Source organism: Microcaecilia unicolor, chromosome 1 (assembly GCF_901765095.1).
Source record: "Microcaecilia unicolor chromosome 1, aMicUni1.1, whole genome shotgun sequence".
Lineage (NCBI taxonomy): Eukaryota > Metazoa > Chordata > Amphibia > Gymnophiona > Siphonopidae > Microcaecilia > Microcaecilia unicolor.
Window position 1 is genome coordinate 104,556,462 of NC_044031.1, and position 1,153,433 is coordinate 105,709,894.

The 1,153,433-nt window shown below is 42.9% G+C and overlaps 6 protein-coding genes across 7 annotated transcripts; 3 read left to right on the top strand and 3 right to left on the bottom strand.

Moving 5' to 3' along the window:
- The first annotated feature begins 15,395 nt into the window (after positions 1–15,395).
- On the top strand, positions 15,396–227,824 carry ABI1 (abl interactor 1). Its single transcript, XM_030201021.1, has 12 exons — positions 15,396–15,458; positions 27,276–27,443; positions 74,516–74,692; positions 113,961–113,975; positions 114,775–114,875; positions 123,618–123,758; positions 137,205–137,305; positions 156,209–156,295; positions 158,597–158,773; positions 209,222–209,308; positions 224,746–224,928; positions 225,780–227,824. The coding sequence occupies exons 1-12, from the start codon at positions 15,396–15,398 to the stop codon at positions 225,953–225,955; spliced, it is 1,476 nt and encodes a 491-aa protein (XP_030056881.1). The 3' UTR covers positions 225,956–227,824.
- Positions 227,222–297,754, bottom strand: PDSS1 (decaprenyl diphosphate synthase subunit 1). 2 transcript variants are annotated; one of them, XM_030199281.1, is made up of 11 exons: positions 297,493–297,754; positions 289,503–289,564; positions 280,565–280,697; positions 275,310–275,440; positions 265,211–265,352; positions 255,634–255,745; positions 255,433–255,542; positions 248,436–248,516; positions 248,149–248,262; positions 238,079–238,159; positions 227,222–228,458 (listed from the first exon to the last, which is right to left on the bottom strand). In XM_030199281.1, the coding sequence occupies exons 1-11, from the start codon at positions 297,664–297,666 to the stop codon at positions 228,318–228,320; spliced, it is 1,281 nt and encodes a 426-aa protein (XP_030055141.1). In that variant the 5' UTR covers positions 297,667–297,754; the 3' UTR covers positions 227,222–228,317. The 2 variants fall into 2 exon arrangements, with proteins under 2 accessions (XP_030055141.1, XP_030055142.1); XM_030199282.1 differs by lacking the exon at positions 297,493–297,754 and adding an exon at positions 281,478–281,562 and having other exon boundaries at positions 289,503–289,550.
- A 5,744-nt stretch (positions 297,755–303,498) lies between these two features.
- On the top strand, positions 303,499–431,074 carry LOC115467703 (protein adenylyltransferase SelO-like). The gene is made up of 19 exons (XM_030199284.1): positions 303,499–304,228; positions 316,182–316,300; positions 325,703–325,831; positions 329,785–329,849; positions 329,948–330,004; positions 334,749–334,847; positions 345,328–345,395; positions 353,692–353,779; positions 356,829–356,898; positions 362,871–362,943; positions 368,735–368,818; positions 380,884–381,013; positions 390,197–390,241; positions 399,735–399,816; positions 399,923–400,015; positions 412,874–412,953; positions 417,174–417,217; positions 420,926–421,005; positions 428,156–431,074. Exons 1-19 carry the CDS (start codon positions 304,024–304,026, stop codon positions 428,276–428,278), a joined length of 1,734 nt encoding a protein of 577 aa, XP_030055144.1. The 5' UTR covers positions 303,499–304,023; the 3' UTR covers positions 428,279–431,074.
- A 12,446-nt stretch (positions 431,075–443,520) lies between these two features.
- APBB1IP (amyloid beta precursor protein binding family B member 1 interacting protein) lies at positions 443,521–690,893 on the bottom strand. Its single transcript, XM_030199285.1, has 14 exons — positions 690,788–690,893; positions 613,831–613,902; positions 606,921–607,008; positions 597,076–597,377; positions 590,716–590,793; positions 576,312–576,471; positions 555,249–555,370; positions 517,587–517,661; positions 514,865–515,008; positions 492,856–492,966; positions 478,005–478,103; positions 469,630–469,747; positions 457,472–457,554; positions 443,521–444,229 (listed from the first exon to the last, which is right to left on the bottom strand). Exons 2-14 carry the CDS (start codon positions 613,900–613,902, stop codon positions 443,639–443,641), a joined length of 2,043 nt encoding a protein of 680 aa, XP_030055145.1. The 5' UTR covers positions 690,788–690,893; the 3' UTR covers positions 443,521–443,638.
- A 72,178-nt stretch (positions 690,894–763,071) lies between these two features.
- On the top strand, positions 763,072–784,253 carry LOC115460072. The gene is made up of 3 exons (XM_030189917.1): positions 763,072–763,385; positions 778,385–778,451; positions 782,374–784,253. The coding sequence occupies exons 1-3, from the start codon at positions 763,095–763,097 to the stop codon at positions 783,891–783,893; spliced, it is 1,878 nt and encodes a 625-aa protein (XP_030045777.1). The 5' UTR covers positions 763,072–763,094; the 3' UTR covers positions 783,894–784,253.
- A 63,884-nt stretch (positions 784,254–848,137) lies between these two features.
- On the bottom strand, positions 848,138–1,012,317 carry GAD2 (glutamate decarboxylase 2). Its single transcript, XM_030189918.1, has 16 exons — positions 1,012,242–1,012,317; positions 1,011,532–1,011,591; positions 1,011,169–1,011,318; positions 1,009,936–1,010,169; positions 1,005,466–1,005,556; positions 961,781–961,893; positions 937,150–937,265; positions 927,138–927,217; positions 905,918–905,972; positions 902,233–902,349; positions 892,534–892,598; positions 885,185–885,263; positions 872,454–872,603; positions 866,882–866,989; positions 856,938–857,027; positions 848,138–848,311 (listed from the first exon to the last, which is right to left on the bottom strand). The coding sequence occupies exons 1-16, from the start codon at positions 1,012,315–1,012,317 to the stop codon at positions 848,138–848,140; spliced, it is 1,758 nt and encodes a 585-aa protein (XP_030045778.1).
- Between the last annotated feature and the right edge of the window lie 141,116 nt (positions 1,012,318–1,153,433).

The following is a 1,153,433-nucleotide window of genomic DNA, read 5'->3' on the forward strand; positions in this document are numbered from 1 at the left end:
CTCAGTGGCGTAGCAAGGGCGGGGCAGTGGGGGCGGTCCGCCCCGGGTGTCAACGGGTGGGGGGCTGCTCTGCTAGCGAGTTCCTACCAGCTCCATCCACCCAGCAGCTGTGTGGTGCGGCACCTTGCACGACTCTGCACTGCTGTAAGAGAAGAAAATTGCCTCGTCGGCCTTTCCCTCACTCTGCCCCGCCCTCGAGGAAATAGGATGTTACATCAGAGGGCGGGGACACAGTGAGGGAAGGGCTGATGAGGCGATTTTCTTCTTTTACAGCAGTTCAGAGTAGCGTGAGGCGCCGGGTGGACGGAGCTGGTAGACAGGTGGGGACGGGGGGGGGGGGTGCCGTGTCAGCCGTGTCATGCCCCGGGGGTGGGGGTGCCGTGTTGCCCTGCAGCCGGGGGGGGGGGGGGGGGGTAGCAGTGATCCACCCCGGGTGGCAGTAAACCACAGAACGCCACTGATGCTGCTGCTTTCATATGTAGATGCATCTGGAGGAGTGGCCTAGTGGTTAGGGTGGTGGACTTTGGTCCTGAGGAACTGAGTTCGATTCCCACTTCAGGCACAGGCAGCTCCTTGTGACTCTGGGCAAGTCACTTAACCCTCCATTGCCCCATGTAAGCCGCATTGAGCCTGCCATGAGTGGGAAAGCGCGGGGTACAAATGTAACATTATTATTATTATTTCCTCAATAAATCAACTTAATATCCTATAGAGACAGGAAATGGGTTGAAATGCTTTTCTGTATAATTGATTGTGTGTTTACCTTTGTGCTTGTGAGAGAACAGTTCTTTATGGTATTTCTTACTTCCCAGAATGTAATTTAGTGATGTCGGATTCTTCCATGGAGATTTTGTAAAGGAGCTAGGAAGAGAAGAGGGAGTCTCCTAAAACAGTTAGCATACAGCAGCTTTGCTGAGGTGGGAGGATAAAGCCTTCCTTTTGAAGGAAATGAGGTGTTTCCTTCCTACTGGCAGACAAATGTTTTCCATGTAAGGCAAAAGCTGTAAGTTAAACATTGTGCTCTTTGAACTCCTATTGCAGGGTTGCCTGAATATTGATGCTTCTCACGTGTTTATTTTTAATACAAAGTATTGGGGTAAATAAAAGAGTAAAATGACAGATTCTATTAGTTCCTCTCCACCACCTCCTATTTTTTTTGTTGGTAGGAAGCCTAACAAATACAGTTAAGATGTGGAGGAGTAGCCTAGTGGTTAGTACAGCGGACTTTGATCCTGGGGAACTGGGTTCAGTTCCCACTGCAGCTCCTTGTGACTCTGAGCTCTCAAGAATTCTTGTGCTGGCTCTCAAGAATTTTCTTCTGGACCGTAACCTCTCCAGAGCACAAGGTATTGGAACTCCCCCCCCCCCCCCCCCCCCCGTACTGTCTGGGAATCTAGGATATCTTGGACTTCATACTCTGTGTCAGGATCAGCATCAGTGGAAACAGGTGCCGTAGAAACCTGGTGGTGGTTCTTCAGTAAAAGTGTTGTGGACTTGCATGTACGTCACTGGACCCATCTGCTGACAACTAGGTATGGCCTAATAAACCAGGGAGCAAATTTGACCAAAGGGACCTTAAGGTGTAGGTTCTGGGTGGACAGCCAGACTAAGTTCCCTGCTTGGAAACAAGGAGCTATATGCTTTTTCTTGTTGGCCTGTTTCTTATACTTCTGGGTGGCCCGTAGCAGGAGTTCCTGGGTGTATCTGCAGAGATGAGAGAGGGATCTAATGGTGGCCTTGGCTGTTGGCATGGAAGGAGATTCCCTGGATATTGTCTGAAGACTATTTTGAAGGTGAGGTCCCAGAGGACTCACACAGGTGGTTTTTGTAACCTTAGGCCCAGGTCAGCAACTGGGGCCAGTCATGGTGCTGAGCTTAGATGTAGCTGTGTAAGGTTTTCAGGATTTTGTTGACCTCTCTGTCTGAAATCTAGAACAGGAGAAGTTCTCTACGATGACGAATCACAGAAGGCAAAAGTAGAGACTAAAAGACGATTCACCACTGGAGACGTGAGTCCAACAGTCTTTATTATATCAATGATAACGACCCGACACAGGCCGTGTTTCGACGCTAAAAAAGCGTCTGCATCAGGGGTCAATAAATACACTACAAATCAAAATATATAACATATATAAACACCACCAATAAAAACATATATACACATCCATATAAAAACATATAAAAATTCAATAGACACTAATTTTCTGATCAGAAGTCAATATGCTCAAATATGCTGTTTTAATGGTTATTAATTCCTGGAGGAAAAGTCCATAGTCTGCTATTAAGGCAACTGCTTGCTTTGAGATTTGTAGTGTGGCCATGATTTGGGTTTCTGCCAGGTACATGTGACTTGGCTTGACCACTGTTTGGAAAACAGAATACTGGGCTAGATGGACCACTGGTCTGACCCAGTATGGCTATTCTTATGTTCTTATGTTCACATTGTCTGGAATGTGCAGCTGAAAGCGGATTCATGTGCATATCATACAGAGCTGGCTGTTGGTTGTATTTGAATTGTAAGTTTTCCTCTATGGTTAATTCTTACTATTCCAAGGCTATTTTATGAAATTTTATTACGGTACAGAAGGATGGATGTGCAGTTTGCAGACTTTTATTATGACTCCCGTGAATAAATAGCTCTAATGGTGTAGATCTGGATAAAGTTTCCTTGCCGGTAAAAATTCATGAGGTTTAGAAGGAAGATTACAAAATATTCTCAGAGGACAAAAAGGCTGCATTATTCTCACACGTGGGTTGATGTCCGTGTTGGCACAGGAATCGGCCATAGCAAAGAACAAAAAGCTTTGCTACAGTCTTCTGGCTTGTGCTAGAGTCTTCTGGCTTGTATGTGCCCGCCACGCAAGCGCGTTCTTCAGTTTCTTCTTTTTTTCTGCGACGAGGTGTGGCAGGTTCCTCCTGTGCTCCTCCTTCTGGCCTGGTAAAGAGTTTCTTCTGAAGAGCGATGTTTTTTTTTTCCCTGCGTTTTTTCTATGTTTTCTACTTTTTCTTTAAAAAAACAAACAAACCCCAAAAAGTAGGGATTTCCTTTTGTTAAATCCTCAAGGTTTTTTTCTCTCCATTTTTAAGTTTCCTTTTTCGACGCAGTCGGGTTTTCTCCTCATTTTTGTGCCATTTTTATTGGCACAATCGAGTCTTTTGATTTCGCCGGAGCTGTTTTTCCTTCCATGTCATCGAAGACACCCAGTGACTTTCAACATTGTACTCTGTGCAACTGGACCATCTATGGTACCGATACCCATTCCTGGTGTATCCAGTGCCTTGGGCCTGACCACTGCCCAGCTTCTTGTGCTCTGTGTCTTCGTATGAAGAAGCGTACCCAAGTAGCTCGAAGCCCAACACAAGAAACATTTTGGGGCTCGGTCCAGTCCTTCGACGTCGGCATCTACTTCAGTACCGAGGACGCCGATATCGAGGGAAGCATCGACGTCAGGAGCAGAGTTAATGGCTGCTGAGAGGCCAAGTCACGCTGAGAGTAGTGAGGTGTCGATTGGGTCTCCACCTATCTGGAGGCCTCCTGCTATGCAGGTCCCCCGGGCTCCACCCCGAGGAGACGTGAGGATTCCATATCGTCCTCGTCGGCATTGAGCAAAGGCGAAGAAGCTCTGTCACCGATCTCCTTCGACACATGGTGCCGGGAGCTCTGGGGCATCGAAGGATTCGGCACCCGAGAAGTGTCGGCGCAGAGAGGACCGCTTCCCCTCCATACAGGAGGTGCCAATGCATCGCGTTTCTGAGCTCCAGGCGCTCTCTTGCAGGGACCCCTTTCTCCGGTTTTCAGACCGGGGGGGGGGGGGTCTGTGTGTCTACGAACACTGCCGTCTTTTCTGCCCAAGGTGGTCTCGGAATTTCATCGTAATCAGTCGGTAGAGCTGCCTTCCTTTCGTCGCCAGGACATGGGGAGCCGGTATGCATCCTTGCGGCTTCTGGATGTTCGAAGAGTTCTTATCCGGTATCTGGAGGCAACTAACGAGTTTTGTCGATCAGATTGATTGTTTTGTTCGGTAAACAGAAGGTGGGCCATTGCCCGCTGGTTGAAGGAGGCGGTGTCCGCCTATCTGCTGGCAGGGAAGGCTTCGCCTTTGGGTTTGAAGGCCCACTCGACTAGGTGTGTGTCGTCGTGGGCAGAAACGTCTGTCTTCTCCGGTAGACATTTGCAGGGCGGCAACGTGGTCGTCATTGCATTCTTTCAGCAAGCATTCTAGGGTGGATGTTGTTGCGTGGTCAGATGCGGTCTTAAGAGCAGCAGGGCCGATGTCCCACCCTCGCAGGGATTGCTTGTGAACATCCCACTTGTCCTGGAATAGTAGGATAGAATGTAATGGAAGGAAAAATTAGGTCATACCTGATAATTTTCTTTCCATTAATTCTTCACTTTCTTTCCATTAGTTCTTCACATTCTTTTCATTAGTTCTTCACATTATTTCAGGAGCCCTCCCGGTGTTTTCGGCCTATTTTGCTTCTGACTGCCCTGCACAATGTTCTGGATCCTGTCGTTGGTTTTTGGTTTTTTTTTGCCTTGTTAGTTGGTTGGTTGCTGTTCATGCATTTAGGTTGGTTTTCTGCTGGCTTATGTACAGTACTGAGGAACCGGGCGGCTAGCACGTTGCTAGGTATTGGTGCTCGGTTCTGGATTTTCTATCTCCATCTGCTGGTCGATGGACATAATTACCACTTGTCCTGGAATAGTGTGAAGAACTAATGGAAAGAAAATTATCAGGTAAGACCTAATTTCTCCTTCATTGTGAGCAACCTAAATATGAAATATTACAGTAGTCCAATCTAGTTGTAAGAAGTGACAGAACAAGGGAATGACATGTAGATTGATCAAAATATCTACTGACAGAACGTAATTGGCAGAGGATGATAAAGCTAGACTTGCATAAACTAGAAATTTTGCTGGGAATCTAGGATAACTCCAAGATACTGGAATGAATCAGCAGGGTGAGTAGGTATTCCAAAGAGGTTGAGTAGAGTCGGGGATGGTCGCATCTGAGCTAAACCAGCATGCAACGTTTTTTTTTTTTCTTGTTCAGTACTAGCTTATGATCATTTAACTAGTTAGAGATAAGTAACAGGCAGTCTTGGAGTGGAGTGAGAACAGGATTATATGAATGTGTGGGGAAAAGAAGCAAGATGTCATCTGCATAACTAAATGGTAATATAAAACAGACATAAAATATGCAAACGTACATTAAATGAACCAATTATATTTTAGTACATTAATGTGACTGGTAAAAATAAAAAAACTAATATATTAGGAATAGCCAACCATAAAAAATACAGATAACTTGGATATGGGAACCAAAAATCAACTAATTAGAACAAATATAGAATTATTAGGTAACTAGTGGAACCAAGCCCATTTCGTCAAAAATGAACCGGGCCCTAGGAAGGCTCTCATCTAAGCGATTTTTTTCCCTCTGCCCTCCCCTCCATGTCCAGCGGTTCTTCCCTCCCCTCCCATCCCTTCTGTGTCCTGTCCTGCTCTCGTCTCCCTGTCCTGCGATTTTCCCCTCACCTCTGTGTCCTGCGATTCTCCTCTGTCCTGCCTTCTTCTCACCTTATGTCCCACGATTCCTCCCCTCCAGCGTTCCGTTGCCTTCACTTGCTTGCATTCGTTGCATCTTGACGTCAGCTCGCCTCCAGCATTACCTTCCCTCTCACTGTTGCGCCCTCTAATATTTTATCTTTACGTGAGGGCGGGACAGTGAGAGTGAATGGAATGCTGGAGGCTTGCTGATGTCAGGATGTTACGAAGCCAGACAGCCGTAGAACGTTGATGGTACAAATTATTATATAGGATTTCTCTTTTTAGCGATCAAAAGAGAATCGGCATGAAGGGTAATGTGAAATTAAACCAGCAATCAAAAATGATCCAAATCGGGTGGCCTCTAAAATTTTTTCAGTTCAAGTGTCTTTGTACTATACACCAGGGTTGGTTATGTTCTGGCTAACAATTTCATATTTAGTTGTTCACCACTTTCAATAAATATTTTTTTTTTGGAGGGGGGAGGCTAGAAACTTAGTTCAGGCTAACAATTTCATATTTAGTTGTTCACTTTCACTAATTTATTTTTGATGGGGGGAGTACAAACTTATTGAAAATGGTGAATAAATGCAAAAAATTGTTAGCCAAAATTAATAAAATATAGCCAACCTGATGTAAGTATTCATAAACTTGTTTAGTCTCTGGTTCAAGATATACTCATGTGATACTGTAAAGAAACGGAAAAAAAGCTTAATACAGATTACCACATAATAATCTCCATGTTATAAAAAATATATGCATTATATAAACCAGGAGCCTAAATATATGAACAATCCATACATTTAATGTGAAAAGCAACATGGAGAGGAGATGTAAATTGGGGTGTAAAACCACAATATTTGAGAAGATGGGATAGTAAGTGTATAAGCAGCTAGGAAAGTGTTGCTGTGTGGAGTGAACTAACATGTGGATAAAGGTGAGCCGGTTGATACTGTGTATCTTGTTTTTTAAAAGGCGTTTGACAAAGTACCTCATGAAAGATTCCAGAGGAAATTGGAGAGTCATGTGGATTAAAAACTGGTTAAAAGATAGAAAACAGAGAGTAGGGTTAAATGGTCAGTATTCTCAATGGAGAAGGGTAGATAGTGGGGTTCCCCAGGGGTCTGTGCTGGGACTGCTGCTTTTATACATATTTATAAATGATCTGGAGATGGGAGTAACTAGTGAGGTTCTCAAGGGTTAATTCATGCGATACCACTGTACATTGATAATTAATAGTATAATCCCTGTGAGTTCTTTTGTTTTAAGTTTTCTAGATTTTATGTTTCAACAATTTTATTAGTGATGCTACAAACATCTTATTCACCAAACAATAAACTTAGCTTACAATTGCATAACATGTAACTAACAAAATCAAGCTAAGCTAACAATTTCACCACCCACTTTTATCCTACCCCTCCCCCAACTGAATAGTAAACGTTTCTTAAGATTATGTTCAGTAGTAATAACTTCACCAACAGTCCTCAAAAAGTAACCTCTCCCCTAACAAAACCTCCCTTCCTCACAATAACCCAAGCCAACACCATAATATCGAGATTCTACATCCTCTAGCGTGAATAGAGAGCAAGGAGGGAAACCCCCACTTCTCCACCCCAAGCAGAGCCCACCTTCCTCCCTACCACCCTAAACCCATTCCCCACTATAACCAGAACCAGTTCTAGTTACCAACCACCCAACTAAGCCCTCCCCTCAACTTCCCTTTCAAACCCAAACCCGTCCCATTTAACCAGGTCAGAAAAGAACCTACAGGTTCAACCCAAAAGATTTTGGGAATGGCAGGGCAAAGATGAAACCCCTGTACCCCTTTCTCCCCCTGTAATGATAGAGGAATGAAGAATTATACATCTGGGTTCATCTCTCCTGAGCTATGAATTAGCAAACTACGCCCTTTGGAACTAAGAATTTGCAAATAAGGTAACCAAATTTGAGTAAAAATCTTCCTACGTTTGGGGGGAATTTCTATCCTCTCTGGCCTCCAGGTCGCCAGAAGATGTACCTGGTTCCACCAGTGCTAATAGGCAGGGGCCTCAGACGAAGTCCAGAGTTTTGTAGATTTTAATATAGATGTTTTTCTTGCAGCACTGCAGGTTTAGATCCCATCATCATTACAGTGTTAGTCAAACTTGTTCCTCTGTGCAGTAAAGTGCCTCCATAATGGTTCAGAACTGTTTTCACTCATATATACATTTTTTAAAACATATTTTTATGCACATTTATCTTTTTTCCAACACGTGTATTTCCCATTACCCTCCCCTCTTCGTCATTTCTTCCTTTTGTTACATTTGGGTTATTGCCCTAGACTCCTTTCTTTTTATGTCACTTTCTTATATTTTTAAAGTTTCATAAACTTTTACACATGGTTTTTACACTTTTGTTAAGGACTCCTGACAAAGGCACGTGTCGAAACACGGACTATGTAGAGTCCTTTTCATCAGTGAATGTTTGTCAATCATCTATGATGGTGCCATTATTTGTGGATGTCTATAGTAAAGACTGGAACTGTTTTTCCTGGCTCATCACCTGGTCATTTCCACTCTTTTTCTTTTTTTTTTTTTTTCTTTTAGAAAACTAAATACATATTTCTGCAATTTTTTATTGCATAATACATTTTTTTCACATTCAAAATAATAAAGGGAATGTAGCAGGTGCAGAAGTTTGAAGATCCTTTAGTAATTTGTAATACCTCCTTTTGGAGAAATGACAAGTTTCCAAATGTTTCCTATAGCGAGTTTCTCTACTTGCATCCTTGAAATCCCCTGCTCCCCGTTTTTCTCTTCTGTTTTAAGTGGCCTCAAGTGTACTGCATGTTTCAGATCTAATCACAGATTTTCAGTAATCATATATGACCAAGGGACATTCTAAAACCTTTATACTTCTTCCCTGTAGGTACTGCCCCCAAATTTTATATATCGTGTCTTAATTTCTGCGCAGAAATTGAAGCGTATTGTACAACAAGGTGCATAACTTAATTACCTAGCTAAACTGTACAGCGCTGCGTAACACTAGTAGCGCTCTAGAAATGTTTAGTAGTAGTACTAATCAGCTCTGTTAATACCAGTTAGTGCTAATAATTTCTTGTTAACATCCAATTAAGATCTACACGCACAACTCGCTAAGTGTATTTAACATATTGTGCATAAATTCCAAGTTGCATAGTTTATATGGAGGCGTGGTTATTGGCATGGAGCGGGCGGCTCATGGGCATTTCTAAAATCTATGCACATTATTATAGAATACACTCGCGCTGTGCCTAATTTAGACTTTGGGATTTTTGCAAAGTAAAACCATGGCGGTGGTAATGGAGACGAAGACTGTGTCAGAATTTAAGGAAGCATGGGACAGGCATGTGGGATCCCTTAGGAAAAAGAGGAACTAGTGGTTACAGTGGAAGGGCAGACTGGATGGGCCATTTGGCCCTTATCTGCCATCACATTTCTATGGCCTAAATGGACGCAACCAACTGTGGTCGCGTGGAGAGGCGCTCGGTGTATTCTATGTACCATGTGGAAATTTAAGCCAGTTCTATAAAATTTAGACATACTTTAGAGAGTATGCCTAGGTGTATCTTTTACCACTCAGATTTTTCAGGTGCCGTATATAGATTCTAGTCCTATGTGGCTAATTTTGAGATATATTTAAGATCATTACCTTGCTGAAAAATCCGTCCTCTTTTTAGCTTCAATTTTCATTGACTCTAGAACAATTGATTTTAGGATATGTTTAGGTGAATGTATTTTTCCTTCCACCTGCTCAATAGGTTATATGTTACTGGCTGTTATTCAATCCCAATGTGTAATAGAGCTACCCAAATGCTCAATTGTTGACAAGGTGTTCTTTTCTTCAAATCTTCACACTTTTTTCTCTAGATGTAACTTCTGTGGTTCTGGCTGGACAGGATTTTCTTTAATCATTCTAAAGAAAAGTTTCATGCTTCTTCAAGGTTTTATATTGCATTCCTTAGATGACTTTTTTGTGATGAGGTTATCGAGAAGGTTTCCTTTTTTCACATAGATCATAGTTTAAGCAGTGCTTTATTGTGAATGACAACTCCAGTATAGGTTAAACTATTTGATAGGTTGTTTGCAGTTATTTTGTAGGTTCCATTTTCAGCCATTTCTATAGCTCAATGCATGGATGAGGCAATGGTACAGGGAGGAGGGTTTTAGATTTGTTAGGAACTGGGCAACATTCTGAGGAAGGGGGAGTTTATTCCAGAAACATGGGCTCCACATTAAGCAGGGTGGAACCAGGCTGCTGGCATCAACATTTTAAAAAGGAGATAGAGCAGCTTTTAAACTAGACATTTAGAAATTAGGGGAAGGCCAACAGTTGCTCAAAACTGCATGGTTAGGAACAAGGTACCTTTAAGATGTCAGCAAGATAGGGCATCCCAATAGTGAGGTTGCAATAGAGATCATAATAGACCAGGTGTCTTTCTTTTTGAATAGACAGATTTTCAAGATTGCAAGTTGTAAATAGGAACAGCAAACATTGTTTGAAATATCTGTATGCAAATGTCAAAAGCCTAATAAATCAGATGGGGGAGTTAGAATATATTGCACTAAATGAAATGATAGTCTCTCAGACATAGTGGAAGGAAGATAGATTCTAGATGCAAAGAATTGATAAAGAAGGCTAAAGGAGAATATTAACCCCATTAGTTTTGCGTTTACCACAAACTGTGTATTCTTCTTACGACTTTGTAATTCTTTATATTGTTAGTATGTAAGCCGCATTGAGCCTGCCATGTGTGGGAAAGCGCGGGGTACAAATGTAATAAATAAATAAGGAAAACTGGCCACAGAGACAAAACTCACAGTAGCACCTTTTTCAGGTCCATCAGAAGCAGAAAATCTGTGGTACCATTTGATCATGAAGGAACAAAAGGGGTAGTAAAGGAGGTCAAGGCCCTAGTGGAGAGCTTGAATGAGTTCTTTACTTCAGTTTTTATGAAAGAAGATTTAAGAGGTCTACCAGTACTGGAAATGGTTTTCAAAGGTGATATTGCGCAGGAACTGAAAGATCTTGGGGAACCTCAAAGACGTACTGAGCCAAATTGACATGTTTAGTGATAAATCACCTGGAACATATTTTATATACCCCAGGGTACTGAAAGAACTCAGACATGAAATTGCTGATCTGCTTTTAGTGATGTGTAACTTGTCGTTAAAATCAACTGTAGTTCCCGAAGATTGGAGGGTGGTCAATATAATAATTTTTAATAAGGGTTCCAGGGGTGATCCGGGAGATTAGATTGGTAAACCTGATTTCAGTTCTGGGCAAAATAGTGGAAGCTATTATAAAGGATAAAATTAGAGAACAAATTGACAAATGCAGTTTAATGGGACAGAGTCAACATTGGTTCAGCCAAGGGAAGTCTTGTCTTACCATTCTGCTTCATTTCTTTGAAGGTGTGAATAAACATGTGGATAAAGGTGAGCTGGTTGATGAAGTGTATATTTTCAGAAAGCTTTAGACAAAGTTCACATGAGACTCTTGAGAAAGTTAAAGAATTGTGGTATGCGAGGCAGTGTTGTTCTTTGGATTAGGGATTGGTTATTGGACATAAGACAGGAGGTATGGTTCAATGGCCATTTTTTTCTGTAGAGGAGGGTGAAGAGTTGAGTGCTGCAGGGATCTGTATTGGGACCGGTGCTATTAAATGTACTTATAAATACATAGTAACATAGTAGATGACGGCAGAAAAAGACCTACACGGTCCATCCAGTCTGCCCAAGATAAACTCATATGTGTATACCTTACCTTGATTTGTACCTGTCTTTTTCAGGGCACAGACCGTATAAGTCTGCCCAGCAGTATTCCCCGCCTCCCAACCACCAGTCCCGTCTCCCATCACCGGTTCTGGCACAGACCGTATAAGTCTGCCCTCCACTATCCACACCTCCCAACCACCAACCCCTCTTCCCCCCACCTGCTCTGCCACCCAATTTTAGCTAAGGTTCTGAGGATCCATTCCTTCTGCACAGGATTCCTTTATGCATATCCCACGCATGTTTGAATTCCGTTACCGTTTTACTACTACTACTACTACTTAACATTTCTAGAGCGCTACTAGGGTTACGCAGCGCTGTACAATTTAACAAAGAGAGACAGTCCCTGCTCAAAGAGCTTACAATCTAATAGACAAGTGAACGGTCGGTCCGATAGGGGCAGTCAAATTGGGGCAGTCTGGATTCACTGAACGGTAAGGGTTAGGTGCCGAATGCAGCATTGAAGAGGTGGGCTTTAAGCAAAGACTTGAAGACGGGCAGGGAGGGGGCTTGGCGTAAGGGTTCAGGAAGGTTGTCCCAAGCATAGGGTGAGGCGAGGCAGAATGAGCGGAGCCTGGAGTTGGCGGTGGTGGAGAAGGGTACTGAGAAGAGGGATTTATCCTGTGAACGGAGGTTACGGGCGGGAACGTAAGGGGAGATGAGGGTAGAAAGATAGTGAGGGGCAGCAGACTGAGTGCATTTGTAGGTAAGGAGTAGAAGCTTGAATTGAATGCGGTATCTGATCGGAAGCCAGTGAAGTGACCTGAGGAGAGGGGTGATATGAGTATATCGGTTCTGGCGGAATATGAGACGTGCAGCAGAGTCCTGAACAGACTGAAGGGGGGATAGATGGCTAAGTGGGAGGCCGGTGAGGAGTAAGTTGCAGTAGTCCAGGCGAGAGGTAATGAGAGCGTGGATGAGAGTTCGGGTGGTGTGTTCAGGGAGGAAAGGGCGAATTTTGCTGATGTTAAAGAGGAAGAAGCGACAGGTCTTGGTTTTCATCTCCACCACCTCCCGCGGGAGGGCATTCCAAGCATCCACCACCCTCTCCGTGAAAAAATACTTCCTGACATCTTTCCTGAGTCTGCCCCCCTTCAATCTCATTTCATGTCCTCTCGTTTTACCGCCTTCCTATCTCCGGAAAAGATTCGTTTGCGGATTAATACCTTTAAAATATTTGAACGTCTGTATCATATCACCCCTGTTCCTCCTTTCCTCTAGGGTATACATGTTCAGGTCAGCAAGTCTCTCTTCATACGTCTTGGAACGCAAATCCCATACCATTCTCGTAGCTTTTCTTTGCACCGCTTCCATTTTTTTAACATCCTTCGCAAGGTACGGCCTCCAAAACTGAACACAATACTCCAGGTGGGGCCTCACCAACGTCTTATACAGGGGCATTAAAACCTCCTTTTTTCTGCTGGTCACACCTCTCTCTATACAGCCTAGCAATCTTCTAGCTACGGCCACCGCCTTGTCGCACTGTTTCGTCGCCTTCAGGTCCTCAGATACTATCACCCCAAGATCCCTCTCCCCGTCCGTGTCTATCAGACTCTCCCCGCCTAACACATACGTCTCCCTTGGATTTCTACTCCCTAAGTGCATCACTTTGCATTTCTTCGCATTGAATTTTAATTGCCAAACGTTAGACCATTCTTCCAGCTTCTTCAGATCTTTTTTTCATGTTTTCCACTCCCTCCGGGGTGTCCACTCTGTTGCAAATCTTGGTGTCATCCGCAAAAAGGCAAACTTTACCTTGTAACACTTCAGTAATGTCACTCACAAATATATTGAACAGAATCGGCCCCAGCACCGATCCCTGAGGCACTCCACTACTCACCTTTCCCTCCTCCGAGCGAACTCCATTCACCACCACCCTCTGGCGTCTGCCCGTCAACCAGTTCCTAATCCAGTTTACCACTTCGGGTCCTATCTTCAGCCCATCTAGTTTATTCAAGAGCCTCCTGTGAGGAACCGTGTCAAAAGCCTTGCTGAAATCTAAGTAGATTACGTCCATAGCACGTCCTTGATTTAATTCTCCTGTCACCCAGTCAAAGAATTCAATGAGATTCGTTTGGCATGATTTCCCTTTGGTGAAACCATGTTGTCTCGGATCTTGCAACTTATTGGCTTCCAGGAAATTCACTATCCTTTCCTTCAGCATCGTTTCCATTACTTTTCCAATAACCGAAGTGAGGCTTACCGGCCTGTAGTTTCCAGCTTCTTCCCTATCACCACTTTTGTGAAGAGGGACCACCTCTGCCGTTCTCCAATCCCTCGGAACCTCTCCCATCTCCAAGGATTTATTAAACAAATCTTTAAGAGGACCCGCCAGAACCTCTCTGAGCTCCCTCAGTATTCTGGGGTGGATCCCGTCCGGTCCCATGGCTTTGTCCACCTTTAGCTTTCCAAGTTGTTGATACACACTCTCTTCCGTGAATGGTGCTTTATCCACTCCATTCTCAGGTGTACTTTTGCCAGTCCCTCGCGGTCCTTCTCCAGGATTTTCTTCAGTGAAAACAGAACAAAAGTATCTATTTAGCAAATTGGCTTTTTCATCATCATTATCTACATAGCGTTTCGCTGTATCTTTTAGTCTTACAATTCCCTTTTTGTCTTTCTCCTTTCACTAATATACCTGAAGAAGTTTTTGTCTCCCCTTCTTACATTTCTAGCCATTTGTTCTTCCGCTTGCGCCTTCTAATCTGCAAATCAGAATGGGGAGTGAGGTGATTAAATTTGCAGATGACAAAATTATTCAAAGTTGTCAAAACACATACGGTCTGTGAAAAATAGCAGGAAGACCTTAGGAAACTGGAAGACTGGGCATCCAAATGATAAATTTAATGTGGACAGATGCAAGGTGATTCATATTGGGAAGAATATTCCAAATCATATTTACCTTGGAAGTCGGCACTCAAGAAATAGTTCTAGGTGTCATAGTAGACAATATGCTGAAATCTTCTGCTTTGTGTGCAGAAGCAACCAAAACGGCAATCAGGATGCTAGGAATTATTAGGAAAGGGATGTAAATAAGACCAAGAATAATAATATGCCTCTGACCTCACCTTGAGTATTGCGTTCAGTTCTGGTCACTGTATCTCAAAAAAGATATAGCAGAATTAGAAAAGGTTCAAAGAAAAGCAACCAGAGTGATAAAGGGGATGGAACTCCTCCCAAATAAGGAAAGGCTAAAGAGGTTAAGGCTCTTGAGCTTGGAATAGAGACAGCTGAAGGAGGATATATATGATGGTGGTGTACAATGGGTAAACTGCATGGAAGTACTTTTAAAACAAATATAAAATATTTTTTCGCTCAAAGAATAATGAAGCTCTGGAACTTGCTGCCAGAAGATGTGATAACAGTTAGTGTATCTGGTTTTAAAAATTTGGACAAGTTCCTGGAGGAAACTTTCATAGTCTACTATTGAAACAGACATGGGGGAAGCCACTTCTTGCCCCAGGATTGGTAGCATGGAATGTTGCTGTTAGTTGGGTTTTTGTAGGTACTTGTGACCTGGATTGGCCATTGTTGGAAGCAGGATACTGGGCTAGATGAACCATTGTTTTGACCCGATATGGCTATTCTTTTCTTCTTATGAAGATAACCAATGGGCCACTGACAAATTATATCACAGTGATAGGATTGATCCAGTTGGTGGAGGATAGCATTATATGTTAAGGGCCTTGAATCAAATAGACTAAAAATTCTGCAGGACACAAAACATATCTTGAAATTCCTGTGGATAGAAATTCCATGTGTCAAGGAGAAAAGGGTAGTGATAGGAGTGTACTGTTGTCCATCTGGCTAGGAATGATGCAGAAATGTTATCACAAATTAGGAAGATTAATAAACTGTGGAGCACGATAATAACGAGTGATTTCAATTACCCCGATATTGACTGGGTAAATGTAGCATCAGGGCATGCTAAGGAAATAAAATTCCTTGATGAAATCGAAGGCTACTTCATAGAGAAGCTGGTTCAGGAACCAACAAGGGGGGGGACAGTTCTAGAACTAGTCCTTAGTGGAGTGCATGATCTGATGGACGAGGTAATGGTGCTTGGGCCAGTTGATAACAGTGGTCATAACATGATCAGATTTGATATAGTCTCTGGAGTAAGCACACAACGGAAATCCAATACTAACATTTATCTTTGAAAATGGAGACTATTGTAAAATGAGGAGAATGATTGATTAAAAAAAAATAACAAACCCAAAGGTCAAAATTTACGTCAGGCGTGGATGCTATTCAAAAATACCATCCTAGAAACCCAAACCAGATATATTCCATGTATTAGAGGAAGGATGGCTAAACGATAGCCTGCATGGTTAAAAAGTGGAAGAAGGGAGCTATTAGAGCTAAAAGAAAATATTTGAGAAAATGGAAGATGAATCCAACTGAAGGTAATAGGAAAAAGCATAAGGAATGGCAAGTCAAATGAAAAGCACTGATAAGGAATGCAAAGAGAAACTTTGAAAAAAAGACAGAGTCGAAGAACACAAGTAAAAACATTTTTTTAGGTATAATAGAAACAAGAAGCCTGTAAAAGAATCGGTTGGATCTCTAGATGGCCGAGAGGTAAAAGGGGCACTTGAGAAGACATGAATATAGTAGAAAGATTAAATTAATTCTTTGCTTTAGTTTTCAACGAGGAAGATATGGGAGAGATACCAGTGCCACAAATGGTATTCAGTTTTGGTGAGTCAGAGAAACTGAAATAACTCTTTGTAAATCTGGAAGATATAATGGGGCAATTTGACTAAATGAAGAGTTGCAAATTGCCTGGACTGGATGGTATACACTCCAGAGTACTGGTAGAATTGAAAAATGAACTTGGAAAGCTGTTAACTAAGTAGCCTTCTTGTGAACATAATTTCCAGAGGTCTTAAGACTGCAAACCAATGTCAACAAAACTCTGTTGCATGCTAGAATTACACCGATTTATAATTTAAGATAAAATTTCAATTAATACAGTTTGGTTGAAGTTGAAATCTTGTTTCAAAATCGTAAAATATTTTTCCATGATTTCTCATTTGAGCTGCTAGAACTGACAGCTTTGTGACACTGAAGAAGGACTTGTGAGCACAGGGTATGAAATGTATACTTTTACTTACCCTGTAAAGCTTAAGGTCTTCCACAACAAGACCTTGGAGTTTATCGTGATTAAGGACTGCTAAGCTTTCATCATGAGTCTGCTGCAGGAAGAGGATTGTAGAGATTTTTTTTCTTTATGAATTTGAATTGTCACAATTCACCAATACCTTAACTGAATACAGAAATTCCAAATATTAAATGAAAGAAAAAAAAAAAAGGCAATATCCATATTTAGCTTCAGCCCACAATATAAAGAAAAGGAAATGGGGTCAATTGAAACAATAAAGAAGAAAAGGGAAAAAAAAATACTATTTACACAAACCACTGCTAAAGATCATGACAGACAGCCTAACAACCACCTCTGCTTTTTACAAAGCCAAGCTAGCGGCTGCCGGTGCGGTAATGGCGACACAGCCCATTCAAAGTGAATGGGCTGTGTGAGCATTGCTGCGCAGCTTTGTAAAATGTCATGATCTTTATTAATGGCTTCTGTAAGTTAGTATTTTTTTCCCTTTTCTTCTTTATTGCTTCAGTTGGCCCTATTTCCTGTTTGTATTATGGGCTGAAGTTAAATATGGATTTTGCCTTCTTTTTCTTTCCTTTTAATTAATATTTAGGATTTCTGTATTCACTTAAGGTAAGTCACTTACTCCGGAGCACAAGCACTTTAGGGAGTAAAACCGTCCTTAACAATCAAACTCTTGAAGCTGCCTGGGGTGAAGAAACATATAAGACTAAAACAAAATTAAACAGATATTAATGGAATTTTAACATGTAACTTATCTCCGAGGGCCAAGAGTGTAGACTTTAAGCCGGGAAGGGAGTGCTGTAGGTGTGTGCCAAAGAGCATGCTGTTGAGTGGGGGGAGGGCAGTCCAGGTTTGCAACAGTGCAAATCACTATTGTCTCCTGGTCCCTGTGCACAGTTCTACATGGTAAGTACAGAATTCTGCACAGGATGGGAGTTCTACAGTATGTGGTGGTGCAGAGTTTCAGAAGAGTAATTCCTACATTTTGTATAACTTGTTAATAAGGCCCAGGTTTAGTGACTCAGTAGGCCTTCAGCTAGTCAGGTGAAGATAATCCCATGGTTGAACAAATATTCTGACCCTTCTAAGAACCAGAGAAAAACCCTACATAGACAGAGGTCCAAACAGATTATGGGGTAGGGCAATGTAAAATCCAGAAGGAGCTAAAAGGGAAGGTCCAAAGCAAGGGGTTTATTGATAAAGCACCATAACTGAACACACCCAACACTGAAACATGTTTCGGCAAAGGTCGGTCACGTGTCTCAGGGGTCACAGAATCTTATGAAGTACTGTCAAATTGTTCAGTGCTGTGCTATCAGAGCAGCTCTTGTATAATTCCAAAAACATATCCACCACAAAGCTCACCACAAAGCTGAAGAATAAACTATCTTACTGAAGGTACAAAGGCTTCAAAACGAGCTCAACAGTTTGACAGCACTTTGTAAGGTTCTGTGAGCCATGAGGCAGGCGACCTTCACCTGAAACATGGCTCCTTGTCGGGTCTGTTCAGTTGTAGTGGTTTATCAATAAACGTCTTGTTTTGGACCTCCTTTTTGGGGAATTGGAGTACATCTCTTCCTCCCCCCCCCCCCAAATAAAATTAGTAAACTAAGTAAATTTATTTGAACTCATGTGGGAACTATCGAAATTTACAGCTGAATTCTCTTAACTTTGGTGTAGAATTTGCCCCTTTCCCACTGACACGCTTTATGTCCTTAGAAAAGTCACTGGCTATAATAACTTTGATGGGAGCCATCTTGGGCACAGATATATAAATGTGTACCTGATGTATCTTGGATTGGAAAGGTGAATAATCGAATCCCAAATGTAAATCTTTGACATACCAGAGGAGACCAGGGCTCTTGGATTTGTCTCCATGCACCTTAGGCTTTTCTAGACCTCCCTGCTGCCTTATTGCATTGTTTTGCAAATCCCTCTCATGTTTGGCTATTCACCAGTACTTCATGTCCCATCCTGTACTATTTCTTTTTTTTTTTTTTGCTTCGAATGATTGTCCCCCGCTTTTTTTTTTTTTTTTTTAAATTATAAAAATCTTAGATTCCAAACTGGTTTTCATGCCTCATTTTGCTACTATACTTGGAAGTGTCTGCCCTGTGACAGTCATATTGTTTGCAAAAGGATAAACCAGCAGGTCCCAAACTATGCCCCTTGGCACTGCAAGGTGCTGAAGCAAACTTGCAGGGGTGCCTTGGCATGTTTTTGGCATCTCCTTCCTTCCACTACCCAAGCCACTGCTGCTTCTCTAGATGAGCAGCAACAGTAGCAAAACAAGCTTGTCTGTTGTGTTCCTCTTAAAAGTGCCTCTTCCCCACCTTAATAGGGAACTAACTTTCTTGCTCTGGGTTGTAGGGTGGTTTGTGTGGCTCTAGCTGTCATAACATTCTACCTGCAGCGCACAATTTGGGAATTACTGCATTAGACTGCTACTGAGAACTGGATCCTAACAAACCACCCTGCAGCCCAGAACAAGAAGGTTAGTTTGCTATTAAGGTTGGGGGAGGGGGACTTTTAAGCTTGCTTTGCCACTGCTTCTGGTCTAGAGAAGCAGCAACAGCAGTGGGGTGGTGGGGGGATTGAGGGGGCGGATGCCGGAGTTGTTGGTGGGGAGAACGGGGTGCTGAGCCTGGATGGAAGAGGGGAGAGAAAGGGAGCTGAGGCTGGATGGAAGGTAGGACTCCATACCATCAGTGGGGGGGGGGGGGGGGGGGGGGAAACTTGAGAGGAAATGTGTAGCCTAGGGGTGCCATGGCCCAGTCCTTTCCGTTTTGCAGTATCATTTATTCAGTAATCAGGAGAGATTTGAATCGAGGACTTCCATAATTACAAAGTCTTATGATAGAATAAAGAGTTATGACCGTATATGATTCAGAAAACGTTTTTACACTTGCTCTCTGCTCTTAACCACAGAAGCTCTTCCCCCCACACCCCCCAAAAAAAAAAAATGCTTCAGAATAGTTTATCAGAATGTCCTTGATGGGGAAGTGTAGATCATCTTTGTTTCTCCATTTCTGTATGTTGGAGAGCACAAAAAGCAGAAATGAAAAAAGAAATGTAGACAGAAAAGAGAGCATGTCCTCCAAAAAAAGCCCAAAAATAGATAAGACAAAAGTGAAAAAAAAATTCATGAAGACTACATTTTTGCTAAGTGAACAGATATGGGGCTGGTGCACAGATTTCCTAAATATTTCACCTATGCGCCTTGACTGAGTATGGGGAGTATTCAACTCCCCCACTCCCATTTCTGCCTTTTGATGTCCTAACTACTGTTACCCAGGCTTTCCTCCATATATTTATTTATTCCTCCTTTTTTGAGATGCTTGTATCATTTGAGGATAACTTTCAAAAGCCACATACAAATAATTTTTAAAAACTCTTTTTACTCAGATATTTTGTTGAAGCTTTTTTGGCATGTGGATAAGTTGGGGTGGGTGTAACCTCTTATTTTCAAAACTTTATGCATTGTTTTGCCTGGAAAACGTTCCTACAGGAAAGATATATGCAAATCTGTATGGGTAATTTTGAAAGGCGATTTATACTTGTATGTTCTACTTAGGAAATGGTTCAGAATTGGTGGATAAAAGTACTGTGGACTTTGCAGTTGTCTCCACAGTTTGGAAAATTGCGGCATTTGAAAAATATTTTTTACCCTCTCCTTTTGAGTCTGCATTTTTGAAAATCATGCTGGCATTTTAGTTTGGTTTTTAAAGTAGCTTAGGGCCTCCTTCATTGTCATCAAGCAGATGAAGCCATTACGTATGGGTTGTGTCCATCAACCAGCAGGGGGAGATAGAGAGCACTCAACTTTTCACAGTGCCTCATGGCCAGCCAGCTCCACTGCCTCTTCAGTATTCTCTATCTCCCCAAGCAGGGTGGCTGCAGCTTCTTCGAGCTCCATCAAAAATCTGCCTAGGGGTGGCTCCTGGCTTGCCAGTTGTTAGCCGGGGTGTTAGAGGCTATAGCAGCTTCACTTTGAAGGCACATAGGTTAGCCCTTTCCCTGCCTTACCCATGCCCCCATGGATGTGGACATATTAGCTTGCTTTTCCCTGTCCTTTCCCATTCAGTGGATGCAGGCACATTGGTTCGCCTTTCCCTGCCTTTCCCACTCATCTGAGCCTCCGGAGTTCTTATTACCTCTGCTTTCCTCACAGCGTTAAAAAAAAAAAAAAAAAAAAATGTTGTAACAGAGGTTTTCCTTTGATTCTTCTGTGGGACCGGAGCTGTGATACTCGGTCCGGTGAGGTAAGAGTGTTTTCTGACTCCTGCGGGGTGGGCCTGCGATCGGGGTGTTTTTGGCGCGAAACCGCCATTTTGAATTTTTCCCGCTGTTTTCGGCGATGGCTGCAGAGAATGTAAAGCGCTGTTCCCGGTGTGGCAAGCGCAAATCAGCAGCGGGGCTCTGTAAATCGTGCTGTACAGGTGTAAGAGCCGGCCCGAGCATGGCGAGCGATGATTCTTCCCGCTCAGAGCTGGCAGCGGACGCCATTTTGAATTCTCTGCATGGCGCGGCCTCCGTAGAGACGGAGAGCCCTGAGCCTGGGGGGGGGGGGCGACCTCGAATTGAGGCTATTCAGGGAGCAGCTAGCCCCGAACGGGATCTGGGTGCCCAGGGCGAGTTTTTCTCCCCTGATTTTGTGTTGTTATTGCATAAAGCATGCATGCTGAAAAGAGCTCTCCCTCAAGGATCGTCTGAGGCCCCTTCTATTGTTCTCTCCCCCCCCCCCCCCCCCCGCCCGTTGGATTCTGGCCTGGGACTGCCCGCTGAGGCTATTTTCCATGATGATTGGCATAAAGAAAGCGTAGAAGGGCTTATCCCCCCCCCCCCCCCCCCCCCCCACCCGTGGCCGGGCTGTGAGGATTCGGAGAGTTCTGGCAGGCCTTCGTGGTCTGAGGAGCCAGAGTCAGGTGCAGAATTACCACAGGATCTGCATGATCCCTCCGCGGTGAGGATTTTCCACCGTGATGAGCTGCCAGCGCTTATTTCAGATGCCCTACATGTCCTTTCTATTGAAGAGCCTGACAGTGGCACGGCATCCTCTGTGAATCCTAGGATGGCTAGTACCAAAAAGCCTGCTCGAGCCTTTCCTTTGCATGACTCCATCCAAGAGCTTATTTCCGCTCAGTGGGCTGACCCCGAGGGACCTTTGAAAGTTTCCAGGGCTATGGGGCAGTTATACCCTCTGCGTGAGGAGCATTTGGCTCGCTTTGCAAGGCCTAAAGTAGATGCCCTAGTCACTGCGGTGACAAAGAGAACTACCCTCCCTGTGGAAGGAGGAGTTGCCCTGAAAGATATACAAGACCGTAGTCTGGAAGCAGCACTTAAACGGTCCTTTGAAATTGCAGGTCTTACTGATCGGGCATCTGCATGCAGTTGTTATGCTGCTAGAGCCTGCCTGGAGTAGTTGCAACAGGCAGTGGAACAGCCCGGAGATGGAGCGGAGCCCTTCTCGGATGTGGCTCTGCGGCTGGAGTCGGCCTTGTCCTTTTTGGCTGATGCCCTTTATAATATTGTCAGAGCTTCGGCTAAACAAATGGCAGTAGCAGTGGCGGCTCGCCGTCTTATTTGGCTACAACATTGGGCAGCGGACATGGCCTCCAAGCAAAGGTTGGTGAAGTTACCCTTTGAAGGCCTTCTCCTATTTGGTGAGGAGTTGGAAAAAAAAATTGTTAAAGGCCTGGGAGATCCTAAACCCCAGCGCTTGCCCGAAGATAGGCCGAGGCCTTCCTCCAAGGGCCAGGCGTGGTCCACTCCTCTTATAGACCTTGCTTCCGTGAAGCTAGAAGGTACCGCCCGGGGCGTTCTGCTGGGTTCACTTTTCGTGCCCGTTTTTCAGCAGAGGAACTCCTTTTGCTCGGACAAGCGTTCCGCAGCCACCGGCTCTGGGCCTGGAGTTCAGGGTCAACCCTCTCAATGATGGTGCGCTGGCCCCCTCCTCGCTTCCTGTCATCGGAGGACGTCTTTCCCTCTTTACCGAGGAGTGGGCCAATATTTCCTCAGATCAGTGGGTTCTGGACCTGATCAGAGATGGCTACAGAATAGAATTCAATGCCCCAATAAGAGACGTGTTTGTGGAGTCCCAATGCGGTTCTGCCGCCAAACGGCGGCGGTAGAGGAGACTTTGCAAGGTCTGATTCAGTTAGGGGCTGTGTCCCCGCTACCTCCCGCCGAACACGGCTACGGCCGATACTCCATCTACTTTGTGGTGCCGCGAAAAGGTGGGTCTTGTCGCCCTATTCTGGACTTAAAAGATTTAAACAAGTCCCTGAGAGTGTGGCATTTCAACATGGAAACCCTGCGCTCGGTCATTGCTGCGGTACAGCCAGGAGAGTTTTTCACGTCTCTAGACCTGAAAGAAGCTTACTTGCACATACCAATTTGGCCCCCGCACCAGACGTTTCTGAGGTTTGCGGTGTTGGGAAAACATTTCCAGTTCTGGGCCTTGCCTTTTGGCCTCGCCACAGCTCCCTGAACCTTTTCGAAGGTAATGGTGGTAGTAGCTGCTTTGCTCAGGCGAGAATCAGGGTTCACCCGTACCTAGACGACTGGCTCATCAGAGCAGACTCTGTAACAGAGAGCTATCAAGCTACAGCCAGAGTGGTCTCAGTACTTCAATCTCTAGGCTGGGTCATCAATATGGCCAAAAGTCACCTGACCCCCTCACAATCTGTAGAATATTTGGGGGCCAGGTTCGACACAGACTCGGGCTATGTATACCTACCCGAGCTAAGGCAGTGCAAGCTTCAGAATCAGGTCCGTCTGCTCCTGAGGATGCCCCGCCTGCGAGCTTGGGACATTGTCCAGCTGCTGGGATCGATGACAGCCACATTGGAAGTGGTGCCCCGGGTGAGAGCGCACCTGAGACCTCTACAGTTTTCCCTACTTCAAAGATGGTCTCCAGTTTCTCAGGATTATCAATGCAGACTTTCTTGGCTCCCTGCGGCCCGACTCAGCATGGAGTGGTGGCTCTCAGACAGCATGCTGCAGCGAGGAATGCCGCTGGCACTCCCCAATTGGTGTCTAGTAGTGACAGATGCCAGCCTGAAGGGCTGGGGCACACATTGCAAGGGGAAGCATGCCCAGGGTCTATGGACACCCGAGGAGTCGGAGTGGTCCATCAACAGCTTGGAGTTGAAAGCGGTGTTTCAGGCGCTTCTGGCCTTTCAAGTGACCCTGGAAGGATTGGCTGTCAGAGTGATGTCAGACAACACGACAGCAGTGGCCTACATAAATCGACAAGGCGGCACTCAGTGCAGAGCACTGGCCGCGCAGGCCGAAATTTGCCACTGGGCCGAGCTGCATCTTCAGTTTCTGTCGGCAGCTCACATTGCAGGTCAGAGCAACGTGCAAGCCGATTATCTAAGCAGGCATCAGATCGATCCAGCAGAATGGGAACTAGCAGACGAAGTATTCCTGCAGATATATGCCAAATTGGGCAAGCCCGTGATGGATCTTATGGTGACAAGTTCAAATGCCAAAGTCCCGTGCTTCATTCCCTCCTTTTTAGTTCATGCCCTTGTTAAGGGGCCGTCGTTCGCTATGAGGAAAGTTCATGTTATTCCCATTGCGGTTTGCCATACTGCGTTGGAAGCTTCAAATACTGAAGAGGCAGTGGAGCTGGCTGGCCATGAGGCACTGTGAAAAGTTGAGTGCTCTCTATCTCCCCCTGCTGGTTGATGGACACAACCCATACGTAATGGCTTCATCTGCTATGACTAAAGGAAAGAAAATTACCTAGGTAAGAACCTAATTTTCCCTTATTCACATAATACATGTAGATCTCAGTTGGTATTCTTTCCTTGGAAGATGCCCACCAGTTTTGTAGTGATGTTTACCATGACTAACTTATGTGAAAAGAGCTTGGAAAGAAGGGAGGAAGATAACAGAAGGGAGGAAGATAATAGATGATGTGCCTTTTATTATTCTTAATTTGAAAGTGCTGTTGAATTCCATTTCAACTTTTACAAATTGTTTGAACAGCTGGAGATAGCACTCTACTCTCCCCACCCCATGTGTGGAATTATAAACTGGTGTGAGGGCTGTGTTAGTGAATAACATTGCTATGGAGCAGCGGACCTGGCCTCTAACGTGAAAAAGATATAAAATGGCCAGGAGCCACTCATTTAAGCATCAGGGTACACATTTTACTGTGTTCACTTTATCATTGTACACCATCACCTTCTCTCTCACCTATACACTTCTTGATATCGTCACTTTTCCTCTCCACAGTACCACCTGACTTTCTCACTTGTTTCCTTTTCCTCCCCATACACTAGTATTAGCAACGCCTTCCCTCCGGCATCAGCAATTTACTTTCCCTCCCTCCCACCCACAGAATGACTTCCGGCTGACATTGAATTGGTAAAGCAGCACTCCTTATTTGCTGCTTACTCCTGCGTTGGCTTCTATCAGAAACTGGAACGCATTGGCCCCTGCAGTTTGTCAGGTGCTCAGGTTCGTAGCGTGCGGACTCTGGAGCAATCATGAACCCTTGGGCTGCTGACGAGGAGCGGCAGCAGCAGGCAAAATCCACCAACCAACACTGGGCTAGCACACCGGCAAAGGCAAGGACTGCAGACGCAGACAAGCGAGCCGGAACCTACTGGACTGGAACACCCTGGACTGGAATACACTAGACTGGTACGCACCGGACTGAAACAAACGGGACAGGAACACATGGGACTGCACCTAGGCTTCACCTACATATAGCCGCCGTTCCCCGGGGGTTGAACCCCCGGGTGCAGGCAGCCGGCAGGACTTGGAGGAAAATTGGTACTGGAACTAGCAGGCAGGAACACCAGAGAACTCACACTAAACAAGCCAGACCACAACAGGGTTCAGGGTAGGAATCAGGATACAGGATTTCCAAACAGACCGGACTGAAGCAGGAGGGGTACTGAAGCAGAAGCCAACCAGCCCCAACAGAGGAAATACAGATACTATATCTGGGAGAAGGACTTTGAGACAAGCTTGACTGACCAGGGTGGGGCAGAAGCCCAAGGAAACAGGGAACCAGGATACAGCAGTGCCCACAGGCACCCAGACAAAAAGCAAGGTAGAGGTGCTAACTGCACAAGGGGTTCAAGGTTCACAGACAGGAGGGAAAGGAAACCAACAGCAGCCAGGATTCAGAAGTGCCCATAGGCACCTAGACAAAAACAGGGCTGCAGTGCTAACTGCACAAGGGGTTCAGGGTTACACAGGCAGGAAGGAAAGGGAGCCAACAGAATAGGATTCCAGATACAAACAACCAAGGAATACAAACTAGGAACATAACCTATGAAGCAAGACAAGGCAGAAGTGCTAACAGCACCAAACACTGACCTGGACCTTTGGTGTTTGCAAAGGCCCTGAATGGAAGAACACTACTTCCTTATCAAGGGCCTGACTGATGATGTCACAGCTACAGGACTCAGGCAGAAAGCATACTGAAGCACAGAGAGGCTCAACACACACAGGTGCAGTATAGTGGAGTAATTAGAGCCACGCTGGAAGCAGCCAGCACACAGAGACAGAGGCAGAGCTAACTCAGGCAACACACACAGGTGCAGTATAGTGAAGCAATTAGAACCATGCTGGGAGCAGCCAGCATACAGAGACAGAGCTAACTCAGGAAGGACAGACAGAACCCAGCTCAGAAACTGACCCCCAGAAATAAGGTAAGTCTTAGAGGGGTCACGACCACAATTGTGACACAGTTAAGAGGCTGACCGAATTAAGATTTCGGTTACAGTACCAAAACTGACCCCAAATCTGTTTTCTGACCAGTTTCGGCTTAAGGGTTATTTTAATTTTTGGCTTTGTCTCTTGGTTTTGGCTGAAAATGATCATGTGTGTTTTTGGAAGCCAAAAATAGAAACATAGAAACATGACGGCAGATAAAGGCCAAATGGCCCATCCAGTCTGCCCATAGTCTGTAACCCCTATCTCTTCCTTTTCCTAAGCGATCCCACGTGCTTATCCCATGCCTTAAATTCTTACACAGAAGGAGGCTTAAAGTTTGTTTTTATTAGCTGCTGTTTGTATGTGGAGGCTATTTTCTTGGAGGTAAAATAAGATTTTTAATTGTTTAAATTATATTCTGGCTTGAGTGGGGGAGGGTTAGCAGAGGCATGCAGACTATCTCTGACACATTGGCTCTCATTGGTTCACATTCACACAACCAAACTTGAGTTTTCAGCATCTGCCAAAACCAGGTGGTTGCTTTTGTGGTAGTTTTGGTTTTGGTTGAAACTGAAAAAAAGCTGTCAGTAACCCTCTACTGCAGTTTTAACTTAAGAAGGAAGCTAGCAGAGGAGCAAGGAGGAAATGGATTTAGTATGCTTACTCCCTTTTTAGTGGAAAGGCCATAGTGTTTGGGAAGAGAAGGACTACCATAGCTGTCCCAGACTCGTTTCCCTTATACAGACAGACAGATTTTTGTGGCATATTTCTTTCATGGTACACCAACTGGGAACTGTGATAAATATTAATAGAAAAATGAAACCCGACAGCCATAGCACAGCACTATCCAAGAATTGATCAATGTGGATTCTGAAATGTAGACCATAAAGATGTAATTTCAGCATAAGCACCATTAATGTGCACTAGACTAATGGCTATTGTGTGTTCACAGTACTCTCAAACCAGTTATCTGCTTTGAATTTTGTGGATGTGTGTTGGCATATATTTTATATTCTTGCAACTTACTGTGCTGTACTTTTCTAAAAATGTATACCAAGTTTGTTACATTGACTAGTTAAAATCAATAATTATGGAAACATTATCCCTTTAAAACTTTTTGTCATTGCAGGCTCCTGATAAAAGAAAAGCATTAGAAGAAACAAAAGCATATACAACTCAGTCTTTAGCCAGCGTTGCTTATCAGATCAATGCCTTGGCCAACAATGTGCTTCAGCTTCTGGATATTCAAGCATCCCAGCTGCGGAGAATGGAATCATCCATCAACCATATCTCCCAGGTAGGGTTAAAAATGGAGTGTCTTAAGGGATAACGTTATGTGGGATATTTTTTGAGTTGAGTCGTTCAAAGTTTTGTTCTTCTCATCCGACAGCAGGAACTACTGATAGCGCACAGCCTCTTCCAGGTCTGCCTCCAACTCTTCTATAGTGCTGTTTTAGATTCAGACTCTCTGATCAGGGTCTGAAGTGATTGCGCTACCCCATCCTTACACATTTGTTTCCAGTATGTGTGGGGATTTAAAAAAGGAAGTGATGCACTTGACTCTAGGTGTATTATTTGGATTTGGGTTTCCTTCTTCCATTCAAGGGTGTTAACCAACAGCAGTCCAGTGCACATACTTCTCTTTTGAATTTAGTTCAGTTCCTGGCCTGAGATCTTAAGTCATATGATTGAATGCTTAAATTGTCCTTGGAGCTAGGAGTAACTAACCAGCGTTGAATAGTTTACTTCAGGAATGCACGGCACGCTCCCTGTTGTTTAGAAAATATAGATTGTGTAAATTTGGGGATAAGGCGGGAGGGTTGCTAGCGAGGCTGGTGAAAGGCACACGGAAGCCCCATTACATTGCAGCGATATGCAGGCAATCAGGGGGATCACCAATAATCCAGACGAGAGAGCGCGTATATTTCAACAACATTTTGCCCATTTGTATAAAGGAGAGGACAACGAGGGAGATATTAAAGAGGCCATAACAGCATATTTGGACACAGTTAACATGGGGAAGATTCCCTTAGAGCATTTAGACCCCCTAAATAAACCGAGAGGCAAAAGAACTTCAAAAAGCAATAAGCGCACTGAAGATGCACTCTGCACCGGGACCCGACGGCCTCTCCGGTGAATTCTATAAGATGTTGAAGCTGCAGATCTTGGGACCCCTAACTGAGTACCTTAATGAAGTTGTAGAGACAGGCCGATTCCCACTGCATGCCAACACGGCCCTCATAAGCTTAATACCAAAAAAAGGGAGAGATCCACTGCAACCTAGTTCTTACAGACCAATCTCATTGATTAACTTGGAGGCCAAGCTCTTGTCTCGGATTTTAGCAGACAGGCTGGCCCCATTACTATCACAGCTGGTGGAGGAGAACCAGGCCGGATTTGTCGGGGGACGTCAGTCAGTCCTCAATGTGCGCAAACTTATCCTGGCCATTTTAGCTGATACTGACACAAAATCACAAAGACTGGCGGTGAGCCTTGATGCAGAACGGGCATTTGACCGGGTGTTGTGGCCCTTTCTGTTTGAGACTCTACGGTGGATAGGTCTCACGGGATGGTTTTTGTAGGCTGTCACTACGCTATACACTGACCCCCAGGCCATGGTATTAGTCAATGGGATAAGAACAGAAGGGTTTGAGATTCGGAAAGGGACACGACAGGGTTGCCCACTGTCCCCGCTGTTATTTTTGTTGTCCCTGGAGCCCTTGCTGAACGAGATCAGAACACATGAGCAAATACAGGGGATCAGACTCCATAAACACGTGATCAAGGTGCTGGCATATGCCGATGATTTGTTGCTACTCCTGAGTAATCCTCAGACATCTCTAGGGCACCTCCTGCACACGGTTCAAAGGTATGGTAGGCTTTCGGGCTTTAAATTAAATCTCGCCAAATCACTGGCGCTGCCTTTGGACCAGGGGCTGCGGCATGATTGGAAGGATTTATTCCCACCGCAATGGGCGGAAGGTCAGATTTGGTACCTGGGTGTGGTCATTCCCTCTGATCTGGGGCTATTATATGAGAAGAATGTAGTCCCAGCTCTGACGGAAACACGGCGTCTGTTACATCTTTGGGGTACCTGTCCACTCTCTTTATCAGGTCGCATAGGACTAGTTAACATGATGATAGTCCCTAAATGGCTCTATCTGTTCCAAATGCTGCCCTTATACTTAGAGAGAGGAGCTGAGCTGGCTCTTAATAAATTGATACAGGTGTTTCTGTGGAGAGGGCAAAAGCCTCTGCTCCCTCTGCATGTAATACACAAACCGAAGGACCACGGTGGGATGGGTCTACTTAATATAAGATACTTGACAATAGCATGCTCGATGAGGCATATCAGAGATTGGTTAACAGGGCATCAGGAATTTTCGAACACACAATTGGAGCAGGCACTCTCTCTCCCATCTGGCAAGGGAGTCACAACCAAGCTTGGAAACAATCCATTAGTTCTGTCAGCAAGAGCAGCTTGGAAGTGGCTTTGCAAAAGACATTGGTTTAAATGGACTACAACACCCTTTTTACCTCTGTTTCACAACCCGTATTTCCCGGAAGGATCATCCTCAGTGGTATTTGCCCGTTGGTGGAGGAAAGGGATTCATTATCTGTGCCAGCTGCTGTCAGATGAAGGTAAAGTGCGGCCCTTCCAGGGGTTGCAAAGAGAATTTAATCTGCCCGGGACGGACCAATTTGCGCACTTGCAGATCCAGCATTACATGGTAAAATTAGGATGGACTAACTTGAGTGAGGACGTGCAAGATATGTTGAACACAGCACTGACACTGGGGGCTCAGAACACAGTGCCTTTGAGGTTTCACCACAGATATCTTCAAGACTCCACAGAGGACATTGACTATCGAGGCAGAGCGCAGAAATGGACGACAGACCTGGCAGCGGAAGTATCGGATGAGATTTTGCAGACCACCTTGTCCTTTGCTTTACATACCTCAGTATACACCTGATATTGGGAATTACAATATAAGTTCGCTCTACATTTCACCAGCCAGAGCGTCCAAGGCGGGGTTTGGGGGCACTGGAGCCTGCCCTCGCTGTGACCAGACCTCAGCCGGACTTGGGCACATGTTCTGGTCTTGCCCTCGGGTTGTGAGATTTTGGTCTCAAATATTAGCTGAGACCAAACGGTATTGGGGCTGCAGCACTATACAGAGACAACCACTGCTGCTGTTTGGAAGATACGAGTGTGCAGGGTTTGCCGCTCCAGGTCTAAACTCATTTCTTCATAGAGCAGTGCTGGTCGGAAAAAAGACCATCCTGCTGAACTGGAGAGAAAGCGGGGGCCCCTCCTTGGGGGCCTGGAGGGCACACATGATTGAGCTTTTGAAATTGGAACGATGTGGAATTACAGATCTTTCCTCTGTGGAGGGCAGAAAGCTGGAAAATAACCTGGGCGAATTTTTGAGATACCTTACAACCAGCAGCAAGAAGTAGAATTCTAAATTGAGAGACTGTGTAGGAAGATGAGAAGACTTGAATACCTGTGCTTGTATAGTAGGTTTATAGGGGTGGGAGAGGGGTGGAGAAAGGGTTCGAGAGAGGGGGGGGGGGGAGAGGGGGGTATGGGAAGGGGGGGTGGGATAGAATATGTTGGAAGCACATCCTTTGTTAGAAGAGTTCTTAATATGCTAATTCCTTAAAAGAACCGAGCAAAATTGTACACTGTTCATTTACCTGCTATCAATAAAAATGATTGAAACATAACTGCACAATCCCCATACCCTGCAACTGCCATACCACCCAGAGTATTGCACCTGCACCCAAATATATCCCCTGCAATTGGTACAGTGTTCCCAAATTGCCCTACCCTAAATCTGCCTCCTGCAAACTACCCCACAGAAAAACAAAGCAACCCCCCTCAAAAAAAAAAAAAAAACCCAAACCCTGTAAATTACCCTATAGGCATTCCCTTTTACCTTGCAAATCTTCCTTATGCCAGGAGAAGTCAACCTGAGAACCTGTCATTTGCCTTTTCCTTGTACCTTACCTCTGGAACTCCCTTCCTAGCTTATTAATTAAATGAATCATCTTATACTACATTAAAGAAGGAGCTAAAGACTGCTCCCATCTGGTCCGTCTGCTCTTAATACTCTGTTTTTTTTTATTTCATTTTGACTCTAAACCACCTTGCTTATCTTTATGAAAAACGTTATAGAAGAGTTCTGAAAAAAAGATAGACCTGCATGTTGTACCTTTTGGCTCAGATCATGTCTTTCTCCCAGCTGAGACTCCTTTCAGGGTGACTTTATGGGTGGGTTCTGGACTGGTCTGACAGGACTCAAGGAAAGGAAATTAATATGCAAGTCCAAATTTCACTTTACTTCCCTTTTTAGGCCTCCAGTTGATTTGGAACTGCCTTGTAAAGGGTTATGATACCATGCTTGGTGTTACGTCTGTGCTCACCTCGCCCTCTGGTGGCCAGAACCGGTGGCTGCTATGAACTGCTATAGACTGTCTTGCTGTTCCTGCCCGTTCCAGACTTTAGCCCAGTCCGAATCTTCCAGGCTGCCAGATTTACTCTTCTTGTTTGTCCCTGATCAGCACCCGTAGCTGCCTGGTGATTGCTGCAGCTGAAGCCTCAGCTGCTGCTGGGCTTATTAGCCATTTGGAACCTCTCTGCCTTTGCCTTTGCATTGCGTCTAAGGCCCTGGTGTGTTGGTGCTTTTGCACTTCAGCCTGAGTTTGTTTCCTTGCTCTAGTTCTTGCCTGAAGTAACATAGTAACATAGTAGATGATGGCAGAAAAAGACCTGCACAGTCCATCCAGTCTGCCCAACAAGATAACTCATATTTGCTGCTTTTTGTGTATACCCTACTTTGATTTGTACCTGTGCTCTTCAGGGCACAGACCGTATAAGTCTGCCCAGCACTATCCCCACCTCCCAACCACCGGCTCTGGCACAGACCGTATAAGTCTGCCCAGCACTATCCTCACCTCCCAACCACCAGCCCTGCGTCCCAACCACCGGCTCTGGCACAAACCGTACAAGTCTGTCCAGCACTATCCCTGCCTCCCAACCACCAGTCCCGCTGCCCACCACCAGCTCTGGCACAGACCGTATAAGTCTGCCCCGCCTCCCGATCTTGACTAAGCTCCTGAGGATCCATTCCTTCGGCACAGGATTCCTTTATGCTTATCCCACGCATGTTTGAATTCCGTTACCGTTTTCATTTCCACCACCTCCCGCGGGAGGGCATTCCAAGCATCCACTACTCTCTCAGTGAAAAAATACTTCCTGACATTTTTCTTGAGTCTGCCCCCCTTCAATCTCATTTCATGTCCTCTCGTTCTAGTCTTGCCTGTTCTAGTTAGTCTATGTTTAGTTTAGGGTATTGCTTGTTTACTGTATTGCTTGTTTCCCAGTCTTGTGTCTTGTTTGTATGTCTTTGCCTAGTTCTGGGTTTATCTGTGTTTATTCCCTGCTTCAGTGGCTGCTTGCAGCTTTCAGTTGTCTCCTGTCTAGCTGTGTTTGTTCCCTGTTTCAGTGGCTGCTCGCAGCTTTCAGTCCTGTCCTTTAGCCTATCCTTTCCCTGCATTGCTGTCCCTGTGCTGCCTAGCTGTTACCCAGTCCTGCCCTGTCCAGTAAGTCCTGCCGGCCACCTGAAGCCTGGAGCTCAACTCTTGGTGAAAAGTGGCCAGGTGCAGTGAAGCCTAACTGTCAGAGATCTGCCCTGTCTCTAGCGTGGGGTGGTTTTGCCTGCCACTGCCCCTCCTCGGCAGTGGTCCAAGGGCTCACAAACCCAGTTTTGAAAATGTGACAGTTGGTTTGTTAAATACGTAGCTACGCCACTAGTGGCTAGAATATATTATGAGAAAAATAACCAGGAAAAACATTTTCCTCTTCCTTAGTTTTTCATTTCATTTTGGGCTATTCAAGGAGCATTTTGCTTATTTTGTTGTCTGGCCATCCTCACCCCTCTCCAAATATTTTCATCCAGCCCTTTTCTCCATCCTGACAGCCTCTTCCAATGCCTGCCTTGTTTCCATGTAGCTCAATGACACCTTTACTTGAAGGGCCTAAGCTGGTGGTACAAAACAGTGTCAGGCATTACGTTTTAGAGATCCAAACTACCTGGTACCCAATGATATTTTTTCAGCCCTATAGTGTATGAAAGTAATTTGTGAAACAATTCTCTAAACTAGGTTTTTACATTTTGTGTCTGTTATGCACAAAGTTTTTTTTTTTTTTTTTTTTAAGGAAACTAGTGCATGCATGCCTTCAATCACGCCTTCAAAGAAGTGAGGCAAAACTTCCCTTAGCTGAATTCTTGTTGACTCTGTCCCATTAAGCCATGTTTGCCCAGGGCTGCCGAGAGACAAAGTCGGGCCCGGGGCAAACACCCTCCCAGGCCCATCCCCCCTCCGGATGGGCCTGTCCCCCTCCAGGTCTGCCCCACTTATCCTGCTCCTGTCACTGTGCACGTCAAAATTCCCCAAGGCCCGGCGCTAGCATGGTTTTCCTGTTCCTGTGCGTGGCAGTGCCGCAGAGCGGAGTCCTTCCTGCCGCATCCAAAGAGGCTGTTTGGACACGGCAAGAAGGAAGTACTCTGCGGCGGTGCCGCAAATGGGAGGAGGAGAGCAATGCTAGCACCAGGCAGGACTTCTTGGATGCCGGGCCCTGGGGAATTTTGACCCCTGCCCCCCCTCTCGGGAGCCATGTGTTTGTCTGTGTTCAGTAATTTTATTCTTTAATAGTTTCCATTATTTTGCCCGGCACTTATGACAGGTTTACTGATTTGTAATTTCACACATCACCCCAGAAACCTTTTTAAAAATTGGCGTTGCATTGGCAACCTTCCAATCTTCAGGTAGTATGGATGATTTTAATGACGGGTTACAGATTATTAACAGCAGATCAGCAATTTTATGTTTGGTTTCTTTATTTTATTTATTTGTTGCATTTGTATTCCATATTTTCCCACCTATTTGCAGGCTCAATGTGGCTTACATCTTACTGTAAGGCGATCGCCAAGACTGGTATGGAAACAAATACAATTTGATATTAGGGTCGGGTAAGGTTAGTATATTCAGGTGCCTAGGGATCGAAGATAGGAAGTAATATATAATGTCCAATACAGTCTATGGTTTTGCTGTGTTGCAGAGTAGAGGCATCTAGCTTAGGTCGGTGGGGAATGCTTTTCTGAATAGGTAGGTCTTTAATGATCTCCTGAAGTTTAGATGGTCGTAGATTGATTTCACAGTCTTTGGCAGTGTATTCCACAATTGTGTGCCTATGTAGGAGAAGTTGGATGCATAGGTTAGTTTGTATCTGAGTCCTTTACAGCTTGGGTAGTGGAGATTCAAGTAGGTACGTGATGCTCTGGTTCTGTTTCTGGTTGGGAGATCAATCAGGTCTACCATATATTCTGGGACTTCACCATAGATAATCTTGTGGACCAAGGTGCAGATTTTGAAGGTGATACATTCCTTGATTGGGAGCCAGTTAAGTTTTTCTCGAAGGGGTTTGGTACTTAAAAAACGTGATTTACCGAATATCAGCCTGGCTGTCTGGAGTTTCTTTGTGAGTTGTTCTTTACATCCTGCATATATTCCATTGCAGTAACCTGCGTGGCTCATTACCATTGATTGTATCAGGTTGCAGAAAATTTCCCTCGGGGGAAAAAAGGTTTTCTTTCACTACTCTAGGGTGTATACCATCCAGTCCTGGTGATTTACTACTCTTCAATTTGTCAATCTTGCTCAGTACATCTTTCATGTTCACTGAGATCTCTTTAAGTTCCTCATCATCATCACTCTTGAAACTAAATCTTTTACTTCTTCTTTGGTAAAGACAAAGCAGAGAATTCTTTCAGTCTCTCTGCTATGACCGTGTCTCCCTGAGTGCTTCTTTTACGCCTTAATGATCCAATGGTCCCACAGATTCCTTCACAGGCTTTCCATGTATTCAGTTTTGGAGGCCATATCTTGCTAAAGATGTAAAAAGACCTGAAGTGATGCAAAGAAAAGTTGCAAATGTTGTATGGGATTTGCATTGCAAACTGTACAAGGAGAGTCTTGCCAACCTGAACATGAATTCCTTGGAGGAAAGGAGAAACAGGGGTGACATGATAAAGATGTTCAAATATTTGAAAGGTATTAATTTGCAAACGAACCTTTTCTGGAGACGGGACAGTGGTAGAATTAGAGGACATGAATTGAGGTTGAAGGGAGGCAGATTCAGGAGTAATGTCAGGAAGTATTTTTTCAGGAAAGGGTGGTAGATACGTGGAATGCCCTCCCGTGGGAGATGGTGGAGATGAAAACGGTAATGGAATTCAAACATGCGTGGGATAAACACAAAGGAATCCTGTTTAGAAGGAATGGATCTACGGAATCTTAGCAGAGATTGGGTGGTGACACCGGTAATTGAAGAGTAAAACCAATGCTGGGTGGACTTCTACGATCTGCGCCCTGTTGGGCTGGAGTGTAAATTTTAAGGAGCTTCAATATTAGATTCAGAACTTTTAGTACAGGAATAGTGCTGGGCAGACTTTTACGATCTGTGCCCTGAGAAAGGCAAGGACAAATCAAACTCTGGTATACTTGGTGCACGCGGATCAAGTGGGATTTGTCCAGGGGAGATTTGCATCTGCTAATATCTTAAAAGTAAGCCACATCCTGTTTGAGTGGGAGGCAGGGTACACAATTTTGGCAAGCCTCGATGCAGAGAAAGCATTTGATAAGGTGGTGTGGGAATATCTGTTCTGGGTGCTGCAGCGTTAGGGGGTCCAGGGGGCTTTTCTGAGCTGGATTAGGGCCCTCTACAGCAACCCAACTGCCCAAATCATTATCAATGATGTTCTTACAGAAACGCTGTCCCTTAAGGGAGGCACTAGGCAGGGCTGCCCCCTATCCCCCCTGTTGTTCATACTAACATTGGAACCTTTAGCAAACAGAATTCAGCAAGACCCAACCTTAAAAGGGGTTTCAGTGGGGGGGAGTACAAGATTAATTTATTTGCAGATGACATGCGCTTGTTACTAGACGATGCTTCCACCACACTGCCACGAGTCATGGATATCTTCAGGGATTTTGGAGCGTTCTCTGGCCTTAGCATTAACTTTGGGAAGTCAGAAGCACTTCCTATTAGTTATCCGTGTGTTAGTAAGACACTACCGGACTTCCCTTTGACTTGGGCTCGGGAGGGCATTAAATATTTGGGAGTTTACATAAGTGCAGATCATACATGAATATATAGGAGAAATGTCACTGGCTGGAAGTGGTTAAAAAGCTTTGTCATCAATGGAAAGACCTCCCAGTGAGCTTCATGGGCCGCATAGCTTTGGTCAAGGTGGTACTGCTCCCGAAGGTACTCTATCCACTTGATGCTTCTGCTGTGGGTCCGCAAGTCTGAGGAGAACATGTTTCGGGGACTGGTGGGAACTTTTATTTGGCATTTGAAGCGGGCGCGGATTTCCTATGCGAAGCTAACCCATGATAGAAAGCAAGGAGGCCTTCGGCTGCCGGACTTGAGGGCCTATAATGTGGCAGCTTTAATGCGTTGGATCCAGGAGATACATTCGGGAACGGGATTTTTTGCCCCGGTTGACTTTTGGGGGAGCTGGTGTGGTCATAATGATCCATTTGTGGTCTTAGAAACTGGAGTGGGGGGCTGGAACTGGGAGGGGAAACCCGTATATGTTGGCACTGCAGCGGGCTTGGAAGTGGTGGAGAGGACATGGAGGGACGGTTAAGGGTCCTAGCCCATTTCTGACATCAGGAGATGATGATTTCCCTGCGGGGATGGGCACGTCAGTGTTTCAGGCTTGGAGGGGGAAAGGTTGCAACTGGGGAACAGTTTAGGCAATTGGGAGGGGACACATTTCAGTCTTTTGATCAGGTTAGGGGGGCTTGGGGGATCCCTAATCCTCAATTTTTTGCCTACCTTCAAGTGAGGGATTATGTATTGAGGGAGGAACGGAGGCATCGGTTGTTAGTGTGATTTACGCAATGGGATAAAATCTTTATGCAAATACCTTCCCACCTCAACAGGCTATCACAGTGATAACGATTGATTCGGGACACTAAAAAGGCTTGTCACATGTCACCGTTAGCAGAGATATGGAGTGTGGACACAGGCGAGAGTGTTTCTAAGGAGAGGTTGGGAGAGGTATCTGATGGCCTTTACAGGGTTACCCCAAATGCTGCTCTGCAGGATATTCAGTATAGCATCTTATACAAAGTGCACTTCCTTGTCATCAAGCAGATGAAGCCATTACGTATGGGTTATGTCCATCAACCAGCAGGGGAGATAGAGAGCACTCAAACTTTCACAGTGCCCTCTTGGCCAGCTAGCTCCACTGCCTTTTCAGTATTCTCTATCTCCCTTAGCAGGGTGGCTGCAGCTTGTTCGAGCTCCAGAGAAATCTGCCGGGAGGTGGTTCCTGGCTTGCCAGTTGTTAACCGGGGTGTTGGAGGCTATAGCAGCTTCACTTTAAAGGCACATAGGTTAGCCCTTTCCCTGCCTTACCCATACCTCTGTGGATGTGGACATATTGCCTTGCTTTCCCTGTCCTTACCCACCAACAGTGGATGCAGGCATATAGGTTCGCCCTTTCCCTGCCTTTCCCACTCATCTGAGCCTCCGGAGTCTTCAATACCTCTGCTTTCCTCACAGCTTAAAAAAAAAAAAAAAAAAAAAAGTCGCGTCGCGTTTTTAAACGCAGAGACGCTGGAACAGAGGTTTTTGACCTGATTTTCAGCAGGATCGTAGTTGTACACTAGATCCTTTGAGGTAAGAGTGTTTTCCAACTCCTCCGGGGTGGGCCCGCGATCGGGGCGATTTTGGCGCGAACCGCCATTTTGGATTTTACCGCCGTTTTTCGGCGATGGCTGCGGACAATGTAAAGCGCTGTTCCACTTGTGGCAAGCGCAAATCAGCAGCAGGGTTCTGTACATCGTGCTGTATTGGCGTAGGAGCCGGCCCGAGCATGGCGAGCGATGTTTCTTCCCGCTCTGAGCTGGCAGCGGGCGCCATTTTGCTTACACCGCATGGCGCGGCCTCCGTGGACACGGAGAGACCTGAGCCGGGTGGGGCACCTCGAGATGAGGTTATTTCAGGAGTGGCTAGCACCGGACAGGATTTGGGTGCCCAGGGTGAGATTTTCTCCCCGGATTTTGTGCTTTTGCTGCATAAAGCATACATGATGAAAAGAGCCCTCCCTCAAGGGTCGCCTGAGGCTCCTCTGATTGCCCCCCCCCCCCGATGGATTCTGGCCTGGGACTGCCCAGTGAGGCTTTTTTCCCGGATGCTTGGCCTATAGATAAGCGCAGAAGGGTTAATTCCCTTCAGATTGTGGTGCACCTTTTTCCCCCCCCGTGGTCGGGGTGTGAGGATTCGGAGAACTCTGACAGACGTTCTTGGTCTGAGGAGTCAGGTGCGGATTTACCACAGGATCTGGATGATCCCTCCGCGGTGAGGATTTTCCACTGTGATGAGCTGCCAGCGCTTATTTCAGATACCCTGCAGGCCCTCTCAATTGAAGATCCTGACAGTGGCATGGCCTCCTCGGGTAATCCCAGGATGGCTAGTACCAAGAAAGCTGCTCGGGCCTTCCCTTTGCATGACTCCATCCTAGAGCTTGTTTCGGCTCAGTGGGCTGACCCCGAGGGACCTTTGAGAGTTTCCAGGCTATGGGGCAGTTATACCCTCTGCGTGAGGGACATATGGCTCGTTTTCAAATGCCTACAGTGGATGACCTAGTCACTGCGGTGACAAAGAGAACTACCCTCCCTGTTGAAGGAGGTGTTGCCCTGAAGGATGTTCAAGACCGTAGGCTGGAAACAGCGTTGAAACGGTCCTTTGAAATTGCAGGTCTCACTGTTCGGGCGTCTGTATGCAGCTGTTATGCTGTGAGAGCCTGCCTAGCTTGGCTGCAACAGGCAGTGGCTCAGCCCGGAGATGGAGCAGAGCCCTTCTTGGATGTGGCTCCGCGGATGGAGGTGGCCTTGTCCTTTCTGGCTGATGCCCTTTATGACCTTGTCAGAGCTTCGGCTAAACAAATGGCAGTAGCAGTGGCGGCTCGCCGTCGTCTGTGGCTACGACACTGGGCAGCGGACATGGCCTCTATGCAAAGGTTGGTGAAGTTGCCTTTTCAAGGACTTCTCCTATTTGGTGAGGAGTTAGAGAAAATTGTGAAAGGCCTGGGTGATCCAAAACCCCAGCGCTTGCTCGAAGATAGGCAGAGGCCTTCCTCTAAGGGCCAGGCGGTCCACTCCTCGTACAGACTTGGCTTCCGTGAAGCTAGAAGGTACCGCCCGGGGCGTTCTGCTGGGTTCACGTCACGTGCCCGTGGTCAGCAGAGGAACTCCTTTCGCTCGGACAAGTGTTCCGCAGCCGGTGGCTCAAGACCAGGAGTTCAGGGGCGACCCTGTCAATGATGGTGTGCCGGCCCTCTCCTCGATGCCTGTCATCGGAGGACGGCTTTCCCTCTTTGTCGAGGAGTGGGCCAAGATTTCCTCAGATCAGTGGGTTCTGGACCTGATCAGAGATGGATACAGAATAGAATTCAACGCCCCAGTAAGAGACGTGTTTGTGGAGTCCCGATGCGGTTCTGCCGTCAAACGGGCGGTGGTGGAGGAGACTTTACAAGGTCTGATTCAGTTAGGGGCAGTGACCCCGGTGCCTCCCGCTGAGCAAGGCTGCGGCCGATACTCCATCTACTTTGTGGTGCCGCGAAAAGGTGGGTCCTTTCGCCCTATTCTGGACTTAAAAGAAGTGAACAAGTCCCTGAGAGTGCGGCATTTCCACATGGAATCCCTGCGCTCCGTCATTGCGGCGGTTCAACCAGGAGAGTTTCTCACGTCTCTAGACCTGAAAGAAGCTTACTTGCACATACCGATTTGGCCCCCGCACCAGAAGTTTCTGAGGTTTGCGGTGTTGGGAAAACATTTCCAGTTCAGGGCCTTGTCTTTTGGCCTCACCACAGCTCCCCGAACCTTTTCGAAGGTAATGGTGGTAGTAGCTGCTTTTCTCAGGCGAGAAGGTATCAGGGTTCACCCGTAACTAGACGACTGGCTCATCAGAGCAGACTCTGCAACAGAGAGCTTACAAGCTACAGCCAGAGTGGTCTCAGTACTGCAATCTCTAGGCTGGGTCGTCAATATGGCCAAAAGTCACCTGTCCCCTTCACAATCTCTAGAGTTCTTGGGGGCCAGGTCCGACACAGTCTCGGGCTATGTGTTCCTACCCGAGCCAAGGCGGTGCAAGCTTCAGAATCAGGTCCGTCTGCTCCTGAGGATGCCCCACCCACGAGCTTGGGACATTGTCCAGCTGCTGGGATCGATGACAGCCACGATGGAACTGGTACCCTGGGCGAGAGCGCACCTGAGACCTCTACAGTATTCCTTACTCCGGAGATGGTCTCCTATTTCTCAGGATTACCAATGCAGACTTACTTGGCTCCCTGCGGCCCGTCTCAGCATGGAGTGGTGGCTCTCGGACAGCATGCTGCGGCGAGGAATGCCGCTGACGCTCCCCGTTTGGTGCCTAGTGGTAACAGATGCCAGCCTGAAGGGCTGAGGCGCACACTGCAAGGGGAAGCATGCCCAGGGTCTATGGACACCCGAGGAGTCGGAGTGGTCCATCAACCGCCTAGAGTTGAAAGCGGTGTTTCAGGCGCTTCTGGCCTTTCAAGTGACCCTGGAAGGATTGGCTGTCGGAGTGATGTCGGACAACACGACAACGGTGGCCTATATAAATCGACAAGGCGGAACAAGGTGCAGAGCACTAGCCGTGCAGGCCGAACTGATTTGCCAGTGGGCCGAGCTGCATCTTCAGTGTCTGTTGGCAGCTCATATTGCAGGTCAGAGCAATGTGCAGGCCGATTATCTGAGCAGGCATCAGATCGATCCAGCAGAATGGAATCTGGCAGACAAAGTATTCCTGCAGATCTGTGCCAAATGGGGCAAGCCCGTGATGGATCTAATGGCGACAAGTGCCAGTACCAAAGTCCCGTGCTTCTTCAGCAGACGGAGAGATCCTCGCTCGGCGGGGTTGGATGCCTTGGCTCAACCCTGGCCTCCGGGTCTACTTTATGTGTTTCCCCCATGGCCCTTGATAGGGCGCCTGCTCTTGCGGATTCGGCTGCACCCAGGAGAAGTGGTCCTCATCGCCCCGGATTGGCCAAGGAGACCTTGGTATGCAGACCTCCGACAGATGCTCCTGGAGGCTCCTCTGCCGTTACCTCTGGTACCGAGCCTGTTGACTCAGGGACCGGTAGCCATGGAGGACGCCGGCCGCTTTGGTCTTACGGCATGGCTATTGAGAGGGCGCAATTGAGGGATAAAGGTTATTCCAATAAAGTTATTTCCACTCTCCTGCCAGCCCGCAAGCGGTCCACTTCCGTGGCTTATGCCAGGATTTGGTGCCTGTTTGAGTCTTGGTGTGCTTCCAGAGCCATTGTTCCAATGCGGGCTCCTGTCTCGCCGATTCTGGACTTTTTGCAGGAAGGTGTACAAAAAGGCTTGGCCTATAATTCCCTGCGGGTGCAGGTGGCAGCGTTGGCCTCCCTGCGTGGTAAGGTGGAAGGCATGTCTTTGGCTGCTCACCCAGATGTGGCACGATTTCTTAGAGGGGTGCTTCGGCTCCGACCTCCAGTGCGAGCACCCTGTCCAGCTTGGAACCTGGGGCTAGTTTTGAAAACCCTGCAGGCATCTCCTTTTGAGCCGCTTCGGCGAGCATCGGAGAAAGACTTGACACTGAAGGCCGTTTTTCTGGTGGCCATAATCTCGGCGAGACGGGTGTCAGAGCTCCAGGCGCTGTCCTGTAGAGACCCATTTCTGCAATTTTCAGAGTCCGGAGTCACGGTTCGGACCGTGCCTTCCTTTATGCCTAAGGTGGTTTCAGCCTTTCACTTAAACCAGCCTATTTTCTTGCCCTCTTTTTCAGAGGAAGAGTTTCCAGAATCTTTTGGGCAGCTGCACCTTTTGGATGTGCGCAGGACTCTGCTGCAGTATCTGCGAGTTACTAACTCTTTCAGGACTTCTGATCATCTGTTTGTTTTGATATCCGGTTCTCGCAGAGGGTCTCCAGCGTCTAAGGCCACTATTGCCCGCTGGCTCAAAGAAACTATCTTTTCAGCTTATCTGCTGGCCGGCAGGGTTCCGCCTGTAGCCTTTAAGGCACATTCTACTAGAGCGATTTTTTCCTCTTGGGCTGAAACTTGAGCACTCTCTCTTCAAGAGATATGCAGTGCAGCAACATGGGCTTCTAAGCTCTCCTTTGCCCGACATTACAGGCTGGATGTGGCTGCCAGGAGGGATGCGCGTTTTGGTGCACAAGTGCTAGCGCGTGGTGTGGCTTGTTCCCACCCTATCTAGGGATTGCTTTGTTACATCCCATACGTAATGGCTTCATCTGCTTGATGACAAGGAAGGGAAAATTAGGTTCTTACCTTGGTAATTTTCTTTCCTTTAGTCATAGCAGATGAAGCCATGAGCCCTCCCTGTATAATTGTCTGTATGCTGTGAATCTGTTTTTCAGGTTCTGTTCTAATTTCCTGAAGTTCCTTCCTTGGGAGAAAGTTGGAAAACAATCTTCAGGATTCATGTTCAGTTTAAATTTAGGAGGATGTGTGATTCCCTCCAGGAGGCGCGTGTGTTCCCCTCCACTTATACAATAAGGAGGATGAGTTTATTCCCTCCAGGAGGATGTGCATTCCCTCCTTTACGAGTTCATGCCCTTGTGATGGGCCATCGTTCGCTGTGAGGAAAGCTCTTGTGATTCCCATTGCAGTTTGCCATACTGCTTTGGAAGCTTCAAATACTGAAGAGGCAGTGGAGCTAGCTGGCCAAGAGGGCACTGTGAAAGTTTGAGTGCTCTCTATCTCCCCTGCTGGTTGATGGACATAACCCATACGTAATGGCTTCATCTGCTATGACTAAAGGAAAGAAAATTACCAAGGTAAGAACCTAATTTTCCCATCACCAAGGAGAAAGGGAAGATTGTGGGATGATAACGTACAATAAATGCAAGGCAAGCGTGGGAATCGTTTTGCACTCCTTTATGGAGTGTCCATCTTTACATTCTCTATGGGCAGGAACGCTGCAGGTTATTGAGGATATTTTATAGTGTGCAGTTGAGTGGACATATTCAGCAGTGCTGATGGGCTGTGTGGATTCACTGCGAGCTCAGGAGTTAGGAGACGCTCAATGCAAGTTTATCTTGATGGCTATCCTGCTGGTAAAGAAATGTATTTTGCGGTCTTGGGTTGATACCAAGCCCCCAGCTATAGCCTTGTGGAAGAATTTCATGCAGGAGGGTTCTCACCTCGCTTAAGTACACCACCTCTTTGGGGCATAGACAGTATCAGGATCTGTGGGGGAGGGCGCTTTCTACACTCCTGCAGGGGGACAACATGGATGAGGATGTCATGGTGGACGGACAGTGAGACGGAGGGGTAGTGGGGAAGAGGGAGGCAGGGGTCGTTTGGCTAGGGGGGGATTTGCTTTGTTTTTATTGTTGTTGGTGTTTTGGGGGGGTAACACTGGGGGAGGGGGAGAAAGAAGGAAAAGTCATGGAGACTACAGGCAGTTACAGATAGTATGTATTACTTTGCTATGCTGTAACAACTCAGTATGTTATAGAAAGAATTTTTTTTATGAACGTTTCCATGCATCAATAATATTAAAAAAAAAAAAAAAAGTATCACATACCATGTAAAATGAGTTTATCGTGTTGGGCAGACTGGGTGGACCGTTTTGATCTTTATCTGCCGTCATTTACTATGTTACTATGTGTGCCCATAGGCATATGTATGCAGACATTGCCTAAACCCTGTTTTGGAAATACTTTCCATGGTTTCTATAAAGTTTTTTTTTTTTATTGCTAAGAGAATGGCAGTTTGCATTGGCTGGGAATAGTAAACATGGCTTCTGTGGTTATTTCCTTTTCTCCTTATATTTGCTCAGGTTGCAAATATTCTTGTGGTTGTTAACCTCCTGTTAACCTGCCTAGCTGCTCAAACTTTGTTCTGATGCAGCTATTAAGGGAGTTTTTGCAATCTCATCCATCACACTCCTTTCAACAGACACCTACAGAAGACCCAAAAAAAAAAAAAAAAAAAGATGCTCTCCAGTGTTGTATACAATAAGGTAAAGATGGGTTCATCTGTCTATTAGCCCCTCCCTTTTCAGTCAGACTACCCAAAAGTAGATCAGTTCAATAGAGCACATGTAAAATATAGTGGTAATCAATTGGGTTAATCCATTGGGCTGTTTTTATACTTTTTTTCCCCTAAAACAGCATGTAATCTCGAATATCTTTATTCAGGCAGATATTCTACATAGAACTATCAAATTTGTCATCTGTTGTACATATTTTTAAAAATGTGTGTTTAGGATTACAACTTGCTAAGGTTGGGGCAGTGGTTCTGTTAGTTGACTGGTTCAAATCTCTGCTACTGCTTTGAATACTAGTAGGTAACACTCCTGTGCTGCTATTGCTTTATTTAATTACTAGTTGCTGGGGAAAAAATATAGCATTCATAACAGCAGGGTAACGCCCTTTGCTCTTGAGTGCTTGTATTGAATGGAAAGGCAGCTTTTAGCAGTTCTGATACATGAACTGTTTGTTAAGGACTCTGAACAATGGCTGCATTGTAAAGCCTATCAGGAGGCTCCAGTGAGAACCCTTGTGTTTCCCTTGACTGTTTGTGGCTAATTCCTGGAAGTAGCTAAAAATTCTAAGGAACAAGGATGACTGACTTTTTTTTAAAGTGAACATATTATGCTCTAAGATTAAAATATAGTAAGACTATTGCAAGTCACACAGATATTTTTGATGAAGCTAATCTGTCCAAGCCTCTTGAATTCCTTGGTGCTTTGTCAACAGTTTTTTTTTGTCTTCCGTCAGGACCGATATGCCCATATCACCCCTCTCCTCAAGTCACTTCACTGGCTTCCGATCAGGTACCGCATACAGTTCAAGTTTCTCCTACTTACCTACAAATGCACTCGATCTGCAGCCCCTCATTACCTCTCAACCCTCATCTCCCCTTACGCTCCTACCCGTAACCTCCGCTCACAGGACAAATCCCTCCTCTCAGTACCCTTCTCCACCACCGCCAACTCCAGACTCCGCCCTTTCTGCCTCGCCTCACCCTATGCGTGGAATAAACTCCCTGAGCCCATACGCCAAGCCCCCTCGCTGCCCATCTTCAAATCCTTACTCAAAGCCCACCTCTTCAATGTCACCTTCGGCACATAACCATTATACCTCCATTCAGGATATCTAGACTGCCCCAACTTTACATTTTGTCCTTTAGATTGTAAGCTCCTTTGAGCAGGGACTATCCTTCTTTGTTAAACTGTACAGCGCTGCGTAACCCTAGTAGCGTTTTAGAAATGTTAAGTAGTAGTAGTTTTCCAGCCAGATGTATGATGATATAATACTTAGGGCTCCAGTTTTACTCATAAAAATTTGGAGCTACCTTGAATATTGTATTAAAATTTGTATTTAGTGTAATAAGGAGGAAACACCTGGGAAGCATAAATTTTTGTAACTACTGAGAAAGTATGCATATGTGATAGCATGAACAAGGGCAGGGCTGGAGCCTGGATAAAGTGGAGCCACACAGCAGGTTAAGCTGAATAGAAAATATTTTATTAAAAGGTGTCAGGTAGGGGGAGTATTGTTTGGCTCACAGGTAGAGAAGAAAACATAAATTAGTCTTTAGATGTAAGAATGTCCTCTCATGGCCTGCTTCTGCAAGGCCACAGCATGCATTACTGTCTCTCAGCAAATAACATTCACCGGCCAGCTTCCAGTCAGTTCATAAATACAATTCTGTAAGATTCCATTTTGAACTTGGTTTAACTCGGAGCCATGGCTGCAGTTCAGAAGTACATGGTGGAGACGTATGCAGTGGGGCTTTGCTGCTCCCCTGTGGGCCATCTCATCCTAGCTGGGTCCAGAGCTTTTGTACTTCCTGGCCCCACCCCTCCCATGTTACTTCCCTCTGGACAGGACTGTGAGTTTTAAGGTGTTTTCTGCCACTGTGTTGAAGTGTCATTAAGGGGCAGTGGTAGCTTCCTATAGACTCTATATCAGCATAAAACAGTGTTGAGAAGACCACGTGATGCTGTGAGTGGAGCAGTCGAGTTCCTGCTTGGCTTCAGAGATTCCCTTCCTTAAACCATTTTGTTGTACTCTTTACTTTGGACAGTGAATCTCAGTAGGCGGGTGAGCACAGTACTTGTGCCTGGACAAATTTTTATCCAGCCCAACTGGTTCTGTGTCTTCAAAACCGGCAAGAAAGGAGACAGGACCTGTAGAGGTGAAGACAAATGGCACCTATACAGTGCGAGGATGCGTCCTCATTTTCCAATGCCCAGCTTCTGCAAATTACAGTGGTGGTTTCCAAAGTGGTGGAACCGCAATTTGGGCCAATTTTACTCCTTGCTGAAGCCTCTAAATGCACTGGGGAGCAGGAGCAGCAGGTCTCAGACCTTAAAGATACCTCATGGACCAGCTACAATCTCCACTCCGGGTCCAAGCATCAAAGTTAGGTGACCTTGAGAATGGGTTGAGTCAGAATGACATCAGATTCATTGGATTGCCTGAGAACATTGCAGACCTTGCTCTCCCAGTATGCTTGAAACTTGGCTCACAGAGCAATTTCCATTGCTTACCACCCATGGCCCATTTTATTTGGAAAGAGTCCACCATGTAGGCCGCAAGATGGACGGTGCAATGAGGCCACGGGTGGTGGTGACAGCCCGAGTTCTGAATTATGTACAAAAATTCGAGCTTCTGCAGCTGTACAAGAAGTAACAAGACAAGATAGAGTATGAGGGAGAGAAAGTGCTGCTTTTTCAGGATTGCTCTCCGGCATTGCTTGAAAGTTGACACCGGTTCTCCCTACTCTATGCTGTTCTCCAAGCCCTATCCATGTCCTCTTTCTGTACCCTGCTGCCTTGAAAGTTTACACGGATGAAAAGTTGGAGAGCTTTTGACAACCTGGCTGAAGCTCTGGATTTTATAAATCTACTACAGGGGCCTGGAGAATGATCAACATATGCATCTGGTTTGTCTATTACTTGTAAATTGTATTATCTTGCACTACACTAAGAAACTTTGCTGGGCGTCATGCTATAGGAGTTCAATCAAATACTGGGGTATTAAGAGATTTGCTTCGTTTTCTGTTAGTCTCACTCTCTTTGACTGTCCAATGTTTAGCAGAGGCAGGGAACCTCTTAGCTGTAATCATAGTCTTTGCACCCCTGCACAATGTGTGATGGGGCACAGGTATGTTGAAAATGGTTTTTTTTTGGGGGGGGGAGGGAAGATGGGGGTAGTGGGAGGTTTTGGGGATAAGGGATTGGGTTTGGATAACTCTGGAACACACAACAGATCAAAATTTATCTGGAGGGTTGTTGGATTGGCTTGGTGGTGGATTGTGTGTGGAATGCATGTGAAGCTGCATGACTGGCCTTGGTGTGTTGCGAGTTGGATTGATGTTTTTTTCAGTTCTTGGTTTGGGGTTGGGTACCCTGGAGTACATGCTGTTTTGTTTGTGCTTTTTCACATTGCTCTTTTTCTCCTGCCATCCTTAATGAATACGGCTTCCAGTAAATCGATACGCCTCCTTTCGTGGAATGTGGACAGTCACCTCACCCATAAAGCAGACAGATTCTCCAGGCCTTACAGCACCACCAAGCTGACATTATTTGTCTCCAGGAGATTAGGCTCTCCCGGGAGGAACATCTTAAGTGGGAGATGTCTATTGTTCTTCCTCAACTGGTCACCGAGGGGGAGTGGGATTTTAGTGCGCAAATCCATGGCTTGTCAATTTAAGATTCTTCTTCAGAACTCTGAGGGTCGGTTTGTGGCAGTCCACTTTAACTTACAGGGCAAAGAATTTATTTAATCTCTGTGTATGGTACGGTAGGCCATGACTGAGGGTTTCTTTTCCTGCTCTGCTGTCAGTTTGCCAACCATACTCATGCTGGTAGTAGGTGATATGAATCTTGTTTTTGACCCGGTTATGGATCGCTCTACCACTATATAGGGGAGACCTTCACTAATTGCTAGCCACTTAGAGTATTTTTATGGAGCCCTAGATCGCAGAATCTGCGGGATTCCCGCAGGGACAGAAGCAGTTCTACGGGGTTCCAGTGGGGACAGAAGCAGGTCCTGCGGGGTTCCTGTGGAAGTGTAAGCTGCACTGCACCAGCATCTCATCTACCGAGTACTAAGTTCTTTCAGTGCTGTCTCCTCCTCCTCCTCCTCCTCTTCCTCCTTGCTTTTACAGCACAAATGTGGAAAGTCGGAAAGTCTTCCATTAAGGAGGTGGTAGAGACACAAATGATGATGGAATTCAAAAAGGCGTGGGATGAACACAGAGGATCTCTAATTAGAAAATGGAAGTTATAAAAAACCTAACCTTTAAATGTCTGCATGTTTGTAGATGTGTCAAGTGACGCTTAGAGGCGACTCTGGCTGTGATTAACTAGGGCCGATACCGGGCAGACTTGTGTGGTCTGTGTCTAATACATGGCAGTCTGGTTTAGGATGGGCTAGAAAGGGCTTAGACAGCAACTTCAGTGCTGGACAGATTTTTACTGTCTGTGTCCCACAAATGAGAAGACGAATAGACCTGGAGTGGGTTTCAACGACAACTCCAGCGGTTGGAACATAAGAATAGGGCCAGATAGACTTCTATGGTCTATGTTCCAGAAACACGAAAGAAAGACCATAATCAAGTATATAATATCACACTCGTTGATTTAATCATAAATTGATGATGAGTGTGACTATTGGGCAGACTGTATGAACCGTTTAGGTCTTTATTTGCTGTCACTTACTATGTTACAATTAATCCTTTTTGCTCCCGGGCTGATGGTGCAGACCTCAGCTGTGACACGGGCATGAGCTTCGGATGTCACCTGACCTACAGGCGCGTGCATGTGGTGACCTCTCAGCACACAGTGCCAGAAATCAGAGAAAAATCTTACATGTGTACACCAGAGTGTTCTAAGTTAACTTCCATTTCTTCCTTGCTTACAGTGCTGTGGCTCAAATCCAGAGACAGACTGAGGGAGCTGACTGGAATTTTCTTTTATTTACCATTAAATCCTTATGGGGATGGGTGGGTATGGGTTAAATCCTTGCAGGGACGGGTGGGGATGGGTAAGATTCCAGTGGAGATGGGTGAGGACGGGTGAGATTCCAGCAGGGACAGGCGGGGGATGGGTAAGATTTCTGTCCCCGTGCAACTCTCTACTGATCTTAGCCTGATATCACGCTGTTCTTGTTCATACATATTTTCTCTCCTGCAACGTTCTATTTCATTGGGTAGATGGAAGCAGGTATAGGGAAACAAAAGAAAGTTAATTATGTCCTGAGTCTTTCTACTTTGCTATAATGATGACAGATTTTAATTATGGGTGAAAAGATGTGCGACATCGTTAGCATTTTCTCTATGGTGCTAAAACTGAATGGAATGCAAGCTGTTGAACACTTTTATGCAACATTTCTTTGCAGGAACAGCTGCCACACTATGGGCGTAGTCTGAAAGTATGTTGTCTTCTAAATATAAACTGTTAAATCACTATTTATACTCAGGCCTGTTTATGTAGAGATATTGACACAGTCTTCTGGAGGAAGATAGAGAATTTATACCTAAATGAATGTGTAAAGCATGGTGAGAAACTCGGCAAACTCCATCAGGGGCTTTTCCTCCCTCTTCCCACATCCCTTCTCTGCTCAGCAAACTATGATGGGGACCCACACCCTTACTAGTCCTATCATTGAGTTAAGAAGTGTATAGAAATAAACTATAGGTATTGTAGGGGAACTGGTTTCCTCAAATATCTATGCATATAATTACAGAAACACAGTTATAAATACGTAAGCCAGGAAAAAATCCTTGTAAAAGGAGGAAAACGCCTAAAGACTGACCTCTCCCTTATTTAAAACGGGACAAGGGCTAGAATTTCATCATCATTGGCGATGCAAAAGCCACCTGGTTCTAAATATTTTATGTTTTTTTTTGTTTTTTAGTTTCTTAATAAACAAATTGCTCTGCCATACAGTCTTCAAAGATTACTTAACTTAGGCAGGCTGAGCGCATTCTTCTTCTTAATAAACAGTTTAATCACGGTCTGGGAAGTATTAAAGAGGGCTTTAAACTAAAATTGATGGGGATGGGTATAAAAGGCCACTAAGCCATAATTAACCCCAAGGAAGGTAGGACATCTAATGCCTCTATAGAAGGGAAAAAAAAAGAGTAAAATCTGGAGAGCCTTGTATACCAATGCCCGTAGTATGGGAAACAAACTTCTAGAACTTGAGGCTACAGTGATGGAAGCGGACTTGGATTTAGTGGCGGTCACGGAGACATGGTTCATGGAGAACCATAACTGGGATGTTGCTACACCTGGCTATAATCTATTCTGGAAGGACAGAATAGGAAAAAAAGGGTGGAGGTATGGCATTATATGCTAAGAATGATATCCAAGTGACAGAACTGCAGGACAAGTGGGGTATGGAAGAAGCGCTGTGGGTTAAACTGGAAAGAGGGAAAGGAAAATGTATCTATATCAGAGTGATATATAGACCTCCCTCACAGTCGGAGGAACTGGACAGGGACTTAATTACTTATACGGTCTGTGCCCGGAAAAGGACAGGTACAAATCAAGGTAAGGTATACACAAAAAATAGCACATGTGAGTTTATCTTGTTGGGCAGACTGGATGGACTGCGCAGGTCTTTTTCTGCCGTCATCTACTATGTTACTATGTAATTGAAGACATCCACAAGATAGCTAGGAAAGGGGAAGTACTACTGATAGGTGACTTCAATATGCTGGATGTTGATTGGGGTATCCCGGCTGCGGGCTCGTCTAGAAGCAAAGAGATCTTAGATTCTCTACAGGAAGAATTGTTCCGGCAGCGGGTGACGGAACCAACGCGGGATGAAACTGTTCTGGACCTGGTGCTTACAAATGGAGAGTACGTTTCTGATGTCAAGGTGGCGGACCATTTGGCATCTAGTGATCATCGTATCGTATGGTATGGTTCAATATTAAAACAGAAGAGAGGGCATACTCGAGATTGAAGGTCCTGGATTTCAAAGGAACTAATTTTACCGAGATGGGGGAATTTCTCAAGGAACAGTTAGCGGGATGGGAACAGCTGAAGGATGTAGAACAGCAATGGACGAGACTGAAAGGAGCTATATTAAAGGCGACTAACCTTTATATTACAAAAGTACATAAAAGTAAGAGGAAAAGAAGGCCTCTCTGATACTCGAATGTAGCTGAAAAGGTAAGGGAAAGGAGGCTAGCCTTTCCTCGTTATAAGAAGACTCAGACAGATGAAGACAGGAGAGAATACCTAAATAAGCGAAGAGAAGATGGAAAAGCTATCAGGAAAGCGAAGCAGCAAATGGAGGAAAAGATAGCTAATACGGTAAAATTGGGGGACAAGACCTTTTTCAGATATGGAAGTGCCATAATAGCATTATGAGGCTCAAAGCTGAGGGAAAGAAATATGTGGAAGATAAGGGTAAAGCTGAACTGCTTAATGAGTATTTTAGCTGTGTTCACGAATAAAAAAAAACGGGAGTAGGGCTGCAGAAAGCAAAGGCTAAAGGGGATGGATGTATGGTAGACCAAGACCCGTTTATGGAGGACTGTGTTCGTGAGGTGCTTGCCAAACTAAAAGTAGACAGAGCGATGGGGCCTGATGGGATACACCCAAGGGTGCTTAAGGAATTCTGAGAAGTTCTGTCGGCTCCGCTGACGGACCTCTTCGATGCTTCCTTAGAAACTGGAGTGGTCCTGGTGGACTGGAGAAGGGCAGATGTGGTTCCTTTGCACAAGAGTGGAAGTAAGGAGGAGGTAGGGCATTACAGACCTGTCAGTCTGACCTCCGGTGGTGAGTAAGATAATGGAAACACTTCTAAAGAAGAGGGTTGTGACATTTCTTGAACTACATGGTTATCAATAGAAATCAAACAAAATAAAACATGGAAAAGAAAATAAGATGATACCTTTTTTTATTGGACATAACTTAATACATTTCTTGATTAGCTTTCGAAGGTTGCCCTTCTTCGTCAGATCGGAAATAAGCAAATGTGCTAGCTGACAGTGTATATAAGTGAAAACATTCAAGCATTACTATGACAGTCTGACAGGGTGGGAGGATGGGGGTGGGTAGGAGGTATGCATGGGGACATCAAAGCATATCATTGATATTCTATCAGGATGGGTGTGGATAGGTGAGGGGTGGAGAGAAATACAGCTTTATGGTTTATAATGGGCTAGGAACCCCAGATCCTTGTTAAGTCCACTGTCAGCTAGCACATTTGCTTATTTCCGATCTGACGAAGAAGGGCAACCTTCGAAACCTAATCAAGAAATGTATTAAGTTATGTCCAATAAAAAAGGTATCATCTTATTTTCTTTTCCATGTTTTATTTTGTTTGATTTCTATTGATAACCTTAAGAGTGAGTGGAGGAGTGGCCTAGTGGTTAGGGTGGTGGACTTTGGTCCTGAGGAACTGAGTTTGATTCCCGGCACAGGCAGCTCCTTGTGACTCTGGGCAAGTTGCTTAACCCTCCATTGCTTGCCACATAGAGCCTGCCATGAGTGGGAAAGCGTGGGGTACAAATGTAACAAAACAAAAAAAAAAGAGTGGACTAACGCGGCTACCACACTCTTGAACTACATGGAATGCGGGACCCGAGGCAGCATGGTTTCACTAGTGGCAGGTCATGTCAGATAAATCTGACTGTCTTCTTCGACTAGGTGACCAAACAGTTGGATGTGGCAGGGACGCTTGATGTGGTATACTTGGATTTCAGCAAAGCCTTTGACACGGTTCCGCACAGGCGACTGATAAATAAATTGAGTGCCCTCGGTGTGGGACCTAGAGTAACTGATTGGGTAAAAAATTGGTTGAATGGTAGGAGACGGAGGGTGGTGGTAAATGGAGCTTGCTGTGAAGAAAAGGATGTCATCAGTGCAGTACCGCAGGGATCGGTCCTCGGGCTGGCTCTATTTAACGTCTTTGTGAGGGATATTGCGGAAGGGCTGTCAAAGTTTGTCTCTCTGCGGATGATACTAAACTCTGCAAGGGGGTGGACACCCTGGAGGGTGTGAATGACATGAGGAAGGACCTAGCAAAGCTTAGAGGAATGGACCGATATTTGGCAACTAAGGTTTAATCCCAAAAAATGCAGGGTCATGCACTTGGGTTGCAAAAATCCGAGGGAACGGTACAGTATAGGGGGTGTAGTGCTTCAGTGTGCGAAGGAAGTGCGGGACTTAGGGGTGATTGTGTCTGATGACCTTAAAGCTTTCAAACAGGTAGAAAAAGCGACGGCCAAAGCTAGAAGGATGCTTGGGTGCATAAAGAGAGGCATGACCAGCAGGAAAAAGGAGGTGATAGTGCCGTTGTATAAGTCTCTGGTGAGGCCTGATTTGGAGTACTGCGTGCAGTTCTGGAGACCGCACCTATGGAAAGATATAAACAGGATGGAGTCGGTCCACAGGGCGGCTACGAAATTAGTAAGCAGTCTTGAATGCAAAAATTATAGGGTCAGGCTTATGAACCTCAACATGTATATGCTGGAAGAGAAGAGGGAGAGAGGAGACATGATAGAGACATTTAAATATCTCAAGGGCATTTATGTACAGGAAGAGAGCCTTTTTCAACTGAAGGAGAACTCTGGAATGAGGGAGCATATGACAAAGATAGGAGGGAATAGGCTTAGGAGTAACCTAAGGAAGTATTTCACAGAAAGGGAGGTGGAGGCATGGAATGGCCTCCCGGTGGAGGTGGTGGAGTCGAGGACTGTTCCAGAATTTAAAAAGGCATGGGATAAACATGCGGGATTGCTTAGGAACAGGAAGAATTAGGAGTTGCAGACTGGGTGGGTCATATGGCCTTTATCTGCCGTCATGTTTCTATGTTTTGTGGAGCTTTGTCTTGGTGTCTGATGATTCCTGATGCCTGACTTTGGCTAGTCTATCGCTAACAAACCTAGGCTGCCAGCCTTGATATCTGCTTGTTCTTGGACTCGGCATGTTTTCTTGCATTTATTTGTTCTGTCTCCTCTTCCCAACACCCCCTGTCCCCTCCTTCCTTAGGACCCCTGTGCTTCAAGTCCTAACAGCATCCGATTACCAGAGGGATCAAACTGAAGGGAAGGGGAGCTGTTACAGGTGAAGGTGCATTTCCCTGGTGCTCCCCTTGAGTGGATCTGATTGACACCTGTGTGGGGATGGGGGCTAGAAGAAGGAACAGGAATGAGTGAGTTGTGGGCATTGCTTAAGAGTAATACCTAGTGGCTAGAGACAGGGCCCATAATTGCAAGGTTTCCAGAAGGAGCCTTGATGCATGGCCCCCAGAACCATCACTGGAATGACCAGACTATGTGTAATGGAGGAAAGGTAACATAAAATAAGGGGAAAATCCAAATTTCTGCATGGTTGGGCATGAAGACTTATGGCACCAGATCCCAAAGCATTTCATTTGAGCTGAAAGGAACAGGAGGAAATTGTGAGGTCAACCCCTACTGAACCAAAAAAAAAAAAGGGAGTAGTCATCTAGTGGTTTGAGCACGGCTTGACAACCAGGAAAGCCCAAGTCAAATCCTGTTACTGCTCCTTGTAATCTTAGGCAAGCCACTTAAACTTACTTTGCTTCAGGACAGGGAAATACTTAGTGTACTTGAATGTAACAAGAGTCCTAAGTTCAAACAAATTCCCCTCCTTCCCAAGTTCTTTTGTCAATTTCAAAACGATAGCTCACTCCATTGTGTTTGTGTGCATCCATCAACTCTTGCTATTTGTGTAATGTGTCCTCTAATTGTAGCAGTGTGGGGAAAGATTGAAATTCTCTTTTCATTGGGTTCAACATTACCTTCAAAACATGATGACTCTTAATTTTCTTTCTTCTGCTGCCTTTATAGGTTGTAAAAATGGTTGTAACTTAGATTGACTGCCCTCCCTTTTGACACTTCAGAGCGGGGCTTTTTTCAGCAGATACTCAGGAGTATTGAGTACCGGCACCTTGCAGCTTTTTCATTGCCCACTAAAATTGACCTATGGTTACCAAGTTTTAATGAAAGATCCTGGGCTCTGCTACCAGTTCTACTTTTTCTTAGATTTTTGTCTTGTTGCAGGGGGCCTAGCTATAGTTGGGTAGGTCCCTCATTTGATTACCCCGGAGGATGGCCTGGCATTTGAGTTCTAACACCTTTTTTTATTAGAAAAATGTACTGCTTAAGAGAATCAGTAGATCTGTAAGAATTAAGGCAAAGAATACTACCCAGGAAAGAAAAATGAACATTATTATGGACTGGACTTCTGGTAATACATACACTATGGAATACATTGGTCCCAAGTCTTGGACCCATAAGACAAGGGAAAAAGACTTGTTCTTGTAAATGCTGTGTGTTGCTTGTTTTTCCAAGACGTGGCTACATCCCACTGGTTAGATGTTTGTGCTGTTTTCACCATGATTGGCCCGGTTATTGGGCAGAAATTGTGCAATTGAGGGAGGGGGGTCTTTTACAAAGGCACTGTAGCATTTTTAGCACGTGCTAATGATTGGGATGCAGAAGAGGACTAAAGTGCCAGGGACCAACCAGTTCTCCAGTCCCGTAACTGAAAAATTAGAAGTATTCCAGTACCAGTCATTGATGTTTCTCCGTACCACACGCTACCATCAGAAACCAAATATTGAGTCCCATCCCCCATGAGCTCTCGGCTTTTGCAGGATCTCCAAAGATAACCAAGGTCTTTTCCTTGTTATCAAGCAGATGAAGCCATTATGTATGGGTTGTGTCCATCAACCAGCAGGGGGAGATAGAGAGCACTCAACTTTTCACAGTGCCTCATGGCCAGCTAGCTCCACTGCCTCTTCAGTATTCTCTATCTCCCCAAGCAGGGTGGCTGCAGCTTCTTTGAGCTCCATCAAAATCTGCCTGGGGGTGGCTCCTGGCTTGTTAGCCGGGGTGTTAGAGGCTATAGCAGCTTCACTTTGAAGGCACATAGGTCAGCCCTTTCCCTGCCTTACCCATGTCCCCGTGGATGTGGACATATTAGCTTGCTTTTCCCTGTCCTTTTCCACTCAGTAGATGCAGGCACATTGGTTCGCCTTTCCCTGCCTTTCCCACTTATCTGTGCCTCCGGAGTGTTTTTATTTACCTCTTTTGCCTCTGCTTTCCTCACAGCGTTAAAAAAAGAAAAGAAAAGAGGTTTTTTTCTTGAGATTCTTCTGCAGGACCGGAGCTGTGATACTCGGTCTAGTGAGGTAAGAGTGTTTTCTGACTCCTCTGGGGTGGGCCCGCGATCGGGACGTTTTTGGCGCGAACCGCCATTTTTGAATTTTACCGCCGTTTTCAGCGATGGCTGCGGAGACTGTAAAGCGCTGTTCTAAATGTGGCAAGCGCAAATCAGCAGCGGGGCTCTAATTTGTGCTGTTCAGACGGTAGAGCCAGCCCGAGCATGGCAAGCGGCGATCTTTTGCGCTCTGAGCTGGCAGCGGACGCCATTTTGGATTTTCCACATGGCGCAGCCTCCGTTGCGACGGAGAGCCCTGAATCCGGGGGGGGGGGGGGGGGTCCTCTGAGGCTAATAATAGAGCTGATAGCCCTGGGCAGGATCCGGGTGGTCAGGGAGCGGTTTTCTCCCCTGATTTTGTTTTAATGCTGCATAGGGCGTACATGTTTAAAAGAGCTCTTCCACAGGGTTCTTCGGACCCTCTGCCTGCCCCCCCCCCCCCCCCCAGTGGATCCTGGCCTTTTGGAGTTGGCTTTGCCTGTTTCTTATCCTCCTGATAAACGCAGAAGGGCTAATTCCCCTTCTGAGTGTGGCGCACCCCCCTTTTCCCCCATGGTCGAGCTATGAGGATTCTGAGGGGTCTGGCAGAACTTCTTGGGCTGAGGAGCCAGAGTCGGGTGCAGAATTGCCACAGGAGCTGCTTGATCCGTCTGCGGTGAGGATTTTTCACCGCGAGGAGCTGCCAGCGCTTATTTCAGATGCCTTACAAGCCCTCTCGATTGAAGATCCATGGAGTGGCACAGTCTCGTTAATCCAAGGATGGCTAGTACCAGAAAGCCTGCTCGAGCCTTTCCTTTGCATGACTCCATCCAAGAGCTTATTTCGGCTCAATGGGCTGACCCCGAGGGACCTTTGAAGTTTGCCAGGGCTATAGGGCAATTATACCCTCTGAGTGAGGAACATTTGGCTCGCTTTGCAATGCCTAAAGTGGATGCCCTGGTCACGGCTGTGACAGAACTACCCTCCCTGTTGAAGGAGGTGTTGCCCTGAAGGATATTCAAGACCGGTCCTTTGATTTGGCAGGTCTCACTGTTCGGGCATCTGCATGCAGTTGTTATGCTGCTAGAGCCTGCCTGGCTTGGTTACAGCAGGCAGTGGAACAGCCCGATGATGGAGCGGAGACCTTATCTGTAGTGGCTCCACGGATGGAGTCGGCCTTGTCCTTTTTGGCTGACACCCTTTAAGATATGGTCAGAGCTTCAGCTAAACAAATGGCTGTAGCAGTGGCAGCTCGCCACACTCTTTGGCTACGACATTGGGCGGCGGACATAGCCTCTAAGCAAAGGTTGGTGAAGTTGCCTTTTCAAGGCCTTCTCCTGTTTGGTGAGGAGCTGGAAAACATTGTTAAAGGCCTGGGGGATTCCAAACCTCAGCGCTTGCCCGACGATAGGCCGAAGCCTTCCTCTAAGGGTCAGGCGGTCTGCTCCTCTTACAGACCTCGCTTCCGTGAAGCTAGAAGGTACCGCCAGGGGCGTGCTGCTGGGTTTACTTCGCGTGCCCGCTTTCAGCAGAGAAACTCCTTTCGCTCGGACAAACGTTCCGCAGCTGCCGGTTCAAGGCATGGAGTTCAGGTGCGCCGGCCCCCTCCTCGTTTCCTGTCATCGAAGGAAGACTTTCCCTCTTTTTCGAGGAGTGGGCCAAAATCTTGTGGGTCTTGGACCTGATCAGAGACGGATACCGAATAGAATTCGATGCCCTGGTGAGAGACGTGTTTGTGGAGTCCCGATGCGGTTCTGCCGCCAAACGGGCGGCGGTAGAGGAGACTTTGCACAGTCTGTGCCAGATAGGGGCTGTGACCCCGGTGCCTCCCGCCGAACAAGGTTTAGGCCGCTACTCCATTTACTTTGTGGTGCCACGAAAAGGCGGGTCTTTTCGCCCGATCCTGGACTTAAAAGAGCTAAACAAGTCCTTAAGAGTGCGGCATTTTCACATGGAAACCCTGCGCTCCGTCATTGCGGCGGTACAGACAGGAGAGTTTCTCACGTCTCTGGACCTGAAAGAAGCTTACTTGCACATACCAATTTGGCCCCCGCACCAGAAGTTTCTGCGGTTTGCGGTGTTGGGAAAACATTTCCAGTTTCCGGCCTTGCCTTTTGGCCTCACCACAGCTCCCCGAACCTTCTCCAAGGTAATGATGGTAGTAGCTGCCTTTCTCAGGTGAGAGGGTATCCGGGTTCACCCGTACCTAGACGACTGGCTCATCAGAGCAGACTCAGAAAAAGAGAGTCATCTAGCTACAGCCAGAGTGGTTTCAGTCCTTCAATATCTGGGCTGGGTCGTCAATATGGCCAAAAGTTACCTGACCCCCTCGCAATCTCTAGAATATTTGGGGGCCAGGTTCGACACAGCCTCGGGCTATGTGTTTCTTCCCGAGCAAAGGCGGTGCAAGCTTCAGAATCAGGTCTGTCTGCTCCTGAGGATGCCCCGCCTGCGAGCTTGGGACATTGTCCAGCTGTTGGGATCGATGACGGCCACCTTGGAAGTGGTGCCATGGGCGAGAGCGCACCTGAGACCTCTACAGTATTCTCTACTTCAACGATGTTCTCCAGTATCTCAGGATTATCAGTGCAGACTTTCTTGGCTCCCTGCGGCCCGCCTCAGTATGGAGTGGTGGCTCTCGGACAGCATGTTGCGGTGGGGAATGCCACTGGCGCTCCCCGATTGGTGCCTAGTGGTGACAGATGCCAGCCTGAAGGGCTGGGGCGCACATTGCCAGGGGAAGCATGCCTAGGGTCTGTGGACGCCCGACGAGTCGGAGTGGTCTATCAACTGCCTGGAGTTGAAAGCGGTGTTTCTGGCCTTTCAAGTGACCCTGGAAGGATTGGCTGTCCGAGTGATGTCGGACAACATGACAGCAGTGGCCTACATAAATCGACAAGGCGGCACTCAGTGCAGAGCTCTAGCCGCGCAGGCCGAACAAATTTGCCACTGGGCCTAGCTGCATCTACAGTCCCTGTCAGCAGCTCACATTGCAGGTCAGAGCAACGTGCAAGCCGACTATATAAGCAGGCATCAGATCGATCCAGCGGAGTGGGAACTAGCAGACGATGTATTCCTGCAGATATGTGCCAAATGGGGCAAGCCAGTGATGGATCTTATGGCGACCAGTTCCAATGCCAAAGTCCCGTGCATCCTCAGCAGACGGAGGGATCCTCACTCTGCCGGGTTGGATGCCTTGGCTCAACCCTGGCCCCTGGGCTTGCTGTATGTCTTCCCTCCGTGGCCCTTGATAGGGCGAGTGCTCCTGTGGATTCGGCTGCATCCAGGAGAAGTGGTGCTCATCGCCTCGGATTGGCCCAGGAGGCCTTGGTATGCGGACCTCCGACAGATGCTGTTGGAGGCTCCCTTTCCGTTACCTTTGGTTCCGCACCTGTTGTCACAGGGTCCAGTGGCCATGGAGGACGCCTGCCGCTTTGGTCTTATGGCATGGCGATTGAGAGGGCGCAATTGAGAGATAAAGGCTACTCAAATAAGGTAATTTCCACTCTCCTGCAGGCCCATAAGCGCTCCACTTCCGTGGCTTATGCCAGGATTTGGCGCCAGTTTGAAGTCTGGTGTGTTTCAAGAGCGCTTTCTCCGTTGCGGGCTCCTGTCTCGCCGATTCTGGATTTTTTGCAGGATGGTATACACAAAGGCTTGGCCTATAATTCCCTGTGGGTGCAAGTGGCAGCATTGGCCTCCCTGCGTGGCAAGGTTGAAGGCGTGTCCTTAGCTGCTCATCCAGATGTGGCACGGTTTCTTAGAGGGGTGCTTCGGCTCCGTCCTCCCGTGCGGGCACCTTGTCAGGGGGCTCCCTTTGAACCGCTTCGGCGTGCTTCAGAGAAAGATTTGACACTGAAGGCCGTCTTTTTAGTGGCCATTACCTCGGCGAGATGGGTGTCAGAGCTCCAGGCGCTGTCCTGTAGAGACCCTTTTCTGCAATTCTCAGAGCCAGGGGTCATGGTTCGGACCCTGCCTTCCTTCATGCCTAAGGTGGTTTCAGCGTTTCACTTAAACCAGCCTGTTTTTCTTCCCTCCTTTGTTGAGGAGGAGTTTCCAGATTCATTTGGGCAGTTGCACCTTTTGGATGTGCGCAGGACTCTGTTGCAGTATCTGCGAATTAAAAATTCTTTCAGGACCTCTGATCATCTTTTTGTACTGTTTGCAGGTCCTCGCAGAGGCTCTCCAGCGTCTAAAGCCACTATTGCCCATTGGCTCAAAGAAGCTATCTTTTCAGCATATCTGCTGTCTGGCAGGGCTCCGCCTGAAGCCTTTAAGGCACATTCCACAAAAGCGATTTCCTCTTCCTGGGCGGAAACTGGAGCACTATCTCTTCATGAGATTTGCAGTGCTGCAACATGGGCTTCTAAGCTGTCTTTCGCCCGACATTACAGGCTGGATGTGGCTGCCAGGAGGGATGCGCGTTTTGGAGCACAGGTGCTAGCGCGTGGTGTGGCTTGTTCCCACCCTATTTAGGGATTGCTTTGTTACATCCCATATGTAATGGCTTCATCTGCTTGATGACAAGGAAGGGAAATTTAGGTTCTTACCATGATAATTTTCTTTCCTTTAGTCATAGCAGATGTAGCCATGAGCCCTCCCTGTATGATTGTCTGTATTGCAGTGATTCTGATTTTAGGTGCTGTTCTTGTTTCCTGAAGTTATATTCTTTCCTTGGGGAGTCGGAGAACAGTCTTCAGGATTCTTGTTAGTTATAGGAGGATGAGTTCATTCCCTCCAGTTCATGTTTTAGGAGGATGAGTTTATTCCCTCCAGGAGGATGCAAGTATTCCCTCCGTTTATACAAAGTGGAGGACGAGTTTATTCCCTCCAGGAGGATGAGTTCATTCCCTCCTTCTTTGAGTTGATGCCTTTTTTAAGGGGCCATAGTTCGCTGTGAGGAAAGTTCATGTTATTCCCATTACGGTTTGCCATACTGCTTTGGAAGCTTCAAATACTGAAGAGGCAGTGGAGCTAGCTGGCCATGAGGCACTGTGAAAAGTTGAGTGCTCTCTATCTCCCCCTACTGGTTGATGAACACAACCCATACGTAATGGCTTCATCTGCTATGACTAAAGGAAAGAAAATTATCATGGTATGAACCTAATTTTCCCTTCCCATTTCACAGGTAGGACTGAAAAAGCTGGTGGAGTAAGCATTCTTCATGGACTTGCAAGTTGAGGCAGCAGCTGAAACACTACTACTACTTTTACTTATTTCTTTAGCGCTACTAGACGTAGACTAAACATGTAAGAGAGAGTCCCCTGCTTGATAGAGCTTACAATTTAATCAAAACAAACAGGACAAATAAGGGATAAGAGAACTAAGGTGTAGGAATGGTAAAACAGACATGGGTACTGAACAAGTAAATAGGAGTTAGTTGTTAAAGGCTTCTTCAAAAAGGTGGTCTTTTAGCCTAGATTTGAAGGTGGCCAGAGCTTGACGTACTGAGTCACAGCAACAAAAGGCGGAAGGGAAAAAAAAATTCCAAAAGACTCTGGCAAATTGTAAAAACTTTGAACATTTAAGAGCAGTTTATTGCCAAAATACACAACTAATAATCCACAAAGATAAAGAGATAACCCAATGAACCCTACATGGGTCATGTTTCAGCATTAAGCCTTCCTGGGGGGGGAGGGGGGTTAAAGGTTAACTCTGCATCTCAACATGTGAATTGATAGAAGCGAGGTTAAAACAAGAAAATCCAAATTTAAGTCCGGTTTACTAAGTGTCGCAGGTCTCTCGCTCAGCATAACAGGAAACATGCCCGTGTAGGGTCCATTGGATTATCTCCTCATCATTTGTGTAAGTTCAATATTTTACAGTTTGCCCGAATCTTTTGGAATTTTCTCCCTTCTGCCCTTTGTTGCTGTGACTTTATATTTGTGCAGGTTGTGTGGACACTCCCTTTTCTTCTTGGGCTTGACATACTGACTCAGGAAGTCTATTCCAGGTGATATTTACTCAATGAACAGAGTTCCCGGGGAAGAGTGTAGGGAGACATGAGTGGAGAGGTACTGAGAAGCTGCAGAGTGAAGGCACTTGTAAATCAGTAAGAGGAGTTTGAACTGTATGTAGAAACAGGGAGCGAATGAAGTGACTTGAGGAGAGGGCTAGTATGAGTGTTTAGCACTGGCAGAATATAAAGTCATGCAGCAGAATTTTGAATAGATTGAAGAGGAGAGAGATGGCTTAATGGGAGACCTGTGAAATGCAAGCTGCAGTAGGCTAAGCTTCCATTATCTGTTCACATAGACTTTAAGCAGGGCTGGGTAGACAGTCATGGAGTGTTCCTATCATGCAGTGCCGCACAAATAGGTGTGAATTGGTGACACCGCTCCTGCAGAGACAGAGTAATCCTGGAAAATCATAATTGGCTGATCTTCATATTTTTTTTTAAGTGGTCCCCTTTGGGCAATAGCCTCAGAGAATTTTCACTTTATGGAGATAATTGTGGTCCTGCACTGTGTACAAGGCAAATTCCTGCTTTAACCAGCGCTGTAACACCATAGCCAGAGAGTGCTCCGTAACCTGCTATTTTTAAATTGCTCCTGTGGGAGCGATTCTCCAGGTCATCGATACTCGCTGACCTTTTTTTTTTTAGCACTGTCAGGGTCTCATCTGCCTGCACAGAAGAATCCTCCAATGAGGAGACTTGCAGCTCCAATTCTCTGGTCCGAGGGCTGGTGTATGCTAGAAGAGATTTCAGGTTGGCGAGCTGTTCCGACAAGTGCCCGAGACGTGGCTCTGGTGCTCAGCCAACCACTTCAGTGATTTGGGTGAGTTACACATCTATAAAAGCAAGTCCTCCATAGTCCCAGCATCTGCCATCTTGTTGTCCACCTGCTTCACCTTTTTGTTTTCCTTTTTTTGAACCCTTGCCAGACACCTCACTGTGCGATAACCTCAGTTCTCTGTCCATAAGATCTGAATGTGATTAGGAGAGGATAGTGTCTCTAAAAGATGTAACTAGCAGGGTTAGGGCCAAAAACATGTGGGGACCCCAGAGAGGAAAAGCTGCACGTCTTTGCCTCTCAGAGCATCATGTGACTCCCAAGGACAAGGCTGTAAATGAATCAATTCTAACTTCCCTGAGACAAAATGAATGGCCATAATGGACCTCGAACTGATTAGAGGATGAGTGGCCTAGTGGTTAGGGTGGTGGACTTTGGTCCTGGGGAACTGAGGAACTGAGTTCGATTCCCGGCACAGACAGCTCCTTGTGACTCTGGGCAAGTCACTTAATCCTCCATTGCCTGCCGCATTGAGCCTGCCATGAGTGGGAAAGCGCGGGGTACAAATGTAACAAAAAAAAAAAGTGGGTTGTTCCTAAATGTGTTCATTGTGCTTACTACTACTACTTATCACTTCTATAGCGCTACAAGGCATATGCAGCGCTGTGCACCATACACGAAAAGACAGTCCCTGCTGAAAGAGCTCACAATCTAGAAAAGACAGGTAAATCCCTCCTTTCAGTACCCTTCTCCACCACCGCCAACTCCAGGTTCTGCCCTTTCTGCCTCGCCTCGCCCCTCCCTGCCCATCTTCAAATCATTGCTCAAAACCCACATCTTCAGTGTCGCCTTCGGCACCTAACCACTACACCTCTACTCAGGAAATCTAGACTGCCCCAACTTGACATTTCGTCCTTTAGATTGTAAGCTCCTTTGAGCAGGGACCGGCCTTCCTTGTTAATTTGTACCCTAGTAGCGCTCTAGAAATGTTAAGTAGTAGTAGTAGTTTTCATTTGAAAAATACTGTCATGTAACTTTGAGTGTCCCCTTGTCTTGGAACTTTTCGAAAGAATAAACAATCATTTCATGTTTACCTATTGTACACCACTCAGGATTTTGCAGATCTCTCTCATATATCCCCCCCCTCAGCCGTCTCTTTTCCAAGCTGAAGAGCCCTTACCTCTTTAGCCTTTCCTCATAGTAGAGGAGATCCATCCCTTTAATCATTTTGGTTGCCCTTCTTTGAATATTTTCTAATTCTGCTATAGGTTTTTTGAGATACAGCAACCAGAATTGCACGCATTACTCCAGGTGAGGTTGCACCATTGGAGCGATAGAGTATTATAGTATTCCTTGCCTCCCCCCCCCCCCCCCCCCCCCCCCAACACACGTTTTAGAAGTGCTATTGCAATTATTTGTGAATTTCAAAAATTAAGTAGAAAACGTTTGCATGTTTATCGGTGTACTTTTATTGCATCCTCTACAAAAACTGAAAAGTCATCCACTGGGGAACAATACAGATTAGATATACTTTGTGAAACTGTTTATAGCTTAGGGTTTTTCTTTTTTCTTCTTATCTTCACAGGAAATGACTGACTATTTTAAGAGGAGTACTAGAGAAATAAGTTTGCTAATTCAGTTGTAATTGTATTTCTTAGACATAATTTCTTTACTTTTTTGAAAGTGCTTTCTACTTGCCCTTTCATAAAGTACATAAGTATTGCCATACTGGGACAGACCAAAGGTCCCTCAAGCTCAGCATCCTGTTTCCAACAGTGGCCAATCCAGGTCACAAATATCTGGCAAGATCTCCTAAAAGTACAAAACATTTTATTCTGCTTATCCCAGAAATAAGCAGTGGATTTTCCCCAAGTCCATTTTAATAATGGTCTATGGACTTTTCCTTTAGGAAGCCGTCCAAACCTTTTTTAAAACCCTGCTAAGGTAACCACCTTTACCACATTCTCTGGCAACGAATTCCAAAGTTTAATTACACGTTGAGTGAAGAAAATTTTTCTACATTTATTATTTGGAGTAAATTGGTGTGTTCTTAATCATGATCCCAGTATTATCATACTAATAGCACACTAGATCCATAGAAAGCGACTTTAAATGATATGTTAAGCTACTGCTGAACTTGTGTACCAATTTTCATGAATGATATATCATACGAAAGACAACAGAATCTTGTAAAAGTTTTTTGCTGTCAAAAATAAAACTATTTTTCACTGATCTATATACAACATGCTCTACACTTTCAATGTGAAAGAACAGTTTTAGAAATATTGAAATAGTAATTAAGAAATCAAGGTCTTGATTGCAAGAGAGTTCACATGCTTTGTCATAGCAAACACAAACAGGTTCTGTTTCCAGAAAAAAACATCAAGTAAGGTCTGTTTGTATTAAATCACAGTAGTGTAGCTGATTAAAATATTTCTGGATGGTGAATTGAGCTGTTATTGTATGAAGTTAATTTGAAGCAAAGGTCTCAACATACCAAACATGGATGTGCCAAAGGTTAGCGAAGAGGTACAGACTGGAGGAAGGATATAGATGCAATTGTGCTGGAATATCACTTGAGGCACTCTTATTGTAAAGTGGAAACAGTTTGCACTGTTAAAACAGTGCTTACATCAGGTCATCCCTCTAAAATCAGTAGCTGTGGGTTAAAGAACATGCAAAAGGTCACTCTGAGGCCTAAAGTTGATTTAAAAGACCTGCAGACTCTGGCTGAGATGGGTGAAATGTTGATTGTTCAGCAGTAGCAAGATTAGTTCTCAAATATACCCTCTATGAGAGGGTTTCTGGGTTGCGCAGCTATTAGCCAATGATATACATATTGGGGTAATTCTCAATAGGTTGCCTACAATTAGGTATCTGGATGATGTACACTAAGTACAAATTCTATGCTGGCAATTATGCATGTAATTGCTGTTATAGAACACTACTTAAAGTCTTCCGTTACGCTCCTAACTTAGTGACAAGCATTTCTGTCTGGGGTGTAACTGATAATAACCTGTGTGCATAAGTGCTGAGTGTGCTCTTCCCAGGTCTACACCCTCTTTCAGTTGTGCTCTATGGATTTTGCATTCTCAATTTGTACATAACTGCAAATTTGTGCCAATTAGTACCAATTATAGCCCATGATTAACATCAGTTGGCTAGTTTAACAAGTTATGCATGTAACTGGCAGTGTTCTATAACTTGCATGTGCAACTTTGCACACAGAGAGTCAAATTGTGCATTCAGGGTTATAGAATTAGGGGGGGTGTGGGTTTCACTGACTTTTTTTTTTTTTTTTTTTTAAATCCTGACTTTGTTTATATATGTATTTTGTTTTTTAGGATTTATTTACCGCCTTTTTGAAGGAATTCACTTGTCAGTATATAGCAAAAATAAGTCAATCATAAGCAATAGACAATAACCGCAGTAAAAATATTCAAATACAAAGTATGGCATATTATGCTACATTACAATGTCAACACAATAAGCAATAAAACGTTTTAATAAACAGCATAGGGTGTAAGCAAAGATGGAAGATATACATAGATAAGAGAGAATAACAGGAGTAGAAAGTAAGGGGACTAATTTAAAGAAAGTTGCACAATGCAAAGCGGAGATAAGGAGGGCAAAAAAGGACTTTGAGAAGAAATTAGCGTTGGAAGCAAAAATACATAGTAAAAATTTTTTTTAGATACATTAAAAGCAGGAAACCGGCCAAAGAGTCGGTTGGGCCGCTGGACGAAAATGGTGTTAAAGGGGCGATCAAGGAGGACAAAGCCGTAGCGGAGAAATTAAATGAATTCTTTGCTTCGGTCTTCACCGAGGAGGATTTGGGGGGGGGGTGCCGGAAAGAATATTTGAAGCGGGGGAGTCGGAGAAACTAAACAAATTCTCTGTAACCTTGGAGGATGTAATGGGTCAGTTCAGCAAGCTGAAGAGTAGTAAATCACCGGGACCTGATGGTATTCATCCCAGAGTATTAATAGAACTAAAAAATGAACTTGCGGAGCTACTGTTAGAAATATGCAATCTGTCCCTAAAATCGAGTGTAGTACCGGAAGACTGGAGGGTAGCCAATGTTACTCCGATTTTTAAGAAGGGTTCCAGAGGAGATCCGGGAAATTATAGACCGGTGAGTCTGACGTCGGTGCCGGGCAAGATGGTGGAGGCTATTATTAAGAATAAAATTGCAGAGCATATACAAAAACATGGACTGATGAGACAAAGTCAGCACGGATTTAGTGAAGGGAAGTCTTGCCTCACCAATCTAATGCATTTTTTTGAGGGGGTAAGCAAACATGTGGACAATGGGGAGCCGGTTGATATTGTATATCTGGATTTTCAGAAGGCGTTTGACAAAGTGCCGCACGAAAGACTCCTGAAGAAATTGCAGAGTCATGGAATCGGAGGTAGGGTATTATTATGGATTAAGAACTGGTTGAAAGATAGGAAGCAGAGAGTAGGATTGCGTGGCCAGTATTCTCAGTGGAGGAGGGTAGTTAGTGGGGTCCCGCAGGGGTCTGTGCTGGGTCCGTTGCTTTTTAATGTATTTATAAATGACCTAGAGATGGGAATAACTAGTGAGGTAATTAAATTCGCCGATGACACAAAATTATTCAGGGTCGTCAAGTCGCAGGAGGAATGTGAACGATTACAGGAGGACCTTGCGAGACTGGGAGAATGGGCGTGCAAGTGGCAGATGAAGTTCAATGTTGACAAGTGCAAAGTGATGCATGTGGGTAAGAGGAACCCGAATTATAGCTACGTCTTGCAAGGTTCCGCGTTAGGAGTTACGGATCAAGAAAGGGATCTGGGTGTCGTCGTCGATGATACGCTGAAACCTTCTGCTCAGTGTGCTGCTGCGGCTAGGAAAGCGAATAGAATGTTGGGTGTTATTAGGAAGGGTATGGAGTCCAGGTGTGCGGATGTTATAATGCCGTTGTATTGCTCCATGGTGCGACCGCACCTGGAGTATTGTGTTCAGTACTGGTCTCCGTATCTCAAAAAAGATATAGTAGAATTGGAAAAGGTACAGCGAAGGGCGACGAAAATGATAGTGGGGATGGGACGACTTTCCTATGAAGAGAGGCTGAGAAGGCTAGGGCTTTTCAGCTTGGAGAAGAGACGGCTGAGGGGAGATATGATAGAAGTGTATAAAATAATGAGTCGAATGGATCGGGTGGATGTGAAGCGACTGTTCACGCTATCCAAAAATACTAGGACTAGAGGGCATGAGTTGAAGCTACAGTGTGGTAAATTTAAAATGAATCGGAGAAAAGTTTTCTTCACCCAACGTGTAATTAGACTCTGGAATTCGTTGCCGGAGAACGTGGTACGGGCGGTTAGCTTGACGGAGTTTAAAAAGGGGTTAGATAGATTCCTAAAGGACAAGTCCATAGACCGCTATTAAATGGACTTGGAAAAATTCCGCATTTTTAGGTATAACTTGTCTGGAATGTTTTTACGTTTGGGGAGCGTGTCAGGTGCCCTTGACCTGGATTGGCCACTGTTGGTGACAGGATGCTGGGCTAGATGGACCTTTGGTCTTTCCCAGTATGGCACTACTTATGTACTTATGAGGTCATAACAGTTCTTGAATATTATCTTAGCTAAGGTAGGAGTGGATAACATAGTAGATGACGGCAGAAAAAGACCTGCACGGTCCATCCAGTCTGCCCAACAAGATAAACTCTTATGTGCTACTTTTTGTGTATACCTTACCTTGATTTGTATCTGCCATATTCAGGGCACAGACCGTAGAAGTCTGCCCAGCACCAGCCCCGCCTCCCACCACCGGCTCTGCTACCCAGTCTCATCCAATTGTATGTTCCAATGATGGTAAAAAAAAAATGAAGAAATAAAACATACTCCGCTATAGTATGTGTAGCTGTTGTCTCCTTTGAATCTTCTTGGATTTAGTAACTGACTGGCTGCTATCCAATGGTCTTCAATTAAATCTCAAGAAATCTGAAGTTATTTGGGTATCCAGTTTTCTAAGTATCTTAAAATTCTACTGATTATCCAAGATCAATAATTAAATTTCATGATTGATTTAATTTTGTGGATTTATTTGGATTTTTCACTATCCTTTAAGCTTCAAATCTAGTCGGTGGCATCAGCATTTTTTCTGGTGCTACATGAAATTCCTTATGTTAAATTACTCTTGGACACAGTTTACCTATAAGACAGTTCAGTTCAGCACTCTCTATATAAGTACATAAGTATTGCCATATTGGGATAGACCGAAGGTCCATCAAGCCCAGCATCCTGTTTCTAACAGTGGCCAATCCAGGTCACAAGTACTGGCAAGATCCCAAAACAGTACAATACATTTTATTCTGCTTCTTCTAGAAATTAGCAGTAGATTTTTTCCCAAATCCATTTTAATAATGGCCTATGGACTTTCCCTTTTAGGAAGCCATCCAAACCTTTTTTTTAACCCCCCCCCCTCCCCCCCTAAGCTAACCACTTTTACTACATTCTCTGGCAACGAATTCCAGAGTTTAATTACAGGTTGAGTGAAGAAATATTTCCTCTGATTCGTTTTAAATTTACTACTTTCTAGCTTCATTGCGTGCCCCTTAGTCCTAGTATTTTTGGAAAGAGTAAACAAGTGTTTAACATTTACCCGTTCCACTCATTATTTTATAGACCTCTACCTATCTCCCATCAGCAGCTTTTTCTCCAAGCTGAAGAGCCCTAGCCACTTTAGCCTTTCCTCATAGGGAAGTCGTCCCATCCCCTTTTTTCATTTTTGTTGCTCTTCTCTGTATATTTTCTAATTCCACTATAGCTTTTTTGAGATGCGGTGACCAGAACTGAACTCAGTATTCAAGGTGCGGTCACACCAAGGAGTAATAAAAAGGCATTATAACATTCTCATTTTTGTTTTCAATTCCTTTCCTAATAATACCTAACATTCTATTTGCTCTTTTAGCCGCCGACGCAAACTAAGCAGAGGGTTTCAACGTATCATCGACAATGATGACTAGATTCTTTTCCCAGTTGGTGACTCCTAATGTGGAACCTTGCACTACATAACTATAATTCAGGTTCCTCTTTCCCACATGCATCACTTTGCACTTGTTCACATTAAACATCTGCCATTTAGACGCCCAGTCTCCCAGTCTCGTAAGGTCCTCTTGTAATTTGTCACAATCCTGTTGCGATTGGACAATGTTGAATAACTTTGTGTCATCAGCAAATTTAGTTACCTCACTAGTTACTCCCATCTCTAGATCATTAATAAATATGTTAAAAATCAGAGGTCCCAGTACAGACCCCTGGGGAACCCCACTAACTACCCTTCTCCATTGAGAATACTGTCCATTTAACCCTAACAATCTTTTAACCAGTTTTTAATCCACAACAGGACACTACCTTCTGTCCCATGATTTTCCAATTTCCTCTGGAGTCTTTCATGAGGTACTTTGTCAAACGCTTTTTGAAAATTCAGATACATAATATCGGTCAGCGCACCTTTATCCAAGTTTGTTCACCCCTTCAAAAAAATGTAATAGATTGGTGATGCTAGATTTCCCTTCACTAAATCCATGTTGGCTTTGTCTCATTAATCCATGTTTTTGATTATGCTCTGTAATTTTGTTCTTTGGTAGAGACTATTATAAAAATGGTATTTTGCCCGGCTCCGACATCAGGCTCACCAATCTATAATTTCCAGGATCACCGGTGTTATATTGGCCTCCTGCCAATCTTTTGGAACCATGCTTGATTTTAAAGATAAATTACATATTACTAACAGTAGTTCTGCAAGTTCATTTTTTAATTCTATCATTATTCAGGGATGAATACTATCCAGTCCATGAGATTTGCTACTCTTCAGTTTCTCAAGTTGCGCCAGTACATCTTCCAGGTTTACAGAGATTTCTTTCAGTTTCTCTGACTCGTCAACTTTGAATATGTCTCCCAAATCTTTCCTCGGTGAAGACCGAAGGAATGAATTCATTTCATCTCTCTGCTATGGCTTTGTCTTCCCTGATTGCCCCTTTTATCACTCGGTCTTCTAGCAGTCCAGCCGATTCTTTTGCCCGCTTCTTGCTTTTAATATACACTTTAAAAAATGTTTACTATATGTTTTTGCCTCCATCACGATCTTTTTTTTCCAAAGTCTTTCTTTTCTTTCCTTATCAATTGTTTGCATTTGGCTTGCCATTCCTTATGCTGTTATTATTTTCAGTCTGTTCCTTTTCCATTTTGTGAAGGATTTTCTTTGAGCTCTAATAGCTTCCTTCACCTCACTTTTTTAACCATGCCAGCTGTCATTTGGTCTTCCTTCCTTCCTTTTTTGATAGATGGAATATATTTGGCCTGGGCTTCCAAGATGGTAGTTTTGAACAGCATCCACGCCTGATTTAAGTGTTTGACCTTCGCAGCTGCTTCTCGTTTTTTCTTTCTCATCGTTCTTCTCATTTTATCATAGTCTCCTTTTTGAAAGTTAAATACTGAAGTATTGGATTACAAAGCCGATATCAAATCTGATCATATGATCACTTATCAAGCGGCCCCAGCACCATTATCTCCAATACCAGATCATGCGCTTCACTAAGGACTAGGTCTAGAATTTTTCCTTCCCTTGTTGGCTCCTATACCAGCTGCTCCATAAAGTAGTCCTTGATTTTGTCAAGGAATTTTAGCATTCCTTGATGCATTTAGCCAGTCAATATCGGGGTAATTGAAACCACCCATTATTATTGTGTTTCCCAGTTTGTTAGCCTCCCTAGTTTCTGATAACGTTTTCTACATCTGTTCATCGTGGCCAGGTGGATGGTAGTACATTCCTGTCACTATCCTTTTCCCCTTTACACATGGAATTTCAATCCATAAGGATTCCAAGATGTGTTTTGTTTCCTGCAGAATTATGTCTATTTTAGTCAATGCCCTCCTTAACATGCAAGGCTACCCCTCCACCAAATTGATCTACCCTATTAATATGATATATTTCATACCCTGGTATGACAGTGTCCCACTGGTTATCCTCCTTCCACCAGGTCTGAAATGCCTATTATATCTAATTTTTAATTTAGTGCCATATATTCTAACTCTCCCATCTTATTTCTTCGGCTTCTGGCATTTACATATAGATATTTCAAACTGTCCTATTTATATCTTGCTCATTAGTTGACTGTGTTAATTTGCAGTCTTTTATCAGATTTTTTATTTAAGGTCACCTGGTCTACTATGATCTCTTTTGCAACCTCTCTATCGGGATACCCTATCTTCCTTGTTTTGGTGATATCTTTGAAAGATACCTTGTTCCGAGCCATATGTTTTTGAACGAGTGTCTGCCTTCCCCCAGGTTCTAGATTAAAAGCTGTTCTATCTCCTTTTTAAATGCCGATGCCAGTAGCCTGGTCCCACCCTGATTAAGGTGGAGCCAGTCCTTCCAGAATAGGCTCTCCCTTCCCCAGAATGTTGCCCAGTTCCTTAAAAATCTAAAACCCTCATCCCTGCACCATCTCCTCATCCACTCATTGAGACTCCGGAGCTCTGCCTGTCTCTTGGCTCCTTCGCGTGGACCGGGTAGCACTTTGGAAAATGTTACCCTGGAGGTTCTGGATTTGAGCTTTCTATCTAAGAGCCTAAATTTGGCTTCAAGAACCTCTCTCCCACATTTTCCTACGTCATTGGTACCTACATGTACGAAGACACCCAGCTTCTCCCCAGCACTATCTAAAATCCTATCTAGGTGATGCATGAGGTCCGCCACCTTTGCACCAGGCAGGCAAGTGAGCAGGCGATCCTTACGTCCACCAGCCACCCAGCTATCTACATGGCTAATAATCGAATCACCAACTACAACAGCTGTCCTAACACTTCCCTCCTGGGCAGTAGCTCCTGGAGACACATCTTCGGTGCAAGAGGATATTACATCCCCTGTTGTGCTGGTCCTGGCTACAGGATTACTTCCAGCTGTTCCAGGGTGATGCTGTTTATAAGACCTCCCTCTTACAAGGCAGCACTTCTCTACATCATCCCTGTAGGCCTCCTCTATATACCTCTGTTTCCCTCAGCTCCTCCAATTCTGCTACTCTAACCTCAAGAGCACGGATTCGTTCTCTGAGAGCTAGGAGCTCTGTTTATAGAGCACACACCTGCTGGTTGATGGTCACAACCCACAAGTCTCTGGATTCATCTGCTGCGACTAAAGGAAAGATTTCCATGTGGCCCATACAAATAGAAGGTATATGTTTAAAACATCTGACATTGAATGGCTAGTGTCGCTGAATAAATATATGTATGATTTGAAACAGGCTACATAGCTGAATATCGATGTTTATTTTTCTTGCTTTATTCCTTAGTGGTCTCTACCAGTTTCTTCACTTTCGAGTTAGTATGAATGAGATCTTTAGAGCCCTTCATCTTTCTGAGGACTGAAGGGTCACCTTCCCGCAGAGTACATCCTTTTTGTGCCGCTGCTGTTGGTTGGCAAAGACTGGCATGATAGCAAGTAGCCATCTCTCCCCCTTCCCCCCCCCCCCCCCCCCCCCAAATCTGCTGATCTTGATTGTACTGTGTTATGCCCTAAACCACAGGGCCAGCTCAATAAAAGGACATTTGGGTAAGAGCTAAACCCATGTAATGATATACATTTTTGTGTTAAAACCTTAGGTAGAAAATGTTTTGTTTTTTAAAAAAATAATTACCTTCTTTTAATTGGAAAGTATAGCTATATAACATATTTTCAGTAAGAAATAGTTTGTAGATATTGCATATGTTGTATATGTAGTATTCTTAGTGATTTAATCTTTATTTTTTGATAGGAAGGTGGTAGCTCCCCCCCCCCCCCCCCCCCCCCCCCCCCCGATCCTCTGGGCTTTTAGTTCAGTTGAAAGTGAGGCTGGGATTTGGTGTTTTGGGCCTTCATTCTACATCTCCTTGGAGAATTTGCCCTTATTTTATATACCCTCCCAACTCGCTGAGGACAGTTATTGTTGTGATAGTTTTTGGCAGGTACCATACACTAAGACTCCCTCCTGAATCTTGCAGTGATGGGTCCTAAATCCAGCCGTTAGGTATCGCCAGGGTATGACTTTAATTCCTTCTGTCAATGGTCTGTTAATGCTGACTCCAAAGCATCCCTATCTGGCATGGGAAGTGCAATATCTGACTTGGAAATTGAGTCCACAGCCACTGAACTGGGTCTGCCACAATCTTTAATTCATAAATATCGATTGCTGTTTTGCTTTGATATTCTTGTTTAACTTTGTTTATTTTTAAAGCAAGAGCCACAGTGATTGGTAGTTTCTAAGCCTCTTTGTTCTTTCATTGAATTTTAACATTTGAATAACTTTTTCTGTTTCAATTTCAGACTGTGGACATTCATAAAGAAAAAGTGGCTCGCAGAGAAATAGGCATTTTAACAACTAATAAGAACACAGCACGCACTCACAAAATTATAGCACCGGCAAACATGGAGCGTCCTGTGAGATATATTCGAAAACCTATAGACTTCACAGTGCTGGATGATGTTGGCCATGGAGTTAAGGTAATTTTGTTTTAGTTTGACCAGTGCTAAATTATTATCTTGCTGTATCTCTAATACTGTTTTCTTTGGAACTTTCAGGTTTGATCAAGAAAATAAGAGTAACTCCATGTGTTTCTAGTAAAGTTCAGTGGCGTAGCTAGGTGGGGCGCAGGGGGAGCGGTCGCTCCCCTAAATCGATTTTTCACAAAAACGGCGCCTATGCGCATGCAAGCGTCTCACCTTCCCGCCTATGTGCACGTGCCTCCAACTTCCTGCTTGCACGCGGTGCCACTGCCAGTTCCAGAACAGGATCGCAGTCGTCGCCTGCTGCTGTGAGCCGTCCGCACACTCCCTGTCTCCCGTCCCCATGCTGTGCTGTCTGCAGAAGTGCTTGAATCCAGGAAAAGGAGAACATCGTCCAGAGAGCTGCTCAGCCAGAGCCACAGCGGCCGTTGTGAGCTGTCTCAACAACATTCTTCTCCTCCTCCTCCAGGCTTCAAGCAGTGCAGGCAGGCAGCAATGTGGGGGTGCACGGAGGCCCAGGCCTGGGTCCTCTTCAGAGCATGGTCTGCATCGCCCAGGGTGTGGTCGATGCAGGGCAGGCTGCACTGCTGCAGCCCAACTGTTTGGCGGTGGCGCTTGGCCTTGGCTGTGTGAGGCTGATGGATGTGCACTGTTCTTCTTTCTTTTTGAAGGCTGGCTTGGCTGTATAAGAAGGGCCCAGGGACCGTTCCGTGGCTCGTGCTCTGTGTGTGCTAAAGCAGTAGCAAAAGATTATTAAAAATAAATGTGTGGTCCTACTGTAAAAAGTCTAATGCTATGCCACTTGGATATGCAGCAGTGCCTTAAAAGGTGGCGGACAAAAGATTTTGTTTTCTTTTTTACTTATTTGACAGCTTTTTAATTTATTTGAAAGCTTCCCATATCTAAATTTAAGTATCATGAAATAAAAATTGAACATCACTAAAACAACTTTTATTGATGTTCAATTTTTATTTAATTCTAGACATGGGAAGCTGGTAGAAACAAGCAGTTATCTCTGTATTTTGTGAAGCCTGTGCAGTGCCTGCTTGGACCATTAATTAGCCACAGGTTTGGCCTCCTAGTAGAAGGACAGAAACATGACAGGTCAGAAGATCCTGGTTAATCTGGTGGGTACAAAAAAAGCAAATTAAATAAGCACCGCAACACAATCCACATGAAGCAACACCCACCCACCGACGCGTAGCTTTTCTGCCGGGGAACCCGAAACCCCGCAAGAACACGTCCTGTCTTCAGACTCCAGCATGATCTTCAGCATTACTAGCCTCTGCAGGCAGGGCTTCTGTGCGTCTGACGTCATGCACGTGCACGACGTAAGACGCACATAACCCGCCCTGCACAGTCTAGCAATGCAGAAGATCAAGCGGGACTCAGCAGAGCCCACAACGAAGGACTTCTGCTGGCGGGATTTTGGGTACCCTGCCAGCAAAACTTAAGACACGGTAGGCTGGGATGGCAGCGAGAAGGGGGGGGGGAGCAACGCGCGGCAGCGGAGGGTGCATCACGCGGAGTAAGCGGAGATGGCACACAACAAACAAACCCAGAAAGCAGGCTCTGCTTCCTTCGAAATTCATCACACTACAATCCCCCACCCAAAATGAAATAAAAAACACACACACACTCTCACAACAGGCACCGCTCCATGAAACCCCAGCTCCCACCCCCCACACACAATCATTCACTCATCTGGCAGCGGTTCCAGAACCCACCACCCAAAAAAAAAAAAAAAAAAAAACACTTACTCTGAATTGGCCACAGTTCCTCAACACAACCCCCAAAACACACACACACACACACACACACACACACTCACTCACTCACTCACTCACTCACTCTCTCATCTGGCAGCGCTTCCTGAAACCCCTGCCCCCCCACACACTCATAATCTCACTTTGCAACAGATCATGAACCCCCCCCCCCCCTTCAAACACACACACACTCACTCTCTCATCTGGCAGCGCTTCCTGAACCCCACCACACACACTCTCTCTCATGTGGAAACGCACAATAAACACACCCTCACACACACACTCACTCACTCAACTGCCAGCGCTTCCATAACCAAACCCCAAACCCCTCTTCTTCCCTGCTGAAACCCCAAACACACACACCCCGACACCCCTACAACACACACACACACACTCACTCTCTAACTCCGGCAGCGCTTCCTGAACCCTCTCCCCCCCCAAACCACTCTCTCACATCTGGCAGCGCATCCTAAAACCCCGTACACACACTCACTCTCTCTCTCTCTCATCTGGCAGCACATCCTGAAACCCCACCCATACACACACTCACTTACTAATCTGGCAGCCGTCCCTAACCCCCCCCCCCCCCCCCCCACCCACACACACACTCACTCTCTCTTCTGCAAGTGCTTCATGAACCCACGCCACAGTCACGCAATCACTCATACACTCGCTTGGTTTCATACACTCAGTCTCACAGAGCATCTCAGTATCGCACACACTGAATCTGTGTGAAACACACTCACAATCACACTGTCTCACATACGCACTTGCACACACTCTCATTCTCACACATACTCACACCCACACTCTCTCTCTCTCACACACACTCACTCTCACATACACTCTCCCAAACATACACACTCCGAGGACAACCTTGCTAGCGCCCATTTCATATGTGTCAGAAACGGGCCTTTTTTACTAGTATGTATATAAAGTGCTAAAAAAAGATAACATACTGATAAAAATAAACATGAAATTTCACTAACCAAAAGTGTATACGAGATATAAGGCTATTTGAATATATGTGAGTTATACGGCTGTCTGAATATATTGCTATACAATATATATATATATATATATATATATACAGTGCACTCCATTTAACTGCATGCTGTACTTCTGTCCCGTTTTTGGCGCCATCAGTTTCTGTGGGGACAAACTTTAGTTTAGCTCACCATTGATAAGTGCAAGATTCGCTTATATGCATGCTTTAAGATCGCTCCTCTGCAGGTAAGACTCCGCATAAGCGCGCGCATGGAATATGGAAGCCGATTGGCACATGACAACCAACGTGATTTCAAATTTACTGCCCCTTTAACTGCCACAGGCAGAATAAGCGAAAGAATGTTGTTAAAGTGTACACTGGAGTCATCATCGCGGCGGAATTGTAAGACTTTAACACTGGCTGAACGAATAGAAGTTCTTAAAAAATTAGAAAACAAAGTCAAGCATCTATTGCTAAAGAATATGGTGTCAATCCCAGTCAAATTTCACGTGTCTTTAAGCAGAAAGACCAGCTTCTGGAAGACTAGCAAAACAATACAAATCCACAATGGAAACGAAAACGGGCGGGAAAAGCTGAGGAGGTAGAAGATGCTCTTCTGTGATTTTCTCGAGTCAGGAGCAGAGTTTCCTGTCAGTGGTCAACTGCTTATGGAGAAAGCTAATCAGCTAGCTGAAAGTCTTGGACTAACTGAATTCAAAGCCCTGTCGGTGGCCCACTGCTTATGGAGAAAGCTAACCAGCTAGCTGAAAGTCTTGGACTAACTGAATTCAAAGCCACTGTTGGATGGTTGGAAAGATGGAAGGAGAGGAACAACATAAAATTCAAAAAACAGCATGGTGAGAAACTAGACGCTGATGACTTTGGTGCTGAAAATTGGGTTGTTTCAGCACCAAAGTCATCAGTGTCTAGTTTCTCACCATGCTGTTTCTTGAACAAGTTTGCACCTTGTGACATTTTCAATGCTGACAAAAATGGTCTCTACTGGCAAATGATTCCTGATGGAACACTTGCATTCAAACACGCCGAAACTACTGGAGGTAAAACTTCAAAGGACTGACTGACGATTCTCCTTTGCTGCAATATGGATGGGAGTGAGAAGTTGGAACCCCTCGTCATTGGAAAGAGCAAACAGCCCCGTTGCTTCAAGAAAGGTAAGCGACTTCCTGTGTCATACGAGGCTAACGCAAATTCATGGATGACTGGGGAAATTTGGAAGCAGTGGCTAAAGAAGTTAAAACACTAGAATGCGGGCACAAAAGTGTCAGATTTTGTTGATTTGTGATTTGTGCTGTACACAGGGATGTCAGGCTGTGTAACGTCAAGGTGGTCTTCCTGCCACCAAACACTACCTCTCTGATCCAACCTATGGATCAGGACATAATAGCCAATTTCAAACAACATTATCGGGCTCTTGTGCTACTTCGTCTGATGAGCTTTATGGATGACCAGACTGGCAAGGATAAACGTGCTGTTGAACTGGCTCGTAATCTATCACTGTTGGATTTTCTACATATGCAGAAAGAAGCCTGGAATCATGTTACACAGGCAACCATTGTGAACTGCTACAGGCGGATAAGCTTTGTTAAGGATGTGGAGAGGGATGAAACAGATGCAGCTGTTGCAAACACGTCAGATGAACAGTGTTACTGAAGAGGAGTTTCATCACAACGTAGCTGTTGATTATGATCTACAAACAGGTGACGACGGCACTGATGTCGAGATATGCGCTTACACGCAGGCAACAGTGGCTGATGATGAAACAGATGATGAAATGAGCAGCGAGGCACATACTGACGAAATTCAACAACCTCCTCCTGTCACTTTTGCAAGAGCGCTGGAGAGTCTCAACACCGTGCGGGCCTATTTGGAGGCCACTGGATGTCAGTGCTATGACAGTTTTTACCGTCTGGCAAACGTAGTCTATGGAACTCACAGACCAAATAGTGTACAGAGGACTATAACTGATTACTTCAAGTAAGCCTAACGTCAGTTAACGGAGACTGTATACTGTACGTATAATAACAAACAGTTCTGTACATATGTTTTTCAGATGTCAAGCTTCTTTGGGTCACACCGGTTAACTGCATGCATTTTTTGGTCCCAGACCCTTGCACTTAAGAGGATTGCACTGTACATATTTGTATATGTGTATATATTTGAAAAAGGGGAAAAGGGAGGAGGAAAAACATAAATAAAAAGTGCTAATATATGGCATCAAAAACTGTTGTATGTATTTATGTTGCTGATATAGGCCTAAAAAAATGTATGTATGTATATATGTTATATTCTCTGAGGACAAGCAGACATGTGGGTCGACGTTCGCCCAGGAATCTGCATTTTGCAAGCAAAATATAAAAAAGGTTGTGCCAGAGTATTCTGGGGCACTTGCGCAGACCAATTTCCTTGCCTGTCACCCGAACCTGTTCCTCAGTTTTCTTTTCTCCGCATTGAGGTATGGTAGTTTTTTTCTGCGCTCCTCTCAGACCCGGGAAAGAGTGTTCGTTCGTTTCATGGCTTTTTTGCCTTATTTTCTTTTTTGAAATTCTACAGTTTAAAAAAACAACAACCCGTAGTTTCTTTATTTTTGCCCCTTTTAAATTTTCCTTTGTTTTCGACGCGGCCGGCTTGTTCCCTTCTTTTTGTGCTCTTTTTTTCTTCTAACAGGCACAATCGCGTCTTTTAATTTAGCTGAAGCCGTTTTTCCTTCCATGTCATCGAAGACGCACAGCGGCTTCGAACATTGTACTTGGTGCAACTGGACCATCTCATGTACCTGGTGTATCCAGTGCCTTGGGGCCGACCATAGCCCAGCCGCTTGTAGTCTGTGTCTTCGTATGAAGAAACGGACCCAAGTGTCTCGAGAAGCCCAACGAGAAAAGCTTGTCCTTCGACGTTGACATCGACTTTGGTACCGAGGTTGGCGGCGTCAACATCGACTTCGAGGGAAGCATCGACATCGGGAGCAGAAGTAATGGCTGCTGAAAGACCTATTTGCGCTGGGAGCAGTGAGGCATCAAGTGGGTCTCCATCTGCCTCGAGGCCTCCTGATATGCAGGCCCCCCGGGGAGGCACGAGGATTCCACGTCCTCATCGGTACCGAGGAGTCTCGATGACCGGCGTTGAGTGAAGGCAAAGAAGCACCGTCATCGTTCTTCTTTGACACACGGTGCCCGGAGCTCCGGGGCGTCGAGGGAATCGGCAGAAGCATTGTCGCTGAGTGGATCACTCCCCCACTATACAGGAGGTGCCGATGCGTGGATCTTCTGGCAGCCCGGTACCTGCTCCGGAGCCTCACCAGATTCTGCCACCGGCTCCTTTACCGACCCCACAGCCTTGTCTGACGGCAGCTCTCGACGAGCGCATCAGGGCCCTACTTCCAGAGCTTCTGGAAGGATTGCTGCGCCAGTCTGCTTTGGTGTCGGGGGTGCTTGTGCCTTCCATACCATCTGCTGCAGCGGCATCTAGCCATTCACCTGTGGTGAGGTCACCGACTTCGGTGCCGCCTGCTGCATCGGTGTTGGCTGCCACCCAGGTCAACTCCCCTTCGACGTCAGTGGAGGAATCTTCGCCGTAGTTCAGGTGGGCGTCTATTTCTTGGCACTGCCATCGAAAATGTCATTCCTTGGTGTCGAGGCAGGCTAAGTTTCGGACTTCTCTGAGGGATGTTTTGTCCGATACAGAAGATGAGCGTTTGTGGGAGGAAGAGGAAGATCCCAGGTATTTTTCTTCTGACGAGTCCTATGGGATTCCCTCTGAACCTTCCACTCCACTAGAGAGGAGACTTTCTCCACCGGAGAGTATATCCTTTACCTCCTTTGTCCGGTAAATGGCTGCAGCTATTCCCTTCCCTGTGGAGGTTGAGGATGAGCCCAGGGCTGAGATGCTTGAGGTCCTGGATTATCCTTCTCCGCCTGTAGAGGCTGCAACAGCTCTTTTGCATAATGTACTGAAGGAAGTCCTTATGCGAAACTGGTCGTTCCCTCTGTCTAATCCCGTGATCCCAAAAAAGACTGAATCCCAATATCTGATCCATGGGGAACCTGGATTGATGAGGTCTCAGCTACCTCACAATTCCATGGTGGTTGTCTCCACTCCCAAAAGAGCCAAGAGCACATGGGACTGTACCTGGGCGCCCCCAGGCAGAGAATCTAGAACGTTGGACTCTTTTGGGAGGAAGGCGTATCAGGCCGCTATGCTCCCTGCCAAAATCCAGACATACCAGCTGTTCACGAGCATCCACTTGCAGAACTCAGTGAGGCAACTGTCCAGCTTGGTTGATGCACTCCCTCCGGAGCAGTCCAAGCCTTTTCGCCAGGTGGTCAGGCAGCAGAAGGCGTGTTGAAAATTCCTGGCCAGGGGTACGTTCTACACTTTTGATGTAGCATCCAGGATCGCTGCCCAAGGTATAGTGATGCACAGACTCTCATGGCTGCGTGTCTCTGACCTGGATCATTCAGTCCAGCAGCGGATGGAGGATGTTCCTTGCCAGGGGGATAACCTTTTTGGTGAGAAAGTAGAAGATCTAGTTGACCAGCTCAAGAAGCACAATGATGCTATGGATTCTCTCTCCCGTCAGGCGTCTTCTGCTACTACTTCCTCATCCAGGAGGTTTTTTGGAGGGAAGAGGCGTGCGCCCTATTCCTATGCTAGGCGTAGGTACACTTCTGCTTCTCGGCAGCCTGCCCAGGCTCAGTCCCTGTGCGCTCGTTCTCGTCAACAGCATACGCCTAAGGCCACTGCGGCTTCCCAGCAAAAGCAACAGACGGGCTTTTGACTGGCTCCAGTTCAGCATAGCCTCAGTAAATGTGTCCGTACCGGATGACTTGCCAGTTGGGAGGAGGTTAATGGTTTTTCACCAAAGGTGTGTGGCCTCTTATAGCCTCCAACTGATGGGTTCTTCAAATTGTCCAGTTAAGATACACCCTCAATCTGTACTCCAAGCCTCCAAATTGTTCACCGGGAGCTCAATCCTACAGCTCCCAGCACAAGCAGGTACTTGCAGAGGAACTGTCCGTTCTTCTACAGGCCCAAGTGGTCTGACCCGTTCCACCAGGGGAAGAAGGGCTGGGATTCTATTCCAGGTACTTCCTTGTGCAAAAGAAAACAGGGGGGATGCATCCCATCCTAGACCTAAGGGGCCTGAACAAATATCTTGTCTGAGAAAAGTTCAGGATGGTTTCCCTAGGCACCCTTCTTCCCGTGATTTAGGAAAATGATTGTCTATGCTCTCTGACTTAAAGGATGCTTACACACACATCTCGATACTTCCAGCTCACAGGAAATATCTTCGATTTTGGCTGGGAACACAGCACTTTCAGTACCTTGTACTGCCTTTTGGCCTGTCGTCTGCACCCAGAGTGTTTACCAAATGCCTATCTGTAGTCATAGCGTCGCTACGCAGACTGGGAGTGCATGTGTTTCCTTATCTCGATGATTGGCTGGTGAAGGAAGGTGCTCTGGAGTCCATGCGAATGACTGTTCGAGTGCTAAGGCTACTGGGGTTCGTCATAAATTATCCCAAGTCCCATCTCACCCCAGTTCAAAAATTGGAATTCATTGGAGCCCTGTTGAACACTCAGACAACTCAAGCTTATCTTCCCGAGGCAAGGGCGGACAACCTTCTGTCCCTGGTGTCCATGGTTCGAGCGTCTCAGCGGGTCACGGCTCGGCAGATGTTGAGACTTCTGGGGCACATGGCCTCCACAGTTCGTCACACCCATGGCACGTCTACATATGAGATCAACTCAATGGACCCTAGCCTCCCAGTGGTTTCAAGCTACGAGGGATCTAGAAGATGTAGTCCAACTGTCCACAGGCTTTCGGAATTCTCTTCATTGGTGTACAATTCGATCCAATTTAACCATGGGACAACCATTCCAAGTTCCTCAGCCAAGAAAAGTGCTGACGACGGATGCATCTCTCTTGGGGTGGGAATTTCATGTAGATGAGCTCCACACTCGGGGAGTGTTGTCCTTTCAGGAAAGAGGTCTGCAGATCAACCTCCTGGAATGAAGAGCAATCTGGAATGCTCTAAAGGCTTTCAGAGATTGGCTGTCCAACCGAGTAAACTTAATTCAGACAATCAGGTTGCCATGTTTTACACCAACAAGCAGGGGGGCACCGGATCTCGCCCTCTGTGTCAGGAAGCCGTCCAGATGTGGCTTTGGGCTCGCCGTCACGGCATGTTTCTCCAAGCCACTTATCTGGCAGGCGTGAACAACAGTCTGGCCAACAGGTTGAGCATGATAATGCAACCTCATGAGTGGTCGCTGAATGTGGGCATAGTCCGCAAGATCTTCCGAGTGTGGGACACCCCCTCGTTAGATCTTTTTGCCACTCAGATCAATCATAAGGTCCCTCAGTTCTGTTCTAGATTTCAGGCCCATGACACACTAGCATCAGATGCCTTTCTCCTACATTAGGGGACAGGCCTCTTCTGTATGCATATCCTCCCATATGTCTAGCAGGGAAGACTTTGCTGAAACTCAAGCAAGACTGCAGAACCATGATCCTGATTGCACCCTTCTAGCCGTGTCAGGTTTGGGTCCCTCTTCTTCTGGAGTTGTCCTCCGAAGAACCGTGGAGATAGAACTGTTTTCCAACCCTCATCACTCAGAACGAGAGGTCGCTTCTACATCCCAACCTCCAGTCTCTGGCTGTCATGACCTGGATGTTGAGAGCTTAGAATTCGCCTGCTTGGGTCTTTCAGAGGGTGTCTCCTGAGTCTTGCTTCCACAAAAGATTCTATGAGGAAGTGTTATTCTTTGAAATGGAGATTTGCCATCTGGTGTGACAGCAAGGCCCTAGATCCTCTTTCTTGTCTTACACAGACCCTGCTTGAATACCTTCTACACTTGTCAGGGTCTGGCCTCAAAACCAACTCGGTAAGGGTTCATCTTAGTGCGATTAGTGCCTATCATTGCCGTGTAGAGGGTAAGCCTATCTCTGGACAGCCTTTAGTTGTTCGCTTCATGAGAGGTTTGCTTTTGTCAAAGCCCCCTATCAAACCACCAGTTGTCATGGGATCTCAACGTTGTTCTCACCCAGCTGATGAAAGCTCCTTTTGAGCCACTGAATTCCTGTCATCTGAAGTACTTGACCTGGAAGGTCGTTTTCTTGGTGGCTTCAGCTCGTAGGGTCAGTGAACTTCAGGCCTTAGTAGTACGTGCACCTTATATCAGATTTCATCACAACAGAGTAGTCCTCCGCACGCACCCTAAGTTCCTGCCAAAGATGGTGTTGGAGTTCCATCTGAACCAGTCAATTGTCTTGCCAACATTTTTTTCCCGTCCTTATACCCGCCCTGGCAAAAGCAGTTTGCACACCTTGGACTGCAAGAGGGCATTGTCCTTTTACATGGAGCAGACAAAGCCCTTTAGACAGTCCGCCCAGTTGTTTGTGCGTTTTCCGATGGCGACCCCCCTTCTGTTGGGATCAAAAGAAACAATTTCCAGTTGGCTAGTAGATTGCATTGCCTTCACTTACACCCAAGCTGGGCTGACTCTGGAGGGCCATGTCACGGCTCACAATGTTAGATCCATGGCTACGTCAGTGGCTCACTTAGCCTCCATTGAGGAGATTTGCAAGGCTGCAACGTGGTCATCAGTCCACACATTCACATCTCATTACTGCCTTCAGCAGGATACCCGACAGTCGGTTTGGGCAGTCGGTGCTGCAGAATCTGTTTGGGGTTTAGAATCCAACTCCACCCCCTAGACCCATTTTGATTCTGTTCCAGGCTGCACTCTGTTAGTTGTTTATGGTTTCAGGTCAGTCTATGTTATATCCTCGCCGTTGCGAGGCCCAATTGACCAATGTTTGTTTTGAGAGAGCCTGGATGCTAGGGATACCCCACATGTGAGAACAAGCAGCCTGCTTGTCCTCGGAGAAAGCAAAGATACATACCTGTAGCAGGTATTCTCCCAGGAGAGCAGGCTGATTGTTCTCACAAACCCGCCTACCTCCCCTTTGGAGTTGATTTGTTTCTTTTTAGGAGTGGAGGAGTAGCCTAGTGGTTAGTGCAGTGGACTTTGATCCTGGGGAATTGAGTTCGATTCCCACTGCAGCTCCTTGTGACTCTGGGCAAGTCACTTAACTCCCCATTGCCCCTGGTACAAAATAAATACCTGAGTATATATGTAAACCGCTTTGAATGTAGTTACAAAAACCTCAGAAAGGCGGTATATCAAGTCCCATTTCCCTTTCCCTTTTTATGCTTTTGATTTAACTGAGGAACGCGTTTGCACGATGGGCGGGAAATTAGTCTGTGCATGCGTGGTGCGCGCTGCAAGCGTGCCAGAAGACTCTGGCAAAACTTTTTTTATATTTTGCTTGCAAAATGCCGATTCCTGGGCCGACGCGGACGTTGATCCACATGTGAGAACATTCAGCCTGCTGTCCTCGGAGAATACCTGCTACAGGTATGTATTTTTGCTTTATCTGTATAGAAAAAATCTACCTGTATGGTGGAAATGTTTCTATTGAAAAAACTAGAGACAAGACTTATAAGATTGCTGATGAAAAACATAGGAACATAAATGCGTGCAGACGGTATATCACTGACCTTATTGTTACGATTGTGGTTGTGACCACTCTCAAACTTACCTTATTTCTCGTGGTCAGCTTCTTAGCTGGCTTCTGTCTGTCCTTCCTGAGTTAGCTTTGTCTCTGTATGCTGGCTGCTCCCAGCATGGTTCTGATTGCTTCACTATACTGCAGCTGTGGGTGTTACCTGAGTTAGCTCTGCCTCTGTCTCTGTGTGCTGGCTGCTTCCAGCGTGGCTCTAATTACTCCATTATACTGCACCTGTGTGTGTTGAGCCTCTCTGTGCTTCAGTATGCTTTCTGCCTGAGTCCTGTAGCTGTGACATCATCAGTCAGGCCCTTGATAAGGAAGTGGTGGTCTTCCGTTCAGGGCCTTTGCAAACGCCAAAGGTCCAGGTTAGTGTTTGGTGCTGTTAGCACTTCTGCCTTGTCTTGCTTGCCTTGAATCCTATCCTGATTCCAGTCCTGTTGGCTCCCTTTCCCTCCTGTCTGAGAACCCTGTATTCCTGGTGCAGTTGGCACTTCTGCCTTGCTCTTGTCTGGGTGCCAGGTGGCACTTCTGAATCCTGTCTGCTTTTGGCTCCCTTTCCCTCCTGTCTGAGAACCCTGTATTCCTGGTGCAGTTGGCACTTCTGCCTTGCTGTTGTCTGGGTGCCTGCTGGCACTTCTGACTCCTGTCTGCTTTTGGCTCCCTTCCCTCCTGTCTGAGAACCCTGTATTCCTGGTGCAGTTGGCACTTCTGCCTTGCTCTTGTCTGGGTGCCTGGTGGCACTTCTGACTCCTGTCTGCTTTTGCTTTCCTTTCCCTCCTGCCTGAGTACCCTGAACCCCTGTGTGCCTTGCTTTTGTCTAGGTGCCTGTGGGCACTTCTGAACCCTGTCTGCCCTGCTTTTGTCTAGGTGCCTGTGGGCACTTCTGAATCCTGATTCCTGGTGTTCCAACTTGCTAGTTCCAGTACCAGTTTTCCTGCACCCGGGGGCTCAACGCCCGGGGAACGGCGGCTAAGTGTAGGTGAAGCCTAGGTCCAGTCCCGTGTGTTCCTGTCCAGTGTGTTCCAGTTCAGTGTGTACCAGTCTGATGCGTTCTAGCCCAGTGTTGGTTGGTGGGTTTTGCCTGCTGCTGCCTCTCCTCGTCAGCAGCCCAAGGGCTCACGATTACTCCAGAGTCCGTGCCTGCATGTTTTGAACCTGAGAACCTAACACTTATAATGTGATGTTAAATGCCAACTAATCATATACAGTGGGGGAAATAAGTATTTGATCCCTTGCTGATTTTGTAAGTTTGCCCACTGACAAAGACATGAGCAGCCCATAATTGAAGGGTAGGTTATTGGTAACAGTGAGAGATAGCACATCACAAATTAAATCCGGAAAATCACATTGTGGAAAGTATATGAATTTATTTGCATTCTGCAGAGGGAAATAAGTATTTGATCCCCCACCAACCAGTAAGAGATCTGGCCCCTACAGACCAGGTAGATGCTCCAAATCAACTCGTTACCTGCATGACAGACAGCTGTCGGCAATGGTCACCTGTATGAAAGACACCTGTCCACAGACTCAGTGAATCAGTCAGACTCTAACCTCTACAAAATGGCCAAGAGCAAGGAGCTGTCTAAGGATGTCAGGGACAAGATCATACACCTGCACAAGGCTGGAATGGGCTACAAAACCATCAGTAAGACGCTGGGCGAGAAGGAGACAACTGTTGGTGCCATAGTAAGAAAATGGAAGAAGTACAAAATGACTGTCAATCGACAAAGATCTGGGGCTCCACGCAAAATCTCACCTCGTGGGGTATCCTTGATCATGAGGAAGGTTAGAAATCAGCCTACAACTACAAGGGGGGAACTTGTCAATGATCTCAAGGCAGCTGGGACCACTGTCACCACGAAAACCATTGGTAACACATTACGACATAACGGATTGCAATCCTGCAGTGCCCGCAAGGTCCCCCTGCTCCGGAAGGCACATGTGACGGCCCGTCTGAAGTTTGCCAGTGAACACCTGGATGATGCCGAGAGTGATTGGGAGAAGGTGCTGTGGTCAGATGAGACAAAAATTGAGCTCTTTGGCATGAACTCAACTCGCCGTGTTTGGAGGAAGAGAAATGCTGCCTATGACCCAAAGAACACCGTCCCCACTGTCAAGCATGGAGGTGGAAATGTTATGTTTTGGGGGTGTTTCTCTGCTAAGGGCACAGGACTACTTCACCGCATCAATGGGAGAATGGATGGGGCCATGTACCGTACAATTCTGAGTGACAACCTCCTTCCCTCCGCCAGGGCCTTAAAAATGGGTCGTGGCTGGGTCTTCCAGCACGACAATGACCCAAAACATACAGCCAAGGCAACAAAGGAGTGGCTCAAGAAGAAGCACATTAGGGTCATGGAGTGGCCTAGCCAGTCACCAGACCTTAATCCCATTGAAAACTTATGGAGGGAGCTGAAGATGCGAGTTGCCAAGCGACAGCCCAGAACTCTTAATGATTTAGAGATGATCTGCAAAGAGGAGTGGACCAAAATTCCTCCTGACATGTGTGCAAACCTCATCATCAACTACAGAAGACGTCTGACCGCTGTGCTTGCCAACAAGGGTTTTGCCACCAAGTATTAGGTCTTGTTTGCCAGAGGGATTAAATACTTATTTCCCTCTGCAGAATGCAAATAAATTCATATACTTTCCACAATGTGATTTTCCGGATTTAATTTGTGATGTGCTATCTCTCACTGTTACCAATAACCTACCCTTCAATTATGGGCTGCTCATGTCTTTGTCAGTGGGCAAACTTACAAAATCAGCAAGGGATCAAATACTTATTTCCCCCACTGTATATGCCAAAACAGTGTATAGTACAATGGAACCACAGTTTTCTGGAAAAGAAAATACATTAAAAGGCTATGGGACGTAATAATAAATCAACATAGAAGCAACACTTAGGTAAGTTTAAAAATATCTACAAACTGCTACATGAACCCATGCCACATGAATGTATCTTGGCTGTTCGACCAAACTACGACTATAAGTTCCAATATTGCCGAAGGATCTGTAAGCACTAATCCAAAGTGAACGGCACTGTAGTTTCTTAAGAAAGAAGTGGTGCTTAGAAGAAAAAGGAAAGAACAGGTTATGCATTAGAGCTATGCGAATGATAGCGGTGTAAAAACCGAGCTCTTCTAGCAAGGCAGCTAGTGTAAAATCTAACATAGCTAAACAAACTACAGGTGCGATTCCAAGTATAAATAAAAGACACTCACCACTATCTGGATAAAACGACTTCCATAGACAGAAAATACGATCTCAGTGATGCATCAAAAGAGTACACGCAAAGCGTGTTTGTTTACGTTTATTTTTATATTTAATTTTGTAGACTCCTGAGGAAGGCGCTTTGGCGCCGAAACACGGCTGTGTTGAGTCATTTTTTAGATGTTACTAATAAACGTTTTATTCATGCGTCTCTCTCACTGATTGGAAAGAGCCTACCTTTCCTACTCCTTCTCTGTTTTGTGCTTCACCTGTGTTCACACACATCTTGGTAACTGCCCACCAGTCGTGTTCCCACTTGTCTTTGGGCAAGTACCTTGCTTGCAAGCTAATTCCGTAAGGTTTCTGGGGTCAAGCAGTTCCCCCAAAAGATACTTACACTTTATTTTAATAATGTTATGTTTATTAAAAGGATGAGAATAGTGAACAGAAATATTAAAAATTGCACTCAAGGCAGAGAACAGGAAAATGGATTTTGTGTTATTAGTATACTTGCCTGCAGAGCTAACACTACTCAGCTGTTGGATCAGAGAGCCCAGGATATTGATTGCTGACTCTCTTCCTAGATAGCCAACTGACTCACCAACCTCAAACTCTCTGCAACAGTTTGTTTGTTTGGACAACTCCAAACTGTAATGATTGCTTTCAATGTTGTTATACAGTTGCTCTTGCTATCTATCAACTGTAATTCAGCCAACTGTCTCTGAGCCTGATCTTAATTGCCTGGGAGCAGCAAGAGATTAACCCTGTCAATTCTGGCAGCTAGTGGCTATAGATCAGTTCATTTTATTACCACCTACTGGTTAAGGGTAATGACTTTTTAGGGATAGGAGTTTTCAACAGCTCCGCAACTGACTGCTGTTTCAACACAGTATTAAACTATTTTAAACCGTTCTGGAGAACTATTCTTGAACTCTTGTGCAGTGTAAATGAAAGGAAAATGTTCTTGTATGTAATGCCAAAGTAAAATTAATCCACTTCTAATACTCATGGATCCGAGTTATGCAGTTTCTGTTCATATTTTTATCTGTAACTTTTCCTTTCTTGGAGCATACTGTTGTAAAACTTTAATTGCTCACAGTTGTCTATGGTTACTTCCTTTGCTAGGACATCCTGCTGAGCATACTTTATACACTGAAAAGTAAAGTTTCTGTGCAGCTCTGTTTAAACTGCCATTGTTTTGTCATTAGACCCTTGAACATAAAGCTGGTTTTCTGTCAACAGGCAGGATTGAGTAGACACACAGGTGGGCAATGTCATTGCATATAGTTGGAACAGGACAGCTCTCTGAGTTCAGAGCTAAGTGTAAAGTTCTGAATGTACATGGCCCTTCCCATGCAGAACAGTCTCCTCAGTACCTCCATTTTGTTACTTCCGCTCTGCTTAATGGATTCAGAAACAATGTTTCAATTATAGAAGAGGTTTAACATCTGCATCTTATTCATCATTGTTGCATTTCTTCCCCCCCACCCCCCCCCCCATGCCATGTCTTGGTCAAAATCAGGGTTCTGGCCCTGCCCAAGCTGAATGCAAATGCTGTGGTCCACTTTGCAATATTTTGCTGTCTGAGTCCAAAAGGACACCGTAAATCAACTTTGAAAGCACTACATAGTGGAGAAGAAGCGCTGTTTGCCCAAAAAGAAGAGAGGACTTGATCTGCACAGAGATGTGCTGATTCTGCACATTCGAGCAGATCCTCTATAGTGGAGGTTCTGTCCATCTCCCTGCATAGTGATTTTGAAAGACCAGCTGCAGAAGACAAGCATCAAATGTCAAACAAGCACAGGGATCCTTGGAAGTTTCCAGGCCAAAACACAGGAACCTTTAAAAATGCTTGCATAGACCTTGGGGGAAGGCTGTCATCCTCAACACCTTTCAGAGCACATGAAAAACGCTATTACATCAGTGGTGAAGATCATCAAGGGGTACAAGTGCAAATCTGAGCAGTCTTCTCCAGTGCCATCTACATTAAAATATCAGCACTGAAGGCACTATGTCCAGTGCATTTTGATCACAGTAAGTGCAGTCCTTAAAGAGCAAGCGCAGTACAGAGTACGTATAGCAGCCTGATTAATCGCAAGAACCCGTTCCATTCTGGTAGTGTGAGTGCACTGCTGGACTCTCTGAGTCCACCAGTTAATCAGTCATTCCCTGTACTATCATCTAGTGTCCAGCTTCCGGTCATTAACTCAAGCCCTAGTAACTAAACAGATCTCTCATCTGTTTCATTGCCCCTTTCAAAACACACTTTCATGGACATTCAATGAGTTTTTAAGCAGTATTGCAAGGGCTTACTAAATGTTTAATATCATCAACCCAGCACACTGCTGTATCTGTCACCGGCATAACTACTGAGTAGTAAAACAGTTGCTCTTTCCAAGACCTGATAGTCTCTCTCCTATCAGTTTCAGTCTCGGAGACCATTCATTGCCATCCTTCTCACCATGCTCTGATACTGGGCAGAATGCACTGGAGGACGAAATCTGGTTTTCCAGATGGATGCTCGGGTGCATAGGGAGAGGAATGACCAGCAGGAAAAAGAGGTGATAGTACACATGTGTATGGCCCCATTTAGAATACTGTTTACAATTCTGGAGACCACACCTACAAGAGATATAAACAGGATGGAGTTGGTCCAGAGGGTGGCTACAAAATTGTTCAGTAGTGTGTCATATAGTATATGGGGCAGACTTATAGACCTCAATTGTATACTCTGGAAGAAAGGCAGGAGAGATGTAAGAGATTTTTAAATACCTCCATTGCATTAGTGTACAGGAAATGATCCTTTTTCAAATGGAGGAAAACTCTGGAATGAGAGAGCATAGGATGAAGTTAAGAGGTTATATTAGGCTCAGGAGTAATCCTAAGAAAATACTTTTTTCATAGAAAGGGTGGTGGATGCGTGAATAGCCTCCTGGTGAAGGTCGTGGTGACAAGGACTGTCTGAATTTAGGAAAGCATGAGACAGGTATGTGGGATCTCTTAGGGAAAGGAGGAGGTATTGGTTACTGAGGATGGACAGACTGAATGGGCCATTTGACCTTCTCTGCCATCCTGTTTCGGTTTCTGCTTCCATGGAGGATTCTTGATGAATATAGAGAGTACTCTAGAGGAATTTTATCTGACCTCAATCTCAAAATGAGCCTCCTTGTGAAGACATCGTACTCAACACAAGCAGATATTTTATACTCAATTGTTTATAGAGGTCCCCAAGGGCCACTGTTGCTGTACCAATTCTTGACCTTCCACAAGAACAGCAGCTTCACATGTCGCAAACTCCACTTAACATTCAGCATGTCTCTAAGAAGATAGCATGAAATGTAAATCCAGCTGGCATCCTGTTCCAATAAAGTTCAACTCTCTCACTCTCACTCCTGTCATAGTCAAGGAGGCAGTGGAGAAAGTGATAGTGCAGTATCTTGTTGGCAACCCCTGCCAGTAAGCAAGCACAAACAAAGCAGGTCAAGCTCACTCGACTAAAACAACCTACTTTTTGATCGTTTCCTACAGTGACCACTAGTATCTTTCTTCAAAACGTATACCCTGCCTGCAATGGAGATTCAAGGTGGCAGCAGCATGCTGACCTTTTGAAGCATGCCATTTCTTCCTCTGCTGTATTTACCTCTATGGGGACGTTCAAAGGATGTCATCTGGCTTTTTCCTCTCAACCAGTGATGTCTCCTGCAACTGGCCTCATGGTTTCTTTTGTAATGTGAAGTGGAATGCAAGTAACGTACAGGGAAACCGTGGGTTGGGCATTGATGGTGGAGGGTATCCATGATACGTCTTTCGGGAAACTCGCTCTAAGCCTGGATCATAGAGCAAATACCTCACAGCTTCAAAAACATAACTGGTTTTGGCAGCTCCTACAGTACCATAAGACGGCATGAGTACATAGCGAGTGAGGGGGAGCTCTTATCACCGGACCAATGCTGTGGTGGAGAGACAGTACAGATAGCTCTTGTTTCAGAGGACATTGGTAGTATGGTGGAGTGTGACCGAAGCAACAGGAATGTTGTACTGCCAGGTCACTTATCAGTGATGGCTACATCTTTGAGTTTGAAATTCCCTGAACCTTTGCAGGTTTGTTTGGGAGCAGACTTCTGTTGTCTTGCCCATCAGTAGTTAATTTGGAGGTGATTTGGGAAGCTCTCAATACAACGCAAACAATTACTCCACTATAACCACACCTTACTGCACACTTCCTATATCAGAAAACCTGAAAATTCTTGGAGTCACCATTGATCGAAACCTCTCACTCGATACCCACGTGAAGAACACAACGAAAAAAATGTTTCAATCGTTGTGGAAACTCAAAAGAATTAAACCTTTCTTCCCAAGAAACATCTTTTGCACCCTAGTACAGTCACTAGTTATAAGCCACCTGGACTACTGCAACGCCCTGTACGCAGGCTGTAAAGAACAGACCATTAAAAAACTCCAAACAACCCAAACCACGGCAGCCAGATTCATCTTTGGAAAACCTAAATATGAAAGTGCGAAGCCCCTAAGAGAGAAACTACATTGGCTTCCACTCAAAGAACGAATTGAGTTCAAGATCTGCACAACAGTGCACAAAATCATTCACGCAGATGCACCACTCTATATGCTAAACCTAGTGGACCTACCGCCCTGAAACGCCAAAAGATCAGCCCGCAAATTCCTTAATCTAAATTTCCCCAGCTGTAAAGGAGTGAAATACAAACAGGCCTATGCTACGACCTTTGCATACAAAAGCACACAGTTCTGGAATGCGCTACCCAAAACCCTACAAACCATGAACAATCTAACCAGCTTCCGCAAAGCTCTGAAAACACACCTCTTTAACAAAGCTTACAAAAGTCACCCTCAATGATACAATTCATTCCCAAATCACCCAAACACACCTAAAACACTTTGCATACAATTCATTCCCCTAACCACCCGAACACACCAAAACACTTCGCACACAACCTACCCAACACCCGTCCATCTACTACCTCTTTTACCTCAGCTTATGATCAACTGTATTTAAATCATGTATCGACTTTATCATAACCTTACTCTGTAAGCCACATTGAGCCTGCAAAAAGGTGGGATAATGTGGGGTACAAATGCAATAAATAAATAAAAATAAATAAGCTATCTCAGAGCTTACTAAGTTACTTCCACTTGTAAATACTTTGACTCAAAAGGTCAAAGCCATGGAGGAGACAGCTCAGGAGATGACTCAATGTTCAATATATTCTGTTCGACTTTTATAGTCTAGGCTTTGCAGCAACACTTGTTAAAGATACCTTTTCATTAAGATTAAAAGTGGAAAATCTGGAGATCTCTGCTAGAATTTGTAATTTAAGGCATCTTAATTTCCTGAGGTTACCTTTGGTTTTAGCAAAAGACATGTTTAAAAAATACTCGACTGACATTTTGAAGATGTCGTTGGCTAATTGTCCATCTTTTAGTGAAGATGTATTACCTTCCAGTGAAGAAATAGAATCCCACAAGAGCAGGACAGGAAGTGTTGGATGTTGAAATGGATCTTTTGGATGTTTCTGCTTTATCGGAAACTTCAGATTTTGAGCAATGTACTCCTGCAACTTTAACAGTGACTTTGACTTTATTTTCTGATAGAGAATAGCTACTTAAATTGTTTTTCAAGAATTGTGGTGTTATTTTTGAATCTCAAAACATTAATTTTGCCAGATGTGGTGTGAGAAACTCTGAGGAAAAGGAAGATGTTTTTTTTGATACATCTTGGGGTTTTGCAGTTGGAGCAATTTTTTTTAAAATTTATTTTGTAATTTCCCTGTAAATGTAACCTAATTCAGTTGCTACTTGTTTGTAGTTTTTGTTTAGCAGTCAGAGTTGTAAAGTTATAAAACATGTGTGAAGCCATTCTACTGGCCAGAAAACCAGATTGGTCCTGAAGAATAACAGAGTTCAAAACCTTTATTTTTCTAAGATCTTGGCTTGAATATTGCTCCTTTGACATTTGAAAAGGGAACTCAGTGCTGGACTCCATGCTTATCGCCAACTTTTGGAATTTTTTTTACTCAGCATTACTCCTGGCAATCATATCGTGTAATAAGAAAACGCCAGGTTACTTCATAAGACTCCTGACGCAGGCACTTTTTGCACTGAAATATGGCAACTGTGTCGAGCCATTTGAATGCTCTTCAATAAAGGTTTTGAAATCGACACGTCTCCCTTGGTTTTGGATAGAGCCAACCTGCCCTACCCCCTTCTCCTTTATATGAATATTGCTCTAAACATTTATCATTGAAATAAACATATAGAGGCCGATATTCAAAGCGATTTAAGTGGGGTAGGATTTTGGACTTTTAGCTTCTGCCCTTTTTCAATAGTAGCTGGAAGTAGATATTTGTGATTGATAGTGGTGTGAGATCAAGGTGAGATTCCATAAACAAAAAGATCAGTTAGGCTACTGCTAACCTATTCTGTTGGTTATGATTGTACCACGATCAGTTTTGCTGATAAAATGAATATTTTGGTTCTAAATCAGCAAAACGTAAAAGAAATGCTTCAGTGTAGTGGTTGGAAGAAAGTAGTGCTGGCTGGTTTGCTAGTAACAGTTTCCTAGGCAGGTCAGATTTCTTTGGTTGGAAATTGACTTGGATAGAAGACGGGAGTTAAAGTATGAAAAAAAACACAAATGTATGACTATGGCTTTACCTTGCCTTCTTAAATATAAAGAAAGCTGTTTCATTTGTAGTTAGCAAAGCATTTCTTAATTAAAAAAAAAAAAAGTCTGTGTTCTTCCAAGGCACCATCCTATTTCCTGTTCCCATGCTCTCTCTCCTCCAGAGGGAATACTAAAGCAATTCTTAACCTATTCCCTTGCAGAAGGTCTCTGTCTTAAAGCTGAATTGTTGTTTCCTGTGAATTTCTCTCTGTGCTTAATGTTTGTATGGGCAATATCTTGCATAAAGTATGTGTGCAGTACATAATAATGGAAATATGCATGTAGTACCAGTTAATATGTTCTTTTTGTTTTATAGATGATCAGTTTATAATGTGGCTACTAAGTATTATCATAAATGAAAGCAGTTGGGCTATTTATGGAGGAACAATTAATGGCGGGCTCCTTTTACTACTACTTAGCACATACTAATTGACAACAGTGCTTTCTTTATCTACGACTGTACACATACAAACAGGCTGTGGTGGCAGATAGCCTGTTCACTAAATGTTAGTAAGAGAGTTCCTAAATGTTGTTGCTCAACTTGTGCAGTGCACTTCCTCAGTTGAAAGACACTTGGCTCAGATTAAAAAGTTAGACACTATTTGATTCTGTGCTGTTCTACAAATTATGCTAGAAATAAGCCACAGTAAAGGGCACATTCTCTGAGGATATTTTCTCCAGACACAGTGGAAGTGTTAGTGGCTTCCAGATCTGTTCTGTTGATCCAACAGCCAACTAGGTTTTTACAATATCCACAAAAGCATAAGAAGTTTGAGATTTACTCAACACCTGTATTTCGAAGTTCCCTCTTTTAGGGTTATAAAAGTGAATGAATATAGAACAACAATTTTTTATGTGGCCGGACCAATTTTATTGAACGGTTTACCTTTGGAACGCAGGAAAATTCAAAACATCAAAGTTTTAAACAAGAATTGAAGACCTACCTCTTTAAATATATGGAGCAGACGATACATGGTTTGAGTAGTTATATGGATCAAATTGTATACAAAGACTGATATTTTGTATTTTTGCTTTAGTACTTGGTTTTTTTTTTTAAATGTATGTTTAATTTGTAAACTGCTGAGAACATTGGGATTGTGCGGTATATAAAATTTTAAATAAATAAACATGTCATATATTGGAAAGCTAGTAATATGCAGTGAAGGAGCTACTGCAAGGGTCGGGAAAATTAAGAGCCCTTGCTTGATTTAAGCAGGGCAGAGAAGGAGAAAACCCTGGAGCAAGAAAGCTAGGCAGAAAAAGAATTGCTGAAGGCTGTGTAGAAGAGGAAGAAAAAAGAGATGCTGTTGGGACTGCAGGGGCATAGGGCAGGCAGAGGAGCCACTGGCCTACAGACAAAGCTAGGGAAAAGGAGAGGGGAAGCTCTGTAGGAAAGAGTGCAAAGAAATGATAAAACGGATACTGGAAAATAACTACCTTAAATATATTGCTTTATTTATAAAACTGTTACATAGAAACAGAGAAAAATATAGGCAGATAAAGACTCATATGGCCTATCCACTCTCCCAATACATGCTGTCGACTCCCCCTATCACCACCCTTTCCATGAAGAAGTACTTTCCTCAGCTTCTGAGTCTATCCCCTTTCACCTTCATCCTATACCCCCTCATTCCACAGCTTCCTTTCCATTAAGAGACTCACCGCCAGTGCATTTATGCCGTGTAGATATTTAAATGTCTCTATCATATCTCCCCTCTCCTGCCTTTCTTTCAAAGTATACATATTGAGATTTTTAACGCTGTCCCATATGCTTTATGACGAAAACCACTGACCATTTTAGTAGCCACCTCCTGGATCGTCTCATCCTGTTTATATCTTTTTGAAGGAGCAGTCTCCAGAATTGTACACAATATTCTAAATTAGATCTCACCAGAATCTTATACAAGGATGACATCACCTCTTTTTTTCCTACTTGGCCATTCCTCCTCTGCCCCCAAGCATTCTTCTAGCTTTTGCCATCACCTTTTCTATCTTTTTGGTCAACTTAAGATCATCACATATGATCATACCCAAGTCCCACTCCTCTTAAGAGCATAATAATAGCCAGCTTGGCTGCAGAACCAGCGGGGGCAAGAGCAGCTGGGGATTTTATAGACCTTGATTATATTCCCCTTCAGCCATCTCTTTTTCCAAGTTGAAGAGCCCTAACCTTTTTAGCCTTTCTTTGTAAAACTTTTATGCATAAATGTTCTTCACCTCCTGAACTGTACTATTCCATTGGGATTTTAGGCCAAATGCACGACCCTGCATTTTTTAGAATTAAATCTTAGCTGCCAATAGCTGCCAAATTCCAGACCATGCCTCTAACTTCACTAAGTCCTTCCTCATGGTATCCACACCATGAGGGGTGTCTACACTATTGCAGATATTGATATCATTTGGAAAGAGCCAAACCTTACCAGACAGCCCTTAGCAATATAGTTACAAAAATGTTAAAATGAACTGGCCTAAACACCGAACCTTGCGGCACACCAATGGTATCATCCTTTTCCTTAGAATGAGCTCCATTTACTACTACTACCCTCTGTTGCCTTCCACTCAACCAGCTCCAACCCAGTCAGTCAACATTAGGGCTCATACAGAGGGCACTTGGTTCCTCATAGACGACTAATAACCTATGTCAAAGGCTTTGCTAAAATCTAAATACACCATATCTAGCACTCTCCCTCAGTCAACACTGGTCACCCAGTCAAGGAAATTAATCAGATTTGTCTGACAGGACCTGCCTCTAGTGAAAGCATGTTACCGTGGGTTCTATAATCCCTTGGAATAAAAAAAACAACCACCCAACTTTACTATTTCCCATTTTAAAAGCATTTTCATTAATTTACTTACAGCTTTTTAGTTCCCAATCTCTCCTTTCTGTTTTTGTGGAGAAGGACCACATCTGCTATTCTTCAGTGCTCCAGGACCACTCCCAACTCTAGGGAAGCATTGAAAAGGTCAGCCAGTGAAGCAGCTAGAACTTTCCTAAGTTCTTTCAATATCCTTGGATGTATACCATCCTGTCCCATCCTGTCCTGTCCACTTTTAGTTTAGCCAGCTCCTCATGAACACTGTCCTCTGAAAATCATTAGTGACTACCACCCCTCCATTCCTATTTTTGTTTGTCTTCTGCTGTCCTTCTCCCAGTCTTTCAGCTGTGAACACAGAACAGAAATATTTGTTAATTCTGCCTTATCTTTGTCAGCTAATACATATTTTTTTCACTTCACCTTTGAGTCTCACAGTGCTTCTTTTGCACTTTCTCCTATCATTATCATATCTTTAAAAATATATAGTGGAATTTGAAAAGGTACAGAGAAGGGCAATGAAAATGATAAAGGAATGGGATGACTTCCCTTTGAGGAAAGGCTAAAGCAGCTAGGGCTTTTCAGCTTGAAGAAAAGACAGCTGAGGGGAGATATAAGTCTGTAAAATAATAGTGGAGTGGAACAGGTAGACATGAATCGCTTGTTTACTCTTTCCAAAAATACTAGGAATAGGGGCACACAATGAAGCTATTAAGTAGTAAATTTAAAACCAATGGGGGAAAATATTTCATCACTCAGTGTGTAATTAAACTCTTGAGTAGAGAGGTGTGGTAGCCGTGTTAGTCCACTTTTAAAGGTAATCAATAGCAATCAAACAAAACCTGGAAAAGAAAGTAAGATGATACCTTTTTTATTGGACATAACTTAATACATTTCTTGATTAGGTTTCAAAGGTTGCCCTTCTTCGTCAGATTTCTGATCTGACGAAGGGCAACCTTCGAAAGCTAATCAAGAAATGTATTAAGGTTATGTCCAATAAAAAAGGTATCGCCTTATTTTCTTTTTCATGTTTGATTTCTATTGATTAATTAAACTCTGGAATTCGTTGCCAGAGAATGTGGTAAAATCAGTTAGCTTAGCGGGGTTTTAAAAAGGTTTGGATAAACGTCCATAAGTCGTCATTAAGAATGACTTGGGGAAAAACCAGTTCTTTATTCTAGGATGAGCAGTATAAAATGTACTGTTTTGGGATCATGCCAGGCACTTGTAACCTGGATTGGCCACTGTTGGAAGCAGGATGGTGGTCTTGATGGACCTTCAGTCTGTCCCAGTATAGCAACGATGATGTTCTTATGTCATGTCCCTCCATTTTACCATATTGGCTATTTTTTCCCCATTTGCATCTTTGCTTTCCTGACTACTCTACCAGCTTCTTAGCTTTTCCAGATACTGTAACCTGTCTTCTCCTTTTTGCAATCTCTTGTAGTTTATAAAGGCTGTCCTCTTTTTCCTTACTTTTTCAGCTGCTACTTTTGAGAACCAAAGCGGCCTCCTTTTCCTTTTATTTACTTTCCTTGCAAAAAGGTTAGTTGCCCTGACAATAGCTCCTTTAAGTTTAGCCCACTGCTTTTCAGCTTCTTCCAGGTGTTCCCATTCAGACAATACCTTGAGGTAATCCCCCATCTAAACAAAGTTAGTTTTTTGAAGTCTAGAACCTTCATTTTTGAATGAACCCTCTCCAGACCTTTCTTAATATTAAGCCACACCATCTGGTGATCACTGGATTCTGAATAATCACCTATTATCACATAATAAGCCACACCATCTGGTGATCACTGGATTCTGGATAATCACCTATTATCACATCAGAAACACTCTCTCCATTAGTAAGCACCGAGTCCAGTATGGCCTCATCCCGTACTGGTTCAATTACCAACTGCTGGAATAGTTCCCCCTATAGAGAATGTAGGATCTTCCTGCTTCTGTACAACCCCGCAATAGGGATACCCCAATCAACATTTGGCATATTAAAATCACCTTGGGCTAGACACATTTTACTTATTTGAAGCTTGCAAAATGAAATTCTGCAGGTTTGGGAATTCTGTTTTGTAATTAAACTTTGTGAAGTATAAATTTGGAAAAAAAGGAGTTGAATGCAAAAGGAATCTTGTATTTGGAAGATTTTGTTAGATATGCCCAAGTAAACAGGCAGATTGAGGAACAGTATTCAAAAGGTTGAATGCAGCTGTTCATTTCACTGCAGGAGAGTTTTCCCACACAATTAATAAACAATTTATTTCTGACTAAATATTAAGACTGACTAAACATTTTAATTGTTTTTAGTCCATATTAATGAGTTAAATTCCACAACCTGGAAGCTGACTCGTAAATAGTATTTATAATTCTGTTCTCTCAAATTTGAGACACACTTGGGTTGAGCTTTTCTACAATCCTTTCCTTTCTGTAAGTTTTTAAGAGGGGCCAGGAGTCTGATTCCATTACACCGACAGTTATTTATAGTTGTTAAGGTGGAACAGAGTAGATCTGTTTCCTACTTTACCTCTTAATTTATTCCCAGTATGCAAAAGTTACCATTTCCACAAACAAAAAACTATGCTGTATCTTATAAAGCAGTGAGTCATAAACTTTGTTCTCAGTGTTTTTGAAGACTCCATATATACATAAAGATCCTGTAGTCTCATAAAGCATATGATTTTTAGTCATATACTCAGTGTTTATAACTTTTTAAAAAATCTTTCTTATGCATCTAGTAACAATCATTTCAAAAAGCAGTCTCTTTTTATAAAGTACAGTCATAATCTTTGAACCAAACCTGTGCTGAAAGGCTCAAAAACAGACATTAAGCTATGGAATCAATCCATTGGCCACTGTTAAGGAGAGAACCATACCTGCTTCAGGGATCCATTTATCATGCAGTGAAAACAATACATGACCACCTAAATTTCAGGAAGTCATTCAAAACCCACCTCTTCAAAAAAGCTTACCCCACTGATCCAACATAAATCCCCACACCCAGCAACACAAGATAATCTATGATCGTACTGGACAATTTATTATCCTTGACCCCATGATGCCTGAAACACTTCTACCTGTGACCATAACACAACCTGTATTTGCTATCAACCGTAATGGCAATCGCCACTATGATACTTTGTAAGCCACATTGAGCCTAGGTGAGAAAATGTGGGGTAAAAAATGTAACAAATAAATAAATTGGCTTAATGAAAAAAAGTTTCTCACTTTCTTTGAAAAACGGTACCAGAAATACAAAATTCTGGCATAAGATGATCAAAAGTACATATGTGGAAACGTATATATTTTTATCATTCCTCATAGTACCTGTATATAATATATGTAATATATGTAATAATAATATAAAACGTTTTGGTTGTACCCACATTTTTTTCAGCTGAAACCTAAACCTGGATTTTGGGTTGGTTTCAGTGCTGAAACAGAAACCAAAATTCATCAGGCTCTAATCTTTCCTATACAAGGAGAAAGTTTGTTTTATTCAGGAATCAGTATTTTTCAGCACCCACACAAACTCCTGTTTTTCTTTGCCTTTTTTTTTCTTTTTTCAACATCCTCTCGCCTAAACTTCCTCTTTGAACCTACTGCTTGAGCCATTAGCCTGTCAAATGACTTTTAGCTGTAGCTGTCTTTAGGTCACCAGATAATTATGCACACTTCCCTGTGTGCATGCTCAAAAGAAACTTTAACCCAGCCAGAACACTTAACAGATTTTAAACAATCACTACTATTTATTTTTATCACTCCCCAGTCTCACTTTCTCATCTCCCTCCAAACCTCTTCTCTTTAATTTGAACACTGTTCAAGCTCACCCTGAATAGAGTTCTTCCCACACCAGGGTTTTATATAGCACTGGTTGTGTCCTCTAAAGCAACTTCAGCACAACCAGAGTCTGTTCACTGGCCTTGCATGAAGCTAGGAATAGCAAGAGTGCTGTGGCACTGAGAATGACCTATGCAAATGATGTCCCTGGTTTATTGATGGGAGTTTGCAGTCAAAATTTCTCTACTTACACTAGTATGTTGAAACCCTCTGTTCAGTGTGCAGCAGCAGCTAAGAAAGCAAATAGAATGTTAGGAAATATTAGAAAAGGAATGGAGAACAAATCTGAATATTATAATACTTTTATATTGCTCCATGATGTTACCACACTTCAAATATCGTGTGCAGTTCTGGTCACCATACCTCAGATATAGCAGAATTAGAAAAGGTACAGAGAAGGTCAGTGAAAATGATAAAGTGATGATTTCCCTATGAGAAAAGGCTAAAAAGGCTAGAGCTCTTCAGTCTGGGGGAGATATGATAGAGATCTGTAAAATACTGAGTGGAATGGAATGGATAGGCGTGAATCGCTGTTTTACTCTTTCTAAAAATATGATGACAATGGACAAGCAATGAAACTACTAAGTAGTCAATTTAAAACAAATTGGAGAAAATATTTCTTCACTCAACTTGTAATTAAAATCTGTAATTCATTGCCAGAGAATATGGTAAAAGCAGTTAGCTTAGCAAGGTTTAAAGATGAAGTGGACAATTTTTCCTAAAAAAAAAAAAAAGTCCATAAGCCATTATTAAGGTGAACTTGGGAAACATCTGCTGCTTTATTTCTAGGATGAGCAGCATAAAATCTGTTTTACTTGGGATTTTGCCAGGTACTTGTGACCTGGATTGGCCACTGTTGGAAACAGGATATTGGGCTTGATAGACCTCCGCCAATATCATGGGATCTCAATGTCATACTCACCCAGCTGATGAAAGCTCTTTTTGATCCACTGAATTCCTGCCATCTAAAGTACTTGTACTGGAAGGTCATTTTCTTGGTGGCTGTTACTTCATCTCGCGGGGTCGTTGAGCTTCAGGCCTTAGTAGTGGATGCACCTTATACTAAGTTTCATCACAACAGAGTAGTCCTCAGCACGCACCCTACGTTCCTGCCGAAGGTGGTATCAGAGTTCCATCTGAACCAGTCGATTGTCTTGCCAGCATTCTTTCCCCATCCTCATGTCCATCCTGGTGAAAGCAGCTTGCATACCTTGGACTACAAGAGAGTGTTTGCCTTTTACATTGAGCAGATGATGCCCTTCAGACAGTCCACCCAGCTTTTTGTCTGTTTTGATCCCAACAGGATGGAGGTTGCCATCGGGAAATGCACCATATCAAAATGGCTAACAGATTGCTTTTCCTTCGCTTATGCCCAGGCTGTGTTGACTTTGGAGGGTCATGTCACGGCTCATAATGTCACATCCTCAATCTTTCACTTTCCACTGCAACTGCTCCGGATACCTTCAAAGGGGAGGGCAGGGGAGAGAGGATAATCACTGGACATGGATGGCAGGGGAGGACGGGGCAGAGAAGAATTGCTGGACATGGATGGCAGGGGAGGACAGGGGGCAGAGAAGAATTGCTGGACATGGATGGCAGGGGAGGACAGGGGGCAGAGAAGAATCGCTGGACATGGATGGGAGGGGAGGTCAGGGAAGAGAGATTCACTGGATATGGATGGAAGGAGAAGGCAGGGGAGAGAGGAGAATCATTTGACATGGATGAGAGGAGAGGGAAAAGGAGCCAGGAGAATTGCTGGACATGGGAGGGGAGGGCAGGGGAGAGAGGAGAAGTGCTGGACGTGGATGGAGGGGAGGAAAGAAAAAAGAAGATGCACATGGATGGAGATGAGGGAAAGGGAAGAGAGGAGAAAAACTGCACATGGATGGAGAAAATAGGCAAAAGCTGGATCCAGGTTGTACCTCCTCCAGTCAATTCCATGGAGGAGGACCCAGCTTTTACTTATGGATGTAGGGCAAGAAATGAAGAAGAAAGGAGGAAAGTAAAGAAAGAAATAGAAAGGAAGCCCTGGAAACGGTGTTAAGAGAGCTGATAGCAGCAGAATCAGAGACTGGGACCAATAGAATAGAAAAAGAAAGTCACAAGACAACAAAGTTGGCAAAAATCATTTTATTTTTATTTTAGTGTTTGGAATATGTCCAATTTCAGAATTTACATCTGCTGTCTTATTTTGCACTGGGTATACTGAAACTGTAACAGCTTACAGAAATTATAAGGGGTGTGGCTAATGTGGGTGTGGCTATAATAGGGGTGGAGCCATATGTCGTGACCCCACCTATAATGAGTACTGGAACCTTTTTTCCTACAAAAAAAGCACTGGAGAGAGCAGACAGTGAGAGTCAGTGCAGCAGTTTTAATGTTTAAAAAAAAAGTATAAGTGTGCAGCATAACTGCAGTTGAGCAGGTGTGGGGGAGGAACTAAAATGGAGTCAGGGAAGAAGGGATTAGATTTAATAATTTGATATACCACTAAATACATCAGTGCCTAAGTGGGTTACAATAATTAAAATACGCAATACAAATATCAATTATAGATTCATAACTAAAATATATTACTAAATTCTAATAAAAATAAAATAGTTCCAGATTAACAATCTAACAAAATTCTGTAAAATAATCTTGTAGTCCTTCACTAACTATAATAATGCTGAAATAGGGTCGTCAAGAATTTTTGAAAAGCATAAGACATTTTTTGAAGAGCAACCATCCAAGAGTTCCATAGACAGACCAATGTAAGAATAAGCACACACCTAACTTCATGTTGCTTCTTTTATTATTTATGTTAAAACTCAGTGACCGTTATTCGTGTTCAGCCAAATAGTAAAATATTCTATTCAATACAGCTATACTTGCAAGGCTGCAACGTGGTCCTCAGTCCACACATTCACATCTCACTACTACTTTGAGCAGGATTCCTGACATTACAGTCGGTGTAGTCACAGTTCTGCAGAATTTGTTCAGCATCTAGAATCCAACTTCACTCTCCTAGGCCTTTTTTTTTATTCTGTTCCAGTATGCACCCTCACAACACCATTGTATTTAGGTTCTAGATTAATTAATTCATAGTTGGTTGTGCCTGTTGCTGCTTGTTTTTGGTGAGCCTAGTAGCTAGGGATTCCCAAATGTGAGAAAATCATGTTCTGCTTGTCCTCAGGTGAAGGAAAAACAAATTTACTTACCTGAAGCAGGTGTTCTTCGAGGACAACAGGACATATCTTTTCACATACTCTCCCACCTCCTCTAGGAGTTGAATTCTCTATGCCTTTTATCCAACTGCGGGTCCCACATGAGTCCGACAAGCTGGCAGGCTTATGCACATGCGTGGTCTGGCCTGCCAAAAGCTTTTGGAAAGAAATGGAACACGGGGCAGCATCCGTGCTGGGCTCTGTCAATGAATCACCCACTTATGCCCTTCTGTCCTTGGAGAACACCTAGGTGAGTAACTTCACTTTCTTGCATATTTAACAAAGTAATGCCTATTTTGTGTCAAATTTAACAAGTTATTGGACACATTTTGTGCTTTGGGTTTTTTTTTTTTTTTTTTACATTTTAAAAGATCTTTTAAAATTATGGTTACAACCAGAGCCACCTGGAGTCCCGCAATGGAGAGGAGCTATGATGCAATGTTGCATGCTGGAAAAGAAAAGAGTGGGAGACTTGGCTTCAAAAAGGGGAGACCAATTTTGTAAAACATGGTCCCCTTTTTGGGACACCCTCACATCAGTGGGGAGAAGCAGGATTTTGAACTGTTAATAGGTCCAGTAGGGGAGGGTAGAGGGAGGGAGGATAAGGGGGGGAGTGGGAATATAAAGGAAAAAGCATATGTTCACTGTATGATATTTAACATGAAGAGTTTACTATGTATGGCTATAAGTTGACCACTGTAATGGGGTCCCCTTTCTTCTGTGTCACCAACAAAATTGTTATAATTGGAACAGTGGGAAAGACTAGACACTATGAAGTAAGAAGATTAATGTGATGATGCTAACGGGGGGGGGGGGGGGGGGGGGGGGGAGAAAAAGGGTGTTAGAAAAATTGATGATGCAGTTATAATGTATACACGCAACTGTGACCTGTTCTTATGTTTACGAAGTGTTTGAATATATGGATTATGTTCACAATGTTTATTATCATCAATAAAAACTGTTGATATAAAAAAAAAAAGATCTTTTAAATGTGAGTTGGGTACAATCTGGAACTTTGCGGTGCTACCTCAGGATAGAGAAACAATCCTCTCTTTATAACAACCTCTTTGTTGCCTATCACGCTTGTCATCTTCTAAATGACTACTTCTACTGCAGGCACTGTTGCGCCCTCATGTCTCTCTGAGTCTGGAACCATATATAATATGCAATAATAATAGCTGTATTCTGCTGCAAACCAGAAAGGCTCGGTGCGGATCACAATAAAAGAAGCTAGCCATTTCTAGCAACTTAGAAAAAGAAAATTCAGTTGACTGTTAATTTAAAAACTTACCAAATAAAACAGCCTTCAGAAATTTTTTGAACTTCAAATAACATGTTTTTGATCTAATAAAAAGGGGAGTATTCAAACAATTTGCAGCTTGGAATGCGAAAGTGGCAACCTGTTTTTGGGGATTTTTTTTTGTAGTTTAAAAATCATGCCAAAGGGTATAGGAGAGAGCCCTTTTGAACGCAAGGAATGTGTTACTGAAAGGTAAATCAATTTGTGGAATCGGATACCTTGGTGCTTGACCCTGCAAAATTCTGAGTACAAAAGTACAAATTTTGAAATAACGTGCTTCAACAGGGAATTAATGTAAATTGATCAGTCACTCTATCAAATTTACTTGCTCCAAAGATCAGCTTTGCTACACTTTTTAACTAGAGTTGTTTCAATGATGTATTTATACAACCCTAGGTAAAGCAAATTACAATAATCAAGCCGCAACAGTATAACTGCCTTAGTAACCAACCAAAAACATTCGTGTGAGAGATTTTCCTGTGTTGAAACTGATGCAATTTAGCAAATATCTTTCGATGAATGTTTTTAATCTGCAATGACATTTGTGAAGTGGGAATCTAAAACCCTCAGAGATGATTCCAATATAATCTCTTTGACCTGAATCTAGAGCATATCACTACATGAGTTACCAGTCTGTCTTAACCATAAAAATTTGATCTTATCTGCATTCAGTATCAAGTGAAATTGACTAGCCAATATCATCCACCATGCTGCTTGCAAGCTCTTTCCCAGCCTGTGCGGGGGGAGCATCATCTTCATATTGCTAGGTGGCTGCGAGTGGGTACAAGTGTTGCTATACTCTTGCTCCAGGGCCTCCACCTCTTTTGGTGATTTCAAAAATCTCTTCTGACCATTATCTGAAACTGTTAACTGGGTGAGAAACCAAATTCTGACATGAAAGCCCACCCATAGCAAGGCATCTCACTATTTTTGAAAGGCTTTACATTTATTGTCTCTGAGCTCATATCGAGGTATATAGAAATTTTCCAAGATTTATAGCCCACAGTCAACTTGTCTGTGTGACTCACCTGGTTCTTTAACTGGGCTGTGGCTGCATACAGCTCTTTGATAGATTTCCCTGGTTTACCTCTCATTCTCCGAGGCATACCGATACATTCCTTGGGTATCTCTGACAGGGGGTGACAATTTTGGTTCTTACCAAGGCTGTCATATCCCTGCTAACTGGAAGCTCAAATTGTAATAAATTCTTGAAACATATTACATAGCCTTAAAATATTTCAATGTGTTGTGGTGATGCATTGTATTAGATATGTTTTCAGTGACAACAGAAGCACACAAACTAAACGCTGTTCTGGTGGTAGTCCTTGACACCACAAAAATTTGGTCCATCTAGTTTTTATAGCCTTTTTGACTAAAAAGCTAAAAAAAAAACTCCAGACCGCCCAAAATACAGCAGCCAGGCTGATATTCAGCAAAACACGCTTCGAAAGTGCCAAATCCCTCCGAGAAAAGTTGCATTGGCTCCCAATCAAAGAACGGATCATCTTCAAAATCTGCACCTTAGTCCACAAAATCATGTACGACGTAGTCCCAGGATACATGACAGACCTTATAGACTTACCAATAATAAACAAAGTCAGATCAAGATCCTACCTAAACCTACACTACCCAAATTGCAAAGGACTGAAATACAAAACAACTTACACAGCCGGCTTCTCCTACATAAGTGCACAACTATGGAATGGGCTCCCAAAAGCTGTGAAAACAATCCACGACCACTTGAACCTACCTCTTTAAAAATGCCTACCCCCACGACCCCATGCAACCCTCTTCACTTACCAACACAGCATGACTATGATCGAACAGGACATCACACAATCTTCATCCATTCCGACCCTCCACTTATACCTCATACGATCACTATACAACTTTGTATTTGTTATCTACCGACTGGGCAAACGCCTTTGACGGTACTATGTAAGCCACATTGAGCCTGCAAATAGGTGGGAAAATGTGGGGTACAAATGCAATAAATAAATGCACAGAATACCATCATGTTTTGCTCCCTGACTCTCCCATTCCTTCTCATCTTCCTCCGATGTGGATAAACTGGTGTGGTCATCCTCTTCCTTGGCTTGGCAGTAGGAGGAGACAACTTGGTTTAACCTTTTAGAAAGGGTGCATGGCACATTTCATAGGCATGCTTTGAAGATGTAACTCTGGTTCTTGCCTTCTACCTTTCTGTACCGCTTCCTTCTCCACTCCACCATCCATAGGGATCAGACCTGTGTCTCCACGGGAACTTCAGTACTACATTTGCTTGTAGTCTGTGCTGCCCAACTACTTCACCATTTCAGGTTTTGAAATACTAACATTACCTCTGTTAGATGTGTAAGGCTCAGGTTTGATTTGAGGACTTGCAAATTCATCTGTCACATCTGTGTTCACTTGGGTCGGACTCCCAGACTGTTTGCTTATGTCCCAGTGACTAGTAGAGGAGGCCATCTATGCATGTCCAACAGTTGCAGTGTGATTCCAAAATGCATGAGGGGCTGTTCCCTACGTAGGGCTCCCGTGCATAATGCATTTCTTCCCCCCTCCTCATTACATATGCATAACCACGTATACAGAGCATACTAGGTACAGATAATGCACATTTGCCATGTATGACTGGATACAGAAGTGGATGTTGCATATGGGCTGGCTTTTGTGAAGTGTATGCCACATGGGGGACATACTTAATCGTGTGGTAGCACATGGCTGCTGCGTGATGCAGACATCATCCCCTGTATAGTTGTTTATCCTATCATGTTTTGGTGATGTGGTTTGTGGCCCTGATTGCAGCTTGGGAGAGGGAGTACACTCTTTCTGTTGCGGACAACCTGAAACTCTTAGGTGTAACAATCGATCGTAACCTTAGTCTAGATAACCACGTGAAAAATGTTATAAAGAAAATGTTTTATGCAGTGTGGAGGCTTAGAAGAATAAAACCTTTCTTCCCAAGAGAGACATTCCGCAAACTAGTGCAATCACTGGTATTGAGCCATTTGGATTACTGCAATTCCTTATATGCGGGATGCAAAGCTCAAACCATTAAGAAACTTCAGACTGCCCAGAACACCACAGCCAGACTGATATTCGGAAAGGCGAAATACTATAGTGCTAAACCCCTTAGAGAAAAATTACACTGGCTTCCACTAAAGGATCGAGTTGCATTCAAAATATGCACCTTAGTTCATAAAATTATTTATGGAGATGCCCCATCTTACATGTCAGACCTTATAGATCTACCAGAGAGAAACAACAAAGTTCGTCACGTACTTTCTTAAACCTCCATTATTCCAATTGCAGAGGACTTAAATACAAATCAATACATACATCTAGCTTTTCATACATCTGTACACAACGATGGAATGAATTATCAACCACTATAAGAAAAACACGTGACTTGATGACCTTCCGGAAACTACTTAAGACTTGTTCAAAAAAGCGTACAGAATGGATCCCTCATAACGATCTGACTCCTAAACTACACCAGACACAATTTTATATTGGAACTCTTTTATTTTGCCTATTTTATTTACACCCTAATTACTGATGATTACTGACAATTATACCTTGTCCTGATCTATATAAATAATTCTCACCTTCCAATTCTGAAGCTCACTGTGTGGCAGGGAAACACTGAAGCCCTGTACTGTTGTAACCTGTCAGCACCACTCACTCTCACTCATACACCCGCCCTCAGCCACGCCCCATCAGGACATAATTCACAACCCCAAAGTTCTAATGAAGCCCCCAAGCTCCACCCACTTCCGTGAAGGGTTCGTAACTTCATGGTGGTGAAGCCTCTCCACTGACCATGTCGCTCTGTCACGCCCTCGCGTCGAACGTGATGTCGAGGGCGGAACAATTTCGGCGAATGAAAGGAACGCAACAGAAAGGCACAAGTAGGGAAACACGCTCCCCTACCAACGACTTACACACTCCCCCTCCCTCCGATTGCAACACACCCCCTCAACAAGGAATGCCCCGCAGCCGAGAAGAGAAGTTCGCCTCCATCAGCAGAGGTACGCACAGGCTTCGGGGGAGGTTTTCGGGACGAAAGAGTGGTGTCCAGAGGGTCGCGCCAAGGGGGGGGTTTCAACTCGGTGGGAGCGGCATGAAGGGGGCCTTGAACTGGGAGGGAGGAGGTCTGCAACTCGGGAGGGAGGGAGAAACGGAGGGACAGAGGGGGGTTGGGAGAGAGGGGGTATGGAACTCGGCAGGGAGGGAGGATGGGTGGGAATTTCCCTTGCTAGCGCCCGTTTCGTTGCGTTTCGAAATGGGCCTTTTCTACTAGTATCATTATATTATTATGTTATCCACTTACCCACTTCTTAATTTAATTTTCGTATGAACCTTAATAGCGCTAATTCTTCAATTCTTCACCGTTAATATGATTGCCATAATATTCCTGTGCACCTTATCTGTTATATATACTCTGATTCTCTATTCCATCAATGTGATTGTAGTTGTATTATATTGTAAGCCACATTGAGCCTGCAAATAGGTGGGAAAATGTGGGCTATAAATGCTGCAAAATAAAAATAAATAAATAAATGTAAGGTGACGGCTGCCAACTATATCAGTTAGGATGTGAATGGAGCAGCTGCATGGGGCGATGACCCTTGGTGGATTGGGTTGGCTGCCGTAGGCAGTGGTGGTATGTGCTCTAAAGAGACATACTTGTCCACTGTTGCAGCTGACACCAGATACATAGCAGCAGGAAGGACTTGGTCCTCCAGATGGTCTGGAATCGGCCCTTGAGAGCTTCTACATCTCTGATTATCCTAAAAATTCTGTAAGATAGAAAGGAGATGGCAAATGCATTATTCTAGTGCAACTGTCGATGTCTGCGCAGAGCCTCCCCTAGCACGATATCAGGATCTCCATGGACAAGGGTCAGACCAGCAGCTCTGGTATCCCACAGAAATATGAGGTTGGTAGATGCATCTCGGGCCAGGTTTGTGAATAGTATGGGATGATGCTCCCTGTCACAAAGCCATGCAGCTCATAACTGAGATGCTTTCTGGCAGCACATGGGGCGGGGTTAACAACCATTTGACAGAGATTCCCCAGAGCAAGCTATCATATTTTCACAACACAGTAATTGGTTTGGTGGAGGGAGGGGAGTATAGCAATGTGATCTGCACAGTGGGGGCAGGCCAGCCAGAGATGGAACAGGTTGGTGCCATCACTAGGTGTTCTTGGCACCTTTGTGCCCATGGGTGTCTGTGATATAACAGCCACACAGTGCTGCATGTGTGCACTGTGAATATGTACTGGTCATCCTGCCACTGTGCTGTGACCTCCGAGATCTGAAGCTTTGTACATTTGTTGTCAACGTGTTGCTAGTATTGGCTGTGTGGCTTGGCAGGGTATTACTTGGGTGGACTGGGTGTGGGGGCTTGAGGGCAGTGTAGGTCCTTACCTTACTAAGGTCTTTTAGATTTCTTTCCAGACTTTTCTTGCTGCTGCTTGTGGGACCCTCTACGTCCTCTCACTGAAGCGGCGCTCCTTATTCTACTTCTTGAGTGTCAGGAGGTCACTTCCCAAAGAAACTGTGTTCTTTCCTGGCCTCCATCTTGCATGTACATGAAGCAGTCCAATAGTAGGTGTGGCCTGAACCACATTCAAGGGGCTCTGCACTATGCCTTATGGCTGGCCAATGCAGTCCTGGAAAAAGCTGGCACTACATAGTGGCTTAGATGACTGATTTCTATTTTATTGATGCTGATGGAGGTTGGATGGAAGATGCTGTATGGCTAGTATTGCTATAGTATGGTTGCCACTGACCCAGTTACAAGTTTTTCTATGCAGGCCCTAAAGGCATCTTCCATAGCCAGGGAACCTCATGGCTGATGGGTACTACATGTGTGTGGCCTGGCCTGGCCTTGCCTTGCTTGTGTTTCCTTATTTGGACCCATTTTCAACGTGTTCCTCCTCCCCTTTTTTACAATCCATCGGTATTTGCCAGCATACCTTTGAATTATTTTGCTGATATCCATGTGTATCTCCTACACGTTTTTCCCTTTTTCTGTATTTTTTCTGAGGGTGGGGATGTGTGTGTGTTTACTTGGCACATAACACGTGCAGCCCTGGTTTATTATGTCTCATTTTCGGCACATTTTCACTACCCCATCGAGTTTCATACATTCATGAGCTGTCTGAAATGATGCTGTAAATGTATGAGTTTTCCAGCACATCAGTTTTTCACACCACCTAGTTTCCACTGTTCACGTGTTCTCAGAGTGTCGTGACCTATTGCAAACTGCTTATGAGAAGAGCAAAAGTTTCTTCAGTATGTAAATGTGTGGTTTATCTTATGGTTTCAACACTTGATTAGCTTTTTGTTGAATGTGTGTGTGTATATGTAGGAAGGAGATGGATTATAAAAATATCGGGCCCGATATTAAAGACGATTTAAATGGCCAGGAGAGGCTCCTGGCTGTTTAAATCACTTGTCCAGGGCTAACCAGGTATTTTCAGCAGCACTTGACCAGATAGTGCTGCTGAAAATGCATGGTTGCACCCAGCTGTTTCAGGGGTGTTCTGGAGTGGAGTCAGGACTTAGCTAGTTAAGTGCCGATACTTGGCACTTAACCAGTTAAGAGCTGATATTCAGCACTTAACCAGCTGTTTTCGCTGGCTCATACCTGGAAATTCAGTGCCAGAACTTGGGCATGGTCCAGCTTTGAATTTCTAGATATAACACTGGCAGCAGTCTGCAAAACACTGATCACCACTGGCTGAATATTAAGCCTATCATTTTTAATCTCTCCTATACATTTGTGATCTGTCATTAATTTCTGCTTTTCTTTTTCCTTCCTTTTTTGCCAACATTAAGTGGCTAAAAGCCAAGGTAAGAGGAGTTATTTCTCATTTGACCTACCATGTCCCAAAGTATTGATCTAAAGATCTGCAGAATCCAATCCCCTGACCCTTGTGTTCTTCCATACTGTATTGCTGCCTGCTCTTTTTTCTGGTTATGTAGAAAGTCATCCTTTTGCGCTACTTAGGTCAAAATGGGCAACACTCTTCTAGATGTGGTAATATATCTGTGATATATTGACATCTGATCATTTATTGATCTATTAATTTTTCTAACATTCTTGTACTGCTTTACCCATTTTATAGTTGTTGTCTTGTGAGCTTACATTTTAATTGAAGGTTTCCCAGACAGATTATATACCTCAGCTGAGGCAGAAATTTCTACAGTCTTTTTCACATGCTGATATTGTCATGGCTAAAATTTAAGCTTAAAATTTTACATAGATGCAGGAGTCAAACTAATACCTTTAACTGAAATTTCCTTGTCTTAATCAAATATTAAATTGATAGTTGGGAGCTTTATTTTATTAAAATCCCATTTTTATTTTAAGAAGTTAGCAGCCCAAGCTGTCTACATTTTGAACTTCGTGCTTTAGGTTTATTGTGTTGCTCAGGCCCTCTTGTCCCTGACTCATTTTTATTTCCAAATACTAAAAAATGGAGAAAATATTCATTGGTTTTTAGCCATTAGTGATGGAGCAAGAGTTCCATAATGGTGTCTGGGAATCCTCTTATCACACATTCATATGTTAAAAATAACAAAAAACTGCTTAGGTCGTCCTACCTTACAAATAAATGTATATGTTTAAGAAAATTGTTTTTATTTCCAGCATGGAAGTAACCAGCCTGCACGAACTGGAACACTGTCGAGAACAAATCCACCTACACAGAAACCGCCAAGCCCCCCAATGTCTGGCCGAGGAACTTTGGGGTAAGGGGAAATGACTCCGAATTCTGTACTGTTTGCCCCCCCCCCCCCCTCTCTCTCTCTTTCTCTCTCTCTATTACTGGAAGTTGGCTTGTATGTATGAGCGTGTTTATGTATATCAGAGCTTGACAAATCCCAGGTGCAAGGTTCCTGTGGCACCTAGCAATTGCACCCTGGTGCCCAGGCTGTCGTGCCCCCAAATATATGTATATTTTTTTTGTTGTGGGACAGCAGAAAACATGCTTCCTACTTCCCTGCTGCCTTTTGTCTCTGAAAGCTTGAGCTGCACAGGTGCAGGAGGTTTGGGAAGTCTTGTGGTTTCAAGACCATTTTCAGTATATCCCTAATGAATATGCATAATTTCCTTAGCCTCAGCATGGGTTGGATCCACCTACCTACAGGTGGAGATAGAAAACACTGAAGAGAAAGCAGTGAGTCTGGACATCCAACCCCTTATCACTTCAGTATATCTCTATCTCCAGCAGGTGGTGGATGGATTCCTTTCAGCTCCTGGATTCTTGGAGGGGGGGGGGCTCCTGGGCACTTCCGCCAGTAGAGCTTGGGGACGTCTGGATGATGGTGCTAACCTCTCCCCCTGTTCTCTGTGGGCTTCCTGGACAGCCTTTTCCAAGCTTACAGCCGGCAAAAAAAAAAAAAGTAAACTCTAGAAAGAGCTGTTTGCTCTTATTGGTAAGAGGCTGCTGGGCTGTGGGGGGCAGGAGCACTGTTAGGGCTCCCTCTGAGAGCTGCCGTCGCCTTCGGGGACTCCTTTGCAGCCACAATGAGTATTTCTTTTGCCACCTTGTTGGTAGGGTGAGTGTGCAGTTCCAGCGGGGCGGACTGCGCTACGGTGGCGGAAGTAATTAAGAGATTGGTCGGTGACTCCTAACGTGGAACCTTGAATTATAGCTACGTAATTTAAGTTTCCACATTAGGAGTCACTGACCAAGAAAGGGATCTCGGTGTCATTGTTGTTGATACGTTGAAATCTTCTGCTCAGTATGCTGCGGCGGCTAAGAAAGCAATTAGAATGTTAGGTATTATTAGGAAAAGAATGGAAAACAAAAGTGAGGACGTTAAAATGCCTTTATATCGGTCCATGTTGCGACCGTACCTCAAATATTGTGTTCAATTGTGGTCGCCGCATCTCAAAAAAGATATAGTGGAATTAAAAAAAGGTACAGAGAAGGGCAACGAAAATGATAAAGGGGATGGGATGACTTCCCTATGAGGAAGGGCTGAAGCATCTAAGGCTCTTCAGCTTGGAGAAAAGACGGCTGAGGGGAGATATGATAGAGGTCTATAAAATAATGAGTGGAACGGGTAGACGTGAATCATTTGTTTACTGTTTCCAAAAATACTAGGACTAGGGGGCAGGCGATAAAAGGTACAAAGTAGTAAATTACAAATCAACGAAAATCTTTCTTCACTCAACGTGTAATTAAACTCTGGAATTTTTTGCCAGAGAATGTGGTAAAGGCGGTTAGCTTAGCAGGGTTTAAAAAGGGTCTGGCCAACTTTCTAAAGGAAAAGTCCATAGATCATTATTAAATTGACTTGGGGAAAATCCACTGCTTATTTCTGGGATAAGCAGCATAAAATGTATTGATCTTTTCAGGGATCTTGCCAAGTATTTGTGACCTGGATTGGCCATTGTTGGAAACAGTATGCTGGGCTTGATGGACCTTTGGTCTGTCCCAGTGTGGCAATACTTATGTACTTATGTTCCCGCTGCGTTTCACGCCGTTCCAGATCGGACACCTGTGTAGTGCAGTGCTCCGATGTAGTCTCCGGGGCTGAGAGGTCTTTGGAGCCTGTGGGGGGAGTCTTCCTGTGCTTTAGAAGGGGCCAAATGTGACGTGGTAGCTGCGTCTGAAGCGGTTGTGGAGCCTGCACCTTTTTCTTTTTCTGAACCTTCTTGCCTTTCTAGCTCTGCAGGCGCGGGTGTCTTCAGCCCAGGGGCGGCTTGTGGTGCTCTTTTTGATTCTTCTGGCGCTGGCATGTCAGGCATGGATTTCTCCACGGATTTTATCCTGCTCTTACATCAAGCTTACTTGATGAGGGGATTTTGCTTCTGTGCCCCCTCCCCTTCCTCAATCGTCCTTGTAGAGCAAAGAGACCCTTGCTAGGGTGACTTCGGGTCACACCCTGCTGTAAAACGCAAGAGGTTAGCATTTTTACCTGAGGGGAGGGTCTTTGGGTCCCCATTCTCCTCCCCCTTTCATTTTGGCGGGATCTGGGGACTCAGCACGCCCTTCTAGGCTTGAGGAACTGGAGGACGGTGAACTTCTCCAAGGTGAGCAGGATGATCCGATGGCGATATGGATTTTTTATTGTGATGAGCTACTCTCTCTGATTTCAGAAGCCTTAGAAGCTGCGAATATTTCTGGCCCAGAGGAACAAGCTGCATCTTCTATCAATGTTAAGATGGCGAGCACGCGGCAGCCATCTAAGGCCTTTGCAGTGCTGGAATCCATTCAAGAGTTAATCTCCGCTCAGTGGTCTAACCCTGAGAGTGGGTTGAAAGTGGATAGGGCTATGGCACATCTCTATCCGGTGTCTGCTTCTATGCTAGACACCTTTCTCTTTACCTAAAGTGGACACTTTAGTTACTGCAGTCACAAAGAAAACCACTCTTCTGGTGGAAGGGGGAGTTGCTCTTAAAGACATGCAGGATAGGCATTGCAAAGCTTCTCTTAAACGTTCTTTTGAGGTGGCGGCCTTGGCCTTACAGGCCTCCATATGCAGCCAGAGCCTGTCTTTCCTGGTTCCAGCAGGGTTTGGAACAGGACCAGGATTCGGCTTCTTATTTCAGTTGCCGGTACTCCAATGGAGTCGGCTCTTGCCTATCTAGCTGATGCCCTTTAGGTTTTGATCAGGGCATCTGCTAAGCAGATGGCTCTGGCGGTTTCGGCTCACTGACTGTTGTGGTTGGGCCACTGGTCGGCAGACATGGCTTTCAAACATTGTCTTACGAGGCTTTCTTTTTGGGGAAAAGTTACTTTTTGGCGAGGATCATGAAAAGATTGTGAAAGATTTGGGAGACTCCAAATCCCAGCATCTTTGGAAGACAGGCCCAGGGCTAGTGCAAGCCAAGTTCTTAGAGAGTTTGGTTCTGCGATGCTGAACGATATCGCCCTGGTCTTAGTTTGTCCTTCCAGCATCCTAGATTCCAGCAGAGGTCATCCTTTCGGACTGACAAGCGGACATTGGGAGCTGCCGCCATACCTCAGGATCCAGGACATTCTACTCATTGATGGGGCGTAGGTCCACTCTTATTGTTTCCATAAGGGGTCGACTGACCCTCTTTTACAAAGAGTGGGCCAAGATTACGTCAAACCAGTTGGTCTTGGATCTCATAAGAGACGGCTACAGACTAGAATTTGCATTGTCCGTCGGAGACTCCTTTTTCGAATTTCAATGTGCCACTGTGGCCAGAAAAGTGGCCATAGAAGCCACGTTGCAGACATTGCTAGATCTCGGGGCAGTGGTTCCTGTACCGCATGCTGATGTGCGCACCAGGCGCTATTCAATTTACTTTGTATTTCCTTGAAAAGGGGGTTCCTTCAGGCCTATTCTCAATCTCAGGAAGGTGAACAAGTGTCTGTGGGTGCTCCATTTCCGCATGGAGACTGTGCGGTTGGTAATAGCGTCTGTCCAGCAAAGAGAGTTTCTCATGGCCTTGGATTCAAAAGAGACATATTTACACATCCTTATTTGGCCTCCTCATCAGAGGTATCTACGGTTTGCCGTGTTAGGCCCTCATTTTCAGTTTTGTGCTCTGCCCTTTGGACTATCCACTGCCCCTCGCATGTTTTCCAACGGGATGGTAGTTGCAGCTTTCCTCTGAAAAGAGAGGATCAAAGTTCATCCTTATCTCAACAGTCGGTCGGCCACCTCTCAAGTTTTGTTGTTCCTCCAGTCCCTCGGTTGGGTGATCAATCTTCCCAAGAGCCACTTAGTCCCCTCCTAGTCTTCAGAATATCTGGGGGTACTGTTTGACATGACTCAGGGATGTGTGTTCTTGTCAGAATCCAGGAGACTCAAGCTTTATCAGGTTCACGCCCTTTTGTGGTCTTAATGTCCTTGAGCCTGGGATTATGTTCGGGTCCTAGGGTTGATGACGGCCACCCTGGAGGTGGTTCCATGGGCGAGGGCTCATATGCGTCTGCTCCAGCGCTCTCTGTGGCTTCGTTGGTCTCCAGTGTCCCAAGATTATTAGCATTGCCTGCTTTGGCTTCCTCTTATGAGGGACAGCATGGTCTGGTGACTGTGTGCCTCCAATCTTCAGAAGGGAATGCCTCTGGCATCCCAGTGGGTGATGGTAGTCATGGATGCCAGCCCCTCGGGGTGGGGAGATCATAGTCTCCACCGAGTGGCACAAGGACATTAGTCAGAGATGGAAGTGAAGTGGCCCATCAACTGGCTGGAATTGAGAGCGGTGATGCTGGCCCTTGCAGTTCGAGTTCTCTCTGATAACACCACTATGATGGCTTACATCAACTGTCAGGGTGGTACTCATAGTGTGGCATTGGCCATGGAGGCGTCCGGCCTGCTGCTTTGGGCGGAGACTCATATTCTCTGCCTGTCAGCAACTCACATTGCAGTCCAGGCCAGTGTTCAAGCCAATTTTCTCAGCTGTCATCTCCTCCTAGATTTGGCGGAGTGGGAACTGGTGACAGAAGCATTCCGTCTGATCTGTCAATAGTTGGGCACACCAGAAATGGATCTTATAGCGACCAGGAAGAATGCCAAAATGCTCAAGTTCTTAAGAAAAGAGGTTGACTCTGCAAGACTGGGCACTCTTACAGCCCTGGCCAACGTTAGGCCTCCTCTATATCTTCCCTCCTTGGCCTTTAATCTGACGCCTTCTGCATCAGATTAGACTTCATCAGGGTCCAGTAGTGTTGGTAGCTCCAGACTGGCCACTCCATCCGTGGTATGCAGATTTGGTTCGACTACTAGTGGAGCCTCCTCTGCGGCTGCCGGTCATGCCCGGACTTCTTCATCAAGGTCCGGTGCAGATGGAGGACTCCTCCCACTTTGGTCTTACAGCCTGTTTCTTGAGAGGGCAAGACTGTGGAAGAAGGGCTATGATGATTCAGTCATCGCTACTTTGCTTCGGACCCAGAGATGTTCCACTACAACAGCTTATTCCAGAGTTTGGCTCATTTTTGAGACGTGGTGTGCGGAGTGGGCTTGTCCCCCTTTAACGCGTCTGTTTCCCAGATTTTGGTTTTTCTACAACAGTTTAGTCTATAACTCCGGGTTCAAGTCACGGCCTTAACTTGTTTCCGAGGTCAGATGTCAGGCTCCTCCTTTGCGGCTCATTCAGATGTGGCACGGTTTTTGAAAGTTTCTCTTCACCTTCAACCTCCGGTACAATGTCCATGTCCTCCTTGGAAGTTGAATTTTGTGCTTAGCGTGTTACAGGGTGCGCCCTTTGAATCTTTGCATTTGGCTTCTAATAAAGATCTTACACTGAAGATGGTATTTTTGGTAGCCATTGCCTCGGCACGCTGGGTTTCTGAACTTCAGGTTCTGTCGTGCCGGGAACCCTTTCTTCAGTTTTCAGAATCAGGAGTTACTCTGCAGATTGTTCCGTCTTTTTTTGCCTAAGGTCGTTTCTGCCTTTCATTTGAATCAGTCACTTTTTCTACCCTCTTTTTGGAGGTTGGGTTTTCCAGAGAACGTTTCTCTCATTTGGCACAATTTTCTTTCCAGACTCCACCCTTTCTGCCTCGCCTCACCCTATGCTTGGAATAAACTCCCTGAGCCCATACGCCAAGCCCCCTCCCTACCTATCTTCAAATCCTTGCTCAAAGCCCACCTCTTCAATGTTGCTTTCGGCACCTAACCATTGTACCTCTATCCAGGAAATCTAGACTGCCTCAATCTTGATTGACTGCACTTTTTGTCCTTTAGATTGTAAGCTCCTTTGAGCAGGGACTGTCCTTCTTTGTTAATTGTACAGCGCTGCGCAACCCTGGTAGTGTTTTAGAAATGTTAAATAGTAGTAGTAGTTTGGCTTTTGAATGTTTGTCGCTCTCTTCTCCGGTACCTGCAGATGACGAATAAATTCCGTTGCTCGGACCACCTTTTTGTGCTCTTGTCGGGTCCCAGACAGGGTTATGCTGCATCCAAAGCAACTATTGCTTGCTGGCTTAAGGAAGCCATTTTCTTGGTTTGAAGGGTCGGTTTCCTCCTGATGCGTTGCATGCTCATTCGACTCGAGTTCAGGCTACCTCTTGGGCAGAAACAGGCATTCTTTCTTTGGACTATATTTGTCGGGCAGCCACTTGGGCTCTTTGGCATTCTTTTGTCAAAAATTACAGGTTTGAAGTAGCAGCGCATAGTGATGCTCATTTTTGGGCAACTGCGCTCTCTCGGGGAGCAGCGGCTTCCCATCCTATTTAGGGTACTGCTTTGATACATCCCACCAGTTCATGAATTCATCTGCTGCTGAGACTAAGTAAGGTAAAAATTGTCTTACCTGATTTTCTTTCCTTTAGTCACAGCAGATGAATCCAGAACCCCTGCCCTTTATTGCTTTGGCTGTGCGTTTTTTGCTTAGTTTTCGGATGCGTGATGTCTGAGATGGTAAAAAAAAGAAAGAAGAAAAATAGAAAATAAGAGATGAGATTTAATCTGATTTTATGAGTAGTGTTTTCCTTAAATTTCCAATTTTCTGTGTTTGGCTGTTGCCGCATTGTTGTAAGGAGGTTTTTTGTCTGTTTTTTCCTTATCCTCTGCTTTGGGGATGTGACCTATACTGAAGTAATAGGGGGCTAGATGTCCAGAGTCATTGCTTTCTCTTCAGTGTTCTCTATCTCCACCTGCTGGTAGGCTATCAGATAAGACATAATTTTACCGTACAATAAAGGGCTGTCTACTCATATATTAGTATCATTAAACACTTATACAAAGTGACTAACTTGTATTTCAGTTATCAGTCTAACACTTTATTCCAAAAATATTTGGTTAAACTTTCACATAAATATTAACCACATACTCCTACCCTAAATTAAATCCCCAATAAAAATTCCCACAAAGGCAATGATTGAAGCAATTGTTCTCATACAATGCTGTCCATTTTAAACAGGAAGCCTTTCACCACGAACGTAGACAGGCAATAATGGTTTTACTTTTCTCAATCTGAGGTCAATATTGATGGAAATGTTGCCTCGCAGTCATCCTTTACTCAGAACACCCAAAACATTTTTTTTAAATCTTTCCATGAATTAATCTTCAAAAGGAAGGAATTCCCACTGCTCCAAATCAAGGCATCTTCACACAAATCACTCCGTTAACACCACATTTTTAATAAGAATTATTTTGGTCTCGGACCCGGTTGGGATCTATACTGAGTGAAGAGGCTGAGCGAGTACGGTCTCCTGATGAAGTAACTATGAAACACGGCCAGTGACAAGACCAAAAGGATTCTTATTAAGAACGTGCTATTAATAGAATGATTTGTGTGAAGATGCCTTGATTTGGAGCAGTGTGAATTCCTTCCTTTGAAGATTAATTCATGGGAAGTTTTTCACAAATGTTTTGTGTGTTCTGAGTAAAGGATGGCTGCGAAGCAACATTTCCATCAGTATTGACCTTGGATTGAGAAAATTAAAACCATTATTGCCTATGTATGTTCATGGTGAAGGACTTCCTGTTTAACATGGACAGAGTATATGAGGACAACTGCTTCAGTCATTGACTTTGTGGGAAATTTTATTGGGGATTTAATTTCTGGTAGGATTGTGTGGTTAATATTTATGTGAAATTTTAACCAAATATTTTTGGAATAAAGTGTTAGACTGATAACTGAAATATATTTGGTGGTTGTTTAAAAACTAGTCATCTTGTATATGTGCTTAATGAATATGCATGAGAGAGATTTGCACACCTACTGCTTCAGTAGAATTCAGATGTCTGTTATGCGTATTCATTAGGGGTATCATGAAAACCTGATCAGTTGGAGGTACTTGGATTGGGAGTGAGGATCAAGCCCTACTAGAACCTAGGTTGTTCAATTTCCAAGTTACTTTTTTCTTTTCTTTTTAAATTAAAAAAAAAAAGGTATGAAACTGAAAAAGGCTTGTTGCCACCAGAACCAGTTTTGGTATCTGCGTGTTGGCAGTGACTTTTCCATGTTTTACTGTTGTTGTTGTTGTGTGTTTTTTTTGTTAGAAGCAGTCTCTTGCTAGGGAGTACCATTTGTTAAGACTTGCAATGCTGCTTCTACTAGGAGACAACCAAGTTACATACCTGTAGCAAGATTCAATTCCTCATATACCTTCCCACCTCCCATTGGAATTGTCTTCTAATTAAAGTTTAGAAACTGAGAAGGCCCCATGCACATGCATGGTGAGTTGTAAAAGTTTATAGAAATTGATCTAAGCTATAGCTGCTGTTGTTCTGCACTGGGGTGTGTCCAATGGGATCACCCACTTGTACGGACTTACATCCTGCTGTTTATTGAGAGCAATTACTGTAGGTAAATTACCTGGTTTTCACTACCTCAGTCAGCTTTGTACAGAACACATCTTAAGAAATTCATTGAACTTTTCTTTAGTGTATTCTTAAAATACATGACTTGTCTAAAATGCTTTTCTTCTACTTGCCATTTACATCATTAAAATATTTTGCTAATAAAAGTTTGGGGGGGGAGGGTGAAAATTAACTTTGCTTACAGTAATAAGCAGTTTAATCTGATCATTAAACTAATTTATTCTCCCTTTTATTTAGACGGAATACACCATATAAAACCTTGGAGCCTGTCAAGCCTCCAACAGTTCCTAACGATTACATGACAAGTCCAGCCAGGCTTGGAAGCCAGCATAGCCCTGGAAGAACAGCATCTGTGAACCAGAGACCGAGAACACACAGGTATAGTACCCCTAGTCTTTGACCACAGATGAGCTTCTAGTACAGGTCAGGAGTGTAGCCAGAAGTGCATTTGGGGGGGTGGGAGGAGCATGTATACTCCTCCGCCACTGCAACATTGAGGCATACCTTTTGCTGGTGGGGATGCCAAGTGCCTCATGCTGACATCAGCACTCCTGCACTTGATCAATTCAGTCGCTGAACTGAGCGCGTGTGAGAGCGCTAGCATCAGAATCCGAAGCATGCCTACTGACTTTAGTGCTGCTCAGACAGATATAAATAGATGGAGTTAGTCCAGAGGGTGGCTACTAAAATGGTCAGTGGTCGCCTTCATAAAGCATACGGGAACAGATAGATCTCAATATGCATACTTTGGAAGAAAAGTGGTAGAGGGGAGATACGATAGACATTTAAATACCTATGCTGTATAAGTGCACAGCAGACGAGTCTTTCAATTGAAAGGAAGCTCTGGAATGAGGCGGCATAGGATGAAGGTGAAAAGGGGATAGACTCAAAAGTAACCTGAGGAAATATTTCACGGAAGGTTGGTGAATTTGTGGAACGGCCTCCTGGTGGAAGTGGTGGAGATGAAAACAGTATCTGAATTCAAGAGAGCTTGGGATAAGTACATTAGGATTCTTAAGGAAGTGAGAAGAAGAGTAGATGGCATGGATGAGCAGACTGGATAGGCCATATGGTTTTTATCTGCATACATTTTTCTATGGTTGTGTGTTTTATTAGATGTTTTTCAGTTAAACAACATTTGGTTTCTGTTTTGTAGTATTGTTTATAGTGCTACAAAGCTTTGTTTTAAGTAGATTATCAATAGAAATCAAACAAAATAAAACATGGAAAAGAAAATAAGATACCTTTTTTATTGGACATAACTTAATACATTTCTTGATTAGCGTTCGAAGGTTGCCCTTCTTCGTCAGATCGGAAATAAGCAAATGTGGTAGCAGATAGTATATATATATAAGAGAAACATAAAAGCATTACTTTGACAGTCTGACAGAGTGGGAGGGTGGGGGTATGCATAGGGACATCAAAGCATTTCATTGATATTCTAACAGGATGGATGTGGGTAGGTGAGAGGAGGGTGATAAACAGAGAAATACAACTTTATGGTTTATAATGGGCTAGAAAACCCAGATCCTTATTAAGTCCTGTCTGTTGGGTGTCAAAATATTCAATCATTCTGACTTCAAAGGTCTTACGTTCCTGTATTGTTTTAAAGTTACCTTTCAGGATTCTTACTGTGAAATCACTTGGTGCAGTGTTCTGGTCTTGTAAAGTGTTGGCCCACAGGGGTGGGGGCCTGACTGGCACCGGCTATTTTCATGTGATGTCTGTGCAGATTGAATCTTGTCTTATGCATCTGGCCTGTTTCTCCAATATAGCATCCTTTGTTACATTTTTTACACTAAATGATATATACCACATTGGAACATGAGCATGTGAAAGATTCCTTTATGTTGAATATTTTTCCTTTGTGAATGACTGTGGGGTCCTGTGAAATGTTTTGGCATAGCATGCAGCTGGATGTATTGCAGGGAAATGTGCCCTTCTCTTCATTTTCAGTCTGTGTTGGGAGTTTACTTCTGATTAGCTTTACGCTTTACAAGGCCAGAACACTGCACCAGTGATTTCACAGTAAGAATCCTGAAAGGTAACTTTAAAACAATATAGGAACGTAAGACCTTTGAAGTCAGAATGATTGAATATTTTGACACCCAACAGACAGGACTTAATAAGGATCTGGGTTTTCTAGCCCATTATAAACCATAAAGTTGTATTTCTCTGTTTATCACCCTCCTCTCACCTACCCACATCCATCCTGTTAGAATATCAATGAAATGCTTTGATGTCCCTATGCATACCTCCACCCTCCCACTCTGTCAGATTGTCAAAGTAATGCTTTGATGTTTCTCTTATATATACTATCTGCTACTACATTTGCTTACTTCTGATCTGACGAAGAAGGGCAACCTTCGAAAGCTAATCAAGAAATGTATTAAGTTATGTCCAATAAAAAAGGTATCATCTTATTTTCTTTTCCATGTTCTATTTTGTTTGATTTCTATTGATAACCTTTAAGAGTGGACTAACACGGCTACCACACTTCTCTTTTAAGTAGATGAATTTCTCTGTAATTTAACTTCTGGGTACTATTCTCCAAGTTCATTTTTAACCCCCACCTAGACCCCACTAGATATTTCCAGAAATATGGAAGAAATGTTTTCTAAACTATGACTTTTTGAGCAGGTAAAAACCTGAACATTGCAAAATCACTTAAATATTCATTTCAAATTTAATAGATTTGATAACTAGTTGAAAGAGTAGTAATATACAGCTCAACCCGCTTAATGTCACATCCTGCATAATGTTGCATTTTTTTTATCCATGGTTGACCCCCGTTGTAACTAACAAGGGCTTACTCTGCCTATTGTCATGCCATGTAATGCTGCATATCACTGAGGGCCATGTTTACTAAGGTGCGCTAACGCTAGAGATATCAATAGGAATATATGGGTGTCTAGCATTTGCGCGCGCTAAAAATGCTAGCGTGGCTTAGTAAAGAGGGCCCTTAATGTCAACAGTTTTAACCACTTGGTGTTTTAAAAATTATCAGTTAGTGGCTCAGTCATGATCTGTACTGCTGAAACAGCCAATCATTCTCTTATCACATACCAACTGTAAAATCCCAGGGGGAGACAATCAATATAACTACAAAAATAAAAAAAAAGTCAGTCCCAATACTCGGGAAGTATAGAGAAATCCAGAGTCCTGGGGCACTAAAGAGAACTTGTTTGAAAAAGATACAAAAAGGAGAGTTCAGTATAGGCTGCTCCCACAGCTGAGCTTGAATTTCAGTGAGTTTAGCAGAAATAATGGCTCACTTGAAAGCTCTATGCATCATTTATACTCCTTATTTGAGACCCTTTAATTTTTAATTATTTTCTTATATAAGTAAAACACATACTGAACACTTCACATATAGTTAAATACAGAGTGTGAAAACGTCAGTAGTGATCCATATACACCCTTCTCCAATTGTGTTGACTGAAAAACTAATCAAAAACATAGAGCAGACGGTGAAAAAAATGAGGAAATACAAGTTAAGATAAGTTTGATCCCTTATGTTCTTCAGCATTCTGGTGCTTTTTGTATATTTTGTATGGACACATTTTGTTGATTTGTTTTTGATTAGTTTTTCAGTGGATGGAATTGTGGAAGGGTGTATATGGATCTCTGTTGAAGTTTTCACATTCATGTTTAGATTTAAATATATGCATAGTTTTCAGTATCAGGCTTATTTTCTAAAGAGAAGGGCGCCCATCTTCCGATACAAATCGGGAGATGGGCATCCTTCTCCCAGGGTCGCCAAAATCGCCATAATTGAAAGCCGAGTTTGGGCATCCTCAACTGCTTTTCGTCGCGTGGGGCAACCAAAGTTCACGGGGGCGGGACTGGGGCATGCTTAACACATGGGCGTCCTCAGCCGATAATGGAAAAAAGAAGGGCGTCCCTGACGAGTACTTGGCCGACTTTACTTGGTCCATTTTTTCTTGCGACCAAGCCTCAAAAAGGTGCCTGAACTGACCAGATGACCACCAGAGGGAATCGGGGATGACCTCCCCTTACTCCGCCAGTGGTCACTAACCCCCTCCCACCCTCCAAAAAAAACTTTTAAAAATATTTTTTTGCCAGCCTCTATGCCAGCCTCAAATGTCATACTCAGCTCCGTGACAGCAGTATGTAGGTCCCTGGAGCAGTTTTAGTGGGTGCAGTGCACTTCAGGCAGGTGGACCCAGGCCCATCCCCTCCCCTACCTGTTACACTTGTGGTGGTAAATGTGAGTCCTTCAAAACCCACCACAAACCCACTGAACCCACATGTAAGTGCCCCCCTTCACCCCTTAGGGCTATGGTAGTGTTGTACAGTTTTTTTTTTGTTTGTTTTTTTTTGGGGGGGGGGGGGTTGGGGAGCTCAGCACCCAAGGTAAGGGAGCTGTGCACCTGGGAGCAATTTGTGAAGTCCACTGCAGTGCCCCCTGGGGTGCACGGTTGGTGTCCTGGCATGTGAGGGGGACCAGTACACTATGAATGCTGGCTCTTCCCATGACCAAATGGCTTGAATTTGGTCGTTTCTGAGATGGGCGTCTTCTGTTTCCATTATCGCTGAAAACCAGGGACGACTATCTCTAAGGACGACCATCTCTAAGGTCGACCTAAATGTTGAGATTTGGGTGTCCCCGACCGTATTATCGAAACGAAAGATGGACGCCCATCTTGTTTCGATAATACGGGTTTCTCCGCCTCTTCGCGAAGACACCCTCAGGAAAACTTGGGCGTCCCGTTCGATTATGCCCCTCCACGTGTTTTACATATAAGAAAAGAAATAAAAAAAGTAAAGAGTCATAAAATAAGGAATATAAATGATGTATAGAGCTTTCAAGCGAGCCGTTGTTTCTGCTAAACTCACTGAAATTCAAGCTCGGCTGTGGGAGCAGCCTATACTGAATTCTCTTTTTTGTCCCTTTTTCAATCAAGTTCTCTTTTGTGCCACAGGACTGTGTAGCACTCTGGATTTCCCTGTACTTTCCATGTATTGGGATTGACTTTTTTTATTTTTCTACTTTTTATCACATGACAGATACTGGTTTAGCAGCATGTTCACACAGACTCCGATTAGCAGTTGGTCTATGCATTCACATTTAAAATGGTGATGTAAACGTAAGCGTGTCGATTTGGACTTAAACGCAAAAATGGAAGTTATAAAGATGCTAGATAATCATTGTAAGCACAAGGGCATTGCAGAAAAGTTCGGTATCAATATTTTCACTGTCAAAACTAGCTAACAAGCGGGACAAAATAGAGGATTTTCATTTGTCACTAACAGCAATAAACTATAAGCACATGTGAACTAGCCTGTACATGAAATTTGAAGAGGCATTGATAAAGTGGTTTAAACAGACCTACACTGCACAACTTCTGGTAAGTGTGTCGATGCTTACAGAAGTTTCTGAGCATCTGGCTAAAGAGATGGGTTTACTTGAATGGAAATGTTCCAATGGATTCTCTGAGGATAAGCAGGCATAATAATCTCAAATGTGGGTGATGTCATCCACGGAGCCCAGTGTGCACACTGCCAAGTGCACTGTCACTTTAAATCTTTGAGGCAGTGCCCCCACCACACATGCATGGATCTTCCTGCCTGATTCTCCAACGCAGGATCAGCAATCTATTGTTTTCTGCAGAGCAGAGAGTTTGACTTTTTTTGATCTCTTCTCAGCATGCCAACTTTTACCTTTTTGGTGCCTTTCCTTCTTTGGGACATTTTTTCTTCATATTCTTCTATCAATATTAATTTTTCAATTCTTACATTTTTTTTTAATTCTTGTCTTTTTAAAAATATTTATCCTTTTGGGGCCTCTGAACCCTTCTCTTACTTGTGAAGCATCGGCTATTTTCAGGTATGCGACTACTCGAGCTTCCCATGCCATAGATCCTTTTGATCTAGTGTCAGCTATTTTTCACTACATGTCAGTGAGGGTGCCGAGTGGCTTTAAGAAGTGTACTTGATGCAGTTGGACTATAATCATAATTGGTGTGTTCAATGCTTAGGTCCAGAGCATCAAGAGATGTTCTCTGCATGTGCAAGCGAGGATCCTTAAAGCCCACAGATTCCAGCAAGAAAAACTTTTCGGTTCTGCATCGACGTTGGCATCTGCATCGAGCATGGCAGGGGATTCAGTACTCGACCCAGAACTTGCGTTTGCATCAACCTCTGGTGCACTGATGCAGCATTGAGAGTCCAACATCAGACTGGATACCTCATCAGTCTTGCGCGCATTGAGGGACCTGCATTGAAAAAAAACTAAGAAGCGTCTACATTGCTCTCCCTCTAGGGTCTTCCCATACCTCCCCTGCATCAACATCCTTGATGCACAGGATGCGTCCATTCCACAGTGACTGCTCTCCTCCTCTCTAACTTATCTCTGATCGAGAGCCTTAGAGTTCAAGATCTCCAACACCTGCACAGGGTGTATCTCGGGCTCGTCCACACTGCTTTCTCAGCTGGTACTGACACCTACTCTTAAAGGAAATCCAGGCCATACTCCGAGGAGCTTTCAAGGCTACTGCATTAGCTGTCTATACAAGCTTTTACAGGGTGCTTGCGCCAGCGTGAGCCCAGTCCATAGATGCATCGGAGAGAGAGTTCTGGGAGAAGTCCCACATTCCAGCTTGGCATCAACTGTCTGGTGCGGTAGAAACTAGACCGCATGTATCAACATCACCAGTTGAGCTTTCTCCAACTTTGGAGGCTCATCTCCCATGACACACCTTGCTACAGAGCCATCGCTCTCTTCCTCAACTTTCTATGAACAGTACTTTGAAGAGTGAGACTCAGACCTCTCCTGGGAGATGGATAAAGAACCACAGGACCTCTCAGTTGAGGAGTCGTATGGCATTCCATATGCTCACCACCTGAGAGATGCAGATTCCCTCTGGAGTGTATCTCTCTTTATCTGGCTTTGTCTAAGAGATCACTCAACAGTGGTGTGGTTGGGCCCACAGCTAACTTAGAAGGGCCCTTTCATGGCATGGCACTCCACAACTTCTCCCCCCCCCCCCCCCCCCCCCTCCGGAGATATAAAAGAAAATTATAGATTTTTTTTTCACCTACCCCACATCAACATCTCTCCTCCTCTGCGGCATCCCGGCATCTGACCGCTCATCGCTGAACCCCTTCTCTCTGGTGTACTTTACAGGCATCCCTGGCGTCTTTAATGATCCAATTATTGCTGCCTTCACTGGCTCCGCAGGCTTCTGTCAGTTTGGCTGGGTCCCGCCGGGCAGGACTCAGCCAGTAGAATCCTGCAGGTCTGGTGCAAGCAGCAATAATTAAATCACTGCAGGCGCTGGGAACACCTGTAAGGTACACCAGGGAGGGATGGGGTTCAGGCGGTCAGATGCCGGAACACCACGGAGGAGGAGAGATATTGATGTAGGCTACTGCTGCTGGGTGGGCCTGTGCTTACCTAGGCCCACCCTTAGCTACGCCACTGTTGCTGAAGTCATATCTTTTAAACTAGAAACAGGAGAAAAGCCTCAGAACTTTTTGAAGTTCAAGATTGATTCCCCTCCTAGAGAAGGATTTCACTGTTCCACTTCATTCAATAATGAACAATACTGTACTCAAAAACTAGGAGATTCCACTGACAATTCAAGTAGCCCCAAATGAAATTGATGTAATGTATAGGATACAAAAATCCACTAGATTTCAGAGAACACAACTGCCGTAGCATCCGCTAGTTATGGAATCTGCTTTTAAACGCATTTGTAGCACAAGATTTTGCGCTTCTGCTCCTCCAGACGAGAAGCTAGACAGTCTTTTGGCTGAAAATGTTTTCAAGCTACAATGCCAACCAATTGAATATTAGATTATCAACTCTATTCCACAATTTATTTAAAATCTCTGATACAGAATACTTTAGCTTTCATGGAATTCCTTCCACCCAAAAAAGTGGAGGAATTCGATAAACTTCACAGAAAACTTCTCGACTGTCTTAAATATCTGGCCATATAGGCTTTTAGTATCTGTCTCTTCACGTATTTCTTCCTTATCAATAGCAATGCAATATCTCTCCTGGCTCAGGGTCTCTGACCTCGAATCTACTGTCCAGGGCCATTTAGCAGATGTCCCTTGTGGAGAAAACCTGTTTAGAGACAGTCGAGGAAGTGGCTGACCTAATTAAAACATACAGATATTTATCCAGGCTACAAATTTCTGCTACTTAGAATATCAACGATCAAATTAATACATGTCTAAGTGTGGTTGCACTCCTACTTCTCCTACTCCTTCACCTCAAGAGACTACATCCCAACACTCGCGTCCAAGACAATACCATGGTCAGAAAAGCCAGACACCATCTCAGTCTAAACAAGAACCTAACTTTTGACTCCTTCTTAGGGAGTGTTGCCACTGTACAGTTGTCCATGCCAAACAACCTACCTGTCGGAAGAAGACTGACTCTTTTCTAAGAAAGATGGCCTCTCATAACCTCTGACCGTTGGGTTCTATGCACCATTTAGCATGGCTACACTCTTCGTTGGCAAATAGACCTTTCGACCCTCCACTTAGTCTCGTTTCAACTCCCTCCAAGTGAAGCTACTTCAAGAAGAGCAGCTGTCAGCCCTCCTCCAGTAGAATGCAGTAGAAACAGTTCCTCCACCAGACAGGCGTAGAAAGATTCTAGTCCAGATATTTTCTCATAAGAAAAAAAGACGGGGGGGGGGGGGGGGGAGGGTGAAGTACTCCAATTGGAGATCTATGAGACTTAAACAACTTTCTACTCAAAAAATTTTGTGTAATATTCCTGGGGTCACTACTTCCTGTGATACAACTCCACAAATGCTCTCTAGATCACAGAGCCATGCACAAACATACCTATTCTCCCTGCACAGAAAGTTTCTCCGCTTTCGCTGTGGAACTCTGAACTATCAATACAAGATCTTACCATTTGGTTTGACCTCTGCTCCTCGAGTCTTCACAAAGTGCCTGATTAGTAATAGCAGCAGAAACAATTCACAAATGGGGCATACATGTCTTCCCCTACTTGAACAACTGGTTAATCAAAACAGCTTCCTGAGAATCGGCAAGTGCCTTCATTCACTCCACCGTTTGGCTCCTAGAACTCCTAGGATTTATTTATTTTTAATTCTCTACCCCGGTTTTCCAAAGAATACATACATAATTTTAAAAAATAAATAAAATGTGCATCACAATTTCTTTATATTTAACAATACTCCATCTGCAACTATTACCCACCATCCAATCATTCAAAAGAATGCTGTAACAAAAAATTGTATCTTCAGTAATTTTTTAACTGCACCATATTAGCACATAGGCATAATTAGCCAGGAAATGTATTCCACGGTAAAAGGCCTGCTACTGAAAATGTAGATGCCTTCGTATCAGCATAATTTGCTGAGCCACCAAGTCAGAAGCTAACCGCATAGCATGCTCAGATCTTAAAGTTCGACTTGGATGATATACACATATCATATCCTGAAAATGCAGTAATGCAGATGAATACACAGCCTGGTGTATTAATGGTAACACTTTGAACTGAATTCTATAATACACTGGCAACCAATGAAGTTGTTTCAAGACTGGCAGTATATGAGCACTTTTTGGAACACCAGTAATCAGTCTGGCCTCAGCATGTGGAACAGTTTGCAATGCCTTACACCTGGAGCTTGATATTCCAAGGTACAAGGCATTGCAATAATTCACTTTACTGAAGACCACATTCTACCCTACATCCTGGAAATTAGATACCATCAACATTGGTCTCAATTTTTGCAATAGATGAAACTGGAAAAGGAGGATTAAATTACTTTAACTTGACTCATCACGGTAAGCTTAGAATCCAGTACTACAAGTACCAATTTTGTCTCCTTCTGAACTGCCAGTTGAACATCATTAATCTAAATAGAATTTGGCCATACATCCTCCATACTCATTCCAATAATCATAACTTCAGTCTTGCTCAGATTTAAAACAAGCCCATTCTCAAACATCCACTCGCCACCCTTATCCATACATTCCTGCAACTAAGAAGCGAACCCTGTGATCAATCACCTCAAATCACATCTTCAGCTAGTTAAGACCTTAGTGTTCATTGGAGCTCTGATTGATACTACTCAGAACAAAGCCCTCCTTCAAGCAAAGGCAAAACATCTTGCCACTCAGGTGTTCAACTCCACCCAAGTATCTGCTCAACAGATGCCTGCCTTCAACAGTCCATGTAACGTTATTGGCTCATCTTCACTTCCAAATTCTTCAGTGAACGCTTCTCTCAGTGGGCCTCAAAAATAACTCTGAGTACATTTGAGTGCTATCAGTGCTTTTCATTCTAAAGTTGATGATAAACCAGTTTCAGATCATTCCTTATTAATTAGATTCATGAAAGGTTTGTTTCATATCAAACCTATCAAATTGCTTCCAGTGGCATGGAATCTGAAAGTCATCCTAACAGCTCTCATGAAACTTCCATTTGAACCGCTTGATTCTTGTTCTCTAAAATTTCTCACATATAAGCTAGTGTTCTTAATAACCCTTACTTCTGCCAGAAGAGTCGGTGAGCTTCAAGCTCTTGTGAAAGATCCTCCTTATACCTGGTTCTACCAAGACAGAGTTGTACTCTAAACCCACCCTAAATTTCTTCCTAAAGTAGTATCTGAGTTCCATCTCAATCAATCCATTGTACTATCTGTCGTCTTCCCTAAACTACACTGTAATCCTGGAGAAGCACTGCTGCATGCCTTCTACTGCAAGCATGCTCTAGCATACTATCAAGACATATAAAACCCCATCAGAGATCCTCCTAGCTTTTTGTATCCTTCAATCCTAATAGATTGTAGATAGCCATCACCAAACATTCAGTCTGCCAGCCAAGTTGATGGTATCTGCTATACGTGTGCTGAGGCTAGACTGACCATTAATGGCCATGGCAACTTCAGTAGCCCATTTCCTCTCTGCCTCCATTGAAGACATTTGTAAGGCAGCTATGTGGTGTTATTTCCACACCTTCACTGCTCACTACTGTCTGAAGCAGCATTCCAGGTGGGATAGTTGGTTTGGATAAGCAGCCCTGCAGATTCTTTTTATTAAAGAGCCAACTGCCCTATGACCCTTTTTTCCCCCACCAGGCTCACTAGTCTCTCTAATTGCAGAAAATGATTTTTAATTGTGATCCTGGTAGCTAGTGAGTACCACATATGAGAAAATTATACCTGCTTGTTGTTAGAGAAAGATATAAATTACTTACCTGTAGCAGATGTTCTCCGAGGACAGCAGGCATATATTTTCATCCCTCCCACCTCCCCTTGGAGTTGACATTTTAGCTTTAGTACTGTACTACTGACCCCACTCTTGTGCGTTGGGTGGGAAGACATCCCCACATTTGTGGTGGGGCACTGCCTCAAAGACTTTAAATGACACTGCACTTTGCAGTGTCTGCATCAGGCTCATGGATCATATCACCCACATTTGAGAATATATGCCTGCTGTCCTTTGAGAACACCTGCTACTAAGCTTTTTTTGACCGCTTAAAACAAAAAGCCATAGTATCAAGGTTGTAGCTGGTGAGTGTACCAGTGTAGAGCAGGAGGCGGTTAATGACTGGCTTTCCTGTTTGCCAGATATAATGGAGGGCTACAGACCAGATGATGTGTTCAACATGAATGAAGCTGGCGCCTTTTACAAACTGCTACCAGACCGAACACTATGCTTCAAAAAAAAAAAAAAAAAAAAAGTGCTGTGGTGGAAAAAGAGCAAAAGACTGCCTATTAGCTGTAGTTTGCTTCAACATGTCCAGCACTGAAAAGTGTCCGATGTTTGTAATTGGAAAATGATAAAATCCACACAGTTTCAAAAATGTTAGAAGCCTTCAGGTAACCTCCAAGACAGACAAATGCACATGGATGACAGGCAGATTGGGTGGTTGCATTTGACAAAAAAAAAAAAAGAAACAAAAGGAAAATTCTGTTTGTGGACAGTTGCCTGGTTCACACTGACATCAGGAACCGGACTGCAACAAATGTAGTCTTTCTGTCACCAAACACACGTGCAATTCATTCTTGTGACCAGGGTATCATTTTTATATTCAACCAGTATAGAAAGCGAATTGTGTGGTATATTCTGCTTTCTGTGGAACAGAAGCCGATCGGCTGACATGATATCAAAATTGCCATCAACTTCGTGCATACTGCATGGAATTTAGTTAGGCCATGATCATCAATTGTTTTTGCAAGGTGGTCTGATACATCATATACACCTCAAGATGCTGGTGATAGTTGACATTGATAAGCCTTTAGCGATGCTGTGTGACAAGGAGTGGTTGCAGTTTCGGACAGTTCAGTAACCTTTGAAGAATTTGTAACAACTGATGATGAATTGATTACAACAGAAGCACAGTCCATTGAAGAAATTACAGCAAGTTGATGTAAAAATGACAAATCTGCTCTGGAGGATTCAGAATGTTTTGAAGATGACATGGATGAAACAACCTTTAAAGGAACAACCACTTTTAACACTTGCATAGTCTGTGACCTGCTTTCGGAACAGTGCGTGCTTTCATTAGCAGTTTGGCCAAAAAGCGAGAGACTGAAGAAGGCTCAGCAGACAATGGGACTTAAAATGTAATACAATACTTTAATGTATATAACTAATAAAATAGTCCTTAGTTATTACTACATAAGTCTCTTTTTTTTTTTTTTTTTTTTTTTTTTTTGCTGTTACATGTAAGACTCAACACGGCACAGTGTTTCAGCTTAAAGTGCATGCCTCAGGAGTCTTTAAAAAGTTGGTTCAGCAATAGAAACAAAAAGAGCTACATATGGTCTCAGGTGTTCTTTAAAAAGACAGTGGACAGAAAACGATGTTTCAAACCAATCCACAGTTACCATGTAAACTTTTGAAAGATCATGGAAAAAAGCACAATCCTCTGCAGTGTGCAAAAGAATTGTGCTTTTTTTCCGTGATCTTTCAAAAGTTTACGTGGTAATTGTGGATTGGTTTAAAACATATTAGTTTGTCCACTTTTTTTTTTTTTTTTTAAAGACCATCTGCGACTATATGTAGCTGTTTTTGTTCCTAATTGCTGAACCAATATTTTCAAGACTCCTGAGGAAGGCACTTTAAGCCGAAACACGGTGCCATGTCGAGTCTTCCATGTAACAGTAAAAAAAAAAAAAAGTCTTATGTAGTAATAACTAAGGACTATTTTATTTGTTATATGAATTAAAGTACTGTATTACATTTTTTAAATCCCATGTCTGCTAAGCTGCCTCCAGTCTCCTGCTTTTTGGTTTTCTGTTTGCTTGCTCCGTGGGATTCCTGTGTTCAGCTATCATGAGGTTTCATTAGCAATTTGACAGATGTACAGGAGGATGTTTTCAATGCTATGGCTTGTATTCAGGACGTCTTAATTAACAGACCAGTGGATATCTCGCAGTATAGAATCACACACTTTTTCAGCTGCAGATCAACATATTTGAATGTCAGTTTCCCTTTCATGTTCTCTGTACTGTATGAGTGCGTCAGCTCCTTTGAATAAAAGCAGAAATATGAAAACTAACATCTGACTCTGCCTTTTCTGCTTTTATACATTGTAAATGTATCTAAGGTAAAAACTCCTGTTAATGTCAACTCCGCTTAATGTCACACAATTTGAACGGTCCCTTAAATGTGACATTAAACAGGTTTGACTGTATATACAACACCAGAAGACAGTTGATCTACCAGGTAAAGTTGATTTGGATTGATGATGATTTTCCTAGTTACTTATAACACAACTAGTTTTATCAGATTTGGATATGACATCCGAATATGATATTTTTTTCTTGTAATTAAGCATGGTTATGATTTGTGTTGCAGTGGTAGTAGTGGAGGAAGTGGAAGTCGAGAAAACAGTGGAAGCAGCAGTATTGGCATTCCCATTGCCGTGCCTACTCCTTCTCCACCAACTGTTGGGCAAGGTATACATCTGCTTTTACTATTATGTTCACTTATAGCCTCATTGGAGGTTTTACAACATTTCTTCATGGCCAGAGAACTCTGGAGAACACCTGATACACTGCTTTTGGTGGAAATTGGATTCTACACGTTATTCTTAGGATAAGCTCACTGACTAAACTCAGTGACTAAGTCTCAAGCATTAAACTTGATCAAAAGTAAAATATGGAATGTTTGATGTGGAATTGTTCTGCAATCTGTTTTAGCGCATAAAGAATAGCAGCACTGACTAAAGTCTTGAATACTGCAAACAGTTCATAGCCTCTTACAACCTAATGTGCCTCACACCTGATGTTCAGCAATTCACTCTGCCACCTCCATCTCCAACCCTCAGGTGATAATCCCACATTAGGATGTGTCTTTTATGCACTGATAGGCAAGATGAGTCAGACACACAAGTGAGTAGCATCATCCCAATTTCGGCAACACAAATGACCTTCACAGAGCTCAGGAAATTAAAATTTTCTGAACATGCATGGGACTTCCTATACAGTCACTGCCTCATGAGTTCCTTCAGTCTAAAGTCATGTGAGCTACTGCATGGATGTGGTTTTGATTCTCAGTGTGTTTTAAATTTAACTGCTGAAATATGTTTTGTTTTTCTTAACAAAAACAGGTATTAAAAAAGATTTTATATTTCTATTTTTCCTTTCCTTGAAAAGAGAAGTAAAATTTAATTGGACATTGTGATCCATTTTTTGACATTCCTCTGAAATGAGGGGTGATGAGTTTAATATACCACCTTTCATACTATATTCAGATAGTTTCTCCCTAGTGGGCTCACAGTCTAAGGGGTTCTTTTACTAAACTGCAGTAAAAGTGGCCTTAGCGCACCGTCACACAGGTCTTTCTGGCACACTAAGGCCATTTTTACTGCAGCGGAAAAATACCAATTCAGGGCTTATTGACCTTTATCCCACTTCAGAGTCCAATGCGGTTTACAAAAACGGAATACAGTAACTAAAATACAATACCTAGAATGCATCAAAGTATCTAAGCAAAACAAAAAAGAAAAAAAATAAATTCAGAGAATCATAACCTATTCAAAATTTGCAAAATAAAGTTTTACATTTTTTGCAGAATGACAAATAATTTGGATTTGTTCTGATAAATAAAGGTATGGTATTCCAGATTGAAGTTGCACGGAATGAAAGAGTCATTGAATATACTTTAAAATGAACCCCTTTAGAAGTAGGCAAGTGAAGCAACAATTGATCTGAGTAGAATGTCTAAGCAGTGGAGCAAACGGCAATATAATTACAAATTCAGAAGTAAGATCGTAAAATATTTGAAACATGAAACAAGCTGATTTAAAAGATATTTGAGCCTGTACAGGGAGCCAATGCAATTTAGATAGAAAAGGCAGAACACTGTCAAATTTTCTAATCCTAAAAATTAATCTGGCTGAAGTATTCTGAATAAGTTGAAGTTTGTTCAGTAGCCTCGTAGACAGACCCAGGTAAAGACCATTGCAATAGTCCAGTTGTGATAACATGTGAACCAACAAAGGAAATATTTCATCAAAATAGGATTGCTAAATGGTTAACTAAGGCTCAAAAGACAATGAGGAATCTCTAAGATCTCTCGATTTCTCTTGTACTGGTAAAGTTTTACGTGAGGGTAACAAAATAGCATTAGGAACAGTAATCTTGACATCTTAGTAGTATTTTATTTATTTATTTGCTGCACTTGTATCCCACATTTTCCCACCTATTTGCAGGCTCAATGTGGCTTGCAACATGTACACATTATAGGATAAGAATTTCAGAATAGAGATACAGATGGGTACATAGAATATCATAGCAATCATATTAACGAAATAATAATTTTACAATTCTTACAAATAAGAGTACATAAGTAAATCATATTGGATTGGAAGTGGATTGAAAGATCAACATAACATAATGATATCAGGACACGATATAATATTCAGTCGTGAGGATGTAATTAGGATGAACAGATAGGGTTCCTTAATAGTTGTGATTGGAATAATTAGGAAGTCAGATCGTTATGGGGAATCTTTATTATATGCCTTTATGAATAAGTAGGTCTTTAATAACTTTCGGAAGGTTGTCTGGTCATGTGTTGTTTTTATGGCAATCGGTAATTCATTCCATAGTTGTGTGCAGGTGTATGAGAAACTGGATGTATGTGTACAGACTTGTATTTAAGTCCTCTGCAATTGGGATAATGAAGGTTTAAGCAGGTGTGTGATGAACTTTTGTTGTTTCTCTCTGGTAAGTCAATTAGGTCTGACATGTATGATGGGGCATCTCCATAAATGATTTTATGGACCAAGGTACATATCTTGAATGCAATACGATCTTTCAGTGGGAGCCAATGCAGGCTTTCTCTAAGGGGTCTGGCAATTTCATATCTTGCCTTGCCAAATATTAATCTGACTGCGGTGTTCTGGGCTGTCTGGAATTTCTTGATGATTTGTGCCTTGCATCCCGCGTATAAGGAATTACAGTAGTCCAAATGGCTCAGAACCAATGATTGCACCAATACGTGAAATGTCTCTCTTGGGAAGAAAGGTTTTGCTCTTCTGAGCCTCCACATTGCATAGAACATTTTCTTTATGACATTTTTTACATGGCAGTCTAGATTAAGATTGCGATCAATTGTTACGCCTAGGAGTTTCAGGGTGTCTGCAACAGGGAGAGTATGGTTTGGTGTGTTTATGTTGGGATAGTTGATGATGATAGGCATTGTCTTTTCTGTATTCAGCTTTAGTTGGAAAGCGTCTGCCCATGAGTTCATAATTTGGAAGCTGCAATTTATTTTGTCTGCAGTTTCTGAACAGAATATATATTGTCACATCATCGGCATAAATATATGGATTTAGGTCTTGGTTAGACAATGCTTTGGCCAAAGGTAACATCATTAGATTGAAGAGAATCAGTGAAAGCGGAGATCCCTGAGGTATTCAGTTTCATCATATTATTCCATGCCCACTGTTGAATCCTATCCATACAATGACTGATTTTTCATTTTCCCTGTTTATAGCCATGTTCTAACTGGCAACATTAGCGTGCAAAGATCACTGTTTCTAAAAATCCCAGAATTACTTATTCACAAATTTGCAATAATGGGAACCACCCCAGTGAGCACAAAATAATCTAAAGGCTTCCAATGTATTATACTGTATTATATGTCTGACTTAATAGACCTGCCTCCCAGAAATGCCAAAAGATCATCCCGAACTTTCCTCAATCTACACTTCCCTAAGTGCAAAGGCATAAAATACAAAGTACGGCACGCATCAACCTTCTCTTATATGAGCACGCAATTTTGGAATGCACTGCCGCGCAGCTTGAAGGCGATCTACGAGTTAACCAACTTCCGCAAGTTATTGAAGACTCATCTCTTTGAGAAAATCTACTGTAAAGATCAAAACACATGAAGTCCATATACAATAAAAGAAACGCATAAGTACACTCCCTCTGAATTCCCCTCCCCTTACTTTCACCACACCTAAAACTCTACCCACAGATAAAACTGGTACACCCTAGCATTCTCAGGTTATTGTTCTATCGTCTTATCATCACCCGTTGTTACACTCCATTGAAATATCCCAAATGATATTCTGAATTGACTTCGTCTTCTCTTAACTCTTCACAAAGTAACCCAAAATTGTATTGTAACAAATTGTATTTCCAGATTGTAACAAATTGACTTTGTCTTCTCTTAACTCTTCACAATGTAACCCAGAAAAATCTTATTGTAACAAATTATACTTCCATTAATCACAATGTATTGTAAGCCACACTGAGCCCGCAAATAGGTGGGAAAATGTGGGATACAAAAGCAATAAAATAAAATATACAAAAGTGTGAGCCTTAAAGCAAAAACAAAAGGCTGTGTACAGCATGTAAATCCAAAAACGTATCTGAAAACAGGACTTTGTGCAACAACTTAGTGCAATCTCCAAAAACACTTTTTTTCTGGACATGCCGGCATGTCAAACAATCCTCGACAAGGAAAGGGTTCCCTTGTTCCGCAATAGCTGTGTCAGGAGGAACAGTTGACATGCTCACGAATGAAACCACAATGGCATATGATTTATAGTCCAAATTCAAAACAACTCCACCTATTACTACTACTTAAGGAGCAAATCCCAAAATCTTTTATAGAAGATAGCTCAAAAGAATGCCTCATATTCCATAGGACCATTCAAACTATTGCGGAATACTGTTTGTAATTTGAAAATCCATTTCTGCTCACGCTGGTGCAAGATTTTTGAAATATTTACCATATCTTTTCTTATCCTGCTCCCTGATCAATAGCTAGACATTGCAGCTCTTCAGTCATGCCCCTTTTGTGCACAATGATTAACAAATTATAATACAACTTTTAAGTTCAGTTATCCTTGTTCTTAATTACCATTTTGTATGGCCTATATATCTCAACCCACAAGGGCAAATATTGATATAGACCACAGCCTTAGAACTATAAGATGTAGAACTTCGTAAGGTGATCTGCTTTTTCCTGGTTTCCCACCAAATTTCCATTGCTTCCAATGTAATAGTGCAAGCTGTACAATTTTAGCCATATTTCAGATGACCCAATGTTTGGGATGAAGACATCAAAATGGCACAACATATCCGCTACATTAACCCATTAGTGCCCAATGTTCCCATATGGGATTTTATTATGGGAATATTGGGCACTAATGGGTTAAAGTTGCGGTAATATGCAGTGATAGATTTAGAGCTTGCAAAAATTTCATGCACTGCCAATGTCCGTAAATATTTTCTAATTATTTTCAAAATTTCAGTGTAAAGCTGGAATATTGCAATATGCATGAGATCACGGATTCCATGAGCTGTCTTCCTTCAAGAGTAAATCTCGCTCATTATGCAAAGCAATTTTTTAAAGCCTGGCGTACTAGTTTACCAGGATACCCCGTATTTTCTAATTTATCACTCAGTTGTATTTCAGCCCTTTTAAATCCATGTGTGGTGTCACATGTTCTTTGATATCAGATAAACTGCACAAATGGGAAACTGTTTTTTTTTTGTGTGTGAAAGGGATGCATACTGTCAAAAGACAAGAGTATTACAATCTGTGGATTTAGAAAATACTTCTGTCTGAAAAACCCCTTTTCCAGACATTACTTCAATTTCTAAAAAAATAGATCACTTTAGAATGCTACTATCTGGAATGAAGCTACAAAGGAAATCTGTAGTTGTATTCAATTTTCAAAAGAGTGACTATAATAAAATGAGGAAAATGGTTGAAAAGAAGCCGAAAGGATCAGCTGCAAAGCTTAGGATGCTAAGGGGCTCATTTTCACAGCACTTAGACTTAAAGTTCCATAGCTTACTATGAAACTTTGTAAGTCTAAGTCCTTTGAAAATATGCTTCTATATCAGGCATGGAAGTTGCTAAAAATGCTATCTTGGAAGCCCAGACCAGATGCATTACATGTATTTACAAAAGTGGAAGGAAGAGAAAATGACAGCATGGTTAAAAAGTGAGGTGAAAGAGGCTATTACAGCCAAAAGTATAAGTACATAAGTATTGCCACACGGGGACAGACCAAAGGTCCATCAAGCCCAGCATCCTGTTTCCAACAGTGGCCAATCCAGGTCACAAATACCTGACAAGATCCCAAAAATTTCAACACATTTTATGCTGCTTATCCCAGAAATAAGCAGTGGGTTTTTCCCAAGTCATTTTAATAACTGCCTATGGACTTTTCCTTTAGGAAGCCATGCAAACCTTTTTTTAAACCCTGCTAAGCTAGCCACCTTTACCACATTCTCTGGCAACAAATTCCAGAGTTTAATTACACATTGAGTGGAGAAAAAGTTTCTCTGATTCATTTCAAATTTACTACTTTGTATCTTCATCGCATGCCCCCTAGTCCTAGTATTTTTGGAAAGAGTAAACAAACAATTCATGTTTACCCATTCCACTCCACTCATTATTTTATAGACTTCTATCATATTTCCCCTCAGCTTTCTTTTCTTAATCTGAAGAGCCCAAGCCGCTTCAGCCTTTCCTCCATAGGGAATTCGTCTCATCCCCTTTATCATTTTCATTGCATTTCTCTGTACCTTTTCTAATTCCACTATATATTTTGAGATGCGGTGACCAGAATTGAACACAGTATTCAAGGTGCAGTTGCACCATGGAGCGATACAAAGTCGTCATAATGTTCCCCATTTTTGTTTTCCATTCCTTTCCTAATAATAGCTAACATTCAATTTCTTTCGTATCCGCCGCATCACACTGAGCAGAGGGTTTCAACGTATTATCAACGACTACGCCTAGATCCCTTTCTTGGTCAAAGAACGGAAAAAGGACCCAAATGAAGAAAATTAGAAGCAACATAAGCACTGGCAAGTCAGATGTCAAGCCTTGATTAAGAAGGCTAAAAGCCTACCTTCTTGATGCTGCTTTTAACTCCTAACCCTTACTCACTTGTTCAGTACCCTTATTTTATCATCCCCACCCCACCTTAGTACGTCCCTTATCTCTTATTTGTCCTGTTTGTCCTGATTAGATTGTAAGCTCTGTCGAGCAGGGACTGTCTCTTCATATTCAAGTGTACAGCGTTGCTTACATCTAGTAGCGCTATAGAAATAAGTAGTAGTATTATATGAAGAGAAACTTGCTGCAGAGGCTAAAACAGATAGTAATAACTTTTTCAGGTACATCAGATGAAGAAACCCTGCAAGGGAATCCGTGGGACCATTAGATCATGAAGGAGCAAAAGGAACACTCGGGGGAGGACAAGGCCATAGCGGAAAAACTGAATGAATTCTTTGCTTCAGTCTTTACGAAAGAAGATGTAAGGTCTACCTGTACTGGAAATAGTTTTCATGGGTTATGATGCTGAGGAACTGAAAAATCTCTGTGAACCTGGAAGATGTACTGAATCAAATTGACAAATTAAAGAGTAGTAAATCACCTGAACCGGATAACATACATACAAGGGTACTCGAGAATGAAATTGCTGATCTGCTGTTAGTAATATGTAACTTGTCGTTAAAATCGTCCATAGTACCTGAAAATTGGAGGGTGGCCAATGTGACACCGATTTTTAAAAGGGGTTCCAGGGATGATCTGGGAAATTACAGACTGGTAAGCCTGATGTCAGTAATGGGAAAAATAGTGGAAACTAGTATAAAGGATAAAATTATGGTGTGGATTAGGAATTGGTTATTGAACAGAAAACAGAGGGTAGGGTTAAATGGTCGTTTCTCTCAATGAAGGAGGGTGAGTAGTGGAGTTCTGTGGGGTTCTGTACGGGGACCGGGGCTATTTAACTTATTTATAAATGATACGGAAATTGGAATGACGGGTGAGGTGATTAAATTTGCAGATGGCACAAAATTATCCAAGTTGTTAAAACACATGTGAACTTTGAAAAATTGCAGGAAGACCTTAGGAAATTGGAAGACTGGGCATCCAAATGGTGGATAAAATTTAATGTGGACAAATGCAAAGTGAAGCACATTGGAAAGAATAATCCGAATCAGTGTTACCTGATAGAGTCCACCTTTGGCGGTCAGCACCCAAGAAAAAGATTTAGGTGGTGGTGTAGACAATGCATGGAAATCTTCTGCTGAGTGTGCAGCGGTGGCCAAAAGATGGAAAAAGGAAATTATTAGGAAAGGGATGGTAAATAAGTCTGAAAATACTGTAATGCCTCTGTATCACTCCATGGTGCGACCTCACCTTGAGTATTGTGTTCAGTTCTAGTCACCATATATCAAAAAAGATATAGCGGAATTAGAAAAGATTTGAAGAAGAGCGACCAAAGTGATAAAGGGGATGGAACTCCTCTCATATGTGAAAGGCTAAAGAGGGTTATGGCTCTTCAGCTTGGAGAAGAGACGGATGAGGGAAGATATGATTCAGGTGTACAAAATCCTGAGTGGTGTACAACAAGTGAAAGTGAATCAATTTTTTATTCATTCCAAACGTACAAAGATTAGGAGACACTCAAGGAAGTTACATGGAAATAATTTTAAAACAAATAGGAAATATTTTTTCACTCAACGAATAGTTAAGGTCTGGAACTCTTTGCTGGGAATGTAGTAACTGCTTGCCCTGGGATTGGTAGCATGGAATAATGTTGCCGTATTTGTGGTTCTGTCAGGTACTTGTGACCTGACTTGGCCACTGATGGAAACAGCTAGATGGGCCATTGGGCTGACCAAGTATGGCTATTTTATGTTCTTATGTTACGTTATGGTACGTATGTTGAAAATGTAATGGTTGGATGGCAATCATTCAGTTTCTTCACCGTACCTTGCCACAACATAAATGTCACTGAAACACCACCAAACTATGGCTTGCTGAAACTCTGCCATAATATAAATCCTGGAACTTTCCATGTGGGCCATAAATAATTTTGCTACTGAAGGGGCAAACAATGCACCCATGAAAGTTGTGGAAAAAAAAACCCAAAAAACAATTGTACCTTCAAACACATAATGATTGTTCTTCAAAGCTAAAGTTGTCAACTCAAGTAGGGACTGGCCAGGGGTTTGGTCTAGTGTTCAATGCCATGTCTATAGCTCTAATTGCTTCCATGTGAAGTGTCGCTGTGTAAAGAGACGGTACATCCAGCTTAACCGTTATTGCATCATTAGGGATGTCATGTAGGGCACGAAGTTTATTAAAAAACAGTGTAGTGTCCTTTTAGTAGGCAGGATTTGTACAACCAGAGGAGCTAAATGACAGCATATTTACTGACTCATTCAAGGAGAGACTCCCTGGCTGAAACAATGGAATGGCCAGGAGGATTTACCAGTGTCTTGTGAATTTTCGGTACCATATAGAATATTGTCAACTTAGCTGTCTGATGATTAAGAAATTTGTATTCATTGTTGGTCAGATATCCACTTTGGATCGCCTGATTAGTCAGTTGTGCAATTCAAGTAAGTACTTCTGTTGGATCCTGATGTAGAATAAACAGTATTATCTGAAAGTCATCATCGAACTTCATTCACATAACCTTGTTTGCTTTGGACCACTATGGTGCCACCTTTATTGGCCCTTCTGATTACTAAATCCCTATTGTTCTTTAGCTCTTATAAAGGTAAATGTTCTTGCTTTGTCCTATTAGAGGGAAAATAATGGGGTCTCTGTTCCAGTGTCAAAACATTTCAGCATTAGCTTTTTAAATGTGTCAATCGCCATGTCAGTAAGGACCGGGGGGGGGGGGTGGGGGGGGGCCAGGGAAGGGGACAGACGACCAAACACTTGAAAATGCTGAAGGAATATGGTCACTTATAATTTCAACTGTAAAGTTCTCACAAGTCTCGCAAAATGAACTCTAAATTGGAAAGGTTCATAGCCTTGAGAAGGGATGAATGAAAGACCCTTAGCTAAAACACTGTACTCAGAGGGAGTTAAAACATGCTGGGATAAATTATAACAAGTCCCTTTCTCTGTCTTCTGTTGTTCGGTCTGGATTGGCCTCATCCTGGGCCTAGTCTCCCCTGGTTCTTCTTACCTTCACTGCCTATGTATGTTCCCTTGGGTACTGACTCCCCCGAATTTTCACTTGCAGACTCTTCACTGCTAGAGGATCCCAAAGACAAATCATATTTAACTTGTTTTGCACTGGCATCAGATTTCCCCTGAGGCTTCATCCAGATATATACATATCATCAGAATAGTCTTGTCTATCCCTTGCTAGTTTCTTATGTTTGGTGGCTTGAAATTCCTTATGAAATTTATCATTTATGTAAACTCTTTTGAGCAGGGACTGTCTCTTTATATCAGGTGTTCAGCGCTGCGTGCGTCTGGTAGCGCAATACAAATGCTAATAATAATTAAAATCTTCCAAAAACTTCTGGTTTTATAAGGAAGTCAACATGATTTTATGAGTTTCTAATTGTGGTTGAGTTACTCCTATTTTAACCTGCAAGGTTTGAATTAATAGACGCATTAGGTCCAGTGAACTTTGTTTCAAGATCTCATTCCAACTTTTAAAGGCCTCATCCTTTGGAAATAAGTTTGGCCCTCTCTTCATTTATATGTATTGTATAATACATTGGAAGTGTTTAGATTATTTTGGGTTCACTGGGGTGGATTCCATTATTGCAGGTTTGTGAATAAGAAGTTCTGAGGTTTTTTGAAAAAGCAGTTTTTTCTTTGTTAATTGGAGAAGTTTTCTGCTGCTGCTTTTTACTGGAATAAAAAAAAAAAGCCTGTGATAGTAGCCCTATAGAGAAGAGTGTAAGGTTGTTGGATAGCCACCCCCAAACAGTTGAAGTTTTATTTGGTTAATTGATTAAATCACTTGCATTTATGGGATCCCCTCTCTTTGACCAGTTTTAGCAAAATTTTAGTACAGGGTTGAATATTGGAGTGGAGGAGTGGCCTAGTGGTTAGGGTGGTGGACTTTGGTCCTGGGGAACTGAGGAACTGAGTTTGATTCCCACTTCAAGCATAGGCAGCTCCTTGTGACTCTGGGCAAGTCACTTAACCCTCCATTGCCCCAGGTACAAATAAGTACCTGTATACAATATGTAAGCCGCATTGAGCCTGCCATGAGTGGGAAAGCGCGGCGTACAAATGTAACAAAAAAAAAAAATGTTTTGTTTTCCACCATATAGATATTGTTTAACAGCGTGCAGCCATTAACAGAAAAATTATTTATTTCTGGCATTTGTACCCTGCATTATCCCAAACAAGTTCAGGTTCAGTATGGCTTACATTAGACCTTTAAAGCAAATTACAATAGGAGAACTATAACGAAAATACAAAACAATGGGTAAAAACATCCAAGCAGTAAGATGACTCATTTTGAAATAAATTAACTAGAAGAATAACAATCGCCAACAGTGGTGAGGAATTCACTTAATAAGAATGCTTTCAACAATTTAAGAAATTTCAGGTAGTCAGTAATACATCTGAGTGACTTGGGTAGAGAATTCCATTTCCTAGTAGCTTGGTATGTGAAACTTTCATCATGAATAGATCTGTAACGAAGATTTTTACAACACAGAAAATGGTGAAGACAGTCTCTTGACGTCAGATGAGTATTGCGTAAAGGTAATTCTAACAAGTATTGCATATAGTCAGGTAAAAGACCAAATAAAATTTAATAAACAAGTACACATAGTTTATAAAGGTAACTTTTGTGTTTATTGGAAGCCAATGCAGTTTGATTAAAAGAGGAGCTGACTTGGTGAATCTAGGGGCTTTACATACGAGACAAGTCGCAGTATTCTGAGTTATTTGAAGTTTTTTAATAAGAGACTTTTAGGCTTGAGCAACAGCATTATTGTAATCAAATTTGGATAGCACTAAAAATGGAACGAAAAAGAGAAAACAAAAGCCACATTTTTTTTTCAATCGCCACAGAAACCTGAGGTTCAAATGATAGGTATCAGTCAATAGTTATTCCCAAGATTTTCATGGTGGTAGAAAAAGGGTAGGACACATCATCAGTAGTGAAGTTTTTATCAGTCATTGGGTGGGCAGAATTGGTTAGGATTAGGAACTTGGTTTTATACTTGTTCAGTTTTAATTTAAAATTGGCAGCCAAAGATTCCATCAGATCCAAGATCAATTAGTGTGTGAACCCTTGCTCTCATTCTAATCCTGCACTAATTAGTGCATAATAATGTGGCTGTGCTAACTGATTCATGCCGTCATGCCTGCTCCACGGAGACACCCTCCGCAAGCACATTGGGATTTTACTTCATGATGCCTCAGTACATCTTACAGTAAAATCTTTTAAGCTGTGGTAATCATACATTAGCGCTTACCACAGCCTAAGGAACCTCTAAGTTTTTGTACCTGGGGCATTGGTGGGTTAATTGACATTCCTGTGCATGAAATATTGTCTCACTGTCACCCAGAATATCCCCAAATTGAGTGCACTGTGCCAGGATGTCCCCCAAGGCAAAGCAATTAATGTACAAAATGACACCTCGATAACTTGAGACAAGCAAAAAATGCTGCGGAAATCAGCAAAGAGAATCTGCACAACAGTTCTGCATAAAGCACTAATTTTTCTCTGAACAAAATGTTTTGGTGTAGTTCTGCAGCAACATACAGAATAAGCAGTCTTCTCACAAGGTTCTGCACACAAGTTGTCTGGGCATAAGTTGCATTCAACTTCAGAGTCTCAGATACTTGTCCAAGAAGTCCGTAAGGCAGCTTAGTCACTATAACTACTTTATCCAAAAAAGATAGGAATATGCTATGAAAAGTTATCAGTTTTTTGCAGGCATGTTGGAGGTTTTTCAGGAAAAGTTCCCCTGAGAATCCTTTACAGATAACTAATGCAGAGGGAACTGTACCCTCACTGTTTCATCAGCCAGAGGAAAAGGTTGTCCTTACTGCTCCTTGCCATGATGAACATCTGAGGATCACAGTTCTAACCAGATTGGATGAAGATTTGTTTGAGTGATTTGTTATACTGCCTTCCATAAAGCACACCAGAGTGCTGTACAGTACACAATTCAGTTGAAAACCTTCTAAAAACAAACACAAACATACGAAAAGGGGGGGGGGGGGGGGGGCGTGTAGACTAGCACAATAATAATGATCCATAAGGTGAGCAAACAATTAATTGAACAACAGAAGGGTGAGAAATATAATTGGCAGTACCACTGTATTAATACATAAGCAAAAAGCTAGGTTTAAAAAAAAAAAAAGACAGGTTCTCTTTGTAATTCAGGCAGATAGAGAACATAGGGCAAATGTTTTTGTCATGCTGATGCTCGCTCTGAAAGACAAGTTGCAGTGCGGAATACAGTTTTCAGATCTACTGTATCAAGGAAATTAGATCTTAATTATTAAATTCAAGCAAGCCCAGAGTTAATCTCTTTGTGATTGGCACATTTTTTGGTGGTGGAATCTGCTTTGAAGAAAACAAAGAATTCCAAGGACACTCCAGTATTCCACTGAGTAAAGATGCATAGCATTTGGATCTTATTAGGAGAAGATTTCAAGGTTCAGTATCGACCTTCACACCAATTTTGAATTGGTTTGGAGGTCGATATTGAAACTTGAAACATGTTTATGAAGGTCATTACCTCCTGAGGCAGTGGGATTTGGCACCGCAAAACTGTGGCCAATGTCAGGGAAATCTTGTTTCATTACACAGTATTTTATTAATTAAAACAAAAATTTAAAATATTTGAATTAAAACTTTGGGAGTTTTTTTTTTTTAAGCCAGTGATTGAAAGAGAGGTGTTATTTACAATAACACCTCTATCCACTTTTGAGGCTTTTATCTTCCTTTACAAAAAAACTGTTGTAAGATGATATTTTAAGAACCTTGTACACTGAACTGGTGGAGTTATATTATGCTTGTAAGAAGTAGTACATGCATGAATGCCTCTAGAAGCTCAAATGTTTTTCTAATGATTTTTCCTGAGGAGGAAGAGAAAAGTTCTTGCATCATTTCGCTATACTGGAGTGTGGAAATCATCTGGTAGTATTTGATTGAGACTATTGGCACATCAGTATGCACCTCCTGTGTAGATTAAGGTGTCTGTCTTACATGAAGATGTTCAAAACAGGGCAGATGTTCCTTACACAGTGAAACTCTTTTGAAGGAAATTGTAAAAATATCAACATTATGCTCCATCATCCAAACTCTGATTGTTGACCACTAGGGAATAATCCACCTCATCATGGAAGGTAGCCCTTCCTATACTGGAGATAGTATCAAAAACCATTACCAACAGTATCCTAGACACAGCAGCATCAACCACAATTTTCTACATTTTTCCAGATAAACAAGAATCTGTTCAAGACTCAGATTTGTGAACAACCTAAAGTTTTTCAGGATGGCCTGACCATTAATAACAAAAAAAAAAAAAAAACGAATAAATATTGAAAATAATAAATTGGGGATACCATCTGTCTCATCAGATTGGCCCATTTCTTTCTTCTCACTTAGCCAAAAATGTTGTTCTCTCTTTCAGCAGAAGATAGAGGGAGAGAGCAGTCGAAGATTATAGAGTTGAAAACCAACAAAGTCTTCAGATGTTTCTTAATTCCAAAAACTTGAGAGGGATGAGATCGATAGTGCCATGCTCCATAGATAGTAAGGATGTGTATGCTTGCATATTAAATCACCCTCTGCACAGAAAGTTGCTCTACTTCATAGAGCATGGTGCTTATTATCAATACTGGGTCCTTCCCTTTGAACTATCAGCAGCCCTGAGAATCTTCACAAAATACCTAACGGCAGTGTCACAATAAATAAATCTTTGTATATCCTTATCTAGGCATTGGTTGGTATGGAATTCTTCTTCCAAAGAGGCTGTATGGTTTCTTTGAGCGGTTATTGAACTACCATAAGTGCTTGGTTTCATTAAAAGCTATCCAAAATCAGCCTTCCAGTTGTCTCAAAGTCTCCAGTATATTGGATATCAGCCAATTGGGGAGAGCTTTCCTCTCAAACTGGCAAGCAGACTGTCTTTAGAGGGATCACAGAAATCTCATGACTTTAATAAGCTCTGTGCATTTAAAGAACAGCTACACTGCCAGTCCACTCAACGCTTCATATTCCTCAATCTTGATGAGCTAAGCACTGCAGTAGCTAAAATAACTTTATCAACCTAGCTAAGGAACTGTAGTATCTAAGCCTTACATCCGGCTGATCCAATGAAGGCACATCATTGAGCCACAGCAACATGAGTTCACTGTTGCTCAGTTTCCATTGAAGAAGTAAGTTGTGCTGAAACGTGGTTCTTTCACACCATAATGTCTCAGTACTGTCTAAACAGTTTGTCTCTGGAAGACAATGCATTTGGTCACGCAGTATAACCTTTTTAGTTAGGTGAAGCACCTGAATTGCCTTCAGAAATCAAAGCAAAATCAAAATAGAGTATCCATCAGCTATGGGATTTCCCACTTTTGTTGCTGATTCACTTTGCTTGTTGACAAAAAAAGTACTTGCCTGTAAAGAGTTCCTATAGATAGGATGAATCATATACCTCCAGGAGATGATGCTTAAGCACTGAATTAAACTGAGAAGACTTGTGAGATAGCAGCTGTATGCAAAGTCCTGTCTATGCCCATAAAAACCTGGCTCTTTAAAACTCTGTAAATTCATACGTGTTGCTTGGTCAAATGATAACACCCACTTGCATGTTTGGTTTATCTTACTGCCTTCAGAGAACCTTCTGTTACAAGTAAGCGACTCTGCTTTTCTTATTGTTTTTTTTTTTCTTTTGTTCCTATGGACTTCAAACTGAGTAGGAAGCAGCCACTTTTGGAAATGTAGCACGTTGACCCTTCATTGAGAAGTACCTCTGATTTTTAATTTGCTCTCTTCCCCCCCCCCCCTCCCCCATCAAATATAAATATATATATTTATATCCCACAATATTCCTGCCTATGGGCAGGCTCAATGTGGCGCACAATAGTTAACAAACCATAATACAATAACATAAAGTACAGTAGACAAGGGCCACAGGAGGGAGAAAGAGATGACTGACAAGGGAAAGGAAGAGAGGGTGTGTAATAGGGTATCACGGAGTGAGCTGTGGGCTAAAAGGCTGCGGCTCCTGCAGGACTCGTGGTGTGTGTGTGTGTATATATATATATATATATATATATATATATATATATATAATATTGTAAACGGGCCTGCTGCTCCAGTATGGGGGAGGAAGCTGCCTCCCAGGAATAGCCAGAACTTCACAAAACTGCCACCAGGAAATACTTCAAAACATTCCTTTATTTTCCAGATTCATAAACAAAACTTCACTCCAGAGTAGAGACTTGCTTCTCAGGCAGGGCTGTTCTGCCTTGCTTAGTACATCAGCCAATTACACAAAGACTTTGCCCCCTTCCCTGAGGGGAATGCAATAGTCCTTTGGAAATCCCTGCTTTTTTGGTCCCAGTCAGTAGCAAACAAATAGTACTTGTCCCACAAGCAGGATTTCCCCTCAAGACAGTGTTAATCACCAAGCAGCCTTTACTTTCAGGAGGTTCAATACTTCTGGGACTTCCTTCCACCCAAGGTATTTCAGTCTGCTTCAGTTCTTTAGGGACCTGTCTTGCCCAAGGATTTTCAGCCTGCACTGCTCCTCCCTTCCTGAAATGAACCCCTCTTCCCACCAGGCAGCCCTCCTTCATAAACAAGCCTTCCAACTTCAGAGGTTCTCACAATAATCAGGTTTCAAAACAGGGTAGTAATTCCCCCACCACTCAGGGTTTCCCCAAAAGAAAACCAGGCTTCTCTACTTAAGCAGGGTTTAAACCAAAATAAATTCCAAAACCATGTAGGTTTCCAAACCTTCAGGGGCTGCCTTCCTCAGCCCTCAAGCTCCCATTCCATTCTGCTTTCTTCCCCTGCTCAGGCTGATTAATTCCCTCTTCCATCCAATCCTCCTCCTGCTTCTCAGCCCACCCCTCCCTATTACAGGTGGGCAGCATGATATACAGATTGCTGATCCCGGGAACTGGCTCCTTCATTCACCCTCCTTCTTGTGGTCAGAGACGGTATATGGCCAGCTTGCCTATCCCCTGGGATCTCACTGCTAGGGCTGGAAATGCATTCTGGGATATGTAGTTCATGGTTCTGCTGCTTCACTCTATACATCGGGGATGTAGCCTTGTCACTATATATATATATATATATATATTCTGTCTGTAGAATTGCAGTGGTGGTCAATAGATCAGGGGTATCAGATCTCTGCTGTTCTAAAATCCAGTACAGCTGAGCTGCCTTTGACCATTAGGTGTTACTGTACCGTGTTCATGGGCCAATGATCAGAAGCAAACACGGGTGCTAGAGGGTATTAGCACCATAGTAGCACTCATGTTTGCTACCACCTCATGATCAGAGCCCCTGAGCACGTGAAACTTTGTGGGTTCTGACCACAAGTAGCATTCAGATGCATGCTAAACAGGGCTCTTAGCGCAAGTAGCATGCAGATGCATTCTAAGCATGTTCCTCCCCAATGATCAGCAGGCAGCGCACCAAACGTTGTCGAGCTGCTCGCAGCAAACCCTACACCAGCTCAGAGTTCGCATAAGGGTTATGGAACATTGGGGAAGAATGGAGAGCCCTGTCCAGCATGCATTCTCATGTTAACAGGCCCTCCCATCCCATTCCCCCCCCCCCACCCAATACATGCAGGCGACACTAGCCCTAGTAGCCCAGTGTCTGCAAACTTAAGCCCTCTTCCCCCCCCCCCCCCCAAAAAAAAAAAGTTGGTGGTCTAGCGGCCCACCCTTGGTTCCTTAAAGGTGCAGGAGGGAGTGTAGTAGTACATTCCCTTCTCTTCCAGTGCTGCCTTAAAAATGGCACCTGGCCCTGCTCAGTGTATCCTGGGATTCGCTGGGCAGTGCTTCACCACCATATAAGGAAGAAACTACTCCCTTCTCCACTGTTATGGTACTGGAGGCTGACCACTGGGCCACCAGTGCTTTTTTGGGGTGGGGGTGAAATTGTGTCAGGAGTGCTGGAGGTCCGCTGGATCTCAGCCCCTGTGTCGCCAGCTTATGTCGGGGGGGGGGGGGGGGGTCAGGGGGACTTGAGTTCCACTGGGCCTTCAACCCCGTGTCACTGGCTTGGTGTGGGGGCTTGGGGGCACTAGGCCACCAGGGCCTTTTATTTGCAAGGGGGGGGGGGGGGGTCCCACAGACTTCCAGCCCCTATGTTTAACAGGTCCAGGCTTTTGACAGCCCATACCTGTCAAACAAGTACGGAAGGATTCAGGCATAATTCTCCCGCACTTATGATCAGAGGTAATAGCATGCATAAATTTACATGTTATTATCTGTGATCATAGGGGTGGTAAAGCCCTGTGCTGTTCCAACGCTATTTTTGGAGCACTCTTTGGAACAGTGCAGAGCTTTTGATCATCTGCCCATCAGTGTCTTATTTCTTCTTTCCTGTGAATGCTGTCCATTTTTTTTTAAGCAGCCCTCAGCTTGTGATGTGCCAGAAACAGTATCATGATCTTATTGACACAAATTTCTGCTTCGTTGAAGTAACATGTCTAAATTCTTAATTTTAATACTGGCCATATTTGCAGCTTCTAAATTGTATCTACTAAGGCCTATAATCTATTTCAAAATTAAAAATAAAACCAGTAAAAAAATGTAGAGAGATGTTGAGGATCCCAAATTGCATATCCTTTCTGGAATAATTTCAAAATAGTTTTACCTTCAGTGTGTTTGTTAGAATTAGTAGTTTGCCGTTTCATTAAACATTTAGAGCTTGATTAAAAATAAGCATAAAGGAATCCTGTGCCGAAGGAATGGATCCTCAGGAGCTTAGTCAAGATCGGGAGGCGGGGCTGGAGGTTGGGAGGCGGGGATAGGTCTGGGCAGACTTATACGGTCTGTGCCAGAGCCGGTGGTGGGAAGCGGGACTGGTGGTTGGGAGGCGGGGATAGTGCTGGACAGACTTGTACGGTCTGTGCCAGAGCCGGGGTTGGGAGGCAGGACAGACTTGTATGGTCTGTGCCAGAGCCGGGGTTGGGAGGCAGGGCTGGGGAGGTGAGGATAGTGCTGGGCAGACTTATACGGTCTGTGCCTGTGCCAGAGCCGGTGGGTGGGAGGTGGGGCTGGTGGTTGGGAGGCGGGGATAGTGCGGGGCAGACTTATACGGTCTGTGCCCTGAAGAGCATAGGTACAAATCAAAGTAAGGTATACACAAAAAGCAGCAAATATGAGTTATCTTGTTGGGCAGACTGAATGGACCGTGCAGGTCTTTTTCTGCCGTCATCTACTATGTTACTATGAACATCGTGGTCCCATTGGATGTACATTCATATCCTGAATTGACCCTTTTTTTTTTTTTTTTTGCAAGGTCTAAAAGTATCGTGCATTGCTTGCTATTTCTGTTTGAAAGAGCTTAACTACTATTGTACAAAACTTAGGCTAACTGGAAATATAAACTATTTTACTAGCACAAAATTTGGCTCCTGTTCCTGGAGCTGCACCTCCTCCACCAGCCCCACCTCTGCCACCGGCATTCTTGATGAGCGGTATGATAGGTGAGACTTGTCTGTATTAGAGCCACTGCTCTCGGTTCACTTGATGAGTAATTCATTTCTTTATTCTAATCGATGCATTCATATGATTTGCCTTTTCAATAGTTTTTCTGATTTGCATGAAGAATTTTTGTAAAAAAATCTAATCAAAACTAATTTTATGTGGGAGTAAGACTGTTTTGTTGCTGTGAAAGTTAAAAGGCTGTCATCCTGTTTAACTTGTGGTTTGTGAGATTCTGTAAGTCTCTTTTCTGTACAGTAAGGGTGGTCTGGTTTTAATACCTGAGCTGTTTTGGCAGGAATAAAATGGGCAGCTGTAAATATGGAAGAAGTTCGGTTTAAAGTTACAGCTTTTTGCTAACTGATTCTCCCCCCCCCCCCCCCCCCCCAAAAAAAAGGGAGCATTAGGCAATGGGCCAATTCTAAAGTACCCCAGAACCATCATTCACTGCCTTTGGACTTTTTCTCCAAGAGTATTTTTGTTTTTGAAAATTAAAAAAAAAGCCTGATTTTTTTTTCCCCTGTACCTGGGCAGTATTTTGTTAAGGAAAAATGTATTTTTGAGGGGGGGGGGCAGGAAATTTGCTATCAAGGCACATTTGGATTGTGGAGGTCAGAAGAAAGGGCTTAAGGGTTCCTTTTCTGAATTGCTGTACAGATGAAGTGGGAAGTAGGGAACCAGGACTATTGACAGGGTGGTAGTTCCATAACTGTCACATAGAGAGCCAGAGGGAAGCTGTATTCACTTCTCTGGTAAAGGGGTTAATGCGTTTCCTATACCACCTTTCTGTGGTACAACCAAAGTGGTTTACATATTATTTACAGGTAAACTTTCTGTCCCTAGAGGGCTTTCAGGCAAAGAGGTTTGTGCCTGAGGCAATGGAGGGTTAAGTGACTTGCCAGTGTGAGCAAGAGTGGTTGGAGTGGTGCATATAGTGCTCCTGAGAGCAGTCTGGTGGTTGGGAGAGAACTGTGTAAAAGTATACACCATATAGTGCTTAGAGCAGCACCATCATGATGTCCTGCAAGAAACAAATCTCCACACCACATGAAAGTTCTCACCTACAACTACTGCTTGGCTGGATTCAAGAGAGAAGCAAATCCTTGTTAGGGAGAGGAAGTGGCTGGCAAATTTCCTGTCCATGTGCTAGTGATACCTGTTGATGCATTGAGCTGGGTAAATCCTTGTGCCCTATATAAACACCTTGTACACTTTTCTTTTCTGTACTCTTCAGGAAAAGTGACCAGTCCACTGACTTAAGCATGCATGAGTGGATGGACACACACGTTAAAATATTAAGCTATATAATTGGTATTTTGTTCAGATAGAGCATTTTCATTTGTTTCCAGCTTTATCCCCTGAACACCCCTCTCTTCAGCTCTTGTGATAAGATCAAACACATCTAAAAGTGACATGGATCTAAAATGGTCTACAGCCCAACATAACTAATGCATACTAAAACAGCACACAGCTAGCAGGGATAGCCTGTTGGTACTCTATGTGTCTGTGTAAACAAATTGATCACAAATGAAAGTGAATGCTTTTTAGTAAGAGAAATCATTAAAGAAAAGTGTACAAGAAACATTGCTATACGAGTCTTTTGTTGATTTAGCACAACTCTGTATACCTAACATCAGCTTCCCTTCTGGTGGATGGGCTTGTTAAAGCTTTCATAATGTTGTGTCCTTGGAGTGTGGTGTCCAAATCTTCCTTGCTTTGAAAATCTGTAGAAACACTGCTAGAACCCAAAATTCCATTCCGAAATGATTCCCAAAAGTTGGTCAAATACTTTAAATCTATTTTATGACTAGAAAAGGTCCTTATGCTGCTACTTTAAGCAGAAGAAATTTTGCACAGTGGGAAGGCGGCATAAGCATGCCCCATACCAACAGTTAAAAAGATCAGTGACATGCTCTTCTGTTTGCGTCTTGTATAGTAAAAATCTTACCTGTTTTACTACAGTGGTCTAATTTCTAGCCTTCAGATTCCTGCAGTTTGTCTACATTTAAAAAAAGAATTGACTAGGGAATCAGGTTAACACACAAGCCTTGCTTTAATTGGGGCTGAGGTGAAAGGTAGATATAAGAGTACTTAGAGCATGTTAATGGTAGGAGATAACATAGTAAATCAGTGATTGAAATGTTTTATAAATAGTTTGAGGCATTAAGGTTTCATCTAGAGCAGATTTGAATCCTATGTGTGTTTTCTCAGATTGCAAAGCTTTGGTCTGTGTTCTGCACGCTACACTAAATCATGCAATGCTTAAGTCCTCTATGTGGTTTGTTTTGGCTAATTCTTTTCAGCTGGTCCTGGTTCAGCTCCTGGTTCCCAGTATGGTACAATGACTAGACAAATCTCACGACACAACTCCACCACTTCTTCGGCGACCTCTGGTGGATACAGACGGACTCCCTCTGTGACTTCTCAGTTTTCTGCTCAACCTCATGTTAATGGCGGGCCTCTTTATTCTCAGAACTCAAGTAAGCCTCTATGCTTTGCATGTCTGCTGCAGAAATTCCATTGTTGATGTTGTATACTTTTGCACAGCGTATGTTATCTCATCAGTAATAGGCAACAACTAACTCGGCTCTCTCTAAAATACTTCGAGAAACAATACAGTGAAGTTAGTTCTTACATTGCTTTTCAGTATCTTTATATTGAATTGTTTAAACTATATTGAATCAACAGTAGTTTGCAGACTGATGAAATAGATATCAAGAGTCTTAGTTCTCTTGCTACCTTTTACTCCTGGGTAAACTGCACAAAAAATGTCAATTCTGCATGTAGTTTTCTAAAATTCTGCTTTCTTTATGTAACCTTTTTGCATAGTATTCCCTCAGCATAAAAGCCCGGTTCCTGTGTTCCCCAGAGCTGATGTGCCCCCCAATAACCCTCCCCTCCACAAAGCATTCTCTTAGCCTATACTCAGACCCTGCCCTCCTTCTCTTGCAGTTTCCCACTCAACAACTAACTTGAACCCCTCCCTGTTTAATCTCCTACCCATCTTGCACCCTGAGAAGTTAAAGCCTCAATTTTCTCTCTACCACCCCTTTGTTTCTTTCACTATCCTAGCAAGACTTCCCAGTTCTATCCATCTGTGTCTCAAGTCCCTTGCTAAGCGCATACATTACCATAGATCTCTCTCAGCCCCCTTCCTCATAGAGATACCCATAGTTCTTCTCACACATTCCCCCACCCCAGACAACATACCCCATTATTCTTTCTAAAATCCTTCTTGCTCCTAATGCACACCCCCACTAGCTGTATATCTAAAATTTCTTGCCCCTCCTGCATCACCACATACACTCCTATAGCTGTCTAAACCTCCTCTCCCCATGTTCCTCACTCACTGTAGTTCTTTCAATCCTTACTCCTCCTTCACCAGGTACACACTCCAACATGGCTGTTAGTCTCTGCCCGAGCACTCTCAGTTCTCTCTCAAACCCATCCCTTCACCCATAAGCTGTATCTTGTAGCTTTTGTAAATCCTCCCTAGAGACCACCTCAACTCACTCTCTTCTTGCCTTCTTCCTCTCATGGTATCACTGGCTAATGCTCACATAATTCACTAGTGGTACTTCCTAGTGCTCTCCTTCCCCTTTTCCCCTCTAACACATGGGTGAGCAGCTCTCTTACCCCAGCTTACCCTGCATTTTTCTCTCTCCCTGTCCTCTTCTGTGCATTATAGCACAAACAGAGGAGAATGGCTGCATGCTTGGTCACATTCTCAATCTTTGCTGTGCTGGGTCTGACTACAGAATTTGAACTCCAAGGGACACTGTAGAATGCCATAGCTTAAATTCTGCAGTTGTAGCTAGTGTGGCAAATGAGTAGTTCACACTTTGGTATGAAGTGCTCTCTTCCTCTTCTGTTTGTGCTGAAAAGAGCAGGAGAGGAATGTTGAGGGATGTCTAGGGAGGGGTGTGGGTGCACACACCCCTCCCTAGAAGAGAACTATGTGTAGGAGAAGGGAGGAGGGGGCAATATTGCCAGCTACCAGTGCCTGTTTGGTTCTTGTGCAGAATTCTGCATAGAATGGTAATTTTGCAGAAATTATATATTCTGTTGTGCAGAATTCCTCAAGGCATATGCCTTTGTTTCTCCAAGGACATGTAAGATGAAATCACCACACAGATGGGTGACAACATCCAGTGGAACCCTGAATAGGACCTGCTATCCAACAATTTCGAGAAGCCTTTGAGGGCGACATGTATGCGCACATATTCCCACCCGCCGCTGTCACATAGGACCAAGCCAGTTTTTTTTTTTCTGCAGAGCAGTGAGGTCACATTTTGTGGTCTCCCCTCATCTTGCTTCTCATTATTGTCTGTGCAATTTACACCTTAAATTTCTGTTCACAGATGTCAAGAAGGAGTACTAGAGATCATAAATTTATCTTGTTTTCGTTTCTCTCATGTAAATGCTCACACAGGGCCTGTGCCTACCTTCCCTTTTTAGTTCCCCAGTCAGGTTTTCAGCATTTCCTAAGTTTCCTTCCATATCTCAAAAAAGGTATAGCTGAATTAGAAAAGATTAAAAAAAAAAGAGCAATCAAAATGATAAAGGGGATGGAACTCATTTCATATGAGGAAAGACTAAAGAGTTTAGGGCTCTTCAGCTTGGAAAAGAGACGGCTGAGGGGAGATATGATTTAGGGAGTAGAAGTGAATAGAATTTTTACTCTTTCAAAAAGTACAAAGACTAGGGGACACTCAAATCATGGCAATACATTTAAAACAAATAGGAGGGAATATTTTTTTTCACTCAATGAATAGGTAAGCTCTGGAACTCGTTACCAGAGGATGTGGTAACAGCAGTTAATATAGCTAGGTTTCCTGGAGGAAAAGTCCATAGTTTGTTATTGAGGTAGACATGGGAAAGCACTGCTTGCGCTGGGATTGGTAGCCTGGAATGTTGCTACTAATTGGGTTCTGTCAGGTACTTCTTACCTGGCTTGGGCACTGTTGGAAACAAGATACTGGGGTAGATAGATCATTGGTCTGACCCAGTATGGCTATTCTTATGTTCTGCCGCTCTAGGCCCCTTAGGCCTAGAGCGCACAGGTTGAGGTATTTTTCCAACATTGAGCCGTTTTGATTTCACCTTGGATATTTTTCCTGACTTATCACTTAAGACTCCCATTGGTTTTAAGAAGTGCATTTGGTGTAGCAGAATGATGGCCCTCGTGGACACTCACAATTGGTGCCTGCAGTGTCTGGGGCCTGACCATAATCCTACTCCTTGTAAACTCTGTTCACAGATGTCAAGAAGGAGTACTAGAGATCATAAAAAGCAGTACAAATTTATTTTTGGTCAGAGAGGTCCAGTCCATTGACTTCGGCATTAGAAGCATCTGTCCTAATGACTCCTAGAGCTGCATCAAACAAGGGAGATGTATCAACATCAAGGAGGTCTCTACTTGCTGCGATGACATGTGTCGGTAACAGCCACTGGGATCAGGCATCCTCCAATCCCACCCGAGGGCAAGAAAGGATTTGTGTTTGTCCTCATTGACGCTGAGAGACCCTGATGCTGTGCGTCGGGTAGAGGCCAAGAGGCATTGGTTCCCCCTCCCCCTCAAGGCATAGCGTCAAGAGCACTTGGGCATGAAAGCCATCAATATCAGAGAAGCGCCCCTCTTATGAGGGCTGCTCATGTTCTAAAGACTTGGAGTGGGTGTGCCAGCCTCCATCAATCTGGGACCAGGCCATTGATTTGGCCCTAATGTCTCTGAAGGATGTGACTACACTGGCTGAACTCCAGTCTTTACTAATGGCTCCCCTCGAGGATTAGATCCAAACCATGTTTCAAGAGGAAATGAGACGCTTTTGAGCTTCTCAATGGTCCCAGGCCAAGGGAACCTAGTAGATATCATTTACTGTCTCTTCTTCCCTTGGGAAGTCTGTCTTGGTGGCTAATCTGCAGCAATTTGGTCAGGGGACTACCATTCTGTTCCAGATCCTTCCATATTGCAAGACCGTGACAACAAATGCATCCAACCTGGGCTGGGGGGCTCATATAGATGGGCATCACACCCAGGGTCATGAGAGAACACCAGATCAACCTCCTAGAGTTATAGGCTATATGGAATGCTCTAAAGGCTTTCAGAGATCGCCTACTGAATCAAATTGTCTTCATTCAGACAGGCAATTAGGTTGTGAAGTACTTCATCAACAGAGGCACAGATTCATATCTCATGTGTCAGGAAGCAGTTAGAATGCTGCACTGGGCCACCTCCAATGGGATGATGCTCAGTCACTTATCTAGCAGGGAAGAGCAGTTGTCTGGAAGATAGGCTGAGTTAGTCACTGAACACTGGGCGTAGCCTGGGATGTCTTCTAAGAGCAGGGAATTCCCTTGATGGGCCTCTTTACCACTCACCTGAACCATAAAGTCATCCTGTGCTGTTCCAGACAAGGATCACACAGCAGACTAACCAAGGATGCCCTTCTTGATTTGGGAAAGGGCCTTAGGTTTTCTCCAACACCTCTCATAGTGAAAACTCTCCTGAAAACTTTAGCAAGATACGGGAATCATGATCTTCTTTGCCCCATACTATCCAAGGCAATTATGTTTCCCCCCTGCTTCTGGAGCTAGCTTGCCAAGATCCATGGAGACTGGAATGCTTTCTGATTCTCATCTCTCAGAATGAGGGATCCCTTGCATTCCAGTCTTCAGCCATTGCCTTCACAGCTTGGATGTTGAGAGGCTAGAGGTCAATTCCTCACACCTGCTTGAGGATGTTCCCAGAATTTTACTTGCTTCCAGGAGAGATTCCACCAGAAGGTCATATGGCTTCAAGCAGAGGAGGTTTTCTGTCTAGTGTGAAGGCAAGGCCGTAGATCCTTTCTTCTGTCCTACACAAAACTGTTTGAATACTTTTTATATTTTTCTGAGTCTGGTCTAAAGACCAACTTTGTAAGGGTCCACCTCAGTATAGTTGGAGTTTACCACTGTGTAGAGAGTAAGCCCATCTTCTCTGCCTTTAGTTCTTCGCTTCACAAGAGGCTTGCTGTTACTCAAACCTCCCATCAAGCCCCCCCCCCCCAAAAAAAAAAAAAACACTGTCATGGGGGTCTCACCTAGCTGATGAAAGTTCCCTTTGAGCCATTTGACACCTGTCATCTTAAGTACCTGACTTGACCTGGAAGGTTTGTTTATAGTGGTGATCACTTCCAAAATAGGTGAGCTCCAGGCCCTAGTAGCTGATCCACCTTTTAGAAAATTTCATAGCATAGTAGTTCTGCATACACATTCCAAGTTCCTTCCTTAGGTAATGTTAAGAGTTTTATCTTAACCAATTTATTGTTCTGTCAACATTTTTCCCAAGGCCACATGCAATCAGGGTAAAAGCACTTCACGCTCTTGACTATAAGAGAGACGACTTCTATCTGGAGTGGACTAACACTCAAAGACAGTCTACCCAGCTTTTTGTTTCTTTTGATTCCCAACATGATGGGGGCTGACTCTGGAGGGCCATGAAATGGCTCACATGGCTGCATCGGTTGCCCACCTCGGATCAGCCTCACATCTCGCTACTCTAGAGCAAGACTTACAACATGACAACCAGTTTGGGCTGAGAGCCCTTCAGAATTTGTTTGGGATTTAGAATCTGACTCCACCCCCAGGCCTTTTTGTTTCTGTTCAGACTGTACAAAAAAAACTTTTTTTTTTGTTCCCTTTTCCCAGTTCTCCAATAAGCCTTTGCTTGTTGCAGGCCTTCTCTTCCCCTTTTTATTTCAGACAGCTTGTTAGCTAGGGATTCCCATCGGTATGGTGATTTTCTTTCTTCTTGTCCGTGGAGAAAGCAGTTACTCACTTTGTAGCAGGTGTTCTCCGAGGACAACAGGATTAATGTCCACACAGCTCCGCCCACCTCCCCATGGAGTCGTATTCTATCATCTACAGTATTAGACTGGCTTGGTCCTGTGTGATGGTGGCAAGGTGAAGGTGCACACATACTTGGTGCGCCACCCTCAAAGGCCTCTTGAAGTTGCTAGAGAAGAGTTCCCACACACAGCTGCATCGGATATCTTCACCCATCAGTGTGGATATTTATCCTGCAGTCCTTGGAGTAAATCTGCTACTGGTGTGTAACTTTACTATATCTTAATTTCCTGATTCCATTTTTTTTGTATCCTAATATTTCTCCTGAAATTTTACACATTTGTGAAGTTCAGGGTCTTCATTTATTATTTTATCTAAAATTATTTAATTTTTTTAATATATTTTTCTTCGTGAATCTATAACTATTTGTGCTGTATTCATGCTTTACATATGTTAATGTATATCGTTTATGAAATTCTGAGAAAGATCTGCACACAATTACTTTAATTTTACTCTGTTTGTAATCATGGTACTGAACTAAAAATGAAAATTAGGGTTACTTAACTGTAACTGCGGACTCTCCGTGGACCACAGGTCATCCAACAGTGTCATGGACAGAAAGTTCTCTTGAAGCTCAGAAAGGATTGAAAAGAAACCATCCCCCTTTGCTTTGCCCACTCATTTCTGCTCCAGTATGTTCTAGAGATGTAAATGGGTTCCTCCAAGAGGAGAAAGTGGGTTGGGTTGGGTTGGTGTGGTTGATTTATTCTGCTGTCCACAGAGAACCCACATTCACAGGTAAGTAATCTCACTTTCTCCATGGACAAGCAGAATGACTCCCAAGTTGAAAGGCTTTTGAAGGGATGTTCTGTGGAGGAGTGTGTGTTCATCCTTTATAGTCTGTTTTGTGTCATGGACCTGGATAGGGATGTAAAGGTCAAAGTTGAGATAGTGCCTAAAAAGTAGACTGCAGTTTAGAATGCCAGCAGGGTGATGGAACTTTATTAAAGATACAAGTAGGCCAGGTTGGGCTGATGGAGCAGGTCAGTTTCCAATGAAATGGGAAGAAATATAATGTACATAATGTAAGAAACATAGTGGTAACCAAGAAACTGGAGAACCAGCAAATAAGGCATAATCATAATTTAGTGATATTCTTATTTTACTAAAAATTTTCAAAAAAACACTTTTTAGAAAAATATAAACAACTTTTTATTAAGCTACCAATGTATCCATATCTCTCAATTCTCTGAGGACAATTGAAAGACACCCCATCATGAAAAATCCTCAACGCTCCCAGAAAGGAGAGGTAGACAAGGAGAAGTCTTGCACAAACATGTAAAAGTGAATACTCCATGTTCCCTGGTCAAATCACTATCTTTTTGAATTTGTGATCACTTGGAGAGAACATTGTAAACAGAACTTGCAGGTTAAAGTGGAGTGAGCTACTAGGGGACGCATTGACTCTGTTCAATTTTGGAGTAAGGTTGAGGAATTGGTATTTGACTCCATTCAAAGTAATCAGCGAGTTGATGATTGGAACCAGATTAGTGGAAATATACTCTATGGTATCGTTCCAGTGATTTAAAGGGTTAAACTGGTTTAAGTTGTCAGATAAATGGTTCGCTAAAGAGCTATTGACACTGAAAAGGATTTGTAGGAGTTTGGAAAGGAAGTAGAGGATAGCTGCTACAGTAGAAAATAAAAGCAACTGGGGATTTCAGTTACAGTATAACTCCAAATTGGTTTCAAGTAAAAGAATACTATTCTAAATTAACAAGGATTGATAGACCTGACTTGAAGAATTTTTAGTGTGGTAAATAATTTGACTAATATGGACAGTTTAATTTTCCCCCTCTAAACTCATGGCCCCTTCTGCCTGAGATCTGGCATTTTATTTTAGAGAGATAGAGGATTAGAACTCAAGTAGCTTTACACAATGATTTTTGTGATTTTTTTTTTTTTTTTGGGGGGGGGAGGAGTTTAATATGTTGATAGGATTTGGGAGCATGGAGCAGTTAGATGTTGGGAGACCTGCTACATAAGTATGTTAAGTCAAACTGAATACTGAACACATGTCCGCTCTATATGATGAGGGCCTTATTTGAATAAATTTGAAATTTTGCATGAGTCCCAATCAGGTTTCCATATCTGTTCTTCTTCCTGTGGCAGCTAAAGGGGCGGTAAATTTGAAATCTTATTGGTTGTCATTCGCCAATCGGCTTCCATATTCCATGTACGTGCTTATGCGGAGTCTTCCCTGCAGAGGAGCAGTCTTAAACCATGCATGTAAGCGAATCTTGCACTTATAAGTGGTGCGCTAAACCGAAGTTTGTCCCCATAGAAATTGATGGCACCAAAAACGGGACCGAAGTATGGCATGCAGTTAAACAGAGCATGCGCTTATCCGACGTGCACTTAAATGGAGTGCACTGTATATCATAATATTTTTTCCAGCTTTTAAATATGAATCCATTTCTCCTCTTTTTCACAAACTTCTACTACTACTATTTAGCATTTCTATAGCGCTACAAGGCATACGCAGCGCTGCACAAACATAGAAGAAAGACAGTTCCTGCTCAAAGAGCTTACAATCTAACTTCTCTGGCTACCTATCGAAGCAAGAGTTCAGTTAAAGCTCTATACCCTTATTTTAAATCACTTTATCGGAGTGGCCCCTGCTTATCTAGCTAAATTGTTTTTATATTTCATGCTGCTAGAGACCAGATGCTTCTTGGTTTTTCCCACTGAGCGAAAGGTCAAATCTGATCGTTTAATTCATTGTTGTTATTTCAAGCTACCCTAGTTTGCAATTCTCTTCCTTCAATTAGACTGCAAAAAAATATTTTTTTTATTAAGGAAATTGTTTAAAACTACTTTATTTCATCCACAGATTATGGTTTGTTTTGTATTGTGGTGGACTAATTGTATTTCCTAAGTATGCTTTTCCATTTTATGTTTTGTATTGGGAGGACTAACTGTATTTTCCAGAGTATCCTCTGATTACTTTTGATGTTACCGCATTGAACCTTTTTGGTATATGTGGTTTATAAGATTCATGATGTAATATAGTTCAAACTCTAAATATAAAACTGGGAATTTCAAACCGTCTCAACTCAAATTCTAAATACCAGAAAACGTTTGAAATTATAGTTTTGTGGGTGTCTTACCTTGTAATTCTAAGATTACACAACCGGAATCATTTCTAATCAACAGGGAACCTCAAACCCTCCTAATAGGGAACATGCTGCAAAAATTGCACCATCCACTATTTTCTCAAGGAGTAGGATACTATCACTGGTTCCAGTGAGGAGAATAAGAGAGAAAAAAAAAAAAACAAATGCAAAAACTCATGTATACATGAGAAAAATGGATGGTATAAAAACTCTCCTTCACTAATTATAGAAATTAACAAGATGAAACACCTCCCCTCAGAACCACCAAACCGGTAATAAACCCGGTAAATCTTAAATAACCCCAAACACACACATCAATTTAAAGCCTGTACCCCTAATGTAAAAAACTCACAAAGCTAACCGCCCAGTTTTTCAAAGTGTGAAGGAAAAAATACCCAATCAATGTCTCTCAAAAAATCACAGTCACTTATCTTCTTGTATATAACTCCAGGCTAGGTTAGTTATGTAAATCCAGGCTGATGGTAGTATATGTACTGAACAGAATAGTACTAATCCAACAGACCGAAGGTCCATCAAGCCCAGCAGTACCCAGAACCTGACAAGATCCCAAAACAGTACAATACATTTTATACTGCTTATTCTAGAAATACTTGTTCAAGCTAAGTGCTGCATAAAATTAGATGATAGCATATTGATAAACAGAAATATATTTTCATATATAAGATTAGCAAAGGGAGGTGGAGGTTAAGTCAATGATTAGACAACACACACAGATAATACACCCAGTCATTGGGTGAAAAATCAAATAATCTTTATCGTGTGTTATATATGAGACTACTCCACTCTCAATAAGCTGAAGAAGCAATACACTTGTATTCATGTGTGTTTAAATATTTTGTTATATTTTGATGCTCGACAGAGCACAGGCACAATTGTTTATTCTAGAAATAAGCAGTGGATTTTCCCCAAGTTCATTTTAATAATGGTCTATGGGCTTTTCCTCTAGGAAGCCATCCAAACCTTTTTTTTTTTTTTTTAAACCCCGATAAGCTAACTGGTTTTACTACATTCTCTGTCAACAAATTCCAGAGTTTAATTACACGTTGAGTGAAGAAATATTTTCTCTGATTCGTTTTAAATTTACTACTTTGTAGCTTCATTGTGTGCCCCCTAGTCCTAGTATTTTTGGAAAGGGTAAACAAGTGATTCACATCTACCTGTTCCACTCCACTCATTATTTTATAGACCTCTATCATATCTCCCCTCAGCCGTCTTTTCTGCTAGCCGCTTTAGCCTTTCCTCATAGGGAAGTCGTCCCATCCCCTTTATCATTTTCATTGTCTTTCTCTGTACTTTTTCTGATTCCACTATATCTTTTATGAGATGTGGTGGACCAAAATTGAACACAGTATTCGAGGTGCGGACACACCATGGAGCAATACAAAGGCATTATAGCATCCTCATTTTGTTTTCCATTCCTTTCCTAATAATATCTAACATTCTATTTGCTTTCTTAGCTGCCACCATACATCGAGCAGAGGGTCTCAGTGTATCATCAATAATGACGCCTAGATCCGTTTCCTGGTCATTGACTCCTAATGAGAACCTTGCATTATGTAACTATAATTCAGGAAAAATTTGAGAAAAGTGAAGACGCACATTATTGAACATTGTTCTGCAATCCATTGTCACCAGGGGTCAGTCCCTTGCACCCAAAACTGGGAGGAGTAGGGTCATAGAACAACCCTTGTAGAGGAAGGGGATTTAGCCAAATGGTTGTTGCAACACAGTTTTTTTCTCATTTATATGTGGGAAACTTTGGCTCCTTTGGGGTTGAATTTGAAAATGGAATGACAAGCGTTTTTGTAGGAATATGTACTACTACTACTACTATAAATCACTTCTATAGCGCTACCAGTCGTACGCAGCGCTTTACAATTGAACATGAAGGAGACAGTCCCTGCTCAAAAGAGCTTACAATCTAAATCAGGACAAACAGGACCAAAAAAGATAAGAGAAGGACAGACAGAAGGACACATCAGGAGAAGATAAAAGTTACAAGTCAGGAGTCGAAAGCAGCATCAAACAGGTAGGCCTTTAGCCCGGATTTGAAGGCAGCCAGGAATAGAGCTAGACGTAATGGCTCAGGAAGACTATTCCAGGCATAAGGTGCAGCGAGATAGAAGGAGTGGTCTGGAGTTAGCGATGGAGGAGAAGGGTGCAATTAGGAGAGATTTGCCTAGTGAACGGAGTTCTAGGGAAGGAGTGTAGGGAGAGATGAGGGTGGAGAGGTAGTGAGGGGCTGCAGAGTGAATGCACTTATAGGTCAACAAGAGGAGCTGTAGGTTGATTACAGTGTCCTGATAAGCGCAGATCTTTGATGGGTTTTTCTTGGGTGATAAGCGAGCATGCGCTGTTTTTCTTTTTGAAAGCTTTTTGCTATACTGTTTAATGAACTTGTGTTGACAATGATGATTGGCGCTTATTTGTTTTAATATGATGCTTCCTGAAGAGCCCGTGAAGGGTAAACCTGTTTGGAGCTGATATGGCAGTTGTGGAATTCCCATTTTTACATGTTTGTATGAGATTTCTCCTTTCTATCTCTCCTTGGTGAAGACTTTTCATGCTGGAGAATCTTTCAGAGAATCTTGAGATGCTAATATATTGGTGGATAAATAGAGTTGTTTGTTTTTCTAAAAGGGTTTTTTTTAAATTTGAAGTTAAATATTATGTCATTGGAAATTAATTTGAGCCTCTTTTTTGGGGGTAGTAGTTTCTATTTTTGGTTGCCAGATTATTGTACTGTTATCATAATTTAAACCGTATGTGCTTGGGACATCAGTATAAGTTGTTTCAAAAAACTCAGATCTGGAATGGTGTGTTGAGGGCAGAATGGAAGCGCCCCCCCCCCCCCCCCCCCCCGCCCCTCGGAAGGTCTAGAGTGGAAGCGCCATTTTCAGAATAGTTCTGCCAAAGGAGCCGTCAGTGCGGGTCTGCTGGGTTGTTGCCATGGCCTTGAGTTGATGGGTTGAAATTTTTTCTTTGAGTTGGAGGCATGCTTTGCAGCAGAAGAATATACAGTTAGAGGTCCACAGGGAGAGCATTCTGGTCTGTGGTGAAAGGAGATGGAGTTGAGAGACTTTTTGGAAGGGCTTCATCTTGTGGATGTAGGTAGAGAATGACACGGGGACAAAGCTTGTCTCCGCCCCTGCAGGCTCTGTCCCCATCTCCGCCCCGTGGGCTCTGTCCTCATCTGCAGAAGCCTTGAATGCTTATGATTTTATACTTAAATCTTTTTATTAAAGTATGAAAAGGAGCAATATGCTGCACAACTGTTGTATATAAAATACAAATAAAAAACAATAACAAGAAGACGCTATAATAAGCCTCCCCACCACCACCACCACCACCCTCTATACTTCCAACCCCAACAATAGCTGATTTCTACTACCCCAAGGAATCCTAATACACCCTGTTAAAGTGTTGAGGGGCACAAAATAGAACCCAATCTGTTTGCCTTTGGGGGGAGAAATATGCCCTATGAAGCACTGTTATGATTTTTTAATCTGTGGATGAATAAGTCATCAACAATCTCAGGATTCAGTCTAGCTCTCCTGTCTTCCACAGTTCTTCGTGCAATAGAAGATGTCTTCTTAGAAGATGTGCTGGTAGTAGGATGCACAGGATCCCCCATGCAAATTTTGCTAGTTGTGGCCAGCATGTTTGCTTGTTTCTCCAAAAAAATGAAAATATCATTGTCTGCATCACTCATATAAATAATAGTCCAGTTCATCAACAGTCTTCAAACTAGAAAATGACATAGGGTCAAAGTTTGTCCCCGTCACCAAGAGCTCTGTCCCCATTCCCATCCCCACGTTTACTGCGGGTCTCCGTCCCCGTGTCATTCTCTAGATGTAGGTGCAAAGGGCATATGTGCAGTAAAGGGTATATAGTTTCTGCTCCACTGGCATGTCATTTGGAGGAGGAGAGGATAATGGTCTGGTCACTTTGGAAGGCAGCAACCATCCTTGGGTAAGACCTGGTTGTGATAGCACTGGGTATAAGGTTGGTAAACAGTGAGTGCTTGTTGCTCAGTGATGCACCTAGCAGAAGTGATGACAGTGAGAAAGAGAATCTTCCATGTGATTAATCTTAGAGGGATGTCCTGCAGTGGCTTGAATGGGGTTAGCATGACTCTGCAGGATGATGATGAGGCCCCAGTGTGGAAGTTTACCAGGCCTCTCATGAATCATGAAACTAATAGGTGGGCAGATAGAAGGTTATTGTCCATTCATTGTTAGGCATCAATGGCACTTAGATGTTCCTATACTGTGGTGGTTTTGAGGCCTGTATTGACAAGGGTAAAGAGGTATTAGAGAAGGTGTGGGATGGGACCACAGAAAGGATCCATTTGTGCTGGGGTGCACCAAGTTTGCAACCTCTGTCACTTGATGCTATAGGGTCTCCTTGTAGACTGTCTGCTCAGATGACCTGCTGTGCTTAGGTGGTGGAAAGATAGGGTCACCTTTTCAACATTCCAGCTGTTGATGCAAGGGTGGGCAGAGGTGATGGAGCATGGCCACCTCACATTGGTGCTAAGATCTGCAGCTTGATAGGCAAGAGTAGATGGTGTAGGTATGGAAACAATATATGCCTCGGCCAGTATGGGGTGATGAAGACTAGGGTCTATGGTCACTTAAGATTTTTAGGATTTTCTGGATTGTCTTGGATTGCAGGAAGATAGGTGGGTATGTGTAGAAGTGGTGTTTGCCCCAGTGGATGCTGAAGGCAGCTGGTATAAGCCAGCATATGGCAGACATTTGGAGAAAATGGGGCATTTTGTGTCTGTTTCATTGATCTGTTGTCAGCATGCTTTATTAGTGGAAAAATGTGTCAACTATATGCAGGGTAACAGACCATTTGTGATGATCCAGTTAGTGGCTGAGGCATCTACAAGGCAGGTAGGAAGCATGCAGTAGACATCTTGTTAACAAGACAAACTTCAGATCGTGTAAGCTTCCCCACAGAGCTGGATGGAGCTTGTGCTCCCTTGTTTTTGATGTAGAACATCACAACTTGATTGAGTGAGGAGGAGGATCTTGCCCTCAATTCAGTGGATGAATGTCCAAAGTGTGTATCCAGTGGCCCTGAGCTCCAAGATGTTGATAAGATGATTCTTTGCAGATACAAGAGATGGGTTCTGAATCTCTGCTTGGAGGCATCAGTTCTAATGGTCAGTTTACTTTGAAACTGGTAGAACAATGTGCTTTGAAAGAAGTTATCTCGATTTGTACACCAGTTCATGACATCTCGGCTTGGGGGAGTTGATGGTCATCTGGTGTAAAAAGGGCTGTAATTGTTGTTTTCTTCATCCGTAGTTGCCACTCTAGGCGGTACAAGTGTAGTTTGGCTATCGAGAAATCAACAAGATAAAAGCAGATCACATAAATACCACAGAAAAAAAGTGAATAAAAAAGAAGTGTTTTATTAAGTTACCTGACGTGGCCACGTTTCACCCTCAGGCTGCGTCAGGGGTAAAAAAAAAAACTATAAAATAAAAACGTACACCATGAGTCTACAGCATCATTACAAATCAAAACTTTCAAACAATAACTCTGAAAGTATTAAATAATTAAAATCATATTAAAACTATAAAATAGTAAAAGAGAACTTTAATTTAAAAGAACATTAAATAAAACATTGAATATAACAGCAAAGTTTAAAAGAATATATAGTCATAAACAGCAATGTTTTATTTAATGTTCTTTTAAATTAAAGTTCTGTTTTTTTTATTGTTTTACTATTTTATAGTTTTAATTATTTAATACTTTTTGAGTTATTGTTTGAAAGTTTTCATTTGTAATGATGCTGTAGACTCACGTTGTATGTTTTTATTTTGTAGTTTCTTTAACCCTTGACGCAGCCTGAGGGCGAAACGTGGCCACGGCGGGTAACTGTTCTAATAAACCACTTCTCCTTTATTCACTCGTTTCTGTTTTTTTTTTTTATGTGATTTGCTTTTATCTTGTTGATTTCTCAGTGGGCAGATTAGTGCCTTTTGTGTTTGGCTGTTGAAGTCATGTATGGTTGTTGCCAGGTGGCCCAAGAGGCATAGGAAGGCTTTGACTATGACCCTATTGGAGGAAGAAATAGGATGGGCCAGTAAGGCTGTTTGCCTGTTGGGTGGGGCGGAAAGCCATTTAGTAGTCTGCTGCAATGAATTCCAGGGACCGCGTAGATTGAAGATAACACTTGGTGGTTTGTTGGTAATTGATTTATATTTAGCTCATGTCATTTTCGGTGGTAGTTCAAGGTGAGTTAAGTTCAGGTATACTAGGTATTTCCTGTCCTTAGAGAGTTTACCATCTAAATTTGTACCTGAGACAATGGAATGTAAATAATTTGCCCAAGATAAACAGGAGAAGCAGTGGTATTCGAGCCAAGCTTTCCTGGTTGTCAGCCCAGTGCTCCAGGCAGTAAGCTACTCATTTACTCCTGCTATTAAAAAAAAAAAATCAACACCCTCACATCCTGCCCCTGGATGCTTTGGGAGGCAGAGATAAAACCAGAAATCAGCAGCAGCTTAGCTGTCTATAAGATGATTTCCTGGCATGTAGGCCCCCCACTATGAGCAAGTCAACTAAGTAGGGGAAGATGCATCCCCCTTCCTTGCAGATGTGTGGCGACTGCTATCTGGGGTTCCCCAATTTGTTCAGAGCAGAGGCAAATCTGATTTATTACCCCTTGCACATAAATCTTTGTGGCTTACTTGACAGTTTGGTGAGCTCCCAGTTTGTAGAGAAAAATGTGACCCTCCACTGGAAGGGTGTCAACATAGAGGATAGTCATAAGATAGGTGTCCTTGTGCTAGTTGAGAGGATGGGTGGTTTCTATTACCTCCAGTACCTTGGGCATGGCCTTTGTTATGGTTGCATGGCTGTTGCTTAGTTCATTGAGTCTGCAATCTGCCATCTAGTGTTGTTACTATAGTGATGTGAGGGAAAAGGCTTGTGGAACTGCACTATGATCGTGGGTTGTTAAAATATGTATTCAAGGCCTTCAGTGGCACTGGTCTTTAATGATATTGACTGTGTCCTTAACCTGGTTATTGAAGAGATTTTCACTAGTGCAGGGGGTGTTTTCAAAGCAATCATAGATGACCTCCCTTAGGCCAAAGGCTTTAAGCCATGCCGTATGCTCTATGATGATGATTGATATCACTCTCTTGCATGGCTAGAGTATCAAAGTGTCAAATGCAGAGTGGATCAGATGTCTGCAGTCTGCCATGTCAAGGAATATGATTGAGAGCAGGATCCTATCACCCAGGAACAGGGATGTGAGGGGGTTGTTGATCTTTGTTTAGCATGGAATTATGGTAGAGGATGGGTTGGAATTGATCTACAGCTTTTTACTCCTTTCCCAGGTGGGTAATTAGAGTGGGAGTGTAAATTTTTGGAATACTTCATGGTTGATTTAGTGATGGTTGACTGGTAAGGCAGATGTGTTTTTTTTTTTTTAATCTGGGGTGGTTTGGACCTAGTATTTTGATGTCCAGTCTCCCTGGAACTGACAGCTGTAATATTTTGACAAAACCTCTTCTGCAAACCTATCTTATGTGTGGATACTGCCACAACATTTTGGGTGTCCAGGTACTTCAGCAACCCAGAGACCCCGCTCCTGAGATCTGGTGTATAATGGGAGGCTAGCTTTTACAGAAATTTAAGGTAGGTCATGTTTTTCCAAGGTGATTCCAGTAGAGGTGGAAGTGGCAATGGTTCAGTATGACACTATGAGGCATATTTTCAAAGCACTTAGCCTTCCAAAGTTCCATAGGTTTCTATGGAACTTTGGAAGGCTAAGTGCTTTGAAAATATGCCTTCAGGTGACTCACCAGTTGGATTCCCAAGGAAAGCTATTGGAAGCAGCTCCCTCTCTGTTCCTGTCTGCTGATATGGGTTTCAGTGAGAAGACTGGGAAGACTGAGTGCTCTTCTTTCATGATTCTTGAAGATGGCAGAGTTGTAAAGTTCAGGGGTGAAGTTTCTAGGATCTTTGGGCAGAAAGTGGGTGCCTCGGCAGCGGTGGTGGTGGTAGATGTTACACCATGAACTGGGCAAAGAGGTCCAAGAGTGTTTTGGAGGCAGCAGTAGTAGCTGGTTGCGGAGGGGGGGGGGCGGCAGCAGGGTAGGTGTTCCTCTCTCTGATGTGGTGGTATCTGTGGCACTTGGAGGAGGAGGGTCTTCTGGGTTTGAGGGATGGTCTGGAAAAGGGGTGTGACTGTTAATTTGCTTTAATTGTTTGGACCAATGTTGCATGTTGTGGCCATGACAATGATGGCCTCTTGAATCATGCAGTCTGCTGACTAGGTGGTCTGTGTTCAGGTGGTTCCTGCTGTTTTCAAGCTCTAAGAAGTTCAACAGTACCCTGGAGTTGAGAGGAAAGGATTTCTGTTTTCATGGGAACCTGCCTTGAGTGGTGTGGAGAGCTCCCTGATGCTATGGAGATAGCCAGTAGGAGGAGTGGGGGGACAGGGCCTGCCTCTTTTGATCCGGGTCTGCTCTATGGAAACTGGAGGAGGAGCCAGAGTGAAGAGCTATGCTGAGGAAAGTTGGTGTGAAGGCACTGCTGCAGTGGCTTTCAGTTGCAAGTGTTGCATTGGGGCTTAGGCTGGGGATGGAGACTCATAGGGGCACATACTAGGCCACAGAAGAGGCCTTTTTTTTAGAAAGTCAGGTTGAGGGCAGCATTGAGGAGTGGGGGACAGGGCCTACTACTACTACTACTTAGCATTTCTATAGCGCTGCCAGGGTTATGCAGCGCTGTACAACTTTAAACATGGGGAAGGATGGTCCCTGCTCAAGAGAGCTTACAATCTAAAGGTAACAAGCTATGTAGTCAGTGTAGAGTGGCTAGGCGCCAAAAGCAAGGGAGAAGAGATGGGCTTTGAGTAAGGACTTGAAAATGGGCAGGGAGGGTGCATGGCGTATGGGCTCGGGAAGTCTGTTCCAGGCATAAGGTGAAGCGAGGCAGAAGGGGCGGAGTCTGGAGTTAGCAGTGGTGGAGAAGGGTACAGATAGGAGTGATTTGTCCTGAGAGTGGAGGTTACGGGTGGGAACATACGGGGAGAGGAGGGTAGAGAGGTAATGGGGGGCTGTAGATTGAGTGCACTTGAAGGTCAGTAGGAGAAGCTTGAACTGTATACGGTAGCAGATCGGGAGCCAGTGAAGTGACTTGAGGAGAGGGGTGATATGAGAGTATCGGTGCACACGGTAGATAAGACGTGCGGCGGAATTTTGGACAGATTGGAGGGGGGGTGATAGGTGGCTAAGTGGGAGACCAGCGAGGAGGAGGTTGCAATAGTCGAGACGAGAGGTAACGAATGAGTGGACGAGGGTTCGGGTGGTCTGTTCAGAGAGGAATGGGCGAATTTTGCTAATATTATAGAGGAAGAAGCGGCAGGTCTTAGCTGTCTGCTGGATATGGGCAGAGAAGGAGAGGGATGAGTCGAAAATGACTCCGAGATTGCGGGCTGAAGAGACGGGGAGGATGAGAGCGTTGTCAACGGAGACGGAAAGTGGGGGAAGAGGAGAGGAGGGTTTGGGTGGAAAGACAAGGAGCTCAGTCTTTGCCATGTTCAGTTTCAGATGCCGGTTGGACATCCAGGCAGCGATGTCTGAAAGGCAGGCCGAGACTTTGGCCTGGGTTTCGACTGTGATGTCGGGAGTGGAGAGGTAAAGCTGGGTATCATCGGCATAGAGATGGTACTGGAAACCATGTGATGAGATCAGCGAGCCCAGGGAAGAGGTGTATATCGAGAAAAGAAGCGGTCCAAGGACAGATCCTTGAGGAACCCCCAACAGAGAGCGGGATGGGGGTGGAAAAGAAGCCATTAGAAAATACTCTGAAGGTGCGTTGGCAAAGATACGAGGAGAACCAGGAGAGGACGGAGCCCTGGAACCCGAATGCGGACAGTGTGTCAAGAAGTAAATTATGATTGACGGTGTCAAAGGCGGCAGATAGGTCGAGGAGGATGAGGATGGAATAGTGACCTTTGGATTTGGCAAGGAACAGGTCATTGCAGACTTTAGAGAGTGCTGTTTCTGTCGAGTGTAGTGGGCGAAAGCCGGATTGAAGCGGATCGAGGACGGCCTGAGAGGAGAGGAAATCAAGGCAGCGGCTGTGGACAGCGTGTTCAAGTAATTTGGAGAGGAAGGGTAGAAGGGAGATGGGGGCGGTAATTGGAGGGACAGGTGGGGTCAAGTGATGGTTTTTTTAGAAGTGGTGTGACTACAGCGTGCTTGAAGGTGTCAGGGACAGTAGCAGTGAAGAGAGAGAGGTTGAGGATGTGACAGATTGAGGGGTTTACCGTAGGAGAGATGTTGGTAAGCAGATTGGTGGGAATGGGATCAGAGGAACAGGTGGTGCACTTAGAGGAAGAAAGAAGGCGAGCAGTTTCCTCTTCGGTGATCTCGGGGAAGGAGGAGAAGGAGGCCGGGTTAGGTTGGTTGAGGGGGTGGGTTAAGAAATCACAGGGAGGAGAAGGCTTGGAAGTGAATTCGAGGTTTATCTTCTGCACTTTATCGCGGAAGTAGTCAGCAAGTGATTGAGGGCCTGCCTCTTATGATCTGGGGCTGCCCCATGGAACTGGAGGGAGGAATCAGAATCAAGAGCTATGCTGAGGAAGGTTGCTGCTGGAGTGGCTTTCAGGTGCAAGTGTAGCATTGGATCTTAGACTGGGGATGGGGGCACATACTAGGCCACAGAAGAGGCAGTCATGCCCAGGGAGACATTTTTTGTAGTGTGTTCTACCTGCACTTTACGTGTTTTGTGGGTTAAATGTTTATAGTCAATTGTACAGTGAACTACCAGTTTTGCACATTTTATGCATGTTCAGCTCTTATGGTTTGCCCCGAGCATGTGATCCCTTCTTCCACTGTCTCATGGGCCCTTTCTGTTGGCTCAGATCCTGGTTTCATGCCTGCTGGATATGCAAACCAAGCTCCCATCATGTCGAAGGGGAGGGAGAGAGAAGATCATCTCATCTTATGCCTTAATCCTGCTATCTGTTCTTAAACCTCTTCAAAACCCCCTAAGGATATATTACCTTTTCACCAGTGTCGTACAGCAAATACCAGTAAATTTCAGTAGCTGATCTCCCAGCCCCTCCTGTTTGAAGATGTTGGATTGACAAGAGACTCCTTTATGCATAGGCTGTGCTCTAGCTAGCAATATCTCGATTATAAGTGTTCATCTTTTGGATTCTATTTGCATTAAAGAATAATTGGAACTAGAGTCTTGAGTCCTTGTATCAGTGTTAAGATAATGGTTTAACTCCTTGCTAATCATTGTGCTTCACATCTTTGAGATGGTAAGACAGTGAGGGCAGTAGTCAAAGTGGTGGCAGCCCAAGGCACCAGAGGTAGCAGTTATGGGAGCCCGTTGCATTCATCATCTTGCTGCTTCAAAGGCATTTGTTGCATCCAGGTTTTGTATTGATCATGTTGGATTGTTGGGCCTATGAGGTGAAGAGAGCAGGAAAATAAATGCCCATTAGACAGGGCACATGAAAAACAACTGTAACAGAAATGGGTGGGCAATGCAATGGGGGGTAGCTGGCCCATGCTTAGAAGGGCCCTTTCTTCAATCCTTTCTGAATTTTAGGTGAGCTGTTCATCTGTGGCGCTGTTGGCTGCCATCAGCATGTGCCTGCTTTATTCTACTTGTCCACGGAGAACCTCAGATTCCCAGGGTTAGCTTTGTATTTGTTTATATGAACGCTAATAGCATCTGTATTTTTAGAGATAGTCCTGCTTATATTGTAAATCTGGAAAATATGTAATTGAAGTGTAAATTCAAATTCAGTCTAATATTGTTAGCCTGCAGTTGTGTGGCCTGTGCTCAGTAATCTATTTCTGCTCCTTTGATCGTCCAACCCAGGAGGAGCTGGCCTGCATTGAGCTATAGCACATGTGCCTTCATTCATAACCATCTGAGAGTTTTTCCCATATGTAACTCTCTCTCTTCTGTCTAGCCAAGCCACCACAATAACAGTCGTGGGCCATAGGTGTTTAGCGTCTGCCCACTAAGGAGGGGTAGTTCTATACAGGTTGCCTAAAGTTAGGAGAGTAAAGTATGTGCACTAAGCGTGAATTCTATAATGGAAAATAAGTACTTAATTGCTTTTATAGAACACTAGCATAACTCCTCATGCAACTTTAGGCGCAAGCATTTGTGCTAACTGTATGGCAGGCGTAAATGCTTCCTAAATGTGGCAGTTAAGCGTGTAGCTGACATTCTCCGAGGACAAGCAGGCTGCTTGTTCTCACTGATGGGTGACGTCCACGGCAGCCCCTCCAATCGGAATCTTCACTAGCAAAGGCCTTTGCTAGTCCTCGCGCGCCGATGCGCACCGCGCATGCGCGGCCGTCTTCCCGCCCAAAACCGGCTTGTGCCGGCCAGTCTTCTTTTCTCCGCGCTCGGTACGGTTGTGTTTTACCATTCGTGCCCCGAAAAGTCGACCTCGCGCGTCGTTTTCGACTACTTTCTGTGAGAAATTTCAGAAATTATTTGGATTAACCGCTTTTGGTTTTTCCTTCCTCTACTTCGAGTTTTTTCGCCCGTTAAGTTTTCTTTCGTCGTCGGGGTAGGCCTTACTTAGGCCCCGGTCGAAATTTCCCTTTTTTCTGTGCCAAATTTCGCCATTTCGTCTTTCGATTTCGCCGGCGTGATTTTTCCGCCCATGACATCGAAGCCTTCCAGCGGCTTCAAGAAGTGCACCCAGTGCGCCCGGGTAATCTCGCTCACTGACAGGCACGCGTCGTGTCTTCAGTGTCTGGGGGCTGGGCACCGCCCTCAGGCCTGTAGTCTGTGTTCCCTTTTGCAAAGGCGGACTCAGGTAGCGAGGTTAGCCCAGTGGAACATTTTGTTCTCGGGCTCTTCGTCGGCATCGGCACCGGGAGTATCGAGTGCATCGACGTCTTCAGCGTCCAGACCTTCAACCTCGGCGGCCAGTACATTGAGTGCATCGAGGCATCGGCCCTCTGCATCGGCGCTGAGGCATCGGGCGACTGCATCGACGTCGGTGGTACCGAGACTTCGTCTGCTGATGTCGTCGGACGGAGGTGCATCGTCAGGAGTGCAGGTGAGGGCTGTCCATTCCCCTGCTGGTGGCGGTGAGCCTTCGGGTGGGTCTCCCCTTACCCTGAGGGCTCCTGCGGTACAGCCCCCCCGAGACCGACCTTCTTCGGTCTCGGCCCCGAGGAAGCGACGGCTGGATTCCACGTCCTCCTCGTCGGTACCGGGAAGCTCCGGTGACATGCTTCGTCCCAAGAAGTCGAAGAAGCATCGTCACCGGTCCCCTTCCCATGTCGGTACCGAGAGCTCTGGGTCGCCGAAGGAGTCGGCACCCAGCAGGCATCGGCGCCGAGAGGACCGCTCACCCTCTGTTCAGGAGGTGTCGATGCGCTCCACTCTGGACAGCCCGGAACAGCCTCCACGCCCGGAACAAGTTCTGACGTCGACGCCTGCATCGACCTCCATGCCTTTCTCTGCAGCCGCTCTGAACGAGAGCCTCCGGGCCGTTCTCCCAGAGATTCTGGGAGAGCTGCTGCGCCCTGCGCCACCGGTACCGTCGAGCGTGGCGCCGGCTGGCCCATCGCCCGAGGTGAGGTCTCCGGACCGGCGGCCGTCGCCTCCCAGGAAGGCTCCCCGACTACGTCGGCGGAGGGAGCTTCGCCGATGCGGGCGAGGGAGTCTACCTCTCGACGCCCCCATCGTGGACGTGGCTCCACGGAGTCGAGTCGGGCACGGTTGCAGACACAGGTCCGTGAACTTGTGTCTGACACCGAGGGTGAGGCCTCGTGGGAAGAGGAAGAAGACCCCAGATATTTCTCTGACGAGGAGTCTGAGGGTCTTCCTTCCGATCCCACTCCCTCTCCTGAAAGACAGCTTTCCCCTCCTGAGAGTCTGTCTTTTGCTTCCTTTGTCCGGGAGATGTCTACGGCCATCCCCTTCCCGGTGGTTGTGGAGGACGAGCCCAGGGCTGAAATGTTTGAGCTCCTGGACTATCCTTCTCCACCTAAGGAAGCGTCCACTGTTCCCTTGCACCATGTCCTGAAAAAGACATTGCTTGCGAACTGGACCAAGCCTTTAACTAATCCCCACATCCCCAAGAAGATCGAGTCCCAGTACCGGATCCATGGGGACCCAGATCTGATGCGCACTCAGTTGCCTCATGATTCTGGAGTTGTGGATTTGGCCCTAAAGAAGGCTAAGAGTTCTAGGGAGCATGCTTCGGCGCCCCCGGGCAAGGACTCTAGAACCTTAGACTCCTTTGGGAGGAAGGCCTACCATTCTTCTATGCTCGTGGCCAAAATTCAGTCTTACCAGCTCTACACGAGCATACACATGCGGAACAATGTGCGGCAGTTGGCGGGCTTGGTTGATGCGCTCCCCCCTGAGCAAGCCAAGCCATTTCAGGAGGTGGTCAGGCAGCTGAAGGCGTGCAGAAAATTCCTGGCCAGAGGGGTGTATGACACCTTTGATGTTGCGTCCAGGGCCGCTGCTCAAGGTGTGGTGATGCGCAGACTCTCATGGCTGCGTGCCTCCGACCTGGAGAATAGAATCCAGCAGCGGATTGCGGACTCGCCTTGCCGTGCGGATAACATTTTTGGAGAGAAAGTCGAACAGGTGGTAGAGCATCTCCACCAGCGGGACACCGCATTCGACAAGTTCTCCCGCCGGCAGCCTTCAGCCTCTACCTCTACAGGTAGAAGATTTTTTTGGGGAAGGAAGACTGTTCCCTACTCTTCTGGCAAGCGTAGGTACAATCCTCCTTCTCGACAGCCTGCTGCCCAGGCTAAGCCCCAGCGCGCTCGCTCTCGTCAGCAGCGTGCGCCTCAGCAAGGCCCCTCGGCTCCCCAGCAAAAGCAAGGGACGAGCTTTTGACTGGCTCCAGCAGAGCATAGCCGACACCCAAGTGTCAGTGCCGGGCGACCTGCCAGTCGGAGGGAGGTTGAAAGCTTTTCACCAAAGGTGGCCTCTCATAACCTCCGATCAGTGGGTTCTCCAAATAGTCCGGCAAGGATACACCCTCAATTTGACCTCGAAACCTCCAAATTGTCCACCGGGAGCTCAGTCTTACAGCTTCCAGCACAAGCAGGTACTTGCAGAGGAACTCTCCGCCCTTCTCAGCGCCAATGCGGTCGAGCCCGTGCCATCCGGGCAAGAAGGGCTGGGATTCTATTCCAGGTACTTCCTTGTGGAAAAGAAAACAGGGGGGATGCGTCCCATCCTAGACCTAAGGGCCCTGAACAAATATCTGGTCAAAGAAAAGTTCAGGATGCTTTCCCTGGGCACCCTACTTCCCATGATTCAGGAAAACGATTGGCTATGCTCTCTGGACTTGGATGCCTACACACACATCCCGATACTGCCAGCTCACAGACAGTATCTGCGATTTCAGCTGGGCACACGTCACTTCCAGTACTGTGTGCTACCCTTTGGGCTCGCCTCTGCGCCCAGGGTGTTCACAAAGTGCTTGGCTGTAGTAGCAGCAGCACTTCGCAGGCTGGGGGTGCACGTGTTCCCATATCTCGACGATTGGCTGGTGAAGAACACATCCGAGGCAGGAGCCCTGCAGTCCATGCAGATGACTATTCGCCTCCTGGAGCTACTGGGGTTTGTGATAAATTACCCAAAGTCCCATCTTCTCCCGGCGCAGAGACTCGAATTCATAGGAGCTCTGCTGGATTCTCGGACGGCTCGCGCCTATCTCCCAGAGGCGAGAGCCAACAACTTGTTGTCCCTCGTCTCGCGGGTGCGAGCGTCCCAGCAGGTCGCAGTTCGGCAGATGTTGAGATTGCTGGGCCACATGGCCTCCACAGTTCATGTGACTCCCATGGCCCGCCTTCACATGAGATCTGCTCAATGGACCCTAGCTTCCCAGTGGTTTCAGGCTGCTGGGGATCTAGAACACATGATCCACCTGTCCACGAGTTTTCTCGAATCCCTGTATTGGTGGACGATTTGGTCCAATCTGACTCTGGGACGTCCTTTCCAAATTCCTCAGCCACAAAAAGTGCTGACCACGGATGCGTCTCTCCTGGGGTGGGGAGCTCATGTCGATGGGCTTCACACCCAAGGAAGCTGGTCCCTTCAGGAGCGCGATCTACAGATCAATCTTCTGGAGTTACGAGCGATCTGGAACGCTCTGAAGGCTTTCAGAGATCGGCTGTCCCACCAAATTATCCAAATTCAGACACACAACCAGGTTGCCATGTACTACGTCAACAAGCAGGGGGGCATCGGATCTCGCCCCCTGTGTCAGGAAGCCGTCAGCATGTGGCTCTGGGCTCGCCGTCACGGCATGGTGCTCCAAGTCACATATCTGGCAGGCGTAAACAACAGTCTGGCCGACAGGTTGAGCAGGATTATGCAACCTCACGAGTGGTCGCTCAATTCCCGTGTAGTGCGACAGATCTTCCAGGTGTGGGGCACCCCCTTGGTAGACCTCTTCGCATCTCGAGCCAACCACAAAGTCCCTCAGTTCTGTTCCAGGCTTCAGGCCCACGGCAGGCTGGCATCAGATGCCTTCCTCCTGGATTGGGGGGAGGGTCTGCTGTATGCTTATCCTCCCATACCTCTGGTGGGGAAGACTTTGTTGAAACTCAAGCAAGACCGAGGCACCATGATTCTGATTGCTCCTTTTTGGCCGCGTCAGATCTGGTTCCCTCTTCTTCTGGAGTTGTCCTCTGAAGAACCGTGGAGATTGGAGTGTTTTCCGACCCTCATCACGCAGGACGAAGGGGCGCTTCTGCATCCCAACCTCCGGTCCCTGGCTCTCACGGCCTGGATGTTGAGAGCGTAGACTTTGCCTCTTTGGGTCTGTCAGAGGGTGTCTCCCGTATCTTGCTTGCTTCCAGGAAAGATTCCACCAAGAGGAGTTACTTCTTTCTGTGGAGGAGGTTTGCCGTCTGGTGTGACAGCAAGACCCTAGATCCTCGCTCTTGTCCTACACAGACCCTGCTTGAATACCTTCTGCACTTGTCTGAGTCTGGTCTCAAGACCAACTCTGTAAGGGTTCACCTTAGTGCAATCAGTGCATACCATTACCGTGTGGAAGGTAAGCCGATCTCAGGACAGCCTTTAGTTGTTCGCTTCATGAGAGGTTTGCTTTTGTCAAAGCCCCCTGTCAAACCTCCTACAGTGTCATGGGATCTCAATGTCGTTCTCACCCAGCTGATGAAACCTCCTTTTGAGCCACTGAACTCCTGCCATCTGAAGTACTTGACCTGGAAGGTCATTTTCTTGGTGGCAGTTACTTCAGCTCGTAGAGTCAGTGAGCTTCAGGCCCTGGTAGCCCAGGCCCCTTACACCAAATTTCATCATAACAGAGTAGTCTTCCGCACTCACCCTAAGTTCTTGCCAAAGGTCGTGTCGGAGTTCCATCTGAACCAGTCAATTGTCTTGCCAACATTCTTTCCCCGTCCTCATTCCTGCCCTGCTGAACGTCAGCTGCACACATTGGACTGCAAGAGAGCATTGGCCTTCTACCTGGAGCGGACACAGCCCAACAGACAGTCCGCCCAATTGTTTGTTTCTTTTGATCCCAATAGGAGGGGAGTGGCTGTGGGGAAACGCACCATATCCAATTGGCTAGCAGATTGCATTTCCTTCACTTACGCCCAGGCTGGGATGACTCTTGAGGGTCATGTCACGGCTCATAATGTTAGAGCCATGGCAGCGTCGGTAGCCCACTTGAAGTCAGCCTCTATTGAAGAAATTTGCAAAGCTGCGACGTGGTCATCTGTCCACACATTCACATCTCATTACTGCCTGCAGCAGGATACCCGACGCGACAGTCGGTTCGGGCAGTCAGTTCTTCAGAACCTGTTTGGGCTTTAGGATCCAACTCCACCCCCCGAGGGCCCTGTTTGTTCTGTTCCAGGCTGCACTCTCAGTTAGTTGGTAAATTTTTTAGGTCAATCTCAGTTATGTCCTCGCCGTTGCGAGGCCCAATTGACCATGGTTGTTGTTTTGAGTGAGCCTGGGGGCTAGGGATACCCCATCAGTGAGAACAAGCAGCCTGCTTGTCCTCGGAGAAAGCGAATTCTACATACCTGTAGAAGGTATTCTCCGAGGACAGCAGGCTGATTGTTCTCACAAACCCGCCCGCCTCCCCTTTGGAGTTGTGTCTTCCCTTGTATTGTCTTGCTACATACTGGACTGGCCGGCTCGAGCCGGTTTCGGGCGGGAAGACGGCCGCGCATGCACGGTGCGCGCGGGCACGCGAGGACTAGCAAAGGACTTTGCTAGTGAAGATTCCGATTGGAGGGGCTGCCGTGGACGTCACCCATCAGTGAGAACAATCAGCCTGCTTGTCCTCGGAGAATACCTTCTACAGGTATGTAGCATTCGCTCTCTATAGCATCTTTGGTTTGCCCGAAGAGGAGGCTGAAATCAAAAATGGGGTGTCCCATGTACAGCCTTGCCACTGAGAAACAGGGCTGGTCCCAAGTCCTATTTTAGGTCAGCATGCCCGAGAGGGTATTGCGCTTAGTCATGATTTGCTAAAATGGCTCCTTGAATACAAAGAGATTTCCCCAAAATAGTCAAGACCACGTTGAATTTTGTGTTTAAACCCAGAAGCTCCTGCTTAGTTTAAAATCACTCAAATGCCTACAGTTAAATTAAGAAGGTATATTATTGGAAATTGTTTTTATGCATGTGATCTGGAGTGATGTAAAAATATCTCTGTGTACCTTGTTTTTACTTAAATTATTGCAGAAACTAAAGATGCTTTAGATGTTAAGTAATTGTATTAATGTAAAAGTATTTTTCCACCTCAAGCCCATTTTACACGCAAAACATTAATTTTCAAGCTAGAATACTTATTGTGAAAATAGTTAAGCCTACAGCACTGAATTTCACACACAATTTTGATATTTTAGGCAATATCAGATTTTGGCAGCCATTTTTATAAAGTTGATTCCAAAAAGTGAATTTGTATGCTAGTCTGCTTATTACAGGCTAATATGTCCAAATAAATGGCAGCAGTTTAATGGAAAACAAAACAAGGTTTTGAAATTAATTATGTCCCTTCCCGTATCTTGACCTGTGGTACACACTATTTTGTAATTTTGATGAAATTATTATGGAACTAAGTTCAAATAAGAAAACCCTACAGGGTGAAGCAAAAAAGAATAACCCCCTAGAGGTTTTTTGCTGTTTTCTCAGCAACCGCTTTTAATTTCAACAAGAAATTTTATGTACTTAGTCATCATACTTAACATTTAATTATCTTAAGCTGTGTTGCTGTTTACTGACATTTTAGGGTTACTACCTAGTGATTTTGCACGTTAAAAATGTTTTGGTTACAACACAGTAAAATAAATTCATCCAGTGTCCACCCCCAGCTTTAATGGCGACCTTCAGTCGCTATTGGAATTTCTTAACAGCCTTGTTGATCGGTCCCTGTGGCAGGCTGTCCTAGATCTGCAGCTCTTCCTTGAGTTCAGTGATTGTTTGCGGCTTTGAGTGGAGCTTGTGATAGGCCTCCAGCATTACTCCCCAGACAAGTTTGTCACTGTGATGTCATTAGTAAGCTGGTACCCATCTTTTTTGTTTGTTTTTCAAATAATGGTAGTTTTACAGTGCAAATATTTTTGAACATGTGAAAATCACTGTGTGGTCACATTAAAAAGTCTAACTTTGCCGTGTTTAAAGATAATATCATTCCACTTGGCACATAAAGGTAGATAGTAACAACAAATAGCTGTAAAATTTCACATTGAAATAGCTGTAAAATTTCACATTGAAATTCTAAGTGGTTGCTGAGAAAACAGCAAAGAACTAAAGGTTTTTTGTTTTGTTTTGTTTTTTGCCTCACTCTGTATATAGGGAGAAGCAAAATCTAAATAAACTGTCAAAAACAACTCACCGAATATATACACTGTAACTACTCATGAAGAAAAAAATTGCGCTATCACAACTTCAAAAATCAATTTAATACAAAAAAAATCATATTCCAATAAAATAATAATGAGCTGGTAGAAATCTCCAGAAGATGAACCAGTGGGTTCAGCTCAATGATATGGGGATGGGACTTAATATACTGCCTTTCTGTGGTTACAATCAAAGTGGTTTACATATGTACTTATTTTTTACCTGGGGCAATGGAGGGTTAAGTGACTTGCCCAGAGTCACAAGGAGCTTCAGTGGGAATCAAACCCTGTTCCTCTGGTTCTCATGGCTTTGTATTAACCATTAGGCTACTCCATGTGGAATGCCGATATTTATTTTGGCAGTCCAATCATACTGTCACCATCATAGGTCTTCCAGATTGCGTGTGAAGTATAATATCCACCAGTGAACAAAAATAAATGTTCATATATGGAAAACTATTATTGTATTCTCTCCCCAGGGTTAGTTATTTCTAATTGTCCATTCTTTGTCTTAAAGGTATTTAAAAACATTAACATTTGAAGCTGCAAATGAAATAATATAAAAAAGCAACCAAGCTTATCTGCATATGTCCAGTTTTCATCAGCAATTTTGTTGCCCAGTGCTGCATAGGCAGAGGTTTTTCTGCTCAACAAGGTACCCTTCCTCAGGAACAGCAGTTGCAAAGTCAAAGAGAAAACTGTCGATGTCTTCAGTATTAAGAAACGTTGTGGACTTCTGAAAGCACAACAGTGAATGTCGGTAATACATTCGTAGCGTAATTGTGTCACATAACTGCAAATAACTTTATATCCAACTTAGAACAATGTAATAAATGACAATCAAATGATAGAATTCTAGTCTAAACAATTATTTACAGCCAGTGGTTGTATCTCCGAGCTCATAAGGGAAAGGGAAATGATACTTGATATACTGCCTTTCTGTGGTTTTTGCAACTATATTCAAAGCGATTTACATAGTAGATTTAGGTACTTATTTGTACCTTGGGCAATTGAGGGTTAAGTGACTTGCCCAGAGTCGCAAGGAGCTGCAGTGGGAATCGAACCCAGTCCCCAGGATTAAAATCCACTGCACTAACCACTAGGCTACTCCTCCAAAGTTGCTCTCTGGAATATGTTCAGTCAAAAACCACAGCAATTGAAAAAAAACCATCGTCTTCGCTCACAGTGAGAAATCATCAGGGCAGTTGTAGATTGTGTATTCAGTAGGCTTTTGTGCTATATTACGTAATCTAATGTTGACTCCTATCCCCCACATAAATCTTGTTACATAGATGATCATTTATGACAAACTTAGAATCACAAGAAGTAATAAATCGTAAACAGTATTTGTGTGTGGGATTTTACTATTCTTGAATAGTCAATGACAATGAGCCAAAATTACAGTGTACACAAAGTTTATGCATTCCTGTGTTTAAATGACTACAAGGACCATAGGTAATATAGAATGAACAATTGTCAGCCTCTAGAAAATGCAACACTTGGACCTTCTTGAAAAAACAGAATGTAATCCCAAAATGTACCATTGATAATAGATATACTCTTGGCAATATCAGCTGCTAATACAGTTCAGTACACAGACCTGTGTTTGAAGGGGTTCCCATACCTGATTGTAGTGACAAAGAAGGGTTAGCATAGAGCACTTTCAAATAGGCTTGTTTTGACTTTGTAGCTACTGCCCAGTAGAGCCTGCTGAGATGACACACTACCGATTATTCAGCAGCACTTAGACACGGGGAAAGCTGCTGCTTGTCCTTGGTTATCTCAATAGCAGACTGTGAACGTTTCCTCTAGAAACTTGTCATTTTTTAAAACCCAGATACACTAACTGCTGGTACCACATCCTCTGGCAACGAGTTCCAGAGCTAAACTATTCGTTGAGTGAAAAAATATTTTCTCCTGTTCATTTTAAAAGTAGTGCCATGTAATTTCCTTGAGTGTCCTCTAGTCTTTGTACTTTTTTAAAGAGTAAAAAATGTATATATGTTTACCCGTTTACCCATTCTACACCACTCAATATTTTGTAGACCTCTATCTTATCCCCATCAGCTGTCTCTTTTCCAAGCTGAAGAGTCCTAACCTCTTAAGCCTTTCCTCATACGAGAGCAGCTCCATCCATTTTTCAGCCGGTTTAATAACCAGCTGAGAATGCTCTGTAGGAGTGAATAAAACTAGAAACTCTGTTCTAGACGTGCTTGCATAGTGTTTTTATATCTGCTGAGATTCCAAACACTGTAAATCCTGACACACAAAATCTTTAAAATTAACAGTTCTTGCATTGATGGAGTGGCCTAGTGGTTAGGGTGGTGGACTTTGGTCCTGGGGAACTGAGGAACTGAGTTCGATTCCCACTTCAGGCACAGGCAGCTCCTTGTGACTCTGGGCAAGTCACTTAACCCTCCATTGCCCCATGTAAGCCGCTTTGAGCCTGCCATGAGTGGGAAAGCGCGGGGTACAAATGTAACAAAAAAAAAAAACCCAGTATTCATCTAGATGGAGCCTACATAATGGAATCATCTCTCTCATCCTGAAGTTACGAAAAAAATAATTGGATCTGTAACATCTGAACTATTCTAGCTATGTGACGGTGGGCTGTGAAAGGATTTTTATTTTAACAGTTGTCATCCCCGTTGGGATGACAGCTCTCCCCATTGGTTGATATCTTAGAATTTGTTTCTCTACTTTTGAATTCAAATGACATGTGGGGACTTTATGGGATAGGTTTGTACAGTGGGGTTATCCGCACAAAATCATCAAACAAGTCTTTTTGAGAGTGCTGTATGCTAACCCTTCATTGTTACTACAAGATCCAGTACAGGAGACCCCTCAAACAGGTCTGTGTACTGACCTATTCTGTATAAGCAGCTGATAATTCAAACGAAAAGAAGCACAGTAGGCCAAAGAAGGTAATGGAGACAATTTTTTTTTAAGTTCTTTCTTTATGCAATTATCAATATAATCACAAAAACATAACTTTGTACAGCAATTTTTGCCAGAAAAAAAAACATAAAATTAAATCAAGGTCTTATAGTCTGTATAATTGGGAAGCGTAGTCAAGTCAATAAACCATGAGAAGCTGTACAAGGAAACCAAAAAGCAGAAAATTACAAGAACCTAGCACTAACTCTTCATAGCCTTTCCATCTAGAAAATGGCATAACTGAGAAAGGTCTAAGATGGTGATTTTCAGTCTTTTCCATCTTGTGGCACACTTACAAGGCACAAAAATTGTCAAAGGCACACCATGGAGAATACAGCAGTGGTCAGAACTGATATTCAGCAGTACCATCTTTCGAAGTGCTGCTTAATTGACTCCTGGCCCATTCATTATGGTTTAAATAAGCAGGAGCCTCTCCTGCCCACAGAAACCATGCTGAATATTGGCCCCTCATTATTCCGAGCAGGATTTTGCCATGTTTTCTGGGTCTTTACATATACACTTTGCCATTACCAAGCGATGCTATTTGTTTTGGAATGCATTGTTAATGCGATTTCTCATAGTGGATTAACAAGACTTTTTAAGACAAGGTTCCACTCCTCTCAGTGACTTTCTCTTTTCAGGGCACGAGGGCTGGACTCCTGAAGCAGGCCCTAAAGCTGAAACACGGCTCATGTTGAGTCAAGCCTTCGTTAATGAAATAAAGCTTTTATGTGAGCACTACTGGTCTGTTGCTTTCCGTCGACTTCACTGTTCTCTCTCTTATAGGTCTTTTTGACATATTTCTAATTTGCCATGGTTTCTGCTGGGGTTTGTTTTTTTTTTTTTTTAAGCATCAAGGGTCAGATTTTCAAGAACCAGGGAGAAATGTAAGCAAAAGTATTAGAGCAGAATGAAATTTAGATTTGGGGGTATGAATATGGGGGATTACAGTGAATGGAGTGTAAAATTTAGAAATGATGCATTAGTTCCACATGGTGGAATCCTGGCATTGCATTTATGAGCATGTTTGATTTGTTCTTCTAATGTTTATATGTGAAATTAAAAAGAAAGTAAAACAAAATGCAAGAAGCCTGAAGGGCTGTTTGTTTCCCCAGTTTCCAAGTACCTCATCTCTTGCCTAAGCCAGAGTTTAATTTCGTGCAAGTTCAAGAAGGGAACAAAATCTCCAGAGAAATAATTTTACAAGCAAGCTTGTCTGGTTTCTGAGGACTACATTTAAGAACTGGATACAAGTCCTGCAGCATCTTATACAAAAAAATCAAAAAAGTTTTTTTGCATGTTTGATTTTCTCATCAAATTTTTTTTAATTGCAAAAGGTACAGGAAAGTGAATTCTCATGCAAAACAATCTTGCTTTAAACTTAGCAAGCAAAGCTCACAGGTTTTGCTTGCTGTTTTTTTTCCCTACTTTTGACCTGTTCAAAAATCTGAATTTATATCAGTGACGTAGCTACAGGGGGCCTGGGCCCCTGTAGATTTGGCCCTGGACCCCCCTGCCAACAACCCACCTGACCCCCCCCCTCTCCCGCCAGCCAAGGTCCTCTTCTTCTCGCAAAAGGCTTCCTTCTGTTTCTGACGTTCTGCACAGCAATGGCGGAGGGGGGTCAGTTGCGCTGGGGGGGGGCAAAGTCGGCAATGGCGGAGGGGGGTAGGCGCCGGGGAGGGGCTAAGATGTGCCAAATTGACCCTACTACTGGGATAGCGGAGGCTCCCTGCAGTAGTTACGAAGTTGGCAAGTGCAGTTTTCCCGCTGTAGGAAATAATTTTCTACTTTCTACCGTGGGGGCATTCCTGGCAGTAATCGGCAGCATGGCCATATTGTCATGCATTGTCTGATTACTGCAGGAGTAACACATGAGCCCTTACTTACAAGTAAATAGGTGGCGTTAAGGGCTCAGACAGTAAATAGCCACATGTTAATTTTCATATTAGCGCATGGCCATTTACTGCCCCATGTAACAAAGGCCTTTTTCCTAGCTGCGGTAAAAAAATGCCCCAGTACACACCAATTTCATGCGCCCACACTAGCAGAGGCCACCTTTTTACTGCGGCAAAACGAACCCTATTCAGCAATGCTCACATTGACACACGCACAGGCCGGAATCAGGTCGCCTGATCTACTGGCCTGTTCATGCGTTAGTGTAAGCCTTGCTGCATCAGCCCAGGCAGAGAGCAAGTGTGGCTGTGCTGAATTATTGAAGGGAGGAGGAGGTGGTATTTGGATGTCTTGGAGGACCCTGAGTAGGTAGGTGGTCAACGAGAGGCTCCTACACTCCCACAGGAACCCTGTACGAATTGTCTCCATTCAGCGGGATCCCTGCTGGATTTTTGCACACCCTGTTCCCATGCAGCTCTTGACCCGTGTCACTCTGGTTGAAAAACACTCGTCAAATGATCATTTTTACAACACATTTTGCAAGGAAATTGTAACTGAAATCTTGCCCCCAAAGCTACATCCTCTTGTCTCATTAAAACAGTTTTTTCTCCTCTCATGTCCACCTGGAATCATCAGGAAAAATTCATATTTTATCACCCCAAAACATGACACAGGTAGTTTATCTCAGATAAATCCTAAGCAATACTTCTTTATCTCACAAAAGGACAAAGGATACAAGGAGCATAGCCCTAAAGGCTATTTCATTCTGGGAACCTTTGGAAAGAGCTGATACATTTAGACCACTGTTTCCCAAGTCCAGTCCTGGAGTACCCCTTGCCAGTCAGGTTTTCAGCATATCCAGAATGAATATTCATGACCTTGATTTGCATATACTGCCTCCATTATATGCAAATCTATTTCATGCATACTCATTGTGGATATCCTGAAAACCTGACTGGTAAGGGGTATTCCAGGACTGGACTTGGGAAACACTGATTTCGACTATCTGAAAAATGCTTTGCCACTATCAGCCCTTCAAATATTTCCACCTAGGTAGATGAAACTGGAAGGAAATACAATTTCTGCAAAGTTGCTAAACATGTTTCTAGATAATTGAGAACCTCTCTTAAAAATCTATTTGAATCTTAGATTTAAAGATCTTGGTCCCATTCTCCAAGTTCTCAGTCTTTGAACCAAATGAGCATCCTGCAGCACTTTATTTTCTACCTCCTTTACTAGGGAGGCAGAGGATTCCAGCCTTTAATTTTTGTTTTCCTAATGTTCCATTCGAGAGTCCAGTGTTTTCATTTAAAGAGGCTTTCATTGTAGAATTCGCAACAGAAGTGCCACACACCTTATGGGGGATTTCTGCTACCACCCAAATGGATTCCAAGGTGATCACCAATGGCTTCAACACTGCAGTTGACTCCGGGTTGAGGATCTTCCCCAGGCACTCTTGATGCAGTCGCAGCTAGAAGAGTCGCAAAGCCTTCATGGGTTTCCAGAGCTGTTGTCAGTCGCTGCACACCATCAATAGGGATTCTCCCCTTCTCCAGCAGCTGGAGACTGTCACCTTAATGCCTCTCCCACCATGCTGAACAGACCCAGAAGGACAGCAGGGGTTCGCGGGCTGAGCAAGACTTTGCTCTCCATATTGGAGCTCCTGCATCAACAAACGCCTGAGGGTGCAGGCTTTGTGTAAGCAGTTATCTCTGCTTGTCTAAGTGCTGGAGGTAAGGAGGGATACCCACTGACCTTTCCCTTTTGCTTAGGCACCTGAAGAAAAAAGGTAAGCAAATATTTAAGAATTAAAAGCACCCTCCACCCCAAATGGCGTCAAAATGTATTCACAAACAGGAACCCGACATGGCCAGGGTTTTGGAAATATATTCCCTGCCTGAAGGGTCTACAAACATAATTATCATACAAATCAAATGCACACAGTCATTAGAAATGTAATTTTTTTCCTTATGATTGTATATTACATAATAGCAATACAAAAAACAAAATTGTGCATGCATAAATATAAATGTAAAGTACATCAACCTGGGAATATGCATTGGAGCAGGAGGTAGTGTGCTATAGAAAATGAAAAGTGAAAAGATTAAACCAGCAATTTTATGATTGTGTGTGATGTGATATATCCATATCCTTTGTTAGCGAACCAAGAAGACTAGGATAGAGTAAGATTTTTGTTGTATCCATTATTTTTTGTGCTTTTCATCTTTTCACTTTTCAACAGCAATCTTATTCTATCCTAGTCTTTGTCCACTAACAAAGGATATAGATAAGACGTCACACAATCATAAAATTGCTGGTTTCATTTGTTGTAACATGCTACCTCTCCTGTTCCAATGCATATACCCATTTTTATATATTTTCCATTTATATTTGTGTGCTTTATTTAATTTAATTATTTTTACTATTTATTATGTATTACAGTTCTAATTAATAGTGTGTATCTGTTTTGATTTATATGGTAATTTTATGTTTGTAGACCCCTGAGGCAGGCCATATTTTGCCAAAACACTGGTTGTGTTGTGTTCCCGTTTGTGAATACATTTTGTTTCCATTACCTTCTGTAGCCTACTGCGCTTTTTGTTTGGATTTATCCTTGTGCTTGTATTTTCATCTGCTTTGTTGCTTAGTAGTTGATTTTACTAGGATTATCTATAGTCAATCACATTTTGGGATTATATTCAGTTTTTCAAGAAGGTCCAAGTGTGGCCTTTTCTAGAGGCAAGAATTTAGCTGACACAACTGTTCATTCTGTATTAAGTATAGGTCATTGTAGTTATTTAAACACAGACATGCATACACATTGTGTACTTTGCAATTTTTGCTCATTATTGTTGACTATTCAAGAATAGATAAATCTCACATATGTGATTTCAAATTTCTATGTAACAAGCTGTATGTGGGGCATAGGAGACACATTAAATTACACCTAATAGAGCACAAGAACCTACTGAATACACGATCTACAACTGCCCCAATGATTTTTTTTCATTTGCTGTGGTTTTTAACTGAACATATTCCAGACAGTGGCGTAGCAAGGGCGGGGCGGTGGGGGCGGTCCGCCCCGGGTGTCATCGGGTGGGGGGGTGCTCCATTCCCGCTGCTCCGCCTTTAACATTTTTTTTTTTTCGAAGCGCCGGAGAGTGGCAGACAGCGCGCCTCGTGTCTGCCCTGCTAGTAAAGACGATCTTGCTGACATCGTCGTCCTTCCCACACTAAGTCCCGCCCACCCTCGCGGTAATAGGAAGTTGCCTCAGAGGGGGGCGGGACTCAATGTGGGAAGGGTGACGACGTCAGCAAGATCTTCTTTACTAGCAGAGCAGACGCGAGGCGCGCTGCCTGCCACTCTCCTGCGCTTTGAAAAAAAATGTTAAAGGCAGGACAGGGTAGGAGCAGCAGGAGAACGGATCTCGGGGGGGGGGACTCAGAGGGGAGAAGGGGACTGGGGAGGGGTGGGGCGCTCAGAGGGGTGCTTAAAGGGGATTAGGGAGGGTGGGAGAGCATCAAGGAGGGGAGAAGGGGAATGGGGAGGGGTGGGGGACCTCAGAGGGGTGCTTAAAGGGGATTAGGGAGGGTGGGGAGCTCAGAGAGGGGAGAAGGGGATTGGGGTGGGGGAGCTCAGAGGGGTGCTTAAAGGGGGTTAGGGAGGGTGGGGGAGCTCAGAGAGGGGAGAAGGGGATTGGGGAAGGTGGGGGAGCTCAGAGGGTGCTTAAAGGGGATTAGGGAGGGTGGAGAGCTCAGAGATGGGGAGAAGGGGATTGGGGAGGGGTGGGGGAGCTCAGAGGGGTGCTTAAAGGGGATTAGGGAGGGTGGGGGAGCTCAGATGGGTGCTCAGAGAGGGGAGAAGGGGATTGTGGAGGGTGGGGGTGCTCAGAGGGGGGAGGGGAGTGCTCAGATGGGAGAAGGGGTCTGAAGCTGGAACTGGGGTATGGCATGGGGGCAGGAGGGAAAATGGGTCCATGCCTGGGCAGGTGGGAGAATGGGTCTGGGGCTGAAAGGGGGGGATGCAAGGCATGTGGTGGATGAAGGGGACTGGAACTGGGGGCTGAAAAGAGGGGGCAGAGAGAGAGAGGGGACAGATCCTGGATGGAAGGGGGCACGTGAGGGAGGGCAGACCCTGGACGGATGGGAGAGGGAGGGCAGAGGGATTGAAGGGGCAGAGAGAAAGGGCAGATGGTGGGTGGAAGGGGAGAGAGAAAGAGGGCAGACTGGGGCAAATGGTGGATGGAAGGGGCAGAGATAGAGGGCAGATGTTGATGGAAGGGGGAGAGAGAGATGGCAGACTGGGGCAGAAGTGGATGGAAGGGGCAGAGAGAGAGGGCAGACACTGGATGGCAGAGAGAGAGCGAAGACAGATGCTGGATAGAAGGAAGACAGTGAAAAGATGAGGAAAGCAGAAACCAGAGACAACGAACTGTAAATATATATTTTTATTTTTTTGCTTTAGGATAAAGTAGTATTGTAGCTGTGTTAATCAGTGTTTATAATAGAACATGTAAATAAGGTAATCTTTTTATTGGACTAATTTTAATACATTTTATTTTCGGAGAACAAAACCCCCTTCCTCAGGTCAGGATAGGACACTGTAACAGTACTATACTGAATTGACCTGAGGAAGGAGGTTTTGGCCTCTGAAAGCTAAATGTATTAGTCCAATAAAATGATATTATTTGTTTTATTTCTATTTGTTAATTTGTAAAGTGGTGATTGGTATTTGTTAGTTTTTTCAAATTTACATCTGTCTTTATATTTTGCACAGTACTAGAGCACATTTTCTGTTTCTGTGGTGTTGCATTGTATGCAGAGTCTGGCATCTTGGGGGGTTCAGTTTAATTTTTGTCTAAATAGAAAGTTTATGATTACTTATTCTATAGTGGATTAGGGTGTATCTGTATTTGTGAAAAAGACATGGCTTTCGGTTGGCATTGACTGTGCAGGATCGACGTTCTGTACTAATCTGTCTGTCTTCGTTTTACAATAGGTGAATTGATGTTCTAGTGCTCACTGTAGTGTTTAAGATGCTTTCCTTTTCCTTGTGTGACTCGTACAAATTACTGCTTATGGTATGGTAGAATTGCTCTATAGGTCCTGAGTGTTTTGTATTCTCGGTATGCCTAGTACTGGATTTCGGGGGGGGGGGGGGGGGGGTGTTAAAAAATGACCGGCCCCGGGTGTCAACTACCCTAGCTATGCCACTGATTCCAGAGACTCATTGGGGTGGCAGATTGTTTCAACTGACTTAGAGCAATTTTGGATTCATGAGCTCAGGGCAGAACCACTAGGTTTAAACGATTGTGTATAGTGGAATTCTATCATTTGATGATGATTTATTACACTGTTATAATTTGCAGTTCTTTGCAGATGTGACATTATGCTATGAATATATTACTAATGTTCACTGTTGTGTTTCCAGGAAGTCCACAGCATTTCTTGCTACTGAAGACACTGATAATTTTCTCTTTGACTTTGCAACTGCTGTTCCTGAGGAAGGGTTCTGAAACGGGGTGCTTTGTTGAGCAGAAAAACTGCCACCTTTAATGCAGCATTGAGCAACAAAATTGCTGATGAACATTGGGCTTACTCAGATAAGTTTTTGTATTTTTTAAAAATACTTGCAGCTTGAAATATGTTTTTGAATACTTTGAGGAATAGACCACTACAAATTACAAACCTTGGGGAGAGAGTTTGACAATTTCCATATATAAACATTTCATTTTGCTCATTGGTGAATGGAAGACCTATGATAGTAAGAGTGTTAATGAACTGCCAAAATATCGGCACTTTCATCATGTTATTGTACTGACCACATCGGTTCATCTTCTGAGGTTTTTCCTAGTTCACTATTTTATTAGTATATAATTTATTTGTATTAAATTGGTTTATATTTTTTGAAGTAACTGATAGTGTGAATTTCTTTCCTTGAGTAGTTACGTATATTGGGTGAGCTGTTTTTGACACTGAATTTATTGTAGGGCACATTAGGCCAGCTTTGTACCTTTAGATCAATACACTGATATAGATTAGAATATTCAATGTATTCAAATTTGTTCTGTTAGAACCATTTTGTAAAAGCAGTATGATTTCTTTGGGGGGGGGGGGAGGAAGGAATTCGCTTATGGGTCACATCTGAACCATTCTGCAGTAGAGTACTTTTCTCACATCTATCATAGAAATAATATAACTTGTGTTCTCTGAGGACTAGCCAGGATATCAACATAACGTGGGTGGGTGGCATTGCTGATAGAGCCCAACACAGGAAATATTACTCCAGCTGCAAATTCCTAGAAGGTTTTTTTTTTGTTTGTTTTTTTGATGGACTCAGCAGATGTGTGCCCATTTCCTTCCTGCTGCTTTCGCACGGAACTACTTCAGTCTTTTTCTTTCTATGGAGCTGGTTGGATGTGCATCATTGGAATTTGTCAGAAATTTTTCTGAATTGTTCAAGAAGTTTGAAAGGCTTTTTTTGTGTGTGTGTGTGTCCTTTTGTTGTTATGAGGTGACTTTCAACTGTTTCCTTTCATTTTTCATATTAAGCTCGATATAGGCCTCTGTCGGGCTGCAGGCCCCATGTCAAGATAATTTTTTTCATCATAGAGTTCTTCCTGAGAAAAGAGGAATATTCGTCTTCATCTTCATTTTTATTGGTGTTGAGGGATCACTGTCAAATGTCAGGTGGATGCGAGTGTGCATTGATATCACATCTCTTCAAAGCACAGCGTCTAGAATACTGAGGCACCACAGTCACACTTGTCCCTGAAGCAGTCCCCCAATATAAGGACTGCTCATTTTTGGTGGCATTAGAAGGGATGTGATAGTCTCTGAGGACCTGAGATGCTGTTTCTGATACTCAGGTGACTTAGGAGGCAGTAGCCATGGCTACTACGCCTTTTGCACTCCCCGCACTTTTGTTGATGGCAACCTTCAAAGAGCAGGTCATGAAGAAGTTTGACGAGCAGATGGAATGCTTCTGTCCTCGATTTGATGTTGCACCTTTGACATTGTTCATGTCAAGACAAGAGCCAATCTTTGACTCATGTACTGCCTTGATATCAAGTCCTTGAAGGGTCTCGGGGTTGATGCTGACCTCAATGGTGGTGTTGTCCAGCCCAACAGGAGAGGAGCTTCATGGATGCATTGGAAATCTGTAGCAACTCCATTGTCAGTAGGGTAAGACGGGCAGAGATCCAGACCTCCTTTGGAGTATTTTTCTAGGTCGAATTTTGAGTACTGCTGAGATTCTGATTTGAGCCAGAGATATTCTGTGGCTTATTATTGGATCCCTCCCCACCTCATAAGAGGAGAAAATCTCTACCAGAGGAGCTCTTGTTCATTGATTTTTATGAGAGAAATGGCACATGGCATTCCACTTGAGTTAGACAGAGGAGGAGCTCCAGTGTTTCAATCCCCCCTCCCCCAATTAGGTTATGATAGATAGCATCCATTTATAGAATCCTGTACTCTGAATCTCCTGTATACAAAAAGGTTGACTTGATGTACAGTGTCCAGAAGGCATCCAGGTTTGAGTAGCAGTAGCTTCATCTTTTCATGAAGGTTGAATCCACTCTCAAAAGGGCCGAAATTTACAAGGCTCATTTTTTTTTTGTTACCCCTAGGGGATGAAGCTTAGAGATTGGAGACTTTTTGGAGAAAGTTTTTTTTTTTTTTTTCCAAAATGCTGTGCTTATTTCCTTCTTAGCTGCTTATCAGTTCTTCTTGGGCATGTACCTGTGAAATATTGTGCGTAGTGTGGTGTAATTTGTTGACACCTTCCCCTCTGGAGAAGGCCAGCAAACTCTGCTAGTTGGCAAAAGGAAAGTGTTTGGAAAATACATAGTCCAAGCAATCTGTGGAAAATACATAGTCCGAGGAATCTGTGGGTATTTTTGACATGGCTTTGAGATCTTCTGCATTGAGGATTGGTGTCCAGAGACTTGCCTGACTATGGGCCTCAGACCTAAAGTACAGTGTACAGGTAAGTCTTGCTGATGTGCCATGTATCCTCCCATAACCTCTCATAATGAAAATTATCCTAAAACTCAAATGAGGCCAGAGAACCGTGATTCTCACAGCCCCTTACTGACTGAGGCAGATCCTGGTTCCCTCCTCTTCTGGAGCGGCCCATAAAAGTCTCAGGAGCCTGGAGCTTTCTCTAATACAGGGCACACAATCTCATGAAACAATTGTGCATTCGTCCCTAACCCTCAAAGCTTGGATGTTGAGAGGGTAACTTTTTGACTTCCCTGAACCTGTCTTAGAAAGTTTTGTGGCTTCCTAGAGAGATACCACTAGAGGTCCATACAGTTTTAAATAGAAAAGGTTTACCATTTAGTGTGACAGAAAGGCCTTAGACCCTTTTTCCTGTCCCACACAAAAACTGCTTGAATACTGTATTCATCTACCTGAGTCAGGTTTAAAAACCATTTCAGTTAAGGTAACCTTAGAACAGTTGGCACCTTTCATCATTTAGAAGGATAAACCCATCTCTGTGCAGCCTTTAGATGTTTGCTTTATGTAAGGCTTGCTTCTGTTGAAGCCTCCCATCAAGCTTTCCAGTGTGTCATGGTATCTCACCATTGTATTCACCCAGCTGATGGAAGCCTCTTTCAAGTCACTGGCACCTGTCATCTGAAATATCTGACCTGGAAGGTCAGTTTTTTGTTTTTTTTTCGTGGTGGTTAGTGAGTTTGTTTCTAGTAACTGATCCGCCTTATACAAAATTTTACAACTGAGTGGTTCTGTATTCTCACCCAAAGTTCTTCCAATCAGTTATATCTTAACCAGTTATTGGTCCTATAAATAATTTTTTTTTCCCCAGGCTTCATGCCCAGAGAAGTGGAACAATACTACATACTCTGGATCTTAAAGGGCATTGGCCTTCTATCCGGAGTGCAATGTTTGTAGAAATTCCACCCAGCTTTTAGTTTCTTTTGATCCTAATAGGATGGGGGCTGCAGTTAGCAAACACAAACAATTTTTGTATGACTAGGAGACTATTGGGCTCATTTTTGAAAGAGAAGGGCGCCCATCTTTCGACACAAATCGAGAGATGGGAGTCCTTCTCCCAGGGTCGCCCAAATCGGCATAATCGAAAGCCGATTTTGGGCACCCTCAAACTCTTTCTGTCGTGGGGACGACCAAAGTTCACGGGGGCGTATCGGAAGCATAGCGAAGGCGGGACTGGGGCGTGCTTAACACATGGGCGTCCTCGGCCGATAATGAAAAAAAGAAGGGCGTCCCTGACGAACACTTGGCTGACTTTACTTGGTCCTTTTTTTTACGACCAAGCCACAAAAAATGTGCCTTAAATGACCAGATGACCATTGTTAGAAATATGTAATTTATCCTTAAAATCGAGTGTGGTACCGGAAGATTGGAGGGTGACCAATGTAACGCCAATTTTTAAAAAAAGATTCCAGAGGAGATCCGGGAAATTATAGACCGGTGAGTCTGACGTCGGTGCCGGGCAAAATGGTAGAGACTATTATTAAGAACAAAATTACAGAGTATATTCAAAAGCATGGATTAATGAGACAAAGTCAACATGGATTTAGTGAAGGAAAATCTTGCCTCACCAATCTACTACATTTCTTTGAGGGGGTGAACAAACATGTGGATAAAGGTGAGCCGGTTGATATTGTGTATCTGGATTTTCAGAAGGCATTTGACAAAGTACCTCATGACTTATTTTCCACCAGAATCGTTATACCCACACTAGCCTGCTCCTCAAGTCACTTCACTGGCTCCCTGTCCGCTTCCGCATTCAGTTTAAACTTCTCTTACTGACCTTTAAATGCATCCACTCTGCAGCCCCCCATTACCTCTCCACTCTCATCTCTCCCTACATTCCTCCCCGTGAACTCTGCTCGCTGGACAAATCTCTCTTGTTGTCCCCCTTCTCCTCCACTGCTAACTCCAGGCTTCGCTCCTTTTCTCTCGCGGCACCTTATGCCTGGAATAGACTTCCTGGACCTATATGTCTAGCTCCATCTCTACCTGTTCTCAAATCTATGCTGAAAACCCACCTTTTCACTGCTGCTTTAGCTCCCATTAATTCCTTCACCCGTAACTGTCTTATCTGTCTGTGTTGTTTAGATTGTAAGTTCTTTTGAGCAGGGACTGTCTCTTTGTATCAGGTGTTCAGCACTGCGTGCGTCTGGTAGCGCTATACAAATGCTAGTAATAATAATAATGAAAGACTGCAGAGGAAATTGGAGAGTCATAGGATAAGAGGTACTATTCTATTGTGGATTAAAAACTGGTTAAAACATAGAGAACAGAGAGTAGGGTTAAATGGTCAGTATTCTCAATGGAGAAGGGTAGTTAGTGGGGTTCCCCAGGGCTCTGTGCTGGGACCGCTGCTTTTTAACATATTTATAAATGACCTAGAGATGGGAGTAAATAGTGAGGTAATTAAATTTGCTGATGACATAAAGTTATTCAAAGTCGTTGAATCGCTGGAGGATTGTGAAAAATTACAAGAGGACCTTACGAGACTGGGCGTCTAAATGGCAGATGACATTTAATGTGAGCAAGTGCAAAGTGATGCATATGGGAAAGAGGAACCCGAATTATAGCTACGTCATGCAAGGTTCCACGTTAGGAGTCACGGACCAAGAAAGGGATCTAGGTGTCGTCGTTGATGATAAGTTGAAACCTTCTGCTCAGTGTGCTGCTGTGGCTAAGAAAGCAAATAGAATGTTAGGTATTATTAGGAAAGGAATGGAAAACAAAAATGAGGATGTTATAATGCCTTTGTATCGCTCCATGGTGCGACCGCACCTCGAATATTGTGTTCAATTCTGTACGCAGTATCTCAAAAAAGATATAGTGGAATTAGAAAAGGTGCAGAGAAGGGCGACGAAAATGATAAAAGGGGATGGGACGACTTCCCTATGAGGAAAGGCTAAAGCGGCTAGGGCTCTTCAGCTTGGAGAAAAGGCGGCTGAAGGGAGATATGATAGAGGTCTATAAAATAATGAGTGGAGTTGAATGGGTAGATGTGAAGCGTCTGTTCACGCTTTCCAAAAATACTGGGACTAGGGGGCATGCGATGAATTTAAAACTAATCTGAGAAAATTTTTCTTCACTCAACGTGTAATTAAACTCTGGAATTCGTTGCCAGAGAATGTGGTAAAGGCGGTTAAGCTTAGCGGAGTTTAAAAAAGGGTTGGATGGCTTCCTAAAGGAAAAGTCCATAGACCGTTATTAAATGGACTTGAGGAAAATCCACTATTTCTGGGATAAGCAGTATAAAATGTTTTGTATTTTTGGGGGGATCTTGCCAGGTATTTGTGATCTGGATTGGCCACTGTTGGAAACAGGATGCTGGGCTTGAAGGACCTTTGGTCTTTCCCAGTATGGCAATACTTATGTACTTATGATGACCTCCCCCTACTCCCCCAATGGTCACTAACACCCCCTCTCACCCTAAAAAAAAAATCTTTAAAAATATTTTTTCCAGCCTCTATGCCAGCCTCAAATATCATACCCAGCTCCATGACAGCAGTATGCAGGCCCCTGGAGCAGTTTTAGTGGGTAGTGCAGTGCACTTCAAGCAGGCGGACCCAGGCCCATTCCCCCCTACCTGTTACACTTGTGGTGGTAAATGTGAGCCCTCCAAAACCCACCACAAACCCATTATACCCACATCTAGGTGACCCCCTTCATCCCTAAGGGCTATGGTAGTGGTGTACAGTTGTGGGGAGTGGGTTTTGCGGGGCTCAGCACCCAAGGTAAGGGAGCTATGCACCTGGGAGCTTTTTCTGAAGTCCACTGCAGTGCCCCCTAGGGTGCCCAGTTGGTGTCCTGGAATGTCAGGGGGACCAGTGCACTACAAATGCTGGCTCCTCCCACGACCAAATGGCTTAGATTTGGTCGTTTCTGAGATGGGCGTCCTCAGTTTCCATTATCTCCGAAAATCAGGACGACCGTCTCTAGGGACGACCATCCCTAAGGTCAACCTAAATGTGGAGATTTGGGCGTCCCCGACCGTATTATCGAAACAAAAGATGGCCGCCCATCTTGTTTCGATAATGCAAGTTTCCCTGTCCCTTTGCTGGGACGTCCTGCAAGGATGCCCTCAGGAAAACTTGGGCGCCCCGTTTGATTATGCCCCTCTGTATTTCCTTCACTTTTGTCTAGGCAGATTTGACTTGAATATCTTGGCACAACTCTTAGTATCTAGGGTTGCCAGCTAACCAGTTTTCAGCCGGTCTGGCCAGTATTTCAGTGGCCAGTTTGACTTCTGATAAACCCTCAAAACCAGCAGTAGAAAAGTAATATTTTGTCCCTGATGCTGTGGTCCAAAAGTGCTGGTATCTCCCTCTCTCAGTATCTCTCCTGTTGCCTCTCCCTCCCTTCCTTTGTATGGGTCTATCCAGCATATCTCCCTCTCTCCCTGCACCCCTCAGGTCCTGAAATATGCCTTAACTGACAATCAACAAGCTACATCGATTCGGGCAAGTGGCTTCTGTCTGAATATGGAGCCTTCCATTGGCTGGATCCTGCCTCTTATGATGTGACTTCTTGCTGCACAGGCAGGATGTGGCCAAGGGAAGGCCCCAGATGTAGGCAGAAGCTGCTTGCCTGAATCGCTGCTGCTGCCGCCAATTAGTCAAAGCACATTTCAGGACCTGGGGGAGGGGGGTTGCAGGGGGAGAGGGAGAGATGCTGGATGGACCAGATGGAGGGAACGAAGGGGAGGTAGATGACTCAAGAACTGCTGAATTGTGGGGGGGGGGGGGGGGGCACAAGAGAAGGGTCCACTGGAGAAGGGGTGGGGGGAGAGGAGTACCAAACCTATATTTTTTTTTTTTTTTTTGGGGGGGGGGGGGGGGGGGGACTCGAGATGCTGGACTCGCTAGAACATAATCGTTTCCATTCTAGGACAAGACTGTAGGTCTATCAAGCCAGTATCCTATTTCCAGTTGTGGCCAATCCAGGTCACAAGTATCTGGCAAGATCCCAGAACAGTAAAACAAATTTTATACTGGTTATCGTAGAAACAGTGGATTTTCTCAAGTCCATCTTAATAATGGCTTATGTTTAGGAAATAATCCAAACCTAGGAGGAAAGAGAGGTGCTAGATCTGCTGGTATTGGGGGGGGGAGGGGGGGAGAGTACTCAAGAGATGCTGGATCCATCAGGGAAGGAGATTAAGAGAAAAAAATGATTGATCTACTGGGTGGGGGTGAGGGGGAAATGAGGGAAGGGTTGAGAGGAGGAGAGATGCTGGACCTGGGATTGGGGGAAGGAGTAAGAGAGAGACCAATTCAGGTGGGGGGGGGAGGGAGAGTCACTGGACTCATGGAGGGAGAAATACCAGACCAGTGAGGCAGAGGAGAGAGAGACTGGCCCCAGGGTGGGTTGTGTGAGAAGAAGGGAGGAACAGGGACATAGAAAAGAGATGCTAGGCATGGAGGTAGTAGGCTCACAGATATAGAAGGACAATACCAGAGAAGATAAGGGACAGCACAGAGATTACTGAGAGGGCATATGCTAAAGTGTGTGTGTGGGGGGGGGGGATAGGGACACAGAGGGCAGATGCTGAACTGGGGTGGGGGGACAGGGTCACAGAGGGCAGATGCTGAACTGGGGTGGGGGGACAGAGACACAGAGGGCAGCTGCTGAACTGGGGGAGGGGATAGGGACACAGGGCAGGTGGATGGTGAACATGGAGAAAGAAGAAATGTTAAATGGATAAGACCCTGAAAGTACAGGAAAACACAGAGAAAAAGTGAAAAGAGATACTGGGACCAAACCGAATGGAAGAATACAATGCTCAGATGGCAAAAGTAGAAAAAAGTATTTTATTTTGAATGTTAGTTTTGGAAATGTACATCTCAGTCTTGCATATCTGTTTCTGTCTCTTCAGTACCTTTATATATAGTAACATAGTAGATGACGGCAGAAAAAGACCTGCACGGTCCATCCAGTCTGCCCAATAAGATAAACTCATGTGTATACCTTACCTTGATTTGTACCTGTCTTTTTCAGGGCACAGACCGTATAAGTCTGCCCAGCACTATCTCCTCCTCCCAACCACCAGCCCCGCCTCCCACCACCGGCTCTGGCACAGACCGTATAAGTCTGCCCAGCACTATTCCCCGCCTCCCAACCACCAGTCCCGCCTCCCACCACCGGATCTGGCACAGACCGTATAAGTCTGCCCACCACTCTCTTCGCCTCCCAACCACCAACCCCTCTTCCCCCCACCGGCTCCACCACCCAATTTCGGCTAAGCTTCTGAGGATCCATTCGTTCTGCACAGGATTCTTTTATGTATATCCCACGCATGTTTGAATTCCGTTACCGTTTTCTTCTCCACCACCTCCCGCGGGAGGGCATTCCAAGCATCCACCACTCTCTCTGTGAAAAAATACTTCCTGACATCTTTTTTGAGTCTGCCCCCCTTCAATCTCATTTCATGTCCTCTCGTTCTACCGCCTTCCCATCTCCGGAAAAGATTTGTTTGCGGATTAATACCTTTCAAATATTTGAATGTCTGTATCATATCACCCCTGTTCTTCCTTTCCTCCAGGGTATACATGTTCAGGTCAGCAAGTCTCTCCTCATATGTCTTGGAATGCAAATCCCATACCATTCTCGTAGCTTTTCTTTGCACCGCTTCAATTTTTTTTACATCCTTAGCATGTAGAAAGCAACTTTATATGTAGAATCTGACTTCTTGAGGTTTCAAGTTCAGCTTTTTGCCTTCATATTGCTGTTACTGATATGTTCCTTGTTTTGTTTTTGTTGAGGGTCTCTGTTTTGTGCATGTGATCAAGATGTGGTATTCTAGTATGTAGGTTGTGTGGAAATCTTATAGCAGTCTCTCATGTTCTACTTTCTCACTAGGTGATGTATTGGTGTTTAGGGTCTGGTGTAATATTTACAGTGCTGCCTTTTTTACAGCTAGGGTTTTTGCCCTTTCAGTCCTGGAGTTCATGCTTTTAAGGTATGGTAACGTCCACCAGTTTTTAGCCATGGCTGCTGCTTTCTAACTATTAGAATAATAGCTTACAATACACAACTGCCAGTTCCCTCAGAGCAGACTGTTTAAATTGAGCATATTGACTTGTTAATGCATACCTTCTACTTTCTCTGTATCTTCCATATTCCTTGGATCTCCTGGTTTCTGGGATCCTCTGTATCTTTCCTGGATCCTGGTCTTTTCTGTATTGTTATGATATGTGATTCACAGAACCAGTATACTACTTACCTTGTACTTCCCCTGTCAGGGTATAGCAGTGTGTTTCTGCTATGGTACATATTTTATAAATCATTAAAAAGTTTATAGTGTTTGGTTTATCTGAATTATATACAAAAATTAGCCTACTTCTGTTATGTAAAGTTTGTGAAATAATCCTTGAACGTGTGGCAGTTTTTTTTCTTGAGATAGCAACCCTAGTACAGATAGTGGATTATAGAAGGGGTGGGGTGGAGGAGGGTAGTGACGAAGAACATGGGATGAAGCAAAGCAGGCGTCAGGCTTTTGTTTTTTCTGTTAAAAAGTTGGCAACTCTGATAGTATCAGAGCTATATTCAGCTTCCATGGAGAATATTTCTGGAGCTGTTAAATAAACACCTACTGTTTGGAACAGGACTCTTGATGTGAGAGGGGGACAAAATAATCAAACGGCTTGTTTGTGGTTGCAACAATCTTGGTGGTTCCCTTCTGCAACTTCATTAGTTGTCATTTTTTTCCCTTTTCTTTGTTGAAGACAGTCTGTAGCTAGGGAGCCCCATGTTGTGGAGACTTTGCTACCTTCCTGCTTGTCCTTGGAGAACATCTATATCCTGTAGCAGGTGTTCTCTGTGGATTTCAGGGTACAAGTCCTCACATGCTCTCCCCCTCCCTTTAAAAATGAGCTAAAGTGGTCCCACACAACAATGGTAAATGGAAAGTGGCATATATGTGTAGTGAACCTACCTTTTGAAAGCTTCTAAAAACACTAAACTGGAGTAGTGTTTGCTGTGCTGGGCTCCATCGGTGATGTCATCCATTATATAGTGCTGCCAGCGGAGAACATCTGCTATAGCTAAGTAACTTGTTTGCAAATACTTTTATCCTCTAAATAGGTACCCAGCTACATTTAGGTGAAAAATATTCAGTCTAATAAATTATTTCACCTTGATTAGTGTGTTGGCTGCTTTCTATCAGCAAATAGCACAAAAGGTTAAGGTGAAGTTTGTGTTTTGGGAGGTAATTTGCCTCAGACCTTGAATGTGGTTTCTGACACCTAAGCGTTGTCCTTCCAAAGTGAATTAGTTTGTGTCTACACAAGGAAGAAGTTGGGTCCACAGAATTGCAAAGCTTATTTTACATGTTTATCTCTGTCGTCTTATAAATGTTTGGTACTGTACACAAGGAAGATGCATTTAAATAAATAAGTAAGTTACAGAAGCCTTCCTCAGTACCTTTTGTGGTTAGATAAAGCCCTTATTGGGTGTGTCTGGCTTGCCTACTCCTCGGGGACAACAAATGGTCAAGACTGTAGGTTAATCAAAACTATACACCCCCCCACCCTGGTGTTTCAACATGGAAATGTTTACTTCAGTGAGAATTTCTAAACTTGGCAGATGTCTTGAACATAACATTTCTGCTGCTCTGAATTTTTTTTCTGGAAATTGCATGGAGTTGAAATTAGAAAAGCTTTAATTTTCTTCAGTAAAAGAGCTGAGCAAAGTTTCTGTGCAAAACTGGATTCAGTTCACTGAAAAAAAATACAAGCACATCAGTTCAGCAAACTTGAATCTCTTAATTATTGCTTTGTTAGATATGTTGCTTACTTCAAAGGACTTAGAACCTCCTTCAAAATTTTTGTGCTTTAAGGATAGCTTTTGATGAGCTGAATTTATTGCAAAACAAAGAAAATGCCTTGTACAGATGTTAGAACTGGAACAGTAAATTAAATAAAGGGAACGTGTATTACAAAAGAAATTTTAATGAAGTTTACCACATGTAAGGACATTTATTGAGTCAGACTTTTACTGTTCATTATAATAACTGAGATCCTTTTTTTTTTTTTTTTTTTGTCCTGGTAAAATTGAAGGAGATCCTACAGTTTTGAACTGGTCTTTTACTTGTGGTCTTTGTTTATACTGACTGCTGCTTCTGTTTGTTTCCCCTTATTTGTTTTACCTCCCCAATGCGCTGTTACTATTCCCAGTTTCTATTACGCCCCCTCCTCCTCCGCTGCCTCAGTTGACTCCACAGATACCGCTCACAGGCTTCGTGGCCAGGGTGCAGGAAAACAGTAAGTTCATATGGAGCTGGTAGAGTAGGAATTCTTTTCACCTAACATGCATGGCTGGAAAGGCGGGATTTTAGTATAACATGCTAACATTGTCTAGGGTGCTTCTGCCAGGGTGTCATCAGATTTGGAATGTTCTCAGTCTGTACCATGTCCGTGATTACTGACATTCTATTTCAGTATAATTTGAGAGAACACACAGATAGACTTTACATCATGTTTTTAAGTAATGTAGCATTTATTGAAACAGAAGTATACAGCCAGAGCAGAGTTTAGGGTCTCCTGTCTGCTAGTGCCAATAGATCTCAAGAACAATACAAACATGATGTGCTAAAGCTTACATGACAAGGAGGAAAGCAAAAACCAAATCCTAGGTTGAAATCAGATACATTGAACTAGAAATCTATGGACCAAGTCAGAACAACTTAAAATCTATAGAGCACCACTGGTAACTTGTGGTTGCATATAAAGAAATACAGTATTGAAAATTAGTAGTAGACAAAAATTGAAAACACAAAAAATGTGCAGTTATATATATTTTGTATTTACATTTTTATAATACATCAAAAACAAGTTTGAATTAGGATAAAGAGCCAATACAGAAATAATTCCCAAAGAAAAACCAAAATATAATACAAATTTATTGGCACTATATAGTCCACAGCAGAGGGGGCAAGAATCCCAACACCCCCGAGGAAAAAGGGATCTAATAACAGAGAGAAATAGCAGGTTGAGTGTCAATTACTACTAAGACTCAGCATTACAAAGGTGGCTCATTCTCCATTGACAGAGGAACCTTTACCCTCCAAGAAAAACTGCAATTGGGAAGCATCATATGATAATCAGATTATCAAATTGGATAACACATTTACAGGGATATCTTAATTGAAACTTAGCACCTAAATCAATAACTCATTGATGAAGGTTCAGGAATTGCTTACATCTATACTGAATAGACCTAGCCATGTCAGGAAAGATCAAAACTCCCCCCCCCCCCCAATAAAGTTTAAATCTTTAAGTAAAGCCACAATAATTCTTCCTTATCTTGGTTGGCATCAAGTATCACCAACAAGGTAGTCCTTGTAACAACTTCTTCATAGGACTTCTCTAAAATGCCAGTCAAGTTCAGACTATCTGTTGAAACATCCCACCACAGACAATTCTTTCAGGAGTTGATTGTTTCTTAGGGGACAGACTTATAGGGAGTATTTACATACTTACTGCAGGTATTTATAAAATACTTGTTTAGGTGACATTGTCATTAGTTGAGGAAAATTTAACATGTGCCAGTCAATTGCTTTGTATAATTCTCAAAGTTCTCCAACTGAAATAACATTCAATCTTGCAAGAAAATAGTTTGAGACTGTTTAATCTTTTGCACTTGGCCTGAAAGTTCTTCAATCCTTCCTCCATGCACATTCACTATTTCCTTGCGTTTCTGAATCTTGACTGCATTTTCATCAATAGTTGGTAAAGATAAGGTATGTACCTTGTAAACTGAGTAAGTACTTCAGATGGAGTCAAGGGTCACCTCCGTCAGTCTTACCAGGGGAGGAATAACCAGCCTCTTCCTTGGATCGTACATAGCTGTTCCTGGTGGAGTCGGGACATTAGCCCGAGTTCAAGATGTAATAAATTCTGAGGTACAGGGTAAAGCCTGCCTTCTAAAAGGCTGTAAGTGGTGCTGGAGTTCCAGCTTCTGTTAGCGTCTCAGGCGTTTGCCATACCTTGGAGTGCTGGGCTGAGCAAAGCGTTGTCTCCAGTTCAGGGCTCTTCCTCACGCCCTGTTGAACGGATACGCGCAAAGCAACACTAGCACATAACCTGGTGGATCTCAGTCTGTCGAAGAGGAGGTACAAGAAGTGAGCACAACTTCCCTTTTTGCTTGGGTATAAGACAAAAGGTAAGATGCCCCTAAGGGCAAGAAAATGAAAAACAGAACTCAATTTTGCAGCGTCCTTTCTTGGTGACCATCTTGCCCCCCCCCCCCCCCCCCCATGCAATTATATTATAAAAAGATAGAATATGGTAGCAGGTAAGGATTGTAAGTCCCATCTACTTTGTTCAATTTACAAGGTGTACCACCTCTAGCTCATCCTTGCTTGTTTAAACTTAATAGTTCCCATTTAGAAATCTAATCTGATCAAATCTTGGTTTTGATTAAGACTTTCCATAGGCAAAACCCATGTTCAATGCATGTTAAACAGTCATAAAAAGTACACAAGAAAATACTACTTCATAGCATTAAAAAAAAAATCGGGGTTGGGGGTAGGGAAGGGAATCTTAATGCTCTCATGCTTAAAATTGCCAGTGCTTGACTTTCTCTGTTTTTAGACCATCAAGATATTTTTCCAAGAGAAAATATGATTGATAAAAGACTATATAAAATGAAAAATGTTTATGTGCATTCTTATCAACACAAGTAGTGATGTAGTTAGACAGATTTCATCATATTCATTTTTAAAATGCTTTTTTTCATGACAAAAAATATTTTTTTATTATGTTCTTGAAAACTTCTTGATTATTGAAGCTTAAAGTAAATAAGCTAGTGCAGGTATGATGTTTCCAAACAATCATATACATTTTAGTAATTGCATTTGTTTAATGTTTTCTGGTCTTGTCCATTGACAATCTTCATTTGTTGTACATGTTAATATATGGCCACTGTTCACCACATAGACTTTTCTAAGTTTTAACATAGCCCATAGGAGTGTGTCTTTATTTGCCTGAGGCAGGGATGGTGGTCCCAGAATCTTTCATTGTTTAAAACTATTATGAAAAGGAATTTATTTTTAATGTTACACTGCCTGCTTTGTTTTTCCTACTAATTTTAGGCTCAGTGCAGTAAACCATGCTTTTAAAATGGTGAGCTAAGTTTTGATGAACAGTGTTCTAATTCAGATGCTAAGAAAACCTTTTATATCTTATTCAGTAAATTAATCATATGCACATTACCACAGTGTGTGCTGACAGAAAAACAGCACATATTACTGCCGTAGTATGAAGCATCACAGATAAATTGTTTCCTTTTGCTGTCAGAATATGAGCAAGGATAACCTCCCACCCTCCACACACGTACACTTGTTATCTGGTCCTAGGCACCTAGGTCAGGGATGCCCTTGACTAGAGATCCTTCAATGCAGCTGGATCCCAGAACCAATCCTACTTACCTGTTCCAGGAAGGCGTTCAGCAGCATCTTTGTTCTCCTGCCACCATCTTGAAAATGGTGGCTCCTAACCCCGCTGGTGCATCCCAACACAATACAAGCGGTCTTGCACTACTATTTTTCAAGATGGCAGCATATCAAGAATGCTGCTGTTGAACATCTCCCAAGAACAGGTAAGTAAATTGATCCTAAGGGTCCAGCAGTGTGGAGGTTTCTGGTTGAGGGTCTGCCTGGTCCAGGTTGCCTTGAACTAGATAGGCTGAGGCTAGCTATTAGGCTTACTTGGGCCACAAGTCCGCAGGTGTGAAGTCCTGTACTTCACCTCAGATGACCCTGCTGCTCCTCGGTATGATCTTTACTTCAGCCCTGATTTTTTTTTGGGGGGGGGGGGGGGGGCAAAGTTCACCAAAATTCAGTATTCTACACATTAACATCAAGTCTTGATTCCCAGCAAGTTTGCATGCTATTTGTATGTTGACTGCATTACACTTTAACGTGATGGCTTTGCTAAGGATTTTTCCATGCTAAAACCCTTATTGTATTGGGAGTAAGGTTAGTATAAGAAAATCTCAAGTTAGCCATCACATTAAAGGGTAGCACAGCTTATAGTAAGCGGAGTATTTATTTATTTATTATTTTATTTGTTGCATTTGTACCCCACATTTTCCCACCTATTTGCAGGCTCAGTGTGGCATTTGCCCCAGTCAGTGGATAACAAATACAAAGTTGTATAGTGATATAAATATAACTAAATAAACCATAACAGATAAAATCTAGCATAATCCTAGTCTGCCCAGAAAGGTGGCCAGGGTTGAACTTGGCACTCTGTGCAGGTTATCCCTACTCTATGCACTTTTTTTGTTTGTTTGTTTTAAGTATGAGTCAGTTATGTTTTACTTGAATGGAAATGCTCTTTACTTTTATTCCATCCTCTTCTACAGAGATTCTGTGTGTATATCCCATGGCTTTTTTGAATTCTGTCACTGTTTTCATCCCCACTGCCTTCTACAGAAGAGCATGCCAGGCAGCCATGACCCTCTCCATGAAAAAGTATTTTAGGATGTTGCTTTTAAGTCTCCCCATTTCATGCCCTCTAATCGTATAATCTCTCTATTTTTGGAAAAGGTTTGTTCATTTATATCTTTCAAGTATTTAAGCAACTGTAACATATCTCCCCTCTCCCTCCTTTCCTCCATGGTATACCTGTACATATTAGTCTTCAAGTCTCGTCTCATGTCTTCTGATGGCGACCTCATACCGTGTTGGTTGCTTTCCTTTGAACTGCTTTGAGTCTTATATTTGCGGCAAGATATGGCCTCTGAAACTGAACACAGTACTCTAAATGCAGTCTCACTGACAATTTGTACAGGGCCATGATCTTCTATCTGCTGGCTATGCCCCTCTCTATGCAGTCAGGCATCCTTCTGGCTTTGGCTACTACCCTGGTAACATAGTAGATGATGGCAGATAAAGACCTGTATGGTCCATCCAGTCTGCCCAACAAGAAACTGATTACATATGGTATGATTTGATATTTCATATGTGTATACCTGATCTTGATTTGTCCTTGCCATTTTCAGGGAACAGACCTTAGAAGTCTGCCCAGCACTGTCCTTGTTTTAAATTTCTGAAGTTGAGAAGCCCCTGAAAAGCTCCACTGCAGCCATCCAAATCTGTTCTGCCATGATGAGGGCACAGATCGTAGAAGTCTTGCCCAGCGCTGGCTTTGCTTCCTAATCAGCGGTGTTGCTACCTAATCTCTGCTAAGCTTCTTTGGATCCATTCCTTCCAAACAGGATTCCTTTGTGTTTATCCCATGAATTTTTTTAATTCCGTTACCTTGTGCATCTCCACCACCTCCCACGGAAAGGCATTCCAGGTACCTACCACCCTCTCAGTGAAAAAATACTTCTTGACATTACTCCTGAATTGGCCTCCTTTCAACCTCAATTCATGTCCTCTGGTTCTACCGCTTTCCCACCTTTGAAAAATGCTTGTCTATGGCTTTATACCTTTCAAATATTTGAACACCTTTATCATATCACCCTTGTTTCTCCTTTTCTCCAGGATATGCATTTTCAGGTCTGCAAGTCTCTCATGTCTTGCTACGCAAACCCCATACCATTTTTGTCACTTTTCTGTAAACCGCTTCAAGTCTTTTTTCATTCTTAACAAGATGCGGCCTCCAAAACTGAATACAATACTCCCAAGTGGGGCCTCACCAACGACTTGTACCTTTTCTCATTGTCTTGCTGCCTTGAGATCCTCAGGCGCTATCAGCCTGAGGTCCCTTTCCTGGTTTCTGCACCCCCAACTTTATCACTCTACATATATATATATATATATTTTTTTTTTTTTTTTTTTTGGGGGGGGGGGGGGGTGACATCCTGAACTTTTCTCCCATCTGCCACACTCAATCAGTATGTGAACAGATGTTTAAACTAGAGGAAAGGTGTTGCGGATGGGAGAAAACAAGTTCAAGATGTCACCACTAGGAAAAGCATAATTGCGGTGGGAAAAATGAGACTATATAAATACATTTAGTAGTAATAAAGAGGAAGAGGAAACAAGAATTAAACATTTACCCAATAGAAGTGAACAATCTAAAAATTGGAAGACTGTGAATACAAATGCTGACAGTCTAGGCAATAAAATACCTCATTTGGAAGCCCTAGTGGCTCACTGTTTTAAATGTATTTCTGTGTGTATGTCAAATAGAGAGTACAGAGAAAACAATAATACTCTGCATGGGTGTAAAAGTATTCCTTGACCCCGATAGGTTTACCATCAAAGCTAGGGCTTATCTCCCTTCAAGGGATGACCCATGTTTTGGGTATTTGGATCAACAGAGTTGGATGGAGGACGCTGGGTTTAGAGATGGCCGGCTTTGGTTTTTAGCCATAATGGAAACCGGGCCTGGCCATCTCAAACCAGACTCCCAGATCTTGCTCTCCACACCAGAAATCTCAGCCGAAATCCAGGCCAAAGTATCAGCCTGCTTGTCTGACATTGCTGCGTGGATGTCTCAGCGCCATCTGAAACTAAACATGACCAAGACTGAACTTCTTATCTTCCCCCTAAACCAACCTCTCCTCCTCCCCCATTCTCTAGTTCTGTGGATAACACTCTCATCTTTCCTGTCTCATCAGCTCGTAACCTTGGGGTCATCTTCGACTCCTCCCTCTCCTCCTCTGCACATATTCAGCAGACTGCTAAAACCTGTCGTTTCTTTCTCTATAATATCAGCAAAATTCGCCCTTTCCTTTCTGAGCACACTACCAGAACCCTCATTCACATTCTTATCACCTCTCACTTAGACTATTGCAACTTGCTTCTCACAGGTCTCCCACTTAGCCATCTGTCTCCTCTTCAGTCTGTTCAAAATTCTGCTGCACGCCTAATATTTCGCCAGTATCGTTATGCTCATATTAGCCCTCTCCTCAAGTCACTTCACTGGCTTCCGTTTCCGCATACAGTTCAAACTCCTCTTATTGACCTATAAGTGCATTCACTCTGCAGCTCCTCAGTACCTCTCCACTCTCATCTCTCCCTACATTCCTCACCGGGAACTCTGTTCACTAGGTAAATCTCTCTTTTCTGCACCCTTCTCCTCCACTGCTAACGCCAGACTGTTCCTTTTATCTTGCTGCACCATATGCCTGGAATAGACTTCCTGAGCCGGTACGTCAAGCTCCATCTCTGGCCGTCTTCAAATCTAAGCTAAAAGCCCACCTTTTTGATGCTGCTTTTAACTCCTAACCCTTATTCACTTGTTCAGAACCCTTATTTTATCTTCCTCACTTTAATATTCCCTTATCTCTTGTTTGTCCTCTTTTCCTAATTAGATTGTAAGCTTTGTCGAGTAGGGACTGTCTCTTCATGTTCAAGTGTACAGCGCTGCGTACGTCTAATAGTGCTTTAGAAATAAGTAGTAGTAGTAGATGGATACCTAAAAGGATCAGGAATCCCCAATGATACTGAGGAAGACCCAAAATATCAATAGCGGTCGTGGAGGAGTGGCCTAGTGGTTAGGGTGATGGACTTTGGTCCTGGGGAACTGAGGAACTGAGTTCAATTCCCACTTCAGGCACAGGCAAGCTCCTTGTGACTCTGGGCAAGTCACTTAACCCTCCATTGCCCTAGGTACAAATAAGTACCTGTATACAATATGTAAGCCGCATTGAGCCTGCCATGAGTGGGAAAGCGCGGGGTACAAATGTAACAAAAAAAACAAAACTGAAATTTGCTGCATTGATAGAGGAAGATCTTAAATTCATATGTTAGTTATAAATTAAAAGTAACACCTGAAGCACAAAAATTCTGGCGATATGAAGAAAACAGAAAAGAGATATCAAAACAAATTAGATTGTGAGCCCATTAGGGACAGTACTAGTATCTGTGTAGAAAATTGTATTTTTTAACTTCTGTATGCCTATGTGATGGCCTCAGCAGTATATCAAATGTGCTAAATAAATAAAAACCCAAAACAGGTGTACAGGGAACTGGGAAAGAACATCAGTACAGTGAAACAAATTAAAGCTGAAACAGAAACATTCTGGAGAAACTTATAAGAGGACCCTATAGGGCATAACAGATGCAGAATGGCTACTCTGCATACAGGGGAATGTGGAGTGTGTAAACATTAGTTATGGAATGGCCTGAAGTAACAACAAGAGTTGGAAAACAAGTTAAAAAGAGTCCCAAATTGGAAGAGCCCTGGCTTAGCTAGAGTGATTGACTGACTGGCTCAAACAGTTAACATCCCTTCACCAAGACAGTTGATTTTTTCCTCTCTTTCTCTCTCAAACCTCCCAACTTCGGGGCATCCCGTACCCCGGCTAACAAACGTAATAAAACTACCCCCATAACAGTGAAGACTCCCACCCCGTTCCCAAGATCAAACATTGCCAAATATCATTCCTTATCAAATAACAACCAGTGACTAATAATTATATAATACTAGGATCCTGCAACTGTCCCCAGACTTTCTCCCACTTCCCCTTGGCATCTCTGGGCAACACTGTTAACTTCTCTATTTTATAAATATATCTCAGTTTAGCCCTCCACAAGGACAATGATGGAACACCAGCTACTTTTCACCAGGCAGCAAACGTCAATTTTGCAGCATTCAAACAGTGCCACACCAACCTCATTTGTGCCAGCTTAAACCCTGGTGACTGTCTATTCAACAAGAAAAAAACAAACAAAAAAAAAAACCCAGTTCCCAGGGCACCTGTAACCCAGTGTACCATTTAGTACGAAATTGAATACTTTTCCAGAAGGCTGTAGCTTTTGGACAGCCCCACCAAATGTATCCCAGAGTTCCCCTGGCCCCACAGTTCTGCCAACAAGCCAGTGCAGCCTGTGGATACCAATGTGATATTCAATCTGGTGAGAGGTACCAACGATGTATAAAGTTAACATTATTTTCTTGCATATTGGCGGCAGTTGCAATTTTGGACAATGTTACCTTCATTGCCTTCCAGTCATCCAGGTCATAAGTAACCCCCAGTTCCCTTTCCCAGTGTTGCCTGTGCAACAGCGGCTGATCACGCAAACAGCGATACAAAGCTGCCACCAGATTCCTAGTAAAATGAAATTCTTCACAAATCTCTTCAAAGAAGGTGAACTCTCCCTCCAAATATGGTCACATAACTTTACCCTGAAGGACCACACTGAACATAAGCATACTGATGTATTTGTGGTACCATATCCCCAAAAGAAATTACCCGAGTCCTCTGGATACTGACTACCTGTGGACAACCCCTGAGCTTCCCACTGTTTATACACCAAGGATACCAACTCTGGCCCCAAACTGAGGGTTATATCGTATGGGCGTACACCTAGAGAACTGAAAATCAGATGGACTGCACATCCCATCCCACATAATTAAGCTTGGCTGACAAACAGGTATGCTCATCCACCACTCGGTATTTCTCTTAGGCAGCCACATTAAATAACTCAATGGAATGACGCCCACCATGACCTGCTTTATCTCTATTCAAAGCTTATAGGGATGGTTTTGGGACATTTCACTGTGACTCCTACTTTGGCTGCCTTTTAATAGTTCCCCATACGAGGAACCCCCAGCCCCCCTTCTTTCAAGCCAAAAACAAAATTTTCCTAGAAAACCTGTGTTTTTAACCCCCCTATAAATCTTAAAATGGTATCGTGAACGGTTGACAGATATTGCTTCGGCACAGCTCTAGGCAAGACTTGGAACAGATAAAGAAACCTCGGTAACAAGTTTATCCATACCATGGCAATTCTTTCAAACCAGGATAATGTAGTCCTTTTTCCAGCGTAAGAGACCAACCAATAATTTTTGGATAGTTGGCCTTAAACAACCGTGCATATTGAGCTGTAATCCAAACTCACAAGTATTTTATACTATGTTGGACCCACCTAAAGGGGAAGGAGGCCTTCAACCGCTGTACCACAGAATGTTCCACTGTAAGATTAAAGATCTCTAACTTAGCCATATTTACTTTAAATCCAGACCCTAGCAAAGGCTTGTCTCCTTCAGAAGATTTGGGAAAGTGGTGAAGATAAAGTAAACACATCTGCGAATAAACTAATCTCATAATCTCTGTAACTAGCTCGCACCCCCTTCATATCCTCATGGTCTTGAACAGCTGCTGCAAAAGGCTCCATCGTCAAAGTGAACAAAAGAGGATTAATGGGCAACCCTGTCAGGTACCATGAGATAACATGAACATCCTGGAATTACCCCCATTAACTCTCACATCTATTAGGGAAAAATTAAGACCTTTTATCCACTTTAAAAATGGTCCTTCTTCATCCACCTCTAGTACCCCTTCCATTTAAGCCCAATGAACACTGTCAAATGCTTTTTCAGCATCTATCCCCAACAAGAAGGCTGGCAGCTGCCTCCGTCTAGCTACCACTATAAAGTTAATCACCCTATAAATATTATCTCCTCCCTGTCGCTTAGGGCAATGCCCACCTGAACTGGATGAACCAGGTCACGTAAAACCTCTCCAAGCTGAAGAACCAGGACTTTTGCAAAGATTTTTTATATCCACGTTTAGGACGGAATGGGTCTATATGATTGACAATCTGTTTTATCTTTACCTGCTTTCAGGATGACTGTTATCAAGGCCTCCTTCATAGACTGAGTTACCGGTGTGCCCCTACCCACTCTGTTAATGACCTCTGCCAACAGTGGTGTTAACTCAGCCAGAAATGCCTTATAAAATTCTAAGGTCAAGTCATATAACCCCAGGGCCTTCCCTGTGGCCATAGACTTTATTGCTTTCCAGACCTCTGTTGGAGTCCCTTCCGCCTCAAGATGCCTTTGCTGATGAGGGTTCAATCATGGCTAATTAGAAAGTTTCTATTTCTAAAGGGAGATGCAGGTAATATCTCAAAAATTACAGACAAATAACTTATCTACCTATAATCTATAAGCTGCTATTTCTATAGCGCTACTAGATGTACGCAGCACTGTACACATAAGCTGTTCACAGGAATAGATAATGATATATTAGTCTGTATGATCATATATTAACATCATGGCAATAGAACAGAATAAGAAGGGCAATAAGAGAAGAGTATATGGAATGAAAGACCAGCTGTTAAATAAAGCCATAATGGCTAGTGCTAAGAAACATAGAACCTGTGTTTCAAAAGCTCTTCAAGCAGTATATACTTTTTCAGTTTTCCAGCTGACTCTCGCTAAAGGTCTTTTTCAAGACCACCAGTGCATTACAAAACTAACTTATGGAGTTTTACTTATTCATCCAGCTAACAAAGATTCCTGAGACAGGCCTTTGGCCGAAACACAGATCTGTGTTGAGTCTACAATAAACCACTGTGAACATTAGTCTGTTGTCCTGGTCTCTTGAGTCATTGGCCCACTTCCTTTTCACTGGTGATTATAAGAAAGCCTTTAATAGTGCCCCATACTGCTGGATAATAAATTGCCTTGAAATGTACAAAATTAACTCTTCTTAGAAGTTGGCAACCACACCGGCCCTTCAATCTAAAAATCTCGTACTGATCTAAAATGCCCATTCAGGAAAATGGGATAGGTGAATTTAGTAGACATTCTAAATAGCAGATGTTGTATCATTGGGCATGTCCAAAAGGCATAATAAAATGAATTATGCTCCTGATTACATTTCTAACAGAGTGGAGTATTCATCCCATTTTAAATATTTGTGCTTGAGTAATAATATCTCGGTATAAAACCCCAAATTGACATTCTCGCAGGTCCACACTAGTTACAAAATCTTCTTTATACCAGCTTTAAAAAGTCAATGCCCACCCCTGGCCTACCTAAATCTACACACCGCTTATTTACTAAAGTTTTCCACTGCCTTCTGAGGTGTGATGTCTGATAAAATATGATTCATTTCAGAGACTGAGAAATATTCCACTCAAACTGATGCTAGGAACTCTCTAACCTTATGTCAGACTTGTGAGTTCTTGAACCAAGTAGAGCGCTGCTGAGCCCGGTACTCGAACCAGGTTCTGCTTGGCGGCCAGATAACCCCGGATTACTCCTGCGCTGACCGTCGTTCCCCAGAGGTTGAGCCCCTAGGTGCGGGCGGCCTGCAGGACTTAAGAGATGGAGCTGGAAGCGGGGTGGTGAACGTATCGGCCAGGCAGCAGGCAAGAGAGTGATCCAGGTACAGGCAAAGTCAATAGGCAGCAGGCAGAGGAGTAATCCAGGAACAGACAATGTCAACAGGTGAGCAGCAGGCAGGGTAATCCAGGCACAGGTAAAGTCAGTAGGCAGGCAGCAGGTCAAGAGGGTAATCCAGTTACAGGCAAAGTCAGCAACGAGAGACAAGTAGGTAAGAAGCAAACTACTGAGCAAGTAACACCTACCAAAGTAGAAGCCGAAGCATGGAGTCCAGGAAGAGCTCAGCTGATAAACTGCTGGTCTGACATCAGCAGGAACCAGCAGGGAGAAGGAGCACAGCCATAGGACAAGAGCAGGGGAAGGAGGAACTGGAAGACCAATAGGAGAGAAGCAAGGGAAGCCAGGCAGAGGGAGAACAGACACAGGTGGGTGGAAGCAAAGCAATCAAGGAGCCTAGAAGCCAGGCAGAGAGAGAGAGCAGACACAGGTGCATGGAAGCAAAGCAATTAAGGAGCCTGCAACCACCGCTCTCTGAACAAACCCAGAGAAGAACTACACACACATATGGCTCAGGGCAGTGCCAGTCAAGTGTGCGTGTCGACGGGACCCCGCACAGCCCAAGGATGCCACTTGCGTTGAGGTAGGGGACATGACATGTTATGACCATGTCAAGAGGTCAAAGCCTCTACTTCTAAGGAAGAAACATAATGTTGTAATTGACAGTATGCAAAACTACTACCCAGGTGAACCATGGCCCCTCCCCCTAGAGCTGGCAGAGGAACCATTTTATCATCTGCTCTTAACACTGCAATAGATACTGATACATTAAAGTCTGTATGATCATATATTAACATCATGGCAATAGAGCAGAAGCAATTGTGTAATTCCATTCGATGCATAGGTAAGAAAGGTCCTATTGTCCACACCCGGGAGAAACATGACATTGCCTCGAATGGGTAAAAGATTCGAGATTGTCAGATCTGGTTCATTCTCACCATAGCTCTCTTAAGGGGCGTAATAAGATATTATTCTGTAAGTATTCTGGGATTTTACTAAGCAGTGCTTGGAGAAAAAAAAAAGGATCAAAGTAGTCCCTCTCAATCTGCAATGGAGTATAGTTGTTATTGTTGAGCACCCAGTACATAAGTATTGCCATACTGGGAAAGACCAAAGGTCCATCAAGTCCAGCATCCTGTTTCCAACAGTGGCCAATCCAGGTCACAAATACCTGGCAAGATCCCAAAAAAGTACAAAACATTTTATACTACTTATCCCAGAAATAGTGGATTTTCCCCAAATCCATTTAATAATGGTCTATTGACTTTTCCTTTAGGAAGCCATCCAAACCTATCTCTCTAATATCACCAAAATTTGTCCTTTTCTTTCTGAGCACACTATCAAAACCCTTATCCATCTTATCGCTTAGACTATTGCAACTTGCTTCTCTCGGGTCTCCCACTACGCCATCTCTGTCCTCTTCAATCTGTTCAAATTCTGCTGCATGACCTATATTCCGCCAGTGTCACTAGGCTCATATTTGTTCTCTCCTCAAGTCACTTCATTGGCTCCCTATCCGTTTCCGCATATAGTTCAAACACCTCTTATTGACTTAAAAGTACATTCACTCTGCAGCTCCTCAGTATCTCTCCATATACTCCTCCCCAGGAACTCCGTTCATTAGGTAAATCTCTCTTATCGTACCCTTCTCCTCCACTGCTAACTCCAGACTCTGTTCCTTTTATCTTGCTGCACCATATGCCTGGAATAGACTTCCTGAGCCGGTACGTCAAGCTCCATCTGTGGCCGTCTTCAAATCTAGACTAAAAGCCCACCTTTTTGATGCTGCTTTTAACTCCTAACCCCTATTCACTTGTTCAGTACCCATGTCTGTTTTATCATTCCCACCTTAGTAATTCCATTATTCCTTATTTGTCCTGTTTGTCTTGATTAGATTGTAAGCTCTGCTGAGCAGGGACTGTTTAAAGTGTACAGTGCTGCATACATCTAGTACTACCCTTCCATTCCTATTTGTTTATCTTCTGCTGTCCTTCTCCCAGCCCTTCAGCTGTGAACACAGAACAGAAATATTTAAGCAATTCCATCTTATCTCTATCAGCTTTTATATATTCCTCCCCTTCACCTTTGAGTCTCATAATGACATTTTTGCACTTCCTCCTATCACTAATGTATCTAAAGAAAAGAAAGTCTTCACCCATTTTACAGTATTGTCTATTTTTGCTTCCATTTGGATTGTTGCTTTCCTGAGTACTCTACCAGCTTCTCTTATTGTCGCCTGTCTTCCTCTTTCTGTGATCTCTTGTAGTTTATAAAGGTTATCCTTTTTCCTTACCTTCTTAGCTACTACGTTTGAGAACCAAAGCGGTCTCCTTATCTGAATAAAGGCTTTTTTTTTTTTTTTTAAGTCTAGAACCTTCACTTTTGAATGAACCATCTCCCCACCTATCTTGATATTAAATCACACCATCTGGTGATCAGTGGATGCCAGATGATCATCTCCTATAATATCAGAAACACTCTCCCCATTAGTAAGCACTAAGTCCATTATGACCCCCAACCTGTATGGGTTCCATTACTAACTGCTGGAATAGTTCTCCCTGTAGAGAATCCAGGATCTTCCTTTTTCTAAAAGACCCTGCAATAGGGTACCCCAATCAATATCTGGCATATTAAAATCACCTATTAGTAATACTTCTTGCCATTCCCTCTTTTTCAGATTGATTCACAGTGCCTCTTCCTTACCCTGTAGGTCCTGCAATTGTGTGGCTTTAATATTATCAAACATAAACGGCAAGTGACCGACTCAACTGCAAATGCGCAGACTTCCCTCTCTGTCCCGCCCTCGTGTCAAGACGTGATGACGTCAGAGGGCGGAACAGAGAGGGAATCGGAGTCACTGTCGGACGCTGCCGCCTGGAAACAAACATCGTGCACACCAACCTCCCCCCCTCCCCCCCACCGCCGCTCCCGCCCTCCTCCGCATCGGGCCCCCTACACTGATGTGTTTTCTGCTTTTCTTTTTTGAAGCTCGCATCCTTTTAGTAGAAATGAGACCTTGGATGAGCTTGGCTGATGCTGTCTCTTGCACTAGTCCTGCAGGGCAGATGTTAATGGAGCTGACAGGGGAAAAAGTGTATTTACCTCATTTATATATATTGTCCATTGATGTGCTCCTATTCCATTTTCCTTTAAGTGCCACCAAAGTTCCACTAGGAGACAGAAGCACTTTAAAACATGGTTAAGTTTTTGTTCTCTGTGTATTTAGGAAGTGTTGGGGCAGTTTGAGTGGAAGCTTTAAATAAACCAAAATTGATGCAAAAAATGTTTTAAACATGTCTGGTGAGATTACCATCTACATAACCCATAAAAAGCCCTGTGCCAATATAGAATTATTTAAATGTACAGTTCCTCATAGCATGAACGCAACTCAAAAACTAATTCTGCATCAAAGACAATCAAGCATGTACTTTTAACTTGAGGAAGCGTAAGTTCCTAACTAGTGCATGTGATTTCTGTGACTAGTGCATGCTGCATTTTGATTTTATATTTTTTTTTCCTTCAAATATTTTGCATCTGTCACCTGAAGGTCATGATTGGTACTTTTGCTAAAGATAGAAGTAACTTTTTGATTTTTTTTCCCCTAGTTGCTGATAGTCCCACTCCCCCTCCACCGCCACCACCTGATGATATGCCAATGTTTGATGAGTCTCCCCCTCCTCCACCCCCACCACCAGTTGACTATGAGGAGGAAGCTGCAGTAGTACAGTACAATGATCCTTATGCAGATGGTGATCCTGTTTGGGCCCCAAAATCATATCTTGAGAAAGGTAAGAAATGTCTCAATAGCTATAGTTTTCTTTTCAGCTAAGATTATTATTATTACTAAATTCTAAGTTGCGCAGACATCCTCTGCTGGTGTTCTGGGTGGGAGGGTGCTGTTTAATTATTGTGCTTTTAATTTCCATATGATGGCTGTGCATCTTGCAGCTGCTTGGAGTGATCATCAGTATAATCTACCACATTTCTACAGGCATTACTTTTATTTCATTTTATTAGGTACAGTCCATGTGTCCCCCCCTCCCCTTTGCCTCCTACCCAGTGGATTTCTTCTGTTCCTTCTCCTCATGAAGCGATAGAAGCTTCTAGAGTTGGTCCTAGGCCTGGCTGTCTAGTCACAGATCCTATGATTGCCTCACTCACACATCCTTGTGTTTGGCAGAGGCCTGGGAGACATGTCAGTCCTTACCCAGGCTAATAACTGTAGAACAAAAAAAAAATTTTTAAGTGTTGGATATGAATCCTTCTGCCCTTTATCTCCCTTGGTAGAATATGCAGTGACAACAAAATGTGTTCCGGGACTTAAATTCTGAATATTGATAAAATATTTAATACATGTAAAGTGCAGATAGGAGTCTGGGATCTAGCTTTACTGACATAGTTGAAATTTAGCTTCAAATAATTTGTAGAAATTTCTGCAGAGGGCCCTCTTTACTATATACATTGTTCCCACAGGCACACAGTGGGAGAAAGTTTCATTAAATAAGACCCCTAGTCTCTAAAGATGAAAGAATAGAGGTCCGTTAAATTATAAATTGGATACAAAATTATTTAAAGCTAAGAGGATTTGATCTTCTATGGTGTTGCATTGATACTGTTTGGTTCTGATTTCAATCCACAGTTGTCGCAATATATGACTACTCAAAGGACAAGGATGATGAGCTGTCTTTTATGGAAGGTTCAATCATTTACGTTATAAAGAAAAATGATGATGGCTGGTATGAAGGGGTCTCCAACGGAGTAACTGGCCTTTTTCCAGGGAATTATGTTGAAACTATCATGCACTATGCTGATTAATATTGACATTTGATCAGTGAAATGGGACCTTTTATTCAATCATACCATTTGAAAATTGTGATTATTTAATCAAACTTGTAAAAATTAACAGATATTTCAGGTTCTCAAAATGTTGGATGTTCTTTTGAGAATTGCTTTTTTAATGGTATGATTGAATGTGTATCCATCAACATAACTTGCATAAATCAGGTCTTATTTTGCAATTAATATCTGGCTGTTTAAGAATGCTGAAGACCTGAATTGGCCAATCTGATTGGCTAATGCAAGCCTTCAGAATTTAAATACACTTAAGGTATCAGATATTGTTTGATGGATATGGCTCACAATGTGTAGCTTGTCTGTTGGTAATTAACTGTCTACATTTGGTTATGCTTATGTATTTACTTATGCATTGTTTATTTTATGACCAGCCTACATATTCTGGGGAAATGGGGTATAGTATTTAATGAAATCATGATTCATATTGTGCCATTTACATTTTTCAGTGCCGCATGGAAACTAAGTTAGATTAACACATGAAAATCTGGATGAAGTTTGCTAGTGCTGGTCATATTACCTTTGTTTAGACTGACTCATTCTTAAACTAGGATATTTGTTTAAAGCATGCATACAATTTATGTACTAAAATATATTTTAAAAAATCCAAAATGCTTCCAATTTGTTGTAATTATTGCCTGGAGTACTCGCACTTAAGTCTGATGAATTGTTGAGTCTCTAAGGTGTCCATGTGAAACAAAAATGGGTGGTCTTAAGATGTTGTAATTTGTACTTGTTTTTTTAATGAGTGAATTTGCATTATGAATTTTTTTCATTCCTAAATACATAAGTGAACCAAAGTTGTTAATTTAGTTTCTTGGTTTTGTGTGGCATAAGAATTTGAAATGTTGGCTTAGCAAATCCCATGACTTTTTATATCATACAAAATGTACTGAAATCTATTGTAGCCTTATCTGTTGTTTTGATGATTAAAAGGGTAAAAAATATGCAAGCTAGAAAATTGGAAAGTTTTATCTACTGTGGGTGTCAATCAGTTTAACAGACTTTACACGTTCCCCTTTTTAAAATTCTTTTAACTTCAAAATATCTTGTGTAAAAGGGATATTAACATTGTGAACAGCATTGTCTCTAAAGGAGTACACTGTCCGGCTCACTGTAAAACCTAGTGATAGCGTTAATCAGAATCTTTCTATTTCAGTTTTTGAAATTGAATATTGTAACACCACTGATTTAGGCTCCTTTAAACTGACATTTGTGAATTTATTTTCTAATTACACGATGGACCAGTACAAGGCCCATTCCCATTTTGCATTACTATTAATGTGCCAAGCTTAAATAATTAGACAGGGGCCAAAATTAATAGCAGTAAGTTTATAAAAGGACCAACATGTTAATGTAGTGGACTTTTGAGGTGGAAAAGAGATGTTAAGCACATCATGTAGATACCTTCTTTGGGGTAGCATAATACAGATCTCCTCCCACACTCATCCACATATTAATGTATTCTGCTTATCCTGTTTTGTATTACATCTGTATTGCTTGGAATATCCCAAAGGATGAAGTTGATTAGGCGGACATCTGAATGCTGTTGTAGATGAACTAAAACTGCAGTCTTGCCTTTTTTTCTAGTATTTTTCAAGGATTTATTTGGGCTTATGTTTATGTATTGATTTTAAACTTGAAATTCTGTAACAACTACTCTTAAATCTCAAAAAAGCATAGTGATGGAGGGGCTTTGTACTGGTAGTCTGGGCTTTCTACAGTATCTGCTTTATAATATATAATTAGGAAAACTCTCTACCACCTAAAGTTATTGTACCTAATTTCAAATACTGATTGTCTATTTCTGGAAAAATTATTTTAATTTGTATATAACCTGTTAAAATTTATGTACAGTCTTTTATAATAAACCATTCTCCTATACAAAAACTGTGTAATTTTGACCAATTTAACTATGGCTTAAGGCTGTTAGAGGAAATGTGATATCTTAATAGACATGGTAGTTTGAATACATTGATCATATTTATTTCATATTGGCCTCTCTGCATGGATAGATTAACAGTGTAAACAATGCCATGCATAAAAAAGAAAGCCAAGACAGCATCAGCAATATAAATCTTGATTTTTCTGATTTGGGATTTTAACATTTATACTTTGGCTTTCTTTAATTAAAACTTTTCAAAATTTTACAAAATAAAAAAATACAGTACGTAACTCCCAGTGACATGTCAGTGTCCATGGATTTAAACATTAGGTTTGTTTTGTAATCAAGTGTTCGAGCAAGCCCAGCTTCCTTTTCTGTATAACACTTTAGGCACAGTCGGGTAGGTGAATAGCTGCCAAGAGAGGAAGGAGCTTGCAGTTCTTATTTAGTCCGTGTCAGTACAGTTTCTGGGAGCTGTATAAGAGCATCTCTCTCAGGAGAAGGATGCAACTTGCTGATCTCAGCTACTGCTTTGTGGCAGTAACGTTGAGCGAGGTAGGTTGCTTGCTGGACACCATCACTCTGTTAAGAGGGGGGGGAAAAAAGCAACATGTACGTGATGTTAAATGAGGACCCAGCTCAGGCAAATTTATGTAGTAGCATGCAAGGATAAGATAGTGTCATAGTATTGTCTGGGTGCTGCACATGAGGCTAGATCATGATATGTATATGCCCTTCTCTGTACAAATGGCATGTATTAAATCATTTTTAATATGCTATTCCTTGGACTACATGAACACTATCCTTACACAGCACCTAAACAAAAAGGGGCAATTTTCAATACCTCATCTAGGAGCAAATAAAGTACATGCAAAAACATAAGCCATGCTGCCTCAGAACAAGGTCCACTGACCCCACATCCTGTGTCTGACAAGTCAGGGTCTTATGTACCTGGCATAGGCATATCGGAAAAAGATGAGTCCATTTCTCACAGCTCATTCCAAGAGCTAAAGGACAGTTTTCGCAAGCCTAGATGACTAAATTTGTAATGGACTTTTCTAAATCTCACTATTAATTGCCTTGATCACACTGTGTGGCAGAAGATGCCACTGCTTAATTATGTGTTTCCTGAAAAATAATTCAGGTTTTCTTTTTTAGTCTCCTAGTGATTACTCTGCCCACTCCCTCTCAAACTTGAAGACAGCAGCTGCACATCCCAGAACCTCCCCTCCCTCATCCCAAAGGACCTGGGGAGAGGTGTGGTTCCTGAAGCTGCTTCTATCATAGAAGTCCTGGTGGACCAGCAGTGAGGTGGGGGCAAGAGCAATCCCCACTCTCTTACCTATGTCTGCTCCACTTTTAAAACTGCTGCCCTGAGGCTGCTGTTAAGAGTTCATGGCAGCCGTTTGAAGGTGAAGCAGGCATGGGCAGGAAACTGGGGATTGCTCCTACTCCCAGCTATACCAGCAGGACTGCTGAGGTAGACACTGGGGGACTTAGGGTTGGGGGGGGGGAAGGGTGTACTATAGTGTGATATACAGTAAAGGCTCCCTATTATCTGACAACCTGTCCATTCCAATTACATCACACAATCAAGACACCGCTAATGTGCTTTTAATGAATACCAATTTTCTCCATTGTTTTGATGATTTTTAGTCTGCTGGTCAGGACCCTTAAGCCCATGTGCGCTAAATGCAGCATGACTCTTTCCATTTGCCTATATCATTTTCAGCTTCTGCTGTAGTGCAAATGGAAGCAAGCAAATTGGTCCATTCTCAATTTCATTCTGCATGAGCCACAGCTGCATGTTAAGAGTGATACATCACCTGGACCAGATGGCATACACCCCTGGGTACTGAAAGAACTCAAATATGAAATTGCTGATCTGTTAGTGATCTATAACCTGTCATTAAAATCAACCCCAGTACCTGAAGATTGGAGGGTGGCCAATGTAATGCCGATTTTTTTTAAAGGGTTCCAGGGGTGATTGGGGAAATTACATACCAGTAACCCTGACATCAGTGTCTGGGAAAATAGTGGAAACTATTTTTAAAAAATTATAGAACAGACAAACATGGTTTAATGGGACAGAGTCAGCATGGGAAGTCTTGCCTCAATCTGCTTCATTTCTTTGAAGGTGTAAATGTGGATAAAGGTCAGCTGGTTTATCTAGTGAATCTGGATTTTCAGAAACCTTTGACAGTTTCTCAGAGACTAATGCGAAAAAATAGAGTCATGAGATAGGAGGCAATGTCCTTCTATGGATTACGAATTGGTTCTTGGACAGAAAACAGGGTAGGGTTAAATGGTTATTTCTTGCAGTGGAGGAGGATGAATAGCAGAGCGTGCCACAGGTATCTGTACTGGGGACTGGTGCTATTTAACATATTTATAAATGATCTGGAAAAACGGAACAACAAGTCAGGTGATTAAATATGCAGATGACACAAAACTATCCAAAGTTGTCAAAACACAAGCGGATTGTGAAAATTTTCAGGAAGACATTAGGAAACTGGAAGACTGGGCATTCAAATGGCAGATGAAATTCAATGCGGCCAAATGCAAATCTGAATCACAGTTGCCTGATGCTAGGGTCCACCTTAGGAGTCAGCACTCAAGAAAAAGATCTAGGTGTCATTGTAGACAATAGACTGTAATCTTCTGTCCAGTGTGCGCAGCAGCAGCCAAAAAAAGCAAACAGGATACTAGGAATTATTAGGAAAGGAATGCAAAATGACCAAGAATATTATAATGCCACTGTATCGCTCCATGCTTCAACCTCACCTTGAGTGCTGCATTCAAGTGTGGTTGCCAAATCTCAAAGAAGAGCAACCAAAATTATAAAGGGGACAGAACTCCTTCCATATGAGGAAAGGCTAAAGAGGTTAGGGCTCTTCAGCTTGGAAAAGAGACAGCTGAGGGGGATGTGACTGAGGTCTATAAAATCCTGAGTGGTATAGAATGGGTAGAAGTGAATTGATTTTTCACTATTTCAAAAAAGTACACAGACCAGGGGATACTCAATGAAATTACATGGAAATACTTTTAAAACATAGGGTGAAATATTTTCACTCAAAGAATAGTTAAGCTCTGGACCTCGTTGCCGGAGGATGTGGTAAAGGCGGTTAGCCTATCTGGGTTTAAAAAAAAAGGTTTGAACACAGTCTGTTGAGGACATAGGGGATGCCACTACTTGTCCCGGGATTTCTAGCATGGGATGTTGCTACTAATTGGGTTTCTGCCAGGTACTTGTGACCTGGATTGGCCACTGTTGGAAGCAGGATATTGGGCTAGATGACCATTGGTCTGACCCCAGTATGGCGATTCTTTTGTCCTTAGCTATTCTATGCTTCAAAACAAATTTGAGAGAAGGGGAGATGCTTTAGCAAGCTCTCCAGCTGGAAAGTTCATGTATGTGTGTGGGGCCCCAACAGTACTGCTATTTTCTCTGCCTTCTCCAATACTTGCTGACCATGGGATGGAGAGGGTGGATCGGCTATACTTCATGGCTCTGAGGAGAGGTGAGAAGGTTACGACAGATGTGACTGAAATATTGCTGACTGACTTTTTATCCTGCTAAACCAGTCCAGACAAATGGGTTGTTTTCGCCTGCCAGCAGATTCAGGTAGAGAAAAGTTTTCCAGTGACATCACCAGTATAAGGGCTGATGCAGGCTTGAATGCTCCAGTTTTTCTCCACCTCCAGCAGATAATGTAGGTTAGAGTAGTGGAGTAGATTTGTTTTGGCTAGGCCAGACTCCCTGGGAAGCGGGCAACAGCCTGATCCCTTGGGGTAGTCCATTAGATGGTATTTACTCATGGGATTTGGGCCATACATCCTTATCACAGTTGAAGCCAAAGGATTAACCCACTGGCTTCTGCTTGATGTATGTTGGCAGAAGGCCCAATTTGGGGGAGGGGGGGGGAGATGGAGGCAGAGAGAGACATCATGGTTGACAGGAGGGCATAGAAGGCCTTTGAGGGCCAGGGCCCTGCTTTGTGCAGTGACGAGGCCTAAGAGAGAACTGGGTTTCTACCTATAACAGGACCTAACCCAGCGACATCCCCGCTGGATGAGGATGACTCCAAAGGCTCGTCCTGCAGGACAGCCTCTCCGGCCAGTTGGGACCTTTCGGGGGGGGGGGGGGGGGAGGAGGAATCCCCAGTAGTGTGCTTGTTTAGGAGGAAGAGTTCAGCTCATGGATTGTGTTCTCCATGTTGTGCATCTGTTATCCCAGGTGGAGGACCTCTACAAGCTACCTGGTAGAATGAGAGATGCCAGAGGGTATCCTCAAGGGCACCAAGCTCTTAGCCAGCCTCTGTGTCTACGCCCATGTGAGAATCTGGACAGATTGTTCAGGCAACCTAGCATAGACGCTATGGTCATGGCTGTGTGTCGGTGACTAAAATGACCACTATCCCAGTTGAGGGGGAGGTATTCAGCACTTTAGGATGTGCATGAGCAAAAGGTGGAGCAGCTTTTTAAGCAGGTGGTAGCCTCCCACACACGGCAGCCTGTATTTCCATGGCTGAAGTAGGCAATGTAGCATGTGCATTAAGGTGGATTCGCACTTGCCAGCGTTCTCAGAGATAGCTCGCCTGGAATCCATCGGCCTTTTTTGACACACATTCTCTATAATTTGGTCTACATTTTTTCCTGGTCAAGGTGGTAACCCCGCTGTGGCTCTGCCACTGTTAGATGCTGCATCTAAAATGCACTTAAAGCTACCCTTTAGTGATGGCTTTTACTTAGAGAGAACAGGCCCCAGCAGCTCCCAGACAACTGTCCTCAGGCATTATATCGCCTCTTAGGTGGTAGGTCTCCGTTCAAAAATGGGGATCAATACCACTTTGGCAGCTACGAAATCTCAGAAAAGAGTGCCTTTTTGCAGGGTTCAAAGGATGAGGGAACCCAATACTTTGTTCTCTGCTACAAGGGACCACCTTAGTTTTGCAGGTGGGCAGTATGTTTTGCCTATTTTACCATGAATGGGCTCTCATAAACACTGACCAATGGGTTCTGGAGGTAGTTCAACAGGGCTACACCGTAGAATTTTCCAAACCAATTTCCAATGCGTTTATGGTATTTCTCCCCCCCCCCCCCCCCATTGTCCTTATCAAGGAGGAGGTGACAGAGCATGTGCTCCTTCTCAGGGCTATGGAGCCAGCTCCCTGTCTAGAACAGTTGTGGGCACTAATTGAAGAGTAGCAAATCTCCTGGACCAGATGGTATTCATCCCAGAGTATTGATAAAATTGAAAAATGAACTTGCGGAACTGTTGTTAGTAATATGTAATTTATCTTTAAAATTAAGTGTGGTACCGGAAGATTGGAGGGTAGCATGTAACGCTGATATTTAAGAAAGGTCCAGAGGAAATCCGGGAAATTAGACCGGTGAGCCTGACGTCAGCGCCGGGCAAAATGGTAGAGACTATTATAAAGAACAAAATTACAGAGCATATTCAAAAGCATGGATTAATGAGACAAAGCCAACATGGATTTAGTGAAGGGAAATCTTGCCTCACCAATCTATTGCATTTCTTTGAAGGGGTGGATAAAGGAGAGCCAGTTGATAGTGTGTATCTGGATTTTCAAAAGGCATTTGACAAAGTACCTCTTGAAAGACTCCAGAAGAAATTGGAGAGTTATAGGATAGGAGGTAGTGTCCTATTATGGATTAAAAACTGGTTAAAGGATAAAAAAAAAGAGAGTAGGGTTAAATGGTCAGTATTCTCAATGGAGAAGAGTAGATAGTGGGGTTCCCCAGGGGTCTGTGCTGGGACCGCTGCTTTTTAACATAGTTATAAAAGACCTAGAGAAAGGAGTAACTAGTGAGGTAATTAAATTTGCTGAAGACACAAAGTTATTCAAAGTTGTTAAACCGCAGGAAGATTGTGAAAAATTACAAGAGGACCTTGGGAGACAAATGGCAGATGACATTTAATGTGAGCAAGTGCAAAGCGATGCATGTGGGAAAGAGGAACCCTAACTGTAGCAAGGTTCCACGTTAGGAGTCACCGACCAAGAAAGGGATCTCGGCATCATCACTGGTAAGTTGAAACCCTCTGCTCAGTGTGCTGTGGCGGCTAAGAAAGCAAACAGAATGTTAGGTATTAGGAAAGGAATGGAAAACAAAAGTGATGGCTTTATGCTGGTGCAACCGCACCTTGAATATTGTGTTCAATTCTGGTCACTAAATCTCAAAAAATATATATATATAGTACATAGAAACATGATGGCAGCTAAAGGCCATATGACCCATCTAGTCTGCCCATCCTCTGTAACCCCTAATTCTTCCTGTTCCTAAGCAATCCCACATGCTTATCCTATGCCTTTTAAAATTCTGGAACAGTCCTCGACTCCTCCACTAGGGGAGGCCATTCCACGCCGCCACCACCCTTTCTGTGAAATACATGTACAGAGAATGGCAACAAAAATGATAAAGGGGTTGGGATGACTTCCCTATAAGGAAAGGCTGAAGCGTCTGGGGCTCTTCAGCTTGTAGAAAAGACACCTGAGGGGAGATATAATTGAGGTCTCTAAAATGAGTGAAGTGGAACGGGTAGACGTGAATCATTTGTTTACTTTTCCCAAAAATACTAAGACTAGGGGGGAATGCGATGAAGCTACAACGTAATAAATCTAAAATGAAGCGAAGAAAATTTTTCTTCGCTCAACATGTAATTAAACTCTGGAATTTGTTGCCAGAGAACGTAGGCGGTTAGCTTAGCAGGGTTTAAAAAAATGTTTGGACGGCTTCCTAAAAGAAAAGTTCATAGACCTTTATTAAATTGACTTGGGGAAAATCCACTGCATATTTCTGGGATAAGCAGCATAAAATGTATTGAACTTTTTCGAGATCTTGCCAGGTATTTGTGACCTGGATTGGCCACTGATGGAAACAGGATCTTGGGCTTGATGGACCTTTGGTCTGTCCTAGTGTGGCAATACTTATGTACTTATGCACTACTTGCTCTGTTCTGTGATTCCCAAGAAAGCTAGTTCCATTCTATTTTCAACCTTAAGGGCGTCAATGCCTCTCTAAATTTCCCATGGTTTCACACAGAGATGCTGCAGTTAGTGATCACCTCCCTCAATCTGGTGGCTGCCTTCATATCATCAGGAAGACCCAGAAGCACTTCCTGCATTCTTGTCCTAGGCATGTATTTTAAATGCAGGGCTCCACCCTTCAGCCTAGCTACAGCACTTCACACTTTTCTCCAAGGTGAGGGTGGTGACAACACATTTCTGTAAGCAAGGAATCTGATTACATCCATACTTGGGTAGTTGGTTCATTCAGGTCATTTCAGAGGAGTACTCTTAAGGAAACAACTGACTGTGATCCATGTGCTCAGAGTGCGTGCCTTGGCTGGGAGGTAGTCACTCATCCGGTACCCTTACAACAGCTGGAGTACTTTGCAGGACACCAGGAGCAAGACTGTGTTTTTCTCTTGGGGCAGACACTCAAGCTTCAAGCTCAAAAGAGAGCCTTTTGTGGGCAGTAGGATCGTGGGGTCTGAGCTACCTCTAACTTCTCCAGTCCATGATAGTGACAATGCAAGTGTTGCCATGGGTGAGGGCCCACCTGTATTCTCTTCAGAGGGAGTTAGTCTTATTTGGCCCTTTGCTTGATGCTCTAGTGCAGCCCTGACCTCGCATAAGTAGGGTCTCTTGCAGAGTAGCCAAGCATCTGTTTCTTATGATGGTTGTGGCTCTGGCCAGGCCCTATTGTCCTCTCCTACGCAGATCGCCCTGCTACCTTTTCTGTGGAGACAGAGGCTTTAATTCAGGGTCCAATTTGCCATGGAGGACCTGGATTCATTTTGGCTTACAGCGTGGCTGAGAGAGATCACCTGAGCAACAACGGCCCTGCTGCTAAAGGCAACCTGCCTCTGGTGTAGGTCCAGCTCTGGCTCTTTCAGTGGAGCACAGAGCACAATCATCATCAATTCTGGCTTTCCGGAGGAGAGGTTAAGACGGCTAGGACTCTTTAGCCTGGAGAAAAGGCGGCTATGGGGTGATATGATAGAGGTCTACAAAATAATGAGTGGGGTAGAGCGGACAGATGTGAAGCGTTTGTTTACACTTTCTAACAATAATAGAACCGGGGACACAAGATGAAATTAGAATGTGGTAGGTTTAAAACATATCGGAGATAGTTTTTCTTTACTCAGCGCATAGTTAGACTCTGGAACTCATTGCCGGAGAAGGTAGTGACAGCAGCTGGCCTTGCTGAGTTTTAACGGGGTCTGGACAGATTCCTGAAGGAAAAGTCCATTGATCATTACTAAATTTGGGGGTTTTGCCAGGTTCTTGGGGCCTGGATTGGCCGCTGGCGGAGACAGAGTGCTGGGCTTGATGGACCTTTGGCCTTTTCCCAGCGTGTACTAATTAGCTCTCCACTCCCTGTTAACCCAGTCCTCAAGATATACCTAGCCTATCAGGTTTTCAGGATATCCATAATGAATAGGCAGAGATTTTATGTAGATTTTATGCAAATCTGTCTCATACCTATTCATTGTGGATATCCTCCTGAAAACCTGATTAGGTAGGTGTGTCCTGAGGACTGGGTTGAGAACCCCTGCCCCAGTGGGATCTCCACCTGGTTCTCTGGTTGCCATTTGCTTAGCCAGGTGAGCAAGTTACAGGCCGTCTTCTGTAGGGATCCTTACTTCCATAAGTTGATGTACACAGAGTTCCTTGGCAGTGGCTGCAGGTTACAAATTTCTTTTAAAAATCTGATAGCTCTTTGCTCTTTCAAAATCCTACATAATTCAACCCACTAACCAAGGCAATAATCTAAACAGCTTACGTTCTTGATCTGAAAGCTGTTCTGGTGGGACTTTGTCTACCTTCTATGTGAGCAGGCAGCCTTCTGGGCAGCGGTCATGGTAGTTTCATCACCTGCAGACATTTGCAGGGTGACAACTGTCATTGTATTCCTTTATGAAACACTACAAGATTTATATGCCAACCAGGGGTGATACTGCCTTTGGCAGAACTGTAATTCAAGAGGCCTTGTTAACCCCTTCCATCAAGATGTTGCTTTTGTATGTTCCATGGGTCTGGACTGGTCTAGCAGGATAAAAAGGAAGGTGAAATTGAGGCATACGTGTTACTTTTTTTTTTCCTTGAATCCTGCTAGAAAGATCAATCCAGGGCTCACAGTGGAAATTTTTCTGTGCTTACTCTTATCTTTCCTTAGTGCCATATAGTGTAAATAGTTTTGTTTAATGTTTGGGATCTTTAGTGTAGTCAGCAGTGGTTCACTAAGGGTTCTCAAACTGAGCTCTGGCATTGTACTGCTTTGGCATTAGCATACTGGAGAGTTCTGGGTTGCACCAGCTCTCATACCAGTGATATCACTGGAACACTTCAGTTTCTCTACCGCCATCTGTTGGTAGGGTGATACAACTCATTGTTCTGAACTGATCTGGCAGGATTCAAGGAAGGAAATTTGACTGGTATAAATACGCTTCATCTTTCTATCCAGAACAGCCAAAGCTAACTGCAGAGTAGTGACTAACATGCTGAGTAATGTGACAGTTAAAGGAACTATCCCTACTGTTCTACTGCCAAAGCAAGCTCAGCCTTCTTGCTTTTTTAGAGATGTGTATTTATTTTTAATTACAGCAATGCTTGGTTAAAAACAGTTACTGACAAATGCTACACTGTAAGCTCACAACTGGGCCCCTTCAGTTTTAATTTTATTCTAATTTAATTTCTACAGCAAAATGATTAAAGCTTCTGCAAAAGATCCAAGGGCCTGTTTTGTAAAACAACTAAGGTACCTTCGCAAGGGTTAACTGGAGAAGAAATTTATAATTATGTGCATGCTCCCTGCTTTAAACACATTTTTATGTTAATATGGACCAAACAAAGCACGTGATCATGTATAAAAGGCAAAAGGATCCAAACAGCAGCAAGGCAGACTTTTGTTTATTTTTACTTCCTCCCATAGGCTGTCTGCACCTAGAACAGGCCTTATGACCTGCAGTGAGTCATAACTACAAACAAAAGATAAAGGCTTAATAAAATGTTGGATTTTGACTTGGGTAAACATTCCAGAATCTTTTTACAGGTACAGCACAAAATAACATTCTGGTCTGTTAATAGGTGGCCCCAAATGCATACATTTCATGACTGAATATTTAGCTTAAAGTTAACTAATTTCTCTACACTAAGGGTGCTATATATTTTTACCTGCTGAACATATTGCCATGCAAGTTCAACATCTCCTGGTAAACAGAATCTTCTCATTATCATAACGTTCAATTCTGGAAACTATGAAAAAGCAATATTATTAGGTTCACTGTCAATAGAAAAAAAAAACCCAGTCAATATCTGGGTCACATTCATTTTACATGCAGTACATAATTCCCTACAAGCAAAATTCCAGGTAGGCTGTGTGTGGAATAAACAGAGACTGCCTGGCTTAGAGACACCAGAAATAGGTTCTTCCATATCTGCTTTCCTGCTGTGTGTTGCAGGTAGAGAAATGGGTATGCAGAACGAACATTATAAAATAGCAAAGTACTGTATCTAACTAGTACATATATTGTGAAATGATGAGCAAACTCAAAAATAATTCTTTGCTACAGTTATCTAAATACAAATTGAATTATTCTATAGCTCTAGTACAATAAACCCAACCAGTAAAATGAAACCAACCACAGAATGTAGCATCTTCCATAGAAGTTAACACCGGACCAACTCTCCCCTTTTCCATTTGCTGTCTGCCCACTTTCTCTGTCCCTTCCATCCAGCCTGTGCCTCTTTTCCTTTTTACACGATGCATTCCAGCATCTTCCCCTCTTTCTTTCTTCATCTCTCTTCCCAATCCCCCTCCCTCTTTTGCTTTCCACTATCTCCTATTTGACTTTTTTTCTCTTTCTCCATGCCCACCGTCATTCCCTCTGGCTCCGTATCTCTCCTGTCTATAACCTCCCCTCTGTGCCCCTGTCCTTATTCTCCCCATGTTCAGCATATACCCTCTGTGTCCCCGTCCTGCCCCCCACCCCTCCTTTCTCCCTCTCTCCTGCACTTCCACCCCACAGCTAGTATCTCTCCCTCTTCTCAGATTCCCATGGCCAAAAGAATCGGGTTTAAAGCTGCTTGTCTACTTTTTCAAATTTTAAATGGCTTCACGTCTGAATTGTTGATTAAAGTCTCATCATTATGTTTGGTTTACTCTAACAGACTGAAATAACTGAAGTTAGCACCACTTCTTTACAAGGGATTTACAAGGCCATTCCTCATGGCCTTTAGCAATACTCAATGCTGGGTGGTCAAGCCATTCTCAATGCTGATGTATCTCCAAGGCTGCTGATGCTGATGCCAATGTCAATGGACCAATCTTCTCTGTTCCAAAAATCATTTTGCACAAAAAAAAAAAAGTCATTCTATTTGTTTTAAAAGTATTCCCATGGCTTTTCCTACCATCTCTATGCTGATGACTCCCAAATCTACCTTTCTACCCCTGATCTCTCACCTTGCATCCAAACCAAAGTTTCAGCGTGCTTGTCTGACACTGCTGTCTGGATGTCTCAGCGCCACCTGAAATTAAACATGACCAAAACCAAGCTTCTCATTTTTTCCCCCCAAACCCACCTCCCCACTCCCCCCGTTTTCTATTTCTGTTGATGGCTCTCTCATTCTCCCTGTCTCCTCAGCTCGAAACCTTGGGGTCATCTTTGACTCTTCTCTCTCCTTCTCTGATCATATCCAGCAGATCGCCAAGACCTGTCGTTTCTTTCTTTACAACATCCGTAAAATCCACCCCTTTCTTTCCGAGCACTCTACCAAAACCCTCATCCACACCTTGTCACCTCTCGTTTAGACTACTGCAATCTGCTTCTTGCTGGCCTCCCACTTAGTCACCTCTCCCCTCTCCAATCAGTTCAAAACTCTGCTGCCAGTCTCGTCTTCCGCCAGGGTCGCTTTACTCATACTACCCCTCTCCTCAAGTCGCTTCACTGGCTCCCTATCCGTTTTCGTATCCTGTTCAAACTTCTTCTACTAACCTATAAATGTACTCACTCTGCTGCTCCCCAGTATCTCTCCACACTCGTCCTTCCCTACACCCCTTCCCGTGCACTCCGCTCCATGGATAAATCCTCCTTATCTGTTCCCTTCTCCACTACTGCCAACTCCAGACTTCGTGCCTTCTGTCTCGCTGCACCCTACGCCTGGAATAAACTTCCTGAGCCCCTACGTCTTGCCTCATCCTTGGCCACCTTTAAATCTAGACTGAAAGCCCACCTCTTTAACATTGCTTTTGACGCGTAACCACTTGTAACCACTCGCCTCCACCTACCCTCCTCTCCTCGTTCCTGTACACATTAATTGATTTGATTACTTTATTTTTTGTCTATTAGATTGTAAGCTCTTTGAGCAAGGACTGTCTTTCTTCTATGTTTGTGCAGCGCTGCGTACGCCTTGTAGCGCTATAGAAATGCTAAATAGTAGTAGTTAAAGGTACTGACTAGAGACCTTTAAAATTTCAGACCTGGCACTACTCCGAGCCCACAAGAGCTGCAACAGCTTGGGTCTGGTTACAAAATGCCACCAGTGCTACCTGTTCAAGCCTGGAGAGAGTATATGCTGTTGCCACTGCCAGCCCAAATTCTAGATGAGAGAATACTGCTGCCACTTAGTAGACCTGCTCAATCTAGTCCAGTAAAAGATGCCAATGACCACCCAGGCTTATCAAAATACCCTGCTGCCCTAGATAAAAAAAAGTTTTAGGCTTGAAAAGGGCTGAGAGGGGTGAATAAGTAGAAAGGAGTGATGGCAGTCTACACCACACTTGTCATGGCCCCATGCTGCTCTTGAGCATAGCATGGCCAAAGCCATTGCATTCTCACTAGTGCCACAGCACCAGGTCCCCTACTGCGACCACTCACTGCTGGCACATCTGACGTACCTTGCCTCTTCTGATGAAGACTTGAGGAGGGCTGTATCTATGCCACAACACATATTACTGACATGCTCACCTCCAGTGTGGCTCAGATGAGTGCCATGGCCCAAAATCACAGACTATATGCACAACCTGTGGTACTCTATACATGTCCTTGGTTGTTCAAGGCTGCTTATTGTAGCAGAAGACAGACACCTTGTGGCCACAGTAAGTACTGCAGTCTCACATTTCTTGGACAGACATTAAGGGTTTATGTTATAAAGATTTTTTATGTACACACAAGACTTTTATAAAATTACGCCAGGTGTAAATACGTGCTATATATATATATGAAGCAGGTGCTAGCAAGGTTTTGGTTTTCTGCAATTAATGTTTTGAAAGGTATTGTTAGGATAAATGTGTTGTCATGGTTATGAATAATTTCCATTGTAGTATGATGTTTCATATGGTTTTTTTTGTGTGTTTTTTTGTTTTGTTGGTTGTTATCAACGCTGACCAACCTCGAAGCCCTCTGCCACCACCTCCCAGTAAACTGCATCAGTGTGTGTTTGTGTGGGGGGAAGGGGGTGCTTGGAGGGGGGGGGGGTCAGCATTGCTGTGGTGGATGGGGTGTCAGTGATGGTTTGTGTGATACGTGAGGGGGATAGCAACCCACAAAATCACTAGAAGAATAAAGCAGTGGGGAATCAGTTACAAAGAACTTATTAACCAAGATTCAATACAAACAAGTGGAATGGCACGAGATCTACAAATAAAACATAACACACATCTATACAGTTCTATACAAACTGGGCTAAAATAACTAAACGGTACATAAAAACAGTATAAAAACTAACATGCATTACATATATATAATCAAATATTACATAAATAAATAAAACCATAACAAACGTTGCAAACTGCTTTAAATGTGCTTAGATTATTAGTGTTTTATCACTATCGGCAATCAGTTGATAAATATCATGAGACATACCCTAGAATCATACACCTCACACCTGTAAACACCATAGTGTAAACAGTAAGTGGCAACAGATATATATCAATGCCTCTGTCAGAAAAAGAACAAAATAAAATAATTGCATCAATAAGATTATAAAATAAAAAAAAATAGCAATCTTACTGAAAATAGAGTTAATGCCTACTTCTAAAATTTTACATGGGTGTGCAAACCCAGTATAAATAAATGTATATCACACCACCAAGGCTCAATATAAAGAGGAAAAAGAGTTTTCAGCACTGTAATAGACTATAAAAGAGGAACAGGAAAAGTTAAAAAAAAAAAAAAAAAAGGTTACTTAGGTCTACAGTAATCAGCACTTAACAAATGTATCTTAAATAGGAACACAGGCCGACCATTCAACATCAAATAAGTCCTAAGAATATATTTAAAAGACCAGGGACTTGCCATTAACGTATTTGGGGCCCTGTTTACTAAGCCACACTAGCGTTTTTAGAGCACACTAAATGCTAGCGTGTGCTAATTAGCATGCGCTAAAAATGACACACCCTTAGCGCTGCTTAGTAAACAGGGCCCTTAGTGACAAATCGCTAGAAATACAGTTTAAACCCAACATCAGTGATAATATAAGGATATTGAAACTAAAAGGACATAGAAATAAAATAAAAAGATACTAGAAGCCACACAAGAATACTTTAACAACAAACCACCACACTGGCAGCTTCAATAAAACCAGAGAGTATGCCCATATGCTAGTCTTTCTATGCACATTTTAGCACAAACAAATATACAGCCAAATCTTGCCAATCATGCAAGTGACGTGAATAAACTTAACAAAAAATGTGTGCTCAGGTGCACAGCAATTATAAATATATATATAGCAAAGAAAGGGGTGCTATGGGATGGGCATTTACTGGGATGTGAATTTATGTTACGAATAATTAAAGAATTTAAGAGTGCTACAATGCACATCGCAAGCAATCAATATAAACTTAAGTTGGGGCCTAAAAGCAAAGAAGGTAAGCAGGGGCGCTTTACCAAATTTGAAAGGAATTTAGTCTTGCTAGAAAACCAGTGTCGGCATTCATGCTGGTGGCGCCAATGTAAACAAGCAGTGTGCACGCATGTTGGTCTTTAAATGTGCATTTTGGCATGAAATGAAAAACCAATAGAAGGCAAAGTCCTTCTAGTTATGCAAATGTCACACATACTTCAAAACAAAACTTTATAATAAAGAAATGTGTGCTCCACTATACAGTGAATATAAATCTAAATGATAAAAGGCAGTGTGCTATAATAAATTAGGGTGTGCTCAGGGGGGCAACAGGATGCAAATATTTGAACAAACTAAGAGTGCACAGTTTCCCAAGTCAGTCCTGGCGTACCCCCTTGCCAGTCAGGTTTTCAGGATATCCAAAATGAATATGCATGAGATCGATTTGCATACACTGCCTCCATTGTATACAAATCTCTTTCATGCATATTCATTGTGAATATCTTGAAAACCCGAATGGCAAGGAGGTACTCCAGGACTGACTTGGGAAACACTGTGCTAGAGTACATATTGCAAAAAACCCCCAATGAAACCTTTATATTATAAGGATAGCATCCATTAGGGATAAGCCCACTACATCGGTATCTGTGTGCAGAAACATTATGCATGACATGCTGACACAGACTTATATAAACCTCGAAACAACTGCCCAAACAAAAAAGTATAACATATTTCAAGTGCCACACTACACTGAAAAGAATTTTGTATCAAAACATACAAAATAATTATAAGAACAGGACCCGCTACGCGTAGACTCACTAAAACGATATGCATGTACAAAAACAACAGACAAATTCCATGGTGCAAGTAACATGCCAAAACTAACTTATGTTAATCTTGAATCAGATTGCCCAGATACTTTTTAAGGAATAGAACACATTACTAAACTCTGTATGGAAAAAAAGCAGAAATTTAGAAAAATTCTTGTCTAAAAATGTAACTAATGCCAATCAACCAAAAAGGAGAAACCATTGGACAGATACGGCGGTACACATACCATGCTGGGCCTAACTTTTGTGGAACTTCGGTCAAAGACTTTCATAGTAACGGATCATATCTGCTGCATAAAGATTTATACAACGAGATCAATACAGAAAAAAAATGAAATCATCATCCAAAATACTGAATCTTCATAAAAATGAGTCGGAAAACGGAAGAACAGGAAATGAAGAGAGGAAAAAGAGGGACGGAAGAATGGGCAGAGAGAGAGAGACCAAAATAAGGAAAAGGGGGGAAAATAAGTAGGGGGGGGGGGGGCGAAAGAAAGGTAGGGCCAAATAAGGAAAAGAACAGTAAAAGACAATTAATGAAAGGAAGAGGCAAAAAAGAATAATAAATGCCTCCAACATAATGCAACCAAGTCTTGCCTCATCAATTTGCTTCACTTCTTTGAAGGCGTGAATCAGTAGATAAAGATGAGCCAGTTGATGTAGTGTATCTAGATTTTCAGAAAGCTTTTGACAATGTTCCTAATGAGAGACTCTTGAGAAATTTTAAGGGCCATGGGATAAGAGCTTCTGTGGATTAGGAACCGATTACTGGACAGAGGGTAGGTTTAAATGGCCATTTCTCTCAATGGAGGAGGGTGATTAGTGGAGTGCTAAAGGGATCTGTACTGGGACCAGTGCTATTTAACATATTTATAAATGATTGGGAAATCGGAACAAGCAAGGTGATTAAATTTGCAGATGACAAAACTATGCAAGGTTGTTAAAACATATGCGGACTGTGAAAAACTGAAGAAAGACCTTAAGAAACTGAAGACTGGGAATCCAAATGGCATATGAAATTTTATGTGGACAAATGCAAAGTGATATACATTGGGAAGAACAATAAGAATCAGTGTTATCTGATGCTAGGGTCCACCTTGGCAGTCAGCATCCCCCCCAAAAAAAGATCTAGGTGTTGAAGACAATGTGCTCAAATCTTCTAGCCAGTATGCAGTAGCAGCAGCCCAAAAAAACAAACAAGATGCTAGGAATTATTAGGAAAGGGATGGTAAATAAGACCAAGAATAGATTGAGGTCTACAAAATCTAAGCAGTGTAGTAGAAGTAAATTGATTTTTTTTACTCTTTCATAAAGTACAAAGACAGACTAGGGAACACTCAAGGAAGTTACATGGAAACACTTTTAAAACAAATAGGAGGAAATATTTTTTTCACTCAAAGAACAGTTAAGCTCTGAAACTCGTTGCTGGAAGTTTGGACAAGTTGCTGAAGGAAATGTCCATAGTCTGAACATAACATGAGTAGCCATACTGGGTCAGACCAATGGTTCATCTAGCCCAGTATCTTGTTTTCCAAACAGTGGCCAAGCCAGGTCACAAGTACCTGGCAGAAACCCAAATCGTGGCAACACTCCATACTACAAATCCAAGGGCAAGCAGTTGCTTCCCGTGTCTGTCTTAATAGCAGACTATGGACTTTTCCTCCAGGAATTTGTCCAAACCTTTTTTACATCCTTTTTTACTGCTGTTATCTCCTCCTCCGGCAAAGAGTTCCCAAGCTTAACTATTCGTTGAGTGAAAAAATATTACTTCCTATTTGTTTTAAAAGTATTTCCATGTAACTTGGAAATTGAGTTAGACATGTAGGAAGCCACTGCTTGCCCTGGGATTGGTAGCACGGAATGTTGCTATTTGGGTTTCTGCCAGGTTCTTGTGACCTAGATTGGCTACTGATGGAAGCAGGATACTGGGCTAGATGGACCATTGGTCAGACCCAATATGGCTATTCTTATGTTCTTATATATAAAAAAAAAAGAGCTGTAATCTGAAGATTTAAAAAACCCATTCTGCCTACTGTAACAACATAAGCCCTACATCACCTCTCTACTGAAAAATTATTACCATCAAAAAATCTATAAAAATGCGCTATAATCTACTTCCTCGTTTAATCCATGTGGGTAAATAGAATTTAGTTCAAAAATCCAGCGTTGTTCCTCACGTACCAATATCAAATATATGTCTCCACCTCTCCATTTTCTAGGAACAGTTTTAACATCAATAAAATTAGAACTATCCAATGTTGTACCAATGATGCATGCACAATCTGCCTGTTTATACAACTCTTATGTTCTATAATTCTGGTCCTTATCATTCTTTTGGTTTTTCCTACATAAACCAAATTACAGGGACATCTTATAACAAATGACTTGCATTGTACTGAAATATGATAAATGCATAAATTTATACTCTTTATTTCACTGTGGATCAACAAATATGATCAGAGATTCAGATCATAAGTACAATTACCACAACTAGAATAGCCATGTATTATATTGCTGTTTTGTGAAACATCCGGCAAAGCTGACAGAACCAATCTATCCCTTAGATTCTTTCCTCTTGAGAATATGACTGGTTTAATGCCTCTAAAACACTTATACCCTTCAAGAATATGCCAGTTTTTCCTAACGATGTTACACAGATTACTGGCTAGACGGGAAAACCTAAATGTGCATACCATATCTAGCTTTTGTCTCTCCTTCCATTCATGTAATAACTGTTCTCGATCAGAAACCACAGCTTTAGTGTACCCATTGCATATGCATCGGTCAGGATATCCCCTCTTTCTGAATCTTTCTGCCATCGTGTACAATTCTAGAATATGTTTCATGATATTTATTGTCAAATGATTGCTTTTAGTGATAAAACATTAAGTAATAACTCTACGCATATTTAAAGCGGTTTGCAACATTTTTCATGGTTTCATTTATGTAATATTTGATTATATATGTAATGCAGGTTAGTTTTTATACTTTTTTAATGTTATTTTAACCCTGTTTGTGTAGAACTGTATAGACGTGCGTTACATTTTATTTGTAGATCTTTTTGACTCCTGATGCAGGCGTGGTTGCCAAAACACAGCTGTGTCAAGTCTAATCCTTGTGCCATTCCACTTGAGTTTATATGGGATCTTTGATAATACAGGCTTGTTTTTCAAGTAAGGGTCTGGTATACTTTTTTTTTTTTTTGACTGATCCCCCAAAGTACGTGCTATGACAGGTTGGCACGTACTTGCATTTGACCCAGGTGTAGGCATTTTTTAGCACAGGTAAGTCACAAAGCATGCATGTAGGTTATAAAATACACACTTGCATGTGTACTTCAGCTGTTCACATTTACACTTGATCCCAAGCTGGTGGACATGTATACAGTCACATTTTAGCTGTGATTTCTTATGCTTTCGTACAGGTGTATTATAAAGAAACAGATTCCTATGCAGAAAATGCAAGTTACTGGCTAAGCCTGACTTCTTGCTCTGTGGTGGCGCAGAACTGTATAATAGTCTCCTTTCCAACAGGTGTTTTACCTCAGGGGAACGCTCTCATGAAGGCCCCTGTGGATGTCCAACAGCACTGAGGGGCTTAGTGTCACAAAACACTTAACTCTTAAACGCCTCAGTCAGTGAATGTCACCTGGGAAGTTTCTTGTGGAAGGTTATAAAATGTAGAGAAATAAGTTATTTTCTCTTTGATTCAGGTCTTGGCATGTACTAAAAAAATGTGTTTCCTCCCAGATAAATTCTACATTGTGCTAAGCCTATAGGAGCCCTTTATAAGCAGGGAAAGCTAAACAAGCAGGCACCATGAATAAACCATTTGGCAAAAGAACTATCTATAAAAGAAATTTAGTTTGCCTTTTGAAAATGCTGTATACACTAGAGGATCATTTGAGCTTTTAGCTAAGTTTACATTAGATTATTTCTAATTTGTATATATTTATTAAACTAATCCTTTATTTTTAATAAAATTATAGAATTATAATAAGAACAAAAATACGTCTCTGCTCTGTGTAAGGTAAGAGGATGCTTGTATTTCCCATGAGGTTATCAGAGTGGGAAGAAGAAGAGTGAAAATTAGTACAGCCTCTATTTGGTGTGGTGAATAGCTGTTAATATAAACTGTTTTATATATACTAAGAGTCCAGAATAAAATTGTTCTGACATGCTTCAGAGCACACAATTTTTAATCAGCTGATCCATTTTAAGAATGGTGTTTAAACAAATACAGCACTGTGAAAATGCCTTCCCGTTCATTGAAAGAATGTCCGCACAGAAACCTTGACCTCTGCTGAGAATTCTCCCTGCAGTAGTTAGAACACTTAACATGATCCCACTTAACAGATGAATTCCCATTAAACTTTAAGGATGCCACTATGGACTGGGCTCTTTTAAATGTCAGCGTGCACAATATTATGGCATTTTTGATATTCCAGGAATATAGCCAGAAAGAATGATCATGACAGGGCGATTGCCAGGACAGATCAGGTATATGGAAACCTTGGGTCATTTGCTTAACAGCGAATCTGGGTAATTTCTGCTAACTTCAAAACAAACTTACTTGCTGGCAGGCAAATAAAACAGGACCTGTGGCTAATCCAAGTCTGAGATCAGCAGCTGTAGGTTTACCCATTTGGTCAGCACAAGATGTAAAATCCAGCACATCATCTATCAACTAGAAGGAAACATGATTAAAATAAAAAGCCAGATATAGCAATCATTCTAAAATCTAACAATAGCTTAAAAAATGAAAAAAGCTATTTCTTAACATAGTACTAAAGAAAACAAAGGCATTTTGTTTCAAAAATGTACGGGGAGTACAGATGCACTGAAAGTACCAACTCCTACCTGAAAAGCTATGCCGATATTCTTTCCATACTGGTATGCAATCTCATGAACTTTAGGATCAGGGCAGCCCAAAATTGAAACCTGATGTTAAAAAGAAAAAAAAAATTGAAATCAACTTCTATAATACAAAAAGGTGTTTCTTGTTCAGAGATCTCTCTTCCAATTTGGTAAAGATTATTTTCATACATTTTTAATTGTGTGTCCAGGCATTGGATTTTGCTTGATAAGGTTTTCTACTGCGATGTTTATTAAGGCAAGCTGTGGCATACATCCCAAACAGTGAAACATTCTGCAAGTGAGTGCAACTGAAAATAATCTGACCAATGTGTTTCATGTTTTTACTGCTGTATAAGCAGGTCTTTGGTGATAAAGCTACAGGGGTAGTTACCAAACTGCGTAAAATGAAATATTTTACCATAATGAAATTTACCACAGGGTAGTGACTTGCAAGATGTATATCAAGTTGTTGCAGCAACAGACAGCAGGTTCAAAGTTAGGCCTACTACCTCTTAAAAGGGCCAGTTCTGGAATAAAATAACCTTATGGTTCCAAGACCCACCCACCCACCCCATAAATTCCCTCACACTCCTAATTTGACAAGCTGACTTCTAGTAGTGCATCCCAATGCACTACTATGAGTCAGGCACCAACATTTTACAAGATGGTGCCAGTAAGAGAGGGATGCTGTTGGATGCCTCCCCAAATCAGGTAAGTATTTTGTTGTGGGGGTCCAGCACTATGGAGGCTCTCTGGTTGCAGGCCTTCCTGACCTGTGGTATCCTAGACCACATAGCCTACGGGGTGGGAGTATTTGAATGCTTCACGTCACTTCAAATGATCCTGTTGCTCCCGAGCTTAAGTAAAATCCCGTGCTAAATAGAAAAGGAAAAAAGCTGTGCTACAATTCAGAGCATTTTTTAAAAACTCATCAGGAGCAATTCTCATTTCAGATGCTCTTTAGCTTGATGGTTTTACTAAATTTAGCATGGGAAAATCAAAAGTAAATCATTGCTCTAAAGGATAGTGCAGATTATTACATGGGGCCCTTATGTTTCTAGCTTAGCACTGTAGTAGGATTTCAAGATGCCCAGAAGATTACTACTAAACTTAAGGCATCTCAACAAATAGACAAGATTTGGAGACAGACAAAAAAAAAGATGAGCTTTCAAAAAAAAGTAGAAGCACTAGCTTGAGAGGGGTTTTCTTTGCTGTTTTTTCTTTTGTACATGGCTAAGGACATTTAAACAATCGGGAAGACAGAGAGAATAGAGGGAAGAGAAACATCATAGAATGTAAATGCTATACTGGGTCAGACTAAAAGTTCAACAAGTCCAGCATCCTGTTTACAGCAGTAGCCAGTCCAGGTCACAAGTACCCAGAAGGATCCCAAGCTTTAGATCCATTCCTTCTTACTTACATCCAGGGGATAAGCAGTGGCTTTCTCAAGTCTACCTGGCTAATAATATCTGTTTAGGAACTTTTCCTTCAAGTTTGCTTAATCCCTTTTTAAGCCCAGCTATGTTACCTGCTTTTACCACATTCCGTAACTTAATTATGCATTGAGTGATAAAAATACTTCTCTCAATAAGTTTTAAATGTACTACTTGTTAGCTTCATGAAGTATCCCAGTCTTAGTACTATTTGTAAGGATAAACAACCATTGCTTATTTTATTTACAAAGCCTTGATATACTGCAAAGGTCAAGGCAATGGCTTCTACACAGTTTATAATACTAACATTAAGAGAAGGGGCAGGGCAGAAGAGGTAGAGTGGGACAAGAGGATAGGTATCTTGAAAGAGGTGCATTTTGACCAAGGTTTTGATTTGGAGTAAGATGCTTTTCATCTAAAATGTGGTGGGAAGGAATTCCAGAACTTAGGGGTATTTAACTGAAAACAGTGTTGTGTGAAATGTCCAGACAAAAAGAGAGGAGGGGGAGGGGAGGTATACTAAAACTGGGGGATAAGACCTTTTTCAGATATGTAACTGACAAGAGGAAGTGCCATATAGCACTGTGAGGCTCAAAGCTGAGGGAGAGAAATGTGTGGAAGATAAGGATAAAGATGAACTGCTTAACAATTATTTTAGCTCTGTGTTCATGGATGAAAGTCCAGGGGTAGGGCTGCAGAAAACAAAGGCTAAAGGGGATGGATGTATGGTAGACCAAGACCCGTTGACGGAGGACTGTGTTCGTGAGGAGCTAGCCAAACTAAAAGTAGACATAGCGATGGGGCCTGATGGGATACACCCAAGAGTGCTCAAGGAACTTGGAAAAGTTCTGTCACCTCTTCAACGCTTCCTTAGAAACTGGAGTGGTCCTGGTGGACTGGAGAAGGGCGGATGTAGTTCCTTTACACAAGAGTGGAAGTAAGGAGGAGGTTAGGAATTACAGACCTGTCAGGCTGACCTCGGTAGTGAGTAAGCTAACGGAAACACTTCTAAAAAGGAGGATTGTGAGATTTCTTGAACTAAATGGAATTCAGGACCCGATGGCTTCACTAGTGGCAGGTCGTGTCAGACGAATCTGTCTTCTTTGACTGGGTGACCAAACAGTTGGACGTAGGAGGGGCGCTTGATGTGGTATACTTGGATTTCAGCAAAGCCTTTGACACGGTTCCGCACAGGCGACTGATAAATAAATTGAGTGCCCTCGGTATGGGAGCTAGAGTAACTGATTGGGTTAAAAATTGGTTCAATGGAAGGAGACAGAGGGTAGTGGTAAATGGAGCTTGCTCTGAAGAAAAGGATGTTGTCAGTGGAGTACCGCAGAGATCGGTCCTAGGTCCAGCTCTTTTTAATGTCTTTGTGAGCGATATTGTGGAACTGTTGTCTGGTAAAGTTTGGCTCTTTGCGGATGATACCAAACTCTGCAACAGGGTGGACACCCTAGAGGGCGAGGAAGGACCTAGCGAAGCTGGAGGAATGGACCAATATTTGGCAACTAAGGTTTAATACCAAAAAATGTAGGGTCATGCACTTGGGTCGCAAGAATCCAAGGGAACGGTACAGTATAGGGAGTGAAGTGCTTCAGTGTACAAAGGAAGAGCAGGACTTGGGGGCGATTGGAAGCTTTAAGGTCATCAGACACAAACAGGTCGAAAAAGCGACGGTCAAAGCCAGAAGGATGCTTGGGTGCATAAAGAGAGGCATGACCAGAAGGAAAGAGGAGGTGACAGTGCCATTGTATAAGTCTATAATGAGGCCCCATTTGGAGTATTGCGTGGAGTTGGTCCAGAGGGCGGCTACAAAATTAGTAAGCGATTTTGAATGCAAAAATTATAGGGGCAGGCTTATGAACCTCAACATGTATATGCTGGGAGAGAGGAGACATGATAGATATATTTAACTATCTCAAGGGCATTTATGTACAGGAAGATTGCCTTTTTCAACTGAAGGAGAGCTCTGGAATGAGGGGGCATAAGTTAAGAGGGTATAGGCTTAGGAATAATCTAAGGAAGTACTATTTCACAGAAAGGGTGGTGGAGGTATCGAATGGCCTCCCAGTGGAGGTTGTGGAGTCGAGGACTGTTCCAAAATTTAAAAAGGCATGGGATAAGCATATGGTATCGCTTAGGAAAAGGAAGAGTTAGGGGTTACAGAGGATGGGCAGACTGGATGGGATATATGGCCTTTATCTGCCGTCATATTTCTATGTTTCTATTATCTGTGGAGTCAGGAGGGAGTTGATGTACTTGGTGCACAGTTTAAGCGGCACTCTAAATTCCATGTTGCATCTACAAGCCAGATTCTCCATGTCTTCTACTATAGCCAAGAGGGCACTATTTTGCTTTACAAGATTGGCCCCTTTGGTGCTCCAGACTTGTAGTGGCCTTCACCTGTTCTTCAGCCTGGTTTTCAGTTTCTTCCATTCTTCTGGCTAGCTTAGTGTCAGTTCCCAAATCTCCTACTAACCACTATATCTCCAGCCAAAAGGCTGCTAGATCATCTTTTGCCCGAAACTCACTAACAGTCACCGGTTCATCTATGCTCTTCCTGAAGTAGCTTCACGGTTACTGCCTTTAGCATTGCTTGTCCTCATGTGCTACCCCACAGTCATATTGCCATGTGCTCAATGGTCCTGGAATCTTCTCAGGTAAGGGTAATCTTGTAGGTCCACAAACTTCTTTGTGACCAGCGGGGCATGACCTTCAGCGTGTGGGGACATTGCCCAATAGTGGGAAATAATACCTATTTTTATTCAGTCTATCTCCGATTCAACAGGGAAGCCTTTTGCAAGTAACTGAGACACTCAGTTTTCTATGCGACAAGACAGAGAATTGGGTGCACGTAAAAAAAGTGTCCACTAAAAGGCCCTACAGTTGAAATGATCCTCTCTGTGATCTTGGAAGATAAAATCTTCATAGCCTTCTGAATACAAAGTAAAGGAAGGCACCAGGAAGGTGCTATATAAACAAACATTTACCTACAGCACAAACGTGATGTATGATCTGCTTATTTTCTAAAGATGCTTTCTCACAAAATTCTCATCAATAGCATACTTAAATTTGAGCTTAAAGTTGAGCAAATACCAGACAGCAAATATCAACTCACCGATTACTGGTGCATTTGACTTAGAAATATTTTCTCTACAAATGTTTAACAGTATCCAGGCAAAAAGAAATTCTGGTGGTGATTTTGGATCTGCTAGGTACTCGTCACCCTGGCTGGACTTCACTGGAGACAGGAAGCTGGGCATGATGGATCTTGGTTTGACTCAAATCGGATCATCTTAAATTCTTATTATCACCTAAACATTTCAGCAGCAGGTCTTAATGCTGAGCACAAAAGGCAGAAAGATAACTGGCAAGTGGGTAGTATTAAAACTGCATTGCATTTCTAGACAGAAAACAAGCAAATCTTTGCAGATGAGTCTGTGTACCATGGATGAATCACATGCCTGTAAAGCCTGGAGTGTAAAAAACCACACACATGCATCAGAGGTGACAGAGAAATCAGGATTTGAATAAAATATGTGATACAGAAAAAATGTTTACTTTGGATACTATATTCTGTAACAACTTAAGTACATAAGCATCACCATGCTGGGACAGACCAAGGGTCCATTGAGCCCAGCACCCTGTCACCGACAACGGCCAAAAGAACAAGCAATTTGTCCCGCCCATCCTAGAAATACTGTATTATTCCCTCGTTCATTCAATAACTACACAGAGCAGCAGATTTTTCAGTTGTAATCAATGTCGTTCCTTAACAATTTCACCCTGAACATGCTAGCAATGGCTCTAGTTACTCCTCCCTTCAGACTGACTGGTTTTGGGGGGCTCAGCACACAAGGTAAGAGGGCTATGCACCTGGGAGCAATTTCTTAAGTGCACTGCAGTGCCCCCTAGGGTGCCTGGCTGGTGTCCTGGCATGTGAGGGGGACCAGTGCACTACAAATGCTGGCTCCTCCCATGACCAAAGGGCTTGGATTTGGTCGTTTCTGAGATGGGCGTCCTCAGTTTCCATTATCGCCAAAACTCAGAAACGACCAAGTCTAAGGATGACCATTTCTAAGGTCGACCTAAATTTCCAGATTTGGGCATCCCCGACCGTATTATCAAAACGAAAAATGGACGTCCATCTTGTTTTGATGATACCGGTTTCCCTGCCCCTTCATTCAGCACTTACTCCCAGACTACACTGTGATGAGAAAATTCTTGAAATAAAATCCTTGTCCTCTTTCCCCTAGTGGAATGGGTTCAACCACACTGGCATCTAAGGAGGAAGAGAGTTCTTGGTATTTCCTTATGCTGATAGCTTGAACACAGTGCTCTCAGTGGATAGTTTAGTGGTGTTTCATATAGGTGCAGACAGTATCCTACCCCAATTTTGTATGTGGAACTGATTGAGTGTTCTGGACCCACTCCTGTCTGGAATAATAAGACACCTACTTTGACTGGGAAGAGCAGGAGAGAGAATACCTATGCCTTTGAGAGCAATAAATCACCTTTGCCTCCATTCTTGTACTTCTTAGAAAAGGAGACCAGTTCAGAAGTAGGTTTAAAGGGGGTGTTAAGTGTGACACTGTGCTCCTTGATGAGGGTAGCAGTCTCCTAGGCCATAAAGTCAAAGAAATTCTCTCCTTGGCATGGCACAGCAGCAAGTATTCCCTGCATGTTGTATCTCCGGTCTGATGCCCAGACATACGATTACCCCCTCGCAGTAGTCTCATTGTACTACCACTAAAGGACATCCTGTATGGAAGCAAAGCATTCTGCATAGTTATCTCACCTGCAGCAAAACTACTAAGACACATGAAAAAATATTCAATGTTCTGGATCCATAAATGGAATCTCAATCAGGGTATAGAACCAAAATGTCTCTCTCATACAGTCATGATCAGGGATCTATTTTATGCAGGTGTGAAAGATAAAATACTTATTGACAAGCAGCTCCTGGCAAAATATGAAAATCATTGGCTATCACTGTAGGTCAGTGCCAAGGAGGGAGGTGGCAATATCAAAGTAGGGCTGGGTGACGATGGCATCAGCAGCAGACTGGGGCATGGAAAGGAGAGGGGAGAGAGACAGAGGCAAAGGTATAAGTGGTGATGGTTCCAGTGGTAGATCAGGGTCTGGGAGGAAGAAGGGGGCATCAGCAGATCAAGGCAGGAAGGGGATTTTAAACAATGGGAAAGAAAAAAATTAAGTGAACTGCTAGAAGACAAAATATGATAAATTGCCTCCTGGCCACAAATTACAGCGATAATGCATTATTCATTGAGGTAATGTAACAAAGTAGACAGAAAGGTAGCACAACGAATTACCAGAACTAGAGATCCATGTTTCTACAACAGCACATAATTCTCCAGTATATGATGCAATATCAATGGCTATTCAAGATACAACACTAATAAATGATAGGCACCTACTATGAGGTAGTACCAGTAAGTTAAAACCGCAACTAAAACACATTTATCAATTCCTATCACTCAGAAAACCAGCTGTAACCATAAATTAGACTATGCAGTTAAGTTTGGAAGACAGAACGTACATACTGCTTTACAACTGTTGGCTATAAGACTTGCAGTCTTCTTAAAAGTCTTTTCGAGGTAGTGTGCAAATCTCTCATTCTCATTTTCTTTAGAGCCCAGCTGAAGAAATTCACCTGAATAATAAAAAAAAGTTCCAAAAACAATAAACTGAATTTTCACCTTTACACTGAACATACTAATGTAAAACATAACAGGGAGTCTTACCACGCACTAAATCTTCGATGACCTGAGATAATATTGATACAATAGCGGTATCTCCAATTCGTGCCAATGCAACAGAGGCTGCAGAAAGAATGAAGTCACCAGCAAGAACAGCCTACAAGAAAGCAAGTGAACAATTTACATTCTGGCTTTCTACATACAAGGGCATTTAAAGCTTTGTCTTTACAGAAGAGTCTCTATAAATTCAGAATAGGCCACAATCTTTCATAAATTAGGCCCTATCTTCCAGCATTCATAAAATAATTATAATCTGTAAATGTGAAACTCTGGTAACACACAATCACTTGGTTTATTAAATTTAACAGTTTATTCCCCTGGATAAGTAACAAGGTGATAAAAATTGCTCACTATGGGTGATGCACACAGGGTCATTAAGATGGCAGTTCTTCTCCTCCCCTCTTGTCTCACTGGAGGGACTACTTGTTGCTGGGATAAGTAGGGAATGGTATCCATATTTTGGGAAAATAGGAGGGCCCTGTGGATCACACAGGAAGATATGAAGCTTTCATCACGAACAGAGGTTGGAGTCACAGAGGACAAAAAGTGTCAGCAGGGGGTTGTGAGGGAAGATGAAACTGAAGGCAGCTGAAGAGGGGGTTATCAGTTAAATGGAAGGCAGCAGTGTAACTCAGTAACATCATTTGGGGCTGGAGCAGGGTGGTGAGTTGATGAAGAGATGAGTGGGCATCACTGTATTGTGAACGCGAGGAAATAAGATATTGTGGGAGATGAAGGAGAAGCACACAGGCTGTCACTTACTGCACTTTGCGCCCAAATGTCTGTGTCCCCAGCCGTTTCATATTCATTTTCTCCCAACCTCCCGCAAAAGCATTCATTGAGTTACAGTAACAGATGAAAATGCAACTCAACATACTATATGATGAAGCTTAAAACCCACTACCCATAAACATCTATTCCCCCATTCCCAACACACTAAGCTAAAAAAAAAAAAAACATACTCCCCACTCACACACAACCAAACCCAAAACAAGATAAAATAAATCAACCCCAAATTATGAAACAAACAAAAAAAAAAAAACCTCTCCATCTAACCAAGCTCAAAAACAGAATGACAGAACTTGAATTTAAGGGTTATACACTTTTTCAAAAATTAAGCTTTCAGTATATTACAGAAGACCAAATCATCTTTTTAAATAATGTACCTCACTCTGTAACTTATTCCACAGAGAAGAGGCACAACAAATGCTCTATTCCTTATGAGCACCAACATGATCTCCATAACAGATGGAACTATCAAAAAGTACCTCATCCTGTGATAACAGTGCCATGGGAAGAAAATAGTGAGAAATAGATTCTGAGGTACATGAGGCCTAACCCATAAATTGCCTTAAAGGCCAGGCACAGAATCTTGAATACTGCCTGACAGGTCACGAGGAGTCAGTGTAAATGCAGTGTAATGTGTTCAGTCATAGCGCATCCCAACACCACCTGAGCCATCCTATTCTGCACCAACTTTGTTGAAAACTCCACATTAAAAGGTGTGGAGTACAGCAGCAGCTGATTTATTGAAAATGGGTTTCAGTTTCCCAAATATATGCAGCAGTTAACACATACCACCATTTTTTTTTTAACTGCATGTGAGTTTTGGTTGTTTTTTTTTTTTTTAACTGCACATGAGCACATCCTCACAGCTGATTGCAGACAGACACCCAGATACCCAGATTTTGAAGGTCTAATTTTACTGGGAACAAACTTCCATAGCATAGAAAATGCAATTATTCCAACTGCCAGAAAGCATTGCTACTCACATGTAAAAGGTATTTTTCGTAGACAACAGGATTGGAAAGATGTGGGTGATGTCATGTCACCAGTGTAGAACAACTCTTCCAGAGCTCAGAACTCAGTGTAAAGTTCTGAGCATTCAGCAGTCTCTTCAGTTAGTTCCAAAGCTCAAAACAGTCAGGCAATTGAAGGCCTATGCGTCTTATCAATCTTGCTGTATACGGAAAAACACCTGTTATAGGTAAGCAACAATGGTTTTTCCACTGACAAGCAAGATTGAATCATGCATACGAGTGGGCAATTTCCAAGCTTAGCAAACATGGACAGATTGGACCAGCACTGCCTGACCAAAGGCACCATCCTTTGTTGCAACTGTGTCTAAACAGTGTGAAATGAATAAATGAAAGAGCCATGCTGCTACTTTACAGACTATCCAGAAAAGCAGACTTTAGCTCAACGTCAAGGCTTTACTTTTGAGCTCAAAGAACAACTCATTTGTTCATAAAAGAACTGGAAACAGGATGTTGGCCAATTTGTCACAATTCTTTTGGTGACTGGTATATGCAGTCTGTGTCAAAGGAGCAAAAAGCTGCTTAGAATTCCTGATTGAATCAATATGTAAGAGCCTGTTACAGTCTAGTGTGCGGAAGGCTTTCTTTCGTGGCTTGTTATAAGGTTTTGGACAGAATGTAGGAAGCATTATTTCCTCACTGATGTGGAACGCTGTTGCTATATTAGGTAACAATTTAACATGAGTCTGCAGAAATAATTTGTTTCAATGAAATAGTGTATACAGTTTGTAAGTCACAAGTGCTTGGTTTACACTTACTTTTCTAGCAAGGTAACAGCTACTAGGAACAGCACTTTCCACCTAAGGTGCTTCAGAGAGGCAGACTCCAGAGGGTCAAATGGAATCTTCATTAAAACAAGATTAGGTTCCATGGAACAGGGGGTATCTGAAGTAGTGGCTTGTCATGAAGTCACAAAATAATGGGTCACTAAGAAGCTGAAAGGCTGTTGACTAGAGCATGATAGGTAAGCTGATGGAATATGTCTTGCATCCAAGACTATTTATTTATTTAGATTTTGCTCACACCTTTTTCAGTAGTATCTCAAAGTGAGTTACATTCAGGTACTCTAGATATTTCTCTGTCCCAGGAGGGCTCACAATCTAAGTTTGTACCTGAGGCAATGGAGGGTTAAGTGACTTGCCCAAGATCACAAGAAGCAGCAGTGGGATTTGAACCAGCCACCTCTGGATTGCAAGACCAGTGCTCTAACCACTAGGCCACTCCTCCACTCCATATAAATGACACAGATACTGGTAGATGGCTCATGATAAAACTGCAACCCTTTTTGAAGTACCAAATAGAAAATCTTTTCCATTTGAAAGTGTAGGTACACCTAGAGGGTAATTCTCAAATTGCTTCCTAAAATTAGGCACCAGGATGTTATGTGCTAAGTGTGAATTCTATAATCAGTAATTAAGCGCATAATTACCATTATAGAATATTTGCATGAGTCTGCATTTAGGTGTGAGCACTTATACTAGCTCAATGGCTGGTGTAAATGCTCATGCATAACTAACAGTACTCTGTAACCTTAGCTCATAAGTGCTGTGCATGCCCCTGACCCGTCCATACCCCTCCTATATCCACATTACCCTTGCAGTCGCACGAAGAATTAGTGCACTAAGGTTATAGAATATTGACTATGTGCAGTTATGTGTCTAATTAGTACTAAATCATGGCTAATTATTGGTTTACATCAATTAGTCTAATTAAAGAATTAAGTTACATGTGTAACTGATACTATTCTGTAACTTGTACATAAAACTTTGTGCACCACGTGTAAAAACTGTGTATGCAAGTTTATAGAATGATGTGACTAGTGTATGGTTTTCCTGCAGTGATCAGATTGCTTGGACTAGTGTTGGCAAATCTAGACTCGACAGTAAACACTATTTCAGTTTCCAAGCTGTGAGTGCTACACACTTCTGATTTTGATGAAGACAACAGTCCTCATGATTGAGGGGGAGATGCATTAAACTTACTGGGCCAGCAATGTGCTTTTTTTTAACCAGTTCCAGCCAGTTTAGCGAGCACGTAATTCAGCAGGAGATGCCCAAAGGGGCTCTGTGGGCTTAACGTTCACAGCAGCAGACAACGGAAACAGCATGCTAATTTATTTAAATGAGCTGATTTGTATTCAAATGTGAATTCCGAAGGATGCACAGCTGTTCCCGTACGATGCACTTAAAGAAGGCTATCTTTACAGGGGAATTTTAACAGGTGGTCAGGAGCTGTCGTAACAATGCTGCCTGCATTACTTTTAACTGCTCGGGTGTGCTCCAGCCTTCTTGTTGGCGGCCCAAGATCTTTCCACTTGATTGCTCCAATCATGCCGCAGATCAGGCACCAAAGTTTTCCAATGTATCCACACACCCCTACCAGGCAGGCAGAAAGGATCAAATGGATCAGCCACACGGTATCCCATAACTGAGCACTCACGCAAAGAAAAGCAAGTAACCACAGTGGAGGAGGAGGCTTCATTCTTTCACCATGCTTTCTTGTTGACCGGTATGCATATGTTGTGAGCAGGAACAAGAAAACGCCAGGTCAGAGCTTATTAAAGTTCCACTGAAGCTGTCTGGACCCCAGTGTGATGCCCTGTTGCGTCCATAGCATTCCCTGCCTGCCTATGTCTACCTTCTTGCAGGGCAGTTGTCGAGGCAGGGGTGGATGGGGAGCTCTGGCAGCCTAAAACAAACAAAAAGCTACATATGGCTTTCTTACACACTGGATTTACACATCAGAAACAGATGAGTGCTCTCTTTTGCTACCATATATGACACACACATATGGTAGCAAAACAGATCACTCTGTTTCTGGTATGTAAAACTGGCATGTATGGAAGCTGTGTAGCAGCAGAGGCTGTTCAGCTGTTCTGGGCATGTACATAGCAGCCACGCTTACCGAATGACTGCTATGCACATGGCCTGGTGCTTTCTCCTACTGAGGAGCACGGTAAGAGTCCATGCTGCTCCTTTGCATGAAATTTCTTTAGTGAATCACCTATTTCCACCTTGGTAATTTTTACCATGGTGAAATTAGTGGGCAGTTGCTTCTGGGGACTTAAATGCATCGGCTCCCACGTGATTAATGTTGGAAACCTTTGAAATCTGCATGGCTGAAGAACTGTTAAACTCTTTAGGAGAAGAAACCAGTTCAGTCAACGTCAGTATGGAACTATGAGAATCGTGGTACTTGGCTTTTGTTGAAATTTGTGCAGTTTTTTTGCAAATGGTAGAAATATACATACAGAAGAGACCACATTCAGGGGATCATTACTGCATCTAGGGGTAGGCAATTGAGGGATAGAAGGATGGAGCAGAAGACAGGAAGCTTTGCATTGTTGCTGTTCATGAAGTGTTCCAACTGATGGGTTTCCCATACTTGAAAGATGTCTGCATAGTTGCAGGGTCTATAGACCACTCACAAGGTTGCAGCACTCTGTTGAGGCTGTTGACTATATGGCCGTGGTTATATGTGGGACTATAAGCAGCCTGTATTTGGACGCGATTGGTTATGACAGTCTCAAATTTTGCTACTTCTCAGAAGAGATGTAGGAATCCCATTCTGTTTGTTGATATCTTCCACTATTCATGATGTATTGTAAGCCACATTGAGCCTGCAAAAAGGTGGGAAAATGTGGGATACAAATGCAACAAATAAATAATATAAAACACTGCCACTTAGTTGTATGTCTGGATTAAAACAGACTTGCCCTGGAGGAGATGAAGAAAAACTCAAAGAGCATAGTAAACTAAATGGAGCTCTAAATGGTTGATTTGGTTAAAGTCCTAGAGGTTTCACAACATTACTTGCATTCGAAGACCATGAATACAGGCTCTGTAGCCTATATTTCATGCATCTGTGGTTAGTATTAGCCATTATTGTAATGAAACAAGAAACACTCACTGTAAGATTTGTGTTGATAACCCAACTATAACATCACACCAAGTTGAACTGATAGCCAAAAGATGGCAGAAAAAAGGATAGGAGTGCCAATTCCATATGGACAGCTGCAGCCATGTGATCCAACATCTGCAAGTACATTTAGGAAGATGCCACTAGAAGCCAATTATTGAGGTGTGGGAAGGTTGGGTACCTTGTTTTTGGAGGTGGGCTGATACCACTACAAAGAATTTCATGAACACACAACAGGCAGAACGGAAGGACCTTTAATTGAAAATTCTCTATTTGAAAGATGAATCTCAGATACCTTCTGCAACAATGATAGATTGGTTTAGGTGTGTATGCATCCTTGCGAACTATGGTACATAGCCAGTCCCCATTCTTTAGGGATGGTAGAATGTAGGAAAGCATATTCATTTTGAATTTCTCCTTGTGAAGAGATACCTATTTACACTGTATTTGGGAGTGCCCCCCCATGGTAAAATTATGTCTTACCCCAGACCAATGGGTTATGTCCATCCACCAGAGAAAGGAGACAGAGAAAATAAATAGTTCTAAAATACTTCACCCTTAAAGGCATTATGCAGCCTGGAATGTTCAGTAATTTTCTCAGTCTCCAAGAGGATGGTGCATGGATAGTGCAGCTCCTGTCTGGTGCCTGGCTGGCAGCTCCTGCCCTGGGTTTCCCACAGGTCAGTTGAGTGAGGGTTATAGCTAATTGCTTGAAGTTCTGGTTGGAATGGATGATACCCAGTGATTCTGGGTCCCTGGCCTACAATGCAAAGAGAAGCTGCAGAGCCCATCGCAGGGACTGTAGAGAATTGCATTAAGGAGTTGGCAAAGGAACCCAAGAAGCACTGACAGGCACCGCACAAACCATGTGAAGGGCTAAAGAAACCCCTGAGAAGGATGCAGCTTCTCAGAAGGGCCCTGCGATGTACTTACAGACAGCGAAGCACTCTGGCTGGGTATTTCTAGAACCCTGAACTACTACCAAGCCCCGATATCAGCCCTAGCCAAGGATACGACACCGAAGCAGTTGCAAATGTGAGGCGAATGGCCTGAATCTGCGTCAAAGGCAGCCGCCATTACCCGAGACCAGGAAGCCTGTCGAAGGGTTGAAATAAGGCTGCTACGTGAGAATCCTCCAAGAGATACCCGCGAGAACGTATAACCGAAAGCGGACCACACCATACCACTCTGGAAGACACCAGCAGCATCTTGCTGGAAAAATCACTAAGCAGTCCCGCTGAGAAGAACTGCCCGGAAGAAAAACAAAATCTGAGACTGCACCAATTGCTAACACCAGCAGCATCAGGGACTACACCCATGCCAGCCTCCTGATTTCCTTTTTTTTTTTTTAACACATCCAAACAGAACAAGAGAGAGAGAGACCATTGACAAACAGAGGAAACACCCCAGCGGGAAGGAACATGGCCAACCACTAGAAGAGCCCACAGCATTAGTGATGCCCCAGAAAGGAAAGTGGGAACCAGGTGCCTAAAGGAACCCTGGCCCGCTAAAAACTGGAGAACGAGCAACAACATAAAAGATTTCCTACGAGAGGAAAAAAGTCACCAAGCCCAGATATAGACCATCTGGAACAAAGCCAAGAGATAGTGTTGCTGAGCATTGCGACCTGAGGAAGAACTAGCTAAGCCCTGGAAAAGAAAAATCAAGGCATATGCTTGCTATGCCACCAGGAATCCAGCTGAACTGCAAAGTTAAGCTTCACAACACTTCCCAAAATGCCACACAGGGCCAGAGTGGAACTTTGGGGGGGGGGGGGGGGGGGGGAGTCGGTATCACCGGGTGTCACTCTAGCTGAGGGATGAGGGAAACCACAATCACTGGGTATCATCCATTCCAACCAGAACGTCAGGCAACCAGCTACAATCCCCACTCAACTGACCTGTGGGAAACCCAGGACATAAGCTGCCAGCTACGCACCAGACAGGAGCTGCACAATCCATCCACCAGGCAACAAAGAAAAATACTGAACATTCTAGGCTGAACAATGCCTTTAAGGGCGGCGTACTTGGAACTATTTGTTTTCTCTGTCTCCTTCCGCTGGTCTGGATGACAAAGAAATTGAGATTATAGAAAGGAATCTCAAAATATGGGGGTACTTCCACATACAGTGTAAATAGGTACCCTCCACCTCTTTGATTTCCCACAAATACTTGTTTCTAACACTCCCATCCACTAGGCCCACTTTGAATGCATGTAAGGTGATGTAAAATTTACAATGTATCTCTCTCCATATTGAAAACTTAAAACACTACTATGCTAGATGTCACACTGATACCACAAGCAGAGGCTTGTTTATAATGGATGACTATACTGAGCTTCCAATGGAGAAAAGTGTGGGGATAGCATTTGTGAGGAAGCCCTATCTAGAGAAACATTTTATACTGCTTCACTGGATATGAGACCAACCTCCAGAATCTGAACTTTGGAGAACTCATATGCAGAAATTAGATCTTACCTGATAATTTTCTTTCCATTAGTCCTTCCCACTATTCCAGAAACGTATGCATAAATGCTGAAGATACATGTGTAACATACTATTCTGGAAGTTATATATGTGAGTCCAGCCCAGATTTCACCCATGTGTACACAACTGTAAAATACATGCTATGTAAAATTTGAATTTATTTACAGAATACTGCTTAGGCCCATATTCTTCAATGCAAGGCCTGGGGGCCAATGGCAACCCTTGAAGACCTCTGTGGCAGCTTCCATCGTCTTTATGCATTTTGTTTTGCTTCTCTCGCCTCTCTACCCAAGCTCAGGAAAGAAAGGAGGAAGCGGATGGGAGGATAAGTCATAGGCTTGAAGAGCAAGGCATTTCTCAATAGATGGAGAATGAGTTTGGAAATGCTGATCTCTTTGAGGATACCCTCAATGAAAAGTTTGAAGGTGGGCTGGTTGGGATGAATGTCATTGACCCACACTGGTCAACAGTGTTGCAGCTCTGTATGGGAAGAAATTTGGTGGCTCTCCTTCAGCTCATTAGAATTCAAAGTAGCCCTGACTTAAAAATTAGTGAAGACCACTGGCTTAGGCAACATTCTGCCATTTATGTGCACGTGTTCACAAATATTCACACACACAAAATTATTCTAATCATTTACACATGCAATCAACACCTAAATGTTAGCACCCACTTTATAGAATTACCATCTATATTATCAGGCTAGCAGAAAATTCACTCAAACTTTCATGGATATTTGACTACTCACTGATAAAAACTGCTAGGTAAATCAGCTTCCCAGTCACAATTTTCCACTGGGTCACTAGATTTTCGCCACACCTTTTAAAGGGCTTATTCAGCTTTCACTACTTGTTTCAAAATGAACAAAGATAAAGTATAAAGATGGAAGTGGCGGTAACTGCTCTCTGTTTATTCCCTGCAATTGTTCAAGAGAGGAAGATAAAAAAAGAAACCCAACACAAATAAAGCCACATCATTCATATGAGCACCCTTAGTCTTCAAGGAAAACATCCCACAGTCCCTCTTCATCTTACGGCATATAAGGATTAAAAATTAGCCTTAAAACATTTGGAGAAGGGACGTTTCCTGCACATCAATATGAAAACCCGAAAGAATCAAATATTCAAAGTCTAAATAGAAAATAGAATTAGATAATCCATTTGTTACATTTCTGCGCTGTGGTAAGGACATCTAACATTTTTAAAAATAATTAAATATCACAACAGACATTAAGATGTAAGAGAGGGCACAATATCACAGAATTACCTCCAATTTCAAATTCTGAGTATATATTTTATCCTTGTAATTTGAAACAACATTGGCCTAAAATGATCAAGCTCACCTTTCTTTCACCCCAGATCCGATTAATTGTGCTTTTTCCTCTTCGAGAATCAGAGCCATCAATCACATCATCATGGACGAGACTAGCAGTATGGATCATTTCTGCAATTATGGCTATCGAACGCTGGCTCGCAAACATCTCCCTGCAGATACACAAGGGCAGTATACAGCAAAATATATACAGTGCAGGCATTCCCGACAAACACTATCACTCTGTTGCATCAAAGCCAGCAAGCTTGTACTTCAGGGCTGCACAGCAAGTCATAGTTTACAGCTTCTATGGGGGTAGAGACAAAAAGGGAACTTACCTATTTCATACAAAAGTAGCCTTTCAATGAGTTGTTTCTTAGGTCACTGAGAATGGAGGGGGGGGGGCAGGAAGGAAGAGGAGTGCCTTCACTACAAATAGGGAGATCCTGGATTCTCTACAGGTAGAAATGTTCCAGCATTTGGTAATAGAACCTATGCGGGATGGGGGTCATACTGGACCTAATGCTTAGAAAAGGGGAGAGTGTTTGTGATGCTACAGCATCTGACATCCTGTGATCACCAATGGTGCGGTTCAATATTAAGACATACGTGGGAGAGGATTCATTCAAAAATGAAGGTTCTAGACTTCAAAAAAAAAAAAAATCTGTCAAGATGAGGAAATACCTCAAGGAGTTGTTAGCTGGATGGGAACATTTGGAGGAAGTAGAAAAGCAGTAGGCAAAACTAAAGGAGCTATTTTAAAGGTAACAAACCTTTCTGTTAGGAAAGTAAACGAAAGTAAGAAGAAATAAACGCTGCTTTGGTTCTCAAAAGAAAAAGCTGAAAGGGTATGGAAAAAGAGGTCAGCTTTCAGAAATTACAAGAGATCACAGAAAAAGGAAAAGAGAATCTGAAAAAGCTAAGAGAAGTTGGTAAAGTAATCAGGAAAGCAAAGATGCAAATGGAAGAAAAAATAGCCAATACGTTAAATTATGGGGGGGCAAGACTTTTTTTAATGTTAGTGATAGAAGAAAATGCAAAATTACATTGCAGTACTCAAGGGTGAAGGGGAGGAATATGTAGAGGCTGATAAAGAATGGAGGAGTAGCCTATTGGTTAACACAGTGGGCTAAAAACCAGGGATCAGTGTTTAATTCCCACTGCAGCTCTTTGTGACCCTGGGCAAGTCATTTAACCCTCCATTGCCTCAGTACAAAAACAGATTGTGAGCCCATTTAGGGACAGAGATAGGACCTGTAAATAATATGCAAACCACTTTGGTTGTACCACAGCGAGACAGTACAATAAGAATCTAACAAACAACATGGAGTTACTTAGAAATATTTCTGTTCTATGCTCAGACATGAAGGGCCAGGAGTAGGACCAAACAAGTCAAACACAAACAAGAATGGAAATGAGGTAGACCTTGTGTTCATAAAGAGCTAGCTAAACTAAGGGTAGACAAAGCAATGGGGCCCGATGGGATATATCCAAGGGTACTGAAGGAATTCAGGGAAGTTCCAGTGGCACTGCTGTCTGACCTCTATAATGCTTCTTCAGAGCTGAAATCTAATGCATTGCAGGACCTGATGCTGCATGGTTTTACTACAGGTAGGGTAGGTCTTGTCAGATGAATCGGATTCATTTCTATGACTGGGTGACAAGAGTTCAATCAAGTGACAGTGCTAGACATGATCCAGTTGATATACAAAACGATCCAAGCAGGCTTAAACTGCACCTAGCAAGCCAGTTGCCAATATTCAGCGGCACATTAACTGGGTGGTGTCACTGAATATTGGCTCTGACTGGCCACAGAGGGGCGGCATTCCAAGGGTGGAATCGGGGAAAAAAGCTGGCAACTATGCAGGTGCCGGCAAAATTCAGTGTCTGTATCCACATAGCTAAACAACCAAATAGGACCAAATAAATAACAGTCCTAATTTTAGTCATTTAGCTATGCGGGTGCCAGCACTGAATAGCGGCCAGCGCCTGCTGAGCTGTCAGTTGGGCCGAAGCTCATTGCTCCACCCTTCCGCTCCAGCATTTCTGATCCCCCCTCTCCCAACAACAGATAGAGGCTATGGCGACCATTTGTGATTAGGCATGAAGAGAAGGAGCAAGTGGGGTTCGCTCCTGCCCCAAGGACCACTAGACTACCAGGGCCAGTAAGCAGGCAGGGAGAAATGGGGATTGGAGCTACTGTGATGGGACAGGAGGAGGAAAGAGAGCTTCAAGATATATGGACTCCACTTATACAGGTCACGGCTAAATATTGAAGTATTTTATGTGGGCCCCAGCTGAATTTTGGCTGGGAGCCATATTAAGTTTCAGCAGCCAATAGCAGTCCAGTCAGGCCTAGATATTCAATGCCAGTGCCTGCACATGGTCTGGCGCTGAATATCTGGAGATAATTTAACTAGTGAGTGACAGCATTAAAAAAAAAAAGAAATGCTCACCGCTGCAACCTGAATATTGACCAGGATATACTTAAATTTCAACGCTTTGATAAGGTTCTGTATAGGCAACTTAAAAATAAACTGAGTACCCTCAGAATGGCTACTAAAGTCACTGGCTGGATTAGAAACTGGTTAAGCAGAAAGTGACAAAGTGTAGAGGTAGATGAAGCTCAAACTGAGCAAAAGGGAACTACCAGTGGTGTGCCACAGGGATCAGTTCTTGGTCTCTTTCTTTTTAACATTTTTGTAAGCGATATTGTGGAAGGGCTGTCTGATAAGCTTTGCATCTTTGCAGATGATACCAAAATCTGCATTAGGCAATTCATTCTTGATGGTGTGGATAACATGAGGAGGGATTTAGCAACATTTGAAGAATGGTCTAGAATTTGGCAGCTACTATTTAAAGCTAAAAATGCAGGGTCATGCATTTTTGCTGCAAAAACTCAAAGGAGCAGTAAAGTATAGCGGGTGAAGTACTTTTGTGAATGAATGAAAAGCAGAACTTGGGGATTATTGCATCCGATGAGCTTAAGGTGGTCAAACAAGTAGTGTTTAGGGTGGTGGACTTTGGTCCTGGGGAACTGAGGAACTGAGTTCGATTCCCACTTCAGGCACAGGCAGCTCCTTGTGACTCTGGGCAAGTCACTTAACCCTCCATTGCCCCATGTAAGCCGCATTGAACCTGCCATGAGTGGGAAAAGCGCGGGGTACAAATGTAACAAAAACAAAAAAAAACATTCTGCTAAATGAGGTTTCGCCGCATTGCGCCTGCCATGAGTGGGAAAGCGCAGGGTACAAATGTAACAAAAAAAAAAATCAAAAAATAAAACATGGAAAAGAAAATAAGATGATACCTTTTTTTATTGGACATAATACATTTCTTGATTAGCTTTCGAAGGTTGCCCTTCTTCGTCAGATCGGAAATAAGCAAATGTGGTAGCAGATAGTATATATAAGTGAAACATCCAAGCATTACTTTGACAGTCTGACAGGGTGGGAGGGTGGGGGTGGGTCGGAGGTATGCTTGGGGACATCAAAGCATTTCATTGATAGTCTAACAGGATGGGTGTGGGTAGGTGAGAGGAGGGTGATAAACAGAGAAATACAACTTTATGGTTTATAATAGGCTAGAAAACCCAGGTCCTTGTTAGGTCCTGCCTGTTGGGTATCAAAATATTCAATCATTCTGACTTCAAAGGTCTTACGTTCCTGTATTGTTTTAAAGTTACCTTTCAGGATTCTTACTATGAAATCACTGGTACAGTGTTGGCCTACAGGGGTGGGAACCTGACTGGCACCGGCTTTCTTCATGTGGTGTCTATGTAGATAAAATCTTGTCTTAAGCATCTGGCCTGTTTCTCCAATATAGCATCCTTAATTACATTTTTTACACTGAATGATATACATACCACATTGGAAGATGAGCATGTGAAAGATTCCTTTATGTTAAATATTTTTCCTTTGTGAATGACTGTGGGGTCCTGTGAAATGTTTTGGCATAGCTTGCAGCTGGATATATTACAGGGAAATGTACCCTTCTCTTCTTTTTCAGTCTGTGTTCGGAGTTTACTTCTAATTAGCTTGTGTTTTAAGTTGGGTGGCTGTCGGAAGGCCAGCACTGGTGGGGATGGGAATATCTCTTTCAGTAATTCATCCTCTTGGAGTAGCGGCTATAGATCTCTTATGATTTTCCTCAGTTTTTCCAGCTCTGGATTGTATGTCACTACAAGGGGGATTCTGTCTGTGGCTTTTTTTTTCCTTGTACTGCAGCAGATTTTCCCTGGGTGTTTTGAGGGAGGAGGCAATATTCTTGGAGATTATTTTGGGGTTGTAGCCTGTTTGAAGGATGCAGTCAGGCTTTCAAGGTGACTGTCTCTATCCCCTGGGTCTGAGCAGATACGGTGGTATCTTGTGGCTTGGCTGTAAATAATGGATCTTTTTGTATGTGAAGGATGGAAGCTGGAGTTGTGGAGGTAGCTGCATCTGTCTTTGGGTTTCTTGTATATAGATGTTTGTATACAGCCATCATTGATTGAGACTGTGGTGTCAAAAAAATTGACTTTTTCTGGGGAGCAGTCAATTTTGAATCTGATTGTAGGATGGTATGTATTGAAGGAATAGTAAAATTGTTTCAGAGTTTCTTCCCCCTCCGTCCAAATCATAAAAATGTCATCGATGTACCGGTAGTATTTTAGAGGTTTGGTCTGGTATGTATTCAGACATTATTAATAAGAGCATTAATGCAGAATATTTGCATAGTGCTAAGTGCAGAGAATGTAAAGATTCAAGTACAAAAAAAATGCAAGTTAAGAAAATTTGGCAGAGCCTTGTGGGATGTAGCAAAGCAGTTCCTAAGTAGGGTAGGAAGCCAAAACCCCCACAGAAAGCACCAAATCTTCAAAGAAAGCCTCCATCTGAGCCACAATATCTACACAATAGTGTCCTGAAAAAGTGTGCAAGAAAGACCAGGTTGCTGCTCTACAGATTTCTTCAAGAGAAACAACCCTAGTCTCCGTCCACGTCACCATGGCCCAAGTAGAATGTACGCAGTTGTCGGCCTGAGAGCACATACGCAGAAGCTATTGCGTCTTTAACTCAGCACACAATGGTTGCCATGAAAGCTGCCTCACCTTTATATGGTCCCGAAAAAAGGAACAAAGAGATGATCTCAAGTACAAAACCTACCATGGATCCAACTTCTCCTTCTTAGGCAGCCAACTCTGGAATGCACTCCCCAGACCTATCCGATCAATCAGGAACTATCTACCCTTCCAGAAATCACTAAAAACGCATCTGTTCAAACAAGCCTACCCAAAGGTTCCAGACTAATCCTATGTACCCATCTACCCAACACATATCCAGGAAATAATGATAATGACCTAGACTACATCTCCCACCAAACTTCCATTTACTTATCCCATTTTCCCTTCCCCTCCCATCTCCTCTACCCCTCCTCCAATGCTCACCTACCCTTGCTCATTCTTCTCCTACTCCCTTCACAATTGCCCATCTCTACCTACCTATCTCTTTTATTTTTCTGTTATACTTAACTTATATTTTCTCTATCAATACTTTGTAATCCCTATTATTAAGTAAGCCGCATTGAACCTGCTTTGAGTGGGAAAGCGCGGGGTACAAATGTAATAATAATCTGAACGATGAAAGTCATTGGTAGTCACCAAATACTGCAAAAGCACGTGCCACACGTCCAGCAAATGCAACAAGTGAAAATATGATCGATGCTGTTCCTCTAGAAAGGAAGGAAGAAACAATGGCTGGTTGAAGTAAAAAGCCGACACCACCTTAGGGAGAAAGGAAAGAACAGTATGCAACTTCACTCCTGCCTCGGAAAAATGCTGAAAAGATCCCTGCAGGACAGCGCTTGAAGCTCAGAAATTCTACACACTGATGAAATTGCGGCCAAAAGGCTAGAGCAGCCTTCCATAAAGGGTGAAATGGTGACTTCTGGAAATATCAAAGTACTAGAATCAGATTCCACTCAGGATACGGACGTTTCATAGGAGACTTAAGACAAGTCACCCCTTTGAGGAAGTAAACGACATCTAGATGAGAAGCCAGAGAGGAATTAGTAACCCTATCCAGGTAACAGGCAAGAGATCCTCCTGCAAGAATGCCAAAATCTGTGGCTTTTTGGCAGGGAAAAGCGAAAGGGTGAAACAGCCCTCAAAAACAAGCCACTAAAGTAGAATGCTTCTTCACCTGAAGCAGAGTGGTAATAAGGAAGAAGGGTTATTCTGAGGAAGCTAACTTCGACCAAGAACCAGGCAATAAGACCAAAGGGGGAAGGATCCTCTATCAGAAGAGGATTGGAGAACTGGAAAGCCGAAATGGCTCGTCTACCAACAGCTACACCAGGTCCATGTATTATGGCCTCCTGGGCTAATCCTGAGCTATCAGAATGACAAGGCCCTGGTGTTGACAAATCTTGTGTAGTACCCTACCTATCACCGGCCACCAGGGAAACACAAAGAAGAGCCGACTCCGGCCACAGCTGAAGAAGAGACCTCGGAGCCGTACTTTTTTTTTCTGATGAAAAACCTAGAAACCTTGGCATTGTTCCAAGTCGCCCTGAGATCCAGACTTCGCGTACTCCACCTTCTGAGTCACCACCTGGAAGACAGCCACACAAGATGGGGGGAACAATCAGTCCCTACGTGCATCAGAAAGAGAGAGTCCAGGGAGTTGGGTAGAGAGGCGTTTCCAAAAAGCAAGGGAGACACCAGTATTAAAAGGTGATTTTTACTGGAACAACTGAAAGGACTCAACCCAACTGCTGTGTTTCAGCATCAAAAGGCCTGCTTCAGGAGTCTTGTGGTGATGGTTATACAGAGGTAAGCAATGTTTCCAAGATCACATGCAACTTCTAATGGATAAGGCAGATCCAAAGTATTTGGACATGCATAAATCTGTCAGCTAAACGCCAAGAGAAAGGAGCACCTAGAACTGAAAATGCCGTCCCAGAACCACAAACTGCAGGAACAAATCAGAATGTGTAAATATGCCTCTTTGAAGTCCAAAGCGGTGACATGGCTTTGGCTATCCAAAGACTAGCATCCGGAGTCACTCAGAGCAGATACCAATTCCTGCATAGCCTAAGGACCAGAAAAGCTCTAGGTGGCTTCCTGGTGCTAGTCATTTTAGGATTAGAGAAGCCCGCAGGTTGAGCATCCAGGGAAGAAATATTTAGTGCCTGCAAAGCCTTTGTAATAAAAGGACAGCAACTCTTCCTTATGGAAGACGAACCGCTGTGGGGTCATCAGCAAAAAGCTCACCCTCCTCAAGGCCTTCTTGCACATGAGAAACCAGGAAAGACACAGACATGTCCCTCTCCAAGAGAGCCGGTGAGAGAGAAGAACCTGAACCCAATTCTGATTCAGAGCCCAAATAATGCCTCTTGAACCCATGCGCAGCTTACAGAGGCTGAGAAGCCTGGAGAGAGTCCGAAAAATTGACAGCCCAAGAAGCTAGATTAGGGAAAGGGTCAGACCTCTGTGCAGAGCACTTCAACAAATATGCCAAATGTAAAAGCAAAACAAATATTGAGGAGAATGGCTTAAGCCCCCCCCCCCCCCCTCCCCGAAGGAGAAACCCCTTGTACGGTCTGAATCTCACCCCAGAGGCAGACGGTAGAGATCCCTCCAAAGTTGCCAGTGGCAGTGCTCCCCCAGAAACCATGGGCTTAGCACCCCAGTGTTTTGAAATAGCTGCTGCAATCAACTCTGTGTGAGGATACCGAGGCCGCTCATCAAGATTGAGGAGAGGGTCATCCGCTGTACCAGTGCCTGAACACCCCCCTCCTCCAGGACACTGACCCAATGCTGCTCTCTGCTTCCCACATTTGACCGCCTCTGCTGCTGTGAAACTGAAAGCAAAATTAAAACCACAAGGGAACCCAAAGGAAAAAGAAATGTAAAGCCATACTCATCATCACAGCAGAAACTACAGTCTGGAGCCTTTTATCCACAGAAGGTAATGCTACGTGAAGCAGAAACAACCCCCTCTCCCAGAAATAGCCAAAAGCACTAGAAAAATGCTAATTTCCACCTCTGAGGTTTTTTTTTTTAACTTCTGTGAGAAAGGAGAAAGTAGGATATGGCTGGAGAGGGACCTGGCATCACCAGGTGTACCCCTTAAAGTCGGGGCCACTCAGCCAGGATACCCCCAAGCTACACTGAACTAGAATAACTAGAACAGGAGCTGCACCGAGATGAAACCAGGAGCTTGTAGAAGACCGTCCATCTGCTTGCTGGATATCTAGAATACTGACTGGTCAAGGAGCATTCCATCCTGTTAAGTTCAGTGCTCTTCACGCTAAGGAAAAAATTCTCATGTTACATGGAAAGGTGGCAGGTGCACGCAACAACTTTTTACTGGAGGTGTTGGAAGCAAAAAGGTAACGTGATTCTACACGTTATTTCATCTGCACAAGATATGGCCCCCACCTTTAATCATATACAGTAGGCCTCGGTCACTTGTGACTGAGCCTAGACCCAAACACCATCCATCATCAATATGCTAAAAAGCCCTATTTCCAACTTCCCAGCTCTGCAGAGGGAACATGCAGCTATGGAATGCATTACCACTCGCCGTGAAAAAAAAACCTGACCTAACTAACTTTCGGAGATCACTGAAGACCAGCTTGTTCAACAAGGCATACCACATTGATCCATCCTAACTACCAGACAATGAAACCCAAGCCAGAACTGGATAAAACCTAACTCTCTATACTTGACTACCAAGGTCTACTCTACCACGAATTAACTTTAATGCAATACCACCATATCTCTTATTCCGAATATGAACTCCTTATACTTGACTGCTTAATCTACTATGTCAATCAAGTTCTTTAATGTAATACCATTTGTATCTCTCACTCCGGAAACGGCAATCGCCATGACGGAACAACGTAAGCCACATTGAGCCTGCAAATAGGTGGGAAAATGTGGGATACAAATGCAATAAATACATAAATGCGTAAATACACTGCAGCAGGATGTAAATTAGGAAGACAAGGTGGTCTTATAATTCTTTTCTGGGAGTGGAGGAGTAGCCTAGTGGTTAGTGCAGTGGGCTTTGATCCTAGTGAACTGGGTTCGATTCCCACTGCAGCTTCTTGTGATGCTGGACAAGTCACTTAACCCCCCACTGCCCCAGGTACAAAATAAGTACCTGTATATAGTATGTAAACCACTTATTTTTCTGTAACCACAGAAAGGCAGGATATGAAGTCCCCCACCCACCTCATCTTTTTTTTGTACTATATGATATTTACTTGTATGAGTATTGCCTCATTTGGTAATCCCAGAATCTAGCTGTTCTCTCAGTCCTTTCTAAGTAGTGCTGCACATGTACAAACATGTTCTGCTTTGTTCATTTTGCTATTCCTGGTTTTTGGGGTTTTTTTATGGCCATTTATTAAATATGTTCTATACTTTCATTTGTATGCAAGGCCCATTAAATAAAGTTGAAAGATAACCCACAAAATAACTGTAAATGAATCCTTGGAATCCACATGAAATTTCTACAGGCCTCCCACTCCTTTTTTTTTTTTTTTTCTTTTTGAAAAACTCTCTTTATAGGGTACAACCATAGCATTTAGTAGGACAACTTAAACATAGGATTACAAACACAAGCAAGAAGTCTTTTCTTATCCACGTGCCCACATTACAAAATGTCTGAAAACAGTAACATATCAATAACGCGGTTTTAAACAGCAACAGTTGGTCCATCCTAAACATTTTTTTACATTTGTAAATCCCCTTCCCACCCTCACCTGAAATCTTACCCCCCCCCCCATTCCAAGTTGCAACTGAATACAGAACATGAGGAGCTAATACGCAAAATTAAGTAGCTGGAATGCAATAGTCATAATTCTAGTAGCTGTCAAGAGTTTCCCTCCCTTTTTTAACATGACTAGTTCTAGTGAGTCTTCAACTGCAATGCACTCACCTACATCACTTAAGAAGGAAACCAAGGGATTAAAATTACTGTGGGCCGATTTAATTGAGATTTTATGTTTATCAAGAATCTAACAAAGAATTGCTTACAAAAACATTTTGAGTACCACTTTTCTTCTTTCTGTGTTCATACAGAAAAAAAAAAAAAGCTGTGAAATCAGGCTCTAAATGTGAGAACAACAGGCAGAGAACTTACCTACAATTATTGAAATGCATATTGCAGGCTCTTGCCATTAGCAACACTAGTATTGGCCTGAAAGCTTTCCCTTTTCCATCAAAATAATATTCACACATGTCCTTAAGTTCATCTGTGGAAACAAATAGCTCCTGCAACCAAGAAAACAGAGTATGGGTTAAAAGAGAGCTAGTAAAAGAATTTGGCAGAAATTAATCCTTAATGTTTAAAAATGAAAGTTCTTTATACTATAGAGGTTCCTTCCTCAAGCAATGACGTTCTCTACTGTTTTGAAGCAACACCTACTAATAATTTCCCTTAGAGAGTAGTTGACATTTTTATCATACCAATTACACACTTTGTCCCATGCAGATATATTCCAAGATAAGGGAGGAAAGTAGCCAAACACACTTTAGGAACTCAAATGCATTTCATTTCATTGGTAACACACTGTCTGATACTATTCTCTCCTTAGTAGCCCAGTGGTTAGTGCAGTGGACTTTGATCCTGGGGAACTGAGTTCGATTCCCACTGCAGCTCCTTGTGACTCTGGGCAAGTCACTTAACCCTCCATTGCCCCTGGTACAAAATAAGTACCTGAATATATGTAAATCGCTTTGAATGTAGTTGCAAAAAAACCTCAGAAAGGCAGTATATCAAGTCCCATTTCCCTTTCCCCCTTAGGTCAAGGCCAGGTTTCAAATCCCACTGACACTCCTACTTGGCCTTGGGCAAGTCACTTAACCCTCCACTGCCTCAGGTACAAACAGACTGTAAGCCTTCCAGGGAAATAGCTGGTGTACATGAATGTTAACTCACTACCACTGGAAAAGCGTGAGCTAAACACTAAATTAAAAAAAAAAATCCGATAGGCTGCTCAATTATCACAGGCAGTTAGTACATTGAAAGTTGCATTTATGTAAAGCCAACTACAAGTGAACTACAGAATGTAAAAATTAGCCTATGTAATATTAAGAATTTACAGCTGCTCAAGTTATTTAACAGAAAATAGCTCATGCTGACTTTACACAGTTTTTCAGATGATACCATGATATCTGAACAAGAGAACTCTGTGGTCGTGAAAGCTTATATACTACATCTTTTAATGTTTTCCAACATATAGGATATTAGAAAATGTTACATAAATAGGATATGTGTGTCCATCCTTAGGCACAATAGCTCTTCAAAAAGAGAGAGAGACAAGAATAAAACGTGACTGACAGATTTGAAAACTAGAAACATCATATCAATGTTTTCAGTGAACTAAGCCTTCATAAAAATTCTTCTTGCCTCTATGAAAACAGCTGTAATCTATAGAATGATGGCAAGTGCTATACTCAAAAACACCCCCTCATCCTTTGGCAAATACTACCACAAGCAGATAGACAGGGAAAAAAAATAATTGAACCTGCTGGCTAAGGATGCAGAAAAAAAAATTCCAAGCTTTCTAAATACACAACCATATCATTCCAATTCCGCCCCATTTAAGATTAAATTTGTTCTTAACTGATCATTTCCTTTCTCTGAGTCTGCTAGACTGGTCCAGACAACTGGGTTAAGTTACCCTACCAGCAGATGGAGGCAGAGAATCTGAACTTTTCAGTGTCATCACGATATATGCAGTGGTGTACCCTGGAACTTAGTATGCTAATGCCAAAGCCAAAAATTCACAACAAACAAATATATATACAAAACACAGGACCCAATCAAGGAACCCTCTGCAGTTTTAAAAGCTTCTGACATATAGAAAATTGAGAACAAGGCAGACACAGAAGCAGAATCCCTCTCAAGCCAGGGTCTTCCTGTAAGGGTGCTCTACTAGTCTAGCAGGACTCAAGGAAAGGAAATTAGCACTCTTAATTGATTCTGAAAGACCCCCCCCCCCCCAAACATCACAGCAAAAACTAATAAAATATCTTTTGAAATAGCCCATGATAAGAACATAATATAAGAACTGCCATACTGGGTCAGACCAATCAACCACCTAGCCTAGTATCCTGCTTCCTGAAGTAGCCAATCCAGGTCGCAAGTACCTGGCAGAAACACAACTGGTAGCACCATTCCATGCTATCAATCCCAGGGCAAGCAGTGGCTTCCCCCATGTCCATCTCAATAACAGACAATGGACTTTTCCTCCAGGAACATGTCTAGATCTTTTTTAAACCTAGATACACTAACCCCCGTTACCACATCCTCCGGTAAAGCGTTCCAGAGCATAACTATTCTTTGAGTGAAAAAATATTTCCTCCCATTTGTTTTAAAAGTATTCCCATGCAATTTCATTGAGTGTCCCCTGGTCTTTGCAATTTTTGAATGAGAGAAAACCCGATTCACCTCCATCTGTTCCACTCCACTCAGGATTTTGTAGACCTCAATCATATTCCCCCTCAGCAGTCTCTTTTCCAAGTTGAAGAGCCTAACCTCTTTAGCCTTTCCTTACAGGAACTGCTCCCGTATATCATTTTGGTCGCAAACAAAGCCAGTGGCGAGCCGTGACAACCACGGAAGCCTCCTTGGCCGACACCCTGAGAAGGTCATAATGAAGGTCCATTAAATACATCAATCCTGCCTTAAGGGCAGGTAAGGAGGTCATAAAGAAGGTCCACTAAAAACGCCAATCCAGCCTCCAGGGCCAGTAAGGAGCTAACTAGCTTGTCCGCCAAAGGAGCCTTCTTTACCAAAGATAGGCATGCACAATAGGACCCAGACACTGGCTCTCATACCGGGAGCAGCGCTTAGCTGCTTCCAAGAGCGTCGCCATGAGGTCCGACGGGGCACTGACTGACACCGACCCCCCCCCCCCCCCCAAACACACACACTACATTAGCTGTGCGTCATTCCTCAGTCCCTTTTATTTATTTATTTTTTAAAGCTCCACAACAAGAATTACCACTTCCCCCCCCCTTTTTTTTTTTTTTTAATTGTATGGAGGCAGGAGAAAAAGAGCAGAAATCAGGCGTTGGGCCCTCAACCCAGGCAATCACCAGGGCGGGGAGCCGGAGAGGGGAGGAACAGGAGAGACCTGGCACCACCACCAGGTGTACCCTTCTCCCAGGGAGACCTCAACCCCCGGAAAGGTTCAACTCGAACCGGGTGATGAGCTAGGAGCCTAATCCAGAGCTGAACAATTATAACCCTCCACCTGGTAGATAGAGAGAATACTGAGGTTAAGGTGGCTGCACATGACCACATATAGTAAACCTCTGAAGTTCTCTCTCTCTGCCTGCCTGCTGGCAAAGGGACATAACCCACAAGTCTCTGGATTGATCTGTGGGAAACTATGGAACTTCAGTTACTAAGAGTATCTATTCCCTTGATTTGTTGGGAAATATCTAATGTAGTATCAGCAAAAGGTATAATAACTAACATCAGCATAGATAGAATTTTTAAAACCTAACATGGATAGCTGTATAGCTAATTGTGACATTAAAACATTAAATAACATGGGCAAATGTGGGGAGCCCTGTGGGACTCTGCAGTCTGGTACCCATAGAAAAGAAAAATTACTTACCTTTTTAACTTGATAGATCTGTAAAAAAAGAAAAAAAAAAAACTACACCCTTAAACCATTCGAGCACCATGCTCCCTATGCCATAGTGATCCAGTAGGTTCAACTAAAACAAAAAAAAAACCTCTTGCATGGAACTCTGAAAACTGCAAATAAAGACTGAGAAATAAAATCCACAAGAACTTGCAATCCTGCTTTTTGTCAGAGAAGGAAAAATTATGTTAATTTTCTTTCCAGCAGTCCTTCACACTATTCCAAACAGCTATGCCCATCAATCAGCAGGTGAAGATCGAAAACCCTGAACTGAATTGAACCTCATAAGCCTTGCTAGGCACTGCCAAAAGCTGTAAACCTTCAAAACCATTACCTCCCCCCCCCCCCAAAGGGTGCTGTGTTCAGGAAGGGTAGGGGTGCTGTGGACTAGCAGAGGCAGAACCTTGAGACCTTCAGGTAGGACCCCCCAGGGCACAATCCACCCACCAAGCTCAACTAGGAGCCAGCTGACCAACTGGACCAGGAGCAAAGAACTGGCACTGGGAGCTGCAAGCTATAACCATCCAACTGCTGGAGATAGAAAATACTGAAGAGAGGCAGTGCCTAGGCAAGGCTTATGAGGTGCAACTCAGTTCAAGGTTTTCTGTTTCCACCTGCTGGTTGATGGGCATAACAATCCCACTAGTCAGGAATAGTGTGTGAAGAGAAGTTCTGGAAATAATTTTCTCTTCCCGGTACAATCTCCCTGTACATTTAAAAATTCTTTGAGGAAAATATGTCTAGAATCAACTTGTAAAGTTCAGTGTGTGTGTGTGTGGGGGGGGGGGGGGGGGGGGGGAGGGGGAGGGAGAGATATGGGAAAAACATGCAGAAGCCTGAATTTACAATTGTTTTCCATGTTAAGCAGTGCCAAAGATAGTAGTATATTTTGTGAGACATGGAGGATTGTAGAATAACCCTTTTAGAATGGAGACATTTCTTGTCTTTATTGCTGGATTGGAGCCGCTAGTTCTCCTTGATCTCCCAGCCACCTTTGATTCAGTAAACCTTACAATTTTCCTAAACTAGTCTAGAAGTAGGGTGGGGTGGAGTGGGGAGGAGAGGAGAGCAGGAGAGTGATGTTTTTGCCTCCTTTCCTTATGGGAGATCACAGATAGTACGAAAAAGTTTAAAATGCAAGCCACAGAGTTCTCTATTATAACCAATTTTACATATATTGTCTTGGATCTCATCTATGAGCACTGGGAAGTATATCTATATGTGAACAATATATAGGTATTGCTCCCTTGAGGTGACTGGGGAACTTAAGATTATGCTTCTACATTATGCACAACATAATAAAGAAGCATCATCTTAAAATGCTATTTTTGTGTCTCCAGAGAGCCACATAAGTGTAGAGAACTTCTGAAAGGGAGATATCCCAAGACGGTCAACCATTTGATTAGAACTGTTTAAATCCCGCATTTCCTGCTGATTAAAACAAAACATAGAAAAAAAAAAAAGATGATACATTTTTTGATTAGCATTCAAAAGGAATCTTCGAAAGGAAATCAAAAAATGTAATGTTAGCAATAAAAAAAGATCTCACCTTATTTTCTTTTCTATGTTTTGTTTTATTTCTGTTTATTATCTTTAAAAATGGACTAGCACGACTACCACATCACTTTACCCAGTTGATTAACAAACAGGTCAACTTTGCATACATAACATGACACTGATCTCCTTTAATCAGCCACTCTGCCCTGTATTTGGAATACATAGCACAGAGTCTCACCTTTTTAATATCCTCATAAATGTTCTTCAGGTCTTTCTGACCAAGTTTAAAAGGATCTACATTCTTCTCATTATTATGTGCTTTACCACAGCAGTACATCCTCTCTGCTATATAATGAAAGCCAGGTGATGTCCTAGAAAACAAGAAATATGAACTGTACAGTCTCGGGGAATAAGGAACTCCCTGAATCATTATAACTGGAAAATACTTCACAAAGTTTAGGATAGATATTTCTTGTGCAGAGCATTAAAAGAACACTTCATCCTAGTGCAGGGGTGGGCAACCATGGTCCTCGAGGGCCACAACCCAATCGGGTTTTCAAGATTTCCACAATGAACATGCATGAGATTGATCTGCACACACTGCTTCTACTGTATGCAAATAGATCTCATTTATTTATTGTGAAAAATGGAGTGGCCTAGTGGTTAGGGTGGTGGACTTTGGTCCTGGGGAACTGAGGAACTGAGTTCGATTCCCACTTCAGGCACAGGCAGCTCCTTGTGACTCTGGGCAAGTCACTTAACCCTCCATTGCCCCAGGTACAAATAAGTACCTGTATACAATATGTAAGCCGCATTGAGCCTGCCATGAGTGGGAAAGTGCAGGGTACAAATGTAACAAAAAAAAAAATCTTGAAAATCTGAGTGAGTTGTGGCCCTCAAGCACTATGGTTGCCCACCCCTTTCCTTTTGGCTCAAAACTGGGCCTAATATGTTGGAAGCTCTCTGGTCTCTCTGATAGCAGGCTGATCCCCACTGAATCTGCACGAGACCCATCACTGCTCCAATAAGCTCAAGGTGGGAGGAGTGAAATGGCAGCTGCTTATGTGGCACCCAATATGAGGAGAAAAACTCTGTAAAAAAAAAAAACATTTTCTCTATTAGAAAGTGCAGTGTTATACATCCCCACTCACCAATAAAGCACTTTAACTTTGTTGACTTTTCATCAAAGATTAAGTCATTCAGAATACTCTTCAGCCATTTGTATGCAGTTTTCTACTGTTGAAACATTATAAAAGCACTACAAATGTAAAATAAACAAAATTGTTTGATCGAAAGAGAAAAATACATGCACATAATTGACAGCACAAGTTTTAAACATGAGCTGCAGCAGTGCCAAGAGTCAAGGCTTTGTTTGTTTATGTTTATTTGTGATTCTGATATTTGAAGTTTCATAGTGATATAACAAAGTGGTTTACAATTAAAAATATGAGAGAAGTGATAGGAACTCCACTAAGCTGATAGAAAAGCCTATAAGCAAAAAGGAAAGGGGAGAAGTTTAGGCAGTGCCAGCTCACTATGTTGGGCTCCAACATGAACTCGCTGTCCACTAAAGGCAAGAGTAAATGAGCGAGTCGTAAAGCCTGTCCTAAGTTTCCCATATGAAGATTCAGATTAAAATTGGGAGGAGCAGAGCATTCTGTCTTGGTGGCTCCAACCTGGCACAAGTAACCATGGGGCTTGATGACCAATATTTATGCTGGGAATGAAGGGCCCAAGCTAAATTGTGCGGAGTGATGAGGGAAGATAAGTAAAGAGAAGTACCAGAATAAGAGGCCTTTTTGCCCAGAACCAGGATATCCTACAGAGTACAGGTAGCCAATGATGCTGGGGGGGGGGGGGGGGGGGGGGGGGGAAATGAGGGTAACATGATGGCCATTCAACTATGATTGAATGTCTGTGCATTACAAAGGTCTAAACTGACTGGAGGTGTTAATGTCAATATGGTTGATCCCTGCATACACAACATTACACAAACCTAGGTGGGAAGTTACTAAGGCCTGGATGAAAGTATGCTGAGCAACATCAACCAGAAAACTGCAAACATAACAAAATTGCCCCAAGGCATAGAAAGCCTGCGCAAAGAAAAGAAATGTGTGTGTCAAAAGCTAGCTGATAATTAATGGTGATCCTGGGCAACAGAAGTGGCTCTGCCACCAACAGATGCACCAGGTCTGCATACCATGGATGACGGGGGCCAATCCAGAGCTACAAGGACGACGCCACATAATCCTGTGCAACAGCTCACCTATCAGGGTCAGAGAGGAAAGACATACAAGGGCTGCTCCTTCAGCCACAGCTATAACATGACATCTATTCCCTGTGAGACTGGCTGCCTCCAGAAACTGAAGAAATGCTGTGCCTGTAGCCATTAGGTCGAATATCAGCAAACCCCATTGGTGCTGAATGAGCTGGAAAGCCTGGGACTCCAGCTACCATTCTTCCGGATCCAGCAGAGAATGGCCGAGAAAGTCTGCCTGGATATTTTCCTTACCTGCAATATGCACTGCCAAGTCGGCCTGCAAGTGCCTCTCCGTCCACCAACAGAGGCATACAGCTGCCAACGCCTAACTTCTGGTGCCCCCACTTATGGATAGAATCTAATTTAACAATGGAAACACATGGAAATCACCTGGTTTAAAAGGTTATGTTTAAGTTCAAATTGTTGCATAGACTTAGATATTTCTTGGAGACTTGTTATTTTCAGTAGGTCATCCAGGCAAACACTTGATTATTGCAATGTTTGTTTTCTCGGTCTTTCATTTAAACAACTGCAAAGACTTCAAGTTTTGCAAAATGTATCTGCTAAATTGATCCTGAAAGGAAATAAATTTGACCATGCAACTCCATTTTATGCAAGCTACACTGGTTGCCCATTCGAACAAGGATGGAGTTTAAACTTTTGACTTATTTTCAAAAGTTTGTATGGTTTATGTCCTGGATATTTGGTAGGTTTCGTTACTGTTTATAATCCACTTTGATGTTTATGACCGTCAGGTGAACTATTGTTGGTGTTTCCATCGCTTCCACGCTGTTGACTCAGTAGCACTAGAAAGAGTACATTGTTAGGGTCAGCTTCTGAACTTTGGAATAATCTTCCTTCTGGTAATGTCTACGTATAAAACTCAATAAAGAATCTTAAAAATAAATAAAAAGATATTGCACACTACATGAGGTTTAGAAAAGCTGTAAAAACATGGTTATTTCAGTGATATTTGTAGATGTCATGGATTTTTCATTGTTCTTCTGTTGAATAGTACAACTTCATTTTATTGTTGTAACCCTCCTTGAACCTGGTGGTAAGGCAGGATATAAATGTTATTAAATTAGGGGCAGTCCAGGGCCCTGGCCACTTTTTGAGTCTCATCCAGAGAGTCCCACTGCATTAAGCATCACATGGGTGAGGGCCCTGTAAAGTGAGAAATGCTTTAGGGGCCCCACTAAGCTGAAACTGACTTGAGATTTGTACATAAGATATTGTTGGAACATTTTTTTGTGGTATCTCTTAAAGCTAATTTTAAATGTGAGGAGAGGAGGGCTGTGTTGTGCAGAAATGTTACTTTGGATTGCCCCCGATCCATTTTCATTGGTTTGCTTCCTCTCTTCTCCCCAAATATTTCTGTCTAGAAACACTACTGCATGACAGAGGCTAGGTGAAGCTGGAGAGACGCACGAGGGAGACTGGGGCAGGGGGGAGGTATATGAGAGAATGGGTGTATGAGAGACTGGAAGGGGGAACTCAGACCATAGTGATATGTGAAACAAAGAGGTAATTGCCTCTTTTCTTCACCTATCAAGGCACTGTTGTCACACAGCCGGCAGCATGCTTTGGAAAGGGAGACTGGTGGCTTCTGCCAGTGTCTTGCAAAGGAATTTTAAGCAAGGTACTAATGTACTAAAATTCCTTTGCCCAGCCATAGTAAATTAGTTTCTGAAAGAGCAATTGCCGATCTGGCAGGGGATTCCAACTCATCTTCTCACTCTCATCCTCCCCCCCCCCACCCAAAAAAAAAAAAAAAAAAAAAAAAAAAAAAAAGATTGCTGCGAACAATGGTGGAGGGGTGGGGAAGGACAAACAAGAAAGGTCTCAGTTACTGGCTCTTAAGTTCTTGGGCTGGTTCCTAGATTCAAAGAAAGTTTGTCGAGAAAAATCAGCTCCTTGGTTTTCTCCACAATTACATTCTTGTAGAAAGGAATATCATAGCTCTTCCATTCTTTCTTTGTCAGCTCGTTATGGGCTCTAAGGGTCATAAGAGTACAGACCCTTTGTAGTTGCTGTTGTGGTCAAGAGGGAGGGGGTTTATTGCTGTTGATTTCTAAGGACTTGTTTGTGGTTAGAATTTCTATTGGAGAGTGGGTGGGTTGGTATTTTTATTTCTCAAAATGAGTCTGGATGTTCTCTTTCGTTGTATCATGTTTTCTTCTAATAAAAATTGTTTTTAAACATAAAAAAGGAATATTATAGATTAGAAAAAGCTTAGTGGTAAGTCTGGTATTCCTTCAGATAAGGAGCTCTGGAAACATCAAATATCTTTGTATAAACTGGAGGTTTCCAGGGCAAAAAAAAACAGTATTATTCAGAGCTCATTGGAGTGGATTAAACAGAATTTTCTCATTAAGAAAAAGTATTTAAAAATCTTACATCTTCAGATACTTTGTCAGGACAACAAAAGCAACTGAATGCTAATGATTTAGAATGGGGGGTGGTGGTTTCAACACAATTGTATTTAAGAACGTGATGGATGGAATTGGAGGGGGCCATCCAATAGATTGTGTCTGCCTTTTAAGCCTGTTAATCTGAAAAAGAAGTTAGGATAATTTGGGGAGAGAAGACCTAGTTGTATTCTTGATTGCTGTCTAAGCTAGGTTATTGAAGAACCCTCCAGAAACATCAAATATCTTTGTACCGAGTTTTGGATATCATCTTATTTACAATCCGATATCTCCACTGCTTTTGACTATCGACTAAATTAGGGGACTTGAGACTAAAAGGAACTGCCTTGGAGAAGTTTCAGAAATTTCCATCTAACAGGACTTATAGCGTTAAGCAGAACGGTAAAATTTCTTTTAGCTGGTAACCACCATGTGGAATCCCCCAGGGCTCACTACTATCACAGTTTTTGTTTAATGTTTTTATGACTTCTTTAGGTACAATTCAATTAGAGAGTCATGAGTACCTATACTCTTATACAGAAGACATTTTTATCTTAGTTCCAGTCCTTCAGGATAAGGACTCAACTTTTACTAAAATTAGAAATTGTGTTAATTTATTTATTTTAATACATTTGTATCTCACATTTTCCCACCTATTTGCGGGCTCAGTGTGGCTTACAATACTTTGAGAATGATGGAAGTACAATTGGTTACAGTACGATTATGGATTACATTATGATGAGTTATAGAAGACAGAGTAAATACAGGATAGCAGTAGGCTCAATGTGGCTTACAGGTTCCGGAGAGGAGAGTACCAACTCCATGAATATATACAGAGTGGAAAATAGAGTAACAGTAGGTACAAGGAAGCTGATAAGGTTCCGGAAAACAGAGCACAACTCTGGGACAAATATATACTAGCATATAGAGAGAAGTAATCCCAATGAGGCCGAGTAGGAATAAGGGTAGAAATACACTTAATTATATACGCTTAATTAATAAAACAATGGGCCCTGAGAAATATGTTTAGTCTGAATGTGAACAAAACTAAGTTTTGTGGTTTAATAATTCTGATTGCGAGATTCCTCTCATAATCCCTCCGAATGACGACGAATATCTGACTTTAGACTGAACGTGTTTAGCGTGTTTTTGGACTTTTCCCTTTCTTTTGAAAACCAAGTTAATTATTTAAAAGGGCATTTTTAAAGCTTAAATGTCTTAAACTTGTTTGGCCCTATTTCTCTGTGGATCATTTTGCTCTATTAGTGCAATAAAGCAAAAATACTTACCTGTAGCAGGTTCTCAGAGGACAGCACACCGAGTATTCTCACATTTGACCGACGTCGTCAGACTGAGCCCGATGCGGACGCTGACTAGTTAGTAGCGTCCGCAAGTTCTAGCAGTATCCCACCGTGTATGTACTGGTGCCTTCCCACCTGATGTGCGAGTACAGGTCCTCCAGTCAGGTGAAAAAAGCAAAAAGCCTATAACTAAAGGCAACTCCTAGGGGAGGTGGGAGGGTATGTGAGAATGACTGGCCTGCTATCCTCGGAGAATACCAGCTGCAGGCAAGTATCTTTGCTTTCTCCAAGGACAAGCAGGCCTTCATATTCTCACAACTGGGAATCCCTAGCTACCAGGCTCACCAAAAACAAGAAAGCTAGGATATTGAGTCTCAAAATGTTGAGACTAGAAGTTCAAACAAACTATATACATACTAGCTGTGTGGTGTAGCCTGAAACATAATAAAACAGGGTCTAGGAAAATGGAGTTGGATTCTAGATACCAAACAAATTCTGCAGGACTGCATATCCGAACTGTCACGTCAGGTGTCCTGATCCAAACAGTAGTGGGAAGTGAATGTGTGGCCTGAAGACCACGTTGCAACCTTGCAATTTCCTCTAAGGAGGCTGATCTCAAGTGGGTTAACGATGTAGCCATGGCTCAGACATTGTGAGCTGTGACATGACCCTCACGAGTCAGCCCAGCCTGGGCATAAGCAAAGGAGATGCAAACTGCTATCCAATTGAAGTGTGCGTTTGCTGATGGCCACCCCCAACCTGATGGGGTCAAAAGAAACAAAAAGCTAGGTGGACTGTCTATGGGCTTGAGTTCACTCCTGATAGAAGGTGAAGGCTCACTTGCAGTCTAAAGTATGCAGTACAGGATAGGCATTAGGTTTTGGGAAAAATGTTGTCAGAAAAATTGACTGGTTAAGATGAAACTCGGACACTACCTTAGGAAAGAACTTAGGGCGCATGCGGAGAACTACTCTGTTGTGATGAAATTTAGTATACTGTGGGTGAGCTATCTGGGCCTAAAGCTCGCTGACCACCACCAGAAACACAACTTTCCATGTCAAAAGCTTCAGATGACAGGAATTCAGAGGCTCAAAAGGAGCTTTCATCATCTGGGTTAGGACTATGTTAATATCCCATGACACGGTGGGGGGGGGGGGGGGGGGGGGGGTTGTAACAAACCTCTCATGAAGCGAACGTGATGACAGTCAGAAAACAGTCCAATCTCAACGGATATTTGGAGGACTACTCCAGAAGAGGATGGAATCAGATCTGCTGCAGCCAGAAAGAAGCGATCAGAATCATGGTGCTCTGATCCTGACTAAGCTTCAGCAAAGTCTTCTCTATGAGAGGTATGGGAGGATTCACATACAGAAGACCCTTCCCCCAATGTAGGAGAAAAGCATCCGACGCTAGTCTGCCATGTGACTTTGACATGAGCAGTGAAAAGATCCACCAAGGGGATGCTCCACTCTTGGAAGATCTTCTGGGCTACATCCATGTTTAGAGACTACTTGTGCAGTTGCAATATCCTGCTCAATCTATCTGCCAGGCAGTTGAGTGGCATGAAGGTCCATCCCATGAAGTAGGGTCCACTGTCACATGCCCACCACTTCCTGGGTACTCAGTGTGTCACAAAAGAGAGGAGAGAGGTTGAGAACCACTGCTCTAAAGCAGTGTTCTTCAATGCAAGGCCCAGTGGCCAATGGTGGCCCTTGGAGAACTCTGGGATGGGTCTCACTGTCATTTTGGCTTTTTTTTCTGCTTCACTCTGCCGCTCTACTCCACCTCACGACAGAAAGGGGGAAGTGGATGGGAGAAAGAGCCACATGCTTAAAAGACAAGGCATTTCTCAATAGACAGAGAGGTGGTATTTGGAAATGCCCAACTCACTGAGGATACACTCAATAAAAAGTTTGGGGGCAGGCAGGTGAGGTGGATGTCATTAACACACACTGGTCAGCAGTGTTGACGTCTCACATGGGAAGATATTTGATGGCTCTCCTTCAGCTTATTTGGATCCAAAGTGGCCCTGACTTAAAAATTAGAGACACGCTTAGCTGCTTTTTCTGTTGCACAGGTTCAATTATGGAATGCTCTCCCAGGAGGCATATTTTCAAAGCACTTAGCTTTCCAAAGTTCCATAGGTTTCTATGAAACTTTGGAAGGCTAAGTGCTTTGAAAATATGCCTCCAGGTCCACTTCGCTTATGCAGCAATGTGGTTCAGTTCAAGAAATTGTTTGTTGAAGCTTTTATGTAGGAGTAGCTGGTGTTATAATTAGTAATGAAGAGCAGTATTTGCAGATTATGGTAGGTTGTATGATACGTAGTTTGTTGGAACTGTTTTAATGTGGTTTTTATTAAGTACTAGTAAAAAAGGCCCGTTTCTTAACGCAATGAAACGGGCGCTAGCAATGTAATGAGTTCCTGCCATTAATGTTTCCACGGTTGTATTCTGAATATAATTGTTGTTTACAGGTGTAAGATTTCTTTATATACAATATTTTTTGTGTAAACTATGTTACAATATGTTACAATGTGGTAAAAGTTTGCCTTGTTCAGGCCCTTCAATCAGTTTAACAATCACATCAGAAGAGCTCCTTACTGTGAAAATGCAACATACAGTTGCCCATGTGAGAGACTGAGAGTGACAGTGTGTTTTACAGACAGTGTAAGAGAGAGATACACAGAGTGATTGAGTGTGTGTGATGTGTGTGAGTGACAAAGTGATTAAATGTTTGTCTTCCTTTCCGTTCTGTGCACTTGCCTCCACTAATGTTCGTACCTCCCTGTATATGATTGTTTGTTAGAGATTCAATCCACTCCACTTCCCTCCTCCAAGTTCCGTTCTGTCTGATTGGTGAGGGCGGGGACAGTGAGAGCCAATGAAACGCTGAACTACAGACTTACGAACCCTACACTGCCACAGTGCCACAGAGTCAGCTTCAGAATGTTGGAGGTGCTTTCTAGGATGTTTGATCTGTAAGTCACCTAGTTTATAGGCGATATATAAATTTTCAAAATAAAGAGCAGTGCTCTAAAAGGTTCATTTTCCAAATAGTTAAATTGAGGAGCTGCCATCAAATGTCTCACATTTCAGCCAAGGAGCCTGCTCAGAACCAAATCTTATGTTCTATTTAGCACAGAATATTCAATCTCATTTTATTCACATGAGCTATTTGAAATAATGCAGGTTTTAAACTTACCGCCAAAATAAGCTATAGTCCTTTGGAAAGAATAAAGATGAACTTGTTGAAAAACAAAATGCCTGCAAAGGGAAAACAAATAGCAGCTGTTGCTTAAAATGAAAAATTTGCCTGAATCATAAACAGCATTACATTCATCATTACCAAGACAATTATCTTTCCAACTTTCCTTCTACAAGTTTCAGACCTCCAAAGCTATAAAAAGAAGTTTGATCCTCCCCTTTCAAATGACTGACAGAAGAAAAAGCCTGCAAACCATAACTAAGAGCTCTTGCACCAGTCTTTATGCCCTTACACCATGAAGTAAGAAAAGGAAGCACGGGTGCAGTCAAGACCAAACCCACAGGCCACACACCAGCCAAGCTTGCTGCAACTTCTTCCCCTTTCTACCACTGAGAAGTTGTGTAAGGAAGCAGAAAGAAGACACGTTGGACCTGAGGCCCCAATTGTCTGCTTCCTCCTTCACTGGTTTAGATTTTTTTTTTTTTTTAAGGCAGAAACTTTCAGGGAAAATGTCTAAAAACTAAAAAAAATTAGATTGTACAATCAGTATTCAACTTGACATAAGCTCTTAATTATTTGAGGCTAGCAAGTCAGCCAGAAAAGATGAGTTTAAAATCACTGACCACAGGGACACAAACCTTTAAAAGGGTACTAAGGAATGTGTATCTCATTTATTAACATAAGAATGCCAAGCTGGATCAGACCAATGGTCCATCTACTCTAGCATCCCTTCTCCAACAGTGACCCTAACACCAATGGATCTGAAGCACAGCACATCTAAGTACTCCCTGTAAATGTGTAAGTATGCATCGACCTGCCCCACCCAGACTCTAAAATCTATGTCCTCGTCATCCAGGAACTTCTTGAACCCTAAGCTACTTGCTGTGACTTCTAGCAGCAGACTCCATAATCCAGGTTCCTGGGTCCACCACATGCCTCCATCCCCATCTCTCTTCCCTAATACTGCTGCTCTGGTCTCCCCTTCTCCCTCCTTTTGCTTTTCTCTCTTTATACCAATATGTTGTTGTTACATTTGTACCCTGTGCTTTCCCACTCATGGCAGGCTCAATGCGGCTTACATGGGGCAATGGAGGGTTAAGTGACTTGCCCAGAGTCACAAGGAGCTGCCTGTGCCTGAAGTGGGACTCGAACTCAGTTCCCCAGGACCAAAGTCCACCACCCTAACCACTAGGCCACTCCTCCACTCCATTCCTTTCCTAATAATTCCTAACATTCTATTTGCTTTCTTTGCTGCCGCAGCACACGGAACAGAGGGTAAGTATTTTCAACGATGACTCCTTTTCCTGGTCGGTGACTCCTAACATGGAACCTTGCATCATATAGCTATAGTTTGGGTTCCTCTTTCCCACATGCATCACTTTGCACTTGCTCACATTAAACATCTGCTATTTGGATGCCCAGTCTCCCAGTCTTGTAAGATCGTCTTGCAATTTTTCACAATCCTCTTGCAATTTAATAACTTTGTTTCTGCAAATTTAATTACCTCACTAGTTATTCCCACCTCTAGATCATTTATGAACTTTTTTTTCCTTTTCTTATTTCCTCTCTTTTTTGAAATTGAAGAACTGCACAGTAGTGCTATTGGTATGATGTGCTAAGTGCTTTGAAAATATGCCTCTATCTACCCCTCAGTGTTATTCTTCTTATGTTCTTCTTTTAAAATAAGCCCTGTTGCTGTAAGGGATTTTATTTTTTATTAGAAACAGTGTTGTCAAGAAGACAGTACAAGCTGTTCTCCTTACTTCCGTAATCTAATACCACGATACTGGGGAACAGCAAAAAAATAAAACCCAAAGGGTAAGATAATTTACAGATCTTAATGTATATAGGTAAAGCCCTCAGAGACCAAGGATTAACCAAGGTCTGACCTGCAAGACTCTAATATCTACGAGAGATTGTAGTGTCTGCGGTCCTCTCTCATTCATAGGGCTGTTTTTTACCCATATTAATTTGCTTATGAACAAAAAAGTCGTTTTAGAAATTATATCAAAACAATCAGTCTATTTGCTGAATAACACAGTCTAGATAAACAACAGAGAAAACTTTAAAACTTAGCTTTTACTGAGGTAGTGCAATAACCCCTCTGATTAGATAAACAACGGGGCCCATATTGTTTTGCCTTGTTACAGGCTTCTTCAGGTTTAGCCCAATAAGGTTATTGAACAGGGGTATCACTTCGCCGTGCTAAGACGTTAATCTTGGGACCGATTCTTAACAGGCCCGAAATTTTGCCTCACCAATCTATTATATTTCTTTAAAGGGGTGACCAAACATGTGGATAAAAGGTGAGCCAGTCGATATTGTGTTATCTGGATTTTCAAAAGGCGTTGACAAAGCACCTCATGAAAGACTCCAGAGGAAATTGGAGAGTCGTGGGATAGTAGGTAATCTTCTATCATGGATTAAAAACTAGTTAAATGATAGAAAACAGAGAGAGTATGGTTAAATGGTCAGTATTCTCAATGGAGAAAGGTAGATAGTGGGGTTCCCCAGGGGTCTGTGCTGGGACCACTACTTTTTAACATATTTATAAATGATGGGAGTAACTAGTGAGGTAATTAAATTTGCTGACGACACAAAGTTACTCAAAGTTGTTAAATCACAAGAGGATTGTGAAAAATTACAAGATGACTTTACGAGACTGGGCGTCTAAATGGCAGATGACGTTTAATGTAAGCAAGTGTAAAGTGATGCATGTGGGAAAGAGGAACCTGAACTATAGCTACGTAATGCAAGGTTCCACATTAGGAGTCACCGACCAGGAAAGGGATCTAGGCTTCATCGTTGATGATACGTTGAAACCCTCTGCTCAGTATACTACGGTGGCTAAGAAAGCAAATAAAATGTTAGGTATTATTAGGAAAGGAATGAAAAACAAAAATGAAGACATTATAATGCCTTTGTATCGCTCCATGGTGCAACCGCACCTCGAACACTGTGAATTCTGTTCATCACATCTCAAAAAAGATAAAGCGGAATTAGAAAGGGAAAGAGAAGGGTAACAAAAATGATAAAGGGGATGATGGGCTCTTCAGTTTGGAGAAAAGACGGCTGGGGGGGAGATATGATAAAGAGGTCTATAAAATAATGAGTGGGGTGAAATGGGTAGACGTGAATCTCGTTTACTCTTTCAAAAAATACTAGGAATAGGGGGCACACAATGAAGCTAAATTTAAAACGAATTGGAGAACATATTTCTTCACTCAACATGTAATTAAACTCTGGAATTCGCCAGAGAACGTAGTAAAAGCAGTTAACTTAGTGAATTTAAAAAAAGGTTTAGATAGCATCCTAAAGAAAAGACCATAAGCCATTATTAAAATAGACTTGGGGAATATCCACTGCTTATTTCTAGGATAAGCAGAATCAGAGAAAAGAGTGGAATGTTTGACCACAGAAAAACAAACCCTGGAGACAAAAATGTATAAAAACTTCTTTATTATTAAAAAAAAAAAAAAAGAGTCTTTTTTAATAATAAAGAAGTTTTTATACATTTTTGTCTCCAGGATTTGTTTTTCCGTGGTCAAACATCCCACTCTTTTCTCTGTTTGTGTTTTCTCGTGGGGCGTTCGAGTTCTCCGCTTATCAGCGGCACTTTGTTAGGATAAGCAGAATAAAATGTATTGCACTGTTTTGGGATCTTGCCAGGTACTTGTAACCTAGATTGGCCACTGTTGGAAACAGGATGCTGAGTTTGATGGCCCTTAGGTCTGTCCCAGTATGGAAATACTTATGTTCTTAAAGAGGCAATTGCCTCTTTACTCCATCTACCTAGAGGATGCTGCCGCACAGCTGACAGCATGCTTTAGGAAGGGAGACTATTGACTTCTGCAACTGATTAGCAGAGGCACCTTAAGGAACTGATTTATTAAAGTTTCTTTGCACACAGGCACAAAATAGGAAAAAAAAAAAAAAAAACATCAAATCTTAGTAAGCCAATTTCTAAAACAGCTACTGCTAATCTGGGAGGGGATTCCAACCCCCTCCCCCCAAACATCACGGGACAATGCTAGAAGGGTGGGCAAGGAGAAGCAAGAAAGGTCTTAGATGCTGGCTCCTAAGTTGAGCTGGCTCCTAGATTTAATGAAAATTTGTTGGGGCCAGCCTTAAAAGGTAATAATGCACAAACCACAAACAGTTTTTTCATGGAAAAGAAGTTATAGAATAAAAGATCATGATATGCGACTCAAAAAGAACAGACAAGTTTAACATAAGCAAAGCAGACATTACCTGGAGATGTCCTTTTTCTCCTCCTAACTGGGATCTTCTCAGTACAAACTTAGCATTCATCTCTCCCTCATTCCAGTCCCACCCCAACTAGTCTACTACTGTTTCACTAAAGGCTGGCTCTAGGCAGTGGTGTGCTGGAGCCGGCTCGCAACGGCTCGCTAGAGCCGTTTGTTATTTTTTAAAGAATTTTGGGAGCCGGTTGTTAAACTTTAACAACCGGCTCCTAAAACTTGGGCTGGGGTGGCTCAGGTCCCTTCCTGAAAACATCAGTCTCACTTAGTTGTTCTCCTCCTCTCAGAAGCCAGCAAAACAAAAAAAAAACAGCTGATAAAAACCATTGCCTGGGGCCGCAGCCCTGAGTGTGCCCCTGCCAGCTCCCTTCCTCCTCCCTCTCCAAAACAGGAAGTTATAGCCTGAGGGGAGGGAGGAGGGCTATGACCCCATGCACATTTTCATTCTGGTTTTTTTTTTGTTTTGCCCTCCCCCAGTGTGAGGATCACAGCTGCAGTAAGGAAGCCAGCAGCAGCAAGTGCAGGACTGTGGTTCAAGGTTTGATTGAGAAGAGGAGGTGCATGATGAAGTCAAGTAACAGGTTTGTTTGTTTTCCATCCCTGTACATTCAAAACAAACAGTCCTTTGAGCTGCTGCATCCATGTTGTTGATCTTTAATGTTGGTAGCATTTTTATTTAATCTCAATTATATGTTCAAACATGCCAGCTTGTGCAGCATACAGATGTACACAGAGGAGGTATAACAGTGGAATAACTTTTCATAGGTAAAGTAATAATTTGTTATAAATCGTAACTAGTTTGCCATTTGGAGGAGGAGCTGGTTATAGGGACACTACATAAGTACATAAGTAATGCCATACTGGGAAAAGACCAAGGGTCCATCGAGCCCAGCATCCTGTCCACGACAGCGGCCAATCCAGGCCAAGGGCACCTGGCAAGCTTCCCAAACATACAAACATTCTATACATGTTATTCCTGGAATTTTGGAGTTTTCCAAGTCCGTTTAGTAGCGGTTTATGGACTTGTCCTTTAGGAAACCGTCCAACCCCTTTTTAAACTCTGCTAAGCTAACCGCCTTCACCACTTTCTCCGGCAACGAATTCCAGAGTTTAATTACACGTTGGGTGAAGAAAAATTTTCTCCGATTTGTTTTAAATTTACTACACTGTAGTTTCATTGCATGCCCCCTAGTCCTAGTATTTTTGGAAAGCGTGAACAGACGCTTCACATCCACTTGTTCCACTCCACTCATTATTTTATATACCTCTATCATGTCTCCCCTCAGCCGTCTCTTCTCCAAGCTGTATAGCCCTAGCTTCCTTAGTCTTTCTTCATAGGGAAGTCGTCCCATCCCCGCTATCATTTTAGTCACCCTTCGCTGCACCTTTTCCAATTCTACTATATCTTTCTTGAGATGCGGCGACCAGAATTGAACACAATACTCAAGGTGCGGTCGCACTATGGAGCGATACAACGGCATTATAACATCCTCACACCTGTTTTCCATACCTTTCCTGATAATACCCAACATTCTATTCGCTTTCTTAGCCGCAGCAGCACACTGAGCAGAAGGTTTCAGTGTGTTATCGACGACGACACCCAGATCCCTTTCTTGGTCTGTAACTCCTAACGTGGAACCTTGCATGACGTAGCTATAATTCGGGTTCTTTTTTCCCACATGCATCACCTTGCACTTGCTCACATTAAACATCATCTGCCATTTAGCCGCCCAGTCTCCCAGTCTCGTAAGGTCCTCTTGTATTTGTGCAGAGATATTTTTTTTTCTCCTGGTAAAAGGTCACTAAAACAGGCATCATGTTATGACAATCAGGTGCTCAACATCCAGAGTTTCTATCTATTTATTTACCTATTTTAAGTTATTTATGACATTTATATTATCCCACATTAAACATGAATTAGACTGAAAACTGGGAGCATTTAACATTTTTTCTTTTTTCCTGTGCCTAGATCAAAAGAGATAGTCGGCATCCCTGCCAGCAAAGTTATGCCTTCCATGCCCACATGGGGGAGGGGGGAGGAGGAGTGAGGAATGTGTTGCCCCCCCCCCCCCAATCCACCTCAGCCCCCCCCCAAAAAAAAAAATTTGTACAGTTGGCTATGCCCGGAGAGCCTGTTGTTAAAATCTTTCCAGCACATCACTGGCTCTAGGTCCTCCCTGGCTTCCTCCTCTCCATGTAGCCCTATATTTGCATGCACACCTCACTGGCTACTGACTCATATTTCTTTAAACATATTGCGGTGTACATATAGAAAAAAAATCTTAGAGCAGGTGGTATAGAATGTCAAAACAGGAATCCATAGATGCAAAGGTGTGATGCTACTGATTAAGCGGCTGATGCTCCAAAGTCATCAGGTGAATTTATAGCCTTGGCTGAACTATCAATGATCAAAGGAAATCACATGCAAATGAGATGTGCAGAAAGGCTGCATGCAATTTGGTAGGGGAGGTACCTGGCACATGCACAGATTGGTCTCTCAGTAAGTGTCAATGTTCAGCACATGCTCAAAATGGCAACAACTGCTCTTTGGACCCTGCTATAAAGGCATGCATCATGGACTATTCTTGTTGGTTACCTTTTTTATTGTCTTTTTTTATTGCTGTATTTTGTGTATGGCAACCAAATACTTTTTTTTTTAAGGTTGCTTTAGTGTTCTTGGCATGCACACACACACACGCATATACCTGTAAAATAAAACTGTAAACCACTTAGGTCTACGAGGTATATAAATACTGAAATAAAATGATACATTCTGCACATGAAAAGTGCTGCAGACCATGCCACCGAGAAGCTGCCCTTTCACATGCAGCACCACTTTGGACCTACTGAACATTTTTAAACAGTACAAATAGGCACGCGCTTCTGTGCATTGCACAGAAATGTCTGTGCAGAAAGGAATGCTCTTTTTAATACGTTTGCATCTAGTTTTCTGATGTTGCTTTAGCGATTGGAAAAAGCATCGGCAAAACTGTTTGAGCATTAGGCACACAGCATCATACACACAAAACAGGCTAAGAACAGTGAAAACGGAGCATTACAAACCCAGTAAGCTTCGAGCATCTGGCCCCAAGACTGGAGAGGCTCTGTGGTATCCCATCGGAGATAAATAGATTAGGTAGGCCTGAGTACTTTTACCATGTATTATTTTTGGTATGGGTCAATCAGATAATTAGCCACCCACATTTCTCACTTTTACAGATACTCTGGTGTTGTACCCACAGGCAGTATTTACTCCTTAAGAATAAAGCAGCCTGTCAACTACCCCCGAGCACGGGAAAATCCGATTCTTATTTTTCATTCATTCCCTATTAATGGATGCACTCTTTACCAAATACATAGTAACATTGTAGATGACGGCAGAGAAAGACCTGCACGGTCCATCCAGTCTGCCCATAAATAAAAGGCATACAAGGTAACAAATCTGTATTACTACACATTGGGTTTCCCCCTGACCAAATTCAACTCTGATATATTGATCTAGGCTTGGTCTACCCGACTGCATCCATGGACTTGCAATCCAGCCTCTCCCAGAGAAAACAGGGCCACAAGCTACAGACACAACTGGAGTAAGCTCACAACGAGTACAAACTCTCGATCTTAACGTCTACCTCTTAATAAGTCTTCCTCCACTCGAACCTGGCTGCTCCCGTCCTCCCCCCATTCATTGGGCACCACCTGCTCATGACCTTCCGTCGCCCTCTCACCTCTGTGCCGCGGCTCCGACATGCCCGTGTCCCAGGAACCCAGCTCTGCAGATACTGTATCTGCCTCCGCTCCTCCAGCACCGGTGACACCAAGAAACGATTGCGGGCACAAGAGATTTCAGGGCGGTGGCTCCCCACGCTCCTACAGCAGCACCGCCACAGAACTGAGGCCATTTTCCGCCGGAAGCTCCCATCATCTCTCGCGTGAACAAAGTCGAAAGCTAGACCCACCTCCTTTGCAAGAGCAAGAAGATTTGATAACAGGAGGCGACATGAGCTAGCTAGCCCCCATTGCACCCAGTAGGCGGAGCTTGTCGCCCTATCAATTGAATTGTTTTGGGTTGATCAAGATGGCGGCCACTGAAGTAGGGAAAATTAAAACGTCCTGGGATGGAGGCGGCTTCAGCCGTGTGACATCATGCCGTTTTCTGATAACAAACCTCCTTGACCAAGAGCAACCTTGGGCTGGCTCTTCCTGGAGCAGCCCAGGTCAAGGAGGTTTAATAGACAGGAGATTAAGTGAAATGCTGAAACCAATTAGGTTGGTTTGAGTTTTCCCCTACCCGCGGTGCTGTCATCCCCGTATACTCAAAACAAAGCAAGCAAAGAGCTGCTGCATCTAGGTTGTCGTTCTTCATTATTGGCAGTGCTTTTTTTTGTAGAAAAAAAAGGTGCCAGTACTCATTATAGGTGGGGGGTCACCACATGTGGCCCCACCCCTTTTATAGCCACACCCACATTAACCACACCCCTTATACCAGCCATGGCGCATATAAAGAAATCATTGATAATATATTAGTATAGGAGAAAAAAATGTGATTTTTTTTTTTCATTATAAATAATTTCTTTAAGCTGTTACAGCTCCAGCATACCCAGTGCAAAATAAGACAGCAGATGTAAATTCTCAAATTGGACATATTTCAAACACTAACATGAAAATAACATGATTTTTTTTTCTACCCTTTTTGTCTGGTGACTTTGTTTTTCTATCCATATTGGTCACAGTCTCTGATTCTGCTGCTCTCTATGTGTTCTCTTAACTCTGTTTCCAGGGCTTCCTTTCCTTTTATTTATTTACTTTCTTCCTTTCTTCTTCATTTCTTGCCCTACATCCATAAGTAAAAGCTGGGTCCTCCTCCGTGGAATTGACTAGAGAAGGTATAACGTGGATCCAGCTTTTGCCTATTTTCTCCATCCATGTGCAGTTTTTCTCCTTTCTTCCCTTTCCCTCATCTCCATCCATATGCATCTTCTTCTTTTTTTCTTTCCTCCCATCCATGTCCATCCATGTCCAGCACTTCTCCTCTTTCCTCCCCTCTACTACTACTACTATTTAGCATTTCTATAGCGCTACAAGGCGTACGCAGCGCTGCACAAACATAGAAGAAAGACAGTCCTTGCTCAAAGAGCTTACAATCTAATAGACAAAAAATAAAGTAAGCAAATTAATGTGTACAGGAAGGAGGAGAGGAGGGTAGGTGGAGGCGAGTGGTTACGAGTCAAAAGCAATGTTAAAGAGGTGGGCTTTCAGTCTAGATTTAAAGGTGGCCAAGGATGGGGCAAGACGTAGGGGCTCAGGAAGTTTATTCCAGGCGTAGGGTGCAGCGAGACAGAAGGCACGAAGTCTGGAGTTGGCAGTAGTGGAGAAGGGAACAGATAAGAAGGATTTATCCATGGAGCGGAGTGCACAGGAAGGGGTGTATGGAAGGACGAGTGTGGAGAGATACTGGGGAGCAGCAGAGTGAGTACATTTATAGGTTAGTAGAAGAAGTTTGAACAGGATGCAAAAACGAATAGGGAGCCAGTGAAGCAACTTGAGGAGAGGGGTAGTATGAGTAAAGCGACCCTGGCGGAAGATGAGACGGGCAGCAGAGTTTCGAACCGATTGGAGAGGGGAGAGGTGACTAAGTGGGAGGCCAGCAAGAAGCAGATTGCAGTAGTCTAAACGAGAGGTGACAAGGGTGTGGATGAGGGTTTTGGTAGAGTGCTTGGAAAGAAAGGGGCAGATTTTATGGGTGTTGTAAAGAAAGAAACGACAGGTCTTGGTGATCTGCTGGATATGAGCAAAGAAGGAGAGGGAAGAGTCAAAGATGACCCCAAGGTTTCGAACTGAGGAGACAGGGAGAATGAGAGAGCCATCAACAGAAATAAAAAACAGGGGGAGTGGGGAGGTGGGTTTGGGGGTAAAAATGAGAAGCTCGGTTTTGGTCATGTTTAATTTCAGGTGGCGTTTAGACATCCAGACAGCAATGTCAGACAAGCACGCTGAAACTTTGGTTTGGATGCAAGGTGAGATATCAGGGGTAGAAAGGTAGATTTGGGAGTCATCAGCATAGAGATGGTAGGAAAAGCCATGGGATGAGATTAATGAACCAAGGGAAGAAGTGTAGATAGAAAAGAGGAGGGGACCAAGAACAGAACCCTGAGGTATGCCGACAGGCAGAGGGATAGGAGTAGAAGAGGATCCACCAGAGTGAACACTACAGGTGCGGAGGGAGAGGTAGGAAGAGAACCAGGAAAGGACAGAGCCCTGGAATCCAAGTGAGGACAGGGTATCGAGAAGTATGCTGTGATCGACAATGTCAAAAGCAGTGGAAAGATCAAGAAGAATGAGGATGGAATATTGACCTCTGGATTTAGCCAGTAATAGGTCATTGGAGACTTTAGTAAGCGCAGTTTCAGTTGAGTGGAGAGGGCGAAAACCAGATTGTAGTGGGTCAAGAATAGCATGTGAGGAGAGAAAATCAAGGCAGCGGTGGTGAACAGCACGCTCAAGTAATTTGGAGAGAAAAGGGATGAGGGAGATGGGTCGGTAATTAGAGGGACAAGTAGGGTTGAGTGAAGGCTTCTTAAGGAGAGGTGTGATCACATCATGTTTAAAGGCAGTAGGGACTCCATCCATGTCCAGCATTTCTCCTCTCTCTTCCTTCCCTGTATCCATATAAAGCAATAATTCTGTCTCCCCTTTCCTCCATCCAAGTCCAGCATTTCTCCTCTCTTCCTGCCAACCCCTCCATCCATCCATGTCCAGCAATTCTCCTCTATCTCCTGATCTCCTCTCCATCCATTTCCATCATTTCACCTTTCTCCCCTGCCCTCCCCTCCCATCCATGTGCATCTTCTTCCTGTCTTCCCTCCCCTCCATCCATGTCCAGCATGTCTCCTCTCTCCCCTGCCCTCCCCTCCCATGTCCAGTGATTTTCCTCTATCCCCTGTCCTCCCCTGCCATCCTTGTCCAGTGATTCTCCTCTCTCCCCTTTCCTCCCCTCTCATCCATGTCCAACGATTCTCCTCTCTCCCCTGCCCTCTCCTTCCATCCATGTCCAGCGAATCTCTCTTCGCTGACCTCCGCTCCCATCAATGTCCAGTATGTCTCCTTTCTCCCCTGCCATCTATGTCCAGCGATTCTCCTCTCTCCCCTGCCCTCCCCTCCTATCCATGTCCAACAATTCTCTCTTCCCTGCCTTTCCGTTCCCTTCCATTCATGCACCTGTGCTCCCTGAGTTGAAATCTTTTGTTTATCCAAAGTCGCAGCAAAAACCGGCAGTGAAAGCAGCAGGCAGACAGGCACTGGCAGGCAGGCTCACCTCCTCGTCATTTCCCTTCCCTCTCAGCATGTCCCGCCCTCACGGAAAGGAAATTACATCAGAGGAAGACGGGATGCGCTGAGAGGGAAGGGAAGCGACGAGGAGACGAACCTGCCCGTCTGCCTGCTGCTTTCACTGCCGGTTCGCCAAGACTTCGGGTAAACAAAAGATTTCAACTCAGGGAGCACAGAGCACGAATAGGATGGAGTGGGTAGGTGAGCCAGACGTCAGAAAAAAGGTGCCGGTGCGCTGTACCGGCGTGTACCAGCACAAAAAAAGCACTGATTATTGGTAGCATTTTTATTTAATCTCACTTACATTTTCAAACATGCCAGCTTGTGCAGCATACAGATGTACATAGAGGAAGCACAAAAACGGGATAACGTTTCATAGGTAGAGTAGTAATTTGTTATAAATCTTAATCAGTGGTCAGTTGGAGGGGCTGGTTACAGGGACACCCTAGCATGTGTTATATTCGTGCACAGATTTGTTTTCTCCTGGTAATGGGCCACTAAAACAGACATCATGTTATGAGAATTATGTGCTTAACATTCAGAGTTTCTATTTATTTATGACAGTCATATCCCACATTTAACATATATTAAGTTGAAACCTGGGAGCATATGAAAGCTTTTTTTTTAACCTGTGCCTAGATGGTTTGTGGGAACTTGCTCCTTCTATTTTGAAGAATGCAGTAGTATATTATAAATATTACTATTATTTACTACTGGTTGATATACAGCAGAAGTTAACCAAGTCAACTTCATGCTTTGTTATATAATTTTTAATAGTATTTTTCTCAGTCATTACCCAAATACAAATAAAATTATAATGTTAATTATACGACCGTGTCTGCCTCTTATGGCAGCTTTTGTTAAAGCCGTGTCAGAAAAATGTGCAAGTGCAATTTTATTATGCATGCAAACAATACACTTCCAAAATACAAAATAGCAAGCCGCACAGTATTAGTCGCCAAGTTTATACAAAGTTGATTATTTTCAGTGAAAAATACATCTGTTGGCTGCCTGCTATGTGAATATTCTATCACTGTTTAATTATTGCTGCCAAGTATTACATATTTAGGGCATACGCCTTAAACATAGATTATTTACATTTGTTTACCTAGACCTTGCATGCACCTGGTATTGCTTATTAAACCCGAAGGAAAAACCAAAGTGTAGTTAAACAATTTAGTATAAACTGTATTGTTTATGGCTTTACTTGTTATGAAATGCTTTGCGTCCTACTGATCTGTGTTTATTTTGGCGGATGGAAACAGTCAGGTGGGCTTATAGGGAGGGAGGGGAGTACGGGAGGGGAAGGGTTCTTTTTATTGTGCCATGTTGGATGGTTTACTGTTTTTTTCTTGATCTGTATGAAGCTTATCAACCAACGTGTTTTGTTTTGAATAAAGATGATTAAAACATAAAAAATAAGTTTTGGATGTTACTGAATTCTATTATTCTGTCTCACTGTATTTCCAGTTTTGGCACAGTATGAGCCATCACAAGAACAAAATATAAGAAAACCAATGGTCTGCATTAGGGGCTTATAGCCCATTTAGTTATGTTTCCACAAATTAGATATCTGTTTGACAGAAAATATTTTTATTATTTTGACTTATAAACCACTTGTCCCTGAAACATGCTCAAACACCAGAATAATCCATTTGTGTATCTAAAAGGTAAAGTGCTACAAAACAGATGAAGATGTGATTACATGTGCCGCAATAAAAGGAGAGTTTAATTCAACTTCATTTAATGTAAACATATTCCATCATCTTTATAACACCAGGCTTCCCAAGGCAGATTACAACAACATTTAAGATGAACCCATCAGGAAACAGGATATCCTCACTGAAATGTGGCCATCTGTATTGTATACAGTGTATTTATTTACGTTTTAGTGTAGAAAAATGAGCACAAAATACAGAGCTTAAAATTGCTGTTTCTAGCAGCTATAATTTTTAAGCTGTTTTTGTGATATTCAATTGTTATTTCATGATACTTATATCTACATATGGGAAGCTTTCAAATAAATTAAAAAGCTGTCCAATAAGTAAAAAACAAAACAAAAAACAACTTTTGTCCTCCACCTTTTAAGGCACTGCCTATCTAATTAAAACAGCTTTAGACTTGTTACAGATGGACCAACAATAAAAAAAAAACAACAACCCGACAATGTGGATGCAGCAGCTCATAGGGTTTGCATGCGTTGTTTTGAGTAAACGGGGATGACAGCTGAGCTGGGAAGGGGAAAGTTAAATTGTCCTAATTGGCTTCATTGCTTACAATAGACTAGATAGGCTCACTTCCACTCCTGTATATTAAACCTCCTTGGCCCAGGCAAAGGGTGGAAGGAAGCGGTAGTGGGCAGGGTCGTAGGAGTTAGGAAGGCGGTGCCTGCGAGGATGGAGGGGCGGAAGTAGCTACGAGTAGGAGGAGCAACAGATAGAGGGGCGGAAGTAGTTCTCGGTTTAGGGCGTTCTTCTGGGTTCAGGGAGAAGCTAGAGAGCGACGGAAGTGTACCTGAAAAATTGAAAATATGGTGGTGCGTGGCTAGAAAGTGGGTTGTGTTGTGAACTTTTCAGCTAGATGTCGGAGCATGCATGGAGATTTTTTTCTGGACTGCATTGGACTTTACTTTCTTCGTTGGTCTGGGTTGGGTGGAGTGAGTAAATCTAACAGGCGCTGTTTTGTTGGTTCTGACATAGTAGTATATTCTTACTGTTTTTCTTTTCAGGGTAATTAGAGTCTAGAGAAAATGGCAAAACATAGAGTGAAGCAGTAGTATAAATAGGCAATCCGTTTAAAATTAATGATACAACAGGCAAGCCCAGTATTTATCTGGGAGTACTGTGTGTGTTTTTCTTCGCCCCAGTATTTTAGTTGTTGCTGAGTAGTATCCTACCTTTTTATACTGTATAGAAACAGAGAAGGCCAAGATGAGATACTGGTTGCTGGTACACTTATTGTGGATGGTACAGCTTGGTTGTGCGAAATGCTGCAAGATGGATCATCTCCTTGGTCCAGATGTCTTCAGTTATAAACATTTTTATATGAATGAATCAAATAATGCCTTAGGCTACTGTGAAAGAAGGAAAATCACATCTTTGGATTTCTGGAGTTTATCATCTGTAATCTTTTTAGGTACATCATATTAATTATTTTAAGAAAGTGTTATGGTTGTTGTGGTGGGGTACTTGAATAGTTAGAAATAAGAGTCTATTTATTTAATAGACAAATTGTAGCTGTATTGATGGATTGGGATAGCTTGATATAAAGATGGTAAAAAAAAAAACAAGCAGTAAGTTACTTTATCTCTCCATGTCTCTGAATAAATTAAGCAATCTGGGTAGAATCATGATAGAAAAGTCATGTACTGGTTTTAGCAATGGTCGTTCAGACATAGTTGCTTGCAAAAATCTGTCATGATGATATTAAAAAAATAAAAAATTTTTTTTTAACATGATGATATTAAAAAAATAAATGTTTTTTTTTTTTAAAGAGACCATTCAGGTCTTCCACTCATAAGCACAGATCAACACTTAAGAACAGAGAACATAAATCGAACCATGCTGAATCAGACCGTACTCTACATCTTCATTTAGTACCACACGTAGGACCAGCTTTCTATAAATTGCGCCTAAAATAATCGGTACCAAAAAAACATTGCTATTAGCACTATTCTATAAATCTCGCCTAAAGTTAGACGCAGTTTATAGAATACACATAGCAGCTGTCCCTGTAACTAAAATTTTGGCACAGCCATTTACACTAACTAAAACCTGGTGTAAATGCCCACACCTAATTTAGGCACAGATTGGGCATATTCTATAACAGTATGTGTAATTTTCAGGAACGCCCATGCCCCTCCCATGGCCACACTGTCTTTTGAGAGCTGTCTATTAGAATTTACGTGCACCACTTTGCAGAATACGCTTAGAAAGTTGTGCACGTAAATTCTAATTCATTTTATTTATTTTTTTTTTTTTGTTTCGTTTGTACCCCGCGCTTTCCCACTCAAGGCGGGCTCAATGCTGATGATTGCTTGTTAGTGGCCAATTATTGGCCCTGATTGGCTTGTTATGCGGTTAAGTTGCGTGCACAAATTGGCTACACATGTTGATTTGCGCTTGCAACTTCAGTCGCTGTTTATAGAATCTGGGGGATAATGTGCTCTCCAAATTTAGGGGTATGTTTACTAAGGCGCACTATAGGTGTGTTAGCATTTTTAACGCTCAATCGCTAATGTGCCCATAGGAATGTATTAGAGCGTTAGCATTTAATGCACTTTAACTTTAAAGGTGCATTAAAATCGCTAACTTGCCTTAGTAAACATACCCATTATTGTATTGCAGACGTGGATAGGCATTCTAGATGTGCTGTTACAAATCAATAGGCTACCCTGGATTGTGAATACATGCAGTGATTATATCTGTACTGTGTTTGATAATTTCACTTTCTGAGAGCTAAATGGGGACAGTCTTTTTGTTTCTCTGCTATGGCTTACATGAAGTGAAAATGAAACACGGAATGCTGAGAGGCTGAAGTTTTTTCTTAAGCTATAGAACTTCTGAGGACTCTTTAATCAGATCAGATCAGAGAACTACTGTAGTGATACAAGCCTTAAACCAATATCACAAAATGTTTGCAAAATAAAATGACATATATACAGTGTGTTCTTATATTAAGGTGGCAATGGTGAAAATAGCGATTAAATGTTTTACATTCCGTTTTTGGCTTCTTTGATATAGTCACCTAAGGTTCAGGAACTGTACATCAGCACAGTTGCAAACATACTACTACTAATCATTTATATAGCACTGTACACATTACGTTCAGGTACTTTTTCTGTCCCTGGTGGGCTCACAATCTTGTTTTTTGTATCTGGGGCAATGGAGGGTTAAGTGACTTGACCAGGGTCACAAGGAGCTGCAGTGGGAATTGAACCCAGTTCTCCAGGATCTCCAAACACTGTACTAACCATTAGACTAGTCCTACCTGGATTTATTTTGCTGATTCAATCTTATAAACTCCAGTCATCATCACCATCATCATCATTGCACCCCATAGTCCTTATGGACTGCTGGAGCCAGTGTTGGGAACCAACCTTAGTGCCCAAGGGTCTTTTCCTTTCCTGAGCCATTTGTATTGCACTTTGGATGTCCAGTTCACTTCTGGATATCATCCAGCCATCTTCTTTTCAGTCTTCCGCTTTTCCTCATCCCTTCAACTCTTCTAAAATCACTGACCAAATTAGGCAAATATCCCCAAGAACAAATCTAAAACATAAATAAATGTGTTTTGCATCGTTACAGATATTGCAGGTTAAATATATCAGCTTAGTTTGTCCATTTTCTCGATTTAGAAGTGTTACAGAATGCAGACTATAAGGCCAAAACTGTCTAACATTTGCTGTGCTTTGTACAAGTTATTTATTTATTTGCTTTATATCCCACCTGTCATCTAAGTGGGTTACAGATAAGTTTTCGTACCTTTGCACATTTTGCAATTCAGAATGCATTAAAGTAAGACTTTCAGGCTCATTTTCGAAAGAGGACGCCCATCTTTCGACACAAATTGGAAGATGGGTGTCCTTCTCCCAGGGTTGTCCAAATCGGTATAATCAAAAGCCGATTTTGGACGTCCCCAACTGCTTTCCGTCGCAGGGGCGGCCAAAGTTCAAGGGGGCAAATCGGAGACATAGCGAAGGCATTATTTGTGTTGGGCGTGCCTAACACATGGACGTCCTCGACCTATAATGGGGAAAAAAGGGCATCCCTGACGAGCACTTGACTTTACCTGGTCCTGTTTTTCTTACGACCAAGGCACAAAAAGGTGCCCGAAATGACCAGATGACCACCAGAGAGAATCGGGGATGACCTCCCCTTACTCCCCCAGTGGTCTCTAACCCCCTCCCACCCTCAAAAAAACATCTTTAAAAATATTTTTTGCCAGCCTCAGATGTCATACTCAGCTCCATCACAGCAGTATGCAGGTCCCTGGAGCAGTTTTAGTGGGTGCCGTGCACTTCAGGCTGGCGGACCCAGGCCCATCCCCCTCCCTACCTGTTACGTTTGTAGAGGGAACAGTGAGCCCTCCAAAACCCACCAGAAACCCACTGTACCCACATCTAGGTGCCCCCTTCACCCCTAAGGGCTATAGTAGTGGCGTAAAGTTGTGGGTAGTGGGTTTTGGGGTGGATTGGGGGGGGGGGGGCTCAGCACACAAGGTAAGGGAGCTATGTTCCTGGGAGCATTTTATGAAGTCCACTGCAGTGCCCCCTAGGGTGCCCGGTTGGTGTCCTGGCATGTTAGGGGGACCAGTGCACTAGAAATGCTGGCCCCTTCCATGACCAAAGGGCTTGCATTTGGTCGTTTCTGAGATGGACGTCCTTGGTTTCGATTATCGCCGAAAATCAGAAACGACCAAGTCTAGGGACGACCATCTCTAAAGACGACTTAAATTTCAAGATTTGGGCATCCCCGACCGTATTATCGAAATGAAAGGTGGACGTCCATCTTGTTTTGATAATACGGGTTTCCCTGCCCCTCCATCAGGATGTTTTTGCGAGGACGTCCGCCACAAAACTTGGGCGCCCCTTTCGATTATGCCCCTCTTTGTTTCTCAAGTACTTATTAATCTTTGAGTGATTGTTATCTATCCTTTGGAATACTGTAGTTCAGTGGTTTCTAATCCTGTTCCTAGAGGCTCCCCAACCACTTAGGTTTTCAGGATACCCACAATGAATATTCACGAAAGAGATTTGCGTGCAGTGGAGGTAGTGCAAATTCATTGTAGGAATGCTGAAAACCTGACTGGCTGGGGTGCCTCCAGGACCAGGTTTGGGAACCACTGCTGTAGTTTCTTTCCTTCTGTTAATGATTATTGTTACTGTAAACCTCTCTGTTTTGTGAGTCAGTGAAGAGTGGTATATAAAAGACAACCTAACCTAACAATATACTTTATGCTTTCAAGGTGGAAGGAGAATTTTAGAAATATTCAAAAGGTAATTAAGAATAAAATGCCCAGAAGTCTTGACTGCATAAGTCTTCACATCCTTTTTTTTTCTCACAAACTGACATAATAAGGCCTGTAATAAGTTAAACAAAGCAAGCTCACCTATATCAAATCACAGTTGTTGAGCTGATTCAAAGACTCTTGGATGAAGAATCAACCTGTTGTAGAAAGTGAATCTGAAGCAAAAGTCTAAACATGCTGAATATGTAACTGTCGAGAGAATGCCAGGATAAAATGATTCAGAGGGACAGGTTTGGGAAAAACTATGGGAAAATTTCAGTGTATTTGAGTATCTCTTGCAGCATTTTTAGGTTCATCATTGTAAAGTGGAAACGGTTTGGCACTACCATTTTAATTTTATTTTAGTTACATTTGTACACCACGTGCTTTCCCACTCATGGCAGGCTCAATGCGGTGGGCAATGGAGGGTTAAGTGACTTGCCTAGAGTCACAAGGAGCTGCCTGTGACGGGAATTGAACTCAGGTCCTCAGTTCCCCAGGACCAAAGTCCACCAAAGTAACCACTAGGCCACTCCTTCACATACCATACCATGACACTGCCTCAATTGGGCTGTCCCTACAAAGTCAGTAGGTGTGGTGAGGATACAGCTGAGCAAGGCCACTAAGAGGCCTAAGAACTATAGAGGTCTCTGACTGGAAATGGTCTCTGGGGGAAATGTTGACTATTATTGATTTCAACATTACTTCACACGTATGTCTTGGATGGTAGGATTACAAGAAGGAAACTACTTCTGAAGAAAAACCACATGACCTACTGTAGAGAAACTTATATTTATTTCTTATTCATTAGGGATTAGGAAACACTGCATGTATGTTGGAGACTATTTTGTGGTCTGATGAGCCCAAAATGGAACTTTTTTTGTGGTATAAAATAGGGCTCAACAAAACCCAGGTGCCATGTTGCCATGGCAGCTAGAAATTTCCCTCTGGCATATGGAATTTTTATGTCCCGTTTTGCGTCTACCACCGGAGCATTATCTCTCTGCACTGCACGGTTGTGTGAACTTGAGCTGCACAGTGTGGGAAATTTTCCTGCTGAACTCAGAAGACTTAAGATCCTGAGACCAGTGTCAGAGTTCCTGCACTGCATGTTTTAAATGTACATGGAGCCACTTGGTACAGAGAGGAGGAAGGTCCTCTTCTGACAGCTAGCACAACAGCAAGGTAGATAGAGATCGGTGGTTCTGAAGTGTCACTAGCATGGTGAGTAGAGGTAGCTCTCTGACTTGCTGGGGTTAGGTTTGGGTCTAGAGGGATAATTGGTTTCGTTGGGTGGTGAGGGCTAGCTGGGGGAGGGGGAGGGCATTAGGGGTTTCTGACCAGTTTGCCTGTATGATGAGGGGGGGGGGGGGGTTAAGGGATAGCTGACTGGTTTGTTGGAGAGATAAAGTCTGGGGGTAGTTAACTGGCTTGCCTGGGTGGTGAGGGCTGGCTGGGAGGAGGGGGACAGACTGGCTTGCTGAGTAGTATTGGGTTTATGTTTTATTTATTTGATATACCACTATTTCACACAAAGCACAGCAAAGCAGTTTACATTAAAAGGTCATAAAAAGGAAACTTGAAAGGAACGCTATTCACAATAGGACAGAGAAATTGAAAAAAACAAATAGACAAGCAACCTCAACCAAACACACAGAGATCATACATTCTCCTGCATTCAGATCATACGATCTTCAATAATCAAACAATCCATCCTTATTTTAACAAACCAGCATCTATAGACTTAAGAGAGATTAGTATTAAATGCAAGCTGAAATACATAAATTTTCAAAGCTGACCTAAAATTTAGGAGTGACAATTCTAAACATAAAAGAGCAGGAAGTGCATTCCAGGGAGCAAGGGCATTACAATAAAAAGCACGATGTCACATGGAATCTAATCTAGCCCTAAATACAGATGGAATATATAAGTGCCAGTTGTTAATAGACCAAAGCAGCCTTAGCGGCGCATACAGGTTAATAGCTGAAGACAAATATGATGGCATTCCTGTATGTAAAATTTTATGTGTGAAGACAAGTATTTTATATTGTACACGATAAGAAATTGGAAGCCAGCGGAGTAATATGATCTGACTTACAGGCATAGGGAAGAACTAGTAAAGCCGTATTTTGTACAAATTATAAATGTTTTAAAAGAGTTTGTGATAAGCCAGAATGAACAATATTGCAATAATCCAACTGGGAAACAAAAATAGCATAAAGAAGTGTTATTCGTGAAGAGGGATCAAGAAAATAGCGGACAGCACGGAATTGTTGCAGAACAAAAAAACAAGATTTAACTAGAGCTGAAACCTGTGGTTCAGAAGTGAAAGCCTGATTAAGTATAATACCTAGATATTTAAACTGTGTGACTACTTTAAATGGAATATCCTGAAGAGTTTGAATTAAAGAAGGAACTGAATGACTACCAGTAATCCAACAGTCAGCCATCTTAGATATATTACGAACAAGATGGTTCTGTTCCAGCCACACTTGTATGGCATCAAGTCCAGACAAACGCAGAAAGATCAGGTTAAAGAGAATCTACACAATGATTCAAAAGAGTATCATCTCTGAATAATAAAAAGCACTGATAATATGTTCTTGAATAAGAGTTGCTAGAGTACTGAGACAATTTTTGAACAATAGAGGGGAAAGCATAGACCCTTGAGGGACATCACAATGAAGCAAGTTGTATATTGAGAACAGGGAAGTACAACTGAAAAGGAACAATTGCTCAAAAACGAAGAAACCAATGAAGAACTGAAGCTGCAATCTCCAAATCTGCAAGATAGGTAAGTAGCAGAGAGAATGATGTACCTAAATTAAAAGCAGCAGATAAATCAATTGTAACCAAAAGCATAATCTTACTGTGATAAAAGCTGAGTAAACATCGCTCAGCAGAGCAACCATGAATGTTTCACAGCTATGTCCAGGGCAAAACCCCAATTGATGAGGTTGTAAGATGTAGGCCTTATCAGTAAATTGTAAAAGCTGCTGAAAAATTGCAGTTACTTTAGAAATAAAACTCAGGTTGGATACTGGATGATAATTAAATGGAAGAATAGGATCCAAAGAGCGACCCTTCAACAATGGTCTGACCACAGCTTCCTTCCAAACTGAAGGAAACTGGCTGGTAGATAAACTGTCTGAAACCAACTGGAATGCAAGTGGGAATAGGCCATGATGAGAAATCATAAGCCAAGAAGATGGAACATGATTAAGATTACGATCAAGAGCCCATGTCAATCTAGGAGACTGAACCACTTTCTCAAATATAGTAATTGAATGCAAATTAAAAACTGACCAAGAGGTCGGATAGAAAGGTCAACATCATCAGAGGATGCTAAGAGTTCCAGCGTCTGAGAAGATGAGAGAATTATAGGTGATGGAGAAAATATTGTTGATGAGCACAGTTGTTGTAATGAATACATTTTAAAAGCAAAATACTGTGCTAATGAGCCTGCAGAAAGAGTAGTATGACCACAACCTGTGCTGCCAGGAGAGATCATTTGAAAAACTATTGAAAATAAGTTTATTCGCTGATTCTAAAATAAGGAAACTGTAATAGGACTTCTTAGCTGATTGGAAGGCATTATGATTAAAGTTATAAAGTGAAAGAAAAAACATACATTTATACCTTCTCCATTTCCTCGCTGCTTGTCTTGACTGATGCTTAAGCAAATGAAGATGGTCTGGAAACCAGGGCTCTTAGGTTATTGCTTACTTTGGTCAGATTTGTCTCTTGATGAAATATAAAGTTCAGCTGAAAAAACTGAATTCCAAAGGAATGCTTGATCTTCCAGAGATCTTTCAAAAAAATCGAAGGAAAAAATGAAAAAAGAGGAGGAACCTCATCTGGATCAGAACGTTTAAGAATTTTCCTTGGCAAAGTAGGAGCAACAGCAAGGAGTACAGAATCTGCCAAAAGCTTGGTAGAAAAAGTAATTGGATGATGATCTGACCAAGGAACCAGCGTAATCATAAAATCATGAAGAACAAAAGTGATTTTTAGCCAATGATAAGACTAAGGCCTCTTTTATCAAACCACACTTGAGTTCCCTGTGCAGCAATGCCAACAAAGCCTATTCACTTTGAATGGACTCCGTCAGCATGCACGGCATGATAACAGAGGCCCTATGTCTAAAGTGTGACCCACTATGAGCCAGATTCTGTATATGGCGCCTGAAAAATCCATGCAGAACAAATTTCTGCCTAAGCATATTCTATAAGCAGCGCCTAGTTTTAGCCATGGTATATAGAATACTCTATATATCCCAGTGCCTAGAACTATGCACCTCCATTTACACCAAGGAAAATGTGGCATAAATAGCACGCAGAGGGCCATATTCTATAATAGTGTGCATAAATTTTGGAACATCCATTTCCCCGCCTATATCCATGCCCCTTTTTGGCTGCATGCATTAGAATGTAGGCATGTTGCGTTACGGAATACAGTTAGCGAGTTGTGTGCATAAATTCTAATTATTTCCAATTAGTGCTTATTATTACTTGTTAAGTGCTGTGCGTGCATTGTTACACAATACGCTTGGATGTTGGTGTGGAACACTCAGTGCTATATATAGAATCCGGGGGGGGGGGGGGGTACATGTGTAGAACAAGAAATATGTTGTAAAAGATCTAAATTATCCAACACAGAGAAAAAAAATACTTATCATAAGAATTTCACAGAAGATTAACATGAAAATTAAAATCATCTAAAATAAGGTCAGAAAATAAAGTAGTAGCTTCAGACAACGTTTGACAAAGATTCCCTTAGAGACACAGTAAAAGAAGGTGGGAAGTAGATGAAGAGGTGTCGGAAGCACAAATTTAAGCAATAATAATTCAGGGTATGTCAAAGATCCTTGATCTTAGGTCGAATTGTAGCTTGCTTCCAAGTCCAACTACCGCCCCATCTCCCTCCTACCCTTTCTCTCCAAAATACTTAAACGCGCCGTTCACAGCCGTTGCATTAATTTTCTCGCCTCTCATACCATCCTCGATCCGCTTCAATCTGGCTTTCGCCCACTTCACTTGACAGAAACGGCATTATCCAAAGTCTGCAATGACCTGTTCCTCGCCAAATCCAAAGGTCATTACTCCATCCTCATTCTCCTCGACCTATCCGCCGCTTTTGACACTGTCAATCACAACTTACTTCTTGACACACTGTCCTCTTTTGGGTTCCAGGGCTCTGTCCTCTCCTGGTTCTCCTCTTATCTCTCCCATCGTACCTTCAGAGTACACTCTCATGGCTCTTCCTCCACCACTATCCCGCTCTCTGTTGGAGTCCCTCAGGGTTCTGTCCTTGGACCCCTTCTTTTCTCTATCTACACCTCTTCCCTGGGCTCCCTGATCTCGTCTCATGGCTTCCAGTATCATCTTTATGCTGACGACACCCAGCTTTATCTCTCCACACCTGACATCACTGCGGAAACCCAAGCCAAAGTATCGGCCTGCTTATCCGACATTGCTGCCTGGATGTCCAACCGCCACCTGAAACTGAACATGGCCAAGACCAAACTTCTTGTCTTCCCACCCAAACCCACTTCTCCTCTACCTCCACTCTCTATCTCAGTTAATAACACCCTCATCTGCCCGCAACCTCGGTGTCATCTTCGACTCCTCCCTCTCCTTCTCTGCGCACATCCAGCAGATAGCCAAGACCTGTCGCTTCTTCCTCTATAACATTAGCAAAATCCGCCCTTTCCTCTCTGAGCACACCACCCGAACTCTCATCCACTCTCTCGTTACCTCTCACCTTGACTACTGCAACCTACTCCTCACTGGTCTCCCACTTAGCCACCTATCCCCCTCCAGTCCGTTCAGAACTCTGCTGCACGTCTTATCTTCCGCCTGAACCGATACACTCACATCACCCCTCTCCTCAAGTCACTTCATTGGCTTCCGATCAGGTACCGCATTCAATTCAAGCTTCTGCTACTAACCTACAAATGTATTCGATCTGCAGCCCCTCCTTACCTCTCAACCCTCATCTCCCCTTACGTTCCTACCCGTAACCTCCGCTCTCAAGACAAATACCTCCTTTCAGTACCCTTCTCCACCACCGCCAACTCCAGGCTCCGCCCTTTCTGCCTCGCCTCACCCCACGCATGGAACAAACTCCCCGAGCCCATACGTCAGGCCCCCTCCCTCCCCATCTTCAAATCTCTGCTTAAAGCCCACCTCTTCAATGTCGCCTTCGGCACCTAACCTCTACACCTCTACCCAGGAAATCTAGACTGCTCAACTTGACATTTCGTTCTTTAGATTGTAAGCTCATTTGAGCAGGGACCGTCCTTCTTTGTTTATTTTGTACAGCGCTGCGTAACCCTAGTAGCGCTCAAGAAATGTTAAGTAGTAGTAGTAGTAAGTGGAATATAGCCTTCAGCGAGGCTAGTAGAAATCATAGATAAGATATAAGAGCTTAGTGAATCTAAGAATTTTTTGATCGGGATGAAGGGATAGGGTCAGGCAGGGTGGTGGTTGGTCTCATGCATTTAATGGTGATGGAGGGACTATCAAACCTACTTAAAGAGTTGCGAAGCGGCTTATAAGGGGAATTAGGTAGAGGGGCTGGATTGGGAGAGTAAGTGAGGCATGCAAGGTGGCAAGTTTGTTCTCAAAGTGGAATGCCAGATTTTGAGCCAGTGGCATGCTGGTGATGGACTCATTTGGGATGGAAGGAACAGTGAAGGATTTAAGTATTTTATATAGAGTAGCAGTATTAGGTACTTTGGAGATTCTGTTGGTAAAGTATGTGCACCCTAGGGAGCACTGCAATTAACTTCACATAAAAGGTCCCAGGTACACATCTCACCGTTACCCCCTTATATTGTATGGTGAATCTTCCAAAATCCACTGTACCCAACTGTACAACACCACAATAGCCCTTATACCTGCAGGTGTCATCCATACATAGGTATATTAGGTTTTTGGTGGGTTTTGGAGGGCTCACATTTCTACCACAAGTGTACCAGTTAGAGTGGGATTTGGGCCTGGGTCCCTTTCTCTTCAGTGCAGTTCACTGACCACTAGGCTACTCCAGGGACCTGCTTGCTGCTCTAATAGGACTGGCCATAACATCTGAAGCTGTCATATAGGCTGGTATGTACTGTTTCTTTCACATCTTTGGGGAGTGGGAGGGGGGTCAGTGAAACAGGTCTAGAGAAAAACATATGACTTTTAGCCCTGGACAAGTTTGCTTTGCTTCATTATGGCAGAAAAATGTCCAAGTTTTAGGAACGTCCAAATCCCACCTCCAACACACCCCGTTGTGATTTGAACGCACTGCAGAGAAAAACATCTCAAATCCAAATTTCAAAAATCACAATTTGGACATTTTTCGGATAAAAATGTCCAAATATCACTTTATGCCATTTTTGAGACATTTTTCTTCTTTGAAAATGAACCTCTATACATCCTAGAGATATCTAGTTATATTCTTTTGTAATCCACATTAGACCCTGGGGTAATTTGCAGAATATGAACACAGTTTGTATTTGTAAAATACTAAGTGGTGCCCTAAACAAGGGGGGGAAGATTCACAAAGAAACAACTTAAAATGGTTTCCATAGTTCATGTCACTTGTGAGTGCCTTGGGTCTCTTACTTCTTGGGCCAGCAGGGGTTAGGAATGTCATAAGTGAGTGGCACAATGGACTGCTGCTTGCCCAAGAATCTTATATAAATCCTCTACCTCAGTGCTTCCCCAATGTTTTTGTGACTGTGACCCTATGAATGTGGCCAAAAAAAAAATTGTGTGACAGCCTGGAGGTGCAGAATAATGATGCACCTTTGGAGAGCCCAACTAAGTCATGACCCCCAAACTTAGGTTTTGAGACCCCATTTGGGGTCTCAACCCACAGTTTTGGAAGGTCTTTTCTATTCTATCTCCTTCCAGCTGGTAAAGTCTTTGTCCTTAACTTTATTTGCTTTCACCTAGTTATGAGCCCAGAGATACAGCGGTGTGCAGAACCAGAGAGATCTACAAAGGGATAGGTCAAACTTTCTTTTACTGAGCTTATGTTAAGTGCATTTTTCAGTTGCAAAATTTTGTTAAAACTTATTTTCTTTCAGATACATTTCCAATTGATCCAATCCAAGAAAACTATGTTCGAAGAGTCAGGCGCTGCATTTTTTCAGCTGTTTACCCTACACCTTTTCATTCGAGAGTTCAACTTGTAGCAGTTTCCCAGGTCAGGTCTTCCCTATGGCTTAAAGCAATAACAGTAATTTGAATATATTTATGTCACACTTGATATACCCAAATCAAAATTGTGTGTGTGTGTGTATATATATATATATATATATATATAATAAGCTGAACTCATGCTATAATACCTCATGGATGACAGACTAATCATTGGTCTGAAAAAACTCCCCCAAACACTTCTCTTTATTCAGTAGCAAAACTTTGTTAGTTTTCAATTTTTCTTAAAAAACACTCCAAAGTGATTCATAGAAAAGCACATTTATCTTTTTTTCATTTATAAGCTCCCCACGAGCCCCGTTCACTGAAGCTTCTTCAGAGGAACACTGTGCTTTAACTTGCTTGCTCATGTTTCAGTCAAAGCGTCTCTGACGATATTATTTTAGAGTCTCTCTGTCCAAGAAAAGCATGTTTTTCTGGTTCTGGGCCTTGCTTTGGTGTTCACCAGCACTGGGGAGTTGTCTTAAACACTTGAAGTGGAATTTTGATCACTTAAGTACATAAGTACATAAGCATCTCCGTACATTTGTTCCGCCCTTCCTAGAAATACTGTATTCCCTCGTCCATTCAATAACATTCTATGGCTTTTTCCTCCAGGAAGCCATCCAACCCTTTTTTGAAGTCCGCTAAGTTAACCGCCTTAACCACCTTTTCCGGCAGCGAATTCCAGAGTTTAACTACGTGTTGAGTGAAGAAAAGTTTCCTCTGATTCGTTTTAAATTTACCACACTGCAGCTTCATCGCATGCCCCCTTGTCAATTGATTTTTCTCCTCATTGAATATCTTTTCCCTGTGGTCTTCTTTTAAACTTTGGAGAAGGGCCTACAAAAGAACCCTTGATCAAATTACCTTAAATCTTCAGTGGTGAGCCTAAATAACTTCAATCCTAAAGAAGAACACCTTAAGCTCCTTGCTAATTTGTGCCCTCTATGCAGAACATTGTTACTCTGTGTATATCTCTACATATTTTTAAGCATTGCATGTATGAAATTCAATTCACGGTGTGTATAATCATTGCTATATGCATGTGTGTGTGTGTTAAAAGTTGGCCGGCCAATATTCAAAGCGATTTAAGAGGGCAGGATCCTCTCCTGCCTGCTTAAATTTCGTATTTATATTCAGTGGCACTAAAGCAGGCAGTGCCGCTGAATATTGTCTCTGATTGGTCCCAGAAAAAGTGGTCAGGTCGGGCAAGGTACAGCGGGCGGCATTAGAGACAGTGCCATCATTAGGTGGGGGGGGGGGGGGGGCAAACAGGGCAGTTGCCCTGGGCCCTACAGCTCCAGGGGCCCCCCACAGTCCACCATGTCTTCCCCCTTCTTGCCATCCCGATCTGAGGTCTCCCTCCCTTCCCTGACTACCTTACATCCTGTTCTTGTTGATAAGAGATCATCTCTGCAGTAGCAGTTCTGATACGCTGCCTGTAACCGACTGCCCCGATGCTGTTCCTCTGCCATGTTCCACCCCTTCTGTCCCAACTTCCTGTTTGGAACACCACGGCGGCGGTGGCAGTGAAACAGCACCAGGGCAATCTTAGGCAGCATATTAGAATCGCTTCCGCAGTGACGATCCACTGTCAACAAGAACAGGATGTAAGGTAGACAGGGAAGGAAGGAAGGAAGACCTCGGATCAGGGTGGCAAGAAGGGGGAAGAGATGGGGGACCGCAGGGGGCCTCTGGAGCTATTTTATGTTTCAACGGTTTTTATTGATGACAAATCAGAAAATACAACTTTACTATAACACATTAATAGCATATTTGACAGGAACTCTACAGATACACATCCGTATTGATAGTCATCAAACTTTTACATTTAACCCCTCCCCCTTCACCTATTTTAGTTTCGACATTTTATTGATGACACTTCAAAGAGGTATTTCCAATAACCTAAATACATCGATGTTCAAAGATAGCATGGCCTCTTGATTAATTGGTGATTGTAGTTCGTCATCAAGCTTTTGACATTTTTATCCTCCCCCCCCATTGTGCTTATCATTGGTATCAACAATGGTACATGAGATGTCAACATATTCCGATTATATATATTACACAATCAAACTTATCATATAACTGCAGACTTAGAATTATTCATCAACATTAACCTCTTCCCCCCCTTCCCCCCCTCTGTCTCCTTAATGATCTACAGCCCACCCTCCCCTCAGACTGTTATACATCTAATTCCCTCTTATGTTCATGTTATAATACCGCTCTCTGGAGCTATTTTAAAGTAGACCGGGGGAGAGATGTGGAGGAATAAATGATGGGCCTGGGAACAGGGGAAGAGGGGAAAGAGATGGCAATGGGGTGGAGGGAAGGAAGAGAGAGAGAGAGAGGGAAGGATATTGGACTCAGGAGTGGTGGCGAGAGAGGGAGAGATGCTAGATGGGAGGGCAGTTGGGAAGAAAGAGAAAGATGTTGTACCCAGGGAAGAAGAGGCAGGTGTTCAACAACGGAAGGGAGGAGGTAGGGAGAGATGCTGGCTTATATGGGATAGAGTGGGAGGGGAACAGCAGCAGGAAAGAGAGAGGGAGCAATGTTGGACCATGGAGGGGAGAAAGAGAAGGGCAATGACTGACCATGGGGGGGGAGGGGCAGGAGAGTAGAGAGATGGGACAGGGAGATGATAGGGATGTGGAGAAAAAGGGACAGGAAGATGTTAGGCCATGATGGAGGGGGTAGGGAGAGGAAATATTGGGCTCCGGCAGTGGAGGGAGGGAGGGAGGGAGGGGGAAATAGTGGAAACTGCGGAACCATGTGGGACGGCCAAGAAGGGATGGCAAGTTAATTAATGAAATTAGGATAGCAGATACAGAGGTGGAAATATAATAATGGAGGGTAATTGAAAGATGGAAGAGAATAGCAGGCTGGGGAAGGAGTGATAGGAAATGGGACAGCTAAGAAATGAGAGAAAAATATGGAAAGTTAATAGGTAGCTGAAAAGTTAAAAGAAGGAGAAGAGTGAGAAAGAAGATGACGTTTGAATGGAGAGAGGCTGAAAAGAAAAAAGGGAGATAAGACAGATAAGGGAAGGATATGTCAAAAGACAGGTGTAGTGAATGAATAGAACAAGATAGGAGAGAGATGAAAAGACAAATAGACAAAAGTCACTGAACAAATAATTCGCAGAAGAAGGAGAAACTGGGACCAACATGACGGAAAAATAAAATGTCCAGACAACAAAAGTAGAAAAAAATGTTTTATTTTCAATTTATTAACTGGAATATGTTAACTTTGGGATTTGTGTATCACAAATGACTTTGTGTTGTGTTGATTGGTATACAAAAAAAAGGTGGAAAAATAACTTCAAGAGACCAATCCAAGATAAGGGGTAAGATGCTCCAAAAAAAACTTTATTAAGGACCCAACACGGTCCGTGTTTCGGTTTTTAAAAAAACCTTCATCAGGGGTCTAAAAAATATAATAACAACAAAACACATATATAGTTAAATGAAACATTAAATAAAAGATAAAAACAAATTATATCAAATATGTTACAACCAATATAAACCTTAATATAAAAATTAATATAAAAAAATGTAATACTTAATACAAATCAGATTTTCAAACATAAAATATGATATATTGACTAAATCAATACATATATTATTGCTATACCATCAGACGGACCACATAGAAAGCAAAAAATAGACTATACATAATTTAATTAGCATTATAAGAACCTATTTCCAAAAATATTATATATAAAATGCAGACATATAATAAAATGAAATAAATCAATACATAATTGTGTATGATATGTGACAGAACAGGTTTGTTTAAATGAAAGAACTGGTGATAGATATCATGTAATCATTAAAGAGCAGAAACGTACTAAATGAAAAGCAAATAGCGAAGAGTCACTAACAACAATTCCTTAATACATACATATAAAAATGGAAAGGAAAATAAGAATACGAATAGGATTAGAGATAAAATCGAAATAAAATGAAATAAAATAAACATACCAATCAGTAGTTGCACAGGGGATATACTGACAGACAAAGGAGCTCATACAATGTAGTCTCTATAAAAATTTTTGTGAATAAAAATAACAAAAATTATTAAATGTTAGAAGAATAATACAACATTATGATAAATTATATCAAAACTTTTAAATTATAATGAATTATATCAAAACGTTTAACGACCAATATCATAAAAGTTAAAATAATTATTGCATAGAAGATCTTTTATCATAATAAAAGCAAGATAATAATAGCCATTCCAAAAATAAGACAAATATTTGAAAAAGTCATATTTATTAAAATATATGATTGAAAATAAGGTATGAATCCAACGTCTATACAGAACCATAAAATTGAAATTAAATGTAAATTTAAAAATGCTAATATTAATAATAATATATTTATTTTTGTTTTTTGTTTTGTGTGTCCAAGTATCTATGTAGAGGTACATACAAATAATTTTTATCACAAAATCTATCAAAAGCCTAGTCGTCAAAAAAAGGCCAGCCGTCAAAAAAGAAGGAAGAGAGGAAAAGGGATTATACACTCACACACCCCTCAAAAAACGAAAAGAAGAAAAGAAAAATGCGTGTCAACATGAGAAACGGTGTGTCTTATATCTCAAAATGTGCTAGCGTATAGAATATGAATGAGTATATTTATATATAAACCCGCACATCCTTAACAATAAAAACGCCAGGGGAATGAATAAAAAATAGCACATATGGTTATCAAATTATCGAGGTAAAAAACTTAAAAATGTATATGTTGCTGCTGTTGTGTCGAGCAGGTCATAGAGGTTTGCAAAGTGAAAATTTAACCTGGTATCAACAAATTCAAAAGGTACTAAAAATTAATATTAAAACCGGATATTTAAAGATGGGTGGCAAAATCCACACCGATACTAGTGTGTAAAATGTGAATGAGTATAAATATATATCCCTAACGATAAAAGCGCCAGAGGTACTAGCACAGACAAGGGGCATGACACCTAGCTAAAAATTTTCGTAATGCCGTGTCGGGCAGTCGTAATAAGCTAAATAAAATAAATAAAATCAAGAAGGAAAAATGCCTTACCTTAAATGAAATAGACAATGTTGCCTCGTACCAACGGATACAATATAAAATGGTATTGAAAAAAGTGGCGCCAAAATACACTCAATCTAAATAACGCTGCGGAGAAACGTGGATTCCGCTGATAGGATAAGCCAAGCTTCAAAAACAAAGATTGACACTTATACTGACTAATGGCATGCGAGTGACGGTTATATTAAACGATGATTATAAAAGCTGGTGAATGAAAATAATAAAAATTACTGAGTAATAAGAAGGTAACCCAGTTATTTAGAAAGTGATGAGAAGAAATGCTCAAGGGTCCAAAAAAAAGAATGAAATTGATCCGACTTTAAAAGGCTCATTAAAGTAATAAAGTAATAAATACATGTTTCAAAGTTAGCAAAAAATTAATCAGGAATACTTAAACTGATGAACAACAAAACAATCAAATATATTAATTAGTAACGGTTAAATCGACTAGTAAAGTTAATAAAAAAGGTAAGTAATAATTATATCAACCAATTATTTAAGAAACCATTGGATAAATTACTCAAGAGTCATTAGAGTAAGGGAAAAGGACTTAAGAAAAACAATTGGTAGAAATAAATACAACTATGGAACACTGGACTAAACAATTATTACTTGTTTCAAAGGTAACGATAAGTTGAAATGATGGAATCATGGCACTTAAGAGGTGAAAATAAAAGTTATGTATGAACATCGGCAAGAAATAAAAATAATAATATTAAAAATATTAAGAACCCATGAGTTGGTTACTTGTATCAAATCTTTCAGAGAAACTTCAATTAGATAACTGGTATGAGGTAAGAAAGATCGTAAGAACAAGCGTTAGTTAAATGTTCAAATAACCAGGGACGTATTACATTAAATTTCTTTCTCAATTGAAGGAAGGGGATATCAAAAACTGTTAAAAATATGTAATAAAAATAAATTAATAATAATAAAAATTAGTAGTCCCTTGGAAATAATTGCTGCTTCAATCAGAATGAAATATAATTACATTATAGGAAAAAAATATAATTTAATATAATTTAATGAAAAAATGAAAAGATATTTGGGTACACAAAAACAACATTAACTAAGATTAAAAATGCTACTATGAAAAAATCCCAAAATTAAATCATACGTACGTGACTCATCCCACTTTATTAATATGTTGGAAGAGTATAGTGGTGACTTTTATTTTCACCTCTTAAGTGCCATGATTCCATCATTTCAACTTATCGTTAGGGATATATATTTATACTCATTCACATTTTACAAACTAGTATCGGTGTGGATTTTGCCACCCATCTTTAAATATCCGGTTTTAATATTAATCTTTAAATATCCGGTTTTAATATTAATTTTTAGTACCTTTTGAATTTGTTGATACCAGGTTAAATTTTCTCTTTGCAAACCACTATGACCTGCTCGACACAACAGCAGCAACATATACATTTTTAAGTTTTTTACCTCGATAATTTGATAACCATATGCGCTATTTTTTATTTTTTATTCATTCCCCTGGCGTTTTTATTGTTAAGGATGTGCGGGTTTATATATAAATATACTCATTCATATTCTATACGCTAGCACATTTTGAGATATAAGACACACCGTTTCTCATGTTGACACGCATTTTTCTTTTCTTCTTTTCGTTTTTTGAGGGGTGTGTGAGTGTATAATCCCTTTTCCTCTCTTCCTTCTTTTTTGACGGCTGGCCTTTTTTTGACGACTAGGCTTTTGATAGATTTTGTGATAAAAATTATTTGTATGTACCTCTACATAGATACTTGGACACACAAAACAAAAAACAAAAATAAATATATTATTATTAATATTAGCATTTTTAAATTTACATTTAATTTCAATTTTATGGTTCTGTATAGACGTTGGATTCATACCTTATTTTCAATCATATATTTTAATAAATATGACTTTTTCAAATATTTGTCTTATTTTTGGAATGGCTATTATTATCTTGCTTTTATTATGATAAAAGATCTTCTATGCAATAATTATTTTAACTTTTATGATATTGGTCGTTAAACGTTTTGATATAATTCATTATAATTTAAAAGTTTTGATATAATTTATCATAATGTTGTATTATTCTTCTAACATTTAATAATTTTTGTTATTTTTATTCACAAAAATTTTTATAGAGACTACATTGTATGAGCTCCTTTGTCTGTCAGTATATCCCCTGTGCAACTACTGATTGGTATGTTTATTTTATTTCATTTTATTTCGATTTTATCTCTAATCCTATTCGTATTCTTATTTTCCTTTCCATTTTTATATGTATGTATTAAGGAATTGTTGTTAGTGACTCTTCGCTATTTGCTTTTCATTTAGTACGTTTCTGCTCTTTAATGATTACATGATATCTATCACCAGTTCTTTCATTTAAACAAACCTGTTCTGTCACATATCATACACAATTATGTATTGATTTATTTCATTTTATTATATGTCTGCATTTTATATATAATATTTTTGGAAATAGGTTCTTATAATGCTAATTAAATTATGTATAGTCTATTTTTTGCTTTCTATGTGGTCCGTCTGATGGTATAGCAATAATATATGTATTGATTTAGTCAATATATCATATTTTATGTTTGAAAATCTGATTTGTATTAAGTATTACATTTTTTTATATTAATTTTTATATTAAGGTTTATATTGGTTGTAACATATTTGATATAATTTGTTTTTATCTTTTATTTAATGTTTCATTTAATTATATATGTGTTTTGTTGTTATTATATTTTTTAGACCCCTGATGAAGGTTTTTTTAAAAACCGAAACACGGACCGTGTTGGGTCCTTAATAAAGTTTTTTTTGGAGCATCTTACCCCTTATCTTGGATTGGTCTCTTGAAGTTATTTTTCCACCTTTTTTTTGTGTTGGACTTTTGTGGAAATTTTGGACCTTTCTTGTTTTTGCGGGTGTTGATTAGTATAGCCAGATGGTTGATTGAGGGGGAAACAAGGCTAAACTAGCGGATGGGCATCAAATTCTCTTCCTGTCTTCTGCGCCCCCCCCCCCCCCCACCTGAATGCAAAATATAAATACCTGAGCTGGCAGGGATTTCCAGGTGAAGACTTCCTCTTCCTTTGCTGCTCCATCAGCCAGAACTCTTCCAAGCTCTGCAGCCAGTGGCAGTGTCCCTGAACTGCTGCCACTGCTGACCCACGCCCATGAATGCTGGGCTTTTCTGCATACATGAAAACTGAGCATGCATGAGGGGGCAGAAATGGTGGCAACAGAAGCGATGGCGGTAGCAGCTTGAGGACACAGCCACCAGCTGCAGAGCATAGAGAGGTCTGGCTGCCGGACCAGAGGAGGTGGTCTTCAGCTGGCACAGCTTGGGGTAAAGTATTAACTGCTACCAGCCCCTACCAGCCACAGCAAGGGTGATAACTAATTTAGGGGGGTCTGAGCCCAAAATGGGGGGGACACAGGTCCCCCATAGTGATGCTACCAATTGTATTCAATACAAAAAGGAAATGCATTTCTGTTTTTATTTCTTCAGTGTTACGGTACTTGCCATGTTTCAATTTTAGTGTTCATATTTCCATTTTTCTAATTTCTGATCCCTTGTTCTGTATTTGGTGAAGGCCTGTCTGTGTTTTGTGTGTGAAGAAGTCATTTAAAGTTGTTTCATATGTGGCAGCAGTGGTGGGTGGGGAGATTGAGGGAGGGGGCCCCCTCCTTAATTTCTGCCCTGGGTCCCAGCCTGTCTAAAACCGGCTCTGGTTAGGGAGGAGCCGTGGTTATGCAGGTGTCAGCAATAATCAGTGCCAGGACCCACATAGTTAAATGGGTTAATGTAGGACAGCTCAAAAGGTGTCATAAATTAACCCGCTTAACTATGCGGGCTACGGCACTGAATATCGGCCATGGCCAGTATAACTTAATTTTTTTGAGTTCTTTGCTCCCTAATCCCTCTCTTCCCCCTCCTCCAGCCTTTGAGTCAGAAACCTCCCCCCCCCCTTCCCTGCGGTCCAGGTAGGGCCCCCCCTGGGAGGAGGGAAAGGAGGAGGGGCTTTTTGGAGGGATTGGAGGGCAACCCTCCCTCCCTCCAGAAAACAAGTTATGCAGGGCCCACATAACTCTATTACGTGGACCTCAGCTGGACATCGACCAGAACCCGGCTAATCTCTGATGACCAGCCCCAGCTTTTCAGTGCCAGTGCCTTCATATGGCCTGGCACTGAATATTAGGGGCTAATCTAGCTGATGCCAATAAGTGTTTCAAAAAATGCTGACCGCCGCAGGCTGAATATCATGGGGTAGGTTTTGTAGTACAGGAAAGTGTATTAAACATTGCTTTTTTAAAATTTCTGTTTTATTCAGGATGTCCTCGAAAATATTTTGGACCTTGATTCTTCAGTTGCAGAGACCGGTGACTTTCTCCAGATTGTCAGTGGTGGGAGAATTGTCCCTGGCTCTCTTCCCCTGGCTCATAGATATGGCGGCCACCAGGTAGAAGAAAATAATATAGAACCAGCAGCTTTTTCACTGTTCCAGTATTTTATTATGAGAAGCAAAAGAAAGACGGTGGGAATGAGGAATGCAATAGTCAAGGATAAAAGTCCAAGTCCTTTATTAACATGTACAGAAAACACTTGCATGAAGACAATGCTTCAGTAAAGTACAATACACATTTCAAGCAGATGTGTGTTGTACTTTATTGATGTGTTGTCTTCATGCAAAGGACTTTGACTTTTATTCTGGACTATCGCATTGGTCATTCCCATCCCCTTTCTCTTGTTTTATTGTGAGAAAACAGCTTACAAAAGCTTACAAAATGATGGTTGTGCAATATACATCAACAGGTGATGTGAAACAACTGACATCCTTATATTTTAAGCAAAATGCTGTACCTAAAACGTTTTTTTTTGTTTGTTCTTTTTTCCTTGCTTCTTATTTTGGCTTTCGGCTTTTTCTGGAAGTGATGGCACCATTTCCATGTTTTTCAACTCTCATCCTTCTTCTTAATATCCCTGGCTTCAACCAGACTGAGAAGCAGAAGGTAGACAGATCTCCAGTGAAAAGTTCCCATATTGCAGGACAGAGCACTGTTACTTAGTCATTACGGTCATAGCTCTTCCTCAAAGTAACTTAAGCAGAAGACATGTACCAAACAAATTAATTTGATGATTTACAGTGGGTCACCACTACAGAAGCCAAGTGGGCATCCTCAAAAGGTAAACAAGTGAACAATGTGCCAAAGGGTAACTCTGGTAGCTGAAAAAGTTCATAAAGCTAGTCACACCACTGTTTGTCTCTGATTGATTGTCACAGTTTTTCCACAAGCACTATTTACAGGCTGGTGGTGCAGACACTTAGTATATTTCAGGTCAAGCACTCTGTGGTTCTGCTAACTTAGGCAGACGTTTCCAAGAAGTGGCAACTGTAAAAAGAGCCAATCAAGTGGCAGGTGGAGGAAGATCGAGGGATCCCCAGTTCCCCCACCCTCAGCAGGCTTGGGCAAGAGATCAGAGATTCATTTGCATCCTGCCACCATCCGTATCAAAAAAAGAAACAGGAGAAAACCTCTACATAGAGCAGAACAGTTTCCAAGGAGTAGAGGAGGACACATGACTTCAAGATTTAAAGGAGAATAGAAGTCCTTTATTTAAAGCACCAAACTGGACCCAGTGTGGGTCTGTGTATCAGCAGAGATTACCGCCTGCATCAGGGGTAACATACAAATTGCTTTAGATGAAAGTGCTCTTATATATGGTGCTAAGGGAGGAAAGACTGCTTGGAAGCAGACAAATGCAAATGAACCACAGTATCACTTCAGCTCTGTGATGGAGCAAAACCGCTACTTTCCTGAACGCTATCAAGTTTGGTGCTTTAAATAAAGGACTTGTGTTCTCCTTTAACGCTTGAAGTCATCTGTCGTCCTCTACCCCTTGGAATCCATCCTACCACCATCACCAGCCTTTCATCCTGCTGGGAAATGGTTGAAGCATTTATTTTCTTTTAAAATTTGGTTTATTTAAATCTCATATTGTTATATATATTTCTAGCATTTAATCAGTCCTTTTATCCCTTATAATGAAAGGGATAACACCCTGCAAGTTGCAAAAGGCAGCTTGTAGACCTCTATCATATCCCCCCCTCAGTTGTCTCTTTTCCAAGCTGACAAGCCCTAACCTCTTTAGCCTTTCCTCATAAGAGAGGAGTTCCATTCCCTTTATAATTTTTCCCTTCTTTGAACTTTTTCTAATTCCGCTATATATTTTTTTGAGATACGGTGATCAGAATTGCACACAGTACTCAAGGTGAGGTCACATAATGGAGCGATGCAGAGGCATTATAATATTCTTCATCTTATTTTCCATCTCTTTCCTAATAATTCCTAGCATCCTGTTTGCATTTTTGGCCACTGCTACACACTGGGCAGATTTCAGCATATTGTCTACGATAACATCTAGATCTTTTTCTTGGGTGCTGACTCTTAAGGTGGACCCTTGCATCAAGCAACTATGATTTGGATTATTCTTCCCAATGTGCATCACTTTGCCTTTCTCCACATTAAATGTCATATGCCATTTGGATGCCCAGTCTTCCAATTTCCTAAGGTCTTCCTGCAATTGTTCACAGTCCACATCAGTATTAACAACTTTGAATAGTTTTATGTCATTGGCAAATTTAATCACCTCACTTGTCCCGATTTCCAGATCATTTATAAATATGTTAAATAGCACCAGTCACAGTAGAGATCCCTGCGGCACTCCACTCTTCACCCACCCCCATTGAGAAAAATGGTCATTTAACCATATTTTCTGTTTTCTATCCATTAAGCAGTTCCTAGTCCATGACAGAACATTGCATCCTATCCCATGGCTCTTTAATTTTCTCAGGAGTCTCTCATGAAGCTTTGTCAAAAGCTTTCTGAAAACCAGCTTACCTTTATCCACATGTTGATTCATGCCTTCAAAGAAATGACGCAAATTGGTGAGGTAAGACTTCCCTTGGCTGAATAGTTTCCACTATTTTGCCTGGCACTGAAGTCAGGCTTACTGGTCTATAATTTCCTGGAATCACTCCTGTAACCCTTTAAAACATCAACCTGGTCTAGAGTTTAGCTTAGAGCTTGCTGGTGTAATGTAGAGGAGAGAAAAGCTGTAGGAAAAGGTGAAACAATGTAAAGTTTGATTGTGTAAATGTGGGAAGGGTAATTAGTCAATCACTGCAGGTTAAGCCAGCACTGTAGATGAAAGGAAAAATTATACATGGCTTGATAGAATAATGATCCCTAGGCTTCAAGATGAAGGAGAAGAATTCCCAAAGCTGTGAGTGGAGAACTTGCAGTATCAGGGATTCGGGACACAGTGAGGTCTCTAGAAGAAGCTGGAAGTGAAATGGGTCTATTGGGACCACACTGTTTAATTTCATCCTGCTGAGCGACCATCTATTGGGATACTATTATTATTATAAGTGTTCACATACTGTGACTTTAATTTGTATGACACAAGTGTGTTGAAGATTTTGTGAAACATTTGACTGTTTTTCTATTTTGATTGCACTTTTTATTTTTTGATTGCATATTTAAGATAATTTATAATGGAGGTTTTTTGACCTGTGATTACTATTTTTTTTTTGTTACATTTGTACCCCGCGCTTTCCCACTCATGGCAGGCTCAATGCAGCTTACATGGGGCAATGGAGGGTTAAGTGACTTGCCCAGAGTCACAAGGAGCTGCCTGTGCCTGAAGTGGGAATTGAACTCAGTTCCTCAGTTCCCCAGGACCAAAGTCCACCACCCTAACCACTGGGCCACTCCTCCACTCCATGTGTACATGTGGATTCGCTGATTCACGATCCCATTCTTTTTTGATGTTTGCTGCAGTTGCATGAGGTCTTTTTCCTCCCTTATTTTTGCAAACGGTGAGAGTGTTTGCATTAAGATTCACTATTAGATTGAAACACTCTCCAGGTACTACAGATGATTTTAACGACAGGTTACAGATCACTAACAGCAGATCAGCAATTTCACATTTGAGTTCTTCAGTACCCTGGGGTACATACCATCTGGTCCAGGTGATTTACTACTCTTTAAGTTGTCACATTGTACAAATACAATGAACATTGTTAAAAGAATTATGAAATAAATAGTAGCAGATGATTTAGAGATACTTTTTTATCTAAGAATAATTTCTTTCACATCATTGATTTACAGGTTTATTTGTGAACATTTGTGACCATGATGGAACACATTAAGAACAAGTAATGTGCATTATTAGTGAATAAGCCTTATTAGAACTAATATAACTGCATTAAATATGTGCATCATTACATGTTATCTTGGTGGCACACTTTTGCAAATCACCCATTATAGTATGGATATGAATCTGTGTAATATGACAAAAAAGTAACCATGAAGGAGACCTGTTAACCTTATTCACTTCTGTTCATTGTAGTTTGGCATCTGGGCAGGACAGCTTGGGGATGGAAGAGCACACTTGATTGGGGCATATACTAATAGGTATATTACTCTGTTTGAAAATTGTGAACATTATTATCCGTTTGGATTTTTCTTTAATCCATATCTTGGTTCAGAACTGTTGTTTCTTATTTTTGCAGATACGGAGATCGATGGGAACTTCAGTTAAAAGGGTCTGGAAAAACTCCATATTCACGGTAAACTATGGTCAAAATCACAGTCCCTAATTACAGTAGTCCAACTATGAAAGAGTCGATGTTTGGACGAGTAGTCTGAATGAATTCTTGTTAACGGATGTTTTAACTCTTTTTAATTTCCACATTGGTTTGAACATCTGAATATCTTTGCAAATACTGCATGAGCTTGGTTTTTAGAAGAAAGATATTTGTAAAAAACTACTCCTAGGATTTTTAATTGTACATCTATTGGATAGACAGTTTGATCTACTGTAAAGTTAGGATAAGTTAGCACCAGGAATTCAGTTTTGTCTCTATTCAGTTTAAGTTTGAAAGTCATGGCCCACTGTTCTATAAAATCTAAACCTGACCTTATTATATTTAATATCTTAGAAATGTCATTAATGAAAGAAACATATATAGTTATGTTGTCTGCATAGATGAAAGGATTGAAACCCATATTATTTAATTTCATTCCTAATGGTGCCAGCATGATATTGAACAGGATTTGGGAGATAGGAGATCCTTGTGGCACACCACATTGTGAAATTCATGGAGCAGATATGGCATCTTTCATTTTTACCTGATATGATCTACTTTTTAAGAATCCCTTTAAGAATCAGTTCCTGAATATCATCTTGGCTTTGATGGTAGGTGGCAGCGCTGTACCAAGAACTGTTTGAGCAGTTCAGCCACACAGGACACAAATACGGAGGGGTGCAAAAATTACTCCCGGCCCACCATCTCCTCTCATTGGCAGTGGTAAAGTGGGTTGGGCAGGTGCCAGTGAATGACTTGTACACGGTGGAACTATAGCTTGGTATAGTCCTAGTAGGTAGGCATCCGTATCAAGAGCGGTTCAATGCAGAGCACACTAAAAGGAGGCTGGACATTTCTAGGAACTACAAAATAATTTTATATAGAATAAAATATTAGAAAACCCAAATGATCTTATTAATCATTGCTATCTATAACAAATTTCCTAAATAAATAGGTTTTTGCAAGCTTACGAAACTGATTATAATTACAAACAGAGAATAGCAAGTCCTGAATATGTTTATCCAAATGAGCTGCCTGGAATGAAAAGAGAATATCAAATACTCTATATCTCCTTAAGTTAATTAAAGAAGGAAAAGAAAAGAATGCCATTGTTCTAGTAATTCTTAATTTTTGTTGGAACACTAGCAGGCTTATTTTCGAAAGAGAAGGGTGCCCATCTTTCGACACAAATCGGGAGATGGGCGTCCTTCTCTCAGGGTTACCCAAATCAGCATAATCGAAAGCCGATTTTGAGTGTCCCCAACTGCTTCCCGTCGCGGGGATGACCAAAGTTCCCGGGAGCATGTCGGAGGCGTAGCGAAGGCGGGACTGGGGTGTGCCTAACAGATGGGCATCCTCAAGCGATATTGGAAAAAAGAAGGGCGTCCCTGACGAACACTTGGCTGACTTTACTTGGTCCTTTTTTTTTTACGACCAAGCCAAAAAAATGTGCTTTAAATGACCAGATGACCACTGGAGGGAATTGGGGATGACCTCCCATGACTCCCCCAGTGGTCACTAACCACCTCCCACCGCGAAAAAAATAACTTTAAAAACTTTTGTCTTTTTTTTTTTTAAGTGTGGGTGAAGGACGTCCTTCGCTATGCCTCCGTCCCTGCCACGGCAGTTGAGGATGTCCTTCCTGTGCCTCCCAAATTTACCTCTCGACCCCTGAAATCTCAACCAGCATCCAGACCAAGGTTTCAGCCTGCCTATCTGATATCGCTGCCTGGATGACTCAACGCCATATAAAACTTAACATTGCCAAAACCGAGCTTCTCATCTTTCCCCGTAAACCTACCTCTCCTCTCCCCCCTTTCTCTATTTCTGTGGATGGCACTCTCATTCTCCCTGTCGTTTCTTTCTCTATAACATTAGCAAAATCCATCCCTAAGAGCACTCTGCCAGAACCCTTATCCACACTCTTATCACCTCCCGTCTTGATTATTGTAACCTGCTTCTCACCGGCCTCACTCTAAGCCATCTCTCTCCTCTTCAATCAGTCCAAAACTCTGCTGCGCGACTCATCTTCCGCCAAAGTCGCTATGCTCACATTAGCCCCTCCTTAAGTCACTTCACTGGCTCTCTATCCGTTTCCGTATTCAGTTCAAGCTTCTCTTATTGACCTATAAGTGTATTCACTCTGCCGCTCCCCAGTACCTCTCCACTCTCATCTCTCCCTACGCCCCCCTCGAGTACTCCGTTCTGTAGATAAATCTCTCTTATCCGTCCCCTTCTCCTCTACTGCCAATTCTAGACTCCGTTCCTTTTGTCTTGCTGCACCTCACGCCTGGAATAGACTTCCCGAGCCTGTGCATCTAGCCCCGTCCTTGGCCGTTTTCAAGTCCAAACTTAAAGCCCACCTCTTTACCACTGCTTTTGACTCCTAACCACTACTCACTTGCCGTGTCCTTTATCCTCACCTATTTATTCCCTTACCCTTAATCGTTCTGTCTGTTTAGCTGTCTTATCTAGATTGTAAGCTGTTTGAACAGGGACTGTCTTTTTGTGTATGGTGTACAACGCTGTGTATGCCTTGTAGCGCTATAGAAATGATAAATAGTAGTAGCCTCTGTCCCTGCGACGGCAGTTGAGGATGTCCAAAATGTGGATGTTTCTGTAAGAAGGACATCCATGCCACTGAAACCCCCTTTATTTATTTGGATTTTGGATCACAAGTAGCAGCAGTGGGATTTGAACTGGCCACCTTTGGATTGCAAGACCAGTGCTCTAACCACTAGGCCAGTCCGCCAGTCCACTCCACTCCCTTGAAATTTGGCCATCCCTGTGAGAGGGGCAGTATGCAGGTCCCTGGGGGAAGGTATGTGTGTGTCAGTGGAGGCATAACGAAGGCGTGGACGTCCTTCTTTCAAACATTTTGGACGTCCTCAACTGCCCCCCCCCACAGGGATGGCCAAATTTCAAGGGAGTGGAGTGGGCTGAAGTGGAGGAGTGGCCTAGTGGTTAGAGCACTGGTCTTGCAATCCAGAGGTGGCCGGTTCAAATCCCACTGCTGCTACTTGTGATCCAAAATCCAAATAAATAAAGGGGGTGTTGGCGGCATAGCAAAGGCATGGACGTCCTTCTCACAGAAACATCCACATTTTGGACATCCTCAACTGCCGTCACAGGGACGGAGGCATAGCGAAGGACGTCCTTCACCCATACTCTTAAAAAAAAAAAGACATTCCTGACGAGCTCTTGAACGTTTTCACCTGGACTTGTGTTTTTCTAAGATTGTAGTCGGCTATTATACGCTCAGCTTGTCTGCATGTATGAAGCCGTCTTTGGCATGCACAGAGCAGCCATGCATAACGCTTGGCTGCTCTGCACTGGCTTCCCCTCCTTAGGAAGGAAATCGTGTGCAAATGAGCTAACAGTGAGCAGCTCATTTGCATGCAATTTCCTTCATGCATACCCATTCCTTTCCAAATCGCGAAGGGATTGGTAAGGGAAGGGCTTTTTCCATTCAGTTAGTGGGACCAGTGCACTACGAATGCTGGCTCCTCCCATGACCAAATGGCTTGGATTTGGTCGTTTCTGAGATCGGCGTCCTCACTTTCCATTATCACCGAAAATCAGAAATGACCAAGTCCTGGGGATGACCATCTCTAAGGTCAACCTAAATTTGCTGATTTGGGCGGCCTCGACCGTATTATCGAAAGGAAAGATGGACGCCCACCTTGTTTCAATAATACGGGTTTCCCCACCCCTTCGTGGAGCCGTCCTGCGAGGACGGCCCCAGGAAAACTTGGGCACCCCGTTCGATTATGCCCCTCAAAATGATCCCGCAAATAGAGGGGAGCAAGGTCATGTAATAATCTTAATCAGTCCACATTTATTCATTATTTAAAGTTAAGTACTCATGTTGCATATATACACTAAGTAGCACTTAATTTTAAAACTTGTTTTTTTTCTTTAGTTTAGTTTATTAAGATTTTATATACAGCCTTTTGGCAAAGCCAACAAAATAGTTGACAGTACATGCAGTAAACGTACAGCCGGTCAATAGAAGACCATACTCAAGAACACAAGACACAAAAAACACATAAACCGAACAAAAAGTAGTAAACAGACAGTCAAAAAAACATCAGAATCCAGTAGCCAAGTCAGGGTCACTAAGATGAAGGCCTCTAAAATAACCACAACTACCAGCTATCAACCAAATCACACAAAGTCAAGAAAAGCCAGGGATCAAAAGAATGATTTAAGATCTGACTTTACTTCCGAGAACAAAGTTTCAGATCAAAAAGAGGATGGTAAGGAATTCCAAAGGGACAGTTCTAAGGAAAAAATCTAGCCCAAGACTTTAGCTCTTAAGTTGATTATGTTGTGCCTGTTTAGTGTGATTTTACATCTGTGCTTGGCTGCTTGCCCTGCCTGAGTCCATTTAAGAAAACTGAGGGCCCTGTTTACTAAGGTGCAATAGTGTTTTTAGCGCGTGTTAAAAATGATCACGTGCTAAATGCTAGAGACACCTATATATTCCTATGGGCCGCTAGCATGGCTTAGTAAACAGGGCCATGAGTTTGTTTCTACTAAAGAAATTTGTCCTGCTTAGATGTCAATTATTTTTAAAATTTGAAAATATAAAACTGCAGTAGAAACAAATTTCCAGGCTAACAGAGTCATACAAAGCTAGTAGCCTTGGCCATAATAACACAGAGACTGGATCTCTCACACCGCCACCTCACTCTGGCTTTCATTTTGCTTTTGCTTCTGACAGAGATGGAGATGGGAGAGCTGTACTTCGCTCCTCCATTCGAGAGTTCTTGTGTAGTGAGGCAATGTACTATCTTGGGATCCCCACAAGCAGAGCTGCCAGGTATTAGCCCTCTTTTTCCTCTTGAGCCAAGCGCTGAGTGCATACTATAGGGAAGAGATACACCAGCTGTTCTTTGGGGACTGGATGGCCTCAGAGCTTGGGCAACATTGCATACTGTGGTCTTTTAACTTGCTGATTTCAGAACATTTCCACTGTTATTTCTTCAGAAGTTTTTTTCTTTTCAGACATCTTACTTTAGTTCCTTCCTCTGTTGTTTAACCGGCTTTCCTGTTTTTTCTTCCTCCCTAACTGGCCGATATTCAGCGCTATTTAACCAATCAGGAACAGCTCCTGCCTGGTTAAATAGCATTTAACCGGCTATCTGTGAATATTCAGTGGAGGATAACCATCTATTTCGTCCTGACTATTCACAGTCAGCGCTTACCCCTGGATTCTATATAGCGCTCAAAGAGATCCGCACTGGAATCAGCGCAGATTCTATAACAATACACTTAACAAGCTTAACATGCTAATGAGCGCCGATAACAGAACTTAACAAACAATAATGACCACTTATTGACAGTGATTATAATTTAGGCGCATAAGTCGCTAAGCGTATTCTGTAACCATGTGCGGTGAACTTCTAACGCACACAGGCAAAAAGGGTCATGGTTATGGGTGGGGAAATGGGCGTTTAATGGCCATTCTGAAATTTACCACCTAGTTATAGAATATGGCCCAGTGCGCCTAAATCTGCACGCTGGGATTTACGCCACATTTTTGTTGGTGTAAATGGATGCATGTAGATTTAGGCGCTGAAATATTAACTAAGCGTATTCTATAATTGGCACCTAAATCTAGGCACCAATTATAGAATACGCTTAGCACTGATTTCAGCGCCAAATTTTTAGATGCCATATATAGAATCCCCCCCCCCCCCCCACACACACACTTAGCGGCTAACCGGTCATAGTTCACAATATAGCCAGCCAGTTGCAAATATTCAAACGCTGGCTGGCTAAGTTTTGCGGCCAAATTGGGCCACGTAGAAAGCAGGTCTTTCTTTGGCCACTATGAACTTAGCTGGCCAGCGCTGAATATTGACATAGCCAACTAAGATTATAGAGGCCAAAAATAAATTGGATATTCAATGCTGGTCATCGAAAACGGCCCAGCATTTATTTTATTTATGTCTCACATTTTTCCAATCAAATCAGGTTCAATGTGGCTAACAGATTATTATATTAACAATACAAATTGGGTTCAGTGTATCTAACGTATTAAACTAACAATACAAATTAGTCAGGGAATACATCAGTATAAAAGACTTGCAGGGTTGAATTAATCAATGATTAAATAGAATGTGATAATCAATTTGAAAGAATAACATTATGAAGTGAAAAAGAATGGAAATTGTCACTTCGTGTTAGAGTTCTTCCTTATAGGGAGGTCCATTAGTAAAAAATTTCTTAAAAAGAAAGGTTTTAATGATTTCTGGAATTTCAAATAATTATGCTCCCATCTTACTAGTTTCTGGAGGGAGTTCCACCATTTCATACATTGGTAAGGGAACCCTGCCGTGAAAGCTGATTTATATTCAACTTTTTTGCAACTAGAATAATAGAGAGTTAAATAGTCTCTGGAACCAGGAAGAGTGTTATGTAAGGGTAGGTTATTTAAAGGTTGCATATAATCTGGGGTTAACAAATATAGAGTTTTGAAAACGAATATGCAGGGTATTTCCCTGTGAGTCTCACTCTGCTGGTCTCAGCCTGTGAATACAACTATATTAAGATGGAGTCTGTGCACTATGACCCTGTACTTCAGTGAGCAAGCAGATTCAACTTTCTGTTTGTGTCAGCTCTCTGCTTGTGGTAAATCACTGGCAGGCCTGGAAAAACTCAAGGACATGCAGTGGGCTACCTGTCCCCCCTTTTACCTCCCTGATAAGGAAAAGGGAGTAAGGCCATGGCGCCAGCAAGCCTGATGAGAGACAGGAATGCCCATCACAATGTAACAATTTGAAGGTCAAGAAAAGGTCGTTTCTTGCTCAGGGAAGGAGCTGGACAAGATCATGATTGGTTGCTGTCTGGTCACCTGAGAATCGGGGATTGGAAGAGCGGGAACGAGAGGACAAGAAAGGGGTCTGGCAGTTGTTGTCGGGTTCGCCTGGAAGACGGGGAGCTGGTCTGGGGAGCTGGAGGGAAGACCAGCAAGACCTGAAGTGGTCCACAACCTTGTGAACTGTCTATCTGAAGAAAGTACCTGTTGGTCCAGCTGTACCGGCCAGAGTGACTGTAATCCTGCTTGCTGCAGAGAGCCTGGGCTATTCTCTAAGACTGACTCGCTGTGGAAGGCAGTTTGAGTCGAAGGGGGAAAACCTATGCCAACCTCATCTGAGAGACCACCCAAGAGTCAGCTCGGTGAGAATTACAGGGATTTATTTCCGATTAGTCTGGGATTAGTGAGTGGGTTCTTACCTCAGCAAAGGCGGGTTAGTTCAGAACTGTGGTCAGGAAGATGTGCTGCTAACTGTATTACTTCATGACCTAGTCAGTTACAAATCAGGATTGTGTATAACCTAGTAACCAGTGATAACAGTGTTTTAGTTAGATAATACATTCTATAGTTTTCTTATCAGCATAAGGTCTCTATAGTTGTACCTAAGCCTTATTGCAGAGTGTATCATTTATATTTTCTTATCTTTATAATAAATTCTAATATATATCAGCTGTGATTTTTCTTTATCACAGTTCTCTACAACAGAAGGAAACTTCTGGTGTAGGCACCAGAAGAGGCAGGTTCCTGTAGAATAATACCCCTAGGCAGAGCTAAGAAGTTGTTTAGCCAGACTTCTGTAAATGGGAACCTGGGAATTACTCATTGGGTAGCTTTTCCCATAAGAGTTATTTATTTATACATGCTTACAGGTTATTTCTCTCAATGGAGGAGGGTGAACAATGGAGTGCTGCAAGGATCAGTTCTGGGACTGGTGCTGTTTAACATATTTATAAATTATATGGAAATCGGAACGACAAGTGAGGTGATTAAATTTGCAGATGACACAAAACTATTCAAGGTTGTTAAAACACGTGTGGACTGTGAAATATTGCATGAAGACCTTAGGAAATTGGAAGACTGGGCATCCAAATGGCAAATGAAAGTTAATGTGAACAAATGCAAGGTGTGATGCACATTGGAAAGAATAATCCGAATCATAGTTACTTGATGCTAGGGTCCACCTTGGGGGTCAGCACTCAAGAAAAAGATCTAGGTGTCGTTATAGATAATATGTTGAAATCTTCTGCTTAGTGTGCGTCGGTGGCCAAAATAGCAAATATGATGCTAGGAAATATTAGGAAAGGGACGGTGAATAATACCAAAAATACTATCATGCCTCTGTATTGCTCCATGGTGTGACCTCACCTTGAGTATTGCATTCAGTTCTGGTCGCCGTAGCTCAAAAAAGATATAGCAGAATTAGAAAAGGTTCAAAGAAGAGCAACCAAAATGATAAAGGGATGGAACTTCTCTCATATGAGAAAAGGCTAAAGAGGTTAGGGCTCTTCAGCTTGGAAAAGAGACAGCTGAGGGGAGATATAATTGAGCTCTAGAAAATCCTGAGACGTATAGAACAAGTAGAAGTGAATTGATTTTTTACTCTTTCAAAAAGTACATAGATTAGGGGACACTCAAATAGGAGGAAATATTTTTTCACTCAACGAATAGTTAAGCTCTGGAACTCATTGCCAGATGATATGGTAGCAGCAGTTAGCTTATGTGGGTTTAAAAAAGGATTGGACAAGTTCCTAGTGGAAAAGTCCATAGTCTGCTGTTGAGAAAGACATGGGGAAGTTACTGCTTGCCCCGGGATTGGTAGCATAGAATGCTGCAACTATTTTGGGTTTCTTCCAGGTACTTGTGGCCTAGATTGGCCACTGTTGGAAGCAGGATACTGGGCTAGATAGACCATTGGTCTGACCCAGTATGGCTATTCTTATGTCCTTATATTGTGTAGTACCCCGATAAATGGGAAAGTTCAATGAGACCCATCCATTAACCAACACTCTAGCCTGGAGGCCAGAATACAATGCATGAATAGCCAGACAAAAGTGCCCTTCTATGTTATAGTGAGCAAGAACCTGAAACATGAAATCCCATCGGACCTAGTCGAAAGATTTTCTGTATATTCGTACTGTATAACGGTCCCACACAAAACCAATCTGAGCCTCTAGGACCAGAGAAAGAAGGAAACGTGCTAAACAGTTTGCTAGAATTGTCGCCAAGAATTTAATTTCAACACAGAGGAGAGAGATGGGCTGATAAGATTCTGGTAAGTGAGGATCCTTGCCCAGCTTTGGAAGAACTATGATCTGGGCAGAGATTAAACTCGGGGGCACTACCTGGTGCGCAACTATATGATAAAAGACATTAACTACAGTTGGAGATATACCAGTTTGCAGAACCCATTAGAACTCAGCATGTAGTCCATCAGGGCCAGGCGTCTTGCAAAGATTACTCTGCTGGATAACTCACTAGACCTTTTCCAGTCGTATAGGGGGTATTCAGTTGGCCACTTTCAACGGGGGAAAGTTTCACGATATCTACACTAGCCAAATAGCTGTCACCCTCCAAACCAAGCTCAGGGGGTCAAGAGTACAATTGCTTGTAGTATGATTTAAAAAGATGACAAATCTCCCCATCAGATTGAATGAAAGAGCTGCCATGCCCCTGCATGGTTAAAATTTTAGACGGACCCGTCCACTATTCATCCAGGCCAGCAACTTCCCATTTTTATTCCCATGCTTATACAATTGTTATTTTAAATATTGGATGGATTTTTTTGTCCCAAAGATGAAGCAGCTGAAGTTTATTGGGCAAAGTGGGGCAGGCTGCAAAGGTACGTCTATCAGAGTGGACCTGAGCCTCCAGCTTGAGTATTTCCCTATCATGGGATTTATGCTTATGGCTACAATAGCTGAGAATTTCACCCTTTAGCACTGTTTTGGCAGCCTCCCAAAACAAAGGCAGCTCCTGTTCATGAAGACAATTATTAGCTTTATAATCCACTCTTTTAGCCTGCAAAAAACTCAGGAAAAGCCTCATAATGATAAAGTTCCACAGGAACTAGGAGAATCTGAGTCTGGTGTGCAGAACTTCACCCAGATCATAGCATGGTCGGACATCTCATATGGACCGATCACTACCTCCTCTATCTTCCCAAATAACTCCTGGGAAACCAACAAGTAGTCTATCCCAGACTGGGAGGAGTGAGCTCACGACAGATGTGTATAGTCTCTGTCCATGGGGTGTAATATCTGCTATACATCTAAAAGATCCAGCAGGGTGGAAAGCAAGGGAGTACCCTAGGATTGAGACACCCCCACCTACACCCTTCTAGATTTATCCAGAGCCAGGCCCACCACCATGTTAATATTGCCACCCAATATAAGAGGTAAGCTATCAAAGCATGATAAAATAAGATATCAACTGCTGAACAAGCATTTGTCGTTGATGTTAGGAGCATAAACATTACAAAGTACCAATTTACATCTATCCATTGTGAGCTGAGCTATGACAAATGTGCCCCAATCATCTACCACAAGCTTGTGCAAAGTGCAGGAAATCCCCTTTCAAATCAATATCACCACCCTTGCCTTTTTGGCTATCACAGGGGCCCCACACAGAGTCCCCACCCATCAGCGCTTAAGCTTATATTATATTCAAGAGAGATTAAATAAGTTTCCTGAAGAAAGGCTACATCAGCACATTGCCTATGTAAGGCTTGCAAAATTTTTGTGCACTTAATTGGGGAGGAAATACCCTCCCCCCCACACACACACACATTCCAAGAAAGAATTTTCACCATACTAGATGATACTAGGACATTGACAGAGCCAGTGCAAAAGAGAGTGCATCTTAGATGAGGGAGGTCGTCCCAACGAGCTACCCATCTCATCCCCAATATTCCCTAGCCACAGCTCATTCAAATATCCCCTATCCCCCACACCCTCCCCAGTACTTTGCTCCCCTCCAGATACATTTGAACCACCCAACCCCATCCACATACACACATGCACTCTGTCCCCCAATCATACCAGCCACATAACACTCCAATAATGAAAGACCAAGCATGGTACTGGAAGATTGGAGGGTGGCCATTGTAACACCAATTTATAAAAAGGGTTCCAGAGGTGACCTGGGAAATTATAGACTGGTGAGCCTGATGTCCTGGGCAGAATGGTAAAGACTATTATAAAGAACAAAATTACTGAGCATATATATGGGTTAATGAGACAAAGCCAACATGGATTTAGTCAAGGGAAATGTTGGGTCACCAATCTACTACATTTCTTTGAAGATGTGAATAAACACATGGATAATGGTGAACCAGTTGACATTGTGTATCTGGATTGTGCAGCTGGCTAAAGATGAGTCTCAATTTATATAGACATAATATTAAACATTCCAGTGCCAACCAGGATGTTACCTCTGTGGGACAGTACAAAACTGTAACACTGCCTCAGTGATCTTATGGTAAGAATACTATAAGGAAATTTTAAGACAATCTAGGAACGTAAGACCTTTGGGGCCCTGTTTACTAAGCCATGCTGTAGGCGCACTAGCATTTTTAGTGCACGCTAAAAATTAGCTAACACTAGAGACACCCATATATTCCTGTGGGTGTCTCTATCGTGTGTGATAAAACTGCTAGCTCACCTTAGTAAACAGGGCCCTTGAAGTCAAAATGATGAAATATTTTGACCCCCACCAGACAGGACTTAACAGGGATCTGGGCTTTCTATCCCATTATAAACCATTAAAGTATACTGCTTTGTCACATTCTTAACAGCCATTCATCTCTCCCTGTCTCTCATCCATCCTGCTCTCCCTTTTTCTTACCTAACCCACCCTCTCTCTTCTTGTGAGATTGTCACTGGATGCTTTTGTGTTTCACTTATATATTCTGATATTTGTCAATATTTGCTTATTTCTGATCTGAAGAAGAAGGGTTACCTTTGAAAGCTAATCGAAAAATGTATTGTTAGTCCAATAAAAAAAGGGATAATCTTATTTTCTGATTTATTTCTATTACCTTTAAAGTGGACTAACATGGCTACCATACCACTTTACTCATAAATCACTGAAAACTTATTTTTTTTTGTTTTTTTTGTTACATTTGTACCCCGTGCTTTCCCACTCTTGGCAGGCTAAATGCGGCTTACATGGGGCAATGGAGGGTTAAGTGACTTGCCCAGAGTCACAAGGAGCTGCCTGTGCCTGAAGTGGGAATCGAACTCAGTTCCTCAGTTCCCCAGGACCAAAGTCCACCACCCTAACCATTAGGCCACTCCTCCACTCCAGTAGATATCCTTGGTAATTTGTTTTTATGTATGCCTAGGATTTTAACCGATGCTGTAATTATCTTTAACATGAAGTTTTTAATTTTCGTATGATGATTGTAATATTGTTCCATACTTACGTTGTGAAACTGTCTTGAACACAGTTTATCACTATTATTATACATGGCACATAACACAAACAAATATTTCTCTGCTATCACTGGTGAATTATCAATACACATGGATAACCAGGTAGCAATTTTTTTTGTCAACAAGCAAAGGGGGATAGACTCTCTGCCCCTATGTTGAGAGACAGCAAGAATTTGGGACTTTGCCATGGTCAGTTGCATTCAAATTCAAGTGGCGTACTTCCTGGGGGTGCAAAACCACCTAGCAGATAAGCTTGGCAGAGTCCTTCAACGCTGGACACACTGTTTCTCAATTCCAGTTTCTAAGAATGGGGACACCTCAGATCAATATTTTTGCCACCAGCAAGAGAGCCAAACTTCCAATCTACTGCCTGGGATGCATTGTCAATTCCATGGACTGGGTCTTTTCTATATGCATACCCCCTCAATCCCTCTCTCTGCAGAGACCTGATTTCAAATTCTCAAACAGTTTGGTGTTCCTCCTCCATAAAACATCATCAATTTCCAACATGATAGGGTTCATCTATTTCAGCCAGACGTTTGAAGTCTCTGGTCCTCACAGCCTGAAAATTCAGCAGTCATTAGTCTCTCACCTTGGATTTGCCCAATCGATTCATTTCATTCTTATTTACTGCCTGGTGTTTCACTAAAGGATACGATCCCACATTTCACCAGCTATAATCTTACAGCATTTGTATCATCCATATTGATGGAGGCCTCCAAATGTTCTCCATAACACTACGTAGAAAAAAAGTAGTGTAACCAGTAAAGCTCTTCTAGAGGAAGAACAGGAGGATGACTGAATAAGACAAAAAACTTTATTCTTGAAGATGCCGAACATGGCACCGTGTTTCGGCAAAATACCTGCCTCAAGAGTCTAAAACCAATGAAAAAACATACAGTAGTAATAGAAATGTATATAATAAAGAAAAAACAAACATTTACAGTATACAACATATTAAAAATATTAAAAAGGAGAAATAAAACAATAATTACATAATTCTATGAAGATAATTAAAATAATTAATGTGAATGGTTAAAAGAATACATAGGTAACAATACACCTTAGTGCTTTCTCAGCCTACATTGCCCAGTTGATAACTTTCCAGCTACCTCTCTACCCTCATCTCCTCTTGCGTTCCCACCCGTAGCCTCCGCTGTCAAGACAAATCCCTCCTTTCAGTACCCTTCTCCACCACCGCCAACTCCAGGCTCCGCCCTTTCTGCCTCGCCTCACCCCATGCCTGGAATAATCTCCCTGAGCCCATACGCCAGGCCCCCTCACTGCCCATCTTCAAAGCCTTGCTCAAAGCCCACCTCTTCAATGTCGCCTTCGGCACCTAACCACCATACCTCTATTCAGGAAATCTAGACTGCCCCAACTTGACATTTCGCCCATTAGGGACCGTCCTTTTTGTTAAACTGTACAGTGCTGCGTAACCCTAGTAGCGCTCTAGAAATGTTAAGTAGTAGTAGTAGCTTCCCACTTTAGCATTATCTCATATTTCATGAAGGGATTTCACTACGTCAGGCCTTTGCTGCAGAAGCTTCCTGCTTTTTAGGATCTTAACTTGGTGCTAGCTTCATTAATGAAACTGTCCTGTGAGTCATTGAACACTTCTTTTCTGAAGTTCCTTATGTGAAAGGTGTTTTTCCTCATTGCAATAATCTCAGCCAAAAGGGTACATAAACTTCAAATGTTGTTAACTTATGAACTCTACATTCAGTTTCATCATAATAAAGTTGTTCTCTCAACACACTGTAAACCTTGCCAAAGATGGCATCACCCTTCCACATCAATAAGTTCCGCCTACCCTTTTCCCAAAACCACAATAAGACTAAAATGAAAACCTCTTCACATTCTGGATTGTAAGCATGCTGTTGTATACCTTAAAAGAACCAAGTCCATCAGAATGTATATGCAGTTGTTCATCTCAGTTGATTCAAATCTGGGTATTACATGAGTTACATAGAACTCTAGCAACTTGGCTAGCTTCTGTTATGAATAAGCAGATACTCCTCTCACCTCCAAGAAGGCTCCATCAGATTATGTCTATTGCAGCCCTCTATAATTTCCATCATTAGTTATTATTTGCAAGGTAGCAACATGGTCTTTGCTCCATAACTTTATTTTTTTTAATTTAGCTCATGCCTTTTCAGTAGAAGTTCAAGATGAATTATATTCAGATACTGTGAGTATATCCCGACTCCATAGGGCTTACAATCTAATTTTGTACCCGAGTCAATAGAGGGTTAAGTGACACATCCAAGATCGGCAGAAGGATTTGAACCCTCGTATATCCAGTTGTCAGCCTGCTAATCTGATCTTTAAGTTACTCCTCCACTCTTTACTTCCCATTATTGACTGGACCAGACTTCTGTAGTCGATCCTGTTGTTGCCAGTCTGTCCCTTTCAGCTAATAGCTCTCATATTGTCAACATGGGCTGCTCTTGATTTGCTGAAACTCTGCAATTTTCAACCCCAAGCTTGGGAGTCACCAACTTGTGTGCATGACTCAATCCTGCTTGTCGACAGAAAAAGCAATGTTGGTTACCTGTAACAGGTGTTTTCCCCACAGAGCAGGATTAATCAGATACACAACCCCTGCTACCTTCCTTGAGTTGCCTAATACCTTAAACTTTGGAACTAACCGAGAAGCTAATGAGACTACTGTGCGCAGGAAGGGGCACATATGCTCAGAACTTTGAGCTGTGGTTGAGCAGTTTTTGTCCCTGTACCATTAGATGACATCACCCATCTGATGTGTCTGATCAGTCATACTACCTATGGAAAAACCAGCTTTTACAGGTGAGCAACATTTCTTATTAATATTAACTCCTGACCTCTTTTAACCTATTAAAGATGCAGTGGAAGATCACATGGAGCAGCATTAGTAAATGTGCACTAATTTCTATTAACTGGTGGTACTTTTGCTAGTCTTTCGTTTTTGTCTCTTTTATTTATTAAGGGTACACATGAAGCAGGATTGCACTGAGGTGAGTGAGATGAAAATCTGACATGGATCATGATAATTTCTCATTTTTCAGTCTAGTTGTGAGTGACGATGGCGTATGGCGAGATCAGTTCTACAATGGAAATCTTAACAAAGAAAGAGGTATGCCATACTTCAAGAATACTATTGATTTCCAAATATCAGGTCTGATCTTTAAATAATTTATTTATCAAAATACACAAACCCCGGATTCTATAAGTGGTACTTTAAATTTGTGCAATTTAATTGAATACTTTATTTGTAGCATTTGTATCCCACATTTTCCCACCAATTTGCAGGCTCAATGTGGCTTACATTATGCCATAATGGCGATCGCCATTTCTGGGTAGAAATTTGCAAATGGTATTGCATTAAGGTGCATACATGGTAAAGTATAATACAATATGGTATTGCATAGAGGTTCCTGAGTGATAGAGTAAGTTATAACATAAGTTAGATAATCAACTATAAAAAACTCATTTCCGACACGGGAAATAGAGTGGTAGTGCGTATTGCGTAACTTTCATTAGTAGCAACATGGTTGTCAGTCAAGTGTTGGGGGTTCGGTTTTGTCTAGTTCATGTAAAGTCTAGTTGTCTAGTAGTTAGGATGGAACGTTGTGGTAATTATCAAATGACCCAAACGTAGGGGCTCTCTGACACAAACACCGTTCAAGCATTGTGTGCTCGAATGGTGTTTGTGTCAGAGAGCCTCTATGCTTGGGTCATTTGATAATTGTTTTTGATTGAGTTTCTGAAGTAATGTTTTTTGAGCTTGTGTGATTTTTTTTGCAATTTAATTGAATAACAAGCCAATTAGCACCAGTAATTGGGACCTAACTATCAATTATCAGTACTAATTGGCATTTAAAATCTACATGCATAAATTGACGCACCTGGATCCAAAAAGGGGGCACAGCCATGGAAGGGTCATGGGCAGATCAGGGGCGTTCCTGCAAATATATGCATATTATAGAATAAGGGGGATCCAAACCTAATTCAGGCATGAGGATGTACACCAGGGTTCAGCTGGTGTAAATGGTCACACCTACAAGTGCTATTTATAACTAACCTTGCTGAGCTATCACCTAACTTTGAGTGCCATTTAAAGAATACCCCTGTATTACCTTTGCATACATTCGCTTTTTCCATGATTATTAGGGATCGGCATTCCTAAATGATCATTTCAATAGGAATAAATTCCAAAAATGACAGGTTTGTTAAATTTCAATATTTTTTTCCAAGTGTTAATAGTTATTAGGCACCAGTCATCCTTGATCCTATAACCTTTCGGATGGAAGGTAGCTGCCTTCCAGGCAAACATATTTCTGCCTCTTGAGAGTCTGCTAGTTCCTGTCTCCTAATTGGCTCATTGCTTTCAATAATCCTTGTGTGCTGGATACACTTCTTAGAGTTGCAGTGACATTACTGGGGGTGATCACCTGGAGGTGATGCGGCAAGTATGTGCCCTCTATGCTGCTCCTGTTAGCCGCCACAATTAACCACATCATCCTCCACTCTCTGAGCAAGTAGTTTGCTGATCGGAGCACCAAACTACTGGAAAAAAAAAGGTATTCTTCTCCAAACAGTGTTCTCCCCAAGCCACCAGGTGAACCAATTGGCCCGATTTAAAATCTACTTCGATCACACAACTCACATGCTGCACAGCTACTAAAGCACTCGATATGATCTTCCCACCTGCCTAATTACTCACTGCCACAGACACTCATAGCTGAACACTTTTGCCTCCCACCTATTGTGGCAACACCACTACAATTAATTTTTCAGCATTGATTGTTCTCTGTCAGGGTAATTCTATTGCCACAAGCACTATATTGAGTAGCATATCAAACTTCCACTGCTCATTTGTCCTTTAGATGTGACCGTTACTGAAGGACATTTTTCACTGCTGCGGGTATAGTTTTTATGTACTAGCTGCCTTTCTTCTTTCTGGTCATTCACTGATGCAGGTAAACCCTCAGCCAAGGTAAAAGAGAAAAAACACAAAACCAGCCCCACGCAGCACACACAAGCACAGAGTCCAAACACACACATATTCACATGCAAACACCCCCAAGCCAGAAGTAACCCCCCAAAATGGCCACCTGCTATACAATAACAATGAGGATAATGGGGATACCAGCAGCAACGCCAACCAAATGGAACAAAATACCAGTACACATCACAGGAAGAAGACGACCATTCCAACAACTGTAAAAGCCCAATCACCACCGAAACAACAACCAGCAGGGACAAACAACCAGCAGGGACAAACAAACAACCAGCAACATGAAACCAAACTTGAACACCCAACAAAACAACAAGAGCAAAACAGGCAGACCACACATACAACTACAAACTGTTAAAAAACCCCAACATTAAACACAACACATATGTCCTGATACAAATAGGTAATATATAACAATTCCCTTCTCTTGTATAACTGCAAAGTACTTGATATACTATATTGTTCCTGTGGAGTGCAAAATATTAGAAGGGAAAAAGCCTCTGTAACCCAACCTCCACCCTTAATATGTTAATAGGCTAAGGAGAAAAGTAATGGGTCCAACTTTCTTCACTGGCATAAAACCCCCTTAAACTCCTAATTCTTGCTAAAATCTCCACTGGAAGTTCTTAGTGGATCAATCCCAAAATCATAAAAAACACACTTAGCTTCTGAGTTGGTGGTAGACGTAAAACGTGCAAACAAGGTCAGTCACACTGACTGTGGCCAAAGTTTCACCTACTGTGGGCTGTTTCAAGGCGTGCATGACTAATCAGTAACGCTGAGCACAACTCATCTTCAATGCACCATGCATATCGGACGCGCGCCAAAACTGAAATTACCTCAAGAGCCACATGGTAGCTGGGTGGTAACTCCATTTTGGTTCGCTTTGAGCAAGCGTAGATGCTTACGCTGCTTAGTAAAAGGGCCCCTCTATGAATAACTACACGAACTATAGATGCCATCTCCACAATGCACAACATTATTGTAACTCCACCAAAATTTAAATTAAGCCACTTTGAACCGAAATTTGTTTTTGGATAATAGTGGGATACAAGAATGCATAAATAAAAAATAAAATGAATAAATTAAGACTTATCTTGAGCAATCCTAGTTCTTGTCTAGTTCTAGTCTAATATTCAAGCCTCAAGAGTCTCTGATAGGTACTCTGTGACAATGAATCAGCCAAAGTAAAGGTACTGAAAGACTGACTCTATTACCTACATAAAAAAGCTGATAGAAGAACCCAGTTAAATTTTGGTCTAACCCAAGGACTGGGAAAGAAAAGTCCCCAAATGACATGTTTCTTTCCAGCGTAGTTAAGTATCAGTATTTTTTTTTCAATAATAGCCATCATATATATACAAGCCAGCCTTGAATCTTTGACCTTTATGCTAGACGTCAGCCACCTTTCAGAGGAACTATTTTGCTTCTTGCCCCATGCCTAGCTGTGTCTTGTATTTTGGAGAACACGACATATTTCTCGTAAACATAGTCTGTTTCCAGCAGAAACCAGCTCAGGGCAGGCTTGAGTATTTCTGCCCTGCCTCTTGACTACTTTTCTGTTATATCACTGTTCTTGTCCAGTTGTGCTCTTAAAAAAAAAAAGAAAATGAAAAAGCCAGCAAACACAAGAACCTAAATTAAACTAAATAAATGTTTTTCCATCTGCACATCCCTAAAAATTAGTCATTGCCTTTCTGGAGAGATGGCAGGACCTTCCCGAGCTGGGAATTTGCCACGTGTGACACACCTCCTAGAGCTCCTATCCCACCCACTGCATTGTAGCTAAGCAGGGAAGGCAATGGATAAGACACAATTTTCGAGCCTCCACCTACCACTGCCCTATATGGCAGCACTGCCCACACATAGCTTGCTATGGCCCTGGGAGATGGTTATATTATGATGAAACTACCATAGAAAACTTTCTGCATATATCTTGGAAGGATATTGGCTATGATTCCCCAAGGTGTAGAAATGATTTGTAAAGCAGTGGTACAGCTGTTCTCCCACCCTCACCCCAACAACAACTCAGCCAGTATTCTGATTTCTATATGTTGTAAAATGTTCAACTTTTCTAGTTAAATAGTCCTTTTTTGTATTTGGGCCATTTATAAATGTTTTTTTCTAAAAATAAAGATAGTGACTACCCACAACTTGTCTTTACATTTTTCCTCTCACGAACAAGTTGCTGGAGTACTGCATTGCTGCTCCCTCAGCTACTATGCCCAACATGGTTCAGCACCTCAGTGCCTGCTTCTGGTGCAGATGTTACAGTTGCAGACAGTAATTCCATTTAAGGTGATCACCTATAGTACTTCTATGGTTGCACGTCAGGGGTCGTCAGACCCCAGACATAACTTAAAAGAGGTGCCAAAACATGTTGGGGTCTCTGAAGCAGGCATTGATGTGCTGAAATATGTTGGGCATATTTATTTATTACATTTGTATCCCACATTTTCCCGCATAGCAGTAGGCTCAATGTGGCTTACAGGTTCCGGAGAGTAGAGTACCAACTCCGGGAATATATACAGAGTGGAAAATAGAGTAACAGTAGGTACAAGGAAGCTGATAAGGTTCCGGAAAAGAGAACACAACTCTGGGACAAATATATAGTAGCATATAAAGAGAAGTAATCCCAATAGACATTTTAATTAATTTTACAATTTCTACTTAAATCTATGATTGCTTTTAATAAAATTGAGACTCAAGTCAAATGATACTAGCCTGTGTACACGCCTCTGTATTTTATTGATATCCCATGTGCAGCAGTTTTGGACCTCATTTTTTTGTAACATTTGAGCCACTTACATGCATAAAGTACCTCTTATAAATACTGACAGCATAAAAGTATGTGCATTGTTTGAATGGCACATACTTTGATGGTGGGTGTGCATGTGGGTGGAGTTTGTACGGAGGGTAGGCAGAGCATACAAGTATGCAGGTACATTGTAAAGTAGTATAACTTGCATGTGTTCTTGCTAACATCTAGGTGAAGGCATTTACACCAGCCCCAGGACTGGTACAAGTGATTGTGCCTTTAAAAGCACTTTTTGTAGGAGCTGATGATATTGAGAGTGTCTAGAGAAGAATACCAAGGGTTAAATGTTAGAACAGGAGAATAAAATATAAAATAGGACAAGCCCTATGGCTAATGTCCTGTCCAGATGTTGGAACTTGTTAGGCGTGACAAGCATGTCTTGTGTAAGTAAAGCAAAGAACAGGGAATTGAGAGTTAATTGTACACCCTTAGCCTGCATACCCCTGACCTCTGGGTACATTGCAGATGTGAGCAGAAATAATGTGTGCCAGCTGCAATAAGATCCTGTTGCAGAAAATAGTTATACTCTTTGACTAAAATTGCTAACGGTTGTTGAGCTTTGCCCTGAATCCCCAATGACCTGCAGATGGAATAGCTAGTGCCTCATGATTTATGATATAAACCTGTTGACCTGTTAGCCTATGACTTAATGCTTTGTTAATAAAATGGCGAAGATGTCTGAGCTAGTCCAGTGTATATTCAAGTGGACTCTGTGACTCTCCCCCAAAGGCCTTTGCTATATCCTAACTATAACCTTCTTTGTGAGTTTTCTTTCCCTTGACATGTAGAATCTCAAATAGGGAAAGAGAAATGGGACTTGATGTACTGCCTTTCTGTGGTTTTTGCAACTACATTCAGGGCAGTTTACATAGTATATACAGGGGCAATGGAGGGTTAGGTGAGTTGCCCAGAGTAACAGGGAGTTGCAGTGGGAATCGAACCCAGTTCCCCAGGATCAATGTCCGCTGCACAAATCACTAGGCTACTCCTCCACTCCAGAGTAAGACATAACTGTGTTCATTAAAACAGAGGGATCTAGATGTCTATTATGTACTATCCAGAACTCCACCAAAACCCTATCAGTGACTGCACAAGCTTTACTTTCATAAGTAATTGTCGCTGCCATGCAAAAGCTCCCTAGCATCTGGTTGCTCAAGGTACCCTCTCTATTTGTCCCTTAGCTTTCCTCTTCACCTCAATTTCTCCATCTGCTTCTTTCTCTGTTTCTTCCTTCACATTTGCCTACCTGTTCTCTTCCATCTCTTTTTGATCTTTTGTTTCTCATATTAGCTTGGTCATTATCTTTGTACTTGCTTTCATATCTGCATTATTTATAAAATTCTTAATGTGCAGTCAAGAATACGTTTTTTTGCTTCATATTAGCACAGCAATTATTCTTGTGCTTGTCCCTTTTGGACATTATATTATACTCATGCATATCCTGTCTTTGTATTTATTATTTTTTTGCTGTTTGTATTAGCATAGCAATTATTCTTGTGTTTGGTCCTTTTGGACATTATATTATATTCATGTATATCCTGTTTATGTATTTATTTTTTATAACTCTCCTCTAGTGCTTTTATGTGTGTGTGTGTGTATGTATATATATATATATATATATATATATATATAAAACTATATTTTTGTATAAGTTTTTTCATGTGCAATTAGTCAGGTATATGATTTTTTTTGTTCTCATATTAACATGGTAATTATCCTTGTGTTTGTTCTCTTTTGGACATTATATCAATGTATATCCTCTTTATGTACTTATTTTACAATTTAATCTTCATTGATTTAACACTGGATTTATGTATATCCTTTTTTTTGTAATTATATTTTATAATATTTTATCTCCAGCTTTTTTCGTAATGATTTTTTAGTACATTTGATCTTCAGCATTTATATTAGCATGGTTATGTTTTTGATGTTTTATGATATCTTATATCTCATATATGTTCCTCTTTTTGCATATCATATCTATGTATATTTTATTCATGTATTTATTTACTGTTTTTGTTTATAGACTCCTGATGTAGGCCATCTGGCCGAAACACAACGTTGTGTCGAGTCATTTTTAATGTGGAATTGTGTTATTATTATTTGTTTGAATATTATTAAATTTTGTTTATTTTAAACTTAACTTCAGGTCCAATTATTGGATAGCCTGGCTCATATTCCCATCTTTTTGTTTACACTTTACGTGCCGTGGGATCTATTGAGTTCTCCACGTACGTGGATTCTCTTTAGATTTTACTCTTCCATCTCTGTGCATCTAATTATTAGATGCTCTAACTATAACTTATGTTGGCTCTCAGTCTGCCCTTAACTCTGTCTCCAAGTCTATGTGTATGCTTAATGTATATAATTATTTGTAGAACTGGTGTGAATTAAAAATAAAAAAAGAAGAAGAATTATGCAATCAGCATTGGTGTCGATCTTATGACTGCCAGAGTACTATTTATGTTTTTGCTTATTCACATTTGATGATTCTCCTTTTTTTACCATATAAAGCAAGGCAATCTACAATAATAAGTAGTAGTAGTAATCCAATAATGTGGTAAAGGCAGTTAGCTTAGCGAGGTTTAAAAAGGTTTGGATGGCTTTCTAAAGGAAAAGTCACTAGACCATTATTAAAATGAACTTGGGGAAAATCCAATGCTTATTTCTGGGATATGCAGCTTAAAATGTATTGTACTTTTTTGGGATTTTGCCAGGTATTTGTAACCTGGATTGGCCACTGTTGGAACAGGATGCTGGGTTTGATGGACCTTTGGTCTGTCCTAGTAAGGCAATACTTATGTACTTATGACCTCTCCCAGGGATGGGAGAAACATGCCAGGTGGGTTGCTTACATTGGTGAGATCCCTAAGCAAACAGTTCCTTGTTATAAAGTGACCCTTCATGTGCCCAGATTATGTCCCAGTAAATGCAAAGCTTGTTTGCTATTCTTGGCAGTGTGCCTAGCATATGCCCATGCAGTTACCACACAGAAAACTCTGTAACATGTGGTAAGTGTACTGACAGCATGGATGCACCATCTGTACCAGTGATAGCAGGTGTTAAACAGTGTGCTAACTGCAATGTGCATTCCATGCCTATTCCCTGCTCGTAACCTGCCCATTTCTTGCCTTATAATAGGGTATTCAATTAGTGTATGGTTACCATGGTCTTGTGTTAATGGCTGCTATGCACTAACCGCTTGATGCACTTTAGTAAAATGGCGACTTAAACTTTTTCCATATTCAATGTACGCTGTTCACAGTACAGTGCCCAGATATCATAGTCATCAAGTTTCTTCTGTCTGTGTGGATAAAATGATTCATATAGAGAGCATTTTCTATAGGAAATGTCACAAACTCATCTGTTCAGTTTTTATTTACAGTAATGCAGTTTTAACATAAAGGGATCACAGAACAATGTGGTTAGCCTCATCTCCAAGAATTGCATTCCTTTAATGCATGATGGTAGTTTGGGATTATTATTGTATTATTATCCTGTAGATTGTTTCAAATTAATACCTCCATTTTACTCTTTCTCTATAGTTAATGTAAACATTTATACAGTGTGTTTTATTCGGGTGTATTTTTTAAGGTGCAGTAGTTCTGCGGGTTGCAAAATCATGGTTTCGAATAGGTTCATTAGAAGAGCTGGCGTTTTCACAGGAACTGGACTTACTGAGGTGAGAATAACAAAAAGAATGCCATGCTCCTTTTTTCTGGGTCATTTGGAGGGGCATAATCAAAAGGGACGCCCAAGTTTTTCTGAGGACATCCTCGAAGGATGTCCCTGTGAAGGGGCGGGGAAACCCATATTATCGAAACAAGATGGACTTCCATCTTTCGTTTCGATAATATGGAAGTGGACGTCCAAATCTGGAAATTTAGGTCGGCCTTAGAGATGGTCGTCCTTAGACTTGGTTGTTTCTGATTTTCGGCGATAATGTAAACTGAGGATGCCCATCTCAGAAACGACCAAATCCAAGCCCTTTGGTCATGAGAGGAGCCAGCATTCATAGTGCACTGGTCCCCCTGACGTGCCAGGACACCAACCAGGCACCCTAGGGGGCACTGTAGTGGACTTCAGAAAAAGCTCCCAGGTGCATAGCTCCCTTACCGTGTGTGGTGAGCCCCCCAACCCCCCCCCCAAAACCCACTACCCACAACTGTACACCACTACCATATCCCTTATGGGTGAAGGGCACCTAGGTGTGGGTACAGTGGGTTTGTGGTGGGTTTTGGAGGGCTCATGTTTACCACCACAAGTGTAACAAGGGGGTGGATGGGCCTGGGTCCGCCTGCCTGAAGTGCACTGCACCCACTAAAACTGCTCCAGGGACCTGCATACTGCTGCGATGAACCTGAGTATGACATTTGAGGCTGGCAAAAAATATTGTTAATTTTTTTTTGAGGGTGGGAGGGGGTTAATGACCACTGGGGGAGTAAGGGGAGGTCATCCCAGATTACCTCCGGTGGTCATCTGGTCAGTTCAGGCACTTTTTTGTGGCTTGGTCGTTAGAAAAAAAGGACCAAACAAAGTCGTTAAGTGATTGTCAGGGACGCCCTTTTCTTTCGATTATGCGTCGAGGACACCTATGTGTTAGGCATGCCCAAGACCCGCCTTCGCTATGCCTCCAACACGCCCCCGGGAACTTTGGTCATCCCCACGACAGAAAGCTTCTTCTACTAACACACCAAATAGTGCACAATGTTTCCAATAGCATCCACTGTAAGGCATTGTATGTAGCACACAACACACTATTTGAAAGTTTTCTCTTTGCACAGTTATTCTAACATGCTTCAATGCAAAAGCAAGTAAAGCAACTAATTATTACTGCACAGTTAAATGAAGGGGCCTGGTTACTAAAGAGTGGCAAAGTTTTGTATTTGCATGTTAAATGCAAAATTTTACACATGGTAAGTGCAAAGCTTTTGTGGTAACTGTCCCCATACATTGAGCACACAGGAAAGTTCTTTATCGCGTGTTAAGTGCACCTGCACTAGCTGCACAAGTGACAGCACAGGGTAGAGAACCAAGCACTAAATGCAATGTACAGTCCAAGTCTGCTCTCCATCTATAATCTCCTCATTCCCCACCCCGTAACATGGCATGCAGTTCGCGTGGTAACAGAGAACAGTGAGGTTTCTAGAATCCAATGGATTGTAGGACCCAAGGCACCATAGTTTTACTAGAGTTAGGTCTTGTCAGATGAACCTGGTTAATTTCTTCGACTGGGTGACCAGAGAGTTGGATCGAGGGAGAGCGCTAGATGTGGTGTATTTAGATATTAGCAAAGCCTTTGATATGATTCTGCATAGACAACTTATAAAATGAGTGCTCTCGGTATATGCCCTAAAGTGACTGACTTAGGGCCCTGTTTACTAAGCTGCATTATAGGCACATTAGCGTTTTTAATGTACGTTAACTGTGTACACACCTACAATATCCCTATAGACACCTACACGGTTAGCCCGCGCGTTAATTGAAGGCGCATTAAAAATGCTAACGTGCCTTAGTAAACAGGGCAATTAGTTTGGAACTCTTTGACTGGAAGGCAACATTTGGTACTGGTAAATGGAAGTCACTTTGAGGAAGTAGATGTTACCAGTGGTGTGCCACAGGGTTCGGTTCTTGGGCTGGTTCTTTTTAAAATTTTTGTAAGCGATATTGCCGAAAGGCTGACTGGTAAGGTTTGCCTCTTTGTGGGTGATACCAAAATCTGGAATAGGGTAGATACCCATGAGAGTGTGGATGATATGAAGAGGGATCTAATGAGGCTTGAGGATTGGTCCAGAATTTGGCAGCTAAGATTTAAAGCTAAAGAAGGGAGGGTCATGTATTTGGGTTGCAAAAACCCAAGGGAGTGGTACAGTGTAGGGAGTGAAGTACTTTTGCGCACAAAAGAGAAGTGGGACTTGGAGGTGATTTATGTGATGATCGAAAGGTGGCCAAACAGGTAGAAAAGGCAATGGCAAAAGCTAGAAGGATGCTTGGGTGCATAGAGAGAGGAATGACCAGCAGGAAAAAGGAGGTGATAATGCCCAAGTATAAAACTCTGGTGATACCTCATTTAGAATATTGTGTACAATTCTGTAGACTCCACCTTCAAAAAGATTTAGAATAAATAGGATGGAGTCTGTGCAGAGGGCAGCTACTAAAATGGTTGGCGGTCTGCGTCATAAAGTGTATTCTTTGAAAGAAAAGCAGGAGAAGGGAGATATAATAGAGACATTTAAATACCTTCATGACATTAATGCACAAGGGGCAAGTCTTTCATTTGAAAGGAAGCTCTGGAATGAGGGAGTATAGAATGAAGGTGAAAGGGGATAGACTCAGAAGTAACCTGATTAAATACTTCTTCACGGAAAGGGTGGTGAAATCGTGGAAAGGCTTCCCAGTGGAGGTGGAGGAGATGAAACTGTATCTGAATACAAAGAAGCTTGGGACAAGTACATGGGATCTCTAACAGAGAGGAAGGGATAGTAGATGGCTTGGATGGCAGACTGGATAGGTCTTATGGTCTCTATTTGCCTTCATTTTTCTATGTTTCTAAGGAAGAGACCTTACAGCATGTGGATTTTACAACTCTGTACATCTATTAATTGCATCATATGAATGAAAAAAAAAAGAAAGCCATACATTTACCCAATAAAGGTTGACTAGATGTAATATAATCTACTTTCACATGGTGTTTTTACATAAATATGACAATATACCCTTTTATTGTACAGGAAACTTTTGGACTTTGTCATTCAGGAATATTTTCCATTGGTAGATGCAAGTAGTTCCTATCGATATCTGGTAAGTATCATTTAGATACTAAAACAAAGGTTCTGTGTGTTAGTCTGGTGTCCATGGTAGAGTAGAGTAGTGTTTTTAATCCTACAGCTTCTGCACAATATCTGGTCTCGCATATTTGTTTGTGTTATGGATGGTCGCATTTTGGATGAAGGAGGCAATGTCTAGGACAGCATCTTGTTAAAACAGAGGGTCAACATTTGTGACAGGTTACATCTGGGAGCCTTCAAAAGTGGGGGAGGGTACCTCCCAAAAGCTAGTTCAGGAATATATTGTTAATCCAATAAAAAGATATTGTTATATATACTACATATTTGTTAGTATTTATTTCTACACAGGAGAAGCAAAGCAGCCTCACCCTGTATGTCACTGTGCACAATACTCATTAGAAGATAAAAGCTTTGTTTCAGTTTGTATAGCTATATGATCTTGTTTTCTTATCAATAATGTAAAAGTTTATTTAAGGTGCTTTTGAGTGCATGCACTGCTGGGTAAATGAGGGCTGAGCACAAGATGCATGACAGCACACTGTTGCCATTATGTTCTTGGTTTCTGATGAATACCTTGTTCGCAATGTATTTTTTAATACATTTTTTGATTTGTTTAGTTTTTTAAACTGCTAATTTTAATTCCTTAGTTTTGGTTTAGACTTGATTGTATATGTGTGTGTGTTGTGCTAGAATATCACAGTGATGTTTCTTTCATTGTAGTTGCCCCCATATCAGGGCAGAATTAACCCTTTAGTGGGCTCCCATTATGATGCATATACATTTTTAAACCCCATACAAATGTGTGAACACCAATGCTTTAGCCTCTATATCTGATTAAATCACATTACCTTGCGGGTTTAAAAATACCCCAGCCTCTAGCAAGCACTTTCCCCAGCCTCTAAAACTTTCAACCCCTCTTTGGCTTCTCACTATTGCCTGTACCATTGCTATACTGTGAATTTGCTTTTGAGATTAAAGATAATGAGGTTGGGACACGATGGTTAATGATACCACCTCTTCTCAGATATTGACCTTATGACTCTAGATGGGACGGGTGCCAATAGACGATGTGGCTGATGGTATAGACAGCTGATAATGCAATCTCTTGTCCTATATTGTCCAACATAGTAGTCATGATTAATGACTTTTGTTTCTTACATGGGGCCTGGGCAGAGCTGGATTAAGCTGTATCTGAAAGGGCCTCCCTCCTAAACCTTTGGGCATTAGGCATGTGCCTATTTTGCTTATATCTTAATCCCGCCCTGCCCAGACTGTTGTTTTGTTAGTGATATTACTGTAAAGGTTTGTGATGGTTCGATTTGCATGTAATTTATACCTTTACTGAATGGCAGTATAGCAAGCCTTGAATAAACTAACATATATATGCACATACTTTCAAGTGTCTATTTCTCTATATGTAACTGGGGGGTGGGAAAGAATTGGAAGTTAGAGCTTCAGGGCTTTGTTAATCACACTGGGAACAATGTCACTCACACTATTTCTGGGATGGGCTTGTTCTTTTGGCCGCTGTCGGAGACAGGGTGCTGGGCTCGATGGACTCTTGGTCTGTCCCAGCATGGCGATGCTTATGTCTTACTAGTAAAACAGGCCTGTTTCTGACACAAATGAAACGGGCGCTAGCAAGGTTTTCCTTGGAGTGTGTATGTTTGAGAGAGTATGTGTGAGATTGACTGTGTGTGAGAGAGAGAGAGTGAATGTGCGAGTGTGTGTGTGTGACAGAGAGAAAGTGATACTGCTGGGTGCGAATGTGTCTCCTCTGTCCCCTGCTGCCCCTTCAGCCACCCAGCGATTCTCCTTTTTCCCTTGCCGCCCCTCCAGCCACCCAGTGAATCTTCCCTCCCCTGTCCCCCTCCAGTCAACCAGCGATTCTCCTGCTCCCCCTCCAGCCAGCCAGCGATTGTCCTATCTCCCCTGCCTCCCTCCTCCAGGCACCCAGCGATTCTGCTCTCTCCCCTGCCCCCCCTCCAGCCACCCAGCGATTCTCCTTCCCCTTACAGCACCACACTGCCCAAATCTCTGCCCCTCCAACCAACCTCCGCTGTCGTGCACAGCTCAGCGTGCACGCCCACTGAACAGTAGAGCCAATCGCCGCCGTGCGCCCGCCCTCCCACCTGTGGTTGGTCAGTGCTGCGTGTGACGTACCCGGAAGTATACTGACGTCAATTCAGGAGATGGATACAGCCTTAGAGAGAGCACGAATGCTTCAAGGCTTCACTTTCTCAGCTTCAGAACGTTGGAGGTGCATTTTATTATATAGGATTTCTCTCTTCTCTGTGCCTTGAGGTGGACACCCATCCTTTTTCTCTGGAAAACTTTAAACAAGACATATTTTCTTACAGTCTTTTTGGTAGTTGCTTTAAGTGCACTGTGCTGTTGTTCCCTGCACTGCCTGGGAAAATCAAACCATTCTCACAAATAGCACCTTTGGGAAAGGTATAAAGCAGGTAAAAATACAACTCCCCAAAAGACAAAAATATATCCAAGAAATTACAGAAAAAAACTACCTCAATATATGCTTCAGTGGTGTCTCCAGACAGCCAGTTTGTGAGTGGGTCTGAGCCCAAAGTGGGTGGGCATGAAATTTTCTGTCCACTCCCTCCTCTTCACTACCCATAGTCTGGCATTTCTCCCTCTCTTCACCCTGCCTGTAAACTGGTATCTATCCCTCTCAACCCTAACTGGCAATCTGGCAATCTGGCATCTGCTACTTGTAACCAAAAAGAGATGCTCTAAAACCAGAAATTAACATTCACAAATAATATGGGTCTTATTCATAAAGAAAGGCATGAGCCTCATAAGTATTGTGAGGAGGCAGGAAACTACAAGGTCCAGAATGCACTGCTGCAGGAAGGGAATCAGAGTCAGGGGAAGGACTCTAGGCAGGACAGTGAGATGCCAGGACTTGATTGGGAAATTGAACCAGGTGTGGGAGGTTTTCTGGCAGCTTTATTAAGACAATGGTGGAAAGCTGGAAGGTGGAGATGGAAGCACCGGGGAAGCTCTCTGCTGAAAAGGTGACAGCTGCGCTATCCTCTGAGAAGGAAAAGGAAATGCTTTTGCTTGGCTGTTTAAACTGTAAAAGTTTGAGGAACTGCTTTAAGTCTGAAAAGGGTTTAATTAGAAGACTCTTGAGTAAATGCCTTTTGTTATGTTTGAGTTTGAGTTAAAGAAGAAATAAGCCATGAAGATTATGTTAAATGGCAACTAATAAAGCCTTTGGTTTTAAGAAACCTGGTGTTGATGAATATTTGTGAAAGGAGAAGAGGAGGCAGAGAACTCCCCTGTGTTTGAGGCAGAGTCCTGGTGAATTACCGAGAAGTGTAGAGCCCAGCAGTGACTGTGTGTGAAGGAAGCTAAGCAGGGTCAGCCCTGGCCGGGTCCTTGAAGGGTGACCAGCTCACAGTATATACTAATTTTCTCTGTAGTTTTATCTTTTTTAATTTTGAAATTTCAAACAGAGGGAAAAAACCTTGGAGACCACACATGCAAACAAATGCAGTGTCTGTTTTGGTTTCAGTATCAATCATAGGGCTAAAAAAACCCTCCAAATGTAAACTCTTTTAAAATTTATGTTAAAGCAATGCAGAGTGCAAAAGTACTAACATTAAAAACCACATCTCAATATTGCGGAAAAGAGCCAGCACTTAATATTTTGGGAACCCGTTTCACCATCATATTTTGACTTCATCAGGGATCTCTTATTATGTGGGCTGAACAACAACATTTCTTCAAATCTGCAACAAAGTCTGCCCTGTCTCTCAAATCTCCCACCCCCCTACCACTATGTACTTTTTAAAACATTTGTGCACTTCCGGAGGTCACCAGCAGCGAGCAGTGACTGACACACAGTACTCGAACTGGCTCCAGAGTAGAGAGTTGCACGGGGACAGAAATCTTACCCATCCCCGCCCGTCCCTGCTGGAATCTTACCTGTCCCCACCCATCCCCACTGGAATCTTACCCATCCCCACCCATCCCCGCAAGAATTTAACCCATCCCCGTAAGAATTTAACCCATCCCCGTAAGAATTTAATAGTACATAAAAGACAGTTCCAGTCAGCTCCCTCAGTCTCTTTCTGGATTTGAGCCACAGCACTGTAGGCAAGGAAGGAACGGAAGTTGGAACTTGGAACTCTGGTGCGCACATGTAAGATTTGTCTCTGATTCACTGGCAGTGTGTGCTGAGAGGCCGCCACATGCACGCGCCAGTAGGTCAAGTGATATCTGATTCTCGTGCCTGTGTCAGAGCTGAGGTCTGTGCACCAGCCTGGGAGCAAAGAGGATTAATAGTAACATAGTAAGTGACAGCAAATAGACCTGAACGGTCCATCCACTCTGCCCAATAGTCACACTCATGATCAATTCATCATTAAATCAACGAGTGTGATATTATATACTTGATTATGGTTTTTCTTTCGTGTTTCTGGAACAAAGACCACAGAAGTCTATCTGGCCCCATCCTTATGTTCCAACTGCTGGAGTTGCCATCAAAGCCCACTCCAGCCTATTCATGTTCTCATTTGTGGGACACAGACCGTAAAAGTCTGTCCAGCACTGTCCTCATGTTCCAGCCACTGAAGTTGCTGCTTAAGCCCTTTCCAGCCCATCCTACACCAGATTGCCATGTATGAGACACAGACCATACAAGTCTGCCAGGTATCAGCTCTAGTTCATCACAGCCAGAGTCACCATCTAAGTGTCACTTGACATATCCACACACATGCAGCCATTTAAGGTTAGCTTTTATATAACTTCCATTTTCTAATTAGAGATCCTCTGTGTTCATCCCACGCCTTTTTGAATTCCGTCATCATTGGTGACTCTACCACCTCCTTAATGGAAGACTTTCCACATTTATGCTGTTAAAGCAAGGAAGAAGAGGAGGAGGAGGAGGAGACAGCACTCAAATAAATTGGTATTCGGTAGATGAGAGGCTGGTGCAGGTGCAGCTTACACTTCCACGGGAAGCCCACAGAACTGGTTCTATCCCCGCGGGAACCCCGCAGGAACTGACTCCGTCCCCGCGGGAACCCTGCAGAACTGGTTCCATCCCCGCGGGAACCCCGCAGGAACTGCCTCCGTCCCCGCGGGAATCCCCGCGGGGATGGAAACCGTGCAGCTCTCTACTCCAGAGCCTTCCCTCTGATTCAACTTCCTGTTTCTGCATAGGTGGAATCAAATTGTTGGAAAGGATCTGAGGTTGGCACAAGCAGTGTATGTGAATCGCTGCTGCTGACCTTCAGCAGTGAGGAAATTTTTTTTTAAAGGTACACCGGGAGGTGGGGGTAGATTTGGGAGTCTGTGGAAGATTCTGAATCATTGGCAGGAGGGAGGGGCGATCCCTGGTGGGGCTTGGAGATCCCTGCCAGCCACAGCAATGGTGCACCTCTGGTAGGTGAGCTTGAGCTCAAAGTGGGTGGGCTGCTGCCCACCAAGCCTACCCTTGGCTATGTCACAGGTGTGCTTAGGATGCTTCAGGGTTCAGTCCCTCACACCACAATCTGAACTTCCCAGAATATTAAGTGGGATTCATCCTCCAGATCCCACTAATCTTCTGAGGTGTACAAAAATTACCACTGGTTTGCAGCTGGACTTCTTCAGGAACACTTGACCAACTTTCTGTGGATCTCTGCTGCTTCATTAACTGTTCTCACTTGGTACTGCACTCTAGTCCCTCTTTAAGTCTATATACGCAAAAACAACCCTCATACAACAATCCCCTAGCCACAGTTCCCTCCTAAAACCAGGATGGATATACCTACTGACAGTGATGGATCTCTTAGCCCATCCTATATTACATCACTAAGCATAGGTCAATTTAGGAGCAGGACTACAGAAACTTCTTCATTGTTAATACAGAGGATATTTGAGTCCTGGAATTTGAAAAATTGGTGATTGCTGCTCTCGGCAGGTATTGGTACTGTATGATGATGCCTTTCTGCTGCACCATGTATTTGATTTCAGGACTTCTTCTCCAGAGTGGTATCTCAGACTGCTAATCTAATGTCACTGTGGATATCAGTAGGATTTGCTCATGGTAAGTGGACCAGCTTGTTATCATAGCACCTCCTGTGTAATATAATAGAACAGCCACTGTGGGAAGGGGAAGCCTGCTACAGAAAGAATTCCTCCAGCCCACCTCACATTGAGTACCTGATAGGTTGTTGGTTTTTAGATAGTCACGGGATAGATAATACCCCATGCCCAGCCCTTTACCACCCTTAGGTTCTACCCCAACAGTAACTAATCCCCTTCCTCCTGTAAACCTTTTGGAAATGATCACCACAACCAATCTGTGAAAATGCTAACTTTACTCAGTGCAATGGAAGCATTAAAGAAAAGGTGTATTATAGGTTATATCACACCTGACATTTGTAGAGGTCAAGAATGCATGACCTTCTAGGGGCCAAAAAAAACCCCAAAACTGAGAATTTAAGGAATGGTATTGGGGAGAGGGGGACGGTAATATGATGCATAGAAAATGGATCAAATAGGACCAGGGGTTCCAGAGAAATAAGTGCCTCCTAAAAATGGCCCAATGCATTTTTGTGGAATGAGTTCAGGTTCTGTAGAAACATATATTTGAAACATAGAAATTAGGGAATTCTACCTTTCAAATGATCTCTTTCTGTTCTCTATCTTTCCTACCAACCCTTTCCTCCCACAGCCCTCACCCTCTAGAACTAACCCCACAACTGCCCCACCACTCTACAAACTGCTCATACTCCTTTCCTCTGCTGTATCCCGCGTCTCTGATCCTCTGTGGGCAGAACACAGCAGAAGAAAGGCCCCATTGGCCAGAGACAGCCAGTTTTCAGGGTTATCTCTGCTGCTGCCAGCCATCTGCCACAGCACCGGGGAAAAGTCTGAGAAATGAGAAGGGATGGTACAATGGCAAGGTGTTTGGGGGGGGGGGGGGGGAATGGAGCAAGGCTGGTTGTGGGGCGGGGGAGGGGGGAGTTGGAGGACAAGGAGAGGAAGGTAGAGATGCCAGACCTGCAGGCAGGAGCAGCTTCAGGCTGCCCATTTTGCTGGGCTCACTCAATGGTAGTTATACCCCTGCTATGTGTACTGCCATCTATTTATTTATTAGGATTTATTTACCGCCTTTTTGAAAGAATTCACTCAAGGCTGTGTACAGTAAGAATAAATCAGACATAAGCAATAGACAATTACAGCAGTAAAAATATTCAAATAAAGTATGGCATAGTAATATCTAATGCAATGGGCAGGGCTAGATGAAGGCATAGGCAGAGTTTAGAGGAGCTTTATCATATGTGCTGAGCACTCAGGGGTCCTTTTACTAAGGTGCGCTGAAAAATGGCATGCGGTAGTTAGATGCGTGGTTTGGGCACGTACAGAATTATTTTTCAGCCTACCTACAAAAAAAAATGCCTTTTTTTTTTTTTTTTTGCCGAAAACGGATGCGCGGCAAAATCAAAATTGCCACACGTCCATTTTGTGTCTGATACTTTACCGCCAGCCATTGACCTAGTGGTAAAGAAACTGGCGGTAATGACCTCCTACGCAGGCCAAATGCCACTTGGCGCAGGTCCGTTACGCACTCCCAAAAATAAAAAATATTTTTCAGACGCACATATCGGATATGTGCTAAAAGTGAAATTACCGTAAGAGCCACACGGTAGTCGGGTGGTAACTCCATTTTGTCATGTATTGGGCGCACGTACAGTGGGGGAAATAAGTATTTGATCCCTTGCTGATTTTGTAAGTTTGCCCACTGACAAAGACATGAGCAGCCCATAATTGAAGGGTAGGTTATTGGTAACAGTGAGAGATAGCACATCACAAATTAAATCCGGAAAATCACATTGTGGAAAGTATATGAATTTATTTGCATTCTGCAGAGGGAAATAAGTATTTGATCCCCCACCAACCAGTAAGAGATCTGGCCCCTACAGACCAGGTAGATGCTCCAAATCAACTCGTTACCTGCATGACAGACAGCTGTCGGCAATGGTCACCTGTATGAAAGACACCTGTCCACAGACTCAGTGAATCAGTCAGACTCTAACCTCTACAAAATGGCCAAGAGCAAGGAGCTGTCTAAGGATGTCAGGGACAAGATCATACACCTGCACAAGGCTGGAATGGGCTACAAAACCATCAGTAAGACGCTGGGCGAGAAGGAGACAACTGTTGGTGCCATAGTAAGAAAATGGAAGAAGTACAAAATGACTGTCAATCGACAAAGATCTGGGGCTCCACGCAAAATCTCACCTCGTGGGGTATCCTTGATCATGAGGAAGGTTAGAAATCAGCCTACAACTACAAGGGGGGAACTTGTCAATGATCTCAAGGCAGCTGGGACCACTGTCACCACGAAAACCATTGGTAACACATTACGACATAACGGATTGCAATCCTGCAGTGCCCGCAAGGTCCCCCTGCTCCGGAAGGCACATGTGACGGCCCGTCTGAAGTTTGCCAGTGAACACCTGGATGATGCCGAGAGTGATTGGGAGAATGTGCTGTGGTCAGATGAGACAAAAATTGAGCTCTTTGGCATGAACTCAACTCGCCGTGTTTGGAGGAAGAGAAATGCTGCCTATGACCCAAAGAACACCGTCCCCACTGTCAAGCATGGAGGTGGAAATGTTATGTTTTGGGGGTGTTTCTCTGCTAAGGGCACAGGACTACTTCACCGCATCAATGGGAGAATGGATGGGGCCATGTACCGTACAATTCTGAGTGACAACCTCCTTCCCTCCGCCAGGGCCTTAAAAATGGGTCGTGGCTGGGTCTTCCAGCACGACAATGACCCAAAACATACAGCCAAGGCAACAAAGGAGTGGCTCAGGAAGAAGCACATTAGGGTCATGGAGTGGCCTAGCCAGTCACCAGACCTTAATCCCATTGAAAACTTATGGAGGGAGCTGAAGCTGCGAGTTGCCAAGCGACAGCCCAGAACTCTTAATGATTTAGAGATGATCTGCAAAGAGGAGTGGACCAAAATTCCTCCTGACGTGTGCAAACCTCATCATCAACTACAGAAGACGTCTGACCGCTGTGCTTGCCAACAAGGGTTTTGCCACCAAGTATTAGGTCTTGTTTGCCAGAGGGATTAAATACTTATTTCCCTCTGCAGAATGCAAATAAATTCATATACTTTCCACAATGTGATTTTCCGGATTTAATTTGTGATGTGCTATCTCTCACTGTTACCAATAACCTACCCTTCAATTATGGGCTGCTCATGTCTTTGTCAGTGGGCAAACTTACAAAATCAGCAAGGGATCAAATACTTATTTCCCCCACTGTAGACCTTATGCTGCTTAGTAAAAGGGCCCCTCAGGGGGTTCAGATTGACAATTGCCTGGAATTTTTTGAGATTCTACTGATTTTTACATTCATGTCTAAAAGCAAGAAGGCTGGCTAACGTGTGGACATTTTTCAGATTTTAAAAACTCATATTTGCAGATCTGTAATTCTCCCTCATGTGAGTTGTGAGTTAGTCTGCCCTGCTTGCTTCCAGACCAGGATAACTATCAGCTGAGGTTCTATGTCCCTAGCTCGAGGTAAATTTTGCAAATTCTACAATACAAAGTAGTGCAAAACTGCCTCAAATCAACAAACTAACCTCCCTACACACCACCTGCAAACAGCTCTGTCCCCCAAAACTGCCCCCTGCAATCTTCCCAACTCTAAAAGAACTAACATCAACTGCCCCACCCCAAAAAATTAACCCCTCCAACTATCCCACCATCTTGCAAACTGCCTCCACCTCCAAAAGCTAACCTACAACTGCCTCATCATCATAAACTACCCCACACCCAAAAATTACTCCCCTGGAACTGTCCCACTACCTCACAAATTGCTCCAATCCTAAAACTAGTCTCCCACAACTATCCTCAGACATGCCAAGTCACATGCATTTGTGCCCCTTCTCACGCTGACATGCAGAAGTGATATCCTTATATGCATTGTGGCTTTCTCTGAAGTTAGCACACACCCCCCACAAATCTGGCATCCTCTCCTTACCTCCTCTTATCCCCCCTTCCCTCCTCTAAGTCTGACTTTACCCTCTTACCTCCCTCTGTCCCCCACCCTACAGGCCATACAGACTTCCAGTATTTACCGGCACTGCAGGCAACAATTACAACAGGCTCTCTCTGGCCAGCCCAAGGTCCTTTCTTCTAGTGCAAATTCCTGTTACTGCATGGGCAGAATGTGGCAGAGGGAAAGACTCGGGGCAGGCAGAGGGAGCCTGTTTTAATTGTTGCCTGTTTGTATAGCCTGGGGGGGTGGTCAGAGAAAGAGTAGGAAGGCAACTCTGAACCGACAGAAGGGAAAGGGGATAGAGGGAGGCAAGAACTGCTGGACCTGCAGAAGGGAGAAACTGCAGATAGATGGAAAGGAAGTGGGGAAATATATATGGATGGAAGGGAAGGATTGAAAGAAGTCCTGCATGTGGATGGAAGAGAAGAGAAGAGGGAAATGCAAATGGATAGAAGGGAAGGGGAAAATACTGCACATGGATAGAAAGAGGTGAAAATGCTGTACATGGAAGGAAGGGAAGAGAGAGGGGGAAGTGCTGTACATGGATGAAAGGGAAAGGGGGGATGCACATGAATGGAAGGGAGAGGGGGCAAATGCACATGGATGGAAGGGAAGGAAATGGGTTAATGCTGTACATTAATAGGAAGGGTCGGAAAGGGGGGGATGCACATGGATGCAAGGGAAGGAAGAGGAAGAAAATGTACATGAATTGAAGGGAGGGAGGGGGAAATGCTGTACATGGATGGAAAGGAAGGGAGAGGAGCAAATGCTACACAGGATGGGAAGGGAGAGGGGGAAATGCATATGGAAGAGAGAAGGGGGAATACTGTACATAGATGGAAGGCATGGAATGTTGCTACTATTTGGGTTTCTGCCAGGTACTTGTGACCTGGATTGGCCACTTTTGGAAACAGGATACTGGGCTAGATGGATCATTGGTTTGACCCAGTATGGCTATTCTTATCTTCTTATATAGAAGGGGGTAGGAACACAGAGAGGTGATGCTGGACAAGGCAAGAATAAAGACACAGAGAGGGGAGATGTTCAACATTAGCAGGAAGATAAGGGCAGGGACACAGAGGGGAGTTGAATGATGGACACAGAAATGCCAAATGGACAAGGAGACCCTGGCAAGAGAGTTAAGAGAAACCAGAAATCAGAGGCTGGGATCAACATGATTAGAAAAATAAAATGACCAGAAAGCAAAGGTAGAAAATGAATTTTGTTTTCTATTTATTGATTAGACTATGTCTGTTTTTGTAATGTACATATGCCAGAACTGCTGTTAGACATGCCTGTGGCCCACGAGAAACTGCATTATACATTCTATTGGTACAAATGATATGTGCAGACAGCAACCAATTTAGAAATATTATTAAAACATACAATATTCTTTACTGTAAATTCTAAATGGCCAATTGATTTTCACCACACTCTTATCTGTAGCCAACCTTTTGTTTGCTATTCATCCTAATCTGCTAATTCTTTTCATAATAAATTTATTGACATTAAATCCGACATATGACTTACTGTCAGACTATTTTTCACCCTATATACATACCAATGTACCCACTACTGGGAATCTGGATCAAGCTGTACTGTTAGAATCCAATTCTACTCCTAAACTTACAACTTGTCTTGAGAAAATCACTGTAGTACTCCCTACAGCTATACTAGTGGGAATGTCAGAAAGATCTGATTGACCAAGCACAAGGAAGCTCTCCAGACTTCACATGCCGTCCAGATCTGTTAAAAGGACACATTCAGCATTCTTTCTTTCTTCTTGGGTGCTTTTCTTTGTTATTGCTTAGGTGTGTGCAATACAGACAACTTCAGCTTACTATCCATAACGATTGACTACGGCCCATTTGGGTTCATGGAGTCCTACGATCCTAGTAAGTAGATTGTGTTGCTGAATACCTCTTTGAGTGCATTTTCAGAATCTTCATTGCAAGAAATGACTCAATTTCACTTTTGCCATGTTATAGCATATTGAGGGTTACTCTTAGGGGCTTCTGTGCCGAGGAGTGTGTTTAACCACTACCTGAATAATTCAAGGGTTGATATTCAGCACTATTTAACTGATAGGAGAGACTCATACCCAGTTAAATAGCATTGACCAGGTCCAATCCAGATTTTCAGCAGTTTTTACCTGGATAGTTTGTAGGGGTATTTCCCTGTGATCTAGCCTATGCTGGTCTGGGCCTATACAAGCCTATGACATCTTGGTATAATAAGATGGCTGCTGCAACATCTCTGTGTCAGCAAGATCCAGCTTCAACTTGTGGAAAATCACTGACAGGCTTGCTAAAGCCAAGGACAGTCTGTGTTCTAAACACCCCCTTCTATCACCCTGAGAACGGAGTAGGGAGGCAGACATGGCTCCAGAAGTTACCATTCTCCAAGGTCACAAAACAAAGAACTCTTCTTGCCCATGTACTGAACTGGACATGATCATGATTGGTTTCTACCGTCACCTGACCGAGAGGGACGGGGAAAGCGGGAACAGAAGTGAGTCGGAGACCCTTGGAAGAGGGGCAACTGGTAAGAGGACCTGAGAGATCCAGCAAGGCTCGGGGGGAGCCAGAGACTTTGTATGATACCAACATCGTGACCTGCATCCTGGTGCAAATACCTGTGGCAGAGATATTGGCTCTGATAACCAAAGGAGTGACGGGAACCTACATGGGCTAATAAAGACCTGCACTACCTAAGACACCGACAGCTAAAATAGCGTCTGGGGAGATTCTGCTCCGGTCTTATCTGAAGCCGTCATCACGACAGCGTGGTAAGATCACAGTGATATATTTCCTGGTCTGGGGTTAGGCAGTGGTTTTATCTAAGTACGACTGGTTTATGTCAGCTCTTGGTCAGGGAAAGCAGCTAATGTGTATTTGCATAAGATGTGATAAGTTTCATAAGGATTATTAGGTTATCATTTGTACTGTTCTAATCATTACCGTACTTAGTCTCAGGATAATCAGAGTGTAGTTTAGACAATATATTTTCGGTAGTGCTCATATCAGTAAGGGATATTTTTATTGCATAAGCTAGCTCAGAGTATTTCTATTTTCTTATCCATAATAAAGCTAATATATATATCTATCAGCTGTGTCTTTCTTTTTCACTCTACACACCAAAACACCTGGAGAGGTGCCAGAAGCAAGATTCCTGTATCTCACCCTAGACAGAGCTAGTGAGTCTGTTAGGCAGACTTATGCATCAGGGAATCTTGGTATAAGTAATCTGTGGGTACTTGTTGCCCTAGGTATTATTTATCTCACCCTACAAATGGGGGCTCGTGGCGGGATCTCAAAGAGCTGAGGAAAGAATCCGTTTGTTTTTTTTCTGTAGAAAGAAAGAAATCCTAGCTGTATAGTTCTGAACTTTAAATTTCTCTCTCTGTGTGTGCACTGGAAAGTGTCTGTGAAGCGTGCTATAGACACTGGTAGTCGTAAATCTGCTGCTTCTGCCAGCTTTACGACCTAGCAGTGAGATAAGGTTTTTTTTTCAGTACTAGTTGTGTTACTTGCTAGCAGCTTTCAGTTCTTCAGTATGACGTCACCTAGCAATATGCTCTCCGCGCTAGAAGTCACGGTTTTTGAAGTTTTAATTAGTGCAAGACAGTCTAATAAGGCAGTACCGGAGTATTCTATAAACTCTCTGTTGAAATTGTTTAGGAAAAACTCGCCTGAAAGTCACAAGGCATATGATTTTATATTGCATGCAGTGTTGAAGGTTAAAAATAGATTGACTGTGGCAGCACTAGTGGAGCTCGGCTGTACCCTACTAGCTAAGAACGAAAGTGCAGCTTGTAGTACCTTTGACCTCCAAACTGAACTCCAACAACTGCGTGATGAAGTTAATGCTCTGAAAACAGAACGATTGGATTTACAATTGAGGTTAGAGCGCATCACTTCTCAGGCAACGGCTGGAGGAGGGGAGGGTGCTGCAGGTCCACAGGGAAATGTTCCATGTTCCGCTTGTGCAGTGTTGAAAGGAAAGTGTGCCGCCCTAGAGAAAGATAAAGAGCATTGGGAACTGACTGCCCAGTCCTTGGAGAAGGATATGAGGCAGAAAAACGATTCCCTTGCTTCTAAATCTTATCAATTGGAGGAGATGATGCAGACTTTAAGTTTGCGAAAGAAAGAAGCTGATCACTTTCACTCCCGGCAAGAGCAAGTGAGAGAAACATATGAGGATAGGATTACGGCCTTGAGTAGGGAGTTGAAACAGGAAAAAGGGAGTGTCAGCTCTGCCCGGCAGGCTTGGCACAAGGCAGAAGAAGGACGGGTGGAGTTATGGGAGAAGAATAATATGCTTTCACTACAGTTGTCACAGGCTCGGCAGGACAGAGAGATGTGTGTAAAGGCATTAACCCAGTATAGGACAGAACTAGATACGGTCCAGCAGGAGGTATATGACTCTATGGAAGAGGCTACTGCTACACCCATGGAATCACAGAATAGTCCTATGCTAGAACAGTTCAAACTGCCTGAATGGTCCCCGAGAAATGAAGGAGAGCTGGAGTCTAAGCCTTGTCAGTTGACAGCCCCACCCCGGTACAGTAGCCTAGTTCCTGAGACCTTCGACAGCATGCAGGAGCCTAGGCTCCGCCCAGTAAGGCCACAGAACACTGTGCAAATTGATGATGTTAACAGGACAGTTGCACCTAGGCCCCGCCCAGGAAGGTCACAGCTTATTGTGACACCTGAGGAGGGCACCGGTACAATTGGGCCTATGCTCCGCCCAGGAAGGGCGCAGCTCACGGCACCTCTTGATGACATCAGCAGCACCACAGCACCACTGTTTAAGTCCCCTACTGGAGAGCAGCGGAACTCCACTCAGAGACACAAAGTCATTCCTTTATCTAGGGACCAGTATTCACAAGTAATGAAAACACTTCGGGCGATGATTACACCTTTTAAAGAGTCTTCTGAGATGACAATCTACGCACATCTGGATAGCGTGCATGACCTTTTCAATTTCTTACAGGTTCAGGCCGACTCAGATAAAAGAGCTTTGCTGCAGTGGACGTTTGCGACTGAGTGCCAAACGTATTTAAAGGCAATTTTGGCTGAGAGTAATGATCTCTCCACCGTGGAACAAGCGTTGAAAAAGCGGTATGGACTGTTTGCGGACCCCACCGAGGCCAAAAGGGCAGCATATAATATGCGCTGCGGGCCGAATGAGAGTCCACATGAATGGTCCTATCGCCTGAGGCGCGCATTTTTCGATGGGGGGGCGGACCCAGAGGCCAAAGAGCTTGAGTTTGGGGAATTTAGGAATCTTTTTGTGAAAGGTCTGCCCAATCAAGTGAAAATGTCTCTAGCAGGAAAGAAAAGTGAACCTTTTTCCCTTCTGCTAAAGCGGGCGGAGGAGCTTTTTGATATGTGTCGCGAGCAGCCTGATGCGGCGACCACCCAAGTAGTTCCTAAGAATCGCAGCAAAGTGGCTCCACCTAGTGTTTGTGCTGTTACATCCACGCTTTCTCTGGAAAACAAGATGTCAAGTCCTTCTACACCCGCCCGGGTTGGCAATACCCAATCTTACCAGCAAAAGGGCACCACGCCTCCGACTGCGCCGGAGGGCCAACAACAGGACCCGAAAAGGAAGCGTTTTAACAAGAGACAGTGGGCAGCGGAAAAGATCCGGACCCAACAAGCACAGATTGAGCAACTGCTGGCGCAACTTCAACTAACAAATCCTGCAGCCGCACCCTACCCATCCTCGTCACCGAACAAAGGAGGCAACTTTCAGAAGCCCAAAGAGAAATCTTCCGGACCGATTACAGGGCCTAGGCCGAGTGTCAAGTCCGTTGAATTACTGGAAGATCCGGTTTCTTGTGAGGAAGACCTGGCATGACTAGACTCGGACCCTCCTTCACCAACCATCATGTCCACAGTTCAGGTGAATGCTTTGTCGTCCAACAGTGAGGAGTCCTCCGTGACCGACGCTGATGCCCAGCCCTCTAACCCGAAAGGGCCTCTCTTACAGGACTCGAATGAGGAAAACAGGTATTTTCTTGGGAAACTTATTCCTAAAGGGTACAGATATACCTTAGCTCTGTTGATTCAACAGAAATTTTCCTGTCAGGGTCTACTGGATACTGCCTCAGAGGTGACGTTGATCACCCAGGGCATGTTTCAGAAACTTGAGGCTTTTCTGGGGGGAGGTGGGGAGGCGCTGCGTGTCACCCCGTGTGACTTGTCACTGGTGGCCTATGGCAATCAAAGCATCGGTACTGTGGGACGGGTTTGGCTTTCCTTGCAGTTCGGCGAGTTGTTTGTCAAACACCCTGCTATCATTACTACTGGTGCTGGTGAAGAATTCTTAATTGGGAACGATCTTCTGAAGAGATTGCAGACTGATCTGGATTATCGCCATGAAGTCATCTGGGCCCAAGTCGCAAGTCCCCTCCCGTATGGGAAAGTAAAGCATATGAGCAGAGTCAGTGGTTCCAGCTCCGTGGGGCTTAGGGATTCCCCAATTCTAATGAATTTCCGGAAGTCAGAAGACCCTCACACCTGGGAGCTCCAGTTGTGTGGTGCACCAGGGGGGGATGAACAGCGTGGTGAAGTTATCCGCGTCCAAACGGACCGGATAGCTGACATTGTTCTCCAGGATGACAATTTGGAAATTGTTTTGACTGACTCGACTCATACCGGTGACTCCCCAGATGCTGCTGCCGAGATAGCCCACGAGGCCTCTGTTTCCACTTCCAGTCCAGACTCACCGCATCCTCGCAAGTTGACGGACATTCAACAGAAGGATGATGCTTACACCATTCCTGTCCAGATAGCTGACATCCAAACACTTCAGTCCACGTTGCTGTTGCCTAGTGACGTTTCCTTCATCAGTGACACTCTGTTTTATTGTCTTTGCAAGTCTGTGCAACTTCACTTCAGTAAGTGTTCGCCCACTTCTGTGCAGGTACCTGGACAAGGTGCCAAGACGCTCGTGGGACTGTGTAGCCTTCCTTTGACTGTAGGACAGAAGTCGTTCACCCACCACTTCTCTGTTGTGAGAGACCTACCACAGCCCTTATATCTGGGCTCCGATTGCCTTGTGAGACTGGGAGTTTATGTGGATCTGGTGAACCTGGTCTTATGGAGTAGACTTGATGGCAGCCCAGTGGAATCTGAAGTAACGCCTGTTAGCTTGAAGTCTGGACAGACCATACCCCAGGTCTGTGAAGTAGTCTGTGATACAAATGTGACCATTCCAGCTAGAGTGAGGGACTTTTCCATCAAGCTCCGTCTTGCCCAGGGACAGCGTCTGTTGGACAAAGTGGTGTTCTTCAACCCTCATGCTCATTTTCGTGACCTAGGGCTGTCCACCGGCGTTCTGCCATGGTTAGAGGTAATTGGTAAGACTTTTCACCTGTTAGTCACCAATCCACAGTTTGATGAAGTGGAAGTGTCTGCAGGAGACCCTTTTGGATTTCTAGTGGGAGACTCTTTTCCTGATGTCGAGGTAAGTTTGCCCATTGTTGGCAGGCTGCCTTCCTCTTGGAACACCTGCCAGGGGGGGGAGACACCTGAATGTCTGTTCACCTCTCCCAGAGGCCTCATCTCGCTGGAGTTTGTTTGGCCATATGATGCAACGGGTTCGCAAGTGCAGATGGAAGACGACTACTTGATTTTGTCCAGAAAGATGTCTTTACCCCAGAAGTCTAGAGTGGTGAATGCGGTTGAAACTTCATCTCTGCAGGAGGACATTGAAGAGCAGGTGGAAATTCCAACCAACCAGCCTTTCTCAGAGTTTGACGCGATGGTGAAAGACCAAGTGGAACAGGCTGATGCTTGTGCTACTGACACAGAGAAGATGCAGTTGACTGAGTTGCTGTACAAATACAAGGAACTTTTTGCTGTGGACTCATATGACTGTGGCCTTACAGACCTACACGTCACCAGAGTGCCTACGGAACCAAGTAGTAAGCCTGTTTTTGTGCGCCAGTATAAGATCCCATTAGCTTCCTATGAGTCCGTGCAAGAGATTCTCAATACCTTGGAGGCCAGGGGCATCATTAGGCAATGCAACAGCACATACAACTCCCCTCTGTGGCCCATCTTGAAAAAGAACAACAGCTGGAGAATTGCCCTGGACTACCGTCAGCTGAATAAGCGAGTACCGCTGTCCAGGTGGCCAATGGCTCCACTGGATCAGAGTCTTGCTACCATCAAAGGGGCTAAGTATTTCACCAGCCTAGACTTAGCATCAGGGTTTTGGACCGTACCGGTACATCCACATGACCAATATAAACTGGCCTTCACGTTTGGGAAGAAACAGTATACGTGGAACAGAACTCCCTTTGGTTTTCTCAACTCCCCGGCTGAATTCAACATCTTCCTACACAAAGCACTTCCAGATGCTGAAGCTCGAGGGACTGTGGTCTATGTGGATGATATTCTGATCAAAAGCCCTACTTTTCAAGATCACTTGGCAGAGATTGAGCATGTCTTCACACAGTTGACAGATGCTGGAGCTAAATTGACCCTAGCCAAAGGACAATGGTGCAAGAAATCTCTGAATTACCTAGGGTATGAAATTTCTGCTGATGGTCTGCGACCTCAGAAGAAGCGAGTTCAGGCCTTACAACAGCTGAAACATCCCACCAATCTCACAGAACTTCGTTCCTTTCTGGGAATATGCAATTATTCCAGACAGTTCATAGACGAGTATGCGGAGATCACCCGACCCTTGGTCAAGCTATTGAAGAAAGATACACCCTGGACGTGGGGTCCACAGCAGGAATCTGCTATGCAGGAGCTGAAGGATCAGCTTAGCCGCTTTCCATGCCTCGCGTACCCTGAGGGGGGTCGCGAATTCTACGTTGACCTGGGATACTCCAATCATTCCATGAGTGCTGTCCTGTATCAGAAATATGACTCTGATAAGCGGGTTGTGGCCTATGCTAGCAAAGGCCTATCAGATGTGGAAAAGAAGTATTCTGACTGTGAGAAATCCTTGTGGACCACGGTATGGGCTCTGCAACATTTCCGGAGTTACATCCAAGGGGAGAAGCTAATCGTAGAAACTTGTCATCAAATCGTTAGTTTCCTGGGTAGCGACCGAATCAAATCCGGTCGAGTGTCCAACAGTAGGATAGTCTCCTGGACATTGGCTCTTCAAGGATGGCCTTTAGAGGTAAGGTATGCCCAGAAACATCGTAATGTAGTAGCCCAAGGTATGGCTGAGCTGCATGACTGTGCAGGACATGATGCCCTTGCAGGTATTCCTGAAACAGAGGTTCCCGAGCAGGAGAAAGAACCTCATCGGCACCATCTGTATGATGAGAAGATCTGTGAAACCTTGCCTAAGGTCTATGTGGATGGATGCGCCTACCGCCACGACACAGACCATGAGTTGGTCGCAGGTGTGGGAGTGGTATGGAACCCAAACCTTCCTGAAGAGACTTTGAAGCACAGCTTGGGTTCACAAACAAACCAGTATGCTGAGATAGTGGCAGCCGTGGTGGCGGTACAGTCTGCAGTTCAGAAAGGAATTAGGGAATTGGTCATATGCACTGACTCAGATTATGTGAGGCAGAATTTTGTCTCTCATCTACCCAACTGGAAGCAGAACAACATGCTAAACTCGAAAGGAAAACCGGTACATCATGGAAATTTGATTCTGGCCCTGGATCAACTGGTACAGGACCATGACATGACCATCTATTGGAAGAAGGTAAAGGGTCATGCAAAGGTTGACAGTCCTGACAAGATAGGGAACGATCTGGCAGATCTACTCGCGAAGGAAGGTGCGCTCACAGGAGAACTATGGCGGTTCTCAGAACCTGATACCTTGGAAGTTCATGCTGTTACCCGACAGCAAACAAAACAGCTCTGTGAGACTCCAATGGTACAGTGGAGCAGTGAAGTCCCATCCTTTGATCTTGTCACGGCTCAGAAATCAGATCCGGTGGTTGGAAGATTTTATGAGTACATCCAGAATCCGCAAGAACATCCATTGACAGAAGAGGAGTGTCAAGCTGAGGAACTGAGGGTACTCTACACCTCCAGAGAGAAGTTCCAGATACGCCAGGACCTGCTTATTCGGACGAGTAAGCATGGCATTGAGCAATGGGTTGTGCCTCAGACGTATCGTGGCATCATGTTGCAACATGCTCATGATGAACCATGTGCAGGACATAGAGGAGAAGGCATTACCTATGAGACCTTGAAGCAAGTGGCTTATTGGCCCCATATGCGTCAGGATGTGAAGCTGTATACTCGAGGTTGTCTGACCTGTTGTCGTTTCCAGCCATCTTCACCATCCCATCGGGCACCCCTCAGGAAGAAGGGTATTGCTATGCCCTGGTCAGATATCCAGATTGATTGGGTTGGACCTGTGGTTCGATCCACCCGAGGCAACAAGTACATGCTTACTGTCACCTGCATGTTCACCAAGTGGGTGGAGTGCCTACCTGCACCCAATTGCACCGCCGAGACTACGGCTACCTTACTACTGAATCATGTGTTCAGCCGGTGGGGTTTGCCCATGCGAGTGGACTCAGACCAAGGATCTCAGTTTACCGCAGAGGTGATCCAACACATGTGGAAGATGCTAGGCGTGAAGAGTAAACTGCACATTGCCTACCGACCTCAGTCCTCAGGACAAGTGGAAAGAGCTAATCGGACCATCATCACCATTCTGAAGAAGTATGTGTCATCCTCAGGTAAGGATTGGGACATGAAGTTACCATTGGTCCTCATGGCCATACGTGCCACACCCCATCGGTCTACAGGAGTGTCACCTTTTGAGATGATGACAGGTAGGGAAATGATGTTACCAATTCATTTGCTTTACAGGACTAATGATGTGAACTTGTCCAGTGCTACTTCCTCTCATGAGTATGTCACCCATTTGCATCAACATTTGCAAAGTGCCTTTGCCTTTGCCCAGAAGAACTTGGAAAGTAGCGCTAGAGGTAGAAAAGCCTACTATGATCAAGGGACTACCTCCAAAGAGTACCAAATTGGCGACAAGGTATTCTATTTCAATTTTGCCAGAAACAAGGTTAAAGAAAAGAAGTTTCTACCCAGTTGGCATGGTCCTTTCCCTATAGTGGAAAAAGCTTCACCTGTGGCTTACCAAATTCGCCTCAGGAAAAATTCTCAAGGTGAAGATAACCTTAAGTGGGTCCACATCAATCAGTTGAGACCATGTCATCCCAGTCACTTGGTTCCAGATACATGCATTGTTGAAATGACACAAACTAACCATGAAGCAGAATAGCTTCGTCTTCTTTTGTTTTTCAGCTACAAAGAAAAAAAACAAAACCTTGAAGATCCGGTGCAGTTGCCTAACAGATTGATCCTGTTTCCGTTCCTGATGTCGTTCTTCACGATGTTCCTGACGCCCTGCTTCCTAATCCATTGGTGGTTTTCAACATCCCTTCCCCTTGTTCCTCATGATTTCCATTGTTTAGTCATGACTGTTGGAGTTTTTCTTTTCCCAAGAATCATTCTTCTTGTTGGGGGGGAATTTGTTTGGTTTTATTTTTATTTCAACCGATCCAGTGTTCCTGACAGTGAAGTTTTGGATGTGTGTTTGTTTGTTTTTGGGACATTTCATTGACTTTCTTTTTGAACTGTGTCCAATGCTTATGTTTGAAGACTTTCTTCATCATCACCATTACGTGGACCATTTTGTTCCTGTTTGATGTCTTCTTGATGTGAGAAGTTGTCCATTCACACCTCATCATTCATCACGGTCCACCCTATTGACTATGGTTTGGACATTATGTCGTTTTACAGTCTAAAGACTCTCATATCATTGACTTTGTTAGACTTTGTGGAGGTCAACCATGAGTAACTCTCCACGATGCAACAGTTTTAGTCTACTATCATATTAAGGACTGATTTGCTTATGCTTTGCCATGCATTTTATAATAGTATGATAATTGATTTTTGATTATGTTTTCATGTGTTAGGACATAACAGCTAACACCCTATGTTTGTTCTAGTATCAGTGATTTGCTATTTAGTTTTTGGTATACTTTTGAACATTTCTATGATTTCATGAAGTATTTGAATTATTTGCTTCCAGTTATCATTACCAGAGTGTTAGTTTTGAGTTACTGACATTTACAGTTCTTAATTTTTGGTCCTGACCATGAGTCTCGATGTCAACCCGTCTAGCTGTATTATTAGTTAGGTTGGAGAAGGCTTTTACTCCTTTGTAGTAAATTCCATCTCCAAGGGGGGGAATCTGTAGGGGTATTTCCCTGTGATCTAGCCTATGCTGGTCTGGGCCTATACAAGCCTATGACATCTTGGTATAATAAGATGGCTGCTGCAACATCTCTGTGTCAGCAAGATCCAGCTTCAACTTGTGGAAAATCACTGACAGGCTTGCTAAAGCCAAGGACAGTCTGTGTTCTAAACACCCCCTTCTATCACCCTGAGAACGGAGTAGGGAGGCAGACATGGCTCCAGAAGTTACCATTCTCCAAGGTCACAAAACAAAGAACTCTTCTTGCCCATGTACTGAACTGGACATGATCATGATTGGTTTCTACCGTCACCTGACCGAGAGGGACGGGGAAAGCGGGAACAGAAGTGAGTCGGAGACCCTTGGAAGAGGGGCAACTGGTAAGAGGACCTGAGAGATCCAGCAAGGCTCGGGGGGAGCCAGAGACTTTGTATGATACCAACATCGTGACCTGCATCCTGGTGCAAATACCTGTGGCAGAGATATTGGCTCTGATAACCAAAGGAGTGACGGGAACCTACATGGGCTAATAAAGACCTGCACTACCTAAGACACCGACAGCTAAAATAGCGTCTGGGGAGATTCTGCTCCGGTCTTATCTGAAGCCGTCATCACGACAGCGTGGTAAGATCACAGTGATATATTTCCTGGTCTGGGGTTAGGCAGTGGTTTTATCTAAGTACGACTGGTTTATGTCAGCTCTTGGTCAGAGAAAGCAGCTAATGTGTATTTTGCATAAGATGTGATAAGTTTCATAAGGATTATTAGGTTATCATTTGTACTGTTCTAATCATTACCGTACTTAGTCTCAGGATAATCAGAGTGTAGTTTAGACAATATATTTTCGGTAGTGCTCATATCAGTAAGGGATATTTTTATTGCATAAGCTAGCGCAGAGTATTTCTATTTTCTTATCCATAATAAAGCTAATATATATATCTATCAGCTGTGTCTTTCTTTTTCACTCTACACACCAAAACACCTGGAGAGGTGCCAGAAGCAAGATTCCTGTATCTCACCCTAGACAGAGCTAGTGAGTCTGTTAGGCAGACTTATGCATCAGGGAATCTTGGTATAAGTAATCTGTGGGTACTTGTTGCCCTAGGTATTATTTATCTCACCCTACAAGTTCCACTGAAAATCCAGGCAGACTGCTTTGGCACTATCTGGAGTGGGCAAGTTGTATGGGCATTGCCAGTATTCAGTGGTGGTATCCGGATAGGACAGAGGAAAGGCTGTCTTAAGTTGACTGGATAACTTCTGGCAACTGCTTAGCACCCAGGTATTCATTGCTGATATGAGGGTATAGAATGGTGACCAGCATTTAAAAAAAACACTGACCACCATAGGCTCAGTATTCACCCATTAGTTTCTTATTTTGCCAATACTGCTGCTTTAACTAAATTGAATGTAGCAGAACATCTTTTCAATAGTCAAAGAATTGTCTTTTGCAACAATAGAGAGTTTATTCTGTGGGTTTAAAATAAGAAAGTAACAATTACAGTTGTCTATGAATCTGCAGATTAGAATATTTTCCTTCTCTTGGCAAATATACTAATCCTGTATAAATATTCTTGCATTCAGAGCACTTTGGAGAGAAAACGGTTTAATACCAATTGGGATCTTACTGAATCCTTGTGTAAAGATTAAAAATGAGTTTATTTTAACAGTTTAACTTTGGCTGTTTATTTTAATTTCCTTGATGTGCCATTTTAATAAATGCTCTGTTTGCTTTTAATAGATTTTGTTCCAAATACTTCTGATGATGAAGGGAGGTATAAGATAGGAAACCAAGCGAGCATTGGGATGTTTAATCTGAACAAGCTGCTACAAGCTCTGAGCCCTCTGTTGAGTCCCAGAGAAAAGCATCTGTGAGTAGTCCTGGAAAGCATCTTCACACACTCTCAAGTGAAGGAAGCATGGCTGCTAACGTGTGTGTAATGCTTTTTTTTCCCCTTTAAATTGTTCCTAGCTATTTTTTTGTTTACTGAGGATCCCGCAACTTATTTGGTGTTTATTTCTATTTATTTATTAATACTTGCTATACTGCCTTTCCCAATGAGTAGTTCAAAGCAGTGTACAATACTCATAAAACAATAGTCAAAGTAAAGAGAGGAACTACAATGGTAGATAGAAAACTTTGCACACAAGATAACATTAACTGACATTACAACAACAGTAGGGAGGAAAGAAAGAAAAGGAGGTAACAAAAAGGGAGAGGGCTACTTCAGACTGCGAAAATTTATACACCAAGTATTACGATGATGATGGAAGGCTTGTTGGAAGAGAGGCTGACCAACAGACAAAGAGGGGCATAATCGAACAGGGCGCCCAAGTTTACATGAGGGCGTCCTCGCAGGACGGCCCTGCGAAGGGGCGGGGAAACCCGTATTATCGAAACAAGATGGGTGTCCATCTTTAGTTTCGATAATACGGTCGGGGATGCCCAAATCTCAACATTTAGGTCGACCTTAGAGATGGTTGACCTAAATGTTGAGATGGTTGATCTCAATGTTGAGATCAACCTTGAGTTCACTACCAAGCCACCTCTTCCTCTTCACCCTTCAACCCTCTCCCTCAACCAACCAACCCAGGCCTCTTTCTCCTCCTTTCCTGATATCACCGAGGAGGAAACCACCCGCCTTCTTTCCTCCTCGAAATGCACCACTTGTTCCTCTGATCCCAACCCCACCAACTTACTTAACACCATCTCTCATACTGTCACCCACTCCATCTGTCATATCCTCAACCTCTCTCTCTCCATTGCAACTGTCCCTGACACCTTCAAGCACGCTGTAGTCACACCTCTCCTCAAAAAACCATCACTTGACCCTACCTGTCCCTCCAACTACCGCCCCATCTCCCTCCTACCCTTCCTCTCCAAAATACTTGAGTGCGCCGTTCACAGCCGCTGCCTTGATTTTCTCTCCTCTCATGCCATCCTTGATCCGCTTCAATCCGGTTTTCCCCCTCTACACTCGACAGAAACAGCACTCTCTAAAGTCTGTAATGACCTTTTCCTTGCCAAATCCAGAGGCCACTACTCCATCCTCATCCTCCTTGATCTATCCGCCGCTTTTGACACTGTCAATCATGATTTACTTCTTGCCACACTGTCCTCATTTGGGTTCCAGGGTTCTGTCCTCTCCTGGTTCTCCTCCTATCTCTCCCACCGCACATTCAGAATACACTCTCATGGATCTTCCTCCAAACCCATCCCGCTCTCTGTTGGAGTTCCCCAGGGATCTGTCCTTGGACCCCTTCTTTTTTCAATCTACACCTCTTCCCTGGGCTCACTGATCTCATCGCATGGTTTCCATCTTTATGCTGATGACACCCAGCTGTATCTCTCCACACCAGACATCACCACGGAGACCCAGGCCAAGGTATCAGCCTGCTTATCCGACATTGCTGCATGGATGTCCAACTGCCACCTGAAACTGAACATGTCCAAGACCGAGCTTATCGTCTTTCCACCAAAACCCACTTCTCCTCTTCCTCCACTCTCTATCTCAGTTGATGGCACCCTCATCCTCCCCGTCTCATCTGCCCGCAACCTTGGAGTCATCTTCGACTCCTCCCTCTCCTTCTCTGCGCATATCCAGCAGATAGCCAAGACCTGTCGTTTCTTTCTCTTTAACATCAGCAAAATTCGCCCTTTCCTCTCTGAGCACACCACCTGTACTCTCGTCCACGCTCTCATTACCTCTTGCCTTGACTACTGCAACCTACTCCTCACTGGCCTCCTACTTAGCCATCTATCCCCCCTTCAATCCGTTCAGATCTCTGCTGCACGTCTTATATTCCGCCTGAACCGATATACTCATATCACCCCTCTCCTCAGGTCACTTCACTGGCTTCCAATCAGATACCGCATACAGTTCAAGCTTCTCCTTCTTACCTACAAATGCACTCAGTCTGCAGCCCCTCATTACCTCTCTACCCTCATTTCCCCTTACGTTCCCGCCCGTAACCTCCGTTCACAGGACAAATCACTCCTCTCAGTACCCTTCTCCACCACCGCCAACTCCAGGCTCCGTTCATTCTGCCTCGCCTCACCCTATACTTGGAATAAACTTCCTGAGCACTTACGCCAAGCCCCCTCCCTACTCATCTTCAAATCTTTGCTCAAAGCCCACCTCTTCAATGTTGCTTTCGGCACCTAACCTTTATACCTTTCAGAAAATCTAGACTGCCCCAATTTGACTGCCCCTATTTGACTGACTGTGCATTTGTCCTTTAGATTGTAAGCTCCTTGAGAAGGGACTGTCCTTCTATGTTAAATTGTACAGTGCTGCGTAACCCTAGTAGTGCTTTAGAAATGTCAAGTAGTAGTAGTAGTAGTGGTTGATCTTAGAGATGGTCGTCTGCGGTTTTTGGCTATAATGGAAACTGAGGACGCCCATAACGCCCTTTGGTCGTTGGAGGAGCTAGAATTCGTAGTGCAGTGGTCCCCGTCACATGCCAGGACACCAACCGGGAACCCTAAGGGGCACTGCAGTGGACTTCACAAATTGCTTCCAGGTGCTTAGCTCCCTTACCTTGGGTGCTGAGCCCCCCAACCTCCCACCTCAAAACCCACTTCCCACAACTGTACACCACTACCATAGCCCTAAGGGGTGAAGGGGGCACCTACATGTGGGTACAGTGGGTTTCGGGTGGGTTTGGAGGGCTCACATTTACCACCACAAATGTAACAGGTGGGGGGGGGGGGGGGGGGGGGATGGGCCTGGGTCCGCCTGGCTGAAGTGCACTGCACCCACTAAAACTGCTCCAAGGACCTGCATACTGCTGTCAATGTCAAATGGGAGGGGGTTGGTGACCACTGAGGGAGTAAGGGGAGGTCATCCCCGATTCCCTCTGGTGGTCATCTGGTCAGTTCGGGCAACTTTTCATGGCTTGGTCATAAGAAAAAATGGACCAAGTAAAGTCGGCCAAGTGCTCGTCAGGGATGCCCTTCTTTTTTCTATTATCGGCCAAGGATGCCCATCTCACGCCCCAGTCCCGCCTTCGCTATAGTGCTGACCCCCCCCCCCCCCCCCGTGAACTTTGGTCGTCCCCACGATGGGAAGCAGTTGAGGACGCCCCAAATCGGCTTTCGATTATGCCGATTTGGGCGACCCTGAGAGAAGGACGCCCATCTCCCTATTTGTGTTGGAAGGTGGGCGCCCTTCTCTTTTGAAAATAAGCCTGAAAGCCAACTTGGGAGATAGTGCTTGCTTGAAAGATGCTGTATTGGTTGCTTCTAACAGCGAGTGAACACTTGTCGGCACACGGTTTGTTACTTCCTTTGAGTGCATTCTCATTGGCAACTTTGTCTTTAATTTTACAGAGTGTATGCTCGTTGGCAACTTTGTCAAGTCAGTGCACTCTGTGAAAAACTATTTGTGACCCCTGAAGCAGGTGTTTTGTGACGCCGAAACACGGACCGTGTTGGGTCTTTTATTCAAGCAACCAATAAAAGCGTCTTTCAAGCACTGTCTCCCGAGTTGGCTTTGTCTGTTGGTCAGCCTCTACTCCTGTTGGTTTGATTTGGTTGTCGTGGAGGTTTCTCCTGTTTGCTGTTCCTGAGACTTGTTGGAAGATCCATGTTTTAACCAGAGTCTTGAATTTTTTCAGGAATAGTTCAGAGCGTATAGTGAGAGGTAAAGAGTACCACAGAGCTGGGGCTGCAAAGAAGAAAGATTGATATCTGGTAGATTCTCTAGTGGCAAGTCTATGGTTGTTGCCAGAACTAATGACAAATTTGGGGACAATTCCATACCTTAGTGCCAAGATTCCATTATAGAATAGTAGCACAAATCAGCATCTTCGTGCCTACAGTTAGGCACTCCCACTTACACTATGCCGATAGCAGGCGTAAATGTGTGTACCTAAGTGCAGCGCTTTAGTGAGTAACGTACTGTATTCTGTAAGTTACATGTGCAAATGTTAGTCCGGCCCACGCTCCTCCCCCGTGAACATCCCCTTGTATTTTTGCACTAAGCAAGTTTCATGTGTTGTATATGGAAAAGTGCCGAAAGCGCACTTAGCATTTCTAGCTTGCGGTAAAAATCGGCTGGCGGTAAATGCCAAGGTGCCCATTGTATTCCTATGGGCATCTCTGCATTTAACGCCAGGTGACTTCTATTGCGAGCTAAAAAAAACACTACTGCAGCTTAGTAAAAGACCCCCCTTAGGGTTTTAAATTTAGCTCTGTATTCTACTGGTAGCCATGAACCACTGTGCCAAGGCACGCTTTTCATAGTATGAAGAGAGGCAGATTAGTTGTTGCAGATAATAGAGGCAGCTCCTGAAAGTTGTTTGGATTTGGGGGATCAGCATAAGTGTTGAGCCTAACTGTATCCCAAGCTTTCAGACTTATGATTTAAGGGGGAGTTTGCAGTGTGAGAAGTGATGGTGCGTACTTTGCTGGTGGATGTGCATGGGGCGGAGGGTGAGTGGACTATACAGAAGTACCAGGGGCGTAGCCAGACACCCAAGTTTGGGTGGGCCTGGATCCAAGGTGGGTGGGAAGAACTCCGCCTTGTTCTACAAGTGATTTGGTTTCTCCCTCTCTCACCTGCATGCCATATGGTCTTTCAAACATCCCCTCTCCCCCGTATACCTTTTAAATAGCAGATTTTCACAGGCAGCAAACAGTTGTTGGGAGTTTTTGGCTGATGGGGCTTGGGGTCCCTGCCAGCCACATTATAGGTGTGCTGCTACTTGGTGGGCCTGAACCTAAAGTGGGTGGGCCTGGGCCCACCCCAGCCCACCCTTGGCTACGCCACTGAGAAGTACATTATTACACTGTAAACTATATTATGGAGCATTCACTACTGTTCAAATGCTAGAAAAATAGTTTTCACCCATATTTGCTACAGCATGAGAGATTTTGATCAAAACATGAGGAAGTAAGCTTAAAAACAACAGCTGGAAGTACTTTTTCACAGAAAGGGTGGTGAATGCCTGGAATGTCTTCTCAGTGATAGTGTCTGGGACTAAAACAGTGATAGAATTCAAAAACATGTGGGATAAACACAGAGGATACCTAGCTAGCAAGAGGATGGGACCAAAGCAAAACAAAGGTGTGCAACCCGCACCAAGCAGCAGGTACAATCCTAAAGAAAGATATAAAGGAGGTAACTTGCATGCACTGCACAGAGCGCCAGGCATGATTCTAGCCACCTTGCTTGGCAGACTAGATGGACCATGCTTGTCTTTATCTGCCATCTACTACCGTACTATATTACTATATAAATGGAGATTACAGGCCTGTTTCATTCTCAGCCTGCTGCTGTTTTCTATTCATACTTTGTTAATAAGGCAGTTTTCTTCTCCCTTGGCCCTCCACCTCAGTTAGCCAGATCATGGATTTTGACAACATGAGCCTTTGTATGTAAGCGCTCAACAATTTTTATCCTGTTTTGTATTTGTCACCCTCCCCCTTGGCCATTTCAGTGAGAACTCTGAAATCATGGAATTTAAACCTGGCTAGTGGATGACATCCATGGCATATGACCAAATGCTGTAGCATCCTTACCCCCTAAGAATCTGCTTTCCTATTTTTTTTCACTCTGTGGCCTCTTCCTAGGTCTCTTCTTAATCTGTCTTTATTTTGATTTCTCACAGTTTCATTTTTCATGGATTTAGTGAAGGGAAATCTTGCCTTACCAATCTATTACATTTCTTTGAAGTGGTGAACAAACATGTGAATAAAAGTGAGCTGGTTGATATTGTATGCCTGGATTTTCAAAAGGCGTTTGACAAAGTACCTCATAAAAGACTCCAGAGGAAATTGGAGAGCCATGGGATAGGCGGTAGTGTCCTATTGTGAATTAAAAACTGGTTAAAAGATAGAAAGCAGAGAGTAGGGTTAAATGGTCAGTATTCTCAATGGAGAAGGGTAGATAGTGGGGTTCCACAGTGGTCTGTGCTGGAACCGCTGCTTTTTAACATATTTATAAATGATTTAGAGATGGGAGTAACTAGTGAGGCAATTAAATTTGCTGATGATACTAAGTTATTCAAAGTTGTTAAATCGCAAGAGGATTGTGAAAAATTATATGAGGACCTTACAAGACTGGGAGACTGGGCGTCTAAATGGCAGATGATGTTTATTGTGAGCAAGTGCAAAGTGATGCATGTGGGAAACAGGAACCTGAATTATAGCTACATAATGCAAGGTTCCACGTTAGGAGTCACGGACCAAGAAAGGGATCTAGGTATCGTCATTGATGATATGTTGAAACCTTCTTAGTATGCTGCAGCAGCTAAGAAAGCAAATAGAATGTTAGGTATTATTAGGAAAGGAATGGAAAACAAAAATGAGGATGTTTTAATGCTTTTGTATTGCTCCATGGTGTGATCGCACCTCGAATACTGTGTTCAGTTCTGGTCACCGCATCTCAAAAAAGATATAGTGGAATTAGAAAAGGTGCAGAGAAGGACGACGAAAATGATAAAGGGGGTGGGACGACTTCCCTATGAGGAAAGACTGAAGCGTCTAGGGCTCTTCAGCTTGGAGAAAAGACAGCTGAGGGGAGATATGATAGAGGTCTATAAAATAATGAGTGGAGTGGAATGGGTAGATATTAATCATCTGTTTACTCTTTTCAAAAATACTAGGACTAGGGGGCATGCGATGAAACTACAAAGTAGTAAATTTAAAATGAATTCGGAGAAAATTTTTCTTAACTCAACGTGTAATTCAACTCTGGAATTTGTTGCCAGAGAATGTGGTAAAGGTGGTTAACTTAGCAGGGTTTAAAAAAGGGTTGGACGGCATCCTAAAGGAAAAGTCCATAGACCATTATTAAAATGGACTTGGGGAAAATCCATTGCTTATTTCTCGAGGATAAGCAGCATAAAATGTATTGTACTTTTTTGGGAGGTATTTGTGACCTGGATTGGCCACTGTTGGAAACAGGATACTGAGCTTTATAGACCCTTGGTCTGTCCCAGTATGGCAGTACTTATCTCTATATATAAAAAGCACCACCAACGTTCTAAATGAAGCCTCCAGCTAGAAGTGTGAAGGGGGACAGATATCCAGTTTCCCCATGAGTGTCTGCCCCGCCCTCGCTCTCTCTGTAACACAAACAGTGAAGGAAAACACAGCAAAGCACGAAATCAAATCGCTCTCTCTGTAACAGTGAAGATTCAGAGGGGGGAGGGGAGAGAGGGCAGAAGCCCTCACTATCTCTGTAACACAAACAAAGCACAGCAGGAAACTTAACACTGAAGGACTCGACTCCCAGGGGGAAGGGGACAGAGAGCAGAGGGGAAGGGAGAGAGGGCAGAGGGCAGGGACACACATACTCCCACATGCACACAGAAGAAAACCTTGCTAGCCCCCGTTTCATTTGCATCAGAAACGGGGCTTTTTTACTAGTGTATTTATAAAAGCAAATGTTCTTTAATGAAAGGCTTGCATCTAATGCTAGTGTTTTTGTGCCCCATATCAGTTCTCAACTCCCATCCTCTAAGGCTTCCTGTTTCTTTTAGAATTAGATTTAAATTGTCATTACTTGTTCATAAAATATTGGTTGGAATGGCACCTTATTATTTCTAAAAACAAAAATCTGCCTAGAGCAATGACTTCAGAAACTACTACTACTACTATTTAACATTTTTATAGCGCTACAAGGCATACGCAGCGCTGTACACCATACACAAAATCGCTTGTGCAAATCTGTTAAAGGTCAATTATTGTATTTATCAAAATGTCGGCCTCATAAGTCCAGGGTACCAACACAGTGGACACACCTGTACTGACTTTCATCACGGGCCACCACCCACCTCCGAAAAGCCTTTAATAGATTTGCACAAGCGATATTAGATTTGTAGAGCAAATAAATACAGTAGTTTCTGACATTATTTCTCTCAGGTGCTTTGTCCTTATGTTTCATCTCCTTCATTGAGATCATAAGGAAAATGATAGCTTGTGGTGCCTCACCTTGCAAAATTGAGTTATGTTGTGATTTGAGAAGCATGATGCAAGAAACGGGGAGAAATATAAAATGGGTTAGATCATAATGCTTCAAAGATAAACAGACAAAATTAAGCCATAGAGAGCTCAAAGTTACTGATTAGTTATGCACGCCTTGAGACAGCCCTTTGTGGCGAAACTTTGGCCTGATGTGATTGATTTTTCTTACACGTCTATGTTTACCACCAATTCAGAAGTCTTGTTAAGTATCTTTTCACTTCTTTTTTGGGATCAATGAAAGAACAGATGACCTTCCTTTGAAGTTTTTAGCAAAAACAGAAATGAGATAAGGGATTTTTATGCCGATGAAGAGAGTGACCCATGTTATTTCCTCCTTACCCTATAAAGAATATAGATTGGGTGGAGGTTGGGGTACAGAGGCTTTTTCCCTTTCTCTTGAATGGATTTTTTTTGCACTTCACAGGAACATAGTATATGATTAAGTAATCTTGCAGTTTGTACAAGAGAGTTTGTTGATTTTGTGCTTCTATAATTAGATACGCTGTTTCCCCTTTTTTGGATTAATTGTTTTTGTATCCACCACCTCCACTGGGATGACATTCCAGGCATCCACCACCCTTTCCATGAAAAAGTATTTCCTGAGGTTGCTTTTAAGTTTACCTCCTTGCAGCTTCATTTCATGTACTGTAGTTCTACAACTTCCCAGTCTTTGAAATAGATTTGTTTGCTCATTGCTATGTTTTAAGTATGTAAATGTCTGTATCATATCTCCCTCATCCCTCCTTTCCTCTAGGGTGTACTTTCTCCATTTTTATTGTCTTCCTCTAAATCATCAAATCTTTTTCTATCCTTAGCAAGATGAGGCCTCCAAAACTGAACACAGTACTCCGTGTGAGTCCTTACCAATGACTCTTTACAGGGGTATTAATACCTCCTCCCTTCTGCTGCTTATGCCGTTCTCTGTGCAGTCCAGCATCCTTAAATTAGTCACTTTGAATATAGCATTTATTTTAAGCTTGAGATATACAAATTCTATATTTAGGTCTACTACTATAATGAAAAGTATTGCTGAGCAATATTTAAAATTTAATCTTATGAAATATTTGAATTTATTTTACAGAGCTTTGAAGATACTTGAAGGATATCCAGATCTATATTACAACAGGTATATAATTTGGTAACCTGTTTGTTTTATCTTTAAGAGAATTTGTGGAAGATAATTTTATACAGGTTGTTCTGCATGTGTTCTCTGAGGACAAGCAGGATAGCAAGTCCTCATAGGTGTGGAATATCACCAAGAAAGCTCGGCATGGGAAAGAACTTCTGGAACTTCTCAGCTTCCACATTCTTAAAGAATGGCCAACAGTGGCCAATCCAGGTCACAAGTATCCTGCAGAAACCCAAATAGTAGCAACATTCCATGCTACCAATCCCAGGGCAAGCAACAGCTTCCCCATATCTATCTCAATGGACTATGGACTTTTCCTCCAGGAACTTTTGCAAACCTCTTTTAAACCCAAATACACTAACCGATGTTACTACATCCTCCAGCAAAGAGTTCCAGAGCTTTACTATTCGTTGAATGAAAAAAATATTTCCTCCTATTTGTTTTAACTTCATTGAGTGTCCCTTAGTGTTTGTACTTTATGAAAGAGTAAAAAATCGATTCACTTCTACTTGTTCTACACCACTCAGGGTTTTGTAGACCTCAATCATATCTCCCTTCAGCTGTCTCTTTTTGAAGCTGAAGAGCCCTAACCTCTTTAGCCTTTTCTCATACGAGAGGAGTTCCATCCCCTTTATCATTTTGGTTGCTCAGTATCCTGGTATTTCTTTGAGTAGGATTTGTCACTGCCTTTTAAATTTTTTTTCTTTATTTGCATCTGCTCACTCAGGCTCTTTTTTACAGGTCTTGGGTGCCCTAGTCAGAACTAATTGTAATCGTCATGTTGTTTGGTTTCTCTCTGACTGTCTTTTTCAGTGACAAGTACCAGAAAAGAATCTCCAGAAGCTAGTGCGCCCAATGTGACAAGACCATATCAATTGTGAATACCCATAACTTTTGTTGCTGTGTCTGAGGCCCAAACATGAACTGTCTCAATGTAATTTGTGTTCATGGATATCAAAGAGAGGACTTTTGTTTTACTGAGAACAAAAATGAGAATGAATTTTTGGTGCTTCTGAGTCTGGTCAGCATTAGAGGAATTGGTCTCTATGGGTCCTGGTGTTGCATCAGCATTGACCATCCTCAACATTGAGCATTGAGGCCATCGGGTTTCGGATACCCACTGAATCCCACCTGAAGAAGGATTTGTCTTCTTCAGTAATTTTGAGGGCCACCAACGTTGAATATCATGCAGAGGCCAAGGACACTGCATGCCTTCAGAATATGATGTTGAGAGCATTGAAGCATCAAGGTTACCAGTGATCTCAAACTGCCCTCACCAAGAGGCAGTGGGCCAAGATGATTGCTCATCCACCTCAAGACTGGCAGTGCTATGACAGCCACCAGGGAACCCAAGACATGGGGAAAGCCACTGCTTGTCCCTGGGTTCAGTAGCATGAATCTTGCTACTATTTGGGATAATGTTAGGTACTTATGACCCTGGACAAGTCACATAACCCTCCATTGCCCCAGGTACAAAACTTAGATTATGAGCCTACTAGGGCAGAGAAGGCACCGGTATGTAATATGTAAAACTCTTTGTATCACAGAAAGGCATTATATCAAGAATCTAATAAATATAAAGTACCTGAACTGGAAGGTCTTGTTTTTGGTGGCAGTGACTTCAGTTTGCAGAGTAAGTGAGCTCCAGATTCTAGTAACTGATCCACCTTATAAAAAATTATATAACAATAGGGTGGTTCTGTGTACCCATTCAAAGTGCATTCCTAAGGTAGAGTCGGATTTTTATCTTAATCATCCTGTCAATATTTTTCCCTTGGCTGCATGCCCACAAAGGTGAAAGTGCCTTGCACATACTGGATTGCTGAATGTTACTGCTTCCAGCTGCCCTGGTCAGTTCACTACTTCATTCCGCCTTTTCAACTTCCTGTGAGTGGGACGAAGCAGTGAAACGGACCAGGGCAGCCAGAAGCAGCTGCCTTCAATGTTGCCAGTGCGGCTCACTGCTTAAGGAGGTTTGATTGAGAACAGCAGCAAGACATCAAAAAGGTGAAACCACGGAGGTTAATCTCTCTTTCCGCTCCCCCATACAGCCATCATATCGATTCCTTGTACCCTCAAAACAAAGCAAACAAACCTATGAGCCGCTGCATCTATGTGCTCGTTCTTGTTGAAACCATCTTTATTTGATTTTGTTCTTGTTGGTACTATTTTTATTTGATCCTACTTATATTTTTCAGTTTGAGATTGAGGGAGAAATACCGGATGGTCGGACCGTGCAGGTTAGGGGAGTGGAGAGAGAGATACCAGACCACGGGTGAGGAGGAGAGAGGTAGACATGCTGAACCGGGGAAAATGGATGAGTGAGAGGGAAATATACCAGACCAACCACAGAGCAAAAGAGGGGGACCCTGGACAAGAGGGGTGCTCTTGAGGGCAGTGAAATGTGTGTGCCTTGCTATATGTGGGGTTTCCGCTTCCTGCCTCTTTTACTGATCCTGCTGGAGCTTGGAGGGAAGTGCTGCTCACTGTGTTCCCGCGTCCTCCGCTGTTCATGAGCGAGAGGTTAGGGCTAGTAACTCTCTTTGGGTGAGGGAGACTATCAGGCTTATTTTCGAGAGAGAAGGGCACCCATCTTTCAACACAAATCAGGAGATGGGTGTCCTTCTCACAGGGTCGCCCAAATCGGCATAATCGAAAGCCGATTTTGGGCGTCCTCAACTTCTTTCCATCGCAGGGACGACCACAGTTCACGGGGCGTATCAGAAGCATAGCGAAGGCGGGACTGGGGCGTGCCTAACACATGGGCGTCCTTGGCCGATAATGGAAAAAAGAAGGACGTCCCTGACAAGCACTTGGGCGACTTTACTTGGTCCGTTTTTTCTTATGACCAAGCCTAAAAAAGGTGCCCGAACTGACCAGATGACCACCGGAGGGAATCGGGGATGACCTCCCCTTACTCCCCCAGTGGTCACTAACCCCCTCCCACCCTAAAAAAAAAACTTTAAAAATATTTTTTGCCCTTCTCTATGCCAGTCTCAAATGTCATACTCAGCTTCCTGACAGCAGTATGCAGGTCCCTGGAGCAGTTTTAGTGGGTACAGTGCACTTCAGCCAGGCGGACCCAGGCCCATCCCCCCCCCCACCTGTTACACTTGTGGTGGTAAATGTGAGCCCTTCAAAACCCACCAGAAACCCACTGTACCCACATGTAGGTGCCCCCCTTCACCTCTTATGGCTATGGTAGTATTGTACAGTTGTGGGTAGTGGGTTTTTTGGGGGGGGGGTTGGGGGGCTCAGCACCCAAAGTAAGGGAGCTATGCATCTGGGAGCAATTTCTGAAGTCCACTGCAGTGCCCCCTAGGGTGCCCGGTTGGTGTCCTGGCATGTGAGGGGGACCAGTGCTCTACGAATGCTGGCTCCTCCCATGACCAAATGACTTAGATTTGGTCGTTTCTGAGATGGGCGTCCTTGGTTTCCATTATCGCTGAAAACAGGGAACAACCATCTCTAAGGTCGACCAAAATGTTGAGACTTGGGCATCCCCGACTGTATTATCGAAACAAAAGATGGACGCCCATCTTGTTCGATAATATGGGTTTCCCCGCCCCTTCGTGGGGACTCCTTGCGAGGACGTCATCAGGAAAACTTGTACGCCCTGTTCGATTATGCCCCTCCACGTGCATTAGATTTTTGCGGTACGTACCCTTGTTTTAGTTAAATATCTTACAGCTATTAATAGTTTTAAATTTTTCAAGTATGGTGTTCGTGATATTTAAAAAAATAATGTAGACTTCGGCGCTACAGTTGTGTTTTGTCAAGTAGTGGTTAACACAAGCTATCCGTGGTGGAGTTTGGTATGCACCGCCTATAAATTTGAAGTATCTAGCAAAGAAATTCAATATGATACGTTCATTCACAGATAAATGGTTTCCTATATCTTCTTTAGTCCAGGATACTGTCTGACTATATCTTAGCTGTAACGTGTACGTGTATCACAATGTTTGATGTTCTACATCGCTGTTTCTTGTTTCTATTTTGTATTTTGGAAAATCTTTGAATAAAGAAACTTATGTAACAAATGTTCAGCTCAGCCCAGGGCTGGTTTTAAGATAGTTCTTGCAACAAGATAATGGAAGACAGGAATGACCACTTTTATGTAAAATGCTGTTTCAAACTTTATCCTGTATAATTGCTTATAATTGTGTGTTTGTTACACAATACAACCTTGCAAAATAATTCATAAACTATTTTTTGTAAATTTTTTTTTTTATATGGCTGAATATAGAAGACTAATACATCTTCTGATAAAGGAAAAATGTTGAGTAACTATAATATGTATATACTAGATTGGATTGTAAGCCACATTGAACCTGAACTCTGGGATAATGTGGGATACAAATGTCATTATAAATAAAAATATACACGCTGACTTGTGCAGCATATGGATGTACACAGAGGATGTATAATAACAGAATAACTTTTCATAGGTAGAGTAGTAATTTGCTATAAATTGTAATCAGTGTGTCATTTGGAGGGGAAGGTTTTAGAGACACCCTAGCACGCATTGTATTTGTGCAGAGATTTTTTTTTCTCTTGGTAAAGGCCACTAAAACAGACATCATGTTATGAAAATCAGGTGCTCAACATTCAGAGTTTCTATCTATTTTTTTCCACTTATTTATGACATTTATATCCCACATTAAACATGAATTAGGTTGAAACCTGGGAGCATTTAAAATCTTTTTTTCCTGTGCCTAGATCAAAAGAGAAAGATGGTTTGTGGGAACGTGCTCCTTTTGTTTTGTGGAATGCAGTGATATATTATCAAAGGGGAAAGGGAAATGGGGCTTGATATGCTGCCTTTCTGAGGTTTTTGCAACTACATTCAAAGCGGTTTACATATATTCAGATACTTATTTTGTACCAGGGACAATGGAGAGTTAAGTGACTTGCCCAAAGTCACAAGGAGCTGCAGTGGGAATCAAACTCAGTTCCCCAGGATCAAAGTCCACTGCACTAACCACTAGGCTACTCCTCCACTCCCACAAACAGAGCTACTTTCATGTAGAAGTCCAGAGTTAGTCTAAATGTGCCAAAATTTTTCAGTTCCGTGGTATATATTTATTTTTTCTTCAACTCTGTTTGATTGTAAAAGGCATGTTTGTGTGTGTGTGTGGGGGGGGGGGGTAATCTTTGTATGCAGATGAGTCCCTGGAATAATGATGGCTAAGGGAAAGCAGTAGTAGAACAGTTTTAGGTGAATGACATTTATGTTGTTTACAAACTTAGGGGTCCTTTTACTAAGGTATGCTGAAAAGTGGCCTGCAGTAGTGTAGGCGCGTTTTGGCCTCACGCACAATTGTTTTTCAGTGCACCTGTAAAAAATGCCTTTTTGGGGGGCCGAAAATGGACGTGCAGCAAAATGAAAATTGGCATGTACCCATTTTGGGTCTGACACCTTACCGCCAGCTATTGACTTAGTGGTAAGGTCTCGCGCATTAACTGAGTTGTAATGGTCAACGCGCGTTCAAATGCAGATTACTGCCCGTGCGCTAGAAAATAAAAATATTTTCTGGCATGCATAGTGGATGCGCGTAAAAAATGAAATTACCGCCCGGGCCACTCGGTAGCTGGGTGGTAACTTGGAATTGATGTGCATTGGGCGCGCATAGGCACTTCTGCAGTTTAGAAAAAGGGACCCTTAATTATTTTCAGTGAAAATGAAATCTGTTGGTTGCCTGCTGTGTGTGTATTCCATCACTGTTTCATTATTGCTACCAAGTATTACATATTTAAGGCATATACTTTCAACATAGATTGTTTAAATTTGTTTAGCTAGACCTTACATGTAGATGGTATTGCTTGTTAAATCCAAAGGCAAAACCTAAGGGTGGTTAAACAATTTGGTATAAACTATGTTGTTTATGACTTTATTGCTTTGGGTCCTATTGGATGTTCAGTGCCAGTCACTGGAAACAGCCTGGCATTGAATATCCAGGGTAAGTGCTGATCGCAGCACTTATGCGAGCTGCCTCCTGTTGTCTGAATATCAGGCCTACTGTGTCCCACAAGTTTTTTTTTAACATTTCATGGGTATCCAGATAATTTATTTGTAGATTTTATTTTGGGGTAGAAAGAGATCTTGCATTTTGCTTCCTACAGTAGATAATGCATTTTTATTTTTATTTCTCCTGTACTGTACTGCTTATAGAGAATGTGATTTCTTAGTGTTTCCTTTTCTAGTTTTTGGTCTTTTATTCTGTAATTGGTGAAGATTGGTCTGTGTTCTGTGAGTGACTGAAGTAAGAGATTTAAAAATGTCAGTGTTTCCAAAGTTTCCAAAAGTGTGAATGCAGTTTATATTGATGCAGAATAGATTTTTTACTTAGAAATCCATCATAAAGTTCACTCTAAGGCATTATTTGGTATACTCCTACACAGTAGTCACACCTATATGCCTAGTGCCCCCCCCCCCCCCATGTGTCAACTCTGAGCCTCCCCAAAATGTCAAGTCTGGCTATGCCCCTGGTTTGGCCAGTCCATCCTCCAGAAGCTCTTTGGGGATTAGAATCCAACTCCACCTCCCTAGGCCCATTTTTCTCATTTCTAGACTATTTTCCAAAAAAAGGGAAAAATAGAAAAGGCTAGTTGCCTCCATATGTAGGCATCTGCTTGTTTCAGTGCCTTTCATGATTGTTATATTCTGCTTTTTTCTTTAGAAGGCAGCCTATAGTTAAGGATTCCTATCTGTGAGGACTTGCTATCCTGCTTGTCCTTGGAAAAAACAAATTACTTGCCTGTGGCAGGTGTTTGCCTTGGATAGCAGGATCCAAGTCCTCATATACCCACTCACATCCTCAATGTGTTGTATTCTACGCTCAGCTGCAATAAGAACTGAGGCAGTCCCTGCATGACTATAGCAAGCTGGAAGTGAAACGCAGGCACGGTGGAGCTCTTCAGAAGCTTCTGGAAGAGCAAATGAAAGAAGCCTTTTCCCTTGCTGGGCTTCATCAGCAATGTCACCCATCTGTAAGGACTAGTATCTCCACAGAGATCACTGCTACAGCTAAGTAACTTTTAAGAGCTGGAAAGGGCTTTTATGAAATGTATGAAACATAAAAATTATGCACATGGAAAATGCGTGCCTACTTTCTTGCAATCTGCTTGTAGGCGTTCCTGGGGGGCATAACTTGGGTGAAGTAGAGGTGGGGTTGTATATTTATTAAAAGGTGTGCATTGCAAGTAAACGTGGAGCACACAAACACACATTTATCTTAATGTGTGCATTGACATTTGTGTGCTAATGGGATTAATTCTGGGAGCCTATTTTATACAGACTTAAAATAGGTTCACATGGAGGGGCATAATCGAAAGGGACGCCCAAGTTTTGCTGAGGATGTCCTCGCAAAACGTCCCAATGGAGGGGTGGGGAAACCCATATTATTGAAGCAAGATGGACGTCCATCTTTCATTTTGATAATACGGTTGGGGACGCCCAAGTCTTGGAATTTTGGTTGTCCTTAGAGATGGTTGTCCCTATACTTGGTCATTTCTGATTTTTGATGATAATGGAAACCAAGGATGCCCATCTCAGAAACGACCAAATGTAAGCCCTTTGGTCGTGGGAGGAGCCAGCATTTCTAGTGCACTGGTCCGCCTGACATGCCAGGACACCAACTGGGCACCCTAGGGGGCACTGCAGTAGACTTCATAAAATGCTCCCAGGAACATAACTCCCTTACCTTGTGTGCTGAGCCCCCCTAAAACCCACTACCCACAACTGTACACCACTACTACTACTACTACTATTTAACATTTCTAAAGCGTTACCAGGGTTGCACAGCGCTGTACAATTAACAAAGAAGGACAGTCCCTGCTCAAAGGTTATAGCCCTTATGGGTGAAGGGGGGCACCTAGATGTGGGTACAGTGGGTTTCTGGTGGGTTTTGGAGGACTCGCTGTTTCCTCCACAAACGTAACAGGTAGGGGGTCCGCCTGCCTCAAGTGCACTGCACTCACTAAAACTGCTCCAGGTACCTGCATACTACTGTGATGGAGCTGAGTATGACATCTGAGGCTGGCAAAAAATATTTTTTAAGATATTTTTTGAGGGTGGGAGAAGGTTAGTAACCACTGAGGAAGTAAGGGGAGGTCATCCCCAATTCTCTCCGGTGGTCATCTGGTCATTTCGGCCACCTTTTTGTGCCTTGGTCGTAAAAAAAACAGGACCAAGTAAAGTCGTCCAAGTGCTCGTCAGGGATGCCCTTTTTTTCCATTATGGGTCGAGGACGTCCATATGTTAGGCACGCCTAAGTCCCGCCTCCAATACGCCCCCTTGAACTTTGGCCGTCCTTGCGACGGAAAGCAGTTGGGGACGTCCAAAATCGGTTTTCAGTTATACCAATTTGGATGACCCTGGGAGAAGGACACCTATCTTCTGATTTGTGTCAAAAGATGGGCTTCCTCTTTTGAAAATGAGCCCAATAGGCACCCTGTTATAAAATAAGGCCCTCATTTCTTTTTTGACCATGACTTGTGCTTTCAGCTGAGGCAAAATATACTCAAACCTTGTCATGACAAAGGAGCTTAAGACTGAAGTGTCTTGGAATTACTTTTGCAGTCAGCTGTATATTTCTCCTCTGGCCCCACAAGTGTCAAAATTTAGAAAAATATAAGAGTTCCTTTTTCTTGGAGTTCACATTTCTAGAGTTTTCAGCCCCATCTGCTGGAAGAACAGCATTTGAGGCTAGGAAATAAGGGGCTGTTTTACTAAGCTGCGTAAGTGTCTATCCAGCTCATTTTCGAAGGAGAAGGGCGCCCATCTTCCGACACAAATCGGGAGATGGGCGTCCTTCTCCTAAGGCCGCCCAAATCGGCATAATTGAAAGCCAATTTTGGGCGTCCTCAACTGCTTTCTGTTGCAGGGACGACCAAAGTTCAAGGGGGCGTGTCGGCAGTGTACTGAAGATGGGACGGGGGCGTGGTTAACAGATGGGCGTCCTTGGCCGATAATGGAAAAAAGAAGGGCGTCCCTGATGAACACTTGGCCGACTTTACTTGGTCCATTTGTTTTCACGACCAAGCCTCAAAAAGGTGCCCGAACTGACCCAGATGACCAACGGAGGGAATCGGGGATCACCTCCCCTTACTCCCCCAGTGATCACGCGTATTGGATGCTCGCCAAGTGGCATTTGACACACGTAAGTCATTACCACCCACTTACTGCATGAGACTTTACCGCTAGTTCAGTGGCTGGCAGTAAGGGCACAGACCCAAAATGGACGTATGGCAATTTTGATTTTGCCGCACCTCCATTTTCGGCAAAAATATTTAAAGAGGCCATTTTTTACAGGTGCGCTGAAAAACAGATCGGCGCGTGTCCAAAACCCATGCCTACACTACCATAAGCCATCTTTTAACGCACCTTAGTAAAAGGATCTCTAAGCTTGTAGGTCTCCTGTGCTCTGGACTATCACAGTCTTTGCAGAAGACTTCTGTTGCTTGATGCATTGCCTGTAACTATTTTCAGGTTTGCAGAACTATTCAGAGTTAAACTGGGCTTTTTGGGAGAAAGTGAAGATGATGGCCTATTGATTACTCTCTTTCTGAAAGTGAGTTTATTATTCATTCTCTTCTGTCCATAGATTTGAACGTTACTGTTTGACCTTTACCGTAGAAGAAAGTAACTCTTATGTCAATATTAATTATTTTCATTAGCTTATGGAAGACACAAAGGCTGATTTTACAATGACATTTCGGCAACTCAGCGAAATCACCCAGGACCAGCTAGCAGATAACAATATTCCTCAGGTACCTGTGAATGAACTGTGAATGTTTCTGTACTGAATTTTTTTGCAGCAAAAGGTTTTACCACACACTTCCAGGTTCAGTTTTCAGTGAGAAATGGAAGGGTTATCTAAAGAGTGAGGCACTAATTTGTGAATGTGTGGGCCTATAAGTCACTAAGGGGTCCTTTTACTAAGGTGCGCTGAAAAATGTCTTCCAGTAGTGTAGACGTGGATTTTGAGCGCGCACAGAATCATTTTTCAGCTCACCTGTAAAAAAATGCCTTTTTAAAATTTTTGCCGAAAATGGATGTGTGGCAAAATCAAAATTGTTGCATGTCCATTTTCGGTCTGCGACCTTACCATCAGCCATTGACCTAGCGGTAAAGTCTCACGCAGTAACCGGGAGGTAATGACCTACATGCGTCTGAAAATAAAAATTAATTTTCAGCCGCGCGTATTGGATGCGCGCCAAAAATTAAATTACCGCAAGAGCCACGCGGTAACCGGGCAGTAACTCCATTTTGTACATGGGCGTGCATAGACGCTTACGTGGCTTAGTAAAAGAGCCCCTAAGGGGGTCTTTTACTAAGGCTTAGTCTGAGTTGTCTGCAACAGGTAAAAGACCCCCTAATTTGCCAATTTATGAAAACATGCTATTCCTTTTTCTGGGGTTTGATGTGACTCCTTCCAGTGACTTGGCAAACATACAAAGAATTTGTAAATGTTCACTATGGGGCAGAAAGAATTGCAAAGTGGTTTAGCTTGCTTAAAAGATAGGTGTTTTTTTCCCAGCATAGTTTAAAACCTTGGAAAATATTCAGTTCATGAAGCTAAAGATGTTCTGAGGAACATGGTATGCACTTGTATCTGGCAGATCATTGATTGAATTCAGCATTGTTAGGAGGATTAATATTTTTACATGATTGAATATTTTTATTTTTTAAACATCTCCATTGTATGAAGCACAAACAGACATTTTGCAGGAGGACTACATACATTCTTTTCCTTCTTTTTTTTTCCCTTTTGTAATTTATGATTTTTGTCACACTGGAGGCCAGTAATCAAACTGTACACTTTCTCACTATTGGGTTTGAATCAATAATCAGCAAAACCAAGCACAGGGTTTCTCTTTATTATCCCGGAAAAAATACCTGCTTTTTTTTGGGAGTACTTTTGTCTTCTCATGAAAATTTGAAAATGTCATCTACTTCTACACACACTATTTTCCTCATCTGATCTAGACACATCCTCAACAACACCTCTTATTAATCTGGGCAAAATTACTGTGTTGTAGAGCAACACACATTTTATTTTATTTATTAGGATTTATTTACCGCCTTTGTGAAGGAATTCATTAAGGCGGTGTACAGTAAGAATAGATCAAACGTGAGCAATAGGCAATTACAGCAGTAAAAATATTCAAATAACAATACAAAGTATGGCATGGTATACTACTTACAATGTCAACACAATACGTAATAGAACATTTTAATTGATAGTGAAGGAAAAGCAAAGGTATAACATTTAGATAGGTAAGAGAGTAAGAGTTAGCAAGTAAGGTGACTAATTCAAAGAAAGTTGCACACGAGGTCAGAGAGATAGTTAACATATAGGCACATAATTTTACTTATATTGAAAGAGATTTTCAAAAATGGCTAATTATTATTCTATGGCCCTATTTGTAATTTACATGTGACTTGCATATATGTGTAAAATCCGATTTTAGAGAGGTTGAATTTACACGTGTAGCTACACTGTAGGCTAGGTTCTATATATGGCACCAGAAAATTCCATGTGGAAAAAAAATACGCCTAGGCATATTCTGTAAAATATGTCTAAATGTTTTAGAATAGGCTTAAATTTCCACGCGGTATATAGAATAACGCCGAGCGCCTCCGCACAAGCAGCTGTAGTCACGGCCATGTATACCATGTTTTACTTGGCATAAATCCCTACAACTAAATTAGGTGTAGAATGGGTGTATTCTCTAACGACACTCATAGATTTTAGAAATACCCATGCCCCCCTATGGCCACACCCCTTTTCAACTATGTGACATAGAATTTAGGCGCACCACATTACAGAACACGCTTAACGAGTTGTGTGCATAAATCTTAATGCCAGTTAATGCTTTGACATCCAATTAACAGCACTGATTAGCTAGTTAACCAATTAAGTTACACGCATGGTTATAGAACACGCTTTGATTTCCATGGAGAAATTAAGGCACCATATATAGAATCCCAGGGTATATGTAGATTTGCAAAAGGATGCAGTTTGGGTGGGGCTTGGGCAGCACCAATATTTGCACATGTATTCCCTGTTGCAGAAAGGGATTTATAGCTGTTCCCTGGTATGTATAGGTTTTTAAAAAGTGCTCATTTTGGTCCAGGCCTTTACAGGAGGGATTAAGGGATTAATCCCCTACAATTTATTCCTCCTCCAGATTGAAATAAAATAAAGATTGCCACTTCTGTAGTTAACTAGGAGCATTCACATATATAGGACCCTGAACTGGTAGACTGACAGATGACAAAGGTGATGGAAAATGGAGTTTACTCCAAGGAAAGAAAGGTGAGTATTGGAGTGCCTCAAGGATTGGTATTGGGACTGATTTAACATATATATGAGCTCATTTTCAAAGCAGAAAAATGTCTAAAAAGTGGCATAAATCTGCATTTGGACATTTTTCTTACAAAAACGTTCAAATTGGTAATTTCAAAACCAATTTCTAGATGTTTTTCTAGGAAGTCTATCAGAAGTGCATTCAAATCACAAGGGGATGTGTCGGGAGCATGTTAAGGGCGGGATCTGGGCATTCCTAAAACTTGGACGTTTTTCAGTCATAATGTTTTTATAATAAGGCACAAAAGGTTGCAACAAATGACCAGATGACCACTGGAGGGAATCGGGGATGACCTCCCCTTACTCCCCCAGTGGTCGCTAACCCCCTTCCACCCCCCAAAAATGTGATTAAAAACATTACTTGCCAGCCTCAATGTCAGTCTCAGATGTTATACGTAGGTCCATTAGAATAGCATACAGGTCCCTGGAGTAGTCGAGTAGTGGTGCAATGCATTGCATACAGGTGTGAACCCAGGCTTCCACCTCCCCCTACCTGTTACACTTGTGGAGGAAACTGTGAACCCTCCAAAACTCACCAGAAACCTACTATGCCCACATATTGGTGCCCCCTTCACCTGTAAGGACTATGATAGTAGTGTACAGTTGGGGGTAGATGGTTTTGGGTGGGTTTTGGGGGGCTTAGCAGACAAGGTAAGGGAGCAGTGGTTAGATGTATACCTGGGAGCATTTTATGAAGTCCACTGCAGTGCCTCCTAGGGTGCCCTATTGCTTTCCTGGGATGTGAGGGGGACCAGTCTACTAAAAATGCTGGCTCCTCCTACATCCTAATGGCTTGATTTTGTGTGTTTTGCACTTGGACGGGTTTTTTTTTTTTTTTTTTTCGAAAATGGACCAAAAACAAAACGTCCAAATCACAAAATCTTGTTCAGAACAGAATTTTTGAAAAAAAAAAAGAATAGACATTTTTCTTTTTTGAAAATGAATTTTTTCCCTCTTCAGATTTTGTCTTTTTTGCAAAACGTCCATATCGAAAATGCCCCTCATAGTAACATAGTAGATGATGGCAAATAAAAACCTGCTTATTCCATGCAGTCTGACCAAGAAGATAAACTTATATCATAAATGTTTTTCAAAGTACTAGGTCAAAGTACTAAAGTAAAAGTAAAAATAAATGTGTATTTTAATACTTAAGTAAAAGTACAGTGAAGAACACATTAAAAAATTTACTTAAGTGAAAGTAAAAAAGTTATTGCCTAATATAATACCTTTTGAGTAAAAAATAAAATTACCATAACTACAATGAATGCAGTTATTGTTAACGCTTTTATTCCAACAACTTTATTGCCCTACAATTCAATCCATTTTGCTTTTAGTAAAACTACATTTTTGAAAATGTCTGTCACTTATACAAGTGCACTTGTGAGTCGTTAGTCCAGCACAGCTGAAAAGGTTTTCAACAACTGTACTAGCAGAAAATGGATTGTTCAGTCTGATAAAAAGTTTCTTTAAATCAGGCCAAATTGCAGTATTACGGATGTCTTCAGGCTAGGTCTGCAGGTTTCAATCGAGGGAATCTCCGTATAACAAAGAATACTTTATCATCATTGTTGTCTAATTCATCACTTGAATTCATCATCTTTATATTCATTTTCATCACCATGCTGTCAAATTACAAAGAAGGCTTTCACAAAGTTAGAATCATTGTCTTTTGTTGTTATAATAATTTTTCATCTGATGGCAAACACTGTTTGAATATCTTCAAGAACTGATGAAAGAATGTCAAATATGTAGAAACTCTTCAGTCTTAAGTCCAGAGAAGCAGATTTCCTCTCTAATGACTCTGTCAATCCAATGGATAGTCACCCCAATGTAAAATTTTCTATGGGATGACCAGCAGTCTGTAGAGACATGTCTGTTCACGACAAATTGCTAAAAGCTTCAGCTTCAGCTCTGCTTTAAAATGACCCAACTCTTTGGCTGCCGACCAGTAACCAATTCAACAAACACAGGCAACTCCACTGTTCTCATAGGCTATATTCACTGGACATCAAAATTTAAGATGCGATGATTCACTGTTTACCTGACAAGGCTTACAGTAGCAAAATGTTATTCCCTGTTTTGCTGTTTTATTTGGTTTACTGTGGAATCATCATTCTCCGAGGACAAGCAGGCTGCTTGTTCTCACTGATGGGTGACGTCCACGGCAGCCCCTCCAATCGGAATCTTCACTAGCAAAGTCCTTTGCTAGCCCTCGCGCGCCCGCGCGCACCGCGCATGCGCGGCCGTCTTCCCGCCCGAAACCGGCTCGAGCCGGCCAGTCTTCTTTCGTCCGCACTCGGTACGGTTGTGTTTTCGCCGTGTCGAGCCCCGGAAAGTCGACCTCGCGCGTCCTTTTTCGACGTGTTTTTTTCTTCGGAAAGTCTTTAAAAACTGTTTGGGAAGTGCTCCGGAAGCCCTCTCGGGTTTCGTTTGCCCCTTCCCGTATTTTTCAGATTTTGCCCCGGTAAGTTTTCTTTCGTCGTCGGGGTAGGCCTCTTTTCGGCCTCGGTCGAGATTTTTCTCCCTTAAAGTTTTGGTGCTCACTTCCGTCATTTCGGATTTTGATTTCGCCGGCGTGATTTTTCCGCCCATGACATCGAAGCCTTCCAGCGGCTTCAAGAAGTGCACCCAGTGCGCCCGGGTAATCTCGCTCACTGATAGGCACTCGTCGTGTCTTCAGTGTCTGGGGGCCGAGCACCGTCCTCAGAACTGTAGTCTGTGTTCCCTGTTACAAAGGCGGACTCAGGTAGCGAGATTGGCCCAGTGGAACGTTTTGTTCTCGGGCTCTTCGTCGGCATCGGCACCGGGGGCATCGAGTGCATCGACGTCGTCAGCATCCAGACCTTCTTCCTCGGCTGCGAGTGTATCGGGTGCATCGAGGCATCGAGTCTCTGCATCGGCGCTGAGGCATCGGACGACTGCATCGACGTCGGTGGTACCGGGACCTCGTCTGCTGATGTCGTCGGACGGTGGTGCATCGTCTGGAGTGCAGGTGAGGGCTGTCCATTCCCCTGCTGGTGGCGGTGAGCCTTCGGGTGGGTCTCCCCCTACCCTGAGGGCTCCTGCGGTACAGCCCCCCCGAGATCGACCTCCTTCGGCCTCGGCCCCGAGGAAGCGACGGCTGGATTCTACGTCCTCCTCGTCGGTGCCGGGGAGCTCCGGTGACATGCTTCGGAAGAAGTCGAAGAAGCATCGACACCGGTCTCCTCCCCGCGTCGGCACCGAGAGCTCTGGGTCGCCGAGGGAGTCGGCACCCAGCAGGCATCGGCACCGAGAGGACCGCTCACCCTCTGTTCAGGAGGTGTCGATGCGCTCCACTCTGGACAGCCCGGAACAGCCTCCACGCCCGGAACAGGTTCTGACGTCGACGCCTGCATCGACCTCTCAGCCTTTCTCTGCAGCCGCTCTGAACGAGAGCCTCCGGGCCGTTCTCCCAGAGATCCTGGGAGAGCTGTTGCGCCCTACCCCTCCGGTACCGGCGGTGCTTGCGCCTCTGGTACCGTCGAGCGCGGCGCCGGCTGGCCCATCGCCCGGGGTGAGGTTCCCCGACGTCGGTACCGCGTGCGGTGCCGACTGTGGCCACCTCCCAGGAGGGCTCCCCGACTACGTCGGCGGAGGGAGCTTCGCCGATGCGGGCGAGGGAGTCTACCTCTCGACGCCCCCATCGTGGACATGGCTCCACGGAGTCGAGTCGGGCACGGTTGCAGACACAGGTCCGTGAACTTGTGTCTGACACCGAGGGTGAGGCCTCGTGGGAAGAGGAAGAAGACCCCAGATATTTCTCTGACGAGGAGTCTGAGGGTCTTCCTTCCGATCCCACTCCCTCTCCTGAAAGACAGCTTTCTCCTCCTGAGAGTCTGTCTTTCGCTTCCTTTGTCCGGGAGATGTCTACGGCCATCCCCTTCCCGGTGGTTGTGGAGGACGAGCCCAGGGCTGAAATGTTTGAGCTCCTGGACTATCCTTCTCCACCTAAGGAAGCGTCCACTGTTCCCTTGCACCATGTCCTAAAAAAGACATTGCTTGCGAACTGGACCAAGCCACTAACTAATCCCCACATTCCCAAGAAGATCGAGTCCCAGTACCGGATCCATGGGGACCCAGAGCTGATGCGCACCCAGTTGCCTCATGACTCTGGAGTTGTGGATCTGGCCCTAAAGAAGGCTAAGAGTTCTAGGGAGCATGCTTCGGCGCCCCCGGGCAAAGACTCTAGAACCTTAGACTCCTTTGGGAGGAAGGCCTACCATTCTTAAATCCAGTCTTACCAGCTCTACACGAGCATACACATGCGGAACAATGTGCGGCAGTTGGCGGGCTTGGTTGATGCGCTCCCCCCTGAGCAAGCCAAGCCTTTTCAGGAGGTGGTCAGGCAGCTGAAGGCGTGCAGAAAATTCCTGGCCAGAGGGGTGTATGACACCTTTGATGTTGCGTCCAGGGCCGCTGCTCAAGGTGTGGTGATGCGCAGGCTCTCATGGCTGCGTGCCTCCGACCTGGAGAATAGACTCCAGCAGCGGATTGCGGACTCGCCTTGCCGTGCGGACAATATTTTTGGCGAGAAGGTCGAGCAGGTGGTAGAGCATCTCCACCAGCGGGATACCGCATTCGACAAGTTCTCCTGCCGGCAGCCTTCAGCATCTACCTCCACAGGTAGAAGATTTTTCGGGGGGAAGGAAGACTGGTCCCTACTCTTCTGTCAAGCGTAGGTACAATCCTCCTTCTCGACAGCCTGTGGCCCAGGCTAAGCCCCAGCGCGCTCGCTCTCGTCAGCAGCGTGCGACTCAGCAAGGCCCCTCGGCTCCCCAGCAAAAGCAAGGGACGGGCTTTTGACTGGCTCCAGCAGAGCATAGCCGACATCCAAGTGTCAGTGCCAGGCGACCTGCCGGTCGGGGGGAGGTTGAAAGTTTTTCACCAAAGGTGGCCTCTCATAACCTCCGATCAGTGGGTTCTCCAAATAGTCCGGCAAGGATACTCCCTCAATTTGGCCTCAAAACCTCCAAATTGTCCACCGGGAGCTCAGTCTTACAGCTTCCAGCACAAGCAGGTACTTGCAGAGGAACTCTCCGCCCTTCTCAGCGCCAATGCGGTCGAGCCCGTGCCATCCGGGCAAGAAGGGCTGGGATTCTATTCCAGGTACTTCCTTGTGGAAAAGAAAACAGGGGGGATGCGTCCCATCCTAGATCTAAGGGCCCTGAACAAATATCTGGTCAAAGAAAAGTTCAGGATGCTTTCCCTGGGCACCCTACTTCCCATGATTCAGGAAAACGATTGGCTATGCTCTCTGGACTTGAAGGATGCCTACACACACATCCCGATACTGCCAGCTCACAGACAGTATCTGCGATTTCAGCTGGGCACACGTCACTTCCAGTACTGTATGCTACCCTTTGGGCTCGCCTCTGCGCCCAGGGTGTTCACAAAGTGCTTGGCTGTAGTAGCAGCGGCACTTCGCAGGCTGGGGGTGCACGTGTTCCCATATCTCGACGATTGGCTGGTGAAGAACACATCCGAGGCAGGAGCCCTGCAGTCCATGCAGATGACTATTCGCCTCCTGGAGCTACTGGGGTTTGTGATAAATTATCCAAAGTCCCATCTTTTCCCAGTGCAGAGACTCGAATTCATAGGAGCTCTGCTGGATTCTCGGACGGCTCGCGCCTATCTCCCAGAGGCGAGAGCCAACAACTTGTTGTCCCTCGTCTCGCGGGTGCGAGCGTCACAGCAGATCACAGCTCGGCAGATGTTGAGATTGCTGGGCCACATGGCCTCCACAGTTCATGTGACTCCCATGGCCCGCCTTCACATGAGATCTGCTCAATGGACCCTAGCTTCCCAGTGGTTTCAAGCTGCTGGGGATCTAGAAGACGTGATCCACCTGTCCACGAGTTTTCTCGAATCCCTGTATTGGTGGACGATTTGGTCCAATCTGACTCTGGGACGTCCTTTCCAAATTCCTCAGCCACAAAAAGTGCTGACCACGGATGCGTCTCTCCTGGGATGGGGAGCTCATGTCGATGGGCTTCACACCCAAGGAAGCTGGTCCCTCCAGGAACACGATCTACAGATCAATCTTCTGGAGTTGTGAGCGATCTGGAACGCTCTGAAGGCTTTCAGAGATCGGCTGTCCCATCAAATTATCCAAATTCAGACAGACAACCAGGTTGCCATGTACTATGTCAACAAGCAGGGGGGCACCGGATCTCGCCCCCTGTGTCAGGAAGCCGTCAGCATGTGGCTCTGGGCTCGCCGTCACGGCATGGTGCTCCAAGCCACATACCTGGCAGGCGTAAACAACAGTCTGGCCGACAGACTGAGCAGGATTATGCAACCTCACGAGTGGTCGCTCAACTCCCGAGTGGTGCGCCAGATCTTCCAAGCGTGGGGCACCCCCTGGGTGGATCTCTTCGTATCTCGAGCCAACCACAAAGTCCCTCAGTTCTGTTCCAGGCTTCAGGCCCACGGCAGACTAGCACCGGATGCCTTCCTCCTGGATTGGGGGGAGGGGCTGCTGTATGCTTATCCTCCCATTCCTCTGGTGGGGAAGACTTTGTTGAAACTCAAGCAAGACCGAGGCACCATGATTCTGATTGCTCCTTTTTGGCCGCGTCAGATCTGGTTCCCTCTTCTTCTGGAGATTGGAGTGTTTGCCGACCCTCATCACGCAGGACGAAGGGGCTCTTCTGCATCCCAGCCTCCGGTCCCTGGCTCTCACGGCCTGGATGTTGAGAGCGTAGACTTTGCCTCTTTGGGTCTGTCAGAGGGTGTCTCCCGTGTCTTGCTTGCTTCCAGGAAAGATTCCACCAAGAGGAGTTACTTCTTTCTGTGGAGGAGGTTTGCCGTCTGGTGTGACAGCAAGGCCCTAGATCCTCGCTCTTGTCCTACACAGACCCTGCTTGAATACCTTCTGCACCTGTCTGAGTCTGGTCTCAAGACCAACTCTGTAAGGGTTCACCTTAGTGCAATCAGTGCATACCATTACAGTGTGGAAGGTAAGCCGATCTCAGGACAGCCTTTAGTTGTTCGCTTCATGAGAGGTTTGCTTTTGTCAAAGCCCCCTGTCAAGCCTCCTACAGTGTCATGGGATCTCAATGTCGTTCTCACCCAGCTGATGAAACCTCCTTTTGAGCCACTGAATTCCTGCCATCTGAAGTACTTGACCTGGAAGGTCATTTTCTTGGTGGCAGTTACTTCAGCTCGTAGAGTCAGTGAGCTTCAGGCCCTGGTAGCCCAGGCCCCTTAAACCAAATTTCATCATAACAGAGTAGTCCTCCGCACTCACCCTAAGTTCTTGCCAAAGGTCGTGTCGGAGTTCCATCTGAACCAGTCAATTGTCTTGCCAACATCTTTCCCCGTCCTCATTCCTGCCCTGCTGAACGTCAGCTGCACACATTGGACTGCAAGAGAGCATTGGCCTTCTACCTGGAGCGGACACAGCCCAACAGACAGTCCGCCCAATTGTTTGTTTCTTTTGATCCCAATAGGAGGGGAGTGGCTGTGGGGAAACGCACCATATCCAATGGCTAGCAGATTGCATTTCCTTCACTTACGCCCAGGCGGGGCTGGCTCTTGAGGGTCATGTCACGGCTCATAATGTTAGAGCCATGGCTGCGTCGGTAGCCCACTTGAAGTCAGCCTCCATTGAAGAAATTTGCAAAGCTGCGACGTGGTCATCTGTCCACACATTCACATCTCATTACTGCCTGCAGCAGGATTCCCGACGCGACAGTCGGTTCGGGCAGTCAGTTCTTCAGAACCTGTTTGGGCTTTAGGATCGAACTCCACCCCCCGAGGGCCCTGTTTGTTCTGTTCCAGGCTGCACTCTCAGTTAGTTGGTAAATTTTTTAGGGCAATCTCAGTTATGTCCTCGCCGTTGTGAGGCCCAATTGACCATGGTTGTTGTTTTGAATGAGCCTGGGGGCTAGGGATACCCCATCAGTGAGAACAAGCAGCCTGCTTGTCCTCGGAGAAAGCGAATGCTACATACCTGTAGAAGGTATTCTCCGAGGACAGCAGGCTGATTGTTCTCACAAACCCACCCGCCTCCCCTTTGGAGTTGTGTCTTCCCTTGTATCTCTTTTGCTACATATGAGACTGGCCGGCTCGAGCCGGTTTCGGGCGGGAAGACGGCCGCGCATGCGCGCGGGCGCGCGAGGGCTAGCAAAGGACTTTGCTAGTGAAGATTCCGATTGGAGGGGCTGCCGTGGACGTCACCCATCAGTGAGAACAATCAGCCTGCTGTCCTCGGAGAATACCTTCTACAGGTATGTAGCATTCGCTTTTACATCTTACTTCTGCTTTTACTTTTTACTTTTAACTGCAAGCATTTCGTTCAAGGTCTGCACTGTGGTTCATAAAATCATTCACGGAGATGCCCCGGCCTACATGTCAGACCTTATTGACCTGCCACCCAGGAATGCTAAAAGATCAGCACGTACGTTCCTGAATCTTCATTTCCCCAGCTGTAAAGGACTAAAATACAGACTAACACATGCATCTAGCTTTTCCTACATGAGCACACAGCTGTGGAATGCACTGCCACTTGATCTGAAAACAATCTACGACCTAATCAACTTTCGTAAATCACTGAAGACTTATCTCTTCAACAAGGCATACCACAATGACCCATAAAAGGAACTTTAACGCATCAACACTTACCTGATATTCTGAATGTTTTCTCCCTATACCTGATTGCTAATTCTATTATGTTATTCATGTTCTTTATGTAATACTATTGTATATTTTTCTCTGGAATGACGAATGCTATGATGGAATATTGTAAGCCACATTGAGCCTGAAAAAAGGTGGGAAAATGTGGGATACAAATGCAACAAATAAATATGTAACGTAGTAAAAATTGGTGAAATGTTTACTTAAGTAAAACTAACAAATGTTATCCTGTACTTCTTTACAAGTAAATGTAACAAAACTTTTACGTAAGTACAGTAACTAGTTACATTTACTTAGTTACTATACAACACTGCATAGCATATATGATGTGATGGATATAATTTATGGATAGTTGATCTTAATCTGTTTTTGCTATTTTTGGGACACAGATGGTAGAAGTCTACCCGGTATTGGTCTTACTCCTCAACTACTGGAGTCACTGTTCAAGCCCACTCTAGCCCATCCAGATCTAGCCATAATTGGGGCACAGACAGTAGAAGTTGCCTTCTCTAAGCACCACAAAGTTTTGTTTAGGTTCTGTTCTCTTTCCATATAGGAATCCTTTTTGTTTATCCCATGCACTCTTGAATTCTGTTACCATTTTCATCTCTACCACCTCCCATGGGAGGGCATTCCAGGTATCCAGCACACTCTCTGTGATAAAGTACTTCCTGACTTTACTCCTAAGTTGACTGCCCCCCCCCCCCCCCCCCCCCCACCGCCATCACTACCTCAATTCATGTCCTCATTATTCTACATTCTTACCATCTCTGGAAAAGACTTGTTTGTATATTATTACCTTTCAAATACTTAAATATCTGTTTTATAATTCCCCCCCCCCCCATCCCTCCTTTTCTCTAGAGTATACATATTCAGGTCATCAAGTTTCTTCTCATACATCTTGTGGTGCAAAGCCCATACCATTTTTGTCGCTTTCCTATAAACTGCTTCAAATTTTATGTCCTTAGCAAGATAAGGCCTCCAAAACTGAATACAGTATTCAAGGTGGAATCTGTAGCCAAGCATCCAAACCACAGCCATGTCACATTGTTTTGCCACCTTGAGATCCTCAGACACTATCATCTCAAGGTCCCTCTCTTGGACCATTCCTATCAGTCTCTCACCTTCTATCATGCACATCTCTTGTGGGTTTCTGCATCCCAAGTGTATCAGTTCTTCACATTAAATTGTAACTGCCAGAACTTAGACCATTGTTCTAATTTTTGGAGATCTCTTCTCATGTTTACTACTCCCACAGCACCTCATGTTATTTTATTTTTGTTACATTTGTACCCTGCGCTTTCCCACTCATGGCAGGCTCAATGCGGCTTACATATTGTATACAGGTACTTATTTGTACCTGGGGCAATGGAGGGTTAAGTGACTTGCCCAGAGTCACAAGGAAGCTGCCTGTGCCTGAAGTGGGAATCGAACTCAGTTCCTCAGTTCCCCAGGACCAAAGCCCACCACCCTAACCACTAGGCCACTCCTCCACTACAATGGATCAAGCTTATCTACCATTTATTATGTGATAGTTCATTATTGCAGGATGTACTTAAATCTTTATATTATAACAAATATTAATTTTTCTATTTAGGAATTTTGGGCTCTCCGGGATGTTGCTGTACACACGTCTTTTTCAGACTGGGTCGTTTTGTATCTCCTAAGATTGCAAAAGTAAGATGCATGTAATAATTGCTTTATAAATAATTGCCTGGCACCTGAGTTACAGGTACTGTAAATCCCAAGTGAATTAAGTATGACAAGGGTAGTGAACCCTAAGACCAATCCAGCATTGACATTGTTATGCATGTATCATATGGTTTTAATAATCTTTAATAATCTTCCTAAAAGCCATAACTCTGATAGTGAATTTATGACTTAAGAGAATGTCTTCTGAGACTGTCAATCATATTAGTTAATTTCAAACAACCATATTCTAATTAATGAAAACTCTTCACACAGTCAGCTGTTAAAGCCAGATTAGAAGCACAGCATTTTGAATGGATTTGTTTGTTCTTTCTGTTATCTCCATGGTTTACAACCCTTGTGGTGACTTTCACTGCTACTTCTAGCTTAAGTTTAGCAGAACTAAGCTCCCTTTTGGAGGCTAATAATAATTTTTATATGGAGTCATCAGTATGCACATCACTTCAAAAGGGAATGGGACTTAATATACCGCTTTTCTGTAGTTACATTCAAAGCAGTTTACATATTATATACAGGCACTTATTTTATACCTAGGGCAATGGAGGGTTAAGGGAGTCTTTTACTAAATCTTAGCTCGAGTTATTTGCAGCAGGGCCCATTTTATTCCTATGGGCCCTGCTATAAACTTGAGGTAAGTTTTAGTAAAAGACTCCCTGAGGGGCCCTTTTACTAAGCTGCGTAAGCGTCTACGTGCGCCCAATGCGCACCAAATGGAGTTACCGCATGGCTACCGTGTGGCTCTTGTGGTAATTTTTATTTTTTGCTGTGCGTATCGGACACGTACCAAGTGGCATTTGGCGCGCATAGGTTATTACCGCGTGAGACTTTACCACTAGGTCAGTGACTGGTGGTAAGGTCTCAGACCCAAAGTGGTCGTGCAGCAATTTTGATTTTGCTGCAGATCCATTTTCGGCAAAAATTTTAAAAAAGGCCTTTTATACAGGCGCGCTAAAAAATGGATTTTTTTTAGCGCGCGCCCAAAACCCACGCATACACTACCGCAAGCCATTTTTCAGTGTGCCTTTGTAAAAGGACCCCTGAGTGACTTGCTCAGAGTCACAAGGAGCTGCAGTGGGAATTGAACCAGGATCAAAGTCCTCTGTACTAAGCACTAGGCTACCCCTCCACTCCCCGGCCTTCAACAAATCATATATACAGGTAAAAGACTTGTTCATGATCATACAGGGGATAATTTTATAATAGGAACCTAACTTGTGTGGCACATATGTGTATAAGTTACACTGTTTTTCTAAGGCAGATTTGTGCATACTTTCTCTTTGAAAATTACAACCATGAAAAATACCTGCATGCATTTCCACCTACTATTTAGTACAAACAAATTTATATTATAAAGTATGGGAGTAATTTTACAACAAGTCTCCCTCCATTTAGGTGTCCCAATAATGCAGGGTGACAGCTTATTCTACAAGGTGAATAAAAAAAAAATACCCAGAGGTTTTTTTTTTTTTTGCTACTTTCTCTGCAACTGGAATTTCAAGTAAAATTTCCCAGCTTTATTTGTTGTTACTATCTACGTTTGAGTGCTGAGTGGAATGAGATTATCTTTAAACACAGTGAAGTTAAAGACTTTGTGGTGTGACCACCCAATGATTTTTGCGTGTTGAAAAATATTTGCACTGTAAAACTACCATTATTTGAAAAAAGCTGGGTACCAGCTTACTTTTAATGATGTCACAGTGATATAGACTTTTGTCTGGGGAGCAATGTTGGAGGCTTATCACAAGCTTTACCCAAAGCCGTAAACAATCCCCGAACTTGAGGAAGTGCTGCAATCGACAAGGCTGTTAAGAACTTCCCAAAGTGACTGAAGGCCAATGTTAAAGCTGGGAGTGGACACTTTGAACATTCACAGTGACTGCAGAATTCTGACGCTTTGTTAATTGTATTGCTTCAATGATGCTATTCTATTGTTTAATGTTTTAGCTGAAACATTTTTAACACGCAAAAATCTCTAGGTAGTAACACTAAAATGTCAATAACATCAACATAGCTTAAGAGAATTAAATGTTGTATAATAGTAATATGTAAGTATGACAACTAATTAAGGGCCCTGTTTACTAAGGTGCGTTAGCATTTTTAACACGCCTACAATTAGCGCCTGCCCTATGTAGTCGCCTATAAGGATATTGTAGGTGTGAACATAGTTAATGCGTGTTAAAAATGCTAACGTGCCTATAACGCAGCTTATTAAACTGGGCCCTAAGTATGTAACATTTCTCGTTGAAATTCAAAGTGGTTGTTGAGAAAATGGCAAAAAAACTCAAGGAAATAACTTTTTTTTTGCCTTTTTTTGACATATACTTTTTCAATGTTAGTGCATATTTGGATGCCCAGTATTAGTGTCCCCCATTTCTATCTGCCATAGATGGGGACACCTAAATGTAGCAGCCATGCGGGCCACTTGTGTAAGTTGCCCACCTAAATTTCTGCCCTGCTATGGCCCACTCATGCTCCACCCATATGAATGCCCCACTTACAAATATGCATTCTGCCATTTGAGCACCTGTTTGGAGAATATCACGTGGAGGGGCATAATCAAGTTTTCTTGAGGACGTCCTCGCAGGACGTCATGGTGAAGGGCGGGGAAATCCGTATTATCGAAACAAGATGGGCGACCATCTTTAGTTTCGATAATATGGTCGGGGACGCCCAAATCTCAACATTTAGGTCGTCCTTAGAGATGGTCGTCCACGGTTTTCGTCGATAATGGAAACCGAGGACGCCCATCTCAGAAACGACCAAGTGCAAGCCCTTTGGTCATGGGAGGAGCTAGCATTCGTAGGGCACTGGTCCCCCTGACATGCCAGGACACCAACTGGGCACCCTAGGGGGCACTGCAGTGGACTTCATAAATTGCTCCCAAGTGCATAGCTCCCTTACCTTGGGTGCTGAGCCCCCCAAAATCCACTCCCCACAACTGTACAACACTACCAAATTATTGAAATCAGTATTGTTTAAGAAGGCTTATTTTCCAGGTTCAACTTAATTTGAATTAATTCTTACTATTAATAAGATCCAAGAATACTAATGACCTGTTAATATCTCTTGCCTATTGCAGTTTAATTGTTATTTCCTATCTTATTCTCAATTTGTATAATTGTTCTTCTTGCACTGTAGCCTTACTACAGATTTATGTAAGCCACTTTGAGCCTGCAATCAGTGGGAAAATGTGGGATATAAATGTAATAAATAAGGGGTGAAGGGAGGCACTTACATGTGGGTACAGTGGGTTTGTGGTAGGTTTTGAAGGGCTCACATTTACCACCACAAGTGTAACAGGGGGTGATGGGCCTGGGTCCGCCTGCCTGAAGTGCACTGCACCCACTAAAACTGCTCCAGGGACCTGCATACTGCTGTCAGGGAGCTGGGTATGACATTTGAGGCTGGCATAGAGGCTGGCAAAAAATATTTTTAAAGTTTCTTTTTTGAGGGTGGGAGGGGGTTAGTGACCACTGGGGGAGTAAGGGGAGGTCATCCCCGATTCCCTCCGGTGGTCATCTGTTCAGTTCGGGCACCTTTTTGAGGCTTGGTTGCAAGAAAAAATGGACCAAGTAAAGTCAGCCAAGTGCTCGTCATGGATGTCCTTCTTTTTTCCATTATCGGCCGAGGACGTCCATGTGTTAAGCACGCCCCAGTCCCGCCTTCGCTAAGCTTCCGACATGCCCCCGGGAACTTTGGTCGTCCTCGCGACGGAAATCAATTGAGGACTCCCAGAATTGGCTTTCGATTATGTTGATTTGGGCGACCCTGGGAGAAGGACGCCCATCTCCCAATTTGTGTCGAAAGATGAGTACCCTTCTCTTTCGAAAATAAGCCTGTTAGGCACCCAAATGACATTTTTGGGGGGTAAGTGTACATTTAGGTGCCTAATTGTCAGTATTCTGTACATTTAGGTGCATGCTTACGTAGCATAATATCATGATAAATGATGGCAGGTAAAGACTAGCATGGCTCATCTGGTGTGTAAATTTAAGTGAATTGCCCTTTATGAGCACAAATTGTAACCCCGCCCTTTCCCCCCCCCCCCCCCCCCCCCCCGAGATTAATAGCATAATTGTCACTCTGTCTCCTGTGTTACCAGCATTGTCAATGCCTGAGAATCAGAAAAAAATGGGAGACATGTCTAAAACATACTAACTAAATCTCGTACTCTTTTGAACATTTAGGAACACCAGTGATTCAGATACTAAAAGAAGACAAAGAATGACAAGTGAGTGAATTTATTCTTGGGTTAAGGCTACTTGGCTTTTCAGTGCTTAATGCCTGAAAAAGTACGATATGAAAGAATGTTCCCTTTTATCCAGGGTGATAGAGATTTCCTGTGCAGTGTCTGTGCAAGGCTGATTAGTGTTTTGATGCATTCCTTTGTTGGCATGTGCTTTGTTTAAGAATGGTTGAGTTAATGTATTCCACCACCAGCCCCTTTAAAAGATGGAAGGCCTGACATTGGGACTGCTGCCTTTCTGCTACTGCAGCTAGGAGTGCTCAATGTTCCTAGCTGCAGCAGCAGTATAAATTTATATCTATCATAGGAGTTACTAACCTGAGACACTAAGGTACCGGAGGTTAGTTACTCCTGCAGTAAAATGAGCTATCTTACCACAGCTTAATACCCATCTCAATCTAAATTATCTAAGTAGCACAACACAATTATTGAGAGCCAAAAAAGCACAAGGAGCTTTCAAGAATAGGGGGTGTCAAACTGGACTTTATTAAATAGACCCAACACAATTATTGACTCATTCTCTGCCCTTCCCCCCCTCCCCACCATAGTTGCTGTTCATAGTAACATAGTAACATAGTAGATGACGGCAGAAAAAGACCTGCACGGTCCATCCAGTCTGCCCAACAAGATAACTCATATTTGCTGTTTTTTGTGTATACCCTACTTTGATTTGTACCTGTGCTCTTCAGGGCACAGACCGTATAAGTCTGCCCCGCACTATCCCCGCCTCCCAACCACCGGCTCTGGCACAGACCGTACAAGTCTGTCCAGCACTATCCCCGCCTCCCAACCACCAGTCCCGCTTCCCACCACCGGCTCTGGCACAGACCGTATAAGTCTGCCCAGCCCTATCCCCGCCTCCCAACCACCAGCCCAACCACTCAGATGAGTTCTGTATTAATTCAAGAGAGAAATAGGCGATGGCAGCATTAGGTGCTTCCATTTTCCAGTGAAGCTGTCTGAATGTGCTCACTGGCAGCCTTTGCCTATTGCAATGGGACAGGCGTGTCTTTGATTCCTCTCCTGACATTGCACCAAGAATAAGCATGGGATCAGTATTTTAGTGGCAGTTTAGAGCTGTGTTCAGATCACCTCAGGTTCACCTTAACCTTTCGTTTGACTTCATCGATCAGCTGTAGATCTGCTCTTACCGTACTTTCATTGAGTGAGTGAGAAATGTGAAGAGTGTGCATTGTCTTGTGTATGATTAGCCAAGCTGGAGATGGCAGTGACATCTGGGATGTTGATTGTGTGTTCTGCTGCTTTTGTTTTCTCTATCTTGGCTTGTGAGTGATGAATCCATGCTTTCCTGCTATGTATAAGAGGGATCTTGCATTGTCCTGGTTGAGTTCACAAATTGCTATTGAATTAAACCGTGCACTGCTAAGATAAGGAAGCAGTGCCAGTTATGTTTGTCCGTGGCTTGATAAGGATAGATGATATCCAGCAATTAATTATATTTGTAGGAGACAACTTAGGAAAAGGTCAGGCTCAGATTTAAGTGCATCAGATAATAGAGAGTAACAAGTCTGAATATAATTCCCTCTTCACTGTTGTTAAATCTTTGTGGGGGAATTTCATGATAATGAGAATAAGCTTAACCTTGTCATGGGCTTCCTGTAAATATATAGAGCCAGTTGCTTGATCTGCTCCCCACCCCCACCCATTTCCTCTGTTTAAGTAGAAGATGATTGATTTTTCAATCTAAAGATATCCTGCATCATCTCAGATGAAAACAACTTTAAGACATTTGCTTGAGGTTGATGTGTTTAAGTATTAGAGCAATGATCTTCATTGTTATTAAAGCAGGGACCACTTTGGCAAAAAAAAAAAATCCCCCCCCCCAAAACAACCTTCATTGTGAGAGCCAAGATCATTGTTGGACAAAGTGGCCCCTGCAATGATACAGCTGGTCTAGATAGGGGGTTCCCCCCTCTGATAATGTTGTCAGTTCAGCTGCTCAGCACATTTACAGTGACTAAAATAAAGTCTATTGTCCAATATTATCTCTTTCCCTAAGCCCATTCCCCCAACACATTCTGTATCCCTGTCACCCAGCCCTTCTCTCCCATGTATTCTGCTGCCCTCTTACCCCAGTATTCTCTCGCTCTCTGTTTTGCCCCCCCCCCCCACTTTTTCCAAACTAATATTCTCCTTCAGCTCCAACCCAGGCAATCTCAATTACAGAATGACATGGAAACAAAGTTTGTCCCTGTCCCCTCAGGCTCTGTCCCCATCCCTGTGAGCTCTGTCTGTGTCCCTGCCCCATCCCCGCGGGCTCTGTCTGCATCTGCAGAAGCCTCAAACACTTATGATTTTTTATTTAAAAAGGAACACTGTTCTGTGCAACTGTTGTTTATAAATCACAAATAGAAAATAATAATAACAATTAGAAACTATAATAACCCCCACCACCACCCTCTACCCTTCCAACCTGAGCAATAGCTGACTTCTATTACCCCAAGGAACCCTATTCCACCCTGTTAAAATGTCCAGGAGTACAAATACAACCCGCTCTGTATGTCCTAGCAGGGGAGAAATATACCTTATGAAGCACTGTTATGATTTATAAGTCATCAACAATCTCGGGATTCAGTCTAGCTCTCCTGTCTTCCACAGTCCTTCCTCTAATAGAAAATGTCTTCTCAGAAGATGTGCTGGTAGCAGGAATGCATAAGATCCCCCATGCAAATATAGTCAGTTGTGGTCAGCACTTTTGCTTGTTTCTCCCCCCCCCCCCCCCCATCCCCCTCTAGTCTCAATCCCCACCAGTCAGCTTTCATCATCCAGCATTTAACCTCATCCCCTTTAAGATGACTGCTTTCCCAGTTTTTTTCTATATCCCTCCTGTATTTTATCCAGATGCTTGTTAGCAGCAGCACCACCTTTGGGAAAACTATTCTGTTTTCTTTTAGTACCATTTGTCCATAGTTTGTTTGACGTGGAGGGGAATAATCGAAAGGGACAGCCAAGTTTTGATGAGGACATCCTCGCAAAACATCCCATCTAGGGGCGGGGAAACCCGTATTTTTGAAACAAGATGGACATCCATCTTTCATTTCGATAATACGGTCAGGGATGCCCAAATCCTGAAATGTGGTCATTCTTAGAGATGGTCGTCCCTAGACTTGGTCATTTCTGATTTTCAGCGATAATCGAAACCAAGGATGTCCATCTCAGAAACGACCAAATGCAAGCCATTTGGTCTTGGGAGGAGCCAGCATCTGTAGTGCACTGGTCCCCCTGACATGCCAGGACACCAACCAGGCACCCTAGGAGGCATTGCAGTGGACTTCATAAATTGATCCCAGGTACATAGCTCCCTTACCTTGTGTGCTGAGCCCTCCGAAACCCTCCCAAAACCCACTACCCACAATTGTACACCACTACCATAGCCCTTAGAGGTGAAGGGGAGCACCTAGATTAAACTCAAAGAAGCAAAGAGGGAAATCTAGCTAGCAAAAGCGCAAGCAGAAGAAAAAATGGCTAAAAGATGTAAAGAGAGGTGACGAGACCTTTTTCAGGTATACTGGGGAAAGGAGAAAAGATAGGAATGGAATTATAAGACTGAAAAATGCTGAGAATGGCTATATGGAGAGAGATCACGATAAAGCAAACGTGCTAAACAAATATTTCTTTTCGATGTTCACAAAAGAGTGTTTACAATATCATCTGCATTGCTTTGGCTTTCAGGGGTCAATCCTAGATATGTGCTCCGAAACTGGATGGCAGAATCTGCAATCCGCAAGGCTGAAATGAATGATTTTACAGAGGTAAATCTGGCTTCTAATACTGTCATATTTTTAGGTTAGGTGCTGTGTTGTTTTGGTGGCAATCTATTTCAGTATTATTGTGCTGTATATTTATTTAAAAAACTTTCCAGCTGTTATTCAGAGGCTTTATCTGCTTAGCAGCTACTGGTGAGTGAGTTATTCAGTGACACTAACCAGATGGTGCTGCTGAATATTCCCTCTGACCACCTCAGCACTATCTGGACAGTCTTGGGGTGGGCCAGAGGTTATTCAGTTAGCAGCAATATTCAGATAGCTAACCAGATAAAGTTAGGACTGCAAAAAGGTGTTTTTGTTTTTATTTAAACCTGCAGCAGCCCTTAAATGGAAGGATAACCCCTAGTTGTAGTACCCCATGACTACCGCCAGGGGTTATCAGTGCCATTTTGGATTTCAGCACTTACCCAGACAGCAACAAAAAGGAATTGCTGCTGTCTAGGACTGCTGGCTACGGATGCAAACCCCCAGGGTGAGTCCTGGGGGGGTGGGATGGGGGTTTTCTGGCAGCAGACAGGGTTTTCTAGGTAAGGGGGGGGGGGGTTGTTTGCCAGGGGACTGGGTTGTTGGTGGAAGGGACTTTATGTTTGGATTGAGAGGTGTCGGTAGGGTTACCATATGTCCGGATTTACCTGGACATGCCCTCTTTTTGAGGGCATGACCGGGCAACCGGGCGGGTTTTGCCAATCTGCCCGTTTGTCCGGATTTATGGACAAACGGGCAGGCTGGTGGGCTAGTCTCCCCTCCCCTTACTTACTAGTGCCCTGGTGGTCTTGTGACCTCTTCCGCCTTTGGGGCAGGAAAGAGCCCCCTCTTTCCTGCCCGGAGCGCTGCCCTGCATGCATTCTTCCTGTTGGTGATCCTCGGCGCCGATTCAAAATGGCCACCGAGAATTGAAGTGACCTCGCGAAACTTCAACTCTCGGCAGCCATTTTGAATCGGCGTCAAGATCACCAACAGGAAGGATGGTTGCAGGGCAGTGCTCTGGGCAGGAAAGAGGGGGCTCTTTCCTGCCCCGAAGAGGTCACTAGCCCACCAGGGCAGTAGTAAGGGGAGGGGGGGGCAACGGGGTATGTGACAGGGGGCAGAGCGAGGGTGTGAAGGGGCGGAGGGAGGGTGCGAAAGGGGGCGGGGTGTGCGGTGGGGGCGGGGCATGTGTCCTTTTTGGGGAACAAAATATGGTAACCCTAACTGTCGGGGATTAGTATGTGCGACTGGGAAGATTGGGGGAGGGATGTATGTGTGTGTGTGTGTGTGTGTGTGTGTTGGGGGGGGGGGGGGGATAGCGCCACAGCACCTACCCTGACAGTGCATTATGCTTCCATACTGCCAGAAGCACTACTGCAGTTTCTGCCTCTTTTTCAGGTTACGTTAAGTTCAACTGTACTTTCGTCAATAGTGACAACTACTGAGCTGTGCTAGCTATCACAGCCAGCCATACCTCCGCCCACCCATGTCCCACCCACTCCCGCATTAGTCAGCTAATGTGGGACTTTTAATGTAAAGGCCACCCTTTTAGAGCAGTAGACAGGAGTGTAGGTCCACACTGCTGTTTACCATGCTGAATCTTGCCATTAGCTGCTTAACTAAGATTAGTAAAAGGGCCCCTAAATTAGAATTTTTTGGCATTGGTTGGAAGCGAGACACAAGGTAGTTAACTACATTTTGATTATCTGGGAAAAGAAAGTATATTTCAGGAGGTCTTGATTAGTAATAGCTTATTAGTTTTTAAAAAATTCTTAAAAGAGAACCACACTAGTCGACACACCTCTTAGATACTTAAATACATTTTCTTTGAGGACAAACAGTCCATTAGGATTCTCGCATCTGGGTATCATCATCTGACGGAGCCTAGTGCAGTTGCTGCCTAGCGTATACATCTATAGAAAATTCTAGCAGGGTTCTGCTGTGCAAGCACAGGTGCCTTCCTGCCCGACTGGTGGGTGCAAGTTCCTCAGTCTGGTTTTTTTTTCCATGGAGCTGAGAGGTCATGTCTTTGTGGTCTCTCGTTTGCACTTTTCAACAGATACTTTTTCGGTGCCTTCCTGTGTGGGTTTTCCTCCATTTGCCTCATTTTCTTTATAGTTTTTATTTTCAGTGCCTTCCCCTTTGTTTTCTTAGTTGTTTTCAGCTCTTCAAGTTTTTCTATTGTGCTCCAGTCCTGCTTGTTCAGTCCAGTCCTGGTTTGTGTCTTAGTACAGCCTGTGTGCTCTGTGCACTTCTAGTCTGTTTCTGCCTGTGTGCTTATTGCATGCACTTCTAGTCTGCTCCATTCCTGCTTGGTTAGGCCAATTCTGGGTGGAGGGTTTTGCCTGCTGCTGTTCATGGACTGCAGCCCAAGAGCTCACGTTGTTCCTGAGTCTGTGACTGTTTGCTTACAGCCTGAGACCGTGACAAATTGGTTCTGGTTTTCATTTTGGGGCTGGATATGCCTTTTCCAACTGGACTTTCTCTTCTGTTGAATCCATTTCTTCTCTTTCCTGTTATAAAAGGATTGATAATAAGTCTAGGGTTTCTAGAAGAGAAGGAATCAAGGTACAGTTGGTAGGTTCCTTCTCCAGAGGACAAGTTTTTACCTAGTGCAATGGACAACCAACACACATATGCAGATGCTCAAGTAAATTGCTGTCTCCTTTTGCCTTGTCCCTGGCAGTCACATGCTTTCTCACCCCCCTCCCCCCACCATCCATAGCATTTACACATTTACACTCTCTCTTTCTCCTTGTGCTAAGGTACATGCAGTGCTAATGTGAATGCTGCTGCATTGTCTGTATCCTGTGTTAGATGTCTTGATTTCTCTGTAGCAGTAGCATTCACAGGTATATGTGTTAAACTTCTATACACACCAATTATTATTTGGTACTTGAAGCTAATGAAATCCCAGTTCTTTAGTCACAAAGGCCTTTCCTAAACCTGGAAAAGAAACTTCATTTTCATTTAGTATAATGTTAAAAACTGAAGCAATATGCTGCCACAACATAACACCTCCTGTTTTAACAAAAACAAGAAGAGGGGCTCAGCGACCCCAAAGTAACACTTAGAAGCCGACTCTTGTGTAAGTACAACATCAGAAAAATTGAAACATTTACCCCTGTACTGTGCAAAATATAAAGATAGCAGATATACAGTACATTGCAATGTTCCAATACAAAATTGAAAATAAAATTCTTTTTTCTACCTTTGTTTTTCCCATGCCTTTCATCCATCCCCTTTGCTTCCATTATTTTCTTCTTCGCTATCCAGATTTCACGTCATACCAACCACGCCTCTTTTTTATAGCACCTATGTATAGCTTTTTGAAGTGCAGGATTTTCCAGGGTTTGGTGTTATCACCTATTTTATTTAGGATCTTTCTGAGTCCCTTTATCTCGCTTATCTATGACCTTGGTATTAGAGTGCATTGTTACCGTATATAGACAATATTCTATTTCTGGTGAAGGTTTCAATTTAAACTTGTACAGCGCTGCTTAACCCTGGCAGCGCTATAGAAATGCTAAGTAGTAGTACTAGTAGTAATTTCTTCCATGGACTTATCTCATTTGCAGCATTTCCTGGATAAAATTGCAGATAGGGTCACAACCAATGGACTGATACTGAATACTGATAAGACTTTAGTATGCTGGCTTTCTGGGCATTTAGAATGACTGTCTTTGACACCAGTACTGTTTGAGTGCCCAATAACAGCTGTTAACCCCTTTAAATATTTGGGAGTCCTCACTGTCTACTGTTTGTTGTTTAAGGACCAATTTTCTAGTGTGATGTGAACAGGTTTTTATATGTTAAGGCAGTAACGTTCATTAAAATGAACTCTTTATGCTTCGTCCTTCCCCTACATCAGTCCACAATCCTGGAATGTTCTGCCATGACAGCTTAAGGAGCTCGTCGACCATCATCAGTTCAAGAAGACCTGAAAAACCTTCTTATTCGCCAAGGCTTATCCCCCTGGCTACTCCTCTGTTTAACCTCTATCTCTTGTTGGCTCTTCACCCCTGTCATTTAACCGTGTCCTCCCATGTACCTTCCCCTCCTGTCACATTCTGTTTCTGTGCCATCTCTGTATTGAATTGTATCCTCTTGACTTAATGTAAGCCACATTGCGCCTGCTTATGTGGGAAAATGTGGGGTAAAAATGCACCAAATAAATAAATAAAATACATATTGGCTGAGGCAACATTGCACCTGTTGATTTATGCCCTTGTTTTATCCTGTCTTGACTATAGTAATGTTGTGTATTCTGGTCTTCTGGGTTCAAGTTTTAAAAGATTTTGGACACTGCAGAATGCTGCCATTCTGCTATTAGCGAATGTTGATGGATTTTATAGTATTACCCCTTTCTATATTTCTTATCACTGGTTGCTTATAAAATATAGGATTGATTTTAAACTTGTGATTTTGACCCATAAAGCTTACTATAATCAGGTTTGCACATATTTGGCTTCCTTGGCTCTCCACTATGCCTCCAGGAGGGCCTTGAGCTTCCTATATGGACATCAGCTGGCTACTCCTCAGGTGACCAAGGCCCGATGAAAGATGACCCTTGAGAGTGCCTTTTTTTTTTGGAGAGTTCCCAGCCTTGGTTCAGATCTGAACCAAGTCTTATTAAGTTTAAGGGTTTACTTAAAACACATTTTTTTTAACTCAGGCATATGGATTGCCAGAGGTGTAAGGTGCTTGGTGGGGTTCTGTCTGTAGTGTTTATATGCTGGATGTTTGAATGTTTTATGATTATTGCCTTCATTGTAAGTGGTGTGGCCTTTCCTATCCATCTATGGAGTTATTATTAGGATTTGTGTCTTATTATATGTTTTATTTTTGTAAACCACTCAGACCTACCAAAGCCAAGTGGTATATCAAATTTTAATAAGCTAAACTAAATTTCTTTCTCTCAGCCCAGCCCACCCATTCCCTATCACTCTATCTTTCCCCAGCTTTATTCTCCTGTCTTTCAATAAATCTAATCTCTCTACCCACCTCCCCTCTCTCATTTTCTATTCCCCTCATACAGCATCTCTCTGTTCCGCGTATGTCCTGCACAGCAGCGTAGCCAGACCTGCCATTTTGGGCGGGCCCCGCATTAACCTGGGTGGGCTGTTCCCAACCCCACCCCTACACAGTAATTTTAAAATATTCCCTCCCCCCCCCCCCCGGCATTTTCTTCTGTCTCCCTCGGCCTACCTTGGCAGCGCTTTCTCCCTTCGCCATCCCCTCTCTCTCTTCTGACGGCTCTCCCCGTCCGCGTGGTCTGTTTATTTTTAGTCCTTGAAGCGCCGTTCTCCCTCCAGCACCGCACCGACGATTCCGATAGCCTTTTGCCAGCGTGCGTCGTCGGGGACGGGGCCTCTCAGGCGCGTCCTGAGGTGGGATGCGCCTAAGGAGAAGCCCCGCATCCCTTCTCTGTCTCCTTATTCCCTCCTCTATGTCCAGCATCCTCTCTGTCTCACCATTTCCCCACTGCCCCTGTGCCCAGTATCTCCTCCATCTCCCTGTTCCCCCTGTGTCCAGTATAGTCTCAATTTTCACGTTCTTCCCCCTCATGTGCCCGTATCTCCGCCATCTTCCCATTTCTCCCATTTCAACATCTCCCCATATTCCCCGATGTCCAGCATTTCCTCCATCTCTTGCCCCCCCCCAGGGGCTAGCACATCCCCTATCTCTTTATTCCTATTCTTTCCAGCATTTCCAAATCTCCAGCGCCTTCCAATTTCTCCCCTCCCCCTCCCATCTTATTCTGTGGCTTGACTGAGCTGGCTCACAGCAACACAGCAGTGATCTCTGGACTCTATCCATTCCATTAAATTTTGGGTGGGGCAGGCCAGCTGTGCTGGGTTCCCACTTCCTTGCCAGGGCCAGGCCACGGCGTGTGCCACAGCAGCAGCTTGAGCTACATGTGTCTCTTGCTGTTGTCTATAGTTGTGACAGTGACAGATGCTGCCCATTTGGATCATACACTGAACCACTTGCTCAATAATTTTTCAACTTGCACCAGAGTCCAGAGCAAGCTGCAGTTGTACAAAAAGCACTGCTTTTTCTATGGCTTCAACCTCCTCTTACACTTCGAAGGCCTGACCTGGTCTGCCAGGTGAGCTCTGAGAAAGAGAACTCAGGGGGAGCAGAAGGACAGAGGGAAAGATAGCTGGTGTGGTCAGGGCAATGGGATCTTTTTGGGGAGGTGATGCAAAATCTGGAGATGGCAGAAAAAGAGGTGAGGGTCTTCTGGGAGGGGTAGGAATAGAGAGAACAGGCGAGCAGAGAGGGAAAAAGCTGGAAGGAGGGGCAGGTGGAGAAAACTAGGAGACAGAGGTAAAGCTGGGAGCTGTTGAGAGAGAATAGAGAAAGCTGGTCCTTGAACCTGGGGGGAGAGGGAGGGAGGTCAGGCACAGGGAGGGGCTGGTGTTCAAGCTAATTTGTGAAGGGTGTAACCTTGAGAATGGGCTTAAAGAAAGAGAATCGGGGGGGAAATGGGGAGGGGCAGAGACATCAGACTTGGGACTTGGAGGAGTCAGGCCCCAGATGGGGAAATTCTGCACAAAATGAAAAAGCATAGTTATGCAGAATTTTGAATATTGTTTCCATAATTTTCAAAATTTTTCCTAAGAACTTAACATTTGTTTTCCCAGAATCCCCCTAGTAGTAACATTTTATACAACAGTACTCAGCATTGCTTGTGTCTTTACGGAAGCTTCCTGTTAGCAACTTTTTACATTCTCAAATGTTATAGTCCCAGGTTTTAAGAGTCTTCACAAAGTATGCTTTTGTCAGAAACCATGGTTGAAAAATCATTTATGAGACTCTGTAGATGCTGGCTAACACTGAAAGGTTCACCTTCCCAAACATCATAGAGCACTGTAGCTGAGTTTTACCTTATTAATTGCAATATGCATATCATCAGCATAATGCTCATTATTCTTTTTGTGTGTGATGTTATATAATGGATGTTATGTCATAAAAACAGTGTTCTTTATCTCATTAGGTCACACACATACATACATACACACATACATAAATTAGCAAGCTTGTAGAATTATGTTCAGCATCATTATGCAGGTGTGGATACGATTTTGGACAATAGATATTTTCTCTCTTTGAGCTTGTCCTGGGGAACATTTATTAATGTGTCTCGAAATACTGTTGTAAGGTTCGTCTTCTGCAGCAAGTCCTTCAGAAACCTTTCCAGATGCAGGCAAAAGCAGAAGAAGCTGGTTACTCTCTACGACCTCCTTCTTGGGCCAAAAATCTCAAGGTCAGCTGTTCGTCTTGATCAAAGTGAAGAAAAACAAGAAACCAGAAGGGATATGATTTGAATAAATAATCAACAATTGCTGTGGCTCAGAAGTAGACACTGTCAACATTTTGTTCACTGTCCTATTGACAGTGAATATATAATCTCTGGAGAAAATTGTACATTCATACAGTGTCTCCAAATGGGTTAGTGCTGTGCATACCTTGACAGGAATGAACCTCACTTGTAAGCTAGGATATGGTGGGAATTATCTCAATCTGATTTACTGCTAGTGCTGTTCTTAATAGTTTGTTCTGGACTGTGTTAATTTTCCGGTATTTATTATGAGACAGGAAAGTGCTACTGGGATGTTGAAGCCCCCCTCAGGTTGTCCAGAGATCAAAGGGAAGGAGAAGGGAATTCCTTCCCTGAGTACTTTTCCATTTTTAGCATCACAGTGCCGCTTCCCAGGTCCTGCTGAGTCACAAACAGCAACCAATGCACAAAGGGGATTGCATGCAAATGAGATTCATGGATCCCCCTTCATGCATCGGTCGCTATTGCAACTCAAAAGGTGTTATTGCAACTCAAAAGGTGTCAAATGCATTTGACAGCTTGAACAAAACCAAACCCTGCACCTCTGACAAAATTTTATGGTGGTCCAGTGGACCCCAAACTCATCCTGCACCTCCCAACCACACCTGCACCCTTGCAAAAATTCTCTGGTGGACTCTGGATCCCTTCCACACCTCCTGCCCCCCGCCTCCCGAAACAATCCATTGGTGATCCAGCGGACCTCATCCCAGCAAATGACCATGGTGGTCTAATGCCCCCGTTCCTGGTACCTTAAAAAGGTTGGGCAGCAGGGTCGAAGCAACACCTCCTGCCTTGATCTCTGCCGCTTTCAAAATGGCATTGCCCAGCCCCTTCCCGGTGTATTTTGGGATGCACTGGGCAGGACTAAACACCACAAATGAGAAAAACTCCTTATTGTGTTTAGCCTCACTGGGTGCATCCCAGAATGCACCAGGCAGGGGCTGGGTGCCACCATTTTGAAAATGGCTGGGCCCAAGGGTAGAAGTGTTGCTCCTGCCCAACTTTTATAAGGAACCAGGGAGGGGGTCAATAGATCACCAGGATCATTTGCCAGGAGGGGGGGTATGGTCTGCTGGACCACCATTAGATTGTTTTGGAGGGGCATGTTTCGGGGGTCCACTGAACCAATAGAGAATTTTGTTGGGGTGTGGGGGTTTTTGAGGCCCACCAGACCACCAGGAAATTGCTTGCAGGGGGGAGAGGTAGTGAGCACAAGCAGATAGCTTTGGCAACTGTCTGCTTGTGCTTTCTTCCTCTTCGACAGCTCCAGAGCAGTTGTAAAATTTGCTTGTAAGAGCTAGGTGCTCTGGGGCTGTGCATCCCCTGGAATGCTCAGAATACTAATGAGCTCATTGTAATACATTTGCATGGGATTCTTGGTGGCTGCTAATGGCACAGGTTAGAACCATGTACCCTTTTGTTCATTACTGGCTAAATAATGTTTGCTTTAGACTGTCTACAGCCAGTCTAAAGCAAATGTTTCCAGCATGCTAAAACCTCCTCTCACCCTTCTTAGTGCAGCGGGCTTTGATCCTGATGTTCTGGGTTCGATTCCCACTGCAGCTCCTTGTGACCTTGGGAAAGTCACTTAACCCTCCATTGCCTTAGGTACAAAAACCAAGATTGTGAGTTCTCTAGGGACAGAGAAGATACCTGTTCATAATATGTGATTGTTCTCTGCCTTGAGCTTGGTGGTTAATCCGATTATAAATGCCAGAATTAAATTAAATTTCATTCTCTGGCACCTCTCACATCTCATTGCTCCCTGGCTAACCACAACAGGAGCCTGAAGATTCTTCGCCCTGAATCCATAAGCCAGGTCTGTGTACCTCTCTCTCACTATTTGATCCCACTACTGGGTACAGTAGAGTAGAAGTACAGTCTAAGAAAGATGTTCACTTACAGTTCTGAGCCTGAATATAGGGAGACTCAGAAGCTCCAAGGTTTGTCTGCAGTTTTTCTACAGTCTGGTTCTAATGAGATGGGTGCAGATCCTCAGGATCTCTGTAGATATACGTAGTACAAGTTTCTTCTCCTGCCACTGGACCATCAATAGATGGAAGGTGTCCAGGTCAACCTGTTGAAATCACGCATATATGGCCTAATCTCTTCTTACCTCAAAGTCTCTCAGACGGGGGTGAGGGTTCCCCATTCCCTCAAGCACCCAGGCAGGGCAGAAGCTTTAAGTGGCCTAGATCTCTTATAGACTCCCGAATCACTCCTAAGATTACTTATACCAGCTGGGGACTGGGGTGGCAAGGTATAACTAACTCTTGGTATTTTAGATGGTTGCAAATCCAAGAAGAAACTCGGGCTCAGTCCCTATAGGATTTGTGATTGAGAGTAGAAGAACTGGAACAATGCACCAAAGATCCGCAGGCCTATGAGTTGGCATAAGTTAAAGGTAAGGTTGTAATTCACAGGAAACTAGAAACTTCAAATGTTTCCTTGGACATCTCCATCAATCATGCTCAAGTGATTTCATGTACAGTTATTGAAGATTCCTGTGGAGTTGTTTCTCATAGTAACATGGGTATTGAGAAAGCTATGAGAAATGAGTTCTCTATAGATAGTTTAGACCTGATTAACTTGTTACAAGACACAGTTGGAGGTTTCTGCTAGGGCTACTTTTGCAGCAACCTAGCAATTGGAACTCAAGAGAAATTGAGTTTTGAAGCTATGATTATTTATTTTTAGTGATTATGTATGTATGTTTTGTAATCCGCCAAGAATTTTAGATTGAATGGAATAGAAATTTGTAAAATCAATAAATATTTTAGTCTGATAAATTATTTTTCCTCGATTATAAAATATCTGTTTTTGCTGTTTTTTTGAAAGACTGTACAGCAGAGACATCATTAGGATAATTTTATACCAGTATAAATGCATAAAATGCCTCTTGTAAAATTATCCATTGCATTCAAGTAAATGCGATGACAAGAATACGCACACTTGTATTCAGCTTTGGTGTATGTGTCTTTTAGGGTGGAGTTTGGGCGGAACATGAGTGAAGTCATGATTTATGCACATATATTATAAAATATATGCATATGGGCATACTTTTTATGCAAACATTTTCACTTGCTTCCAAGCAGGTATAAATGTTGGTGGTTTCAATTTAGGCATGATTTCTGCAGGTGTTTTATATAAAATAGGCTATAAACAAGTGCATGGCCACACCCCATTTTCAGAACTGCATACCAGAATTTACACACACATTTTTTTAGAATGGTGCTAAGCAAGACGTTCGTGTAAATTCTAATTTTTACCAATTAGTGCTAATAATTATTAGTGCCCAATTACTGGCATCAATTGGTTCATTACTAAATTAAACTGTGCATGCAGAATGGATATACACCCAAATTTGCGTGCACAATTATGTGCACCATATATAGAATAGGGGTTTATATCTATGAGTTTCTTAGCATTTAGCTCATGCTAAGCTTTAGTAAAAGACACATCAGTCAGAGAGACTGGATAAAATACAGAATTATTGTCCTAGTGTTATCCTTGAGAATAATTTTCAGAAACTGAAAAATAATACATATTAACTAAATGGTATGATCTGGTCCAATGGCTCTGTTTGAGAGGATCATTATGCAGCACAAAGATAAAGTTCCATTTTACCTAAGATCAATTTCTTAATACATAGACTAAAATGTCCTTTTACCAAAACTGTCGCACACCAGGGCCCTTTTACCGCAGCAGGTAAAAAGCCCCTAAAAATGACATAGACATGCAGTAAGGTTATTCTTACCACATGGCCATGCTGGGGGGGAGGAGGGGGGAGCACTTACTGCCACCCACTGAGGGTGGTAAGGGCTCCCATGGTAACCTGGCATCACAAGGTGCTGCCCAATTACTGCCAGGTTAGCGCCACCCTAAAAAATACTGAATTATTTTCCATAGTGCCAAAAATGGTGCACGCTCAAGGTGGAACTACCGCTGGTGGCCGCAGAATAACCCTTTAGTGAAAGGGTCCCTAACAGAAGTTCTTGCCAAACAATCCCTCAGTAGGGTTATTTGTTTAAAGTATACATTTTTTGTTGCCTGATAAAAATGTAGCACAAACCAAGACAGGAAAATAGCCTAGACATCTGCTTTCACTTCCTTTCTGGGGATTTAAACAAATGAACTTATACCTCTTAATTCAATTATATATGCTTAAGGTATAAAAATCTTTTTCAAAGAAAATGTTACCAAAATATACTTTAAAAATATGTTCTGATATTAAATTATAAATGTAAATATATTTTGAAAAGTGCTCAGTTCACACGTCAGTCGTAATAAACGTGACCGGCTGAGTAAAGAGCCATCATTGCACCATTGGCGTTCTCAGTTAATAGGATCAAACATATTGACCCTATAAAGCATCTAGCAGCACAGAGCCTTGATTAATTAATTATACACATGCTATGAATAGCAAAGAAGTGTGTTGTAAAGGATTACATCAAACATTATTAATTCTAAATCAAGATGCTTATATTAAATGTGCATATACATTTCTCATACTGTATAAACTAGAGCGGGGTGTTAAACAGATGTTAAAAGAGCATTTTGATGAAATTAATCAGGAGATTAAATCACTGATTTGCTAACGTCCACTTCTATCAGCTAAAAAGCTCTCGTAGGCAGCCCGCTATGTATGAGTACTTATCTGTAAGTTTTTTCAGTGTGGTAATGAGGACCAATTGCGCAGGGATGGAGCCACACCCAGTCCAGAAAGTGCTTCCCCCTAAAAGACTGATATTCATGAAGCGTGAAAAGCAATGAAAAAACAACAAAAATATATTGTGTCAAAATGATTACAAAACTGTACGTCCCATCCTGTTAGTCCTCACAACTACGAATAAGGCACAAAAAGGTGCCCCAGATGACCGCTGGAGGAAATCAGGGATGACCTCCCCTTACTCCCCCAGTGGTCACTAACCCCCTCCCACCCCCCAAAAAGTGTGATGAAGAACACTGCTTGCCAGCCTCTATGTCAGCCTCAGATGTCACATTCAGGTCCATGACAGCAGTATGCAGGTCCCTGGAGTAGTTTAGTGCACTTCAGACAGGTGGACCCAGGCCCATCCCCCCACTACATGTTACACTTGTGGAGGAAACTGTGAGCCCTCCCAAACCCACCAGAAACCCACTGTACCCACATATAGGTGCCCCCTTCACCAGTAAGGGCTATGTTAGTGGTGTACAGTTGGAGGTAGTGGGTTTTGTGGGGGGGGGGGGGGGGCTCAGCACACAAGGTAAGGGAGTTGTGTACCTGGGAGCATTTTATGAAGTTCAATACAGTGCCCCCTAGGGTGCCTGATTGCTGTCCTGGCATGTCAGGGGGACTAGTCTACTAAAAATGCTGGCTCCTCCTACATTCATATGGTTTGACTTTGGATGTTTTAGACTTGGACATCTTTGTTTAGAAAATGGCCGAAAATCAAAGACGTCCAAATTCAAGGACGTCCATGGTATTTTCAAACACAAAAGATGGACGTCCATCTTTTTCAAAAATGACCTTCTCCCTGCCTCGGAATTTGGACGTCTTTGTAAAATGTCCAAATTCTGACTTAGATGTTTCTTTCAAAAATACCCCTCAATGTCACTCATATTCTACTGTTTCAGCACAAGCACAAAGGACTGAAGGGCTGTCTGGTAAGGTTTGTGGATGATACCAAAATTTGCAATTGAGTAGGCACCCCTGATAGTGTGGATAGCATGAGGAGGACTTAGCGAAGCTAAAGGAATGGTCTGGAATTTGGCAGCTAAGATTTAAAGGTTAAAAAATGCAGGGTCATGCATTTGGACTGCAAAAACCCAAGGAACCGGTACAATTTAGGGGGTGAAGAACTTTATGCATGAAAGATGAGCGGGACCTGGGTGTGATCGTGTGTGATGATGTTAAGGTGGCCAAACAGGTAGAAAGGCGGCGGCGAAAGCTAGAAGGATGCTTGGGTGCATAGGGGGAGGAATGGCCAGTAGGAAAAAGGAGGTGATGATGCCCCTGTATAAAACTCTGGTGTGACCTCATTTAGAATATTTTGTACAATTCTGGAGACCTCACCTTCAAAAAGATATAAACAGGATAGAGTCAGTCGAGAGGACAGCTACTAAAATGGTCAATGGTCTTTGACTTAAAGTATATGGGGACAGACTTAAAGATCTCAGTATGTACACTTTGGAAGAAAGGCAGGAGAGGGGAGATATGATAGAAATGTTTAAATACCTATGTGGCATAAATACAGAGGAGGCAAGTCTCTTCAAACTGAAAGGAATCTGTGGAACGAGGAGAGGGCATAGGATGAAAGTGAAAGGGAATAGACTCAGAAGTAACCTGAGGAAATACTTCTTCATGAAAAGGGTGGTGAATTTGTGGAACGGCCTCCCGGTGGCAGTGATGGAGAAGAAGACAGTATCTGAATTCAAGAGAGCTTGGGACAAGTACATAGGATCTATAAGGGAGTGGATAGGGAGAGTAGATGACCATATGGTCTATCTGCCTACATTTTTCTCTGTTTACTCAGAATGTTGCAAACATTTTAGATACCAAAGTGGAAGTGCTTAAGGAAAAAAAGTTTACTCCTTAATTAACATGGCGAAATTAAATAAAATAATTTATTTGCAACTATAAATATAAATTCTACACATGCAAATGAAGCAGCAATCTGGAAATTAACAATTAGCACCGCCATTTCTAATTTCTTTATAAAATTGCATTTATATTTATAGTTTTAAGTAATATTTCTATTCCAGACCATACCTTATGACACATTTCAGAGGTAGACACCTCAGAATTAATAGAAGATTCACTAATTTATGCATATTTTTATTTTTTAATAATTTAGGGGACCTTTTACTAAGTGGCACTAAGAAATGGGCTTAGCATTTTTTAACACAGGACTTTCCCATACACTAAGCCCATTTCTAGTCTATCCCTAATATATATATATTTTTTTCTTTTTAAAGGGCCTGCTTTAATTTTTCATTAGTATGTGAGATCCAGTAGTGTAGCCACAAGGGGTCCTCAGGGTCCTGGGCCCCCTCACTTTAGGTTCAACATCCTAAAATTCCAGCACTGGGCATCTGTGGCTGTCAGGGTCCCTCAGGGGTCTTTTTACTAAGGTGCACCAAAAAATGGCCTGCGCTGGCGTAGGCGCATGTATTAGACGTGCGCAGATCCGTTTTTCAACGTGCTTGCAAAAAAGGCCTATTTTTTGGGGCCAAAAATGGACATGTGACAAAATAAAAAATTGGCACATGTCCATTTGGGGCTTGAGACCTTACCACCACCCACTGACTTAGCGGTAAGGTCTCACACATTAACCAGGCAGTAATCATCAGCACACAAACACTGCTGATTACCACCCAGTTAGCACCACATGGTACAAAATAGAAATTATTTTCTGCTGCGCATTTTGGACACGCGTAAAAATTAGAATTACTGCCTGGGGCACGCAGCAGCTGGGCGGTAGTTTTGACGCACGTATGTGCATAGGCGCCTACACTCCATAGTGAAAGGGCCCCAAAATGAGGCATTCCCCAAAGCTTGCTTAGGTTGGGGTAGGAAAATAACATTGGTAGATTGCATTTTCAGCTCTACACACATTATTTTCCATGAAAAATGTGTACCCACAAAAAAGCTAATGTAAACAGCCAAAGGTCTTTGCACCTGTAGCACATTTCAGAGTAAAGTTATATACATGCTTTTACAAGGGCATCATCCTAATGTGAACAGTTTGAAAATTTCCCCTCTATATATTCCTAGATTGCCTTTCTTTTTTTGATCCTAGTATATTACATTTTAATACCATTTTCAAATAATTAAAAGATGCAAACCTCTCTCTTTAGTTGACAAGACTTCATTCTTCACATATTCATGTTGTATTGATATATATAAATATGCACCTTGTGTATAACAAAAGGTTACTTCTTAAGGAATATTAAATAAAGGCCTCATAAGCCAAGGGTACCAACTCAGAGGACACACCTATAATGGCTTTCATCATGGGCCAACCACCACCTCCAAAAGACCTGCAGAGTAAAACCACTGAACCAGTCTGCAGTAAAAAAAGAGGGTGGTACAGTAACAAATCAATTGTTAATAGAAACAGGTGATATCTATTAAAGTAACATCTTGTATATATTATCGGAAGAATTAAATTACTGCAACTGGTAACAGTGTTCTTATACAGTTCGACATGTCCAGCGCATTTGACATGGTTAACCATGGTATTCTATTAAACATCCTAGAATACAATGGAATTGGAGGAAATGTACTGAATTGGTTTCATAGTTTTCTAACTGCAAGAACATACCAGGTAATATCTAAATCGGTCATATCATCGCCATGGAGACCTGATTGTGGTGTGCCTCAGGGATCTCCATTCTCACCGATTCTCTTTAACTTAATGATGTTACAACTGGCCAGATCACTGTCCAACCAAGACCTAAACCCATATATTTATGTTGAGGATGTGACTATATATATTTCTTTCAAAAACGAATTCAGAAATTGCAGATAAAATCAATCTCAACTTTCAAATTATGAATTCATGGGCAGATGCATTCCAACTAAAGCTCAACGCAGAAAAGACACAATGCCTTATACTATCATCACAGTATAATAAAATTGACTATACTAATATAAACACACCAAACCACACTCTTCCTGTTGCAGACACCCTGAAACTCCTAGGCGTAACAATTGATTGAAATCTTAACCTAGATAGCCATGTCTCAACAAGCTCTCCATACTGCATGATGCCCAATCAGGATTCCGGTCAAATCACAGCACAGAAACAGTATTAATTACCCTAATGACCAAATTTAAGCAAATGATTGCAACCGGCACCAATATACTCCTCTTACAATTTGACATGTCAAGTGCCTTTGATATGGTTGACCACGGAATCCTATTACACATTCTTGAATACTTTGGCATCAGAGGCAATGTCCTAAACTGGTTCAAGGGGTTCTTAACCCTACGCTCATATTAGATCACATCAAACTCAACTATGTCTGCTGCATGGACACCTGAGTGTGGAGTACCGCAGGGATCCCCCCTCTCGCCAACTATCTTCAACCTAATGATGATCCACTTGGCAAAACTTCTATCAAACCATAACCTTAACCCATACATATATGCCGATGATGTAACGATATATATTCCTTTCAAACAAAACATCAATGAAATCTCCAACGAAATCAACCAAAGTCTACACATCATGAACCCCTGGGCAGATGCATTCCGATTGAAACTGAACGCAGAAAAAACTCAATGCCTCATACTTACCTCCCAATACAACATGAATAAATTCACTGCAATTAACACACCTAAACTAAATCTGCCAATCTCAGAAACTTTAAAAATCCTTGGAGTCACCATCGACCGCCACTTAACACTTGAGACTCACGCGAACAACACAACCAAAAAGATGTTCTACTCCATGTGGAAACTGAAAAGAATAAGACCATTCTTTCCAAGATCTGTCTTCCGCGACCTAGTGCAATCACTCGTACTCAGCCACTTGGACTACTGCAACTCACTATACGCAGGCTGCAAAGAAAAAATACTGAGGAAACTTCAAACAGCCCAGAACACAGCAGCCAGACTCATCTTCAGAAAACCAAAATACGAAAGTGCAAAACCCTTACGTGAGAAACTACACTGGCTCCCACTCAAGGAACGCATCACTTTTAAAGTATGCACCTTAGTCCACAAAATCATTCATGGTGAAGCCCCTGCATACATGTCTGATTTAATAGACCTACCACCCAGAAACACTAGAAGATCATCCCGAACTTTCCTCAATCTCCACTTCCCTAAATGCAAAGGCTTAAAATACAAAGTACTGCACGCATCAACCTTCTCTTATATGAGCACGCAATTCTGGAATACACTTCAGCGCAACCTGAGAACGATCTACGAACTAACCGACTTCCGCAAACTATTGAAGACTCATCTCTTTGAGAAAATCTACGGCAAGGATCAAAACACGTGAAGTGCATACACACCAATAGAAACGCATCAATACACTTTCTTCTGAGTTCTCTTCCCCCGTATTTTCACCACACTTAAAACTCCACCCACAGATAAAATTGTTATACCCTAATGTTCTCTTGTTATTGTTTTATCGTCTTATCAACTCCCTATTGTTACATTCCATTGTTCTATTCCCCATATGATATTTGACTTTGTCTTCCCATAACTCCTCAAAATGTAACCCATAATCATACTGCAACAAATTGTATCTCCATCATTTACAATGTATTGTAAGCCACACTGAGCCCGCAAATAGGTGGGAAAATGTGGGATACAAATGCAACAAATAAATAAATAAATAAATAAATAAATGTGAAAAATGTTATAAAGAAAATGTTCTATGCAATGTGGAGGCTTAGAAGAGTGAAACCTTTCTTCCCAAGGGAGACATTCTGCAAACCGGTACAATCATTGGTATTGAGTCATTTGGACTATTGTAATTCCTTATAAGCAGGATGCAAGGCACAAACCATTACGAAACTCCAGACTGCCCAGAACACTGCAGCCAGACTGATATTTGGAAAGGCAAAATATGAAAGTGCCAGTCCCCTTAGAGAAAAATTGCATTGGCTCCCACTAAAAGTTCGAATTGCATTTAAAGTTTGCACCTTAGTTCACAAAATTATTTATGGAGATGCCCCAACTTATATGTCAGACCTAATAGACCTACCAAAGAGAAACAGCAAAAGTTCATCACGTACCTTCTTAAAGCTCCATTATCCCAACTGCAGAGGACTTAAATACAAATCTATACATACTTCTAGCTTTTCATACATCTGCACACAACTATGGAATGAATTACCGATCACCATAAAAACAACACACGACTTGACAACCTTCTGGAAATTACTGAAGACTTACTTGTTCAAAAAGACGTACAATAAGGATCCCCCATAATGTACTGACTCCTAAACTACACCAGATACAACTATTATGGAACTTTCTTAATTTGTTTATTTTATTACATCCTCATTACTGAATATTATATCTTGTCCTGATATTACTATGTAATGTTTCATCTATTTATCTACTTCTAATCCTACATGATATTCTTATGAACCTTATTTGTAACAATTCTGAAACTCTTATTCCGTTAATATGATTGCCATGATATTCTTATGCACCTTATCTGTATCTATATTCTTATCCTATTAATGTGATTGTTGTTGTAACATATTGTAAGCCACATTGAGCCTGCAAATAGGTGGGAAAATGTGGGATACAAATGCATCAAATAAAAAATAAATAAATAAGAATGATATCAAAATGAGAAGAGAGAAAAGAGAGATACTATTGAGGGAAAAACTTACGGAACAAAATCAAAACCATCAAAATATGAAGAAGTACTTAGTTTCAATCATAGGGAAAATTAGGTTTGCAACCGTAAGACACCTCTATCCCACGTAGCATAGTAACGTTCAATCTCTCACGATCAATCTCTCTATATCTCTCATCAGTCTCTGTTAGTCTCTCTCGACAGCCATAGAATTCTCACTGTTTCGTAGCTTCATCAGGAGAGGATTGCAATACAATGAGGAAGATGTCTATTTTTTGCATATCCTCTCCTGATGAAGCTACGAAACAGTGAGAATTCTATGGCTGTCGAGAGAGACTAACAGAGACTGATGAGAGATATAAAGAGAGATTGATCGTGAGAGATTGACCATTACTATGCTATGTGGGATCTTTTGAAAATCTCCCCGTCACCATATGTGTACTAGAGGTGTCTTATGGTTGTGAACCTAATTTTCCCCATGATTGAAGCTAAGTACTTCTTCATTTTTTGATGTTTTTGATTTTGGTCCGTAAGTTTTCCCTCAATAGTATCTCTCTTTTCTCGCTTCTCGTTTTGATATCATTATTCTGATAATATATACAAGATGTTACTTTAATAGATATCACCTGTGTCTATTAACAATTGATTTGCTACTGTACCACCCTCTTTTTTTTTTTACTGTAGACTGGTTCAGTGGTTTTACTCTGCAGATTTTTGGAGGTGGTGGTTGGCCCATGATGAAAGCCATTACAGGTGTGTCCTCTCAGTTAGTACCCTTGGCTTATGAGGCCTTTATTTAATATTCCTTAAGAAGTAACCTTTTGTTATACACAAGGTGCTTATTTATAATTATTTAGAGCATTCCTCTATAAGTTTCTTAATTTATTGCTCTAAGCAGAATCACTAATTTTTTGGTATTGATATATATCTCATGTAGGATTCTGATGATGTTCCCCAACTTTGCAAAGATTTACAGTACTGGTAGGAGATAAGCTGGAAGAGCTCTAAAATATTTCCTGAAAAGTGTAGTTAAAATTCATAACCAACTGAGGGCTCCTTGCAATGTTGTATATGTTAACAACAAAAGTTAGGTGTAAAAATGGCATCACCAGTGTTTTAATAAGTTTATCAAAATATTAGTAGTCATTGGCCAGAAATTGGCATGAAGGCTAGATAAAGATACTAAGGTACTCATTTTCAAAGCACAGACTTACAAAGTTACATAGAGGGGTATTTTCGATATGACGTCTAAATCTGAATTTGGACTTTTACACAAAAAGTCCAAATTCTGAACAGGAAAGAAGATCATTTTCAACAAAAAAAATAACAGACTTTCTTTTTCTATTGAAAATAATGTTTTGAAAAATGTTGTGTGATTTGGACGTTTTGTTTTTCGGTCCATTTTCAAACAAAAAAACGTCCAAATGCAAAACGCACAAAATCAAGCCATTAGGATACAGAACATAAGAAAAGTTTGTCACAGGAAAGCATTCATAGAGGATAACAAAGTTCAAACTGCTGTGGAATCAGTCAGTTCTATTACATCTGAAAAATTATTTTGTAGGAAGACTAATATTTCAAAATATCAAAACATTCAGAAAAATGAGAGACTAGTGCTTGTTCTGACTGTGGTGCTAGCTACACAGAGGTAAAATTATTTACATGTCCTCAGTGTGGTAAAAGATTCACAGGCAACACATCCCTCGTAGTTCATAAGAGAATCCATGCAGGTGTAAAACCATTTACATGTTCTGAGTGTGGTAAAAGCTTCAGAAAGAATGCATTGCTTGCAGTGCACCAGAGAATCCACATAGGAGTGAAACCATATATATGTACAGAGTGTGGTAGAAGCTTCTGCTGGAAGGGAAACCTCACAGTGCACCAGAAAATGCACACAGGAGTGAAACCATTAACGTGTATAGAGTATAATAAAAGCTTTTGTTGGAAGGTAAACCTCACAATGCACCAGAGAATACACACACAGGAATAAAACCATTTACATGTTCTGAGTGAGGTAAAAGCTTTGGAAAGAAAGCCTCACATGGTATCAGAGAATCCACATAGGGATGAAACTATTTACATGCACTGAGGAGGTTAAATGCTTCAGTTGCATTGGGACAGGTAATTAGGGAATGTACACTCTTGCTATGAAGTATGGAAAAAATAGCACTCTAGTCTTTAGAGATATGTATGAGACCTCCTTTTTATCTGTAGATCTGAATTCAAAGCCCAAATCTACTGATAAACAATAGACACAAGGCTCAGATGTTATAAAAAAATAGAAAGCTTGGCATCAGGTAGAATAATGTAAAAGTGACTTCCCATGAAAGCAGTAGGGCATCCTAGGTGGCACTGCAGTGGACTTTGTAAAATGCACCCAATGGTGAGATGTGTGCAGTGGACACATCTCACCATTGCTCCCTTACCTTGTCTGCTAAGCCCCCCAAAACCCACTACTCCCAACTGCACATCACTACAATAACCCCTATGGGTGAAGGAGGCACCTATATTGGGTAAAGTGGGTTTCTGGTGAGTTTTGGAGGGTTCACAGTTTCCTTCACAAATGTAACAGGTAGGGGGAGGTAGGAGCCTGGGTCCACCTGTCTAGACTTCTCCAGGGACCTATGGACCTGAGTATAACATCTGAAGGTGGCACAGAGGCTGGCAAGTAATGTTTTTCATTACATTTTTGGGATGTGGGAGGGGGTTAGTGACCACTGGGGGAATAAGGGGAGGTCATTCCTGATTCTCTCCAGTGGTCATCTGGTTATTTAGGGCACCTTTTGTGCCTTATTTGTTATAAAAACAGGTCTAGCTCAAAACGTCTAAGTTTTTTTTTAGTCTTAGTATTTTTATTGATTTAATTACAGAACAACATAATACAAACCAGTGTATGTACATATTTTAAAAAGCGTAAAGAAGGGGGAAAAGAAAAGAAAAACACTTCTCAACATGCATCTTTAAAGTAAGTCAGCAACAAAGACCACTTCTCCTTATGCAAGATAAAACAAGGTGATTTTTTTTTTAGCAAGGAATGTTTCATATTTATAAGTTTGAAACACTAGATTCCACTAGTCTTGATGTGTGGCTTGGTTCAAAATCTTCCAGTGCGTAAAAACTACCTTCAGGGCTAAAGTAAACATGGTATTAACAAGCACGCATTCATTTGGGTTTAACGTAGATCTAAAACATTGGTCTCTAAGCAACACATATTTGTACAATATAGGACTAGTAAAATGAAACACTTCTGTTAAAGTGAGCCATATGTCATTCCAGAATGTTTTAATACATACACACTCAAAAATAAGATGTTCAATAGTACCTTGCTGGGCATGACAGGACCAACATAAACCAGGAATGCAAGGGTTAATTAGCAACCCATAGGTATATGGAATCTTAGACACTTTGTTGATTTAAATAATCACACCTGGAAATAATTTTCAGCTATGAAGGTTGAATTTGCCTTATTAAATTCTCAATTCTACCAATGGTTACAACTTCATTCCATGCTGAAAAAACCACATTGCAAATTGATAAGATGCATCATTCCCCTGAACTTCTTGATTTAGTTAAAAGTCTTCAGTCTACAAGACATGTTGCATTGCATGTTTATACTTTCCTTTTAAGTAAAATGTCTAAGTTTTAGTCCTGGATGGTTTTGTTTTGTTCCATTATGGCTGAAAAATGTTTAACTCTTAGGAACGCCCAAGTTCCGCCCTGAACACACCCCTGGCACTCCCCCTTGAGAGTTGGACACACTTCTGGTGGACTTCAGAGAAAAACATCTAAAAATAGGTTTCAAAAATGCTGATTTGGACGTTTTAGTGAGAAAAATGTCCAAATGCAGACCTATGTCACTTTTTGGACGTTTTTCTCTTTAGAAAATGGGCCCAATAGTAGCCTAAGTCTATGTGCTTTGAAAATGAGCCTTCACATGTTCTCTAATCCTGTACAGGATAACTGGATTTATACATTTGGATTATAGAACAAGACTTCAAGAGGTGCTCCCTCTTTTTTTCTGCAAAGCTTTCATGAGATCAGACATGAAGTCTGGCTGCCCACCTCCACCCCCGACTGGAGTTGGTCCAGCCAGACTTGGCTGCTCAGAATGGAGGCTAGTAATATCTTGCCTTTTTGGAGGTAGCGGAACGGGCTTTTTCATAAAAGGTTTAGGCTGGTTGGAGGAAGGAGGTGGAGGTGGAAGAGGAGGACCTGGTGGCAGTTGTGCTCTATCACCAGTAGCGAAGCAAGGAGGGGGAGGCGGCAAAAAGTCAGGAGGAGGATCGTAGAAGTCATCAGGTGGTGGTGGCAAATCATTGTTGCATGGTGGAGGCAATGGGAAAGCATCCGGCGGTGGTGGTGAAGGCGATGGTGGTGGTGGCAGCAGCACATTTGCGTTGACATTTTTCACGTTGGATGGCAATGTTAGAGCTGATGAATAGGCTTGTGAAGATATTCGGGCAGGTGCTGGGGGTGGTATTTTTGATGCATGCAAAGCTACTTTTGGGCTCTGTTGATGGTTTGACGATGGTACTGGCTGTAGTTGCGCTTGATCAGGCTTCCTTCCAACATTTGGCTTCTTGTCCTTTAATAAAATGAGAATACAGATAAAGGTTTCAGTACTGAACAGAAATACTTTACAGCTACTTAGTCTCCATGATTCACTGCCCACACCACCAAACCCCCTCCCCAGTCAAACAAAAAGAAATCCACAGTTTATTTCAGCTAACCTAATAGGGATGCTCAGAAATGGGATCTGCTTTCCTTGGTAGCATGCAGAACAAATATAGAAGGAAATTTCAAAATGAACAGAAGCAGGGAGCTTCTCTTGAAACCAATTAGGAAGCCCTAATGCATCTTATTGATTATCCAGCTCTCCTGTTATTGATGGTGGTCATCATAGCGGATCCTAAGAAGATTACAGATTGGCTTGGATGGAGAAATACACAGTATACTTTAAGTTCAGTAACATTAATAATGTGGAACTTTCATATGCAAACTCTCATATGCAAACTCCTTTGCTTGTTTCATCTTAGAAACAGCAGCTATAATTTGGGCCCATTACTGAATTGTTTGACTAGAATTAAAATAGCTATAATATAACTTCTGTGGCTTAATCATCAGTTCATGGAAGGATTCTGAAGTTTCTTTTTCATAGTGGTTACCAAAGCATTTTGTAATGGGCTTATACATACCCTACAGAACACATAACCCCAGAAAAAAAAAAGGACAACCAGCTGCAACACAGGGCAGGGCAGCTTAGGGACAGAGATAGACAAGTGACAATGAAGTCTGTCCAAAACAAAAAGGAATAAAGGGTGTCCCTAAGTGGAAATTTGGGAAGTTGAGGTTTAAGCTCTATTCAACTCAACCTGGGGATAATATTAAGATAGGGGCTTAAAAGGAGAAGGCAGATTGGTGGGAAGGAGTGAAGAATAATGAATGATGGAGGGAGAATGGAGGTATTCTGGCTAGAGAAGAATTATCCAAACCATACACAGTGTGAGAGGGGATATACCACTGGCAAAGAATGGTAAGCCAGGGCCCAAGAACTAGCCATGAGAGGAAGTGTACTGGGCCAGAATGACCTGGGCATGGAAAGCAAGGCCTGAAGCTGTCCAAGCCATTCATTAGCCCTACTCTCATTTCCCCAAGACTTTTGGTAATGGAAATAGGGGATCAATAATTCATAAGATTCAAGATGGTCGCTTACTCACAGTATTCAAAACAATTTCTAAAACTGAAAAGTTGTTGACCAGCAGGGGATGTGGTAAGATATTAAAGCAAGAGCTTGGTTCCATAACTAATCATTTGAACATGGTCTGCATGCCTGTTTGATACTAGCTATTGTGCTGCCATAGGAGCCAAACATTGTGCATTAAGTGTTAATGGTGGTTAATTGCAAGAAAAGGCTGCCAGTGATTTTACTTTTGAAAGCCAAAAAATTAGGGCTTTTAAGATTTCCCATTTTAAAAAGTGCAGTTTTTTCATTCTATACTTTAGAAAATATTCACTAAACAATTCTGCTTTTGTTCCTTGTTAGGAAGAGATGCGTATGGTTCTGCCAAACATTTATAAACCTGATATATCATCCCAAGGTCTCAGAACATTTTGCTGCAGCATGAATCCATTTACTATGACAGGAATTAACCCTCAGGGCATTGGGATTATTAAATTCTACACTCATTGTGTCAACAAAAAAGAATACAAATATTTGCATGAAAAATTGTAAACTCCAATATAAATGAAAAATAGGTAACATTAACGATGCTTAGTACAATAAATATTAGGGCTATAAGTTAATTGTAGTTAACTCTGCGATTAATATATTAATTATTAATCACGATTAAAAAATGAATCATGTTGCAGAGTCTCCTGTCTCCTCCAAACATCTCTTCTACTCTCTTCCACTCCCAATCTCTGTCCTCAGTGCAACAATCTGGTATTCCCCCCCCCCCACTGCGATTCAACATCACCCCCTTCCAATGCTGGTCTACTTTAAAGGTCATCTGTTGGTCCCCGGCAGTGTTGTACATATGCTGCCTGCAGACAGACTGGTCTAAAGCGTTCCTCCTGGCCCATCTTGTGTCCTCTGACATCACTTTCTGTTTCTGCATGGGCAGTAGGGATCAGAGGGAGGGAGATTATCAGTCCTTTAGGGAAGGGGGTTGGGATTTGATATACCGCCTTTCTGTGGTTACAATCAAAGTGGTTTACATATTCACCAAGGACAAGCAGGCCTATCTGTTCTCACAAGTGGGTGGCGCCGATCATGTCGCCCAGTCCAGGACTTATGACAAACATAAGTAGAGCAAGCACAAGACACGCTCCACCACGCATGAGCGAGTGCTTTCCTGCCTGCCGTGAGAATGTGGTGAGCTTAGTTCTTTTTCTACCACGGTGAGGAGGAGAAGGTGTGTTTTTTTTAACTGTCTCCTCACATTGCTCGATCCAAAAAGCTTCTTTTTGTGCCTTCTGGCATTTTTCCGGCCTTGATTATGTTCCCGTTTGTTGAACCCCCTCTTATTTTGTTCCTTTATTCTTTTAGTTTCTTTTTTTCCCCGGTTTTAAGTTTCCTTGTTTTTCCATCGTTACATAGCCGATTTTAGGCCTTGACTTCGGCCAGGTTCTTCCTCTTTATTTTTCTGGTGGCTTGCTCCTTTTTCAGGCACCATTGCTTCAGCCCCAGTGCACTCATAAGTACATAAGTATTGCCATACTGGGACAGACCAAAGGTCCATAAAACCCAGCATCCTGTTTCTAACAGTGGGCGATCCAGGTCACAAATACCTGGCAAGATCCCAAAATAGTACAAAACATTTTATGCTGCTTATCCCAGAAATAAGCAGTGGGTTTTCCCCAAGTCCATTTTAATAATGGTCTATGGACTTTTCCTTTAGGAAGCCGTCCAAACAGCTAACCGCCTTTACCACATTCTCTGGCAACGAATTCCAGAGTTTAATTACACGTTGAAAGAAGAAACGTTTTCTCTGATTAATTTTAAATTTACTACTTTGTAGCTTCATTGAATGCCCCCTAGTCATAGTATTTTTGGAAAGAGTGAACAGATGCTTCAAGTCTACCCTTTCCACTGCACTCATTATTTTATAGACCTCTATCATATCTCCCCTCAGCCATCTTTTCTCCAAGCTGAAGAGCCCTAGCCGCTTTAGCCTCTCCTCATAGGGAAGTCGTCCCATCCCCTTTATCATTTTTGTTGCCCTTCTCTGCACCTTTTCTAATTCCACTATATCTTTTTTGAGATGCGATGACCAGAATTGAACACATTATTTGAGGTGTGGTTTAACCATGGAGCGATAAAAAGGCATTATTATAACGTCCTTGTTCTCATCAACAGTGTGTGCCCAAGGCCCCTGCTACTCCACAGTCAAAGCAAGGCACGAGCTTTTGACTGGCTCAGCAGAGCATAGCCGCTGTCAATGTGTCCGTCTTAGACAACTTGCCAGTCGGGTGGAAGCTGAAAGATTTTTCAAGAAAGGTGGACGCTTACAACCTCCGACCAGTGGGTTGTCCAAATAGTCCATCTCAGATATGCCCTCAATTAATATCAGAAACCTTTAAATTGCCTTTCCCCCCATGATCTCATTCCTTCAGCTCTCATCACAAACAGGTGCTTGCAGAGGAACTCTCAGCCCTTCTGAATGCCCATGCGGTCGAGCCTGTTCCACCAGGGGAAGAAGGGTGGGGATTCTATTCCAGGTACTTCCTTGTGCAGAAGAAAACAGGGGTATGCATCCCATCCTAGTCCTAAGGGCCCTGAACAAATTCCTGGTCACAGAAAAGTTCAGGATGGTCTCCCTGGGCACCCTTCTCCCCATGATCCAGGAAAATGATTGGCTATGCTCTCTGGACTTAAAGGATACATATACTCACATTCTGATGCTTCCAGCCCACCGAAAGTATCTACAGTTTCGGATGAGAACACATCACTACCAGTACCATGTGTTGTTTTTTGTGCTTGTGTCAGCTGCCAGGGTTTTCACCAAATGTCTAGCGGTAGTTGCTGCGTCGCTACACAGACTGGGAGTCCTTGTGTTCCCTTACCTCGATGTTTGGCAGGTGAAGATCACCTTGGAGGATGGTGCTTAGGAGTCCATGCTGAGGACTATTCGAGTGCTAGAGTTACTAGGGTTAATTTTAAACTACCCCAAGTCCCACCTGCACCTTGCCCAATAATTGGAGTTCATAGGAGTCCTGCTCAACACACAGAAGGTTCGAGTTTACCTTCCGGGGCCAAGAGCAGACATTTTAGTCGCACTGGCTTCACAGGTTTGAGACTCTTAGCAGGTCATGGCTTGGCAGATGTTGAGGCTCTTGGGTCCCATGGCATCCACATTATATGTAACACCCATGACATGTCTTCACAATGGACCCTGGCTTCTTTATGGTATCAAGCCACGGGGAATCTGGATGTCATCCGAGTGTCCCAGAGCTTCTTCGCTCACTTCACTGATGGACCATTCAATCCAATTTGACTCTGGGTCTTCCTTTCCAAATACCTCATCCGCACAAAGTGCTGATGACGGATGCATTCCTCCTGAGTTGGGGAGCTCATGTGGATGGTTTCCACACTCAAGGTGTTTGGTCTGCCCAGGAAACAAATCTTCAGATCAGTCTCCTGGAGCTCCAGGCAATCTGGAATTCTCTAAAGGCTTTCAGAGATAGTCTGTCTCATCAAATTGTGCTCATTCAAAAAGACAACTAGTGTGCTATGTATTACACCAACAAGTGGGGAGGCACCAGATCATGCCCTCTGTGTCAGAATGCTGTCCGGATGTGGCATTGGGCTCGTCAACACGGCATGTACCTGCAAGCCACTTATATGGCGAGCAAATACAACACCTTGGCCGACAGACTGAGCAAGGTTATGCAACCGCGAGTGGTCTCTCAGCATGACTGTTGTCCACAAGATTTTCCGAGCATGGGGCACCCTCTTAGTGGATCTCTTTGCCACTCAAATCAATAGCAAAGTCCCTCAGTTCTGTTCTAGGCTTCAGGCACATGACAGACTAACGTTGGATGTCTTCCTTCTCCATTGAGGGACAGGTCTGCTGTATGCATATCCTCCCATACCTCTTGTGGGGAAGACTTTGCTGAAACTCAAGCAAGATCAAGGAACCATGATTCTGATCGCACCACATTGGCCTCAGCAGATTTGGTTCCCTGTTCTTCTGGAGTTATCCTCCAAAGAACCATGGAGATTGGAGTGTTTTCCAACCCTCATAACTAAGAATGAGGGATCTATTCTACATCCCAACCTTCAATCTCTGGCTCTCACAGCTTGGATGTTGAGAGCAAAGAATTTGCTTCCTTGGGTCTTTCAGAGGGTGTCTCTTGGGTCTTGCTGGCTTCTAGGATAGATTCCACTAAGAGGTGTTACTCTTTTAAATGGAAGAGGTTTGCCATCTGGTATGAGAGCAAGGCCCTAGGTCCCCTTGCTTTCCCTATACAGACCCTGAATGAATACCTTCTGCACTTATCTTAGTCTGGTCTTAAGGCCAACTCCATAAGGGTTCATCTCAGTGCAATCAATGCTTATCAATCATAGTGCAGAAGGTAAGCCCATCTCTGGACAGCCTCTAGTTGTTCGATTCATGAGAGGTTTACTTTTGTCAAAGCCTCCTGTCAAACCTCCACCAGTGTCATGGGACCTCAACGTCATTCTCATCCAGCTGATGAAAGCTCCTTTCGAGCTGCTGTATTTCTGGCATCTGAAGTACTTGACCTGGAAGGTCATTTTCTTGGTGGCTGTTACCTCAGCTTGTACAGTCAGTGAGCTTCAAGCCTTAGTAGTGGATGCACCTTATACTAAGTTCCATCACAACAGAGTAGTCCTCCGCATGCATCCTAAGTTCATGTCAAAGGTTGTGTTGGAGTAGATAGTTAGGAGTATTTTGATTGTATTCATTTTGGCGTCAGTTTGGGGATCAGTAGGTGATAGGTAGGTTACTCTCAGTCACCTGCTTGGGGGTGGTGTCCTGGGCTTGGAGCTCTTTTGCTTTAGACACTGTTCTGATGGTTGGGGTAGAGAGGTTCCGTTATCAAGGGGGCAGTGCTGCCGGTTGGGGTAGAGTTGCAAGCTGGCTGTCTAGCAAGTGGCGGTCATTTGGACTGGGATCTTCACAGATCAGCCTTCTGTGGTTAGTACTTCGGTGGGTATATTTGGTAGGTGGCTCAGCTGGGTCCGACTGGGGGTGAGCTACTTTTGCCGCGCGATTCGGCCGGTGGGAGCTCCCTCTGTGCTCCGGGACAGTGTAAAAGCTAGATCTGCGGGATCCCCCGGATCTGAGTGCAACCTTGAGACTGGACCACATCTTTGTTTTGGCGGCCGCTGCTGCTTACAGTACACAGTACACTGCAGCGATCAGCAGCCATAACCCAGCGCTGCGATTCTCTAATCTCCTCTTGCCATGGCGAATCTTCAGGAGGTTAAACCAAGGAGGTATAAAAGACTGAAGTGGAGGTAAGCCTATCTAGTCCACTGTAGGTAAGGAAGATATTTGATTAGTCTCCGTTTCCACTCCCCGGCGCAGCTGTCATTGACGTTCACTCGAGGCACAGCAAGCAAACCTGTGAGCTGCTGCATCTACGTTGTTGTTCTTTATTGTCAGTCCATCTGTGCTCTGTGCTCCTCGTCTCCTGCAACACACCGTCCCGCTCTCCCCAGTGGGCGCTCATTGTTCTCTTCCTCGCCCTGCTGCCCTTGGTGGGTGTTCGGCTGGCCGGCGCTCCCTCAGTGTGTAGCGGAGCTTGGGGCACCGCTGTCTAGCCGGCGATTTCGGGGGTAGGGACTGGTGCCGAGGCCCAGCAGGGCTACGCTGTGCTGTCGAGTCAGGGAGGAGGCTGCGGTCAGACCTCAGCGGCTCTCGGTGGGGCATGCACGCAGAAAGATTCGGCTTGATGGCATTCTTGGTCCTCCACTTTGCCTTCCAGGTGAGCCCCAGTAGTGGCCAGTTGCCGGTCTGCTGATCTCCGTAGTCTTCCGTGAGTCGCATGGCTCATTTCTCGCTGGCTACCATCCAGGGTCGCCGGAGCTTGCTGCTCCCATGACCTTTAGGTAGCGCCCATCTTTACAAAAAATCCAGTACTTATTTGTGGGCTAAGCAGCATGAAAGGTATTGTAGTATTTTGGGATGTTTCCAGGATTGTCCACTGTTGCGAAGAGGATACTGTGCTTGATGGAGCTTCGGTGTGTCCCAGTAGGGCAACACTTAGGTAGCAGTCCTTTGGGCTGGTGCACAGCTGGCCCCTCTGCTGGCAGCGGAGCGATAATTTTGCCCCCCGCCGTAGCCCTGACTTGGCAGAGCCCTGTGGCCAGCACTGTAGCTGCCTTTGAATTAGTTGTTTAAAGGCAGCACATTTCTGGTGATTGTAGGAAGGAGAAGCATTGTGAGGTGGGTGGGTGGGTGGGTGGAAAGAAAAAGTAGCCATACTGGGTCAGACCAATGGCCAATCTAGCCCAGTATCCTGATTTCTAAACAGTGGTCAAGCCAGGTCACAAGTACCTGGCAGAAACCCAAATCATGGCAACACTCCATACTACAAATCCCAGGGCAAACAGTTGCTTCCCATGTCTGCCTCAATTGCAGACTATGGACTTTTCCTCCAGGAATTTGTCCAAACCCTTTTTAAACCCAGATACGCTAACTGCTGTTACCACATCCTCCGCCAAAAAGTTCCAGAGCTTAACTATTCGTTGAGTGAAAAAATATTTCCTCCTATTTGTTTTAAAAGTATTTCTTTGCAACTTCCTTGAGTGTCCCCTAGTCTTTGCACTTTTGGAACAAGTAAAAAATTGATGTACTTCTACTCGTTCTACACCACTTAGGATTTTGTAGACCTCATTCATTTCTCCCCTCATCCGTCTCTTTTCCAAGCTGGAGTCCTAACCTCTTTAGCTTTTCCACATATGAGAGGAGTTGCATCCCCTTTATCATTTTGGTCGCTGTTCTTTGAACCTTTTCTAATTCCACTATATCTTTTTTGAGATACAGCCAGCAGAACTGAATTCAATACTCAAGGTGTGGACGCACCATGGAGCTATACAAAGGCATTATAGTGTTTTCTGTCTTTTTCACCATCCCTTTCCTAATAATTCCTAGCATCCTATTTGCTTTTTTGGCTGCCGCCACACACCGAGCAAAAGATTTCAGCATATTATCTACAATGACATCCAGATCTTTTTCTTGAGTGCTGACCCCCCCAAAGTGGACTTTAGCATCAGGTAACTATGATTCGGATTATTCTTCCCAATGTGCATCACCTTGCATTTGTCCACATTAAATTTCATGTGCCATTTGGATGCCTAGTCTTCTAATTTCCTAAGGTCTTCCTACAATATTTCACAGTTCGCATGTGTTTTAACAACCTTGAATAGTTTTGTGTCATCTGCAAATTTGATCATCTCACTTGTTGTTTCGTTTTCCATATCATTTATAAATATATTAAATAGTACCGGTCCCAGTACACATCCCTGCGGCACTCCACTGTTCACCCTCCTCCATTGAGAGAAATGACCATTTAACCCTACCCTCTGTTTTCTGTCCAATAACCAATTCCTAATCCACACCAGAACCTTGCCTCCTATCCCATAACTCTTTAATTTTCTCAGGAGTCTCTCATGAGGAACTTTATCAAAAGCTTTCTGAAAATCTAGATATTACATCAACCGGTTCACCTTTATCCACGTTTACTCATACCTTCAAAGAAATGAAGCAAATTGGTGAGGCAAGACTTCCCTCAGCAGAACCCATGCTGACTCTGTCCCATGTTTATCTACGTGTTCTGTAATCTTATTCTTTATAATAGTTTCCACTATTTTGCCCGGCAACAACGTCAGGCTTACCAGTCTATAATTTCCTGGATCGCCCCTAGAACTCTTTTTAAAATCAGCGTCACATTGGCCACCCTCCAATCTTCAGGTACTACGGACGATTTTAAGAACAGTTTTCATATTACTAACAGCAGATCAGCAATTTCATCCTTGAGTTCTTTGAGTACTCTTGGATACAGTGGTGGAAATAAGTATTTGATCCCTTGCTGATTTTGTAAGTTTGCCCACTGACAAAGACATGAGCAGCCCATAATTGAAGGGTAGGTTATTGGTAACAGTGAGAGATAGCACATCACAAATTAAATCCGGAAAATCACATTGTGGAAAGTATATGAATTTATTTGCATTCTGCAGAGGGAAATAAGTATTTAATCCCTCTGGCAAACAAGACCTAATACTTGGTGGCAAAACCCTTGTTGGCAAGCACAGCGGTCAGACGTCTTCTGTAGTTGATGATGAGGTTTGCACACATGTCAGGAGGAATTTTGGTCCACTCCTCTTTGCAGATCATCTCTAAATCATTAAGAGTTCTGGGCTGTCGCTTGGCAACTCGCAGCTTCAGCTCCCTCCATAAGTTTTCAATGGGATTAAGGTCTGGTGACTGGCTAGGCCACTCCATGACCCTAATGTGCTTCTTCCTGAGCCACTCCTTTGTTGCCTTGGCTGTATGTTTTGGGTCATTGTCGTGCTGGAAGACCCAGCCACGACCCATTTTTAAGGCCCTGGCGGAGGGAAGGAGGTTGTCACTCAGAATTGTACGGTACATGGCCCCATCCATTCTCCCATTGATGCGGTGAAGTAGTCCTGTGCCCTTAGCAGAGAAACACCCCCAAAACATAACATTTCCACCTCCATGCTTGACAGTGGGGACGGTGTTCTTTGGGTCATAGGCAGCATTTCTCTTCCTCCAAACACGGCGAGTTGAGTTCATGCCAAAGAGCTCAATTTTTGTCTCATCTGACCACAGCACCTTCTCCCAATCACTCTCGGCATCATCCAGGTGTTCACTGGCAAACTTCAGACGGGCCGTCACATGTGCCTTCCGGAGCAGGGGGACCTTGCGGGCACTGCAGGATTGCAATCCGTTATGTCGTAATGTGTTACCAATGGTTTTCGTGGTGACAGTGGTCCCAGCTGCCTTGAGATCATTGACAAGTTCCCCCCTTGTAGTTGTAGGCTGATTTCTAACCTTCCTCATGATCAAAGATACCCCACGAGGTGAGATTTTGCGTGGAGCCCCAGATCTTTGTCGATTGACAGTTATTTTGTACTTCTTCCATTTTCTTACTATGGCACCAACAGTTGTCTCCTTCTCGCCCAGCGTCTTACTGATGGTTTTGTAGCCCATTCCAGCCTTGTGCAGGTGTATGATCTTGTCCCTGACATCCTTAGACAGCTCCTTGCTCTTGGCCATTTTGTAGAGGTTAGAGTCTGACTGATTCACTGAGTCTGTGGACAGGTGTCTTTCATACAGGTGACCATTGCCGACAGCTGTCTGTCATGCAGGTAACGAGTTGATTTGGAGCATCTACCTGGTCTGTAGGGGCCAGATCTCTTACTGGTTGGTGGGGGATCAAATACTTATTTCCCTCTGCAGAATGCAAATAAATTCATATACTTTCCACAATGTGATTTTCCGGATTTAATTTGTGATGTGCTATCTCTCACTGTTACCAATAACCTACCCTTCAATTATGGGCTGCTCATGTCTTTGTCAGTGGGCAAACTTACAAAATCAGCAAGGGATCAAATACTTATTTCCACCACTGTATATGCCATCCAGTCCAGGTGATTTACTACTCTTTAATTTGTCAATTTGGCTCAGTACATCTTCCAGGTTCACCGAGATTTCTTTCAGTTCTTCTGCATCATCACCCTTGAAAACCAATTCCGGTACAGCCAGATCTCTTACATCTTCTTCCGTAAAGACAGAAGCAAAGAATTCATTCAGTTTCGCCGCTATGGCCTTGTCAATGGATAAAAACTCTTCATAGTTTTTAACATGTTGTGCTTTTATAACATCATTTTCATTATCCATAACATTTTCATTTTCAGCCGTATTCTGTGGGTCTATTTCAGGGGTTTTAAACCCACAGTGAGTAAAACAATGCTGAATGGTTATGCTGCTAACATTTCTCCCGCTATCAGCAATAAACTGCACTGCTTGTAAAGGATCGATCTTTGCACTGACCTCCTTTGCAGTTGAAGATGATGTGAGCAAATTTTCTTCAACAGCTTCAAGGATAAAAAGTTACCAGTTTAGCGCGATATAAGGTATTCAAATTTTTTATGATTCCCATGTCCATTGATTGCACCAAAGATGTGGTGTTGGGGCACAGAAATTCCACCTGGATGTTTCTAAAGAGTCAATGTGTGGGTGCGCTGCACAATTATCAAGAACTTGCACAATCCTCCTAGACCTCCTCTGTAATTCAATGTTTCAGCTCATTAACCAGTTCCTAAAAATTTCCGATGTCATCCATGCATTTTTGTTAGCATGATACAGAACAGGTACACTTTCCATACTGATCCCTTTAAAATACTGTGGCTTAGCACTTTTTCCAGTAACCAGCAGCTTGCATTTATCAGTTCCCAACATGTTGGAACAGCATAATACTGTGACATGATCCGTCACTTTCTTTGAACCCTCCATTGCCCCAGGTACAAATAAAATACCTGTATATAATATGTAAACTGCTTTGAATGTAGTTGCATATCAAGTCCCATTCCCTCTCCCTTTCCTTTTCCCGTATTCATGATTGAAAACAGGTCTAGTCAAAAAGCCTTAATTTTGGCCTTCAACATTTTTGTTTTATTTCATTACTGCAGAAAAACCTTTATCTTTTGGTACCACCCAGGTGCCACCCAAAACATGTCCCCAACACACCCCCTTGAAATTTGGATGAATTGTGGAGAAAAACATCTAAAAACAGAGTGCCAAGAATTGCAACATTTTTCACTATCACCTTATGGCTTTTTTGGGGTGTTTTGAAAATGAGCCCCACAGTGTCTTTTTCCCAAAGTACATTACATTAGATTGAGAACTCTTTGGGGAATGGGATTGTGCTACCACACTATACGTATTATTATTCCAGATGGAATTCAGCAAAACTCCACAAAACAGAATTTGCACCAAATTTCTCTCTCCTTTGCTTCATTTTGCACAGGCAGCAGCAACAACTACTACTACTTATCATTTTTATAGCACTACTAGACGTACGCAGTGCTGTACACTCGGAGGTGAAAATTCAATCAGCTGGTCTACCTCTCTCCTACAATTGAGTAGGAGGAGGCGGCTCATGGCTACACATCAGGCTACATTCTCCTCTTCTGTTATTCTGAGCCAGACTATTCCTTTGAACCACATGAGGTTTCAAAAATAAAAATGCAGGGTTTAAAGGAATAGGCCCAGGATTGCAGAGGAGGAGAATGTGGCCTAATGTGCAGCTGTGAGCCCCCTCTTGCTGCATGATCAAGAAAGAGTGCTGTGAAGTAGGGGGAAGAGAAAGCTTGGGGAGCGGGTGCCATAGGAACAGGGGCTGAAGTAAACTGGGTGGGTTTTCCACAGTAGGGAGCAGGGCTACAGAAAGGTAGAGGTGATATATACCATGGGGGGAGGAGGTGGTTGGAGAAAGCTGGAGGTCGTGTATGCCACTGGGGGAGGGGTTGTATGCTATGGGAGGTGACTGGAGAATGCTATGGGAGTGTGTGCTATGGGAGGTACTGTAGAAAACTAGGGGGTGCGGCATGGGGATTGGGGGAAAAAAACAAGCTGAATGTGTGCCACAGGGGAGGGGGAAGAGAAAGGAGATGTGAGGATCGTAGCAAAAAAAGAAGAGATGTGGGATGTGTGCTGAGGGAGAGGGAGCATGAGGAGTGTGCCTGGGGCCTGGGGACCAACAGAACTGGAGGGTCTTGCTGGGAACTAGGGAAAGGGACCGGGGGGGGGGGGGGGAGAACTTTTGGTGCTAGAGGGTGGAGATCAGGTGAATACACAGTGGATGGGGTATGGGGAAAATTGAGAAGTGTTCACCTTGAGAAGGGATACAGAAAGTTGGGGCTTGACCTACCAGAGGAGGGTAAGAGGTTCAAGCTAAGAGACAGAGCTGGGGAAGATGGAACTTGAGGAGGGGAAAAGCTAGGCGGAGGGAATTTCATGCTTGGAGGAATTTTGCACCAAAAAAATCTTCAAATAGTAGGACACAGAATTTTCAAATACCATGTGCAGCAGTCTCTCTTTAAACAATTGTTGGACCAGGAAACTGAAGAAGGGACCTACATGGACTGAGCCACTATTGTACAGCATTATCATTTTTGCATAATTCTTATTTTTGTTCCATAAATGTTATCACAGTTTACAAAAATTATTATCATTTTCTCTCCTCCCCACAATTTTATTTTAAAAATAAACTGATATCAATAAAGAATGAGGAGTAACACTGAAGGCTTGCATTTCTGTACTAGCTTGCATACCTCAGCACGTTTAAAGGCCTCTGGATTAGTTGAGATGACTGGGATCACATTCTGGTGAATCTGTCCATTTGCCTGAACAGCACCTAGTATACAGATAACAACAGAGAGAGAGAGAGAGAGAGAGAGAGAGAGAGAGAGGTTTAGCTTCATTTTTCTGTACATTATTTTGAACATGAAATGCCCCAGCCCATGTCACAGTTATTAATCTGTTTCTCTGTTGATGAAAGCAAAATGAGAATACACATATATGGTTTCAACTGTATTGACAGTATTTTGAAAACAAAGTACAAGGAGTCTCCTTTTTTTTTTTTTTTTTGAATCAGCCAAGTTTCTTGTATTCATGAGAATACATGCATAGGGGGAGGAAACTGTTGAAATGTAGAGATGTCTATTAGCATGTGCTAAGCTTTAGTAAAAGGGCCCCTTAATTACCAGTGTGATGAACACAGCAACATAGACAAGTACATAGGATCTCTAGGACCACTGCTTTTTAACATATTTATAAATAATCAAGAGATGGGAATAACTAGTGAGCTAATTAAATTTGCTGATGACACAAAGTTATTCAAAGTTGTTAAATCACAAGAGAATTGTGAAAAATTGCAAGAGGACATTTAATGTGGGCAAGTGCAAAGTGATGCATGTGGGAAAGAGGAACCCAGACTATAGCTACGTAATGCAAGCTTCCACATTAGAAGTCACTGACCAGGAAAAGGATCTAGGTGCCATTGTTGATGATACTTTGAAACCCTCTGCTCAGTGTGGCTAAGGAAGCAAATAGAATGTTAGGTATTATTAGGAAAGGAATGGAAATAAAAATGAGAATGTTATAATGCCTTTGCATCGCGCCATGTTGCAACCGCACCTTGATTACTATGTGCAATTCTGGTCACCGCATCTCAAAAGAGATGTGGAGGGGGATAATCGAATGGGAACGACCATCTCTAAGGGCGCTCATTTCTAAGGATGGCGCTGCGAAGGGGCGGGGCATCTCATATTATCGAAACAAGATGGGCGGCCATCTTTCATTTCTATAATATGATCTGGGATGCCCAAATCTCAACATTTAGGTCGACCTATGGTCGACCTAAATGTTGAGATCGTCGACCTTAGAGATGGGCAACCTCGGTTTTCGCCGATAATGGAAACCGAGCATGCCCATCTCAAAAATGACTAAATCCAAGGCATTTGGTCATGGGAGGAGCCAGCATTCGTAGTGCACTGGTCCTCCTGACATACCAGGACAGCAACCGGGCACCCTAGGGGGCACTGCAGTGGACTTCAGAAATTGCTCTCAGGTGCATAGCTCCTTTACTTTGTGTGCTGAGCCCCCCAACCCCCCCCCCCAAACCCACTCCCCACAACTGTACACCACTACCATAGCCCTTAGGGATAAAGGGGGCACCTACATGGGGGTACAGTGGGTTTCGGGTGGGTTTTGGAGGGCTCACATTTACCACCACAAGTGTAGCAGGAGGTGGGGGGGATGGGCCTGGGTCCGCCTGCCTGAAATGCACTGCACCCACTAAACACTGCTCCAGGGACCTGCATACTGCTGTAATGGAGCTGGGTATGACATTTGAGGCTGGCATAGAGGCTGGAAAAAATGTTTTTTAATTATTTTTTGGAGGGGTGGGAGGGGGTTGGTGACCACTGGGGGAGTAAGGGGAGGTCATCCCCGATTCCCTCCGGTGGTCATCTGGTCAGTTCGGGCACCTTTTCGAGACTTGGTCATGAAAAAAAATGGACCAAGTATAGTCGGCCAAATGCTCTTCAGGGACGTCCTTCTTTTTTCCATTATCGGCCGAGGACGCCCATCTCTTAAGTGTGCCCTTGTCCCGCCATCGTTATGCTGCCAACACGCCCCCGGGAACTTTGGTCGTCCCCGCGACAGAAAGCAGTTGAGGATGCCCAAAATTGGCTTTTGATTATGCCGATTTGGGTGACACTGAGAGGAGGATGCCCATCTCCCGATTTGTGTCGGAAGATGGGCGCCCTTCTCTTTTGAAAATGCCCCTGATAGTGGAATTAGAAAAGGTACAGAGAAGGGCAATGAAAATGATAAAGGGGATGGGATGACTTCCCTATGAGGAAAGGCTAAAGTGACTAGGGCTCTTCAGCTTGGAGAACAGATGGCTGAGGGGAGATACTCAAGTTTCCTCAGTAATCACAATGTCTTTCAGGTCTCTTTGGAAACTAAGGGAAGGGAAATGGGACTTGATATACCGCCTTTCTGAAGTTTTTGCAACTACATTCAAAGCGGTTTACATATATTCAGGTACTTATTTTGTACCAGGGGCAATGGAGGGTTAAGTGACTTGCCAGAGTCACAAGGAGCTGCAGTGGGAATTGAACTCAGTTTCCCAGGATTAAAGTCCACTGCACTAACCACTAGGCTACTCCTCCACTAAAAAGGATCAGACCCTATTTCTCATCAGAAACATTCAGACTATTGGTACAGTCATTAACATTTTCCCAATTCGATTTTGTAATGCCATATATGCTGGCTGTAAGGAGTACCTGTTGAAAAATTCCAAACAGCTCAAAACACTGCAGCCAGGTTCATATAAAAAATCTCTCATTTTGAAAGTGCCTCCCCTTTATTAATCAAATTACACTGGCTTCCCATCAAAGCGAGAATCACCTTCAAATTATGTACCTTTATCTTTCTAATCCTAAATGGCACAGCTCTAGACTATATGGTACCATTAATAAACTTACCTCAAAGAAATGCTAAATATGAGGCAAGAAACTATCTCAGACTACACCTCTGAAATTGCAAAAAAGTGATCTACAAAACTGTCCACTCTGCAGACTTCACTTACCTAGGAACCAAATGGTGGAATTCCTTACCACCCAAAATAAGAAATATACAGGAAAATACTAGATTCCCCCAAATCCTCAAATTATTCCTATTCAAACAAACCCTCACAAAGAACAACCATATCTCAAACAACTAATTATTACCTGAATTGATTATTACTCTATTTTCCATTAACTTTCTCTTTGCTTCATGTAGAATTTCTCATTCTTAATAGATTTTCTAAATGTTAAACATACATAGTTATCCCAGTATGTTTATGATACTGTCTTGTAAAATTGGATTCTTACTACAAATTATTTTCTTATGCATTATTCTTTGTTATGTATCCTATACTGTTTATTGTAAGCCACATTGAAAAACTTGTTTGTGATAATGTGGGATATAAATGTCAGAAATAAATAAATAAATAAATAAATATGATAGAGATCTATAAAATAACAAGTGAAATGGAATGGTTAGACATGAATCACTTGTTTATTCTTTCCAAAAAAGAAGGACTAGGGATTATGCAATGAAGCTACTAAGTAGTATATTTAAAGCAAATTGAAGAAAATATTTCTTCACACAGCATGTAATTAAACTTTGGAATACGTTGCCAAAGAATGTGGTAAAAGCAGTTAGCTTTTAAAAAGTTTTGGATAACTTCCTAAAAGAAAGTCCATAAGCCTTTATTAAGATGGACTTGCTTATCTCTAGGATAAGCAGCGTAAAATCTATTTTACTGTTTTGGGATCTTGCCAGGTACTTGTAACCTGGATTGGCCACTGTTGGAAACAGGATACTGGGCTTGATGTACCTTCGGTCTGTCCCACTGTCACGCTTATTTTCGTAAGGTCGTCCAAATCGGCATAATCGAAAGCCGATTTTTTGACACCCTCGACTGCTTTCCGTCGCGGGGACGACCAAAGTTCACGGGGGTGTGTCGGCAGTGAAGGCGGGACTGGGGCGTGATTAGGATGGTCGTCCTCGGCTGATAATAGAAAAAAAGAAGGGCATCCCTGACGAGCTCTTGGCCGACTTTACTTGGTCTATTTTTTTTCATGACCAAGCCTCAAAAAGGTGCCCCAACTGACCAGATGACCACCGGAGGGAATCAGGAATCACCTCCCCTTACTCCCCCAGTGGTCACTAACCCCCTCCCACCATAAAAAAACAAGTTTAAAAATACTTTTTTGCCAGCCTCAAATGCCATACTCAGGTCCATCGCAGCAGTATACAGGTCCCTGGAGCAGTTGTATTGGGTGCAGTGCACTTCAGGCAGGTGGACCTGGGGGGGGGGGGGGGTTTGGGGGGCTCAGCACCCAAGGTAAGGGAGCTATGCACCTGAGAGAAATTTCTGAAGTCCACTGCAGTGCCCCCTAGGGTGCCCGGTTGGTGTCCTGGCATGTGAGGGGGACCAGTGCACTACGAATGCTGGCTCCTCCTATGACTAAAGGGCTTGGATTTGGACGTTTTTGAGATACATGTCTTTGGTTTCCATTATCGGCGAAAACTGAGGACGGCCATCTCTAAAGTCGACCTAAATGTTGGAATTTGGGCGTCCCCGACCGTATTATCGAAATGAAAGATGGATGTCCATCTTGTTTCGATAATATTTATTTGTTGCATTTGTATCCCACATTTTCCCACCTATTTGCAGGCTCAATGTGGCTTACAATATTACATCATGTCAAGCGTCATTCAAGAGTAGATACACAATTAATTACATATAGAACAAGTGAAACATAGTGGATATAATCAATTCAGTAAACAAGAAAACAGAATATCAAGTGACTAGCGGTATGTTAGAAACCCTATTATTTCTAATAGGATTATTATGGGAAGTCTTGTTGAAAAGGTAAGTCTTGATTTTCGAAAGTTGATTAGGTCGTGAATAGTCTTCAGGTTAAGTGGCAATGCATTCCACATCTGTGTGCTAATGTAGGAAAAGCTAGATGCATGTACTAGTTTGTATTTTAGACTTTTACAACTTGGGAAGTGAAGTCCCAGGAATGTGTGTGCTGATCTTTTAGCATTTCTGGGTGGGAGATCAATAAGGTCTGACATGTAGGCCGGAGCATTTCCATGAATAACCTTATGAACCAGAGTGCACACTTTGAACACAGTACGTTCTTTAACTGGAATCCAATGCAGCCTCTCTCTTAGGGGCTTAGCACTTTCGTATTTTGTCTTTCCAAATATTAGTCTAGCTGCGGTGTTCTGAGCTGTCTGAAGTTTCTTGATGATATGCTCTTTACAACCAGCATAAATACCTCTTGGGAAGAAAGGTTTTAATCTCTTGAGTTTCCACATTGATTGAAACATCTTCTTAGTTGTATTCTTCACATGGCTTTCAAGTGTGAGATTTCGATCAATGGTAACTCCGAGAATCTTCAGGGTGTCTGAGATAGGAAGGGAAATGTTTGGTGTGGTAATGGAGGAGAATTTACTTGTGCTATATTGTGATGTAAGTATAAATCACTGTGTTTTTTCAGTGTTGAGTTTTAATTGAAAAGCATCCGCCCATGAATGCATAATTTGGAAGCTGCGATTGATGTCATCCATAATTTCCCTTGACATCATCTGCATATATGTACGAATTAAGGTCTTGACTGTGCAGCATCTTGGCCAGGGGTGTCATCATTAGGTTGAAGAGGGTTGGGGAGAGTGGAGATCCTTGGGGAACTCCACATTCCGGTATCCATAAATCTGACGTATTCGAGTTAGATTTCACTTGGTATGATCTTGTAGTTAGAAAGCCTTTAAACCAATTGAGAACGTTGCCTCCAACTCCAAAGTATTCCAGAATGTTTAAGAGTATATTATGGCTTACCATGTCGAATGCACTGGACATGTCAAATTGTAGAAGGAGTATGTTGTTGCCAGTTGCAATTGTTCGTTTGAATTTATTAAGCAGAGTAGTTAATACTGTTTCGGTGCTGTGGTTACCAGTTGCAATATGCATTGCCCCGCCCCTTCGTGGCACCATCCTTAGAGTTGGGCGCCCTTAGAGATGGTCATCCCCATTCGAAAATGCCCCTCCATGCCAACACTTATGTTTTTATGTTCTAGGGGAAAGGAAGGGATAGTAGATGGCATGGTTGGGCAGACTGGATAGGCTATATGATCTTTATTTATTTATTGATAGAATTTATAACAATTATTCACAAATACAACACGTGCTTAAGAGACACAGAGGTAATAATTGCAAAAGAGGAAATTCACATTAATAACAAAGGAAAACAATCAAACTCCTTCTTAGACCATTATAATATGGGGGAGGGGGATCTAGTAAATCAGGAGAATAACATGAAACAATGAAAATTATTAAATGCCCTAAACTGATCTGAAACACCCAATAACTATCTATGAGCCATCACTCTGTACAGGAGATCTTAACATCTAAGAAGGCCCCCAGGTGTTGAGGTTCCCAAAATACATATTTCACCCCCAAATAATGGACTAAACAGTTACATGGATATGCCAGTTTATGCACGTCTAAAATGCGAATAGTGCTTTTAAATAAACTTCTTAACATGTTATCCCAATGCATTCATTTGCAAGCTGTGAGCTAATACCTCTCATAAAAAATGATTTGGATAAAGTAGTTTGGTTGCCATTTTAATCCAATTGAATATATAGAAACTAAGGTTAATAAATAAATAAATAAGAATTAAAGTGATACTTTTTGCACATCTAATATAATAAAATGCACCCTCAACGTTCTGAGGACAACGTTCTGTGAAGCCATGAAGCCATCTGATGTCACTCCCAGGCTGAAGGGTTCGTGGATTCGTGGTGTGAAGCCTTCAAGCCAGCCAGCCGTCTCTGCCCCGCCCTCGCGTCTAAACAAACAAATCCGGAAGCGAAGCGTCAGGGAAGGAGGCGGCGCTCCTGACGTCTAGCCTTCCCTTCGCTGTGTGTTCCGCCTTCAAAAAAAGGCGGAACACAGCGAAGGGAAAGCTAGATGTCGGGAGCGCCGCCTCCTTCCCTGACGCTTCGCAGCCGGAAACGCCACGGAGGTAAAGTTAAAAAGAATAAAAAAAACAAAAAAGGGATGCATGGATGCGAAGGGGGGGGGCATGGATGCGAAGGGGGGGGGGGAGAAGAGGGCGGGCCAGGCTGGGACATGGGAGAGAGAGGAGCATGGATGTGAGGGGGGGCCATGGAAGGGAGAGAGGGGACTTGCTGGAAAAGGATGAATGGAGGCGGCAGGGGACAGAGGAGCATGGATGGGCATGGATTGGGAGGGCAGGGCTCAGGGAAAGAGGGAAATTGCTGAAAAGGGATGAATGGAGGGGGCAAGGGACAGAGGAGCATGGATGGGCATGGATTGGGAGGGCAGGACTCAGGGAGAGAGGGAAATTGCTGGATAGGGATGAATAGAGGGGACAGATGGGCATGGATGGATATGGATTGCAGGGCAGGCCTCAGGCAGAGAGGGCAATTGCTGGATAGGGATGAATGGAGGGGCCAGGTGACAGAGGAGCATGGATGGGCATGGATTGGAAGGGCAGGACTCAGGGAGAGGGGAATTGCTGGATAGGGATGAATGGAGGGGACAGATGGGTATGGATGGATATGGATTGCAGGACAGGCCTCAGGCAGAGAGGGGAAATGCTGGATAGGGATGAATGGAGGGGGCAGTGCCCATGGAGAGAGGGGAATTGCTGGAAATGGATGAATGGAGGGGGCAGGGGACAGAGGAGCATGGATGTGCATGGATTGGGAGGGCAGGACTCAGGGAGAGAGGGAAATTGCTGGATAGGGATGAATAGAGGGGACAGATGGGCATGGATGGATATGGATTGCAGGGCAGGCCTAAGGGAGAGAGGGCAATTGCTGGATAGGGATGAATGGAGGGGCCAGGTGACAGAGGAGCATGGATGGGCATGGATTGGAAGGGCAGGACTCAGGGAGAGGGGAATTGCTGGACAGGGATGAATGGAGGGGACAGATGGGCATGGATGGATATGGATTGCAGGGCAGGCCTCAGGCAGAGAGGGGAAATGCAGGATAGGGATGAATGGAGGGGGCAGGTGACAGAGAAACATGGATGGCCATGGATTGGGAGGGCAGGGCTCAGGGAGAGACTCACTCTCTCTCTCACACACTCACTCTTTCACTCTGACTCTCAAACAGTCACTCTCACATACACTCTCCCAAACATACACACTCCGAGGAAAACCTTGCTAGCGCCCGTTTCATTTGTGTCAGAAACGGGCCTTTTTTACTAGTTTTATATACAGCATTCAGGTCAGAAATGGAGCATCTAAGCTGGTACAATCACAGTTTCCAGCCTACTTTGCAAAAGGTCCCCTGGTCTGCTGTTTCTCACAACCAGTGCTCAAGGGCTTGCATGGAGTTCCTTCTGCTTCCAAAAGCAATCAAAACTGGTAGATTTTGCAGAAAGAATCACAAGAGTTTCATGAGAATCATGGGAAATCCTCTCTTCAACACCCTAATGCCTGCTTGGACCTGGCGTTATTTTGTACAGCAGTAAGGCACCTTTGTTTTGGGTGCTCTTTTCTGATCATTGGGGAGAAATACAAAATGACCTCATTTAAATGAGCTTGATTACAGATGGCATTTAGTTGAAGAGGAAGTTACACCCTGTGTCACTGCAGTATCATAGCTGTAACTGAGGTTAGCAAAACAAAACCACACTGGTGTTTTTATATATGCTGTCACTGTTGGAGCCAAGCAATATTTCCATGTCTGAGCTGGAAAAGCAGCTGAGTGGCAATTAGTAAACACTTGTATCCTGAAATGTGGGGTTGTCTATGAGTCTGCAGAGCTGGGATTTTAATTTCTGCCTTCCTTCTCATCCCTGTGTGCCCTTGCATGATGGAATCATCCTGCCAGTGCTGCCCATATACACAACAAAAGGTACCAGTCACATTCACTCTCTTGGGCCAAAGGCAACATTGCAAGAATTCCAGAAGCACCTACTAATTGCTTTCCTTTTAATCCTCAGCTTTTCCCAAACATTGTATACATAACTCTTTTAATTCTTCAGTCTGAGCATGAAAGCTGTATATTCATGTGTAGGCAAAACAGCCCTATTTTTAAAGCTCTGCATTCTAAATGAAAGGGTGTGGTTATATCCATCTTGTTCTACACCTTGAGACACCAACTTAAAGGCTTTGCAAAGACATCACAGATTTATTCTGAAAACGTCTTGGTTTCCAAAGATTCCTCATTGTTTCAGACTTTTCTTTTAGATTGCTTGCCTTTAGGAGTACAGCTTTGTGCCAGATAGGAGATAACTCCAGTTTTTCTGTTCTGTGGGTCATGATCATCTTCCCTTCCCCAATTGTATTTAGATTGTATCGCTTACATTCTCCTTTATTATTCTGCAGATCAGTTTTCCAGTACTGTGCTTGGAGAAACAATATTGGAGAGGTCTGTAGTGAAGACCGGGTTCATTTTAAACACATTTAATTATATAGAATTATGCCATTGTGAAGCCAGAAAATGAAACGCCAAATACACAAGGGATGTGTAGGGTTTCTATTTTTCATTCTGTTCTGTTTTTGTTTTGTCAGTGGGTTTTTCATTTTTATCATATTGTTTCTATTTTTCTTTTCATTTTTTATTTTTTAGTGTGAGCTGTTTTTCAACACTGCTAACTAAAACTGGCCGCAAACCCCACATCGGCCTCTCAACTAAACTTGATTCTAAAAACTGAAAAGATCCAAAACTCCAGGCTTGTCATCATCCAGTAGACTCCAGGGCACCCAGGCTATGGGGCTCAAATGGAACAGAAGTGATCCCCAGTCACTTTTGGCCTACGACTTCTGGCACAATTTTGATTTATAACCCCAGAGTTATCCACACAGTATCACAGAATAGAACTCTAATAGAACAAGCTTATGATGAAAAAGGGAAGGAAAAGCCTCACAGTAGTTCAAATCCAAAAAAAGGTTTATAGATTTATAGAGCTATATTGATCTGAGTAGATCTCTACTTCATCATCAGCAAAACTCTCCCCACAGATTATAAGAGCTCGAGAAATAAAATGAAAACCACTTCTCTCATGGTTCAAACGAAGCACAGGACAAACAAGTTTGCAGTTGGAAATATCCACCAGATGTTTTTCCTGTGCTTCGTTTGAGCCATGAGATAAGTGGTTTTCATTGGTTGGGTTAGTTGGGGTTACCATATGGCTCCAGAAAAAGGATGGATTGAGCCAGCCGGGTTTTACTTCCATTGCTTGAAAGCAATGGAAGTAAAACCCGGCTGGCTCAATTACTTCCATTGAAAGCAATGGAAGTAAAACCCGGCTGGCTCAATCCATTCTCCTTTTTCTGGAGCCATTTGGTAACCCTAGGTTAGTACTGTTTGCTGTAGCACTCCTGGAGCCTTTGCTATCTGGATAATGCCTGACCGACACCCCCCCCCCCCCCCCCCCCATCACTGGGCTTGATTCCTGTTGTTGCCTGACTGTTGCTAACCTCAGCTGCGAACTCCATAGCAGTGATGCCAACTGCCTTCGGAGAAGAGAGTCCGGTGATGTCATCTGGGAGCCTTTCCACGGTATCTCTTTCTCGTTGGATTGCAGGATTTCCCGGTGGCTCTCTGAGCTCAGGGGACAATGAAATGCTGCTGTCTAGAGGCAGGCAGGATGACACCTCACCCTCACCAGCACTCAACAGACCCCTGGATGGTGTTACTGCCACAAAGACTCCTTCCTTGTTTGCACTAAACTTGGTGATGAGGTAAGAACTTTGGAAATCACTGGGGTTCCAGCTTTCCCTCAGCGTTTCTTAGTTATAGTAAGGAAACGTGAAGCTGCAAGCTAAAGTGTCTAAGTCTAGGATGCCATCTTTCCATTCAAAGCAACCCCCCAACCCCCCCCCCCCCCCAAACAAAACAGGATTATAGATTTAAATTTGTAGTTGGACCTTTCTGGTAGGCTGCAAGTACACTAATAATTAGATATCCTGGTGGAACTACAGACTCTTTCATAACTGAATGCGTCTGGCAGGCCAGGCACAATTGAAAATCTTTTTGCTTATGAGGAACAAATAAACCAAGCTCTTTCTCTTCTCCCCACATCTCTAATTGCTGACGCCACCTTCTTGGGCAACCTGGATGAACCATACAGGTCTTTATCTGTCATCATTTACAATGTTAATATGCTTACGTTACTGAAACAGAAATCATCACATGGATATTGTCAGGAGATGGTAAAGTGGGAATGAATGACAGCTGTTTTTAAACCAGAATATAACAATAAAAGCATGCAAACTGAAAGATCAAAGACTCTGCTTGCCAGGGATTGAAGCAGCAGGTTAGGCCAAGCCTGTTTCAATTTACTTATCTTTGCTGCTGCATCACAGAAGAAGATGAAAATAAAACAAGATTCCAGCAGAGATTTAAGTAGACTAAGCTGTGCTTCTCAGATCATGCACAGAAACATAATTAACTGTAATCGGCATGAAAATGTAAGTTTCTTTGATTTGTAACATAAATCCTCTACCTTGGTAGAGATGGACATGGGGGAAGCCACTGCTTGCCCCGGGATTGGTGGCATGGAATGTTGCTACTAATTGGGTTTCTGTCAGGTACTTGTGACCTGGATTGGCCACTGTTGGAAACAGGATACTGGGCTAGATGGACCATTGGTCTGATCCAGTATAGCTATTTTTATGTTCTTATGGTACAGCAGCAGTTATATGTACATTGAAACACTAAGACAGGTCATTTTTGAACACCACTAGCACTTCTAAAAATATCAACATATGACAGTCATTGCAGCGGGATCAACAAGACTCTAAATTGCTGTAACACCATTACATTTGTGTGAACAGCAATAAAGTCTTCTAACCTGGTGCTTATCAAAATTTCTGTGTCTGTGACCACATTATAATAGTCACAGAAAGCCCCTCAAAGGCCTATCTTTCATAGTTCACAGTTCATATTTATTTGCTATAGTAGAAAATCTACCAAAATTCCATCCACATTGCTGCTTCTGACCCGCCTATACCATTGTAGCCAATGCTGCAGTCAAAACTCACCTTTTGTGGAGCCCTGTGCAGGCTAAATTATAGCATAGGTTCACCAGGAGATGTAAGCCAATTAGTTTTTTTTTTCAGCCTGCGCATGCTGTGACTCCAAATCACAGATTTTGTGACCCCAATTGGGATTGCAATCAAATTTTTGGAAGCCATGCCCTAACTTTTCCAAAAAGTGAAAGCTTCAAACTCAAGGTTTCAAACCTAAAGCAGAAGTAAAGCAACATAAGATGCAACATTAGTAAACTAAGATCCGTCTTCCCTTTATAGCAACCCTGATGGGTGTCTCTTTATGTTAAGTCCCCTTGTTAGCAGCCATCTTTATGTTACACTACCTGAAGAGGATGATCTGGCAGTGACAGTTGGATCTACTTTGGAAAGGTTTGGCCAGCGGGATGCCAGCCCCATCTGCTGCACTGCAAATCTGTAGTTGTCATATAGAGTCTTTCCAAACTTGAAAGAAAAAGAAGGCAAAATGCTTTGAATGTGATCAGCAGTGTACTCAAGAGAAATAGACACTGCAATAAAGGCATTGGAAATGACAGATTTTTCTCCATTGATTCATGCAAACACATTATTTGTTCTAAACCATACAATGCAGATATTTTAAAAGGTAAATAAAACATTTCATATTACCTCCTGTGGCAGGAATATATATAATAATACTAGAGTGAGTCACAATAGGGTGCACACTGTTGCCCTAAAGTTATATGCCCTGGAGTATATGGGTTTTCTCATAGGCCTTTGCATTTATCTCAGTCCTATTGCATTCTATATATAAGCCGTTGCTTAATTAATTAATTAATTATTTGTGGCATTTATACCCCGCTTTTTCCTGCTCGATAGCAGGTTCAGTGCGGCTTACAAAGTATGGTACAAAGTATCACAGAGATAATACAAAGTGTGGAACAAAGTATCACTTAGATGACATAGTTACATAGAGTAGGACAATAGTGATAGATGTGGGAAAGAATTGGAGTATGGGTAATGCTAGTGGTGTGGAATTAGGATCGGGGTTTAGGATTGGTTGTTTGGGTAGGCTTGTTTGAAGAGGTAAGTCTTCAGGAGTTTTTGGAAGGGTAGGTATTCATTGGTTTTTCGGATGTGTTGAGGTATGGCGTTCCAGAGTTGGCTGCCTATAACAGAGAAGTTGGATGCGTAGTAGGTTTTGTATTTGAGGCCTTTGCAGTTGGGAAGATGAAGATTGAGATATGTTCGAGAAGATTTGAACCAGTTCCTGGCTGGTAGATTGATCAGGTTGGACATGTAGCTTGGAGCTTCGCCATTGAGGATCTTGTGGATCATTGTGTGGACTTTGAAGTTTATACGTTCCTTGATGGGGAGCCAGTGAAGTTTTTCTCGAAGTGGTGTTGCGCTTTCAAATCGTGATTTGCCAAAGATGAGTCTAGCTGCTGTGTTAGATGTGAAGGTGTCCTACGCTCTCACAGAAGAAGCAGTGACTCCTGTTCAAGTGAGGGTGGGGCCATAGGTGTTGCTTATGGTAGCATGGGGGGCAGATGTGATCTCCAAAAAAATACCTTGACACCCCTTTGCCACCCCAAACTTAATGGATTCTGGCTGGTTGCATCTCCAAAATACAGATCTTCCTTTCTTAAGCCACAATTGAGCCTGACACCATTTGACCCATGAAATTTGTAACAGAGCCCTGCATGTTTCAGACATAAGCTGTTTGAATGCGCAGTTCAAACAGATTATGCTTGAGCTGAGCAGGGCTCCTTAGTTACAGAGCCTCAGGGGTCAAATGGTGTTGGTTTCAATGCGTACTTGAACTTTGAAGAAGTAGCCCCAGAAGATAGCTTAGGGGTGCTGGGTGATTGGCCAAGGGAGAGAGAGCTGGGAAACAAGCATGTGGACACAGGGGTTGAGGGGGAGAAACAAGACCAGAAGAAGGATGGGACTTGAGGGCTTGGAGGTAGATCAAGTATGGGCTTGGGGACTGGGGGAAGATTAGTGGTGGGAAGAAAAACAGAGGAAAGTTAGGACCCAACGATTGTGGGGTGGAGATCAGAGGAAGGATGAGACTCGGAGACTGGGGTGGGAGACAGCAGGGACTTGGGAACTGGTGTGTAGGGATGACAGAGGCTGGCGGACTGAGATGATCAGAGGAAGACTGGACTTACGGACTGATGGGAAGGGGAGAGCAAGGGAAGAACAGGGATTTGGTAATAAGGGAAGAAGGCAGAGGCTCAGACTGGGTGTTAGAGTGGGGAATTTGAGATAGAGAAGGGGGAACAGAACAAGAAATTTGTCCACAGGATATGGACTTGAAGGTTGAGTGAACCTTAGGGAACAGTAGAGACCTAGCAATATGTTAGAAACGAGTAGGAGTGGGTTGAGGGTATGAATGAGGGTGAGATAGGTATAAGAGAAGAGGGATGAAAGGTGGGCAGGAGTTGAAATGTGGAATGAAGAACCTGGAGGAATGGAAAGAGGATGCTGTGGAGGGGTATGAGATAGGAAGGTCTCTGAAGGGGGTGAGAGAAAGTGGTAATGGGGCAAAAAAGATGGTGAAAGAGGGATAATAGGAGGCAGGATGGTGATAAGAGACAAGAATGAGCATGATACAGGGGAGAAAATGATTGACAGGAAAAGAGTTGGGACTGGTGGGGAGATGAAAGGCAGAATAAGTTAAGTACAGAGAGTGGGAATGGAGGACTAGGATAGGGAAAGATGGAGGGTAATAGGTGACAGGGGAAGAAAAAAGACAGAGGAGGCAATGGGAACTCAAGAGAACGAGAGATGTAGGAAATGCGAAACTGGTAGGTGAGCGAAAGGAAGAGATGAGGGTGAAATGGGAAAATGAATAGATGTGAGTGAAACTGGAGGCAGGGAAAAGAAAAATGAAGATGAAAAGATGAAACATCAATGTCAAAAGACATGTAGAGGAGGAATAGAATAATACAAGAGGAAAAAAAGAAATAGGCTATAAAAAAGGAACTTAGAAGATTAGCACAAGAATAGTGGAAAAGTGAGACCGGGATCAATCCAGTTGGAGACATAAGACAGCCAGGGAAAAAAGATAGAAGAGAAAAACATTTTTTACATTTTTAGGAGCTGAACTATGTCATCTTGGTATTTGTGCACATCTTCTATTTCTCATATGTTGGAAAGTACAGGAGGTAATGCATTTCAGTTTCTATTTTTCCAGTACTGCACTTTTCACTCCAGCTTTTTTGGGAGTTTCTATATACTTTTTGTCTGCATTTTTCTGTTTCTAAGTTGTGGTTCTTTAAGGTGAGGGTATTTCCATGCTGTGCATGTGATCATCAAGATGAAGGATTCAGCTAGTGTATAGTTCCTTTGTAGAAATCTGTAGCAGTTTGATTTATTGTATTTTCGTAATAGGAGGTATAATGGTTTTCTAGGTCCTAGTGCAATATTTGCAGTGTTGCTTTTCCTTAGGTAGTGTTATTATGCTTTGAGATCTAGGAGTTAGTGCTGTTGTGGTATGGTGTTTGTGATACAATCTGAGTGTCTTTTTTGTAGGGTTCTATTATACTTCACAAAGTGTCTGGCAGTGGATTGTATGTGTGTTGGTCCTGAGATGATATCACAGTTTAAATCCATCTCTTTTGTCACAAGTGTAAATAAGGTATTTTCTGGATGACCATGGAGTAGAAGTGAGGCAGGGTGTAGAGCTAAGTGTGGAATGGTGTGGGACAGGGTGCTTGTACTAAAAACTCCCTCTCAAAATTGTTCTTCTTTGGTATCTCTGGGAAGACACAGTGCTGGAATCAGTAACTGGTATAGTTGCTAGAAAGCCTAGGCCTTGCCAGTTGAAAAAGACACACCATTAGTGGTGTCCAGATGTTCCTAGCTTCTTGTGAAAATGGTTGGCCCAGCCTAGGCCTTGTCAAACCAAGATGTGGAGCATTTGTTGAAAATGGACATGGGGGTTAGTAAAGAAGGATGCAGTAGAAGAAGGAAAGGAAGAGGGAAGCACCTACCTGAGTCCAGTGAGCTTCACTGCAAGGAAAGTGCTTAGGTTTGCCAATGTTGGCATCGGAGGAGACTCTGGGAGAGTGGGAAGTCTGAGCAGCTCCTGTATGATGTCCCTTTCAGGTGCTATGGAAACAACTTTAAAGCCAGGCCCATTGCGGCAATTTGTGAGAGAGACAGCCTACCTGCTACAGATAGGGTTGCTAATTGGATCCAGATTTTCCTGACAGGGTAGATTCAGTTCTGGGTTTACCCCACTGCATGCAGGGACTTGCAGTTCTTATTTCCCCATTGCATTCCCTGCATGCAATGGAGAAACACCTGTTGGGCGAATCTAGATCTAGTTGGCAACCTTAGCTACAGGGGAGGCATTCATCCTTATTAGCGTTGAGAAAGTTGTAAGTCTGAAGAGCCCCTGGGAGTGTGATCTTCAAGCACTGTAGATGCAGCTTAATAACTGGGCCTGTTGTGGCATGTGGCCACAAGTGCACCCTTAGAGGGGTGTGACTAAAGGGGTGTGCAAATTCAGGGCCACTCAGGAGTCCTAGACCTTGGCAATATGGAGAAGAGGAAGATGAAAGCACAGACTGCTGCTACTCATGCCTCTATCCAGAATCCTATAGATCATTAGGTGTTTATGCTCTAGATATCAAAATCAAATACAACAGAGACTCAGGTAACTGACTCCTTCTGCACATCTGAGGCCTCTTAAAGCCCCCATGTTAGGACACTACCATCACTCTGCTCCCCATTTTGATTGAAGATTTATATCTCTGATGGTAGTATAAGATGGAGTGAGAAGTCTCCTTAAGTTTTATGTCAGGCAGGATTATTACAGTCTACTTTGTAGGATTCTATCTGTTAATGCGTTCACTTACCAGAGAAATGTCCTCTTCTCTCGGAACTTCTCAGAAAGAAGTTCAGTGGGACCTTTTCTCTTTATATAGTTTTGAATCTTTGGGGCCTTTTTTTAAACAGGCTCTTTGAAGCTGACTTAGCAACCTATGCAAGTATTCTACTTCCCCACACCTTAATTAACACTTAATTGAGGTCGCTGGATGTGCTACCTCTCCAGCAGCCAAGGAAAAGAAAATAACTGCCTTTTAGAAGAAGAGTTTTTGGCTGTGTAGTTTCTACCTCTAGAAAAGGTTTCAGTTTAAAACTATGGGAAAAATGCCTATTTCTAGAGAAAATTTCAGTTTAAAACTATGGGAAAAGGGTTTGTACACTATCAGGCTTATTTTCGAAAGAGAGGGGTGCCCCTAGGGTGCCCGATTGGTGTCCTGGCATGTCAGGGGGACCAGTGCACTATGAATGCTGGCTCCTCCCACGACTAAAGGGCTTGGATATGGTCATTTCTGAGATGGGCGTCCTCTGTTTCCATTATTGCCGAAAACTGGGGACGACCATCTCTAAGGACGACCTTCTCTAAGGTCAACCTAAATGTTGAGATTTGAGCGTCCCCGATCATATTATCGAAACAAAAGATGGACGCCCATCTTGTTTCGATAATACGAGTTTCCCCGCCCCTTTGCGGGGGCGTCCTGTGAGGACGCCCTCAGGAAAACTTGGGCGCCCGTTCAATTATGCCCCTCCACGGCAACTAGTTATTGATGCTTGCTTTTCTCTTTCTCTCTCTCTTTTTAATTCCCCTTAATACTAAACTAGATCCTGCAGTGCTTGCTAGATTCTATCTGTTAATACTGTGGTACAAAGTTTTTAAAACTAAGTAGAAAAGACTATGGAGATTAGTTGATAAAATTTGCTTTTTATATTTTTATTTTGCCTATCACTAACCTACAATTCCTCCTTTAAACCCCAATCTTTAAGTTCCCAAGCACAAAGCAAAATAGCGTTCACTTACCAGAGAAATGTCCTCTTCTCTCGGAACTTCTCAGAAAGTTAAGTACCATTTCCAATGAGACAGTGGTTAAACTGGGAGAATATGAGAGGAGAATGTGCTAGGCAGAAGCTGGTGTAATCAAGCTAGACTATCAAGTGGTGTCTAGCATAAAGACAGCTTCATTATACAACTTAAGTCAACTGAGAATAGGTGAGAGTTCATTTAATGTTTTTTCAAATTTTCCAAATATTTGTTTACTGTCTCTGTTGGAACTATTAAAAAAGTATTTTCAGGAGTGTTGAATTTTTCTTATTTAGATACTATTAGACTCTCTACTGTAAATGTATTATGTTTCTACAAGTAGGTTACTTGAGAAGCAGACTGAGAGTAGTCCCGAAATGGTGGCATCTCCAGACAGTATAGAAATGTTCTGGAGTCATCTAAAATTGCCACCATCTTTAGAATCTATTAAGATAATGGTTTTGAAGTGTCTTTAGTAAGAAAGATGAGAATTTGTGGCCAGAAGGTATATTCAGCTTGTGTTCCCTTTGGCACACTGGGGAACAAGGTATACTTGTTCCCCAGTGTGTCAAAGGGAACACAAGCTGAATGGAGAAGTTTTTAGCTTCTTAAGCCTTGGGTGTCAACCCTTGACACAATGTTCTTCTTGAGATTTCCATGTAAATGTTTGGTTTTATATTAGAAAGATAGATTGACCTTTTTGGACCCTATACAATTGGGAGTATTTTTTTACATAGAAAGAATAGTTATGGACATCAATGGGTTATTAACCTAGAAATGCTGGAAGTGGATGGGGTTATTGGAGTATTTTAGGCATATATGAGCTCACATTAAATGTTAGTTTTTCTTTCTTTTGAATTTTGGTATGCTCTTTAATGTGTGCTATATGTAGGAAAGTGGTGGCAGTGACAGTGGAGGGGTGTGTGTGTGTTTCTTTTCTTTGGGAGTTTACCTTTGTTAATTTGTATTTCTTATTTTCCTTTGCATCTTCCTTTGAATTTACCTTTGGTAAATTCATTGACAATTTTAATTAAAAAAAAAAGAAGAGAGAAATGTAGGAGAGTGGAGAGAAGGAAGAGAAAGCAAGGGAAGAGGAAGAAGAGGTGCAGGACATGGGGAAGTGAAGAAGGCAAGGAAAGGACTGGGAAAGGGGATGGGATTTGATATACTATCTTTCTATGGTTACAATCAAAGCGGTTTACATATTATATACAGATACTTATTTTGTACCTGGGGCAATGAAGGGTTAAAGAAGAAAGAATAGACCACTCCACTCTACTCTCTCACTCACTTACACACACTCCATCCATTCATATGCCTCCTCTCATTCACACGGTCACCCTTCCCTCCCCCCCATATATATATATCTCCTTTCTTGCTTACAAAGTTGTTAAAGTGCACAATACTGGGCAAAACGTATTGGACTATCAGAGGAGATGAACCTTTTTATGTGAATTCTAGACTAAGAGAGTATAGGCCTAGCTGATCACTCAGATCATCAAGGATGTCCAATCTTTATGTCTCTTCCATGAAAGAACACCATCTGGCAGCAAGCATCAAAAGAGTCTTTTCATTTTGTCGCTCCTAGCTTATGGAACTCCTGTCTTTCCCCCACCTGAGCTTCACACAGAGCCTAAGCTTTATACAGTAATAAAGGTGAATACTTTACTTCTCAGGCAGGCCTTTGAAAGGCCCAGTTGACCTGTTCATTCTACTGGGCTTAGACCAGTTCTATTAGTTTTTCAAAGAAACTATCTTTCGAAAATCTCTGAAAACATTCTTCTTCAACAAGGCCTACAATGAGAACCTATAACCTCACTAAGTCACCTCACCAAACCATTCAGTTATGAACGCCCACCTTCTATAACTACCCTAACAACTCTCTTCTGTCTTCTCTCTTCCCTTCCTTAATTGCTACACAATACTAACTGTATCTGATATCCTGATATGACAATGTTAACAGATCTATGTAAGTCACATTGAGCCTGCAAATAGGTGGGGGAATGTGGGATACAAATGCAATAAATAATAATAATAATATTCTACCTTCTTTTGTTTTGTGTTTTTGGTTAACTGTCTACTGTTTTTTTTCTTCTTAACATAATCCTGTTTTGGGTTTCAATTTTAATGCTCATTGCTTTAATTGATAGAGTCACATTGTATATTATGTTTCATTTAATCTCATTTTGCATACCATCTAAAGTAAGTAATTAGGATGGGTGGGTAATAAATATAATACAACACTTCAAATAAGTAAATAAAATGCAGGTCACACATATTTTCTTCTAAGGCTTAACATTTCACTTAAAAAATATTTACCTAAAGTGGCCTGTTTAATTATATCACTAAAAAGACTATGGATTAAGAATTAGCAGAATGCTGTCATAAAAATCCTTAACTTGTGTTTTAAATAGCACAAGATAGACCTATGGCCTTAATTAGGTGCAAGGTGAAAAATAATCTGTTCCTTGGCTCTGACTCTTAGTGTTGGTATCTGGAATACTCAATTTTGCAAGTGATCATGGATTCCTCACTGATGGGAATAGATGTAGTCTGTTACACATGTAAAGGAACAGTCATGCAGTGTGTTTATTTTGGTAACAATGTCTTATTAATGATGGCCTTTCATTTTATCTATTATGATTCAGAGTAATAAGTGGCTTGGGTTAAGAAAATGGGGGATAGATGGAGCCTTGTCTCAGGAGCATCCCAAGTCAGAATTGCGATCTGTGGGATACGCCCCCTAGTGCCCCCACCCCTATCAATGCGCTGTGGCCACTGCATGGGAAACAATAGATGGGTAACAATTTTTGTGCCCCCTCTCCCTTGCATCCTGTGTAGTCACACTACTCACACAGCCCTCAGGACAGCTCTGCCTTGACCTACCTTGGCGATTCTTATTCCAGTTACCCACTGATGCAGAGTCCACGAGTCATCACAGCATAAATACTTGATATACTGGGACTCCTTCTGAATCTGTGGATGCTGCAAAGAACACATTTTGTTATTAGAAAGTAAACCTCAGCAAGCAAAAATCAACAATCAAGATAGTATGTAGAGTTTCAAGTACCAGGATCCTATCATTGTCCACTAGAAAAAAAAAAAAGAAAAAGCAGAGAACGTGCAGGCTAAAGAAGGTATGTGATATTATATTTTTTTGTTCATGTAATTTTTATTGGAAAATATTTTGATACAAAAACAAACATACATCATAAAATGAAGGCAACAAGCCCAACAGAAACACATTGAACAAGAATGAATATAGAATTAATGCACTGATGCTTATAAAAGAGGTGAAAAAATAAAGAGCAGGAATGATAACTGCAATAAACATACATATCCCAGGTTAAACGTATGATTTAAAGAAACAAATGAGAAATATAACTATTAACTTTTACAGAAGTGTGCTATTGGATTTCATATTTTTACATGCTTTAGTATACATTTTGATTTTTCTGCCAATGGATTCATATTTATATATTGTATATATGGAATTCCAACAAAAGGACGAGTCATCCTTCCTATTATCCTTCCGAACAGTACGAATGATTGATGGCAATAGCTAATAAAATATCCAGAAGTTTATCCTGTTCTTCAGATAAGGAATGAAAGAGGCCCATAGAGTGGAATATCACTATTTTATAGGAGAGCAATGATTGAATAGAAAGAATCTCAGATATGCGGGACCACACTTCCATCCAAAACGTGTGTAATCTTGGACAGGAAAAAAGCAAAAACTCTAAAGTACCAAAGTCCTTATTACAGGACCAACATTTGTTTGAGAGAGAAGCATTTATCCTATGTTGACGGACAGGTGTCCAGAGGGCCCTGTGCATAGTAAAATATAGTGTTTGCAGTTATGTAGCCGAAGCAAATGGCCTATTAATGCTAGACCAGAAAGCTGACCTTTGCTGACTAGTGAGAGATAAGTTTGTATCAGACATCCATGAAGCTTGTAGAGTTATTAAAATTTGATTGTCAGTTGGTGTTAAAATGTTATACAATTTGGATGTTGTTTTCTCCAAAATAATTGCATCTGATAGTGTTTTGAAAATATCTGGACATGTATGAAGAGTGGGCAAATCAATTTGCGAGGTCTGTAAGTTAAATTTATTCTGAAGATGTTGAAAAGAGACAAAGGCACCTTCTGAGATCACATCTTTTATAACTAATATTCCACATTGGATCCATTCAGACCGTTTCTTACTTATACAGAAAATACAATTATTCCATAAAGGAGCCTCCTGCGACATATGAATTGAGGGGGTCTTTTACTAAAGCTTAGCTTGAGTTATCAGTAGCAGGGCCCATTTTATTCCTATGGGTCCTGCTGCAGATAATCCGAGCTAAGCTTTAGTAAAAGACCCCCTGAATGTGTTAACATATCATCTAATATTTTGACAGCATATAGGGGTCCTTTTACTAAGGTGCGCTGAAAAATGGCCTGCGCTGGTGTAGGCACAGGTTTTGGACATGCGCAGATTCATTTTTCAGCACAGCTGTAAAAAAATGTCTTTTTAAAAATTTTAGCCATATATGGACATGCGGCAAAATCAAAATTGGCGTGTGTCCATTTTGGGTCTGAGATCTTACCGCCAGCCATTGACTTAGCCGTAAGGTCTTACGCATTAACCAGGCAGTAATGACCTATGCACACAGACAGCCACTTGGTGCGTGTCCACTACATGTGTCAGAAAATAAAAAATATTTTTTGGACACGCATAGCGGACGTGTGCCAAAAATGAAATAACCACAAGGGCCACGCAGTAGCCGGGCAGTAACTCCATTTTGGCATGCGTTGGTTGCACGTAGGTGCCTATCCAGCTTATTTTTGAAGGAGATCGCCGGCTATCTTCCGACACAAATTGGGAGATGGCCGGCAATCTCCTGAAACCGGCCAAATCGGTATAATCAAAAGCCAATTTCGGCCGGCGCCAACTGCTTTCCGTCGTGGAGCTGGCCAAACTTCAAGGGGGCGTTTCGGTAGGGTAGCAAAGGCGGGATGGGGGCGTGCTTTGAAATGGCCGGCTTCGCCTGATAATGGAAAAAAGAAAGCCGGTCTTGACGAGCATTTCGCCGGCTTCACTTGGTCCCTTTTTTTCACGACCAAGCTTCAAAAAGGTGCCCCAACTGACCAAATGACCACCGGAGGGAATCGGGGATGACCTCCCCTTACTCCCCCAGTGGTCACCAACCCCCTCCCACCCAAAAAAAAATAAAAAAAATATTTTTTTCCCAGCCTCAAATGTCATACCCAGCTCCCTGACAGCAGTATGCAGTTCCCTTGAGCGGTATTTAGTGGGTGCAGTGCACTTCAGGCAGCGGGACCCAGGCCCATCTCCCCTACCTGTTACACTTGTGGTGGTAAATGTTAAGCCCTCCAAAACCCCCCAAAACCCACTGTACCCACATGTAGGTGCCCCCCTTCACCCCTAAGGGCTATGGTAATGGTGTACAATTCTGGGGAGTGGGTGTTGGGGGGATTTGGGGGGCTCGGCATCCAAGGTAAGGGAGGTATGCATCTGGGAGCAATTTTTGAAGTCTAATGCAGTGCCCCCTAGGGTGCCCGGTTGGTGTTATGGCATGTGAGGGGGACCAGTGCACTACAAATGCTGGCCCCTCCCATGACCAAATGCCTTGGATTTGGCCAGGTTTGAAATCGCCGGCCTCGGTTTCCATTATCGGCGAAAACCAATGCTGGCCATCTCAAACCCGGCCATCTCTGACATTTGGCCGGCCCCAACCATATTATCGAAATGAAAGATGGCCAGCCATCTTTTTCGATAATACGGTTCGGGACCACTGTTTGCGGCGCTGGCCAAATAGATGGCCGGCCATCTATTTGGACGGCGCCGTTCGATTATGCCCCTCCATGCGGCTTAGTAAAGGGCCCCTCAGAGAACTATACAAAATGTCATATTCTTTACAATGCGCAAATGATATTAAAGATCCTAATTTCTGGGTAATGGTATTGACCCTGCCAGATCTTGTTCTAAAGACAACCATTTTGGAGGTGAAGGCAGAACACTACCATCGTTCATGATGCCACTGCTCTGGATAAAAAGGCATAATTATAATTCATAAAATTAGGAAAGTTAACACCTTCCAATTGTCTGGGTCATTTTAGCTTACACAAGGCTATTCTTGGTGGCTTATTGTTCCATAGGAATTTTGATAGCGTCTTATCAACAGTGTGGAAAAAGCTATGAGGAAATACATATGAAAGTATAGATAATACATAAAGTACCCAAGGGGCTAGGATCATTTTTATGCTATCCAGTCATCTCCACTATGTAAGATACATGGACCAGATAGAGCATGAAAATTGTATCTGTTTAATAATACGTGAGGTGTTAATTTCTATAATTTCCTTTATGAATGCTGTGAAAGCCAAACCCAGATATTTTAAACCAGTTCTATACCAGCACAATTGTAAAGAAGGAAAAAATTGCCCATACACAGTGTACATTAAGGGGTAAAACTTCCATTTTAGGCTAATTAATGGTGTAACCAGACAAAGTTCTAAATTGTTCAGTTGAAATAATTTTGGGATAGAAGTTTCAGGGGATGAAATGTATAATAAAACAGCATCTGCATATGTAGATAACTTTACTGATCTACCAACTATTGAGACTTCTCTGTTTTATGGAGATTAATAATGGCTCTAATGGAAGAATGAAGAGAAATGGTGACAGGGGACAACATCCCTATCTTGTGCCTCTGGTTAATGAAAAAGTGGGAGACAACATGGAGTTAACATAAACACATGCTTCAGGATTGGAATGCAATGTTTGTACCATATTAATAAATGTGTCACCTAGGCGAAACCAACATAAGACAGCAAACAGAAACCTCCATTCAATATAATCAAATGCTTTCTCAGATGCTGAGCAGCCTGAATGACATGACAAAAGATCCTGGTATTGTCCTCTGACAATCTTCCCTTTATAAATCCGGTTTGAGAAGGATGAATTAGATGTGGAATTGCCTTGGCCAAATGATCTGCCAGGATTTTAGTGTATATTTTACAGTCATAGTTCAGTAAGGAGATGGGTCTTTAATTTTTTAATAACAGAGGGTCTTGACCTGGTTTTTCCAAAACTACAATAGTTGCTTCAGTGAATGTACCTTTACTTTTTTTTTTGTTTAGTAGAAATCCAGAAAATAATTTAAGTAGTTTTTGTGACAAGTAATGAAGAGTGTGATTGTAAAAATCAATGTTCAATCCATCATTGCCTGGAGCTTTGGGTTTTTTTCAAAGATTTAACAGCAGTGCAAATTTCAGATATAGAGAACTGGAGATCGAGAGATTTTACCTGGTCTGCAGATAATGTGGGTTTAGACAAAGAATTTAAAAACTGATTGATTTGTTGGTTGGTCGAAGATCTTTATGATGTAGAGATTTTAGAGTAGAATTTCAGAAATAATTTGGCAATATCCTTCAAATTAGAACATATGGCTTTCCTGTCATGTATTGCTGAGATATTAGTGGACCATTTTTTTTTTTTTGCTCTTAGGTAGTTAGCTAACATTTTCCCAGCACGATTCATTCCTGAATAATAAGTAGCTTGCTCCAACGTGAAAAGAATTCCAGCACAAGAGCTTAAAATATGGTTATACTGGAATTTCAGTTTCTGTAATATGTCTAGTAAAGAGACAAAGTTCTTATGATAGTATTCTAGCTCCAAATATCTGATCTGTTGTTCCAATTTATAAAGTTCTTCCTTCTGAGCTTTGTGCTTAAAAGTGGAGAATTTTATAATCTCTTCTCTTATATAGACTTTATATGCATCCCCTACTATGAAAACTCCATATCATTAGATTCATTGAAAGAAAAATATTCCGTAGTCTAGGATTGAAGCTTTTCACAGAATTCCTTGTCTTGCAATAATGATGAACTGAAATGTCAGTTTTATGTAGGCTTAATCTGCTTATGCAGTGTTACAGAAAGGGTGTCAATGCATGGTCTCAAACCATTATTGGCTCAATTATTGCTTTTGGTCATATTTGGAATGAGGGAGCTAGATATAAATATATAGTCTAAATGTGAGACTATATATTTGTGAATGGGCTTTGTCGGCATTACTGCACCAGGAGCCGCTAGCAAGGTTTGATAAAAGAGACCCTAAAATAAAGGTATCATCTTATTTTCTTTTTTTCCCCCCTCTTTTTGTTCTGTTTTATTTCTATTCATAACCAGGAAAAAAATATTGAACAAGATCCATATAATGCAGTTTTCTATTAATTCCAGCAGATGGCATCAAATGCTTTTTGTAGCTTATAGAAAGCTCAATTGATACTGCTTTTATTCTTGAAACATCAAAAATATATTTAAGTAGAATGTATAAAATTATTCTTTGATTGTTAAGTTTTCAAATAAACTACTACATTCAAAAACACTGGATTATTATAAGTACAGCAGTTTATAAGTTACATAAAGCCCCATTCTGAATACAACAGAATGTAGAGATGGGAATAGAGATGTCTAGGTTAGCATGTACTCAGATCCAGTGGTATTTTAGAAAAGGCTCTGCTTGCAGAAATGTATCTGTATTTGCCGGCATGTACAGCAGGAGCACCCGTTCTAGAAATATATACATGGTCAAAATGAATGGCACAAATTCAACAACTTCTACTTTTTACAAACTTACACAAGTAAGTGCCACCAATCACAGCAAGAAGTGAGGCCACAATTTTAATTTGGTTTCATGTTGGAGGCAGCAATAAACAATAGAGCATTTTAAAAAAGCCTGTGCATGGTTCAGAGCCTATTCTTTCAATGGAAGACAAAAAGTTATTAAAAATCACGAAATAAAGAATTCTCTAAAGACGAGTCAAACAGCTGGGTGGCTCCTCTACCATTCTAGACACCCAGACCTTGATTCCCTAACAACTGAGATCAATCTCTTTCTCAACCCACTGTATTGCAAAAGACCCTAAATAGAAAACCAGAGACAAAATAGCATTTCATAACCTTCATGCAAGACATGTTGGTCAATGGCCATGCATAGCCAACTTCACCTTTAAAAGAAAATGAAGATTGTTGGTACCTACCTACTTTTGGTGTGTATCACCCACAGAAACCAGGCCAGATCTGAACTGCATTTGATTCCAGTGCTCAGTTCCAAGAAAAACAATATATTTCTCTATGGACCTGACATGATCAACAGCCTAGGGGTTTTGCAGTGGCATACTAAGGGGGGGGGGGGGGTGGGGGCGGTCCGCCCCGGGTGCACGCCGCTGGGGGGGTGCCGCGCGCCGGTCAGCGTCGTTGGTTTCCATGCTCCCTCTGCCCCGGAACAGGAACCTGTTCCGGGGCAGAGGGAGCATGGAAACCAACGACTCTGACCGGCGTGCGGCACCCCCCAGCGGTGTGCACCCGGGGGGTTCTTTCACTGGGGTGGGGGGGGTCGCGCTGTACGGGGGGGGGGGGGGGCGCTGCACCCAGGGGGGCGGGGCGCATCGGCGATCCGCCCCGGGTGTCTGCACCCCTCAGAACGCCACTGGGGTTTTGATCTGCTTCAGAAAAGAACCAATTGCCATAACAGCTGACATAAAGCAAGTGTTGTACACCAAGACTACAGAAATTACTTAAGATTCTTGTGGTACTTTGATGACATCAGCAAAGAGACTGTAGAGTACAGAATGAGAGTCTATGTCCTTTGAAACAGTCCATCATCAGCAGTGGCTATCTATGGGCTCAAAAGACAGTCCAAGAAGGAGAAAAAGAGTATGGCACAGATGCCACATGTTTTAAGGACAGAGGCTTTTATGTGGACGATGGTTTGAAGTCCTTACCTACAGAGATGAAGCCATTGATTTGTTAAAGAGAACACAAGCAATGCTAGCAGAGGCCAATCTGAGACTTCACAAAATTGCCTCTAACAGTGCAGAAGTAATGAGAGCATTTCCTGCAAGATCATGCCAACGACTTGAAGGATATGGACCTGAAAGTAGATACACCTCCATTTCAGCGAAGCCTTGGCTTAAGTTGGAACCTAAAGGAGGATGTCTTCATTTTTCAAGTCTTGACCTAAGAGAAACCATACACTCGTCAACAGTCTGTATGATCCACTGCGGTGTGTGGCTCCAGTCACTATCCAAGTAAGATCCTTGTTAAGAGAACGTTCCCTAAGTACTGATGGGTAGGATGCCCCACTACCAAAAGAAATGAGGCAAGAATAGGAAAAATGGAAGGATTACCTGAAAACTTTTGAACAGCTATATATTCCACACACATTCCTACACCACTCAGTACTGCCTGCTGCAAGGAAATTTGCATCTTCTCTGATGCTTCTGTAAAAGCAACAGCATAAGGAATGACAAGTCAAATGCAAAGTGTTGATAAGGAAGGCAAAGAGAGACTTTGAAAAGAAGATTGCTTTGGAGGCAAAAACACATAGTACAAATGTTTTTAGGTATATTAGGAGCAAGAAGCCAGTAAAAGAATCAATTGGACCGATAGACCAAGGGATAAAAGGGGCACTGAGGGACAACAAGGCCATAGTAGAGAGATTAAATGAATTCTTTGCTTCGGTCTTCACCATGAAAGGTGTGGGAGAGATACCAGTGCCAGAGATGGTATTCAATGCTGATGAGTCAAAGAAACTGAAACAAATCTCTATAAACCTGGAAGATGTAATGGGTCAATTTGACACGTTGAAGAATATCACATCACCTGGGCCAGATGGTATACATCTGAGAGTACTGTTAGAATTGAAAAATGAACTTGCAGAGTTGTACCAAACTTGTACCAAACTCTGGAACTCATTACCCAAGTATATCATACACTCAGTTGATTATATGTTGTTTAGGAGTTTACTTAAAGCCCACTTTTTTAGATCTGTGTTCAGCTAATATAAAAATATTTTTTTCAAATAGTTGCATTCTTGTATTAATATTAATTGTTTTGTAATGCTTCTTCTTAATTTGTTATGTAAGCTGTTTGAACCTGAGCTTTCTTGGGAAAATGCCAGGTAGAAATGTCATAATAAATAAATAAATAAAAATACATAGTAATATGTAATTTATCTTTAAAATCAAGCATGGTACCAGCATTCTGGAGGGTGGCCAATATAACACCAATTTTTAAAAAGGGTTCCTGAGGTGATCCAGGATAGACCGGTGAGCCCGATGTCGGAGCTGGGCAAACTGGTAGAGACTGCTCATATTACTACAGTTCTGAAAGAGCTTCACTGGCTACCAGTTACACATTCATCAGCGAATTTATGCTAATGTACTGTACCAGTATATTTTCTTAATATTCTGAACATATATCATCCAAGGTAATCTTTATGATCTGAAACAGCAAAGCAACTGTGTCATCCGGTAATTTTAATATATCGCCTTATTGAGACTCGTACATGTCCATTTTCAAAGTTTCCAGGGCACTTGAGACCTTGTGGGAATGTCCAACAGTTTTAAACAGTTTAAAAAATATTTGAAAATTCACTGCTTTGTGAATACTTTTATGGAGACATAATTTCAGACTGGACTCAAAAATACTTCTTTGACTTGCTGGATGTATAGATGAAGGTTTGAAATGTGGATTAATGTGGTTTTGTATGTATTGGTTTAAATTATGTATTTTTGATTGTAACCCACTTTGGTTAAAGCAGGATATAAATGTAAAAAATAAAATAAAATTACAGAATATACACAAAGGCAAGGATTAATGAGAAAGCCACATTGAGCCTGCCACTGTTGGGAAACTGTGGGGTACAAATGAGATAAATAAATAAATAAAAAGCCAACATGGATTTAGTCAAGGGAAATCTTACCTCATCAATCTATTAACATTTCTTTGAACGGGTGAATAAACATGTAGATAAAGGTGAGCCAGTTGACATGGTGTATCTGGATTTTCAAAAAGCATTTGTCAAAGAATCGCATGATCAACTCCTGAGGAAATCAGAAAGTCATGGAATAGGCAGTAATGTCCTATTGTGAATTAAGAACTGGTTAAAAGATAGAAAACAGAGTAGGGTTAAATGGTCAGTATTCTCAATGGAGAAGGGTAGATAGTGGGGTTCCCCAGAGGTCTGTGCTGGGTCTGCTGCTTTTTGACATTCTATAATTGATCTAGAGATGGGAATAACTAGTGATGTAATTAAATTTGCTGTTGACACAAAGTTATTCAAAGTTGTTAAATCGGAAGAGGATTGTGAAAAATTGCAAGAGGACCTTACAAGACTGGGCATCCCAATGGCAGATGATGTTTAATATGAGCAAGACCAGAGTGATGCCTGTGGGAAAGAGAAACCCAAATTATAGCTTAATGATGCAAGGTTCCACACTAGGAGTTACTATCCAGGAAAAGGACCTAAGTGTCATCGTTGATGATACATTGAAACCCACTGCTAGAATGTTAGGAATTATTAGGAAGGGAATGGAAAACAAAAATGAGAATGTTATAATGCCATTGTATCACTCCATGGTGCAATTACACCTTGAATACTATCAGGCTTATTTTCGAAAGAGAAGGGTGCCCATGTTTCGACACAAATAGGAAGATGGGTGTCCTTCTCTCAGGGTCGCCCAAATTGGCATAATCAAAAGCCGATTTTGGGCGTCCCCAACTGCTTCCCGTAGGGGGGATGACCAAAGTTCCCGGGAGCTTGTCGGAGGTGTAGCGAAGGTGGGACTGGGGCGTGCTTAACAGATGGGCATCCTCGAGTGATAATGGAAAAAAGAAGGGCGTCCCTGATGAGCACTTGGCCGACTTTACTTGGTCCATTTTTTTGTTACGACCAAGCCTCAAAAAGGTGTGCGAACTGACCAGATGACCACTGGAGGGAATCGGGGATGACCTCCCCTTACTCCCCCAGTGGTGACTAACCCCCTCCCACCCTGAAAAAAACAAATTTAAAAACTTTTTTTGCCAGCCTCAAATATCATACTCAGGTCCATCGCAGCAGTATGCAGGTCCCTGGTGGGGGGGGGGGGGGGGGGGGCAGGTGTGTGTGTGTCAGCGGAGGCATAGCGAAGGCGTGGACGTCCTTCTTTCAAACATTTTGGATGTCCTGAACTGCCCCCCCCCCCACAGGGACAGCCACATTTTACGGGAGTGGAGTGGAGGAGTGGCCTAGTGGTTAGAACAATGCTCTTGCAATCCAGAGGTGGCCAGTTCAAATCCCACTGCTGCTACTTGTGATCCAAAATCCAAATAAATAAGTAAATAAATAAAGGGGGGTGTTAGAGGCATAGCAAAGGCATTGACATCCTTCTCACATAAACATCCACATTTTGGACATCCCTGACAAGCACTTGGACGTTTTCACCTTGGCTTGTGTTTTTTTAAGGTTGTAGAAGGCTATTATACATGTAGCTTGTCTGCATGTATGAAGCTGTCTTTGGTATGTGCAGAGCAGCCATGCATAATGCTTGACTGCTCTGCACTGGCTTCCCCTCCTTAGGAATGAAATCGTGTGCAAATGAGCTAGCAGTGAGCAGCTCATTTGCATGCGAGTTCCTTCATGCAGGCCGGTTCCTTTCCGAATCGCTAAGGGATCGGTAAGGGAAGGGCTTTTTCTGTTCAGTTAGTGCATCAGTTAGTCGACTGCAGTGCCCCCTAGGGTGCCCGGTTGGTGTCCTGGCATGTCAGGGGGACCAGTGCACTATGAATGCTGGCTCCTCCCATGACCAAATGAGTTGGATTTGGTCGTTTTTGAGATGGGCATCCTCAGTTTCCATTATGGCCGAAAACCGGGGACGACCATCTCAATATTTAGGTCGACCATCTTTAAAGTCGACCTAAATGTTGAGATTTGGGTGTCCCCAACCATATTATCGAAACAAAAGATGGCCGCTCATCTTGTTTCGATAATATGGGTTTTCCCGCCCATTTGCGGGGACGTCCTCTGAGGACGCCCTCAGGAAAACTTGGGCGCCCCGTTTGATTATGCCCCTCCACTTGCAATTCTGGTCGCTGCATCTCAAAAGAGATACAGTAGAATTCGAAAAGGTACAGAGAAAAGAGACAAAAATAATAAAGGGGATGTGACAACATCCCTATGAGGAAAGGCTAAAGCAGCTAGGGCTGGGCAGCATGGAGAAAAGACGATTGGGGGAAGATATGATAGAGGTCTATAAAATAATGAGTAGAGTGGAATGGGTAGATGTGAATCACTTGCTTACTCTTTCCAAAAATACTAGGACTAGGAGGCACTCAATGAAGCACCAAGTAGTAAATTTAAAACAAATTGGAGAAAATATTTCTTCACTCGTGTTTATTGTTTATCATTTAATAATTTCATATACTGCCTACCCCGCAGGCAAATTGAGGCAGTTTACATATACAAAATTCCAGAAAATAGAAGAGGAATGCCATTATTAAAATAGGAAAGAACAGTCACACAGCGCAAAGACCCCCATGCTACAGTGCTCTAACCCTCATACAAAGCATAAAATTAAAACATCCAAATTTAAAAACAATCTCTTACTACAGGAACTGACTATCCTCAAGTCCCAAAAGCAAATTCAAAAAGGTAAGTTTTCAATGCATTATGAAAGAAGGATAAGAAGTGTCCGGTCAGAGATACCATGGAAGAGAGTTCCACAATACAGGTGCAAAAAAAAAAATCCTCTGCCCTCATAGACTCCCACTGGGCCCTATTGGGATTAGAAATAACGAATCAGTTATCAGTAAGAGAATGTAGTGTGCGTGTGGGAGTATATGGTATTATAAGAGATGACAAATAGGTTGGAGTACTGGTATACCGTACTTCATGGGTCAAAATAATAATCTTAAATTTGACACGATACTCAATGGGAAGCCAATGTAAGCAGCATAACAGAGGTGAGGCATGCTCAAAATGATCTGCCTTACTGATAAGTCATGCTTCTGTAAGGTTTGGAGTCTTCTTAGATTTAATTTGGAAATGCTAGCATTAATGGCATTGCAATAATCATACCTAGAGTGCACAAAAGCAAACATGAGTACAAAGCGAGTCAAAATTAATTAAAGATCTAATTGACCTTAGTTTTCGAAGAAAGAAAAAACCTGCCTTAATCACAAGTGAGATCGGGATGGTGAATTACAATGCAGAATCAATAATAATACCTTTTAGTTTCTTTTTTTAACCATTTCCCTCATTTTATTATAGTCAGCCTTTCTAGAAATTTTATCTCCCTGGCACTCCCTAATATAAATATCAGGGTAACTGAAATCACCCATTATTATAGCATTGCCCAATTTGCCAGCTTTCCTAATCTCTGTAAACATTTCTTCATCTGTTTGTTTGTTCTGTCATGGCGTATGGTAGTATAGCCCTACAAGAATACTCCTTCCCTTCACACATGGAATTTCTATCCATAATGAGTCCAAGCTGCTATCTGTTTCATGTGGAATGTTTATTTTATTCGACTCAACCCCCCCTCCAATTTGATCCTATCATTGCAATACAATTTGTAGTCTGTTAACACAGTGTCCCATTGATTGTCCTCTTTCCACCAAGTCTCTGAGATAATTATTATATCTACCTCATCATTTAATGCTATATATGCTAACTCTCCCATCTTATGTTTTAGGCTTCTAGCATTTGTATACAGGCACTTCAAATTGTGTTTTTTCCTTTGATCTACAAGCTGTTTAGAAGTTGAACTGGATAATGTGCATCCTTTATCCTGCTCTCTCATTAAGCACACCTGGCTTACTTTCAGCATTGTTGAAACCTCTCTACTAGGATTCCCTAAATGTCCTGTTTCAATAGTATACTTCAAGGATACTCCACACCTAATCATGTGCTTCTGGGCAACCATTGTAGTTTAAAAGCTGCTCTATCTCCATTCTAAAAGTTAGTGCCAGCAGCCTGCTTCCATCCCAGTTAAGGTGGAGCCTATCCTTTGGAACAGTCTCATCCTTTCTCAAAGTGTCACCCAGTTCCTAACAAATCTAAACCCCTCATCCCTGCACCATTGTCTCAACCATGTATTGATACTTCAGAGCTCTGCCTGCCTTTTGGGTCCTCTGCGTGGAATGGGGAGCATCTCTGAAAATGTTACCCTGGAGGATCTCAACTTCAGCTTTCTACTTAAGAGCCTAAATTTGGCTTCCAGAACCATCCTCCCACATTTTCCTATATCATTGGTACCCACATGTACCAATAGCCAGCTCCCTCCCCAGCACTATCTAAGATCCTATCTAGATGACACGTGAGGTTCGCCACCTTTGCACTGGGCAGGCAAGTGACCAGGCGATCCTCACGTCCACCAGTCACCCAGCTATCTACATGCCTAATGATCAAATCACCAACTACAATGGCAATCCTAACCCTTCCCACTTGGGCAGAAGTTCTCGGAGACATATCCTCATTGCGAGAGGATAGTGCATCCCCTGGTGGGCAGGTCCTGGCTATAGAAGTACTTCCTACTTCACCAGGGTGATGCTCTCCTTCTAGGAGACTCCCTCCTCCAAGACAGCACAGGGGCTGCCAGAATGGAGGTGGAACTTCTCTACAACATCCCTGTAGGTTTCATCTATGTACCTCTCTGTCTCCCTTAGCTCATCCAAATCTGCTACTCTAGGCTCAAGAGAACAGACTCATTCTTTGACAGCTAGGAGCTCTCAAAGCATCTCTCCCTCTCACTTCCCTTGCTCTTGTCTCCCCTTTGCAGGACCAGCACCTCTCCCTCTTCCTTCTTTCCCTGCAGGTCCTGACACCTCTCTCTTTCTTTGTCCTTACCCCACCCCCCTCCACTAAGTCCAGCACCTCTTTCTCTGTACCCTCTTTCTTCCTCACTCTGCTCATTGGAACTCTCTGTTCCCTACCTGACCTCCTAACACCTCTCTTACTCCTTGCCCTCTGATTCAGCACTGCTCTCCCACCTTGCCACCCCATGCAGAATCTCTCTTCCGCCTTGCCCCCTGATGCAGCACCTCTTTCTCTCCTTGCTCCTCAATGCAGCACCTCCCTCCCTCCTTGTCCCCCCCCCCAATGCAACACTTCTCACACTCCTTGCCCTCTGATGCAGCACCTCTCTCCCTCCTTGTCCCCCCCCCCCGATGCAGCATTTCTCTCCCTCTTTGGCCTCCCTCACCCTCCTGCAATCCGGTACCTCTCTTTCCCTTCTCTTCTTTCCTTTTTGCTTTCTTGGTGGTGCTGGCAGTGTTAGCAATAGCAGGCTGCTTCATCCAATCCCGGGGCCTTCCTTCAGCCACGTCTCGCCCCTTCTGAAGCATCTTCCTGTTTCCTCAAGGGCGGGATGCGACTGAAGAAAGGCCCCTGGAACTGGCTGAAGCAGCCTGCTATTGCTGACACTGCCAGCACTGCTGGGAAAGTGGAAAGGAAAGAAGAGAAGGGAAAGAGAATTACCAGATTGCGAGGGTGGATAAGGAGGGAAAGAAGCATTGCACTTGGAAGGGTGCAAGAAAGAAGGTGGTGGGGAGAGATGCTCGAATTATAGGAAGGTAGGACATGAAAAGGAAGGGAAGGACAGGACAGGATGAGATAGGAAAGCAGACGGGGCCAGGCAAAACAGATAAGCATGGCTTATGCTGGCCCTGGATAGAATCAATGCGTGAGTTCAGGCCCCTTAAGCATATGAGCTGGAGAGGGCCCGAAAGCCTGTGACTTGGCATGTTTGATGTACTGTGAAGTGAAGAGTAGGCTTACCTTGAACTTACTGTGGTGTGCACTGTGTTTCCTGTTACAGATTTTCCAAAGCAAGTCATTACATGGAGCATTGTGTCTGGGCACTGCTTTAAACAACAGTTGAATTAGCCATTTATCCTACCTACCTTTAAGACAAAGCAGTGATCGGTTGGAGCCTTGAACTTCACTTTGTACTGAGTACCATAATAGATATTTACATTGTCAAACTGAATGAAGCAAGCCAAATCACGAGAAGTCTAGAAATGAAAAGAAGAGAGAAGAATGATAAATAGACTGCCATCCATTACCTTCTCAAAACCGTAACTGGTCATTTACAGTCATGTTCTTTAAAACAATTTTTGTGTAGGTCTTCCTTTAAGCTCCAAGACAGTCAATAGCTTTTGGTGAATAACACGATACTGGGTTTGTTTTGTGCATGCTACAGGGGCTTATTGTAGAAGCTTATTTCATAAAAACACATAACATGTATATTGCCTTTATGAAGCAGGCATAAAATGGTGCTTATTTTGAATTGTATAAAGGCATACAGTTAAAAAATGACCGTTAATGAGAATTAAGTCTGTGGTACTGTACTTGATTAGCATTACAGGTTTAAAATTCCTAAGAAATACAACCCCCCCCCCCCCGATATTCAGAAGCATTTAACCAGCCAGCCATGGCTGGTTAATTGCCCGATGACCAGCTATCCGGAAATCCTTTGCGGGACATGGCCGGCCATGACCCATTGGTTATATTGCACAATATATCCGGCTATATGCCAATTTTCAATGCATTGTCAGCTAACTTTGGCGGCCATATTTGGCTGTACCAATACCAGGCCTGTCTCTGGCTGGTTTGACCTTAAGTAGCCAGTGCTGAATATTGGCCTCAATCTGCTCATTGGTAACCAGGGCAGATTGTCTCATGGTCTTTTTTCTGTTTTTCATTCTGTATTTAAGATACTGATCTTCCAACCTCATCTGGGTGTACTGCCATTCTTGTGGTAGTAGATCATTGCTTGTTCCCATTGCTAAGCTGCCATGGACTCCAAAACTTGCCATCATCTTAACAATAGAAATTGTCCAGTTAAATTCCATTGTATTGGATCAAGGGTCTAAGTTTATCATCAAGTTTAAGAAGGCCTTTTGTAAGAACTTGAAAATTGAACTCTACTTCTCTTAAGGATATCATCCCCAAACTAATGGCCTTGAGCAGTTCCTGTGTTGTTTTGCTTTAGTTCATCAAGACAGCTGGGTGAACTTACTTCTCTTGGCCAAGTTGCTCACTACAAATATACCTATGATTCTACAGGGCAGTCCCCATTTGTTATGATTTAAGGTCAACGTCTTGCCACTTTGTCCTTTTCTGCTCTAGCTTTTGAGGTTCCTGCAGCAGATCTAGCCCAGCTCTACAAAAAACAAACAAACCTGGCCTTAGCAACAGAGCAATCTTGAAAAAGAAGAAATTTGCAGACCACTATAATCAAATAAAAACTCAGTATCTATTTATCTACTAGGAACCTATGCCTAAAACTTCCTTGTGTTTATCAGCCCATGTGTCATTACAGAGAGGATTAATCCAGTAACCATGCATCTTCATGTTTCTGAGACACTTAAGATCTTCTCTAAACTATTGGCTGTACAGTCAATGCTGCAAGGTAAACCTATTCCTCTTAAAGAAAAAATTGTCGTGTTAGGATTTACTGTGACAATTCAATGAAGTTTGATAAAAACATCAGTAAAGTTGAAAGGTTTTGTTATTTCCAGTTGCAAATGATTCGTCAGCTGAAGCCTTTTTTTATATCAGTTAAATTTGATAAAAATAGTTCATGCATTTGAGACAAGTAGATTGGACTATTGTAACTCATTGCTCCAGGGCCTTACAAAGACTAGTCTTAAAAGACTTCAATTAGTCCAACACACAGCAGCGTGCCTGATAACTACGGAAAAAGATCAGATCACATTACTCCAATTTTGAAAGATTTGCATTGGCTTTTTATTTCTGCTAGGATTATTTTCAGATTGCTGCACTTTGGTCTTTAAGGCTATTTGCATTGGTGTACCAAAATATCTTTCTGATAGATTGGTTAAACAGAACATTTTAGATCTTTGCACCCTTCACAGTGCTGCTTATTGTAGCTTCCATCTTTGAAAACAGTAAAATTGACATCTACAAGAAGTAGGACATTTTGTTATATGGGACCATCTTTATGGAACTCCATGCCTGATGCTCTTAGCGGGTTAACTAGCTATCATGGATTTTGCAAGGTTTAAAAAAAACCTTTTAAAAATGCTTTTGATGGGTTTTAATTTGAGTTTTATATTTTGTTCTGTTTAATTATAATTAGTATATGTTTGATTGTTTATCATTTTTATTTTACAATGTTTTAAAACTTGAATGTGCTAAGAAGTATATCAAACTTATCAATCCAATCCAATCCATTGGAGGACACTGTATCTGGTCTATAGGAAAAGTAGGGGCCTAAGGAAACTGATGACTTCCACACATCCTGTCATTTAAGGAAATTCCTGGTAAGATAGCCGAAGGAGGCAGGGCACTGTAAAGTGCTGGTAGGCTCTGCCTTCCATCAGCAGGGACTGCTATGAAACTAGCTGTTAGTCCTCCAAGTTTTCTGACCCACATTTCCTGCTGGTGGCTGTCTTGTTCCTACATAGGATATAAATTTGTTTCTATCCTTCTAGCCCCCTTTTATTCAATGTTGGAGTTGCTGTATTTTGCATCAATAGATTTCTGGTTTCGGCACTTCCCACCTGTAAAGATTCCTTGCTCAGCTATTTGGGTCCTGTCTGTCAGTTAGTTCTGCTGCAAATCTTGACAACTACTAGTACCTGAAGGCCTAGCTGAAGAGAAAACAGCCTGTAGCAGCAGCAAACCTACATTTCTTTTAACCTGAGCTGCTCTTAGCACAGGGGTTCACACTCCTCCAGCTGGATGCTGTGATAACTCATTTGTGAATATCATGTAAAATAACGGTGTGCACCCAAAATATTTTCACTCAGTTTCTCAAGCCATTCATGAAAATTTTTGTTTCATTACTTATTTTTGGTTTCAGGGACAACAATAGAAATCAAATAAAATAAAACATGGAAAATAAAATAAAATGATACCTTTTTTATTGGACATAACTTAATACATTTCTTGATTAGCTTTCGAAGGTTGCCCTTCTTCGTCAGATTGGAACTAAGCAAATGTGGTAGCAGATAGTATATATAAGTGAAACATCCATGTAACGAGTACACAAGTCTTTGGAAGGAGTGCAGATTATCTGTAAAGAGGATATACTCTTTCCTGATGTGCACAAGTGTGAATAGTGCACACTGTTATGCATTATCAGAAAAGAGTGTGTACTCTTCTGAAAGAGTGTATACAATTCATGAATAAGGTGCACTATTTACAAAGAGGGGGCTCTATTGGGGAATAGTGCAATATTAGTAAATAGTGTGTACTGGATTTTCAAAAGGCATTTGACAAAGTACCTCATGAGAGACTTCAGAGGAAACTGGAGAGTCATAGGATAGGAAGTAGTGTTTTATTGTGGATTAAAAACTGGTAAAAGAAACAGAGAGTAGGGTTAAATGGTCAGTATTCTCAATAGAGAATGGTAGTTAGTGGGGTTCCCCCGGGGTCTGTGTTGGGACCGCTGCTTTTTAACATATTTATAAATGACCTACAGATGGGTGTAACTAGTGAGATAATTAAAATTAGTAAAAGTTGTTAAATCGAAAGAGGATTGTGAAAAATTGCAAGACAGGGAGACTGGGCAACCAACTGGCAGATGACGTTTAATGTGAGCAAGTGCAAAGTGATATATGTGGGAAGGTGGAACCCAAACTATAGCTAAGTGAGGCAAGGTTTCATATTAGGAGTCACCGACCAGGAAAAGGATCTAGGTGTCATCGTTGACGATATGTTGAAACCCTCTGTTCAGTGTGCAGCGGTGGCTAAGAAAGCAAATAAAAGGCATTATTAGGAAAGGAATGGAAAACAAAAATGAGGACATTATAATGTCTTTGTATCACACTATGGTGCGACCACCGCACCTCAAATATTATGTGTAACTCTGGTCACCGCATCTTAAAAAAGATATAGTGGAATTAGAAAATTACATAGAAGGGCGACAAAAATGATAAAGGGGGTGGAACGAATTCCCTGTGAGGAACGGCTACAGCGGCTAGGGCTCTTCAGCTTGGAGAAAAGATGGTTGAGGGAAGATATATTAGAGGTCTATAAAATAATGAGTGGAGACGTGAATCGCTTGTTTACTCTTTCCAAATATACTAGGACTAAGGGGCACACAATGAAGCTACAAAGTAGTAAATTAAAAACAAATCAGAGAAAATATTTCTTCACTCAATGTGAAATAAAACTCTGGAATTCTTTGCCAGAGAATGTGGTAAAAGCAGTTAGCTTAGTGTAGGGCTGTCAAGAGACTGAGCCAGGCCCAGGGCAGAGCTGCCGCTACCGCCCCTCCAGGATTGCCACCGCTGCCGCCCCCCAGGATCGCTGCTACCACTCCCCTTGCCGCAACTCCACATATCTTGGCTGGCAGGGGTCCTCTTGCCCCACCAGCAGAAGAAGCCTTTCTCCAGAACTGCTTTTCACTCCACTGCATTGCCTGCCCTGCCGCTGCTTTTCCCCTCACGGCATGCATACTGAATTTCATCAAAACCGAGCATGTGTGACATGGGGGGAAAAGCAGCCGCAGGGCAGGCAGTGTGGCAGAGTGAAGAACAGCACTGGAGGAAGGATTCTTCTGCTGGTGGGGCCTGGGGACCCAAGCCAGCCAAACCAGAGGCCCCGAAGCCCTATGTCTGCTCCTTCCCAGCCTCTAAGGGGGTACCAGAGCCGGAGTTTTCTCTCTGCTGCTCCTGTCAGGATGCAATCACTTGGGTCCCATCAGGTGCAGGAGAGAGAGAGAGAGAGAGAGAGAGAGCTCGGTGCCAGGCCCCCCCTTGGAGCCGGTCCCGGGGGAATCTTGCCCTCTCCCCCCTCTCGGCGGCCATGGCTTAGTGGGGTTTAAAAAAGGTTTGGATAATTTCCTAAAAGAAAAGTTCATAAGCCATTATTAAGATGAAGTTGAGAAAATCCACTGCTTATTTCTAGGATAAACAGCATAAAATGTATTGTACTGTTTTGGGATCTTGCCAGGCACTTGTGACCTGGATTGGCCACTGTTGGAAACAGGATGCTGGGCTTGATGGACCTTCGGTCTGTCCCAGCATGGCAATGCTTATGTTCTTATATTCTTAGTACACACTATTTGTGACAACAGGAAAACCCATCCCCCAATTTTGTGATTTTTTTTTTCTGTCGTTTTGGTGGATAATACTGTGAAACAACATGGGAAGTGTTGAGAATTTCCATGTCAACAGAGCTTTCACAAGGTCATGTGAACATGTTTTAATTAAGAGATAAGATGTGAGAAGGAGGAATGGAGAAAAATAGAAAGTGAGATGCTGTGAGCTATAATCAATCAGAAAATATGGATTAGTATTCAGAAGGTGTAATCCATTCTAACAACTTCAGGGGTGACTTCTATGAAATTATAGGTATTAAGCGCAGTTTTCATATGCTAATTTTTGGGTTATGGTTATACAAGGTTTTCTGCTTATCTTGCCATTGAATCTGAAGGTAGATTATGCTTTTACTTTTAGGCGCCTTCAAACATGAAAAAGGCATTGATCTTTTATTCACTTACATTTTCAGGGCAACAGGAAGCAATCTGCCTGGTGAGGATCAAATAGAGAAGAAGTAAAATCTCCTTTTACAGTGTTTCCATGTCCTTATTGAGCTTTGGTATCACAACTAACTGTCCTTTAAAAGTTTCTTACTAGTGGAAGTAAACAGAACCGTGTGACCAGCAGGCAAGAAATCATTTAAATTATATGACTTGTTGGCTGCATTGCAATAAAGCCTTCACAATTCTATAGAAATTACAGCCTACGTAGGTTAGAAAAACGTTTTCTAAAACAGACTTTCTACTCAGCATATGTAATAAAAATGAAATGTAAATCTCATTTCCAAAAGAAACCAGTCCAGATTGAATCCACTTCTCTTTCCGATAGCTGTGGATAGACTGTCTCCTATCCTATGCTGTACCTTCCCGAAGACTATTTTGTTTATTTTAAGGCTTCCCAAACCTTTCTGGCAACTCTAAAGCTACTTGTTTTCAGAATATATAGAATGAATATGCATGAGATAGATTTGTATATCAATTTATACAGATTTATCTCATGTAAAATTGTGGATATCCTGAAAATGCAGCTGATTGTGAGGTTTTCACAACAGGTTGGGGAATCTGTATTCTTAGGCAACTAGAAGTGATTGATTCCAATCAGGTTTATAGTAGCAGATGCTATATAATGATGCAATAGAGAACGTAGGAGGTGCCTTGTGGTGAGCTTTCTTGTCTTCTCCCCTTGGTGGGCTCTTTTGTGTCCCTGTGCAGTCCTGTGTTGTACACGACCATGAGGTGAGAGTCAGGTGGAAGGGAGACAAAAAACAGGAGGTTGAGTGGGGTATAGATCAGGTTGTCTGGAAGGCATGGTCATAGCCAATGCTAACTTGTCTTGGTCACTGCCAGGGCTCACAGTTCTCCAGGTGTTTCTAAGCTCCTCCATGAAGACAGGTGCCCTTCAACCCAAGGGACAGTGCTACATATGCCTAGTAGCACTATAGAAATAATAAGTAGTAGCAGTGTGACAAAATCAACTGACACACATGGAATCAGCCTAGAGATGCAGAGAAGATAAACTACCAGCAACATAAAAACATTATGGTGTTCATTTTCGAAGCAGATAGATGTCTCAAAATGGCCAAAAAACTTCCATCTGCCAAAAAGTTCAAATCACGATTTTCAAAAGTCAGAATTTGGATATTTTCCACTGCATTTCAGCCAAATAGCAAGGAGGTATATTTTGAGCAGGACTAGGGCAGGCCCAAAATTAGGATATCTTTCACTGATAATGGAACAGGAAGCAACGTCCAAGGCAAAAAGTAGAACGTTTTTATCTAGACCTGTTTCAAACACATCTATGTCAAAGTACTTAAGCAAAAATAAATGTATATTTTAGTACTTAAATAAAAGTAAAAAGGACAGTGAAGAACACATAAAAAATTACTTAAGTGAAAGTATAAAAGTTATTGGCTAATGTAATACTTTTTGAGTAAAAAGTAAAAGTACTGCAACTAAAATGAATACAACTATTATTAATTAAATCTGTACCCTGGTTCATAAAATTATCTTTGGCAAAGCCCCAGGATACATGACAAACCTCATAGACCTACCAACCAGAAACACATCCGGATCAACACGAACATATCTAAATCTCCATTACCCAAGCTGCAAAGGACTTAAATATAAATCAACATATGCATCCCGGTTTTCCTACATAAGCACACAACTGTGGAACGCACTACTACCAAAAGCCGTGAAAACAACGTATGACCACCAGACCACCAGACCTTCCAGAAATCTCTAAAAACTAACCTTTTAAAAAGGCATACCCTACCGATCCAACTTAAATGTCTGAACTCTGCAACACAACGAAACCAAAGCATGTAATGGACATAACATAACTCTTCCGCTCTACGATTCCCTAATGTGTCTGTTCCACATGAACCTTATTTTACCACAACATCACTTTGTATTTGTTCATACTGGAGTCGGCGAACGCCTCTCCGGTACTATGTATGCCACATTGAGCCTGCAAATAGGTAGGAAAATGTGGGATACAAATGTAACAAATAATAATAATAATAATAATGTTTTTATTCCAATAACTTTATTGCTCTACAATTCAATCCATTTTGCTTTTAGTAAAACTAAATTTTGAAAATGACTGTCACTCATGTGAGTGCGCTTGTGAGTCGTTATTAAATCAGCATCACTAAAAAGGCATTCAACAACTGCACTGGCAGGAAGTGGAGTGTTCAGTCTGATGAAAAGTTCCTTCAAATCAGACCAGGCTGAAAAACTACTGATGTCTTTGATGTCTTCTGACAGGGTCTGCAGGTGTTGATCAAGGGAATCTCTGAAACACTTGACTTCTGTATAGCAAAGATTGTTTTATCATCATTGTCATTATCATCTGCATTAGAAGTAGTGCTGTATAACTCAACACTTGCATCTTTCATCTTCTTCTTTATTATCATTGTCATACTGTTCAATTACAGAGAAGGCTTTCACAAAGTTGGAATCATTGTTGTTGTTCTAATAATTTTTAATCTGATGGCAAACACTGTTTGAATGTCTTCAAGAACTGATGCAAGAATGTCATATACGTGTGGGAACCCTTCAGTCTTAAGGCCAGACAAGCAGACTTCCTCTCTAAAGACTCTGTCAATCCAGTGGACAGTCACCCCAATGTAAAATTTTCCAAGGGATTAACCAGCAGTCTGTTCACCAAGAATTGCAACCAGCTTCAGCTTCATCTCTGAATATGTGGTAAAAGCAGTTAGTTTAGCAGGTTTTAAAAAAGGTTTGGATAACTTCCAAAATAAAAATCCATAAGCCATTATTAAGATGGGCTTGAGGAAAATCCACTGCTTATTTAAGCAGCATAAAATATATTGTACTGTTTTGGGATCTTGCCAGGTACTTGTAACCTGGATTAGCCACTGTTGGAAACAAAATGCTGGCTTGGAGGACCTTTGGTCTGTTCCAATATAGCAATACTTATGTATTTATGTAGTTTGTTGCAGTCTGGCTTGTTCTCTTTTCTCAACAAATGGCATATTCTTGGCTTTAGTAGTGTAATACTTGTGGTGCTGAATTTTCATAATCTTTGTGGACAATTACAGGGGTCATGGCTATTTTGGGGCGAGTTCCTCAGTGATCACCCCATCTCTCAAGGATAGACCTGCATCTGAATTCCAGTGCTTTTGTTAGGGAAAAAAAGCACTGGAAAGACGTGATGGGCAAATATCTTAGTTTCTATTTGTATTATTTATACTATAATATGTTAGAGTTTGTGATATATTTTATTGGACCAATGAACATACAGTAACTTACTTTTCATAGATCCATAAGCTATACTAGGAACCACTTATGTCTAACTGGAGCTTTGTTTCAAAAACAGCTCGTAGAAGCATGAATGAATTTTCACGAAAGGTGCCAAATAAAGCTCAGAACCCAGAGATATGTAGTAAATGATGGCAAATAAAGACCTGCATGGTCCATTCAGTCTGCCCAACAAGGAGAAGCTGCCCTCGCCAGTCTATGCAGGTTATAGTCATTCATGCTTAAACACTGGTTGACAATTTATCATCATGCCAACGACATGTAAGTAGTTAAATATGATTATTTTGGGGGCAGTATTTTATAACCAAAACTATTGCTAATCTCAACATTAAAATGTTTTCCCGTCCCCCTTGAGGTCCATAGCACCCTCACTTATAGCATATGATAATAAAGTGATATACAATACACAGATTTGACCTTCATCTGTCTTTTTTGCCATCTGTGGGGCACAGACCATAAAAGCCTGTCCAGCATTGACCTTAGTTTCTTAATCCATACCTGTCTTTTGTCATTTGCTAGACAGAGACTGTAAAGGTCTGTCCTGCATTATTACAAAGTGGTTATGAATAATGGTCCAAGTTATAAGCTTTTATGGAGTTTAGTTTCGGTAGCATGTTCATGAGTTTTGCAGTGCTATGCAAGAACATCCATGCTTTGTTTCTTTCTGCTGTTAAATTATCTCAGCTTTCAAAGTACCCTGTTTTTCCTAGAGCCATCGTGACAAACATTTCAAGCCATCTATCATATGTTAAAATTCTGTCCCATCCCGTCCCAGACTCTGCATTGTATCAGAGGCACCAGTGATCCTACTCTCTGCTCTTCTGTGATTCTATCTCCATAATGAATCAATATGTGCCTGCCAACTCCTCAACTTATTGTAAAACAATAGCCTACATATCTCTCAACTGGAGATATGAGTATACCAATTTACAGCAGCTAATCAAATCTATACCACTATTTGTCGTTTTGAAAGTAAAAAATAATGTCAAGGTTTAATACAAGTGACTGAAGCCTACTGGAACGTTTTAGCTTAGTATTATCAATAAACCAGCTTCATTTATTCTCCATATATTGGTTTTATAATGATTTTTTCCATTTCCATAAAGAAACTGAAGACTGTAAGTGCTCAACTGACATTTGAGTGACAAAAAATATAAAAGATTTTACACATCTCTTGTGTTCCGCTTAAAGATGTAACATTCTCCCTCCATAGAAAACACTTAAAGTGATTTTTTTTTGTCTTTTCAAGATTTCCTCCAGAAATGCAAATGATGAGACAGGAGCGCTCAGCTGTAAATTACAGCTGCTGACATTCACTACTAGATAATAAAAGCCTGAAGTATGAGCCATGAACAAATGGTGTTCACATGTAGAGCACGTCTCAAAGCTTTTTCCACTTTCAGAATGTACTTTCTGTGTGGGCTTATGTCACTTTTAAATTCTGAAAGTGCAAACTTAACTTAAAGCTTTGCTAATTAACATCTACAATTGCTTAGTCTGCAGTGCCACAAACCCATCATAGCCAGAATTAATGAAGTCACTAAAATCGATGGAACTTAATTCTTTTGTTACTCTCTGAATGAGTCACAGTGAAATCATGTGCATCACTGTTGACCTGCCCCTATCCAAGTCACCCTGGAAAAATATCTCTGAGCTTAGAGACAACCATTGACTTGGTATTCTGAACATTCTCAGCTCATCCCCAAAGTCACGTTAACAATCTGAAAAAATTGCAAAGGCAAGTTAAAAGTCCTTCAAATGCCATTATATGAACTCTGGGAAGCCCCTAAATACAATTTGATGAAGCCATAGTACTATTTACATAATTGTGGTAAGAATCAAAATGGGAGTCAGTGGCTTCTGTGTGCTGAGTTGCATTAACATGTTAACTGTCAAATCTAGTGCTTAATGAAAGTTAATTTAACTAATTCTTACCTGCCTTTCCAGTCCTGCAGGCAGGACTTATCTTGTCACGATAATACTGTTTTCATTTTTACACCTGTTTCCCCATAATCACTGCCACCACTTCCTCTCAGTGACTCGAGGGGACGATGATACATCTAGGGGCCCTTTTACTAAGCCACATAGGCAGCTACGCATGCCCACCACATGTCAATTTTGAGTTACCGCCCGGCTACCGCATGGACTTTGCGGTACTTTTATTTTTGACGGATGTCCGCTATGCACACTGGAAAATAATTTTTATTTTCTGGCACACGGCAGAAACTGGGCGGTAATCGCCATTCTACATGCATAGATGATTACTGCACAGTTAACACATGAGATCTTACCGCTAAGTCAATGACTGGCAGTAAGGACTCAGACCCAAAATGGACATACGCCAATTTTTATTTTGCCGCATGTCCATTTTCAGCAAATATTTTAGAAAGGCCTTTTTTTACAGGCGTGCTGAAAAATGGATCTTCGTGCGTCCAAAACACATGCCTACACTAACGCAGCCATTTTTCAGCACACCTTAGTAAAAGGGTCCCCTAATGTCTCTGGCCAACAGAGGTGGACACTGTGGCCACTGTCCCTGCTTTGTATAACAGGACGCTGCTCACACCCAGACCACTGTCAGAGCACTGAAAAACAAGCTGAAAGCTAACTGTATCTTATCCCTGCTCTGCGCCTAGCTGCCTGAAGCCTAATTCTGCCTTAGACAACAGCCATATCTTGAAATGGACATAAACAGGGTAGAGTCAATCCATACGGTGGTCACTAAAATGGCCAATGGTCTTCATCATAAAACATGTGCAGACAGGCTTAAAAATCTAAATAAGTATACTTTGCAAAAAAACAGGCAAGAGAGGAGGAATATCATAGAGACATTTAAATAACTCCATGTGACCATGTCCATGGCATAAGTGCACAGGAGGCAGGCCTCTTTTAATTGAATGGAAGCTCTAGAATAAGGGTGTCATAGGATAAAGGAGAAAAGGGACAGACTCGGTAATAATCTAAGGAAGTATTTCTTTACTGAAAGGGTAGTGGATGTGTGGAACAGCTTCCCAGCAGAGGCAGTGATGAGAACTGTATCTGAATTCAAGAACACAAGTGAAGAGGATATTTGAGGGATAGAGGGAGAGATTGTATAGCTGTTATGGAAGACACTTTGTCCCTTCTGTGATAGATGGACACTATCACTGCTCAGTAGCTCTTGGAAAATCATTTCATGGTCTAGGAAACTGAAGTGCTTATATTGGCACCATCCACGCAGCCACACGGTCAGCTCCAGGATGCGTTCTTCCCTCATTTGGCCTTTACCCTCAACAGGAAGGATCAATGAGAATACCATTTTTGCACCTAACTGCTTCATCCTCTGTCCCTGAATCATGAAGTCAGTCATAGGCGCCCAGTATAAGAAGCTTGGACAGGCTAAGCCTCCCCTGCTGTGCTCTGAGAGGTTTAAATTGTTGATTTACCTCCATCCTCACAGCAGGAGCTGCAGCGAAAGCCCTCTAGCCTTGTGTAACCAATTGTAGAAATTGGTTTATGGTTTGTTTACCTTACTGCTGGGAGAGCAGGGGGAGGGGGGGTTGGCTGGGATGACTTCCTGACCTGCACTGAGAACAGATAGCAGCAGAATTGGACAACCAGACAACAAAGGTAGAACAAAGGTAGAAAAGATCATTTTATTTTCATTATAGTGTTTGGAATATGTCCACTTTGAGAATCAGGTGCTCAACATTAAAAGTTTATATTTATTTACTTATTTATGGCATTTTATCCCACATTAAACATGAATTAGGGTGTTTTGTGGCTCTACATGAGAATTGTGATGATATGATCCCTTGTTTCATATTGTTGACGGTCTGCATTTTCCGTATGGGTGGTATATTGGTGTATTAGGTTCTGCCCAGTGTAATATTTATGGTACAGTAAGGTTCTGAGTGTGTTTTTGCACAAAGTTGTGCATAGTGTTTTGAAGTTGCGCGGTTGTGCTTAGAATATGCTTTGAGCAACCACTTTATTCTTTGACATATGATACATATCTAATATTTAAATATTTAATATTTAAATTTAATAAAAGGTATTAATTGTGACTTTTATTTTTATTTATTTATTTTTTTCTGTGTGTTATCAGACAATTATGGATTGGCTCCACCCCTGGCCCCACCCCTAACCCCACCCCCTTTAGCCTCCCCAAACAGTCGGGCCACCGACCGCCTATGTATTCAGTAGGATACCTAGCAGTATCATTTGTGCCAAGATGGATGAGTAGCATAGGATAATGGTCAGTAGGCTTGAAGAGTGTTGGCAAACTTTCTGTTGCATTTCAAATCTTTGCACCAGGCAGACTGCACACCTCCCCGGACATCATGTCTGGTCAGCAGATAGGTGCCTCTGTACCCCTCGGAAGAGAATCAACAACCACCATTACCTGTCACCTCTTATTGGCCACTGAATCAGCAGCTTTGGGATTTTTGAGCTTTGTTTCCTTCTGTTCTTGAGATATTTTCAGTTCTTCTGCCTTCAGGGATGTGAACCGATTCTTCAGTTCAACAGAAGATGGAGTTGGGGGATTGATTTTGTAGGATCTTGTGATCTGTGTCCAGCTGTCCTCTTTCTGTACAGCATTTCGTTCCCCTTTGCAGGAGAATCCCAATCCCTTAAGATGCATTTCTGGGATGGATTTCTGGTTGTCACAGATGCTTCTTAGTCTTGCTACCTCCTCTCTTAGTTCTTGTACGTCTTTCATGAGGGATTCAATGTGCGTACATTTATCACATGAAACCAGTCCCTCACTTTGGATTAAGCATTCAGTCTGGACAGAGGCAGAAGCTGTAATGAGAGCAGCTGCTTTGGGGTCATGATGTTTCTTAGCCATAATTCAAATGTAGGAGCTTTTTGTACCTATGGATAGAAAGAAAAAGACCTACCAAAGTCCTGACCCTATTTTTTCCTTCACCTGTTCCGTAAGTTACAAGAAGCAGGTATTTTCTTTAATGTGATATCTAAGAACCTGTTCAGATTCAGTCTGTGGGTGTAGCTCTATATACTTCCTTGCCTATTATTGGGATATGTGGAGGGGCATAATCAAACGGGGCACCCAAGTTTTCCTGAGGACATCCTCGCTGGACGTCCTCGGGAAGGGGCGGGGAAACTCGTATTATCGAAACAAGATGGGCGCCCATCTTTTGTTTCGATAATATGGTCAGGGATGCCCAAATCTTAACATTTAGGTTGACCTTAGAGATGGTCATCCTTAGAGATAGTCGTCCCTGGTTTTCAGTGATAATGGAAACTGAGGACGCCCATCTCAGAAATGACCAAATCCAAGCCATTTGGTCATGGGAGGAGCCAGCATTCATAGTGCACTGGTCCCCCTGACATGCCAGGACACCAACCGGGCACCCTAGGGGGCACTGCAGTGGATTTCACAAATTGCTCCCAGGTGCATAGCTCCCTTACCTTAGGTGCTGAGCCCCCCCAAACCCCCCCAAACCCACTATCCACAACTGTACACTACCATAGCCCTAAGGGGTGAAGGGGGGGCACCTAGATGTGGGTACAGTGGGTTTCTGGTGGGTTTTGAAGGGCTCATATTTACCACCACAAGTGTAACAGGTAGGGGGGATGGGCCTGGGTCCGCCTGCCTGAAGTGCACTGCACCCACTAAAACTGCTCCAGGGACCTGCATACTGCTGTCAGGGAGCTGGGTATGACATTTGAGGCTGGCAAAAAATATTTTTAAAGTTTTTTTTGAGGGTGGGATGGGGTTAGTGACCACTGGGGGAGTAAGGGGAGTTCATCCCCGATTCCCTTCAGTGGTCATCTGGTCAGTTTGGTCACCTTTTTGAGGCTTGGTTGCAAGAAAAAATGGACTAAGTAAAGTCGGCCAAGTGCTTGTCAGAGATGCCCTTCTTTTTTCCATTATCGGCCGAGGACGCCCATGTGTTAAGCACGCCCCAGTCCTGCCTTCGCTACGCTTCCGACGCGCCCCATGAACTTTGGTTGTCCCTGCTATGGAAAGCAGTTGAGGACGCCCAAAATTGTCTTTCGATTATGCCGATTTGGGTGACCCTGGGAGAAGGACGCCCATCTTCAGATTGGTGTCGAAAAATGGGCACCCTTCTCTTTCGAAAATAAGCCTGATAGTGATTTATTCGTTCAGGCTTTAGAATTGTGTTTTATGTATTTGATGTGTAGTGTAGTGTAGTGTGTTTGCTTTGTAGGCAAGGGATTAATCTTACTAATTAGAGACCCAGAAATAAAACTGATCTCTATTAATAAAAAATGTCATCTTATTTTCTTTTGTATGCTTTTGATGTATTTCTATTTATTGCCTTTAAAAGTGGACTAACATGGCTACCACACCACTTTACTAGCAGTGAAAACTATGTAGTGTTTTGGTAAGGTGAACTTTAAGGAGTGGAAAGTGTGTTAGAAACTAGTGCATGTAGAGATAAGGAAGAGTGGATGCCTAGTCACTACGTTTAATCATAGAAAGAGGTGTTGCCATGCCTATCAGGAAACCCTTCTTTGTTATGTAACCCTAATGATGCAGTTGGCTATGTCTTAAAATCTGTAGAGAGGGAAATGCATGTGGCTACCCTGAGATAGGGGTATTGACTTATCTTTGCCTGCACTTCCTCAGCCAAGAAGCATGATACAGTCACTGGTATCAAGCTCTATTTGTCAGATCTTCTGTCTTTAAAGAAGAGAGAGAGAGAGAGAGAGAGAGAGAGAGAGAGAGAGAGAGAGAGAGAGAGGAGAGATGTCAAAGATCATGTAGGTAGTATGAAAGGTGTGTGTAACACCTAGGCCTCTGTGATTGTATGTGATGCTCTTAAGGTGGCCGAACAGGTAGAAAAGGTGTCGTTGTAGATAATACGCTGAAATCTGCTCAATGTTCAGTGGTGGCCAAAAAAAAGCAAACAGTATGCTAGGAATTATTAGGAAAGGGATTGTGAATAAGACCGAAAATAATATAATGCCTCTGTATCGCTCCATGGTGAGACTTCACCTTGAGTACTGTGTTCAGTTCTGGTCACCGTATCTCAAAAAAGATATAGCGGAATTACAAAAGATTCAAAGAACAGCGACCAAAATGATAAAAGGGATGGAATGTCTTTCATATGAGGAAAGGCTAAAGAGGTTAGGGATCTTCAGCTTGGAAAAGAGACAGATGAGAAGAGATATGGTTGAGGACTACAAAATCCCAAATAGAACAAGTAGAAGTAAATCAATTTTTTACTTGTTCCAAAAGTACAAATACTAGGGGACACTTAAGGAAGCTACATGGAAATAATTCAATAATAAATAGGAGGAAATATTTTTTCACTCAATAAATAGTTAAGCACTGGAACTCTTTGTCAGAGGATGTAGTAACAGTGGTTAGTGTATCTGGGTTTAAAAAAGGTTTGGACAAGTTCCTGGAGGAAAAGTCCATAGTCTGCTATTGAGGCATATATGGGGAAACAACTGCTTGCCCTGGAATCGGTAGCATGGAATCTTGCTACGGTTTGGCTTTGCTGTGGCCTGGCTTGGCCACTGTTGGAAAAAGAAACTGGGCAAAATGAACCATTGGTCTGACCCAGTATGGGTACTCTTATGTTCTATGTTCTTATGTTCTAGAAGGATGCTTGAATGCACAGGGAGATGAAGAGGCAGCAGGAAAAGGAGGTGATAATGCTTCTGTATAAGTCTCTGTTGAGACCTCATTTAAAGTATTGTGTTCAGTTCTGGAGACCACACCTTCAAAAAGATAAACAGGTTTTTTGTATAAAGATATTTATGCAGTGCCATACCAAGGGCTTTGTGAGTGGTAAAGCTGCACAGAGGGCAAACATAGAGGCATGCAAAAATTGCTCCCAGTCTACCATCTCCTTTTATTGGTGGTGGTGAAGCAGGTGGGTTGGGGAAGGGCACCAGTGGGCAAGTCACACAGGGCTGTAGCTCACTATGGACCTATGTACATGCATCATCATTTTATTATTATTGTTAGAAATTAGGACATAAACTATTTTTGTGGAAATTTGGTGACTTTGTAGAATAGTGTGTCCAAATCACAAACACTCAAAAAAGCTTTTATAGTACAAACTGAATAATGAAGTTTCTGGAATCCGGTGAATTACACGACAAATCTAATTAATTTCTTTGACTGGATGACCAGACAGCTGAATCGATGGAAAGTACTAGATCTTGTGTATTTAGAATTTACTAGAAATCAAAAAATCAATGGGGTGTGGAGCTGCTAGTACCCTAGAAAAATGACTCAAAACCTCCACCTACTCAGAAATGACAAACTACATATGCTGCTTAGGCAAGTGATGATCACACAAAAGAGGCATACTGTTCCCCATATGAAGGAAAAAGGCTTCAAGGAGCTCCAAGATACTTAATAAGTTTTGAGCCCAGTGGTATTGCCCAAGGCCATTGAAACACCTAGAATGGCTACACGTAACAGTGGCCACTTCAAATGCGGAAACTGTACTGTTTGCCCCATAATGGATGAAACCTCTACATTTATCAATCCTTTGGATCAAAAAAGTTACACCCTCAAAGCCAGCACGACATGCAGATCGAGTTTTGTTGTTTATTGTTTATTGTTTGAGATGCCCTTGTAACTAAACATGACCAAGTCTGAGCTTCTTATCTTTCCCCCTAAACCAACCTCTCCTCCTCCCCCATTCTCTATTTCTGTGGATAACACTCCCATCCTTCCTGTCTCATCAGCTCGTAACCTTGGGGTCATCTTCGACTCCTCTCTCTCCTTCTCTGCACATATTCAACAGACTGCTAAAACCTGTTGTTTCTTTCTCTATAATATCAGCAAAATTCGCCCTTTCCTTTCTGAGCACACTACCAGAACCCTCATCCACACTCTTATCACCTCTCGCTTAGACTATTGCAACTTGCTTCTCACAGGTCTCCCACTTAGCCATCTCTCTCCTCTTCAATCTGTTCAAAATTCTGCTGCACGACTAATATTCCGCCAGTGTTATTATGCTTATATTAGCCCTCGCCTTAAGTCACTTCACTGGCTTCCTATCCGTTTCCACATACAGTTCAAACTCCTCTTATTGACCTACTAGTAAAAAAGGCCCGTTTCCGAAACCAATGAAACGGGCGCTAGCATGTGGTTTTTTTTGTGTATGTGTGTATGTGTCACAGAGTTATTTTGTGTGTGTGTGTGTGTGTGTGTGTGAGTGTGTGAGGGTGCGGTGTTTGTGCAGGTTGTTGACGGCTGCAGGGGAATGCTAGAACATTTATGCGCTGCAGGAATCAGCGCCGTCTTTTTCCGGGTGCTCGGGGAATCCCCGAGGTGGGAGACAACTTGCCTGAGGCTGGGGATGGTTGGGCACGTCCTTGGCCGCTTCGGCAAAAGGGGAAGAGGAAGGGGGTGGGGAGTTACCTGCAGCCGCCTGAGAAACCATGTATTCTTTGTTTGTTTTGTATTATTAGTTTGCATTTCTGTTGAAGAAAGAGTGGATGCCTTTCGAATGATGGAGGTGGTGCGTCGGTGTGTGTTTGTTTCGTTAGTTTGGCAGCCAGTCTCCAGCGATTCCTAGGCAGGGAAGGAGTACTCCTCCCCCTTCTTTGGTCGCTGTTTGCTGCTGGCTGGGTCGCGGGTAATCGTTCCAGCTGGGCCGCAGCTTGTCCTGTTCGCCCACGTCCCAGATGGTGATGGGCACGTTGTTTTCCAGCTCCTCTGACTCCATGTCAAGCGATCCCAAATATAGTCTGTGCTATAGGCCCTCTGGCACTCTTCAGTACTGGCATTAGGCATTTAAAAATTTCTCCCCCCCCCCCCCGGTCTATTTTTGCACATACCCACAGCAGGAATATTCTTCTCTCGTTCCAGCGGTGGTTCTGTGCTCTCTGTGCTGCCCAGATAATGAGCTATTCTGCTGGGGAATGCTCCTCCCTTATTGTCACGTAGTTTCCTCTGATTGGTCCGTCTTACGTTGCCTAGTGCTGCCTGGGAACGGTGTTGTGATGGTCCTTTGTGTTTCAGAATGTTGAGTTTGTTTTTTCTGATTGGTCCGTCATGCGAGGGCGGGGCAGAGAGACATGGTCAGTGTTGTGGCTTCACCACCATGAATCCATGAACCCTTCAGTGAGTGACTGAGTGACTTCAGAACGTTGACTTCAGAACGTTGAGGGTGAGTTTTATTATAGTAGATAAGTGCATTCACTCTGCAGCTCTTCAGTACCTCTCCACTCTCATCTCTCCCTACATTCCTCCCCAGGAACTCCATTCACCGGGTAAATCTCTCTTATCTGCACCCTTCTCCTCCACTGCTAACTCCAGAATCCGTTCCTTTTATCTTGCTGCACCTTATGCCTGGAATAGACTTCCTGAGCCGGTACGTCAAGCTCCATCTCTGGCCGTCTTCAAATCTAAGCTAAAAGCCCACCTTTTTGATGCTGCTTTTATCTCCTAACTTTTGTTCACTTGTTCAGAACCCTTATTTTATCATCCTTACTTTAATATTCCCTTATCTCTTGTTTGTCCTGTTTGTCTGTCCTAATTAGATTGTAAGCTCTGTCGAGTAGGGACTGTCTCTTCATGTTCAAGTGTACAGCGCTGCGTACATCTAGTAGCACTATAGAAATGATAAGTAGTAGTAGTAGTAACAAAATTTACGTGGGCCAGACTTCGAGGGCACTGGTTACATGTCTTACGGAACATAGGAGTTCCATACACACACACAGAAGACAGGGCTACCGCTGGTATCACACTGTATTAGGTATTCACACACCTTTGAAGACCTAAGATGCGTTATCCTGTAGGCATTGTTCCTGTCTCCACGGGGGGGGGGGGGGGGGGGGGGGGGTGATCAACGTAGAGCTTTACTACAATATGAACAAAAATGGATCTTTAGATTACACTCTTTGGAACCGGCGGGTTTGAATTCCCGCGTCGAATGGTGTCATTTCTTCTGAGTCATTGATTGGCTGCCCCGTTAACAGTGTCTGACATCATCATGGCTATATCAAAGCGTTTGAGACCTGGTAGTCAGATGACGAGCAGCAAGTTGCCGAGTTGAGCTGTATCCGTCCCGAGTATTGTGATGTCTTTGAGTTTTTGATGGTTTATGCTTGCTACATTAACAAGGAAGCAGGAGGATATTTTCACTACAACTGTGTGTTTTCTTTTGTGTTCACATTTATAGCCCAGGCACCGAGACCCTGAAGCAGCAACGCAAAACGCTGGCCATCGTCGGCTTGGGGCTGTACTGGGAAGACTGCACAGCAGAATAATTGATCAGGCAATGAAGTCCTTTGTTGAGCACCACCCCTAAAGATAAGTGCTGGTGTTCATATCAAGTTCGTCCATCGATGTTGTATTTATATTGAAAATGCATAATGCCTTGTAATACCTTCTATACCTATTAAGAATTGAAAGCCTATTACATCTTTGAAGGGTTTTTTGGCCCATGATGAAAGGAGGATCACAAAGATCCGTTTCAGCTCCGCCAGATTATTAAGTATCTTGGAGCTCCTTGAGGCCTTTTTCCTTTATATGGGGAACAGTATGCTTCTTTTGTGTGATCATCATTTGCCTAAGCAGCATATGTAGTTTGTCATTTCTGAGTAGGTGGAGTATTTAGAATTTAGCAATGCCTTTGACATGGCTCCTCATAGATGATTAATAAATAAACTGGGTGCCCTTGGTATGAGCCCTAAAGTGACTGCCTGGTTTAGAAACTGGTTGAGTAGAAGGCGACAGAGTGTAGTGGTAAACAGAGCTCATTCTGAGGAAAAGGATGTTACCAGTGGTGTGCTACAAGGTTCGGTTCCTGGGCCAGTTCTTCTTAACATTTTTGTAAGCAATATTGCTGAAGGGGTGTCTGGTAAGGTTTGCCTCTTTGCATTTGATACAAAAATCTGCAATGGGGTAGACATCCCTGATGGTGTGGAGAACATGACTTGGCAGTTAAGATTTAATGCTAAAACATGCAGGGTCATGTATTTGGGCTGCAAAACTCTGAGGGAACAGTACAGTTTAGGGGGTGAAGAACTTTTGTACATGAAAAAGGAGCAGGACTTGGGTGTGATCGTATGTCATGATCTTAAGGTGGCCAAACAGGTAGAAAAGTCGAAGGCGAAAGCTAGAAGGACGCTTGGGTACATAGGGAGAGGAATGGCCAGTAGGAAAAAGGAGGTGATGTTGCTCCTGTATAAGACTCTAGTGAAACCTTATTTAGTACAATTCTGGAGTACACACCTTTAAAAAGATATAAACAGGATGGAGTCAGTCCATAGGGTGGCTACTAAAATGGTCAGTGGTCTTTGTCATAAAGCATATAGGAACAGACATAAAGATCCCAATATGTATACTTTGGATGAAAGGTGGGAGAAGGGAGATATGATAAAGATGTTTAAATACCCATGTGACATTAATGCACAGAAAACAAGTCTCTTTCAATTGAAAGGAAGCTCTGGAATGAGGGGGCATAGGATGAAGGTGAAAGGGGATAGATTCAGAAGTAACTTGAGGAAATACTTCTTCATGGAAAGAGTGGGGAATTTATGGAATGGCTTCCCGGTGGAAATGGTAGAGTCAAAAACTATATTTGAATTCAAGAAAACTTGCAACAAGTGCATATGATCTTTAAGGGAGAAGAAGGGACAGTAGATGGCATGAATGGGCAGACATATGGTCTTTACCTGCCTTCATTTATCTACATATGAATCCAAGCTGAGGACTGATTTACTAACACTTTTTTCCACCTTTCTAAGCCTATGGAGGAATAAAAGTTAGCCAATCAGATCTTAAATGAGTTGAATATGCCTTTCCACTTGACATGATAATATCAGATTTCGTCTGTCTGATTTTTTACTAAAAACGGGACTGTTTGCAAGTTGTTAACTAATGATTTCCCTATGGAGTCCTAAGCAAAGTAATTGCATTTTTTTCTTTGGAAGTCTGATGTAAAAATAACAATGCTTTTATCTATCTGACAAATAAAATGAAACATGAAGAAACCCAAAAGGATTTAAAAATGTCACAGTCCAGTGTTTCCACAAGTGTTGTAACTACAGGAAAAAAAATCACAGATATATGAGACACACTCTTAAAATTCCACCCTGCGATGTCTTTACATTCACCTTCCCAAATTCCTTTGTTTATACAATGTTTCCTTTGACTTTCTGACCTTGGTTTTTCCTTTGGGGACATAATAAATTCCAGAAGCTCGAAGAAGAAAATAACGTTTTTTCCAGGACTTTTTTCCATCTTCTTTTAAATAAAGGGCTCCTTCAAGCTCTGGCACAATGACTGAAGTCCCACAGAAGCTTTCCTAGACATCAAGAATTAGATTAGACAAAACAAAGATGGGTTACAAGCATTTCAACAAAATATGTCATCCAGTATTGTATTTAAGTTCTATGTACCCATAGACATGGGAGAGGGGAAATCTCCCAACCCCCACTGCCCCTTCCTCCCCTTCCCTCACTGTTGCTTAGATTATCCTCTCACTTTTAGGCCTGTTTTTCCCAGGCTATCACAGCAGCAGTAGAGAGAGTTCAAAGCCTCTTACATGGGTTTCCATATAGTGGAAAACCCTTGCAGTGGGAGGAGATTTGATGTTATGGGGCCTATCAGAATGCAAAGGCAGGCCCCAGTGCTTGATTTCTGCTTTGAGCTCTTTTTATTGCTGCTGAGACAGTTGTGGAAAAGGCACACCTGAATAGAGGCATAATAGCACTGAAGGCAGTTGCCTATGCTTAGTGTCATCATCTGTCACACTAACTTTCTCTCTTCCCCTCAGTTTGTCAGTGACTTTAGAGGTATATTTATTTTTTGTTACATTTGTACCCCGCGCTTTCCCACTCATGGCAGGCTCTATGCGGCAGGCAATGGAGGGTTAAGTGATTTGCCCAGAGTTACAAGGAGCTGCCTGTGCCGGGAATTGAACTCAGTTCCTCAGTTCCCCAGGACCAAAGTCCACCACCCTAACCACTAGGCCACTCCTCCACTCCAGAAGCGTAGCCAGGTTGAGGGCACGGGGGGAGCGGAGAGCAGATTGCTGACAGATTGAATCAAAAATAGGCACCGGTGCCATTGGAATTCCATTTTGGGGAGCAGCTACTCCCCTGGCGACTCACCTAGCTTTGCCTCTGAGGTATATAGTAAACAGTAGGTAAGATGGTAGACATGCCCGACTTACTTAAACAATGTTGAATATTGACCCTAGTGTCTCCCAGTCCCATATCCCTTCATATATCTCTCCTTCCAGCTGCCCCAATCAAATATAACAAATATTATTCGCTGAAATTGGGCTCCCTGCAGAGAGACATGTTTCTCAGTGAATAACCATTGGAAAACGTGCATCGCCTTATATGGACGCCCATGCGTGATGAACGTCTTTACATGTACAGCTCCATATATGGATGACCATCCTATATATGGACAGGTCAGTACGTGCACATCTTGGCATCTATAATGGCTCCACACATGGATGGCCGTGATGCACATGGACTGTTGTCACGTGTGCGGGGCCTACGTGTGGACTTTTCCTTATATGGATCATTATCAAGTGTGCAAACTTCATATATACACAATAAAATATGTATGTTCCTTATATTTCTCATAGCTGCATGTTCCGCAAGTACAGTGCACGTAGTTGTGGACATCCAAGTACGGAGAAAATATAAGGAACATTGAGAAGTATAAAGTACAGTAACAAGGATGCATTTCTCACATAACTGCCATATTTTTTGTATACTTTGGGCATCCCTGATTTGGGCGTTTTCAACTGTGATAATGGAATGTCTAAGGGCACCCATATTATTTTTCGATTATACCTACCTGATTTTGGCCGACTTCATGAGGGCGCCCAAATTCAGATTTGGACGAACTTTCGATTATGCCCCACTATGTTACTCACGTTACTAATTAAATTTAATTGGATTTTACATGCACAAATTTAGGCATGAGATCCATGCCTAAAATTTGTGCATGATCTGAAAAAGGGAGCGCGGAAATGGGAGGGCATGGGCAGAACACGGCATTCCTAAAATTAATGTGCATTGTTATAGAATAATGGGAATATGCGCTTAATGTATCCATATTTCAGTTGGTGCAAATGGCTGCACCTAAAGTTAGCTGTGATTCCCGGGCATAAGCGCTGTTCTATAAACTTTGCCTAAATTTTAGCTTGGCTAATAGAATAGTGCTTTCTTCAGCACCATATATACAATCTAGCCCTTAGTGTCCAAACATTGGTGTCTAATGTTTGGCGACTTTTTCTGAATTTATACAAGACAGTCCTTGGTTGTGAGGAAGTGAGTATCTATGGCACTGAGCAGACTAGACGGGCCTTGCAATCCTTAACTGTGGCCGCTTTCTATACTGCTGTGTTTAAATGATCCCAGAAAACTTATGTGGCCCTTATGGTAATTTCATTTTTGGCGCGCGTCCGCTATGCACGCCCAAAAAATATTTTTTATTTTCTGGCGCACGTCAGCTACGTGGGCCAAGTGGCATTTGGCACACTTAAGTCATTACCGCCCAGTTTCCATGTGAGACTTTATCGCTAGGTCAATGGCTGGTGTTAAGGTCTCAGACCCCAAATGGGAGTGAGGCTATTTTCATTTTGCCGCACGTCCATTTTTGGCAAAAATAAAAAAAAGGCATTTTTTTTGTAGGTGCGCTGAAAAATGATTCTGCACGTGCCCAAAATAGGCGTCTACACTACCACATGCCATTTTCAGCGCACCTTAGTAAAAGGACCCCTTAGGCACCTCTGACAATGGATACCCTCTTTTGTTCAATATTTGTTTATTGTGATAAGAGCATAATTAAAGTATCCATAATTTACAGACTAACCAGGAAACAAGAAATCTGTTTCTTGGGTCTATCTTGACCTGACTTACCTTCAGTAAGGATTCTTTGTTTTTCTCATTCATTTCCTTGCCCGCATCCTTGCCTTTCTTCGCAAGATAGAAATTCTGATTGAGGGAAAAAAAAGGAAATAGAATAACTAAATGAACAGATTGTCAGAAACAAAGTTCAAATAATTGGAAATATTTAAATTCCACATGCCACGCATTAGATTTTTTGATCATCAAGTCTGCTTAGGGGGTTGACATTTATTAAAAGTGCATACCAGGAATCTTATATCCCATGGCTATCTCATACTTATTTGCCACAGCAGATTAAAAACATTGTGATTATGCACTGGGTTGGTATTTAATGAAGGAAAATGGCACAGAAGGTTAACACTAAGCAGAATGATGAACATTAACAGTCATATAGCAATATAGAATATTTTATTTTTCTTGAAGTTATATTTAAAACCCAGTATTTCATTACAGCCTTGTAATAAAATGCATCTCAGACTGTAGTATACAATTTGTTTCACTGTGTGACCATTTGTGAACTATTCTCCCATTTTACTGACTAGTCCCAGTTTATCATGGAGGTTGCAGCACTGTAATGATGGAAATACTTTGAGGACCTTATTAATCAGCGTTAAAAAGTATCCTGTGCAATCCCCAGGTCTTTCCCACGTGTTAAGGCCACTTTTAGTGCTGCTGGGAAATGGCTGATTTTTCTTATTTCTGAAATAATGGCTATGTGCTAATTTTGTATCACAGCTATTTATATAGGCTTTAACTTGCACTGGAGAAAATCTCACTATAAAGAATATGCATCTGCTAAAGGTAAAAATAAGAGGAGGAAAAAGGACTTCAGTGGCTTAGGTCACATCTTAATGATATTTGGACTAATGACCTGCCCTACTTCCTAATCAGTCCTACAAAAAAGTCTGTTTAAAAAAAAAATATATATTTATATATTTTTTACGTACTATTCATTTTCATAAAACTTCCATTAAAGTACGTATTAATTTCATCTGCATATTTGTTGAGACTGTGTGTTCATTCAATTCAAACTTTTGAACTACTATAACATTATTCAATTTTCATTCAGTTACATGTCTTATTGTTCTACATTATTGATACATTTAAAAGAACTGTCTATTATCATATAGTTTCTCTTATGAAATGGAATGGAAGTTATAAAAAATTGTTATTTTGTATTGTATTTGGATGTTTGCTATCCTTAAAAATTTAATTAAAATTTACTTAAAAAAAGAAAGACATGACCTAAGCCATTTAAGTCCTTTTCCTCCTTCTATTTTTACCTTTAGCAGATTTGTAGTCACTTGCTTGTTCTTTATCTTGTACTAATTTTACCATTAGTGCAAGGCCATTAGCGTGTGAGCACTCACCGACACCCATTTTGTATGCGGTAAGGGCTCAAGCACTAATCCTGTGCTAATCAGTTAGCATGCAGCAATGCCCACATGCAAACGGATTAACATAGCCTTGCCCACTCTCTGCTCTCAGTACTAAAATTTTTAAAAAATTTTTAGTGCATGGGTAGCATGCGCACAAACAAAATCTACTATGGGATGCCTGCGTGTGCCCCACAGTAGGACTGGAGGAGTAGCCTAATGGAGTGGAGGAGTAGCCTAATGGCTAGAGCAGCAGGTTTTGATCCTGAGAACCTGGATTCAATTCCCACTGCAGCTCCTTGTGACTTTGGGCAAGTCACTTAGGAGTCCTTTTACTAAAGTGCACTGAAAATGGCCTGTGCTGGTGTAGACACGTGTATTCTACTTGTGAAGGTCCATTTTTCAGCGCACCTGCAAAAAAGGCATTGTTTTCTTAGCTGAAAATGGACATGTGGCAAAATGAAAATTGTCACGCGTCCATTTTGGGCCTGAGGCCTTACCGCCACCCATTTACTTAGCGGTAAGGTCTCACACGTTAACCAGGTGGTACTCGTCAGCGTGCGTACAATTCCTATTACCGCCCGGTTAGCGCCATACTCCAGAACATAAAATATATTTTCTGGCACGTAAAAAATGAAATTACCACTTGGGCCATGTGGTAGCTGGGCGGTAGTTCCAATTTGGCGCACATTGGGCGCATGTAGGCATCTATGTGGCTTAGTAAAAGGGCCCCAGAATCCTATATTGCCCCAGGTACAAAAACTTAAATTGTGAGCCCTCTAGCGACAGAGAAAGTACCTGCATATAATGTATACAGCGCTGTGTTGTCTAGTAGCACTATAGTAAAGAATCCACAAACGTGGAGAACTCAACGAAATCCCACGGATAGTCACAATACAACAAAACAGTGGGTAAAAAACTTCCAGAGTGAAGATGAACCAAACTTTATTAATCAGTATATTGAGTCGACATAACGTTGTGTTTCGGCCAAAGGGCCTACATTAGGAGTCTACAAATAAAAACAATATATAAACAAAATATAAAAGAATATAACACTAAAAACAAATGATAATACATATATAATCTGAAAACTATGCAAATATCAAATGAGAAAATAAAGAACAAAACAGCTAGAGCATTCATATGTCATGAAACATGAACATCTTGAAAGTAAATAAAGCTTAAAACGTATATATAACAAATATAAAATTTAAATGCTATGCAAATGTGATGTGATTTTAAAGTGAAAAGCTAATATAAAGAACAAAACAGCAAGAGCATTCATATAACATGAAGCATAATAATAGTAAATAAAACCTAAAACATTGATATGAATAAATACTTCCATTTTTTTTTAAATGAACATACACAAAATGAAACAATCCAGAGAAAAAGTAGGACAAACCTAAATACTTGAGAACGATAATGATGATCCAGAATTAGCAATGTTGTAAAATACAGTCTGTATTGTAGTGGTCTGTGAAAATAGTAAAAAGCACACCACAGTAACTAAACAGAAAGGGAAAACCACTGTAACGTGAGGCACTGCCTGAATACATAAGGAAGTGCTGGCTATGGCTGTTAAAACTAGAGCCGAAATGTGACCATTAAAAACGAGAATTGTTTTAAACCAGAAACAGGGGTTAAGTCTAGGTGTGACTGTACAGAGAGATGCAATGAAGTGGAAAGCCAATGCAATATGAGACACTGCCTGAAGACCTCATAAAGAAGTGCTTGGTATGGCTGTTAAAACAAGAGCTCAATGTGACTGTTAAAACGAGAGCTCAGTGAGACTGTTGAAACCAAGAATTTGTTTAGGTGTGCAGGGAGAAATGCAATGTAATGTGAGACACTGCCTGAAGATCTCATAAACAAGTGCTTAGTATGGCTGTTAAAACGAGAACTCAGTGTGACTGTTGAAAACTGTTGCATTTCTCCCTGCACACCTTACGTTACAGTGGTTTTCCCTTTCTGTTTAGTTACTGTGGTGTGCTTTTTACTATTTTCACAGACCACTACAATACAGACTGTATTTTACAACATTGCTAATTCTGGATCATCATTATCGTTCTCAAGTATTTAGGTTTGTCCTACTTTTTCTCTGGATTGTTTCATTTTGTGTATGTTCATTTTTAAAAAAATGGAAGTATTTATTCATATCAATGTTTTAGGTTTTATTTACTATTATTATGCTTCATGTTATATGAATGCTCTTGCTGTTTTGTTCTTTATATTAGCTTTTCACTTTAAAATCACATCACATTTGCATAGCATTTAAATTTTATATTTGTTATATATACGTTTTAAGCTTTATTTACTTTCAAGATGTTCATGTTTCATGACATATGAATGCTCTAGCTGTTTTGTTCTTTATTTTCTCATTTGATATTTGCATAGTTTTCAGATTATATATGTATTATCATTTGTTTTTAGTGTTATATTCTTTTATATTTTGTTTATATATTGTTTTTATTTGTAGACTCCTGATGTAGGCCCTTGGGCCGAAACACAACGTTGTGTCGAGTCAATATACTGATTAATAAAGTTTGGTTCATCTTCACTCTGGAACTCCTGGTTTTTTACCCACTGTTTTGTTGTATTGTCTAGTAGCACTATAGAAATGATTAGTAGTAGTAGTGCATTTTAAGCACAACTTAGTAAAAGGACCCCTTTATTTGTAGTAAACTGGCCAATAAAAATATCTATTTGTTGAAAAAATGTAAAGATTGCAATGGTGCTGTCATTTTGCTGAAAGCAAGATATGAGAGTATTATTTTTGACTCTGATATGCTTGTGAAAAACTATACTAGGCCTATGAAATTGTCTTATGCTACTACCAGGTCTAATGACATTAGTCAGCACAAAGTCCCACTTGCGGGATTTTAATTTTGCTTCAAGAAACTACTACTACTACTTAACATTTCTAAAGCGCTACTAGGGTTACGCAGCGCTGTACAATTTAACATGGAAAGACAGTCCCTGCTCGAAGAGCTTACAATCTAAAAGACAAATGTACAGTTAATCTGAAAGGTCAGACAGATTGGGGCAACCTATATGTTCGAAAGGTTAGGTTCCGAAAGCAGCATTGAAGAGGTGAGCTTTAAGCAAGGATTTGAAGATGGGTAGGGAGGGGGCTTTGCGTAGGGATTCAGGAAGACTGTTCCAGGCATAGGGTGCACTTGCGGGATTTTAATTTTGCTTCAAGAAAGCCAAATACAAGAGCCCTATGCTGCACACATATGGTAAAGTACATCAGGAAGAGAAGCTTGTGAAATGGGAAGCTCTGAGGAGCAAGAAAACAGGAACTGATAACAATAACTTCTGTTTTCCATCAGTATAGCAGTGATTACCAGGTGTGTAGACAGTAATGACATTATTATGTGAGTGAACCCGATTACTCTTAAGACATTTGTTACAGCGTGATTAGATTCTTTCTCTGAAATTCTACTGCCAGCATTACAGTATTAATAATACCAGCATTAATACTATTGATTGGCTACTGCTGAAGTTTGCTACTGGTGCCTTTGAATGTTTACTACTGATATTGCTGTATTATTACAACAGCACTCTTGCGTTCTGAAAGAACTCTGCATGGGTGGTTTTTCCAGTAAAAGTGAAATTTTTTTTCTGGCTTGGTTCTTTAAGTGCCTGTCACCCTGCTGACTATTGCTCTCAGAGAGCACAGGCCACTGACCTACATTGTAGATGTGAGAGATTTGCTATGGTCAGTTTGCTCACCAGGGGTGGACTGACCATCCAGACAACCGGGCAGTGCCTGAGGGCCAAGAGGCTCTAGGAGGCCCAGAGGCACTGCCCGGATGCCCGCCGCACACTACAGCCCTCCCTGGTCCTACCTTTAAGGGTGCCGCTGGTGATCTAGTGGCCTTTGCGGGTGGGGGTGGGGGGTGGGAACATATTCTTTCCTGCTCACTGTGCTGCCACTATTCCTCCTGCCTGGTACTGTTGTATTTTAAAAATGACAGCCGAGACTCTCTGCAGAAGTCTCTCGAGACTGTTGAGACCTGTGAAACTACCGCGGGAAGACTCGGATGCCATTTTGAAAACACGGCAGCACCAGCAGGCGGGGGAATAGTGACAGCACAGCAGGCAGGAAAGAACATGCTGCCCCCCCCACAGAGACCACTAGACCACCAGGGCCCTTCAGGTAGGACTGGGGCTGCGGAGACATCAGGGCAGGGGAGGGCAGCAGCCTGGCGGTAGAGGGGTGTCAGGTGGGGGGGGGGGCAAACCACTCTCAGTACCTGGGGGCCCAGATCACTCTCAGTCCGTCCCTGGTGCTTACTATGCTGCTTCACTGGACCAGCCTGGCTCCTTTCAACTTCTCCAGTATGGGACCTGTTGGAATGAGCATGTCATGGAAATGCCCTCCTGGACCCTATCATTAACAGGGGCTGGACGAGACTCCTGTTCCTCTCTCCCATCTAGGTGGAAGGGGGTAGAGCAGGGGTGGGCAACCACAATCCTTGAAGGCCACAACTCAGTTGGTTTTTCAGATTTCCACAATAGATACGCTTGACATCTAGTTTCCAACAATGGAAGCAGTACATGCAAATCAATTTCATGCATATTCATTGTGGAAATCTTGAACCCCAACTGGGTTGTGGCCCTTGAGGACTGTGGTTGCCCAGCTCTGTGATAAAGGATCATGCTGTACATGCTACACAAATGTTGCTGGCCTCACGGTAATGGGTTGATTTTAATAAATGCTTTCACAGCTTTTGTTACAATTCTGTAGGGCTGTTTTGAGGCTGAGGCTGGTTTACTGTTACTGTTTATGTATTTCTTGATATGGGTCAGTACCTTGGTATTTGATAGGATGCATGATATTCTTTAAATATTGATTCACATTAAAATGAATTCAGTTTCTAGTCTGTATTTGACTGGTCATAAGAAACCGGTCACATGCTGAGGACATTCAGGGTTGGATTCTATATATGGAGCCTGAAAATTCCGTGTGGAAAAAAATATGCCTAGGTGTATTCTATAAAGTACGCCAATGTTTTATAGAATAGGCTTAAATTTCCATACAGTATATAGAATACACTGAGTGCCTTTCCACGTAACCAAATTTACTTGCAGTCATTTACGTCATGTTTTACTTGGCGTAAATCCTGATGCCTAAATTAGGCGCATGGGGCCTAATTCTATAAAGGTTATGCTCCTAAATTTATGCCCCTAAATTACGAGCATAATCTATTTTGGCGCATAGAGTATACTCGTAATTTAGGAGCATAAATTTAGGAGCATAAGTTTTAGGAGGGTAAATTTAGGAGCATAACCTTTGTAGAACAAGGCCCAGATCATGTGTATTCTATAACAATGTGCATAGATTTTAAAAATGTCCATGCTCTGCCCATGGCCACACCCCCTTTTCAACTATACAACTTAGAATTTAAGCGCACCACGTTACAGAATACGCTTAGTGAATTGTGGGAGTAAATATTAATGCCAATTAGTGCTAATTACTTGACATCCAATTAACAGCCATGATTAGCTAGTTAACCAATTAAGTTATGCACATTATTATAGCATATGCTTCGATTTCCACATGGAAATTAAGGTGCCATATACAGAATCCCGGGGTTAGAAGGGAAATTCTATAAATGGTGCTCAAAGTTAAGTGCTGGGAAGATTTGTGCTAAACTATATTCTGCAAAGGGCACTCTGTGCAGAGCACCCTTTATAGAATACTAGTTTAGCGTGGACCTTATGCCTAATTTTAGGGCCCTTTAAACAAGCTGTGGCAAAAGGGGGCCTGAGCTGGCATTGGCCATTTTGGAGGGGAGCCCTTACCACCACCCACTGAGGTGGTGGTAAGGGCTCCTGCGCTAACCTGGCAGTAACTGGGCAGCACACGGCACTGCTTGGTTATCGCCGGGTACACTCCGTCGCTACAAAAATAAGTACATTTTTGTAGCACCAGACATGACGGTGTGCTAGGGGTGGGAAGTACCGCCAGGCTGCTATGGTAGCCTGGCAGTACTTCCTGTATTGCAACCGGTAAGCCTGCATTGGGCTTACCACCACTTAGTAACAGGAGCCCTTTGGGCGCAGAAACCTGAGGTAAATGCTGTCACACAACTAATGGTAAGTGGGTGTGTAAATGACAGTCCTCAACATCGCATAATTTCTGTGAACACTCATGGCCTGCCCATTCCCCCCCCCCCTTTGAGTTGTGCGCTATAAAAATGTAGGCCTGCATTTAATAGAATGGGGTGCATTTCAGATCTACGCGTAAACTCAAATGAGTGACTATTAACACCAATTATTACTTGTTAACAGCTCATTAACTAATTAGTATGTGTGTGGATCTAGGATTTGTGCCCAAATTTTGGTGACCTATATAGAATCCATAGAGGGAGCAGTACATTTTTTCACTTTAGTTTTCTGAATGTGTGTTAAGCTAGTAGAACATATGCAGAAATAGAAACACAGATGCTTTGTGTTATTGTAACCCACATAAATACTTGATAGGCAGGTTAGAAATTTGTACAAAAAAATAATAACAATAAATAATTCAATCTCCACTTGGCCCAGAACAACTTTCCAGCAAAACTGTATTTGCTGCTTTGGGTGAATAAAATTAGTCATATTCCAGTTTATAAACTGCTGACCAGAAACGCTGTACATTTCAGAAGCCTTGATTAAACTACCTTTACACTGGGTTATAATCCACATATTATATTTTCACCTTCTTTTCAGTCTGAATGATGCTCATTACCTTCTTTTAGATAAGCCAAGTTCCTTTGCTAATGTCAGCAACATCTGGAATTGGGTACAGGAAGCTCACAAAAAAAAAAAAATGCACTTGGCATGACATCAATGCAGTACAAAGGCAAGAAGCCAATAAATGCTTGTCCATAATTCTTTTGGCACATTAAGGGGTCCTTTTAACTAAAGTTTGCTAACAGATTTTGCACGCTAATGAATTAGTGAGCATTAAGTTCCATGCAGCCCATAGGTATATAATAGGCTGCACAGCTTATACCATACACTAAATCCATTAGTGCACATTAGTAAAACATAGTAACATAGTAGATGACGGCAGAAAAAGACCTGCATGGTCCATCTAGTCTGCCCAAGATAAACTCATATCTTGAATTTGTACCTGTCTTTTTCAGGGCACAGACCGTATAAGTCTGCCCAGCAGTATTTCCCGCCTCCCAACCACCAGTCCCGTCTCCCATCACCGGCTCTGGTACAGACCGTATAAGTCTGTCCTCCCCTATCCTAGCCTCCCAACCACCAACCCCTCCTTCCCCCACCTGCTCCGCCACCCAATTTCAGCTAAGCTTCTGAGGATCCATTCCTGCTGCACAGGATTCCTTTATGCATATCCCACGCATGTTTGAATTCCGTTACCGTTTTCATCTCCACCACCTCCCGCAAGGACCCCTAACTCATTAAAATATTCCCTGAAACATTTGTGTGACCCAGCTACATAAAAATCTTTGGAGAAAGTGTAGTTTAATGAAGGCTATAAAGTGTAGCAGTGTTATTTATCACATGTATCAACTTGGCTGTATCAGCAGAATTGTTAGAATAAAGAGAAGGAAAAAGCTTTATAGAAGTATATCTAAATAGCAACTGGTTTATTTTACACTTCATAACAAGAAAATATTTCAGGGTCTCTTTTATTAAACAGTGATAGTGATTCCTGTGCGGCAAATGTGACGCAGCCCATTCAAAATGAATGGGCTGTGGCACATTTTCCACGCTAAGAATCGCTACAACGATATAGTAAAAGAGGCCTTAAGAATCTCTGATGCACAGTTCAAAGAAGATTCCCAGTTCAGTAGTTTGTTTATGTTTATTAAAACTTGCTATACTACTTAGGTTTGTCAGATCAAAATGGTTTACATGAAAATAATACAAATACATAGAAAAAGCAACTCCATTATAAACAGGACAATCCTAAACATTCACACCAATAATCAAAGCAATAATAAACGTATTATATATTAATAGGGATCTATTAAATAAATCTTTCAGAAGTCCCGCCAGGACCTCTCTGAGCTCCCTCAGTATCCTGGGATGTATCCCATCCAACCCCATAGCTTTGTCCACCTTCAGATTCTCAAGCTGTATATAAACTCTTTTCTTCCGGAGTAATGAGCAAGACAAGAACTAGCAGGGCTGGAACTGCAACAAATACACACAGACAAAAACTCATTTGAAGACCTCTGTTGTAAAGGCAAGCCTGAAAGTTCCCAGGTGTTTAATAAAGGCAATTATAGATGAGGTCACAAGTAAAAGTGAGGCTTGGCTGCAAGAACACCAGGGCGAGGCTTGGTTGCAAAAGCACCAAAGAGAGGCTTGGCAGCAGGAACCCCAAAGCAAGTCTGGAATGCTGGAACATCAGAATAGGACTGGAAAGAACTCTGGAACATGTTTGGGAAACAGGAAGAAGACAGTCCACAACAGCCATAGGGCCTGGTCACCAGGAGGCGAGGTGAGTGTAGGCATGGGATACAGTCACAACCGTGACACCGTATTTCCCTCTTCGCTTCTTTGAGTTTAATCCGATAATCTTTTTCATGATCGTCTCGTTGGCCTCTTTTGCTCTAATTTTTTCAGCTACTTGTTTGGAGAACCATATAGGCTTCCTGCTTCTCTTGTTTTTGATAACTTTCCTTGCATAAAGATCAGTCGCCATATTTATAGCAGCCTTTAGCTTGCACCACTGTTTTTCCACATCTCCAATGCCTTTCCATGCCAACAGCTCCTTCTTCAGGTATTCCCCCATTTTATCAAAATCAGTACGTGTGAAATCCAGTAATTTGAGTTTTGTGCGTCCGCACTCTGCCTTCGCCCTTATATCAAACCATATGGTGTGATAATCATTATACATAGGTGGGCACCCACTTGGATATTAGAAACACTTCCTCCATTCGTGAGCACTAGATCCAGCATTGACCCTTCCCTCGTGGGTTCCATCATCATTTGTCTAAGCAAGGCACTTTGACAGGCATCCACAATCTCCCTACTTCTTTTCAATTCTGCAGATGGGATGTTCCAATCCACGTCAGACAAATTGAAATCTCCCAACAGTAGCATCTCCCCTTTCATACCAATCTTTTGAATACCTTCTATCAGATCCTTGTCTAGCTTCTCCGTTTGTGCAGGAGGTCTGTAGATAACCCCCGAGTGGATACGGGTTCCATTGTTTCTTTCCAGGACGATCCATAAAGCTTCTTTCTTTCCCCAGGTTCCCGCATTGCAGCCGCTCTGATATTGTCTGTCACATACAGTGCCACTCCTCCACCTCTTCAGCCCTCTCTATCCTTCCTAAAATGATTATAGCCCAGTATGGTCACATCCCATTCCTGGGAATCGTCTCCATAATAGCAACAATAGCCAAGTTTTCTTCAAACAGCAGGGCTTGCAAGTCTTGAACCTTTTTACTTAGACTACGAGCATTTGTGCTCATTGCCTTCCATGTGCTTAGTGAGTTTAGGTGGTTTTCCATATTTACATGACCTTTCCCTCTGCTATCATGTTTATTCAGGGGGTGACTTTCTGAAATCCCTTGTTTCCTTTTGAACAATACTGCTCCTTCCAATTCACTCTGTCCTTGCGCCATTTTTGCTGTAACTAAGGCCTGTGCAGGACTGTATTCTGGGGCCCTTTTACTACACCATGCAGGCACCTACACATGTCGTATGCGCATCAATTTTGAACTATCACTTGGCTACTTTGTGGCTCGGGTGGTAATTTCATTTTTTACGTGCGTCCACTACGTGCACCAGAAAATATTTTTTATTTTCCAGCACGCGGCACTAACCGGGCGGTAATCAACATTATATGCGCATTGACGATTACTGCTCAGTTACCGCATGAGACCTTAACACTAAGTCAATGTACATAAGTACATAAGTACATAAGTAGTGCCATACTGGGAAAGACCAAAGGTCCATCTAGCCCAGCATCCTGTCACCGACAGTGGCCAATCCAGGTCAAGGGCACCTGGCACGCTCCCCAAACGTAAAAACATTCCAGACAAGTTATACCTAAAAATGAGGAATTTTTCCAGTCCATTTAATAGCGGTCTATGGACTTGTCCTTTAGGAATCTATCTAACCCCTTTTTAAACTCTGTCAAGCTAACCGCCCGTACCACGTTCTCCGGCAATGAATTCCAGAGTCTAATTACACGTTGGGTGAAGAAAAATTTTCTCCGATTCGTTTTAAATTTACCACACTGTAGCTTCAACTCATGCCCTCTAGTCCTAGTATTTTTGGATAGCGTGAACAGTCGCTTCACATCCACCCGATCCATTCCACTCATTATTTTATACACTTCTATCATATCTCCCCTCAGCCGTCTCTTCTCCAAGCTGAAAAGCCCTAGCCTTCTCAGCCTCTCTTCATAGGAAAGTCGTCCCATCCCCACTATCATTTTCGTCGCCCTTCGCTGTACCTTTTCCAATTCTACTATATCTTTTTTGAGATACGGAGACCAGTACTGAACACAATACTCCAGGTGCGGTCGCACCATGGAGCGATACAACGGCATTATAACATCCGCACACCTGGACTCCATACCCTTCCTAATAACACCCAACATTCTATTCGCTTTCCTAGCCGCAGCAGCACACTGAGCAGAAGGTTTCAGCGTATCATCGACGACGACACCCAGATCCCTTTCTTGATCCGTAACTCCTAACGCGGAACCTTGCAAGACGTAGCTATAATTCGGGTTCCTCTTACCCACATGCATCACTTTGCACTTGTCAACATTGAACTTCATCTGCCACTTGCACGCCCATTCTCCCAGTCTCGCAAGGTCCTCCTGTAATCGTTCACATTCCTCCTGCGACTTGACGACCCTGAATAATTTTGTGTCATCGGCGAATTTAATTACCTCACTAGTTATTCCCATCTCTAGGTCATTTATAAATACATTAAAAAGCAACGGACCCAGCACAGACCCCTGCGGGACCCCACTAACTACCCTCCTCCACTGAGAATACTGGCCACGCAATCCTACTCTCTGCTTCCTATCTTTCAACCAGTTCTTAATCCATAATAATACCCTACCTCCGATTCCATGACTCTGCAATTTCTTCAGGAGTCTTTCGTGCGGCACTTTGTCAAACGCCTTCTGAAAATCCAGATATACAATATCAACCGGCTCCCCATTGTCCACATGTTTGCTTACCCCCTCAAAAAAATGCATTAGATTGGTGAGGCAAGACTTCCCTTCACTAAATCCGTGCTGACTTTGTCTCATCAGTCCATGTTTTTGTATATGCTCTGCAATTTTATTCTTAATAATAGCCTCCACCATCTTGCCCGGCACCGACGTCAGACTCACCGGTCTATAATTTCCCGGATCTCCTCTGGAACCCTTCTTAAAAATCGGAGTAACATTGGCTACCCTCCAGTCTTCCGGTACTACACTCGATTTTAGGGACAGATTGCATATTTCTAACAGTAGCTCCGCAAGTTCATTTTTTAGTTCTATTAATACTCTGGGATGAATACCATCAGGTCCCGGTGATTTACTACTCTTCAGCTTGCTGAACTGACCCATTACATCCTCCAAGGTTACAGAGAATTTGTTTAGTTTCTCCGACTCCCCCGCTTCAAATATTCTTTCCGGCACCGGTGTCCCCCCCAAATCCTCCTCGGTGAAGACCGAAGCAAAGAATTCATTATCTTATGTTTTGGGACCTCATTTGTTGTGATGTAATTAGTCACTTTTTTGCTTCACTTATTTGAATATATTTATTTTGGCAGATAGGGCTAATGTTATAGAATATGTGTTTATTCAGTTGTAACTTTGACTTTTTTTTTTATTAAACATTACTCCTTTTTTGATGAGGATCAATGGACTAATGTAATCAGGCTGAGTAAAAGGCTGATTAGAACTAAATTACATACAACAATGATTTTAGAATATTGTAGGCTGAAACAGATCCCAAGAGGGTCTACATTTAAAAAGAACAACTGTTTTGGAGAAATTCTGCCTTTATGTCTTCTTGGCACATAGGGTCTGTCCAAAGGTATTGAACTGCCTTTAGCTGTACCCCCCTCTCCCCAGGGAGTAGCTCAAGGCCTTACCACCCCCCTAGTTCAGTATCTCCCCTTTGTGTCTCTACCTCCCCGTCCTGTGGCCAGCAGCTCCCTGTCCATTCTCTAATCCCCCAGGTTGCCAGCATCTCCCCTTTTCTCTAATCTCACACCCAATTTGGCCAACATCTAATCTCCCCTTTTCTATCCTTAGCCTGCATCCATCATCTCCCCCTCTTCCCTCCCTGTTTCTTGGCTGCTTGCTACCAGCACTTCTCTATCTCCTCCTTAAGCCCAAAGAAGATTTTGCACTGCATGAGACCTGTAAGTACAGGTCTAGTTTGAAGCGCTGCTGTGGACTGCCTCCCACAGACAGGAAGTCTGCCTCGTAGGATGATAGGCCAAGGCAGTCCTTGTGTGTGGGCTTGTTCTTACAGGGCGAGCATAGCACTCACTCTTCTTTAAGCTCAGGGCTGGCATGGTAGGAGGTAGGGGGCAGTAGCAGTAGGTCCAAGATGAAGGCTCTTATGTGCACCAGATTTGTGCTGCTATCTCCCAAATTCTGTCCTAGGTGGACACCTAGCTTACCTAGTGGCTGGTCCTGTTCTGTTGACACACCACCTTGAATAGAAATGATATGGACTTGATGATTTTGATAGCAGAGATTGTCAAATGAAATTCAAAACAACATTTATTTAATGCCTCTCAGGCATTAAAAATACTTTAAATAATGATACTTTTGAGAATAAGATGTTGGAATTTAATGAGTTCATGTAAATTTTTCACCAGAATTGAAACAATTTGAGTTGGAGAAATTTAAGAGAGATGAGAGAGATTATATTTATGATTATATGTAAACTTGGTTGTCTAATCTATGTCTAATAAAGTAGTGAAATGCTGCCGGTTATGGTTCTTTTTCAGGGGATGGTCAGTAACAGCGGGGGGTCTGTTGGAGTACAGGGGCAGAAGACATTTGCCCAGGTTGCCCAGTTAAATATGGTAACAGATGTGTACCAACTAGAGAGGGAGATAATGTGGTTCAAACAACTAGTCACCAGGGATGTGGACATTGTAGTTTGCCTCTGTGCATTACAGCTAAGTATTTTTAAACATGACATCCAATCCTTCTGTCAACAATAAGCCACCCTCAATGGCCCCTAGGCAGACACCTTCCACCCCTCCCCTGCTCTACTATCCCACTATCCTGGCTCTTATGAGGGTTCCATGGTCCCTGGCATCTAATGGGAACAGAAATGATGCAAAGTCACTCCTGATCCTCTGTGTTCTAGGTTTAAAATGGCACCTGTGACCCCTACAAGTAATTTTAGGCATTTCCCTAATTAATGAAGGTTTAGTCATAAGAATCAATATAAAAAACCTCACCATATTTGTCACATTAAATACAGATACCAAATCAACTTAGTTTGTCAGCAAAAAATGATCAGTAGGCAGAAAAAGCCTAGTGATTAGTGCAATGGACTTTGATCCTGGGGAACTGAGTTCAATTCCTACTGCAGCTCCTTGTGACTCTGGGCAAGTCACTTAACCCTCCATTGCCCCTGATACAAAATAAGTACCTGAATATATGTAAACCACTTTGAATATAGTTGCAGAAACCTTAGAAAGGCAGTATTATCAAGTCCCATTTCCCTTTCCCCCTCATAAAGCAGAATTGAGCTTCTTTTAGCTTGACTCTCAACCTGTTCACCACTCTTTAATCATAGGCAAAAAAACCTTCCATAATAAAAATATATAGTGCAAAAAGTGCAATGTGAAACACTATCAGAAAAATCCAAGCACTTAACTTTTATGTTATTTTGGCAGTTTGCCTGGTAATAAAATTACTGGTGCATCTCTGACGACGGCTGCCAGCATTTCGCTGTACAAACTGCTGCTTCAGGGAGCCAAGACCTGTATAATTTCAAATCTTGCACTTTAGTTATTTAATTTGTCGACTCTCTGAAGCACCCGTCCTACCTGATCTCACCGCTACTGCACCACTAACCCAGCTGCAAGACCCTCTATTTGCTAGATCAGTAATCTGCTATATGCTCAGTAGAATAACAGGGCCTGTAAGACAACAGCAGGGAACATCAGTAGACTGTGACCAGGCTGAAGACATCTGGGACCCTGGACAATAAGGGTCATGCCGCCCCCCCCCCCCCCCAGACATCTCATCTGATAGACATTACTGTTTCTGCATCTGTCCTAATACTTCTAACTTACTTTAGACAAATACCTAATATAGAACTATACAAAGTCATTAAATCAAGCTAGCAATGCATCCGGGGTATACATTTCAAATGATCTGCATCTTTTGCTTTCTAAATGTTGCTGAGGCTCTGAGGCAGTTATTCTCATCCTTTTTTCAGCTGGGACACACCTGATGCACGATGCTCACATATGTGAAACACCACATGCATGACCCTCAGGGCCCTTCAGTCTGACACAGCATAGCAGTTCTTAGAGTTATCTATAACATGCTCTGTATGCACAAAAATCTAACCAATAATAGATGCCAATTACAACTAGGACATTTCTCCATGGAAGTCACCATATAAAAATCTATTCTGATTCTCATGTCATCTGAGTAATATCAACATAAATCTCTCCAAAACCAGGTACATTGTGAAATAATACAAAACCTGAAAAAAAACATAACTCAACATACATGTGGCAAACATATCATATGACTATAGCACTAATCCTATGATTCCAACATCAAGAGTCCTACCTATGAATAGGTTTGTTAGTGGGCAGTGGGTTGCTACAAATATTACTCTGTGTCCTGGGACACCAATATACCTACTACAGGTAAAACACAACAAGTAGTACAGCTACAGATTTCTATACAGAAACTGCATGCAAACAGAACACCACACCCCAGTCACACTTTCCAGTTTAAATTTAGGAGATTAGAACAGAACTCATCTGACCACTTATCATGAATTAAAGTAAAAATGTGATTGCACCTAATATGTAAAACAGACAGACCCTCATTAAATTCAGAACAAGTGATCAGAAATCAGAAATTAAAATATGAAGACAAAAATTGAACTGGGGACCCCAACTTGGCATGAACAGCAACACTGTAAAAATGAAAACAGAAATGCATATTTCTTCTTATATTGAACATAATTCAAAGCCACTTGCAATGCACATTTCCCAGAGCTAATGTGATTCAACAAATTAAAAAAATATATATATTTTTTTTACCTTTGTTGTCTGGGCATTTTTTTCCCCATCACACTGGTCTCAGCTTCTCTTTTCTGCTTTCCTGTCTGTCTTCTCTCTTTCCATTGGTTGTTGTCCATTTGTCATTTCTCCTCACTCCTTCTGTCTTATTCCATTCTTTCACTACATCTGTCTCTCACACACTTTCCCTTTTAGCTCTTTCCTCCCTTTTTTTCATTTCTGCCTCTGTCCACTCAAACTTAACCCTCTCTCTCACATTCTAGTTCACCATCTCCTTTTTACTTTTCACCTACCTATCAACTTTCCATCTCCTTCTCTTGGGTGCATAAAGAGAGGCATGACCAGCAGGAAAAAGGAGGTGATAATGCCGTTGTATAAGCCTCTGGTGAGGCCTCATTTGGAGTACTGTGTGCAGTTCTGGAGAACGCACCTACGGAAAGATATAACAGGATGGAGTCAGTCCAGAGGGCGGCTACGAAATTAGTAAGCGGTCTTGAATGCAAAAATTATAGGGGCAGGCTTATGAACCTCAACATGTATACGCTGGAAGAGACGATGGAGAGAGGAGACATGATAGAAACATTTAAATATCTCAAGGGCATTTATGTACAGGAAGAGAGCCTTTTTCAAATGAAGGAGAGCTCTGGAATGAGGGGGCATATGACAAAATTGAGAGGGAATAGGCTTAGGAGCAACCTGAGGAAGTATTATTTCACAGAAACGGTGGTGGAGGCGTGGAATGGCCTCCCGGTGGAGGTGGTGGAGTCGAGGACTGTTCCAGAATTTAAAAAGGCATGGGATAGGCATGTGGGATCGCTTAGGAACAGGAAGAATTAGGGGTTATAGAGGATGGGCAACTGGATGGGTCATATGGCCTTTATCTGCTGTCATGTTTCTATGTTTCCTGTGGTTCTACCATTCCCAGTTTCTCTCCTCCCTCAGCCTACTTCCATCCTTGTAGCCCAGCATCTCCTTCTCTCTGTATCTCTCCTCTCCCAACCCTTGTAGCCTGATACCTCCCTGTTCCTTTCTATCCATCTTTGTCCCATCTCTCTTTCCTCCTGCTCCCTCCCTTGGTCCATTATGTCTCCTTCTCTCTTCTCTCTCCCCCTATTCTCCACACCAAGATCCCACATCTCTTCCCCTCCCTTACATCCTCAGAGTCCCTCATTTGTCCTCATCTCTGTCTCTATCCCCAGGTCCCTCATCTCTCCCCATCTCTCTTCCTCTCCCTCCCTGCATCCCTGGATTCAACATCTCTTCCCCCTCCCCATTCCAGTGCACAGTTTCTGCCTCTTCCTTTCCCAGAGTCCAAAATCTCTGCCCCTTTCCTCCCTTCCTAGGTACAACATCTCTTTCTCTCTTTTTCCCTTCTTTAAAACCTGGATCCAAGATCTCCCCCTCGCTCCCCTCTGCACCGGGGTTCCTTAACTCTCCCCCTCTACCCCTCTCCCTCCATCCCTGGCTTCAACCTCTCTTTCACCCTCCCTACTGCTCAGTCCACCATCTTTGCCCCCTCCCCCAATCCATCATCACTGTCCCTCCCTCCCTCCAGGATTTTTACATATATATATATATATATATATATATATATATATATATATATATATATATATATATATGATTTATATTTAAAATGTTCATATAATTTATATATTATATAAATATATTTATATAGCACATTGTTCACATTTATATTCTGTTACATATGTTTTAATTTTATATATATTTTTTCAAAATGTTCATATTTTTACAAAATAAGAGTTCTGAGTTTTACATTAACAGAAACTAATATCTATACATATTTATTGTTAAACAATACATATTTTTAATCATATCTTTTTATGTTAATCACTATTCAAAATGTATATTTTATTGTAATAGATATGTTTTGATTCTATTTATCTTCATTTTTATTTGATTCTGTATATAATATGTGATTGTTTTCAGACTCCTGATGCAGGCCTTTTGGCCGAAACACAGGTCCTGTGTAGCGTCCATGATCAATGAATCTTCTTGACGTACCTTTTTTCTGGATTCCTTGGTCCTTTTCCCACTTCGTTCATTTCTGCAAAATATCTGTTAGTCAGTTTGTGTCACTGCCTCTTTAGCTCATTGTCCAGCTTTTCCAGTCTGATTCCTCACATTGCGCCTCATTGCTCTCTTCCTCTTCCCCGCCTTCCTCCTGCTCTTTGTGCAGCTCCTAAGTCCACTAGGGTGCCTTTATTTGTTCAGATTATTTTTCTCTATTTATCTTCCACCTCCTTTCCTGTTGCTCCCACTTAGCACTGACACCTAGCCTCGTTGACTGGGCTTACTATTTTCTTGTTTTGAAGCAAGATAGTGGAGCCAAAAGTTAGAGAACTGGTCATGATGTTTTCTTACCTGGAACTTTCTAGTCAGGCAGGTCAAATCTTTACAATATGCCTACTACAGACATATCAGTTATGACTGACAGTTGAAACATGTGGAGGGGCATAATCAAACGCGAACGCCCATCTCCATGGGCGTCTATCTCAGAGAACGGGTCCGTGAAGGGATGGGACAAACCCTAGGGGGCACTTGTAACAATTAAAAAAAAAGGTAACTACCTCTGAAGTCCATAGCTCCCTTCCCTTGGGTTCTAAGCCCCCCCAAATCCCCCCAAAACCCACTGCCCACAACTCTACACCATTACCATAGCACTTATGGTTGAAGGAGGGTACCTAGATGTGGGTATAGTGGGTTTTGGGGGCGGTTTGGAGCGCTCCCATTTACCACCACAAGTGTGACAGGTAGGGGAGGATGGGCCTAGGTCCACGTGCCTGAAGTCCACTGCACCCACTAACAACTGCTCCAGGGACCTGCATACTGCTGTGATGGAGCTGGGTATGACATTTGAGGCTGGCATACAGGCTGGAAAAAAAAGTTTTTAAAGTTCTTTTTTTTTGGGTGGGAGGGGGTTAGTAACCACTGGGGGAGTCAGGGGTGGTCATCCCCGATTCCATCCGGTGGTCATCAGCTTTCAATTTCACAATCATATTGCTGGAGACCAGATGTCAACTGACACAGATCCATGTCTCGCGTTACAAAACGCTGTTTCAAGGTAGTCTCCTAAAGAAAAATAGATTATTTCAGTATAAATTCATATCACTATGTTTCAGCGTACAGCAGGACTTTCACTCACCGCATATATATCAAACAGTCCCTATCTAAGATGGCCGACCTTACAATTCTATAGGTTTTATATCCTGTCACGTAAATTGTGACGTAGAGCGCCACTCCAAACTCAATAGACCGAACAGCTGATAAAAATTTAAACAGCATAGTAATCAGGAGTGTTCACAAGTTCTATCAGGCAGTCATTAAAGCAGTGTTTGCCACTCTATTTCCCGATTTAATCCAAACGGTTCAATCGTGTTTAAGGTAAATATCCAGTACTGTTCCTTAAAGTCCTGCTGTACGCTGAAACATAGTGATATGAATTTATACTGAAATAATCTATTTTTCTTTAGGAGACTACCTTGAAACAGCGTTTTGTAACGCGAAACATGGATCTGTGTCGGTTGACATCTGGTCTCCAGCAATATGATTGTGAAATTGAAAACTGAAAGCTAAGTAATTTAGTATACTATGAAATGCTATGTGCAATAAGCTGAAGAAGTTATAATTGATAAAAAGAAATAAGAAAAAAAGAAAAGATAAAAAAGTTGAATATAATACATCTAAGGATCGATGAGGATTGCGTTACACCCCTTTAGATATATGCTAGGCTCATTTAGCCTTATTAGGGGAAGGTGCACTGATCTGACAGATCCTTTAAGAACACTAGGTTTTCTGAATGCAGTGGACTGTGTTTGAAAGAAATATTGATGGAATAATAGATTGAAGTAGAGCATATCTCTAATAGATTGTGAGCTCCCTTCTGTATAAATAAATTGGTTCTTATCAACTATCTGGATAAATTATTTGCACTATTATGGAATTTTGTGGATTTTCAGAGGAGCAACTACTCTCATCGAAGATGAGATAAAGACAAAAATAAAGGAAGTTGAGGAACAACTTAAACAAAAATATAATATCGATGAATTTAATAAGCAACATGCGGATTTGATGCAAACTATTAACACATTTAGAGAAACAACACGTCAGACTAAAATTAAGAAATATAAAAGAGATGAGCGAGATTACCAACAAGATATGGTGTATTCATGGAAACGCTCTACTAATAGTAGAGAACATAAACAACAACAATCTTTTGAAGGATCTTCAGGTGATTCTGATGGTAGCAGCGACGATGGGTGAAACCATGGGAATGTACAATTTAATCAAATAAATAATCGGTCTAATTACCCTTTAGAGAGGGGACGACGGGGATACCGGAAAGGAAGATATCGGCAACAAGGATCACGAGGACCGATCACCAGATCATATCAGGAATCAAATCAATAGTGGTAAATATTGCCAAAGTGATGTTTACTCAATGCGACCTTGATGTGTTAAATCTGGGGCTATCATTTGTTCCAGCGGTTCCTCATGATCCGTTTAGAACAAGGATTGCTCTTTATCGGTTCTTTAGAATATTACAGATTAAAAAATTCTTTTCGGAACATTCTTCTACTGTTGACATTTCTATATGTAAACCAAGATCGAAATGGTATCCACATATTACAGATGCCGTGATTAATACTTTTTCTAAACTTGTTTTATATGATTTAAAAAAGCTAGAGATGGACCATACTAAGAATAAAATGATATATAACATGTCGAGAAATGAAAAAGAAGCATTACAATCATTGAGCATGTGCGAAGATATTTATATCTCTCGTGCAGATAAAGGGGGAGCCATTGTCATTCAGACGGTGGAAAATTACCGAAAAGAGGTGGAGAACCAATTAAACAATGATAAATTTTATCAACAACTACAATACGATGCGGTGACGGAATTGATGGAAAAAATCCATGATGTAGTTGAACCAGCTCTTCAACGTGGAATGATAACTCAAAAAGAAGCAGATTTTCTGTGCATTAAAAGACCATCTACACCTTATATCTATTTATTACCGAAGGTTCATAAATGCCTGGATACACCCCCTGGGAGACCTATTGTGTCTAGAGTTCATACAGTTTTAGAGCCGCTTTCGGACTTTATTGATTATTTCTTGCGAGATGAAGTAAAGAAAATTGCATCATTTGTACAGGATTCCTCACACATGTTAAAATTGCTGGATGAAATTCATAATATCCCAGAAGACTCTTGGCTAGTCACACTTGATGTGACTGCCTTATATACTAACATACCCCAAGAGTCAGCTTTGACACTAATGGAGACAGTTTTGCAATAACGAAATCCGACCCCTCGGATCTCTACGCCCTTCTTATTAGAGTTGGCTAAGTTAGTCATAACATCAAATTATTTCTGGTATAATAAGGAGTTTTTTTAAACAAACACATGGCGTAGCTATGGGAGCGACATTGGCTCCCTCAATAGCTAATTTATATATGGATAAATTTGAGATGTCGTCCATATACCCATCTGAATATTTTACATCTCGGATATATATTTGGAAGAGATACCTGGATGACGTATTTTTCATATGGTTGGGGACTCAGGAAGAGCTTTGTGAATTTATAGAATGGATTAATTCCATTGATGAAAACTTGAAATTTACGGCTACATCCAATCAAGATTATATCAACTTTCTGGATATCCATATGATGAAGCAGAATGGAGGTATTAATACATCTATATACTGTAAACAAACAGATCAGAATAATTACCTCCATTATAGGAGCTTTCATCCAATACATTTGAAAAATAATTTACCCATAAGTCAGTTTTTGCGCCTGCGGAGACTCTGTTCATCGATGGATGACTTTAAATATTATTCTAAGAACCTCTTTAAGAAATTCGAAGCCCGGGGATATCCTGCCAAAATCATTCGTAAAGCATATCTGAGGGCACGATTTTCACAACGGGAATTGCTATTGGATTATAGGGATCATGAAGATCATAACCGACTAGTATGTGTTTTACCATATTCATCTATGACTAAATACATTGTACAGATTATTATGCAACATTGGTATGTTATTCAGATGGATGGGCTTTTTGCTGAGAAACCGATTGTGGCTTTTACAAGATCTAAGAATATTGGTGAAATACTATCATGGAAAAAATTATATAGAAATAAAAGATCAGTATCTATGGCTACACATACGAGTTGTGGTCACTGCCAATGGTGCAGTGTATCTATAATAGGACCTATATGGACTGACCCTCAGTTGGGCAGGAAAATCTCATCAGCTTTCAATTCTAACTGCAATACAAAGATGGTAATTTATATCATTGAATGTCCCTGTAGGAAGATCTATGTCGGACGAAGTATGAGATCGATAAAAATTAGACTGACAGAGCATAAGTCTAGGATCTTGAATAATAAATTTGAAGTGCCCTTAGTCCAGCATTGGGTGGATTACCATCATTCTATTTTAGATCTACAGTGGCGTATCATTGATTTAATAAAAGAGGGGTGGGAGGGAGGAGATGTTGAAAGTATACTTAACTTTAAGGAACAGTACTGGATATTTACCTTAATCACGATTGAACCGTTTGGATTAAATCGGGAAATAGAGTGGCAAACACTGCTATAATGACTGCCTGATAGAACTTGTGAACACTCCTGATTACTATGCTGTTTAAATTTTTATCAGCTGTTCGGTCTATTGAGTTTGGAGTGGCGCTCTACGTCACAAGTTACGTGACAGGATATAAAACCTATAGAATTGTAAGGTCGGCCATCTTAGATGGGGACTGTTTGATATATATGCGGTGAGTGAAAGTCCTGCTGTACGCTGAAACATAGTGATATGAATTTATACTGAAATAATCTATTTTTCTTTAGGAGACTACCTTGAAAAGCGTTTTGTAACGCGAAACATGGATCTGTGTCAGTTGACATCTGGTCTCCAGCAATATGATTGTGAAATTGAAAGCTGAAAGCTAAGTACTTTAGTATACTATGAAATGCTATGTGCAATAAGCTGAAGAAGTTATAATTGATAAAAAGAAATAAGAAAAAAAGAAAAGATAAAAAAGTTGAATATAATACATCTAAGGATCGATGAGGATTGCGTTACACCACTTTAGATATATGCTAGGCTCATTTAGCCTTATTAGGGGAAGGTGCACTGATCTGACAGATCCTTTAAGAACACTAGGTTTTCTGAATGCAGTGGACTGTGCTTGATTTATCCTTGCCATTTTTAGGGCATAGACTGTAGAAGTCTGCCCAGCACTGGCCTTGTTCTAAAATTTCTGAAGAAGTTGTCAAAGCCCCTGAAAAGCTCCACTCCAGCTCATCCAAATCTACTTCAGCCTCCTTCAAGGCACAGACTGTAGAAGTTATCCCACACTGGCTTTCCTGTCTAATCTCCTCTAAGCTTCTTTGGATCTGATCCTTGTAAACAGGATTCTTTTGTGTTTGTCCCACGCATTTTTGAATTCTGTTACCATATCACCTGTTTCTCCTCTCTTCCAGGGATTCAGGAAGTCTCTCCACGTATGTCTTGATAGGCAAACCCCCTACCATTTTCATCCCATTTTGGGCAATAATTACAACAAAGTCCTTAGCACTTTGTTGTAATTATTGCCCAAATACAAACATACCACTTTTGGCAAAATTGTCTGAGGCTATCATAGAGTTTCATCTTCAAAAGTATCTAACTAAATTTGTTAGATCCAATGCAATCTGGTTTTTGAAGGTTTCACAGTATCAAGACCTGCTTACTTTCCTTAGTATCTCAATTTAGGCTGATTATAGAGGTCAATCAGTGACTGCAATTGGATCTTTCCTCTGTTTTTTGTTTAATCAATCTCAACTTGATGCTTCAAAAATTAGATTCTCTAGAAATTACAGAGTCCATATGGAGCTGATTCTCAGACGTTTTGGAGAATCATCGTTATAGAGAGCCTGTCTTCCACTTGGTCACCTGATTGCAGTGTTCCACAAGGTTCACCACTATTCCTGATACTTTTTAACATCTTTTTCATTTCTCTTGGTATATTGCTGAAAGGCTTGGGGTTGGTACATTTTATATATGCTGATGATGTTCAGATTATTATTCTGTGATTACCTTAGTACAAGATTCTTTTATGCAATTGAATTGTTGTTTGCAGAAAATTCTTGAGTGGATATCAAGAAAACTTTTAGGACTTAAGGTCGATAAAACATCATTGCCTTGGGTGAGTAGGTCGACCTGACCCTTACCAGATATTGACTTGATTTTTTATGGCCATTCTATTCCTTTATGTTCTTCTGTTCATAGCCTTGAGGATTGGCTAGATTCCTCCTTAAAAGGGGATCTCCAGATTAAATCTGTCATTTCCTCTGTCTTTCAAAATTGCTTCTTTTGCACCAGATCATATCATATTTTTCTTTGGATCATTTCTAGAAAGTTACTCGTGCAATAATTTATTCCAATTAGATTATTACAATTTTCTTTACATAGGACTTATCAAAGCTCTCTTTCCAGGTTGTAGCTGCTGTAAGGATAATTGTGAACAAATCAAAATTTGAACATGTTACTCTGTTATTAATATCTTCATTGGTTCCTTATACTAGCCCATATTGAATTCAAGATATTGTGTCTTTTTTAAAATTCTCTATGGAAATATTCCCTGTAACTTATCCTTTTTAAAATTTAATTTAATTAAATTGCATTAGAATACAATATCATTACAACACTCCAATCCAAAAGCCTACAACAATTGAGTAATCTTGGATCAAACAATGGAAACACATGGCATGCACCAACTACAGTCCCCCCTGTCCAATAACAAACCTACAAAACAAGGTGTAGAAACAAATCAGAACTGCAGTCCTCTCCAGAGCCTATGAGTGGCAGATTCTCAGAAAAGCACCTATATTAGTGGTCTTCAAAGCACTGAGTTTGGTCATCAAGCAGTTATAGTCCAATTTCGATAGATAGTGATCTCTGGAGGGGAGTACCATCCGCTTCCAATAGGATGCCAAGCAAATAGCAACCAGAGCCACAATTTTCTGAGCATCATCATCCAGCCCTAGTAGGTCTCCATTCAGCAACAAGATATACAAGCCCAAAGATTTCTATATCTGCAAAATATCCTTAAGTAGATGTGTCACCATTTGCCAATATTCCCATACTTTAGGGCTATCCCACCAAATATGGGCAAATGTACCAGGCTAACTATGCTTTCTCCAACATTCACCTGTGCCCAACCCAAAAAACCTTATTACCCTGCCCCTCTTGTGCCCATGTCCCTTGTCTATACCCTGTCTGAAAAATAGTGATGGACTTTGTGGGCTTCTGGGATTTGATAGTGATGTTGTTGGACTACCACTCCTAGCTCGGTGATAATATCGTGAGTTGCAAGGTGGGTCTGGCCTGGCACTCTGGAAAAAAACATCTTCATTCTGGCGTACCAATTGCTCTAGGTCAGTCTTCTGCGAGGCAGAGAACTGATCACCAAATGGAACTTGCAAGGGTCTGTATTATGTTGGGACTTCTGGACCCTTCTCAGGAAATGTAAACCACTCGAGAATAGCTTTAAGCTGAGCTGCTTGATATTACAAGAGTAGATGAGGGACCCCCAGCCCACCATGTGCCCGATCCAAATACATTCTATCCTCTAACTTATCTTAATCCTTCTATTCACTCTTACTACAGGGGTAAGCTTGAACTTTCGCTTGCTTCTCTGCTATGTCTGTCATCTACTCCCAAAAGCTTTTTCTGGCTGATGCTACAATTCTATGGTATTTAGTATTTGTTGATATTTGGATGAAATAAAATTACTCGAGGTTTCAGAATCTACTGAAATCTTAGCTTTTTTCAAAAACATCTTTTGTGAACTTAGGGGAAGAATTTAATTTTGCAACTGGTTGGTTAATATAAAATTGTAAACTGTCCTGAGCTTTTCTTACCTGTTTGATGCTGCTTTTTAATTCCTAACTTGTCACCTGCTCGTAACCTTTATCTTGTCTTCCTCTCTCCCTTTCCCGTATGTCCTTCTGTCTGTCCTACCCTTATCCCTTATTTGTCCTGTCTGTCTGTCCTGATTTAGATTGTAAGCTCTTTTGAACAGGGACTGTCTTTTCTTCATGTTAAATTGTAAAGCGCTGTGTACGACTGGTAGCGCTATAGAAATGATTTATAGTAGTAGTAGTAGTTATAAAACTGCCCATCATTGTATTCTAGTAGTTGCCAAACCTGGTCCCGGAGCACCCCCGCCAACCAGGTTTTCAGGATATCCACAATGAATATTCATGAGAGAGATTTGCATGCACAGCCTCTACTGCATGCAAATCTCTTTCATGAATATTCTTCAATTTGCACGCACTGATAGTACATCTTGGAGTGTTGCGTTTTTCATCCTATGAACATTGTTTGACCGATTGGGTCATTCTTTGACTTTGGACAATATAAGGAGAACTGACTGCGGTTGGATGATTGTCAACTCTTCATTCTATGAAAGTTGTTTGATCAATTTGGTCATTTGTGACTTTGGACATTATAAGGAGAACCACTGTGGTTGGACTGAATGAATTGGTGGGTTTGTTGGAGATAAATATGTGAGATTTGATGTGTTTGTATGAAGAAACATTTTTTGACAATAAATATTTTGTAATAAGTAAATTAAATGGTAAATAAATTAGTTTTGATATTGATGTATTGAATGCAGATTAACTAATTGGAAGAAAAAAAATTATCCCTTGTAATTGTATTAGGATGAATATTCATTGTGGATATCCTGAAAACTTGACTGGCTGGGGTGCTCCGGGACCAGGTTTGGGAACCACTATATTTATTTATTGTATTTGTATCCCACATTTTCCCACCTCTTTGCAGGCTCAATGTGGCTTACAATACATCATGCTTTTTTGTGTAGTGGCTTTATGTTATTATGCTCATATGCTTTATAGTTTCTTGGGTTAGCATGCAAGCTAATGGTATGTGCATCTTACTGAGGCTAATTTTTAGTGCATGCTCTGAACTACTTAGTACATTACAAGCTAAGTGACATCTTAGCTAGAATGATAAAACTGCTAGCGAAGGCATGCCAAAAAATGGTTGACGTGTTTTAGTGTATAGGTCGCACAAAGTTCACCGAATATTTAGGCTTTAAAAATTGTTATCACGCAAATGCATAATCTGATTGGCTGCAATCTGCCAACCCTGGATGCATTACAGGATTCGCACAGAGCCTCTTAAGGCCTCAGCCATGTTTAGATTGCCATCTCTTATTTTTAAAAATCCTGAAAAGGAATTACATCCAATAGACTGATGTGCAAACAAATGTGGTCTGATGAAAGCAGAAATGCCTTCTGACCACATCAGCAAATACTTTTTGCTTGTGCCATTTAGTTATTATATTGGTCACAGTTCCACCACAAGCATGCCTGGAAGCTGAGAAAGAGGTATACTTAAAACCTAGCTTATAAATAGACACTTTTGAAATCACATTTCCTTTTGCTCAGCAACTTAGAGTGTGAGAGCTGACAGTTTAACGAATATTTTGGTGGGTAATTACATTTTAAGTTAATTTTTAAAAAATATGAACGCCACAATGCAATAACAGATTCATGGGATTTCCTTGACATAGTAAATGGTATGGTATATAAGTGAAGGAAAATGGATAATGCCATACCACAAAAGTGCTCATTCAGACATAAGCTGAGTTGATAAAACTATCCTTGTGAACTGTTTCAGTGGTAGATTAATGATAAACAAAGGGTTAGTGATTCACATCAGAAGCTGTTTTTGTTGCTAGTCATTAGGGTTTATAGTATGATTTTGCTGACAACAAGTCATTTGTATCAAGTCCTTCCAGGTACTGTAGCAGAACAAAGAGGGGAAATTAGACAAGTAAGCCCTTGGCAATTTTTGTAAAAACAGCAGGTTAAAGAACTGCCTGGTATCTTACTGCAGAGGCTGGTGGTCAGTACACTAAACACAATTTGGAAACACAGAAAAGCTGAGGAAGTGCTGCTTTGTCTGGCACCATTTAGTGTAAAATAGACCACCATGAAGAAACAATTGGAGATTTTATCCTCAACACATTGCAGGCAGCAAAATCACATGTATTCTATAGTCTCCCACCACAGCTCTGCCCAGACATAATGAGCACCAAACATGCTCCAGGTTGGGGATCAGCCAGTGCATTTATAAACATTCTGCAACTAATGGAAGCAGCAGCACCCCAGGGAGGGCCCATTGAATATCTAGGTACAGTGGTTAGATGCTGCTGACTATTATCCCATTTAAGGTAACAAACCTTGCACAATTTGCTTTAAATGCTAGCCACTGTGGTTTTTCAAAAGGTGGATATTCAGAACTGGTAGCTGCATCCTGGCCAGTGCCAGACTATCCAGGAACATAGGGGAGTGTCACCACTAAATATCGCTGGATCCACCCAAGCTCTGGTTTCAGACAACAAATAGTGCTGAGCCAATCTACGATGATATCCAGCTGCACTATCTAGATTGTGCCATTGAACATCTAGGTGCAGTGCTGCTGGCGACTTATCTAGATAAAGATGGCTTTTATCTGGTTAAATGCTGCTGAAGATTATCCCATTTATTTAAAAATGTAACAGAATATCACAGGGTAACAAACCTTGCACAGTAACTAAGGATAAACAGTCCAGCAAAAACATTCATGAAAAGTAACCCCATTAGCCCTCTATGTTGTCCCCGATAGAGCCGAAGAGACCCAACAGAAAAGGAGAAGTGGATATACAATCCAAAAAGGAAAGAAATACAAAAGAGGTAAAAGTAACATCACTATATGCCACTATCTATTGCCAGGACCACTAACCTCCAATACAGGAGTTCTCAACCCAGTCGTTGGGACATACATAGTCAGGTTTTCAGAATATCTACTATGAATATACATGAGATAAATCTGCATGCACTACCTACTACTACTACTACTTATCATTTCTAAAGCGCTATTAGACGTATGCAGCGCTGTACACTTGAACATGAAGAGACAGTCCCTGCTCGACAGAGCTTACAATCTAATTAGGACAAACAACCTGCACTGTATGCAAATCTATCTCATGCATATTCATTGTGGGTATCCTGAAAACCTGAATGGCTAGGTGGGTCCCGAGGACTGGGTTGAGAACCACTGCTCCTTGTACAGAGTTTAGTGTTGTTTGGACTTGATTTTTGTAATAGCATTTATTTAGGTATTTCACAGAATAAAACTGATGCATTACAAACAATACAGAATGCGGCTGCCCGTATGATTGGGCATTTGGGGAGGTATGATCATGTGTCACCTATGTTGCAAGTTTTGCACTGGTTACCTGTAAGATATCGAGTACAGTTTAAGGTGCTAGTTTTCAAATTTCAAGGGTTAAATGGAGTTTTTCCTTTTTCTGATGTAATAACATTTCAGATGTCAGCTACGTCCCTGAGAGCATGTAATGAAAAGAAGGCAAAAGTATCAGACTTGAGATGTATTCACTATGCAGAGACAATAAAACGTGCATTTTCTGTGGCAGGTCCATTACTGTGGAATTCTCTCCCAGGTCTGTTGAGATTTTGTACATCTTTAAGACAGTTCAAGAAAGATCTGAAAAATATCTTTTTCTCCAGGCTTTTAATATCGATAACTTTTGAAGTCTCAATAGTGCAGGTAATGTTGTATTAGGATTTATTTGATTTTGTATGTTATGTTGTTTTATGTGTATTTTATTGTGAATATTCTGCTGTAAACTGCTTAGTAGTTAAGCAGGGTATACATTTTTTAAATAAATAAATAAATAAATAAATAAATAAATAAATAAATAAATAAAATAGCAGATTATCTTCTCCCCCCCCCCCAAAAAAAAACAGAAACAAAAAATCACACACAGTGACACAAAAGAAAACCTGCTTAGGAGAAACCAGGTAGAGCATCCACAGGGATATAGTGTTATAGATTGTTCTACGCAAATTACATCTAATCATATATCATTGTACTAGCCGTTGAGTCTGTTAAAATGGGCTGGTGGGTCGCTGCCCCCCCCCCCCGAGTTCGCCACCTCCGCCGCCCCTCCACCCGGCCCGTCTCTTCGCTATTCAACTTACATCTCCACAGCAGGCAGAGATCAGCTGAGCTCCCGTCGGCCTTCCTTCTCTGCCTGTGTCCCGCCCTCGTGTGACGTAACGTCAGCGAGGGCGGGACACAGGCAGGGAAGAAAGGCCAATGGCAGCTCAGCTGATCTGCCTGCTGTGGAGATGTAAGTTGAATAGCGAAGAGACAGCTGGGTGGAGGGGTGGCGGCAGCGGTGACTCCGAGGGGGGGGGGTACCAGTGGCGGCGACCTCGGGGGGGGGGGTAGCGGTTGTGACCTCGGCGGTTCCCTCCCCTTCGCGCAGTTTCCTTCTCTGTCCCGCCCCCCCCCCGTCATCACGTATTGACGCGGGGGCGGGACAGACAGGGAAGTCTCTACTGCGCATTTGCGAGTGAGTACGGTCACTCACCATTTATATGTTTGATTTTCTTATACAATTACCTGATATGGCACATTATATAGTTGTATTCATCAGCCGTCATTGTTACAACACAGACATTATTAAGATATTTGTTACTAGTATGGCTTTATCATCTATCTTTGTTTATTTTAACTTGTTTTATCTTTCAATGTAATTATATATGTTAACACGCTTATATTATTTATTTATTTAGATTTCAGTAGTAGCTCAAGGTGAGTTACATTCAGGCACACTGGGTTTTCCCCTGTCCCTGGAGGGCTTACAATCTTAGACTTAGAGGACTTTGAACTTTTTAAGGAACATTTTCTGCCCTGAAGATGTGATGGTACTAATGCTTTAAAATATTCCAAACCAATATATCAAAGTCCACTCTTTTATACTGAGTTTTGCAGACTATTTCTTTGAAACCATATTTGCTCATATTTCTATAAATAGATGTGTTTGGAATAATCTTTTGGAGTGGAGAGGAATACAGACTCCAAGTTGTTGGTGTTAATTTAGAAAGGTTCTGAAAACCTATTTCTTTTCAAAGCAGCGACTGTAATCAGAAATATGTGTTCTTGCTAGACAGGAATGATGTTTGTATTAGTCAGGTTAATAAATATTGCTGCCAATGACTTCTTTGTTTTTTAATGTTAATTTCTACTTTTATGAAAAGTTTTTTTTTTAATTGCTTGTAATCCACTCTGTGGATAAATTCATTAATACAATACAATAAATCAGGGGTTACTCAAAGTTACATATTTTTGTTTCCCCTTTTGGATAAATGAAATTCTGGGTCCTCAAACCAAATGTGAATTGACCTTATAATAATATACTTATTTGTTTTATCTGGGATACTGCCATCTAGAAGCATAATTTACATTTCACCCTGAATGAAAAAGTAAGAGGAAATAAAGACCACTATAGACTACCAACTGCAAATTCATGGATTCCTCTATTTTGGTTTTGGGATTGAAGTTTTGTCCTTTTATAGCCTGTTGTCTTAGCACCTTGTGCGCATGATAGTACACAGTCATAACTACACATTTAAGTACCCAGGATAGGCAAAAGTATTTGTGCTCTTGGCTTCTACTCAGTCTTTAGTTTCTTTCCTTTTATACTCACTAATGCTCAGTCTTTCCTTACTCTCCTCCTCAACTTCAGATGCTCACACTTTCTGCTCTCCGTTCAGATAACAACAGTATGTGGTTGAAGCCTACAACATCCACTATTGAGGAACCTTTTCTTTCTCGAAGTGGATATCGGGCGAGCTCCTCATCAGTCAAAAACCTCCTGGTGACATTTAAATTCTAAAGGGACTCTTTCTATTACTGAAAGAGAAAATCCCAGCTGCACTTACCCGAGCTTCTGACAGTTGCTGTGGCTGAAATCTTGCCACTATTTTAGCATGGAATCTTGCTAGTAATTGGGTTTCTGCCAGGTATCAAATTAATGGATTTCCTATATGTTTTTTTAAATGTAATATTTTATTTTAAGATGTAAACCGTTCTGTTTTGTGAATGCAATAAGAAACGGTATAGTACATAAATAAATGATAAACGATACTTGTGTCCTGGACTGGCCACTGTTGGAAGCAGGATACTGGGCTAGATGGACCATTGGTCTTACCAAGTATGGCTATTCTCTAGTTCTTATGTAGATTGGGGGAGGGGGGGAAGAGTCTCATTCATTGCTAAAGAGTCTGATCTACTACTGGCTGAAATTAGAACTCATAAGGGAGTTGCGATCAGTCACCCCTTCAAGGGTCATCATTGCAATACATGGACTACGTGGGTTATAAAAATAAGTTACATAGTAACATAGTAGATGACGGCAGAAAAAGACCCGCACGGTCCATCCAGTCTGCCCAACAAGATGAACTCATGTGTAAACCTTACCTTGATTTGTACCTGTCTTTTTCAGGGCACAGACCGTATAAGTCTGCCCAGCACTATGTCCCGCCTCCCAACCACCAGTCCCGCCTCCCACCACCAGATCTGGCACAGACCGTATAAGTCTGCCCAGCACTATTCCCCGCCTCCCAACCACCAGTCCCGCCTCCCACCACCGGATCTGGCACAGACCGTATAAGTCTGCCCACCACTATCTTCGCCTCCCAACCACCAACCCCTCTTCCCCCCACTGGCTCCAGTGAAGTCTAAAACCAATATTCAAGCACCAGAATCCCTGCCTAACACATTCCAAAGAGCAATTAAGCTAAATACCCTACCAGTGTCTCCCAACCTCTCCCTCTGAGCCAACTGGCCAGCAAGCAAAGACAGTCTGCCACACATGTGACAATTCCGCCCTCCCCCCCAACAATTACCTGAAAGCGCCTTGAAACACTTAAACTAACTCTGTTTGTCTGTGAACATATACATAAAACAGATTGTGAAAGAGACAAAGAGCATAGATTGAAGCGGCAGAGCCATAATATAAAAAACAATAAAAAATTAAAAATGTGGAAGGCACCAGGCGGCTGGACAAAAAAAGCGTGAAATATCTAAAATGACATGTTGTTAACAAACCATCAAACCAAACTCACTCTCCTGCCAGTGTTTAAAACAAAATGGATCAACTGAGTGACATTGTAAAAATAAGGATCCTTTTACTAAGCCACAGTAAAAAATGGCCTGCGGTAGTACGAGTGCGTCTTTTGAGCGCGGGATGGGCCTTTTATGCACTAAAATTGAAACCTGCATGCATCCACCTTACCGCCACCCATTGACCTAACAGTAAGCTCTCATGCGCTACCCGCGTGGTAAACATGCAGCACACGCCAACTGTTTATTTTCTATTTTCTATCTTTTTTCCAGGCGGCAGTGCCAATTTGGTGCTCACTGTAAGCGCATAGACCCTTCCGCACCTTTGTAAAAGGGCCCCATAGAGAGGCGAGCTACACACACTAAAAAACTAAATCATACGTGGGGCTGGTTACATATCTAAGTGGAAATGGTGCTTCAAATAAGACAAATAGTACATCAGATGGAATTGAGAGAGACATTACAAATAAAGCATATAAATGGCAAGAGGCGTACTCACTCGCAAATGCGCAGTACAGACTCTCTCTGTCCCGCCCCCGCATCAATATGTGATGACGGGGGCGTGACAGAGAGGGAACCTGCGCACCCGCGAGTGAGGGAACCGCCATCGCCACCGCTCCCCCCACCAAGGGTTGCTGTTACCACTCCCCCCACCCACCCGGAGTCGCCGCTGCCACCCACCCTCCACCCAGCCCGGGTACCTGGCCCCACCACTCAAACCGCCCAAACGCAGCACACAGCCCATCCGAGCTGCCGCCGGCCCTCCCTACCTGCCCGTGTCCCGCCCTCACCAACGTTATGTCACACGAGGGCGGAACACATGCAGAGAAGAAGGAAGGCCGACGGCAGCCCAGATGAGCCGCGCGCTGCACTCTGGCGGCCCGAACAGTGAAGCTACGTACCCGGCCCGGGCATAGGGGTGGCGGAGGCGGCGGCGGCGAATCCGGGGGGGAGGGGCGGCGGTGACCTATCCGGGGGGGGGGGGGGGGCCTTTCAAACCCCCCTTCCTTTACTAGCCCGTTTTGGTGAATATTCAAGCTGGTGCATCGACTGATTTACAGTGGTGGAAATAAGTATTTGATCCCTTGCTGATTTTGTAAGTTTGCCCACTGACAAAGACATGAGCAGCCCATAATTGAAGGGTAGGTTATTGGTAACAGTGAGAGATAGCACATCACAAATTAAATCCGGAAAATCACATTGTGGAAAGTATATGAATTTATTTGCATTCTGCAGAGGGAAATAAGTATTTAATCCCTCTGGCAAACAAGACCTAATACTTGGTGGCAAAACCCTTGTTGGCAAGCACAGCGGTCAGACGTCTTCTGTAGTTGATGATGAGGTTTGCACACATGTCAGGAGGAATTTTGGTCCACTCCTCTTTGCAGATCATCTCTAAATCATTAAGAGTTCTGGGCTGTCGCTTGGCAACTCGCAGCTTCAGCTCCCTCCATAAGTTTTCAATGGGATTAAGGTCTGGTGACTGGCTAGGCCACTCCATGACCCTAATGTGCTTCTTCCTGAGCCACTCCTTTGTTGCCTTGGCTGTATGTTTTGGGTCATTGTCGTGCTGGAAGACCCAGCCACGACCCATTTTTAAGGCCCTGGCGGAGGGAAGGAGGTTGTCACTCAGAATTGTACGGTACATGGCCCCATCCATTCTCCCATTGATGCGGTGAAGTAGTCCTGTGCCCTTAGCAGAGAAACACCCCCAAAACATAACATTTCCACCTCCATGCTTGACAGTGGGGACGGTGTTCTTTGGGTCATAGGCAGCATTTCTCTTCCTCCAAACACGGCGAGTTGAGTTCATGCCAAAGAGCTCAATTTTTGTCTCATCTGACCACAGCACCTTCTCCCAATCACTCTCGGCATCATCCAGGTGTTCACTGGCAAACTTCAGACGGGCCGTCACATGTGCCTTCCGGAGCAGGGGGACCTTGCGGGCACTGCAGGATTGCAATCCGTTATGTCGTAATGTGTTACCAATGGTTTTCGTGGTGACAGTGGTCCCAGCTGCCTTGAGATCATTGACAAGTTCCCCCCTTGTAGTTGTAGGCTGATTTCTAACCTTCCTCATGATCAAGGATACCCCACGAGGTGAGATTTTGCGTGGAGCCCCAGATCTTTGTCGATTGACAGTCATTTTGTACTTCTTCCATTTTCTTACTATGGCACCAACAGTTGTCTCCTTCTCGCCCAGCGTCTTACTGATGGTTTTGTAGCCCATTCCAGCCTTGTGCAGGTGTATGATCTTGTCCCTGACATCCTTAGACAGCTCCTTGCTCTTGGCCATTTTGTAGAGGTTAGAGTCTGACTGATTCACTGAGTCTGTGGACAGGTGTCTTTCATACAGGTGACCATTGCCGACAGCTGTCTGTCATGCAGGTAACGAGTTGATTTGGAGCATCTACCTGGTCTGTAGGGGCCAGATCTCTTACTGGTTGGTGGGGGATCAAATACTTATTTCCCTCTGCAGAATGCAAATAAATTCATATACTTTCCACAATGTGATTTTCCGGATTTAATTTGTGATGTGCTATCTCTCACTGTTACCAATAACCTACCCTTCAATTATGGGCTGCTCATGTCTTTGTCAGTGGGCAAACTTACAAAATCAGCAAGGGATCAAATACTTATTTCCCCCACTGTAACTAAATACTGGTGTTTGATGTAATCCGGATATTCAGTACCTCAGTTTGGATAATCAATGGTGCTGAATATCTGGATAGTGTAGCTGCTGCACTGACACTAATGCTTTAGTCTTAGCCTGATATTCAGCAGGCCTAAACTAAATATAACTTATGCAGTTGGTGCCTGAAAAGTTTGAATATTGGTCTGACGGAGAAAAACCCTAGATAGTTACAAATGAAGTATTATGACAGCAGAGCCCAATAGAGATTGGTTCAGATGGAGCTGGACGCCCAAAGAAGCAAAAGATGAGCAGCAGATCCAACATACAAGAAGGAAAAAATCTTTTTTTGTGCAGATATCTACAGTCAGGATGATAACCTGTTTAACTGCTTCCTAATTTTGCAGCCCTTCTACTGGGCAATCAAAAGCATCTAGCACTTGTCTGTATTGCTTTCCAATTTTGATATGGGAAGAACTTTTTCATTTCACTGTGCAGTACTCTTGAAAGGTTCATGAAATTATACAGGCACTGTTTTGGTTATTTTTATTTTTGTATTGTAAACACTTACTGGCTTCTAAACATCCCCTTAAAAGGGGAGGAACGTCAAAAATGCTTTTATTCTTTTTTTTTCTCTGTTTCTAATCCTTTCAGTCATAGGAACCGACTTTTTAAAATGATTGGGGGTGCTGAATTTTTATTTTTTACAGGTGGTGCATTCCCTCCCCTCCCCTCCCACCCGAGTTCCAGACCCCCCTCCCTCTGAGTTCCAGGGCCCCCCTGCCCGTCTGTCCGTCCCTCCCTCCCTCCGAGTTCCAGGGTCCTCCGCCCCTCCATCCCTCCAAATTTTAAAAGCCATCTTCTTACCTAGTCGGGGTGTTACGGCGGCAGCTGCATGCAGTGAAAAGTGTGCAGGCTCGCACTTCAGCCTTCCCTCGTCTGTCTCTCAGCTCTGGTCCTGCCCTCATTTCCTGTTTCAAGGGCAGGACCAGAGCTGAGAGACAGACGAGGGAAGGCTGAAGCGCGAGCCTGAATGCTTTTCACTGCTTGCAGCTGCCACCGTAACACCCCAACGAGGTAAGAAGATGGTTTTTAAAATTTGGATGGACGGAGGGATGGAGGGGCGGGGGGGCCTGGAACTCGGAGTGAGTGAGGGATGGACAGACAGACGGATGGACGGCCCTGGAACACAGAGGGAGGAACTTTTAAAATTCTGGGCTGGAAGAAAACTTCCGGTCGGCGAAATATTGGGGGTGCTTGAGCACCCACAGCACCTACTGAGTCAGCGCCTATGCTTTCAGTAACCCCTCTCTGTCACTCACAAAAAATATTGTGGAGGATAAAGAGCATCACAGGCTAATAAAGTAAAATGAACAGAACTAGTATTTATAAATGTCAACTGCTTTACCTGAGGATTTTTAAAAACAGCATATTTTTCCTTTTTTTGCAGAAAGAGCATTTTATTTTCACTGTCTCTTGTCCAGCCTGATAAAGCGTCAACAATATTTTCATGGTCCTCAAACCATCTCTCTGTGGAGACATAACCAGGGAAAATATTTTGTGAGGGACAGAAGGTGATAATGAGAGTTGCGTTATTCACACAAGTAGCAAGTCACAACTAAGTGTGTGGAGAAAGCAGATATTACTGTTAGTCCTAGCTGTGTGAGATGAAAGGCAAAGCAGAAATGCCTAACCACTGAGTGGGAGGTGAAACACTGTTTTATCACACTCCCCAAAGGGCTCTAAAGAATTAATAAACACAAAGCATATTTAACAGCTAAACATCTACTTGATTGATTATACTTCCATGAGGAAAGAACTGTGCTTATTTATTTTAAGGTGGATTCATTGATGCATGGAAGATGTTGGCAGATATGGACCACTTGGTCTACTCAGGCCATTTATACCCACATACTTAGCACACAGCCTGTGGTCTTCTCCCTCCCTTTCCCCTGTCACTAAGGGGCCCTTTTACAAAGCCGCATAAGCATCTATGTGTGCCCAATGGTCACCAAAATGGAGTTACTGCCCAGCTACCATGTGGCTCTTGCAGTAATTGCATTTTTGGCGTGTGCCTGATAAACATGTCCAAAAAGAATTTTTACTTTTGGACGTGCGTATCGGACGCGTGCCAAGTGGCATTTGACATGTGTAGGTCATTACTGCCCGGTTATTGCGTGAGACTTCATCGCTAGGTCAATGGCTGGCGGTAAGGTCTCAGACCCAAAATGGGCGCACAGCAATTTTCATTTTGCCGCATGTCCATTTTCGGCAAAAATTTAAAAAAGGTATTTTTTGTAGGTGTGCTGAAAAATAATTCTGCGCACGCCCAAAACAAGTGTCTACATTACCACAGGCCATTTTTCAGCGCACCTTAGTAAAAGGAATCCTTAGGTCCCTTTGGAGGTCATTTTAATTCATTTTTATTAAAATCAAGGCAAATGAAACATTTACACCAATCCACAATCACTGTTAGCAAACAAGACAACTTTTAATTACAATTTTTCATTATGAGTAGACTCCTTATCTATCCTCTCTCTCCACCCCTCTTTCCATACACTTGCACATTCATACAGCCATTCCAATCACATGGCCACAATGACATAACAGCCTATTCTCCTCAATCAGTCCAAGTTCTACAAGGTCACTCCTGCATTTAGAATAATGCTTTCCGCTCTCACGGGGAGGGTTTAGATGTAAGAAAACCACATTTAAGGAAGGCCTCGAATCCACGACTCGGGCATTCGGCACACACTCAGACACATCAGCCTACGCTTAACCCAAATACCACTCGGCAAGCCAACATCCTCGTTCGATTTTGGATTTATTATGGCCGCAGCCAGGTACGTTATATATATTACAACTTAAATGCAACATATTTAACATCTTGAAATAACATTAACTACAATATTAATACACCACCAATAAACCTTAAATAACCATTAACTAAACATTATATAACATGACATTAACATTACATTACGCACATATTTCTACCCAGGGTACACAGCTCCTAAGCATAGTTACACCTTCTGAGCCCCCAGGCGACCATGCACCTGGGGACATCTTTCGAGCCCCAGGCGACCATGCACCTGGGTCTCACGTTGCCACCTGGTGTCTCCCGTTGAAGGAGGCACCTACCGCTGGTTACCAGGCGACGCTCACGGCCTCCGAGTCGTCTAAGCCAGGAGACAAGCAGTGCCCAATTTGCTTGCTTATCATAAGGCTGCTAGCCTGTGAGCCCAACATTTATCAACTTGTAACTTTCAAACAACTTGCAAATAACTCCTTCTGCAGCAGCAGTTACCCCAACGCTTGTAACTGCTAGCTGTGAAGGTGCTGTGTACCCCTTGCTGTCTGTGTGTAAGCATTGTAGCCTAGCGCCACTGACCACGGTAATGAATCCTCATTTTCCATGGGCCCCCATAAATCCTGGCTGCGGCCCTGCCCCAATGTTGTGGGCAGTTTTGTAAACTCGCCTATCCTAATAAATATGTCGCGCCCTGTGGCCGACAAATGCCCTCCATCGGCTCGGTACTAGCCATCGCATGATGCTGTTAGCAAGTCATGCATGACCGTAAGTCACTTTAGAGTTACCATAAACCTGCGCCATCCCCCTATGAACTGTCTTCGCGTGTTCTGTACTGCGCTATGCTGTCGCTCCCCTACTCTACACCCTTCTTGTATGATGTTGAACCAGGCCAAGCGCAACCGGGGCAACCAACATGCCCACTGAAACATATCATGCTATCCAATCTGCTAATCACTGCAGGAGGATGATTCCCTCGCCGCTGAATTATTATCGCGGTGCCATCGCACCATTGGAGTTGTGCTCAAGCCATCCCTCTCTTACCTAACCAGGTTATGGCTACTCTATCGCCCTGAAAACCCCCGGTTCCCTCCTGCCGGACTCAATGCTACACGTATGGGTGACTGCATATCCAGACCCGACAGCTGCACATGCTGTATACTTCTATCTGCCTGCAAACCCAGGTATCCTCCTGCCGGTCTCAATGTTGCCCGTGTACGTACGGGTGACTGCCTATCCACATACGACAGCTGCACATGCTGGATACCACTATCGGCCTGCAGGCCCAGGTACCCTCCTGCCGGTCTTAATGCCGCCCGTGTACGTATGGGTGACTGCATATCCACATCCGACAGCTGCACTTGCTGGATACCTGCAATATAATATAATGGGAAGTGACGTTAGCATGGTACTTATACAAAGATAAACTGAGAGAAGTGGATCCATTGACCGACGTAAGTGGATGTCCTAAACGTGCTGTGAATGCGCTTGTGGACACTAGATTGCCATCGGGCCGTCTTTTTATGGTGTCCATGGGTGCCCCTTACGCTGCTGCGGCAGCCGCCCCATTCTAAAAGAATGGGTACTGCACATAATGGGTGGCCTGCCATATTCTAACAGAATGCGTACTGTACATACTGGGCGACATGCCCGCCTTCCAAACACCTTGTTGCCGCACCCTGGAAAATTGAAAACGGGTTAATGGTGTCCCTTCCACGTGACCCAGCAGCCAACTCGCATGCTGTGGCCTATGCTGCCATTATGCTTGGAGGTGCAGAACCGATCACATCATATCTGGCCACCTGCGTAGCAGATGGATGTGGGCACCTTTTGTCGCTTGATCAGCCTGGGTTTACGGCTAGGTATGTCAATAGCCGAGCTTGTGATGACCACCTTACCTCACATAGCGCACGGGTCATGTCAAGCTGTGCATGCTTAGATTTGGCCCCCCAACTTGCTAACGCGCCGAGCAGCATGCCACTGTGATGGTAATGCGCAGTGGGACAGGCGGCCCTCGCGCTCACTGTGGCGTATGTCCTCCAGTGCAGCTCCGAGGTGAACCATATCCCTAAACGTCATGGGTTGTCCCCTGTCTGCTTGTGGTAGCTCCACCCTACCCCATCCATTCGTCATTCTCGTGCGTATGAAGGACCTAGCTGGGTTCTGGACCGCCGCTGCTTTGGCCAACACTGACGGCTGCTATCATGCGGGATGCCTTGGTTCCGCTGCGTCCTTACCTACGGGCCTCTAAGGTGTATTGTGGGCCGGAGCAGAGAATATGTCTGTGCCTCCCTGCAATGAAGTGCGCCGTTATCACTACGTTGCGTGGCCTCGGACAGTGATCACCGCATCAGGTCCCCCAAAGGCCGGCGGGCCAAATCTCCCGTCGCTGTCCGGGATCGGGGTCAGCGATTCCTCTTTCCCTGGAGCCCAGGATTTGAAGCGTGTAATTTGCATGAGACACAACGCTCTCCTCGCCTGGTATGCGCTTGGGCCCAAGCATAGCATTGTGTTGGAGACCCTGTAAACTACGCCTCTAAGCAAGTAACTGCGGGACGTGTATGGGCGGATAACCGATTACAATAGGATCTTGCTTTTCAAGGCCCGTCCCCCAGATATGGAGCGGCCAGTATCGGGAACAGTTTCCGGAATGAGATGCCGTGCATGGACCGCGCTGCCACGTAGACCTGCTGCCGTCGTGCCACGCACCACACTCCCTGTCTCTACATCCCGGAACCGCCCCACCCTGCCACACATATAAGGAACTGTATTGTTTCCGCAAGAGCAGGTTAATGGTGCCAGAATGATATACCGTTAAACTGCGCTAAGAACCCGCTCTACACCCTTAAATCCCGCTTGATGCCCTGAGTGATTCTGCTATGAGAATGCACTTTCTGCACCTTCGCCGTGGCTAATGTTAGCTTCCCGGCGCCTATGCGCCCCCGGGGAATACCCTTAGTCGCAGAGCATAGCCACCCGAGGAGCCCCCGTCCCCGTTTTAGTGTAGCTTGCTCTCTTTTTTTTTATTTTTGTCGCCTCGCAATCACCTCTATAGCTAGTAATGAAAGTAATCCCAGTAGAGTACGAGTGCTCACCTGGGGGCTATTTGTTCTAAGCCCCAATGGATAATGGTATTGAGTTGCTTGAAATAATGCGCATGCGGTCGTGTATCCCACGGAGCTGCCGTTATGGAAGAAGAAAGTATCATGGGACCAAAACCCTTCCAGGGAAAGGACTGCGTGTGTACTGGGGACCACCCTGGGCGAAGGCCTCGGGAACCGTTCTGTGGGGGTTTGAGCTCACCATGGCTGTATAGACGAAAAATTGATGTGGGAGGGAGCTGACTCAGCCAGGGCCCTGCCCTGTGCGCATAGGTTGTTGTCTCCTGACACTGGTAAGCCTGCAGAGCGAGGCAGCGTGCCCGCTCCCACCCACCAAGCAGGCGTGTCTGAACTAGCATGAGTGCTACCCACAGCAGCCTCTGTCCCGACAGTGGTGATGCTCCAGCTGCAATGTGCGCTCTCCTACTGGGCTCTGTATTAATTACCTCTGCCCCTGACTAGTAATGTGTGTGAGCAAAAAAGGGGGGCTGTGGTGTCGTTAGACTTACCACTTTCCGATATTAACGATGGGGTGACCCCCCCTCTGCGGAGGGTTGTGTGTGCGGTGCTGCCGCCTCCTCGGATGGAGCCTCCAACCGCATGGATTGCCGCTGTTGTGTGACCGATGACACTCTTTGTTGAACAGTCTGGTGCTGCCGCTCAGACATCAGATTTCCTGGGTCCGATGATCCTGAGGGCCACTCGGCTGCCTTTCGCGGTGCTAATGCCCTCCCTGCATGCTGTAATGGACATACTAAAAATTAACAATTTACAGCAACATACCATGCTATTGTTAGTGCCCGATTCACTGGACTCTGTGTGCTTCAAAATATCATTGCCCGCGCCGCACAGCTAGCCCCTGTACTCCCTGTACTGCATATCTGTAAAATAGCCGGCCAACTCCAAATGGCCGACTGGCCCATCCTGAGTGGTACAGCGGATAAAGCCAGTATGTCCAGCAACGTAATAAATGCCGGACCACATGCAATGTGGCCATGCACAGGCCTAGCTAAAGATTGCCGGCTCTGACAGCCTGCAGATGGCCGTCCAGAGTAAAATGGCCGACTGTCCCGCTATGAATGGCGGCCTGCTATGCCTGGTCTAGGAAGTAAAGCAAATTAAGTCCAGCAGGCCATAAATGCCGGGCCATGGATAAGGTGAACTCCCTGCGCCCAATTCACTATTGCCGTATTTAAAATGGCCGCTGCCGTCAAAATGGCTGTTAGGCACATGTAACTCCGGCAACATAATACATGCTGGCTCCTGTAGCGTGTGGCCGCACATAGGCCTAGATATAGATGGCCGACTCTAACGGCCTGCCGATGGCCGGCCAACGTAAAATGGCCGACTGTCCTGGTAAGAACGGTGGCCTACTGTGACTGGTGTAGGGAGTAAAGCAAAGTAAGTCTGGCAAAACAAGAAATGCCGGGCAATGGCTAATGGTGGACCCCATGCGTCCCATCCACTATTGTAATATGAACGCTAGTACGGTGCGGTGGCCATAGCCTCCAATGGCCTCTGTTCTACAACTAACCACGTATTTAAAATTATCGCTGCAGTTAAAATGACCGCTGTATCAAGCAAACATTGCGGGCATGCGGGTGTGCCGCACGCATGGCCGCCGCTTCCCGTATGAAAATCACTGCACGGGTGGCCAAGCTGGCCGCTGAAAAATTTATATATATATATATATAGTGCATGGCCGGCCAAGATGGCCGCCACAGACTTTCCTATCGCATGGCCGGCCTATACGGCCGCTGTAAAATTTCCTACCGCATGGCCGGCCATTATGGCCGCTGTAAAATTTCCTACCGCATGGCTGGCCAAGATGGCCGCCGTAAAACTTTCTTACCACATGGATTATGCGGCCGGGTTTAAAATTAATATTTCGGATCACTCGCGCCCGCTGACTGGAGGGTGGCAGTTACCGAATATGCGCGGCCCCCAGACACAATACATCTCCCTTCCGCTGGCTCCCGTTCTTGAGACCCGCGTGAGCGAGACCCTTTCGTGGACAACGGGCCATCATATCACGGGAAGATAACCCAGAAAGCGTTGGGCTCTAATCGGGCTCTGGACAGCCAAAATGCGCGCCGTCTCCTCGCCAGCTCTAACGGCAGTCCGGATACTTGGCCAGGCCGCAAAATGGCCGGCCATCCCATCTATAACGCTAAAGGTGGCTGCTATGCGACCGCTCGGTCGCTCGCTGCACTCCATACGGGCAGCTTATTTTTAAAACAAAAAGGCGGCTAACTCGCCTTTAGCCGGCCATTGCCGCCTTTACCGGCTGCACGGCATGGAGGCAGAAGAAGAGCAAAATCAAGGTTGATGTACCGTTTGGGAATACTTGTCCACCTCGATAAAGAGCACTTCGCTGCTGTGGGAGCCCGCGAGAATACCTGCCTGATAGCAGATTGCCTAACCCTGGCCACGTGTGCCAGGGGGAAATGAGGAGCTGCTGGATCACGCTGCTCTTCTCCTGCCTCCCAATCCCCATGGCCGGCTATCCCCGCTTTACATGTGGTGGCCGGCCATCCCCGCTTTTACGTGCGGCGGCCGGCCAGACAATAAACAAAGACTTATTTGGGGGGCAGTTAAATCTCCGTGGCTGGCTATCCCCGCTTTACATGCGGCGGCAAGCTTTTCGTGCGGCGGCCGGCCAACCATGCCTTCTTCTAAAAGACGGCTAAACCGCTGTGGCCGGCCAAACGCTGCTTTTACATGCGGTGGCCGGCCATCCCCGCTTTTATAGGCGGTGTTTGGTGGAGGCAGGCGAAAAGCTAAAGCAAGGGCCACATACCGTTTAAAGTTACTATTTCAGCTCACTGATATCTCCCACACTTTGGTGCCGTGCTGTGCACGCAGATTGCTGGGTGTACTGCAAGGAGACGAAGTCCAGACATGTGCACCCACAGAAAAACAGGAGCTCCTAGATCAGGAGCTCCTAGATCACGCTGCTCTTCTCCTGCCTCCCAATTCGAAAAGACTCCTTCCTATCCTTCCTGCCCTCACTGCTCCTTTGTCCCCTCCCTTGCTCCTCCTCTGTCCCCTCCTCTTTCCTTTGTCCCTCCCCTTTTCCCTTTGTCTCCCTCGACTCCTTTTGTTCCCTATCTGCTCCTCCCTGTCTCCTCCCCCCCCTTTCCTCTTTGTCTTCGCTGGCCTTCAGCCCGGTTGTGGTCGCCCCCCCCTTTAATGGGTGTGCCTTGTTCTCTCATGCCTTTGGCCTTTGCAGTCATACACTGCAGGTGATTTTAAAAGAATCTACATGTGTAAAGAGTGGCATTTACACATTTAGATCTCATAGAAGTGGTAGTGAACATGTGGTGATCCTCAGGATGTAGAGACTGCAAGGGGGTGTGATTTGGGTATGTGGAAATTTAGACGTCTATTCCCCATTATACAATGGAAATACACGTAAATACTCAGATGCATGCATAGATTTTAACAAAGTGCTTAGTTTGGCCAGGGCTTTGTATGAGAGATCAAGGACATAATTCTCCTTAATCTCCTGCTTTTTATTTCTGCCTCCAAATTTGAAAAAAAGAAATGATGGCCTCATTAGTTAATTTGTGACATTTATACATACAGGTTTGTAAAATGCCCCACTATCATGGCCGGTGCTGGGCAGACTTCTACAGTCTGTGCCCTGAAAATGGCAAGGACAAATCAAGGTCAGGTATACATATAAAGTATCACATGCAATGAGTTTATCTTGTTGAGCAGACTAGATGGACCGTATAGGTATTTATGTGCCATCATCTACTATACAGCCCGCCCGACTCATATTTGGAAAAACTAAATATAAAAGCACAAAACCCCTAAGAGAGAAACTTCACTGGCTCCCACTTAAGGAACGCATTGAGTTCAAGATATGCACGATTGTACACAAAATCATTCATGCAGACGCCCCAATCTACATGCTAAACCTCGTGGACCTACCTCCCAGAAACGCCACAAGATCATCCCGCAAAGTTCTCAACCTGCACTACCCCAGCTGCAAAGGACTTAAATACAAGCTGGTGCATGCCACTACCTTCTCTTACAATAGCACGCAGTTATGGAATGCATTACCTACAGACTTGAAAGCAATCAAAGAAACAACTATCTTTCGAAAATCTCTGAAAACATTCTTCTTCAACAAGGCCTACAACGAGAACCTATAACCTCACTAAGTCACCTCACCAACCCACTCAACTATGAACACCCGCCTTCTATAACTACCCTAACAACTCTCTTCCTTCTTCCCTCTTCCCTTCCTTAATCGCTTCACATTACTAACTGTATCTGATATCCTGATCTGACAATGTTAACAAATCTATGTAAGCCACATTGAGCCTGCAAATAGGTGGGGGAATGTGGGATACAAATGCAATAAATAATAAATAAAATATGTTACTATCAGGCTGATTTTCAAAAGAGAAAAACATCCAAAAAGTGACATAAGTCTGCATTTGAACATTTATCTCACAAAAACTTCCAAATCAGTATTTTAAAAATTTCTTTTTGGATGTTTTTCTCTGAAGTCCATCACAAAGGCATCTAAATCTCAAGGGGGTGGGTCAGGGGGCTTGTTCAAGGCGGGACTTGGGTGTTCCTAAGACTTGGACGTCTTTGAGCCATAATGGAACAAAAGAAAGATGTCCAAGACTAAAGCATAGATGCTTTGAGTTAGACCTGTTTTTATAATGAACAACTGCAGTGGGAATTGAACCCATTTCCCCAAGATCAAAGTTGACTGCATTAACCACTAGGCTACTCCTCTGTTCTGCACAAGAGGTGCCCCCAAATGACCAGATGACTACTGGAGAGAATCGGGGATCACCTCCCCTTACTCCCCCATTGGCACTAGCCCCCTCCCACCCCCCAAAAATGTGATTAAAATATTACTTGCCAGCCTCTATGCCAGCCTCAGATGTTATACTCAGGTCCATTAGAATAGCATGCAGGTCCCTGGAGTAGTCTAGTAGTAGTGCAGTGCACTGCAGACAGGTGGACCCAGGCTCCTACCTTCCCCTACCTGTTACACTTGTGGAGGAAACTGTGAGCCCTCCAAAACCCAACCAAAACCCACTGTACCCACATATTGGTGCCCCCTTCACTTGTAAGGGCAATGGTAGTGGTGTACAGTTGGGGGTAGTAGGTTTTGGGTGGTTTTTTTTTTTGGGGGGTGGGGGGGGGGGCTCAGCAGACAAGGTAAGGGAGCAATGGTGAGATGTGTACTGTGAGCATTTTATAAAGTCCACTGCAGTGCCCCCAAGGATGCCCTATTGGTTTCCTGGGATGTTACTTTTCCACTATTCTACCTGATGCCAAGCTTTCTATTTTTTTTTGTATAACTTCTGACCCTTGTGTCTATTGTTTATCATTAGATTTGGGCTTTGAATTCAGATTTATAGCTGAAAAGGAGGTCTCATTATATATATATATATATATATATATATATATATATATATATATATATATATATATATATATATATATATATATATATATATATATATATACCAGAGTGCTATTTTTCCATACTTTATAGCAAGAATGTTCATTCCCTAATTACCTGTCCCAATGCAACTGAAGCTTTTACCTCCTCAGTGCATGTAAGTGGTTTCATCCCTGTGTGGATTCTCTGATGCCATGTGAGGCTTTCTTTCCAACCAAACCTTTTACCACACTCAGGACATGTAAATAGTTTCACTCCTGTGTGTATTCTCTGGTGCTTTGTGAGGTTTACCTTCTGACCAAAGCTTTTACCAGACTCTATACATGCAAATGGTTTCTCTCCTGTGTGGACTTTCTAATGCACTTTGAGATATACATTGCAACAAGATATATATTGTGTATCAACAACTTGAAAAGCTAAAGGTGGACAAAGCCATGGGACCGGACGGGATCCACCCCAGGATATTGAGGGAGCTCAGAGAGGTTTTGGCGGGTCCTCTTAAAGATTTGTTTAATATATCCTTGCAGACGGGAAAGGTTCCGAGGGATTGGAGAACGGCGGAGGTGGTCCCTCTTCACAAAAGTGGTGATAGGGAAGAAGCTGGAAACTACAGGCCGGTAAGCCTCACTTCAGTTATTGGAAAAGTAATGGAAGCGATGCTGAAGGAAAGGATAGTGAATTTTCTGGAAGCCAATAAGTTGCAAGATCCGAGACAACATGGTTTTACCAAAGGGAAATCGTGCCAAACGAATCTCATTGAGTTCTTTGATTGGGTGACAGGAGAATTGAATCAGGGATGAGCTATGGACATAATCTACTTAGATTTCAGCAAAGCTTTTGACACGGTTCCCCACAGGAGGCTCTTAAATAAACTGGAGGGGCTGAACATAGGACCTGAAGTGGTGAACTGGATTAGGAACTGGTTGACGGACAGACGCCAGAGGGTGGTGGTGAATGGAATTCGCTCGGAGGAAGGAAAGGTGAGTAGTGGAGTGCCTCAGGGATCGGTGCTGGGGCCGATTCTGTTCGATATATTTGTGAGTGACATTGCCGAAGGGTTAGAAAGTAAAGTTTGCCTATTTGCGGATGATACTAAGATCTGTAACAGAGTGGACACCACGGAGGGAGTGGAAAACATGAAAAAGGATCTGAGGAAGCTAGAAGAATGGTCTAAGGTTTGGCAATTAAATTTCAATGCGAAGAAATGGAAAGTGATGCACTTAGGGAATAGAAATCCACGGGAGACGTATGTGTTAGGCGGGGAGAGTCTGATAGGTACGGGCGGAGAAAGGAATCTTGGGGTGATAGTATCTGAGGATTTGAAGGCGACGAAACAGTGTGACAAGGCAGTGGCCGTAGCTAGAAGGTTGTTAGGCTGTATAGAGAGAGGTGTGACCAGCAGAAGAAAGGGGGTGTTGATGCCCCTGTATAAGTCGATTGTGAGGCCCCCACCTGGAGTATTGTGTTCAGTTTGGAGGCCGTATCTTGTTAAGGATGTAAAAAGAATTGAAGCGGTGCAAAGAAAAGCTACGAGAATGGTATGGGATTTGCGTTACAAGACGTATGAGGAGAGACTTGCTGAACTAAACATGTATACTCTGGAGGAAAGGAGAAACAGGGGTGATATGATACAGACGTTCAAATATTTGAAAGGTATTAATCCGCAAACAAACCTTTTCCAGAGATGGGAAGGTGGTAGAACGAGAGGACATGAAATGAGATTGAAGGGGGGCAGACTCAAGAAAAATGTCAGGAAGTATTTTTTCACGGAGAGAGTAGTGGATGCTTGGAGAACTCTTTTATTAAAAGAAACGCAAAACAATACTTCAACAAAAGTATGTACAAGCAATAGAAAACTCCCACATATCTCCTAGACCCTAAACACCTATACAAAGCCAACTAAACCCCCCCCTTAAAAACCCCCACCCTATACCAAACCTCCCCTATGGAGGTTTCAAATGAACATGTTTCCACCACACATTTGCCTTCTGTAACCCTTCCGTCACCCGTTCCCATTTAGCCACCTCTTGAACTCCCCTAATTATGTCCCAACTAACCTGTTCAGCCGACCTGTAGTCCTGGTGCAGGGACACCCCACACCGAGCCATCCAAAGGTAAAACCTGAGTATTACCGAAATGATAAACTCCGTCACCGGATCCAACCCCCCACTTCGCTGCTGCCGCCCATAGACCCAATCAGCATATGAGTACGACCGGAAGCTAGAAATGTGCAAAAGCGATGCCACTCTATCCCCCACGGTCCTTGAAAAGGGGCAATCCCGCAAAAAATGGTCCATTGTTTCTTCCATACCCACACATTCTCCCCTTGGACAATCCCGATCCTGCATAGTCCTATAGTTGAGATTTCCTCTCACATACAATTTCCCATGAAAGGACAGCCAAGCAATGTCCCTGTACTTAGGTGGAATCCGCCTCGATGTAACCAATAGCAAGCCCTGCCGCAGCACCGACCCAGGTGCATCTCGGAGTGTCAGGGGTGCTGAAAAGGCCTGGGCCCGCACCCTTTCCACCCATACCTCCCTGCTCCCTGCCTTAATTTCCTCCACCGTGATCCCCCAGACTCTTACCAACCGAACCAACATCCAATAGTACCCTACCTGCATGGGTGCCCCCTTCTTTAAAGCCGCCACCCTTCCCCCCATCCGCCATGGAATCCAAAATCTTTCCCACCATAACAAGACACTTTGTGCCCACCCTGGCAGGTCCCTACCCACTGCCCGTCCCAAATTAAACTGGAGGAACAGGGAACTGAAAAATAACACTGGGTTCACCATTCCCACCCCGCCATCCTTCCGGGGTAAGTATGTAATGTTCCGTTTAACCGGGTTCAGCCGATTCCCCCACAGTAGTTGGAAAAACACACTATACAGGGTAGTATAACAGTGTGCTGGCACCAAACAAATATAACTGAGAAACAGGAACATGGGCACCAGGTGCCTCTTAATCAGCTGAACCCGGTCAGACATTGTCATCCTCCAGCCTTTCCATCTGTCAACCTTGACTGTAGCTGCCTGGATGCACCGCTGCCAGTTAAAAGATGCATAATCTCCTTGATCAAAATAAACCCCTAACACTCTCATTCTGGCAATTGCGGCCGGAAACCCCCCTCCCAAAGCAAATGCCAGCCCTGGTGGACCCACCCATAAACTCTGACTTTTCTGGAAATTAATCAGTGACCCCGAGGCCCGTGAGTAACTGGAAATCAACTCCTGCAACTTCTCCCCCTCCCTTGGGTCCGCCACCCACACTGTGATGTCATCTGCGTAAGCTACCACCCTCAAAATAAAACCCTATACTCACCTCCACCCCCCGAAATCCCTCCCTCCCTCCCTGCTCTAAACGCCTAACAAAGGGATCTATTGCGAAGGTGTATAACAGAGGACTTAGGGGACACCCTTGCCGAACCCCTGCTGTGACCCCAAAACTCTTCCCTTTCCAACCATTTACCAGAGGAAAACAACTGGCCCCGGTGTAAAGTAACTGTAACTGTGCCACCCAATCCCTTGGAAATCCATAATGCTCTAACAACCTCCAAAGAAAAAACCACTGTACCCTATCAAAAGCTTTATCTTGGTCTAAAGCCACCACCAACCTCCCGTTCCCCTCCCCCCGGCTGTGCTCTAGACCCTCCCTAACCCATGCAGCCGCCTCCAGGACCCCCCTCCCCTTAACCCCACACTGCTGTGAGATTGCCACCACTTCCTGGACCACTGACTTCATCCTTTTTAAGAGCATGTGTGCAAAAATTTTCCTGTCCCCATTCAACAAGGCGATAGGACGCCAGTTCAACAGGGACCCAGGATCTTTCCCTTTACTAAGCAAAACTAATGCTGCCTCTGTCAGAGATTGGGGCAGAATCCCCTGCTGTCGTGCGGCTTCCCAGACCTGCAACAGAATTGGAGCCAGATGGACCTTAAAAGTTTGGTAATATTCAGCCGTCAGGCCATCTGGCCCTGGAGCCGTTCTTTTCCGTAAGGCCCCGATGGCCTCCTCCACTTCCCCCAGTGTCCAGGGACGCGACAGGTCCTGGAGATGGGGCCCTCCCTTTCCCACCCCTGGTGTCCCGTCGATATAGTGTCCCATCACCTCCTTATCCAAGTGTCCTCCCGAAAAAAAACGTGCAAAATGTTCTCCTACTACCTTCAAAATCCCCTCCTTCGAAACCTGCACTACCCCCCTTGCGTCCCTTAACCCTCCCACTACCCTACGCTCCCTCCGCTCCTTACAGCAGACAAACGGATCAGGACTAATCAATTTCCCGAAATCACGTTCATAAAGCAAGGAGGCATATCTATCGTATTGGACCTTCTCTAACTGCGCTTGCAGTTCCAGGATATCCTCCCGCCTACCCCCTGTGGAGAGTAAATAATCCCTGCGTTTCTTAAGTGCCGTTCCTAACCTCGTCCTTTCCCGTCCTTCCCTTCTTGCCTGTTGGGTAAAAAATCTCCTCGTGCGCTTTTTGACTACCTCCCACCATTCTCCAATAGAGGGAAAAATACCCTGGATGGAGAGCTGATCCTCCAAGAAGGCCCGATACTCCTCCTGCATTCTCATATCTGCTACCCATTTAAGGTGAGCCGCCATAAACCCCTTCCTGGCCTATGCCCCGCCCAACCTCCTACCTCAATTAACACCAGCTTATGGTCCGAGAAGTCTACGTCCACTAATCTGGGGCCCTGCCCGCATGCCCCTTCCCGAACCAAAAATCTATCTATCCTACTCTTACACTGACCCCGTGAAAATGTGAAACCCTGTACCTCAGGGGAATGTTCTATGTGCACATCAACCAGCCCTGCCCCTTTCATTATCCCGGCCAAACGTACCCCATCATACCTCACCTGCGCTGTCCTCCCCCCACTATCCTGCCTCCTTAAAATAGTATTAAAATCCCCCCCCCAAACCACCTGACGTGCTGTATAGAGATAAGGTTTAACTTTCCCAAACAACGAGGAACGTTCCTTCTTACTTTGAGGCCCGTAAATATATTAATAATCCGCAACGCCACCCCGTGCCACAACACATCTAACACCAAACACCTCCCTATACCTAACTCTATCACTTTTTGAATATCTACATTATGTGTTTTAAATAAGATCCCTACCCCCCCATACCTTTCTCCTGCCAAACCCCAAACCGAAGGTCCCCATCTCCAGGCCCGTTGTGCCCGCCTAATCGCTTCTAGCGTTTGTAGCCGTGTTTCCTGAAGCAGAATACAGTCTGCCTGTATCTTAGAGAGGCCATCAAAGGCCAAACATTGCGCCCTCTGGGAAGCCACACTCGCCACATTCAATGTGGCAAACAAAAAAACAATTCCTGCCATTACCATCATTGAGTAGAAGGTATCCTCTGCTCACCTCCTTCCTGCATATCTGCCCTCTGCAGCACCCCACTACCAACGCCCTGCACCCCTTCTGCAGAATCCCTTCCTTCCTCCGCCCAATCCCGAACACCAAGTTTAAAACCCTTATCCTTCCCTTCCCCCTCCCCCCCTCCTTTCTTCCTCCCCTTCTTCTTCTTAGAGTCATCCAGACCACCATCTCCCCTCTCACAAAAGAAGGCCCCCACCCCCCTCCCCTACTTGCTCTCTAACTCTGAGCTGCTCCCCTGCCCCCCCACCCCCCTTACCTCATTCCCATCACCCCTTTTACCCTGTTCCTGTCTAGATCTGATCCTATCAGACCGCCTCTTAATCCCTTCTCCTTCTCCTGTCCCCTTCTTCTCCACTCCCTCTACTTCCAACCCCCCCCCTCCTCCTTCGTTCCCAACCCCTACCATCCGGACCTTCCCCACCTTCTTCTTACACCTACCACCCTCTCCCTGTTCCACCTCAAATTTCCTCTTCCCTTCATCCCCCCCCCAGGACTCCCTCTCCCTCCCCTCCCCCACCTTCCTCGATCTCCTCCTCCCTACCTTCCTCTTCCAGAATCTGAAAACGGTTCTCCACCCTACACTCCTGTGATCCAAATCCCGAGCCACCCAACTCCTCCCTACCCTTCCTCTCAGCCCCCCTTTGTTTCTTACGAACTTGAACCTAACCCCCTTCTCCCTCCCCCCGTTCCCTCACCTGTTCCTCCCCCTGTACCCCTGAAACCTCTTCCTCCCTCCTCCCCTTCTGCAGCTTCCCTACTCCCTGTACCTCCGGGCCCTGACCCTGAAACCGCCCTCCCCCCCCACCCCCCCCTCCTGGACCAAACTCCCCCGTCCCCCACCCTCTTCCCCTCATTATGAAAAGCCCTCAGGCAATCCCGAAAGGCATGCCCCAGATCCCCACAAAGATTGCACCGGATAGAGGAACATTCTTCCGAAAGATGATCCTTAGACCCACACTTCGCACACTGCTGTACCGGGCAGGACATGCTAAAGTGGCGGAAAGACCCACACCTAAAACATTGTCTTGGCTGTCCTTTATAGAAGCACAGGATCCTATCTCTCCCGATAAAAGCTGCCGAGGGAATATGCTGGACCACCTGACCCACCTGTTTAAGCCTAACTAAAGCCCCCCACCCCCCTGCCCATACTCTACTTGGATCCGGGAGCTTGGTTAGTGGAGTTCTCAATTCAGCATACCGCTGAACCCAGAAGGCCAGGTCCGCCGCTGAGATGGATTCATTCCGGACTAAAAGGGTCACCTGCACCAGATCAGGTCTGCTTATCGGAATCACCCTATAATTTCTCCATTCCCCCCTCCCTCGAACTTCTTCGTACTTTTCCCAAAACACCTCCATCCCCCTTTGAGTCAAAAAACTAACATCATATTCCGGAATGTTAGCCGGGTGGATGCAAGCATATAAATCTTCTGGAATAAACCCTAGCCCTAGTACCAACTGCAAAACCTTATCCCGGGATGGCATACCCCCCTCCCCCACCCATTTGAGCTGAACGACATTCCGGCGTTTGGGGATCTGCCCCTGCCCCCTCCCTCCTCCTCCAAACCCGTCTCCCCCCCTACCCGCAAAACCTAACCTCCCCCTCCCCTGCTCTCCCCCCCTCACCACAGCCGCAAAAGATATCGACCTCTTCCCCTCCCCACCCCTGCTCTTCCCTGACCTGGAACCGTCCCGACCATCCAAACCCATGCCCTTCTCCAACTGCCCCTTCTGAGCTGTCCCCACCCCCCCACCTTCTGCAGCCTGCCCTGGCACCACCCCCCTCCCTTCCTCCCCCCTCCTCTGATCACAGACTGTCACCTCCATAGCTTCAAAAGTACACCCATTCTGTCCCTCTTCTCTTACCAATCCCCCACCCTGCTCATCCACCCCATCCAAAGCAGCCTTCCCCCCCAAGTCCAAACTGAAACCATTTACTAGACTGTCACTGTTCTCCAGATTTTGTCCACAGGGGAGATCCCTGCTTATCTGTTCAGAAGAAACCTTGCACTGCTGCTCCCTCTGAATATCCTGCTGCTCAGGCTCCTCTGCTCCCAGCTGGCTAGACGTCTGTTGCATTCTGCTCAGAAGGGTCCCGCGGGAGACCAGTCACTGTGTTAAGAGAGGAACTTCCCCTTGCTTCCTCCTGATTGGCAGAAACCTCCTGTCTTTCCAGCTCTGGAAGGCAGGATTCCCCAGAGCCTGCTTGCCCAGCTGCAGCTACTCCTTGTAATTTAGCAACAGTTCCTGCACTCAGGGAGCCTGTAGAGTGCAGCTGTGTTTGCAAGCAGAGCTTTTCTGCTGGCAACAGTTCTTCCACAAATGCACCTTCAACCAGAGTAAAACTGTCCTTTTTACCTTCTTCAGGAAACCTTCTTTCTGCAAGACTAGGAACACTTGTCTGGAGCTCTTGTATGAAAAAGTCTCTATCTCTGGTTTCCATAGCCTGCAAATGTGTAGGAGCCTTTTGAAGCTCTTTCTCTGTCCTTGTAGGCTCCAGAGATACTATGGACTCCCTGCTGCCTCCTCCCCTCTCATTACCAGAAGCAGCCATCACAGTAAGTGCACCAGAATCTGTTTGACTTGCTAAGCCCTTCATAAATTGCAGTGTATGTCCAGTGTTTGTAGCTGGCAAGTCCTCACTCACACACTGTTGTTGTTGAAAAAGTTCTGCTGTATATACTGGGGAAACCTGACTCTGAGATTTTGCTGTGCCTTGTGCCATTCTCTCCTGGTTTATGTAAAGTTCCCTTAAGGGATTATCAGTATTCTTCTTTAATGAAACCAAAGTCTTTTCTTTGTGTTGAAGCTGCTTTAACAAACGAGCTTCTTCTTTCTTGTAAATGTCCTGTTTATCTCCCGGGGCCAGCCTAGTCATGGCTTTTGCCATCTTCAGCCGTTTCCCCTGCTCCTCTACGTCTTTCTCCAGGGCTTTAATCATTCGCACCCTTTGTACCACTTCTTCAGCCAAGTGCCCCGGTCCTTCACTCACCGACCGTACACCATCCTCCCTGTCTTCATCCTCCTCCTCCTCCGACCAATCACTATCATAGTCCTGTACGCCCGGACCCGGCTGAAGCTCCTGGTGTACCACCATCGGCTCCTCTCCTTCCACCGTCTGGAGGCCAGAGGCCCTCCCTATCCACCTCCCCCCTCCATGTTCTTCAGGCTCCCTTTCCGGAAACCGCTGGGTCATGGAGGAGGTACCTGTTACCTCTTCATCTCGGAGACGCTGAGCCCTGCGGTCCACAGGGCTCCTTTCTCTGCTCCCCGAGGCTGGACTGAGCTGCACACAACCCTTCCGGGCCTTCTGGTCCGTAGGGCCCAGAGGCCCCATGTCCTGGGCCTTTCCTGGGAAACTCTTCCCCGGGCCTCTCTGCCCACCTGGGGAAGGAGCCAGCCCAGCACCCTTCCTGCTCTCTAGAGACCGAGCCTTCAAGCACACGTCCTTCTCTCACCAAGTCTAGGCTGGAATGCCCTCCTGTGGGAGGTGGTGGAAACGGTAACGGAATTCAAACAATCGTGGGATAAGCATAAAGGAATCCTGTGCCGAAGGAATGGATCCTCAGGAGCTTAGTCAGGATCGGGAGGCGGGGCTGGTGGTTGGGAGGCAGGGATAGTGCTGGACAGACTTGTACGGTCTGTGCCAGAGCCGGTGGTGGGCAGCGGGACTGGTGGTTGGGAGGCGGGGATAGTGCTGGACAGACTTGTACAGTCTGTACCAGAGCCGGTGGTTGGGAGGCAGGGCTGATGGTTGGGAGGTGAGGATAGTGCTGGGCAGACTTATATGGTCTGTGCCAGAGCCGGTGGTTGGGAGGCGGGGATAGTGCTGGGCAGACTTATACGGTCTGTGCCCTGAAGAGCACAGGTACAAATCAAAGTAGGGTATGCACAAAAAGCAGCAAATATGAGTTATCTTGTTGGGCAGACTGGATGGACCGTGCAGGTCTTTTTCTGCCGTCATCTATTATGTTACTATATGTAACCAAAGCTTTTACCACACTTAGAACATGTGAATGGCTTCACTTTATTGTGGATTGTCTTGTGTATTTTGTATGTTTTGCATTTGCATGCATTTGTTTGAAAATGGACCAAAAAATAAAACATCCAAATCACAAAACATTTTTCCAAACAGCATTTTGAAAAGGAAAAGAGACTTTTTTGGTAGAAAAAAAAAAGAAAATGACCTTTCCTGTTCTGATTTTGGATGTTTTACAAAAAACGTCCAAATTCAGACTTAGATGTCATATTCAAAAATGTCCTTGTATTTTTGGAAAGAATAAACAAGTGATTCACATCTACCTGCTCCACTCCAATCATTATGTTATAGACCTCTAACAAATCTCCCCCAGCCCAGTGGGGTAGCCACAGGTGGGCCTGGGTGGGCCAGGGCCCACCCATTTATGGCTCGGGCCCACTCAACAGTAGCACACGTTTAGTGGTAGCTGGTGGGGATCCCAAGCTCAGCCAGCTGAAGGCTTCCCCCTAATGGTAACGAAAACACTACTCTCCACAATACTGGCACCTGAGCATGCTCATTTTTCAGCACCTGCCTGCTGCGGACTGCCAAGGTGGAAAGAAGTGTTTTCCCACCAGCTGAGATATTTTTGGGTGGTGGTTGGGAGGGGGGGAGAACACTTGGTGCCCACCCACTTCTTGCCTAGGCCCACCCAAAATCTGTTGTCTGGCTATGCCCCTGCCTCAGCCATCTCTTCTCCAAGCTGAAGAGTCCTACTTTCGTCTTTCCTCACAGGTAACTCATCTCATTTCCTTTAAAATTTTCATCGCCATTCTCTGTACCTTTTCTGATTCCACTATATTTTTTTGAGGTTTGGTGACCAAAAGTGCACATAATATTTGAGGTGTGGTTGCACCATGGAGTGATACAAAGGCATTATAATATTCTCTGTTTTGTTCTCCATTCCTTTTCTAATAATTTCTAACATTTTGTTTGCATGGCAATTTCAGAAAGTGATTATTTGCATGTAGACATCCACCCCATGCAAATATATCAAGAAGGCATAGTGAGGGCACTACTGGTTGTAGCTTGGGTAGGCCAAAAATCTACAGCTGTATTTGCCATTTTACAATGGCAATATACGTATACAGCAAAACTTTTCCACATCTGGTTTTGTGCTACCTCAGGGGCATGCACAGATTTTTAAAAAGTGCTCGTTTTTGCCAGGGCTTTAAACCCTGTTTATTGCTACTTCCAAAATGAAAAATAGGTGTGGTCTCACTACTTAATTGGTGTCACTTATACATATAGGTTTGTAAAATGGAAGCGGTGTCAGATGTGGATTTTGCAAATCACTGCTTCTACATGGAAGTTGCCAAATTGGTGCTGCTTATTTTTTACATGGGCATATTTCTAAAATTGCTGTTTATGCTGTGTGAGCCAGCAAATACATGTGCACTCCTGCATGTTCTTATACGCATTTGGCAGAGCCTTTGTAAAATACTAGGAGATACAAGTGCATCTCTTTTCTGATCTCAATGGTCTATATAAAATTGGCTTTTACATATTTTATTGCTGACTGTTATTTTTGCCCAATCTAATGGACTAAAATAGAACTCATACTACTTTATTTAAAAGAGAAAAGAATGACAAGGAAGGAATGGTAAAAATGGAGTAAAACGGAATAAAATGTGAAAAGGGTGAAAATAATGTCAGAACTCAGTAAAAAAAAAAACAATAACTTGTCTCTAAGAATTTCTTGCTAATGCAACTTACCAATTTGTAGTTCTTGGTATACTTCATATAAACACCAATCTATATTGCAGTCACAATGGGTTTTTTCAAAGAGATTGTCTAAAATATCTCGTGCTGTCTGGCGTTCATCCACCATCAGTGTTTTCGAGCTGTCATCATCCATGAGCACCTTGATGACAAGCTGTATCCAACAAACATATCATGGAAGACACAATATATGTTAGTTACTAGTAGAATAAGGGCAAGATATCTATATAATGATATTGTTGAGAGGTGTGGTAGCCATGTTAGTCCACTCTTAAAAGTTATCAATAGAAATCAAACAAAATAAAACATGGAAAAGAAAATAAGCAAATGAGGTAGCAGATAGTATATATAAGAGAAACATCAAAGTAATGTTTTTATGTTTCTCTTATATATACTATCTGCTACCACATTTGCTTATTTCCGATCTGACGAAGAAGGGCAACCTTCGAAAGCTAATCAAGAAATGTATTAAGTTATGTCCAATAAAAAAAGGTATCATCTTATTTTCTTTTCCATGTTTTATTTTGTTTGATTTCTAATGATATTGTTGAAACTTCTAAAACAGCAGAAAATCAGCATGCTGGAAACACAAGAACATAAGATATGCTATACAGGATCAAACCAAAGGTTGGTCGAACTCCATATCTCCAGCAGTAGCTGCTTCAGATCACTAGGAAGTACCCAGCTTATTCTAAAGAGTAAATCCATTCTTTGTTTCTTATTCCCAGGGATAAGTAATGGCTTAGTCAAGTTTACCTGGCTAATAACAGTTTAAGAACTTTTCCTCCAGGAACCTGTCCAAATCCTTTTTAAACTCAGATGCGGTAGATGCCTTTGCTATATCTTTTGGCAACAAACTTCACAACTTGACTGTGTATTCAGGTTAGTTTTTAATCTGATACAGTTAATTCCATGATGTATTCCTTAATCTTAGTATTAATTGGAGGGGTACATGACCATTCTTATTTATCTGTTCCAGTCCACTTATCATATCTCCTCTGTCATCTCTTGTACAAGCTGAAAAGCCCTTTGTTATCCACCTCTGTTCCTTTTCCAGTTCTACTAACTGTTTTTTTTAAGATGTGGTTATGAATACCGCATAGCTCATGAATACAGCAACAGGCTGTGCTCTCATCGGGCTCCCACAATTCAGTCTAAATAATACACTATTTGTTCATTTACTGCTCATATTCTGACATAATTCTGCTCAATATATGTCGGATTACCAGTCCTGAGTTTAGTTTGAGTTTTCTTTCCTTCACTTAGTTTAATTTCATTGTTTTGACTGAATAAAAGCAACTTTTTGTTTCTCTGCACTTTACAGGCAAGCAACCTCTCTCTTTCCTTGTGATCGAGCTGGATCTACAACAACAATAAAAGAACAAGCCTCAAGTGATCTGCATTAGTTGGATCGTCATACAACATCAGGATTCAGGAATTGCATAGTGATGAAACCATAACTGCAATTCCATGAGTTGAAGTTCATATCTTTAACCTACATTATCTCATCCTGCTGAAGTCCCCCCCCTCAAATAAATTTCCAAATAATCTCACAGAAGTGAAATACATTCTTTAAATTGATGTCTCTAGTGAATAGAAGTGCCTGCTAGATATCAGATAATGGACTTTAAAAATATTTTAACTTGTTTCAAGATATAAAAGTACAAAATATAACTAGAATAAGTAGTTCTACTGAATGACTACATATCTATCAGAGAATCTCAACTTTCCTACTTCAAAGGGGCTCAGACACTCATCCAGCACTGTCTGTAAAATTAACACTCTCCTGTTAATTGCCGCCAAAAACAAACTGGCTTTTTGTTATATTGAATAGCTAGCACATTCTGCAATCTTACCTACTTTAATACAAAATCTGCTCTTGCCTAATAATCAAAGATCTTCATATACCCCAGTAATCTGGAGAACAAGATACAACAGTCTCAAGAAAAGCAATGTTTCTGACTTAAATAAGACTGTTTTAAGTGCATTTAGAAAAAGAGCTAAACAGTAAATTGAAGCAACACTCGATGAATATAAAGATATCTAAATGTATCTATCAAGATTTAAGTTTTGTGGAGATTTAAAACAAGCATTGTGGTAGCTTTTCTCTTAGCTGCATTCCAAGAAGTGCTTAAGGTCAATCACTCTCCTTTGTCCTTTGTCTCACAAATACCTGTCCTACTCAGCTCACCTCTCCCCTCCCCTCTCCATTGCCTGCAGTAATTCCAAGCCAGCAACTTGAAAAAGAGAACTGTCTGCATTAGTAACCATCCTTAAAACAACAAACAAAGGAAATTGGCAAATTTATGAAAATGAGAGCTACACTGTAGCCTGTTGCCTGCTCTAAACTCTCCCTTCACAGTTGATGACTGACTATGGCAGTTTGAAAGAGGAACCCTACCTAATAACAGCTAGGCATAAGTTTTGTGGATATTTAAAACAAGCACTGTGGTAACATTTCTCATAGCTGCACTCCACGAAGTGCTTAAGGGCAATTACTCTCCTTTGTCTTACAAATACCTATCCTGTTCAGCTTGCCTCCCCCTCCCCTCTCTATTGCTTGCAACTTGAAAAAGAGAAATGTCTGCATTTGCAACCTTCCTTCAAATAGCAAACTAAGGAAATTGTCAAATCAATGAACAATGAGAGCTACACTGTGGCTTGTTGCCTGCACTAAACTCTCCCTTCACAGCTACAAGACTGACTATGGAAGAACGGCAGCTTGAAAGAGAAACCCTACCTAATAACAGGAAGGCAAACACTCTTTTTTCATGGTCTCTGTTTCCAGCTCCAATTGACTGTGGAACCCCTAGATATGATAGATTGGATTCCTGTCACAAGTTTTTTTGATGCCTGTTCTATCTCAGTCTTTATAATATACAATTTGCACCATTGTGTGTTAGGGAGAAACTGTGGAATAAAGTCAAGCTTACTAAGCAACTTGGGTAGACCACTGGCAGCTCTGGCAATTAACCCCTAATTACCACCACTGTACTGCAAGTCCCACAACATATCCCATTATGGTCAATATTATATCATGGTTTTTCTGCCTAGTGGTAGAAGAGTAGCCTAGTGGTTAATGCAGTGGACTTTGATCCTGGGGAACTGAGTTCAATTCCCACTGCAGCTCCTTGTGACTCTGAGCAAGTCAATTAACCCTCCATTGCCCCTGGTACAAATAAGTACCTGAATATATGTAAACTGCTTTGAATGTAGTTGCAAAAACCTCAGAAAGGAGGTATATCAAGTCCCATTTCCCTTTCCATTTCTACTGCATGATAATATTATGGATAACGGGGTTACAATCCACCTCAATCAACGAATGGAACAAAAGCCCTGTACTTATCACAGCAAGATGATGCCCAACCCACCAACTGGAAAGACCAAATTTTAAAAACCAAAACAAAGCAGAGATCAATACCCTAACCAATACCACAAAGATAAGCACAAATAACAATCACAATGGCCACAACATCAAAAAAGATAGAATACACAGACACTTGCAGACTGTTAAGAACACCAACATCAACACTGATACATATGTACCCATTCCTATAGGTTACATCAATGCGAGATCAGTGGTGAGCAAGTCAACCATAGTTAGAGACTGGATTGAAACTGAGCAATTAGGTATACTATTCATAATAGAAACATGGCTGCAAATGCAAGATGACCAGTACTGCTTGACTTATGCCCACCAGGATATAAAATAACACATATCAACAGAACTAAAAAGAAAGGAGGCGGGGTCGCTTTAATATATAAATCCTTCTTTACAGCAGAAACCATAGCTAAACATATATCCCCTAAGACTGAAATTATGGCATGTAAAATCACAGACTCAACATTAACTGATCAAATAAGCGGTATACTTTTCTACCGCCTGCCTGGAAGATGGTCCAACATCCAAGAAGACTTCATGTACTTCATATCAAACATTTGCACAAACTTCTCGAATGTCCTTCTACTAGGTGATATCAATCTACACCTAGACAAGTAACATGACACCAACACCAGGCATCTAACAAGCTTCTTGAACCAATGGAACTTCAAAACTGCACCAGCCACCTCATCCATATACTACCTCATAGAATGGGATAAAAGGTGCAAAAACATACTAGATGAAATAGCACCTTTATGAACAAGAGCCTCACGTAAGCATAACTCGATACCATGGTTCAACAATGAACTGAAAAAGCTAAAAACGCAAGCCAGGAAACTCGAGCGAGCATGGAAAAAAACAAAAGATGGACATACACTCAACACATGGAAACAAACCCAAAGAAAATACAAATATGCTGTAAGACAGACCAAAAGATCATACTATAAAACTAAAATAGGGACAGATTACAAAGACTCGAAGAAATTATACCAACTCGTGAACAAACTCCTAGACCACACCTTGGTCACTACAACAAATACAGACATCCCATCTGCAGACAAACTTGCTAAGTACTTCAATGAAAAAATTGTAAACCTACGCAATACACTACTTCAGGACAACACTGATATTGAAAACTTCCTTAATGAGTTGGACCCAACCCTTGGAGAATACCCAGCTGATCGAACCTGGTCAAACTTCGCTCTCCTCACCGTCGAAACAGTCACCCAGGCAATTAGAAGGTTCACCAACACTCACTGTAAACTAGATAGCTGTCCCAGCTACCTAATAAAATCCGCCCCTGACCACTTCATAGCAGACCTCACATCCCACCTAAATTACATGCTTTAGCAAGGCCTCTTCCGTAAGGAAAATGGCAATATCTTACTCACCCCACTACCAAAAGATACCAAGAAAGAACAAATGAAATCACTAACTACTGTCCAGTAGCATCTATCCTGCTGGTAATCAAACTGATGGAAAGCATGGTAACCAAACAACTTACTGATTATATAAACAATTTCTCAATATTACACGAATCACAATCAGGATTCCGCCCCCTCCACAGCACTGAAACAGTACTAATTATCTCCTAGCCAAATTCAAGCAGGAAATAGCAACAGGCAAAAGCATACTTCTCCTCCAATTTGACATGTCTAGTGCATTCAACATGGTAAATCATAATATACTACTAAGACTACTAGATTTCTTCGGGTTTGGTGGAAATATACTTAGCTGGATCAAGGGTTTCCTAACCACAAGAACATATCAAGTGAAATCAAACTCAAACATATCATCACCGTGGAAAGCAGACTGTGGAGTACCTCTTCAACCTAATGATGACCCCATTAGCCAAGTCATTATCCAAACCAAGGCCTGAACCCTTTCATCTATGCAGACGATGTCACAATGTACATTCTTTATAAACACGAACTGACAGAAATCACCAACGAAATCAAGCTCATGGGAAAATGCATTTCAACTAAAACTCAATAAAGAAAAAACACACTGTCTCATCCTCTCATCCCAATACAGCACGGACAACCCCACAAGTATCAACACCCCAGACTACACCCTCCCTATCTCAGACAACCTGAAAATCCTTGGCGTTACATTGGACCGTAACTTAACACTAGAGAGCCAAGTGAAATCCACAACAAAGAAAATGTTCCACTCAATGTGGAGGTGTTCTGGGATGGAATCAGCACTTAACCAGTCAGGCAACCATATAAATAGGACTGTTTAAAACACAGGCCTCTCTTTATGCGACAAACCCATGGCTGGTTAAGTTCTGAATGTCAACTTAACTGGCTATGTCAGTGGTTCCCAAACCTGATCCTGGAGGCACCCCAGCCAGTCAGGTTTTCAGGATTTCCACAATGAATATTCACGAGAGACATTTGCATGCACTGCCTCCACTGTATGCAAATCTCTCTCATGTATATTCATTGTAGAGATCTTGAAAACCTGACTGGCTGGGGTGCCTCCAGGACCAGGCTTGGGAACCACCGGGCTATGTGTTAGCTGGTGCTGCATTAACTGGATATTCAATGCTGAAGCCCGGACACGGCCTGACATTGAATATCCGGGAATAACACCGGCAGTGGTCAGAAAATTGCTCACCGCTGCTGGTTGAATATTTACTCCATTAAGTTTAGTGAATTTAAGGGAGGGGAAGGGCAGAGGGAAATAAGCTGAAAAGCCTATCATTGTTCTGCTCTCTTGAAACTGGGGATGCTCAATGAAGAGTGTGAAAGCCCAGCAAGTGTACTTGTGGGCAATGAAGGCGCTGGAACCAGACATTACTTCCCCTTTCTAAACACGTTTTAGATTATGCTTGTCTAACATACTGTCTTATAATACTGCACCGTAGAGGATCCTGCTTTTTTCTTCTTAAATACAAGTGCTGATCTTGAAAACACAGCATGCGGTTTCTTACACTTTCAGAATACTTTTGGTTTTCAAGGAGTTAGTGGCCTTCCCTTGTTGGCATTAGTTCTCTGTTCTTACTTCTGCTTTGGGTATATTTGGAATACCCCTCATCAGTAATACAGATTTGTTACAGAAACTCAAAATTGTTTGATGGCAGTTTGTTTTCTCCATAAGAGCATAAGAATAACCATACTGGGTCAGACCAATGGTCCATCTAGCCCAGTATCCTGTTTCCAAACAGTGGCCAAGCCAGGTCACAAGTACCTGACAGAACCCCAATTATTAGCAACATTCCATGCTACCATTGTTATTTCAGTGTTTCCATATAGGTCTGGGGAGGAGCCGGCTGTCTTGGTACATGTTGGTACCAATGACATAGGAAAATGTGGGAGAGAGGTTCTGGAAGCCAAATTTAGGATCTTAGGTAGAAAGCTCAAATCCAGAACCTCTAGGGTAGCATTTTCTGAAGTGCTACCTGTTCTATGCGCAGGGCCCAAGAGATAGGCAGAGCTCTGGAGTCTCAATGCATGGATGAGACGATGGTGCATGGTGGAGGGTTTTAGATTTGTTAGGAACCGGGCAACATTCTGGGGAAGGGGGAGCCTATTCCGAAAGGATGGGCTCCACCTTAACCAGGGTGGGACCAGGCTGCTGGCATCGGCATTTAACAGGTTTTAAACTAGAAACAGGGGGAATGCCGACAGCCACTCAAAAGCGCATGGTTTGGAATAAGGTATCTTTGAAAAATATCACTAAAACAGGGAAGTTAGGGTATCCCGATAGTGAGGTAGCAAAAGAGACCACAGTAGATCAGGTGTCCTTAAATAAAAATAAAAATCAGACAAAAGATTGCAAATAAAGTACTGAGAATCTTGTAAATAGGCACAACAAACATAGTTTGAAATGTCTATATGTGAATGCCAGAAGCCTAAGAAATAAGATGGTAGAATATATTGCACTATATGAAAAATTAGATATAATAGGCATCTCTGAGACCTGATGGAAGGAGGATAACTAGTGAGACACTGTCATATCAAGGTACAAATTATATCATAGTGATAAGGTGACTCAAATTGGTGGAGGGGTAGCATTGTATGTTAAGAAGAGCCTTGAATCAAATAGATTGAAAATTCTACAGGAAACAAAACACATCTTGGAATCCCTATGGATTGAAATTCCCTGTATAAAGGGGAAAAGGATAGTGATAGGAGTGTACTATCATCCAGGGGCGTAGCCAGACTTCGGTGGGAGGGGGGTCCAGAGCCCGAGGTGAGGGACACATTTTAACCCCCCGGCGCCGCCCACCCCCTGCCATTGCCGACCCCCCTGCCACCACAGCCACTACCACCACCAACTTTGACCCCCCCCTGCCGATGACCCTTTCGACCCCCCTCCCGCCACCAACCCTCCCCCACCGCCACCGTCACGTACCTTTGCTGGCGGGGGACCCCAACCCCCGCCAGCCGAGGTCCTCTTCTTCCGGCGCAAGGCTTCGTTCTGTTTCTGTGAGTCTGACATCCTGCATGTTGTATGTGCAGGACGTCAGACTCACAGAAACAGAATGAAGCCTGCAGATCAGCCAGCAATGCGTCCGCTGGCTGATCTGCAAGGCTTCGTTCTGTTTCTGTGAGTCTGACATCTTGCACGTTGTCATGCAGGATGTCAGACTCACAGAAACAGAACGAAGCCTTGCGCCGGAAGAAGAGGACCTTGGCTGGCGGGGGTTGGGGTCCCCCCCAGCAAAGGTAGGCAACAGCGACAGCGGATTGGCGGCGGGAGGGGGGTTGAGAGGGTTATCGGCAGGGGGGTCCAGGGCCAAATCTATGGGGGCCCAGGCCCCCGTGGCCCCACATATCTATGCCACTACTACCATCCGCCTGGCCAGGATGAACAGACAGATGCAGAAATGTTATTGGAAATTAGGAAGGCTAACACAATAATAATGGGTTATTTCAAGTACCCCGATATTGACTGGGTAAATGCAACAGCAGGGCATGCTAGGGAGGTAAAATACCTTGACGAAATCAAGGACTGCTTTATGGAGCAGGTGGTACAGGAGCCAACAAGAGAAGGAAAAATTCTAGATATAGTCCTTAGTGGAGCACATAATCTGGTGCGGGAAGTAATGGTGATGGGGCTGCTTGATAACAGTGATCATAATATGATCAGATTTGATATTAGCTTTGGAGTAAGTACACACAGGAAATCCAATACGTTAGCATTTAACTTTCAAAAAGGAGACTGTGATAAAATGAGAACGGTGAAAAAAAAAATTAAAGGAGCAGCTGCGAGGATCAAAAATTTACATCAGGCGTGGATGCTGTTCAAAAATACCATCCTGAAAGCCCAGGCCAAATATATTCTGTGTATTAAAAACGAAGGGAGGAAGACCAAACGACAGCTGGCATGGTTAAAAAGTGAGGTGAAGGAAGCTATTAGAGCTAAAAGAAAATCCTTCAGAAAATGGAAGAAGGAACCAACTGAAAATAATAAGAAACAGCATAAGGAATGTCAATTCAAATGCAAAACACTGATAAAGAAGGCAAAGAGGGACTTTGAAAAAAAAAAGATAGCGTTGGAGGCGAAAACACCATAGTAAACATTTTTTTAGGTATATTAAAAGCAGGAAGCCGGCAAAAGAATTGCTTGGACCGCTAGATGACCGAGGGGTAAAAGGGGCAATCAGGGAAGACAAAGCCATAGCAGAGAGATTAAATGAATTCTTTGCTTCGGTCTTCACCGAGGAAGATTTGGGAGAGATACTGGTGCCAGAAATGGCATTCAAAGCTGATGAGTCAAATAAACTGAATGAAATCTCTATAAACCTGGAGGATGTAATGGGGCAATTTGACAAATTGAAGAGTAGCAAATCTCCTGGACCACATGGTATTCATCCCAGAGTACTGATAGAATTAAAAAATGAACTTTCGGAACTATTGTTAGTAATATGTAATTTATCTTGAAATTCTAGCGTGGTACCAGAAGATTGGAGGGTGGTCAATGTAACGCCGATATTTTAAAAAGGTTCCAGAGGAGATCCAAGAAATTATAGACCGGTAAGCTTGATGTTGGTGTCGGGCAAAATGGTAGACAATATTATAAAGAACAAAATTACAGAGCATATTCAAAAGCATGGATTAATAAAACAAAGCCAACATGGATTTAGTGAAGGGAAATCTTCCCTCACCAATCTATTACATTTCTTTGAAGGGTGAACACATGTGGATAAAGGTGAGCTGTTTTTTTTTGTACCCTGTGCTTTCCCACTCATGGCAGGCTCAATGTGGCTTAGATACTTATTTGTACCTGGGGCAATGGAGAGTTAAGTGACTTGCCCAGAGTCACAGGGAGCTGCCTGTGCCTGCAGTGGGAATTGAACCCAGTTCCCCAGGACCAAAGTCCACCACTAGGCCACTCCTCTCTTGGTTGATATTGTGTATCTGGATTGTCAAAAGGTGTTTGACAAAGTACTTCATGAAATACTCCAGAAGAAATTGGAGAGTCATGGGATAGGAGGTAGTGTCCTATTGTGGATTGAAAACTGATTAAAGGATAGAAAACAGAGAGTAGGGTTAAATGGTCAGTATTCTCAATGGAGAAGTGTAGTTAGTGGGGTTCCCCAGGGCTCTGGGCTGGGACCGCTGCTTTTTAACACATTTATAAATGATCTAGAGATGGGAGTAACTAATCAGGTAATTAAATTTGCTGATGACACAAGTTATTCAAAGTTAAATCGCAAAAGGATTGTGAAAAATTACAAGAGGACCTTACGAGACTGGGAGACTGGGCATCTAAATGGCAGATGACGTTTAATGTGAGCAAGTGCAAAGTGATGCATGTGTGAAAGAGGAACCCAAATTATAGCTACTTAATGACCATTTAACCCTACTTTCTGCTTTCTATCTTTTAACCAGTTTTTAATTCACAATGGAACATTGCCTCCTATCTCATGACTTTCTAATTTCTCTAATCTTTCTCTCAAATATATCCAATGAAACCTTGGACACAACCACATGGAGCTTCACTTCCGGAGGCATGCCACTATGTAAAACCAGGGTTACAACATCGAACCCAGTATTTTTCAGGACAAGTATGACTCTAGAATTCTGCACTACTGGACAACATAGTGCTTCACAGTCTTGTTTTTCCATCATGTATTGCCATTTATATCTGGGATAGGGATTCTGAGAAGTCTGAAGAAAATGCCTTAGGAACGATTGTATTAAAACTTCAAAGATCAACTCAGTATCTGAAGGCATAATGTTATGTGTGTTATAGAGGTCCCACTTGTTCTTGGTTGCCTTTGCTGTATACAGACAGGCTGTAATGGTTTTCAGGATGTTGGTTGTGGGAGTGTATATTCAGATGTTTGCCCTATTTGGAAATCCCTGGGAGGAGATATGGAGATTAGATGATGTCATGTTTAGTAGATGGGGAAGGATTTTGTCTTTTGCTGCTTTTCCTTAATACTTCTTTGGTTGAAGGATAAAAGGAAAGAGAGAAACAGTTTTTCTTCTGTGCAATGCAGGTGAGGGTTAGAATTCAAGGCTGGAATTGGCAGACTCTCTGGAGTGAGATCCTATGGCCAAGAGGTTACAAGTGAGAAGAAGTCATCCAAGGTGTTGGAAGAGGATTGTCTAGTTCTGAAAATCTGCCTGAGTAGGGTTAGCACTCAAGATTGGATTGATTGGGTCCTGTTGGTCAAGGTGACAGCACGGCTGAAGAATCTGAGAATAGAAGAGCTGAGATTTCTGATTTGTGGTACTTGTCTCACTACCCCAGGTGACTCAGGAAGCTAAAGATGAAGAGGAGGTTTGGAAAATTTGCCTGCCCGGATGACCCCACTGGGTTGAAGTAACCTTGAGACATAAGGAAGCGGAAGAAGCTAAAAGTATTTTGAGAGTTTGAGACATGTCTTGCAGACCCAAGTGCTGGAGCAAGGGGTTTTAAGACCAAGAAAAAGAAAAGAGTCCTCTCTGCATAATTAGGAAGGTCCCTGGATTAGCACTGGAATATAATACAATAAAATCTTTGTATTCAACTGCAAAGCACAAGGCTCTGTGCGGATAACAATAACCATGGGATCTATTCTGTTTGGAATAAAATTTATATTTTATAAGCTGTATGCTGCTAGTCTTTCGCTTTTCAGGACTATTGTTACTGTCCACTGTTCTTTTATTTTCTGAAAAAGTTTTCAATAAAAAGATTTGAATTAAAAAAAAAAAAGAGTATTGGCTATTTCCAGCAATTTACAATATAAATCTCCCATTAACTGTTAACTAAAATCCTACCAAATAAAAATGTTTTCAAAAGTTTTCTAAACTTGAAATAACGTGACTCTGATCTAATAGATAGAGGGGTCCTTTTACTAAGGTGTGCTGAAAAATGGGCTGCACTAGTGTAGGTACATGTTTTGAGTGTGTGTAGATCTATTTTTGCAGCGCATCTGTTTAAAAGGCCTTTTTTATATTTTTGCCGAAAATGGACGTGTCGCAAAATAAAAATTGGCATGTGTCCATTTTGGGTCTGAGACCTTACCGCTAGCCATCGACTTTTATTTTATTTATTGCATTTGTATCCCACATTTTCCCATCTATTTGCAGGCTCAATGTGGCTTACATAGAGGGGCATAATGGAACAGAAACGCCTATCTCCATGGGCGTTAATCTCCGAGAACGGGTCCGTGAAGGGGCGGGGCGGATCGTATTTTTTAAAAGAAAAAGACGCCCATGTTTTATTCGTCAAGGTGTGAGCTGGGCGATTTTGCTTTTCAGCGATAATGGAAAATGAAATCGCCCAGCTCAAAAACGAATAAATCCAAGGCATTTGTTCGTGGGAGGGGCCAGGATTCATAGTGCACTGGTCCCCCTCACATGGCAGGACACCAACCGGGCACCCTAGGGGGCACTTTTACAAAAAACAAATAAAAGGTAAAAGAGCTCCCAGGTGCATAGCACCCTTCCCTTGGGTGTTGAGCCCCCCAAATCCCCCTCAAAACCCACTGCCCACAAGTCTACATCATTACTATAGCCCTAAGAGGTGAAGGGGGGCACCTACATGTGGGTACAGTGGGTTTGGGGAGGGTTGGACGACTAATAGCATTAAGCAGCACAATTGTAACAGGTAGGGGGGGGGATGGGCCTGGGTCCACCTGCCTGACGTCCACTGCACCCCCTAACAACTGCTCCAGGGACCTGCATACTGCTGCTTGGGAGGAGGGTATGACATTTGAGGGTGAAAGTAAAAAGTTGTGAAACATCATTTGTTGTGGTGGGAGGGGGTTAGTGACCACTGGGGGAGTCAGGGGAGGTCATCCCCGACTCCCTCTGGGGGTCATCTGGTAATTTAGGGCACTTTTGGGGGCCTTATTCGTAAAAAAACAGGGTCCAGGAAAAGTGTTCTAAATTCTAGCTCAAAACTGTTCCATTATCGGCGAAGGGCGCCCATCTCTGTTCGCCCGATAACCACGCCCCAGTTCCTCCTTCGACACGCCTTCGACACGCCCCCGTCCACTTTGTCCGCATCCGCGACGGAGTGCAGTTGAAAGCGACCCAAATTCGGCTTTTGATTATACCGCGTTATTCGTTTTTGTGAGATAAACGCCCATCTCCCGATTTAGGTCGGAACTTGGGCGTTATTCTCGTTCGATTATAAGCAGGATAGTTTGTTATGGTATAGTCATTTCATGATAACAAAAACACTTGGCGGTAAGGTCTCATGCGATAGCCATGTGGTGATCGTCTACGCGCGTAGAATGATGATTACCGCCCAGTTTCTGCTGTGCGCCAGAAAATAAAAATTATTTTCCGGCATGTGTAGCGGATGCACATCAAAAATAAAATTACTGCTAGGGCCACGTGGTAGCCGAGCAGTAACTCCATGTTGACATTTGTTGGGCGTGTGTAGGCGCCTACGCAGCTTAGTAAAAGGGCCCTAGAGAGAGAGAGCGAGAGAGAGAGAGAGAGAGAGAGAGAGAGAGAGAGAGAGAGTAGTCCAACATTTTGCTGCTTGGAATGCAAATGTGGCATCGTGATTTTTTTTTTGTACTTTTAAAAATCTCACCAAGGCGTATGGAAGGGCTGACAAGTTTTTTGAGCGCAAAGAAAGTGTAGTTTGGATTAACTGTCTGTAGGATCAAGTATCTTGGTACTTCTCCTTGTAACAACAGTACAAAGTATAAAATAACAATGTGCTTCCACAGCAAGCCATTGCAATTTAGATAACACAGGAGTTACTAAGACCCCCCCCCCCCCCCCCGTGCTTTAGAAATTAAAGACAAGATAGCTTTAGCTTTGGAAGCATGTGCTAAAAAGTTCCACAGTTTTGTCAGCTTTTACTTTTCATACTATAATGACTTTGTTTTTTTATCAGCTGTAACAAGGGTTGAAATTCTTCTTCATTTGTGTGAGTGAATATAGCTTGTTTGAGAGTACAAGAGTGGCCACAGAAATTGCAGTGCCCAGACGCTGAGTGAATATTACTCCATCTCACATAGGGGTCATTTTACTAAGGCGTGACCAAAAGTGGCCTGCGCTGGAAGCATGCTGGTCCATTTCCTGAGCGCGCCTGGAAAAAGGGGATTTTTAAAAAATGTGCTGGAAAATGGACATGTGGCAAAATGAAAACCAGCGTGTGTCCATTTTTGGCCTGAGACCTTATTGCCACCCATTGACTTAGTGGTAAGGTCTCACACGTTAACCGAGTATTAAGTGTGCAGTGCGCGCCAACTGCTGATTACTGCTGGGCAAGTGCCCCGCGGTAGAAAATAGAAAATATTTTCTGCCGTGTGTTTCGGGAATGCACCAAAAATGGAATTACCACCCGGGGCGTGCGGTAGCAGGCGGTAGTGCCAATTTGATGCACGTTGGACGCGCATAGGCGCCTATGCGCCTTTGTAAAAGGGCCCCTCAAGTTCTCAACAGAAAGTCTAACCCTTCAATTGCCAGACCTCTGGATACAGCTTTAAACAGAGATACCAGAGAGACCTTACATCTGCAACTAAAGATGCTGTTGATGGATATGGTTTGACTACTGATAATTATTACAGTATGAATGTTCAGAAGCTTAAAAATCTAAAATGTTTACCTTTTTAACTTTGGCTTCCTTCATTTTTTCCAGGGCAAGTTTTATCTTGTCAGTTTTTGCTTTTGATTCTAGTTCTTCCTGAAAGAGAAGTAAGAAAATTAGTAATAACATACACAATCATTTTATTTAATATCATTAAAGATGAGAACTAGTATTCTCAATAGTTGTGGCAGAGGACTGTGCAATTCAAGCTTGCTCAGTTTTCAAACGATTTTAGCTGGGTAAATAAGTAGTCATAAGCTGAAAATTACCCTCACCTCTTTGGAGGTAAAAATACTCACACTGCAAAGGGGGAAGGGAAAGCAGAGCTGGCAGCCTAACATAAATGTAAAAAATGGCCTACTGCCCCTTTTCAAGGTAGGATTAACCTTTTGGTGGACCTTTGGCTAACGAGCACCATTGGGCTACCCATCGTACAATATGTTTTTAACATTTTTCAATAAAATCTTGGGAAAAAAATTCAGTGCCGAAAAAAGCGCTAGTCTATAAACCATGCTTTAGCAGTTATGACTGAGAATTGCGGCTAACTTTAAGCGCAGCCATTTGCACCAACTTGCAGATGCCCTTATTCTCTAACTACACCCGCAACTTAAAGGAATGCCCCTGATCCACCCATGACCTGCCCATGACCCTCCCATTTCCTCACCTCCTTTTGTTGACTTGCATGCAAAATTTAGGCATGGATCTCGTGCCTAAATTTAAGTGCATACATTTTAATTAAATCTAGCTAGTGCACTAATTGTTGTTAAAAAGCCAATTATCGGTGCAAATTAGCTTGTTATTCAATTAAATTGTGCGTGCAAATTGGGCATGCGCCCAGATTTGTGTGCACAATTTTTGGTGACTTTTATAGAAATAGGGGGTAAACGTTGTCACGACTGTGGTCGTGATCCCTCTCTGACTCACCTTATGTCCTGATGGTCAGCTGCTGTGCTGGCTACTGTCTGTAGGGTTTGTTTCCTGTGTGTTTCAAGCCTCACTTTGGGTTCTGTGTATTTCCTGCTTCTGTCCTGTAGGGTTTCCACTTCCTCCGTGAAAATGGAAACCAGCTATTTTGTGGGCAGTCTGGGGGTGGAGTCAGCATTTAACAGAATAAGTGCCAATATGCAGCCCTTAAGCAAACCGGGCAAGTAGGATCTCATAAATAGCAGCCCTATCTTTGACCCGTTTAACTTAAATGGATATCAACACATCCGTTTGAGAGGCCCTTTTACAAAGGCGCGTAGGCTCCTATGCGCGTCCAACGTGCATCAAATTGGCACTACCACCCGGCTACCATGTGCCCTGGGTGCTAAATCTACTTTTGATGTGCGCCCAAAACACACGGTAGAAAATATTTTCTACCACGTGGCACTTACCCGGTGGTAATCAGCAGTTTACACGCATTGGCCGCTTACCGCCCGGTTAGTGCACGAGACCGTACCACTAAGTCAATGGGTGGCGGTAAGATCTCAGCTCAAACGTGGATGTGCACTGGTTTTAATTTTGCTGCACGTTCATTTTCCGGCACAAAAAAAGGCTTTTTTCCAGATGTGTCCAAAACAAATGCCTACACCAGCGCAGGCCACTTTTAGGAGCGCCTTAGTTAAAGGGCTCCTAAGTGCTTGCCATCTGCACCAGGGGCATATCTGCGTGGGGCCACAGGGGCCTGGGCCCCCACAGATTTCGCCCTGGTCCCCCTCCCGCCGCCAACCCTCCCCCACTAATGTTGTTTACCTTTGCTGGTGGGGGACCCCAACCCCCGCCAGCTGCCGAGGTCTTCAAAGTTCTTGTTCGTCGTCCTCCGTGGCCATGCTGTACCCTGTTGATTCGGAGTCTGTCTGACGTCGCACCACGTTGTACGCGCGTACAACGTGGTGCGACGTCAGACAGACTCCGAATCAGCAGCGTACAGCATGGCCACGGAGGAGGACGACGAACAAGAACTTTGAAGACCTCGGCGGCTGGCGGGGGTTGGGGTCCCCTGCCAGCTGAAGAATTATTTTTAAAAGCAGGCGGAAGTGGACCTCGGCTGGTGGGGGTTGGGGTCCCCGCCAGCAAAGGTAAACAACGTCAGCGGGGGAGGGTTGGCGGCGGGAGAGGAGGTGGAGAGAGTCGTTGGTGGCAGGGGGGTCTCTGGCAATGGCGGGGGGGGGAGTCGTTGGTGGCAGGGGAGGCTCTGGCAATGGCGGGGGGGGGGGGGTCGGTGGTGCCGGGGGGAGGCTAAATGTGCCCCCTCCCTCTGGCCCTGGCCCCCCCTACTGCCAGAGTCCAGATACGCCCCTGATCTGCACATATCCAGATATATAGTGCTGGTGCTTGGCCATGGCTCAGCATTGAATATTTGGGCATAAAGCTGGCAGTGGCAGCAAAAAAACTGCCGATTGCCACTGACTGAATATTTATCCTGATATGTTCAATTAATACAAACATCTTTAAGGCTGTGAAATATGTGTTTATCTTCTGCTAAGCACCTTGCCATTTTATCTACCATCTCCGTGTAATCACAGTGATCATCAGGGACTCCAGAGCTCCTACGTCAACTCAAGACAGGCTTAAATAGAAATGCCAAACTTGATGGAAAGCTAAGAGGCTTAGCTCGGCACTGCTGTGATGTTAATGCTGTGCATTTTTTTATTATTATTTCTGTAATCTTTAATCTTAAGGAGATGATTCAGTTTTTCAATGTGCAGTTTCTCTATCCAACTTCATTTCCTTAACTGAAAAACACACCTCAGAAGAAGGTTAACATGTCTTGGAAAGATGTGAATTTCTAGGATTACAGTTGCATGGGCTAGATATTGTTACTTCTGCCAAAGGTTTTACGAACAAGCAAGGAATTTCAGACCACAGCAAAAACAGAGCTCCTATTATCACTGTTACTCCAATGTACTCTGTCAATTGTATAAAGAAAAATTATTAGCATGTCAGTCCTCTGCTCTATTAGCCTAAGCTATCATTTAATAGAAAGTTTTATAAAGTAAGGACTATTTTACAAGAGTTAGACATGTAAAAAGCTGGTTTACATGTGTAAACGATTATAGGCATGTAACCAGTGATTTTAGAAAAGCAGTTTGTTTACTACTGAATGTACACATGCAAGCACGAATATGAAAAGGGGGGGTGTGTGTTCTGGGATTGGTTTTGTTGGACCTTAAAATTATGCACTAAATTCAAAATTATCCCTGTTGTGCATACCATGATAACATCAAGATTGGATTACTGTAATGCACTCTAAACTAGTCTGACTACAAAGGGTCTGCACCAGCTCCAATTGATTCAAAATGTTGCAAGGGATGTGACCACATCACACCATTTTTGCAAAAACTTCACTGGCTACCAGTACAATACAGGGCTAAATTTAAAACTCTACTGATCTCCAAGGCCCTTAAAGAAAATGCCCCCCAAGTACTCGAAGAACAGGATGACCCTCTACACATAAATCCTAAAAAATGAATAAATATATGGAAAAAAAATCAGCACTGAAAAAAACCGCTATTCTATAAACCGTGTTTAAAGATAGGTGTGGTTTAGAGAATAGAACATTTGCCTAGGAATCGTGCCTAACTTTAGGTGTGGCCATTTGCACCAACTAAAACATGGTACAAATGCTCATGCCTAAATTTAGGTGCAAATGCCCTTATTGTATAATTATGTGCGTAACTTAAAGGAACACCCCAATCCGCCCATGACCTGTCCATGAGCCTCCCATTTTCCACACCCCCTTTTTGACTCACGTATAAAATTTAGGTGCAGATCCCGCCTCTTCTGCCTGCATGTTATAAAGATAATTGCCTGGAATTTTAGATACAATAACGTATTCAATGTCCGTGGATGCTATAGAAAGTTCTCCATTCCTAGATACGCTGTGCAGTATGTGTAAAGAGGGCACACTGTTTTTGGATGACGGCACACTGTTTCCTGATAGTGGAACCACCATACATGTGTGAACTGTTGGCACGTGCACAAACTAGTGCACCCTACTGGGAAAAAAGTGCACTCTCTTTCCATATAGTGCACACTATTTCCAAGAGTGTACACTATTATCGGCAATTGATAAAATGATAAAATGGCCAAACAAAAACAAATAAAATGAAAATTCCTGTAAATATTATGAGAAATGCTTCATTAAAACCAAGTAGCCAACGTGGTCCACATTTCTCAGGGGTATGAACTAAAAACAATAATCAATAATAACATGAACATACAAAATGTCTAAAATAAATAAATCATGAAACATATAAACCCCCAGATTCTATATATGGTGTGCCGAGTAGTGCATGTTACATTGTGCATGCCAACAATTTACATGCGCTACTCAATTGGTTAAAGAGCCTATTAGTGTTGAATTGGCCAATAGCGACCAATTATTAACACTAAATGGCAATAATTGGATTTTACATGCACATCTTTTTAGATGTTCTCTAAAAAGAGGTGTGCGTAAATTCCAGCATGCATAGCACAAAGGGGGCGTGGCAATGGGCGGAGTATGGGAGTATTTGGGCCATCAGTGAAATCTACACACGTGGTTATAGAATTCAGGGGAGTGCGCCTAGATTTAGGCGTAGGCATTTACACCAGCTTTTCACTTTTCACTGTGGTATGCGTTTTAAATGAGTGTTTATAAGAGTATACCATAGACACTTTATTTACTTATTTATGTTTTAGAGTGAGCTGCACTACTGACTATTATATGTGTTGTGTACACATTGGGCCCGATATTCTGCCGGTGGTGGGTAGCACATTTGCTGTCTGCCAGTGGCATTAAACCTGGATATTTAATGCCAGGCCGTATCCTGCAACCAGAATTGAATATCCGGGTTTATTTTCTCTGCTAAAAAGTTAACCATCTATGACTTTATTCAATGCTAACTGGTTAACTTTTGATAGGCCTGCTATTTAAGTGGCCTATTTTGACTGCTTAACCTAGCTGGTTAGGCATTGAATATCCGAGCCTAACCGTCTATGTCGTGCGATATAGCTGGTTAGCGGTTAGGAGCTAACCAGGATATTCCACAAGAGATAACCGGTTATTTCCTCCTGAATATCTGTGTTTAGGCACTTAAATCCTATTTAACCGGCCAGGAGCTATTTCTGGCTGGTTAAATAGTTTTGAATATCGGGGGGGGGGGGGGGGGGGGGGGGATTATTTTTAGCCTTTTATATTATTGCACACGCACACACTTGTCCATCTGCACACTGACTGTTATGATTACTATGATTTGGTTTGTTTAATTATTTTACATGGTGTGTTTATTTCTGTTGTTAGTACACACTATTTTTTACCTAGATCCCTCACATTCTATGTGTTTAGTAATTTATAAATTTTGTATGCTCATGTAATTATTGATTATTGTTTTTCATTCATACCCCTGAGGCAGCCCTGATTGGGCGAAACATGGACCACGTTGAGTACTTGGTTTTAATAAAGCATTGTTTTTGTTGTACTTTGGTTGGGATCATTTTTCTTTCATCTCACCTTGGTGCAGATCTGAACCACCTCTCTGTGTTTGTTGAATATCATGGGAAACCACATGAAATGAAAATTTTTGGGCTACCCATTTCTACTTGCAAACTTTCCATGATATTGCAACTAGATTGTTATGTTTTGCTAGAAAGCTTGACCGAGCAACTTCTCTCTTAAAGAAGTTACACTTGCTATCTATAGAAGCCTGTAAGATTTTTAAAATCTTGCGATGCAAATCAATATGAGTCATCTGATTCTATTTCCATCAATGGGTCATTATGAGCAAATAACAATGAGCAGTTGTTTCTGCATTTTCCTAGTGCAAAAGGATTGAGATACAAAACAATGATAATTTTCGTGTACCAAGCTGCTTTAACATGGAATAGTTTACCTTCTGACTTAAGAAATCTATGTGATTATTTGGCAATTTACCATCAGTTGAAACCTGAAGGTATCTTAATTTATGATAGAGCTAGATTTTGATTCTTTGTTTCTGTGACAATCTGGTGATAACCAGTTGTTTTATTTGTTTATTTTTTCTGATCCACTTTGGATTTATAGGGTAACAGCAGAATAGTATTAGCATTAGTCCTATGTCCTTGTGACTGCACATATAAATAACAACTCTCTGAAATCACCATTTCTATGCATATTTTTTTTTGTTACATTTGTACCCCGCGCTTTCCCACTCATGGCAGGCTCAATGCGGCTTACATGGGGCAATGGAGGGTTAAGTGACTTGCCCAGAGTCATAAGGAGCTGCCTGTGCCTGACGTGGGAATTGAACTCAGTTCCTCAGTTCCCCAGGACCAAAGTCCACCACTCTAACCACTATGCAATCTCCATGTGCAAATCTTATTTACATGTGGAGATTTGTTTTTATAATAGAGACCTGTACGTAGTGGCAGATTTACCTTTGACAGTGGCTCAGAAGGCTCTGGAGGTGGCAGTGGTAGGGCTAAATCAAGTTTGGGAGGTAAAGGCAGAGGTGGTAAATAGTCTTCAAAATCTTGAGTGTAGGCAGCAGGGATGTTTGATTGATAATCAAAAGAAGCTGCAATGCTGAAACCTGGCTCAGGGTCAGTAAAGGTGCTTCTCTGGGAGGAAGAAGGTGGCTTCTGTGCTTGGAATGTCTTCTTTTCAGTTTCATTGATGTCTGCCATGAGGTCAGCCATTAATGCGTCTAAGTCATTGTCCTCCAGTGCGTTGAGAGACTCTGGCAAGGAAAAGCAAAATATTTGTGGAAAAGATAATACTCAGAATACAGAGGTATACAGAACTTTTCTTCTCAGTTCACTAGCATTTTCCATGGTGAAAATCGAGAAAAATAAAGCCTTAGGCGTCAACAGATTTAGCTACCTAATACTGGGTTTTAGCCAGCAAATCTACCCATTTAAAACTGTGGCTTCTTACACTGGCTAAAAACATGCAGTAACACTGGCAAGGCACACAGGGCCGTGCCGATGCAGTAAGCGAGGTAAGCGCCGCAGGGGGGCGCCCACCTCTGGAGGGCGCCGCCGCGGTGCTTACCCTCGCCCCGCCGAGGACTTTAAATCTTTTGGCACCAGAGAGGGGGGTGCCGCCGCTCCCGCTGCTCTTCATCCTGGCACCCCCCCCCTCCTGCACCAGCCCTTTAAATGTATTTGCCGAGCGAGCGCAGCACCTCGTGTGCAAGTAAAAGAAGCGGATCCGATCATCTCATTGGCCCTTCTCTCACTGTCCCGCCCTCCTCTGACGCAACTTCCTATTTCCTCTAGGGCGGGACAGTGAAAGAAGGCCCAATGAGATGATCGGATTCGCTTCTTTTACTTGCACACGAGGTGCTGCGCTCGCTATCGCGTCGGCAATTTCTTTTTAAAGACGGGTGGCAGGGAGAAGACGAGGCAGGGTGAGGGTGGGGGACAGATGGGGTGACCGTGAAGGTGGGGGAGGACTCGGATAGCAGAAGGGACTGGGTGGGAGACAGATGGGGTGAGGGGGACTCGGATGGGCAGAAGGTACTGGGTGGGAGCCAGATGGGGTGAGGGGGACTCGGATGGGCAGAAGGGACTGGGTGGGAGACAGATGGGGTGAGGGTGGGGGGCACTTGGATAGCAGAAGGGACTGGGTGGGAGACAGATGGGGTGAGGGGACTCAGATGGGCAGAAGGGAATGGGTGGGAGACAGATGGGGTGAGGGTGGGGGGCACTTGGATAGCAGAAGGGACTGGGTGGGAGACAGATGGGGTGAGGGGGACTCGGATGGGCAGAAGGGACTGGGTGGGAGACAGATGGGGTGAGGGTGGGGGGCACTTGGATAGCAGAAGGGACTGGGTGGGAGACAGATGGGGTGAGGGGGACTCGGATGGGCAGAAGGGACTGGGTGGGAGACAGATGGGAGAAGGGGCATGGAGCTGGAACTGGGGTCTGAAAAGTGAGCAGGAGGGAGAATGGGGTCATGCCTGGGGCAGGGGTGGATGGGAGAATCAATGGATCTGGAACTAGGGGCAGCCGCAGGTGGGAACTGGGAGCCGAAAAGAGGGGGCAGTGAGAGAGGGGGGATAGATCCTGGATGGAATGGGGAGTGAGAGGGAGGGCAGACCCTGAATGGATGGGAGGGCAGAGAGGCATGGATGGGAGGGCAGGGCCCAGGGAGAGGACAAATTGCTGGAAGGGGAGGGGAGAGAGGATTGCTGGCTATGGATGGAGGAGGGAAGGGCAGAGAGGGACAAGGATGGACATGGGGGCCCAGGGAGAGGACAAATTGCTGGAAATGGAGGGGAGGGGAGAGAGGAGGATTGCTGGCTATGGATGGAGGAGGGAAGGGCAGAGAGGGACAAGAATGGACATGGATGGGAGGGCAGGACCCAGGGAGAGAGGAGAAATTGCTGGAAATGGATATAGAGCAAGAAATGAAGAAGAAAGGAGAAAAGTAAAGAAATAAATGGAAAGGAAGCCCTGGAAATGGAGTTAAGAGGACAGATAGCAGCAGAATCAGATACTGGACCAGCATGATTGAAAAAAGAAAGTCACCGACAACAAAGGTAGAAAAAAATTATTTTATTTTCAGTTTAGCGTTTGGAATATGTCCACTTTGAGAATTTACATCTGCTATCTTATTTTGCAATGTATAGCAATTTGTTTCTAAGAATATTGCTGACAATTCCTTTCAGTGTGGCAAGTGGTGAGCGATCATTTTCATGGGGGGGGGGGGTGTGATCATTTTCACGGGGGGGGGGGGGGGCAACTGATAGTCTGCAGGGGGGCGCCAGAGACCCTAAGCACGGCCCTGAAGGCACACACGTATATGTGGTAATAAAGAAGCCAGCTTAGAAGTGTTTTTACTGGGAAAGATATGACAAATCAATCTTAACAGTTAAATCGGTTCTAAAAATTCATACAGAAGAGCAGATGCACAATATGGATCTAGAAGACAGCACACCTAATCAGCTGTACTGTTTACTCCATAGACCTTCTCCTTTAAAGTAAAAACTACCCAAAATTCTATGCCTGAAAGTAAATAGTCTGGAGAAAGTTAAACCACCAAATATATTCTGGGAAACCTCTGGCTTCAATGCCTTTTAAAATTTGAGAAAGACCATTAACATTTAACTTACACAAACCTGAAAGTTCAACACTATGCTCTACACAGTGAAGCAAACCACCCCCCCCAAAAAAAACCAAGAATGCCCAAAAAAGGTTCTCACTGAACCATTTATAAGTAAAACCAATGTAATTTAAGTTAAGCCATTTTTCTTGCTTGCTGTTAGAGTATTTATATACAAAAAGCTACTTAAGACAATATGAATGAAAATGTTCTCAGATTTCTCTTGGCAATTACTTTATTTTAAAAGCAAATGCTTCCAGAAACGTACCAGCTTAGTCCTAGCTGGAAACTCACTATTCATCTGTCAGTCTGGGCTAGAGAGAAGCTATCATATCCATAATAACTTTACAATGTTGGATTGTTGCCCTAGGCAGATACTGTATAATAGAATCTAAACTTCAATGAAAATCTACTGTACAAAGACTGTAACATGAGTTAAAAAAAAAAACTAGTACCATGCTGGACACAGGGAAACCTGTGCCTCAGGCCACTTTCTTAAGAAAGAAAATAGTGCTCTGCTACTAAAAAGACTCAGTCTTCCATTCAAGAAGCCAGACCCTCTCTTACACCATCAATTTCCATGCGCAGACACTTTTTCAAGAGCATTTTATTCATTTCTACTAACCTACCACCAGCTCCGCTCCCGCTGCTCCCAACTTGGCTTTAAAAAAAAGATTTGTGAAGCGCCGGAGTCGCAGGCAGCGCCTCGCCTGCCCTGCTTGTAAAGATCTCCTCCTCGTCGTCGGGCTTTCCCACATTGAGTCCCACCCTCCTCTGAGGTAACTTTCTATTTCCGCGAGGGCGGGACTCAATGTGGGAAGGCCTGACGACGACGAGGAGATCTTTACAAGCAGGGCAGGCGAGGCGCTGCCTGCGACTCCGGCGCTTCACAAATCTTTTTTTTTAAAGCCAAGTTGGGAACAGCGGGAGCAGAGCACCCCCCCCCCCCGGGCGGACCTTGCTACGCCACTGGCAGCGGGTGCTCAAGGGCGCCGGTCATGGATCATCTGTTTCAGCTCCGAAGCTTTCTCTTTTACTTTCTTCCTCCGTTCTTTTTCTGTTGCTTTCAAATTTCGGCGGACATCCCGGCGTGAAGCTGGCTTGCGTACTGCCTTAAAAGTCTGTCAGACAGGCCAAGAACTGCTTTTTACTTTAAATAATTATACAGGGCCGTGCCTACGTGGTAAGGTTTATTTATTTTATTTATTTTTAAATGGCGCCCTTGAAGGCAGGCGCCCCCCTGCGGTTCTTACCCCGCTTACTGGGTTGGCACGGCCCTGTGCCCAGAGACACATTTAGCCAGCTAATGTGATATTCAGTGTAGCTAAGTAACCACAGTTGCACAAACGATAAGTCTAAATCTACCCATTCAAATTTTCAGCCACATATTGGAGGTAATGTTCTAAAGATTTTTATATGTGGATAGCTCTGGTTTACTCTTTAAACAGGTCTTTTGTAACAGTGTGAGGCCACATATATACATTGTCCAAACAATGGACAAACAACAACAATACCTATAGTCCAACATCATGAGCCAACCAAATTGCATTCACAAATTTGGGAGTGTGCCCGACTTGCACATGCATTTTAATTGAGTAATGAAGCAATTAGCACCAATTCTTGGGCACTAATAAGAGGCCATGGCAGCCATTTTCAAGTGCAAATAACCCCACTAGGCCCACCAAAGAGACAGGTAGGCCCAGGGAGCCTACCTAGACCTTGGGGAAGAAGGGGCAGTTCATTCAGGGGGCAGGAGAGGTACGTTGATGCTCACGGGCTGGGGTGAGGGGAAGGAGGGAGGGGGAGTATTTGGGAGGCCAGGACGGGGATGGGCAGGTCCCGGCTGATATTCAGTGCTGGCACCCGCATAGCTACGCGGGTAAATTTAGGACAGCTTTGAATATTGTCAAAACCCCTGGCTCCTCCGCAGCACTGCCCCCAGTGCTGCCCCTGACCGGCCCACTGTTTTGTTGGGCGAGCTCTGGAGATATTCAATGGCACTGTCCAGTTAAGTGCCACTGAATATCCCCGTTTAGGCAACAGTAAGCGATTTAAGCAGGCAGGAGTGGCTCCTGCCACCTTAAATCACTTTGAATATCAGGTGGAGTGATTTTGCAAATGAAAAAGTATATTTATTCCATGGAGATTAAAGACAGCTACGCTAAATGAATTAATATTTTCATGACAATATGAGAGTGTGAGGAATGCATCTATTTATGAATTATGTCTGATATCACTGGATGTTTGTAGCTTCCGGTTTCACAGCACATTCATTTATTAGCAAAACTCTGAGTTACAAGTTTTGATTTTCACATCTGGGTCACACCCTTGTGCTACTTTCTTGGCTCAGTGAAGGATAATTTAATGAGGAGGCCAAATAGCCTTCAGGGCAAAACTGTTGTGCCTATGAAAGGAATTTTATGCATCTATCTGCTAATAGCTCTTAGGGAAGTAGCCACACACACACACTTATAGTTGTTCTGACCCCTTATACAAATCTGGTCAAATTCAGCAGCAAAACAAGCTGTAGTCACAGACTGGCCAGACTCTCCATACATGCGACAGTCCTGCCGGCAGCCACATGAATGAAGAATCCTGCCTCATAGCTCTAACCCCTGATGCAGCCTTAGGGCAAAACATGGCCGTGTCAGGTGCTTGATTTAATAAATTGCACACTTCTATACTGGTTAGTCTGCTTCGTGTTCTATTAAGGTACGGGTTGTCCATTTTCAGGGCAAGGAGGTCCCTGAAAATGGAGTATGGTGAAACTGGATGTACTGGAGTAAAAATACCGCTGAGGTGATGTGGTGTTAGCTCCTGAGGACGCCGATGGCGAAACACAGCACTGTGTAGAGCTGAAAGAAAGGATTTTTACTGACTATATAATGGAACTGAAGAGATTAAGGTTACTTCAAGTCAATTTAAATAACCATCTTATATTTTGACGTTTGGAACAACACGATACAATTGGAAAGGACTTTGCATTTCATGGAGAAATATACTGTTGCATCTATATAAGATTGTTGGTTTATAATCTCATATGTACTAGATGAATGATAGTGAGATAATAATAAATAATTAATTTGCATAAAAAATACTTCTATTCTTATAAGGTTTTTGTGAAACCAAGAATTTTGCCAAGCCTAGCCTGAAGGGGGAGTGGGATCCAGAGGACAGGAGCAAGATAGGGGCTGGAAGCAGTGTTTTGGTAAAGCCATATGGGAGAAATTTTGCAAAGCCTAAGCCAGAAGTAGTGCCAGCCTGGATAATAAGAGGCTATTTATTATGATGAAGTTGCTCTGTAAACTGAAGGTCTGAAACCAGAGATTCTGAAGAAAGCAAACTGTAAGAATTGCCAGGCTTTACTTATAGCCCTGGTTAGAGGTGTAGACGCTACAGCCAGAGCTAATTGACTTGGGAGCAGGGGAAACTGCTGGCGTTTTTGTGACTCATGCTGTATTCTAATTGAAAGCTTATGTTTGATGCCTGCAATCCTGAACAACAGAAAATTCTGGAGTGGAAGGAAGATTGTTCTCCTACTGGAATGGTGATGTTAAAATTTTTTATAGGTTTATTTTGGGAATTCTTGAGACTGTGTATATAAACACCCCAAGAGCTGGGCAAGTCTGCATATGGAAGCTGTTATAAATCCAGATTAAAAGCTTTTTGTTTGTTGTTCAAAAAGAGTTCTACCTGCTGGACATTTAAGATGGATGTAAATGAAGACAGATATGAAGTGTTTCAATCAGTCCTAGGAGGCAGGGACAGTTTTGCTTTTTTACTTCTGATTCTGGACCTTAAAATAAGGCAGAGCAGCTGGGAGCTGTGCCCGGCTACAGTTTTGTTTGCTGCACTGAGCTCGAGGAGGGCCACTGCATCCTGACACTAACCTTGGAAACTGTTGCCTACTCTTAAAAAGTCCAAGAAGTTATAAAAGCTGATTGTAAATGAAATTACTGATTTCTTGTCTATCTTGGAAAGCATGTTTCTAAGAGTGTCTTCATTGACTTAGAATGTAAAGGAGAATCTTCTGTCCAGCTTGGAGAGTGACCTTGCCGTCTACCCTATTATCCATGCGAGCACAAGACCTGCAGCTCCTGATATCAATGTTTCACCAGTGAGTCTACTATTGTCATTTGCACTCCGATGGTGAATTGTTACTACTTAGGCTCAGAGTCCTTGATGATCCCATGCAATATCACATTTCTCAGATGTGGTGACCCCTGAAGCAGGCATTCATGCCGAAACACAGATCTGTGTAGGGTCCTTGGGCTTTACTGTGGCTTCTCCTGGTGGACATTCACTTTGGATTTTATCTAGCACTGAATTTATGATTTGTTTTTCTAATAAAGATTTGCTGCATGCCACCTCTAGTCCCTTATTTTGTGGAAATCCTATGGTCCATCCCTACTCCAAATAACATGTAGTGCCTGTAACTTTGGGCATCTAAATATAAGGTACACTGATGCTAGGTTAGCCAGTATTCTGTATTGGCATTTGGGAGCCCAGATGCCATCTTAGAATGTGCTGTCAACGTGTGGCATCAGAGCACCTAAAAGGAGGCACCCACTTACAGAATTGCCTCCAAAATGCTATTTTATTACCAAAGTAGGTTAAAAAAATTATACCATTGATAAAGAAAATAACATCAAACATATAAATGGCAAGTGACCGACTCACCTGCAAATGCGCAGTAGAGACTTCCCTCTCTGTCCCGCCCCCACGTCAAGACGTGATGACGGAACAGAGAGGGAAACTCTGCGCTGAGGAGGAGTGCAGTCACTGCCACACGGACGTCGACGCTGCCGCTCCCCCCCTGCAGGTCGCCGCTGCCGCCCCCCCCCAAGGTCGCAGCCAACCCCCTCCACCAGGCCAGGCCCTCTCTTCTACATTTAACTTACAGCGCCGAAACCACAGGCAGATCAGCTCCCGTCGGCCTTCCTTCCCAGCCTGTGTCCCCCGCCCTCGCTGACGTTACGTCAGACAAGGGCGGGACAAAGGCAGAGAAGGAAGGCCGACAGAGCTGATCTGCCTGCGGTTTCGGTGCTGTAAGTTAAATGTAGAACAGAGGGCCCGGGTGGAGGGGGCCGGTGGCGACCTCGGGGGGGGGGAGCGGTAGCGGCGACCTCGGGGGGAGGGGCAATAGCAGTGACCTCGGGGGGGGAGGGGAAGGCAGGAGAAATGCTCAGAAGGAGGAGGGGGCCTTGGAGCTGCGAGGGAGGGGAGGGACGGAGGAGGGCCTTGGAGCTGGCTTGGACGGGGGGGGGGGGGCCTTGGAGCTGGCTTGGACGGGGGGGCCTTGGAGCTGGGAGGGGGGGCCATGGAGCTCGGAGGGGAGGGAATGGGGCCTTGAAGCTAGGAGGGAGGGAGAGACGGGCCTTGAAGCTGGCAGGGAAGGAGGGAGGATGCTGGACATGGGAGGTCAGAAGTAGGGGGGCCTTGGAGCTGGGAGGGATGTACAGAGGGGGGCCTTGCAGCTGGCTGGGAGGGACGGGGGGGGCCCTTGGAGCTGGGAGGGAATCGGGCCTTGGAGCTGGGAGGGAGGGCCCGGGTGGAGGGGGCCGGTGGTGACCTCGGGGGGGGGGGGAGCGGTAGCGGCGACAGCAGCGACCTCGGGGGGGAGGGGAAGGCAGGAGAAATGCTCAGAAGGAGGAGGGGGGCCTTGGAGCTGCGAGGGAGGGGAGGGACGGAGGGGGGCCTTGGAGCTGGCTTGGACGGGGGGCCTTGGAGCTGGGAGGGGAGGCCATGGAGCTGGGAGGGGAGGGAATGGGGCCTTGGAGCTAGGAGGGAGGGAGAGACAGGGGGCCTTGAAGCTGGCAGGGAAGGAGGGAGGATGCTGGACATGGGAGGTCAGAAGTAGGGGGGCCTTGGAGCTGGGAGGGATGTACAGAGGGGGGCCTTGCAGCTGGCTGGGAGGGACGGAGGAGGGGCCCTTGGAGCTGGGAGGGAATCGGGCCTTGGAGCTGGGAGGGAGGGCCTGGGTGGAGGGGGCCGGTGGCGACCTCGGGGGGGGGGGGGGGGAGCTGTAGCGGCGACCTCGGGGGGGAGGGGCGATAGCAGCGACCTCGGGGGGGGAGGGGAAGGCAGGAGAAATGCTCAGAAGGAGGAGGGGGGCCTTGGAGCTGCGAGGGAGGGGAGGGACAGAGGGGGGCCTTGGAGCTGGCTTGGACGGGGGCCTTGGAGCTGGGAGGGGAGGGAATGGGGCCTTGGAGCTAGGAGGGAGGGAAGGAGGAAGGGCGGGGAGCCAAGGGGAGGGAGGGAGGGAGTTATACATCAATATACAGCATACCAATACTTGCCCGTTAACGGGCTTAACGGCTAGTAAGAACATAAGAGGAGGAGTGGCCTAATGATTAGTGCAGTGGGTTGCGGACCTGGGGAACTGGGTTCAATTCCTGCTGCTGCCTGAGAGTCGGCAGTGAGTTGAGATCCTGGGATGCCAGGTTCCATTCCCTCTGCAGCTCTGTGTGACTCTAAGCAAGTCACTTCGCCCTCCATTGCCCCAGGTACAGCAGTAGTACAATGCACTACTTAGACTATGAGCACACTAGGGACAGACACAGTAACTGTAAAATGAAACTTTAAACTGCTTAAGTCTAAGCGGTATATAAATACTGAAATGAATAAATGAAGAATAGCCATACTGGGTCAGACCAATGGTCCATCTAGCCCAGAACAGTGGCCAATCCAGGTCACAAGTACATGACAGAAACCCAAATAGTAGTAAGATTCCATGCTACTAATCCCAGGGTAAGCAGTGGCTTCCTTCATGTCTGTCTCAATAGCATACTATGGACTTTTCCTCCAGGAACTTATGCAAATCTTTTGGAAACCCAGATACACTAACCGCTGTTACTACATCCTCCGGCAAAGAGTTCCAGAGCTTAACTATTCGTTGAGTGAAAAAAATATTTCCTCCTATTTGTTTTAAAAATATTTCCATGTAATTTCCTCCAGTGTCCCCTAGTCTTTGTACTTTTGAAATGAGATAAAAAATCGATTCACTTCTACTTGTAGATGCTTATCCTTACCCAAGAATTTCATAACACAGTTCAGAAATGATTTATAGGATTGCACTTACATATCATAATGGAAAGTTGGAGTGTTAAGTCTTGCAGATATTAAGGCTGAAATCTCTACAATAGTAACTAAAGGTTACTATCACGTTACTTACCATTTAAATCTTTAAAACCAACTGAGAAGTTGAACTCTGTATTGGGTGCTTTGGGAGAAGGAGGCGGGATTGTTTCCACTCCCAGACTCTGTTGATGCAGAATAAAAAGGATGTATTAGAACAAAAGGTAAAACTGTAATACACACATATTAGACATCTAAAGTTTGCAGTTGAAAATACAGAATTTTCCCCTGTAAGCGGCATGGTGTAGCAGTGCGTCACTGCTGAATGCTGTATGTATCACTAGGTGCTTCATGTGCAGATATTGTTTTTAATACTTTTCTCTGAAAAAGAGGAAACGTGCAGCTGGATTTATCATACATGTAAAGTAGGACTTTAGAACACAGATTCAGGCTTTATAATTTATCTAATGTTCTCAGTACAGAATCATCATTTTCTTTGTTCTTCAATATCAGCTTATGATCCTAGTGTAAGGAAGCTATGGACATTTTATTGAAATATATTTGTTTCCAAAACAACCAAAACCAATCTATTTTCATGTCACTCAGTAATATCCGTGGACCTCAGCGGTGTCATTCACTGACTTCTCCATTTATAGTAGTGAGACTTACACATCCGTTTCATCATCAATCACACAGATCCAAAATTATTTTACCAACTTATAGTTTATTCTATCTTCATATAATAATGTTTGTAATATTGGTATGTAGTTGGAAAGAGCAGGGAAGTGGGATTGAACCATATGCTAACCATTCCCATTTGGGAGATGCCTCAGTGGTTCATTCCCAAGAACTGAAAGTGACCCCTAGAGAGTTCTAGAGCAGTCATTTACAACCCAGTCCTTGGGGCACACCTAGAAACATAGAAACATGATGGCAGAAAAAGGCCATATGACCCATCCAGTCTGCCCATCCTCTGTAACCCCTAATTCTTCCTGGTCATTTTGGGCACCTTTTTTTGCCTTATTCATAATAAAAACACGTCCGGATGAAAACTTCCAAGTGTTCGTCAGGGACATCCTTGTTTTTTTCGATTATGGGTCAAAGACATCCAAGTGTTAAGGACACCCAAGTCCCGCCTTCGCTATGCCTCCAACACGCCCCCTTGACATTTGGAGGTCCTTGCGACAGACTGCAGTTGGAGATGTCCAAAATCGGGTTTCGATTATACTGATTTGGACGTCTCTGTGAGAAGGAAGTCCATCTTCCATTTTATGTCGAAAGATGGACATCCTTCTCTTTCGAAAATGAGCCAGATAATGATTCATTTCCATGGTTTGGAATAAAAATTAACAAGCAAGAAAATTATATAAGAGTTAGCACTCCCTTCCTCAGGTCCAAGCAGAATGAAAAAAGATGACATAGCCAGAAAACAGAAATCAGAAATTGCTTTTGCAATGTCAATATTAAAGGAAAGTAGATCGCATGGGTTTGATATGTGAGAATAATAAGAAGGCAGCTGAAAGGCAATACAATTATTCCTGGTAGTGGAGTTCAAATAACCCCAAGTCTCTGTTAAGGCCTTTTGTGTGAGTTCCAAAGTGTATGATCATTTTACATTCAAATGTCTTATGTTCTTGGATTGTTCGGATGGAATCGGGGATGACCTCCCATTACTCCCACAGTGGTCATTAACCTCCTCCCACCCTCAAAAAACATGCCAGCCTCAGATGTCATACTCAGGTCCATAACAGTTACGTTTGGGGAGCGTGCCAGGTGCCCTTGACCTGGATTGGCCACTGTCGGTGACAGGATGCTGGGCTAGATGGACCTTTGGTCTTTCCCAGTATGGCACTACTTATGTACTTATGTACTTAAGGTTCCTGGAGCATTTTTAGTGGGTAATGCAGTGCACTTCAGACAGACGGACCCAGGCCCATACCCCGCTACCTGTTATATTTGTGGAGGAAAGAGCAAGCTCTCCAAAACCCACCACAAATCCACTGTACCCATATATAGATGCCCCCCTTCACCCGTCTGCCCATCCTTTGTAACCCCTAATTCTTCCTGTTCCTAAACGATCCCACATGCTTATCCCATGCCTTTTTAAATTCTGGAACAGTCCTCGACTCCACAACCTCCACCGGGAGGCCATTCCACGCCTCCACCACCCTTTCTGTGAAATAGTACTTCCTTAGATTATTCCCTCTTAACTTTGTCATATGCCTCCTCATTCCAGAGCTCTCCTTCATTTGAAAAAGGCTCTCTTCCTGTACATAAATGCCCTTGAGATATTTAAACGTCTCTATCATGTCTCCTCTCTCCCTCCTCTCTCTTCTAGCGTATACATGTTGAGGTTCATAAGCCTGTCCCTATAATTTTTGCGTTCAAGACCGCTTACATGTAATTAAACTCTGGAATTCGTTGCCAGAGAATGTGGTAAAGGCGGTTAGCTTAGCAGAGTTTAAAAAAGATTTGGACGGCTTCCTAAAGGAAAAGTCCATAGACCATTATTAAATGGACTTGGGGAAAATCCACTATTTCTGGGGTAAGCTTATAAAATATTTCGTAATTTTTTGGGATCTTGCCAGGTATCTGTGACCTGGATTGGCCACTGTTGGAAACAGGATGCTGGGCTTGATGGACCTTTGGTCTTTCCCAGTATGGCAATACTTATGTACTTATGTACTAATTTTGTAGCCGCCCTCTGGGCCGACTCCATCCTGTTATATCTTTCCGTAGATGCGGTCTACAGAACTGCACGCAGTACTCCAAATGGGGCCTCACTAGAGACTTATATAACGGCACTATCACTTCCTTTTTCCTGCTGGTCATGCCTCTCTTTATGCACCCTAGCATCCTTCTGGCTTTGACCGTCGCTTTTTCTACCTGTTTGGAAGCTTTAAGGTCATCAGACACAATCACTCCCAAGTCCCGCTCTTCCTTCGTACACTGAAGCACTTCACCCTCTATACTGTACCGGTCCCTCGGATTCTTGCGATCCAAGTGCATGACCCTGCATTTTTTGGGATTAAACCTTAGTTGCCAAATATCGGTCCATTCCTCCAGCTTCGCTAGGTCCTTCCTCATGTCATTCACACCCTCCAGGGTGTCCACCCTGTTGCAGAGTTTAGTATCATCCGCAAGGAGACAGACCTTACCAGACAGAACCTTCCGCAATATCACTCACAAAGTTGTTAAAAAGAGCCGGCCCTAGGACCGATCCCTGCGGTACTCCACTGACAACATCTTTTTCTTCAGAACAAGCTCCTTTTACCACTACCCTCTGTCTCCTACCATTCAACCAATATTCAACTCAATCAGTTACTCTAGGTCCCATACCGAGGGCACTCAATTTATTTATCAGTCGCCTGTGCGGAACCATGTCAAAGGCTTTGCTGAAATCCAAGTAAACCACATCAAGCGCCCCTCCCACATTCAACTGTTTGGTCACCCAGTCGAAGAAGACAGATTTGTCTGAAATGACCTGCCACTAGTGAAGCCATGCTGCCTCAGGTCCAGCATTCCATTTAGTTCAAGAAATCTCACAATTCTCCTCTTTAGAAGCATTTCCATTAGCTTACTCAGCACCGAGGTCAGACTGACAGGTCTGTAATTCCCAACCTCCTCCTTACTTCCACTCTTGTGCAAAGGAACCACATCCGCCCTTTCCTTGCTATCTTGCGGATGTCTTCAATTAAGTCCCTGTCCATTTCCTCCGACTGTGAGGATGGTCTGTATATCACTCCGATATAGATACATTTTCCTTTCCCTCTTTCCAGTTTAACCCATTTATATGACCCCTGGGATTTTACTAGTTTAACTGACTCCCCCAGGGGGGTGTCAGGAGCCCCTGCTGCTTTTCAGAGCCTCATGGAGAAAACTGGGGGGGGGGGGGGGATATAAATTTACTACTCATTTAATATAACTGGATGATTTAATTGTGTTTGCTTTGGAGGAACATGAGGAAAGGTTGCTTAAGGTACTGGACCGATTGGCACAATGTGGGCTAAAATTGTCACAGAACAAATGTAAATTTTGACAGGCAAAAGTTAAACATGTGGGGCATGTTTCCAGGAGTAGAGTAGCTATGGACTAGATAGCTGCTTTCACTAGCTGGCCATGTCCAGGTAACTTTAAGAGCTTCGTTCTTTTCTGTGGATATTATAGGCATTTTGTGAAGAATTACTGAAATTGTGAGTTGAATGCTTGGGTTGATGCATGACTTCACACCATGAATCAAAAACAAAAGCATAGGAAAGGTGATGGAGGAAAGTATTATAAGGTGCCAGAGTCTTTTAGCATGAGATGAACTCAGGAATGTGAAAACGAATTTAGGCAGATTATACAGCGTTTATACAGTGTTCCAGTACTAGCATTCACTTGTTTGGAATTTTATTTTGTCCACCTAATGTATTGCAATATTGTAATCTGTTGTATGTTATATACTTGCCTCAAGCTTCAAGAAAAGTGGTATCTTAAATCTAAGAATAAATAAATTGCTCTGAGCAGTTTATATATTATTTTTTGCTGCTGCTTTTATATATTATTTTTTTTTGTGTTGAATTTGATTGAACATTTGCCTTTTGAATTGATATTTAATTATTTTATTGTATTTGTTTTCCCTTGGTTCTATATATCGATTTACGCATATGTATTCCATAAGAATGTGCATAACTTAGGCCTCTGTTTACAAAACTGCGCTAGTGGCTGCCAATGCGTCACTGCCGACACAGTCCATTCACCTGAATAGGCTATGTTGGCAGTGCTGTGCGGCTTTGTAAACAGGGGGTTTAATTAGTTAATAACTAATCAGAACTGATAATTGGATGTTAACAAGCACTAACTGGCTTTAATTGGAATTTATGTGCTCTCGTTGCTAAGTGTATTCTGTAACATGGTGCACGTAATTTCTAAGTTGCAAAGTTGAAAAGGAATTGAATGGGCTTTGTCGCATTTGCCGTGCCAGGAATCACTACCGTGGCTTTGTAAAAGGAGCCGAAAGTTTCCATAAGTATGTAAAGGGTTTATGCTTGGTGCAGGATAGACTATTTACTTAGACATCTGTCATCAGGTGCATGCTAAGGCACTCACACCTATATGCCTGGTGACCCCTCATGTTAAGTCTGCCCCCCCCCCCCCAAAAAAAATAAATGTGAAGTCTGGCTTTGCCACTGCAGGACACTAGTACAGAAATTCAGAACAATCCAAGAACATAAGACATTTGAATGTAAAATGATCATATACTTTGGAACTTACACAAAAGGCCTTAACAGAGACTTGGGGTTATTTGAACTCCACTACCAGGAATAATTGTATTGCCTTTCAGCCGCCTTCTTATTATTCTCACATATCAGACCCATGCGATCTACTTTCCTTTAATACTGACATTGCAAAAGCAATTTCTGATTTCTGTTTTCTGGCTATGTCATCTTTTTTCATTCTGCTTGGAGCTGAGGAAGGGAGTGATAACTCCTGAAGACTTCACAATGTATTATTTGTTCAATAAAAAGATTTCATGTTATACAATTTTCTTGCTTGTTAAATTTTATTCCAAACCATGGAAATGAATCATTATCGGGCTCATTTTCAAAAGAGAAGGATGTCCATCTTTCGACATAAAACGGAACATGGATGTCCTTCTCACAGAGATGTCCGAATCGGTATAATCGAAACCCGATTTTGGATGTCTCCAACCGCAGTCTGTCGCAAGGACATAGCAAAGGTGGGACTTGGGTGTGCCTAACACTTGGACGTCTTTGACCCATAATCGAAAAAAACAAGGATGTCCCTGACGAACACTTGGATGTTTTCACCCGGATGAGCTTTTATTATGAATAAGGCACAAAAAGGTGCCCAAAATGACCAGATGACCACCGGAGAGAATCGCGAATGACCTCCTATTACTCCCCCAGTGGTCATTAACCCACCTCCCACCCTCAAAACACATCTTTAAAAATATTTTGTGCCAGCTTCAGATGTCATACTCAGGTCCATAACAGCGCATGAAGGTCCCTGGAGCAGTTTTAGTGGGTACTGCAGTGCACTTCAGACAGGCGGACCCAGGCCCATACCCCCCTACCGGTTACATTTGTGGAGGAAACAGCAGGCTCTCCAAAACCCACCACAAATCCACTGTACCCATATAAAGATGCCCTCCTTCACCCGTAAGGGCTATGGTAGTTGTGTACAGTTGTGGGTAGTGGGTTTTGGGGGGGGGGGGGGTTGGGGGGCTCAGCACACAAGGTAAGGGAGCTATGTTCCTCGGAGCAATTTATGAAGTCCACTGCAGTGCCCCCTAGGGTGCCTGGTTGGTGTCCTGGCATGTCAGGGGGACCAGTGCACTACAAATGCTGGCTCCTCCCACGTCCAAATGGCTTGCATTTGGATGCTTTTGACATGGACATCTTTGGTTTCGAAAATTGCCGAAAGTCAGAAACGTCCAGATCCAAGGACGTCCAAATCTAGGGACATCCAAATTTAAGGATTTGGATGTCTCTGATGATATTTTTGAAACGAAAGATGTACGTCCATCTTTTTTCAAAAATATGGGCTTCCCCGCCCCTGGATTTGGGCGTTTTGCAAAGACGTTCAAATCGCAACTTGGACGTTTCTTTCGAAAATGTCCCTCCACATCATTGGCAAACTTAGGCTATCACAATTGTTCCATGAAATTATTTTCTTTTTTCCTACCGTGTTCTTGTTTCAAGATAACAAAGTGTGTGGAAAATCCTGACAGTAAAAGAACTGCTTCTGTTCTGTATAGGAGGCTGCAGCTCTGCCACACACTCAAATCTTACCAGTACCATTGTCACTGGCTTGCAGGCACTAGCATAAAGATGTCAGGCAAATGGAGTCAGGTTAACACTTTTTTTTTAACCAATATGTGTTCAGTCTGGGAAATTTTTCTGTAAAGTTGAATAGTAATGGCAAGAAAGGTGGTGGCAAGGGATGAGGAGAGAATGTTTTTTAAACAATTCCCCTATGTTTCTAAACTGTTAAAAACTCACCTGTGTCAGGAGGTCCATTTCCCCCAGTAAATCGCTGAACATCTGATCTATATCATCACATGCTTGTTCCATCTGAAACAATAGAACAGAGGAGAACTTCATAAGGCCTAGTAAATGCATAAGTCTTTACAACTTGATTGAATTCTCTCTAGCTTCTTGTGAAGAAACAAAGGATGTGGCATGACATAAGAGAAGTAAGGAAGAACAATTGCAAGATAAAGCCAGGCTGTACAGAACAAGCTAAAGTTTCCTTTTACCAAGCTGCTGTAAAAAGGGCCCTGTGCTAGCAGTGGGGGCCATTTTTGCCGTGTGCTGTGGCCCTTTTTACCACAGTGGGTAAAAAAGGCTGAAAATAGCTACGGCCATGTGGTAAGATTGCTCTTACCACCATCCACTGAGATGGCAGTAAGGGCCCCGGTGCTAATGCGGTAGTAACTGAGTAGCGTGTGGTGCTGCCTGATTCCCCCGCTAAAAAATACGGGATGGTTTTCCCTAGTGTGGGAAATGGCACACTTGCGTTGGACCAGCGATAGTTCCAGATTAACATGCGTTAACATGCGTTGGGCTTACCGCCGCTTTGTAAAAAAGCCCCTAATAGGACAAAATTAAAAAGACAGCAATTAACCCTATCAAGTGACTGCAGATCAATGTGAGATTGAGCTAATAACGGAATGACGTTTGGACTCTGATCAAGGCTATATTCAGAGCAAGACTACACTCTCCCTCAAGGCAGTCTCCTTTTTGAAATTGAACCAACCCATTTGCAGCTCCTCTGGGATTATTCCCTATCATTTCTCAGAGTCCTGATCATCACTGGCAGCAGGTGTTAGGAAACCCTCCTGCTGGTACCACTGCAGAGCTGGTGCACCCTAGATAAACCTCTAGCCATATACCCCCCTTAATTAACTCTCAGGCCCCTACCCTGCAACTTTCCCCCCTAACATTTCCATAAATAAACTGAATATTCATGATTATCACACAGAAAAATGCAAGTTTAAATATGTGCTATGATCCTTTGAGTTTATGTGGATGTCAGGACTTATTGTTTTGCTTTGATTGTAGCTGATCTTTTTTACCCCATGAAGATACCATCCTAGGCAACAGCTTAGTCTTTCCTAATAGTTAGTGCAATGGGCTTTGATCCTTGCGACCTGGGTTTGATTTCCACTGCAGCTCCTTGTGACTTTGGGCAAGTCTCTTAACCGTCTATTGCCCCAGGTACATCAGCTTAGATTGTGAGCCCTCTAGGGAAGAGAAATTACCTGCATATACTCCCAGATTCTATATATGGTACCTAGATTCTGTATGGAGATACTGCACAATTTAATTTGCGGAACAAGGTAATCAGCATATTTAACATATTTAACATGCAATAACGAGCACGAATTGACAATTATTACAACTTATGCATAGAAATCGCTAAGCGTATTCTATAAAGAATTGCACCTAAATTGCAAAGTGCGCAGTTTAAAATAAATGCATGTAGCTTAAAAGGGGCATGTTTATGGACAAATTTATGGGCGTTTCATGGGTATTCTAAAATTTCCACGCGTAATTACAGAATTCGGGTCAGTGCGTCTAAATCTACGTGCATGGATTTACACCAGATTTTTATTGGTGTAATTGGATACACGTAGATTTAGGTGCTACGGTATTGACTAAGCATATATTATACACCGTGCCTAAATTTTATCGAATATGCTTAGTTCCCTGCTGATTTTTTAGGCACCATATATAGAATCTGGCCCTAAGGGTACCTAAAAAAAATCCGTTGAAGACTTTCCTTTTTGATAAGTATCTAAATGTTTGATTTAGCAATTGCTTTTCTTGATTCTTGCAATTATTATCATCTTGCTTTAACCTGCTTCGACTCTTTGAGGATAGAAGCGGGATATAAATACCGAGAAGGGATTGTGCTGAATATACCTTTTCAGCAGTGTCATGCACTAGCTATGTGGACAGCAGTGATATTCAGTCTCCATCTGGATAGCTATGCAGTATAAGCACTTTTCCTGTTCTAACTTTATCCACATGCCTAAACAGATTGTGGCTGAATATCGCCAACTACCTGAAGAGTTAGGCAGAACACACACTCTGTCCTCACTACATCCTGGCACTACCTGGATAGTGAGGTTGCACAACAGACCGTGGTAGGCCAGGTGCCCTTAAATACAACTAAAGATCAGACAAAAGATGTCAAATCAATAGTGTCAGGTACTAAGCATCATGCAAATAAGAACAACAAACATACTCTGAAATGTCTATATGCAAATGCTAGGAGTCTAAGAAATAAGATGGGAGAGTTGGAATATATTGCACTAAAAGAAAAATTGGATATAATAGGCATTACTGAGACCTGGTGGAAGGAGGATAACCAGTGGGACACTGTCATACCGGGGTACAAAGTATATCGTAATGATAGGGTAGACCGGACTGGTGGAGGGGTAGCATTGTATATTAAAGAGAGCCTTGACTCAGATAGATTACAAATTCAGCAGGACACAAATCACACCTTTGAATCACTGTGGGTTGAAATTCCATGTATAAAAGGGAAAAAAATGGTGATAGGAGTGTACTACCGTCCACCTCGCCAGGATGAGCAGGTAGACACAGAAATGATAAAAGAAATCAGAGACGCGAACAAAATGGGCAATGTGATAATAATGGGTGACTTCAATTATCCAAATATAGACTGGGTAAATGTAACATCGGGACACGCTACAGAGATACAATTCCTTGACGAAATCAAGGACAGCTTTATGGAGCAACTGGTGCAGGAGCCGACGAGAGAAGGAAAAATTCTAGACTTGGTCCTTAGTGGAGCGCATGATCTGGTGAGGGACGTTATGATACTGGGGCCGCTTGATAACAGTGGCCATAATATGATCAGTTTTGACATCAACCTTGAAGTAACTGTACACAGAAAGTCAAATACGTTAGCGTTTAACTTTAAAAAAGGAGACTATGATAAAATGAGAAGAACGGTAAAAAAAAAACTTAGGGGGGCAACTGAGAGAGTAAAAACTGTACAACAGGCGTGGACGCTGTTCAAAAATACCATCCTGGAGGCCCAGGCCATACATATTCCGTGAATTAGAAAAGAAAGACGGAAGTCCAAAAGACACCCGGCCTGGTTGAAAAGTGAGGTGAAGGAAGCTATTAGGGCTAAAAGAAACGCCTTCAGAAAATGGAAGAAGGAACCGTCTGAAAATAACAAGAAACAGCATAAGGAGTGTCAAAGCAAATGCAAGGCGCATATTAAGAAGGCCAAGAGGGAGTATGAAAAAAAGATAGCATTAGAGGCAAAAAAACATAGTAAAAATGTTTTTCGGTATATTAAAAGCAGGAAGCCGGCAAAAGAATCGGTTGGGCCGCTGGATGACCGAGGGGTAAAAGGGGCGATCAAGGAAGACAAAGACGTAGCGGAGAGACTGAATGAATTCTTTGCTTCGGTCTTCACCGAGGAAGATTTGGGTGGGATACCGGTGTCGGAAATGGTATTTCAAGCGGACGAGTCGGAGAAACTTACTGACTTCACGGTAAACCTGGAGGACGTAATGGGGCAGTTCGGCAAACTGAAGAGTAGCAAATCTCCTGGACCGGATGGTATTCATCCTAGAGTACTGATAGAACTGAAAAACGAGCTTGCGGAGCTACTGCTAGTGATATGCAACTTATCCTTAAAATTGAGCGTGGTACCGGAAGATTGGAGGGTGGCCAATGTAACGCCCATTTTTTAAAAAGGCTCCAGGGGAGATCCGGGAAATTATAGACCGGTGAGCCTGACGTCGGTGCCGGGGAAAATGGTAGAGGCTATTATCAAAAACAAAATTACAGAGCACATCCGAGGACATGGATTACTGAGACCAAGTCAGCATGGCTTTTGTGTGGGGAAATCTTGCCTGACCAATTTACTTCAATTCTTTGAAGGAGTGAACAAACATGTGGACAAAGGGGAGTCGGTTGATATTGTGTATCTGGATTTTCTTTTTTTTTATTTTATTTATTTATTAATTTAAATCATTATTTCACAACAAATTATGATCATGTAATAGGCATTTACATCAGGAAAAGAAAAAAAAAAAAGGAAAAGTAAAATTTATAGCCATTTTGTCCACTAAAAATAAAGAAACATTGGTTCCAAGAATAAAGAAATAGATATCAAAAGCAATTAAGTAAGTCCCACCAGTTGCTACCTAGGGGTTACTGATCCCAGCCTGCTATATTATGGTGGGCATATAACATTCATATCTACTCTAGCATCAAGAAATTCTTTTAACTGTTTAGGGTCAACAAATTGAAATTGTTTACCCTCAAGCATTAAATTACAAATACAAGGAAATCGTAAAGTGAAATTTATTCCCATGGCCAACACTCTCGGACGCATTTCCAAAAAGGCCCTGCGTCTAACTTGAGTGGGTCTTGAGAGATCAGGAAAAACACGGACCTTTGATCCCATAAACAGGTTTTCTAAGTGTCTTAGGGAAAGTCTTAATATTGCATTACGATCTGGCTCCAAAGCAAAAGTAACAAGCAACGTAGACCTCTGTGTAACAATCTCCAGTGAGCTCTCTAGGAATGAAGTTAAATTCATTCCATCCCCTTTCCCTGGGAGATGTCCATCACCCCCTTGTGGGTTCCAGATATAATAGGCCCGTGTTATGGGGGGCAATGAATCCTTGTCCATTCCTAGAATGTCCACAATATATTTCTTAGCCATTTCAATCGGTGAAATTAAAGGCGACTTAGGGAAGTTGAGAAACCTAAGATTAAGTCTCCGAATCTGATTCTCCAGGTATTCTGTCCGTTTATGAAGAAAAATATTATCCTTAATCAAAGCTGACTCCAAAGTTCCCCTCTCTTGTAATTTAATATGTAAATTTTCCAGTTTCAAGGCCTGTTGTGCTGATGCCTGTGCTTGAAGTAGCGCAGCTTGAGAAATAGTTTTAATATGTTCAGTATTTTCTTTTATTGAAGGTTGCATAGAGACCTGAATATTATGCACCATGTCCCATAGTGACTCAAGTGTCACAATTGCAGGTTTAATCACGCCTAAATTTCCAGGAAAGGGTTGAGTCTGAATACCAACTTGCGAAAGTTTAGAAACAATTTCCAAAGGAAGTACCTGAGAGGCTGATTGAAGAAGTGTTTCTTTCAGTTGGATTTCATTTTCTATCGTCGCAGACCTTCCCTCGAGCAGGCTTGGCTGAGCGTTTACGTTCTCCTTCCCTGCTTGGGCTGCCGGCGATTCCCTTCCGGGTTGAGGCGGGGCAATGCGTTCTACAGGGCTCAGAGAAGCCCCGTCGGCGCTTTCGATCGACGCCGATGCGTCGAGAGCGGCAGAGGGGGTCGAAGTTCCCCGAGGTCCCGGTAGTTGCTTCGGGAACTGAAGAGTCGATTGCCGTAGCGCCGAGGACGTTTCAGGAGCCGAGGAACGCTCCTTAACTTTCCCCCTCCGTTTCCCCATCAAAGAGGTTGCAGAAGCGGCGAAATCAGCAAAAAAAACTACAGAGTCACCTCAGCAGCTAACTCGGGTGCAACCAGTCAGAGCGCCATCTTGGAACCGCTCAAAACCAGTTTCTGTGTATCTGGATTTTCAAAAGGCGTTTGACAAGGTACCTCATGAAAGGCTACAGAGGAAATTGGAGGGTCATGGGATAGGAGGAAATGTCCTATTGTGGATTAAAAACTGGTTGAACGATAGGAAACAGAGAGTGGGGTTAAATGGGCAGTATTCACAATGGAGAAGGGTAGTTAGTGGGGTTCCTCAGGGGTCCGTGCTAGGACCGCTGCTTTTTAATATATTTATAAATGATTTAGAGATGGGAGTAACTAGCGAGGTAATTAAATTTGCTGATGACACAAAGTTATTCAAAGTCGTTAAATCGCGACAGGATTGTGAAAAATTACACCTTACGAGACTGGGAGACTGGGCAGCTAAATGGCAGATGATGTTTAATGTGAGCAAGTGCAAGGTGATGCATGTGGGAAAAAAGAACCCGAATTATAGCTACGTCATGCAAGGTTCCACGTTAGGAGTTACGGACCAAGAAAGGGATCTGGGTGTCGTCGTCGATAACACACTGAAACCTTCTGCTCAGTGTGCTGCTGCGGCTAAGAAAGCAAATAGAATGTTGGGTATTATCAGGAAAGGTATGGAAAACAGGTGTGAGGATGTTATAATGCCGTTGTATCGCTCCATGGTGCGACCGCACCTTGAGTATTGTGTTCAATTCTGGTCGCTGCATCTCAAGAAAGATATAGTAGAATTGGAAAAGGTGCAGCGAAGGGCGACTAAAATGATAGCGGGGATGGGACGACTTCCCTATGAAGAAAGACTAAGGAGGCTAGGGCTATACAGCTTGGAGAAGAGACGGCTGAGGGGAGACATGATAGAGGTATATAAAATAATGAGTGGAGTGGAACAGGTGGATGTGAAGCGTCTGTTCATGCTTTCCAAAAATACTAGGACTAGGGGGCATGCGATGAAACTACAGTGTAGTAAATTTAAAACAAATCGGAGAAAATTTTTCTTCACCCAACGTGTAATCAAACTCTGGAATTCGTTGCCGAGAAAGTGGTGAAGGCGGTTAGCTTAGCAGAGTTTAAAAAGGGGTTGGACGGTTTCCTAAAGGACAAGTCCATAAACCGCTACTAAACGGACTTGGAAAACTCCAAAATTCCAGGAATAACATGTATAGAATGTTTGTACGTTTGGGAAGCTTGCCAGGTGTCCTTGGCCTGGATTGGCCGCTGTCGTGGACAGGATGCTGGGCTCGATGGACCCTTGGTCTTTTCCCAGTATGGCATTACTTATGTACTTATGTACCTATGTAGTGACTGCCATTATCCAAATAAGAATAAACCATCACAAAACAATGGGAAACACAAATATACATAGGAAAAATCAATATTAGTATCACATGGTACAATTCCCATATAGCAACATTGTAGCAAGTACTCAATGCTTTTAGAAATATAATAGTTTTTAAATTGAATTTTTAAAAATAATTTTTTGTGTGCTCATATCGGGACCTGAGACCATAAAGCTAAGAATTTTATAATCGTTAGATTATGTACAAGTTTGTACGTTTTTAAAAGGTATGAATATAATGAAAAAATATATGCAATGATTAGTGGCCAGTGGACACTATAAGACCAGCCGATCTGTGATAGTCCTTAAGAGAATCTATGAGCACATAAAAAAATATTTTTAAAAATATTCTATTTCTAAAAGCATTAAGTACTTGCTACAATGTTGCTATATGGGAATTGTGCCATGTGATATTATCTAAATAAGTGCTTTTAAATATCAGGACCTTACTTTTTCATTGATTGCCAAGAAAAACCTTAACAGGGTAATAATGTAACTCCCTGCAGAGTTTGTATGGTTGCAGAATGTGGGTACAAAGCCCTTCATATTTCAGATCTGCATTGAAGAAGGTATAAAGTATACCCTGGAAATTACATGAGGAGTTTTTGTTATGCAATATCCATTCATAACTTTTGCCTCCTGACTGGCATCTGCCTGTTTTTGCCTAGGTAGCAGTATTTGTGCTGCGAATGTACAGATACCATTATCCATACTGGTGGAAGAGGGCAATAATTTGATTATGTTTTTATGTTGGTGAATGCGGATTCACCTAAGTAAAAATATCAAATTACTGTGCCTTACAGAAGATTATGGTATATCCATTTTATCTTCCCTTAATGTTAGCCTTGATGAGATCAGTTTTCAGGCATGGGCTGACCTTATAAAGTTAAACAAATATCTTATCCATTTAACTTTATACAGATTTTAAGTGGTGCTATCTATCTACGGGGGAAGTTATTAACGTGGGCTACTGTTAAAGATTATTTTACTGTTAACTCCAGTTATTATTAACTAGGTCTCATTGATAAAATGGGATCTGTGCTAAAATAGCATGAGTTAATAACATAACATGTTTAATGGCAGCCCACGTTGATAATTACACCCCTAAGTGGTGCTACTGAAATGTTTCAGATAATACAGATAAAATTAAGAGCCCCATTGTAAACAGAACATATAAATCAGAATTCACTTGTGAGGTCTGGACCTGTATAATTCTGGTAGTATATCTAGGAACCAATGAAGGATAAAATATCTTAACTAAACCATAAATCAGATACCCGACATGGCCATGTTTTGAAAATGTCTTCATCGGGGGTAAAACAGTTATATTACAGTAATGTACAGTCAATACACCAATTGTTAGGGGTTCTGTGTTTACTCCCAAGGCAAAGTCAGATAAAACTTACTTGATAGTTCATAAAGCACCAAATGGAAATATTCCTTTCCAAGAAATGTCAAAAGAGGCTTCTTGGGTAGCAATATTTGTACATTGCCAATAGGGCTTCTAAAACAAAGCCCCAAACATATCTATTTAACTTTATCCCTGTTTTTTTCTGCAGCACAGATAATTTGTATGTTTAGTGGCTGAATACTTTATCCACAGGAAAATAGGAGATAACATCTACAGTGGTGGAAATAAGTATTTGATCCCTTGCTGATTTTGTAAGTTTGCCCACTGACAAAGACATGAGCAGCCCATAATTGAAGGGTAGGTTATTGGTAACAGTGAGAGATAGCACATCACAAATTAAATCCGGAAAATCACATTGTGGAAAGTATATGAATTTATTTGCATTCTGCAGAGGGAAATAAGTATTTGATCCCCCACCAACCAGTAAGAGATCTGGTCCCTACAGACCAGGTAGATGCTCCAAATCAACTCGTTACCTGCATGACAGACAGCTGTCGGCAATGGTCACCTGTATGAAAGACACCTGTCCACAGACTCAGTGAATCAGTCAGACTCTAACCTCTACAAAATGGCCAAGAGCAAGGAGCTGTCTAAGGATGTCAGGGACAAGATCATACACCTGCACAAGGCTGGAATGGGCTACAAAACCATCAGTAAGACGCTGGGCGAGAAGGAGACAACTGTTGGTGCCATAGTAAGAAAATGGAAGAAGTACAAAAGGACTGTCAATCGACAAAGATCTGGGGCTCCATGCAAAATCTCACCTCGTGGGGTATCCTTGATCATGAGGAAGGTTAGAAATCAGCCTACAACTACAAGGGGGGAACTTGTCAATGATCTCAAGGCAGCTGGGACCACTGTCACCACGAAAACCATTGGTAACACATTACGACATAACGGATTGCAATCCTGCAGTGCCCGCAAGGTCCCCCTGCTCCGGAAGGCACATGTGACGGCCCGTCTGAAGTTTGCCAGTGAACACCTGGATGATGCCGAGAGTGATTGGGAGAAGGTGCTGTGGTCAGATGAGACAAAAATTGAGCTCTTTGGCATGAACTCAACTCGCCGTGTTTGGAGGAAGAGAAATGCTGCCTATGACCCAAAGAACACCGTCCCCACTGTCAAGCATGGAGGTGGAAATGTTATGTTTTGGGGGTGTTTCTCTGCTAAGGGCACAGGACTACTTCACCGCATCAATGGGAGAATGGATGGGGCCATGTACCGTACAATTCTGAGTGACAACCTCCTTCCCTCCGCCAGGGCCTTAAAAATGGGTCGTGGCTGGGTCTTCCAGCACGACAATGACCCAAAACATACAGCCAAGGCAACAAAGGAGTGGCTCAGGAAGAAGCACATTAGGGTCATGGAGTGGCCTAGCCAGTCACCAGACCTTAATCCCATTGAAAACTTATGGAGGGAGCTGAAGCTGCGAGTTGCCAAGCGACAGCCCAGAACTCTTAATGATTTAGAGATGATCTGCAAAGAGGAGTGGACCAAAATTCCTCCTGACATGTGTGCAAACCTCATCATCAACTACAGAAGACGTCTGACCGCTGTGCTTGCCAACAAGGGTTTTGCCACCAAGTATTAGGTCTTGTTTGCCAGAGGGATTAAATACTTATTTCCCTCTGCAGAATGCAAATAAATTCATATACTTTCCACAATGTGATTTTCCGGATTTAATTTGTGATGTGCTATCTCTCACTGTTACCAATAACCTACCCTTCAATTATGGGCTGCTCATGTCTTTGTCAGTGGGCAAACTTACAAAATCAGCAAGGGATCAAATACTTATTTCCACCACTGTACGAAGAATCAAAGAGCAACACAAAGTAAAGAGTGACACTACACGACTCTTAGTATGGGAATAGCAAATGAAAGACTTTATTGAGGCACCAAAGCAAGACTTCTTTTTGTCTGATGATGGTGCTTTTTAAAAATTTAAACTGCAAATTGATGTCACTGCCCTCCGCTGGCAACACCACTGGTATTTTGCTGAACACTTGTGCATATCATTGTATCAGGTACCACATATAAAGCAGAGGCTTCAGAAGTTTTGTTGGTGACCCCTGAAGCAGGCAGCCAGACCGCTGAAACATGGATCCATCTCAGGTCTTGCCTAGTGGCTGAATACTATCATTTAGGGCTCCTTAAACCAAGCTGTGGCAAAAGGGGGCCAGCACTACCATCGGCGCATGTTTTACACACGTGCCGAGGCTCCCTTTTACAGCAGCTGGTAAAAGGGAAGTCTCGCTTTCCTATAGGAAATGGCTGGGTGGCAAGTAAAGCACTTGTCTTGTGGCCATTTTTTTTTGGGGGGGCCCTTACCGACACCCATTGAGGTGGTGGTAAGGGCTCCCACGTTAACCCAGCGGTAACCTAGATTGTAAGCTCCTTGAGCAGGGACTGTCCTTCCATGTTAAATTGTACAGCGCTGCGTAACCCTAGTAGCGCTTTAGAAATGTTAAGTAGTAGTAGTAACCAGGCAGCATGTGGCACTGCCCAATTACTGCTGGGTACACTCTGGCCCTACAAAAATAAATAAATTTTTGTAGCACTGGAAATGACAGTGCACTAGGGGTGGGAAGTACCACCAGGCTGCTGCGGTAGCCCGGCGGTACTTCCTGTATAGCAAGCGGTAAGCCTATGTTGGGCTTACCGCTGCTTAGTAAAAGGAGCCCTTAAATGGATAACTTTTTGACCAGACACATAATGCTCCCAACCCAACCCATTTTTAAAAGGCAAACTTTGGCTATTTAGATGTAAATGGCCAAAGGTACCCATAAATGTGGCCCATAATTAAAGTTAAAAAAAAAGAATTATGCAGGGCTGTTTCTGACCACTTTAGTGTTTTTGACTATCACCTTGATGAAACTCTAATGAGAAAAATTCTTTATTATCATAATTTCATTCATCTGCTCCTATCTCACTAATGAAATCAAGTCAAATCCATTTTGCAGAAGTTTGAAGTAAATATTGTTGGAACACCTCACAAAAGACTGTGTGTGTAATTGATTAGTTTGGATGAGACACAGGTGTTGAAGGGAAATCCACCTCTGAAGGTAAGAGTGTATATTGCAAAGCGAAGGGAGGAGAGTGCACTTTGGAAAAGAAATTATTTTGGATATAAAGAAGTGTCCCAGGCAAAGGAGATGCATGTGCTTAAACTTATGTACGTACACCCTGTATATGCATGTGGCCCTGCCACCAAACTGGGGCCTTTGCTTACTTGCAGAATTTTAGATGACCTTATTCAACAATATTCATTAAGATTTTTGAGCTGCAATCTCTCTTAAATGGGGGGTTGAACGACAATTTAGAATGGAATATTTTCTTCTAGCTCTCCATTTGAGTTACAGTAAAGTTCGGTGGGGGTGATGTCATCTTGCTCTCATGTTGCTGGTCATTTTCTGCAGAACGATGGAATCCACTTCTGGGCTGGCCGCCATCTTATCTGAGCAGCTGAACGTGAATGTGCTACTGGCAGTCAGACAGTTCCCACACACAGACAACAGTTCCTAATGAAAGAGATGCCGAAACAAGGCTCTATAGAACCGGAATTTGCCTGTTTCAGAAAAGTGGATCTGGATTTATTTGCCTTATTGACTTTGCTGTTCAGCCTTGCTTTATTGGATTTATTTTGATTACAGTATGGACATGTTGATGTTTCATTTTTGATTGCTTATCAGGGCACACCATTAATATTTAATACACTTGAGGTGCACACCCTCTAGGGAATTCTATATATGGTGCCTAACTTTGAGGTCCTTTTAGTAAGGTGCGCTAATGATTAGCATGCTCTAAATGGTAAGAAGCCCATTTTATTCCTATGGGCATCTTATCATTTAGCATGCACTAATCGTTAATGCGCGCTAAATCTGTTAGGTGCATCTTAGTAAACAGACCCCATTATGCGCTATTTCCATGCTGATTTTTTGGCACAGAAAAGCATTATAACAGAAGCAAGGCACTGAAATGGAAGATCCATACAGAGCCACACTTATGCGCCCAGTTATAGAATAGCGCCTAAGTATTTCCACGCGGATCTGAAAAGGGGGGGGCACAATGAAGTACCTGTAATAGAAATAGTAAACCTTATAGTCGCCTTAGGGATCACTTGTGGTATATGAAGTGCTGAAAATAAATAAATAAATAAATATGAACATGGGTGGGCCAGGGGCATTCCTTTACAGAATGAGGGGGATCCGTGCCCAATTTGCATGCCGGGAGTTTCACCTGGTTTCAGTTGCTGTAAAGTTGGGCATGGATTTCAGCAGCACTGCATACTATTCTCTAAAGGGCACCCATCCCAGAGCACTCTGTAGAATACCATCCAATGGCAATTTGTTTCAGCGCCATCCCTCGGATTCTATATATGGCGCCTAGATTCCACTTGGAGATACATGCGTAACTTAATTGACGTAACAAGGCAATCAGCATTTTTAGCAGCACTAAACAAGCAATAATGAGCATTAATTGGCAATTATCACAATTTATGTGTGGAAATTGCTAAGCGTATTCTGTAAAGAACTGCGCCTAAACTGCAAAGCATGCAGTTCAAAATAAACACGTGTAGCATAAAAGGGGCATTTTTATGGGTGTTTCAAAATTTCCACTCTTAATTACAGAGTACTGGTAGCACTATAGAAATGATTTGTAGTAGTACTAGTAAGGGTCAATGTGCCTAAATCTACACATAGGGACGTACACAAGGTTTCTATTGGCGTAAATGGGCATGCATAGATTTAGGCACTATGGTATCAACTAAGCATATTCTATACACCGTGCCTAAATCTTATAGAATACGCTTAGTTCTGCGCAGAGTTTTTAGGCGCCATGTATAGAATCTGGCCCCATATGCTGAATTTAGCTCTTGGTTCTTATAATTCTTTAGGGATATTTACATGATGTGAGAAGTGTAAACAAAAAGGTGGGAATATGAGCCAGGCTATCCAATAATTGGACCTGAAGTTAAGTTTAAAATAAACAAAATGTAATAATATTCAAACAAATAATAATAACACAATTCCACGTTAAAAATGACTCGACACAACGTTGTGTTTTGGCCGGATGGCCTACATCAGGAGTCAAGTGACGTGATGAAGAGAACTCAAGTCACGAATGAGAAAAGTGCAGACAAGTGCAGCGTCAGGATCATTTAACAAACGGTCTTTTTAAAGACCATTTTTAAATCCTTGTCTGCACTTTACGTGCCGTGGGATCTATTGAGTTCTCCACGTACGTGGATTCTCTTTAGACATGATATGAAAAGGGCATTGAAATGAGAGCTCAAAAGTGAGGGCAGTTTTTATTACTTCTGCCCCAATTAACTGCTGATAGCTGTCAACTGTTTCACTGATTTAGCCCCACATTTCGCAATAATTTATCACCTGATAGCACATAATTGGACATATACTCTCTTTGGTGTGAAGTGTATAAGTTTTATAGTGAGTGAAACGTCTTATATTTGTATCTCTAGGGGTGAACAGCATTGAAACTATGTACTTTTTGGGGTCCTGCCAGGTACTTGTGATCTGGATTAGTCACTGTTGGAAACAGGATAATGGGTTTGATAGATCTTTAGTCTGACACAGTATGGCAGTACTTAAATTCTGAATTAAACTTGTATATTTGTGTGTGACAAGAGCAATTGTATATATGTGTGACCTGCTGAGCGAAAAGGCGCTAAAGTGGGGTTACAAATAATAGAGATAAAGGTTATAGAATTTTGGAAGGGCAACTTTCATTTTTGAAAGTTTTGTGTACGATAGGGTCAGTAGAATAGGACTATGCAATTCTTTCCCACAACTTTGATGTTTTTCACGTTCTACAGCCTAAAAACTGCAGGTACCTAAAGTGGGGTATGTGATTTCTGGGGCTAATTAGTTTTTTTTAAATTGATAAACATTTCTCATTTTTAAAGATGTAATTAGTCCATACCTGAGGCTGATATTTTGCAGGATTAGGCAATTGATATTCTTCTATTTTGTGGTATTACTAAATCACATTCCTCTCTTTTGGTATCTTTTTTCTCAGCGGGTCATATCTGTGTATACATTCTGTGGGGTAATTTTCAAAAGGAAAGCATTTGTATACTTCCCTTAGAAAAATGGTGTAATATATGTGGCAGGTATGCACATAAATTAGGTGGTCTTCATAAAATTATCCTCTAGGGCCTAGGTCTTCACTTATAGTCCTCAAGGGTCTCCAATGAGTTAGGTTTTCAGGATATCCCTAATAAATATGCATTTGTTTACTAATGGGTTACTATCAGGCTTATTTTCGAAAGAGAATGGCGGGACTGGGGCGTGCCTAACGTATGGGTGTCCTCGACCGATAATAGAAAAAAGAAGGGCCCAAACTGACCAGATGACCACTGGAGGGAATTGGGGATGACCTCCCCTTACTCCCCCAGTGGTCACCAACCCCCTCCCACCCTAAAAAGAAACTTTTTAAATATTTTTTGCCAGCCTCTATGCCAGCCTCAAATGTCATACCCAGCTCCCTGACAGCAGTATGCAGGTCCCTGGAGCAGTTTTAGTGGGTGCAGTGCACTTCAGGCAGGCGGACCCAGGCCCATCCCCCCCTACCTGTTACATTTGTGGTGGTAAATGTGAGCCCTTCAAAACCCACCACAAACCCACTGAACCCACATGTAGGTGCCCCTTCACCCCTTAGGGCTATGGTAGTGGTGTACAGTTGTGGGGAGTGGGTGTTGGGGGGGGGATTAGGGGGGCTCAGCACACAAGATAAGGGAGCTATGCACCTGGGAGCAATTTGTGAAGTCCACTGCAGTGCCCCCTAGGGTGGCCGGTTGGTGTCCTGGCATGTCAGAGGAACCAGTGCACTACGAATGCTGGCTCCTCCCATGACCAAATGGCTTGGATTTGGTCGCTTCTGAGATGGGCGTCCTCGGTTTCCATTATGGCTGAAAATCATGGACGACCATCTCTAAGGACAACCATCTCTAAGGTCGACCTAAATTTCGCGATTTGGGTGTCCCCGACCGTATAATCGAAATGAAAGATGGATGCCCATCTTGTTTCGATAATACAGGTTTCCCCGCCCCTTCACCGGGACGTCCTGCGAGGACATCCTCAGGAAAACTTGGGCGCCCCTTTCGATTATGCCCCTCCACATCTTTTAACTGGTTACACTATTATAATATCTACATCCAGTAACAGTTCCACAATTTTCTGTTATATCTCTGTCTTTTATTTTACTACTTTCTTTACTCTGTGCATACTTTTACAAACTTTAAATAATACTTCATGCCTTATTTATCTCTCATTCTACCATTCATACACATTCTCTCCTCTCAACGGGGTCCCTTTTAACCATTTTTTAATGTTATATTACAACATATTACATAGTTTCTTCTTCATCTACTACCTCCCATTATATTTGTTTGCTGCATATATTCCAGATCTTTTTTTGCATAATAAAGTCCAATGTAATCACAGTCTTATGAGATTTTCCTGATCTGTATTCCACTTATCTGGCTGATTTTTATTTATTTTAATTATATTTGTACCCCCGCACTTTCCCACTCATGGCAGGCTCAATGCGGCAGGCAATGGAGGGTTAAGTGACTTGCCCAGAGTCACAAGGAGCTGCCTGTGCCGGGAATCAAACTCTGTTCCTCAGTTCCCCAGGACCAAAGTCCACCACCCTAACCACTAGGCCACTCCTCCACTTGTTAAGGTTTCTTAAGAACGACGGATTACCACCCCATCCTGATGCATTATGGGATCTGCAGCATTGATTTCAATAAGTAGAATCAGAGACTACAAATACTACACTGTTTTGGAATTTAAGATCTAAATCAGACCTGGCCAAAAAGTTTTCCTTGGAAACTAGGTAACTAGACAACTCTAGGAAAAGGAAGTTTCAGTTTTAATTTTCTAGCCAGTAGTCATTTTTGGTGGTGATGGAGTGGCTTGTTTGAACCTGGGTCTGTATGATACCACAAAAGCCACTTCAACTTGATCTGTCTGACCACTGGCTAAGATAGTTGTTGCTTAAAATAAGCATTTGCAAGTCATAGCAATGTGATTTGCAGTTGCAGGGCTGATTGATTTTTGGCCTGTTTCTCAGAGATCATATGGCTCAAATATGAATCCCAGCAGCAAGCTCTCTAGTGCCCCCTTGCCAGTTTCTAGTTTTAAACTTGAGACTGCTGTTATGAGGTTTTGCCATGAGAAATAAAGCAATTTAGTTCAGCCCGGAGTTGGAGAGAATCCTGCAATTTCTAATTTCCTGTTGTAAGGAAACGATGCCATCAATGTAGACTCTTCTGATTAGAAAGAATCTGTCTTCTGGAAGAAGAAGAGGACATTTCTCTAAGTAAGTGAACATTATTTTGATCTGTGATTTGGTGATTTAAAGATTGGGGATAAAAGAGAAGTTGTAGGTTTATTGATAAAGACAGTTTGAATTTTAAAAATTAAACTTTATTAACTAGTTTCCATAGTCTAAAACCCTTTTCCCCATAGTTTTAAACGTGAACTTTCTGCCAGAGATAGAAACTTAACTGTCACTGCCTGTAGCATTAACAGATAGCCTCTAGAAGGCACAGCAGGGCATAGTTCAGTCTTCATACCCCTCTACCTCCACAACTCCCGCCCACCATTTATAATCTTAATTTATAGTCCATTCTAATTAGGATAACAAGAAGGGAGTTTTTATTACAAAGTTTTAATTACATTTTATTACTTTCTGAGAAGCAAGCACTAAATAAATCACACAATAGTAACATAGTAACATAGTAGATGACGGCAGATAAAGACCTGCATGGTCCATCCAGTCTGCCCATGACAAACTCATATGTGTATACCTTACCTTGAATTTGTACCTGTCCTTTTCAGGGCACAGACCATATAAGTCTGCCCAGCAGTATTTCCCGCCTCCCAGCCACCAGTCCCGCCTCCCATCACCGGCTCTGGTACAGACCGTATAAGTCTGCCCACCCCTATCCTCGCCTCCCAACCACCACCCCCTCTTCCCCTCAACAATATACCATGGATCCTCAGAAGCTTAGCCGAAATTGAGTGGTGGAGCCGGTGGGGGGAAGAGGGGTTGGTGGTGGGGAGGCGAAGATAGTGGTGGGCAGACTTATACGGTCTGTGCCAGAGCCGGTGGTTGGAGGCGGGGCTGGTGGTTGGGAGGAGGGGATAGTGCTGGCCAGACTTATACGGTCTGTGCCCTGAAAAAGACAGGTACAAATCAAGGTAAGGTATACACATGAGTTTATCTTGTTGGGCAGACTGGATGGACCGTGCGGGTCTTTTTCTGCCATCATCTACTATGTATATAATCTTAAGACTCTTTATATTAGTCTAATATCCCAAGTACCTTAACAAGTTTTAATTGATTAAACAACTCAATAATACTAAGATTGCACACAGCAGTCCAGCAGCAATAGAGGTGCTATCCAGTCTTTTGCACTGAGTGTCACATTTATGATTATCTCCCAGTTGTCAAGAGGTTATATGTGTGTGCTCGATGCAAAGAGCTCCTAGCTCTCAGAGAACTGGTCCATTCCCTTGAGACTAGAGTAGCAGATTTAGAGGAGCTGAAGGAGACAGAGAGGTACATAGAGGAGACCTACAGGGACATTGTACAGAAGCCCCACCTCCAGTCTGGCAGCCCCTGTGCTGCATTGGAGGAGTGAGGTCTTCTAAAAGGAGAGCATCACCCTGGTGAAGTATCCTGTAGCTAGGACCTGTCCACCAGGGACTGCAATATATCCTCACACTGAGGATATATCTCCGGGAGCTTCTGCCCAGGAGGGAAAGGTTAGGACAGCTGTTGTAGTTGCTGATTCGATCATTAGGCATGTAGATAGCTAGGTGGCTGATGGACATGAAGATCGCCTGTGTGCACCAAAGTTTACAGAATAGAGGCCCTTCTGCATGGGATTGGTGCCATTAATTGGCATTTAGGCATGTAAGTGTTTGGTGCTATTCTATAAACTTGGCATGCAATTCACACAGCAAATACCCAGAACCACAGGTGGAGCATGGGTGTGACATAGGTGTGTCACCATGTGGCACACACAACTTATAAAATAATATCAGCTGCATGTGCTGCATAGTGCACAATCCAGCTTATAATCGAACGAGAAAAACGCCCAAGTTCCGACCTAAATCGGGAGATGGGCGTTTATCTCACAAAAACGAATAACGCGGTATAATCAAAAGCCGAATTTGGGTCGCTTTCAACTGCACTCCGTCGCGGATGCGGACAAAGTGGACAGGGGCGTGTCGAAGGCGTGTCGAAGGCGGAACTGGGGCGTGGTTATCACCCGAACAGAGATGGGCGCCCTTCGCCGATAATGGATGCGTTTGTAGCTAGAATTTAGGGCACTTTTCCTGGACCCTGTTTTTTCACGAATAAGGCCCCAAAAAGTGCCCTAAATGACCAGATTACCCCCAGAGGGAATTGGGGATGACCTCCCCTGACTCCCCCAGTGGTCACTAACCCCCTCCCACCACAAAAAAATGATGTTTCACAACTTTTTATTTTCACCCTCAAATGTCATACCCTCCTCCCAGGCAGCAGTATGCAGGTCCCTGGAGCAGTTGTTAGGGGGTGCAGTGGACGTCAGGCAGGTGGACCCAGGCCCATCCCCCCTACCTGTTACAATTGTGCTGCTTAATGCTTATTAGTCGTCCAACCCCCCCAAACCCACTGTACCCACATGTAGGTGCCCCCCTTCACCCCTTAGGGCTATAGTAATGGTGTAGACTTGTGGGCAGTGGGTTTTGAGGGGGATTTGGGGGGGCTCAACACACAATGGAAGGGTGCTATGCACCTGGGAGCTCTTTTACCTGTTTTTTTGTTTTTGTAAAAGTGCCCCCTAGGGTGCCCGGTTGGTGTCCTGGCATGTGAGGGGGACCAGTGCACTACGAATCCTGGCCCCTCCCACGAACAAATGCCTTGGAGTTATTCGTTTTTGAGCTGGGCGCTTTCATTCTCCGTTATCGCTGAAAAGCAAAAACGCCCAGCTCACACATTGGCGAATAAAACATGGGCGTCTATTTTTTTCGTAAATACAGTTTGGTCCGCCCCTTCACGGACCCGTTCTCGGAGATTAACGCCCATGGAGATAGGCGTTTCTGTTCCATTATGCCCCTCAATGTACACCAGCCATCAACCAGCCATCAACCTGACCTAAATGGTGGCACCTAAGTTTTGGCACGCCAAAGCCACTTTGCGCTTTTATTCTATAAGAGATTAGGTGCACCCTAATGCCATGCGGTTATGGAACTGATGCTAAGTATGCTACTTTGAGGCACCTGCATTTATGAACCACTTTCTAGAATTGCCCCCTGTGTGCTTACATTTATACCTCCTTTTTAGCACATACAATTTTTTTATGCACAAGTGAAAATCCTGCCCCAACTCTAGCTCTGCTTACTCTAGGTAAAGTTACATGTATGCATGCTGTCTGCATGTAAGTTTGCAACATGTTCAGCAAGTAGTTTTATAAACGGTTATTTCTGCAGTCAAAGCCATGTTTACACATGGAAAATTACCTTCTCTATATAGATCCTCATCACAAATAAAATACTTTAGAAAACTGTGCAAAAGTCACAAAAAAATACAACAGGCCTGCTGTGAATTTATGCAATAACAATTGTATAAGTTTTGGAAGTGCACAGGAGCATAGCAGGATTTGTTTTCCAAAGCATAAATCTGTATCAGGAAAGCACTCTAATACCAGATCATCTCTGCTTCATTTATTTCCGATGGCAGTTTAATCCTCCTGCTTTGATAATGGTTGTTGTATCATCATGTCCCCTGTAGAGTCAGGTGGTGGGGTTAAATCCCTGCCCTCAGGCTTTTAGCTTCATAGAGGGGCATTTTCAAACGGGGACGACCATCTCTAAGGGTGCCCAACTGTAAGGACGGTGCCACGAAGGGGTGGGGCAACGCGTATTATCGAAACAAGATGGATGTCCATCTTTCGTTTCAATAATATGGTCGGGGACACCCAAATCTTGACATTTAGGTCCACCTTAGAGATGGCCGTCCTCGGTTTTTGCCGATAATGGAAACCAAAGACGTCTATCTCAACAACGTCCAAATCCAAGCCCTTTGGTCATGGGAGGAGCCAGCATTTGTAGTGCACTGGTCCCCTGACATGCCAGGACACCAACCGGGCACTGCAGTGGACTTCAGAAATTGCTCCCAGGTGCATAGCTTCCTTACCTTGGGTGCTGAGCCCCCCCAACCCCCCCCCCCCCCCAGGTTCGCCTGCTTGAAGTACACTGCACCCAATACAACTGCTCCAGGGACCTGTATACTGCTGCGATGGACGTGAGTATGGCATTTGAGGCTGGCATAGAGGCTGGCAAAAAAGTATTTTTAAACTTGTTTTTTATGGTGGGAGGGGGTTAGTGACCACTGGGGTTGTAAAGGGAGGTCATCCCCGATTCCCTCCGGTGGTCATCTGGTCAGTTGGGGCACCTTTTTGAGGCTTGGTCGTGAAAAAAAATGGACCAAGTAAAGTCGGCCAAGTGCTCATCAGGGACGCCCTTCTTTTTTCTATTATCGGCCGAGGACGACCATCTCCTAATCACGCCACAGTCCCGTCTTTGCTACCCTGCCGACACGTCCCCATGAACTTTGGTCGTCACCGCGATGGAAAGCAGTCGAGGGTGTAAAAAAAAATCGGTGTTCAATTATGCTGATTTGGACGACCTTGCAAGAAGGACGCCCATCTCCCGATTTGTGTCGAAAGATGGGCGTCCTTCTCTTTCGAAAATAAGCGTGATAGTCTCCCTCAAAAAACTGAGAAGGGACAATCCTCAGTTTATAACTCAGATGCTGTGCTTGGATCATAGCCAAAAGGCTACAAATGTGTTCTTACTTAACATAAACAAAGAAACATCCACCCTCCTTCAATAGCTTTGGGGTATGCTTATATTTGATTTCACATACAGTAACTACCTTCTGGATTATGTTAACTTTATAATGAACCACTGCTTGTAAACTTTGTTCATCAAGACTTTTCTTAGAAGAGTTTTTGGGTTTTTTTTTTGATAAGCATTAAGGCATTTTCGTTATAAGAAGGGTCACACTGGGCACTGTCTCAGCAAAAGTACATAGATTTAAATTTAGAATACTTCACTTGCTTTTTTATTCTACTTATAATTCTTAGCAGTGACATTCACGGATATCATATGGAATGCAAGGCCATTTAAGAGTTGAAATTTGTGTAGGACGTTCCTTTGTTAATCAGAGACTGGGGCAATGTGTGACATATGCAGGGCTGGCCATATAATCCCTCAGGAGGGGTGGGAAGGAAACATAAACAAGCATTCTTGTAAAGGCAGCAGTCTCAGCTCTGCTCCCCCTCCCATTTCTTTCAACCAGGCAGAAGATGAAAGGAAATCAGCCTGTTCAGACTGAAGTGTAGTATGGATGAGAAGCATCAATCCCAGAAGGGCAGAAAGAAAGAAAGAAAGTAAAAACAGCTGTCATCAAGGAGAATTGTATTACCCACTACTGCAGATCAGAATCTACTGTCACTGACGTTGCATGGTATTTGGTATTAATATTTTGTGGATCGGGCAGTTTTCCGCAAACTCCATTGGGCTTCTAATAGAGTTTGGCATCCTGATATTTCATTTGCAGCTACCTGGGGTTATTCCCTTCCCAAATGAATTAGGCCAACCATTGCCAAGGATGGCCCAAGAGTATTTGACACCCTAGGTGAACCTTCAGTCATGTGCTATTCCCCAGGGCAACTCAAAGCTGCTCCCCCTCACGTCCAGCATTTCACCTACCCTTCCTTATCCATGCTGTGTGAAGCATCTTCCCTTCCATACCTCCTACCATCGCCCTGTTCCTATATCTCCCCAAGTTGCACCACCATCCTTTCTATACCCCTTCAAGTGTTCATATCACCCCTTCTTTAGATGCCAGCGAGCCTTCTCTGGAATAGCCCCCACACTCTGGAATGCACTCTCTAAAAGGCTTTACTCAATGCAAGACTATCTCTACTTCAAGAAGCAGGTAAAAGCATGGCTCTTCTCCCAAGCCTTTAATGGAAGAAATAACTAACTTGCTAGTCACACATACAAAGAGTACCACTGATTGTACATACTGTAGCAGGGCATGCTTAGCCACTCCTATCCTAGCTGATATTATATTCATGCACCTTTCTCAATTCATGTGCAACTTTCTTTAAATTAGTACCCTTATTTTCTAACTCTTATTACTCAATCTTATCTTAGTTCCACCTCTGCTTACATCCTTTGCTGTCTATTAAAAATGTTTTATTAATTTAGGACTAGATTCTATATATCTCGCCTAAAAATTTGGCTCCAAAATGAAATTCGCCTAAGGGCAATCTATAAAGTATGTCTTAATTTAGGCGTACTTTATACAATAAGCCTAGATTTCTACATGGTTTACAGAATATGCCTAGCGCTGGTCCATGTGACTAAGTTTGGTCACGGGCAATTACGCCATGTAAAACCTGGCATAAATGCCGATGCCGAAATTAGGCATGGAACAGGTACTGTATATTCTATAACAATGCACATAGATTCTAGAAATGCCAATGACCCACCCATTCTACACCCATGGCCACACCCACTTTTCAACTATCCAGCTTATTTTCGAAAGAGAAAGATGCCCATATTTCGACCCAAATCGGGAGATGGGCGTCCGTTTCCCGTGGGCGCCCAAATCGGTATAATTGAAACCCAATTTTTGGCGTCCTCAACTGCAGTCCGTCATGGAGACGAACAAAGATCACGGGGGCATGTCGGAGGCATGACGAAGGTGGACTGGGGCGTGGTTATCGGTCGAGGAGAGATGGGCGTCTTTAGCTGATAATCAAAACAAGAAGGGCGTTTTTGACAAGAATTTGGTCCGTTTTATTTGGACCCTTTTTTTTCAGGTCCAAGTCCCAAAAAAGTGCCCCAACTGACCAGATGACCACCGGAGGGAATCGGGGATGACCTCCCCTGACTCCCCCAGTGGTCACTAACCCCCTCCCACCAAAAAAAACCCCCACTTTACAAACTTTTTTCCCCAGCCTGTATACCAGCCTCAAATGCCAGATCCACCTCCATGACAACAGAATGTGTTCTATCCTCTGACAGCCTTTCCCTGGTTCTGATGTGGGTCTCTGGTGAGTGTGACACCTTTTCTGCTAAGGGCACTGCAGAGTCACATCAGCAATGCATTGTGGTGGGTGTAGGGTATTGGGCTCCATGATTCCACTAGCTTGTGTTAAATGCTCACGATGTTGGTAGTTGGTAGGCTGTACTCCCATGGTGTTTTTCCCTCTGCTTACTGGGTCAGAGTGTGCCCTGTTTTGTTTCCGGTAGTCCATGAGGTAGTGGCCATTTGTGTAAGACACTTTTAGATCCCTTTCATGTGTTAGCCATGTTACAGCACTTAGTTCTTACCTTGAATGTTGCTGAAAGAGGGCATTGTACACCATTCTGCCAGCTCGGACCTACTGCTAATCTCAGTACCAGGGAGACTCGTTGCCAGTGGGGCACAACCTCTGATCTGCAGTTAACTGTGAGTAAACATGCTTATTCAAATAAAGGACGTTTTCAGCTAGGTTAGTCAGGTGTGAACTGCTGTGCCAAGGTTATACACCAGCAACAAGTCCTGTCCCTGGAGCACTTTTAGTGGATACTGCAGTGCACTTCAGACAGTCAGACCCAGGCCCACCCCTCCCCCCCCACCCGTAACACTTGTGGTGGTAAATGGGAGGTCTCTAAAACCCACTGTACCCACATGTAGTTGCCCCCTTCACCCCTACGAGCTATGGTAGTGTTGTACATTTGTCCCTCCCACGACCAGATGGCTTGGATTAGGACGTTTCTGAGCTAGGCGTTTTTAGTTTCCATTATCGCTAAAAAAAACCCCCACCCATCTCAGAAAGGACCAAATCCATGGCATTTGGTCCGTCCAAACCGTATTTTCGAAAAGAAAGATGGACGCCCATCTTTTTCGAAAATACGGTCTGTCAAGCCTCTTCACATACCCGCTTTCGGACATAGATGCCCATGGAGATGGGCGTTCGCGTTCGATTATGCCCCTCCACGCAACTTAGAATTTACATACTGCACAATATAGAATATGCTTACACAATTCTACACATAAATTCTAAATACCAATTAGTGTCAATAATTGTTAATTGGCAATTATCAGCATTGATTGGCTTGTTAACCAATTAGGTTATGTGCATTGATATGGACTATGCTTCAATTTCCATGTGGAAATCTTGGTGCGATATATAGAATATGGGGGATTATGTTGACATTTTGTAATGTAGCATACTATGCCATAATTTTGTTGTTTGAATGTTTTTATTGCTGTATTGTCTAGTGCAATTGTTTGACTTATTCTTGCTATACACTAACTTGAATGAATTTCTTAAAAAACGCAGTAAAGAAATCCTAATAAATAAATAAATAACTAAATGTACTCCTTCCAATTCTCCAGCCTTTCATCTTCTCAACCCTCCAATGTCTAGCCACTCCCCTTCCCTACCCCCCACCAGGTGTCCAGCCTCTTATCTACTCCCTCAGCTGGTCAACATTTCTGTTTCCTATACCCCACCCCTAGGTGCCCAGCATCTCTTTTCTCTTCCCTATTCTCTAGTGTAGCACAGTTCTGGGGGAAGAGGACAGCACAAGCACAGCAGTTAGTGACTGTAAACAAGACAGCATGGCTGGCATAGAAACTTGAGCATCCGTATACAGTGGTGGAAATAAGTATTTGATCCCTTGCTGATTTTGTAAGTTTGCCCACTGACAAAGACATGAGCAGCCCATAATTGAAGGGTAGGTTATTGGTAACAGTGAGAGATAGCACATCACAAATTAAATCCGGAAAATCACATTGTGGAAAGTATATGAATTTATTTGCATTCTGCAGAGGGAAATAAGTATTTGATCCCCCACCAACCAGTAAGAGATCTGGTCCCTACAGACCAGGTAGATGCTCCAAATCAACTCGTTACCTGCATGACAGACAGCTGTCGGCAATGGTCACCTGTATGAAAGACACCTGTCCACAGACTCAGTGAATCAGTCAGACTCTAACCTCTACAAAATGGCCAAGAGCAAGGAGCTGTCTAAGGATGTCAGGGACAAGATCATACACCTGCACAAGGCTGGAATGGGCTACAAAACCATCAGTAAGACGCTGGGCGAGAAGGAGACAACTGTTGGTGCCATAGTAAGAAAATGGAAGAAGTACAAAAGGACTGTCAATCGACAAAGATCTGGGGCTCCATGCAAAATCTCACCTCGTGGGGTATCCTTGATCATGAGGAAGGTTAGAAATCAGCCTACAACTACAAGGGGGGAACTTGTCAATGATCTCAAGGCAGCTGGGACCACTGTCACCACGAAAACCATTGGTAACACATTACGACATAACGGATTGCAATCCTGCAGTGCCCGCAAGGTCCCCCTGCTCCGGAAGGCACATGTGACGGCCCGTCTGAAGTTTGCCAGTGAACACCTGGATGATGCCGAGAGTGATTGGGAGAAGGTGCTGTGGTCAGATGAGACAAAAATTGAGCTCTTTGGCATGAACTCAACTCGCCGTGTTTGGAGGAAGAGAAATGCTGCCTATGACCCAAAGAACACCGTCCCCACTGTCAAGCATGGAGGTGGAAATGTTATGTTTTGGGGGTGTTTCTCTGCTAAGGGCACAGGACTACTTCACCGCATCAATGGGAGAATGGATGGGGCCATGTACCGTACAATTCTGAGTGACAACCTCCTTCCCTCCGCCAGGGCCTTAAAAATGGGTCGTGGCTGGGTCTTCCAGCACGACAATGACCCAAAACATACAGCCAAGGCAACAAAGGAGTGGCTCAGGAAGAAGCACATTAGGGTCATGGAGTGGCCTAGCCAGTCACCAGACCTTAATCCCATTGAAAACTTATGGAGGGAGCTGAAGCTGCGAGTTGCCAAGCGACAGCCCAGAACTCTTAATGATTTAGAGATGATCTGCAAAGAGGAGTGGACCAAAATTCCTCCTGACATGTGTGCAAACCTCATCATCAACTACAGAAGACGTCTGACCGCTGTGCTTGCCAACAAGGGTTTTGCCACCAAGTATTAGGTCTTGTTTGCCAGAGGGATTAAATACTTATTTCCCTCTGCAGAATGCAAATAAATTCATATACTTTCCACAATGTGATTTTCCGGATTTAATTTGTGATGTGCTATCTCTCACTGTTACCAATAACCTACCCTTCAATTATGGGCTGCTCATGTCTTTGTCAGTGGGCAAACTTACAAAATCAGCAAGGGATCAAATACTTATTTCCACCACTGTATGCTTAAGGCCTGCTGTGTCATGCTCCCACTTCATGCTTTAGAGGATACAGGACACAGCAGGTCATGACCCCATGCCAGTCAGCTGAGACTTGTTTATACACAGTGACTGGTGCACCAGTGCCATTCCCAGAGATCATGATACCCTAAATGGATGCTATTGTAGCAACAGCCCTTGCCAAAGGGCTATGTCTAGGATTTCTTTTGTAGTCCTATAATCATGGGCCCCAAATCAATACTAGGGTTTTCTTCTTCAGGGACTGCGAGCACTGCCTCATTCTATCTCTAGCTTGGGCAAGTCTGGAACGAGGGTACTGAGTGAATTTATTCTCCTTCACAAGTGTGCAATTTGTAAAGCAGAGGTGTGGCTAAGCTTCTCCATGAGGTCTGTCTCTGCCAGAGGAGCTGGAAGGAGTTGGAGGCTCACAGATAAGACTATTTTCTGATTATCCATACCTTAGAGCTGTGGTTCTTGTCATTTCTGTTGCATTTCAATGCAGCTCTAGAGATAGGTTACAACAAACACATTCCACAGGTCTTAAGCTTAAGCCCGCCCACCCTGCCCCTCAACGCACCCACCCAAAGACTGATACTTCCTAAATAGCTTTCCCAAATACACTACTTATCACAAATTAACTCCACCCTAATTACAACTGTCTCTGAAAAGTAAACCCTTCATTATCACAGGAATCCCCAGTCTTCTGCTCACCATCACGGGCTTACTGCTCTGGATAAAAAGGACCTCTGTTAACGTATCCATTGGCTGCTATTCTCATTATATATCACATAGGATACCATTTTACCTTCTCTTCCTTAAACTTGTTCATCAAGCTTCTCTCACTGTTGGCAGTACCATATTGGCACGATAATTAAAAATCATTATTAATCAGCTATACCCATAGATCTACCCTCTTTCCTTTCCTGCCTAGCTCTGATAGAGCATAGGTTTTCTAACTACTTCTGGACCTGTAGCATTCTAACTTTGAGGAAAGGTTCTGCCAGTCCTACTTATATTCTAGTGGAATTTGAAAGTTAAATCAACTGGTGATTCTTTGGTCAGACTATATCAGTTCTGGTCATACCTAGAGCACTTTTTTGATACAGCACTTGGCTGACTCACTGGGACTTATAATCCCACCCACCCCAGGGTTTTCCAGTCTTATATAGACAAGCCAAAACTCATTATCTTTACTCCTCAGTCACACACAGGCAATCTTGCAGACTGTTAACCCCATCATAGTACACCTATTCATACCCATTTCAACCAATTAGGATGACTTTTATTCTCTGTAATAATCGTGGTGCTTTAGTTTCAAGGCCAATCATCTGGAGACTTAAGGTTTGTCCTATCTGTCTTCAGCTCGCTAGTTTAAAACAGGAGCTCAGTAAAGTAAAGCAGGAATTGGATGCACTTAAAGCAGCTTCTAGGACTGCACATAATCATACTGCACAGAATCATACCAAATTCTCACCACTGCCTCAAAGGATAAAACCACCTAAGAATAGATAGTTCACAGTAGGCTCAGACAGACTTCGTTATGTGACACAGAAGCATTCGCCCTCACAAGTGTTGCCCCTACAGAATTCTTTTGCTCCATTACAGCACTGTGATATTCCTGAAAATAGAACTGAGGCGGAAGAAAAAGCAATGAAGGTGGAACAAAAAGATATGAAGGTACCGAAAGAGAAAAGACACCCCCAAATCACTAATGTTGAAACACATACCAGGAAATGTAGATGGAAAGCGATGACCACAAATGCTTGCAGTCTAAGCAATAAAGTTCATGACCTTCAAGCCATGATGTTGGAGGCAGACTTATACGTTGTTGCAATCACAGAGACGTGGCTCAATGGTTCCCATGAATGGGATGCAAACATACCAGGCTATAATCTATTTAGGAAGGATAGAGATGGTCGTAAAGGTGGAGGAGTAGCTAAGTATGTGTGAAATGATATCACAGCGACTGAAATGACAGGGACCTGGGGAAAGGAAGAAGCGATATGGATCACCTTAAAAAGAGATGATAGAACCTCTGTCCACGTGGGTGTTGTCTACAGACCCCCAACACAATTGGAGGAACTAGATAAAGATCTGATCGCAGATATTCAAAAGTTGGGAAAGAAGAGAGAGGTGCTGTTGCTGGGAGATTTCAGTCTGCCGGATGTAGATTGGAAGGTTCCATCTGCGGAATCGGAAAGAAGTAGAGAGATCGTGGATGCTTTTCAAAGTGCTCTGCTCAGACAAATGGTGAGGGAGGGAGCGACGCTGGATCTGGTGCTCACAAATGGGGATAGTGTGTCAAATGTCTGAGTGGGTGCCCACCTAGAAAGCAGTGACCATCAAACAGTTTGGTTTGATATGACAGTGGCCACTCAAAACTCAAAGTCCTGGATTTGAAGCATGCTGACTTCAGTAAAATGGGGGAATACCTGAGGAAGGAGCTGATGGGCTGGGAGGACGAACGAGAAGTGGAAGGACAGTGGTTCAGGCTGAAAGAAGCTATAAATAGGGCCACAAACCTTTATGTAAGGAGAGTAAATAAAAGCAAGAGAAAAAGGAAACTGATATGGTTCTCCAAGCAAGTGGCTGAGAAAATAAAGGCTAAAGAGTTGGCATTTCTGAAGTACAGAAAAACTCAAGAAGAGGAACACGGAGAGGAATACCGGATGAAACTGTAAGAAGCCAAGAGAGAGATACGTCTGGCGAAAGCACAAGCGGAAGAACAAATGGCTAGAAATGTAAGGAGGGGTGACAAAAATTTCTTCAGGTATATTAGTGAAAGGAGGAAGACTAAAAAGGGAACTGTGAGAAAGATGCTGTGAACTGCTATATAGATAATGATGAAGAAAAAGCAAATTTGCTAAATAGATACTTTTGTTCTGTTTTCACAGAAGAAAATCCTGGAGAAGGACCGCGATTGACTGGCAAAAGTACTAATGAGAATGGAGTGGATGGAGTGGATATAGTACCATTCACGGAAGAGAGTGTGTATGAGCAACTTGAAAATCTAAAGGTGGACAAAGCCATGGGACCGGATGGGATCCACCCCAGGATATTGAGGGAGCTCAGAGAGGTTCTGGTGGGTCCTCTTAAAGATTTGTTTAATAAATCCTTGGAGATGGGAGAGGTTCCGTGGGATTGGAGAACAGCGGATGTGGTCCCTCTTCACAAAAGTGATAGGGAAGAAGCTGGAAACGTCAGGCCGATAAGCCTCACTTCGGTTATTGGAAAAGTAATGGAAGCGATGCTGAAGGAAAGGATAGTGAATTTCCTGGAAGCCAATAAGTTGCAAGATCAGAGACAACGTGGTTTTACCAAAGGTAAATCGTGCCAAATGAATCTCACTGAATTCTTTGACTGGGTGACCGGAGAATTGAATCAAGGACATGCTATAGACGTAATCTACTTAGATTTCAGCAAAGCTTTTGACATGGTTCCCCACAGGAGGCTCTTGAATAAACTTGACAGGCTGAAAATAGGACCCGACATGGTGAACTGGATTAGGAACTGATTGATGGACAGACGCCAGAGGTTGGTGGTTAATGGAATTCGCTCGGATGAGGGAAAGGTGAGTAGTGGAGTGCCTGAGGGATCGGTGCTGGGGCCGATTCTGTTCAATATATTTGTGAGTGACATTGCCGAAGGGTGAGAAGGTAAAGTTTGCCTTTTTGCGGACAATACTAAGATTTGTAACAGAGTGGACACCAGGGAGGGAGTGGAAAACATGAAAAAGGATCTGCAGAAGCTAGAAGAACGGTCTAAGGTTTGGCAATTAAAATTCAATGCGAAGAAATGCAAAGTGATGCACTTAGGGAGTAGAAATCCACGGGAGATGTATGTGGTAGGCGGTGAGAGTCTGATATGTACGGACAGGGAAAGGGATCTTGGGGTGATAGTATCTGAGGATCTGAAGGCAATGAAACACTGTGACAAGGTGGTGGCCGTAGCTAGAAGGTTGCTAGGCTGTATAGAGAGAGGTGTGACCAGCAGAAGAAAAGAGGTTTTAATGCCCCTGTATAAGTCGTTGGTGAGGCACCACCTGGAATATTGTGTTCAGTTTTGGAGGCCGTATCTTGCTAAGGATGTAAAAAGAATTGAAGCAGTGCAAAGAAAAGCTACAAGAATGGTATGGGATTTGCGTTACAAAACGTATGAGGAGAGACTTGCTGACCTGAACATGTATACCCTGGAGGAAAAGAGAAACAGGGGTGATATGATACAGACGTTCAAATATTTGAAAGGTATTAATCCGCAAAGGAACCTTTTCCGGAGATGGGAAGGCGATAGAACTAGAGGACATGAAATGAGATTGAAGGGGGGCAGATTCAAGAAAAATGTCAGGAAGTATTTTTTCACAGAGAGGGTGGTGGATACTTGGAATGCCCTCCCGCGGGAGGCGGTGGAGATGAAAACGGTAATAGAATTCAGAAATGCATGGGATAAACATAAAGGAATCCTGTTCAGAAGGAATGGATCCTCAGAAGCTTAGTGGAGATTGGGTGGCAGAGCCGGTGGTGGGAGGTGGGGCTAGTGGTTGGGAGGCGGGGCTAGTGCTGGGCAGACTTCTACGGTATGTGACCTGAAAATGGCAGATACAAATCAAGGTCAGGTATACACAAAAAGTAGCACATATTAGTTTATCTTGTTGGGCAGACTGGATGGACCGTGCAGGTCTTTTTCTGCCGTCATCTACTATGTTACTCACGTGTGTACAAGTATCCAGTGCAGGCCATGACTACAAACATCAATTACCTGGACTTGTCACCTCTTGGAGGTGGAGTTTTACAATAACTAAAACTCAGCAATCATGATCATCACACAAACATCCTATAGAAATACAAGTTAAAGTATTTGTTGATGGCTCTTTGAATTTGTGTGGCTGTCAGGACCTCTAGTGTCTGTCTTTGACTGAAACTGCTTTTTGCTTCCTCCAAGAAGCTGCTTCACTAGGGGCCCCTTTTACCAAATCTCGCTAGTGATTCCCATGCGGCAATGCAAATGAAGCACATTCAAAGTGAGTGTGCTTTGTTGGCATTGCTTTGCCGGGTATCGCTAGCACGGTTTAGTAAAAGACGCCCTAGGTGACTACCTAATCATGCCTAATGGTTGATTCAGCCCTGCCTAAAAGACAAGAGAATGTAAATCAAACATTGACTACTTCAGTTAAGTAATGACTTTTGCACTACACTACATATCAAGCAATGGTTCAAGTTAAAGGTGCTCGACTCTGCAAACACTTTGCTATGCGAGATACAAAGTTTCAGCTACGTTTTACAGTTTAGAAAGCAATTGAAAGCTTACATGTTTTCACAAATTTATGCTCTTGAGTTTTTTTTTTTAGATTTTACCGGTTGAGTTTTGAAAGTAACATGGTCAATGATGTAAGTTTTTATTGCGTAATGTTCAGTTTTATTGTGATCTTGATTTATGTTTTTATTGATGTTCAGTGTGTTTTATTTTGTAGACCACCTAGAATTGTCAGCGTGGTTTATAAATATTTTAAATAAATAAAATAACCTGTGCTGTGTGGCAGGTACAACCTCAACAATTCAGGGTGGATGTAAATCTGCACTGCATGGTAGGTATAACACCAATAATCTCCCTAGATTCTCAGTGGACCATATTGCTCTTTTTCTGCCATCATTTACTGTGTTACTAAGGCGCTCGTTTTTGAAGCAGATGGGCTTCTCAAAAATGGCCAAAAAAAAGTCCATCTGCCGAAAACATCCAACCCAACATAAAAGCCGGAGCACCTGCAACACAACAAAACCAAAGATCGTAATGGACACACCCCAACCTCCCTCTTCCTCCCTAAGTTCCCAAATACATCAGCCATACATGAACCTTATTCTACCACAATAACACCTTGTATTTGTTCATACCGGAACTGGCGAACGCTATTATGGTACTATGTAAGCCACATTGAGCCTGCAAATAGGTGGGAAAATGTGGGATACAAATGTAACAAATAAATAAATAAATTGTGATTCTCGAAAGGCAGAATTTGGACTTTTTATACTGCAGTTTGTTCAAGTAGTAAGCGGGGATGTTGGGAGGCATCTTTTGGATGTGACTAGGGCAGGTCCATAATTAGGATGTCTTTCAGCAATAATGGAACTGGAAGAATTGTCCAAGACAGAGAAGAAGGATGCTTTTATCTAGACCTGTTTCAATCATGTCCAAAAAGGTGCCCCAATTGAGCAGCTGACCACTGGAGGAATGAAAGAATGACCCCCTCCTTAATTTCCCAGAGGTTACTGACCCCTTCCTAGTCCCCCTAAGAAGTGAAAGTGACAGTGGATACCAGGCTGTATGACAGCTTCAAGTATTATGGTCATTCTCAATAGAGCAGGAAGCACGTTTAAGGAGTAGCCTAGTGGTCAGTGCAGTGGACTTTGAACAACAAGACCCAGATGTAACTCTTTAACTCTTTTATATCTGAACAAATATGTGAGTCCTCCTGGAACACAGAAATACCTACTGTACCTGAATTTATAAGACACCTGCAAGCGTGCTGGCTATTGAAGTGGTATTTTTAGGTAAATTTTTATCTATTCCTGGAGGGCTCACAATAACATATAAAGGATTTAAGGTGGGATTTGTACCTGGGTCCCGTTGTTTAAAGTCCATTGAACTGACCACTAAGCCACCCTTCTGCTCTGCAGAGATGTCTGTGTGGCCATTTTTGTACAGATGTTTTTGTGCCTGCTTTTTTTAAGTTCATATTTTGGACATTTCATTTTGGAAAATGGTTGTTCATTTTGGACCTTTTCAGTGCAAGAATGTCATTCACATGTATTTTCAAACAGGAAATCCTGATGTTTTCCTGTTCAAAAATGGTTGTGAGAGAGATGTTTTTTTTGATGCTATGAGCAGGACATCCCAATTCTGACTTGCATGTACCTTTGAAAATGCTCCTCCACATTACTATGAGGTATAATATGATCAAGATACATATGGGTTTGCGCATGAAGGGGGTGGTGTTGTGTGCACTGTCCCTTGTTTCTCTATTCTGCATCTCCATCCACTCTGACAGATATCATCACTAAAGGAAGCCTAGGAATGGTGAGTGGCTAGGTCCATGGACAAGTATGACCCTCCAAGAACTGGAGAACATAGGGCGGAATTTTCCACCTATTGTGACCATCCTCCCTTCCAGTTGAGCCCTCCAGTGCTGGTGTCTGCCAGGTCTTCACTGCCCCACCCAGAACCCAAGAGGAGAACCAGAAAGCACAGAAACCCCAATGGAGACATAAGCCTATGAACTCACCAATGAAGAGAAAGGCTATGGTGCTATAGAGACTGGAGCAAGATGAAGAATCACCTAACAAGATGAATATGATCGCAGCAAGAAGCAGGCAGATAAAGCACACACACAATAGGGAAGCCCAAGCTCTGGCAAGGAAACCAAACAGTAACTGAGTTTATATATAGTCAATCATGATTTCTATTGATAACCTTTAAGAGTGGACTAACACGGCTACCACACCTCTCTACTTATATATAGTCCAGAAAGGAATAAGATGGTACCTGGCAGGAAACAGCAGCCATGGTATGAGCAGACATGGCCAACCTATTTGGTGAGGCAAACTGACATCAAATGGTAGGAGGTGAGAATTTCACCTCAGCAAAATTCCTCAGGAGCTGAGCCCCCTGCAAGCTGATGGTAGAACCCTACACCTATTTCCCTGAAATCCATAATTCAAACTTGGGCTATCTGATTGTACATGATAGTTTCTTTCCAGGGTTGACATAATCTAAGTGGTAAGCAGCAAAGGGAGATTATCACCTTCTGCTGCTCCCCTCCTTCCTTCACCCTTTTTTGAGGCACCCCTTGAGCCTCATGGATTTCCTCTTCTATTTCTCATTGCCATTGCTCAGACTGTGGACTGTGGCATGCTCTAAATCTATGGTGCTTCCTGCTTCTGATGAGAAGGCTTCCAAAGAAAGGGGAAGAGACAGGGCCACATTACCACAGGGACTGTGGGCACACAGTGGCTTAGAGCAATGGTTCTCAACCTAGTCCTCGGGGGACACTCAGTCTGTTGAATGTTCAGGATATATAAACTCACTGGCTTCCTCTCCTCAAGTCACTACACTGGCTTCCTCTCCTCAAGTCACTTCACTGGCTTCCTATCCGTTTCCGCATACAGTTCAAATTCCTCTTATTGACCTATAAGTGCATTCACTCTGCAGCTCCTCAGTACCTCTCCACTCTCATCTCTTCCTACATCCCTTCCCATGAACTCCGTTCACTGGGTAAATCTCTCTTATCTGCACCCTTCTCCTCCGCTGCTAACTCCAGACTCCGTTCCTTTTATTTTGCTGCACCATATGCCTGGAATAGACTTCCTGAGCAGGTACGTCAAGCTCCATCTCTGGCCATGTTCAAATCTAAGCTAAAAGCCCACCTTTTCGATGCTGCTTTTAACTCCTAACCCTTATTCACTTGTTCAGAACCCTTATTTTATCACCCTCACTTTAATATTCCCTTATCACTTGTTTGTCCTGTTTGTCTGTCCTAATTAGATTGTAAGCTCTGTCGAGCAGGGACTGTCTCTTCATGTTCAAGTGTACAGCGCTGCGAACATCTAGTAGTGCTATAGAAATATAAGTATTAATTAATTTATTTATTTATTGCATTTGTATCCCACATTATCCCACCTATTTGCAGGCTCAATGTAGCTTACATAATTTTGTTAACATTGTCATTGCAAGGTGACATATACATTTAATGTTGTGCAGAGGTTAAATGAGGGTAAAAGAAGAAGGAGGGGAGTGATTTAGGTAGCTATAGTAGATGAGTTACTGTAAAGCTACGAGAATGGTATGGGATTTGCGCTCCAAGACGTATGAACAAAGACTTGCTGACCTGAACATGTATACCCTGGAGGAAAGGAGGAACAGGGGTGATATGATACAGACGCTCAAATACTTGAAAGGTATTAATCCGCAAAAAAATCTTTTCCGGAGATGGGAAGGCGGTAGAACGAGAGGACATGAAATGAGATTGAAGGGGGGCAGACTCAAAAAAGAGGGTGGTGGATGCTTGGAATGCCCTCCCGCGGGAGGTGGTGGAGATGAAAACAGTAACGGAATTCAAACATGCATGGGATATGCATAAAGGAATCCTGTGCAGTAGAAATGGATCCTCAGAAGCTTAGCTGAAATTGGGTGGCAGAGCAGGTGGGGGAAGAGAGGTTGGTGGTTGGGAGGCGAGGATAGTGGAGGGCAGACTTATACGGTCCGTGCCAGAGCCGGTGATGGGAGGCGGGACTGGTGGTTGGGAGGTGGGAAATACTGCTGGGCAGACTTGTACGGTCTGTGCCCTGAAAAAGGCAGGTACAAATCAAGGTAAGGTATACACATATGAGTTTATCTTGTTGGGCAGACTGGATGGACCATGCAGGTCTTTTTCTGCCATCATCTACTATGTTACTATGATTGTCGGGTGGATTATTGTGGCTATTAGTTCTCATTGTATGCCTTGCTGAAGAGATATGTCTTAAGAGATTTGCGAAAGATAGTTGTTTCGCCGATTGTTCTCAGGTCTGTAGGCAGTGCATTCCACACTTGCGTGCCCAAGTACGAGAATGTGGTCGCATGCATCTGCTTGTACTTTAGTCCTTTACAACTGGGGAAGTGCAGGTCGAGAAATTTGCGGGATGATCTTGTGGCGTTTCTTGGAGGCAAGTCTACAAGGTTTAGCATGTAGATCGGGGCATCTGTGTGAATGATTTTGTGTACAATCGTGCAGATCTTGAACGTAATGCGTTCTCTAAGTGGGAGCCAGTGAAGCTTCTCTCTCAAGGGTTTTGCACTTTCATATTTGGTTTTTCCAAATATGAGTCTGGCGACTATATTCTGGGCAGTTTGTAGTTTTTTTTATAGTCTGTTCTTTGCAGCCAGCGTATAGTGCGTTGCAGTAGTCCAGATGACTTATTACCATTGACTGTACCAGGGTCCGGAAGATGTATCTCAGGAAGAAAGGTTTTACTCTTTTAAGTTTCCACATGGAGTAGAACATCTTTTTTGTTGTGTTTTTCACGTGGTCATTGAGAGTGAGGTTTTGATCAATGGTGACTCCAAGAATTTTCAAGTTTTTCGAGACCGGGAGAAAACAGTATGGTGTTGTTATGGTAGAGAAGTGTTTTGTGTTATGTTGTGATGTGAGTACAAGGCATTGTGTTTTTTCTGCATTTAGTTTTAGTTGGAATGCATCTGCCCAGGTGTGCATTATTTGAAGGCTTTGGTTGATCTCGTTGGTGATTTCACTTAGATCATGTTTGAACGGGATGTAGATTGTGACATCATCGGCATATATGTGGGGGTGGAGGTTTTGATTGGCTAGAAGTTTGGCTAAAGGTATCATCATCAGGTTGAATAAGGTTGGCGAGAGGGGGGATCCTTGGGGAACTCCACATTCAGGTGTCCATGGGGGTGATCTATCCGCGTTCGTTGTTACTTGGTATGATCTTGTGGTCAGGAATCCTTTGAACCATTTGAGAACTGTGCTTCCTATTCCGAAGTATTCTAGTATATGTAATAGTATTTCATGATTGACCATGTCAAAGGCACTGGACATGTCGAATTGTAGGAGGAGTATTTTGTTACCAGTTGCAATTGTTTGTATATCCACTGTTTGTATATCCACAATGAATATATATGAGATAGATTTGCATGCACTGACTCCTTGGTATGTAAATCTACCTCATACATATTCATCGTGGATATTCTGAAAACCTGACTGGTTGGGTATGCCCCAAGGACTGGGTTGAGAAGCACTGGATTAGAGCAGTTGTTCCCAAACCTGGTCCTGAAGGCACCCCAGACAGTCAAGTTTTCAGGATGCCCACAATGAATATTCATGAGAGATATTTGCAAGCACTGCCTCCACTGCATGCAAATCTATCTCATTAATATTTATTGTGGATATCCTTAAAATCTGACTGGCTGGGGTGCCTCCAGGACCAGGTTTGGGAACCACTGGCTAAGAGGTCTGTATTCAGTCACCTGCATGTGTACATTTGAGTAAATTAACATGCATGCTTGCTATGGTACAGCCATCATGAGCCAATGAGGGCGAGTATTTCAGACACCATCAGTGAGTGCTGAAAGGGGAGGAAGCATCTACAGCATTTGTGCTGACCATGGCATTGGGTATAGGGGTGCCATATTTTGAAGTCACAGAGGCCATCCAGAAACTTTGCACTGGCCTTGCCACAGTCAGGTACTGGTTGGACACACAGAACACATGCACAAAGTACAAACAATCAGAAATCTGCCTGCCCAGAACTAGAGCTTTTTCCCTGGAGGGCAAGAAAGCCATCTTACTCTAGGGATACTGACTTCTTGGCCTGCATGGACTCAAAGAAGAAATCTGCTAGATAACTACAAGAACATTTGTTTCCTGGGGAAAAAACTCAACCCTTGAGGTTTCCAAGAGCTATAGGAGGTGGCAAGGTTTCCATATATTTGTCTGTATATTATCCCTGACAGTCATTCTTGATGTCTGGTCTAGGCCTACCCCAGTGACTGCAATTTATGTGTCTGGAATGTTTCCTTTCTGTTATTTTGGAATAATAAACAGTACTGTATGCACACTTAAAAGCCACCTTTGCGCTGAAGCTTTAAGTCTGATATTTATTGTAGTTTTGCACTGCGTGACAATAGTCAATTCTGAACACTTTCCAATGTTATATGAAATAGAAGACGTTTGCAGTTATCCAGTATATTTCTGCAGGTTTTTACATGAAATGTTCTGGAAAGCAGTTCCTAGCAAGAGTCAAAGTATCTCATTAGGAGGGCAGACCTTCTAATAATCTCCTTCTATAATTTACTGCCTTTCTCATTTCTTCCCTAAATTGATAACTGGAAAGATTGAGAGAGGAGTATGAAATATAATGGAAAAGCAACTGCCGTAATAACTGTTCAAGGGATGCATGACACCAAAGCTGCACAATTTAAAAATACAAGTTTAAAAGCCAGTGGCAGAGAAAAGCACAGTTCACCCATAACTACAGGTGTTCAAAACTAGAAAAGCAAACAAGCTAACTTCATCAGTCAAATATCAACTAATTACACAATAGACCAATTTCTCATTTATTCTCATATTCATTTAAAATGGATCCTAAAAAAAATCAAGGTCACTCAAGTGTATGCAAAACAATCTTAAAATGTAAAATACTGGGGCCAGGCTTGTGGTTCAGAACAGTGTTTCTCAAGTTGGTCGTCAAGTAGCTACTAGCCAGTCTAGATTTTTTAAGATGTTCACAGTGAATATGCATGAGATAGGTTTACATGCAGTGGAGGTGGTGCATGCAAATAGGTCTCATGCATATTCATTAAGGATAACCTGGAAACCAGACTGGCCAGCGGGAAGTGCAGGTCTGGCTTGAGAAACAGCGGTTCAGAGAACCCAGAATTGATTTGTCTTTTACTAAGCCGTGGTAGCACTTTTAGCTCACGGTAGAAATCAGCTGGTGGTAAACGCCGAGACACCCATAGGAATATGATGGGCATCTTGGCATTTACTGCCAGCTGATTTTTACCCCGAGCTAAAAATGCTACCGCAGCTTAGTAAGGAAACCCCTTACCTCTTCAATGAAATCCTAAATTAATTGGAGGAAAGCTTCTAAAATTACAGGACTTCAGAAAAGACAAAAGCCAGTACAAAATAGATGTTTTTTAGGTATATTAAAAGCAAGAAGCCAGCACAGGAATCAGTTGGACCACTAAATGACCGAGGGGTAAAAGGGGCACTCAGGGAGGACAAAGCCATAGTGGAGAGATTAAATGAATTCTTTGCTTCGGTCTTCAATGTGTTTTTGCATCCAATGCAATATTTTTTTCAAAGTCCCTCTTTGCCTTCCTTATCAGCAAGTGGAGAGGAAAGGCCCTCACCTGCAGCACCTCCTGATAACATGCCAGAAGGGGCCCCACCAACTGAAGCTGCAATGCTTTATAAAACTTGCCAGAGTACCCATCCACCCTGGGCGCCGAATAGGCTTATAAGGATTTTATCACAGTTTGAAGCTCTTTGGCCTGCAAAAGCACATTTAGGGCCTCCACCACCTCTGGTGGCAAGCAGTGCAACCCTGCCTGATCTAAAAACTCCCAAGAAATGGCAGGAGGAACTGGGGCCTCTGCAGTGTACAATGTTCGGAAATGATCTACGATTGGTTAATATACCCGATCCATCCCTCAAAGTGGGAATAGCCTGAGAGCTTCCCCATATTTTAACCAATTTAGCTAATTGCCAACCAGTCTTATTGCCAAATTTGTGATAGATCAGGCTACAGGTAGTTTGTTCATGGATAAGGGAGTTCAAAGCTGTGTAGAAACCAAAATATCTTTAGGCGATTGAGAGGGATTACATTTAGCTTGGGTTAGTTGTATCTCCAAACTAACAATACTGGCATCTATTTTCTTACATAAACAGGTATAGGCAAATAATATCACTATTTAGCACCACTTTTGCTATATTCCAAAAGAGATAAGGCTGATCAAGGTGATGCGCATTAGCTGTGAGAAAAAAAGTCCCACCTCTCACCCAAGTATTTGAGAAATCAGGCTGTTTCACCATATATGCAGGAAATCGCCACCCTGTAGCTGCCTGGTGATAGGTGGGAGCTTCAAAGTCAACCCACACCATGGAATGATTCGATATGATCTCAGGGCCCACAGTAGCCTCCCACACTGATAGAAATAAAGCATGACTCATTAAAATATAATCCAATCTGGGTAACATACCATAGGCCCTGGAGCAGCGAGTATAATCTTGCTTCATGGGGTGCAGTAAGCGCCAGGCATCTACCAATGTGAGAAATATCTCAAAAGCATGTAGAACTCCCTTCCCTGCAGAAAATAAAACAATGAGCAGACCTTGTAAAAACACAAAGTCTTTATTAGTAGATTAAAAGCTCCCAGGTATTCAACATAAAATGCCTGCCATGGCCATTTCACTGCAACCACGGCGTTTTTGTGAGAGACTGTTCCCAGAATTTAGTTTTCTATGTCCTTATAGCTGCACCAGCCTGGTTTATTTTGAAGTTTTTATCAGCTGGTGACCTATTGCCCCTGATACAGCCATTCTTGTACTGGCAAAACATGGCCATGTCTGGCATTTTATGTTGAATACCTGGGAGCTTTTAATCTACTAATAAAGACTTTGTTTTTGTTTTTTACAAGGTCTGTCTCATTGTTTTATTTTCTGCATTGGATTTGGCAGACCGACTGCCTTGCTGTTTTCTGAGCTTCCTTTCCTGGAAACCCATGGCTCTCCCCCTTTAACAGAAGTGCAGTCCATGCTAGGGTGTCTCATTGTTTTATTTTCTGCATTGGATTTGGCAGACCGACTGCCTTGCTGTTTTCTGAGCTTCCTTTCCTGGAAACCCATGGCTCTCCCCCTTTAACAGAAGTGCAGTCCATGCTAGGGTGTCTCATTGTTTTATTTTCTGCATGGGATTTGGCAGACCGACTGCCTTGCTGTTTTCTGAGCTTCCTTTCCTGGAAACCCATGGCTCTCCCCCTTTAACAGAAGTGCAGTCCATGCTAGGGTGCTTAATAGTATTCATGCCTCCCCAAAGTACCATATCTCTATCTGAGTAGGGGAGAAGGCGCTGCAGTAAGGATGGATAAAAGGAATTGCCAAAGGGTGTGGGCCCATATACAATCAAAAGATGAAATTCTTGGCTGTGCACCCATAATTTCAAGAAAAGGTACTACCCTTTATGATCTGTAAAAGGACCTCCTTAACAACACTGCCACTCCTTCTTGTCAGGCACCAGAGGAACAGTAAAATACATCACCCACCCAATGATGCCATAGTTTTTTGTGTTCGGCATCACTGAGTCTAGTTTCTTGGACACAAGCTATATCTATCCCCTTATGATTCAGAGCTGTTAAAAGTTTGGTTCGCTTAATTGGGAAGGTGATATCTCCAATGTTCCAGGTAGCTATTCTACATACAAATATAAGTGAAAAGGACCATCCCAAGTAAAGAGGACCTGGGACGCCCAGCCTCCATCCCAGGTCTCCAGTGAAAAATACCACATTCAAGACTACATAGCAGGATCATTGCAACCTAAATGAAGAGATAAGAAAAGTCCCAGGGGTCACTCACTCATCCAAACCAAAACCCCCCTCCAACCCCATCCCAGTCCCCTTTTCCCCATCCATTCCTCCCCACATATCCCTTCCCATCGAAATATCCCCCTGCCCACCACCCCCTCTACAAATCACCCTCAACAATTTTTGTCACATAACAACACAGCGTAAAAAGGGGAAAACCACTGAATGACACAAGGGGTCCCACGCCCTCAGCCCCGAGCCTCATAAGAACAGTGCACAAACTGCAAAAAAGTGATAATAATAATCTAATAGGTAATAGTAAATATAGCAAAATCTCATGAATAACCTGCCCTGCTATAAAAGGAAAATTTGCAGTTCTATTAGTTATCACACAAGAACCCAAAACACAAGCTACAGGAAAGATTTTGTGAAAACAGTCAGGTTTCAGTAGTTGTTGATTCCGGCATCTGTCACAGGCATTCTTGCGCTGCCTCGGGGGAGTCATCAGTGTGCCAGTAAGATAAATTTTGAGGACGGGTGTAAACTTCCTTTGGCATTCTTGTAATGAAGCTGAATATTCCTGAAATATTTGGATAGTTTCCCCATCACACTGAAGAGTATTACGCTTCTGTCTATATCAACGAAGTATCTCAACTTTATGTAAGTAGTTATGAACTATAGTTATGACCTCCTCCTACCATCTTGGATGTGGCCTACGTTATGAGCTTGCATTCCAATACAGCTGGTAGTGCGTGATCCAAGATCTGTTCTGGTAAGTCGACTATGTGCAGGTTCCCCTATCACGAGCGATTCTCGAGATCATCAATCTGGGTCACTTGATGCCACACTTGTTTTTCAAAGGCTGCAATAGTCTCTGTGGTGTGCACGTCTGAATTTTCTATGGCTGAAACCTGTTGTTTGAGCTCCTCCCGTCCTTCGGTTAGTCTCCACCAAGAGGGACTCCAAGTGAGTTAATTGCCCAGATAGCTGGCCAAGATGTGGTTCCAATGCCCACTCTATAACTATTGTAATTTGGATAAATTGCGCATTGGTAAATGTGGGAGCTGCCAAAGGCACCAGTTCCGCCATCTTGTCCTCACCATTCTGTGACTTACCTTTTCCCTTTTTGGGTCCTTTAAAGGATATTGTGCTGCCAGATTTTTGTAACATACTTGTCCATATAAGTGTAGGCAATCTATTCAGTAATGCAGTACCTAGAAAATTTATTTTTGTTACATTTGTACCCCGAGCTTTCCCACTCATGGCAGGCTCAATGCGGCTTACATATACAGATACTTATTTGTACCTGGGGCAATGGAGGGTTAAGTGACTTGCCCAGAGTCACAAGGAGCTGCCTGTGCCTGAAGTGGGAATCGAAAATGGCTCACAGACAGCAGATATTAGGGCCAGGAAGGTGTGGGAAACCCGGAGAGGCAGAAGACATGTTCTCTCTCCTCAGTGCATCACGTGGTCTCCCTAGCATGGGTGTATAAACATACATCGAAGGTACAGTACAGTTCAGCAAATTGCCTTGTGATAACTGCAAAGCCTTTGCATTAAATATTGGGAATGTTCCCAGCATCTGTCCATGCAGTCAATGCGAGAAAATACATTTAGCTTGTGTTAACAGCACTGCCACAGGGTACAGAGAGAGAGAGAGAGAGAGAGAGAGAAATGCACTGCACATAATGCAGATGCTCTTAATATCACCTACTGACGTGGTGTTAAAAGTTCTGCATTATTTACTGTGTTGAAGTTAACACATGGTAAATTACTGTTTCTCTTCTTTGCAGAACATGTGTGCATGGTAGGGGCTGAGGTGGGGGATGAGGGTTGAATAAGCATGGATATTTGGGTGGGGTATATGTAAGGAGATTGAGGGGTCTATGGGTGTGTGTGTAAAGGGAGGAGAGAGGTATGTGTGAGAATCTTGGAGATGGGATAGAGGGAGGTATATGTGTTGGGATGATGAGTGTGCAGAGTGTTTGGGGATGTATGGGGTGCGGGGATGTGTGTCTTACTCTTATGTGTATGTGACAGAGAGAGAGAGAGAGAGAGAGATCTGTAGTACTGCACACTATGAAGGCAATTGTATAAAGGGGTCTATACTTAGGCGTCTACAATGTGCCTACTAGTAAGCTGTTCTACAAAGTATACCCATACTTTATAGATTACCAGTGTAACATGCCAAACAATTATACCAGCTATAGAACTGGTATACATGCTCATAAAAGAATGTATGTCGATTATAGTATTGTATAATATATGCTTATTAATGTGCACTCCACCCATGCTCCACATAGACTCTGCCTGTATAAGTGCCACCTGCTATTGGATCTGGGAAGAGGGGGGCATGGCAGACTATGGGGGCTGGGGGAAATGTCAGATCATGGGGAGAGGAAAAAGTACAAATGAGAGAGAGAGAGAGAGAGAGAGAGAGAGAGATGTTGGACTGCTTTTCTTCCTTCGAGGTCCACTCCATCTGTCTATTCACTCCTCTACCTCTCTGAGTAGCAGTCATTTATTGACTCCCTGATAAGTCCCTTTCTTCCTTTCTCACTGACTTTGACTCCTGGCTTTCCTTCTTTCTCGAACCCTCATCTCCTTTCTTCATTCTTGGGGATTTTAATATTCATTCTAATGATCCTCTGACTCTTATGCCTCTAGTTCCTTGCTTTAACATCCTCCTTCAATCTTCAGCTGTGCTCCACTACCCCTACTCACCAGAATGGCCACTGTCTTGATCTTGTCTTCTTTTCCAACTGCTCACTCTGCAGTTTCTGCACCTCAGTTCCTCCTCTCTTTGACCATCATCTGATAACTTTCACACTTAAACACCTCCCCCCTCCCAGTCCCGTCCAATCTCCACCAAAACATTTGCACTCTCTCCACCAGTGTTTCATTCCGCTTCTCAACACTATCAGGCTTACTTTCGAAAGAGAAGGATGCCCATCTTTCGACAAAAATTGGAAGATGAGATTCCTTCTCCCAGGGTCACCCAAATTGGCATAATTGAAAGCCAATTTTGGACATCCCCAACTGCTTTCCATTACGGGGACGACCAAAGTTCCCGGGAGCGTGTCAGAGGCATAGCAAAGGCGGGACTTACTGGGCGTCCTCGACCCATAATGGAAAAAAAAGGGCGTCCCTGACAAACACTTGGACGATTTTAGTTGGTCCTTTTTTTCTTACGACCAAGCCATGAAAAGGTGCCCGAACTGACCAGATGACTACCGGAGGGAATCGCGGATGACCTCCCCTTATTCCCCCAGTGGTCACTAACCCCCTCCCATCCTCAAAAAAATAATTTAAAAATATTTTGTGCCAGCCTCTATGCCAGCCTCAAATGTCATACTCAGGTCCATCACAGCAGTATTCAGGTCCCTGGAGCAGTTTTAGTGGGTGCAGTGCACTTCAGGCAGGCGGACCCAGGCCCATCTCCCCCTCACCTGTTACACTTGTGGTGGTAAATGTGAGCCCTCCAAAACCCACCAGAAATCCACTGTACTCACATATAGGTGCCCCCTTCACCTGTAAGGGCTATGGTAGTGGTGTACAGTTGTGGGTAGTGGGTTGGGGGGGGGGGTGGAGGGCTCAGCACACAAGGTAAGGGAGCTATGTACCTGGGAGCTTTTTCTGAAGTCCACTGCAGTGCCCCCTAGGGCGCCCGGTTGCTGTCAGGGGGACCAGTGCACTACGAATGCTGGCTCCTCCCATGACCAAAGGGCTTGCATTTGGTTGTTGCTGAGATGGGCATCCTTAGTTTCCATTATTGCCAAAAATCAGAAATGACCAAGTCTAAGGACGACCATCTCTAGGGACGACCTAAATGTCAAGATTTAGGCGTCCATGACCGTATTATTGAAACAAAAGATGGCCGCCCATCTTGTCTGGATAATATGGGTTTCCCCGCCCCTTCGCTGGGACGTCCTGCGAGGACATCCACAGGAAAACTTGGGCGCCCCTTTTGATTATGCAAGTCTGTGAATGAGGCTGTCTTTTCCTATAATACTTTTCTCTCCTCTGCTCTAGATACTCTCACTCCTCCCATTCCCTGTTCTGTAAGGAATACCAAACCCCAGCCTTGGCTGGCCTCTAGAATCTGCTACCTATGTTCCTGGGCCCGATCTGCTGAATGCCTTTGGATGAAATCTCGTGCCCATGCTGACTTCATACATTTCAAATTCTTGCTGACATCCTTCTAATCTGCTCTTTCACTTACCAAACAGGACTACTACATCCACTTGACAAACTCTCTTGGCTCAAACCCTTGACGTCTCTTTGCCACACTGAACTCTCTCCTCAATGTGTTTGCCTGATTTGCAGTTACACTTTACTTTTGATCCCGCTGGCCATTTTGCCTATGTTCAATTTGCACGTGTCTTCCTTACCATCTTCAAGCTTATCTCTGTGCCTGGGAGGTCAGTTATGAGAGCTTTTAGAGGGAGACGCATTGAACCAGGTGTCTATATTGTGGTTTCAAAAAACTTTGATTAAACGTCAACCGTGCGGGGACTACTGCTCGTTAAGGCAGGCCTGGGATGGGGATTTGGGACGGTACCTTCCTCTTTTCATAATGGCAGGCCCATTATGGGGGTGTGTAGATATTGTTTGTTGCCTGAAGTGCTATTTGGTCAAAACAACACTTTTTCTCATGGGATATGGCATTGTAGCCACATCCAAGCCTTTTGGAGAGAGATGTTTGTCTATTTACAATCTCTTTTGTGTCATCCCCTCTGGTTCTCTTTTGAAGGGGTCATTTTTAATTTGTCTAAATTATTAATTGCAGGGACCCAGGGGGAACAGGTATTTTGGGTAAATTTAGTATTTTGGGGAAGAAACGTATCCTTAATCACAAGATGTCATGTCACTACACCCACCATCCTTTTGGTACAGAAGGAATAAACTTCATGAACTTATGTTGTGGGAATCCTATGGGGCTTGCCTTTCTCCTTAGTGGCAAAAAAAGAGAGATTTTTATCAATATGGGATGCCTACCTACAAAAGATATCTCCCAAAGCACGTAGTCAGGTTTTAAATCATTTTCATCATTAGTATCCTGCTTACCTTTGCACTCTTTGTACTCTCTGTACTCTCAAGTAGTTGGGGGGGGGGGGGGGGGGGTTTCAATGGGGGGGGTCATATAACTGTTGTTTAAGTGTGATTTGGGGTCATAATCACACAGGCCCTGGATCCTTGTTGGGACAGCTAATTTTCCACTGTTTGTTCTTGTTCTCTTCTACTCAGCTGTTGTGCAGGTAGAGGGGGGGGGGGTGTTGGAGGGGTGTTGGGTTGGGAGCTGCTATTGTACAGTTATTTTCTATTTTTGAATAAAAAGATTTTTTGATAAAACTAACAGGAGGAAATATTTTTTCACTCAACGAATAGCTAAACTCTGGAACTCTACCAGAGGATGTGGTATTAGTGGTTATTGTATGTGGGTTTTAAAAAAAGGTTTGGACAAGTTCCTGGAGGAAAAGTCCATAGTCTGCTAATGAGACAGACATGAGGAAGCCACTGCTTGCCCTGGGATTGGTAGCATGGAATGTTGCTACTGACTGGGATTCTATCAGTTACTTGTGACCTGGATTGGCCACTGTTTAGGATACAGAACTAGATGGCCCATTGGTCTGACCCAGTATGGCTATTATGTTCTTAGTTACGCACGTAAGTGCACCTAAATCACTTAGCGCAACTGTCAGGAGGCATACACATGGGTGGAGCATGGGTGTGTCATGAGAATGTTGCCAAGCAATGAATGCAACCTAAGAATATAAGCACTGACGTACTGGGACAGACCAAAGGTCCATCAAGCACAGTATCCTGGCCAATCCAGGACACAAGATCCCAAAAGAGTTATAGAGTACTATCAGTTGAATGCTTTTATGTAGTATTTAGGTGCGTTCACTTACGCCAGCCATTGACCTGTCATAAGTTGGTGCATCTAACTTTTGGTATGCCAAAGTGGCCTTGCTCTAATATTGTAAAAAAAGGTTTAAGCAGAAAAAAAAAAGAAAGAAAACAAAAAAGGAGGAGACAAGATCAGAGAATGGGAAGAAAAGCCAGAAAGTGAAGCCAGAGACATCAAAGGCTGGAAATTATTTTATCTGATAGAGAATATTAATATCTCAGTAGTGCAAAATATTCTGGGACCCAGTTCAAAGCCTCTGACTGGAACATGTCTCTCACACAAAATTTACATGTTGATAACATCTGGACTTTATTGCTGATTATAATATTTCTGATACACAGTTAATTTGTATGTAGGCAGTGACATCACTAGACAAAAGTATTTGGGGGTGGATGCACAAGAGAAGCAACCCAGGGTATGGGGGGGGGGGGGGGGGGGGGGGAGGTATTCATGCACAACACAACCCTCATCTTCCCCACCTTTAAATTAGCTATGAAAAGATACTACAAGAAATAGTCACGAAGACTTGCTGTGCATGAAGAAACCTCCTGGTTGGGAGGTGAGGATAGTTCTGGGCAGACTTATACGGTCTGTGCCAGAGCAGGTGGTTGGGAGGAGGGGCTGGTGGTTGGGAGGTGGGGATGGTGCTGGGCAGACTTATACGGTCTGTGCCCTGAAGAGCACAGGTACAAATCAAAGTAGGGTATACACAGGAAGCAGCAAATATGAGTTATCTTGTTGGGCAGACTGGATGGACCGTGCAGGTATTTTTCTGCCATCATCTACTATGTTACTATGTTACTCCTTAGCCAGTTTCATTCACCAAGCAAAGCTAGCACTATATTTATTTGATAGCATCATTCATTTTAATTTGGACTTAGAGGGACCCAAATGGCAATCAGAGTAGCAATGTAACAATTCCATAAATTCCCATAAATTGCATCATCAATAATTAACATATACAAACAACCAATACCCGCATCTTTCACAACTAAGAGTAATGCCTCAAATCCAATATGTTAGCATAAATAACATTACATTTTATTGCAGTATTCAAATAATTGACTGCCTGATACTTAGCAAGTGGCGGGCAGTGCTTTAACTGCCCGCTGCCGGTGTTCAACCCGGATGTTCAATGCCAGGCTTCTGGTGACCAGCACTGAATATCTGGGTTTTTCAGCACCAGCTAGTACATGACCAGTAGATATTCAGACTTAACTAGCTATGGCTTAGCAGGCGAAGATAGGACAGCTTTTTATGTGGCTACTAAGCCTGGCGGTTAAGTTCTGAATATCAGGACTTAACTGGTTACGCCCCTGGACTTTATTTTTGTTGCTAACTTGACATTTTCAGCAGCAACAAACCGGTTAAATGCCGCTGAAAATAACCAATTATCCACCGAGACACAAGTCAACCGGTTGGCAGCTGTTTCTGGCTGATTAACTCATTCTGAATATCGGCCGGCAAGGTTTTAAAGCTCCACAATAAAGGCCATATGAAAATTGTTTCCTCAATTCCAAGGGAAGAGAATTCCGTAATACGGATCCTAACCCTACTACTGATTTTCTATTACATTCTTGTAATCAAAATTGATGAGCTGTGGATAATGTTGCCCTAAATTGTCTCTCTGAGTGTAAAATGCCTTCAGGTATTTCGAGACCCAAGATTTAATGTAACCTGGAGTTATCCTGAATAAGAACATAAATACCGTACATGAGCTCACATTGGCAACCAATGCAAGGGAATCAAATATGATATTGCCCTGTCCCATCCAGAGCTCCCCCCCCCCCCCCCCCACAAATCATCTTAGCAGCTATGTTCTGCAGAGGATGATAAAATCTTAACACAAACTTAACCCTCAGAGCTTCCTGGTTCTGCTTTTACTTGGTCTCTAATCAAGGACACACCCTATGCTGGTCCAATGGGAACCTCTGGGGTAGGAAATGTTTCTCTTTCTGCTGTCCAGTGTGCAATAAATATTTTATGACTTTATTCTCATATCAAACCTCTCAAACTTGGAATTCTTTGCCAACTCTAGTGAAATCTCTGTTACATTACTTATCCTTTCGCAAGCTTTTAAAGGTGAATTTATTTAGAAAATATGTTCTTTCTAGTTAAATTGCAGATGCTATTATATTGTGAGTGACCAGTTTTATTTCGAACTGTAATCCCCTCCGAACCTATTTTTTAGGTGTTGAGGGGAATATATGGGCAGCTTCCTAAAGGAAAAGTCCATAGATGGTTATTAAATGGACTTGGGAAAATCCACTATTTCTGGGATAAGCAGTATAAAATGTTTTGTACTTTTTTGGGATCTTGCCAGGTATTTGTGACCTGGATTGGCCACTGTTGGAAACAGGATGCTGGGCTTGATGGACCTTTGGTCTTTCCTAGTATGGCAATATGTATGTACTTATAACATTAACAATATTTTACTAGCTTTAGTCTTGGCTCCTAGGATTCCAGGTGTGACTCTGCAGCCTCTGGTCCCAAGGGCCATGGATTTTACACTAAAGAACCTGACAGTGTATGTATGTATGAATACTGGGCTTCTATGTATAACCTATGAATATCTGAGCTTGAATATCAGTGTTATATGTGTACCTGAATGTAACTCACCTTGAGCTAGTACTGAAAAAGGTGTGAGCAAAATCCAAATAAATAAATAAAATATGTTTGGCTTGAATGATGCCTTTTGAATCCTGACCTGGGTTTTACTCTTCACATATCACATATACATGAGTTATGAAATCTGACTTATAGTAACATAGTAAATGACAGCACATAAAGACCTGTACGGCCCATCCAGTCTGCCCAACAAGATAAACTTGTTACACATGGTATGCAATACTTTATATTTATACCTAAGTTTGATTTGTCCATGCCATTTTCAGGGCGTAAACCGAAGAAGTCTGCCCAGCATTGGTTTTGCTTCCCAATTAGCAGTGCTACCACCCAATCTCCACTAAGATTCCATGGATCCATTCCTTTTAAACAAGATTCTTTTGTGTCTATCCCACGCATGTTTTGAATTCCATTACCGTTTTCATCTACACCACCTCCCGCAGGAGGGCATTCCATGTATCCATCACCCTCTCTGTGAAAATTTTTTTGATGTTTTCTTTCATTACCAACACCCTTCTAATATCCTGCAGCCTCTATATTAGATTATACACAAAAGAGAAACAGTTTTAGTACACTGCATCACGGTAGTATGAAGGCGCAGTAGTATTTAGATAGTCTGAAAAATGCTCAGACATTTCTCACTGAACTGGCAAATGCAATGTCGTGGAAGGTTTTTTTGGTCCATTTTCCCAAGCTTCTGCAGTGAAATGCTGACCCTAACAGAATTGTTTGTGACTTGTAGAACAAACGGCAAAGCAGAAGTTCACTGATAATAACCTTCCTCTTCCTGTATTTCATTTATTGAAGTGAGGTGAATTATTATTTTTAAATGTTTATGCCAATTAAAGTCATGTGTATATAGGCAAGCGTGTGAAAGAGGGGCACTTCTCCCTTCAGTGAATCCACACCCTGGACACTCTTGCTCATCTCACCAACCCTTTTTCATGGTATCTCCTGTCACGCTCCCTCCTGCTATTGTGTCTCAGGCTCCTTCCCTGTCTATCCCTGTTCCTCGCCTCTACAATCAACTTACCCACATATCCAAAATTCAATTCATGGCTACTTCATTTTCCAACCTTGCTTTCAAGTGGTCCAATAATAAAATTCTTAGTACCTTTAATTTTCCCTATACCTGGGTCCATGAAGATAAATTAATCCCTTTCAGTAAGAAAGTGTGCCAGAATCACTTAAAGGAAATATTTAGCTATTGCATTTTAAACATTTGTAGGAATTTTCTTTGCTTTTGCATTGGAAACCAACCCCACCCCCCCCTTTTTTTTTTAAAGTCATAGAAACCACACAGGCAATAGCATTGAAAGCATTTTTTTTTATTTATTTTTTTTACTGCCTCTTCAACATTTATCTGGAGGAACCAAATTGCAGAGTGAGAGTATAGTTCATGTCTCTTTTATACCTGGAAAGTCTCTGGGTTTGACTCAGTGTCTCTGTGATCATGGATTTCACTCCTACCCTCTCCAGTCATATTATCAGTCTGAAAATGCTGATGGTAAAACAGCTGGCAGTACAGCTCACTTAAAGGGGCCAAAAGAGGGGGCAAGTAAGAAACACATCTTTCATCTCTGTCCTCTTTCTCTGCCTGAGACTACAGGGGGAGGACTAGGAGATGACAGGAGGAAGCAGAGGTAGCAAAAGCTGCCACAGGACAAGCAGGATGTGCATTTCATGTACCTTATGGCATTTGTTCTACATCAAACAGCAAAATGGCTACACTCTACAGAGGAGGGAACATAATCTAAGTGGCTAGAGACAGAAAGGGAGATTACGTTACTCCTCAGTTTATGTGTTCCAGCCGTGACTATGTCAAATATGCTCAGGGCAAAGCTACTTCATTATAAAGAGTTGTGGGCAGGACTGGCCTTTTCCTGGCAAAATTCTATAGCTATGCCTATTTTGCATAATCAGTTGTTCAAAATCCAAAATAAAGTGGTCAAATTGGCAGGAAAAGGATATTTGTTCCTGCCAGCATATTATTAAGGAAGATAACTGCTATCATTTTAGAACTGACTGAGCGCTTGGCACACTCACAGAACTCTCAGTGCCTGCAATTATGACATTGCATTATGGTGAAAAAGTTCTGTTTTGAACAGCCAGAGTATATTCAAGTCTGTACTAAGTCATTGGTCTCTACTAAATATATTTGAAGTGAGGTCTAATTATATGGTGTCATGGGACAGAGAAAATGTGGGGAAAAGAGAGGGTCTTCTTGAACTAGATGGAAGCAGGTTGTCATTTTTTTGTAGTAAAGTAGTAATACGATGTAGGTGACCTTAACGCAAATTATCTTTCATAGCATACCAAGGGCTTATTTTACACAGTGGCCCAACCAATTAGCATGCGCTGAATGCGAGTAAGCCCATGGGAATTGAATGGGCTTCTTCGCATTCAGTGCACTGCTAATCGGTAGCACCATTTTGTAAAAGGAGCCCCAAGTTATATAGACTCCTATTAAATTAGTTATTCTCTCTCACCAGAAAGATAACCATTGCTGGTTTTGGCTCATCTCATACATGATATTTTATTGTTCTTCTCTATAAGAACATTGGCATAGAGTTTGGGGCAACATCTGTGAGTTGCAGAATTGCAATGAATTATTGGAATATAAACACATTATATGAAAGCCACTAGGATGAAAAAGAAGCTTGCCTATCCCAGAACAGAGGCTATTTGACATAATGATGTCACTGGCAATTTAAAAACTTTGGAAAAAAATGGAAATATGTTGAGATGATCAACATGAATGTGTGGCGGAATATGTTGGGGTTAATTTTCAAAGTGAAATAACTGCTGGAGCAAGTGGTAGAAGCAATTAATGTAGCTGGGTTTAAACAAGGTTTGGTCAAATTTCTGGAAGAAAAGTCCATTAATTGTTAATAAGTTAGATCTTTGGAACAGGGCCGCCGAGAGACTGAGCCGGGCCTGGGGCAGGGCCGCCGCCACCCCCCCAGGATCGTCACCACTGTTGCCCTCCTAGGATCACTGTGTCACGATTGTGACTGTATTCCCTGCCTACACTCACCTCACCTCTGGGTGCCCAGGCCCTATGGCTGTTGTGGACTGTCCTCTTCCTGTTTCCCAAACATGTTCCAGAGTTCATTACAGTCCTATTCTGATCTTCCAGCATTCCAGACTTGCTTTGGGGTTCCTGCAGCCAAGCTTCACTTTGGTGCTCTTGCAATCAACCCTCGCCCTGGTGCATCTGCCGCCAAGCCTCGCTGTGGTGTTCTTCCAGCCAAGTCATGCTCAGGTGTTTCTACTGTCAAGCCTCACTCTTACCTGTGACCTCATCTGTAATTGCCTTTATTAAGCACCTGGGAACTTTCAGGCTCGCCTTTGAAACAGAGGTCTTCAGATGAGTTTTCGTCTGTGTGTGCTTGTTGCAGTTCCTGCCCTGTTTGTCTTCAGCTTAAGTTCCCTTCCTGCTTGTGCTTGCCCTGTTTGTCTCCAGCTTCAGTTTCCTTCCTGCTTGTGCCTGCCCTGTTTGTCTTCAGTTTCAGTTCCCATCCTGCTTGTGTCTGCCCTGGTTGCTTTCAGCTTGCATTCCAGCCTAGCCTGGTCCAGTATCCTGAATCCTGTTCCAGTATCCTGAACCTGTTCCAGCCAAGCCAAGTCCTTTCCTGCATTCACTTCCAGCCGAGCCAAGCCAAGTCCGTTCCGGCATCCAGTTCCAGCCGAGCCAAGCCAAGTCTGTTCCAGCATAGGGTTACCATATGGCTCCAGAAAAAGGAGGACGGATTGAGCCAGCCGGGTTTTACTTCCATTGCTTTCCATTGAAAGCAATGGAAGTAAAACCCAGCTGGCTCAATTACTTCCATTGAAAGCAATGGAAGTAAAACCCGGCTGGCTCAATCTGTCCTCCTTTTTCTGGAGCCATATGGTAACACTATTCCAGCATCTGGTTCCAGCCAAGCCAAGCCAAGTCCGTTTCAGTATCCGTTTCTAGCCAAGCCAAGTCTGTTCCAGAATCTGACTCCAGCCAAGCCAAGTCCATTTCAGTATCCGGTTCTAGCCAAGCCAAGTCCGTTCCTGCATCCGGCTCCAGCCAAGTCAAGCCAAGTCCGTTCCAGAATTCGATTCCAGCCAAGCCAAGTCCATTCCAGAATTCTGTCCAGCCAAGCCTGCTTGAGAGTCCTGAATCTTGTACCAGCCTGTCTGTGTTTAGCCTCGCTTCCTGTTTGAGTGGTTCACCTGCTGCTGCCAGTCCCTGGCAGCGGCCCAAGGGCTCACTACTATGGATCATTCCTCACAGTTGTGACATACTACCGCCACTACAACTGCAAATATCTTGGTTGGCGGGGATCCCGAGGTTCCGGCAGCAGAAGAGGAATATCAGTTGGGACCCGTATACCATTAGAGGGCCATTAGTAGCCTACTGAAGCCCCCTTGGGTTCTCCCAAAAAGGCCCCCTCCATCCTTCCCCCTCTCCCCCACTGTGAAGTTAACTCCATCAAGGCTTGAAGGTAGGCCCAAGGGGGCCTACTAAGATAGGGGTGGGTGATCATTTGGGGGTAGGGTGGGAGGGAGGTGCTTATGTTCATGGGCTGGGGTTGGAGGGCGCCATTTCAGGAGGGCCCAAGGGGGCTCAGAGGGCTACCAGTGGTCCTGCAAATGTAACCAGGCACAGGCATATATTCAGAGTGGTGTCCGGTTGCCTTCACCCCATAAAATTAGTACAACCTTATTTCTGTCCTAAATTTATGCAGTTGCTCAGCCAGTTAGCAGATTGAAAATCTCTGCTAATTGGCTAGCTTTCCATACTGCCCTGTCTCTGCTCTAAATCTGCCTCCGTACCATCCATAAACTAGCCGGTTTCGACAAGGGCAGTCAGAGGGGATATTCAGTGGCAATATCCAGTTAAATGCCACAGAATATCCCTGGTTAGCCCTAGGCATGTGATTTAAGTTGCCAGGAGCCTTATTCTAATGCTTTACTTTATGGTATCAGACATCAGAAGGCTACAAATAATTAAAAACATGGCTGTTAATCTAATATCTAATGCCAGGAAATTTGACCATGTGACCCCCCATCACTTCAACAGGCACATTGGCTACTACTTTGTTACAGGTTAACATTCAAAATTCTTTTATTCTATTCTTTTCTATTGGAGTCTTATATACCACCTGTTTTCCAAAAAGGATTCCCGGTGGTTAACATAGCAAGAAAACTCTACAATAGCAAGAAGTAGCATCCCAAGGAAAATTTACAGTAGAGAAAAATCATAAAACGATTTAAAATATAAAACTAACAAACTAGCAAATTGCAGTTATTGATCAAATAGATACATCTTTAAAACTTTCCTAAAAAAAGAACTAGGAGGGTGTATGTCTTAAATCTGATGGTAACATATTCCATAAATCTTGTCCCAAAGAAAGGAAAAGAATTCTCAATAATGGTTTTAAAATGAACATTTTTCAAAGAAGAAAAGTTCAATTTCAGAATTCTCACAAACCCAAATTTCTACTGAAAGATGGGACAACAAGAAATTTTCCTAGCCCCTCTGAATTTAATCCAAAAACTGATATGAAAATGAAACGTGGAGGGGCATAATCGAACGGGGCGCCCAAGTTTTCCTGAGGGTGTCTTCGCAGGACGTTCCCGCAAAGGGGCGGGGAAACCCGTATTATCAAAACAAGATGAGCAGCCATCTTTCATTTCGATAATATGGGCGGGGACGCCCAAATCTCCACATTTAGGTTGACCTTAGAGATGGGTGTCCCTAGAGATGGTCGTCCCCAATTTTCGTTGATAATGGAAACCGAGGACACCCATCTCAGAAATGACCAAATGCAAGCCCTTTGGTCATGGGAGGAGCCAGCATTCGTAGTGCACTGGTCCCCCTGACATGCCAGGACACCAACCAAGCACCCTAGGGGGCACTGCAGTGGACTTCAGAAAAAGCTCCCAGGTGCATAGCTCCCTTAACTTGTGTGCTGAGCCCCCCAAAACCCACTCCCCACAACTGTACACCACTACCATAACCCTTAGGGATGAAGGGGGGCACCTAGATGTGGGTACAGTGGGTTTCTGGTGAGTTTTGGAAGGCTCACATTTACCACTACAAGTTTAACAGGTAGTGGGGGAAGGGCCCGGGTCCGCCTGCCTGAAGTGCACTGCAGTACCTATTAAAACTGCTCCAGGGACCTGCATACTGCTGTCATGGACCTGGGTATGATATTTGAGGCTGGCATAGAGGCTGGAAAAAATATTTAAAATTTTTTTTAGGGTGGGAGGGGGTTAGTGACCACTGGGGGAGTAAGGGGAGGTCATCCCCGATTCCCTCCGGTGATCATCTGGTCATTTAGGGCACATTTTTGTGGCTTGGTCATAAACAAAAAAGGACAAAGTAAAGTCAGCCAAGTGTTCGTCAGGGACGCCCATCTTTTTTCCATTATCGGCTGAGGCCGCCCATGTGTTACGCACGCCCCAGTCCCGCTTTCGCTACGCTTCCAACACGCCCCCGGGAACTTTGGTCATCTCCACGGTGGAAAGCAGTTGAGGGTGCCCAAAATTGGCTTTTGATTATGCCGATTTGGAGACCCTGGGAGAAGGATGCCCATCTCCCAATTTGTGTCGAAAGATGGGCACCCTTCTCTTTCGAAAATGAGCCCAAAAGTATCTTAAAATGTATACACAAACCAATCCGCAAACCAGCCATCAGAAGTATTCTGCAGCAACTGTAAATGATTATGTAATTTACTTGTAATCTGAAGATATAACGATTTACAGTAGTCTAGTTGGTTCATAAGGTCTATAATTCCGGTTTGTCCGAATATCTTTCACGTCATTGGATGCTCTATGTTCCTACTAGAGTACTGTGTTTATTACAGCAAAATAATTTGCTAGTACCATCCTTTCGTATCATCAGCTTGGACATTATTAAAGAATTTTTTTTTTGTCTACCTGGACCATCCCTTAGGAACACTTAGGAGGCAGCCATGTCACAGGAGCGAGTGGGTACCTTTCTGCCCATTTCCCACTAGATCACCAGGAATCAGGCAGATAGGCCCGCTGTGATCCTGGAAAGGGGTCGATGCTCCGTGGAGGGGGGAAGGAAGGAAAGGGGGATCTGGGGGGGTTCTTGATATACTGGATGGGTTGGAGAGAGGGATGATTCTGGGGGGATGAGGATTGGGGATGTTCTGGGAGGGTGGGTTGGAGAGAGAGAGAGAGGTTCTGCACACTTCAGGCTGGAACTTGGAAGTTATGTGGAAGCCAGTTGCTATTCAGTGCTGGCAACTGCATAGCTAAATGACCAAAGACAAAACTACTATTTTTTGGTCCTATTTGGTTGATTAGTTATACGGGTATCAGAACTGAATATTGCTGGTACCTGCATAGCTGTCAGTTCCTCTCCGACTCTGCCTGTTTCCAAAATACTCCTCTCTGGTCTACTTACAAAATGGCCAGTCAGAGACAATTTTCAGCCAGTCTGCACAGTGCGAGATAAGTGGGCAGCAGCCTCTCCTGCCTGTTTAAATCATTTTGAATATTGACCGGTCTGTGTTTAAATTCTGTCACTTTAATAGCAGTCCATAGGATAACTCCTCTATAATAAATTTGGACAATTTAAAACTTATCACCTCTTCTTTGTTTGCAACAATATTGCACACTACAATTGCTGACACACTTATAACTATGTTGAAACACTAAAGATATGGAACTAGAACAAGCAGATGCTCAAGCACTGACTCAGCTGCTTGGGTCAATTCTGTTGCTTCGGCTTGCAACCATCTTGCAGCAATAAAGATGGATCAATTTTCAAATTCCCATTTTGCTTAAGTGCACCTCTTTAAGCAATAAAGCTTGTGTAAATATGCCTGTGCCCATGCTTCTCCTAGCAGAGAATATACAGGCAGAGGTGAATGTGAGTGGACTGAGCCATTTTTGCTACAGTATTTCCATCCTGGAATGACCACAGTGGTATCAAAAAAGGCTTTTGGACAAACACAGAGGTTTGGAAAGAACCCAAATTCCAAAGTAAGGGATGGAAGGTGTCTCAGAAATATATACTTGTTTATTCCTTAATTTGATAAACGCTTGTATTCCACTGAGCAATGATAACATCAAATCATAAAAGACATAACTCAACAGACATAATCTGTAATCAATAGACAACAAATAATTAGCTTACATGAAAAGAGTGAGGACAGCTAAAATCAATGCAAGTTATCCCCCATCATTTCAAATTGCGTAGACTGCTCTGTGAATGAAATGTTTCCTCAAAGAGGAATGCTTTTAACCTATTGTGTTTATGTGATGTGAAACTGCTTTGGAACCTGTCCTCATTGACTGGTTACTTTAAAGAAAATTATGCAGTAAATATTTTTATTTTGGAATGTTGCAGGCTTGTCTGATGTGTTTTCTTGAAAGGCAAATAATACACCTGTCTTGTCCCTGAAGTGGAGAATTCCTCCTTCCCTTCCCTGTCCTGCCCCCCCCCCCCCCCCAGGGCACAGGTTCTATCCATTCAGCTCTTGCAGTACAGGAGGCCCCAAGAAGAAAGGGGAAGCAAATGCAGGTGCATGCCAGGACTTGAGTTTTAGAGGTGGGGGCTGAGCCCAAAGTGTGGGAGAAGGGGCATAAAATTTTGTCCGTTCCCTATCGCTCTCCACCTCCCTCATGACCCCACATACCTGAGCTGACAGGGGTCATGAAGCCCCATCAGCAGAAGCCCTTGTCTACCTGAAGTCTGGTAGTTACCAGCGCTTTTCATGGGCCGCCTCAGCACAAGGCCCTTCATCCCTACATATGCTCAGTTTTTACAAAAGTGAGCACACGCAGGACAGGCTCTCCCACTGCTCATCTCTATTTTTGCACATGGGTGGGTGGGTGGGGGGCAGGCCTCCCTTGCACATACTCTGTTATACAAAAGCCAAGAAGTGTGGGGGGGGGGGGGGGGGCGGTGAGGCTGTGGCATAGGGAATACAATGTTAGATATTAAACTAAATCATAGAAAGAAGTTATCTCCCAAAATCAATTGAGTTTAACTTATATCAAATCAACAATAGGGAGATAATTATATATGGCGTTATCAAACAACTCTATTTTGACTCTGCCCGAAGCTAAGTAGCTAATTAAAATACTAGTGCTAGTTCCATGTTATAAGAAATAATGACATTTAACTATGATGCTTAAAAGAGGTTTTTTGTAAGCCGATGATGAAGTCCAGCTCTCCATAGTGAAATACAAAAACAAATAGTATTCACTGGAGGCTTCTAGAGGCTTTTTCCTCTTAATAGGCATTTAATCTTCACAAATGTTAAGACTAAATAAATAGAGTTGTTTGATAACGCCATATATAATTATCTCCCTATTGTTGATTTGATATAGGGAATACAATGCCAGTCTTCGGTAGAGCGCTTCTGCTGGCAAGACTTAGAGACCCCACACCATCCAAAGCAGCAGACAGTGGCTCACGTTTGGGGGCCCAAACCCAAACTGAAGAGGGCCCATGCCCCCAAGGCTCTCTCCCGTGGCTATGCCATTGCCATTGGCAGACATTCAGAGAAGAAAGGAGTTACTAAAATGGTCAGTGGTCTTTGTCATAAAGCATATGGGGACAGACTTAAAGATCTCAACATGTTGACTTTGGAAGAAAGGCGGGAGAGGGAAGAAATGATAGAGATATTAAAATACCTATAAGGCATAAATACAGGAAGCGAGTCTCTTTCAGTTGAAAGGAGGTTCTGGAATGAGGGGACATAAGATGATAGTGAAAAGGGATAGTCTCAGAAGTAACTTGAGGAAATTATTTCTTCATGGAAAGGGTGGTGAATTCATGAAACAGCCTCCCAGTGGAGGTGGTGGACACAAAAAGGTTGGGACAAATACATAGGGTCTCTAAGGGAGAGAAAGAGATAGTAGATGGCATGGATGGACAAACTAGATAGGCCATATGGTCTTAATCTGCCTTCATTTTTTCTGTTTTTATGTTGCTATAATGGTTATCTGCTCCCCAGGAGTGCTATAAGGTTGTTATTTTATTGGGATCCTGGGGATGCAGTCAAATGCAGAAATAGGGAAGGGGGATAAAAAATTATAGATATTATTATTATTATTATTTGTTACATTTGTATCCCACATTTTTCCCACCTATTTGCAGGCTCAATGTGGCTTACATAGGACCTTAGTGGCGTTCGCCAGTTCCGGAATAACAAATACAGGTGTTATTGTAGTAGAATAGGTTCATGTAAGGTAGGTAAATTAGGGAACATAGGGATGAAGAGGGGAGTTGGGGTGTATCCATTACGATTTTTGGTTTTGTTGTGTTGCAGGTGCTCAGGTTTTTATGACTTATGCCCTAGGACAGTGGTTCCCAAACCTGGTCCTAGAGGTACTCCACCCAGTCAGGTTTTCAGGATATCCACAATGAATATTCATGAGATAAATTTGCATATAGTGAAGGTAGTTTGAAACATCAGTGAGGCTCTTTATATAATCTTTAATTCTGGAGCAAATGCATGCTAAGGTCCACAGTTTTGGGACAACACCTGACTCTAGTAAAGAAAAAAATGAGAATATGCATGTAGGGAAGAAATAATGACTCGAACTTCTTTATCATTATGGAGGGAATAGGATCATGTGGTGCAATAGTAATATGTTGTTTAGAGTTTTTTTTGTACGTCCATGATAGTAGGGATATTGAAAGCAGGGACTGCATCAAATGAGAGTTGACGTTGGATGAATTAGTCCACGAGAGCATTTGTGTTACTGAAATGGGAAACAGCGAATGAGGGGGAGTAATAGTGATCGAGTCATGCAGCATATCAATTTTATCTTTAAAGTATAAGGCAAAATCTGTGGCAGTGGTGAGTTAGAGTCAGGTGCTATGTGTAAGTCTGTGGTGAGTGAATAAAGGTAGGATCTTGCTGGAAAGAATGCTACTATAGAATTTATTAAGGAACTATCTGTGTTTTAGAAAGCTGACAGGGAGGTCAATGTGTTTGCTGTGATATATCCTTTTTTGAAAGACATAGGGAGAATAAAGGGGAAAGAAATCTATGCTGTGGAAAAGATAGGTAAGCTGGTAGATGGAAATTTATTGACATTAGAAATACACCCTGTTTGAAATTTGTCAGAGGGAATATGTTAGCTGGGAAAGTTATGGACCCAAAGGCCAGAAAACAACCTCCTGATAGATGAACATAGAGAAGTTAAGGTCTGTGATATGCAGAGACAGACAATGTTATACAATGTTGAACTATTCCACAATTCAACAATATATAGCATTGTTAGAAAATTGGATGTCGCGTAATAAACTTAAAATAAATACCAAAAAAACTAAATTTCTATGTTTTGATACCAAACCAGAGAATATTCCAGGGACTATTAACATTGGTCAGGTTACTTATGAAATTTCACCAACAATTAAGATACTAAGAATCCTGGTTGATAGCCCTTTATCATTGCAAAGTCAAGTCTCCTCTTTGCTGAAAAAAAGATTTTTCCTAATAAGGAAGTTAAGATGTTTTCGGAGCTATTTTGAAGCAGATCGGTTTAGACTTTTAGTTAAAGCACTTTTAATTTTACAATTAGATTATTGTAATCTCATATATTTGGGCTGCAATAAAAATCTTCTTAGAAAGATTCAGATCATTCCGAATACTGCAGTTCGTCTGATCTTTGGACTTACCAAATTTGATCACATTTCTTCGAGTTTTGTAAAATTGCATTGGCTCCCAGTTGAGGCCGGAGACATTTTTAAGTTAGCTTGCTTCCTATTCAAGATTTTGCATGGTCTGGCACCAAATTATTCATATGATCATTTTCAATTTCCCATGGTGCAGAGGGCAAGATGTAATAGAAATTTATATTTTACTTTTCCATCAGCCAGGGGAAAAAGGAGACTACACCTCTTTGAATTGACTTTGGCATTTCAGGCAGCCAGGCACTGGAAAATGCTAAAGGTTATGTTTAATTCTTTTTCATCTTACTCTGATTTTAAGAGAAAGGTTAAAACCTTATTATTTCAAAAGTATGTTCTGGTTTCTGTTTCTTGATTTGATTTGATGATGTTTTTTATTCCCAGAGGGTTGTCTCTGATTTCTTGTGTTTATATTACCCGCTTTGAACTGCTAAGGTATTAGCAGGGTATAAGACCAGTTTATCATTATCATTGTCAACAAGCCCAGAACTGTAATCAATTCAGAACCATAATAAGTCCAAATGATTGCAATTACGGGAATTCACATTGCCCATTTAAAACTGTGCTTTGGATTAAGTTGTGCCAGGGATTGTGTTTATGAGGAGCTAGCTAAACTACAAGTGGACAAAGTGATGGGGGTCAGACAAGATACTTGCAAGGACACTGAAGGAGTTTTATGGTAATTTTGGCAATTCTGCTGTCTGACCTTTTCAATACTTCTTTAGAGTCAAGAAAGGTTCCAGAGGACTGGAGATAGACAGATGTGATTCCTCCCCACAATAACATAAGTAAGGAAGAGGATGAGGACTACAGGCCAGATGTCTGGCGTCAGCTTTGAGTAAATTAATGGATATGCTGCTAAAACAGAGGATAATGAAGTTTCTGTAAACCACTGGATTATATCCAAGACAGCATGATCTTACTAGAGGTAGATTTTGTGACTAGACTGGGTGATCAGACAATTAAATTGAGAAAGAGCACTAGATATGGCATACATAGATTTCAGCAAGGCCTTTGACATAGTTCTGCATAGGTGAATTATAAATAAATTCTTAATATAGGCACTTCTGCCATTGGGTATCTAAACATCTCTACCATATCTCCCATCTTTCTTCCAAATTCTATAACTGGCACCTAAATTTGGGCACACAAATGTGCACCAATTATAGAATAAGGTCAGTCAAGCACGTAACATAATCAGCTAATTGATGCTAAATTGGCACTTAATTGGAGATAAGTACCAATCATTGGTGTTAACAAACATTAATTGCTACTAATTAGCAATCATGTGTGTAACTGACTTATTCTTTAAATTGAGCACCTAACTTCAGTTATGTGTAACCGCAAAAGATGCATTACCGTGAGAGGGGCATGGGCATGTCAGGGGCATTGACTATTCTGTACTTGGCCTCTCAGCTACATGGTAAACTGTATTATAGGAAAGCATTAGCATCATATCTACATTAGAGGAAAGTTCTAATGCGTGCTTATTAGATGTTTCATTGGCATTATACTGACATCGTATTATATCTATGTTGTTTGAATGTTCTTCCATGCTGTCTATTATCATATTGTTTCTGTTAGATGGCTGTTCTGCAGTGCTGTTAAATGTGTATATTTCTTATACTGTTTCATGGTAGTCCTATTATTAGGTTTCAATTTGCTGTTTCCAAGTTTGGTAATTTTACTATTGTTATGCTGTTAACAAAATTGTAAGTTTTATGTTAAACTATATCTGCTGTACAGCACAGTTAATAAATCCCAATAATAAATAGATAAATATTCCTGAATGCACTTTATAGAATAGTGCATTTACACGACCAAATTCTGATTTTAGGTGCCAGCATTCATGCCAGTCATAGACATGGTGCAAGTGGTCATACTTAATGTTTGGCATGTACAGTGCAATTTTTCTAGCAAAAAAGGTGCCGGTACTCAAAAGCCAGGCCACCCTTCAGGGGTGGGGTGATCACTGAGGGACTCACCCCACAATAGCCAGGCCCCCTGCAACCAGTCACAGAATCTATGACAAGGCAGAATTGGTGTGATGAGCCGGCGCTCTTTCATTAAAATTTGTGGTCCATGGGTCAATTTTAGCATACGCTGAAAAAAGTGCCGGTACTCAGTACCCCCGAGTACCCCCTCAAAAAAAGCCCTGGGCATGTAACTTGTTTCACAGGCAAATGTGAGAGATATTAAAGATACTGAGGCTAGTTTTCTCACAAGTGGTCAGTGCATATTATCTTCCTCCGTTAAGAAAAAGAGGATATGGGAAGCTTTTTATTGCTTCTATAGATATCTCTAATTTGACTCAGCTCTTGGAAACTGATGAGGAAAAGCTCTGGTAGTTTTCAGCTTGCTGCTTTTGGGAGAGAGGTGTGGTAGCCGTGTTAGTCCACTCTTAAAGGTTATCAATAGAAATCAAACAAAATAAAACATGGAAAAGAAAATAAGATGATACCTTTTTTATTGGACATAACTTAATACATTTCTTGATTAGCTTTCGAAGGTTCCCCTTCTTCGTCAGATCGGAAATGTGATGGTCATTATGCTATTGGATGCCTCTTTGACCTTCTTGGATGTGCAAAGTCCAGCTTTCCAGGTCTCTGTTGAGGATTTCACAATAGGATCCATAAATTTTCCTAAACTTTTTGTGCTAGTTTTCCTGATACTCCTTCCCTCCTTTTTCTAGTGGATGATCTCAGGAAGAAGATTTTGGGAACTTGTCTACTATTAATACTATTTTTTTCCATGCACATGTGGTTGTTTCTTTCTTTCCTGATATGTGCAAATAGTTATTTTGTGAAAACTTGTGAAACCCCACCCCCCCAAGAGGAGGGGTTTTGAGAAACAGAAGGAAAAAGCTGAAATCTCTGGTTAAAGTAAAAAAAGGGAGAGGAAGAGAGTATTATAACTGCATCATCTGCCCAGCTACTCAGCAGCCTTAAAGAAAGTAACAGCCTGAAGTCAGTGAACTAGGGTAAAGGTGGAAAGCAAAGTAGGCTGGATATGCAGATTACTGAGCTCACTATAAAGAAGAGAACATTATTTGTGAGCCCACTAGGGACAGAGAAAATACCTGCATATCATAGGTGTAAATTGCTTTGGTTGTACCACAGAAAGGCAGCATACTTAATTCATGACCTTCAATAGTCATTACTTATACACTTTCCCCCTAGTTCTATGAGTTGCCAAAAATTCCATGTGCAATTTAATTGAATAATGAGCCAATTAGTACTGATAATTGGCTATTTAATTGGAACTTATGCACATAAATTTAGGTACGGGATCCGCACCTAAATTTGACACGTGACTAAAAAAAGGGGCACGGAAACGGAAGGGTCATGGGCGAAACGGGGCTGTTCCTAGCATTTATGCGTATTGTTATAGAATAACGGGAATACTTGACTAGTATACTACAGGGGCGTATCTGCGTGGGGCCACGGGGGCCTGGGCCCCCGCAGATTTCGCCCTGGACCCCCTTACCGCCGTCAACCCTCCCCCGCTGTCACTGTGGGCTACCTTTGCTGGCGGGGGACCCCAACCCCCGCCAGCCAAGGTCCGCTTCCTCCTGCTGCTGCCTTTAAAAATATTCCTTCAGCTGGCGGGGGACCCCAACCCCCGCCAGCCAAGCCGAGGTCTTTTAAGTTCTTCTTCGATCGTTCTCCGTGCTGTTTAAAGCTGCTGAATCCAGTTTCGGAGTCTGATGTCGCTGCACATTGTACGTGGAGGATGTCAGACTCACAGAAACAGTCTGTGAGTCTGACGTCCTGCACGTACAACATGCAGTGACGTCAGACTCCGAAACTGGATTCAGCAGCTTTGAACAGCACGGAGGACAATCGAAGAAGAACTTAAGAGACCGCGGTTCGGCTGGCGGGGGTTGGGGTCCCCCGCCAGCAAAGGTAGGTGACGGCGGCAGGGGGGGGTGACGGTGGTGGTGCGGGGCTATAATGTGGCCCCTCACTCTGGCTCTGGCTCCCTCTACTGCCGAACTTCAGATACGCCTCTGGTATACTACTCCCAAATAGAAGATGCCCATGATTAACTGGAAGACAGCAGTTCTCTGTTTTAGACTTACGTAGTGGGTACTACCAAATACCCATGAGTGAGGCAGACAAAGAGAAAGTGTTTATATGTCCCTTGGGGTATCATTAGTTTGATAGATTCCCCCAAGGAGTGTCAAGAGCCCCTACAATTGTAGAAAGGTTGATGGAGAAGACTGTTGGGGACATGAATTTATTGGAGGTTTTAGAGTACCTGGATGAGCTAATTGTATTTGGGAAAACTTTAGAGGAACAGGAAGAGCAGTTATTGATCGATTGGCACAATGTGGTCAAAAACTGTCATTGGACAAATGTAAATTCTGTCAGGCAGAGGTTAAATATGCTGGGCATGTTGTTTCTAAAAAATGGGGTGACCACAGACCCTGACAAGATAGCTACTTTCACAACCTCACCACATCCAGCCAACCTCAAAGAGCTGTGATCTTTTCTGGGATTAAGTGGTTGTTGTAGACAGTTTGCGAAGAACTTCTCAAAAATTGTGAGTCCTCTGCTTGGACCAGTTGCGTTCCTAGGCTGCCTGACACCTGGGGCGGATCGCTGATGCGCCCCCCCCCCCCGGGTGCAGTGCAGCCCCCCCCCCCGGCGAAATTACACCCCCCACTGGCGAAATTACACCCTCTTCTCCCCAGGTGCATTTTTACCTGCTGGGGGGGGGGGGGGGGGGTGCCGCGCGCCTGTTGGCCGAGTCCGCTCGTTCCCTCCCTGCTGCTCCCTCTGCCCCAGAACAGGAAGTAACCTGTTCCGCGCAGAGGGAGCAGCAGGGAGGGAACGAGCGGACTCAGCCAACAGGCGTGCGGCACCCCCCCAGCGGCGTGCACCCGTGGTGGACCACCCCAACCGCCCCCCCCCCTTGGTACGCCACTGGCTTGGACTGGTGCATGGTTACACACCCACAAATTAAAAACAAAAGCATAGGGTAGCTGATAAAGGAAAATATTATAAGGTGTCAGAGTCCTTTGGCATGAGATAGACTTAGGAGTATGAAGATGCAGAATGGCAAGGACAAATCAAACTTGGGTATACATATAAAGTATCACATACCATGTAAAATGAGTTTGTCTTGTTGGGCAGACTGGATGGACTGTACAGGTCTTTATCTGCCGTCATTTACTATGTTACTGTATATGTTAGTGTTTATGTAATGCTCCAGTAGTGGCATTTGCTGATTCAGGCAAACCCTAAAAACCGCATATAGATGCATGCCTAGATGGGTTGGGAACTGTTCTATACCAGCCACACCCTGAAGGACCGAGATGTGTGGCCTATGCAAGCTATAGTCTGAGTAAAACTGAAAGGGACTTTCCTGCAAAAGCTACTGTTCTTAGCCCTTAAATGGGTGAATGTGAATACATTCAGAGACTACTTACCAGTATATGGGGTAGAGTTTAAGGTTAAAATGGACAATAACCCAGTGATTTATATTCTAACAACTGCAAAGCTGGATGCAACTAGACACCGATGACTGGCTGCATTGTCCCTTTACAATTTTAGTTTGCAGTATTGACCTAGAAGTACAAATGAGGATGCTGATGTCTCCATAGTCATTATTTACACATTTTATTATCTGCTAAAGTTGGAATAGAGTTAAGGGTAATAAAGCACGCACATGGTTTTCAACACAGTCCTCAGGGCACACCTAGCCAGTCGTGGTTTTCAGGCTATCCCCATTGAATTCCATGCCTCCGAGGACTGGGTTGAAAATCTCTGCACTAAACAGTGTGACAGGGACATATTGGGAAGTCAGTGAAACGAACCTCTTCACCTAAACTGTCCCAGGAAGGAATATATTCTGTCCCACCCCCCCAAGGTTTCTGACACCTAGATAAGGTAATGTAGAGATTCTGAATAGGATCTTTGCGTCTTGGTATTTTGGCTAAGAGAGGAGGGTTCCTTTCATAGGGGAAAACCTGAACTGCTGGCCACAGACTCCAGAGGGCTGGAATCAGAGAGACTAGACTTGCAAAAGAGCTAAAAGATGTGGCAGGAAAGTGACACCTGGAGGCCCTTCCTGAAAAGCAGGCTGGCCCACCTGGAGCAAGAGGGCGACCCAGTGGCAGGATCGCACCTGAGGGCATTGCTCGGGGCAGAGACAGACAGTCCCTGAAAGCACAATCAATGCTTGGGGTCTGGCAGAGGCGGCAAAGGCCCCTGATAATGTAATCAGCACTCCCTGGTATGGTCAGTGCTTGGGTTTTGGCAGAGGTGGCAAAATCCCTAGGAACTCAATTTGCACTCACGATCCAGCAGTGGCCCATGGGAGTGCAACAAGTGCTCAGGGCCGAGTAAAAGAGAATGCCCCTGGGAGTGCTACCGGCACTCAGGGCTTGGCAGAGCAGCAGAAACAGGCCAGGCCAGGCAGAGCCAGACTCCCACTGGATATCCAGCAGCCAACAGTCCAGTGGGCCCAACAGAAGGGTGAGATTTGGCAATATGGTAGGGATGGACAAGGGGAAAAGTGTAATGAAGGAGCAGGGAACTATAATCAATACTGCCCACGTTGGTAAGAGACTTGTTCTAGGAATAAGACTTGCACTGTCTAAAAGATGCTTCATAAGTTGCTTACAAAATACTCTTTATAAAGTTAATGTCATACTGTTTTCATACAATATAGCTGTACTTAGTTACATAAACTATTTAACAGCCAGCCTTGTTCACAGTGGGCTTTTTGATTTCTCCTAGGGGGAAGGGAGGGAAATTCTACCTGTTAATACCTTTCTTCCCCAGATAGAGGCACCAGGCACCAAACGTATGAAGGACTGACCGAGCCTACATGAGGAAAACTCTTTCCAGGTCAGTTTTGGAGCCAGGGATGCTCACAAGGGGGCATTGCACTAGAATAAAGATCCATGTATTCAAATTATTTTACCAACAGGCTCATTTTCGAAAGAGATGGACGTCCAAAAAGTGACATAAATTGGCACTTGGACGTCCATCTCACAGAGACGTCCAAATCGGTATAATCAAAACCGCATTTTGGACGTCTTTCTCCGAAGTCCATTGCAAGGACATCCAAATCTCAAGGGGGCATATCAGAGGCGTGTTCAAGGTGGGACTTGGGCGTTCCTAAGACTTGGACGTCTTTGAGCCATAATAGAACAAAGCAAAAACGTCCAGCACTAAAACCTGGACGTTTTGAGCTAGACCTGTTTTTCTTACGAATAAGGCACAAAAAGGTGCCCCAAATGACCAGATGACCACTGGAGGGAATCAGGGATGACCTCCCCTTACTCCCCCAATGGTCACTAACCCCCTGCCGCCCCAAAAAAGTGTGGTGAAGAACATTACTTGCCAGCCTCTATGCAAGCCTCAGATGTCATATTCAGGTCCATGACAGCAGTATGCAGGTCCCTGGAGTAGTTTAGTGCACTTCAGACAGGTGGAATCAGGTCCATCCCCCCACTACCTGTTACACTTATGCAGGAAACTGTGAACCCTCCAAAACCCACCACAAACCCACTGTACCCACATATAGGTGCCACCTCCACCCTTAAGGGCTATGGTAGTGGTGTACAGTTGGGGGTAGTGGGTTTTGTGGGGCTCAGCACACAAGGTAAGGGAGCTGTGTACCTGGAAGCATTTTATGAAGTCCACTGCAGTGCCCCCTAGGATGCCCAATTGCTATCCTGGCATGTCAGGGGGACCAGTCTGCTAAAAATGCTGGCTCCTCCCACATCCAAATGGCTTGACTTTGGATGTTTTAAACTTGGACGTTTTTGTTTTGAAAATGGCTGAAAATCAAAGCCATCCAAATCGCAAAATGTCCAAATCCAAGGACGTCCATGGTATTTTCGAACACAAAAGATGGACATCCATCTTTTTCGAAAATGACCTCCCCACCTCGGAATTTGGACGTCTTTGTAAAATGTCCAAATTCCGACTTAGATGTTTCTTTCAAAAATGCCTCTCTAAGGGAAAGAAGGCATTTTACCTTAGGTATTTCATAATTCCAAAGAAAACGGAGGGGTTTTTGTCCCATCCTAAACTGAAGGGCCTTGAAACAAATTCCTCATAATAGAAAAATGAAGGTATTTTTCCCTGAGCACCTTAATATCATTCCTCCAAAAAGGGGACTGGCTATACTCTCATCGATTTAAAGGAAACCTATGTTCACACAAAGACCTGTGTGAATTTGTTAATTATGCTTGGTCTCTGTTATGAGTTCTTTAAACTATGTTCTTGTATGATTGATCTGGCGTTTAATTGATTTGGATAGTCAATTCTATCCTATCTACAAATGGCGTTCTTTTCTATTTCCTATTTTTAATGTTTTTTAAAATTGTAAACCGCTTTAATTTGCTCGCAATGAAAGTGGTATAGAAAGTTTAATAAATGATAATGAAGTATCTCAGATTTATAATAGGAAAACATGACCTGTAGTGTTAAATGTTGCTCCTTGACCTAGTATTAACACCATGATTTTTCATAAAAAGCCTAGCTGTGGTAGTACGTGTGAATTGACTTGTAATAGGGCAATTTGATAAATTAAAGAGTAGCAAATCGCCTGGACTGGATGGTATACATTCTAGAACACTGATAGCACTGAAAAATGAACCTGTAGAGCTATTGTAAGTAATATATAATTTTTCTTTAAAATCAAGCATGGTACCAGAAGATTGGAGGGTGGCCAATGTAACACTATTTTTAAAAAGTGTTCCAGAGGTGACCTGGGAAATTATAGACTGGTGAGTCTCACGGTGCCAGACAAACATAAAGAACAAAATTACAGAGCATATACATAGGCATAGATTAATGAGACAAAGCCAACGTGGAATTAGTGAAGAGAAATCTTGCCTCACCAATCTACTACATTTCTTTGAAGAGGTGAATAAACATGTGGATAAAGGTGAGCCAGTTAATACTGTGTATCTGGATTTTCAAAAGGCATTTCATAAAGTACCTCATGAATGACTCCAGAGGAAAACAGAAAGTAATGGGATAGGATGTAATAGAGAATGACACGGGGACGAAGAAAGGGACAGAGCCCACGGGGAAGAAATAGGGACAGAGCCTGCAGGGACGGGGTGGGGATGGGGCAGATCCCACGGGAATGGGGACAAAGTCTGTGGGGATGGGGACAAACTTTGTCCCTGTGTCATTTTCTACTTTGAAGCCTGTTCATGTACTTTTAATGTTTGAGTGATGCAGATGACGATATTTTGATTTTTTTGAAAAACAAGCATGGGGGCTCCTGCACATTCCTGTTATCAGCACATCTTCTATTGCAGGAAGGACTGTGGAAATCCGGAGAGCTAGACTGAATCCTGAGATTGTGGATGACTTATTATTCATCCACCAATCATAACAGTGCTTCATAGGGCATATTTCTCCCCCTGCTATGGCATATAGAACGGGTTGTATTTTGTAACCCTGGACATTTTAACATGGTGGATTAGGATTCTCTGGATAGTAGAAATCAGCTGTTGTTGGGGTTGGAAGGGTAGAAGGTGGTGGTGAGGGGGGTTGTTACAGTTGCTCGTTGTTATTATTGTTTTCTATTTGTGATTTATAAACAACAGTTGAACAGCATATTGTTCCTTTTTGTACTTTAATAAAAAGATTTAAATATAAGTGTTCAAGGCTTCTGAAGATGAGGACAGACCCCACGGGGATGGGATGGGGATGAGGACAGAACCTGCGGGGATGGGGTGGGGACGGAGACAGGGCCCACAGGGATGGGACAGGGTGGGAACAGGGACAAACTTTGTCCCATTGTCATCCTCTAGGAAGTAGTGTCGTATTGTAAATTAAGAACTGGTTAAAAAATAGAAAAGAGAGAGTAGGGTTAAATATTCAGTATTCTCAGTGGAGTGGCCTAGTGGTTAGAGTGGTGGATTTTGGTCCTGGGGAACTGGGTTTGATTCCCACTGCAGGCACAGGCAGCTCCTTGTGACTCTGGGTAAGTCACTTAACCCTCCACTGCCCCAGGGACAAATCAGTACCTAAGCCACATTGAGCCTGCCATGAGTGGGAAAGCACGGGGTACAAATAAAAAGAAGTGTAGATAGTGGGGCTCCCCAGGGGTCTGTGCTGGGACCACTGTTTTTTAAACATATTTATAAGTGATCTAGAGATGGGAATAACTAATGAGGTGTCATCTTTGGTGATATGTTGAAACCTTCTGCTCAGTATGCGGTGGCATCTAAAAAAGCATATCGAATGTTAGGCATTATTAGGAAAGGAATGGAAAACAAAAATGAGAATAGTATAATGCCTTTGTGTCATTCTTTAGTGCGACCACACCTCAAATACTGTGTGCAATTCAGGTCACCACATCTCAAAAAAGATATAACATAAATAGAAAAGGTACAGAGAAGGGCAATAAAAATGATAAACAGGATGGAACGACTTCCATTTGAGGAAAGGTTAAAGAGGCTATGGATCTTCAACTTGGAGAAAAAATGGCTGGGGGGAGATATGATAGAGGTCTATAAAATATTGAGTGGAGTGGAACAGGTAAACGTGAATTGCTTGTTTACTCTTTCCAAAAATACTAGGACTAGAGAGCACGCAATGAAGCTATTAACTTATAAATTTAGAACAAATTGGAGAAAGTATTTCTTCACTCAACATGTACTTAAACTCTGGAATTTGTTGCCAGAGAATGTGGTAACAGCAGTTAGTTTAACAGGGTTTAAAAAGGTTTGGATAAATCCCTGTAAGAAAAGTCCATAAGCCATTATTAAGATGGACTTGGGAAAATCCACTGCTTATTTCTAGGATAAGCAGCATAAAATCTGTTGTACTCTTTTGGGATCTTGCCTGGCACTTGTGATCTGGATTGGCCACTGTTGGAAAGAGGATACTAGGCTTGATGGACCTTCGGTCTGTCCCAGTATGGCAGTGTTTGTTATGCTCTTATGACCTGATCAAAAGCACATCTCTAAAAGGTGCCAAAGAATCAGTGGAAACAACTATCTGGGTTATGGAGTCAAATCCTATTTGAGCCATTACTTCACTTGGAATTTATAGGAACTCTGCTAGACACTAATCAGGCAAAAATCTTTTTCCATCAGGAAAGGATCACCACAGTGGTTTCTGTCATGGAAGAAATTCAAAAGTCAGAAGACACTGGTATCGGATATGTTAGAGTTGTTGAGTTTTATAGCCTTGACAATATCTGTCACTATGAGAGAAGCCTAATGGACCATATGCACCGAATAGGTCATTGAAAGCTTGTGAGATGTCATCTGAAGCACTCAGAAGCTCAAGGATTGTCTGATCTTGTGACAGATCCAATGAAATCTGGTCAGAAGGCAAATCATATGTATAGTTGAATAAGATATGAGGAACTGGTCTAAATTACCGGGTGTGCAGCAAGCTAGTCCAGCATAGCTCCCCTGGGAGTGAGTTCCACAGTGTGGGGGGTACTCCTCAGAAGGCTCACTGGTGAGTATCTTATTGTGCAATTTCTTTTGACAAGGGTTCAGATAGTGATGCTTCTTGAGAACCTTTAGAGACTTCAACGGTGTGCATATGGTAACTTATTCTTTAGGTGCCTGGCCCATTTTGTCTGAAGACCTTGGCCCTATAGTACGGTTGCCAACTAGATCCAGATGCACCCGACAGAGTTGATCCAGTTCTGGCTTTACCCCATTGCATGCAGGAACTTGAGGTTCTGATTTCCCCATTGGATTCCCTAAGAAAAGCAAGGCTACAAGTCCCTGCATGTATTGGGGTAAGCCCAGGACTGGATCAACCCTGTCGGGCGAATCAGGATCTAGTTGGCAACCCTACCCTGTAAGTAGCCAGTGTAAGTTTTCAGGAAGCGTGCCATTTGCAGCTCTCTATCAGTCATGCTGCAGTATTCTGAATTAGTTGGAGTTGGTGTAAGCTATTTTAGTTTGAATAATGTATAGAGCATTACAGTAGTCTAGTTAACATATTATCAATGCATGGACCATTGTGTTTGGAATCATCTTTTCAGTATATGGAGAGAGATTTCGTACATACTGATCAAACAATTCATAGCAATCTAACAAAAAATACCAAAACTGCAGCATACCTGAACCCAACATTTCCACCGTTACCCTCCCTCCCCACAAGCCATATAGGAGGCTAATTCAAATCTTATCATTTCTTAATTCCATGAGAAGATGCAGAAAGTAAACTGCTAGACTTTTGCATAATAATCACTTTGAATGGGCTGTGTCGGCATGACAGTGTGGCTTAGTAAATGGGGGGGGGGGGGGGGGGGGGAATTTAATGGCCTCTTTTGTAATATCCAAATTAGCTTTTCTATTCCAGCAATGTCTTCAGCCTTTTATAACTGAGCCTTTTGGATGCAAACTGCTAGATTTTCAATATTTAGCTATGCAGTCCTTAGCAACTAATAGAGGTAATCTTATAAGGGGCAGATGCATCGGTAAGTCCACTGAATCCTTAAAACAAAGCCTAACCCCCCCCCCCAAAAAAAAAAAAAACCCAAACCAATAACAACCTAACAGAAGAGAAGTCCACCAAAAGCTGCACTGTAGTAATATCTTAAAGTAATGGATAGTCCCACCACATTTGAATTCAACTGCCCGCAAATTCACATCTTCTCCAACAAGTTAAAGGAGTCATATGGTCCTACTTATGTATTTTCTGAGGTGTAAAACATGTTTCCCAAAAGAATCTTCAATTGTGTGCTGACTAAAGACAGGGATGTTAAGCATCTATTAGCATAGTCCCAAACCAGAATCCAAAAATCCCACTGGAGAATGTAACCAAAATAGTGCTTAAGTATAATGGACTAGATTCTACATATGGTGCCTGAAAAATCGGGTGCTGAAAATATCCCCATCTAGGCGTATCCTGTAAACCACCCTTAAATCTAGGCACGTTTACAGAATATGCCTAGCGGATTTATAGAATATACCTAGCGGCCATGCCTGTGCCTAACTCTGGGCTCATCCATTTACGCCATGAAAACTTGGTGTAAATACCGACACCTAGGTTAGAAATAGAGCAGGTGTATTCTATAACCCTGTGCATAGATTTTCAGAACACCTATGGCCCACCCATTCCACGCCCATGGCCATTTCCCCTTTTTTTTAGCAGTGCAATTAGAATTTATGTGCATCATAAATTGCCTAGGAGGTGTAAATTTAATTAATGCCAATTAGTGTCAATTGTTTAAGTGGCATTTATCAGTGCTGATTGGCTTGTTAAGTAAGTAAATTGCTTGCACAAATCTAAAATATGACCGGATTTGCATGCACAATTTCGGTCACGCTATTTAGAATCTGGGAGAATATGGCTAATATATTGTGAATTAATTGGGAGAATAATTCCCTACGGGGCCCTTTTACTAAGCAGCACTAAAATGTGGCCAGCACTATTTTTAGTGCATGGGGTTCCCACGCACTGAGGCCAATTTTAACGTGGCAGTAAAATGGCTGCAATTTCTATTTTCCCCTTAATGGTTATGTGTTAATTTTCCAATTAGTGTGTGGCCATTAGCACGTGAGCCCTTACCGACACCTATTTACTAGGAAGTAAGGGCTCCCACGCTAACCCCATGCTTATCAGGCAGCACGTGGCAATTTACCCGTACGACCCAATTAGTGCAGGCACAACTGCTCTCTGCCTCCATACACGCCCCCACACTAAAAAATATTTTATATCTTATATTTTTAGCATGGGATTGGTGCACGCTAATCCCAGAACTACCACGGGATGCCTAGTGCCATTTAGCAAGCAGTAAGCAAGCAGTGTTGGAAGTCTATCACAAGCTCCACCCAAAGTCGCAAACAATCATCAAACTCGAGGAAGCATTGCAGCCTGCCACAGGGACCGATCACTGAAGGCCAATGCTGTCCCCCATTTGTTTTGCCCTGCTTTTACTCAAAACTTAGGCTTAACCCTTAAATTTAAATCCTAAAGAGAGAGCATGGACACTTAGAGCATTCACAGTGACTGTGAAATTTTGATACATTGTTAACTGTATCATTTGAAAGAGTGTTATTTTACTAGGTTTTAGCTTGAACATTTTTAACACTCAAAATTCGCTAGGTAGTAATGCTAAAATATCTGTAACATCAACATAGCTTCAGATAATTAAATGTTGTTTAACAGTAATGCGTATTTATGATGACTAAGTAAGTACATAAAATTTCTCGTTGAAATTCAAAACGGTTGCTGAGAAAACGGCAAAAAACTCTAGGGGGTTACTTTTTTCCCCCTGAAACATTTACCTCAGCTGTATGGCTGGTGGAAGTGTTCATGCCTTAACTATAGACACCTTCTCAGCCTACTTTTCATTATAGAATAAGCTTCAAATAGGCACTTTTCTAGAGCCTAAATCTAGGTACCCCCTTATAGATTATCCTCTCTGTATGCAGTCCCATGCCCAACATATAAGTGTCTTTTGAAAATTGACCTCATGGTGTTTTCTGTTCTGTTTCAGTCTCATTTCTAATCCAGCACCATGCAGTCTGCAAAGGTTAAAAGATTGCTCTGGTTATTGCTTGCCAATTTTGTTGTGTGAACCTCAGTCTGGATCATTTTTGCGGCGTTTCCTTTTTGCAGCTAAAAGCAGCAGACAGAAACATCAAACTGGTACATGTACACCAATATGTTTTTTGCCGGCATCTGTCTTGTTTTTCTACTGAAACATTTATGTAGTTGTAGTTCAGTCCAACTTCCGTTTACAGGAAGTGGAGTGCTGCAGACCCGTTGAAATGTAACTTCTCAAATGAAATGGAGAACATTGCAAACTATTTTGACTCTTTCGCAATGCAATGGTAATGGTTTCTACAGCTCTCTTTTAACAAACAGTCAATCAGCTATAATTTTGTTAAGCAGGCTACTTTGGCCACTAACATCTTGCTGCTTCTCTCTCTCCCTCCCCCCCCCCCCCCTTGATACTGATTAAGCCGCAGGGAGTGGTTCCTTCACAATCCTTGCTGTTGCCCTGGGCTGCTTCTTCTAGTGTGCAAATAAGGGACCCCTGGTAACTGCAGTCTGACTAAAGGGTTGTACTGTGTGCTACAGAAAAACCACAGGAAAACAGTCTTCTTACCTTTCTGATTTTCCTTAGGTGCCTCTTATCATGGAAAAAAATGAATAAACTAATTTTCAAAAGGATTTAAAATGTTCAGTCTCTCTTGCTCACACGTATGTGAACTTACACTATACTCTCCTAAGTGAAATATTGCTTTGCTTCCTCTCATTGAGGAAGTGGTATCAGCAAGTCAAATGTGCTGCAATGCTTCTCTCTCTCTCTCTCTCTTTTTTTTTAAGCATTAGGAGACTCACTGTGAATATTTTCATAGAGGGGCCCTATAATCAATAAATGCCAGTGTTCCAACCTTTTGCATATTTTTCTGTATGTAGGGGCTGCCTCTGTGTGGTTTATTTATTAATTTTCTTTCTAAACCAAGACAGATCACAATGACACACACACAAAATAAACAAAACAAACTAAAACACTCCCAGACAAAATAAAATACAATACAATAATGCACCTGTTCCCATCTACAACACATTCTCTTCATGTTACTTGGAGGGGCATAATCGAACGGGGACGACCATCTCTAAGGACGCCCATCTCTGAGGAAGTCCCCACGAATGGGCGGGGCATCCCGTATTATCGAAACAAGATGGGCGTCCATCTTTCGTTTCGATAATACGGTCGCGGACGCCCAAATCTCAACATTTAGGTCGACCTTAGAGATGGTTGACCTTGGTTTTCGCTTATAATGGAAACCGAGGATGCATATCTCAAAAATGACCAAATCCAAGGCATTTGGTCATGGGAGGAGCCAGCATTCGTAGTGCACTGGTCTGCCTCACATGCCAGGACACCAACCGGGTACCCTAGGGGGCACTGCCATGGACTTCACAAATTGCTCCCAGGTGCATAGCTCCCTTACCTTCAGTAATGAGCCCCCCAACCCCCCCCCCCAAAACCCACTCCCCACAACTGTACACCACTACCATAGCCCTTAGGGATGAAGGGAGGCACCTACATGTGGGTATAGTAGGTTTCGGGTGGGTTTTGGAGGGCTCACATTTACCACCACAAATGTAACAGGTGGGGGGGATGGGCCTGGGTCCGCCTGTCTGAAGTGCACTGCACCCACTAAAAACTGCTCCAGGGACCTGCATACTGCTGTGACGGAGCTGGGTATGACATTTGAGGCTGGCAGAGAGGCTGGCAAAAAATGTTTTTAAATTTTTTGGGGGGGGGTGGGGGGGTGGGAGGGGGTGGGAGGGGGTTGGTGACCACTGGCGGAGTAAGGGGAGGTCATCCCCGATTCCCTCCGGTGGTCATCTGGTCAGTTCGGGCACCTTTTCGAGGCTTGTCGTGAACAAAAAGGGACCAAGTAAAGTTGGCCAAATGTTCATCAGGGACGCCCTTCTTTTTTCCATCATTGGCTGAGGATGCCCATCACGCCCCAGTCCTGCCTACACTATGCTGCCGACACGCCCTCATGAACTTTGGTCGTCCCCATGACGGAAAGCAGTTGAGCACACCCAAAATCAGCTTTCGATTGTGCCGATTTGGGCAACCTTGAGAGAAGGATGCCCATCTCCCGATTTGTGTCGAAATATGGGCACCCTTCTCTTTCGATTGTTTCCCTGATAATCATCTCAGGTCACAATCCTCATATGTAGTGTCACAGAACCACTGTATTAAGTGTCAAAAGATGGGGAAAATTATATCCTTTCAAATGTGTCTTAAACATTGTTGTATCTGTTCTGTTCCAGGCTCAGATCACAGAGCAGATGCCTTTCTCCTACATTGGGGGAAGGGTCTTCTACATGTGTATCCTCCAGTACCTCTCACTTTGCTGAAACTTGGGCATCCCAACCTCCAGTCCCTGGCTCTCACGGCCTGGATGTTGAGGGCGTAGACTTCACCTCTTTGGGTCTGTCGGAGGGTGTCTGCCGGGTCTTGCTTGCTTCCAGGAAAGATTCCACTAAGAAGAGTTATTTCTTTAAATGGAGGAGGTTCGCCGTCTGGTGTGACGGCAAGGCCCTAGATCCTCATTCTTGTCCTACACAAGCCCTGCTTGAATACCTTCTGCACTTGTCAGAGTCTGGTCTTAAAACCAACTCAGTAAGGGTTCATCTTAGTGTGATTAGTGCTTATCATTTTCGTGTGGAAGGTAAGCTGATCTCGGGACAGCCTTTAGAAAGGTATTAATCCGCAAGCGAACCTTTTCTGGAGATGCGAAGGCGGTAGAACGAGAGGGCATGAAATGAGATTGAAGGGGGGCAGCAGACTCAAGAAAAATGTCAGGAAGTATTTTTTCACGGAGCGAGTAGTTGATGCTGGGAATGACCTCCTGCGGGAGGTGGTGGAAATGAAAATGGTAACGGAATTCAAACATGCGTGGGATAAACATAAAGGAATCCCGTTCAGAAGGAATGGATCCTAAGGAGCTTAGACGAGATTGGGTGGCAGAGCCGGTGACGGGAGGCGGGGATGGTGCTGGGCAGACTTATATGGTGTGTGCCAGAGCTGGAGGTGGGAGGCGGGACTGGTGGTTGGGAGGAGGGGATAGTGCTAGGCAGACTTATACGGTCTGTGCCAGAGCTGGTGATGGGAGGCGGGACTGGGGGTTGGAAGGCGGGGATAGTGCTAGGCAGACTATACGGTCTGTGCCAGAGATGGTGGTGGGAGGCGCGGGCTGGTGGTTGGGAGGCGGGGATAGTGCTGGGCAGACTTATACAGTCTGTGCCCAGAAAAGGACAGGTACAAATCAAGGTAAGGTATATACAAAAAGTAGCACATATGAGTTTATCTTGTTGGGCAGACTGGATGGACTGTGCAGGTCTTTTTCTGCCGTCATCTACTATGTTACTATGTTACTATGTATCTGCCATGTGTCTCAAATAGAGTGGTTCTAGTTCCATGCCACTGGTCCTGCAAAAGAACTCTTTCATGTCTCCTCAAGATGCACCTTAGCCAGTTTAGGAATGGAGAAAAGAAATGCCCCCTCCGACCTTAATAACCTGGCTTGTAAATTTCAAGAACATTTGACAATAAGCAGAGTCATGCTATAGTATGTTAGGCTTCATTTTCAAAGCACATGGACATCTCAAAATGGCAAAAAAGTCCATCTGCCAAAAACATCCAAATTGTGATTTTGGAACGGCAGAATTTGGATGTCCTACACTGCAGCTCATCCAAATAACAAGGGGGGGGGGGCGTGTTTTGGGTTTATTTTGGGTCGGACTAGGGATGGCTCAAAATTAGGACTTTCAACAGCGATAATCGAATGGGAAGAAACATCCAAGTTTAAAAAGAAGGATGTTTGTTTCAGTCACATCCAGGGTACAGAAAGGTGCTCTGACTGAGTAGCAGACCACAGAAGAGATTAAGATATGAACCTTCATGAATCCCCCAGTGGTTCCTGTCCCCCTCCCTCAGGCCACTTTTTACTGCAGCATAGTAGAAGGGTCCTTTAACTGGCTTATGGCTTTGCTAGCTCCAACTATCTGGAAATTCAATGACTGAGCCCGGACATGGCCCAGCAATGAATTTCTGGGAATAACGCTGGTGGTGGTCAGCAAAATGCTGATCATAACTGGCTGAATTTATCAAACTGAGGGTCCCTTTAACTAAAGGGTTGGTAGGTGGAAATAGGGTTGCAACACGCCAATCCGGAACTACCGCCGGGCTACCGCAGCAGCCCAGCAGTAATTCCGCCCCCAATGTGCACCATTTCCAGTACTACAGAAATTAATTTACATATTTTTACCAGCAGGGTTACCTAGCAGTAATTGGGCAATGCTGCATACTGCCTGGTTACCGTTGGCTTAGCACGGGAGCCCCTACTGCCACCTCAACGGGTGGAGGTAAGTGTTGCCCCCTGAAACGGTTCCACAGGGTTACCCCGTGCAAGCCATTTCCGTGGGTTTTCTTCCCCCCCCCCGGAAATGGCGCACGCTTGGGGTGGGACTACCTCTGGCGGCTGCGTTGGGCTGGTGGCAGTACTGAAAGAGCGAGTGGTAAGCTCACATTGGGCTTACCGCTGCTTTGTAAAAGGGCTCCAAGGTGATTAACCTATGGAAAATTCAGCAGTTTAGTATGCTGGCCACTTGATCTGTAAGACAAACCCCAATATATTGAAGCATCCTAATTAATAATTTGCACCTCCAACGTTCCATCGCTGTCTGGCTGCCTGGGTTCGTAACATCTCATGACGTCAGCCAGCCTCCAGCGTTCCATTACCCCTCACTGCCCCGCCCTCGCGTCAAAACGTAATGATGCCAGAGGGCGGAACAGTGAGAGGGAAGGGAACGCTGGAGGTGAGCTGACGTCAGGATGTAACCAACGGAAGAGAAGCTAGCCAGGCCAGCCAGAAAACGATGAGGTACAAAGAAAGAGAGAATCACGGGACATCGAGGGGAGGGAAGGGCAGGGCAGAGCACAGCACAGCACAGCAGAGCAGAATAGATGAACATGGATGGGAGGAGAGGAGAGGAGAGAAGAGAATCGTGGGACACGGATGGGAGGGCAGGGAAGAGAAGAATCGCTGGACATGGAGGGGAGGGGAGGGCAGGGGAGAGGCAAAAAAAAAATCACTTACAAGACAGCCTTTCTAGGGCCCGTTTCATTGTTGAGGAAACAGGCTGGGTTCCACTAGTGTTATCATAAAAGAGTGAGAAAACCCAGCATCTGATGCACGGAAGATGCCTTTTCCCTCCTAGATTGTGTTTAAGAAATGTGATGCATTTGTTCTGTTAAGGCAGGTGAATTCATTGTATGATCATTTTTTCTCCTGTTATAGTTGCACAGAGACTATTTATCATTAAATATAAAGTCGTGATCAGCAAGATATTTTTTGCTGAACAAAGGAGGAAAATAATGTATAAAGGTTAACTTGATTCAGGTCACCGAGGTTACTTCTTATTGGACAATTATTTATTTGTCATGAACCAGAGACTGAAAACTCCTTTGCAGAACTTTGAATTGTTTTTGAGTTCCTGCTTTTAGCTCTCACATTACAAGATAAACTACCTGTTTTGCATACTTAGGACAATATACAGGGGGTTGGGTTACAAAGCCCTGGATTTAGTATTTTCTTGCAGTTGCCAAATAATGTCATGCAATTATCAATTGGATGACATTACTGTATTTGGCAATGACCAGAAAGAACATCTTTTGCAATTCATATTCCACTGTCTTTGTGTTATAACCAAGGGATCAATATTCAAAGGGGTCCTTTTACAAAGCTGCAGGAAAAAGGGCCCCGCGGTAGCTGTTTTGCCTGTGCACCAGGGCCCTTTTTACCACAGTCGGTAAAAAGCCCCATAAACAAAATGGCCATGGCCATATGGTGGGGAGCTGTTACCACCACCCATGGTAACCCGACAGTAACTGGGCAGCACAAGGAGATGCCCAATTACTCCCGGGTTACCGCCATACTAACCACTTCTGGGGTTTTTTCCTCCCAAAATGCGCACACTTGACCTGGAACTACTGCCGGCAGCCGCATTGGGCCAGTGGTATTCCTGGAATAGTGAGTGGTAAGCTCACGTTGGGCTTACCGCCACTTTGTAAAAGGGCCCCAAAGTGATTTAACAGACCAGAAGAGGCTCCTGCCTGGTTAAATCGCTTGTGTGAGGCCACCGAAACTGCTAAACTGAAAACCGCCTATATTATGGGCGGTTGGGGATAGAGTCGGCATTTATATGGTTGTGCCAATACTCAGCATTTAATTGACTAAGGAGCTCATTTTCAAAACAGAAAAATGTCCAAAAAGTGGCATATTTGCATTTGGACGTTTTTCTCACAAAAACGTCCAAATTGGTATTTTCAAAACCAATTTTTAGACGTTTTTCTATGAAGTCCTTCAGATGTGCGATCAAATCACAAGGGGGCATGTCAGGGGCATGTTAAAGGTGGGATCTGGGCATTCCTAACACCTGGACGTTTTTCAGCCATAATGGAACAAAGCAAAACCGCCCAGGACTAAAATTAAGACGTTTTGAGCTAGACCAATTTTTATAACGTATAAGGCACAAAATGACCAGATGACCACTGGAGGGAATCAGGGGTGACCCTCCAATACCCCCACAGAGGTCATTGACCCCCCCCCCCCGCAAATGTGAATACAAATATGATTTAGCAACTTCTATGACAGCTTCAGATGTTAGAGCCAGGTCTATTAGAGCAAATGAAGGTCCTTGGAGTAGTGTAGTGGTCAGTGTAGTGCAGTGCACCGTGGAGTGGGGAACTCTGGTCCCTATCTCCCTCTGTCTGTCACATTTGTATTGGAAGCTGTGAGCCCTCCAAAACTCACCAGAAACCCACTGTACCCACATATGTGCCCCCTTCACCCATAAGGGCTATTGTGTACAGCTGTGGGAAGTGGGTTTTGGGGGGCTCAGCAGACAAGATAAGGGAGCAATGGTGAAATGTGTACCTGAGAGCATGTTTTTGAAGTCCACTAGGGTGCCTCATTTATCTTCTGGGATGTCTGGGAGACCAGTCTACTAAAAATGCTGGCCCCTCCTACATCCCAATGGCTTGATTTTCTAGGTTTTTCACCTGGACGTTTTTGTTTTGAAAGTGGGCCAAAAAACAAGACGTTTTTCTTTTTGGAAAATGTACTTCTTATTCAGATTTTGGACGTTTTTTTGCAAAACATCTAAAGTCGGACTTAGACATCATATCGAAAATGCCCCTCCATGTTAACTACTACTACTACTTAACATTTCTAGAACACTACTAGGGTTACGCAGCGCTGTACAGTTTAACAAAGAAGGACAGTCCCTGCTCAAAGGAGCTTACAATCTGTTAACCAGACAAATCAGACCACATAAAACACAGTCTTATCTTTATTTGGTTTCACTTAGCGTGAATATCTCACTTCACCGGATAGAGCCAGATGCATAAACCTGGATTTTCAATGCTGGTACCCAGTCATAGCTTGGCATTGAATGATGATGTTGATGAGTAATTATAGCCCACTTTTCTCCAGAAATTTAGGTAAATAATTACCATATAAAAACAGCGTAATCTATATCTAAAGATAATAATTAATAATAACATAAACAGAAAAGTGGCAATAATCTCATAACATTTTGAAAACAAATGTGATTTCAACTGTTTACAAAAGTCAGCATAGCATAAATATGATCTCAGGACTGCTGGAAGTGCAGTCCAAAGCTTTACCATTTGATGTTTAATAGATTTCTCCTGGAAACATTTTAATTTAACACCTCTAAAAGAGGGACATTGTAATAACAAATAGGTACATGGATATAACTCTGGCAGCGACCAAAAATAATGCTGACTGCCGCCGGCTGAATATTTCTGCACTGTTTGGGGACAAAGTATGAAGTATTTGTTACGAAAAACATATCACACTGAAGTGGACTAACTGTTCACTCTAATAGGAGGAAAAGGTCTCAGATATCACCTGGAAGCTGCCCATTTTATTCTTATGGGGTTAAGCATAATCCACAGCGGCGATTAGATATCAATCATTAACCAAAAACCTCCTCCCTATTCTCTTTTAATCTTTATCATTCAGTGATATAAGTTTTCAGCTTCAAAGGCAACTTGTCTTGGTAATTTTCTTCTCATGCACTTTGTAAATGGCAATAATCCATGTGATTACAGTGACACTTATTTGGAAAACGCTCCAACCCATCAGGCACCTGTTTCGCCAATGCTTCTGCACAGAGGGGCCCTTTTACTAAGCCGCGTGTCTACGCGTGCCCAACGTGCGCCGAAATGGAGTTACTGCCCAGCTACTGTGTGGCTCTTGTGGTAATTTCTTTTTTTTGGCGTGCATCCTATATGCGCGTCTGCAAAATAATTTTCGGACTCACTTATTGGACGCGCGCCAAGTGGCATTTGACGCGTGTAGGTCATAACCGTCTGGTTACAGCGTGAGACTTTACCGCTAGGTCAATGGCTGGTGGTAAGGGCTCAGGCCCAAAATGGATGCGCAACAATTTTCATTTTGCCGCACGTCCATTTTTGGCAAAAATTTTAAAAAGGCGTTTTTTACAGGTGCGCTGAAAAATGATTCTACGCCCGCCCAAAACATGCATCTACACTACCGCAGGCTATTTTTCAGCGCGCCTTTATAAAAGGGCCTCAGAGTGTCCTTTTTCAGGAGGAGGGAGGAAGGAGAAGACTGGGGATATTGTGGTTTGACCTGTACAAGTAGGGTCAGAGTTGATTTGGAGGACCAGGATTGGGATTGATATTCCCAGCAAAAAGCAGGAGAGGCTCTGCCCTTTCTGCCTCGCCTCACCCCATGCTTGGAATAAACTCCCTGAGCCCATTCGCCAGGCCCCCTCCCTGCCCATCTTCAAATCCTTGCTCAAAGCCCACCTCTTCAATGTCGCCTTCAGCACCTAACCACCATACCTCTATTCAGGAAATCTAGACTGCCCCAATTTGACATTTCGTCCTTTAGATTGTAAGCTCCTTTGAGCAGGGACTGTCCTTCTCTGTTAAACTGTACAGCGCTGCGTAACCCTAGTAGTGCTCTAGAAATGTTAAGTGGTAGTAGTAGTAGTAGTAGTAGTAGGAGCAGGAGAGTATAGATAAGAGTAGGGGAGACATGATGACAGTGACAAAGATGGGATGTGCTCAGACAGAATGGAGATGGTTGAATGAAAGGAAGAAAATTTTGAAGCTCGAGAGCTAAGAAGAAGATAGAAGTCAAAATGGATGGTGAGGTGATGCAAGTAGAAAATGGGCATTGTGGTCTTCAGGTATGTGGTGGTTTGAGATTGGGAATAAAGTTGGTAAAGTTAGTATCAGGAAAAGAAAGTGTAGTACAGGCACAGGAAGTAGAAGGAGAAGGGAAATACAAATCTGTGGAGATAGAATGTGTTGGCATGCGCCACCTTACTACTAATACTAATAATTTCTATAGCACTATTAGACATACACAGCACTGTACACCTTATCCCCAGATTCTGTATAGTGTGACTTGAGTTGCGTGCACAATTCAGGTCATATTCAGTATTGCATGTGCAACTTAATTATCTTAACAAGTCAATCAGCACTGATAAATGCCAATTAACAAGAAGTTATTGACACTAATTGGCTTTAATTACAATTTAAGAGCACAACTTGTTAAGTATATTCTATAAAGTGATACACATAAATTCTAATACACTCTGCCAAAAAGGAGCATGGCTATGGGATGGGTGGATTGTGGACATTTCTAAACTTTATGTGTGTTCTCATAGAATACACCTGCTCTATGCCTAACTTGGATGATGACATTTATACCAACTTTTACTTGGCTTAAATTCCTGCGACTAGATTTAGTTGCACAGTGTATTCCATAAACTGTGCCTAATTTTAAGCATAGTTTATAGAATATGCTTAGGTGAATTTTTTGTCAGCACCATATATAGAATCTCACCCTATATGCAGGTACTTTCTCTGTCCATAGAGAGTTCACAATCTAACCTTTTTTTGTACCTGGGGCAATGGAGGGTTAAGTGACTTGTCCAAAGTCACAAGGAGCTGTATTGGGAACTGAACCCAGGTCACCAGGATCAAAGCCTGCTGCACTAACCATTAGGCTACTCTTCCACGCTTGCAGGTGGTGGGTTGGAACACTGTGTATCAGGAGAGGAGGTCTGAGTGGATTGGGGTGGACTTGGGAACATAGAGGTTAGATTGAGAATAGGAGATGGTACGAGACTATCTATGAAGACAGGAGGAGCCTCCACAGAAAGTCAAAGCAAAACGTTCTGTTTACGAGGCTATCTATCCCATTATATGGGTTGAAGCCAGTAGGCAGAGCTTGCCAGCAGCAGACGGAGACTGCTGCCACACTGGTTTACCCAAAACAATAGCAAACACTATTGAAAACAATAGCCAAAGATTATTAGAAATAACCAACTGCCTATGAGTAGTCCATCTGTAAAAAGTCGAAAGTTGTTCCAGTTGGATAGGCAGTGCCTTAAAAAATGGAGGACAAAAGTTGTATTTTTTAAAAACTTTTTTGACAGGTTTTTAATTTAGTTGAAAGCTTCCTATATGAAGATATAAATATCATGAAATAAACTTGAATGTCACTAAAACAGCTTAAAAATTATTGTAAATTATTGTAGCTGATAGAAACAGCACTAATAAAGGCTGCATTTTGTGCTCATTTTTCTACACTGCTCTATATAATACAGTAATACATGGCCAAATTTCAGTGAGGATATCCTGTTTACTGATGGGTTAATCTTAGCTGTTGTTGTAATCTGCCTGGTATTATAAAGACTAGAAGTAAAATTAAACTCTCCTTTCATCGAGGCACATGGAATCACATGTTTCAGGGACAAGTGGTTTTCATATTTTCTATCATGCAGATCTCTCATTTGTTTAAACATAATTAAATGGACTATAAGCTCCTAATGCAGGCCATTGGTTTTCTTATATTTTGCTCTTGTGAAGACTTATACTGTTCCAAAACTGGAAAAAGTTGAGACAGAATAATAGAATTCAATCACATCTGAAACTTATCTTTTTATGCTTAAATCATCTTTATTGAAAGCACAACATGTTGGTTGATAAACTTCATACAGAACAAGAAAAAACAGTGAACAATCCAACATGGCACAGTAAAAACTTTAGAAATAAACTACAACGTAAATGAGGAAGAGAACCAAAAAAATCAAACCATACAAAACAGAAAAAGAGATTCTCTTATAGTCAAAGCTGTAAGTAGTGGGAAAACATCTACTATAATAAAACTCACCCTCAACGTTCTGAAGACAACATTCTGAAGTCACTCAGTCACTCACTGAAGGGTTCATGGATTCATGGTGGTGAAGCCACAACACTGACCATGTCTCTCTGCCCCGCCCTCGCATGACGGACCAATCAGAAAAAATACCCTCAACATTCTGAAACACAAAGGACCATCACAACACCGTTCCCAGGCAACACTAGGCAAAGTAAGACGGACCAATCAGAGGAAACTACGTGACAATAAGGGAGGAGCATTCCCCAGCAGAATGGCTCATTATCTGTGCAGCACGGAGAGCACAGAACCACTGCTGGAACTACTACTACTACTACTAAAGCGCTACTAGGGTTACGCAGCGCTGAGAGAAGAATATTCCTGCTGTGTGTATGTACAAAAATAGACCGGGGGAGGGGGGAGAAATTTTTAAATGCCTAATGCCAGTACTGAAGAGTGCCAGAGGGCCTACAGCACAGACTATATTTGGGATCGCTTGACATGGAGTCAGAGGAGCCGGAAAACAACGTGCCCATCACCATCTGGGACGTGGGCGAACAGGACAAGCTGCGGCCCAGCTGGAAGGATTACCCGCGACCCAGCCAGCAGCAAACAGCGACCAAGGAAGGGGGAGGAGTACTCCTTCCCTGCCTAGGAATTGCTGGAGACTGGCTGCCAAACTAACGAAACAACCGCACACCGACGCACCACCTCCATCATTCGAAAGGCATCCACTCTTTCTTCAACAGAAATGCAAACTAATAATACAAAACAAACAAAGAATACATGGTTTCTCAGGCAGCTGCAGGTAACTCCCCAACCCCTTCCTCTTCCCCTTTTGCCGAAGCGGCCAAGGACGTGCCCAACCATCCCCAGCCTCAGGCAAGCTGTCTCCCACTTTGGGGATTCCCCGAGCACCCGGAAAAAGACGGCGCTGATTCCTGCAGCGCATAAATGTTCTAGCATTCCCCTGCAGCCGGCCTGAAATGGACCAAACATACCGGATCACCCCCCGACGGCCCGAGACCGTGCTCTTCTCCCTTCCGCCAACTTAAAACAACCATCCCCGTCCTCAGGCAAGCTGTCACCCACCTCCAGGATGCCCAGAACCCCAGCCCAATGGAAAAAGATGGCGCTGCTTCCAACAGCACATTTCTCTTCCAGCATTCCCCTACAGCAGCCCTGAAACGGCCAAAAAATACCGACAAAGAACATGCTCCTCTACCTTCCGCCCATCTAAAACAACACTGTTGCCTCAGCACAACTAAAAAAAAAAACATGGAAAAAAAAAAAACAACACTCAACAAAGGCTGACCCCCCTACAACCACATTTACATTTCACCAACAGAAAGACCCCCCTCCACAAACCTCCTTGACAGACAAAACCACACACACACAATACAACAGAAACACACCCTCAAAGCCACACACCAATCCAACCCACTTTGCCAGCACAGCACAGCACAGCACATCCCCCAACCCCCAAGCAAAAAACAAGACAAAACAAAAAAAGACACACATCAACAACCTGCACACACACCGCACCCTCACACACTCACACACACACACACAAAATAACTCTGTGACACATACACACACACACAAAAAAAAACACATGCTAGCGCCCGTTTCATTGGTTTCGGAAACGGGCCTTTTTTACTAGTAAATAATAAACAAGGAGGAAAAAGCCTCAAGAAGCTCCCCGCTACAAACTGAAAGAGCAGGACTTCATCATCGGCAAAAAACTTCTTTGGTAAATTCAATTGCAAACATTTTTAAATGAAACAAAAACAAACATCAAAAATACCAGCTTCCAATACTTAGCTGTGAAGTCTCTTCTTTCCAACTATAACAGAGCAGACCGTGACCAACGATGGCCAGCGTTTCGTGAAGCTATGTCAGTGTCAATCTGTCAAAAAGTCTGCAAGAAAGAAAAAAAGAGTAGTGAACATACACTCCAAAATTTCATAGTATTTCCTTCAACCTATCATTGCTTACTTCAACTCCATTCACGAGCAGACAGAACTCTGGAGACAGTCTCCTGGAAAACTGGCAATCCTTCTAAATTTCCTGTTGGTGACATTAGATGCCTAGGGAGGCAGCAACCAATCAACATGGCGCCACTAAAACCAAAACAAAAATTCAAAAAAATTACACCATTCGAGTTTAGCATTCAAACCTCGTGGGGTCAATGAATTCAATCTGAAAAGTCACCGTTGGTCTTTCTGTAACAATAAACGGCGTCTATCTCCAACTCTCTCTGACTCATTAACTTGTTGCAGTACTACTAAACACTGTAGCGTCTCAAACGAATGCTGATAGGCAACACAATGAATCACCAGGGGTGACGTCATCTTCTGGGTCTTAATGGCACTCTTGTGTTCCATCAATCACATATACAATTGTCAGGATGTCTGCCCTACATATAACTTTTCAGAGTGATGGGGAGGACCCTGGGTGGGAGGAAGCCCCAGCCCAGTAGTGGGAGTGATTAGGGAATAAGATGCAGAAGGATAGTGCATATATGGGGGTGAGTGACAGTTCTAGGAGGAGTTTGGGAAAATAAAAGTAGTTGCCTGTGGAAACACAGGGTCCTTGGTTTGTCTCTGGTAATGAGATCACCTACAAGGCCCTACCAAGAGACCTGTAAGGTGAAAGGTGGTTCTGGAATGCAAAGTCAAGTCTGGACTGAAAATAGGGCGCAGCTGTTGTCCCATTAACAATAGCTGGAGAAGGAGTCAGAACTTGTGGAGGACTGGGGAGTCTTGCCCACAAACAGAGTTCAGGGCAGGAAGGTGCCTGCTCAAGGCTGGGGGTGTTACCCTGTGAGGGGCACTCATGGCAGGAAGACAGCCAGAAAGGTTTATGTCTGGGGGATGTAGAGACAATCGGTGAAAGAGCAATAAGGTCTTGGCAAAGACTTTTGGCATCCAGAATAGGCATAGACAGTGGTGCCAGTAAATATCTGAATAGCCTTATAAATACCCCCAAGTAGGACAGTGATAGAGGGGCTCTCTAACAAGATTTTGGAACTAATATATCTGAGCTTTACCAATTGACTGGTTGAAGATAAATTGAAGTTGCACCTGCTTGTTGCAGAAAGTTTCAATAAAAGTTGTTACTGTTTAAACCACAGAGCTGAGGGGAACCCTGGATGGAAAAGTGTCTCCCAAACCCCCGGATCGCTATTCCGAACCATTGCCCACTCCCAGCCTGACTGGAGACTGACTGTAGATGTGAGTGTGGTGAGAACAGCCTGAATGAGCTGTGACTGGTTTTATGAAACCGGGTCCAGAGCTAGAACTGGGTGAGACTTGGGTTACACTACCAATCCCAGGGCAAGCAGTGGCTACCCCATGTCCATCTCAATAACAGACTGGACTTTTCCTCCAGGAACTTGTCCAAACCTTTTTTTAAACCCAGATAAGCTAACCGCTGTACTACATCCTCTGGCAGCAAGCTCCAGAGCTTAACTATTCTTTGAGTGAAAAAATATTTCCTCCTATTTGTTTTAAAAGTATTTCTATGTAATTTCATTGAGTGTCCCCTGGTCTTTGTACTTTTTGAAAGTGTGAAAAATTGATTCACTTCTACCCATTCTACACCACTCAGGATTTTGTAGACCTCAATCATATCCACCCTCAGCGGTCTCTTTTCCAAGCTGAAGAGCCCTAACCTCTTTAGCCTTTCCTCAAATGGGAGGAGTTCCATCCTCTTTATCATTTTGGTTGCTCTTCTTTGAACCTTTTCTAATTCCACTATTTCTTTTTGAGATATAGCGACTAGAATTGAACGCAATACTAGAGAATGACATGGGGACAAAGTTTGCCCTGTCCCTGATCCATCACCATGAGCTCTGTCCCCGTCCTCGCTCCGTCCCCATGAGCTCTGTTCCCATCTTCGCCCCATCCCCGCAGACTCTGTCCCTGTCCCCGCCCCATTCCTGTAGACTCTGTCCCTGTCCCTGCCCCTGCCCCAGACCCACAAGCTCTGTCTGATCCCATCTGCAGAAGCCTCGATCAGTTAGGATTTTATATTTAAATCATTTTATTAAAGTATAAAAGTCTTAGATAAAACACGGCTTCCTTGCAGCATGTGAAACTGGAAAACAAGAAAAGCATCAGTGTACTTCTTAATGGCAACATGATGACATCACCAGGGGGTATGTTGGACATGCTGGATGGTTGGATTAGTGAAGGTCAGATAACTGACACTGTATTACACTTGTTTTTTAAATTATTTTTGTTTATATAACCTGAAAGTTTTCTCCTGCTCCTTTGTTCCAGTTCGATTTTTATTTCTGCAAAAAATATTAATCACCATACAACTATCATATTCTGAAGATAATTATCTATTGGTTTTCAAACTTCAATGATAACAAAACTACGCAACACACTTCCTCAGCACAATACCGACAATGAAAACTTCATCGATGGCATGGACCCAACCTTTGGAGAATACCCAGCAGACCGTACCTGGACAAAATTTGCTCTCCTCACCACTGAATCAGAAACACAGGCAACCCAATGGTTCTCCAACACCCACTGCAAACTGGACACTTTCCCCAGCCACCTACTTAAATCCGCCCCCAACCGCTTCGTAACGGATCTCACATCCCATCTAAACTATATGCTCCAAAAAGGTCTCTTCCCTGAGGAACACGGCAACATCCTACTCACCCCAATACCAAAAGACACCAAGAAAAAAACATACGATCTTGCCAACTACCGCCCAGTTGCATCCATCCCATTAGTAGTCAAACTGATGGAGAGCCTAGTGACCAAACAGCTTACTGAATACCTGGACAAATTCTCATTACTACATGAATCACAATCAGGATTCTGCCCCCTCCACAGTACTGAAACTGTACTAGTTACTCTCCTGGCCAAATTCAAGCAGGAAACAGCTACAGGTAAAAGCATTCTTCTCCTCCAATTTGACATGTCGAGCACTTTCGATATGGTAAACCACAATATACTACTAAGACTCCTAGACCACTTCGGGATTAGTGGAAACACACTTAACTGGATCAAGGGTTTCCTAACCACCAGAACATACCAAGTAAAAGCAAATTCAAATATTTCACCGCCGTGGAAAGTAGACTGCGGAGTACCTCAAGGATCACCACTATCACCAATACTTTTCAACATAATGATGATCCCACTGGCCAAAGCCTTATCCAACCAAGGCCTCAACCCGTTCATTTATGCAGACGACGTCACAATCTACATTCCTTTCAAACACGATTTGACAGAAATCACCAACGAAATCAGGCTCGGCCTGAACACCATGGACTCATGGGCAAATTCATTCCAACTGAAATTGCACACTGAAAAAACACACTGCCTCATCCTATCTTCTCAACACAATAAGTAAAATCCCACAACTATAAACACCCCAGACCACACCCTCCCTATCTCAGACAGCCTAAAAATACTCGGCCTCATAATTGACTGTAACCTCACTCTTGAAAGCCAAGTAAACTCCACAACAAAGAAAATGTTCCATTCAATGTGGAAGCTTAAACGCCTAAAACCTTTCTTCCCGAGGGAAACATTTTGTAAACTAATACAATCAATGGTACTAAGCCATGCAGACTACTGCAACGGAATCTACGCGGGATGCAAAAAACAACTCATAAAGAAACTCCAAACAGCCCAGAACACGGCAGCTAGGCTGATATGCGGTAAAACACGATTTGAAAGTGCCAAACCCCTCTGAGAAAAATTGCATTGGCTCCCAATTAAAGAAAGCATTACCTTCAAAATCTGCACCCTGATCCATAAAATCATCTACGGCGTAGTCCCAGGATACATAATAGACCTCATAGATCTGCCAAACAGAAACAGAACCGGATCATCTCGAACATACCTTAACCTCATCTACCCAAACTGCAAAGGACTCAAATACAAAGCAACCTATTCTTCCAGCTTCCTCTATACAAGTACACAACTATGGAATGTGCTGCCAAAATCAGTGAAAACAATCTACGATCATCTAAACTTCAGGAAATCACTAAAAACCTACCTGTTCAATAGGGTATACCTTACTGACCCAACTAAGATGCCAACACTCTGCAATCACAGCAAACCCAATGATCGTATTGGACACTATTTAACCTTCCCTTTCTTGACCCCCCCCCCCATTGTGCCTGGAACAAACGCACCTTTATTCGACCACAATATCACCTGTATTTGTTTCTCTACCGCCTTACGGTACTTTGTAAGCCACATTGAGCCTGCAAATAGGTGGGAAAATGTGGGATACAAATGTAACAAATAAATAAACAAATAAAACAAGTTATTCCTTTTCTCTGCAGCCACTAACCCAAATTTGTGGTAGATTCAATTGTCTGTTTCATATCTATTTCTATGTTACCTTTCTATTTCTTAAGGTCAATTTATTGGCAACTGCTAATAAGAAATCCAATAAATGGTTATCTTTTTTATGTAGCTGAGACTGCACCCAAGGATTTCCAAATCAGTATTTTATAGGAGAATGTCTCTGTTATCTTTAATACTTTACATTCCTTCTCTCCCCTCCCTCACACAGACATACCCAGCCCTGATGTTCTTTGGCTGGAGACCCTGAATGAGGGCTCCCTCTGGAGGTCTGAAACCATAGGTCCTCAATCCAGCCACTAGATGTCACCATTAACTGAACACCAGTGCTGCCTTGCTTTTAGGGGCTGTTAAAACTGGATCCACAACATCTCTAAACCAAGGTGACCCAAGGAATTGAAGCCCCAACTTGGAGATTGGAAACATTCTGAATAGCACAGCACAGCACTTGTCATTCAAGCCACTGGGCCAGCTCTCTCTAATGGTAGCAAATACAGGAATTATCTTGGAATACAGCAATTAAAACCAGAATGGTTGGCATGAAATTTAATTTTATATTCATCTGCTATTGAGCCTTTGAAGATGGGCTGATTTGAACATATGGATACTGTTAATAGCAGATGGACAGAAGAACATAAGATAGAGATCTCTGGTGATGTCAGGAAGAGATGAAGGTTTCCTTGACACAGAGGCCATGTTTGAATTATCTCTGTCATTCCCTGTTTTATTTGTGCCATTTCCTCTAGCCAGCAGTTGATGACACCACTTTAGGCACCATAATAGAGCAGAAATTCCAAAGTTTTCTTTTTCTTTTGTCCAAATAACTTGCACAGTATAAATAGACTTTACAAGTACAAATGATTATATCTAGAAAAGTATGGAGAAACATATGCAATCAAAAGACACAATCATCTAAGGGGCTCTTTTACTGAGATGTGTTAAGAAATAGGATTAGGGCCAAATTCTATAAATGGCTCCTTAAAAATCAGAGCTGAAAAACCATGCGCTTAGCGTGATTCTATAAACTATGCCTAACGTTAGGCATAGTTTATAGAATATGTCTATGTGCTGTTCTTGTGACTAAAGTTTAGGCGCACCCATTTAGGCTGCCTAAAACCAAGCCTAAATACCTGCACCTAAGTTAAGGCACAGATTGGGTGTATTCCATAATAGTGCGCATAGGGACCCTTTTACTAAGGCGTGCCGAAAAATGGCCTGTGCTAGTGTAGGCATGTGTTTTGGACACGCACAGGTTCATTTTTCAGCACGCCTGCAAGAAAGGTCTATTTTTTGTGGATGAAAATGGACGTGCGGCAAAATTAAAACCAGCATGCATTCATTTTCAGCATAAGACCTTACCACACCCATTGACTTAGTGATAAAGTCTCACGCATTAACTGGGCGGTAATCATCAGTGTACGTACACTGCTGATTACTGCCGGGTAAGTGCAATGTGGTAGAAAATTTCTACCATGTGTTTTAGACGCGCGTCAAAAATAGAATTATCACCCAGGGCATGCGGTAGTCGGGCAGTAGTTCCAATTTGATGCGTGCTGTACACGTATAAGTGCCTATACGCCTTAGTAAAAGGGCCCCTTAGTTTTTTGAAATGCCCACAACCCACCCATTCCACACCCATGGCCATGCCCCCTTATTGATTGCACACATTAGAATTTATGTGCACCACATTATAGATTACGTCTACAGAATTGTGAATATAAATTCTAATTAAAGCCAATTAGTGCTGCTAATTGGTTAAGTACCAATTATCAATGCTGTCTGGGTTGTTAGTGGAGATTGGATGGCACAGCCGGTGGTGGGAGGCGGGGCTAGTGCTGGGCAGACTTTTACGGTCTGTGCCCTGAAAATGGCAGATACAAATCAAGGTCAGGTATACACATAAAGTAGCACATATGAGTTTATCTTGTTGGGCAGACTGGATAGACAGTACAGGTCTTTCTCTGCTGTCATTTACTATGTTACAATGTTACTAAGTTGTGCACACAATTTCGCCATGTGGACAACTTAAGGCGCCATATATAGAATTTGGGGTTAGTGTATTTTAATGAGGGACTTTACTGCATGCTACTCGAAGAAGTTTCTAATGTATCCTTTTTGCAGATCCCATGCTAGTTTTTTCCATTAGCATGCAAGACCAGCAAAAATATTTATATGGGAGCACTTATCACCTCCTATTTAGGAGATGCTAAGTGCTCCCACATTAACCCTACATTATCCAGTTTCACAGGCTAATGTAAACATACTAACTGCACAATTCTTCCATTCCCATTCCCCACCCAAGACATGCTTCCTCCTGAAAAAAATTACAAAAAAAAAAATACATAGCATGTGATTAGTGTGCCGTATATCACTTTAGTGTTTGTGGTACACCTTTTCTCGTGCACTATCCCCCAGGGGCGTATCTGAGGTTCGGCGGTAGGGGGGGCAGGGGCTAGAGTGAGGGGGCACATTATAGCCCCCCACGGCCGCCGCCCCCCTACCGCCGTCAACCCTCCCCCGCCTACCGCCGTCACCTACCCCCGCCGTGGTCCGCTTCCTCCAGTCCGGTGCCTTTAAAAATATTACTTCAGCTGGCGGGGGACCCGCAACCCCCGCCAACCCAGCCGAGGTCTTGTTTTAAGAAGTTTTTCCATCCTTGTGCTATTGAAAACTGCCTGCCTGCATCCCTTCCGGTTTTGGACTGAGTCTGACGTCGCAGCATGTTGTACGTGCAGGACGTCAACGTGCCCCCAGGCCCCCGCAGATACGCCCCTGCTATCCCCCAAATTCTGGATATGGTGCCTACAGTTACGCACATTAAATTGGGCAGTGCTTAGTTTATGCGTGTAACTTAATTGAATAACAAGCCAATCAGAGCTGATAATTGGGTGGCAACAACCAATTATCAGCACTAATTGGGCTTTATTGGGAATTAGGCTAACTTCAATCGCTCATAACTATATGGGGGTGTGTTTAGGGGCATTCTGGGGTCATTCCAGAGGCATAGCAAGGTGGGTCACCAGGGGAGCGGCCGCTCCCCCAAATGGATTTCCGATGGTGCCAGTGCCTATTTTTGACGTAATCTGTCACATTTAAATTAAGCGCTGGTGCCAGCAGCAGTCCGCTCTTGCTTCCCCCATGCCCTTAACCTGGCTATGCTTCTGAGGCATTTCCAAAATTTGTGCACATACATATAGAATCACACCTAAATATAGGTGCCTGCATTGAGGCCTGCTAATAGCAGGCTTAATTCCAGATGCCTACATTTAGGTGCAGTTTTGCGCTAACTGCGATTCTATAAAGGATGCATACCTCTTATAGATGCCCGCTAAGCGCACTTTTTTTCAGTGGCAATCTTGTAGGCACCATAAATAGAATTTGTCCCTAAAACCGCATTAGGGCTGAGCACACTTTAGTACAAGGGTCCCTTAGTGCTGTGTTGCAAGTTTTATCCTCTCTTCTGTAGCTCTTCTTTATCAATCCCTCTTCTGAATAAACGTCATTGGATGTCAGTTTATTAACAATTTGAATTCAAGATACTCCTCCTGGCCTATAAGTCCCTTCACTCAGTCACTCCTGGCTATCTCTCATCACTCACAATCCCGCATACTCCTGGGATAATTCTTCCCTCTCTTCACGATGGCCGCTTATTTGTCCTTGCGGTCTATCAATCTTGCTAGAATTCTACAAGCCAATCTGCTTTCTTTTGAGCATCCCCTCTACTCTGGAATATACTCTCTCTTCCTCCATACAGAACTCTCCTTCCCCAAATTTAAAGCAGCACTCAAGACTCATCTTTTCAGGCTAGGATTTTGGTAAGGGAACATATCCCTACTAGATGATCACAGAAACTGGGACAAGGGATTCTCCTTGGTTTTAGTACTGCTAGATTTCTCAGCAGCTTTGACACTGGGGATCATGATATTATGCTAGCACGACTGACATAAACAGGCAAGATGGCGTCCTGAGCAGGTGTGCGTGTCAGAGCTCCTGACTCACCATGAAATTGCCTGAAGAAGTAGCGCCTTTCCCCGGATCTTCTATGGGGAAAAGGAAAGGGAAAACAAGGGCACAATCCTCCCCTAACCCTGGAAGGTGTCCTGCTCTCCGGCAGCCGATCTTGGAGACGTTTGGCGTTCAGACGCTGGAATTACAGACACCCGCTTCGATTGGATCCGAGTTAATGCAACCGGATCACAGCATAGAGGCGGCTTTGTTAAGCCCGCCTTCGATCACAGCTCCCCCGCGACCTGGAAGCAGTTTGGAGCAGGGGGAGCAGTGCTATAAATCGCCCGAAGAGGAGTTGATTTTTCAGGCAGCTGGAGGAAGTCCTGCCGCTACCTCGACCCAAGAAGTGGTGACAACAGGGAATATGGGGGCAATTAAGCCCATATCTTCCTCTAAGCTGGGAGCTACTTTCAAAGGAAGCGGTGGAAATAGAAAACCAGCTGTGGTAATGTTGGGTGCCCTGTGGGACACTATTCAGGGATTGAACTCTTCCCTTCTCCAGGTAACTAATTCACTTAAGGAAGAAGTTTCTGATTTGAAAGGCTCAACTATCTCTGTCTGGGAGAATTCAAGAACAAGAGGGGAAAACTGAACTGCTAGAAGGAGAGTTTAAAAAAATACAAAGCTTTGCAGGGTCAGTGACTAAGGAGAGGGATATTCTAGCTAGGAAGCTGGAATATCTAGATAACCAAGGGAGGAGAAACAACTTAAGATTTCTTAATTTTCCAAAATCACCTTTTATTCCTGCTATTGACATGCTGAAAAAATATTTTGGAGAGATATTGGGAGTTCCAACAGATGGGTTTCCACCCATTGTTACAGCTCAATATATATCTGGAATTAGATCTCAGACTTTGAAACCTCAATCTGAATTAAATTTAACTGAATTCCTGGAAAGCTCTTTAGAAGTGGTAACAGAACGAACAACTCTCCTGGTAACATTTGCACTTGAACCAGACAGAATAATATCTTTCGATTATATTTCAGACATATGAATGCAAAGTTCTTTGGTGCCAAGGTTCAAATATTTCCTGATTTAAATAAAGATACACAAAAAAGAAGACGGGAATTCATGGGTTTAAAACCAAGAATCCTCGCCTTAGGTGGAACATTTGTATTAAAATATCCATGTAGATGTTTAGTATCTTTAAACCTGATAAATTATGTGTTCTTTGACCCGAGGAAAATGCAAGAATTTATAGTGTCTAAGGAAGAGGAAAGAGGTTCTACCCTGAATGTTCAAACACGTTAATGCTATGCTGGTAAATTGATTGCGAATGTCTGTATTCCCCCGCTCAAGTGAATTGCTTTAAAAGTTCATGATTTATTTCCTTGTATCTTGCCTCAAATTGTCGACTAAGTTAGAAGTATATTTTCCTAACCTCCTCATGGGGATAAGTATTTCATTGCATGTTAAGTTCTAGCTATTTCATTACATTTATGTTAAATGAATATAATATTGAAAAATTTATAAATAAATTGATTACAAAAAAAACAGGTTATCAATGGAACAGTACTTGCCTGGCAACAATCCATAATGTTTGGCAGCACCTCATCGCCACCATGGGCACTGACCTGCGGGGTACCACAAGGATCGATACTGTCACCTAGGGGTACCACAAGGATCTAGGGGTACCACAAGGATTGATACTGTCACCTATTCTGTTCAATATCTACCTCCAGCCACTAACTGAGCTGATTCTGTCAATGGACACTCAGTTCTACATCTATGCGGATGATGTGCAGCTACTCATACCCATTGAACCTGACTTACCTACAGCATTGAATAAACGGATTAGCTGTCTAACATCGATTCAAGAATGGACTAAACACAACAAACTTTGCCTGAGCCCAAGTAAAATTGGTTTTCTCTGGGTCCCTAACACAAGTGGATACATACCTATTATTATTATTGCTACTAATCATTTCTATAGTGCTATGGGATGTATGTATCACTATACACATTATATGCAGGTACTTTGTCCCTAGAGGGCTCACAATCTAAGTTTTGGTACCTGGGGCAATGGAGGGTTAAGTGACTTACCCAAGGTCACAAGAAGCTGTAATAGGAATCAAACCAAGGTTGCCAGGATCAAAGCTTGCTGCACTAACCATTAGGCCACTCCTCCATGCACTTCAAAAAGGTGGTAGGTAGATAGATAGAAAGGGCTGCCATGACGTGTTGTTCCCCTGTCAGTGCTACCCACTCCCCTCACTTTCTTCTCTCCCTCTTCCTCGTCTCTTCCCTTCATTTCTCAGTCTTATATGTGCTGTTTTCTGTTTTTCATTTTATCACTGTAATTTGCTTTGTTATTCCACAGTGAGAGATGGTATCAAACATATAAATGGCAAGTGACCGACTCACCTGCAAATGCGCAGTAGAGACTTCCCTCTCTGTCCCGCCCCCACGTCAAGACGTGATGACGGAACAGAGAGGGAAACTCTGCGCTGAGGAGGAGTGCAGTCACTGCCACACGGACGTCGACGCTGCCGCTAATGCTACTGCTCCCCCCCCCCGGAGGCTGCCGCTCCCCCCCCTGCAGGTCGCCGCTGCCGCCCCCCCCCAAGGTCGCAGCCAACCCCCTCCACCAGGCCAGGCCCTCTCTTCTACATTTAACTTACAGCGCCGAAACCGCAGGCAGATCAGCTCCCGTCGGCCTTCCTTCCCAGCCTGTGTCCCCCGCCCTCGCTGACGTTACATCACACGAGGGCGGGACACAGGCAGAGAAGGAAGGCCGACGGAGCTGATCTGCCTGCGGTTTCGGTGCTGTAAGTTAAATGTAGAACAGAGGGCCCGGGGGGGGGGAGCGGTAGCGGCGACCTCGGGGGGGGGGGGGGGGAGCGGTAGCGGCGACCTCGGGGGGGAGGGGCGATAGCAGCGACCTCGGGGGGAGGGGAAGGCAGGAGAAATGCTCAGAAGGAGGAGGGGGGCCTTGGAGCTGCGAGGGAGGGGAGGGACGGAGGGGGGCCTTGGAGCTGGCTTGGACGGGGGGGGGGGGCCTTGGAGCTGGGAGGGAGGGGAATGGGGCCTTGGAGCTAGGAGGGAGGGAGAGCGGGGGCCTTGAAGCTGGCAGGGAAGGAGGGAGGATGCTGGACATGGGAGGTCAGAAGTAGGGGGGCCTTGGAGCTGGGAGGGATGTACAGAGGGGGGCCTTGCAGCTGGCTGGGAGGGACGGAGGGGGGGCCCTTGGAGCTGGGAGGGAATCGGGCCTTGGAGCTGGGAGGGAGAGCCCGGGTGGAGGGGGCCGGTGGCGACCTCGGGGGGGGGGAGCGGTAGCGGCGACAGCAGCAACCTCGGGGGGGGAGGGGAAGGCAGGAGAAATGCTCAGAAGGAGGAGGGGGGCCTTGGAGCTGCGAGGGAGGGGAGGGACGGGGGGGGGCCTTGGAGCTGGCTTGGACGGGGGGCCTTGGAGCTGGGAGGGGAGGGAATGGGGCCTTGGAGCTAGGAGGGAGGGAGAGACAGGGGGCCTTGAAGCTGGCAGGGAAGGAGGGAGGATGCTGGACATGGGAGGTCAGAAGTAGGGGGGCCTTGGAGCTGGGAGGGATGTACAGAGGGGGCCTTGCAGCTGGCTGGGAGGGACGGAGGGGGGCCCTTGGAGCTGGGAGGGAATCAGGCCTTGGAGCTGGGAGGGAGGGCCCGGGTGGAGGGGGCCGGTGGCAACCTCGGGGGGGAGGGGCGATAGCAGCGACCTCGGGGGGGAGGGGAAGGCAGGAGAAATGCTCAGAAGGAGGAGAGGGGGCCTTGGAGCTGCAAGGGAGGGGAGGGACGGAGGGGGGCCTTGGAGCTGGCTTGGACGGGGGGCCTTGGAGCTGGGAGGGGAGGGAATGGGGCCTTGGAGCTAGGAGGGAGGGAGAGACTGGGGGCCTTGAAGCTGGCAGGGAAGGAGGGAGGATGCTGGACATGGGAGGTCAGAAGTAGGGGGGCCTTGGAGCTGGGAGGGATGTACAGAGGGGGGCCTTGCAGCTGGCTGGGAGGGACGGAGGGGGGACCCTTGGAGCTGGGAGGGAATCGGGCCTTGGAGCTGGGAGGGAGGGAAGGAGGAAGGGCGGGAGCATACCAATACTTGCCCGTTTTAACGGGCTTAACGGCTAGTATCAAATATAATAAACCATAAACCTCTACTTCTTCTAGAAGAATAGTTCACCATCAGTGTGTTCCTCATCACTAATGATGCCTCCCCACCCCATGCCTTGCTGTTTCAGAGATGAATATCAGTGCTCAGTTTGGCAATTAAAATTCAATGCGAAGAAATGCAAAGTGATGCACTTAGGGAGTAGAAATCCAAGGGAGACGTATGTGTTAGGCGGGGAGAGTCTGATAGGCACGGACGGGGAGAGGGATCTTGGGGTGATAGTATCTGAGGACCAGAAGGCGACGAAACAGTGCGACAAGGCGGTGGCCGTAGCTAGAAGATTGCTAGGCTGTATAGAGAGAGGAGTGACCAGCAGAAGAAAGGAGGTTTTAATGCCCCTGTATAAGACGTTGGTGAGGCCCCACCTGGAGTATTGTGTTCAGTTTTGGAGGCCATATCTTGCGAAGGATGTTAAAAAAATGGAAGCGGTGCAAAGAAAAGCTACGAAGATGGTATGGGATTTGCGTTCCAAGACGTATGAAGAGAGACTTGCTGACCTGAACATGTATACTCTGGAGGAAAGGAGAAACAGGGGTGATATGATACAGACGTTCAAATATTTGAAAGGTATTAATCCGCAAACGAATCTTTTCCGGAGATGGGAAGGCGGTAGAACGAGAGGACATGAAATGAGATTGAAGGGGGGCAGACTCAGGAAAGATGTCAGGAAGTATTTTTTCAAGGAGAGGGTGGTGGACGCTTGGAATGCCCTCCCGCGGGAGGTGGTGGAGATGAAAACAGTAACGGAGTTCAAACATGCGTGGGATATGCATAAAGGAATCCTGTGCAGAAGGAATGGATCCTCAGAAGTTTAGCTGAAATTGGGTGGCGGAGCAGGTGGGGGGAAGAGGGGTTGGTGGTTGGGAGGCTAGGATAGGGGAGGGCAGACTTATACGGTCTGTACCAGAGCTGCTGATGGGAGGCGGGACTGGTGGTTGGGAGGCGGGAAATACTGCTGGGCAGACTTATATGGTCTGTGCCCTGAAAAGGACAGGTACAAATTCAAGGTAAGGTATACACATATGAGTTTGTCTTGGGCAGACTGGATGGACCATGCAGGTCTTTTTCTGCCGTCATCTACTATGTTACTATGTTCCTGGATGCAGCAATTAATCATTGTCACTACTCAAAAAGGGATGACTTAGAATATGTGAAACAGTGGCAATGGCATATATATGCAATTCTTTCATGTCAGTGTGGGCCTTGCACAGAAATGCTTGCCAAATTGTTTGATTTCTCTAATGGACTTAACTCTCTTTTAGCTGTTTCATAACCATTTTGGGGGGGAAATTCGTCACTCAAAATTCTGTACAACACGTACTCGAGAGGCTACATAGATTGGTATCAAATCGATGGAAAAAGAACAGATCCCAGACGGAAAATCCCCAAAATAAAGTTCTTTATTAATAAAGTCTCTACCTGACAAGGGCTGCCTCAGGGGTACTCTAAACACTGATTCTAGCTATGAGTTGCCAGTAGCCCTCATTGCTTCACTGCATAAGGGGTACACACTTTGCTTCCCTTTTTTTTTAGGACTGAGATTCATTGTTTTTAGCATGTTGCAAGACACATATGTGTCCATTTTTATACTTTTAGGTTATTTTTGATTTTTTTATGCTATCAATTATGCTTATTTGCAAAGTCATATTTACTTTGATTTTGTTAGTGCACACAAAATTTTGCCTGGACCCTTATACTTTATATGTTTTTTTTTGATTTGCTGATTTTTTATGCATTACATATTGATTATATGATTTGATGACTGCGTTTAGTTATATAGACGAAAAGACAAATGGGGTTCACACTCTCCACAAGGACAGAACACAGCAGTAACAGGGTGGAAAGGAACCAATTCCAAGTGATCAGTCACCACACCAGGATAAGATGCTCCAATGAACTTTTTATTAGGACCCAACACGGCCCGTGTTTCGGCTATAACAGCCTTCCTCAGGGGTCAATCGATGAGTGCTCAGTTGTGTATCGATTGATAGTGGAGCGTTTTAAAATCTTGGTAAACATTTGGTATAGCATGCAAAACCAGAACAAGTTCAAAAATTTTGAACTTGTTCCGGTTTTGCATGCTTTACCAAGATTTTAAAACGCTCCACTATCAATCGATACACAACTGAGCACTCATCGATTGACCCCTGAGGAAGGCTGTTATAGCCGAAACACGGGCCGTGTTGGGTCCTAATAAAAATTTCATTGGAGCATCTTATCCTGGTGTGGTGACTGATCACTTGGAATTGGTTCCTTTCCACCCTGTTACTGCTGTGTTTAGTTATATACCCCTGAGGCAACCCTTATTGAGCAAACCGTGAACCAAGTGGGTAGAGTCTTTAATAAAGGACTGTATTTGGGGGATTTTCCACTCAAAATTCATTGGCAGAAAAAATTGGCGCCAAGCACAATTCTATAAAGAAGTGTACCCTTTATAGACTCACGCTTAGCGCCAATTCCTGTGCCTTTTAGTGCCAGACTTACACCTGCTGAAACCTGGTGTAAATGGTGGTGCACAAGTTTGGTGCACTGAGGCAGTATTCTGTAACAATGTGTGTAACGTTTTGGAACGCCTCTGACATGCCCATGCCCCTCCCATGGCCACACCCCCTTTTGAGTTACATGTTATTAGAGTTAGGTGCCATGCCTTATAGAATAATCCACCATAGAATAGGACAACATTTATATAGCAGGTAATACTCCAAGAAGTTACCCAAATCCCAGCAGTTAAGAAAATAGTGTTTAGAACACGTGTTGCTAACCTTTATCATCAACACTGAATTTTATTGGAAAATTTTTTTGCACGGCAAACTTAAGGCATATCTTATGTTCTAGTACTTAGCTTTAGAATGCAGTTCAACTGACTGTTAATAAAGTCTGACTTGCTGCCAAAAAGGCCAAGGGGTCTGTTTAGTAAGCCATACTAGCGGATTCTGCATGACACTGCCGACACAGCCCATTCAAAGTGAATGGGCTGTGTTGGCACTAGCACCCAGTCAGCCGTGCTAGCAGCTTATTAAACCCTAGCACGTTTCAGTTCCTTCATCAGGTAGCAATCTGCTAAGAAACAAAAAAGTATAAAGTAATGATCAGTAACAAGTTCATAAACCATGCGACACTTCTTCATTTTCAAAGTACTCACAGAGTCACAAGCACATTTCTCTTGTCAGCAGCCAATGTGGTGAACTCATCTTCAGAACGCTATTAAGCAAAATTTGAAAAAATCATGTAACTGACAGAATGTGCACTGATTGGCTACCGCTCCCTGAAACACAGAACTTGGTAATCTTGCCAAGCTAATGACCACCACTCTACCACGTTTAAATGGCGGGGCTGCACAGTGTCTACAAGACAAATCCAGCACTGTTCTTTGTAGTCGAGCATTTGTTCAGCGGAATGCTAGATTTATTTTGTAACCAAAAATATCCCTGTCTCTGGTAACATAAAATCTGAAATACTATAGAAACCAGGACTATAGCTACCTATACCAAAACTTGTATTTCAGTGTCACAGCTAGCCATTCGTGAATATCATATATTTTTATAGAGTACCCTCAGATATTACCCACTCTTTTAAGCAGACAATAGTGCTGCTAGTTGGTGGTATAGCACTTCTTTCATCGGGTTACTCTTTAAAGGGCTTTTAAATGATTTTTTGTATAAATTGCAAAAAAACACCCGATACTGTGCTGTCTTCAGCTATGCTGGGTGGTAGTTCTATTTGAAGTGCATTGTACACACGTAGGTGCCTACATGCCTTAGTAAAAGGACCCCTTTATGCCTTACAGAATAGCGCTAGCCAGATGTGCAGATTTTAATAAGTGCCAAATAGCGTCAATAATTGGTTGTTAGCACCCAGTTGACATTAATTGGCTTATTAGCCAATTAATTTGCACACACATCTCGGGATTGCACCAAAATTTGGCTGCCCAAATCTTGCTGCCATATATAGAAACCGGGGCTATCTTTTTATATATCAGTAGAATTGAATCTTGGTTTTGAGCTACTCAAACTGTCACAGATGCTCAGTGAAAATTAACCCCTTGTATCTTGTGTCCTGAGCACATTATGGAGAGAGAAAAAAAAAACATCATAATTTCCCCTTAGATGATATAGGGCTGAAACAGAGGATTGACAATAGGCAGGCAAATAAAAAAGGAAAATTGCCTAGGCAGCTGCAAAGGGATATGAAAAGGTACGCTGTCATCAGGATGAAGGCCATAGGCCCAAAAGAGCAAGAAGAAAACAGAACTTGCCAGGGGAGAGAAGAAAACCCCCCGAAGTTTCTGTTCTTAGCCATGAGTCTATAACAGTTAAAGCCAAGAATATTATGAACTCACTATTCATTAAAAAAAAAAATGTTCTCTTTCTTTTTCAGAGCTGTTGCCCTTTTTTGGAGGGGGGATATTATTTATTTATTTGATGTATATCCCGCTTATCATTAAGCGGGTTACAGATAAAACATACATTAAAAATGGTCATGATTTTTATGTTTTCTAGGATTTAGGTTTCTATAGTCTTTTCCGTTTCCATTTGATTTATATTTTTTGGGGCTTTTCTGGTTTGTAATGCCTCCTTTGACATTCTGGCAAGATCACTTGGCTACTACGGTTGTGATTTGTTTAGCCTGTGTACTGGGGTTGGCGGCAGAAGGTAGAGAGATTCATGCAGAAGCCTTTAGCCTGTCTTGAATGTGCTGACGTTTTATGCGTTCATTTCCGCAAAATTTCTGAATGCAATGGCACAATATTTGGAGTTATTCAGCTCACATTTTGTTTTTTACATGTTGCAGAAAAGTTACTAGTGTAGGCTTATGGAATTTGGATTCTGACTTGTACAGATTTGCTTCTACATATATACTTTAACACATCTCTGATTTATGTACATATAAAAGCTATTTGAAACTTGTATGATTTTGTAACTATTTTTTAAAGAAAGAACATACATTTTAAGTCCAAATTTCCCAGAACCATTATAAGTTGGGGAGAACATTGAGAGAAGAGAAGAAGTTAAGAAAAGATCTGCACAAATAGCACCAGGCCTACGAAACAAGCAATACCCAAAGCAAGTAAGGGAACTAAAAATGCACTCTCTCTAGGGAAAAAAAAGGACTTAAAGGGATATATGATAGAATAATAATATTTATTACTTTTATAGCATTAGAAGACATATATAGCACTGTACAGTGGTGATAAATATTCAAACCAGCTTACAATTGAAGTGGGTGCCTGAGGTGATGGGAGGTAATAAAATACGATGGAATCTGGTAATGTGGGATTTTACCATATGCTAAGACCAGATTTAATACAGTACTTGTGGGGTTTAAAAAATATAGGGCCCCTTTTACCAAGCTGTGGCAAAAGGGTTGGTGCATGTTTTTGGCGTGCGCCAAGGCCCCCTTTTACCGCAGCAGGTAAAAAGGTACAGTGGTGGAAATAAGTATTTGATCCCTTGCTGATTTTGTAAGTTTGCCCACTGACAAAGACATGAGCAGCCCATAATTGAAGGGTAGGTTGTTGGTAACAGTGAGAGATAGCACATCACAAATTAAATCCGGAAAATCACATTGTGGAAAGTATATGAATTTATTTGCATTCTGCAGAGGGAAATAAGTATTTAATCCCTCTGGCAAACAAGACCTAATACTTGGTGGCAAAACCCTTGTTGGCAAGCACAGTGGTCAGACGTCTTCTGTAGTTGATGATGAGGTTTGCACACATGTCAGGAGGAATTTTGGTCCACTCCTCTTTGCAGATCATCTCTAAATCATTAAGAGTTCTGGGCTGTCGCTTGGCAACTCGCAGCTTCAGCTCCCTCCATAAGTTTTCAATGGGATTAAGGTCTGGTGACTGGCTAGGCCACTCCATGACCCTAATGAGCTTCTTCCTGAGCCACTCCTTTGTTGCCTTGGCTGTATGTTTTGGGTCATTGTCGTGCTGGAAGACCCAGCCACGACCCATTTTTAAGGCCCTGGCGGAGGGAAGGAGGTTGTCACTCAGAATTGTACGGTACATGGCCCCATCCATTCTCCCATTGATGTGGTGAAGTAGTCCTGTGCCCTTAGCAGAGAAACACCCCCAAAACATAACATTTCCACCTCCATGCTTGACAGTGGGGACGGTGTTCTTTGGGTCATAGGCAGCATTTCTCTTCCTCCAAACACGGCGAGTTGAGTTCATGCCAAAGAGCTCAATTTTTGTCTCATCTGACCACAGCACCTTCTCCCAATCACTCTCGGCATCATCCAGGTGTTCACTGGCAAACTTCAGACGGGCCGTCACATGTGCCTTCCGGAGCAGGGGGACCTTGCGGGCACTGCAGGATTGCAATCCGTTATGTCGTAATGTGTTACCAATGGTTTTCGTGGTGACAGTGGTCCCAGCTGCCTTGAGATCATTGACAAGTTCCCCCCTTGTAGTTGTAGGCTGATTTCTAACCTTCCTCATGATCAAGGATACCCCACGAGGTGAGATTTTGCGTGGAGCCCCAGATCTTTGTCGATTGACAGTCATTTTGTACTTCTTCCATTTTCTTACTATGGCACCAACAGTTGTCTCCTTCTCGCCCAGCGTCTTACTGATGGTTTTGTAGCCCATTCCAGCCTTGTGCAGGTGTATGATCTTGTCCCTGACATCCTTAGACAGCTCCTTGCTCTTGGCCATTTTGTAGAGGTTAGAGTCTGACTGATTCACTGAGTCTGTGGACAGGTGTCTTTCATACAGGTGACCATTGCCGACAGCTGTCTGTCATGCAGGTAACGAGTTGATTTGGAGCATCTACCTGGTCTGTAGGGGCCAGATCTCTTACTGGTTGGTGGGGGATCAAATACTTATTTCCCTCTGCAGAATGCAAATAAATTCATATACTTTCCACAATGTGATTTTCCGGATTTAATTTGTGATGTGCTATCTCTCACTGTTACCAATAACCTACCCTTCAATTATGGGCTGCTCATGTCTTTGTCAGTGGGCAAACTTACAAAATCAGCAAGGGATCAAATACTTATTTCCACCACTGTAGATCTTTCTTTTTTTGAGGAAATGGCCATGCGGCAAGTGAGGCACTTGCCACGTGACCATTTTGGAGGGGGGCCCTTACTGCCACCCATTGAGGTGGCTGTAAGGGCTCCTGCACTAACCTGGCAGTAACTGGTATACACCAGCGCTACAAAAATAAATATATTTTTAAAGCGCCGGATATGACGGTGCGCTGGGGGTGGGAACTACCGCTGGGCTGCTGCAGTAGCCAGGCGGTACTTCCTTTTTAGCCAGCAGTAAGCCTGCGTTGGATTTACCGCTGCTTTGTAAAAGGGGCTCATATATTTTATTGCAGGTTGTGCTAACGTGTCATTAGTGCAGAGTACCTGCATAGAGTTAATGGTGGGGGGGAGGTGGCACTATTTAGGAGGCAAGAAGTGCTCCCGCATTAACTCTATGTTATTAAGTTAGCACGCGCTAATTATAACATGCCAGCTGGATAGCGTAGGAAAGCCCACTCTCCATCCATAACAACCCCCCTCCGGAATATATATTTTTAAACATCAGTAATGTATGGGCTAGTGCTTGCAAACAGGCAAAATACTGCACTTTAAGAGCTTACCCCCAAATTCTATACAGTGAAACCTTGGTTTTCGTTGACGACGGTTTTTGTCGGTTTTGGATTTCGTTGATTTTTTCGACTAGAAATTTGTCTTGGTTTTCATTGGTTGCCTCGGATTTCGTCGAAAAAGAAGGAGGTCCATCTCCCAATTTGTATCAGCTGGACATCCTTCTGATTTTCGGCGTCCTCGTTAACTGCCTCGGTTTTTGTCGGTTTTGGATTTCCACGATTGTTTTTGGACAGATTATCGATGAAAACCGAGGTTTCACTGTATATCGTGCCTTAATTTCTGTGTGGAAATCGAAGCGTATTCTACAACAATGTGCGTAACTTAATTGGTTAACTAGTTAATCAGCAGTTCATTGGATGTTAACAAGCAATTATCAGCACTAATTGGCTTTAATTAAGATTTAGGTGCAAAGTCGCTAAGGACCAGATTCTATATATGGCGCCCAAATATTTCACACGGAATGAAAAATCCGTATATACACATTTTGAAAACACAAGATGCTATATATAGAATGCACCTAGCAGTAAATATGCACAGTGCTAAAAGTAACTTCAGTGTGGAATTATGTACGGTTTATGGAATATGCCCTGAATGTCACCGCGTTTGCACGCTTTAATGTAACGGCGCTGATATCCGTGGAGACATCGTGAACATGCCTTAAAGAAAGAGGATGCCCAACATTACTTCCAAGGAGACTGACCTTTTAGCAAGATGTTTCCTCCAAACGGAGGAAAGGTACTTTGTTGAGCAAGGAAAAACGAAGAGCCTACTTGTGCTATAGCAGGAGTTGGGAGAAGCTCACTCATTGCACATTATAATGCACAGGTCCAAATACTCAGGGAGGTTAGTATACTAACATCATAATACTATTTAGTACCGTCCTCCACATATTGAACCGGGTTTGCAGTGTGCAGACCCATGATCTGCTGGATGAGGACTGGTGCAAGCACAAGTGGATCCTCCGTACCAGGTGCCATCTTGCTGTCCTCCACACAAGCTATCCATTGCTGCTTGTTTTGCGGACCTGTTCATCATCCTCTGGTCAGATTAGCGCACAAAGTTGTCCATAAGTCTCTTTGGAACAGGTAAGGACAAAATTAGAGCAACTGAAGAGAGAGAGAGAGAGAGAGAGAGAGAGAGAGAGAGAGAGAGAGAGAGAGAGAAACAATCAGGAGGGGGTTTTATCCTAAAGGGAGCTGCTTCAAAAAACATAGCTTCGTCCTTCAAAATATCATGTGATCTTCCAAAATTAAAGTTTAACTTTGAAAATGAGTCAACTTGTTCTGTAGCTTGTATAACTCTCCCTATATCTTTCTCTGTGGCTTCCAAGAACAGCAGCATATCATCCATAAATAGATTTATTCACAATTCTTTTCTATTCACCTTTATACCTGTGATATCCATCTTTTTCACTTATCTTTATAGCTAGTGACTCAAGGGATAATATTAACACATAGCATAAAGCTGTCAGCAAGTTGACCATTAAGTAGCAGCCTTGCAGTGGGTTTGTCATAAAAGATTCTTATCCACTGATGAAAATCCCCATTACTGCCATATCATTTTAGCACCAAAACGATAAGTTCCAAGCAATCTCACACTTCATCAAATGCTTTCTCTACATCTATTACTTCTCTCCCCATTTGTCTTGACTGGCTCTGCATTGCTACAATTGCTTTCTTTAACTTTGTAGCTAAATGACGACCTTCAACAAAGCTCACTTGATTTTCAGGTACTTGCTCTGACAACAATCTATTAAGCCTGGTTGATAATATTGAGGGGTAGTTACATAGGTGTAATTTATTTCATTTGAGGGGGGGGGGTGGTGGCATATTAACATATTCATTTGTGTACATATATCTCATATATATTCATTATAATTATTCTAAAAAAAACACCAAAACAAACTGAATGGGAACCTACTATATTAACAGTGTAGACAGATTATATACTACTACTACTACTACTATTACTATTTAACATTTCTAGAGCGCTACTAGGGTTACATAGAAGGACAGTCCCTGCTCAAAGAGCTTACAATCTAAAGGACAAATGTACAGCCAGTCCAGTAAGGCAGTCAAATTGGGGCAGTCTAGATTTCCTGAAAGGTATAAAGGTTAGGTGCCGAAGGCAACATTAAAGAGGTGGGCTTTGAGCAAGGATTTGAAGATGGGTAGGGAGGGGGCTTGGCGTAGGGGCTCAGGAAGTTTATTCCAAGCATAAACTGAAAATTAGCCAACAATGGGAAATTTCTCTCATTATGTCCTCTCTCACATTCACATGAATTAGCAAGGGGCGAACACACTTTCCCTGTCCCCCTTCCTGAGGGCTGACACCACCACCTTTGCTTTTTCTCCTTCTCCAAAGTCCTGTTCTTTCTACCTTCCTCCCTCCTTACCCAGAATGTGGATTTTAGATATACACAAGATTAAGATGTGGAAATGCAGTATAGGGGAGGCAAAATAGCTGACAGTGATAGCAAGTGGTTTCATACCTTCCAGAGTAATGGCTTCAGATGGGTTAGTTCTATATATTCTAGACCCCTGCCTCATACAAAATAGGGGACCACAAAAAACTAACAGACAAAAACTGAAATGGAGACCCCCCCCCCCTCCCCTTCCCCTCTTCTAAAGAAAGTCAGACTCTATAAGCAGTGCAATTCTGGTAAAAGAAACAGAAATGCATTTTCTCCTGTATTCTTCTAAAATACAAAAATTCATAAGATGTGCATTTTCTCAAAATGAACACATTCCAACCATTAAAAAGAATTAAATAAAAATATTTTTCTACCTTTGTTGTATGGGCACTTTTCTAATTGGATTGGTCCCAATCTATTCCATTTTTTGTGTCAGTCTTCTCCTAAATTCTTTTCCAGGTCTGCCTTTCAGTTTCTTCTCTCTTCTCTGGTCCTTCTTCCCTTCCTTTTCTATATCTGTCTGGCAATAATCTTTCTTAAGTTTCTATTTCACCTCTCATCTCCTACCAGCTTTTCTCCCTTTCATCCTCTCTCCAGCAATCCCATTGCCCCCTCTGTCTTTCTTTTCCAGTTTCCTAGTCCCGTCCTCAGTTCTCCATTTCTATCTTTTGTACTCATCTACTCTTCACTGCCTCTTATCCCTTCACCAGCCCCGGCTCCAGTCTCTCCTTCCTTGCCTCCAGACCATTCTCCTATACGCTATATCCTATTGCCTCTCTTTCACTATCCTTTTAATCATATTTCTACCCTCACAATATCCTTCCCTGGTACCCCAATCCCTTTTCAATGCCTGTCATCCCCTCTCCATTCTTCTAGGTCATTCACATTATGTCTCAACCTTTCCCCACACTTTATGCCCATTCCTACCCCTCATTTCACACCCTCACTCATTACATACTCCCACTATACCCACCAATTGCCAAGTATTCAATGGAGGATGGTGAATAGTGGAGTGCCACATGGATCTGTACTGGGACTGGTGCTATTTAACATATATTTTTTGAGGGTTACCAATATTTCAATAATTAAACAAGCAAGAAACAAGTCTTCTTGTATGGTAACATTTTAACTACAGCATTAAAAAGAAAAATAGAAAAAAAATATATTTCTGTTACCCATACTCCACAATTTAATTCCAAGATTCCTAATCAGTGGAGACTAAGGAAATTATTAGTACAAATTATACCCAAACATGTCCAAGGATCCTATTTTTATAATTCGAGAGCAAACACTAGGGGATCACCCCTCAGTGTTCTGTTTAGATGATACAAATATTGCGAGATGGGAGGGTTCATAAAAAACATATTTAACCGATCGGTATCTGATCACACATTTACAAGGATAACGAAGGATAAAAGTAGCCCCCAGCTGAAGCACATCCTGTTTCATTTGAAGAAATTGTTGACGTCTTTTCTGGGTGTCTCTTGAAACATCCGGAAAAATTTTTAATTCTCAGACCTTAAAAGTCTTTTCCTTATTTTTAAGGAACATTTTCATTATCCACATTTTATCTGGTACCAATATGACTGTAGCTACCAAAGTAGCTGCTATAACTAGTTCTTTATCTGAAGTTTCTAGTAACGTGGAAACATCTAACACTTGGCTATCTTGGGGTTGCTGATTACCTTCAGATTTAATAGGCAAATAATATACTTGCAGAAAAGGAGGAATATTTTCTTCAGCAACCCCCAATATTTCCTTAATATAATTTTTTAACATTTCACAAGGGGAAACAGCAAATTGTTTAGGAAAATTTAAAAAACGAAGATTATTACTTCTAGAGTAATTTTCAAGCAATTCTGTTTTCCTCCTCAAAATAGACAAGTCTTTAACCATATTACTTTGAAGTGTCTGCATTTGTTGAAGATTTTTCTCTTGCACTTGAGTATGTTGATTCAAAAGTTTTAATCCATCGTCCGTTTCCTTTAATTTCCCTTCTAAAACAGTCAAATCTTGACTTAATGTTTGAACCAGGGGGCATAATGTTTTACCCAGGTCCACTATTAGACATCATAAACTGTCCAGAGTCACCTCAGGGGGTTTAGAAAATAAAGTAGAAAACTGGGTGGTCAATACCTCAGATTTCTGAGTAGAATGTTCTCTCTCTATACTTGCAGTTTCCGTCTCCCCCCGTAGCTGTAACTGCTGCTTCAGCACTTGTTGGTAGAGCTTGTGTACTCAAACTCCCCATAACTCCCTCGGGTTCACATTCTGCCTCTCGTCTCCTGCTAATTCCTTCACATGCAGGGCTAAGGACGCCGCCATCGGGGAGCTGCTTCCACGCGGTTGTAACATAGTAACATAGTAGATGATGGCAGAAAAAGACCTGCACGGTCCATCCTTACCTTGATTTATACCTGTCTTTTTCAGGGCACAGACTGTATAAGTCTGCCCAACACTATCCCTGCCCCCCAACCACCAGCCCCGCCTCCCACCACCGGCTCTGGCACAGACCGTATAGGTCTGCCCAGCACTATCCCTGCCTCCCACCACTGGCTCTGGCACAGACTGTATAAGTCTGCCCGCCTCCCACTACCGGCTCTTGCCACCCAATCTCGGCTAAGCTCCTGAGGATCCATTCCTTCTGAACAGGATTCCTAGTAACATATGTCCTCACAGTTGGGGGGGAGGAGCCCTCTCATCGGGGCTGAGGGAAACCTCCAGCCCTAAGTTCAGTCCGGGTCCTCCATTCACCCCAGACTGAACAAGCGGGCTACTTTCCAATGTTGTTAGGATCCTGGTTCCCTGCAAAAAAGATTCAATTGAACCGGACTGAGCCAGGGGATTCTGCCACTGAGAGGCTGCAGCAATGGCCCTACCCCTTCTCTTCAGCATGGCAGAAAGGTAGAGATTGCAGAGAGCTGACACACATGTCTGGCTTAATCGGCAGCCATCTTGGAATCCCAATATTGGGGATACTATTTAACATATTTATAAATCCGGAAATCGGAACAAGTGAGGTGATTAACCCCCCTGTTTACAAAGCTGTGCTAGTCACTGCCATGCAGCAATGCCAACATGGCGCATTCAAAGTGCATGGGCTATGTTGGCATTAATACACCGGTAGCTGCTAGCGCAGCTTTGTAAACGGGGGGGGGGGGGGGGGGGGTAAATTTGCAGATGACACAAAACTATTCAAAATCGTCAACACTCATGTGGACTGTGAAGAATTGCAGGAAGAAAACTGGAAGACTGGGCCTCCAAATGGCAGATGAAATTTAATGTGGAGAAATGCAAAGTGATGCACATTGGGAAGAATAATCCGAATCATAGTTACCCGATGCTAGGGTCCACCTTAGCAGTCAGCACCCAAGAAGAAGATCTACGTGTCATTGCAGACAATACACTGAAATCTTCTGCTCAGTATGGCAGCCAAAAAAGCAAACAGGATGCTAGGAATTATTAGGAAAGGGATGGTAAATAAGACAAAGAATATTATAATGCTTCTGTATCGCTCCAAGATGCGACCTCACCTTGAGTATTGCATTTAGTTCTGGTCACAGTATCTCAAAAAAGATACAAGTGGAATTAGAAAAGGTTCAAAGAAGAGTGACCAAAATGATAAAGGGGATGGAACTCTTCTTATATGAGGAAAGGCTACAGAGGTTATGGCTCTTCAGTTTGGAAAACAGATGGCTGACGGGGGATATGATTGAGGTCTACAAAATCCTGAATGGTGTAAACAGGTAAAAGTGAATCGATGTTTTCACTCTTTCAAAAAGTACAAAGACCAGGAGACATTCAATGAAATTACATGGAAATACTTTTAAAACAAATAGGAAAAATATTTTGTTACTCAAAGAATAGTTAAGCTTTGGAACTCATTGCTGGAGGACGTGGTAACAGCGGTTAGCATAATTGGGTTTAAAAAAAGGTTTGGACAAGTCCTCCATTCTATTTCCATATGGGGCAGACATAGGGGAAACCATTGCTTGCCCTGAGATTGGTAGCATGGAATGTTGCGACTATTTGGGTTTCTGCCAGGTACTTGTGACCTAGATTGGCCACTGTTGGTAGCAGTAAACTAGGCTAGATGGACCATTGGTCTGACCGAGCATGGCTATTCTTATGTTTTTTCCCTTTCTTCCCCACAGTCTACATCCCATACATCTTCTGCTCTTTCCAGGGTCTCCTGCCCATTTGATATTTCTTCTCGCTCCGTGTCCACCATCATTCCATGTTTCCTATCTGTCCTGTCTTGCACCTCCCTTCTGTGTCCCTATTCCTCACCCTACCCAGCAGTAATTCATCCTCCTGGAGTAGTGGCTGCAGATCTCTTATGATTTTCCTCTGTTTTTCCAGCTCTGGGTTGTATGTCACTATAAGGGGGGTTCTGTCTGTGGCTTTCTTTTCTTTGTATTGTAGCAGATTTTCCCTGGGTGTTTTGAGGGAGGAGGCAATATTCTTGGAGATTATTTTGGGGTTGTAGCCTTTCTGTTCGAAGAATGCAGTCAGGATTTTGAGGTGCCTATCTCTGTTCCCTGGGTCAGAGCAGATATGGTGGTATCTTGTGGATTGGCTATGAATAATGGATTTTTTTTGTATGTGAAGGGTGGAAGCTGGAGTTGTGGAGGTAGCTGCATTTGTCTGTGGGTTTCCTATATATGGAAACCCTGTTTGTATGTAGCCATTGCTGATTGAAAATGTGGTGTCCAAAAAATTGCCTTTTTCTGGGGAGTAGTCAATTTTGAATCTGATTGTAGGATGGTATGTATTGAAAGATATTGCTTCTGAAACAAAAAAAAATTAATAAACCCAAACAAAATTAAAATTCTCATATACAACATGGGAAACTAAACAAAGGGAACATTTTTGGGCTGCACAACCCTAATGCATAATATACCAATGACACTAATAACTGCCAAATATGCAAATAGTACAATGTTTTATAAAACTTTATAAAGATAATGGGGACAATTTTCAAATACATTTTCATTCATAAGCTGGTACTTTTGTATCACACTGGCCACATTTGGTACGTTCTTCAGATAAACTGATTATGGATGCCCCTAATTATTGGCATTCCAGTTGGAAGAACAGATCCTTGATGTTTTAAGTAGAAGGTGGTCAATTATGGAATTCCCTTCCTTGGGAACCTTGAAAACTGCTTAAAGATTTTGTTTCAAATAGCTTCTAACTGAATTTTGGTAGAGCCCTGTCTAAAATGTAATAGCCTAGCATTTACCTGACATTTAATTCAGATTAATGCTTTCTCATACGTTTTATTACAAGTTCTGTTTTATTATATATTGTTTTATATTAGGTATCCTGAGATGTAAACTGTCTAGTACATTAGGATAGCGAGGTCTAGAAACTGTGGAACTAAATAAATAATACATTTTTAAAAGAAAAGCTCAACCAGGGTTTCTAGTCTTTTCTCTTTGAAGCTGAACTCCGCAGTCCAGCAGCACAGATCATAAACCTTGGAGCTGGGACCCGTTCTACCAGGCATGTCCCCACATCCCCCCCCCCCCCCCCCCCGTACGCTTTCACTCAATAACTCTCTGCACACAATTGTGGAATAACCATAGGCCGCAGCTTGATTTATTAACATTTAAACTTCCAATTAACATCCGTATAGGATAACCCCCACCCCCGAGCTACAGTTGTCATAACAAAAGCACCCACAGTTGCCCCCTCCGCCGCTCGCCATGATAGCAAAGCAGCAACTTCCACTTCCGGCTGTCACCGCAACTCTTCACCCTTTCGACTCCGCCTTCACAGCAAGAGGCCTGGCCCGTGTGGACCTCCACACATTATTCCGGGTCACTTGACCCATCTTAATGACCTGGCTCAGCCCCCCCATGAGCCATTGCTTCTGTAGCTCGGGTTTTTTGCCACAGGGGGGAGGGGTCCGTGCACCTGCAAAGGCCCCCTCCCACCCCCCCCAAAGCAAGCTGTGGCCTACTGAGACCCTGCAATACCATGCTGCTCCAAGAATACTTGCACATCATTTTATAATAGATCCAGACCCCCATCAGACAGGTGTACCCTGTCCCGTGCAAAAGCCCCACTCACTGAGCAGCCACCCAGTTGTGTTGAAGTTGGAAACCTCCCATCGTTCTTACCCATACTGTGACCTGCCGATTGACCTTGCGCAACCCCTGTGCCCCTTGCGCGCCAGTAGGCGGGCAGGTCTGGGTATAATATCCGACCACCAATTTTGTACCAGGAAACCAGGCCAATACCAATCGTGAGTCTCCCCCTTTTTAGTGTCATGAGTCTCTTACCCGTCCAACCATCCACCTCGTTCCCCCACCCCGAACCAGTAACCCCTGAAGGTGTCGCGGTCTGTTGCGCAGCCAATACAACAGTGGCCCTCGTTGACTCCTCAGCATGCCCCACTCTCCTAGCCAGGCTATCTAGGCCCCGCGCCGCGCCAATCCCCGGTGAATGCCCCCAGGATGTCTCGCTGCTCTGCTACCAGCCCAATGAATGAAGGCGTGTCCAACCATCCAGACTGAGTAGATCGAACCAACAGCATCTCAAAGGGGAAGGGGCAACCACACACGGGGAAAGCGAGCACCCACACCGGCAGCCCCTTCAATAAACTAAACCGCCGGCATATCAGGCCACTGGCTAAAGCATAGAAATAACCACGACAGAGCACACCCCACCATTATGTACCTGTCCTGTACTAGGCTCCCTCAGGAGGGCCTAATATACCCACGGTACGCCCCGGAAGACCACCTGCTGGCGCCATTCGCATGTACTAATAAGGAAAGAGGGCCATGTGGGCGGACCACCCAGGTAGGCCTCCAACAAGGACACTGGGTATGAGATCCTGCCTGGAACTCCGTTTTTTGTGCGCAAGATCTTACTGCGCCATACTCCAGTCTGGATACCAACAGTCTCCCGTAACAACCCAGATAACACAGCAACCGACCTGCGGCTCGTTACAAGCTCGCCTACCCAAAAGGTCCCATAAGATGCCAATGCGGAGGCCACTCGGAAGAGGCGTATCTCGAATGTTGGATAAGTCGCGCACTCAACAGCCCGCAAAAAGCACACCCAAAGTCATGAGTAATCCGCCAGCGCGCGTCCAGCACCAAGGAAGATGAGCGGCTCTGACCATTCAAGGCACTGCTCACCCGAAAACTAAAGCTCGGCAGGCCTCACCCACATACGTTGCTGGAAAAGGAGAACCCAGCCAGATGATGCGTGGCTGCATTTCGAGAAATACCCCATGCCTGTGTGAGAACAATGTAGGCTGCTAACAGCTCACCTGATGCCCGACTCGCTGTCCAGCCTTAGTCCCGAAACTAACTAGTCACTCTGTCCTATCCACAGGTATATGCTGACCGTGTGGCAGGTGCAATCGAGATTCTCGGCCGCTCCCACACCTCAGGCCTCCTAGCCACCAAAAATGCCCTGGCATTGGCTGCCCTTCCGCCTCTGCCGCTTGTGCCAAAGCCCGGAAAGTCTGAAATTGAAACGAGAAAGTGCATCATCCATACGATTGGACATTCCCCGGCATGTGCCTAGCCCGTACGTGCACATTTAGTTGCACACAGCGCGGGACCAATTCCCTGATCACGGAGCTCACCAGCAAGCACGTGCAACCTCCTTATTCACCACCTCTACCACCCCCTGATTGTCGCACCACACCAGGATGCTTGTACTTTGCCACTTCCCTGGCTGCCACTCGCATGCCCCTACAAACGGGAACAGCTCCCTGAAGGTAATGGTCTTTGTAACTCCCGCCGCTATCCAGCTGTCCGGCCACGGTTCAGTGCACCACGCGTCCTCACAGTACACCCCAAACCCAAGCCTTCTGCTGCATCCGTACAGAAGTCGAGATCCGCATTAGACACCACTGTGCTCTGCCACGCTAATGTACCTTTACACGCACACAAAACTCCAACCACATCGCAACGAACTCCCGCTGACAAGCACACATGATGAAAAGGCTCCGTGACCCCTGATGTCGCAAATGCCAGCCGCCAAGACAAGGCCCGACCCGTCGGGATGACGTGACATGCCAAATTAAGGCTCCGCACCCGGGACTGAAATGGTACACAATGTAGCCTTACGGGCCTGTAACACTGCCAGAATCTGCTCTTCCGACTGAATCACCTTCTCCCGCAGCAAATGGGTAAACTGTCCGTATTGTGTCAATTTCAGTGCCGAGGTCTGTGAGGACCGCGACTGGGCCCTCCATTTTGTCGGTAGCCCAGGGGATGCCAAAGTCCTCCGCAACCGCCCTAAAGACTCTCAGCATATGGCCACGGTCCCCGACCTCAACTGCCCCAATAGAGAGAAATTGTCTAAATAGCGCACTATACTTTCGAGCCTGGACCCCTGCCCATCACCCAGTGTACGTATGAGCTGACTGTTCCCCGTACGTACAGGCGACTGAACCACCCATCGGCATTCCAGCCCCCGTAAAAAAGACCCTTCAAAGTGGAAGCCCAGCAACAGAAACGCAGAAGGGTGAACAGGTAACAGCCTGTACGCCGCCTCAATATCGACCTCAGCCATCTGCGCCCCTACCCCCCCCGGGCATATCAACCGTACCACACCGTCAAATGACGTGTACTGCACTGAGCAGAAGTCTCTGGGAATGCTCTCATTTACGTACCCACCCGCTGGGTCCGAGAGGTTGCGCCTGAGCTGGAATTACCCCAGCGCTGTCTTTTAGGTATAACCGCACCAGGAGATATCGCAAAGGACGGAAATGGACCGGCAATCCTGCCGAACGCAATCCCCTCCGTCAACTTATTCCTCACCACCTCCCGCAGCCACTCGGTGGACCCAAGTTCTGCCCCCAATTACTGCCCAGCTGACCTTGAAACGGAATGACAACCCCCTCCACGAGATCCCATCCTAATGCCTCTGCAGCGTCCCTGACCGGATATCGATGGAGCCATGGCAGCATCGCATCGACCCTCACCGGTGTAAGGGCATGGCTAATCAATTATGGCTTCGCTGCGGACGGTCCCCCCGGTCCCTTCCTGACATTCTGTCGCTACATGCCTCTGGCCGCAGGCGGAACGGATGCGTTGCAACTTGCAGTCCATAAATGGACAGGAAGCTCTACTGAACCACCAATAGACCTCGGAGTATGACCCAGATCCGGCTCCCGGGACACCGCCCCCCCCCCCCCGCACTCATGGCCCGAAGGACCGACCCAGAGCCGCCTGGGCCAACCCCCATTTACCCATCCCCCAACCTCTACCAGTGCTGCCCTGGGAGCCATGTGAGCCACCATAAATTGATCCTGTGTCGGCAACGCCCCCATTCACTGTCATGTGCAGACAAGACCGAACCGAATTACCACCGGTTTGGCGCTCTCATGCTCCCTCGTACCCTCTGCCTATGTCTTCTCCTTCGCAACCTTCCGGCGCCCCCCAGCCTCCCGCTACTAAAATATAGCTATGCACTCTCTCCGCCTGATCTTCCTACGTAACGAGCGCAGGACCCACTCCCAGACAGGGCTACCCTGGCAGGCGGGCCCCTCGTCCTCTCTCCAGCACCCTTTGCCAATTCTGCCGCCCTGGAGACGCCCACTGACCGAGAAGAAGAAGAGGAGGATGCGGAAGAGGAATAAGAGGAAGCCCTAATCCGCTTCCTCCCTGCCCCTCCCTTTTTGTCACCCACTCCCCCCTGTGCTCGCTTAGAGGACGACCCATTACCTGATCCAGAAGCTCCAGCACCTGCCATGGACGATCCCGAGACTGCAGCAGGGCTGTGTCCTGACGCCCAGTCCAGCTGCTCCGCCGTGTCCTGGATGAACGGGGTCCTCTCCTGCCCTGTCTCTGTCTCACCACTGGTTCCTCCTGCTGCACTGTAGAAGGGCGTTCCGCCGTCCCCTGCTCCCGGCTCCACTCCCTCCGTTGCACTCTGCACCTGTAATGACAAAAGGAAGCGGCAGCAAAACCAGCCCCCTCGGACTCCCACACTTGCCCCAGCCCCCCCCCCCCCAGGATGCTTCCGGCAAGACCCCATGGAACCCCGGAAATGCCCAATGCATATCCGCCCTCGGAGGTATCCCAGCCCGTGTGACCACCTGGGGAAGAGCCATGGTCGCTGCCCATAGGGGCATAGCGCAGGGAGACCCAAAACCCATGGGTATGGACCCCAGCCTGTCGAAGAGTCGCCTATGTTTGTAGGAAACCCTCCCCCATAGCTCCTCGATACAGGACCAGAAGGCTGTGCGTGCCCACCAACCGCCGCTGCTCTCTCCACCCGCCGTCTACCCGCAGGCAGCAGACCCCCCTCCATAGGCACTCTGCCCAGGCCATGTGTGCTCCCCTTAAAACCCAGCCGTTGCCACCTCTGCCATGCAAGCAGCAGGGAGGGGGTAGGAATCCCTCACTGATTCCCTGCACCAGCCCCCCTACTCTGACCCTTTCTCACTCACCGCCAGCTCCAGCCTGTTAGTGAAGGTCGATGCCTCCACTGGCAACTCCCCTGCCCCTTTTTCTGTGACCCCCGCCGAGCTCCTTAGATCTGCCTCCCCCCCCCCCCTGCCTGGAGTCACTGGCGCAAAATGAGCTCCACACCTTGATTCTCCTCTGCCTGCTCCCAACACCATGGTGCAGGTCTCCCCAGTTCCTTCCTGCCTGCCTGGGAACTTTGTCCTTTTGACCTCCTGAAGTTGGACTCAATCCCACAAAGTTTCTAACCTCTCTGTGAAGGCAGGAACCTTTCCTCCAAGCCACTGCAGCTGTTAGTCTGTAAGTTTTCTAGCTCTTAAAGCCTCAATCATTCTTGAAAAGCTGCACAGCTCCTTTGCAAAACTGCCTCCGAGGATCAGACAACGCCCTGAGCCTCGGAGGAAGCAGAGCCCCTCTTCCCTTCCCACAGCCTCGCCCCCCAGCAACCTATCCTCCAATCAGCTGCCTGTGTTGCTTCTGTGCTGTCAGCTTCTGTTGATCTGACCAATCCCAGCTGCCCACGTGCTCACCAGCCGAACACAACCCCCCACCCCCCCCCCCATAACCACATGCTCTTCACCCCACTGCCCTCAGAGCCTTCTCGAATGGGCCCAGCCCTCGTTTAACTGGGCCCGTCGAGACAAGCTCTCGGGCCTTTCATTATTGCCCTCCCCATGTAAACTCTTAATTTACAACAAATATGCTGAAAAAAAGAGAGTGAAATCCCAGCTTCCTAATGAAAATATGCTCATTCATTCATCAAAGTACAAACCAAGGATGTGGTTTCATGGGCTGGCAGACCTATCATTACTAGGATAACAGCACAAGTGGGCGTGGAGCATCCGTAGTATGGTGGGGGGGGGGGGGGCAGAATAACCAAACCTGTAGTAACAGCATCAGTTACTGTTGTAGCCTTTAAGAATGAACAAAAAACAGCAATCAACTCATTCAGCTTTAGAAGTTTCAATCCTAGCCTGAGGGCAATCGTGCTTATCGTCTTCTACCCTCAAGTTCTTACCTGTCCCACTGTTCTGAACCCCTTTTCTTAGATGACGACCCGCATAGTGACATGAGATAAAGTATTACTCCTTCCCAAAGGGGATCTAACAAAACACACAGACGTTGGATTTGGGGTCTTCTTAAGAACCCCCCCCTCTCCCCCGTCAGTGTCTATAGGAAAAAGCTTATTAAAGCGAGCCCACAGAGAGTTAAAAAGGAGGTCCTATGGAAATCTGATGCTAATGAAGACAAAGGAATGTTAAACATTGACATTCCCCCGCCCCTCCCCCAGCCTTTCAGAAAAAGGTTAGTCGCAAGTTAAGTACTGGGAAAGAAACTTAGCTGGCCTGCAGCTTGTGAGCGACTTGAGCACGGCACTCGCCCTTTAGGTAAATCTTTCACTTACCGTTACATTCTTTTAGGCGCAGGACAGCTCAAAGAGCCTTCTCTCATGTGGCTATTGCATCTTGCAAAATGTGCATTCTACAAAGCAGTGAATAATAAAAAGGATGATGCAGAAGGCACATCTCTCCAGAGATGCTGAGATCCTCGGTGCTCCCGCAAGCATTGCACAGCTAGGAAGAGGGCAAATCCTGGCACCGGGGCGCTCAGCATGTTACTGAGGAAATAAGCTGCAACATGTGTGCAGGAAACAGTGTGTGGAACTGGAATAATAATAATAAAAAGACCTCCGGTGAAATCGGGGCTGTTTTCTTGCCACTCTATTGATGAGAAAGGGGGTTGAATTTTAGACCTTTTGCATAAGAAGTAAATTGTCAGGAAATCTGAACAGCCGAGAGCCAAATTCCAGACTAGGTGCACGCATGCATGCAAGGTAATCGGTTTGGGAAAGAAACCCCGGAAGCTGAGGCTGGTGCTAATCACCTCTGATCTTTCTTTCTTTTGCAGGTGACCATGCTCCCCGACTATCCCCGGGGTACCCTGCTCCTGCTCTTGATGTTTGGGAGCCTTGGGACTGCAGCAGGCCCCAGCGGCGGTGAAGGCGAGCAGCAGCCCCGGGGGGCGTGCGGGACGACTCGGTGTGGAAGCCGATCGGCAAACGGTAGACCAGCCCGCTCTTTCCAGCCCTCTCCAGCTACGATGCAGGGCAGAGCGTGTCCCGGAGGAGACTGCACCGCTGCCACCGCACACCCGAACGGCACCCGCGAATGCAAAGGCATCCAGTGCCGCCTGCCCCTGCGGATGCGAGCCAAGCCCCGCCTCCGGGAGCCCTGCGTGGGGGACGGCTGTCCTGGCGGTGACGGCCAGCAGGAAGCGCCGGGCCTAGTCCGACTCACCGAGCGGGCGGCTCAGTACCTGGGGGATCTGCCAGATTTCAGCTACCCGTCCCCGGAGCTGGGCGTGCAGCTTATCTGCGACATCAAACCAGGTTGGTGGGTCACGGCTTCCGATCTCTTTCCCGCCTCCCCCACCTGGCACTGGCCTGAAAACATTGCAGCTGGTCAGGGCAATGATTGCAAGCTAGGGGAAAAGGGGACAGGATTTAAGATTACCATGCTACCCGACTGGTGATCAGAGGGTGACAGTAAACTGTGAATTGTTAATGAGGGTTGATGATGCCCATGATGGCTGCTAAGTTATGAAAGAGAGATATTATATTCATGCATTATTGAAGTTCTTTGAGTTGGCTGAATATTTTGGTGCAAAATACAGGGCCACTTTTACAAAGGCATGCTATCATTTTTAGCACCTGCTAAAAATGCTAGTGCATCTTTGTAAAAGACCCCCATAGAGGGGCATAATCGAACGCGAACACCCATCTCCATGGGCGTCTATGTGAAGGAGCGGGACAGACCATATTTTCGAAAAAAAAAATGGGCGCCCATCTTTTTTGTTTATAATACAGTTTGTGCCCGGCAAATGCATCGGAGTTGTGCAGATTTGAGCTGGGCGGTTTCGTTTTTCAGCGATAATGGAAACCGAAGGTGCCCAGCTCAAAAACGAACAAATCCAAGGCATTGGGTCGTGGGAGGGGCCAGGATTCGTAGTGTACTGGTCCCCCTCACATGCCAGGACACCAATCGGGCACCCTAGGGGGCACTTGTAACAATTTAAAAAAAGTTAAATACCTCCCAAGTCAATAGCTCCCATCCCTTGGGTGCTGAGCCCCTCAAATCCCCCCCCAAAACCCACAGCCCACAACTCTACACCATTACCATAGCCCTTATGGCTGAAGGGGGGCACCTACATGTGGGTACAGTGGGTTTTGGGGGCGGTTTGGAGGGCTCCCATTTACCACAAGTGTAACAGGTAGGGGGGGATGGGCCTGGGTCCACCTGGGTGAAGTCCACTGCACCCACTAACAACTGCTCCAGGGACCTGCATACTGCTGTGATGGAGCTGGGTATGGCATTTGAGGCTGGCATACAGGCTGGAAAAAAAAGTTTTTAAAGGTGTTTTTTTTATGGTGGGAGGGGTTAGTGACCACTGGGGGAGTCAGGGGTGGTCATCTCCGAATCCCTCCAGTGGTCATCTGTCATTTAGGGCACTTTTATGGGACTTGTTTGTGGAAAAAAAGGGTAAAAAAAATGACCCAAATTCGCGCTAAAAACGCCTTTGTTTTTTCGATTATCGGCCAAAGGCACCCATCTCTCCTCGGCCGATAAACATACCCCAGTCCTGCCTTCGCCACGCCTCTGACACGCCCCCTTCAACTTTGCCCGTTTCCGTGACAGATTGTAGTTGAAGACGGCCAAAATCGGCTTTTGATTATACCGATTTGGGTGCCTTTGCGAGATGGGCGCCCATCTCCCGATTTGGGTCGCAATATGGGCGCCCATCACTTTCGAAAATAAGGCTGATAGTGACTTTGGTCCTCTTTTACAAAGCCGTGCTAGCGATTCCCATGCAGCAAATGAGAGGAAGCCCATAGGAATTGAATGGGCTTCCTCTTTGCTGCACCGAGGATCGGTAGCACAGCTTTGTAAAAGAGGCATTTTTTGACATAAAAGCACAAAAATTAGGGAAGGACCAATGGACATCCAGGTCTACATGCTGTATATGGCACCAAAAAAGCCCTAGGCTATTCTATAAGCCACGCTTAAAGTTAGGCACAGCCTATAGAATAGTGCTTAAGCCTGAGAATCCTTGCTAACTTCAGGTGCAACCTTTTGCACCAGCTGAAATGTGGTGCATATCCTTCCCCAGTATTCTATAACAACGTGCGTTAATTTTAGGAATGCTCCCATTACACCTACGAGCCTGCCATTTCTGCGCTCCCTTTATCAGATTGCCTGTAAATTTTAGGTGCCAATTGCATCTTAGTGCCAATAATTGCTTGTTAGGAAGATAATTATTGGTGCTAATTAGTTTTATTCAATTAAATTGTGCATGCAAATTTGTGCATTTTAGGAGGCCAATTCACAAGAAAAGGAGCAGAGGTCAAGTGTCAAAACTGTATTAAGTATATATAAAGAGGTCAATGATCTTAGACTCGACTGTTTGCGCTGGCAGTCTGTGCAACTGCTGATTAAAGAGCTGCTGATGTATACGTAAGACCGAGGCTTGCTTGTTTATTTATTTACCAGCATTGTTAAAGGGGTCCTTTTACTATGCTGTGGCAAAAAGTGGGCTGCAGTAGTGTGGCTGTGCGCCGGGCCAGTTTTAACCGCATCTGGGAAAAACGGCTTTTTTTCAATGGGCCGGGAAATGGGCCTGAAGTAAAATTGAAACCAGTACGTGCCTATTTATGGCCTGAACCCTTAGTGCCACCCTTTGATCTAGTGGTAAGGGCTCATGCACTACACGTGCGGTGACCGGTCGGCGCACTCCAACTGCCAATTAACGCTGGAAACATGCGCAGTAGGAAAAAAAAATTTGTACCGGTGGTATGAGCGCACACCAAATCTGAAATCTGCTAGCCTGGCAGAACTTGTCTCATTTTGGCATATGCTGAACACGTGTAGAGCCTACTGCGCCTTTGTGAAAGGGCCCCTAAGTTTGGTGCTGTGCAAAGTGGATATACAGACGCCAGAAGCAGGCATTGCTTTGCTGTAACATTGGTCAATCTCTACTTTTTATTCTTTTGGACATTATCTTCATAGAGAACCTACTTCCCCCCCTCTCTCTCTCTCCCCCCCCCCCCCTTGTTAGTTCTGTTTTGACTTGTCAGCAAAGGAAAGAAGAAGAAACATGGATCCTTTATGTTTTTTTTTTTTAAATTTATGCATTTGTACCTCTCATTTTCCAACGTGAGTAGGTCTAGGGCATGGCCTTTGAAATGAGTAATGGTTACTGATGGTCTTTGCAAATCCCATAAAGGAAGGAATTTGTTGCAATCTTTGATGCTAACTGTGCTCTGGTTGTCAAAGTGTAGGTTAATATCTCCTTTAACCATCGTATTAGAGTTTGCTACACATGTGTGCGAGATGAAGTCCATGAAGTTAGTTTGAGTCGTTTTCCAATTCCCAGGAGGTCTGTAGAATAATATGCAAGTTAAGTCGTTGTGTAGGGTTCTGTCGGAGATTCTAATTGAAGCTATTTCTAGTTGTGGTGTTATGGATTCCGCAGTGGCTTCCACTGTTAAGAAAAATCTGTAGATCAGTGCAATGCCACCACCCTTTTTCCCATTTCTGGTCCAATGCAAGATTTTGTAAGCGGGAGGGCATAGGTCCAAGATTATGGGGTCTTCTTTGTCATGGATCCATGTTTCATTAAGGAATGCCGGGCCGAGGCCCTAGACCAATATTTAGGAGACGTCTTATGTGGGAACTGATTGTTTTGGCATTTTTTCTATAACAGTTTAAATAAATTGTTTACGGGTAGAGGGAGGCCTCGCCTCAAAGAGTTTATAGTCTACCATTAAGGTAATCGGCTTGTTCAAGTCATAGCCAGTGTCAGTAGGGTTCTAGTCTATTGTACTAACCACTAGAAGACCAGCGGTTCCCACGTATGCCCTATGGGACCCACTGCTAGTCAGGTTTTCAGGATCTCCACAGTGAGTATTCATGAGATAGATTTGCATGCACTGCCCCCATTGCATTCACATTTCTCTGTTGCATATTCATTGTAGATGTTCTGACTGGCTAGGACAGTGATCTTCACAAATCTTCAAGTTGGGGCCACTGCGGACCAGTGTGTGGCAAAAGGACATCCATCACTTCTAGCCCCCCCCCCCTCATTTCCAAATGCATTCCCTTCTATTGAGAAAATGCCTTGTCCTTTAAGTAGGCAGCTCCTTCTCCCATCCACTATCCCCTTTATGACCTAAGCTTGGATAAAGAAGCAGAGAGTAGTGGGAAGAAAATAGAATGACAATGGGGGGCCACCGTTAGTCTCCAGGCCCGGGCCTCGCATTGAAGAGCACTGGGCTAGGGGTTTTGCAGTACAGGTTGGACATTGCTGTACTAGATGTCTGTTCTGTTGTGTGCTGACATTTAGAGCCCCAGTATTCTCTGTTCTTTTATCATTAATGTGTTTATGACTTTGGAACCATATTCTCATATAGCCAAAAGAAAGCAAATCTCACTACTCAGTGTCTCTCTTACAGTTAGCAGCAAATCTTGTTGAAAGTGGTTTTGCTGCCTGATTTTATCCATTGCTAGGCCCATTCTGCGCTAGTTTTTGCGATTTGTTTTGAACTGGCACATCATAGTGCTGACAGGGGCAGTGAATAAAGGGGCCCTTTTACAAAGCAGTGGTAAGCCCACTGTGGATTTACTGGGCATGGCAATCTGGAATTACTGCCGGTCCAACCCGGGCGCTCGGCGGTTGTTCCACCCCCAGCAGGCGGAATTTCCGGCGCTAGAGAAAATATTTGAAAAATATTTACGTATGGGGTTACCTGGCAGTAATCAGGCAGCACCGTGCGCCGTCTGGTTACTGCCAGGTTAGCGCGGGAGCCCTTACCGCCTCCTGAATGGATGGCGGTAAGTGCTCCCTCCACATGGCTATGCAGTAAGTGCAGTCTTACTGCATGGCCATTTCTATTTTCGGCCTTTTAACCTGCTGCGGTAAAAATGGCCTCAGCGAGCAGCAAAAACAACTGCTGCCGCTAGCGCAGGGCCACTTTTACCGCAGATTAGTAAAAAAGGCCCCAAAGTTTGTAAGCATTAGAAATACTATATGGAAATGCAGGAAATAATAACTGGTCTGCTATTCAAAGGATTTATGCTCCTAAATTAGCATCTTTAAAAATGTATTAGCACTATGTATCTTAATCTATACTCAAATTGTCACTAAACGTTTTAAGTTGAGGAACCTAAAATGTGGGTGGTAACAGGGGGTAGATTTATGGTGGGAGAAAATAGGAGTTTAGGACTAATTTTAAGCGCTAGGCTCATAAATCTAGGCGAGAGAATGGTAGGCCTAAATTTGTAAGCGTAACTATAAGCTCCTAAATTAAGATGAATTTTCAGCTAAAAACTTAGGGGGCAGTATTCAGCACTAGCGCTGATTGGGTCACAACAGGATATTCAGCAGCACATAACCAGATAGCGCTATGATTATCTGGTTAGTGCTGGGGTGGTGTGAGGTAGATCCAGGACAAAGCTGGGAGTTACCCAGTGCTACCCGGATAACTGCACAGTTAAAAGGTAAAGGGTCATGGATTTGATATACTGCCTTTTTGTGGGTACAACCAGTGGCATAGACATACCTAGCATTTTTTTTTGGGGGGGGGGGGTCCAGAGTTAACATGGGGGGGCACTAGGCATATAGGTGTGAGTAACTCTTGATATATTCCTAAACAATGCCGTAGAGAGCACTTGATAGATTTCTAAGTAAACATTCTGTCCTGCATCAACATAAACCCCATACACACATGTAAACACTCACATTTTTAAATATAGTTGCATTATCCCATAACTTAATCTTTGCCATTATAGTAGACTTGTGTCTGGTCAATATCTCAACACACATCACAGTATCCTGCAATATAAATTACCACAGTGGCACACACATATCCTTCAATTTTGCTTTATAAGAAATATAAATTTCATATAAAGCTGCATTAATAAAACAGGTAAATACCTTTGAAATATCAGTTTAATTATGTAGCCTGAAAATCTAATATTAAAAAATACCCCTGACACTGCACACTGGACCACCATGCTGTTAACTTAAAAAAATATGTTTATTTTGCATCCACAGAAACCCCCATAGCCCCTCCTCTGAGAATGATATAAAACAATAAATAAATAAAAAAGATATAGCAGATTTAGAAAAGGTTCAAAGATGGGTGACCAAAATGATTAAGGGGAAGGAACTCCTCTAGTATGAGGAAAGACTTAAGAGGTTAGGGCTCTTCAGTTTGGAAAACTATAAGTGATATTGTCAGTCTTTAGTTGTCCCTCAGTAGATTCAGCACCACTGGGAGAGGGCAAAGGAGAGATGCTGGCCCTGGGTGGGTGGTGCAGGAGAAAGGGGAAAGAGGGGGAGAAGCTGGATACAAGGAGGCATAGTAACACAGGAGGAGGTACAGGTAAAACAGCATGGAAGGAATGACGATTGAGGGGGGATTTGATTGAGGACTACAAAATCCTTCTTCTCTGTCCTCCTTATCCCCCACTCCTTAGTGCCATCCGTCTATTCTGTTCCCTTCCCACCCCTAGTCCCATCTATTTTCTGATCTTTCCACAGTCTCCTATTTGATATTTCTTCTCTGTCTGTCTGTCTATCGTCATTCCTTCCATGCTGTTTTACCTGTACCTCCTCCTGTGTTACTATGCCTCCTTGTATCCAGCTTCTCCCCCTCTTTCCCCTTTCTCCTGCACCACCCACCCAGGGCCAGCATCTCTCCTTTGCCCTCTCCCAGTGGTGCTGAATCTACTGAGGGACAACTAAAGACTGACAATATCACTTATAGTAAACACAAGCAGGAGGTCAGACTTTTAAATTGCTATCTTCAATATTAGCAGTGATGTGCTGCTGGTTTCTTATCAAGGCACTCTCCTCGGCTCTACTTAGGGGTATGCTCTTTGATCGCTTAAAACAGTGTAAGCCCTCTGTCATGCTGTTGGCTTCTGGTAAGAAAGATAAGCTGCCAAACGTTTGATCTTATAATTTCCGATATGGCCAGACCCCCCTCCAATAGAGTTAACAGTTTTCTTCTGCAGATCTGCCTTTCCCAAATTTCTTTCACTTTTGTGGTGTACGATACTTTAGGTATTAGTTAACACCTAGTTCTATGAACTTATATTGAAACCGGTTTGGTAGATGTTATTAAAACATTCATTTTCTTGAAGTAGAAGAACTTTATAGTGCTTTCCAGCAATATTGTCCATGCCTTTAGGAATGTAGGATTACATTTCTGCGGTACTAGTTGATTATATTACAAGAATTTACATGCTCGCTGTGCTTTTTGGAGGATTGTTGAACATTTAGGAGTTTTTGTTTGTGTGTGTGTAAGCTAGTTTGTGTTTATGTGAGCCTGCAGTATAATTGTAAATGGTTTCCCTCCAGTTTTTATATCTGATACCTCAAAAAGGAAATTGTACTCTTAGCTCTAAACATGGAGGTCCACTTGTGTGCTAGCTTGGGGCTATTTTCAGTGGTACCAGACAAGCACCCATCTACCCCACCAAGTTGTTAGATTGTTTTTATAAATAAGGCAGTTGTGAGTTTAAATGTAGGGAAGCTGTTTGCTTAAAGGGTAAGCACAAAGCCTGAGATACAGTGACTGTCCCTTGCTCTCAATCGTGCACCTGAAGGAAGAGCCTGAGGATTCACTTTATCAATGATAAATACTGTTCTGCTTGCAATAAATATGTTGAGATTAGTTTTAACTTTTACATTTTCCATGCTACTGTGATAAGTTATGGAATCAAAGAATTTTCTTTAGATCTTGTTATTGTATTGTTGAATATATATTTAGTAGGGGCGGACTGACCATTCGGGCAACTAGGCAGTGTCCGAGAGCCCAGAGAATCTGCCCAGATGCCCGGATGGTGATCTAGTGGCCTCAGCGGGGGGGGGGGGGCATATTTCCTGCCCGGCCCGCTGGACTGCCACTATTCCCCCCTGCCCGGCACCACCATATTTTAAAAACGGAGGCCGACTGTCGAGATCCGTGACACTACCGCGGGAAGTCTCGGACGCCATTTTGAAAACACGGCGGTGCTGGCAGGTGGAGGAATAGTGGCAGAACATGCCCCCCTGCAGAGGCCACCAGACTACCAGGACCCGTCAGGTAGGACTGGGGTAGCGGGGGTGTCAGCTGCGGCAGCAGGGGGGGGATGGGGGGTGTCGGGCAGCGGCCAGGCATGGGGCCCAGACCACCCTCAGCCTGCCCCTGATATTTAGATTCTTTTATATGTTAATTTCTTTGTTTTATGATTTTGAGAAAATCTCTGTCAAGTCTGATAATAAATTGTTCAAATAAAAACTGCTGTAACTCCTGGGTAGAGTCATTAAATATTGTTTTACTTGTTTGTTGTCCATCTTGTGCCCTTCTTTTTTTTTTTTTCTTCTCTTCTCCAGATCTGCTTTCTTTCTTATCTTCCTGCCCTTTTTTCCTTGTCCTTACTTTTTGAATTAAGTGGTGTGCTCCTTTGAACTTATGCACAATAAAACAGCAAAACGAACAGTGGTTGGCAGCGGATATTTATTCAATGAAAACGACTGTGTTTTGGCTCTAAGGTCTGCATCAGGGATGTGAAATTGCAGTGATTCAATGTCTCTCAATGATATTACAGCTAATAATACAGCCAGTGCATTGCACACTCCTAGCATTTTCTCTTATTCTTTGAGTGTTGGTGGGAGCAGATGCTAGGAGTGTGTGATACACTGGCACCGCACCAGAATTTCATCAAATTTTTGTACTCCACTTAAAAAAAGACTGCATTTGTTTGTTATTAGCTGTATCATTGTAATTTCAGTCCCCTGACGCAGGCTTTAGAGCTGAAACTTGGCTCATGTTGGGTTGTTTTCATTGAATAAAGATCTGCTGTCAGCCATTGTTGGCGTTGCTGTTTTTTTGTGCATCTTTTTCTGCGAAGTGAGTTCTCCTTGGTTTTATTTGATTGCTTCTTTTAATTTAGACATGCTGTGCTTATATTTATTTAGATTTTGCTCACACCTTTTTCAGTAGTAGCTCAAGGTGAGTTATATTCAGGTACACTGGATATTTCCCTGTTGCTGGAGGGCTCACAGTCTAATTTTGTACCTGAGGAAATAAAGGGTTAAGGGCTTCGTTTACAAAGGTACCGTTCCTATGGGCTTCCTCTCATTTGTAAGTGACTTGCCCAAGATGGGGAGGAGCAGCAGTGGGATTTGAACCAGCCACCTCTGGATGTCAAGACTGGTACTCTAGCCACTAGTCTACTCCTCCAATCCTGCTCTGTAGCTCTCTCCTGTATTTGTGCTTGCACATGTAAATTCGATGCCTGCATTGGATTCTGAAGAATCAGTACAATGGTAACAGTTTGGTTGAATGGCTGCACCCTGAACTATCTGAAAAGCTATTTTATTTGTGTTTGTAGTGCTACATCAACAGCATGATTCATCTGCAAATATTTTTGTCCAGAAGAGATGAACGTTAAGGGATATTAAGATTTTGTCAAATGTCAAGTTTCCTAAAATTAGGTGTTTTGACATGGAGAAAATTCAGGAAGTGGCTGAAAGATACACCCAGGAGGATGGGTCACCATGCTCCTTTCATTAGCGCATTCAAATTTGCCCATGGGCTTTCTTCTTAGGGTTGAATCACCATGATCCAAACGTACTTTTATTTGCAGCTCCAGGAACCCTCTTGTCAAATATGTGAATTACTTGTTCGTGGTATTTAGAGCTTCCAAGCTGCAGGAGAGAGATTTTTAGCCAGTCCTGGATTTCTGCTAACCTCATCCATTATGAGACCTGAAGCATTGATTTCACTGAGTAAAATCAGGGACCACAAATATTCTTCTTCTTTAGGATGTTAGCTTAAAAACAGAACTGGCCAAGAAGTTTGTCTCCTAGAATTGGGTAACTTGGCAACACTGAATATTGGCTTTTTGGTATTCACTTGTTCTTTTTGGGGCCCTTTTACAAAGCGGTGCTAAGCCCAACATGGGCTTACCGTTTCCTAAAAAGTAAGTAGCGCTTGTCTACCGCAGCAGCCCGACAGTAGTTCCCTTTTCCAGCATGCCATCATATCCAGTCCTACAAAAATATTTTTATTTTTGCAGTGCCAGTGTGTACCCAGCAGTAATCGGGCAGTGCCGCGTGCTGTCTGGTTACCGCCGGGTTAGCGCAGGAGCCCTTAACCACGCTGATGGCTGCTGTGCGCTTATGCTGACACAGCCTATTCACTTTGAATGGGCTGTGTCGGCATTGCTGCGTGGCAGCTGCTAGCTTAGTAAACGGGAGTAAATGTTGAGGTAGTGGAAGGGTAAGTGACTTGCTGAAGGTCACAATGGGCCAGATTCAGTAAATGGCACTCAATTTAGGTGGCAGGAAAAATCTGCACTAAACACTAAGCACTATTCTATGAAAAGTGCTCCAGGCAGAGCGTCCTTTATAGAATAACATGTGGAGTGAATTCCTGCGCCCAGCTTTGGGTGCAAGGACTTACACCAGCTGAAACCTGGTAAATCCTGGTACACAAGTTGAGTGTGTAACCCTGGTATTCCATAACACTGTGCCTAAATATATGGAATGCCCCTGATCCACCCATACCCCTCCCATGGCCGTGTCCTCTTTTGGATTGCGCACAAGACATTTATTGAATAGCATGTAGGCAGATGCGCATGTAAATCCAAATTTGTTGCAGTTATATGCCAATTAACTCCAATTAACGAGCAGCTTGAAAAGAAAGCAGTCTTAGTCTAAAGCTTTTCATAGTTTTTAAAGGAGCAAAAGTAAACAAAGCTGATGACCTTGTGATCCTAAGTTTTAGAGAAAAAACCAAAATGACCTAACAAGCACAACGATCTAGCCCATAAATTACTTCCCCCCGCCGCCACGCTAGCGGCTGTCGTGCATTGATGCTGACACAGCCCATTCACTTTGCATGGACTCTGTCAGCATTGCCGCATGGTTTAGTAAACAGGGTGGTTTATGAATAAGACAGTAAAATTTAAATTGAACTCTAGCATAGACCAGTAACCAGTGGCTTTTTACATAGTACCGAGTTGCACTGTCAAATTTTTTCAAGGAGTATATCAAACAAAGTGCAGTACTCTGGATAGTCTGCAACCTTTTAATTAGTTGTTGTGAGACACCCAAGTAAGTAACGTTACAATAGTCCAGCATACTCAAAACCTTGTTTAAATGCTGGCACGCAAATAATGGTAGTTGGATGTGTAAATGACCCTATTTTATAACATTGTGCCTAAATTCCAGGAACATCCCTGACCTGACCTGCCCCTCTGATGGTCATGCCTACTTTTGAGTTGCAGGCCATAAAATTTAGGCGTACACGCTACTGAATAGGGCACAGGGTAGATCCATGCGTAACTCCAAATGAGTGACAATTAACACCCATATTTGATTGTTAAAGGCTCATTAACTAATTAGTTTGCACCTGGATCTGGGCTTTTCACCCAAATTTGCATGCCCAACTTTGAGTGACGTGTATAGAATCCAGGGGCTACTGTGGGTTACGTGCATGACAGGTGATGTGGATGCATTTATATCCACATAGTTGTGTAATGACAATTTTTAAACCGTGCTTGATGTCTAAGTGCTAGTTTAGGTTTATTTTCAGCACAAGTGCATACATAAAACTATATATGTACTCCGTTACACATATAGTTTTATAATTGCAGAAAAATGGACATGAGAGGGATGTTCTGTGGGTGGGAGTTCACTATACATATACTTGCTTAGGCACCAATATTGGAAAGTAAACTAGTTATTTGGCATCATTATTTCAGTTCATCTGTTTTCAATTCACTGATTCTGGCACTCCTAACTACAAGACAGCATAAAACACGGCTGCCAGACTCATCTTCGGAAAAACACGCTTTGAAAGCGCGAAACCCCTCCTAAGAAGCTTACATTGGCTTCCTATTAAAAAAACAAAAAGCAGTTTCTACTTAGTCTGGGAGCCTTATATTAATGAGCTGGCCCCTAAAGCTCGCAGTTCCATGCTTAACAAGCTGAGATTAGATCCCGTGAAACTAACAACGAGACCAGTTTGAAGGATATTGAGGCCAGTTTAATTATTGAAGTGCTGGAGGTCGCCTGGATTGGGTTTAAGGGGGAGGGGGGAAGGGGGGTACCTACTACAGTGGGGGGGGGGTATAGGGTTTCAAGGGGGGTGGGAATTAAGGATAGGAGTTCTTTCTTTAGGTTGGGGTAGGAAGGGGATATACTAGTCCTGATTGTTTGAAGTATGGTCAAGTACTGTTGGCAATAGAGAAGATTGCTAATAAGATATGTGGATAGGATGAAGTTATGATGTTACGAATTAGGAAACTGATGTATGACAATATAAACGGCATGGATATAATGTTATCAGTAAATACTGCAAAGAAGCAATAAAGGGAATTTTGCTACCGTAGGGGGAGGGTCTAAGAGTCCAGACCTTATCCATGATAGATATATGTTGGTTTGATGTGGTAATAAGGAGTTCCTATTAACCTGACCAGAATATATCCCTGCTGCTATGAATATGAGCTGTTGTAATGAAAAATGAACATCCTGTCACAGAATATGGTTGTAATGTTTTATTGCATGTTCAATAAAATTGTTTAAACATAACGCTCGCATAACTTTCAAAATATGCACAATAGTCCACAGAATCATCTGTGGACTCGCACCAGATTACCAGTAAGAACCTACCAAACCCTTCACTACCCAAAGACCTGAAACTCACAGAAAACTACCCAAACTGCAAAGGACTCAAATACAAATCAACCTATGCATCCAGCTTCTCTTATATAAGCACGCATCTATGGAACGTACTACCAATCGCAGTGAAAACAACATACGACCACCTAAACTTCCGGAAACTCCTAAAGACTAACCTGTTCGGAAAGGCATACCCTAACGATCCAACCTAAATGCCTTAATCCTGCAACACAACAATATATAAGTTCGTACTGGACATAACCAAACTCTTCCTCCTTATGACCCCCAATGTGTCTACCACACTTGATCATTTGCTACCATAACCTCACAATGTATTTGTTCATACCGGTATTGGCGATCGCCTCTACTGTACTATGTAAGCCACATTGAGCCTGCAAATAGGTGTGAAAATGTGGGATACAAATGCAACAAATAAATAAATAAATAAATAAAACAATTCAGAAAAAAACTGAAAACACATCTTTTCAAGAAGTCTTTCCCCTCCTGGATCTGCCTAATCCCACAACACCATACATTACGAAAAGTTCAGAAATGGAAAACAATAATATTAACCTCTCTCACGATATGCTAATATATCAACCTAAGCGTTTATTGTACTTCTGTATTATATACTAAACTTCTACAAATCTAAATTTTGTAACCGCCTTTTTAGCAATATGTAAGCCACATTGAACCTGCCATATGGTGGGAAAATGTGGACTACAAATGCAATAAATAAATAGTTTACCTTGGTTGCACCCAGACTACCATTAAGAAACTACAATCCCTACAGAACACAGCTATCCATTTGTTATGTCACACTCGCTGCTGATATCATGTCTCCCCTCTGTTTCAACAATATCATCGGCTTCCTATCCAACACTGCATCATCTTTAAATTGTTGACACTCACTTTTAAGGCCTACAGGCTTGGACTTCCCGAATATCTGTCCTCCATCACAATCCCCCACTCACCGGCCCATCTTCTCCGTTCTTTAAATGACTACCGCCTGGTCTTACCTGATCCCAATTTAGCACACTTAGAATCTACTAGGCATTGTGCTTTCTTCTTTGCACAGCCTTTCATTGGAATTCACTCCCTTTGGACATCCACGCAGAACCCTCATTTAAGACCTTTAAAGTGGGTCTAAAGGCTTGGCTCTTCACCCAGGCCTTCAGTTCACCCGAAATATAGCTGCTTCGGGGCTGGACGCTGTATCTCTATTCCCCCTTCCCTTGCTATGTTCATCCCCCCTCTCTTCCATTTTGCTCCCCTCCCCTCCTTTGTTCTTTCACCTTTCACCCCCTCCACTTCCTTCTCTCTCCTCTTTCCTTTCATGTGTGGTAGTTCCTCTGTATGCTTGTTACTCTTTTCTGTCAAATATTGTAGTTCCTTTTCTGTTTCCTGGTAATTTTAGTTTTATTGTATTCAGCCTAGATGTACCAGCTAGGCTTAGCAAATCTCAATAAACTATAACTATAAACTGTAAACTATTTTATGTTTGTTAATCATTGAAATTTTGTCTGCTCTGTTTTGTATGTTTATTTGTACATTGCAAAGTACTATAGGATTGTGCAGTTTATAAATGTTTCAAATAAATAAATATATACATTTGGAATAACCTGGAGCTTCAGGTCAAATATATAATCTAGACATATAGGTGCCCAATATCAACACCTATATATATAGACATCCTGTTCAGCCTCCCTGCATGCTGGAGAGAGGGTGAGGGAGTAAACTCCACCCATCCTACTCTGATCTTGGACGTTGCAGGATTGTTTGAATTCATCTACCCGAGACTGAGATTCGTCGCTCTCATAGCACAGAGAGAGGAATTTGCCTGCCCGACATCCTGTTTAGTTTCCTTGCACACTGGAGAGAGGGTGAGGGAGTAAGCTCCGCCCATCCTACTCTGGCATTGGACGCCGTGGGATTGTTTGAATTCATCTACCCAAGATTGAGATTTGTTGCTCCCATAGTGCGGAGGGAGGAATTTGCCTGCACGACATCCTGTTCAGCCTCCTTGCACATTGGAGAGAGGGCAAGGGATTAAGCTCTGCCCATCTTACTCTGACGTTGGATACCACGGGATTATTACTGTGATGCCTAACAGTGCGCTGCTGTTTGGCATATCGCCTAATGTGCAAGCCAAAGGTGCACACCTTCGTGTGTGCCTTTGTGCAGTAACTGATACAGAAAAGGTGCTTGGAATTTATTTTTGCACATTTCCACTCATTGCCCTAGATCAATTTTAACTTCCAAAGAAGGAAGGATTTTGGTGGCAACTGTTTTTAATATGGTTAGTAATAAGGGGAGGCATAAGTGCCCCAGAGGATGAAAGGTCGCCATTTTCGGATGAGATAAACTTTGTTCTAAGCAGTGGGAGGGTAGATATTAATACTATTGGTCAATCATCCTCCAACCTGGAATATTCCCCAGGGTCAATCAAAGTGCCGTTCCAGAGAAATGATAGACAAGTCTTGAATTTAAAAAGAAATCCACCAAAGTGAAATATAGACAGAAAAAAAACAGGCAGATAAAAATAGAACTACAATTCCCAACTCCTTGCCTAATCCCTGCTATTATTTTAATGCCATATTGCTGGTTAGTAAAGTTGTTGTAATTAGGGATTGGTTGGAGTTGGAAGATCCTGGTTTGGTATTTGTAACAGAGACCCGGTTACAATCTAGAGATGATCTGGTCTTCAGAGATCTTTTCCCATGTGGTTATAAAATTGTGTATGTATTTTGAGAACTAAAAAAGGGGGGAGTTGCATTAATTTATAAAGATTTGTTTTCGAAGTTCAGATTCTAAATTCACATCAATTATGCTGCTTAGAATTCTTATCTTATAAAATCAGTAATGCTTCCCTTTTAGGAAATTTATATTGCATAGTATGCTGTTGCCCACCTGGGAAATGGAAAGAGGCAAAAGGAGATCTCTGTGACATACTAATGAACTGGTGTCTGAAACCCGGTGGCCAGTTCATCATCGATGATGTCAGGATTCATCTAGAGGATGCTAATCATGTTTCAGTGCAGGATTTTAAATTTTTCTTAGATAGTATAGATGCAAGGATCACCTCTTCCCATAGTTCATACCAGAAGGGTCATCAGTTAGATTTCGTAGTTTGGGTTACAGGTAATGAGAATGGGGTGAAGCTAGAGGTTGGGTCCCCCTAATATGGTCTGATCATTTTTTAAAATCAGATTTCGTAATTCATTGGCAAAAAGCTAATTTCATTTACAGGAAGTTCGTAACAGAATTGATCAAAAATCTTTTTGGGTAAATATAGAAGATAAATTGAGGGCTCCTTTTACTAAAGGGTGGTAAGCCCAACGTGGGTTTACCATCCACTATACAGGAAGTACCGATGGGCTACCGCAGCAGCCCGGCAGTACTTCCCACCTCTAGTGCACTGCCATTTCCGGCGCTACAAAAATTAATTTTTGTAGTGCCGGAGTGTACCTGGCGGTAATCGGGCAGTGCCGCTCACTGCCCAGTTACGGCTGGGTTAACATGGGAGCCCTTACCACCATCTCAATGGGTGGTAGTAATGGCCCCCCACCCCCGAAATGGCCACGCAGCAAGTGCTTTACTTGCCATATGGCCGTTTCCTGCAGGAAGGTGAGACTTCCCTTTTACCAGCTGCGGTAAAAGGGGGCCTTGGCGCGTATGTAAAATACGCGCCGATGCTGGCCCCTTTTTGCTGCAGCTTGGTAAAAGGGGCCCTGAGTGAACTAGATTATCTTGTTAACATGGATCGATGGAATGATATTATTGAGGCAATATTAGATGAAATGGCCCCAAAGAAGAAGAAAAAAGTTAGGAGACAAGGGAAGGTCTGTTGGTTCTATGAAATATTACTGAACTTAAAGAAATCTTGCAGAAAACTGGAGAAAGACTCGAGTATTTCAGATAGAGAAACATGGAGAAAATCAGTAAATGTGTATAAATTTCAAATCAAGACAGCTAAACAAAACTATTTCTCAGAAAAGACAGGGAAAGGTAAACCAGATGTGAGCAAATTATATAAGATATTAGATCAGCTAATGAAACCCAAATAGTAAGCTGTACAGCCTCAATCCCCTCTGCGGAGAACTTGGCACATTATTTGAAAAGAAGATAACAGATGTAAGTTTAGCAACTGAAGGAAAAACTGTTGATCAAACAGATTATAAAAAAAATTCTTTCTAGTGGGGATGAAAATGGAATATACAGCAGATAAGTATTGGACTGAATTTCTTCCAGTTTCAGAGGAAGATTTGAGAAGGGCAGTGCTAAAATAAATCTTAATGCATGTTGGATAGCTGTCCAGTATATTTGCTAAGACATCCATCGCAGAGTTATGTGAAACTTGGAAAGCAATGGATAACAGACTGCCTAAATAAAGGCATCTTTCCTAAACAACTAAGCAAAATTGTACTTACCCCCATCCCCAAAAACCATAACGGAGACTTGGGAGATGTTAGGAACTACAGTCCAGTGGCCTCCATACCTCTGCATGTCAAGGTCCTAGAGAGTATAGTAGCTTCACAACTCACTAAATACTTAGAGCAGTTTAACTTACTACATCAACACTCAGGGTTTAGAAAAAGCAATAGTTCTGAGATGCTGCTAGTTAGATTATTTAGTGAATTTAGAAAGTGTTTGAGTTATGGTCAACAAGTTGTGCTTATGCAATTTGATCTTTCCAGTGCGTTTGATGTAGTAAATCATCAAGTATTATCAGAAATCTTGGACTGTTTTGGGATATGGGGCTCATGTCTTAGATTGGATAAGAGGATTCCTTAGTTCTAGAATTTACAATATGAAGATGAATGGGATCCTATCAGATGAATGGATGGTGCACACTGGAGTGCCACGGGGATCTCACCCCTAACCAACATCATGTTCTGATGGCATTCTTAGGTTTCCTTATGGAAAGAAAGAGAGTAAACTTCTTCTCTTGTGCAGATGTTATTACATTATACTTTCCTTCTTTTTAAGGAAAAGGATGCTGTTAATATGTTGATATCTCATGGTCTCACCTTAGTTGAGAAATGGTCGATGAGTTTGCATCTCAAATTAAACTGTGACAAAACCAAATTTTTAATTGTTTCAGCACCTAACATTGATATCTCAGATATACAGTTGAACCTCAAATGTCTCCCTGAAAATAGAAACAGAACTGAGACTATTAGGGATTATGGTGACTAGGCATCTGAACTTGGAAAATCACTGTCAAATGGTAGCCAAAAAGGCGTTTCATGTCCTTAGAAAGTTAAGGCGAATTCAGACTGCTTGTTCAATCCTTCTTTTTATCACAAATTGATTACATCATCAATATACTATATGTTGGCTGCAGTTGGTGCAAAATGTATCTGCAAAATTGATCTTGTTCAAGTCCAAATTTGAGAGAGTTACCCCACTGAATATTGCATTGTATTGGCAACTGGTGGATGCAAGAGGGATCTTCAAACTCTGTACAACGATTTATCTGGCTCTGTATGGAAATTTACCAGAAGTTTTAAACCAATGGATATTACTACCTAAACCTAGGAATAGGAGACTAGCTGGCAGTTTTTTTGATTTGTCATTTCCTTCCCCCAAAGGTATCAGATTCAGGTCACTACATGCACTGACTTTACCTTATCTTTTTGCAAAATATTGGAACCATTTACCGATTCAGATAAGGACCATGACTCATTTTGAAACTTTCTGCAAAGACGTGTTTTACAAAATGTACAATAATTAACGATTGCCAGTACTTAGCTGATATTTCAGCTGTTTCTCTCTTTGTTGTAAGTTTCACTATCTGCCTCATTTTCAAAAGAGAAGAATGTCCAAAAAGTGGCACAAGTCTGCATTTGGACATTTTTCTCACAAAAACGTCCAGTATTTTCTTTCTTTTTTTTTTTTTATTTCTTTTTATTGTAGCCAGCAGTTCAGCAACAATTACATTTTCAACAAAGTGAAACAATTCTCTCGCTACATATGTAACTAACAGAACATCAACAAAGATCTATTAAAACATACACCACACAACGATGTTCCCCCCAGTCTAGCAAATGATCAGCTGACTTGTTTTATTGTTTTTCTCCTCCCCTACTAGATATATCCCCCCATTCATCTTCCTCACGCACACCACACAAACCAACCTCAACCTCCCACTATCACTATTTTTAGACGTTTTTCTGTGAAGTCCAACGCTGCTTTTGACTCCTAACCACTACTCACTTGCCCTGTACCCTTTTATCCCCACCTCTTTAATTCCCTTACCTCTTAGTTGTTCTGTCTGTTTGCCTGTCCTATTTAGATTGTGAGCTCTTTGAGCAGGGACTGTAGCACAATAGAAGTGATAAGTAGTAGTAGAAGTACGTCCAAATCTCAAGGGGGCGTGTCAGGGATGTATTCAGGGTGGAACATGGGCGTTCCTAAGACTTACATGTTTTTCAGCCATAGTGGAACAAAACAAAAAAGTCCAGGACTAGACGTTTTGAGCTAGACCTGTTTTTACAATGAATAGCTGCAGTGGGAATTGAGCCCACTTCCCCAGGATCAAAGTCTGTTGCACTAACCACTAGGCTGTTCCTCCATTCCACACAAGAGGTACCCCGAATGACCAGATGACCACTGGAGGGAATCAGGGATCACCTCCCCTTACTCCCCCAGTGGTCACTATCCCCCTCTCACCCCCCAAAAATGTGATTACAAATATTACTTGCCAGCCTCAGATGTTATACTCAGGCCCATTAGAATAGCATGCAGGTCCCTGGAGTAGTCTAGTAGTGGTGCAGTGCACTGCAGACAGGTGGATCCAGGCTTCTACCTCCCCCCTACTTGTTACACTTGTGGAGGAAACTGTGAGCCCTCCAAAACCCACCAGAAACCCACTGTACCCACATATTGGTGCTCCCTTCACCTGTAAGGGCTATGGTAGTGGTGTACAGTTGGGGTAGTAGGTTTTGGGTGGGTTTTGGTGGGCTAAGCAGAAAAGGTAAGGGAGCAATGGTAAGATGTGTACCTGGGAGCATTTTATAAAGTCCAGTGCAGTGCCCCCAAGGATGCCTAGTTGCTTTCCTGGGATGTCACTTTTCCACTATTGTACCTGATGCCAAGCTTTCTATTTTTTTTTATAACATCTGAGCCTTGTGTCTATTGTTTACCACACTGAGGACATGTAAATGATTTCACTCCTGTGTGTATTCTCTTGTGCATTTTGAGGTTTACCTTCTGACCGAAGCTTTTACCAGACTCTATACATGCAAATGGTTTCTCTCCCATGTGGACTTTCTGATGCACTTTGAGATTTACATTACAACCAAAGCTTTTACCACACTTAGAACATGTGAATTGTTTCACTCTATTGTAGATTTTCTTGTGTATTTTGTATGTTTTGCATTTGGACGTTTTTTGTTTGAAAATGGGCCAAAAAATAAAATGTCCAAATCACAAAACGTTTTTCCAAACAGCATTCTCAAAAGGAAAAGATAGACTTTTTTTTTTTTTTTAGAAAATGACCTTTCCTGTTCTGATTTTGGACGTTTTACAAAAAACGTCCAAATTCAGACTTAGACGTCATATCCAGAAATGCCCCTTGTTCATTTGACTTGCCCAAAATCACAAGGAGCTGCAGTACGAATTGAACCCATGTTGCCAGGATCAAAGCCCGTTGCACTAACCATTAAACCACTCCTCCCTCTATTTTGTATGCTTTGCATTTGGATGTTTTTTGTTTGAAAATGGACCAAAAAATAAAATGTCCAAATCACAAAATGTTTTTCCAAACAGTATTTTCAAAAGGGAAAGAGAGACTTTTTTTTTTGGTTGAAAATGACCTTCTTTCCTGTTCTGGATTTGGACGTTTTTTGTAAAATGTCCAAATTCAGACTTAGACGTCATATCGAAAATGCCCCGCCACGTAACTTTGAAGAAGGAGACCCCCCCAGGATAGTCTGGGGGGGTTAATAACATTGACTGAGTTGTAGCAGAGGTATAGGCAAAGTATTGGACTTTCATGTAAGCCAAAGGGGGGAGGGGTATATTGGGAGAATGGGATTGAATGAGAGTGAATGACTGAGTGGAGGAAAGAGTTAAAGGTAGACAGTAAAAGGTAGCAACAGGGTATGAGAGGTGTTTGATTGAAGAGCCTAGGAGGGATTTGATTGGTGGGGTAGTGGGAAAGATTTGAGTTGAGCTAAGATGCTTTGTTGGCGGTTTTTTTGTGATTAGTTTTGGTGAGCGGGTGAGGGCGGTGGAGGTAGGCTTAGGAATTTAGAGGCAGATGCACTAAAGCTTAATGAGCCTTTAACGACCCTCCAACGAGGAAATTTTGATCCGTTGCATGCATCAAAGGGCCTTTACCGAGGAAGCTAGCAGCTAACGAAAATGGAATGCAGATGAGCAATTAGTGTACAAACCCCATTGAAACGAGATGCACTAACCTTTTCCGATTGCCTTTACGCAGGAAAAAGGCAGGAAATCTAACGAGAGTTCTGTACCTCTCATTAGGGCTGTCTGCTACAAGTTTACAAGTGAAATCTATTAAAAAAAATAACTAGGGGGGCAAAAACGCACATCAGGGGCGTCCTTTATTGACGCCCCAGGTCGCCGCTGCTCCCCTCTCCCTCAGCACCAAAAAAGAAAAAAAAATCGGGAGGGGGCAAGGGCGCTCGTCATGAGCATCCTGTAAGGACGCCTTGCCCCCCCCCCGCTGCTCCCCGCTTCCCCCCCCCCCGCACTACGTAGTTTACCTACGTCAGAGGAGGGCGGGCCCAGGAAGAAAGAAGGGACGTCTGAGGAGGCCTGCTGAATCGTCGATCAGCTGTTATTGCCCATGCAGCAGAGGTGAGAGGTGCTGCACGGGCCGGTAAGGCAAAGGGGGGGTCGTTGGAAGGGGGGAGCGGCGGCGATGACCTAAGGGGGGGCGGCGGGGGCGGGGCACAGGACTGGAGCATGGTGGGAGGTGGAGCTAGTGTGGGAGAATACACAGGAAGGGAGGAGGGCCGGCCCGGGGCTGCTAAAATTGGAGATTTTTCGTGCGGGTGGGGGTGGGGGGGGGAAGTGGAGAGCAGCGGGGAGCAGTGGGGAGCAGCGGGGAGCAGCGGGGGGGGGGGGCAAGGCGTACATACAGGACGCGCATGACGAGCGCCTTTGCCCCCTCCCGAAACACACGGGTTTGTGGGGGGTTTTTTTGTTTTGACATCTGTGACATCTTTGTGGCATGTGCAGAGCAGTCAGCATAACGCTCGGCTGCTCTGCGCATGCTTTTGGCGCTGATTAACGACGGGTTTAACGATTCTGTGATAAATCCTACTTTGCAATACCGATCCGAACATTTCTGGAGTGTTTTTGTACTGCATTCTCGTTTTTTAAAAATCGTTAAGCACTTTTAGGTTTTTTATTTTTTAACATTTGATTGATGCATCTCCCTCTTACTCCCGCCCTTCTCACCCTGTTGTGGTGTGTGTTTGTGTTCTGTCTATCTTTTGGTGGGCTGGCTTTTGTTTTTTGTGTATGACGAGTTGGCTTGGTTGGGGTTCTGGTGGGGTTTGTGGAGGGTGGGGGGGGGGGGGTCGCAGCTTTCATAGTTGGCCCAGTATATGGGAATAGCAAGGCACCAGAGGTGGCTCATTTCATGTTTTGTGGAAAGAAATGATGGAATGATAAGAGTAACTCATGGGCATCACCTCCATGAGTGAAGTGTGGCTTCATGGTACCATCAGTCACATCAAAAGAAGAGGGGATGATTTGAAAATGAAGGGAGCCAGTTTCGCTCTGAATAGTTGCAAGCCACTCTGGGGATGCCAGCATTTTAACGTTAACTTTCATTTTAAGAGTAAATTGTTCTGGTTGAAGGATCAAGTTATTTGTAAACAGATGCTGCTGTTTGTTCAATAAAGCTGCGGCCAAAGTTTATTGCCAGTTTAAGGCTGTGACTAATTTTGTGAATAGCAGTGTTAAGTTGTGTATTAATTGCTGCTTACTGAGGTGCGAATGTCAATGTTATGTACTTCTTTTCTGGATGTAAGTCGCATTGAACTCTTTATGAGAATATTGGCGACTAATAAGAAATATAGGGGTTTTTTACTAAGGTGCGCCGAAAAGTGGCCTGCGCTGGTGTAGATGCGTGTATTGGATGTGTGCAGGTCCTTTTTTCAGCGCACCTGCAAAAAAGCCTTTTTTTGGCTGAAAATGGATGTGCGTCAAAATGAAAATTGGTGTGTGTCCATTTTGGGCCTTATTGCCACCCATTTACTTAGTGATAAGGTCTCAGGCCCAAAATGGACACACACCAGTTAACCGGGCGGTAATCGTCAGTGCATGTACAATGTTGATTACCACCCAGTTAGCATTTTGCGCCAGAAAATAAAATATATTTTCCGGCGCACGTACTGGATGCACATAAAAAATGAAATTACTGCCCGGGCCACACTGTAGCCAGGTAGTAGTTCCAAATAGGCACCTACTTGGCTTAGTAAAAGGGCCCCATAGTAAAGTAAACAGGCATGTATTTTCTTTGGTTCAGATTGTACGCAGTGCTGCTGGAAATCCATTTAACCTATACATGTACTTTTTGCAAATACAAATTGCCTCTCTCTCTCTCTATATATATATATTGTCCAAAATGATCATTACGCTTAGAGAGTGCAATTCGTTTTTGATTGGACACAGTCTGCTTTTTCCATTGTTGGAATACGTCTGTGGAATGCCCTCCCTGGACAGCTTTGCTTACGCAGCAACGTGGTGCAGTTTAAAAAATTGCTAAAAACACAGCTGTTTGTTGAGGCTTTTATTTAGGCGTGATCTGTGTTTATTTTTAATATTGAAGAGCAGTATGTGTAGTTTGTAGCTAGTTTGTAATGTGTGCTATGCTTGTTATTGTTTTAAATCTTTGTTTATTTTATTGTGAATGTTTGATTTGTAAATCACCTAGGTTATAGGCGATATATACATTTTTTAAATAAATAAAATATTTACACCCATACCCCCACACACAAAACCCTAGTTGTCTTGACTGCAGCTACTCTTTCCCATCCGTGGAAAGCTGCCACCCTAGGCAACTGCCTAGTTTTCCGTGCCAGCTGGGTAGTGTAACTGCATACTCTCTTCAGTCTCTGTATCTCACTAGCCCAATGGTGAGGAGACCCAAACCTGAGGCTCTACTCTCTGGGGTAAATTCTACAAGCTGCGCTGAACAATTGGTGCAAAGCACTATTTTATAAACACTGCTGTGAGTTGAGTGCCACTTAAAACCAAGTCCTGTGCCCAAGGTTGGATGCTGGTATTTATGCCAGCTGAAACCTGGAGTGAATGCCGACACCCAACTCTTGGCATTTAGGCACAGGAATTAGTGCCATTCTATAACAACACATGCAATTTTTTTGAATATCCCTGCCCAGCCCTTGGCCACACCCCCTTTTGAGTTGTGTACTAGTGGATTTGAGCACCCAGTATTCTAGAATAGTGCACAGGAAGATACACGCGCAAATCCTAAATACTGTCAATTAACTGCAATAGTTGATAACATCAATTTATTGCAAGTTATAGGCTTGTTAGCCAATTAATTTGCACATGCATCTTTGATCTGTGTGCAAATTTCAGTATGTGTTTTTCAGCACCATAGAATCTGGGGGTCTGTGATTACTGATAATGCTTAACTTTGTAAGAAACAAAAGAGAACAAATTGATACATGATCGTTCCCTGCTCTTTTTACAAATATAAATGAATGTTTTTGTCATTTGTTGTAGGAGAAAATGAAGTTCCTTCAGAGGATGCACTAGTTCTACAACTGCAACTTGCCAAAGGTCAGGAAAAATTTGTGGATGTGCTAAAAAGTCAGCAGAAGATAATTATTGACTTGCAGCAAAAGCTCACCGAACAACAAAATATGATGATTAACCAGCAGCGAGAAATTCTAGAGCAGCAGAGGAAAATGTATGAGCAAATGGATTTGATAAAGGTTCAGTATGGCATGGTTTTTGACACAGTCAAGCAAATGTCATTCCAGAGTTTGCAGGAGGATATACAGCATTACTTTGAAGCTCACCTTCAAGGACTTCAGAACCAGGTCAGAAATCATCTTCACAAGCCCTATTTTGGGCAGAAATTGGATGTTGATGCAAAAGTGATTGATGTTGGTGGACTGTTACTGAGCTGCAACCTCTGTGAAACAGATGAATTCTGCAATTTCCAAAAGACACCACCTCAGTGTGAAAAATGCACCTTGTGCCCTGCTGGCTTTTTCCAAATGTCTGAATGCTCTGCAAATGTGGATCGGATTTGCCAGGTGAAATGTTAACTTTTTTCCTTTATTTGCTCACAATTTTGTAAAGGATTTTTAGAGGGGAAAAGATGGGGGAGGAGGGTGGGTGTGCTGGTAATAGCACTGAGTCATCTACGCTCTGTATCTGTCTGTTCTAGGAAGACAAATGTTTGGCAACGCCAAGGGCACACAAAGACGTATCCATTCGGGAATGCAGAAGAGCCTTGGCCCAGTGTAGTGCAGTGTACACAGACCACTTGCTGGTTTCTTTCACTAGATCTGTTTACCTATTTACAAAGTAACAGAGGTAGACTATATCCTTTTTGTCTTGTCTGTCCATGTCACTACTTAACTCTTGGGGCCCATTCCAGTGATTATTATACAAACATCACAGACTGAATAAGTTAACAAGAAAGTAAAAATTGCGTAATACTTAGGTTTCTCATATAAATTGTTCTTACACTATGAAAACCTTCCAGAGACAAATGTAGTGGTTCTAATAAACAATAAATTTGGCTTTCCCAGTTACCCAACTGAAATAAATGAATAACCCAGCTAACAGCCTGTATATGCTGTACAATTGAGTAGATAAGTTGTAGGCATGGAATATGATGTAGCAAGTGCAGTACTGGCTGTCGGAGAACAGTCCATGATAGAAGCCAGTCATTTTCAGTCTCAGGGTGGTAAACCAGTAGTGGCTTACGGCATGCCAGTAACTAGTGAAGGAAGAAAATGGCTCAAAGATTATTACAGCACACTTTTATTAAAATAGCCCAGTGTGGCCACGTTTCACCTACTGCAGGCTGCTTCAGGGGCAGCAAATAAAGGGGTTCATTTCTCCTTAGTAAGAGCAGAGAGTGCTGGCAACAGCCACGGCACTTCTCACTGATCAGGCATGTTGGACTATTTTAATAAAAGTGTGCTCTATCTCATCTTCTGTGATCCATTTTCTTCCTTCGCTGCTATGATCTTTGGATCATACCTGCCTCTTTCTGTGTTGATGCCAGTATCTAGGTTGAGGCCCTGTTCTGTCCCCATACCTGTTCCTGCTGCAAATCTTTTCTAGAAAGCTGTAGAAGAAATTCTGAGCATGCCATTGCTATTCTCCTGACTCCCAGCTAGAAATTTCAGCTGCATGGTGTCCAAACGTTTGTGTTGTTCTTGCAGTGATCATTGAGACGTGTGGGAGTACCGGAACAATGAGCAATTGGGGGATAGGAGGAGTATGAAAGTAAACAATTGGGTGGCAGAGGGGAGGAGGTAAGCGATAAGGACTACTGGGGGCTAGAGGGAGGTAAGAGACTTGAACACTTGAAGTCTCTTACCTCCCTCTAGCCCCCAGTACTTGAAGCAGCGGAAGGGTAAATGAAGTTAGGAAAGGAGGAGTGAGGTGAGAGTGAGCAGTGAAGAAGAGAAAGAAAGACACAATAGACTTGTTACGGAGGTAGCACTTACAGGCTCTTCAAGGAACAGACCAAGGAGATCCAATGTAGAAATAAAATTTATTGAAAGAACACTCTACAAGGTACCATATTTTGGCACTGAGAGTCCCCATTGTATCGGTCAGTCTTCTCAACGTCTTAGTGTGTTTTTAGTTTATTGTTTTTCTATCCCCTCTAGATTGTAAGCTGCCTAGACATAAGTTTGATAGGTGGGCGAAATGAACTTGGTGTATGGAAGCTAGACTCTATAAGAGAGGAACCTGCAATGATTGTTTTCAAGTGCAAGTCTGGTCACCTTATAGTGTTAGTAGGGAAATGATATTACAATGAAATGAAGTTTATATATTAGAAAATAATTTGAGAAATGCATTGCTCTTGATTTGTAATTTTTCAGAGCATATAGTCCTTGTATTCAGTAACATCAATGTGCTTTTGTATTCTGGATTGTGCATCAAGCTGGTGTATTATCCACAGTGTAGACCAGTATCTGGACTCCTTTAACCTATTTTACTAAGAATCTATATCATGCTTATACTTAGTTTTGTAACTGTGAGACATTCTTCTCACAGGCAGGGCTGGTCTTAGGCAGAGGCGACTGAGGCGGCCGCATAGGGCCCCGCGCCTAAGGGGGCCCCGTGCGGCGTGCCTCGCCTCTGCCTCGCCTCTCCAACCACGCTCGCCTGCCCTCCACCCATGTCACGCGACACGAGTCTCCTCGTTCCCCTGCTGCTCCCCCTCCCTCCAGCCACCTGAGAGACCTCCCGTCTAAGCCACCTCTCCCCGACCCGCCAAACGACCCTCTTCTGCCACCCGACCTGCCTGCACCTCACCTGACCCGACCCAGCATTTTAAAAAAAACCTCCAAGCGGCGGTGCCGGTGCCTCGCGTCTGAGAGAAGAAAACTCACTTCGTCGTTGGCCGGCCTTCCCTCAAGTCCCGCCCTCTGATGTAACTTCCGCAAGGGCGGGACTTGAGGGAAGGCCGGCCAACGACGAAGCGAGTTTTCTTCTCTCAGACGCGAGGCACCGGCACCGTTGTTTGGAGGTTTTTTAAAAATGCTGGGTCGGGTCAGGTGAGGTGTGGGCGGCAGAAGAGGGTCGTTTGGCGAGTTGGGGAGGGGGGGGCTCAGACGGGATGGGTCTCAGGTGGCTGGAGGGAGGGGGAGCAGCAGGGGAACGAGGAGACTTGCATCGCGGGACATGGGTGGAGGGCAAGGGGGAAGGGGGGGTTACTGGACATAGGTGGATGGCAGTTGGCAGGGGGGACAGGAGGGTCGCTGGACATGGGGTGGATGGAGGGGAGGGGGCTTCTGGACATAGGTGGATGGCAGGGGCGGGCAGGGAGGACAGGAGGGGCGCTGGACATGGGTGGACGGCAGGGGAGGGGGGTTTCTGGACATAGGTGGATGGCAGGGGAGGGCAGGGAGGACAGGAGGGTCACTGGACATGGGTGGATGGCAGGGGAGGGCATAGGGGACAGGAGGTTGCTGGACATGGATGGCAGGGGGGACAGGAGGGTCACTGGACATGTGTGGATGGAAGGGGAGGGGGGTTTCTGGACATAGGCGGATGGCAGGGGAGGGCAGGGGGCACAGGAGGGTCGCTGGACATGGGTGGATGGCAGGGGAGGGCAGGGGGCACAGGAGGGTCGCTGGACATGGGTGGATGGCAGGGGAGGGCTTAGGGGACAGGGGGGTTGCTGGATGTGGATGGCAGGGGGGACAGGAGGGTCACTGGACATGGGTGGATGGCAGGGGAGGAGGGTTTCTGGACATAGGTGGATGGCAGGGGAGGGCAGGGGGCACAGGAGGGTCGCTGGACATGGGTGGATGGCAGGGAAGGGCAGGGGGCACAGGAGGGTCGCTGGACATGGGTGGATGGCAGGGGAGGACATAGAGGACAGAGGGGGTTGCTGGACATGGATGGCAGGGGGGACAGGAGGGTCACTGGACATGGGTGGATGGCAGGGGAGGGGGTTTCTGGACATAGGTGGAGGGCAGGGGGCACAGGAGGGTCGCTGGACATGGGTGGATGGCAGGGGAGGGGGTTTCTGGACATAGGTGGATGGCAGAGGAGGGCAGAGGGGACGGGGGGGTTGCTGGACATAGATGGATGGCAGGGGGGACAGGAGGGTTGCTGGACATGGGTGGATGGAGGAGAGCGAAGAATTGCTGGACATGGATGGAGGCGAGGGAAGAGTGAGGAAGGAGATGAGGTGAGGGAAAAGGAAGAGAGGAGAAAAAGTGCACATGGATATAGAAAATAGGCAGAAGCTGGATCCACTGGACAGTCAAGTCTGCAGAGGACCCAGCTTTTACTTACAGATGTAGGGCAAGAAATGAAGAAGAAAGGCGGAAAGTAAAGAAATAAATGCAAAGGAAGCCCTGGAAACGGAGTTAAGAGGACAGTTAGCAGCACAATCGGATACTGAGCCAACATGATCAAAAAAACAAAGTCACCAGACAACAAAGGTAGAAAAAACTATTTTATTCAGGATTTATTAATTGGAAAATGTTAGTTTTTGGAAATGTGCATCTGTGATATTTTTCATGTAAGTTTTAATTTTTGTAGTATTGCTACATGCTGAGTCTTCTTGAGGTAACTTTCCAGTTCAGTATTTTGCATTCATGTGTTTTTCAGGTGTGATCATGGAAGGTGCAATATTCTGCTAGCGTATAGTTTGCAGCCCTTTTTGTTTGTTTTTTTTCACTAGGTTGTGCACTGGTGTTTTAGAGCTCGGTGTAATTACAGTTGCCTTTCCACGCCATACATAAGGTTGTAGCTCGTCCTGTCCTTGGAATTAGTGCTGTTTATGGTTTGTTAAGGTTATGAGAGTGTTTGTGTATAGTGTTTTGCAGTGGAGAGATTGTGTGTTGGCCTTACTAAGGTGGCACCAAACATCGGAAAGGGTGTAGAGCCTAAATCATGACACACTATCTCTAAAAGGGTGTTTTGTGGCTCTACATGAGAATTGTGATATTATGATCCCTTGCTAGCTTCATATTGTTGATAATCTGCATTTTCCATATGGCTGGTATATTGGTGTATAAGGTATTAATTGTGACTTTTTTTTTTTTACTTATTTCTTTTCTGTGTGTTGTCAGACAATTATGGATGACAGAGTCGGAGTCTTCTTGAGTCAGAGAGTTGTGGTACATATTTTAGAACAATTTTAATACCTTGGTGGTCTATATGTTTTTATATTGTACATTATATTTTACATATCACTTTATTTTATTGTATATCTTTTCATTTCATTTTTATTTTATTGCATACAGGTGTATATGGGTTACAGAGCAATAGGGGAATTTGAAAGTACTGAATCTTTTCTTAATATTTTTCCTTTATTCTCCTTTGTTATGAGAATTGGAACTACTAATTGTAGTGGACTTGAACTGAATAATTTCTAGGGAGAGGAGGTTTCATGATAGCATTGTGCTTATTATTTCAATCAGTTTTTTGTACAAGTTTAGCTTCATTTGTCTTTATTTGAAATTTCATAAATAAAAATTGTTTTAAAAATGGAATAATCTTATCAATGGGGTGGAGCTAGGGTGGGGTGGGTGGGGCTAGGATGGGGCCCCACCAAATTGGTCTGCATAGGGCCCCGCACTTGCTAAGACCGGCCCTGCTCACAGGTATCCCGGCATATTTTCAAAGCACTTAGCCTCCCAAAGTTCCATAGAAACCTATGGAACTTAGCCTCCCAAAGTGCTTTGAAAATATGCCATTTTAGCCATCTCTCTCCTCTTCAATCTGCTCAAACTTCTGCTGCACTTATTTATTATTAGGATTTATTTACTGCCTTTTTGAAGGAATTTACTCAAGGCGGTGTACAGCAAGTACAAGTCAAGCATAATCAATAGACAGTTATAGCAGTAAATATATTAAAATAACAATACAAAGTATGGCATAATATATTACTTACAGCGTCAACCCAATACGTAATAGAACATTTTAATAGACAGCATAGGGTATAAGCAAAGATGGAATTTATAGATATGTAAGATAGAGTGACAGGAGTAAAAAGATAGGGGAATTAATTTTAAAAAGCTGCACATGGAAATTAGCAAGCATTAATTATTGGGGTGATATTCAAAAGCGTGTATATGTTTAGCAGAGCAGCAAACAGAGAAGCAGACCAGAAATATTGGAAGTGCTGAGCCAGCCTTCCCCTAACAGTTAAAACGTATCAAAAAACCAGGTTTTTCCCCTGTATGTTCTTTTGGTGCTCTTTACTCACTGTTTATACACTAAATATATAGTGTATTTATGGATTATTACTCTAAAGGGTTGGTCTTTTATCTTTCAAGCATGTATTTGTGTATTTAATTGGGATGTGGTTTTTAATGAACATAGTTATTTTAACTTTGTTTATTGTTTTTTGATTCCATGTTATTTTGTTGTTTGCACAATTATGTTTTTGTAAGAACATTTGGCTATTTTTAAATATCATATATTTTATTGTTTGCTCATTTATTTTAACCAATTGTATTTGTTTTTTTTATTTATCAGTTTCTAACCCTTGACGCAGCCGTAGGGCTAAACGTGGCCACGTCAGGTGACTGTTTTAATAAAATAGCTCAGCACTTCCAATATTTCTGGTCTGCTTCTCTGTTTGCTGCTACGTTGGTTTACAGGTCATACCTCTTTTGTTATCTGTTTTCTATGTTTAGCAGATGACAATTCTATAGCTGGGTGCCTCCAGTTAGGCATGCCGATGCTGTGTGCTGAACGCCAATTCTGTAACGGCATCTGTGTGCCAGAATGCCGTTATACAATAACGCCACTATACAATAATCTCCTAGAAGAAAACCAGTTGAATTGACAAAACACTAAACTAAAACTCCTCTAATGCAGTGTGGTGGAACAGCAACAAAACAAACCACTCCTCGCATCAATACGTAATACCCATATATTGCTCAAAATTGCATTGGCGAAAAATATACATGTAGGCATCTACTTGCCTTTATAAAATAGGCATCACTTAGGAACCTTAAAGGGTGCTTTAACCAGGCATCCCCTTGTGAAATTATCCTTAGAATATTTAAACACTGTACCTGGCATTAAAAAAAAAAATCACTGACCACTGCATATAAATATTGCAGTGTTACCAGGCTTGTTATCATTATTTATTTATTTAGATTTTGCTCATAACGTTTTCAGTAGTAGCTCAAGGTGAGTTACATTGGATATTTCTCTGACCCAGGAGGGCTCACAATCTAAGTTTTGTACTTGAGGCAATGGAGGTTTAAGTGATGCCCAAGATCACAAGGAGCAGCAGCAGTGGGATTTGAACCGGCCACCTCTGGATTGCAAGACCAGTGCTGTAACCACTGGGCCATGTAAGGACAGTTTGGTAACAGAAGGTGTAAACCCTCAGCATGTAGGTTAGAAAAGGTTATTCTGTAATCAGGCAAAACTTCTGTTCTCTCTGATTTGGCTGTTTTCTTCAGATTGGTGACTGATGCTTGTCATATGTCCAGCCTGCATTCCTCAGTCATGTGGAATACAAAGTTTCTGTCACAGTAGCACAGTGTTTGGTGGTGAATTCATGACCCTATTTTACCTTTCACTTTCTTCTCCCCAAACCATGGATTTATCAAACAGAAACTAAGGGTATGTTGATAGAAACAATCCATCTGCTGAAAGCTTGACTGTTTGGGCCTCTGTATGTTGTTTGAAGAGTAATGGGCTGAGAAGCCAAAAGATTGTTTAAACATAGAGTCACTCTGCAGTCTGTCCTGGTGATAAGGAGAAAGTAAATGGGGGAGAGGACTTCAAGTCTTTTGATCAATTATAGGCAGAAGGGGGAACTAAACTGGGACTTAAAAGGTTCCCAGTTTAACTCTTTCACTGCCAAGGTGTTTGCAACCTCCAAGGTTACGAGAATTTGATCAGCTTTTTTTTTTTTTTCAAGAAAATGTTTGAATTACAATAATATCCCTTCATGTCAGTGGCGTAGCCATGGGGGGGGGGGGGGAGCTTGGGGTCTGGGCCTCCCCACTTTGAGCTCAGGTCCCTGCAGCTCCTGTTAAAAGGCTGGCAGGGATGCCAAAGCCCCACCAGCCAAAGACATTCATTGCTGAGCTGCTCCCTTCCTTCTCGCACTGCTGTAGTACAGAACAAGTCAGCAGTGTTCCGCTAATGCTGGAACTCATTGTGCATGCTCAGTTTGCGCAAGAGCTGAGCATGCTCGGGGAGTCCCGGCATCTGTGGCTGGTAACACACTGATAACATTTTCTGTACTGCAGCAGTGTGAGGACCATGCTTGGCTGGTGGTGCTTTGTCATCTCCGCTAGAAAAGAGATTATTTTTGGTGTGCGGGGGGGGGGGGGGGGGGGGGGGGAGGGGGTGAAGAGAAGGGAATACATTGCACCCAAGTCCATCTCTGCTCTCCCCCCCCCCCCCCCCAAATTGGAAGGCTGGCTATGCCCCTGCTTCATGTGTCCCTCGATAAAACCAGGACAACAATGATTTTCATTTCATTTAGAAAAGGAACTTTTATGGTTGTCTTTATTCATAATCCCTTTGTAACTGAAGCAAATGTGTGTGACTGTTAATACGTCAGTTCAAGAGGGGCTATTTGTGGTGTAACATTAGGAGAGCAGAAAATGATACCCATCCTTCAAACCCAAATTGTGTTTTGTTTCAGAAAATAAAAAGTGTGGCAATGAGTAACAAAATGTCTGATAAAGCCGATTGCCCACCTTCTGTTTGTAAATTCAGTGGCTGAACAATAAGGTCTCTGTGCCTAACTCTTATTTCCTGATACTGCACAAAAATAGATGAAGCCTGGTCTTTTTACTGTAATTTTTACTCCACACTTCTTGTAAACTGTAACTTTGACCCTCTAGTTCTTTATCAGTAACAATGCTTCACTTCAAATGAGATTGTGGTAAGAGAAAAATCTGTGCAGGATAGGAGTCAACATCTATTCCTGACGATCATTTTGTCTGAAAATATGACATGAGGCAAAGTTTAAAGAGAAAAAAAGGATAAGGTGTAAGGGAGGGAAGGACAAATTTTTGAAATAAAGAGGGGCATTTTCAAAAGAAACGTCCAAGTTGCGATTTGGACGTCCTTGCAAAACGGCGAAATCCAGGGGCAGGGAAACCCATATTTTCGAAAAAAGATGGACGTCCATCTTTCATTTCAAAAATACTGTCAGAGACGTCAAAATCCTTAAATATGGACGTCCCTAGACATGAACATTTCTGACTTTCGGCTATTTTCGAAACCAAAGATGTCCATGTCAAAAACGTTCTAATGCAAGCCATTTGGACGTGGGCGGAGCCTCATTTGTAGTGCACTGGTCCCCCTGACATGCCAGGACACCAACTGGGCACCCTAGGGGGCACTGCAGTGGACTTCATAATGCTCTCAGGAATGTAGCTCCCTTACCTTGTGTGCTGACCCCCCCAAAACCAACTACCCACTACTGTACACCACTACCATGGCCCTTATGGGTGAAGGGGGGCACCTATATATGGGTACAGTGGGTTTGTGGTGGGTTTTGGACAGCTCGCTGTTTCCTCCACATATATAACAGGTAAGGGAGGTATGGGCCTGGGTCCCGCCTGTCTGAAGTGCACTGCAGTACCCACTAAAACTGCTCCAGGGACCTTCATGCGTTGTCATGAACCTGAGTATGACATCTGAGGCTGTCACGAAATATTTTTAAAGGTGTTTTTTGACGGTGGGAGGGGGCTAGTGACCACTGGAAGAGTAACGGGAGGTCATCCCCGATTCTCTCTGGAGGTCATCTGGTCATTTCGGGCACCTTTTTGTGCCTTATTCGTAAGAAAAACACGTCTGGGTGAAAACGTCCAAGTGTTTTCGTCAGGGACATCCTTGCTTTTTTCGATTATGTGTCAAAGATGTCCAAGTGTTAGGCTCGCCCAAGTCCTGCCTTCACTACACCTCTGACATACCCCCTTGAAATTTGGACGTCCTTGCGACGGACTGCAGTTGAAGGCATTCAAAATCGGCTTTCCATTATACCGATTTGGATGTCTCTGGGAGAAGAACGTCCATCTTCCGATTTATGTCGAAAGATGGATGTCCTTCTCTTTTGAAAATGAGCCCAAAAGTGCCACTTCTGTAGCTCTTGCATGATTCACGAGCCAATGTATGTGTTGGGGGGGGGGGGGGAGAGGGACTCCTGATTGCATCTCCTATCAGTAAGTGAAGCTCTAGAATAAACATTATACTACAGAAATATACTCAGCTAATATAATAAGCTGTACTTTGAAGTTCAGTATAGTTTTTCTAACACATGAACATTTTTTAGTCCTAATGTTGTAGCCAAATTGCAGGCAAATAACTTGTGCGTTCATAAGAGCAATTCTATTACAGGGGGGGGCCTATAAGCCTGTAGAAGCCTATTCTAGGAAAGAAAGTAGGCGTCTACTCTCCTTTCTTGAATACTAGCATAGCAGGATAGGATATGCGTGAGGTATTTTGGTGCAACCACATACTCCAACCATAGAGCTGTTGTATCTATGGGCACCTGAGAGCTGAAGATATGTGCGTACTTTATAGGATTCTATAAGTTACATGTGTAATTGAACACCACTCTCCACATCGTTCCGATTTCCATATCATTTATAAATATGTGAAATAGCACTGGTGCCAATACAGATCTCTGCGGCACTCCACTGTTCACCCTCCTCTACTGAGAGAAATGAGCATTTAACCCTACCCTCTGTTTTCTGTCCATTAACCAATTCGTAATCCACGCCATGCCTCCTATTCCATGACTCTTTAATTTTCTCAGGAGTCTCTCATGAGGAACTTTATCAAAAACTTTCTGAAAATTTATATACACTACATAAACCGGCTCACCTTTATCCACATGTTTATTCACGCCTTCAAAGAAATGAAGCAAATTGGTGAGGGAAGACTTCCCCTGGCTGAACCCACGCTGACTCTGTCCTTTTAAACCATGTTTGTCTTTGTGTTCTGTAATTTTATTAACAGTTTCCACTATTTTGCCCCGCGCCGATTTTCCTTGTCTCCAGGCCATTGTTCTATCTCTTATCCTGTATCCCTTCTCCTATGGCCTTTCTTTCATCTCCTTTTAACCTCATTTCAATCCTCTCGTAACCCCTTCATAGACCCATCCCCTTTCTCTCATACTCTTCCCCAGTACCGCATCCCTTTGTAATGTCTTTCCTTCTATTTCCGTTCTTCCAAGTCATTCACACTGTCTCAAACTTTACCTACACTTCATCATATTTCTCTTACTGCTTCTATTTTACCCAACCTATCAACATACTCTTCTCATACCGAACAATTGCCAAGTACTCACTATCGCCTCAAAATTCCTACTCCATCTTTCGCATCCATAATTCCCTGCTTTGCTCCCCAACACTTCCCTATTTAATCACCAATTCTGCTCTGCTTCCCTTCTCACCTAGTGCTTTTCATCTTCTGCTCTGCTCCCCTTCTCCTCTAGTCCTATTCTTCTTTTGCTCTCTTCCCCTTCTCAACCTAGCCTCATCCATCTTCTGCTCTCTTCCTCTTCTCCTCTCCAGTCTTATCCATCTTCTGCTCTCTTCCTCTTCTCTCCTCTCATCCCTTAGTGCCATCCCTCTTCTGCTCTGTTTCCCTTCTCCCCCTACTCCCTAGTCCCATTCCTATCCCATCCATCCCCCCACCTCCTCCATCTTCTGATCTTTCCGGGTCTCTAATCCTTTTGGCATTTCTTCTTTCTCCATGTCCACAGTCATTCCCTTTATGTCCTTATCTGTTCTGTCCAGCATCTCCCTTGTGTCTCTGTCCTTATCCCCCCATGTTCAGCATTTGCTCTCTTGTCTCCATCCCACTCCCTACGTCCATCAGTGCCCCTTTGTGTCTCTGCCTCTTTTCTTTCTCCTGCACCTCCCTTCCCAGAGCCAATATCTCTCCCCATCTCCCTTCCCCATGGTACAGCTTCTCTCTCTCTCTCTGCTACTCTGTGGGTCCAGCATCTTTCCCACCCACAACCCCCCATCCATTCTATCTCTTTTCCCTCTGCTCGCCCCCATCCCAACATCTCCTTTTCTCTCTCTCTCTCCCCCCTTGCTCAACCCCTTATTTGAGCTCTCTCTTCCCTTCCCCTACCATCTGGCATCCCTCCCTCTCTCTAATCTATCTCTTTCCCTTCCCTTCCATTCCTCCCCTCCCTTGCATTGCTGTCCTCCAAGTTTTCTGTGGGTCACCAGCAGCGTCAGTGATGAAATCAAGCTGCCTTCAGTCAGCTCCAGAAGCCTTTTCTCTGCTGTGTCCTGCTTCCTCTGGCACAACTTCCTGTTCCCACATAGGCAGGACACAGCAGAGGGAAGATACATGTTGGTTCCTGAATTGAGTGAGAGCCAGCTGTAGTACTCTTAGAACATTATTAATCATTTCTCCATTTTGAACATTTATATTTCCCCTTCCCCATCTACTCTGGGCCTTGGCTCTTGGGCTACCCACCACCCTTATTAATCTAACTACCAGGTCCTCTTTATCTCATTCCCCTTCTCCTACCCTTCCATCTCTCCCCTTTCCCCTTCTGGCCCTACCCCTATATCCCTGACCCTCCACTACTGTGTGCTTTGGGAGGGAGTGGTGGGGTGGGGGTGGGGACTCCCAGTTGGAGTGCCGGTGAATGAGTGAAGTTCTAGAATAAATATTGTACTCCAAAATCATACCCTGAGGCTGATACAATATGTTGTGTGCTAAAGCTCAGCACAGTTTTCCTAACTCACATGACATTTTTTTGTTCCGATGTGCACATAACTTACAGTATTCTGTTAAGGTGCACAGCTAAGTGGGAGCTCTGCCATGAGTCCACCCCCTTGCAAATATATGCTATATAATTTAAGCACATAGAGGCCCTTTTACTAAAGGATTGCCGTGTGGCAACCTGGAACTAATGGCGGCTCAACACAGCTGCCAGTGGTAGTTCCATCTCAAGCGCACGCTATTTCTGGCACTACGGAAAATAATTCTGTAATTTCTAGCATGGCACTAAAACGGCGGTAATTGGGCATCACCGTTCGCTGCCCGGTTACCGTGGGAGCCCTTGGGGTGGCGGTAAGTGCGCCCCTCCCGCATGACCACACGGTAAGAATAATCTTTCCACGTGGCCATATCTTTTTTAGGGGCTTTTTACCCGCTGCGGTAAAAAGGGCCCTGGTGTGCAGCAAAAACAGCTCCCGCCGCTACCGCAGGACCCTTTTTACCGCAGCTTGGTAAAAGGATCTCATAATTGCTTAGGTGGGATTTTGGTATTTATGCACACACATTGTATTATTCTAAACATGTGAGCACAGTACAAATAAAACACCCACAGCTCATCTTTCTCATGCCCTTCTCTTGATATCAGCTTCTTTGTTTTTCACTCTTCCTCAGTTTATTCTGTCTGCCACCCTGGCCTATCCCAAGCACCTCTCCTTTGTCCTTACACATTTGTTTTTTCTTCATTCTGATTTTTCTCTATCACACAGTTTTTTTCTCCCTTGACACCTTTTCAACTCTATCTTTTTAGAGCCTGTCCCTCCCCTTAACCCTTTCTGTCCCTTCCTATCTACCTGCCTTCCCATCTCTACAGTTCTGCTCTGCTCTCTCTAAAACTGCCAGTTATTTTCTCTTAACTCTAGAATCCTCTTGGATCCCTTCCTCTTACCTCCTTTTCTCATCCTTAGTTCTTTTCTAATTGTATTTTTCTTTTCTTCCCTCTTCCTGCCTCCCACTTCCCAGCATGGTTGAGGTCATGATACTGCCCTTGCCTTCTGTCCGTAATGCATTTTGTGTATTTATTTTCCTGAAAGAAAATGTGTCTGGATCCCATGAAAAAGATCAGAGTTCCTGGAGCTGCCTTTCCTGCAGTGACACAGGAGGCCCCAAATGTCAGAATTTAGACCTTCTGCTTGTGTTCTGAATGCCATACAGTAGGATGAATGGATGTGCATGATATAGATGATCAAGGGGTTAATTAACCCTTTTAGGCACATGATATTTCCATACCCATAGTGCTTAAATATTTCAGTTGCCAGCAAGGGACATGAAAGGGTTAACATAAAACATTAGCTAGGTTAAAATGCTATCAGTAAAATGTTAGAATGAATGAAAAATAATTTTCCTAAGTTAAAAGAGGCCCTTTTACTAAAATGTGTTAAGCACTTAATGCGCAGTTAACACGAGGAAACACTCTACCACTTTAAGGGGATTTGTAGTAGTTTGCCTGTTTTTGCGCATTACTGAATTTTTCTGTCAGGGGTCATGGTTGGGCAGAGAATGGGTGTGGAAGCATTAGCCAGCTAGTGTATTACACTTGCTGCACTAATGCCCAGTTAATACGGGAGCACTTACCCTCAGATTTTGTATAGGTTGGCCAAACTTGGGCATGGATCCCAGATCTGTGTGTAAACCAATTAGGTGCTAATCAGTAATTGGTGTGAACAAGTACTTAATTGTCAGTAGTGGGGAGTTATGTGTGGATCTGTCTCCTACACCCTATTCTATGACATGCGTGAATAAATTTCATAGTGTGTAACTCCAAAGGAGCCATGGCCATGGGAGGGGCATGGGTAGGTCACAGGCATTCCCAGAAATTAGGCACAGCCCATACTGTTCATTGAACTTTGGCCCCTTTTACAAAGCCCGTGGTAAGTCCAACGCGGGCTTACCGCTCGTTGAAAAGGAACTCCCACCAGGCCACTGCAGCAGCCCTGTAGTAGTTCCCACCCCTAGTGTGTTGTCAGATCCGGTGCTACAAAAGTATACTTACTTTTGTAGCGCTGGTGTGTACCACGTGCACTGCCTGGTTACTGCCAGGTTTTTTTTTTTGTTACATTTGTACCCTGTGCTTTCCCACTCATGGCAGGCTCAATGCGGCTTACATGGGGCAATGGAGGGTTAAGTGACTTGCCCAGAGTCACAAGGAGCTGCCTGTGCCAGGAATTAAACTCAGTTCCTCAGGACCAAAGTCCACCACCCTAACCACTAGGCCACTCCTCCACTCCAAGAGCACAAGAGCCCTTACTGCCACCTCAGTGGGTGGTGGTATGGGCCCCCCCCCCCCCCCCAAAACAAAAAAGGCTACGCGGCAAGTACTTCACTTGCCATATGGCAGTTTCTCTTAAAAAAAGAAAGGCCTATCTTTTACAAGCCTTGGTAAAGGGGGTACTCGGCGGGCATCAAAAACACCTTTTGCCGCAGCTTGGTAACAGGGGCCCTAAGCTAGTATTCTGTGAAGGGCTGTCCATGCAGAGCACAGATCACCCCAGCATCTAATGTTGGGTGTCATTTATTGAATTTCACCCTTAGTGCCTGTTAAATTGGAGGAGGTAAGTCAGGTACTATGCGTTAATTGCCGTTTTTGTGCAAAAAAATGTGGAGCAGTGGTTTACTGATAGACCCTGCGCATAGCTGAAGAATCGCATGTTTAGGCTGGTTTTAAACTTGAGGAAAGATGATTCTGTTTTTTTTTTTTTTATTTACATTTATAAGGATCTACAAACATAGATATGCATGAGGTATAGAGTCTGAACATCATAAATATGCAAAAAAGCTAATTGGATTATGATTAACATTCATTTTTTTTTCATAGGACAGAGATGAATGCATTGATTCCCCTAACATTTGTGGTGAAAGGGTGAAATGCATGAATACACCAGGTAAGCTGCTAACTTCTCTTGTAGGGAAAAATCATGAAATGTTTTTGTTTAAAGAAAGTGACGTGGAGGGGCATTTTTGACATAATGTCTTAGTCGGTTTTTGGACATTTTATGCTAAACATCCCAAATCTGAATAGGAAATATAGCCATTTTCAAAATAGCAAAATGTGTAACCTTTTTTTTTTTTTAATGGCTACATGCTAGATGGTTTTGTGCTCTGTGTGTTTATCATTTTGGTCCATTTTTGAACCCCCCCCCCCCCCCCCAAAAAAAAAACATCCAAGTGCAAAATGCACAAAATCAAGCTTTTGGGATGTAGGCGGAGCCAGCAATCTTAGTAGACTGGCTTCACAGACATCCCTGGAGAGCAATGGGGCATCCTAGGAGGCACTGCTGTGGACTTCATATAAATGCTCCCAGGTACACATCTCACAGTTACTCCCCTTATCTTGTCTTCTGAGTCCTCCAAAACCCACTGCCCCTAAATGTACACCACTACAGCACAGCACAGCACTTATGGGTGAAGGAATCACTTGTATGTGGGGTACAGTAGTTTTTTGATAAGTTTTGGAGGGCTCACAGTTTCCACCACAAGTGTGACAGGTAGTGTGAGATATGGGCCCGAGTCCTCATTTCTGTAGTGCACGACTCCAGGAACCTGCTTGCTGCTTTAATAGAACTGGCTATAACATCTGAAGCTGTCATAGAAGCAGGTAAATACTATTTTTTTCACATCTTTGGTGGGGGTGGGACCACTGAGGGAGTAAGGGGGGTCATCCTTGATTCCCTCCAGTCATCTAGTCTTTTAGGGCTCCTTTTTGTGCCTTATTTTTTCTAAAAACAGGTCTAGTGGAGGAGTGGCCTAGTGGTTAGGGTGATGGACTTTGGGCCTGAGTAACTGAGTTCAATTCCCACTTCAGGCACAGGCAGCTCCTTGTGACTCTGGGCAAGTCACTTAACCCTCCATTGCCCCATGTAAGCCGCATTGAGCCTGCCATGAGTGGGAAAGCGTGGGGTACAATTGTAATAAAAACTAAATATTGAATTTTAGACCTAGTCGTTTTTGTTTTGTTCCATTATGGCTATAAAACATCCAAGTGTTAGGAACATCCCCTTGTGATTTGGATACACTGCAGACAAATTGCATAGATACACATCTTAACAATACTCCTGGTACTTGCCGTTATAGTATTTAAACCTGAAATATCCACCTAGAGCAAGCTGATCTCTCTAATACACTGATAACTTTAAGATAATAGAGGAAAAGACTTCAGAAACTCAGTAACAGCTGAAAATACTTTAATAGAACAGCTGACCACTTAGCTCTGCATGGCTGGGTTTAAGCTCACGCTGGTGAGAATCCTCATTAGTCTGAAAAACCTCTATAGCACTATAATAATGACTTATACTTTCATATATATACTGTTCAACGTAAGGTACTCCATAAGTACTTAGCTGTGGTCTGTGCTGAAACAATTGAGAATGCCCGCACCCAACAGCGAGCTCCTGTTTCGCTTAGTGCTTCATAAGGAGCCGGACCTCGCGTCTTCTCACAGCAACTTCCAGAACCACAGTTTGTCTTGATTAAAACATTCCCCACCTTGGCCACAGATGGAAGGGTTCGCGAGTCCTTTGATTAGCGCTGGCGAAGGAGCGTCAACGCTTTTGGACCTGGAAAAACAACTCCATCGCTCCCGAATTATTCAACCACCATGTCAAAAGGAGTGGAGGAGTGAGTTAGAGGCATATGCTGAAACGGAGGACGTTTACAGCAGAACCCGAATCGGCGGAACCACTCCTAAACACCTCAAGAGAAATCATCTTGGAGTTTTTGGCTTTCGTGGAGGTTACATTGAATACCATCTGGAAGGCGCTTTGGGACCTAACGGCGGTAGTAAATAACTTGTTTCAGATATGATCTTATTGGAGAGTTGCACGGACAATTTGACTGAACCCTTTGAGTGAAAAATTGATATGATAGATGAAGTTCTGCACAAGCAAGAAGTGGTTATGATCTTGAAAATGATAATGGACCAGAAACTTTGAATAATAAGGTGGATGTTATTGTGGATGATTAATGTTGAGATTATTGTTTTTCCCAGAGTTCCAGGTATGACTCCTAAAGTTTTCCTCAGAAATATTTCCTTAATTATTACTTCGAAAGGAGTGAAGCCTGTGAAAACTGGGATTGCTTTAATCAGTGGGATTTGAATTGACTTCAGTATATGTATCGTTAAATAATTACTGGTTTTTAAAAGAGAGAGAATGTAATCAGATGTATTATTTGTAACTAAAACCTGGACAATAAGTATGTTCTCAATGAAATGAATTGACTATACGCCATATTTGGTCTTGAGGAAGCCAACCAGATGATCAATGTGGAATAATGAATTAGATGAGTAATATCTGGGGATAATCAGGTTAATACCATGTTTTCTTTTTTCTGTTTACTGTTTAATTGATTTCCTTGTCTTATTTCACTCTCCCTATTTTTCTTCACTTTGTGGTCTAAGAAAGAGAAAAATTGTATATAATTAATATATTTAGTTGGGATTGTTTTCTTCTTATATTGTATTAATGTGCAGTCATCTCTGTATTACTGTTTGCAAGTGACCCTTATAAAATGAAAAATTATAAATAAATGATATTAAAACAAATGTACTGGTCTGGATGACACAGCACCAGGTGTATTGTATCACTGGGATCTACATTGATGAGGTTGGCTTGAAGGTTCTCCCTAGCTGAGAGTAGGTCAGAAGCAGAGAGATGTAAAACCTATGACATTGCTCCTATTGGGGGGGGGGGGGGGGGGTCGTCTCTGTTTTATAGTTAGAGGAGGATTCTGCTTGCATCAGAGCCTCCCACTGATTATGCTGGATACGCTTTTGTTCTACCAGATTCTTGTAACTTCTAGCCTTCTCTGGAAAGTGTCAAACTCTGTCTGCCTGCCTACAGGTAAGGTCAGTCAGCAGGTTTTACTCAAGGCTGGTATTCAGGGCAGAAACTTAGAAGGGGCCCCAAATCTGGTCTTCAGCCTTTGCTGTCTTTAGATTGAGGCAGGTTTGGGGCCCCCCTGTAGTATTTATTTATTTATAGCATTTATATCCCACATTTTCCCACCCACGAGCAGGCCCAATGTGGCTTACAGTAATCTACAGAAATCATACATCAATTCTACAACAAACAGTCAACGACATTGTAGTGAAAGAGGCTAGAGAGTAATAGCAGAGGTGGGGAAATGCAGAAAGAGAAATTGAGTATGGGGGCCCAGGGCATTTGCCCTGCTTGCAATTTCCTAATGACTGCCCTGGTTTTACTCTATGGTGCTCCAAGAGACACTCTTGAGTCTGTGCAAGTAGCAAACTTTGCCCCATTCCCAGGGGTCTTACAAATTCCTAGGTGAGCTGGGCCCTAGAAGCAGTCTACAATGTGAAGGGAAGCATTACAGAAATTAAATATTTTAGTTTGTTCTTTCTTAATGAAATGGTGTGTATCTCATAATCCTTAAATTTGAGATCAAATCACCAAGTTTCTTGTAGTGGATATTTACATTAAAATCTCTTGTGATTGAATTGAAATTCTGATGTATACATAGCCACAGTTGGCTCAGAGTCAGATCATCTTTTGAAAAAACTTAAACTAAAGAACTTCCATTACCTACAGTATAGTATGTATGTTGATCATTCTAGGCAGTTTGAGAAATGAGTCCAAAACCATGTATGGAAAGCCATTGACATAAGAAAATCTTCATTTTCAGTTTTGAAAGTTTGCTAGAATTTTGCTATTCATATAGTTATGCAGAAAAGCACTTCTTGCTAAAAAAAAAAGAAATACCATATATTCTTTTTGTTTTATCTCTGTAGTTTACTTGTGGTTTAAAGCATATAAGGCTGTCACTAACTCTGTCTTCTTCTATGAACAGGTGGCTTCAGATGTCTTGGCATTGCCGAAAAAGACGCATCTTTTGGTCTTTGTGGAGATGCATATTTTTTCAGTAAGGAAATCCAGGAATGCCAGGCTTGTTCTGAATGTGAAGATGGAATGGTGACTTTCCCTTGCTCTGCAGTTAGCGATACTGTCTGCTCAGCAGCTAGCGAGAACAGGTTGTCTGAATCCTGGGCTGCAAGCGTTTCCTTGCCACCAGCTGGCCCTGCCCCTACCCAAGTGTATCCTGGATTAAATCTGAAGATCAAAGCCAGGCTGCAGTGTGGCATCCTCTCGGCTGAAGAGGACTGGCTGGAGTTTAGGCAGCATGGCTTAGTATGGCTGGATCTCAATTTTGCTGTCAAGCACAACTGCAGGAACTTTCTTCAGCTTGCTGTGAAGCTAAATAACAGCGAAGAAGGTTATGAGCTCAGCGGTGTTCGCATTGAACAGCCAGAAGGAAAATATTTTCAGAGCATCAGTTTAAGCAGTGCGCTAGAGGTGGAGCCAAGCCAAGTGCTTTCTTTGTTTTTGAAGAGCCCAAATCAGTTCTGCAATCAGAGTAGAGACTTAAACCTTTATGATTTGCATGCACCACTCAGCTTGGTTTGGTTGTCCCATGATACAGGTGCAGTAGCCATGAATGCACAGATGTCAGCAGCAATGCACTACCAAACCAACTATCGCCCTACTTTCAAAGTTATATCTGTGTCTGACCCCTATATGATCAGCTCATCTCATGATGGCCGAGGCATAAAATTCACTGAAACAGGCATCATAAAATTTGTCTTCCAGCAAGCCCTCTACTCCATGGGGCACACTTGTGTTCGTGAAGGCTTTTCCCTGGTCACTTACATCAACCGAAACGGCAGCAGTTCAGAACTGATGCGTGTATATAAATCTGGTGTGAATTATAGGGACACCTCCATATCTGCTTCAGGGACCACCAAAGTCAGTGCTGGGGATATGATTAGCTTTGAGATACTTTCCCCAGCGCAGTGTAATGTTCGCTATTTTGGAGAGAACTCTGGTATCAGTATGCTTAGCATCATCTGGATCCCGTCTGCTGTTTCCACTGCCCTCTCAGCTACTGTCTGCAGTACTGGCCTGCCCACAGGAGCCGTAAGAAACAAACTGCTCCATTTCGATCAAGCCTCATCTAGTGGGAGTCAGATACAGCTGGTCACTTTGGGACAGCTTGCTCACAAGCACTTTATCTTTACTGAAAGGGGCACTGCCAGCATTGCATTTGACCTAAAGTTAATTCACTCTTGTAACGTAATCAAACTCACCTTGAATCAACTCAGTAGTGATCACCTGCAGCCACTAGTGATTGCACAACAAATAGGTGGTCACATGCCAGATGGAAGTCTGTGGACCAGTGTGTCTCTCCGGTTTTCTTTTGATGTTCACAACGGGACAATGATAGCTATTGCTCTTGACTGTGTGCGTGGCAGGGTCAATCAGATCGCTCACGAACATGGAACCAGTATATCTGTTTTGTGGGTTTCATCTTAAATCTCCCCAAAGCGCAGGAAATGTGAACAGCTACTTTCCAGTGACTTCTGAACCCTGCTAGGTTTCCTGGTTTTGTGAACATTACACAATTCTGCCCTGTTAGCACACCCACAGCTGGATTACTAGAAATATCAAAGTGTATCACTTTCTCTCTCCCTGGAGGAACTTGCACTGGTGATAACTTTTCATGTGGACAGTGGGTTGATGGGAACCGGAAACCCAGGCCAAGCTTCAGTTTTGATGATCAGATTCTGTTCCAATTGGAACTTGCCGAGATGAGGAATGTATTTTGAGAGGAATATGTCAAGAAATTAAACAAGTGAAAGAAAAGAATTCTGGAATACAAGCAATAATCACATACTCATGTATATTGCCTTTGTAAATTAGGCATACTTCATGCATATTTCTGCCATATGAACTATACTTTCTTTGCAACAGTGGCAGGTTTAACTCCCTGATTGCCCTAGGCATAGGGACAGCCAGCTACCCCCCTCTCTAAACCATGACTGGTTGGATGAGGCTTCCCTCTGAAATTGCATGTTGAAGTGGGTCCCCAGTGAAGTCAAGGTGCCCCCACCACCATAAAATAGTGCTGGAGCCATGCAGATTTTTGATGCCAAGACAGATTCCCCCAGGCTGGGAAATCTTCCCCATTTGCCAATAATCTTTTCAAAGTTCAGTCTCTATCATTTGTGAGTATAGGGGAGTTAATTTATCCTGTGTTAATTCTTAGCCAGCATTGGTGACCAGTGAGCGTTCATTTGAAGTGCTTGCCATGCTTTGAAAAAGTCTGTTTTTTGTTTGTTTTGCTCAGAGCTTGACTATACCGATGGTTCTTAGACTTGCTGTTGACATATTGACAGCTTTTACTAGGTTATTGTGCAGGTTTTCCCCCAGTGAAATTCAAATCAATGGTGCTTCATTCTTGTGCCATCACACTGTAATGGCAACTTTAAAATAATTTGTTTACCGAGGTTTTTTTTTGTGTGTTTTTGTGTTACATCTCTTCCTTCTCCACCACTTCTATAGATTTCCTTTTTATGGTCAGGTAAGACTCTGGCTAAAGGCCAAAAGAGCTTAATGCCAGGGTTTTTTGTTTTTTTTTTTGGTACCTGACAATACAGAACCCATTGATCAAGATCAGCATAACTAAAAGTATTGCAGTAAGCCAAACAGTGGTGGTGAAATGCTGTGTTGGAATTTTACGTGGGAAGACTAGTAAAAATTCTTAAAACTCACAGGGCCCTGTTTACTAAGCAGTGTTGTAGGCGCGCTAACATTTTTAGTGCATGCTAACGCTAGAGACACTCATATATTCCTATGGGTGTCTCTGGTATTAGCGTGTGCTAAAAATGCTAGCACACCTTAGTAAATAGGGCCCATAATGTTGATTTCAGTGGCTTTTGCAAACATTATTTAATGTCATTTTCCAAAAATGATATCTCTTTAACATATTTTTTTACAGAAAAATAGTTCAGGGTACTGTGAAAGCTCTTTCCTAAGCCTGAATGATTTTGTTACGAGGTGAAATTAGCAGACAGCCAGATAAGTGTCTGTCCATGTTCATTCCTGGAAGAATCAATCATCCTGAGCTTTGCATTCCTTTACAGTGACATTTAACACCATGGGGTCACATTCAAAAATACAGCGTTTCCTGTCAGTGGCTTCCTTGCATGAGAGCAGCATCTTTCTCTTTTATCCGGTATTTCTCACCTGCTTTTCCAGTCCAGTCAGGCCCCTTCCCCTAAATTCCTTAACAGCACAGATGGCTGGATACCTAGAGATGTTACTTGTGCTTCAGTCGTCTTTATGTTGCAAAAAAAAAAAAAAATAAATAAGAAAAATAAATGGCTGGCTTAGATCTAACAGAAATTTACACCTATGCATCTTGTTTTCACCTGTCTGAAATTTATCCAGTCAATATTGCGTGATCTGTAAACGCTGACCTCTGCTGGTTAACTTAGACCTAGATAGTCAGTGCCAGGCTTTATCTTGGCACTAGCACTGATAGGCCTTTTTACTAAGGCATGCTAGAATTTTAGCGCGTGCTAAAAATAAGCATGCACTAAATGCTAGAGATGCCCATATATTCCTGTGGGCGTCTTTAGCATGTAGCGCATGCTAAAAATGATACCACACCTTTGTAAAAGACGCCTTGAGTATCCAGGTCTTTGATGGCACTCGAAAATTACATAGGTGTGACTGATATTCAGTGCCATACCCACATAGTTAACCAGAAATAATTAGGACAGCGTTTTATGCGATCCTTTGTGCTTGGTTAGAAATGTGGGCAGTGGCATTGAATCTCACAGGTACCTGTAAAGGACTAGATTCTATATATCACCTAAAAACTCAGCACCAAAATGAAATTCACCTAATCACATTCTAAAAAGCACATCTCAGTTTAGGTGTACTTTATAGAATAAGCCTAAATTTCCGTGCGGTTTATAGAATACGCTGAGCGCCCAAACGCACGACTAAATTTAGTCATGGGCAGTTACGCCAAGTAAAACCTGGTGAAAATGCCAGCGTCTAAATTAGGTGCAGACAGGATATATTCTGTAACAATGCACATAGATTTTAGAAACGCCCATGACTTGCCCATTCCATGGCCATGCCCCCATTTCAACTATGCAACTTAGAATTTACATGCAGCACATTATAGAATATGCCTAGACAGTTCTGCACGTAAATTATAACTAATTCCAATTAGTATCTAATTGCATGTTAATTGGCAATTGTCAGCACTGATTGGCTTGTTAACTATTTAGGTTATGTGTATTGTTATTGAATATGCTTCAGTTTTCACGTGGACATCTCGGTGCAATATATAGAATCTGGGCGATAACTCCTGAGTCTGCCCCCGGACTGCTGTGGCACTAGCTTCTGAGTGCTGTGGCAGTCAGATCTGATATTCAGCAGCAGTGTATGGTTAAGTACCACTGACTTTTGGCTCCTGGCCACCCAGCAAGATTTAACCAGTCAGGATCTTCTCCTGCCAGTTAAATCTGAATATTGACCCTCCATGCGTTTATACTCTTCCACACCAAACTTGACCATATGGCTCCAAGGAAGTAAGCTGATTGCTGAGGGGTAGGTCTCAGGCTCTATTTCAATGAAACATGAATCAGAGACGCAGGAAGAGACTTAAACTTGTTAAGATAACTAACAGGTTGCTATCCTGGGCCATGAAATATACATTTATCTAAAAATGCTGAGGATCTCCCCTCTTTAGGCATGAGTGAATTTTCAAAAGCCAAGCTTAAGAACATCCTCAAATTTCCCTAACATCCACTGTGAAATGCAAATATAGTTTTCATGGAGAGCTCAGACATGAATTTACTAAAATGTGAACCACAATCCATGAAAATCCACCAGATTTTTATTGGATCTGCATTAATCCATCAAAGCTTTTGTTGGCAGTAGCCACTCCCTCTTTTTGAAAGAGGCTCATCCATGAATCAGAACCTCTCCAAACTTCTTTTAAAAAAAAGGTTTGCATATCCTATGATTAAAGACTGGTCTAAGCCTAGAAGTTGTTATGCATTTTCAGATACAACATGCTGAGTGCAAATTGTTGTCTTTTTGCTTTGTCTTTCTGAATATTCCAGCCAGCTGCCACATACTATCTTTACAAAAATGAAACCTTCAGAAAAAATAAATAACATTTTTTAAACAAAACCACAAAAGATGATTATAAGAATAAAGCCCACAGAATCACCTGGGGCAGAATAACGTGTGTCTGAACTCTTATTCCCTTTTAGAATGTTTACCTTGGTTTATGAAATTGGTTGTCATCAGATGAGGGTTCAGCCAGTTAAGGTTTTGGCTGTATTCTAGCAGAATTTGGTGTCGCCCAGAGGTGTTTAGTTTGGAGACTATTTGCTATTTCATCCTCATATTTGACTTTTGAGTGCCCAAATGTGGAAAGTTTCCTCTACTTTGGAATCTGTGATCCAAGTCGTCAGAAATGAAGATAAAAGTTTCTGATTTAGAGAAGAAATCAGAGGTTTTTGATGGTAGATTGTGCACCTTGGAGACACATTGGGATATATACCACTAAGCATTTCTATAGTGCTACTAGAAGTATGCAGCACTGTACACATTATACACAGGTACTTTCTCTGTCCCCAGAGGGCTCACAGACAAAGTTTTTGCACCTGGGGCAATGGAGGGTTTAGGGGGTCTTGTACTACAGATTAGCTTGAGTTAGTTGCAGCAGGGCCCATAGGAATAAATGGGCCCTGCTACAGATAACTGAAGCTAAGCTTTAGTAAAAGACCCCTTAAGTGACTTGCCTAAGGTCATAAGGACCTTCAGTGGGAATTGAGCCCAGTCTCCAGGATCAAAGCCCACTGCACTAACCATTACACTACTCCTCCACTTGAAAAACAAGGTGGAATTCTTGGAAAATATGGTTAGGCATTCTAATATATGCCTGATCAATTTTCCTAAAGTTTATTCTATTTCTGCTAATGAAATGTTTAAAAGATACTTCCTTGAGTGTTTGAAGGATCCTGGGATTTCTATTCCTCCATGTTCCAAGATATATTATTTCCCAAGTGGTAAAAAGAAAGCTTCATCTTCCCCTCAGCCATCTGGAGTTTCAGTGGACAGTCTGGATTTGACCAGTTTTCTAGAGAGGTCAGATACTGAGGTGGTGACTAGAGAGTTGCACGGGGACAGAAATCTTACCCATCCCCACCCGTCCCCGCTGGAATCTTACCCATCCCCACCCATCCCCGCAAAAATTTAACCCATCCCAACCCGTCCCCACCCGTCCCCGCAAGAATTTAACCCATCCCCATAAGAATTTAATGGTACATAAAAGAAAATTCCAGTCAGCTCCCTCTCTCTCTGGATTTGAGCCACAGCACTGTAGGCAAGGAAGGAACGGAAGTTGGAACACTCTGGTGCGCACATGTAAGACTTGTCTCCGATTCACTTGCACTGTGTGCTGAGAGGTCGCCACATGCACGCGCCAGTAGGTCAGGTGACATCTGATTCTCATGCCTGTGTCAGAGCTGAGGTCTGTGCACCAGCCTGGTAGCAAAGAGGATTAATAGTAACATAGTAAGTGACAGCAAATAGACCTGAACGATCCATCCACTCTGCCAATATCACACTCATGATCAATTCATCATTAAATCAACGAGTGTGATATTATATACTTGATTATGGTCTTTCTGTAAAAAGAAATAATTTATACTTGGGGATATCTAGAGCACTCACTAATATTTATAAGTTTTAAGATATATATACTGAATAATTCTCCACCAGTTGCCCTATAAGGCAACACGATTCACAATTGCAATGAATTAAATATTATCTCTGTTGAAACGCAGTATCCTGCGCTGCAAGATTTAAAAGTGTGTACCCAAGACACAAAAGACCATCTATTTAGCTTCAGAAAAGGTTTATTTAATATACAAATCATGTAAATAATATTGCAAGAGGTAGTTCTTTTAAGAATCTGGGAACAGATAATTTGTGCCAAAAACAACAAAGTAACAGGTTTAAATCAAAGGTCTTTATAGAAAAGTCTTTGTTGCAGAATTGTTGAAGCTGAGAGAGAGAGTGAAGAAGGAGTCCTCTCTGCTGAAGGAGTACTTTTCTTTTAAAGTTGGTTGCTGGAGCCTGGAGAGAAGTCTTGTCTGGATGTGTGGGTGTGAATTTCAGCAGAGGAAACAGGTCCCAAGAGCAGCAGATTCCCAAGAGAGTGAGCTGGGCTTTTCCAGGCTTTTTATACAGTCTTTGCAGGGAAATATAAGTGCATGTCCTGTGTGCATTTGCTTCCTGGTTTGCACTCGACCCTGAGTAGTTGCAAAGCATTGTGGTATCTGGTCTCATGTCTTATGACATCATAAGATTTCCTGTCTGAATTTTGCTGACAAATTGGATCTCTGTGGCAGATACACATTGTACTTTCCTTTTGTCAATAGGTGTGTGGATTCCCACCTCCACAGGTTTTCTGTCTCCTTGTGTCTACTGGTTGCCTTTTGATCCTTTGTTCACCCGCAGGAAGCCCTTTTGATCAGAGGAAGGGAGTAAAAAACACTCTTTGAAGTAGCCTCTTGTTTGTGTTTGAATAGTTCTTTTGTTAAGAATCCTAGAGGTGTTAACTACCTAGCCAAGCTTTGGCTGTCAAAGGTTTCCCAGGAAAAAGGGAGGGGGAGATGAAATCCAGGCTAGCTGATCTCAAAGCTGTATTTTTATATTGGTATCTGATTCAGCACAATTAATAACTCTGACACTTAAACTTATAGCATGTTACATTTTGTGTTTCTGGAACAAAGACCACAGAAGTCTATCTGGCCCTATCCTTATGTTCCAACTACTGGAGTTGCCGTTGAAGCCCACTCCAGTCTTCGTCTTCTCATTTGTGGGACACAGACCGTAAAAGTCTGTCCAGCACTGTCCTCATGTTCCAGCCACTGAAGTTGCTGTCTAAGCCCTTTCCAGCCCATCCTAAACCAGATTGCCATGTATGAGCCACAGACCATACAAGTCTGCCAGGTATCAGCCCTAGTTCATCACAGCCAGAGTCACCATCTAAGCATCACTTGACACATCCACATACATGCAGCCATTTAAGGTTAGGTTTTATATAACTTCCATTTTCTAATTAGAGATCCTCTGTGTTCATCCCACACCGTTTTGAATTCCGTCATCATTTGTGACTCTACTACCTCCTTAATGGAAGACTTTCCACATTTGTGCTGTTAAAGCAAGGAAGAAGAAGAGGAGGAGAAGACAGCACTCAAAGAAATTGGTATTTGGTAGATGAGAGGCTGGTGCAGGTGCAGCTTGCACTTCTACGAGAAGACCGCAGAACTGCTTCCATCCCCGCGGGAACCCCGCAGGAACTGCCTCCATTCCCACGGGAACCCCACAGAGCTGCTTCCATCCCTGGGGAACCCCGCAGGAACTGCCTCCATCCCCGCGGGATTCCCGCAAACCCCGTTCCCGTGCAGCTCTCTAGTGGTGACTCTGGCAACTTTGTTGGTACAATTAGCCTTGGATTCAAATAAAGAATGGCTTATGAAGTTATTTTTCAAACATAGAGATGTGCTGTTTATGAACTGTAAGATTCATATATTTCCTGATGTATCTTGGGTTACTCAAAGAAGAGGAAAAAATTTCTGTTATTAAGGCCTCAGGTATTGCAGATGGGGGGGGGGGGGGGGGGGGCCTCCTTTATCCTACACTATCCTTGTAAATGCATACTTACTCTGCAAGGAGTTTGTTACATTTTTTGTTCCAGCATTTGTTTCTCACAGGTGTGAAAAGGACTCCAGGATGCTTCAGTGATTGAGATTATATGCTCTTTAGTGTTTATCTGTGGCTCAACCTTATCTGCCTCTTTAATTTCCTTCTGAATTATTTCTTTTTAATTAAATCCCATTTTTTTGTTTAAGTTTCTCTCCCTATAATTTTGGGCTTATAATGTATCCTTTTTTTTCCAAATATTCTTTTTTTTTTTTAATGATTCTGATGTTATGACTTTTCTAATCACTTAATACAAAAAAAAATCCCCAAATTCTCTGGTAAATAAGTTCAAATCCACAAAAACCAGGAAAAAAGATATATATAAAATGTGAGAGTGATGCCCTCAGATAACTAACATACCCATGAGGTGGTCATAACAACCGCTAATAGGGTGAAGTAGTGCACTTCATTCATTGGCTAAAACTGGTGGAAATAATGCAACCATATGTACATTTAGAAATATAGTCACAGGCTTAGCAAGCTTAGCAAAGTGTTTCAAACATAGCCAAACCGACTATGAAATTCACAAAACTCCAAACACATTGGAGACATGATGCTAACATTTCTTTAAGGGGCCCTTTTACTAAGCCGTGTAAGAGTCTATGCTTGCCCAATGTGCACCAAAATGGGAGTTACCACCCGGCTACCATGTGGGTCTTGTGGTAATTTCATTTTTGGCACACGTCCGAAAAATAATTTTTCTTTTCGGACGCGCAAGCCATTTTTCAGCGCACCTTAGTAAAGGGACCCCAAGTCTTTAATGGGCAGATGATCAAAAGCCCCGCAATGTTCCAAACAGCGCTCTAAAAACAGCACTGGAACAGTGCAGTCTTTACCACCCCTATGATCAGAGATAATAACATGTAAATTTATGTGCACTATTATCTCTGATCATAGGATAAACTGCAATCCCCCCACACTTGTTTGACAGGTCTGGGCAGTCAAAAGCCCAGATCTGTCAAACATGGGCTGGAGGTCCATGGGACTACCAGACCCCATACAGCATAGCCCTGGTGGCCTAGTACCCCCACCCGACCCCCCCGACACAAGTTCAGGGGGGGCTGGACATTCAGTAGGTCTCCAGCCCCCTAATCCCCGGTAGCATCCCCTCAAGTGGAGTCCTGGTGGTCCAGTGGGCTGCGAATCAACCCCCCCACCTAGTGGTCTAGCGGCCCTCTTCCCTGCCCCCTACCTTTGTCGGAGGAGGCAGGTGGACTGTCTCCTCTTCCATCAGCACCGCCTCAAAAATGGCGGTGCCCAGCCTCCCCAGTGCATCGTGGGATGCGCTGGGCAGGACTTCACACCATATAAGGGAGCAATTTAGAAGTGCGTGCTCCTGTGTTTTTTACACCAGATACTAGGTCATTTCTTTCAGATGCTGTTGAGCGCTGAGAAATTTAACGTTTGCACTGTACAGGGACTCCTGAGGCAGGCCCTCATGGCTGAAATATGATTCATGTCAGGTCCATTGCATATTTTTGAATAAAATTTCTGATTTGAACTCTGAGTCCATTGGACGTTTTTTTTTACATAATCTTTTGTGTCACCTTTGCTGTGCTTGCCTGCTCCCATCTAATATAATACCATACCAAATATAAACTTATAAATAAACTAATAAACACCAAACCAGTGATGTAGGCAAATGAAAAGTCCCCATCAGCAAATGAACTCACCAGATTTTTCAATGGAAATATCCTCAACATCAGGAAATACCTAACACAAGATTACACAAATCTCAAAGCCCATAGACGAACTTGATCACCCCCAAGAAGAAACCCCAGTGAACAGGGCATGGACCAACTTCACACAACCCACATCTGAGACAGTAGCACAAGCGTTAAAAAAATTCTCCGCCCATTGCATGTTAGACACCTGTTCTAACCACCTACTAAAAACAGCAGCAGACCAGTTCATAGACCAACTCACCTCCCATCTGAATTACATGTTCCAGGAAGGCCAGTTCCCAAGGGAGAAAAGTAACATACTACTCACACCTATCTCAAAGGACACCAAAAAAATCTTCAAGGATACCTCAGACCAGTAGCATCACCCCACTAATGACAAAAATAATGGAAGGGCTAGTGGCCCACCAACAAACTGATTACATTAACAAACTATATTACACGATTCGCAGTCAGGCTTCAGAATGCAACACAGCACAAAAACAGTACTAATTACACTACTGGCTAACCACAAAAAAGAAACTGCAAATGGAAAAAATATTTTTGTAAACCCCCTGGTGGCAGAGTAAGGTATTAAATGATGGTACCAAATATGTCACAGTGTTTCCCCAAAATGACTCAACACTAACCAGGGAGTTTAACAATAAAAAGAAAATATTTTTTATTAGTTGAATTATATTTAAATGCTAATGAAATTTTACGAACTTGCACATTTAACATATGTATTTCAATTACAGGTTTGCAACACAAATCAGTTTAGTCTCTAGAAACATTGAGAGCATCCTCAGATAAGTATAAATATTAGTTACATAAATCATTTAGGTACATTCAATTCCGCAAAACACCAGACTCTTCAAAGTCTCCCCTCTCCTGTCCCTCAGACCCCCGGAGACCCCCAAGGATCCCAACATGTAAGTTTTCCTCTACTCTTTTTTTCTTCTTTTAGTTATCTCTCACTTATTGTTCAGGTTTCCTTTACTATTTTCTCTTATATGCACTTTTTAAAATAGTTTCAGTCACTTAGCTGCTCTCTTTGTTTTCTCTCTGGCTCTCTTGAATGGTGGGTGCCTTTTCTTTCAGGTGATGATCTCCAGCATCAACTTTCTTCCAGTCTTTCCCTAGTAACATGTTCTCACCAATAGAGCTCTCTCCCAACTGCCAGCCTGAGCTGTTTGTCACTCTCCTGAGAGTTCCATCAGCATGCGGAACACTCAGCGCATGCACACAGACTACTCAGTTTCACTGCACTGCTCACTGTCTTTTCACCAGATCTAGAAGGAGCCAAGTAATCTTTTAAAATTTAACCCATAGGGTTACATTTTGTTACTACAATTTGGCATGTCAAGCGCTTTCGACATGATTGACCACCACATTCCCAAAAGACTACTTGATAAAATAGGTATCGGGGGGAAAGTCCTCGAGTGGTTCCTAGGATTCCTGACCACCAGATCCTATCAAGTGAAGATAAATTAATCTCTTTCACCTCCATGGAAAGTGAAATGCGACGTTCCCCAGGGCTTGCTGCTCTCACCAATGCTATTTAACCTACTGATGGCCCCACTTGCACGAACACTATCCAAGCAAGGTTTCAACCCGCTGATATACGCTAATGATGTATCAATTTGCATCCCTATCAAAAAGATCCTTAACGAAATCATGGCCAGAATAACGTATGGCATAAAGACAATGAAATCATGGGCCGTGACGTCCAAATTCAAACTGAACAAAGAAAAAACTTAATGCTTGATAATCTCATCACCACACAATAGTGATCACTTCTCAAACATAACCGTCATGGGCACATCCCTTCCAATAACCAACAATCTAAAAATCTCAGGAGTCATCTTTGCCTGCAACCTATCATTTGATAAACAAACACCAAGAAGAAAATGTTTCAAGCCATGTGGAAACTAACATGCATAAAAAACTACTTCCCAAATAATGCATTTCACCTGCTAGTCCAATCCATGGTCCTCTCACATGCTGATTACTGCAATGGAATCTATGCCAGATGCAAGGAACAACTACTAAAGAAAATGCAAACTGCACAAAATATAGCTGCAGAACCGATATTCTAAAGAAACTGATTCAAAAGCACAAAACCACTGCTCCAAAAACTACACTGGTTACCCATCAAATCACATATATCATTCAAGATATGCTCATTGGCCTACAGAATAATCTGCCAAGCAACGAAATACATGACAAAACCTAATTAAACTACCTATATGTAATGCAATCAAGGAAGCAAGAACATACCTCATACTGCACTTCCCTTGGTGCCAAGGACTAAAATACAAATCCTCATACTCAACCAACTTCACATACCCTAAGATTTGGAATACAATACCGAAAGCAATAAAACGCACGAATGACTTCATAACCCTTATGCAAACAACTGAAAGCCCACTTCTTCAGTAAATTCTTTGACAAACCCACACAGTCGGCCTGAACAACAACCAACACACCTTGCTGCTTGACCACAAACAGATAATGAACTAAACTCTCAACTAACCCAAGCAACATTGTAACTTCCCGATCTGAAGTAAACTGGAAGCCACATTGAACCGACATCTAGATTGGAAAATGTGGGGTACAAATGCAGAAATAAAAAATAAAAACCAATTAGGCCAAAAACTTACAATGTATACAAATAAGTTTTTAAGATCTTACAAAAAAATTCCGTTTTTAGATATTAATCTTATAGGAACCGGCAAGCTATTCCAGATTTTCAGACCTAGATATGAAAAAGATCAATCCCATATTGATTTCAGCCTTATCCCTTTCAGAGATGGAATATCCAATGTCAAATTCTTTGAGCTTCTTAAGTAATCTCTTAAGCCTAAAAATGGAATCAAATGCCCAACCATTAACGAGTTCATACCATAAATACATTTAAAAATTTGACACACAATCTTGAATCGAATTCAAGATTCTACTCTTAATCTTTCTGTGCATTTTTTGAAAGATCCAGCTTTATCCTTCACATAAGACTTCTTAAGTGTGTATTCCTCAATGTAAAATGCAATCAATCTGTGGCATTGTTACAAGAGCCTATATGACAAAAGCACATAAGCAACTGTCCTGCTTATTTTCGAACGAGGCCGGCCATCTTCCGACACAAATTGGTATAATTGAAAGCCGAGTTTGGCTGGCTTCAACTGCTTTCCATCGCAGGGTCGGCCAAAGTTAAAGGGGGCGTTTCGGCAGGGTATAGAAGGCGGGACGGGGGCGTGGTTACGAGATGGCCGGCTTCGGCCGATAATGGAAAAAAGAAGGCCGGCTCTGATGACCACTTGGCCGGCTTCACTTGGTCCATTTATTTTTAGGACCAAGCCTCCAAAAAGTGCCCCAAATGACCAGATGACCACCAGAGGGAATCGGGGATGACCTCCCCCTCACTCCCCCAGTAGTCACCAACCCCCTCCCACCCCTCAAAAAAGATTAAAAATAATTTTTATGCCAGCCTCTATGCCAGCCTGAAATGTCATACCCAGCTCCATGACAGCAGTATGCAGGTCCCTGGAGTAGTTTTTAGTGGGTACAGTGCACTTTAGGCAGGTGGACCCAGGCCCATCCCCCCCTTCCTGTTACACTTGTGGTAAATGGGAGCCCTCCAAACTCCCCCCAAAACCCACTGTACCCACATGGAGGTGCCCCCCTTCACCCCTAAGGGCTATGGTAGTGGTGTACAGTTGTGGGTAGTGGGTTTTGGGGAGGATTTGGGGGGCTCAGCACACAAGATAAGGGAGGTATGCACCTGGGAGCTATTTTTGAAGTCCACTGCAGTGCCCCCTAGGGTGCCCAGTTGGTGTCCTGGCATGTCAGGGGGACCAGTGCACTACAAATGCTGGCTCCTCCTATGACCAAATGCCTTGGATTTGGCTGGGTTTGAGATGACCGCCATTAGTTTCCATTATCGCTGAAAACCAATGCCGGCCATCTCTAAAGCCGGCCCAAATATTGAGATTTGGCTGGCTCTGACTGTATTATCAAAACAAAAGATGGTCAGCCATCTTGTTTCAATAATACAGTCGGGACGCCGCTTTACGGGGCCGGACTTGAAGATGGCTGCCCATATAGATGGCCAGCCCCGTTCGATTATGCTCCTCTATGTCACCTTTATAAAACAGGGGTTTTTGTTTGGACATTTCATATAGACTCTGTTATGAAATTATCCTCTCTATGTATGGCAGAATTATGCACAACTTATTTGTTTAATAATTCATTTATTATGTATAGTGTATTCATTTAAGACATGGCAACTATTTATAGAATGCTGCAGGTTCAGTTCAAATCTTTTATATGATCATGTGTTAGCCATGTGCAGGGTTTTTGTGACTGGATAACCTGGGCTTTCTAAGTCCATATATTCCACACTATCTGGCCAATTTATGTCTAGATTACATTTTTTTTTTAGTTGGTCTCTGCTCCTGTGTATCATAGGGAAGCAAGGATGAAAAACAGTTTGTCCTGCAAGCTGCTGAAAGTGAAGAGAAATATTCAAGTTTCTAATAGAGCTGTACCCAATGGCATATTTTACTGTTCAGCCGAATACGAATAATGAAAAATATTATTCAGCCGAATACCGAATATGAATAATGGGCATTGAGCTTTAACATAACAATAAAAGAAGCAAGGTGAAATCAGAGATCAAGTGTTTATTTCAATAGTATTTAGCACGGTAGAGCCCTGGATTATTTGTATTCAAATTTAAATCACTATTCGGCTGAATACGAATAATGTATTGGGGCACTATTTAGGGCTGAATTGAAAACAAATATTTAGTGCAGTCCTAGCTTCTAATGCTGCTTGTGTAAGGACATGGCTTGCAGTGGCAAACAAAATAAAAAAAAAAAAAGCCCAAATATGCCCATGTTAAACATTTTACAAATGAAAAAAGATGTTACCTAGTGTATTTTATAACTTTTTAGTCAAGTTTTTTATATATTTATTATGAAGTGGAAATGTGGAGAGTCAGTTGGATAGTATTTATTCTTTTAATTTAATATTATGGTTGCTACTTCTCTTTTTATACCTTCATTTGCAGAACATGGTAAATGGTTTGCTTTTCAAAACAGTGACCCTCATTTTATAAGCACTTAAACATGTATCTTGCATGAACGTCTAAGTCCTCATTTTATAAACCTGGCATGTATTAGACCCGACTGTGTGCAAATGGCAAGGGGGCGTGGCCTGGGCATGTTCTGGGCAGGACAAGGGCGTGGCAAGATTATAGACGTTTAGTCCCTATTTCAGAATGGGACTAAGGGGATGATGCTCAAAACTTACCAGGTTTGTAACGTTTTGTTTAGACCAGTTTTAGCTGGTTTTGCTCGTTCGTTATCGTCAACTAATGCACAAAGGCTTTTGGCACTGCTTTTACCATTTGCAGAAGAAGTGACCAAAAACGCAATGCAAATGTATTAAAATGAGCTCAGTAGTATTAAAAACCAGCTCATTACTATAAGGAGTGCCCACCTGTAATGTTCACATTTTTCCGTCAGGTCTGAGGTGACATTGCATGTGAAAAGGCAGCTTCTTGGTGGAGTGGTCTGCTTCAAATTTTTAATTCATATGCATGTATTATATATGTGTGTGCCATCTGGAACAGTACTGTAAAAAAGAAAAGTGTAATAGAACAACAAAAAAATAAGGTAATCCTAATGCACGCATATGATATCTGTGACGCACAGGGAAAGCGGTTTGCTTTACGGCAGGATCTCTTGTGAGGTTTCTCTTGCTATAAAACTTTGCTGCGATAGAAACTTGTCCTTACAAGCCTATGACGTGGTTGTTGCCGTTTCTGCTTTTTTCCCTGGGCATGCCAGAATATGGATGCTTACTGCAAAACCATTCTGCGCATGTGCTAGGCACTTTCACTACTGAACTGCACGCAGACTTTCCATGCATCCCATATGCATGCGATTTTCTTTAAGGATCGATCACTGTTCCATGTTCAGTAAGCTCAGCCGCGGCTGTGAACGCACATGGCTGCTAACAACGGCTTTTGAGCATTGGCCCCATATATGTCTGTGTCTTAAAAAATCCACATCAGGAGTTGTACTTGCTCCCAAGCATGTTTTGGATTGTGTAAACAGCTGCTGTTGAGCAGCACTCCACTGGCAGGATTAGAGGGGTTGCCCCTTTAATCTTTCAGTGGTTTTTGACCACTCAAATCCAAACTAGATAATTCCATTGGTGCTGTGGCAGCTGTGGGGTGGAAGATGGTACTGAATTGTTGAAGTGAAACTATCCTAGGGGGAGGGTCTGTCATAGGATTATGAGCTAGCAAGCTGGTAAGCCTTAGGCACTAGCAAACCTAGGAAGAAAGAACAATGTTTAATTCTCCAATCCAATCTGAGTGGCAGAGGTGTTCTGATAAGTTTGAAGCCTGAATTGCAATTACAGGTGTACTTTTATATCATTTTGATTTCAGTAGTGTCCTTGATGACATGATATTGCTATAGATGATTGGCCTGTGCCCTTTTGTTGTGGCTACACATACCACAGGAATGTCTTTTGATGCTACTTAGCAGTTTCTCCTGAATTCTGGGGCTTCAGACAGGCAGGGCCATCCTAACTAAGGGTTATTATCCAAGGTTGCCCACATTCCTTTTGCTTGCATCTGTCAGGTTGCCATCTAGTTGGTTCCATCAGGGTCATAATCTCTGTCCTTCAGAGAGGCATGTCTGGGCAAGAGTTTTTTGGCATAGGTTATACCACAAGTCAGATATATTCAAGCTCTGTAATACACTGGTTATTTTGTGGCAGGGGCCTCTAACCCCTACACACATACATCCCCTGGTAAAGTAAAATAAGTCAAAAGCTTTGCATGTTTTCACAAAAATATCTATATTCCCACTTCCACATTAATTGATCCTTATTTTCATTGTTCTGCTTTATGCTCAGAAAAGATTACATTATTAAACATTGGACTCTGTTTAATTTTATTCCAATTTATATTTGGCATGATTGATAAGATATGAATAGAAATTAAAAACAGACAAACAATATGATCTATTCTCTTATTAGTTGTGATGTATGTAAAAGGAGTCAGGTTAAATCTGGTCCAGGCTCATTAAACAAAGCACCACATGTGGTGTCCACATTGTGTCACTTATATCATGCAGACAGACACTTCCATGTGGTTTTTATTAAGTATGTGAGGATAAACTGGCACTCTGCTGCGGCATATCAGTGTTATGTTTTCTAGTAGGGGGAGACAGATAAGATTCATACATTGAATGATGCCTATACTGCCCTTTTGGATGAGGCCACCATTAGAGAAGGTACATTTAGGAGAGAAGTTTGCCATGCTCTCCTCTCTCTTTGGCATGCTGGAGGACAGTTGACTTATTTGTGGGCAGTTTTCAAATTGCCCAGTTACCTGGAAATTTACATACACACACACATGTATGTGTGTGTGGGGGGGGGGGGGGGGGAGGGAAGGAGCATAAAGCTGAAGGTTCGCCTAGGGTATCCAATGCCTTTGCACTAGTCCTCCTTATTGGGTTATCACTAGTCTCGCTTTGAGGTCTTGTCTAGGAAGTGCTTGTAGAAAGTAGCTATTTGATGACATTTAATGGGATGAGTGCAAAGAAATGTATATAGGGAAAATAACCCATCTACAGGTACAAAATATCGGGGTTCTGGGTTAGGAGTTACCACCCATAGAAAAGATCTTGGAGTTACTGTATGCTGTGGCTGTAAAAAAACAAAACAAGAGTGTTAATAATTTAAAAAGGAATGAAAAACAAAACTGAGACTCTCCTTATGTACAGTGTGTAGTTCTACTCACCCCACATCAAAAAGGATATAGCAGAACTAGAAAAGAATCAGAGAATTTGCACAAGTGCACAAGGGGATAGAACACGTATCATATATAGAAAGGCTAAATGATTAGGCTTCAGCATGTAATGGCATCAGCTGAGAGGGATACAAAAGAGTGAGTGGTGTGGAAAGGTTAAGAAGGAAATGGTTGTTTACTCTTTCAAGCAACACTAAAACAAGAAGACACTACATGAAACTAATAACCAACAGACTGAAAACAACAGAGAAAGCATTTTTTTTTAAATGTAGCACGTAATCTGTGGAATCTGTTGCCAGAAGATGTGTGGTCAAGATGATTAAAGGTAAGACATGGGCTATCATTTATGACAAGTGGAGGGGCAATTTCGAAAGGGACATCCAAGTTGCGATTTGGACGTCCTTGCAAAAAGTCCCCATCCAGGGGTGGGGAAAACCTGTATTTTCTAAACAAGATGGACGTCCATCTTTCATTTCGAAAATACCGTCAGGGACGTCCAAATCCTTAAATTTGGACATCCCTAGACATGGCCATTTCTGACTTTCGGCGATTTTCAAAACCAAAGACGTCTATGTAAAAAACGTCCTAATGCAAGCCATTGGGGTGTGGAAGAAGCCAGCTTCTGTAGTGCACTGGCCCCCCTGGCATGCCAGGACACTGACCGGGCACCCTAGGGGGCACTGCATTGGACTTCATAAATTGCTCCCAGGTACATAGCTCCCTTACCTTGTGTGCTGAGCCCCGCAAAATCCACTACCATGGCCCTTACAGGTGAAGGGGGCACCTGTATGTTGGTACAGTGGGGTTTGTGGTGGGTTTTGGAGGGCTCGCTGTTTCTTCCACAAATGTAACAGGTAGGGGGTATGGGCCTGGGATTGCCTGTCTGAAGTGCACTGCAGTACTGCTAAAATTGCTCCTGGGACCTGCATGCGCTGTCCTGGACCTGAATATGACATCTGAGGCTGGCATGACATATTTTTAAAGAAGTTTTTTGAGGGTGAGAGGGGGTTAGTGACTAATGGGGAAGTAACGAGAGGTCATCCCCGATTCTCTTCGGTGGTCATCTGGTCATTTCGGGCACCTTTTTGTGCCTTAGTTGTAATAAAAACAGGTCCGAGTGAAAACGTCCAAGTGTTCATCAGGGACATCCTTGTTTTTTTTGATTATGGGTCAAGGACTTCCAAGTGTTAGGCATGCCCAAGTCCTGCCTTTGCTATGCCTCCGACACGCCCCCCTTGAACTTTGGCCATCCTTGCGATGGAGTGCAGTTGGAGACGCCCTAAATCCGGTTTTGATTATACCGATTTGGACATCCCTGGGAGAAGGACGTCCATCTTCCGATTTATGTTGAAAGATGGACATCCTTCTCTTTCGAAAATGAGCCCAATTGTCTTGCACTGATAATAGTGTGCATTATGTGTAAAGAGGATACACTTTTTTAAACTGTCACTTGCATGAACCATTGCGTACGCATACATATGTATGCACTGTCGGGGAATAGTATTTATGCTTTTTAGAGTGGCAATTCACCTGTAAGGGCTATGGTAGTGATGTACAGTTGGGGGTAGTTGGTTTTGGGGGGCTCAGCAGACAAGGTAAGGGAGCAATGATGAGAAGTGTACCTGGGAGCATTTTATGAAGTCCAGTGCAGTGCCCCCTAGGTGCCCTATTGCTTTCCTGGGATGTCATGGGGACTGGTCTACTAAAAATGCTGGCTCCTCTTACATCCCAATGGCTTGATTTTGTGCGTTTTGCACGTGGACATTTTTTTTTTTAAATGAACCCAAAAACAAATCGTCCAAATCACAAAACCTTGTATTTTTGAAAACAAAAGATAGACGTTTTTCTTTTTTGAACATGACCTTCTTTTCCTATTTAGATTTTGGATGTTTTTTGCAAAACGTCCAAAGTCGGACTTAGACGTCATATCGAAAATGCCCCTCTTTGACACTCTACAAGTCTGCGTACAGTGAATTCTTAACCAATAAAAGCAATATTTCTGACCTAAATAAAACTATATAAGTGAATTTTGTAAAAGAGCTAAACAGTATATTAAAGCAACACTGTGAACCGAATAAAGATATCTAAATATAATTATCAATTCTAAATAAAAAGTCTTTATTGAAGCAACAACAGAGCTCCTCTTCCTAGGAAGCTAACACTTCAAAGGGACTCAGACCCTTAGCAAGCATTGCATAGTTAACACACCATTGATAACTGCTGCCAAAAAACTGTCTTTTGCTATACTGTGAAACTCTACAAGTCTGCATGCAGTGAACTCTTAACCAAGAAAAGCAATATTTCTGACTTAAAACTGTTTAAGTGAATTTAGAAAAAGCTAAACAGTATATTGAAGCAGCATTTTTAACCGAATAAAGATATCTAAGGATAATTATCAAGTTTCGTGGAGATCTAAAACCAGTACTGCATTAGCATTACTCTTAGCTGCATTTCAAGGCATGCTTAAGGTCAATTGCTAGTGGTTAGTGCAGTGGACTTTGATCCTGTGGAACTGGGTTCAATTCCCACTGCAGCTCCTTGTGACTGTGGGCAAGTCACTTAACCCTCCATTGCCCCTGGTACAAAATAAGTACCTGAATATATGTAAACCGCTTTGAATGTAGTTGCAAAAATCTCAGAAAGGCGGTATATCAAGTTCCTTTTCCCCTTTGTCTTTCAATTACCTGAACTGCTCAGCTCCCCTCCTCTTCCCCTCTCCATTGCCTTCAGTAATTCCAAACCTGCAACTTGCATTGAGAGAATTATCTGGATTTGTAACACTGTGACCTGTCGCCCACCTGCCCTTAACTCTCACTGCTGTACGACTGGCTATGGAAAAACAGCAGCTTGAAAGAGGAGCCTAAGAAATGGAGGAGTAGCCTAGTGGTTAGTGCAGTGGACTTTGATCCTGGGGAATTCCCACTGCAGCTCCTTGTGATTGTGGGCAAGTCACCTAACCCTCCATTGCCCCAGGTACAAAATAAGTACCTGTATATATGTAAACTGCTTTGAATGTAGTTGCAAAATACCATAGAAAGGCAGTATATCAAGTCCCATTTCCCTTCCCTTAAGGTCAGTTACTCAGCTCTGTACTTGTAACCATAATTCAAACAGCAAACAAAGGAAATTTGATAAACAGAAAATCAATACAACTTAGATCACATCTATCAGCAGGAATTTCTTATATAAGAAAGCTTTCAATTTTTTGTCAAATCTTTTATATGACAAATCACATTGAATATCATTTTGTAGAGTATTCCACCATTTGGTTGCATTGTATTGAAATCCAGCGACATGAGCTGGTTTATAGACCACCCTTTTACAACTAGGAAAGTAGAGAACCAGGTAGTCTCATGCCTTCTCAGTTGCATTACACATTGGTAACTTCACTAATGATAATAAAACTCGGGGACATGCCATAGATTATATGATAGACAAAAGCGCATGTTTTAAAAACTACCCTAGCTTTGACTGGTAACTAATGTAGAAGTTGAAATAGAGGGGTAAAATAATCATATCATGTATTAATACTAATTGTCTTGTAATGCTTCTTAATTTGTTATGTAAGCCGAATTGAACCTAAGCTTTCTTGGGAAAATGCGGGGTAGAAATGTCATAATAACTAACTAAATAAATATCTCACTGCTCTAAAAATTAAACATGCAGCGGTGTTTTGTGCAGATTGCAGTTTTTTTTAACGATGTTATCCCTGCATCCAGTATAAACAGCATTATAGAAAACAACCTGAGCCAAAATAAAGCACTGGATCAGAATACAAAACGTGGAGGGGCATTTTCGAACAGGGACGACATCTCTAAGGGCGCCCAACTATAAGGACGGTGCTATGGAGAAGGACAATGCATATTATCAAAACAAGATGGACGTCCATCTTTTGTTTCGATAATATGGTCAGGGACACCCAAATCTTGACATTTAGGTCGACATTAGAGATGGTCGTCCTTGGTTTTCGGCGATAATGGAAACCAAAGATGTCTATCTCAAAAATGTCCAAATCCAAGCCCTTTGGTCATGGGAGGAGCCAGCATTCGTAGTGCACTGGTCCCCCTCACATGCCAGGACACCAACCGGGCACCCTAGGGGGCACTGCAGTGGACTTCAGAAATTGCTCCCAGGTGCATAGCTCCCTTACCTTGGGTGCTGAGCCCCCCAAACCCCCCTCCCAGGTCCACCTGCCTGAAGTACACTGCACCCACTACAACTGCTCCAGGGACCTGTATACTGCTGCGATGGACCTGAGTATGGCATTTGAGGATGGCAAAAAAGTATTTTTAAACTTGTTTTTTATGGTGGGCGGGGTTAGTGACCACTGGGAGAGTAAGGGGAGGTCATCCCCGATTCTCTCCGGTGGTCATCTGGTCAGTTGGGGCACCATTTTGAGGCTTGGTCATGAAAAAAAATGGACCAAGTAAAGTCGGCCAAGTGCTCGTCAGGGACGCCCTTCTTTTTTCTATTATCGGCCAAGGATGATCATCTCCTAATCACGCCCCAGTTCCGCCTTCGCTACCCTGCCAACACGCCCCCGTGAACTTTGGTCATCCTTGCAATGGAAAGCAGTTGAGGGTGTAAAAAAAATCGGCTTTCGATTATGCCAATTTGGACGACCTTGCGAGAAGGACGCCCATCTCCCGATTTGTGTCGAAAGATGGGTGTTCTTCTCTTTCGAAAATAAGCGTGATAGTCTTTGAAAAGAAAACTCTTCGCCTTCATAACTGCCAGAGAGACCTAAACACCTTGGATGCTAAAATGAACACTTGAGTCTCAAAGGTCAAATATTGATCAAGAGTTACTCCCAATACTATATTGAAATCCAGCAGATATTCCGATCAGCCAATGGAAATTTTATTACACAAAATAGGCTTAAATGGACTTGATATTACTAAAAATGTTATCCCTGTTAAGCTTCAGCTTGTAGGCCATAGCCTAGGATTTCAACAATAGTGGGTGCATGGTTTTGCATGTGTGATGGTTCACGCATATGTGATGGTTCATGTATGTGCACATTTTATTCTATTTTTAATCAAATATTATTGAATCCTTTTTTAAAATGTAATTTAATTTAATTTTTCATAAAATATCATTTAACTCTATTTAACTCCTTTGAGTTTTGTATTTTTCTGTAATGCATTTCATAGATATTATATAGATGTCACAGCTTTCGTACTCGCCGAGCAGAAGCAGTGTGACGAGTAATTGCAAATCAAACTGAGAAAGAACGGCCATCACCGAATGAGCGAAACAGACAAAGAATGGCTCAAATACGTGCCGAGGAAGCAGCAGAGCGACATGCAGCCAGAATTGACAATGCACGGCGATCGCGTTCTGCAGCTTCAGATCTGCTTCATTCTCAACAGAATCAACGCGACAGGCTGAGAGTGGCTTAAATCTCCGAAAGTTCTTCACCGATTGCTTTGAAATTACACGCATGTTTTTATATACCTACTATTATATAGATGTCACAGCTGTCGTACTCGCGGAGCGGAAGCAGTGCAACGAGTAATTGCAAATCAAACTGAGGAAAAACGGCCATCGGCGAATGAGCGAAACACACAAAGAATGGCTCAAATACGTGCCGAGGAAGCAGCAGAGCGATGTGCAGCCAGACTTGATGATGCACGGTTGCGAGCACGGTGATCGCGTTCTGCAGCTTCAGATCTGCTTCATTCTCAACAGAATCAACGCAACAGGCTGAGAGTGGCTTAAATCTGCGAAAGTTCTTCACCGATTGCTTTGATATTTTGACACGTTGCATTCGAATATGCGCGTGTTTTTGTATACCTACAATTGCAACTCAAACTGAGGAAGAATGGGCATCAGCGAATGAGCGAAACAGATAAAGAATGGCTCAAATATGTGCCGAGGAAACAGCACAGCGAAAAACATCGCTCGAGGCTCTTGATCGATCATTGCAAGATTTGCGTGGAAACATCAGATCATTTGGGAACACATTAATATTGCTTGCAGGAGATTTCAGGCAAACATTACCTGTAGTTCCTCGATCAACACCAGCGGACGAAATAAATGCTTGCCTAAAATACTCTACTTTGTGGCAACACGTAAAGACGTTAAACTTAACTACAAATATGCGTGTCCAGCTGCAAAACGATCAATCAGCTCAGATATTCTCACATCAATTGCTGAAAATTGGGAGTGGAAAGGTGCCGGTTGATCTGACCTCAGGACGAATTTCAATGCCTCATAACTTCTGCAATTTAGTGACCTCAAAAGAACAATTGGTTGAAAAAGTATTTCCCAATATTCAAACCAATTATAAGAATCACGATTCGCTGAGTGAACGAGCTATTCTTGCGGCCAAGAACAAAGACGTCTACGAACTGAACAATATTATTCAGTCTAACATTCAAAGTGAGCCACTCACATACAAGTCCGTCGACACTGTTCTGGAAGCAGATGAAGCGCTTAATTATTCAACATACTTTTTCAATTCACTCGATGTGCCAGGGATGCCACCGCACGTACTGCAATTGAAAATCGGCGTGCCAATTATCATGTTGCGAAATATCAACCAGCCAAAGCTTTGCAACCACACGCGGCTTGCAGTAAAAAAATTAATGAGCAATGTCGTACAAGCAACAATCTTGACAGGACCTTTCAAAGGTGAACATGTCCTCATTCCTCGCATTCCGATGATTCCAACAGATATGCCATTTCAATTTAACAGATTGCAATTCCCAATTTGATTGGCGTTTGCAATCACCATCAACAAAGCTCAGGGCCAATCTTTAGAATTCACCCGTTTACATCTACACATGGATTGCTTCTCACATGGACAATTATATGTTGCATGTTCTACAGTTGGCAAACCAGACAATCTCTATCTCTGCACACATAATGGAACAACAAAAAATATTGTATACCCACAAGCATTGTGAAATTAAACATATTAGAAATGTGCGCTTCCTCTTTTCTTTCTTTTCCATTTAACCAGACTGAGCCACAGCAACGCGTGGCCAGGTAGAGCTAGTAAATAAATAAATAAATAAGCCATGTGGCAATGCCGACACAGCAGGCTTAGTAAACAGGAGGGTTTATATATTAAATTATATATACTTTTGTCAAACAATTGGCAAAACAATTATGTATTCTGGCTAGTACAACATATTATTTTACAGAAACTTGTAAATAAGCATTTTCAATAGCTGCGCCTATTATGTGAAAGAAGCTTCCAGGACATTTGAGACTTTGCCTGAGTAGACAACAGTTTAAGAAATATTTGAAAATTCACTGTTTCATGAAAGCTTTTTTGGAGGGATAATTTCAGACTGGACTCAAGTAGTTATTTTGAGAGATGAACTCAAATTAGTTTTGAGAATTGTTGGGGGGCAATTGACATGGTGAATTTTTGTCTGTGTTTTTAAATTATGTATGTTTGATTGTAACCCACTTTGGTTTAGAGCGGGATATAAATTTGGAAAATAAATTAATAAAAAAATAAAATCTTGAGACTGTGTTTCAGGAAAGCTATTTCTGCTTCATCCACTCAACTGTCAGTTGATACAATAGCATAACATTTTTTTAGATGAAGTTCAATCTCTTCGTATACTACAGGTCCAGCTATTACTGATGTTTCTACTCCTGATCATCTATTAGATAGCTCTGCATCATGAGTCTGAGATACATTTACCTTACTAACTGTTTCAAGCCGCCTTATTATTTTATCAGTGAAGTTGACCACTTGCCTCTGGACCCTTGTCCCTCAGCTTGGTTGAAATCCCCAACCTTAGGCCTAGATGCTTTTCTTCTTTCTATTATAAATAACTAGTAAAAAAGGCCCGTTTCTGACACAAATGAAACGGGCGCTAGCAAGGTTTTCCTCGGAGTGTGTATGTTTGGGAGAGTGTATGTGAGAGTGACTGTTTGAGAGTCAGAGTGAAAGTGTGAGTCCAATCCATGCTCCTCTGTCACCTGGCCCCTCCATTCATCCCTATCCAGCAATTCCCCTCTCTGCCTCAGGCCTGCCCTGCAATCCATATCCATCCATGCCCATCTGTCCCCTCCATTCATCCCTATCCAGCAATTCCCCTCTCCCTGAGTCCTGCCCTTCCAATCCATGCCCATCCATGCTCCTCTGTCACCTGGCCCCTCCATTTTTCCCTATCCAGCATTTCCCCTCTCTGCCTCAGGCCTGCCCTGCAATCCATATCCATCTGTCCCCTCCATTCATCCCTATCCAGCAATTCCCCTCTCCCTGAGTCCTGCCCTTCCAATCCATGCCCATCCATGCTCATCTGTCACCTGGCCCCTCCATTTTTCCCTATCCAGCATTTCCCCTCTCTGCCTGAGGCCTGTCCTGCAATCCATATCCATCCATGCCCATCTGTCCCCTCCATTCATCCCTATCCAGCAATTCCCCTCTCCCTGAGTCCTGCCCTTCCAATCCATGCCCATCCATGCTCATCTGTCACCTGGCCCCTTCATTTTCCCTATCCAGCAATTGCCCTCTCTCCCTGAGGCCTGCCCTGCAATCCATATCCATCCATGCCCATCTGTCCCCTCTATTCATCCCTATCCAGCAATTTCCCTCTCTCCCTGAGTCCTGCCCTCCCAATCCATGGCCATCCATGCTCCTCTGTCCCCTGCCCCCTCCATTCATCCATTTCCAGTAATTTCCCTCTCTCCCTGAGCCCTGCCCTCCCAATCCATGGCCATCCATGCTCCTCTGTCCCCTGCTGCCTCCATTCATCCTTTTCCAGCAAGTCCCCTCTCTCCCTTCCATGACCCCCCCCTCGCATCCATGCTCCTCTCTCTCCCATGTGCCAGCCTGGGCCGGCCTCTTTCCCCCCCCCCCCCTCGCATCCATGCTGTGGTTGGCCACCCTCTTCTCTCCCCCCAACATGCGTTTTTTTTCTTCCACCCCCTCCCGCGAACCTGTCGATCCCCTCCCCCCCCGCCGGAACGCCGAAAACTGCCGCCACCGTTGTTGTACTACCTTCCCTTCCCGTAGGTTGTTGAATCATCTTAGAAAGTTTAACTCCGTGCGTCTGACGTCAGACGCACGGAGTTAAACTTTCTAAGATGATTCAACAACCTACGGGAAGGGAAGGTAGTACAACAACGGCGGCGGCAGTTTTCGGCGTTCCGGCGGGGGGGGGGGGATCGACAAGTTCGCGGGAGGGGGTGGGTTTCGAGGGGGCCATAGCGCGGGGGGGAGGGGTGACAGCTGATTCCGAGGCAGTAGGAGGAGTAGGGAAACACGCTGCGCGTGTTTCCCTACTCCTCCCCTTGCCTTGCAATCAGCTGTGTTGACGTCAGTGACGTCCTGCATGTCTGCCTCGCAGACCACTTGCAGCCAGGGACCCACGGTCCCAAGCATGGAACGTTGGAGGTGAGAATTATTATATAGGATAGTCTTCCATTGTTTCTACTACCATCAGTTTGGAAGAATGCCATGGTTTGTCCCCTTAAAAAAAAAAAATCTGCACTTGATCCTACAGTTGTGTCTAACTCTCAGCCAGTTTCTAACATTTACTGTGTTGCCAAGATTACAGAAAGGGTAGTATTTTCTCAATTATTGAATCATGTTGAGCAGTCCTTGATTTTACATCCCAGGCAAGTGGGCTTTAGACAGTTACACAGCACAGAAACAGTAGTTACACCCTTTTTCCAACTAAAAGGGATATTTGTTTAGTTGTCTTGCTGGATTTATCGGTGGCCTTAGACCTAGTAGACCACGCTGTTCTATTAGTGCAGTTGAGTTTTATAGGTCTTGCTGGATCAGTACTTTCCTGGTGTTCTTCATTTCTAGGCCACTGGAATTTTGTTGTTAGCACTATTGCAGGAACTTCTGCTTCTCACTCTTTTACTTGTGGTGTTCCTCAGGGGTCAATTCTTTCTTCTTAACTTTTCAATATTTACCCAGTCCTCTTATTTATTTATTTATTTATATCATTTATAACACGCCTATTAATGGAAAAAGGGGGCCTGTGCTGGTGTCAGCACATGTTTTTGACACACACTGACACCCCCTTATACCACAGCAGATAAAAGGCAGGGTTAAAAAAAAAAGATATGGATGGGCGGCAAGTGAAGCACTTGCCATGCACTCATTTCAGGTGGGAGTACTTGCCACCCACTAAGGTGGTGGTAAGGGCTCCCGTGCTACCCCAGCGGTAACCGGGCAGCGTGTGGCACTGCCCAATCACCAGCAGGTACACACCAGTGCTACAAAAATAAAAATATTTTTATAGTGCCAGAAATGGCGTGTGCTGCGGTAGTCCGGCGGTACTTCTCTTTTAGCGAGCGGTAACCATGCGGTGGGCTGACCGCTGCTTAGTAAAAGGAAGAAAAGCCACACATAATAAAATACTTTAAACATAACAAACATATTACAAATCATATTTACAAGAGGCTCTACTGAAGTTTGGCAGGGCCTCTTGTGAAATAGTATGAGAATTCCAGATGTCCTCTTGCCACATACTATCTAAAATCTGCCTTCATGTGCACTTTATAAAGTACATACGTACATTGCAATTCTACCTCTGCTCTACTCAAACCATGGGGCCCTTTTACAAAGGCGCGTAAGAGCCTATGCGTGTCCAGCTTGCGCCAAACTGGTATTACTGCCTGGCTTCTCCATGCTCCAGGCAGTAATTCTGAGTGGCGCTTATCCAGCGGTAAATGGCAGTGTATGCGCACTGCATGCCTACTGCCCAGGTAGCGCATGAGACCTTACCGCTTAGGCAATGGGTGGCGGTACGGTTTCAGGCCGAATATGGACGTGCGCTGGTTTTTATTGTGCCGCACATCCATTTTTCGGCCCCTTTAAAAAAGGCCCTTTTTCCAGGACGCGGCAAAAAATGGCCCGGCGGGCACCCAAAAGACGCACTGACACTAACGTAGGCTACTTTTTGCAGTGGTTTAATAAAAGGGCCCCTATGCCCTTGGTAACACCTCTGTGCAGACCACATAAAAGTAGGCAAACTCTTTCCGTATGCCTGCTTTTTACATGTGCGTGCAGTTGCACAATTTTATAAAAAGTGCTTTTCTACATGTAAAACAGGCTTTACATACTGAAAAACTGCTTTATAAAATTAAAGGGCACTTGCATGCCTGTCCTGCTTTTTCTGTGCATAAAAGTCCTTTAAAATGAGTCCATAATGTATTTTTTTTTCTTTATCTTTGGCCTTTACAAAGAGAGTTGAAGAGGTTTTTTTTGCTGTTTGATGTAAGACATCTGCAATTTTGGGCCATCTGCTTTTAATCTAGTGTGAGGCCTTTTATTTCTTTAAGACTGAGGGCTGAGGTCATACACTTCGGAAGTGATTTCCAGTCCAAGTTATCCAACAGGTTGCATTTGCTTTGAAGCAATTAAATGATAGGGCTTATGCAATAATGCCTAGCATTGAAGTAGTTTTTTAAAATTATTTTTTTTACAAATGCTAATAGTGTATTTGCTATAATACTTTAGTATAAATGTTAAACTAGAGTCAGAACATACTAGCATGTATAAAGGAAGGGGAAACCATATGCAAATGAAGCTTTAATAAGTACACAGGAAATAGCCTAGTATGCTGGTCTCCAAATGCTATTTAGTTCAGATCCCACTTACGTAAAGCCAAAAAATTAACCCCTTCCTCAGACCAAGTGTTAACGTTTTAGTGTACTGAAATAGCGTAACTACCAGCATGCAGTATTATGGCTGAAAGATGAAGGTGTAGAAGGCACTTGTATAAAATTGGGCACTTGTATAAAATTGGTTGCTAATATTTATGTTTGTGTTGTACAGGTAAATATTTAGAATACTACCATATACACATGTATGTGCACATATATGCCAAATGGATACCTAAGCACTATTTTGTAAACATGCATACCTCTCTGGAAATTTCTACTGGGATCATGTGATTTCCTGACAAGTGCACGTATAGGAAAAAACAGGTTCACAGAAAAGCCACAACAGAAATTGTCTCCAAGATGTCTATATGCTGAGTGGTAGAAGGCTTACAGATGATTGCTGGAATAAATTGCAGAAACCTTCTTCCTATTGACTGTCAGGGATACCATAGGCTAGAAATAGAAGAATTAACATTCAATAAACTGAAAAACTGTGCACAGCATAAAGAATTCAATACAGCACAAACTGCTGTTGAAATTCTAATGATGTTACAATAAAACTACATTGTCTTACATTCTTGGGGGCAAGGAGGGTTCCTATAGGGAATTATGAAACAGGAAGGATCTGTGGGAGGGAGTCCTGAGAGAAGGAAAATGGAGGAGGGACTTCTACTCAACAGCATGATACAGCTACATAGGGGCAATTATTATATTTTAATAAACAAATTTTATTTATTTATTTATTTATGCCATGTATATCCCATATTATCTCTAACAAGTTTGAGTTCAATGTGGCTTGCAATAAACAGTATAGGATACATAACAAAGAATAATGCATAAGAAAGTAATTTGTTGTAAGAATCCAATTTTACAATACAATATCATAAACATACTGGGATAGCTATGGATGTTTAACATTTAGAAAATCTAATATGAATGAGAAATTGTACAGGAAGCAAAGAGAAAGTTAATGGTAAATAGAGTAATAAACAATTCAGGTAATAATTAGTTGTTTGAGATATGGTTGTTCTTTGTGAGGGTTTGCTTGAATAGGAATGATTTGAGGATTTTGCAGAATCTAGTATATTCCTGTATATTTCTTATTTTGGGTGTTCAGGAGTTCCACCATTTGGTTCCTAGGTAAGTGAAGTCTGCAGAGTGGACAGTTTTGTAGATCACTTTTTTGCAATTTCAGAGGTGTAGTCTGAGATAGTTTCTTGTCTCATATTTAGAGTTTCTTTGAGGTAAGTTTATGAATGGTACCATATAGTCTGGAGCTGTGCCATTTAGTATTCAAAAGATAAAGGTATATAATTTGAAGGTAATTCTCGCTTTGATGGGAAGCCAGTGTAATTTGATTAATAAAGGGTTAGAAGAGCAATTAGAAATGGAAGTGGAAAGGCAGCAGCAGGAAGAAGAATCTATGGAATTGGAGATGTGTGAGTGAGAAGGAACTCATGGAGATTCTTAACAAGAACAGGTAGGAAATAATGTTACTGTTTTGAGGAGCTGGCTTATTCAGTTCAGAATTGGTTACCTGCTGAATACATGAACAATACTGGAGCAGAAGTGGCACTGGTAAGAGACAGATCAGTTGTGGTATTTAAGTACTTAGTGTTTTTGGAAAACAAACTGAGAAGGACTTAAGTTTCAGGAATAAAGTGAATATTTGGTGTACTTAATGTTAAAAAGGCCAGTGGAGTATGAGAGTTTTCAAAGGAGTTTGGTTCTTTAAATATATTAACTCTCTCTCCAGGCTCATGTGGGTGGTTGGTAGCAGATGTTTCTGTTGATGCTACCAAATATTGAGAGAAATAAATGTTAATATGAGGAATAATCATATGCAAAGAACAGTCTGTTCTAAAGATGTGCGAATCTACAGACCAAAAATTGATGATTAAAAATGAGCAGGGTCAATAACTAGGTATGCTGTTTAGGAGAGTTTACTATGCTGTGGATGCTTCACCAGTGTTTGAGATTTCTATAAAGAAAGATGGCAACTACTTGCATGTGCAGAGTTGAACTATGTTAGGAAAATGGATTTCATAGATCCTGTTTTGCCCCCACAGTCATGTATGCATGTTCTGAATTTTTCATATTGTAGTTCTAACATGTTCAATGCTGCTGTCAGTTCCTGATTGATCTCTGATAGAGCTACTTCTGTATGTGATCCTCTCGCTCCAATCATTGAAGTACTGTCAAGTGCTGGCTTCAGTTATCTTAAATGATATGCATTGTGCCTTAGTCTCAGGCACTGGCCCTATTGGTTTATTTCCTTGCTCCTAGCCTTGTGGGTCTTCTTCTTGCCCCTCTCCTTCCTGCATTGCAGCCACTAGTTGGATAAATGCCCTAGGCAGCCTTGTCTGTGGATTTTCAGCAGCATTATAAGTGTAGTTCACTGAAAATCATTATGATGGGGTGGCATGTGAATGTTCCAGAAAATGATATGGAAATGATACAGTCCACTATCTACTACTACTTGACATTTCTATAGCGCTACTAGGGTTACGCAGCGCTGTACAATTTAATAAAAGAGGGCAGTCCCTGCTCAAAGGAGCTTACAATCTAAAGGATGAAATGACAAGTTGGGGTAGTCTAGGTTTTTTGAATAGTGGTTAGGTGCCAAAGGCGACATTGAAGAGATGGGCTTTGAGCAAGGATTTGAAGATGGGCAGGGAAGGGGCCTGGCATATGGGCTCAGGGAGTTTATTCCAAGCATGGGGTGAGGCGAGGCAGAAAGGGCAGAGCCTGGAGTTGGCGGTGGTGGAGAAGGGTTCTGAAAGGAGGGATTTGTCTTGAGAACGGAGGTTACAGGTAGGAACGTACGGGGAGATGAGGGTAGAGAGGTCGGGAGGGGCTGCAGAACGAGTGCATTTGTAGGTTAGGAGGAGAAGCTTGAACTGTATGCGGTATCTGATTGGAAGCCAGTGAAGTGATTTGAGGAGAGGCGTGATGTGAGCATATCGGTCCAGGTGGAAGATAAGACGTGCAGCAGAGTTCTGAACGGGCTGAAGGGGGATAGGTGGCAAAGTGGGAGGCCAGTGAGAAGTAGGTTGCAGTAGTCAAGGCAAGAGGTAATGAGAGAGTGGATGAGAGTTCTGTATAACTACCTCTACTTCTGGAAGCTGGTGAAATCCTGGCTCTTCTCCCAAGCCTTCCATGGAAAAAGAAGCAACCAACTAACCAGTTACAACCATAAGGACTAACAGTGGCTGCTCATACTGTTGCAGGACTTGCTTGTCATACTTACTCAGCTGAGGCCATTTTCACGCCTCTCTTCTGTCTCTGCATGCAGTTTTTACTTAAAGCAGTCATTCTTGTTTCCTGTAACTCTTTCTTGTCTATCTCTGTACCTCTTATGCTGTCTATATTGGGAGTGGAGGAGTGGCCTAGTGGTTATAGCACCAGTCTTGCAATCCAGAGGTGACCATCTCAAATCCCACTACTGCTCCTTGTGATCTTGGGCAAGTCACCTAACCCTCCATTGCCTCAGGTACAAACTTAGATTGTGAGCCCTCCTGGGACAGAGAAATATCCAGAGTACCTGAATGTAGCTCACCTTGAGCTACTACTGAAAAAGGTGTGAGCAAAATCTAAATAAATAAAATATTACAATGTTTTTATGTAAGTTGTATTGACACTGTAAGTAGCATACTATACCAAAATGTGTACTGCTGTTTGAATATATTTACTGCTGTAATTATTTATTATATATGTTCAGGTTATACTAGCTGTACACTGCTTTGAGTGAGTTTCTTCAAAAAGGCTATAAGTAATAAGCAAGGACGTAATCAAGTAAATATCTGGATTACTTTGGGACAGCAAAAAAGCTGTTTTAATTGTATTTTATTGTTTGTGTTTTTGTGTAATCCACTATGTACTTTGGAGTATGGGTTACATATCGAAGCAAGCAATTGACTAAATAACTAATGAACAATTGTCTGCTATGGAGATATCTATATATTTTGTGTATTTCTTCTTTGTCCTTTTGTCTTTTCTTTATTGTTTTCTTTTTCCTTGTCCTCTTTTGTCTCTCGTCACTGATGGGTCCTTTTACTATGCTGCGGGAAAAAGGGCTCTTCAGTAGCTGTTTTTTCCAGGTGCCAGGGCTCTATTTACCGCAGTTGGTAAGCCCCCCCCCAAAAAAAAAGAAATGGCCATGCAGCAAGATAACTCTTACCATGTGACGGGGAGCTCTTACCACCACCCATTGAGGTGGCGATAAGGGCTCCCGCAGTAACCCGGCAGTAACTGGGCAGTGTGCAGCAATGCCCGAATACCACTGGGTTAGGGCTACGCTAGAAAAATAAGAAAGATAAGGGAAGAAGACTTAGTGGATGCCATTATTATCAGAATTCCTATTGATCTTTATACTCTGGGAATAAGACAGTGTGTCAGTATGGTAATAAGGCAAGCACTGGTGATATAATTTATCAGACTTATCTGAGAGACTATCTGTTTGATCCACTGCTAAATAGATCAAACAACAATCCTTGCATGAAAATGACCTGTATCAAAACCATGATAACCACTCATACTGAGGTGAGCAAGGATCCCTATGTAGAATGGACTTCTATTGAAACCAAAGCTACTGCCTATGGTCCAGATGCAGTAAGTTGTGCTACCATTTAGCAAAGTGCTTTATATCTGATTTTCTCACAGTAATCTGTCTCCCTAACTCTCTTTCCAGACTGTGCTGTCCATTTGCCATTTCTCCTCTCCATTTCAACCCCAAATCTGTCTCTGACATCAATCTTTTCCTTTCAGTTTTGTCCTCCATTTCTTTCTTTTCCACACCTCTATCTATTCAAGGTTCATCCTGCTCACCCTCCAGTCCTCAATCCTAGATCTCTAATTTCCTTCCTAGCCCATTCCCCACTCTCACCCTCTCCCTTGACTTCCCATTTCCATTGTCTCACTCCTTCCCCAGCTTCTTATGCCCTTTTGTTTTCCACCCATTTCCCATTACAACATTTCTACCCTCTGTACTCCTCTCTGCACTTCCCTCTGTTTCTCATCTCCTCATCTGTTCTATTTCCTGCCTTTTCAGTCTCTTAATCTTGTCTCTTATCCACCCTCTGACTATTCCTGTTTACCCACCTTCCTAGCACTATTTTTATCCTCTTATCATTTGTCTCCTTGTCACATCATGGCCTCTCTCAGCTGGTTCCATCATGCCTTGCATCACCACTTTCTCTCTTCCCTTGTCCAACATCTCCCCTCTCTCTCTCTCTTTATTCTTCTCCCAGTACTGCAGCACCCTTTTCTCTTCCTCTCTCCTAGTTCAGAATCAACCTCTTTCTCCTGCCTCTCCTAGTTAAGCATCACTTTTCTCTCTCTCTCTTCCTCAGTCGAGCATCACTCCTCCTTCTTTCTCTCTCTTTCAGCTTCTCCTAACCTAGCATCACCTACTCTCTTTCTTTCCTGTTCTTCTAGTCCAGCATCAAACCTCTCTTTCTCCCAGCATCACCCTTTTTTCTCTCCTTCGTCTTTCCTAGTGCAGCATCACCTCTCTATCCCTCTCTTAGTCCAACATCACTCTCACTCTCTTTCCCCTCTCTTAGCACAACATCACCTTTTACTCTCTCTCTCTCTTTATCCCCTTCTCCTAGTCCACTGTCTTCTCATTCTCCCCTAGTCCAGCATCATCTCTATCATTCCTTTCTATTACCCCTCTCCTAGTCTTGCATTACCCCCTCACTTTCTCTTTCTTCTATTTCAGTATGGACCCACCTCTCTCTTTTTCCTTTTCCTAGTGATCACCCTTCTCTCTCTTTTTTTAACCCTTTCCTAGTCCAGCATCACCCCCTCTCCTAGTCCATCATTACCCCTATTGCCCACTCTCTCTATTCCCCTTCTTAGTCTAGCATTACCCCCTCTCTTTCTCTTACTTCTAGTCCAGAATGAATCCCTCTCTTCCCCCTCTCCTAGTTTGGCATCACCCTCTCTCTCTCTCTCTCTCTTTCACCATCTCCTAGTCCATTACCCTTCTCTCTATTTCCTCCTCTCCTAGTTTACTATCTTTCTTCTTGTTCCCCCTGATGATTCTGTATCTCTCCCCTCTTACCTCCTTTTCCTCCACAGAATGCATTGTATTTTAACACTTCTGTCTCTCTCCTCCATAGTCCAGCAACTCCTCTTCTCCTTTTCTTTCAGTGCTACATAGGCTAGACAGTTAGAACTCATCAGCATCATATCAGCAGCTAAGATAAAAAAAGAACATGGGATCTTTAGCACATGCACATGCTGAAAATCTGCCATGCCCCTGATACAAATATAAATTCACACATATTCATGTGCACTCACATACAGATACATACAGTACGTATTTGGAGGTTGGAAATGATTCCATGACCCATGCTCCACAAGCTTTCTTCACGTGTTTTAAGTTAGGATATGACATGTTGGTATATGAAATTTGTTTTATTGTAAATCACCATAATGGTATAGTGAAGGGCAATATATAAAGGGCAATATATAAATAAATGGAAAAGTAAATAGACATATTAACTGAAAACTAAAATACAAAGGAACTTCAAAGTGGATACAGGAGAAGACAGGTAAAATAAAAGCACAAGTGAGACTGAGAGCCGTGACAAGTGGGAGGCGGGGCTGGAGGTTGGGAGGCGGGGATAGTGCGGGACAGACTTATACGGTCTGTGCCCTGAAGAGCAAAGGTACAAATCAAAGTAGGGTATACACAAAAAGTAGCACACATGAGTTGTCTTATTGGGCAGACTGGATGGACCGTGCAGGTCTTTTTCTGCCGTCATCTACTATGTTACTATGTTACTTTGTATCTTACTTTGTTCAGTCCCCTGGAAAGACTATAAAAATGGTTCAATAAAGAATCATAGAAAAAAGGAAAGAAAAAGCCTGCATTTTATTCCCTTTTTGGCTATAGCATGGTTACTCAAACCTGCATTGTTGAACCTGTTGTGAAAGGCCCCTCCATTGTTATACCATCCCTTACTAGTGTGGAGCAAGGTGAGAAATCAGTTTTTTCCTGGGCAGTGGCACTTTTTGTTGGTGATGATTCACTTTGCCCCTGGGTTTCAACCTGGAGAATTGGATTCGCCTTGCCGCCATTGGGAACAATGTGGAGTTTATACATTGAATCAGAATTGGGCTGAAGGGGAATTTGTATCTTTTTTGGAGCTGAAGGAGGAATATGGACTCCCTAATCACCATGAGTTCCATTATCGGCAGCCTAGAGAGTTTCTCCGTAGACGAGCTTCAATTGACTGAAACCTGTCTCGAGTGGATGATGCGGGAATGCAGTGGGTGGGGTTGCATTTCCAAACTCTGCTTACCTTTGCTTTGCTCAGATGTTCCTGCCCTTTATTATACTAGTAAATGGGAAAAGGCTATAGGTTCCACCTATGAACTGGCCCAATAGGAAAAGTGCTTTAAATACCTTCTCAAGGTTTTGATTTCAGCTAATCTAATAGAAAATGGGTACAAAGTATTATATCTTTGGTAGTACACACCGCAGCATTTGCTGCGCATCTTTGGTACTAGGTCAGGTCAATGCTGGTGAAATTGTGGAGCGATAAGTATCACATTTGGTGGTCCTGCCCTGTGGCTCAGCAGTTTTGGACTAATGTATTACTGATTCTACAAAGGGCTGAACATTGCCTACTGCATTTTAAAGTGAATGGTAGCACGTAGTTTTTAGAAAATTTTTAATGTGGATTTGATTTTTTTGGATTGATGTGAATTTAATTTTTAGTTGTTTTCATTTAAAAAAAAATTTGTACAGTACATGTGCTCAGGGGCAGAGTTTGGGCAGATTGTGAGTGGTGTCACGATTTACACATGTATTTTATTTATTTTATTTATAACAACTTAATTTTACAAGCACCTAAAATAACTTGGCAGAAATACAGAGAAAATAACACACAAGAATTATTTCAATCAGGTAATTCTATACTCTTCTTTAGACCACAAAATAGGGAGAGTGAAACAAGACAAGGAGATCAATTAAACAACAGTAAACAAAGAAAATATGGTATTAACCTGATTATCCCCAGTTATTATTTATCTGAATCATTATTCCACACTGATCGTCTGGTTGGCTTCTTCAAACCCAAAACGGTGTATAGACAATTTATTTAATTGGAAACATACTTATTGTCCAATATTAGTGGGAATAATACACCTGATTTCATTTTTTTTTCTCTTTTAAAACCAGAAATTATTTAACTATACAAACACTTGAATCTCTAATCCAATTCCCTCTGATTAAGGTAATCCCAGTTTCACAGGCTTCACTTCTTTTGAATTAATATACTAAGAGGAATCATTTCAGAGGAAAAAACTTTAGGAGTCATACCCGGAACTCTGGGAAAACAACAATCTCGATATTAATCATCTGTAATAATATTCATTTTGTTCAACATTTTCTGGTCTACTACTACTACTACTACTACTATTTAGCATTTCTATAGCGCTACAAGGCGTACGCAGCGCTGCACAAACATAGAAGAAAGACAGTCCCTGCTCAAAGAGCTTACAATCTAATAGACAAAAAATAAAGTAAGCAAATCAAATCAATTAATATGTACAGGAAGGAGGAGAGGAGGGTAGGTGGAGGCGAGTGGTTACAAGTGGTTACGAGTCAAAAGCAATGTTAAAGAGGTGGGCTTTCAGTCTAGATTTAAAGGTGGCCAAGGATGGGGCAAGACGTAGGGGCTCAGGAAGTTTATTCCAGGCGCAGGGTGCAGCGAGACAGAAGGCGCGAAGTCTGGAGTTGGCAGTAGTGGAGAAGGGAACAGATAAGAAGGATTTATCCATGGAGCGGAGTGCACGGGAAGGGATGTAGGGAAGGACGAGTGTGGAGAGATACTGGGGAGCAGCAGAGTGAGTACATTTATAGGTTAGTAGAAGAAGTTTCCTACTGCTGTAGAACTTCATTTGTCGTATCAATTTTTCATTCTCAAAGGATTCGATTAGATTATCCATGTGGCTCACTAATAAGATTATATCTGAAGCAAAATTATTTACTACCACCGTTAGGTCCTGGAGTGCCTTCCAGATGATATTCAATGTAACCTCCACGGGGGCCAAAAACTCCAAGCCGATAGCTCTTACGGGTTTAGGAGTGGCACCGCTGACACGGGTTCAGCTGTAATTGACCTCCGCTTCAGCATACACTCCTAACTCACTCCTCCACTCCTTCGGACATGGTGGTTAAATGATTCGGGAGCGATGAAGTTGTTTCCAGGTCCAAGAGCATCGACACTCCCTCGCCGATGCCAGTCAAAGGACTCACCAATCCAGTCATCTGTGGGCAGCTCGTCACGCAGCGGTCCCACACCTGCTGCACAGGGGACAAAATGCTGGCCATTGGCGGCTGACCCCCCATTGTCCCCTTCCTCTTAGTCAAGGCAACTGCAAATGCAGAGAGGAAATTTCAAGTAAACAAAGATAGAACTTCAGAGGACAGCTAGGCTGCTGAGTGTACGAGCTTCAGGTCATCCATCTTTCCACTCTCCCTAGTCTGGGACACTCCTTTTCTGGTCTCTCCCCAGAGGCCTGTCCGATATGGGCAACCCTTCAGCACAGCTCTCTGAGTCATTGAAACACAGAAGCCCCTCCACCACCACAAGGTGGTGTCCCTTCGGAGGGGTACACATGTATTTTATAAAATATGTGCATGCATATATTTACACTTGTTCATGACCAGGTATAATGTTCACACCTTTAGTATAGGTATGTTTTCTTGAGAACTTGTGCTAGTATTTTATAGAGACACATTTCATAAAGACACATAAGGGTCCTTTTACTAAGCTGCGGTAAAAATGGTCTAAGGCTAACCAATTGGGCAAGGTGGGTTAGATCATTTTGTGCCAAGTGGTGGCTTTAGTCTTCTGCCCACTATGCTGTGTGTCACTTTTCTTAGGTTAGGGACTTTTTATTAGCTGGCTTACGTTGATGGGTTGCCTTTAGCATAATTCCAGTTTACATCTGTTTTGCAGAAGTGTTTGGAGCTGATTCTACTCAGTTTGATACCTTTTTGTTATGTACCAGTGTTGCATCATTCGCAGTGGCTATGGGGGTTCCGTGACATTGGTTCAGTAGGTGGGACACTGGTGTTTTGCCAGATATAAAGGTTATGTGTATTGATTGCTGATGAGGGTTGTATTTATTAATTTGTTCTCTGTTCCAGTGTCATTGTTACCAGAAATCTGTGTGTGGTTCTATAAGGACTCTTATCTTCTGAAGTTAGAAAAGAACTGTTCTTTCTTGTTTGTGTTGGCATTTGGCTTGGCTATGGGAAAAATTGCACTTTTCTTCATTAGACATATTGCTTATCCACTGGTGGTGGTGGGTGTTTTTTTTTTTGGGGGGGGGGGGGGGGAATACTGAAATTTTTACATTTGTGAGTTTCCTGGTGGTGCTGGTGGTTTTGTTTCATAATTTGCTCATAGCATATTGTTTGAAATTATGTTGTCCAGATGGCCTGGATATATTTTTTGTCTTCTATTCATGATTTATTGTGTGGGGGGGGGGGGGGGGGGGTGGCATGTAAATGTCAGATTTTGGGGGAGGGGAGTGGTGTCAAGCACAAGCTGTTCTCTAATTAGTGGGGGTTAAGGGCAGCATCTCTCAAATTGGGACTATATATGGAAATTGGGGGATTTAACATTTAATTTACCTTGATTATAGGCCCAAGGCAATCACCTTTGTGGGATTCCGCAGAGGTGGGATGAGTAGCATAGTCTGGTATTACCACAGGCTCTGCAAGTGGAAAGTCTGTCCACAGGGTCCCTATGATACTACATTAAGGTTAGACCATGACCGACTAACTGAGTGGCTGATTACAGCTGTGCTGTGTGGGGAGGAGATATGAAGGGAAGAGTGGGGATGTGGAAGCAGAGCTCAAAGAGATTGGAAGTTAAAGAATGGAAAATGTAAATGTTTAAAATGGATTGCAGTTTGTGTGAATGTTATTGAGATGTTCCTAAAGCTGTGGCTAGTTATTATGCCACATCAGAGTTTTTGTTGTCTGGTGGTATTTATTTTGGGATGGGGTGAAGGAGAAACATGAATGTCTATGTTATGTCTCTTTCCAGCCTATTTATGGGGCTGCCATTTTTCCTTCTTTCTATTTATGTTGCCTCTCTGAGAGTCGTTTTCAAAAGGTTTTTCTACACGTAAAGCCAGTTTGATGTGCTGAAAAGGCCTTTTGTTCAGTTGGAGGCTGCTTATGTGCACCTAGAAGATTGCACATATATAAACATGCACTACACACAAGCATTTCTAGGGACACAGTCTGGGCACAGCAGATATAGAGTTGCAAAATGCATGTATATTTTATAAAATATGTGAGTACTGTAAACGGGCCCGCTGCTCCAGTATGGGGGGGAGGAAGCAGCCTCCCGCGAATAGCCAGGACTTCACAAAACTGCCACTAGGAAATACTTCAAAAACATTCCTTTATTTTCCAGATTCCATAAACAAAACTTCACTCCAGAGTAGAGACTTGCTTCTCAGGCAGGGCTGTTCTGCCTTGCTTAGTACATCAGCCAATTATCCAAAGACTTTGCCCCCTTCCCTGAGGGGAATGCAATAGTCCTTTGGAAATCCCTGCTTTTTTGGTCCCAGTCAGTAGCAAACAAATAGTACTTGTCCCACAAGCAGGATTTCCCCTCAAGACAGTGTTAATCACCAAGCAGCCTTTACTTTCAGGAGGTTCAATACTTTTGGGACTTCCTTCCACCCAAGGTATTTCAGCCTGCTTCAGTTCTTTAGGGACCTGTCTTGCCCAAGGATTTTCAGCCTGCACTGCTCCTCTCCTCCTGAACTGAACCCCTCTTCCCACCAGGCAGCCCTCCTTCATAACCAAGCCTTCCAACTTCAGAGGTTCTCACAATAATCAGGTTTCAAAACAGGGTAGTAATTCCCCCACCACTCAGGGTTTCCCCTAAAGAAAACCAGGCTTCTCTACTTAAGCAGGGTTTAAACCAAAATAAATTCCCAAAACCATGTAGGTTCCAAACCTTCAGGGGCTGCCTTCCTCAGCCCTCAAGCTCCCATTCCATTCTGCTTTCTTCCCCTGCTCAGGCTGATTAATTCCCTCTTCCATCCAATCCTCCTCCTTCTTCTCAGCCCACCCCTCCCTATTACAGGTGGGCAGCATGATATACAGATTGCTGGTCCCGAGAACTGGCTCCTTCATTCACCCTCCCTCTTGTGGTCAGAGACGGTATATGGCCAGCTTGCCTGTCCCCTGGGATCTAACTGCTAGGACTGGAAATGCATTCTGGGATATGTAGTTCATGGTTCTGCTGCTTCACTCTATACATCGGGGATGTAGCCTTGTCACAGTACATGTAGGAGGAGCGCATTTATGGAATTGCCTCCTTAATGCGTACTCTTCATCTCTCTGTCTTCTGAATTCTGACTAGAGCAGGAGACCGACGGTTTCCTGGGACCTGTCCACACTGCATGTTTGGGCTTTAAATAGAAGCCAGTAGGGGAAGAGGCAGATATAGGTAAGAAATTTAGCTTTTATCCCGCAGGTGGGAGGGGAGTGAGATGATGAGACAATTGTGGTGGTAGAAGGGGGAGGGAGGGGGAATGTAGGTGTCAATATTTCAAAATGATTGGTGTGCCAAACACAATACCAATTACCTAGAGCACAAAGAAGAAGTTTGCTCAGTTTTGGGGTGGTTCCACCCCACTGGCATCCACAGAGGAGTGTGGGGGGGGGGGGGGGACTAGCCTAATGGTTAGTGCAGTGGGCTTTGATCACAGCAATCTGGACTCAATTCCCACTGCAGATCCTTGTGACCTTGGCCAAGTCACTTTACCCTACATTGCCCAGATACAAAAAAGCTTACATTGTTAAATAGTAGTAGTAGTAGTAGTAGTAGTAGTAGTAGTAGTAGTAGTAGTACCTGCACATAATGTGTGTACAGTGCTGTGTATGTCTAGTAGCACTATAGAAATGGTTAATAGTAGTAGTAGAGTTACTATCCTGGAAGAAGGGAGAGGGTTGGTGTGGGGAGGTAGTGAGATATAAATCCAGTCTGTTGTTGCCCAATCCTAGAGGATGATGACAGCAAGAAGATGACCAATATGAGGAAAGAGCTGGAGAGTTTCTGTTACATGTGTGGAGGGCAACTTTGTAACTGAGTGTCCACAGTAGGTGCCCAGAGAGCACCTGGAAGAAACCTATTCTATAAATAGGCACCTACTTTTCTTTATAGAATACTAGCATACCACGTAATATACACATGCAGTATTTAGGCATTACAACATACACCAGCCATAGAGCTGCGGGTGCTTAAATGCCAAAGGTACACATGTAATTTATAGTATTCTATAAGGTATATGCATAAGTGTGAGCTCCACCCAGACTCTGCCCATGCTATGCAAGATGATGCATAGGTGGGAATTTGGCATGTATGCATGTATGGGCAGACACGCTAGTTTTCTCAACATTTGCGTGCATACAAGTTGTGCTCATTTTACAGAATTTTTCCCAAAAGTGTACTGAGATGAGATGCCAAGCATAGACTGACCTAAAATATCACAAAAAGGTTAATTTGTTTCCCCCCCCCCTGTGATTCACAGTATGATTGATATTGCTTTTGGCCAATGTAGACAAATATCTTTTTGCAGACATTTTTCCCAAATTCTTGAATTTGCATAAAGCAAGCCCAGGATAACCAAGAAAAGAAATGAAGTTTTTCCTTTCATTCACATGCCTGGTTCTTTTCACTTTCACATCACCAGGTTTTAATATTTTAAGGACTGAGTTAGGAATCTGTGAAAACAAAACGGTGCCAGTTAGAAGGAAAAAGCATGGAATGCTAAATTATACCCTCTGGTATTTCATTGTATGAAAGGGAGCAGGTCAGAAAATAAACATTCCAGGGTTGTGCTTTCTGTGATCAGCTTTCAGACCAAGCAAACCAAAGTCTGCATAATCACCAGAGAGACAACAAAAGGCAGGTTGTGTCCAAGATACGCTGTATGCCTTTCCAAAACTAGAATATTATTTTATGTTAGCTCTTGCTTTTTTCTTTTCTTTTTTTTTAATGTTCGCCACTTATGGTATAAACACTTTACACATCGGCTATATAAAAGTTTACTATACTCACTACAAAATTAAACAGAACACTAACCGGCCAATATTCAGCCCACGTGAGGAAGGCCAGCTTAGTCCAGTGATCAGCGCTGAACCCAGATATTCAGTACCGGGCTGTTTCCAGTGACTGACATTGAATATCCATTTTTTTTGGCTGGTTTAAACTTAACTGGCCAAGTCAATATTCAGCACTGGCTGGTTAAGTTTATAGCGGCCAAATATAGGCCTGCTATTTGTGTAGCCCGATTTGGCCGCCAAACGTAGCCGGTGATGCGCTGAATATACATGGCTAGCCTGTTATATCGAGTTCCTGGCCAGTTAAATAGCGTTGAATATTGGCCAGAGAAGAAGTAAGGAAATCATCTGTTTCTACATAGTTTTCTTGTGAAATACCAAATTGTAACAATCAGTGCTGCAGAATCAGAAAACTATAAAAACTGAGAAACATGTAAGGCACAACTTTACTTATATGTAGGGTTGTATCTGGACTGCAAATGCATAGAAACTCAGCATCCCGTTTCCAGCTTCTGCCACAAATTATCTGGTAAAAGTGCAGAATATTGACAATGGAGCACACATGCTGTATGCATGTAAATATCATTATTCCACCTCAGCACTATTCTGTAAGGATGCACCTAAGTGGCATTGCACTTAAATGCAAGGGGATAAACACAGAGGCAGAGCATGGGCGGAGCATTGTTGGGATTGACACTTACCTCCGGATTCTATATAAGATGTTTCTATGCTTTTTTTGGCCACAGCTGCACACTGAGCAGATTTCAATGTATTGTCCATGAACAACTGAAAGTAGACAAAGCCATGGGGCTGGATGGAACCCATCCCAGAATCTTGAGGGAGCTCATAGACATTCTGTCCTCTGAAAGATTTGTTTAATAAATCCTTGGCGATGGGAGAGGTTCCACAGGATTGGAGAAGAGTGGACATGGTTCCAGTGGCGTTCCTAGGGGGGCGGACACCCAGGGCGGCGCCCCGCCCCCCGGGTGCAGCACCACCCCCCACCGATGCAGCGCGGACGCCCCCCCGTCAAAGCACCCCCCTGGCGAAAGAAACCCCCCCCGGGTGCACGCCGCTGTGGGGGGTGCCGCAGCGCGCGCCTGCTCAGCGTTGGCTGAGTTGGCGCGTTCGCTGCAGCCTGCAGCTCCCTCTGACCCGGAACAGGAAGTAACCTGTTCCGGGGCAGAGAGGGAGCTGCAGGCTGCAGCGAACGCGTGAACTCAGCCAACGCTGAGCAGGCGCGCGCCGTGGCACCCCCCAGCGGTGTGCACCCGGGGCGGACCGCCCCCACCGCCCCCCCCTTGGTACGCCACTGCATGGTTCCTTTTCACAAAAGTTTCTCCCTCCTGAATACTTCATCAGCCCCTGCATCTTTCTTCTGCCATGCCCTGGCACCTCCTTTGACATAACTTCCTGTTTCTACAGGGGCACAGTAGAAGGAGGACACCGGGGTGCTGAAGTGGGTAACATTAGGTGAAATGCTATCTGTGTTTCGGAGGGGAAACTGCCTTTAGATGTAGACAGGGGAAGGTGGCCTGAGAAAGAAAGAGGAAGGGGATTGCCGGCTCTTCTTTTTCCCCTGCACATTCAACGGTAAGCTCTGGGCCAGCTTAACCTATAGGGCCAGTAACATCACAGGCTCAGGCTTTGGTGACCTTTATCTCCAGTGCCCTGGGCCAGAGGCTTACTTGGTCCATAGGTTAAGCTGGCCCTGATGGGTGTCCTGTCCAGGAACTGAAGAAGCAATTGAGCTTGGAAAAGGCACTGACTGGTCAACTATGCTGTCCTGAAGGCCCCCTCTTAATTAAAACCCAATCCAGCTGTCCATTCCTGGGCAACTTCTTTCATGGATAGAGGATATAGACAAACCAGAAATAGAGCTGCTGCCTAACTTTTATTGAGGTTTATTTCCCTGCATTCAGGTAGGCTGACCCAACCACCAAATTCCTGATAAACAGATAAGAAATCTCCAGGGGAGTCAAACTAAATTATAAACGGATGACCATCAGCCGGCAACAGCACAAAACCTGATCATGGATGGCTTTGTGTATGAATGTTTCCTAAATAAATAACCCCTTCCACAGCAGGAGCTCTGAAAAGTTCTTTCTATATGGAACTACTTCTGATCATATCCTCCATAACCTCTGTTTGCTGCTTGAGCTTCCGATCCTTGCTCTCCTGGTCCTCCTCTGGCTCTCAATCCAGGCTTTTCCCCCTTCTCTTTACCTCTATTAGAACCCTGTCGACACCAGACCATATGTGACTCCACTTAAGGCACAGTCTGATCCCTTCCTGTTGGCCCAGAAGGGCTTCCCTTAAATGGCGGTGGCTGTAAAGCTCCAGCTGGAGTCAGGCTGGACGCTGGTCATGGTGGGTAGGTTCAAGTAATCTTTGTTATACACACCGGGATCTTTTTTCCGCAGCGAGGTTCATGCTGTTTCTCTTCAGCGAGGCTTGTGCGGGAATCTGACACCCTCGACACAGGTGCCTGCCCCTGAGGCTTGGATTTTCTCGCTTCTGCCTACTGGCACCAAGTGATTCAGTGACTCAACATGGTACCGATATGCAGGAGCCAGCACGTGTGGGCCGCATGGGCAGACGCCGGTGTCGTTGGGAGTGTCAGAGGCACATTGGATGTCAGGCACTGTCATTCTTTAATAGGACTGCCAAGGCAGGCACAATGAACATCAAGTAAGTTATGTCCACAAAGCAGGCACCTCTTTGGCTACCAGCTTTTAGGGGGGTCTGAGAGAGTGATGGGGACCTGGGCCCCCGAGGCCCCCCTTAGCTATGCCACTGGTAGAGAGAATGGATCTAGGAATGCAACAGCCACCCAGCTAAGCTAATTTCATCCTAGGATCCAGATTTTGACAGAGGTAAACCTGAGAACCAACAGTGTTGCTTCCCTGAAGATATATGTCCCGTCTCTTGCACAACAAAAATCAGAAGCATAGAGGAGCCCCAGGCCATGAGGGGCTACACTTGTAAGACAGCATCTGACCATAGTAACATAGTAACATAGTAGATGATGGCAGAAAAAAAACCTACACGGTCCATCCAGTCTGCCCAACAAGACAAACTCATATGTGCTACTTTTTGTGTATATCTTACCTTGATCTGTAACTGTCATTTTCATGGCACAGACCATAGAAGTCTGCCCCGCACTATCCCTGCCTCCCAACCACTATCCCCGCCTCCCAACCAGCAGCCCTGCCTCCCACCACCGGCTCTGCCACCCAATCTCTACACACACAGACCAGATCTGGAAGATTGTTAAGAACTGTTTTGGCATATCCTGAGCTCAAATAATCTGTTGGTAAATGGTGCAACAATCCTCCATTGTTTTTTTTTTTATACTACAGTCAGAAACCTCTGTCAGTCCTGTTAACAAAGATGAGAAAGCAAAACCATTTTTGCCTTTGAAACCAGAGAATTACAAATGTCGAAACTGAACAAATTGAGGCAAGTTACAATGTGATTGAATTTGTGCCACACAGGAACTGGGAAGAAGTTCAAACCCAAGCACAGCATTTCTTAGAACTCTGAACTCATGATTTACATGTTGGCATGCCCTGTGTTTTAGCCTGCTTGTGTAAAACAAGAAAATTATACATCCAGATTACAGATCTCAAGGGAAATATTAGGAGGCCTGCTCTCAAAAGAAGAGTAAAGCTAAAGCAGGCCCGTTAATCTCAAAGCATACCTACATTAGGCTTTTCACTTACAAAATGATACCTACTGATGACTGCATTATACCCCCACAATGGGTAGACAAATGATATTCCACTATTATTAAATGTACACTTTCTTTATAATTCTCATATATTTCTTAGATTTCTATTACTATGTTTGCTTGTTAAATAATACCATGTTCTATCATTATCATATTACCCAAAATTCTGCTATTACTAAATGTATACTTTCCCATGTATTCTCATTATTCATGATGTATTGTAAGCCAAATTGAGCCCGCAAAGAGGTGGGAAAATGTGGGATACAAATGCAACAAATAAATAAAAATAAAATAAAATAAATATCCAAATAGGAAAGAGAGGTGACTGAAGGGAAAGATAGCATGAGATGTACAGTATTTGCTCATACAACCATAGGCTCAATACAGGAATGTTTGCTGGAGGATGTGGTAACATCGGTTAGTGTATCTGTGTTTAAAAAAGGTTTGGACAAATTCCTGGAGGAAAAGTCCATAGTCTGCTATTGAGACAGACATGGTAAGCAAGTGTTTGCCCTGGGATTTGTAGTATGGAGTGTTGCCATGATTTGGGTTTCTGCCAGGTACTTGTGACCTGGCTTTGCCACTGTTTGGAAAACAGGAAACTGGGCTAGATGGATCATTGTTCTGACCCAGTAGGGCTACTCTTATATTCTTTGCCTACATCTCTGGAGGTGTAAGAACTGATATTTGGAACAATTTGGGTGTTTTACTGCTAAATCATAACATGCTTATGTTAATAAAATGTGCATACCACTATTATACACCGACACACAGCCCCGCAGTCCAGTCCTTGGGGCACATCTAGTCAGTCAGGGTTTTCAGGATTTCCCCATTGAATTTAATGGGGATATCCTGAAAACCCCAACTGTCTCTGTGTGCTCCGAAATATACCCCCCATTCCCTATAGCATGATACTGGAAGCTGAAGACTGCTCAAACTGGAAGAGGAGGTGTAGAGAGAGAATAGAGGAGAGCCATGATGGGGAATGGAGAGGGCATGCAGGCAGCAAGTTCCACACCTCGACTGCCCACAGACTGTATTGCTGGGTCTCAGAACAGAATTTTGTAAGGTGGTACAGGCTAGCTCAGAGGCCATTATGGCCTAGTATGCTCCATCTTCTCAACTTTGATGGAGTTCAAGATTCAAGTAAAAATTATACAACAATGTTTTTTGGAGCGTGCTGTTTCTCCTATGATGGTTTAAGCAGCATATCTGCAGGCTGGTTTTGCGCAGAAGGAGCTGTTGACACAATATCAAGCCCCAAAACAGGAAGATCTGCTGGTGTGCGCTTTACCTTTTTCAACACTTTCACAACAGATAGTGACATTCATTCCCCGCAACTGGCATGTGATACAACTAGGGCTTTACTGAATATTCATCTTCGATTTGATTTAGCCCCAAATACATTATTGATATTTGGCTGAACAGTGAATTAATATGAATAATCCAGGGTTCTACTGTGCTAAATCCTACTGGAATAAACATTTGCCACCCGATTTTCAGACCATGTGAGATAGCCGGGCTGTCTCCCACTGTCCACGCTGATCCTGGATATTCAATGCTGAGCCATTTCCGGTGATCGGCATTGAATATTCAATTTATCTTTGGCTGGTCCATCTTTAACCAACCAAGCTGAAAAACGTTCACTTTGATGATTTTGAACATTGGATGTGCAGCAACTGTCAGTGGTGCTATTCATTGGAGAATGGATCTGTATGGAAAGATCTGCAGATGGGCTATCAAGTATGATCTAGAAGCTTGAGTACCAGTATTTCATTTGGAGTAGTTTATATTATTATGTTCCCCTGCTTCTTGGTGTGTGTGGGGAGAAGTGTGCGTATGATAAGGCTCCGACTGAATGAACATAAATCCAGGATAACAATGAGTAATTTTACAGGTGTCATCAGCATTGGCAAGACCTTAACCATTGGACATCAGATATTCAGTACAGGATTACAGATCATGTTCAGATTGGGTTGCAGAGTGATAATTTGGAAAGTATCTTAAATTATAAGGAGCAATATGGGATTTTAGACTAAAACCTGTCATACTGTTGGGGTTAAATAAAGAGATTGCATGGATATCATTGGTCTGATCTAAATTTGTAATTGGCTGAAGATATCTAGGGAGTGGCTATTTTAATGCTGAAAAATATGCTGTGGCCTTCTTGAATGGAGATGCATGAGAAGGACAAATGCTGAATAAGAAGGCATTTGGATCCTGTTCTATTGACAAATTTTTGATTTTACTATTGTGGAAAATTTTTCTGACCTCTTCATGTTGTAGGAGACCTTTCCATGATGCAGCAATGAGTGAAACATGAATTAATGTTGAAATATCTCCTGGAATATTTGAAAGAGATGTAAAAATTGAAAATCAAAATATTTCAAAAGATAAGCTATATATTACCTTTAAAAATCATGATTCATGCTGTCTGTAAACTTTGGAAGATTAGTGGAACAATTCTGATTGCTTAAAAAAAGAGACGATCTGAAGAAGATGGATGGTGTATACTCTTTTGAAGACTCATAACTGTGTGATGAATGTCTATATGAGTCCATGTCTGAAGGTCCATCTACAAAAATACAGGCCTAAACTAAACATATAAATTATACATATAGGAGTGGATTCTGTATACTGTGCCAGGAAAATCTGCATGAAGGCTGCATTCTCTATAGAATATAGCATAATGTGCAGGTTGTGCCTAACTTTGATTCTATCAAGCGTAAGATAGGCACAGTGCATTTTGTCTTGCAAAAAAGGTGCCGGTACTCAAATGCCAGGCCACCCTTCAGGGGTGCAGTGATCATTGAGGGACCCACCTTACAATAGCCAGGACCCCTGCAACCAGTCATAGAATCTATGACAAGGCAGAATTTGTATGTAGAACCTGAGCTCTTTCATTAAAATACGAGAACCATGGGTCAAGTTTAGCAGATAGTGGAAAAGGTGCCGGTACTCAGCAGTGGCGTTCCGAGGGGCACTGACACCTGGGGCGGATCGCCGATGCGCCCCGCCCCCCCGGGTGCAGCGCCCCCCCCCGTGCAGCACGACCCCACCCTGGCAAAAGAACCCCCCCTGGGTACACACCGCTGGGGGGGGGGGGGGTGCCGCGCGCTGGTCAGCGTCGTTGGTTTCCATGCTCCCTCTGCCATGGAACAGGTTACTTCCTGTTCCGGGGCAGAGGGAGCATGGAAAGCAACGACGCTGACCGGCGTGCGGCACCCCCCCAGCGGCATGCACCCGGGGTGGACCGCCCCCATCGCCCCCCCTTGGTATGTCACTGGTACTCAGTACCCCCAAGTACCCCCTCAAAAAAAGCCCTGGATAGGCATTATTCTATAACATGGTGTCTAACCTTCTGGAATGTCCATGACCCACCTTGGCCTCTCCCATGGCCATGCCCGCTATTGGGTTGCACGCAGAAAAAGTTAGGTGCCATGTTATAGAACAGTGCACAGAGGAGATCTGCAAGCAGTTCCAATTAAGTGCTTGTTAGCACCAATTAAGTGCTTAATTGGTGCTTGTTATCACCCATTAATTGAATTGCACATGGATCTCAGAGCCATGCATAAATTCCAGCACCCAACTTTGGGCGACCTATGTAGAATCAAGGGGATAGTGGCTAAGCTTCAATTTCTGTTGTCTTTTTCATACTTGATTGCCAGCATGCATACTGATTGAGGGGGAAAGAATTTACCTTGGTAGCTGATTATGCACCCCTTAAATGGTTGCAGCATAGAGAAGTAAGGATCTAAACCATGGGCATAGTTTGACTGTTTCATTTGAGGGGGGAGGGAAGGGTGGGATATGGCACATTAGCATGTTCATTTGCATATATGCACTCTCTCTCCTCTTGTCCTTCTTCCCTTCCTTCTCTATATCCATTTGGCACTAATCTTTCTTTCTTATGTTTCTTTTCTCTGCCTCTATATCTTAGCTCTGCTCACTTTATAACTTTCTGAATGCAATCTTGCTTTGAACTTATTGACCATTACCTCAGACTGTTTTTCATTTTCAGGAAAATCTGAGTAGAGATGTTGCAGTCATAGAAATTGGCTATATGGTAGGTTTTACTTGAGACTTCTATTGTGGAAACTAGAAAACTCCCAAAACTTGCTCCTATCTGTAGGTTTCATGTAGTCTGTAGTAGAGAAACCATAGGCATCTTTTATAAATAAGAATGTCTAAAAAAGAAATCAGATGGTGGTTAAACTGCATCTGAACTTTTCACATCTCTCATGTTGAGCCAATTGAAGACAGCTCTCAATTGTTCTTCACTGTTCTGCCAAAGAAGAAGCACATCATCTATGTACCGACACCAAAAGTGCACATGTTTACTAAAAGGATGGTCACGTAGATGGATGTGTTCAAAATTAGCAACATAGAGATTGGCTAGATCTGGGGCCATAGAGGCCCTCATAGCTGTGCCTTCAGTTTGTAAATTAAAAATTGCACTGAAAGCAAAAATAATTTTCAGTTAGAGCCAGTTGTGCCAATTCCATCATAAATGCATTTGGAAATCTCAAATTAGTTGTATATGATGAAAGTGTTCTACTATCCTTAAAGCCTCTCTCTGAGGGATATTAATGTATAGGGACACTATCTAACTTATTTTCGAAAGGGAAGGACGCCCATCTTCCGACACAAATTGGGAGATGGGCGTCCTTCTCCCGAGGTCGCCCAAATCAGCATAATCGAAAGCCGATTTTTTGCGTCCTCAACTGCTTTCCGTCGCGGGGATAACCAAAGTTCGTCAGCGTAGTGAAGGCGGGACTGGGGCGTGGTTAAGAGATGGGCGTCCTCGGCCGATAATGGAAAAAAGAAGGGCGTCCCTCATGAGCATTTGGTCAACTTCACTTGGTCCCTTTTTTTCATGACCAAGCCTCGAAAAGTTGCCCGAACTGACCAGATGACCACTGGAGGGAATCAGGGATGACCTCTCCTTACTCCTTCAGTGGTCACTAACCCCCTCCCACCCTAAAAAAACTTTTTAAATATTTTTTGCCAGCCTCTATGCCAGCCTCAAATGTCATACCCAGCTCCCTGACAGCAGTATGCAGGTCCCTGGAGCAGTTTGTGGGTGCAGTGCACTTCAGGCAGGTGGACCCAGGCCCATCCCCCCCTACCTGTTACACTTGTGGTGGTAAATGTGAGCCTTTCAAAACCCACCAGAAACCCACTGCACCCATATATATTGCCCCCCTTCACCCCTTAGGGCTATGGTAGTGTTGTACAGTTGTGGGTAGTGGGTTTGGGGGGGGGGGTTGGGGGCTCAGCACCCAAGGTAAGGGAGCTATGCACCTGGGAGCAATTTATGAAGTCCACTGCAGTGCCCCCCAGGGTGCCCAGTTGGTGTCCTGGCATGTGAGGAGGACCAGTGCACTACGAATGCTGGCTCCTCCCATGACCAAAGGGCTTGAATTTGGTCATTTTTGAGATGGTCGTCCTTGGTTTCCATTATGGCCAAAAACCGGGGACGACCATCTCTAAGGTCGACCATCTCAACATTTAGGTCGACCATCTCTAAGGTCGACCTAAATGTTGAGATTTGGGCGTCCCCGACCGTATTATCGAAACAAAAGATGGACGTCCACCTTGTTTTGATAATACGGGTTTCCCCGCCCCTTCGCCGGTATGTCCTTAGAGATGGGCACCCTTAGAGATGGACGTCCCCGTTCGATTATGCCCCTCTATATCCAAGTTTACCAAAATTAAATTATCAACATCTCCCTCAAAAGTTGTCCAATACATTGATGACATGGGTTGAGTCTGTTACATAAGAAGGAATATTCAGGACAAAGGATTGCAAAAAAACAACAAACAAACAAACAAAAAATCAAGTACAGAGCCATTGATGGATATAATTGGGTTTTGAGAGAGACTTTTCTTAGGTAGTACATAAATAGTAGGAACAGAAGGATTTTCATTGATCAAGGATTATTTCTCTTTGTTGGTAAGGAACCTGCAGCTGTGCCCATATTAACAACTGTTTTGATTTTACAAATCAACTTCTCAGTTGGATCACTGTCAAGCCTACAGTAATACTGTGTGTCATTAATCTGTTTTTCAATTTCCTAAATATAGTCACTTTATTGAGAATCACAACTCCTCCCCTTTTGTCCACTGGCTTAATCATGACGTTTCTGTTACTGGATAGCGAAGTAATGGCGTGATATTCCTCTTTTCTCAGATTAAAGAACATACGTTTATTTTGATGCTCCAGTTGTTTAATATCATGTAAAACACACTGTTAGAATGCCTGTATCAGGGGGTTAGGAGGCTCAGGAGGCATCCATCTTGAGTTCTTCCTAAGAACTGAAAGATCATAAGGAGTAGAGGGAACAAATGTGAGGCCTTTATGTAACACACATCCTGACAGATTGAAGATAGGTAGATATATTTCCATTGTGTTCTGGCATAACATCTCATGCCCCCCTCTGCCTCTCCTGCAAAATTCCATAGGTTTCCTTTGGCAATTTGACCTGTTCTATCTCTGATTGAAATTGTTTTGCTAAATCTTGTCTAAAAAAAACAGTATTGGAACCTGTCATTGGAGTAACAATGGGTGTAGAAGGTGTCAGTTTGTAAAGCTCATCGGATTTGCTACTTATTCACTTTTTACTCCTTGTTTCAAATGTTCATCTTCAAATGTGATATCATTTGATGAAAAAAGTGTGAAGAAGGGTATTATATTGGAGAAACAAGCCTGATTCTAAAGATAAGAATCAATTTACACAGATATCATATTAAACATTTCAATGTCAACCAGAATGTCACCTCTGTGGGACAGCACTTTACAAAACCAGAACACTTTATCAATGATTTTATGGTGATAATACTGAAATGAATTTTTAAGACAATCCAGGAATGTAAGATCTTTGACGTCAAAATGATGAAATATTTTGACACCCAGCAGACAGGACTTAAGATCTGGGTTTTCTATTCCATTATAAACCATAAAATTATACTGCTTTGTCACCCTCTTATCACCCATCCATCTCTCCCTGTCTGTCACCCACCCACCCAGCGCTCCCTGTTTCTCACCTAACCCACCCCACCCTCTTCCTGTGAGACTATCATTGGAATACTTTTGAGTACAATTTCTCATTCATAATAGATTTTCTAAATGTTAAACATCCATAGCTATCCCAGTATGTTTATGATATTGTATTGTGAAATTGAATTCTTACAGATTACTTTCTTATGCATTATTCTTTGTTATGCATTCTATACTGTTTATTGTAACTCAAACGTTTTTGGGATAATATGGGATATAAATGTCACAAATAAAATAAATAAATAAATAAATATTAAGTTAGTCCAATAAAAAAGGCATCATCTTATTTTCTTTTCTCTGTTTTGCATTGTTTAAATAAAACATGAGTCAGGCTGTATTTGTTCATCCTTTGTATTACTTCTTTGACTTGGCATAACCTTGTTAAATGTGAAGGGGCAGCTTTGAAGCAGAAACAAAAGGGCTGTGTGAATGCTTGCATGTCTGAATATAACCTAAATATACAGAGCAGCATACAGGATGTCAGCTTTTAGCTTCCAGAAATCAAAACATTCCACTGAAGTCTGGAAAACTTCTCTTTATTCTGAAAATCAAAATACTTTCAGATCCAGGATATACATACCCGGACATCATAACTTGAAGAGCCAGTCCTAAAAGAATTCATTCTATACTTTGTTTTCTATGTCAGAGTGAACTGAATTTACCTCAGAATGGGCTTTGCAGTGCCAGGACGACACAACTCAGGCTTTTTTGGTGGAGAAGCTCGTCTGCCTTTGTCAGCAGCGTCTATTGCTGAAGTTCATTATATTTAAGAACAGATGTTGTTTTTTTAAGCAAGCACTTACTTGATCTGGAGGAATGGGAGATATTCTTGCAGCCTTGCACTAATCTTAACCTTTGAGCCATATGTTGCTAAAATTCATGACTAATGCCAACCCCAGGGTTTGGCCTTCACCTCTTGTTAAAAGGAAAATGGATTTGTGTTCATTTCTGCAGCCCTAGTCTCATAGAACGTTCCTGTATATATTCATGGTTCTCCCGAGGTTAGGTCAAGTGATCTAGATAATTCCATTTCTTTCAGGCCCACTAGTTCTATTGCTCTTTTCTGAATCAGGAAACCTTTGTCTATGCATCTAAATCACTTCCACTTTGGTCAACCACCGCAACTTTCCAAAACAAAGGGACCTCTTTCAATGGTCTGATGGTCATGGAAAATCCGGTTCCATTCTCTCTTATGGTTTGACTCTTGGTGGCAGCATTTCAGTCAGCCTGCTTATTTGCAGTAGGTCCTTGCAGCCTCTTCAGACTAGTAACTGCTCTATCTCTTTAAGTACATGAGACTGTGACATCTTTTGAGCCATGCAGTGCATACAGAGCAGTCTCTCTCTTGTTGCATTGATTCCTCTCATCCTTGGGTTTCTTCAAGATGTATTACAAGAATGCTACCTTGACTGACATGCTAATGCCAATGCAGAAATGGTAAAGAAAAGGAGAGAAGCCACCAAACACCTTTTGAGGAAGATGGGGAGATGCTTAACATAGATACATTGATTGCTGCAACTGTGCTGCCCCTTAAATTGTGCTTTCTAGGAGGAAGTCTAGTCTGTCTAGTGGTCAGGCTGGCACTGCTGGAGGCAAATAATTTGCCCTCACAGACACAATCATCACTTTTGTCTTATGATAATTTATTCTTAAATTATTTTCAGCAAACCAACAGTTTTTTATATCAACATTTTGCAAAATTGCAATCCTGGAGAATGGAAACAGCGATAAAATATCATCCCAGGCCTGAGAAACTCCTCAAATCCTTAAAGTGTTTATGATATCTCTGAGAAAATGCCTCTCAGGGCATGCCCAGATTGTTTTATGATTTCCTTTTGAAAAGGAAAGATATGACTTAAAGGGTCTTCACGCCCTTCCTCTCCTCCTCCTGTTTGTTTATGGGATCAGGTATTCCCAATTCTCTCCACTTCCCTCAGAAAGCTATGGAAATGAACCCAGTCTCTTCCCAAAATCAATTGATAAAGCATATGGGGTAGTATAGTTACCTCCACCGTATAATAGTGGCTGTGACATTTAATGCTTACAATCATGCGTCCAATTTCTCTTACATAGGTGCACACCTGTGGAACGCATTGCCACAAGTGGTGAAAACAACTTGTGATTACCTAAAATTCAGAAAGTCCTTAAAGACTCACCTATTCGGAAGGGCATATCCGAATGACCCAACTTAAATGACTCAACCCTGCAACACTCACTATTAAAGATCGTATTGGACATTAATGAACTCTTTTATGTCAACCCAACTTGATTGAATCTTATCTTCCCTATCCCAATACAACATTTTGTACCTATCCCGTGCCGGATTTGGCGAATGCCTTCATGGTATTATGTAAACCACATTGAGCCTGCAAATATGTGGGAAAATGTGGGATACAAATGTAACAAATAATAATAAAGAGTGGAAGCTCCATGGATAAGAGTCACAACCAAATGCAATGCCCAACACATAGTAACATAGTAAATGACAGCAGAAAAAGACCTGCATGGTCCATCCAGTCTGCCCTACAAGATAAACTCATATGCGCTACTTTTTGTGTATACCTTACCTTGATTTGTACCTGTCCTTTTCAGGGCACAGACTGTGTAAGTCTGCCCAGCACTATCCCCGCCTCCCAACCACTAGCCTCGCCTCCCAACACCAGCTCTGGCACAGACCATATAAGTTTCACCCACAAAGGGGCTGCATCCAAGGCTATGTGGTATATATACTGATCTTTACCACCAAAGAATTAATGCCCTTATGAATGTAGCACCATAGTCGGTAAAATAAAAACAGCACAATCAACACACTCTCCAGATGATGGCAGCATGCTCACAGACTCACATTGCTATCACTAGTTGCATTTGGTTGTAACTCTACAATAAAGATTTGTTTGGACCTACTACTGATCTGCTGTATTTACTTCCACATTGAAATATATTTGCATACATCAGATACTCAGTATATACTAATTTGTCTCATATATTCACTGTAACTGTCCTGAAACCTGACTGACTAGAGAGTCACCAGGACGGGTTTGCAAAACCTGAAAGGCTTTAACAATCTCTATTTCACTTATAACAAAACAACAGATCACAATTTATTATACAAATCTTGAAATGGAAGACAGCTCCTATGTTTCATTCTAGGAATCAGAGCAGGGCATCGTGCCTTTGAGAGGTGGAGAGAAAACCCTCAATTCCAGCTGATTGGAAGCGCAATCACTCTCTTTTCCCCCTTCTTTTTCCTACCATGATAGCGAAGGCCTAAACTTTCAGAACTCAGCTAAGCCTTGTGTTCAACTTTTTCCAGTCCTCTACTTCCTCCATGAGTTCTCTGTGAAAATGTCGACCAGCAGAGCTGAAGCAGATGATGAAGTTTATATGATGCAATGATAAGTGAGATGTCTTTTTGACATAGATAAATTAAGACTCTTGGTCCAATCACTGATATTGTGGAAGTTAGATTACTGTAACTTAATCTTTCTGGGAAGCACGAAGCATACGTTAAAAAGGCTTCAGAAAATACAGAATACTGCTTTATGCCTAATTTCTGTTTGAGAAAATCAGAAAAAATCTCAGAATACTTGTAAGGTTGCACTGGCTACTGATTGAGACCAGGGTTTTGTTCAAATTTGCTTGTTTTCTATTCAAAATTTTAGATGATGCTGTTCCAAATATATGTTGGATAATTTTCAACTCACAGCTTTGTCCAGGAATCGGAGAGCCATTAATAACTCTCCTTTTAGTTTTCCTTCTGTTAAAGGTTGCAAGAGATTGAAACCTCATGAATTGTTCTTGGCATATCAAGCCCCTAAACTATGGCAAGAACTCTCAATATGTTTTATTCAATCTGATTCCTATATTTGATTTAGTATCAATCTTAAAACTTACCTTTTTCAGAGGTTTGTTTTGGCTAAATAACTAGAGTAATTGGATTGTTATTATTTTACTTTTGTAAATCCTGGGAGGTTGTCCTGGTTTTTTGATGGCATGTATGAACTGCTTAGAACTTTATGGTTATAGCAGTATATAAATATTATTATGTTATGTTAAGTGCACTATTTATCTTTGAAAGTTAATATAAATTAATTCATATTTCTGTAGATAAAAGGAGTTCTTTCTGATCGTGATTATAACTCATAGCTCTAAGTTTTACCAGCAAGTAAAAGCAAAGAGCTATGAATGTATTGAGGTCTTTTTCTCCTCTAACTTATTGAGCCTGATAAAGTAGTTTGGCAAATTGAAGGGCCCTTTTACTAAGCTATGTTAAGCGCTAATATGTGCTTAATGCAACAAACAAATCATAACGTGGGACGCGGTAAAACGTTCCACATTAGTTTAGGCATGTGCGTGTGCTGTGAGCTAATTATTTATTACTAATCTTTTTTGAGAGAGCGTACATAAGTACACAAGTGTTGCCATACTGGGACAGACCAAAGATCATCAAGCCCAGCATCCTGTTTCCAACAGTGGCAAATCCAGGTCACAAATACCTGGCAAGATCCCAAAAAAGTACAGAACATTTTATACTGCTTATCACAGAAATAGTGGATTTTCCCCAAGTCCATTTAATAATGGTCTACGGACTTTTCCTTTAGGAAGCCGTCCAAACCTTTTTAAAACTTTGCTAAGCTAACCGCCTTTACCACATTCTCTGGCAACGAATTCTAGAGTTTAATTACACATTGAGTGAAGAAAAATTTCTCCGATTCGTTTTAAATCTACTACATAGTAGCTTCATCGCATGCCCCCTAGTCTGGTGTCAGGGGTGGAGAGTGGGCATTCCTGCACTAACTAGTTAACACATTTACATTACCGTACACTAACTGGTTAGCGTACGGTTAACATAGAAGCCCTTACTGCCTCCTAAATATATTCGCATTGAGTTCAAAATTTTATTAGTTTTTAAAGAATTGAATGGCTATATTTCCCTGATATTCAGTTCCACTCTAAGATGTTATCAACCTTCTTGCTCTCTGAGATCTTCTCTAAAACAGTTGCTTGAAGTTCCATTATTCTGGCAGGTTTATTTGGAAGAATATAGATCTTCTATATTTTATGTTAAAGGCCCTCAGTTGTGGCATGCCTTATCTATTGAACTTCGTTCTGTGCAGAATATTACCCAGTTTAAGAAAGAATTAAAAACTCATATGTTTGTTCAAGCTTATGGGTCATTAGACTAATGGTATACTCTTGTTTTGCTGCAATGCATGATTCTGTATGAGTGCTGTGAAAATGTATGATTTTGTTTTAGAGATGTATTATTTAATTTTTGTTGTATTGGTATATTTTATTTTGTATGTTTTGTTGTTCCTCATTTAGAATGCTTCAGATATAGCGGGTAAGAAATAAAGTTTTATTATTATAATTAATATTATTATTATTAAGCTTCTGTTGCTGCACCGTAAGCATCCTTCATTCTAGCAGGAGTACTTCCTCATGGTGAGCTTGCGAGATCTGCACTGGGCAGTGCTAGCCTGCTAATTCTCAACATGCTTGCAGTGCTGCAATAGAGGCTGGAGCTACTTCCAGAACTTCTTCCACGTTCACCTGAAGGTACTGCAATACTCCAGCTCTGCTTGCAAATTTCTTCAGCTGGCAGGGCTTGGGGATTCCAGTTATGGTACAATGAATTGTTGGTGGAGGGATGACATGGGGATGGGGAGGGGTAGGTAAAGCAGAGAACAAATGTAGGGGTGAGGCCCATCTTTATTAACCTTGGGCCCCTCCAAAAAAATCATTTCTGGCTATGGCATGGATGATGATATAATTATGACAGTGAGAGGTTTTTCTTAATAAATGTTCCCTTGATCTGATGATTCTATTAATACAGACTTGTACAAAAAAAAAAGAGGAAAAGGTGAAAGAAGAGGTGGATAAGGAACCAAGTTTTCTGAAAGACAATGATAAGTGCTTTGACTATAAGAAAAATTTGGATGGGTTTAGAAATGAACTAAAATAAGATAAATATGAAAAGTTCCATAGGGACGAGATGGACTACAAAAAATGGAAATATTTATTTATGGCACAAAGATAAGAATTAGTAGAGAAGATTTTTTTCCTGACAAAAGAAGTGTATGATAAGCCAGTACCAACACATAAGCCTAACTAGTCCCACCTCGGTTAGAGAAAAGAAAGGATTGCATAGTGATTCTGGGCTATAAGGTACTTATTGAATGTTGTGGTGAATAAATAATTTTACAGATATTTTTTATGTGATATGCTCTTTGTTTGCATCATATGGGCACTATTCCATACAGACAGTATTTCTAATATCATCATGCTTTATAGCAAGATAAAGAGAGAGGTTCCATCAGGAACTTCAGTTTCAAGCACAATCAATCTAGTATCTTCCATGGCTTTTAAGAAACGTGGCAAAACAAAACAAAAATTGATAAGCATTTGCTCTTGGAGTGTTTTGAATGAACATTGGAGATTTCATATCTCTTGTTTTGTAGTTCACAACTTTATTTGGGTTCAGAGACAATACAGATAAAACACTTTGCTAAAACACGGGTTTATATTTGGTCAGAAGTACAGGTTTCCATTTATGTCTTTTCTGTAGTATATATAGCACACAGAACTATTCTGGCTTCCTTATTAAATATCCTTTGTGTGCCCAGGATTGGTACAAAGGACTTATAAGTACAGGGCTTGGACTCAGCACTGAAAAACAGAACTGCATATGTGAAATGGAGCCAGCTACTCATCACCTGCACCATTGCATCTTCCTAGTAATTTGGTATTTTTGATTCGTCACTTACACAGCACCTGATGCTTATCGCATATGTGCTTTTAATATTGAGCAGAAAGTTTTTATCTACTATAGATAAGCATATATCTCAAAGCTATCACAAAACCCCCTTGTTCTGGTGAGCTTCCCTGGTGGAAAAGAGAGAATTTATTCTAAAGGTAGGTTGGATATTGAGTCAAGACCTGGAATTAAAAAGAATGCAGTTCATACAATATCAATACTGCTACCACACAAAAGTCGACATATATCAATAATATATTGTACAAGCTTATACAGCAACACAGGTTGATTTGTAACACTGTACAGTTCAAATCTAAAGTGCACAACCTCAATCTGAGGTGACAAGACAGTACTATAAATATAATAAAGGCAACACAGTTTACAGACACAATTTAGTTCCGTTTCATAGTTTACACCCTTAAGACATTACACAGAGTTAATACCACTTATGCATTTCAGGTACAGTTAATAAGATGACCCACACATTCCACTGATTTTTTTTCAAATATTTTTAAAGGAAGAAAAACAATATTGCTTAATAAATGAAAGCGGTTGCAAACAATCAGAATGAAACTCAAAATGTAATTTGGGTTATAAAGAAGAATCCAGTACAAGCATAGTTTTTCATCAACAATCTCCTAAACACAAGATAACTGTCTGCACATCACAATAACCTATTGCGGGTTCAGAAATCTTGACTGTTGGCTCTCTGGAAGTGTAAAATTGTCTAGGATTGTTGACGAGATACCATAGGAATCTTTCTGTTTGGAGGCTCATAATTTTTGTACTGAACAATAGATCTTTTCAGAGCACAGTTGTTTCTATTTGCTTTTCCTCCTCATCAGTTTCTCTTCCCTATAAAGAAGTTTTGAATGGACCCAGATGACTGCAGGAAGACCCTGGGCTTGATTTATGAAGAATTTTCTTCTGTTCAGTGTCTCTGGTGCAGGGGAGGGGGGGGGGGCAGTTTAATAAAATCAGGCCCTTTATTGAAATAATAATAAATATCTGTATATACCTATAAAAGTTCTTTATCTTGACTTTTGATTCATATGCATGTATACATTTATTCCAAACATATTTTTACTGTAACAGTATGATTGTTGTGGCTGTAAGGTATAAGACAAAGAACATCCAATTACCTTCCAGTGACTGACTTTACCAGTCCATATATTTGATGTGGATTTCATATAAGGGCCAAGGTGCCTTCCTTAGGGCCAGTACTTTTCAGAAAAATTGTTTTCAGGGACTGGATGCATTAATGAATAAACATTTCCCGCTAGTTGGGCGCATGAATTTTAGGACTGTCAGTATATGCAGTACTTTCTATGGCCAGAACATATGGAGGGCAACTCTAAAACAGGGTGCCTAGTAGGAGCTTATTCTATAAAGGAACACAGATACCTACTTTTCTTTATAGATTAACTGGGTATATAGGTGCTTAAAAGTTCAGTGTGAGTGCTTATGCCAGCCACAGAGCTGGTGTGTTAGCTCCTAGTTGCTGCAGTATTCTGATGTGTGTGTAAGTTTGAGCCGTCTTTATGTGTAAGCCACATTTCAAACACACACTGTGGGCTAGATTCATAAATGACACCTAAAAAATTAGCACAAAAAAACCTGCTTAAACAGTATTCTACAAGCTGTGCCTAAAGTTAGGCATGGTTTATAGAATAGCAGTTAAGCACGGGGGCTGCATGTAAATTTAGGTGCAAATGCCTGTGCCTAAATTCATGTGTGGAGACTCCTTATTTTACAATTACACGTGTAACTTAAATCTACACCCACACTCCACCCTGAAATGCCCATGACCCTCCTATTTCCGTGACCCCTTTTCCAGTATGAATGCAAAATGCAGGCATGGATCACATGCCTTAATATAAGTTTTCAATTAATGCCAATAACTGCTTGTTAAAAAGCCAATTATTGGGGCTAATTGTCTCATTATTCAATTTAGATGTGTGTGCAATTTGGGACATGCCCAAATTTGCACACACATCTCGAGGTGTGTTTTTGAGAATTAGGGGGTATATATGATAAGTGGGTATAGCAGAGGCACACAAGTGCATGTAAATGCTAGTATTCTTAACATTTACACATGTAGGGGGTCTTTTACAAAGCGGTAGTAAGCCCAATGCGGGCTTAATGGACGCTAAAACTGATCTACCATTCGCCCAATGCGGTAGTTCTGGCTGGAGTATGTACCATTTCCAGCGCTCCAGGAATTTATTTCCCTAGCACAGCACTAATCCGGTGGTAATTGGGCATTGCCATGCATTGCCCGGTTACCACTGGGTTACCGTGGGAGCCCTTACCGCCACCTCAATTGATGGCAGTAAGAGCTCCCCAGCACATGGCCATGCGGTAAGAGTTATCTTACCGCGTGGTCATTTTTTTTTGGGGGGGGGGGCATTTTACCTGCTGCAGTAAAAAGAGCCCTGGTGTGCAGGAAAAACAGCCCCCACTGCTACCGCAGGGCCCTTTTTCCCACAGCTTAGTACAAGGACCCAGTAGTTAGTACATAAATATCAGCACCTATGTTATAGAATTACCCCATGATGCCTTAGAAACTGATTGTCATCTGTTTCCTTTTCCTATAAAGTTCAAGATAACATCTATTGTGGACTCTGTCTTTGTCTCACTAGGATTTTTCATGTTTAATTAGGTCTTTAACACTTGCTAGACATATAGAAATGAGTTTGACACCAGTCAACATATAATTTGGCATTTTTTGTTGAAATTGCTTAATCCAATAAAATTAGACGTTGTATCTGGCCACCCTAATACAGCATCTCAAATCATATTAAATTTGCTTAACAACTCTGCATCTCACAAGTTGAACCGGGTGAGGACCAGGGAGAAGCATTTTATTATTAATGTGTAATTAAATGGGATTACCAGATGATCACTATCAGGGAGACAGGAAGTATTTTGGGCATGTGATTTATCTAATCTCATTATCCTTTGGTCTTAATCTAGCCCTGTATAGGACCTTGTCTATGCTCTGGCCTTGGATGTCTGCTATATAGTGTACTGAAATCTGAAACATGTAGTTCTACATTCTTAGAGGAAGACAGCATTATAAGATTCATGGAATTAAAAATAAAACAATAAGACTGACAGTTACACCTACTATCATTTAGACATCTGCTATTCTTTTATAAGAACTTCAAAACTCTTAAGATCTCAAACTTGATCTTGGGGATCTCCAGCTCTTTGGCTCTTTTGGAAATCCCCAATGAAAATGCATGAGAAATATTTTCATGAAACTGAGGCAGTACATCCAAATCTATCTCATGGATATTCACTGTGGATATCCTGATATATTGACTAGCTGGGGATAGCTGTGGGCAAGTTTGGAAATTACTGTCCTAGATAATTATGTATATACGTGATAAAAAAATTCTGTAGCACCTCTTACATTTCGTGAAAATTAATTGAGGAAAACAATCTGAAGTTCTGAAATTGTAGTAAGCGTTTGGGTGTTTTGAGGTCTTTTCCTCATGTTTTATTATATCATTGAGACCATTTATTATTGAATTATTTGCAGGGTTCTTCATTGTATTGTTATCGCTTAAATTTCTGCATTATGGGTTTATATCTTAAAATAAGCACAGCTCAAGCTTCTTAAAGGAAAGCAATCCTCTTTAGTTTTTGTAACTTCTGTCCCTTACTTTTTATAACCCATACAAAATAAAAATCTGTTCATTTACAAAATAGGATTTTTTTAATATATATATATTCCTTTTGTAAAATTATATGTATTTAAATATATTTGAAATGTTTCTATAGGTAAATAAGAAATACAGTTCTGATAATATGAAAAGTCAATACTTTTTTGTATTTTTAAATAGATATTTTATATTTTTGTTTGATTACCCCTTTAAAAGCATCTCTTTTGACTTTTTAAGAATTTCTATTAAATCGGGCACCAGTCTGACTACTTAACAGTAAATAACATTATTAAAGTTGGGGAAACTCACAAAATTCCATTATTGTTCCTTTATCAATATATTAATTCAGCCTTGTACTGCTAGTTATTATAAGGGGATTTTTCTAAAACATAAGAAAAAGCTTTTAACAGGAACAATACTTCTTGATTTCAGATGGTACAGTACTTTAAACAACACAATATAGAACTACTTTTGAACACACTACAAATACATTCACACATTTTGCAACAACTCAGTTGCCTGACAAGGGATTTGGAACAGCCTTAGAGACCAGACTACAAATCTTGTCCAAGACGCTCTATTTCTTCAATTAGGAAATCAATGTCTTGGTGACTCGCAGCTGGGTTGGAGATGACCATACGAAAGAAGTTCACTTTGTCTGCAAGTGGCTGATAGCTAACCATTGTGGATCCATATTCCATCATTCTAGCTTTAATCACAGGTGCTACCTGCAAGCATGCAAAATAAATCAAACCATCACTTTAAAATAAATTGCTCACACTTTTAATATGGGAACACCCAGAACTCATCTAAACATAAATTTTATTTGCATTTTTGCTTTCCTGACTACTTTAACAGCCTCTTAGGTTTTCCCGATATTGTTGCCTGTCTTCCTCTTTCTGTGATCTCTTGTAGTTAATGAAGGCTAACCTCTTTTTCCTCACCTTTTCAGCTACTACTTTTGAGAACCAATGCATCCTTTTCCTCTTACTTTTATTTAGTTTGCTAACAAAAAGGGTTGTTGCCAGAAAATAGCTCCTTTTAGTAGTGGCTAGCTTCTAATCAGGATATTCAGTGGGAGATAACTGGTTATCTCCCGCTGAATATCTGCGGTTTGGCACTTAAACTCTATTTAACCGGCCAGGAGCCATTCCTGGCCAGTTAAATAGTTTTGAATATTGGGGGAACTGTGCCTAAGATTTTGAAAATGGCATCTGTATGCCCATTGCTAAAGAATTCAAGACTGGATCCACTGAATTCAGAGAATTACTGTCCAATTTCTTTGTTGCCTTTTGTAGTAAAGGTAATGGAGAATTTGTTTTTACAGTGGTTAACGGAGTTTGCTGATACTTAAGAGATCTTAGATCCATTTCAGTTTGATTTTCGGATTAATCATGGAGTTCAAACTTTGTTGTTTTCACTGTTTGATAGATTTCAGTTAGGTTTTGATAGAGGAAACCAATATTTTATTTTGTTTCATTAGATTGCTTTGGCATTTGATATAATAGATCATACTATTTTGTTAAATCATTTAAAAATCCTATGGAATTACAGGCAGTGTATTGACATGGAGTGCATCATATCTGACAGAGAGAGAATTTCAAGTTTATTGTAATGGTATGTCATCAAAATGAGTCCCAATGAATGCCAGTCCTTTCTGCTATCTTATTTAATCTTCATTTGCAACCAATTTGTTAAGTGCTGACAACTTTATGAGATGGGGGATCCTGGGGTACAATTAGATTCATTCTTTTCCATGAAATCACAATTGAGGAAAGTGATTAGGATAGTTTCTTTTTCCAAATTAGGGGCCCTGTTTACTAATGTGCTCCATTACAAGCAACCCTCTATTTTCCTTCTCCTGCACCCACACTCCTGCCCCTCCCCCAACCTAACACTCAAAAACAAACTTCAGCTGTGTCAGCAGCTCGGCCAAACTTATTAGCCCATTACTCCAGTCAGTGGGCTTAAATGTTATATTTATTTATTCATTTATAAAACTTTATATACCCTCTTCTTTGCAAACAAATTGGCATTCACAATAGTGAACTATACTGAAATAATAAAAGTACATAAATGAAAAAGTCAAAATTTTAAATTTGGGAAAAAATAAGTTTCCAGTGCCTTCCTAAATGGTTCTGAATGGTTATATTGCCATCTGTTGTGTATATTTTATTGTAAACCACATAGACCTTTCGGATACTGCAGTATATAAATATATAAACAAATGAGCAAATAAATAAAATAAAACCATTTCTTGATAACCTCTCATGCAGTAGAGTGGCCAGAGACCCAAAGGACACATAGCCCTTGATCCTTTTCACCAAGCTCTTTATTTCAAGCCTTTAATTTGAACACTTCAATCACCCTCACATATGACTCTTATAAGTCTGGTATGTCCCACAGGTCTACTTGACTACAGGGCTGCCCTACTGGAATCTTCTTAAGCCTTTCTTGGCAATCAAGCCCCATTCCATCAAAGTCTGGGTTTAGCCATGGTTACTTTGCCTTCGTAATTCATAGCCATGGTCCCCATCCATAAAAGATGGAGACTCAATATTCATTGCTATAACCACTGCCACCATTAATAAACATGACTGGAATTGATGCTTACAGTCAGATTTGGCTTTTTTCTTGCTTGCCTGCACTTTTGTGTGTTCTTTGGGGGTTGACTTCCCACTCATGATATGACAAGGTGTTGTTTCTAATCTCCTGGGGTGGGCTGGGAGGTAGCTGGTGAGATCAAAAAGATGACAGTGGACCTATGCTGGTCCCTCTTAAGCCATCCCCAGAGGCCACTTATAGCTGCACTCTTAGATCATAGATTTGCTCACACATTCTAGTTCATCCTGATGACCCTTCCCTTTTTCCTTACTTGCTCTATCCTGTCTTACTTATATGCTGCTGCTGCTGCCACCTCCTCCTCCTCTTTCTCTCCACCTTGACTCTCTTACCATGTTCCCTTACTCTGGCTTTTACCCAAGTCCTTCTCATAGGTGCTTTAGGCCAGTGTTTCCCAAGTCTGGTCCTGGAGTACCCCTTGTCAGTCAGGTTTTCAGGATATCCACAATGAATATGCATGAAAGAGATTTGCATATAATATAGGCAGTGCATGCAAATTAAGTTTATGCATATTCATTGTGGATATCCTGAAAACCTGACTAGCAAGGGGTACTCCAAGACTGGACTTGGGAAATACTGCTTTAGGCCACTGCCCATTTGTATCTGACCACATTATTTATCAATGGTCAGTACCGATCCCTATAGAAAAACTACAAGCTAGCTGCAGAAACTCTTACTTCCCTCACATATACAAAACATTCAGATTCTCACCAAATACAGAATAAGTGACCACAAACTAAAAACAGAAATGTACAGTGTGATAGGTAGGTCTTGCCAGCTTGGTATAGTAGTTAAAGAACTACAGAACCATGCTTGTTTCTTTGAATAAATTGGCAGAAAAGACAGAGGAATAAAACTAAGCATCCTAACTGAGAAAGGAATGAGATAAGCTCACAGGTAGGTGGGGAGCTAATTAGAAGGGAGGGGTTGATACCCTAGAGACTCTTAAGAGATGGTCCAGAAAGCAGTGAAGGGAGGAAATGGGGGAGAAGAAGACGGAAGAACCCACTATGTTGAAATGGGAAAAAATTAATAACCTGGGAAACTCTAACCTGGAAAGCACAAGGGAAATGGTCTACAGATGGACAGTGTCTTTAAGGAACAATGTACTTGCCATTTATATTCAGGATGATTAGACAATATCTTGAACTGAACTGGAAACTGTTTTAGAGGCGTGAAAAAATATGTTGATGAAGGTGAGCTGGTTGATGTACTGTATCTAGATTTTCAGAAAACTTTTGACAAAATTCCTCATGAGAGACTCCTGAGAAAATTAAAGAGTGGATAGGAGGCAAAGTTCTGTTGTGGAGTAGGAATTGGGTTATTGGACAGAAAACAGAGGGTAGGTTTAAATGGCCATTTCTCTCAATGGAGAAGGGCGATCTCTCAGTGAAGGAGGGTGAATAGTGGAATGCCACAGAGATCAGTACTGGGACTGGTGCTATTTAACATATTTATAAATGATCTGAAAATTGGAATAACAAGTGCGGTGATTAAATTTGCAGATGACACAAAACTATTCAAAGTTGTTAAAACACATGTGGACTGTGAAAAATTGCAGGAAATCCTTAGGAAATAGCATCTAATGGCATCTAATTGCCAGATGAAATTTAATGTGGACAAATGCACATTATTTATTTATTTGTAACATTTGTATCCCACATTTTCCCAACCATTAGCAGGCTCAATGTGGCTTACATTATACCATAAAGGCGATCGCTAAGTCTGGTAGATGTTAAACAAATACAGTTTAAAATAAGGGTCAGGTAAGGTTAGAGTAAACAGGTACAAAAAGGGACAAGGAAATAAAGGAATATGTAATGTCCAATGCGATGTCGCTTCTTTATCTACAATATTAGCAAAATTCGCCCCTTCCTTTCACTGCCAGAACCCTTATCCACACCCTTGTCGCTATCGCTTGGACTATTGCAATTTACTTCTCACTGGTCTTCCACTCAGCCATCTCTCTCCTCTCCAATCTGTCCAAAATTCTGTGGCACGACTTGTTTTCCACCAGAATCATTATACCCATACTAGCCCTCTCCTCAAGTCACTTCACTGGCTCCCTGTCCGCTTCCGCATTCAGTTTAAACTTCTCGTACTGACCTTTAAATGCATCCACTCTGCAGCCCCCCATTACCTCTCTGCTCTCATTTCTCCCTACATTCCTCCCCGTGAACTCCGCTCACTTGACAAATCTCTCTTGTCGTCCTCCTTCTCCTCCACTGCTAACTCCAGGCTTCGCTCCTTTTTTCTTGCGGCACCTTATGCCTGGAATAGACTTCCTGGACCTATACGTCTAGCTCCATCTCTACCTGTTTTCAAATCTATGCTGAAAACCCACCTTTTCTTTGCTGCTTTTAGCTCCTAGCCACAATTGCCCTCCCCTTGTCCCTTCCTCCCTTCTCACCCATTACTTCCCTCACCCGTAACTGTCTTGTTTGTCTGTATTACTTAGATTGTAAGCTCTTTTGAGCAGGGACTGTCTGTTTGTGTCAGGTGTTCAGTGCTGTGTGCGTCTGCTAGCACTATACAAATGCTAATAATAATAATAATAATTAATGCAGAGTTGAGGCATTTAAGTAGGGCCAGTAGGATAGGCCTTGCAAAACAGATAGGTCTTTAATGATCGCCTGAAGTTTTGATGGTCGTGAATCATTTTCACACTCTTTGGTAGTGCATGCACATTGGGAAGAATAATCCAAATCATAGTTACTTGATTCTAGGGTCCACCTTGGGGATCAGCGCCTAAGAAAAAGATCTAGGTAGCGTTGTTGACAATAAGCTGAAATTTTTTGCCAAGTGTGTGCCGGCAGCCAAAAAAGCAAACAGGATGCTAGGAATTATTAGGAAAGGGATGGTAAATATGACCAAGAATACTATAATGCCTCTGTATCATTCCATGGTGCAACCTCACCTTGAGTATTGCATTCAGTTCTGATTGCTGTATCTCAAAATAGATATAGAGGAAATAGAAAAGGTTCAAACAAAAGTGACCAAAATGATAAAGGGGATGGATCTTCTTTCATATGAGGAAATGTTAAAGAAGTTAGGACTCTTCAGCTTGGAAAAGAGGTGGCTGAAGAGAGATATGATTGAGGTCTACAAAATCCCGAGTGGTGTAGAACAAGTAGAAATGAATCAAGTTTTTTACTCTTTAAAAAAAGGTGCAAAGACTAAAGTTACATGGAAATACTTTTAAAACAAATAGGAACACTTTTTTGACTCAACAAATAGTTAAGCTCTGGAACTCATTGCTGGATGATATGGTAACAGTGGTTAGCAAGTCTGGATTTCAAAATGGTTTGGAAACTTTCCTGGAGGAAAAGTTCATAGTCTGCTATTGAGACAGACATGGGGAAGCTACTGCTTGACTTGGAATTGGTAGCATGGAATGTTGGTACTATTTGGGTTTCTACAAAACAGCACAGAGAGGATCCAAAGTACAGAACAAAGTCCAAATAGCAAAAAGAAGCACCAGGAGCGTTCAAAATTGGTTCCTTTAATCGTATAGCTTGAACATCAATCTCTCCTTACTGACCCAACATGGGCTGTGTTTCGGCACACAGCACCTGCTTCAGAGATCAATTAGGTTGTAACATCTAAGATGCTTGATGTGAAGCAAAGGAACTTTATTTTTGGTCTAATATGACATCTGGGAAGGAGGATAGCACAGTTAAAGTGCTGGTGAATTTTGGTACTGCCCAGGGAAGTAGGCTGTTATAGGATTGCTCCTAATGCAAGTTAAAAGAAGCTTGTCTTGTTGCATGTTAAGAAGAATACTGGAAAGAAATCCACCCCAGAGATGTTGTTAGACTGAGATGTGCCAGAGCCTGGGAGGAGCTCTAGGAAGCTAATCTGAATACTGAAGAAGTCTAACAGCTTGTATTTTACTTTGTGCCTCTGCTAAGAATGAAAGCAATGGGAGCACTGGGAAGTTCTAAGATTGATTACTGCTCACAGCAGAAGAGAGAGACTGCCTTTAATGAAAGGTAATATTAACATGTTGCATTGTTCACCCTGAGTGTGAAGGTACAGGGAACGATACTACTGTTGCGGGAAAGTAGTTTCTCTGTGTATTTTCTCTAATTTTTTATTACAAACTAGTAAAAAAGGCCCGTTTTGGTATGAAATGAAACGGGCGCTAGCAAGGTTATCCTTCTCTCCCTCCCTCCCTCCCTCTGCCCCTCCAAGTCCCACAGCCCCCATTCTTCCCTTCCGATTTCCAGGCCCTCCCTCCCTCCCTCTCTCTCGCCCTCCCTCTCTCTCCTTCCCTCTGTTCCTCCCCCAAGTTCCAGTCCCCCCTCCTCTCTGTCTCACAGACATGTCCTTGCGATGCCTCCACCCGCGGCCCTCCCCTCCCCGACACTTGGCCCCACCCATCCCCCTACGTGCACGTCGCCCCCTTCCAAAATCGCCAACCCCCCTTCTGCTACTCTCCCCTCCCCCCATCTTACCGGGCTCCCGGTGGCAGCAGTGAAGAACCTCGCGTGTCTGCTGCTTTCTCTTTGCTCTTAGCTCTGACTCTAGTCCCGCCCTCATTTCCTGTTTCCGCAAGGGCGGGGCCAGAGTCAGAGCTGAGAGCGAAGAGAAGGGAAGGCAGCAGACTCGCAAGGCTCTTCACTGCTGCAGCCGGGACCCCGGTAAGAGGGGGGGGAGGGTAGCAGAGGGGGTTGGCGATTTTGGAGGGGGGTGACGTGCACGTAGGGACATCTCTGCCCGCTCCCGCTGTTCTTCAACACGCGTCTCTCACTGGGATCGTAACCCCCTGTTGACGTCAGGCTAGCAGGGCTCTACTGCTGGTCAGTGACGTCAGCAGGTGGTTACGATCCCAGTGAGACACTTTAGAATGTTCACATAGCAAATTATTATATTAGATAAGTCCTTATTCTTAGCTCTTAAGGGCAGTGCCCAGTACTTGTTGTCTATCCTCTGAGAGACAGGACCTTGAACTGCTATTCTGAAGGGCTGGGGGCTAGGGACATTGTCACAATAGACAATACTGAAATAGAAACCCCACTCTAAGGTAAATTTTATAAGTAGCACCTAGAAATTGGCACCAAAACATTTGCTGGTGTAAATGCTGGGGACTACATTAGGCATGGTTTGGCTGAATTCTGTATTTACGTACATAAAAGTTTGGAATGCCCCCAGAACACCTCCAGAAGCCCCCGAGCCATGCCCACTCAAAATTTACATACAGATCATTATAAAATACAATGTTTGTAAATCCTGATTAAGGCCAATTAAAAGGGTTTTAGCAGCAAATTATTGGCACTGATTGGCTTGTTAGGCAATTAAGTTGTGCACACAAATCAACTATAGAATCTGGGGGTTTATGCTTTGCAACACTGTAGAAAAAGAGAGTGTTTGACTGTTGGCTTTAGTGAGATAGGCAGGAGCGACAGGTATGGAAGAGAGAGATTGTTACAATAAACCCACAGTCCTCCTCCATGAAATAAGCAAAATAATGAATTAGAATGAAGAGCCATAAACAGAGTAGCAGCAACTCAGTATTTAAAACACTGCATAAACACTGACATTCAATATACAATAATTGTCAGTATAAATTAAGGAGAAAGTGCTCAATATTCACAAACATTTATCTGGATAGCAGGTACTGCTATCCAATCAGTGATGCTGGCCAGGTCTATCTATTGACATTCAATAGCACTTTCTGGATAGTGTCCCTCGGTGCTCCCTGGATAGTACTGGAGTGGACCATGCATGGAGAGGAAGATCTGGATAGTGGTGAAATTCAGTGCCGCCATCCAGATAACTAACCCAAAAGCTTAGGACAGCAAAAATGCTGGTTATACTTTATCCATATATTCAGCCCTGTCCACTATTTGGATACTGGCATTAAATGTCTTTTTTTTTTAATGCTAAGGCCATCATTAAAAAACAAACAAACAAACAAACAAACAAACAAACAAAAAACAACTCATCAATCTTGGCAGCTAAATATCTACCCAGAATATCGTAATTTGATTTAACGAATATTATTTTTTCTACCTATGCTTGTTTTTTCTTCAGGCCATTTCAACCTCTTCATTTTCACCTTAACCTTTTTAAAAATTTCTTTTCCCAGGTATCTTTTTTTTAAAAATTTATTTTCCCAGGTATCTTTTTCTCCTTTATTGTCTCTTCTCATCTGTCCTTCTCCTCCACTCACACTATGGGACCCTTTTACAAAGACGCGCTGAAAAATGGCCTGAAGTAGTGTAGACGTGTGTTTTGGGTGTGCACAGAATCATTTTTGAAAATTGCTGCACTTCCATTTTGGGTCTGAGACCTTACCGCCGGCCACTGACCTAGAGACAGCACAGAGAGGAAACAGGGTGCTTGGATGGCACAACCTGTGAGACAATAAAGGCAACGGTTGATAGAAGCTGTGTACCCAGGCAAGAGAAAATTTTAAGATTATGATGACAAATAATGGAATATGTTATGTATTAATTATAGAAATACAATGTTAGATGTTCCTGGCTGCGGCCTAAATAAATTCCAATTTCTGTCGAAAAGCAGACTCTGGTGTATTAATGTGTAACGCAATGGGCTATGTTTGAGTATGTGCTGAGTGCCCGAGTTGTGTTCCAGAACTGAGTCGAATATTCCTGGTGAGGTCTAACCTATAACCTGGCCGGGGGTCATTGCCGCGTCTTTTTTTTCTAATGGTTATGCCTTTCCCTACACTCGCTACCATCATTCTTGCCTTTTTACTTTGCTTACCTTTGAAAGACGATTCATTCTTTCTTCATTGTCTTCCATGTTACGTAAATTGGGAGGTACATACCAAAAGCAGACATTTGTGTGTTGAGGCTGAAAGGCAGAATAAATATATATTATAGTCATTGTTCAAAAATTCTTATTACAGTATTAGTAATAACTTCATTAGAGTTCTTCATATTTTGGCATGTATTGGACCAGTGTGAAAATTGTATAGAAATGTTCTATAGTAGTTTTTTTTTAGTTGGCATAGGTTGTTTCCTCAGGGGGGGGGGGGGGGAATACAGGGAAAATGAAAGCGTCTCCCAAGATAGGGAAGCAGAAGGAGTTTAGGAGCTCTCCTATTAGTTGTATAAGAAAGGAAGGTGGTTGTATGGATTTATATAATATGGATTAAGCTTACTGTCTTCTTAGATCATTGATATAGCATCTATGTGTCTTTGAACTAAGCATCTCCAATCAACTATTATAGTTGCTGCTGTGGCATAGGAATGAGAAACATCTAATTTCTGAGTTATAGCCAGGTGTGTCCAGCCATTAAATCCAACCATGTGGACTGGATGCAGATATACTATTTTATCCAGAAGTCAGAACCATTCCTACTGGTTTGAAGCCATATACAATGAAGGACTGAAACTTCAATTAGTATTTGCCCCTCTTATACTACATGTCATTATTCTGATACACTCAATCGAGCTTTTTCCATTGCAGGAGTGAACTTATGGAACCATCTGCCTAATTATTTCAGACTTTGTCCTAGTAAGCAAGTTTAAGAAACTTTTGAAGACTTTTTATTTTGCAAAGGCTTTTATGGAAGTCTGACCTGATCTCATTTACTTGTGCAATTCTCCTTGCAGTGTTTTCTGAATGATAGCTATTGTATTATATTGTTTTATTTTTTATGACTGTATGAATGTTTTATTGTAACCCAATTTGATAAGAAATATAATAATAAATAACAAAATAAATAGGGATGTGCAGGTTTCTGTGTTGTTTGCATGCTTTTTCATTTTGTTTTATATTGTTTTTATAATAAAACTGAAGCAACAGGAAACAAGCCCGGAGATAGTGCAGAAATGCTCAACCCTTCCCTGAGATGGTTCCTCTTGGGCCAGTCGGAAAACAGAAACTAGGGCCATACCAAAGACTATGAAAACAGTGTAGCCACACCCCAGTGTAGCAAGGGAAGTTGTGGATGCTGAAATTGCTCCCTGTCTATTGTGCTTTATCCTTTGGAATGGTGCACTGGTGATATTTTTAAGACCATACTTTGCTACATTCATGACTGGCTTTCATTTTTTCAGCTTTAGCTTGAGTTTGCATACTAATAGCTGGTGATTTGTACTACAGTCGGGTCCAGATTTTGTTTTTGTTGATGTTATCGAGCTTTCCATTGTTGACTTTCACAAATGTAGCCAATTTGATTTTGTACAATCCATTGGGCGAAATCCATCTGCTTGTGTTCCTGGAAGGTGTTTGCAATGAACAGATTGTTGATCTTGCAGAATTCTATCAAATGTTCTCCAGTTCCCTTTCTATTGCTGAATCTGTATTTTCCAGTCATTAGGCCTTGTTCGTCATTCCCAACTTTTGTGTTCCAGTTACCCATTTTATTGCATGTTCTGTCAATATCAGCCACGTTTTGGCATGAAATGCCTGCTTCAGGAGTCACAAGAACTTTCCATACATTCCTATGCATATTTGCTCATAGTAGAGCATTGCATATGTCAAAGAATGCTGACTTGATCAGATGCCACTACTTATTTTGTTCTTAACATTACAAGGGCCTCCTAGGAGAATAGCACCATGGGTGTTTTATTTACAAGTATTCTTTGACATATACGTTGCTGTACTATGAGCAATATGCAGAGGAGTGTGTGAAAAGTTCTTGTGAATCCTGAAGGAGGCATTTCATGCCGAAACACAGCTCCATGTCAAGTCTTAGCTTGATGCTTCAATAAAGATTTTCTGTTCCCATCCCTGAAGTCGTCTTTTGGACGTTACTTAGAAGGCTATTTGTATTGCCCTACTTTGCTGTTTTGCCTGTTGGACCTTCGTAGGGTTACATTCTTGTGGTTGGATGGGGCTAGCCTGGGTGGACCTGCGAGGCACCGAAACTGAGCAACAAATTTCAGTCACTGATTTGGTTTCAACTGGAACCAAAACCACCACTTTCAGTCAGCCTCCACATAAAATACAGTTAGCCAAGTCGTGATCACCAACTTTCTAGAAGCATAATTTAATTCATCACATGCACTTCAGGATGCTAGCAATACATTTATCACTGATAAACCTTTAATAATGCTGATGGATGAGGAGTGGTGTGCAATTTTGGACAGTTCAGTGACCATTGAATGATTTGTAACAGCTGATCAATTGATTACAACAGAAACACAGTCCATTGAAGAAATTGCAGCAAGTTGTAATAAAAATGTTTTGATGAAAATGTGAATGAAGCAGCGCTCAAAGAAATGACCACTGTTACACCAGTCTGTGACTGCTTTTGAAAGTGTATATGCTTTTATGGCAATTTGATGCATGTACTGGAGGACGTTCTCAGCACTGTGGCTTGTATTCAGGATTTCTTAATTCATATACTGGTGAACCTCACACCATCCCTATTGCAGATCAGAGTATGTTTATATTTATTTGGATTTTTGATTACTCGCCAATTCATGGCAAAGCCAAATGTAAGCAATTTACATAATTTAAAACCACAGAAAAGTTAAAACATACATAGAAAAGGAATGCCATTTCAGATAGTAAACAGAAGAATAAAAATCTAAAAACATAACTCCAATATGTACACAAACAGTGCTATATACCTAGGACTGACTCTGAGATTTATTTATTTTTTGTTACATTTGTACCCCATGCTTTCCCACTCATGGCAGGCACAATGTGGCTTACATGGGGCAATGGAGGGTTAAGTGACTTGCCCAGAGTCACAAGGAGCTGCCTGTGCTTGAAGTGGGAATTGAACTCAGTTCCTCAAGACCAAAGTCCACCACCCTAACCACTAGGCCACTCCTCCACTTCCTAGCCAAAGGGACAACACTAACTCAAATCAAAAGACAGGGTAAAGAGGTGCATTTTAAAATTAATTTTAAATTGTTTTAAGAAGGACTCAGAGTGTAAGCTCAAGGGTATGTTGTTCCAAAGATATGGAGTGAGAAAAAAGAAAGCTGAAGTACGTGTAATTTCCCAGTGTGCTTGAGAAGGTAAGGGGACTACTAATCTGTGATCATTAAGGGACCATAAGCGTCTAGCAGGAGCATAGGGAATGGTATATTGAGATAGATAATTGGGAGTACCATCATGCAGAGCTCTAAATGCGAAATTGTATCGGCAACCAGTGTATCTGAATTTGAATGATTTCTCCCTTTGATGTAAATCAACCAAACTGCTTAATAAAATTATAAACATAAAAACTAAATTATGCCTGCCTTCTGCACAGTGAAACTGTGTGTATCATGAAAACTCCTGTTAATGTTAACTTCATTTAAAGAAAACCCATAAGATCAATTATGGATGGATAATGCATTGCTGCAGTAGTGCCTATATATATTTTATTATGGTGAAGGGATAAAAGAAAAATGGGTGGGGGGGGGGGAAGTTATATACTCGATAGGAAGATAATTTAATTATTTTGCAATGTGAGTCTTATAAACACTTAGGAATTAAAAATTAAAATTAATGGAATTGATGTATTGAATTCATTAATTAATAAATTAATTAGCAAAAAGGGGTAAAGAAAATAAGAAGGGATTACTGGGAAGAGATGTTAAGGTTTAGTAAGGTATCCAAATTAGAACAGAAAGAATGGTGACTTCAAAGGGTATGTAAATTTTGGTTTGTTTTTTAAGGTTGGGGGTGGAGCAAAAGAGCACGAGAAACTCAGGAAAATTGCCGGGCTCCGGGCTGAGAACTGATGGGCGGCAAGGAGGAAAGCTAGTTGAGGGAACTGAAGCAAGAAATATCATCCCACCCAATCCCTCCCAAAATTTAGAAGAGTAAGGGTTGGGATCTAGGGTAATTTTGTAGTTGGGATAGCAGTATTTAGGGACGTTAAAAGGGGTAGTTTAAGTCACAGATGCAGTAATTTATAGAGAATTTTTCAAGTAGCCTTCATTTAAAGACAATGAATTTACTGGCTATTTGGATTTTACAACTTAATCTGCTTGCATGCGAAACCATCAGAAGCAGAAGTGAGGCCTTGATGTTACCACAGGTTTTCACTTTACAAGGTGGTTCATGGAGTATTAATACATTTGATGGAATAAATATGTGCAGCTAGGTCAGCACCGACTAGCTTTATGAAAGGTAATAAGAAAAGTGAAGGTTGTATTGAAATATTGACAACATTTTTATTTGTGTTTGTTATGAATTTTTGATTGGTTAATAAAGCTGCGGCCAAAATTATTTCTCCAATTTATAAGGTTGTTGCTCGGTTTCGGTGCCTCACAGGTTCATGTGTGAGTCAGGAACAGATGCGATGCAAATGCCAACATTATGTCACACAATTTGACCAGACTCCTAAATGTAATATTATACAGGTTTCACTCTATATATCTACATCTATATTTATATGTCTACTTATAGAGATTTATCACCGGATTCTATGCAGTGCGCCTAGTGATCCACGCTGAAATCTAGGCATATTCTATAACAATGTGTGTAACTTCATTGGTTTAACAAGCTAATTGGCATTGATAACAGCACTTAAGCAATAATCAGCACTAATTAACAATAATTAGAATTTATGTGCACAACTCACTAAGCATATTTTGTAATGAACTGTGCGTAATGAACTGCACCTACATAAGTACAGAACTATTGCCATACTGGGACAGACCAAAGGTCCATCAAGCCTAGCATCCTGTTTCCAACAATGACCAATCCAGGTCACAAATACCTGGCAAGATCCCAAAAAAGTACAAAACATTTTATGCTGCTTATCCTAGAAAAAGTGGATTTTCCCCAAGTCCAATTTAATAATGGCCTATGTACTTTTCCCTTAGGAAGCCGTCCAAACCTTTTTTAAACTCTGCTAAGCTAACTGCCTTTACCACATTCTCTGGCAATGAATTCCAGAGTTTAATTACAAGTTGAGTGAAGAAACATTTTCTCCGATTCGTTTTAAATTTACTACTTTGTAGCTTCATCACATGCCCCCTAGTCCTAGTATTTTTGGAAAGCGTAAACAGACACTTCACGTCTACTTGTTCTACTCCACTCATTATTTTATAGCCATATATCATATCTCCCTTCATTCGTCTTTTCTCCAAGCTGGAGAGCCACAGCCACTTTAGCCTTTCCTCATAGGGACGTCGTCCCATCCCCTTTATCATTTTTGTTGCCCTTCTCTGTACTTTTTCCAATTCCACTATATCTTTTTGAGATGCAGCAACCAGAATTGTACATAATATTCGAGGTGCTGTCGCACCATGGAGCGATACAAAGGCATTATAATGTCCTCATTTTTGTTTTCCATTCCTTTCCTAATAATACCTAACATTCTATTTGCTTTCTTAGCCGCAGCAGCACACTGAGCAGAAGGTTTCAACATATCATCAACGACAACACCTAGATCTCTTTCTTGATTGGTGACTGCTAACGTGGAACCTTGCATGATGTAGCTATAATTCAGGTTCCTCTTTCCCACATGCATCACTTTGCAATTGCTCACATTAAATGTCATCTGCCACTTAGACGCCCAGTCTCCCAGTCTCGTAAGGTCCTCTTGTAATTTTTCACAATTCTCTTGCGATTTAACGACTTTCAATAACTTTGTGTCGTCAGTAAATTTAATTACCTCACTAATTACTCCCATCTCTAGGTCATTTATAAATATGTTAAAAAGCAGCGGTCCCAGCACAGACCCCTGGGGAACCCCACTAACTACCCTTCTCCATTGCGAGTGGAGGAGTGGCCTAGTGGTTAGGGTGGTGGACTTTGGTCCTGGGGAACTGAGGAACTGAATTCAATTCCCACTTCAGGCACAAGCAGCTCCTTGTGACTCTGGGCAAGTCACTTAACCCTCCATTGCCCCATGTAAGCCACATTGAGCCTGCCATGAGTGGGAAAGCACAGCGTACAAATGTAACAAAAATAAATTCTGACTGTCTAACCCTACTCTATGTTTTCTATCCTTTAACATTTCTACATTCGTCTGTTCATCCTAAATTCATCCTGTTCATCCTAAATTCTAATGCGCGCAGTTCAAAAGGGTAATGGCTATGGGTAGGGAAATGGGCACTTTATGGGCATACCAAAATTTACACACGCAGTTATAGAATATGGCCCAGTGTGCATAAATCTATGTGTAGCGATTTAGGCCACATTTTCATTGGCCTAAATAGACACGCATAGTTTTAGGCACTAGGATTTTCACCTAAGCGTATTCTATATACTGCGCCTAAATCTAGGTGCTGCTGATAGAATATGCTTAGGTGAAAATCTTTACCGCATGGATTTTTTTAAGGTGCCATATATAGAATCTGGCCCTTAATTAATTTTCAAGAGCACTTAGATGTTAAGTGCTATGCTGGATATCTAAGTGTTAGTTTAGATTCAGGTATGTTTTTGTTTTATAAGTATAGATAGGGCATCCTGGAGACAGGGCCCACTATCTGTACACTCTAGACCAGGGGTTCTCAACTCAGTCCTCAGGATATCTAGTCAGTCAGGTTTTTAGGATACCTCCAATTAATATGTGTGAGATAAATTTGCATGCAATACTTTCACAGTATGCAAATCTACTACTACTACTTAACATTTCTAGAGCGCTACTACGGTTACGCAGCGCTGTACAGTTTAACAAAAAAGGACAGTCCCTGCTCAAAGGAGCTTACAATCTAAAGGACGAAATGTCAAGTTGGGGCAGTCTAGATTTCATGAATAGAGGTATAGTGGTTAGGTGCCAAGGGCGACATTGAAGAGGTGGGCTTTAAGCAAGGATTTGAAGATGGGCAGGGAGGGGGCCTGGCGTATGGGCTCAGGGAGTTTATTCCAAACATGGGGTGAGGCAAGGCAGAAAGGGCAGAGCCTGGAGTTGGCGGTGGTGGTGAAGGGTACTGAAAGGAGGGATTTGTCTTGAGAGCGGAGGTTATGGGTAGGAACATAAGGGGAGATGAGGGTAAAGAGGTAAGGAGGGGCTGCAGATCGAGTGCATTTGTAGGTTAGTAGGAGAAGCTTGAACTGTATGCGGTACTTGATCGGAGGAGAGGGGTGATGTGAGTATATCAGTCCAGGTGGAAGATGAGACGTGCAGCAGAGTTCTGAATGGACTGAAGGGGGGATAGATGGCAAAGTGGGAGGCCAGTGAGGAGTAGGTTGCAGTAGTCAAGGCGAGAGGTAATGAGAGAGTGCCTGAGAGTTCGGGTGGTGTGCTCAGAGAGGAAAGGGTGAATTGTGCTAATGTTGTAGAGGAAGAAGCGACAGGTCTTGGCTATCTGCTGGATATGCGCAGAGAAGGAGAGGGAGGAGTTGAAGATGACTCCGAGGTTCCAGGCAGATGAGATGGGGACGATGAGGTTGTTATCAACTGAGATAGAGAATGGAGGGAGAGGAGAAGTGGGTTTGGATGGGAAGACAATAAGCTCGGTCTTGGCCATGTTCAGTTTCAGGTGGCGGTTGGACATCCAGGCAGCAATGTCGGATAAGCAGGCTGATACTTTGGCCTGGGTTTCGGCAGTGATGTCTGCTGTGGAGAGATAAAGCTGGGTGTCATCGGCATAAAGATGATAATGGAAACCATGAGATGAGATCAAAGAGCCCAGGGAAGAGGTGTAGATTGAAAAAAGAAGGGTCCAAGGACAGAGAGCGGGATGGGGGTGGAGGAAGAGCCATGAGAATATCTATCTCATGTATATTCATTGTGGGTTGAGAATGCCTGAATTAACACAAACTGTAATCCAATTTAATCAGTCATATCTTCAATCTCTTCTTTAACTTCTAATCACTTTAGTCTCTGCCTCCACTGCTCTAGATGTTTAAACGTTGATATTCAATACCTTTTTGTCTAGCTTATACATTTGTTCTGGACATGCCAAAACCAGGTAAAAATCAGAGCTTCCGTGCCAAACATATAAGCCAGGGCTACTCAATTGTGGTCCTCAAGGTCCACAGGCTGGCCAGGTTTTCAGGATATCCTCAATGCATATGCATAAGAGAGATTTGCATGCACTTCCTACTTGGTATGCAAATTCTTTTCATGCATATTCATTGTGGACATCCTGAAAACCTGGCCAGCCTGTGGACCTCGAAGACTGGAACTGAGTAGCTCTGATATAAGCTATACATCTAGTATACCCCCAAGTATATGTGTAGCTGAGCAAGACTGCTGAAAATATGTTTAAGCTACAAAGTTACTTTGGGCAAATACCCAAATGCCACTGGATATCCCATTTGAAAATTGATATAATTTTGGTACAATTGTATGATTCATTTTGCATCATTAAGGGCTAGCGATTCCTGGGCTCCTCTCATTTGCCATGCGGGAATTACTAGTGTGGCTTTGTAAAAAGCACTAAATGAACTTTATGATTTTTACGTGCGTAATGATTGGATGTTGTGATATAATCTAGTTTCATCATAAGGGAGTCAGGGGCCCTTCTACAAAGCAGCAGTAGGGCTAAGGTGCAGGCAGCGCAAGCCAAATTGGCACTACTGCTGGGGTAGCATGGGTGCCCACAGTAATTCTGAAGTTGGCACACCCTGGTTCCCATTTTAGAAATTCTACCACGGGAGGCATTCCTGGAGGTAATTGGCAGTGCGCCCATGTTGGCGCGCTGAATGATTACCATTCGAGTAGCGTATGAGCCTTTACCGCTAGGTCAAAAGCTGGCGGTAAAGGCTCAGGCAGTAGATAAAAAAAAGGAAGGAGTCCACACCTTCCACAAAGAAGAAGCAAGCACAACACCAAAGGGTGGAAGTAGAACCAAAGGGTGGAAGTAGAACCAAATGCAAATGACCAGCCCAAACAGGAAGTAAGAGCGTAAAAAAAGTTTATTAGGACCCTACATAATTCGTGTTTCAGCAACAAGCCTTCCTCAGGGGTCAAGAATGTTTGCTCTGCATATGTAGCGCATTCTGTTTGTACCTTTTAATGGACTTTTATGCTCTCTGCGTCGCTGGTGTACCTCTTAAGCATTCTTGACCCCTGAGGAAGGCCTGTTGCCAAAACATGGACTGTGTAGGGTCCCAATAAACTTTTTTGATGCTCTTACTTCCTGTTTGGGCTGGTCATTTGGATTTGGTTCTACTTCCACCCTTTGGTGTCAGGCAGTAACTAGCCACACGCTACTTTTAATTGTAATGCACGGCCATTTACTGCCTCCATTAAAAAAGCCTTTTTTTCCCAGCCACAGTAAATAATGGCACAGTGCATGCCAAAAACATGTGCCCACACTACTGCAGGCCACTATTTACTGCAGCTTATTAAAAGGACCCCTCAGTCCTCTCATCAGCATACGTTTTTTTTTTGCTTTTTGATTTATGCAATAGTGTTTCAGATTAATTCAAAATTTGTTTCAAATTTCAGTTTCCTAAGCCTCACAATTTTATCTAGCCAGCTAGTGCCACAGTAGTCTGTAATAATTTTCAGCAGTCGTATCCGAATAGTGCTGCTGAAAATTAACAGTTAGGGCCGTCCTGCAGTGCTTATCCAGAGGTCCAGCTAATCCAGATAAGCACTTTTGAATATTAAGATCATTTTATGACATTTCAGTTCAATAGGGCAGTGTTTCCTAAGTCCGGTCCTGGAGTACCCCTTGCCAGTCAGGTTTTCAGGATTTCCACAATGAATATGTATGAAAGAGATTTGCATATAATGGAGGCAGCGTATGCAAATCATGTCTGGCAAAGGGTACTCCAGGACCGGACTTGGGAAACACTGCTATAGGACATTAGTTAAAAGTTATTATTAAAAAAAAAAGAATGCATACCTTTCCATCAATTACCATTTCAAATCCTTCTCTGTTCTTTATTCTGTTGTAAAGATATTCAGCAAGGTCCAAGCACTTGTCAATATGTGCTTCAAATCCGACTGTTCCCTGGATAAAGAATATAGAACACAATGGTTCATACTCAGTCCTTTGAAACTCACACACTTAAATAGTTGTTTGGAAAGTCTTATTATATCCATATAACTTCTATAAAGTGCAACAATGGAAGGATTCCATGCCTTTTATGTAGGCAATAGTGCTTTTCATTGTCTAGTCTTTCAACTATGAAAGATTAAACTCGTTTGAAATATTTGGCTTGGATTTTGAAAATTGTTATTTTGTCTAGACAAATGAACATATGTCGAACAGATTTCCCATTCTGTGGTAGGTTTTTTTTTTGGTTGTTACATGTAATGATAATATGCTTATGTGGAGAAATTGCATAGCTAGTTTTTGCACACAAGATGGTTCACAGATTTTATGATGAAGGCATCAGAAGACAGATAAAAGATGAGGCGGTATCAATGACACCTAGAAAGAACTGTACAATAAGCATAGGGGTCCTTTTACTAAGGTGCGCTGAAAAATGGCCTGCGCTAGTGTAAGCGTGTGTTTTTGACACGCACAGATCCATTTTTTAGTGCACCTGTAAAAAATACCTTTTTAAAAAATTTTGGCTGAAAATGGATGTGCGGCAAAATGAAAATTGGTGGACATCCATTTTGAGTCTGAGACCTTACCGCCACCCATTGACTTAGCAGTAAGGTCTCACACATTAACCGGGTGCTAATGATCTATGCGCATAGAATTCTCTTTAGCGCCCGGCTAGCATCACATGCCAGAAAATAAAAATTAGGACAGCTCAAAAGGTGCCCTGACTATGCCCACAGACTGCCCCAGAACTGTCATGGGGGGTCTGCCTGGATATTTAGCAGCAATATCTGGGTAAGTGCTGCTGAACATCTGGATTTGCCTCAGTAAGCAGGAATTAACCAAGTAGGAACCTTCCTTCTCAGTTAAATATTGTTTGAACATTGACCTCTAAGTTTAGAAGATCTCAGCATATGCAGATGGCATCTGTTTTGCAACTGTCCAAACAAATGGGGCACGTATGGCATAAGAACATAAGAATAGCCATACTGGGTCAGACCAATGATCCATCTAGCCCAGCATCCTGTTTCCAACAATGGCCAATCCAGGTCACAAATATCTGACAGAAACCCAATTAGTATCAACAAGCCCAGACAGTAGCAGACTAATGAGGGATCTGTGATGCACACCCTTCAGTCAAGGAATAGAGAGGAATGAGAAGGCATAGGATGAAGTTAAGAGGAAATAGACTTAGGAGGAATCTAAGGAAATACTCTTTCATGGAAAGGGTAGTAGATGCGTGGAATGGCTTCCCGGTGGAGGTTGTGGAGAAGACTGTGTCAGAATGTAAGAAAGTGTGGGATAGGCACATGGGATCCCTTAGGAAAAGGAGGAATTAGTGGTTGCTGAGGAGGGGCAGACTGGATGGGCCATTGGACCCTTATCTGCCATCATGTTACTATGTTTTCTATGTTTCTATTGCTGTCTTGTCACTTGTGTTATGACTATGAGATAGGTGAGACTAGGGAAGACTAAAAAAGAATAAGAGAACTAGCTAGGTTGTATTGGGAGGGAGAGGGTTAACTGTTGAGAAATAAAAGCAAAATGAACACACTTTCAAAACACAGCCTTTACATACTTCTTCAGGGTGCAATTTACCATCCCTGGAGAGCAGTTAGTTCACTGAACCAAGTAGACCTTTGGATCTGGAAATCATTTTGAGAAAACAATCTTGAGCTTAAAGTCCCAAAATACTGAAGTACTGCATTTAAATCTGTTAAATGTATACAGCCAGCTAAGTCTATAATGCAAAGTAACAGCTTAAAATGTGAATGCTGTGGCCAAGTCATTTTCATTGCCAGAAATGATATTCTGTAATTTGTTTCTTCAAGGTAGGTTGCAAGAAGAATTTGCTTTATAATTGCTGCAGGAGGGAATAGAGAGGAAACCAGTCTGCTGGCAATTATGTATAGTCTTGTATAGTCTTGATATCTGGCTTTTTGAGTTGATTGCAATTCAACAGAACACTCATGCTACATAGCAGCTAAAATCAGATACAGAAACTATGGTGAATGATGGACTTCCAGTTTCATTTGAACAAATGGTCCCTTAAAGGGAAAATTACATGCACATTTTTGGTTCTACTGAAAAACGTATATGTATTTTCACAAAGAGGCCTGATATTTGGCTAGGCCAGCCAATGTGTAGAGTTAAGCGCTGGCTCTGGTGCTTAAATGCATTTGAATATTCAGCAAAACTGTCCATTTAACTAGCACTAAATAGTGGAGTGGAATAGAGTGGAGGAGTGGCCTAGTAGTTAGAGCACCGGTCTTGCAATCCAGAGGTGGCCAGTTCTAAATCCCACTGCTGCTCCTTGTGATCTTGGGCAAGTCACTTAACCCTCCACTGCCTCAGGTACAAACTTAGATTGTGAGCCCTCCTGGGACAGAGAAATATCCAGTGTACCTGAATGTACTCACCTTGAGCTACTACTGAAAAAGGTGTAAGCAAAATCTAAATAAATAAATAATAAATATATGTCTGACCAGCAACTGTGCTGGAGCCTATGGGGCTGATATTCAGACCACAGGAGTCAGCTTCCGCAGTCAGCGGTGAGGCTGGATTTTCAATTACAGGCCATTTCCAGTGACCAGCATTGAATATCCAGATTATTTTTGGTCAGTTTAAACTCAACCAACCAAGCCAATATTCAGCGCTGGTTGGTTAAATTTATAATAGCCAAAGATAGACCTGCTATTAGGGTGGCCCAGTTTGGCCAACAAATGTAGCCAGCGAAGAACTGAATATTCATGGATAGCCAGTTATATCGCATAATATAACCGGTTAGCTACTAACCCTTGGATTCTATATAGCATGCCTAGAGATCTGCGCTGATTTTGGTGCAGATTCTATAACAATGTAAGTAATTTAACAAGTTTAACAAGCTAATGAGCGCTAACAGCACTTAAGCAATAATGAGAACTAATTGACTAATTAGAATTTAGGTGCACAACTCACTAAGCTATTTCTGTGTACAGGCAAAAAGGGGTATAGTTATGGGTGGGGAAATGGGTGTTTCATGGGCATTCTGACATTTACGCACCTAGTTATAGAATATGGCCCAGTGCGCCTAAATCTACACGCTGGGATTTACACCACATTTTTGTTGGTGTAAATAGATGTGCACAGATTTAGGCACTGAAATATCAACTACAGTAAGCGTATTCTATAATTGGCACCTAAATCTAGGCACCAATTATAGAATACAATTAGCACTGATTTCAGTGCTGATTTTTTAGGTGCCTTATATAGAATCTTCCCCTAAGGGCTCACTGTGAATATTCATCGGGAGATAACTATCTCCCGATGAATATTCATGGATAGACATTCCTGGCTGGTTAAATAGCACAGAATATTGTGTTTGTGGGGGGTATCTGTTTAAAGTTAGGCCTAGCTTTAAACTCATAGCGGTCCTTTTACTAAGGTGCACCGAAGAATGGCCTGCGCTGGTGTAGATGCATGTATTAGGCGCGCGCAGGTCCATTTTTCAGCATGCCAACAAAAAAGGCCTTTTTTGGGGAGATGAAAATGGACGTGCGGCAAAATGAAAATTGCCTTACCTTACCTCGAGGTAAGGTCTTACACATTAACTGGGAGGTAATTGTCAGCACATGTACAATACCGATTACCGTCTGGTTAGCGCCGCACAGTGGAAAAAATATTTCCAGTGCACGTAGCAGATGCGTGTCAAAAATGAAAATACCGCCCGGGCCACACACTAGCCGGGTGGTAGTTCAAAATTGACGTGTATAGGACACGCGTACGCGTCTATGTAGCTTAGGAAAAGGGCCCTATAATTTGGCTGTTTAGTGGCCAAATATTGCTGGTACATATATCAGTTAAAGCTTTACCGTTGCCCCTCCTTAATGCCAGCCCCTTCTTATACAAGCAACATCCCCTTATGTGCGTCACGTTATAGAATTTGCTTAGACAGTTGTACACATAAATTCTAATTAATGCCAATTAGTGTCAATAATTGCTTGTTAATTGGCAATTATTGGTGCTGATTGACTTGTTAACTAATTAAGTTGCACATGCAAATCCAGAATACGACTGGATTTTCATGCAGAACGTAAGATGCACCATATAGAATCCGGGGTTAGTGCCTCCTAAATAGGAAGTAGTAAGTGGTCCTGCATTAATGTCCTGCAGGTACCGCGTGCTAATGGTTACATTAATGTACAACCTGCAATGAAACATAGAGGGCATGCCCCCAAAAGGTGATGTGTTAAATACGGGCTTAGAATGTATTAAACTACTGCATTACAATCCTGCATTAAGCCCAGATTTTAGTGCGCTGTAGTAAAAATTTATCCAGATAGCAGTCTGAATATTACTGCTATCCAGATAAGTTCCAGGACTCTCCAGGCTCTGCACTATCCGGAAAGTGCTGAGGTTAATTGCCTTGAGCTCCTACTGTAAAAGAATGGGATAAATAAAAAAAAATAAAAAAAAGGAAAAAACTTATTTGCCAAAATGACTCACTCTCTAGACGAATATCAGTTGTAAGATGACCCCCGATCTGTTTTTCAAACTAGTGATAGTACTGAGAAGATCCTAGCTGCAGGGACATTTACTGCAGGGAATAGATGGGTCCAGGTGTGCTACTGAATTTACTTGATCTCTCTTCAGCAGGGGTGTTCAACCCAGTCCTCGGGACACCCAGCCAGTCAGATTTTCAGGATACCACAATATATTTGCATGCACTGCCTCAACTGTATGTAAATCCGTCTCATGCATATTCATTGTAGGTGTGCTGAAAACCTGACTGGCAGGGTGTGTCCTGTGGACTGGGATGAGAATCATTGCTCTGCAATCTTCCACACTGTGGAACTTCGCATATTGTTGACAAAGCTAGGAGATATGAAAGTAAATTGATTAGCTTTAATTTGGTTGAATCCTTTCTTACAGATAAATCACAACAGGTCTGCTTAGGGAACCTTTACTCTAGTTCATGATCTTCAGGAACATTTGGCGAAGCCTGATTGTGGAAAATGCCCTGGACTTTCTCTGACAGAGGCTGGGAATGTGGGTTAGAAATTTGTTAAACCACTTATCAATAAAGAAAGAAGACTGAACATCTCAGAAATTCTGGAGTATTTGCTGTTGCATTTCTGAAGAATGAAAATGATTCAGTAAGTCTTCTGCATAATTAAGGACAAAGAAATCGATCTTACTGAAAATTTATTGTCTTCTGCTCATTTTTAGTGAACATAATGCTGTTTGGAGCAAGAATGGTGGTGCATTATCAGAAAAGATGTAGAAATTTAATGATACAATGCCAGCTGTAGTCCAGTGCATTCACAATTTTGTAGAATAATAAACAAAGGAATCTTGATAAAGAAAGACTATCCAAAGGACTGGGGCCAAATATGTTTTGCTATTTTTCTTCAAGGGTACTTCAATTTACACACTTTCTCACCTTTGCTCTCCACATGAGCCATAACTTGAAGATATCAACATGGCGCCCGCATTGCAGAGCTTTGTCTCCAGTGTCATATGAGAGGTCATAGTGCTTATCTTGTTGAAAGAGGTAGGAAGCATGCATTTGATTGCACTTCTGCATCAGCCCCTACAGGAGTCAAAAAGAAAATAAAAGCTTTATGACATTTCTTGGTATATAACCTTAATGAGTGTTATGAAAGTAGATTTGGTTTTTTTTTTTGCCACTTCCCCTCTAATTCTTTACTTTATTTATTAGACTCATTTTTGTAAATAATAATGTTAGTGCTTTAGAGAAGAGCTGCACTGAGGATGAATATAGAGTCTGTTGGGCAAGCTGTAATGACAGCATTAAATGGCAGCTGTGGCCCGATATTCAGCTGACAGTAATCAGTATTTTGCTGACTGCCGTCGGCATTATAACCAGAAATTCAGGGGATCTTTTACAAAGTGTTGGTAAGCCCAATTCGGGCTTACCGAATGCTAAATCAGGACTACCAAAGAAACCCCACGGAAATGGCTTGTGCAGCAGTAACCTGGCAGTAATCAGGCATCGCCGTGCACTGCCAGATTATCACTGGGCTACCGCAGGAGCCCTTATCACCACCTCAGTGTGCGGCAGTAAGGGCTCCCTGCCGCATGGCCCCTCAGTAACAGTTCTCTTACCACATGGCTATGTTTGTCTGGGTTTCTTTTACCTGCTGTGGTAAAAAGGGCCCTGGCACGCAGGAAAAACAGCTCCCGACACTAGTGCAGGGCCCTTTTTCCTGCCACTTGGTAAAAGGACCTCTCAATGTTGGGCCATGTCCAGGTGCTGGCACTGAATTTCTTGGAATACGGAGCCAGTGAAAAGATAGCCGATTAAGGGGTCCTTTTACACAGGCGCGCTGAAAAATGGCTTGTGGTAGTGTAGGCATGGGTTTTGGGGACCCGTTGATCTATTTTTTAACACGCCTGTAAAAAAGGCTAAAGAATCCGGGCTGTAATGACCTATGTGCATCAAATGCCACTTGGCACGCGTCCATTACATGCACCTCCCCCCCAAATATTTTCAGACGCATGTATTGGACATGCGCCAAAAATGAAATTACTGCAAGAGCCATGTGCTTGTCGGGTGGTAATTCCATTTTGGTACACATTGGGCGCACGTAGACACTTACGCAGCTTAGTAAAAGGGCCCCTAAATGTGATATTCAGCACATAACTGGCTATGATGAGCCGCATAAAGATAGGACTAACTTTTATGCGGTTACCTTGGCTGGCTAAGTGCTGAATAACCTGATCCATGCCTAAAGTTAGGCCTGGATCAGGCCATTTTTTCCTATGCAGGAGAGTATTTTGAACCATGGAGTTAGAGCCTCTTCCCTGAGGAAGATTTTTTGTTCGAAACCTGGCCAAATCGGCAGAGGTTCTCCTTTGGTTAAAAGTGCTGCCAACTAGTGTCGTTGCTAAAACTATAAAAGAAAATAAGAGAACAAGTGGAATAAGATAAGTGGTTATGCCTATCACATATATATATATTTGAAATATATTATGCACTGTTTAAAGTAAGGGTGGTCCTAGGAGGATTTGCACTACAACCATTATTCAATGGAGCAAGGAACACTGTGCTCCGATGGTGTAAGTTGCAGTTAGATCTGATGACCCCCAGAAAAAGAATAAAAAAATATGTTTTCTCATTGCATGACTAAATTTTGATGCACTGCTACTCCTGTCTAAATTTATTCAAGAGCACTGTTTGGTAATTCTAAGAGCTTATATGAGATTTTTTTTTGTTTGGGACACCTTACAATATTATTAAAGTTAGGCCTGGGCATTTACACCAGCTTTTCATTGGCGTAATCTGCTGCACCTAAATTCTATTCGCGTGGATGGGCTTAGGCATATTCTTCAAACCCCACCTAACTTTAGACGCAGTTTACAGAATATGCCTAAGCATGTTTTCGATTGGCGCTGATTTTTTAGGTGCCATATATAGAATCTAGCCAATAATGTTGTCCTAACTATACAGGTACTGCCGTACACCTGGATATTCAGTATCAGTACTGGACAGGTGCCAGCACTAAATATCGGGGCCTAATTCTAGTCACGGTTACAAGCACTGTGAAAAATATTGACTACTTTGGGCAGAATATCAGCTACAACTTGTGCTAAAATGGAACAGAAAAAAAAACAAATGGACCTCTTTAGTAGAAAATCAGGTGCTCACATAGTTGGGTTTATCTGGCACCTTAGTGCAGCAGGTTATTGATGGCAAGGTACTTCCTGGACATTACACAGGAACATAGGAGGTTGAATGTTTGGACAACAACCACAATAATATTGGTAGCTATTATGCAAAAACATATACGCATACTTTTCCCAGCAAGAGTGAGATATTCAGTTGGTATAGTAAAATAAAAGCAAGCATTTTGGGGATGGGTAATTTAATAACAGGGTTCCCAGTTTAATACAGGTTAATACAGCAAGAAGGTGCCTACTTTTAACCAATTTTATAAAGACTCATTGGTGCCTCTGTCTCTTTGTAAAATGCTAGCCCAAATCCTGTAGAAATCACAACTAGATTGAAAGTGCAAACATTTAAATATCAGTGTATACTTTATGCATGATCACTCATATTTTATGAAACACATGCATACATTGTGACTCCACACACGCACACATACTCAGCTGCACTGAATGCACTTTTGGATGTGACCTAATTTTAAAAGAGTCTATTTATATGTGAAAATCAGCTTTTTCTGTAAAAGTCATCAAAAATTGCATGTGCAAATTTGGGCACATGTCCAATTTGTACATGTAAATTAATTGAATAGTGAGCTAATTAGTGGCAATAATTGGCTTTTTAACAAGTAATTATTGGCACTAATTAAATTAAATTGGAACTTACATGTGTAAATTTAGATGCGGGATCCACGCCTACATTTTATTCGCAAGTAAAAAAAGGGCTGTGGAAATGAGAGGGTCATGGGTGGAATGAGGGTGTTCCTAGCATGTATGTGTGCTGTTATAGAATAGGAGGGATATGCACGCAATTTAGGTGTGTACATTTGCACCACATTTCAGTTGGTGCAAATGACCATGCTTAAAGTTAGGCGCGAGTCCTGGGCGTAAGTGCTATTTGATGAGGTCATTTTAATTAAGATGAATGGGTTTGTCATAATGCTACTTAATCAAATCATGTGTTATCTCTGTTAAAATGGTTGTTAAACATGCCATCAAAAAGCTGGCCACTATTAAGAGCATAAGAATAGCCATACTGGGTCAGATCGATGGTTCATCTAGCCCAGTATCCTGCTTTCAACACTGGCCAATCCAGGCCACAATAAGCTGACAGAATTCCAAAGAGAAGCAACATTCCATACTACCAATCCCAGGGATAAGTAGTGGCTTTCCCCTGTCTGCCTTAATAGTTTATGGACTTTTCCTCAAGGAACTTCTCCAAACATTTAAAAAACCTAGATATGCTGTTTTTACCACATCCTCCAGCAACAAGTTCCAGAGCTTAACTAATGTTGAGTGGAAAAATATTTTCTCTTATTTGTTTAAACAGCATTACCATGTAATTTCATGGAGTGTCCCCTCGCCTTTGTACTTTTTCAAAGAGTGAACAATTGATTCATGCTTTACTCCACTCAGTATTCTGTAGATCTCTATCATACCCTCTAGAAAAAAAAGGCAAAAGGGAAGTGTAAAAGATATGGGGGAATGGTGTAGTGTGACAAGCATTAGGTGTAACCATTTGTAGGATGTTACTTCTTATCCAAGACAGTTTTTGTCATCTTCCTTTTTTTCTACATAATTGTATTGGTGGGGTAAGCCTGCAAAATTCCAACAACCTTCCTTACACATATTTAACCACAAAGCTAGTCATTTTCAAAAGCATTTTTGTGATTAAAGCAGTACTTTTGCATAGAGGTAGGCTTTATAAACCCACTTGTCCAATATATATATTTATACTTATGTTTATTAATTTCTTGGTATACTGCCTAAATGGGGTAAAGGATCATAGGAGTAAAAGACATCCATTAAAGTATCATAGCACAGTAGAGAGGACAGGGCAAGAGAAAGACAAAGGAAAGAGTATGACCATCGGTTTCCTTGTCAAGACCATAAGCTTGTTGAAACAAGTGTATCTTTAAGGCAGCTTAGAACTTCAAGTATGAAGGTTCTAAATGGAGAGGGGCAGGGAGAGCATTGCATGATGCTGGGGCTATTCAAAAGAAAGCTGCTTAATAAGCAGAATCAAGCAGGAACTGTAAGGAGTAGGAACGGAACAACGAGATTCATAAACTGAGCACAAGGCACTTGCTGGAACATATGGAGTAGTTGATGAGGACAGGTAAGACCCAGCAATAGAAAAGAGAGAATTATGGGTCAACATCAAAATCTTGAATTCTATAAAGAGGTGGGAGCCATTGTGAATGTATTTGGAGTGTGGTGACCTGGTCAAATATTTTGGCATGTAAAGAATATGAATGGCCGATTGAAGTCTTTTAGTAAGACATATGTTGATTCCAGCATAGAAAATTTAAATGTGCAGTAACTAAGGGCCACTTTTATCAAGCTGGGCTCGTGGGTCCTGGTGTGGTAATGCTGACAAAGGCAGTTCACTTTGAATGGGTTCGGTCAGCATTGGCAAAGTAAGCTTACCAGCCTTAGTGGAGATATTTCCATTAGTGAGGTTGGGAGAGGTTTGCATTTATATGTAGACTTTTGAAAATACACATAAATTAATCCAGAAAATGTGTATGGGGTGGGGGTGGAGTGGGGTTAAGAGCCCATATTTGGCAGATTGATCCTTAAGGGTAGTACTGTGAGACTAACGCTGGGGATTATAACCACCATTTGTACCAATGTGGCAACAAGACAGGTTCAAAGGTGGATAACTCCTGTCCCAGTCACTAGACTACCAGGGCTACCTGTTAAGTGATGAGAGGATGGGGGAGGATGGCATGATGTTCTTAAGGTGCAGTAAGTGCACATTAGTAAAAGGACTCTCGTTTGTGCAAGCATATTTTAAAATACACATGTACTTCACTGAAAATATGCCCCAGGGAATGCCTATACATGGTGTGTCTTTAAGTGTACATCAATGACAATGTCAAGGTCAATGCTAAACTTCTTGACCGCTGCATTCCCAAAATTAGGGTTCAGTGTGGTGTACAATAAAGACAACATCTAATATTATACAAATATAGTAAGAAACTTCTAACAGAGAAGAAAATATATTAAATAAGCCTGACCAAAAAGATAAGCTTTCAGCATTATACGAAATGTCAAATAGTTCTGTTCCATTCGGATTATCAATGGAAGAAAATTCCATTCTGGAATTACCGAAAAGATAGAGTTGATCATCTTCAAAAAACACACTGTGCCAAAAGAAGAACAGAGAGTGAGTTGACCCCACAAATGAGAGGAATGACCAAATAATGACTCAGAGATCATATTTATTAATAACCGTGAAGTAACTTGGCTCACCCCGACAACTCTGCCTCAGTCGCAGCCCTTTGCCACGGAGGCTACCTTTTCTCCCATTCACCCCGTACAGCTAGCCGCGGCGGCGGCGTTGGCCTACTACTTTCGCCCTCCTGCAGTTTTCAACCCCTCCTCCTACCACAGTCTCACTGCTTCTCATCCTTTGAAGTCCATTCCATCCGTCTATTCTACCCGCTGCCACTCTGTGTTGCAGTCATCTACCGCCCCCCTGATAAGTCCCTCCCTTCCTTCCTTACTGACTTCGATGCCTGGCTCTCCGTTTTTCTCGAGCCCTCATCCCCATCCCTCATTCTTGGTGACTTCAACATACACACTGATAACCCATCTGACTCATACGCTTCTCAATTCCTCACCCTAACCTTCTCCTTCAACCTCCAACTGAGCTCCACCACCCCTACTCACAAATCTGGTCACTGTCTTGATCTCGTCCTCTCTTCTACCTGCTCAAACTCTAATCTCTGCGTCTCCGCTCTTCCCATTTCTGACCATCACCTGATCACATTCACACTTCATCACCCTCCCCCTCAGTCCCGCCCAACCCTAACTACTACCTCCAGGAATCTCCAGGCAGTTGACCCCCCCACCTTATCCGCTAGTATCTCTGATCTCCTCCCGTTCATCACTTCCTCCGAGTCCGTTGACAAGGCTGTCTCCAATTACAATGCCACTCTCTCCTCCACCCTTGACACCCTTGCACCGTCTGTTTCCCATCCCACTAGGCGCACTAATCCCCAGCCCTGGCTTAACCCTTGCACACGTTACCTTCGCTCCTGCTCCCGATCGGCTGAACGCCTATGGAGGAAATCTCGCACCCATACTGACTTCATTCACTACAAATTCATGCTATCCTCCTTCCAGTCCTTCCTATTCCTCGCCAAACAGGACTACTACACTCATTTGACTAATTCCCTCAGCTCTAACCCTCGTCGTCTCTTCGCCACCCTCAACTCCCTCCTCAAAGTGCCCTCCGCTCCCACCCCCTCTTCACTCTCTCCTCAATCACTGGCTGACTACTTCCGCGACAAGGTCCAGAAGATCAACCTCGAATTCACCGCTAAACCTTCTCCTCCCCTTCATCCTATCTCCCACTCCCTCAACCAACCAACCCAGGCCTCCTTCTCCTCTTTTCCTGATATCACCGAAGAGGAAACCGCCCATCTTCTCTCCTCCTCGAAATGCACCACCTGTTCCTCAGACCCCATCCCCACCAACTTACTTACCACCATCTCTCCCACTATCACCCCTCCCATCTGTCATATCCTCAACCTCTCTCTCTCCACCGCAACTGTCCCTGACATGCTGTTGTCACACCGCTCCTCAAAAAACCTTCACTTGACCCTACTTGTCCCTCCAACTACTGCCCCATCTCCCTCCTACCCTTCCTCTCCAAAATACTTGAACGCACCGTTCACAGCCGTTGCATTGATTTTCTCGCCTCTCATACCATCCTCGATCCGCTTCAATCTGGCTTTCGCCCACTTCACTCGACAAAAATGGCATTATCCAAAGTCTGTAATGACCTGTTCCTCGCCAGATCCAAAGGTCATTACTCCATCCTCATTCTCCTCGACCTATCCGCCGCCTTTGACACTGTCAATCACAACTTACTTCTTGACACACTGTCTTCTTTTGGGTTCCAGGGCTCTGTCCTCTCCTGGTTCTCCTCTTATCTCTCCCATCGTACCTTCAGAGTACACTCTCATGGTTCTTCCTTCACCCCTATCCCGCTCTCTGTTGGAGTCCCTCAGGGTTCTGTCCTTGGACCCCTTCTTTTCTCTATCTACACCTCTTCCCTGGGCTCCCTGATCTCGTCTCATGGCTTCCAGTATCATCTCTATGCTGATGACACCCAGCTTTATCTCTCCACACCTGACATCACTGCAGAAACCCAGGCCAAAGTATCGGCCTGCTTATCCGACACTGCTGCCTGGATGTCCAACCGCCACCTGAAACTGAACATGGCCAAGACCGAACTTCTTGTCTTCCCACCCAAACCCACTTCCCCTCTACCTCCACTCTCTATTTCGGTTGATAACACCCTCATCGTCCCCATCTCATCTGCCCGCAACCTCGGTGTCATCTTCGACTCCTCCCTCTCCTTCTCTGCGCATATCCAGCAGATAGCCAAGACCTGTCGCTTCTTCCTCTATAACATTAGCAAAATCCGCCCTTTCCTCTCTGAGCACACCACCCGAACTCTCATCCACTCTCTCATTACCTCTTGCCTTGACTACTGCAACCTACTCCTCACTGGTCTCCCACTTAGCCACCTATCCCCCCTTCAGTCCGTTCAGAACTTTGCTGCACGTCTTATCTTCCGCCTGAACCGCTACACTCATATCACCCCTCTCCTCAAGTCACTTCATTGGCTTCCGATCAGATACCACATTCAATTCAAGCTTCTGCTACTAACCTACAAATGTACTCGATCTGCAGCCCCTCCTTATCTCTCAACCCTCATCTCCCCTTACGTTCCTACCCGTAACCTCCGCTCTCAAGACAAATCCCTCCTTTCAGTACCCTTCTCCACCACCAACTCCAGGCTCCGCCCTTTCTGTCTCACCACACCCCACGCATGGAACAAACTCCCCGAGCCCATACGCCAGGCCCCCTCCCTGCCCATCTTCAAATCTCTGCTTAAAGCCCACCTCTTCAACGTCGCCTTTGGCACTTAACCTCTACACCTCTACCCAGGAAATCTAGACTGCCCAACTTGACATTTCGTTCTTTAGATTGTAAGCTCCTTTGAGCAGGGACCGTCCTTCTTTGTTTATTTTGTACAGTGCTGCGTAACCCTAGTAGCGCTCTAGAAATGTTAAGTAGTAGTAGTAGTAGTAGAAGTAGAACCATAGATAGTTTGAAACTGTAGGCATAATGCCTTAAACAAAATCCGTTCGAACACAGGGAGCCAATGTAATTTCACCATAAATAGTGAAATACTAGTAAACTTATGTAGCCTAGATATTAACCTTAGTGCAGTTTCCTGAATAAGTTGGAGCTTTTTAAGATGTTTAATACTTAGCCCTAAATAAAGTACATTACAGTTGTCTAGATAGGTATTATCAACATCTGGACTAAGAGTGAAAATGCCTCTTGAGTAAAAAATGACTGTATTAGCCACAGCTGTTTCATTCTAAATAATGTTTTTTTTCCATAAATAATTAATTTGAGAACCGTAAGATATTGAGAATCTATAATAATCCCCAACATACATGATTCGGCTTCAACAGTAAACACCTGATTCTTAGCTAATGTGAAAGATGAAGGTACTATTACATCTGACCTCTTAAACCATAGGATCTTTTTTATACCTGAGTCCAGCTTTTATTTGTTAGCAAATGCCCAGTTTTGAATCCTATTAATCCCTGATAACACAATATCAGGCAAGTTGGTAATATTAGGCGGTACTGGAAACAAAAGCAAAATATCATCCGCATATGATAATCACAATTCACCAGTGTTCAAACTAATTTTTCCTAAAGAAGACATAAAAAAAAGTTAAATAACACTGGAGACAGAGGTGAGCCCTGAGGAACACCGCAGCCATGGGATCAATATCAAGAGAATATTTTATTCTGTCTCACACAATATCTGCGGTTTTCTCAAAACCAGTTGAATACAGAACCAGAGATACCAATATCACTCAACCTAGACAACAGCAAATCATAATCAATGGCATCAAAAGGCACTGAAATATCAAACTTAAATAATTTGTTTACTAGTGCCAAGTGCCTCCTTCACATAAGATGTCAATACTAACAAGAGGATCTCAGTACTGTGAGATGGTCTGAAACCAACTGAGAGAACTGTAAACATGAAACTTTATTCAGGTAATCCATAAAGAGCTGTGCACTTATGTTAATCTCCATCAAACACATTAAGAATGAGAGCATTTCCTCAATAAAGAGGCAGTAGAAATGGGTGGAAAAGAATTCCAAATCTGATCTACCCACACAGGTTGTTCCAACGCTACTAAAATTCCCAATGATGGAATACCACTCTTAGGTGTGGACTGTAATAGCTGTGTTTGAATATGAACTACTTTATGAAGAAAAAAAATCAGCTAGCTCCTGAGTTCATGGTGATAGAGGTTGAGGCCCCAAAAAACACACCAAAAAGGGGGACATACAGTAAATCGAAGGAAAACAGAAATGGTGAAAGGAAAATGTTCCAAGAAAATCGGGAAGTCCATACTTATGAAAACAGGTGTACAGTCTTGACCCTCCAAAGACATTAACAGTAATAACCCAACATGGACCGTGTCTTTTAATGCCGTCATCTACTATGTTACTATGTTTTGGCATAAAACCTTCCTCAGGGGTCACCATATATAAAAATTAAATGAAACGTGACTGTACAAAGTGCCAGACCAAATATAGATAAGACATCAGGGTGCATCAAAGTGAACTCTAAATCAATTGCTTGAACATTTGTGTTGATCAGGTTTGAAAATAATATTTTCCCAGCTGCAAATTAGAATGTAGAAACCTGGCTGTATTTTAGTATAGCAACTGTATAACACATTCTCACTGAAGTTCACACAAAGAAAGTGTGCACATATGTTTGTATAATTATCTAAGTAGCTATATTAGTATGGCTTTTGTTCAAACATCTAATCTCCTAGTTTTCTATGGCATTTCCGGGTAGTAGCCTGCTGCACTAACTCTGATCAAAAGAAGAAGTGCAAACCAAAGCATTGGAATCACCTGTCGGCCCAATATTCAGAAAGGTTTATCTGGGCAAGAGAAGTTTCTGATCTGACCATCCAGCAATATTCAACAGTACTTAAGTGAGTAATGCTGCTGAGGTATTAGTGACGGGATGGAGCCTAAGCAGAATCAGAACTTAACCAGTTAGCAGAGATATTCAGCCCGCAAACCAGCTAAGTAAGTGAATAAAACTAAGACAGCGAAAAGGTTGCCTTAAATTTATCTGCCGAGCTAATCAGGCAATGGTCTGAATATCAGCCCAGCATTGAATATCTAGGGTTAAGTCAGCTCGTGCCTATAAGCAGCTTACACACCGCTGACTCATGTGGGCGGAACATCTATCTCTGTGTTTTGACTAGACAGGTGAATTCTCTTTATAGATACTTACAACCTTTGACCTACTCTACTTAATCCAGTCATTTTATTCACAGAAAAGGGAATGGACGGTATTACTGCAAATTCTTTATAAAGCTCAGCTTTCATGTCTGAAACTTATCATAGAAGGATCATTCCCCTAATGCTATTATAGTGCAAATGGAGGTAAATGACAGATACCCAAATGGGGGTAAACAGCAGTTAGGCGTCTGCTGCACTTAGGTGCTGTTCTGTAAGGGGCCCTTTTACAAAGGTGCACTAAAAAGTAGCCTGCGCTACTTTTAGTGGGTGACTTCCCCACGCGCTCAGTCCACCTCTTAGCGTGTATGCCAAAAAGACGAATGTCTATTTTTGGCAATAAAGGTCAGGCACTAAGTTCAAAATTAGAGCCTGGCCATTTACTGCGTGAGCCTTTACTGCCTCCTATTTACTTGGTGGTAAAGGCTCATGCACTGACCTGAATTAATGGGGTAGTGAGTGGCAATGTGGTTGCACTGCCCCGCCCCCCACACAGTAGAAAATAAAACTGATTTTCTACTGCGGGAAACTGCATGTGCCAATTTCTGAACTACTGCCCGCTCCTGTACTATCCTGGTGGTAGGGCCAATTTAGTGTGCACTAAACTTTGTAAAATGGGCCCCTAAGGGGGGAATTCTATACATGGTGCCTAAAAAATCAGAATGAAGCAAGTTTCCGACTAAGCATATTCTATAAATGGTGCATAGATTTAGGCGCGGTATATAGAATACACTTAGTTGATATCTCAATGTCTAAAACTATGTACATCCATTTACACCAAGGAAAATGTGGTGTAAATCCTGGCACGTAGATTTAGGCGCAGAGGGGCATATTATATAACGGTGCATTGAAATTTTGGAATGTCCATGAAACACCCGTTTCCCTGTCCATAACCATGCCCCTTTTTGGCTGTGTGCATTAGAATTTAGGCATTCTGTATTACAGAATATGCTTAGTGATTTGCGCGTGTAAATTCTAATTATTGCCAATTAGTGTTCATTATTGCTTGTTAAATACTGTTAAAACGCTGATTGGCTTGTTAAGTCAATTAAGTTACACATGTAGTTATAGAATACATTTGTATTTCAGCACAGAGCACTAGGCACGTTATATAGAATCCATCAGTAAGTGCCTATGTGCTTCAGCGTGTAGCTACAAAGGGTCATGTATGTGGGTGGGGCATGGGTATGGGCGGCTCAGGTACCAAACCTGTAGAATACTGTGCTAGGCGACTATGTGCCAAAATTTAGGTGCCTACACTTACACCTTGCTTTTAAATGGTATGTGTGGGCACCTAAATTTGGTCGCCTAAAGTTAGATACCTAAATGTTGGCACCCAACATAGACTCTACTCTATAATAGAATGTGGGTGCCCAGATGCCATTATAGAATACCATCAATGCACAGATTTTGGGTGTCTAATTTTTAGTGCCCTTTATAGAATTTCCCCCTTTTACCTCCTAATTCTATATGTCGCCAAAAGTTGCCAAATTTCGGCATGCACCCAATTTGTAATTAAATAACAAGCTAATTAGCGCTAAGAACAAGCAATTATTGGCACTAATAAGATTTACACAGGATCAGAAAAAGGGGACATGGAAATGGGAGGGTCATGGGTGTAACGGGGGCGTTCATAAAATTAACACGTGTTATAGAATAACGGGGATACATGTGTCAACTTGCACGACGTTTCAGATGGTGCAAATGGCCACGTCTAAAGTTAGGCAAGATTCCCAGGCATAAGCCCTATTCTATAAACCACGCCTAACTTTAAACGCGGCTTATAGAATAACCCTTTTTTGGCACTGATTTTTTTGCACCATATATAGAATTTAGCTTACATTGCTTTCTATTCCTTGTTGACAAGGGCTAGATCTAAACCCATTATCCAGCATGCTAGCAAACTAGTCACTGTCACTGATATTATTTACTCCTGTTTTGGCCTCTCCTACCAAAGAAATGTCTAGATCTGTACTATGTTTTCAGTTTTGCTAATAAGTTTCAGTCTAATAAGCGTGACAGAATAAAAAGAAAAGTACGGCACCACATCCATTCAAAGCTTATATTTTGGAGTTGAAATCCAGAATGAAAGGAACGTGGAAATTGATACCTCTTCTCTCACTAGTAGAGCAGAGCACTGCAGCGGAACACCCATCATCTTATGTGGATTCCATGTCACTGAATTAGCCCTAAACAAACACATGAAAAATGAGCTTTAAAATAATTATTTATTCAATCATATTTAGAAGGTTTGCACATATGTAAATTGACATATAATAAGAAACAATTTGAGAACAGGCACTACTTATACATGTATGCCACAGCATGCATGTGTTTTGGGTGGACCTTGAAAGTCTATGGGCCCTGTTTACTTAGCTACGCTGTAGCTGCGCAAACTTCTTAGCACATCCTAACACTAGAGACACCCATAGGAATATAATGGGTGTCTCTCTCGTTAGTGCACGCAAATGTTTAGCGCACGCTAAAATGTTAGTGTGCCTACAACATGGCTTAGTAAACAGGGCCCTAAATTTGTTCTATATTTTGCAATTACATTTTTAACTACCAGACCCTCAACCATTCTTCTAACGTTTGGAGATCCATTCTCATGGTTTCTACTCCCTCCAGGGTATCCTCTCTATTGGCTATCTTTGTATCATCCTCAAAAAGGCAAACATTTCCTTCCCCTTTAGCAATGTCTCAAAACAGGGCCCAAGGTATGTTAGGGGTCCTTCTACTAAGCAGCTGTGGGCTTACTTCGTGCCAATCTGGAGCTACCGTTGGCCCAATGCATGCACCAGCAGTAGTTCCACCCCCAGTGAATGGCATTTTCAGTGCTAGCAGAAATATTCAAAAAATGTTTCTTCAGGCGCTAACCTGGCAGTAAATAGGCAGCACCGCACGCTACCCGGATACTGCTGGGTTAGTGCAAGAGCCTTTATCTCCACCTCAATGAGTAACGATAAGTGCTCCCTCCCCGCATGGCCATGTGGTAAGTGAAATCTTACTATATGGTCATTTTTATTTGGCACTTTTACCAGCTTCGGTAAAAAGGGCCTATGCTCGTGGCAAAAACAGCCCCCCCCCCCCCGCCGTTAGCACATGGCCCTTTTTACTGCAGCTTAGTAAAAGGGCCCCTTAGTGTGTTGGAGATGTAAGTTTCATGTGTGAATGGATATCATGGACTACAGCACAACATATCTAGCCAAAGCAGTCTCAGGCTGGATTGCACAAAATGAAATGTGTTATTTAGTACTGCCATTTGAACACACAGCAAGCCTTAAATACAACTAAAAATTCTCATTGCACAATCCACACGCGCTCAAATAATTGCAAAGACATGATTAAAGGAAAGTATACCTTTATATTAAAAGGTTGTTCTTGGCACTTTAGTCCTCCAGGTTTGGTCTAGCTTATGAATATGGTTATATCTAATGATTTCTGCACGGCTCTCTGTTTGAAGAACACAGGATGGTACTTTTGACTAATATATAGCAGCAAAATTAATGCTATTCAACTGAAGTTTACTGTGTCACCATAAAACATAGGGTGGTGGTGGGTTGGGGGGATGGAATATGCCGATTGATAAAAAACCAATGTCATTAAACTACTTGGTAGAGATGCCTGCTGCTAATGGCATAGGTCCAAAGAGAATTCGTATTTTCAAGTAAAGTATTTCAGTGCAATAATAATTATTGAGCACAGGGGTTCAAACCCACACAGGCAGTGAATAACTGTGAGCATTTTGCCTCAAAAGAAAATAAAAAACTGCAAAATGTAGGAGGTTTTCTTGCTAATTTCACAACTGTTTATTTTCACCCTCAAATGTCATACCCACCTCCCTGGCAGCAGTATGCAGGTCACTGGAGCAGTTATTAGGGGGTGCAGTGGACTTCAGGCAGGTGGACCCAGGCCCATCCCTCCCCTACCTGTTACAATTGTGCTGCTTAATGTTTATTAGTCGTCTAACCCCCCAAACCCACTGTACCCACATGTAGGTGCCCCCCTTCACCCCTTAGGGCTATAGTAATGGTGTAGACTTGTGGGCAGTGGGTTGTGAGGGGGATTTGGGGGGCTCAACACACAAGGGAAGGGTGCTATGCACCTGAGAGCTCTTTTACATTTTTTTTTGTTTTTGTAAAAGTGCCCCCTAGGGTGCCCGGTTGGTGTCCAGGCATGTGAGGGGGACCAGTGCACTACGACTCCTGGCCCCTCCCACGAACAAATGCCTTGGATTTATTCGTTTTTGAGCTGGGCGCTTTCATTTTCCATTATCGCTGAAAAACAAAAACGCCCAGCTCACAAATTGTTGAATAAAACATGGACGTCTATTTTTTTCGAAAATACGATTCGGTCCGCTCCTTCAAGGACATGTTCTCGGAGATAAACGCCCATGGAGATAGACGTTTTCGTTCAATTATGCCCCTCCACGTGTGTTGTTATAGAATTAGGAGGATCCACGCCTAATTTACATGCAGGGATTTACACCAGGTCTTTAAAGGGTATCCAAACACTACAAAATGCCGTAGTTAAACTTCTCTGCCATGCTAAAAGAACAGTAGAAAAAAAGTGAGGATGAACCAAGAAGGAATACCAAACAACTTTATTAAGGATTTTCAAAAAACGACCCGACACGTGTTGGGTCGTTTTTTGAAAATCCTTAATAAAGTTGTTTGGTTTTCCTCCTAGTTCATCCTCACTTTTTTTTCTACATCTCACGGTGCGTGAGGTCTTTTACCTCCTTTTTTTGCTGATTTTTGATGCTAAAAGAACAGACCATGTTTGCCCCCTACTTCGAAAATACCACTACCTTCCTAAAGAACAATGAATTATTCACAAACTCCTCACACTTACCTTTAAAGTTTTCCAACAGGGATCCCCAGATTATCTAGCTAATCTTGCTATTCCTTATTCACCAAGTCATCCGTTGTGCTCCCTCAACGATTACCATTTAGTTCTACCAAATCCCAAACAAGCTAGCTTAGAATCAACAAGACACTGTGTGGATCATAGCTTGTGAAATAGTAATAGGGTAGCAAAGAGTAGGGGAGCTTACTTAAGTGAGTAAAAGACCGCACATTTTTTCTGGGTTAAGTTTTAGGGGCCTTTTACAGAGCAGTGGTAACACCAACACGGGTTTACCACTTGCTCTTTCGGGACTACTGCTTGCCCAATGTGGTCAATGGTGGTAGTCCTGCCCCAAGAGCGTACCATTTCCGGAGGAAAGAGAAAACCCCCAGAAATAGCTTGCACGGTTATAACCCGGCGGTAATCAGGCATCGTGGGATTAGTGTCGGAGCCCTTGAGGGGCATAATCAAACGGCGCCGGCGATCTTTTTTGGCGGCGCAACAACAGCTGGCCGGAACCGTATTATTGAAAAAGATGGCCGGCCAACTTTTGTTTCGATAATACGGTTGGGGCCGGCCAAATGCCACAGATCGCCGGGTTTGAGATGGCCGACTTTATTTTTCAGCGATAATGGAAACTGGAACCGGCCATCTCAAACCCGGCCAAATCCAAGGCATTTGGCCGTGGGAGGGGCCAGCATTCGTAGTGCACTGGTACTTCTGGTTGTTTAGATCTTGCTGATCAGTTATGTTATGACTTACTTGTTCAGGAGTGCTGTATTTTGTGATACTGTTTTGAAAAATGTTCAAGAAAGACTTCATACAAATGAAAAAAGTCTCTGCCATGCATTTTCCCTTGATGGCCGTCCCTGATGTGCATTTCCCTTAATAGCCGTCTTTCTCCCTGAACAGGGAAATCGCAGACAGCTTAACGCACTGTGATTGGCTGAGAGAGACCTGAAGGGGTATAATCAAAACGGAGGGACAGCCAAGTAAGTGGAGCTGTGGCCAAGTGGTTACATCATGGCTCTTGTAATGCAGAGGTGGCTGGTTCAAATCCCACTGTTACTATTAAAAAAGCTGTGAGCAAAAGCTGTTTTGATTTCCCTGTTTGGGGAGAAAGCCGGCCATTAAGAGAAGTGCACTTTTGGAGCGAAAGACGACTATTAAGGGACGTGCATGTCAGGGACGGCCATCAAGGGAAAATGAACGGTAGGGACTTTTTTAATTTGTATGAAGTCTTTCTTGAACATTTCTCAAAACAGTATCACAAAATACAGCACTCCAGAACAAGTAAGTCATAACATAACTGATCAGCAAGATCCTTTTTTTTTTTTTATGAGCTGGCCGACGGCTTCCCCACCTAGGAAGGAAATGTTTTTAAAGTTTTTTTTTTGGGTGGGAAGGGGTTGGTGACCACTGGAGGAGTATGGGGAGGTCATCCCCGATTCCTTCCGGTGGTCATTGGTCAGTTTGGGCATCTTTTTGAGACTTGGTCGTGAAAATAAATAGACTAAGTAAAACCGGCCAAATGCTTGTCATCGCCGGTTTTCTTTTTTCCATTATCAGCTGAAGCCGGCCATCTCGTAAGCACGCCCACATCCCGCCTTCACTACCCTGCCGACACGCCCCCTTGAAGTTTAGCCGGCGAGTGTGTCCAAAAATCGGCTTTCGATTATACCGATTTGGCCGGTTTTAGGAGATGGCCGGCCATCTCCCGATTTGTGTCGGAAGATGGCCGGCTATCACTTTTGAAAATAAGCTGGCTTATCATCACCTCAAAGGGAACTCCACTCTATTTGCATCATGTGGGAAAGGAGGCATCTCCATTATACGTCAAATTTTTTTCAATCAGAATTGCTTAAGAATTAATCATTGACCCCTGAAGCAGGTGCTGTGCGCCGAAACATGGGCTGTGTCGGGTCATTAACACAAGATTGGTATTCAAGTTATACAATTAAAAGGATTTGTGTCCCTGTTTTGAAGGCTCTTAGTGCTTTTTTTCTGCTGTTTTGGACCTTGATTTGTCCTTGCCATTTTCAGGGCATAGACTGTAGAAGTCTGCCCAGAATTGCCCTTATTCTAAAATTTCTGAATTTAATGTCGAAGTCCCTGAAAAGCTCCACTCCTGCCCATCCAAAGTGCCATTTATTGAATCTAGTCCTTTGCACTCATTTTAGAAGTTCCATTTGTGTTTTAGACATGCATAAACTATTATTTGGATGTTTGTATTGCAAACAATCTTAAAAAACCAGGATATACACTAAAACTGAAAAACATGCATCTGACAAGGGAGTTTGGTCTTGTGCAGGCCTAAAAATAAATGTATATACTTCATCTGAGAAGAAGAATGCATGTTTGTATCCAAAAAGATTGATAGCTGGATTTACACATGCTGTCCAGGATATCTATGTTTCAGAAAAGTGTTCCTATTGAGCAGCGCTCCACTAGAGAGATTACGGGAGGTAACCCCTTAATCTCCCAGGGACCCTTTTACTAAGGTGTGCTGAAAAATGGCCTGCGCTGGTGTAGGCATGTGCTTTGGACACATGCAGGCCCATTTTTCAGTGCACCTGCAAAAAAGGCCTTTTTTGTGGCTGAAAATGGATGTGTGGCAAAATTAAAACCAGCGCATGCCCATTTTCAGCATGAGTCCTTACCACCACCCATTGACTTAGAGGTAAGGTCTCAAGCGTTAACCAGGCGGTAATCGTCAGTGCGCATACACTGCCAATTACCGCCGGGTAAGACCCAAAGGGTAGAAAATTTCTATTGCATGTTTTGAATGCACGTCAAAAATGAAATTACCACCCGGGGCACGCAGTAGCCAGGCGGTAGTTCCAGTTTGACATGAGTTGTACGTGCATAGGCGCCTTCGCACCTTAATAAAAGGGTCCCCCAGTGATTGATATCCCCTCCGAAAGTGAAAATAGTTCTGTGACAGCTTCAGGAAGAATCAATGTTAAGTTTCTAAAATGGTTGTCAAATGTTTAAGGGATTCAAAAGTGGATGCTTCTGTTGCATGTGATCAGGTTCTAGATTGGCAAATCATATTTTAAAATATCTGCGAATATTCAAGCGCTGGCCGATTAAGTTTAGTGGGCAAATTGGATCACATAAATAGCAGTCCTATCTTTGCCCACTACTAACTTAGGGGTCCTTTTACTAAGCTTTAGCAAAAAGTGGCCTGTGGTAGTGTGGGCCCATGTTTTTGGTGCGCCAGGCCAGTTTTTACTGCATCTGGAAAAAGGGGCTTTTTTCAATGGGGAGATTTCTTTGTCTCTGTATTTATCCAAAATATAAACAGTATGCAGCTTTAGACAGAACACCTGAGTGGGGGTCGGGGGGGGGGGGGGCGGCAAGATTCCCCGGGCCTGGCCTCTAAGGGGGGTGGCCCGGAGTGAGGGAGCGGAAGCTTCTTCCTGCCTGCCTGCTTCTGGTTCTGTCTGTCTCCTGTTCCTGTGTGCCAGGACCCGAATGACTGTGTTAACGCAATAACCCAGGTTCAGGCAAACAGGAGAGCAGGAGACGGCAGACCGAGGGAGGGGCAGAGTGACACAGGAAGGTAAGGGAGCAGTGGCAGCAGCAATTGTACGGGAGGGCGTGCAGCGCAGCGGCAGCCCAAGTGGGGGTGGGGAGGGCTGGTCCTGCCCTGGGCTCGATTGTGTCTCTTTGTGGCCCTGGCTTTAGGAAGTTAGAATATATGTTTTGTGTCAGAAATGTTGATATTCTTGTTGAATAATAGCATTGCACTCTAAGGTGTGTAGTTACTAACGTGTGCTACTGTTAATACATCTTGCCCACCCTTCTTATAGGCAGCACTCAATCAATGCTCATATAATTACTCATTTGAAAGCTCTCAGCTGTGATGATCTCTGCTGACCTTTGAAGAATACTGCATTCAGAGATAGTGACTCTTGCCCTCATTGCAAATGTGTAGTTTGTTCAGCGCAGCCTACCAGAATGTTCCGGATTTATATTTAAACAGGATGAGTTCCACAGCATTACCAATGGGTGTCTGCAGATTGACTCTGGAAACCAACATTTATATTAATAATCTGCATTGTCCCCCTAATTCTGTAAAAGTCACCAAAAATTGCACATGCAAATTTGGGTGTGTGCCCAATTTGTGCATGCAATTTAATTAAATAACAAGCCAATTTGTGCTAATAATTGGCTTTTTAACAAGCAATTATTGGCACTAATTAAATTTAATTGAACTTTATGTGCATAAATATAGGTGAGCGATCGGTGCCTAAATTTTATGCCCAATTTGAAAAAGGGGACATGGAAATGAGAGGGGCATGGGCAGAATGGGGGTGTTCCTAAAATTAATCTGTGTTGTTATAGAGTAATAAGGACATGTGCCTAATGTGGGCAGGTACATTTGCACCAAATTTCATTTCCGGACATAAGCGCTATTCTATAAACTGCATCTAACTTTAAACATGGATTATAGAATTGTGCTTTTTTTGGCATTGATTTTGTTTTGCACCATATGTAGAATCTAGTCCTGCATCTGGTACACAAACACAGCTCTACAGAAAGATTATTTAACATGTGCACTGCTATATCTGACTGGTATCAAATAATAAATCATTCTTTACTTACCTATCAGCACCATTTAATTTCCATCTGTGCTTCCTAGACATCAACAGTCCACCACCCCACGCTGCCTGAGGAGAAAGATAAATCAAATTTCAAAACAGAGCAGCCTGCATGTACTAAATTGGTTATTGAAATTCTCCTGTCCTTTTGAAAATATTTCTAATGAAATGTGTCCCTGTATAGAGGAAGTTTCCATTTTCATGGAAAGAAGTGACGTTTTTGAAAGCGGCATTGCGTATGGGACATTCTGGGGCAAATGTAAACAGCTTCTCTTGAATAAATATCTAAAGCAAATCACACCAGAATCCTGTGTTTGGTCTTCAGTCAACATTTATACTTCTGACACATTTATGTGAGCAGAGAGGTAATTTTGAGAACTATTGATCTAAAAGTATAAATGTCTAAATATAAAAAGAGAAAGAAAGAAAACAATATGCTTGGCGATGTTGAAGGTCAATGCAAACGATGAAGAGTGGCAATGCAACAGATTAGTAAAATAATAACTATGGATGCCCTTCTGTAAATTGAACTGCCTGGTTGAGTACTGAACACAGCTCAGGACAACTATCCATAGGGTCAAAACGAGTCAATTTTCAGTCAATGACATGTTGTAACAACAGCAACAGCAACAAGCAAACATGTCTTCCCTAAAGTTTACTATCTTAAAGCTCAAACAGCTAGCACATGTCCAACAGCACGCTAACACTTCAAAACACAAATTTAGGCTTGTGATAAATATAGCTTAATTTTGTAGTTCAGAAGACCTCAGTTTTAAGGAGTCATGGGGCACTCAATGGTTTTTAGCCTCCATTCTCCTATCGTCACCAGCCTTCATAGATTTTTTTAATTTTTAGTTTTATAAGTTTTTGAATTTAAATTTTTGTTCATTCATTCAAAAACGTATTTATTTATTTGTTTGTTGCATTTGTATCCCACATTTTCCCACCTATTTGCAGGCTCAATGTAGCTGACATTATGCCTTAATGGCGATCAGCATTTCTGGAATGAGAAATACAAAGTGGTATTGCATTAAAGTTCCTAAGTGACAGAGTAAATTAAGCAGTCAAGTACAGAGAGTTTATTTCCGGAATGAGAAATAAAGTGGTATTGCGTTAAAGTTCATTAGTGACAAAGTAAATGAAGCAGTCAAGTGTAGAGTTTGGTTTTGTCCAGTTCTGGTATAAGTTTCGTTGTCTGGTATTTAGGATGGATCATTGTGGTATGCCTTTTTGAAGAGTGGAGGCTAAAAGCCATTGAGTGCCCCATGACTCCATAAAACTAAGGTCTTCTGAACAACAAAATTAAGCTATATTTATCACAAGCTTAAATTTGTATTCCCTAAAATTTAGGCAGCTGGCTACTAGAGGGAGGGCTCTAGAAACTGGAGAGGAGAGAATTTAACTGTGGAGGAGTGGCCTAGTGGTTAAGGTGTTGGACTTTGGTCCTGAGGAACTGAGTTCAATTCCCACTTCAGGCACAGGCAGCTCCTTGTGACTCTGGGCAAGTCACTTAACCCTCCATTGCCCCATGTAAGCCGCATTGAGCCTGCCATGAGTGGGACAGCATGGGGTACAAATATAAATATTGAGACTTGTAGTATTAAAAGAATGCAGCCTGCAAGATGTAAAAAAAGTCAGTTAGAAAGAAGATGGTGCCAGGAAGCTGAGAGATGAGCAAAGCAGAGAAAACAGCCAGTAAAACAACAACCTGATTGAACAGGGCCAGTAGAACCCAAAAGCTATCAAACTGGTAGTGAATCTCCAACTGAGCAATCTGTGACAATGAACTGCTCAACTATAGGAGCAAGAGTTTTTCTCATTTTATGGATTTCTATTATCTTGTATTTAATCTTCAGATGCTAAACTGGACTGCCCTGGTGGCTTAGGCCAGGAATGAATATCTTCAGTTCCTGAAGGTCACATGTGAATTAGCTTTGCAGGATATCCATAATGAATATGCTTCACAATCCAAACCTGGGCTAACAACCTCAACAATGACTAATTTTACATAACTCAACAAGTCATTGTACTACAAGATTATAAATACAAATACAATTTTATTAGTATAACATTTCCAAAACCACCCTTAAAACCTTATTGAATCGCTAATCGATTGGTAAGAATACCCGCTATAACATCGACCATGCAGTCAAAAATTTGAAAAACACAGAAAATAACAGACTATATAGTCAGTCCATAATCACAAAGATCATTTCACACAATAAATTTCTTTGTTCTTCACGGAAAGAATTTCATTTATCTGCATAGAGTAACCTCACTGTCACTCTATAGAGTTCTCGTAGAAACCTTGACTGAAATGTCTCTTGTGCTTAAACAGCTGTAACATTTACATCAGCGTCACTCTTCTGAATTCACACTACATGATTATAAGCACATTCAACAACAGTGTCTGGCCTACACAGTGGAAATGACACAGCATTGAAATGAGTAAGGAACAATTGGCCTGACAGTTGGACTCTAATGATTTATATATCTTACAGCAGATAGGACACAAATAGCTGGAGTTACAGGATATCGAATATTTAAGAACTCTACTTCTTTTTGAATGACAAACCACTCTTTATACCAGAATCTACAATCTTGCCAATTCTTTCATGTACAGTTAAGAGTGGGACCACCATCAATTTGGTATAAATATCTTGTCATTTTTTTATTTATTTATTTATTTATGCAATTTTTTTTATACATCCAAAGCAAAGCTTTGTCAAAAAACATCAATTATTAACAAAAGAAATCAAATAATGGGAATACTCCCAGGAAATAAATTTCTATAATCACATAGTCCTCAATATAGGAGGAGACTGTACATATAAACCTAATAAGAGGTTAGGTAATATATAGGCAACAAGTTAAAAAAAAAGAAAAAGAAGGCGTCTAGGTATTTAACATCAAACAATATAAGTCCGTAATAGAAACTCTCATGGTGGTTTAGGATTTCTTGCATTTAAAAATGATCGGAGCTGAACCGGATCAAAAAAGTGGTATATCTCAGTCTCATAGAAGACTACACATTTACAAGGAAAACGTAGCTGAAATTTCGCTCCCAATTGAACAGTCTCTTGTCTCATTATCAAGAATTTCTTTCGCCTTTCTTGTGTGGCCCTTGACACATCCGGGAAGATTTGAATCCTTTCACCGATAAAGGTAACCATTGAAGTTTGCCTCAAATATAACCTTAGCAAGGATTCTTTATCAGCAAAAAACACAAATGATACCAAAAGTGTAAATCTAAATTCAGCTTCTTCCTGTGATTGTTCTAATAGAGCTGACACATCAAGACTCTCAGAGGGTTGAATTTTCTGCGGTGTAGTTTTCACAGGAAGGAAATAGATCTTTTGCACAGGAGGAAGATTATTTTCTGAATATTTAAATACTTCTACCAGAAACTTATGAAACAAATCTTTTGGTGAGGTGTATTTAAGAGAGGGAAAATTTAACAATCTCAAGTTTGAGCACCTACTTCGATTTTCTAGATTCTCAATCTTTCTTTGCATCAGGTCCACATTTTGAAGTATTTTAGTCTCTTGATCTTTTATCTGAGTTATCGAAAGATCACATTGTTGTAAGTTCTTCTTTTGAGTAGACAATTCAGTTTGAAGATTTTCAATTTTCAAAGAGTTAGTATTCTATAGCACACCATAGAGATTCTAATGTAACATTCGATGGCTTCTCCAAAGATTGCAGAGTCACGGGTGGGATAGGCTGGTCAGCAAAACTTTGCTGAGCCACAGAAATTTGCTCCATGAAGTTGTCTGTAATTCTGCTTTCCTTGGGAGTACTTTCCAGATTCAATCTATAGCGGGGAATCCCCGCTATTGGCAGCGCCATTTCTCCAGAGGAGTTCTCCCTCCCCAACTCCGCAGCCGCTTTCTCAGGCCGAAGGGCGGGACTTCCTCCGGGATTGCTTCCTGCCCCTTGAATCTGCAACGGACTACGAGGGCTTAGCGAAAGTTCGCTATCCAGGCCCGGACTCCTCTCGGTCTCGGGCAGCGGAGCGCCCGATGATGATACTGGAACAGTGAAGGCAGTTATTGGAGGTTGCCTACGGGTCAGGTCAGTGGAGGCTAGGGAGATTCCTCCTCGCACTTTCCCTTTCCGTTTAGGCACAGCAATAAAAAAGAAAAAAGACGATTCAAAGGGAAAAACTCTCCAGATCTGACTTCAGCGTCCTATCCAGACGCCATCTTGAAACAGTCTCCTCTCAATATCTTGTCATTTAATTGTTATTTTATCTCATTCTGAATAGGCATGTGCCTACTCTCTGGAATTGGCTTTGTTCGGTTTTGCGATCAGAACCAACCCTGTTAAAATTTAAGGGAGATGGGGAGCAAATTTCCCAGTGACGATGTATCTGCAATGTTATTGTCTTTGTTATTCTTTTTTTTGTTATTTATTGATTATGTGGGCATATATCTTTTCAATCTTTTATGGAGTTCTTTTAATTTTGCGTTTTATGATTGGTATTTATTGTAAACTGCTGCACTCAATTAAGGCTAAGTAGTATATGAAGTTTTAAGTTAACAAAATTAAAACAAATCTTCCTTTTGAGAATAACAATAGCACCCTTTTGTCAGCACATTTTAGAGCTATACTTTCATCCTTTTGTAAATCCTAAATAGCATCCAAATATTTTCTATCAAAGTTGTAACGTATCTTATTCCTTTTTTGTTCAAGCACACAAATCTCTTTTAAAGTTATTTTGTTTTAATAAGCTGTGATCAAAGGGTTGTGCAAGCCAGGAGGAACCCATCTAGAGTCCCTCTTGACTAGAGAAATAATCCATAATCTTTAAATTTCCCATAAATTTTAAATGGCCAACCCGTATTATAAGCTGGCATTGGAATATAAGTAAGTCCTTCTCTAAGACCTTTTCCTTGGTTGCAGGGAAAGGTCTATGGGACAAGTTGACAACAGTGTCCATTAGCTGAACAGGGGTCTTCTGATCTGACCTCTCTCTCTGTCATTAGAATCCATGATCTTTTCTGCATTGATTGTGGACGCTATGGAGCTCTCCTTGTTCAGGACCTCTTCCAAATTTCTTCCATGCAAGACACCTTTCTAATAATGTTTTGAGATTTATTTATTTATTTGTTACATTTGTATCCCACATGCTCCCACCTATTTGTAGGCTCAATGTGGCTTACATAGGACCGGCGAGGCCTTTCAAGCTCTGGTGTGAATAAATACTGGGTGATGTAGTGGTAAGATCAAGTTCATGTGGCACAGCCACATTAGGGAATCGGAGAACGGAAGAGTTGTGTTATGTCCATTACGAGATGGTGGGGTTAAGTAGAATGGGGCAGAGGGATCTAAGTGATCACCTGAATCACTTTTTTATTTTTTTAGTCCTTTCAAGATTGGGACTAAACACATTATCCATTTTTTCTTTTTGTTCTAGTGAGATCTACTATCCTATGTTGTATGGATTGCTTATTTCTTTGTATTCTTTCCAAGAATATAGAGATCCATTTTTATAATCACGCTTTTGAATTTTGCAAATTTCATCTGTTTCACTTCTCTTGAACTTATCTAATTGTTTATTGTAATCCTTTAATAACACATCAAAGAATAAACCCTTTTCCTTCAGAACCTCTAACTCTATCCAATAGTTCCTTAATCTGTAGATGTGCGAATAAAAAAAATCGAAAAGTCCTAGAGTACTTATTGAGTATTTCTTCCCAGCATTTAAGGACATCAGCATAATGGCTGGAGGAGTGGCCTAATGATTAGTGCAGTAGGTTGCAGATGTGGAGAACCAGGTTCGATTCCTGTTGCTGTCTAATGGTCAGCAGTAGGTTGAGATCCTGGGGAACCAGGTTTAATTCCCTCTGCAGCTCCATGTGACTCTGGGCAAGTCAGTCACTTAGCCCTCCATTGCCCCAGGCACAATATAATACTGGATTGTGAATCCATTAGGGACAGTACCAATACCTGAGAAAGGAAATCATAAACTGCTTAGATCTAGGTAGTATATAAATACTGAAAAATAAATAAATCCCCAAACTTTTAATACTTTATATGCTACTTTGTATTAACTTGAGGTTCAGCATAATTTTGGTTATTTAGGGGTTCTTTTACTAAGCTGCAGTAAAAGTGGGCCTGCGCTAGCATCAGCGTGTATTTTTCATGCGCACTGAGGTCTCCTTTTACCACAGCTGTATTTTTTCTTAGGATAAGAAATGGCCATGTGGTAAGTGACCCATTTGCCGCGCAACCATTCGAGGGGGGGAGAGGCACTTACCACCACCCATTGAGGCCAAGCGGTGGTGCTGCCCATTACCATCAGGTAAGCACTGGAACTATAAAAATAGAAAGTATTTTTGTAGTGCCGGAAAAGGTGCGCGCTGGGGATGGGAACTACTGCTGGGCTCCTGCGGTAGCCTGGTGGTAGTTCCAGCTTGGAACGCGGCAAGCCTGTTGCTGCTCACCAACCCTTTAGTAAAAGGGCCCTTCATTTATGCAATATATATCATATAAACCTTATGTCTGTCACTTTTATGTTTTAGTTATAGTTTTACCCCGATGAAGATATATCTAAACATTATCATAGAACATGGAGTAGAGGAGTGACCTAGTGGTTAGAGTACTGGTCTTGAAATCCAGAGGTGGCTGGCTCAAATCCCACTGATGCTCCTTGTGATTTTGGGCAAGTCACTTAACCCTCCATTGCCTCAGGTACAAACTTAGATTGTGAGCCCTCCAGGGACAGAGAAATATCCAGTGTACCTGAATGTAACTCACCTTTAGCTACTACTGAAAAAGGTGTGAGCAAAAATCCAATTAAATAAATAGAAATATTATGGCAGATAAAGGCCAAATGGCCCATCCAGTCTGCCCATCCTCCATAACCCTTAACTCCTCCTTTTCCTAAGGGATCCCAAATGCTTGGCCCATGCTTTCTTAAACTCTAACACAATCATCTTCTCTACAACCTCCACCATGAGGCCATTCCACGCTTCCCCCACCCTTTCCATAAATGAATGTTGTGTTGAGTTAGACTAATAAAATTGGATTTGGAGTTTTTGTCAGTGGTGATCTGGTTTCTTCTGGGATCCTCTGGCTTGTTCCAGTTCTGGTGTGAATCCCCACCCCTTCTTGCTTGGCCTAAATTCCCACGACTAGGGCTCTAGGCATATTCTATAAACCGTGCCTAAGATTAGGCAAGGTTTTTAGAATATGCCTAGGTGGAAATGTTTTCTGCACTGATTTTTCAGGCGTCATATATAGAATTGGGTCCATTGTGTACAATTCTGGTCACTACATCTCAAAAAAGAGATAGTTGAATCAGAAACGATACAGAGAAGGGTGACCAAAATGATAAAGGGGATAGAAAAACTAAGGCTTGTCTATGAGGAAAAGCTAAAAGGTGCAAGGACTAAAGGGTTTGTAATGATATTACTAGGTAGTACATTTAGAACAAATCCAAGAAAATATTTCTTCACTGAACATCTTAAGTAGAAAGGTGTGGTAGCCGTGTTAGTCCACTCTTAAAGGTTATCAATAGAAATCAAACAAAATAAAACATGGAAAAGAAAATAAGATGATACCTTTTTTATTGGACATAACGTAATACATTTCTTGATAATGTATTAAGTTATGTATTAATGTATTAAGTATCAAGAAATGTATTAAGTTATGTCCAATAAAAAAGGTATCATCTTATTTTCTTTTCCATGTTTTATTTTGTTTGATTTCTATTGATAACCTTCACTGAACATATAATTAAGCTCTGGAATTCATTGTCAGAGAATGGGATAAGCAGTTAGCATAGCAGGGTTTAAAAAAAATTAGACAAGTTTCTGTAACAAAAGTCTATAAACCATTTTTAAGGTGGTCTTGGAGAAATCCACTGCTTATTACTATGTTAAGCAACATGAAATCTATTTTACTCTTTTGAGAACCTGCCAGGTACTTATGACCTGGATTGGGCACTATTGGAAACAGAATACTGGGCTTGATGGACCTTAAGTCTGTCCTAGTACAGCAAGACTTATGTACTATCTCATGAATATTCATTATCTACTTTCTCAATGTAACCACTCTCAAATTTTAACTACACACTATTTTTTATTCAAATACTTTCAATTCAATTACAAAATCATCTACATAAAAATTCTGAATCCTTACTTACATTCACACCTTCAGACACTCCTATCTACCAAGCTGTGTTAGGTTATAGCACCTATATACTATCTATTTATTACCCTTAGATCTTAATGTCCAGTAATAATATACAATATCAACCTATTTTGCATTGGGCTAATCAAGGTTTTTTTTGTAACATCAACTTGCTGTGCTGTAACCATAATGTGCCATAACAATATACAAAAGTCCTCTTTTCCTTTTTTTCATATGGTTGAACAAAAAGAATTTTTTGCTTCAGTTCTTGCCTTTAACTATGTGGTCTTATTTTGCGCCACAACGTTCCCAGCTTCTAATAAAACTCAGTTCCAACACATATCAACTGTGCATGTATCTTATCTGTTTTTCCATTTGTTCTTCTGATTACTCTCCTCGAGTCTCCTCTCCTTGGCTTCAAGACCTCGCACTGGAGGTATGAGTCCAAACAACTACAACACCATACACAATTTTGTTTCGCTGTATTGTTATGACAGGGGTTATGACTTAAACTTTTTTTTACACTTTTTTTTAACCCTAGACGCCTGGTTGCCATTTTCTCCTTTACTCAGTGAGGGTTCCTCCAGGACCTGGCAGAATATATCATTAAGAACATGTGTAAGTGTCTACGCATGTCCAACGTGCACCAAAATGGAGTTACCACCCGGCTACCAGAGAGGGTCAAACAGTATACACCAAATAGCAAACAGAAAAAAACACAACTGGGCCTTCAAGACTGGGATAACAGGAGTCCTTTATTAGTAAATGACCCGACATGGGCTGCTTTCGGCGCATACAACGCCTGCCTCATGGATCCAAGTATAGAGTCAGGGTGGGGAGCTCCGTGGGAGCAGATGTCAGGTTTAGTTTATAATACTCCACCAAGAAAAGAACAGTGGCTCCTGTGGAACGTTGTCAGTATAACATCAAAAACTCTATACTTAGACCCCTGAGGCAGGCGTTGTATACGCTGAAACACGGTCTGTGTCGGGTCATTTACTAATACAAGACTCCTGTTATCCCAGTCTTGAAGGCCCAGCTGTGCTTTTTTCTGGTTACTACCCGGCTACCATATGGCTCTTGTGGCAATTTCATTTTTGGCACACATCCAATACGTGCGTCCAAAAAATAATTTTTATTTTTGGACACGCACCAAGTGGCATTTGACGTGCACAGTTCATTACTGCCTGGTTACCGCATGAGACTACCAGTAGGTCAATGGCTGGCAGTAAGGTCTCTGACCGAAAATGGACGCAAGGCAATTTTTATTTTGCCGCACGTCCATTCTTGGCAAAAATTTTTAAATAGGCATTTTTTACAGGTGTGCTGAAAAATAATTCTGCGCATGCCTAAAACACGCGTCTACACTACAGCAGGCCATTTTTCAGCGCAACTTTGTAAAAGGGCCCCACTGTGTCTGTGAATTCATGACTCATCTCTGGGAAGATAAGGCTCTACTTGAAAAATGAACATGCTGTGTTACACTATGACATTTGATGAGTTTGGAATGTCATGCTATGCACTGGACAACTTTGGATGTATCTTTTTAAAAAACCATACTTACATCGACATGCATCCAGATCTTGTATTTCTTGCAAACATCAGCAATAGCTATGAGAGGATCAAATGCGCCATAGACTGTGGTCCCTGCAGTGGCACTTACGAAGAAAGGAACAAATCCCTAAAGATTTGGAAACAAAAAAGGAAAGAAATTCTGAAAGACATCTTTTTGCCAAATTTTGAGCCACGACAGATCCAAATACACCACATAGCTTTCAACGAAACTATTTTACAAATATTTTCTTAGGGAAACCATTCATATTCACAGGGGTAAATGCTTTTGAAAGCTATCTTTCCTAAGGCATAATTACAGCATATTTATTTATTAAAAAAAAATTATATACCATCTATAACTAGCTGGTTTCCTTAAAAACATTCATAATCAATCACAATACAGAAACATTACTCAGCATCAAACAGCAGACTCAAGTATAATTACCAACATACAGAAACAAACAGTTTTGTTTTCAAAAGTTTTTTAAACTGCTTAAGGTCAGAGCATCGACAAAGCTGGCCAGATAGTTCATTCCCCAAGGCGATTCCAGCTGACACAAAATCTGAAGCTCTAGTATCAGAATATCGCAATTCCATTACTGCATCAACAGAAATATGCATAGTAGATTCTGATCTTAACATATCTGTTTTCTATCCACCGGCTAACCTGTCTGAATACATTAGAAGGTTAGTAGTTCATCTCAGTTTTCACATATTTTTCATGCAAGGCATGCCATAGCAAAGAACTTTGTAAATTCATTGTTCTTTTAACATAGACCATATGGTTCTTTTGGTTTCTGAAGTAATTTTGATTGTGGTTATCTAAAATGTTGACTGCAAACTAAACATTTTCATAGCTCACAAAATGTTAGTGGAATTCAGGTTTTATACCTGTCTAATAATATTGGAGTTTTGGTCTGTAGGTGGCAGCAAATTTCCAAGAGTGTTAAACTATTCTGAACTAAGGAGATAAGATTTAGATTGCATATCTCCAGTCTTAAAATATTATTGCATTCTATATTTTATGAAGAATTTTATTTTTCTGAATTCATTTGAGGAAAACATCGAAAATACACGACCTGAAATATGTATTAATATTTTAAAGGGTCCCTCTCTTTATTCTGTCAGCAGAAAATCATTTTGCTTCCTTTCTCTGTACTGTTACTAGCTGAAAAAAATCCTTATTAGAGATGAGGCATTTTGGGCAGCTTCTACAAAGCAGTGGTACCTGTTCCACCACTTTGCCTTGCACCAATCCAGTACTACCGCTTGGCTCCTGCCTGCCCTCAACACATGCCATTTCTGGCGCAACAGAAGCCTGCGTTGGGCTTACTGCTGCTTAGTAAAAGGAACTCTTGGTGTGTACCTAGATCCTACACTATTACTGTAACATTGTAAAGCCATTTTTGCTGTCTAACTGTTCTAGGGAAATGCCTTTATGTCTTCATTCTTTTTCTTCTATCGATCAAAAATAAAGGAAAAACAAAACAAAACAATATCCTCCCTGTTTACAAAGCTGTGCTAGTGGCTGCTGGTGTGGTAATGCTAACACAGCTGTATCGGCATTGCCACATGACTTTGTAAACAGGGGAGTAAACAATAAGCTTCTGGTGAATAAGGACCGCTAAGTGTATCTGAGATTTTGGAATCATCCATGGAAGATCTAGAGCTACTTTGCTTGTTTCCTTTGTTTTTCATCAGGATAAGGATGCTATTTGGAAGCTTAATTTTAGGGCTCATTATGCTCATTTCTAGGGAGAAAAAATTTAGGTTTTTTTGGATGTGTCTAAAGCGTCACAGCTTACGAGGAAACAATTTTTGGATTTGCACCGACATGTAATTTCTTTAGGGGCCACCTATCAAGATTTCCTTGTAAATGTATAATTTCCTTTCAAAATTATAAATGTTTTTTATGAGGTGTCTCAATTAAGATCTTTTCTTGAGGGTAAAGGTGTTACCATCTGATTCACTGAATCTTCTAGCTAGGCACATTTGTTTTAGTTATTTTAGGTCCTAACATAATGTAATGAGGATTACTCTGTTTCCTTTATTTAATTGATAATGCTAGCTTCCTATGGCCTTTTTTTGATTCTTGTCTCCCCTTATAGTGGACTGTGATCTTATAATACTTTCAACTTGTAATTTTTGTATTGGATAATTACCTGTTAACTATTTCCTCCTTTTAGAAAGCTGCGCTAGCGGCTGCTGGTGCAGTAATGTCGACATAGCCCATTCAAAGCGCGGCTTTGTAAAAGGAGGAGTATATGTTTCCTACTGATGTAGTGATCGTAAAAATTTAATTAAAAAACCCAACCCGAACAAAAAAAACCCCAAAATTAAAGAGGAAATGCTGTTCTTTTTCATTATAAAAGTTGATTTTTTTTTTTGGTTTACAATTTTGTGATTTCTCCAGGAAACAACATTAGGAAACTTCAGCTTTGAAAAGGAAGTTACCATAAATTAAATTGCTGAATGTGTAGTTCAAGTCATGGAAAAATATGATACAAGTTATGAAAGGTCAAGTTTGTACATCTTATTCAGAAATGTATGAACAAAAGCCAGAAAATGCGGATTATATTGATCACTTTATACAACAATCAGTGACAAGACTTTTCTAGTCCTACTATCTGCAACTCTTTTTCAAAATTTTGTCAATCTAATAATGCTAAAAAAGGGGATTGAATGAGTGTTGAAGTGATGTGAGCTAGACCAAGGGTCTACATTAGCCTGATTTCATATGAAGTCAAGGTTTCTGTCATCTGGGTCAGAACTATCACTGCAATAACTGAGCTGAGTTGGAAGGTGTAGCACTGTAGGCCAGCAGAAGCTGGATCCCACCGAACTGGAAACCCAAACAGGTAGGAAGAAATTGAAGGGTAATCCTCACCCCCCAAACTCCCATAACTGGGTTGCATGTAGAATCTAAAATTAAATCTGAGAAAGCACATAGACTAGCAGGATAATTATTTTTAATGGATTACATAGAAAACAAAACAAATTTTAAAAAGCTTTGGTATCAGACTATAGGGCCCTTTCACTAAGCCATGGTAGGTCTACTGTGGGCCTACTTTGTAGTAAATGGGCACTACCATGAGATGTGATGAGGTGTTCCTCAGTAGTCTGTGCAGTAGCTGTGGGACAACACACAAGGGTGGAAGCAAAACCAAGTCCAAATGACCAGCCCAAACAGGAAGTAAGAGCGCCAAAACAAGTTTATAGGGATAAACTTGTTCTGATACTCTTACTTCCTGTTTGGGCTGGTCATTTGGACTCGGTTTTGCTTCCATGCTTGTGTGTTGTGCTTGCTTCTTTGTGGAAGGCGTAGATCTTCGTCTTTTGCTTTCCAGCAGCTGTGGGAGCCGTGTCTGGGGGTGGAGAGTAGGTGGGCCTGCACTAATCGGGTAGTGCAGGCACATTACTGTGCGCTACCCAATTAGCACAGAGTAGCACAGAAGTCCTAACTGCCTCCTAAATAGGTGGCGGTAAGGGCTCCCAGTGGTAATGGTCATGAGCTAATGGGGAAATTAGTGCGTGGCCATTAAAAAAAACCCAACCACAGCCATTTTTCTGCCATGCTAGAAAGTGGCCAGAGCGCGCAGCAAACCCATGCACTAACCACAGTGTTGGCCATTTTCAAGGGTGCCTTAGTAAAAAAGACCCCTTTAATCAGTGCAATAAAACAGAAACAATCTTACCTTTTGCTTAACTTCAATAATTCTTCTTTCAAGGTCAGATGGGATCATTCTTCCCCTGTAGATGAAGATAAAAGTAATGGTTTTCTTATCAATGAAGTTCATGTTAGTCCCTTGCTACCTACTTAGGTAATTTCTTTCAAAGTAATTAACAGCTTGATCACTTTTATCACTCAGCTATTAATAATGACCCTGTTCCTAGAAATACTGCTTTAATATATATATATATATATATATATATATATATATATATATATATACTAGTGAAAAAGGCCCGTTTCTGGAGCAAATGAAACGGGCGTTAGCAAGGTTTTCCTCCCCAACCCCCCCTCCCTACCCCTTCGTCGTTGTGAAGCCACTGACACCATTGCTCCGCACCTCGTCAACGCACCTTCATCACCTTCTTTGTTCTGAAGCCACTGACGCCATTGCTCTGCCCTCGATGTGTGACGCCATTGCTCTGCCCTCGACGTCATCACGTTTGACGCGAGGGTGGGGCCCAGAGACTTGGTGATTTCGGTGGCTTCACCACCATGAACCCTTCATGAAGGAAGTGACGTCAGTGGCTTGGCTTCAGTGACGTCAGTGTCTTCAGAACGTTGAGGGTGAGTTTTATTATATAGATATATGTCATTTTGCTCTATGGAAATGAACATCTATTGCAGTTGCTTCACATGTTCATGTAGGGGGGAAGATTATCAATGTGAGCTACTGTCAAGATGTGTTATTTTACTGTCAACCCCAGTTATTAGTAACTAGGTTGCACTGTGTAAATTGGGACTTGTGCTAAAAAAGCACGAGTTAGTGGTAAACAACACATCTTGATGGTAGCCCACGTTGATAACTTCCCCCTAAATTGCATTCAGTGACATTCAGTAGCACTTAACCTGGAGTTTCTCCTGCTTGCTTAAATCACTTTAAACATTAAACCCCTGTGTTTCTATGTAACCCCTCGATCATCTGACTCTTGTTTCATTCTGATAGTCTAAGTGCTTGATTATCTTCTTAAAATAGTGATATTACCCAAAATATATTAAAAAAATAATTTTAGACTGAAATTAAACATAGGAAGGACACTTTCAAAGTTATTCACTTGGGCAATTTTTACAAATAAGTTGTCTAATTAAAAGCTACACTATCTCAGGGGGTCCTTTTACAAAGCCGCAGTAAAAGGTGGCCTGCGGTAGTATGGGAACGTCTTTTAGGCGCATGCCGTGCCATTTTTTGCCATGGCTGGGAAAAAGGCTATTTTTTAATGGGCCGGGAAATGGGCCTGTGATAATATTAAAACTAGCACATGCCTATTTATGGCCTGAGTCCTTCCCGCCACCCATTGACCTAGCGGTACTCATGTGGTACTCATGCGCTACCCACGTGGTAACCATGCAGCATGCATCAATGTGGGCACATTGCTGGTTACCGCCAGGAACGCCCCGTGGTAGAAAATAAAAAAATATTTTCTACCACGGGATTTGGCGCAAGCCAAACTTGGAATTACTGCCTGGTGCATACGCTAACCTTGTGGTTGTGCCGATTAGGCATGTGTTACCCTCACATTAGCCTTTCTGCGCTTTTGTAAAAGTGCCTCTCAGTGCATTAACATTTTGACATGTTCACAGGGCCATGTTTTGGATGCCACATGTGACTTGTATTTTCAGGTCTTCACACATTATTACCCATAGAAAATCTACCTATCTTTGTATAAAATCTACAGGACCTTTGTAAAGCCTAGCAAGTTTCAAAGTGATAGTATGGGTATATTTTCTTTTTGGAAATTGGTGCAGTCTGTAGGTAATAAATACCCATGGCTTTGCCCCAAAGTGGACAGTTGAAAAATTGTACTGAAGTGCAATAAGACTCTTACCCCGGATTCTATATATCGCGCTAAACAGCGAGTCCTACACTATTTTGGATAGTGTTCTTGTCAAGACTGTTTTCCAGTATTTACAATTACCTATACTCCTCAGTGATCTTTTGAAACAGACCCCTGATGAAGGCTTTATTACTGAAACACAGTGCTGTGTCGGGTCTTGAAGAATAAAGGTTTCATTTACTTTATTCATCGTCTTGCTGTTGTTTCATGGGAAAGCCCTGTTGGTTACACTACTCCTTTTTCTTGTACTTTTGATGTAGTGGAATATAGTCCTCCACTTTCGCGGTGTCCCTCCTCTGCTGTTCAAAAATACTATCCTGGAAGCCCAGAGCAGACATATTCTATGTATTAAAAAAGGAGGAAGGAAGGGCAAATGATAGCCTGCATGGTTAAAAAGTGAGGTGAAGGAAGCTATAGGAGCTAAAGGAAAATCCTTCAGAAAATGGAAGAAGGATCCGACTAAGAGTAATAGGAAACGGCATAATGAATGGCAAGTCAAATGCAAAGCGCTGATAAGGAAGGCAAAGAGAGACTTTGAAAAGAAGATTGTGTTGGAGGCAAAAACATAGAATAATACCTTTTTTTAGGTATATCATTGGCAAGAAGCCAACAAAAGAATCAGTTGGACTGCTAGATGGCTGAGGGATAAAGGGGCAATCAGGGAAGACAAAGCTATAGCAGAGAGATTAAATGAATTCTTTGCTTCAGTCTTCACTGAGGAAGATGTAGGAGAGATACTGGTGCCAAAAACGGTATTCAGTGCTGACGAGTCAGAGAAACAAATCTCTGTAAACATGGAAGATGTAAAGGAGCAATTTGAAAGTAGCAAATCACCTGGACCAGATGGTATATATCCCAGAGTACTGATAGAATTGAAACATGAACTTGCAGAGCTATTGTTGGTAATATGTCATTTATCTTTAAAATCAAGCATGGTACCAAAAAATTGGAGGGTGGCCAATGTAACGCTGATTCTTTAAAAGGGTTCCAGAGGTGATCCGTAAAATTATAGACCAGTGAGCCTCACTTCAGTGCCAGGCAAAATGGTAGAGACTATTATAAAGAACAAAATTACAGAGCATATACAGTGGTGGAAATAAGTATTTGATCCCTTGCTGATTTTGTAAGTTTGCCCACTGACAAAGACATGAGCAGCCCATAATTGAAGGGTAGGTTATTGGTAACAGTGAGAGATAGCACATCACAAATTAAATCCGGAAAATCACATTGTGGAAAGTATATGAATTTATTTGCATTCTGCAGAGGGAAATAAGTATTTGATCCCCCACCAACCAGTAAGAGATCTGGCCCCTACAGACCAGGTAGATGCTCCAAATCAACTCGTTACCTGCATGACAGACAGCTGTCGGCAATGGTCACCTGTATGAAAGACACCTGTCCACAGACTCAGTGAATCAGTCAGACTCTAACCTCTACAAAATGGCCAAGAGCAAGGAGCTGTCTAAGGATGTCAGGGACAAGATCATACACCTGCACAAGGCTGGAATGGGCTACAAAACCATCAGTAAGACGCTGGGCGAGAAGGAGACAACTGTTGGTGCCATAGTAAGAAAATGGAAGAAGTACAAAATGACTGTCAATCGACAAAGATCTGGGGCTCCACGCAAAATCTCACCTCGTGGGGTATCCTTGATCATGAGGAAGGTTAGAAATCAGCCTACAACTACAAGGGGGGAACTTGTCAATGATCTCAAGGCAGCTGGGACCACTGTCACCACGAAAACCATTGGTAACACATTACGACATAACGGATTGCAATCCTGCAGTGCCCGCAAGGTCCCCCTGCTCCGGAAGGCACATGTGACGGCCCGTCTGAAGTTTGCCAGTGAACACCTGGATGATGCCGAGAGTGATTGGGAGAAGGTGCTGTGGTCAGATGAGACAAAAATTGAGCTCTTTGGCATGAACTCAACTCGCCGTGTTTGGAGGAAGAGAAATGCTGCCTATGACCCAAAGAACACCGTCCCCACTGTCAAGCATGGAGGTGGAAATGTTATGTTTTGGGGGTGTTTCTCTGCTAAGGGCACAGGACTACTTCACCGCATCAATGGGAGAATGGATGGGGCCATGTACCGTACAATTCTGAGTGACAACCTCCTTCCCTCCGCCAGGGCCTTAAAAATGGGTCGTGGCTGGGTCTTCCAGCACGACAATGACCCAAAACATACAGCCAAGGCAACAAAGGAGTGGCTCAGGAAGAAGCACATTAGGGTCATGGAGTGGCCTAGCCAGTCACCAGACCTTAATCCCATTGAAAACTTATGGAGGGAGCTGAAGCTGCGAGTTGCCAAGCGACAGCCCAGAACTCTTAATGATTTAGAGATGATCTGCAAAGAGGAGTGGACCAAAATTCCTCCTGACATGTGTGTAAACCTCATCATCAACTACAGAAGACGTCTGACCGCTGTGCTTGCCAACAAGGGTTTTGCCACCAAGTATTAGGTCTTGTTTGCCAGAGGGATTAAATACTTATTTCCCTCTGCAGAATGCAAATAAATTCATATACTTTCCACAATGTGATTTTCCGGATTTAATTTGTGATGTGCTATCTCTCACTGTTACCAATAACCTACCCTTCAATTATGGGCTGCTCATGTCTTTGTCAGTGGGCAAACTTACAAAATCAGCAAGGGATCAAATACTTATTTCCACCACTGTACATAAGCATGGATTAATGAGACAAAGCCAACATGGATTTAGTGAAGGGAAATTATGCCTCACCAATCTACTACATTTCTTTGAAGGGATGAATAAGCATGTAGATAAAGGTGAGCTGGTCAATATTGTGTATCTGGATTTTCAAAAGGCATTTGACAAAGTACCTCATAAAAGATTCCAGAGGAAATTGGAGAGTCATGGGATAGGAGGTAGTGTTCTATTGTGGATTAAAAACTGGTTAATAGATAGAAAACAGAGAGTAGGTTTAAATGGTCAGTATTCTCAATGGAGAAGAGTAGATAGTGGGATATCCCAGGGGTCTGTGCTAGGACCACTGCTTTTTAACATATTAATTTATTTATTAGGATTTATTTACCGCCTTTTTGAAGAAATTCACTGAAGGCAGTGTACAACAAGAACAAGTCAAACATAAGCAATAGACAATTACAGTAGTAAAAATATTCAAACAATACAAAGTATGGCATAGTATGCTACATTACAATGCTAACAATACACAATAAAACATGTTAATAGACAGCATAGGGTGTAAGTTAAGATGGAACATATAGATAGATGAGATAGAGTAACAGGAGTAAGAAAATAAGGGACTATTTAAACAGAGAAGCAAATGAGGTCAGAAAGGTGATTGAACATTATCTTGGCTAGGATAGAAGTAGATGAACATGTCCTGCTATAATATATGCAGCCAGTATCATTTACTTCTTCCATTAAAAGTATGGTTGAAGAGGCAAGCTTTCACCTGCTTCCTGAAACAGAGATAGTCTTGTGCTATGTGAAGCTTTCAGTGCATTCCAGAGCACAGGCTCACTTGCGGGTATCACATCGTTTGATGTTCTTTGGAGAGAGTGTGGTAAGGGAAACTCCTTGGGAGGACCTTAATGACCTTGAAGGTGTGTAGAGGGAGATCATGTTCTTCAAGTACTCTGGGCCATTTCCTTGAAGATCAATCAGAGAGTTTTAAATTTGGCTCTGTATTGTACTGGTAGCCAGTGAAGTTTATGCAAAAATGGTGAAATGTGATCATATTGCTTACAACCTTCTATTAGTCTTGCTGCAACATTCTGAATCAATTGGAGCTGGTGTAAACCCTTTGTAGCCAGACCAGTGTAGAGTGCATTACAATAATCCAGTCTTGATGTTATTATGGCATGCACAACTGAGACAAGGCTTGCCTTCTCAATGTATGGAGACAGGCAGCGTAGTTGTTGCAAGTGATAGATGCTGCCCTTGAAGGTTGTTTGGATTTGGGGGATCAGAGTCAGTGTTGAATCGAGCTGTATTCTAAGGTTCCTGACTTGTGATTTGAAGGGGAGTTCATATTTCCCCAAAGAGATTCTGATGTCAGGTATGTCCCCACTTGTATTAGGGACCCACAGAAGCTTAGTTTTACTTGGGTTCAGGCAAGGTTTATTGTTTTTAGCCCATTCTTGAATTGATGTTAGACAGGTAGTCAGTTTATACAGGACTGTGGGTAAGTCAGGTTCAATGGTTATGAGCAGCTGCACTTCATCCGAGTGTCCATTGACCGAATCAGCTTGGCTAGTGGCTTGAGGTAGATATTGAATAGAATAGGTGCCAGTATCGATCCTTGTGGTACCCCACAGGACAGTGCATATGGTGGTAATGAGGTGTTGCCGAACACTGTGGACTACTGCCTGATAGATAGGATCTGAACCAGGCAAGTACTGTTCCACTTATACCTGTTTCTGCCAGTCATGCCAGCATAATATCATGGTCTATAGTGACAAAAGCTGCTGACAAATCTAGCAGTATTAACATGAAGGCAAATACCTTGTCACAGTTTCTGTGAAGATCATCTAGTAGGGATACAAGGACTGCTGCTGTTCCATAACCAGGTCTGAATTAGATTGACATGGATCTAACCAGTTTCTCTCTTCTAGCAAATCACTGAGTTGATCATAGACTGTTTGTTCTATAAGTTTCCCTAAAAATGGGATGTTGGATACTGGCTGGTAATTTTCAAGTTTGTCCTGGTCAAGGTTGTTCTTCTTTAGCAAAGGATGCACTACTGCCCTTTTTAATGCTGTTGGTAGTTGTTCATTAGAAAGAGAGGTGTTCACGATTTTTGTGGTGCCTTCTATGAGGCCATTACTTATTATTTTTTTTATTTGTTACATTTGTATCCCACATTTTCCCACCTATTTGTAGGCTCAATGTGGCTTACATAGTACCGGAGAGACCTCTGCAGGTTCCGGTGTGAACAAATACAGGGTGATGTTGTGGTAAGATCAAAGTTCATGTGGCACAGCCACATTAGGGAATCTGAGAACGGAAGAGTTGTGTTATGTCCATTACATGCTTTAGTTTGGTTGTGTTGCAGAGATTAGGCATTTAAGTTGGATTGGTAGAGTATGCCTTTTTAAACAGATTGGTTTTTAGTGATTTCCGGAATTTTAGGTGGTCATACGTCATTTTCAAGGCTTTTGGTAATGTGTTCCACAGTTGTGTGGTTATGTAGGAAAAACTAGATGCTTAAGTTGTTATGTATTTAAGTCCTTTGCAGCTTGGGTAGTGCAGATTTAGATAAGATCGTGTTGATTCGGATGTATTTCTAATTGGTAAGTCGATCAAGTCTGTCATATAACTCAGGGCTTCTGATTTGTGAACCAGGGTGCAGATTTTGAAGGTGATGAGTTCTTTGATTGGGAGCCAGTGTAGTTTTTTGCAGAGGGTTTTGCGCTTTCAAATTGCGTTTTACCAACTATAAGCCTAGCTGCCGTGTTTTGAGTGGTCTGAAGTTTCTTTAAGGTTTGTTCTTTACATCCCGTATAAATTCCATTGCAGTAATCTAAGTGGCTTAGTATCATTGATTGTATCAGGTTGCGAAATGTTTCCCTCGGGAAGAATTGCTTCACGCGTTTGAGTTTCCACATTGAGTGGAACATTTTCTTTGTTGTGGATGCCACTTGGCTCTCTAGTGTTAAGTTACGGTCCATTGTAACGCCGAGGATTTTCAAGCTGTCTGAGATAGGAAGGGTGTGATCTGGGGTGTTGATACTTGTGGGGATGTCCGCGCTGTGTTGCATGCTGCACTATGTTTGATGGGCAGGGGTCGAGGGAGCAGGTAATTGGTTGAAAATTTCTTAGAATTTTTTCAAGGCCCTACTCTGTTATTGGGTTAAAAGCGTCCCATATGTCTGTGTCAGGAGGGGGTGAGTTTGTGCACTCTAGGTTAGCTGACTAGAGACTGGGTGGGACTGCCTGTAAATCCAGGTGGAGACTTAAATTTGTTGGCAAGGTATGCAGAAAAATCATTGCAGTTTAGTGACTGGACAAGCTGGTTCAGTTGTAGGGGTTTTAGTAGGCTGGCTACTATGCTGAACAGTTGCTTGGTTGAATTGACAGATTGAACGAAATATTGTTTTCTGACTGCTGTTAAGGCTTGGCGGTATTTTGTCATGTGATTCCTACAGTTTAGCCTGTCCTCATCCAAGCGAGATTTATACCATCTCCTTTCCAGTTTCTGTCCTTTGCGCTTAAGGGTCCGAAGTTCTGGAGAAACCCAAGGTGAGCATTTGTGAGTGGGACATAGGACCTTTTTTAGTGGTGCCGTTTTTTTCTAAGGTCTTAGCTAGGTGTGTATTCAAATATCAACCTGTTCTGACACTGTAGCTCTCTTTTCATCAATATGTGGATATCAAAGCCTCTAGGAAATTCTCAGCACTCAGCTTTTTCTTGTTTCTGATCTCCTTCCAAACTCTGGGAGGTGCCATTTGTTCCAAGTGGTCACTCAGAGAAAACTTAATTAGAAAGTGGTCCGTCCTTCATAGTGGTGTTATCTCAATACTACTATTCTGGGATATCAACCCCTTTGTAGAATACCAAGTCTAATATGTGGCCCTTTTCATGGGTTGGAGAATTGATCACCTGTGTGAATCCAAGTGCTATCATCATGTCCAGGAAGACAGCTCTTGGTGGTATCTGGGGGTTTCAATGTGTAGATTGAAATCTCCCATGATCACCATCTTAGGATAATTCAGGCTCACTTGTGTAATCAGATCAAGGATTTATAAATGATCTAGAGATGGGAATAACTAGTGAGGTAATTAAATTTGCCGATGACACAAAGTCATTAAATCACAGAAGGATTGTGAAAAATTGCAAGAAGACCTTACAAGACTGGGAGACTGGGCATCCAAATGGCAGATGACTTTTAATGTGAGCAAGTGCAAAGTGATGCATTTGGGAAAGAAGAACCTAAACTATAGTTACTTGATGCAAAGTTCCACATTAGGAATCACCACCCAGAAAATGGATCTAGGTGTAATCATTGATGACACGTTGAAACCCTCTGCTGAATGTGCAGCGGCGGGCAAGAATGCAAATAGAATGTTAGGAATTATTAGGAAAGAAATTTAAAACAAAACTGAGAATGTAATAATGCCTTTCAGGCTTATTTTCAAAAGAGAAGGGCGCCTATCTTTAGACACAAATTGGGAGATGGGCGTCCTTCTCCCAGGTTCGCCCAAATCGGCATAATCGAAAGCCGATTTTGGGTGTCCTCAACTGCTTTCTGTCGCGGGGATGATCAAAGTTCCCGGGGGCGTGTCATAGGTGTAGCGAAGGCAGGACTTGGGCGTGTCTAACACATGGGCGTCCTTGACCCATAATGGAAAAAAGAAGGGCATCCCTGATGAGCACTTGGCCGACTTTACTTGGTCCTTTTTTTTCTTACGACCAAGCCTCAAAAAGGTGCCCGAACAACTGACCAGATTACCACCGGAGGGAACTGGGGATGACCTCCCCTTACTCCCCCAATGGTCACTAACCCCCTCCCACCCTCAAAAAACAACTTAAAAATATTTTGTGCCAGCTTCAAATGTCATACTCAGGTCCCTCGCAGCAGTATGCAGGTCCCTGGAGCAGTTTTAGTGGGTGCAGTGCACTTCAGGCAGGCGGACCCAGGCCCACACCCCCCACCTGTTATACTTGTGGTGATAAATGTGAGCCCTTCAAAACACACCAGAAACCTACTGTACCCACATCTAGGTGCCCCCCTTCACCTGTAAGGGCTATGATCAGTGGTGTGCTGGAGCCGGCTCGCACCGGCTCGCAAGAGCCGCTTGTTAAATTTTGACAGCTCTTGCGAGCCGGTTGTTGTTGGGGGCGAGCCGACTCCATTGCGGGAGGTAAGCATGGCAGGAGGGCGCCATCACTGGCCATGCTTACCTCCCCTGCCGCTCTGAAGCATGTACAACCATGTCCTTCGCCCCCCTCCGTCTTTTTTTAATTACCTCCGTCGAAGCGCTGCCATTTAAAGCCCTGCTGCGTGCTGGCTGGCCGTCTCCAGGCTTCCCCTGCTTGATTCGGATGATGTTCGTGCCTTAGTCCCGCCTTCATTCTGACGTCATTTCCTTTTTTCGCGAAGGCGGGACTAAGGCACGAACATCATCCGAATCAAGCAGGGGAAGCCTGGAGACGGCCAGCCAGCACGCAGCAGGGCTTTAAATGGCAGCACTTCGATGGAGGTAATTAAAAAAAGACGGAGGGGAGCGAGAGGGGAGGATGGGAGCGAAGGACATCTTTGGACATGCTTCAGAGCGGCAGGGGACGGAGGAGAATCGCTGGATGGGTAGAGGGGGGCAGGGAAGAGACCTGCTGGGCATGGGTGGGTAGAGGGGGGCAGGGAAGAGACTTGCTGGGCATGGGTGGGCAGAGGGGGGCAGGGGAGAGAATTGCTGGGCATGGATGGGCAGAGGGAGTCAGGGGAGAAAACTGCTGGGCATGGATGGGCAGAGGGGGGCAGGAGAGAGAATTGCTGGCCATGGATGGGCAGAAGGAGGCAGGGGAGAGATTTGCTGGCCATGGATGGGCAGAGGGAGGCAGGGGAGAGAATTGCTGGGCATGGATGGGCAGAGGGAGGCAGGGGAGAGATTTGCTGGCCATGGATGGGCAGGGGAGAGAATTGCTGGGCATGGATGAGCAGAGGGGGGCAGGGGAGAGAATTGCTGGGCATGGATGGGCAGAGGGAGGCAGGGGAGAGAATTGCAGGGCATGGATGGGCAGGGGAGAGAATTGCTGGGCATGGATGGGCAGAGGGGGCAGGGGAGAGAACTGCTGGGCATGGATGGGCAGAGGGAAGCAGGGGAGAGAATTGCTGGGCAGAGGGGGCAGGGGAGAGAAGAGAATTGCTGGGTATGGATGGATAGAGAGGGGCAGTAGAGAGAGGAGAGTTTCAGGACATGGATGGCGGGGAGAGCAAGAGAAATTCTGGACATGGATGGAGGGGAGGGAAGGGAGAGAGAAGAAATGCTGGACATGGAGGGAAGATAGAGGAAGGAGATTAGATGAGGGAAAAGGAAGTGAGGAGAGAAACTGCACATGGATGGAGAAAATAAGCAGAAGCTGTATCCACTGAACAGTCAAGTATTCGGAGGACCAGAAATGAAGAAGAAAGGAGGAAAGAAAAGAAATAAAAGGAAAGGAAGCCCTGGAAACGGAATCAAGGGAACAGATAGAGAGCAGCAGAATCAGATACTGGACCAGCATGATCAGAGAAACAAAGTCACCAGACAACAAAGGTAGAAAAAAAATAATTTTATTTTCATTATAGTGTTTGGAATATGTCCACTTTGAGAATCAGGTGCTGAACGTTAAAAGTTTATGTTTATTTACTTATTTATGGCATTTTATCCCATATTAAACATGAATTAGATTGGAACCTGGGATCATTTAATTTTTTTTTCCTGGAGAGAGTAATGTGTTGGCCGCTGCCCCCCACCCCCCCCGGGTATAGCCAGCTCTGCAAATTTTTTTTGGGGGGGGCGCAGAGGTGGACGGGGGGGGGGGGCGCAGGGGTGGACGGGGGGGCACAGAGGTGGATGGGGAGGGGCGCCGAGGTGGACGTGGGGGGGGGGGGGGCGCCGAGGTGGACCAGGGAGAGAGCCTGTTGTTAAAAATTTACCAGCACACCACTGGCTATGATAGTGGTGTACAGTTGTGGAGAGTGGGTTTTGGGGGGGCTCAGCACACAAGGTAAGGGAGCTATACACCTGGGAGCTTTTTCTGAAGTCCACTGCAGTGCCCCCTAGGGTGCCTGGTTGATGTCCTGGCATGTCAGGGGGACCAGTGCACTACAAATGCTGGCTCCTCCCACGACCAAATGGCTTGAATTTGGTCATTTTTTAGATGGGCGTCCTTGGTTTCCATTATTGCCAAAAATCAGAAACGACCAAGTCTAAGGACGACCATCTCTAAGGTTGACCTAATTTCAGGATTTGGGCGTCCCCGACCGTATTATTGAAATGAAAGATGGACGGGTTTCCCCGCCCCTTCACAGGGCCATCCTGCGAGGATGTCCCCAGGAAAACTTGGGCGTCCCTTTCGATTATGCCCCTCTTTATATCCTCCATTGTGAGACTACACCTCGAATGCTGTGTGCAATTCTGGTCACCGCATGTCAAAAAAGATATAGTGGAATTAGAAAAGGTATAGAGAAGGGTGACGAAAATGATGAAGAGGATGGAATGAATTCCCTATGAGGAAAGGCTAAAGCATCTAGGACTCTTTAGCCTGGAGAAGAGCTGGCTAAGGGGAGATATGATAGAGGTTTATAAAATACTGAGTGGAATGGAACAGGTAGATGTGAATCACTTGTTTACTCTTTCCAAAAATGCTAGGACTGGGGGGCACGCAAAGAAGCTACTGAGTAGTAAATTTGTATGAATCATAGAAAATATTTCTTCACTCAATGAGTAATTGAACTCTGGAATTTGTTGCCAGAGAATGTGGTAAAAGCAGTTAGCTTAGCAGGGTTTAAAAAAGGTTTGGATAATTTCCTAAAAGTCCATGAGCCTTTATTAAGATGGATTTGGGAAAATTCACTACATATTCTAGGATAAGCAGCATAAAATCTGTTTTGCTGATCTGAGATCTTGCCAGGTACTTGTGACCTGGATTGGCCTCTGTTAGAAACAGGATACTGGGCTTGATGGACCTTTGGTCTGTCCCAGTATGGCAATGCTTATGTTCTTGTTTCTATGCAAAGGCCTGTTAAAACAAATGTTTTATATTTCTTCCTAAAACTCATAATATTAGTCATAGTACACAATTCTCTTGGTAGCACTTTCTACATTAGTGGTCTGGCAACAGAAAACATACACTCTCAAATTGTTGACAATCTCACCAGCTTTACAGATGGAACATACAAATAATTCTTCCCTTCAGATGGCAACATTTATGAGTTTTATGACTATTTAATTTGCACATTTCCAGATCTAAATCTCTTCTGCCCAGATTGCTGGCAATGGTTTCAGGGTGGAAGTTTAAATACTTTTTTTTTTTTTACTGGCCGGAGGACAGTGTTTGCATAATTTTCATATCCTTTCAAAACAGCGGTATGTATTGATTATGCATAAGATCCTACTGATTACAGGCTAGTTATTTGTCAAGAGCTAGAATAGCTTTATTTTTTTTTTTTATTTTATTTTATTTATTTACATCAATTTATATACCGTATCTTATTGCTACTGCAAGACAGAACGGTTTACAATTTATAAAAAAAAAAAAAAAGCAGTACAATAAGTACAAATTGGACAAACATTAGAACTCCAATCATTACAGGAAAGCACAGCAAACCCAACAAACTAGCTACATAAGATGAAAACAATATAACTCATGATTAATACACAGGAGAACACTGCAGATACAAAATTAAATACATAATATAATCTACACAGACAGATAATACAGTTTTGACTTAGTATATATTACAGATGCCCATTTATAACCTTTCTTCCATTATTCTAAATTCTGATCTACATACTCGATAAAGTAGAAGGTTTTCAAAAGTTTCCGAAAATGAAAGTAAGATTTCTCAAGTCTGATCTCTTTTGGAAGGCCATTCCAAAGAGAGGGAGACAGATAGAAAAAAGCCGAATTCCGTGTAGATTCCCATCTAGCCCTAGCAAGAGGAGGAATCACTAACCTGTTATCTGTCAGGGATCTAAGGGTTCGTGTGGCAGTGTAAGGAATAGTTAGATTTGACAGATAGTCAGGATTTAGTGTATAAAAGGCCTTATGGGTCAAGACTAAGGCTTTAAACTTAACTCTTGCTTCAACTGGAAGCCAATGCAGTTGATGTAGCAAAGGTGTTACTCTGTCATCCCTCCGGGCCCTACAAATCATACGTGCTGCAGTATTCTGTATTCTTTGTAATCGCTTCAAGCTAGCTTGGGTGATCCCTGAATATATGATATTACAGTAGTCTAAGCGTGAGGTAATATAAGCAGATGTCAACGTTTTAAGGGAATCCTTACTAATTGAATTCCTAACTGACCGAAGTCTCCTAAGATGGAAAAAAGATTTTTTCACTACATCAGATATTTGTTCCTCGAAAGTCAGAGCAGAATCAATTATAACCCCAAGGTATCTAAAAGATTTAACTGTAGGGATATTCTTGCCAAATAGCATAGGTACCACTGCTGGACATGTGCCCTGTCCTACTATCCAAGATGTTATAGTCTTATCTGGATTTAATACTAATTGATATGTTGTGAGCCAGTCTGCCACTTTATCCAGACAAATTTGTAGTGGTGTAAGATCCATATTAGATGGTTTAACATAATGTATAAGAAGGAAATCGTCCGCATAAGAATAAAAACTAATACCCATTGTTTGAATGAGAAGTGCCAAGGGACTGACATATAGATTAAACAGTAATGGGGACAGGACCGATCCCTGTGGAACCCCACATGGTAAGTTGTATTCTGTAGAGGACGATTGCTGCTGAACTACTTTAAATGACCGTTCGGTAAGAAAAGATATAAACCATTTCATAATTGTCCCTGAAATGCCAATCTCACATGGAGGGGCATAATCGACCAGAAACGCCTATCTCCATGGGCGTTAATCTCCGAGAACGGGTCCGTGAAGGGGCGGAGTGAACCGTATTTATTAAAAAAAATAGACGCCCATGCTTTATTCGCCAAGGTGTGAGCTGGGCGTTTTTGCTTTTCACCGATAATGGAAAATGAAATCGCCCAGCTCAAAAACGAATAAATGCAAGGCATTTGTTCGTGGGAGGGGCCAGGATTCATAGTGCACTGGTCCCCCTCACATGCCAGGACACCAACCGGGCACCCTAGGGGGCACTTTTACAAAAACAAAAAAAAAGGTAAAAGAGCTCCCAGGTGCATAGCACCCTTCCCTTGGGTGTTGAGCCCCCCAAATCCCCCTCAAAACCCACTGCCCACAAGTCTACACCAGTACTATAGCCCTAAGCGGTGAAGGGGGGCACCTACATGTGGGTACAGGGGGTTTGGGGGGGGGTTGGACGACTAGTAGCATTAAGCAGCACAATTGTAACAGGTAGGGGGGGGATGGGCCTGGGTCCACCTGCCTGACGTCCACTGCACCCCCTAACAACTGTTCCAGGGACCTGCATACTGCTGCTTGGGAGGAGGGTATGACATTTGAGGGTGAAAGTAAAAAGTTGTGAAACATCATTTGTTGTGGTGGGAGGGGGTTAGTGACCACTGGGGGAGTCAGGGGAGGTCATCCCCGACTCCCTCTGGGGGTCATCTGGTCATTTAGGGCACTTTTTGGGGCCTTATTCGTCAAAAAACAGGGTCCAGGAAAAGTGCCCTAAATTCTAGCTACAAACGCATCCATTATCGGCGAAGGGCGCCCATCTCTGTTCGGGTGATAACCACGCCCCAGTTCCGCCTTCACCACACCTCCGACACTCCCCCGTCAACTTTGTCCGCATCCGCGACGGAGTGCAGTTGAAAGCGTCCAAAGTTCGGCTTTCGATTATGCCGCTTTATTTGTTTTTGTGAGAAGAACGCCCATCTCCCGATTTAGGTCGGAACTTGGGCGTTATTCTCGTTCGATTATAAGCAGGCTAGTCTATCAAGAAGTAGTTTATGATTAATTAAATCAAAAGCTGCAGATAGATCCAGTGAAACAACCAAGGCAATATAGCCATGTTCTAGTTTTGCATGAATCTCACTTAACATTGAAGTCAGGATAGTCTCTGTGCTATGGCCTTTCCTAAAGCCCGATTGTCTAGGATGTAGCAAATTTTTAGAATCTCTTTTCAACCCAAAGGTGACAGGTTCAATGCTGCCTTGTGCATGACTGGAACAAAATTAATGCTGAGATCTCTAATTGGATCAGTGCACTATTTTTGGACAGCAGGAGAAAAGGTGCCTACCTGTGCATACCAGCTGAAAAAAAGCTCTGATAATAATAGCTTCTGGCTGGTTAAATAACCTTAAGCCATCTAAGTGCTAATATTCAGGCCGTGATAGCAGGCTATCGTGGCTGAATATTACTGCTTAGCGGCTAGTCTGGTCACCAGCTATGTTGTGTGACAAAGAGGGGCATTTTCGAAAGGGACGTCCAAGTTGCGATTTGGACGTCCTTGCAAAACGGCGAAATCCAGGGGCGGGGAAACCCATATTTTCGAAACAAGATAGACGTCCATCTTTCGTTTCGAAAATATCATCAGGGATGTCCAAATCCTTAAATTTGGATGTCCCTACATTTGGACGTCCCAAGACATGGACGTTTCTAACTTTCGGCGATTTTTGAAACCAAAGACGTCCATGTCAAAAACGTCCTAATACAAGCCATTTGGGCGTGGGAGGAGCCAGCATTTGTAGTGCACTGGTCCCCCTGACATGCCATGACACCAACTTGGCACCCTAGGGGGCACTGCAGTGGACTTCATAAAATGCTCCCAGGAACACAGCTCCCTTACCTTGTGTGCGGAGCCCCCCCAAACCCCCCACCCTCGACTGTACACCACTACCGTAGCTCTTATGGGTGAAGGGGGGCACCTAGATGTGGGTACAGTTGGATTGTGGTGGGTTTTGGAGGGCTCGCTGTTTCCTCCACAAATGTAACAGGTAGGGGGGTGTGGGCCTGGGTCAGCCTGTCTGAAGTGCATTGCAGTACCCATTAAAACTGCTCCCAGGACCTGCATGTGCTGTCATGGACCTGAGTATGACATCTGAGGCTGACATATTTTTAAAGATTTTTTTTGAGGGTGGGAGGAGGTTAGTGACCAATGGGGGAGTAACGGGAGGTCATCCCCGATTCTCTCCGGTGGTCATTTGTTCATTTCAGGCAACTTTTTGTGCCTTGGTCGTAATAAAAACAGGCATGGGTGAAAACATCCAAGTATTCGTCAGGGACGTCCTTGTTTTATTCGATTATGGGACAAGGATGTACAAGGCATGCCCAAGTCCAGCCTTCGCTACGCTTCTGACACGCCCCTTGAAATTTGGCCGTCCTTGCGATGGAGTGTAGTTGGAGATGTCCTAAATTGGGTTACGATTATACCGATTTGGACATTCCTGGGAGAAGGATGTCCATCTTCCAATTTATGTCGAAAGATGGGCATCCTTCTCTTTCGAAAATGAGCTGCATAGCTAGTTAGCACCAATATTCAACAGCTGACCTGCTCAGTTTAGTGGCCAGATAGACCTGCATAAATAGGTCTATCTTTGGCCTCCATAACTTAGCTGGTCAGTTGATGAATATCGGCTTAACCGGCTATGTTCATAGTGGCCAAACCCCCCAGTCACCTGCATTGAATTTCTGAGTTCACCACTGACTGAAGGAGTTAGACAGGCTGCCTCCTGTGATCCGAATATCAGCCACAATATGATTAGTATGAATATTAGTGTTATAATGATGATCATTCTTCAACTGAATGGCACATTTTCAGATTAGTTCCCCCCCCCCCCGTGATTTGGGTCCCTCCAAGGATTTAAGACTCATGGGGGTAGTGCCACAGTAGGTAAGAACTTTCCAAGCAGAGTGGTAATATTATTATTATTATTCATGGCTCATAACACACAAAAAAAGATTTGTCTGGTATCACCAAAGAATGTGAGATTCACCCAGAAGCACAGGAATTATCTGGGTATCATCATAAAATACAGCTTGAACCCAGCAAAACTGGTTTTTTGTAAGTTCACTGTTGTGAAATCTGAAATGTCAAGGTTTTGTAGAAATTTGTCCAGTCTTGGCACAACACTACCCAAGGCTCTAACAACAATAGGGACAACCTGACATAGCTTGTACAGAGTCTCACCATTTCCATTGTCAGGTCTTGATACTTTGTTAATTGTTCCAATTCTTTGTCTATTTTCAACTACCATGATATCAGGTGCATTATGTTCCAAATTTCAGTCTGTTTAAATTAAAAAGTCCCATAAAATCTTGACTTTTTCATTGGATCATTGGATCTCGTTGTGATGTTACTTATGGTCAGTCTGGGTGATTTTACTGTATCCAGTAAGTTAGAGGTCGACGGCTTCATTTTTTCATTACATAGTCTACGTTTGCTATTGTTTGAAATTAGGGCTGCATTTCAATTACAATTTTTATCGTGCGATTAAAGTTGGGTTATAGCTAGCTGTCTATTGGGGGGGGGGGGGGGGGGGCATAGGGATAGACTAGGGGGTACGTATTTCCACTCCCTCCCCTCCTCACATTAGATAATCATACGTTTGCTGGTGGGATGCTGAAACCAGTTGAATAAATCCTCTGCCAAAGTCTTCCCCTTCCTCCTTGTGCTGCCTCAAGAGTGAGGAAGTCAGCGGGGTGCCTCCAGCCACTGATTCTAGCACTCCCCGAGCATGCTCAGTTCATAGTCCTGAGGCAGTACAAGGAGGAAGGGGCAACTCAGGCAGCAGATTTCTTTGGCTGGCAGGGGCTTCAGCTACTCTACCAGCCACTGAACAGGTACTGCAGCTTTGGCAGGTGCCTTCACCTATTCTCTCCCTTTCTCCTATGTGCCCCCCTTGCCTTTACTCATTCTCTTCCTCTCTCATATGTGTCCCCCTGTGCCTTCATCCATTTTCTCTCTCTCTCTCTCTCTTGTGTCCCCTGTGCATTCACCCATTCTCTCTCTCTCTCTCTCTCTCTCTCATTTACCTCCTGTTCCTTCACTCATTCTTTCTCTGTCATATGTGCCCTTATGTCTTCACCTTGCAGTAGCAACATATTAAAATGTTGTCTCTGCCTACACCGAGCCTTTCCTTCTGACTTGTCCTGCCCCTTCTGAAAACAGGAAGTTGGATCAGAAAGGGGTGGGGCAAGTTAAAGGGCAGTTAAGTATTGTGATTAATTTTTTTTAATCACAATTAATAATGCATTAATTGTGACATCAAACGTGATTAACGTGCAGCCATAGTTGAAATATGTTGAATAATCACTTTCATGCAGGTAGCTTGAAAAAATTGTTCCTTTCATCTCCTTCTTAAGGGTACCCTGCCACCATCATTGCCAGTTCCTGGTGTTTTCCATGTTATTCTTGATTTCACTAAGGTAATGTCCATGTAAGGTCTTGTTTTTCCATTTAGCCAAATGAGTTTCCAGTTGTCAGTTCTCTGCCACCTTGATGACGTTCTCCCTGCATACTATGATTAACATTTTCTCACTGCTGGTCCTCAAGAAATCATTCAGTCCTCATTTTAATTCCTCAGCAGTGTGTCTAACTTGGAGCCAACACTGACCAACATTTTTAAATGATAACTAGAGCTGGTCAATGTCATTTCAGGGGTGCAAAGCATGCTGCATAGTCATCAGTTTTTGAGTTTCTCTAATTCTAGCTGAGTCCAGTTATAATTCCAGCTGTGTATCTTACTGGAATGGTCCAGGTGGTTATGGCCCTGAAAGTGTTTCCACAATCTATTTTTCAGTGTAAGACTTTCTGGACCCTCTTTAGATATTCCAATGTTGCTTTACCTTTAACTGCTTTATGAAAGATGTTATCCGATTCTAAAATTCTTCCTGCCCAATCTTCAAAAGGGTTTAACCTGGAAGAGAGGCTCCTGCCCAATTAATTAATTAAATACATTTATAACCCACCTATCCAACCATCTAGTAGAGGTACAATAAAACACTTATAAAATGCACAAACAGTAGAACAAACACAAAAGCAGCAAACACCCAGAAAACCTCAAAACCCACCCATCAGCCAAACGCCTTACAAAACAATCAGGTTTCTAACTGCTTCTTGAACTGGGATATAGATGCTAGTTGGCTCATGGCCAAAGGTAAAGAATTCCACAAACAGGGGCCAGCAACTACAAAAACACGGCAACAAATTTCTTTCAAATGCACCCGATGATACGGAGATAAGGAACAACCAGCAAATTCAGGTCATGAGACTGGAATGCCCTTGAAGACAATAGGACTGCAAACAGTGCACTAGAGCCAAGGAAGCAACACCTTGACACACCTGAAACACCAATAATAGAAGTTTAAACTCAATACGCTGCACCACAGTTAAACTCTGCTGAGCAACCCGGCACCTGATATTCAGCGGCACTTAACCGGTTAGTGCTGCTGAATATTGCCGTTAACTGGCCATTCCTCTTCAACAAGGCCTACAATGAGAAACTACAGTCTCAATAAGTCACCTCACCAACCCACTCAATTACGAACGCTTATCTTCCACAACTACCCTAATCACTCTCTTCCTTCGTCTTGTTCCCTTCCTAATAGCTACACATTACTAACTGTATCTGATCTGATATCCTGAAATGACAATGTTAACAAATCTATGTAAACCACATTGAGCCTGCAAATAGGTGGGGAATGTGGGATACAAATGCAATAAATAAATATCCTAACCAGTAATGTTAGGGGTAGGCTGGGGGGCAGTGTGGGTGGCGTGATCTTCAGTCTATTAACCTGCTAAGTAACCACATAAAGTTAGGACAGCAAAAAGGCTGTCAACTTTATTCACTAATATTAAGCGGGCACCGGTATGAATATTGGCCGATGCCCGGTTAATTTCTAGATGACCACTGGTACCTGGATATTCAATGTTGGGAGCCACACGTGTCCCGGTACTGAATATATGGAGTCAGGTAAGCCCGTGGCTGTGAACTTCTCTGATGCCGCATACCGTCATGAGAATATCAGGCCCTACAATACTTGAAACTGCTGTCTATGGTCAAATATTTTATCAGTTTCCCATTTCCAGAGTGTACCCCCCCCCCCCCCCCAGAAAGCAGTATGATGAGTTGTCAACAGTTTGATCATGGGTGAGGAGAGGCCAAGCAGAAAGTAATACCTACTGAAATTAAATGATCATGATGAAGAATGGCACAATTAGTAAGTTTTCACTGGGCCTTCAGGATTGAGAAAAATGTAGTTCTTTATTTATAATGGAGACCCGACACGGTCCGTGTTTCGGCGTACAAACGCCTGCATCAGGGGTCAAGGGACTCCTATAGGTCAGCAAGATAATAAGTTGACAAAGATGTGGAATGAACAATCAGGTTATATTACCCCAGGATTTTCAGCCTGCTTCTCTCCTTTGGACACACAGTCCACCACAAGTCCATAGGTTTAGCCAGTATCTTCCAGGGGAATCTCTCTTCTTCTGCTGCCAGCTCCGTGTCGGGTCTCCATTATAAATAAAGAACTACATTTTTCTCAATCCTGAAGGCCCAGTGTTTGCTTTGTTTGGTTGTTCTTGTATACTGTATTCCCTCTCTTTTGTGACAATTAGTAAGTTTGCAAGGTAGCTAGATTGCATTGAATTGAAGTTAAACATTTAAATAGAATCATTAGAATTTTGAGTTTAACTGTCCTACACATCAGTAACCAGTAGATTTTTCCAGACCTGCAAAGTATTCTGTGTGCGGAATCCAAACGTACCTTTCATCACATTTGATCAGAATCACACTGTCAGTTCCAATTCCCAAAGCGGCTGCTCCCTTCTTTACAGAAAAGTGACTCTGAAAAAGGATGTTGGAATTATTCACATGGCTGATTTTTACTTTCTCTCTGAAGGACTTATAAAATCTTGAATTAAGTAGCATATTTTGTCAAAAAATATATATGAACACTCTTAGTGGTAGAAAGATACTTAATACTGTTATTGCCATCATTAATAATAATTATTATGATAACAATTTCATGTAAGTTTTATTTAGAAAATGCAGGAAATAATGCAAACTTTGGGTAACATGAATAGACCAGAACAGAAAGTAAAAACATTGCAGGTAGTTATCTGAAGAAGGTGATCTTGAAAACTCATGAAAACATAATCTTTGGAAAATTCATATATTGGACCAATTAAAAGTGTCACAACCTACAAAGAGTTCATTTAGATCACAAAAAAAAAGACAGAGTTTGTGCTTCTTGAGTTCTGGACATTAAACAGCTGAAACCCCATTTTACTTCCAATGTCTGGGTACATTCTTTAGCTCCAGAAATGTGACTATTGGCATAAGTGTAACGACTGTGTTAACTAAGAGTCTGATTGAAATTTTTCATATGAACACATAAGCAGATGATTTTAATTTAACTCAAAATGGTCAATATTCAATGAAAAGAAAAACTTATTGGCTGAAACTAAGTAGACTGACAGATGATGTATCCACTTAAGTCAAACTTGTAAATATGTGCTCTTAAACTTAAGTGGGCATGTTATTCAGGTGAGTTAGAAGAGATTTTTATATGGCCCTACTTATCACGATATTTAGCACTATCCAATTTACCTTAGGCCCTGCTGTTGATCCTCTCAAGCTTAAGCAAATGCATTTTAACCAATGAGTTTTTTCATTAAAATTTACCTGCGCTCTGTTTCTGTGAAGAATAATTTTATAAAAAGTCACCTATGTGGAATCAACTCATGTGCAGGCTTTTTGCATTTTGCCCTACTTCTGCCTGGAGTTTAAATGTAACCTACAGAGTATCCCAATGCCTTTTAATTTTTTGATACTAGGGGGAGGTCAGCAAATAGGGAAAGATGAAGTAGCAATTTTAGTGCACGATAATCATTAGCATATGCTAAATGCTAGAGACACCTATAGGAATATATGGGCATTTCTAGCGTTTAGCGCCGCATATTTTTAATGCACACTAAAAATGCTAGCGCACCTTTGTAAAAGGTCCACTCAGTTAGCTACCATACCCTCTCTGTTTACTTGGCCACTGTGTCATGATGAACAGTTGAACAGCAGAGGGGACACCTTGACCTGTAGGGCTGTGGGATGGAAGTAATTTCTGATTTGTTAGGTTTTTGAACTAGGGCTACATTCCTAAATGTATTCTTAAAACTTCACTAAACTTCTAAGTTTAGGAAACTAAATGGTGGATGGCAAAAGAGGTGAATTTAGGACAGGGAAAAAAAAGAGCTTAGCACTGATTTTCAATGCTAGACACCTAAATCAGGGGCCCAATAGGACCTGCAGCATGTAGCGCATGCTAATTCCACTAGTGATTTGTAGTAGTAGTAGTGAATACTAAGCTTTACTAGAAAGACTCCTTAGGCTCATAGATCTAGGCAAATAAATGGCAGGCCTACATTAAGGAGCATACACTTTAAGCGCCTACATTTAGGAGATTTTTTTTATAGTAGAAAATGCAGAATCTTATATTTGACTGAAAATAGGGGTCAAACAGACATCTGATGTGGAGCTCAGCTTTTTTTTTTTTTTAATACCAGGCCTTCACTGTTTTCATATGGTTAATCTTGACTTATGAATCTAATCATTCACAGAATGCACATTATTAGAGCACTATGGAATAGGATAACTGGTTCTTTTTGGATTTTTTTTTATAACACATTTCCTTTTTTTCCTCATAGGAAAAGCAATTTGATTACCTGTGACAGCTGCTTTCAGTAGACAGCAGTCTTGATAAGGCACACAAGTGAATGCTGTCATTCAATGGCACCAGGATGGAAATGCTCTCCCAAAGCTCAGAGCTTTAGTGTAAAGTTCTGAGCATGCATTGCCTTTCCCATGTGCAGCTCTTCAGCTCCTCAGTTTGTTCCAAAGCGCTAAATGATTAGATGACTCTTGGAGACGTGGGTGGAATTGTGTGTTATATCAGGGCTGCTGAGAGGGGGGCAGAGGGAGGCAAACTTCCCCGGGCCTGGCCTCCAAGGGGGGCCCAGGACTGGCAAACTTCTTCCAGGTCTGTCTCTCTCCTACTCCTGTGTGCGTTAATGCAATCATTCGGGTCCTGGTACACAGAAACAGGAGCACTCAGACACAGAAAGTAAGAGAGTGGGCAGCCCAAACGTTTGCGTGTGGGGTGAAATGAGTGTGTGTGTGTGGGGAGGGGGGGTGCAGTGCCACGGCAGCACAGGTGGGGGGGGGGGGTCTTGCCCTGGGCCCGGCTGTGTCCCTAACCCTAACCCTAACCCTGTGTCTCTTGGCAGCCCTGTGTTATATCAATCCTGCTGTCTATGGAAAACATCTATTACAGGTATGCAAGATTGCTTTTTCCATCATCAAGCAGGATTGAATCAAGCACACAAGTGAAGTTGGGGAGTAGCCTGTTGGATAGAGCACCAGACTGACATAGGAAAAGCCAGATCAAATTCTGCTGCTGCTCCTTAGAATCTTGGGCAAATCACTTAACCTTCCATTGGCTCAGGTACAAACTTTGGGGTATGTTTATTAAGGTTGTTAGGTATTGCAGTTAACGTGGATTTTAGCTCATGTTAACTACAAATCTAATGCTATTCTTTTTGGGGGAATGTTTTATGCAGGTCATGTGCTAATGTAGTCAGCACAAGTAAATGTCAGTACATTAACATGGGAGCAGTTAGCTGCTACTGAAAAGGTGTGAGCTAAATCCAAAAATATAATAAATAAGTGAGTGACTCCCAAGCCTGAGGCTACTCTGTTTCATATTGCCTTAGACTTTTTAGCAGCCTACGAAGTCTATTGTGCAATATGTTTACTGATAAGACAGATAAGCCAACACTACTTAACTGAAGCTACTGATTGTCTTCTGCTGAAGTTTGGTTGGAGGGAGGTTGGTACTATGATAAATGTGTACCCAGAGAATAGCTAATGAAATTAAAGTGTAGTCAGTAAAGATTGTAGTCACTTCCCACTATCTGGAAGGAATTTATTATTTTACCTGGACTCTACAGAGAGGATACAATGCCAGGATCAGCGACTTGGAACATAGTGAAAGACAAATCTGTTTATTAGACTAAGGAGATACCACTGTTTTAGAGTGACAAGTTTGTGCTTACATTGGTTTAAAGGAAACATGGTCATTGATTTTGATGCAATTATTCTAGATAGGAACTGTTTCATTTGGTAATAATTATTCTACCAGTTTGGTTGCAGTGCTCATAAGAGAACATGTAGGAGCTGAATTCAGTCATAGAAATTAAAAATACAGAATAGTGATCTCTAATGCTGTTTCACTGTTCTTTTAAGTGTGATTGACACCTTTTCTTTCTCTTTTTGTTCACAAGGGCATGTGCCCACTTGGAATGGATATTCTCATGAAAGGGAGAGGTTCACAACCAGGCAAAGGTACCTGGCTGAGCTTTAGGAGGCTGAAAATTCTGGCCTCAGGTTTGCAGGCATCTTCATTGGTTGAAACAAGATGAGTGCCACATTCATCAGCCTTTAGCAGAGTAGCAAGTAGATGGATTTAATGAATTGAAAGGCAGCTTAAAAGCAGTGAATACAACTGCTAGGAAGAGCTTCATTCCTGAAGGATATAATAAATGGGAGTATCTTCCCTGAGAATGATAGAGCAAGGCCTGCAATTTATTTTAGAAGTGTGATTAGAAGATTTCATTAATTCTGGAGAAACCAATATAGATTATTGTTGGTCATTGAATGGGTTAGTACTAGGGAACAAGACAGCCACTCTGAGGGCCCCTATATACTGTAGATGAGAAGTGAAAAATATTAGATCTTGACCCCCCTGTCCTGGTAAAGAGGAAAAGGGGTATATATAAATGCTGCAAAAATTAATAATTATGCATAAAACATATTTAGAAAGCATATGAAGGAAAAAGACCTTATCAGTCTGTGGTACTTAAGCATTTTTTGCAAACATAGCACCTCACAGACAATAAACTTATCAGAGATCAAAAACCCTCCAAAAATCCAATCATACAACTTTATTCAAATCTCTGTCAACATTTTGTGTTTTTGCACTTTTTCTTTTCAATATTTTTAAAATGTTTCAATGTTCTACTTAATCACATCATAAAAAAGCACACATCTTTTATTCAAAATTCCAAGGACGTCCTGTTTCGCATTAAGCTTCTTCAGGGGAGCTAGGTGTGCTTGAAATCCAGCATATAATCAAACTCCATCACTTCTCACTCTCTGGAGCTTTCTTATGTGCTTTCAGTCTCACAATTCCATTTCTAGCCTTCCTTCTTTCACTAATATACCTGAAAAAAAAATTTGTCTCCCTTCCTTGCATTTCTAGCCATTTGCTCTGCCGCCTCTGCTTTCGCTAGATGTATCTCCCTCTTGGCTTTTTTCAGTTTCTCCTGGTATTCTTTTCTGTGTTCCTCTTCTTGAGTTTTCAGTGTATTTAATGAATGCTGCCTCTTTTGCCTTTATTTTCTCAGCCACTTGTTTGGAGAACCATTTTGGTTTCCTTTTCTTCTTGCTTTTATTTACTCACCTTATGTAAATATCGGTATCCATTTTAATATCTCCTTTCAGATTGATCATTGTCTTTCCACTTCTATGTCTTCCCCTCCCATCAGCTCTTTCTTCAGGTATGCCCCATTTTGTTAAAGTCAGTATGTTTGAAATCCAGGACTTTGAATTTTTTTTTTTTTAATTTCTTTATTAGTTTTTAACAAACATAATAGTTTATGATTGATAACACACAAATCACACAATATAGCAAGAAGAAAACAAAAATAAACTTAATTACTCCATTAATTTTTAAACCATCGACCACAACAGTAAGAAACGGATCCAAGAAATAGGAAACTTTCTCTACTTCCTATTAAACATTTAAATCAAAAAAGCTGTATCTTTCCCAAGTGGTTTACTCCAGCCTGTCATACAGTGTTACATAAGTGACTAAACTTGTACTTTTACTTCTTCTCTACATACTAGAAAATCCTCCAACTGTTTCGGGTCAAAAAATTGATATTGTTTAAGTTGAAATTTTACTCTGCAAATGCAGGGAAATTTCAGAAGAAAATCGGCCCCAATGGCTACCACCCTAGGCCGTAGCAATAAAAAGGCCTTACGTCTCCTCTGTGTTTCCCTGGATAAGTCAGGGAAAACTCTAATCTTTGAACCCAAAAACATAGTATCCAAGTGTCTTAAGGAAAGTCTGAGTACTGCGTCCCTATCCATTTCCAATGCAAAAGTTACAAGCAATGTAATTCTTTGTGTTATAACCTCAAGAGAGGATTCTAGGAATGTAGTGAGATCCATTGCTCCCTGAGTTTGTAAATTTTCTGATTTTTTAACATCAGGTTGAATGTAAAAAGCTCGAGTTATAGGTGGCAATGAATTCTCCTGCATTCCCAGGATCTCAACCAAATATTTCTTCGCCATTTGAGTTGGGGAAACCAAAGGCGATCTAGGAAAATTTATGAAACGCAAATTCAATCTCCTCGATTGATTTTCCAAGTATTCCAGACGTCTTGAAGTAAAATTCTTTTCCTTAACTAAAGTTTGTACCACAAGTTCCATTTTTTCAGTCTTTTCGGTCAGTCTTTTAACTTCAGATGCCTGGAATTCATTAATATGCATTTGTTTCAACGTAGACTCAGATAAAGCTTTAATTGTTTCCACATTTTTACAAATTAAAGTTTGTAGAGCTGAGTAAGTTGTAGAAGTTTGGTCCCAGAGTGACTCTAAAGTCACTACGGCTGGTTTCACCATTTTCCCCACTGAAAAAACCGGTAGAGGGGCTTTGATAGCTTGTTCCAGAATACTCACTGTTTGAATAACAACGTGAGCAGATGAAATTTCTGGCATTTCCAGGCCACCAGCGATGTTCCCCGTCATATGCAGGCTCCCTCCCTGCTCGCACTGCTCTCCACTTCGGGCTGAGGCATCAGGGCTTGCACAGAGACTTTCTCTTCCGGGTTGTGGGGGCGCCGAATGTTCGACAGGGCTTAGGGAAGCCCCGTCTACACTGTTGTCCAAAGCCAACGCGCCGGCCCCGACAGAAGGGGTAGAAACCATCCCAGGACCTGATGCCAATCCGAATTGCTCCAGCGTCGTCTGTACTAGCGGAGGCACACCGACCGGGGTAGAGGGAACTTCCCGGACTTTGCCTCTCCTTTTGCCCATCCTTCCGACAACGACTAAGGTAACTACTTCAGAGACGCGTCGGGTGAGACAGCTCACACCGCCACCATCTTGGATCCTCTCCCCCACTCCAGGACTTTGAGTTTTGATTGGCTACCCTCCGCTCTAGCCGTTATTTCCAACCGAACCGTTTTATGATCACTACTGCCCAGATGGGCACCTACTCTGACATTAGACACACTTTCCCCATTTGTGAGCACCAGATCCAGAGTTGCTCCTTCTCTGTGGGATCCATCACCATTTGTCTGAGCTGAGCACTGAAGGGCATTCACTATCTCCCTGCTTCTTTCCGATTCTGCAGATGGAACTTTCCAGTCCACATCTGGAAAGTTGAAATCACCCAGTAACAGCACTTCCCCTTTCTTTCCCAACTTTTGGACATCTGCAACCAGATCTTTATCAAGCTGCTCCGATTGTGTCGGAGGTCTGTAGATAACACCCATGTGGATAGAGGTTCCGTCTTCACATTTCAAGGCAATCCATATCACTTCTTCCTTTTCCTAGACCTCCTGCATTTCAGTCACTTTAATATTGTTTCTGACATACAAAGTTACTCCTCCACCTTTTCTACCATCTCTGTCCTTGCTAAACAGATTATAGCTCGGTATATTTACATCCTATTCACGGGAGTCATTGAACCATGTTTCCGTGATAGTGACTACATCTAAATCTGCCTCTACCATCAGGGCTTGCAGATCATGAATTTTGTTGCTTAGACTGCGAGCATTTGTGGTCATCACTTTCCAGCTATATTTCAGTGGCAGTCTCATGTTCTGTGTAGTTTTTTTCTTTAATCTCACCTACTGTGGTATTGCTAAGAAGTGAATTGCTAAGATTGTCAGAGCTTGTCTTTTGCTGGAGGTGACTACCTGAATTGTCCTGCTTCCAACTGCCACCCCCAGCTTCTACTTTAAATGCCTCAACACATATTGTCTGGATCTCTTTTTCCTGCCACAGTGAGATGCAGCCCATTACTGCAATATAGCTTTTTGTTTTTCCATGTATTACCCCATCCTCCAATGTACTTAAAACCTTCTTGGTAACACCAGGCTTTGAGCCACTTATTGAAGTTCTCAATATTTTGTAGTCTCTCTTCTCCCTTTCCATAAGTAGGTAGAACTTCAGAAAAAGCTACAGTCTGTACCAAAGGTTTTAACTGCACCCCCCAACTCCTTGAAAAGGAGGTGCTATAAGCAGGGTATTATTGGCTAGATCATTTGTGCCCAGGTGGATAACAACATCAGTGTTATCTCATCTCTGATTATAGTCAGTATTTGCCTGGTACTCATGCTAGCTGAGGATCCAGGAAGACATTTTACTTTGCTGAGCCCCCTTGAACTGTGTTTCAAAGTTAATACCTCTGATAACGGAATCCCCTAACAGGAACAGTTTTCTGGTTTGAGTTTTATTTGTGCTTTGGGAGTGTCTTTTTTCTTGAGCTAGCTTCATTGGTTCTTGCTCCATTTCAGTTCTATTTTTAAATCTAGGTAGTGATGCGCATATAATCACATCAGCAAAGGAGATACTATATAAGCACTCACAATAGCCCAAAGTGTGGTGAATATTGAAAAAATATAGCTGTGTGTGTGTGACTGTGTGGCATGGGTGATGCAAAAGAAAAATATTCTAGTAAAATATCAAGAGAGTAAGATGTGCAAATTTATCCTATTTGTACTATCTAGTTTTCTTCTGCAGTCTTGCAATTGGAAGGTATGTATGGATATCAACATGGCATATTGGAGAACATTAACTGAAGGAGAACGTAACAATATGTGAATAAATGAGCAACTAGGGGCCTTTTTACAAAGCTGTGGGAGGACTAACGTGTGGGGTAGTGCATGCCAAATCAGCACTACCATCAGGGTAGTGAATGCGTTCGGCAGTAATTCTGAGTTGGTGTGCGCAGAATCTCACAGTAGAAAATATTTTTCTATTTTCTACAGCAGGGGGTGTTCCCGGCGGTAATCGGCAGTGCAGCCACGTTGGCTCATGCTGCATGGTTACCACGCAGGTAGCGCATGAGTCCTTACTGCTAAGTCAATGGCTGACGGTAAGGGCTCAGGTCGTAAATAGTAAGGTGCGAGTTTTAATTTTTGCACATGCCCATTTCCCAGCCCATTAAAAAAGGGCCTTTTTCCCAGCCACAGTAAAAAGTGGCTCAGTGTTTGCCCAAAAGACACACCCACAGTACAGCAGGCCACATTTTACTGCGGCTTTATAAAAGGACCCCCTCGTAAGGTGTAGAACAGTGACACGAATATACATCTTGAAGTGTACAGCCACAACAAACCCAAGAGTATAACTCAGGAATATGAAGAAAAAGAATATGTACTATGTCCCAATAGTCATGATCCAACACATAAATGGAGAAAAGGTCTGTTTTTAGGGAATCCTTGCCATAATAATGTATCCTGTCCTGCAGGAAGATAATAAGCTGACAGCATCTCTACAGAATAGATGTGTCAAATGTGCTGGTGCTGTGCAGAGAAGGAAGAAATGGTTTCATTCAATGACTATGCAGCAGAAGCTTGCAACGACTGTACAGTGGAAGCTTGCAGTGAATCACTATAGGCCTAGATCTATGTGTAGAAGGTAGTCAATGCACAGGCTCTGCTGGTCATCCATAAAAGCACTGCATTGAGAATGTGCAGGGCATGAAGGAATTGATTGCACAGAGAAAGCCATCTATGGAAGTCTCACACCACTTCGGATAAGGGGAGCTTGGACTGAACTGAGAACCTCCAAATAAACAGGGCAACAAGGAGTAGACTCCTTTGCATCCAGACTTCTCAGGCCTCTGAGTAGATAAGAGGTATTTGACTGAAGTGCTTGTCCAAGCCAAGTAAGAGAGAGAGAGAGAGAGAGAGAGAGAGAGAGAGAGAGAGAGAGAGAGAGAGAGAGAGAGAGAGAGAGAGAGAGAGACAATTCTCTCATAACCCAGGTTGTCTGATATACTACCATAGCAGAAATGAAGCCATGAACATGGTTTCTCTGGTCTTTATAATAATGGAGATGTTCAATACTATTATTTCTTTAAGGTATTGACATTACTATGCAGAACATGCAGTTTTCTGGGTCATGACTGGGACCCCAACACCTGAAGCAGAATGGATGTAGGTTTTCAAAGTGGAGGTTTCATGAACAAAGGAGGTACAGCTGAAGAGATGACATAAAAAAAAATAACTAAATGAATAAACAAAAGAATTTAGTTATAGTACCTGATGATCAAATCGCCTTGACAATTTACTGAAAAAAGTAAATAAAAATAGCCAAAGAAATTTTGTTTGGCGAGCTTTGTCATACGTCCATTCGGCAAAGCAGAAGCAGCAAAACTGAGGAGTTAACAAGAGCACCGTGCATGTGAGGTGCTGTGAATGCTCAGAAATTCACACTAAACTTTCTGAGCTCTGGGAGAACACTTCCATCCAAGCACCACTGGATGACATTAACCACTTGTGTGTCTAACTCAATACTGTGTGTCGACACAAAATATCTGATACATAAAAACAAAAGAAAGTATTAGTTCATTAACAAACAACACCTTCTGTGGAACAATATAGCATTAGCAATATAAAACAATAAACGAATAAAACAGAATCACATACATGCTCTGAGGTGAGGGCAATCAGTCTGGGAATAGCTGTCATTCCTTTCTCCTTAACTTCTGGGAACATCTTGAAACGTGCAATCAACATAGCATACAAGTTAGATATGGCACCACCTGGAGTCCACAGTAATACGCTGTGTTACTTTTACTGTTCATTAACATTGTGTCAACACAAGCTTTTTTTTTCATTTTTGGCTTTAGGACATACTTCATACTTCATTTCTAAGCACTGGTTCTCCTGCTGCCAGTTTTCCACCCTGGGGCTTACTGTGTACCCACAGAGACCACAGTCTCCAGGGATATATTAGGACGGACTGAATGGGTGAAGGAACTTGGGGGTTCTTGTTCACATATTCATTAAGGAATAGTCATTTTCAGTCCTGTTGCTTCTAGTGGCAGCTGTGCATACAATTATAAGAATATGTCATACGCAGCATTAGGCCTGCATCAGAGAACTGAATGTCACTAGCTAGGAATCTTCCCCTGAGCTGAAGGAAAGCATTCCTCAAGTCTCTGCCAACACAAAGTTTTTCTGAATTATGCTATTGGATTGAGCCATCAAACTTAGGGCCCTGTTTACTAAGCCATGTTATAGGTGCTTTAACATTTTTAATGCGCGTTAACCATGTACGTGCGTTAACTGTGTACGCGCCTACAATATCCCTATAGGCGCCTACAAAGTTAGCGCGCATGCTAATTGTAGGCGCGTTAAAAATGCTAACACCCACTTTAGTAAACAGGGCCCTTAAAATGTTCCATTCATTTGCATCCTGTTAAAAAGTCAAATGAAAGCAGGGAAAACATATTACCTAGCCTTCAATTCCTTCAGCAAGGTTTTAACTTCATCTTTTGCACAACTTTATCATAACTGCTTACAACTTTAAAAAATGCCTGTTTGGAATTGTAACAAGTCAACAGCAAGAACATTTCCAACTGATGAATTAAAAAAACCCCTTTAATTGCAGGGAATATAATACAGTTCTGATTCAATTGCTTACATTTTTACTTGAGATTGATTTGCTACCTTTTAAGGTGTATCTGAATAGAAAAATGCCAAATGTATCCTTTCATAAATAATCTTTCTGCTGAGGGATCATTCTCTAAGATTACATAAGTACATAAGTAATGCCACATTGGGAAAAGACAAAGGGTCCATTGAGCCCAGCATCCTTTCCACAACAGCAGCCAATCCAGGCCAAGGGTACCTGGCAAGCTTCCCAAACGTACAAACATTCTATACATGTTATTCCTGGAATTGTGGATTTTTCCCAAGTCCATTTATTTTGTTACATTTGTACCCAGTGCTTTCCCATTCATGACAGGCTCAATGTGGCTTTCATGGAGCAATGGAGGGTTAAGTGACTTGCCCAGAGTCACAAGGAGCTGCCTGTGCCTGAAGTGAGAATTGAACTCAGTTCCTCAGAACCAAAGTTCACCACCCTAACCACTAGGCCACTCCTCCACTACTAGGTTTATGGCCTTGTCCTTTAGGAAACCGTCTAACCCCTTTGTAAACTCTGCCAAGCGTAACATCATTCAGTGCTTCCATAGGCAAGGATGTTTTGCTCAAAAAGTGGAAAAATTAGGGACAGCTTGTCTGTTATAATTATTAGGATTGATATTCAAGAAATCTTAGAAAAAGATATTGTGGAATCTGATGATGTAGCTACTATTTAAGTAAAGGTGTTAATTCAGCAATCTAGAGCCAGTCATTGCATTTGGGATCAGTAAAGAACGTGTTTGGACTATACATACTATACATATTTTTTTCTTTTTCTTTGTTACAGCTCTGAGCTCTTAGGCCATCAGAAGGCTGAAGCTGATGGACTTTTGTCTTTCTTTGCTGTAACTAACTGTAAGTTCAGTACATCCTCATTGTTTTGGGCCTCTGCTCGGTGAATAGCAGTGGAATATCAGTCTGAAAGGGCTCGTTTGGGAGCTATTTGGAGCAGGTGAATATTCAGCATGGAAAGGGAAGAGATATTTAGTGTGTGCAGAAGGTGGAACTGTCACAGATGTGCCATTCACAGTCTCTGCTCTGCTCCATCTACCTGGCCCACAGGGGATTAATCAGCCACTCTGAATCATTGTACTCCTGTCCAGAGCAGATGCAACTTTTTCATCTACCTATATTTCCCGTTGGCTTTGCTTCACTTCTATGGAAGGAAAAGCTTTTTATCCTTTGCTTAGATGGAAAAGCATGGAAACTAAGCTGTGACATTATATTGGAATCGAGTATGAAAAAAAGTATCAGAAATGAGATTTGCAAGATCCAGTTTCTCATGGCTTTTGAAGGCAACACAGTGACCACCAGAAACTGAGGCGATTGTCAAAAATAGCCTGGCAGACACTTTTCACTGTACAAGCATACGAAAGTAATCAATTGCCCTCCAGGTCAGGATCTTCCCTATCATAAGTAACCATTATGTATTTAAGAACTATTGTTTGCTGGTATATTTTCTTTGGTTAAACTGCATTATTTTTATATCCCCTGATATTCAGCCAATGGAGGTCAATGTCCTTATAAACATTGAGTGCCACATGCTGATTTGTACCTGCATATTCAGTCTGAGAAAAAAAACAAACAGGCACAAAAAAGCTACAGCAAAGGTTCAAATGCCAGAGAAAATGCATTTTTGTGTTACTTTTGTAAGCATTTCATACTGACCTCGTGGAGCCCACTGTAGGCAATCTTTACACATTGGATATCTGGTTTGAAAAGTGCCCCTGATGTGTGCCCTGAGTGTACCTCTGATGCAGGCAGTTGTTACTGCCAAAACATGTTGGGCGATGATTGAAACACCTCCATAGTAGGACAGTACATATCACACCTTACTATCAAAGGTTGCTCCTGATAAACTGTCTTTGCCACTAGTTGGTTGTTCTGCCCATATATTCAGAGTCAGTACCTATCTAGGTATCAGCATTGAGGGGCCCTTTTTGCGCCCAACATGCGCCAAAATGGGGTTACCACCCGGCTACCATGTGGCTCTTGCGGTAATTTCATTTTTGGTGCGTGTCCGATACGCACGTTTGAAAAATTTTAATTTCGGACATGCATATCGGACGTACGCCAAGTGGCATTTGACGAGTGTAGGTCATTACCACCCAGTTACTGTGTGACTCTTTACCACTAGGTCAATGGCTGGCAGTAAGGTCACAGACCCAAAATGGATGCACGGCAATTTTGATTTTGCGGCACGTCCATTTTCGGCAAAAATTTTAAAAGGCCTTTTTTACAAGCATGCTGAAAAATGGATCGACGCGTGCCCAAAACCTGCGCCTACACTACTGCAAACCATTTTCAACGCACCTTAGTAAAAGGATCCCAGAGTATCTTGGCACTCACTGGCTCCTATAAGTTATGTAGGTAACAATGATCTTCAGTGCTGGTACAGGGATAGCTATCAGGGCTAGGATGGCTAGTTATGTGGTTCTACCTGCCTAGATAGTTATCCAATATGTCAAAAGATCCCAGAATATAATATAATAATCCTTTTCCTGGGTGACTCTGTTTGCAAAGGCATTAAATTGGGACACATTTTGAAAGGCATGAAAAAGATTTTTTTTTTGGGGGGGGAAGGGGTAATTCTATTTGTGGGCACTTCATGTTAGGTGCCTCAATGCTGCATGGGGAGCCCCTATTCTATAATGGCATCTGGGCATCCAGATTCCGTTACAGGGCACTAGCGTAACCCGGCATTGATGCACCTAAAATTATGTGCGACCATTTACACCAGGTCTATGGCTGGTGAAAAAGAGCAAGCCTAAGAGCATCCTGTAATGTGCATAATCTATAGTATTCTATAAGTTGTGCATATGAGGAAAATATAACTGCATGCACCCAGTTATAGAATTGCCTTTCCAATGCCTATAGAGATTCTCAGCTACAAGAAATAAAGAAGAGATTAGTATCGTTACTCAGTTAAAACAAGAGAAGAAAGAAATGATTCTGATTTTGATCTTTTAATCATCCGCAGGACCAAATGACATGTGTTGAAACAGAGGGGCCATTATTCAAAGCAATTTAAGCAGGCAGGAACCTTTCCTGCTCACTTGAAATCGCTTCCCATCACCTAATTGGGGAGATTCAGCAGCACTTAACTGGAGAGTGCTACTGAATATACCCAGAGGCCGCTCAATCAAAAAGTGGGCAGGTCAGGGGAGGCGCTAGGGGGCAGCACTGGGAAGGAGCCCCAGGTTATGAGGGTGCCAGCAATATTCAGTGCCAGCACCTGTATAGCTAAGCACCCTTATTTAGGATGGCTCAAAAGCTGTCCTAAAAAAGGCCGCTTAGTTATGTGGGTGCCAGCTCTGAATATTGGGCCAGTACCCACATAACTTTTTTTCTTAAAATAATAAACCCCCCCCCCCAAATTCCCTCCTGGCTCTTGACAATATCCCCTCGTTCCCTCCCCTCTCCCCCAGCCTGCATCAAGATATCCACCCTGCAAGACCCCCTGCCCCCACCAGCTGTGCAGGTACCGTAGAGGTCCAGCAGGGTCATTGGGGGCAGGAGCACAGCCCTCTTGCTCCTGCCCCTTGTGGTGCCTCTCTAAAATGGCTGCCACAACCTCTTGTGGTAGCCATGAGAGGACATGGAAGCCATTTTAGAGAAGTGCCACAAGGGGCAGGAGTGAGGGGGTTGTGCTTTTGCCCCCAACAACCCTACTGGACCACCAGGGATACAGGTAGGCCTAGGAGGACGGATTACTTGCATGACTGGGGAGATGGGGATCTTCCAAGGTGTCTTGAAATGGGCTGGGAGGGGGGAGGGAAATAAGGGAAATTGTCAGGGTGGGTGCTCAGGGGCACTTAAAAAAAAAAAAAAACATAAACAAAGTTATGCGGGTGAGGCCTGATATTCAGCCGGAACCACATATCTCTTATGCGGGTCCTGGCTGATATCATAAGAATAGCCATACTGGGTAAGACCAATGGTCCATCTAGTCCAGTATCCTACTTCCAATAGTGGCTAATCCAGGTCACAAGTACCTGGCAGAATTCCAATTAGTAGCAACATTCCATGCTACCAATCCCGGAGCAAGCAGTGGCTTCCCCCATGTCCATCTCATTAAGAGACTATGGACTTTTCCTCCAGGAACTTGTCCAAACTTATACTAACCATTGTTACCACATCCTCCAGCAGCGAGGTCCAGAGCTTAACTATTCACTGAGTGAAAAAATATTTCCTCCTACTTGTTTTAAAAGCATTTCCATGTAGTTTCATCGATTGTCCCCTGGTCTTTGTACTTTTTGACTGAGTGAAAAATTGATTCACTTCTACCCATTATACACCACTCAGGATTTTATAGACCTCAATCATATCTCACCTCAGCTGCCTCTTTTCCAAGCTGAAGAGCCCTAACCTCTTTACCCTTTCCTCATATAGGAGGAGTTCCATTTCCTTTATCATTTTGGTCTCTCTTCTTTGAACCTTTTTTAATTCCGTTTACGCAACCAGAATTGAACCCAGTACTCAAGGTGAGGTAACACCATGGAGGGATACAGAGGCATTATAGTATTCTAGGCCTTATTTACCCTCCCTTTTCTAATAATTCCCAGCATCCTGTTTGCTTTTTTGGCTGCCGCTGCACACTGGGCAGAAGGAACCTACTGAAAATAATAAGAAACAGCATAAGGAATGTCAAGTCAAATGCAAAGCACTGATAAGGAAGGCTAAGAGAGACTTCGAAAAAAAGATTGTGTTGGAGGCAAAAACACATAGTAAAGTTTTTTTTAGGTATATTAAAAGCAGGAAGCCGGCAAATGAATTGGTTGAACCGCTAGATGACCGAGGAGTAAAAGGGGTGATCAGGGAAGACAAAGCCGTAGCAAAGAGATTAAATGAATTCTTTGCTTCGGTCTTCACCGAGGAAGATTTGGGTGGGATACTGGTGCCAGAAATGGTATTCGAAGCTGACGAGTTGGAGAAACTTAATGAATTCTCTATAAACCTGGAGGATGTATTGTAATGGGGCAGTTCTACAAACTGGTATTCATCCCAGAGTACTCATAGAACTGAAAAAATGAACTTGCGGAGCTATTGTTAGTAATATGTAATTTATCCTTAAAAGTGTGGTACCGGAAGATTGGAAGGTGGCCAATGTAACGGCAATTTTTAAAAAAGGTTCCAAAGGAGATCCGGGAAATTATAAACCGGTGAGTCTAACGTCGGTGCCGGACAAAATGGTAGAGACTGTTATAAAGAACAAAATTACAGAGCATATTCAAAAGCATAGATTAATGAGACGTGGAGGGTGTGAAGAATAAGAGGTGGTCCTATCCTGGGCAGGCCCCTAGATGGCGCTGTTCCCTTGAAAATGTCCGGGTGCCAGTAGGGGAGTGCATAGGTGGAGGTCGCTAGGACGAGGGAGGTTCCTGGGATGGCTACAGGTGCAGGCGGTTATGGGCTGGGTCCTGTTTAGCTATTAACCACTTTATACCCCATCTGAGTTGACTAAAATCCAGGCATGCCTGCCATGTCTACATTCAGAATAGTGCATAGGCAAGGAAGACACATTTCTGTATCTGTCTCTTCATCCTGGTCAAATGGATGGAAGTACACTTCTATCACTGTCCTTTTGTGACCTGCAGAATTTTTAGTCTATTTGATTCAAAGCCTTCCTTAACGTATAATGTTACCCCTCCACCAATTTGATCCACTCTGTCACTGCCATATAATTTGTACCCTGGTATGACAGTGTTCCATTGGTTATCTTTCTTCCACCAGGTCTCAGAAATGCATATTATATCTGTCTTTCATTTGGCGTAATATTTTCTAACTCTTCAATCTTATTTCTTAGGCTTCTGGTATTTGCATACAGACATTTCAAAAAATGTTTGTTGTTCCTATGTACAACTTGCCCCGCAGCTGACAGTGATAATTTGCAATCTTTAAAATGTGTCTACTCTTTATTTAAAGACATCTGTTCTACTATGATCTGTATTGCAACCTCATTAATGGAATGCCCTATCTTCACTATTTTGATGATATCTTTTAAAGATACCTTGTTTGGAACCATACGTTTATGAGCGACTGTCGGTCTTTCCTCAGTTTCTAGTTTAAAGGCTGCTCTAACTCCTTTTTAAATGTTAATGCCAGCAGCCTGGTTCTACCCTGATTAAGGTGGAGCCCATTTTTCCAGAATAGGCTCCCCCTTCCCCAGAATGTTGCCCAGTTCTTAACAAATGCAAAACCGTTCTCCCTGCACCATCGCCTCATCCATGCATTGAGATTCTGGAGCTCTGCCTGTCTCTTGGATCCTACTCATGGAATGGGGAACACTTCTGAAAATGCCACCCTGAAGGTTCCTCCCACGCGTGATGTTTCTGGTGGTAATCGGCAGTTGGTGCACATCAACTGGTCACCGCGAGTGTAGCACGTGAGCCCTTACTATTAGATCAATGGTTGGAGCTAAGGGCTGAGTCCGGTTTAGGGACGCACTGGTTTCAGTTTTACCGTATGCCCTTTCCCCATCCCATTAAAAAAAAGCCCTTTTCTGCAGATGCAGTAAAAACTGGTCCGGCGCGTGCCCAGAACAGGCACCTACACTACTGCAGGCCACTTTTTACTGTAGCTTAGTAAAAGGACCCCTAAGCGTATTTCGTAATGAACTGTGCCTAAATTCTAAAGTGTGCTGTTCAAAAGGGGCATGGCCATGGGCAGGGAAATGGGCGTTTCACGGGCGTTCCCAAATTTATGTGCACTGTAATAGAATATGACCCAGTCTGCATAAATCTATGCACAGGGATTTATGCCACATTTTCATTGGTGTAAATGGATGTGCATAGTTTTAGGTGCTGGGATATCAACAAAGCGTATTCTATATACCGCACCTTAATGTTATTGAATATGCTTGGGTGAAAATTATTTCTGTGTGGATTTTCCAAGTGCAAAGTATAGAATCTCACCCTATAGGCTTCACTTTCCAGCCTACATGAGAGTCACTGTACACAACTCCACCCATACTTTTGAAGAGCCCTCAGCCCTACAAGAGTTCCTCCAAGATCTCTGCGGCGAACCGATAGAATATAAGGAAGCACAGGTAATCAGGCTATGTAGAGCAGCATATTTCAACTGCTGAGTTTTATTCTTAGACCCACGTTCTCAGACTTCTAAGGTTCCTGTCTTTTCTTGATTTTACTTTCCTTGGCCTATGATCCTAAAATGCATAAGAACTTGGGACACTACTTTTATGCAAGGTCATATAACAGTGAGCACACCAGAAGAATGTTTATATCTACCACTATGAAACATATTACATTTCTCTTCTCAACTAGAGAGTTGTACGGGGACAGAAATCTTACCCATCTTCGTCCGTCCCCGCTGGAATCTTACCCATTCCCACCCATCCCCGCAAGAATTTAATGGTACATAAAAATAAATTCTGGTTGGCTCTCTCGGTCTTTCTCTGGGTTTCAGCCGCAGCCATGGGCGTAGCTAGGTGGGGCCACGGGGGCATGTGCCCCCACAGATTTAGCCCTGGCCCCCTCTACTTTCGACCCCCCCGCCAACCCTCCCCCGCCACTTTCGACCCCCCTCCCGCCATCGCCGACCCTCCCCCATCATCACCGCTGCCAGCGGGGGTCCTCAACTCCCGCCAGCCGACGTCTTCTTCAGCACCAGTCTCCGGCGCGTTCACAGGTCTGCTTCTGTGAGTCCTGACTCCTGAAATTCTGCATGTGTGCACGCAGGACGTCAGGACTCACATAAACAGAGCAGTGAATGCGCCGGAGACTGGCGCTGAAGAAGATTTTGGCTGGCGGGGGTTGGGGACCCCCTGCCAGCAAAGGTACCTGGTGGCGGCAGCAGCAACAGGGGAGGGGTGGCAGTGGCAGGAGGGGGGGTCAAAAGTGGCGAAGGAGGGTCGGCAGCGGTGGCGGGTAGCAGTGGGCTAAACTGTGCCCCCCAACTCGGGTTCTGGACCACCCTCCCGCTGAGGTCTGGCTACTCCCCTGGCCGCAGCACTGCAGGCAAGGAAGGAACAGAAGTTGGAACTTGGAACACTCAGTGCACATGTTACACTTGTCTCTGATTTACTTGCACTGTGCTGAAAGGTCGCCACTTGCATGCACAAGCAGGTCAGGCGACGTCTGATGCTTGTGTGTTGTGTCAGAGCTGAGGTCTGCGCATCAGCCCTGGAGCAGAGATGATTAATGATAACATAGTAAGTGACAGCAGATAAAAATCTGAACGGTTCAGTCAGCCCAATAGTCATGCTCATTATCAATTCATAATTAAATCAACAATCAAAATGATATTATATACTTGATTATGGTCTTTCTTTGACATTTCTGGGTCATAGACCATAGAAGTCCTCCTGGCCCTATCTTTATGTTCCAACTGCTGGAGCTGTCGTCGAAGCCCACTCCCGCCTATTTATCTTCTCATTTGCGGGAAACAGACTGTAAAAGTCTGTCCAGCACTGTCCTCATGTTCCAGCCACTAAAGTTGCTGTCTAAGGCCTCTCCAGCCTATGCTAAACGAGATTGCCATATATGAGACACAGACCATACAAGTCTGACCAGTATCGGCCCTAGTTCATCACAGCCGGAGTCACCATCTGAGCGTCACTCGATACAGCCACACGCATGCAGTCATTTAAGTTTAGGATTTTTATAACTTCCAATTTCTAATTAGAGATCCTCTATGTTCTACCCATGCTTCTTTGAATTCTGTCACCATTTGTATCTCTACCACCTCCTTAATGGAGACTTTCTGCATCTGACATTTTCCTATGTCACTGGTACCCACATGTACGAAGACTGCAGGCTCCTCCCTAGGACTGTTAAAATCTTATCTAGATCATGCATGAGGTCTGCCACTTTCACACCAGGCAGATAAGTGACCAAGCAATTCTCACATCCACCAGTCACCTGCTATCTACATGTCTAATGATTGAATCTCCAACCACAATAGCCATCCTACCTCCTCCTTCCTGGGCATAAGCCCCTGGAGACACATACTCGGTGCAAGAGGATAAGACAGGTCCTGGCTACAGGATCACTTACATTACATTAATATAGTCTTATATCTTATAACTACCAACAGGTTCAGTGTGGGTAACAATAAAAATAACTTAAGAAATCTTCAGAGAATATACAATGCTGCATATAACAGAGACCATAACAAACCAAATACTCTAAAACAAAATTCAGTTATGAACCTGTAAGAAATCTTCTGAAGAGGAAAGTCTTCAACAGCTTTCTAAATTGATGATAATCTCCTGTTTGTCTAAGAAAAAGAGGCAGCTTGAAATTGAACTACAAAAGAACGAACTTCCGCAGACTACTGAAGACCCATCTCTTTGATAGAGCATATCAAAAAGATCAACCTGTGTGAATATGCACAACTCGCCTATATAATTTCAGAACTGTTTCCTAATATCTGCTTGTATATTATTACTTTGTTTTTATCATCATGCTGACCAAGATCATGCAATACTAAATGTTTATCTTACTAACATTCTTCCACTACTCATGATGTATTGTAAGCCACTTTGAGCCTGCAAAGAGGTGGGATACAAATGCAACAAATAAATACATAAATAAATAAATAAAAATTACACTGCTGCTTGGCAAAACAAAGAAGCCTTAAAAGGACACAAAGCCTTCAAACAGGGGGAAAACCTAACAAGTAAAGGTTTCTAGCGGATCTGAAATACCTTCCATTCAAAAAAGAAAAATGGTCAACCATGGAATATCCCAATAAAAAGCTTTAAAGCTCATAACAGCTTCTTTGAATTGCAATCTAGCCTCTGCTGGTAACCAATGGAGGTGTAACAGGCTTATACTTATCTACTGCAAAAACTATCCTTTTAGCAGCATTTTTTACCCTCTTAAATTGTGCATATAGCCCCATGGAGAGCTTTTAAAACCAAAATTAAATACAAATGGCTCATGTCCTAAGAGTAAGGTTGAGAGGGCAACTCTGGCCTATTTGTTCTGGAAATGTCCCTGTGTGCAGTCCTTTTGGCGACAGAGTCAAGATGTACCACAAGAGTTCTTGTCTTGTAGAATTCCTCTCCAACTTGTTTGCTTGCTTTTCCAGGGGGGACCAAAGATTAAAAAAGCTATATTACTAGCGAAAAAAAGTTATTTTTTTGTATTGGAGGATGGAGATGGCCCTAGGTTTGACACAATGGCTAATGTATGATCTTCCCTTGTTAGAACGGAGGGGTGTGGGCTCTGGGGAAACACTGACATGCAAGGCTTTCAATCTGTGTGATGCTCTTTCTCATAGAGAGAGAAGTCTAGTACTAAATCAGTAAAGATTTTTTTTCTGTAATCAGAACTCTGGAATATAGGTATAGATGACAACTGTTCTTTCTTTATAACTGATTGCTGTGAGGGAAAAATGTAGGGAAGGGAAAGGGAGGTTTCTAATGTTGAAATATTGCCAACAAAGTTATGCTGGTTTTTGGTCTTCTGCTTCTGTTCTTACTGTTCCTTTTGTGATAATTTATACTTAACACCTGTTTGATTATACATGCTATTTTATTATGTGGATAAGAAATCCTCGTGCCTAAATTAGACACAATTTGCCATATTCTCTACTGCTCGCAAATTCTAAGAATGCCCCTGACCCACCCATGGTCCTCCCATGGCCACGCCTCCTTTTTGGATCCACATGTAAGAATTTATGTGTGCATCCTCATATAATATTGATTAGGATGATGCACGCGTTAATTCTAATTGTTGCCAATTAGGGCCAATAATTGATTGTTGGTGCCAAATTATTGGCACTAATTGGTTCATTATTCAATTAAATTGCATGCACAAAATGGGCACATGCCTAAATTTGGATGCACAGTTTTGAGCGCCATATATAGAATTTGGTGGTATATGTATATTTTCCTGGCCTACCCGCACTTCACTCTCTCTGTCTGTCCTTTAATTATATTTATAATATTAGACCATTCGTACAGTTTTTTGGCCTGACACCATCCTCATAAGTTTTGAAAATATATGGCTAGGGCAGTTACTATCTTCATTGGTGGTCAAAGAACATATAACTAGAGAAAAAAAATGTAAATGTCCCAGTCCACAGAAGAGTTCTTTTAAGATAGAAAGATCGTTCACAAGTTCTCAAGAAAAAAACAAATATATTAGGATTATCATCTCAGAACTCTGTGGGGGCTTTTCAAACTAAAATAAAGACGTTAATGGATAGTTTACCAGCTGTTATCTAAGGGAAAACAGATTCCTGGGACTTGGAATACCAGGATAGGATAGGAGGATGCTTTGGAGATCACTGATGGTTGTCATTCTCAATACTATCTCAGCAGATAATAAAATAATTAATAAATAGGTTTGCCAAGGGTGGTTGTTCTTTAGATCCTTGCCAAAATATTTATTATGGGGTTTACCTGCGGTTTCATTAGAAAGAATGTGTTTAATGGTAAATCATCCTTACAGGAAGGGTGCTTTCCTGAAAATGTTGCTAATATTATATAAAATCCATTAGTGATGGGAAAGAATTTGAGTGAAACCAAATGTAATAATTATCCCCAAAGGCTAATTCCCCAACTTTGGCTAAAATCATTGAGGCAGCAATTACCAGTCAATTACAGGTTTATTTGGATCACTTTCAAATTCTGGACCCTATGTAATTGGTGATCTGACAAGCAGTATCAGTTTTCAGCGATAATGGAAACCGAAGGTGCCCATCTCAAAAATGAACAAATCCAAGGCATTTGGTCATGGGAGGGGCCAGGATTTGTAGTGCACTGGTCCCCCTCACATGCCAGGACACCAACCGGGCACCCTAAGGGGCACTTGTAACAATCCAAGGACATCCTTAAATTTCGATGTCCCTACAGATGGACAGCTTTGACTTTCGGCGATTTTCAAAACCAGAGAAGCCCACGTCAAAAATGTCCAAATGCAAGCCATTTGGATGTGGGAGGAGCCAGCATTTGTAGTGCACTGGTCCCCCTGACATACCAGGACACCAACCGGGCACCCTAGGGGGCACTGCAGTAGACTTCATAAAATGCTCCCAGGAACATAGCTCCCTTACATTGAGTGCTAAGCCCCCCAAAACCCACTATCCACAACTGTACACCACTACCATAGCCCTTACAGGTGAAGGGGGGCACCTAGATGTGGGTACAGTGGGTTTGTGGTGGGTTTGTGGTGGGTTTTGGAGGGCTCGCTGTTTCTCCACACATGTAACAGGTAGGGGGGTTGTGGGCCTGGGTCCGCCTGTCTGAAGTGCACTGCAGTACCCACTAAAACTGCTCCTGGGACCTGCATGCTTGTCATGGACCGGAATATGACATCTGAGGCTGGCATAGAGGCTGGCACAAAATGTTTTTAAAGATGTGTTTTGAGGGTGGGAGGGGGTTACTGATCACTGGGGGAGTAACGGGAGGTCATCCCCAATTCTCTCCGGTGGTCATCTGGTCATTTCGGGCACCTTTTTGTGCCTTATTTGTAAAAAAACTATGTCTGGGTGAAAACGTCCTAGTGTTCATCAGGGACGTCCTTGCTTTTTTCGATTATGGGTCAAAGATGTCCAAGTGTTAGGCACGCCCAAGTCCCGCCTTCACTATGTCTCCAACACACCCCCTTGAAATTTGGGCGTCCTTGCGAAGGGCTGCAGTTGGAGACGTCCAAAATCAGGTTTTGATTATACCAATTTGGACCTTTCTGGGAGATGGATTTTCATCTTCTGATTTATGTCGAAAGATGGGACGTCCTTTGGTTTCGAAAATGAGCCTGATTGCCAAAAATTTCAATTAAATGAATCCTCAACTACAGAGGAAGGTGAGATAACTCTGCCTAACCTCAACTGGCTTGCTATCACAGGTTTCCTACTCACCCAGTAAAAAAGGAGCAATATAAAACTCCCAAAAAGAGAGGGGAGAAAAAATTGCTCTCTAAAAAAAACAGGTTTTGTACTGTAATATACAAAGATAAGTCAAAAATTCAAATTCTTCTCAAATATCAATCTCTTTATAGGCAACCCCCCCCCCCTCAACATCTCATATACTCAAAAAAGAGTGACCACCAACTGTGCACAGCTAAAAACTGAAAGTCACTTATCTGATAATGCCTCTTCTTTTCAAAATATTATTCATCGTCAAAACAGAATAATTCAAACATCACTGTGACTCAGTCAAACAATCCTCAACAAGGGCCCCTTGTTTTGCTCTGCTGCTTCAGGAGGATGATTCAGCTCATGGCCGTTAATGGAAAAAATAGAACATTAGGGGTTTTATGGCCATGGTAACAATGGCCTTAAGTGTGTGCAAAAGACCCATATGTAAGCCATATTGAGCCTACAAATAGGTGGGAAAATGTGGGATACAAATGTAACAAATAAATAAATAAATGTAAGGTCACAGTAAGGCCTATTTTTACCACAGCTTAGTAAAAGTCCCCTAAGTATGAAACTTCTCTCTCACACTATCTCTCTCACACATACTTTCTTCCCTGTCAGTGGAAGGCAGTGGAAGCATTTGCCAATTTAGTTCTCAAAGGGATCAATGCAATCATTTTGTTATTGTAAAAGAGAAATATTCATGTAGACTGATGAATAAAAATACTTGCTATTTAAAGTTGCAACGGAGACTACTCAGGAAGCCAAATAAATGTATTTAATAAGGCATTTTTAGCTTGCCTTGCTTTGAAGCATTTATCCATCTGTATTCTTTACTTATAACTGCCATTTCCATAAATATACAAGTAGTGTATATTTATACAAGGAGTGGCCTAGTGGTTAGGGCGGTGGACTTTGGTCCTGGGGAACTGAGGAACTGAGTTCGATTTCCGGCACAGGCAGCTCCTTGTGACTCTGGGCAAGTCACTTAACCTTCCATTGCCCCATGTAAGCTGCATTGAGCCTGCCATGAGTGGGAAAGTGCAGGGTACAAATGTAACAATCATCATATAGATAGAAAGGTGTCATCATCATGGTCTTGGAACCACAACCAGAGCTGCCAGGATCACCAGCACCTTTCTGCCTATACTCATTCCTTCATATGTTTAAATTGTTTTCACACAGCACCACATATGGCCCTCATAATTTCCCTTAATGGTATTTGTGGGATTGAAGCCAGAGTAGGGTGAAGCATTTTCTAATACCCATCCGACGCTTTCTTCCTGACTCTTCTGACTGATGCCATAAGAGAGTACTGGTCTGTCATCCTCTGTGTAGTATAACATCTAGGATAATGCTATTGCCTTCCTGCTCTCATCCATGTACTCTTTCCTCCTCCTCCTCCCTCTCCTTTCTCTCCTTCATCCTGAACTCCCTGGCAGACATCTGAGGCACATGGTATTAGTCTGTTTTTAACTCTCCTGTAATTCCACTCTCTTCTTTCACTTCCTTTTATGGGCTCCAAAAGCTCTCTCAACTTTGCTCTCACAACTGATAAACATATCTATATGACAGGCTTCCTTTTATGTAGAACAAAAGCAAGGGGATAGAGACATCAGGGAAAGAGAACCATGCATTCTCAGAGTAGAGTCTACATGTTATTTAGTGCTCATGTTACTGTAGCAATGAGCTATCATGACAGAAATTTCAAAATGATTGGGGTGCTCAACTCAGAACAAATTACCAAGTCTATATAAGGGAAATTAAAGCATGGTGAGTTGTGAACACAGTGGTCAGGTTGTCTTTAAATGAAGAGCACAGTAGGTGGTGCACACACAGGGAGGACTTGTGGGTAAAAGAAATGCTAGGGAAAACACAGCAAGTCCCACCAGTCTATCTTTCTCCCCAACCCATCACTTCAGTTTACCATCCGACTGCCAACCCATCTACACCACACTCACACTATGCCTTCCAGTTCTACCCTGGCCCATATACAACCCATATTCTCCTCCTCCCAGCCAGTCCTCAACAGTCCCTCTTCCCCACATAACCTATGCACGCCATACACTTTCTAGTCTCTCAGACCATTCCCATTTCTTTCTCAGTCCTAAATGTCTTCTTCCTCCTCTCATCTTCTTATTCTGTTTTCCCCTCACTTCTTTCTCCCAGTGCATTTTGACTTTAGACTGCATCTCACTGTGACAGGAAATGAAATCTTTGAAGAGAAATTCAGACAATATGTATCTAGGCTTTTAAACTAGAAGGTGGATGTGGCATATGGAGGCAGGTCACTTCCAGTTGTCACCCTCAGCTAAAGACAAGGTGTGACAGTAGTAAAGAAAACAATGAAAACAACAATCATAGCAAATCACTTCTTATCAACACAGCAGGAAGTAAGACTAAAGAAAAAACTAAACAGAAGATGAAACTGCCACTGAAATGCAGCTAGAAAGCAATGACCAGAAATGCTCGCAGTCTAAGCAACAAAGTTCATGATCTCCAAGCCCTGATGTAAGAGGCAGACTTAGACAATGTTGCTATCATGGAGACATGGTTCAATGATTCCCATGAATGGGATGCAAACATACCAGGCTACAAACTATTTAGGAAGGATAGAGAAGGTCATAAATGTGGAGAAGAAATGATATCACAGCAAATGAAATACCAGGAGCCTGGGGAAAGGAAGAAGCGATATGGATCACCTTGAAAAGAAATGATGGAACCTCTGTCCACATGGGTGTTGTCTACAGACTTCTGACACAATCGGAGGAACTAGATAAAGATCTGGTTACAGATATCCAAAAGTTGGGAAAGAAAAAAAGAGGTGCTGAGAGATTTCAACCTGATGGATGCGGATTGGAAAGTTCCATCTGCAGAATTGGAAAGAAGTAGAGAGATCACGGACAGCTTACAAAGCGCTCTGCTTAGACAAATTGTGACAGAACCCATGAAGGAAAGAGTGATGCTGGATCGGGTGCTCACAAATGGGGAAAGTGTGTCTAATGTCCGAGTGGGTGCCCACCTGCGCAGCAGTGATCATCAAACAGTTTGGTTTGACATAACAGTTAAAGTGGAGGGCAGCCACTCAAAACTCAAAGTCCTGGATTTCAAACATGTTGACTTTAGCAAAATGGGGGAATACCTGAAGAAACTGCTGATGGGACCTGAAAGACCTGAATATGTATACCCTATAGGAGAGGAGGGACAGGGGAGATAGGATACAGATTTTTACTTGAAAGGTATTAATATAGAAACAAATATTTTCCAGAGAAGGGAAAGTGGTAAAACTAGAGGACATGACTTGAGGTGTGGGGTGATAAACTTAGGAGTAATGTCAGAAAATTTCTTTTCACAGAGAGGGTGGTGAATGCCTGGAATGACCTCCCGAGGGAAGTGGTAGAAAAAAAAACTGGCGGAATTCAAAAATGTGTGGGATGAACACAGAGGATCTGTAATTAGAAAATGAATGATATAAAAAAAACAAAACTTAAAGGGTTGCATATGTGTTTGCATGTCAAGTGGTGCTTAGATGGCAACTCTGCCTGCATCAACTATGTGGTGCTGGGCTGGCTTGTAGGGTCTAAGTCTTGCATATGGTGACCTGGTTTAGGATGGGCTTGAAAGAGCTTTGACGGAAACTCCAGTTGTTTGGAACATGAGGACAATGCCAGGCAGATTTTTACGGTCTTTGTCCCACAAATGACAAGACAAATTTGGATAGGCTGGAATGGGCTTTGCTGGCAACTCCAGTGGTTGGAACATAAGGACAGAGCTGGGTGGACTTCTATGTTCTATGTCCCAGAAATACCAAAGAAAGACCATGATCAAGTATATAATATCACATTGTTGATTTAAATCTTGAATTGATAATGAATGTGATAGTTGAGCAGACTGGATGGATCATTCAGGTCTTCAGCTGCCATCAGTTACTATGTTACTGTTTGGGGTAAGATGCTTAATACCCCCCCTCCCCCCGTACCTATTCCACTCCCCCATTCTAGACTTCTCTGCTCTCTACTTTCTCCTGACCTGCCCTGCCTTGCCCCCTACTAATTCCTCCCCCTACCTCCATTAGGTTCTTTCTCACCCTACCTTGGTCAGTGCCCCTCCCTACAGACTAGGCTTACCAGTCCCTCATACCTCCTAAGCAGAAACATTGCACATTTCACATTTTTCATCTCCACCCTTCCTGGCAAGGACCATATTCCTACACTCCCTTTCCAGAGCTCCAGATACCATTCAAATCTAGAACTCACAGACTGAAATATAATAGCAGTTTCACATCCAGAAAGACCCTATGAGCTGCTCCATCACCTCCATGCACAAACCTTGGAAACTCAACAATCAGTTGCTCCACAGTCCCTAGGGCCACATTTGCATGTGGTGCCTCATGTCCTCAGATTGAAAACCCCCCAAATCACATGCTGAGTAAGAAATCACTGAACCAAAAGTCATGCATTCCTATCAATCCACTGTGTGCCACCTTCTAAAGCTTTAGCAGTCACAGAGTAAGTGGTTGGCTTCGAGAGATGAGTTAGTACTGACTCTAGTGCCTTCTGCAAAAATTGGTACCTCATTTGGAGGTAACAGCTTTGGCACAATGCCCCGCCCTTTATTAGTGGTGACTCCAGCACAACATCCCTCTTATTCTCTCCTTTTACCAAATATCCCCTTCTTTCTCCATTCTCTGCCTAGGTCCATTATTCCCCCCCCCCCCCACTTCCCTCTTTCTCTGGCCCCATTCTCTGCCTAGGTCTATTATTGCCCCCCCCACTCCCCTCTTTCTCTGGCCCACATGAGTGGAAAGATATGGGGGTGGCACACCACTATAGTAGTACCCCCTCATTCCTGGTGCCCTGCACAGTCACATAGGTCACAAAAGCTAGCCTGGGAAAGAGAATGGAAAATCAGGGCTTAGTAGCTGAGGTAAGTAGTAAACTAAACCAAGATACTCTCTTCCAAACTCTACCCATCTCTCCTATAATCTCTTCCTGCTGCCGCCATGCTACTTCTTTGGGATGATACAGCTTAATGAGCCCACCTAGTCCAACACCACCGTCTGCTATAAGATGTAACAAGAAAATGACTGCTTTATTTTTGTGAAAAAAGGTAGATGGTGTTACTCTCTATTCCCCTTTCGAGACTCAATCATACATTTCTGCATTTCAGAGCTGCCAAGGAGAAGCAATTTTAAAGATTTTTTTTTTCAGACTATAGCATCAAATACTGGCAGGAAACCAAAGAAGGAGAAAACACTCCATGAATGAAATCGACAAGAATGGAACAAAAGTGGAGCACACAATCCAATAGTGTAACCAGAGAATACTTCATTACCAGTTCAATACATCAGCAAGATGATGTTATTGATGCTGGTTGTAAAGTGTTCTCTGGTTCCACTATTGGACTGTGTGCGCCATCAAATACTGGCACAATCCCCTCCTGCTCCCCTATGTCCTTCCAGTTAAAAAAAAAAAACGTATTAGTTTTGGTGACTACAGGGCTGGAGGAGAAGGGCAAAATACAGCTATTACCTACCCTTGATTCAGCCCAGTTGGCACAGAATTCTTTACTAAAAACTTAAACAATTTTCCAACCTTTGTGTCTGTAGTTTAAATTCAGTCCTCTGTCTTTGCTGGATCTTGGTTTTCTCTCTGTCCTAAAGTTCCTTCTTTTAAGATTATCTTCCAGTCTTCCTCCCATGTCATCATTTCTCTTTCCTCCATATATATTTGTCTCTCCATAAGTACCGCCATACTGGGAAAAGACCAAGGGTCCATCAAGCCCAGTATCCTGTCTCCGACAGCGGCCAATCCAGGCTTCAAGAATCCGGCAAACCCCCCCCCCCCCCCCAAAAAAAAAAAAATAATGTTCAATGGACTTTTCCCTCAGGAACCTGTCCAAACCCCCTTTAAATTTCGTAAGGCCAGCTGCTGTCACTACATTCTCCGGCAACGAGTTCCAGAGTCTAACTACACGCTGAGTAAAGAAAAAAAACTGTCTCCATAGTTTCTCTCTACAGCTTCTCTCATCTCACTTTCTTCTAGTCTTCTCCACTTCATGTCTGTTCTCTCCATCATGACCTCCTTTCGTTCATGGTTCTTTTCCCAGTTCCACAAAGCTACTACTCTCCATCTCTACAGCTCATTTTTTGTCTGCAGCTTGTGTCCCCTCTGCCTGCTCTTCTTTCTCTCTCTCAGATCATGTCTCCTTTTGCTAGCAACCTTCTCCCACACAGCCCATGCTCTCCCCTAGTTCCTCTCCTCCTCACAGTCTGTATATACTCCTTTTCCACAACTCCACCATCAGTCCCTGTCCCCATCTCCCAGCCTCTCTTCCCTTCACAGCTGCTTTCTGCCTCTTCCTGCATTTCAGTGCAGAATTGTCTCTCCCACCAGTGACCCCTTTCCATTCTCTTCACCCCTTCCTTGCCCCTTTTAATTCTCTCCCAATACCTGTCTTATTTTTGTTGTTTTTTTACCTTAACTCTTTAACTGCTATGGGTATTATTTTGGCAACGTAGGTAAAATTGCCATGCCAGTAAAGCCATTGTAATCTGTTCTTTTATCAGTGCCTGTCTGCTGCACTTGTTTTCTTCATTGGCAGTTGCTAAGCTACAGTAACTTCCTCCTCCCCTGCAGTCTATTGGACAGGCTGCAGGGTGAGGCAGGAGCAGTAGCTAGGATACAGAAGCACTTCTTTCCTGTGTTTTCCTGTAGCTCTGCAGCATGGAGCCTGGTGCCCCAGATCTATAGGTTTACAGGGAAAAATATTGGAGGTGTTCAGGCACCCCCAGAGCTGGAGCTTATGATCAGAGTGCCTAATAAAGCCACTGGTTATTTTAGGTCTGTTCAACAAAGAAAACTAGGTATTTCCTTTTTAAATGGAATACTAGCTTCTGAAAATACATATACATTATTGCATAATCACTTACACCAGCCCCATAGCTGGTGTAAACACCTGCACCTAGATGGTAGCATGAACACATGTAAATAATAGAATTTGTGGGACCACTGTGATGTGGCTGCATGATCCATGACAGAAGCATTGGCGTACACTTGGCATGCTGGTCCCCAAGTCCAGCTCCATGCTGGAAGCTGGAACCTGGGTCGCATCACAGGTGTCCCTTGCCAAAGATCCTAGGTATATAGGTGCCCTGCTGGGCCCAGGTAGAAGGCCACATGTACCGATGTGGGCCTTAGCCTACTTTAAGCATTTCCCTATCTGTTCCTTGCAGCCCTACACCCTTTGACACATGGCATAGAGCTGCGCAAAGTAAAAGTATGTTGTCTCGTGCTAGCAACCTGCCTGGTACCAACCAACAGATATGCATAAGTAGTTCCAAGACTATAGTTTACTCTCTGTTCTGCATGCTTCCTTACCCACAAGCAACATGGTGGAAGGCCTGGAAAGACACACAAAACTGCTGCTTCTTATTTACATATTTACAGCAACGTTTACATTGGTGAGAATGAAAGAGAAATCAACCATGTACAACTACGGGGGATATACAGAAACATAATGGCACATAAGGGTCATATGGCCCATCCAGTCTGCCCATCCTCAGTAACCATTAAACGCCTCCTTTCCTCCCTTCCATGAGTGAGGAGGCAAAGGAACTGTGAGACACATGTTATTGATCACATTTGCAACCAGTCACGTACTACACAGCAGGGGAACATGCCCATAGAGCAACTAGACTTTAATCTGGGATCAGCAGGCCACAGGCCAGGGTAATAATGTAGGCCCCAGGCTGGAGCTGCCTGCAGGGGATGAGCAGCAGGAACTGTTACTGAATGCCCCCCCCCCCCCCGCCAAGAATATGCTGATGATCCTGTAGAGGGTGGGGAGCCCCAACCTATGGCCCTTCTGAATCTGGGGTGCATAACTGAGAGAAGGTGAAAAATGCAGGAATATTGAAGATTGTAGGGGTGAGTTCATTACTCTGGAAATGACAATCAATACATACAGTGTTCCCCTCTGAACCCTTGGAATGGGTGGGCACATGAGCTAGGTTTATTAGGGTTCACCACACAAATAGAGATGAAGTCAACTGAAGAGAGATGTGAGGTGCAAATCTAGAGAAAGGCCACCAGATAGGGTCCCTGTGAAGCAACTGAAGAGAGATGTGAGGAGCAAAGCTGGAGAAAAGCAATCACATGGGGCCCTGTGACCCTGAGTCTAGTGGAGAACATGGTGCATAGATCCTTTCCCAGGGTCTCTTCTCTCCCCACCCCCCCACCCCCTTTGCAGGTGGCCACAACTGGGTGTCTCCAATATATTCCCAGCACAGATCCCCACAGTCCCATCATGTCAGTTTAAACCAAGACATATGTAATTAGGCTGGAAACAGTTTGTATCACAGTCCACTGTTGTCCTTTGTATTCCTGCTGGCCAGACAGGTCCTGCAAAAAACAAGGAGTCCTTGCTAGCTGCTACATAGGGCAGAACATTTCTCAGGTCTGCTTCCTAGCAGAGGGGGAAGGATTAGATGAGAATGTATCCTTGGGAGCTTAGCCGAGTTTAGGTGGCAGAGCCAGTGGTGGGAGGCGGGGATAGTGGTTGGGAGGCGGGGATAGTGCTGGGCAGACTTATACGGTCTGTGCCAGAGCCGGTGGTGGGAGGCGGGGCTGGTGGTTGGGAGGCGGGGATAGTGCTGGGCAGACTTATACGGTCTGTGCCAGAGCTGGTGGTGGGAGGTGGGACTGGTAGTTGGGAGGTGGGGATAGTGCTGGCCAGACTTATACGGTCTGTGCCCTGAAGAGGACAGGTACAAATAAAAAGTAGCACATATGAATTTATCTTGTTGAGCAGACTGGATGGACCGTGCAGGTCTTTTTCTGCCGTCATCTACTATGTTACTATGTTACACACATATTTGCACAGACCACACACTCTGCACATAAACTCCACCTATGTACATGTTCACCTGCAAAATATGCACCATCAAATCATGGCATGTACTTTTCCACTAGTTGGTATTCTATAAGAGGTCACTCATGAGTAAGTGGCCATCTACATGCTTAAATGAATAGAATATTGCTATTTACACACCTTCCTGCCACCTACAACTATAGTTTATAATTTATCAATCTTGATATACCGCTGAAGTTCATATGAAATCACAGTGGTGTGCGTGTGTGTATATGTGTGCATGTATGTGTGGGGGGGCATGATGGGTTTGAGTGCAGCAGTTTAAGGGGATCTTTTACCAAGGTGCGACAGAGTTTTTTAAGCTCATGTTAAAAATCAGCTTGTGCTAAACACTGAGCTGCCCATACGAATATAATGGGCATCTCAGTGTTTACCCCCAGATTCTATATAGTGCACCTAGAGATCCACACTGAAATCCAGGTATATTCTATAACAACACGTGTAACTTAATTACCTTAACCAGCTAATCAGCATTGATAACAGCACTTAACAAGCAATAGTGAGTACTAATTGTTAATAATTAGAATTTACCCATACAACTCGCTAAGCATATTCTGTTTGCCTAATTTCTAATATATGCAGACAAAAAGGGGCGTGGTTATGAGTGGGAAATGGGCATTTCATGGGCATTCTAAAATCTACATGCATAGTTATAGAATATGGCCCTCTGTGCCTAAATCTACGCACCAGATTTTATGCCATGTTTTTGTTGGTGTAAATAGAAGCACATAGTTTTAGGTGCTAGGATATCGACTAAGCGTATTCTATATACCACGCCTAAATCTAGGCACTGCTTACAGAATATGCTTAATCAAAATATTTTCTCTGTGGATTTTTTTTAGGCACCACATATAGAATCTGGACTTTAGCACCAGCTGATTTTTAGCATAAGCTAAAAACACTAGCACACCTTAGTAAAAGACCCCCTATGTGTATCTGTAACACTAGATGTAGATAGAATAAAGTTTCTTGAAAATAACTATGGAAAAAGGATCATGAATGGAGAGTATAATTAGCTTCATAGGCAATAGCTAGGGTCTTATGCAGTGGTGTGCTGGAGCTGGCTCGCACTGGCTCACAAGAGCTGGTTGTTATTTTTTTTTTTTAATTTTGTGAGCCAGTTGTTGCGCCAGATCAGCCAGTGCAGGAGCGATCCTCCTACACTCCTTTGCCATGCAGTCTCCACTTTCCATACTGAAAAAGTGGCTGCCGTAAGTTTCAGCGACAATCTCGAAGATTGCCACGGGAAGCCACAGCAGCCATTTTCAGTACAGAGAGCCTGTTGTTAAACATTTACCAGCACACCATTGTCTTATACAATAGTTAAGGCCTAGAAAAGTCACCTTTCCACAGACAAGTGCCACCATATTTAGCAGCCAGCAATGACTCCAAATGGGACCTTTTCAACTTTTCCTGAGACTTTTCTCCAGTTCAATTCCAATAAAATTAGAAAGAATAACAATAATGTAACATGGACTGGGCCCTATGTTCCTTTTCACTAAAACCTCTTCCAATATAAAGCACATTGGAATGTGTTCTGTCTCACAAGAAAAGCTGCCCCCTGCCATTTCCTTTAAAATGCAAAATAGAACTGGAAGGGAAATGTCTCTTCTGATTATGTGTTTGAGAAAGCACTGTGGCTGTTTCCAGCAGAGTGCAATAGCTTTAAGTAATAACCACCAATGTTGAGAAAAAAATAATGATGTCCATGCATTTTATGAATCTGGACTGTTGCTCTAGAAAAGGCAAATATTGTTATTCTAAGCAAATGCCTTTACATTTCAGGTTCTATTATAGCAGCATTAGTTACTTTTCATCAAAGGATATATCATGCTTGTATTCATAAAAGAAAGCTTGAAATGACATATACCAGGTGAAAATATTCCATCACCAGAGCCTCCTGGCCAGCCAATAATTTCTCTCATTTTCTTTAGGGTGACATATTCCAAAAGCACAAACACTGGAGCAATTTCATAAGTGAACCTGCAATAGAATAACAAGACCATATTTTATTTATTAAACTTAGCCCAATAGCAACATATATGGAGAAACGTTTTCATCAGTACAGATTGATCTCCTTGCAAAACATGTATGTAATTTATGTAGACCCATGTAGGGGGGGGGGGGGGGGGAAATCTGTGAAATATAATCACTGGAAAAACATAAATCCAGCAATCTAAGAGGGGAAGTTATCAATGTGGGCTACCATTAATATATGTTAATTTACTGTTAACCCCACTTATTAGTAACTAGGGAGCCTTTTTACTAAGCTGTGCTAGTAAATGGGCTTACTATGCCTTATGCGGGTCTTAGTGGGTGTGACCTGATTCTCTGTTAGAGAGGCAGCCTTCTATACCAGTTTTTCTTGAGAAATCCACCTTTTTTACAGATTAACTGGCTGTGCTGCAGCTCTGTCTGTACATTTTAGACTTAGATCCCTCCCACCCACCCCTAGGGTGATAGTTCTTATATACCCTCCCAAGCAACCTAATCTGCCTAATCTGCCTGCAGATAACTGCTCTGTCTCTGTGTTCAGGCTCTTCACCTCCTTTCCTCCCACATTTTTCAAACATAGTGGGTGTGACTTGTTCTTACTGGGCAGTGCCTACCTGCCTGCTGCCTACCATTCCAGTTTTAAGCCTCTAATCCAGCTCTGCCGTTCTATCTATCGCTTAACACCTCAGTCACTACATATATACCCGTAACACCTCAGTTACTACTTATGGCCCCTTTACACATTCTCTTCCTTGCCCTGTCCTTTCCTAATCTTTTTCCCCTCCCCCTACCGCTGTCTACCACTGGAACTCACTGCCCACCCATGTCCTCTCCCATCTTGCTCACTACTGCAATACCCTACTCACCCCCGTCCCTCACCACCTCACCATCTCTCCTGTCCCCCTCCTCCTTCCTAGCTCTCAACCTTCAACACTTCCTTCCTACCATTAACCCATCCCCATTCCTCCTAAGCGCATCCCGTCTTCGTCGCCTTCGTCGCCCTACCTCCCCCACCCTCCTCCGCACTCTCTTGCTCCTCCTCCTGTTATCCGCAGGAGACATCAATCCCAATCCAGGTCCCCCACACCTGTCCTCGTCCTATCCATGCAAACGTTTCCGGGATGTCTCCAATCTCATATCTATTCCCCTCCTCCCCCCCTCTTCCCTCCCCTTCTCATGTGCACTGTGGAATGCCCACTCAGTCTGCAACAAACTTCCCTTCACCCACGATCTCTTCATCTCTCATTCCCTTCACCTGCTTGCCCTAACTGAAACCTTGCTCTCCCCTGACGACTCTGCCTCTATGCCATGGAGGCTATCTCTTCTCCCATACTCCCCGCCTAGTTGGCCGCAGAGGAGGCGTCGGGTTACTACTCTCACCCTCCTGTAGCTTCCAACCCCTCCTCCTACCACAGTCTCACTGCTTCTCATCTTTTGAAGTCCACTCCATCCGTCTATTCTACCCGTTGCCACTCAGAGTGGCAGTCATTTACCGCCCCCCTGATAAATCCCTCTCTTTCTTCCTCACCTACTTCGATGCCTGGCTTTCTGTTTTTCTTGAACCCTCATCTGCATCCCTCATTCTCGGAGACTTTAACATACACGTTGATGACCCGTCCAACTCTCACACTTCTCAGTTCCTCACTCTAACATCCTCCTTCAACCTCCAGCTATGTTCCACCACCCCTACTCACCGTGATGGCCATTGCCTTGACCTCGTCCTCTCCTCTTCCGGCTCACCCTCCAATTTCCACACCTCAGCTCTTCCTGTCTCTGATCATCACCTGATCACCTTCACACTTCTTCACCCTTCCCCTCAGCCCTGCCCAACATTAACCACTACTTCCAGGAATCTCCAGGCTATTGACCCTCCCACCTTATCATCTAGTGTTTCTAATCTCCTCCCCTCCATCATGTCCTCCGAGTCTGTCGACGAGGCTGTCTCCGCTTACAATGCCACTCTCTCCTCTGCTCTGGACACCCTTGCACCATCCACCTCCCGTCCCACAAGGTGTACTAATCCCCAGCCCTGGCTGACCCCTTGCATCCGTTACCTTAGCTCCTGCGCCCGATCTGCTGAACGCCACTGGAGGAAATCTCACACCCATTCAGATTTCCTTCACTACAAATTCATGCTATCCTCCTTCCAGTCCTCACTATTCCTTGCCAAACAGGACTATTACACCCAATTGACTAATTCTCTCAGCTCTAACCCTCGTCGTCTCTTCGCCACCCTTAACTCCCTCCTCAAAGTGCCCTCCGCTCTCACCCCCCCTCACTCTCTCCTCAATCACTGGCTGACTACTTCCGCGACAAGGTGCAAAAGATCAACCTTGAGTTCACTACCAAGCCACCTCCTCCTCTTCACCCTTCAACCCTCTCCCTCAACCAACCAACCCAGACCTCCTTCTCCTCCTTTCCTGATATCTCCGAGGAGGAAACCGCCTGCCTTCTTTCCTCCTCAAAATGCACCAATTGTTCCTCTGATCCCATCCCCACCAACTTACTTAACACCATCTCTCCTACTATCACCCCCTCCATCTGTCATATCCTCAACCTCTCTCTCTCCACTGCAACTGTCCCCGACACCTTCAAGCATGCTGTAGTCACGCCACTCCTCAAAAAACCATCACTAGACCCTACCTGTCCCTCCAACTACCGCCCCATCTCCCTCCTACCCTTCCTCTCCAAGACACTTGAGCGCGCAGTCCACAGCCGCTGCCTTGATTTTCTCTCCTCTCATGCCATCCTCGATCCGCTTCAATCCGGTTTTCGCCCTCTTCACTCGACAGAAACAGCACTCTCTAAAGTCTGTAATGACCTGTTCCTTGCCAAATCCAGAGGCCACTACTCCATCCTCATCCTCCTGGATCTATCCGCCGCTTTTGACACTGTCAATCATGACTTACTTCTTGCCACACTGTCCTCATTTGGGTTCCAGGGCTCTGTCCTCTCCTGGTTCTCCTCCTATCTCTCCCACTGCACCTTCAAAGTTCACTCTCATGGATCTTCCTCCACCCCCATCCCCTTATCTGTTGGTGTTCCCCAGGGATCGGTCCTTGGACCCCTTCTCTTCTCAATCTACACCTCTTCCCTGGGCTCCCTGATCTCATCTCATGGTTTCCAGTATCATCTCTATGCTGATGACACCCAACTGTATCTCTCCACACCAGACATCACCACGGAGACCCAGGCAAAGGTATCGGCCTGCTTATCCGACATTGCTGCCTGGATGTCCAACCGCCACCTGAAACTGAACATGTCCAAGACCGAGCTTATCATCTTTCCACCAAAACCCACTTCTCCTCTTCCTCCACTTTCTATCTCAGTTGATAACACCCTCATCCTCCCCGTCTCATCTGCCCGCAACCTCGGAGTCATCTTTGACTCCTCTTTCTCCTTCTCTGCGCATATCCAGCAGATAGCCAAGACCTGTCGCTTCTTCCTCTTTAACATCAGCAAAATTCGCCCTTTCCTCTCTGAACACACCACCCGAACTCTCGTCCACGCTCTCATTACCTCTCGCCTGGACTACTGCAACTTACTCCTCACCGGCCTCCCACTTAGCCATCTATCCCCCCTTCAGTCTGTTCAGAACTCTGCTGCACGTCTCATATTCCGCCAGAACCGATATACTCATATCACCCCTCTCCTCAGGTCACTTCACTGGCTTCCGATCAGATACCGCATTCAATTCAAGCTTCTCCTTCTTACCTACAAATGCACTCAGTCTGCTGCCCCTCACTATCTTTCTACCCTCATCTCCCCTTACGTTCCCGCCCGTAACCTCCGTTCACAGGATAAATCCCTCCTCTCAGTACCCTTCTCCACCACCGCCAACTCCAGGCTCCGCTCATTCTGCCTCGCCTCACCCTATGCTTGGAACAACCTTCCTGAACCCTTACGCCAAGCCCCCTCCCTGCCCGTCTTCAAGTCTTTGCTTAAAGCCCACCTCCTCAATGCTGCGTTCGGCACCTAACCCTTACCGTTCAGTGAATCCAGACTGCCCCAATTTGACTGCCCCTATCGGACCGACCGTTCACTTGTCTATTAGATTGTAAGCTCTATGAGCAGGGACTGTCTCTCTTTGTTAAATTGTGCAGCACTGCGTAACCCTAGTAGCGCTCTAGAAATGTTAAGTAGTAGTAGTAGTAGTAGTCTTTCCCATAAACTAATCCAATTTCTAGTGTGGCCATAAAAAATAAAAGCCTTTTTTCTATTGTTTCATTTATTGCCCATAGCACATAATCATTTAAAAAAAATGTATGCAAGAAAGGCGTAATGTATCAATGTATTTAGAAGGTGCTAAGGCAGTGGTGTGCTGGAGCCATAAGTCTCGCAAGGTTGCCACGGGAACTCACAGCAGTCTCGCAAAATTGCTGCGGGAACTCACAGCAGCCATTTTCAGTAGGGAGGAGAGTAGAGACTGCTTAGGCAGGAGCGTAGGAGGATTGCTCCTGCCCCAGCTGACCACTGGACCACCAGGGCTTTGTAAGGTAGGAACGGGGAGTGGGAAGTAGGAGGCAGTAGGGGGAGGGGGTTTTGAGAAACATGTTGCGCGAGGGAAAGGATAAGCTGCATGGATGAGAGGGAGAGAAGAGTACAAATTCAATGGATAAGAGGGAGAGAAGACGACAAACTGCGTGGATGAGAAGGAGGGAAGGGGACAAACTACATGGATGAGAGGGAAAGAAGAAGACAAGCTTCATTTGGAAGAGAGGGAGAGACCTTAAGGGAGAAGAGGGGGAGACATGTCATATATGGAAGGAAGGGAAAAGGGAGAAATACAGCATATAGAAGGGGATGGAGAGGAGAGGGGACATACTGTTTACGGAAAGGAGGGAAAGGAAAAGGGAATATGCTGCTCATGGTTGTTTGCTTTTTTTTTTTTATAAATATGTTGCTCGTGGATGCTTGCTTTTATGGAAATGTATATCTTTTCTAATTTTGTATTTAGCAGAGTATGGAAGAAAATGCATTTCCATATCATCAAGCTGATCAATCCATAGACTGGTGGGTTGTGTCCATCTACCAGCAGGTGGAGATAGAGAGCAAACTTTTGCCTCCCTATATGTGGTCATGTGCTGCCGGAAACTCCCCAGTATGTTCTCTATCTCAGCAGGTGGTGGTCACACACAGCAGCAGCTCTGGCTAGGCCTCCAAGCCTAATTTTTAGGTTTTGTTGAGTGCCTGGGGTTGAGGGCTCTTTTGAGCAAGTGCAAACCTGGTGGTGCCAGGTCCCTCCTTTTCTCCCCCCTCCCGCTGGCTCCGTTAAAAAAAAAAAAAAAATTTTGAACGTCCTTAAAGGCGTTTATTTCGACGTTTATTTAAGCGTCTATTGCAGCTACTCACTGGGACACCAGGTCGTTACAACTCGGAGCGGACAGCAGGTAATTTTTACCTTTTTATAGCGGGCAGGGGGTTCCCCGATTCTTCTCCTCGTGGCATATGGCGTCGGAGGGCGAGGGCGCAAAGGGTCGCTCCCCGGGTCGCTTGAGCGCTTCTAGAGGGGATGCGGGGGTCTTAAAGCCTGATTCGCCCTTGTTGGGTGACAGTTTCATGACCGATGAATGTCCCGGTCCTTCCTCCGGCGTGGCGGTTTTTCCCGCCATAAACGCCCATCCCCCGCTCCTCGCCTCCGCCATCTTGGCCGGCCACGCGGCTCGGACGGCTTCTTCTTGGGCCGCCCTTGAGGTTGGAGACATTAATGCCATGAACGCCCTTAATTTGGGCGACGGCACAGAAGCGGCTAAAGTTAAGAGCTGTTCTTCCCGCGCGGCTCCTTCGCGGAGTTTCGCGCCGGACGCCATTTTGGATGCGCAGCATGTCTCTCCCCCGCTATTGCGAGCGCCGGTTGAGGGTGCGTCTAGGGCTGATGCCCAGGCTGCGGAAGTGCACAGTCTGGAGGGTTTCTCCCCCGAGTTTGTTTTGCTGCTGCATCAGGCCTTCCTCATGCACAACGCTGCCCCTGCTCCCTTGTCTGGTAAAGAGGTTGAGGTTCCCAGAGGTAAACGCCCTCGGGTTGATTCCCAGGCCTTGGAGGAATTTGTCTCCTCCGATGTAGATGAGGGCAGCGTGTCTGAGGTCTCCCAACGGTCCTTTGCGGATTCCTTGGAGGAGACGGATCCCCGCTCGGATGGAGCGGATGACCCCTCTGCAGCGCGGCTTTTTAGCCCAGAGGTTTTGCCCAACCTGTTGTTACAGGCCATGGACACTTTGAAGATTTCCTCTCCGGAGGACGTCTCTCCCTCAGCCCCTGTTGGCTCTGCCATTATGCTGGGGACGAAGCGCCCGCCTAGAACCTTCCACGTGCATGATGCCATGCACACCTTAATTTCGGCTCAATGGGATGTCCCAGAAGCGAGCCTTAAAGTGGCTAGGGCTATGTCCCGCCTCTATCCTTTGGCTGTGAGTGAACGTGAGGCCTATCTGTGGCCTACCGTGGATTCTTTAATCACTGCGGTGACTAAGAAAACGGCGTTGCCGGTGGAAGGTGGCACAGCCCTAAAGGACGCCCAAGACAGAAGATTGGAGGCGGCCTTAAGGTCGTCCTTTGAGGCAGCGGCTTTAAGTTTGCAGGCCTCAGTTTGCGGCTCCTATGTGGCCAGGGCGTGCCTGACTATGGTGCAGCGGGCTTCCCCCTCGGATCATTCCTTGAGGGCTGATTGGCCGGCCCTGGAATCGGGCTTAGCCTATTTGGCAGACTTGCTGTATGATGTCTTGAGGGCCTCAGCGAAAGGCATGGCTCAGACAATCTCTGCGCGGCGGTGGCTTTGGCTGAAACATTGGTCTGCTGACCACGCCTCTAAATCCCGCCTGGCTAGGTTGCCTTTTAAAGGCAAGCTGCTCTTTGGGGTCGAGCTGGACAAAATCGTGACCGATCTCGGCACGTCTAAGGACAAGAAATTACCAGAGGTCAGGGCTCGGGCTAGTACTCGTCCCGGTACCTCCAGAGGACGGTTGCAGGAAGCCCGTCGGTACCGCCCGGGCAAGTCGGGTTCCTCTGCCCCCCCTTCCTTCAAGAGGAATTTCTCCCCCAAGCAGCATTCCTTTCGCAGAGACCGCCGTCCCGGAGGTGCTCCCTCCGGTCCTCCCCCAGGGTCTCGTACCCAATGACGGGGTCTTGGTCCACGCCCCAGTGCAGATTGGAGGACGGCTGTCCTCGTTTCTGGGCGAGTGGACCACAATAACTTCAGACGCGTGGGTGCTGGAAGTCATCAGAGACGGCTACAAACTAGAGTTCTGCCGACCCTTAAAAGACGGGTTTGTACTCTCTCCCTGCAAGTCTCCGGTCAAAGCTGTGGCAGTGCAGCAGACCTTGGACAATCTGATCCGCCTGGGCGCGGTCGTTCCGGTGCCAGAAAGTCAGCTTGGCAAGGGACGTTACTCCATTTACTTTGTGGTACCAAAGAAAGGAGGTTCTGTCCGGCCTATCCTCGACCTCAAGGGGTCAATCGGGCCTTGAAAGTGCGGCACTTTCGCATGGAGACTCTCCGCTCTGTTATAGCGGCAGTGAAGGCAGGAGAGTTCCTGGCATCCTTGGACATCAAGGAAGCGTACCTGCATATTCCCATCTGGCCTCCTCATCAACGCTTTCTGCGTTTTGCAGTCCTGGGACGACACTTCCAGTTCAGAGCCCTCCCTTTCGGGTTGGCTACTGCTCCGCGGACCTTTTCCAAAGTAATGGTGGTCATCGCGGCCTTCCTATGAAAGGAAGGGGTACAAGTCCATCCTTATCTGGACGACTGGTTGATCCGAGCCCCCTCTTATGCAGAGTGCGGCAAAGCTGTGGACCGGGTAGTTGCTCTTTTGAGCTCCCTGGGATGGATCATCAACTGGGAGAAGAGCCAGCTGCGCCCGACTCAGTCCCTGGAGTACCTGGGAGTTCGATTCGACACCCAAGTGGGCAGAGTGTTCCTGCCAGACAATCGGATTGTCAAACTTCAGGCTCAGGTGGACCAGTTCCTAGTAGCCTCTCCCCTTCGGGCTTGGGACTATGTGCAGCTGTTGGGCTCTATGACGGCCACGAAGGAAGTTGTGCCCTGGGCCAGGGCTCATATGAGACCACTTCAACACTCTTTGCTGCAGCGCTGGACTCCGATGTCGGAGGATTATGCTGTGCGCCTTCCCTTGGACCCAGCAGTGCGCAAGGCGCTGAGCTGGTGGATGCAGACAGACAAGTTGTCTGCGGGAATGCCTCTGGTGACCCCAGAGTGGATTGTCGTCACGACGGACGCCTCGTTGTCGGGCTGGGGAGCCCACTGCTTGGGAAGGACAGCGCAGGGGCTCTGGTCTCCTGCAGAGGCAAAGTGGTCTATCAACCTCCTGGAACTCAGAGCCATTCGGTTGGCGCTTTTGGAGTTCATCCCGGTACTGGTGTTGAAGCCTGTACGGGTCCTGTCGGACAATGCCATGGCTGTGGCCTATGTCAACCGCCAGGGAGGTACCAAGAGCGCCCCTCTAGCCAAGGAGGCTATGAATCTTTGCCAGTGGGCGGAAGCGAACCTGGAGCAGCTTTCAGCGGCCCACATTGCCGGAGTCATGAATGTCAAGGCGGACTTTCTCAGTCGCCATACCTTGGAGCCCGGAGAGTGGCAGCTATCTGCTCAGGCGTTCTTGGACATCACGAAGCGCTGGGGCCAGCCGAGCCTAGATCTGATGGCGTCATCGGCCAATTGCCAAGTGCCGCGCTTTTTCAGCAGAGGACGGGACCCTCGATCCCTGGGAGTAGATGCTCTTCTCCAACAGTGCCCGACACAAGAGCTTCTCTATGTGTTCCCGCCCTGGCCCATGTTGGGCAGGGTGCTAGACCGGGTGGCAAAGCATCCCGGCAGGGTAATCCTGGTGGGTCCGGATTGGCCCAGGCGTCCCTGGTATGCGGACTTGATCAGGCTCTCAGTCGACGATCCTCTGCGGCTGCCAGTGGAGCAGGGCCTGTTACATCAGGGTCCCGTGGTGATGGAGGATCCCTCCCCCTTTGGTCTTACGGCCTGGCTATTGAGCGGCAGCGTCTGAGGAAGAAGGGCTTCTCAGACAAGGTCATCGCCACTATGCTGAGAGCGAGGAAGCGCTCTACTTCTACTGCTTACGCCAGGGTTTGGCGTATCTTTGCAGCGTGGTGTGAAGCAGGCTCACTTTCTCCCTTCACTGCTCCAATTTCTTCAGTGTTGGCGTTCCTGCAAGAAGGTCTGGAGAAAGGCCTGTCGCTCAGTTCCCTTAAAGTCCAGGTAGCGGCTCTGGCTTGCTTCAGGGGCCGCCTGAAGGGTGCTTCCCTGACTTCGCAGCCAGATGTGGTGCGCTTTCTCAAGGGAGTTAATCACCTGCGCCCTCCTCTGCACTCAGTGGTGCCTGCGTGGAATCTCAACCTGGTACTAAGAGCATTGCAGAAGCCGCCTTTTGAACCCTTGTCGAGGGCATCTCTGAAAGACCTGACGTTGAAAGCAGTCTTTTTGGTGGCTATCACTTCAGCCAGAAGAGTTTCCGAGCTCCAGGCGCTCTCATGTCGAGAGCCTTTTCTGCAGTTCACTGAGGCAGGAGTGACTATTCGCACAGTGCCTTCCTTCCTGCCCAAGATTGTTTCTCGCTTCCATGTGAATCAGCAGCTCTGTCTCCCTTCCTTTCGTAGGGAGGACTACCCAGAGGAGTACTCTGCTCTTAAATATCTGGATGTGAGACGAGTCATCATCAGATACTTGGAAGTGACCAATGATTTCCGGAAATCGGATCATCTGTTTGTCCTGTTTGCAGGTCCTCGTAAGGGTCTGCAGGCTGCTAAGCCTACAGTGGCAAGATGGGTCAAGGAAGCCATTGCAGCGGCTTATGTGGCCGCGGGGAAGGTGCCGCCTATCCAGCTGAAGGCTCACTCCACGAGAGCTCAGGCGGCCTCGATGGCAGAGGCCGGATCCGTCTCCTTGGAAGAGATATGCAAGGCGGCAACTTGGGCTTCGGCTCATACATTCTCCAAGCATTACCGTTTGACTGTGGCTGCACGGGCGGAGGCCCGGTTTGGAGCTTCAGTGTTGAGGTCAGGGATTTCAATGTCCCGCCCTGGGTGAGTACTGCTTCGGTACATCCCACCAGTCTATGGATTGATCAGCTTGATGATATGGAAGGTAAAATTATGTATAATCATACCTGATAATTTTCTTTCCATTAATCATAGCTGATCAATCCATAGCCCCTCCCAGATATCTGTACTGTTTTTATTCTGGTTGCATTTCAGGTTCAAGTTTAGTCTTCAGTTACTTCAGAAAGACTTCGTGTTCAAGTTTTTTCACTTGGATTCTTCAAGAGTTAAGACGAGTTTGTGTTACAGTGAGCTGCTGCATTCCTCTCCCCTCCGTTTTACGGGGCTGGATTGAGACTTAAAATTCTGCCGGCACTCCCTCCCGCTTCGTGCGGCTGTAGGGCAGCTTTGTACCCCTCCCGCTTCGGCGGTGTTAGGGTCAGTCAGCTCCTCCCGCGGTTGCGGTTGCAGGATAAGCCAGATCCCCCCGCATCGGCGGGTGTGGTGTCCCTCCCCCGCTCCGTGGGGATGAGCTGGACGGATTTCCCTCCCCCACTTGTGTGGGGATGAGCTGGGTTAATTCCCCTCCCCCGTTTCGGCGGTGGTGAGCTGGGCAGAGTGTCCCTTCGTGGGTGTAATTCTCTAAGTGCTGAGTCCTGCGGATGGAGCTTTGATATCGACATACTGAGGAGTTTCCGGCAGCACATGACCACATATAGGGAGGCAAAAGTTTGCTCTCTATCTCCACCTGCTGGTAGATGGACACAACCCACCAGTCTATGGATTGATCAGCTATGATTAATGGAAAGAAAATTATCAGGTATGATTATACATAATTTTACCTTCTGTTACTTTTACCAGTAGTTTCACTGTGTATAGAATCTGACTTTCTTGGGGGGGTCTCCAGTTTTTCTCTGCATGTTTCTTGTGGTCCCCTATTTTGTATCAGTTGAGGCTCTGTTTGTGCAACTGAGGGAAGGACTCTGCTGGCATGTAGTGTCCATGTAGAAATGTATAACAGTCCAGCTTGGTCCAGTTTCCAAGTACTGGGTAAATTGGTATATAGGGTGAGAAATAGTTTGACAGTAAATAATATGTCAGATATAATGTCAATAAACTTATTATGTAAAGAATTAGCAGATTGGGATGAATAGCAAACATAGATTGGCTACAGATACAAGAGTGTGGCAAAAATCAATTGGCCATTTGGAATTTACAGTAAAGAATATTGTATGTTTTAATATTATTTGTAAATTGGTTGCTGTCTGCATTATATCATTTGTACCAATATAATGTATAATACAATTACATATATTTCTACAGGTATATATTTTTTTCTTGGATAGAGAATCTGTTATTAAACATTTACCAGCACGCCACTTTCCTAAGGGCTCCTGCATTAATGCTGTGATAACAAGTTAGTTCGTACTCATGTGCACACACTAACTGCTTTCTGCTTCCATGCCTACTCTCCACCCAATCTCCGCCCATGACATGCACCTTTACAAAAAAAAAACCCCAAACCCTGTACTTATTGCACACAGATGACAAAACTAATGCAGAACATTTTAGCGGGTTCCACATTAGGCTGTTTTGCTGTGTTAGAATGCACATTAGTACCTAACACAGCTCAGTAAAGGTCCCCTTGATCTAAGACATCTTAGCGGTAGCTCACATTGATAATTATGCTACTAAATGAAGCTTTATTCATGAACCAATGGATTTCATAATATTTTATTCTACTAATAAGAGAAAAACAGATGAGGAACCATTTATGCCAAGACTATGATTTCATTAAATAGTGTTCATGAATACGATGCAGAATTATTCTGAAATAATTTGGTATTTCATTATATTATTGCTAATCCTGACTTCTGATGCCAGTCACCACAGTTGAACCTAAAGAAACATGGATCAATATTCACAACCGGTGGTCACTGTATTTTTTAAAATGCAAATTGCAATATTTGAAATACGTATATTCAGTGCCATTACATGACGACAATTTCAGCTACTATACAGATGGTTTATCTGTTTACGACTGGTTTTTAGTCCTAAAATAAACACAGAGGGCTAGATTCTATATATGGTGCCAAAAAAAAATCAGCTCTGAAAAAAACTCTTTTCTATAAGCTATGCTTAAATTAAGTATGGTTTACAGAATAGCACTTTTGCCCAGGAATCATGCCTAACTGTAGGCGTGGCCATTTGCACCATTACTACATTAGGTGCATATCCTCCCTCTTTCTATAACAACGCGTGTAAAATTTAAGAACACCCCTTTTCAGCCTATGACCCTCCCATTTCAATGCCCCCTTTTTGAACTTGCACAATATTCAATTAAATTGCACATGTAAACTGGGCATGCACCCAAATTTGCACATGTAATTTTTAGTGACTTTTATAGAATTAGGGGGATAGACTATCCATACAGCAGCTGAATATTGTCGCTATTCAGATAGTTTTAGGTTGTTACCCTTGGTGTACCCTAACTCCTCACAGGCACTAGAAGGAGTGTTTCAGTGCAGTTAGGACCTCTTTTACCAAACTGAGCTAGCGACCCCAGCGCGGCAATGCCAACAAAGCCTATCCACTTTGAATGGGCTTCGTCGGCATTGCCATGCGGGAATCACAAGCGGTTTGGTAAAAGAGGTCCTTAGAGCAACTTTCAGTCAGCATTCCAACACTGCTGGCTAACCGTATACATTCAAAACTATAAACATATACACGAGGTAATCTCCTTAACCAAATTAATGTCAATCTAGGAAATTTAGGAGATTCACAATAATATGCATCAAAAGGTCTGACTGAGAAACAGAGGAAAAGGCCTCAAGAAGCCCCCAGCATATCTACAAGCTTCGGGGGCTGGGCTTCTTCATCATTGGCCAAAAAAACCTCTGTATGTGTATTACTAATCCTATATAATAATTCTCACCTCCAACGTTCTGTGCTTGGGACCCTGGCTCCCTGGCTGGAGGTGGTCTGCGAGGCAGACACGCACGGACGTCACTGACGTCAAGACAGCTGATTCCAAGGCAAGGGGAGGAGTAGGTAAACACGCGCAGCGTGTTTCCCTACTCCTCCTTCTGCCTCGGAATCATCTGTCACCCCCCCGCGCTATGGCCCCCTCGAACCCCCCCCTTCTGCGAACCTGTCGATCCCCCCCCGACCGCCGAAAAACGCCCTCCCCACCGCCGTTGTGCACTACCTGTGCTGACAGCCCAAGTGTTGTTCTGCCATTCGCGTAGGTTACTCAATCATCTTCACTGAAAGTTTATCTGCGTGCGTCTGACGTCAGACGCATGCAGAGGAACTTCCAGATAAGATGATTGAGGAAACTACACGAAGGGCAGAACAACACTTCGGCTGTAAGCACAGGTAGCACAACAATGGCGGCGGCGGCGGGGGGGGCGGTTTTCGCCAGCACGGGGGGGGGGATCGACAGGTTCACGGAAGGGGGGGTTCGAGGGGGCCGTAGCACAGAGGGGGGGGGGGGGGGGAATTTGCCTGCCTAAGGCCCGTTTCCTTGCCTACAGAAACGGGCCTTTTTTACTAGTCTCTTATATTTTTCAATTGTATTTCTTCACTTTTATCTTTCGTTTTCTGATAAATCACCTAATTCATTCGAATCAACACCAGATATTACTTAGCTTTATCAGACGTCTAGGCATGCGGGTCCTTTTTACACTCAGACCACGACCAACGATGGCCGCCGTTTCGAAGACCTGCCTCAGGGTTCAGTGCTTAGCACTGCGGAGATCATACACGGACCACTGAACCATGAATATTCGTGAAATAGATGTGCATGCTGTGGAGGCAGTGCATGCAAATCTCTCTCATGAATATTCATTGTGGATATCCTGAAAACCTGACTGGCTGGGTGCCTCCATGACCAGGTTTGGGATGGGAACCACTATCATAGGGTTTTTTTTCCCTTTTTCTGGTGTACTACCCTGTTCCAACACATGAAAAAGGTCATTTTTAAGATCTAATTACTTCTTCACAATTGTTATCATTTTGTGACTGGACTTCAGTCCTGTGGTTTTATCATTAAGTTTTCACTTCTACCTTTGAATTTTAATTTTTAACATACTTTCACTCACCCTCAAAAGAAGTCTGTGGTTACTTGGGGCAAGATGTGCAGGAAGGTTGCTTGGGATCATATTATTCCTCAGTGAAACCATATTAAAGATCCAGAATTACTGTTATCAACTTGGACAAATAATATTGTTATTGTGTTGGATGCTGTGGCACCTTTGTATATTAAATATTGCTCTAGATCTGTGGTTCTCTGGTGATCTGAGGAATATGAAAGATGAATGCCATCGACTTGAAGGTGCCTCATAAACAGGATTTTATTTTTGAGAGCTATTCTGTCTTTGTGTTTCCAGAGCTTCTTCTCATAATCAGTTAGTTGGTGAAGAGTTTCCTAGGAAACCTGGTCAGCTTCCAACAAACATTATATTTCATACAGCGTTATTATCCCAATCAGTCTTAAGCAACTTATTTGAACTTGAACTGGCATATAAACTGCCACATCCCAGCAGCAAATGATTTGACCCTAGTACCCCAGTTTTGTGCTAGGAACAATTCAACCTGAGAAAATCTTTTTCAGTTTTGTCATCGTCTTTCTCCAGTTCTACCATGTCTGGCAGTAAATCAGGAGATTCCGATTTAAAAAAAAATCAAGAGAAATGTCTTTTCTCTTAATATAAACAACAAATATAGTAAAAAAGACTTACAATTCAAATTTGATAGGACTAGATTATCCTGATTTGAAAAAAACTTTTCAGCTTATAAAACAATTGACCACTTTTTACTTTTCTAATACCTCTGATCAGCCATCTGCAGATGATCTTGGTTGTTATTTTTCTAATACGATTGAAGTAATTTACCAATCTTTTAATGCAACATCAGATTCAATTTATTATTGGGAAGATGAGAGAGATGATTGTTTTGACATTCCATCTGATAGAATATGGTCTTTTTGTAAATTAGTTTCTAGTAATGATGTGATACCTTTAGTAAAATTACTTTCTACTAATTGTTTTTAGACAAATGCTTGTCCTATTTATTTTCTGATCCTCCTCCAGTAGTAGTTAATTGGATAGTTCATTTTGTTTATTTAATCCTGCACCTTGGTTTGTTTTCTCCTTCTAATGATGATAGTGATATTGTTTTAACTCCAATCCCCAAGGCAGTTGGGTTGGATTTGACTCAACTGCCAGTTTCAGGGCAATTGCTAACTGTTCCTTTTTTGAGGAAGTTGATTGAATTTTTGGTTGTCTCCTGTCACACCCTGGGCATTGTGCAGAAAGAGGACAGAAGAGCTGCAGGCTGAAAGGTGCACTAGAACTCCAATAAAACACAGCAGAGCAGTTAGCAGATAGTTTAACACTGCAGAAATTCCAGACAGAAGACAGGAAGGGAGTCAGATTAACAGTGCCCCCATTCCTGGGGAAAGCAGTTTGTTTGCTTAGACCTTCAGGGATCTGCACATGGTAAATAGCAGGCCTTTTTATCCAAAACCTTCACCAACATTCACAAAAAAGAAACAGTTACAGCAGCATAAAGAAATTCCCCCACAAAACAAAAGTTTGGGGAAAATAAAGACTTGGCCAAAATTTCAAACTAGCTTTTGCAAATAAAAAAACACAGTTTACATTTGAGAGTCAATGTAGGTTCCAAGCATGCAAAAACAAGGTCAGTGCAGCCCTCTGGTCAAACAAATCTCAGTGCAAAAAGAAAAACAAACTCAGTTCTCAGCAGTTCTACAGCCATGCTTGGGATAAGTTTCAGGCAAAGAGTTCAACCCCTGGAAACACCAGCTGGGCTCCTACAGAGGCTGGCACACAATCTCAACTCCCAGGGCTAGGGAAAAACCTGTCCAGTGCTCATTTCTGCAGTCTGGGGAACAGACCCCCTTTTTCCCAGCTGACTTCCAGAAAGCCTCACCCATGCTCTCTCTTCCTCTCAGACACAAAAGGTAGCTGAGAATTCCTTCAGGCTGGGGAATGCACCTTTCTCCCAGCTGGCTTCCAGAGACCCTCATCTAGGTTCTGTCTTCCTCTCAGACATAAATGGTAGCTGAGAATTCCTGCAGGTCTGGGAACACACCCTTTCTCCCAGCTGGCTTCCACCTATGCTCTCTCATCCTCTCAGACCCAAATGGTAGCAGAGAAATCTACCCCAGTGGGGTGCTCAGGGCTCAACAAATCCACCCAAATTACAGGGAACAGTACAAGGATATCTTCTTAAGGCTGTCTATTCGTTCTCCCAGGTTATTTACACCCATCCTGGGAAATCTGATCAGCTTGGACCCAGTCCCTCTTCACCTTCCTCTTTCTGGCTCTCTTCTTTGTCTGGTCTCATCATGCAGGCTTCTTAATCAGGGCCAGCTGGAAACAGTCAGAAACTCTGGGGCAGAATATATAGAATTTATGCTCCCAGGGAAACTGACTGGGGCTTCCCACCCTTGAGATTCCTGGAGATCCACACCAACTTTTTGCGACAGCCTGCTCATGGACAGGGCTTTTTTCTTCCCCATCACTAGGGTAACCAAAGTCTGTCCTGTGCTGAGTGAAACAAGGGAACAGTGTTTTGGAAGCCAGCTTCCTGCTGTAAGTAGGGCATCTACAAGGGAAGCTAAGGGTTTCCCAGTGTCCCTGACACTTCCAAATTATCAAAACGATATTGAGAGATCTAATTTATTGCAGACCTCTCAACAAATACCTGGTATTTAAGGATGGTGTATCATCATCATTTTGGAGTCCTTTGTTTGGAGTTCCCCAGGGCTCACCTATTTTCCCTCTGTTGTATTAACATTTTTATGAGCTAATTGAGCTCGGTATTTTTGGAATTGGGTAAATCAATATATTTATATGCTGATGATATTTTTCTTTTAATTCCCATTAATTTGAATTTGGTTAGTTCATTTACTGTTATAACTAAGGGTATAAAGAAAATTAGAGTGGTCACTTTTTCACTATTTAAATTTAGGGCCTCTTTTATCAAGCCGCCCTAGTGGTTCCCACATGGCAATGCCAACATTCCCATTCAAAGTGAATGGGCTTTGTCGGCATTACCGAACTGGGGACCGCTAGTGCAGCATGATAAACGAGTCCCTTAATGCTGATAAAACTAAATTTCCCTGGTTTGGTCTAAACCAGGAGGTTATTCCAGATTCATTATCTCCTAGTAATGGAATTTCTGTGAAAGTAGATAAGTCTTAGGGATGTTGTTGGACTCTTCTCTGAGCATAGAGCCTCAAATTAATACGTTAACTAAAAAAAAGTTTAAATTTAATCAATTACATTAAGTTCACTCCTATTTTTTTAAAAGATCATTTTAGACTGTTTGTCCATTTATTGACTCTTTCTCAACTGGACTATTGTAATTTCCTTTACTCGGTAGTCTCATCAAAATTTATGAATTGACTTCAACTGATCCAGAATACAGTGGCTAGACTAATATAAGGAAATTCTAAGGGTTCATTTTAAAAAGCTGCACTAGCAATTCTGGTGTGGCAAATGTAATGAAGCCTGGGCTTCGTCGTATTTGCCATGTCAGAATCACTAGTGCAGCTTTGTAAAAGGAGCCCTATGTTTGATCATGTCTCACCTTTGTTGAAGGAGCTTCATTGGTTGCCTGTTCAAGCACAACTTATGTTTAAGGTTTGTTGTTTAGTTTTTAAAATTCTGTCTGGTAATTCACCTGAGAGTTTATCTTCTTTGGTTTAGTTATTAGGTTCAGCCAATAACTGTTGTAATTTTGATGACTTTCAGGGGCATTTTCGAATGAGAAAGGTGCCCATCTTCTGACACAAATCAGGAGATGGGTGTCCTTCTCTCAGGGCCGCCCAAATTGGCATAATCGAAAGCTGATTTTGGGCGCCCTCAACTGCAGTCCATCGCGGGGACGACCAAAGCTCACGGAGGCGTGTCGGAGGCGTAGCGAAGGTGGGACTGGGGCGCGCTTAAGAGATGGGTATCCCCGGCCGATAATGGAAAAAAGAAGGGCGTCCCTGACGAGCATTTGGTGGACTTTACTTGATCCATTTTTTTTCACGACCAAGCCTCAAAAAAGTGCCTAAACTGACCAGATGACCACCAGAGGGACTCGGGGATGACGTCCCCTTACTCCCTCAGTGGTCACCAACCCCCTCCCACCCTAACTAAAAATTTAAATTTTTTTTGCCTGCCTCTATGCCAGCCTCAAATGTCATACCCAGCTCCATGACAGCAGTATGCAGGTCTCTTGAGCAGTTTTAGTGGGTGCCATGCACTTCAGGCAGGCGGACCCAGGCCCACCCCCCCTACCTGTTACACTTGTGCTGGTAAATGTGAGCCCTTCAAAACCCACCTGAAACCCACTGTACCCACATGTAGGTGCCCCCCTTCACCCTTTAGGGCTATGGTAGTGGTGTACAGTTGTGGGGAGTGGGTTTTGGGGGGGTTGTGGGGCTCGGCACCCAAGGTAAGGGAGCTATGCACCTGGGAGCAATTTCTGAAATCCACTGCAGTGTCCCCTAGGGTGCCTGATTGGTGTCCTGGCATGTGAGGGGGACCAGTGCACTACGAATGCTGGCTCCTCCCATGACCAAATGGGTTGGATTTAGTCATTTTTGAGATGGGCATCCTCGGTTTCCATTATCGGCGAAAACCGGGGACGACCATCTCTAAGGTTGACCATCTCAACATTTAGGTCGACCATCTCTAAGGTCGACCTAAATGTTGAGATTTGGGCATCCCCGACCGTATTATCAAAATGAAAGATGGATGCCCATCTTGTTTCGATAATACGAGTTTCCCCGCCCCTTTGTCGGACGTCCTTATAGATGGGCGCCCTTAGAGATGGTCGTCCCCATTCGATTATGCCCCTCTTTTTGTTGTCATATCCTTCTGTAAGGGGTTTGAGATATAAATCTATTTATGAAAATTCATTTTACTATTATTCTGTAAAACTTTGGACTCTTTACCACAAAATATTTGGTTGAATCCTAGTTATTTTTGCTTTTGGAAAGCACTAAAATCCTATTTGTTTCTTTTTGTTGCTGTTGATTTGTAATCTATCCTGATATTATAATCAGTTTCTTATTTTTGTTACCCACTATGAACCTTATTTTTGTTACCCACTATGAACCTAATGTAAGGATTTGGTGGGATATAAGTATTATATACATTTTTTGTGTGCATTTGATATATCGCTAAGGCCTTCACATAGGCATACAAGGGAAGATTCTATATATGGCGCCTAAGAAATCTGGTCGGAAAACAGTGCCAACTAATTGTATTCTTTAAGCAGTGACTAGATTTAGGCACAGTATATAGAATACACTTAGTTGTTAATACAGTGTCTAAAACTAAGCACCTCCATTTACACCAATGAAAAGGTGGCGTGAATCCCAGTGCGTAGATTTACGTGCACTGGGCTATATTCTATAGCTATGTGCAAAAATTTGGAATGCTCAAAGAACACCCATTTCCCCACCTATAACCATGCTCCTTTTTGCCTGCACACATTAGAATTTAGGTGCACTGCAATTTAGAATACGCTTAGGGAGTTGTGCGTGTAAATTCTAATTATTGCCAATTAGTGCTCATTATTGTTTGTTAAGTGCTGTTAACAATGTGTTAAGCCAATTAACTTATGCACTCTGTTACAGAATAGGTGCGCTATGTAGAATCCGGGGGACAGCAGTTAATAAGTGCAATTTTCTATACAGATACTAGTACTGTCCATAATGGGCTCACAATCTAACCCACTCTGAATGGGCTGTGTCAGTGCCACGTAGCAGCTGCTAGCATGGTATAGTAAACAGGGGGGGGGGGGTAAGTAACATAACATCATAACTATGATTAATGACTATTAATCATGCAATTAGATTTTTTAAATTCCACAATTAATTTCAATTAAAATTTTTAAATGTTGCCCACTTCTAATTTTGAGCCCTGTTTACTGCAACATAGTAAGGGTTTTGTAGTTACTGCAGGTTATTTGCCAATATTAGGGCTCCTTTTACAAAGCTGCAGTAGTGATTCCCGCACGGCAAATGCGACAAAGCCCCCTACTTTCCTAGTTATCATGTATGTGTCCCCCAAACCCTGATGGGCACTGCTTAATTTCTCTTAACAGGCATAAATCCCATATAATACTTCCTCTGTGCCAAAATATCTCACACATCATCCCACACCTGCAAAGTTAGTGCCATAAAAATCATCACTAGAGGACGGATCAACAAGGAAAGGCCCTGGGAACAAATTTACAATAACCGGTCTACCCAACCAGACTCAAATCACTTCCTAACAGAATGGGAAAACAGATTATTATTATTATTAACAATTGTTTGCGCTGAACACCTGCAAACTTATACTGGACGAAATAGCCCCACCGCACTAAAACTGTACATAGGCGCAACCCATCACCATGGTTTAACAACCTACTGAAAAACCTGAAATCACAAACCAGGAAACTAGAAAAAACAAGAAGTAAATAAAAAAACAACCTCACCTACAATGCATGGAAGCAGTCACACAGAAATTACAAAAATGCCATTAAACGAGCTAAAAGATCCTACTACACACAAACAATTATAACCAGCGGCACAGACATGAAAAATCAATATCAACTCATAAAAAATCTACTCAACACCAACCCAATCACATCATCATCCTCAAACTATCCATCTGCAAACCAACTAGCCAAATACTTCAATGATAAAATTACCAATATTTGCAGCACAATACCCCAAGATTGTGCAAATATCGATACCTTTCTTGACGAATTGGACCCATACATAGATGAAATCCCAGCTGACCACTCATGGACAAATTTCACCCTCCTCACCACTAAAGAAATTTCTACGGCAATCTCCAAGCTCTCCAAATCTCACTGCCATCTCGACCCATATCCCAACTACCTAATGAAAGATACCCCAGAACGCTTTATCACAGATCTTACCTCCCACCTAAACTTTCTGCTCCAACAAGGCTCATTCCCTACAGAACATGGCAATATACTACTTACACCAATACCTAAAAACCCCAAGAAAACAGCGAGTGATGTCACCAACTATAGGCCAGTTGCATCCATCCCTTTGCTAATTAAATTATTGGAAAACAGGGTGACCTCCCAACTAAACAACTTTATACAAAAATTCTCCATTCTACATGAATCACAATCAGGTTTCCGTTCTGCCCACTGTACAGAAACTGTTCTACTCACCCTAATATCCAATTTCAAACAGAAAATTTCACTTGGAAACAACATCCTCCTCTTACAATTCGATTTATCCAGTGCATTCGATATGGTAAATCACAATATCCTAACCAAACTACTGGATAAACTTGGAATCGGCGTAAACATCATTAATTGGATAAAAAGCTTCATCACCTCAAGATCTTACCAAGTCAAATTAACCTCAATTATCTCATCTCCCTGGTCACTAAACTGCGGTGTACCTTAAGGTTCCCCTCTATCCCTGATCCTTTTCAATCTTATGATGATCCCACTAGCAAAAGCTCTATTCAGACATGGTCTCAACCCTTTCATATATGCTGATGAAGTCACCATATTTATTCCCTTCAAATCTAATGTAACTGAAATTTCCAACAAAATATCCTTGGGCATGCACATCTTAACCGCTAGGGCCAATGCCTTTATGATGAAAATGAACAAAGAAAAAACACAATGCCTAATCCTCTCATCCCAGCACTCCGCGCCCCTCCCTACCAACCTTAACATCTCCGGCACCACAATCCCCATATCTGACAACTTAAAAATCCTTGGAGTGACATTAGATAACCATCTCTCACTCGAAGATCACCCAAAATCCACTACAAAGAAAATGTTCAACATGATGTGGATACTGAAACACATAAAACCATATGTCCCCCTGAGTGGCCTAGTGGTTAGGATGGTGGACTTTGGTCCTGAGGAACTGAGTTTAATTCCCACTTCAGGTACAGGCAGCTCCTTGTGACTCTGGGCAAGTCACCTAACCCTCCATTGCCCCATGTAAGCTGCATTGAGCCTGCCATGAGTGGGAAAGTGGGGGTACAAATGTAAAAAAAAAAAACATTCCAGAACTTGGTGCAATCCACAGTACTTACCCACTCCAACTACTGCAACAGTATTTTCTTAGGCTGCAAGAACCACATCCTGAAAAAACTTCAGACTACCCAAAATACAGCAGCTAGACTCATTTTTGGCAAAGCACGATTTGAAAGTGCAACACCTCTTCGAAAAAAACTTCATTGGCTCCCTATCAAAGAACGAATCAATTTCAAAGTCCACACATGAATCCACAAGATTATCCACGGTGAATCTCCAGGCTATGTGTTCGACCTGATCGACCTCCCCACCAGGAACATGTCTACAACCTCATGAATGTACCTCAACCTACACTACCCCAATTGCAAAGGACTCAAGTACAAAACCTGTTATGGATCCAACTTCTCCTTCTTAGGCAGCCAACTCTGGAATGCCCTCCCCAGACCAATTCGATCACTCAGTGACCATCTGCCCTTTCGGAAATCACTAAAAACCCATCTGTTCAGGCAAGCCTACCCAAACGATCCAGATTAATTCCCACAAACTCATCTATTCATCACATATCCAGGAGAATGACAGCGACCTAGACTACATCTTCCGCCACATTTTCCCCTGCTTATCCCTTGTTCTATCCCCTTTTGCCTCATTGACCCCTCCCCCAATGCTAACCTACCCTTACTCACACCTCTCCTACTCCCTTCACTCTTGCCCATCCCCCTCCACCTCATCTACTCCTCCAATTGCTCACTTACCCTTGCTCATACTTCTCCTACTCCCCTCATCCCTGCATTTCTTCATTCTTATTTCTTTTATTACTCCGATAATACTCAACTTATTTCTCTCCACCAATACTTTGTAATCCCAATTACTATGTACGCCGCATTGAACCTGCTTTGAGTGGGAAAGCGCGGGGTACAAATGTAATAAATAATAAAAGGGTTGCTGAGCTTACCCTCCCACCTTATATCCCTTGGAAGCCAATTTAAACCACATATGGGGGTATCTTTCACAAAAGTCTGCTAAAAACATACCCAAAACTTCTTAGGTACCCCTTGCCACTAATCCAGGAGAGTCTGCACCTATACCATCCTACATTACTTCCATAAATTGGGAACTGCTAGGCCAAATTGTTTTTTTCCCCCAAGAATATAATATCTCCCTCACGATGCTAGGCGGCCATCTTCTCCATATGAAATGAGAAATTTTCTGCTGGAGAAGCTGAAGCCTAAATCTGGGGATCAATTTTGGTAGAGTCAAAAACAAATATAGTAATATGGGTAATACTACAATCTTAGCAGTGGATATCCCTCCCACCCCGGACAGATTAAGTCCTTTCTAATGATTTAAATCTTGTCCCACTGATTTCCATAAAGCATCATAATTCAAATTGTAACATGATGTCAGTTCAATTGCCAGAATTAAATATGCAGCAGAATTATTGAAATGTGTAGCATAATATTGATTATGCTGAATCAGATATAAAAATACAGCTTTAAAAAATATATTTGAAACTGCAACAGAAACTGGCTTTGATAGCAGGGCTAGTCAATTACAAACACTTAACAGAGACAAAACCTGGCTGGGAGGGTCACCAAGACATCTTTAGAGAACAAAAAACTGAGGCAGACGGAGAGACTCCTAAGCCCATCTATATGACAAAAGAAACTCCACCTATCACAGCAGACTGAAACCTGTGCAAAAGCCCTCAAGCTATAGAAAAGCCATTTGCCAGCAGATATCCAGGAAACATGTGACCATGCTTCCCTGCAAACTACAATACCCAAGATCCCCTGCAAACTACAATATCCAGGACTCAGGGAACATTATAAAAGGCCTGGAAACAGCCCAGCTCACTCTTTTGGGACCTCTTCCTCTTGGGACCTGCTGCTTGGGAATCTGCTGCTCTGCCATGAGGACCCCTCCTGTGACCATGCGGCTCATCACTCAGCTCTGTAACAAAGACTCTCCTGTAAGTTAAATTATAACCTTAACTTTTAAACTGACTACTTTACTTAAGTACAGATTATCTGTAAAGATCTCTTAAAGGAACTATCTCTCGTTTGTAACCTTATTTATATGATTGCATTAATCATATTGTAACTTAATAAACCCGTTTAAAGCTAAAAATATAGTGGCTTTGTGTTCTGAGCATATGGTATCTTTTAAAGTTATACTGATAGCACATGGTCACTTTTAAAATTTAGTGCCATACTCTGAGTACATACTTTTAAATCTTGCAGTACCTGCTAGTGAAATTATAAGCATATAGCATTTAATTCCTTGTATTCTTGCAATTGTAAATCATTCTTACCTTATAGGTAAGTGGTGGAGAAATTTTAGTGAGTGCTCTTAAAATATTCCCCTGCTCTTTGTTCTTAAATATCATATTAGGACTGTGACAATTTTGTAACATTTTTAATGGCTATTAAGAACATTTAAATTATTTCCGGTAACAAAATGATATAGTTCAGACAGGTTAATGGATAATCAAACTTACAAATATTTAATGGCTGACATTGCCCACTTGAAGAGAAATGCCCCGTGAATTGAGTTTCCCTCCTGCACCTCCAAAAACAGTGGGAAAATTTCTGATTTATCATAATTAAATTTGAAGCTGGACACTAAACTGTACTATTCCAGCTCCCTCACCAAAACAAGCATAGTGGGTTTGGGTTGGGCAATAGTGAACAGAATATTGTCTGCGAGAAGCATTATTTTAGAACAGTCCCCTCAACCCTATCCCTTTAACATCTGGATTACTCCTTATCATTTCTGCCAGCGCTTCCATAATAAACACAAAAAGCAGCACGAACAAAAATTATAATATTCTATAATTTACCTGCCTACATGTGTGCTCTGCCTAAACTCTGCCCACACATACACCCACTGGCAAAGCAAACACCAACAAAGTATGCTGTGTACATTTCTGCTATTCAGAATTCTATAAGAGGACAAAAATTTCATGTCACGTTATTTCTCATAAGAAAAGGAAGTAGGAGAGGATGAACAAAACGTAGAAAAAGGAAACATTAGAGTCAAAGAATAGCAATCATAAAGTGTATGATAATAATAATAAATATAAGAAAACAGGCCTACATAAAACAACCCCCCCCCCCCCCCCAAACAGTAGGAGTTCAGAAGTAGGACTCAACATGGTGCCATGTTTCGGTGCAATTGCCTGCATCAGGAGTCACAACAATTTGAATGTTTCTAAATTCAAGTGTCTGTTTTTAGGGGTTAAGTATTCAAAAGGGAATTATTGATATATTTCCTTTTGAGGATTATTTAACAGTCAACAGCAGGCTATAAATTAGGCCACCGCTTCACCTGACAGCATTCAGGCTTCTTCAGAATCATAAGCCCAACTCTTTTTCTTGAAATTTTCATTAAACTAGAATATGTTTGTTCCCAGAAATCAGCTTTTTTTGTTGTTCTATGCAACCTATAATGGAGTTGGGCTTATACCTCTGAAGAAGTGTCAACCTGAAAGACTGAATGATATTTAATAGAGGAGCCATAAAGATGTGAAAAATAGCAGGCACCAAAATTGAACCCTGTGAGATGTTGGAGGTGAATGTGTAGGTGTGAGAATATTTGCCTTGTCAGTGCACTAGATAAGTCCTATTTGATTGGTAAGAATGGAAGTAATTCAATACTGTCTCTGAAGCACTTATATCTTGTGGCCCATGGAATAATAGAGTGATCTGCAAGACTGAATGCAGCTAATAAGTCTAGTGGTGATCTTGATCAAAGCAGCTTCTGTGTTATGGAGATGCTGAAATCTCGTCTGAAGTGAGTGTAACACATTTGATTTTTCTAAGAAATCATGTAATTGTTAAGAGACAATATTTTCAACAACTGTAGAAATAAATGGGGTGAAAATTGGAACAAAGGGATTTGTTTTTTTACATTTATTTATTTATTATTTAATTATATTACATCAAGAAAAATTCTGAAACACATCAAGCATGATTGCACAAGAAAGAAACAAGAAACATAAAAAAAGTCACATGTGGAGGCTCACCCCCAAAGCTCCCAGATTCACAAAATCCCACAAGTTATTATGCAACACTGTAAGTCCAAGTGCTTCGAAAATACATCCCACAGTGATCTAAACTAAACATAATCAGCTAGACTAGACTACACTTGATGAGGAGAGTCCAACCAAGAAATACAAGAGGAAGCTGGTCAAAAGTAAAGAATAAAAATAAAGTGGAAACATACAGTGTGTCCAGTTCATATTTTCGATAGGTAAAAGAAGAGACTAAAGGGGTGACAATGAAACTCCTCTACCCTCCAAGAAAAATTGTAACTGAGTTCATAAAACACATAAGTACATTAATTCAAGAACTGCAGAAACAAGGAAACCTCAGTTGGAACCTAGCTCCCAAGGAAATAACATGCAGCTTAAGTGCTAGAAACTTTAGTGTCTATGCTCAAATACAGTCCCCCTCCCCTTGCACCTACTCTATTAAATGGGGCAGTGGAGTAGTACTGTATGTTCCCTCTTTTTTAAGCCCAAAGAACTAGTTTCTAGATCTTCTTCATGCGCAGGTTCTCTGATAATACAACTGAATTTCTCTCCTGTGTGTCAGCTCCTCTGTGTCTGTCTTCTTTTGATGAACTTAGTACTCTTTTAACTGAATTTTCCCTTTAATCTGGGCCACTAGTGCTCTTGGATGGTTTTAATATTCTTGTGAATTCTCTCACATTCCACCTAGAACAGCATTTTCTTTCTCTTGTTCACGCTTTAGGGTTCAGTCTGTCTTCATATATACTAACCCACAAAGGCTGGCAATGCTTAGATCTAATAGCCACTAAGAATCTTCCTATCTTTCCTGGTTCCTTTGGGGCTGCTCTGGTCTCTTGGTCAGACTACTTTCTTGTTTACCGTCTTTATTCATTGTTCTTGTCTTGTTCATCTGTTCCCATTAAATCTTTTGCTCATAATCTTTAAATTTTGGATACAGCTACTTTTTCTTCTAAATGTCTAGCAGCATTTTCACCTATTCTAGATAGTTCATTAGAGAATAAGTATTAGCATTCTCTTCTTGCTTTACTATTGTTCTTGATGATCTTGTTCCTTTTCTGGCTGCTAAGACACATTGCTCACACAGCTCTTCCAGCATCCTGTTTCCAACAGTGACCAATCCAGGTCAAAGGTACCTGACAGAAACCCAAATAATAGCAACATTCCATGCTACCAAGCAGTGGCTTCCCCATGTCTGTCTCAATAGCAGACAATGCACGTTTCCTCCAGGAACTTGTCCAAAGTTTTTTTAAACCCAGATATGCTAATTGCTGTTAATACGTTCTCTGGCAAAGGGTTTCAGAGCTTAACTATTCATTGAGTGAAAAAATATTTCTTCCCCTAGTCTTTGTACATTTTGAAAGAGTAAAAAGATCAATTCACTTCCACTCAGAATTGTGAAGACCTCAATCATATTTCTCTTCAGCTGTCTCTTTTCCAACCTGAAGAGCCCTAACCTCTTTAGCCTTTCCTCATATGAGAGGAGTTCCATCACCTTTATAATTTTGATCACTCTTCTTTGAACTTTATATTAATAAATATATTCATAATATAGATAATTTTCCCATGATAGCTATTTACTGTGGCGAATTGTCTTTGTTCCAAGGATAGTCACAAATTAAATTAGCCATACTGGGACAGACTGAAGGTCCATCAAGCCCAGCATTCTGTTTCCAACAGCGGCCAATCCAGGTTACAAGTACCTGGCAAGATCCCAAAACAGTACAATACATTTTATGCTAATTATCCTAGAAATAAGAAGTGGATTTTCCCCAAGTCCATTTTAATAATGTCTAAGGACTTTTCTTTTAAGAAGCTATCCAAACTTTTTTTAAATCCCACTAAACTAACTGCTTTTACTGCATTCTTTGGCAATGAATTCCAGAGTTTAATTACATGTTGAGTGAAGAATTATTTTCTCTGATTCATTTTAAATTTACTACTTTGCAGCTTCATTGCATACCCCTAGTATTTTTGGAAAGAGTAAACAAGTGATTCACATCTACCCATTCCACTCCACTCATTATTTTTTAGACCTCTATCATAGAAATGCAAATTTTTGACTCTCACAGCTGCTCCTCTAAGTTTTTTTCATTTTATCATAGTCTCCTTTTTTAAAGTTAAATGCTAACATATTGGATTTTCTGTGTAAACTTACTTTAAATCTAATATCAAATCTGATCATATTATGATCACTGTTATCAAGCGGCCCCAGCACCATTACCTCCCACACCAGATCATGCACTCCACTAATGACTAGGTCTAGAATTTTTCCTTCTCTTGTCGGCTCCTGTATCAGCTGCTCCATAAAGCAGTCCTTGATTTCATCAAGGAATTTTACCTCCCTAGCATGCCCTGATGTTACATTTACCCAGTCAATATCGGGTTAATTGAAATCACCCATTATTATTGTGTTGCTCAGTTTGTTTGCGTCCCTAATTTCCTTTAACATTTCTACATCCATCTGTTCATCCTGGCTAGGTGAATGGTAGTACACTGCTATCACTATCCTTTTTTCCTTTATACATGGAATTTCAATCCATAGGGATTCCAAGACGTGTTTTGTTTCCTGCAGAATTTCAATCTATTTGAATCAAGGCTCTCTTAACATAAAGTGCTACCCCTCCACCAATTCAATCCACCCTATCACTACAATATAATTTGTACCCCGGTATGACAGTGTCCCACTGGTTATCCTCCTTCCACCAGGTCTCAGAGATGCCTATTATATCTCATTTTTATTTAGTGCAATATTTTCTAACTCTCCCATCTTATTTCTTAGGCTTCTGGCATTCGCATATAGACATTTCAAACTATGTTTGTTGTTCCTATTTACATCATGCTCAGCACTTGATAGTATTAATTTGCAATCTTTTGTCTGATTATTATTTTTATTTAAAGACACCTGATCTACTATGGTCTCTTTTGCAACCTCCCTATCAGGATACCCTATCTTCCCTGTTTTGGTGGTATCTTTGAAAGATACCTTATCCCGAACCATGTGCTTTTGAGCGACTGTCGGCCTTCTCCCAGTTTCTAGTTTAAAAGCTGCTCTATTTCCTTTTTAAATGACGATGCCAGCAGCCTGGTCCCACCCTGGACTCACATACAATATAAGAAACCCAAGGCTCTCATCTCCCTGCTGTAGCCATTAGACTACTCCACTTCACATTAAAAATAGTACCATGAACATCCTCAAATCCTGAAGCTGTCACAGAGCCCAGTAACCCTTGCCAGTTTCATATTTGGGAGAGGGATTTAGAGGTGACTAACTTTAATCTCTCCAGTGGAGAGATCAGAGCACCTCTCTGTAACCTGGATATGCAGAGTACCAGGTTTAAATTACAACATCTGTCTTTTTGGACATATATACCTCTTCCCCTTCTGAAATCACAGTTGGATTTTCATATTTTGGCCCCTCCCTAATCTAGCCCAAACATACCACACTACACTCCCTTGCCATATGAATGTACTGCTGTTATAGAAGTCCATATCTCAGATGTGTGCACAGGGACATAACCTGGTCCCTATCTCCACCCTATTCCCATTATATTGCTACCTTCCCTTCATCATCTACACAGTTTTCTTTCCCATCCCTATACCCAACCCACATTTAAAGTTAAAAATAACATAACTTGTTAGAATTTAATACAAAACAATAGTCATTACTTTGTTAAATATATAAGAAAACCATATTCTTATTGACATTGTTTTCTCAAATATCAAAGTCCATAATGTTCTCACAGTCCATTTCAAACTATGTAAAAATAATGAATCATCTACAGAGCCAGAGCTCAGTTCCATTATACATTCCTCAACTGAAGATGTGCTGGTGGCAGAGGTTCCAAGCAGAGGTGTGCACAGGGATATAATTGTTAGTGCAGATGCCTGATTTGATTCCCACTGCACCTCCTTGTGACTCTGGTCAAATCATTTAACCCTCCATTGCCCCAGGTACAAATTAAGTACTTGTATATAATATGTAAACTGCTTTGATTGTAACCACAGAAAACTGGTACATCAAATCCCATCCCCTTTCCCTTTCAGTCCACACCCCATTCCCATCATAATTCTATCATCCCTTATCATTACTGATGATTTCCAGTTGTCTGTGTCCCTGTGCACAACTCTAGTTCATGCAGTGTGGATATCTAAATGCTGGGTTTCAAATGTCTAAAATTTGAATATAACTTCTAAAATAAGAGCCAAAGGTACGTGGAAGGGCATAATCAAACGTCGCTGGCGATCTATGTTGGCGGCGGCGCTACAGCTGGCCGGAACCGTATTATCGAAAAAGATGGCCGGCCATCTTTTTTTTCGATAATACGGTTTAGCCCGGCCAAATGCCGTGGAGTTTGCCGGGTTTCAGAGGGCCGGGTTTGTTTTTCAGCGATAATGGAAAATTATGTCGGCCATCTCAAACCCCGGCCAAATTCAAGGCATTTGGCCATGGGAGGAGCCAGCATTTTTAGTGCACTGGCCCCCCTGACATGCCAGGACACCAACCAGCCACCCTAGGGGTCACTGTGGTGGACTTCAGAAAAGCTCCCACGTGCATAGCTCCCTTACTTTAGGAGCTGAGCCCCCCAAACCCACTACCCACAAATGTACTGCACCCACTAAAATTGCTCCAGGGACCTGCATACAGCCTCTAGGACTTATTGCTGCTGTATAACTTTGGCACACCAGTTCACACCTGAAGACTAATCTCTCTGAAAAAGACCTTTCTTGAAATAACCACGTTTACTCACAGTTAACTGCAGATCAGAGGTTGTGCCCCACTGGCAAAGAGTCCCCTGGTACTAAGATTAGCAGTAGGTCAGAGCTGGCACAATGGTGTACAATGCCCTCTTTCAGCACCATTCAAGGTAAGAACTACGTTCTCTAACGTGGGTAACACAGGAAAGGGAACTAAAACTGTCTTACAAAAATGGCCACTACTGCATGGACTACAACAGGAAAAAAAACAGGGCACACTCTGACCCAGTTAACAGGGGGGAAAAGCACCATGGGAGTAGAACCCAGTACCCTACACCCACCACAATGCATTGCTAATGTGACTCTGCAGGGCACCTAACAGAAAAGGTGTCACACTCACCCGAGAGCCACATCGCAACCAGGGAAGGCTGTCGGAGGATACAACACATTCTGCTATCATGGAGGTGGGTACGGCATTTGAGGCTGGCAAAAAAGGTTTTTAGTTTTATTTTTTTAGTTTGGAAGGGGATTGGTGACCACTAGGGGAGTATGGGGAGGTCATACCCCATTCCCTCCAGTGGTCATCTGGTCAGTTGGGGCAACTTTTTGAGGCTTGGCCGTGAAAATAAAAGGACCAAGTAAAGCCGGTGAAATACTGCTTAACGCCACTTTTTTTTTCCATTATCGGTGAAAGCTGGCCATCTGGTAGCCACGCCCATGCCCGCCCATGTCCCGCCTTCGCTAATCTACCGACACACCCCCTTGAACTTTCGCCGGCGAAGCGACGGGAAAGCGGCGATGTTGTCAAAAATGCCGCTTTTGATTATACCGATTTTGCCGCTTTTAAGAAATCGCCGGCCATCTCCCGATTTGTGTCGGAAGATGGCCAGCGATCACTTTCGATTATAAGCTGGATAATAACAGACAGCACATAGAAACAGAGAAAAATTAATGCAGAGAAAGACCATAGGGCCTATGTAGTCTGCCCATCCATGTCAACTACTATCCCTTCCTTTCCCTTAGAGATGCTATGTACTTGTCCTAAGCTTTCTTGAATTCAGATACAGTTTTCTTCTCCACCACTTCCATTGGGAGGCCATTCTACAAATCCACCATCCTTTCCATGAAGAAATATTTCTTCAGGTTACTTCTGAGTCTATCCCCTTTCACCTTCATCCTATGCCCTCTCATTCCAGACCTTTCTTTCACTTGAAAGAGACTCACCTCCTGTGTATTTATGCCTAGTAGGTATTTAAACATCTCTATCAAATGCTTCAGGGGCTAGACATTTCTGTCAAAGCAAATAAAACCACTAGATGAGAACAGTGAAATTAAAATCATAAAAACATAAATAACTGGAATAAGTTCATCAAACTGAAAGCAGTTCTAGAACCTCACACATATAAAAATGACATAATGATAAATACATTAATAAGTAAATAAAACATAATTACATAATTAATTCAATTAAAAATTAAAAATATCATCTGAAATCATGCAAAGTGACAGACTACACTTGTTAAAACACAAAGATGCATGTGAAGGGAACAAAAACTGAGAACATACCCTTATGAGGGGGATTCTATAAATGGCACCTAAAAAATCAGCCCCCCAAAAAGTGCGTAGTAGAATTCTATAAACAGCACCTAAAGTTAGGTGTGGTTTATGGAACAGCACTTAAGCCCAGGGATTTCACCTATATTTTGGGCACAACCATTTGCACTAACAAAAACATAGTGCAAATAACTGTGCCTGTAATATGTACTGATTTCTCATTTAAGGGTGTAACCCACTACAAAACTTGATAGTCAAAAAACATAACACATTGGCACTTATCTTAACCAATTAGCCCGATGGAGCCACTGTTTCACTTGTAAAAGCTTCTTCAGGGTTCTGTGCTGCTTAGAGACTTCAAGCTTAACAGACTTCTATTTTTGCTTGAAAATGGCTGTGCTGAGCGCTATGCTATAGAGGGGGCTTTGGGCTGATTGCCCTTTCTAGAATAGCGCTTAACATAGCTTCCCACACCCAACTTTTAGGCACAAGGACTTACGCCTGCTGAAACCTGGTGCAAATCCTGATGCGCAAGTTGGTTACATAACCCTGGTATTCTATAACGCTGCGCTGACATGTTTGGAATGCTCCTGACCGACCCATGCCCCTCCCATGGCCACACCCCATTTTGGGATGCATGCTATAAAAAGTGCAGATGTTATAGAATAGTGACTAGGCCAGATGCACGTGCAAATCCAAATTGATGCCAATTAACTCTAATTATTGATTGCTGACACCTTGTTAACACATTAATTTGCGTGCATATCTGCCCTGCATGCCCAACTTTGGGTGACCTATGTAGAACTCGAGGGATAGCACGTGTATAAATATTCACATTGTCAGAGCGCATAATCGTCTAAGCATTTTTATAAAAGGTCTTTTCTGTATGCAAACTGGTTTGACTTATAAAATGACCCCTACCCTGAAGAATCTATTGGAAGGATGAGGGTGGTAGAGGACCACAGACTGAGAAGGATTTGTGATGGTTTAGTAGGCAGCAAATATCTTCTGTTTCTATTTTGATCAAATCTGCCACTGAATTTTTAAGGCTATTAATTTAGACATAAAACAGTGCTTCTTTTCAGCACCATTTCCTTTGCAAATTTCATTATCCAACTTGCCTTGCTTTTGTTGCATTATCATTCATTTATTCAGGCTTTTGCATCACTTTGCCTTGATTTGAGTATTCGAGTCTTGGTGCACCTGTAAAGCTTGCAATTAGTGACCTCTCTTAAATTAGACCTTATTTCCAGTGCTAATTATGGTATGTTATGGCCAGGTCCTAGTACAGTCACAGTTTTTGCAGGAGCTACTGCCTTAATGAGGATGCAAATGAGTCCCATAATTCATTAGAAGGAAATCAACAAAAAAGTTGGGTTCAGATGATGGCTTTTAAAAGCTATCCAATGCTTAACAATGTAAGCTTTTAGGACTTTCATATTTTTTTCTTCTGGTAATGTAAAAACAGACCAAAAATACATAATTCACGTGCAGGTACTGACCAATTGTATGTCATCAACATATTTTTGCATTATTTTCCTTGAACTGTTAGTTTTGTACATTTTAGCAGAGGCAAAAAATTAAATTTTTGGTATAAACATGCACAATTTACTTGGAGTTGGCTCACACCTTTCATCTCAAAGGGGTTACATTAAGGTATTTTAGAGGTTTTCCTGTCTCCATAGGGTTTACAATTTAAGGGGCTCTTTTACTAAAATGAGGTAAAATATTGCACTTACTATGAGGTAGAGATGTATGTAGACAAGAAATATTTGGCTAGTTTTCCTAATCCTGACTGAAGTTGATTTTCTTTCCTTTTTTTTTTCTTGCACACATTTTGTTTTAACAGCGGATTAATAGTATGTGTTATAGCCTTTTAAAGCACACCGATCAACTTAACATGTGCTACTTTGTCAGTTCGGGGGTCTTTTACTAAAGCTTAGCTCAAGTTATCTGCAGCAGGGCCCATTTTATTCCTGTGGGTCCTGCTGCACAGTGGCGTAGCCAGGGGGGGGGGGGGTGCCAGGGGAGCGGCCGCTCCCCCAATGGAGTTCTGCCAGCTCTGGCGCCTATTTTTTTCTCAATGTGTTGCATTGAAAATGTGCGCCAGCGCCGGCGGAAGTCCACTGTCGCTCCCCCCGCGTCGTCAACCTGGCTCCGCTTCTGCTGCTGCAGATAACTCGAGCTAAGCTTTAGTAAAAGGACCCCTTAGTGAGCATTAAGGGACTCTTTTACAAAGCTGTGATAGGGCTACTGCACAGGTAGCGCACGGCAAAACAGTGCTATCACAGGATGTGCCTAGGCACCCTGTGGTAGTTTTGTGTTTGCCATTTGGCATTTCCTGCACCAGAAAATATTATTCTATTTTCTAGCATGGGGTCATGGTGTAGGTATGCCTGGCGGTATTCGGCCATCGCCTCACGTTGTCTGATTATTGCAGGTTAGAGCGTGAGCCCTTACCACCTACTAAATAGGTGGCAGTAAGGACTCAGACAGTAAATTGCTGTGTGTCAATATTGTAATTAGCACGTGGCCATTTATGACTTCCCTTTAAAATAATGGAAATTCTGGCTGCAGTAGCAAGCAGCCTCAGTGTGCAGCAATTTCATGCACCCACACTACTGCAGGTCACTTTTTACTGCAGCTTAGTAAAATAACCCCTAAATCAGTTTAGTGTGCACTAAATTGTTAAAGATGCACTAATGAAGATACTCTAATGAAGCAAATGTGTATGGACTGCTTGCCAGCAGTTGAAGGCAATTCTAGCATGTTCCCATACAGTTACTGCACAGAAAAGTACTTTATCGTGTAGTAAGTATACTGACTTTAACAATAATGTTGTATCCAATAATAATTTAGTGGGAACTATCTAAACAAACATCAGTCAAAATCATGGTACCCACTTCCCTTTTTACACAAAAAATTTATCTTCAGACGGTGAGCTCAGCAAACTAGTTCTCAATGGCTAAACACCCACTTCTTCACTGATCTCTCTTTTAGGGCAGTAGCATGAATTTTAAGCTCTTCAAGAATTTTTGGGTCTTCATATTTTTAAACAGGATGGAATGCTATGTACTACTCTGTACTGTAAATCCACTGATCTTAACAATTATTTGCGATTAAATAGCTTTCATCCATATAGATTGAAACAAAGTCTTCCTATCAGCCAATTTTTGTGGCTTAGAAGAATTTGTATTACTCTTAAAGAGTTTAAAAATTCAAGCTACTGCCATAAAAGAAAGATTTTACCAGTGTGGTTACCCAAAATCAGCAATGAGGAAAGTCTGTCTGAGGTGGAAATATGCCCAGAGGGAACTTCTTCAGTATCTGAGGAGTGGCCTAGTGGTTAGGGTGGTGGACTTTGGTCCTGAGAAGCTGAGTTTGATTTCCGGCACAGGCAGCTCCTTGTGACTCTGGGCAAGTCACTTAACCCTCCATTGCCCACTGCAGTGAGCCTGCCATGAGTGGGAAAGTGTGGGGTACAAATGTAACTTTAAAAAAAATGTTGACATTTGTTCTTCCATACATTCATCTTTCCATGGCTGTCACTCAAATAGTGATTAAACATTGACATATGGCATTTTTCCAGAGTGCTTTTTTTTTCTTTTCAGAGGGGCAAAACACTTGGTAAATATATAACATTGATTTCTCATGATTCTAGAATTCAGAATGGGAACATGTACGTTGTGATCATTGCCAATGGTGAGCTAGTGCTTAAGCATATTGGAAATATTGGTCTAAATACATGACAACTTGTGACTCTTCATATGTCGTCTATTTGATACAGTTCCCCTGTAATTTGATATATGTAGGTCATACATCTTGTCCTATTAAATTGCATTTAAATGAACATAAATCTAGAATTGTTAAGGATATTGATTCAGCACTGCTGGTGACCCATTGTAAAAAAATAAAATAAAAAAATAACATCAGATTTCTGATATGCAATGGCAAATTTTTGGATGTAGTACAGCTAGAGTGGGAGAGTGGTAATGTGGACTTTCACTTAAATTATAAGGAACAAAGATAGATCTAAACTTTGAACTCTGTGGTTTAAATGAAGAGTTGGCACGGATCATGCTAGTATGATGTCATTGGGGCATTGAACAGCTGATTTAAATAGGATGGGAGTAAAAAATGCTGCCGCCATTTTGAAATAATCAACATGCTGCTTTACTTTATGAATATAACTTGAGGGTGTTGAAGGTATGAATTGTTTTTATCTATAAATATATATTGAACTATTAAAGTGTTTGGGGGATTTTTATAGATTGTTCCTCTTTTTTTTTTAGGAGCCTTTCCCTGATGCAGACAATTTGAAACATGATCATTTTGGGAGGTTGCCTTTATTTATTCTCTGGGGCTCATTTTTGAAACAGAAAAACGTCCAAAAAATGGAAGCACAGGCAGATATATGTATTTCTCACAGAAAAAATGTCTAAAGTATATAATTAAACAAAAAAATGGGGTGTTTCATGGGCATGATATAGGCAGTGTTACTTGATGAATGGTTTGGTTTTGGGGTTTTTTTTTTTTTTTGCTAATAATGGATAGCAAAACAACTTCCTGGAAGCAGAAAGAAAAATGTCTGGAATTAGAACTGCTTTGAAAGTGTCTAGGGTAAGGCTAAAACCTGTCTTTAGACCCATGTTTGATTTTGCTGAGTTGGAGAGTGAAGAGGTAGAAGTGGTCATATGTGAGAAATAGTGGAGAGTTGATGAGTTCTTTGTTACCTTTATGTGTTTGCCCCAGTCTGAACATTTTGACCATCACATTTCCTGCTTTGTTTCCTCTTTGTCGCACCTCCTCAATTCCTTGCCCACACCTGCTAGCCTCCCAGCCACACCCATCCCTTCCTCTGTATCTCACCCCCCTCCCCTTATCAAACCATCCATGTCCCCAAACCCTTCTGAGAGACGAGGACATATCTGTGGGTGTGAGTATTTTATTCTGTGCTTGGTAACTAAAAGATTGGGTTTAAAAGAGGAATTGTAGGATATTGATAAGCACAGAATTTAAAAAAAAGAAGTAATCTTTATTAGCTGGTCACCATACCTTTTTCCCCATACTTTTAAAACTTGAGTTTTCTGCCACAGCATTAATGGATAGTCTATGGAAAGCACAGTAGGGCCTAGTTCAGTCCTCATTCCCACCCACCCTCCCCAACTCTCACCCACCCCTAGCTCAACTCTTCATTTATAGTCAATTATTCTAATTACAACAAAAGGGGAGTTTTCATTAGAGTTTTAATTACATTTAATTAGTTTCTAAGACACAAACACTAAATAAATTCCAAATTATACCAATCTTGAGGCTCTTTATATTCATCTGATATCCCTAGTACCTTAAGAAGTTTTAATTAAACAACTTTAAAATACTAAGATGAAGACAGTAGTCCAGCAGCGAGAGGGGTGATATTCAGTCTTTTGCATGAGTGTCACATGTATGATTATTTCCCAGTTGGTGAGAGGTCATATGTGTGTGCTCGATGCAAATAGCTCCTAGCTCTCAGAGAATGAGTCTGTTCTTTTGAAGCTAGAGTAGCAGACATGGAGGAGCTGAGGGAGACAGACAGGTACATAGAGGAGGCCTAAAGGGATGATGTAGAGAAGTTCCATCACCAATCTGGCAGCCTCTTCTACTGCCTTGGAGACACCTGGAAGTAATCCTGTAGACAGGACTGACACACCAAGGGATGCAATATCCTCTCGAACTGAGGATGTGTCTCCAGGAGCTACTGCCCAGGAGGGAAGGGTTAGAATGGCTGTTGCAGTTGGTGATTCAATTATTAGGCATGTAGATAGCTGGGTGGTTGGTGGACATGAGAATAGCCTGGTCACTTTCCTGCCTTGTGCGAAGATGGTAGACCTCACGCATCACCTAGATAGGATTTTAGGACCTGGCTGTCTTGGTACATGTGGGTACCAATGACATAGGAAAATGTGGGAGAGATGGTCTGGAAGCCAAATTTAGGCTTTTATGTAGAAAGCTCAAATCAAGAACCACGAGGGTAGCATTTTCTGAAGTGCTACCTGTTCTATGCGCAGGGCCCAAGAGACTGGCAGAGCTCCAGAGTCTCAATGCATGGATGAGGCAATGATACATGGAGGAGGGTTTTAGATTTGTAAGGAACTGGGCAACATTCTGGGGAAGGAGGAGCCTATTCTGGAAGGATGGGCTCCATCTTAACCAGGGTGGAACCAGACTGCTGGCATCAACATATAAAAAGGAGATAGAGCAACTTTTAAACTAGAACCTGGGGGAAGGCCGACAGTCATTCAAAAATACATATTTCGGAACAAGGTATCTTTCAAAGATATCACCAAAACAGGGAAGATAAGGTATCCTGATAGTGAGGTTGCAAAAGAGATCATAGTAGATCAGGAGGCATATTTTCAAAGCACTTTGGGAGGCTAAGTTCCATAGGTTTCTATGGAACTTTGGGAGGCTAAGTGCTTTGAAAATGAGCCTGCAGGTGTCCTTAAAAAAAATCATATAAAAAGATTGAAAATTAACACTGTCAACTACTGAACAAGACGTAAATAGGTGCAACAAACATTGTTTGAAATGTATACATGCAAATGCCAGAAGCCTAAGAAATAAGATGGGAGAGTTAGAATACATTGCACTAAATAAAAAATTAGATATATTAGGCATCTCTGAGACCTGGTAGAAGGAGGATAATCAGTGGGGCACTGTCATACCAGGGGACAAATTATATCATATAGGTAGGGTGGATTGAATTGGTGGAGGGGTAGCATTGTATGTTAAGGAGGGCCTTGAATCAAATAGATTGAAAATTCTGCAGGAAACAAATCACATCTTGGAATCCCTGTGGATTGAAATTCCATGTGAAAAGAGGTAAAGGATAGTGATAAGAGTGTATTACTGTCCACCTGGCCAGGATGAACGGACGGATGTAGAAATGTTATCAGAAATTAGGGAGGCTAACAACCCGGGCAACACAATAATAATGGGTGATTTCAATTACCCTGATATTGACTGGGTAAATGTAACATCAGGGCATGCTAAGGAGGTAAAATTCCTTGACAAAATAAAGGACTGCTTTATGGAGCAACCCTTCCCTTCCCTCTCAGCGCGTCCCGCCCTCACGGAAAGGAAATTATATCAGAGGAAGGCGGGACGCGCTGAGAGGGAAGGGAAGCGACGAGGAGGCAAGCCTGCCTGCCAGCTGTTTTACTTCGTTTGCCGTGACTTCGGGTAAATTAAGATTTCAAGGAAAGTCAGGGAGCTGAGGGAGGGCGGGGGGGGGCTGGGGTTTGAACGAATCGGTGGACATGGAGGGAACAGAAGGCAGGGGAGAGAGGAGAATTGCTGGACATGGATTTGAGGGGAAGGCAGGGAAGAGAGAATTGCTGGACATGGAGTCATATGCGGTGACCCCGCCCATAATGAGTACCGGCACCTTTTTTCTACAAAAAAAAGCACCGTGTAAAACAAAAATGTATCACTCCATGGTGTGACTGCATCTCGAATATTGTGTTCAATTCTGGTCATTGCATCTCAAAAAAGATATAGTGGAATTAGAAAAGTTACAGAGAACGGCAAAGAAAATGATAAAAGGGTTGGGATGAAGAAAGGCTAAAGCGGCTAGGGCTCTTCAGCTTGGAGAGAAGATGGATGAGGGGGGATATGATAGAGGTCTATAAAATAATGAGCTGAGTGGAACGTGACTCTCTTATTTACTTTTTCCAAAAACACTAGGACTAGGGGGCACACAATGAAGCTGCAAAGTAGTATATTTAAAACGAATTGGAGAAAATATTTCTTCACTCAATATGTAATTAAGCTCTGGAATTTGCTGCCAGAGAATGTAGTAAATGCAGTTAGCTTAGTGGGGTTTTAAAAAAAGTTTGAATGGCTTCCTAAAGGAAAAGTCCATAGACCATTATTAAAATGGACTTGGGGAAAATCCACTGCTTATTTCTAGGATTGGCAGCTTAAAATTTATTGTACTTTTTTGGGATCTTGCCAGGTACTTGTGACCTGGATTGGCCACTATTGGAAACAGGATGCTGAACTTGATGGACCTTTGGTCTTTCAAAGAATGGCAATACTTATGTACTTATGTACCTCCCATTATACCTCCCTACCTACTTGTCCTCTATCTCATTGCTCCTCTGTTTGTTCACTTCCTGCTTATCACTGCTCTGTGAAACAGGATGCTGAGCTTGAGGAATCTTCGGTCTATCAAAGTATGGCAATACTTGTACCTATGTTCTTATATACCTCCCATTATACCTTCCTACCTACTTGTCCTCTGTATCTCACTGTTCCTCTGTTCACTTCCTGTTTATCACTGTGCTCTTTGCTGCTGATGTGTGTGATGATTGTTTGCTGGTGGTGGAAGAGTGAGTGCTTAGTGCTGTCACTGTGTGTGTTTCAGGACTGTTTGTTGGTGGTGGGAGAGTGAGTGTTTTGGGCAGCTGGTGTGTGTCTCATGACTGTGTGCTGGTGAGAGTGCTGGTTCTGGGTTGCATGAGGTGCAGTAGGTGGAGGTGTGCACAGTGGTGTTTCTGGGATCAGTGGGTTGCACCTATGATGGTGGGACATCTGCATGGCAATCATGGATGCGCTCCATGCTTTGGTAGCTCATGCTTTGCTGGAGATGGATGAGAGTTTGGAGGAGAGGTCCTGAAGGAGATATCTATATCAGAGTGTCTTCAGGCTCCGCACCCACTTCCTGGACCTCACTGACCAGGAATGCTTACTAGGTTCTGCTTTGACAGGGCTGCCATACAGCACCTCTGTGACCAGCTACAATCCCTCCTACAGCTCAGTACACACAGGAATAATCCTGTGCCAGTCCACCTGAAGGTCACTGCCTCCCTGTTCTTTCTGGCCACCGACACTTTCCAGTCAGTGCTAGTAATCAGTGCAGGCCTCATCTAGCCTGCCATCTCCAACTGTCTTTCCCAGTTCCTCGATGCCTTCCTGAACCACACCTCTCATTTTATTACCTTCCCCATACCCTCTGGCACTCCAGAACAACATGGCTTAGTTCTACACCGTTGATTGCTTCCCTTTAGTCATAGGTGTCATTGACTGCACACACACATTGCACTCAGACCCCCCTGGGCACATGAGGACACCTACAGGAATAGAAAATCATATCACTTTATGAACATGGAACTCATATGTGATGCCCAGGACAAGACTATGAATGTGAGTGCCTGCTACCCAATTTCCACCCACGAAGCCTACATCCTCTAGGATTCAGGAATCTACCGTAAGTTTGACCAAGGGGAGATCACCGGCAGTTGGCTCCTAGGTAAGTAGTACAGGGATTCTCAAACCCCATACCACTTCTCCATCATAACCTTCACCAGACTCCCTCCCCCTAGATGCCCCCAGAACCCAAAACCATTAACCCACCTCCACAAGGTCACCTTACCATATCAGCCAATACACACCTATGTTTGTGATTCTGTTTCCCCCCACAGGTGACAGAGGCTACCCCCCAGCTAACCTGGTTCATGACTCACATAGTCCACTCTCAAAATGAGGCAGAGGAGTACAAGAGGCATAAGAGCACATGCACTATCATAGAACAGACCTTTGGCCAACTCAAAAATTGCATCAGATGTCTGGACCATTCCAGTGGGGAGCTCCTCTCTAGCCCCGAAAAGGTTGTCAAAATTTTTATGGCCTGCTGCATCCTGCATAACATGGCTGTCTGAAGAAGACAGGCCCTGCCAGAGGAGGGACAGCAACCACTGCAGCATCTGCCAGACCCAGAGGATGAGGCGCCCACTCCCCCTGCCCATGGAGCATACCAGCTGGGGGTCCATGCTACACAAAGAGTCATTCTCACTAATATTCAGTAAAGGTAAGTGGACTATTTGTGCACACCACCTCTGTAACATTCCCCTCCCCCACTTCTCCTCTCCCCCCCCCCCCAGCACACATCCCCACCCCCTGGAGGGCCACAACCCATTTGGGTTTTCAAGATATCCTCCATGTATATGCATGAGGTTGATTTGCATGTATTGCTTCCATTGTATGAAAATTTTGAAAATCCGACTAGGTTGTGGCCCTTGAGGATCATGGTTGTCACACCTGGCCAAAAGCCACAAGGACCATTAGTGGGATTTAAATCCTGGCTTTCCTTTTCTGCAGCCCACTCCTCTAACCACTCGTCTGCTCCTCTATTCCACCTGAAAAACTGCAAAAACAAACTGAGTTTCACATTTCATAATGGTTTTTATTTTCTAAGCCAGTGCTTCTCAACCCAGTCATTGGGGCACACCCAGCCAGTCAGGTTTTCAAGATATCCCCAACGCATGTGTATGAAATAGATTTGCTTACCAAGGAAGCAGCGCATGCAACTCTCATACATATTCATTTTAATGAACTTTAAAACTGGTACATTTGGCAGTTCTGTTTTCTAAAGTGGTGCAATTTGCCAGATCGGCAAGGAGAGCAAAGAGGTGGGGTGTTTGGTCATACAAGTATTTGTACTAGCACTCAATAGAAAGGGGAACTGGAACAAATACCTAGGGTATGCTTCAGCCAAATTCAGGAGATTTTCAGTCCTATGTATTTTAGAACCATAAAAAACACTGTTCTGGTTAGCTTGGATTTGGTGGAGGAAGTTTGATATATGGAAGTATTTGTGGGGATTTGGGGGTCTGTTTTGTGAAGATTTCCTGCCAGGAATAATTTTTGCTCATCTATAGGAAATGTACTTCTATTTGGTTTTCATTATGTAGGTTTTAAATCCTTAAAAATTATGCTGAACTCTAGGATGCCTAGATTACCAGATTATTTTCTTACATATGTTTGTATGTTTGAATGTATCTATTTGCCACTAAAATGCACCCATAGATAAAATATCAAGGGATCATTTACTAATGATGGGCATGCTAGTGGTGTTATACCTATTGTCTGCCACAGAGCCCACTTTGATCCTGTGGCACTTGCAGCAAATAGTACATGCTGAAGCTGTTATTGTGTGTTGGCCATTAGTAAATGACTCCTCTCTCCAAATCTCTCCACAGTTTGAAAGCAGGAATTACGTATGCCACTTTTTTTTTTATATATAACTGATGTACAGCTTGTGGAAAATTGATACGTCCTGCTATTGAAAAGATAATTATTTCTGCAAATATGAACAATATTTTGGAAGTTTCTGTTTAACAATCTCTAAATTTAGTTGTTTCATAGTAGAGATTTTAGAAAGGAAAATCAATTTACTTACATGTTTGTATTTGCTGTAGATGTCAACCAATCTGCTGCTAATCCGACCATATCTAGTCCAGTTGAAAGCTGGTTGAAATATCTGGGATGCCCTGTATTTAAAATTGAACAAAATATATGTGTATTTGAAAATGCAAACCAGCATGGTTTACAGGAAACTGATGTCTATGACGAGATAAACAGTGACAATTCCTTCTGGGTACTGCATTCACCTGTTTAAATAGAGATATATATTACACTCTTTTTGTTTTTTTTTGTTTGTTTTCTTTAAACAGGGCTAAAATCCATAATCTTGTGCTCCCCCCCCCCCCCTTTGATAGTGTCAATAGGAGTTTGCAGAATCACAACAATCAGCACAATATCTTGCACATTTTTGTACCCTACGTTGACGTTAGATACAGTTCAAAGTCTTTGGAAAAGCACCTGTGAGGGACCCTCTGCGGAGCTTGTCTATACTCACAATACGTTCTGTGATGAATGGATAATGATTATGGGAGACACAAATGAGAAAATGGAACACTTTGCTGGCTGCTTTGCACATGATTCAAAGGCTGATAATTGTAGAAAATGGCACGGACAGTGGTAACGCTTGTCACTTCTTCCCTGTCAGGATAGGAATATAAATAGCGCGAGTTTGCTCGTAATTGTGATTTTAAATAACCCTGATTAAAACCCGCGTGACTGTCAAGTCTGAATGATGCACGCGTCTATAATCAAATACAGTGATTAGTCCATTTAGGAGCCTTGTATAATTGAGTTCTGGGGGTTTCTTTCCTTTAAAAATAGGCGTGGGGCTATTCAAACGTGACTGTACTAATAACCAATCCTTCTTTACCAGCAAGAGGCCTCTTTGATTTAAATATCATCCTTTTCTGAACAGGGACTTATGATTGTTGTCTACTTGGGAAAAGAAATCACTCAACAATATATGTGTGTGGTGTGGTGGGGTGATGTGTGTGTGGAGAGAGAGAGAGAGAGAGAGAGAGAGAGAGAGAGAGAGAGAGAGAGAGAGAGATTGCTCCATTTACCAGTTTCTGCACTGCCTTTGTTATCAGGTGCATGCACATGGGCAGTTAATAATGCTTTGACTGAGTATGCCAATTTTTGTTTTTGTATCGCTTGCCAAAATAATAAAGATAGCCGATTCTACTCATGGTCAAGAAGGAGTCGAATAGTGAGGTACCCATCCTCCCTACAGTTGGCCAAGCTATTGTTACTGGTTGTGAAGACCTATGCATTTAGGTTACTCGAAGTCATGGAAAATAGTTCACAGTCCTAGAACAACATTTAACAGGTGCTTTTCTTTTAAGATTTTCTAAAAAGACATTTGATAAATGTACCCTGTCTAGTCGAACAGCTAATGTTTCTTGTGTGATGTGCACTGGACATAAACGCGAATTAATTTGCCCTACTGTAGGGCAATGTAGGTTGAAGCACTGATAAGTACACCGTCTTACATCACAGAGTGTTTTCTGGGTTTTTTTTTCTGGAGTTATCCATCTCAGTTTAAAAAAATGGCCTCATAGTGTATCCCTCCATTACAGCTGTAATATTTTCCCTGAAGTGTAAAGAGATAGATAAAACCGTATCCAATTGTTCATCTTAATGTACAGTATCAACAGAGTGGCGGGCGGAGGTGCTGAATAAGGGATACATTTGACATCTACACCCTCAGAAAATTATCTTTGCAGCTGAAAGAAAAAAATCTCGTCTTTCTCCTGTGTATCTCATCTAAGCAGTGTCAGCTGCCAGAGCTCCCAGAAAAGAGTTTTCTCTCGCAGGAGGCTGAAGCCCCATCGACTGACAACATTTCTAAGTGCATTTCCTTTGGAATCAGTAACAGCATGACTAGAGCTTATATTATGCTCTAGTCTATAATTTCAGTCATTTTCCCGAGGTTTTCCTTTAAAATACTCCAATGCATTTGAAATGTCTAGTTGCTGTGCTTTTAGTAAAATAACTCATGCTGGAATCTCAGCGATGCAATTTATTTCCATAAACGCTATTCCTTCTAGTTTTGAGTATCTTCTAATAGTATTACGTCTACGATGATACCAAACAAAAGTTAATTTTCTGTTAATGTAATTTTAATTTTAAAATTTAGAGTTGTTCTCATTTTTCTTCCTCTTTCCTCGGTACCTTCTCTTTCTCCTTGGAGAACGAGGTCGCAAACACAACGCAGATCTGCATAAATAACGTATCTGTAGCTGTTCTGTCTAAACTACCCCATAAAAACCTTAGAGAAAAAGACTCCAGAGCGCAGTCAGGCGAATAACAAATGAGCAGATTCTACAAATGGAGACGCGTCTGTTGGGTGAGATATTTCTTTCATGCGTCAGTAGAGCCGATTGTGCCAGTCCAATGACTATCCGATGATAAGGTTAAATTTTATTAGTATTCAAATGAGACATGTAATAATAATAATAATAACTTTAAAAGGATTACGGAAAACCGTTAAATGTGACCGACAGCTCCATTGCACTAGGGTGTGTTGATATGTTGACGTCAAGTACATGCGATCATTTCAATATACGATTCAGTTGTATTATGGTGGAAAAACTGCATTTGGATCTACTTGCATGGTTATTCCACCTAATTATTAACAATCGCATTGAATGACTCCTTAACGGATCTACTGGCTTTTATTATTATTAGCTGCATATTCTGTGTTATAAATTTTAGATCGATTCTTTAATTACTCCAGTATAGAAATGCACATTTGACTAGGAAAACAACTGCACCACATTGATAAGAGGAAATTATTCCAACGTTCTCTGTAGCTATAAATTAACAAGTGAGGTTTAAACAACACAGGCTGCTAAATGTCACACACACACACACACACACAATGTCACACACACACACACACACACACACACACACACACACACACACACACACACACACACACACAAAACTACTCTCTCTCTCTCTCGTACGATTTATCCACTACATGTAAAATATAATATCCTTCTGAAAGCACCTACTTGTATAAGCCATTAAAGAACAGGTCCCGTATTTGACAGACTCCTCAGATTTTTGACTACCTTTGTTTAATTAGATTGCCTTCCCAATTTTTTTTTTTTTTAGAAAAACGATTTTCTTTTGAAATTGCCTTATAGACCATAATGGCTCCTCCGGATTTTGGCCTAGAGACTAAGCTCGTGTTTTCTTCTAAAGTTACTGTGAAGCATCGTGGGTCCCCTCATCCATGATCTATTTCGTATTACCCTTATATTCATCAACCGATGTCTGGTCCGCGATCCTACTGTCAAAATTCTGCTAAAAATATTTGACTTAAAGTTTGACTTAAACAGTAGCACCAGTGCAAATGAGTTTTGCCAATAGAACTAGATATTTCACATCAATTTCCACATCAGTAAATTAAGCCACATAAATACAGGGTTTAGCTCTTAAATACATGTATTTTCTTTTTAAAAAAAGTGACAAAGATTTTTTTGTGGACGACTTCAGAATAGTCTTTTCACAGAACAGCAGACCTCTTTTTGATTTAGGATTCAGGAATTATCAAAATGTGTTTAGTGAATAAGAAACACAATACAAACAAAGACTAGTTGGTGTCTTGGCCTTTTATTTTAATGTATTTGTATGCCTATTTTACCATGCATGGTTTTGGATGATTGATATGTGCGTTAGGCAACGAATCAGATTTCCTTTTTCTTTCGGTGAGACAAAATACAAACAAACTGTTTTACCCAACACTGAAAAGAATTTACGTCTCCGTCCCTCCTTTCTTAGCATGACCGAATTGCTGATATGGTCTGCATCCATCTTTTTTTTTTTTAATTATTATTATTATTATTGTACCTAGTGGGGATCTCAGATTTAAAACCTTGCCGTTTGACACAGCGCCAAAATACCATCTCTATGGTCTACTGAGCAGCCAGGAGAATGAGTTATGGGATTCTCTGCAAATAGGAAATTAGTATCAGGATGCATCTAGTATTTTCACTTTAATGTTACAGATGCCTTCAGTTTTTAGCTTTTTTTTCTTAAAGATTTACTTCCTCTTTTTTGCATTTTAACTGTTAACGCTTTCTTTATAGATGAGACTGTTCATGCATCGGCCCTTACTTTGTTTAGACAAAATGGTTTTCGTTTAACAACTGAAGATGCCTACCTCCTATGCATACATTCCTAGCCGTTTAATATCGCATGGATTTAGGTGTTAATCTTCTAACCAGGCGTTGTACTAATAAGAATTTGCACAGATATTTCCCAGCCCTGCACAGTACATATTCCATTTGCGGTGCTGAGTAGCATGATGGTTCTGCATAAATGTTTCCTATTATTATTATCTAGAAAAGCAGAACATCTTACAATAGAAGTACGTTTACATTTATCCACAGAACATGCAACTGACCTGTTATAACCGTCCATTAAAAAAACAGGTAGAAAGACAGCTGAAATGGCAAATGGCATGAATGTAACGCTTGTCTATTGACATTACCTGTTTTGATTGCATATTTCAGTGTTGTTCTGCAGTTTACCAAAATATCTTCTAAGGTCTGCGGCTGTTCGGACAGTTCCCAATTATATTCTTGAAGAAGCTCATTTGGGTAATGGAAATCAATCACTTTTGTTGATCTGTCAAACGTTTTTACTATATATTGAAGCAAAATATCCACAACATCTTGCAGAAAAGTCAAAGTTGGCATTTCTCCATTAGACACTGGCAGAAGATCTGAAATAAACATAAAATAAAAGGTACGTTCATAGAATTATTTTATGCACTTCGATGAGTAATGAAAATTTCGTATATATTTCACTTTCCATTCAGGTTCCTGTGGTTACGGGAAAAAAAAGCCCGTCATTTCATTTTAAAAAAATGATAGAAAATGTTAAAGACACATTATTAAAGCCTTTAAGAGCACCAGCTACGAAAAATTGCCAATATGAATAAAATGCTCGAGTTTTGTTATGCTAAATGTTATATAATCAATAATTTTAAACTACACTATCATGATTTGCATGATATACCGCGATGGTTTCACTTTGTTTTAAGCGCATTTTTGAAAAAATGAAGGGAATAGGGTAAAAATATTTTTGATTTGCATTTAAATTATATTTACTCATGCCAAACATAACCTTGGTGAGAAATGAATTTTTGCTAAAGCGATAGAGTAGTTCTAGAAGGAATTTAACATCAGTGTAGAATCTGCAGTATTTCCCCTTATATACTTGCACACTGGGCCCTGAAATCAAGATTTGTCACAAAGGAATGCTACCTGGTCACTCAAGAAACTGCTCCAAATATGCATGCGAGTAGGTAGTCCAGCAAAAATTAAGATGGCCTGACCCTATAATTTTAATACTTGTTAGCTATTGTTTTAGCATTAAAGCCTTATAGCGTGAATAGATTTAATTGTGTAATTAAAGACTGTTTTAAACTTTACTTTCCACTTAAGGTCATGTACAAAAGATAAATAAAATAAACTGAAATCAAGTAAGATAAAATTCCATTTAACTGAAAATGTTTCTGTTTAAAACAATATTCACATCCCCCAAACTGGCTACTGGTTTTGGAAAATCCTTTAGTTTTGAAAGCTAATCATTTTTCATACCTCTCTCTATCTATGATAACCAGAATATAACTGTATGCAAATATTTATATGATATGATAAGTTGTTGACAGTAATACTTCAGTTTGCAAAACATGAAGGTCTGGACATGTAACATTTACCTGTTGAATACAAGAATGAATAGTTTATTTGGTCTTTCTGGCAATTACATGGCTTCTTGTTGCAGATGCAAGCCACCCTCTTGTCCTCTGGCCTGGCACCCTCCTTGATCCCAGTATCCATTGGTTTCTCACCATCTCCATATAGTAAAGCTAAGAAGCAAATGAAATCTAAAACATTAATAACTAGAATATAGATAATGAAACGGAGACAGTATGACAAGTAGGTTCAACAATGTGGGAATTATTCTCATCAATAGAATTCCAGACTTGATTATTTTACATTGATTCCTTTTCTGTAATTTCACTTAGAAGATTGATACAATAAAGTAATGTAGCAAATATTTAATTTGGTCTTACACTTACCGCAAAGTTTGGAGCTAATTCCTCCCGTAAACTTCTGAGCAACCTGACACCAAGCTTTTGCTGGAATAAAAGAGATGATTTTTTTTGTTGTTTATTTTTTTTAAGTAAGGAGAACTATACTTCCTTTTTATCTTTGGGATTTCAGGATGTACAAATGAGGTTCTGATTGATGTTTTCACAACAGATTAACGTTACAGAACATTTAGTTATGTCCAACAAATACTAGTACCGTTACTGATCTTATAAGTATGCAACGTGTAAGACACCTTTAGGTTTATAATATCCAGATGCACCCCAAGCCCATTCTATCGGGACAGAAAGATTTCCAAATTAAGCTTTGGTTTACTGCAAAACACAACACTGGGCTTGAGATAGCTTTTGAGAATCCGGGTGATGCCCAGAGTGGCAGGATTTCTCTTGTACAACGCGATTTGCTGGTACCATACACAGCTTCTTCTATTGCTTTAATCCATTCTCTGATCAGGATGAATGCATTAGTTAATTAGGACAGATCGTCTGAATCCACTGTTTGCATAGTGGTGGGCAGGACGCTGGACAGAGGTTCGGTAAACGGAGTAATGACTGACATCTCTGCTAGACAGTTGTTTTTATGTAACTTTGTCATGGATCGGGGTTTTTTTTTCGTCTACCTCCCGCATAACATCCAAGGTTCACGTACCCGGAAAAAAAAAAGAGAAGCGCCCCCCTACCTGTGTTAGGATTCTCGGGTTCGCTAGCTCCATTCTCCGACCCAAAGGACCAAAATCCGGAGCCGGGAGATGCCATCGAAGCCTTTCGCACCCAAGGCCAATGAATTAGGCAGAGAGGAAAAGGTAATTTCTCACAGACATACGCAGAAAGGAGAGACGAGTTGCTGATGATCCGCGGATGGCAGCTTAGACAAGGCAATTCCCGCCTCTCATCTGTGTGCCTTGGAGTCTCCGGTGACGGAAGAAAAGATAAAGCAACTGAAAGTGTTTGATAGACAATAAGGGGAGGGAGCCAAAAGGAGGGGAGAACAGCGAATTATGAGCCTGTGCTTGCTGCCTCTGCTTGTGTTTGGGAATAAGGGGCAAAATGTTGAACATCCGTGAGTTAAATCGATGGGGGTTGAGAGCTGCAGGTGATGCTAAACTTATCATGTGTCCGACTGAAGTGCATGAGTGAGACGGAAGGAGAAACTATGTACTGAGAGCTGTCTGTGGTGCTGATCCTAGCATGCCTCTGGCGGCTATGCGTGAACCAGTCTATGAATGAAGTATGAGGAGCAGTGATGATGGAGCTGTTTGTGGTACTGATTCTATCCTTTTCTTCCAGTGAGCACGAGCTGCTGGACGAGGAATGCTAAAGCAGGAAACTATGCGCGGGATGCTGATTCAGCCCTTAAAACATCACAGAGGGGGAATAAAAGCAATGCCAAAGATAATAGTACAATCTTCTACAGAAAACAGCAACTTTTAAATGCAAGAGAAAGGGTTCTATAAAGGTTGGAAACGGATGGTATTCAGAAAGCTATTTCTGGAAAATGTGGTTGCTCTGGTTGGATGGAAGTGAAAATGGCAGGTGGAAACAGTGAACAATATTTGAATAAAGGCATCATTGAAGGAGTCTTTTCTTGCACTAAGCTTTCAACTCTTTATTGTAAATTTAAAACATGTTGGTACATGAAAGCATTGATGATATAAGGATACTCCTTCCTAGGTCTTAGAAAGGATATGTTTTTGTGTTCTTGCATTGTGTGAGACCTGAATAGAGAAAGGATTGTGGGAGCTGGTGCAAACTGATTTAGATTTCTTTAAGCTTTTCAGTGCAGGTTGATGGCTGCTTAGTGAGCCATGCCTTCCTTTGGGATTCCAGCCTCAGTGGAAAATAAGTTGTAGACTGGGTGTATGGCTTTGTCCTTATTTTACTATAATAGAGTGATGAAAGAAATGTTTCTTGAGAAACCACCAAAGAAATGGAAATGCAAAGGTGATATAATATTGATTGCTTTTAAAAGAAAAAAATGCTAATTAAAACTTGTGTATGAAAGTGGTTTATGAGGAATAGATATATCTATAAAGACCCACCTGTGTATAGATGTAGATCTATTAACAGGCTGTCCAATGGTATTGTGTAATATTCCTGGTTAGTTCTTAAGTTAAAGCTTCCCATTATGTTAGTCATAGGAAGATCTTTGTTCTGATGTATAGAAATTTATTTGTACAGTCCTTATATACCCAAATATGCACATTGACCTCCAGATTCCATATATTGACCTGAGATTTCTGCATGGAAATCAAAGTGTATCCACATATAACTTAATACTTAACAAGCTAATCAGCACTGATAATTGGATGTTAACAGGCAATTATCAGCACTAATTGGCATTAATTAGAATTTACACACATTACCCAGTAAGCATATTCTGCAAAGGGGTGTGTACAAATTCTTATGTGCACTGCCAAAAGGGGGTGTGGCTATGTGCATGGAATGGACAGGTCATGGGTGTTCCAGAAAACTACATGCAGGGTTAGAGAATACACCTGCTCTGCACCTAACTTTGGCACTGGAATTTGTACCAAGTTTTATTTGGTATAAATGGCCATGCTTAGAGTTAGGTGCTGTCATGGCTGCTCAGTGTATTCACTCATTCATTCAAGTATTTATATACCGCTTACACCTAAGCATTTACAGTTTCATCTTACAGGTACTGAGTCTGTCCCTAGTGGGCTCACAATCTAAGTAGTATAATGTACTACTGTTGTACCCGGGGTAACAGAGGGTTACATGACTTGCCCAGGGTCACAAAGAGGTGCAGAGGGAATTGAACCTAGTTCCCCAGGATATGAACCCACTGCCAGCCATCAAGCAGCAGTGGGAATCAAACCCAGTTTGACAGGTCCACAATCTGCTATATTAACCATTAGGCCACTCCTCCACTCTATATATTGCATGAAAATATAAGCTTATTGTATAAAGTATGCCTAAATTCAGGCATACTTTATAGAATGTGCTTGAGCAAATTTCATTTTAGCACTGAATTTTTAAGAATGATATATAGAATCTAGTCCTATGGGATGATCTTTCTAAAGCCTTCCCTGCATGAATAGCTTGGCTTACATGCAGGAACAGTCTTTTATAAAATTGAGTGACTATCCTGCTTATAATCGAACGAGAAAAACGCCCAAGTTCCGACCTAAATCGGGAGATGGACGTTTATCTCACAAAAACGAATAAAGCGGTATAATCGAAAGCCGATTTTTGGACGTTTTCAACTGCACTCCGTCGCGGATGCGGACAAAGTTGATGGGGGCGTGTCAGAGGTGTGGCGAAGGTGGAACTGGGGCATGGTTATCTGCCGAACAAAGATGGGCGCATTTCACTGATAATGGGAAAAAAGTATGCGTTTTTAGCTAGAATTTAGGACACTTTTCCTGGACCCTGTTTTTTCACGAATAAGGCCCCAAAAAGTGCCCTAAATGACCAGATGACCACTGGGGGAGTCAGGGGAGGTCATCCCCGATTCCCTCCAGTGGTCACTAACCCCCTCCCACCACAAAAAAATGATGTTTCACAACTTTTTATTTTCACCCTCAAATGTCATACCCAGCTCCCTGGCAGCAGTATGCAGGTCACTGGAGGAGTTGTTAGGGGGTGCAGTGGACTTCAGGCAGGTGGACCCAGGCCCATCCCCCCTACCTGTTACAATTGTGCTGCTTAATGCTTATTAGTCGTCCAACCCCCCCAAACCCACTGTACCCACATGTAGGTGCCCCCCTTCACCCCTTAGGGCTATAGTAATGGTGTAGACTTGTGGGCAGTGGGTTTTGAGGGGGATTTGGGGGGCTCAACACACAAGGGAAGGGTGCTATGCACCTGGGAGCTCTTTTACCTGTTTTTTTGGTTTTGTAAAAGTGCCCCCTAGGGTGCCCGGTTGGTGTCCTGGCATGTGAGGGGGACCAGTGCACTACGAATCCTGGCCCCTCCCACGAATAAATGTCTTGGATTTATTCGTTTTTGAGCTGGGCGCTTTCATTTTCCATTATCGCTGAAAAACAAAAACGCCCAGCTCACACATTGTTGAATAAAACATGGGCGTCTATTTTTTCCCAAAATACGGTTCGGTCCGCCCCTTCACGGACCCGTTCTCGGAGATAAACGCCCATGGAGATAGGCGTTTTCGTTCAATTATGCCCCTCCATGTATAAAAGTAAAACATTTGCATATGGAAAATTTGGACCTACTCATATGCAATCTGTGTGTAAGCATTCCTGGAGCAGAGGTAGATTTATGATGGTGCACATGAATTTTATAAAATACATGGATACGCATGTAGAGTACATGCACAAATTTACCCCATTTTCAGGGCAGGTGAAAACTTCTGCATTAACATTTGTGCACTGCTAGGATTATTTCTGGGAACCTATTTTATAAAGCACATAAGTGCCTATGTTCCTTTCTAAAATAGGCTTAATATAGGCACTTTTTGGATTCCTCATATAGGTGTCCTGGAATAAAATAGAGTGTGCAGTCCAAAACTTATTACGGAAAGGGAATTGATATACCATCTTTTTATGGTCTTTGTAACTACATTCAAAGTGGTTTACATAATATATACAGGTACTTATTTGTACCTGGTGCAATGAAGGGTTAAGGGGTCCTTTTACTAAGGTGTGTTGAAAAATGGCCTGTGGTAGTGTAGACACATATTTTGGGAGCACGCAGAATTATTTTTCAGTGCACCTACAAAACATGCCTTTTTTTATTTTTGCCAAAAATGGACATGCGGCAAAAAGAAATTTGCCGCACATCCATTTTGGTTCTGAAACCTTACCGCCAGCCATTGACTTAGTGGTAAGGTCTCACGTAGCAACTGGGCAATAATGAGCTATGAGCATCAAATGCCACTTGATGCGTGTAGCTGACGTGTGCCAGAAAGTTAAAAATATTTTTCAGATGTACATAGCGGACACGCACCAAAATTGAAATTATTGCGAGGGCCATGCAGTAACTGGGTGGTAATTCCAATTTGGCACACATTGGGTGCGTGTAGGCACCTATGCAGCTTAGGGAAAGGGCCCCTTAGTGACTTACCCAGAGTCAGAAGGAGCTGCAGTAGGATTTGAACCCATGTCCGCTGCACTAACCATTTGGCTACTCCTCCACTCCTTCCATGTTATTTATGGTAATTTTTATTTTGTGCTTTTTTCTGATTTTTTTAAAAATTGCTTTGGGACAATGCTGTACGCAATGTGTACTTTTTGAAGAGAGTGCATGCTCTTCACAAAAGATATGCATTATTTTCAATAATACACACCATTTGTGAAGAACCTGCAGTCTTTGCAAACAGTGCACGCTCTTTATGAAGAATGCACACTTGAAAAAGAATACACGCTTAGGGCCAAATTCTGTATATTGCACCTGAAAAACTGGCACCGATTAAAGAGATACTTAGCGTGATTCTATAAAGAGTGCGCACAATTTAACTGAACAACAAGCTAATCAGTGCTGATCATTGTGAGATAAGCATAGAAATAATATGCCATCTCATTAAAAATTCAGCAGAAGTTAAATTTTGTATGGAAATTTCCACAACCAAGCAGTTTTCTGCAAACCTTTACTAAACCTCTGTGAAATATGTTAAAATCTCAACATGTATGCTAAGATGTTTTATGAACATTTTGTCTTGTTGAATATACTCATCATTTGGTACATTGCCCTTCTAATTTTGATCTAGGTCATGATAAAGATTACATTTTCGTATCCTCAGATATTTCTTGTATTTTCAGTTTAATAGGTCTTCTTTTTCTTCATCCCAGATGTGACTGAAAATGAGACCCAATCAACTCATTTTCCCATTTAACAATGTAATATAACAAACTACAGCCTTGCTGATATCAAAAGTATTTAACTGCCCCAGGAATGGTACCTGGCTAGTTAAATACCCTCAAGCCTATTAGCTGCCGATATTCAGCGGGTGATAACCGGCTATCTCCCGCTGAATATCCCGGTCAGTGAATAGCCCAGTCAGCAGCTATGTCACGTGACATAGCCAGTTACTGTCAATTTTCATCAGATGATCAGTTAAGTTTAGTGGCCAGATAGACCAGCTTAAATAGCAAGTCTATCTTTGGCCACTATAACTTAGCTGAGCAGCCAATGAATATCGGATTGACTGTCTATGTTTGTAGCACCCCCAAAAAAGCTAGAAATTCAATACTGATGGCTGGTTACGGCCCCGGCATTGAACTTCAGGGTTTGCCAATGACTGCAGGAGGTAGCCTGTCTATCTCCTGCGGTCTCAATATCAGCCTCAGTGAATATTATGAATCATTTTCTTATCATTATTTTCAAACATTGGAAACAAACATGTTAACACCTGATGCTACCGTAAAGTCAAAGTAATGATGTTATGTTTTAGTAAAATAATTCTAGCTTTATCATAGAGTACATTTTTTTTGTGAGGTATTTTTTATAAAGGTTTTCTAGATAGAAAAAATGATTTATACATAGGAAGAGTGTTTTATAAAATTTGTCACCATAGATGTACATAACCGTGTATACAAGAAGCAATTTTACACATACCGTTCTACATATTGAAAGAAGGTGAAAGTGAGCAGAGTTTCAGTTTTATAAAATGCAAAGAATGGGGCCCTTCTACTAAAAAGCATTAACTTGTAGGTTTAATGCACTAGAACACTGGATCCCAAACCTGGTCCTGGAGGCACTCCAGCCAGTCACGTTTTCAGGATATCCACAATGAATATTCAGGAGACAGATTTGCATGCACTGCCTCCACTGCATGCACATCTCTCGCATGAATATTCATTATGGATATCCTGAAAACCTGACTGGCTGGGCTGTTTCCAGGACCAGATTTGGGAACCACTGTACTAGAACACAGAATTTTAATGTGCAGCAAGCCCAAAACTAATGTTGCATCATGAATGGATAGTCCTGATATTGTTTATTGCAGGTCATGCATTAACATTCAGATTAATGCATGTTGCCTGCTCCCGGTTAACACAGAAGCACATAGTGATTTGGGAGGTGGCAAGTGGTCCCGTGTTATCTCAGCACTAGCTTGTAAGTGTAATATGCTAGCTGGATAATGCTTCCATGCTCACTTTCTTCTCATGCCACAACCCTGTCTGAAAAATTCAGAGGATGTAGTAACAGTGCTTAGCATACCTCGGTTTAAAACAAGTTTGAACAAGTTCCTGAAGGAAAAGTATATAGTCTGTTATTGAGATGGACATGGAGGAAGCCACTGCTTGCTCTGGGATTGGTAGCACAGAATGATGCTACTAATTGGGTTTCTGCCAGGTACTTGTGACCTGGATTGGCCACTGTTGGATACTGGGCTAGATGGACCATTGATCTGACCCAGTATGACTATTCTTATGTTCTAAAGTTAGGTGCCATTTATAGAATAGTGCTTAATGCTGGGAACTGTTACTAAATTTAGGTGTGACCATTCACACCAATGAAACCTTGGTGTAAATTCCCACGCCTAAATTAGGCATGGATCCCTGTTGTGGGAACACCCCCAATCTGCCCTTGACCCTCCCATGCCGTGCTCTCTTTTTGGACTCATGTGTAAAATTTACATGTGGACCCTGTGCCTAAATTTTAAGTAAATCCAATTTGTTCCATGTTAAGAAGCCAATTATCAGCGCTAATTGGCTCATTATTCAATTAAATTGTGCACACAAATTGGGTGTGTGCCAAATCTGAGTGCACAAATTTTAGCAACTTTTATAGAATTATGGGGAATATTCTGAGTGTTCAGTTCCACAGAATTAGTAGCAGGACAAGGGACATTCGTTTATGCTTTGTACAATACAAAAGTTCACCTCTTTTTTGGAAAAAGAAATCTCTAGCTGTTCAATCTGAGAGCTGTATGGAATTTTGAATCCATGTTATTTTAGATGCCACATACCAGATTTAGGATTGGATTTAAATAATATCAGGATGTGTTATTTTTCTTCATACAAAATGTTTCTTCTTCTTTTTCAAACATTTTTCCAGTAAAGATGTACTGTTCGAGGATTTTTAAAGAAATCTTTCAATAGCTGTGCTCAATGCGTGTAACAAAGAAACCCACGGAGGTAATTATAGTAATTAATTCATAATGGTTCACTGCAGATGGGAAGGACTCAGAGTGAAACCCTGTCAAACCTTTCAGCTCTTACCAACCCCACATTTCCATAGCATATTAATATGTTTTTATGGCTATTATTTCTGTGAGTTGCCCTTTAGTGCCACTGTCATAACAAATAGGCACCCAAGAGTCCTCAGAGAATCTGCTTTGAGTGGTCTTTACATGCCCTGGAACCTTTTATTATACTGTGGTAGAAACTCCAGAAAACCCAAGGGGAAAATCTGAATTCTTCTTTCTCAGTGCAAAAATATACTGTGTGCCCTACTATTGAATTTACAGCTTTCTGATCTTCAACTAAACAGTGCAGAATACTTGAAATATTGCCGAGTTAACTGTCCCCAATATAAATAACTCTGGGGATTCCATACAACTTTTTGAGCTTTACTGACCATCGCCACCTACCTGAGTACACCTTGCCTATAATTTGATGTGCTCACAGTGAGAGTGTGAAAACACAATACTTGTGTAAATTAAGCCCACAGTTAGTAGAGGAGCCAAGCTATTTCTACAAGATCTTTTCTATGAAAGTATAATTGCAGAAGTAGTGTACTACATAGTTCTGTTTTGCAGAAACAAATATAGCACACACACAGTTAAAGATTTAAAGTGGTTGAATTTGATATCTATTTTTTTTTTGGGGGGGGGGGGGAACCCCTGCAGAACTATCAGGCCTTAGAAGATGGGCAGTGGCTTTAGCTGAGATTAGATAATCCTGGGGTGGGGCAGAAGTAGGGTGGGATGTTATGTTATGCCAGTTCTTGTATTCTGCCTAAAGCTATTTAGTTCAAGGATGGATTGCAGCAATCAAGATGTGGACCAGTCTATCCAGGAGTAACAAATAGTTAAAACAAACTAGTAATGTATACTAAGCAATGGATAAATCCACCTTGCAGAATAAGATCTTTTAAATGTTTTCTAAATTGAAGATGCTCATATGGATATGGATGTTCATGGGTGAAGGAGAACTGTAGAAGGCAGATTACCTCACTAGGAAGAGAGGGCACAAGCTGCTCAAGCAATCTATTTATCGAAACCCAACACTGAATACCAGTGGCTGGAGTAACAAAATGTTCCTTTATAAATTTAAGTATTTCACACATGACCCTAACTAGATCCAGACTGTTATGTCTTCAAATATTAAGACCTTTGTCCAATCAATAGAAGAAATTATTGTTCCCTATGGAGGAAAAGGGATTAAGTTGCAACATGACTCATGCACCCCATGCCAATATGATTTCTTTCTTTCAGTAGTCACGTTGCATTGGTTATAGCTAGACTACATTGTTAAAAAGAAAGAAAGAAAAAAGAAAGCAACAGCAGCAACACAAAGTCAGATATTTCAGTTTATATTCCCTGCAGGATTTTGCCTTTTCTTTGGGAGTAATTCAAGTGAAGTCAAGTGTGTCATTGATTTTCACAATCTTTATCTACTTGCTCTTTTTGTTTTTGTTAGAAAAGTGAAAAAAAAAATAATTATGAGGTGGTGGAATAGGAAGCAATTTTGAAACATGAAAACCAAAAATCGGTCATTTTCAATACTGATAAAGGAAAAGTAGATCTATTGTAGAGTTACATAAAAGCATTGACAAGAAAATTGAATTAATGCCAGATAAAAAATAGATTTTACAGTACAACAAATTGATGTAGTAAATTTAAAACACAATTTTATATAAAAAAAAGGATCACCAAAGCAGACACTGTGAAGTCCAAGGAGTCTTCATTCAAACAATCCTGACTTGGCCACATTTCACCAACTAGGCTGCATCAGGGGTAAAATGTATACAACTAACAAAAAATACATATAAAAACAATTAGAACATACATATTAAATTCTTTGCTTACAAAGTAAAAACATCTACATAAGAAATCTTTAATAAATAAAAGGAATTTAATTAAAAACCACATGTACACATAAGTCAAGATTTGATAGTTCAACACCTCTTCAAGAGAAACTTCATTGGCTCCCCATCAGAGAAAGAATAAATTTTAAAGTCCACACTCTGATTCATAAGATCATATATGGAGAATCCCCTCACTACATGAACAACCTCATCAACCTCCCAACCAGAAATAGATCATCGTCTTCTCGTACTTACCTCAATTTACACCTTCCCAACTGCAAAGGTATTAAATACAGACCTCCTATGCATCCAGTTTCTCCTTTTTGGGCAGCCAGCTTTGGAACGCTCTGCCAAGATCCATTCAGAAAAATGTTGAAGACCCATCTTTTCAAGAAAGCTTACCCTAATGACCCATCTTAACTTTTTAAACCCACCCACATGATTCCTGCCCCATCAATTATTATACCTTTGACCATGTCTCACAATCTCCTTATGTTCATTCCTCAATCTCTTCCTCTCCATCCTTCCTACTCCTTACCCCTCCCAATCTCTTCTCCTTTTGCTCATCCTATCTTTGTTTACCTCTCCATGCTCAATTTACATATCCTCAAAACCCCACTACTACTATGTTTACTACAACTTGTAACATTCTCCTTCAAGACTTTGTAATTCTATTTACTATGTAAGCTGCATTGAACCTGCTATGTGTGGGAAAGCGTGGGGTACAAATGTAATAAATAATAATAATAATAAGAAGAAGAAACATAAAAAGATAAAAGGTGTCCAGAGCAGCATAAATCATCAAACAGATGTTCAAATAAAACCAAATTGACACATCTAACCAGGGATACACAAGACTTAGCCTTTTTGTGTCTTATGTGTACATGTGGTTTTTAATTAAGTTCCTTTTATTTATTAAAGATTTCTCATATAGATATTTTTACTTTGAAAGCAAATAATTTAATGTGTATGCTCTAATTGTTTATATATATATATATATATATATATTTTTTTTTTTAGTTGTATATGTTTTACCCCTGATGCATCTTATTTGACGAAACATGGCCATGTCAGGATTGTTTGAATAAAGACTCTTTGGACTTTACAGTGTCTGCTTTGGTGTTATTTTTCTCTATTGCTGCAAGAAATTGATGGGCTGATGATCAGAAACAAACGCAGGCGCTAGAGGCTGTCAGGGCCGCCGAGGTGGGGGGGGGACAGGGGGGACAAAATTCCCGGGGCCCGGACCTCCAAGGGGGCCCAGCGCTGCAGTCCCACCCGCCACCGGGCCCCTTCCACCTGAACGCCCACCAGCAGAAGTGCTGTCTTCTGTTCTGACTACAGCGTGCGCGGCCCACACAGACGCGCTCCTCTCAGCTGATCTTCACTGTACTCTGCAGGGCTTCTGTGCATCTGTGCATCTGACGTGCGGTACGTCAGATGCAGAGAAGCCCTGCAGAGTACAGCGAAGATCAGCTGAGAGAAGCGCATCTGTGTGGGTCGTGCACGCTGGAGTCAGAAGACAGCACTTCTGCTGGCGGGGGTTTGGGTGGAAGGGGCCCGGCCCGGTGGCAGAGGCGGGTGGGACTGTGGCGCCGGGCCCCCCTTAGGGGGGGGGGCGACAACAACCTGGGGGGGTGGCAGTGGGGCGTGGCCCATGGGGTGGGGCCGGGGGCCCCGAGGCGGCCTTGTCCCGGGCCGGCCCAGTCTCTCGGCAGCCCTGGAGGCTGTTAGCGCCATAGTAGCGCATGCGTTTGATACTGCCCCATGTTCAGAGCCTCCGAGCATATGAAACAATGTGCTCGCCTCCGAGCACATGAAACAATGTGCTCGCGGGCTCTGAATGTAACTAGCATGGAAATGCATGCAAAACAGGGCTAAACCTATTCATCCCCAATGATCAGCGACCAGCGCACCAAAGATTTGCTCGCTGGCTGCGGCAAACCCTACGCCAGCTTGGAGCTGGCATTAGGGTTTGCAGACCATTGGGGAGGAATGATGAGCCCTGTCCAGCATGCATTTACATGCTGGTAGGCCCCCATTCCCCCCAATGCAGCAGCCCCCCGCAAGAACCCTGACCTGACACCCGCCCAGTGACAGGGGGCTGGAGATCCGGTGAACCTCCAGTCCTCCTGACTCCCCATCACAGGTTTGGGGGGCTGGAGATCTGGTGGGTCTCCTGCCCCCTAAATCACCCAGCATCCCTCAGATGTCCCTGGTGGCCCAGTGGGCCGTGAGTCAATCCCCCCCACCTGGTGGTCTAGTGGCCCTTCCCCATCCCCCTACCTTCATTTGGAGGAGGGAGGTGGCTTCCCTCCTCTTCCATCATCGCCGCCTGGAAAATAGCGGCACCCAGCCCTGCCCAGCACATCCTGGGATGCGCTGGACGGAGCTTTATACCATATAAGGAAGAAACAACTGAGGGATCCTGGGGGGTGGGGGGGGGGGGCTGGAGACTCCCCTGATCTCTAGCCTCCCCGAACTTGTGTTGGGGGGTCGGAGGGACTGGAGGTCCGCTGGATCTCTAGCCCCCATTTCACTTTGCTCAGGGCGGGGGTAGTTAGGGTCTGGTGGTCCCATGGACCTCCAGCCCCTGTGTTTGACAGGTCTGGGCTTTTGACAACCCAGACCTGTCAAACAAATGCGGTAGGATTGTCAAGTGGGCTCAGGCACAATCCTCCCACAGTTCTACCCCATGAGCAGAGAGAACTGCGTGCTTAAATTTGCATGCAATTATCTCTGATCATAGGTGCGGTAAAGCCCCACACTGTTCCAGTGCTATTTGTAGAACACCATTTGGAACAGCGCCGAGCTTTTGATAATCTGCCCATCATTGCCTCTTTTTTTATCCAGGAAGCACAATTTTAGTGACATGATCTGATTTTTGCCTAATTGTACTATGAAAATTAACAGTGACCACAAATGGGGCCTTTTACTAAAGTGTGCTAGTGTTTTTAGCTTGTACTAGAAATCAGTTGGCGCTCAACGCTGAGATGCCCGTAGGAATATAATGTGCGTCTCGGCATTTAGCACCAGCTGATTTCTAGTGTGAGCTAAAAATGCTAGCATTCCTTAGTAAAAGACCCCCCGAATCTGCTTTCAGAATTTACCAATTATTCTGGTACTACTCTTAATACACATGAAAGAATGGACAGCCATTTTTGTTTCTTTTATTTATTTATTTTTTAACAGAAAACCTGTATGGTTAAATCTATACTCAGCATAAAACAATTCTGCAAAATTTAGACAAGGAATCTCCATTAGTTAGGTAAAGAAATATATTTTCTTTATACAGAAGGAAAACTTATTGGGCTAAGATCTCCAGAGATTCTACCATGTACATACCTCTGGAATTTCACAGAATTAAGGACTAAAGTTTTATTGTATCTACTTATTATTGAATCTACTTATGATTAAACAGCATGAAATGGGAGAGTTCTTACCAGAAAGAGGTCAAAACTGTTACCCTCTGATTACCCCTTTAGAAAAATTAGTATAGGTTCAAAGAAATTAGGACAAGGTTTGCTGAGAGGCAATCATTGTAAAGGGGAATTTTGTAACTATGCACCTAAAGATATGAATAGTGCAGAGGCTGACCTAATTTCAGTTATGGCGCCAAAACCAGTCCAAAATCATTTTTCTGCCTGGTTTCACCTGAAAGGTTATTTTAATTTTTTGCTCTGTTTTCAGTTCCTGTCAAAAATGACTATCTGGCCGATTTTCAGCGCTATTTAACTGGCCAGGAACATTTCCTGGCCGGTTAGATAGAATTTAGTCAGCTAACCATTAACATTCAGTGGGAGATAGCCGATTATTTTTGCTGAATATTTGTGGTTAGTGCATAGGGATAGATTCTATATAACAGACCAATATTTCCACGAGGAAATAGAAGCATATTCTATAAAGTATGTTTTAAATTTAGGGGTACTTTGTAGAATACGCCAAGTGCTGTTCCATGCAACTAAATTTAGTTGCGGTCAATTATGCCAACTAAACCCTGATGTAAATCCTGACACCTAAATTAGGCACAGAGCGGGTGTATTCTATAAAAATGCACATAGATTTTAGAAACACCCATGACCCACCCATTCCACACCCACTTTTCAACTATGCGTCTTAGAATTTATGCGCACCATGTTATAGAATACACTTAGCAAGTATTGTGTGTAAATTCTAATTAATGCCAACTAGTGCTGATAATTGCTTATTAACATCCAATTATCAGAGTTGATTAACTTGTTAACTAATTAAGTTATGCGTGTTGTTATGGAATATGCATTGATTTCCATGTGGAAATCTTAGTGCAATATATAAAATTCAGGGGATAGCAGCTAACCAGCTATATCACGTGATATAGCCAGTTATCTGTGAATATTCAAGTGCTGGCCAGCTAAGTTTAGTGGCCATACCGGACCACAGAAGTCCTATCTTTGGCCATTATAAACTTAACCAGCTTCACTTAGCTGGTTAAGTCTGAGCTGGCCAACCCCTGCTGCTCAGGGTCTTCCAGTCAACCCCTTCTTTCATCAGATATTCCTAAATGTTCACAGGAACTCCTGTTTTAGTGTGGCTTCTCCAACATTATGGAACACTTTTCCACCTTATCTCAGGCTGGAGCAATCCTTTCAGAATTTCAAGTCCCAGTTAAAGACTTATTATTTCACCCTGGCTTTTCCTTCTGTGGATATTCGATTTTTGAGGCCTTCCCCTTGTGTTTTTACAAAGCCACGCAAATAGGCATTGCCAAGCTTCCTCTTGTTCTTTCCTTCTCCCATTTCTCCCTTTTTCTGAACATTGTAATCTTTTCCTCCACGATTTCCCTATTGAGTCCTGATTTGCTGCATGCTATTTTGTGTCATTCCTGCTTTTTCCTCTCCTGATTATTTTATATTGTAAACCGCTTAGATTACTTTGTGATAATTTTGCAGTATAGCAAGTAAATTGAACTTGAACATATAGAGCAGGTACCTACCTCGTAGCCTCAGAGTGCCTAAATGAAGGCATCATATAGGCTGAGGTAAAAGGCTGTGTTATGCATGGCTCATTGCTTTCCTTTTGAGTTAACACAGATTATCTGTGCATAATAATTGTTTCCAATGAGGAAAGGTTTTAACATACAAACAGCCCTATTTTACATAGAAAATTGATGTATGAATTGGGATACCCAGGTTGGGCCATTCATAATTCCAACAGTATTTTACAAAAGACTTTGCCAAATGCAGAGCCTTTTCCAAAATAGGAATAAGGTTTCCACTGATTTGGAGCCGATTCTATGTATGGTGCCCAGATTTGCGTGCCCAAGTTTGTGTGTGGGCTCAAGGTGCATATGCAAATTAATTGATTAACATGCTCAATTACATAAATAATTGGGTGGTAAAAAACAATCATTGAGGTTAATTGGCACACATTAATATTTGTGTACGCATCTGGCTGGGTGCTGTTGTGTAAGGAAGGCAGTGCAGCTAAATCTCATAATGCATATTGTGAAAGGGGTGTGGCCATGGGAGGAGCATGGATGTGTCGGGGCGTTCCATAAATTTGCACTTGTGGTTATAGAATACTGGGTCAGTGCACCTAACTTGGGCACCAGCATTTACACCAGGTTTCAGCAGGCATGAGTTTGGCACCCAAAATTAGGCACAAGATCCACACATATGCACTATTCTATAAAGGACATGCACCCTTTACATTATAGCACTTGGTGCTGTTTTTTGTCTGTCCCTAATTTTGGGTGCCACTTATACAATCCAGCCCTTTATGTGCATTTACTGGCACATACAGTGGGAGCATTGATTTCAAGAAAATGAGTGGCATCACTCTGCAGCTATACCCCTTGAAGAGCTTATTATGAGATAAGTACTTGTAATCTAATAAGTGAATGTTAAAAATATTATAAAATGAACAAATGGAAAAAGGATATATAAAACAATGCATGGAAGTTTACAAATTCCAAACGGACTGATGACAACATATGGTGTAACATCTACTTCCAGTTGTTTGAGAAAACGTTACTCAATGGAAGCTCACCTCTGAAGGTCCTTTACCCAGGGGAAAGTATATTGTAAATTGCAGAAAAGTTTTATTATGAGAATCACTCTGCAGCTTACACAAAGAAATGATGGAGATTATACATGGAAGAGCCAGTTTTTGCTACTTATACATATAAGTGTCAACAACTATACATATAAAAGTCATATCCCAGACACACATATTGGTGAAGCCAATTAAGGAGTGAAAACTGAAAAAGATGATACAAAATTATTCAAGGTTGTTAAAAACATGTGTACTGAAATATTGCAGGAAGACCTTAGGAAATTGGAAGACTGGACAACCAAATGGCAGATGAAATTTAAGTTGGACAAATGCAAGATGATGCACAATGGAAAGAATAATTGGAATCATAGTTAACTGATGCTAGGGTCCATCTTGGGGGGTCAGCACTCAAGAAAAAGATCTAGGTGTCATTGTAGATAATACGCTGAAATCTTCTGCTCTGTATGTGGCAGCGGCCAAAAAAGCAAACAGGATGCTGGGAATTATTAGGAAAGGGATGGTGAACAAGACCAAAAATACTATAATGCCTATGTATTGCTCCATGGTGCGACTGCACCTTGAGTATTGTGTTCAGTTCTGGTCGCTGTAGCTCAAAGAAGATCTAGTGGAATTAGAAAAGGTTCAAAGAAGAGCAACCAAAATGAAAAATGGGGATGGAACTGAATGGTTAAAGAGGTTAGGGCTCTTAAGCTTGAAAAAGAGATGGATGAAGGGAGATATGATTGAGATCAACAAAATCCTGAGTGGTGTAGAACGAGTAGAAACAAATCAATTTTTTACTTATTCTAAAAGTACATCAAAGACTAGGGGACGCTCAAGGAAGTTACACAGAAATAGTTTTAAAATAAGAGGAAATATTTTTTCACTCAACGAATAGTTACACTCTGGAATTCTTGGTCGGAGGATGTGGTAATCGTGGTTAGCATATCTGGGTTTTAAAAAGTTTAGGACAAGTTACTGGAGGAAAAGTCCATAGTTTGCTATTGAGACAGACATGGGGAGGCAGCTGTTTGCCCCAGGATTGGTAGCATGGAATGTTGCTAATAATTGGTTTTCTAGTAGGTACTTGTGACCTAGCTTGGCCACTGTTTGGAAACGGGATACTGGACTAGATGGACCTAGTATGGCTATTCTTATGTTCTTACGTTCTAAATTTTACATTACAGGCTAAAAAAATTATGAAGAGGATAAGCATAATTACCCTCTAAGTTTATTGTTTCAAACCCTGGCTGAAATGTACACTTTGCAGAAGCTTTTATGTATTTCAGAGGAGGTACAAAAGTTGAAGGGGACATATTTTGAACTATGTGTATATTCCCATTATAAAATAGGAAATTTATGTATAATTTTCTGACCCTGCTGTAACCATGCACAAAACAAACCCCTTTAAATCTGTTTATTCTCTCTGTGTAAATAGCATTTCAAAATTGCCATTTACAAATGTATATAAGTCCATTACGAACAAGTAAATCTCTTTTTTTGATATCTTACATGTTACGAGGAAAAGACTTCAGATACTTGGTTCACACTGTTACTGATAGCCCAGTGGACTGCATCACTCAGCGTTTACTTTTGAAACATTTCTTTTCTTTAGGTAAATCAGCTGGCGAGTATCCTCATGAGTCAGAAAAACCTCGTTTTCAAACTTTTTTATACTTTTGTATTTTTACATATCATGTTTTATAATATAGATAAACTAGTACTTAGCTGCTGTATAGCTCTGAAAATCCAACGTTGCTCCTTTTGCACTAATTGTCTCTATCTCCACCTCTTAACGATTCAGGAATGTGATCAATCACTACACATTTGAAATCCTCAAACCTATGCATTCTTTCTATACTATGTGCAACTTCTGGAGCTTCTAAATGCGAGTGCTTCAGATTGTACTTATGATCGCTAAGTCTTTGTTTAAGTGATCGTGACATTTTTCCTGCATATATCTTTGGGCAGGTGCATATCAAGATGTAAACTACATGTGTAGTCTCACAGTCTGTATCAAATTTGAGATAATATTCCCTTCTTTCTACTGGATTAATGAATGTCTTTGTTGTCATCATCAATGGACAAAAACTGCATTTCATACATTGCCTATGTCCTTGGATCTGGTCTGTTCTTATAGTCTGCATTTTCTCTTGAAAAATTTCTTTTAAATTTTGATTACGCGTATAAGCTATTCTTAGTCTCTGATTCTGAAAAACGGAATGAAGTTGCATCATCTTCCAATGCTTTTTAATTATCTTCACTGCTCCTTTAGTCCCTTGTGCATAACGTAATACACAGGTTTGTAGGTTCTCCGTGTTAACCTTCTTATCATTCATACTTAGCAGTTGTTCCCAGTGGTTGTATTTAGCGCATGTATAAGCAGTTTTTACTATATGTTCTGTGTATTACATTATGCACAAGGGACTAAAGGAGAATTGTTCCCTCTTACCCGGGGTACTCGTCAAGGCTGTCCCCTCTCCCCATTATTGTTTGCATTCTTTATAGAGCCCTAGCTGTGGCAATTAGGAATAATCCAGACATAGTGGGCATTAGATGTGGGGCTGAGGAGTTTAACATAGTCCTTTTTGCAGATGATGTTCTCTTATCTCTCAATCGTCCTTTGATCTCTCTCCTTAATCTAATTGCAGAACTGGAGGTCTTCTCAGCAGTCTCCGGTTATAAACTCAATGCATCTAAATCAGAGGGTATGCTTATTGGCTTTCCCACAACTCTCGTGGAAACATTGCATGCCTCCTTTCCTTTTAAATGGAAGACCCAGTCTATTCGTTATTTAGGTGTCATTTTGAATACAAGGGTGGAGGACATTTTTCAGGCTAACTATCCGGCTCTTGTTCTTGAGGTTTTTATAGACCTGGATAGGTGGTCGGGGTTAGAATTGTCCTGGTTTAGAAGGATTGCTACTCTTAAGATGAATATCTTGCCTAGATTCATGTATCTCTTTCAGGTATTACCAATGCAGCTTTCTAGATCTTTTTTGGCTAGGATACAAGATAGGTTAATTAGATTTATATGGAATAATAAGAAACCAAGGCTTCCTAGGGCTTCTTTGTATAAAGGAAAGAGGTTGGGAGGGCTTGCAGTACCGAATTTGTTCTGGTATTATCGGGTAGCAGAGGCCCGTGCGGCTATTGAGTGGTTTCATGCTTCACCATCTAAAAGGTGGATTTTTCTAGAGCAACATATGGTAGGGGCTACCCCCTTAAAATGTCTTATTTGATTGCCTCGTAAATATCACTGTCTGCTGAGGGATTTGTGCCCACTTATCAATTCCACCTTCCACTATTGGGATTCTTTTTTTCCCACGCCTAGAGCTATCTTATCAAAGCTTACGCCTATTGTGGATAACCCTATGTTTCCTCCTGGGATGGGCAGAGTTATCTTTTCTCGATGGGCTCGACTGGGTCTGAGTACATGGGGCCAGCTCTTTGACGAAGACAAGTGTATTTCTTTTGCATCCTTGGCTGCAGAGTTCCAACTTCCTCTTACTGATCAATATGCTTATATGCAGTTGAAGCATTTCCTGGGTGCTCCAGGTATTAGAACATCCATAGTCAGAGATGATACTTTTCTGGAGGATCTATGTGAGGACTCAAAGAGTACTAGGGGCCTTATTACTTGTTTGTATCAATATTTATGTTCATCAGCTCCTGTGGCCAAATTAGATAGTGTAAGGAATATGAGGGGGTAGGAGGGAAGACAGGGCTAGAGAAAAGAGCAGATCCTATTCCCCAGAGAAATGGAGAAAGGAGAAAGACTACAACTCCCACCAGTCCCCAAGAGGAGCGCAACCTAGAATGCAGGACTACGTTTCCCAGCAGTCCTGGAGGGAGGCATACCATCGCAGCAGGGACTTCCATTTCCATCAGCCCCCGGAGGAGGTTGAGAGGACAAGGGCAGGGAATTGGAAAAGCCTGACAAGAGAACTAGGCTAGGGGAGGAGGTCCTGAATCTGCCCAATCAAGGAAAGGAGGGCCAGCTGGGAGAGGGGTGTGGGGAGGAACCCATGGACTGGCAAGGGACAGAAAAGGGAGAGGAAAGAGAACAGGATGAACCGATGGATACCTCAACTCGATCTAAACTAAAAGGTGAGATAAAGCAGCAGTTGGGAGCTTGGTATGGGAGCTGGGTGAAAAAAGGAAGAAGGTGGTTTTCTCCAAAGGGGAGCTGAGAAGCTGTTTTTCCTGCAGGGCCCAATGGGGAGAGGTGGCTGGAAGATAGTGCTGGCCCAGTGGGTGGTGATTTTGAACCTTGTGGAAACTGCTTTACATGAACTGCTGGGATTTTGAACCCTGTGGAAACTGCTTTACATGAGCTGCTGGGATTTTGAACCTTTTGAAACAGCTTTATGTGAACTGCTGAGATTTTGAACCCTGTGGAAACTGCTTTACATGAACTGCTGGGTTTGTGAACCTGTGGACATTGCTTTACATGAACTATTGGGGATTTTTGAACCCTTTGAAATGCTTTACACGAACTGCTGTGATTTTGAACCTTTGTTGAACCTTTGGGAAATTGCTTTGAATAAACTGATATAAATATACATGGCCGTGACTGAGTTGCTGAGTCATTATTTTGAGTTGGGGTTGAGAGGAGCCTAGGAGAGTGGAGCAGTGCATGAGCTTCTGCGGGATTTCCTGGAAAAATCCCTGGACGTCTGTGGGGTAGGGAGGCATTCCTGAACAAACCAGAGAGCAGGTTCTTCACAATAGGGAGAGTTGGGAGAGGGAATTAGGGTTAGAAATATCTCCTGATGACTGGCTCATTATGGAAAGGGCAGTGTTGAAATCTTCTGTTGCTGTTAAGGAAAACGCGGTCAAGGTGCTTTATCGGTGGTATCTTACACCAGTCAGGTTGCATTGTATGTTTACTGGAGTTTCGCCTCATTGTTGGTGGGGCTGTATGAAAAAGGAGACTATGGGCCACTTGTGGTGGACCTGCCCCAAAGCAAGGGCGTATTGGAAGGCAGTTCAGGCCCGTTTGCAAGGTTGGCTGGGCGGGAAAGTTCAGTGGCATGCTGCTGTTTTTTTATTTGGTAAGAGGCCGATTGGGCTCCCGCGAAATCAGTCAAGCTTGGTAATTTATGCTTGTCAAACTGCCAGTATGTGGCCAGTGGCGTACCAAGGGGGGGGGAGCGGTGGGGGTGGTCCCCCCCCGGGTGCAGCGCACCCCCCCACTAAATTACACCTTCCCCCCTCCGGCGAAATGACACCCCCCCCGGGTGCACGCCGCTGGGGAGTGCCGCGGCGCGCGCCTGCTCCAAGTTCGCTAAACTTCTTTGCTCGTTCGCTGCAGTTACCTCTGCCCCGGAACAGGTTACTTCCTGTTCCGGGGTAGAGGGAGCTGTAGTGAACAAGGAAAGAAGTTTAGCGAACTCGGAGCAGGCGCGCACCGTGGCACCCCCCCAGCGGCGTGCGCCCGGGGAGGGTGTCAATTCGCCGGAGGGGGGGGAAGGTGTAATTTAGTGGGGGGGGGGGGGGGCGCGCGCTGCACCCGGGGGGGGGGGGCGCATCGGCACTCTGCCCCGTATGCCATCCAGGCAAGGAACACCACTGAATGTGGCTATGCACTGGAAGACGAGGTCTGTACATCCCTTGCTGGGTTGGATTTCTAGATTATGGTATATTTGTGATAAGGAAAGATTGACTGCAGTTAGGAGGCGAAGTCTTGCGAGATGGGAGGATATCTGGGTCCCTTTCATACGAGCATGCTCTCCATAATATACAATATATTTAAAAAAAGAGGGGAGGGGGAACTTGACTCAGTTTGACATGAATTTGTTGGTTGGAAGGTATCCTCATCCACGAGGGTAGGAGGGGTGGTGGGAGGGAGGGGGCATCATGTTGGGTTTGTTATAAAAGTTGATGAGGAGTGTCTTATCGTACAGAGGTCATATTTCAAACAAAAACATGGAAGAATGGTTTATATAATTTCAGTTGGTTGGAGGGGTCAATCATTATGTTGCGCTTTTGTTAACTATATGTGTGATGTTTTTGCTGGACAATTGTGTATTGATTCCTCAATAAACTTCTCCTACAAATAATAAAAAGAGAATGGCTGAAGAATGAGTTTGAACCTGATCTGGCATTCATGGACAAGTTGCTTTAAAAGGTACATGGTGTTGTCAGAAGAGCACAAAGAGGAGCAGCAAAAGGGAAAGCTGAACCAACACTGGTATTTATAGATAAAGTAATGCAAGAGGTACCTTGCATTTATTTCTTGGTGAACCTGAAAGCCCTGGAAACTTCTTTTCAGGAGTAGAAAAGAAACCATGGTTTTGACTTGTAAGCTAGTGTTAGCACCTTTTTGTTCATTCTAACAGCCTTGAGAGTAGAGGGAGAGGCTGTGCTATTGCCAATAGAGACTGGGAGGGGGGAGGGAGGGAGCGGGAATTATCAATATGAGCTATTGTTAAGACCAAAGAGGTTTCATAACAGAAGATGGCATGAGCCCTGGCCCATTATGTGGGCTGAAGCTAGTAGGTGGAGCTTGCCACTCTATCAATTTCATTGTTTTGGGTGTACCTAGATGACAGCAGCTGCATTGGGGAGAATTAAAATCTCCTTGGGTGGAGTCCAGCTTCAGCCTTGTGATGTTATCAGACTTCCTTGGTTAAGACATGTTATTTTATTGTTAACCTTGATTATTAGTAACTAGGAATCATTGGATAAAATGAGACCTGTGCTAAAATAGCACGAGTTAGTGTAAAGTAACATGTTTTAACCATAGCCTCTATTGATATCCCCTGCTGCCTGTTAAGGTTGTTTGATAAGCTGCAAAGTGGTAATGAAACTGTATGAATTGACAGAGAAAAGATGCAAAGATGTTATTCTGAAACGTCAAGCTGCATACTATTGTTTGTAATTTAGACCTGATCCCCTGAAAGACAACACAAACTTCCTAATGCCAGCCAGAGTCCCTCAATAGACATCACAAATTCCCTAAAACCATCTAGACCCCCTACAGCCAACAGAAACTTCCTGATGCCATCCATACCCCCCCCCCCCCCACCATGCCAGCCAGACTACCATTAAGGGACTTTAGCACCATTTTGGATGACGACATTGACCCTGGTGGCAGCAGAGACGGATCGCTGCCATCTTGGACCACTGACTCACCAATGCACACCCTCAAGCAAGTCTTGAGGTTCAGGAGTGGGTAGGCTTCGGGGGAGGGGTTTATTTGTTGGGGTGAGTGTGGCATTGAAAGGGAGCAGAGTTTTCTATTGGGGAGTCAGACTGGCATTGGGGAGTTTGGGTTGGCTATTGTGGGGGTCTGGCTGGCATTAGGGAGCTTGTGTTGTCTGTCAGGGGGTCAGGCTGGCATCAGAGAGTTTGTATTGACTGTCAAAGGAGTCTAGGTGGCATCAGGGAGTTTGTATTGTCTTTTTTGGTGTGTCAGGCTGGCATCAGAGAGATTAGGGCCTCATGATCAGGGGTTCTTGCATTATATCAGGTTCAGTTGAGTGTCAGTTCAAGGGGTTTAGGGTAGCAACACTGCATGACTAGTTACTGAGCACTGCATCAGCGGACTGCCAGTACCACAGCTGACCTTACCACCTCCTCTTGAGGTGGCAGTAAGTTCAGTCGTGCTATCAGCAGTCATGACAACTAGCACACAGTACCGACCCATGTGCTAACTGTCACAGTCAGCCACTCCTCTATCTGCATATATCAAACCTAGATCCTGCCCTTTCCTGCATTAGGCAATTAGTGTTGGATTTTTACCACAGTGGCTACTTTTAATGCAGAAGAGAGTAGCATGGGTCTGTGCTACTGTCTACCAAATGGTAAACCCCACCTTAGGTGCTGAACACAGCTTAGTAAATGGGCCCATTAGTGCAGGATTTTATCTATTGTGTGCTAATGATGTTGCTTGCTTGCTGTATTTGAAGAAAAGTAAAAATATACAGCAGTAGTAAAAAGTCAGTGCTAAAAATGTTGTGATGATTTGTACTGTGGTCTTTTATAACATTGGCTCATTGTAAGCTCATACAGTGGTCAAACTAAGAATCTATACCCACAAAAAAAAAGGTAATTTTTAATGCACATTTTTAGAAGAGTTGTAACATTTCAGCACCATATTTCTTTATTGCTGCAAAACATAAAAAATGATTATCAATCTTAGGCAATTAAAAAAGGTTAAAAGAATGTATATATTAGCAACCCAAAGAGAAAGCACGTGACATAAAACCATATAAATTTAGAAGCATAAATGCTGAACTGCTGTGCCAGCTAAAAGTGTTCAATCAGACATTGGTGCTGAGAGGTTTTCCAAAGCAGTTTCTTGTAGTCATAGGGATTATCTTCTATTACAGTCTCTTCCTGGGGCACCTCTGCAGTCAAAGACCTAAGGATTAAGGATAAGCTTTTTCAGACATTTAAGTAAGAACCTTTATTTCTACAGACATTTGCTAATTGCCTGCTTAGCATCCATCTGAAGAACAAAACTGACAATTTGTTGATCCCTGTCCTTAGCAATGCTGTGGTGCCTGTCATAGACATGGACTTTTCCAGTCAACATCATCAGAGAGAGGGGAAGAGGGGAAGAGGTGGGGGTGGGGATAAAATGCCTAGCTCAAAGGTGGTGCTACTCATTTACAGGAAAATGATCAGAAACCAATGTTTTCACCTGTTGTTGGATTACTTAATTTCATATTGAAGATAGACGATGAGTTCAACAGCTTGCAATATCAATAAATCATCTGGTTTGAAAGACAAGGCTTCCAGTCAACAGATCACATAAGTAAAAATCTGCTTAAGGGCATTCAATTTGAAAAAGCCAAGCAAACAACTAAACAAAAGGACAAGGGATTCAGGAGAAACTAGTGTGATGTACAAATCTGCATTTGGGCAAACAGAATAAAAATTGGAGCAATTTGGAGCTTACAGTTAGGACCCAATTCTGTAAATGGTGCCCATGTTTGGGTGCCAACCCCCTACCCCTCCGCAAAAAATATGCTAAGCATTATTTTATAAATGGTACTCAAAGTTGGGTGCCATTTATAGAATAGTGCTTAGGATCCATGCCCAATTTTGGGAGTGAGGATTTGCACCCACTGAACACTGATGTAAAAGCCACACCTAAATTAGGTGTGGATCCCCCGAATTCTATACCACTATGTACAAATCCTAGAAATGCCCCTGACCTGCCTATGTCCCTCCTGTAGCCATACCCCCTTTTCTGGAAAAATATACACCTACATCTTAATAGTGACTATAATGATGCGCATGTAAATTCCAATCACTGCCAATTAGCACCAATATTGATTATTAGCGCCCAATTATCGACACTAATTGGCTTGTTAAGCAACTAAATTGCATGTGCAATTTTGAGTGCTATCCCGTGATTCTGTAAAGGTGGCCAAAAATTGAGTTCCCGATTTGCATGCACAATTTAATTGAATAACAAGCCAATTAGTGCCAATAATTGGCTTTTTAATAAGAAACTATTGGCACTAAATTGATTTAATTTGGACTAATGCACATAAAGTTAGATGCAGGATCCACAACTAAAATTTACACACATTCCAAAAAAGGAGTTGTGGAAATGGGAGAGTTGTGGGCGTTTTGGAGAAGAATGGGGGCATAGGCGGTCGGTGGCCCAACTGTTTGGGGAGGCTAAAGGGGGCGGGGTTAGGGGGTGGAGCCAGGGGTGGAGCTTAAATCCATAATTGTCTGATAACACACAGAAAAAATAAATAAAATAAAAGTCACAATTAATACCTTTTATTAAATATAGATATTAGATATGTATCATATGTCAAAGAATAAAGTGGTTGCTCAAAGCATATACTAACCACAATCGCTCAACTGCAAAACACTATGCACAACTTTGTGCAAAAACACACTCAGAACCTTACTGTACCATAAATATTACACTGGGCAGAACCTAATACACCAATATACCACCCATACGGAAAATGCAGACCGTCAACAATTCTCATGTAGAGCCACAAAACACCCTAATTCATGTTTAATGTGGGATAAAATGCCATAAATAAGTAAATAAATATAAACTTTTAATGTTGAGCACCCTATTCTCAAAGTGGACATATTCCAAACACTATAATGAAAATAAAATGATTTTGTTTTTTACCTTTGTTGTCTGGTGACTGTTTTTCTGATCATGCTGGCCCAGTATCCGATTCTGCTGCTATCTCTCCTCTTAACTCCGTTTCCAGGGCTTCCTTTCCATTTCTTTCTTTCCTTTCCTCCTTTCTTCTTCATTTCTGGTCCTCAGCTTCTGCCTATTTTCTTCATCCATGTGTAGTTTTTCTCCTCTCTTTCTTTTCCCTCATCTCATCTCCTTCCTCACTCTTCCCTCCCCTCCATCCATGTCCAGCATTTTTTCTCTCTCCCCTCCTCTCCTCTCCCCTCCTCTCCCCTGCCCTCCATCCACCCATGTCCAGTAGTGATCCTCCTCTCCTCTTCCCTGCATGCATCCATACCCGGTGACCCTCCTTCCCCTGCCCTCCATCCACCCATGTCCAGCAGTGATCCTCCTCTCCCCTGCCCTGCATGCACCCATTATACCAAGCAATAATCTTCCCGCAGAGCACGGACTTTGCAGCTTCCCAATAGGTCCTGGCACCTACCTATTGAGCATCATTCTCAGCTACATAGTCAAGCCAGCCCTGCCGCAAATACGTGCGGAAAGCTCAATCCTGATACAAGGCAGGGTTTTAATTCTATCTGAATATGGCAGACGTAAAGCATTCCATTTTCTTTACGCAGTATCTGCCGAATCATCATTGGTCTTGCAGTGGAAATTTTTGATATAATATTTTATAGTTTTTTCATATACTATTTTCCTTCAATGTGAATATGTTATAAAGCACCAACATGTACTTAACTTAGCGGTCCTTTAAGTCGGTAGAGCTAATGCATGGGTAGCGTGCGCCAAATCAGCACTACTGCCAGGCAGAGGCGTAGCCAGACTTTGGCGGGAGGGGGTGCAGAGCCCAAGGTGAGGGGCACATTTTAGCCCCCCCGCCATTGCCGACACCCCCCGTCATTGCCGATCCCGCCGCTGCTGCCACCACCAACTTTGCCCCCCCCTGCCGACGACCCTCTCGACCCCCCTCCTGCCGCGAACCCACCGTCGCCTACCTTTGCAGGTGGGGGACCCCAACCCCCGCCAGTCGAGGTCCGCCCCGGGTGCACGCCGCTGGGGGGGGTGCCGCGCGCTTCTGTCCTTCGTTCATTCCATGCTCCCTCTGCCCTAGAACAGGAACGAACAAAGGACAGGCACACCCGCGGCACCCCCCCAGCAGTGTGCACCCGGGGGGGTTCTTTCGCGTGGGTGTCCTTTCACCTGGGGGGTCGTGCTGCATCCGGGGGGAGCGCTGCACCCGGGGGAGTGGGGCGCATCGGCGATCCGCCCCGGGTGTCAGCCCCCCTAGGAACGCCACTGAAAACACTTTTCCAATAGTGACAAACACTTATAGCGTTGTGACAACAATCTTCTTCGCCAGCAGCCAAGATGGCAGCTGCATCTATCTGCTGCTCTTATATATGTATCAGAGCTATTTATCACATGACTGGCATGACGGAAAACTATTGGTTAGCATAGTCTCAAACTGTAATCATATCAAAGACCATCATTCCAACTCTGTGTTCAACTCACCGAATGCACAAATCTTAACTGATAAATCCATCGCTGTTCCTTGTAATTAAAAGAAGTTATTCAGCATTCCACCCTCCCACCCTAGCTGAAGACTATCAGTGATTCTCCATTTCACGTCTTGTCAAGAGTGTTTACCAATATTGAACTAAGGGAGCAGACAACACCTCATTCAATATACGTGACTTATATTCTGTCAAATGAATTTTCACTGATCTTGAAGAGCACCCGACATATATCAAGCTGCAAGGACAAAGTATAATATAAATGATGTTTTTTTGAAGTACAAGATGTATAAGAATGATGGAGCTGTTCTTATACTTTCTGTACTTCAAAAAATATCATTTATATTATACTTTGTCCTTGCAACTTGGTATATGTCGGGCACTATTCAATATCATGCCAATCATATGATAAATGTCTCTGTTACGTATATAAGAACGGCAGTAGGATGCCGCTGCCATCTTGGCTGCTGGTGCAGAAGATTGTTGTCAAAATGCTATAAGTGCTGGTCATTATTGGAAAAGTGTTTTGCTTGCCTAAAAAAATTTGTAAGACTGCTTATATTTTTATTATAGCGGACTGCTACCCTGAGGAAGACTCAAAATTTGGCCATGTCGGCAGCAAGTCTGAATGTTGACAGAAGTGTCGAAGATAAGTACATATTGGTGCTTTATAATATATACACATTGAAGAAAAATTTATGAAAAAAACCTATTAAATATTATATAAAAAAATTGCAGTGCAAAATCAATGGTGATTCGGCAGTTACTGCATAAAGAAAATGGAATGCTTTAAGGGGGTCTTTTACTGAAGGTTAGCTCGAGTTATCTACAGTAGGTCCCATTTTATTCCTATGGGCCCTGCTGCAGATAACTCGAGCTAATCTTTAGTAAAAGACCCCCTAAGTCTGCCATATTCTGATGGTCTTAATGTTTTATGAAAATATGTGTGTGTAGTTAGTGACTCGCTGAGAAAAGTGATTGATAAAGTTAGGGATTTGATGGGATTAATATGAATATATTCATGGCAAAGCATCACAATAACACTGCCCATCTCTAATTTGCAGTGTCAGTATTGGATACAGATATTTCCACTTATTAACACAGTAGACTGCACATAATTAATTAATGCCTCTGGGGGTAATTTTATAAGACGTTCCTTCATGGAAAACAGCATCTTACACACAGAAGTGATCATTTATGGAATTGCTTGGGGTAGAAGTATATAAACATATATGTATATGCCCTATATATGCATATGTGTCTCTGATCTGAATGTAGATGTCCCTAGGGGTGGGGCTGGGGCAAGGTTTGATTTTATATGCACATTTTACAAAATACTCGTGTATGTATGTCACTGACTAGGAAATAAGTGCATGCCTCAAATCAGGTGTAAATATATAAATGTACTTCCTGCCAGGTAATTTCAAATGGACTATTATACTCTTATATTCCTTTTGTAAAATTGTCATAATTTATGCACATACCTGTTCTATATTTTATTTGTTTATTTATTTAAAAATTATATCCACCTCAATATCATAATTTTAAGCAGCTAACATAAACATATGTAATAATTATTATTAAATATATATATATATATATATATATATATATATATATATATATATATATATATATATATAAAATCTAAGATAGTGGCTCTCAAACCTTTCCTAGGGGCTCCCCAGCCAGTCAGGTTTTCAGGATATCCACAATGAATATTCATGAGAGATTAGCATGCAGTGGACGCAGTGCAAGCAAATCTCTCACATGAATATTCATTGTAAATATCCAGACTGGAAAAGGAAAGGGTTGGGAATCACTGACCTAAGATACAATAAATAAAACTGAATCAAAAAGACCCAAGCAAATTAATAAAATAAAATAAAGCAAATTAATAAAAGCATTAAGTTCTCCTTTTATAAAGCAGCAATACCGATAAGCATGCACTTAATGTGAAGAAGCCCATGAGAAATGAATGGGCTTTTTCACATTCATCACACCATTAATCAGTAATTCCACTTTGTAAAAGGAACCCTAAGTTAGGTTGTCTGTTATAAAAATTACAGGCTTTGTAATCAATTGGTGTGGCTTTGCATGGGGTGGGGTTATAACAGGGTGCCTATGTAGCATGTTCAGAAAGGTACCTTTACTAGGAAATTCTATATAGGGCTCCTAGCATTATATGCTATTTCAGTGATGCGCTTTCAGTGCAGAAAAGCATTGTAATGGAAGCAAGGTGCCAAATGTGTGCTTAAGGGGCACGATCTCACGCATTGGCACCCTCCCCCCCGCCAATGCAAACTGGTACCTCTCTTCTTCAATTCTTCTTGCTGTGATCTGTGCAGTGTCGAAACCCTCAGCAATAGTAGGCTGCTTCAGCTAATTCTGGAGGCCTTCCTTCAGCTGTGTCCCGCCCTTTCTGAAAAGGCCCTGGGATTGGCTGAAACAGCTTGCTACTCAGCAACAGCTGCCTCAGCTAATCCTGGGGCCTTCCCTCAGCTGCATCCTGCCCTTGATGAAGGAACACCCAGGGATTGGCTGTAGCAGCCTGCTATTGCTGAGGGCACTGCACAGATTAATGGTAGCAAGAAGAAATTAAGAGAAGAGGAGAGGTATCAGATGGGGGACGACAAAGAGGAAGAGAGGCGCTGTATCGTGGCGTGGGGGGAGCAAGGAGGAATACAGGTGCTGCATTGTGGGGGACAAGAAGGGGAAGAAGTTCTAATCATTATGGTACTGGAGCCGCTTGATTACAGTGATCATAATATGATCAGTTTTGATATCAACCTTGAAGTAACTATACACAGGAAGTCAAATACGTTAGCGTTTAACTTTAAAAAAGGATAGAATGATAAAATGAGAAGAACAGTGAAAAAAAAACTTAGGAGGGCAACTGAGAGGGTAAAAACTGTACAACAGGCATGGACACTGTTCAAAAATACCATCCTGGAGGCCCAGGCCAAACATATTCCGCAAATTAGAAAAGAAAGACGGAAGTCCAAAAGACAGCCAGCGTGGTTGAAAAGTGAGGTGAAGGAAGCTATTAGGGCTAAAAGAAACACCTTCAGAAAATGGAAGAAGGAACCATCTGAAAATAACAAGAAGCAGCATAAGGAGTGTCAAAGCAAATGCAAGGCACAGATAAAGAAGGCCAAGAGGGATTACGAAAAAAAGATAGCATTAGAGGCAAAAAAACATAGTAAAAATTTTTTTTCAGTATATTAAAAGCAGGAAGCCGGCAAAAGAATTGGTTGGGCCGCTGGATGACCGAGGGGTAAAAGGGCGATCAAGGAAGACAATGACATAGCGGAGAGATTGAATGAATTCTTTGCTTCGGTCTTCACTGAGAAAGATTTGGGTGGGATATTGGTGTCGGAAATGGTATTTCAAGTGGACGAGTCGGAGAAACTTACTGACTTCACAGTAAACCTGGAGGATGTAATGGGGCAGTTGAGCAAACTGAAGAGTAGCAAATCTCCTGGACTGGATGGTATTCATCCTAGAGTACTGATAGAACTGAAAAATGAGCTTGCGGAGCTACTGCTAATCATATGCAATTTATCCTTAAAATTGAGTGTGGTACCAGAAGATTGGAGGGTGGCCAATGTAACGCCGATTTTTAAAAAAGGTTCCAGGGGAGATCCGGGAAATTATAGATCGGTGAGTCTGACGTCGGTGCCGGGGAAAATGGTAGAGGCTATTATCAAAAACAAAATTACAGAGCACATCCAAGGACATGGATTACTGAGACCAAGTCAGCAAGCTTTTGTGTGGGGAAATCTTGCCTGACCAATTTACTTCAGTTCTTTGAAGGAGTAAACAAACATGTGGACAAAGGGGAGCCGGTTGATATTGTGTATCTGGATTTTCAAAAGGCGTTTGACAAGGTACCTCATGAAAGGCTACAGAGGAAATTGGAGGGTCATGGGATAGGAGGAAATGTCCTATTGTGGATTAAAAACTGGTGGAAGGATAGGAAACAGAGAGTGGGGTTAAATGGGCAGTATTCACAATGGAGAAGAGTAGTTAGTGGGGTTCCTCAGGGGTCTGTGCTAAGACTGCTGCTTTTTAATATATTTATAAATGATTTAGAGATGGGAGTAACTAGCGAGGTAATTAAATTTGCTGATGACACAAAGTTATTCAAAGTCGTTAACTCGCGACAGGATTGTGAAAAATTACAGAAGGACCTTACAAGACTGGGAGACTGGGTGGCTAAATAGCAGATGACGTTTAATGTGAGCATGTGCAAGGTGATGCATGTGGGAAAAAAGAACCCGAATTATAGCTACGTCATGCAAGGTTCCACGTTAGGAGTTACGGACCAAGAAAGGGATCTGGGTGTCGTTGTCGATAATACACTGAAACCTTCTGCTCAGTGTGCTGCTGCGGCTAGGAAAGCGAATAGAATGTTGGGTATTATTAGGAAAGGTATGGAAAACAGGTGTGAGGATGTCCTAATGCCGTTATATCGCTCCATGGTGCGATGACACCTTGAGTATTGTGTTCAATTCTGGTCGCCGTATCTCAAGAAAGATATAGTAGAATTGGAAAAGGTGCAGCGAAGGCAGTGGCGTAGCCACAGGTGGGCCTGGGTGGGCCAGGGCCCACCCACTTAGGGCTCAGGCCCATCCAACAATAGCACATGGTAATGAAAATGCTGCTCTCCACAATACTGGCACCTTCGCATGCTCAGTTTTCAGTGCATGCCTGCTGCAGACTACCAAGGTGGAGATTGGAGAGAAGCATTTTCCCACCAGCTGAGATATTTTTTTGATGTGGGGGTGGGGGAGAGAACATTTGGTGCCCACCCACTTCTTGCCTAGGCCCACCCAAAATCTGCTGTCTGGCTATGCCCCTGAGCGAAGGGCGACTAAAATGATAGCGGGGATGGGATGACTTCCCTATGAAGAAAGACTAAGGAGGCTAGGGCTTTTCAGCTTGGAGAAGAGACGGCTGAGGGGAGACATGATAGAGGTATATAAAATAATGAGTGGAGTGGAACAGGTGGATGTGAAGCGTCTGTTCATGCTTTCCAAAAATACTAGGACTAGGGGGCATGCGATGAAACTACAGTGTAGTAAATTTAAAACAAATTGGAGAAAACGTTTCTTCACCCAATGCATAATTAAACTCTGGAATTCGTTGCTGGAGAACATAGTGAAGGCGGTTAGCTTGATAGAGTTTAAAAAGGGGTTAGACGGTTTCCTAAAGGACAAGTCCATAAACCACTTGGGAAAAATCCACAATTCCAGGAATAACATGTATAGAATGTTTGTATGTTTGGGAAGCTTGCCAGGTGCCCTTGGCCTGGATTGGCCGCTGTCATGGACAGGATGCTGGGCTCGATGGACCCTTGGTCTTTTCCCAGTGTGGCATTACTTATGTGCTTTTCATGGAGAAGGCAACAAGGGAGACAGGTGTTGCATCGTGGGGGACAAGGAGTGAGACAGGTCCTGAACTGTAGGCGGGCAAGGAAGGAGAGAGGATCTACATCATGGGGGGGGGGGCAATGAGGGAGACAGGTGCTGCATCATGGGGGGCAAAGAGGGCCACAGATGCTGCATCGGGGGGGGGGGGGGCAAGGAAGGAGAGAGGTCCTGCATTGTGGGGGTGGCAAGGAGGGAGACAGGTCCTGCATCATGGGGGGGGGGCAAGGACAGAGACAGGTGCTGCATCATGGGGGGGGGGGGAGGAGGGATACAGAAGCTGCTTGGGCAGGGAGGGAAAGAGGTGCTGCACAGGGAGGTCAGATAGGGAAGTGAAAGATCTAATGAACGGGATGAGGAAGAGAGTGGGCATAGAGACAAAAAGAGGTGCTAGACTTGGGGGGGGGGGGGGGGGGGGGGAAGGACAGGACAAGAAAGGAGCAGTGCCAGGACTTGTGTGAAAAGAAGGCAGAGGAAGAAGTGCTGGTTCTCAAAGGGAAGACAGAGCAGGAGCAAGGGAAGAGAGAGGAACACCTGCTGGACCCCTGGGAATTACAGAGGGATGGAAGAGAGAGGGAGAGATGATGGCATGTGTGTGAGTTGCACGGGGACAGAAATCTTACCCATCCCCATCCATCCCCGCAAAAATATAGCCCATCCCAACCTGTCCCCGCAAGAATTTAACCCATCCCCACCCATCACTGTAAGAATTTAATGGTACATAAAAGAAAATTCCAGTCAGCTCCCTCAGTCTCTCTCTGGATTTGAGCCACAGCACTGTAGGCAAGGAAGGAATGGAAGCTGAAACTTGGAACACTCTGGGGTGCACATGTAAGATTTGTCTCTGATTTATTGGCACTGTGTGCTGAGAGGTCACTACATGCACGTGCCAGTAGGTCAGGTGACATCTGATGCTCATGCCTGTACAGGGCCGGTCAAACCCTCTAGCCTTCCCTCCCTTTCATGAGTTCGTTTCACAGTCCTGCCTTCTGATGTCATTTCCTCGAGGGCGGGACTGCAGAACAAACTCACGAAGGGAGCAGGAAGGGAACGCTAGAGACGGGGCAAGGCTTTCAAATGACGCGGCTGCTGGAACGGAGGTAAATTAAAGATTTAAAGCACCAAGGGCGGCGAGGGATGGGGGCGATTCGGGCGAAGGAGAATCGCTGGACAGGGGCAGGGTGGGCGAAAAGAGAAAGGAGATGCTGGGGTGGGGGGTGGGGGTGCGTGGGTGCCAGAGGGGGGGGGGCGCGGGCGCCAACTCATCGTCTTCAGGGGGGCGCCAGAGACCCTAGGACCGGCCCTGTGCCTGTGTCAGAGCTGAGGTCTGGTCATCAGCCCAGGAGCAAAGAGGATTAATTGTAGCATAGTAAGTGACAGCAAATAAAGACCAGTCTGCCCAATAGTCACACTCATTATCAATTCATGATTAAATCAACGAGTGTGATATTATATACTTGATTATGGTCTTTCTTTCGTGTTTCTGGAACATAGACCATAGAAGTCTATCTGGCCCGTTCCAACTGCTGGAGTTGTCATTGAAACCCACTCCAGTCTATGCATTTTCTCATTTGTGGGACACAGATCGTAAAAATCTGTCCAGAACTGTCCTTATGTTCCAGCCACTGAAGTTGCTGTATAAGCCCTTTCCAGCCCATCCTAAACCAGACTTCCATGTATTAGACACAGACCATACAAGTCTACCCGGTATTGGCCATAGTTAATCACAGCCAGAGTCACCATCTAAGTATTACTTCACACATCCACACACATACAGCCATTTAAGGTTAGGTTCTTTATGACTTCCATTTTCTAATTAGAGATCCTCTGTGTTCATCCCACGCCTTTTTGAATTCCATCATCATTTGTGTCTCTACCACCTCCTTAATGGAAGACTTTTCACATTTGTGCTGTTAAAGCAAGAAGGAAAAGGAGGTGGAGGAGACAGCACTCAAAGAACTTGGTACTCAGTAGATGAGAGGCTGGTGCAGGTGTAGCTTACACTTCCACGGGAACCCTACAGGGACTGCTTCCATCCCCGCAGGAACCCTGCAGAACTGCTTCCGTCCCCGCGGGAACCCCGCAGAACTGCTTCCGTCCCCGCGGGAACCCCACAGAACTGCTTCCGTCCCTGTGGGAATCCCGCGGGTTCCGCGGGATTCCAGCAAACCCCTTTCCCGTGCAGCTCTCTAGTGTTGTGTGTGGGGTGGATAGGAACACAGAAGAGTTGTGTTGGACAGGGCAAGAATAGGGATACAGAGATGGGAGAAGCCAGCATGGCAGGAAAACAGGGGTGATGCTGGGTCAGATAGATAGGGATGCAGAAAGAACATGGATGGTGGACATGGGGAGAAAAGAAGTGCCAACTGGATAAGGAGACTTTGGAAAGACAGTTAAGAGAAGAAAGAGGAAAGCAGAAACCAGAGACTAGGACCAACATAATAAGAAAAATGAAATTACCAGACAGCAAAGGTTAAAAAAATAATTTTATTTTCTATCTATTGATTGGAATATATCAGTTTTGGGAATATGCAACTACTAGAACTAGTTTTTGACATGGCTGGGGCCTGTGAGAAACATTTCACTCACTGGCATTCAATCTCCAGCAATTCAATGGTAAATCTCCAGCACTGGGATGGGCCACCCTTGGTGTCTCTGGGGAGAGGATAGAGGGAGTCCCTGGGTGAAGGCTGGAAGGAGTATAATAAAGAGAAAGAGGCTGGAAAGCATCCAGGCTATGGTGATATGTGAATAAAGAGGCAATTGCCTCTTCACTTCACCTATCAAGGGGTTGCTGTCACACTGTTGCAAGACTGCTTTGGGAAGTGAGACTGCAGATTTCTGCTAGAAATTTGCAGAGGTTTCTTAAATGACTGAGTTACTAAAATATTTTTTGCCTAGGCACACAGAATAGGAAAAGAACTGAATCACCTACACATGGCACATACACATGTATATACCTTTCCACATCTAAAACAGATTCTTCATATTACTCCCTCCCCCACAACAAAATTACCCTTCAAAAAGGAACGTGTCTTTAGAGCACCAAATGAGCTCCAGCACAAACTCATTCATGAAATATTAGGCACTGAACTGTTGCAGCTGCAGGAGAATAACTGCCACTTAGATTAGCACCTAGATTAGCCCTCCATGCATGCAAAAACACAAATTGCTCTGGGTACACCCAGGCCTCTATTAAAGTATGACAATGAAGGTGAGGCAATCAATAATTATATGCAAATGTATTTAAATATGGTGTCTAGTGATAACAGCCTGCAGACCTGAAAGCACTGTAGGGCAGCTTCAGTCACTCATATTTACTGCCTGTGAAAACTGAGGGAGAAATGAACTGTACTGGATTTAAAAGCATTTGTACTTTACAGGAACAGTTCCTTTTCTTTTTTTGCCTAAACAGGACTTAAATGATTTTGTGTTTCTACATCAATTGCATTTTTTCCCCCACTGAGGCACAAGCAACACACACATAAATTGTAATTCATCATAGGCCCCCTTTATAAAGGTACGCTAGCATTTTTAGCGCATGCTAAAAATAAGTGTGCACCTAACACTAGCGTGCCTTTTTAAAAGACCCCCCCATATGTACAATATCTGAATTATGGGGCTCTTTTATTAAAGCTTAGCATGTGCTAATAGATTTAGCATATGCTAAATGCTGCATTCCTTATTTTATACCTATGGGCAGTGGTGTAGCCAGGAATTTTCAACAGGGGGTGCACTTCTAGCCAGGTCGGGGTTATAGCACAGTTCCTAATCATTAGGCTTTCACACTCGCACACAGCACTATTCAGGGGCAGACCTATAATAAGGCCAACTGAGGCAGAGGCCTCAGGCGGCACTTTAGGGAGAGTGGCATTTTAGAAACAGTGGCATCACAAAGCCCACCCGTCAGGCGGTCCAACATCTTTTCCCCCTCTCTCTCAAACCTCTCCCTCCATTTTATTTACATTCGCTGCCTGCCGCCGGCCTCTTCTTCTCTTTACCGCATTCTTCCCTGTCTCTCTGAAACCCCTCACCCCCATCCCCCCCCCCCCCTCTGGTTTACTTCTGCTTGCTTGGCAGAGCTTCTAGGCTGTGACAGTGATTCACATTCGCTGCCTTCTGCCAGCCTCTGAGTCTTCTCTCTAGTATGTCCTGCCCTGTCTGACATAACTTCCTGTTTCCTCAGGGGCAGGACGCGCTAAAGAGAAGACTCAGAGGCCGGCAGCAGGCCGCGAATGTGAATCACTGCTGTCAAGCAAGCAGAGGTAAACTGGGGGGGGGGGAGGGGAGGGAGGTTTGAGAGAGACAGGGCAGAACACGGTAAAAAGAAGAAGAGGCCAATGGCAGACAGTGAATATAAATATACCAAGGGGGGGAAGGGGTTAGAGAGAGAGGGGGAAATGATGCCAGACCACCTGGGGGGGGGAGGAGTTTGAGAGAAACAGGGCAGGATGTGCTAAAGAGAAGGCGTGGCCAGTAGCAGCCAGCAAATGTAAACAAACTGGGAGGGAGGGATTTGAGAGAGGGGGGAAAGATATTGGACTACCTTCAGGGGGGAAGGGGTTTGAGAGAAAGGGGAGAAAAGCTGTCGGACCATCTGCAGGTGGGGGGGGGGATGGATAGAATGATGCATGCTGCTTGCAAGGGGAGGAGGAAGACAAAAGGTACCGGACCACAGGGGAGGGAAGCAAAAGGAAAGACTCTGGACCATGAGAGGGAGCAGGAGCAGTGGCGTAGCCAGAAGGCAATTTTTGGGTGGGCTAACAGGTTGGATGGGTGGGCACTAGGGTTGAAAGAGAAATCAGCTGATACAACCATACTCCACTTCTACCCCATTCACAATAACTTCAATGAAGGTAGTAGTACAGGCCTTAGTGGCTGCAGGCCACATTTAGGGCTAGAGAAGGTGGCTTCAGAGGCATTCCAACCTGTTCTTGAGATGTGCCTTATCTCATATATTGTCCTTGAGATGTGCCTTACATTCCACCCTGTTCTTTGAGATATACCAGGAAAGTCACTTTTGGTCAAAGACAGGGGATTTTAAAAATGTATTATCGATTAAAGCAAGACTGAAAAGCAATTTTTAATATTTTCCATCACAAGTGGGCATGCTCTGCACTGATTGATTAGTGCAGGTACATTGCTGCATGCTAACCGATTAATGCAGGTTTAGTGCGTGAGTCTCTACCACCTACAAAACAGGTGATGGTAGGGGTCATGTGCTAATAGCCATACATTAATGTGAACATTAGCACTTGGCCATTATTGAAAAATTCAGGAAATGTACCATTTTACATCAGCGGTAAAAATAGCTGTAGCACTCTGGAATGACCTGCATAATGGTGTGCAAAGAGCACTTTTTATAGCTGTTTGGCAAAAGGTTCCTTAGTTAACTGTCAGGCTTATTTTCGAAAGAGATCGCCGGCAATCTCCTGAAACCGGCCAAATCGGTATAATCAAAAGCCAATTTTGGCTGGCTTCAACTGTTTTCCGTCGCAGAGCCGGTGAAATTTCAAGGGGGCGTGTCGGTAGGGTAGTGAAGGTGGGACGGGGGCATGCTCACGAGATGGCCGGCTTCACCCGATAATGGAAAAAAAAAAGCCAGGCTTGCCTAGCATTTCGCCGACTTTACTTGGTCCCTTTTTTTTTCATGACCAAGCTTCAAAAAGGAGCTCCAACTGACCACCGGAGGGAATCGGGGATGACCTCCCCTTACTCCCCCAGTGGTCACCAATCCCCTCCCACCCCCCCAAAAAAATTGAAGTGCTCATCAGGGATGTACTAAATCAAGACCATTTTTACTCAGCTTTTTCAGTAGTACCAGTGGGATTTAAACCAGCCACTTCTGGATTACAAGACCGATGCTCTAACCACAGCTCCACTTACTTGGGTGTCCTTCCTTTTTGATTATGTCCCTTCAGGTCTCTCTCAGCCAATCACAGACAGGGGTCTCTCTCAGCCATTCACAGACAGCTAAATGCGCTGTGATTGGCTGAGAGACCCCTGTCTGTGATTGGCTGAGAAAGACGTGAAGGGACATAATCAAAAAGGAAGGACACCCAAGTAAGTGGAGCTGTGGCCAAGTGGTTAGAGCACTGGTTTTGTAATCCAGAGGTGGCTAGTTCAAATCCCACTTGTACTACTGAAAAAGCTGTCCCTGATGATCACTTTAATTTTTTTTCCAATTTTTTTGAAGCTGGCCATCTGTAAACCGGGCGATCTCAACATTTGACCTAAATGTTGAGATTTAGCCAGTCCCAACCGTATTATCGAAAGAAAAGATGGTCGGCCATCTTTTTCGATAATACGGTTGGCACCAGCCCTGAAGATGGCCTGCGTCATTCGATTATGCCCCTCTGTACCACTTAATGCAGTGCTGTGCAGTTAGAGGGGGGAGGATGTGCTCCATATTCAGCTTGTCTTTTGTAAAGTAATACTGCTAGTCTGGACACCCTCACTTGGATGTTCCTTTCTTGACATGGGTCTTTAAGTGTCTTTATAAAATAGCTTAACAAAAGCTGCAGAAATCATGGCTAAAATGCAGCCTCAGAGTACATTTGCATTTGTTTGGGAGTTTGGTGTAATTATAAACACAGGCAGGAAGCACATAGGTATCAGCCTAAGAGTTCTTGACTGATCCCCTTTGAGTTATTTTTTTAAATAAAGACTTTTTTCCATAGACACGGAACAGAAAAATATCTTAACCACAGTTAAGGACTAGATTAACATCTCATGATAACATGCAATTTTTGCTAGCATTCTGATCTGAATTGACTCTGATATACCTGTATTTTTCAGCTTTGCAAACCATTTTCTATTTCAGTCATATGAAACAATATCTGTTTCCCGAATTTAAGCCTTTCGTACCCTGATCTCCATTTCCTGTTTTCCCTGTGATTGACATCCAGGTATGGCTCTATTTACTCTGTGCAGTGTGATATCCTCTGCAAAGCACCGAGGGAATCTGGACTGCTAAAAAAAAAATCTGAGATGGCCTTCTTCTCTTTAACAGGGCAATTTTCACGCAGCCTAAAGGGCCCTGCTGCAGATAATTCGAGCTAAGCTTTAGTTTTAAGCGATGAATCACGACTCAGTCCTATTGATCTAATACAAGTTTGAATAAGAGACAGAGTATCTGGCCAAAACTCAAGTACTGGTAGGAAAACGTAATGTCACTGGCATAGATATAACGAATCACCTGAAGTTGGTCTAAGATCACACCCAATGACTGCATAAGGATATTAAAAAGTATAGGAGAAAAAGGGGAGTCCGAGGCACACCACAAATTGTTTTCCATTTGGCTGAGTGAGCTCCCTCCTTCTTTACTGAATAATAACTATTAGAAAGAAAACCGTGAAACCAACTCAGCATCTTCCCCTGTATACACAATTGATGTAATCTTTGTAGCATTAAATCATGGCTAACAAGGTTGAAAGCACAAGACAAATCAAACTGAATAATGATTGCACATTGACCTCTACTCTAAGTTTTTTCCATAAGTCACTAAAGTGCCTATCACTGTTTCCGTACTGTGATTTTTCCTAAAACCTGACTGAGAGATGTGAATATCATGTTGTGCACCATATAATTTTCTATCGGCTCTGCAACATACCCTTCCATTATTTTTGCAAACAGTGGGATAGAAGCCAGAGGATTATAGTTTCTAACCTTCTGCCAAACTAATTTTAGGATTTTTAGGAATAAGAGTAAGTATAATGTCTCTCCCTAATGTTGGAAAACTACCAGATTCACCACGTGAATTTAACCAGTTAGGCAATAAATGTAAAAACAAAAACAAAACAATCAGACAAACAAACAAACAAACAAACAAACATACAGAGATGCAGTTTAATCAAATAAAAAGGGCATGCATCTAAACTACAGAAAGAGTTATCATACTTCAACAACATTCTCATTGTGTCATCAGGAGCGTAGCCAGACCTGTTATTTTGGGTGGACCCCGAGTTAAACCCGGGTGGGCTTTTCTCACCACCACCCCTGTCAATACATACAGCTTTTTAACAAAAACTTTCCCTCTGCCCCTGCTATCTCCATGCTTCTCCCCCCCCCCCCGCTCAGCATTCGCTCCTCTTTCCCCCCACCTCCACCCAGCATCCGTTCCTCTCTCCCCCCCCAAGCATCCGTTCCTCTCTTTCCTTCCCCCTCCCCCCGCCTGCATCCGGTCCTCTCTCCCTCCCTGGTCTAACTCCAAGCTGTTACCGGCAGCGATTCCAGTAAGCTGTCTGCGCCAGCCCTGCAGTATTCCCTCTACCTCGTCCCTGCCAGTGAAGAAACAGGAATTTATGTCATCGAGAGTGGGACATGGTAGATGGAAGCCTGCAAGGCTGATTACAGGAATTACTGCCGGCGATAGCTCAAAGGTAGATGGGGACAAGGGTGGGGAATTTAGAGAGAGACGGGCAGCTGCCATGAGGGTGAAAGAGAGAAGTGTGAGGCACCACCAATGAGGTGCTTTGGGGGCCACTAGACTAGGTGGGCCTGAGGCAAAAAAGGGTGGGTCTGTGCCCACCCAGGCCCACCCGTAGCTATGCCCCTCTGTGTCATTAACATTCATTTTGTTAAATTGAGACTAGTATCTGCTGGGATATCGTTCAGCTCAGAAAAAGAGGTTGCTATATGATAATTCTCCAGTGGTAATTGTTCTCATCTTTAAAACCTTATTTTGGAAATATGGAGCCAAATCATCAGCTGTTGGTGAAATACCACAATTGTCTGTAATAGATCCTACATCTAACGTATGATCCAATAATGAAAACAATTTCTTAATGTTAGGTTTGTTGTGCCCCACCAGTTTTGAATAAAATTCCCTTTTTTTAGTAGTTAATTTCAGTTTATACTCATGGATATCAGTACGCCAATTGTTATTATGATCTGTAGGATATCATTTCCAAATTCTTTCTTTAGCTCTACACTGCTGTATTAAAGACAACAGTTCTTGATCAAACCATTTCTTAGATTGGTGTTGTTTTTTTACTTTTTGAGCCAAAGGTGCTAGTCTATCTAATACAGAATCAGTAATTTGGCTCCAACCTGTAAAAAAACAAAACAAAAAAAACCACTCAGTAATGGGAGCATCAGAAGACAATTCTTCATCAACTACTTGCCAAAATAAAGAAGGTTCTAACTTTTTCCTAAACTGTCTTGTGGTTGTAATTACTGTGGTATCTGTTCTTCTAATATAAACATAACATCTTGTCCTTCCAAGATAAAGAAAAATGAAGTAGAAAATGGTCCGACCAGAGAATTTTAGAAATGGTATTAAATGATAATGAGCAATTATAACTTTAAGAATCGGAAAGTGCTAGTAAATCTAGACAATGACTTTTCTACAATGACTTTTCTCGTGTCGATGAAGTTCTCGGATGAAACAAATCTAAAGAATCAAGAAATTTGACGCATCTAGAAATATTACAATCAGAAAAATTATTGGGATGTAAGTTCATATCGCCTAACAGCATTGAATCATATGTTATCGTGTGTTTAGCTACATGTTCAGCAAAGCTGCCCATCTCACATGACCACTTCCCTGGGGGAACATAAAATATACAGCATATGGAACCCTGAAATGAATCATCTGACTTCACATACCAACAGCTCCAGTGAAGGAGAGGTGATTGAATCAATCAGCTTAACATTGAAAAATGATTTATATACAATTACAATTCCACCCCTGTGTTAATTAAGCCTAGGTAAGTGTAGTATCTTATAACCTGCAGGGCACAATTCTCTTAGCCTCGGATCATCTTGTTGAGGAAGTCAAATTTCAGTTATGAAAAGAAGGCCTAGTTGCTGCTCTTCTAATAAATCTCTAATGATATTAGTTTTATTTGCCACTGATCTGGCATTAATATAACAGGGGATTGGAGTAAAAGATTCAACAATACTAGTAGTAATAGAAAGCCTAACTAAATTTGAATCACTTTTAGTATGGTCCTATGGGAAGATGATTTCCTAAATCTTCTACCTGAATTAATGGTGGGAATTTCTCGTTGCATAAAATCAGAACAATCAAATTCCTGATGTTATTATATCCAGTATTATAGGTAGAATGCCTCACATGATGTGGAATTGACTGCTTGAGTAGGGTCAGCGGAAACACTGTTCTTAGTCCAACAAGGAGTAGCAAGACCCCTAACAAAAAACAGTTAAAATGATTCATTCTAGCGAGCTATGAGACCAAACTAACTCACTATATTCAGATAAAAACACCGTTAACATTTAAAACAAACTGTGCCCTCAATTACTCCTTCAGTTGCACACAAAGGGGCATGCCCCTTCGGCATACCCTTTGGCACAATGCCAGAGGCATGACACCTCAGCAGTGGCGTCACTTAAATGTTGATAGCTGATGTAATTGATGTGCGTTCTGGGAAGTCACTACTGCACCTCCTACCATACAAAAAAAAATAGTAAGAGATCTGTAGCCAAGGAGTCTTCAGTTCTGCAGACTGTTTCCAGCAGCTTAAGTCAGGGTCAGAGCTCAGGTAGGTAATGGCTGCTGTTAGTGTATATTAAATGTGTCCCTATGGTATTTACGTGACTGTAAGCATGCAGGTCTGTGACTGGTGTAATTGGGGGTATATAAATGTGAGATGCACCAATACCAGGTTATGCTAGTATTCTATAACAACATATGGACATCCAGATGCTCTTATAGAATAGGTTCTCGCTGCATGACATTGGGGTTGTTAAGTGAAGGTGCCCACTTATAGAATTGTTCCCATAATGGGTGAAATTTGGCCACAACTTTCTTAACTTCCTACAAATATTAAATATTAGTAAATAGCATTATATCCTATCCTACACATCCTGGGTTCATGTAACACAATGAAAGTCAATATAGTCCAATCCTTATTCATTACTTGCAATCCATAAAACCACAGGAATGAAGATGACCTTCCACAGTACATGATCCTGGGTTGCTGCATGACCATGATTATACTTTTTTCTTTTGATGTTTCTAGATGCACATTAGATAGTTATCAAAGAAAAATAAAAAGGCAAAAAGGCCACTTACTTATGTCAGATATACAAACACAAAAGCAGACTAAAATAAAAACAAAATAACGAATGAATCTTTATTGAAAACAATACCTGACGTGGCCACGTTTTGCCCTCAGGCTGCGTCAGGGGTAAAGGTCTATGAAAAAGGTGATGACAAACTAAGCATCAAGCTGTGATGAAAGGTATATTTTTTTAAAAAAGGGGCTAACATACCAGCACTATGGCTTATTTAATTGCTTGTACCTAACTCAGTGGTTCCCAAATCTGGTCCAGGAGGCACCCCAGCCAGTCAGGTTTTCAGTATATCCACAATGAATATTCATGAGAGAGATTTGCATGCAATTTACAGAGTCTCTTTTATGTATTTTGATTTAATTTTAGCGTTTTCAGCTATCACTTTTGTTTTAAAAACAATTGTGGTGTTATTTTGGTGATTTATAGTGTTCTTATAATAAGTTGTTGTTCTGACATTGAATCATTATTTTAGTAATTAATTAGCTTATGGTAATATTTTTTGGGTTGACATTTATGATTTGTGAATATGGGTGCAATTCATTATTGAGCTACATATTATAGAAACATTAATTCTTGATACTATGAGGGGACTAATAGTAATTTGGTATCATTTTGGAACACATGGTATGATGGCGCCTGGAACACATTTGCTGTCCTTCTGGAACGCATGACAAGATGGTGCCTGAAATGCATAAATTAAAAGTACATTTGGAGTTTTTAAAATTTATACAGGAATAAGGCAGATCCTTGAGGGACTCCACAATTTACCTTTGAAGTTTAGATTTATTTAATCATGAAGATACTATGACTGTTTACTTAGACAAAAATGAGGAGAACCATTTAATACCATTTCACAAATTCCATCTGAATAAAGAGATGAGAGGAGTAGTTGATTTATCAAATCAAATGCTGATGATCGATCCAGTGGCTCAACAGCATTTCACTGCTAAATGCTTGAGAAGACCTTAGAGGCCTCCAAATTATACACTCATCAAAAGAAATCAGGCAATGTTTATAGTTTAATAGTTTAAAACAATTTGATATATCACCCTATTTGTGAAGAAGGCACCCATCAGCTAGCCTTCTCTGGAGTACCTTCCACACTCTGGAGCTCACTCAATCCCCAAAGTACCTTTACTTCAGGTGAAAGCTTGGTTCTTTTCCCAAGCTCTTAATGACTGTGGTGACTGACTATCCATTCACTCACACTGCATGTAGTAGACCAGCTTGCCACACACATTGTAACTGAGACCAGTTTCACTTAGCTTATTCAACTGTGCATATAATTTACCCTCAAGTTAGCCCTACCCACTTTTATTTGCTCTAATGCTTTGTTGGACCAGTTTATATGTCCCACGTGCTGATATTTTACTGTATTATATCTATGTTATATGAATGTTCTACAGTGCAGCCTATTAAAGTGTTTCATTTGTATGTATCATGCTAACATTGTGTCTATCATCGGTACATAAGTACATAAGTATTGCCATACTGGGATAGACCAAAGATCCATCAAGCCCAGCATCCTGTTTCCAACATTGGCCAATCTAGGTCACAAATACCTGATAAGATCCCAAAAAGTACAAAACATTTTATGCTGCTTATCCCACAAATAGTAGTAAAGGTCTATGGATTTTTCCTTTAGGAAGCTGTCCAAACCTTTTTTAAACCCCGCTAAGCTAACCGCCTTTACCACATTCTCTGGCAATTGAATTCCAGAGTTTAATTACATGTTGAGTGAAGAAACATTTTCTCTGATTTATTTTAAATTTGCTACTTTGGCTTTTTAGGTGGATTTCCAATGTGATATATCCCAATGTGATATATCCCTATTGGGATATATCACAAACCTTGTTTCTCATTTCATCCAGTTTAGCTGGTTTGGACATGTTATTTCCAAAGGTAAGTATTTGGAAGATACATTAGATTTACTTGCAGGAATTACTACTTTTTGACTTATTTCTCAGAGACTGGGTCTTACATGCCCATCTATCAGCAAGCTCTCTAGCCTGTCCTTTGCATTTCTAATCTGACAAAATGTACATACAATCAGCTCTTCTAGCAACCAGACATCAACATTTTCCCAGGACAGTGTGTGGTTGGGAGGGGGAGGGGGAAGAAAGAAACAATTTTGATTATTTGCACAGCACAGCTGGGTAAACTGAGATAAAGGGGGATAAAATGACATTCTTCAACTTCACAAGGAGCCAGTAGGAGACAAGGATTAGAGTTTAGCAGTTAACCTACTCTCATCACTCAATTTCAGGGTCTTACCACAAAACACATTTTGAACTACAGTTTCATTGGAAACTGAAATAGTTCTGTCATTTCGAGGCACCACAATAAAAGGAAAAAAAACGTATTAGCTGTTTCACAAATTAAGAAAAACATAAATGTTTATGAAAGCAAACAATCAACAATGCTTAATGCTGGCACCAGCAAAATTGGCTTTTGCTCTGTCTGCTATCTGCGAGTTTGAAAAGGTCACTGGGATATTGAAAAAGCCAGAAGGAATAATTGGACTGTAGCTCGGTTAATAATTGAATGTTTTTATTCTAATTTCTAACCAAAATGTAATACTGCATTAGTGTGCATCTAACATAGGGCTCCTTTTACAAAGCTGTATGGCAAATGCAACGAAGCCCATAGAACTTGAATGGACTTCATCGGATTTGCCGCACCAGGAATCAGTACCGCAGCTTTGTAAAAGAAATCCACAATTAACTGCTAATTATATTTCATTTTGTCTGTGGAATGCAAAATAATACAATCAAAATGCATAATGTCTTAAGACACACACCACTTAGCAACTCATATTTTATTTAAAGCAACAAGTTATAATGATATTAATTGAATCCTTGTATTAAAGCAGAATAGTTTTCACCACAATTTTGACAAACTTAGAGGCTGTTTTATGGGCCCACCGTAGGCTTGCTGAGCGGCGATTTGGCTGTACTGCTGGGCTCCCGGGGGAGCCTGGCGGTAGTTCTGGCCCCCACTGTGTGCCATGTCTGGCTCTAAAAAATTGTTTTGTATTTTCTAGCACTGGGAGTGTAATTGGGCAGCCGTTACCGCCGAGCCTTACTGCCTTCAAAACAGGAGGCAGTAACAGCTCCCCCAGTAAACGACCATATGCCAGTGTGTTTCAATAGTGCATGGCCATTTACTGGCCCTGTAAAGAAAGTCACCTTTCCGTCCTGGTGGTAAAAGGTGGCCTTGCCGCACAGCAAACCTGCGTACTGATGCCATCACAAGGCCTCTTTTAACGCTGCTTGGTAAAAGAAGCCCTTAGTGGTTCAATAATTTGAAATGGCACACCAATATGTTGGATGCCTATAACTTCTGACAAAGTGGACAATGAGATGTCATAGGATCACATGTGAGTGTATATGCAGTGGGTAGTAAGCTATCTCATTTGAAAGGAAGTAGCAGAAGGGTTAATTTTACAAGAGGATGGCTAGGCACAAAGTCCCAAAAGGTAGCATAAGAAACCATGAACTTTCACTGGCCAATATTCAGTCAGAAGGAGGCAGGCCGGCTAAGTGCCATAATCAGAGCTGAGCCCCGATAGTCAATGCTGGGCCATTTCCAGTGGCCAGCATTGAATATCCATTTTTTTTTGGGGGGGGGGGGGGGCGGCTTAAACTTAGCTGGCCAAGTTAATATGCAACACAGACCAGTTAAGGTTATAGCTGCCAAAGACAGGATTGCTATTTAGGTGGTCCTATTTGGCCTCTAAACTTAGCCAGTGAAGCACTGAATATTCGTGGCTAGCTGGTTATATCACATGGTATAGCTTGTTAGCCACTACACTCTAAGCACTAATATATTCAGCAAAGATAACCAGCCATCTCTTGCTGAATATTAACGCTTAACCGGCTAAGTGCTATTTTACTGGCCAGGAGCCATTCCTGGCTAGTTAAATAGCACTGAATATTGGCCGGTTAGAACCTAGAAACCTGGAGCCAGCCTCCATGGGAGAAATGTAGGCAGATCACACAGGTATGCACACAAATTATATAATCATATCATTTACACATGTTCAGGTATACATCTCAGTATGGGCATTTATACCAGCTATAAGGCTGGTGTAAGTATTTGTACATTGATGAATGTGTAGCCTCTGCCACTCATGCTAGTACTCTGTACATAAGTATTACTACACTGGGACAGACCAAAGGTCCATCAAGCCCAGCATCCAGTTTCCAACAGTGGCCAATCCAGGTCACAAATACCTGGCAAGATCCCAAAAAGGTCAATACATTTTATGCTGCTTATCCCAGAAATAAGCAGTGGATTTTCCTTAAGTCAATTTAATAATGATCTATGGACTTTTCCTGTAGGAAGCAGTCCAGATATTTTTTAAACCCCACTAAGCTAACTGCCTTTAACACATTCTCTGGCAATGAATTCCAGATTTAATTACACTTTGAGTGAAGAAACATTTTCTCTGATTTGTATTAAATTTACTACTTTATAGCTTCATTGCATGCCCCCTAGTCCTAGTATTTTTGGAAAGAGTAAACAAACGATTCATGTCTACTTGTTCAACTCCAATCATTATTTTATAGACCTCTATCATATCTCCCCTCAGCCGTCTTTTCTCAAAGCTGAAGAGCGCTAGATGCTTCAGCCTTTCCTCATAGGGAAGTCATCTCATCCCCTTTATCATTTTCATTGCCCTTCTCTGTACCTTTTCTAATTCCACTATATCTTTTTTGAGATGCGGCGACCAGAATTGAACACAATATTCGAGGTGCAGTCACACCGTGGACCGAAACAAAGACATTATAACATCCTCACTTTTGTTTTCCATTCCTTTCCTAATAATACCTAACATTCTATTTCCTTTCTTAGCTGATGCAGCACACTGAGCAGAGGGTTTCAACATATCATCAACAACACCTTTTGAAAATCCAGATACACATTATAAACCGGCTCGCCTTTATCCACATGTTTGTTCACCCCTTCAAAGAAATGCAATAGATTGGTGAGGCAAGATTCCCCTTCACTAAATCCATGTTGGCTTTGTCTCATTAATCCATGATTTTGAATATGCTCTGTAATTTTGTTCTTTATAATAGTCTCTACCATTTTGCCCGGCACCAACATCAGACTTACTGGTGTATAATTTCCCGTATTCCCTCTGGAACCTTTTTTAAAGATTGCCGTTACATTGGCTACCCTCCAATCTTCTGGTACCCCCTCAATTTTAAAGATAAATTACATATTGCTAACAATAGTTTCGTAAGTTCATTTTTCAATTCTATCAGTACTCTGGGATGAATACCATCCAGTCCAGGAGATTTGCTACTCTTCAGTTTGTCAAATTGCCCCATTATATCCTCTAGGTTTACAGAGATTTCATTCAATTTCTCCAACTTGTCAGCTTTGAGTACCATTTCTGGCACTGGTATCTCTCCCAAATGTTCCCCAGTGAAGACTGAAGCAAAGAATTCATTTAATCTCTCCGCTATGACTTTGTCTTCCCTAAATGCTCCCTTTACCACTCGGCCATCTAACGGTCCAACCAATTCTTTTGCCAGCTCTTTGCTTTTAATATACCTAAAAAAAAATTTTATTATGTGTATTTGCCTCCAACTTAATCTTTTTTTCAAAGTCTCTCTTTGCCTTCCTTATCAGCGCTTTGCATTTGACTTGACACTCCTTATTCTGTTTCTTATTGTTTTCAGTCAGTTCCTTCCATTTACTGAAGGATTTTCTTTTAGCTCTAATAGCTTCCTTCACCTCACTTTTTAACCATGCCAGCTGTCGTTTGGTCTTCCTCCCTCTGACGCACGTAACGGACATGTTCCAAGTGGCATTTCGTGTGCATGGGTCATTACCACCCAGATTCTTTACTGCTAGGTCAATGGCTGACGGTAAGGTTTCAGACCCAAAATGGACATGCTCCTAGCTCAACTCTTCATTTATAGTCAATTATTCTAATTAAGAGAACAAGAGGGGAATTTTCAATTTTCATTAGAGTCTGAATTACATTTAATTAGTTTCTAAGAAGCAAACCCTAAATAAATTACAAATTACAACAGTCAAAATGATCATTATATTCATCTGATATCCCTAGTACCTTAAGAAGTTTAAATTAAACAACTCTATAATACTAAGATGCAGACAGTAGTCCAGCAGCAAGAGGAGTGCTATCCTGTCTTTTGCACTGTCAAATGTATGATTATCTACCATTTGGGGAGATGTCATATGTGTGTGCTTGATGCAAAGAGCTCCTACCTCTCAGAGAACGAGTCTGTTCTCTTGAGGCTAGAGTAGCAGACTTGGAGGAGCTGAAGGAGACAAGGAGATACATAGAGGATGCCAAAATTGAAATTACCACAAGGGCCACGTGGTAACCAGGCGGTAACTCCAATTTAGCGCACATTCGGTGCACGTAGGCACGTACGTGGTTTAGTAAAACGTCTCCAATGTTTGCTTGCTTTTTTTATTTTTAAAATTAAAATTCTGTTTTCATCAATATCCTACAATTCTTCTTTTAAACCCTAATCAGCTGTGACAGAAACTTAAGTTTCAAAACTATGGGGAAAAGGGTACGGAGACTAGCTAATAAAGTTTGCTTGCTTTTTTTATTTTAAAATTGTATGATTCCTCTTTTAAACCCTAATCTTTGTTACCAGGCTCAGAATAAAACAAAATAAAATAACTGTGTTTATCAATATCTTACAATTCCTCTATAAAAAAAAGAAAAGGTAGGTGCCTGTTTTTCCCAAAGACTGCCAAAAATTAAGCATGAAAAAAAAGGACACTAACCCCAGGATTCTATATATCGTGGGTGTGGAATGGGGGGTCATGGGTGTATTTAAAATCTATGCATGTTGTTATAGAATACACCCACTGCACGTGTAATTTAGGTGTTGGGATTTATCCCAGGTTTTATTTGGCGTAATTGGCCACGACTAAATTTAGTCACGTGCACCAGCACTCGGCGTATTCTGTAAACTGCAGAAATTTAAGCCTATTCTATAAAGTATGCGTAAATTAAGGCATACTTTATAGAATACGCTTATGCGAATTTCATTTCGGCAACAATTTTTTAGGCATGATATATAGAATCTAGTCTTAAGCATCAATTCTATAATGGCAATTGCACGTTAGGATATCGTCATAGAATACAGTGTAAGTCAACATGTGCGTACCTAAATTATAGTGCGAGCACTTATGCTGTGTTGTGGATAAGTAGCTGCTTTTCTAAAATTACCACAAATTACCACAAATTACCACTCAGTACGTGTAAGGTGATTTACACTTATAAATCTGTTATTTATATGTGTAACATAACCCTCTGAAAATCACCTCCCATAGTGCTGCATATATATAGTAGCATTATAGAAATGGTCAGTTGTAGCAGTAGTAGATTTCCTAACTCTGTACTGGATAAGTTCTACCCAGATACATTTGATCAACTAGTGAATACCTTCCCTTTAGGAATCTATTGAAAACCCATCTATTCAAACAGATTTACCCAAATGACTTGACCTACCATAAGCAAACATAATCAACACATCCATTTACCTTTTATGTAATCATTAACAACAATGACCCAGAAATTACCTCCTACCAACCTTCTTATCCTCCATGCTCTTCCCCTACCTCTTCTTTATCTCTCCACTTCCTTACCTATCCCTATCCTTTCTCTCATACCTCTTTTATCCCATTTACTCCTTGTTCATTTGTCCTACCACATACCTCCTTTGTTGATTCTGATACTACAAATTGTATTCTCTTGTTACTATGTAAGCCGCATTGAGCCTGCGATGAGCGGGAAAGTGCGGGGTACAAATGTAATAAATAAATAAATAAATAAGTTAGTTAACAGTTCTGGAGTTGGAGAAATTATTACATATTACACTTTTGGAGATGTCTGATTTACCCCATGCCTTTTTCAGTACAGTAGCATGCTCTCCTGGCGGTAATTTCAGATTTGTTGGGTGCCCATAACACGTGGATGAATTATTTAGTAATTTCCTCCTACGCGTGCTGGTTCCAGCAGTAATCGGCATTTGGCGCATGCCGACTGGTCACCGAATGTGTAGCGTGTGAGCCTTTACCGCTAGATCAGTGGGTGGCGTTAAGGACTCAGGCCGGTTTTGGGCATGCGCTGGTTTTATTTTTACTGCAGTCCCTTTTCCCGTCCCATTAAAAAAAAGCCATTTTTTGAAGATGCGGTAAAAACTGTCCCGGTGTGCACCCAATACACATGCCTACACTACCGCAGGCCACCTTTTACCATAGCTTAGTAAAAGGGCCCCTAAGTTTGCTGAAGTGTGTTACCATGCTAGTGTATATTAATGCTGTTGATGAACATTATTCATAAATAGACCTCATTGCATAAAATTGAACCTGTGATAAACACCCCATGTTAATGTAGTAGCATGTTTTAGTAAATTTGGCCCTTAATCTGTACCTCAGTCAATAGAAAGTTGAGTGAGTTGCTTGCCTAAGATCACAAGGAGTGTCAGTGGGATGTGAACCCTGCTTTCTCTGGTTCACAGCTGCCTACTTTAACCATTTGGTGTTGAGGAGTTTTACATTAAAACCTTTTGCTATGCATTTTAATGATATATCCTGCTGTGTACACCTCCAGTAGAAGGGATTGCCATTGAGTCTGAACAATTATGATTGTACTTTCTTATGAGAGTGTCATTATGCTTTAATGAAATAACCCATTTCTTCAATGAGCTGTGAGACGCAGTTGGTTAGGAATCCTATGCAGACTGTAGTTCTTTTTTCTTTTTCATTTTTTTTTATATCCAGACCCTTCTCACAGTTTAAATAGCCTGACCAGTAGTGTGCAGTGAATAGATAGGGGTGCATACTATTCTAGGTGGGCTGGAGGGAGAATATATCCCTTGAGTTGTGGAAGACAACGAATGTGCTGATTGAGAAGGGCCTGTTCTTTTTTGATTAGTCAAACTGTGGTATAAAGATGAGAACAAGGCAAAGTGTGCAAAATAGAGCTCAATATTCAAAACGATTTAAACCGGCAAGAGAGGTTCATGGCAATTTAAATCACCTGCCAGGGCTAACCGAGCATTTTCAGTGGCACTTAACTGGATAATGCTGCTAAAAATGCGCGGTTAGAGCCCAAGCTGAAACCCAATATTTTGTGGGCATTCCAGGGATAGAGTCAGCTAAGCTGGCCGCATAAATAGGACCATATAAAACTCAGTCCTATCTTAATTGCTTAATTGCCAAATATTACACAAAGAAAGAAAAATGCTGTGAATTAGACCTGCTTTAAAAGCGACTAGTTCAACATCAAACTTGTTTTTGGTCCTATTTGTGATTTTGCTGAGTCGGAGAGGTGGAATTCTTGTTTTCTGAAAAAGAATGGAGAGTTGCTGAGTGGTCTATAATCTTTGTTTCTTTGCCCCTGTATAAACCTTTTGATCCTCACATTTCCTGCTTTGCCTCCTCTGTGTCTTACCTCCTCAAGTCCTTGCCCTCACCTTCCAGCCCCCAGCCACACCCATCCCTTGCTCTGTATCTCATCCCCTTCCCCCACCAAACCTTCACTGTTCCCAAACCCCCACATCTCCCATTCAAACCCCCTACATGCTTGTCTTCTGTCTCTCCCAGTTTGTCACTGTGCTGGTGCTGGGAGAGACTGTACTGTGTGTTGCTGCTCTTTTTTGTGAGGACTGTTTCCTGGTGCTGGGAGAGAGCATGCTGGGTGCTGGTGCTGGGCCTCACTGGGTATAATAGGTGTTACTGGGCTTAGTGGGTTGCACCTGTGGTGGTGGGAAACCTGCACATCAGTCATGGTTGTGCTGAATGCTATTGGGGCTGACATTTTGCTGGATGTAGATGACAGTTTGAAAGGGAGGCCCAGGAGGAGATATTCCAATTCCAGAGTATTTAGGCCCAGGATTTGCTTCATTGACCTCACTGACCAGCAATATCTTACTAGGTACCACTTTGAAAGGACCAGATACAATCCCTCCTCCAGGCCAGGGCACGAAGGAATAATCCAATGCCAGTCCACTTAAGGTCACTGCCTCCCTCACCTTTCTAGACACTGGCACTTTTCAGTCAGTGCTAGCAGTCTCATGAAGGCCTCACCCAGCCTGCCATCACCAACTGCCTTGTCTAGTTCCTCGATACCTTTCTCACCCACACCTCACACTATATTACCTTCCCCACTACCTCCCAGGCCCTCCAGAACAATATGGCTCAGTTCTACACCATAGACTGCTTCCCCTCAGTCACTGGAGTCATCAATTTCACACATGTCACACTCAGACTCCCCACCCCCTCCTGGGCACATGAGAAGACCTTTAGGAACAGAGAATTATCATTCCATGAACATGCAGGTAGTGTGTGATGCCCAGAGGGAGATTGTGGATATGTGTGTTCACTACCCGGGGTCCACCCAAGTTGTATATATCCTAAAGCACTCTGGAATCTACTGCAGGCTTGACTGAGGGGAGATCACCGGTGGCTGGCTCCTAGGTAAGCAGTACTGGGATTCCTAACCCCATACCCACTCCCCCCTTATGTCACCACCCTACCTCACTTAACATGCCCCAGAACCCACACCCATGATCACATCCACAAGGTCTAAATGCAAATACACACCTATATCTATGAATCCATCTCACCCCACAGATGACAGAGACTACCCCCAGTGAACCTGCCTAATGGAAGCCTTGTCCACCCACAAAATGAGGCAGAGGAGGAATATAACAAGAACCATAAGAACAACCGCACCATCATTGAGTGCACCTCTGGCCAGATCAAAAACAGATTCAGAAGTCTGGACTGTTCCGAAGGGAAGCTCCTCTACAGCACAGAAAAGATCACCAAGCTATTCTTGGCCTGCTGCATAACTTTGCACTGCAATGAAGACAGCCCCTGTCAGAGGACACACAGCAGCAGCAGCAGGAAGACCAAGAGGATGATAACCCCCCCTCCCCCCCCGAAGACACCAGCTGGGAGACCTCACCAGACAAACAGACCAGTGTCCAGTAAATGTCAGTACAGTATTGTGCTCACCATATCTTATTCTATCTCCCACCACCACCATCCGCCCTCCCAGCACACACACCCCACCCCTTCCCCCTTCCCCATCAGACACCATCACAGCATGCTAAGTATTTGCCTCACAGCCCTACCTTGTCCTCCCCTCCCCCTCCCCCTCCTGATCTCCTGATCCCATCTGGGGCCACCTCTCCCACCCCTCTAGCTGCAAAGGATGGTCCAGGCCTTGCAAGAGCAAATTCAGTGCCTAGGTCCTCCTCTGTGGGGCTGCCACTGTCCTCAGAAGTGTCAAGAGATGCAGCTGCTTCTGCTTCCCTATGGAAATCAGGCTATCTGGTTGACCCTGTGGCTGAGTCGCTGTTGGGCAAAGAACCCAGTAAGGCAGTGTGTACTGCTCCAGAGGGACCTGGCTGCAAGCTAGACCCACTGATATGGGGTCTTCTGCGTTCCACATGGATGCCAGTTGCTTGGCCAGAGCTGAGGAGGTTGCTGTGAAGCTGAGGTGAGTGGTGTGCGTGCTGGTGCCACTTGCAGCTAGTGTGGAGGGTGGTGCTGCTAGAATTCTGGCCTCACTGCTTCTCCTGGGAGGGTCAGGCACCTGCTGGGTAGGCAATGTGCTTGACAAGACCACTGTGTAGTCATGTAGATCTTGCCGGATGCCCCGGAGCTGCAGCCTCATATTGTGCCTAGCATCTCTGCTCTCCTGCTGCATTGTATGTAGCACCTGCAGGCAGTCATCTTGGGCTTGGAGCATGTGCTGCTGAACCTGAACACACGCAGCAGCTGTAGCATCAGGTGCCGGTAGTCAGCCAGCTGGACATTTTGGACTAGGAGTATATTGGCCAGTCTCACAACCTGCCACCTGTAGCAGAACGATCCCCTACAGGCCAACTGTGACTCCTCTTCTGGCTCCTTAGCCTCGACAGGGGCATTAGGTACATCTGAGCAGTGGGGTGTGGGTTCAAGCATTAATTGGTTCTCCTCTTCCTCCCCTGCAGGCGGCTCCTGGTTGGTGTTTTCAGCAGGCTCTTCTGCTGGACTAGTACTCTAGTGTGACTCATCTGCTGACACTGAATTCTCCCTCTCCTCCTGAGGCACCTACACTGCCTGCTGGCTGCTGGTTCCAGCCTCTGCCTCCAACTCTACAGATGTGTTGAAAGCAGGAATAGACACTGGTTGGTGACGGGTGTGAGAGGGTAGGTGAAAGGGGATCCGGGAAGGCACACAGAAGGGGGGTGCAGGCAGCCGGGGAACCCCAACAGGGCAGACTTCATGTGCACAACACCCACATTCAGAAAGCTGCGCTACCGGAGGCAGAGAGGTTGGCCGGGTTAAGGAAGAAGAGGAGGAACTACCAGTCCCAGAATCCCTCTCTTCCCCACCCGGCTGTGCAAGAGTTAGGGGAGGAGATAGAAGATTGGGAAATGGTCTCTGAGGAAGGTGATGAGGGCCAGCTGGAGAGGTTGGGGGCGGGGGAAGTTGAAGAGGAGGATAAAATGGAGGTTACTGAAGGACTAGAGGAGGAACAGATGGAGATTGGAGCTCTGGCTCAAACCCGAAAAGCTGCTGTAAGAGGGTGGCTAGCTGTGCCTTGGAGAGACTGGTGGAAGACCAGAGGAGAGAGACTGAGGCGCTGGGGGAGATCTCTACTAAAGAGGAAACAGGTGCAGCCCCTGGGAGAGAAAGAGGGCTGGGCACAATTGAAACCCCAGTCTGAACCAGGTGGGACCAAAGCTGTGTAGCTGTTCTGTAAGAAAGACTGTGTAAACTGTTTCATACTGGAAAGGTCTGGGCCTGCAACCTACCAAGCTATTGTGTTTTCTTTCTGATAATGTACTGTTCCCTAAAATAAGTAATTTTGGCTAAAGTGAAGTTATATGGGCTGTTTAAACCCTGAATGAGACTTTGGCAGCAAACCTTAACAACCTGGGAGTAAGGTGTTTTCCTTTTGTGTCTATGCTGAATGGAAGCAAGAAAATAAAGTTGTTTTTTTTCTATAAACGTTTTGCCTTGATTGAGCCTTTGTGGAAACTAGAGAGAGGAGGAAGTCCTGCAAGCTCAGGGGGTCTGGCGCTGAGTTCCCAGAACAGGCCAAGGTGGTGTGGAGCGAGGCAACAGTTGGGTGAAGAAGGAAGCTAAGCAGGGTCGAGCCCAGCTGGGTCCTGGAAGGGGGACCCAGCTACACAGGCCAAGAACTAGCCACTAACCACCATTCCATGCTGATTTGATAGAACATGGTACCTGATCACCAGCCCTTCTCCCTGTATTCCAGGATGCTTTCTTACCCCTTTCCTCCACCTCTCTGAGAATCTGTAGTACACATGGGTTTCCTGTCAGCCACCCACACCGTCCAAGCTTTCTGGAGAGAGAGTGAAATAGATAAAGTAGCCAGCACATTTTTTATTTTCTACACCTCACCTGATTCCTCAGCCTGTGTGGAGGTGTCCTTGGTTTCCCAGTCCTAAGACAACAGAGGCTGGGGGAGGTTTTGTGAAGAACCAGCCCATGGGGGCAGGGCCAAGATGTAATTAAAGACATTTACATGGAGAAATTTCTGGTCTTTGGTAGCCCGCTCCTGCCAAGACCCTGAGTACTGAGGGGAAATCCAGGGAACCAAAGCAGGAGGATTTTACAGTGGGTGATGATTGAAGCCCCTGAAATAAGTGCCCGCAGAGCGTTCTCAACTTGGGAACAAATAGGAGTGCTTGGGGAAAATGACACCCCAGGTAGGAGAAGTAGGAGTGGGTGTGCCTCACTTTTGGCAGGACTTTTATTGTACATGTGAATGATCCCTGTTTTGGGATGGGGGAGAGAGAACTGAGTTAATCATGTGGAGATGACTGTGAAACTGTATGAAGTCTATGGGGAGTTTTCCAAGTCCTTTGTTCTGGTTGCAAATAGAGGAGAAATATAGAACGGAACTAAGATCTGGATGCCCTGATATCATTTGGTGATTATGTTTGATGCTGTGCTGACCATCTGAAAAGCCCTGAAATGTACAGACCAAGTTGACAAGTTTATGAACTGTATTTTCATGTTACTGTTAGTAAAGCAAGTTGAAGTTGAAATACAGAGACTGCTGCCTATTTTGTGTGTGAATGAAATACAAAGTGCCCAGAAAAGAGTACCTTTCGACCTACCAGGATTTAGCCTGGCCCCGGCCTACACCCAGCTCAACAATTTGAACTCTGTATTTGTGCCTCCTGATCCTGGGGTGCCTGATCCAAAGAGCTTAGCTAGTGCCTGCGAATTGTATGAGTGAGACCAGGGTTTACATAGTTGACTTTGATTTTTCAAGTTTTTGCATGTTTGCTTATTGCTTCGTTTATGAGCTTAGTGTGTCTTTCTGCAGAGAATCAGTTCTGAAGAAACAGCACACTTCAAATACAGCACAAATTAAAGAAAATCAAAAATATGAGCAACCTGAAAGCAATGAAGGCCATAAAAATACTTCTCCAGGCCCAGATACAGAAGAAGCAGCTGTTCCTATTTAAAGTAAGTATAGAGGGTATTGAGAGCATAAGACGTACAGAGAGAAGCATCACAACGTGACTGTCAAAAAGTTGTCTCCAGTCAGAAATTCAACACCAGAAGTAATGTCCACGCAAAACGCAACCAATGAGGAAGATGCCATTGCAGCTAGACAAGATAAAGCTGCTGTGGTCATTCAGTGTAACTATCATGGTCATGTGGACAGAAAGAAGCTTCAGGAGCAAGGAAAGCTGCCTCAGGGAAAGAGCAAAGCCTCTGTGCCAAAAAAATACTCAAGCAAGCTGCCAGAACTGCAGACCCCTCAACAGGACACTAACAGATGTTCCATTACAAAGATGCCTGAATCCAGTTTCAACCAAGAGGAAAAAGGACAGCTAATAAGTTGTGGAAACGTGGACCATTTAGCAGCTATTCTTGCAGAGAGTAGCTGTCCTGACCACATGGTGGGAAGCCATCTGCAACAGGAAGATAATATACACAATAAAAATAAATCACAGCTAAAGAAAGAATCAGTAGAAGCTGCACAAAAGCAACTTGAGTCAGGAAAACAAGGTTTCAACAATAAAGAAATCCAGTCAGCACTGATAATTCAGAGCAGTTATCTGGGCTACAGTGAAAGACCACAACTAAAAAAAAATGAGAAATTGCACACAACAAACAAACAAACCTAAAGCTTCCCAAACTCTTCATCGAGGTCATAAAAATCCAAAGGAGAGCTCTGAAAATGAGGCCTATGATTTGGCAGACTTTACCAGATAGGTAAGAATGCTATTTCAAAACACTAAAACGACCTTTTCAGTAATTTATATTACATTCTAAAAGAAAAGCACAGAATGACTCATTTTCAACAAATAAACCTACTCCCACATCTTCATAACCTATGGAATGCTGAAATTACATCTATTTATTGGTATGGTGCATGCAGCTTCTACTGGGAAATGATACCTCTTTCACAGTCCATTCGGTTCTGTCCTTTCGCCAAATCTCGCTGACTACTTACTGAAATTCAGTGTTCAGTATGCTGGGCCCTGTACTCTGGAACCAGCTTCCAGTTTCTTTGTGTATAGAATCCTCTTTGTTTTCTTTTAAGAAACTGTTAAAAGCTTTTTTGAGAAGCATTTGATGATGAATTCTAATTTATCTACTGTTGCTTGTGTGGTTGATACGTTTAGGGGCCCTTTTACTAAGCCACGTAAGCATCTACAGGCACCCAACATGCGCCAAAATGGAGTTACCGCCCGACTAACACGTGGCTCTTGTGGTAATTTCATTTTTGGTGCGTGTCCGATACGCACGTCTGAAAAATATTTTTTATTTTCGGGTGCGGGTAATGGACGTGCGCCAAGTGGCATTTGGCGTGCGTAGGTCATTACTGCCCGATTAGCCCGTGAGTCTTTACCGCTAGGTCAATGGCTGGTCTCAGATCCAAAATGGATGCACGGCAATTTTCATTTTGCCGCACTTCCATTTTTGGCAAAAAAGCTCTTTTTTTACAGGCGCGCTAAAAAATGGATCGGCGCATGCCCAAAACCCACACCTACACTACCGCAAGCCATTTTTCAGCGGGCCTTAGTAAAAGGAACCCCTTAGTTTGGTTGGGGCCATGTGCCAGGGCCTGGAGGCATGATGGATGTGCAGTACCTTTGCTCTTCTTTTCTATTATGGTGTTGGAGTTCCTTTTGGATGTTGCGAGTCCCTTGTTCTACATTGTTTGTTGTACTCTGCCTTGACGGATTTTCCCTAAGCAGTTAATCAAATGATATAAACCAGAAACCTGGTAACTGTTTATTGAACTATTTTAATGCAAGTGTTGTTATTAAATACTGGCTGAAATGTGGTGCAGTGCGTTAAAATCAATGCTTTGTCCCTGCTGTCAGCTAAATGGTTGACATTTGCCATTAGATGTTTTTTTTTCTTTATGTAATGTCACATTGTTTTGAAGAAATTTTCAAAACTTTGAGAACAACAGAGATGGAATTGAAATCAATGGGATAAATATTCAGCCAGAGGCGGTCAGCAATTTTTTTTTCACCAAAGCTGGCTTTATGCCCAGATAATCAATGCCAGGCTATCTTGCAAATGCATGCTAATCAGCGCTTAACGCATTCAACCCCAATGATCAGCGACCAGCGCGCCAAAGATTGGGTCACTGGCCGCGGCAAAATCAACACCAGCTCTGAGCTGGCGTTAGACTTTGCGGATCATTGGGGAGGAATGGTGAGCCCTGTCCAGCATGCAGTTGCATGCTGGCAGGCCCCCGTTCCCCCCAAAAGCAAACGCAAACAGGGGAGTGGAGGTCCGGTGGACCTCCGGTCCCCCCCCAATGATCCAACCCCCTCCATTCCCAGGGAGGGCTGGAGATCCGGTGGGTCTCCAGCCCCCCCTCCGAACCCCCATAAATCGTGGTGTCCGCCTCCGGCAAAACGCTGTCCCACCCTCCCACTCAGTGACAGGGGGGGGGGGGGCTGGAGGTTCGGTGGGTCTCCAGCCCCCAAACCCCCATAAATCGTGGTGGCCGCCTCCGGCCAAAAGCTATCACACCCTGTTATCCATCGACGGGGGGTAGGGGCTAGAGGTCCGGTGGACCTCCAGCCCATCCCAACTCCTCCCCCCCAGCGTTCTGCATTGAATCCCTGGTGGTCCGTGGTCCATGGCCGCCCCCACTACCTTTTGTTGGAGGAGGGACGCAGCCTGCCTGCCTCCCTCCTCTTCCTGTCGACGCCGCTGAAAAATGGCGGCGCCCAGGCCCGCCAATTGCATCCTGGGATGCACTGAGCAGGGCTACAGACCATGTAAGGGAATCGCTCCCTTACATGGTCTGTAGCCCCGCCCAGCGCATCTCAGGATGCAATTGGCGGGGCTGGGTGCCGCCATTTTTCAGCGGCATTGACAGGAAGAGGAGGGAGGCAGGCAGGCTGTGTCCCTCCTCCAACAAAAGGTAGGGGGGGGGGGCGACCGGGAGGGACGGAGGGTGACTACGGACCACCAGGGATTCAATGCAGAACGCTGGGGGGGGAGGAGTTGGGGTCCACCAGACCTCCAGCCCCCCCCCCTCGTCGATGGATAACAGGGTGTGTTAGCTTTTGGCCGGAGGCGGCCACCACGATTTATGGGGGTTGGAGGGGGGGGGGCTGGAGACGCACTGGATCTCTAGCCCTCCCTGGGCATTAAGGAGGTCGAATCGTCAGGGGGACCTCCAGCCCCCCAGTCGCTGAGTGGGAGGGTGGGAGAGGGTTTGGCCGGCGGCGGCGGCCTCAACGTTTTCTGGGAGTTTGTGGGGGGGCTGGAGACAACGTTCGGTCCTCCAGCCCTCGTTGTTCGGGCCTGGCAGGCTGTTTGACAGGTTTGGGCTTTTGACAGCCCAGACCTGTCAAACAAGTGCGGGAGGATTGTGCTGAGCGCATGCTCAGGCGCAATTCTCCCGCACTTCAACATGATAATCAAAGATAATAGCGCTGCTTAGATTTGCATGCATTATCTTTGATCATCGATGCAGAAAAGCCCTGCGCTGTCCCGGCGCTATTTTTAGGGCGCTGTTTGGAACAGCACAGGGCTTTTGATCATGAGGGCCTAAGTAACTAATAAATAAATAATAATAAATAGTTACAAAATCATTATGTACAAAGTATATCTATATATTCCACATATCAGAACTATCTGAAAATTATTTATCCCTGCAACAGAAGCTGAGTAAAATGATACCATCCCAGTGTCATAAGGTTAGGAAGATTGGTGTTTGCACTAGAAGCCTCTGTAAGTTGGTGATATCTAGACTCGCAAGGTTGGATGGAGCAAGGGGACTTCTGAGGGATGGGGAGGGATGGAGGGGGTTACGTGGGTGGGTTAGGAGAAGAGGAGGTGTAGTATAATATCATTACAAACAATAAAACACCTCACTGTCTTAAGTTTTATTTTATTTTTAATTTCTCTTTATTTTTTGTGAAAATAGGCAAATACAAAAATAAGACAAATGCAATAACCACACATACAAATGGTCATACCAAAAAAAAGGACGAACCCCCCCTTCCCAATGTCCCCCCCCCACCCTCTTCCCAAAACCCCCTCCCCACCAAACTGCAGTGGTACCATCTACATTTAAGAGTTCTGGATCGATGGAGTCTGCCATGCTTCATTGCTACACCAGATTTTATAAAAAGTAACTAAACATCCATGATTCAGTGCCGTCAGTTTAGACATCTGAAACATAAAGTCCACTTTTTAAAGGATATGCGACACTGATGGCAGAGAATGCTGCTTCCAAGCCTGGGCCGGCAACAGCTTCCCAGCTGTAAATAGATAAATCGCAGCTTATGATGTTCCACCTTGATTTCCGATGGCTTCAAATACCAAAAGGCAATGTTCAGCCCTTTGAGGGTAGGGTTTACAAATAATTTGTTGCACCAAATCTAAAATGGATGTCCAGTATAAGGGCATGTCCCAGATGTGATAAAAGGTGCCCATGCCATCACAATCCCTGTCTTGAATTTTAAACTGGGAAGTTGGGTAAATTTGTTATAGGAACAGTTTTGAGTAAGCTGCAGTGGGTTGACTTGTTGCTAATGTATTGCTTATAAGGATTGCATTCAGATGGTGATTTGAACAAAAATAAAGTTAGAAAAAAAAAAGCACACGCCACTGTGGTAGGTGCTGCCACTGATTCAGCAAGTGGCAGCACCTACCACAGTGGCGTGTGCTTTTTTTTCTAACTTTATTTTTGTTCAAATCACCATCTGAATGCAATCCTTATAAGCAATACATTAGCAACAAGTCAACCCACTGCAGCTTACTCAAAACTGTTCCTATAACAAATTTACCCAACTTCCCAGTTTAATATGAAATACAAATGCAGAACATGCACACATAACTGTGGGGGAAGAACACTAGCACTTACACATGTAAGTGTACACTTACCTGAGAAAGTGCCAGCAGGGTACCTAATCGCTATTCTGTAACAGCACAAATAACTTACATAGGAGGGAAGTTATCAGCATGGGCTCCTGTTAAATCATTTTATTTTACTACAGGTCAGGTAATTTTAGCACAATTTCCCATTGCATAATATGGAACTCTGAGATAAAACAACCCAACTTCTGGTAAAATAACCTGACTTAACCACAGCCCATGCTGATAACTTCCCCCTACAGGACTAGATTCTGTATATTACGCCTAAAAAATTGGTGCTGAAATGAAATATGCTTATGCATATTCTATAAAGTACGCCTAAATTTAGGCATACTTTATTGAAGTAACCTAAATTTCCACATGGTTTGTGGAATACGCTGAGGGCCCGTGTACTATAAACCATAGTCCTGGGCAGTTACACCAAGTAAAGCTTGGCCTAAATTATGAGCAGACTGGGTGTATTTTATAACAATGCACATAGATTTTAGAAACTCTCACAACCTGCCCATGGCCACACCCCCTTTTTAACTATGGGACTTACTTCACGTTACAGAAGACGTTTAGAGAGTTGTGCATGCAAGTTCTAATTAATGTCAATTAGTATCAATAATTGCTTATTAAGTGGCAATTATGGGCACTGATTGTGGACAAATCCAGAATACAACTGAATTTGCACATGCAACTTAGGTTGTGCTATATAGAATCCAGAGGATAGTGTGTAAATACAAGAGTGGTGAATACATGGGTCAAGTATGGGTGGGGCTCTCACTTATACACATGATTTACTGAATACTGTAAGTTGCGTACATCCTTGTTGCATTTAAGAAGCTGCAGTTATAGTAATATAGTAACATAGTAAATGACGGCAGATAAAGACCTGTCTATCCAGTCTACCCAACAAGATAAACTCATTTTACATGGTATGTGATACTTTATACCCAAGTTTGATTTGTCCATGCCATTCTCAAAGCACAGACCCATAGAAGTCTGCCCAACACTGTTCTTGTACTAAGTTCTGAAGCTAACACTCCAGCCCATCCATATCTATTCAGTCACGATCAGGGCGTAGACTGTAGACATTTGCCCAGCACCAGTTTTGCTTCCCAATTAACGGTGTTGCCACCTAATCTCTGCTAAGATTCCTTAGATCCATTCCTTCTAAACAGGATTCCTTTGTGTTTATCCCATGTATGTTTGAATTCCATTACTGTTTTCATCAACACCACCTCCAGTGGGAGGGCATTCCATATACCAACCACCCTCTCTGTGAAAAAATACTTCCTGACCAATATATTACACTGAATACCTAGAGAGCTAGTAGAATACCACAATGTCAGATAACCAATCAAATATAAGGAATCTACTTATGCAAGAGTGGATGCTCAACGGGGGAAAAAAGCCTCAAAAGAATCGCTAAGTCTCTCCTTATGTTAACGAATCAACTTTAGGGAGGACTGCAAACTCATCAAAGGCAAAAAAAAAACCCTAGTCCACTGTTATATTATAATTCTTTCGGTTACTTCTTTATATTAATTTTTTTAAAACACTTAGCTTTCCAGCTGTCCAGTTACTTGATTTAGGCTGCCCACAATCAGGTAGAACATACAAGCTCCGACATAGAACCACCTGTGAGTCAGAATGGGTGGTTTATGCGATTCTTTGCCCATGCAAGAAAGTGTATATTGGGCAAACGTCACGGAAGTTATCCACGAGGCTCATTGAGCATAGGAGCAACATTCATTTGAAGAAAACCACAGCGCATCAGGCTGCACATTGTGAAGTGGAAAAACATCTGTTTACATCTTTAAAGTGCGTGGTTCTTCAGCAAATGATGTGGTTTCACATGGGAGGAGATAAGAGGTTGACACTACTGCAACAAGAACAGCCTTGGATCCATCGTCTTAAAACAACTCAACCGGATGGACTCAATATTAAAGTTGAATGGAATCAATTTTTCTGAATTGTTTTGTAAACCAATAGGATTGATAAGACAATGGAAAGAGGGGAGGGCCTATCTGACGGCATGTGACATCATGTATTTTAAATCGCACGCCATTTTGTTAGCCCTGTTAGATACAGGAGCTTTGTTCCAGCGAAGCAAGTACCGTATTTTTCGGACTATAAGACGCACTTTTTCCCCCCCAAATTTGGGAGGAAAATGGGGGGTGCGTCTTATAGTCCAAAGATAGAGATTTCCCTCCCTCCCTCCGAGTTCGGGATCGCCCGCCCGCCCTCCCTCCCTCCCTCCCCCCGAGTTCGGGATCGCCCTCCCCCCGGCCCTGTCACCACTTCTCCCTACTCATGTCACGCGATCTTCCCTTGTCGCCTAGTGACATCGGGGCAGGAAAGAGCCCCCTCTTTCCTGGTCAGCGCGCTGCTCTCCGTCCTCCTGTATGCAGCCTGACGGTCTCGGCGAGATTCAAAATGGCCGCCGAGACTTCAATTCTCGGCGGCCATTTTGAATCTCGCCAAGACCGTCAGGCAGCAGTGCATACAGGAGGATGGAGAGCAGCACGCTGGGCAGGAAAGAGGGGGCTCTTTCCTGCCCGATGTCACTAGACCACCAGGGAACATCGCGTGACGTGAGTAGGGAGAAGTGGTGACAGGGCCGGGGGGAGGGCGATCCCGAACTCGGAGGGAGGGATTCGGACAAGACGCACCGGAGCACCTAGGTTTTAGAGGAGGGAAAAAGGAAAATTTTTTTTTCCTATTTCCCTCCTCTAAAACCTAGGTGCGTCTTATGGTCCGGTGCGTCTTATAGTCCGAAAAATACGGTAATGTACTGCGGGGAGAGAATTTTTGATGTGGTGATGTTAGCAAGATTGTACGATGCAATTGACACTGTGCTCTTTTTTAGATTTATTAGGTGTAGTCCGTGCACCAGTTTGAGACAACGGTAACCCTGAAGCAGTTATCGAAACCTTGGCCAAAGTCGGGCCGTGGTTAATCTTACCGAACAACTGGATGGGCCGTGGGCAGCCTAAATCAAGTAACTGGACAGCTGGAAAGCTAAGTGTTTTCAAAAAATTAATATAAAGAAGTAACCAAAAGAATTATAATATAACAGTGGACTGGGGTTTTTTTTTGCCTGTGATGAGTCTGCAGTCCTCCCTAAAGTTGATTCTTTAACATAAGGAGAGACTTAACGGTTCTTTTGAGGCTTTTTTCTCCCATTGAGCATCCACTCTTGCATAAGTAGATTCCTTATATTTGATTGGTTATCAATATATTACACTGGCCAGGTTTATGGCCAGTGTAATATAAAGGGTTGAAAATATTTTTAAAAAATGGCTTTCTTGGGCAGGGGAGTAACTTATATAATGTGGTTGCTCAGTGTGTCAGCAGGCTGAGAAAGTTTCCTGCCTGAAATGGCTTGTCAAAAAATTGTTTGATTGACGTGCTGAACAAAAAGCTGGAAAACATTTGCATTGAAGGAAGATTCTCTAACTGGAACTGAGAGAGATGGTTCAATCAATTGCTGTATTGAATGAGTGGGCTGAGGCCATAGCTCTGCCAAGGCTCCTGTAGAATAGAGAACTCAGTGAAAGAATGGGACACTCCTACACGGAAAACAATTAATTCTTATTTAAAACTAGTTAGAGTCCACAGTGCCTAAACACAGAAAACTTGTGCCTGATTTTTAGAAAAAGGGAGTTATGGATTTTCTTCCTTTTTTAAAGTTATCTAAAGACCAGGGAGCCAAACTTCTGAGGAATGTGGCAGAGATCTTCACATCACTGAAACAGCAAGAGCCCCTCCGCAAGCAAAGCCAACGCCTGGACAAGAGAGAGCCCCACAGATAAGTGGTGACTGCCATCCAGAGCACAATCTAGAGGGAAAAAAAACATTACATGGGACTTTGCTAATGCTGGGGAGGAGTATACACTTACCCTGGTTGAATTTGTTTGTAATTCTGGTCTGGTATTTGAAACATTTGAGAGATGACCCCCCCCCCCCCCCACAAAGAATCAATTCTTAAAGAAAGAGAGGAAAAGATGAAGAATTTGAAGGGTGAAAACAAAAAGAATACTTATTTGACATACAACTTGGGTTGCAATTCTATTGATTGGAGATCTGTCAAAAATGAGAGTTTCAAGATGGTTTCTGATAATGCTTCTGTTTAACTGAGAAAGAGGGCTACTTAAAATTATTAAATTAGATAACACTTTACCTGTTTTATTGGTGCAATTCAGATCTGGAGCGTTTTAACTACCCTGTTTACTATGCTGCGCTAGCGACTGCCCTGCGCTAATGCCGACACAGCCCATTCACTTTGGGCTGTATCTGCACTGCTGCACAGCTTAGTAAATCGGGCGTATTGTAATTATTTTAATGTGCAGCTATATTTTTATTTGTCAGCATTTGCTGTGTTTTAACATATTTATTCCACTTTTAAAATATTTGTGTGCGATAAAACTTTTAAACCATCAACTGAAAGGTTGGTCTTTACATTACAATTTAAGTTGTTATCTAACATTGTTACTGTAAAGGTTCAGGTTGTAACATCACACAAACTCTTAAAACCCCTTTCCACTCTCTTATTTTACATTTTTTTGTGAATTCCTTAAGTGATTGGTTGTGGGCACCCAAACACTGTGACACAATTCCATCAAAAATTGTAGTAACACCAACTCACCACTAGGGTATTTACATTAACTGCTAGCACATACATGTTAGATGTGCCAATACCAGGTTATGTGATATTCTCTATTCTATAATGGAATGTGGGCATCAAGATGCTAGTATAGAATAGAGTCCAACTGCATATCCTCAGAGCACCTAAATGGAGGTGCTCAGTTTTAGATTTGCCCCCTTAATTTTCAACTGTTTATTACAAACAAGTGAACAAGGGACTTACTGTATAAGTTGAAACCACGTCTTCAGTTGTGCAGTTGCCGAGTAGAAGGATTGTAGAATTAACTGAACAACTGTGGGAGTAGATATTGAAGTAAGAATGCTGAACTGTTGAAAAGATAATGGAATTCTAGGAGCAGTGGCGTACCAAGGGGGGGGGGGGGGCGGTGGGGGCGGTCCGCCCTGGGTGCACGCTGCTGGGGGGTTGCTGCACGCCTGTCGGCTCTCTCTGTTACTTCCTGTTCCGGGGCAGAGGGAGCATGGAACGAGCGAAGCCGAGAGGCGTGCGGCACCCCCCCCCCCAGCAGGTAAAAATGCACCCGGGGGGGGGAGGTATTCTTTCATTGGGGGGGGGGGTCGCGCTGCACCCGGGGGGGGGGGGGGGTGCATCGGCGATCCGCCCCGGGTGTCAGCCACTCTAGGAACGTCGCTGTCTAGGAGTATGAGGAGGTTTGCTTTCTAGACCCAAGAAGGAGATTTTTCCCTACAGGGAGGGATGCAGAGGGATACTCAAAAAGCTAGAGGGCTCTGGATTTGACCAGTAGGGTCAAAAGTTGGGATGGGTATGAGAGAGGCAGATCTCAAGGAGACTGGATAAAAGCGGTAACATGTATCATTTAACCTATACTGTGGATACAAAGCTTATAGGACAAAAGCAGGAAGCAGCTTGCTTTACTTTACAAGTTGTACATGCATATGCATATACAAACTGTGGGGGCGGAAAAGGTTTCACAAGTATGTTGGACATGGGTAAACATATACCTCCAGTATTCAGCCAGCAGTGGGCAGTGCTTTTGCTGTCTGCTGCTGGCATTAAACCCGGATATTCAATTTTGGGCCATTTCTGGCAACCGGCATTGACTATCTGGTTACATTTTTGGCTGCGGCAACTTAACCGGTTAAGCTGAATTCAGAGATAACTGGTTAAGTTCTTAGCAGTTAAAGACAGGTCTGCTATTTATACGGCCTATTTTAATGCTAAACATAGCCAGTTTGGCGCTGAATATCTGTGCCTAACTGGCTATGTCACGCGATATAGTTGGTTAGTGTTTTAGTACTTAACCATGGATATTCAGCAGGAGATAACCAGTTATGCTCGATGATCTCCTGCTGAATATCCGAAGTTAGGCATTAAAATGCTATTTAACTGGCCAGGAGCTGTTCCTGGCCAGTTAAATAGTTTTGAATATGAAGCCCATATTTACTTGCATAAAGCATTGTGAAAGATGACCCCCCCCCCCCCCCCCAATATTCAAAAGCATTTAACCAGCCAGGATCGGCACCGGGCCGGTTAAATGTCCCATAACAGGCTACCCATGAATTTTCAGTAGGACACAGCTGACCATGACCAGCTGAAAATTCACGGTTAGTGGCTAGCGGATAGCCGGTTATATCACACGATATAGCCTACTATCTGCCAATTTTCAGCACATCACCGGCTAAGTTTGGCGGCCATATTTGTCCGTGTGAATACCAGGCCTACCTTAACCAGTACTGAATGTTGACTTAGCTGGTTAAGTTTGAACCAACCACAAATAAAGCGGATATTCAATGCCTATCACCGGAAACAACCCAGCATTGAATATCCAGGCATAGCACCGACTGCAGGACTTAGCTGGGCTAACTCCTGTGGTCTGAATATCAGGTCATGAATTTTCAATTAAATATTGGTCTTTTGTGCAATTTTACTGATAATAACTATGCAAAAAGTATACAGAATTCACTGCATAATTGCTTCAGGAGGGAAAGAATTTCCCTGGTTGAGGCTCAAGATCAAGGATCATGATGGAAGGGGATCAGGTCTATAGTAGTGGGAAAAGGGAAAAAAAATTCTTTATACTAAACTGCTGAACATGGAGGGGTGTAAGGTTTCCCAAGATTCAGATACATGACCTTGTGCTCTAGAGACTGGAGCCTTGTTGGTGAGCCACAGAAGCCACTCAGCTGCAACCTAAGTTTAATGAAACATGAGCTCCAAGGGTAGAAGGACATGCCCACCCCTTACATGAGCCCATTGGACTAGCAAGAGGTGTGTGGTCCAATCAGTGATCATATATAAGGAGAGCCAGGGAAACACATCTTTGCTGGTACAACAATTCATGATGTGTCTGCTGTGGGTTTTACTGTAACCCAGCAATGCTTTACTAACTAGTAGAGAATTCTTTCCTATTGGGCTTTGAGTCTAGCTCCTACTTCATACCTTGTTTCTGCTCCATACCTTCCTACTTCATGTCTGGTTTCTGCTCACACCAGTTTCCTGCACTGCTCCACCCTGCCTTGAACCTGGATACTCCATTTACATTCCTGGCCCAGGGAGATCCTGACTAGGGTCTGCTTGACATGAGGCCCAGTATAGCCTTATTAAGCATAAATTGTAGCACACCCCTAATTAATATACTGAGGGACTGTCTTAAAATGCATGTTATGGTTTTACTGCATAGCAGACTACTTATGAAGAAAACTCTCGACATACACCATGAATTTTGTTAAGGCCTCCATAAGTAGATAGAGGTATATATTACTAATAATGTCCTTTTGTTTTCAAATGACATGAAAATATTAATAATAATGTTAATATTAATAGTAATGTTATCTAATTTTATTAATATTATTTGCAGATGATACTAAGATTTGTAACAGAGTGGACACCCGGGAGGGAGTGGAAAACAAGAAAAAGGATCTGCAGAAGCTAGAAGAATGGTCTAAGGTTTGGCAATTAAAATTCAATGCGAAAAAATGCAAAGTGATGCATTTAGGGAGTAGAAATCCACGGGAGACGTATGTGTTAGGCAGTGAGAGTCTGATATGTATGGACGGGGAGAGGGATCTTAGGGTGATAGTATCTGATGATCTGAGGGTGACGAAACAGTGTGACAAGGCGGTGGCCGTAGCTAGAAGGTTGCTAGGCTGTATAGAGAGAGTTGTGACCAGCAGAAGAAAAGAGGTTTTAATGCCCCTGTATAGGTCGTTGGTGAGGCCCCACCTGGAGTATTGTGTTCAGTTTTGGAGGCCGTATCTTGCTAAGGATGTAAAAAGAATTGAAGCGGTGCAAAGAAAAGCTACAAGAATGGTATGGGATTTGCATTACAAGATGTACGAGGAGAGACTTGCTGACCTGAACATATATACCCTGGAGGCAGTGCAGTAGCGAGGGCTAATGACACCCGGGGCGGGTCGCGCTGTGCAACCCCCCCGGGTGCAGCACAGCGCGACCCGCCTCTCTGCGGCGCACCCCCCTCCGGAGCGAACCCCCCCCCCCGGACCGCATTCTTACCTGCGGGAGGGCCGATCCGCCCCGAGTGCACGTCACTCGGAGCTGCGTCGGCCCCGCTGGTTCCCTGCTCTCTCTGCCCCGGAACAGGAAATAACCTGTTCCAGGGCAGAGGGAGCAGGGAACCAGCGGGGCCGGCACCCCCCGAGCGTGTGCACCAGGGGCGGACCGCCCCTCCCGCCCCCCCTTCCTACGCCACTGACTGGAGGAAAGGAGAAACAGGGGTGATATGATACAGACATTCAAATATTTGAAAGATATTAATCCGAAAACGAACCTTTTCCGAGGAAGGGAAGGCAGTAGAACTAGAGGACATGAAATGAGATTGAAGGGAGGCAGACTCAAGAAAAACGTCAGGAAGTATTTTTTCACGGAGAGAGTGGTGGATACTTGGAATTCCCTCCTGCGGGAGATGGTGGAGATGTAAACGGTAACGGAATTCAAACATGCGTGGGATAAACATAAAGGAATCCTGTTCAGAAGGAATGGATCCTCAGAAGCTTAGCCGAGATTGGGTGGCAGAGCTGGTGGTGGGAGGCGGGGCTGGTGGTTGGGAGGTGGGGCTAGTGCTGGGCAGACTTCTACGGTCTGTGCCCTGAAAATGGCAGATACAAATCAAGGTAAGGTATACACAAAAAGTAGCACATATGAGTTTATCTTGTTGGGCAGACTGGATGGACCATGCAGGTCTTTTTCTGCCATCATCTACTATGTTACCAGTTACTATGTGTGCATCTGAAATGCATAAACTCCTTTAACAATGCTTCATTTATGTTCTTTATTTTCTTTACTCCTTACTTTAAAAAATGCTGTCAGTTTCAGGCCTCATTTCCTGCCCTCACATGCCCCCCCCCCCCCACTAACCAATCTGTACAACAAAACCCCATCCCTCACGTCCCCCTCGATCATGCAGAACCCCTCAAAATTTCTCATCACAAGCCAAAGGATGCCACCTTCCTAGCTACCAGATTGTCATCCAATGTTACTCCAACAAGACAAACTAGCTAGATAAAGTAAAGATAGCCAAGAGATCTAGCCTAGTGCTGCTCTGCAACCCAATGCCACATACACTTAACATCTGTAACTTGCGTGGATGGTGTAGCATGACCAGGACAACACTAGACAGCAAGCCAGTAGGAGGTAAGAGGTTGTCCTCTTGCTAGTCTGACATGAGGAATTTGGGGGAATTTGTTTTTGGGGTGTGGCAGTGGAGGGGAGGAACTTTTGCCCCCAGATCCCAGAGCATTTTTTATAGAGTGAGTGAGAAGAGAAACAAAACAAAAGGCATAAATGATATGAAGTGGAAAATGACAAAAACAAATAGGCACAAATCTAATGAAACAAAAATTGTTTTAATGCTTGTGTTGTATTTTATGGTTTAAGGTTTAATTAAAATTTGATATATCATTCTTCCTGCAGGCATTGCAACGCGCTGAACACAATAAAAGCAATTAAAAGAAAGCAAAGGGTGAGGACTTCTTTCCTGTACTTTGTGTGATAGGAAAGAAGTCAGCCGCACAAGGCAGGTTCACTTTCATGATTTTCACAATATACATTATTGAAACCATGCAGCACAGACATACACAGATTCAAAAGCACATTGCACAATGCAAAATGGGCCAGCTAGTTCAGGACATCACAGCCATAAGAAGTGGGTGATCCCCAAAAGCCCTCCTAAATTTGGGTATGATAGTTCTAGACAAACCTGGGGGAGTGAATTCCACAGAGGGAGCAATGTAGAAGGAGGCATTGTTTCTGGTTGTATCCAAACGTACCACTTTCAAAGAGAGGAGATTTCCAAGTGGCCATCATTCAGGGAGTAGAGAAGCCTGGGGGGGGGGGGGGGGGGGGCACATAAGAGACAATGGAAGAAGCAAGGTAAGGGATGTACTACGATTTGCATAGTAACATAGTAAATGACAGCAGATAAAGACCTGAACGGTCCATCTAGTCTGCCCAACAAGACAAACTCATTTTACATGGTATGTGATACTTTATACAGTGGGGGAAATAAGTATTTGTGTCGTTGTACCCCACTCGTTCCTCAGTGTAAAGTGTCCCTGAGCACTTAAAATTTCTTTCAGTGCCCAGAACCACCTCACCAAGGACGGAGAGGCCGACAGTTCACTAACCTCGCCTCAAAATCTCAAAGAAAATGAGGGGAAAATAAACTAAAGTTGGATTTGTCCTGTTTTGAAATAACCAAACGGGAAAAATGCTTAATCAACAACAACAATATTTTAATTCAATTCAAATACTAAAGAATAAATTATTAATTAACAGACTTTAACCACTAACCTTAACATTTATATTCTAGTGCAAAAGAAATGTACTTTACAATTGTATAACTTTTTTTTCTCTTTTTCAGAATTTCCCTCTCTGGTATCGATACCAAGATTCTTATCAGATAAGTATTAATTGTAAATTTTTCTTTCTGAATAATTTCTTTATTAACTCTCCCTTGTATCTCAACTTTAAAGAATTGATACTTTGTGTCCTTTTTCTCTTCCCTTTTCTCACAGGTCCTCGTAAAGCAACCCCAGTGACCCAACTCAGGTAAGTAAAAAAAATATTTCTCTGTCCTGTCACTGTGTTGTCACTTAGCTGCAGTTTTTTTCTCAGATGCAGAATCCTTCACGGTCTTTCTTGCGTGGGAGCTCAGGTTTTCCAGGATTCTTTGCCACCGTCACCCTACACCTCACTCTTAATAAAAATAAATGGAAGAAAAACCCTATCTTCTTAACTAACCCCTTCCCCCACTAAATGACTTAAATATATATAATTTATAACACTGGGCAACACTTAACTAAGAAAATTAAAATAACTATACCCTCACTAAACCCCCTAACCTTACTTATTTTTCCCTAAACTAATGAGCACAAACATATATACCCCTCCTTACACCTTTCACCAGGAAAAATTACAAACACTTCCCAACTCACCACTTTCCCCTCACACACTGCCCTCCTATCACCAAACTCAGTCAAAATCCCACTTCCAACCTTCTCAAATTCACTCCAAACTCACCACATTAACCACACCACCAAACACACTTCCTTCCACCTCCACAGTCACCAGCGCTCTGCCAACTGTCCCACTGACCGTTACCTAGGAGACGGCTGCTTGGCTTGGGATTCCGCCCTCAGCCAGCCAATCCCTAGTCCTGCTCAACATTCCAACTCTCCCTGCTGACAAGCGGAATGTTGAGCAGCACTGCTCAATCCCCATTTTAACTGAAAAATCCTCATAGAAATCAATGGGAAATTCTTCAATTAATAAAAAACCCCTAAAAATTTCCATCAAATTACCCCAAATTTCCCATGCCAATTAAACCTCCCATCCTCTTTTAAACGGTGTTTTTAAAATTTAAATATCCCAACATTTAACCCCGCCACGCAACAATCTTCTAAAAACCCCTGAAAAAATTCCCAAAAAATTTAAAACCTATTTCAAAAATTTCTATAACAAATATTATAACATTGAAAGTAGATAATAATTGTAATACAATGTGCAGATTAACTCTTTTGTTGTGCTATCTTACTTATTTTTGTACCTCTTTTCTCTTTTAGGTTCGCTTTCGTCAGAACACACCCCAAAATCAGATAAGTACAAATTAACCTTAGCAAACCCAAATTTTCTCTGTATTTTCTCTCTCTTTGTGAGTATTTCCCTGAATTTGATTCTTTGGTGTTTTCTTTTCTCTTTTCAGGTCTCCGTAAGCAGCTCACCTCTCTCATCAAGGTAATAAGGTAAGTATGTTTTTATATATTTTTTCCTATCAGTCTTTCACTCTTTACTTAAATTCTTTTTATATGTCCCAAAATGTCACTTAGCTGTCTTTGGTTAACTCTCTGTTCCTGTCGCCGTCTTTCTTGCGTGGGGGCCCGTTGACAGCAGATGCTTTATTTTCCTTGAAGTCTTCCTCCTAAACCTTCCTTTAAGCAAATGAACAGGAAGCAAAACCCTCTCTTCCTGATTTCGTACGGGAACTCTAAAGGATTTGTCCAAAAACTGTGGCCAACTTTTCTTTAAAAATAAAATAACCAAACGTTCCCTATCTTCCAGATCTAATCTTTAGGTTTTTTTTTCCTGAACTAGTGGTAAGATTGATTGTCCCTTTCACACAATCACTCCCACACAATTCTTTTATTACACTTGTTCAAACTCTTATTCAACTCACTACCCCTTAAGCTATAACTCTACTTCCATTGAATTAAATTTTAAATTTATTCCTAAACCCTTTCCCAAATACTCCTTATGCTATTACTACAAATACACTAATAACCCTCTCTTATCAAATTCCCCTTAACTCCTACCCTATTCATACATTCACCCTATCCTAATAAAATTTTAAAACTTATTTTATAAATCACACCTTCCTTACACACCTCACTTTCATTCACCATCAATCACCAGAAACTTTTCTCAATATCCTATCTTTTACCATTAAAACCCTCTTCTCACTACCAGCACCTCCTCAGCTCCTCCACTCTCTCTGACCATCAATCCCACTCTGACCAACTGCAACTCCCCGGTTGCCCTGGTAACCAGCCTTGGCTTGCGTTCCAAGACAGCCTTGGCTTGCGTTCCAAGACCCTTCCAGCCAATCCCTGACTAGTACCAAGATTCCAATTTCCACTGCTGACCAGCGGAATTCTGGCCAGCAGTGCAAAATCCCCATTTTAACCCCATAGAAACTAATGGAAAAGTAATAAAATTAAATAAAAACCCTATAAAACTATATCCAAATCACCCCAAAATTTCTACACCAATTAAACTTCCCATTCCCTATTAAATCCTGCTTTTAAAATTTAAAAATACCACTTTTTACAGTCCGCCCGCAATTATCTCTCCTAAACCCCCCTCAAAAATCCCAAAATAATTTGAAACCCACTTTAAAAATTCAATCCCCATCCCCTCTACCTGCTACGTCGAATTTAAAATTTTACAATGTAATTAACCCCTTAAAACCCACACTACACCAGAACACCCCCAAAAAATTTTAAAATTTAAAATGTAACCCCCCACAAAAATAAAGAAAAATACCCTGAACCCAAATATGTAAAAATATTTCCAATCCGTCAAACCCCCGATTTTTTAAAAATAAAAAACGCTATTTTCACAAATTAAAAATTAACCAATCAAAATTCCGGGCCAAACGACCCCTTACCTTGTTGTAGAATTTCCCCTCACGTTAAGCCTTCCATCCGTTCCGGTCTCCGACGTCCTGAGGCAAAAACGGAGCGTTTTGAAAAATTTGCCCCAAAAACCGCGATTCTTCTGGAGCTCCGGCTTAAAAATCGAGGCCCAGGCTTGTAGGCCTCGCCGGAGCTCCTACCCAAAAACTGTTCGTGCGCGTGCGCGCACCCCCGTCACGCCTGTCGCGCTCCTCCCTCTGGCCAGGCAGGCCCCGCTCGCTACCCCCATCAAAAAAATGACGGCGCTGCTCCGGTGCTCCTCTCTTCGCTCCCGGGGACATGCCCAATCGTCCCCGGGAGCCCAAAAACAACGGCGCCGTACCGGGAGCACTGCTTCCCTTCACACAGCGCCCCCGGTTCCCCGGACAGCAACGCCGGCTCCGGGAATGCTGCCTTTTGCAGCGCTCTTTCCCGGAGCATCCCCAACACCCAGGACCACCACAGCCAGCTGCTCCTGGCCCGGAAACATTCCCGGCCCTTCCCAGCTTACCTCCAGTGGCCCCCCAAAATCGCGCCCAGACCCTGCGGCTCCCCTGAGCCCCCCAGAGACCCAGGTAAAAACATTTTTATTTTTTATTTTTTTTTAACCCTGGTTACATTTGATCCCTTGCTGATTTTGTAAGTTTGCCCACTGACAAAGACATGAGCAGCCCATAATTGAAGGGTAGGTTATTGGTAACAGTGAGAGATAGCACATCACAAATTAAATCCGGAAAATCACATTGTGGAAAGTATATGAATTTATTTGCATTCTGCAGAGGGAAATAAGTATTTAATCCCTCTGGCAAACAAGACCTAATACTTGGTGGCAAAACCCTTGTTGGCAAGCACAGCGGTCAGACGTCTTCTGTAGTTGATGATGAGGTTTGCACACATGTCAGGAGGAATTTTGGTCCACTCCTCTTTGCAGATCATCTCTAAATCATTAAGAGTTCTGGGCTGTCGCTTGGCAACTCGCAGCTTCAGCTCCCTCCATAAGTTTTCAATGGGATTAAGGTCTGGTGACTGGCTAGGCCACTCCATGACCCTAATGTGCTTCTTCCTGAGCCACTCCTTTGTTGCCTTGGCTGTATGTTTTGGGTCATTGTCGTGCTGGAAGACCCAGCCACGACCCATTTTTAAGGCCCTGGCGGAGGGAAGGAGGTTGTCACTCAGAATTGTACGGTACATGGCCCCATCCATTCTCCCATTGATGCGGTGAAGTAGTCCTGTGCCCTTAGCAGAGAAACACCCCCAAAACATAACATTTCCACCTCCATGCTTGACAGTGGGGACGGTGTTCTTTGGGTCATAGGCAGCATTTCTCTTCCTCCAAACACGGCGAGTTGAGTTCATGCCAAAGAGCTCAATTTTTGTCTCATCTGACCACAGCACCTTCTCCCAATCACTCTCGGCATCATCCAGGTGTTCACTGGCAAACTTCAGACGGGCCGTCACATGTGCCTTCCGGAGCAGGGGGACCTTGCGGGCACTGCAGGATTGCAATCCGTTATGTCGTAATGTGTTACCAATGGTTTTCGTGGTGACAGTGGTCCCAGCTGCCTTGAGATCATTGACAAGTTCCCCCCTTGTAGTTGTAGGCTGATTTCTAACCTTCTTCATGATCAAGGATACCCCACGAGGTGAGATTTTGCGTGGAGCCCCAGATCTTTGTCGATTGACAGTCATTTTGTACTTCTTCCATTTTCTTACTATGGCACCAACAGTTGTCTCCTTCTCGCCCAGCGTCTTACTGATGGTTTTGTAGCCCATTCCAGCCTTGTGCAGGTGTATGATCTTGTCCCTGACATCCTTAGACAGCTCCTTGCTCTTGGCCATTTTGTAGAGGTTAGAGTCTGACTGATTCACTGAGTCTGTGGACAGGTGTCTTTCATACAGGTGACCATTGCCGACAGCTGTCTGTCATGCAGGTAACGAGTTGATTTGGAGCATCTACCTGGTCTGTAGGGGCCAGATCTCTTACTGGTTGGTGGGGGATCAAATACTTATTTCCCTCTGCAGAATGCAAATAAATTCATATACTTTCCACAATGTGATTTTCCGGATTTAATTTGTGATGTGCTATCTCTCACTGTTACCAATAACCTACCCTTCAATTATGGGCTGCTCATGTCTTTGTCAGTGGGCAAACTTACAAAATCAGCAAGGGATCAAATACTTATTTCCCCCACTGTATGTATACCCAAGTTTGATTTGTCCTTGCCATTCTCAGGGCACAGACCATAGAAGTCTGCCCAGCACTGTTCTTGAAATAAAATTTCTGAAGCTAACGTCGAAGTCCCTTAAAATTTACACTCCAGCCCATCCATATCTATTCAGTCACGATCAGGGCGTAGACTGTAGAAGTCTGCCCAGCACTGGTTTTGCTTCCCAATCACCTGTGTTGCCACCCAATCTCCGCTAAGATTCCGTGGATCCATTCTTTCTAAACAAGATTCCTTTATGTTTATCTCAAGCATCTTTGAATTCCATTACTATTTTCATCTCCACCACCTCCCGCAGGAGGGCATTCCACGTATCCACCACTCTTTCTGTGAAAAAATACTTCCTGACATTACTCCTGTCCTGAGTCTCCCCCCTTCAACCTCAATTCATGTCCTCTAGTTCTACCGCCTTCCCGTAAGGATAAAATCATAACTTGAATATGGTATGCGATACAGTACTCCACTATGTGCACATATGGGGTGGGGGTGAACAAGAAGGAGCTGTAACATAAACGTGAGATACACACTTACAGTAGAACGCTAATTATCAGGACTATCCTCTGCAGAGGGTGGCCCAGATAATCATAAATCCGGATAATTAGACATATCAAAATTTTCTAAGGAAAATGCAATCAGAGCATGGCATATTGAATTGAACATTAGTTTTATTTTCATCAATAAGTTGGCAGTAAAAAAACGACAACATACAATACAGTTCTGTAATTGTAGAGCATACAATACTGTATTTCAGGGGCGTAGCCACGGGTGGGCCTGGGTGGGCCCGGGCCCAGCCATTTTTCCTCCAGGCCCACCCATTCGTGATCCCACATCTCCACCTTTGTTCCGGAGTGCTGAAATTTGAAGCAGCGCTGCGCTCAGTTCGCCTCGCTCGACGCCGCCGGTCATAGTCGCACCGCTCCTGAGCCTCGGCAGGAACAAAAACAGGCACTTCGCTGAGCCGCCACTTCATTTCAGCTTCAGCTGGCATAAGAAGAAAAACAAGCGCGGGGCTGCGCCGCTGCAGGCATGCGCTGTCGGCTCTGCCTGTCCTCTGCCCCCGGAACGGGAAATTGACGTCAGCGGGGGCAGAGGATGGGAGAGCCGACAGCCCATGACTGAAAGCTGCTGTGGGCGGCCCCGCGCTTGTTTTTCTTCTTGTGTTGATGACGCTGCTGCTGCTCCTGTTTCAGAGGGCCAGAGAGTGAGAGAGGAAACGTGGTTGGTAGGGGAAGGGTGTCCGAGAGAGCAGAGGGGAGAGAAAAAAAGAAGATGACCCTGGAGAGCACAGAGAAAGATGGAGAGAGAGGGGACATGGAAAAGAGCAGGGGAGAGCCAGAGAGAGATGGGGAGAGAAGGGACATGGAAACAACAGGGGAGAGCCAGAGAAAGAGGGGACATGGAAAAGAGCAGGGGAGAGACAGGCTGCTGGGGAGAAGGAAAGGGAACACAGGGGATACCCTGACTGGTCAGATGGAGAGAGAAAGAGGAGAAATGCTGAATAAAAGGAGGGTGAAAGAGGAAAAATGCTAGAAGGGGCAGAAAGAGGGAAGATGCTAGATGGAAGAGGGGTACAGAGAGAGAGGGACAGATGAGTAGCAAGATGGGGAAGAGAAGGAGGGTACATGGAAAATGGCAGGAGAAAGAGAGAGAAACTGCTGGAGAGAAACTGGGGGAGACCTTAGCTGGTCAAATGGAGAAATGCTGGATGAAAGGAGGGAGAAAGAGGGAAAATGCTGGAAGGAGGGAGCAGAAAGAGGGAAGACGCTGGATGGAAGGATAGGAAGAGAAAGAGGAAAGCCACTGGTAGATGGGGGGGGGGGGGGGGGGGGGGGAAGAGAGAGGGCATGCTGAATGGAAAAGGGTAGAGAGATAACTGTCTAGAAGGAAGGGGAGATAGAGGGAGACGGATGGAAGGATTGGGAGAGGGTAATAGGTGGAAGGATGGAGAGAGAAAGAAGGATGACACTGGATGGAAGGGTAGGAGAGAAAGAGGGAAGGGCACCAGCTCAGCTGCCAGTCCAGGACTCCAGTCCAGCCCACCACCATCATGTGCACGCCATGCAGTGCACGTTTTACAGGAGGGTTGCAGAGCGGAGTTGAGGAGCACGAGCCTGGCCCTGGAAGGTTCTTCTTCATGATTCAACATTATTTCGAGGCGAGCCCAGCAGCAATAGGAGCCGGTAATAAAAATTTAAGTACTTTTTTTAATCATAATTTTTAACATTGTGTGACATGTGCTGTGTAATTTTTTTTAAATTGAGCTAGCTGGGGCCTGCTGCCTGCCTGGGGCTGGTGGTCACTATTAAAATTTATTGCTGGGGAATTTCTGGGTGGGGATGAGCTCCTCATTGCCTTGGGTAATATGGGTGGGCACTATATATATATATATATATATATATATATATATATATACAGTATATATATAGTGCCCACCCATATTAGCTCTGGGCCCAGCCAAAATATCAGGTCTGGCTACGCCACTGCTGTATTTATAATTTAAAAGGGAAATACTGTACAGTTCTGTATTTAAAAGTAAAGTACAGTGCAGTGCTGTATCTCTTGTACATACATACACTACTGTACACTAAGGGGCCCTTTTACTAAGCTGCGTAAGCGTCTATGCACGCCAAACGGATGCCAAAATGGAGTTACCACCTGGCTACTGCTTGGCTCTTGCGGTAATTTCATTTTTGGCAAGCGTTCAATAGACGCATCCAAAAAATATTTTCAGATGCGCGTATCGGACGCACGACAAGTGGCATTTGACATGCATAGGTCATTACTGCCCAGTTACCGTGTGAGACTTTACTGCTAGGTCAATGGCTGGCAGTAAGGTCTCAGACCCAAAATGGATGCGCAACAATTTTTTCACGGAGAGAGTGGTGGATACTTGGAATTCCCTCCTGCGGGAGATGGTGGAGATGTAAACGGTAACGGAATTCAAACATGCGTGGGATAAACATAAAGGAATCCTGTTCAGAAGGAATGGATCCTCAGAAGCTTAGCCGAGATTGGGTGGCAGAGCTGGTGGTATGAGGCAGGGCTGGTGGTTGGGAGGCGGGGCTAGTGCTGGGCAGACTTCTACGGTCTGTGCCCTGAAAATGGCAGATACAAATCAAGGTAAGGTATACACAAAAAGTAGCACATATGAGTAGCATGTCCATTTTTGGCAAAAATGTAAAAAAGGCATTTTTTGCAGGTGCGCTGAAAAAGTCTGTGTGCAGCCAAAACACGCATCTATACTACCACAGGCCATTTTTCAGCGTGCCTTTGTAAAAGGGCCCCTAAAAAAGGAAGAGTAAAGGTGTTTCCTCTGCCAATCCCCACAAGCTGAAAGAGCAAGGCTGTTTTCTCTGCCGTGTCCAGGCTGAAAGGGCTTATTTCTGCTGTGTACGAGTCAGGAAAGGACCGGAAAAGGAAAAGGCAGGGCTATTCTCTGCTGTGTCCCTGCTCTCGTTCACACATCATTTGCTGCAGCAGACTTCAAGGACCACAAGGATTGGCTGAGAAGGTACATTACTATCGGGCAGATAATTGGACTCCTGATGATCAGAGTTTGGATAATTGGTGTTCTACTGTACTTCATTGTGTTTAATAGTTGATTATTTTTTTTCAGAGTATTCACTCTGAAACAAAACAGACGCATATAACCTTTACTAGAGTAAAAAAATGTTTTGTAAAAAGGAGATCTGACAGTGAGCCATCCTTACTACTCCTTCCTTGATAAAGGTAATAATCAGTGCTGAGTTTTTGTTCCTCTTTAAATCAAATGACATTTAGATTTCTATAATTATTACTGTGTGGGTTTAAATTATAATTGTCCAAATTTCCCCAATTTCTCTTGTTAAAAATGTCAATTTTCAACTCTAATGTTGCCATCATGAAATGTATTTTCTTTGCAAGGCAGGAGGCCTATCTGCATTTATCTGTAAATAGACTATCATTTATCACTTGGCAGCTGAATTGCCAGGAAGATCTTATATAACTCTCTTTCTGATAACTATTCCCTTCTGTGGTTTGTTTGGGAAGGGAATAAAAAAGACAAATCTTACTGTTTCTAGGTTTTCATCTTATATTTTTCTAGTTTTCCCATCATGCTAACTTTGACCTTTTTGTAACTGGCATTAAGTACAAATGAAGAAATTACATTTCAGAAGGTTATTTAGTTGAAATTGGCTTCAAGGAAAAAATTGATCCAGATGTCTAAAAATGCATGAACGAGATCCATGCTGGGTGCCAAAAAAGATGACAATTTTCTCTACACCTGCAAAAGTTTAGCATCAGAAACTGAAAAATATAGAGCACAGTCCAATTGTTACAATTAAGCTTTCCCTTCTAGAGAGCTGTACGGGAACAGGGTTAGTGGGAGTCCCATGGGAATCCCTTTCAGTTCTTTAGAGCTCCTGCGGGGATCACCTCCAGCTCTGTGGGAATCCGACGCGGATGCAGGGTTCCTGCGGAAGTGTAGTGCCAGGCCAGCCTACCTATCCTTTCCTCGTTTTCAGAGTTGACATAGCAATTATAATAGCACTAAAAAAATTTAATGGATATGGTTGATAGCATTGAAATCCCCATAAGCACTGAGAGGGGAAGTTATCACCATAAGCTAGTCGAGTTATTTTAGTACAAGAGATGGGTAGGGATGGAGGAGATTACTTGTGAGGACGGGCAGGGATGAGTTAGATTCCAGTGGGGACGAGTGAAATTTTTGTCCCCGTGCAACTCTTTATTTTCTTCCCAGTGGAGACACAGATGGCCTATTATCTAGCGCACTATATCAATTCCTATTAAAGATATTACATTGTAAGATAATTATATAATATTATTCTATTCTTCTATATTCTATTCTCCACCAACTAAATATAAGGTAATATGATAAGAATAAGAATATGTAAGAAAAGGGGGAATTAAATACTATATTTGTGAATTACATTAACCTGCACTGTAAGGTTTAAGGACATGACATAAAGACCATATATTTAACTTTAAAATGTTTATTTACAATACAGGTAATGTAATAATGTTACAAGAGAGAGGCAGTTTTTAGGAATCTTTCACAAGGGGAACGTGCTTTCAAGATAGCAAATCTGAATTATAAATTAGGCTGGATAATGGTAACTCACTTTGATGAAGGTTGCTGGTTGGAGTGATGAAGGAGATCCTCGCTGGAAAAGAAGTCTTTTTGTTGCAGAGTTGTTGCAGGAGCCTGGAGAGAGTCTTATTTTGGATGTGTGTGAAGTCTAGCAAGGATCATGGAGGTGCAAATCAGGAATCGAGACCAAGAGCCAAGAGAGCCAAGAGCAAGAGAGAACAAGAGCATTTTCCAGGCTTTTTATAATCTCTTGTTGAACCATAGGCTGAAGTCAGGTGGGGTGTACTCGATCCAATGAAAACTCAGGCATAGCATAAAACTGGTTTCATCTAGTTTTGAGATAGAGCATGGTAACTGGTCACATGTTTTAATGACATCATAAAAGTTTCTGTCTGGACATCTGCTGTGATATACATCCAGAAGGCATCTGACAGGATTAAAAGAGTCTTTGTCTGAGAGTAGATAGGCTTATTAGGTGGAGTTTTGCTGTCTTTTGTTAAGTCCAGTCTCTGTGATTGCTGTCCATCTTCAGATTTTGTTCTTTGGAGATGTGTTGATGGACTTAGGTATCCACCCAGCTAGTTTTTGTTACATGGGAGGGTGATGGTCAGAGCAATTTATCCGATACTGTTCCAATAAGTCTCTGCAGCTATAAATTTTACATTTGTATCTGATCCAGCAAAATCAATAACTCTGACAATTAAACTCATATCATGCTACAACATTATTTTATTTAGAAAATGTACCAAGCTAAAGATTAATACCCAACAGCAGTTCATGCTTTTAAATTGTTCTGTTTAATAGGGATCTGCATGGCCCAAAAAATTTCAGTTTGTTTTCTTTTAAAATAAAGTTTTACCAATTTGGGGCTACTCCTATGTTCTTATGCTCTAATAGTTTGGAGTCCTGCCCAGCATATCCTCTACAATTAGCACACTGAAAACTTTATTAGCAAGTCTAAACTTGGAGGCACAAAGTAAATCCACACTAACAACAAAAGTGACAGCGAGTGGTAAGTACTGCATGCTAACTGTAATATGCAGTCCCCACCTACTCTCCACCAAGTTTCCACCTCCTATAACATGTAGTTAACACATGAATTTGCACACGCTAACTGGCATGACTGGCATGTGATAGCAGTTAACACATGCTAAATCGTGCATTAACAACTTTATGCACCTTTGTAAAAGGGCCCCTATATAGTCATATTTGCCATCACACAGCTAACATATAATGAGAGTTACCCTAATACAGAACTATTAAGATGTTATAACCCCCTCGAAAGCAGACCTACTTTCTAGTTAAGAAAGCAATTAATTTAGGGAGGGAAATTTGTAAAAAAATATGTTGCTTAACGTTCTGATACTTCACCACACCTTTATGTGGAAATTGTAAGAAGAACATCCCCAGTCACCTAACCCTAGGACCTGAGGGCACATATGCCTGAACTGTTTCCTTTTCTTCTGCATTGACATCAGGAAACAAACTAACTCTACATTTCAAAAGCATAGGGTCGATATTCAGTGGGACTTTTCTTGGTAGGAACAGTGCTACCCACACTCATCTGGTCCATACCTGAATTTTCAGAGGCATTATCTGGATCATGTTGCTAAAAATCTGCACAGACCATCTCAGCACTGTCGGCCAGATTCAGTAAATGGCACACAAATTGAGGTATAAACTCTCTACTCAAACGGAAGAATAAATCAGATAAACTACCCAAGTCCCCTTTGATGGGATTTTAAATCACCTGCACGAGCACACTGGGTTCCTAAGGGAAGTGATTTCTTCTTTTTACATGTTCAGGTTCATTGAGTATGTATTTGTGGTATGTGTAAAATTTAGTGGTTATAACTAATTGTATGTGCTTTACAAGTGAATGTTACTTAGAACTGGGATTCACATTATAATTACAGTTACTTGCTTTGTGGTATAATAAGAACTAAAGGGTACATGTTTTCATTGTATAGCTGATTCAATGAGATCTGGGTCTTAAAAGTTTGAAACATCGTTAACTGTAAGTTGCATTACATATAACAGTAGGTGTGTGCGCATACACTTTGAGGAGGTGGAACACAGGTTGTGCTATGATGGTTCCATCTAAACACTACCACATGTTCTCCTTGGGAACGCTATGGGTGTAATGGATATGGACTGAGCACAATTTAAATAATTTAATTAATTATATTAGTGGTTATGTGTGTGAATGGTTAGTTTAATTTATCCCAAGTATTTTTGGTGGAATACGCAAATTGAGGTGCCAGGAAAAAGCCGTGCTAAGCGTTATTTTATAAACGGTGCTCCAGGCTGAGTGCCCATTAAAGAATACACCACCCAAACTCTCGTCCACACTCTCATTACCTCTCACCTTGACTACTGCAGCTTACTCCTCACCGGCCTCCCACTTAGCCATCTATCCCCCCTTCAATCTGTTCAGAACTCTGCTGCACGTCTTACCAATATACTCATATCACCCCTCTCCTCAGGTCACTTCACTGGCTTCCAATCAGATACCGCATTCAATTCAAGCTTCTTCTTCTTACCTACAAATGCACTCAGTCTGCTGCCCCTCACTACCTTTCTACCCTCATCTTCCCTTACGTTCCCGCCCGAAACCTCCGTTCACAGGACAAATCCCTCCTCTCAGTACCCTTCTCCACCACCGCCAACTCCAGACTCCGCTCATTCTGCCTCGCCTCACCCTATGCTTGGAACAACCTTCCTGAGCCCTTACGCCAAGCCCCCTCCCTGCCCATCTTCAAGTCTTTGCTTAAAGCCCACCTCTTCAATGTTGCGTTCGGCACCTAACTCTTACCGTTCAGGAAATCCAGATTGCCCCAATTTGACTGCCCCTATCGGACTGACTGTTCACTTGTCTTTTAGATTGTAAGCTCTTTGAGCAGGGACTGTCCCTCTATGTTAAATTGTACAGCGCTGCGTAACCCTAATAGCGCTTTAGAAATGTTAAGTAGTAGTAGTAGTAGAATAGCACTTGGAGCACATTCATGTGCCCAGCTGTGGGCAGGAGGACTTATGCCAGTTGAAACTTGGTATAAGTCCTGGGTGTGTAAGTTAGGCGCGTAGGACTAGATTCTATATATCACGCCTAAAATTTCGGCACTGACATGAAATTCACCTAAGTGCATTCTATAAAGTATACCTCAATTTAGACATACTTTATAAAATAAGCCTAGATTTCCACACGGTTTATAGAATATGCCGAGCGCCTGTCCATTTGACTAAATTTAGTCATGGGCAATTATGCCAAGTAAAACTTGGTGTAAATGCCAATTCCTAAATTAGACGTGGACTGGGTGAATTCTACATCAACATGCATAGATTCTAGAAATGCCCTCAACCTGCCCATTACATGCCCATGGCCATGCCTACTTTTCAACTATGCAACAGAATTTACATGCAGTACATTATAGAATACGCTTAGATAGGTCTGCACGTAAATCCTAATTAATGCCAATTAGTGTCAATAATTGCTTGTTAATTGGCAATTAGCAGTGCAAATTGGCTTGTTAACCAATGAGGCTATGTGCATTGTTATGGAATGTGTTTTGATTTCCATGTGGAAATATCAGTGCGATTTATAGAATCCAGGGGATAACCCCAGTATTCTTCAACACTGTGCTTAACACCCCTGATCCTCCATGCCTCTCCCATGATCATGCCCCCTGTTGGGTTGCACATGAGGCAGTTGGTGTGCATCGTTATAGAATAGCACATAGGCAGATGCATGTGCAAATCTAAAGTAGTGCCAATTAACATCAATAACTGGTTGTTAGCATCCAGTTGACTAATTAATGTCAGGGGCAGAACTGACCATGGGAACAGCAGGGCAGTGTCTGAGGGCTCACAGCAGTAGGGGATCCAATCTCCCCTAGCTTCCATCTAATATAATAACTTTTGATAGGTGGTTAGTAGCCCATGACCCTTATTGCCCGAGGGCTGAGATCACTGTCAGTCCACTCCTGGTTTACATGCACATCTGGGCTCCACGGCCAAATCTGGGTGCCCAATTTTGGACAGCTTATATAGAATCTGGGGGTATCTGACTAGTGCCAGCATAGTCCTGGTCGAAGCCTGGGCAGAGTTGGCATTTACCTGATTAACAGCGATATTTATTTTGCTGAATGGGTAACTGTCTGATTAAAATCAGAGCAACAAAAAAAGCTGCTACTTACCCGAGTACCAGTCTGAATATTACACTATCCACATAAGTAGCATCGTCCACAATCTGGCTACTAGTGCTGAATATCTAAGAATAAGAAACTCACAGCGGCTGACATTTAAAAAATCTAACTTCCACATGCTATTTGGGGGAGGGGGGTAGTATCTTTTATCTTTGTAAATGTGGTCTATAAGTACCAATAAATAAAATAAATCATAAAGAATGACCTCAAAACTCAATCCCTATCATGTTCTAATGCCACAATCAGAATTAAAGCAGCAGGTTGAGTTGGAAGACTTCAGAAAATAGTAAAGTTCAAACTATCTACAGATAATTGTGACTCTGGTAACTGCCATTCCATCTTCTTTTTAAATGGAGGCAAATAATACACTTTAGAAACAGGCTCTGACAGAACCTTTAAGAATTCCATTATAACTCATTTAAACATATCAATTGGAGTAACTGCCGCCATCCTGGGGAAATTGATGAGGTGGAGTCTAGATTACGCCCCCTCACCACATTCTTCAGGGACTCAAGCCTATTTGCAGAGGAAAAATAAAAGATTGTCTTTAACAATAAAGACTTCAAACTCCTGCTGCTGAGAGTCCAGCTTCCTTATATATTGTTTCATCTCCAAAACCTCTGTCTCTTGGACTGAAGACTATTCACAAAAGCTCTCAGACTTAATGGAGATGGCACTAATTTGCCAAAAAGGAATTTTTCCATGGTACTGATACTACTCCAAAAGGCATCAAAGTTAAATTGGACATCTAGATTCTGTTCTCTTTATTAGGATGTGTGTGTGGGGGTGGGGGGGGGGGGGGTGATCGGGAGGGGTGATCCTCTTTGTTCAGGGAGGATCAGGAGGAATATCTTGACTTTAGAGGGGGGGGGGGATTGGCTAGATGTGCTGCCACAAGCACGGAGTTTCAAGTAACTGGCACGGCAGTATATATTGTGTCTGACAGTGCAGATGCTCTCATGCTATCTGGCATTGAATGTACCGCAGTGCCTGTGTGGTAAGTGACTGCCTTGTGTGGTAAATGCAGGGCATTCCCCTGTCTTTTCTGCACAGACTTTGCACTTATCACACCTTAACTTTTGAAAAATACCCAGGAGCAGTAGAACACCTCTTTGTTTGGGGGGGGGGGGGGGGTCCCAAGCTCTGCCCCAACCCCAGTCCCATCCCCAGCTGTACCCCAACCCAAGCATCTCCCTTTTCCTTCTCTACATAAATCCTTTTAATAATATAGCTTGAACAACAATCCTGTGTTGATGACCCAACATGGGCCGTGTTTCAGTGCACAGTACCTGCATCAGGGGTCAAAAGATTATTCTGAGACAACCCTGGTTGTAATGTAATCAGCTATGCTCACGCTCAGTTAGCATGCTGGAAATTTGATGTAACTAGTCGTGGCCAACTCCCAGCTTCCACACCACTGAGCGTCAGAAAGCTGCACAGGTCACTAACCACGCCATTTACTGCCTAGAAGCAAAGGGGGAAAAAAACTAAAAATTGGATTACTCCTGATTTTGAGAAAAAACCAGACTAGCTTGAAAGATTTAAATAATTTTATATTTATTAAATAACACCAACAGTTTCAGTGAATAAAAATAGTCAAAAGTTTTTGTAATAATTGAACTATAATTTCTATTATCAGTTTCCTTAGTTGAACCAACACATCTACAAAACATTAACCTTTTAACTTTTCCTTTCTTTACAGGTTTCGCAACCTTACCATCGCAGACAAGAACAAATTAGATAAGTATTATAACTTTCAACCTACCCCTTTTTGAACAAGAAAATGTATATTTTTAAGAAAAACCCCTACAATCAGCGACCCACCCCTATTAAGAATTTGATTCTTTGTTATTCTTTTCTTTTACAGGTGTCACAAGGATCTTCACTCCCGGGAGACTTAAGGTAAGTAATAATTTTTGTCTGTTTCTGTTATTTGTATTCTTTAACTCTCTTTGTTTATACAATTGTACTTAGCTGTCGCCGAACTTGTACACTGGATCTTTCTTGCGGTGGGGCCCAAACTTCGGATGTTCACTCTTCCCTCTGTGACGTCTTCGTGCTACACCTCTCGCTTAACAAATAAAATGGGAGCAAAACCCTACCTTCTTATCTTAAACCTTTTAGAATATTCTATTTATGGGAATTTATAATAATAAACTGGGCTCACTAGCTAAAGTCAAACAAAAATTAACTTAAACACCCTTCTATTTCAATTCTAGGCTTTATTTTATATATGCCCTAGGCTAAACAGAGTGTCTGATCACTTGCAGCAGAGCAGTGCAGCTCAACATTCCACTGCCAGCCTTACTTCCCAACATTCCGCTCCTTCATCTTCCCTGCACTCATACAGCCTTTCAAGATTCTTTCCTTTACTCTCACCTAAAATCCCAAAACCCAACTTTAAAAAATACTTAACTCAGCCACCTAACCTCCCCCCTCACCTTATCTAACCTAACTTTCACTCTCAATCACCTTTTACTCACCCAGGACATTCAAACTCAAAATCAACTTAATGGAACACTCTTCACTCTAAATTTTAATCCCACATACATACTTCCTAACTACTCTTAATAATTCTATTACCCTAAAATTATTTGTTCTTCTCTTTTCACCCAAAATCACTCTTTCTCACTCACAACACCACAGCGCTTCCTCACTCTCTGAAGGTCAAAACCACTCTGACCAACTGTCCACCAAGCCGTTTCCTAGGAAACGGTCCCTTCAGCTTGGGGTTCCAAACCCTAGCAGCTAATCCTAAATCCTGCTCAGCATTCCGCAGCTGCCTGCTGACAAGCGGAATGCTGAGCAGCACAACTTAATCTCCATTTTAAATAGGAAATCCCCATAGAAATCTATGAGAAATTCCTAAATTATTTAAAAACCACAATAAATTTATGCTAAATCACCCCAAATTTACTATGCCCACTAAACTTCCCATTCCCTACTAAACTGTATTTTTAGAATTTAAATATCCCACAATTTAACGTCCGCCCGCCATTATTCCACCTAAACCCCTTCCAAAAATCCCAAACTCAGTAAAAACCATTCCAAAAATTCAATAAATACTTCCTTAACCTGCCCCATCGAATTTAACAATTTAACCCTTTCCTAACCCTGTTAAACCCACGCTCATCCAAAACCCCTATTTAAAAATTAAACATTGAAAAACTAAATCACCACAAAAATCCTAAAATATTCTCTGAACCTAAAACTGAAAACCCCGTCCAAATCCGTTAAACCCCTGCTTTATTAAAAATCAAAAACCGTATTTTCATAATTTAAAATTAAACTAATTAAAATTTTAAAACAAAAACCTCCTTACCTGATTCCTGATTTTCTTCTCACGTTTCCACTTCCCTCCGTTCCGGTCCTCGACGTCCGTGTTCAAAATCGGAGCCAAAAATAAAAAAGCTCCGAAGCCGGCCCAAAATTTAGGCCCCGGCTTCGGCCTACACGCGAAGACGCGCGATCCCGATATGTGCGCCGACGTCCTCTTCTTGCCGGCCATTCCTCCTGCTCCCCACCCATGAAACGGAGCTTCCAAAATGACCCGAGCCTCCCGGAACCATGAAGCCCGGCCCAACGCCGCCCGCCAGAGGAACCAGCCACCCCGGACCATCGCACCGTTCCTCCCGACGCAGCTCTTCAGTCCCGGAACATTCCCTAACGTCCCCGGGACTCCAGAAATTTTGGAGCTGCCTCACTCCACCCAGAACACCACCGCTCCAACCCCGCTATTACCGGGGACGCCTCCGGCCAACCCAGAACCCAGCAAATCATGACACTCTCCCAGGGATGTGCCCCATCGTCCCCGGGAGTCAGAAAACTTTAGTGCCGCCTCCCTCCCACGAGAACGGCTCCAAATCGGCCTCAGCAGCCCCAGCACAACATGCTGGATCCGGAGACATGCCAAACCGTCCCGGGCCTCCCCAAAACAGCACTGCTGCCCCTGCAAGGCCTCAAGCCCTGCCAAAAACCAGGGTCTGGACCACCACAGTGCCTGGACACTGGCACATCTCCCTGGCATCCAGGTAAATAAAAAAACTTTCTTTTTCTTCTTTTCCCTAAACCCTATATTACAGTAAGTATCCCATACAATGTACACTGGATTGAATGCTCTGCTCCTCGCTGTCAAGTGCAAAATAGTCCGACATAATCCGGAAACGATTCGGAAACACAGCTCATGCTGGGTCATCAACACAAGATTGTTGTTCAAGCTATATTATTAAGAGGATTTGTGTCCCTATTTTGAAGGCTCTTGGTGCCTTCTTTTTGATGTTTTGGACTAATTGGTTTCTGACAGGTACTTGTGACCTGAATTGGTCACTGTTGGAGCAGGATACTAGGCTAGATGAACTATTGGTCTGACCCATTATGACTATTCTTATGTTTACACAGAATCTGTAGTTAGAATGTAAATTGTTAATAGTGATACTGTTATTTTGTAACTTGCAGTATGCAGCAGAAGCCAAGAGCGAGTGGTAAGAAATGGCGGTCACAATGGGGGGGGGGGGGGGGGGGGGGGAGCAAGATAGGAGTACTGGTCATGTGGGGGGATAGGAGAGGGAGAAAAGTGACAGTCACTGACAGATGGGGTGGGGGAGCAGCATTCAAGAATTATCTAGTCTCAATACTGCAAACATTTTCAAATTGGACTACTGCAAATGAGCTGTGCCCAGTTTACATTATAAAAAGTATAAAGGAAGAGCTTTTAGATAACAAACGAGATGTGGAGTAGACAATTCTGGCTGGCTTGCAATGGAGAAAGGAGTGCTACAGGAATCTGTTGTGCCTACTGTGCTCATTAACTTAAATCTGTGGCCTCTTTGTAATGTTGCTATTAATTTAGGTTTATGTTTATGAATGCATCAGATAATACAATGGTTTTATTTTTCCTGCGCTAAAGATATTAATGCAACATTACAAGTAAGGTTGCTGACAATTGTTTAGTTAGGAGAGGGAGAGTAGTGGCAATCACTGGTGGACAGGGAGAGGGGGGGGGGGGGAGGGAGAGAGAAAAATGCTGAACTCCAAGGGGAAAGGGTGAAAGGGAAAGGGAGAAATGCAGGACACTACAGGGGAGGAAAGATTATACTTGAATATAACACACTCCCCCCCCCCCCCCCCCATCAGCTTATAGTTGAGTTAAAAGTTTTCCCCTCTTTTTCAGGGGAAAACTTAACTTGGATTATACTCATATAAGCTTATATTCGAGTATATATGGGTGTATTTATATTGCATGTTTTTATGCTAATGATTTATATATGGTATGTAGATGTTACTAGTTTTTAGACTATGATCTTTTTAACTCAATTTCAGAGAGGTGAAATAATGTTAAAAATGCTTTTTGATTGTTTTCCTAAGGTTCCAGTTTGAATACTTACGATTTCCTATAATGTCCAGCTCTCAATTACCTGTTTACACATTCCATGACCACACTGGAATGCATAGCATTTTTAAAGCAATTATGGAGATTTAAAATTGCATTTTACCAACTATAGGTTTCCATATTGATTTCAATCATTTTGCTCAATTTGAAATGATATTTACATGTTTCCCACTTTTAATGTAGCTGAAGCCATTTAAATATATAAATATTATTGATACTCTCTCAATGTGGTTTGATTGCCAAAACCCAGCTGTTTAGCACATTCTTTATAAATATTAGAATTTAAAAAACAAAACCTTTTTTTATAATACTCAGTTCTGACCTCTTCATAGCCAAAACTTAAAAGCTGCCGTGAATCAGTGATGGCAGATTCAATAGAGCATCAAGCTGTTACTGTGGAGAGAGCTGGTAAGTCTTTAATGCCTTTTAGTCTCCACAATTTTTGTTTTATAATTATTAAGATGGAGTCTTCATATGAGATCACAATTTTGTTTAACTTTTGTTTTCTAGTTCTTGACAATTAGGTGATACTGCTAGAACACACCTATTGGGTATGTCAAACTTATTTCACCTCTCAACATTATTTTATCATCCATCTACTCATCATCCTATACCTATGTCTGCATAGTATTTGTTTTATTCATTATGGGGATCTTTTACTAAGCGGCGGTAAGCCCAATGCAAGCTTACTGCTTGTTAAACAGGAAGTACCGCCCCCAGCGTGTGCCATTTCTGGTGGTACAAAAATATTTTAATTTTTGTAATGCCGGTGTTTACCCGGCCGTAATGGAGCAGTGCCACACACTGCCCGGTTACTGCTGGGTTAGCGCGGGAGCCCTTACCGCTACCTCAGTGGGTGCAGTAAGTGCCTCCCCCAAACGCCTGCATGGCAAGTACCATTTAAAAAAAAAAAAAGTCCAGCCTTTTACCCACTGCGGTAAAAGGGGGCCTTAGCATGCATCAAAAACACGTGCTGATGACAGCATAGTAAAAGGACCTCTATGTTTTGTTTTATAGACATTTGATAAGTAATTTGATATGTATTTATTTACATCAGTATCTTATGATTTGACTAACATATGTTTTTTATGTATTTATTAACAGTCCTTTTTATGCCCCTGATACAGCCCGAATGTGGAAAAATATGGCTGTGTTGGACAGTTAGCATTGTGATAAGTATGAGGCTGTCCTATCCGGGGAAGGTCACTAGAGGGCGCTAGTAGGAGAATAGTTGGAGGTCGCTAGGACCGGGGAGAGCCCTGGGATGTCCACAGGTGTAGGAGGTTATGGGCTGGGTCCTGTGTAGCTAATTAACCACTTCATACCCCACCTGAGTTGTGAAGGGAAGAGAAGTGAGCTGGCACTGCAGCAGAAGAAGAGAGATTCTCCTAGAAGATACTGGCTAACCCTATGGACTTGTGGTGGACTGTGTGTCCAAAGGAGAAAAGCAGGCTGAAAATCCTGGGGTAAGAAGTCCCTAAAGCATTAGTGTTGGACTGTGTGTCCAAAGAAGGAAAGGCTGTGTGTCCCAGTACTGAGAAGCAGGCTGCAAAGCCTGGGGCTAGAAGTCCCAAAAGTATTGAGGTTAGTGCTGAGCCCAGGAATCTGTGTGGGGAGGCTCAGTGTGAAGATATGTAAAAGGTATAAAGTATTTAAGCTAGAAGAACTGTGCCTGAATATGCTGTTGGTAAGACCTGTTTAATTTTGCCTCTGGAGAACCAGGTCACCCTGAGCGTGAAAGGATAACATGCTAATCTGCATACAATTTGCATACTGAGAACCAGCTCATCCTGAGTGAAAAAGGGGCCCAGGAGCTTGAGGTTGGATTGCTCAGGCTGCTGGGAAGAGACTGTTTGGAGTCCTGTTCAGAGGCCACAGACCAGTGAGGACTGCTGGAGAGTGGGAGCAGAAGCTTCATCTTCACAGCATGTAATTTCTATATGTTGTGGTGAATAAATTGGTTGACTGACATTTCTCAACTGGTTTTCTATTTTTCTACCCACCCCTCGTGCCCACCTTGGATCCTATGAGAAGAAGCAAGGAAAAGACAAAGACTGGAGAACAAGAATGAGCCTGTACTGAAGCTGGTCAATGGAACAAGGGGCTGGTCTGACTAGTTATAACAGAGGACATAACCCCAGAGAAAGTAGGCACACACTTTTACACCTCCTCTGAGGCAGAAGTAATAAAGGGGTTCTTTAATAAGGCATTGGTAAGCCCAACGTGGGCTTACCGCATGCTATCCTGGAACTACCGCCGGCCCAACGCTGCCGCTGGTGGTAGTTCCAGCTTGAGCATGTGCCACTTACTGCGCGCTGGAAAAAACTTTTTATAGCGCGGCGCTATCCTGGCAGTAATCAGGCATCACTGCGTGCTGCCCAGTTACCACTGGGTTACTACAGGAGCCCTTAAACTCCACCTCAATGGGTGGCCGTAAGTGCTCCCCACCACATGGTCACGCGATGAGTTTTCTTACCACATGGCTATTTGTTTAGGGGCTTTTCACCCACTGCAGTAAAAATTTTCCTGGTACGCAGGAAAAACAGCCCCACCGCTACCGCAGGGCCCTTTTTCCTGCAGATTAGTAAAAGGACTCCTGAGTTTATGTATGTTTTTTGCCAGAAAGAATAGGTGCATATGCACGTATTAATAAAATACATGCATAAATGACAATCCCATCCCTTATCCGCTTATTCTCAACCCCTGGAAATGCCTTCATATATACCCTCTCAGTGTAGAACTTTACCACCTAAGGATAGGTGCCAATTGCATGTGTAAATGATAGAAAACTACCCTTCACGCAGGATTCTATAGCATTGATGTACACATGGGTGGACCCCACATTCACACGTGTAACTTACAAAATGCTGTAAATGACATGGCGTTGCATTTAGGAGTACATATTTATATCTGCTATTGACATGACATCAGTAAATGCAACTTAATATTGGCGCATAAATGCTGACTGGATGCCTAGATGCTGTTATTAAATGAACATTTAGCTCACTGTCATGGCACCTAATTTTTGGCTCCCTTTATAGAATTTGATCCCATATTGTATAACAGTAGGTGCTACAGGTCCGTGTGCCTACTTCATTTATTTAGAGTTTGCTCACACCTTCTTCAGTAGTAGCTCAAGGTGAGTTACATTCAGGTACACTGGATATTTCTCTGTCCCAGGAGGGCTCACAATCTGTTTGTACCTGAGGTAATAGAGGGTTAAGTGACTTGCCCAGGATCACAAGGAACAGCAGTGTGATTTGAACAGGCCACCTCTAGACTGCAAGACCAGTGCTCTAACCACTAGGCTACTCTGCTCACTTCAGTGCCTAATAAGGCTCAGCTCCTTATCAAATTACTCATTATCTGACCAGACAAAACTATTAACAGAAAGATTGTTACCTCTTCCTTCCATTTGAAGCTCTCTCTTTCTTTATATCCTCTGTAGTGTGTCAGAATTATTGTTGCAGCTTCACTTTCTTTATTTACTCATTTTTGTGGTCACATCTCACCAAATACCCTTTTGCAACTAAGAAAGATGTTACAGCACCCCTATGAAGGTAAACATCTGAAAGAATTATAAGGTAATCTACCTACAATCACTAAAGATGGCACCAACCTTCATTCCCAGCAGCATCAATCCTTAACACCCTAGTGCCATTGACAGTTACAATGGGCCAGAGCAATGTGCCATAGCTGATGTGTGTGATTGCATTGTGTCATGAGAATTCCCAAGCTGTGATATGGCTGGGAAAGACAATTGTTGCCACTGTAGACAAAGTAAAAACAAATTCATACCAGTCTAGTAATAAACATCTCCAGCTTCTTATTTTTTGCTTGGCCATGTTCTTTTCACACGATGTAGCCCCTGTAAGCTTTAAGACATGAGACATTTTATTTGAGCACATGATTACAGGTAGGCAATCTAAAATCTAAGCTTAAAATGAAAGAACAAAGCAAAAAAAAGAAAGAAAGAAAGAACCTAAAGTGTTAAGAGTCTGATTTCCTCAGGGTTCTTACAATGCCCTTTGCAGATTAAAACCATATTGTAGCTGTTGTGTGCAGGTTTCAGAAAATAAGCCAAGCGAGGACAGACTGTACTAATATCTGTAAAAGCTGTGGCCTGTGGCAGTAATGCTATTCTAAATTTAGCAGATAGAAAACTGCTATGCCTAGATTTACAAGAAGAAGAAATTTAGAGGTAAGAGATCATTAAAAGTTATTAACTTTCCAGCAACTTGGCTCATTGAATGCATTTGTTTTAACAGTACCATAGTTTAACTGTTCAGCTGTTATAAGAAAGCTACTATATAGTTGAGATTGAGAGCCAGAAGTAATTAAAACCAGCACCTAATTAATAGAAAGGCAGGATGAGCAATTTAGTGGTTAGGGCACTGAAATCTAATAAACATGTCTTGGGAAATGAGTTCCCTTCAGCCACTAGGCTGTTGGAGAGAAATCTAGAGCCCTAGTCTGCCATGTTTGCTTTGGGGGCCATCCCCATATAATCCAGTGGTGGGGTTCTCCAGATGTGGAAGGTCATTTTTGATATGATGTCTAAATTTAAATTTGGACCTTTTGCTGAAAACGTCCAAAAATCAAGTGGCAAACATAGCGATTTTCAAACCAGAAAAACATCTTTTAGTTTTGAAAATGGTCATTTGCTAGATGTTTTGTACTCAGTGTGTTTTTCTTTTGTGACCATTTTTGAAAAAAAAAAAAAAAAACAAGTCCAAGGGAAAAACACAGAAAACCAAGCCATTGGGACGTATGGTGGGTCAGCAGAGCAGGTGGGGCACCCTAGGGGGCACTGCAGTAGACCTCACATAAAAGGTCCCATGCACACATCTCACCATTACCCCCTTATATTGTATGGGGAGCGCTCCAAAACCCACCAAAAACCTACTTCATCAAACTGTATACCAGTACAATAGCCCTTATGTCTGCAGGTGTCACCTATATGTGGGTACAATAGGTTGTTGGTGGGCTCACACTTTCCACCACAAGTATATCAGTTAGAGTGGGCCTGGGTCCCCTTCTCTACAGTGCATTGCATCGACCACTAAGCTACTCCAGGAACCCTCTTGCTGCTCTAATAGGACTGGCCATAATATCTGAAGCTGTCATAGAGGCTGGTTTGTACTGTTTCTTTCACATCCTGGGGGGGGGGGGGGGGGGCAGGGGGACAGTAAACACTGGGGGAGTAAGGGAGGGTCATGCCTTAATCCCTCCGTTAATCATCTGGTCATTTAGGGCACCTTTTTGTGACTTAGTTGTGATTAAACCAGGTCAAGACAAAAAGGTCTAACTTTTAGCCCTGAACGTTTTTGCTTTGTTCCATTATGGCAGAAAGACATCCAAAGTTTGGGAACATCTAACTCCCACCCCTGACACACCCCTTTGTGATTTGGATGTGCTGCAGATGAACTGCATAGAAAAAGTCTTATAAATGGGTTTCAAAAGTAGCAATTTGGATGTTTTGGACAAAAAATGTCCATCTGCTGCTTTGTGCCACTTTTTGAATGGTTGTCTTTTTTGAAATAAGCCCAATAAATGTCCTATTATTGATGCCTGCAGTAGCATTTTGCAACTCAGGCAAACCATCCAAGAGGGGCATAATCGAACGGGGCGCCCAAGTTTTCCTGAGGGCGTCCTTGCAGGACATCCTTGCAAAGGGGCGGGGAAACCCGTATTATCGAAACAAGATGGGCAGCCATCTTTTGTTTCGATAATAAGGTATAATGCTGAATGTTAAAATATTTAGGTACTCTCTGATGTTCATTATGCCATTTTTCATATAACAAGTTAGTCTATTTACTTTTTATGTATTTGTTTAGCCATATAACAGAAAAACAATCCATTTTTTTGTTTTGTCACTCTGGAAAGTGGTTGTTTTAACTGGCTCTTTTTCCTTTCTGTAAAAGACTGTCAATAGCAACCACTGACCAAGAGTTTCAGATCTTTCCCTTTAATCTTGGAACTTTAATCTTCCACTTATGACAGATGTTCACAGGAAGCCATAAGCTACTCTGTATCTTCCATTGAAACCCTCCCTTCCTTGAGAACCATTAGTGTTAAGAGCCAGAATCACTGAGGTATATTACTGGACAAGACCAATTTTTATTTATTTATTTTATTTTATTTATTGCATTTGTATCCCACATTTTCCCACCTCTTTGCAGGCTCAATGTGGCTTACAATACATCATGAATGGTGGAAATATATAAGAGAATATACATTTAGTATTACATAAGGATGTTGGGTTACATGATAATGATGAAACATGATAGTAGTGTAGCAAGCAAATATTATAAGACAATTCTGGATTTATGTGTAGGAGTTCACATTTGTTGATCTTTATGGTATGCCTTGTTGAAGAGATGGGTCTTCAGTAGTTTGCAGAAGTTAGTTAATTCATAGGTCGTTTTCAGGCTGCGCAGCAGCGCGTTCCAGAATTGTGTGCTCAAGTAGGAAAAGGTTGACGCATGCGTTAGTTTGTATTTTAGACCTTTACAGTTGGGGAAGTGAAGATTGAGGAATGTGCGGGATGATTTTTTAGCGTTCCTGGTTGGTAAGTCAATCAGGTCTGACATGTAGGCTAGGGCATCTCCGTGAATGATTTTGTGAACTAGGGTACATATTTTGAATGTGATGCGTTCTTTGAGTGGGAGCCAGTGTAGCTTTTCTCGTATGGGTTTCGCACTTTCATATTTTGTTTTTCTGACTATGAGTCCAGCTGCTGTGTTCTGAGCTGTCTGAAGTTTCTTGATTATTTGTTCTTTGCAGCCAGCGTATAGTGCGTTGCAGTAGTCTAGATGACTGAGTACCATTGATTGTACCAAGTTGCGGAAGACGGTCCTTGGGAAGAAAGGTCTTACTCTTTTTAGTTTCCACATTGAGTGGAACATCTTCTTGGTTGTGTTCTTCACGTGACTCTCAAGAGTTAGGTGTCGATCAATGGTAACTCCAAGAATTCTTAGGGTATCCGAAATTGGAAGGTTCAGTTTTGGTGTGTTAATGGTGGTGAATTTGTTTGTGTTATGTTGAGAGGTGAGGATTAGGCATTGGGTTTTTTCTGCATTGAGTTTCAGTTGAAATGCATCCGCCCATGAATGCATGATATGTAGGCTTTGGTTGATGTCATTGGAAATTTCCTTTAAATCTTGTTTAAATGGGATGGAGATCGTTACGTCGTCTGCGTATATGTATGGGTTAAGGTTTTGGTTTGATAGTAGTTTGGCCAAGGGTATCATCATTAGGTTGAATAAGGTCAGTGAGAGGGGGTATCCCTGTGGAAATCTGCATTCAGGTATCCATGTGGCTGATGTAGTTGAATTAGATGTCACTTGGTATGATCGTGTGGTTAGGAACCCCTTGAACCAATTGAGAACGTTACCTACAATTCCGAAGTACTCGAGGATATGTAGTAGTATATCATGATCAACCATGTCAAAGGCGCTGGACATGTCAAATTGCAGAAGTAGTATATTCTTGCCAGTTGCAATCGTTTGTTTGAACTTATTCATGAGAGTACTGTTTCGGTACTATGGTTAGACCGAAATCCTGACTGGGAGTCGTGTAGTATTGAGAATTTGTTTTAGTAATTTGTGAGTTGTTTGGTCACCATCCCTTCTGTTAGTTTGGTTATTAAGGGAATGGATGCTACTGGTCTGTAGTTGGTTAGTTCACTAGCACTTTTCTTTGCGTCTTTGGGTATGGGGGTGAGTAGAATGTTTCCTTTCTCCTTCGGGAAAAGTCCATTTTGTAACATATAGTTCACATGATTCGTTAGGTCTGTTATAAAATGTTGAGGGGCAGATGTCATAAGGTTGTTTTGGCATACGTCTAGTTTGCCATGAGATTTGGTGAATCTTATGAGCGTTTGGGAGATGAGATCCTCCGATAATATCTCAAAGTTGGTCCAGATTCTGTCTGCTGGGTATACACCAGGGTCTGGGTCTAGACAATCAAGGAGTATGGCGTTGTCGATGGTGCTGACAGGTATTTCAAGTCGCATTTGTACGATTTTCTCATTGAAGTATCTCGCGAGATTGTCTGCTCCTGGTGTATCTTTGCTGTTGGTTGGGACTGGCGTGATATCTAGTAGTTTATTCACGAGTTGGAAGAGTTTATGTGTGTCCTTGTAGTTTGATCCAATTTCAGTTTTGTAATATAGTCTTTTAGTTTATTTTCTTTGAAGCTGTTTCCAGGCGTTGAGTGTGGGGTCGTCTTTCTTTTTTTTTTCCACGCACGTTCTAACCTTCTAACTTGTGTTTTAAGTTTTTTCAGTTCCTCATTGAACCATGGTATTGAGTTCTTTCTGTGTGAAGTTCTAGTTTGAGTTGGGGCAATGTTGTCTAATATTGATCTGCATCTATCGTCCCATTCTAGGAGGAATTGGTTTGTTTCTGCCTTCATTGTCCATCCGTTGTGGTAGATCTGTTGACAGAATATTACCGGGTCTATTTTTCCTCTTGTGGTGTAGGTTTTTTGTTCTTGTTTGTTAATTGTGTCTTTCATTCGCCATTGGACAGAGATGTATGCTTTATAATGGCCTGACCACGGTGCGGGTGTCCATTTTGTATCTGTTAGTATAAGGTTTGATTCGGGATTGAATTTGTGTGTGATAATGTCTAGTGTGTGTCCTTTAGTGTGAGTTGGTTGTGTGTTTGGTCCGTGAAGATCCAACAGTTGTAGGAACTCTTTGCATTCTTGGGCGCTTGTTGAGGTAAGATCTTCGAGGTGTAGGTTGATATCTCCTATTATGATAAGGTTTGAGGTAGTGACACATGTGTTTGAGATAAAGTCCATAAAATGTGTTGGGGAATCTTGTCAGTTGCCTGGTGGTCTGTAGAGTAAGACTGCGTTAAGGTGTTCCTGCAGGTTTGGGTGGCTGATTCTTACTGATGCGATTTCAAGTTGTGGCAGAATGGATTCAGCTGTGGTTGTGATGGTGAACTCGGATTTGTATATTATGGCTATTCCGCCTCCTCTTTTTCCGTTTCTTGTCCAGTGGGTGATTTTGTATCCTGGTGGGCACAAGTCTAAGATTATGGGGTCTTTAAGGTTGTGGATCCAGGTTTCGGTGATGAATAGGAGGTCAAGATTGTCTGTAGTGATCCAATCTGTTATAATCTCTGTTTTATTTACTACTGATCTGGCGTTTACGTATCCCATCTGGATTGAATGGTAAGGTTCGGTTTGGGTTCTAGATGTGTTGATTTTTATTAGTTGCCTGTTTTCTTGGTATCTGGTTTTATTATGTCCTTTCTTCCCTTTCTGTTGGTTATTTCCGTATGTATTTGTTTTTCCTTTTAGTTGATTGTTATTCTTTTGGTCATGTGAGCTATGAATGGATTGTCTATAGGGTTTGTGTTCTGTAGGTAGATTATTGTTTATGTTAGGAGTAGTCCATGCGTGGTAGATTAGGGGGAGGAAGTAAATTATCATGAGCAATTTGTTGATATTCATGTTGGCTATGGTTCGCGGTGCTTGGTTGTGCCTGAGGGTGTTAGCGAATAAGATTTTGTAAGAGCGTCAAGCAATATCAGCATGAGATCGTGTCAACATCAGGTAGTGTGAACATTAATTAGTAGTGAGTAATGTAATTTCAAGCAGTGTCCACATTAAGCAGTATTAACATCAAGCGGTATCAACATTAAGCAATGTCAGCATCAGGCAGCAACAACAATAAGCAGTGTCAACATTAAGCAGTATCAGTATTAAGCAGTTTCAGCATCGATGGAGGTTCTATAGACTGGGGAGAAAGTTAGCCAGGAAACCAATTTACTTAATCTTTGTTTCCTCTACCCTGTGCAGCCATCATCCAGAACACTCAAAACAAAGCATGCAATCTATGAGCAGCTGCAGGAGGTTTCTAGTCCATTGTAAGCAGGAAGCCAATTTGGTTAGTCTCTGTTTCTACTACCTCTAAGCAGCCGTCACCCTATGCACTCAGAACAAAGCGTATGAGTCTATAAGCTGCTGCAAGAGGTTTAGTAAACTGTAGTGGAAGTGAGACTATTTGGACCTCTATAAGTGAGGGGGCCAGCGCAGCATCATCAAGTCGGGAGGGGTGAGTTCTAAATCGGGTGGGGGGGGGGGGGGTTATGATCGGTTCCTGGAGGTGTTCGGCGGTCCCTCTGTGGAGAAGGTCAGCAGGGCGTCTCTGCTAATCTCCGATCTCTTGCCCTGGTTGTTCAGCATCTCCTCGGATCCTCTCAGGTCCAGCCAGGTGCTTGGTGTCCCGCTCATGGGCAGGATTGGCTGGGACTCTCGATCGACCTTCTGGCACTCTAGCATGGCTCGGAGACTCCTACGGCGCCGGTGCAACCCGATTCGCTACTTCCACGGCCGCGTTGCGGCTCGATACGCGATCTGGTCATCGATCTCTCCCTGCAGTCAGGTCCCGGCCAGCGTCACTGACCTGAGGTTGCGGGCAGAGGCCAAGGCCACTACCACTCTCTCACCGCCGATCCGGAACAGGCAGACTCTGTTCGGTGCTTTTCCGATACGTCGGGTGCCGTTATTGGGGCCTGGGCCAGCGCCACTGACCCGAGGCCGCAGGCGGATATGATCAGTTCTCAAGTGTGGGCCCTCCTGAAAAAGCTCAGGGTACAGCTAGGTTAAGGAGACCCAGAGGGAAACAGCAATGCCTGACTGCATATACTTCCACTGCATATCTGTGAACTGCAACTGCAACAGTCAGGTAGTCCAGGTTCAACTTGGGACCTTGCAGACTTGTATCTTTGGCCCAGCTGGACTCAGGCCAGCCTATATTAATTGCTAAAGATTGTATTGGTAACTTTGGGGATCCAGACCAGAGTCCAGTGAAGTGTGTTGCCTGGCTAAGAGACAGTAGTGCACATTGTGGCCCTGCAGGAGAATTTCACGAGAGGACATTCTTACATCTAAGGACTAGTTTTTTGTTACCTTCCTCCCCTACCTGTGAATTGAAAAGGACCTCCTACCTGACACCTTTAATAAATTTTATTTCTGTTCACCTTAACCTATTGTGTGGCTCTGTTTTACTCAGGCTACTGGCCCACCCTCATTCACATTACCAACAGGGTAACTCATATTCCATTGCATAAGGTGATTTGCATTAATCTTAATTAATATGAACAAAATATGCACCATTAATTTGCATGCAATGCAGCTCATTAATACTTTTAACATAAGCCCATGTTAACTTAGAATTAATGCTACATGGGGGGCATTTTCAATATGACGCTTTGCAAAAAACGTCCAAAACTCCAGTCCCAAACATGGTCATTTTTTAACCAGAAAAACATCTATCTTTTTGATTCAAAAATCACCCTATTTTAGGTGTTTTTGTGCTCAGTTTGTCTTTCTTTAAAGGCCATTTTCAGACAAGAAAGGTTCAAGGGAAAAACACAACAACAAGCCATTGAGATATCTGGGGGTCAGCAGTCTTACTAGTCTGGCCACACAGACATCCCAGCAGAGCAGTGGGGCAGTCTAGTGACCACTGCAGTGAACTCACATAAAAGGACTCAGGTACACGTCACATCATAGCCCCCTTATATTGCATGGTGAGTCCTCCAGAAATAGCAAAAAATGTACCTAACTGTACACCACTACAGTAGCCCTTATGCCTATAGGTGTCACCTATATGTGGGTTCAGTAGGTATTTAATGGGTTTTGGGGTGCTCACACTTTCCACCACAAGTATACCAGTTAGAGTGGGAAATGGGTCTGGGTCCCCTTCTTCACAGTCTACTGCACCGACACTAGGCTCCTCCAGGGACATGCTTGCTGCTGCTGTAAGAGGAATGCCTTTATATCTGCAGCTGTCAAAATGCCTGAAATGTACTGTCACTTTTACCTCTTAGAAGGTGGGAGGTGGTCAGTGACCACTGGGAGATTAAGGAAGAGTCATACCTGGTCAGTTTGGGCACCTTTTTGGCATTATTGAAACCATTCTAGCCAGAAATGTCCCATTTTTGCTCTGGAACAGCAGAACAGGCAAAACCTCCATGATAATTCAAACCAACCAACCAATAGGAGTAGAGGCCAACTACAGACAAAGCCAATTCGGCAGATGGTGCTTAGAAAATGCTTTATTAAATGCTTGCACAAAAGACCCGACATGGTTTGTGTTTCGGCGTGACACAACGCCTGCCTCAGAGGTCACACATAGTGTTCGCAGAGTACACTAACTGGAAGGTTGCCACCAAATATGCACTCTGTGAGACCAAAAGCAAAGTCCCCACTGAGCATAAACTCAAAGGGAGAAAACCGTGGATGCTAAAAGGAGCATGCAGGACGTGAGGGGAAGAACGAGGAGGGCAGGCAACGTGGTGGCGCCAGAAACTGGTGCTGGACAAGGCTTCAGCTAGTGGGGGCTAGGGATCCCCACCAGCCAAGGTATTTGCTGCGACAGTGGGTGGGAAGCAACAGGACGGTGAGGTGGTGGTGGAGGCGCAACGGCAGGGCGGCAGACCAAAATGTGTCCCCCCACCTCGGGCTCTGGTCTCCTTCCACCGTGAGGTCTGGCTATGCCCCTGCCTGTTCTACACCACTCAGGATTTTATAGACCTCAATTATGTCCAAATCATAAGCCAGCCTGCCCTAGTCCCACCCAAAACATGCCCCCTTGAGATTTAGACAAACTGCATAGAAATACATCTTAAAAATGAGTTTCGAAAATAGTGACGGACGGTTTTGTGAAAAAACATCCATCTGACATTTTCTGTCATTGTTTGGATGTTTTTCTGTTTTGAAAATGAGCCCCATAGGTGGGAAAATGTGGGGTACAAATGTAACAAATAAATAAATAAACAAACATACACAGATATTAAAGGTAATGCAGCGTTAATGTACTACTACTACTATTACTACTATTTATCATTTCTACAGTGCTATATTAATAATATGCTAAACCTGTATTATCACCGTGTAACCATTAAAACATGTGTTAGCTCCTTTATTAATAATTCCCATTGGGGCACTCACATTTAAATTAGCAACTTAGCTCCACTCTACAGAGAAAAAAGTGAAATCTTAGGAAAAATTCATGGTTTCCTACTTTAATTCTAGATGATAAAGTACCTGAGATTTTAAATGCTTATAGCCTAGCAAGATCATAATTCATCACTCTTCTTCAAAGACATCAACATAATGTAGCATACGATTACTTTTTAATTCCAGCTTTGCAAGTGAATGTAAAATTTCCACTTTGAAAATGATTATAGTTTTATGGTTCAGAAATAAGAGTGCCAGAACATAGCAGTAGATTTCCCAAAAGATTAGTCAATCACAGAAACTTGGCCATGGCCAGCTCTGCTCTTAAGGGTAATCAATGCTGAGGAGTAACACAATATGGGGGTAATTTTATAAGGGACTCAAGCGTTCAGAACAACATGTTATGCACTCTAGTAATAACAATATTAATATCAATTTATTGTTTGTATACCGCTATATCCCCTAGAAGGCTTCACGGTTCACACAGGACAAAGAACCTTCCTCTCAATTACATTAGCAACACAGAAGACATTTTACATGGAACTGCAAACATTTTACATAAGATGTTAATCATCAACACAAATACTTTCCTCTGAATTACATTAGCCACTGACATTTTATATGTGATTAATAACTTTTTACATGAGGCGATATTGTTAACGTGCAGAAGAGTTCACGATTCCTCATGGGCCACTAATCGCTGAATAAGAAGGCTTTCAGTTTCTTTCTAAAGGTAAAATAAGATAGTTCTAGGTGTATCTTCTACTGTGGGACCACAGCAAACAGAACATATACTTACTGTCATGGCTCCACTGTGCCCTGCACTCGACTCACATTTAAGTGCAGTGGTCAGCCTTTATGAAGCTCCTTGGGCCTATGGCCGGCTTTGCGGCGGCATTTCCAGCCCTGACTGGTGCAAAAAGGACTTTGCTCAGCAGTCAGAGTGAGATGCAGGAGGGATGCCCCAGATTCCACTTCCTGTCTGGGGAGTACTTGAGGGGACTCCTGGCTCTCAAACTGGGTCTTCGCAATAGGTCTCCAGCAGCTGTGCCTTGCCTCATGTGTCTCCTGTTCAAGCCAAGCCTTGCCTGGTTCCTGTCCATTCCAGCCCTGTCTTGTTTCCAAGTTCCTGCTTTGCCTATACCAGCCCTGTTTTGTCTCTAAGTTCCTGCCTTGCCTATTCCAGCCTTACCTTGTCTCCAGTTTCAGTCCAAGCTTATTTTTAACTTTCTACACCACTCTGTGGATGTTCCATCTAGGCAGTTAAAAATCTAAACATTTTGGGGGAGGGAAGTGAGGGGAGGAGGGCATATCTAAAATTACAGATGGGAAAGTGGGTTTGGGTCAGAGAAAAGGTATCATTTGTGTCTCACAAGGATCATTGCATGGGGTTCTAAGGAGAAAAATCTCAAGTCAGCTTTGAATTGTGTCAATGATGTTTGGAGATGAAGGTGAGCAGGTAGGAAATTCCAAAGAAGAGGACCCTGAATAGAAAAAAATGCTGTCTCTTGTATGTTTGTGGATAATTTCTTTATGGCTGGATATTATTTATTTCAAATTATTGTGGCCATATTCAATTTTTGTATTAAGATAATTTCTTTATGGCTGGGTGTGAAGAGATGATTTTGGTTGAGGGATCTAAGAGTTCGAGGTGGGAACATAATGAATCAAGTGTCAAGAAATGTACAAGGGTTCTTCTGAGAGAAGGGTTTTAAAGACCAGTAGGAGTATTTTATATGTAATTCTGTGCTGGATGGGTAGCCAGTGTGTTGTTTATCTTGTCTCCTGCTCCTGTCCTGCCTTGCCCTTCTTGGTCTTGGCTGGATCCAGTTCACCTAACCCTGCCTGCCCTGTCCTGCCTAGCCCTGCCTGCCTTGTCTCCAGTTCATGCCCTACCTGTCTTGTCTTTGTGGTCCTGTGTGCCTTGTCTTCTGCCAAGCCGTGCCTAGTACTTTGCCTAGTGCTGTGCCTAGCTCGAATGACTCGCCTGCTGCTAGCTAGTTCCCAGCTATGGTCCAAGGGCTCACTTCATCTGAGTACGTGACACTTATCAACATGCTCGAGAGAATCGGATTTTCTTATCCAGAAGAGACAATAATTCCATGGGTCTTTGCAAAAACATATCAAGGAGAGGCCTATTATTGTCGTATTCAATAACTTTTGCATCAACATCCTCATTTAGATACTCATTCTTCAATAAGTAAATGTATGAAACTTTTATCACTTTGATAAAGAAATAACAAACAAGTTAGAATCTGATCCATGAAGACAATTAAATATTTATGTGCAGTAACATAGGAAAAAGTAGGAGAAACAGCAAAACAACACATAAAAGAGGAAACCTGGTGCAGAAAGATTTCCTCTAAGGGAGTCAAGGACTTCTCCGCAAAGCAAGGATTCCAAAAATGTATTAGGTGTCAGCACATAAAACAAAATTGCTAATATGTTAAAACAAAAAGCCTTGCTGTATTTCCAAAAGATAAAAATGAGGACTCAAATAAAACAAAGGTTCTTGCTGTGGAGAAGACCGTTGACCTTCCCCTAGGGGAACTTGCTCTTTTATCTTTTTGTGTACAGTAACAAGGCATAAACAGTATCAATCAGAAGTGTCAAAATTTGGGTGTGTGGGGGGGGGGGGGGGGGGGGAGTTATAAACATGGGCTACTGCTAAGACTTTTTTTTTTTTAACCACAAGTCATGCTATTTTAGCACAGGGTTTCATTGGATAAAATGGAACTCTATGCTAAAATAGGATGATTTGCAGTAAAATAACCTGTCTTAACATTAGCCCACTTTGATAATTTATCTCCTTAATATGTCAACTCAACTCACTTGATTTGAATGATGGGCTACCAATTTGATATGAAGTGCCTGGTTCTGCTATATCCAGTGTGATTCTTTAACTTTATAAAGTACTTTAAAATAACAAATGATAAAGCCACCTTGAAAATCATTGGTGGCAAGTCTGCATCTGTACTGTGGAGAGTAATTTTATAACAAGACATCTATGTTGGAAGTCCAAGAAGGTTCCTATTTTATACTTGTTTTATAAAGGCAACATATGATCTATGTACCTTTATAAATAGGCACCCTGATCCAGCCCCAACCGTGAGTAAATCCTAATGAATTTGGTATAAATGTGTGTGTATATGTTTGTACCTGTGTATTTTATAAATTATGCATGAACAACAAAACTCTGCCTCTATTCTGCCCACACTGCTACTACTACTTATAATTTCTAAAGCACTACTAGACGTACGCAGCACTATACACTTGAACATGAAGAGTCAGTCCCTGCTCGACAGAGCTTACAATCTAATTAGGACAGACAAACAGTACAAACAAGAGCTAAGGGAATATTAAAGTGAGGATGATAAAATAAGGGTTCTGAACAAGTGAATAAGGGTTAGGAGTTAAAAGCAGCATCAAAAAGGTGGGCTTTTAGCTTAGATTTGAAGACGGTCAGAGATGGAGCTTGACGTACCAGCTCAGGAAGTCTATTCCAGGCATATGGTGCAGCAAGATAAAAGGAATGGAGTCTGGAGTTAGCAGTGGAGGAGAAGGGTGCAGATAAGAGAGATTTACCCAGTGAACGGAGTTCCCAGGGAGGAATGTAGGGAGAGATGAGAGTGGAGAGGTACCGAGGAGCTGCAGAGTGAATGCACTTATAGGTCAATAAGAGGAGTTTGAACTGTATGCAGAAACGGATAGAAAGCCAGTGAAGTGACTTGAGGAGAGGGCTAATATGAGCATAACGACACTGGCGGAATATTAGTCGTGCAGCAGAATTTTGAACAGATTGAAGAGGAGAGAGATAGCTATGTGGGAGACCTGTGAGAAGCAAGTTGCAATAGTCTAAGCGAGAGGTGATAAGGGTTCTGATAGTGTGCTCAGAAAGGAAAGGGCGAATTTTGGTGATATTATAGAGAAAGAAATGACAGGTTTTAGCAGTCTGCTGAATATGTGCAGAGGAGGAGAGGGAGGAGTCGAAGATGATCCCAAGGTTACGAGCTGATGAAACAGGAAGGATGATAGTGTTATCCACAGAAATAGAGAATGGGGGAGGAAGAGAGGTTGGTTTAAGGGGAAAGATAAGCTCAGTCTTGGTCATGTTTAGTTTCAGATGGCGCTGAGACATCCAGGCAGCAATATTAGACAGGCAGGCTGATACTTTGGCCTGGATTTCAGCTGAGATTTCTGGTGTGGAGAGGTAGATCTGGGAGTCATCAGCGTAAAGATGATACTGAAAACCATGGGATGAGATCAGAGTACCAAGGGAAGAAGTATAGATGGAGAAAAGAAGAGGTCCCAGGACAGATCCCTGAGTTACACCAACTGACAGTGGGATAGAAGAAAAGGAGGATCCACTATACACTAAAGGTACGCTGGGAGAGATAAGAAGAAAACCAGGAAAGAACAGAGCCCTGAAATCCAAGTGAAGACAGCGTATCAAGGAGTAGGCTGTGATCAACAGTGTCAAAAGCAGCAGATAGATTGAGATGGATGAAGATAGAATAGAGACCTTTGGATTTGGCCAGGAACAGATCATTGGAGACTTTAGCAAGCACTGTTTCAGTTGAATGAAGGGGGTGAAAGCCAGATTGAAGTGGATCAAGAATAGCTTGAGATGAAAGAAAGTCAAGGCAACGGCGGTGAACAGCACGTTCAAGTATCTTGTGTAGGAAAGGGAGGAGGTAGATGGGGCGATAGTTGGAAGGATAGGTAGGGTCCAATGAAGGTTTTTTAAGGTGTGACTACAGCATGTTTGAAGGCATCAGGAACAGTCGCAGTGGACAGTGAAAGATTGAAGATATGACAGATAAAAGGGATGACAGTAAGAGAGAGAGTGCTAAGTAGATGAGTGGAAATAGGATCAGAGGAACAGGCAGTTAGTTTCGAGGAGGAAATAAGATGTGTAGTTTCCTCTTCAGTGATTTCATAAAAGGAAGAAAAGGAGGCAGGGGTTGGAGGATTGAGAGAATGGACTAAGGGAAGGAGAGGTGGAGGTGACCTGGTTGAGAATTCAAGTTTAATCTTGTGAACCTTATCATGAAAGAACTCAGCCAGAGTCTGGGGGGAAAGTGAAGTGGGGGGGGGGGGGGGGGTGGAGGTGAAGGCACTTTGAGGAGAGAGTTCAGTGTGGCAAAGAGACGTCGAGGGTTTGAGCCAAGAAAATTTGTCAACTGGATGTAATAGTCCTGTTTTTGGCAAGTAAAAGAGCAGACTGGAAGGAGGTCAGCGAGAATGTGAAATGTATGAAGTCAGCATGGGCACGGGATTTCAGCCAAAGGCGTTCGGCAGAGCGGGCACAGGAACGTAGGTAGCAAATTCTAGAGGTCAGCGAAGACTGGGGTTTGGTATGTTTTACAGAACGGGGAATGGAAGGAGCGAGAGTATCCAGAGCAGAGGAGAGAATAGTATTATAGGAAGAGACAGCCTCATTGACAGACTTGGATAACATAGTGGTAGAGAAGAGATTTGAAACACTGAGGACAGAGTAGAAGGGTCAATAGCCTGAAGATTCCTAAATGTATTGGTTAAGATTGGACGGGACTGGGGAGGAAGGTGTTTAAGAGTGAAAGTTATCAGATGATGGTCAGAGAGGGGAAGAGTTGAGGCACAGGAACTGGAGAGTGAGCAGTTTGAGAAGAGGATAAGATCAAGACAGTGGCCATTCTGGTGAGTGGGGGCAGTGGAGCACAGTTGAAGATTGAAAGAGGATGTTGAAGCAAGAAACTGAGAAGCATAAGAGTCAGAGGGATCATTAGCATGAATGTTAAAATCCCCAAGAATGAGGGAAGGAGATGAAGGTTCAAGAAAGAAGGAAAGCCAGGCATCAAAGTCAGTGAGAAAGGAAGAAAGGGACTTATCAGGGGGTCAATAAATGACTGCTACTCGGAGAGGGAGAGGAGCAAATAGACGGATGGAGTGGACTTCGAAGGAAGAAAAACAGTGACACTGAGGTGGAAGAAGAGGTTGAAATCTACAAGAGGATGAAAGTAGTAGCCTGACACCACCTCCGTGGCCAACTGGGCAAGAGTATGGGAGAAAAGATAACCTCCATGGCATAGGGCCACGACTGAAGCAGAGTCTTCAGGGTAAAGCCAAGTTTCAGTTAGGGCAAGCAGATGGAGAGTACGACAGATAAAGAGGTCATGGATGTAGGAAAGTTCGTTACAGACAGAGCGGGCATTCCACAGAGCGCAAGAGAAAGGCAGGAAAGAAGGGGGGAGGAGAGGAACAGCTTGAAGTAGGAAGTACACCCATTTTTATATGCCCATTCAGGATACAGGTAATATGACAGTATGCACACCTGATTGGATCCATGTGTTAACACTGATTGGCTATGGTAATGAGTAGCTTCAAATCTTGTAAACATGTTTACATCTTTAGATTCAACAGTTATTGAATCTCTCGACCACAAATTTCAACAAGCCCCCTCATTTTTACATTTTTGACCATATCTTCCTCAAAACACCACCTGGTTGTCTTCCTATGAAGCCATCTTTGTTGTTTTTCAAGACCATCTGTTACCACCATATTGCTACATCTACCTGAGGAGCCATTTTATACTGTTTTTCACTAACACATCTGTGGCCACCATGTTGCCAAATAATGTTACCCTGTCAGTTAGACCCCCACCCTTGTGGGTTTCTGTTTGTTCTGCAGTGTCCCAATAGCTTGTATGCCTTTGAGCAACACTTGAAGTTCAAGTCAGAGACACAGGCCTGTAAGTTTTTATCTTATTTTAAATCCTGACCCAAAGTCAGGCCTGGGACCCAATAATAATATTATTCAGTACCTTCACCAAAAATACACTCTATTAATATTCTATAATGCTTTATAGGACATAGTAGGGCAAAACAATGCAGTATTATACAATACAATATCCCAACAAAGCATCATTGGCATCCTGGAGTCTGATGGCATTGAGTGAATGAATCCGATTTTTGACTGCAATTATAGCTCCTGAAGAAGTGATACAAATTACAACATGGGGCACCTTGTAGAACTGCAGTCGGTTTTATTTATCTCAGCTAAGTGACTGATGATATTTCAGAAAAGATTTTGTTGTTTTTTTGGATGTTTATTTTGGAGCATGTTTTAAAATACAATATTTGCTTTATAGACATATTTTGAGGTTTTGATACGGCATTATCACGAAATCCAGGCCTGAACTGGATAAAACCTAACTCTCTATACTTGACTACAAAGGCCCACTCTACCACGAATGAACTCTAACGCAATACCACCCTACCACTTATTCCGAGTATGCACTCCTTATACCTGACTGCTCAATCTACTATATCAATTAAGACCTTTACTGTAATACCACTGTATCTCTCACTCCGGAACAATGTAAGCCACATTGAGCCTGCAAATAGGTGGGAAAATGTAAGATACAAATGCAATAAATAAATAAATAAATTAGATTGGAGATATCACGGTGTGACCTGCACAAATAGGATGAGAGCTGATGTGGAGGACCAGGATTGGGATTAATGTCCCCAGCGGAGAGCAGGAGAAGGAGCAAGAGAGTACGGAGAAGAATAGGAGAGGTATGACGACAGTGACGAAGGCGAGATGTACTCAGAAAGGAGATGGATGAATGGAAGGAAGGAAATGTTGAAGGTTGAGAGCTGAGAGAAAGGAAGAGGAAAAAAGAGATGGTGAGATGATGAATACAGAGCGTGGACAATGTGTTCCTGCAGTGTACAGTGGTTTCAGATGGAGAAACAGATTAGGAAGGGACAGTACCAAGAAGAAAAAGTGTACTGGAGCCATAAGTAGTAACTGGGAGAAAAATAAATGTAAAGAGAAAAATGACGGCACGTGGCACCTAGAGCGGAGGCCCTGAGTGGATCAGAGTGGACCTGGGAGTCACCCCTGAGAAGGCTGTAAAGGATATGCAGATGAGCTGCAAATCCTCCACAGCACCTGAAAGGCAGCCGGTGGTAGAGCTGGGCACCTTACCAGGGGTTAGGCCAAAGCCAGCATTCCTCCCCCTGAGGGTTGCCTGATCCACACTGGTGGAAGTTCAGGTCAGCAAAGGTAAAATTTTTAATGTGGGGAGGGGAGCAGAGAGGAATGTGTGCCCTCCCTCCACTCCACCCTAGGCTCCACTCCAAAAATGGGATGCTGGCTATGGGATGCTGGCCTTGTGATGGGTGCATAGTTTAGGCAGAGTATTGTTGTACATGCGGAGTTCTTTGGCTGGTGGGGCTTGGGCATCCCTATCAGCCGTTCAGGGTACTACAGTTTGGGGGTGTGTGCCTAAAGTAGGGTGCAGCTCCCAAGGCCCCCCGAGCTATGTCACTGCCCCATCAATGCCTACAAGCAGTGTGGATATGAGTAGATATGATTTTGTCAGCACATGCATACCTATACCAGTTTCTTTGCTGGCTATCAGACAACAGAATAGTTTGGCAAGCATTTATTTATGGTGCACGCTGTATTGCTCGTATTGTATGATCACATTTGTACTTTAATGCTTATCTTTTCAGTTGTATTTCTCTAAAAGCAGACTACACACTAATTTTCAGACTCCTGATGCAGGCCCAGTGGCCGAAACATGGCCCATGTCGAATTTGGATATATTGAGAATAAAGATTTTTTTTTTTATTAGTTGAGAGCACCTTTTGCTTTCATTCATCACCTTTGCTGCGTTTGGTGTGGTTTCTGACTCTTGAAGAGGCTTGTTCTTCTGTTTTTTTTTTGTTTGCCCCCATAATCTCCCATGGTTAATGTCCCCTCTGAATGTGAAACTGACAAGGGATATTGGACTCTGTGACAGTTTAGGAAAAGTAAACATTTATGTTTCCAAAATGGATAACATAATGTTTTGCCGCATAAATGTGTGTATTTTGCATTTTAGAATATAAAAGTTTATGTGCCCATTTTTGCTCCATTGATATTTTGGATGTTTATTGTTCTAAAATGGATGCACTTGATGCATGTAACCATCCCATAAGTGTATGTATCTCCATGTATTGTAGAACAAGCTCTATGTTGGCAGATCCTGTTCTAAAATGCTAGGAGAATCTGAGATGTTCCAACCTGGACATCTCACTTTCGATTTGTACATCCTTTCTAAAATTCCATTCCTGGCATTCTTCCATTATAGAGTCAAAGCTGGCTACATTAAGGGGCTCATTTTCAAAAAGAAAAATGTCCAAAAAGTGGCATGAATCTGCATTTGGACATTTTTTCTCACAAAAACATCCAAATTGGTATTTTTGAAACCAATTTTTAGATGTTTTTCTATGAAATCTGTCAGAAGTGCATTCAAATCACAAAGGGGCGTGTCAGGGGTGTATTAAAAATACAAAACCAAAAACTATGTGCTACTAGTACAGGTAAATAGCACCACACTCTTCCAAACACATATGGGCATACAAAATTAATTATTTAAATATGCCACCTAAAATCACAAGTTGTAATTAAAGGACAGCCCTCAGAATGAACCACCACTTTTAAGGCAATATCATTTGTTTGTTGCCTGGTGGAATAGCACCTCTATCATTGGGCTTCCTCTTTGTGTATGTGTACGTGCTATAACCACAATACCAAAGTGCTTAACAAAATCCATAAACAGTGCTCATAAAAAACGTGAACTTATCTTTAAGACAATTACTTGCTGCTTTATCTTCCTTTTGTTGATTATTTTTACTTTTTCTCTTTAAATCACTCGCTCAAACGGAGCACATTCATTTCATTCAGCTTCCAGGTCTCTCAAACATGAATCCTTCAAGCTTCCCCTAATCTCGCCCGACACCGCGGGTTTCAATGATTTCTTCAGGGACTCAGTTTAAACATCATGCCAACCATTTTTCTGACACCACGTCACAGTAGGGGTGTATTAAGGGCGGGATCTGGGTGTTCCTTGGATGTTTTTCAGCCATAATGGAACAAAACAAAACCATTCAGGACTAAAACTAAGACATTTTGAGCTAGACTTGTTTTTATAATGAATAAGGCAAAAAGGTGCCCTAAATGACCAGATGACCACTGGAGGCAATCAAGGATGACCTCCCCTTACTCCCCAGTGGTCACTGACCCCCTCCCACCCTTCAAAATGTAAATTAAAATGTTACTTACCAGCCTGTATGCCAGCCTCAGATGCAATACTCAGGTCAATTAGAGCAGCATGCAGGTCCCTGAAGTAGTGTAGTGGTGGGCAGGTGGACCAAGTGGCCCAAACCTCCCCCTACCTGTTACAAAACTCCATCCTCCAAAACTCACCAGAAACCCACTATACCCATATATAGGTGCCTCCTTCACCCATAAGGGCTATTATAATGGTGTACAGTTGGGGGTAGTGGGTGGGCTTTGGGGGGCTCAGCAGACAAGATAAGAGAGCAATGGTAAGATGTGTACCTAGGAGCATTCATTTGAACTCCACTGTAGTGTCCCCTTGGGTGCCCCATTGCTCTCCTGGGTTGTCTGTGTGGCCTGTTTACTAAGAATGCTGGCTCCTCCTACATCCCAATGGCTTGAGTTTGTGCCCTTTTCACTTGGACTTTTTCTTTTTTCAAAAATAGACCAAAAGGTTAAACACACAGAGCACAAAAACATCTAGGACATCCTGCATATATTATGGAGCAATTCTGTAAAATTCTTGAGTTGCATACATGGCTTGTGGCCTGGCTTGGCTACTGTTTGGAAAACAGGATACTGGGCTAGATGGACCATTGGTCTGACTCAGTATAGCTACTCTTATGCTCTCTTATGAATTTGTTTGCTTTAAATATATTATAAGATTATTAGGGGTAGTATCCAAAGTTACTTATATGGTCAGCCATTGGTGATGGGGGGAGGGGGACTCAAAAACTATATGGATAGCAGTGATATTTAGCAAAGATAATGTTGTACTACAACATTCAGCATTGAGACTCCAACACATAGGTAGGGTGAAAATCCTCATAAAGTTAAATTCTGTGGTATGTAAAAAGAGTAGTTACTGACATCAGTGGCAAGTAGTCAGGTGGACTGGTAAAAATATGAGGGCTAAATTAAGCCTGCAGTGAATATCGGGATAATGGCTGCCGCTGGATATCCCAAGTTTGTGGTCAGTGCTGTGGCTATCTAGCGAGCAGAAATATTCAGTCACTCTCCCGATAGCTAATCCTCATACACTTAGGAGAGCCTCTTTTTCTGTCCCATGTTATGTGGATACTTATCCTGATAACAACAATGAAAATCCAGATAACAACAGGGAAAATCGTCACTTTTGGGTAAGTGTTGGTATCTCCCCAACTCTGCATTCAGAGGATATATTTAGCTGCACTATCCAGATAGTGCTGCTGAATATTGGGCTAAGCAGATAAGGCCTTTTTGAATATTGGCCCCGATATATTTTATAATGGAATCATTTGGGTGGCCAATTGAAGACTCCCATTATTTTTGCAGAATCATTTTCCTGGGGAGAGAGTTCTGAGTTTCTAAGGAGTATCTGAAATACTACTACTATTTATCATTTCTACAGCGCGACAAGGCATACGCAGCGCTGTACACCATACGCAAAAAGACAGTCCCTGCTCAAAGACCTTACAATCTAGATAAGACAGGTAAACAGACAGAACGATTAAGGGTAAGGGAATAAATAGGTGAGGATAAAGGACAGGGCAAGTGAGTAGTGGTTAGGGGTCAAAAGCAGTGGTAACGAGGTGGGCTTTAAGTTTGGACTTGAAAACGGCCAAGGACAGGGCTAGACGCACAGGCTCAGGAAGTCTATTCCAGGCGTGAGGTGCAGCAAGACAAAAGGAACGGAGTCTGGAATTAGCAATAGAGGAGAAGGGAACGGATAAGAGAGATTTATCTATAGAACGGAGTACCCGAGGGGGGGGGGTGTAGGGAGAGACGAGAGTGGAAGGGTACTGGGGAGCGGCAGAGTGAATGCACTTATAGGTCAGTAAGAGAAGCTTGAACTGAATACGGAAACGGATAGGGAGCCAATGAATTAACTTAAGGAGGGGGCTAATGTGAGCATAGCAACTTTGGCGGAAGATGAGACACGCAGCAGAGTTTTGGACTGAAGAGGAGAGAGATGGCTAAGAGGGAGGCCAGTAAGAAGCAGGTTACAATAATCAAGACGAGAGGTGATAAGAGTGTGGATAAGGGTTCTGGCAGAGTGCTCAGAGATGAAGGGACGGATTTTGCTAATGTTATAGAGAAAGAAACGACAGGTTTTGGCAATCACACAAAAGGTGTAAATCACACAAAAGGTGTAAATCTCTGTAGAACAGAGTCAAATACACTCCTTAGCTGTCCTGAATATCTTTTATGAAGTATATGAAAAATGCTGATATTCTCCAGATATTCAGCCATGTATGCAACTCAAGAATTTTACAGAATTATTCCATAATATATGCAGGGTATCCCTGGAGGGCAGTGTGCATAGACTTCAAAGTGAGTACTTAGCTGAAGTGAGAAGCATAAAGGTTTTCCAGTACTGTTTGTTGGCAGTGTTTGTTTTTGCGATTGTGGGTAGTGGTCGCATTTTACCGCGTTCACCAGTATGGGAGCCCTGCTCCCCGGTGCCAGCGCCTACCTGCACGTCGATGGCCACTCAAAGCGAGTCATCGGGCATTGTAGCATGTTCGCCATTATCGGAGGCCTGCTCCCCGCCCCCAGCACCTACCTGCACCTTGCACCTCGATTGCCACTCGCAGCGAGTCCTTGGGCATTGTCGCACGTTCGCCGGTATCGGAGGCCTGCTCCCCGGCCCCAGCGCCTACCTGCACCGCCGCATGTCTTGCCCGTGTAACCTGTGAGCCTCATGAGCACCCATCATGAGTGACACAGCTGTCCCCCAACCCCCCCTCCAGGCACATGGGTGCTCCGTGATGCGGGTTCACTGTGAAAGATGGCCACCGAGGGGCAGGGGGAGATCGCTTTTCCTGGAGTGTCAGTGCTCCGCCCTCATCGTCATCACGTTGTGACACGAGGGCGGGGCACACAGTAATGGGCCGAAACGGATATCTCAATGCCTCACACTTCCAGTGGAGGCTTCATTTAGAACGTTGGGGTTGCGAATTATGTCCGGAAGGGGCGTGGCTGAGGGCGGGTCTATGAGTGACAGTGAGTGGTGCATGAGTGAGAGTGAGTGTTGCTGACAGCCTAGCCTTCACTGTTTCCCTCCCACAGAGTGAGCTTCAGAATGTTGCAGGTGAGAATTATTTAGATAGAAGATGGGCCTGAGAGGTAGGTAGTCTTTTTCATGCTTACAATGAGAGGGACTGCTTGGATAAGAAGAGTGGAGGTTGAAAGGGAGAAAGGGACTGATGGATGTGAAAAGAACGGTGGTTGGAGAGAGAAAATGTGACAAGGAATTGCATGTTCACTTGTCATGGAACCAGGGTTGGTTAAAATTATATAACATTTGTTGGCACACTGTCAGACCTGTGAGTTCTTGTTTGGGAGGTAAGGGAGAGAAACCTTCTTATGAGGCAAACCTGGGTTGTGTAATTGTTGCAGTAGGTTAAACCCAACAGTGCTTAATGTCAGCTGTGTGGGAGAAGTTTTAGAACCTAACAGTGCTTGGCATTAGCTGTGTGAAAGGTTAGAACACAGAAGTAATGGATGTGAACTCTGTGGGGATTGGAAAGCTCCAGGAATAGAGAAGTGATTACAGTATATTACTGTCTTTAATGTTCTTTGGCTGTATTTATTCCCTTGGATGAAAGGGGTGGAGTTATGTTCTCTTATGAGTTTGTCAAAACCTTACTAAAAGATGTTAAGCTGTCATCTCTATTTTGCTTGGTACGATTCCAAGGAGCATCTGCTGTATCATTATGTTAGGTTGCATACAGCAGGTGGAAGCTCTCCATAGGGGCCTAGCCAGGTTAGACTTACTTGAGGCAAGCCGTCTCTGTCAGGACTGCTGGTGAGACCAAGAGTAAGTGACAGTTATGTGCAGGGCGAGAAATAAAAAGTAGATTACTGGATCTGTGTTTGTGTTGGAGCTGGGTCTGTGGTAGGAGTTCTAACTGTTCTGGAAAGAGATGATGGGTATTAAACTCTGGAAGTTGTTGCCAGAGAATATGGTAAAGGCGGTTATCTTAGCAGAGTTTTAAAAAGGTTTGGACGGCTTCCTAAAGGAAAAGTCCATAGACCATTATTAAATGGACTTGGGGAAAATCCACTATTTCTGGGATAAGCAGTAGAAAATGTTTTGTACTTTTTTGGGATCTTGCCAGGTATTTGTGACCTGGATTGGCCACTGTTGGAAACAGGATGCTGGGCTTGATGGACCTTTGGTCTTTCCCAGTATGGCAATACTTATGCACTTATGTAAGCAGGGGAGACTTCACTTAGCAGAGATATAAGTACATAAGTACTTACATAAGATGAGAAGCATAAACATGATGCTCCAGTGAATTTGATCAGGTGTCTGCTAACTATTACGAATAGCTATGTAAGAAATGCTCCCAATGTTCTGTGAATAAGAGGAGGTTCATATGATGCAAAAATTATTTCTACTGTAAGAATGGTGCAAGGAATGAAAGCATTAAATTAACTTTTTTAATCACTCCAGTTTGGCTTTTTTATTATTATTATTATTATTTTTTTTTTTTTTTTAGTGATATTCTCTAAATCATATAATTGTAGAATGTACTATTTCTTGCAATAAATAATGGTGCTTACTTAAACACCTTTGTTTATTTTGTAGGAATTATAAAGAACTGCAACATCATTTTATCTGTATTAGTGATCACTAATTTCAGTCCTGAAGACAGCAAACAGTTGGTTTTCAGAATCATCAAAATATACAAATTTGTCACAGAGTATTTAAATTCATATTGTTCCACCCAAGAATGGGACCCTTTTACAAAGTGGCAGTAGAACTACCACTGTTTTGCTGCGTTCCAAATCGGGACTACTATTGAGCTACCACAGGAGCCCGGCAGTAGATCCCACCCCCAGCATGTGCCTGGCAGCTTTTTTTTTTGTAGCGCCAGGGCTTACCTGACAGTAATCACTGCCAGATTACTACCGGGTTAGCGCGGGAAGCCTTACCATCACTTAAATGGGTGGCGCCCCGTAAAAAATCACGCCACTTTCTGTGATTAGCACAGGGCAATTTCTTTTTTTTGGGGGGGGGGGGGGGGGGCTGAAAACAACCTTTTAACTGCTGTGCTAAGAGGGGACCTCGGCACATGGCAAATCATGCGCTAACTCCACCGCGGGCCCCATTTTACCGCAGCTTGTTAAAAGGGGCCCTATATCTTTTAATATTTACCATAGATACTTTGAACCCCCCCCCCCCCCCCAGAAACATGCATAGCCTTAAGGGCAAGTCACTTAACCCTCCGTTACCCCAGGTACAGCAGTAGTACAATGTACTACTTAGATTGTGAGCCCACTAGGGACAGACCTAGGGGCCCTTTTACTAAACCATGTAAGCGCCTACACGCGCCCAATGCACGCCAATTCTGAGTTACCACCAGGCTACCACATGGCCCAGGTGGTAATTTCATTTTTGATGCATGTACACTACGCACGCCAGAAAATAATTTTTATTTTCTGCTGCGTGGTGCTGCTGGGTGGTAAAAAGCGTAGACCATTACTGCCCAGTTAACGCGTGAGATCGTACTGATAAGTCAATGGGTGGCGGTAAAGTCTCAGAACCAAAATGGACGCATGTCAATTTTCATTTTGCTGCACATCCATTTTCGGTCAAAGTAAAAAAAAAAAAAGGCATTTTTACAGGTGCGCTGAAAAATGGATCTGCGCGCATCCAAAACACGTGACTACACTACCGCAGCCCATTTTCAGCGCACCTTAGTAAAAGGACCCCCCTAGTACTTGTAAAATGAAACTGTAAACTGCTCAGGTCTAGGCGGTATATAAATACTGGAATGAATGAAATATCTATAGGATGAGATGAGACTTAACTGTTACAGCTTGCCCCGGCATTGGAAGCATGGAATGTTGCTATTAATTGGGTTTCTGCCAGGTATGTGTGACCTGGATTGGCCACTGTTGGAAGCAGGATGCTGGGCTAGATGGACCATTGGTATGACCCAGTATGGCTATTCTTATGACAATTAAACTTCAGAACTAGGCTGCACTTTGACTGAAAGGTCACATTCACCACAATAAAGCAATTGGAAAGTAAATAACAAAAACAAATACAATAAAATATCGATGCACAAAAGCACTCAAGGTCAGAATTGCAAAACCCTATGCATGTATCATTTAGACACAACTTGTATTATGTCAGATTCACCTGATGCACTCATATGGTGTGCTTTATTGAATAGGTCCATTTTTCTTCATTTCTCAACAGGAATCCATATTTGTTAATATTATACAATAAATGATGCCAAAAATAAAACCATTGAAATGGATGTTTACATGAAAGTACAAAGACAACCTTTTAATTCTTTGCAATAAAAGAATGGGAACGTTAGTAAAATACATTCTTATCTCAATAAAAGCTACTCTAAAGACAGCAGTAAGATTTAGAATACTACTGATGGAATAGTGGTTTACAAGAATTGATGGTTCACTATTTCAGGTGATAAAATCCTTTTTGTCATACTCCATTACTGAAAGTATCATCAATTTATTTTTATACAGGTCATCCAATTCAACACAGCATTGTACATTAACAATACAAAGGGTGACAGCAGGCATACATCATGGAAACAAAATCAATGTATCACCTAGCGGGGAAAGGTGAGATGGCTGCTAGATGACCTTTATGTAGGGGTGCAAAAAGACCAAGAGGTTTTGAACAGGAATCATAGAATATGATACTTGAATCTAGCTGCTGGTATAAGAGAAGACGGAATAGAGCAGAACAGACTAATTTACGATGGAGTGTAGAAGACAAGGGGCATTAAGAATCCCTCATTACTAGGATTAATTCCCTTAAAAATAATCTGTTCAGATATTTGGAGTCATTGTTGACAATCCCCAATTACAAGTTTCAATTGCAGTAAAAAATGTATATTGTTGTAAAAATTAATTTGATTTTACCAGGAATTTATTAGATACTCAAGTTCTTTGAATTCTGTTACATGCTCTTCTTATGATCATTTGCCTGGATTATTGTAATTCAGTTCTTCAAGGCCCTAAATATGCTATCAAAATGCAGTGAGACTCAATTTTGGAGCCAAAAATTTTAACCATGTCACTCCACTCCTTATAGAAGAACATTGGCTGCCAATTTCATTCAGAGTTTCCCTCACAATTCTAATAACCCTCAGAACCTTCATCTCTAGGCTACCAATTTATCTTGCTAATTTATTGATCCCATATACTTAACCTTATTCACTGTATTTAATACAATATCAGGCTTATTTTCGAAAGAGAAGGGCGCCCATGTTTCGACACAAATCGGAAGATGGGCGTCCTTCTCAAAGGGTCGCCCAAATCAGCATAATCAAAAGCAGATTTTGGGCGTCTTCAACTGCTTTCCGTCGCGAGGATGACCAAAGTTCACGGGGGGGGGGGGGGGGGGGGGATGTCGGAAGCATAGCGAAGGCGGGACTGGGGCGTGCTTAAGAGATTGGTGTCCTCGGCCAATAATGGAAAAAAGAAGGGCGTCCCTGACAAACATTTGGACAACTTTACTTGGTCCTTTTTTTTTTTTTTACGACCAAGCCACAAAAATGAGCCCTAAATAACCAGATGACGACTGGAGGGAATTGGGGATGACCTCCCCTTACTCCCCCAGTGGTCACTAACCCCCTCCCACCCTAAAAAGCTTTTTTTAAAATATTTTTTCCAGTCTCTATGCCAGCCTCAAATATCATACCCAGCTCCATGACAGCAGTATGCAGGTCCCGGGAGCAGTTTTAGGGGGTGCTGCAGGGCACTTCAGGCAGATGGACCCAGGCCCATCCCCCCTACCTGTTACACTTGTGGTGGTAAATGTGAGCCCTCCAAAACCCACCAGAAACCCACTGTACCCACATGTAGGTGCCCCCCTTCATCCCTAAGGGCTATGGTAGTGGTGTACAGTTGTTGCGAGTGGGTTTTGAGGGGGAGGGGGGTTGGGGAGCTCAGCACACAAGGTAAGGGAGCTATGCACCTGGGAGCTTTTTCTGAAGTCCACGGCTGTGCCCCCTAGGATGTCTGGTTGGTGTCCTGGCATGTGAGGGGGACCAGTGCACTACGAATGCTGGCTCCTCCCACGACCAAACGGCTTGGATTTGGTCGTTTCTGAGATGGGTGTCCTCGGTTTCCATTATCGCCGAAAATCAGGGCCAACCATCTCTAAGCACGACCATCTCTAAGGTCGACCTAAATGTTAAGATTTGGGCGTCCCCGACCGTATTATCAAAACAAAAGATGGACGCCCATCTTGTTTTGATAATACGGGTTTCCCCGCCCCTTTGCAGGGACGTCCTGCGAGGATGTCCTCAGGAAAACTTGGGCGCCCCGTTCGATTATGCCCCTCTATAATTTATTGGTAATCTCTACCCATGCAATAATTTGATTAGATCACAGTAATGGTGCCCTGCTGCTGGAATGAACGGCCTCCTGGCCTTCACTTGGAATGATTTTGTACAACATTTTAAGACCAGGTTGAAAACTCCATTTTAAAAATATTTGACCATGTTTGGATAATTTACTTATAATTTAACTGAAGACTTGTGTATTGGGCTGGGTAAACCACTATGCATCTGGCAGAAGAGTTAGGAGGAGCTGTGGAATTGGGTGATATATTAAATCTTAGGGACAGCAAAAATACCAACTGTACCTGGATGTAATATGTAAACCCACTTTGGTTCTACTACAGAAATGCAGTATATCAAATCTCATAATTATAGATACTGCTTACTAAAGTAATCACTTTTATCAATATATATAGTGTCAACCTGCTTTATTAAACATATACATTAGAATACATCTATTTTATGTATTGTTAATACTCTTTAAAATTCTAAAGTCCTAACCTCACCTCATTCATCCAATACATGCACTCAATCCTACTACCAACTACGTTGTACTTGGTTGTCTCACTGAATGCTCTTATATTATCTGCCTCAAAAACTCAAATAACTCCAATTTACACCATCATCATCAATATCTGGTAATATTACAGCCTATCAACTCATAAAATCATTACAGTTCTGTTCTTCCCTATAGATAAAAATGGCCCTTAAATGCCATCAATAACAAAGACACTGCAGTTCCGTTTATTTGTTATTATTGCAACTGGCTGCGTACAATCGCCATATTGCCTCAGTTCTCATGTGTTGTTTGTAATGAGCATTCAATTCGAGTCACAACTTTTCCAACTTGTATTAAATTCTTTTTGCATCAAAGATCACTTGCACATATATCTTATCTGTTCTTCCATTTATCTTCCAGTTACACTCCTTGAGTCACCTCTACTTCGCTTTTACTTCTCTCCTCCCAGTTGAGGTATAAATCCAAATTCCTGCCACACCCTACACAAATGTGTTTCGCCGTAATGCGTCATCAGGGGTAGTGACTTTAACTTGCTTGGTTTTTTTTTAATGTTTAATTTTTTTTATTGCTTTTCAGTAAAACATTAAAATAAGAGTTCATGCAGTGGCGTACCAAGGGGGGAGGCGGTGGGGGCGGTCCTCCCCGGGTGCACGCCACTGGGGGGGGGGGTGCCGCGTGCCGGTCAGCGTCGTTGGTTTCCACGCTCGTGGAAACCAACGACGCTGACTGGCACGCGGCACCCCCCCAGCGGCGTGCACCCGGGGGGGGTTCTTTTGCCGGGGGGGTCCCTTTGCCGGGGGGAGTCCTTTTGCCGGGGGGGGGGGTCGCGCTGCACCTGGGGGGGCGGGGCGCATCGGTGATCCGCCCCGGGTGTCAGCGCCCCTCGGAACGCCACTGAGCTCATGTCTTGATATCAAGTAACCAATTACAGTACAAGGCGAGCTAGGAGCTCATAATCATGAGAGAGAACAGTATCATAGGTAAAGTTAAAAAAACGAGGAGGGGGAGAGAGGGAGAGAAGGAAGAGAAAAGAGAGAAAAAATATATTTACAACAGAACGTGAAGCATGCATAAGTCACAATATACACCAAGTTTGATAATCATCATTTTACATCACCTAAGTTGCACATGCAGAACATGGAGAGACCATGATACAAAATAGGGAAAAGAGGGATAGTGGAAGGATCTTCCAACATAGGACACTATCATTCAGGTAAGTTGGAAGACCCTTCCACTACTCTCCCTCTTTTCCCTTCTGAACTATTCACAGTGGTCATCTGTTCCTCCACCAAGGTGGTTTTTATCACTATACAAAACAGGGAACCACAGAAAAACTGAAATAAAGATCTCCCTCAAGAAAGCCAGACTCTGTAAGTAGTGCAAACACTGGTAAAAGAGAAACAGACATGTATTTTCTCTTGCACTCTGCAAAATATAAAAATAGAAAAGATGTACATCTCACAAAGCAGGCACATCTCGGACCTTAAAAAAAATCAAATAAAAATATTTTTTTCTACCTTTGTTATCTGAGCACTTTATTTTTCTAATTGGGCTGGTCCCAGTCTCTTCTCCACTTTCCACATGTCAGTCTTCTCTAAATTCTTTTCCATCTTGGCTTTTCCATTTCTTCTCTCGTTCTCTCACCTCTTGGCTTCTTCATTTTCTTTTCTACATCTGTATGGCAGTGACCTTTCATTTCATGTCCCCCCCCCTTATTTCTCCTTTGCGTTTATCCCACTTTCTCTCACTTTAGTCTCTGTTTCACTTCTCATCTACCTAGTAGCTTTTACCATTACCCTCTCATTCCCTCTCCAGCACCCCCATTGCTCCCTCTGTCTCTCACTTATCCAGTCTCCTAAACCCCTATCGTTCCCCATCTTTTACCCACTTCCTTAGCCCCCACTCCCATCCTCTTAGCCCTCATCTACCCTCCACTGGATCTCATCACCCTTTTTAACCTTGTCCTTCTCAATCCGCAGGCGCAGCATCTCTCTCTCTCTTTCCTTCTACCAACCCCTAGCAAGATCCAGCATTGCTCCCCCCAGCAAGATCCGGTGTCGCTCTCCCTCCCTTCCGTCCTCTCCCACCCTTGCAGGGTCCAATGTCATTCTCCCTCCCTCCCTACAAGGTATGGTGTCCCCCCTCCCTAAAAGGTATGGCATTGCTCTCCCTCCCTCCCTCCCCCCCACCCTCTCCCCCTCCACAAGGTCTAGTGTTGCTTTCCCTTCCTCCCCCTCCCTCCCACAAAGTCTGGTGTTATTTCCCTCTCTCTCCCCTCCCCACAAGGTCCAGTGTTACTTTCCCTCCCTCCCCTTCTTCCCCTCACAAGTCCGGTGTCGATCTTCCACTCTTCCTCTCTCCCTCCCCTCCACAGGATCAGTGTCACTCTCCCTCCCTCTCTCCCTCCTTTCCTACAAGGTCTGGTGTCACACGCCCTTCCTCCCCTACTCCTACAAAGTCCAGTGTCAGCCTTCCTCCCCCCCCCTGCCGCCGCCACCACCGCCACTGGGTCCTATGTCACACACTCTCCCTCCCCCCTGCAAACTCCGGTGTTATGCTGTCTCTCTTTCTCCTCCTTGCCCCCCCCCCCCCCAGCTGCAGTCTTTCCATCTTCTAGGCTGCCAGAAGCATTAGCAATGTAAGCATGCTGCCTTTGCCCAGCCTGGAAGCCTTCTCTCTGCAATGAGCGACCATTGTACGCGGAAACAGGAAGTTGCAACAGAGAGAGGCTTCCTTGCCGGGCAAAGGCAGCATGCTTACTTTGCTAATGTTGCTGGCAGCCCGGAAGATGGAAAGGCTGCAGCGGGACCAGAGCGGAGAGGAGGAGGTTTGACACTGGACCTTGCAAGGAGGGGTTGGAAGGAGAGAGAGAGATGCCGGATAAATAAAATGAAGAGTCAAGCCATTTGGGGGGGGGGGGGGGGGCAATGTCCATTAGTTTACTCACCATCGAGGTCAGACTGACAGGTCTGTAATTCCCAACCTCCTCTTTACTTCCACTCTTGTGCAAAGGGACCACATCCACCTTTCTCCACACCAGACTCTAAGGAAGCATTGAAGAGGTCAGTCAGTGGAACCATCAGAATTTCTCCGAGTTTCTTGTCACCTTCGGATGTATCCCATCAGGCCCCATCGCTTTGTCTATTTTTTAGTTTAGCTAGCTCCTCATGAACACTGTCCTCCGAGAATGGGTATTGGTCTATTATACACCCATCATCTTTTGCATTTGTTTTCTGTGGTCCTACCCCTGGCCTTTCATCCGTGAACACAGAACAGAAATAATTGTTAAGCAGTTCAGTTTTATCCTTATCAGCTTCCACGTATTCCTCTCCTTCTGCTTTGAGCCTCACAATGCTATTTTGGCATTTCCTCCTTTGGCTTACATATCTGAAAAAGTCTTATCCCCCAATTTTACCATATTAGCTAGATATGTTGAGACAGAGGAGGAATTTAGAGACAGTGGATATTTAACATCTCTCTCTCCAGTTATCCAGCATCACTTTCCCCTTCCTGTCCCACCTCTGATTCAAACATCTTGCCCTCTTACTTCTCTTACTGACTATTACCCAGCATCTCTTCCTCCCTCCCCTCCAAACATCTCTCTCTATGGCTTCCCTTCCTGCCTCCTGTTCTCCAGCATGTCTCCCATAAGTACATAAGTATTGCCATCCTGGGAAAGACCAAAGGTCAAGCTCAGCATCCTGTTTCCAGCAGTGGCTAATCCAGGTCACAAATACCTGGCAAGATCCCAAAAAAGTACAAAACATTTCATACTTATCCCAGAAATAGTGACTTTTCCCCCAAGTCCATGTTAATAATGGTCTATGGACTTTTACTTTAGGAAGCTGTCCAAACCTTTTTTAAGCTCCGCTAAGCTAACCGCCTTTTACCACATTCTCTGGCAACAAATTCCAGAGTTTAATTATACGTTGAGTGAAAAAATTTTTCTCCGATTCATTTTAAATTTACTACATTGTAGTGCCATCGCACGTCCCCTAGTCCTAGTATTTTTGGAAAGTGTAAACAGAGGCTTCACATCTACCCGTTCAACTCCACTCATTATTTTATAGACCTCTATCATATCTCCTCTCAGCCGCCTTTTCTCCAAGCTGAAGAGCCCTAGCCGCTTTAGCCTTTCCTCATAGGGAAGTCATCCCACCCCCTTTATCATTTTCGTCGCCCTTTTCTGCATCTTTTCTAATTCCACCATATCTTTTTTGAGATGCAGTGACCAGAATTGAACACAATATTCAAGGTGCAGTCGCACCATGGAACGATACAAAGGCATTTTAACATCCTCATTTTTGTTTTCCATTCCTTTCCTAATAATACCTAACATTCCATTTGCTTTCTTAGCCGCAGCAGCACACTGAGCAGAAGGTTTCAACATATCATCAACGACAACACCTAGATCCCTTTCTTGGTCCGTGACTCCTAACGTGGAACCTTGCATGACGTAGCTATAATTCGGGTTCGTCTTTCCCACATGCATCACTTTGCACTTGCTCACATTAAATGTCATCTGTCATTTAGACGCCCAGTCTACCAGTCTCGTAAGGTCCTCTTGTAATTTTTCACAATCCTCCCGTGATTTAACAACTTTGAATAACTTTGTGTAATCAGCAAATGCAATTACCTCACTAGTTACTCCCATCTTTAGGTAATTTATAAATATGTTAAAAAGCAGCGGTCCCAGTACAGACCCCTGGGGAACCCCACTAACTACCCTTTTCCATTGAGAATACTGACCATTTAACCCTACTCTCTGTTTTCTATCTTTTAACCAGTTTTTAATCCACAATAGAACACTATCTCCTATCCCATGACTCTCCAATTTCATTTGGAGTCTTTCATGAGGTACTTTGTCAAACGCCTTCTGAAAATCCAGATACACAATATCAACCGGCTCACCTTTATCCACTTGTTTGTTCACCCCTTCAAAGAAATGTAGTACATTGGTGAGGCAAGATTTCCCTTCACTAAATCCATGTTGGCTTTGTCTCATTAATCCATGCTTTTGAATATGCTCTGTAATTTTGTTCTTTATAATTGTCTCTACCATTTTGCCCAGCACCGACGTCAGACTCACCAGTCTATAATTTCCCGGATCTCCTCTGGAACCTTTTTTAAAAATCGGCATTATGGGGGGGAATGATTCAAGATGGCGACTAAGCAGGCTGTGTGAGATGAACACTCTCCACATATTCTAAAAATATACTTTTTTTCTTTAAAAGAGCATGGCGAAAAGGAAGGGTAAGCCAAAGGGACCACCCCTCCCAAAGCAAATACCCCCCTTAACCGGGCAATCGTTAATCTCCACATTTTTGTTTTCGACCCTGCTTACGGGCGTTTCCACTACCGAGGCAAGGAAGAGCCCCGTTCAGGAGAGTGATTTGTCGCTCAGCCCGTTAGGACCTGCTACCCCACCACCTCCATAACCAGACGGAATTGCTGTACTGAGTCCTGGAACTGAAACAGATTCGAAGGGGTAGCGGACTCCATCAGTGGAAGCAGCAACAGAAAATATCTCTGGGACGGTGAAGGGAGAACAACGACTACCAGGAATGATAACAGGGGATACCTCGGCTGATACGTCCCGAAATGCTGGTTTACAAGAAGAAATTTCCCTTTGTGCAATGGCGATTCAGCCATTGGTTAGGCCCCATGAGGTGTCGTTGGAATCAATCTGGACTGCCCTTGAGTCTCTGCATAAGGTCTGTACTTCCTTTATAACAGTATCATTAAACAATGTTACTCAAATAAGAGCTTTAAAAGAAAAAGTAGAGGGTGTTTTGACTAAACAGACTTAACTTGGAAACAGAAATGGCTAAAGTATTAGATCAACAAGCCCAAGTCTCTGGGGACCGTTTACTACTTCATCGAAAAATAGAAAACCTAGAGAACTTATCCAGAAATTTGAACCTACGTATACTAAACTTTCCACAATCTCAATACGTTACTCCAAGAGACATGTTTGTTCAATTTCTAAAAGAGATCTACAAATATTCAGAACAATCTCTTCCACCTTTACAGAGACTATATTATTTGGATTTGAAATCAAATCAACAACAAAATGTCCCATCACAGCAGGATAATTTAATAGAAGCACTTGATATAACAGATTTTTTGGAACAATCTAAAGAGAATATTGAAACTAGGGCAACTTTAATAGTTGCATTCGTATTTCTTCAGGATAAAGAAGCCTTATTAAGACTTTAAGAATATTCATCCAGAATTTAAAGGCAGTAAAGTTTTAATATTTCCAGATGGACACAACAGAGAAGAAAAATGTTTTTGGATATGAAGCAAGATTCCATTGGGATAAATGCTCGTTTCCAATTAAGATTTCCTTGCAAGTGTTTATTAATATTTAAAGATAAGAGATATGTTTTCTTTGAACTGAAACAATTACATATGTTTCTTATTATGCAAAGCAGCAAGGAGCAATCTCAGACATGAAGCGGTTGGTTTTTTTTTGATAGGGGTAACTTCCTGCTTATTTTCTTTAGGAATTTTTCATTGTTTAGCCAACTTCCTTTGGTATATTGATTAAATCTTGATATCTTTCCCATATTAGTGGACTGTTTAAACCAATATTGCATTGTTTACTAGAAGAAGAACATTTTTTTTATCTTCTTCTGTTTCTTTTTTTTCTTTCTTTTAATATTTTGCTAAATACTGGTGTATCTATTCAAAGATTGTATCTTTTTTTAAAATGAAAATCAATAAATATAAATTTTAAAAAATCAGCGTTACATTGGCCACCTTCCAATCTTCCGGTACCATGCTCAATTTTAAGGATAAATTACATATTAATAACAATAGCTCCGCAAGTTCATTTTTCCGTTCTATCAGTACTCTGGGATGAATACCATCCAGTCCAGGAGATTTGCTACTCTTCAGGTTGTAGAACTGCCCCATTACATCCTCCAGGTTTACAGAAAATTCATTTAAGTTTCTCCGACTCGTCAGCTTCGAATACCATTTCTGGCACCGGTATCCCACCCAAATCTTCCTCGTTGAAGACCGAAGCAAAGAATTCATTTAATCTCTCCGCTATGGTTTTGTCTTCCCTGATCACCCCTTTTACTCCTCGGTCATCTAGCGGTCCAACCAATTCTTTTGTCGGCTTCCTGCTTTTAATATACCTAAAAAAAATTTACCATGTGTTTTGTCCTCCAACGCAATCTTTTTTTTCGAAGTCCCTCTTAGCCTTCCTTATCAGTGCTTTGCATTTGACTTGACATTCCTTATGCTGTTTCTTATTATTTTCAGTCGGTTCCTTCTTCCATTTTCTGAAGGATTTTCTTTTAGCTCTAATAGCTTCCTTCACCTCACATTTTAACCATGCCGGCTGCCGTTTGGTCTTCCGTCCTCCTTTCTTAAAATGCAGAATATATTTGGCCTGGGCTTCCAGGATGGTGATTTTGAACAGCATCCACGCCTGATACATAGTAAACATAGTAGATGACGGCAGAAAAAGACCTGCACGGTCCATCCAGTCTGCCCAAGAAGATAAATTCATATGTGCTACTATTTTATTTGTACTGTCCTTTTTAGTACACAGACCGTATAAGTCTGGCCTGCCCTATCCCCGCCTCCCAACCACCAACCCTGCCTCCCAACCACCAGCTCTGGCACAGACCGTATAAGTCTGCCCAGCACTATCCCTGTCTCCCACCACCGGCTCTGGCACAGACCGTATAAGTCTGCCCAGCACTAGCCCCGCCTCCCAACCACCAGCTCTGCCACCCATTCTAGGCTAAGCTCCTGAGGATCCCTTCCTTCTGCACAGATGTAAAGTTTTGACCCTCGCAGCCGCTCCTCTAAGGTTTTTTTTCACCATTCTTCTCATTTTATCATAGTCTCCTTTTTTAAAGTTAAACGCTAACTTATTTGATTTCCTATGTATACTTCAAAGCTAATATCAAATCTGATCATATTATGATCACTGTTATCAAGCAGCCCCAGCACCATTACCTCCCGGACCAGATCATGCGCTCCACTAAAGACTAGGTCTAGAATGTTTCCTTCTCTCGTCAGCTCCTGTACCAGCTGGTCCATAAAGCTGTCCTTGATTTCATCAAGGAATTTTACCTCCCTAGCATGCCCCGATGTTACATTTACCCAGTCAATATCAGGGTAATTAAAATCACCCATTATTATTGTGTTGCCCAGTTTGTTTGCATCCCTAATTTCCTTTAACATTTCTGCATCCGTCTGTTCATTCTGGCCAGGTGGACGGTAGTACACACCTATCATTATCCTTTTCCCCTTTACACGTGGAATTTCAATCCATAGTCATTCCAAGAAGTGTTTTGTTTCCTGCAGAATTTTCCATCTATTTGATTCAAGGCCCTCCTTAATATACAATGCTACCCCTCCACCAATTCGATCCATCCTATCACTACGATATCCCTTCCCCAATCCTCCTTCATACATAAAACTTATCCTCATAAGCAGTGGTAAGATGTATATATCATATTGTGCCTTCTTTACTTAAAAAGGTATAACCAAGTCCTTGCCAAATCCTTTAAATCTCAATTAACTTCCTGGCTTCAGCTTCATGCTTTTGTGCACCATTTGTAATGAGGAGGGAACAAAACAGCTTCATAGAAATATTCTATCAGTGGCTTCTTGATAAGGTCATACCAGCAAAACCGCAAGCCAGGTTGAAGCTATGAAACTGAAGCCAGGAAGTTAATTGAGATTTAAAGGGTTTTAAGAGGACTCTTGGTTACACAATTAGAAATATACATCATACCACTGGTTATGAGAGTGTTTGTGTACAAGTGGTGGTACAATGTTTTAAGCCTCTTAATAAAACTAGTTGATTGTATGCAGATATATGTTTACACATGATTAAAATATTTTAATCGATTTTTTTTTTCACAAGGAGTTTGTTTTGAATGATGTATGACTATAATTTCCCAGGCCACCTCTGGAGTCCTTTTAAAAAATTAACATTACATTAGTAACTCTCCAATCCTTCGTTACCATGCTCAATTTTAAAGATAAATTACATATTGCTAATGATCTCTACAAGTTATTATTTTTAAAGTTCTGTCCATACTCTGTGATGTGTTTCATCCAGTCCATACGATTTGCTACTCTTTTGTATGGCAAGTTACTCTATTATATCCTCCAGATTTACAAAGATTTGTTAGTGTTCCTCTTGACTTATCACCATTAAATACCATTTCTGGCATGGGTATCTCCTCCATATCTTCCTCAGTGAAGATAAATGCAAAGAATTCATTTTGGGGTCCTTATACTAAGGTGCGCCGAAAAATGGCTTGCACTGTTGTAGGCACGTTTATTGGATGCACGCAGGTCCATTTTTCAGCAAGCCTGCAAAAAAGGCCTTTTTTATTTGGCTGAAAATGGACGTGTGGCAAAATAAAAAATGGCATGCGTCCATTTTGGGCCTGAGATCTTACTGCCACCTATTGACTTTGTGGTAAGGTCTCACGCGTTAACCAGGTGATAATCATCAGCACACGTACACTGCTGATTACCACCTAGTTAGCGCCATGTGGTAGAAAATAAAAAATATTTTTGGACGCTCATATCAGATGCGCATAAAAATGGAATTACCATCTAGGGCTCACGGTAGTTCCAAATTGATGCATGTTGGACGCACGTAGGCGCCTACGTGCCTTAGTAAAAGGTACCTTTAGAGGGGTATAATTGAAAGGGACATCCAAGTTTTGATGAGGATGTCCTTGCAAAACATCCCCATCCAGGGGCGGGAAAACCCGTATTTTCAAAACAAGATGGACATCCATCTTTTGTTTCGATAATACAGTCAGGGACATCCAAATCCTTAAATTTGGTCGTCCCTAGACTTGGTCATTTCTGATTTTCGGCGATAATGGAAACCAAGGACGTCCATCTCAGAAACGACCATTTGCTCGTGGGAGGAGCCAGCATTTGTAGTGCACTGGTCCCCCTAACATGCCAGGACACCAACTGGGCACCCTAGGGGACTTTATAAATTGTTCCCAGGTACATAGCTCCCTTACCTTGTGTGCTGAGCCCCCCAAAACCCTCCCAAAACCCACTTCCCCCAACTTTACACCACTACAATAGCCCTTACGGGTGAAGGGGGCACTTAGATGTGGGTACAGTGGGTTTGTGGTGGGTTTTGGAGGGCTCAAAGTTTCCTCCACAAATGTAACAGGTAGGGGGGATGGGCCTGGGTCCGCCTGCCTGAAGTGTACTGCAGTACCCACTAAAACTGCTCCTGGGACCTGCATACTGCTGTCATGGACCTGAGTATGGCATTTGAGGCTGGCATAGAGGCTGGCAAAAAATAATTTTAAAGATATTTTTTGAGGGTGGGAGGGGGTTAGTGACCACTGGGGGAGTAATGGGAGATCATCCCCGATTCTCTCTGGTGGTCATCTGGTCATTTCGGGCACCTTTTTGTGCCTTGGTCATGAGAAAAACACGACCAGGGAAAGTCGTCCATGTGTTCGTCAGGGATGCCCTTGTTTGTTTCAATTATGGGCTGAGGACATCCAAGTGTTAGGCATGCCCAAGTCCCGCCTTAGCTACGCCTCCAACACGCCCCAATCAGCTTTGGCTGTCCCTGCGACAGAAAGCAGTTGGGGACGTCCAAAATTGGCTTTCGATTATACCGATTTGGACGACCCTGTGCGAAGTACGTCCATCTTCCGATTTGTGTCGAAAGATGGGCGTCCTTCTCTTTTGAAAATGAGCCCGTTAGTCTCTCTGCTATGGCCTTGTCTTCCCTGAGTGCCCCCATTTACCCCCTCAGACATTTAGAGGTCCAATTTGTTTCTTTTATCAGCCTCTTGCATGGGATAAACATAAAGGAATCCTGTTCAGAAGGAAAGGATCCTCAGGAGCTTAAACGAGATTGGATAGCAGAGCCGGTAGTGGGAGGCGGGGCTGGAGGTTGGGAGGTGGGGATAGTGCGGGGCAGACTTATACGGTCTGTGCCAGAGCCGGTGGTCGGAGGCGGGGATAGTGCTGGGCAGACTTATACGGTCTGTGCCAGAGCTGGTGGTTGGGAGGCGGGGCTAGTGCTGGGCAGACTTATACGGTCTGTTCCCTGACGAGCACAGGTACAAATCAAAGTAGGGTATACACAAAAGCAGCACACATGAGTTGTCTTGTTGGGCAGACTGGATGGACCGTGCAGGTCTTTTTCTGCCGTCATCTACTATGTTACTATGTTTTTTATCAGCCTCTTGCTTCTAATATACTTAAAGTTCTTACATGTTTTTGCCTCTAAGGCAATCTTCTTTTCACAGTATCTCTTTGCCTTCCTTATCAGCACTTTGCATTTGACTTGCCATTCCTTATGCTGTTTCCTATTATCTTCAGTTGGATCCTTCTTGCATTTTCTAAAGGATGTTCTTTTAGTTCCTAATAACCTCTTTCACCCCACTTTTTTATCATGCTGGCTCTTGTTTTGCCTTCCTTCTGCCTTTTTAAATACATGGATTTCATCTGGTCTGAGCTTTCGGTATAGTGTTTTTGAGCAACATCCATGTCTGATGTAAATGTTTGACCATTGTAAGTTCTTTTTCTTTTTTTGTTTTATTTGTTTTGTTTTTTAACTTTCCTCATAGCCTCCTTTTTGAAAGTTAAATGCTAACAGATTTACCTTTTGGACAGTTACTAAGTCAAACCTGCATATATGTATATACATAAGAATGCTACTTAAGAGCTACATAACTATTGCCATACTGGGACAGACCGAAGGTCCATCAAGCCCAGCATCCAGTTTCGAACAGTGGCCAATCCAGGTTACAAGTACCTGGCAACATCTCAAAACAGTACAATACATTTTATGCTGCTTATCCTAGAAATAAGCAGGGGATTTTCCCCAAGTCCATTTTAATAATGACCTATGGACTTTTCCTTTAGGAAGGCAGCCAAACCTTTTTTAAACCCTGATAAGCTAACTGCTTTTACTACATTCTCTGGCAACGAATTACAGAGTTTAATTACACGTTGAGTGAAAAAAAGTTTTCTCCAATTCGTTTTAAATTTACTTCTTTGAAGCTTCATTGCGTGCCCCCCTAGTCCTAGTATTTTTGGAAAGAGTAAACAAGCGATTCACGTCTACCCGTTCCACTCCACTCATTATTTTATAGACCTATCATATCTCCCCTCAGACCCTCCCCTCTTATATAGCACATATTTTACAGGTATTTTACTTGAGGTGGGTCTCATACTTACATGTGTAACTTATAGAATACTATAAATTATGCACATTTCTGGCATTTAGGTGCTAACACACCAGCTCTACGGCAGGCATAAGTGTTTGCAGCTAAATTATAAGCATGGATTTTTTTAAAAACAGTTTTTATTGAATTTCTTACGCAATACAATAGGAAGTGAACATAGAATGGGGAAAAAAGTTAAACCGCTCATTAGGAAATCAGAACTCAAAATCCATATTTTCCTGCCAATATTCTAGACCCTAAAATAAATCCCACCATCTTCTTTATCTATTTTAAAACATTCTAGTTAAGAAGGGTGGAAAAAAAAGACATGAAAATCTAAGAAAAGAGATGCTCACACAGCTAATGTATGAACTTTCAATGCAAGAAACTGTTTTCTATTTATTTGCGTGGCTCTGACCACATCATGAAAAGATTCTTAAGAATGGATTTTTCCAAGGCCTTCTTAATAATGCCTTATAGACTTTTATTTTTAGGAATTTGTCCAAACATTTTATAAACCCTGCTAATCTAGCCGCTTTTACCATATTCTCTGGCAACAAATTCCGGAGTTTAATCAAGGGCTCCTTTTTCAAAGCAGCGCTACCAATTAGCATACACTGAATGTGAAGAAGCCCATTCAGTTCCCATGGGTTTCTTCGCATTCAGCGCACATTAATTGATAGTGCCGCTTTGTAAAAGGAGCCCTAAATGCTGAGTGAATTTTCTTCAATTTGTTTTAAATGTACTACTTAGTAGCATCGTTGCATGTATTTTTGGAAAGTGTAAACAAGTGTTTCATGTCTACCCATTCCTCCCTACTCAGTATTTATAGACCTCTATCATATTTCCCCTCAGTCATTTTCAAGTTGAGGATCCCTAGCCTCTTTATTTATTTAAAAAGAATTTACGATACTGCCTCTTAACTAACAAATAGATTTAGGCAGTTTACAATGCTATCATTTCAGAAAGCAGAAAAAGGAACTACATAGTATGATAGAAAAGAATAGTCAGTCACTCTAGCACAAACACAACCAAGGACAAAAGATAAAAGGGGTAAAGGGGAGGTATCAGAGGAAAGATGTAGGTATAGGAGGGAGTCAGGAAGTTGGGGGTAAACCAGCGGATTCTGCAACATCCTGCCCTAATGGATTCCAGGCTTGGCCAACTAGCCAAGCCTTCAATGCTGCTTTAAATTTCTTAGGGGCCCTTTTACTAAGGCGCCTACGTGTGCCGAACACGTGCCAAATTGAAGTTACCACCCGGTTACCGTGTGGCCCTTGTGGTAATTTCACTTTTTGGCGCATTTGCTACGCACATCTGAAAAATATTTTTTATTTTCTGGCGCCCGTAACGGACACGTGCCAAGTGGCATTTGACTTGTGTAGGTCATTACCGCCCAGATTCTTTACGCTAGGTCAATGGCTGGTGGTAAGGTCTCAGACCCAAAATGGACGTGTGGCAATTTTGATTTTGCTGCACATCCATTTTCGTAAAAAAAAAGAGGCCTTTTTTACAGGCGCGCTAAAAAATGGATTGGTGCGCACTCAAAACCCACGCCTACACTACCGCTAGCCATTTTCAGTGCGCCTTTATAAAAGGACCTGTTAAATATTAATTCAGCCTGGATATCAAGGGGAATTGTTCCAATAGAATGGGGCTGTAAAACAAAAAGCTTGCTGTCTGGTAAATTCTAGAGTGGCCTGTTTAGGATTTGGAAGGAGCAAACGATAGTCACTTAAATAGCAGAGTAGTTGTGGTGGGGAGTATTGGATAACGAGGGTGGTGAGATACTGCAGTAGTCCCGCCCAGAAAGCTTTAAATGTAAGAGCCAGGAGCTTGTGTATGAGTCTCTGTTCAGTGATGTTTCTGTAATAAAAGGGTGATGTGATCAGATCTCTTTGCAAAACATAGTAATTTAATTGCTATATTTTGTAGAGTTTGGATGCATTTTAGGATATAACGTGGAGATCCTAAGTAGACAATATTGCAATAATCGATTCTACTACCACTACTACTTAGCATTTCTATAGCGCTGCCAGGGTTACGCGAGATCAGCAAAGAGAGAATAAGCACGTGGAATGTGACTTGATCAAAATATTTCATAACTACTCTTAACTGATGAAGAATAAAGAAACCCGATTTATAAAGTTTAGATACCTGAGGGGAAATCTAAAATAATACCTAAATAACAGAATGAGTCAACTGGTAATATGGATATTCCTAAAAGATTCAGAGAGGTGGTTGGAATTTTTGGCCCACCAGTGACCAATATGCTACTATCTTGATTTTGTTCAGAACCAGGTGATATTCCAGAAGCCATTTTTGTACTAGGCCTAACAGTCTTGGGGGGGAGGGATTGTTTGGGAAAAGTATCAGCACAGAAGTGGAAAGAGATTCCATAGGACTAATGAATACATTGAAAAGGATGGGAGATAGGACTTTGCTGTGAGGAACCCTAAAGGCAGGGGGCAAAGAGAGGCAGTAGAACAAGAAGCGATGACATGATAGGAGCAACTGGAAAGGAAGGAAGAGAACCAAGAATAAACAGAACCTGACAATCCTAGCAAAACAAGCCGAGACAGAAGACGGGAATGATTAAATAGGTCAAAAGCTGAGGATAGATCGAGTGAGATGGCCAAAACAACGTAATGTTTATCCAGGTGTACATGGATTTCACTAAGGAGTGCTGTAAGGACAGTCTCAGTGCTGAGATGAGGTCTAAAACCAGACTGTCTAGGATGGAGAGCCAAGGACTTTTTGATAAAGGAGGAAAACCTAATCTTTTCTAGTAGTTTTAAAAGGAAATACAGATTTGACATCAGCCAATAGTGCACTGGAGTTTGGGGGGGTCTAGTGCTGGCTTTTTCAAAATGTGTTGAACAATGCTTTCCTCATTGGAAAGTTGTCCCATCCCCTTTATCATTTTCATCACGATCTCTCTACCTTTTCTAATTCCGCTATTTTTTTTTGTTGAGATGCGATGACCAGAATTGCCCACAATATTCAAGGTGTAGTCGCACCATGGAGCAATACAAAGGCATTAAGTTTATTGGAGTAATACAAAGGCATTAAATTTATTGGTTTTATTCTCCATTCCTTTTCTAATAATTCCTGACATTCTATGTGCTTTCTTAGCCACTGCTACATACCGAGCAGAAGGTTTCAATGTATCATCAGTAATGACACCTAAATCCTTTTCCTAGGTGGTGGCTCCTAGAGTAGAATCCTGCATCATATAGTTAGTTTGGGTTCCTTTCTCCTACATATATCACTTTGCACTTGCTCAAATTAAATGTCATTTGTATGCCCAGTCTCCCATTCTTGTAAGTTGTTTTTGTTTTTTTGCAGTTTTTCACAATCCTCTTGTGATTTAACAACTCTGTCTTGTCAGCAAATTTGATCATGTCACTTGTTATTCCTGTTTCTAGATCATTTATAAATATATATTAGAAAGTAGTGGTCCCAGCACAGATACCTGGGGGACCCCCACCCCATTTACCCTTCTCTATTGAGAATATTGACCATTTAACCCTAATCTGTTATCTATCTTTTAACCAGTTCTTAATCCAAAATAGGACATTGCCTCCTTTCGCATGACTTTTAATTTTCTCAGGAGTTGTTCATGTGGTACTTTGTCAAATGCCTTCTGAAAATCCAGATACACAATATCAACCAGCTCACATTTATCCCATGTTAATTCACCCCTTTCAAAGAAATGTAGTAGGTAGGTGAGACAAGATTTTCCTTACCTAAATCCATGTTGGCTTTCTCCCATTAATTCATGCCTATGTAAATATTCAGTAATTTTGTTCTTTATAATAGTTTCTACTATTTTAACCAGCACCAATGTCAGGCTCACCAGTCTATAATTTCCAGGATCACCTCTGGAACCCTTTTTAAAAAATTTGCATTACTTTGGCCAACCTTTAACCTTCTGGCTCCATACTTGATTTCAACAATAAAATACAAATAATACTAATACTAGCTCTTCAAGTTCATTTTTTAGTTCTATTAGTACTCTGGGA

Excerpts from the sequence above, each read along its gene's own strand:
- LOC115460072 (XM_030189917.1), top strand. The coding sequence starts at position 763,095 with ATGTCATTCCAGAGTTTGCAGGAGGATATACAGCATTACTTTGAAGCT. Across the intron at positions 763,386-778,384 it reads ATGTGGATCGGATTTGCCAG|GACAGAGATGAATGCATTGA; the intron begins GTGAAATGTTAA and ends TTTTTTTCATAG. Across the intron at positions 778,452-782,373 it reads GAAATGCATGAATACACCAG|GTGGCTTCAGATGTCTTGGC; the intron begins GTAAGCTGCTAA and ends TTCTATGAACAG.
- APBB1IP (XM_030199285.1), bottom strand. The coding sequence starts at position 613,902 with ATGGAACAAGCATGTGATGATATAGATCAGATGTTCAGCGATTTACTG. Across the intron at positions 515,009-517,586 it reads ACAAAGAATCCTTACTGAAG|GAAAGCTTCTGTGGGACTTC; the intron begins GTAAGTCAGGTC and ends CTTGATGTCTAG. Across the intron at positions 457,555-469,629 it reads TGCCAGATCATCCTCTTCAG|GTGCTGTTCAGGCAAATGGA; the intron begins GTAGTGTAACAT and ends TCTGTATACTAG.
- GAD2 (XM_030189918.1), bottom strand. The coding sequence starts at position 1,012,317 with ATGGCATCTCCCGGCTCCGGATTTTGGTCCTTTGGGTCGGAGAATGGA. Across the intron at positions 1,011,592-1,012,241 it reads ACCCGAGAATCCTAACACAG|CAAAAGCTTGGTGTCAGGTT; the intron begins GTAGGGGGGCGC and ends CTTTTATTCCAG. Across the intron at positions 848,312-856,937 it reads GAATGAATCGTCTTTCAAAG|GTAGCACCTGTGATTAAAGC; the intron begins GTAAGCAAAGTA and ends GCATGCTTGCAG.
- PDSS1 (XM_030199281.1), bottom strand. The coding sequence starts at position 297,666 with ATGGCCTCAGTTCTGTGGCGGTGCTGCTGTAGGAGCGTGGGGAGCCAC. Across the intron at positions 265,353-275,309 it reads ATGCATTTCAATAATTGTAG|GGAGATGTTTGCGAGCCAGC; the intron begins GTAAGTTCTCTG and ends GTGTATCTGCAG. Across the intron at positions 248,263-248,435 it reads ATATCGGCATAGCTTTTCAG|TTGATAGATGATGTGCTGGA; the intron begins GTAGGAGTTGGT and ends GTTTCCTTCTAG.
- LOC115467703 (XM_030199284.1), top strand. The coding sequence starts at position 304,024 with ATGAGATACTGGTTGCTGGTACACTTATTGTGGATGGTACAGCTTGGT. Across the intron at positions 362,944-368,734 it reads ATCAGTAGGATTTGCTCATG|GTGTGTGCAATACAGACAAC; the intron begins GTAAGTGGACCA and ends GTTATTGCTTAG. Across the intron at positions 417,218-420,925 it reads AAGAAGACAAAGAATGACAA|GGGTCAATCCTAGATATGTG; the intron begins GTGAGTGAATTT and ends TTTGGCTTTCAG.
- ABI1 (XM_030201021.1), top strand. The coding sequence starts at position 15,396 with ATGGTGCTTGGGCCAGTTGATAACAGTGGTCATAACATGATCAGATTT. Across the intron at positions 15,459-27,275 it reads GATTTGATATAGTCTCTGGA|GCTCCTGATAAAAGAAAAGC; the intron begins GTAAGCACACAA and ends TTGTCATTGCAG. Across the intron at positions 156,296-158,596 it reads CTTGATGAGCGGTATGATAG|CTGGTCCTGGTTCAGCTCCT; the intron begins GTGAGACTTGTC and ends AATTCTTTTCAG.